Source organism: Nilaparvata lugens, chromosome 1, assembly GCF_014356525.2.
Source record: "Nilaparvata lugens isolate BPH chromosome 1, ASM1435652v1, whole genome shotgun sequence".
Lineage (NCBI taxonomy): Eukaryota > Metazoa > Arthropoda > Insecta > Hemiptera > Delphacidae > Nilaparvata > Nilaparvata lugens.
The window spans coordinates 82,986,967-84,140,399 of record NC_052504.1 but is presented as its reverse complement, the minus strand read 5'-3'; the positions used below and the strand labels follow the sequence as shown (position 1 = coordinate 84,140,399).

General features: G+C 34.0%; 39 protein-coding genes, 1 long non-coding RNA gene and 1 pseudogene across 74 annotated transcripts in view; 16 read left to right on the top strand and 25 right to left on the bottom strand.

Moving 5' to 3' along the window:
- Window positions 1–115,617, bottom strand: part of LOC111058930 (peripheral plasma membrane protein CASK) — a 545,689-nt gene extending 430,072 nt beyond the window's left edge. For 18 of the 21 annotated variants that reach the window (XM_039445680.1, XM_039418934.1, XM_039445693.1 and 15 more), the window contains exons 1-6: window positions 115,296–115,617; window positions 37,019–37,131; window positions 29,009–29,114; window positions 27,053–27,130; window positions 22,297–22,472; window positions 16,348–16,419 (exon numbers count right to left, since the gene is read on the bottom strand). In XM_039445680.1, the coding sequence (XP_039301614.1) occupies window positions 16,348–16,419; window positions 22,297–22,472; window positions 27,053–27,130; window positions 29,009–29,114; window positions 37,019–37,131; window positions 115,296–115,354 (604 nt within the window). In that variant the 5' untranslated portion in view covers window positions 115,355–115,617. Of the gene's footprint in view, window positions 1–14,661; window positions 14,728–16,347; window positions 16,420–22,296; window positions 22,473–27,052; window positions 27,131–29,008; window positions 29,115–37,018; window positions 37,132–115,295 lie in introns of all 21 variants that reach the window. The other 3 variants (XM_039418959.1, XM_039418967.1, XM_039445696.1) reach the window with 2 other exon arrangements.
- A 3,012-nt stretch (window positions 115,618–118,629) lies between these two features.
- LOC111048423 (ubiquitin conjugation factor E4 B) lies at window positions 118,630–165,772 on the bottom strand. 2 transcript variants are annotated; one of them, XM_039445659.1, is made up of 22 exons: window positions 165,517–165,772; window positions 163,808–163,985; window positions 160,147–160,346; window positions 157,851–158,018; window positions 156,483–156,767; window positions 153,833–154,063; window positions 151,391–151,555; window positions 148,644–148,838; window positions 145,785–145,973; window positions 144,400–144,520; window positions 142,365–142,507; window positions 141,731–141,826; window positions 139,549–139,790; window positions 136,763–136,998; window positions 134,119–134,245; window positions 132,046–132,130; window positions 130,951–131,063; window positions 128,591–128,736; window positions 127,294–127,421; window positions 124,609–124,783; window positions 123,847–123,993; window positions 118,630–120,898 (listed from the first exon to the last, which is right to left on the bottom strand). In XM_039445659.1, the coding sequence occupies exons 1-22, from the start codon at window positions 165,538–165,540 to the stop codon at window positions 120,831–120,833; spliced, it is 3,462 nt and encodes a 1,153-aa protein (XP_039301593.1). In that variant the 5' UTR covers window positions 165,541–165,772; the 3' UTR covers window positions 118,630–120,830. The 2 variants fall into 2 exon arrangements, with proteins under 2 accessions (XP_039301593.1, XP_039301602.1); XM_039445668.1 differs by having other exon boundaries at window positions 160,147–160,340.
- Window positions 165,773–190,105: 24,333 nt separating this feature from the next.
- On the top strand, window positions 190,106–266,938 carry LOC111048431 (growth/differentiation factor 10). Its single transcript, XM_039445634.1, has 6 exons — window positions 190,106–190,863; window positions 257,765–258,083; window positions 259,051–259,402; window positions 260,018–260,242; window positions 263,302–263,448; window positions 266,754–266,938. The coding sequence occupies exons 1-6, from the start codon at window positions 190,599–190,601 to the stop codon at window positions 266,811–266,813; spliced, it is 1,368 nt and encodes a 455-aa protein (XP_039301568.1). The 5' UTR covers window positions 190,106–190,598; the 3' UTR covers window positions 266,814–266,938.
- Window positions 266,939–278,575: 11,637 nt separating this feature from the next.
- On the top strand, window positions 278,576–285,495 carry LOC111048430 (transmembrane protein 177). 2 transcript variants are annotated; one of them, XM_039445651.1, is made up of 4 exons: window positions 278,576–279,022; window positions 282,357–282,579; window positions 284,473–285,096; window positions 285,188–285,495. In XM_039445651.1, the coding sequence occupies exons 1-3, from the start codon at window positions 278,874–278,876 to the stop codon at window positions 285,073–285,075; spliced, it is 975 nt and encodes a 324-aa protein (XP_039301585.1). In that variant the 5' UTR covers window positions 278,576–278,873; the 3' UTR covers window positions 285,076–285,096; window positions 285,188–285,495. The 2 variants fall into 2 exon arrangements, with proteins under 2 accessions (XP_039301585.1, XP_039301578.1); XM_039445644.1 differs by having other exon boundaries at window positions 284,473–285,495.
- Window positions 285,496–288,264: 2,769 nt separating this feature from the next.
- LOC111048425 (golgin subfamily A member 4) lies at window positions 288,265–320,496 on the bottom strand. Its single transcript, XM_039443506.1, has 18 exons — window positions 320,096–320,496; window positions 318,762–318,849; window positions 317,697–317,905; window positions 315,262–315,438; window positions 314,060–314,215; window positions 312,541–312,646; window positions 311,804–311,907; window positions 309,787–310,027; window positions 308,264–308,340; window positions 302,975–305,975; window positions 301,735–301,865; window positions 300,423–300,587; window positions 298,332–298,370; window positions 296,704–296,828; window positions 292,225–292,369; window positions 291,613–291,702; window positions 290,936–291,041; window positions 288,265–288,945 (listed from the first exon to the last, which is right to left on the bottom strand). The coding sequence occupies exons 1-17, from the start codon at window positions 320,171–320,173 to the stop codon at window positions 291,018–291,020; spliced, it is 4,956 nt and encodes a 1,651-aa protein (XP_039299440.1). The 5' UTR covers window positions 320,174–320,496; the 3' UTR covers window positions 288,265–288,945; window positions 290,936–291,017.
- A 2,508-nt stretch (window positions 320,497–323,004) lies between these two features.
- LOC120355090 lies at window positions 323,005–329,044 on the bottom strand (annotated as a pseudogene).
- Window positions 329,045–331,073: 2,029 nt separating this feature from the next.
- LOC111062052 (tudor and KH domain-containing protein homolog) lies at window positions 331,074–369,411 on the bottom strand. The gene is made up of 11 exons (XM_039443359.1): window positions 369,270–369,411; window positions 365,692–365,798; window positions 364,597–364,756; window positions 362,600–362,730; window positions 361,890–361,995; window positions 360,294–360,475; window positions 356,697–356,807; window positions 340,438–340,536; window positions 335,943–336,181; window positions 333,646–333,842; window positions 331,074–331,288 (listed from the first exon to the last, which is right to left on the bottom strand). The coding sequence occupies exons 2-11, from the start codon at window positions 365,773–365,775 to the stop codon at window positions 331,074–331,076; spliced, it is 1,524 nt and encodes a 507-aa protein (XP_039299293.1). The 5' UTR covers window positions 365,776–365,798; window positions 369,270–369,411.
- On the bottom strand, window positions 352,819–355,056 carry LOC120356663 (sodium channel protein Nach-like). Its single transcript, XM_039445625.1, has one exon. The coding sequence runs from the start codon at window positions 354,583–354,585 to the stop codon at window positions 353,092–353,094; it is 1,494 nt and encodes a 497-aa protein (XP_039301559.1). The 5' UTR covers window positions 354,586–355,056; the 3' UTR covers window positions 352,819–353,091.
- A 1,839-nt stretch (window positions 369,412–371,250) lies between the features above and the next one.
- On the top strand, window positions 371,251–382,759 carry LOC111048424 (33 kDa inner dynein arm light chain, axonemal). The gene is made up of 6 exons (XM_022334301.2): window positions 371,251–371,426; window positions 372,929–373,081; window positions 374,810–374,942; window positions 376,947–377,092; window positions 379,571–379,768; window positions 382,196–382,759. Exons 1-6 carry the CDS (start codon window positions 371,334–371,336, stop codon window positions 382,229–382,231), a joined length of 759 nt encoding a protein of 252 aa, XP_022189993.2. The 5' UTR covers window positions 371,251–371,333; the 3' UTR covers window positions 382,232–382,759.
- A 199-nt stretch (window positions 382,760–382,958) lies between these two features.
- Window positions 382,959–450,647, bottom strand: LOC111048433 (protein spaetzle 3). Its single transcript, XM_039445609.1, has 5 exons — window positions 450,082–450,647; window positions 400,099–400,223; window positions 393,268–393,564; window positions 390,714–390,839; window positions 382,959–387,790 (listed from the first exon to the last, which is right to left on the bottom strand). Exons 1-5 carry the CDS (start codon window positions 450,538–450,540, stop codon window positions 387,577–387,579), a joined length of 1,221 nt encoding a protein of 406 aa, XP_039301543.1. The 5' UTR covers window positions 450,541–450,647; the 3' UTR covers window positions 382,959–387,576.
- A 15,574-nt stretch (window positions 450,648–466,221) lies between these two features.
- On the bottom strand, window positions 466,222–514,157 carry LOC111060577 (probable G-protein coupled receptor CG31760). The gene is made up of 15 exons (XM_039445601.1): window positions 514,138–514,157; window positions 494,932–495,051; window positions 491,338–491,530; window positions 478,677–478,825; window positions 477,496–477,713; window positions 476,355–476,505; window positions 475,723–475,846; window positions 474,570–474,702; window positions 473,649–473,802; window positions 472,723–472,832; window positions 471,395–471,609; window positions 470,350–470,488; window positions 469,014–469,119; window positions 468,078–468,221; window positions 466,222–467,031 (listed from the first exon to the last, which is right to left on the bottom strand). The coding sequence occupies exons 2-15, from the start codon at window positions 495,031–495,033 to the stop codon at window positions 466,819–466,821; spliced, it is 2,151 nt and encodes a 716-aa protein (XP_039301535.1). The 5' UTR covers window positions 495,034–495,051; window positions 514,138–514,157; the 3' UTR covers window positions 466,222–466,818.
- LOC120356635 lies at window positions 506,139–510,820 on the bottom strand. The gene is made up of 2 exons (XM_039445594.1): window positions 507,676–510,820; window positions 506,139–507,533 (listed from the first exon to the last, which is right to left on the bottom strand). Exons 1-2 carry the CDS (start codon window positions 510,541–510,543, stop codon window positions 507,516–507,518), a joined length of 2,886 nt encoding a protein of 961 aa, XP_039301528.1. The 5' UTR covers window positions 510,544–510,820; the 3' UTR covers window positions 506,139–507,515.
- Window positions 514,158–557,900: 43,743 nt separating the features above from the next.
- LOC120355012 lies at window positions 557,901–558,824 on the bottom strand. Its single transcript, XM_039443269.1, has one exon. It carries the CDS (start codon window positions 558,822–558,824, stop codon window positions 557,901–557,903), a length of 924 nt encoding a protein of 307 aa, XP_039299203.1.
- A 27,433-nt stretch (window positions 558,825–586,257) lies between these two features.
- Window positions 586,258–607,234, top strand: LOC111058407 (116 kDa U5 small nuclear ribonucleoprotein component). The gene is made up of 17 exons (XM_039445585.1): window positions 586,258–586,431; window positions 587,382–587,496; window positions 588,457–588,702; window positions 590,210–590,510; window positions 591,038–591,162; window positions 591,906–592,030; window positions 593,626–593,817; window positions 595,174–595,400; window positions 596,434–596,561; window positions 598,259–598,452; window positions 599,263–599,429; window positions 599,726–599,905; window positions 601,172–601,349; window positions 601,839–602,010; window positions 602,917–603,028; window positions 604,092–604,390; window positions 606,579–607,234. Exons 2-17 carry the CDS (start codon window positions 587,383–587,385, stop codon window positions 606,780–606,782), a joined length of 2,964 nt encoding a protein of 987 aa, XP_039301519.1. The 5' UTR covers window positions 586,258–586,431; window position 587,382; the 3' UTR covers window positions 606,783–607,234.
- Window positions 607,235–613,101: 5,867 nt separating this feature from the next.
- On the top strand, window positions 613,102–618,318 carry LOC111058403 (60S ribosomal protein L11). Its single transcript, XM_039445578.1, has 5 exons — window positions 613,102–613,243; window positions 613,941–614,102; window positions 614,895–615,044; window positions 616,144–616,291; window positions 618,148–618,318. The coding sequence occupies exons 1-5, from the start codon at window positions 613,238–613,240 to the stop codon at window positions 618,273–618,275; spliced, it is 594 nt and encodes a 197-aa protein (XP_039301512.1). The 5' UTR covers window positions 613,102–613,237; the 3' UTR covers window positions 618,276–618,318.
- A 2,973-nt stretch (window positions 618,319–621,291) lies between these two features.
- LOC111058402 (translation initiation factor eIF-2B subunit delta) lies at window positions 621,292–644,035 on the bottom strand. 3 transcript variants are annotated; one of them, XM_039445552.1, is made up of 10 exons: window positions 643,901–644,035; window positions 639,211–640,523; window positions 637,848–637,964; window positions 636,040–636,143; window positions 635,168–635,273; window positions 634,457–634,636; window positions 630,811–630,938; window positions 628,923–629,100; window positions 622,393–622,576; window positions 621,292–621,494 (listed from the first exon to the last, which is right to left on the bottom strand). In XM_039445552.1, exons 2-10 carry the CDS (start codon window positions 640,396–640,398, stop codon window positions 621,340–621,342), a joined length of 2,340 nt encoding a protein of 779 aa, XP_039301486.1. In that variant the 5' UTR covers window positions 640,399–640,523; window positions 643,901–644,035; the 3' UTR covers window positions 621,292–621,339. The 3 variants fall into 3 exon arrangements, with proteins under 3 accessions (XP_039301486.1, XP_039301492.1, XP_039301497.1); XM_039445558.1 differs by having other exon boundaries at window positions 643,804–643,981; XM_039445563.1 differs by having other exon boundaries at window positions 643,809–643,981.
- Window positions 644,036–644,167: 132 nt separating this feature from the next.
- Window positions 644,168–652,722, top strand: LOC111058405 (60S ribosomal protein L19). Its single transcript, XM_022345934.2, has 6 exons — window positions 644,168–644,435; window positions 647,640–647,746; window positions 648,320–648,483; window positions 649,054–649,162; window positions 650,758–650,839; window positions 652,531–652,722. Exons 1-6 carry the CDS (start codon window positions 644,431–644,433, stop codon window positions 652,661–652,663), a joined length of 600 nt encoding a protein of 199 aa, XP_022201626.2. The 5' UTR covers window positions 644,168–644,430; the 3' UTR covers window positions 652,664–652,722.
- Window positions 652,723–653,328: 606 nt separating this feature from the next.
- Window positions 653,329–698,227, top strand: LOC111058404 (oocyte zinc finger protein XlCOF6-like). The gene is made up of 10 exons (XM_039443195.1): window positions 653,329–653,445; window positions 653,983–654,029; window positions 660,375–660,411; window positions 667,393–667,429; window positions 668,476–668,549; window positions 669,366–669,443; window positions 669,723–669,824; window positions 680,107–680,254; window positions 681,189–681,452; window positions 696,989–698,227. Exons 1-10 carry the CDS (start codon window positions 653,329–653,331, stop codon window positions 698,011–698,013), a joined length of 1,929 nt encoding a protein of 642 aa, XP_039299129.1. The 3' UTR covers window positions 698,014–698,227.
- A 310-nt stretch (window positions 698,228–698,537) lies between these two features.
- Window positions 698,538–701,171, top strand: LOC120356591 (sporozoite surface protein 2-like). Its single transcript, XM_039445545.1, has 2 exons — window positions 698,538–699,648; window positions 699,688–701,171. Exons 1-2 carry the CDS (start codon window positions 699,165–699,167, stop codon window positions 700,005–700,007), a joined length of 804 nt encoding a protein of 267 aa, XP_039301479.1. The 5' UTR covers window positions 698,538–699,164; the 3' UTR covers window positions 700,008–701,171.
- Window positions 701,172–706,414: 5,243 nt separating this feature from the next.
- On the bottom strand, window positions 706,415–709,207 carry LOC111060980. The gene is made up of 2 exons (XM_022348672.2): window positions 709,014–709,207; window positions 706,415–708,355 (listed from the first exon to the last, which is right to left on the bottom strand). Exon 2 carries the CDS (start codon window positions 708,345–708,347, stop codon window positions 706,839–706,841), a length of 1,509 nt encoding a protein of 502 aa, XP_022204364.2. The 5' UTR covers window positions 708,348–708,355; window positions 709,014–709,207; the 3' UTR covers window positions 706,415–706,838.
- A 17,042-nt stretch (window positions 709,208–726,249) lies between these two features.
- Window positions 726,250–765,190, top strand: LOC111051369 (U5 small nuclear ribonucleoprotein 40 kDa protein). The gene is made up of 7 exons (XM_022337877.2): window positions 726,250–726,455; window positions 730,533–730,662; window positions 731,425–731,598; window positions 734,041–734,249; window positions 736,318–736,521; window positions 759,349–759,514; window positions 762,813–765,190. The coding sequence occupies exons 1-7, from the start codon at window positions 726,390–726,392 to the stop codon at window positions 762,860–762,862; spliced, it is 999 nt and encodes a 332-aa protein (XP_022193569.1). The 5' UTR covers window positions 726,250–726,389; the 3' UTR covers window positions 762,863–765,190.
- Window positions 750,345–752,515, bottom strand: LOC111051368 (BTB/POZ domain-containing protein 6-B). Its single transcript, XM_022337876.2, has one exon. It carries the CDS (start codon window positions 751,780–751,782, stop codon window positions 750,382–750,384), a length of 1,401 nt encoding a protein of 466 aa, XP_022193568.2. The 5' UTR covers window positions 751,783–752,515; the 3' UTR covers window positions 750,345–750,381.
- Window positions 762,872–787,031, bottom strand: LOC111051367 (phospholipase ABHD3). The gene is made up of 9 exons (XM_022337875.2): window positions 786,749–787,031; window positions 779,844–779,967; window positions 776,551–776,720; window positions 774,659–774,881; window positions 773,580–773,692; window positions 771,771–771,950; window positions 771,253–771,301; window positions 770,198–770,363; window positions 762,872–766,618 (listed from the first exon to the last, which is right to left on the bottom strand). The coding sequence occupies exons 2-9, from the start codon at window positions 779,958–779,960 to the stop codon at window positions 766,398–766,400; spliced, it is 1,239 nt and encodes a 412-aa protein (XP_022193567.1). The 5' UTR covers window positions 779,961–779,967; window positions 786,749–787,031; the 3' UTR covers window positions 762,872–766,397.
- Window positions 787,032–789,747: 2,716 nt separating this feature from the next.
- On the bottom strand, window positions 789,748–824,015 carry LOC111051359 (wiskott-Aldrich syndrome protein family member 1). Of its 7 annotated transcripts, none has more exons than XM_039445465.1 (11): window positions 823,862–824,015; window positions 817,219–817,534; window positions 812,417–812,570; window positions 811,525–811,639; window positions 810,637–810,654; window positions 806,552–806,707; window positions 802,746–802,951; window positions 799,985–800,209; window positions 795,867–796,215; window positions 794,363–794,513; window positions 789,748–792,573 (listed from the first exon to the last, which is right to left on the bottom strand). In XM_039445465.1, exons 2-11 carry the CDS (start codon window positions 817,490–817,492, stop codon window positions 792,395–792,397), a joined length of 1,827 nt encoding a protein of 608 aa, XP_039301399.1. In that variant the 5' UTR covers window positions 817,493–817,534; window positions 823,862–824,015; the 3' UTR covers window positions 789,748–792,394. The 7 variants fall into 7 exon arrangements, with proteins under 7 accessions (XP_039301399.1, XP_039301405.1, XP_039301410.1 ...); XM_039445471.1 differs by having other exon boundaries at window positions 802,746–802,948; XM_039445476.1 differs by having other exon boundaries at window positions 802,746–802,945.
- Window positions 824,016–824,200: 185 nt separating this feature from the next.
- On the top strand, window positions 824,201–828,812 carry LOC111051366 (U6 snRNA-associated Sm-like protein LSm3). The gene is made up of 3 exons (XM_022337873.2): window positions 824,201–824,484; window positions 826,574–826,681; window positions 827,976–828,812. The coding sequence occupies exons 1-3, from the start codon at window positions 824,464–824,466 to the stop codon at window positions 828,153–828,155; spliced, it is 309 nt and encodes a 102-aa protein (XP_022193565.2). The 5' UTR covers window positions 824,201–824,463; the 3' UTR covers window positions 828,156–828,812.
- An 855-nt stretch (window positions 828,813–829,667) lies between these two features.
- LOC111051356 (xaa-Pro aminopeptidase ApepP-like) lies at window positions 829,668–844,936 on the bottom strand. The gene is made up of 14 exons (XM_039445463.1): window positions 844,664–844,936; window positions 843,528–843,766; window positions 840,052–840,231; window positions 839,475–839,586; window positions 839,008–839,121; window positions 838,161–838,410; window positions 837,043–837,163; window positions 836,053–836,199; window positions 834,957–835,170; window positions 832,971–833,204; window positions 831,969–832,010; window positions 831,449–831,528; window positions 830,678–830,773; window positions 829,668–829,944 (listed from the first exon to the last, which is right to left on the bottom strand). Exons 1-14 carry the CDS (start codon window positions 844,698–844,700, stop codon window positions 829,819–829,821), a joined length of 1,992 nt encoding a protein of 663 aa, XP_039301397.1. The 5' UTR covers window positions 844,701–844,936; the 3' UTR covers window positions 829,668–829,818.
- A 188-nt stretch (window positions 844,937–845,124) lies between these two features.
- On the bottom strand, window positions 845,125–858,104 carry LOC111051364 (hydroxyacyl-coenzyme A dehydrogenase, mitochondrial). Of its 2 annotated transcripts, none has more exons than XM_022337869.2 (9): window positions 857,975–858,104; window positions 854,810–854,933; window positions 851,823–851,939; window positions 850,601–850,759; window positions 850,274–850,411; window positions 848,983–849,145; window positions 847,057–847,173; window positions 846,162–846,299; window positions 845,125–845,348 (listed from the first exon to the last, which is right to left on the bottom strand). In XM_022337869.2, the coding sequence occupies exons 2-8, from the start codon at window positions 854,924–854,926 to the stop codon at window positions 846,178–846,180; spliced, it is 933 nt and encodes a 310-aa protein (XP_022193561.2). In that variant the 5' UTR covers window positions 854,927–854,933; window positions 857,975–858,104; the 3' UTR covers window positions 845,125–845,348; window positions 846,162–846,177. The 2 variants fall into 2 exon arrangements, with proteins under 2 accessions (XP_022193561.2, XP_039301375.1); XM_039445441.1 differs by having other exon boundaries at window positions 857,660–858,012.
- Window positions 858,034–878,392, top strand: LOC111051363 (vesicle transport protein SEC20). Its single transcript, XM_022337868.2, has 5 exons — window positions 858,034–858,367; window positions 859,084–859,265; window positions 875,911–876,021; window positions 876,763–876,884; window positions 877,640–878,392. The coding sequence occupies exons 1-5, from the start codon at window positions 858,278–858,280 to the stop codon at window positions 877,825–877,827; spliced, it is 693 nt and encodes a 230-aa protein (XP_022193560.1). The 5' UTR covers window positions 858,034–858,277; the 3' UTR covers window positions 877,828–878,392.
- On the top strand, window positions 867,137–872,931 carry LOC120356513. Its single transcript, XR_005574058.1, has 3 exons — window positions 867,137–867,852; window positions 868,321–868,427; window positions 871,897–872,931. It is a non-coding gene; the product is annotated as an uncharacterized LOC120356513 (long non-coding RNA).
- Window positions 878,393–878,815: 423 nt separating the features above from the next.
- LOC111051355 (gustatory and odorant receptor 63a-like) lies at window positions 878,816–886,843 on the top strand. The gene is made up of 5 exons (XM_039445428.1): window positions 878,816–879,306; window positions 880,583–881,524; window positions 882,637–882,714; window positions 884,787–884,876; window positions 886,255–886,843. The coding sequence occupies exons 2-5, from the start codon at window positions 880,601–880,603 to the stop codon at window positions 886,507–886,509; spliced, it is 1,347 nt and encodes a 448-aa protein (XP_039301362.1). The 5' UTR covers window positions 878,816–879,306; window positions 880,583–880,600; the 3' UTR covers window positions 886,510–886,843.
- A 3,735-nt stretch (window positions 886,844–890,578) lies between these two features.
- Window positions 890,579–923,207, bottom strand: LOC111051361 (solute carrier organic anion transporter family member 5A1). The gene is made up of 16 exons (XM_039443121.1): window positions 922,915–923,207; window positions 921,697–922,003; window positions 919,804–919,942; window positions 919,044–919,260; window positions 918,142–918,300; window positions 915,508–915,702; window positions 909,422–909,607; window positions 904,114–904,299; window positions 902,889–903,083; window positions 901,514–901,712; window positions 900,065–900,241; window positions 898,288–898,460; window positions 896,588–896,804; window positions 895,455–895,643; window positions 893,681–893,838; window positions 890,579–891,017 (listed from the first exon to the last, which is right to left on the bottom strand). The coding sequence occupies exons 2-16, from the start codon at window positions 921,939–921,941 to the stop codon at window positions 890,857–890,859; spliced, it is 2,796 nt and encodes a 931-aa protein (XP_039299055.1). The 5' UTR covers window positions 921,942–922,003; window positions 922,915–923,207; the 3' UTR covers window positions 890,579–890,856.
- Window positions 923,208–928,525: 5,318 nt separating this feature from the next.
- LOC111051354 (coiled-coil domain-containing protein 86) lies at window positions 928,526–934,201 on the bottom strand. The gene is made up of 3 exons (XM_022337856.2): window positions 933,931–934,201; window positions 930,891–931,095; window positions 928,526–928,789 (listed from the first exon to the last, which is right to left on the bottom strand). Exons 1-3 carry the CDS (start codon window positions 934,077–934,079, stop codon window positions 928,700–928,702), a joined length of 444 nt encoding a protein of 147 aa, XP_022193548.2. The 5' UTR covers window positions 934,080–934,201; the 3' UTR covers window positions 928,526–928,699.
- Window positions 934,202–934,421: 220 nt separating this feature from the next.
- On the top strand, window positions 934,422–1,041,561 carry LOC111051360 (oxysterol-binding protein-related protein 1). Its single transcript, XM_039445381.1, has 23 exons — window positions 934,422–934,778; window positions 935,914–936,074; window positions 937,671–937,871; window positions 955,897–956,041; window positions 957,321–957,466; window positions 960,593–960,808; window positions 961,911–962,024; window positions 963,753–963,869; window positions 965,177–965,260; window positions 966,098–966,254; window positions 968,092–968,157; window positions 970,481–970,670; window positions 1,028,545–1,028,755; window positions 1,030,588–1,030,697; window positions 1,031,955–1,032,113; window positions 1,032,901–1,033,013; window positions 1,033,577–1,033,661; window positions 1,034,739–1,034,843; window positions 1,035,381–1,035,501; window positions 1,035,931–1,036,059; window positions 1,036,924–1,037,006; window positions 1,037,753–1,037,887; window positions 1,039,004–1,041,561. The coding sequence occupies exons 1-23, from the start codon at window positions 934,649–934,651 to the stop codon at window positions 1,039,104–1,039,106; spliced, it is 3,081 nt and encodes a 1,026-aa protein (XP_039301315.1). The 5' UTR covers window positions 934,422–934,648; the 3' UTR covers window positions 1,039,107–1,041,561.
- On the bottom strand, window positions 1,039,732–1,055,408 carry LOC111054340 (armadillo repeat-containing protein 3). 4 transcript variants are annotated; one of them, XM_039445391.1, is made up of 12 exons: window positions 1,054,888–1,055,408; window positions 1,054,131–1,054,358; window positions 1,052,869–1,053,027; window positions 1,052,305–1,052,514; window positions 1,051,652–1,051,849; window positions 1,051,003–1,051,278; window positions 1,050,194–1,050,358; window positions 1,048,018–1,048,253; window positions 1,046,979–1,047,319; window positions 1,045,998–1,046,193; window positions 1,043,162–1,043,312; window positions 1,039,732–1,042,464 (listed from the first exon to the last, which is right to left on the bottom strand). In XM_039445391.1, the coding sequence occupies exons 1-12, from the start codon at window positions 1,055,041–1,055,043 to the stop codon at window positions 1,042,177–1,042,179; spliced, it is 2,604 nt and encodes an 867-aa protein (XP_039301325.1). In that variant the 5' UTR covers window positions 1,055,044–1,055,408; the 3' UTR covers window positions 1,039,732–1,042,176. The 4 variants fall into 4 exon arrangements, with proteins under 4 accessions (XP_039301325.1, XP_039301340.1, XP_039301345.1 ...); XM_039445406.1 differs by having other exon boundaries at window positions 1,054,884–1,055,113; XM_039445411.1 differs by lacking the exon at window positions 1,051,003–1,051,278.
- Window positions 1,055,409–1,058,452: 3,044 nt separating this feature from the next.
- On the bottom strand, window positions 1,058,453–1,070,500 carry LOC111054348 (vascular endothelial growth factor receptor 2). The gene is made up of 9 exons (XM_039443048.1): window positions 1,070,487–1,070,500; window positions 1,070,297–1,070,453; window positions 1,068,972–1,069,164; window positions 1,067,346–1,067,446; window positions 1,066,366–1,066,516; window positions 1,064,999–1,065,223; window positions 1,062,711–1,063,621; window positions 1,059,421–1,059,613; window positions 1,058,453–1,058,739 (listed from the first exon to the last, which is right to left on the bottom strand). Exons 1-9 carry the CDS (start codon window positions 1,070,498–1,070,500, stop codon window positions 1,058,627–1,058,629), a joined length of 2,058 nt encoding a protein of 685 aa, XP_039298982.1. The 3' UTR covers window positions 1,058,453–1,058,626.
- Window positions 1,070,343–1,077,798, bottom strand: LOC111054341 (vascular endothelial growth factor receptor kdr-like). The gene is made up of 10 exons (XM_022341355.2): window positions 1,077,702–1,077,798; window positions 1,077,102–1,077,282; window positions 1,076,143–1,076,291; window positions 1,075,102–1,075,415; window positions 1,073,910–1,074,100; window positions 1,072,985–1,073,193; window positions 1,072,392–1,072,545; window positions 1,071,408–1,071,566; window positions 1,070,523–1,070,686; window positions 1,070,343–1,070,453 (listed from the first exon to the last, which is right to left on the bottom strand). Exons 2-9 carry the CDS (start codon window positions 1,077,244–1,077,246, stop codon window positions 1,070,544–1,070,546), a joined length of 1,464 nt encoding a protein of 487 aa, XP_022197047.2. The 5' UTR covers window positions 1,077,247–1,077,282; window positions 1,077,702–1,077,798; the 3' UTR covers window positions 1,070,343–1,070,453; window positions 1,070,523–1,070,543.
- Window positions 1,077,799–1,079,751: 1,953 nt separating this feature from the next.
- On the bottom strand, window positions 1,079,752–1,091,152 carry LOC120354885. The gene is made up of 3 exons (XM_039442973.1): window positions 1,090,837–1,091,152; window positions 1,081,358–1,081,503; window positions 1,079,752–1,079,913 (listed from the first exon to the last, which is right to left on the bottom strand). Exons 1-3 carry the CDS (start codon window positions 1,090,889–1,090,891, stop codon window positions 1,079,752–1,079,754), a joined length of 363 nt encoding a protein of 120 aa, XP_039298907.1. The 5' UTR covers window positions 1,090,892–1,091,152.
- Window positions 1,091,153–1,093,776: 2,624 nt separating this feature from the next.
- Window positions 1,093,777–1,095,683, bottom strand: LOC120356430 (pickpocket protein 11-like). Its single transcript, XM_039445373.1, has 2 exons — window positions 1,095,184–1,095,683; window positions 1,093,777–1,094,153 (listed from the first exon to the last, which is right to left on the bottom strand). Exons 1-2 carry the CDS (start codon window positions 1,095,598–1,095,600, stop codon window positions 1,093,923–1,093,925), a joined length of 648 nt encoding a protein of 215 aa, XP_039301307.1. The 5' UTR covers window positions 1,095,601–1,095,683; the 3' UTR covers window positions 1,093,777–1,093,922.
- An 871-nt stretch (window positions 1,095,684–1,096,554) lies between these two features.
- LOC111054342 lies at window positions 1,096,555–1,111,430 on the top strand. Its single transcript, XM_039445365.1, has 11 exons — window positions 1,096,555–1,097,281; window positions 1,099,780–1,099,901; window positions 1,100,325–1,100,452; window positions 1,101,185–1,101,325; window positions 1,102,070–1,102,275; window positions 1,104,378–1,104,500; window positions 1,105,047–1,105,279; window positions 1,105,628–1,105,825; window positions 1,106,722–1,106,848; window positions 1,107,682–1,107,787; window positions 1,108,100–1,111,430. Exons 2-11 carry the CDS (start codon window positions 1,099,783–1,099,785, stop codon window positions 1,108,411–1,108,413), a joined length of 1,695 nt encoding a protein of 564 aa, XP_039301299.1. The 5' UTR covers window positions 1,096,555–1,097,281; window positions 1,099,780–1,099,782; the 3' UTR covers window positions 1,108,414–1,111,430.
- Window positions 1,111,431–1,114,495: 3,065 nt separating this feature from the next.
- Window positions 1,114,496–1,131,888, bottom strand: LOC111054349 (peroxisomal targeting signal 1 receptor). The gene is made up of 14 exons (XM_039442875.1): window positions 1,131,744–1,131,888; window positions 1,129,749–1,129,922; window positions 1,127,164–1,127,406; window positions 1,126,097–1,126,248; window positions 1,125,192–1,125,195; window positions 1,124,721–1,124,904; window positions 1,123,748–1,123,884; window positions 1,122,950–1,123,135; window positions 1,122,043–1,122,171; window positions 1,121,636–1,121,736; window positions 1,120,212–1,120,380; window positions 1,117,670–1,117,827; window positions 1,116,344–1,116,505; window positions 1,114,496–1,115,447 (listed from the first exon to the last, which is right to left on the bottom strand). Exons 2-14 carry the CDS (start codon window positions 1,129,905–1,129,907, stop codon window positions 1,115,396–1,115,398), a joined length of 1,836 nt encoding a protein of 611 aa, XP_039298809.1. The 5' UTR covers window positions 1,129,908–1,129,922; window positions 1,131,744–1,131,888; the 3' UTR covers window positions 1,114,496–1,115,395.
- A 3,804-nt stretch (window positions 1,131,889–1,135,692) lies between these two features.
- On the top strand, window positions 1,135,693–1,141,920 carry LOC111057120 (THAP domain-containing protein 1-like). The gene is made up of 4 exons (XM_039442796.1): window positions 1,135,693–1,136,162; window positions 1,137,509–1,137,655; window positions 1,138,137–1,138,461; window positions 1,141,900–1,141,920. The coding sequence occupies exons 1-4, from the start codon at window positions 1,136,050–1,136,052 to the stop codon at window positions 1,141,918–1,141,920; spliced, it is 606 nt and encodes a 201-aa protein (XP_039298730.1). The 5' UTR covers window positions 1,135,693–1,136,049.
- Window positions 1,141,921–1,153,433: the final 11,513 nt, after the last annotated feature.

The following is a 1,153,433-nucleotide window of genomic DNA, read 5'->3' as shown; positions in this document are numbered from 1 at the left end:
GACTCCTCTGGTTGCAATTCATTGGCAATCAGAGAAATTATTATTAAATACTAGTTTTAGTATATAGTATTATACAAGTATTAGTACTATTATATAGTATAATGTACTAGTATATAGTGGTACACTAGTACTGGTACATAGTTAATTTCAATTACCAGTAGAATGACTACTTAAGGTACAATTATGCAACTTTGTGCAAAACCGGTCATTGCAAAACGAGATAGAATTTGGCCAAACAAGATGTAGCTGAGTTCAGCCATTTATTAAGATGGTGTAAAATCTGACAAAGCATTTATTGGAACGGTTCCACTTGTTTTTCGTTCCGCTACTACGTAGACATCATGTCTGTCTGTCTGCGCGCTGTGTCTTTTGTGCATCTGCGCTGACCAGTGACGACAGTCGGTTCTTCGACACTGCTTCAGTCAAGCTGGTTTTCTATACTTTTATTCGTACTTTTTCGTCGGATTATTTGCCGTTGCAATTTTAATATTTATATTATTCGATTTTTTTGGAATTTAATCTTGTCTTTAGGCATCTTACTTTCTAGTTATTTGCTACTTTTTCACCATACGTTTGTAAACGTGTTGTTCGTGGCTGTCATTTCCGCCTTCCCTTTTTGTTGCTACCACCTTTTGTTTTTTGCTGTTTGTCTTTCAATGGAGGTCGTCGGTGTGTGCATATCGCGCCCGGTCTAAACCTTTCATCTGAATTCATCGGACCCACGAAACGTTTTTAAAGTGTGAATTATTCTTCAAATTAATTCGTTTGTTCTATTCTTCAAGTGTGATTCAATTATTCATCGAGTTCTTCACTCAGTTACTCTGTTAAACTTTGTCAAAAATTGCAACCTCGTGTGAGCATTCATCGCTACTTATTTGATCTACAGGACGTTTTTAAAGTGTGAATTATTCTTCAAATTAATTCGTTTGTTCTACTCTTCAAGTGTGATTCAATTATTCATCGATTGATTCGCATTTTTGCTCTGATAAACTTTGCTAAGTTCACGACCTCGTGTGAGCGTTCATCGCTAGTCATTGGATCTACAGAACGTTTATTAAAGTGTGAATTATTCTACAAATTAATTCATTTATTCTATTCTTCAATTGTGATTAAATTATTCATCGATTGCTTGCATATTGCCTTGATAAACTTTGTCAAAAATTACAACCTCGTGTAGGCTTCAATTGCCATTTCTCTACAATTGGCTTCACCTCGTGAAACTCAAACTTTCAAGTTCATCATCTCTACCGTTTGGAAATCAATCCAAAAATTCCACAACTTGAAGATCGGATTATTCGTTTGGGATTCTACATGCTCCAGCCTACATTTCCACTGGGGGATTCGCCTGCTTGGTAGATGTTTCCATGCTTGTCATCGCATGGCCAGATCACATCATCACTTGCTGATGTCCTGTTCCTGTGGGTATTGCGGAGTCATTGCCTGTCTGCCTGGCTGCATCTTCTCTTCAAAATTTTATTCAGGTTATGTAAATCGTTCTATTCAATTTTTATTTACGTATGTATCATAATTGTTTGATTAATGTCTATCTTGACATTCAATTCACTGAGGCCACCGACGCCTACTAATTTGTTTTATTAATGTCTATCTTGACATTCAATTCTCTGAGGCCACTGACGCCTACTATTTCATTGGATTTGACAGCTACCCTTGGCTTCACAAGTGATTTTCTGAGGCCACTGACGCCTACTTATTATTTGATTAATGTCTATCTTGACATTCAATTCACTGAGGCCACCGACGCCTACTTATTGTTTGGTTAATGTCTATCTTGACATGCAATTCACTAAGGCCACCGACGCCTATTAATTCATTGTATTTAACAGCTACCCTTGGCTTCACAAGTGATTTTCTGAGGCCACTGACGCCTATATAATTGTATTCAATAGTAGCAACTATTAATTTATTGGATTTGACAGCTACCCTTGGCTTTACAAGTGATTTTCTGAGGCCACTGACGCCTATATAATTGTATTCAATAGTAGCAACTATTAATTTATTGGATTTGACAGCTACCCTTGGCTTTACAAGTGATTTTCTGAGGCCACTGACGCCTACTTATCGTTCTATTGATGTCTTTCTTGACATGATTCACTAAGGCCACCGACGCCTACTATTTCATTGGATTTGACAGCTACCCTTGGCTTTACAAGTGATTCACTAAGGCCACCGACGCCTATTAACTTATTGTCATTTTTAATCATTAATATTGTACTTTACAGCAATAACCTTCATTATAGCACTCAATTTATATTCATTTCAGGTATCATTAATACTACCTTTTCAATTATTGTCAGGCTTCAATGGTCATTAATGTCATTGACCTAATTTCATTTAAATTTTGTATTTCTCTAAATTATTTCACATGTTGTAATTTTCCCAAGATATTTAACTTAATCTACTTACAATTGTTTTTGTATGTGGCCATCTGCCTATTATTATTTTATTGATCCCAAGAAATTTGACACAATTGTTTTTGTATGTGGCCATCTGCCTATTATTATTTTATTGATCCCAAGATATTTGACCCAATTGTTTTTGTATGTGGCCATCTGCCTATTATTATCTTATTATTATTATTAAATCTTATCTTGTTGATTCATTTAGTCTTTTATTGGCGTACTTACCACACTTCAAGCTATCAGTATTTTTATGCACAGAATTCAAAGATTTATTTGTAGGTATTTATACCAACTATCATTCACAGTCCACTGCCCTGCCCTTGGATTCTGTCATAAAAATTGGTTCATCCGGGCCAGATTTCTTGATTCAGTGTTCACTTAGGATAATTGTTAATTGGACCAATTGTAAAAATTGGTCCTCCGGCCCGTTCATTTTTTGATCTAGTGTTACCTAGGATAATTGTTAATTTTTATTACCCATTTCTTGGTCCATTGAACCTTAGGGTTCCAGTGACCGTGTGCCTAATAGTCTAGCTTGACGCCAATGATTAGGTCCCACTCTAGAGTATATTTTATTTCATTGTACCTTTGTATGTTTATATTGTTTAATATTAAGCATTCACACACTTGTTTCAAACTTTCAGTTCTGTCTGCAACTCAAAGCACGCTGCGACGTGTATGCACCAGCTATCAACTATCTTGTACCCTGAGAGACTGAACCGCACTGAACTGGTCACAGACGGCTATTGCGCATTGAGAAAACAACACACGGCAAACTACACCACCTTGCGAGCTCGCTACTTGACTCGCCGCACAGCAAGCTTGATACAACTTGCCTCAAACGCACAGGTGTGCCTCTCTGCATACTGGACCAGCGCCCAAAGTTGCTTATTGGCGCAGCAATCGCATTGCTACAGTGCAGCATCGTTTCATTCACTCAGGTTTTTCTGTTAGTTTTTAAGCATGTCTGATCATGAGGAAGATTCACTTCCTGAGCCTTCTGCTCTTTTCAATGCAAGAGACAATTTACACCAGGAAATAGATTGGTTCATAACCAGCTATAACGATTATGTTGTGGACACTGAAGCCACTTATTATCAATTATTGACTGTAAAAAACGAACTAGGTTCACTTAGAATTAAGTATAATAAGATTCATGAACAACTATGGAATGCAGAGTTGCAAGCACAGGACACTTCAACTCATTTTGAGATACTCAATAAGTTTATCTCCATTACCTCTAAGGCAAACGCTGCATTAACTGCTTTTGAAAGCAGACAACGCATCAATGAGGCCACTGCTGGTGCTTCCCAGCGGCCAACATCTCAAAACGCACCTTTGGCAAATTTTCAGTTGCCTCAGATTCCGCTTCCACGCTTCAATGGGGAGCTTTCAAAATGGCAAGCATTCTCAAGTGCTTTTACTAATATTATTGGTAATCAAGATAACATTAATGATTCATTGAAATTTTTCTATCTTCGTCAATCACTCAGTGGTGAAGCTCTTGCTAGAGTGGAACACATTGAAGCTGACGAAAATGGTTTTCAGCTTGCATGGAACCTCTTAAGGGAGAGGTATGACAACAAGAGATTAATTGCTGCCAGGCACGTCACGGCAATTGAATCTCCGCCTACCATAAAGCGTAACTGTCCACAATCATTACGGGCATTCATTGACTTTTGCAAGTCCCACATTACCGCGCTCGAAGCGCTTCAACTTGGAGTCCAAATCAAGGACTTATTGTACATGCACAAAATGTTGTTGCAGTTGGATACTGCTACTGTTCGAGAATGGGAAAAGAGTGTTGGTATACATGACATTCCCACCATTGATAAATTTTGGAATTTTTTGGAATCACAATGCAAAATCATGGAAGCTGTTGCTTCAAGCTCAGCTAACCATCATCAAGGAAATGTACAGCAAAGTACATCCAACTCGGCTGGTGCTCATAGCAAGCCGAAGTTCAATCAAGGTCAATCAAATGTTCAAGCTAGGATGCAGGTTACTACCTCTTCTATGTCACCTTGTAGTTTTTGTAATTCTGTTGGTCATTTTCCAAATCGTTGTAATGAATTATTGAAGTTGCAGGTTACTGATCGTTGGAATGCTGTCCGTGACAAAAGGTTATGTTATAATTGCCTCAAGCCTTTCGCACCCAATCATGTTTGTTCCAACAAATCGTGTACACTTTGTGGCAAGAGTCACCACACTGTTCTTCACAGGTCGTATCCTCAATCACGGGACACTCAGCCTACTTCTAAGGATAAGGTAACTTCAAATGTTATTCATTCTCAATCTTTTGCTCCCTCCAATGGTAAGAATGCTGTTTTGAATCCCGTCATGATTCAGAATGTGGAAGCAACTAAGCAAGCTGTTTCTCATGCAGAACAGCCTCAGAAGAACTCTCATGTCACAATGAGCTCCACTTCGTCTCTGTGTTTGCAACAGCAATCAACTGTCGCCTTGTTACCTACTGCCGAAGTTTTGGTTCAAACTTCTAGTGGGGAATTTATTAAAGCAACCGCGCTTTTAGACTCTTGCTCTGATTGTAATTTGATGTCAACTAGGTTGGCTAGATTGTCACTTGTTACCTTGTATTCTGACACTTTGATTCATAGTGTAGGTGAAAATAAGACCAAATCATCTATTTCTCATTCAGTTTGCTTGTCTTCATCTGATCGTTCGTGGTCGGTTGAAGAAAATTGTATTGTAGTTGATAGCATATCATCTAATGTTCCTAGTGTGAACATCGATCTTTCCAAAATTTCAATTCCCGTTGAACTCAAATTAGCGGATCCATTGTTTGATCAGTCTAAACCTGTAGATTTGTTACTTGGTGCTGGCATATTTGCATCTGTTCTTCAGCCTGGTAAATTGTATCTAGCTCAAAACGCTCCCATCCTTCAGAAAACCAGTCTAGGTTGGGTCATATTTGGTTCTTGTAAAACCATTCGTCCTATTGCAGCACCTCGTTCGTGCCTCCCTGCTTCGCCTGTGGCCACTCCCCGTAAGGTCATATCGAATTTTCTAACTTCAAATGATGTCTCTCATCAGCTAGAGAAATTTTGGAAGCTGGAAGAAATCTCTCCTCTACTTCCTCCCTCACCTGAGGTTTTGAAACTTGAGAAGCACTACACAACCACTACCACGCGTCTTGAAGACGGACGGTTTATGGTCACTCTTCCCAAAAAGGATAATTTCCACTCATTGGGTCATTCCCGATTTCAAGCATTGAACCGATTTCATTCATTAGAAAAACGGTTATCATCAAATGTTGAGTTAAAAACTCAATACACAGCTTTCATGGAAGAATATCAACAGTTGAATCACATGTCACCAGTGCCTCCAGCACCGGATAATGAAAAATGCTACTTCATTCCTCATCACCCGGTTTTTAAACCTGATTCGACCACTACAAAATTACGTGTAGTATTTGACGCTTCTGCTAAGTCTACCACTGGAACATCGCTTAATGAAGTATTGTATGTTGGTCATACAGTTCAGCCTGAACTGTTCGATATAGTTCTGCGCTTTCGCACATATCAAATAGCCTTCATTGCGGACATTACTAAAATGTACCGTCAAATCTTAGTCCATCCCTCTGACCGTAACCTTCAGAGAATATTTTGGAGATCTGATGCTACTCTACCCATTCAAGAATTCACCTTGAATACTGTAAGTTACGGCACTTCGCCGGCAGCTTTCTTAGCTACTCGTACGCTTCATCATTTGGCCGATCTTGATACGGCACCCAACTCTGCTGTAGCTAATGTCATTAAAAATCACTTTTACGTTGATGACCTTATTTCTGGTTCTTCTTCGGTTTCAGAAGCTAAACATTTAGTTCAACAATTGATCAGCACGTTGGCTCAGGGTGGTTTCGAGCTTAGGAAATGGTTGTCTAACTCGCCTGAAGTTCTCGCTACTATTCCTTCTGATCTGCTTGAAGCAAACACTTCCAAACCGTTGTCTAATTTCAATGATAGTGTGGTCAAGGCACTAGGCCTCATTTGGAACTCCACTTTAGACGTCTTGACTATTTCCTCTAATGTTGCTGAGGTATTGCATAAAACATCTTTCACTAAAAGAGAGCTTCTCTCTTGCATTTCAAGCATATTCGATCCATTAGGTTTGATTTCTCCTGTGGTCATTTTACCCAAAACACTTTTTCAAAAACTCTGGTTATTAAAGATTGATTGGGATCAAAAAATTCCGCAAGATCTGTTGGAAACTTGGTTGAAAATTCTGCATGAATTGCCGAACATTGTTAACATTTCACTTCCGCGTTGTGTGTTATCAAAGGACTCTGATGCCTCGCTTGAATTGCATGTCTTCGCCGATGCTAGTCTCACTGCTTACGGCGCCTGTATTTACGTCAGAAGCACCTCTCTCGGTAGCAGTCAAACTAGGTTGCTCACTTCCAAGTCCCGCATTGCCTCTTTGAACCCAGTTCTCTCTGTTCCCAGATTAGAACTACAGGCAGCTCTGCTACTTTCACGTCTTGTGAATAAGGTTTTAAAGGCTTCAAATCTTACTTTTTCTAATGTGTATTGTGGACTGACTCGAAAACAGTCTGTGACTGGTTAAGAGCCCCTCCTGATCGTTCTAATATTTTTGTAGCTGTACGCATCTCTGAAATTCAGAATTCAACGTTTAACTTTCATTGGAATCATGTTCGTACTAGTAACAATCCTGCTGATTTGATATCTCGAGGTTGTACACCCAATCAGCTGGCCGCTAGTCATCTGTGCTGGAATGGTCCTTCATGGCTATCTATGCCGAATAGTTCTTGGGATTCTTTCTCTAGCAATGTTGCTATTTCTCAATCAGTTCAGGTATTAGCTACTACTTCGTCTCGTAATGATGTTATTTCAGGTATAATCAATAGTTGCTCCACCTATCACAAAATCGTTCGTACAACAGCATATGTTCTACGGTTCATTCATAATTGTAAAAAACAAAATTCAGTCACTCCGCGCTTTGGTCAATTAGCGCTTTGGTCTCTGAAATTTCAGAAGCTGAAAATTATATCTTCAAATCTATTCAAGAAGAAGCTTTCTCTGCCGACCTTAAAGCATTGCGTCAAAATCAAGAGCTATTGCCTAATAGTTCTATTAAAGCCTTGTCACCATTCATTCATTCAGATTCTCTGCTCAGAGTTGGTGGACGTTTGCAAAATGCAAATGCTTCCTTTGATTATAAACATCAAATATTGTTGCCTAGCAATCACAAATTCACTCGTGCATTGATTGTTGCTCACCATTGTCGTCTAAGTCATGCTGGGGTGCAGGCCACCATGGCCAGTGTAAGACACCGATTTTGGTTTCCCTCCACCCGTTGCACCATCAAAAGTGTATTGCGGCATTGCATATTGTGTTTTCGCTTTTCGGCTCTTCGCTCTGAGCAAATCATGGGTAGTTTACCAGCGGCCCGCGTACAGGCTAATTTTCCCTTTTATAATTGTGGTTTGGATTACGCCGGTCCTATTTCCATCCGTGTAGGCGGCCCCAAATCTTGTACTTTTTCTAAAGCATACTTGTCGCTGTTTGTGTGTATGGTAACTCGTGCCGTTCATATTGAAACTGTCTCGGAACTTACTTCCAAGGCATTTATTGCCGCTCTGATTCGTTTTTCTGCTCGTCGTGGCATCCCGCATTCCATTTTTTCGGACAACGCCACAACTTTCGTTGGTGCCAACAATGAGCTACATGAGCTCCACGAATTTTTGTCCTCTGATCGTCTCAAATCAGATATTCATGACACTATGTCTGTACTCAACATCCAATGGCACTTCATTCCCCCTCGGGCTCCGCACTTCGGTGGACTCTGGGAGAATGCGGTAAAAAATTTCAAACACATATTCCGTGTAGTTACATTCAACAAGGTATTTAACTTTGAAGAAACCTGTACTCTTGCTGCTCAGGTCGAGGCCATCTTGAATTCGCGCCCTCTTGTTCCCTTGTCGGAAGATCCACATGATCTTGCCTACTTGTCTCCAGGTCATTTTTTGATTGGACGTCCACTTACGTCATTACCCTTCTTGCCGCCTAACACCAAACACATTGATCATCGTTCACGTTGGTATCAACTTGCTGTTTCCATCCAGGAGCTTTGGGATAGGTGGTCTCGTGAATATTTAACCACTCTTCAGAAAAAAGGCAAATGGTTAAGCAATTATGAAAATTTGAAGGTCGGTACAGTTGTCATCTTGAAGGATCCTGGTTCCGCGCAGTCCACTTGGAAGCTGGCGCGCATTACTGAAGTTCATCCCGGTAAGGACGACAAGGTTCGAGTTGTCACTGTTCTCACTCCCTCTGGCACTTTTAAGAGAGCTATTTCGAGTTTAGCACCTCTTCCCATTGATGAGGATTCTAGTTAATCCCCTTGCTCTTATGGTTCATGTTGTATTTTTAGGTTTCATTGTTTTTTCCCCTGGTTCTCACATGGGGCCCAGTTTTCAATTTCCAATTGCCTTGCCAGATTTTACATATTTCTTACTTTTTCTTATTGTGCCATACCCCCGTATGACACAAGGGGCCCAGTTTATGTAAAATCTGACAAAGCATTTATTGGAACGGTTCCACTTGTTTTTCGTTCCACTACTACGTAGACATCATGTCTGTCTGTCTGCGCGCTGTGTCTTTTGTGCGTCTGCGCTGACCAGTGACGTCACAGTCGGTTCTTCGACACTGCTTCAGTCAAGCTGGTTTTCTATACTTTTATTCGTACTTTTTCGTCGGATTATTTGCCGTTGCAATTTTAATATTTATATTATTCGATTTTTTGGAATTTGATCTTGTCTTTAGGCATCTTACTTTCTAGTTATTTGCTACTTTTTCACCATACGTTTGTAAACGTGTTGTTCGTGGCTGTCATTTCCGCCTTCCCTTTTTGTTGCTACCGCCTTTTGTTTTTTGCTGTTTGTCTTTCAATGGAGGTCGTCGGTGTGTGCATATCACGCCCGGTCTAAACCTTTCATCTGAATTCATCGGACCCACGAAACGTTTTTAAAGTGTGAATTATTCTTCAAATTAATTCGTTTGTTCTATTCTTCAAGTGTGATTCAATTATTCATCGAGTTCTTCACTCAGTTACTCTGTTAAACTTTGATAAACTTTGTCAAAAATTGCAACCTCGTGTGAGCATTCATCGCTACTTATTTGATCTACAGGACGTTTTTAAAGTGTGAATTATTCTTCAAATTAATTCGTTTGTTCTACTCTTCAAGTGTGATTCAATTATTCATCGATTGATTCGCATTTTTGCTCTGATAAACTTTGCTAAGTTCACGACCTCATGTGAGCGTTCATCGCTAGTCATTGGATCTACAGAACGTTTTTTAAAGTGTGAATTATTCTACAAATTAATTCATTTATTCTATTCTTCAATTGTGATTAAATTATTCATCGATTGCTTGCATATTGCCTTGATAAACTTTGTGAAAAATTACAACCTCGTGTAGGCTTCAATTGCCATTTCTCTACAATTGGCTTCACCTCGTGAAACTCAAACTTTCAAGTTCATCATCTCTACCGTTTGGAAATCAATCCAAAAATTCCACAACTTGAAGATCGGATTATTCGTTTGGGATTCTACATGCTCCAGCCTACATTTCCACTGGGGGATTCGCCTGCTTGGTAGATGTTTCCATGCTTGTCATCGCATGGCCAGATCACATCATCACTTGCTGATGTCCTGTTCCTGTGGGTATTGCGGAGTCATTGCCTGTCTGCCTGGCTGCATCTTCTCTTCAAAATTTTATTCAGGTTATGTAAATCGTTCTATTCAATTTTTATTTACGTATGTATCATAATTGTTTGATTAATGTCTATCTTGACATTCAATTCACTGAGGCCACCGACGCCTACTAATTTGTTTTATTAATGTCTATCTTGACATTCATTCTCTGAGGCCACTGACGCCTACTATTTCATTGGATTTGACAGCTACCCTTGGCTTCACAAGTGATTTTCTGAGGCCACTGACGCCTACTTATTATTTGATTAATGTCTATCTTGACATTCAATTCACTGAGGCCACCGACGCCTACTTATTGTTTAGTTAATGTCTATCTTGACATGCAATTCACTAAGGCCACCGACGCCTATTAATTCATTGTATTTAACAGCTACCCTTGGCTTCACAAGTGATTTTCTGAGGCCACTGACGCCTATATAATTGTATTCAATAGTAGCAACTATTAATTTATTGGATTTGACAGCTACCCTTGGCTTTACAAGTGATTTTCTGAGGCCACTGACGCCTATATAATTGTATTCAATAGTAGCAACTATTAATTTATTGGATTTGACAGCTACCCTTGGCTTTACAAGTGATTTTCTGAGGCCACTGACGCCTACTTATCGTTCTATTGATGTCTTTCTTGACATGATTCACTAAGGCCACCGACGCCTACTATTTCATTGGATTTGACAGCTACCCTTGGCTTTACAAGTCATTCACTAAGGCCACCGACGCCTATTAACTTATTGTCATTTTTTAATCATTAATATTGTACTTTACAGCAATAACCTTCATTATAGCACTCAATTTATATTCATTTCAGGTATCATTAATACTACCTTTTCAATTATTGTCAGGCTTCAATGGTCATTAATGTCATTGACCTAATTTCATTTAAATTTTGTATTTCTCTACATTATTTCACATGTTGTAATTTCCCAAGATATTTAACTTAATCTACTTACAATTGTTTTTGTATGTGGCCATCTGCCTATTATTATTTTATTGATCCCAAGAAATTTGACACAATTGTTTTTGTATGTGGCCATCTGCCTATTATTATTTTATTGATCCCAAGATATTTGACCCAATGTTTTTGTATGTGGCCATCTGCCTATTATTATCTTATTATTATTATTAAATCTTATCTTGTTGATTCATTTAGTCTTTTATTGGCGTACTTACCACACTTCAAGCTATCAGTATTTTTATGCACAGAATTCAAAGATTTATTTGTAGGTATTTATACCAACTATCATTCACAGTCCACTGCCCTGCCCTTGGATTCTGTCAATGGGCTAAAATTATTTGCACATCAGTTATATAATTTCCCCAACACTCAAGTTATTACTATCGTTTATTATATTGCTATTACTATTGTACGTTTATATTACTATTGGATATGGTACTAACATCCATTTTATCGATTAGAACTGTTCACAAAACACGTGTTTTTTGCGCATGTTTTGTGTTTTCCCCACGGCTTGCAAGAATCAGCTGTTTTACAAACAGTTTCCAGTTCAATAATGACTAGTTTTGCGTTCGAGTGTTGGAAAGAAAGTTATATTTGTCATTCAAACGTTTAATACGGATACGATTGAATCAGTCAGAACTTTTAATTGAATAATCAGTAAAAACTTGAACTAAAGGTGGCTCTGTAAAGCTGCGTTTACACCAAAGTTATTAACAAAATGTTAATAGCTTAATCCTTATAGATTCTATTAGATTGAACGGAACTAGACAAACACATATGTTCATCAGGTGTACGATAAGTTTTGTTCAATCTAATAGAATCTATAAGGTTTAAGTTATAAACATTTTGTTAAAAACTTTGGTGTAAACGCAGCTTAAGAGCTAGTTCAATCTGCAAGCTTTTTAATAGATGAGCTACAATTCAACTGTGCACTTCCACCTACCAAATGAAAACAACTTAATATTGTCAAATCCACTGCTTTTAAAAAAATTGACAATCGCCACTTCACCATCTACTGAAGTTTACTAGAGATTAAGGGCCAGACCATACTAAGCGTTTTTCCATGAGCTTTCAGGCGGCGTTTTCATAGTCGGCAGGGCAGGAAGCTCTCCGATTGGCAGGTTGGGTTGGCGCCTGAAAAACACTTAGTATGGTCTGGCCCTAATGGCGGAGTGGCGACCGGGACTATTGTCTCAATTTTTTCCCAATAAACCAGTGGTTTTGATATTATCAAGTTTCTTCATCTAATATATGGATATCTACAAAGACATCACCTAAACAAGAACATATATTCCACCTACTATACAATTATTCTATGTGTAATAGTAATACTTCCATTGAAAGTTTCTGTAACAATATAAGTTACACAATTGAATTATGAATAGATCTAGATATCAAATTGAACGATTTTCATTTCAAATCTTGAAGAATTTAAGATTGAATTCAAATTGTTAAATCACTAGTCAAATTTGATAAACCAAGACTTAAAGGAGTGAAGAAGTATCTCATGGAATTGTTTCATCAAACAGAACAGATAATTGAAACAACAATTGTTTCTTTACTCCGTACGGTACTGATAGGGTCCACTTTGAACTTAAGGCTGTGCAAAGGCTAAAAATAAGCTTTCTACTGGTGATATTTTTTCAAGTTTTTCGATTTGTATATCATCAAGCTATCAAAATGAAAAAGATTTCTTAGGAAAACATTTTTTCATATCATTACTTTTGGAGGAGCGCCTTAAGTTGTAATTTTTGGGACAGAACATTTCATATTCGGTAAGAGATAAATCCATCAGATTTTGAAGATAAATTCTTCATGGTATTGTTGATCTAGTAAAACAAAAATTTTCTGAAAATATAGATTTTTGAGAAAGTTATTCAATTTACTAAAAATGACCAAAAATAACTTTTAGTTGAGAATAAATCTATGATCAATGGAATAGTATTGCTCATCAATCTGTAAACTATATCATTTTGGTATATATCTTCATTTCACAAGAAAGTAATGTATTCAAATCGATGACATTGATGTAATACAATATTATTAACTATTCAATCTTGAACAGTAAATGGATTTAGAATAACAATCTAAAATGGATGATGAAGTATGATTCATAGATAACAGTTTGTTGAAATTTTTCTGGACAAAAAGGTTATAAGGAGTTTATAAATAGATAGATATTAATGAAAACACAAATATTAAGTCATGACTGAATGAATATCACTACATACACTGTGTCAGAAGTGGATATTCTTGAAAATGTAGCTGTTTATAATCGACCAGAACATTATCATAAGGCCAACATATATAATTATATCATGTAGTGATACGAAAATCATGGCCAAAATTATCAATATACATTATAAATTTAGTGAACAACGATCATACATATAATAGATTATGATAGACTAGATTCACTAACGAAATGCTAAAATTACCCAAGAAATTATCCAGTAAGGACACTCATATCCTTATCATATATGATTGGGAATCATAATCTTATTTTCAGCATTGAACTATTTTAAATACGGTATTCAAATGTTTCATGTTTTAATTTTTTACCCACGGTACCTATAGAACTTCAAAAAAGGGATTAATAAGCTATAGGAATATACTTTACATGTACATGTAGTTTAGGTAAACATTCAATGAATCTTATTATCTTAACCACGCTAAGCTTTAACCCAAAATATAAGATACATCAATTTCTACCATATTCATTGACTTTAAAGAACTTATTATTCAAGTTGATGTAAAAATAGATGAGAGCCGGTGATTTTATTATGTAATCATGGTTGGGCAGAAAACATAGCATATTCACTCTCGATACATTTTTCCATTATGGCTTTTTTATTCGGCAAAAGATTAAAAGTGGTGTTAAAATTTAATAATTTTTAGAATACTTTAATTAATAGTATTAGTAGTTCTTATATGAATTTTAATGAGATTTTTTAGGATAAGTATGAAGGACAGAGATACAAGAAACATGGACAAGTTTGAATGAGAACCGTACATTTACTTGCATGCAATCTAACATCTACAGGGCACATGCTATAATCAATGATAGATGAAACTTCGCATTTATTCTTTCATTTCTTCTCTCTTTTTGAATATGTGTGATTGTTATAGTATGGATAAGCTCCAACTTGACGTTCATTTATTTTGAACTAATTTCAACTTACTTTATATGATTTTTAGTTACATGATTCTAATTACAATATATCGTTAAAAAGAGCAGTTATGTATTTTTTATCTTCATTAAATTTTTAATGGAGCGTCATGTTTTCCATTTGAGCCATTATACAGAGGGTTAAAAAATATATGAGAGATTTTCTAGACTCAGTATGATTCAACAAAGAGTTCTGTAGTCAAGAAATATAAATGCTGAAGCTGCTGAATTTGTCTACAGGATTACAAATTTATAATTTTAATAATTGAGTTTGAAAAGCCTGATACAGCAATCAGAGTTAGAACAAATGCAAAACTTCAAATCCTATCATTTTCAAAGTAGTGTCGGAGTAATACCATTATTTTCAGCTGCTTCGATTTTCTCCAAATCTGGCAGATGATCATAAGAAACAGTGTTAGGTGCTAAAATGAGACAAGAGAATAAACAGAGAGGTCAATTATGTGTTAACACCAATGATAAAAGCACAAACACTCCACTAAAACAATCAACAGGAACTTTACTTTTACAGTTAGTTTGACGGTTAAGCAAACTCACCTGACGTCACAAACATTTAGTCACAACATAGGAGCCAATTCACACAGAAAATGAAAACATCAATATACATGAATGTACAACTAGGGTTAATTCCACAAATGATATTCGGGTATCATGCAATCCACTATCTTCATAGATGGATCTGAAAAAATCATAACAAAAATGGATAATTGATTTAACAAAAGATTAATGAACTCTTCGAATCATGATTTATGTTTTTATATGGAAAATAAGTTTATGACTTAACGAATTAGAGCCAATTGAATGTAAGAATTTTTCGAAAAATAAAATACTTTATAAGACTAGTCATACAAAATGATTTACAAAAAACTGCAAAGTTTCATTCATTTCATGTATTTACTAATCTAATTCAAGAAATCTTATACATTATTCAACATAACAAGAAACGAGAAGCAGGCTACCGAGCTATTCCAAATATTTCATGAGAAGATATTATAATATTTAGATTCTGATCTATTTTTTTTTCTGTGAGTTTCATATTGATGATGGAATAGGTATTAAATTGTTATATTATAAACTGATTGTTGATGTAACAGAAATAAATATAACTAGGCAAGTCACCGGTAAATAAATTATTAAAGATTAAATTAATTTAATTTAATTAAGAGATTAATAATTTAGAAATGAGATAAAGGAATAAAATTTAGTTGTAGGGGAAAGCAAAAAAGATTTAACATCGTTTGTTTAAAGAAAGAGATAACAAAGTGTAACATTTTCTTCCAAAAGAATGAGTAGACAAATTACAAAGTTTGGGATTTTCTTTACTAGAATTCACCGTGTACCAAAATATGAATGCAATAAGGAAATTGGAAAATCTCTTTGAAAAACCATGGAAATTGATATATGATGTAAAATTAATCACGGAACAACATGGTGGCGACATGAAAGTTACAATTTTTTCTTGTCAAAGTAATAGGAAAAACAAACTGATTATTATTTTATTATTAACAAACTAATTTATAATTATTCATTCTAAAGATTATTGGTAAAACGAAGCTCAAAAAAAGCAATGAATTCTTGGAAGTTAATTTTAGACTGATATATCCTAAGATATTGGAAGAAAAATTTTATTGAAAAAAATAAGGGTAATGTATACTGTAAACTGTCTTAAAATCATCTACAGTACTTTAGTACAATCAATTCGATAGAGGAACTGTTCAAACCAACTACTATAGTCTCAGAAGGTTCTAATGAAGCGGGAAAGAGACTGATAGCATCATTTTTCTCCTTGAATCGAATGATAAGCTACGTTAGGAGTTATATTGAAGCTAAAATATTATTAGTGGATTAGTGTATATTTGTTGTATGCGGACAGCGTGAAATTATATTAGTTTGCTAACATATAAATCGTGAAATTATATTAGTTTGCTAACATATAAATATAAGTTTCAATCATTATAGTGTTAGCTGATAGTAATGTTAAAAGTTATTGAATTTAAGAGCAAAATCATATCATTTTATCTTACCCTCTCTGTCTGATTTCAGATAGAGTTGGCCACTTGGGCTGAGATCAGGGCGGGATAATGAAACAAAACTCTCTGTTGAATGAAAATTAAAGAAAAAATATTATAGAATGATAAACCGACGATATTATCTGAATGTGAAACAAAGCAACAAAATAATAATAATAATAATTATAAAACTAGATAGATTCATTGTTGTTAATGAACCTTTCCAAATTGATAATTGAGATTGACTAAGTACCTATTCGTCAATAAATTTAACTACTTGAAATGAGTATGGATAGGTGATTATAGAATATTATTTCATTATTTCTTGGAATGAATATTTAGATTGAATATATTTATAAAATCTGGAAATAGTACATTCATTTCAAAATTATTTAAGTAGAACCATTCTCTGAAATGCAATTCGATTATTTACGAGCCACTCTATCATTGAATAAATTATGAACTAAAAAATGCATGAATTTTAAAAATAGACACCTGAGAAGAAACGAAAAAATATTTAGATTAATTTAGAAAATAAGTAATTTTTTTACAAATTAATGAAATTAATAAATAAAAGATTTAGTAAACAGAATTTGACTAATCTAGGATATGGTTGTTTATAGAATAAAAATAGAAAAAAGATGACGACGAGAAAAGATAGAGCAAAAATATTTTATGAGCAGTTTCAAAATTTCATGACTTCAACATTCATTTAAACGAATGAAAAAATACAGCACATATAAATATTACTCAAAGTTTAAAAGAATAATTTACCCATACAATAAAAACATAAATTACCACACTGATTGAAAATGAAAACTTTCGAATAAAAATCATGGGGCTGCAAAACAATTGCATGCAGTTCAACAGAAAAACTTAAACTACTTACACACAGATCTGATGAACAAAACAACAATTATTACTGATGATTTCTTAAGAACATTGGAAACATATCAGTAAAATTGAATAATGATTGAGGATATTACTATCATTTTCGACACTATTTCAAAATAGGCATAATTATTTTTTAATAGATTTGCAACGAGGTATCAATAGAGATACTAGTAGTTCTAATATTTGGTCCTGAATAGCTAGGGATTTTCAAAATAACTCTCGTTTCAGAATTGATTATTCAGCATGTTTCCTTTGTTATGTACAGTAGAATGTAGAGACAAAATAATACGATCAGAGAATAGGCAGATTAGAGCATTTTACCACAATATCTTAAAAGTTTAATAGAAGCTATGATGTTCTTGGCGTAGTAGAGAATCTACAGTTATACTTTTCACGCCATTTACACTTTTGAAAAATTGAGATTTTTTATGAGAAACTGATTTTTCAATGGGAAGCTAGACAGAAAGAGGATTTCCTGTTTGACATGACTATGAAACATAAAAACATACATTCCGTTCGATTATGTGACAAAAAATAATGGAATAGGTGATATATTTCAAGTGTGTGTGCCTGTGATTGCATGCGTGATGTCAAATGTATGTTTCCAATTGTGTCTTCATGAAAACTACAGAAATACAGAATGTTCAGAGAAGGCGATTGTTCTTAGGAAGAGAGATTTTAAGAAATACCGAACTTCCAGAATGAGTTTTGACACTTAACATGCAAATTCTTCTAAATGTTTGTGTAAAACAATGATAAGCATACAGGTTTAGAGTTTTAATTTGGAAAGAACCATTATAGATGATTATCAATTTTATATTGAATATTTCAGTTCGAAATTTAAGTAACTTAAAGTATATTTTGACTTCCGAAGAAAGTATTTATTAGATCTAATACTGTTATAACTTGGGATGTTTATGACTCAAGTCTAATACTGTAATGAAATGAATAAGTTAAATTATAAATTTCAATAAACATTGTAAAAAGTTGCAAACAATAATTTTAAAATTAAACTTTATCAATGGTATAGTGAATTATATGATATTTAAATTTTACTCACTCGATATACGATATTAATTTTACTATCAAATTTAAACCCATAAAAAGAAACGGTACCTATAATAAACAATGAAACAACCCTAACATTATCTATCATTGCTGTGATAGACATACTTAATTATTTCTTGATTCTTATTCCTATAGTTTCTTATAAGGAGAAAATGTACTCCAAGTAACACAATTCGGCTACTAGAATCAATAGTCCGTTTAAATCACAAGTACTAAGCAGTTTACACTGTTATCGTTGAATGACAAAACTAGCAATAATCAAACATCTTAGATAAATCCGTGTCGAAATTAAAGAGTTTACTCAACATGATCTTCAATATCTGAAGATAAAGAGAAAAATACATGAGAGATTCTCTTAAACTTCATTCAATTCATCAAAATTGACAGAGAATTTCTACCAACAGCCGATAGTGTGTCCTGATAAATTATGAACAGTATATTTTTGGAAGACAAGATTTGCATGATAATTTATTGTGCAATAGCGTAAAATGCGAGCAACGAGACCTAATTTGAAAATATTTACTGAATCAGTCACAAAGTGATTAGCCTAAAATATGAGAAACGAGGCTTAATTTAGAAATATTCACTGAATTAGTCACAAATTGAGAGTTAGTAATCCTAAGTTCTAAATAAGTATGGATTAAGCTCTAAGAAAGTTGGATATTCGAATATTTAATATCAATTTAAAGTCGATCAAGACCCGAGTCAAGCATTCAAAAAGTACAATAAATTACAAATTGAATGATATGTGAAATACCGTCAACACAGTAAGGTCAAAACAAGACTAGTCACGTTTAGTCACAATACTTCACATTGCTGTTTATGACGCAACTCACACTGATTAGTCATTGCAATTAGACATGACTCAATAAGCGAAGTATTGTGACTAAACGTGACTAATCTTGTCTTGACTAATCGGTGTGTGACCAGCCTTGGCTAGGCACACACCAGTTAGTCAAGACAAGACAAGACATAATCAGACACGTTTAATCACAATACTTCACATAGTTGCTTATGAAGACATGTCTATTGCAATGACTAATCAGTGTGAGTTGTTGCGACAAAAGCAACAATGTGAAGTATTGTGTCTGATCATATCTTGACTAACTAGTGTGTGCCTAGCTTCAGAGTTGACACAGTGAATTTACAGTATACACTACAATCTATAATACGTCAAATCTGCAAAACCGTAGAAACCAATCCGAAAAAACAAAACAATTTCAATGTAGATGAAGTGTAAACTAATGTGAAGTTACTACAGTAAATCTGGTTTCCCACAGGTTAGAATCAGTATCAGTGTCCGGTACAGTGAAAATATAATTCCCATGAGTTCTAATGGGACTATTCTTACTCAGTATGAATAGATACATTATAAATAATGGAAATGTTATTTTCTCTGTAGAAAACACGTTCATTAATAAGTGAGAATCCAGCTTCTATGTTCGCACAGTATTTTTAATATTCTACAATGTTAGGGTGTGATCAAATTGAATGCTAATTATGTACAAGTGCACGTCGAACCATGCATGAGCCGAGAAACAAAATTTGAAATAATGTGCCACTGAAACGCGTTGTGATTTGTATGTAGCTGCTCACACTGAACACACCAACAAGTGCAAGCGTACCTATAGTCTGTCTAAACAGGCGTGAGCTCTGAAGGATTAGGCTGACACACCACCACTCACACACACAAACGCAGTCCGCGTTTGTGTGTGTGAGTAAAGGGACGGTCTGCATACCTGCCCGCTAATGATTCTTCCATGAAACGCCTGGTGCTAAAAAAATACATTCTTCCAACTGTCAACTCAATTTTTACTCCAATTACTGAACTCTAAAAATTATTTTGTTTCATAGTCAATAGGTTACAATATAATAATGTTTCGTGTAAAATTATTATGTTGGTATTCAGTTCCATCATTTCAGTTAATTTGTAAAATTTGTAATAATTGTTCGATTTATGCGGGCAGATGTACACAATCCGCTTTCATAAAAATACTATTTATATTTTGGATGACAATAATTTTTCTTAGTTTTTCTCAACGAGTTCACAGAAATTATGTTACAATATAATAAACAAATTAGACTTTTTCAAAAGCTTAGAGTTGTCACAAATGTACCGTGTTTGGACTCATTTTGAAAGGAATGATAATATGTAGATTTCAGTAATTAGAGTACAAATCAAGAAAAGTTAACATTTAGAGGAATTTAATTTCTCAGGAAATTAAGGAATACTCGGTGATAGCACAGGCATTCTATTGATTTCAATTGAATTGTTCTTCGTTCATTCCTAGAAGAGCCAATAGCGTAGGTAGGCAGGGCGTGTGTGCCTGCGCGTGGTGGACCGAGGGTCAGCTCAATTCTTCAGGGCTCACGGCTGCTTGGACAGACTATAGCAGGGGTGGCCACTAACCTTAACTCAGGGAGCCACAAATTTATGAAGCTTGTTTCAAAGCGAGCAGAATTGTTTGGAGATTAATTTATGGTTGATAAATTAAAGACTCTTTTTAATTTTAAAAGAAGGAGCATTTATGTAACACTATAACATTAGTGTTCAAGTGCTTTTTCAAGTGTTCAATTTAGCTGTTGGTTGTTTTAAGTTTGGTTGATAATTGGTAATCGCAATTCGCACGAGTTCACGCAGATGTTCATCAGTTAGTTCAGAACGATGTTTAGTTTCGATGAACTTAAGTGTTGAGTACAGTGATTCACACACACATACGTAGTACCAAATATTGAGATTAGTCTCATAGCAGACACTTTTGTTAGAGGGTATTTTTCTTCTGGGACTTTCTTCCAAAAATCGATAGCTGAAATGCCAGGTTGTTATAGTTGGCTTAAACGACTTTCAATTTACTTTCATACTTCAAAAATTAATACAATTTACTTTTTCGCCCCACTTGGATGTAATGAGCTGGTTTTCGTGCGTCATATGGAGGCCGAAAATGATTGTTTTCCGACCAGGCCGGTAAAATTTTTACGGCCCTAGGGCTGTAAAATAACCTTGAAGTCAGCTGATTCTGATGCGATGTGGACGTGTTTACAAAATAAGTTATGAAACGGAATAAGTTTATGCTTCTAGAATTGAATAAAGTATTTTGCAATAAGATACTATCATTTTATTTGGATGAATGAAATACAGATAAGATATATTATAAACCATTCAAATTCGATTTTTAGAGTTGGATAGAACTTCTAACCTAAACTTCCACAGTCGACGACAAAAAGCATTGTTGAAGTTGACATTCAGATTGGCCAAATTTCAATCATAAATCAGCTGATCAAAAAACGTTTCCTTATTAATTGTGTTTAAGAATCAAAACATTTATAATAATATCATCTCATTGTCATTCGAAAGAATTTAAGAGTATAAACTCAACCAACCACATTAAAACATAATAATTGAACATAATCTTTTAGGTTATTTAGACAAATCAGAATAAAAAATAAAAATACTTGGAAAATTTCCTGATATTCAGACCTAAGATTTGCTAGAGCTATGACCTTCCAGTTTTGCTTTCGGAAGTGCCTAATAAACAATTATTCTCATATAATTTAATTATTCTCATTTATATTGTTTTATTTTTCTGTGTGGCGAAAAATAGCGTTCGCACCACGGGCAAAAATGTTTTTCCAGCTCTCAATATTTTCTAGCTCTCAATATTTTCTAGACGGCCTACGGCCTCGGACTTGAAAACCGATTTCGAGCCGGAAAAGTCTCATTTAAATATACTATTACAACTATAATTTTTAAAATAATTTTTACTCTGAACTTGGATTCGAGAGCTGCATGTTGCTCGCGAGCCACGTTGTGGCCACCCCTGGACTATAGTGTTCCTATTGCTCTTTTCTGTTTCTCATCGGCACGCTTGGTCATGCATAACCAAGCTTACACTTGCACATATGCACTTATACATATACTTCAATGTGATCACACAGTAAATCTTTACTTTAGGTACCGTTTTATAGTGTCAAATTTACAGTAAACACAGAAAATAAACTGACCTCCGTTAAGAACTTTTCCATTCTGCAGTTGAATGGCGACGCCGAATCCGCCGAGCTTGACCGGTGCGGAGTTCTCTTTACTGGCCAGCAGAACGCAGTGAGGTTTGATGTCTCTGTGAATGATGTCGTTTTCGTGGCAGTACCTGAGCGCCTCCAGGATTTGACGCATGTAATGACTATGCAACAAATAATGACTCATTAACACATTTCATAGAATTCAATTATTGCACACACAATATGCAGGAAGAAATACAGTTGAATTGATCGAACCCCACAATTTTTTGAAATTCAGGTTGAAATTTACGAGATTGAATTTATGGAAGCTTCAGACTTATACAACACCCACAAATATATCACTTCACGTGTTGAACTGATCGATTATAAATACAGTCCATTGATCGAAACAGACTCAAGTTTGTAATGCAGGTAGAAATTTACAAAATTGAATGCACGTAAGCTTCAGACTAGAGCCAAGCCACTATAGTGTTTTCCGGACGAGTCGGCAGGACAGGAAGCTCTCCGATTGGCTGATTATCAGCTGATCTCTGAACGCTAACTCAATCAGCCAATCGGAGAACTTCCTGCCCTGCCGACTTGTCTGAAAAACGCCTCATGTGGCTTGGACCTTATGCACCACCCAAAAATATACCACTTCTATTGATAATGTGAATTGACGAAACGAATTGTGAATGAATAAATTCATTTTATCTTAATTCAGAAACTCAGAAAAATATCTCAATAAAACAGATGAATGTGATTCACTGAATGAGACTTAATCTATTTCGGACTATGTGTTATCTAAATTTTGGGAGAGGAATAGCACAAAGTTACCATATTTTTCATTTGTACATTATACTTATTGTATAAATGAATGAATTCAATCGTTGACAATTAGCACCCATAGCAACTTTACAATGTTTGGACAAAAACGTTGAACTATATAATATCATAATAAATTTGATTGTTGTATTTCTGTAACTTCCCACACGTGAACATCCGAAAACAACATCTGATGATTATTCTAGGCTCTCTTACTAGGAAACATATTGAAAAAACTTGACATTTTCAAATAAATTTTGTTTTTAGGTGCTACTTTTCAAAGCAGAAACCGTTTGAAATGTTCTATGGATTATGTAGAATCCCAATTCTGGATTCCATACATCTACATTCATCTTTGAGAAAATGCTAGGTCAACAGTTATGAACTTGAATATTCACAATAATTATTTGGATTTATAGGACATTCCATTAGACTAGAGTGATGACTGTTATTCTGAACTAAGAAAGCATTTCTGTCGGGTATAGTAACAGAGCTCAATTATTCGTTGACGGCACTTCATCTGAGAGATACTCGTACTTCATATCTTTGCAGGCTCTATTCATTTTTCACCTCTAGGAGCAAACACTACACTTTCGCCTGCTAAAACATTAATCCTCCATCTCACGTATTTTCTAGCTCTCCTTCCATTACAATGTACACCTGCATACAACGTTAGTTTTGTTCATTTTTTATTCCATCTACATAACTTCCATTTAAAACTGTTTCTTCTAATTGGCTAACACTTTTAAGTGGAAGATCAAAGAGGGAGAGAGAGTTTTAAAATAAGAATGGTTGTTGTGATAGATCCCTTAATTATTATTGATAATGAGAATCCAACAGAAGACAAATATTGATCAACCATAATCACCTTTTTGTAACCTCAGTTTAAAAGTGTTTTAAAGACGATTCAGGAGAAAAAACGTGTGTCTTTTATATATAAAGGTGCGTACAGATATACGCGCCGCGAACATGAGCAATTCACTTTTAATCAGCTGATTATATCTGTATTTTTACAGAAACGGTAAGATACAGATATAAAAAGCTTGGCATCAGCTGATTAAAAGTGAATTGCTCATGTTTTCGGCGCGTAAATCTGTACGCACCTTTATATGTAGTGAATACTTAGTAATAATGGGAAAAATCATTCAACTGTATTGATGACAGATTTTGAAACTAATTAGCATAAAACTCTACTTTTGAAACATGAAGAGTTTTAAAAATATCGATTTCAGAGAAGAGGTTGTCTGTGTGGACAACCTCTCGACAATCACGTTAACGATTAGATAAATCAAGATAAATGCGCCTGAAACTCCCTTTGGAAGGATGACTACTTGTAGAGCCGACTCCTCTAAATATAATTCATGAGTCTAAATATCGCTTCCCAGTGGTTTGGAACCCACCTTGAGCTCTAGGTTCTCTCATCTCTCATCATCATCCATCTCATTACTGACGCACAAGCCTTGAGTTCATCACCCTCAGAAAAAATCAACATAGATGGAATCATTCATGATAAACTTGAAATGTTATCATAAATGGTATAAATGAATAATATGATTCGATAGAATATAATATTGTTAGTGGGTTAGAAAAGTACATGATGCAGCTAGAAAAGATGATTTGAAAATCACTAGGAGTAGACAATACAAGTAGAATAAGTAAATTAATTAGAAGTATAGCAGAGAATACATTTCATTTCACTAAGGGCAAAACCATGTATTAGTTGACGTTCGTTTTTATTTAATTTATCATGTCCACTGATATAAAATGAGATATTGGTGTAACTGAATGTTGAAGAGATAATTTTATTGAAACCGTTTCTGATCTTGATAAATTATAGAAACTTTATGAGCCAAATTATAAACATAAAGGTATTAATTAAATGGAATTATTGTGGGACGGAAATTAATTTCACGAAGCAAATCTATTTTGTGAAAATATTTAAGGACTGAAAATTTTGTGAAGTGAAGAACTAAAAGACTTAACCTATTTCGGACTATGTGTAACCTTATCTAAATTTGTGAGAGGAATAGCACAATTTTACCTTATTTTTTCTCTTCCTATCATTTTGATGATATACTTATAGTATCAATCAATCAATAAAGAATAAATTATAATATGTTTAAAATTAAAAATATAAGTTATGGAAATGATAATTATTATGAGAGCTATGGAATGAGAATAATATGTGTGTTGGTCTGTAGTCGTCACAACGATTTCTCTGGAAATTAATTTCAATATTTTGATTATCTATTTACAGTTCAGAGTAGTAACATTTTGAATTATATCAAGAGGGAAAGAGCTTTTTGTTTTTGATCTGCTGAATGTAAGGTAGTAATAAGTTCAGCATTAATAGAGCTTGTTATTGACAAATTGTAGTTTTAAATAAAACTATTTTTTATATTTAAAATCTCAAACCATTCATTCAATCGTATGGTCCCGACGCCAACATCAGCCTTGATTTTTTTTCTTATCAGGAAATAAAATAATAATCAGGTCTTAGACCCTCGTCTCCAAAACATGAAATATCAAATTCTTCTTTATATAAATAACAACCACAATATGAAAATAGTTTCTATTTAGATATTTTCTTCTGTTGAGTATCTTAGATATTATATCGAACTATCATCCTATTATATTGAGCGAGCAATTTCTGTATTTTTATATCTGGTTATTTATGTTCAACGGATCTCGAAAACGGCTCTAACGATTTTCACGAAATTTGGAACATAGTAGGTTTATGATATAAAAATTTGATTGCACTAGGTCTCATCCCTGGGAAAACTCGCTGAAGGACATGAAAAGGATAATTCATCCTTGGAAAAACAGATGATAATTTCGTCGTCTGTCGATAACAGAAGATGCGTGTGCCTGTGTGGGAGATCAGCTGTGTAATCAATTAGCTTACCGTATCTCGCGAGAAATCTAGAAATTTTAATTTACTCGATCAAAATGATCTTTTTGTTGACATGAGATGGTATAATTTTACAGTTCTAAGTGATTAGTGAGTGTTATTTTGTTATTCAATTTGGTATGTAAACAATCTAAATTAGAACTTTTATGTTTTCAAATATTTGTACTGAAAATTTGACCTGAATTCAAGTGTATGGAACATAACCTACTTTTTGGAATATTTATAGTGTATAAATCAAAATTCGGGGAAGAAACAGTTTTGGGATGTGCCTGTTAGTCCTTCCCCAATCATTTTAAAGAATTGAGTTCTGCTTATCAATAAATAAATAACGAGTGAAGCTCGGTGCCCCGATATTAATATATTGTTTTCTCAAAGTGATTTTCCACCATATTGCTCAAATTATTTTTCATCACCCACTTAATTTAATATTCTAACGGCTTATTTAAAATATGTTGCATTGCAACTCATTCTCGTATCATTGGTGATGATTGAAAAAAAATGCATGGGATGTGTATTACCATAAAATTTATTTAGGTATGATATCCTCTCTCTCAAATTTTTCGTGCAGTTGAGCAATGAAAATATTATAATCAAAAGGTTACAGTAAGCTGAGAGATGAAATCCACTAACAAAGAGTTAGGAACCATCTCTGTACTACTATTGCGATTAAGAAGTAAGGCTCAACTCACTCTTACGCGACTCAGGTCGAGAAAAGATTCGACTCTAGTCGAGAGCATGTGTTTTCAAATGGTGACATCGCGGAGACTAGAATCGACTAGTCTGAGTGTTACCATTTGGAAACACATGCTCTCGACTAAAGTCGAGTCTCTTCTCGACCTGAGTCGCATAGGACTCTAGTCGAGAGCATGTGTTTTCAAATGGTCACGTCGCGGAGACTAGAATCGACTGGTTTGAGTGTTACCATTGGGAAACACATGCTTACGACTAGAGTCGAGTCTTCTCGACCTGAGTAGCGTAAGTTTGAGTTGAGCCTAATTATACTACTTAATTAAATAGGAAATATACCTCGCAACAGCTTCACTGTAGGCGAATCCGTCAGTGGCTCTTCTAACAATTTCAAAGCAAATATCAGATCCATCCATGCTGAAAAAGATGAATGAATACAATTTTCAATTCAATATTATACACATTTATAACATATCAGATCATTTGATTCATAAAAATCCATGCTGAAAAAGATGAATGAATACAATTTTCAATTCAATATTATACACATTTACAACAATCAGATCATTGAATTCATGAAAATCCAATTCATTACTTGCTATTCATCTTTATATTATCTTCATCATGAGGGTCGCTCTACACTTAGTTACGCTACGCTGAAATACGTCTTGGGAATACGTAGCCGTCCTATCTTCCAATATTGAAAGCTGCGCTACGCTGATGTGAACGGGACAGATTCGCAGCTTGGATTTAACATTGGGAGATAAGACATATTTCACGGTAGCTTAGCTACATGAGAAGAGACCTCAAGTTATGAGATAATTTAATATCTAGTAAAGTGCCAGTAAATTGAGACAAATTTCAATAATTGACTGAAGTATAAGCTTGTAGAATAAATTTCATGCATTCTCACTCATCAACTGCAATAAAATCTAGATGTCACTCATCACTGCTTCGATTTATTCTATGATATATGAAATTTCTAATTTATATGATTACATTATTGTATCTCAAACCTGAAACATAATGTAGCACTTTTTCTTCAATATTATTATAGAGCCCATTCTGGGAACATGGAATATGGTAATTGTCCGATTCACAATTATTTACCAGGTAAAAAGTTCCGCGTCCCATAGGAAGAATTTTGACAGTTTCTGTACCAGAAACCAGTTCCAAGCTCCTGCCCACAGTCGAAGCCTGGTAAATAATTGTGATAGTTCAAACTTTCAGAGCTCTTATTGGTCTATTGAATATTGTAGTCTGCTTGCTTCTCTGCGCATGCGTTGATAGCTTGTTTGTTTACCATAGCATAGCCATAGAATACATAATCAACAAATGATGTTTGATAACCATTCGTTAAATGAATTTTTCTATAGAAAATTAAAGAGTAATGAAATGAAAGAGATGCACACTTTTCTTGACGGTAAGTTTGTAAAACAGCCTTTGTTCATTTACGCAGCTAGTAAACGACACATTTTGGTGTAAATTAAAACTTAACTGTAACTTCATAAGTGCGCGCCAAAAGCTTGAACCAACGATTTTGAAATGGTTGATATTTGGGAACATTTTGCACTGGTCACGTGATTGAACAATTTACCACTAGAACAATTTACCACTAGAACAATTTTTCGTGTTCCCAGACCGTGCCCATTGAGTAAATGATAGGCTACTGTTTAAGTACTTTTTAGATACTGTTTAAGTAGATACTGTTTTACTTGTATCAGTTGTACCTGATATTATACTGCCAATGGCCGTTTTCACGCTCACCGGTTTCTAGCCGACACTACACCCAGAACGTAAATGATTGGCTGAGAATCAACTGTTGGAGAAAATCAGCCAATCGGAGGACACTCTGGATATCATATGGGCGAGAAATTGGAGAGTGTAGAAATGGCTTACACATAGTAAAAGGATCTTTCCTTCTCTGTGTTATAGCCTAATGAACCTTACAGCACAGCTTGAGGTCAATGAGACTCGAGACCAGTTAACTCTATATACTACATATAGAATTAATACTATTAAGAAGTGTACTCCTAATACTATGTGCATATCGAAGTGTAGAATTCAGTGCTCAAGTCAGTGACTGAGCACTGAGACAGTCATAACTTTAATATCGAGATAACGCAATATTAATGAATAAGAAGCTATTTCCGTTACAAAAATCTAGTGTGAAAGATCGACATAGCTTCCAATCATCTCGTAATTTACTTTTAATCAATAATTGAGTAATTGCAAAGCATAAATAGAATATAATTTCCAACACAACCCTAGTCTTTTTAAATACTTAATACTTACTATTCGAATACCATATACAACATTCCTTCTGAGCTATAAGTTTCCAACAATTCGACTATATGGGGGTGCTTCAACATGTGGCATATTGTAGCTTCTCTTTTTAAATCTGAAACAGAGATTAAAGTAGTGATTATTGTGTAAACTGATGAAAAAAAAGCACAATATCAGTTATAAGAAGTCAAAATTAATTGCAGCAGTAGATTCTTTTTAATTGTAGATAAGATGAAAACAGAACAATGAAGATTAAAATATGAAGAATCTTATTGACTTTCCAAACGAAACACAAGAATATGAGTTTTAGTATATGTATTCTGTCTGTAGTTTTCTGCTCGTAAGCAGGTCCTTCTATATGGCAGCAGCCCTCCACTCTCTTCTATTCACTGCCAGTCGCTTCGTTGTATAGTAGCTCATCCCCTCCTTGATGTCGTCCAACATTTTGTATCTTCTTCTCCCTCTTCCTCTTCTTCCCTGAATGGTCCCCTCCATGGCATCCACCAACAAGCATTGCCGTCTCATCCAATGTCCCAGCCATCTCCTCTTTCTTCTCTTTATCACATCCAGCAGACACCTTCTTTCCCCAACCCTCCTCAACACCTCCTCGTTTGTAACTTTATCCCTCCAACTGATCCCCTCCATCCTTCTCCATATCCACATTTCCAATGCCTCAAGCCTCCTCTTATTCTCCTTTCTCAGCGTCCAAGTTTCTGCACCATACAGTGCCACACTCCAAACATAGCACTTTATTAGCCTTTTCCTTAGTGTCTTGTCCAGTTGGCTACAAAGAATTCTCTTTTTCTTATTGAATGCTGCTTTTGCCATAGCAATTCTTACTTTGATTTCTTTGTTGCATTTCATATCCTCTTCCATTATGCTTCCTAAATACTTGAAAGATGATACCTGTTCCAACTGTTCACCCTCCAGTACAGCATTCCCCAATCTTGCTTTCCCTGCACCAATTCTCATGCACTTTGTCTTCCTGACGTTTATCCTCATTCCATACCTCTCACAAGCCTCATTCACATCTCTCAATATTCCATTCATCATTGTCCAGCTATCAGCCAGGATCGCCATATCATCTGCAAATCTTATTCACTCTATGTGTCTTCCTCCAATGCTGACTCCTCTTTTGCCATCCAAACACTCCTGCAATATATCCTCTAGATAAACGTTGAAAAGGATTGGTGACATACAACATCCCTGTCTCACTCCTCTTCCTATTCTACTCTCTTCTCCAATTTTGCCCTCTATTCTCACTCTGCTGGTCTGGTTGACATACAGGTTCCTGATTAGTCTCCTCTCCTCCCATTCCACACCTCTTCTTTTCAGAGTATCCATAAGTCGGTCCCATCTGACTCTGTCAAATGTTTTTTCCAGATCCACAAATTTCACAAAAACCTCTCTCTGTTACTCTACAAATCTCTCTCCAATTATATGTATTACACCAACAAATTAAATTAAAATGCATTATTACAAATCAACTCATTGAAACGATCAATTCAGGGATTTGTTGTAAATAAGAATGTGGAAGAAAAAAACGATCAACATGAATTATATTATAGCTCTCCTATTATTAGCTGAGCGCAATTATGTGAATTGAGGATTGAATCTATTATTAGGCAAGGATTCACTAGCTTAAAAAAGTGTGAGAGTGAAGTTTCAAATCGATAGATTAAGGTGTACATTCTCCTTCTTATGATGGAAAAAATTGATATGAACAAGTGTGAATCGATGAATTTGAAATTTCACATCTTGGAGAAGCGTGAAACGCTCATTGGAGAAGAATTCGCTATCATTGGAGAGAATCACTCTTGGAGAAGAGGGAATCGATGACTTCACATCTTGGAGAAGCATCAAGGTTCGACCTTGATACCCTATGATCGAGGTATAACAAGGTTTAATTTTAGTTACACCTAAGCATCTATACAAAATCAAATTAATTACGGAAAATCAGGTATGTTGAGATTACGACAAGGAGATTTGAAATAGACAATTTGACAAGTTTTCTATGAAATCATTAGGTTTTGTCACAACATGATCTTATGCAACAAATTTGATAACAGGAAACTATGCTTTTAAAAATTTCAAATGAATAAATCAATTAATTAGATGCAATCAACCAGATGAATGATATCATAATATAGTTTTCTGATTGATTTTATTAATGGGAATAGACTTCTATAATAGAGGTACATGATTGATTTTTCAATCAGATAATCTTCACTTACTCCTTACACTGAAGCTCAAGATAAGTATGTTCAAAGAAGGCAGTATTTTATTAAGATGATTGAATGGCTACCGAAATTATATTAAATTACCTTACTAATAGATTCTGATCCTTTCAATCAATATAACTTGACACCAGGCAATAAAATCAAGCTTTTCTCACAGAACTGGAGATGCACTCACTAGATTCTAGTTATCTACGGGCCATAATATGCTAACACTACGTTTAACTCTAAACCACGTTTAGTTGTAGATATGGTTCTATTTATCATTATGTGTTTCATACGGGGTTTAAACGAACAGTTGACATTTCTCCGTTTGAACAGAGTATCTGCATACAGACACTATAAGGAGGTCCATGTTATAATGGCAGTGGAGAAAGATACGAGAACAACGTCTCCGATCCTCTGTCTTGTCAATGCCTTCTATAGTCAGTAGCTGATACAGATTTATTGATCATATTATATTAAGCGAGCAATTTCTGTATTTTTATATTTGGTTATTTATATTTATTTATGGTTATTTATGTCCAACGGATCTCGAAAACGGCTCTAACGATTTTCACGAAATTTGGAACATAGTCGGTTTATGATATAAAAATTCGAATGCACTAGGTCTCATCCCTGGGAAAACTTGCTGAACGACATTAAAAGGATAATTCATCCTTGTGAAAACAGCTGTGACTTAAGCCGTCTGTGGATAATGAAAAAGTGCGTCTGCGGAAAATCAAAATATCGCATCCCCGAAATTCATAAGCTGACGTATAGCCAGCTGTAAAATATAAACACGATCATTTTGAATTATAATTGTGTTCTGTTTATCAATAAATAAAAATAACGAGCGAAGCTCGGTGCCCCGATATTGTAATATTAATTGTTCATTCTCTTTAAAATAATCATTTATATTTTATTAAGCAAGAAATTATATTTTTTCAATAATTTCATGATTAAGATGACATATTTTGTTAATTAATTATCAACTCAACATTGTTAAAATACGATCTGGCAACAGAGCAAAGCGAGAAAGAAATAGCGCTATCCGCTTTGTTGAATGATAGACAAGAACAGCAATACCATTGCCAATCAAACACTGCCATTATTAAGCTGCGTACACATACTCGTGCTTCCAACCCGCACCGAGCACGCTCCTCCCTCGTACCGCCCACGTACCACCATCGCACAGCAATCGCTCCGCCTCCGCTCTCTACTCGCACCGATCATGAACGTTACGGAAGATGGTAGATCTTCTCGCGTTCCCCGGTCGAACCATTGTTGCTCGCCGGTCGATCATCAATCGCTCTGCTGGAGTGACGTTCGGTTGCGGAGCGGAACGAAAGTCTGTACGCACCTTAACGTGTACCGCATTATAGTAGAATCTACTTCCAAGTAGAATCTAGGAGAACAGGTCGATTCAACAATCTACAGGTATATTCACTTTAAACTGTCAGCAGTTCCCCATAAGTAACACCAGCGCTTCCCATTCTACAAATGCTGACAACTTGAAGTTGATTCTACTGTAGGAGTAAAGATGGACTCTATAAAGATAAACTGTGGGAGTGCATTTGAGGATATTAGCTGCATGTCATGGACATGTATCGCAGAACCTACTCGTGCTTCCAACCCGCACCGAGCACGCTCCTCCCTCGTACCGCCCACGTACCACCATCGCACAGCAATCGCTCCGCCTCCGCTCTCTACTCGCACCGATCATGAACGTTACGGAAGATGGTAGATCTTCTCGCGTTCCCCGGTCGAACCATTGTTGCTCGCCGGTCGATCATCAATCGCTCTGCTGGAGTGACGTTCGGTCTTGGAGCGGAACGAAAGTCTGTACGCACCTTAACGTGTACCGCATTATAGTAGAATCTACTTCCAAGTAGAATCTAGGAGAACAGGTCGATTCAACAATCTACAGGTATATTCACTTTAAACTGTCAGCAGTTCCCCATAAGTAACACCAGCGCTTCCCATTCTACAAATGCTGACAACTTGAAGTTGATTCTACTGTAGGAGTAAAGATGGACTCTATAAAGATGAACTGTGGGAGTGCATTTGAGGATATTAGCTGCATGTCATGGGCATGTATCGCAGAACCTATCTGCGCAGCAAACGGCTTGGATTGCGTGATAATGCTCGGCGATAGAACGGAGATAGCCAAGCTGGTAGAATGACCACTGCTTGCCTGCAGCATCCGCCCTAAAGCCCCGCCATGTGACTTCCCGACGTCATGTCTGTTTCCCAAAAAGCACTAAACATGAAGTATCTGAGCTCTTACACCAAGGTCTCTCCACATTACGCTATGCTACACTGAAATACAAAAACGTTTCTATTGACAATAACTGAAGAAATATGAATTGTAAATATCAAATAATTTTCATAAGTTTCTTTTGGTTATAGTGAGGTCCACATTATAATGGCAGTAACTAATTTTTAAACATTATCTTATGAGAAACACAAATTAAAATACCTGAAATGACATTTTAAAAGTTGATAACTAACCATCCTAGACTTCATCCATGCTTAAGTTAGCCTACCCGTATAGGTTAGTCCTACTCGTACCGGTATAAATAATATTGAAAAGTTATTTCAGAATTAATCCATTAAAATTACTTATTTTTTAATAGGTTTTCTATTTTTCTATTATTTTTATAGGAAATTGGAATAGAATACCTACCAAATAACTCAATTTCTGTTGTTTTGAAATTCAGATTGTTGTATCACAGCTTTTTAAATAAGCCGCCATTTCAGGTTTGTATAAAAATAAAAATCTGATCTCGGTCATGAAAGCAAATTTCTGAATCAAATTATGAAAAAATATATTTTCTTGATCAATTTGACATTAAATTGATTATTTTATCAAGGAAATGATAATTATTATTAGATTAAATTTAATGGGATGAATTGAGTAACAGCTGTGTAAAGTCAGTGGCAAAATGGAGAGACTTGGCAACGTTTTTCTCCTATCTTTCTTCACTGCCATTATAACGTGGACCTCACTATAGGACAGTAGTAGCTATCAATCGCATCCTTAAGGACTCTCCACATTACGCTATGATACGCTGAAATACGTATTCGAAAGACGTAGCCGTCCTATCTCCCATCATTTAAAGCTACGCTACGCTACGAGATGTGAACGCTGATGTAGCGTTCAATGTTGGGAGATATGGTGAGGTCCACGTTATAATGACAGTGTTTGATTAGCAATGGTATTGCTATCCTTGTCTATCATTCAACAAAACGGATAAGCGCTATCTTTTTCTCGCTTTCCTCTGTTTCCAAATCGTCTTTTAACAATATAGAATTATTAATTAACTAAAAAATATTTCATCTTAATTATGTAAATTGGTTATGGAATAATTGAAAATAGTTATTTGTGCAACTAGTGCGCAAAGTGACAGTTTGCTGCACCGAAAGAAACGTTTACGGAATGGCTTCTTGAGTGCAGCAGAGGAACTTTGCGCACGTATTTCACATTAAATTTTTCCTACAGTTACCATTGAATATGAGAAGTGGGTAATTATGGATAAAATGATGGCTGAAATCCATCAAATGTTTGTGTGTGTGATGCTGTTATTAATATCAACCTTAATTCATTTAAAAATTAATAATCCAATTGAAGTTGAAAATTCTCAGCCAAAGTTCTAATTTTTATTCATTCAAGAATCAGAAAAAATACAGATAAAACAAAAAATTCGCATTCAAAATACAAGCCAACAGCTGGTTGGGATGACTGATCATCCGACAAGTGCGCAACCTAGCGGAAAGAATCGTACCTAACTTCGTTTCATCCAGCTAGAAAAAGTATTCAGATATTTAGACTTATGGTTAACTAAAATTACCGAAAAATAATATAACTAAAATATATTTATAAAATAACATAGACAACAGAAAATATTTTATTGTAGTATATTCTAATGTTATTTTATTAATTTTATTGACATGCATTTCGAACGGTAATTATTTAACCTGAAACTTCGAATTTCATAATGTGTGTTTGCTACATTTCTCATTGCTTGGAGTTGAAATAATTATTACTGTCAATAGAAAAGAAACATTATTCATTATTAAATGATGAGAAGTTATTATTTAATTATGATTTAGATAAACATTATTATTGTTTTGGATTTCTAGATTGGGATTTTACATAAATATGTAGCCATATTTGATGATTCTTATCTAACCACAGACATTGTTACCAAATTAATTTTTATTTTCCTGCACTGGTGCTCCATATAACCTACTATTTTGATTTGTCATGCTGCAAATCTGGAGTACGCAAAGTAATACTTTGCGCACTAGAGCGGAAAAGTGATTCTTTGCAGCCTGCAATCAGTGCAGAAATGGTCACTTTTCAAGGTGATCTGTAGGAAAATATAATTTCTTGCTTCATAAAATACGATTGATTATTTAAAAAGAGAATGAACAGTTAATATTACATCAATAAACCTGTATCAGCTAGGTACCGTCTATAGAAGGCATTGATAAGACAGAGGATCGGCAACGTTGTTCTCCTATCTTTCTCCACTGCCATTATAACGTGGACCTCACTATAGCATAGCGTAATGTGAAGAGACCTTAAAGATGCGATTGACAGCTGCTGTCCCAACCAAAGAAACTTATGAAAATTATTTGATATAAATTTACAACTCATACTTCTTCAGTTATTTCCAATAGAAACGTTTTTATTGTGTACGATATCTTGTCTCTAGTTTTAATTTACGTTGTTGTAATGATCGTGTTGCAAGCATTATTCTAACCTGTTGAAAAGGGTCAAATTATATAACATTTTTATACCTCAATTCAATTCAACAGAAATCATGCACAATTATTAACAATAACTAAAAATATGCAGATAATGGAGGATTTTTACCAGATTACTTTTTTAATACTATCTGGAAGGTACTCAAATAGAATATTAGTAAAACAGCACACAGAATATAACTTTTCTTCTATTGGAGTGATGGCATTTTTCAGCAACGTCTAGCACCACGATTGGTATGTCATTTACAAGTGAAATGTGCAATCTACTGTCAAAATGTGATCATCTCATCAAATCATCCTTTCACTCTCCATTACCCACGCACAAGCAAAACGCTCATGTGGGCATCAACCATAATAAAAAAAATATGGGAATTGAAACAAAACTTCCAATTTTGGATTAAAAAGCACACGACTGTCAAATTAATGTAGGTTTGATTAATACTTCGTGTGAAGCGGCAACAAATTATTCATTTTCCTCTAGTGATTGTCAGGGACCCCTCAAAAAAAACTAAAATAAATGCTCATCTATTTTGCTATCCATGACGAACAGCGAGTTAATAATGAGTGTTGAGTGTTGATAATGGATTTTGACAATCCGATAGCGCTCCACGTGAGCACTAGTTTTTAATCAAAATATTGGACTGTAGCGTCGTCATAATAGTTCAAAAACGAATTAAAATAAATAAATTTTTGATCGAATGGATGCAAATGATAAAAAATGAATGGTGTTTCATACACTGTAAATATTAAACAATAACATACAAGGAGTTCAACAGAGGAATTATCAGTATATTCAAGGATTATTTTGATTCACACGGTGAGAGATTATCTTTCAATACAAACAGTACTAAGAATCCTGAATTCAATACCTGGCTATAGAAAGATAGATTGACAGATAGATAGACTAAGTTTATTTTAGCTTTAGGTAGAGAATTTATCAATTCTTGTATTGGAAGTAAAATGAGTGATTTACAAGAGAATGAGAATGGAGACTATCAATGAGAGAATGAAATCTTATGGAGCTTACCTGACGTGCTTAGGCCAGGACTTGAGGTAAATTTGCCTACATCGACAATTTTCACAGCAAACTGCTGTCCTGTCTGTCGGTGGATGCATCTTCTCACTAAACTGAACGGCCCTCTGAAATACAAATAAATATTTCTCAATTAACTAAATACACTTTCTCAAACAAATTTCACTTCAACACAACAACAACTTCAAACCATATTATTGGTTTTCAATACATTATTTATGAACTATCGCTGCTCAAGAAAGATTACTTTCAACAAGCATAGAACTCCCTTTGATTTGGTGCATTTTTTTAGAGTACCTGTGTATAGATAGAAATAAATGACTCTAAATAAGTGAACTAGTTCTTCTGTAGCAATACCATAATTTTAATATTAATATAATTTTAGCATGTGTAGTATGAGTACCAATACTCATATCAGGTGACAATCATTTCATCCCTTATTTCAACTTTTCGTTTTTGTGTTTATTATCTAAAATTATGAAACATTTCGAATAATATAATAACAACATATCCTATATCCTATACTATAAAACGAGCAACTTCTGTTTATATGTTAAGATGTTAAGCTTTTTATATGTTTGTAATGCACCGGATCTCGAAAACGGCTCTAACGATTCTCATTCGAAATTCAGAACATAGTAGGTTTATAATATGAATATTCGATTGCACTAGGTCTCATCTCTGGGAAAACTAGCTGAAGGACATTAAAAGGATAATTATTATTCATCCTTGGAAAAACAGCTGATAATAATAATTCCGTCGTCTGTTGGTGATGGAAGTGAGTGTGCGAGTTCAAGTGTGTGTGGGCCTGTGTCAAAATTATGACTCAGCTGTTGAACTTTTGTAATCATTCAATCAGGTACTTAGTGCCGGTTGCAAAAAATCCGGGTTATTTTCAATCCTGATTAATTCCAGTAGATCCATCCTTTTCAAATGGTCTTCTCTGATTTGGTTCACGTGAAGTTAATCAGGATTAAAATTTAACCGGCTTTTGTGCAACTGAGCCTTTGTGAGGGGAATTTTTGCATTCCTCTGGGAATTAATCTCAATTTACTGTGATTAGATAGAACATTTCTGTGTGAATTTTATTATAATTTCTTTTTTCGTAATAAATTGTTTATGCTTTTGTACTCCAGAGCGAAGCTCGGTCCCCGATATTTGCCATTTAAAAGCAAAAGCCAACCTCCCTAACCTCCATTTTCATCTTTGAAACATATTGAACAGAATCGTCCAGGTTATAATCGTACAGGACAAATTGAAATCTAGCCGATCTGTGATTCTTCCCTTATATCGATCCTTGTTACTTACTATATACACCATTCATAGATAATTTGTTTCCTGGAAAGTCAATGAACGACCTGTTTATTCATATGAATATTGTCAGTAAATTTTGATTTTACGATTATTCTAAAAAATTATCCACATTATTTATTCATTCATTTATTACTTCAGAAAATTGCCAATAGATTCATACTCACTACGCTAAGCTACCAAGTACAGTACCTTTTATTTATCTTGTACTCAATAGATTCAGTACTATAAAATTGAAATCAATATTCAATTTTCAGATAGCACGAGTTCAATTACTAGTTTGAATATTCCGCTCGAGTCAATAAACAATAAATAATAATGACGACGGGAAAGATTGCAGAGTTGTTGGTAGACTTTAAGCGTCAATGACATTGGATTCGGGAGGAAGCGAGCCTGATAAGGGTGGTTCCAGTTGCAGGGATGGAAAGTTCTGAATAAAACTGATTCGAGCCGAGCTCAACAGTTGGAGCAACTACCCTAGTGTGGTGGTGGGGGGAGGGGTGCGAGGGTTCAGTCAACAAAGACCGACTCGTTTTCACATGAGCATACACATACAGCGTCACGTTATTCAAGAATTCCAAAGCGTAACTGAACGAAATTGAAAACGTTTCTTGGCGTGATTCATTCCATAAAAAACCAGTCAACTGAATTGGCCTTTTTGAAAGTCCATTAGTTGATATGAACCTACTCCACAGTGCTTGTACTGAATATTACCAAACCGTTCACGACGAGATATGTAAATCAACATAATATCTTTCACAAGGATTTTTTTGAGGCAGCGGATTTTACAGGGTTGAATCAGATAGAACAATGGGGTGCGCTGTAACGGAAAAATGGACTATAGAGTCAGGATTCTCTGATTTTCACTAGAATGTATAAGATGATGTGAAATGCTCTGGAAAGTTTAACAAATATCTGTTTGTTCAATATGTTTACTCAAGATATTCTAGTAAGCGTGCTCTCGTGAATCCGAAGGCTCCTTATCAAAAAATAAATAGCAAAGTATAAACTCAAATTCGAGCTGAAAAAATCTTGAGTAATTTGAATAGTTTATTTCATATAAACAGCTTTTCTTATTTGATGAACAAAATAATAAAACAAAAATTTCAGATCCTCGCTGGGCATAAGTTTTCTTAAGGTGCGTACAGACTTTCGCTCTGCTCCGCAACCGAACGTCACTCCAGCAGGGCGATTGATGATCGACCGGGGAACAACAGTGGTTCGACCGGGAAACGCGAGAAGATCTAACATCTTCCATAACGTTCATGATGGGTGCGTGGGCGGTGCGACTGTGGTTCGATGGTGGTACGAGGGCGGTACGAGGGAGGAGCGTGCTCGGTGCTGGTTGGAAGCGCGAATATGTGTACGCAGCTTTAGATGTTACTAGCTGGTGATAACATAATATCTGAATCTTTATGGGTAACCAAATGTCGCAATTTCACGAACGTTGTTCAGAACGATGTACGAGTACTCTCTTGTGTGGTCACAATTTTCCCTGATTAACGTTCAACTTTTTCAGCATAAGAAGCACATTCCAAACGATTAATGAAATGATATCAAGTCGAATGAATCAAGTCTAGTGATAGTTGTAGAGGTGAAACAAGGAATTGCAAATAAAAACAGTGTCGCAATAGCAGACATTGCAATAAACACGTAATCAAAGTTATGTATGCGTATGCGTGCCGTTGACAACCTCGTATACTTTCTAATAACATCCCAATTCAGCAATCTATTTCTCCCCAAATCGAATCACAGTTTAGCGACGTGAAAATACGCGCCAAATGAATACAAATACCCTACTCAAATGAGATATCTTGGGTTTAACGTGGCGTTCAGACTGGTTAGGAAAGTTGGCGAAATCTAAATGGAAAGGCCTTAGCAACTGGTTGGGAAACTTGGGAGAGCCTAAATGGAAAAGCCAACTTGAGGAAACAATCGAGGCAGGAAACAGTATTGGCGATTAGGTTCACGGGAAGAGAGACGAAGCAGGCAACAAATTCCACACCAGGAGTCAGTCAGGCCGTCGGGTTGTAAGCGGGTTCACTCTTCCCTACTCCTACCAACGTGTTATTATTCATAAAGTATGTTTCCGTTCAAAGCGTGGGGAGCGCGAGATAATCCGACAGTTTTAAATCCCCCCCCCTTCCCACCTCCACTTCACCCCCAACCAAACCCATCGACCTCATATATATTTCATCGACCCTGAATCAGGCTTATCAGTCCTGCAAGGACGTATAAATACAAATACACATACATTTTCAAAACACACACACGCCTCCAGCCTCCCAATACACTGAGGACTCAGACAACACACACAAACACACAAACACACAAACACATACATAGCGCACACAAAAAGGTGCTAATTGAATTCTGTACTGGCGCTCATTAATATTTATGGCACACTGCTTTTTCACTTTTCTCTCAACCTTCTAATCCCAACCTCCGGCTAAAATTTCTCTCGTCATCTTCATTTTTTCTTGAGAAGGGACAACATCAATACCTAGAGCAGAACTTGAGATGCTCCATGGACTGTGAAGTCTATTAGGGCCCAGCCACAATATCCTTAGATCGCTATCTAAGATATAGATATAGAAAACTATATGATCTGCAAATCACTCTGTGTGTATCCCGGCCGGATCGTGAATTTGTTTGATTTTCAATTGATATTGTGCTGTAAAATTAAGAAGAACAGTCCAAAGGGAGAACCAAAGACTATCATATTCTATTATATAAATAATTTCATCATTCACTTCAATAATTTTCATTTAAATTATACGAAATTGCACCGAATTGGATGATCAACAACACTCACAAATATCATATAACTGAAGAGAGGTCCAGATGTAAATATGAATCCAAGTGTTTTCATTAGGAATTGCAATCGCACCTACGCAAGCATGATGAAGCTACAAGATTGTTATTTATGAAAAAAAAAACATCATAGTACCCTTTTTTTTGAAAATATTTTAAAATAAAATAACAGATTGAAAACACAAATTAAAACTATTCGTTTCGATGTTTCACATCATCTTGGGGTTGAAGATGATGTGAAACATTGAAACTAGTAGTTTCAAGTTGTGTTCCTAATATGTTATTTTATATTAAAAACTTTTCAAAAATGGGTACTATGATATAATTTTATAAATATAAAAATTAGTAGCCCTGAATACATACATACATTTAAGAAGATTGTTATTATATAGAGAAAGAAACAAGTTTGAATAGAATTTCGCAGCATCGCATTTGTGCCTTGTCTACTGTTTTACATTCAAATTTATTTGGCTGCTCTCGTATCCTTATCCCTTCAGCATCAACACTCAAGCCAAAATCGACATACGGTGATTTACTATGGAGAAGGTCAACAAACACTACTCTAGCCAAATTTGTTATTTGGTTATAACAAAATTGTTATTTTTTGATGGACATTGGATAATTCACTAGGCTCCAGCATAAGAGTCATGAGATACATTTTCCTACAGACAACAAGAAGTGAATACAAGTTTATCAACAGTGTGATTCAGAAATAAATTGAGATGATACAGTAATAAATCTATTTTGAGAAATAAAGAAAGTCGTTTGATATAATACCGTATTCACGGATGAATTGAATTACTGCACAAGGTAAAAATTTTCATAAATATTTCCGCTCGTGATACTGAGAACATTACTATAATTGAGCAAACTCCGAGCTTTACAAATAAACAACCAATAGTCAATTGTTTGAGGGGACGAATCAAGTTCAAAAGGCGGCGTCGGCGGCATTTTGTTCCGACTAATCAAAAGCTTTGAAGTTGAGATAAATTGAGGAAGCCAACTCTGCCCAACCGGCGTCTACATTAATTAACTACTGCAAGAAGGAAGCTGCCGGCACAAAGAAATTTCAATTAAAAACCAGGAAGAGAGTCATCCGTATGCAAATTGTTATTGTGAGGAGAGAGAGTGTGTGGACGGGGTGGGGGAAGTCGTTAAACGGTCTTGATTTTACGGCAGAAATGAAGGAAAAAGTGTAGGGGAAACTGATAGAGGAAAGAAACTGATAGAAGAGGAGGTGGTGTGAGGAGGAGGAGGAGGAGTGGAGGAGCAGCCACAAAGAGATGATAAGAGTGTGATAAGAGATGTGTCAGGCATGTCTTGTCGTCATCGCTAGTCTGATCCAAGTAATTATTCGCTAAGAGGATAAAGTCGAAGGAGGAGGCGACAGGCGACAAAACACAGCCTCCTGAATCGCGCGCGCGGGGCCCGACAACGCCCGAATCGTGCCGCGGCCCCCTAGATCAATAGCCGACACCGCCGATGCGATGCAATGCACTGAGCACCCCCTCTCCCACTACACCCTACCATCCCTCGTGTGGGCGGGCGTGTGTGAGTGCTACGATCAGATTCCACACTAGTAGTATTGGTAGAGTAGTGAAAGTGAAATTGTCGAGCCTCTCCACATATTCCAAATTAATTAACTGCGAAACAGTGTGTACTCGTACATGTATGAGATTCATTTATGATACATGAATTCCTGTTTACATGGTGTCACGTTATTATTTATATTTAAATAACGATTAGCCTCCTGCTTGGCATCAGTCGGTAAAGCATGAGATTTGATATAATTAGGTCGTGGTTTTCTAATAGTATTCAGTCTTAAAAAATCTTGCTAGGCCTAGATATGGGCTTCTCCTATAACTCTTGTAATTCAAAAAATAATAAATATATAGAAAAATGATACTTATACTATAGTGTTGAGGAATAAAAAAAATAAATTGCACACCATGAACGTTTCATACATATATTACACAAATAATGCAAAAAATAAATCGAGGCAAGAAATATATAAAGAGCGATAAAAAAAATATAATATAAAAATAGAACAATAATTGAAATCAGTAAAATATCACAGGCTAAACTTTATATTCTAGATTTATGGCACGAATCATTACCATGTGCCTTTATCTTAAAATCATATGCATTCTTTTGCATGTAGCTGCGATATGCACTTGCTAATACTTGTCGACTTGGACAATTCAATTAAAAATATGTGCTTTAAGATCAGCTTGATAAATTAGCCACTAATAAGCCAAATTTGTTATTTGGTTATAACAAAATTGTTATTTTTTGATGGACATTGGATAATTCACTAGGCTCCAGCATAAGAGTCATGAGATACATTTTTCTACAGATAACAAGAAGTGAATACAGGTTCATCAACAGTGTGATTCAGAAATAAATTGAGATGATACAGTAATAAATCTATTTTGAGAAATAAGGAAAGTTGTTTGAAATAATACCGTAATCACGGATGAATTGAATCACTGCACAAGGTAAAAATTTTCATAAATATTTCCGCTCGTGAAACTGAGAACATTACTATAATTGGGCAAACTCCGAGCTTTAAAAATAAACAACCAATAGTCAATTGTTTGAGGGGACGAATCAAGTTCAAAAGGCGGCGTCGGCGGCATTTTGTTCCGACTAATCAAAAGCTTTGAAGTTGAGATAAATTGAGGAAGCCAACTCTGCCCGACCAGCGTCTACATTAATTAACTACTGCAAAAAGGAAGCTGCCGGCACAAAGAAATTTCAATTAAAAAGCAGGAAGAGAGTCATCCGTATGCAAATTGTTATTGTGAGGAGAGAGAGTGTGTGGACGGGGTGGGGGAAGTCGTTAAACGGTCTTGATTTTACGGCAGAAATGAAGGAAAAAGTGTAGGGGAAACTGATAGAGGAAAGAAACTGATAGGGGAGGAGGTGGTGTAGTGGGGAGGAGTGGAGGAGCAGCCACAAAGAGATGATAAGAGTGTGATAAGAGATGTGTCAGGCATGTCTTGTCGTCATCGCTAGTCTGATCCAAGTAATTATTCGCTAAGAGGATAAAGTCGAAGGAGGAGGCGACAAGCGACAAAACACAGCCTCCTGAATCGCGCGCGCGGGGCCCGACAACGCCCGAATCGTGCCGCGGCCCCCTAGATCAATAGCCGACACCGCCGATGCGATGCAATGCACTGAGCACCCCCTCTCCCACTACACCCTACCATCCCTCGTGTGGGCGGGCGTGTGTGAGTGCTACGATCAGATTCCACACTAGTAGTATTGGTAGAGTAGTGAAAGTGAAATTGTCGAGCCTCTCCACATATTCCAAATTAATTAACTGCGAAACAGTGTGTACTCGTACATGTATGAGATTCATTTATGATACATGAATTCCTGTTTACATGGTTGCTCTTAATATTTATAATGTAATGTACGTGGATTGAATATTTTCCATCATTGAATGTAATTTACTTGAAAAACTCCTGATATTAAATAACTGTTAATATAATGAGTTGTAATATTGAATGGATGTGATACATTGAAATTCGGAATAGTCTATGGTACGATAAATTTATATAATGTAATTAAAAACTGTAACAAGAATGGGATTAGTATGATAGGCACCAATTAGTACGACAGGAATAAATAATTTTCTCTGTACTATATGGTTGCTGATATTTCCGTTAAATAAGTTCAATTTCTATGTTTGCGGCCATAGAATGATTACAAATTGAAAAAAATACAAACTCAAGGCAATGTTCAATACTTATACCATCATTTAATAAGATATTTTGAAAGGTTTCTGTCAAAATCATTTGGTTTTATGATTACTGTATTCTATATTGTATGGGTATTTGATCTTGGCAAGTTGTAGGCTCGTTAATGATTAGTACATACGTAACTTAGCTTTCCTTCAGTGCTCGCTTAGTAGGGTAGAACTTCAATAATGATACAGATATTCCCACATTTAATAAAAATGCAAGGTAAAATTACAACTATGTTCTCAATAATTCTTCTTTTTTATTATTATTATTATTAAAAGAAGATCCAAATTGAATGCTGTAATTCACCCCGAATTACAAATAGCATTTTAAAAATATTATTTAATTTGGATTTTCGTTTAATAATAATAATCAATTCATAAGCATTTGAATAATTGCAATATCTCAGTAATTTCCATCTTCTTTTTTTTGCTGTGGATGATGCCTACATGAGCTCTAGGCCCAAGACGTGGGTGATGAAAATGATGATGATGATGATGATGATGATGATGATGATGATGATGATGTGAAAGATGAGTGGATCTACAGATTTAGATGTGTTACGAACCATTTTTTGAAGCGCAATTTTGAAACTCGTAAATGGTATTGGCTCTAAAAGTGGTCACCCTTACAATGAGAGTAGCAGGCGAATGGCTCTCAACTTAACGTATCGATAGCTTATTGCTTCAACATTATTAACAATACACATAAAACAATTGATCAACCACACAATATCCATGTTTTCAGAATCATTAATGACAGTGAGATGATTTTTTAAGGTATGTGATTTTGCCGAGTAAGCGTTTAGAGTAGGCAGGGCAGGAAGATCTCCGATTGGCCGATTGGGTTGGAAGAAACTGAAAAAACGCCTAATATGGTCTCACCTTAACTGCAATCGAATAAATAATTTTGGTTCTAGTGGTAAAACAGTACAGAATGTGGAAGGGCACACAGGAGTTGTTCTGTGAAGGAATTGTTCTGTGTTATCAAAACGTTACAATTTCCAATACTGGATTCCTTTAGCCTCGGTTTTCGAAACAAACAGCGTCATTAAAATATAGACGACAACGGCGCTTTCTGCAGCTTCGGCAACTTTCTGGTATCCATGACAACCGGAAAGCTACTTTGCTGTATCGGGAATGGTGGATGGGATGACAGTTGGATGTAACTAATAAAGCGTGATAAGACCGAGAGAGATCTCCACTTCTCCATTGTAACATCGTAATAATGTTGTGATGACGGCGAGAGAGATGCTTGACGTAATCAAAAGATCGAGAAGAAGCTGAGTAGAAACGCTAAAAATTCTCTTTGACAACCAAACTTTCGCATCCAGCGCTTAATCTTACGTAAGTGTTCCATTTAGTCTTTAAATTTGTTTACTCTTATATTTTATCATGCTTACCACCTATTGGGGGAGATAATGACGAGTGAAAATACTGGTGAGTGGTGGGGTGTTAAATTTTCATGTTTTGAGAAGCAATTCTAAGTAAAAAACGGACAATCTGTTTTTCAAATCGCTATTAGGGCCAAGCCATACAAGCGTTTTTTAGACTTTTTCAGACGGTGTTTTTAAAGTCGACAAGGCAGGAAACTTACCCAAACGCCAACCAAATCAGCTGATAATCAGCCAATCAGAGAGCTTCCTGCCCTGCCGACTATAAAGCGCCGTCTGAAAACGCCTGAAAAAACGCTTCTCATGGATTGGCCCTTACCGTTGCCTAAAATAAGTCTTATCTATAACATACATCATTGAAAAAATACAATGTATATATGAATATCGATAGGTACTCTCATGAATATTCAAGATCAATTATTATATAATGATTACATTTTTATACACACATTCTTATACAAAGTATTGTGTTCTCTAAATCAATCAATCATTCCTTTTCTTGTGATGTTGATTTGAAAAATCCTGGAACGAATCATTTAGTTTCTATACACGCAAATAACGTAATTTATTACGATTTTTCTTAATATATTTGCATGAAACAGTGCTTCTAGAAATTAATGTATAGTGTCAACTAGGATGATATTGTGAGAGAATAGAAAAGATGACAGTGTAGCAGTAAAGAGAAGAGGGCCGTGTAAAGAAAGTTGCCTATATAACGCCGTGATTCTCAAGATCTTTCTTCTGAACGCTATTTCGAGACTAATCCATTATATTTATTGTACTGTTGTTTGTATAGTGATGAATATTTGAATTCTTCTGGGCTTACTTTAGATGTAGTTATGTTTATGTGTTTATATATGTATATCGTATATACTTTCAATTACATTAACTTATAACCTTCTGACTTGCATAAAGTTAGTATAGTTTTGACTTTGTTTATTGCCAATGTTGCTTAATGACAATAAAAATTTATTTATTTATAATCGAGCTGTGATTAGTTAAGTATAGTTTATTCGTCGCTACAGTCAATTGACTGGACATTAAAATTAAATATTATCAGATTCAATACTAATACTATCAACCTGAATTTCACAGCTAACTCATGTTCGTTTTTAGTTAGCTAGATACTCAAGTTGACGCAAAATGTTGACAGAGCTTTGATTTAGTTTGAAATTGGTTACGGAAATTGCAAACGAGAGAGTCCATGCAAACTATGTTTGAGCGTCAAATAGTACAGCTCTTCTGTGGGATACTGTGAAGCTATACCACTGCTTGCTTTGAATTTTAAACAGCAGAGTAAAAAGGATGCCCTAGATTTTTATCAATAAAGAGAGAAAAAGAGTGTTCAACGGAAATTAATTCGATAAATTCCAAGCTTTTACAAAGTACTGCAAGGGAATTTATTAAGTATTTCTAAAAGGCTATACAGCTACAAAGGAGCAATTTGAATAATTCTGTAACGTTCAATTATAAAAAACGTTCAGTTCGTTCAAAAAAGCATCTTTTATTCTATTCTAACCGAAACTAATTTAAATATGGAAACTTAACAACACTGTAATTGCTGAATATTAAAAGAATTTCAAGAAACTAAATATAATCACTGAGGTTGTTTATAAGCGATATTACAAATAGCATAACATGAGATATGAAATAGAGAAAAAGATTTACAAAAAGCCCTTTGCCAAAATAGATGCAACGGATTTCCAGAAACCTCTTTGCCATTACACCTGTGTACAGACTGATATTTTGTTTCAGTTCAAATAAGTTTCAGACGCAACTGGTTTGCAACTGTAGTTACGAAACAGTCACACCGTGTGAATTGGGTACAAAATGATAAAACTAAATTGAAAATGATATAAATATGAGAAACCAGTAGACTTTAATGAATTTCTCAAACAACGATCAGATAACAAACTCTTTAACAAAATTATAGTGGTTTTGCGGCACGGTTTCAGATACGTCTGCATGTAAATAGGACCAGAAAAGGCTTAGTTCTTATCTTGCAACAGAGATTTCCTATTTCAGAGATGTACTCACAATTTTCTTGAAGTCAATTTTCTTGAGTTGCTGATGAATTGAAACAACTACAATCTAATCATAACATACCAACTATTATAGAATCAGGAAACCAATCCTGCAACTCAACACTTCCTTTAAAAAAGTTGATGAAAGCACAGCAACAAAAAAGAAGAGAAAGAGTTTCACTAGAAATTGGAGGAGGAAGAAGAAAGAAACAAGCGAGGGCCACAAGTGAAACTACGACTTAATACAATTTTGAGGGTCGAGGGTTATTTATTTTTTTCAGCCGACCAAGTCCAATCTTCATTGGAGAACGTGTGTTCGGTTCGTTTATTGGTTGGCGGAAACGAGGAAGGAAGATTATCCAGCGACTGATCCCGACCGGGAAAAGAGAGAGAGAGAGAGAGGAAAGGCCAGCCTGAGGCAGCATTGAACAAAATAAGTCTCCAGAGTGCACTCAATCCCTACAACGGCTAACCCGCTCCTAACTGGAGGGCACATTAGTGCCCTCAAAACACCCCACTACAATGTATTCTACCATATATATTGAATAATACAAAAATCGCAAAGAGTGTACGCTTTACTAACGAGAAAATTTCCACTCAGGGGTATTCCAACACATAAGAATTGGCCTTTCTAAGGAGTTCCTTCAAAGGACTCAATCTCAAAATAGGCCTGATGCACTTTTGATAATAGAAGTGTGTATCAAGGCACCTTGGATACAAAATATACAGGGAGGGTGAAAAGTCCGAGAACGGCTTAATATCTCATACATAAAAAGGTAATTTGATGATGGGTATGATTGGGGATCTTACTCAAATTAAAAATACTACTTTACTATGACTTCAAAAATCTGGTCCGCCATATTGAATGCAACTTTATTTTTTAAATAGGAAGGTGGACATGCGATACATGATTTCCATACGAAATCAAGGTGGTCATTCAATACATGAATTCGATACGGAATTTTAAGAAAAAATGTTTGAGATATCGATGTGCGGTTTTCACCATTCATTTTCTCTTGAAATTCTGGAATTCATGTATCGTATGACAAACTTCCTATTTAAAAAAAATAAGTTGCATTGTATATGGCGGATCCAAGATGGCGGACCAGATTTTTGAAGTCATAGTAAAGTAGTATTTTCAATTTGAGTAGGATCCCCAATCACACCCTCTGTCAAATTACTTTTGTGTATGAGATATTAAGCCGTTCTCGGACTTTTCACCCACTCTGTATAAGTCAAGCTTAAGTAATAGATACAATTTATTGCCAACCCCACAAACTTATGAATTGTATTAGAGTAGACTACAAATAGAGTAAGTAATTCAAATTGGGAGGATGGGAGAGAATCTAGCATTATACTAATTAATTAAATATAAACATCAATTTAATTTTAGTAGAAGAATAATTGACACATAATTGATGCATGCGTAAAATGATTATATCATCATATTTGAGAAAATATTTTTTCATGTTTACTTTAGTATATTCCCAGTCCAATCAACTAGTCGTTGAATTGGATATGATGAAAGCTTGTATTGAAAACTGTTGAATAAACACAGATCAACATCACATCAACAGAAATTCGCAGTTTTTCCAGTACATTGAGGAAAGAATAGAATTGAATGTATTGAATAGTGAAATAAATGAAAAGGAGCAGTGGATATAGAGCTAACTTTTCTCAGTTTACAAAGAGTAAAATGAGCGTAAAACTAAACAGAATAACAGTCGGTAGTTTAGTTTACTGCTCAACTTGCACGACTGGCGCAATTTGAACTTTCTTACAGCATTATGCAGTGATTTTCTAGTAGGAAAAGGATATGGCGCTGAAACACATTGTAATACACGATTCGTTAAACGTGAGGTAACGTTGCTTCACTGATTCACTTTGTATAGAGCTTTTCCTAGGCGTTCTTTATCGACTGAAATTGAACAAAGAACCTCTGAACAGAGTTCTATGAGAATGAACATTTCACAACTTGCATTTCTATCATTGTAATTGGAATATAAGAACAAATATACTACTAATAAAACAATAATATGAAGTGATAATTAAGTGTTATATTTAAATATAGTTTGGTGTTATAATTTCTCTAAATTCAAAATGTTTAGCCTATATATATATTTGGACTAGAATTAAACTTGAACGTTTTACAGTAGAAACATAACCTATTTTTTGGACATTTTATTAATTAATCAAAATTTGGGAATGGGATGGATTTGGGCCAAGCCTGTTGTTCTTTCCTAATCATATTTATATGATTTGTGATTCTGTCCACGAATAAATAAATAATTGATCACATGACACGATAGATTCATTAGGATAGAGCTTGTAAATGATGCTTCAATAGAATATTGTAACAAAAGTATTCAAAATAACACTTGAAAGCTCAGTTTACTTCTTCCCAAGGTGAATAAATTAAAGAGCTATTTCCACTGGAGTGAGCGATGGGACATGAGCAACTTTTTCAACAATAGTATCTCGATCTCTAGATTGTGCCCGTGAGTATTAGATCATTTATGTCATACTTACCCAATTGCAGCTGTTTTCCATGCATTAAATCAAGCCGGTAAACAGCTGTTTGCAGAACAAGAAAACATGTGATTTTCATTACAGCATTCTATACTGTAAAGAGATAATATGTTCTCTTTACAGTCGAGTATGTTAGGACTCTACTGAGTCCTAATAGCATCTGAGTAATTAATATACTGACTCAAATAATTGAAGAACTCATTTAAGGAGTTTCAAGTTATAAGAACTCATCTGAAATCTTATAATTTAGGCCTTTATTATTTTATTTGAGCTCGAAGAGTCTGTCTGTTATGAACTAGGCGCTACGGGCTAGGTCATGTTAATAGATTGAAGTAGCTAGAGCAGCAGCAGGTAATGGTTTCTGTTTCTCAGCAATATTATTCTTTCTCAGATAAGTATGACAAAAAATATTGTACGTAATTTGTACGGTAACGTATTTACCGCATTCGTATGATAATTCTCAACTACGTTTCGGGCAGAAACAATCATACTTATGCAGTAAATTATCATTACCGGCCTTGTTACGTAACATTGTTACATTGCTATCTGTGTTGAATTTGAATCGGAATCTTTATCGTATTGATTTTTTTATATCGATATATTTCTTATATCTATATTATATTGATATTTCTTATATCGATACATTTCACTACAATAGCTTTGCATTGGATGATAGGTGTCAGTCTGGACTCTGGATCTGGTTGCTTATCATATCGTCTCCATAAATCGGGAACCGCGCCTATCTGCTACAATCTCAACTTTCTAAAAGCAGTTATTGAAATTAACTGCATGACAGCAGAGATCACAATAATTGTAATTATTACTATATTGTTACTATCATTACTATAGTGAGTTACAAGTTATAATTGCAGTGTTTGATTAGCAATGGTATTGCTATCCTTGTCTATCATACAACAATGCTTATAGCGCTATCTTTAGCTTTGCTCGGCTAAGCTTATATTTTGAATGAAAAAGACTAAGAAATTGTCAAAAACCACTGATTTATTGATACTTGGAAACTGATATTTTGAAGATTGATATTTCTAAGAATCAATAAATCTGTGGTTTTTGACAATTTCTTAGTCTTTTTCATTCAATATGAATAATTACCACAATATCAACTACACAAAAAGTTTTATATTTCTCGCTTTGCTCTGTTGCCAGATCGATCTTAATATGTAGAATTAATAAATAATTGAAAAATATTTCATCTTAATCACGAAAATTCATTATGAGATTATTGAAAAATATAATTTATTGCTTAATAAAATATAATTGATTATTTCAAACGAGAATAAACAGTTAATATTAAATCAATAAACCTGTATCAGCTACCGTCTATAGAAGGCATTGACAAAACAGTGAGGATCGGCAACGTTGTTCTGGTATCTTTCTCCACTGCCGTAGTCGAGTGGATCAGATGCTGGCTTTATGATTCAGAGGCCCGGGTTCAAATCCCAGCCCGGGCAAGATATTTATCTCGGGCCACTCCCGTGTTTCGGATGGACAAGTTAAGCTGTCGGTCCCGGCTGCCTAAAAAGCAGTCGTTAGGTCATGTCAGAGGTCCTGAAATTGATCAGTTGCGACCTGAAAACTCTGACACCAGACCTGAGCCAGCCAGGTCACTCGACATTATTATTATTACTATAGTATTATTTTATCTATGATGCATAAAAATAATAATAATAATCATGACACCAGTGATCGTACTTTCATATTATACAACCTCTGAAGAATGAGTGTTGAGACTTTGAGACGTTGACTATTCACGCGCAATCTAGCTAGCATTGAAATGGGGATTATAGAGGGTTGATTGGAAGCCAATGAGAAGACGCAGCCGGAGGAACCGAGCTTAGTCGCGGATAATCACGGGGTGTAGTCTGCCATTAATTAAGTGCATTCACCGCCAATAAGCAAATTATGTCCCATGGTGGCAGCAGCTGAGTGGAATTGTAACGCCCTATCACTTCCACACTGCTATCTAATTGTACAACAAACCACAAACAAACACCTTAGAAATTCCATATTTCTCAAGAAATCATAGGATTCTAACTGATTAGATTTCTTAAGAGATTTATGGCTGTGCAAAGGCTAAAAATAAACTTTTTACTCGTGATATTTTTCAAAGTTTTTCGATTTGTATATCATCAAGCTATCAAAATGAAAGAGTTTTCTAGGAAAAATTTTTTCCCGATCATTACTTTTTGAGATATGAGCGCCTGAAGTTTGAATTTTTGGGACAGAATATTTCAAATTCGGTAAGATATAAATCCATGAGATTCAGAGGATGGATTCTTCATGGTATTGTTGATCTAGTAAAACAAAAATTTTCTGAAAATATCAATTTTTGAAAAAAGTTATTCAATTTACCAAAAATAACACAACTAAATGTTATTTCTAGTAAATTGAATAACTATCTTAAAAATTGATATTTTCAGAAAATTTTTGTTTTACTAGATCAACAATACCATGAAGAATCTATCCTCTAAATCTCATGGATTTATCTCTTACCGAATTTGAAATGTTCTGTCCCAAAAAATTTAATCTTTAGGCGCTCATATCTCAAAAAGTAATGATCAGAAAAAAATTTTTCATTTTGATAGCTCGACAAATCGAAAAACTTTGAAAAATATCACGAGTAGAAAGTTTATTTTTAGCCTTTGCACAGCCTTCGGAATTCTAACTGATTAGATTTCTTAAGAAATTTTAGAATTCTAACTGTTCAGTACGAAACAAAATACAAAAAGTTTTCGTTGGTTTTGTAAGAAGCTTCGAGGTTCTTTCCCAACTGTCAACATTGATTGAATAAAAATATCCTTGTTCGATTACTTAAACGTAATTGTTATTATCCTCGTAGGATTAATAGGGAGATTGGGATGGATCATTGATGATAACAAAGTTTGATCACAAACGTTGCTCGAAAAAGTGATGCCTGAAGTATGGAGGATTTGTTAAGAGAAACTGAAACGAGTTTTTAGGTGCTGCAGAGATTTTTAGGACCGTTTGCACAGCCAAAGCTTGAACTCGATATAATCAGCTGGTGGTTTAAACTCAGAATGAAACAAATTATAACAAACTAGACTTGATATGGATTTAATCCAGTTTAAAATGAAATTTAGTTTAAACTGTCACTGTGCAAACGGCCTATAGAGGAAGTTTCTGAATAATTCATCATGTAACAAACAATATCGGAGCACGGAGCTTCGCTCGTTATTTTTATTTATTGATAAACAGAACACAATTCTCTAAAATTATCGTTTTTATATTTTACAGCTGGCTATACGTCAGCTTATGAATTTTGGAGATGCGATATTTTGATTTTCCACAGAATCACTCGCTCACTTTTTATCCACAGACGACGAAAGTCTCAGCTGTTTCAACCAAGGATGAATTATCCTTTTAATATCGTTCAGCGAGTTTTCCCAAGGATGAGACCTAGTGCAATCGAGTTTTTATGTTCCAAATTTTGTGAAAATCGTTAGAGCCGTTTTCGAGATCCGTTGAACATAAATAACCAGATATAAATAAATACATAGAAATACAGAAATTGCTCGCTTAATATAATTGGATTGGTTCGATTGAATGAGAACTAGAATCTAGTAACTAGCAGCTTGTCATTAGTTCTAGCAGCATTACATTATACAGCTTACTCGAATCCTAGCATTTGCTTGAAAATGACTTAAGGCCGGTTTCTGAGCTCGGGATTTAGCTAAGTTCTAGACTTTAAACAGCTGGAGTCAGAAAATTAATTGGCTTTCCGAAACGGGGCGTAGTCGTAGTTTTTATGATAGGTAATCTTTATTTTATCATTTCTATAATATGTCAACGTTTTTCCTTGACGTAATGAAACACTCCTAAATAATTCAAAATAGCTGAAACTTTACACTACTTTCACTTTATTTTATTTTGTGTTCAATTTTCTAGTTTTTCGAAGTTTAATTAAAACGTGGACTGCGACTACGCCTCGTTTCGGAAAGCCAGTTTTCTGACTCCAGCTGTTTAAAGTCTAGAACTTAGCTAAATCCCGAGCTCAGAAACCGGCCCTTAGAATTAGCACTTGCTAGTTTTTATTCAATCGGCCTATTACACATAATTGTTATCGGAATCGTTTAGGATAAATGACTGAATAATATAATATATATCCTATAGAGGGGTCCTATAGTGATATGCAAAATATGATTGAAGGAGTTAGAAACACAAAAATCTGGTGTGGTACACTCACACAACTTTCCTTGCTCAATGAACTGTAAGCCTCATTCTCAAACGAGAATAATTTAGGAGAATAACATCATGACAATTATTGGCGGCAACATATTATTTGCAACTACGATCAGACTACTGTATATGTGTATATATAATTATTGTCTTCAGAGTACTTTTTCCTTCGTGTAAATTGTGTAATTAGATAATTTTTTTTTAAAGTCGTCAAAACAGCTGTTCTACAGATGAAATATCTTGACTATGACTGTGTACTTTTTATAAACTGCTCTACCTACCTACCTACCTCATGCACGAGATGGGGTTACAAAGTCCATTTCTCAAGGATAGGGTGGACCCCCCATTAGTTTCCCAGGAAAAAGACTCATGCCAGTTGATAGATCTGATAAATAACTATACAGGGTATGAATTTGAAAAAAATCGTTAGAGCCGTTTTTGAGAAAATCGTGAAAAACATGGTTTTTAGTCATTATCCGCCATTTTTCTCAATAATATTACGGAGCTCCTGAAATTTTCCCAGAAATGAGACTCATGCCAGTTGATAGGGCTTATAGATAGCTATCTATGATATAAATTTGAAGAAAATCGTTAGAGCCGTTTTCGAGAAAACCGTGAAAAACATGGTTTTTTCGTCATTATCCGCCATTTTTCTCAAGAATATTACAGAGCTCCTGAAATTTTCCCAGAAATGAGACTCATGCCAGTTGATAGGGCTTATAAATAACTATCCATGGTATGAATTTGAAGAAAATCGTTAGAGCCGTTTTCGAGAAAAACATGGTTTTTTAGTAATTATCCGCCTAGTAATTTAGTAAAATCATGTTTTTGGACTCAGGGGGACTTGAAACGTATAGAAAACTTGAAATCAGGGTACCTTAATTTTTTTGGAAAGCAATACTTTCCTTACCTATGGCAATAGGGCAAGGAAAGTAAAAATGAAAATGAAGATTTACAGAACGCTCATAAGACCAGTTGTCACATATGGATGTGGAGCAAGGACGATCCTGCAAGAAGACTGCAAAGCGTTACTGGTGTTTGAGAGAAAGCTGGTTAGGAGGATCTACGGTCCAGTACATGAAAATGGTGCATGGCGAATAAGAAAGAATGCCGAAATAGAAGCCATCCTGCAAGGTAGAAATATTCTCCGGTTCGTCAAGGCAAGAAGAATAGGGTGGCTTGGACATGTTGAAAGAATGGTCGATGAACGAATGCAAAAAGGGATGCTATATAAGAAACTGGAAGCTGTAAGAAAAAGAGGGGGGCCGAGGGTTCGATGGATGCAGGATGTGGAGAGAGACTTGAGAGCGATGTGAGTGAGAGGTTGGAGGCGAAAGGCAGCAGACAGAGACGCTTGGAGGCAGATTGTGGAGGAGGCCAAAGCCCACATCGGGCTGTAGCGCCAGGATAAGTAAGTAAGTAGATTGAAGGAGTGGGAATTTCAATAACTTGATGCAGTAGATTAGTGCATGCAATCTCTCATTCAGATTAATATTCAAATCCGTAGCTAAAGATAAACATAAGGAAACCATTAAAATACATACTGGCAATGAGCAAACAATATTATCCACTAAAATGAAATAATAGATAAATCGGATATAAAACTTCATTATCATGAAGTGTAGGTTCACTGTGACGTCCATAACGCAATGGTTCACATTCGATACGAATTTTATATATACATCATTTCAATAACACTATTTTGAAGTATCTATAAAATTAGATGAAAATGATTCGAATTGAAAAGAGAACTTATTGAAGTGTAGATGAGCGTGAAATACAGTGGAGTTTTTCTTCAAGTTTCCTTTTCAAAGCACGAATTTTCCGAGAGAATTATTTCGCTCGCTGCGAGCCGATAAAGATTTTTCGACGATAGAAGAAAGTTGAGGAGAGCCCGAGGCTAGAAAATGAGAGGAAAATTGTTGAACGGAGCTCAACGAGTTGAACGAATGAAGAGATAGTGAGAATGAGGGGAGAACGAGAGAGAAGGAAAACGGAGCAGTTAATAAGGCGCATCTGAAGCCGAAGCACACAGACAGACGGTTGAATGGAAACATGCGACTGGCCTTTGTGTCTGTGTTCTGTCACATCTGGCGAGAATCACGATTCCTGAGGGATCTTGCAAGAACCACAACGACAGCCAAGACCGAGATGAAGTGTCATTATATTTTAATAATACCCGGGCACAGAGTATCCGGAAAGAAACTGTTGCGCTAAAGCTGTGGCAGACGTTCTGTCACCTGCAATCACTATTTTCAACTTGATATCTGCAACTAACAACACGAACAGAAACCTTGAATTACGTTTTTGAAATTGTCAAGACTACCTGAATGTTGAACTTATATTTTTATTTATTTATCTACGATACAAATGACACTGATGTTATAACATTGATAGATATAATAATAAGGCATTCCTTGTGCTATTTTTCATCCAAATTTAGGCGATGACACAGTCCAAGATAAGGTTAGTTTTTCACAATAAAGGTTAGTTTTATTTATTAATTTATTTTATTAGTTTTTCACGTACAATCCCTACACAATTTTAGTTCAAAATAAAATATTGAAACTATAAATTTTGAAATAAGATGACTTTCAAAGTGCTTAAAGTTTTTGTAAGTTGTAGGCTTCATCCTGTAGATGGCAGTGATGTTCGTTGAAGCTTACACAATGACTACTAGGTGCGTTAGTGACCTTGCTACACACAATAATTAGCAGTGACTTCAGTTACAATATGGCCGCCCCATTATCAATATGCACCGCGTTAGATCAGCGATCAGTCATTCGTTTCTTGAGCAGTGAAGGTGTCAAACCAATGGAAATTCATTGCAGGATGACAGTACAGTATGGTGATTCATGTTAGTCCACAAACAAACACTGCCATCAACCAGATACACGAAAAGGAATGGTGCCATAGCTCATCGCCAAAATCAAAAAAATTCCCAACTCAGCGATCCGCAGGAAAACTCTTGCTGACTCTCTTCTGAGATGTGAACGGAGTAATTTTGGAGCATAACATTGACAGGGGAATGAGAGTAAACCATTAATTCTTATTCAAATCTCTTAGAAAATCATCTTCGACCAGCAATCAGGAGTAACCGGCGAGGACTTCTCTCTCACTTCAGGTGTGTTGTTACACAGCATGACAAAGCTAGACCACATACAGCCCGTCTCTCGGTTCAAACTATCCAGAATATCAAATTTGAATGCCTCATTCATCCACCTTATTCTCCAGACCTCGCCCCTAGTGACTCTCATGTGTTCGGAAATCTTAAAGATGCAATGGGAAGCAAGCATTTCCAAAGTGATGAAGAAGTAAGAATCGCGGTGCACGAGTGACTACAGGCACATCCGAAAGAATTCTTCAAACATGATATCAATGCGCTTCCAAAGCGGTGGAACACTTGCATAACACTTCAAGGAGACTATCTCAAAAAATGATAAATATAATTTTCACTTAGTTATCAAAATAAATAATATATAACAGTTTTAAGGTTTTCATTTGATTCACTCAATTACCAGTTGAAACGATAGAATTGAGCTATTTTAGAAAATTAACACAAACTTGAAACAAGACAGTATGTTGGTACATTTGGGACAGAATTAAAAAAGTGAGACGTAGTAATAATACTTGAAACGATCACTCATTCATAGTAGCAAATCACCATCATTCAACTTTCAATGACTAATTTTACTTTCCTTGCCTATTACCATAGGTAAGAAAAGTAAGTTATTGCTTTCCGAAAAAAATTAAGGTACCCCAATTTCTAAATTTCTATACGTTTCAAGGTCCCCTGAGTTCAAAAAAGTGGTTTTTGGGTATTGGTCTGTATGTATGTGTGTGTGTATATGAGTGTATGTGCGTCTGTGTACACGATATCTCATCTCCCAATTAACGGAATGACTTGAAACTTGGAACTTAAGGTCCTTACACTATAAGGATCCGACATGAACAATTTCGATCAAATGCGATTCAAGATGGCGGCTAAAATGGCGAAAATGTTGTCAAAAACAGGGTTTTTCGCGATTTTCTCGAAACGGCTCCAACGATTTTGATTAAAACTATACCTAGAATAGTTATCGATAAGCTCTATCAACTGCCACAAGTCCCATATCTGTAAAAATTCAGGAGCTCCGCCCCATCTATGCAAAGTTTGATTTTAGATTCTCAATTATCAGGCTTCAGATACAATTTGAACAAAAAATTTCGAGTGGAAAAGATTGAGCATGAGAGTCTCTACAATTAATGTTCAGTAACATTTTCACCTAAAATTGAAAATAAGCTTATTAAATAATCGAGAAAATAAGATTATTAAATTGCAAACTGTTGGTAACTGTTGATTATATTAAATCATTCACTATGAAGTGATAGCAGACTTGGTGTGTCTGCAGCGTTATTGTCCTGTCACCAGTTGGCTTAGATCTTTAATAGTAGTCTTGAGTTGCGCGGGAACATTAGCGTCAGTTGATCAATTTTCATAACGGCAAGGAAAGTTGTGTGAGTGCGCCACACCAGATTTTTAAACAAAGCAGTGGTAAATGAAACACTGGCCAAATCGATACTGTTCCTTTACCCATCCAATTCCGTAAAATAGCCCAGATGAAGATTGTTCAACGATTTCTAACTCTTTAATGATTTCATATTGAAAACTAATTCTGTAACTGTACAATACTGTAATTTTGAATGTAAGTCTGAAAATACCAGAGAAATAAAAGAAGGTATTATTTTTGTAACAATTGATCTTCAATTTAACACTATTCATCTACTAGTTTTTATTCCCTCCACCAATAAGATTGAAAAATCTAATGTTATCTCTCGAGGCATACTGGTTGTGAATGGACTAAGGAGCCATAATTAAGTGGTGTTCAGATCTAATAGTCAGTTGAACACAACTTTGATTCCTAGCTGTATGTATATAAGTGCCTGGCTAAATCGATCTTATCGATATCAATAAGTAATAGAATCACCAATATGTTTGGTGCAGGGTCAACACTAAATGAACTAGCAAATAATGGCGCACAGACATATCGGTACTTATGTTCTCTGGACCAAACACTACACAAGATCTCAAAGAAATTGGAAATATACTGTGAACATGCAGACTATTGAAACTTATGACCTTCATATTATGTGTTATGTCTCTGCACACACTCTAAATAATAACATAGAGAAACGATAGCATAAGATAGCATAACGATAGCATAAACTTACGCTATTGGTTCTCTATGATAATAAGTACCAGAATCCACTTGGTTGCTAGGTAACCAAGTTTTCAACCAAAATCCAGGAATCCTATACTATTAAACGAGCATATTCTGTTTATATGTTTATCCGGATCTCGAAAACGGCTCTAACGATTCTCACGAAATTCAGAACATAGTAGGTTTATAATATAAAAATTCGATTGCACTAGGTCTCATCCCTGGGAAAACTCGCTCAAGGACATTAAAAGGATAATTATTATTCATAATAAAGCTGATATATTATTTCGTCGTCTGTTGATGGAATTGAGTGAGCGAGTTCATGTGTGTGGGACTGTGTCAAAATTATGACTCAGCTGTTGAACTTTGTGATCATTGAATCAGGTACTTAGGGCCGGTTGCAAAAAAGCCAGATTATTTTCAATCCTGATTAATCCCAGCAAATCCATCTTTTTTGAAATGGTCTTCTCTGATTTGGTTCCCGTGAAATTAATCAGGATTAAAATTCAACTTTTGTGCAACCTGGTCTTCGTGAGGAAAATTTTGCATTCCTTTGGGAATTAATTTCAATTTACTGTAAAAGTAAATTCGTATGGCTTTTGTTTTTGGGGAGTCCCTTGCGGGAAGGTCCCACCGCCTGAATATATAATTTAAGCCGTCAATGGGCCTTACGACTGTCTTACTTCAGCCGGGACCGACAGTTTAACGTGCCCATTCGATAACACGCAAGTGATCTGGTTAAGAAATTTTTGGTATTGAGAGGGGTTGAACCCGGGATCTCTATGCTGCTACGCAGGCACTCTATCCACTAGACCACGGATCACTCCTTCAATTTACTGTGATTAGATAGAACATTTCTGTATGAACTATGAATGTTATTATAATTTCTTCTTTTGTAATAAATGTTTTATGCTTTTGTACTCCAGAGCGAAGCTCGGTCCCCGATATTCATTAATGAATATAGACAGCTCCAATGTAACTTTTCAATTATCTTGACCTACAAAATGTCATTGAATAGTAACCATACTAGTAACAAAACAACGATAAATTAAATTGAAACAAAGTGGTGGTGGTGAAATGGTCGACGTTGAAACCTGATTTGTTGCGAGCTGCACATTCACTTGTACTTACTTGCCTTGCCAGTACAAACCACCCTTTGCGGTGGTTTCAAGGTCCTACAAATGCGTAGTCCGTTAGTTGGGGTTTGCGGGGAATCGATAAGGTGAACTAAACAAGGACAGAGGAGGGAAATGATGTAGGATGGAAGGATTGAGACCACGACAGCCGCAATCGGAAGCTACGAATAATTAAATTCGAAAGAGAAGAATTCGTCTTTGACTTTACAGGCAATTGCTTTCGAATAGTTGCTGCCCAGAATGTGTCTAATGTCTATCCTGGTCGTATTGTCTGCAGTCTGGAGAATTGGAGGATCAATTATTTGCGGAAAAGCGGAATTTCAAATCACCTGAGCTCAGGAGAGATATAAACTTGGAACAAGTCTCATCATCCCATTCCAACTTGCCTTGCAGCCTGATGACTAGTTGCGATAAGTACGGCCTCATTCTAACCCTCATGTAGTTTCACTTGAACCTTATTAACAAAGTTGCAGAATATCGCCACAAGAAATTAATATTCCCAACCAGTGCAGACTTGAATAATTGAACATGGGTTTATAAATTCGCCTTATTACTTAAAGTAACAATTTCGTAATAAGTTTTATGAAAGTTAAGTTCACTTGAGAGAATCTGTAGCATGCGAATGAAAATTATTCAATGAAAAATGAAGATACTTGGAAATTTCGTCTTTGATTAAAATTTATTCCTGCATAATATGATATATTGACGAATCGGATGCAATCGGACCCATTAGATGAAATGGGTAGGAAATTATCCTATTTCTTCTTCAAAAACTGTGAGTAATATAGTGAGTGAGAGACGATCGAAGAGCGAACATCCATCAGACGAAACCAAGAAACGTACATTTTAGACAAGACAGACGATTGTTAGCGCGTGTTTTTGTGTCGGAAGTTCGTTTCTTTATCACCCCGAAAGATATATTTTTAGAAGTAGAGTGGTAAATTGCGTTGGCCCGGTTACGCCAAGGGCGAAGCCAATATGCTTCTTGTACACACAGGTTTATGTACTATACTACTACACTAATCCTTCACATAAAATACCAAAGCTACTCTCCTGCTCTGTTACTGCTTTGGAAGCCTTCGAGAATTTTATATTTCGGTCGTGAGCAGAAAATCAAACAGCCCACACATTTTATACGCTGTCCGATACAAGAAGACCCTATGTCAGTTGGGAATGACAATTTTCATTATACCTCCATGGCAATGTTTGTGCGGTCTTTCCACTGCAAGTTTCAATATCAAAATGTTTTGATATCACTTTTAATCTGTCTCTTTGGCAGAGAAAATCTATTCCCCCAACCCCCCCCCCCACTAACCAACTGAGAGCCCTTCCGCTGCACGCCAAGTTTATCTGGCTTTATTACTTTCTCCTCGACTGTCACGTCTTGTCAACTCTCCTGATAAATTAACTGCTGCTACCAAAGGACTCGGCTCCACTAAACCGTCCATTCATTTTCAACTGGTGTCGATCGATACAGGTCTATTTCCAATTTGGAGTGGAAATGTTGAATTTGTTAAAAAACGTGTCAAGCTGTAAAAATTAATACTTGTCTGGACAAATTGTTGGAGGTAACAAATGATTTAGCTATATTAAAGGGAAACAAATAGAAAGTGAATACATAAGAAATGTTCATCCTTTAAAATTTAAAGAATATAAAATAGAATTGATTTTGATTGAACTTGAATACGTGGTGGGTTATTTGGTGAAAGGTCGTCTCAATTCGATCATTATAACTGCTTACAAACAGAAAGCAACTGGTGACATAAAATTAATAAGATATACCAGTATAAATACACAACAGATGTGATGAACTCATTCCGAGATTATGATCTCATAAATTTAACTGGATGAATTAGAATAAAAACATCAATGCTAATGAGCAAAAGAATTATTACCTACACTCATATCTGTGCTAAAATGCATTCTGCCGTTCTTTATTGGGAAAAACTATTTCCAAATTATGTGATAATATATTTATTTCATCCAACAATAGTACACTACTCATCTATACAGTTGAACAACGTCAAATTAGTACAATCATAATACCAGACCGTTAACTTTGATAAAAGATCTGACATGCCAGAATAGTTCAACAGACTAGAAAGTGGAATAGTAAAGTTGATTGGCTGCAGTTGTTCTGAAACAGACCTTGAATTTCAACTTTTAACACCAAGGTTTTGCACGACACCATTTACATTTAATATTTCCACTTCAATCTATACATCCCACCTTGTCTTTGGTGCAATCTATACTGCAGTGAGTTTAAAATTATGACAAACTTCAACAAGCCACCTAAAGAATCCCTACGTTCTTTCGTCGGTGATATTCTTCTGTTACTGGTTAGCTTTGAAGTGCTGTAAGAGAAGTTTGACGAAGTCTTCACTTCAAGCTTCGGCACACCTCAATTCTTTATATTGTTAATCACTAGATTAGAAGCCTCATTGTTGAACCATTTGTCATATACAGATATAAATTGGAAGTTGGAAGTTTACAGCATTTAATTGGGATTTTCGTTTAGTAATAATTATTCTTTAATAATAATTACTTATCATAGAGCAAAGTTTTTTCCTCTTCTGTAAAATATCAACACACTTACAATCAATAGCTTCATTTTTTAAATTTGCAGAGAAATTATGAAATGAAGCTGGAAGTTCTTGAGAAAGAAATACTACAGTCCAAATACAACGAACCCCGAAAAACCAAATTCTTCGATAAAATTTATTTCTTTTGAACATAATGTGTAACACTTTTACAGGAATTCTATGTAGTCACATTATTAGGGTAAGTATTATTAAGCGCATTATTATTGTAATGTAGCACCATTAAGAGTATAATAAGAATGTTTCTCACGGTCCCTTTAAATCCGTTATCTAAACGTGAAACCAAAAAGATTTCAGTTGATGGCAATACTTCTATATAGTTAATGCATTACTGCTGTATTTGCTAATAAATAAAATTTTTACTTGTTCCTTAGAAGTCTTCAAAAACTAAAATATTATACAGAAAATAAAATCTTTTAAAACAGAGTTCAAATAATGTAATGAAGATTAACCCGAGAAATTTGTTATTATTTGTCTAACTTAATACTTTGAGATTTTGAAACATTTTCCTCCTTGAAAACAAGAAGCATACTTATCCATCAGATTATTTGCAATTCAAAGACATTTCGGCATTGAGCTACGGAGAGACAAAACGCGAGAGAATCTCACAGAAGAGGGAAAAGTTCAACTGAATCTCAAACTTTTACTTGCCGAGAAATTGCTAGGATCTTCTACTTCTTCGAGCGAGTTCTCGCTCTCCAATAAAATTCGTGAGGAATTTCCAGCTAAGTATTCTCACATCTTGGACTACCTTCTGGATTTAACAACCTGCTATATGTGAGAATTTATTCAATTCTCTTCTAGAATGAGATATATCAGAAAAATTGTTCAATAATCTGGCATAAAAAACTCTGATCAAATTCATAGCTACCGATTACATTGCAAAACCAGTTCATGAGGAATCGGTTCTTTTACAAGAATGGTTATTACCTCGACACTATTTCAAGGTGAAAATTTGATCTGTTAGAGTGACTTTAGGAAAGGAGAATTTATCAATTTACATCACTGTGACCGATGAATTATAATAATATTGTTGATGTTCAAAAGACGACAGTGAGAAGTTAGAATTAACAGATGTTTTCTCAAAGGTGCCCACTTAACCAATTAATCCTATCCTATACTTTTAAACGAGCAACTTCTGTTTAGATGTTTGGATGTTTATATTTCACCGGATCTCGAAAACGATTCTCACTAAATTCAGAACATAGTAGGTTTATAATATAAAGATTCGATTGCACTACTTCTCATCCCTGAGAAAACTCGCTGAAGGACATTAAGGGCCGTTTGCACAGTGACAGTTTAAACTAAATTTCATTTTAAACTGGATTGAAACGGTATTAAGTATCGTATGTTATAATGTGTTTCATTTTGAGTTTAAGCAAATTCAGTTTAAGCTTTGACTCTGCAAACGGCCCTTAAAGGATAATTATTATTCATCCTTGGAAAAACAGATGATGATAATAATCATTTCGTCGTTTGTTGGTGATGGAAGTGAGTGAGCGAGTTCATGTGTGTGGGACTGTGTCAAAATTATCACTCAGCTGTTGAACTTTTGTAATCATTCAATCAGGTACTAAGTGCCGGTTGCAAAAAGGCCGGGTTATTTTCAATCCTGATTAACTCCAGTAGATCCATCTTTTTGAAATGGTCTTCTCTGATTTGGTTCACGTAAAGTTAATCAGGATTAAAATTTAACCGGCTTTTGTGCAACTGGGCCTTTGTGAGGGAAATTTTTGCATTCCTCTGGGAATTAACCTCAATTTACTGTGATTAGATAGAACATTTCTGTATGAATGTTATTATAATTTCTTCTTTCGTAATAAATCTTTTATGCTTTTGTACTCCAGAGCGTAGCTCGGTCCCCGATATTGAACATGATTGTACATATCGTACATGGAGAGTCCAATCTCACCAGAAATCAAATCTGCAAAACTGTGAAAACCAATCTGAAAAAATACAATTCAATTCTCCCTTTGATCACGATTGAAAACGTTGAGTAACAACGAAACAAAATGAGATTAGTACTAAAATACCATTCTACAGTATAGGATGTGATATGCCCCTTTTGAAACACAACATGGCCACGTTGAATTTCCATATCAATGAATCTCATTATCACGTTACATTCCCCTATATTCGATAATTAAATAACGTTATTCTACATATGTTTTGAAATCACGTTACATGTTTAAGTGGACTGTATCTTTATTATTCAAATGACGTTGAGTTCGATATCTTTTGAAATCACCTTACATTTCATCTTTAATATTCAAATGACGTTGATTAGAATTACTATTAAAATCACATCACATATCAAATTCACAACCAGAGGCGTGTGGATGCTTTACCTCGGGAAAAGCTCCATTTTATAAAGACCGCCCCATTTCCTCGGCAAAGCCCAACTACCGGCAGTAAACGTGACCAATTCATATGTGTGTGAAAATCTATTGACGAAACTGTCAGTCAGAATCGAGTGAAGCGACCAGCGACCTTCCATGATGCGGTCATGAGGACATTATTTATGACCAGGCGTCGGAAGTTTTGTTTAGTACTCCATTGAGATGGAAATGCTCCGCATCACTGCTTATAAATGTTATGGCTGGGAATTGGTCAAGCATTTTCTTGTCAACAATGATGGCACCTCCGAATGAGATCATCTCTCATTCTTTCATCTCCGACACCCCACCCAGACGCAAGACGTACATTATTTACCAGGGAAAACTGTTTACTGCCTTATTTGTGCACGAGGATCATATTCGAACACAGTATTGTTCAAATACACTATATTGGCTTCACTGCTGACAAGATCATGGATTCAAATTATCAATAATTCAATTTTGCACTGGGGTAGTTTTACATTCTTATAAAACATAGAAATAAAGAAACTGATATGAAAAAGAATTGAGGGAGTATTGTATCGGGGAGTATTGTAACAGTTTTGTTAAATCGAACTGTTGAATGTTGAAGTGTTAACTTGAAACAGTTTTAACAATTATTTCGTATTCTCTCTGAGATGAATATAATTATTATTTGATGTTTAATCCTCCTGAATTTAAAATCTCTAGGCTCTAGCATATATATTTTTGACGGAGAATTGAATTTGGAAGAAAAATAGTTTTGGGCATAGTCTATTGTACTATCCCTACCATAATCATATCTATATGATCAGTAATTGTATTCACAAATTAAATAGAAATGAAACATAATTTGTATTGATACACAACAGATTTCAGCCTAGGTGGTAAACAAAAACAATGTGGTAAATAAGATTTCAATCATTGTATCCACAATAGAGTTCAACCTACAAAGCAATGAGATCTCAATCGATAGTTACTTTCACTAGAGTAAACAAGTGAAATAAACAAGTTCACCATAGTAACTTACAAGTTTCACGCAATGTCGCGTTAGGTGGTAGATTTAGGCGGGAAAAGAATTCCGCCAGCAAAAAGAATGTAAATGTTTTGGTCGGGGGAAGGAGGAGGCAACCACACCGCAGAATATCACACACAAAAATATTCAAATTCGGACCAGGCGGCAGCTTGGAAAACAACTTGGAGCAACCGGCGGGCCGAAATAAATTTTACGTTCTTCTCGTAAAATAACGCGGCGAATGGAGCCAGAAATAGGGAGCCGTACAACAGTTTCCATTAAAAATAGACAAATCGATACAGCAAAGAGCCTTTACAAATACAGCGGCCAGATAAGGCGCAACACCTTAGCATCTAGTGGCCGTAATGGACTCTAATGTAGTAATTAAGGGTGAAACGTTTTTTCGTACGAGAGAGAAGTGCTTGTCTGATCGAGACGATGAATGGTGTTGGGTGCGAGGCGAGATGTAAGGGTAGCGTTCTCGCCATGCATTCGAATTATTATCCACCAGAGCTTGTTTAAATAAAATTTATCGATTCAATTTAGCCGAAAATGACTGGAGGCGCTCCGGTACAGAAAAATAGGAGCGCTGAATGAACGTGTTGGTTGCAGGGTTGTTAGCTTTCAATACACCTGCAGGCTACATGCAGCTTCAAGCATGAAAGCGCCCGACGTCTCAAATTCCCAAGTGTAATGTCGAGGAAGAACAAATTCCTGATTCTCCCGGCGTTTTCTTTGCATCCACATATTCTAACATTTTCCTGATTTAATTGCCAATTATAATCTATAATATATAATAAAGGAGAGAGCTGGATTATACACGTACGGGATAGGAAATTCACGAATGACGTATCACCACTACTACGGATGGATTAACTTGAAATTTTGCATCTTCTTCTTACAGCTCAATCGTTTGATTGGTTGACAGCCTTCCATCTAAATCTGTCCATTGCTACTCTCTTCCATTGTTCATAGCTCATAGCACCCAGATCCTACATCATTCGTCTTAAATACTGTCTCCCACGACCCCTTTGTCCATCAACTATACCTTCCAGAATACTTGACGTGAATGCGTCGTGTCTTATTATGTGTCCAATCCAAGAATGTCGTCTGGCCTTGAGAAAATTCAGAAGAGATCTTTTTTCTGCCGCCCTCTGGAATACCTCCTCATTCGTAACTCTGTCAGTCCATTTTATTTTGAGCATACGCCTCCAACACCACACTTCAAAAGCATTTAGAGTCTTTACCTCAGCCTTACCAATAGTTCACGTTTCAGACCCATAAAGAGCTATACTCCAAATGCAACTCTTTATTAGTCTCTTTCTTATTTCCAAGGTTAGACTATTTGAAGAAAGAAGCTTTGCATAGAAAGAAATTTTGCATATTGATTCCTAATTTACCGAGGGTGGTTATAGGCCTATTCGAATTTTTTCTAGATTCAGAAGGTCAAGTTTTCAGTTTTTCAGGTTTTCAATAAGACCCTCGCGGAGCACGAATTACCTGCATACGGATATTATATCCAGTAGGAAAATAAAACAAAATATCTGCATTTCAGTTAATCTGAGTTACCAATCCAGGACAAAATGGACTCTAGTAGCACAAATAATTGAAAAATCTTTTCATTCTTTTACTAACAAAAAAGTGAACATCAATGAATGCACGGGATTGAGGTGGTAAAGGAATGCAGAGGCCAGACAGAGGATGTTGAAGCATAGGTTAAAAAATCTGGTGTGGTACACTCACACAACTTTCCTCGTTCATATTTGAAACTACGATCAGACTTCTGTATATAGTGTATATATAATTGTTTTCAAAGTACTTTTTCTTGTGTGAATGTGAAATTCGATGATTTTTTTAAAGTCGTCAAAACAGCTGTTCTACAGATGAAATATCTAGACTATGTGTTCTTTTTATGAACTGCGCTACCTACCTACCTTATGCACGAGAAGGAGGTTACTAAGTCCATTTCCCAAGGATGGGGTGGACCCCCCATTGGTTTCCCAGAAAGGAGACTCATTCCAGTTGATAGAGCTGATAAATAACTATACAGGGTATGAATTTGAAAAAAAATCGGTCAAGTTATTTTTGAGAAATCGTGAAAAACATGGTTTTTTAGTAATTATCCGCCATTTTTCTCAAGAATATTACGGAGCTCCTGCAATTTTCCAAGGAAAAAACTCATGTCATTTAATAGGGCTTATGAATAGCTATCCATGGTTTAAATTTGAAGAGAATCGTTAAAGCCGTTTTCGAGAAAACCGTGAAAAACCTGTTTTTTTGGTCATTATCCGCCATTTTTCTCAAGAATATTACGGAGCTCATGGAATTTTCCCAGAAATGAGACTCATGCCAGTTGATAGTTGATAGGGCTTATAAATAGCTATCCATGGTATAAATTTGAAGAAAATCGTTGGAACCGTTTTCGAGAAAACCGTGAAAAACATGGTTTTTTAGTCATTTTCCGCCATTTTTCTCAAGAATATTACGGAGCTCCTGAAATTTTCCCAGAAATGAGACTTATGCCAGTTGATAGGGCTTATAAATAGCTATCCATGATATAAATTTGAAGAAAATCGTTAGAGCCATTTTCGAGAAAAACGTGAAAAACTTGGTTTTTTAGTAATTATCCGCCATTTTTCCCGCCATCTTGAATTGAATTTTATTGAATTTCTTATTGTTGGGTCCTCATGGTATATGGACCTTAAGTTTAAAATTTCAAGTCGATCGGTTAATTAGGAATGGAGTTATCGTGTTCACAGACATACACACACACACACACAGACCAATACCCAAAAATCATGTTTTTGGACTCAGGGGACCTTGAAACGTATAGAAAACTAGAAATTGGGGTACCTTAATTTTTTTTGGAAAGCAATACTTTCCTTACCTATGGTAGTAGGGCAAGGAAAGTAACAAAGGGAAGACTAATACAGAGTAGGCTAATGCTAATAAGACTTGAAAATTTGGTTCGTTAATCTAAATAACCATGACTTTCTAAAAATCACTATAAATAATATGGAAAGATTATCCCAATTAATCTACGTGATGAATCTATTACACGAGAGAAGAATATTTCCGGATAGATGGACGGATAGAGTGAATTTTTGATAGAGAAAATTAAGTTCATTCATTTTTGTGATATTTGATCATATTTATTAAAACAATTTGTATAGCAATAAAACAAAGGAACAAAGCACAAAACAAATGAACAAGAAGAGCTAGAAAGCATGGAGAAATTGAAAAAGTGGTCGGATTTTATTAAATGTTTGATCAAATTAGTGCTGGATGAATTCTAAACAGGAATTGAATAATCGATTTTGATGAAACCCGAGCTGAAAATTTAATTCTCTACACGGCAACAAAGCGATTAGCATTTAATAGCTTCCCTTAGAGCTTTCCGGGTCACTCAAATGAAATCCAAAATGTTTTTGGACACACATTTAGCTTTGGAAACCTGTCGGCCGTTAATGTATGACAAGCTGCAGGTAAATGAGTTCATCACATAATGGTGAAGTACAATGGCGAACAAATTAATCCGATTATAAAGGATTTTTGTCCGGTGTGGGAAATTTTGTTGAAGAGCAACAATTTCCTGAATTTTATAGATATAATGCATTCCTGAATATAAATTTCTCATTTCAGTGACTAGGTTGATGTACTAGTATTAAAAGATTTAAAAAATTGTTTGTGCTACTAGAAGCCTTGAATTGATGACTCAAATCAACTGAAATGAAAATATTTAGTTACATTCAATTTATTTTATTACTGAATACAAAAATAAATTATAAATTCATCTCAACTCATCTGGTTAGAATCGCAGTATAGTGCTTATTATCGCCTTTAGTTCCTCTCTTAATTGGAAAATAATTTCAAATAATTTTTTTCTGAAATTCCTAAAATTTTATAAAGGAATCGATCGAAAAAATTGAGGTTGAATGATAGCATTTGTAGCGTGATTGAAAGCCTAAATACATCAATAATTTTCTCTGCCATTGAGCTACTGACTATATTATCTCTGCCGTAACCTATGTTGTGATGCCATGTACCAACTTGAACGAGTATGTATTTAATTTTTATTAGATAAACTGCTGCAGGAGTTTCTCATTGTCGTATCAAACGATAAAAGTATTGGGTAAAAAAATTAGACGAGATATTCGTGATAATATGAAGTGATAAATTTACACTGTTGGTGGCTTCCAAGGAATTCATTTCGATTTGAATAGAAAGACTGTATTTTATAGTTTGCTACAAAAAGAGATTCATTTGCATGTAAACTAACTGCCCAACACCATAATATAGAATGGTGTAGCGGAGCATTTTGTGATGCTGAATCACAACCTAACGATCCTTATTATAGAATGGAGTTTCCCAGTGCAAAATGGTATAAATTTTATTTATTGAAAAGCAAAATACTGTATTATTACTTAATTATAAAAAAAAACAGTTGAACTCAACAAATCATTTCTTATCTATTCAAGTGCTTGAATGGTGACTTGTGTTAAATAAAATTATTTCAACGCCAATTCTTCAATTAATACTAATGAGCATCCACCCCTTCTCACAGCTTTGCCACCCAAGTATCTATTCAAGATTGACTCAATCAAGATATATGGAGAATGGAGACAAAGGTGAAATATTCATAATTTAGATTACATTTTTAATTTGGACAATTTGGGCGGCAAGCTAATGGACTCAGGGATTGCGAACGCATTCCAGCGTTGGCAGAGTGGAGAGAATCGTTGATAGCAGAAACGAGCAGTACGCATGCGTACAATACCTCCGAGGGTCAGCACTACCCTTACAACCCACACCCCCTCGCCACTATCCTAAGCCACCGCCTGCGCCAAAGAGCTCACTATGCCAGGGGGGCAGGTTGAAAGGGGGTCACGGAACACACTGACTCCCTTCTACTCATTTGATTATGACTTCAACACACCATAATCACCCTAAGCTTACAATATGTAGTAAACGAGTTACATCCTATGCCTCACTGAAGCAAAGGTAGGAAGGCTAGACAGTGTTAGAAGTTAGACGCCAGTCCTTCAGTTATAAATATGAGACTAATCAATCACAAAAATCAAAGGTCAAAGGTTGGAGTCGGGAATTTCATCACGCCTTTTACACCCACAGTAGACGTGGGCGTCCTTACAACTCGAAATACGTGTACATTTTGAATTGAATATCAGCAGGATTTCAGACTATAGTCACAAACTAGAAATGGCAGGACTTTTCATAGTTGTGATCAAGATTTTCCTAAAAATTTATGTAGATAACAAAGGAGTGAATGAGATGAAAGATGGACAAATTTTGGATTAATAGAATAATCAATACAAAAGATTATACACTCTCCGATTAGTTCGTCCGGGAGTTTCTCACGAAATGATCAAATAAGGCACGTTATAAACGAGGAGTATAGGAGTATATTGTAAATATAATTCGAATATATTATGATACTGTATCCACTGGAAATTCTTAAAGCAACGGGAGCTTGACGAACTGAGATTTCGATAAACTAAGACCCTCTCAAACACCTATTCCGTGATCAACTGAAACCCGTGATGACGTAAATGTCACCCGTTCATTCATTTGTGTCTACTCTACTATCACTCAAACACTCTTCCTTTCTTCTTCAACTTGACTACATGAACTTCAACTGACTTGACTTCAACCTGACACACACAACATGAAGTGAGAGTAAGTTCTGGATAATCAAATCTAAAAGAAAACGTCTATGATGGATCACCTATCTCAAAAGTTGGTTACCAGTTTATCTATATTTTATATTAATAATTCAAGTAAACAGAAAAATGGAATGTAATATGGAGAATGTTACACAATTTCGGGAGAAGAATTATAACAACGTGAATCGTATCACAACTTGAAAAAATTATTGAAATAGGGCAGACAACAGACAGACAAAAGATATCTATTTCAAAAACAAAAATGCAATTTACCAAGTAAAACTTCATATGTACTCGTTTTTAATATAAAATAACAACAAAGAATAAAAACAACCTCATGAATACACTAAGCCAAATAAATCTTTAGAAAATGGTCTGCACTTTTGAACTGGTTAAGTGAGCAAACTATTGATGAACTATTCATAAAGCACATAAAAAAGAAATTGAATATGGAAAATTTTACATCAAATCAGGAGCAAAAATACAACAACATAACTTGAACAAATAATTTAAAATATATATTATCCGATGGAAGTGAATAACAATATTGATAGGGAGTATTTTTCCACTAAGCTCGCATAGGGTATGTAGAAGACAGAGAATCAAATAAAAAATCTGTCTTGACTGGAAGTGGAGAGCACAAAACGAATTCTTTCTCCTCTCAACAATTATTTAGCATGCAAAAACGCCAGCTAATTTCAAAAGACATTTGACAGTAGATCGAGCACGACTAGTTTGCCGGTGGTGGAATTTCACAATTTCTTTTCATTTGAAAGCAAATTGTGCTCCACAACAGTGCATGACCGTTGTAGGGGGTGAAAGGGTGAATGGGTGGAGGTGGAGGGTAGCAAGTGGCCGGAGCCGAGATCACGGCTCGGATTTTGGCTGAGAGCCAGACAGCGAGCAACCGAGAACTGATGTTAGCTCCGCTACAAGATAGCCGACTAGGTTTTTCTGTAGCAGCAAAGAACCAACCCGAGTGTACACACGAGTCGGCAACTTAATTCGCCTCGGGTCTCTCAGATAATCGTTTAACGTTCAAGAAGCCTCCCTCTCCTTGCAGACTACATCCCTGGGCGAACGTGACCGCATCTAAACACACATCGCCTGCACATTTGCTGTTTGATTTCGCTAGCCTATCAACAGATACGCTGGGAATACTGCTTCTTGAACCAAATATTGAATGAAGCCTACCTAGATGGTTAGTCAAATTGACAGAAAATTGAATCACATATTTGATTGAGTAGTGTGCAAGCCGGCGGATTTCTTAAGGTGCGTAGGGACTCAAGTCCTGCAGACAAACATTAAATTTGTTCGTACGATATTTTGCCGTCCTTATGAATTCTATTAGATTAAACGAAACTTGGCAAACATCATCTGTTTAATCCAATAGAATTTATGAGGACGGCAAAATATCGTACTGTAACCGAACCAGAATGGGGGTACAATTAAGAGATCTCTGAATTCTAAAGGGCGAGTCATGGGACTTTATTAAACAACAAACTTTAACATTCTATTGAACTTGTAAAATTTTATTAAATGAATTAAACTAATTTAAATTTGGACAATAACCAAAAATAATCCATATCGGTTCATTGCACATTCTAAAAATTCAAGATGACTGCAAGATTTTGCTAACTGCTTATCTGGATTCTAACTGTTCACGAAGGTAGCGTGGACTTTACTCATTTCTCAATTACAAATTTATGATACTAGGGACTCGGTCATTCAAAGGTTTTTAGCATGAGCTAGAAAATATAATGGCACTAACAATCGATCAATTTAGAAATTTTTACTACACTGATTACTCCCGGATAACTTACTAATTTAAACAAACATTGACATAAATATTCACTTCAAATAATCAATAAACTACTTCAACTTGACTCACGGCGAAAAATAATACATATTAACAAACTTAAACAGCAAACAAATTCAACACACACGTTAATTTTGAGCCCTTGAGGCCGAGAGCTACCTCTGGATTTTAAATGTGAATTCGGCCGCGGCTTGATTGGAACTGAACTATTCCACGCAAATTATGTTCCCCTTCCACCAACGAGACAACGGTCCACGTGGAGACGAGCATAATTCCGTGGGAAAGGAAAATAATGCAAGTTTTAAATATTCCCAAATACTCGTGTATTTTCCATCGCTAACGGAAATACAGTTCCGTGAGAATACCTCAGCCCTGCATAAAATTGGAGTCTTCCCGAACGCAAGTTTGCAAAATCTTAATGTGAGAAAATTCTTTCTCACTCTTTCTCACGATAAAAATTTACACACAAAATTCAGCTACAAGATCACTAAAGTCTCATTGTTGAAGTCCTAATTCTACACTTTTCGAATGAACCCATACTAAATTTATCTCTATGAAAATAAAACCCACAATTAATTAATTTATTTCAATATTATCACCATCACAGTACGAACAAAGATCGATGTGTGTGTAGCTAGCCTTATCCGCCACGAAAACGCTCATTTCACTTCTTATCAGCTGATGCTAAGCATATTATTATCTATATCTTATTGTTTCTGTAAAAATACAGATATTTGTTCAGTAACAGATACAGATATAAAAAGCATAGCATCATCAGCTGATGAACAGTGAAATGTGCGTGTTCCTGCACTACCTCCGTAAACAAAGCCATAGTGCATGACAGGTGGTTGATGGTAACGCCAGCACAGGTAGGGCTCCTACACCAATAAAAACACTAGCTGATATAGATCAGCTGAAATCAACAAATTTTATTGGTGTAGGAGCCCTACCTGTGCTGACGTCACCAGAATGCACTATGGCTTTGTTTAGGGAGGTAGTGATTCCTGGCGCATGAGTCTGTACGCACCTTTATGTACAGTCACGGAATCATAACTTGATCCCTGGAACGAGTTACCTCTTCCACAGCATGAATACGCTACTAGAGATAGCAAAAACATTTGATCAACCAGATGAGTTTTTGCCAGCTATTTTGAGTCAAGAGCCTAGCACGCCGTGAATTTATAATTAGTAATACAGCAGTCAGACATGTGCAGTTGGCATATTTCAACTACAATAGCCCCGCACCGGAAAACTAGGATCTTCTCATTAGACCATATCTGTAGTAGTATGAACAGCAAAGGATTGATACTGTATGAGACAGGAATGAGAGATAAGAGGTATTTCATCAATGAAAGAGGTATTGATCAATTGAAGAGGTAATTGTATGAGACATGGATGGAATAGTATAATATGGAAGGTACGAGGAAGGTATGGAAGGTGTTTGATCAATGAGCGAGGTAATTCATGCTGTATGAGACATGGATTTGTAATAGTATAGGTAAGAGGTGTTTGATCAATGAAAGAGGTAATTGATGTATTGCAAGTGACGGCCCACATCTGTGATGACTAGACGTTTCCGTGGGTGGTTCCACTGCAACGCAGGTTAAATTCCTCTGTGATACTTGCCTACCGACTTTACAGTGCCGTTGGATATATTATTTCTCGCCCGACAATTCATGGCATACACTGATATGCGCTTAGCAGATGACCACTTGGAGGTATAGGATACGTATGTAGTTCGCAGACAAACAGACTGTATTGCAAGTAGATAATGTGACAGGTACATCATAATTGATATTTTGACGTAGGTGATAATTGACGGTTCACTAATTAATTCACTGCTCAAATTCGATCGCAAAATTGTGAAATGGAAGCGGGGAAACTGTCAACTTTTGAAAATGATTTAGATCGAAAGTGTAACCAACAGGAGGGTCTCAGATCCTCACGATCTCAGTTCACCATGTTTCTATTTGACCACTTCGTGAGAAACTGAAACAAGTGGGAAGTTGAGCCATCCAGTTTGTCGAATCTCACGGCATAACGACATGGCCGTAAATGTTATGTTTCAAATGTGAAAATGAAGGTTACGGGGTTGGGTTTTTGTTTTTAAATGGCAATATGCTGGTATTATTCGAAATAGAAATATCTGGACTTTTTGAAAGAAACAGGAGCTTGACAAACTGGGATTTCGACAAACTGAGACCCTTCCAAACAGCATACCCGTGATCAACTGAAACTCGTGATGAAGTGAATGTCACCTCAACCAACATTTGGACCACTTGAAGCAGATAATGCTGGCTGAATCGATCAGAGACAAAAGTAATAATAGAGATAAAGTAATAGAAAAATGAACTTTGTAGCATTGCAATGACATAGAGAAGATATCGTGGAGAAATAGAGATAAGGTAATAGAAAAATGAACATTGTAGCATAGAGAAGATATCGTGCAGAGAGAGCAAGCAAATAAGATACAACATGAATTAAAATGCTCTTCTGTGTAATCAACATAAGTTGTCTTCTCAAGTTTGTTTTTGGAATGGAAGGTCAACGTTGAAATTGGAATGGAACGGAACGCCAAATGGAAAGGTGGAGATCACTTCATTACCCAATTAATTAGCGAAAAGTGTCTTCTGTCGTATCACGCAGCCCCCCTGCCACTAACCCCTCTCAACCCTCCTGCCTGTCCAACACAGCTTATTTTCACACAGTTTTACTCCGTTTCCTGGCACTCTAGTTAACAATTACACATGTCTCACTTACTCACACTTCTCTCTCTCTCTCTCTTTCTTACACACACAAACTCGCCAAAACACAAAGCTCTTGTGTCTATGTTTTCACTCTCAACCCTTCAAGTGCACTGCTTAATTAGATCTTAGTGCTCCAGCCTATTTAGACCTAACAATTATACAGCTTGAATTTTAACTGAGCTTTATCCGAGGTTATATATAACTCTCGTGATTTTCTCAGTTACATAACACAAAATCTTCTCACTTCCACTATTGAAACTATAAGTGTGTGCTACGAGTTTCCCCACTCACTCTATTTTACATTTCTACTTTATACAGTAGAACCACGGAGTACTCTACAACGTTTCTCATTGATTCTATTTTCTGTGGTACAACAGTGTAATCATCATTCATGACTAAAAAACCGTTGATGGTAGGATGTTTATAAGATTTCCTCCGTTGTTTATCACAGAATTGGATGTAAATTTTGCCTATAACAATAACCTACATTTATGAACATATTACAAAACCTACAATGGAACATAACCTACTTTTTGGACTAGTGAAGGAATCGAAATTCGGGGAAGGGACAGTTTTGGGCTGTGCCTATTAGTCCTTCCCCAACCATTGAGTTGTGGTTTGGGTATCATTCAATAAATAAAAAGATAAATTAATCAATAAGCAACGAACTACTTAACAAGAGTGATACCATAGAGAAACAATAGCGTAAGTAGATATCCCATGGTATAGGGCGTTTATGTCGCAAATTTTCCTGTTATCACAAGCCAACAGTCCACGTAGTTTTTTCCCGTGAAGCTGTGTGACGCTGGTAGTCTCTCATATTGTGCCGTTCATACACTCTCACCCGACCAAAACAATAAAAATCGACAATAATCGACAGTAATCGGCTTGAGTTAACAGTAAAAGTTGCGACATAAACGCCCTATACCATGGGATGGTACTACTTACGCTATTGTTTCTCTATGGTGATACTGAGATACTTCATCAGCATATCTTACAATTTCTACCAGAATAATTCTGATTAAAAAATATACAAATTATACCTATAATGATATCTACACGAATCTGACACTTTTGGATGTTTAAAATAAGATTTTAGCTGGATTTCCAAATTCCACACTCCAGTAACTAAGAAAGTAACCGGTCCAGTGAGAATATTACTCCTACAAGTTCAAATTTGATTATTCATACTCGCTATGCCGTGCTGAGTGTGAAGAGTTCAATCAGAACTCATGGGAATGATGTTATTTTCACTATGCCGGTCACTTCCACTGTCACTGTGGGAACTGCTATCTGTTATCACTGCTATCACTGCTATATGTGGGAATATAGCTCAACTTCTCAAAAAGTCTATTGTAGCTGCCGCAGCTCCCGTCAAATCGGAGAAGAAGGAAGAAAAGAAGGAGGAGTCTGAGGCATCCGATGATGATATAGGCTTTGGATTGTTTGATTAAGATCATCCCCATCCAGATTTTTCAAAGAAATAATTTGTAGAATTTCACAATTGTCTATAATGTGAGAACTCTACTCTATAGTGAGGTCCACGTTATAATGGCAGTGATGAAAGATAGGAGAAAAACGTTGCCAAGTCTCTCCATTTTGCCACAGAGTGAACACAGCTGTTACTCAATTCATCCCATTAAATTTGATCTAATAATAATTATCATTTTTCCTTGATAAAATAATCAATTTAATGTCAAATTAATCAATAAAATATATTTTTTCATAACTTGATTCGAAAATTTGCTTTTATAACTGAGATCAGATTTTTATACAAACTTGAAATGGCGGCTAATTTAAAAAGCTGTGATACAACAATCTGAATTTCAAAACAACAGAAATTAAGTTGTTTGGCTAATTAAGTTATTTCTTTCAAAAATAATAGAAAAACTATTTAAAATAATTAATTTCAATGAAAATATTTCTGAAATAACCTTTCAATTCAATATTATTTATAACTGAGATCAGATTTTTATACAAACTTGAAATGGCGGCTAATTTAAAAAGCTGTGATACAACAATCTGAATTTCAGATTGTATTTATAACCGGTACGAGTAGGTCTAACCTATACGTGTAGGCTAACTGAAGCATGGATGAAGTCTAGGTTGGTTAGTTATCAACTTTTAAAATGTCATTTCAGGTATTTTAATTTGTGTTTCTCATACGGTAATGTCTAAAAATTATTTCATTGTTTCAAAAATACATTTTAAATCAATTATACGACTTGTGTACTCAAATATTTTAATAAAATGAAGAAAAAAATGGCGGTTGAGAATTGCTTGTTTACTTTTGTGCAGTCACTCTCAAAATTAAAAATAAAATATTCTGGAAAACGGACAACATTGCAAAGCGAGAGAGAGATAGCACTATCTGTTTTGTTGTATGATAGAAAAGGACAGCAACAGTATTGTCAATCGTACACTGCCATTATAACGTGGACCTCACTATAGTACTCTAGTGACATTCCTCATTAGTAACATCAATAATTATTCCCATTCAAACAATGCTGACAGTTTGAATTTAATCTCACTAGCGGACATTACTTGAAATGAACGGGAGAAAACTCTCCTTCGTAGATATAGGAATCCCATTTATTGTAAACTTCCAATGTGCCTGTTAGCGGATCACAAAAATAAAAGTTGGAAATGTTTGTGCAGTGGAGACTGGTTGTGTTTGTTGAATGTCATCGATCAAGCGCAGCGATGATTTATTATGGCCTGCTGACACCGCCAATCATTAATATTCTTCTTTATCCACGGCGTTCCACTCGAATTTGTAGGTTATACTTGCAACTTGGCGCGCAACCACTTTCAAAAGGTTTCCATGTTTAATAGACTCCTCCACTGTGCTGATTGTTCCAACATTTCTTTTCCAAAACAAGCCTTGCTCCATCAATCGCGAGGTTCAATTAGTGCAGGGATGGACCTGTCAAATACTGTACGTGACATTTTTGTCAATGAAATTTGAGACATTTTGTTCACAAAAAAGGCAAGTAGAATTGACTTACTGTGCCAAGAAGTTCAACTTAATCTTATTCAATCACACAGCTTATAATCTTTTAATTTAACGAACAAAGTCAATATCAGTGAACGTTATGATTCCACCGCGATCTTCTGCAAACTCCTTTGAATGATATAATAATAATAATCGTATGGCTTTTATTGGTGGGGAGTCCCTGACGGAAGTTCCACTTCGTCTGAGTATATCATTTCAGGCTGTTCGGTACACCTTTTTATTTTCATTTAAATTGGATAATCTTTTTCAATATAATTGTTAAGATCATTATAAGAGTGAGAAAAAGTGGCAACTGAAATTTTTAAGGGGTCTAATAAGCGAGTTATGGGTTGTTGAAGTGCTAACTTTCCAGATTCCGTTTTCTTTCCAGATCATAAACGGTTTCGACTATATTATTAGAACTTCTCTTAAAATTCAAAAAATGTATCTTTCCAAACTAAAACATTTTATTCCCCATATCGTTCATGAATAAAAAAAGTATCATTCTTTGTAAATTCGATAACTTGTTTATTTTGGCATTAATCGCGAAAAAACGCATATTAGAAAAAAGCCACTGATATACTGAATGTATTAAAAGAAACTCCAATGGAAAATTCGAAACCGTTTATGATCTGGAAAGAAAACGGAGTTTAGCACTTCAACAACCCATAACTCGCTTATTAGACCACTTAAAAATTTCAGTTGCCACTTTTTCTCACTCTTATAATGATCTTAACAATTATATTGAAAAAGATGTCCAATTTAAATAAAAATAAAAAGGTGTACCGAACAGCCTTGAGCCGTCAATGGCCTCTTACGAATGTCATACTTCAGCCGGGACCGAAAACTTAATGTGTCCATCCGATAACACGGAAGTTACCTGAATGATGTTTATCTTAATATTCGCCTCATTAATTCTTTTTCCATCATATCCATCTTTCTGTATCCATATTATTGTTGGCATAATGCTGTTGTTCGTAATGTACGAGGATTGAGTAACAAACTAGCAATTACTTCGAAACTCTTACTTTTCAAAGTCTACAATAAATCATCTTAATATGATCAGAACTGAATTCAATTCACTGCAAGGTCATACACCATCTCCAAATACAGCAAAAGTCGGGATTAAATTCTTCATTCTGAATTAACATATGACATACATGCACCTTTGATACTTTTATGAGCACATCGATTTTTCAGATACGACACAGGAATCGTACAGGTGTATGATACCTCGTATATGACACAGATGTACCTTTAATAACTTTACGAGCACCTCGTATTTTTCAAGCAGCAAAATTCAAGTCGATCATCCACTCCAAAAGTTAAAATGTTCTAATTTGGATGATGTTACAGTAACTTCTTGAAGCCGTGTCCACACTGACATGTTCAGTGTATGTTCGACATACATGTTCGGCAAACATGTTTGTTGAGGAGCTCAGGGACAAACATTTTAAAAAGTTTGGACAATCATTGTTTGGCAAACAAGAAATTACTGTTTTTCCAAACATTTTCAGAGTTTACAGCTGTAAAACATAAAACCTGTTCTTACCACTTACAATATTTTGTTTGGTGACGCGTCCACACTGGCCACGGGCAAACATCGTTTGTCAAACATAATAAAATTTGCCCAAACTTTTTCAACAAACATGTTTGTCAAACATTTGTTCAGTGTGGACACGGCTTAAGTGATCACACAAGTAATTATTAATCACTACATAGAACCATATCAAACAGATAGAAATTCAATAAGATTATCCCTAATAGATTATCGTAATATACATATATCAAACATGACAGTAATTTAACAAAGAGTAATTTGAAAAGTCTTTCACTAATAAATTGTCATAGTTTATAGAACAAAGTACATTATTATCAAGAAGCCTAATCAAGAGTAATTTGAAAACTCTCTCCTTAATAAGTTATCATAGCACATACTACATTACCATCAAATAACCAAGAGTAACATGCGACAATAGGACCACACACTCTAGAGAAACGTCAATTCGTTGGGCAACAAATAGCCAATTCTAATTGGGCCCCATTTGTGCAGGTGCTTGACAATAAGACCGGGTTAGCAGACGACAAAAGACACGTGAGGCGGCGGTGGCGGGAAAAAGGGAGACCAGGTGAGCCAGCAGCCACAGCCTTCTAAATAATTAATCGCACGTCGCAGCTATTCGGCAATAGCATCATTCACAGTCGCCATCGGCCATGGAGGAGGTGGAGGAGGAAGAGGAGGAGGAGTAGGGAGGACCAGAAGCGCAAAAGGGCTGCAAGTTGCAGGCATTAATAATTTGAATCTATTATCAGCAGACCCGCTGATGTAAAATTAAGCGAGTCTCTAGCTGGCTTCAGCTAGTGCTAAGTGCAAACTACTGGCTTACCATTATGCTAGCAACTAGCACATAGCTGAAATCGCCAGTGGCAGCTGATTCTCTAGATTTTCAAAGGGATTATAAATCAATTAACTCGTGTGAATAATTGAAGACAATCAAGTTCAATCCAAGAATGAATGCGAATTAGAGCAGTGTTTCCACAGACGTTTCTAATGATGGATAGTACGAGCAGTTTAGAATGATATGAAGGTTAAGTCTCAAATGATTATTACATTTTACTTACAAAATAATGCGATTGAATATAATATATTCTTCAAGACTTAGGCCCGGTGCACAACAGGCGGTTAAATTTTAACCGTGATTAATTCCACGAGAATCAATCAGAGAAGCCGTCTTCTCAAAAGCGCCTTATCTGATTGGAACTCGTGGAATTAATCACGGTTGAAATTTAACCGGCTGTTGTGCAACCGGTCCTAAGTCTTGAAGAATATATTAGTTTTTATCACATTATGTAATTAGTATAATGTAATAATCATATACAATTCGTAGATGATTTTGTAATAATAACTGGATTTATGTGTAATCACAGCATTATTATGGATGGTTCAGTTGAACTTTTTCCACCCATCAATAGGCTATACCACGTTCATCTTCTACTCACATGTGAACATCGTATCACAGAAATAAGTTATAATATAGGATTACATCCTCAGCAAGGAAAAGAGATTGCACATGGAAATTACTGAGATGTTGCAATTATTCAAATGCTTATGAATTAATAATTATTATTAAACTAAAATCCAATGTGATTGCTGTTGTCAATATTCACAGTAGTAGAAGTCTTCGGGGTGAATTACAGCATTTAATTTGGATTTTCGTTCAATGATAATTATTGAAAAGAGATTGAATTTTGCAGAATTTCTGTATTGACATAAGGGAATGAGGCAACTATGCCATTACTGTAATTTTCACTAACTAAATTGATTTTTTTATTTTGTTAATGTAGTTAGAATAAATTAAATCGTACTCACGGTGATGAGATTGCTATACTCACCTGTAAAAAGAGAACAAAGATTAAATACTTGAAGTATGAAGCACACAATAGTAGCAAATAGAAAACTGCTAACATCGGGAGTAGAAATGCCTTATTTCAATCAATCAATAATTTTATTCAATTCAACACAATATACATGAAATAAATCAAGGTACAACAACAAATCACAATCAAAAAATTAATTTCTAATAAGATACAAAAACAGGCTTCATAGTGGGGTGTGCTGAAAAGAAAGAAAGGAGGGAAAATACCTAGTCAACTATGGTTTTCCATGTAATAGGCAGGTAGAGGGTATAATAGTAAGGAATAAAGGGAGAAGAGGTGAAGGAAAGGGAAAGTATTGTAGAAGAAGGTATGAAAAATAGATAAAAAATGAACAAAAATTGTAAGCGAGTCCACCTCCATCAAATGTATCTAAAAGAAATGACCAGTTTATCAGAGATTGACAATGGTGTAATAACCGAAACCGGTCTTTCTAATTATCAATAAATCAGTGGTTTTTTGACAATTTTTTATTCTTTTTCATTCAATAAAAGAAATGACCTTGCAAACAGTAGTTAGAGCAGAAATCTTGAGATTCATACATCGATATGGGAGAAAAAGTTACTGTAAGTCCAGGTTTTTATTTCTAGTTTAGTTTTTCTAACAACAAATTGTCACACGATACTGTAACTGTTTGTAAGTTAATTCCTATCAGTTTAAGTATAGCAATTACTCAACTAAAGAAAATGAGCCATATATTTTGGTATTGACATAAACCACATACTTGAAATATAGTAGGCATGACCTCAGTATTGCTATAGTGACACTGGTAATGTTTCAACAACCAAGAAAAGTGTATAAATTGAAGGAGTGAAAAAAGCATGGTAGACATTTTTCTCATTTCATTTTAATTAGTGAGAACACCTTTAAGCAAACTCAAGTTGGTGGCAGTGGAGTGAGACGAGGAAAAGGGGGTTATTTGCAGCAGCATTATGTATGCAAGAGATGGAAGAAGGCAAGAAAAAAGGAATGAAAAAGTGACACTCTTATGACTGTCACCGCAGGAAGCAGTGACAGGATGGGACGGACAGCAACAGATGAAATGCACCGTATTCCCTTCTCCAGTGAGACTCACTTCCAACTGTCACCATTCCTCGTATGTAACACCACAAGGCTTCCCATTCTACCAATCCTGACAGTTTGAAGTGAATCCTCCTTGTAAAGTGTGCCACGAATAGCACAGAGACCAAGAAGAGAGGCATCGACTTCTAGTCAGCATTCCTTACAAATAACATAGACACCTCTCATTCAACCAATTCTGTCAATATAAATTGAATCTGACTGACTTTATTTGCAACAACTGCTGCTACCCTACTCTGCCCAACCTTCAGTGGCCGTACAAATGGCCGTATTTGCACTAACACGGAATATATTGTCAACCGATAGCCAACAATCTCAACCCACAACAGCTTTATTGCGTTGTTGATGCTCGGACACTGTGGAGGGTTGGTGCAAACAGTCGGTCCAGGCAATAATTTCCTGTCCTGCACAATCCGGGATGTTGATATTTATTTTTGCACCTCAATACGCTCTGAGATGACAGCTGACTTCCAAAAAAAGGGATTGAAGAAGTAAATTTTCATATTGTGTAGTATTAAGACTGATAATATACAAAGTCTGTCCAGAAAGTAATGACAATGAGTTTTCCAAAGCCATTCCAAAAAAAAGTTTGTTAAAATGAATGGAATAAGATATAGGCTATGAAATAAAAATCGAGAAGAAAGATCATGAAAGAAGTAGTAATGTTTGATCTCTGCTAGTAGTCTGCTAGCAACCCCAGAGTTAATACAGTGCGGAGTCGATCATGTTTCATATTATGTAATTATTAAAATCTTGTTACAGTATAATACAGTGTTGAACATGAATTCATAGCCAACAAAATTTTTTTGCATAAATCAATAAAATTAAATATTGATTATACATTAAAAATATTGATGATATTGATAAATTGATATTGATAATAGATTAATTGCAGTTGTCTTATCAGCAACACTATGCACAATAGCAGAGATGACAGAAATAATCTTATAGTTATCTTTACTCTATGACAATAGTCACAATATCAGACTTTACATGATCTGACTGGGAAGTAATGTAAATAATTCTATATTTTTTGACTCACAAAAAGTAATTTAAATTTATCTGTTCTAAAGCCATTATACATTGCAGACTGCTCGGCACTGTGAGACTAGCAGTTTGGGATCTTGTGAACAACACCGACATCGAACCAGTTGTCTCCGCCCTGTCGGAGAGTTTTTACATGCATTTCCGTGAGAGACGTTTTCGTGACGCTTCCGAATTCAAAATGCTGCGCTACCTCGTGAAAGAAGTGTGACGAGAACCGTGACTTTCTATGAAATGTTGTTGAAAATGTTGATGAATAAAAATGGGTTGAACTCGAACACCCTAGACTCATCTCCAGTGATATCATTAGATCCTCAACACACTGCGTTGCTGCATTTGAACTCTGAAGTGTCTCATGAACGTTTCTCACGGAACTGTCTTAAAAAACTCTCAGACAGGGCTGACAACTGGCGCGATTTGTTCACAAGATCCCTTACTACTAGTTTCTCAGTGCCGCAGCACTCTGCAATGTATAATGGCTTTGGAACAGATTAATTTGAATTACTTTTTGTGAGTCAGAATATGTAGAATAATTAACATTACTTTCCGGTCAGATCATGTAAAGTCTGATATTGTGACTATTGTCATAGTAAAGAAAACTATATGATTATTTCTGTCATCTCTGCTATTGTGAATAGTGTTGCTGATAAGACAACTGCATTTTTAATTTATAACCAAGATCTTGTTATATTGATTTATGCAAACACTTTTTGTTTAATAGACATTCATGTTCAACACTACTTTTGGACAATTTCTATCTAAATTTGGGAAAGGAATAGTTTTGGGCTTTAAGCCTGTTGTTCCTTTCCCAATCATTCATAGTTGAGAATTATATTGTATGTATCAATTTATAAATAAATAAACACTGTAACAGGATTTTAATACTGTAATTACATAATATGAAGCATGATCGACTCCGCACTGTATCAACTCTGGGATTGTATAATATGATGTTTATTTACATGAGTCTCAGCTATGTAAAACTCAAATGTATTATACTGCTGAGTAAAACACAAAATGCATTGCATTCTTTTAGAAGGATGAATTTCAATGTCAACTTATTAATGAAATGGTTGCGAGAGAAATACACTGAAACTCTAAGCCTAAGCCTCACGGATGATTTTCACACAGTTGTATCAGTGGATTTCTTTGTTGCTGTTAGAGATGCATGATGTCGAAGTTGAAGTACACTAAGCACTGTTATTCGTTAAGCTACATTCACACCAAAGTTATTAACAAAATGTTAATATTTTAATCCTTATAGATTCTATTAGATTGAACCATAGAGAAACGATAGCATAAGTAGATATCCCATGGTATAGGGCGTTTATGTCGCAACTTTTACTGTTATCCCAAACAGATAGTTCACTTAGTTCTTTCCTATGCAGCTATGTGTCGCTGGTGGTCTCTCAAATTGTGCCGTTCATACACTATCGCCCCAACAAAACAGTGAAAATTGAAAATAGTCGACAGTAATCGGCTTGATATAACAGTAAAAGTTGCGACATAAATTCCCTATACCATGGGATATCTACTTACGCTATTGTTTCTCTATGTTTCTCTATGATTGAACATATTACGCTATTGTAATATATTGAACATATTACGCTTACGCTATTGTTTCTCTATGATTGAACATACACATCTTCGTTATCATACACATGATGAACATATGTGTTTATCAGGTTCCGTTCAATCTAATAGAATCTATAAGGATTAAGTTTGGTTGGGAAAGCATGTATGGCATACATTTTGTTAATAACTTTGGTGTAAACGCAGATTAAGAAGTATGAGCTTCCAACATCAATTTGAAAGTCGATTTGGAAGAGTTCTAGTTAGAGAAAATATGAATGTGAAGGATGCATCTGCAGAGAACAAGAACAAAATAATTATTCAGAGTATATATTCTGACAGAGATTAGGAGGAAAAGAAGTATTTTGCCCGAAGTCTATGCTACTTGATGTTATAATTCTACAACTTAACTAAAAACTTTATTATTACATCAATGGGCACCTTTCCATTTAAAGCTGGTGTGCCTGCACTTTTCAAAAGATAATAGATAAGATAATTTTGAATAAAATTTAGAATTTAGAAATAGGCCGACACATCTAGAAAATACCTGAGTCTATACCTAATTCATGCAGGTGAACGGGCTAGAGTCAAGAAAACTTCAATTAATCTTGCCATGCCTGATTTAATAGGTTTATACTATAGAATAACACTACAATTTGAAATAATAGAAAAATACAAACAGCTTCAATAAACATTGGCAACTAAAATCGAACAACAGAAACAACAATTTCATGTTACTTTGGTGACATTCTTCATCTGATTCGGGGGCGCATTACTATCCCCCACGGTATATTGAAGAAGAATCTTCTTCTAACTACCGTGCTATCCCCGATTAGATAGCAATACGTCACAAAACCAAACAATATCAGTCATCAAATAACAAGTTAATTTCAACATAAAATTACTCAAGAAAGAAAAGCCCGTTGAACCCAAATTTCGTCGATAGTAACCCATATAACCCATTTCATAATAATTTTGGATCCCCACTTTTGATTGACATTCTCGAATGAACCTTGTTTCACTACACTGCACTTTCGTTGGTCTGTACGTTGCTTTATCGTCGGGGTTACAGTACCTTGTTTTTGGCGGTGAGCTTTTACCGGTTGAATTTGGCTTGACGGCGACGTCCTCTTACGTCCCTAGACCTGTCGTCTGAACGGGTGTCTTGAAGCGGTGTTACATAAAGTTGCGGAACCAAAGGGGTGGTAGTACAAGAAGTTGGTTTGGGGACACACATGAACCGCTGTAAATAATGTATTACAGCATTAATTTCTAACTCTTCCTACAATTCATCAAAAGCTAAAACAGGAGTTATCTATTGATTAAAATAATTAAATTCTCTCATTCTATTTGAATCCTCATTTTATATAGATTTTTATCTTTAAACTACTGATTCTTTTTATCAGAATTAATGGATCTTTCTTCACAAATAATTCAAATTGAAATGATGCTAACTTATATGATATTTTTCGTTTGGTTTGCGAAATCAAATATAATTTTTCATATAGTAGCTCGGCTAGTATTGTTGGAAACTTGTGCGCCAGCCAACAATTATTTTATTTATTATTTATGAACTATAGGACGCAATCCAAGTGTAAATAACGGGCATTCGCCCAAAACTGCTCAGAACCTTAATTAAAAATGAACATTCCAGAGTTTATGATTTGATTTACCTTTAATTAAATAAAATTAGTAGACACATAGAAAATAATTTAAATTGTATTAAAATTTGAACATTCATTAACCTTAATTTCCTGGAAAAGAAAAACTTTCTTCTTCGTCTATTAAGATTTCTATCATAAAAAATTTACTAAATAATTCGAAAGCCTTAATGACATAAGAAAACAGAGTCTGAAAAATATAAATTAAAAAATGTCATAAACTCAATATGAACATAATCTTAAAAATTTCATTCCAATTTAAAGGCTATCTTCCTGACTTTCAGCAATACTCTACGATAATATATCTCCAGAAACAATAACTCAAATGTAACGTAACTGAAAACTTTCTATACTTCTTTAGAAAAAAAATTTATAATTATCTTCCATCACTAATAAAATCAAAAGGATTATTCTCAATCAATATTATTAACTTGAAAAATAACAGGCTTAATTAATTCAATACTCTTATGGAAGTTTCAATCAATTAAATTTCCTAAATTATATTTTAACCTTATTTTACGTACCTTAGCGGTTATTTGAAGAAACAATTATTCGTACATGATGAAGAAACACAATTAAACCTTTCAGGACATGGCACTACTAGTAAATTTAAACATTAATAAAAAATAAAACTAGCTCCTACATTAACTACTGAAATAAACTTATAAACCTGCCCAAAAAGGGGGAAACATAGTGACTACATCTTTACTCTCGTAGTGCTCCTAGCAAAGTGTCCTCCGGAACGTAATCTGGTCTCTCGACTGGGGAATCCCCACTACTGTATTTAGAAACAGGTCTCCTATTGGGCGAATGGAATCAATTTGACCAATCGTCGCGTGGCTTCTAGAGCCTTTGGACCAAATAGTAACTGCAAAATCGGTAGTTTGTTATAATTTCAACGCTTGCTGTTTTCCACTTATCGCACTTTATGTCGCGACAAGAAGGCTAAGTTTTAGAGATAATTCCATAATCTACATTCCTCGACGACTCGGAGCCACAATTTTTAAATATCTATCATGGGAAACTCGAAGTCATGGCCGTTCATAATAGAGAGAGAAAATAATTTATTTCGCTAACTCACTTACAATAATGGCTCTAGTCTATTGCGTATTAAATTTACTATTATAACTTGGGAAAAGGCCTGAATTAAAGAGAGTGCCCGGCACACTGGGTTTTCCTTTCTGCGTAAATGCCGTCGTCGACCACAACAGGGAGTGAATCTCAGATTGGGTAGATTTCAATTTAGCTACATAACCTTAAAGATTATGTTCAAGTATGTTTTAACGGGGCAGGTTGAGCTTATTCTTTGAAATGGCAATATGTAGATATTATTAGAAATGTTTATTTCTTTAATAATAAAGACAAATAATGAAAAGTTATTTCTGATCAGCTGTTTTAGCACACTTGAAATTTGGACAATATGAATGTCAACAATGCTTGTCGTCATCGACTGCGGATATTTACGCATGAAAGAAAATGCACCTTTAGATATTACTTGTAAGTGAGCATGATGTTCATTGGAGATAGAATATTGAGTGATGTAAAAATGTAAACAAAAATCAGTTTCAACAACAGTGGATCCTCCCACTCAATATTAATAAATCCAGAATACAAATTCATTTACATTAAATTTACTCATTAGCGAGCCTGATGTTGAACGATATGGCACACAGATGAAAAGCTTAGTGTATATTCATGTATTTCGGACATATTTCAACGCATTAGTCAACAATGATTGATGATATATTTTCCCCGCTTTGTTAACAACCACTAGATCCCCGGTAGTTAATACAAGTATATAGCTCCCTCGGAAAATAAATTTCACAGTTTCATCATGAATCATTTCCAGAATGTATCATAATCATTCTAATTCTTGTAATCGACATTATATTTATATCGATTCTATCACTATTATAATGAAGTGTGTTTTAAATGGTTCATAAATTTTACTCTAAATATTCTCTAAAAACATTCTAGAAAGAATCTGTAGCTGCATCGCAGAATCTTTACATCGATCCTGATTCATAGACGACGTGAAAGTCTCTATCCAAGCCTTTTAGGGTAAGAAAAATACAGATAAGAAGAAAAATATATCGAAATTTGATTAGTAGTATGAATTGAATTTTGAGTCGATGAGACACAAATTAATATGATTCACCGATATAACGAGCAGTTTAATCTCGCATAGATGCAGTATTATATGAAAGTATGAAGTGATTCATTGATCTATTTAATAAGCAATTTATTAATTTCCTTACTTCGGTCTACTTGATTTTTACCTCCAACAAGACAGTAATGAAAGGAAATATTGAAATTTGAAATCAGTTACATGATTTCATGAATAGATTCTAAGAGTACTTTGATAAATTAATTATTACTTTGGAATTCATGTTGTACGCCAGCTAAAGCAATCACACGCAAACGATTTCAATCACCAATGTATTGCATTCTTTTTTTTACATGATGCCAAATTTCAAAAACTACTCTCCATCCAATCATCCAACAAAGTAAGCAGTTAGTCTGGGCACAAATGTACTCCCGTTTCGGGTAATAACCGTGGGAGATGTCTCAATTTCTTCGTTAGGACTAGTATATTGAGAATTGCAATGAAGATTATCGAGGTGTTTGTCTGTGATTTTGACTTCATAAACATTGCTTTTCTAATTGTACTAGTCCTAACGAAGAAATTGAGATATCTCCCACGATTATTACCCGAAAACGACCACGGAGTGCCTTTTACATTTGCGCCTGGACTAAATAAGATCACGGAAAAATTTCCCTTCATTAATTTAACCAGAAAAATCGAATGATACATTTCACTGGTTTTTAATCATCTTTTTGGAGATGGAACCCTGTCGTTATCAAATTTCACGCTGTAACAATCCAATTACATTGCAGCGACTATTAATTGAAAAACTTCAATGATAATCTATAATGACCGGCCGAGAAAAGTAATTGATTTTGAGTATCAAATTTAGCAGCGTTTCCATTAACGGACCACTTGATGATTGAGTGATGCCATTCTATGGATAGCCACAGTAAGTACATCACGCTCTTGACAATGTAATCACTTCCAATAAGGTCTCAATTTAATTAGAAAATAATCCAAGCGCGAATCGATTCTCTCCATTTATTGACTGTTCCTCCCTCTTCTCTTCAGCTGACATCTTTCATTTGAATGGACTTAAAGCCTAGGCATTATTGTTTTTAAGAATAAGAATAAGATTATGGTGGTCACCACTCATCAATTATGAGAAACTCAATTTTACTCATTCCATAAAGTTGATAAACTCACATATTCTAGATGAGTCCACATATTTCGGTGGATGAGTACGTGAAAATAATCCATTTTAAAAAACGAAAACTAAATTTTGAGCCTTTATTACCATAATAATGAAGTATGGAGGATGCTACTCGTATATTATGTGCGCATCCTCAAGTTATGGAAGACGTCTAACACATAATTCAGTTACATAGGTCACAAGGTCAGTTACACATAATAAGGTCAAACGTTACTTGTTGATCATATTCAGTACTAAACAATTCGTAACCTACGTAACATCAGTACATGTAACCCTCGTAACCTGAGTTCCCGGGCTGAAAAATCATTTTTGAATAGTAGCGCTCATTGATTTTCCATCTAGCTGTTTACCCTGTTGTCAATATTTGCAGTAGCCCGAAGTCTTCGGGGTGAATTACAGCATTTAATTTGGATTTTCGTTTGATAATAATAAATAACCTCAGTAGTCCATAGACCTTTCTATGCTTTTGTTTAATGAATTTGAATGTGTGCGAAGCTTTATTTACTTTTGTTTCAATGTGATATAGAAAGGCAAGGTGGATAGAGATGTTCATGTCATTAGTCCAGGACAACAATGGTGAATAGATAAGATCAATACAGTTGATAAGATTCAAGACATCTGATCCAAGTTGATGAAGTATAACAATAGAATATTATACTGCTGTTGAATAATAGACTACTTTCTAGTCTAGGATTTATGTTAGCTGCGTAACGTTCATATTAAAAAGTTATTTTTCTAGTGAAATCTGATTGTCAACTCCCACTTCCACGAAGAATGTTAACTATCTGGTAATAGTGATAGCTGGTAGAATATATTGAGTTACATATTCTGTTCATTATAGTGCAGCTATTAATTTATCATTGTGTCAAAATTATTCATTTTTTTATGGTTGAAATGAGTTGTTTACTGTGGGATACATCGATTGGAGCTGAAAGGGAACATGTCAGAATTCTCTTTATACGAGAAACAGATATAGTATTTTTGCTGTACTGGAGTGAAAGGGAACTAGTCATGATAGATATGTTTCCTTTCAACGCCGAACATTCGAAAATCAACTGTTTGTCAGTTGTGATTTTTATGCTATTGTTGGGTTACCTTTGATTCATGCGTTCTTTTAAGATTAGATTGCTTTCGGTTGAGGTGTTTATTGTAAAAGTTGAAGAGTGATAATTTATAATATCATCATGAGTAAAAGGAAGTTAACAAAAAACTCAATTTTAAGGGGTGAATCTTATATAAGTGCTCATACTGGATTAAAATTGTTGTCTTGAAAGAGTTTGCATCCTAATGACGAAAAATAATCTTGAAATTATCAATACTTTTATCTGTATTCAGTTTTTTCTCTCCCCTGAAAAATTCTGATTTTTGACATGTCCCCTTTCTCTTCAGACCGATTCAAGTGAATCAAATATACGATGAACGTAGAAATAGCTTGACCGTCTAGAAATGGCCACAATACCGTACATAAAAAAGGCTGTCTGGGAATACTGTACATAAAAGTAGTAGAAGTTAAAACGCTTAAAACAACTTGCTACATGCAAAAATATGTAATAGAAAGACTTGTCTGCCCGCCACAGATCATTTTGTTGAGAGGGATATGGATACAAATGACAGGGATGTGGAACGAACATTGCTTCCCGACAGCCAGAGACCTATTTTGATACGAGGGAGTGTTCCAGTCAGGGATCTGCGAAGTAGTGGGATGGGATATGCTATCCCGTGGGATAGGATAGGACCGTGACACGACTGAGGGATGGGATCTGTTCTACAGCTTCATGCGTCATCCTTATCTGCGACATATTGCCATCTCGTTCGCTTCACCTTTTGCCGCCCATCTCATCAAACATGCATTTTTATAAGGCTAAAACACAACTTAGGACTGACTGACGACCCACTACTCTCCGAAAGCACACTATAAAGAATAATGTAGTCGACGGTGTAAGATGTAAACAACAGTAACAAACTGAGAATAGTAAACAATTCTATATTTGGAGCGACGTTATGAAAGGGCTGGAAAAAGTCTACATCTACATCAGAGAGACTGAAGGGTTTCGGTTACTATACTAAAGTCTACATGTAGCTGAATCCAACGGCATTTCAATTTGAAAAAACTTTGTGTATCACATAATAAAGAAATGATCAAGAAGATAATAATTATAATTATTTATTTAGGATTTTCGTTAATAATAATTATATATTAATTAGCATTTGAATAAATGCATTCTCTATTCACTTCCATCTGTAAGATAATAATTGTTGTTTTGTATTAAGAGCACAGCAGAGATGGCACAACCTGGGGGAGGCCTATGCTCGGTGACGGGCTTAGTTTCCAAAAACAAAATAAGATTCAAGAAAAAGAAAACAAGACTATTGATTTTTTTAATTGATTTTAAAAGTATTTTGAAGTACTTCAGTACCATAACTTATGTATGTTTTGGACAAAATAAAGGCTTTATTTATTATTATTAAGAGCACCACCTATTTCACATTAAAAAGCTATAATTTCAAATTTCAAACAAAGTTTATTAGTGCAGTAGAGTATTAATTTTTAAAAGAAAACAATAGACTATTGATTTTTTTAAATTGATTTTAAAAGTATTTTGAAGTACTTCAGTACCATAACTTATGTATGTTTTGGACAAAATAAAGGCTTTATTTATTATTATTAAGAGCACCACCTATTTCACATTAAAAAGCTATAATTTCAAATTTCAAACAAAGTTTATTAGTGCAGTAGAGTATTAATTTTTGATCAGCCCGCTTTTCAAATAAAAAATATTGGAATGAACATTCTGAGACATGACCTCTTATACAAACTATTAAATGATCAGTAAACAATTATACAAATTTAAACAATGACGTACAATAATTTACTGGCAAACTACCATTACCAGTAAAATACAGAAAGAAAGATCCCGAAATGCTGGTGCCTAATGTAGTTTTCCACTTGAATCATGAACTATTATCTATTATTTAAAATATTAGAGATAGTAATCTAAATTAACTATCATTTGAAAGATTGGAGATAATAATAAGAATGAACTATTATTTGAAAGACCGTAGATAGTAATAGGAGATAGAAGCCTTTCACAAGTAACTCTACAGAAACTAAATACAAGTGAAGACTTTGGGAGGCACGCCTACTTTTCCAAATATTGTCTGCAAGAAGATCTTACTATGTACGAGTAATACTAACTAAGGGCCGGTTTCAGAGCTCGGGATTTAGCAAAGTCCTAGACTTCAAACAGCTGAAGTCAGAAAATTGGCTTTCCGAAACGGGGCGTAGTCGCAGCTTTTATAACAGTAGTCGTAGTTTTTATTTTCTCATTTGTATAATTGGAAAAGTTTTTCCTTGACGAAATTAGACATTTCTAAATAATTCAAAATAGCTGAAACTTTACACTATTTTCTCTTTATTTTATTTTGTGTTAAATTTTCTAGTTTTTCGAAATTTAATTCAAACGTGACTATGACAATGACTGCGACTACGCCCCGTTTTGGAAAAATAATTTTCTGACTCCAGCTGTTTAAAGTATAGGACTTAGCTAAATCCCGAGCTCGGAAACCGGCCCTAAATCTAATATTGTCACCATCATTTTCAATAAGGAAGCATTGCTGAAAGTATACTATTGAAAAAACTATAGTAATATAAGGCGGATTTACTGATAATCTCCATCGCTCTCCAAACGAAACCCTACCAATGCAGACGTTGACGTCATTGAGAGGTGAAGATTGAAATAAAATTGTTGAAAACAAAACAGGACCCGGATAATTGTAACAATATTATGATGAAATAGAAAAAAATGAAGAGGATACATTGCCACATGCTGCAAAGCATGGGAAGAGGATGAGCGAGTTGTTCTAAAATTAATACTCTACTCCACAAAAAAACTGACCTTGCCTACTGCACGGGAACCACATGTGCTTGATTAGAAAAACAGACAACAGGCTTGAAAAATAATCAAAGTGGAGGACAGTTAAGTGCTTTAATCTTTTGCAAATGCTATTTCAATTGAAGAAGTTTACGTTCCCTGGCGTATTGGATCAATATGAAGTTATTTTTATAATCATGATGATAACAGTGAATTAATTATTTAGGAATTAGGTAATAATCAATTGGGCATAATCAATACCCTAGGAATAATGATAACTGAGATTCTAAACATAAGTAATAGTTCTGGGATAAGAATTGAAAATTTGTCCTGTTAAAAATATTGAGAGAAATTTTGCTACTGTACATGAATCGAAATCAACTGAATAAATAATTCAGCTAGTTAAGGTGCATTTTCGTTTGTGCGTAAACTTCCGCAGTCGACGACGACAAGCATTGTTGACTGACATTCATATTGTCCAAATTTCAAGTGTGCTAAAACAGCTGATCAAATAACTTTTCATTATTAATTTTTCTTTATTATTCAAGAATCAAAACATTCCTAATAATATCAACATATTGCCATTTAAAAGTATAAAAAGTATGAACTCAACCTCCCCCATAAAAGCATAATTGAACATAATCTTTTAGGTTATTTAGACAAATTGAAATCTACCCAATCTGAGATCCTCACCCTGTCGTGGTCGACGGCGGCATTTACGCACAAACGAAAACCCAGCTTAAGAAAAAGGACTTTTTATATTGTTGTTAGTTTGTGTATTATCGGGCACTTCTTTTCCCGCAATGGAATTAGAACTTTTTCAGTTTTTGTACAGGAATTTAGGTTTTACATATGATTTGTTTGTTGCTTGGTCGATTCCAAGCAGTTCAATAAAGTTTACGCTTCACGGATTTCACTCTGGGAGCAACGTTAAACTCTTCCAATTGAAATGATCAACTACGAAGAAATTACTATCGATGAAACAACCACAACTCTTTTGGTTGAACTTTATATTTGTGTGGTGACCCCCTACGCTAAAACGTTGATTCCCAATGAACACACGCACACGAAAATCCAAGCACTTGATGTGTATGAATAATTTTATCCAGAGCTTTTCTAGATTTGAAGAATCGCATGATCATGAATATTTATGCAGTGGCGCACACAAACATCTAGTAAAACATTTTGCATGCTGAAACTTGGCAGTATTCGGATTCCTGTGAGAATACCCGGATTGAAATTCTGACAGATCTGATCAGTAATGCAAGCCTGTTCTGAATACGCCGCCGCCCCGAAACAGTCAGCCGTAAAAGGAAAATATCCAGCTTTACAGTCGTCTACCATCTGCTAACTTTCGACACGGCGACTGGAAACATCACCCTATGCACATTACTCTATTCATATTGTATGCTTAATGCTCTGCGTTTTATTGTCGAACCAACAGTTCAACACCATCCGATATGAATATTTCACATTAAGTATTAGTATAACATCAATAGATTTTTTTAGAGTATAAAATCAACCTTCAAAATTCAAAATTTTAAATCATCATTCCTGGACCGAAAATCAAGTAACGAAGCAGTGTGTGATTACATAACCTTATCTTTTGGACAACATTAACATTTTATCAAAATTTTTGGAGAGAAATAGTACAGGCTCAGCCTAGTTTTTCCTCCAATGTCATAATTGTATTATGATTATAGTATTTTATACAATAAATGAATAAATAAATAAAAATAAAATAAAACATTCGAATTTCCACTAAAATGTAAAATCGATTGTGTTACTATTTTTCCTGTAATGAATTTATATTTCTAATACACCTGTGTAATTTCTCCCAGCATAGGTACTCTTCAAGATTCTCGAAACACTGGCATTATTTCACCAATTTATCTCTACTTCTATCTTACTTATCACACAATCTGTTTAAAAATATGAAGCGTTTTTCATAAATCTCTCGTCTGGTTTTACCAGACTATACTGTAAAACCAGAAGAACTTTATGATGCGTGGCGTGCATTATAACCATGCTCTATTTCAATAAATTACTTTCAAACATGAATACGTATTTGTTTTTTCAACTATTTCGAGGGGGGATACATCCAGTTATCAAAACCCTACCCCCTCTTCCCCTCGAAACCACACCCCTGTTGAAAAAAATGTACAAGAGGCAATCTCAAATACTGTAAAATTCGAAACATGCGTCGATATTGGCTATCAAAAGACATTTAGAATCCCACTACATGACAAGAGATGAGTTGAGAGAATCGAGGAAGCGCATTCGGAAATGTCGGGAGTGTGAAGCGGTTCCATGTTCAATTACAATCCCATGTGTTGGAATTGACAGGACAAGGTCAGACGATGGACGAAAAATAGAAACAGAATTCAACACAAAATTGATTCTGTTAGTGCATCTCTCTCGTTCTTCATCTCCTTCTAGTATTGCGGGGAATCCGCAACTTGCGCCCAGCGGTCAGAATGTGTTTGGGCACTCACAGATTGAACGTAACAAAGTGAACGTCCGTGACGTCATCACGAGTGATGCCATTTCGCTTTCACTAGCAGCCGATATTACGTTCCCCGACTGAAGGAGTGAAATTCAAATTCACTACAGTATCCAAAGGAAGCTTTAAGCGAAACACTACTTATTGATATTGAAAGATTGGGCTAGAACCATGATTGTATGAACAATCATTCATTAAGATACAGTCATCTTGAATGAATAATCTCTGTCAAATTGGTTCTAGCAAACACATCGTCTCAATCATTCATTCTAATGTTTTGACTTTTCATTTCTGATTTTTGTTTTAATAAAGATATCTTTTGACAAGGACAATGTGGGTGATAGATAAAGATATATTTAAATACTAATAACTTTGAACCTCCGTCACTCAGCCTAGCAAACAAATCAACACTGTTCATTTTCTCACTCATGGTGGCAGCCTGAAAGATTCAATAGGTGCTAATTATCGAAAAGTTGATGGGGTGGTGTGGTTTTGACAAACCGGGGGATTCCCGGTCGTCAACCTTTTCAACATACTGTCAGAGCTGGAAATTCGATGTATTCATGATTTCAAAATTCATCATAAGTCGAGATAAATCAATGGAACAGTTTTGGAGTCGAATAGGAAGGAATGGTCGTTATGAAGCAGATGGTTGTCGGAAAGTTTATATACCGTTATCACTTCCAGAGAGAGTAAGAGACAGACAGTGATGACGTCACGACGTAAACAGTGTACGTGTGTATGGGAGCCATGTATCACTCCCATTTGACCGCTGGGCGCTAGTTGTGCATGTCCGTATTGCGAGCGAGAATTGTCTGACTACTGATAAAATGAGATAAAGATAGACTGGCTCAAGATAGAAAGAGAGAAAAGACCTCGGGTTAGTGAGATGGAGAAAGAGGGAATTTTTTTGAACAAACAAAATTTGAATGCGATACGGCTGAAGTGAGAGTGGTAGAAAGAGTACAATAAACTACACGGCATCTACTCCACGTGTCTAAAGTCTCCCACGCAAATCTGTTGCTCAAGACCAAGGATAGTAATAGCTGTATGCTATCCTCGGCTCAAGACCGAGTAGTTGCCATGTCCTGGAACCACAGCACAGAACCAAGAACAGACCACTAGCACAATGCTTATTGCACTGCATTCCACATGCATAGCACAATGATTGGCCCACATGCAAGAACCCAACCACATTCGCTTGACAAATTAGACATGAATTAAATAGCTAGTCCACTCTCTGCACGTGCCGAGTTGTTACTTGAATTAAATTTAAACTATTTATTTCAATTTCAGTAGGATTAGATTGAGAAATGATTAGACTATACAGTGCAAATTCGTGTAGTTTTGTAGTCGCTATGAATTGAAAATCAAAGAGCACCCACAAAAGTATTCCTTTATGTTTACGGGAGTGTTGGAAACAAACGCAGTATGAAATAAGAAAGCTAACACAAGTTAAAGCAGGAAGATTGGATGATCTAGAGACTAATAGAATAATTTTTCAGGCAATAGATCTTTAAAAATCAATTTAAAAACGGTTACATGAGATTAAATAAGAGAGAATACTATTACGAGACTAAAAACTGATCAATGTGGTATTTGAAGAGGGGAAGTTACATTGTAAAGTGGATATTATACAACGCTCACGTTGAAACATGATGTGAAAAATAGATGTTGAAAAGGGCACATTGAAGTGGTGTGACTATTTCAAGTCTTTCTAATTAATAAAATAATCATATAGGAGAAAACAATATGGAGCTATTGAAATTCAAAAAGTCAACAAAAAAGCAGAAAGCAATACTTAAATAGACAAGTTTAAGATTGATTAAAGTTTTATGTGGTGTGACTATTACAAGTGATTCTAATAAATAAAATAATCGTATTTCATAATTCACAAAGCAGTAAAGAAATATTAGAACCTAAAAAGGTTTACACTAAAACTGGAAGTAATAATGAATTACCCAAGTTACAGCTTGGTTACAGTTCTATATGGTGTGACTATTTCCAGTAGTTCCACCCAATATAACAATCGTCTGACAAAGCGGTAGATATTGAAAACTAAAAAACAACAATGAAATAGCCAAGTTAGAGCTTAGTTGCCAGAAGTCACCACATAAATCTGTCGCAGGGCTCAAGTGGTTTTCTGCTACAGTAGGCCTAGTTGTTCGCCGACAATACATTTCAAGTTGAGTGGCTCGGGTGTAACTTACTCACAGGTGAGGGATGCGCGGCAGGGGGAGGGAAGAGGGATGAAGGACGATAATATTATAACGCAACATCAATCATCTGTCGCAAGCGGGAAAAAGCTGGTTGGCTTCACCTCTACCACAGCTACAGTAAGCCACTGCATTTCCAACCATTTATACCTGGCAATAATAGCTTCTCTTCAAATCATGTGACTTTTGTTGCGACATGTATGTGTGACAATGATGTTGCTACCCTTACAAGGTTTGACTTGACAGAGATAGTGCCGGTTGCACAACAGCCAGTTAAAATTTAACCGTGATTAATTCCACGAGATTCTTTTCAAAAACGCCTTCTCTGATTGGTTCTAGTGAAATTAATAACGGTTAAAATTAAACCGGCTGTTGTGCAACCAGGCCATAGTCTACGTCCCAAATAGTATTTATTATCAAACACCGGAGGTATTGGGATTTATTATTAGATAAGCAGGAAAATATCATATAATGGTACACATATTGAGAAGCACAATATTTCTAAGTACAGTAACACGGTCCGTGAAATAAAGAGCGAAGTTAAAATCAGCACATAATAATCATAGCTACAAAGTGAGAACTAATCATCTCACGGAAATGTGAAAATCGTTTAGCTTAGACGTGAACCGTGAAGCCATCATCAAACTCCAGTCAACTCAAAGGGAATCTAATGATGCTTACACGTTACACATTGAGATGAAACGTTCGTAAAATACCCGTGGATTCATACTCTTTACTTAAAAATCATCATAATATTAGGGGATGTATTTTCATACACATAGTTCAGTTGAAAGCACGACTTATCTCTACTAGTACTCAGTACTAATAAGTACTAGAATTGTGTTAAGGAATACTACGGTAAGTATTTTACTAAGAACGTACAATAATTCTAAAAGCTAGTTGTTGCTAAGCAACCAAGTGGTACTAGTTGTGTAATTTCACTACTCGTTACAGGAGTATATCTCCTAGAATCCTATACTATTAAACGAGCAATTTCTGTTTTCATGTTTATATATCTGTATGTGACCGGATCTCTGAAACGGCTCTAACGATTCTCACGAAATTTGGAACAAAGTAGGTTTATGATATGAAAATTCGATTGCACTATGTCTTAACCCTGGGATAACTCGTTTAAGTGAATTAAAAAGATAAATACGTCCTTGAAAAAACAGCTGGATACGTCTGTCGATACCGTAATGGTAGTAAAGTGAGTGTGCGAGTGCGTGTGTGGGTTATTCCTCATCTGATCTCACAAGAGGAATAATCTAGCAAGAAAAACTTATTTTTGTTTAGACCTATTTCTCTTTTTTTAGAAAACATTATTACTTCAGAAAGTCCAAAATAGTAACTAGATGCTGTTAGTGTAGAATAGTAAATAGTATATTCACAAATATTGTAGCAAACATAGTATAACAACCTAAATCGAATTCATAGTATATCTATTTGTAATTGAAGATGTGTTTGTTCTTTGAAGAATAAATTGTTATTTTGATGAGTGATAGTAGCTTGACCTAGATTTTGATTTCGACTGTAGTTTAAATTTGAAAAGGGACAGTTTTGGGCATAAGCCTGTTGTGCCTCCTCATATAACTGTAAAAATAATATTGTACAACTGAAAAAATAAATATAAACTATAAATTCAATCTTTCGTTACAAATGTTCTATGCTTTTACACTCCAGAGCGAAGCTCGGTCCCCCTATATTCGTACTTATACTTAATTTGCTTAGTACAATTAGAGAATTCAGTAGATGGGTAAAACGTCGGGCTTTTAACTAAGTAATTTTAATAATACATCCCTAAGGGTCGCTTTCTTCAACAAAGTTGAATTAAAATTTTAGTTTAAACCATCAGCTGTCTCAATTGAAACACATTATAATAAATGAGATCATACATTTAATAAAGAAGTTTAATAGTAAACCAACTTTGGAGAAAGCGACCCCATATGTAATAATCATAAACTAAGTCAACACCTATGGTTAGATCTGTGTTAATATGTGTAACAGTATAAAAATAGAAAGACCTTGAACACCACAAAGCTATATAATATGCTCGCCATATACTGTGAATCCTTAAAGGACAACAAAGTGTAGACAAAGTAATGCTAACCGACATGAAGGTAATATAAGAGGTACGACATAATCAAGAGTTCACGCGGATATTGGCGCTTAGTACTGTATAGCTTTACTAGAAAGAGAAGTTACCCTGCCAGAAAGAGAAGGAAGCACATGTGGAGGAAACGCCAGTAATCAAGAGGAACAAAGGGCGTCTAAAGAGAATGTTATAATAGCATAGATTAGCTCATTGAGTAACTTGATAACGCATAAGCTATTTGATTAATTTGTTCATTCTAACAGGGAGGAAACACATTATTGATTCTTCACACAACATATATTAATTGCAAGCAAAATGTTGGTGTACCACTTTAATTGAAAAATAAAGTGGAAGATTCATCAAACATAATATGTGTCAAGTTTCCCATGATCTATATCCCTTTTTAAAAAGTCTCTAAAGTTCACCAATAGCTTTTTATTGTTATCGAAAAAGAAAATGGAAGATTCACCAAACATAAAATACCGTATATCAAGTTTCCCATAATCCATATCCCTTTTTGAAAAGTCTCCAAAGTAGCCTACACCGATAGCTTTTTACACAAAACAACATCAACCAAAGTAGAGTAAAAAATATCTTAATTGTTATTATAAAAGTATCTCTCATATCAGTATTTCTTGAATACTTAAAATGTTCCACAACAGCATCTACGTACATTCCGTAAATGATGAGTAATTTGCTGTAATTATGTTTAAAAGATGACCATCATTATTAAATTATAGAGGTTGTTAGTGAAATTGAACGGCAGTAGGAGATATACTATACAATATCGGGGACCGAGCTTCGCTCTGGAGTACAAAAGCATAAAAATTTTATTACGAAAGAAGAAATTATGATAACATTCATACAGAAATGTTCCATCTGAAAACAGTAAATTGAGATTAATTCCCAGAGGAATGCAAAAATTTCCCTCACAAAGGCCCAGTTGCACAAAAGCCGGTAAATTTTAATCCTCATTAACTTCACGTGAACCAAATCAGAGAAGACCATTTCAAAAAGATGGATCTACTGGAATTAATCAGGATTGAAAATAACCCGGCTTTATTGCAACCGGCAATAAGTACCTGATTGAATGATTACAAAAGTTCAACAGCTGAGTCATAATTTTGACACAGTCCCACACACATGAACTCGCTCACTCAATCCCATCAACAGACGACGAAATAATATATCAGCTGTATTATGAATAATAATTGTCCATTTAATGTCCTTGAGCGAGTTTTCCCAGATGAGACCTAGAGCAATCGAATCTTTATATTATAAAACCTACTATGTTCAGAAATTTCGAGAGAATCGTTAGAGCCGTTTTCGAAATCCGGTGAAATACAAACATATAAACATAATAAACAGAAGTTGCTCGTTTAATAGTATAGGATTGAGAAAGAATGTGAATGATTCACCAAACATTTATGTCAAATTTTCTATAATCATATCCCTCTTTGAAGCTTTTGGCAACTATGTTCATCGTCTCCAAAGTTCATCAATAACTTTTACACAGAACAACATCAAACAAAAATAGAGGAAAAAATATCGTAATTGGCATTATAAAACATATCTCATAATAAAACATCTCTCATAATAGAACTATCTCTTAAATCAGTCACTCTTGAAGACTTGAAATGTTCCCAGAAAGTATCTACATACATTTCGTAAATGATGAGTAATTTGCTGTAATTATGTTTAAAAGATAACCATCATTATTAAATTATAAAGGTTGTCAGTGAAATTGAACGGCAGTAGGAGATATACTATACAATATCGGGGACCGAGCTTCGCTCTGGAGTACAAAAGCATAAAAATTTTATTACGAAAGAAGAAATTATAATAACATTCATACAGAAATGTTCCATCTGAAAACAGTAAATTGAGATTAATTCCCAGAGGAATGCAAAAATTTCCCTCACAAAGGCCCAGTTGCACAAAAGCCGGTAAATTTTAATCCTCATTAACTTCACGTGAACCAAATCAGAGAAGACCATTTCAAAAAGATGGATCTACTGGAATTAATCAGGATTGAAAATAACCCGGCTTTATTGCAACCGGCAATAAGTACCTGATTGAATGATTACAAAAGTTCAACAGCTGAGTCATAATTTTGACACAGTCCCACACACATGAACTCGCTCACTCAATCCCATCAACAGACGACGAAATAATATATCAGCTGTATTATGAATAATAATTGTCCATTTAATGTCCTTGAGCGAGTTTTCCCAGATGAGACCTAGAGCAATCGAATCTTTATATTATAAAACCTACTATGTTCAGAAATTTCGAGAGAATCGTTAGAGCCGTTTTCGAAATCCGGTGAAATACAAACATATAAACATAATAAACAGAAGTTGCTCGTTTAATAGTATAGGATTGAGAAAGAATGTGAATGATTCACCAAACATATGTCAAATTTTCTATAATCATATCCCTCTTTGAAGCTTTTGGCAACTATGTTCATCGTCTCCAAAGTTCATCAATAACTTTTACACAGAACAACATCAAACAAAAATAGAGGAAAAAATATCGTAATTGGCATTATAAAACATATCTCATAATAAAACATCTCTCATAATAGAACTATCTCTTAAATCAGTCACTCTTGAAAACTTGAAATGTTCCCAGAAAGCATCTACATACATTTCGTAAATGATGAGTAATTTGCTGTAATCATGTTTAAAAGATAGACCTAACAATCATTATTGAATCATAAAGTTTGTCAGTGGAATTAAACGGCAGTAGGAGATATACTATAAATTATACATTCCAGTAACTTCTATTCCAGCACAAAATCGCACATGGTGATTACAAAGTTGGTGCCAGATTGGAGGCAACAGTGTAATCAGTAAAGATGTGTACGAGAGGGAGCGCAGAGGACAAATTTAAGACGAATTTTAAATACAGCTAACCATAATTAAGGGGAGTTTGCGATTGGTCGGTTCAGGGTTCACGCCCCAGCGGACCAATATTTCACGGGCCGAGTTAGAGAGTCCAGACAACCTCGCTCCGCTCCGCGCAGACCGCTATCAATTTCCAAGCAACCTAGGCGATAAGACGACACACACTTTAACCTTGTTAACAACTTCACTCACAAACTACAACTTCCATTACGCCCAATATTCTGCTGCACTATCTCACTCCAATCTGCACACTATTCAACAGTACCTGGCAGAAATCGAATAGATTCAACTATTCAACAGTACCTGCAGAAATTGAATAGATTCAATCAAGCTATTATTAATTTGTCATCTCCCACACATAGAGTGTGTTCTAAATTTCTTATAAACTTACAGTACCGGTTTTCAATGGAATATTTTGTAACTTTCCTAAATAGAAAAGACTATGGACATTATTGAATTCTTTCTTACTAACTATTAAAAGTTTTGTCTTGACATTCATTTCTAGTCCATATCTAGCACTTCCTTGTACAACTTTGTTTAAAAGTGCCTGCAGTCCTTCCGGTGTATCTGCAAAGATTATGGTATCATCTGCATATATGATATTATTGATACACAGGCCTTTAAGGGATATGCCTTCTTCTATGTCTTCAAGTGCTTCCCTGAAACATATACTCTATTCAGAGTATAAATTGAAAAGGATGGGTGAAAGAATACATCCTTGCCTCACTCCTCGTTGAATATTTATCTCCTCCGTATGCTCTCCCTGTATTTTGAGTACCGCGGACTGGTTCCAGTACAGGTTTATTATTATGTCAATTGTTCCTGCATCCATTCCAATGTTTCTGAGTATGTCCACCATCTTCTCGTGTATTACCCAATCGAATGCCTTTTTATAATCTATAAGGCATGCAAATACGCTGCAGTTAACATCTCTGCTTCGTTGAAATAGTACTTGCTAGTTAACCTATAGTGCTGGTTAACATAATATGATAGGTTCTAATGGAATATTATTTTTATCTACACACAACAAAATAATTCTTCAATCCATAAGTTTTTACATAACATGATGTATATAACTCTATAGTGTGATTATAGCCGATTATTTTTCAAGTAGTTATAATTTATATACAGGCAAACGTTTTTGATCACAGCACAATCTTACAGATACGGCCACCACGTCTTTCGGAGGAGACGATAAGCCGTCGATCCCGACTAGGACCTAAAAAGTAGTCGTCATATCTCATCATCCCTCTCACTCATTACCCACGCACAAGCCTAAGAACTTATGTGGGCATCACCCTCAGTATTATTATTATCTTATTAACTATATTACAATTTGTACTATTGAAGTATTTCACGAGTGATCATCATTTCTGCAGTCGAATTCTATCAAATTTTATCAATTTGAGACTTTTAAAATGGATATAAGGTAAATCATCCAATATGAAACTGCATCGTTACTAATATTGATGATGTTGAAAGAAATATTCTCTCTTTTATGTTATTCAAGTTACAAAAGATTTCATTGTTATGAATAACCAAATGTATCACGAGATGAACATAGAACTCAGAGATTATTCATTAAATAATTGACTATTTGGTCTAAATGCAGATTGATTGTCTTGTTTCAACTATTTGTTTTATTATTTAATATATTTCTATTTATTGTAGCAAGTTATGATATTGTATCCATGTTGACGAGGTTGAGTGGTAGAGAGGACTTAAAAGTCCTAACTCAGCCAAATAGAGATTTTTTCATTCTATTTCATATTGAATGATGAGATCTCACTCACAGAGGGCATTTTTGGTATAGAAGAGGAGAAAAGGGCTTCACTGATAATTAAGCACTGAAATAGCAAGGTGTTGAATTTGAAAAGAAAACACAATATCTTGAAGCCGATCAAGACAGTTCTTTAACAAATAATCATCGAGGAGTACAAATGAAATCCGATTACAGACGGTTTCCACCCAATAAGTAACACTTTTCCCAAGAGAACTTCAATTTCTCGCCCAAAACTTTTCACTGCCAAATGAGTTGCGGTAGGTTGGGCGGGGGGTGGGGTGAAGTGAAAGTTGGGGTGAGTTCGTGGTAAGGGAGGGGGAGGAAACTGGCTGACAGAGTGATTGGATGTAGGCCTAGAGCAGAGCAGAGCAGACGCCGGCGAGAGGCTTTAATTAAATGTATTATTCGCGCTTATCGAAGCGCAAAGGCTTTGGCTGCAACCCAACACTGGCGACGATTTTTACACCGAATCTGCTATTCAATTAACAATTTCGATCTCTGTACTTTTCATCCGTACTGAATCGGCAACAAACTAGAGCACAAAAACACCTCTAAATTGTAAAGCAGTCGAAAAAATCAGCAACAACGTTTTTATTTTTTTCCAATATTTGGACACGAATTCACGCAAAAATAAAACGTGTGAAATCCTTAATAACTGATAGGAAACTGAGTTAATCGTTTAGGGAGTGTGCACACAGAGAGCGGTCAGGTGTTCAGGGTTCCAGCGGTCCTAAGAAATATATATATAACCTAATCATAGTCTAAGTAAACAGTTAAAAATGGTAGTAAAAGGTTAGATCTGTGATAATTTATATATGGATATATATACCTATATCCTCCTGACCGCCGACTGCTATCTGTGTGCACACACCCTTACGTGTTTAGAAAGAATGTACCAAAATTTGAGTAATTAATGAGAAAAAGCTGTAAGTTACTAGAGTACGGTACCTATGAAAAAAGATAAGGTACGGTACCTAAAGTAGCGTTTATTCTCATGAAAAGTACGAGGCAACATATGAACGGAAGCAGTCCATGTATCAATGTAGGCCTAGATGAACTAAAAGCTCTGTTGAAGACGCGAATTTGTAAAATACTATTCAGGTAAACATGTAGGCTGAATAAATAGATTACAGGTAACAGTGACAATACTAATATCAACTGATCGAAGTCTAAGATCCAAAAATCTCGGAAATATAAACAAAAATAACAGCTACATTATATAAAGAAAACATTTATACAGAAGTTAATACAAATTACTGTAGTTTTTCAGAAAAAATGTGTAAATGATATATTAAGTTGATATTGCCTTTTTTATTTAGGGCTACTTATAATATAAATAGAAATACAAATCTCAGTACCCTTTTGAATCATTTTATCACAAAATAAAATAATTGTGATAAAATAATTGAAAGGGTACTGAGATTTTGTATTTCTATTTCTAAGTTGATATTATATGAAATTTATGATGAATTAATGTTTAATAGACTATAGAAAGTTTGAGGATTTCAATATTTCAACATTTTTATGCGTCATAGACTTAAGTATATTGAAACAATTTAGATTAAAGTGACATTCATAAATACATTATTATACAGGTATACCACAGATAAAGCATATGGTTCCTGTATGATTAATATGGTAAGGATGATAAATTAACTTCTTTGACGTTTATTTTGTGAATAAATCAATATTCTAAGAAAAGAACATTTTTTACATCTCAAAAAGCACAGTTTAATGAACTGAGTCTCCTCATTAAGCCTTACATTATTGAAAATAAGATTGCTTAGCGTGAAATGAAGATATTTTAAAAGAAATCTGTTATTTAAGATAATCTTTGTTTTGTTACACATTAAGGTAAGTTTTCGAGATTTTTGCAATCCACAGAAATATAGCTGTTTTAAAATTACCGATAACTCTGAATGCGTTTTGTGTAATTTAGTAAAACAGAGACTACAATAGTGCAACATTTTAAAGGAGGAAGAAAAATTAAAGTGAAACTATTATTCAATAGTCAAGGTTCTTGAAATGACGTCTGTTTTTGGTGTTGAACTTTTGATTAACACAGCTCTGTCAGAATTAGTAATCAACGCTGATTCATTGTCAAAGAAGAATGAATTGCTTATACTTATTAGCTCAAATGGAAAATAATTTAGTTGCTGTTGTCAATTTGATATGATGTATGATTCATTAGATAATATGATAGCCTCTACTGAAATTTATACTGCATTTATGATAAGATTCAGCTTTCAAATTGAATCTCTTTTTTCTTCCTCAGTCAATTTATTCTAATTTGAATAATATTGACAGGAATATGTTCCAAAGCTGTCAACAATAGTATATTTCGCACCTAGGGCCGAAAATGAGACTTTTCTGGCTCGAAATCGGTTTTCAAGTCCGAGGCCGTAGGCCGAGGACTAGAAAAGATTGAGAGCCGGAAAAACATTTTTGCCCATGGTGAGAACGTAATTTTTCGCCACACAGAAAAATAAACAATATATATATGAGAATAATAATTATTCTCATTGTCTATTATAAGCACTTCCGAAAGCAAAAGTGGAAGGTCATAGCTCTAGCAAATCTGAATATCAAGATATTGTCCAAGTATTTTTATTTTTATTCTGATTTGTCTAAATAACCTAAAAGATTATGTTCAATTATGTAAGAGGTTGAGTTTATACTTTTTATTCTTCCAAATGACAATAAGATGATATTATTATAAATGTTTTAATTATTGAATGATAAACACAAATAATGAAAAGTTTTTGATCAGCTGGTTTATCACACTTGAAAAAGTTTTTGATCAGCTGGTTTATCACACTTGAAAAAGTTTTTGATCAGCTGTTTTAGCACACTTGAAATTCGGCCAATCTGATGTGATCTGAATGTCAATGGAAGTTTAGGTTCGAAGTTCTATCCTTCTATGAAAATCGAATTATTTGAATAGTTTATAATATATATCTTATCTGTATTTTATTCATTTAAATAAAATGATAGTATATTATTACAGAATACTTTATTGAATTCTAGAAGCATAAAATGATTCCGTTTATCCACCATGTTCCGTGATAAACGCTTTACTAGGAGGATTGAGGTTAGATTCTATTATACTCTGAAAATTGAATTTGAATAGTTTATAATATCTCATTTGTATTTCATTCATCCAAATAAAATGATAGTATCTTATTGCAAAAACTTTATTCAATTCTAGAAGCATAAACTGATTCCGTTTCATAAACTATTTTGTAAACACGTTCACATCAAATCAGAATCAGCTGACTTCAAGGTTATTTTACAGCCCTAGGGCCGTAAAAATTTTACCGGCCTGGTCAGAAAACAATCACTTTCGGCCTCCATATGACGCACGTAAACCAGCTCATTACATCCAAGTGGGGCGAAAAATATTTTTCATTCTATTTCCAAATTGTTGAAATTATTTTAAAATTAATCTCTGCCGGTACTGTACAATATTAAGATACTGGAAGTAAATTAAGTACTTCACGTTTATCAAGTACGTACTTGAGATAACACGAATGTATTAATGAATAATAATTGACAGTGAAAATTATCTTTCAATATTTTTTTATTTATAATTCGATGACCTACATTTTGAACAAGTTTTGCTACATATTCTTTTAACGCCAGTAGCAATAAAATGTATAGCTACTATTTAAATATCAATATCTAATAAATTTATAGAGTACTGTGAATGAATATTAATAATACTGTAAATATAATGCTAAACGTCTTGAAATTATAAAGACATGAAATACCGGTAATCGTGCTTTATCATTCGAGAATGATGTAGGCTATTACTATAAATCAAAAAAAATCCTGGAAGAGGAACAAATCAATTTACTAGGAATATAGGAAGAGTTTAAAATAATCTGAAAACTGAATCTAAATTATAATCGCAGATAATACGACCGTTGAACTTGGAATTTTAAATAGAATGTACATCATACGGTAATAATTCATCAATTGTAAATCAACATATTATAAACTATTATTTAAGACAATGGTCGCCAAACTTATGAGCCTGTGAGCTAGAATAGAATTTATAAATCTTCTAGTGAGCTACCAAGAAATATTGGACTTGAGAAAGTACGGTACGCACACTTTTATTGTCTATAAAGATACATTTCTTGTGTTGAAATCTACTCATCTCATAGCAAAAAGTATAACAAAAGTTGAAATGTACATTTCAATGAGAGCAGTGGAACACTTTTTGGTCATCAAGTATTTTCTTTATGTTTGGAGTGTATGTTGTAGCCGCTATTCTGATGCAGTTGTCCAAATTTTCATCAGTCAGTCTGTTCCTATATCGATTTTTTATTAATTTCATACTTGAAAAAGATGCTTCACACGAGTAAGTAGAGCTGAAGATAGCTTTCAACCTCAATGGAACTTGAATAATATTTGGATATTTTTCTTTGGGGACTTGAGGCCAAGTATTTCCAACTGAATCCTGATCTCCACTAAAATTTTTACAACACAAGCTTCAAAATCTCCTGCATCGATCTCTACAAAAGGAGAGTTGATGAATTGTACCATATTCGAGATGCTTTTGAAATCTTGAAATCGTTGATTAAACTTTTGTCTCAAGTCTGAAAGAATTGAAACGTATTCTTGGTTATTGCTGCGGTACTGTGGAGGATTTTTCTCGTCATTGATTTTCTTCAGACTGGGAAAGTGTCTATATTCAAACTGGACGACATTCTCTTGCATCTAGCATTTCTGTGAGCTACCAAAAACTACCCCACGAGATACCGGTAGCTCGCGATCGACTGTTTGGCGACCACTGCTTTAAGATGAGCGGAAAAAGGGAAAGCCTGAATGTATTATCAATTCAAAAAATAAATCCAAATCTGAAATTTTGTACAATTTTATCTTAATCTCCTAAGCAAGCAATTTCCACATGTATATCCAATGGGTCTAAAAAAAGAAGATTTCAACAAAAATGTGGAAAATATGTGGGACTAAAATTCCTTTGCACTGGAAATCGTATCTGTGATAAAGATCCCGCTAAAGGTCTTCAATCCTGGAAAGCACAATGAGTTCAGAGCCCCAGCTTCTCTTCAGTTGGCCCCCCTGAAACCACATCTGTTTGATACCAATCATACTCTATTCATTCTCTTAATGATCGAGCAGTCATGTTTCTGTGATAAAAGGCTACGTTATCTTTATCTTCGGTTAATAAGTATAGAATTCCACATGTGCATTAATTACTCATTATAAAGACTTCTCATGTTTTTTATGTAATTTTCAACTAATCTTCTCTTTCCCTTATGCCTATACTCTGCTACTTTTTCTTCTCTTTCACACAACCTGACTTTCTTCCTGATTTCCTCAATAAATGTTAGACAACAGAACTAAGTTGCATGTTACCCCATTATTATGTTTTTAATTATTGTTAATAATTGAACACTCAGTCCCTGCGCTGAGGTTTTTCCTGGTTTTTTTTTGTTGTGGGGGGGGGGGTTCAGGTTTTTGCGCTCAGAAAGATTCCTGTATCTACCAGGTTTAAATAGGAGAAATCTACCCTTTGAGAAACAGCTGATAGAGGAGAAATATTTATCAGAGATTATAAAATAGACATCATAGCGTTGAGAAGTGCAAGACTGTTTGGAAGACGACAAGGTTACTCCAGCTTCTCAATACTGTAGTTGTACCATAGAATAGGTTGTACCAAGAATACAAAGTTTCTCAATTTAACATTGAGAAGATAGAAGGAATAGATATTTAGAGCACCAATTTAACACCGACCAGCTGGATTGGATTTGTTACTGCACATATTTTCATGAACATTACCTTGTATTCTAGGTACCTATTCTAAGTTACTGGTATTTCTGTAGTAAATAATTCTACAGTAAAGTTACTGTCGTAGATTTTTGTCTAAAAACTCTGAATTGCATTCTTCTGCCCTTCTAAATCAGCCATGTAGCTCTAGATACTTTCAAGCAGAGCTTTTACTTGTACATTCGTTTACTTATAATAGTCCTACTTCCCATAGCATCATGAATAAAAGTCATACAGCCACTTGATAAAGTATCTATCTATAAGAGGCCAAGTTAACGAAACCTAATGAAGACCTTACATTGTTTTTTGGTGGCTTCACTATAGGCTAGTTTTGGTTCTTATTCTACTCAAATTGAGAAAAACCATTCTCAATCTAAGTTACCTACATTAGGCCTAATTATTTTTTATTTTTTTGCGTGAATAATAGAATAATGTAAGGGTGATTTACAACAACAAAGTGGGTAGGGTATGAGACCAATAAGCGGCAGCTATTCTTTCTATCAGCAGTCATGTCATACGGTACCTTACATCGTAGGCTAAAGTGAGCCTGTAAAGTGAACCGCAGTGTGTTGAAATCTAGAAACTGATTCCTTAAACTTTTTAGGTATCTAGTACAACAATATTATTAAAATTTTGATATATGAATGCATTGATTAATCAGCATTGGTGATTAAATGCATTGGTAGGCCAGCTGCACCACCACAATACCAGGAGACGGGGCAACATTGACCTGCCCTACTCCAGACTATCGAAAGCACACGAATGCTACCCCTTACGGATGCTAAAATTTTTTAACAGACTGCCAATTTGTGTTCGTGAGCTGGAGTATGGGAAGTTTTGTAGGCTGGTTCGAGAAAAACTTATCAACTACCCTCTCTACTCATTGAGAGATGATGAGACCAGTGGATTTGTAGACCAGTTTGAGATTGTTTAATGAGTTACTATGGCAGTCCATCTACAGAGCCACATGAAACAACCTATCTGCGGCCATCTCTCGTTATTTGTGTTTTGATTGTTTTATATTTTGACGAAGTCTGTCTGGCGACTGCCGGTCAAGGACTGAATATACTGAATCTTAAACCACTCTATTCAGCTACAAACGGTGACACACACTGTAGTTTGAGTAACCTGATCAACAACCGGCATTAGCTGATAACGCCTACAGTGTTCAGCATTTACAAAATCACGACATATCTACATCATATCAGAATGCATAAGTTGTCATTTAGGATAGAATCAGCGTGAAATTGATAAAGATAAGCTTGTAAATGACGAAAGACAGTATATTTACTAGGTTAACTTATTAACCTGCTCGAAACTCAAGGGAGTGTAGTATAGGTTAGGAAAAATTAATTATTACGCTGTAAAGATTGAGTGAATTATGCTGAAAAATAATGTATGAATTGTGAGAAAATGTACTTACTTTCCAATTATTTCACATAGTTCATATACATCGTCGAAAAGAATTTCGTCTTCTGCCATAACTTATCAACAAGGTAGCAGCTCAGAGACAGAGTAAGAATGATCTGTTGGCTGTAAAACAAACTCTTCCTTGGATTGAATGAAGCACAAACACATTTCACAAATTTAACACGATTTTAAAGATGTTAACAGAGAAACCGCGCCACCAACACACAATACATCAACGATACTGATACAGATACAACACAACACTGATGTTTGACAGGAGCATCCACAATCAGAAGTCCCCGATATCAGGGCCTAGACCTACACCTGATGAATGGACGTAGAGTTGGGGGAGGGGTGTGTCTCTACCCGAATCGAGAAAATAGTACATGCGCTTGCCGTTACATCGTTGACAACAAACTGTCATCATATCAACAATCTATCGAATCTTTTCACGCAATTTCATATACAAAAATCTAATAAAACTTCTCCAATTCAGCTAACTTACCAACTATTTGATAGATTAGCATACATTTCTGACAAATTAATTGAAAATTGGTAAATTGAAGGAGATGAAATCAGTACTGCCAACCTTTATAAGTATTGTTCACAGATTCAGAAGGCTGTCAAGGGAAAGCGGGTATTCAAACTCACCAACATTTGAATATTATAGTCATTTTTATTTTATAAAATCAATTTTGTGGAATGAAACAATTTTTTTCTATTAAAAACAATAGCGATCTATCAGTAGTGAAAGATTTTTTTTCAACTGTAGAACATAAACTCAGAGCTTAAAATACCGTACCGTATTGATTTTAAAATTAGGGTCTATTGAAAGCTAACTTTCGTTTCAATAAATTAAACTTTGAGGCCTGGTTGCACAAAAGCTGGTTAAATTTTAACCGTGATTAATTTCACAAGAACCAATAATGAATGTTTTTGAAAAGACGGCTTCTCTGATTGGTTCTCGTGGAATTAATCACAATTAAAATTTGACCGACGTAGCATTAGAATTTTCAAAATGTAATTTGAATACTTCTATACAAAATTATTGTTTATTTTACTATTGATCTATTCCAAAATTGAAAAAGTGACAAACTTCCTAGCTTTTGATCAAACAGATATGCAAAAGAAAGATAAATAGAGGCCTACTAATACGTCAACCTTAATATTGACCGAGCGAAGTGAGGTCTAAGATTCAAGTCGACGGTTTGGCATTTCTCTTAATGTTTATATCTTGCGAATTTACGGCGGAACGCGGTAATAAATTTTCATGAAATTTGACAGGTATGTTCCTCTTTAAATCGCGCGTCGACGCGTACAAGGTTTTTGGAAATTTTGCATTTCAAGGATAATAGGAAAAAGGAGCCTCCTTCATAAGCCAATATTAGAGTAAAAATCAGGTGTGGCGCACTCACACAACTTTCCTTGCCGTTATGAAAATTGATTTACTGACGCTTGTGTTCCCGCGCATCTAAATTAGTCTACTATTGGAAGATCTAAGCCAGCTGGTGACAGGACAATAACGCTGCAGACACATGAAGTCTGCTATCTGTTCATAGTGAATGATTTAATAGAATCAACACTTGCCAACAGTTTGCAAATTGAATAATCTTATTTTCTCGAACTTCGAGCTTATTTCCAATTTTAGGTGAAAATGTTACTGGACATTAATTGTAGAGATTTTCTTGCCCAATCTTTTCCACTTGGAATTTTTTGTTGAATTTGTATCTGGAGCCTGATAATTGGGAATCTAAAATCAAACTTTGCATAGATGGGGCGGAATTCCTGAAATTTTTACAGATATGGGACTAGTGGTAGTTGATAGAGCTTATCAATTACTTTTTTAGGTATAAATTTGATCAAAATCGTTGGAGCCGTTTTCGAGAAAATCGCGAAAAACTCTGTTTTTGACAACATTTTCACCATTTTATCCGCCATCTTGAATTGCATCAGATCGAAATTGTTCGTGTCGGATCCTTATATTGTAAGGACCTTAAGTTCCAAATTTCAAGTCATTCCGTTAATTGGGAGATGAGATATCGTGTACACAGACGCACATACACTCATACACACACACACATACAGACCAATACCCAAAAACCACTTTTTTGGACTCAGGGGTCCTTGAAACGTATAGAAATTTGGAAATTAGGGTACCTTAATTTTTTTTGGCAAGGAAAGTAAAAATCAGACTATAGAATTATTCATCATAAATCAGCTGTTTAGTTGACTATAATACTACCCGTTCAAAAACATCGAACATCTTGAAAATGTATCTTTCCATCAACGTTTTCGACAGTTGCAGACAGACCTGATAACAGCGCTCACACTCACATTCCGGGACGACACGTCACGGTACGATAGGACAGAAAGCTCTATGTTTATTTGAGATTTTTTCTAGACATTTTAAATTGATAAATTATTCATTTTTTTGAGAAAACATAACAACACGTCAATGTAACTTACTGAGCGCGAGGTCTACTGTTCACAGAACTACTAGTTAAAGGTCAACTTATTTTATAAATGGAGAGTTTTATTCAAATTGATATCTCTCAGCCTTCACCGCACAATAGATAGCCTACTGTAATCAATTGAATCCATGAGTTCATGTCTCACTAATTTTCGCAATGTTAACGCAACCATATTACCTATAAATTAGGATATGCTAGCTCAAAACAAAGCCTATCACATAAATTCATCACCTCTACCTTGCAGTTGAAATAGTTTTGAGTCAAAATTTTAATATCTTGTAAATTGCCATTTTTTTAGCATTCAATGCATACGGTACCATCCAGCCGCTGTCTTTGACTTTGAAACTCCTGAGAGGCCAAGCTATGAATAATGAAGGACTGATTTTGACTATTATTTTAAAATCAATTATTTACGAGAAACTTTCTCGCGTTCACCATCCACTCATCTTTTGGAACGAGAACAATCCACGAATAGTTGCCATAAGGAGGTTTTTGTTCCAAATTTTATGTTAAATTTATTGAATTATAATTCAAATGATATGCAAAGGCACTTTACTTTAAAGCTGGTTTTCCACATAATAAATCTGTATCAAAGTCAGTGTCAAGTTTTGTGAAATCATTCTTCCCATGAGATTTTATGGGACTATTTCCACTTAGCATGATTAGACCCATTGGAACTAATGGGGAGATTACCTACTTCTTCTGAACCGGAGACTCGATACTTATCATGGAATCCAGCTTTCATCTATAAACCCCCAATGCATATCTTCTGGAAACATTGAAAGCTGATATAAAATATAATACAATGATAAGGAAAGTCATTATGATTTTTCAATTACAAATAGATATTCAAAGGAACAATAAAAAGTATTATGATTACAAACAATTCATAAATCATTTATTAAATTTTTGTAATTAATTCTCCGTACACGTTATTTTTCAATCGTAATAAATCAACTATGCACTAAAAAAATTATCTTCTGTTATGTACAAATTGAAAATTGAAGCACAATAATCAAACTTGAATTCTAGTCAATATACTTACTCCAAGTTTTTCCCACATAAGCTGAAGAAAGAACATTAATGCTTGCCAAGTGAACATTTTCGATGAAATTCAATATATTGATAAAATTGTGTGATTGATACAATTCAGTTCAGAAATCGAATCACAAATTCACATGGATGTTCTTGAAAATTAAATTTCGAAATCGATAACATCTATAACAGGTTGAGGAATACATAGTTACAGCCAACAATAATTAAACTCTTATCCTGCATTCTACACCCTATTTAAATCTATAGTAGATAGAATCTTCCGCGACTCCATACAAAATCCAAGGGGAATTTAACAAGTAACTTATATACGAAATGTGAATGATAAAAATAAAATACATTGAAAACAAGGAATTGAATAAAATAATCTTGATAAACTGAAACCATAAAATAAGGCAGTATATAGCAGAAATTAGATAATTTCAAAGGAATATTTCGAATAAAGTTTCTATTATTTTTCGAATACCACCACTTATGTTATATGTTTATTTTGGTTTTACACCATAAATGCTTAGAGCATTCGAGACAAATGCAAGAGCAAATCACAAACATCAAATTTTAATCACAAAAGGAGTGTGAGTTTTGGATTTATGAAGTTATACAGAATTATTCAGCAGACATTTGATTTATAAATATATGTGTGATGTTTAGCATACAATAAAATTTTATAATTGAATAGATTCAAATAGATTAATGCGTTATAAATTTAAAATTGAATTAATGTTTTGCAAGTTCCCTTGGTATTCAACGATAATGACCAAATTTGGGAGTACTTCAAGTTATCATAATACTAATGCTTGACAAGCTGAATCATTCAAGAATAAAATTTGCACATTAATTTGAATGAAATCCACACGAACTATTGATACAGAATGAATATTTTATGCAAGTTACAGAATCAGGATCATATTTCAATTTAGAAAAGGATTTGCCATTTAATATATAAATGGAATTGGTCAAGCTAACTCGTAGTTACAATTTATATGAAATCAATTATTAACCTGGATTCCCATATATTAGTATCAGTGAAAAAATAATTTTCATAAATTCTGATTGGAATTTTCCACTCAGCACGGACGAGCGAGAATGAATAGTCGTATAGTCCTATTAAAACTTACGAGAACTCAGCCTTACTGTGCCGGTCACTTCCAGTAACACTGATATGGGGGAATCCAGCTTTGGAAGGACGCCAAACAGTAGATCAATATCTATAAAAATTATATATTTCCTTGTAACAGATAAATACAAAAATAATACAACCTACTCCGATAATCGAAAATTAAATATAAACCTTTTGGGGAATCAACTGCTTCTGGAAAATTGTGGTCAGCGATCCTTACTTAAATGAATGAATTTTATTTTTCGAAACATCTCATCCTCTGAATCTACGGCTAGCGGTGAACATAACTATCAATTTATCCATCTATCAACATCAATTAACTACAGTAGAGAATATCTATTGAATGAGATGCAACGCTTTTGTTAGTAGCATTCCTCAAATTATTTCGATACAAAGAAGCAGTCAAGTAGAAAATTCATCATTGCTCAATCGAAATATATCTACAAACTTATAAAAAGTATTCTCACACAGAAATTAAGAGGAGTCTTGATGAAGTAGCTAATAAGAGTTCGCACAACGATAATTCACATATACTCTCAAATAAAAATCTAAATCGTATCTATTTCTAACAATTGCCATTGCCGCCTCGAGTGTTTGAAAGACTTTGTGTATTTTAATCTGCAACTCCATTGGAAAGAAACCAAATCTCCACATCAATATACATTTTCAACGAAACCAACAGTTAGATAAAAGAGAAACAGCAGCTGTGCTATTCAATCGAAACATTGAAAGCATCAACAAAAAATAATGCAGCAACGTTCACATCGCAGTTTAGTATTTGAATGAAACTTTTTTCAATTTCCAATGTATTGTCGCAGTGTTAAACGAGATCATATTCGTTTTAGAGTTCATCGTGGTTTTCTGTTGAATCATCAAATACACGTTTCACCTTCTTGATGTGATGTTACAAAGAATCGCTCTTTTTGCACTTTTCCTGCTTCCAAGCTTCGATGCGTTGCTTCAGTTCAGGAGCTGAAAAATCAAGAACACATTAAAACTCAGAAAAATTTAGAAATTTAGAAATTCAGAAATTTAGATAGCCTAAAACTGGTTAATAAAAATAATTCAATTCGTTCAACATGAAATACGTGAATTAAACATGAATTGATATAACTGAGTTTATTTATTTAATCATTTAGAGTATGATTAACTCAAAGTATGAGTTAGTTACTCATACTCAAAGTATGAGTTAGTTATGTCATAAAAAAATGAAGAACAGTACTTTTTTCAACACAGAGAAATGAACTGACACAAACATAAAGAGCTTAAAGCGGCCCATAGACTTGCAATATTTTGTACAATATATTACCTACTTATAACGAACCACACAACTGCAGTAAACACGTCATAGGCACAGCGGTGGCACTACCTCCGTAAACAATCCATAGTGCATGACAGGTGGTTGATGGTAACCTCAGCACAGGTAGGGCTCCTACACCAATAAAAAAGTAGCTGATATAGATCAGCTGAAATCAACAAATTGCTATTGGTGTAGGAGCCCTACCGGTGCTGACGTCACCAGAATGCACTATGGCTTTGTTTACGGAGGTAGTGGCGGTGGCCGCAACTGTTTACTCCGGTTTGCTGGCCTGTTGTTAAAGTTGATACTATACTGTACAATAATATTGCATGTATATTTCGTGCTTTAGACTTCTGCTAGTATTACCACTTATCAAACGGCCTTCAACTCAAGCTGATAATATTCTAAAATTATAAAAGTTGTCACAAATCCATGAAAAATCTTATAATCTTAAATTATATAAGTTGTCACAAAACTCTGAAAATTCTCATCAGCATATCACATAACATGACGAAGACTCCTATAAGTTCAAAGCAAGCATAGAATATGATTACAAAGCAGTCTAATTAATTATACTCGGCTGAACAAAATATAAATGATTCTTAAAGGCAGTTCACTCAAGCCATGTCCACACTGAACAAATGTTCGACAAAAATGTTTGTAGAAAAAGTTTGGACAAATTTTATTATGTTTGACAAACAATGTTTGCCCGTGGCCAGTGTGGACGCGTCACCAAACAAAATATTTGTAAGTGGGAAGAACAGGTTTTATATTTTATAGCTGTTTTACAGATGTCAACTCTGAAAATGTTTGGAAAAACAGTAATTTTTGTTTGACAAACAATGATTATCCAAACTTTTGAAATGTTTCTCCGTGAGCTCCTCAACAAACATGTCTGCGGAACATGTATGTCGAAAATTTGTTCAGTGTGGACACGGCTTCATTGATAATTCTAAGGGTCGGTTTCCGAGCTCGGGATTTAGCCAAGTCCTAGACTTTAAACAGCTGGAGTCAGAAAATTGGCTTTCCAAAACGGGGCGTAGTCGCAGTCATTGCGATAGTCACGTTTGAGTTAAATTTCGAAAAATTTTGAACACAAAATAAAATAAAGAGAAAATAGTGTAAAGTTTAAGCTATTTTGAATTATTTAGGAATGTCTAATTTTGTCAAGGAAAAACGTTTCCAATTATAGAAATAAGAAAATAAAAACTACGACTACTGTTATAAAAGCTGCGACTACGACTCGTTTTGGAAAGCCAATTCTCTGACTCCAGCTGTTTAAAGTCTAGGACTTGGCGAAATCCCGAGCTCGGAATCCGGCCCTAAAAATGCGTGAACCCTCCCATAAGAGTTAATGGTATTGGTTTTCTTCTAAGCAGAGAGTTCTTTGGAAAGCATAGCTTTAGTTTGACAAGAGTAGAGTATCGAAGAAGAACTTCATATTCAACTATCTTCTTCTGTTTTGATTTGTTTATAGAAGAATCATAAGCGGGCAGGTAGGCAGACTGTCTCTTTACTCACACACACAAATGGGGACTGCGCTTGTTTGTGTGAGTAGTAGGAGAGTCTAATTCTTCAGAGCTCACGCCTGTTTGGACAGACTATATATCAGTATTTCCGATGGTATCAATTCTAGTGCAGCCAGAAGTGCAGCCTTAGAAATATCATTTCTGCAGTTTGAATTCGACTGTCCATTTTTCGTGTGTGATTGTCCAAAATAATAAATAGTTTGTGACATTGGCCCATATGAATAAAACCAGAGCAAATGCTCATGAGCAAGAGCATGGAGTATAAGGTTTTGCTCATGAGCAAAAGGTAGAAGCAAAAGCATTTGCTCATTTTTATTTGAATAAGCTTTACCTTATGCTCCTGAACTCTGGAGCAAATGATCACGTATTTTAAAGATTATTCATCAGCTGATTCGCTTTTGTAACCTTACTTTGTTTTTATAGCTCACGGAAGCACTAAATATGCAAATAGGGGGCACCGCTTGTGTTTGCGTCGTCTGCTCTGTTTTCTATTTATGAATAGAGTTTAAGGTTAGTTGCGTTGTTGAGTTTAGAATTTTGAAATAATAGCGTGAAAAATGTCATCTCTATAATAATCTTCAGCATATTCTTATAATGTCAATAGCCTTCTTATAATCGTCCATAATCTCATCTTCTTAAATGCCTATTTCCTATTTTGTGATGGCTATCAGGTAGCTGCTATATTTTATATTTATTCTTTTGTATTAATAATGGTGATATATATATCATGATTGAATCTAAGAAGAGTTTTAAAGTTCTCAACTATTGGTTGTGATCGTATCTGGTATAGTATCCTCTTCCTCATACGAATTAGTTGAGCCATTTTACTATGAGCAAAAGGTGATAAACTGCTCTAGACTGGACTCACCTTTTTTAAAGCATTTGCTTCAAAAGTTGAGCAAATGCTCTAGTTTATTAATACAATTTTGAGCAAAAGCTTTTACTTTTGAGCAAATGCTCAAACTATTTTTTTGATGAGCATGAGCAAAAGGTTTTGCTCACGTTTATTCATAGAAAATGAAGCATATGCTCCATATTTTAGAAGTATAAGCAAATGCTCAACTTTATTCATATGGCCCATTGTGACTCACCTGGCTTGAGCATGTCTTCAGACAAAGGCTGACGGCTGAACGGATCAGTGGACGAATTGAGCAGATGACGGACAATGACTGAGCGGTCCATCACTTTGCCACTCGGCAGCTGGACTGGATCGTCCATCAGGGTGTCCATCAGTGGATCTAAACACAACATCAATCTCCAATTAGAACATATCTGGTTAAATAAATAAAATATAAATCCCAGTACCCTTTTAAATTATTTTATCACGACATGTTTCGGACATTAATGGTAAAGAAATTTATTTACAAGTGAAAATAAAAGTGAAATACGTTATTAAGTGTCAAAAAGTTAAAGTGAATAAAAGTTTTTGGTCGAATAACCTTTTATTCTCATCAAAACACAATTTTACAGATTGAAATAAAGTGGGCCATTCACTACCCGACTAGTGATCCAATAATCAATGTTGGATCCCGTGAATAGGGTTGTTGGCTGTTAGAAGTCTAGTCGGACTAGTTGGAACAACAGGCAGGTCCGACACCCTACTAGCCTTTGTTTTCCATTACTAGACTGAAGTTGGAGAGCTTAATTATTGAAGTTATCTTATTTTGGACTTTGTCACCTATAAATTTGGAAGAAAAATAGCACAAGGACTACCTTATTATTTTATCTTCTATAATGTTATTGCATTAGTGTCATTTGCATTGTAAAAATGAAATGAAAGTTAACAAATTATTGGGGATAAGTCGATTATTCTATTTGAAAATTTCTATTATCAAAAATATTGCTCAACTTACCTCTGAATTCATCAGGAGCATCGTTGTAGTCGACCTCACGCTTGATGTTCTGTATTGCTATCTCAGTAGCTTGTTGTATCAAATTCCTAAACTTCTCGATATCAGTGCTTGTCTTGATGAGAGCGCGTTCCATTCTCACAGCGGCATCATCGAATAGCTCTTTCCGGAACGATCTCTGCAATCACAAAATTATATCAATCTTTCAACAAGAGTCCGAATGAAAAAAGGACAGTACAACAAATTTAATAAGTGAAAGTGAAATTCTCTGTATAATTGATAATTGTATATAAACCAAACTTATATTCATATTAACCATTAAATATATTTCAAGAAAATACAAAAAGATTCAATACGCTGTGTTTCGAATTCAAATTTATTTCTAACAAAGCAGTACAATGACAAAAATGCACTGAAATCACAATTTATTCTAATAACAATGTTAGTACTGATAAGTAAAAAGGGGTTAAGTCACAAAATGTCGATTTTGACTTTCTACACGTTCTTATTCAGAAAAAATTGCTATTTCTTTGGTATAAAGGATTCAATTCTATGTAGTATTGTTTTAGAGTTATTCTCATGGTAAAATGGATACATCTCAGAAAGAAATCATTAATGTTTGGTATAAATGATACAAGTCAACTCATAACCTTTGAAAGGTAGAATTAAATCTAAAAGATATTGGTAAAAATGATACAAATCAACTTATAACTTTAAAGAAAAGGAATTGATATAGATGATACAAGTCAACTTATCCCCTTCAAGACGTGGCAATAGGATATTGATAAATGATACAAGTCAACTCAAATCAAGATCAAAAAGGGTTCAGTCATAAAATACTTTGATATAAAGGGTTTTGAGTCGTGCACATTTTTGTTTACACCAGTATGAAAAAATGTCAATATGTGAGAAACCATTATTGGACACAGTGAACATGTGAAGAAATATGTAGAGTAGCGATTAACGTTCTAATACTTTCAATAAAGATTCATACAGAATTTTTTTAACTTTGTTTTTGCTCTCCTGAGAAATCATGAAAACTGACTTAACACCTTTTTACTTATCAGTACTACTATAGTATTACTATTCATTACAGCTGGATATTAACAGTGACAGTGAAAATATAATTCCTATGAGTTGTGATGGTATTATTTCACACCCATTCGGCCGGGCTGAGTGGGGAACAGTCCAATTACAACTCGTGAGAATTATATTTTCACTGTTCACTGTCACTGTTATGTGCGAATCCAACTTGATACCATTAGAGCTTATAGAAATTGTAATTACATTGTTCAATGTCACTGTTGTCTGCGAATCCAGCTAAAAGTGGTGAACTAGATGAATAAATTATTTTATCATTGGGTACATTTATTATTCTTTCATTTATAATTCTAATTCATTTATACAGTACAGAATATAATCTTCTTCTTGAATAATATTCTTGTATTTATCAAAAAACGAATTATCGCCCAAAACTGCTCTCTTTCTCAAACTATACACAATAGATATTATTTCATGATATCACATCAAATTGAAAAATATTAAGATATCGGTGAATCACGTAAGAATCACTATTATTTCTCCATTGTAGTAATCCATCTTTGTATCAAGAAAATCGCATGAAGATCGTCAACGTTTTCAAAAGTGCATAAATTTTAAACCGATAACAAAATGCATAAACTATAATCAAAGAAAAGCAAGTAAGATCAATTCGTTCTAATCAATCAACCCGACACTGAATTAGTCTAGTTACACACACATCGATTTTTGGACGTACGATTTTTTTGACGTCCTTAAGGGTAACCGTCCACTGGAACCGTATTCAACCGATCCGTTCGGCCGTTGGTTGTCCATTGGAACAGTTTTCCTCAGTCTAGATGCCAATTATTGAATTAACTACTATCATAGCCACCAACATGTTTCAAAAACAATGATTATATTGAGATTTTGAAAATTTAATAAACAAATATCCACTAAATTAGTTATTCATTATTAAGCAATCTTTGTTCACAGATTCCTTTGAACATCACGACGATGATATATTTTGTCTCGCATATCCCACAATGGAACATGCTCTTGAATTAAACTCATCAACTTTTCATTGTCCATAGTTACAGCTTATAAAGCAGAACAACTTCAAAAAACAAAAACAAACAAGACTGTGAAACAATTTAGGTTAGGAACTCTTTGTTGTCTCAGCTCGACTAGGCCAAGTTAGTTCGGCCGGATAGAGCCGGAAAATCCCATTCAATTCGGATCGAAAAATTGATCGGCCGGAGACGGCCGTGCACAGCCTTATGAACTTGTTGCAATGGACGAGAATCTATTCGTTTTTAAGCTGGAGGATCGCTCGATCGCGTTCGGTAGTTTTCGGCCGATGCTAGTTCGGACGAAAACGGTTCTAGTGGACGGCCCACCTAAAAATTCTAATAGATTTAACACAAATTGGCAAAAACCGATGTGTTTTTCAAGTTCCGTTTATTCTGATAGATTTTATAAGGTAGGCAAAAAATCGATGTGTGTGTAACTGGCTTTATCCTTCGATAAAAAATTGTTAAATAGAAATAATATTTTTCAGAATAATAGAATCATTGAAAGAATAAGAAGTAACTGCATGAATAAATATAGCGATTGAGTGTATATTGAATTATTGTACATTATTTAACATAATAATGGAATACTAGTGACCTCATCAGCTGCAATGGCAGCAGCAAATTGTTCGCAGTCTAGATGCAGGTAGATGTCGACCACTTGTCCAAGCAAACGTCTCGGCTCCCAGCCATACTTCTCTGGCTGCTGCACTTTCAAATTTTTACCTGCAAGTCAAAATAATCAACGCTTCATAGTCAAATTATAATTGAATTGTCTCTTATTTCATTAGGGCTACTTTTGAATATAAATAATATAAATCTGAGTACCCTTTTTAAAATTATTTAGTCAAATGATCATGTTTAGCTAATTACTAAATACCAGTACCTAGCGTAATTATATGAGTTAAGACCCACACATCGATTTTTGTTCTTACAATATTTTGCTGTCCTAATGAATTCTATTAGATTAAACGGAACTTGACAAACATCATCTGTTTGGAATCATCTGTTTAATCTGATAGAATTTATAAGGACGGCAAAGTACCGTACGAACAAAAATCGATGTGTGTGAGCGGGGCTTTAGCTTACAACCAAATAAATATCAGTACTAAAGGTGCTTATTATAAGAATAAGATATAGCTTTTTAAAGCACATGACCTATAAATCAATTCGATTCCATGATTCATTCGATTTCCATGTTCTATGAAAGTTATGGCGGCAGATGAATTAGAAGTGTTGGATACTTAATTGCTTTTAAGATTCAGATCTAATAACTCTTAAAATCTGATGAGTTTATAGGCTACGTGCTCTAGCCACTCGGCTCCAGCTTAGACGTCGCTGAAGAATTGCACATCTAGTCGAATAATTAAAATGGCTAAAAACATTATCAAATAATAAATTTATTTATTGGATAGAGCAAAGAATACAATAGTCGGAAAAAATCAAGTTATGAATGCCTGACAACGATGATTGGCTTTAAAATGGAGATCTGAATCAGCTCAAAAATCGTTCACACCAAGATTTAAAAGCGTAAAATGGAAAATCGAATAAAAACGGGTCTGAATGCCAATCAAAGTTACAAAAATTTAATAAATTCAAACTTAAATCTGGAGATACCATTCATCTACCTAAGCTTTAATAAATTCAAACTTGAATCTGGAAGTATTTCATACCATTCATCTACCTAAGCTTTAATAAATTCAAACTTAAATCTGGAAGTATTTCATACCATTCATCTACCAAAGGCTTCCCCCCATGTTTTGAACAAATTTTCTATCTTCAAGTTTCAACACATTTGCAAACTATTATCGATAATGATTGGATACGGTGCCATTAAAACTCATATCTCTGATAATTAAATATCTGATAGTTGAATAGTATAGTCGAGTACATACATTTTGGGCCACAGAGCTGCTGCAAATTGAAGTTGAGCATAGCTGACAGTCTTCCAACCAACTCAGGTCTCAAAAATGGTTCCTTGATGTCAACAGTTAGGTAGTGAAACATATCAACTGTTTCTCGTGCAAGAGTTAGATACGATCTGTAACAAAACAAGAAACCAAATATGAAACTCAATTTTTCAGAAAAATAAATTGATTGTATGGGGGGAGGAAATGTGATATTTCTCCGTAATAATAGAATCATAAAATCCATAAGATTTTTTCAGAAAATGCTAGCAAAACTTGATAGACAATTTACTATTTTTTATTCAATGAATTTATAATTGAAAATGGACAGAGCAGGATGAGTGATTCACAACAAGTCACTACTCACACTAGCGCGTCTCAAATCGTACGACTTCAGTCGCGGATATTAGTATTTCGCTTTTCAACCTGACATAACGTGTATGTATATCTTAAGAAAATTTGAGTTATTTTATTTACTTAGTATTGATAGAATTTCAGGTGTATTCTCATTCTATTCTGTATAACAAATAGGTTCTACTCTTTGTTTATAAAAGTTATCCACTCATCTACATTTCTTTCCTGTTCTGAATATGTTAATATTGTTCATTTGTTTCCATTATAATGTAGTGCTAGTATGCAATGGATCTTGCAAGACCTGGCAATACATTGTCATTTGTGGTAAAGAATCAATAAAGAATCAATCAATCAATAAACATACTTATAATAAAAGGCTTATTTTGATCAAACCTTTTTCAATGGTATAAAATGGAAAATGTCACTACTTTTTACTTAAATACACATTGTGTAATTGAAGGTTTTATTGATCAAACTTATTTTTTACTCAAAAAAGGAAACTGTACTACTTTTCCAACAAATTGGCGAAAGTTTGTACGCAGCTCAAGATACTCAAGTCTCAAGTCTCTTGGTGACGTCCAAGCATGTCGAGTCGCCTTCAAACTCAAACTCGAGTATCCGAACGACTATACAGAATGGATTTGGAGTGCACGAACGGATAAAGATCCAAACAGGTACCATTGGAGGTGAGGATTATAATTTGTGTTAAGGAGAGGTTACTTGAAAGTTTAAGTTACCGTAGCTTGAAGGAAGGTATGGAGTCAGGGTTTGTTTTAAAATGGCAATATGCTACTATACAGAGTTTTTCAATCATTTAAAATTTGAATTTTTTCATTTTAGTTGACAAAACACTCACTTGGAGCACTGATGTATGGAATGGCTCCCCGATTTGAGTCGCGCTAGTGTGAGTAGTGCCTAAAATTCAATTATTATATTATAAACAGAGTTCCTTGTATACTGAACATCTTTGCAGGATTTTTACTGTTTGTTTGTTTTTAAAGCTTCCCAGAGACTCGATAGCTAGAAGCTATTATAGACTCTGATAGAAGCTATCAGAGTATATAGTGAGGTCTACGTTATAATGGCAGTGGAGAAAGATAGGGAACAACGTTGCTGTCTTGTCAATAATGCCTTCTATGGACGGTAGCTGATACAGGTTAATTGATGTAATATTAACTGTTCATTCTCATTTAAAATAATTAATTATATTTTATTAGGCGAGAGATGATATTTTTTAATAATATCATAATGAATTTTCATAATTAAGATTAAACATTTTGTTAATTAATTTTTAATTCTACATTTTTGAAAGACGATCTGGCAACGAGCAAATCGAGAAAGAGATAGCGATATCCGCTTTGTTGAATGGAAGACAAGGATAGCAATACCATTGCTCATCAAACACTGCCATTTTAACGTGGACCTCACTATAGGAATCGTCAAACTGTAATATTGTATCTATAGTGAAGTCCACGTTATAATGGCAATGTTTAATTAGCAATGGTATTGCTATCTTTGTCTTCCATTCAACAAAGCGGATAGCGCTATCTGTTTATCGCTTCGCTCTGTTGCCAGATCGTGTTTCAACAATGTAGAATTAATAATTAATTAAAAATATTTCCTCTTATGTAAATTCATTATTAAATTATTAAAAAATATAATTTATTGCTTAATAAAATGTAATTGATTATTTTAAACGAGAATGAACAGTTAATATTACATTGCTAAACCTGTATCAGCTAACGTCTATAGAAGGCATTGACAAGACAGAGGATCGGCAACGTTGTTCTCGTATCTTTCTCCACTGCCATTATAACGTGGACCTCACTATAATGTGAAGAGACCTTAAAGATGCGATTGATAGCTGCTTTCCAACCAAAGAAACTCATGAAAATTATTTGATATTTACAACTCATACTTCTTCAGTATGTTTTGAAATGCATTGTAGAATCAATGAAATAATATTTGAATTGTTATGATAATGATAGACTGACCTGCATTGCCGCTCGTCAGCATTCAACTGTCGGTTGCGCACTTGCTGCTGTTCTGTGGACAACGCCTTCCAAGCGGCCGTATCACTCATCAGCTCTTGCACTTCATGGATTCTCTGTAATACAATCCCATAGTCAACATCATAGTTATTATAGGTGTCTGTGGAAATTAAAAATCCAAGTACCTTCTTTTAAATCCTTTATTCCATTCACTCACTTGAAAATGGCATTAATGTGGTGTGGATGAAATATGTTGTCCGGTCGTTATATTTTTAATAAAATCTGTGATTTTGACAATTTTCTAGTATTTTTATTTAATATGAATAATTACCACAATATCAACTTCACAACTACACAGAAAGTGGAAATTTCAATCATTATAGGTGATTGTATTCCTCTTCAACAGATTTGCTTCCTAAAACTCTTCAAGAAACATGACATTAAAACCAATTGTTAGTTATCTGAGCTTGAATATTAAGTATTTTCTTATTTGAAAAGCGATCAAAATAATTTACGCACGAAGAAGAACGACCTTTCAACCAGGACTTCCTATATAGGAGGTTCAGTTTCAATATTGGTTCAAAATATCCAACAATTTTTACTCACAATATAGGCCTAATCATTCAAAAATATAAAATCTTCTTAGCTCCAGGAATAGGTCTAGTTTTCTCCACTGGGAAAAAATATATAGGAAGGCCTAGGAAAATATGGCTACCGGAACAGGTTATTTACTAAAATTATAAGATGAAACATATTATTAATCATATTAATCTAAGTTTATATTTATGCATCACCCAATTAGCTTCAAAGCTTGAAAAGCAATATCAAAATATTATACTTTCATTGGACAGATCGTAGCAAAAAGTAAGAAAACTTTAATCCATGGAATTCAGTTTTTTGACACTAATTAGGTTTATCCTATAAGTAACATGTTGATAGATTGGATGTTGTCATGTTGGATAGATTTTCTTCATAATAATTCATTGAACCAGAACTGTTTGAGTGCAATCAATAACTATCCATAATTAATTCCAAGTTGATAATGATTGATATCACTAATCTCAAATTCAATTTTATCTTCTTCTAAACAAATCTAACCTTGAGTGATTCCAGACTCTCATCCAACAGGAATGTGGTATCATTCATCAACATATTGATGAACTTCACAAACTGGTTTCCAGATCTGAAACATGAATGGATGATATAAATAACCAAATTGGAAACAACACTATTTAAAACTAAAGTGGAATGTGTAAAAATCACACACAAGTTCATTAGGAATTAAATTGATTTACCATTTAACATTCTCATGTTTTATACATGCTTCATGGTATACTTGACTTTAGTGAGAATGATTTCTCAAAATATCGTGAGATCTCAACTCCAACAGTTTTGAAATTAGAAAATAGTTTTTAGCAAGTGTCTCCCATTTTGCTTATTAGCCACCAGTCGATATAATTTTTGTAAAGAAGCAGCTGCATGAATAAGAATATGTTAATTCACCAATAAATACATTTCAATGTACATTAGGTGTCATCGAGAATAAAATACTAGCTATAAAACTTACTGAAAATTCGATTAACCAATTCATACATACACGATACACATAATCATTACTCAAAATAAGTGAGTCATATGTATGGGAATACTTCAATAAATTTGAGACTCTTGTAAATATAATACTGTAACTTTCAGCATAAGTTATTGGTCAAATACTCTACCTTTTGACCTACAACTGAATTTCAACCCCTCATAACGGGGTGACTTGGGGGTTGTAACTAGAATATTTTAAATGCAAACACCCATTGTGTGATACATCATTTTAAATGCCTTTTTAAAACAAGAAAGAAAGATGGCATCAATAAAAATGTTCTATGATAATTTATTCAAAATGGCGGCTGATTGAAGTTTTAGTTTTTAAAGAAATGAGGTGTTGTAACTCAAATATTTTGAATGTAAACACCGTGATACATAATTTTAAAGGCCTTTTGAAAACGAGAAAGATGACATCAATAAAAATGTTCTATGATACTTTTATCCAAAATGGCGGCTGATTGAACTTTATCAATTATTTCTTTAAAAACTAAAACTTCAACCAACCGCCATTTTGGATAAAAGTAACACAGAACATTTTATTGATGTCATCTTTCTTGTTCCAGAAAGGCCTTAAAAGTGATGTTCCGAACAATGGGTGTTAACCTTTTAAACATTTGAGTTACAACCCCCTCATTTCCTTAAAAACTAAAACTTCAATCAGCCGCCATTTTGGATAAAAGTATCATAGAACATTTTTATCGATGACATCTTTCTTGTTTTTAAAAGGCATTTGAAATGATGTACCACACAATGGGTATTTACGTTTAAAATATTCGAGTTACAACCCCTAAGTCACCCCCTTATGAAGGATTGAAATTAAGTTGTACGCCAAAAGGTAGAGTATTTGACCAATAACTTAACCTGAAAGTTAAAGTATTATATCTACAACAGTCTCAAATTTATTGAAGTGTTCCCATACATATGACTCACTCTGTATAATGGGTTCTCTGTTAGCAGCTTTTAACTTGTGTTTTGAAACGGGCTTGATTAATATTTCTCACACTAACAGCCAGCTTATTGAATGCCTTGATTGAAAATATTCTATAATGACCTTCAAGTATTTTTAGCCTGACAAAAGGAACATTCAGATGACATGCTTGTCTGGTGAAATGCCTGTGTATCTTAGACCTACATTCAAGATCATCCAATTCGTCCCTGACCCTGACCAGGAGTTGCATGACGTACAGGCTGAGCACAGTCATATAACCTCCATCGAGACGAATATTGGACGACAATGAGCGAGGTACTCAGCATTGGCCATAAGCCTTACTACTTTTTTCTGAAGAAGCAGCATCCTACTAGTATTGGCTGCTCCGCCCCATAGAATATGCCCATATTAAATCAAACTCTGGAAAAACTCGAAGTAGGACGTTCTCGAATATTGCTGAGGAACAAGAGTTCTCAGACGTCTCATAAGAAAAATTCTTATTGGATGGAGAAACATGAGATTAAGTTGTATAACAATACATGTTTCATAAAATTGACAAAACAAGGATAACAGTTACACAAATAATAGAAAAAACTTTAAATAAGAAATAATACAGTATGATAAAAACAAACTTGTAGTGATTTTACCTAGACTCATTGACGATTGCCTGTCTGTGTACAGCATGGTCCCACATTCCCTTGAGTATAATGCTGATGTTGTAGCGAATGGTGAACTTGTCGAAGAACTCCGAACTCGATCCAGTGGTTTCAACATCTGTGAAAAATATTAATTAGTTCAAATTAATAAAACAATATAAAATCTTATAGCACCCTTTATTTAAACAAAAAACCTTTAAAATAGTTTAACAACTAGTTTCGGTGATATCACACCATCTTCTAGTTATAAAATGAAATAAAATTCAATAAATGTTCACTCATTGATACAAAATAAACATTATGCTTAATTTCATATGATTAATTTATTTCTGGTTAAAGTTATTAAATTTAAATTTTATTTATTCACTTTTAATTTTATCAAAAATAGGATTATCTAAGTTAAATGGATTATATTATTAAATTATTCCTATCCAATTTTGCAGTTTTATAGATATAAAATTCTTCTTTTACATTCAATTTATTACTTTCATTACCAATACTTAATATTTTCATATTAGAATTTATATTGATATAATTATTATTATTTTCAATTAAATGCTCAGCAAACGCTCATTTTTGAGTAGTATTTTTTGATTCTAAAGCCTGAATATGTTCATTGAACCGTTTTTGAAAACATCTACGTGTTTGACCAATGTAAAATTTTTCCTAGTCAATGAGTCAATTTATTTTTCAATCGTCAATGAGTCTAGGTAAAATCACAATTACTACATTCCAGTTTATAAACGCCTGATTTTTTAAATTGTTCCTGTTGTATTTTTTTATTAGAAATCTTCTTTATTAAATCAAAAGCATTATTCGTTGTTTTGTATCCTAAATAAATCAATTATTATTTTAATTGATTTTCAATAATTTTTATTTTATTTTATAACCTGACAATGGTGTGATATCACCGAAACTAGTTGTTAAACTATTTTAAAGCTTTTTAAAAATAAAGGGTGATATAAGATTTTATATTGTTTTATTAATTTAATAAGTAGCCCATGATGTCAATTAAGTGTTTTTTTTAATTAGTTCAATTATTGAATGAATCAAGGATTCTTTATCATAATGAAGGGTTAGCTATCAAGATTAATTTTATTAATCATCAAGCTACAACAAGAGCAATAAGTAAGTCATAATTTTAAAAGTACACACAATTATTGGATAGAAAATTATACATGATAAAGCATATTTATATTACATTCAAGTTAGGTATTCAGATATTCCTCAAGTAAGTAAAAGGCATTATTTTTCAGATAACTGTATATAAATTTCTTAAATTTGTTTAGAGGCAGATTCCTGGTTGTTTGAGACAGTTTATTATACAATATATACTGCTGGTAAGTATGGCTTCTCATAGTTTTAGTAAGTCTTATTTGTGGTGCTACAATCATCATTATTATTAGATGAATTAGAGGCTTGAGTACGATGATGACTTGTTTTAGAATCGCGCAATGATAATATATATAGAAAAGTGAAAGCAGAAAAACTGTGTAGAATTCTACACAAATCTGTGTAGAATTTAAGTACAGTAGTTGATTTAGGGTGGCCACTAAAGACAGGACAGTTTTGTTTGAGAGTCGATCAATGAGTAAATCGTGTTATAGAGAAGTGAAAGCAAAAAAACTGTGTAGAATTCGATTAAAGAGTTGAAAGAGAACAGATGGTACACAAAACTGTGTAGAATTCGATTAAAGAGTTGAAAGAGAACAGATGGTACACAAAACTGTGTAGAATTCGAATAGATGAGCCTGGCCACTAACGACAGGACAAGTAGGTTGAACATGTGTGTACACACATGCTCGTCATTCGTGATGTTCTGTCATCAGCAAAAACTTGGAAAAAAACCAGCTGTTTGACAGAAGCTTCTAACATAAACTAAACAACCAATAGCAATAAATAAACCACTGGAGAATCAACATGATACAAAAATAATTTGAACACAAGTATAGAGCAGCTGAGGAAAAATAAACAGCAAAAAATCAAGATACAAAAACCCAACCTCAAAAAATTTTGTTTGTTTGTGATGACACATCTTAGTATGACAGTATGTGTATACACACATGTTCAACACAATTATTGTCCAGTCCTGGCCGCACTTTTAGAGAGCTGATAGCACACAAATATGTTTAGAGTTTGATTAGCGTGGTAACAAAGAAAAGAAAGGGAGGACTGTGTAGAATTCTAGATTAGATTTCAATATAAAATTAGATGATCATAATCTCTAAGGTTCTATTTAATTATTATGATTTAAAAGTCAAAGGAAAAGGGAGGTTGGGTTCTTGCATTTGAATGGCAATATGTTGAAATTTATTCATTTTTACATGTTACAATAATGATACTGAAGGTAGATAAAATACTAAGACAGTCCTTGTGTTATTTTTCTTCCAAAGAGAAATGGAGTTCTGCATTGAAATGGAATTATGTTGATATTTATTCATGTTACAAATGATAGTGACGAAATAACAATGGCAGATACAATACTAGCGCAATCTATGTATTATTTTTGTTCCAAATTTAGGTGATGACACAGATATAATATTATATTTATTCAAAATGTTTTGATAATTTTGCAGACAAAATTAACGAAAAATTGAAATACAGGACAAACTGAAACACAGGATGTGACACTGACCTGTGTAGAATTTCATGAGAAACGATGGCAAGTACTGCTGGCAAATGGGATGGTGCATGATTTTGTAGTAGAGCTGCTCGGTGCGCGCCTGGATGCCGGGATTGAGTACGTAGAGCACCTCGATGATTTTGGCCACCAGGTAGGGGTTCTTGATGCAGTGCGGCGAGCAGACCGCCACCAGCAGCCATGTGATCATGTTGTCGTCCATGTCATCAACCAGAACATCTGGACTGCATCTGCGATCAAAGAAGCCATTTCAATCACTGAATACAGCAAAAATAATTAACAATTACTTGAAGATAAAAGTGCACAGTGCAGAAATGCTTGATAAGTGGGCTCATGATTATGATTAGTAAACATGATTCAAATGAGATTGAATAAGATTAAAACATGACTATGATTAAAATACAGTGTAACTCGTTATTGCAGCCTAGCCAAAGCGTTAACACATATATAACCTCATCAATTTATAGGCCCCGCCAAACTATAAGTAATTTACATTGTGAAAACCTCGGATTTATCGTCAGTAAATTATAAAAACTCTTATAAAACGTGAAGAAAATTGGGCCGAGAACTGAGAAGGCAATGTTGCCAGACTGAGAAAGTTTTTAGATAAGGTTCAGTTATTCATATTATTTATGATAAAGTATGTATTTCCTAAATTACCTTTATTAAGTGTGTTTTCCATATAAAATTATTTTCCTCAATTTTCCCTCGATTTAAAATTAAGATTTTGAAACCTTTTCTATAGTGTCACAATGATATAGCCTGATGGAGTGTGTGGTCCCTTGAATGACGTTATAACCAATTTCTACTGTAATATTCTCTATCTATGATATCTTCCTGTTCCATGTTTGAACTAAGGTATTCAATTTTCCCAAGTATGATATGTAATTGATATTAACGGCAGGAAGAATGGAGAAATTCAACGATGCAGGTGTCTGATATGAGATAGTGCCTTCCCAACGACAAAAGTGATAATGAGGTTTCTATTTATTGTGTTGAAGTTGTTTTTCCTATGTTGATTACGTGAATTATTATGTAACCCGAAAACATTATTTCCAAAGAGTTGAGCTTTCTAAGACCATTGATTCCTAAGGTATTGTTCACACGTTTTTAGTCAGATAATGTGTGAACACTCCCATTCAAGATAATTGTATTCTATTTCTGCTCTGCCGAGCTAAAATTCATAAGAAAACAGGGCTCAAGTCCAACTGAGTTCCAGTACTTGACCTTATCAATCGTTGTGATTTGGTTTAGAATGGCCTTATCCCGATGCTAGTCGGTGTCGTGGGGGTCGAATAGCTTTCACACTCACCCAAAAGTGCCGGCTGGTTATTGGCCAACAGATATAGAGTAGCTGAAAGCATCGCTCTGTCATCGAGAGTTTTGAACATGATTTTGTCAGTTTCAGGCAAGGTGACACAATATAAAAACAATAAGAATTTAGAACGATAAGTAATAGAAAGATACGTAACGCAATAACAATAGGCCTATAGCAACTCAATTACACAGAGGAAAACAGAAGAGCAGATGACAAAACAGGTAACAGAACGCATTGGTTGAGAAAAGTGTGGATGGGTGGTTTGCTAGCGCTGGCCATACTGGCTTTCGCTCGACAAAAATCGGAGCGATGACCAACGAAGGCGAGCGCTGGCAAACCACCCATCCATACACTGGCGCTGGTCGTCATTGGGCCAACATGTGGATGCGGTATAAGCGTAATAAATGTTTGTTGGTTGTTACACTTAAAACTGGTAAGACTTGGGGACAGTTGCACATACGTCGGTTAACGTTTAATCACGATTGAATGCTATACTTTAATCGAGATTAGCACTAACCGATGCATTTTGATTGCACAAAACAGAAATTTCAAGCGATAACGCCGATTAAAGTAACCGGCGTAAAAAGTTTTTAATTCTGATTAATTGGCACCATTTTAACGGCGATTAGCTGAAACAAAGAAAGTTTGTTTGCACAAAAGTAAAAATCGGAAAATAACGCCGGTTAAACTAATCGACGTAAAAGATTTTTAACAGGCCATTCACGGGGAATTAAATCCAACTAACGCCGATTAGGTACCTACTGATAGCTGTCTTCCAATTGCTTTTTGGTAAAAAAACTACAGAATTCAAAGTATGAGCTAAATATATAAATTAATTTCATCCGCTAATAAAAAAGAGAAGTGTATTTAGCTGATATTAGCATTCAAAATTAGATTCTGATTTTTGAGGTTAGTTTTCGATCTGTTGTCGTCTGATAGCAGCATAGCACTTGACACTGCGACAGACAGAGCATTTTTATGGCGCATGCCTCTGTATTGAATGGTCAAATTCACCGCTTCAATGACAACCTCATTTTTACCTTAAAGCATACCTATCATTATCAGTTTTCTATTATGTAAATGTTCTCTCTTATTAGAATTGAAATCAAACTCATTTCTATGTATAATATATTGGACGATGATCTCGTTTGTTAATTATTTTCAGTTTAAAATTCACCGCTTCAATATCATAACCTCAATTATCTTGTGATATTTGTGATGAATAATAACATCTGTTGGTTAAATTAATTACAGTGTTGCCGGACTGTGAAACCGTTAAAATCTTGGTTAGTTAACGGGAAAACTTAATCGGGATTAAAAACTAACCGATCTTTGTGAAACAGAAATGAATCCGTAAAACTAACGCTGATTTGTTAATCGGCGTTAATTTCCATATTTAACAGACGTACGTGCAACTGGCCTTAAACTATTAAAAAATGGTTACAGAAAGAGGAGTACTGACTGGAGTGCAAAGAGCAGGAACTCGGCGATGTCCTCGACATACCACTCAGGCAGAGCGGCGAAGAGGGGCGGCTCACTGGGCAGGGGCAGTGCGATGGCCCGGGGCGTCGCGGCGCCGAGGGGCGTCCCCGTCAGCACGCCCAACAGGAACTCGGCCACCGTCGAGTAGAACTGCACCGAGCGACGCATCAGCGCGTCGTCCATCAGTCCTGCGTCCGCACACGCCTTGCTGCGTGTCAGTTTCTAAACAACAATATCATCTTATTGTGAAAAACAATTATTAACAACATCATCTTAAGGAAAAAACAATGATTACCGATCATAGTTAGATTCTCCATGGAATTTGCAACAGAGGCTTGACATGCCCTTCGACTAGAAATGAACGATCAACTATCTAATAAAACTTCATATATTTGACTAAATAAGGTGACTACATTTGACTATGTAATGGGGCACTATTGTATACAGGGTCTCCAACGAAAGGTGTACAACCAAAGAGCATAGATTCTACATGAATTTTGCAACAAAAAATGTCCAGTAAAATTTTCTTATATCGACTTTAGTTTTTTAGATATACAGATTTCTCGATATTTTTTAAAAACGTCAATAACTAGAAAACTATCAGTCGAAATCCAATTCTAATATGGTTGGAAATAGGAAGAAATTTCCAATAAGATTCATTTGATTTGCTTCTTTGTTTGACGTGTTTTATAACTTTATAAGATCGCTCAAAGTTGAAAAAGTATATTTGTCCAGTTCAAAGCCAACTTTCAAACAGATGAAGGTTCAAAGTTTAAAAACGTCTAACAAAAAACCAAGTATGTGAGTCTTATTGGAAATTTCTTCCTATTTCCAACCATATCCTTAGAATTGGATTTCGACTGATAGTTTTCTAGTTATTGACGTTTTTCAAAAATATCGAGAAATCTGTATATCTAAAAAACTAAGGTCGATATAAGAAAATTTTACTGGACATTTTTTGTTGCAAAATTCATGTAGAATCTATGCTCTTTGGTTGTACACCTTTCGTTGGAGACCCTGTATACAATAGTGCCCCATTACATAGTCAAATGTAGTCACCTTATTTAGTCAAATATATGAAGTTTTATCCTTAGAATTAGATTTTGACTGATAGATTTCCATTTATTGAAGTTTTTCAAATTATCGAAAAATCTATATGTATCGAAAACTAAGGTCGATTCAAGAAAATTTTACTGGACATCTTTTGTTGCAAATTTCTTGTAGAATATATAGTCTATGGCTGTTACAACTTTCGTGGGAAACCTGTATAATAGGACCCATTACACAGTCATATGTAGTCCCCATATGTAGTCAAATATGATGTGTGATATGTTTTGCCAAGCGTGTCGGTTTTTTTGTGTACTCAAGGTCTATAAATAGTCAAGGTCGGTGTAGTAACACCATAGAGAAACAATAGCGTAAGTAGATATCCCATGGTATAGGGAATTTATGTCGCAACTTTTACTGTTATCTCAAGCCGATTACTGTCGATTATTGTCAATTTTTACTGTTTTGTTGGGGTGAGAGTGTATGAACGGCACAATTTGAGAGACTACCAGCGTCACACAGCTGCATGGGAAAGAACTACGTGAACTATCGGCTTGGGATAACAGTAAAAGTTGCGACATAAACGCCCTATACCATGGGATATCTACTTATGCTATCGTTTCTCTATGGTTCAATACAGTACAGTCATTATGAATCGTCACAACTATACGATTGAACATTGTCATGACAAAAAAAATCTCTTCAATATTTAACATAATAAAAATATAAATATAGCCTATATGATGTCATACATAACTGTCAGATGAAAATTCATTTACACTATAAAAACTTCTTTCAACAAGGAACTTATGAAGTCATGCTCTTAAAATCTATATTACTATGCAACTTGTTTAGAAATTTTGTCCCTATGTAGCTCACTCATTTAGCATATTATGATACACCAGATGTAGCATATAATATTCTTCTTACGCTATCGTTTCTCTATGGTAACACACTGTGGAAACCTCACTTTAACATGTTTATTTGGATGTGTGTGACAAAATGAACGCTCTGTATAATGATCCAACATAATATGCAATCTTATTATAAAATCACGAATCTATTATTACACGGATGAATACAATGTTTATATGAAACAGTATGATAATACTCACCTTAATCTGTTGTTTCCATCTCTTTATTAGCTCTTTGTTTCTGCTAGCGAATGACAGTGTCTTCCATTGCGATTCTGTGCTTTGCATTTCATCAATCTGGAAAAATTATGCATTGAAAATATTGTATGCCACTAAGAGCAAGTAAAGTGTACAACACAACAAATAAGGATGACGAATGTCAGTGAATGAGAACGTCAACCGAAGGATGAACTGCTCTATATTCAGTAACATATCTACACTGTTCTAAATTGATAAAAATGATCTACTGTTATATTTTAAATCATATAAAGGAAAACATTTTCAAAGGAAGAAACATCCTCAGACAATGGGAAAATCAAATTTTTCTGCGAAATTACCCTCAATGTTCAAAATATTTCAAGAAAACATTTCAGAAGGATGTCTACACTGTTCTAAATTTATGAAAATAGTGTATTGTTATATTTCAACTCATATAAAGAGTCTACACTGTTATAAATTTATTAAAATAGTTTACTGTTATATTTCATATCTTATAAAGAGAAAAATTTTCAGAGAATGAGGAAGAAACATTTCCAGAGAATGGGAAAATTAATATTTTCTGTGAAATTTCCCTCAATGTTCAAAATATTTTTAAAAAACACTTGAGAAGATTTACCAGTTTTTGTAGATCACGCAAAGCACGCACGCGACGCTTGTACTTCTGGAATGCCGGAATGAGGGCGAGGTGGTGGCAGTGCAGCGTCAAAAACCAACACTGCGTCGGAAATTTCGGCTCCTTCCAGCCCTTCTGACTTTTACCTGAAACAGACAAATCAGTCACTTCAAATTGTCATTTACATTGGTCAAGTCTACTTGAATTCAAGTTTTCTCAACGTTTGAGTTGAATGGGGCAATTTTGAAAACTTGAAGTCAAGTTTACTTGCTATTAATCACACTACTCCGCTTATGCCCTACTCCACACTACTCCACTTAGTCACCCTTCTTCTTCTTTAGCTTCAGTCATTCGATTGGTAGACAGCTTTACATCGTTTTCTGTCCAGAGCTGTACTTTTCAGTTGGATGTAGCTCTGGACCCCTAGATCTTTGGTTACTTACTTCAAATATTGTAGCCACGAGCCCTTTGTTCAATTATCATACCTTCCAGTATTCTCAACGTGAACTTATGTAACGTGAACCCTACTCACATCATAATTACGGTAGGTGATGTAACTCACCTACCATCCATAACTATAGATGCAATTCATGACATATATTGGTAGAAATTGGTACAAAAGTAGTTTAAGCAAGTTTACTTGACTTCAAGTTTTCATAACCTCAATAATAAGTACAATAAGGATAATAACTACAATATTATCTAATTAATCTCAAAGTTTTCTTCTTTATACATAGTTTTCTTTTGCAACATACTTCTTCATTTAGTTGTTTTATACATTCTACATTGACTGATAACTCTTTTAATCTCATTTTTCCATTTTTAGGTTGAATCCAAAAGTCAAACATGTTCAACATCTACAAAACTTGAAGAAGGGTCTACATTGGCATAGTGAATTCAAGTTTCTGTTGTTGTAAACTTGACTTCAAATTTGCAAAATACATAAATTTTATACAAAACTCTAATAGTAGACTTGACCAATGCAAACGCTCCTTTATCCAGCACAATATCTCCATTATAGATACCGGCTTGCGCTCTTCAATATCTATCACTAACAAGGAGTCAGCTTCCATTCCGTTGGAAATATTTTAAAAAATTTGGCATTCTCAAAAATTTGGTTCACGATTAGCGGAATATGTTCATTTCAACTCTAAAGATAAACGGTTCAAATAGGTACGTGAATTTTACAGCAAAGATTTTTAGAACAGTGAAAAAGTTTTGATGTTTCTATCAGAGCCTCGATATTTTGACGTTCAAAGTTCAGGAAAGGTTGACTAAAACTTATTATTAATTGACCACCTCCTAAAATGATGTCTTGCACCAGCATGCACTCGACAAGACCTCTTTGAATTTAATGACGAAGCTGTTAAAACAGTGGATTTTTATTTTAGTTTAGGCATTTAATCACCTATCACCTGACACGCACGAACGAAATTATTAATTGTTACTATGCGAACGGATTCTATTGGCAGAGAGTTCTGCCTCGCCGTAAATACAATGGGCTTATAGATCATATTGGGATCAATGAGAAATACTTGACTTTTTACTTTTCAACATTGGACAACATATCACTACCAAAAGTGAAGAGGCATGTTACATGCTACAATTGAGCACCATGTTAACAAAATTTTATTACTTAAACTTGGAATGTGAGCCAAGTAACAGAAGTGATACCAATAACATTATTGTTTTTCAATCAATCATTTCCATGGAATCTTGTAAAGTATATGGACATTATTACAAATCTTATCTTACAAGAACGTTGGAGTAAGTGATAACGCGCCGGTCTAATAATCTAGAGAACCCGAGTTCGAATCTCGACCGGGGCGAAAAGTTTTTGAACACAGCACAATCACATAGATACGGCCACTCCGTCTTTCGGAGGAGACGATAAGCCGTCGGTACCAACTACCTAAGAAAGTAGTCGTCATCTCTCATCATCATCCCTCTCACTCATTACCCAAGCACAAGCCTAAGAGCTTATGTGGGCTTCACCCTCAGTATTATTAGTATCAACGTCCTCACAGGTGAAACTTACTGAGTTGATCTAACCAGTCGGCCGATTCCTGGGATGTGAATTTCAGCTTGGTATCATTCTTAATGTCGACCAGACTAGATGGATGGAACGGATACTGAGGGTCCACTTTGTTCAGTTTCACCTGCAACACAAATAGTCAACATTGAATTTCCAATTTATCACAGTTTAATCAATTATCAATAGCAAAAGTCAAGTACAGTTGACTGAATAGAGAAAAGATAGCATAGAAAGATATCCCATGGTATAGGAGGTAATTTATGTTCCAAATTTCACTGTCAACTCAAGCCGATTGTCCTAGTAGTTCTTTTTCGTGAAGCTATTTGACGCTGGTAGACCATCAAACTGTGCTGCTCTTAGACTCTCACCCGGCAAAAACAGTAATAATAGACATTAGTAGACTTGGAATGATAAAGACAATTTCAGGTCAAACTCAAATATACAATTGGGAAGAAGGTTACGTCAACTTTTCAGAACACTATAAACTATTTTTCTGATTAAACACATTTTTCTGATAAATGGAGTGATAGAATGGTTATGAATGATAGATGATTCAAAAAAATGGAACCAAAACAGTTTTTAAAATAAGAACAAAAAATTGAATTGAGCTGAGGTAACTTTTAAAAATCGATCAAGCTATTTTTATGAGAAATATTATTGCCGCATACAAAATGAGAATAATGCAAAAATCCGTTTTAATTATTATTCCTTAACCCCCTCAATTATTTAGATTTCGAATGAGTTCTACATGGACTCAAATATTATAATATAAATGCAATAAAATTACCTTAAAGGAAAGATACTGCAAGAATATCTTTAGATTACGGATTACATGGACTCGAATATTGTAATATAAACGCAGTAAAATTACAGATGAAAATTACTGAGATATTGAATTTCTTCAAATGCTAATGAATTAATAATTATTATTAAACGAAGATCCAAATTAAATGTTGTAAATCACCCCCGAAGACTTCTGCTACTGCAAATATTGACAACAGGGTGAACAGCTAGATGGATATTCGATGAGCGCTACTATTCAAAAATTGTTTGTCAGCCCGGGAATTGAAATACACCTAATCGAAAAAAACCTTAAACACAAACACAAACTGAAACACACACACAAACACTATTCACACAGTCACACACACAAACACTATTCACACAGTCACCTGGATCAGAACACCCATTCTCCTCCCTACTTCCATCTGTTTCCCCTTTTGTCAATATTTGCAGTAGCAGAAGTCTTCGGGGTGATTTACAGCATTTACTTTGGATTTTCGTTTAGTAATAATAAAATTACCTTTAATACAATCTAAGTACTGCAAAACTATCTTCAGATTTCAGAATTCTACATGGATATTATAATATAAACGCAATGAAATTACCTTCAAGGAAAGGTACTGCAAGACAGAAAGCAGATTGAGCATGAAGCCATCCCCGGCGAGCGCCCTCTCTTCCGCATGAATCTGCGCTCGTTTCTCGTTGTGGTGCAGCAGCGCTGCTATGTAGGACAGCATCGGCTCTCGAGAACTCGAATTCACCAGCACACCGTGGAATATCTTGTGCAGAGTCGACTGAAAAAGAATAGTAGACGTTTAAAATTGCGCTCTAAAAGTGAACGGGAAGAAACATCATACAACAATTGGCAGAGCATGTCTTTTCAACAAGAGTTAAACATTTACAAAAATAAAGCGAAATTTGGAGAAATTACTGAGTAGATCTAGGATGCCTCACGTCATTACACAGGTCACACTAGCACATCGTGGAATATTTCTTGTGCAGAGTCCACTGAAAAAGAATAGTGCATGTTCAAAATTGCGCACTAAAAATTCACGGGATGAAAGATCATGCTACAACAATTGACAGAGCATGCTTTTTCAACAAGAGTTGAACATTTACAAAAATAAAGCGAAATTTGGAGAAATTACTGAGTAGATCTAGGATGCCTCACGTCATTACACAGGTCACACTAGCACATCGTGGAATATTTCTTGTGCAGAGTCCACTGAAAAAGAATAGTGCATGTTCAAAATTGCGCACTAAAAATTCACGGGATGAAAGATCATGCTACAACAATTGACAGAGCATGCTTTTTCAACAAGAGTGAACATTTTACAAAAATGAAGCGTATTTTGAAGAGATTATATTGAGGAGATCTAGCAGGCCTGACGTCATCACACAGGTCAAAAAAAATAGAAAGTGGATACAGCTGCAGAATAGACTAATGCAGATATATACGATTTTGAATGCCTTTTTGAATCATCAATGATTTTTCTCATTTTTTCCAAGTCTATCAATCAATTAAGTCGTGTATTACTCACGATTGGCTACAACATAACTTCTGAAACTTTTCACGATGATGACAAATATATATTAATCAGGAGTGAATGAACTATCCTGAATAATTGCCTTATCGCCTTTTCTATCAGTGCACGCAAAGACTTAAGCGCCACGAACACGAGCATGTTGATTTTTGAGTAACAATGAGCAGTGAAAATATGATTATTATAAGTTCTAATGGTATTATTCATAGTCACTCGGCCGGGCTGAGTGGAAATAGTTCAATTAGAACTCGTGGGAATTATATTTTCACTGTTCACTGACATTGTTGTGTAAGAATTCAGCTCAAGTCTGTACGTAGTATGTATTGGAGGGTTGAGTGTAAGAGAGGGCTGGCTGCGCCCTAACTCCGCCCTCCTAGGTACAAATAAAGGCAGCTATTCTATTCTACCTCCACATTATCGGAGCTATTAAGAAGTGAATACAATCACTCATAGGGCCGGTTTTCGAGCTCGGGATTTAGCTAAGTTCTAGACTTTGAACAGCTGGAGTCAGAAAATTGGCTTTCCGAAAAGGGGCGTAGTCGCAGCTTTTATGATAATCTTCATTTTCTCATTTCTAGTATTGGAATCGTTTTTCCTTGACGAAATTGAACATTCCTAAATAATTCAAAATAGCTGAAACTTTACACTATTTTGTCTTTATTTTATTTTGTGTTCAATTTTCTAGTTTTTCGAAATTTAATTTAGATGTGGATTGCGACTACGCCGTAAACAAAGCCATAGTGCATTCGTGTGACGTCAGCACAGGTAGGACTCCTACACCAATAAAAACACTAGCTGATATAGATCAACTGAAATCAACTAATTGTTATTGGTGTACGAGCCCTACCTGTGCTGAAGTCACACGAATGCACTACGGCTTTGTTTACGGTGGTAGTGCTACGCCCCGTTTCGGCAAGCAAATTTTCTGACTCCAGCTGTTTAAAGTCTAGAACTTAGCTAAATCCCGAGCTCGGAAACCGGCCCTGAATGTCTCACTCAAGAAAATTTAGTATTCTACAAGATGCATTTCAAATGACAGTGTAGTGATAGTGAGGAGAAATTTAGTTATGCACATCTGTTTCTCTTGTAAAATACGGTTACAAATTTTGCTTGTCTCTTCTCTCTCTTAGCTAGTTAATATTGTAATCTACATAAGTACTCAATCAATCAATATTATTTCCTCTCCTCCTCTCCTAATCTATAATTTTTCCAAAGAATTCTTTCCAAAGAATGGACATTGATATGTCCAAAGCTCTGCCAATTTATGTAGATGCATTACAATATTATCTTGTATAGTTATTCCAAATTGCTTTTTTTCATATCATTGTACAGTTCAATAATTTTTTCCTTAGTTTATGTTATGTAAATTCATCTAAAACTTTGCTGTATTGTAAGCTATTGTATAAGTGTATAAGCCAGTATATTGTAATCTACATAAATAAAGTACTCTATCAATCTTCCCTTTTCAATACTCTTCACCCTTCGTTCCTTACTTGTATACTCTTTGCAAATGTATTACACGGGACACCATAGTTGGCTAGATATTTTTAGTAATTTCTTTAACTTCAGCACACCTCACCATGAAACCTGTTTTTTTTTGTATTTTCATCACAAATTTGTATTTTGATTGTTTTTTTTTTTTGTAAATTTATTGTTTGTTTGTGTTATTGATAGATTGAAAAAAATGTTTTGCATTGAACGTCAGAGCAGCCAACATCAGCATCAACCACACCTACTTTGAACCTTCTAAAAAGAGAATGGTACAGTGTTGAGGTGAGTGTGTTCGTGTCAGGTGATTTACATGCCAATATTGGAGTAGTATTCAACTGTTTCAACTGCTTTGTCATTAGATTTAAAAAGATCATGTCTTGTGCATTGTGGAGCAAGACGACATTTCAACAGACGACAGTGTGTTCATACCCGACAATGTTCGAGCTCCTGCTGCAGCGTGGTGTGCAGCGACTTGTCGGCAATTGTGTTGCCGCTGAAGAAGTGCTCGGCCACCTTGGGGTCATCCTCGGCGAACACAGAGACCGACAAGAACGGACCGAAGAACGACATTTGCGCTAGCTCTCTGCCGGCCGCTGTCGTCACTATGTCCGGCAGAAACTGCACCTAAAATCAAACACAACAATTCAAGCCACAAAATATCTAATTCTAAAATAATTACTATAGTGAGGTCCACGTTATAATGACAGTATTTGATCAATATTGGTGTTGTTATCCAAATCAAAAACTTGTATTTCCCAAAATGATTAAAAAAAATTACATTATACAAAATAAAATTGATATGATAGGAAACCCCCTACAAGACTATTCGTCTGTGTGTAGGGGGAATCCTTGTCTATTATTCGACAAAGCAGATAGTGTTAACCTTTACTAGCTACGCATTGTTGCCAGATTGTTATTAACAATGTAGAAAACAGTTGAATACTGAGAAAGTGTAGCTCAATCTGTTGATTAGTAACCAAGATTTATGATTTATGCTTGAATAACTTATAATCAAGATTATTTAATTTCACAAGTTGAGAGAATCATTCGATTATTGATATATTGAATTGTGAAATGTAATGTGAATGATATTATTGTTAGAATAAATATTTGTTTGATTAACAAAAATTATAAGTGAGGGGAAATGTTAATAATGCATCATTATGCCCATTGTTTTTATCGATTTGAATAATATTATGGCTCCAAATTTGTCATTTGTTTCCAATATTTTCAAGTTTCAACACGTAACTACAGTGAAGTGTATATAAATGAATTCCCTATTTTAAAATTCTAAATTCAAAATTTTTTGTAATTATTCTGGTACCAAAAATATTCGTTTGTAAGTGCTGACGAATCATAACCTCTTTTGGACTTATTTTCAATCAAAATTCGGGAATGAAATAGTAAGGGCTATAAGCCTGTTTTTCTATTCCCAATCATTCTACGATTATGTGTTTTTGTCTCTGTTGAATAGATAAATAAATAATAGAAGTCACTTAGAGTTAAGAATTGTCTTAGAATAAGCCTCATTATAGGAACCTTAAGCAAGTTGAGTGGGAAACGATTAATTCTACAATAAATTATGATATATAAATATCAATGTGGAGTCTCACATTCAAAATAATTTCACACTTCTAAAAATATGGCTGAAACAAGTAATCGAGCCACGAAAATCAATCTGAGGCTTAAATAACTAAAAGGATTTTATTAGTATTGATCTATTCTACTTTGGACTTACAAAACAATGACTGTGTCATTGTGCTAATCTAACTGAATAATGTACCATACATAATTTGTTATCAAGAGCACAACACAGTACTCTTGAAAAAAACAGTGTGAGTTGAATACTAATTAGTTCAAAGAGAATTCGATGATATTGTAATGTAAGCCTAATGTAAGTTATTTTATACAGACAATGCAACTGCATTAATTAAAATGCAGTCCTCTAACAAAAATACTAAAAGTGCAGTTCTCAAATAAAACTTTGTTTATCTAGTCGATGTTTGGCAACTCAAACTTGATAGAACACAAATGTTCAATTTTGAAACTTTATTGAATTTTAAAAAAATCTACTTTGAGAAGCACATGAAGCTTTAAAATTGTAAAATTTAAAGCTAGGTTAGTTTAGGTTTTACCAGTAAATTACAAGTACAGTCGAACCTCTCTATAACGAACCTCCACTTAACGAAATCTTCTACACAACGAATTTTTACCTGGTCCCATGACATTTTAGAGTTTTTGCTGCTTATTTACCTCTATTTAACGAATTTCGGACCTCTCAACAACAATGTTTTCTCTTGACTTCAACATACAAAGTGTAGTATGTATAGGATGCAGACGATCATTTTCAAGGAATTCTTTAGTTTCAGCAGAAAGGTCAATAGACTAAAAATAATGGCAATTCAGGTAGGAAGAAGGAAGAAGATGGAGTGGTAGACAGTCAATAGAGCAATAGAGGGTGAAACACATGTCGGAAATTGAATGCAAGCTACTGGAAATTGAATTCCAAGAGCTTTCAAGTTGAAATAAAATTAATATTTTATCCAATTCCCTTTAATATTCTTATTAGTTCATAAAGTGTTTCATCATCATTTTCCCATGTCATTTGGGGTGGGCTCCCCGTATCAATTTGCGCCATTCTTCTTTGTCTTTTGTCGATGGGTTCATTATTGTAGACCAGGCAGGTGAACGACTGGACTTTTTTCCCATTCTTGCTTTTGTCACACATTTCAATTCTTTGAACTGACTATGATTATGATGACTGTGACGAACCTGAGGAGAAGAATCCCTCAGATCAAGAATTTCTAGAGGCTTTCAAAATTATCAGGCAAGGATTAAAACTGGAAAATAGTGTACCAGACATGTCCGACTGTTTGAATAAATGTGAGTCGTTTATCAAACATGATGTCTTATTCAAAAGCAAAATTCAACCGATATTACTCACTTTTCAAATATAAAACAAAAAAATAGGAAATTTGAGCTATTATTATAGTGAAGATATTGACAAAATAACCGTATTTTGCGTTCCATCTAATAGTATAGTGTAAAAAGTTGATAAATATTGCTAAAGAATGGCAGTTTTTTTGACAGAACCTCTCAATAACGAATACCTCTCGGCAGCGAATTTTTTCTCGGGATAATCGACTTCGTTATATAGAGGTTCGACTGTAGTTTACCTGGACAGGAACGAGATTGCAAATAGGACGATCGTTATGGTTGAGCGGACTGCTGCGGAGATCGATGAGTTCTAAGAGAGCGTTGAGTGGCTTCCTGGGGCCATCTCCCACCACAGATACGCGGTGCATTTCACTATAAAGACCTTGTAGCAGCGGCCCAAACACCTGAAAACCAAGCAATTCTCATTTATCATTTTTGTTTGATATTTAAAGCATCCAGAGACCTCCTATTAAAGGGGTATAAGGACTTGTCTGTAAATTTTGAAGTTGAGTCATTTTACCTTTAACTGATAAAAGTATTGGAGGATGAGTGAATGCCGTTGAAATGCTCATTAAACTCACGTATCGAATAGAAACAACATTTAGGGCCGGTTTCTGAGCTCGGGATTTAGCTAAGTCCTAGACTTTAAACAGCTGGAGTCGGAAAATTGGTTTTCCAAAACGGGGCGTAGTGGCAGTCATTGTAATGGTCACGTTTGAATTGAAATTCAAAAAACTATAAAATTGAACACAAAATAAAATAAAGAGAAAATAGTGAAAGTTTCAGCTATTTTGAATTATTTAGGAATGTCTAATTTCGTCAAGGAAAAACGTTCCCAATTATAGAAATGAGAAAATAAAAACTACGACTACTGTTATAAAAGCTGCGACTACGCCCTGTTTTGGAAACCCAATTTTCTGACTCTAGCTGTTTAAAGTCTAGGACTTAGCTAAATCCCGAGCTCGGAAACCGGCCCTTTTTAGCTCTTTTTTATTTCACTTCTAATTTTTTTTAATTATAAAATTTTTATATATTCAGACAAGGCATTGTAAAGACTAATTGAAAAGAGTAGTTCGATGATGATGATGATCTCTAAGATGATGGCGTCTCCTTGTTTCGCATTGCCGATCCTCTTTTAATGTCGCTCTTAATTAAGGAGATACATTCGTAAATGAAAAGACTGGGAAGAGGAAGAATTCCCAGCTCCTTGAAGAATGGCCAGCAACTTGTTCTCACTGTTTCAACAACATTCATCATTCTATCTCATTTAATCATCAAGAATTACACATCTTGATGAAAAGTACCACAGGTTAGAGCCTAAAACGGTTCCAATTATAATTTATAAAACGACAGTTCAATTATTGTAGTTAGATTATAAGTTACTTTCCCATTTTTGAGTTACCGGTACCCTGAAACTAATGACAGTAGTCTGCTGCAGGAGCTATGTGTCCATTTTTGTGGGAAAATTAAAAATTCAGTATAATAGAATAGAATAATCCGTATGTTATATCATTAGTATATTCTTTTATGAACTTGAGAATTTGTAACTAGAAATGTAAATAATTCTCATCAGTTTTGGACTCGACCACCAATTACGATTATTAATTTAGTAGTAAAGCGTGAGGGGTATCATTATCCGATTTCTTGTACAACGATGTTGGACCGGTAGTGGGACCAAAATTTTGAAACGACATAAAAGTAGTTTTTTAATCGAATAAGATCCCAATGAGCCGTAATGACAAATAATTATCCTCGTGAAAGAAATATTAAGCTATTTCCATTATTCACTCACTAGTCGGATCTTTCACCATTCAGGCTCAGACTGGTTGTCCATGAGGTCAGTCAACCAGCCTGTGTACTCATGTACAACCGATCCTGATAGTTTTGATATTGACTGTATTTTAAACTAGGAGAATGATCTTGACCTGCAAAGTCCTTTATGTACTCAATCGGAAACTTGTAACTTTCAAATTCGAGTGCCGGTTGCACGAAGCATGTTGAATTTAAACCGTGATTCATTCCAAGAGAACCAATCAGAGAAGCCTTCTTTTTCAAAAAAATAGCCTTCTCTGAATTCAATCATGGTTAAAAATCAACAGTCTCTTGTGCTTTGCAAATTTGATAATGTTAGATGAACTGCGAAGATCTCTAGATTCCTCCTTTACAACCTACATGGGTTTCCCATAGTTGAGTAGGTTGATTTCCAATAAAAATAGAATTTTCTTTATATTTGCAGTAAATTTCTTACATGTATTTTAGATACAGAATGTCGCACAAAAGGTGTAACAGCCGAAGACCATGGATTCTGAATTAAATTCGCAACAAAAAATGTTCAGTAACATTTTCTTACATCGATCATAGTTTCCAAGATATAACGATTTTCGGATATCTTTCTTTCTTACCATATCATTGGGATTAGATTTTGACTGACAGTTGTCTAGTTTTTGACATTTTTTAAAAATATAGAGAAATCTATATATTTCGAAAACTAAGGTCGAAAAGAAGAAAATTTTACTGTACATTTTTGAGCAAATTTCATGTAGAAAATGGTCTCGGCAGTTATACATTTCGTGGGACACTCGGTATATTGTACATTTTATTTGTTTCTTGTTTGTATTTTTAAATAAATATAATTTATTTATTATTACTCGATCGGAAACCTACAAAATGCCAAGTGTTACCTTATTTACAGCATCGGGATTGGCCTGTGTGCGGAATATGAGCTCGGGCAGAAACCCGCGCGGCAGTGACTGAAGCATGAGCGGCTGCAGGAGGGGGGAGGAGAGGGGGCCAATACCCGCTGTCAAGTCCATGTCGGCCAGCAGCACATCTTGCAGCATCAGCGAAGTGAACTGCACACACTGGGCACGGATCTCAGCTAACAGGTCTCTCAGTGGCGGAACGCTGCTTCTCTGTTCACAAAGTCAATATAATATTATCAGCTGAAATGTATTGTTAGACAGTATGGAATAAATGGTGAAAACAATGGAACTGATATTTATGATCAAAACAAAAAATTTCACAGAGCTGAGTAGAGATCAAACTTGTAAATTCCTTGATTCACAACTGATTAAGTTGTTAACACGGTCAATTTTCACTTGAAATACCTACATGCAGTAATTTGACACTGTTTTACTTGATACATTCAAGTAAAATGAGACTCTTTTCGTTATTTCATGTACAAACGGTAGTGGTGATCAAATTACATCCATTCAATTTTCATATGATAATAATGGATATTGTCATGAGGCATACTTGCTAGTAGGCCTATGTCAAACATACGTATATTTAAAAGTGTTGCTTATTCTTCAAGTTCTATTGATTGCTCAACAAATAGTGACTCAACAAATTCATATCTTCATCAAGTTATCTTTATAGTGACATTTGGAAAAAACAGTAATATCGTGAGTAATATCGTAATTATCAGCAGTCACAGTGCCAAGTCAGAATATGTAAATAGCCTACACTAAAATGGATATGTAGATGTAGATTTCTATACTAAGTTCAGTGAAAGCGTGGAGAACCATAACATGTGACAAATCATAAAAAACTTAACAGGTCTCGTTAGTATGGGTATTCTTGTGATGACTCATATCTGCTTCTCGATCCGATTTGGTTTGCACAATACGTTCATTCAAATCACATTCTCTGGCCATAGCTTGAAAAATTGTAAATGAGACTTGAAATTTATAACTGGAAAGTATCTGACCACCATTCTTTAATATTTCTGTAATTTTTGTATTTTAAAGGAAATAATGAAAATGACAGTCTCCTTCAAATACCATCACTACAGAGTAATCTGTAAACGCGGAGATAATCAATCATGCAAGTGAATAAATCACGTCCGCATGATGGAGTACCCGAGAGAAAATAAAATAAAATGTAACAGAAAAAAGAGGAGAAATACAAGCAGGCTAGTAGTACTTGCACTAATCAAAAATATTACCTAAAATTATTGTAGAATTCATCACGAAGGATTAAAAGGGGGAAAAGGTATAGAGTGCTAAAATGTATTTATTATTGATGCAGCAGCCGGAGCCGGCTACATACCTTAGGATGATTCCTCTCTTCGAGGGCGACACGCGAGTAGCACTCGCAGAGAAAGGCGAGCGCCTTCTCGGGCAGACAGCGTTGGGCGGCTGCAGCCTGGGGCGCCACAGCCGTGGAGGTGCCGGCGACGGCGGTGGACGTGGACGGCTGCTGAGGCAACGCCAAATCGACGCCTGACGTCGACGCTTGGACGCCGCTCATCGCTTCCGGCGTCGAGCTGGTCTGCGGGTTTACGCCCGACGCTATCTGACACATCACCTCCATCAGGCATTGGCTGATCAGGTCCTGCACAAACAACAAAAAACGTTCCCATGACATTAGCTAGTTATATAACAATGATTTTTATATTATATTATAAAAGATTGTGATCTGTGATTATAATCTTATTATATAAGATTGTGAAATATATTCATGATGGAATCCATAGAATGATGGCATTGTGTACAAACATGGCAAAATTAAATATAAATTCATAAGAATTTGACGATTGAACAAGATAAATGAGCAATCTATTATTCACAAGTCTATATTTAGTTTAAAATTTGAATAAACGAAGATTTTTCCACTACGAAATTCGTCCTAGACAAGTCATAGGTATTCAACCATGTCAGGGTATTAAAAGATATTGTGAGTAATATCGTAATTATCAGCAGTCACAGTGCCAAGTCAGAATATGTAAATAGCGTACACTAAAATGGATATGTAGATGTAAGTTTCTATACTCATTTCAGTGAAAGCGTGGAGAACCATAACATGTGACAAACCATAAAAAACTTAACAGGTCTCGTTAGTATGCGTATTCATGTGATGACTCATATCTGCTTCCAATTACTCGATCCGATTTGGTTAACACAATACGTTCATTCAAATCACATCCTCTGGCCATAGCTTGAAAAATTGTAAATGAGACTTGAAATTTATAACTGGAAAGTATCTGACCACCATTCTTTAATATTTCAGTAATTTTTGTATTTTAAAGGAAATAATGAAAATGACAGTCTCCTTCAAATACCATCACTACAGAGTAATCTGTAAACGCGGAGATAATCAATCATGCAAGTGAATAAATCACGTCCGCATGATGGAGTACCCGAGAGAAAATAAAATAAAATGTAACAGAAAAAAGAGGGGAAATACAAGCAGGCTAGTGGTACTTGCACTAATCAAAAATATTACCTAAAATTATTGTAGAATTCATCACGAAGGATTAAAAGGGGGAAAAGGTATAAAGTGAATAAAATGTATTTATTATTGATACAGCAGCCGGTGCCGGCTACATACCTTAGGATGATTCCTCTCTTCGAGGGCGACACGCGAGTAGCACTCGCAGAGAAAGGCTAGCGCCTTCTCGGGCAGACAGCGTTGGGCGGCTGCAGCCTGGGGCGCCACAGCCGTGGAGGTGCCGGCGACGGCGGTGGACGTGGACGGCTGCTGAGGCAACGCCAAATCGACGCCTGACGCCGACGCTTGGACGCCGCTCATCGCTTCCGGCGTCGAGCTGGTCAGCGGGTCCACGCCCGACGCTATCTGACACATCACCTCCATCAGGCATTGGCTGATCAGGTCCTGCACAAACAACAACAAAAACGTTCCCATGACATTATCTAGTTATATAACAATGATTTTTAAATGATTGTTATATTATATTATACAATATTGTGATCTGTGATTATAATCGTATTATATGTATATATAAGATTGTGAAATATATTCATGATGGAATCCATAGAATGATGGCATTGTGTACAAACATGGCAAAATTAAATATAAATTCATAAGAATTTGACGATTGAACAAGGTAAATGAGCAATCTATTATTTACAAGTCTATATTTAGTTTAAAATTTGAATAAACGAAGATTTTTCCACTACGAAATTCGTCCTAGACAAGTCATAGGTATTAAAAGATGTCAGGGTACCCATGTCAGGGTATTAAAAGATATTGTGATTAATATCATACTTGTATAATAAATTGAAACTTGGAACACTATTTTGACTCTTAAAATAAGTAGAAAATTCGCTTATAAATGCATACCATTGTGATAGAATTTATTTAATACCTGACGCTTTATTGAACTAATAGGATGAGCAGATATGAAATGTAAGATATTGTTACTAGTCATTTTTCTTAAAGAATCATTTTCTGTGACTGCCTCTAATGCACAATCTCGTCAGTTTTCATTTAAAAACTAGATTGTTTTATCAGTAATATATAATATTATCAGATTACTGAAACATAGTGGTTGTCGATGTAAAAAATCTCTGATTCCATTAATTCTTGAATTCATTACTCAAAATTAATGTTATAATTAAAAAATAACAACAATTCTTTGTTAATTAAAGGATACCATGACTAAAATCACATACTTGTGTAATAACTTGAAACTTGGAACACTATTTTGTCTCTTGGTGAGATTACTGTAGTTAATATAGCTAGAGAAGTTGCTTGTGAATGAATTAAACTGTAATGATAAAAATTACTTGATACCTGACGCTTTAATGAACTAATAGGATGAATTTCAGTACACTTTGTGACTTTTACAGTAACATAACAGATAACTAGATAGCGTATTGGTAGTTGAAAAACCTGACATGAAAAGTATCGTTTTCATGGAGAGCAATCCTATTTTGGCATACGCAATAACCTTACCTGCATTTCGACAGGTGGCAATTCTTCCTGTGCACGTTGACTGATAGTGGCAGCTGTTTCTGGCAGAAATGTAGAGGATTCTGATTGCTGAGTCCACGAGACACATAAAACTCTCGAAACCACACTGTACATTTGCTCTTCTGAGATTTCTGTACTGGAGCTGAGAGTCTGAAACAAAAACCGAAATATAACTCAAATAATAATTGATTACATTAGCTGAATTCAATGATAATTGTTCAACTAAGATTATTCCGATTGATTTAAAAAAAGAGATTTATGACTCTATCATGTTTTTGATTACTGGATGTCAACAAGTTATAAATCTTCAAATCAACTTGAGTCTCCAATCAAATCCAAACCATTTTAGTGCATCGCATATGTAAACTGTAAATTAAAACAAAAAGAATAGAATAGAATATGTTTTCATTTCACAGAAAAACAAATGAAATAATAGATATAGAAATCAAGACTTTTTACGCTGTTTAAAAATGGGTTTCAATACATCTCAAGATCATTCGAGTTTAAAGTTTAAGAAACCGAAATCTACAAATATTTCATGATCTTTCACATACATTTCAGTATTCAACCTACATCTGAAAACCAATAAAAAGGGCATGGCCATGTTAATACTTGATCATACAATAATTGACTTAGTAGCCTACAGAAACAAGTAAGGGATAAAACGCTAAACTCAAGGTAAAACAACTAACTATATAAAGAAAATAAAATTACATCGATTTTTAGAACAAATTAGATTGTTTTATTTTTAGTCATTTGACTCTCTGACGCTCAATTCATTCTAGTAAGAGTCGTTATGAATGTAATAGTAATTGAATTCGAATTTGAAAATGATAAAAGCAAATTAGGATAATGATGTTAACTGTGATTTTTGCTGTCTTCTGTTAAGATATCCCATGGTATAGGGCGTTCATGTTTCAATATTTTAAATTGCACTGTTAACTCAAGCCGATAATAGTCCTAGTAGTGATTTTCCGTGAAGCTATGTGACGCTGGTAGAATAGAATAGAAAATAATAGAAGTTTTATTGTAACCGCTACTGAAGTCTTCTGAAGCATTAACTTCGTCAAAATATACAATAAATGCCACACATACATTATACAAAATTTAAAAAGCACTAAAATATATCAAATATCAAGATCCACTTAAGGAAATTCCCAGATAAAGAAAAAAGAGACATATAGAACATTTTCAAATATCATTTGATAATATCTCCCTATAATTTTGATAATAATTATAACGTTCTGGTTTTTCATTTCATATAGCGCGCTCTAGAACCGTAAGTCATTATAACTCTCCTCTAAATAGAGCTCAGAGAATCTTTAATCATTGTTCGGAGCACTTGGACGTCTTCTGGTTCTCCCCCTCCAAATTCCGTAAGATCTCATATAACTTGGTTGGGTAGCATGTGATCTGTCTTTTTGTGATTGGTGTACTAATTTCATAAAATTTCTATTATTATTAATTTGATTATTCATTCTTGGTTTACACAGACATCCTTTCTCTCTTCATTCTTTCTTTTTCTTTTTTTCTATTTTTATTATTACTTGATTCTATTTTGTTTAATAATTATTCTTATAATCAATTATTATTGTTTACGATTACTTCAATGATTATTTGTATTCTTTCATATTAATTGTATATTTCTTCTTTTTTTATCTTCTTGTATTCCAAATTGTATAATGTGTTGAAAATATTGTATTGTGTGAAGGAGGCAAAATGGGTTTATCCTGTTGTCTCCATTAATAAATTATTATTATTATAATGAACTTATTGTATAAATTAATAAAAAATAATGAATGAATATATTTATTTATTTACTCTTATGGCTTTTATCGGCAGAGAGATCCTTTCGGATGTTCTGCCTTGCCGTATTACCCAATGTCATTTCCTATCAACACTCAAGTTTATGTCTTGGGTTCTTCATTTTTCTCACTAAAAATTTGCACTTTCACTTCCTGATGAGTTCCTATTTTATAAATTTTAAAATCAAGAAAACTATTTTCAAACACAAAATCACATTTAAAAAGCAAAAACTATAAAAATGTTGATGATAATATTGAACTGAAAATTTCACAATGAATATATGATATCCTGGTAGTTTCTGATACTGTGCCGTTCTTACACTCTCACCCGGCCAAAACAGTGATAATAGACAGTAGTCGACAGTAATAGGATTGAGTTGGCCACAAATTTAAAACATAAACGACTAATACCATGAGATATCTTCTTATGCTATCGATACGCTATGATAGAACCCAGTGAGTGCAATAGTTACCCGATGTCTGTGTTGTGGCTCTTTGTGTGTTTCCTCGACCTCCATGTTCTCAATGCCCGAGTCGACGTCGACCTGTGACTGGGAGGTGGACTTCTCGGGCGGCGTCTCCTCCACCTCCATCTGTGACGAGGTGTCCGTGCTCTGCGAGTCGCTCTTCTGCGGAGGCGGAGTTCGTCGAACTGGACATTCTGCACCTGCAACTTCGTATGACATGCGCTTCAAAATTTTGTAGCAAATTCATAGAAATGTACAAGCTACATATTTCGACTCAAGAGTTCTGATAGGTTACCTATTTGGTAACAAGATTGTAACAAAAACATAATCAGAGCGAGTCTGTAAACATGATGGAAGAAATATATATTTATCATATCAAAGACCCATACATGGTAAAATTGTATTCATTCAATTATATACAAATATCGGGGCACGGAGCTTCGCTCGTTATTTATTTATAAACTATTGATAAACAGAACACAATTCTTTAAAACGATTGGGGAAGGACTAACAGGCACAGCCCAAAACTGTTTCTTCACCGAATTTCGATTTATACACTATAAATAATCCAGAAATTAGCCTAGGTTATGTTCCATACACTTGAATTCAGGTTCAATTTTGAGTCCAAAAATTTAAAAACAAAAAAGTACTAATTTAGATTATTTACAAACCAAATTGTATAACAAAATAACACTCACTAATCACTTGGAACTGCGAAATAATGGCCCATATGAATAAAGAGAGCAAATGCTCATGAGCAAGAGCATGGAGCATAAGGTTTTGCTCATGAGCAAGGGGTAGAAGCAAAAGCATTTGCTCATTTTTATATGAATAAGCTTTACCTTATACTCTTACCTTATGCTCCTGAACTCTGGAGCAAATTCTCACGTATTTTGAAGATTTTTCATCAGCTGATTCGCTTTTGTAGCCTTACTTTGTTTTTATAGCTCACGGAAGCGCTAAATATTCAAGTAGGGGGAACCGCTTGTGTTTGCGTCGTCTGCTTTGTTTTTTTTCTATTTATGAATAGTTTTAGGTTAGTTGAGTTTAGAATTTTGAAATAATAGCGTGAAAAAATGTCATCTCTTTAATAACCTTCAGCATATTCTTATAATATCAATAGCCTTCTTATAATCGTCTACACTCTCATCTTCTTAAATGCCTATTTCCTATTTTGTGATGGCTATCTTTATATCAGGTATCTTTTGTATTTATTCTTTTGTAGGAATAATGGTGATATATGATGGTTGAATCTAAAAAGAGTTTTATAGTTCTCAACTATTGGTTGTGATCGTATCTGGTATAGTTTCCTCTTCCTCATACGAATTAGTTGAGCCATTGTACTATGAGCAAAAGGTGATAAGCTGCTCTAGACTAGACTCACCTTTTTTGAAGCATTTGCTTCAAAAGTTGAGCAAATGCTCTAGTTTATTCATACAATTTTGAGTAAAAGCTTTTACTTTAGAGCAAATGCTCAAGCTATTTTTTTGATGAGTATGAGCAAAAGGTTTAGCTCACGTTTATTCATAGAAAATGAAGCAAATGCTCCATATTTTAGAAGTATAAGCAAATGCTCAACTTTATTCATATGGCCCAATGATTAACTTTCAATATTATGATATACCATCTCATGTCAAAAAATCAGATTATTTTGATCGTGTCAATTAAAATTTCTAGATTTCTCGCGAGATACGGTAAGCTAATTGATTACACAGCTGATCTCCCACACAGGCATACGCATCTTCTGTTATCGACAGACGACGAAATTATCATCTGTTTTTCCAAAGATGAATTATCCTTTTCATGTCTTTCAGCGAGTTTTCCCAGGGATGAGACCTAGTGCAATCGAATTTTTATATCATAAACCTACTATGTTCCAAATTACGTGAAAATCGTTAGAGCCGTTTTTGAGATCCGTTGAACATAAATAACCAGATATAAAAATAAATAAAAATAACCAGATATAAAAATATAAACAGATATACAGAAATTGCTCGCTTAATATAATAGGATACATGTAAATGATGGGGGAAGAAACAGGCACAGTCCAAACTGTTACTAATTTTGATACACGTACTAGCCTAGTCTCAAAGGTGGGTTATGTATTATCACTTCAGTCTACTTTTAGTCAAAAACTTATCATTTTTTCAAAGGACCCCAAAAAAGGAGAAACTGTAAAATTTGATCAGGCGACCAGATTAAATATTTTTTTAGTAACCTCAATTTTGTAGGCTCCTAATGTACTGACAATGTTAAAGGTAGAAGACAATATGAATCTACAAGAAATGAGATTTAAATGATCCGTTATTGAGCTTTGATGTGCAAAGTTAATACTGTAACTAATTTTGAAATGATTTAGAAGAGGAATGCTGTTCATTTAAAATGATGTAGCCTATAGACGGTTATTACAGTATATATTAATTATTCTATAATAAATACAAGTGCCATAGATGTTCAAATCAAGCTTAGAAGTGATGGTTATGCCTCATTTTTACAATGTCAGTGAACATTCAGGAGGATTACTGAAAGCATGTAATTTGAACCGTAATTCAACAGGTTACTGGCAAAATGGTTCGTTCAGTCGATTAGCACACTTAATACACAACTGGACAGGGTGGTCCCCTAACCCTCAAACGACCTGTCATTGTAAAGACATGAATTCGAAGTTACTGGAAGCAGGTAAAGGTGTATGGTTAGGTACTAGCAGAGTTTGTTTATATCATCTTCTTTCCGCTTCAACATCTGCGACATTAGGCCTACTGGCTGCATTACTTTAGTCGTACAGAGAAGAGTCAGGCTGTCTTTTAGACTCTAGTTTCCAATTTCTTGACCAATGATAAGGCTTTCCTGGATAGGCCGTGCCATGAACACATAAATACTAAATAATCATACGGTACATGACTAGTTATCAATAATACAAAATAACCTATATCATTTGATTTGATGGCAAGAGAGGACGGCGATAGGTTACTAAAATTGTAATTGACCGAGCGAAGTGAGGTCTAAGATTCAAGTCGACGGTTTTGCGTGTTTATATTTATGTTCCGCATTTACAGCGAAACGCAGCAATAGATTTTTATGAAATCTAACAGGTAAATCGCGCGTCAACATATAAATACAGTTTTTTGCATTTTAAGGATAATACAAAAGGAAAAGGAGTCTCCTTTGAACACCAATATTACCGTAAAAATCAGACTTTAGAATTATTCATCGTAAATCAGCTGTCTAGTGGACTATAATTTACTAACCGTTCAAAAAAATCGAACATCTTGAAAATGTATCTTTCCATCAACGTTGTAGACAGTTGCAGCCAGACCTGATAACAGAGCTCACACTCACATTCCGGGACGACACGTCACGGTACGATAGGGCAGAAAGCTCTAGGCCTATGTTTATTTAGGATTTTTTCTAGACATTTTAAATTGATGAATTATTTATTGATTTTTGAGAAAACATAGCAACAGGTCAATGTAACTTAAAGAGCGCGAGGTCTACTGTTCACAGAACTACTAGTTTAGAAACTCATTTAGACTGTAGTCTAAAGCTATTTGTGAAACTATAAGCTCTGGTAGCCCACCTCCCGTGACTAGATAACAAAGAACATCTAGTTCTAGGTTACTAGCTGAACCAACGTTTTACCGAATTGCTAATAAGTGCTTGAACTCACCTCTACTTGATGCATTGCTAATACTAGGCGTGAGACTACATGGTGACGAAGTGGGAGTTATCACAGATGAAGTGGATGCAGAGGGAGAGAGAGCGGTGGCACCAGACCCTGATGTGGAGGGCACTGGTCCCGGACTCGTCTCCAAAGCTGCCAAGTGAGCTAAACGCCGTCTACGAATCTGAAATCATCAAAGTACATCATGAAAATGTGTTTTAAATTATACCAACACAAACAGCAACATAAAGTTTCTATCAGTATGCCTTCCAAAGCAGGGAAACATCTGACGTGCTGAGTGGAATAGTTTTAACTTACACTTCATAAATATAAACATTTATTGGAAATTGGTGCCGTACAAATCCCACAAACCTTGTACATGTTATAGACAAAAACTGCTTAACTAACTTGTTTGTTGGTAGAAGGGCTTTAATCAAGTAAAAACATTGCGAGTTCAAAGGAGTCTGTTCAGCTTGAAGTTAGAGAGATTCAATAATCCCTATTGAAAAAAACATGGCAGAGCTGTGAATAAGTATAAATAGCTTTACTGATAAAACAATATAAAAATCTTGAAGCGCCCTTTATTAAAATTTTTTTTTAATATTTCAACAACTAGTTTCGGTGATCACCGAAAGTCAGGCAACCTGACTTTTCTCAGAATCGAAGAAAGCCTTATAAGTTTTACTGCATTTCAACTATATAATATATTAGGTACATTATTTTGAGCGATTATTACAATAATTCATCTGGCTCAGATAAAATTAGAAACTGATGCTCATCCTAGACAAAAACTCATCCAGAAGGTTTCTGGCACCTTGCGTATTATTTATTGAGAGAATAAAAAGTGTGAGTAACAGAGGCCTAATGTTAGGTTAGCATTTCAAGCATGCAAGTTTATGAATAGTTTAGCTCAAACCTGGTTTATAGATGCCATGCAAAAATTATTTTAGTAAGTAATGTCAGATTTGGTATTAATATTGTAGAAGAAACACATATTGAAAGCTTATAAAAAAGATTATAAATTATAAAGCCTATTCAATATAACCTAATATTGACTCCTAAGAAAATTAATGTAGCCTATAATCCGTAAAATACTGTTATTTTTACATGGATTATAGAAAAATATTAAGAACTTTTACATTTTCTATAGTTTAATTTAGAATGTTGATCTTGAAAGCATTTTTAAACAACAAATAAAATGGCCAACAAATTTTGAAAGTAGAAATAAAAAAAAACAATATAAGTTACCGTAATCTGCCTTCACAAAAATTTCAATGATCAGCTAATATATATTTTTTAATTTCCCATTTAACAGCATTGTAACCTGATTAAATATAAAACTTAAAAGGCATTGTAACAAAAATTATCAAGTTTGTCAGGACTAATTTTTTTCTTTGGACCAGATAAGCCTTTAAAAAAATATGCATCAAATCATTTATCAAATACCTTATAGGGGAGTTCTCAATTATTAAAACAATACTGATGGACAAAAATTTACACGATTTTTTTAGAATAAAGAAATTGAGCAATGTCATTCATAATAAACAATGCAATATTGTATAAAACATAATATCAATCATGATATGCTTATTCATTTTTTAAAAATAAGTCTGGGCAATAGTTTAAAAAATCAATTACAGAAATGTCATGTCATAATAAGAAAAGGTTAACCTTTCACAAAAACAAATAAAATAATACAAAGGCTATGTCACTACCTCTTCCTGAGTCAGTTCACTCATTGTTCAACTTTCGCTAAATCTTCTTCCTAATATTTAAAACTTTCCAAAATGAAAATAAACGATGTAGTTGATGCTCTATCCATACAGTGATTTATTGTAGAAGAAAATATACACAAATACTTTTATGAACACAGAAAATTCCAGTTTTACTCAGCAATAATCCTCTGAAAACAAAAATGTCAGTCACCCTACCAGACCAGAAATGTTTAGCAACTCAACATGGAATGACGTCACAAGCAGCTGTTTGCTGTATGTTTGGAAAACGTCGCCACTACCAAATTCAATAATGATGGAAAATCAATACACAGTATTCTCATTATAAAATAATGGACAAATTAAAGCAAACGTGAATTTATAGTTACGAAAATTATATTTTAGAGGAAGATATTTTAAGTCCAAAGTACTTTTTATATTAAAAATACGAAATCGATTAATCTAGAATCGATTGGCAAGTCTGGCTAGGAGATCGATACGAAATTTTAAAAACTATCTGAAGTATTTTGACACGTTTTACAAATTTAATATTTCATTTCAATTTTACAGTGCTTTTTTATCAATTTACTGTTTTGAAATTTTAAATATCTATTAAAATTGTTCATTCCAATACATTTTTAATTTTTCTTTTAGAATTTTAATTTTATCATAAGTAGTTCAATAAGAGAGACCTACAACAACTTTATAGCAATAATTATTGCAAAATGCAAATACATCATGTCTAACAAATAGCTCAAGATTACTTTAAAATCATTATCGCGGCTGAATCCTTTCCAATATGATTAAAGTAGGCCTTTATAATAAAGTATGGTAAAAGTATGTTATCATCATTAAATAATTTTTCATAAGGTACCGTTACCCTACGATACTAGTTTCATTATTAACGCAGGTCTAATCCATGCTTCTCAGATTTTGTATTTTGGGGCAGTACGGTACATTGGGTATTTTCTATGCGATGCGAACAATAATACAACACTACAAAATAATAATTACAAAAAATCTTCATTCCAGATTTAATAAATTATATTTTACTACATTCAATTCAATCAGCCACAACTTATCCTTATTATCTCATATTATTTCTAAGAATACAGTAGTAAAGCTCAATGAAAACATTCCAATTCTTCAAAAAAAACTTTATTAATTTATACACCAATGGACACAATGGGCTACTTCAAAAAATATAAAATAAATATTTATCTATTCAATTATACAAAATACGAAAATAATAAACTTATTGTACAAGAGAAAACTGAAAAAGAAAGAATATAACAAAACTAACAAGTTGATAATACAAATAATATTTGGATCAAGCAAAATGCTTACGGTATGATATTTGCTCGTCCTTGAGAAGTTTCAAGACCTTTAGAATTCAAAGATCAAGTCTTTCTGAAACGTTTATATATTGTTACTGAAAGCTCATGCAATTGCAAAACTGGTTCACTATTTTTAAACATTATTCTTATATCAGCCTGTACAACTCTCTACTCTCATATTATGCTGTATGATAGATAAATGAATATTTTCAAGAGAAAAAATACTTTTTTCCAGTTTGACCGAGAATCAATATTCATCTATAATGAGTCTTTACGAACTCCCTACCAATACTCTAGGGCTCTAGGGCATTGTTTCTGGGTAAAAAACACATCTAAATATGATGAAATAAAAACATCTAAATATCATATTAAAACTGTCCAGAAGTCTTCAGTTACTCACACAGCGGCCATTTTGCTTTTTTCACTTATTTATTTTTTTCTAAATAATGATTGAGCATACGAAATTGAAACTTTGCACGATCATTTATAACAACTAGACAAAGCTTGAAAAAATTATGATAATTTTTCAAATTCATAGAACAAAATGGCGGCCATTTAAGAATAAGAATAAGAATGTTTATTTCGCCAAAATTACATAATAGTTACAAAACATGAATGATTTGGCACAGCCAGCAAAGTTAAACTTGTGCGCTAGCTGTGAGTTCACAAAGCAAACAGTACGAAGTAGCCTATAGCAATACTGAAAAATGGAAAAAATATATACCTATATAATAAATATTATAGTAATGCTTCTTATAAATAATACAATGATAAGAATTGAATAATTTCGTGTTAAAACCAATTATACAGGTGATAACCAAAAACAAGTCATACAGCCTACATATTTAAATCTTCTAAATGCAAACTAATGAAGAAGAATACAATAAAAAATGAAATTTTCAGTTGTGAGCACATCCCAGTGCTTAATCAATTTTCATAAATAATACAAAAGATAGAAAGACATTCAAAACTCAAAAGAATCATGAATAGATTTATTAATTTAGTAATTTAATTTAGTAATTTTTGAATTAATTAGTTTTATTGGAATTTTGTTTGAAAATATATTGCAAAGATAGGTGAATTGGTGTCGACAAACTACTAGTTTTATTAAGTTGATATTGAAATTATTTAATGCTAATGAACGAGTTTGGTACGGTATATTTCTAATTTCTAGATTACTTCTATTCTTATTTAAGTGCAAAACAATCCTAGTTACATACATCTGTCTTAGTGTGGGAACACTTAATTCTTCAAAATGTTTCTTGCTTGGGTATCGTCTTGGTTTACCCAGTGCTGCCCTTATAAGATGCTTTTGTAGTGTGAAGACTTTATTAAAGTGACAATCATATGCACCACCCCAAGCTTCAATCGCATTGAAACAGCGAGTGGGCATACGCAATTAAATTGATCTTTTTACATCCAGGTCTTTCAATTGATTTACTTTGTAGAAACTATAAATAAGAAATTTAAGTTTAGAAGATAGGTAATTCATATGAGTATCCCATTTCAAATATCTATCCACCATCACTCCCAAATATTTTATAGAATTAACTTTTTCAATTTGTTGGCACAAACAGTTCAACCCATCATTCAAGCAGTGAGGATCAGAGTGCATTTTCAAATGCAATGAGTCCTCAGGTTGACCTGCTAGTGTCGGAGAAAAGGTGATATACTTTGTTTTTTTCAAGTTAACAGTTAGAATATGATTATCCATCCAATTCTTCATAATTTTTAAACCCTCATTAGCAGATTGGTATACTTGGCGCCAGGAATCACCCGAAAAAACTAAGGCTGTATCATCAGCAAATGAAATTTGGGTACAATGTGGTATTTTTAATTTTAGAGCATCGTTCAAGTAGATCAAAAATAATACCGGGGACAGAACTGTACCCTGCGGTAGACCAAAACTAGATGATTGATCTGTAACTGATGTACCATTCAAGTTTAATGTTTGTTTTCTGTCCTGAAGGTAGCTTTTCAGAAGTTCATTGAAATTTTGTTTCTTAAATAACTCAGAAATCGTTGGTTTTACAAAAACTTTACAAGAATAACTTTGTTTAGTAAATTTAATTGCCTATCGATTGGTACCAGATTTTTTAAGATTGGACGAATAGTAACTGATATATGGCAGCCTTAGTGATAGGTGACCACTGAAAGTTTGTTGCAGTGCAAACCAAGGCATGCTGATAGGCAATGATGCAACAATATCTATTTGCATTGAATGTTAATAGCAAGCGATTTTAGGTCATTTCAAACAATAAAATAACGTTACATAACCCTCTAAGGTGGGTGACCAACTACTAAAGCTGCCATATCTCAGTTAATATTGGTCCAATCTCAAAAAACTCTGGTACCAATCGATAGGCAATTAAATTTACTAAACAAAGTTATTCTTGTAAAGTTTTCGTGAAACCAACGGTTTTTTAGTTATTCAAAAAACAAAATTTTAAATGGCCGCCTTATTGTTTTATAAATTTGAAAAATCATTAAAAAATTTTTGTAGCTTTGTCTACTTTTGTTATGAATGATCGTGCAAATTTTCAATTTCGTATGTTCAACCATTATTTAGAAAAAATATAAGCGAAAAAAGCAAAATGGCCGCTGTGTGAGTAACTGAAGACTTTCGGACAATTTAAATATGATATTAAGTATGCTTTTTACCCAGGAACAATGCCCTGGAGTGTTGGTAGATGGCTCATAAAGACCCTGTATATGTTTAACTGACTCCACTCAGTTAAAAATCTATCTTACAAACAAATTATATATCAAGGCCAAATCATTATTGAAAAAATTAATAAATAGGACTTTTGTACTTTTATAATAAATGAATTGCATAGAAAATATCTCCCCTACTCCCTGCAATGGAATCTATCAATAATGTCGATATTTTTTATGATTTTTGTAGTACGGTAGCTAGTTAAAGACTAATAAAAAAATCTATTTCGACTTGAATTGTTAAGAATATTGCTTGTAAAGGTAGACCCCATCTGTTCAGTCTTCTAAATTGGTTTATTTAAGGTTATTTTTCACATAAAAGGATACTCTTGCTTTTGCATTTACATTTGAACAATTTAGCACTAAACTAATTCTTGCGGCTTTCTGCGTTGAAGTATTCTTATTCCATGCACGTTGAGCAGCTGGATAGCATCCACGTTCACATTTTGATAGAGTCTTTCCTCAATGCTTATGTTTTACTGTAAATCTTTGGATTTCATTGATGACTGTCACCACTCCCAGGTCGCGGTGGAGATCAGAATTCCTGATTTATCAAGGAACGTCTACACAACTCCTTAGTACCTACTTTACCTATTCCCTATTCTAGAAACGAATGCCAACATTTCAATGTGACTTGTTTCATCATGATAAATTATTTATTCTTTGATAATTACAAGTTTATTGAAGTATTAATTCATCAAGATTGCCCCTTTCATATGAGAGGGGTTGTGACTAAGGAGGTCAGCACCGCCAATAAATAATTCAAAAATATATTATATGAAGTTCCTCCTCAGGAGTGAAATGCATTCCTCAATACTCCAATAAAAGAAAGTGTTTTTTTCAAATATTTACAAGTAGCACAGTGTCTGAACTACAACAAAGTTAATATATTATTAACTTGCTGAAAAATACATAGAAGGCAACAGGGATTTAGGATTAAAAGCCATTATTTGTCAGCAAAGTCAGTGTTTCTCTTCCTAACCATTGGAAAGAAAGATTTTTAGAGAGTAACCAGTGAAATTAGTTTTTATTTATCAAACTTGCTTCTAAAGAAGCAAATATTTACTGATTGGAATACTTTTTGATTTAGCCAAACAAATCAATGTATGATAGAGTATTGAAATCTTGGAAGCTATTATTGTGAAATTTTCGATTTGGAAATTAAAAATAAATTCAGAAAGAATTTTGACTTTTAAAACTTTCATTACCTTAGGCTATGACAGGAAATTGTTTCCGAAAAACTTGAACTCAACCATTTAAATATCCATTAAAAAAATGTTGAAGATTGTGTCAATCTATACGCCGAAATGAAATATTCCATTCGATTGTCATGATAGAAGGAAGATCTGAAAACAAAAGCATGAAATCGATTCAAAATTCTCTCGAATATGACAAAAAATAAAAAATCCGCTGTAAAAACTCCAAAAATAACTTAAATTCTTTAAAGCTTGATTCTTTTTAAGAAAGGTCGATTTCTTGATTCTTTCATGTGATTTATCTGTGTTCAATAACAAGGAACTTTTTCAATTAGGGAAATCTTTATAATGAATTGAAATTTGAGTTGCTGCCTCTATTTTAATGACTTTTATGGAATAATGAATAGATGCGTATTGTGTTTGAATTATATCAAATAATGGTAATTGAATTGCTTTCTATCTAGGCTATTTTCTAAAAATAATAAAAATAGCATTAAGGTTCCCCTTTTCATATTTTATTAATGCATGTAGCACTTTGATTAAAAGTTGTAGCTTTAAATGAAATATTGAATACATTATTTCATTGTCTTTGTAGAACCTATTTGAATCTGCTGATTAACGTGAACTACGAAAGTATCTATTTAGTGGAATTGTGTTTGATACAAAAATAAACAGAAATAAGAGAGAATGAATAAATAGGTACCCTATCATAATAATCTATGCGTATTATGTACAAATAACTCACAATATGGAATTAAATTGCCTGATTTTATTTATCTTTCTGAGATTATGCATTTACTAACTGCAAATCTATGATACCACTTTTTGGTTTAAGTGTTATCATATTTCCGAAAAAATGCAATTTATTTATATTTTTAGTAAATTTCATATACCGGTATTGTATTTTTGAATATGATGGTACATTTTATTGATTAGATTGCTTGATTGAATATCAATGAAAATAACATTTATTATTATTATTATATTATTATTATTATTATTATTATATTATTATTATTATATTATTATTATTATTATTATTTGAAGCTATTGAAACACATCTACTAGTAAGTTACGGTACTGTTGAATCAATGACAATAAAATGGATATTTGAAAAGTTATTTTGACTGTACTATAAATGTGTTGTAAAAGCCAAAGACCTTAAAGATGCAGATTATCTCTTCAAGGTCTTTGGTAAAAACCCCAGTCAATGGAAATTGAAATCTCGCCATTGTCACCTGGTCATATGGGACATATATATGAATCATAATATCTCATATTGATCAGGATTTTAGAGTTTTTAATTTAGAAAAGTTTAATGAACAGTGTTTTTGTCTTTGAACTATTTTTGTCATCGACAGAAAGATTGTTTATTTCATTTGTTGTCAAAATTAATGTGGCTTCTCTTTTGTTTTTAATAACAAACGTGCCGCTTGTGCGACAGATAAAAATATGTACTGAAATGGCTTTCATGTTTGGCATTGACTGAGTTATATTTAATACCCAAAATTTTTCTTTTGGTCGGTGTGTGAGCTCGTTCGTTAGGACTGTGAGTAAAGTCCGGCTGTTCTGGTGAAGGGGATAGATTTTGCTCTTGTTTTATAATACAGTTTTCCTGTCGCAGTTCGGGCAGTTTAGAGAGAATTGTATTATTGAATAGGACGGGATCTGAACCCATTTCATTGGATCACTTATTTTGATTTTTAATTAATAATTAACGCCGCGAAATACCAGTGGATGCCAAAGTGGGAAGCTATTTCAAAAAGGTAGGTGACTACTGAGTCATTGTTCTTAACTTTTTCATAACCACAAACATTGAATCCTCATTAGCAGCAAAGCGAGTAGCCCCTGAAATATTCATCTGATTATTATTATTTCGTAATTTCTAATTATAATTCTAATTTTGTTATAAATAATTTATTGTTTTGTTTTAAATATCAAAAACCTGTACGATCTTTTCTTGTGTTTTTTTTTTCATTTTCCCACCTTTACATATTTGGTGAAGGCAAATATATTGCTTACATATTTGTTGGAGGCTTCTCCCGCCGTCCATATCTTGCTTACACCATACATTAAGTTCACCGCAGTTAACGTTTTAGGACGATGAGAGTACATTTTGATGAATTGTTTCAAACTTTCTCACACCTCAGTTGGGATTGAGTTCATGATTCTAAGCATAAAGGTGATTCAATTCATTTTCCAATCGAATTTCTTCACTTATCACTTTTCATTTCAAGAAACCCATTCAAAATTTAAAAAATAATTGAATGATGTTTGCCTGTTCAATGTGAATCATATTATACTTTAGAGAGCATTTAAAAAATAATTGAAAATGGAGATCCAAATTTGTAAAAATCATCACTACTTATCTGTCTTGAAAAATCAATTTCAATTGAATGTGCAATTTATGTTATTGAAATTTCATCATAATGACTGTGTGAAGTAGGATTTATATTTTTATAACAGAAGCCCCAGCACAGAGGAGACTGTGCAGAAGCCAATTGAAACATCGTTCAAAGCCGGCAAAGAATTATTTATATATTCACAATTTTACAATGGAAGCAACAATTAAAAAACCAAATATGCTCCCTCAACATAGCAATTAGACCAATACATTCCATATTCAAAACATATTGACTTTTGACACTCACTTTAATAGAATATTTGTTTTGCAAAAGCATATAATCAGGGGAGCCCTTGGAAGACCTAGATTGTATCCCAGCAGGAATTTGTTTATTGAGTTTGGATTACCAACAATAAGGCAAGTGTTTGTCATGAGCATGATTTCCATATCAATAAAAATAGAGAAAGCCTTACGTTTAATGCGAACCCACGCAATTCACGCCCAACAGTGAACAACTTTTATAATAGATCATTTTTTAGATTGATAGTCAATAAACATCAGCTTCAGTATTTCATGGAATTCTTTGCAGATAAAACCCCAATTCATTTTATTACCAGTCCTTTCTCAAAAAAAAAAAAAAAAAAACTGAAAAATAAAATTGATAAATGGGTGAGAGCAAATATCTATTTCAATATTACTTGATCGCTTTTTTTGTTGTCAATGTTCTATTCTTATATTATTTTTATTTTATTTCTGTTAATTTTGTTTAATAGCAATTCAACTTTTAAAACTTGTACTCTTTTGTTTTTGTACATGTACATAATATATTATATAATTACTTTTTAATACATACTATTATAATATTATATTATTATATTATTATTAGCGTATGACTTTGAATGGTGGGGAGACTCAAGGGTAGTTCCATCTCGCCGTATATAGTCCAAAGTTCCCTAATGGGAAACCGGACACTGAGGTTATAGTGAGCACAATACTTTAAATTTACACTTTTCACTTCGGAATAAAGTTCATTTTGATGTTAAAAAGTCCAAACATATACAAAACCGAAACAAAACATAAAACCACTAAGCCAAGTTTAGAAAATATTGAATTTAGACAATAAATTTAGAGCCAATATTAATACATAATATTATATAATTACTTTTTAATAAAATTGAACTCACTACTGTTTGGCGCTCAAGTGTTACTTTTGCCAGTAGAGCCAAAAATTTATTATTATTATTAATAGTTCCCTAATTTTTATGTATTTTAGTTAATTGCAGTAGCATATATTTATTTTTTGTAAAGATTTTTCGTATTTTGTTTTGGCAAATAAATTCATTCATTCAAAACAAAATTTACTAAACTTACGTTGGAAAATGTACTTGAAGAAAAGTTCATATAATATTGAAAAGTAAGTATAATTATTTGAATAAATAGTAATTGAATAGAAGAATGAAAATAATAATATGAATCTAGAATTCTACAAATAATAACTAATTAATAATGTATGGCAATGATGAGATTGATTTAGATTGTGTTACCGTTTCAATATATCTACATTTTTCATAAAATTAATCTATGGAATTAATGTTTACTTTTAATCTCGATTTCATCATCAGCAGCAATACGCTTCATTTAAGTCTATGATGTTGATAGTTGGCTGATGAGTATGATGCATTATTATTACATTAAATTTGCAAAAAAATGGAACGCTTAAATAATTTTTACATAAATCTTGACAATTTTTCAATATTTTATCATAACATTTTTATCATCATTTCATTATCACACCATCTCATACTTATTTCACTTACCATCAATACATATAGGTTGTCATTTTCGAATCGATTCTAGCATAAAAAATGAACACACATCGACAAGAATTCATCTAATAAATCGTGTTGTCAGTTTTTGTTGTCAGGTTGACAAACACCGGAAAGGCGCTGAAGTCTTGCAGATCTCTGATACGATGAGAAAGGAAAGAAAGGAGCGAAGATTGGAGGGTGGAAATATGGAAAATGCACGTGGAAAGGAAATAAGTAAAGAGCGAGATGTGTGATTTCTGCAGCTGACAAGTAGTCGATAGCTAGCCGCCAGACCATTTCGTTTTGGACTTGCTCGGCGGCCTTTGGTCCCTTCGCTCACAATGTGAGTGAGTCCATGGCAGGTCCTCTCATCTCCCTCTCCTCTCCTCTCGTCTCTTCTTCTTCTTTTTATTCTTCTACACCTTGACATCTCTACATATACATTTATTCACATAAAAACGCTCCTTCTTGATATTATGCGGTAAGCAACACCCCAACAGTCACCTACCTAATAATACACCTTATTGAGGTGAACACCTTCTACAGAAACCGACAATAACTCAAGAAAGGTGGGTGGTTGAGACCGTCTGAAAATGCTTGCAAATTGTAGGCAAACGGTTATGAATGCTTTGAGGTTTGTCAATGCTATTTTCAACATGTTATGGTCAGTTATTTATAGTTTTTTTATTCGTGAAATTGATGAATTTAGTAGTGATTTGGATCTATGAAGCATTTTAAACTTCTATACTTTACTCTCGTAGTGACTGTACTACAGACTCATTCAATCTGGTTATAGGAGTAGGAAATCCTAAACAGGATTTGAAATTTTCAAACTCGCTTCAAACTCACAGATTAATAAATAATATGAGAATTAAAGTTTCTCCTAGTACAAAAATTCACAAAGTATGAGTAATCTTCTGGTAACTATGAAAATATTGATTGAAGTGATCAAGAAATAAATAGAGCTGGAATTAAAATTAGAAGAGAATAAAAATGTTATTACACATGGATAATTTATGAAATAATAGCCATATAGTCTACTATATTTTGAAAATTAATTGTGTATCATTGAATCAATAAAATAATATACGGTATTTATATCAATTTCTAAAATGAACACAATGATAACTCATATAATACATTATTTTTACTTGAGCAAAATTATTTTTCTCCATGAGGCAGACTTCTTTTAAAAAAATTAATTGATAGCCTGCTTTTGTTTCTGGAAGCCTCAACTTTCTGGCACTGTTGAATGAATCATTGATGAATATGATTTAGATAACTAGATAGAAAGTCAATTATAAATTATTTATATTCATTCACGATTGACAGAAATTGGAAAACATTCAGAGCCCTTTCTTCACTTGAACTAAATCTATTGCTTCAATATTTTTATGTAATAGATCTATTGCATTTCTTGTAACTTATTTTGTCCAGTGTCCAGTCGAGATATGTATCACTTGTAGTATAATTAATGATTAGGAACTAAAAAACTCAAGAAAATGTATGCACAATAGTGTGAATATTAAAATGTGTTCAACCGCTCAAAAATCTCTCAATCCTCTTACTTTATTATTAGCTTGATAATTTCACTTTCATGTTATAGATTGCGGTCTGTTGGAGACAATAATGTTGTTTATGGAGGAGATTAAAACAGGCATTTTTGGCGTGTGTTTGGAATAATCCAGTTTTATTAGCCCAGCGCACCATTCATAAACGGTCGCCCCATTGTTTTTTCCTGGATTATTATGATTTTCCTCATTTTGAAGCAGCAGCTCCCTCGTGAAGAGGCTTGGTTATTAGTATTCCCCTTCTGATAATAATAAATTAAGGAGCCTTAAGCTTTGACTCACTCTGGCGTTGATTTTGGTCTCCTACCATATACGGTACCCTATATTGTTGGATTAGCCAATGCTGAACTCTTCTTAAGGATACGACACGAATATCTTGAGAAAACATATCTCAAGTTATTTTTGTTGATGTACGCCTCAACAAAAATGTTGAATATGTAAATGCTGTGAATATATAATGCTGTGAAATTGTAAAAAAGATGGACACTTAACAATATCAATAGGAAACATAGGTAATTTGATGACTGCAATATTCAGTACCAATAATAATACTTTCTCAAATTTCTATGATCATTCTAGTAAAGGTTAAGAATAATTGTTGAATTTGCAGTTACTATAGGTTTAGTTGTAGATTTATTCACCTGATTTACTGAAAGCGTATTAAAATATCAATTTTGTGTGTAGTGGGTCTATCCACTTAGAAGATTTCGAAATATAGACCCGGAAAGTCAATATTCTAAAGAATATTATTAACCTCTATAGATTAATAAAAACAATATAAAAACCTTGCAGTACTCTTTATCATTAAAAACTTTGAAATATTTAAACAACAGGGTCGAAACTGGTGGTTGAAATATTTTAAAGTCTTTAATAATATAGGGTATTACACGTTTTTATATTGTTTTTATTAATTTGTACAAAAGTAGCCCATATAAGTGAAGTGTTTTTACCTGTGTAGATAATTCTAAATTACAATTTTGAACGATTCCAAGACAAAAATATCTCATACCGCATTGTAATTGATTATGTGATAAAGGCTGGAATGAAGATAAAAATAGGAGTGAATAAATAAATGCTGAGTGACATGGCTGGTTCAGGTCTGGTGGTATCAAAGTTTTCAGATCATACATGATCAATTTGAGGGCCTCTGACATGACTTAACGACTGCTTTTAGGCAGCCGAGACGGAATACTTAGCGAGTCCATCCAAAAAAGGATGAAATGATATCTAAGTGTCCGTAAGTGGAAGACAATAAAGTATATATCGATAGGAGTAGTGGATCTTTGCAGCATTACCCTAAATTCATTGACTTTGAAGACTTTCATCTGGTTTTTGAATATTCATGATTCACACGTTTTATGGCTTCGATCCCTCCAACTGAATGTACATTCCGTTAATGTAGAAGACATGACTTTGGGAGTTTGTGACAATGATATAGATACTGTATAGGCTACAGTAAGCCAAGTCAAGTCAATTAATCGGAATCAAGTTTATGTTCCATTGTTCCACAAACACTCTTGGCTATCATTTAGAGCACTTTGTCTCGAAGTCTCGACGGAAGGCAGATATGAGAGAACGAATTGTTGCAAAAATGACACTATCATCTACTAAAGTACTCTTCCACGTGATTGATTGACTGGTGGAGGTTGAGGCGATAAACCAATAATTCATAAGGAGAACGGTATTAGATGTGATTTGCGAATCAACTTTAATTAGCACCACATAAGTTGATTCTGAGTGTTTAGTCTACATACAGATAGTTGTGGAATTTTAATTATCGTCTGGGGAAAACTATTGAACGAGAACACGTTGATATTGGTTTAGTATCTAAGTTTCACTTTACGGTGACCTGTTGGTGCTTGCAATAATAAATCAAGTTACTAGTGATTGGCGAGATGATCGATAAAAATGGCGCAGACAGAAGGTGGCATCGGCCAGAGGTCGCTAACTCATCTATCAAATAATAATTATTTATTATTCAACAGCTACGTTGTAAATAGTTGTTACTGATATCATGCTGATACACAGACAGCAAACACCGTTGTTGATAGAACTGAACGTTCGCCAAGAAAATAAGTAGTTCCTCATAACCAGAGATAAGGGAAGATCTCTGATAGTACTGAATTAGATCTCTAAGTACTAACTTCTCTCTTCTATAACTGAAGTCCATTTCCTCACAAAATCCATGGAAATGAAGAAAAAAATAATCCTGACTAATCCTGACAGGGCCTAAATACAAGAGGTGTTTTTTTCAGACGAGTCGACACGGCAAGAAAGGACAAGAGCCTCTTCAATTGGCTGATTCTCGATACGCCTACCCAATCAGCCAATGGGAGAGCTTCCTTACCCATCGTGTCGTGTCGACTCGTCTGAAAAAACGCCTCATATATATGTTTCGGCACTTAGTAGTTACCGGTGGTCAATAGTCTATTAGAGCTTCATTTAAAACCTTCAGGTACCTGATTCCTGCTAGTTATCAGAAGATAAAGATATAGCCTATGAGTTATAGATTCTTAATGTAGAAGACTTTAATGTAAAAGACATGACTTTGGGAGTTTGTGACAATGATATAGATTCTGTATAGGCTATAGTAAGCCAAGTCAAATCAATTAATCGGAATCAAGTTTATGTTCCATTGTTCCACAAACACTCTTGGCTATCATTTAGAGCACTTTGTCTCGAAGTCTCAACGGAAGGCAGATATGAGAGAACGAATTGTTGCAAAAATGACACTATCATCTACTAAAGTACTCTTCTACGTGATTGATTGACTGGTTGAGGCGATAAACCTATAATTCATAAGGAGAACGGTATTAGATAGATGTGATTTGCGAATCAACTTAATTAGCACCACATAAGTTGATTCTGAGTGTTTAGTCTACATACAGATAGTTGTGGAATTTTAATTATCGTCTGGGGAAAATTATTGAACGAGAACACGTTGATATTGGTTTAGTATCTAAGTTTCACTTTACGGTGACCTGTTGGTGCTTGCAATAATAAATCAAGTTACTAGTGATTGGCGAGATGATCGATAAAAATGGCGCAGACAGAAGGTGGCATCGGCCAGAGGTCGCTAACTCATCTATCAAATAATAATTATTTATTATTCAACAGCTACGTTGTAAATAGTTGTTACTGATATCATGCTGATACACAGACAGCAAACACCGTTGTTGATAGAACTGAACGTTCGCCAAGAAAATAAGTAGTTCCTTATAACCAGAGATAAGGGAAGATCTCTGGTAGTACTGACTTAGGTCTCTAAATAGGTACTGTCTTCTCTCTGCTATAATTGAAGTCCATTTCCTCACAAAATCCATGGAAATGAAGAAAAAAATAATCCTGACAGGGCCTAAATACCAGAGGCGTTTTTTTCAGACGAGTCGACACGGCAAGAAAGGATAGGAACCTCTTCAATTGGCTGATTCTCGATTCGCCTACCCAATCAAATCAGCCAATGGGAGAGCTTTCTTTACTACCGTGCCGTGCCGACTCCTCTGAAAAAACGCCTCTTGTGTTCCGGCCCTCAGTAGATACCGGTGGTCAATAGTCTATTAGAGCTTCATTAAAAACCTTCAGGTACCTGATTCCTGCTAGTTATCAGAAGATAAAGATATAGCCTATGAGTTATAGATAGTTAATATAAGACATCGTAAAATACCCCAGAATTTGCAAACTGCGAATTGGTATAAAAATGCTGCAAGCATTGATAAAACCAGAAGCAAACTAATAATTGTGATGCTTCTCGAATTCGCAAATCATTCACTTTATCACATAATTCATTTCCCTACACTTCTGCTTTGAAAATACGTTTTGACTGTTGAAACCATCTCAGTTTTTAGAATATGAAATAGTACGAGGAAAGACATAAATAATATCCCTCACCCGTAGCATCCCTTCACCACGCCTACTCATTTCCTCCTATGTTGACCAATTTCTTTCTTTGTTCTTCTCATTAATGGTTTCTCTTCTTATCTGCTCGCTCTTTATGGGTTGTATGGCACAGAGAACCTAGTCCTAACTCCGCCCTGAAGGGTTGAATAAGGGGTTGGACTGAATAAAGGCATTTTATCCATTTAAATTCTTCTCATTACCTTTCTTGATAATTAATTGTTTTTTAAATACTATAATCTTATGCTATTACAATGTGATTCTTATCTCTCCAAACATGTTTATATTTGGAAACATCTTTCTCAAAATACCTCTTCAAATATGTCTGAATAATGTGAGGATGAGCTCAGTCGATCTGCTAAAATAAATTATTACTGAATTTCGAGAAAGTGACTAGGAAATAGAATACTTTTTTAGGATCACACTGCAATTTTTTTCATGTTGCATCTGCTATTTCCAATGTAGAAAGCCTTGATTACTATAAGTACTCTGAATAAAACAAGTTGGGATTTGGAGGAAAAATCCGTGTTGCCAACACAGTCGATTCCAAGTTGTCAATTTAAATATACATACCGGGTGTCCCACGAAGAGGTATGTCCCACGAATATTTTTAAATTTTACACAGTTTACAAAGTAGGTTCTGAAAATATTCTGGGAAAATTTCAGTTCCCTTAACCTTCGAAGAAACAAAATGGCGGCATATTGAAAATTTTACCAATTCGCTTTCTACTTTCATGAGTTATTATCATATTTTTTTACTACGTTGAAGTAGTATTGCCTCATTTGATGGTACCAGAAATTGATCAAGCAATCTTCCAACAAGATGGTGCTCCACCTCATTTCGCAAATCATGTTAAGCAATTACTAACTGACAAACTTCAGTGCCGTTGGCCGTTGGTCGTGGAAGTGATTTTTTAGATAGGCCACCCCGATCACCAGATTTAACTGTTCGTGACTTCTTTTTATGGGGTTACTTGAAAGTAAAAGTTTATACCCAAAAATCCGATAATGATGTGGAACTAAAACTATCAATAGAAGAGGAACTTCTCCGGATACCGCGGTGTTTCTTTGTAAGAGTTTACGAATAATTTCTGAAGCGCTGTTATCAGTGTGTTGCTGTGGATGGGTTTCAATTCCTTGTTCTAGTTGTTTCATTCAAAAGTTATACTGCCCCAAAGTGCAACAATAAAAATATTTTATAAAACCAAAAACACCTTTTTAATGTTAAAGTATCGTTTTTCAATATGCCGCCATTTTGTTTCTACAAAGGTTGGGGAGTTGAAATTTTCACAGAATATTTTTAGAACCTACTTTGTAAACTGTGTGAAATTTAAAAAAGTTCGGTGCATGAATGGGCACGTAATATAAAATCATTCATGTAAACCTCTTCGTGGGACACCCGGTATATCCAGTAATATGAGCTTGCATAAAATGATTGGCATTTAGCATTTCAATTTGAATCTTATGGACTTGCATGAGAAGATTGAAATTTCGCACAATTTGGCAACGCGGATATTAAGTATCAACTTGTTTTATTCAGAGATAGAATGCACTCTCCAACTTCCAGTACGTGTGTTGGGGACAAACGTTGGAGTACGTCAGCGAACGTATCATCACATGAATCGTCGTCGCTCGTCGGCCTCAGGAGATAAACAGCCAGCGACAACGCCTACTGATTACCGCGTCCTATCCAATGCTACATAATTAATTAGTGCTCACAATCAGCCAGCTACGCTGCAACTATTCACCCATTGATTGATTTATGGGCTGACACATGACCTACTCAAATAATACACAAATTATTGTGATCTGGTACCTTCTATCTTGTAGGAGAAGAACGATAAAAACCATACAGTATTGGAAGACTGTTTGGAAAAGTGCATGAAAAAGTGGATTTTGTGAATTTGGATGAAACATTTTTGAAAATTTTGGTCTATATTGGCAATCTTATTGTTCTTAAAATAAATTAATCTGAAAATAAGTTTCTCCAAATAGTCAATTTTCGTAACACATAATTCATTAAAGATGATTTTTATATTGAGTTATTTTCCAATTATAATAATTGAATATTATTAATGACAATTATGAAGGATATCAACTGTTCATCTAAAATGATGTTTCAGGATGTTATTAGTCGATACCGTACTATAATAATTTAATACCAGGCAGAAATTTAATTTTCTCTGGGAGTGATTAAAATGTTAATTATGAATCAATTATTGAATTTATAGATGCAGTTTTCTAGAATTGAGGGCCGGTTTCCGAGCTCGGGATTTAGGTAAGCTCTAAACTAAACAGCTGGAGTCAGAAAATTGGCTTTCCGAAACGGGGCGTATCGCTGTCCACGTTTAAATTAAACTTCGAAAAACTAGAAAATTGAACACAAAATAAAATAAAGAGAAAATAGTGTAGAGTTTCAGCTATTTTGAATTATTCAGGTATCTTTCATTTCATCAAGGAAAAACGTTTCCAATCTAAAGGTGCGCGCCGAGAACATGAGCAATTCACTTTTAATCAGCTGACTATATCTGTATCTTTGCAGAAGCGGTAAGATACAGATATAAAAAGCTTGGCATCAGCTGATTAAAAGTGAATTGCTCATGTTCGCGGCGCGTATATCTGTACGCACCTATAGAAATCAAAAAATAAAGATGCTCATAAAAGCTGAGACAACGCCTCGTTTCGGAAAGCCAATTTTCTGACACCAGCTGTTTAAAGTATAGAACTTAGCTAAGTCCCGAGCTCGGAAACCGACCCTAAAAGTCTCATCACACACAATATTTTCATTTTATTTGTATCATCAACTAAAAATCATGCTCTTTGTGTATGTAAGGGTTATGTAAGGATGTGTAATAAGAAAGTTCTGAATGTAGGTACTTGAAAGGCAGAGTTTGTTCCGAAGATACACCTTTCAGTATTCAAATTCTTCTCGTAGTATAGCGCGAATTGTTGAGTTATTTTGATTTTCTTACGGTTCGTATCCACGCATACATCAGATAATTAGAACTTTGAAATATCTGATTCTATAGTACAGTCAATAAAGGGCTATAGAAGTAAATGTTTAGAAAACAATATTTTACGCAACATCTCTGTTTTGCGACAATTTGTGACCCTGTAGTTCCGTTTAGGGTAGTAGGGTGAAAACATTTCAAATAAGTCCCCACCTCTACCACAAACCACTTACTTTCAAACCACCCCCACCACCTTAGCACATGGGATAGGGGTAAATCTTTGATATGTTTACCTCCCTACTACCCTAAACAGAACTACAAGGTCAGAAATTGTCTTCCAAGCATTTCTGTCTAAACCCTCTTTTGAGTATTCATTGAGTCTATAATGGAAGTGGGAATTACAGAACATAATAAGAAACGCTTAAGTGGAAATTAGAGGTGTCTATGATTTGTCTGAAGTTTATGTTAATCTCAAGTTATCTCGCACAGCGTGTTAATCTCTCTCTCTCATCAATCTTTAACTCATGTGTCATCACCCAAAAATATGATCAGGAACGATTTTCGTGTGCAATGCGCCCAATCCTAGAATTTCATGAAGCTCAATTAGCAGATCAAAGTACATGGCGGATGTACTCATAGTTCGAAATACGGAAAAGCCAATCATGATTTTGTCGCGTGTTCCACATTCCTTTATTGAATCTAATTAAAAGAATATCACCAAGTACTCATGTATATAATTCATGCATGTGCTGCCTATCAGCCTTCAGACACATAAGTTGATATGTTAATAATTTATTGGATAGTTTTTTGTAGACCAGATATAAGACATCTCCTGCTAGACCTATCGTTATCACAATTTGTTACATTGTAATGAGACGGAATTCTATTTATAGCTATGATAAAATCAAAGTGAAATTTTTACTCCATGCAACCTATTATTGGAATTTGAGTCTGAGTAAATTGCAATTTTCGAACACTTTTTTCCAAAAGTAGTAGAATTATGAATATTGATTCGAAAAATATTTGAGGCAGAGGTGGCCTTATGTGGAATAGCCGCTGAGTTAGATTGGTTTGTCAATATTATTAGAACGGAAACTAATTCTCAATAATATTATCCTATTTCAAATAAATCAATAAGATTCAGTGTTATATATGCTTTATGATATTAGAAAAAATTCAATTGTGATAGAGTATTATGTTTCAATTAATTTGAACTCATGATCTAATATTGTTTATTATTTTGATTGGAAACGATCTCTTATCACTACCAATTAATAAAGAACTAACACGATAAACATATTGAACCTTTGGCAAGGAGTCAATACGGCACTTATATGTACTGCTCTGATTGATTCACTTACTCTGAGTATTTACTGCTCGAAAAATTCACTTGCATTCTTAATAAGATTAAGTTCATACTTCATAGTCAATAAAAATATAAAATTTGATCAGTGATGAAATTTATTCAGTTTCTGCCTCTTGAATCTAGGGATATTTTATATTTTGCTTTGTTGAAAGTAGGTACGATCTAGTATAAGTTGCTAAGTGAATAAGCATCAAGTAACGTTCATAACTGAACTAGGAAGTCATAGGCCTACTTCCGACTCTGCAACGTTCATAAGTATACAGAGCTTTTTCCAACTGTAGATAGAAATATCCTAGCTAGAATTAATCATATTGATAAACTTCATTTAATTTTGTGAGTTGATTACTGTTGATATTTGAATTCTGTGCTACTATTCTGTACTTTATTATGTATGGAATCGATAAAACGAAAATTTTCTATTGAACGTTTTAGAAAATTAAATCTTCAGGAATAGGTTGAAACGTACATCTCTTATGCTCAAATTCATGCTGATTTTAAAGAAAGGCTACTTATATTGAGTAGTTCTTCATATCATTGGCTCTGTACTTATTTCACATCTCAATATCAAACCGTCAATGGTCCTGATTTGTGAGCCTATATGGTGGAGCAGAATGAAAAGATATCTCTCAAAGTAGATTAACTACTTTTGCGAGTATCGGGCAGATGTAACAATTTTATTCCTCAACCAATTTACAGTATTGTAAATATGGGAGATGTGCGCGCCATTTTTCTTCTTTCAAATCGAAGTAATCTCATATTTTTCTACTACACCCAATATTGATATCTTATAATTTTGTACTTGAGAGTTTGATCAGCTTGTTAAAAGCCCCGAGAAGAATAGTATAATATTAGAAGTTGCTTCAAACGGAAAATAACTTCAGGGAATCATGATCAAGTTCATTTCTTCTATATATTTTTTAAAACAATATCCTTTTACTTCCTGTCATCTTCTCGCTCAAATAATTTCTTCAGAATACTAGCTCAACTCTTCTAAGTGTTTGTCAATAACATTGTGTCTCGTATCATTCACAGATTTTTGTGTAAGAAACTCAATTGATAGAAAAAATATTCCTGGTATCTAAGTATATAGCCAGATGAGTTTGAAGTCAGAATGAAAAACTATAGAATGTGGGAAAACTTGTAAAAATAACTTCAGGTAACCATAGTGAAGCTAATTCCTCCATGCACACTTCGTGTATGATTGCATCAGATTCTTGAAGAAAACTAACTGGTATATTAAAAAAATGAGCTCATATTATATCCAAGAAATTATATAAATATGAAAATTATTTTTCATCTTGATTTTTTCTAAACTTGTTGTTGAAATATCTGCAAGAATGTGAACCTCAGCAAATATTTTCTGTCAAATAAATCATCATCATCATCATCAATCTTATAACGAAACGTAGAAGAATTTTAATGTTATGTGGGTGTGTTGATAAAAAACTGATGATTAAAGAATGTCACGGGTCGAAAAATGAAACCAGAGAACATGTTCAAAAATCATGATCTATCTTCTTAATTTGGAGTTTAATTTGAACAGTTCAAGGCTTGCTGTCAAATTAGGAATTACATAATTGACCGATAGGACCTTGCTAATTAATTAGTTATTTTCACGTCTACTTATCCGAGCTGCATAATTTTGACTAAATTGAGAAGCTCCAATCAATACAAGGAGAGTCAACAAGTTGGAATCAATCACAAGCTCAAGGGTTCATTTCAGCTGCTCCCAGCCATCGACCTCCCGCAAAATGGTTTTGTTTCTCACAATTGATTGGAGAATAATTTCGAGCAGTCAGCATTTTACACTGGTTTATTCGGAGCAATCTCATTGTTACGTCGTGAAGTATTTGGGAAACGTTGAGATCTTCCCAATAATTTATCATTTTAGAGGAGAAATTTAAGATTGAAGATGGAAAACTTGCGACTAGATAGAGTGTATTATAGTTTGAAATAGGTTAAAGAACTTGTATGATAAAAATCCCCAAGAGTTTCCGAATAGGAAATGTATGCAAGTTGTGTAAGTAGAGAACTGTTCTCTCTAATCGATGAAAATTGATTTGAATACCTCAGAATCAAACATATTCATATTCATCAAGTCACAGATTTAGTTCTACTTTAGAAGTTTTATGGATTGAGACGAACAAGTGATATTGGAAGAGAGTGAGAGCACTAAACAAATTAAACCTTACAAAAGTCCTAAATACTAAAATGTGTGAATTTCCTTCAATAGAATAAACGTCATGGGTTCTCTGGGAAAATCACCTGTAGGAATTAAAATATTCCTCGAGAAGGTGCCTCATTGCCGATATTTGGTAATGAACGCATTTCAAGGAGACCAAAACCTGCTTATTTAAATCAATAGATCCAAGACTGTATGTGTGACTGGATAGAATTTTGAAAAATTAAGCCCGAAGAGAGACCAAGCTCAAGTTTCATAAGATCATGGCAATGATTCTTTCCATTACGAACTGCTTGTTAATGACCTCTTTCAAATACTTAAATTACGACATAGCAGTCTGATTCTGATATCAGACATGGCATTCCCTGTACTCTTGTACGGCTTTGAAGCATGGATCCCTGAAAAAATATTTTTAAGCAGGATGCAAGAGGCAGTAATGCGATTTTTAAGATCAGTGAAAGGATGTACAATAGAGGACTCTGCAAAATTGAAATGAGAAAAGAGTTGAATATATATTCTCTATATACTCCATATTCTATAGCGGAGTTGAAGAATAAAGTTGAGAGCTTAAGAGGACATACTGAGAGGATGGAGATTGGTACTATATTCTCAGAGCATGCTTACAAGTCATGAATTACAAACGAGAAGGAAATCGAAGTAGACCTAGAAGATGGAAACTAATGTGTTTGACGTCGAAACAGGAACTTTTGGACCTAATCCTGATAATGATGAATTACGGGGAACAGCTATAATTTTGAAAAAAAGTAATTTAGTTGGTTACTCACAAACCACCAAGAGAAAATACTAATCTAAGCTAAATGTTAAACTAGGCTAATTTTAAACTATCACAAATTACTGAGAGGTACTACGAGGCAATATGTCGAGAGATGTCTGAATTGAAGAAGTTTCAATGTAATGGCTGATCATCAATTATATTTAACATGCAATCTATTCATGAGTATAGGACAATACAACAAATAGCAGCTTATAGGCTTGGGAAGAGTCTTTGCAAATTTGATTTTTAGTAGGCCTAAGTAGGTATTCTCACTAATAAGAGATTCATAAATTTGGTACAGACTCTGATATAGAGACCAGATTGTATAATCAGCCTCCGTGAAATGAATAATGTGAGGCGAATATACTCTGACATTGATCTAAAAATTAGTAGAACGTTCTTTATTGAAGAATTACTCACTTTTCATAAAGTTTTTTGAACCGATGCTTCACTATCCAATTCATTCCATAAGTTTACTCTCGGCAGACAAAGATATAATCTATATCTATATATATAAAAGCGAAATGGCACTCACTCACTGACTGACTGACTGACTCACTCACTCACTCACTCACTCACTCACTCACTCACTCGCAAAACTAAAAATCTACCGGACCAAAAACGTTCAAATTTGGTAGGTATGTTCAGTTGGCCCTTTAGAGGCGCACTAAGAAATCTTTTGGCAATATTTTAACTCTAAGGGTTGTTTTTAAGGGTTTAAAGTTCGTCTTTTAGCATGTATATTCTTCTTCTCCCAATCTCTTAATTATAATTGAAATTTCCATATTTATCATATGTTACTATAGAACTATAATCTAGATAGAGTACCTCTTCGAAACAGTTGTTAACTAAATTAATAATTTTGTCAGGTTGGCATTAAGTTGAGTTGACTTTGTTTGGTTGGCACCAAGTTGAAGATTTAAATGCATTTATCGCGGAAAAATTGATTGGGCACTGCTACTTCAATCCTGGGAATATCATATTACTAGCCGTCAGGCTCGCTTCGTTCGCCATATCCGTTTAGTCTGGACCCCCTACTGGATTGTTCTAACATATGATAAAAATGTTCAAATGAAAAATGCAGGCGAGCGAAGCGAGGCTGCTTATCTCATTCTTGGACGATCCAGTCGGGGGTCCAGGGGGCGGAGCCCCCTGGCTAGACGGATATGGCGAGCGAAGCGAGCCTGACGGCTAGTATATATATAAAAGCGAAATGGCACTCACTCACTCACTGACTCACTCACTCACTCACTCACTCACTCACTCGCATAACTAAAAATCTACCGGACCAAAAACGTTCAAATTTGGTAGGAATGTTCAGTTGGCCCTTTAGAGGCGCACTAAGAATCTTTTGGCAATATATTATGTCGAGAGATGTCTGAATTGAAGAAGTTACCATGTAATGGCTGATCATCAATATTCAACATGCAATCTATTCATGAGTATAGGACAATACAGTAATAGCAGCTTATAGACGTAGGAAGAGTCTTTGCAAATTGGTTTTATAATAGGCCTAAGTAGGTGTTCTCCCTAATAAGAAATTCATAAATTTGGTACATACTCTGATATAGAGACCAGATTGTATAATCAGCCTCCGTGAAATAAATAATGTGAGAGGAATATACCTACTCTGACATTGATCTAAAAATTAGTAGAACGTTCTTTATTGAAGAGTTACTCACTTTTCATACTGTTTTTTGAACCGATGCTTCACTATCAAATTCATTCCATAAATTAATTCTCGGCAGACAAAAATATAATAAATCATATATTCTAATAATAATTGAAGTTTTATTTTCTTTAACCTTACATCTGATGATTTCGCAGCAAAGTTGTCATCCAGTTTATTTGAGAAAATTATTCAGAGTAGATTGAATCTTGAGAATTTGTTTATGTGGTTCATATTTCAGTATTTTAACTATTAGGACGGATGAAGCCGATATCAATTTCAGAAATTTCGTAAATCAACTGTCAAAATTTCATTCCATCAGCAATTCTATGCTCTAAACAATAATATTGTAAACAATTAAGAGCTTGATCACCAGTTAATTAGGGGTTACATTTATGAAGAATACGCTCATTCTTTTGAAAATTCGATTCACCCCTGAAGTAAATTTACACTTTCGAACTGTGATTTGGAAAAATATGATTCTCAACCTCAAGCTCTAAAATCTTCTAGCCTGTAATTTTTCAATCTCAGCGGCCCTTGTATCCTAAAAACTATGGATTATACCGTGTGAAAGATCCATTTTTGGATTTACCGAAAATAGTGTAGTTTACGTATAATGAGAGTTTATCCGGTTAATATTTCCAGCCTAGAGTTTTTCGGCTATTAAAATCTGTAATTGAGTAAAAGCGTGAAAATTGTTTTTGACACGGAAGAACACAGGGCGCATGCGTGCTGCAGACTCTGGCTCACATTTGTTCTGTCTTTATAGTGGTTGGGACTGAGCGGTAAAGCTCAGTTTTGTCCGCGTCACCCCCTCAGCAAGCAGCCAGCTATATCTGTGTTATCTTCGCAGGTAGAAATTCAGGAAACGAGTTTCCGTGTTACATTTGACACCAGTTTTACATTACCATCCATAGAAGAATACAAAAAAAACTGCCTAGGACTTCGAAAATCTTGTGAAAGTTTCAAACTATACCTCAATTCGTATCGTAGAGTTCGATTTCCAAGCATCACCAACTTTCTTTCATTAATTCTCAGTTTCATCGTCGTGGAATCTGTTTTACTCTATTCAAACATAATCTGTCAAATAATATTCCCATTATTCTTCGTGAATAAATTACAGTCTTGAGTAAAATCTTCTTGAATTGGAACAATGACTCCTCCAAAGTACCTTACAAGTGGACTGTTGAAAGTTCACGAGTAAGGAACCTCTTAGGAGGACAAACTTTTGAAGTCAACCCTTAATTTTTTTCAATCTCCTGTACTGAAATACAATAATGGAACTATCCGTGCTTATTATCACAATTTTGGCGCTAAGTGCAAACTTAGCGTCGGGAAAAAACACTGAAAGTAATGAGCTTGAAGCGGCGATACAGGATATTTTCAAAGAGTTTTTCGGACTTAGTCCACCAGAAGCGCATCACCTGACTCCGCCGCCGAGACACATGTTGAATCTCTTCCGCAAATACACGAGTGAGCACGCTGGCAAAGATAAGGACTTCGACAACCCCAACACCATAAGGAACATTTTCCCCACCACAGGTAAACACACTTCTCTCTATTAGTATAGCATGCATTTTAAAGATCTTGTTTCTTATTGACAACCCTAAAACCATTATTGTTTCTTCTGGTGGAAAAACACGTTCCAAATAGTATTCCTCTAGTATTGCATGTATTCTGAGATCTTCAATCATATTGATTTTTGTTCAATCTCTTCTACAAGATCAATAAAATCCGCATAAGGAAAATGTGATCATCAGGGAAATCATGAAGATTTTAATCAACCTTCTCAATTACTATTCAGTATTCACTTATATCGACAAGTTTTTTTATTTCAACAGAACTGTCAATATTGATTGAATGAAAAACATTGATAGGCATATGCTGACAGTTTGAAGTGATTCTTCATATAGATTTAATTAAAGACAAAAAGTAGCATGAAATGAGGAGTCGTATGAGGTTTGGAAGTAGCGTACTAAAGTCACGTGTGCAATGATTCAATGTTTCAAAGTAAAGACGTCTCTACATAGATATTAGCCGATTGAGATTAATAAGTCAATATTGACATCACAATCTGTATTATAACAGATTCATGAAGTTTCTGTCGTTATTACCTAATCATTTATTTCTAGTGGAAATGTGGCTATAATGTGACTGGCGGTTGTTCTATATTGGATTTTGTTGTGTGATCTTACCTGCAATCTTTTCTAAATCCTGAATTGATATTCTAGAACTGTCGTAAAGTCTGAGCTTCAGAATGTTTGAAAAACTGTCAAAATTTCAGTGCTGTAACGTGCCAGTCGAACATTTTCCGATCTCAAACTCATTCCTCAGCACCTTGATTATTGAGTCAATCTACTTCCAAACATTTCGTCATTCACATTTTTGAATTTTTGAAACTCGATAACTAATAGAGTAGTAGCTATAATATTTATTTAGCTTCTTCTATTTCTGGGCTTGAGAAGAAGAGGTTCTGTATAGAATGCCGAAGAAATTGTGCTGATATAATGTTCGGCAGTTAAGTGTAGGGTGTCTTAGTCCATATTCTCCTTCGATTTTCCAACCTTCATGGACTTCTCAGCATGCTCTAATCCGGCAGGTGATGGATAATCAAGGTGCTACATTATTCTCTCGAATGCTTCTGTTTCGGCTATATCAATGATTGATGACTGTATGAAAAATACAATATAATACGGAAATATGACATTAAAATTTAATGATTAAATCCTTCAAACAGTTACATGACCATTTTTTTAAAACTTTACTCAGTGTTGTATATTTTTTCATTTTTTGCAAAAGAATATAGCAGAAAAATAATGAACTAGAATTCCTTAACACTGAACTCGTATTACTGAAGTTTTGTTTTTTTCATAATGTTTTTTTTATTGCTGATGGTGTCCACATGAGCTTTTTTCTTGTGCGTGGGTGATGGAAGGTGTGATAGTGGTGATTTGATGAGATGATACAACGTCCATGTCTACCGGTGGTATTTGAACCCGCGACCACTTATCGCTAGCAGACTGAAGGGTGCAACACCTCAGATAGTCATCCCAGAAGTCGTCTCGGCAATCCTGCCTTGGCACTCGTCATTAACTCTAAGCTATACTGCCCTAAATCAGTTCATATCTCATGAAATGTAAAATGATGAAACGCAGATAAATCTTTCAAAAAATAATAGATTGTCGAGACTCATTCAATTCTTCTACGACACAATAAAATTTGACAATTTTTTCACAATCGCGATAGAATATGATAATGACTAATAACAATAATTCTATGGAGTGACACATTCATTTACACAAGAAAGTAAATTAATTTAATTTCAATTTTCACACAAGAAAGTGAATTTTGCTACGAGACATGAAAATTTTTCACCATACAATAATGAGATTAGATAATAATAGTAGGCCTAATGTTGCATGAGAATAATTTTCATGTGCCATTTTTTCTACAATAGAATAAAATTTGATTCTTCTACTAAAATACAATCCAAGAAAATAATGAGACAAGAATTTCTCAAAAGCAGAAAAAACGCTAATGAGACTAAAATAGACAACTGTCTCATAACTTTTTATGGACGTGAAAAAAGCACCGAATGTCATCTTTGCATTGAGAGATCACTCGGTCATCATAGGGACTCAGAGTCGAAGCTTGGCTGTTCTTTTTTCGATAGCATGTGTTACGCCAGACTGAAGCACGTGTACAGTGCATAGCTAGGCTGCTTATACATAAGCTACTATACATGTATAGGCTGCTTACATATATTTTTGACGGCGCCACCAAGCAATCGGCCACATAAACATATTATACCGGATTGGAGTCGCATAAATAATTTAGAAAAATCAGCTTCTTCCTATGAGGTTGTCTTCTACCACGCCCTGAAACGCATTAAAGCTCCATAACTCATATTATTTTCCAGATGATATATTATCTCATAATATTTGAATCAATCTGTATTGTGACATCTTCAATTTTATGTTGCAACAAACGATCCTGCTACTGATTGAAGCTCACTTTATTTTTTAACTTATACACTTGTATAAGTGACGGATAATACAATACGAGATTCATGATATAGATACGAGATTGAAGTGAGTCTATTATGCCCAGTTTATTAGTATTCATGATACCACAACCTTTTTGACTTTGACTTGAACATGAGGTGAGGGATGACTCAGTGAATGCCAGATGGAATGGTAAACCAATCCATGACCGACGCAGCTATTACATACTGAGGTAGCGTCGCTCCAATTTACTAGACTATATCGGCTTACAAATTTTTACCCATTGTCTATCAGGGGTGCCATATTATTTCATCTACATCGTATTGATATTAAAAACGTTCTATAATACACTTGATTTGTTCATCCATTGCTCACTTATACTTCTTTTAAACTCCTGCATTTTGAATTTTTACAGTAGGTCAATAATTAAAAGCAAGTGATCACAGTTTGAGGCACGGGTGTTTTCAAGGCTCATAAGCTATCGCGTAGTATTCTTTTATTGTAATAAATAAATCACCACTTTCATATGATTAACAAAATACTTCTTAAACTTAGTATTATTTTCAACCACATTATATTCATCACTCTTCACTTCGTTAGCCTACATCCTGAAGTATTTAGTAAATACAGTAGTCTAGTTCAATTAACTCCCTAGAATTGTATCTAGAGTCATATTCACTTTGTAACCTTTTGATTAAAATACACTGAAACTTATTTTCTTGGTGCAAATAGCACGTGATTAATTAATGAATGAAATCATCAATAAATAGAATCGACTACGGTGTTTGTGTTTGGAATGCATCGTAATAATTTTCCTTGATTGTCAATCAAATCTGGCAAAATCATTAATAAATTCAATGTGAGATGGAATGAAGAGATGATAACACAAGAATTAGTTACAGTAGTTGAATATTGAACTATGATCTGCCAGCTTCAAACTGAAAACTCTATGAACTGGTTAGTATCTTTACACGTCCCACGGCTCCACTTGATAGATTAGAATGATAAATAATTAATTACTGTACTACAACTTTTGATATGGAATTCCACGCATTGCTATTTTATGAGATAAGAATCCTCTTAAAACGGATCACATAGAATTAAATGGTGTGGGTTATTGTTCTTATACTAATAGAATAATCATAAAGTACACACATGATAATTATTAATCACTTTGGGTAATTATTATTATTATTTGAGACGCAGTAATTAATCCGAAACAAAATAGCTCATTCCAATATTTATCAGTTCAAAGTGGAACTGAATTCTTAAAAGCTATGATAAGTAATGCGTTTCAATTAAGAGGAATTGTTCCGACCGAATTCCATTGGAGAATATTTAATGCAACATTCGGTAAAAAAACAAACTTTAAATAATAAAAATAATTATAAATAGACAAGGTTGATGTAATACCCTTTGAAATACGCGGATTTTCCAGAATAATCCCGACTTGCTCTATGACAAGATTATAAAAATTTAAAGATTATTAAATAGTAAAATTTTCAGAGCAAAGGGTTTACCAGTTTTAAGTTTGGAAATGACCAAATATTATTTTCATGACTAACATTATATAAAAATAATATTTTTCTTGACACTAAACTCCTTTTGAAATACGCGGATTTTTCAGAATAATCACGACTTGCTCTCTGACATAGATAAAATTTATAGAATATGAAATAACAGAACTCTCCACAGCAGAGGGTTTACCAGTTTTAAGTTTGGAAATGACCAAATATTTTTTTTTGTGTAGTTGAGAAGTTGATATTGTGGTAATTATTCATATTGAATGAAAAAGACTAAGAAATTGTCAAAAAAACCACTGATTTTCAATCATTTTAATCAGTGGTTTTTTGACAATTTCTTAGTCTTTTTCATTCAATGACCAAATATTATTTTCATGACTAATATCACATCAAAATAATATTTTTCTTTCCAATAAATACTCGTTTACGTTTACCATTAAGTTTTAGAAGTGAAGCTAGATTGGCATTCAGCCACATGAAGACTGTTACTGATTAGATAAAAAGTCATTACTAAATTTGCCCTATTGAATTAAAATTTGAAATTCCAGTCAGTTTATTGTAAACACATTTTTTTGAAGAAGCAAAAAATTCCGTCAAGACTTTTCTAAAACTCAAAATTTCTATTTCAATGCCAGCTATTGTTCCCAGTGACACAGTCTCGCCGACTAACAATTTAACGAAAAAATGTCCCAAATAAGTGAAAAAATTATCATTTGAATGGTATTTCTTTGACGAGAGCAACCTATATCCAATTTGAAAGTTTCGAATGGGTATCGGAGTTTCGATTATGAGTTTTGGTTATGAAAGTTTCGATTATGAGTATCTGAGCTTTGAATGCGATGTTTTTCTCATAGAACATTATTCATTATGAGGGAGAAAAATGTATCTTTAACTTGGAGTGGAGGAGCACTCACGTATGGAGTCTATTAGGCCTCTTTCCCTCGTATTTCATATAAAAAGGAAATTGCGTGGTTTTTGATTTATTAAGTAAGTGGGAAGTGGCTGCCGACTTGATCATAAATATGAACACATTCAGCATTCGTGCACCAGGAAATGATATTTGCACCGTAACAATGTATTTTGAAGCACGATAACCTTCTGACCGGGAAAAGGCGAATTTGAAAAACTTTACACGCGCCTGTCCATTCAAAAGTACAACACAATTATTAGCTAGTATTTATCATCATGCGTGGGAGCTGTGTGGAGTACTCGAAAATTCGCATAGTAAACAATACTGTCCTTTCACATAAATAAGTGTATCGCTTGGACGAGTACGCTTATCAATAGCTATCAATAGCTATATAATATATAGTCGTTTCTATGAATTCACATTTCCACAGAGCTGTATAAAATACTAAAATATTCTTCCACAGGGAGATCGAAAACTCATAGCTCTCTTAGGTCTCATTAGTTCTCATAAGAGAAGCAGGATTTTATTGATTTAGCTTTTTTATTTATGCATATGCACCTATAGGTTAATACAAAAATTAAAAACATTCAAAGAGTCAATAACTTGTTTGGCCTATGTAGCCGGGAGACATTGCTGTGTCCGGCCTGCAAAAACTGAACTTCAAATTGAGAATTCAAAATCCACTCATAATGTAATGCAAAATAAAACTTCCATTAGAATACATTCGTAAGCTTGCCTTTGAAATTTGTTCATGAAAAATTCACTTCCAAAAAAAAACCGTTTTCTTCTTAAACCTTTAGAACTATTACATAAAACACATATACAAGATAAAATTTGTCCAAAAATGAGATAAATATTGAATTTTGTTATAAAACTGGGAATTTAAAAACTTTTAACTGCTAATGACAACAATAATGCTCTCCCAGCATGAAATCCACTGATTTAGAAAAAAGGAATCTATATAATATAAAAACCTCCAGCTTGATTAAGCTTTTAGCAATATTATAAACAACATACATAATATTTGTTTCAAGTAAAGAGGAATTTCAGAATTCTAAGGAATAGGAAAATGATTGATTTTTACGTTCAGCGTTACATCCAATCTCGGAGTGCAACGGTCACTCAGTACCTAACACTGTATGAAAGTAAACCCATCGAATAACGGTTTGAGGTTAGCTCAGCTATTATCAGTAACTTATAAACTTCGAAATCATATAACAAAGGTTTGGAAACCCCCTAAAATTTATTATCCATTTTGAATACTGATGTTTTGTACTTGAAAAGTTAATTACGATCTTGAGTTTAAATTTCACCATGAACGTTCATTTATGTTCCAGGGAGTTTCAGTGTTTAAAATTAAGGAAGTTATTGGGGGAGAAACCTTTATTTGGTTTATTTAAATTAAAATTATTTAAAAATTATTTTTTGTTTAAAAGTACAACAGAATTAATTTAAAGTAAGTACTTACTGAATTAAACTTGATACTTCAATACTTTGATTGAAACTTCAATACTTGAATTTTAAACAGTAGGTGAAAGAAAAATACTTTTTACAACAGTTTTATAATGGTCTTCAAAGCACTTGTGAGATGTTTAAGACACGCGTTACCTCTCAACTCCCATTTACCTATGAATAGATTGCTTGTATCTTTAGGTAAGTCAACGTACCTCTCAATTCCCATTTACTTATGAATAGATTGCTTGTATGCTTGTTGTATTGATTGTGGAATTCATATAGATCGAGATAACTCGTATAATGTGAGCTATGCCGGTTGAATACCAGAACTAGGTAGACCAACTAGGTAGAATAACAAGCATAGTTGGTATTCTCGCTGTTTGCACAAATAACTTTCGAGAGTGGATATAAAATTGCGAGCAAAACTGTTTGTGACGCTTTTTCACGAATAATGTCAACGACATGACTTGGCAAAATGATCTTGTGTATGATCAATCTCCAGTCAAACGCCGAAAGTTTCAGTCATTAGCTGGGGAAGCACGCGGATGTGATCAGCATTTCTATAATGGATGGTTTTATTTTGAACGTAGAGTGGCGCGTTATCGTTTTTTCAGTCGTCGAGCTTTAAAACACAGCGCAGGGCAGAGCAGGGCAGAGCACCGGCGATGATTGATGCTTCAACCCTTCCACCTCCCACCCCTCCCAACTCATCCTCCCCCTCCCCACCACCAGACAACCTTCTGATGCTCTAATTAAGCAGCTCGATACTGTTCATTTGCTATAACAAAAGTCCAACACTTTTAAACGATATGTGGTAGATACTGGACAGTGTTAGCTACTAAATTCATGATAGGGGAAAAATCTATTCATGTTGCATAAATTGTGAAGATAAATATCTCTCTTCATCATTGTATAGCAGCATCGTTACACCTGAGAGGGAATATGAGAAGGAAAATCCTGGAACTACAAGCAGGTAGTTTACAAGTAGTTCACAATTCCGAGTAGAGTACAATACCTGACTATAAATGAAGATAATATGGATGTGGGAATAGGCCTAAGCTACATTACATTATTTGGTAATGTGATGAATAGTGTATTTATAATTATTTCGAAAACGCTCATTAGTGAAGATAATTCTGCAGTAATGTATTTTATTACAATGTATTGGATGGAATACGGTATCGTCGAAAGCGGAGAGGCGGATTTGAGAATAATTCTGTTTGACTCAGATAGAATTTAAATAGAGGAGAGTAATCTTCCGGTGAATTTAATGAATGGTGATTTATCAGAGAATACGCTTGAATTTTCAACGAAACTACAGATAGAAGCTTCCTGCAACCACAAAAGAACTAAGCTGTTCTGCAGCACAGTGTCCATTGATCCACTAGCAAAATATTTTGTGTTTCATAGAAGGCAAAGTGTAGAGTTTTCATTGAAAATCTCGGCCTTTTGAAACAGACCGGGGAAAACGCTCATATTCTGGTTATTTAATCCAAAAGGATTACCAGTATCACAGTAGGCTCCAATATCGGAAAGAAAAACCACTAGGCTATGAAACAAATTTTTCTGAGATAACACATGATAGGAAAAAATTGTCTGTCACGATTGAACTTGAATTAAATCAAAGGAGAATCAATCATCTAGACAGAGATCAATGAACAATGATGATTCCCTGAATTTCCCACTCTGAGAACTCAAGAATTTGATCTGATAAGAAGTTTGAGAAATCTTTTGAAGCTCCAATGATGGGTCGAAATTGCATCACTTCATAATGATTGAGATGTTGAAAATACATGAAAGAACGTAATAGCCAGGCTCTCTATAAGGAAACAGTGTGAAGCTTCCGTAGAGTGTGAATTTAAAATATTTTATCCCTCTTGATCGTTCGAAACAAATTGAAAAACTAGTAAATACAATAAAATCAGTTCACAATGAGATGGAATTGGAATCGATACAAGAAAAATTTGAAAGCATAAAATTTTTCTCAAGCAACTTTCATGAATGGAATAGAAACAACAGATTAAAATTTTTACGTTATGTGTAAATTCATTGAGTAGTAGCCTATAGTATTGATGACCTTTCATAGAAATAACTGAAGCGCATAATTTAAATAGCTTTCGGCTCTTATCCAAAGAATGAATTTGTTATCTCGGTGTAATTGGAGAACAATAGGGATTCAATATTTGCACAAAATGAATGAATATGACTGCATGATAATGGTGAACAACAGATTATTGTAAATATCTTTTGAATGAAATACATTAAAGTTTATCCATCACAATTTCAAACAATTTTATCATAGCTTAATAAACAAAGTAGACAACATACAAGCATTGGAAGACTTTCCAATCACGATATGGACGGGAAAATTTACTATTCCCGTCATATTCACGAGTGGGAATGTGTACTATTATTCTTCAGGGGGAAATCACTCCCTTGAGCACTCCACTGTTATTGAGAATGTGTGGCTTGTGATTACTACTGCATTCCTCAATACAGGCTTCTATCATCATTGTCCATTTCAGAATATAGATACCACACTGAAAGTATATGAGGGAATGAAATTCCCTTATAAGGGGTGCAATCTCCAATATTGTAAAATTCCAATTTATCCATTGAAAAACATACTTAAAAAGTAACCATAATATTATAAAGAATATACTCCGTACGTGGATGATTTGTCCGTGTGCAGGGAGTAGTTGAACTAAATCAGACAGTTAAAATACACTGGTTTGGATTAAGGAAATTATGATTCTTAAACATTGCTTGGAATCGAAAGTAAAATTGAAAGAAAAATATTTATATTATCGCAGTATAAACATACAAAGTAGTAAAATAATAAGTGAAATATTGATTGTTTTATTATCGGGCCCGTTCTGTGTACATGGAATGTGGTAAATTGTCCGATTCAGTCAAAGTTCCTGCCCCACAGTCAAAGCGTGGTAAATTGTCCGGCCTGGTACAGTTCCAACTATCTGAGCTCTCATTGGTAGATGATTGTAGTCTGCCTCCTTCTCTGCGCTTGCGCTGATAGTTTGTTTACCAAAGCATAGCCATAGAATACATAACCAACAAAATGATGTTCGATAACCATTCGTTGAATGAATTTTTCTCTATAAAAAATTTGAGTCATGGAATGAAAGAAATGCACACTTTTCTTGACGGTGAGTTTGTAAAACAGCCTTTCTTCATTTACGCAGCTAGTAAACGACACATTTTGGTGTAAATCAACTTTATAAGTGCACGCCAAAAGCTTGAACCAACGATTTTGAAATGGCGTTCCATGGGAACATTTTGCACCAGTCACGTGATGGAACAATTTACGATTGAAACTGGAACAATTAACTGTACACAGAACGTACACAATATGTAAAGTCTTCCGTTTCATTTAATTCATAGACGTTCTGTGGTTGGAAGAGTGATGAAAGATATAATGAAAATAGAATAATGATATAAAGGACAAATATTCATGACTTGTAAATATAGAATATTTTACGGTATCTCCGATTTCAGAGTTTAACACGGTAATATTAGGAGATCATGGAATCAGAAAGATAAATAAGTCTTCTTCTCTCATGTAAGTTGATAAATGTTGTTTGTTCGATTCGGTTGTCGAGAACAAAAACTAGAGCAAAACTAAGCACCTAACACTGCACAATGATAGAATCGGACCAGATTATTCTCTGCATTTAGTTTTTGTCTACCTCCTACACGCCACCCCTTGCCTTTTCCACACCCCCTCCACAGCGGCATGACAACTTCAACCTTTCGCTTGGAGCGACCCTCTTTTTGCCGGGTGCTGAGATTGCGGCTGCGGTGCTGCGTCCCCGGCAACGAGTGCGCTGAAAGCTTTTTGAAGTCAGAGCATCCAGATAGAAAAGCTGCGTTGTTGTTTGGCGGCCCGATCTGCTGAATTATCAGCAGACCACCACGCACGAATCGAGAATTAGCTTTTATTCTACAGACTTCAGCTCTTTGTCAGGGGAGGTTAAAATCTCAAAGCCAGAAGATAAGACTCTCAAAAGAAGCCATTACTAGAATTGAATTGTACCTGAGAGATAATCGACTTCCTTACTGATTGTAAGCTCTATATAGTAAGATCATGGTGGAAATTTTGGGGTAACTCTGCAATAGGCAAAGAAAAGAAGATCTGATTATTTGAAAATTGGATTAGGTTTGTTACGAGTTCTCATTCAAAGCCCACTGTATTTGATAAGCGTATTTTATGTGGCATTTTAGCCTGGTCCAGAAGAATCGTTAGATTGTTGAAGAACAATAATATTATCGATACTAGTACAAAGCTGTAATTCACAATCAAGGGATGAGGCATTTTTTTAGACAAATCAGCACGGCAAGACAGGACAGGAAGCTCTCCGATTGTCTGCATGATTCTAGATAAGCCAAACCAATCAGCCAATCGGAGTTTGCTGTCCTTTGGTGCCGTGCCGACTTGTCTGAAAAAACGTATTAACAGAATGATAGACCTACAGTAAAAAGAGATGTAGTGAGGCCAAGAAAGACATGGGTACCGGAACAGGTTAATTAATACCTAATCCCAGAAGTGAAGAAGATGATGACAGAATGATGTTGTCATAATATGAAGACTGAAGTTCACGGAAGTGAAAGATGATTGTAATGGGCCTGATTTCTTTAAATTTATTCTCCGTAATGAAGTGAGAAATTTGCAATAGTGTTCGCATGTTTTGAAAATTTTAGCTGCGTTTCAAGCGCACTATCATTGTAGGCCAAATTGAGGGTACAATGCCCTGTTACTACATTTGTAAGATTGATCAGGGTCATAAGACTGCGGATTGAAGGGGGAAGATTATGTAAGGGGAATTGATAGGGCTGCTAATTGGGAAGAAAGGATTCATTTAATGTGAGTTGAATATGATGCTCAGTATATTTGAATACGCCATGTTAATCTAAGTACTGTTGTTTATGTGGATACACTACATAAGATTATTGATCGTAAGGATCAATATCAAAAACTGGATGGAAAAAGTGGAAAACGTGGAAATTGTTCCAGCCATTACCAGCTGTCACCATGAGCTATAAATCTTGACTCTCCAATCCTGTGAGAGAGCTGGCTAATCTAGTTGAATGAGTAACAAACGTTCTACTAGGACATTTCCGAACAAGTACTCCAATTCTCTCCCCATCAGTTCAACGGGAGAAGTCGAATTGCAATTCAAATTATACTTGGCAAGAATCCTAATGAATGCTTCTTCAAGACTTGTTGGACAAACTCGACATTCTCCAACTACCAACTATCAATGATAATACTATCCAGGGTTGAGAACGAAAATAAAATGAATGAGAATAATAAGGAAAGTGTTGCATAGAAGGGATAAGGTATTTTTACTGCTTGGATTGAATGTGATTTATTACACTGTAATTGATTTTTTCTACAACTGCGCGTAAAGAAAGAATTTACATACTCTATTCTCCTCGTAAAACAGCTTATTTCTGAGGAGAATCTACTTTTTCGCTCGCTAACCATCCGCGCATGCGCAGTAGATTTTCTTTACACTCGGTAATCATTCGCGCATGCGCAGAAGAGTTTCTTTACGCTCGCTGATCAGCTGATGGTAAGCAGCTCGCCAAAAGGTCAGATCTTAACCTAAAAAGTCAGTAATTTGATATTGGGAGACAATCTGGCATTGGTTATTTTGAATAATTACTGTTGAAAATGTTTTAGAACAAAATGAATCCTATCTGAGTGGGCATGATATTAAAATTTCATACAGTACCAGAAAATAAGTCAATAAAAATATTTTCAATTCTCTTTTCCGAATAGAATTGAAAATGTGAATCCAATATAAGAAATCAAATGTCCAAAAATGTGAATAGAGAGTGAACTGAAATTTATTCACGGTGTGAGATGATGAGTCAGTCACAATGCAGTACTAAATGGCATTGTATTCCAAAAAGAGTACAAAACAATAAATGGAGTATGAAAACTATTCTATTATAATGGTCAATGCGTTCTTAGTAGTGCTTGTGGCTGGTAGTGTATGCCATCATTATTCAGTTGAGATGACTGGAGCTGGAGAGTAGCTGGACAGGGCACGTTATCCAGCCAAGCTCTGGGATCAAACTCCTTGACAGTTCGATTAATCTTCTCGATTGTGAAAAGCGCACTAACAAAGGACAGTCCTAGTAATAAATTATCATTAGAGCTTCACACGGATACATTTGGAGCAACTCAAACAATAATAACCACAGACCATATATGAAAGGCTGGCTTTGTTAATAACATCCAATAAGCACAAAACGAATTGATTCGCTCAATTCTGCTTTTGTGGAGTGTATTGCGAGCAATGTTCTCAAGAAGGAAATCGAGAGTTCTGTTTGGAAATTCTACGTTAGACAATTATTTATGTTCCAATCAAATCATGTTTATCGATTCACGGATATCAATTAAATACAGTAATATCTCTCTTGAATCAATGAATAAAAATGTCATTCATGGATCCAGATATGTGTATCATCTTTCGACCAGTTTCCATTTCGATCCATCTCGCTGATGAAAAAAATGATCATCCGAAAATATTGCTGAAAATAGTGGGTTGAATTACTGATATAGTACAATTTTATAGATTTGTATATAATTCCAATTCAAAATTCCCAAAACTCGATATTTTTCGTATTCTTAGAAGAATAATCACAGAAGTTTCAGTTGGGATTTTTTCTAGTGCCTGAAGCCTGAAATGATGACTCTAATCTAATTATTTTTGAAGATGTTAATGATTATAATGTATCTCATTACTTGTATTAAAAAATGATATTATTATTTCAATTACGAAGACATTGGATTCTACTGTTGCCAGGAGTTTTTTGAAAAGTCTTCCTTGAATTCATCATTGATTTTGGAGAGAGTTGGAGTCAAACTTGTCTATGTTGACTGATATTCTCTATTCTAAACAATTCAAAGAAAAAATGCGTTGTGTATCAAATAAATTAGTATCAAAGAAAGAAACAAGTCATATGCAACGTCAAATACATACCACAGAGTGGTCATAAAAGCTTAAAATAAAACAAAAAACATAAAGTACATGGTTAAATTAATAGGATTCTACAGGTAGTACAAGAATTATTCAGGAATCCTGATTTTTTCTCAAAACGTTCATCATGAACGGAATATGGTGAGGGTCCACATTGTTTTCTTCAATTTCTCACAACACGACTTAACAATACCGATGAGCACAGGAGAATTCCATTAAATGGCTGAGAGAGTTGAGTGTAAGGATTTCTGTGTACTTTTACCCAAGCACTGTGGTTATTTGGCATCTGTGAGGTCGGATCTCCTAGATACTGAACCTAATTCTCCATGGCTGTCCTGACCTGTTCTGTGTAATCATGCACACTTAATACGCTCCATCCGGATCTTTAATTCTACGTTGAAATACCTAATTTGATGTAATCGAAGGAATAATGACACCCTATGGCAGCACGCAAGCCATATAGTACCAGATACCAGACAACCGTTTCCTTCTTCAACACCGATGAATGGGAATTTCTTCAAGATTGAAACAAGGTTCATAACAAACTAGATATGAGGTTCTAGGCAATATCTTTCCTTAATATAATTGATATCTAGTTTTGGGATTGGGACTAAACAAATTTTATCTAACACAACTTACTAAATATCTAGACTGTTTGATCTCAGAAAACACTCTTGAATGTCATAAATGTGAAATAATTGTTCTCTATGTAAAATCAATATTGATGCTAACTGCAAAGATTTACACTGCTAGGATTTCCACGAACTTCCACTCATTGAAGATAAGAATATTTTGAAACGAGAAACTTGGTGAAGAGAAATCAACTTGGAAAAGGTCTTCTATTAGGAGGCATGATTTCGAGTTTCAAAATACATAGTGATAGTTCACTTTTCGTTATGGGAGACTGAAGGGGTGAAGGATGGAAAAGGAGAAAAATTTTGATAAATGAAAAAATGATAATAAACAAAATATATAGGTCTGCATATAGACTATAAACGATGAAAAATCTGTTTCTCATAACCTATTTAGATTGAGGAGTTGATAATTCAATTAATGAATGTATGTAAATCAACAAATACAATTTTGAAACTTAATGGATATAAAAATAAGTAGGAATAATTTTATGTTGCAGAACTCTTCCTTATTATACCCTACATTAACCTACAAATCACATCACTTTACTCATTATTCATACAATAAATACATCATCGAACTTATTCCACTCATTGATCACTTCCACTACGCTGCAAAATTTAGTTCTAGGTTCAATTTATTTCAAATTTATGTTGAAAAACAAATAAAGAAGTATATAGAACTGTCATAATAATATTGAACATTGATCTTTAAAACACTTGAAAAAATGTACTAATATTTATTTATGACTTTGAGATAAAAATTAACATTAAAGGCATTGATGAAGGCCAAGACGTTTTTTCAGTTTTCTTTCACTAATTGCATCATACTATATAGTTTCACCGATTTTGTGAACTTCTTGTATTGATTAAAATGAGTTACATTGTGTGGTTTCAAATTGAAATAGCAAGTCTTCAATCTTGTTGAATATCGTACGGTAATGAATATTTCTCCGATCATGTGCGGTCGAAAATAATTGTGAAATTATCAACAAATTGAATCTCAAATCAAATTAGCTTCAGAGACTTACAGAGAATATAAATACCAAATCTATCTTTTCAACTAACAAATCAAGTAGCCCTGAAGAAATACGTTTTAATAAATACTTAAATACAGAACAAAAGTATCAATAATCCTAGTAGCAAAATTAATCAAGAATTATATAAGAGTTCCTCTGTAAGAGTTTTATTATTTCCCAGTAATATAGGCTTAATTAAACATCAAAACGGAAAATTGATCGACAAAAAAGTTGGGAAGCTATGAAAATAGTGAAAATCAGTAACGAGGCAAATTTTCCTTTGTGACAGGTTGTCGCAGGCTTTGATGCAGGTAGGACCTTTGCCCCTTTTCGGGAATCACGTTTCACGAAGGGTTTCACGAATACAATGAGTACACGGGAGGTGAACAAACAGGCAATACATCAATTCTATCGACCGCCTTGATAGCCTGTTCCGCTCGTTTGATTATCACACAGCCTGTCAGCACCTATCTTGTCAGCGATCTCCTCCTGCCATGCAAAATAATCACTTTTACAAAGTGTCACATCTAAAAAGCCCAAATCCTATCTATAGAAACAGATTTATTGACTGACTATTCAGAGATAGAATAGTTGGAAGATTGAATTTGCGAATTGGATAGGAGTTAGGTGCAATTTGGAAAATTACATGAATGATTTAGTAGCTGTGAAGTCAAATAAGTTTCGGAACGATGAAGATTGAATCTGATGGCTATCATGTGGTATAACATAATTATTAATTTATTTAAATCGCCAAAATTACTGACAGGCTTCAAATCGATACCCATCCATTCAAAAGAACTAATAGAATGATAGAAGCTCTCATTCCATTCCACTTCAAATCGCTCTAGAACGAGGGGCACGTCATAAATAAGTTATAAACAAGGTAATAAAGAAATCGCTCCAGATTTCCAGCTATGAGAATGGTATTGTTATTTATTATTTTCAAACTGGGTTCTGTACCTGGTAGAATTTTTGAGAACTATAAATAGAAATTAAAATCAAAATTGTAACTGGAAATCGAAATTTGAAGACACAACAGATGTCAATAATATCATAGAGAAACGATAGCATAAGTAGATATCCCATGGTATAGGGCGTTTATGTCGCAACTTTTACTGTTATCCCAAGCCGATAGTTCACATAGTTCTTTCCTATGCAGCTGTGAGACGCTTGTAGTCTCTCAAATTGTGCCGTTCATACACTCTCACCCCAACAAAACAGTAAAAATTGACAATAATCGACAGTAATCGGCTTAAGATAACAGTAAAAGTTGCGAAATAAATTCCCTATACCATGGGATATCTACTTACGCTATTGTTTCTCCATGATAATATTATTGAAACAAATAATTGATAGGGAGCCAATATTCAAAGATTAATAAAGTTTTGGAAACATAACCTATTTTTTTATTGTATTGGGAGATAATAAACTATTATAAAAAACACGTGATAAAAAGTAAACATACCATGATAATATTCTACTGTTTTTTCAAAAACAGATCAATTATAAATAAAATCTGGAGTCTTTAGAGAATTCAAGAAAATTAGCTGTCAAATAATTTATGAATATTTGAGAGATATTTACTTTTCCGTGAAAACTTTCATTAGTATTTTATTTATGGTTTTAATGGATGAAGAATGTGATGAGTTGTAAAGAATTAGAAATGAGAAGTTGAGTCAAATTGAGAGAGAAAAGACCGACTGGAGAAAAAGATAGGCCTAGATAGATTCAGGTAATGCAATGAACGAACAAGTAACAGGTACTACTTGAACTAGTATTCTAACTGATGACACTCAACACTCAGTTCAGCGTTGTGGCTTTATCATTGGACAAGACAAAAAATCAATTGCTGTGGGCAATGCACTTGTGATGCACTTTGCTGTTCGTAGCAATTCGATCTTTCCTCGGCGATCCGATTGTGGATCGTAATTGATAGGTTGCTCGCCGCAAAAAAGTCAACATCGATATAGTAAACCATCCACAGGTGTTCACTTCCATTTTTTCAATTATGCAATACAGTAATCCGAAAGATGCACATACAGTATTCCTATCGGATCTGAATATCAAATGATACATTTCTCGAGCGAATGAGAGCAATGTATTGGAAGCCAATGACCCTCTCTGAAGCCGTAGAGGGATTGGTCGCCTGAACTAGAATAAAACTTGTCTGCAATGATACAGTGAACTTTAGATGAAGTTTCATGTACTCCAATAACCACGGTTCTTATCTGTTCATCAATTGAATTCCAAAGACATGTGTACATTATATGATCTCACAGCATGTGTACAGGATATAACAGTAACTTCATTTCTCATGTTGGATGACACCCTCATCACTACTCCAGTTTTGCCTATGGGTAACTGGAGGAATGCTCATGGAACCTTCAGGTTCAGTTGGGTTCCAAAAACCCGAAAATGATTTTGAAGCTCACAAGCAGCCACCCTTCCAAAGGGATTACCGAGAGTACGGCGCTCATCTAATATTTGTGATTAAAATCGGCTCTGGCCGCCAATACACCAACTCCCCTGAATGATATCATCCACTTGAATACTTAGAATAATATAGGAAACTAAATTTCTTCATTAGCAGAAGTTAAATGATCAAGCAACATGAATCGTTTTTTAGACGAGACGACAGGGTAGGGAGCTGGCTTATTATCAGCTGATTCTCAAAAGCCAACCAAATCAGGTGATAATCGCCAATCAAATTGCCAATTGGAGAACTGTCATCGTCACAATCGTCTGAAAAACGCTACATGTGGCTTGACCCTAAACGATTTCCATTCGTTTTTTTTTTTAAGGAATCTGAAACTTCTTTTCTGGACACTTTAATCCTATTATTCATTTTTAATATTTGGAAATCTCCAGACGCCATATTCTTTGTCATCTAAAGTGAGTTCTCTTGAAACTCCAGTTAAAATTCACATTTTCCATGCATTGTCACCGAAGCACCTCAAATCTGCATACTCTTTCTTTGAAGATGAAACGCTAGCATGTTGGTGATAATGTGCAGAGCTCTTGGCCGCCGCAATTTTTCTCCATCAAATTGAGGATATGATAGAAGAAAGTGAGTGCACTCCAATGGAGCACCATTAGGAAGCTGCATTACAATTTCAAATTTCCGGCGATGAAGTGCCGCAAATTTCACATAACTCAGCGCGCAAGGGGATGATGGTGAAGAGGCGGCGGGTGGGTGGGTGTATTTGGGACTTGGTGCCTGCCTCACTTACAATAGGGCTGTCGCTTGATCGCCGTCATAAAGAATTTGAATTTGCTTCTAGTAGGACGGCTGTCAGCCGGCAAATAGGCGCGGCTTTGTTCGCAGCCATCTGCAGGCCACTTGCGCCGATTATTTAGAACCTTCTCAGCCATTCAAGTAGACCGTGCCTCCAACTTTCGACAGTATTTTCATGCTCATCTTCACATCCACCGCCACTTTCTTCGAATCGGAAGGAGGACTCTGAATATCAATAAAATGATAATGGCAAGAAGGGCGAAGTGATTCAGTGACCTGGATTTGATACATAATGAACTTAACTACGTTCCGTTCCTTCTTCGTTTCCACTTTCGTTTTTCTCTGTATAATCTCTATAGAGTTCTCTCCAAACTTTGACAGAGATCATCCTCAATAATACGATTTTTAGCATTTGAAAAAGTTGGCGCTCAAATTTGAAAAATCTTTTGTGTCACTTTTAATTGGGTAAAACCTTTATGATTGTATCAATCAATAGGTTCCAGGAGTGATTGCCTGCCGTAAAGAAGTCTGGATCAGGCATTAATGTCTAAACCGTGAAAGGAAAGGGGAGAGGTAGAAAATAATGACAAAGAAGAAGAAGAAGGAGGAAAAAGAAGATGAAGAAGTAGAAGAAAAACAAAAAAAGTGAACTACAATTTTTCGTAGTTATTGCTTGCTTGGGAATTTTAATTGGTGTGAAGAGCATGTCTTCAATCATCTTCGAAATTGCTTTAAGTATAAGCCCACAGAGTTTTATCCAACTAATCCATTTTTATTGTTTTATTATTTATAAGTTTCCAATTATTATAGTTTGGAGATGAGATATTATTTTAACTTTAACATAATTTTACATAGAAGGAATATAAATTTTGGAAGATTTACAAACAATACTATCAATCCATATCTATCAATCTATCCAGTCTCTCATATAAATATTTCCATAGACAAACATACGAGGCATAACAAAAAAACTGTGAACTGATAACACAAAGCATGTCGTTCCGCGGAGCACCTGCTATGCTCACGTACAGTGTGTAGGGCGTTATTCCTGATGCTTCATTTCACCATATTAGCGTATTATATTACATATTAGCGTCTATCCTGAGAGTGTATTTGCTTACCAATCATCATAATCCGTTCATGGCTCACAAGTCAACAAGTGGTTGCTTATCAGATACTGTTTACAAAAAAATATACTGTGTAATAATAATTTATATACTATTTTTTTTATTATTGAACGAAAATCCAAATTAAATGCAGCAATTCTCCCCGAAGACTTCTGCTACTGCAAATATTGACAACAGGGTAAACAGCTATAGTGAGGTCCACGTTATAATGACAGTGAATAAATATAGAAGAATAGCGATGCCGATTCTCTGCATTAATTAATCATATTTCTACACTGTCAAAAACATAATTGGCACCGTTGTGAACCTAGAAAAGGATGGTACCACCGGCTTTGTCAAAAGATAGACAAGGATAGCAAAACCAAAGTTGATCAAATACTGTCATTATAACGTGTACCTCACTATAGATGGAAAATCGATGAGCGCTACTATTCAAAAATTATTTGTCAGCCCGGGAATTGTCTTTCCACCTAGCTGTTTACCCTGTTGTCAATATTTACAATAGAAGAAGTCTTCGGGGTAAATTACAGCATTTAATTTGGATTTTCGTTTAATAATAAAATTGTTATTCATTAGCATTTCAATAATAGCAAAATCTCAGTAATTTCTATTTATATACTGTTCAAGTAATTGAGGTGTGCCAAAAAATATAGTCTTAGTCAATTAAAGGAAATCACTCGTACCTTTGTTATATTTTATACTAGTGATTTTCTATAATGAACATTCAAGTAGCGTTATCAAAATAGTTTATTAGAATCTTATTATTCATTCGTAATATTCCTGTGTTTATTAGTTTGCATAATCCGGATCCCCTTTGCTCAACTGTAATAATTTTCGTTGGTGTGAGGTTTTTCAAATCCTTTAGAGATGTTGGGGATGTCAACAGCAAAAGTTCTTGTTGAGCTCTATTAGGAGCAAATCAAATAACACGCCACGACATGGCCATTGCTTGGAACAAGTTTGTGTTATAATAATCTGAGCAATATGGATGTTATTATGAAGACAGACAGGAAGCAGGTGCTAATGCAAGTTGCAAACTTGTGTCAGTTGTAATAAGAAGAAGCGGCCACAGAAACACAGCACTGATTCAAGAAAGTTTTAATGACACACGAAAAACAAAAGTTGGCGCAGACTTGCTGAACTGTCAACTGCGGTTGACATGCTCTCGGGGGGAATGCGCGCCCAATAATTTCGCCCTTCCATTTATTAGTGTCATCAGATGTCAACTTACAGCTCATTGGTCCTCGAGTTTAGGGTTCTGTCTTCAAAATGGTGGCTGAGGTCTATTACAGCAATCAAATATAGACTAATATGCCCTATTAGAAACAAATAAGAACTTCTCCAAGATAGGGTTTCTCCAACCCATCAAAACTTCACATTGTGAAATAATGAAAAAACTGAGATTTTGTCAAAAAATATTACTTTTTTTGTAAAATAATAAATATGTTTCAACAACAATAGTCTCATCTTCAGTGTGAAAATTCAAAACTTTGAAATTTCTCATTGTTTTCAAAAAAGCTTGTATTCATCTTCAGATTTCCTCATTTTCAAACTAAATAAAGTGAAAACAATAGCAAATCTATGGCAGAATCTTGCACAGTAGTTATGAGTTCAGTTTCTCTACCAATAAATGTGGACTCAATAACCAAACATAGAGATTATCATACCCAACATACCTAACCCATCATACCTAACACAATTCGTGGACTCATTACCGCACACAGGCAGTATAAGAATAATTATTTATCTTATAAACATTTTCATTAATTAGGGGTTAATTAATTAATTTCCATTTTCATTAATTAATTCGTGAACTCATTACCACACAGGCAGTATAAGAATAATCATTTATCTTATAAACATTTTCATTGATTAGGGGTTTTGATTTAATTTATTAATTTATTGTGCAGTTCTCTCTTCTTGTAATGTGCCCACAAATATTTATAAGTTCTAAATGAACAAATTAAATGTGAAAAATATTTTCATAGGACTACAAAAACTATTAAAAATCTAAGCTACAAAAACTAAGCCACTTGTCATGCAGTGTTCCGATTCAACTCCGTTCCGATCACGGATGACAACGTCCTCAAATGGTCAATGCTTCACAGTCCGCCATCTGATTTGTCATAAAACCACCCCAACACCCCTTAGAAAAATCGGACATGAGTAGGATCGGGACGCTGTATGACTGGTGTGTTCCTAACTCTTGTACATTCTACATGTTGGCCTGTTTATCGAATTTAGTAAAAAAACACATCCAATATTAGCAAATAAACTTCTGTAATATAGGCCTACGAGGTCAAATACGTTATTGATTGGTAAAATTCGGTTGTTTTGATTTATTTCTTCTATTGCAACCTGTTGTATGTTTGATTTATCATATTAAATCATACACTTTTCAATTATTCTTATTATTTGGATATAGTATATTATATACTCTATTCATGCCATAAATACATTACTATCATCATGTATTTGGAATGTTAGGTTGGCAATAAAGTACTCGTTCTACTGTCAACTCAGAGAACTGGTTAACTGTGACCTCTACTGTAACTAAGACTCAACATGAGTGGCGTTATCCTCTACCTTCAAAACTTAAATATTAATTGATTAACTACAACACAACCTTTTCTCTCATGGACTGCAAATTCTCCTTAATTAAAATCGGATGCCACAGTAAATTCCGGAATGGAGTAGAATGCTTTGTTCGAGTCAACCGCTGAGCTCTTTTTGTCAGTAAGCCTATTTGGTCACTCGCAACCGACCATTCAGCAGAAAACATTTCATTGAATATGCTAATAATGTGTGTTAATTGATAATGGCCAGTTGCTTAATCAGTTCATTTTAATGTGTTGGCTTAATTCAAGCATGCCAAAGGTAACCAGGGTGTGTTCGAGGCTTGTGAATTTGGTTAATTTGTGAAATCATCCAAACGAATGGCTCCAATGCGTGATTGGGAAATGTATAGTCATTTTGCACAGTTAATACTTGAATAACTGCATTTGTTGTTCAATTTGAAATGCATGCAATTCAGATGGATTGAATTGATGTTAGATTTAAACGTAAATTAATTCACAGATTATTATGCTCCTCCAAAATATTCAATTTAACTGAATTTTATTCGATCAATTAACCAATTTGGGAAAAGTATGTTCGAAAACTATGGTGGGATCTGCTGGAGTAAAGGTTGTGTGTGCTGGGACTTGCTATAACCACAAAATGAAGTAGATAGCCTACTCATTGTACCTCTTCAAGGGAAAAAGATTTGCTACAACTTTACAACCACAAAATGAAGAAGTACTCATTGTAATACTTCTTAAGTAGTTGTTTATTACTTTGTGCTATGGCCATTGTATTACAATATGTAACAGTCAAGTAATGCTTCCAATATTGAGAATTTCCTTTATGATCTGAAATTAAATTGTGATCAAATGAAGGACGCTAGACTTGTATTATCTAATTCTTCATGACATTACATTTCTCTCAAAATGTTTGTTACCGTTACAGTTTGTAACAGATCTATTTATTAAGGTATTTCTGTATTGCACAGTCGAATATAAATTAAACTGATATGTCTACATTTCCCATCTTTTCTTGTCAGGAATCAGGAATCAAACTGATAATCAATTTTTAAGGTATCAAGGTATTCTTTTATTGCATATTCGAATATGGAACGGATATATTTTCCATCTTCTCCTCTTAAGAATGAGGAATCGAACTGATAATCAATCTCATCAATTTTTCAAGGTATCAAGGTATTCTTGTATTGCACATTCGAATATGAAACGGATATATTCTCCATCTTTTCCTGTTAAGAATAAGGAATCAAACAGATAATCAATCTCATAAATTTTTCAAGGTATCAAGGTATTCTTGTATTGCACATTCGAATATGAAACGGATATATTCTCCATCTCTTCCTGTTCAGAATCAGGAATCTAACTCACCAATTTGTAGAAAACGCTGATAAGTACCGTACAGCCAATAGGAGCTCAAGTTCACCCATCTGTGCTGAGCAGCACATATTGTACGATGTAAATCCTTTCACGGAATACAGAGTTCGAAGCACTTCATCCCTCATGTGGAAAATATGATCAGTGAAGTTTCACTTGAGGAAACTTGCTGATAATCCTTTTCGTCAGTGCTCCCAATGGACTTCTATTTCGTGACCTCTTTATGCAAGGATCAAAACTCCCTCCATCGAAGCTACGCATTTGCATTAACGAGCCAAACTTGAATAGTACTGTACTTTTCAGCTGTCAAATCAATACAGTAGCCTAGGAAAGCGCCTAAAGCTCCTTATGCTAGCGTTGAGGTTTAGTTTCTATTAGAACGCTGGGATGGGAATTCAGTCTACAATACCAGTGAGTATATCAGGTTCATTGCATCAGATAGCGAACATCGGGAACAGCGAAATTGATATTGAATAAATTTTCATTGATTTTGAACATGTTGATAGCAAATGTTGTTATATGCAGTTCGGAGGCACAGGACAGGATATTGAAACTGAAAATGGATTGATTAGAAATGTTAAGGAGTACAAGTACCTCGGCGTTGTTATTAGTGATGATGGAAGGGATAGAGTGGCTATCATGGGGAAGATAAGGAAGGGAAAAAATATGATAAGAGCACTACATCCAATCCTATGGAATAAAAACATAACAAAAAATACAAAAAAAATATATACCAGGCAATGATTGAGCCAGTCATGACGTATGGGTCAGAAGTGTGGTGTGTGGACAAATTAACTTCACAAAAACTTCTTTCAGCGGAAATGATGTACTGGAGGAGGAGTTTAGGATTGACGTTGGTGGATCGAATCAGGAATGATATAATAAGAGAGAGAATGAGCGCAAAAAACACGATAATGGATGTCATTGGAGAGAAACAATTGAAATGGTATGGACACCTGCGCAGAATGAATGAAGGAAGACTTCCTTTGAAAGTATGGAATTGGGTACCAGCGAACAGGAATAGGCGTGGAAGACCGCGAAAGAGATGGGTATCCAATGTCCACATTTAAATGGAGAGTAGAGGTCTCTTTGAAGGAGACTGGATAAATAAGGAAAGATGGCGATTGGGGTGCGAGAAGCGACATAACTGAAGTTGCAAAAACTCGCTATATATATATTATATGATAGCAAATCGATATCCTATTCTTCTTGGAAAATCATTTCTATACTTTTTATTTTCCTTGCCCTCATAGGTAAGGAAAGTATTGCTTTCCAAAAAAATTAAGGTACCCTAATTTAAAGTTTTCTATAAGTTTCAAGGTCCCCTGAGTCCAAAAACTTTATTTTTCGAATAGTCCAGTCAATAGGAGTTTATTGAGTGAAATGTTTGGAAACCAATTTCTTACCTCAATTTTATACCAGTTCTGTTTGGGATAGTTGAGGGGTCAACACATCACAAGTGCTAAATATTTCTTTCTGTACCTTTCTCTTGAGCATTCGCTGCAGCGACTGAAAGAACTGTTCTTCATCTTTTCAAGCTCAGTTATTACTTGTATTAGAATATGATAAAAATCATTTTGAGTCGCCATTACAGTGGATTACGATCAAGACAAAACTAAAGCTTCACTAACTAACAAGAATTGAACACAGAAAACTGGGCTTTTCATGACAATACTTATTTTACTTCAGTACTGTACTTTACAAACCCGTTTTGGAAAATTTCAAATAATTCAATTCCAGCTTCCATAACGTATTAATACCAGTTTGATATGCATCAGTGGAGTGGATAATGATTTGCCGAAGTGATCGGTTTGCTCCGACTTATGGCTCTAAAATAAAAAGAGTTGAAAAGTTATATTCAACTGCCATTTTCAGACATTAGAGAGACGAAAGTTGAACTCATTTCACTTCAACGAATGAAAAGTTTATAAGGTATGAATGATCGTCCTAGAGGAATGTCTTAGCAAGAAATTTGGTGCTGGATTCTCTGTTTATTCCAGCATGAATATCTAGAAATTGATAGAGACGCAGCATTACAGCTAATTCAATCCAACTATGACCATTGAGCTCTGTCTTTGAAGTTTTGATATTCATCTGGAGTAGCTTCGAATATTAGGCTACTATGATTCAAAGAAATTAATATAGTCAGCTACTCAAGTATTATACTCATTTTCTCATCTTAATTCAATCATTTCACAGTTCTCTTTTTATATCCTTTATTATATTTGTAATAATAATATTGTTTTTGTAGATGATTCTATTATCTAGTTGTAAACATTACCCAACTGTTGCTGTTCAACCTGCATAATTTACTCAACTCATTCCCCACACCCAGACTGTGACTTTGTGGGGAACATTCACAATATTTATAATTCATACCTGCAGATATATATTTTTCGTTTGTAAATAAATATTTGATTAGAAATTCTGAAGGTATTGATGATATCCTTTTTAGACGAACTGGAGTAGCATCTCTAGTTGCGTATCGAGCATCATTCTCAAGAAGAAGAGTTCTAGTAATGTCACAATCCTGAACTCATGGATGGATATAAATTTGATTCAAAGTGAAGCATTATAATCTGCTTTTTGGACATAGGTACTTCTATCAACATTTGAAATAGGAACAGTTTTGGGCTGGACTACAGTGACAATAAAAAAATAACCAGGGTATATAGTTTCAGTAGGCTAGACCTGTTTGTCTTTTTCTGATCATGTGTTTGATTTGTGATTATGGAATGTAAATAAGTAAATAAATAAATAAAGATATAAATCTAAGTTCCCTTTTCAAATTATTTCGTCACGACATGTTTCGGCTACTAATGCCATTTTCAAGTCTAAAAGTTTAAAGGGTACTCCGATTTATATTTTTATTTATATTCAAAAGTAGCCCTACAGAAAAAAGTAAATAAATAAATAGAGGCATTCTTGGTTATCACTCTTCATAATACACATAGTTTTCATAGGTGGTAAAGAGTGGTTGAATGCCATCAAACTTCAAGAGAAATGTGTGAAACTCGAAACTAGTGGAATGAGTAGAAAATGGATGAGGAGTGGAGTCTCCTAAGATTGGTGATAGCCGTGTTATGAGGGCTGAAAAGAGTAAATGGATTGGTTGCAGATAATAAGAAAGCCAGTATCCAGGATAAGGAGGAGAGGGAGTTAAAGGAGACCAAAGAAAGGGTGTGATACGGCGAGCGCGTATTTAACGGCAGTGCGTTTGAGTGGAAAGCCGTCGTCGTCAAACGACGTGTAACAAATGGTGGGAGCGAGAGAGAATGGACCAGCGGGAGGGTGGGGGAAGAGGTTGATGGGCTGATCGGACAGGAGAGATTAGGAGTCGGAGTGGTCGCCTTACCACCTAGGCACGCACCCGATGAAAGCAGCCTAGTCTAGAGAAAGGGTAAGAAATTGTCGTCGCCTGTAATGAGGGTGATTTGGACAACGAGCTCAGCAAGTGAAGAGGAAGAGCGTTCCGTGTCCGAAATCTTCTCCGCACTCGGCTCTTGACACTCACGCCGACGAAGCGAATTAAATTGATCGATCGCTGCTCGCTGCATCCAGACTGGCTTCGTCCTGGAAAAGCTGCGTTTGGCGTCGAATGGATGGCATCCATCCTCCAGACTAGCGACGCTTTTTACGATCATCTAGACTCTGTCACCTGCGATTATTTCGGGAAGCTCTTAAATTTATTGGATCTCCATCATTCCTAAAACAAAAAACAATCATTTTTGGTTTTGTAGTTGATAAGAAGAAATTAGCAGAATGATGTTGAGTATATTATAACAATTATTACAGCTCAAATAATTAATTATTAGCCTTAAATAAAAAATATTAGGATTACTGATTCATCGACATGCAGCATGATTTAATAGGGCTGAGATGGTGGTTTACAAACAATTTTATGATAATGAGTCCCAAAACAAAATTCATGATCTTTAGTATTTCAAGATATATCCGTTTTCCAACGCCATTGAGGTATCATAGCCTATCTTGTACCGAAACCACTATCTGTGATTGCTCCCAACTTGAACAAGTCGAAGAAATCAAATACTTGGGGCTAGTACTAGATAATAAAGTCACATGGAAAAAGCATCTAAACTATTTGAAACAGAAACTCATGAAATACATAAGAGTATTCTATCTCTTAAGATCAGTGTGTAACTCCATTCTATTAAAGTCTGTATACTATGCTTTGATAAGTTCTAAACTCGAATATGGTCTAGCGTTGTGTGGAGGAGCATACACAGTAACCCTGAGGCCGATAGTTGTTTTACAAAAAATCTTTCATTCGCATTATCTCCTTCAAGGCAAAGTTGGAACACACAGCACCTCTCTTTAGAAAATTAGCTATACTTTCATTGAAAAATTTATATGTCTACAAAGTGCTCAGGAACTTCTTTGATAGAAGCGTTAATGGCAATGAGTATTTTAATTTGAAAAACAATAATTTGAGAAATAAATACGAAGCTTGTATACCTAAACCAAATAAAAGTCACTTCATGAAATTTTTTTCTTATTTGGCTCCAAAGTTCTACAACCTGCTGCCCTTCGAGATAAGGCAGTGCAAGATACGATCAAGGTTTTTTGAAAGATGTCAAGAGATTTGTAATGGAATGTGAGAATATAGATACTTTATTCAGAATTCTCATGTAGACTTGTATATCATAATATTGTACAATATACTTCAAAGCTAAAATTGATAAATCATCGATACTGTTATGTAATATGTGTCACTTCATATGCGACTGTCGACCTAAGTAACTATACATTTTAGCGCTATAGTTTTGTTATCAAATTTATATCACCATCTCTAACAGGTTTAGTACCTCGAGATGCAAATACTCAATTGGCATTGCATTTATTTTGTAATAGTATTTTCTCATGTTGTAAAATTTGTATTGCTTTTATTACGTATTTCTAAGATGTTGTAATTTTATATTTCTGCCAATAAAACATTTTCATTTCATTTCATTTCATATATTCCTTATATGATTCATGATAGGAAGTAGAAGATAATGGTTCATAAAATAATTATTTCCTTAAGTATTACTACAAATATAACCCACAGGTTTATTCAGACTATGATATTACTACGTATTACTTATTATTGAAAAAGAATGATTATAAGATTATATTTTAATATGTGGATATTTCCTATTTTAGTTATAATAATGTGGAATATTTGTTCTATGTTCAGTTTTGAAGCATCTAGATTTGAAAATCTACTTTGTGAAAATACTTGAGGACTGAAAATATTGTGAATTGAAGAACTACAAGACTCAACCTATTTCGGACTAAGTGTTATCTAAATTTGGCAGAGGGATTTCCACTCCCTATGATTTTGTAGTTATTGTATAAATGAATAAATGAATAATTTGGCGTACTGATTCATGATAGAAAGAAGGAGAAGATTCTGATTGATAAAAAAGTGATCAAGTTACAAGGAATTTCAGAATAATTTACATGTCATCCTATTATGTGAGTCTCTTCTAATAATTGTAGCTGTTCTAGAAATTGAGCCCTTCTTGTCAGCAACATATATTCCTAACTTTTTGTAACTTGGCATTGTTTTACAATACAATTTTCACTGATATGAAGTAGGATGACGATTCTTAAATCTCCAGGTACTCAATTGGAGTACAAGTTTTAATTACTTGTCAATCCTCTTGAAAACTCTGTGTTTATTGCGCATGATTTGGATGCTGCAAAATAATTATTGTTGTATATGGTTACCATGCCATTACCACATCTATTCATCATATTCGATCATTGAAAAATGAAATCATATTTCAATTTATTTATTTCACACACACATACAAGTTTGATAAAACTGAATAATAAATATTATGGATGAATTTCATGTAATCGAATCAGTGCTACTATTCACAGATCAGTGCGCTTGCAATGCGATAGATAGGCTAAAATATAACAATATTGGATGCCATTGAATACAAACACAAAAATATCATCATGAAAGCGCAAATACACAAGAAAAACGTCAGAACTATAAAGTCGTGGTTTCCCACAGAATTGTTCTTTGTATCTGAATAGACAAAGTATTTCTTCTAAAAGATACTGTTGCACTGGAACTTTGTAAACGGCAACAGGAGACTATAATAAAATATGAGAGGCATTTGTTTGTGTAGTTTGAACTGCAATAATTTTCAGACTCGATGCATGTTTATATAGTGGAAAGGAAAGATAAGATGCGAGACTTTGTTGGTTTTCGAAACATAAGATGCAGAATAATATCTGTCGGTTTGTCTGAAGGAATGGTCTCTCAACAGTATTCTCATAATGCTGAAAGCATTATGAAGTTCTCATTATTTAGATCAAGTAAATATTCACATTTTGTTACGGTACATCATAAGTATGTATGTTGTAAAGTAAGTAGTATAAAGTTCTTTCCATCGCCTCTTTTCTGCAAGTTCAGGAGTAAGTTGCTTCGATACTTGATCTTGAATTCAATAGGAATTGGAACTGGATGAGATAGAAACTCATTTTGGAGCGAACCAAATTAAATAGAATTAAATTAATTTGAAATCCCACAAAACTAGAAAGAAAGGTGGAATAATAAGTTGGGAAAATCCCTACAGAGGACTTTTTTCCAACCTTGCTATTCATTTTAATCTGAGTTTTTTCCATAACTTTCTATTCGAATAATCCCTACTGTACTCATATTCATGAGAGTCATATGCTTTTGTAAACTATGAAGCGAATCGAAAAAAACATACTTTTTTGGACTCATTTGACCTTGAAACGTAAAGGAATTGGGTTACCTTCATTTTTTGGAAAGCAATACTTTCCTTACCTATAATAGGGTAATAGGGCAAGGAAAGTAAAAATTTATCATTAATAGTTCCATGAATTTTAATTGCTCTATAATTGAATAAAAATATTTCTAAAATGTCAACCATAGTAACAGTTCTACCTGTGGCCAATGAGGCCGCACTAATCCAGTTGTGCGCACACATTCAACTAGTCGCAGGAAAGATGGCGACGGGCCAATGGCGGCTGGCCCCTTGCCAGCCCAAGTGTGCCCAGCAACGTTGAAAATTATTATTTAGGAGCCGTCAAAATTAGTTTTCAACTGAGAAAGACGACTTTGTAGAGGCGTGAAATCGTATTGTTCTCGGCGTGGAAAAATTGCGGCAAAGAAGCGCGCTACCGACGTGGCATGATTAACGAGCGTCTCTTGAGTCGCGCGGGGACGGCGCGGTTCAGAAGCCGCGTCTAGGTTGGACTGGAGAGTGGCGACTGGCGAAAGCTACGCTCTGGCTCTCATCGAGCTGTGAGAAGAGGGTCTAATTTATAGCGCACAAATATGCCCGCCTCCGCACCACTGTTATCCGTTAATATGCTTTTCTTGTCCCCCGAAGCTGGTCGCGTCCGCTCTCAACTTTGAACTTCATAATACGCGCTTCCTGATTTAATACAGGATATGGAATTTTAGATTTGCCCGAAAACAGTCGTATACTGTGCCACAGCTCGCCATCAGTAAAGTGTTTTTGTATATGAGTTTTTCGATGAAACCGTACTGGACCTGAATTCAGTAATAGTAAAATAAGTATCAAATATCCTAAAAAATCTCGTTTATATTAATTTGTTTAACTCTAGACGAAGCAGATGTGGAACATAGTTGATGATGGTACTACAGAGAACAAAATAGAATCAGTTCAAATAATAATAAAATTTTCATTCAGTCATAGTATTCAAATATGTGAATTGATCTCTCATATCGACCTCATAAACATGAATGTTGAGTATATGAGCCCCAAAGTTAGTAGACAGTTTGTCTACTAACGTTGTATGAGCCCTATATTATCAGTTCAATAGTACAAGGAGTATCCTTAGTTTTTCTCTCCCAATCAGTGCTACTTTGTAAAAATTATAAATAAAAAATAGTTCGATGATGATCTACAATGAACAATATTAAGTTGAACGTGGTAGACGAAATTCTTGTGGATCCGAAAATTTCGGAAAATTCCGGACGTTTGCTCTGTTGTTCTGCAGAGTAAAATAGCTTGGTCTGAACAAAGCTTTACTATATCTTTGTTTTAAATCAATTCAAGTGATTGACAGAAAGCTGCGAAGTTTTAAAGTTGCGAAATTATGGAGGAGGAGTAGAAGGAAGAGGAGGAGAAGGAGAAGGAGGAGTGAGTGGAGGAGGAGAAGAAGAAGAAGAAAAAGAAGAAGAAGAAAAAGAAGAAGAAGAAAAAGAAAAAGATGGTGAGTGAGTTTCAAATAACATAATATTATAATCTTAATTGTAGAAACGTAATTGAAATCATATTCATTGTTGAAGGATAAGTTAAACAGCAATACCAAACGATAATGTTGACGTTATTTTACATCTTCAAAATATTATCTTATAAAATCAACAAAGTCTGTCCGGCTTAGTATTTGTTATAACAGCGAAACTTCTGCATCAAATCTCCCACGCCTCAAATTATTCAAAGTTGCGGAGCCGCGGCGGAGAGCTGAATATTTCCCGCTAAAATCTTCAGAGAAAGATCAAACTTTCTCTCACTGCTCGAGTAAAACACAGATAAATAATAATTTCACCATTCTCATCTCGTCTTCTGCGCTAGTTTCTTGGAGTTCATTAAAAGGAGTTGCAATCTCGGAATAAATTGGGAAAGATGCTGTGAACTTTTTCCCTGCAATAATGTAAGTTTGAGACAAAAAGATGAATACAAAACCTCGGCATGCATTCTTGAGATAGCGTTGAAGAACGCAATTATTGTTACAAACTATCTCGTTAATGCAGGTTATGACGGCATTTTTAATAATATGCAAAATGCTTCAGAATAGTTAAAAAGTAGTAGTCTTTGAATGTGATCAACGCAAATTTTCTATTAATAATTAGTAGAAAATTCATGAATTAGTGCAAATGTCTAATTAATTAACAAAGATGATCATGAATTTCTAGTAACATTTGTAATAATTTTATGATAATAATTATCATAAATAATATCACAAATGTTACTAGCAATAAATTCATGATCATCTTTGTTCATTAATTAGACACTTGCACTAATTCATGAATTTCTAAAGGTGTGTAAAGATTTACGCGCCGCGAACATGAGCAATTCACTTTTAATCAGCTGATGCCAAGCTTTTTATATCTGTATCTTACCGTTTCTGAAAAATACAGATATAATCAGCTGATTAAAAGTGAATCGCTCAAGTTCGCGGCGCGTATATCTGTACGCACCTTTAGAGAGCTTGAATACATCCTGATGCCTTCTTCATTATGTGTATATTTTTAGTAATAGTATTCAGCTAGGTGACAATAATATATTATGAGAACTATAATAGAGAAATGGGTTTCTTCGCAGGCAAGAGCGCCTCATAAACAGACCGTCTTATTCCTATTTATTGTTTCTCCTGTAAGAAACTTGAGGCCAATTCTGTTTACAGACCTTATCTTTATTACTACCTACAAAATGTAGAATCTCAGTGATTGGAAATCCATTTAAGCTATGAAAACGCTCATATCTCACATTCATTCCTCTCGTTACCCACGGTCAAGTCTATAGTGAGGTCCACGTTATAATGGCAGTGTACGATTGACAATACTGTTGCTGTCCTTTTCTATCATACAACAAAACAGATAGCGCTATCTTTCTCTAGCTTTGAAATGTTGTGGGTTTTCCAGAATATTCAATTTTTACTTTTGACAGTGACTGTACAAAAGTAAACAGACAATTCTCAGCCACCATTTTTTTTCTTCATTCTATCAGAATACTTCAGTACACCAGTCGTATAATTGATTAAAAATGTATTTTTGAAACAATGAAACAATTTTTAGACATTACAGACAGTACACCAGTCGTATAATTGATTTAAAATGTATTTTTTGAAACAATGAAACAATTGTTATACATTTATGAGAAAAAAAAATTAAATACCTGAAATGACATTTTAAAAGTTGATAACTAACCATCCTAGAACTCGTCCATGCTTCAGTTAGCCTACACGTATAGGTTAGACCTACTCGTACCGGTATAAATAATATTGAAAGGTTATTTCAGAATTATTTCCATTAAAATTACTTATTTTAAATAGGACTCAATTTTCTATTATTTTTAAAAGAAATTGGAATAGAATACCCACCTAATAACTTAATTTCTGTTGTTTTGAAATTCAGATTGGTGTATCACAGCTTTTTAAATTAGCCGCCATTCCAGGTTTGTATAGAAATAAAAATCTGATCTTATGGAAGAAAATTTTTGAATCAAATTATGAAAAAATATATTTTTTTGATCAATTTGACATTAAATTGATTTTTTTATCAAGGAAATGATTATTATTATTATTAGATCAAATTTAATGGGATGAATTGAGTAACAGCTGTGTACACTCAGTGGCAAAATAGAGAGACACTTGGCAACGTTTTTCTTCACTGCCATTATAACGTGAAACTCACTATAGGACTCAAGTGGGCATCAAGCTCAGCAAGGAAAAATAGATTATTTTAATCCTCATGAGCCATATTTTGGGGGTTTGAAAGATTACTATTTCATATTGTAACATATTTAAATCTGGGTAGATGAAAAGCCCTAACAGAAATAGTAATAGGTCTAAAAATAAAGTAATTGGCTAATATCGCCAAGCAGATAATAAACAAGATTAGATAGCATCAGCTTGTTCTGGCTAAATGGTACAAGAACTTAAAAAGGATTTGAAGGAAGTTTACTACTCATAAATAGATTATTTATAAAATATTTGAAGATTGAGGTTATATAGATGTATTCACGGATCGGTGACCTAGAGATCGATCAAACCGAAGAACGTAGAATCTGACCAAAACCCCTTGGCAGAGCTTTATTGCATTCGGATGGTGTGCAATGTGAAAAAACACCCGTCCACGTGGCTAATTATTAGGTAGCATGGAATTAATATTAATATATAGAATATTAACTAGCATGCAAAGAGCATAAATAAAAAACCAAATAAAAATAATTTAATGTATTCAGGAAATAAGAGTTACCAGGCGCATGAATACCGAATAAAATTTGCATGCACCAATAGTAAAACGGCAGTTAATAGGCGGCAACTGTAGGCCAATTCAAAAAATTTATATATATTTATATAAATGTACTAGATTTTGTGTAAAAATTTGTGTAATCTACGTTATCAATATGGCTCGAATGCAAAGAAATTATTAATCATATAATCTAAGCAATATTTTGGCATTTTTTGTAAGATCTATTTGAATTTAATGGCGGAGGATTGGGATATTTAAATTTTATGCTAATTTGAAAGTCGGAAAGAGGATCTGTAAAACTGAGAAGGAAGAACCAGCACTCGCCAGCCAGATGCCACCATAAGAGGACCCCAAATATTTTAGAGCGAAGTACCTTATTAATAATTTTGTAAAAATTTAAATTTAAAGTAAATTATTAAATTTCTTAAAAGACTTCGTGATGCTATTGTGAAGCAGAAGTCATTTTTCATTTTAATTAAATTTATAACCCCTTGGAGGAGACGATTCCGGCTACCATATTCCCGGACCGCATGGAGTTGGATCGACATCGGCGGCTTACAAGAAGATTTTCGACACGTGAGTGATTAAATTTGAATTTAGTGATGGGCGCCCTAGTGCTTCGAAATAATCTGATGATCAAAGCTAGCTCGCCGAAAGGGTTATTATAAATTGAGAAATTAATAAGAGTAATACTTGCGCAAGTAAAAATTAGTATTAAAGGTATTTATTGAAAGAAAAATATATAGATCAATATTTTAGAAATTTCTATTTAATCAAAGAAGTACGAAATCTAGGCTATCAAACGTATGCATACAATATTTAATTTTTGCAATACAATTTGCGATATTTATCATAGTTCTAATTCACTAGATGAATGGCTCTACCTATTCCGTCAGGTGCCGAATCTTGCACCCTGAGATAAAAATATATATTCGATACAAATAAATCTACTAATACTAGAGATTTTAATTATATATATATTGGGATTATTAGTGGCTAATTTATCAAGCTGATCTTAGAGCACATATTTTTGATTGAATTATCCAAGTCGACAAGTATTAGCAAGTACATGTCGCAGCTACATGCAAAAGAATGCATATGATTTCAAGATAAAGGCACATGGTAATGATTCGTGCCATAAATCTAGAATATAAAGTTTAGCCTGTGATATTTGCTGATATAAAATATTGTTCTATTTTTATATTATATTTTTTATCGCTCTATATATATATTTTTTGCCTCGATTGATCTTTGCATTATTTGTGTAATATATGTGTGAAATTTTCATGGTGTGCAATTTATTTTTTATTCCTCAACACTATAGTATAAGTATCATTTTTATATATATTTATTATTTATTGAATTACAAGAGTTATAGGAGAAGCCCATATCTAGGCTATCAAGATTTTTTAAGACTGAATACTATTAGAAAACCACGACCTAATTATATCAAATCTCATGCTTTACCGACTGATGCCAAGCAGGAGGCTAATCGTTATTTTTATATAAAGAATAACGTGACACAAAGACATGTCGTACCAACGTGGGACTGATGATGAGAGCCAAGCTCATCGAATAATTATTTGAAATTAAGTCAATAACCATATTGAAAATTATAGATAACTTATACGAGTTGTGAGGAAAACTGGCGAAGGGAAATTTGTATTACTTTTTGGGGAATCAATAGCTTTAAATAAAGAGAAATTATATGTTTTAAAGAAAATTTTTTATTATTGTTATTGTAAAAAAGAAAATATATTTTATAGAGAGAGCTATTATATTTTATAGGCCTAAACTGCTAGTCAGAAATCAATGAATAGTATTATTATATTATAAGAGCTTAAGTAATAAATAGGTTACCTGGCTTGTAATGTCCATAGGCCTATCCTCATTTGTGTCCTTATTAATGCCTTGTTGGCCAAAACTTTCACTTTTTTAACAAACACTTGACACTTAATCCATTTTTAAAATATGAGTCTCTTTTCGTCCACGCAAAGTAAGGTAGCAGACACACTGCAGACGGCGATAGTAGCGGAGATCGACGCTGAGGGGGGCGCGATGGAGTCCAACGCCCAGATCTCTTCAATCACCGCCAAGAATCCTGTGAACAGTAATAAACCGTTAAATGTCTCCCAAGAAGCAATAAGAAGGGTTATAGTAGAGGGGATGATCAAGTCATTTTCTAATAGTTTAGAAAAAACAATGACCATGGTAATGAAGGACTTGAAGGCGGAAATGAAGGAAATGCGGGAATCATTGGAGGATACATCGGTAAGAACGGGTAAGGAAACTGCGGACACAATACCAACATCTACCGCTGAAAATCAAGAATTAATTACAACCGATTTAACAGCAAAAATAGATACTGTCACTTGTGAGTTAAACGAAAGAATAGATAACCTACCAGCACAAAACACTTCACAAATTCATGAAATAGCTCACCCAAATTCTGTTACAAATCAAAACATAGTACAACTTGAAAGTCAAATACATCAATTTCCGCACGAGAATATAGAGCCTATTCCCATAGCAACGTTTGATTCACTACACAGTTTCAATGAATTAGGCCGTTTTGACAATACAGACCGCTATCTCCAACCTAAAGAATTTATAGATCAGATAAAACTAATTCAATCATTAACACCCACCTCTTGGAATTTTTGGCGTCTTCGTTTGACTAGTTTATTGATTGGCGAACCCCTGATGTTCTTTCGGAGTAGAGTCCATGAATTTACATCATTGGATGAGTTTGTAGCTGTCTTCCTGGAACAGTATTGGAGCAGAAGTAAACAGTTGGACGTGCTAGCGGACATTATATCATGCGATTTCAACCCTAATTTAGACGGTGCATGTACCACTTTCGTCACTGCCCTACAGTTTAAAAATTCTCAATTGAGCGAGCCCATTAATGAATCGGCATTAGCAAGTATTATTTTAAAGAAGCTACCGTATCAAGTTAGAATGGCACTCGCCACACAACCCATTACTGATTGTAAGCAGCTGATAAATCATTTATATGGCATACAGTCTGTGATGGCCATATCAAACCACCGTTCAGACCAGAGATACGCACCAAATCAACATAACTCAAAATTTAATCAGTATAACAGCCAAAATTATGAATCAGTACCATATGATTGCTCACGATCTACCCCTCAATTTAAACGCCGCAATAATCATAATCAAAATAACAGCTGGAATAATAGAAGTTTTCAGAATCGTCAAACAAACCATTATCCACAGCAAACCTATGAAAGAAAGTATTATTATGGCCGTGATCGATTTAACACAAATAATGATAACACTCAGAATAATTACGACAAAAATTACAAACCGCCACCTCAACAAGTAAGTACAAATTATACATTAGCACATGCAATAGGATTGAATCAACAAAAAAACCGGAACCCAGCACCCAACGACCCGCCACCAGATATACAGAAAACTACAGCTAATAAACCAGGACTATATGATACCCCCGATATAACACCTACAAGCTCCAATGAAACAAACAACGAAAATCAAGAAATTTCAACATCATACACCACCTTTAGAAATGATTTACCGAAAATAGTATTAGAAGAACCGAAGCCAATACCAGATAAACCACCACCAAAAACCAGCTGTAAGCATCAATCCCTACTGAGCATCCTGTTCCTCGCCGACAATCCATCACCGCAGGTAGAGCAGCCCGCACATCAAGAGACCGCCACCATACTAACCGCTTTGAAAGTCACACTCGCGCATCAAGAGACCGCCACCGCACCCGCGCATCATTCGACCCCACCAAGGCACCCCAATGAACCCAGGATAGAGTACCAAGAGGATGACACCAGGGAGGACGGACTACCGGACAAGAGGAGCGACCATCGCAAGGCCCGGAGACGGAGGCGCCCGAGGACACCCGACCGGTATCAGGACGGAGAGGACGGCATACGGGAGAAGAAGAACATGCATCGCAAGGCCCGGAGGCGGAAGAAGCGACGAAGGAGGAACCGCGCGCGCCGATGGAAGCCGCATGCACGCTTCAAGAGGCAAAGACGAACACCGGACCGACACCGAGGAGGACAGGAGCGGACCGACGGCATGCATCCGCGGCACATACGCTTTAAAGGCTACAATCAGCAATGTGACCGGCAAAATGGATCGAATGAACGGGATAAAAACGGAGCTACTACTATGACTGCTACTGATTCATGCCTGGATAAAAATAAAGTGGACTATTTATGGAGGTTGATAAAGGATAGAAAGCTAATAAGATTGGAAGAATTAAAAAATAATATTAAGAAAGTGGAAGTACCTGGCTATATGTTGAAAGATTACAATATTGAAAAGTTGATAAATGTTTTGATATGGTGTGTAATGTTTGTAATAATGACTGTGATATTAATAAAAGACTGTGTTGTGGATAGGACGAAAAATATTGTATTGTTGTTGTTAAATGGATCTATTATTGATGATTGGAAATTTAATATTATAAGAATGTTTATTGTTGCAAGCCTAATGAGTTATAATGAGCCGAAATCAAGAATATTAGATGAAAATAATGAAAGGGAGGATGAGTTAAGAGTACAGATTGATTGGAAAAAGAATGGATTAAAAGGAATTATCATAAATGAAGCTTGGAATTATTTAAAGGAATACACAAGATACCGGGGTTTTATATTCATGAAGATAAATTAATAATAGGACAGCCTCAACAATCAACAAATGGATAGCAGATAACCCAACCAGCCTACAGTGTAGCTACAAGCAGAAAGCCTAAAGATACGGGCAAACCACAACAATTCTACATGAAATATCATCGAATTTCAAATAAATATGATAAGAAATCAAGGAAAACATTATTATCAAACCGATTACTAACCTTCCTTAATAAATTTAATCTTGGCATAGGACCGCATGGCAACAATCCAGTATTTTAATTCCTTCCAGCCGTTAGAAGCCTGCAATAAGGAAAAGAACAATTTTTAAATATGTAATTAAATTATATACATCAGATAAAAAAGGACACAAGCGGGGATAATAAAATTAAAATTTGTTAATTACCTTTTTAAGAGAAAAAATTGAGCAGTTAGGTTAATAGTTATGAAACTCGACAGCAAATTCTGTAGAACCAGTGACCAGCTGACCAAAGCCACCCAAATCAAATGAATGTAATGTCTGTTGAACATATGTTTATAAAAAGAAGTACTGTACCCAAAGAGTTATTTATTATTGTTATTTATTATATTTATTAATGTCGATATATTTATTTATATGTTTTTATATTTATTACTTTTAATTATGCCACGTTTGTTACCTGAAAAGACTTAAAGTGAATACCAGTTACCAAAACCAAAGAGCCATTAGCAAAAGAAAGTATTGTACCTGATGTATAGAAAATTATTTATATTAAGACCTAAGAAATACTATAAGATATAAGCCCAGAAGTTTATGAATCGAAATTATTGTCTAAAAGGAATCATTTATGAGAATTATGAAATGTGTGTAGTTAAGTTGGCGGCCCTGCAAGCGGCGAATTTAAAAATTACTGTGTTGTAAATGTTGTCAGGAGGAGTGCGTTTAGAAGTTTATATTTATGATATTTTATGTGTGTGAGGAGGAGAATTTGTTATTGTTTTTGATAAAGGTATAAAGGAGATGCAGCAAATATGTCTGCGAAATGTGATAGAAGTAGGAGAGTATAATTTATAAATAAAGTATAGTGTATATCAATGTATTGAAGGGTGGGTTTTCATTAAAAACATTGTGATTCTCAAATATTTTGAATTCAAACCCAGGGGCGCGTGTAACATATTTAAATCTGGGTAGATGAAAAGCCCTAACAGAAATAGTAATAGGTCTAAAAATAAAGTAATTGGCTAATATCGCCAAGCAGATAATAAACAAGATTAGATAGCATCAGCTTGTTCTGGCTAAATGGTACAAGAACTTAAAAAGGATTTGAAGGAAGTTTACTACTCATAAATAGATTATTTATAAAATATTTGAAGATTGAGGTTATATAGATGTATTCACGGATCGGTGACCTAGAGATCGATCAAACCGAAGAACGTAGAATCTGACCAAAACCCCTTGGCAGAGCTTTATTGCATTCGGATGGTGTGCAATGTGAAAAAACACCCGTCCACGTGGCTAATTATTAGGTAGCATGGAATTAATATTAATATATAGAATATTAACTAGCATGCAAAGAGCATAAATAAAAAACCAAATAAAAATAATTTAATGTATTCAGGAAATAAGAGTTACCAGGCGCATGAATACCGAATAAAATTTGCATGCACCAATAGTAAAACGGCAGTTAATAGGCGGCAACTGTAGGCCAATTCAAAAATATTTATATATATTTATATAAATGTACTAGATTTTGTGTAAAAATTTGTGTAATCTATGTTATCAATATGGCTCGAATGCAAAGAAATTATTAATCATATAATCTAAGCAATATTTTGGCATTTTTTGTAAGATCTATTTGAATTTAATGGCGGAGGATTGGATATTTAAATTTTATGCTAATTTGAAAGTCGGAAAGAGGATCTGTAAAACTTGAGAAGGAAGAACCAGCACTCGCCAGCCAGATGCCACCATAAGAGGACCCCAAATATTTTAGAGCGAAGTACCTTATTAATAATTTTGTAAAAATTAAAGTTAAAGTAAATTATTAAATTTCTTAAAAGACTTCGTGATGCTATTGTGAAGCAGAAGTCATTTTTCATTTTAATTAAATTTATAACCCCTTGGAGGAGACGATTCCGGCTACCATATTCCCGGACCGCATGGAGTTGGATCGACATCGGCGGCTTACAAGAAGATTTTCGACACGTGAGTGATTAAATTTGAATTTAGTGATGGGCGCCCTAGTGCTTCGAAATAATCTGATGATCAAAGCTAGCTCGCCGAAAGGGTTATTATAAATTGAGAAATTAATAAGAGTAATACTTGCGCAAGTAAAAATTAGTATTAAAGGTATTTAATTGAAAGAAAAATATATAGATCAATATTTTAGAAATTTCTATTTAATCAAAGAAGTACGAAATCTAGGCTATCAAACGTATGCATACAATATTTAATTTTTTGCAATACAATTTGCGATAATTTATCATAGTTCTAATTCACTAGATGAATGGCTCTACCTATTCCGTCAGGTGCCGAATCTTGCACCCTGAGATAAAAATATATATTCGATACAAATAAATCTACTAAATACTAGAGATTTTAATTATATATATATTGGGATTATTAGTGGCTAATTTATCAAGCTGATCTTAGAGCACATATTTTTGATTGAATTATCCAAGTCGACAAGTATTAGCAAGTACATGTCGCAGCTACATGCAAAAGAATGCATATGATTTCAAGATAAAGGCACATGGTAATGATTCGTGCCATAAATCTAGAATATAAAGTTTAGCCTGTGATATTTTGCTGATATAAAATTATTGTTCTATTTTTTATATTATATTTTTTATCGCTCTATATATATATTTTTTGCCTCGATTGATCTTTGCATTATTTGTGTAATATATGTGTGAAATTTTCATGGTGTGCAATTTATTTTTTATTCCTCAACACTATAGTATAAGTATCATTTTTATATATATTTATTATTTATTGAATTACAAGAGTTATAGGAGAAGCCCATATCTAGGCTTATCAAGATTTTTTAAGACTGAATACTATTAGAAAACCACGACCTAATTATATCAAATCTCATGCTTTACCGACTGATGCCAAGCAGGAGGCTAATCGTTATTTTTATATAAAGAATAACGTGACAATATTCTACTCGTATTCAATTATTATTCGAAACCTGAAGAATGAATATTAATGAATTCTTTATAATAGAATGAAATTTTAAATAAACAAATTGTTTGATTTTCTCACACTCACAACTCACTATTCACTATTATTCTTTGAACATCCTTACAGGATCTCTCTGTCGATAAAGCAGTAATCATAATAATAATATTACCTTTCTTCACGTCACATAAATCCAGATACGAGATGTCACAGTTGATAAAAGAGAACTCAAACAATGAATTATTTAAATAATTTTTCCGAATAAACAATCTAGATAGTTTCTCGTTCCAGTTTCCCATTTCTTTTTCCACCTCATTACGATCAGATATCATTTGCCTCAGTCTGATGATGAAAGAGAACTATTGAATCTCTTGCGTTGACACCAAGCTTTTCGTCTCCCGTAAAGAATAATTTACGTGCCATACTTTAGCACAAGATGTTTATAAGAAGAGGCGTTGGCCGCCAGCCAGTCAGGTTATTGCTTGGTGGATGATGCAGCCTGTGGCGGATAAAGAAGGGTGCCGTTGGGGGAAATCCGCGAAAAGCCATGGGGTTCGCTCAGCTGCTCTGGCCGCTAGCCTCGTAATTTATAACCACGAATAAGGGAAGCGCACTGCTTTATTAAAAATAAATCAACCCTGAATAGATGCCGGCACAGAATCTGTTCTTTGTTGCCCTCATCCATCTATTAGAGCAGCCCATGAATTGAACAACGCATACAGCAAATATTTAATCTAGCATGAATTGAGAACTCTATAATTCAGTTTTTCCACTACCACTAGACATCAGTGGTTATTACGGCAATCCACCGATTGGAGAGTGCTATGGAGTTGGTTGCTTCCACTTCACGAGAAAGAATGATTCGACCGCTTTTTTCACGGGTTCACTACAATATTACATACATCTCTCTGGATGTGGTATCTATGATGTATGTTTCTCAACTAGGATAGAAGTGAGAGAATAATTCAAGTAAAGTATGTGAAAGTGTTCAAACTTTTCTCGTGTTGCCTATTTAAAAGTGCTGAGTACCAGTAGTTGTTTTAAAAAGTAACATATGAGTTTAGTTAGTGACACACATCGATTACTGGACGTACGATTTTTTGCTGTCCTTATGATTTCAATCAGATTATACGGAACTCGACATCATCTACTTCAATTCAATTCAAAAAGTTATTTATTTCATAAGTCGTACAAGCAATCACAGTGGTAGCCTACATCATAAAATAAGAATACACTAAACTTAACAATAAAAATAAGACAATGTCAGCACCACAGAAATGACAGCGATATACAAATATATATTAAGAAATATTTACTCTCGCAGAGGCAATACTGCCTCTAGGAATAAGGTAGGAAAGGTAGGAATAAGCATATATATATATGGACTAATCTATTTCGAAATGATTGTCTTGGAGATTTAGAATTCTTATGGTTTTGAGAGAAGGCTTTTGCGTGTAAAAGCATTAATTTCCTTCACTTTCTAAATAAACTAGTCAGCATATTATCCTCTATTATTTTTCACCAAGAGTCCTCTGTTTCCGTGTGCCTTAAACTCAGCTTTCTCAAACATTTGGATAACATTATGAAGCTTTTTACACATCGCAACTTACTCAAGCAAAATATAAAACACCGTAGAATATTACCGAGTTTGAATGTGAGCACAATGTGTCTAACTAACTTAGCTTATCAGAAAAGTACGGATGGAGTTTGAAGTCAAGATTAAGTATCTGCAGATCTCTTTCGATTCTTAATAGACGTTCTTTAACAAGAAAAGTCAGCTAGTGAGCAACCCATTAAAATGGATCAAAAAATGATACCAAACCCAGAAGGAATTCCAAGGAAGTGTCGTTGTGCTTGTCATGGAGCTTCAGAATGAGAATTTTTACCCTCTTTGTTACTTGTATTACGAGAGCAAAGAAGCTAAAAAAGATTGGATACGACATCAGTGGAAAAAGAAATCTGGAAAAAGGGGAAGGATAAAAGTTAGAGGTTCAACAGGAATGACAAAAAATATCAGAGTACAAACTTTCGTAATCATCTAATTGAATGATGTTATCATTGAGTAGAAAATAGAAAGCTTTCAACTTTCACAATCGAAGGAAAAGTACATTCTTCTTTACAAAAAAACTCGTTATAGAATATTTTAAAATCAGTGAGCTTTGATGCTAAGTTTAATTTGTTCTAACACTTATTATTTATTATTATTCAAACAAATGAAGCTTTTTCCAGAAAATTTCATTCAATAAGCAAGCAGTCTAGAAATCCTAGTTGTGATTGAAAAAACGTCTAGTGCTCTACTCTGTCAGTGAAATTTCATTAGAGTGTAGACTGAAGTTCTTGAATGATAAGTTTAAATCAAACAAATGAAGCTTTTTCCAGAAAATTCCATTCAATAAGAAAGCAGTCTAGAAATCCTAGTTGTGATTGAAAAAACGTCTAGTGCTCTATTCTGTCAGTGAAATTTCATTAGAGTGTAGACTGAAGTTCTTGAATGATGAGTTTACATCTGTTTTAGAGTAAAGCCATCACACTTCAAGATTTGATTTTCAATTATTCTTGTCTTTTCAGGAAAGAGTGAAAAGAAGGGTAAAAATGTCCTTCTCAAGGCCAAGCACTTACTTGAAATTAATTTACTCGTTGACTTTTTGTGCAGAGTTGGGTGCCCGAAAGTTTGATGATGAAAGTTGGGACATTCATTCCTTTTCCAACTCACCTTATCACTTGTAACTTAGTTATCAATTGGAGAATAGTGCTTTGTAGTCACTTTACGCCTCCCTGTATTGTGGGCCACAAATTAATGGGCGTTGATAAGTTCTCAGTGTGACCTACTTGGAGAACTCATAATGCTCCATAGCTTGTTTCAAACATGCGACCAATGCAAGAGATGAACTCAATTATGATCTTCAGCCCAACTGCTGCGATATTGGGAGAATTCCTGCTTAATTGAATTACGCCGAATACAGTTACACCGGTAACTTACTACTTTGCTCAAAGTTACTTCACTAGAAACTGCAACTGTTGCTCGTCTATAGTACTAAAATTATATCAATAGCTCATTATTGTGTCTGATCAATCTAAACTATACTATCATCCCAAGAGTAGATAGTTCAAGTAGTTCATAATCTCTGAAACTCCGAAATGTGATAAAGATAATGCGGCAGCATCGTGAACAAACATGTTATCATTTAGTTTTATCTGTCAACATATTCACAAACAAGACAATTCACGAATATCGATAAAAATAAGCATAAATACGGTATTAATACATAGTAAATACCTTTGGTCAAATATAACGGGAAGAATAAAGCATTTACAAGTCAATCTTCTTGATGAATATTATGGAAGGCTTTATATCGGAAAAGTGTATTACTATCAATTCCTTCTTTCTTCTCAGCAATAGTTCCCCTACTCCATAATAATGAGGCTTAGTTCAATTTATTCAAGAAGCGTTCTAAGGTTGGAAGGAAAGTCTTGAAAATATAAAAGTATCAATTTCACTCTCCAGGAAGAGAAAACTATATCCATTTCTTATACATAATGTTTTTATCATCATCATCTATTTCCTCTGTTCTCCAGTCACTCTCTCTCAATCAGCAAATTCTTTTTAGTCTCGATTCAGAATAAGACTATTTTGGAATACCATTGATTTATCATCATTCATAAGTCCTACTCCATTCAGCATCAGTATCTTTCGTAATAAATTCTTCATACAATTTCTCTGAAGAATGGAAAGGTTTACGAGGATTCTAATTTGAAAATTAGAATTTTGAAACTAGATCGGAATTGACAGAGGATTTAGAATAAGATTATTTTGAAATACCATTGATTCGTTATGATTCTAAAGTCCTACTCCATTCAGTATCAGTATATCTCCTAATATTATTCATACAGTTTCACTCAAGAATGGAAAAATGTCCAAGGATTCTAATTTGAAACTAGATAGAAATTGACAGGGATTTAGTCATTACCCCTAAAACTACGAGATCGAAATTCATAGAGAATTCAGTCACCACCCCTGAAACCAGTATTATACGCTCAATGAAACCAATAATAGTGATTTTCATCAGTGGCGGTGACCATCAAAGCCGCGAAGTGAAAAGTGTTTCCAGTTATAGCGCGGGTTTTGTTGAAAATTTCGCTCCACTGACTGACGCCGCTACTAAAACGCGGTTTAATGTTGATTTAATAATGCAATTTTGAGCAGACTGAGGGGATGGCAAGCAGGGATTTGCAGAGAAGTCGGGGTGATTATGAGCTCTTATAGAGAGACTGTTGTGCGGTGGGGTGGGGGTACATCCCCAGCACATTACCCAGTAAAGCTGTCCTCATCCGCCCCAAATTCCTGCTGTCATCGACAACAACGGTAACCACCAAGCATCGCTGATCCTGTGACGTCACACAATTCCCGCTGAAAGAGCAATATGCCCGTCAATTGGTATTTCCAGCCTCGAAAAGGATGTGATGCAACAGACAATCTCGACCAATGAGGCTGATAGCGAATAATGAGTGAATCGCTATTCAGAATTCACTAGGATAATTTATTGGGAGGTGTTCAACTGATGATTTCACAGTCAATACTTCTTATTTTCTCGTTATTAATTATTAGTATTCCAGTGTGGAGTGTGAAGACCAACAGTTCATTATTATCTCGATACCAAATGATAGAATATAATTGAGCCAATTGCTGAAAAGACCAGGATGCTCAAACACATAACTACATTGTAAAACAGTCAAGTGTCTCAGAGCTCTCTATATGGTGTATGTATCTCAGCAAGAAACCCCACGAATACCTTATCTTATCGATTTCATAAAATCAAATCAAAATCTTCATTGCAGAATACATTGAACAATACTATGGCAACGTCAAAATACATCAAATACAAGCAAAATGACCTAGTCATCGCTTTGTAATCCCTTGATGATGAATGATACTATAGTGAGATTCATTCAAAACGATCGGAAATGGTTGAATAGAGTGCATCGACTTTAATTACAGTATGAAGAACGCTGACATCTTCCCGGGAATATCATTGGTGACTGAATGAATTTGAAAATTACTGGTGAGCAATTTCGGTTAGGAATTTCACCAATTAAGGTACATCAAAATCAAATAAAATCGATTTTATTTTCCTTTTCACACAATATACATGTTATAATAAAAATCAATACTAACAATTATTAATTTCAACTTGTTTCCATTTTTTATATTAACTATTAATGTTTATTAAAATGTTTCCATTAACTAAGATGCCAAGTTAAAATTTTGTAGGAACCGAAATACTTTCAATAATGCAATACAGTCTACTTTATTGGGTCAATTCCATGAATGGAATGTGTATGTATACTTAATAATAACAAAGACTGATAAAATATGAAGACTCTAACTTGTAGAATGCATCCGATTGACCACAGTTCATTCAACTTCTATAATAAAAGTTTTCTTTGAAAAATAAAAGTTCTCTCTACTAGGACATAGTGATGAAGAATATATAGTTCTACCATAGAGAAACAATAGCATAAGTAGATATCCCATGGTATAGGGAATTTATGTCGCAACTTTTACTGTTATCTCAAGCTGATTACTGTCGATTATTGTAAATTTTACTGTTTTGTTGGGGTGATAGTGTATGAACGGCACAATTTGAGAGACTACCAGCGTCACACAGCTGCATAGGAAAGAACTAGTGAACTATCGGCTTGGGATAACAGTAAAAGTTGCGTCATAAACGCCCTATACCATGGGATATCTATCTACTTATGCTACCGTTTCTCTATGGTTCTACCCATGTAACCAACCAATTTCAATTTCAATTTTAAACTACTACATATATGGGAGTGATTTCAAATTTCAAATAGTCTTTCGTGTCTCTTATAGACTACAAATTTCTGTATTATGATTCAATTCATTCCATTCTGATTGGAGTAGGAAGAAAATGGAACTCCTGCTCCGACTTGTCAGTTATAATTTGATGGTTTACTTGAGTTATTGGAAAAATGTCAGATAATCAGAAAACACTGCATTTTAGAAATATTTACATTAATATTAGTTTTTAAATTGAAATACATTGTATTCCAATCACCCTGATGTGAGAAAACTATCGAGAACATCACTCGAATAAGAAAAAATACTAATCTGGTTGACTTTTTTCATTAGGGCTACTCTTAGAAATAAAAATTAAAAAATTGTAAACAATTTTAAAAAGTGTATTTGGATTTCAATTTTTATTTCTAATCTGGTTGAGTATATTCAGATGATAAACATACTGCAGCCTGTGTTGAAATCTAGAATGAAATGCAACTCGAGTGAGCACTCAATTGAAGCTCTAATGGACTCATGAAGGAAGCAGTTCAGTTCTAAGGAAGCAGTGCAATGGATAGTGGGGCGATAGAGTTATCAACATGAAACATAAATACTGTACAAGTACTTGAGCTGCTAGAAAACATCTCGACTAACTGGTGAGAGATGAACGGCGCGGAGCCATTTGTAAGAGGCGAAGCAGTCGTTAATTGTTAACTATTACACACTAGTCGGTTGCTATAAAATGTACCTTGCTAGCTTTTAAGCGCCACTATCGGAATAGGTTCTAGAGGAGAAACTTCAACGGAAGATCCAGGCAACAGTGAAGTGGATATCTGTTAATTCGAGAGAGTAGAAGTGAGATACATGTAGAGAAGGATATGCTGGTGAGAAGTGGAGAAATAAAGATAAAACTAGGAAAGTGGTGTGAGATAGAGTGAGTGAATGAATGTGAGAGATAAGATACCTCGACCCGACTCGGAAGAGAATGGAAAGTCCAGACGTAGCCCCAGTGCCCCAGCACTTGGAGGGTGGTCCACTTCACTTTTTTCTGTTACTCCTTTAGCCCTCCCTCCACCACTTCCCCTCCGACCCTGCATCCGGGCTCATTCTTCATTTACTGTGAAGTGCTCTACTCACGTTTTAATCCTAACCAGCATTTCAACTAATTACCTAAGAGAAAGACAAAGAGTATCTAAGAGTTAGCCCTATCTCACAGAATAATATGTTCCTAGTGAAAACAGAGGAGCTAGAATAGCTGTGGAAGACAACTAGTCAATTCAACAGAACCAATAATGCTTTTGGCTACGGTACTTATCCGGATTGAATATGCAAACAGAAAGGGAGGTTGAAATGAGATTCAATATACTCATCAATCTATGGCGTAATTAATCAGTTTTATATTGAAAAAGTCAGATCAAAAGTTATCTTCATGGATTTCAACTATTGTAGCTTTCCTCGAATTTTTTTGATGAAAAACGCTGAACGTGAATTATTATTACTTGGGTTTTCAACGGGTACACCGTACTCGCATCGAAATTGAATTAATTCAAGTCTCAATTTAATTCAAATGGATTGAAGTGTGGAAGAGTTTATGAGATGGAGTATGTGATGCAAGCCCTCAGGGAATAAAGATCAATGATCTTGTGGGAAATTTACATTACTGTATTATGTTTTGAAGAGAAAACATGACCTGCCAACAAAATAAATCAAAGAGAAATAAGATATATGTTGTGAAAATATGTTACAATTGGTTTCATTCACAAAATTGTTATTGATTCTTTTTAATAATAATAATAATAATAATAATAATAATAATAATAATAATAATAATAATAATAATAATAATAATATAATAATAATAATAATAATAATAATAATAATAATAATAATAATAATAATAATAATAATAATAATAATAATAATAATAATCCATTTCTGCTGAGTAAAATAGGTTCTCATTGTTTTTAAAGCTAGTGAGTTTCATGCCTTTTGTGAATCAAGTAAGATGAATTGAACGAACAGATGATGTGTTCATGTGTTTGCCAAGTTCCGTTTAATCTAATAGATTTCATAAAATGAGCTAAACAAATTCAACAAGAAGAAAGAAACGAGAACAAGTTAGAAAGAGGTGAAGAATGAGATAATTTAGAGAAAGATCAAAATCACCAACGGAAAGAAAAAATACAACAAACTATCATTTTAAGGTAGAAAGACAATCCTGGTAGAAGCAATACATGCTTTTTTCTGACAGTCTTCTGAATTTATAACTAGAAATACCTGGCAGAGTACTATCCTATATTATATTAAGCGAGCAATTTCTGTATTTATACATCTTGTTATTTATGTTTAACGGATCTCGAAAACGACTCTAACGATTTTCACGAAATTTGAAACATAGTAGGTTTATGATATAAAGATTGCACCAGGTCTCATCCTCGAGAAAACTCGCTCAACGACATTGAAAGGATAGATAATTCATCCTTGGCTGAAACAGCTGTGGATAGTAAAAAAGTGAGTATGTGAAAAATCAAAATATTGCATCCCCGAAATTCATAAGATGACGTATAGCCAGCTGTGAAATATAAACACGATTATTTTAGAGAATTGTGCTCTGTAATAAAAATAACGAGCGAAGCTCAGTGTCCCGATATTGTGGATAAAGGAAGGAAATGGTTCAAAGAGCCAAAGATTTCACGCTTTAAGATTGAATCTATTCTACCTAACTTGATGAATTGACATGCTTGAGTCATGTTTATGTCGATATTCCTGAAGAATTCTGTGAGAAAGATACCCAATCCAATTCTCACTGTATGTGCGAATGCGGGTATACGAGTATATTAGCTTGAATCCACTGCTAGAATAACTAGGTCATACTGTGTTCTGGGTGAGGATTGTACCCAGAGTACAATGAATGATCATGCTTGGAAAACTCTATTGAAGATTATTACCTAATATAATGTAGTCTAATGAACAGACCTTATCTCGTCTGGAACGTTAATAAGTAGTCGCTGCTTAGCTCAGTCTCTCAGAGCTGAAGCGCAGCTAATCTCCTGACTTTGTCGATGAACTTTCCCTGGTTAAACATTATTCGCTGTATTAAAACTTCAAATAAACCCAGATTGTAAGTGCGCATTAGCTATCTCATTCAGCACGCATATCCGTTCTTTATCCGACTTATTCCAATTAGACTGTAGTTGAATGCTTCGATTAAGTTCACATAAGTTTGCCAGGCGCTTGATATTGTTGCGGTTCCTCCAACAATGTTAGCAGCTAAGCACCAAGGCGGCTTCACTTCCTTTGTAATGAAAATCTTGAGAAGAAAACCTCATTTTGTTCTCCTCCTCTCATTTCACAGGAGGGAGAATATTATTTTCTTATCCTGTTGAGGTCATCCAAGAGTTTCCTGCTTTCAAGCTTATTAGAGATCGTATTTATTAAACTGTAAGAAAATTTATATGGATATATTACTTTGAAGTTTTTCAATAATGTGAGAGCCTTACCAAAGGTGATCAGATAGGTAATCTGTTCAACTCATTGCTTATATGAGATCATATTTATTAAACTGAAAGAAAATTTATATGGATATATTACTTAGAAGTTTTTCAATAATGTGATGAGAGCCTTACCAAAGGTGAACAGATTAGTAATCTGTTCAACTCATATACGCTATACTCATACCACAACTCGTATTGAATATACGCATTAAATTTAGAAAGAGATTGTTCTTCTATCTCATAAATAAAGAATGAGTAACTGTGATTCAACCAATTTTGTGATTCTTCGTATATTTCGATATTGACATTACGACAGGACAGCATCATCAAAACATTATCTTGATCCAGCTAGAGAAAACTCCAAATATAAACTCGTTCACAACTTGCCACAAGCATACCTTATTTTCATATCATGATATATGTTGTTACAAGTGATTGATTTGAATGGTCAATAGTTCGCAGCAGGAACAGGACTACTACTTTTCAAAGACAAAACTATGAATTGATTGTATCAAGTATTAATTATGGGGGTTACGCATTATGCCCGTATCCGCATCCAGACCTCTCACCTCAACTCAGATTATCTTACTCGTGAAAGATTATATGAGAGGGAGTTGCATGTGGACCGTGAATTTATTCGAGAGCCATTAACAGAAACATTTTAATTTTCTTACAAATCCTATACTATTGAACGAGCAATTTCTGTTTATATGTTTAGATGTTTGGATGTGTAGATGTTTATATGTTTGTATTGTACTGGATCTCGAAAACGGCTCTAACGATTCTTACGAAATTCAGAACATAGTAGGTTTATAATATAAAAATTTGATTGCACTAGATATCATCCCTGGGAAAACTCGCTGAAGGACATTAAAAAGATAAATTCTATTTATCCTTGGAAAAACAGCTAATAATAATTATTTCGTCGTATGTTGATGATGGAAGTGAGTGAGCGAGCTCATGTGTGTGGGACTGTGTCAAAATTATGACTCAGCTGTTGATCTTTTGTAATCATTCAATCAGGTACTCTTAGTGCCGGTTGCAAAAAAGCCGGGTTATTTTCAATCCTGATTAATTCCAGTAGATCCATCTTTTTGGAATGGTCTTCTCTGATTTGGTTCACGTGAAATTAATCAGGATTAAAATTTAACCGGCTTTTGTGCAACCGGGCCTTTGTGACGGGAATTTTTGCATTCCTCTGGAAATTAATCTCAATTTACTGTGATTAGATAGAAAATCTCTGTATAAACTATGAATGTTATTATAATTTCTTCTTTCGTAGTAAATTTTCTATGCTTTCGTACTCCAGAGCGAAGCTTGGTCCCCGATATTAGTATACTATTTGATAGATATAGTTCTCATATATATGGATGCTAATTAATAACAATAACAATCTGATTTTAAACATTAATACAAGAGATCCAAGAAAACGGTTTCAATGAGGGGAAATTCATTCTTCAATCAGTATTATTGGTTTGTAATTGTTTCAAGTATATCCGACATATTTTCCTTTTTTATTCCAATGAGTGATTCCAAAATAATAGATTTCAATAAGATTGATTTGGAGAATCTGCATAATATTATCAAAATCTCTCACAAGGAGGTGATGAAGCATCTCAGCTACTCTGTCCAATTTGTCCTGAAAATTTCTACAAGTGAAAACAATATGGAATTTCAAGAATACAGATTGTCTCCATAATAACTCCACTCTCTGTTCCTTGCACATTGTACGCTTGTCAACAAACATGAGCTTGAAACATGTGATAGAGATCTCGGAAGCTGAAATCAAAGTAGTGAGCTCCATCTTGTGCACTTGGAATGGGTGCTTACAGGGCTGAAAGCGACTTAAATGTGCGCGCTTTATTTGCTCACTGCGAAGAAAAGTAAACAGCACACTCGTCGAGATGTGGGCCACCCTCTCAATCCTCCACCCTCTCAATCCTCCACCCTCTCAATCCTCCACCCTCTCCAGCCTGCGTCTTCAAAGAAATTGTCACCCGCTTTGTATGGTTTCCAGCTCATCAACGCCCTCATTCTCAAATAGCAATCGACACAAAAACAAAAGCTCGGCTGCTCAACACAAAATTATACTGGCTGTCTCATTTTACATAGTTTGCAGCTTCTACTTTGTGCTTTCTTCTGCTCAGCACATAGGAACCTCTTAATTTAGGACCTCCTACTAGTTGAGAGCGAGCTTGCTCTCATCTTCTTCTCATAAATAAAGAATGAGTTACTGTGATTCAACAAATTTTGTTGAAATTCCTCTTACATTTTGATATTGACACTACGATTATATCGTATAATATACAGCATATAATAATATTGTTCACAGCATTCATCATTGATCTCCAAATCATCAACAAAAATTAACCGTTCAATATAATTATTGAATAGCAATCAATCACTTGATCTTCAAATCATTAACAAAAATTTACTGTTTATTGAACAGAAAAATCTGGTGTGGCGCACTCACACAACTTTCCTTGCGGAAAATTGATCAACTGACGCTAGTGTTCCCGCGCATCTAAATTAATTAGTCTACTATTAAAACTTGAAGATCTAAGCCAGCTGGTGACAGGACAATAACGCTGCAGACACATGAAGTCTGCTATCTGTTCATAGTGAATGATTTGAATGAATGAATGAGTGAGTGAATTTATTTGCCAAAAACAAAATACAAAAAAGCTTTACAAAAAATAAATATAAGTATATGCTACTGCACTTAAACCAAGATACATACATTTATTTAATTAGATATAATAACGAAATAAAATAGAATAAACACTTAATTTAATAAAATCAATACTTGCCAACAGTTTGCAAATTGAATAATCTTATTTTCTCGAACTTCGAGCTTATTTCCAATTTTAGGTGAAAATGTTACTAGACATTAATTGTAGAGATTTTCATGCCCAGTCTTTTCCACTTGGAATTTTTTGTTTAAATTGTATCTGAAGCCTGATAATTTGGAATCTAAAATCAAACTTTGCATGGATGGGGCGGAGCTCCTGAAATTTTTACAGATATGGGACTAGTGGCAGTTGATAGAGCTTATCAATGAATTTTATAGGTATAAATTTGATCAAAATCGTTGGAGCCGTTTTCGAGAAAATCGCGGAAAATCCTGTTTTTGACAACATTTTCGCCATTATAGCCGCCATCTTGAATTGAATTTGATCGAAATTGTTCGTGTCGGTTCCTTATAGGGGAAGGACCTTAAGTTTCAAATTTCAAGTCATTCCGTTGATTAAGAGATGAGATATCGTGTACACGGACTTACATACACTCATACACACACACACACACACACACACACACACACCACACACACACACACACACACACACACACACACACACACACACACACACACACAGACCAATACCCAAAGACCACTTTTTTGGATTCAGGGGACCTTGAAACGTAAAGAAATATAGAAATAAATTGAGGTACCTTATTTTTTTTCGGAAAGCAATACTTTCCTTACCTATGGTAATAGGGCAAGGAAAGTAAAAATTACAGTAGCATATTCCCCGCAGGCAACACAGTTTCTTCACACAGTTTGGGATAAGCTCTGTGTTATCGGTTCTCCCGTTAGAATGGTTTGTGCTTGAGGCCAGTCCTGCTGTAAGATAATTACGAGCTGCAAAATCACTTCCCGATAGGGTAGCTTAAAACTCACCTAAAACTGTAGGTCACCATCTCTCAACACCGTTCCTCCCATTACCGACGCACAAGCCCAGGGTTTATGTGGATATCAAGCACAGAAAAAGGTAAGTAATATTTAATGACCAAGTAACTGGACTGATTCGAAAATAGAATGGAGTCGATGAATGAACGGGGATGGATGGGGGTATCTCTCTTGTCCATTCACATGGAGCGTCAATTTGATTGAGTTTGAACTTTGACAGAATGCAATGGACTGCTTTTACTAGCCTCAATGATATTACCCTTCCAGAGTGCAAAGTTCTGTGTATACATTACAGAGTATGAAATGATTATAATTTCAGTTTTCCTCTTTTTATTCGTGCAATTCAAAGCTTGAAAAAATAAGTTAATCCCCGTAATTCAACTTCAGACTATTGAGTTCATAAATAATGTTATTCACTATATTTTTATACATTTTCAACGAGTAGCAACTAGAATTATAAGCAGTTCTGAAAAACAAAAAATCTGGTGTGGTGCACTCACACAACTTTCCTTACCGTTATGAAAATTGATCAACTGACGCTAGTGTACTCGCGCATCACAAGTCTACTACTCAAAGATATGAGACAGCTGGTGATAGGTCAATAACGCTGGAAACACACGAGGTCTGCCATCTCTTCGTAGTGAATGATTTAATAGAATCAACAGTTTGCAATTTAATAATCACATTTTCTGGGATTTCAAGCTTATTTTCAATTTTAGGTGGAAATGTTACTGGGCATTAATTGCAGAGATTTTCATGCTCAATCTTTTCCACATGAAATTTTTCGTTTAAATTGTATTTATGAAGGCTGATAATTGAGAATCCAAAATCAAACTTTGCATAGATGGGGTGAAGCTCCTGAAATTTTTACAGATATAGGACTTGTTGCAGTTGATAGAGCTTATCAATGACTATTTCAGGTATGAATTTGATCAAAATCGTTGGAGCCGTTTTCGAGAAAATCGCGAAAAACCCTGTTTTTGACAACATTTTGATCTAGGATTGCATTTGATCGAAATTGTTCGTGTCGGATCCTTATAGTGTGAGGACCTTATGCTCCAAATTTCAAGTTATTCTGTTAACTGGGAGATGAGATATCGTGTACACAGACGCACATACACTCATACACACACACACACATACAGACCAATACCCAAAAACCATTTTTTCGGACTCAGGGGACCTAGAAACGTATAGAAATTTAGAAATTGGGGTACCTTAATTTTTTTTGGAAAGCAATACTTTCCTTACCTATGGTAATAGGGCAAGGAAAGTAATATTACTGAATTCCTATAAAAAAGTTTAAAGTGTATGGATAACGTATCCAAATCGTGAATTTTCAGGAATATTTCGGAAAAAATTCTGAATTACATTTTGAATTAAGAAATCAACATAGAATAAATTGTAGTTGTGGTAGAAAATTTGTTCAAATCCATACCATGTAACATATTAAATCTGGGCAGATAAAAAGCCCTAACAGAAACAGTAATAGGTCTGAAAATAAAGTAACTGGCTAATATCGCCAAATAGATAATAACTAAGATTAGATAGCATCAGCTTGTTCTGGCTAAATGGTACAAAAACCTAAAAAGGATTTGAAGGAATTTTATTGCTCATAAATAGATTATTATATAAAATATTTGAAGATTGAGGTTATGTACATGTATTCACGGATCGGTGACCTAGAGATCGATCAAACCGAGAACGTAGAATCTGACCAAAACCCCTTGGCAGAGCTTTATTGCAATCAGATGGTGTGCAATGTGAAAAAACACCTGTCCACGTGGCTAATTATTAGGTAGCATGGAATTAATATTAATGTATAGAATATTAACTAGCATGTAAAGAGCATAAATAAAAAACCAAATAAAAATAATTTAATGTATTCAGGAAATAAGAGTTACCAGGCGCATGAATACCGAATAAAATTTGCATGCACCAATAGTAAAACGGCAGTTAATAGGCGGCAACTGTAGGCCAGTTCAAAAATATTTCTATATATTTATATAAATGTACTAGATTTTGTGTTAAAACTTTGTATAATCTATGTTATCGATATGGCTCAAATGCAAAGAAATTATTAATCATACAATCTAAGCAATATTTTGGCATTTTTTTGTAAGATCTATTTGAACCTAATGGCGGAGGACTAAGATATTTAAATTTTATGCTAATTTGAAAGTCGGAAAGAGGATCTGTAAAACTTGAGAAAGAAGAACCAGCACTCGCCAGCCAAATGCCACCATAAGAGGACCCCAAATATTTTAGAGCGTAGTACCTTACTAATGATTTTGTAAAAGTTAAAGTTAAAGTAAATTATTAAATTTCTTAAAAGACTTCGTGATGCTATTGTGAAGCAGAAGTCATTTTCATTTTAATTAAATTTATAACCCCTTGGAAGAGACGATTCCGGCTACCATATTCCTGGACCGCATGGAGTTGGATCGACATCGGCGGCTTACAAGAAGATTTTCGACACGTGAGTGATTAAATTTGAATTAGTGATGGGCGCCCTAGTGCTTCAAATTAATCTGATGATCAAAGCTAGCTCGCCGAAAGGGTTTTATTATAAATTAAGAAATTAATAAGAGTAATACTTGCGCAAGTAAAATTAGTATTAAAGGTATTTAATTGAAAGAAAAATATAGATCAATATTTTAGAAAATTCTATTAAATCAAAGAAGTACAAAATCTAGGCTAGTAAAACATATGCATATAATATCTAATTTTTTGCAATACAATTTGCGATAGTTTATCTTAGCTCTAATTCACTAGATGAATGGCTCTACCTATTCCGTCAGGTGCCGAATCTTGCACCCTGAGATAAAAATATATATTCGATACAAAGAAATCTACTAAGTACTAGAGATTTTAATATATATATATTTGGATTATTAGTGGCTAATTTATCAAGCTGATCTTAGAGCACACATTTTTAATTGAATTGTCCAAGTCGACAAGTATTAGCCAGCGCATATCGCACCTACATGCAACAGAATGCATATGATTTTAAGATAAGGCACATGGTAATGATTCGTGCTATAAATCTAGAATATAAAGTTTAGCCTGTGATATTTTACTGATTTCAATTATTGTTCTATTTTTATATTATATTTTTCTATCGCTCTTTATATATTTTTTGCCTCGATTGATCTTTGCATTATTTGTGTAATATATGTATGAACGTTCATGGTGTGCAATTTATTTTTTATTCCTCAACACTATAGTATAAGTATCATATTATATATATTTATTATTTATTGAATTACAAGAGTTATAGGGGAAGCTCATACCTAGGCCTATCAAGATTTTTTTTTAAGACTGAATACTATTAGAAAACCACGACCTAATTATATCAAATCTCATGCTTTACCGACTGATGCCAAGCAGGAGGCTAATCGTTATTTAAATATAAAGAATAACGTGACAGAAAGACATGCCGTACCAACGTGGGACTGATGATGAGAGCCAAGCTCATTGAATAATTATTTGAAATTAAGTCAATAACCATATTGAAAATTATAGATAACTTATACGAGTTGTGAGGAAAACTGGCGAAGGGAAATTTGTATTACTTTTTGGGGAATCAATAGCTTTAAATAAAGAGAAATCATATGTTTTAAAGAAAATTTTATATTATTAGTACTGTAAAAAATTACCTGTTTATAGAGAGAGATTATATTTTACAAGCCTAAACTGCTATTACTTTCTAGTCAAAAATATATTATGTGTTTAAGCCGGTTGGAAAATAAGTCTCAGCCTGTAAACTAGCCAAGAATAAATTAAAACAAAACATTGGGGGCGCTAGAGCATTATAAAAAACTTAAGTATAAATACCTTGTTGTAAGAGTATCCAAACACTTTACACATCACTGTTTCACTGTAAGTCCCGGTTTGTGTCTCTTTTTTAAGCATTTCGCTTATCATTCTTATCACTGTTTAATTAGCATTTATCATATTTGACATAATGAATCACACTCCCGCAAACTCTGAAGTTTCATATATGTACGGCGGTTGCACAGATCCCACTTTGTCGACTCCAAGCACATCAAACCCCACCACGGTAGATGCCAATACGCCACGAGAAAGGGAACCAGGAAGCGTCGGGTCGATAGTCTTCGATCCACCAGGTCTGCAACCTCTATCATCCACTCGAATCGACGCCGCTGACACACCATTGAATCAACGGATAGTAGAGATCAACTTTGAAGGGGGCGAGGAGCAGCCTGCAGAACCCGCATCGCCGGAGGCCGAGTCACACCTGAGCAAACAAAGTATATTTTCAATCACAGAGTTAGATCCGCTTCAAAAGGTAATAATGGAACAAACTAGCAGTACTTTCAATATTATGTTACAAAAAACAATGGATAGTATGATGCAGGAGATTAAAAAAGAGATTGCTACAGTAAAAGAGGAAAATAAACAAACAGTGGAACAGGGCATGAAAGAGACCGCAGGCGCTATAAAATCAGTAGAACAACGGTTGGATAATATTGAAACTAAAGTAGAGAATCATAGGGAAGAATTAAAAGCAATGATAACCCTACAAAAAGAAAGTCAGGATAAAGTTACGGCAGGATTATCGGAAAGGTTGGATACGGTTACATGTGAACTCAATGAAAGGATAGATAACCTAACCATACAAATCACTACACCCATTCAGGATATAACCAATAACATTAAGGCCGATTGCCACCAAGAAATCCACAAACAAATTACCGTTGCCAATCAAAACTTAACAACTACAGTTGACAAAAATATTAACAGTATTAAAGAAATACAAAGTAAACAGACTAATATGTCCACAAAAATGAACCAACTGCAAGGTAGCATCAATCAAAATACTGAAACCTGTAAAGCTTTAAATGGAACTCTACTAATTCAAAAATCCACTCTGACTCAATTAAATCAAGAAATAAACGCAAATAAAATTACACATAATAGTCAATGGCAGATAACGCAGGAAAAAATAATAGCATTGGAAAATCATATTCAACAACAACCTCAAGGGATTCAAACAGACAACCTCAACGTGCATAGTATATTACAAGGACTAGGAAAATTTGATAATACTGATCGCCATTTGCAACATCAACCATTCATTGATCAGATAAAATTGGTACAAACTCTTGCACCTACCTCTTGGAATTTTTGGCGTCTTCGTTTGACTAATTTATTGATTGGCGAACCCCTGATGTTCTTTCGGAGTAGAGCCCATGAATTTACATCATTGGATGAGTTTGTAGCTGTCTTCCTGGAACAGTATTGGAGCAGAAGTAAACAGTTGGACGTGCTAGCAGACATTATATCATGCGATTTCAACCCTAACTTAGACGGTGCATGTACCACTTTCGTCACTGCCCTACAGTTTAAAAATTCTCAATTGAGCGAGCCCATTAATGAATCGGCATTAGCAAGTATTATTTTAAAGAAGCTACCGTATCAAGTTAGAATGGCACTCGCCACACAACCCATTACTGATTGTAAGCAGCTGATAAATCATTTATATGGCATACAGTCTGCAATGGCAATATCAAACCACCGTTCAGACCAGAGATACGCACCAAATCAACATAACTCAAAATTTAATCAGTATAACAGCCAAAATTATGAACCGGTATCATACGATCGCTACCGATCTGCTCCTCAATTTGAACGCCGCTATGAGCACAGGCAAAATGGTAACCGGAATAATGAAAAATTTCAAAATCGCACAACCAACCACTATGCCCAGCAGAGCAATCGTAAGAATCACTATGATGGCCGTGATCGATTAAACTCACATAATAATCACACACAAAACAATTACAACAGAAATTATAAACCGCCACCTCAACAAGTAAGTACAAATTATACACTAGCACATGCAATAGGATTGAATCAACAAAAAACCCAGAACCCAGCACCCAACGACCCGCCACCAGATAGACAGAAAACTACAGCTAATAAACCAGGACTATATGATACCCCCGATATAACAAGCACAAGCTCAAATGAAACAAACCAAGAAAAGCAGGATATTTCAACGTCATACACCACATTCAGAAATGATTTACCGAAAATATTATTAGAAGAACAAAAGCCAATTCCAGATAAACCACCACCAAAACCAGCCGCAAACATCAACCCATATTAAATATCCTGTTCCCCAACGAAGAGCAACCCGCCACGAAGAGTCACTGCTAATATAAACAGCCACCAGGATCATGCTATAATTAAGGAGTTGATGAATATAGAACAAACTGAAAATGTAACAGATCCGCGCACCGAACCTACAACCGCTTATCAAGGGACACCACCGAAGCAAACCAAGGACCCCATGGAAGAACGAGAGGATGGCATCCGGGACAAAAGGAGCGACCACCACAAGGCCCGGAGACGGAAGCGCCCGAGGACACCGGACGGCCGACATCAGGACAGAGAGGACAGCATACAGGACCGTAGGAGCATGCATCGTAAGGCCCGGAGGCGGAAGAAGCGACGAAGGAGGAACCACGCGCGCGCATACCGGCCGCATGCACGCTTCAAGAGGCAGAGGGGGACACCGGACCGGCACCGAGGAAGACAGGAAGCCGACAACCTGCATCCGCGGCACATACGCTTTAAAGCAGATAACCAGCGATGTGACCGAAAAAAGGAATCAAATAATTGGAACAAAACCGGAGCTGCTTACGAAACTATTATGGATTCATGTTGGAATAAAAATGGAACCGATAAGACTACTATGGATTCGTGCATGGGCAACAAGGAAATGGATTACTCATGGAGTTTGATAAAGGATAAACGGTGGCTAATAAGATTGGAAGAATTAAAAAATAATATTAATAAAATGGAAGTACCTGGATATTATATGATGAGAGATAATACTATTAAAGAGATGATAAATGTTTTGTTATGGTGTGTAATGTTTGTAATAATGGCTGTGATATTAATAAAAGAGTGTGTTGTAGATATGACGGAAAATATTGTATTGTTATTATTAAATTGAATCTATGATTGATAATTGGAAATTTAATATTATTATAAAAATGTTTATTGTCTCGAGCATAATGAGTTATAATGAACCGAAATCAAGAATATTAAATGAATATAAGATGAAAGATAAATTAAAATTACATGATGATTGGAATAAGAATGGATTGAAAGGAACTACCATTAATAAATCAAGGAATTGTTTAAAAGAGTATACAAGATACAAGGGCTTTAAATTCATGAAGATAAATTAGTAATAGGACAGCCTCAACAATCAACAAATGGATAGCAGATAACCCAACCGGCCTACAGTATAGCTACAAGCAGAAAGTCAAAAGATACGGGAAGACCACAACAATTCTACATGAAATATCTTCGAATTTGAAATAAAATATGATAAGAAATCAAGGAAAACATTATTATCAAACCGATTACTAACCTTCCTTAATAAATTTAATCTTGGTATAGGACCGCGTGGCAACAATCCAATGTTTTAATTCCTTCCAACCGTTAGAAGCCTGCAATAAGAAAAAGAATAAATTTTAAATGTGTAATTAAATTATATACATCAGATAAAAAAGGACACAAGCGGGGATAGTATATTTAAAATTTGTAAATTACCTTTAAAGAGAAAAAAATTGAGCAGTTAGGTTAGTTATGAAATTCGACAGCAAATTCTGTAGAATCAGTGACCAGCTGGGCAAGGCCACCTGAATCAAATATGTAATGTCTGCAAACATATGATTATAAAAAAAAGTATGGTTACCCCGAAAATTGTTATTTATTATTGTTATTATCATATTTATTAATGTCGGTATATTTATTTATATGTTTTATATTTATTACTTTTAATTATGCCACGTTTGTTACCTGAAAAGACTTAAAGTGAATACAAGCTACCAAAAAACCAAAGAGCCATTAGCAAAAGAAAAATATTGTACCTGATGTATAAAAAATTATTTATATTAAGACCTAAGAAATACTATAAGATATAAGCCCAGAAGTTTTGTGAATCGAAATTATTGTCTAAAAGGAATCATTTATGAGAATTATGAAATGTGTGTAGTTAGGTTGGCGGCCCTGCAAGCGGCGAATTTAAAAATTACTATGTTTTAAGTGTTGTCAGGAGGAGTGCGTTTAGAAGTTTATATTTATGATATTTTATGTGTGTTGAGGAGGAGAATTTGTTATTGTATTTGATAAAGGTATAAAGGAGATGCAGCAAATATGTCTGCGAACTGTGATAGAAGTATGAGAGTATAATTTATAAATAAAGTATAGTGTATATCGATGTATTGAAGGGTGGGTTTTCATTAAAAACATTGTGATTCTCAAATATTTTGAATTCAAACCCAGGGGCGCGTGTAACATATTAAATCTGGGTAGATAAAAAGCCCTAACAGAAACAGTAATAGGTCTGAAAATAAAGTAACTGGCTAATATCGCCAATAGATAATAACTAAGATTAGATAGCATCAGCTTGTTCTGGCTAAATGGTACAAAAACCTAAAAAGGATTTGAAGGAATTTTATTGCTCATAAATAGATTATTATATAAAATATTTGAAGATTGAGGTTATGTACATGTATTCACGGATCGGTGACCTAGAGATCGATCAAACCGAGGAACGTAGAATCTGACCAAAAACCCTTGGCAGAGCTTTATTGCAATCAGATGGTGTGCAATGTGAAAAAACACCTGTCCACGTGGCTAATTATTAGGTAGCATGGAATTAATATTAATGTATAGAATATTAACTAGCATGTAAAGAGCATAAATAAAAAACCAAATAAAAATAATTTAATGTATTCAGGAAATAAGAGTTACCAGGCGCATGAATACCGAATAAAATTTGCATGCACCAATAGTAAAACGGCAGTTAATAGGCGGCAACTGTAGGCCAGTTCAAAAATATTTCTATATATTTATATAAATGTACTAGATTTTGTGTTAAAACTTTGTATAATCTATGTTATCGATATGGCTCGAATGCAAAGAAATTATTAATCATACAATCTAAGCAATATTTTGGCATTTTTTTGTAAGATCTATTTGAACCTAATGGCGGAGGACTAAGATATTTAAATTTTATGCTAATTTGAAAGTCGGAAAGAGGATCTGTAAAACTTGAGAAAGAAGAACCAGCACTCGCCAGCCAAATGCCACCATAAGAGGACCCCAAATATTTTAGAGCGTAGTACCTTACTAATGATTTTGTAAAAGTTAAAGTTAAAGTAAATTATTAAATTTCTTAAAAGACTTCGTGATGCTATTGTGAAGCAGAAGTCATTTTCATTTTAATTAAATTTATAACCCCTTGGAGGAGACGATTCCGGCTACCATATTCCTGGACCACATGGAGTTGGATCGACATCGGCGGCTTACAAGAAGATTTTCGACACGTGAGTGATTAAATTTGAATTAGTGATGGGCGCCCTAGTGCTTCGAATTAATCTGATGATCAAAGCTAGCTCGCCGAAAGGGTTTTATTATAAATTAAGAAATTAATAAGAGTAATACTTGCGCAAGTAAAATTAGTATTAAAGGTATTAATTGAAAGAAAAATATAGATCAATATTTTAGAAAATTCTATTAAATCAAAGAAGTACAAAATCTAGGCTAGTAAAACATATGCATATAATATTAATTTTTTGCAATACAATTTGCGATAGTTATCTTAGCTCTAATTCACTAGATGAATGGCTCTACCTATTCCGTCAGGTGCCGAATCTTGCACCCTGAGATAAAAATATATATTCGATACAAAGAAATCTACTAAGTACTAGAGATTTTAATATATATATATTTGGATTATTAGTGGCTAATTTATCAAGCTGATCTTAGAGCACACATTTTTAATTGAATTGTCCAAGTCGACAAGTATTAGCAAGCGCATATCGCACCTACATGCAAAGAATGCATATGATTTTAAGATAAAGGCACATGGTAATGATTCGTGCCATAAATCTAGAATATAAAGTTTAGCCTGTGATATTTTATTGATTTCAATTATTGTTCTATTTTTATATTATATTTTTCTATCGCTCTTTATATTTTTTTGCCTCGATTGATCTTTGCATTATTTGTGTAATATATGTATGAACGTTCATGGTGTGCAATTTATTTTTTATTCCTTAACACTATAGTATAAGTATCATATTTATATATATTTATTATTTATTGAATTACAAGAGTTATAGGGGAAGCTCATACCTAGGCCTATCAAGATTTTTTTTTAAGACTGAATACTATTAGAAAACCACGACCTAATTATATCAAATCTCATGCTTTACCGACTGATGCCAAGCAGGAGGCTAATCGTTATTTAAATATAAAGAATAACGTGACAACCATTATGTTTCAAGTAGTGAAACCCCTTAAATAATAGTTTATGATGTTATCGAATTGCTATGCGAGTTTATCTTAGCGTTCATTGATATCCAATGTGAATTCATAGCTTAGCATCTCAACTGAGCCATGAATCCGCTATCAAGCGCTTAAGGCCTGAAAACTTTGATAATTCCTTGTGAGGATATTGCCTATCCTTTGAATTTATGAGCCATTATCGAGTTGCTTTCTCATTCAATGATCGTTTGGTGAGTTTACCCGTAGTTTCAGAACTTGAATGTCAAACTTTCGCATAGTTCAATACCGTATAAATCACATAACAGTGTGTGTTTTGGCTTCTCTTTTGATCAATTCATGTAAGAAAGATTTGAGAAGTTTAATATAGTGATGAAGATTGAATTCCTTGTCTCAAGCAAATCTTATTTGGCACCAAATATACTACAGCAGAGAATATTCCTCTAATCCTCTATCTAATTCTTCCAATCTAAGTACAATCCTTATTGTGGATACTAATGAAAATTAAGTTCACGTTTTATAAGTTTGAATAGTTTTAAATAAAATCTATCTCGTTCTACCTACCCCATATATTCCTTAAAATAATCTCGTTTGAGAGAGTATTCAACCATATTCATCATGTTCTTAGTCTGTAAGTCCAGTTAATTCTCATTCTTTTCTAATATTAAATATATTTAAAATTCATAAACACTAATCTTGACAGGTCAGGCCAGCTTATCGCAGTGATACTGATCAAAATTTATAGTATACCGTATATTGTGTTTTATTATTACTCTCATCCATTTCAGTTATTCAATTTTAGTGGAGTGAATGTTTTTGATGTTTCATGTTAATATTGATACGAAGTGTATTATTTGAATCAAGTTTCATGATAGTTTTTTTTTAAATAAAATAACGTTTTGATATAACCGACAATAACGTTTTGAAATAATCTACAATAACGTTTATAAGGTAATGTTACTTTTTAAGGGTATGAAAAGTTAACTTTTTGTCAATTAAGAGTTGTTTGCATAGTAAAAGCTTCAACTGAATTCAATCAGCTGGTGGTTTAAACTAAAACAAACAATAAAAACGAGACTTGATATGGATTCAATCCAGTATAAAATCTTTTTTTTCATCTGGCACTCTACAACTGTCCTAAATGTTATAGCCTACTACTGTATTATGTTGCAAGGTACTGTTTCATGTTTAACGAGAATTTATGTTTGAGGTGAACTCAATATATAATAATAATGATATAATATAATGATGATAAAATCACTCCACTTGTATGGGCTACTATTTAAAAATACAATATAAAAACATAGAGTACCCTTTTATTTAAAAAATATCGAACAACAAATAAAAGGGTAAAAGTTTCAATATTGTGTTTTTGATAATAATAAATTATGATATAGGATGATGATATATTGATAATGATAGATAATGATATATAATGATGATATTTTATTTTTTATAGGTCCGGCCAGCCTATCCGACCTGGTACTGTTCAACGTGTCAAGCGTGCGCGAAAGCGAATCGCTGCAACTGGCCCAAATCCACCTGAACCGACGCCGCCTGCACCCCCGCCTCCACACCCACCCCAACCGCCACAGCCGTCTCCTGCCGCCTCCGCACCGCCTCCGCCTCTACCAGGTTACCGGCACTCGGCTCACCACCCTCGGCTCCGTCCCCCTGCCGCAGGTCGCTCGCCGCGGATGGCACTCCATCGACATCACCGATCAGCTCAACGAACTCCTCCTGCATCCGGGGCTCACACGATCGCTGCTAGGCGTCAGGTACACATAATAGTACATGAGTGTCGTATAACCAACAATTATTGTCATAAGATCACGCAGCTTGAATCAGTATATTTAATTACCATACAGGGCAACAATTATTGACACAATACGATCACGTAGCTTCAATCAGTACATCAATTACCATGCAGAAATAGCAAAATAATAAATGAAATCAATCTATAGGCCTAGGCCTCTATATACGAAGTCTTCTCCAAGAACGTTGCAATGTCCGAGACGGAAACCTCCTATCTCCCAATATTGGAAGCTACAAAATGTCCGCTGGTGTGAACGGGACAAATTCGTAATATGATCACGAAAAAAATCTTAAATCAGTACATTAAGTACCTAGCATGCAGAAAGAGCTGAAAATGAATTAAATCAATCTATAGGCATCCACGAAGTCTTCTCCAAGAAGGTCGCGATGTCGTATGAACTATTAATAAGGACGTGGTCTTCATTAACGATTTGTTTGTATTGAATGTAGGTATTTGAAATACCAACTCTTGCAAAGTTGTTTTGAATCCAATTCTATTGCCGGAATGGTGCTATACAATCTTGATTAAAGGACTTGTTTAGGACTAAAGCCCAGTATCTAACATTTATCAAATATACGTTTTACAGGAACATTTTATCTGTGAATTATATTATTTATTGATAATGATAACAAAGAGAAATATTTGGATCTCATGTTAGATACTGTAGCTGTGCCTTATGTAGCTTATCGGGACATGGTACATTTTTTTTAAATAGATTGAGATTTTCATCTATTGCTTCTTCCAAAACTTTGAAAACCTTTTGTTGGAAAGTCATGGCTACTCCAAAGCTTATATAGCTCTGTATAAATTAATGTAGCTTATATAGCTTGAAGCGTTTATGGTTACCCCAAAGCGGATGACTTGCTGTAATGGTTGGCATTGTGAATTCCTCTGTAACGTACCACAGTGCTGTGTTGACCGGGTTGCAGATTCGAGGCGTCGAACCGGAGATCGCTGACGCCTAAGCACTTCCTGCGGGACAACCCCGGATCGCCGGCGGCCTTCCTCATGCTCTACTCCGAGGACGACCCCGACGCCTGGGAGGAGGGCGAGGACGAGGAGGAGGACAACGAGACCTCGAAGCGAGCGAACCGCCCGCACACGCACGACCTCGCCATGAAGATCCAGAAGGTGAGCGGCGGGGGATCGCGAGGCAAGCAGTGGTCCGCCGAGATCAGCAACGATCTGTTTCCCGGATCAGCCACCTCCTCCAACATCATCCTCAACAAAGTCAATGCGTCCGCTATGACTGCCAAGCATGGCGTCCACCATTTGAATAGGGTGAGTTTGAATAGGTTTGCAGTGTTTCTCAGATTCAAATTTAAAGAATTCAAACTGAAAAAAATGATTAAACAGTAATAATAATCAAAGTCTTTATTTGCCATAAAGAGAAAAAGAGGAGTTTTTTCTTCCACATTCTTGTTTCTATCTAAAGAGCTATTTAATCGATTGCTTTGATATGAAGAGAATGTGAACATTACAATATTTAATAAGAATGGATTCTATTACTTGGATTCATCACTTTGAAAAGATGTGGATCATGTAGGCATAAGATGGAATGAGAACAACCTACCTCATGTGATATGAAAGCACCAGAATATAAATTGTAAGTAACTATATTTTTTTTGTAAAAATATTTCGAAAACTCTTATTCTCTTCAGCTTATCAGCCTTTGTTATAGTGAAATATAGTTGAAAGCGAGAAGTTAATCACAATATTCTCAATAAGAGATTTAATAATAAAATCATGGGATGAAGATATATTAGTCATACGTAAATTAACTACCAACATAAGAGATCGATCATTTCATTCATGCAAGGTTACACAATATTCTATTGCATGATAGATAAGATGAGGATAATTTCTACTACATTTTCCTATTTGTTGTGATGGCAGGTGGACGGTGACAGCAAAATAGTGGTGACAAAGCACATGGCTCGGCAGCTGCCCCCGAGCGAGAGGCAGCGGCGCTCACTGGAGGCGGGACTCAGTCCGATCGACGAGATGGAAGACGCCAACGACGCCGCTCGTTTAGCCGACGCAGACGGCGACGGCGACGCCAAAGCGCGACAGAGTCGCATGATCATCAGAGGTCGCGCCAAGCCTGAGCCCACACGAAGGGTGAGTCTCTGTTTCTTTTCAATGATTCCCTTTTCCTACTTTCAGAGGTATAGTGTGGTCCACGTTATAATGGCAGTGAATAAAGATAGAAGAATAGCGATGCCGATTCTCTGCATCAACTAATTATATTTCTACACTGTCAAGAACATAATTGTCATCGTTGTGGACCTAGAAAAGGATAGTTCCACCGTCTTTGTCGAATGATAGACAAGGATAGCAAAACCAAATTTGATCAAATACTGTCATTATAACGTGGACCTCACTATAGAGTATTGGATGTATACTTTCACCAATAGTATTCTTCATCCTCAATTCACAAAAAACTTTTCCTGATAAAACGTACTGGTATTCAATCATTATTGTTCATTGTTTAATTATTACTTAATACTTTTTTATTACTCATTTTTCATCTTGCTGAACTGTGTTTTTGTTATCTTATGATTGTTATTATAAATATTGTGAATTGGAATAAATAGAATTTGAATCTGAAAAATCTAGTGGATTATGAGACTCAATAATGACATGGATGAAGATCTTCAAGAATGTTGGTGTCGTTTTGTATAATTATTTTGTAATAAAGTTAAAAGTCAAATGTAACACCTTGAAATAGTGAGAAACTACTCATTTACTAAAGTACTGTACTGTATTTACTGGACTATACTGTACTCCAGTAGCTGAACATTAAAAACATTAGTAGACCTGAAGAATGCTCATTGTTATAGTGAGCTGTCAACTGTTAAAAAGTGATATGCCACAAATCAAACAAAATACTTAAAATACTTGGTTTGAGTCTATAGGGACTTTTTGTGTAGTTGAGAGGTTTATATTGGTAATTATTCATATCGAATGAAAAAGACTAAGAAATTGTCAAAAACCACAGATTTATTGATACTTAGAAAGACCGGTTTCGGTTATTACACTGATTGACAATGGTGTAATAACAAACCGGTCTTTCTAAGTATCAATAAATCTGTGGTTTTTGACATTTTCTTAGTCTTTTTCATTCAGTCTATAGAGAAATCAATTTCCCTCCCCCTCCCCAATTTCAGAAAAATATTGAGACCCATCCCATAAATTAGTGACCCCCACAAAAAAGGCCTCATCATGTTGAACCGACCTTTTTTGAATATCCCCAAACTTTCTTCGGCCCCCCACGAATTTTGATGACGCAGTCTGCGTTAAGAACTGTCCCACCAATAGGCATCCTTGGGAAAATGGGGCATACTTCGGGAAATTAGGCACCCTTGGGGAAATGCTGGATTTTCTCGGTATTCCGAAATGCTTTATACGTCATTTTTTAAAGGGGCCAAATCATCTCAAGTACATGGATATGAAGAGAATATTATCAGGAATGGGAAAACGTCATAATATGAGTAATGATCTTTCCGAAAAAGTTGAGTATCACAAGAGACAACTATAATTGAATTTGTGACAACAGCTAGTTTCCAATTCCTTTTATCGTGTAACAGCGTCTAGTATATTGATAACAAAGATTAATACGTACAATGAAAAGGTATGACAGTTCTCATAGCACCGGTATTTCAAAAGTTATATTGATCAGAATGTGATGGTAGTACCGGTATAGATGATTTATCATAAACGCTATCACTGTCGAACACTCAACTCATTCCTCCTCACTTTACCTGAGTCTATTATCCATCTTTGTTTGTTCCCATTACCGTTATCTCTTTCTCCCTCTCTCTAAAGACCCTCTCAATCTCTGGAAGGCCCATTAAAATTGGGAGAGTGCTAATGACATCACCGCCAGAACAATGCTCTTTCCAAAACCTAATGCATTTTACTGATTTTTCTCTTCTCCCTATCATTCCGAATCGTTTAGTTTGGGCCGGGAGCTGCAGGGAATTCGAATCGGGCTATTGGTTAGTGACAGTTAGAGAACTGTCATCGTCTCATGGCTCATGGCATATCCTAGTAGATAGCAACTACAAGTAAAATTGATTAATGATGAAATAAATATAATGGAGTTCGGTCTCAATTGAACATGCTCATATCATGATTGGTAAAGTGATAGAAAAAACTTCTTATCTTCTATGTAAATATTAGGAATATGAATATCATCTCTACTTTACTACTAACCTATATAATAACGTCAGTCAAATTCACGTATCATCATTATTCTCTGCTGTATGATGATTGCATGATTTTTTATTTTGTTTCTGTAATGTGATTAGAGATAATCCAAAATCTAATTGAATTCAAGGCTAGTAATATACGTTTTAGCTCATGGCGTCAATATGCAAAAAAGTAATAATAGAAACGTATAATAATTATCATTGTCTCAATGCTGTACAAAAATGCATAGCCTACTCATTCGACAAAACGCTGTAAGCAAATATTATTATCAAACCGAGACTCATGGATTGAAACTCATTCCAAAAATATCATATCATTTAAACATTTTCAGAATATTTTTCTCCAAATGCAAGATTTTGATATTACAGTAACACATTGTTGTGGTATTTTCTCAACTTGGAACCAACAAAATATATTAGAAACAGAACTTGATTCCAGTTATAGTTGTGTGAGAGATGTTTCTCTTGGCTTAATGAAATTATTAAAAAGAAACATTCAAACTTTTACTTACTTTACTCTATAGGGCTACTGAAATTATCAAACACATTAAATGTTATCAAAAATACTAAAGGGTATATGTTAACATTTGTTGTGTTTCTATCAAACTCATGTATAGTTAGCATTTTTAATCATTTGAATATTGTCATCCACTTTGAATAGTTGAGCACTTATGGATTGTGGTATCCTCATTCACAAGTTATTTTAAATAGATTCAATATCATCCATAATAGCAATGTTCAATGAGTAGGTCAAATCTTCAACTAGTGATTAAAATTCTCAAATTTCTTGAAATTCTTAGGATTCTTAAATTTCGAAATTCTTAGTGAGTAGGATATATATCTTCAATATGAAGTTGTTGAAGTTAATATGGAAAATTTTTCACTTGAATGGACATCCTTTAGAACCAGTGTGTATTATTTAAGGATAAAAAAGTGAAATCTTGATAATGTGTTGGGGGTTTTCAGCCGACCGTGGAGCCGATGGCTGAACAGTGCAGTGTGCAGGCGTTGACTGTTGACTTTGCCGACATCGGTTGGGATAAGTGGATCTACGCGCCGAAAACATTCGAAGCACGCTTCTGCGCAGGCTCCTGCATGTTCCCTAACGCATTGGTAAGTTACCGTACTTTTCATTAAATAAGTTACCAAGTTTCTTCATGAGTTACTAATGAAGGAACCATTCAATGTACATTCGAATTCCAGGCTTAAAGATAGACTCCTACATATCAGTAACAGTAAAAGTGACCGCATATTGAAATGGTATATTTCGCACCTAGAGCAGAAAATGAGATTTTTCCGGCTCGAAATCGGTTTTCAAGTCCAAGGCCGTAGGCTGAGGACTAGAAAAGATTGAGAGCCGGAAAAACATTCTTGCCTGTGGTGCGAACGATATTTTTTGCCACACTACAGGTATTGCTGACAAAATAAAGAATACTCGTTATCGTACCTATCTCTTGATTTTAGTGGTAGAAGATTTGCAGTCAGGATTTCAGATTCTTTTAAAATTTCACTTGGAATATCACGGGCGTCGTCATCTTCAAGCATTTTTGAAAATTCGGAATGCGCTAATCAACAATAAATAATTGAATAAAAATGGTTGCAAAGCGAATGCTGAATTAGATTTGAAATTCGAACTGAAATAATGGGAACTTCAGATGAAGAAAGTTGACACTCGCCCGATCTAGCGGATGACTTATTAACTACAGACTTCCATGTTAGCGGCTGGAAAGAGAACATTTTCCGGCCTAGGCCGGAAAGAAGCCCTTTTCTGACATCAGACGAGAGTCGTCTGCAAACAAGGTCTTTCAGATCTACTTAGGGACTGGAAAACAGCTGCTTTCTGTGCAGTGTGGCGAAAATATAATTTCCATGAGTTATGATTGGACTGTTCTCACTCAGCACGGCCAATCAAGTATGAATAGTAGCATTAGAAATAATAGCAATCAGTATAAGGTTGAATAACAAGTCAAACCACTGATCTCCCTTCCACACACCATCAAAACTAATCCACTATTTTCACAATTCCAAAAACTAAATCCATTGAGATAAATAGAACATTATTTGTACAAGAGGAAGATTTGTAAAATTAATGCAGTTCACGATTTCAACTGCAAGTAACGCTTGCTCTATTGTGTCTGAATGCAATCACAATAAAAAGTATTGTTGAGAGTCACGGCTACTCTAGTGGCTTTTCAACGTTTAGCATCTTAACAAAAGTTTCAGTCGACGTTTGTTGACAGTTTGTTCTGTTCGAAGCTCTCAGATTGGCTTTGAAAGGTTGGAACACAACATAAACACTCTGGTCTTTTCTTCATTTGTTTATTTGGGAACATCTCGCTTCACACCTTTCTCTCACAACGTTGACACCTTGTGTGATTAGATTAGAAGTATTTTTCCTCCCCTTCTATTATTTCATTTTATTGAGCACAAAGACAAATTTTGTTTTTCCTCTTCTTCATCAACTTCTTCTTCTTCTTCTCCTCCTCCTTCTCCACCTCCTCCTTCTTCGTCACCTTATTTTTATTGTTCTTTCCCTTCTTCTTATTATTCTCCTTCTTTTTCTTCTTCCCCTTCTCCTTCTCTTACTCCTCCTCCTTCTACTCCCTTCTTCTTCTCCTTCTTCTTCTTCTTCTCCTCCTCCGACTCCTCCTGCTCCTCCTCCTTCTTCTTCACCTTATTTTTATTGTTCTTTCCCTTCTTCTTCTCCATTCTTCTTCTTCTTCTTCTCCTTCTTCTCCTTCTTCTTTTTCTTCTTCTTCACCATCTTGTTCTTCATCCCAATAATCTCATTCTTCATCATAAAAAAGTAAAAAAGTAAATTCGTATGGCTTTTGTTGGTGGGGAGTCCCTTGCGGGAAGGTCCCACCGCCTGAATATATAATTTAAGCCGTCAGTGGGCCTTACGACTGTCATACTTCAGCCGGGACCGACAGTTTAACGTGCCCATCCGATAACACGGGAGTGATCTGGTTAAAAAACTTTTGGTATTGAGAGGGTTTGAACCCGGGATCTCTATGCTGCTACGCAAGCACTCTATCCACTAGACCACGGATCACTCCATTCTTCATCATAGTGAGGGTGAGATACGAGATGCAGTAGTGGGAATCATTACCGATACTGGTATCATTGATCTTAAAGCTACTCAAAGATCTCAAAGGAAATTGAAAGTTCCTTCGGGCATAATGGAATAATTGAAAATAAAACAGGATACTGAATTTCACAAAAACTTCACCAGTTGCTCTGTTAAATTTCAGCCAAATTGCTCTGTGGTCTTTTGCCTCTGAAAACAGAACCAAACTGGAACGTATTAAAAAAAAACTACTAGACAATCGATTCAAACCAGTGCTGATAGTTTTCACCACTCTTTGGCACGGCAATTGATGACTACTTCAAATTGTTGTACGAGAATGCTGTTGGTATACTATGCTACCGTACATTTCAAATCAGTCGTATTTGATTATACCAGTACCACACACTTTTAACTACCAAGCTAACGACGAAAAGCAAATCTGATTACTGAAAGCTGGAAAAGTTGTCAGACTGTTTGAAAACTCATTACTAGACTATTAATTTTCTAGTCTATTTATAGTTTACCAACCCCTGAAAAAATTCTCATTGATTCCCAGATAAGTGCAAAGTTTTAATGAGATGTGCTGTGAGCATTTGCTAGTGACACATGGGAACTATGTGGGAGAATTGATTCAATTAATTGTCGATAGTGTAGTTTCAACATTTAACATGTTTTCTTTAATACTCCACCAGTAAAGTGATGGGAATGAGTACAAAATAATTATAGAAGTTTATATGGCAAATGATTATTTGTGAACTTTATAAAAAAATTGATGCAAAATGAATTTTGAAGTGGAGCTATTAGCTTCACAATATTATATATTATGTAACACTCCTAGTACTCTTTCCTCTCATTACTCTTCATAAGTAGGTTGCTACTATTCATTACTCAGAAGTAAAAAATACTGAAATTTCTCTATAAATTCAAAATGTTTAGCTTATATATATTTTTGGACGAAAATTGAACTTGAACGTTTTACAGTAGAAACATAACCTATTTTTTGGACATTTTATTAATTTATCAAAATTTGGGAATGGAATAGATTTGGGCCAAGCCTGTTGTTCCTTTCTAATCATATTTATATGATTTGTGATTCTGTCCACGAATAAATAAATAAATACATTTGATTGCAAAACATCACTCAACTAGAAATATTCCAAATTAATTACAAGTAGGAATCTCAGTGAATCCGCAACACAAATAGGTGCTCATTCTCATTCCTTGTTCTAATATGAAAACAAAGTTAGTATAAACAACAAAGACATTTGAATTTTTTGTATCAAGCATTTTCATACAATGTACGTACTACAAACATTTTCTAACTTCTTGTTCTGATTGATTTTGCAAGCAACTGGACAGTGAGAATCATACAAATGAACTTGTGAGTAGTTTTAAAAATAAAATTTAAATTTACATAAATTGCATTAGTAAATGGTAAATATGGTTCCAACACAAGTTAACAATTCTATCGAAAAGACTCTCCAAAGGGAAAGCAAATGGATAGAGAAGTGAAACCTTAAGGGAATTTTAGTTGTAGAGCTCTTCATTTTGAGGACATTAACTTTATATATACATGGGAAATTAAAGTTTATGTAAGTTGAGAATAAATGCAAAGTTACTGAAAAATGAACCACGTGAATTGTCCAATGCCTTGTTCTGATTAATTCTATTCGTAGAATATTAATCGAGCTTGTTACAAAACATAACAAAATTATGGGCATCCAAGTGATCAATAGTTTTGACTTAAAATCATGGAAGGGGCAAATAAAAATTCCAACCGAAAATACGCCTTATTCTAAGCTATAATACTGAGAATATTTGACTCATCATTTGAATATTATATTAGTGAAAATATGAATAATAGCCTAGGAAGAAATCAAACATTATTATAAACTGAGATTTCTTCAACTTCAACATTCTAGGACCTATTAACTGTGGCTATTGAAGACAGCCAGTAGAACTTTGAAATCGGATAAACTGTTTTATTGTTTTTTGATTATGACATTCAACAATCATTTTATACAAATTCACATAGATGCAGTCAACACTCATTCTAATCTTCTCTAATACTGTTAGGCTCAACTCACACTTACGCGACCCAGGTCGAGAAGAGACTCGACTCAAGTCGAGAGCATGTGTTTTCAAATGGTGACAGTCGCGGAGCCTAGAGTCATAGAGAAACAATAGCTTGAGCTATTGCTTCTCTATGCTAGAATCGACTGGTCTGACTGTCACCATTTGAAAACACATGCTCTCGACTAGGGTCGAGTCTCTTCTCGACCTGAGTCGCGTAAGTGTGAGTTGAGTCTTACTGTTTTAATATATCATGCTAGGAATATTAATTTGTAATAATATTATGCGGAAATAGATTGATTGATTGGTTAATAATTTTCTATCATACCGGTACCATTAGAAATCAAAAGTCATAGTACATTACTATTCTTCTTTTGAAGTCTTGCGTTCTCAACACCCCCCCCCCCCCACTGGATAACATTAGTGAATTTTGTTATGTTGATATTATATTATTGAGGATCCATAGAGCTACCATTGCTCCGTTGAAAAAATATTCTACTTATTAATGATATTTTTAAATATTGAAGTAAAGAGCATTAAAGAGAAAGTCATATTTGATACTAATTCCTTTACAAAAATCACTTCACTTGTATGGTATACTTTATTAAAATTAATAAAAACAATATAAAACATGTAGTTCCCTTTTTATTAAAAATTTTAAAATATTTCAACGACTAGTTGAACTACTTTGGCCATTTCAAGTTAAAATGCAAAAATAAACAAGTTGATACTAGATAATATATGTTCATATGCTTATTTTCGTATGACTTATTTATTTTTTATTTATTATTTTTTTGTTAAAATTATTCAATTTTAATCATATTTACTTTTAATTTTATCAAAAATAGGATAATTCAAGTCAAATTGATTATATTTATTAAATTATTCCTATTTTTGCAATATAGATATAAAATTCTTCTTTTACATTCAATTTATTACTTCTGCTACCAAAGCCTAATATTATTTTTCATATTAGAATTCATATCGATATCAATAAAAAGGGTACTACATGTTTTATATTGTTGTTATTAATTTCTTTACAATACAAACTGATATCGTTTATGGAAGATTTGTAACTGAATAAAAGATGTACTGTATTAAAATTGTTGTTATAGATAAACAACATCATAAAAATAGGAAAATTCAAGTCAAATTTAATTATATATATTAAATTATTCCTATTTAATTTTGCAGTTCTATAAATAAAAAAATTTTCTTTCGCATTCAATTTATTACTTTTGCTACCAAAGCTTAATATTTTCATATTAGAATTTATTTATATCGATATCAATAAAAAGGGTACTACATGTTTTATATTGTTATTATTAATTTCTTCACATTACAAACTGATATATGTTATGTAAGATTTGTAACTGAATAAACAATGTATTGAAATTTTTGTTATAGATAAACATCATCATGGGTATTGAAGCATCGGATGACACAGAGTTGGAGTGAAGAGAGAGAGCCTCCTCCAGCTTCTGAAGTGAGCAAACTGCTGCGACAGGAGTTCAATTCATTTGCATTTCAAACAATTAATCACTTTGTGAACAATGAGACTGAAGATCTGATGTTGGACACTAATAATCGAACCAGAAACATGAACACTTCCTAAAGTGATATCAGTGTTAAAAGTTTATTGATGTGAGTTCTGATTTATTAGTTTATAGTTTTAAATATTCGTATTCCATTACTGTAGCTATATCTACCTACATGTTTGTCTTTCAAGCTATTCAGAATACATCCATAGCGATTAAATCTTAGGTCTTATTAAGTGTTAAATCATCCTATAATCAAATTTAGTTTATAATTATGAATGTATTAAATTAAATTGTATGAATGTGAATATATATGGCCTAGTCACACTCTATTAAAAATGATTGATGAGCGTATTTGAAAGCAATACCAAATACAACACTGGTGATTGAAGTAATAAATAAATAATAAATGTTCAAAATAAGTAGTTTTCCGCAATATACTATATATTGATCTTATTTTCAAGTGAAAGCACCAAATAAATAATCATATTAGGATATAAGGACAGTTTTATCAGTATATGTCATGACTAGAAGAAGCTGTATATCTATCCTCATATCTGATCATGGTACTGAGAGTCCTCAAATTATTTCCATGCATTTGAAATAATCTACCAGTCATTTACAATAATCAATTTATCTGGCTACTTACAATATTCTAATAAACATCATAAATCCATATTGAATTTTTAGATTTCATCAATAAAACAGTAATTATGAATTTAGCTGGCAACCTTTACAATATTCCAATGAGAATCATAAATCCATATGGGATTGTTAATTTTAACAGTGGAACAGTTATTGTTGATTGTTACGTTTAACTGTAGAAAACAGTCCCTTCAAGCTTCAAAAACTTTAGGGATTACAGAAGAGTGATAACAGCTCTCAACAATCACTTATACAAATAATTTATGCATTACAATTACGGTACCCATGCATTCGTATATAGTATTCTATAATGAAATGATTTAATTTTGAGCACCAGATCTTTTATAACTGTACATACAAAGTATATCTTAGTAAAAAGTTTATGACTCTTAAACACCGATTACATTGAAATGCAAGAGAAGTAATGATGGCTTATGTTTAAAATAAACATAGTTACAGAACTATATATCAATTGTAATTTATTTCGTTATTGTTGATGCTGGAAAATATTCATTGAGATAGAATATTCGATCTTGGAGCGAATATTCAATAATGTGAATCATATCAATTTCTTTTTATGTTGTATCTTGATCTTAATCAAAATATTAGAGTTAGTAATATTTGATTCCAGTATAAAGTAGAATTTTAATGCCACCTATTCATTTTTCCAAAGTATTACTGTAGGAATGTCCACAGACTAGATTTAAGGGAGTAACCAAGTACAAAAATATATGTTTCTAGATAATTAGAATTAATTTATAATTATTCAGTGTCAAACTTTAATCATAGTTGTGTTCTACGTACTAGTGATTAGAAAGACAATGTATAAGTGTTGTGAAAATTTGTTTTTTATATTACATAAATATACACCTTGCAAGGTATGACATGAGTGTTCAACTGATTCATCTAACATTAAAAGTTAAACTGAGCACGACAAAACTCAAAAGCGTCCATTTCTGAAGCAACCAGCCAAATATATCACCCATGTGCACTACAGTAATACATTATGGATACACTATCTATATAGTCCAGTCAATGAATAAAGATTATAGAGTGAAAAGTTTGAAAGACAATTTTGACCCCGCAGTTGTGTTCAGGGTAGTAAGGAGGTAAACATACCAAAAGTCCTCACCTCTACCCATTGTGCTAAGGGGTTGGGGTGGTTCAAAGGTACCAGTTTTTGGTTTCTCAAATATATCTCGAAAACTATGCATCTCACGGACATGACTATTCTGTACAAACTTGAAGCTCAAAAAATTCCTCAACTTTTATTTCTACACTTTTTCATATCTCTTATAGTTTTCGAGATATTCAATACTCAATGTGTGACATTAAAAAAACACGTTTGCCACCATTTTTGGCTCCTTTTGGTCTCATACTTTTTTAATGATTCATGATGGGAATCTATGCTGATCACAAGCAGCGTGGGAAACAAGTAAAAGGTACTACCCTACATAGAGAGTAAAACAGCTACTCTACGGTGCTCACATAGTGGGGAGGTATAGGTAAGAGGCCGAGAGGTACAGTACCTCGGCAATGCCTGGACACCAGATTATTGCCTTAACACCAGATTATTGCCTTGACACCAGATTATTGCCTTGACACCAGATTATTGCCTAGACCTCCTTACCATGCGGGCGCCCCATAACACAACATAGATTGACCTTTAAATATAACACTGGGTTGTAACATACCCCAGAAATTTCTATTTGAGAAATCATCCCTCTTTTGAAACAGAGTATTTGGGTATTACACACCTATGTAAATTCAATTTGCATTATTCTGATGTATCTGCCCCAATAGCACTGACTGTTAGTGTGCTACTGCTCAGTCAGCAAAGAAAACTTTCGGCTCTGGGGTGTGGTACACCCCAGTGTTAAGGTGCGTACAGATATACGCGCCTCCAACACGCTCCGCCCTCGCTCCGATCATGAACGTTACGGGAGATGTTAGCTCTTCTCGTGTTCCACTCTTGCTCCCCGGTCGATCATCAATCGATCTGCTCGAGTGACGTTCGATTGCGGAGCAGAGCGAAAGTCTGTACGAACCTTTATATTAACGTAGGCAATTTTCCAAGTTCAGGGTACTATTTAATAAGGGTTAAATTTGATTATGAACTTTTTATTATTTGATTTTTGTAGGATTTATGTCAGGTATCAATGTTTTAATGTTCTACCTGAAAAATTACTCATAATTCACAGGTTTATCCAAATTCAACCTCTTCTCAATTTATCGAAAAATAAAACAACAAAAACGTATAGCCTAAAATGAATATTAATGAATCTAGTGTTATATTAGTGAATAATTTTTATGAAGGTGTTTCATGAAATAGGCTACAGTCCTCAAATATCTGGACCGACCGCAACATGTATTCATGTTACATTGAAGTAGAATACAGTTCTCGAAAATCTGGACCAATTACTATAATTATATTCATTCACACTGAATTAAGCTACAGTCCTGGACTGATCAACCCCTTCCATACACACCATACAAGACGCTATACAGTAAATACGCTATATAACTATATACTTGGCAATAACATTATATTTGATCATCCAGCTGAGTTGTATACATTTATTTGAGTCAATCAGCCAGCATGCCATAATTTTATGGTAGTATTTAAGGTACCTAGGTAAATTCTAGGTACATTGGTAGTATTCCTACTGCTGTAGGAATACAGGAGTCAGGCATACGCAGTTGGCTTTCTTCTCCGCCAATCACCGCACTGAACAAAACTATACATTTTCTCATCAATCCTCTATTTCGATCTCTTACCTCCACCTCCACATTCTCAATACATGCGATCACACTTTTAAAAGAAACAGTGTGAAAACTGTTTTTGCTGCGTGAAAAAACTCTCGTGTGGCCACAGACTTTGGCGCTATATTTTTTAGTATTGATTTTTAGGGATCAAATAATGATTTTTATTGATTTGGGAGTTATGGTATACCCCCGAGGATAGGGGGTTCGGAGTCCTCCCTCGGAAAATTTTTAATAGCCTACTTCCATTGCAACAAACCTGCATACAGTACTCAGTAAGTTCCACACTGAAATTATTTTACATCTTTAAACCAGTGGTTACATTTCATCAACTTGTGTAAGTAATAGAAACAATTATTTTTTATATAAGTACCGTAAAGGTAATATTGTTTGTGAGCCTGATAGATAAACTTGCATGTTTGTTCTTCTTCAACATTTTCGTTTTAAAAAGACCTTATACCTTCTTATTCATCCATTACCCACAATGAAAGGAGGATCGATGGCGTCACGTCATGAATAAAAAGAAATAACAAAAACACTAAATTGATCAAAATGGCAGTGATCAAGTTCAGATCGAAAAAAAATCATACGAGGCCTTGCTCTTTAGCATAATGGCACTTTAGCCTGATATAATATTTGAGACAGGTCATCATTTACATATTCCTGGATATCGTAATAAGCCCTGCTTCTCAGGAAACCGGTCACAGCCCTCTCCAACACGCTGAGGTCCAACTGCTTCACCCCTGCAGGCAGCCTGTTGAAGTAGCGTAGCGCTGAACTCCCATAGCATACCCGCGATCTCTGGAGGCGCACCCTGGGGACGTCAAACAGCTCTCGATGCCTGGTGTTGTGGTGATGCACATCAGTCCGAGTCAACAAATTTTGTTGATTCTTCTTCACATACATGAGGCAGAGAAGGAGGAAGTGGCTGATTACAGTTAGAATACCCAGCCTAGCAAAAAAGGGCTTGCAATGAGCAAGATGTTCGCTTCCAGTAATGATCCTGGCGGCCCGTTTTTGCAGCTTCAGTATGTCCACAACCTTGGCTGAGTGACCCCACATGAGTAGACCGTAGGAGATATGGCAGTGGAAAAGTGCATGATACACCACGACCAGATATGCCTCCGTCACATGTCCCCTCAGTTTGTGCATAAGGAAACAGATTCGGAACAGTCTCTCGGTCACCTGCTGGATGTGGCTGGCCCAGCTGAGCTTTGAATCCAGCATAAAGCCCAGCAGCTTCACAGGTTCCTGATCATGAGGCAGATTACGCGACAAACTGCAGATGATGTTTTGTAACTTGCTCTCATTTAGCTGGAAACGAGGAAGCGAGGTTGAAGACCGCAGATGCTCCGCTGACCTCTCCAGCAGCTGGTGAAGGTCAATGCCAGATGACAGCAATGATGCATCATCAGCAAACAGGAGAGTTGCACCATTGTCAACCAGGTCGTTGATCATCACGATGAACAGGATTGGCCCCAGAATTAAACCCTGAGGTACTCCAAACCTGACAGGGAGTGGACATGAAACAGCTCCACCCAATGACACCACCTGCGTCCTCCCAGAAAGTTATGACTCCAAGATGTCAAGAGCAGAGTACATAACCCCATAATAGCGAAGCTTCTTGATTAGTATGTGATGGTCCACACAATCAAACGCTCGACTGCTCAAATCACACAATGTAAGTGCCAGGGACTCACCATCCTCAAACACTGATCCAATTTTCTCAGCCACTCGATTCACTGCAGCATCAACAGTCGACCTCCCCCTACGAAAACCAAACTGCATACTTGAAAAAAGGTTGTTTCTCTCAAAAAAACTCCTCAAGTTGGGCAAACGACAGAAATCTATTATATTGTAGTATAGGCGGCGACCGGCGAGATATAATATGAAACTTCATCTCCAAAAAGTTTGGTCAGTTTCTTCTCGGCAGCCGATACGGCAGCAGTAGGCTACCCTTACTTCCAACTCTCTATGCCACATAGCCTACATACACTGGCCATATGCAGAGTGATAGGGGAGTGTAAGAGAGACATTTTGATTGTGATCTTACCTCAGTTAAGTACTTAGTATTTAATTAATTAGGTTCATAAAAGGGATCAGTAAAGTGAAGCCCACTGGGACACATCAAGAAAATGTAAAATAAAAACAGCTGCCCTAGGGCAGAAATAAAAAAGCACTAAATATAAAATATGAGCATAAATATATGACCTTACCACAGTTAAATATAATTCGGTAGATCTAGATATTGAGATTGCTTGGAAGGAGCCACAGGCTGTGTGCCATAGGCGTCGGCAGCATGAAAACTCTGGGGGACAATATTCTACCAACCCCCAACAGGGAACAGGGGAGTATTTTATAATTTACTATTAATACATCGATAGTAATAAAATCACTTCACTTGTATGGGTTACTCTTTAAAATTTATAAGTAACATATAACAACCAATATAAAAACATGAAGTAGCCTACCCTTTTTAAAACATTCAAACAAATAGGAAATAGGTACTTCAATAATCGATAGTAATCTATGATCAGATCGTTAAACATCGATGTCAGAAATCGATAATTGAAACATGGACATTTTGACGTGAACTTAGACCAGTTATAGAATAGACACGCTGAGTAGCTAGCTACGGGCAAAAACGATATAATTTATGTTAATTTATGATGTGTTGTGTGATATCGGCTTCAAAGTTATAATGTGTTTTGAAAATAATAAGGTACGGTAGCCTACAAAACTAATTTACTGTCATGCTGCAATGAGTTCACTTACATCATAACCAAGGATAATAATCTCTCCATTATAACCCTCCATTATAACAGTAGTTACAACATACAATATTTATGTGTATAAATTTCAACTTACACATTAAAAGATATTCCACTTTTTTCCTAAAAATTTCAGTGCAACTTTATGCTGCGCAGGAGATTACCATTTTCATAAATAATAATCTGCTATGGAAAACAAGCTATGTTCAACACCAATGCATTGTTTAACAACAATGTCTATACGATGCGTGACGTCAAGGTGGGCGAATTTGGCAGTAGATGTTGGCTTCATCCTTCGACCATTAATATAATAGACACGGCTTCCCAATACCTCCACAATACATTGGGCAGAAGCAAACATAAGCAGCCGTATGACGTCACATGAAGGAGCAAAATGGCTGGATATTCTTGTACGGTATAGGCACGCTGGGTGCATACCAACTGACCCAATTCCCATTTGACCCAACCTACCACTTGACCCAATTTTTTTAAATCGAGAAAAGCCGCGAAACCACTTGACCCAATAGACATCTGACCCAATATACCATTTGCCCCAATATTATAAACATCACAAAACAATCTGACCCAATTGACATCTGACCCAACCTACCACTAGACCCAACTACTGTGCTGCGCTCTCGTGGCATAGTTTATGGTGTGCAAAACATCAATGCCTTCTTGATGAGTGGTACTCCTTCGACAACTTCAATAAATAACTCAACTGAGAAATGCAGTCTCATAAGTACCGATAACCGAGAATTGTAGGGTACTATATCATGGAGATTATTTGATTTTTTTACAAATTTCGTTGTGCAAATTGTTTATTTCTCAGTAAATAAATAGTACAACCAGAAACATAGCTTCTGAAATATTCATAAAACTATGTAGGTAGGCTACTCTAAATTGATGTATTCTAGAAACACTTATCTGAATTTACTGAGGGAAGAAACTTGTGAGGAAATTTTTTAAGGCAGATTCCATCAAAGTCATTCTCTACAATTATTTATGTTGTAGGTTTTAACCTAGGTTATAAGGAATGTCCATAAATATTCATTTCCAATTTCTATTTCTAATACAGTAACTCAATTCCATTGTCTTACAGAACTTATATCGTAGGCTGTAGGATACCTGTCAACAGCTTTTTTCTGACTTAATAAAAACTATGATAGCAACAATAGACTACAATACTTGGAGTAAGGTAAAATCTAGTTGTGAAAAGTTACCTATATCAAATTGAATAATCATCAATCATTTACTGATTGATAAGATGCTTTTATGGTGGTTTTACCAAATCTAATAACCTCATCCAAATTTAATAATACAGATCTAACCTCAAAATCACAAAATAACACAAATCTAACCTCAAAGATAGCAAGAACTGTCAAAACAGTTGTGCTTGGTTTCAAGGCCTTCTAGACTTTTACCTGAAGAGTAGACCGTAGGTAGAGAGTAACCAAGCCTGGAACATTGCAGACGTTTTGCCAGAGTGCAGCACAGTAGTTGGGTCAAGTGGTAGGTTGGGTCAGATGTCAATTGGGTCAGTTGGTTTTTTGATATTCATAGAGTTGGGACAAATAGTATATTGGGTCAGATGTCTATTGGGTCAAATGGTTTCGCGGTTTCTATCTATTTTAAAAATTGGGTCTAGTGGTAGGTTGGGTCAAATGGGAGTTGGGTCAGTTGGTTGAGCCCCAGGCACGCTATCATATTTTTGTATTTTAATCAATTACCAGATGGTGATTTCTTTAAAAAATGGTGAGAAGTTGCTGTGCATATAACTGCAAGGAGAGTGATAAAAAAGGAAGTGGGATTTCTTTTCACAGGTAAGTAATTATCTAAGTTACATTCTTTTCAAATTAGGCTCAAGTTATCATTCAATAAGTCAATTTTAATGAAGAATGCAAACGTGAATTTGCTTGTTGTCTGTGTATAAAAAGGTATTTCAATGCCTGCAGCCGATTTAGAGATTCTAAATTTTATCATTTGATTTTGCATTCAAAAATATTAATAAGATAGCAAAGATCACTGCGTCTATTAATGCACTTAATAATTCATGAAAGTTGTAGAATTAAGAGCTCCCTCTATCACTTATCATATAGATTTATATTATTAATGTTATGTGTAATTTCGGTAAGTAGTCTAGTTTTTTAAGCTATTCATCTACTCATCTAAATCTTCATGAAGAATGTACTTTTTGTAATATAAAAGGCCTATGTAGTTTTATTTTTGAAAAAAATATTCATAATAGTGGATAGCAAAGATCACTGCCTCTATTAATGCACTTAATAATTCATGAAAGTTGTATACCTAAACGAAGTTGTAGAATTAAGAGCTCCCTCTATCACTTATATAGATTTGTATTATCAATACTATGTGCCTAATTTCTATAAGTAGTCTAGTTTTTCTAAGCTCTTCATCTACTCATCTAAATCTTCATGAAAGATGTACTTTTTGCTGGCTTGATATTAATTCTGATTGTAATAAAATTATATGTAGTGTTCTAGTTTTGAAAATATTATCCATCATAGTAGATAGCCAGATCACTGCCTTTATTAATGCACTTAATAATAATTAACAAAAGTTCTATGGACAAAGTTGTAGAATTAAGCGTTCCTTCAGCTCAATGAAGCTGAATATATTATTAGTATTATTAATATTACCGTATGTACCTACTTAATTTTGATAAGTAATTTTTCATGCTCTACATCTACTTTTCTGTTAACATATCTGTAAACTACTACTCTATTAATCATAGAATGCAATAAATTATTGTTACTGCCGATATATTTTCTACAAAGAAATTATATCATGATTATTATATTATATTGATATAATATAATGTAGTAATAATATTTCAATATTGATATGTTCATTCAAATCATCCAATCTTTAATCCTTGTATTCCAGTTTTTACCATCATAATTTTATTGTGTTTCTATGTGTGATAAGAAAATCTGTTGTGTCTAGGTCGAGAATTCAAACTCAATGTCAATATTATTTTTTTGAACAGGCTCAAGATTATGTTATTGATTGTGTGCATAAAATACAATAATTCCTGAATTTTCAATAAGTCTATTCATACTTGTTCATAGATTCAAGAAGCAAGTTATTATCGGCTTGATAAAGCCCTGAAATAAATCTCAATACAACATAAACTGTTTAAATACTTTTACTAGGCAATAAAACATAGGCTCTACGTATGCAATTATAATAAATAATGAATAAATCAACTTCCATAATTAATTTTTCAAATAGAATAATAAATCAGTTCAAATTCTGATTCAGAAGCTATAAAAGTGCTCATTTAGCATAGGCTGATTATGGCGTGTAGTTCGAAGGCTCTCTCATGTGACGTCACACACCCAATTCATGTTTGCTTCAGCGACTACGCTCAAGCCGTGTCTATTATATTAATGGTCGAAGGCTTCATCGACTTTTAGTATGAATATACAATTGGGCGTGTCTATTCTATAACTGGTCTAAGGATGTGATGAAGGCGAGAACCGAGAAGCACTAAAATTTGAGGTTAAGTTTTCTTCCAAAAGTACTGCAATTCAAATGACTTATCTATAATGGTTTAAATAATAACTTAAATTGAAAATTTAAAATAAGACTGTCGCCTAATACAAATTGAATCAGATTTTTGTAATCATCGAATAAGTTTGTGTTAGTTTTACAATGTCTAGATTGTGGAATTACGCTCTTTCATATGGGCAACGGAATATTGTTAATTGTTTGGGATCTATTGGATGTGGCACTGCTTTGTTATCAGTTTTTTCTCATACAATATTTGTTGATAATTATAAAGGGTTATTTGAAATACACAGGTAATTCAAAATCATTTTACTTATATTACTTTTAAGGTTATGTTTTCACAATGAAGTATGGAGTTTACTGGGTATCCATTATATTAAATCATTGACAATAGATTTGATTAAAATCTTTGAATATTTTGCATGATTACACTTTACTGGAATGAATTTCATGTTAGTTCAAAGTAATTCATTTATGGACTACCAGGTGATGGCTCAAAGAAGTCAATAGGCCCAATTATTCCGGTGTAAACCCTATAACTAAGTTAAGCTGGTGTAAACACTACTGTATTAACTATTCTCAAATAAAAAAACAATACTACTGTTATGATATGCAGTATCAATATTTACTATAAAAACCAGGATACACAGTGAGCAATCTACGATCAAGACGAGCGATCTTATGGACCAACTTTTATATTAACGGCTACAGCCACGCGGTTAGAATTGTAGAGTATTTGCTTGAGCGGCGTTTACATTAGTCAGGTTTTCTTGACTTGAAGAGCAAAAACTTGAATCCACTAGGTATACCAATGTAGACTACAAGAACAGAAACTACTAGTAAGTATCAATTACTATATAAATGATCAATGTAGACCCTTCGAGTTTGTTTTATTTAACATTTAAAACGAGTAGAACAATGTTAAGCGTGTTTAATCTTCTAGTCGTGACCCTGGGTCCCAGGGAATGTTTGTTTTAGTTATAATATTGCTTCCATTCGCTTTACTGTCTATTGTGACCCATGCAAATTCATGTCAGTAGACACTTAAACTTGATATAGAGTGTTAGTGCTCTGTGACTTGTTGTTTTCGTGAAATGACGCTTTTGGGTCCCTGGGACCCAAGGGTCACGACTAACGTAACTTTTTTATTTTTTTCAAATGCACATTTTTATGCAATAATGATTGGACTCAAACAGTCAACATGTACATTTTGAACAGAGACTTCGAAGAATGTATAAATTGACTTCTAAATCTCTATTTCAATGACATTAGTGATGATAAAAAATAGTTTCATAGTTCAAGGTAAGAATACTGACCCTGAGTAGGATGATAGTGAAACCAATGAACTTCATGTTATCCCAGGGATACTAAACCTCGCCTGAAAGTGATCTTTATATATAACCTTATATATTTTTCATGTTTCTAGTAGTGTTTCATGTAGGTTTTAGGATTCATAATAGTATTTATCACTATAATTTCATAAGTTTTTCAAAAATTGTGCAACATGAACTTGAGGGTAGGGTAAAAACTACCCTAAGAGTGAACTATGACCTTCCAATTTTTTCCTTTCTAGTAGTGTTGCATGTAAGATCCATCATAGTATTCATCACTATATTTTTTTCACTTTATATAAAATAATAACCAAACGTTACTTTTCACTACCCTAAAAATGCAAGGTTTTATAAATTTATTTTTAAAATTTTAATAAAGATCGATTTCTGCTTTACATAAGTGCTCGTTGCGTTCATCAATAACCCTTGGACATATTAGAATCATAGAATAACATAATAATCTAGAAATATATTGAGATATTCAATATGAAAGAAGTGGGTCCCTGGGACCCAGGGTCACGACTAGAAGGTTAAATTTTGCATTATTTTTATTTATTAATTCATAAAATAAGTACATAATCAAAAATAAAACTTGAATTTACAATTCAATCTGAGAAAAAGAGATAAAACAGTTGTCAATCGTATAATGTCTAAAAAAAAACTAAACAAAAAAGTATGATGCAGAAAACTTTGAGACTTATTGAATTTTGACTTCATGATTTTATATTTTTGTGATTTTGAAAGCTTGAATTCACGTAAATACGAGTATAACTTCAAGTTTGCAAAAATAGTTCATTTACATCAAACTCTCTAGAAAACAAGAGTTCGAGAAAACTTGACTAATGTAAACGCTCCTTTAGGAATTTGACCTTTAGAAGGATAAATATATAGTAAGCTGCAGTTATTGTATTGAAGTCCATATGATGAAGTCGACATATTATAAATAGACTACACTATACAGTAATAAACTACAGCCGTTAATACAGCTAGAGATGTTGCTTGGGAATTTATGTAAAGGTGCCGTGCTATTCCTTGGCGACAACTACGATACTAGCGGCGCGTCTCTAGTGAAATGGCACGAGCCGCGTCGTTGCAGTCGCGAGGCTTGAAGCTTCTGTTTTTTCGTTGAAATTATTTTCAGTGGCCAACCATAATTTATATCTTCTTCTGCTTGTAAAAGCAATACAGCCAACACTTCTAAATCATCTGCCGCCTTAACGCTTATACATCATGAAAATCTAATGAATTTATAGGTACCCTATAATAATGTGCTCTAGCCGCTAGCAGACTATCAAGCGGCTCGAGCCGCCTCACTACAGAGACGCGCGGCTGTAGTAGATCGCTCTCTGTATGTCCAGGCCTTATTGCCATTCAGCAGCTAGTTCAGAATTGGGTTGATGTGATGAGAACATCTCTAGTAGTTTGGTGCGGTAGAGGGAGGAGGTAGAAGGACGCCGACTGCGCATGTCTGATAGATGTATTCCTAATATTATAAAGTTACGGGATGCTGGCTGGATGATCAAATTTTATTGCTATAATGAGGTCCACGTTATAATAGGTAGTGTTTGATTAGCAATGGTATTGCTATCTTTGTCTATTATTCAACTAAGCGGATAGCGCTATCTCTTCCTCGATTTGCTCTGTTGCCAGATCGTCTTTCAACAATGTAGAATTAATAATTAATTTAAAAAAATCATCTTTATTATAAAAATTCATTATTAAATCATTGAAAATTCTAATTTCTTGCTTGATAAAATATAAGTGATCATTTTGAACGAGAATAAACAGTTGATATTACACCAATAAACCTGTATCACCTACCGTCTTTAGAAGGTAATTGACAAGACAGAGGATCGGCAACGTTCTTCTCATATCTTTATCCACTGCCATTATAACGAAGACCTCACTATAGGCATAGTAGCGTCTTGATGTTATGGAAGGGGTAAATCGACCTAGAAATCTTCTTTCCAATCCGTGAAACAATTTTAATTATGTGTTTTTTTTGTAAAAATGTGAATAACCTATATTTTGAGCCAACCAGATCACACGATATTAGTATTATTGTATAAAAATGCCTACATTAATATTCTGAGAATAATTTGTTAATGGTAGAATAAAAAGGTAACGTCTTTTATTTTATGCAGACACGTACGTATCCTTCTTTGAAAAAAACAGCATAAAAAAGCATACTTTTCGACCAGATCTAGTTTCTAATCTAGATTGAAGATTCACAAAACATCAGTTCATTTTAGATAGTGTTTCTTTTCCTTTAATTGCAAATTATATTTCATTATAGGAAAGGATTTCCACTCAAGGTTAACGAGGAATTAAATAACATCCTGTCTGATGTATCGGATGATATGCATTTGGGCATTAGAGATCCGAAAGTTGAGTTGTTTTACACGATAGGACAAAACCTCAGTCTATTCGGCACCGCATGGTCGAATTGTACTTGTTATATTGGTTTGCCCATCAACTTTTCCTACAAAACCGTGAAAGATGTCGATGAAACTATCATGGTAAGAACTCATTCAGTCTGTTATCAATGTTACCGCATTGCATCAATAATTGAACAAATGAACTCAGGTTTTAATATTTTATAACTATTGGAATATCAATTCATAACAATCTACTATTTCCAACCTAGAAATTGAGCCTTCAATATCTTCTATTGTGAACACTGAATTATTTCACACAATTATTTAAATATTTTACAGTTAAAGTATTTTTATTATGAATATGAAATATATTTTTCAAAATCGAATGTCACAAGTTAGCCTTCAACCACTCAATTATCTATTATACAGGCAAATAATATCGGTGTCCCAAGTTACTCAACCTCTGCGGGTAACTTGGGACACCATTTTTTTTCAGAACAGGTTGGAATAATAATGAAATTGAATGTATATATTTGAAGTATTATTAGAAACCTAAGATTCGAGCACAGGAGAAATAAACTATTAAAATGATAATGGAACTGAATTTCAAGTCAAAGTTGAAAACTGTCCCAAGTTAGCCGGTTTGACGGTACATAATTGTTCTGATTACACAGAAGCTATGTTTTCTTTTTTGTTTGTACTTTTGTTCACTTTCTTAACTAAAGAATAACATTTATTTATTTTCGAATAGTTTCTGGGATAAAATTTATAGCTTAGGCTCAACTCAAACTACCTCGACTCGAATCGTACGTCTCCAGTCGAGGATACTCCAGTCCCTCGACCTTACGACTTTCTTGCTCATTGTCACTATTTCAGTTCCATGCTACTCCATTTATAACCACATATTATTAAAAATATGAAATCCAATTCGTCACTTCTGCGCATGTAACAAATTGTATAATAATTGTTATGAATATATTGCCTTGTCTAATTATTCTTATTATTGTCTTATCTAAAATGATAAAACATCACTTTCATAAAACATAACCTCTAAAAATGCACAGTACTATGCAACTCAAGTCGAGGCTCGACCAACATGTCGAGTCGACGCTCGACTCAGTCACACAGTCGTGAGGTTGCGGAGACTAGAATCGACTGGTCAGAGTGTCATCATTTGAAAACACATGCTGCGTTGAGAAGAGACTAGAGACGCAGTCTCTTCTCGACTTGAGTCGCGTAAGTGTGAGTTGAGCCTTAATCATCCAATGAATTAGCTTTGGAAAATGATTCATTATTTCATTTTAACCCTAAATATAGTGAGGGTTTCAGACAATCAATATGTAAATATATTGATTACGATACACAAGGATGTGTAGGGAAGAGTTAGAAGAAGAGGCTAAGTTCGAGAAAATTGTTAATTGCCATAGAAGAGAATCTTGTGGTATGAGTGATCTTATAGTGAACAAGTGAAGGAATAGAGATGTAGCTATCTGTTCCCTTGGAGATCTTACTAAATCATCAAACTTACAGAATTATGTTACAAGCTTGACATATTTTAAAAAGTCATTTGATATTATTAATAATATTTCTTGGATGAATAATTGATAAACCTGACGTGTTTCATTGTGAGTTGAGAATTGTATTCTTTTCAGTGTGGGATATATTAAGGGAAAATTATTTAATATTTTAAGAAATTTGGGGCAGTCTATGATGTTTAACAGACGAATTTTTTTTAAATCATGCACACATTTTATTGGCTTGTAAAGTCTATGAAATTAATTTTAATTTTTATTACTTAAGATGCCGAATGTATTTTTCTCCAATCTTTTTACAGGTTGGTAACAAAAAAGTTGATTGGGATACAAAAGAAGGAAACAAGCTGAAAGAGTCGCTTGTGTTGAGCAAACAAGCCATGAAGTACGCCAATTTTTTTTAAATCATGCACACATTTTATTGGCTTGTAAAGTCTATGAAATTAATTTTAATTTTTATTACTTAAGATGCCGAATGTATTTTTCTCCAATCTTTTTACAGGTTGGTAACAAAAAAGTTGATTGGGATACAAAAGAAGGAAATAAGCTGAAAGAGTCGCTTGTGTTGAGCAAGCAAGCCATGAAGTACGCCATCGCCCATGAACTGAAAATAGCTCACGGTCCCATCATCTACTTGAACGCATCCTATCCAATACTGATCATCATCTCTCTAATGGCGTTTAATAATTCAGTCATTGACAGAATAATCTATTCGAGGAATCCACGGTTTTACATGAAAGCCTTCTATACGTCACTCGCAGTTTTGGGCTTGGGCTTCTATTTTTTGTTGAAAGACTGTACAACCAAGTACTTCGAACTGAAATCGGATAAAGAACTCGCGGAAACAAGTGAAGAGTATCTACTAGGTGGCATAGAGTTTTTAGAAAAGCAACTGCTGATGAACACTGCACTGCGGGACTTGTTGCCTGATGGAAGGTCCGAGTACACAGCTGAAGGCGAGGAAATTCATTTGTTCCGCAGAAAACATTCGCCGATAATAGAACGACTTAGGATTTTCAAAAAGGAACTAGATGCTCAACGACTTAGAAACAAAGAAAGTAGCTCTTCGACTAATGTGGAAAATTCTATTCAATCAAACACATAATGTACTGTTCAGTTTGTTCAGGATAGTGGCTTCGGCCAAAGAAAGTAGTTCTTCGACTAATGTGGAAAATTCTATTTAATCTAACACGTAATGTACTGTTCATTTTGTTCAGGATAGTGGCTTCGGCTTGTTTTTAACAAGACTAGAGCGTAGAAGTTCCATGTTTCTTACAGAATGTCGCTAGTCTTATGTTTAACTCTTCTGAAGTGAGAACTGTTGTGGCTTTATCTCTCTCAATCGTAATAATTATGTACAATTTCATCATGAAACAGCCTACGGTTGAATGTGATAATATTATGTTATCCATGTTATGCTGCCAGTAAAAAATTGTAATTGAAAAACACGTTTCAATATAATATATTTGATAGGATATTGTTGTACGTGAATATTAATGTTATAAAATTTGACATGAACTATTGTCTCGTTAACTGTTATTTTAAAATTCACTTCCTGAATCAACCCAAATCTGAAAACTAGTCGTCTTTTCTTCACCGTGTCCACACATAAGCTTGCAACTTATGCGGGCATCATGCTAGAGTGTGAATATTTATGAAGACATTCTTAGAGATGAAATTTTTGAAATGAAACAGATTTAACAGTCAATAATTCAGTTTAATTATATTAATAATATAGAAAACATATTTCACGTAACTAACTGAACTCTTAAATGAAACAATAAGTGACATTTATGTGTCATAAATAAATAGACAGGTAAATATTACCTTTGTTAAAATTTACTAGCTAGAGCATTTACAAAATCGAATGAAATCAACATTAGGTTTAATTAAATATCCAACAAATATTAGGGTTCTTATTCACAAAAAATTAATTATGTTAAGATAACTAATCGAGTATTTTTACAATTTACATATTTTTACAGTGATTATAATTATATGATATTATACCATATCATTGAAATGCAATAACGAAATTTATGAAAGAGAACGTGAACCAATAATCTATATTCTGTAACATTAAAATTATTAAAAGTTATAGCTACAACAATTTTTTCCTCAGTTCTGTTTGCACAGTGCCAGTTTAAACGCAATTTCATTTTGAATTGGATTAAATCCATTATAAAGTCTCGTTTTTTATAATGTGGTTCATTTTATTTAAACTGAAGGTCCGTTTAATCTGAACTAAGAATGCAATAAATAACATAAAATGCCATAATATTTGATATGGTTGGTGCAGCGTTCAAGAATCTATTAAAAATCCAATTACTAATTTAACAATTTTGATATTATAAAAAGTGTTTTATATATCTGCCACAGTTCATGAATGAAATTTAGTGTCAGTTGATGATACAAACTTTAATTTTACGATAGGATACAACTTGAAACAAATAAATCAATCACCTATAGTGAGGTCCACGTTATAATGGCAGTGGATAAAGATAGAATAGTAACGATACCGATTCTCTGCATTAATTAATTATATTTCTACACTGTCAAAAACATAATTGGCATCGTTCTGGACCTAGAAAAGGATAGGACCACCGGCATTGTCGAATGATAGAAAGGAATAGCGAAACCAAAGTTGATCAAATACTGTCATTATAACGTGGACCTCACTATAGCTGTAATGGATTCCTAATTGATAAAGATACATGATTACTTGAAGCTTCTGGTCACTTATTCTCTAATCATGGTGATTTATGAAAGAGTGTTGAAAGGAGATACATCAGTATTGATCCCTGATGTTTTTCAATCTGTAGATCAGTGCCAATTATAGGCTAACAGATAGAACGCTTGCTAGTTAGAGACATCTAGCAACCTAAAGAAGACGTGTTCAACCAGTTGACTCCCGTGTTATCGGATGGTCAAGTTAAATTAATAGCACGTTAGATGGTCCCGGCTGAAGAATAACTGTTGTGAAACCGGCCCTTTGACGGCTTAAATTATACAAAGTGTTTCAGTAGTAGTGTCGAACATTTTAGGGTATTGTTCCTGGATGATAGGAGACTACAAATGTCGTATTTGAAGTGTCCAAAACTCAGCGGTTATCCTTATAGCTGCCATTTTGTTTTTTTCACTGAGGAATTTTTATCTCAAGAACGAATTGTATTGATCTGAAATTTGGAATGAATATTTATGCTATAAAGACTCAACTTCAAAAAATAAAATAAAAACTTTTTTTCAAAATGGCGGCCATTTCAAATTTATGATGGCGAATTTCACGAAAACCGTTCACTTTACTGAAAATTTACAAGAGACAAAAAAGTTAGCAAATTTTATCAAAATTTCAAGGATACCTTATTTATTAAGATTGGTCGAAGAATAACAGAGAAATTAGTTCTTTTCGTACTGCATGCATGATCACTTTTCACCATTTAAACATCAATATTAAATTTTCAATTCCAATTGTATTTAAGATGAAGCTTTGAAACTCGGTATGGCTCCATATGGCCATCCAGATGATTTTACAATGTGTTTCAAATGATCTTGTTTGCTCATGATCATGCATGCAGTACGAAAAGAATTAATTTCTGTCATTCTTCGACCAATCTTAATAAATAAAGTATCCTTGAAATATTGATAAAATTTGCCAAAACTCTTGCCTCTTGTAAATTTTCTGTTAAATGAACGGTTTTTTTGAAATTCGCCATAAACAATTTATAATGGCCGCCATTTTGAAAATTTAGATAGAAAATGTTTTATTTTATTTTTTGAAGTTGAATCTTTATAGCATACATATTCATGCCAAATTTCAGATCAATACAACAATTCGTTCTTGAGATAAAAATTCCTAAGTGAAAAAAAAACAAAATGGCAGCTATAATGATAACCGATGAGTTTTTAACACTTCAAATACGACATTTGTAGTCTCCTATCATCCAGGAACGATACCCTAGAATGTTCGACACTACTTCTGAAACACCCTGTATATTCCGGATAAATGGACCTGGATGAATGAATTGTAATTTAACAACAATTTAATCAACATGTAGCTGTAATTTATAAAATCAATTCAAAAGGGAGAAATGGAGAAAATCAATTCTAACGTGTATTATCTCAATTTCCGAGTTTCTAATAGCCATAGAAATTCTTGTAAGGAATTTATCGATTGGAACTCACTAGTTCTGTAATCAAGATGATCTCTTCTACCAAGAGCTGTGTTTCCACCTCTCAAATATTTGTCATCTAATTGAAATGATTCACATTCATTCAATCACAATAATTTATTTCCTTTTTTAGCTACGAAGTATTATAATCGTTGGTCATAAGAATATTTTACTACAGAACAACTTAAATTCTATTAATAAAAATCTTATAAAAACATAACAGAACTAATTTAAATTATGCTCACTAGCTGCTAACAAATAATTTTAGTTATAGAGACTAATAAATGATCTTAAATATTGAGTAAGCTAATTTTTACATGATAATATAACACCAAATTGAAAAATAATTACAAGGGGCCATGAAATTATTAGCAGAGCCTGTAGAAATCACGATGAACTCTTAATATTATTGAGTACCACAAATATTCGTGAACAAATCACTTCAATAACATAGTTGCCAATGGCAATGGAATTCTACTACTTGTAATAAATATTCTTGAATATGAGGCAATTTATATCCACTGTTAGGTGATTACCTATATATTGAACTATCCTAATATATTCAACACACATAACACAGCCTTTGAATCTAACTAAAAGTATTTAGTGAGCTGAAATTGACCGTTGTAACTCCACACAACAAATACGATAAAGCAGGACGGCTCCATTTTATTGACGAAATTGCCTTGAAAATGAGTTGAAGCAAAACTGTTTCCTCCTTCAGGACGAATGAGGAACATCGTAAGGCTGCACAATCGATCAAAGCCAACTTCAAACGAAAATATTTTATTGGTCCATTTTGCCACCTGTCGAGATTACAATTTAAAATTTAGTGGTCAGCATCTTCAAAAAATATATCTTTCAATTCCCAAATAGGATATAAGTTGAGTATACATAAAATTATAATCTATATATATTAACTCATATTATGAAAGCGAAATTGCAATGACTCACTCACTCAGCGAAATAGAACCATACTACTGGACCAAATAAGTTTAAATTTGGCAGGTATGTTTGTTTAGTTGGCCCTCTAGAGGCACAAAAAAACTGATTCTGAAGATACCTCAAGACCTCTGTTTTCCAGCTTTTTTCGAGAACAAATTAATGAACAGAAAACGTTCAAATTTGTCAAGTAGAGTTTACATTAGTGAGGTTAGCAAGTTCAAATTAAAAATGCAGGCGAGCGATCGAAATTACTAGTCTCATTTCTGAGCCAGGGGTCCAGGAGATGGATCTCCTTGCTAGAAAGATAAGATGAGCGGAGCGAGTCTGCCTGCTAGTTTATGAATAAAATTTATTTTCAATTCGAATAAAAAGGATGAGAAGTTTTATATTTGCAAGAGAGCATGAAATATAAATAAAGACCGTCGGTCTTTAAAGAAATATCAAGACCGTCGGCTGGAAATTCCGGATCAAAATAGCAAAAATGATTCAGTTTCATAAGAATAATATCATTTCTGGCCTTTTTGTAGGTCCTTCCACTGAGGGAGGGGTCGCCAAATTGTCTCTAGGTCGCCTAGCGCCTGGCCACCCTCTATTCAGCCTCTTGACGTACATTTGTGCCTGGAGTTTCATCCATCTCTGGTCTCTTGTGGCTTTTCTTACACCCCCCCAAACTTCGCTGTGTCAAAAGCCTCACCTCTCCCAAGCAGTTTTGCCTGAATGACCGCCCTTCTCTTAGCAGTGGTGAGGTTCGGTCTCTCCACCCACAAAGTGCTCGGTTGCTCTATTGAATCCTCAGGCTTTCCTGCAGATTCTTGCTTTTCTGGACTTCTGAGAAGCTCATCCTCCTCCAGTTGGGTTGGGATGGTATGATTGAGCTTATGTCCATGGCGTGATCAGTAGAAGCCTTCTCTATCTTGATAGCCTCTACATAAGAGTGCAACGGTTCCTGAAGCACTCATTCCATATTGAAGAACCTGCCCTGATGGGGCAGATCCCAATGGGTTTGAAGGCTAGGCAACTTCTAGAGTTGCCTTGGGATTTGGTTAGTTCATGTGGTTTCCACGAACAGCTAGGGAAGTGGGGTCAAACCAAACGCCCCGCATGGGTAAGGCTAAATACTATAGGAGGGCGCCTGGTATCTTGCAGGCACCGTTAGAGACTAAATATAAAAGCACCACCCATCAGCACGGTCCACATCACACCTTGGGTTGGCCTCAGAAGTAAGGATATGGCCAAGGAAGGCCGACAGATTAAAAAAGAAAGGCACAAAGCTAAGTCAATGTACTAAGTGCCATTCTAGAAATGAAAAGTTCCAAAGCATATTATTAGGAAGGAGAAGTGTTTTGGAAAGGAAGTCTCTTTTAATCGCCTCCTATGACAAGCAGGGATACTGTGGGTGTATTTTGGTTTTCAAAAAAGTCTTGAATACAATGTTTGACTCAAAGCTCCCCCAACCCACCACAGGGGGCATCTTGAAACAAAGTTTCAGCTCTTGCAGCTAAGAAAAGCACACGATGTCAGAGCTCCTCAAATATCTACATTTTATATTCAAACATTATAATAAGAATCGAAGTTGGTTCTTACCGCATACTTAGCATAAAGATGGCCGGTTTCCGAGATCGGGATTCAGGTAAGTTCTTGACTTTTAAACAGCTGGAGTCAAAAAAATTGGCTTTCCAAAACAGTGACGTGACTGACTATGACTACGACTACGCCCCGTTACGGAAAGTCAATTTTCTGACTCCAGCTGTTTAAAGTCTGGAACTTGACTAAATCCTGACCTCGGAAACCGGCCTTCAGTGTCGTTGAACTTGAAGTTTGTGAAATTTGAGACAATCTCTGAGTACTTACTGTATTATCATAGAAGAGTAAGAACTGGTCACAAAATTGGTGCCATCTGAAGTTTAAGCGGATAATCAACTAGTTTTTGACGTCAATGATGAACCACCTTCCTCAGCTACAAAAAATCCAAAATCAAAATCATGCCATAAAATGAAAAAAATTGGTCAACTACAAAAAATAACTCAACAAAACATGATGACATAATCAGAACACAATTAGATTTCCCTTTCATGAGGATCTTGAAGCTGTCAAAGTGAATTTGTTTGCAAATCAACAATGCACTGTTTTATGATAAGCACTCCACTTTCTCATGAACACTACTGCACAAAAATAATGACCTGGCCTGGGAATCGAACCCCGGAATTCTCAGTTTCCGGCCGATAGTGCTTCCTATCACTATTACACTAAAAGATAGTTTTGTACTATAGCATTTATTATTGAACTGAGCGAATCGGCCAGGTAGATCGTTGGAATGAACTAGATATTGCAATAGATTTGATTGTTTTGGTCGTATTGGAGATATTGAACTTATCCAAAGCAAATACGATTTATTATTTTGGCATTAGTTTAATGAAATATCCAATAATATAGATTGGCTCATTTTCAAAAATAAATAAAAAAAAGTCAGTGGCGGTAAACTTTTTCCCAGATCGTTATGAATGAACATGTTATATACAGTCACTCACCAGCGAAAGTTTTTGTTCTTCTTTCTGTAGTATCTTATTGGTTTGTTCCGGATCAAATTTTACGATAGCTGAGAGAACTTTTGCCATTATCTGAAATGAGATGAATCAAACAAACAAATTGGTTAGACGTTTTTGAAAAGTAATTTCATTCTCTAGTTGATTTTGTTCTAGTTGAAGAGGATTTTGAGATGCTTAACAAATAGAAAATAGCTTATCACGTATTGGATAAACATGCCTATTGGAAGAATTTTGAATTCAGGTACAGTATCAATAAAATTCCTATCAACTCCTGTTCCAAGAAAATAGTCTAAGTATAAACACGATCAAGATGTTAATACTGTATCATTGCGAATAATATTACTGTATACACAAGTTAACTTTCAACAATAATATTCACTATGCACATTAAATGAAGAACTAGAATATTATTGATCAATGCTCTATTAGTATTGATGATGATTTGCGGCGTCTTTCTGAATTTGATTAAGTTATGCTAAGATTTGTGTTGCTGAACTTCGTTAGAACAATTTTTAATTTTGAAAATATATTCTACAACTACAATAGAAGAAATAAATGGATCAAAAAACAACATAATACAAAGAGCGCACTCACCACAGGTTCTTTCCCCATCATGTACTCGAACAATATGTTCCGCAAATATTCCATTTCTGTACAGTCTTCTATGGTTATATCATTATGTTTATCAATTGAATGCTTCTTCATTGTTATGCACTTCTGGAGTTCAGATACCTCATGTCTGAAAAAAGAAAGAAGGATTTGATACATAACGACATTATTGTGCATTATAATGTTATCAAGAGTATTCCAGGACTTGCTTCACGTTCTATGACAATAACAAACGTTGAAAGAATCTTAAACTTATTAACTTCATTATCTGTTTTAAAACAGCATTTAGAATAATAAATTGAAATAGCGAATACCTCACAATATTTATTGAATAATATATCTAGCTTTTAACCTTACAGTTGTGTTGTGAGTGATGTTGTGGTACTTTTTCATAATGAAAACACAAATTTAAATTGTCAACCACTTTTTATTATTATAAAATATTATAATATACACAGAACCTGATCTTCGTTTTCTCTTGAGTAGACAGTAGTTGTAAAGAAACAGCTGAAGATGTCGCTGGTAAAGCCACGAAATCAGGTTCTGTGTATATTATAATATTTTATAATAATAAAAAGTGGTTGACAATTTAAATTTGTTTCCAACAATATATTTATTGATTGATTGAGTACGTTATTTATGTAGATTACATGTCGATATGTCGTTAATAGTGAACGACAATACACCAGTTCGGCCACTTACAGCTGGTCAAGCTGTGACAAGTTGGAGTCTCAACTCTGACACCAATCTCAATGACGATAACCTAGTAGTCACTAAAGACGATCATTTAATTGTGAGTATGCTTAGGAAGTTGGAAAATACATTCTCTAATAAATTTCCGAGAATGGAGAGAGAGAATGATGATTCACTCTTCGCTAATCTCTCATCGGAAGTAGCTGCATTGGAAGAGGAGCTCATCACATTTAATGAGGAGAATTCTAGGTTGAGAAGTATCCTTCTTAAAAAAGTGGAGATATCGAATGTGACTTCTTGTCCTAAAAGGGTTGAGGGAACAGAGTGTAATAGTGTTACTTCTGCTAGGAAGATAACAGCGGCCACGCTCAAGTCTGTTGATTTGGAAATTGAGGGAACTGCTCAACAGGCCAATCAGAATGCGATGGGTGTCAAGTCGAAAGAAACTTGGACTGAGGTTGCTGGGAAGCCAAGGAGAATGAGCCATGGAGTCCACACTACTGATACCAACAGAACTACCAGTAATATTACATCTGTAATCAAGAAAAAGTTAAATTCAGTTGAACAAAAGAAAAATAGAAGGACTGTTCAAGTCGGGTTAAGGAAGAATACAAACAATTACGTATAGAAACAAGGCGCTGTTTGCTAGCCGTTTCTCTCCTGACACTCCAACAAAATACGTAGAACACCGAATTAGAAGCACCATTTCAACTGGGTTCATTTCCTGCACAAAACTTCGTTCAAAATTTCCTGAATCATACAGTTCCTTCCATGTATTGGTGGCGGAAAACATATTCAAGGAAATATGCATATTTCTATCATTTGGTATACCTGAGGTCAATGAAGAAGTCGTTATTAGGGAGGTTGACTGTTTGAATGATTCATCTCCAGGACCAGATGGAATACCTGTCTTCATAATAAAAGGGATAAGCCGGGTCATTGCTCCAGAACTGACACCAATCATCAGGAACAGTAGTTATCTAATGGGAATATTCCCTAGTGTCTGGAAACATTCCATTGTTGAATATTATTATCTTCTTCTTCTTCTTTTTCTAAATATTATTATTGTTCCAATCCCCAAGAAAACTACATTCAACAATATAAAAGATTTCAGACCTATTTCCATTCTGAACCCATTTCCGAAGATAATTGAAAGAGTAGTTCACAGACAGATCTTCAGGAATGTAAAAAACACCATCACAGAATGTCAACATGGATTCATGCCGAACCAATTTGTCAAACTTTCTTTCTATAGTTCGACCTTGTGTAGAAAATCAGGAACAAATTGATGTAATCTACTTGAATTTTGAAAAAGCTTTTGATAAGATGCCTCACTCCATTCTACTCAAGAAACTCTCCAACATCGGCTTCAATCAACTGTTAGTCAACTGGAAAACATCATATCTCTCCAATAAAACATTCCAAGTCCGATTCAGAGGAGCTACTTCTTAGAGCTTTCTAGCAACATCTGGCGTTCCTCAGGGCTCTAATCTTGGACCATTACTATTCAGTATATTCATGAATGACATTGTAGAAGATCTTGATTCTCATGTGCTGATGTACGCTGATGATCTGAGGATCTTCAGGAAAATCAGCTCCAAAGAAGACTCCATGTCATTGCAAAGAAATCTTAATCAAGCTTTGAATTGGTCTATGAAAAATGGCATGCCTATCAACGTGAGCAAAACATTTGTAATGCGATTTTCAAGAAAAACGAATACCATGAGATTCCAGTATAACATTGCTGACAAGCAAATTCAACGTGTGGCCTGTGTGAAGGATCTTGGTGTCACATTTGATAGTAAGCTACTTTTCATCGCGCATATTGATGATATCGTAGCTAAAGCGAGAAGGCAGCTTGGTGTAATAAGGTGGATTGGCAGAAATTTTAAAAATCCTCAAACATTGAAAACACTCTACTGTACCATCGTTCTATGTCACTTGGAGTACGCTTCTATAGTTTGGAATAGAGACAGAATATGCACAACAAAGAAAATAGAATCTGTGCAAAGAAGGTTTGTACGTCTGGTGTTGAAAAGGCTCATGCCAGATTTGGAGCAGCTCCCTTATAAACAGTTTTGCATTGAGGTGAAAATTGAATCTTTGGAATGGCGAAGAATGAAGTTTGATGCAATTTTTTTGCATGACTGTCTTCATGGCCGTATGGAAGTTGGCGACCGAGGAGTTGGTGTCGTTGTACCGGCGCGAAACTTGAGACAGTACCACCAATTTCATGCCGTTCTTAGAAGCTGCACTGCTCCGTTAGAAAGATGCGTTGCAGTTGGTAATACACTGTCAAATCAGATGGATTTTTTTGAAGAGTCGAGAATTTTTAAGAAGAGAATAAGATCCCTGCAGGAACCTATCTAACAGTTATGAGTTCAAAAACAAACAACTGTTTTTTTACAGTTGCAATACATAAAGGTCACTTGTGCCGTTCTATTGCACGCTGATAGCCTAAGCATATACTCACTAGTCACTTGGCGCCATGTGGTGGAACTGTGAGGGGTGATGTCGAGGCCAATATTATTATTACAATAATACTGGCTTATACATTTATATACAATACAGCAAAGTTCTAAATGAATTTACATAATATAAACTGAAATAATAATGGAACTGTACATGATATGAGAGAAAAAATATCAATTTGGAATTACTATGGATAATATTGTTTTTGCATCTACTTAAATTGGGCAAGCTTTGAACATATCAATGTCCATTCTTTGGGAAGAATAATCGAAATATCCTACCCAGTAACTCTCTACCAAATGATCAGTAACTCCCTAAATCAAAGTAGCCTACAAATAAAACATGGAAAACTGTATCATACAATATAAATAATGTCATTCACATTTATGTTCCTGCTATTTTGTTTCTTCCAAAACTCTAGCCTTGGGCTAAAAATTTGAATACTAATTTAACTATCTACAAAACCATCTGTACCAGATTAACCTTTTGCAGAGTGTGCAGAGACGTTTCGTGAGGATGCTGGGCTGCAGGATGGGTTTTAACTATTTTGAAGTTCCTGTGGAGGAGATTGAGGGACATTTCCATCTCCTCCCTTTGGTTCTGAGGAGGAAACACAACGACCTGGTCCTTCTTTTAAAGACTGTCAATAGATATTTGGACTGCCCTGAACTTCTGGCGAATATTGACATCTGTGTTCCAAGAGGAACGCGCTCAAGGTTCATTGTCCGCAGACGCTCTCATACAACAGCCTATGCCTATAATAGTGAGCTTTCTAGAATACTTCGCTGTGGTTGTGAGGCTGCTGCAGCTGACGTTGATTTCTTTGGGGTGTCCCTAGACTCTTTCAGGAAAACTATGAAGAGAGCCCTGCATGTGTAATTTTGGTGTTCCCTTTCTTGTTTATGCCCCTTGTGGCAAACTTCCATGGGCCTTTTCACTTTGATATAATACCGTTGTTAACTATGATTTATTTTGTATTCCCATTTTTGTCTTTCAAAATATCCACATATTTTCTATTATTGTATATTATTTATCTATATATTTTTTGCTCGTATCTCTTTTTCTATGTTATTTTTCCGCATTTTTCTAATATTGCATATTATCTACATATTTTTTTGCTGTTACCTGTTTTGCAATGTTATTTTTATGTAAAATTGGTGTTGTACCGTTGGAAGTTGAATAAATAAATAAACTATAAATATTTATTTTTGTCATTGTGAAAAACATGCACATTACTAATACCACAAATAAAAGAACAAAGCCATCTTATTCCTTTGCTAATATTTTGAGCCTACTAACTTGTGTTGTAGTTTGACATCTTCCAGCTGTTTAGTAAGGGAAGTGACTTGCTTCCTCAGCATTTCACTGCTGCTCGCTCCACTTTCCATGGCTGCAACAGCCAATCGACTCGAGTGCTCCAACTCCTGAACACAACCAAACCCCATTACATTAATCATCACATTTATCTACTAGCCATCTATTTTCAAGTCATAAAAAATTATTGATAAAAATGAGAAAACCCTAATTTTGGTATTGTAAACTTCATATAGTTGTGTTATTTGTTATTTATTGAAGATGTGAACCCCACACATAGCCACATTAATCATCACACTTATCTTTTAGCCATAAATATTCTCAAGTCATAACAAATTATTGAGAAAAATAAGAAAACCCTAAGTTTGGCATTATAAACTTCATATCGTTGTGTTATTTGTTACTTATTGGAGTTGTATTTATGCTGACGGTGCTAAAAATATACTTTGTAAGCAAGCCAAATGAAAAAATGAATAATTGACAAAAATTAAATCAATGCAACCAACAAAAACGATTAAGCTGTTGCCACCGCTAAAGATTTAGAGATGAATGTGGAATACTATATAATACTTTGTAATACTATATAAACAATATTAGCAGAATAAATGAATAAAATAATAACGGAAGATTGATATCAGTAACGTATAAGAACTCATTCATGGAAAATTATTGGTAACATATAAGAATAGAATTCAAATTTATTTGCCAAAAAATTCATACATTTCAAAAATTTGATATATACAAGTCTAACAAAAACACAATATCTTAAACTAAAAAATAACATAAAATAGAACTTGACTAGTCATGAAAACTTAAGATAAAAGTAGAATTTTTTAGGCGCCACCAGCAAAAGAAAAAACATCTTGTCCGCTGGTGGAAAGCGGGCAAGAATATTATTAATATAGCCATCAAACATTACGATTGTATGCAATCCAATTTATTCTATAATCTACCAATCATGAATCTATACAATCTATTATTCAATAGGTAGTATAATTCAAACATTTTCATTTTTCAAGTTGACCACGTTAATTTTTCCATTATAGTTCCTGTAACGCAAATGAAAATTGTATGCTTTCTTTAAAGGAACAGAATGAGTGAATGGACGGCCTCGAAACTTCTAGAATTGTAACGATTATTCAACTGTCAGGCTGGAATAGTTTTGATTGAGTGATAAGTATCGATGTTTAAATAAGTTGCAGCATGTTAATGGTTTTTAAAAACAGGAGAAAGCTCGACGATGTCTTGATCATCGAACGGTGATGTTGGCTGCCCTATAAGTTAGAGCAATTCAGGTTGCAAAAGAAACAGAGCGCATGCGCACTACTCGATTTCAACTCAATTTCTCAAGTAAACACGACAAACCCGATGAACAAGGCGCTTCTTCATGTTTAAACAATCAAAACATGTTCTGATCAATTTATCACGGTCGAAAATTGAATAATAATTTATTAAGATTTTCGTCAAGAAGACTTTTTAGATATAACATATTCTTGGGACACTGTTGGAATTAACTCCGGAAAGAGTACTTTCCTTTTCGAATCAATAAAAATTAACACCAGCTAATTGAGAAAGAAAAATAACTTGTAAAATCAAAATATATTATAAATTACCTGAGACTGTGGCTGCTCTGTATTCATTGACCCAATTCGCTACAAAAATAGAATAAAAAGTAAATTTGAATTCAAATTAAAAATGGAAAGAGAATAAACTCAGTGGAGAAAATAAATGATAAAACTAACAATACATCAAACTAGATACAATAAAAAATAATCAACCTGGATATAAATAAGAATGATATAAATCTCAATGAGAAGGAATATAGTTGAAAATCAAGCATGGTGTGGATTAAATTATCACCACAAAATTAAACTGAATAATGATGAGAACAAAAAATTAATAACCATGTTTTACTGACAGATGGCTCAGATCTAGAAAAGTATTACAAACGTACGACTTTTAGGTGAGACTTTCTCATGTGTCATTCCTGAGTTTGATATATATGTGAAATGTACGACTTATCAACATTATGTAAAGTATGACTTATCAAAAGTATTTCAACCTTTCGTTATCTGTGTTTATTATATAATATTATCTACATACATTTTATCAACAATATCAACATATTGTTATTTAAAAGCCAAAACCTAACTGAACTAATTGAATAGAACCTTTTAAGTTATGTCATAGAAAAACAATAGTTCAAGTAAATATCCCATGGTATAGGGCGTTTATGTCGTAACTTTTACTGTTATCTCAAGCCGATTACTGTTGATTATTGTCGATTTGTACTATTTTGTTGGGGTGAGAGTATATGAACGGCACAATATGAGAGACTACCAGTGTCACACAGCTTCAAGGGAAAGGATTACATGGACTATCGGCTTGAGATAACAGTAAAAGTTGCGACATAAATTCCCTATACCCTGGGATATCTACTTATGCTATTGTTTCTCTATGGTTATATTCATATAAAAGACTGTTCATGATATGATCATATAATTGAAATCTAGCAGCTAGCAGGTCTGAGGCACTCCCGACTTTCTTCAATATATTGGTGTATAATGTCCTGTTTTCCAATTAACTATACAATCTTCTGGGAATATATTTTGGCTAATATGGTACTATAGTGCGGTCCACGTTATAATGGCAGTGGAGAAAGACAGGAGAACAACGTTGCCGATCCTCTGTCTTGTCAATGCCTTTAATGACAGTAGCTGATACCAGTTTATTGATGTAATATTGACTGTTTATTCTTGTTCAAAATAATCAATTCTATTTTATTAAGCTAGAAATTATGTCTTCAATGATTTCATAATGAATTTTCATAATTAAGATAAAATAATTTGTTAATTAATTATTAATTCTAAATTGTTAAAAAACGATCTGGCAACAGAGCAAAGCGAGAAAGAGATGGCGCTATCCGCTTTGTTGGATGATAGACGAGGATAGCAATACAGTTGCTAATCAAACACTGTTATTATAACGTGGACCTCACTATAATGTAAGTAATATTTATAATATTATAATAATTCATTTAATGCAGAATTCCATATATTTTGAACTCATTGCCTCTGGAATTGCGAAATTTACAAAGAAAAGGTTAATTTAAAACAAAATTGAAATTATTTTTATTACAATAATTGATGATTGAGATGGTTGAGATGATTGATGATTGGTTGGATTTCACAGTAAAAATGCAAGCTCACAATAGTTTAATCAGATTAGCGATCATTTAATAGGTAGGCCTATATAGGAAGGTTTTACATTATAAGTTGTTATTATTATTTATTAATTTTCTAATTTACTTTGTTAATAATAATCATTCAATATATTTTATATTTATATTTGTTTATGTAAGTTATTGCAACGTAGTAAATGGGGATTTTATATATTTTGTTTAATATCCCTCAAATAGCTAAAAGCCAGAGGGATTAAAATATATATGAATTTTGTATTTAATGAGATGTGTAATGAAATAAATAAATTGAAATCAAAGTTATTCATTTTAGCTGTGAAAATGAATTTGATTGCAATTATAAAAGAATATATCAATTTCGTGACTGATTGATAAAAACCCCCAAAAGAGAAGAAATCGAGAAAAAGTGAATAAAATTTTTCAATGATATTTTGAAATAGCACATAGATCAAGTAATACTAGATTCTTAATGAGCAGTTGTAATGAAATGACTAAAATAGCATACCTTGCGTTCATTCTGCCACTCTTTGCTCAACTCGTCCATCTCTTCTTTATATTTTTTCTCAGCCTCCAAAAGCCGTCTGTCTAAACAGGCTCTCCATTTTTTATCTTGCTCTCTCATCTGTCTCTCATGAATGTTTTTCATTTCCTCCACACTTTTTTCCAGTTCCTGAAACGGTGAGTTGTGTTAATCAACATCAGTTCACTTTTGAAATATACCTTATACTTTTTAGTAACTTCAATAAGACAGTTAAGTTTACATAGTTACTTTAAATTGAATTGAAAGATAGTGATTTATGATGATTATCCTTATAACCAAAATATTCTCTCACAAATTCTCAATGAATCGAAATATAATCACAATGCATTGCATAAAAACAGAACATCTGTACATCAGTCGATTTTATTGTTTTGTTTATAAAACTCTCGAGAAAAATACTTCCTGATAAATCATAGTCTCATGAAAATTACATTCAGTCTATATAAATTCCATTGCTACCCTATTCGTTGTAGGTACCAATGAATGAAAAATGTTGAGGAACTTCTCGAAGATGAGGTGAACAAAATAGTGATAACACAAATATATTTATGGGTTTGACAATATTTGTGTATTTGATGGATTTGACAATATTTGTGGAGTTGTTCCATCTTTGACCCCACTCTATCACTCTACAATCTCACATTTCTGACCAATTTTTTAGATGATAACGAGTCGGTTTGGAGTTGGTGTTATATTTTTTTATACAATACTGGAAACCCTAATATTTGTCTACCACTCCAGCATCTTTAAACACCGGAGCAGCAAGAGAAACGGTAAGGATTGCGGACATATGCGGCAGCAGCTGATTGCAGTATATTGGAGCAGAAATTTATATGAGCTCTTTGTTGAGCTGGTAAGAATACTGAGGTATTATTCTACAAGGGGTAAATATCTTTAATCCCCGAATATCATTGAGCATAAGCCGACTGTAACTAGCTGGGCACAAATTAGTCTTCACAAAGTTCAACTAACTTAACTGCATTCATTAATTTATTAATATGATTACAAATCATATATCAATGACTGGGAGAGAGCAACAAATATGATTACAAATCATATATCAATGACTAAGAGAGAGAGAGAGCAACAGGCTTAGACCAAAACTGCTCGTCTCCCAAATTTGAATTACCATCTTAAACTCTATTCATGTATCTCTTTTATAACGTTCCTGCTTATGATGTGACACATTATACAGTATATGTAGAAAGTAGAACAGCCAAAACATGCAATGTCTTGAGACAAGCTCTCAAACAGGGAATTACTTATTTTCTCTCACCTCTTTAGATCGTAAGTTATCAGCTAACTTCGCCTCATAAGACTCACAGCTAGATTCCAACTGAGAATTCAAATCTTTGATCTGTTGTTTCAACTCAACGAATAGGAAGTTATCTTCTGCTTCTTTTCTATCTAAAAATTAAGAGATTATGATAATTAATGAGATGCTTTAAAATAAAAACAAACAAAAATTCGAAATGTAAGAATAAGGTGACACTTATTTTTTTATGCAATGAATAAATATCAAGATTGAATAATTCAATCGGAAAGATGTGGTAGATAAAAATATAAAATTGTCTCAACCACTTACTTGTTAAAAGATTGAGAAACAAGTTTCAATCTTTTAACAGCTTCAACAATCTTTTACGGTTGTTACAGCGTTATCAATATCTACAAGTAGACTAGCTACTAAAAATAGTTTTTCAATACAGTATTTATTCAATAAATGAATGATTGTGACATTATCAACTAGTTTTATTTAATATGGATATCTATCACCTTCACAAAACAAAACAAGATAGAAGCGATTGAGTGAGAGATCAATGTGAGATATGATTCATTATAAATGAGTTCGTAAAAATTAAACCGATATAAATTAGTGTTTAACAAAAGACAAGAACCAAAAATTATAGAAATTCATTCAGCAAAAACGCTTCTCTTTTTTATAAATTGATTAGAGTGGTACTTAGTACCAATATTTATTTATTTATTATTCTAATTTTTTCAAGAAAGCACTGATTGGGAGAGAAAAACTAAGGATACTCCTTGTACTATTTCTCTCCAAAATTTATATAATATTATTTTTAAAGTCCGAAATGAGGTTATGATTCCACTTTTCTGAAATTTAGTCCTTTTTCACTCAAAAACAACAGAAACTTAGAATTTTGAAGGTTGAAAAACTTAGTACCAATAGTACGAAATACTCGATACTAAGTACGAAATAGTTTTTCTTTAGTCACTTATTGTAATGCAAATTAATAAGAAGCAAGAGATGATACAATGTTGGATGAAAAATAAATTTATTGAAAACATACAATGAAAATAACAGAAAAACAGCAAAAAAAATTGATAAATTGGATACTTAGCATTCCTTCTTTCTTGACACCGCAAAGCTAAGCTTGAGCGCTGGACAACTACTCTAATGTTTTGAATTTATGGAATAAACAGGTTCATGAAAAGATGATTTTCAAATTAAAATCAAATGAGAATAGAATATTTGTGTAGAGAACTCTTAAACTTACCAAACTTTTTCAATTCAGCAGCTCGAATCTCTTCATCTTTCTCAGCTATTTTCGTGTTGAATTCCAAAATCAATTGCTTCAAATTCTTATTTCGATCCTCCTCGATGGATTCCACTTTCAACTTCAGTTCTCCATTTTCAGCCCGGAGTTTTGAGAGTTCATTATTGTCATCACCTGTGATTTCTAGTTGTCGTTTTAGACTGTCATGTTCTTTCCTTAAAGAATCGAGTTCCCTGGATGAGTTGACCAATTCTTCGCATTTTTTGTTGTGTGTTGCCTGCAACTCAACGTACTCCTGCCTAGCTGACTCCAACTGTGATGTAGCATTAGATAGTTTGACAGTGTTACTCACCGAACCTGCATTTAGATTTTGTTTGAGAGCATCAATCTCTGCAACTAACTTCGAGTTATCGTCTCGCAACGATTCACATTCACCTTTCAATTCACTAGTCAATTGTCCGGAACTCGATTTCAGTTCCGAAATAGAGTTTTCTTGTGTTGACAATACACTGGATAACAAATTAACTTTGGAAAATGCATTTGAAAATGAATTAGAGAAACCTGCGAAAGGCTTATCTTCAAGGCAACTATTTGGTCCATCTATACTCTTTAAATACTTCCTAATCAATGTTTCTAATTCTGAATTTAAATTTACAATATTACTTTTTATAAGTGAAAATGTTTTACTATTTCGTTTGATAGTTGTTGACAGTCTTGAAACATCATTTTGTAAGTCTTTTAAGTTCAAAGGTAGCCCATCATCAGCATCTTGTTTCAAATCCAAAGGCAATGGCTCTTCCTTCTCCCAAAAAAAGGATTCTTGTTCAGACTCTACAGACTCTGATAAGATTCGCTCTCTAAATGTTTTCAAATCAGAAGTGATTCGATCGATTGCACATTCTTTGTCTTGCAGCAAATTCTTCTGCTGCTTCAATTTCTCTTCCATATCATTCTTGACTTTCTCAAACTCACTTTCTTTCATTGACAGTATCTGCTCTCTACTTTCCAATTCTCTGTCAAATTTCATTTTTATGTTGGTTAATTCATTTTCCAAGGAGCTCAGGCTATTTTTCAAAGATTGGCATTCATGAACATTTTGCTCATGTAATTTTTCTTGATTCAATAACGTGGTTATTTGCTCATTTTTGGCGAGCAATTCACGTTCGAGCTGATCTATCTTACCCTTATATTCTGATACGATCAGATTAGCTGAATCTTTTTTCTGTTCAAAATCAGAAATGACGCTTTGTAACTCATTGATTTCTTCTGATTTTCCTTCCAAAATACCTTGGAGGCTTTCTAGTTTGAGGCATTCATCAGTTTTGACTCCCAACTTATTTTTCAACTCTTGACAATTTTCTCTTAAAACAAGCACATCAGATTCCAAGCTACATATTTTTTCATTGAATGCACTTTTCTCCTCTTCATGGAGCTTTTTACTGTCAACAAATGTCTGTTTCAATGCCTCAACTCGCTTCGAATTCAACTCTTCTAGTTTAGTCACTTGGCTCTGTATCGAGGGAAACTTGCAAGCAACTAATTCAAGACTATTAAAAACAGTCTCAAACTCCGACTTTGTCTTAGAAACAAACTCATTGTAATTCACTTTCATAGCTTTAAGCATATTTCTATTCACAAGCAAATTTTTCAACAACTCCTCTTTGCCAAAATTGTTGGCCACATGGTTCTGAGTTAACTGGGATGAAAGATTTTTCGCAGTGTTTTTTGATTCATCAATTTCTGAAATGAGCTTTTCAATGAGTGCTTCTTTTTCATTCAATTTACTCTGTAAGCTTTCAATATCATGTATGAGAACTTTCCCTTCTTCTTGAATAATGGATATGACAGATTTGTGGTTGGTGAGAATTTCATTTCTATTCGATCCATTGTCGTCTCCTTTGGAAGGATTTAATAGCAGCTTGAATGTAGTTATCAATTTCCTCAAATCTTCCAGATCTGAATCTAAATTTGAATATTCTTCTAATTTCTGTTTTTGCTCAATTATATCTTTATTTAGACGTTTGATACTATTTTCATGTTCTTCCAATTTTGTGTGCAAGTTATCGTTTTCTGCGCACTTCTCTTCCAGCTTCACTTCCGTGGATTTCAAATCATTTTCCAAACACACAATTTTGTTTTCAGAATCTTTCAACTTTTTTTCAGTCCAGAACGCATCTTCTTGCAAACTTTCGATGAACACTTGACACTCGCTTTGAACAATAGCTTTCTCCCTTTCTGACCTTTCTTGAAGATTTGATATTTTATCATTCAATTCTTGAATTTCGTTTCGTAAAGTTAGTATCGACTTTTCCTGACTTTCAAAAATACTATCCTTTGATTTCAACTCCTCAATCTTAGACGATAACTGATTTTGTAATTCCTCTTTGAGTTTTTCATTCTCTGTTAATCCTCTTTCAATTTTTTTTACTTTTGTGTTCAATTTTGTTATCTCATCATCTCTCGAGAGGCACATCGATTTATATTTATCCAACTGAGAATCGTGTATAGAATTTAGCTTCAAGAGATATTTTTCGTGTTCACGTCCATCAGATTTAATTTTATTAACTAAAAATTTGATTTTGTCTGATAGTTCTCTTTTTTGTTCATCAGAATAAGCTTTCAATGATTCTACTTCGGCGTGTTTCTCTTCCAGAATAGATTTCTTATCGTCTTCTAATTTTTGTATCTCTTTTTCACACTGTGATATTCTATTAAGTAGTTCATCTCTTTCCGCCAGAGCTGTTTGGAGTTCTTTTTCAAGTTTTTGCAACTTATCAGATTCTCCTTGATCTTTCAATAGATGTTCAGTACTTGAATCACCTTCATTGTAACAGCGATCTTCCTCAAATTTCTTCACCTTTTCAATTAATTCATTATTTTCTATTTTTAACCTGTTTATTTCACTTTCTTTGGAACTCAATTTCTCGTTGTAGGCTGTTTCATTATCTACTAATTTCTGTTGCATCAATTTAACTGCCTCTGACTTTCCTCGGGAGAGCTCCTGAAATCCAAATCAAATTTCAGCATTTCAACCGAAAACAGCATCAACTATATAAGTGTAAGAGTAATTTGTGAAAAGAGAACAAAAGTGATAGGGCCTTGAGCATTCAGGCATCAATTATCAACATACGACTAGAACAAGGTCTATAGATAGAGGTCTGGACACGCGGCCATTTTGTTGCTTGTTGATAAGTTTGTTTACTTACTGTTAACCTGAGCTGATGAACAGCTAACATGTTATAAGTATAAAGAATTTAGTGTAGTATAATACACTATAGTATACATGGTGTAGTTTATTTTGATATATTATAATAATATCTCAAATAATATCTCATTTAAAGGTTAATGTTACATAAATGTTGTTTACGTTTTTTAGTAGGGTGAAAGGATTGATGTTTCACAAAATAATCCATTCTAGTGGTTTGGAGTTGACTTGAAAATGTGTTATTTTGAAAATCTGTGTCTATTTGTAGAATAATTATACTTAAAGTGACCTATTGCTAGTTTCTACAGAGTGTTTCAGAAGCATGTGTCGAACATTCTAAGGTATTGTTCCTGGATGATAGGAGACTACAAATGTCCTATTTGAAGTGTCCAAAACATGTTATAAGTATAAAGAATTTAGTGTAGTATAATACACTATAGTATACATGGTGTAGTTTATTTTGATATATTATGGAACAGACATATTGTCTAAATATAAAATCAAGTAAATTATAAACTGCAATTTATATACTTTTGTGTGATTTATTAGATTAAGATAATGATAATGATAATAGTGATTCTTTCAAGTGATAGTTTAGACAATACTGAGGTTGATATTATTGAAAGCTTATACCCAAAAGATAGAGGTTAGGTACTTTCGTAGTTATGTGGTTATAACTTTATATATTATAAATGTAGATTACTCTAAGAAGTATTTTAGTAATTTATTCAAGTGATAGTTTGGACAATACTTTAGTATTGCATGCTCTAGACCCAAACAATGAGAATTATGTGATTTTTCAGTTACCCATATGACATATTTTTGGGTATAAGTCTTTTACTATGCAATTTTATTATAAATTTACATATTATAAATGTAGATGACCCTAAGGAGTATTTCAGGTATTCTGAAATCTGTGTAGTGTTCATTGCAGAAAACTTATGAGTGATCGAAAATTAAAAAAAAAAAATTAAATGGATTTCAAATTTCAAATATTGGATCATATTACATAAAATGATTTTTTTGGTAAGTTTTATTTCCACATAAATAATTATTATTCTTTGGGATTTTCTGATAAAAATTATGCATGATACATTATCTTATGTGCTTTGAATGTATTCCTAAAATCATTCAAATAAACCTCTGCAAACATCCCAAATTCGGCTTGCCAGTTCAGACAAAATCGACCGCCAGTAGTAGGGTTAACATTGGTGTTATGACCTCTATCTATAGACCTTGTACTCGATGCAATCAAAGTTGTTTCAACGGTACAATATGGAATGAAAAAATAAAATTTCCAATAATGTATTAACTTTAATGATTTACTCAACTGTTGAGTATGACAATGATTATTCATGTCAAGCTGTTCAATGATTGATGCAATCATTATCTTCAATTTACAAGTATGTGTGATTATTACTAAAAAAACATCCGTTTATACAATAGGATTGTTTTAAGGAATGGCTCAACTATCTACAAAGTGGATTGCCATAAGATAAAAAATAATGTTATAGGCCTACAATATAAGTGTATGATATACATATTAATTCAAGAGCAACACGCTCAGCTCAAAATTGTTATTTTTCCAAATCTTGATAGATTTATTCTTAATAAAATTAATTATGTTTTCACTCTTAAAAATTTGAGACCAAAATCTTAAATGAATAAATTCGTTGTGTAATCACTTCTCACAATTTAAGAGCAAGAAAATAAACTTCAAATTTCTGAATTTAGTAGAATCAGAAACTCCTTCATCGAAAATCTCCGGGAACCTAAATGATCCCAGATACAAAGCAAAAAGTTCACTTAAAATACAGATGGTCTTTTCAGATGGACTTGAGTCTTCTGGTTATTTTAGTTCAATTTACAGAAACTAATTGAGCATTTTTCAAACATTAACTTGAAAATATACGTTATCAATCTATGCTGAAAAACTATTGAGCCAAAATTTCATCGTACTTTTCAAAAAGCGCAACTGAATTATCTGCTTTGATGTTGATAAATTGAGATTTAAATTACATTCTATGAAGACTGGTGGTAAGTATATGCTGGATAGATTTATTCTAATTGAGAAATATTCGTACCTGAAGATCTGTCTTCTCCTCATCGATGGCGCGATTGCTTCCATTCAAGGCACTAAGTTCGTTTTGCAGCTGATTTACTGCAATTGAACGAGAAACGAAAAACATTTCAAACTTCATCCTCGGTAAATTCAGAATCTTCATGTAAAATTGCAAGTTAATCAATCCACTAGCTCATAAGTGATAATGCGTCAAACATGTATTTCCTATATCGTACATGTATAAGCCAATACCTCCCTTTATAATATTTTAGATAGAAGTTAACAAACTTTCTCTATTCCGAGAATAACCTTCATACCTCTTTGTTTTCAAGCTACTTATTTTCAAATTTATAATGACATTTCAGATTTACACAGATTTCCAAGCACCGATAAAAGAATAAACGGTTAAATAGCAATGAGTACAAATTAGAAAGTGAAGTTCAAGCCTCTTATTCCCACACATGACACTGATAGTTTATAGAAGTCAAATTCTACTCTATTTCAATGAAATTTTCTTAGTCATACTGATATAATTTACTGGTATAACACTTTCCTAGTATTTTTTCCTACAGTTACGTTGAAAAGTGGCCATTGCTGCACTGATTACAGAACGCAAAGAATCACTTTTCGGCTCCAGTGCGGGAAAAATTTTTCTGCACTCCAGATTTGCAACATGGCAACGCAAAATACTTAGTAGGTTATATGGAGCAACAGTGCAGCAAAATCAAAATGAAGTTGGTAACAGTGACTGGGCTGCTATAGTGAGCAGAGGTGCAACGAAGCACAACGCGCTAATTATTAAGTACCTATATATTATAACCAAGGACAACATTTTTATTCAATTTGACAATAAATTAAGGTTTTTATCAATAATAAAATTACACAGAAAAACATTTGATGCATTTCAGGCAATTTTACCCATAATTACCCACTTTTCATATTCAATGGTAACTGTAGGAAAAACTTAATGTGAAATACGTGCGCAAAGTTCATCTGCTGCACTCAACGAACCATTCCGCCCTCGCCTACGGCTCGGGCGTAAACGTTTCTTTCGGTGCAGCAAACTGTCACTTTGCGCACTAGTTGCACAAATAACTATTATCACTTGACAAGATCCACGTATATGTTATATATTTTTTTATTAATAAAACTATTATATTGTAAAAAACATTTTGTTAACATCACTAGCAGGCAACCCGTGCTCCGCAAAGGTCTAATTACAAACTTGACCTACTTATATATTGAAAATTTAAAGCAGGCCTATAACCATTCTCGGTAAATCAAGAATCTATAAGCAAAATTTCAAATTAATCAGTTTAGTAGTTCGGACGTGATGATGCGTCATTCGTGTCTTTCCTATCTCGTATGTGTATAAGCCAATTCATTCCTTTAATACTTATAGATAGATAGATAGATTAAACAGCTTGTGAGCATGATGGCTTTTTAGAAAAACGCAAAACCTTTGCAATAGAAACTAGGTGATCGAGCAACGTGGAGTTTGCATGGCCTGAATTATTGAACGGGCGTATTGATCGATCAACATACCTCTACTATTCAGGTCGTCTCTCTCTTTTGTTAGGTCCTCCACACTAGTCTTGTAGCGCTTCAGCTGCTCGTCCCTCATTTCCAATTCCTTGTGCACTGTCAACTTGTTTTCGGCAAGAGAGAGCGTCGATTCCTCTTCCCTCTTTTTCATTGACGACACCGTACTTTGCAGTTGCTCGATTTGCTCCTTGGCATCGTTCAAATCTTTAGTTAATGACGACAGCTTCTGAGAATAGAGGTTCTGAAATGGACAACACATTCTAATGGTTTAAATGATCAGAGTATTTAGAAAACTAATGAAACTAAATAATTATTTAGGAAATTGGTAGATAATGGTGTGTATCCAAATTGGTGAATAGCTGACGGTGTAAATTCAAAAACGTCTCCTTGTTCTTCGGATCCTTGTTACTTGAATCCTAGTAAATTGTTAGATACATTGATAGATGATTGGTAGTAATTGGTAGCTAGAGGTGCAAATCTAAAAACGAATCTTCTTCTCCTCAGAAGAGTCCATAAAATAATAAAAAAACGAGTTATGTATTTCCAAAATCTAATATAATACTAATAATATACAATATTACATCTTTCGTTGGAAATGATATATTTTTCAAATACAAAGAAAACTGAGAATCGTTATCGGAGGATGATAAATTCAATTGATTTGCCATACTTTAAATTGGAAAAATATATATACACGAACAGTATTACAATTATAACTGTCAAGACTTTACAACAGTTTACAACATATATTACGTGGATCTGTATTATTAATATAATGTATTATTAAGAATGGACGTGCGAGATAGATAGCGTGATAGACTGCTCTCGGAACAGTCACCTGAATTGCATCGCACTGCGACTTTCAGTCCCTATCGAAACCTGCAACTAAAGTAAGGTCCTCGTTATAATGGCAGTAAAGAAATATATGAGAACAGTGTTGCCGATTCTCTGCCTTGCCACTGCCTTCTACAGAGGATAGCTGATACCCGTATATCTGATGTAATATTCACTGGTCATTCTTATTAAAAATAATCCATTCATAAAGAAAATATATTATCCAATGATTAAATAATGCTAGTTCAAGTGTAGAAGGATCAGATGGGCTGGACATGTTTTGAGGATAAAAGAGGACAGCAATCTCAATCAAGTGTTGGAAAGAAATGCAGAAGATCGACGACCGAGAGAAAGCCCACGATGGAAATGGTGGAGTCAAGTGAAGGCCGATATGGAGAGAATTGGAGCAACCGAGGAGGACACGGAGAATCGAGAGAGATGGAGGGCTTTGTTGGTTAAATATCTACTTAGATATGTATGGCCATGGCAGTAAGTAAGTAATGATTAAATAATAAATTTTCATAATTGAGATTGAATATTTTGTCAATTAATTAATTGACAAAACATTGTTGAAAAACGATCCGGCAACTTTACGGAGCTAGAAAAAGATAGCTCTATCTGCTTTGTGGAATGATAGACAAGGATAGTATAACACCAATGTTGATCAAATACTGCCATTATAACGTGGACCTCAATATAGAAAAACGACTGTACGTTGAGTCCTGTATGTTGAGTCGATGCCGAATACGGAATCCGTAAACGGCATCGATTTTCGGCGGATTCGAAATCGCCTCTCTAGGAATGATCGCGATCATGAATTTTCCAAAATTACTTTTTGTAAGCTGTCTTCATTTTTTTAACCAATTGTACACAGTACACTTATTGATTTTTTGAGTTGGCTAATGAGCTTTGATTAATGTATAAAAGTCTGAATTCAATTATATGTTACTAGGGAAAACTTCCGAGTTGAAAAATAATTTGAATGGAATAGTAAGGGCTATAAGCCTGTTTTTTCGTTTCCAATCATTTTATGATTTAGTTGTATTGTCATTGTTGTTGAAGAAATAAATAATTTGACATTATTTTATAATAATTCAAGTTATAATGATAATTGAAAGTATGTCGAACTGATTATTATCAATAACATGATAACAGACTCATTTACTAACAAAAGTTTATTTACCTTAGTAGATGCTAATTCATTCTGATGTTTGCCAATGATCTCGTTCTTTTCCAATATGGATGCTTTACTTTCCTCCAACATCAATTCCAAGTTCTTTACTCTTTCTGAAATTAAAAAAGTACTTTATGAATTAACTGACTGATAAATTGTTCCTCTATGATCTATTCACTTACTCAGTGAATAAGTCACAGAAGGACACCAAGAGAATAAATCACTATTCACTGTGTGGAATGAATATAAATGGGTTTGGGCATCCATCAGACGCAATTTCAAATGAAATTATTCATTCACTAAGGTTACATATTATGAAAGGTGGTTTACAGCTCTTTTTCACGAAGGATCTGTTTTAATTGAAGAATTTAAATCTAAATAGGTTATGTTTGAAGATTCACCCAAGTTTTCACTTTGAATTCTTTTTTTATTACGTAAAAGTATCAATGGCTAAAAATCATTAAACTTCCAATGATTCAAAATTGATATTTTGAAAAAATTGCAGATAAGTATTTGATCCAAAATTGATCTTTGAAAAAAAAATGTTGATAAGCATCTGTTTCAAAAATTTATCTTTAAACAAAATTGCAGTTGAGTGTTTGATTCAAAAATTCATCTTTGAAGAAAAATTGCAGATAAGTATTTGATTAAAAAATGTATCTTTCAAGGATAATTGCAGATTAGTATTTCAATGTGAACAATTTATGTATCAAATCTAATCTATACCACCCATAAAAATGGTGTACCTTCAAGAGCTTTACTGTCATCGCTGGGTGGGTTTGAAAAATCCATAAGATTTTTATCTTCCGTTGCAGGTTTCTCCAGCTCATCTCCTTTTTTTAATAGTTCAATCTGCAAGAAAAGTGAATGCATGTATGAAAACCTGGACATTATTTTTGTTTGTGATAATCGTATTTTGGAGGCGTATTCGATCAAGCTCTCCAAAATAAATACTTGAAAATATAAATATAATCCCACATAATACACTCCCAAATGCTATAATAATACATTATGAAACAAACAATCAAGTGACTGATTTAAACAACGGCTTCTCGTTTCAAGATTCATTTACTTTCAGGTGATTGTTTGGAAATATATTACAGAATACATCATCAAAAGTTACTAGATAATTGATTGATTGATTGATTGATTGAGTACTTTATTTATGTAGATTACAATATATACTGGCTTATACACTTATATACAATAGCTTACAATACAGCAAAATTATAGATGAATTTACATAATATAGACTAAGAAAATAACTATTGAACTGTGTATGATATGAAAAAGCAATTTGTAATATAATAACTATAGATAATAATCATATTGTTATGCATCTACATAAATTGGCGGAGCTTTGGACATATCAATGTCCATTCTTTGGGAAGAATATTAAAAATATCCTCCCCACTAACTCTCTACCAAATACTCTCTACCTCTCTACATAATTCAAAGAGTACTAGTAATTCTGTGTAATTAAATTATAGAACATTGAAAAAACATTAATAGAAGTGAGAAGTTTTTCACTGGAAGAATTGTCTTCTCAGCGGATTTTGTCCGTGAATGGAAGCAAGAAAGTCCTACAACATTATTTGAATTGGAACATTGGATATGGAGAATTTTATAACATAGCATACGGTACACTTAAGTAATGTAATATTGCAAAATGATCATCACAAAAAAATCTGTACACAAAAGCCCTGATTTCCAATAAAAAACACTTGAGAATAATACTATAATTGAAGCCCTGCTTTCCAATGAATTTCTACTCTTCTGGACAAAAATAGACTACCATTGGTTGTGATAAAGAATCAATTGGTTCTTATGGAAGTGTTCAAACACTTTCATTAAGTCAATGTGTGAACACTTCCTTAAAAAGGAAAGCTATTTTTTCTAACGATCAGAGAAGAATGCATTTTTACTGCGGGTGATGCCTACATGAGCTTTTTGCTTGTGCGTGGTAATAAGCTCTAAGAGATGATCAGACGTCCATGACTATTCGATGGGATTCGGCGGGATTCGAACCCGCGACCAGGTAGCACTAGCAGACTGAAGGGTGCAACGCCCTAGTCAAATCGGCTATCTGGCCGGCAAAGAATTCAAACATTTTCATTCTGTCAATGTGTGAAAACTCCCATAAGAAGTAATGCAATAATTTTTCTGCCCAGCAGAGCATATTGGAGATCCAAAGACTTTCCAAAGGTACCCTTGAGACGTCTTTGTGGATATCAGGGCTCAAGTAAATGACAATTTGTAACTAACCTTTGTGTTGAGAGTGCGTATCAAGTGATCCTTCTCTTCCAGATCACTTCGCAGAGCCTCTTCCAAATGAGCTTTGGCTTCTTGCTCGAGCGCACACTGCTCCCGCAGCTCACTGAATCTCCTTAACGCCTTATCTTGAGTATCTAATAGGATGTTCTGAAAAAGATAAATATTTTCATTATATCAACACTGGAGTGACATTTGTTCAATAATAATACTTCAGAGCTTGGAATATAGTGATCCGTGGTCTAGTGGATAGAGTGCTTGCGTAGCAGCATAGAGTTCAAACCCTCTCATTACCAAAAGTTTTTTAACCAGATCACTCCCGTGTTATCGGATGGGCACGTCGAACTGTCGGTCCCGGCTGAAGTTTGACAGTCGTAAGGCCCATTGACGGCTTAAATTATATATTCAGGCGATGGGACCTTCCCGCAAGTTACTCCCCACCAACAAAAGCCATACGAATTTACTTTACTTTAGAGCTTGGAACATTATTTTCAAAAGTTACCTTTCCTCCAAATGAGGTTCAGTTATCATTGCTTCGAAATATGTATGTCCATTTCCTAGATTGCTTATTAGACTATAGGTAGCTCATAACAAGAAGGCCCCTGCCAACAATGAAACATATGATCAAAGATGAGACAACATTTTCCTTGTTTTTCCGTCTAATGTTTATTAATTAACTGAGCATTCGAATCGAACTAGAAAATCACATGGTGCATCGACTTTGAAGGTGCATTAGCTAACGAACGATTTAATGAGAGTGTCCTAGAAACCAGGATTAGTGGCATTGGTGAATATCATTAATGTTAATCATCTAATTAAAATGTAACTGCTGTCTACAAAATATGAAAGAAAAAATATAAGTGTGGAATAGGATGGCTTCTATTTTACTCTGTAAAGTCAATTAATATTATTCAACATTTTTCTGGAATAGTTAAAAGAGTGATGTGGGCAAATAAAAGCAGAAATAGGTTCATACCATTAGACTACAATCGTTCTGTATGGAGATTCACAATAGTCCTAATTGATAGTGTAAAGTAAAATACTAGAAACTGTCACAAAATATACCAGAAATAATATACTAATGAGGATAAATATTGTTATTTAACGATACAATTGTTATTTATTAATTGTTTGACGTAATTCTTCAATTAATACTTTTGTCACTATTTCAATTACAAGAAAATATCCTACCTTGCATTGGTGTTTTCCTTTTCGAGCCGTCGATAATGCTCTGCCAAGTCTACGAATCTGCCCTTATACTTGTTATAGCGCATTCGCAGCTTACGATAGGCTTCATACAGATTTTCTTTGCTAACTCGGTCAAGTTGCACATTGAGTGAATCTTCCACTTCACTGGCTGACTCCAGATCTGACTGAAAATAAATAGCATTCCATTAGTTTAAGGAATATTTTTATAAATACAAATTTGATTTCTTCCGAAAGAATAAGGAAGGTTTATGTTAACTCTTATAAGAATTCAATTCAATTCAATTTATTTCCATAAAAAAAATACATCAATAAAACATTTACATCTCAATCCAATAACAAATATTTTCAGGAAATAAATATTCCCCACATAGACTATTGGTCCGTGTGTGGGGGAAGAATTCCTATCTATAATAACTGTAAAATAAAAAATTCTGCAGAATTCTACCTTATATTATTCTCACTTAACTATTACAATATTGGAAATATGTTATATAAAGAAAAATAAATATAAATTATTAATAATTTTTTTAATAAACAGAGCATGATGTCGTGGGTTTCTTTTATTAAAGACTTAGTATTATGTTGGAGTACCTATCTCCTAAAGTTTTTAAATTACTTATTATAATGTTCAGAGTGCTGCATCACAGTACCAGAGTTAACAGAGTTTGAATCAGAATCTACAAATAGGGCGAGTTTATGAGGGCTTCTGATGCCTCCCGACCAATACCAAGCAACCATGTGACTATCTTCTTTTTGTAGTTAGCAACACTGCATCCTCAGCCTCTTTTATTGTGATTGGAAGATTGCGATGAAGTAAGTGAGCAATACGAAATGGGTTGTTATCGACCGATGTAAAGGTAGCTCTAGGTGTATTAAACCCAAAATTCAGCATATGTCTAGTGGGGTAGTTATGGTTTAGCTGTGTAAAAATTTCTGTTCTGTACGATTTGATAAAAATAAGAAGAGTTTTATGTAGATTTGTCTTATGTCAAGAACAGGAAATTCGGTGTAAAGTTGTTCAGTAGGAAATCGGATATTTTTATTTAGAATTATTTTGATGAGTGATCTCTGTGTGACAGGTAGTGGATGCAGCGCGGCGGCCGATACTCCCCCCCCACGTCAGGACACCATACTGGAGCAACGACTGCACGTAGGCAAAGTAAACCGTCCTACACTGACCCACAGTCAGCACCCCTCCAAGCTGCGAAAAGGCGTAAATGAGTTTTCTAAGCCTGTTTTAACTCCCTGAATGTGTGGAACACACATTGATTTTGTTATCAATACAAATCTTATTTCTCTCGAAATAATTGACCAAACGTAGTGTGGTCTATGTTTTAACTCGGATTTTATTTTGTCAGTCTGAATGTATGTAACGCGATTACGGCCAAACGCGTTGATAGAATTCTATGTGATTTGGCAGGAATATGTGAATATTTTTTATATGTGAATATTTCTATTTTAGTTATAATAATGTGAAATATTTCTTCTATGTTTAGTTTTGAAGCAAATAAATTTGAAAATCTACTTTGTGAAAATACTTGAGGACTGAAAGTTTTGTGAATTGAAGAACTACAAGACTTAACCTATTTCGGACTATATGTAACCTTATCTAAATTTGGGAGAGGAATTGCACAAGGTTACCTTATTTTTCATCTCCCTATCATTTGATAATGTATACTTATTGTATAAGTAAATAAATATTCTTTTTTCAACAGCGTGTCGATGTATATACAAGGTTTTTGAAATGTTTCATTTAAGGATAATATGAAAAGAAAAGGAATTCCTCCATACTCCGATATCGCTTTATATATCATCTACTCTGAAGATAGGATTAATCAGACTATAGAATTATTCATAATCAATCAGCAGACAAGTGAATTACACAGATGTCTGGAGAAGATGTGTCTATTCTATAAGGTCTATAGTTTCAAATACCTTAAAGAGGTATGCGTCTTCAAGGCCTTTGTTTTCAATATTTTGTTTTGCAGTCATGGTATTATTATGCGTGCCCAACAGTATCAATATTCTCACATTTGAAAAAAAAACTATTTGATAGTCGATTAAAAATAATTAAATGAACTGAATAATGCTGAAGAAATTATCATATCTTGATTGTAAAAAATTAATTTTCATCAGATGGAAAGATTATTACGTAACTGGATGAATTAATTATATCACATGGAATACAAGTTCAAACGTAAACTGAGTTTGTTAACATTTCAAACAGGTGACATCAGATACTAGAGGATAAAAAAACTGCGTGAGGTCAATGTTCACAGAACGAATAGTAATCAAGATTCACGCTTATTCATCGTTTAATAACACACAAATCACATGAATGAATGGGAAAGGAATAACAGGCACAGCCTAAACCTGTTCCTTTCATAATTTTGATAGATATTGTGTTGCAAAAATAACTTACTTGCAGATGAAAACTGTTGGATGACGGTTCATAGCGTGGGAAGAACGACGAGGCATCACTGGTCACTGAGCTGACGGACGACTTGCGGGAGCGAGTGCTGGTGTCGTGCGAGAAGGACGCATCCAGAGGAGAGGCCACTGATGACGTTTGTCCATGCAGGTTCACCGTGGTGAACCCACCAGCTTTGGCCGGCGAATTCTTTGGCGTATCTTTCGCAGAAATTACAAAACTTATATTATTGGGTTGTAATCTATAATATAATATAATAAAATAAAGAATTGGCTTATACACGTTCGGGATCGGAAATTCACAAATGACGCATCATCACGTCTGAACTACTGGACTGATCAACTTGAGATTTAGCGTATTATATATTCTTGATTTACCGAGGATGGTTACAGGCCAATTTTCATTTCTTCAAGACTTCAGTTCGTCAAGTTTCCAGTTTGACAAATTTCTAATAAGACCCTTGCGGAGCACGGGTTACCTACTAGTGTTTAATAAAAAATTGAACATTTTAGTTTGATGTGTGTTGCAGAGATTACAAAACTTACTTTATTAGGTGGCAAAATTTTATACAATATTCATCATTTTAGTTTGGTGTATCTGTCTGAGAAATTACAAAACCTACATTATTAGATATGGTGGCAATGTTTAAAATAAAATTCATCATTCTACTTCAAATGAAGCTAGTTGTCCACTAGAGTACTACTGTACTTACATAAACATTAAAAATCAAAGTATCCTACCCTTTCTAACTTAATTATTTTATTTCTCACAACATTGTTCTACTTTAAAAGTCATTCGGATGTTAAGTACACTACCGTACTGTATACTGGATAGTATCAACAGACCATGACTGTTGAATGTTAGGTGACAATAAGTTAGATGTACACGAAGAAGTTTAAACTTCTTTGTAATGAAATATATTGTATTTTTTAAGACCATCTATTTTGGATGATATTGATACAGTTTTTTCAATATACACAGTAATTATCTTCATTAGAGAAGAATACAGAAATAGAAAATATTGAAATTCGATTAGTATTAAAATTCACTACCTACCTTGATTATCTTCGTCGTCATCATCAATGCAGAAGTGATCATTCGAAGAAGGTTCAAACACTGAGCTGCTGGAGGGCGAAACTACTGCCTGAAAAGTAGCAACAAAATGATTCACTTGTTGAATTCTAAGAGCCTCTTCCAGAAGATTGTGAATTAATGAGTTTTTAATCAATTTTCTACTGTGAGTTGGAAATATACTAAATTTATAGCAATAAAATACTAAAATCAGCATAGTTTATCTATGGATAGAGCTTTTTTTGTAGTAGTATTTTTCTGCAGCCACCAGCAAGACCTCACAGCACAATACCATAGGTGATACGTGTGAGAAACCATGAAAAGAGACAGTATTATGTTTACTTTACTTCTTTGGTCCTCCCAATAGTCTGGATGCCCGGAGAGTCATCGCGTATCTTCCCTTGGAGAAGGGTTGTCTCCTGGAACTCAATCCTGTGTTGGAAGGTGTGCTCCTACACATATTCTGCACGCGTGACAAGGTACTTCAGAGAGACAAGAGCTCTCAAATTGTGCATTAAGAATGTAACTGCTGACAGTTTATTACATAATTATGTCAACATTATGCTCTCATGTCAGGGTAGTATCCATCATGAAACAGATACGCTTCAAACTGTGATTTTTTTTAGACCCCAACTATACTCTGAACAAAATAACTTCTGACTTGGGAGGGACATGCGCAGCAGAGAAGGCATACAGAGGTAGGGATACAACGGCGGCGGAGTTTCCGTTCTGCACTGGCCAGCATTCTCTAATATCTCGTGAGCATTCAAGCCCTCATGTTAAACTTACGGAGTTTCCTGTCTGGAAGCCTCTACTTGAATGACAATTTTTAACTTTGAAACAAATGCTGGCAACCTCTTTATTAAAAGTGAACCAATTTTTTGGCATCTTCAATATTTTATATATTTCTATTATGGAGGATGATATAAGATTTGTTTAATACAGGCTATTCGTAAATATCAATGTAAACTACTGAATCTTACATCTCTAAACTATTGTTACAGTTCTAGGCTATAATTTGTTTTAGAAATTACCGAGTTGAAACAATAATGTAGTGGAACATTTTTGAACGCCCAAGCAGAACTGTAAGCTATATAATTTAAATACATGAGATTTGCCCAAGTTTCACATAAATAGAACAAATTTATAAGGTTGCAAAAATCTTCCTAACCTCAAATATTTGTTTTCATGTATGGTACCTAGCCTACTTTTAAACCAAGCGATTTAGCATGTATGGTAATGTAATAATTCATTGATCAATTACTTTTTAGAAGTATAGGTACTGAAGGCAAACTTGCAAGGAATATTCTAACACTTACACTTGCGAGTTGTTGTACTGATTTTAACGGAGATTGTTTCACCTCTTCAGCTATCTTATCTTTCAATTTCTTGAACATAATTGATATTTCTTTTACAGCACTACAAGTAGGCCTATTTACTCAACCAAATATAGAATCCTTTAATACTTTAAAAACGAAACGGTTTACCCTATTAATAGCCTAAAATTGAAAAACATATATTATTGGATTGGAAATTATTAACACGTCACAATATTGTTTTCAACTTAATACATTCAAACCCACTCCTTTCTTATCAGTCCCCCTTTTCTTCACTTCTCGGTCTTCTTTTTACACACTCTCTCTATCTATATTATTTGCATTCTGCATTTATTTGACATCTCAAAAAATCCAAATTCACAGCCACACCACAAAACCGTTCAACAGCTGACAAGTTTTTTCATCATGCTATTCCTGTGCCTTCTTTATCAAAATTGGCTTTTCAAAATATCTACACAATACTTAATTTTTTATACAGTCATCCAATAATTTTTTACAATTTTTTGTTCTTCTTGAACGGTTTTTCAATAAATTTTCATAAGAAACAAAAATTAATTTTTAGAAATTTCCCCCAGGCATAGCCATCTATAATTTTCTAATTACTATAGGTGGCCATGACCACGCCATGTAAAAAGGCGCTAGATTTAAAACTCTTGAATCACTGATGCAGTTCCATCAAGCTCGGTCAATAGGAGTGTTCATAATTATACAGAATGCTTCAGAAGTAGTGTCAAACATTTTAGGGTATTGTTCCTGGATGATAGGAGACTACAAAAAATAATGTATTAGTTTAAAATCAAGTCAGGACAGTAATGGCAAATTATCGATAAAAGTGGCAGAGATGAGAGATAGACAAAGGCAATAAATGATAGTATCACTCAAAATTACATTTAAAAAAAAAAAACTATAATTGAATTGGCAGGAGCATATCGTCGCTATTTGTAACCAAATAATATCTCATTTAAAGGTTAAGGTTACATAAATGTTGTTTACGTTTTTTAGTAGGGTGAAAGGATTGATGTTTCACAAATTAATCCATTCTAGTGGTTGGAGTTGACTTGAAAATGTGTTATTTGAAAATCTGTGTCTTTGTAGAATAATTATACTTACAGTGACCTATTGCTAGTTTCTACAGAGTGTTTCAGAAGCATGTGTCGAACATTCTAGGGTATTGTTCCTGGATGATAGGAGACTACAAAAATGTCCTATTTGAAGTGTCCAAAACTCAGCGGTTATCCTTATAGCTGCCTTGTTTTTTCACTTAAGACTTTTCATCTCAAGAACGAAATTTGAGCCTATTGATCTGAAATGTGACATGAATATTTATGCTATAAAGACTAACTTTAAAAAATAAAATAAAAAATCGATATTGATATTCAAATTGCGGCCATTTCAAATTTTAATTTCGAATTTACGAAAACCATTCACTTTAAAGAAAATTTTTTCTACAAGAGACAAAAAAGTTAGCAAATTTTATCAAGATTTCAAGGATACTTTATTTTCAAGATTGGTCAAAGCATAACAGAGAAATTAATTCTTTTCGTACTACATGCATGCACAAGACAAACAAGATCCTCCGAAAAACAATTGTAAAATCAGCTGTATGGCCATATGAAGCCATACCGAGTTTCAAAGCTTGATTTTAAATACAATTGGAATTGAAAATTCAATATTGATGTTCAAATGGTGGAAAGTGGTCATGCATGCAGTACGAAAATAATTAATTTCTCTTGTTATTCTCCGACCAATCTTAATAAATAAGGTATCCTTGAAATTTTGATAAAATTTGCTAACTTTTTGTGTCTTGTAAATTTTCTGTAGAGTGGACGTTTTCGTGACATTTGCCATCATAAATTTGGAATGCCCACCATTTTGAATATTAACATAGACATTTTTTTATTTTATTTTTCAAAGTTGATTTTTATAGCATACATATTAATTTCAAATTTCAGGTCAATACAACATTTCATTCTTGAGATAAAAAGTCCCAAGTGAAAAAAACCAAATAGCAGCTATAAGGATAAGCGCTGAGTTTTGGACGTTTGCAGTCTCCTATCATCCTGGAAGAATACCCTAAAATGTTCGAAACTACTTCTGAAAAACTCTATATAATTCATATGACATAATAATGACAATAGCAGGAAAGCTTCTATCTTCTATTATTCCAGTGCTGAGTGCACACATAGCGTTCCCAGTTTGACCATGTTCAAATGTCTTGACCAAGATTGGTGAATCTGGGCATAATAATGGATTCAAATCACTCTCGCTAAATCTGCACTCATTAACAAACCAGTACAGTTCTTGGCCAAATACTTATTGTAAGCTACATGAGTTATTTAGAGGATGGAAGTATTAACTATAGACCAACAAATAAATTATTATTCAATTCATCTGATACCAACTCAATTGTACACAATATGAATGCTGCCAAAAATAAAAATATCACAGATACAAAATAATATTTTGTAATAAATATGGTACCGCACATCTATGGTACTACGCATCTATACGTGAGGTCCACGTTATAATGACAGTATTTGATCAACTTTGGCTTTGCTATCCTTGTCTATCATTCGACAAAGCTGGTGGTACTATACTTTTCTAGGTCCACAACGATGCTAATTATGTTTTTGACAGTGTAGAATATAATTAACTAATGCAGAGAATCGGCATCGCTATTCTTCTATCTTTATCTACTGCCATTATAACGTGGACCTCACTATAGCTGTAAGAAGCACAACTTTTGTGTAGCTATAAATGTTACTTAGCAAACTGTGTGAACATGCAATGACTACTTACCTATAATGAATTAAATTACTTATGGAAAAATATAAATTACAATAATTATATTATGATGAGGTACAGTACTGTATAAAAAATAATCTCATCAATGGTTTCTTGAAAATTATATTTTTATTCGATTCCAAAGTCTAAGATCATACTTGAATTATCCATACAGGATTTATAGTTCATTTCGAAATCGATATCCCAAAATCCTGCGCATTCCAACTTTCCCCTGTTGTGTAATCCAGCATAGTCCCAACAAGTCACTAAGCCATCTGAATCGCAATCCTGAAAAAACCAAGAATGATTTAGAATTTGCAAATGCGATTGAAAGCCTTTTGAAAGAGATTTGTAAATAACATACTAATCCATAGAGCCTATGAATTAATACAGTAATACAGTGGACAAAGTGATAGTGTACATTTACAACATTATAAAAAGAACGTTCTAGGTATAAAAATGAAGTGTTACCTATTTCTTAATAATTCAAGTCTTTATTCACAGAAGTAATACGCAAAAAAAATATGATTAAAGTGAATATTTACTATATTATTAACGTAATATTAATTAAATTATCAAGTGTCACAAAATGACATCTATATCTTGTAAATTTCTAGTTGTGTTTTGTGTATCATTGAATAAATAAATAAATGAATAGAATAAAAATAATAAAGATTAATAAGGAGTATTAGCCTATTTATAATTATTTTGATGAATAATATTTTCAAACTTAACAATTATTTCATCTTTTCTATATTTTTGTCCATAGATAATTTACAAATGGTACTGTAAGTTGAATTTTCGGATCAAATCTGCTCCAATCAAATTCTTACAATCATTACCAGTGTTAAAGTAAAAAATGTATTCTTGCAAAAAATGGGGGTATGAGCTTTATTACATCTAAATGTTGTCTTACTTACATATGGATTTTTCTTCATATAATTGGCAACCACTTCTGCACCACAGCTAAGATCTGAGACGCATCTAATGTACGCTGTAAGCAAAATGCAACAATATTTTATCAACACATCCCCAGAACGGTTTCAACTGAATTACAAATACATATGAAATAATACAACGAAGGATTACAAGTGGGTTTTTGCAATTTTCCTGAGACTTGCCCGTATAGTGGCAAATTACATTTTAATAAGGTTGAAGATGGAAGATTCTTCAAAAATTTCCTTCTGCTATATTAGATCTTCGGTCAATATTCGCAGTATCAGAAGTCCTCAGTTCTATTTATCTAGCTTCCATTGGTTATTTGAAATGATTGTTATGCAGAAATACATTTTAATAGATTGGTTTGATAAAAAACCAAACAAATCTCGAGCTTTGCAAATAGTATTCAAGTTTCATAAATATGATGATTCACCACTTCAGTTATAGCATCGATTTCCACTTCAATATTGCATCGACTTGTAATGTTTCATAACAATTGTCATAGTTGTATGCTTATTGAGCAAGTTGATAAAATCAAATATTTAGGCCTTTTTATTGATAAAAATTGTAATTGGAATGAGCATATTAACTCTATTAATAAATATATGTTATCTGCTATAAGAACATTCTACTACTTAAAGAATATTTGCCATGTAAATGTATTAAGGTTGATCTATTTTTCCATTATTGAAAGTAAGCTACAATATGGGATCACTTGTTGGGGAGGTATTTATTTCACAAATATCAATACACTTTTAGTTGCACAAAAGAAAATTATCAGATACCTAGAACGGAACATGCAATGGTTTTTTTTAAACAATTTCATATTTTGCCATTAAGATATTTATATGTCTTTAGAGTTTTAAGAATATTTTTCATTAGGGGAGGAAATGTTCAAAGTAATGCTAGAGTTTACTCTAGTCGTTTGAGATTTCAAAATAAGGTCATTCTGTTGAAGGCTAATGTTGAAGCTTTTCGTAGGTTTTTTACTTTTGTGCTTTAAAGTTTTATAATTATCTACCTTCCATGTGTCCTCTAGTTTAAATTTAAGAATTTTTCTCAAGGAATTGAAATCTTGGTTGTTTTCACTAGAAGATGTTGAGTTTCTGTTTAGATAGTATGGTTACTTTTATATTGTATTTTTGATATTATCATATTGCAGTGAATGATACATTTATGAAGGGACAGTTTATCTCTTAGTACTCTTCAACATATTTTTTTCTCTGTATTATAAACATTTATCAAGTTTTATATATTTTAGCTAGGCTCTAAGCTACTCTTTCTTTATTTTCAGTGTGATGGTGCCTCAACACGTTTTTTCAAATGAGGTTACCTAACCACTTTATATTATTGTTTTGTAATGTTTTGTGTATTATTTATTATTGTAAATTGTAAAGTGTGTCAATAAATGAAATAAAAAACTTCCTCTAAAACATAGGCCAACATGATGCTAAGTTAGAAAACAGGACGCAAGTCAAGTGGATTATTCTCATTTTACAATTGCTGATAGCTTCTCATTTGAACATAATATCAATGTTCCTAAATTACAACTAACAATTCTCAATTGCATACGATAGCTTCTCAACTACAATAATTATTGAATGTTCTCATTTACATTTTTTGTTTCATCTACTTATTCACCACAAATGACAAAAAAACGTGAGTTAGTCTTTTTTTCATTTGATTTCTCTTGAATACAATTGATATCTTCTCAAATAAAATTGTTACTTTCTCAAATACTATATTGGAAACGGCGGTATAGACGTTTTTTGTCCAATTAATTCGGAAAACTTGAAAACTCGATCCTTGTGATATTCCTTGACAGTGTCAAGAAAATATGGTTTTCCCAGCCAACGACGAACAATTAAGTATCAAGTAAGTATCTAGAATGTAAAAAGACGCCTCATACCTCCTTCTGATTCGGGGCTATCGAAGGGCAGTGTGGTGAGTTGGAGTCCAGCCAATACTCGTAGCCAATGGAGAAAACGCCACACACATCTCCGTCGCACTTCACTTCTAGACCACATCGACTCGCTCCGTTGCAATACACGTCAGGCATTTGTTGGTGATCGGCTCGATAATTAGATCTCCACGTACTTTTGTAGAGAATACAAAAATACATAAAATTATTGTTTGCGAATGATAATGGTGCGGTATCGACTGGGGTTTACAACAGGTCAGCTATCATAACTGGCATTGTATTTGTTAGTTTATTGTAACCTTCGTTGTACACGTCAGTTATTGTAACCGAAGGTTAAAATGAAATGGATATTGATTTTATTTATTTATTCATTTATTGTACAATAGTATTGTAAAATATGAATAACATTATATTGTTGACATAATTGAAAAAGCCATAAACATCAATTGAGACAGTATTATGTCTTAATTGGTATTGGGATATTTTCAGTGGGTGAACAACATGGTACGGTATACAGTTACCACTAGGGATATGTCATAATAATAAAGTAAGGAGTCCAATAATTCAATACTCTCATATTAATAATTCTCTCATATTTTTGTTGAAAGGGTGATGATATGAACCATCAAACATCATTATTTAAATATTGAGAAAATTAAGTTTCAAAAATAAAAATGATGATTAATGTTTTAATAAAACAATTATGACAATTCACAAGAAAACATACCAGCAATTACCCTGTTCCGTTCAAATGAACCAACTTCTCTCAGCCGATTGTGAGTTCTTGTGAACACCTTGTCGGAAGGGAGACGGCGGTTTGGAAATGCAGCTGCATACATTCTTCTTGCTTCGGTCGCATTGCCAAGAGCTGCTCCATACATGAAGTGAATATCGGTGTACTCCAGCGAACTAAATTCCATTACAATAATTAAATTTGTGTAGAAGCAACGTAAGAAAATATTGAAACTGGAAATTTAAGATAGAAATAAGACCTAGGAAACGTGAGACTAAGAAATAGGAAGCACTACATCTGGTTCTTTACTTTTAATGAAACAACAATACTTTTACAAGACAAACATTATCATCTGAAAACCATTGTAAAATCATCTGTTTGCCCATATGGAGCCATACCGAGTTTCAAAGCTTCATCTTAAATACATCTGGAATTAAAAAATTAATATTGATCTTTAAATGGTGAAAAGTGGTCATGCATGCAGTACGAAAAAAATTAATTCTCTGTTATTCTTCGACCAATCTTAATAAATTAGGTATCATTGGAATCGTGAAAAAATTTGCTAACTTTTTTGTCTCTTGTAAATTTCTGTAAAATGGACGGTTTTCGAGATATTCGCCATCAAAAATTTAAAATGGCCGCCATTTTGAAAAATTTCAACGAAAAATTTTTTTTTATTTTTATAGTTGAGTCTTTATAGCATAATATTCATGCCAATTTCAGACCAATACAACATTTCGTTCTTGAGATAAAAATTTTAAGTGAAAAAAACAAAATGGCAGCTATAAGGATAACCGCTGAGTTTTGGACACTTCAAATATGACATTTGTAGTCTCCTAGCATCCAGGTACAATACCCTAAAATTCTCGACACTACTTCTGAAACGCCTGTATATTACAACCTTATATATAAATATATATTTAAATATATATATTATATATAAGGTTGTAACAGCCGTTAACCATAGATTCTACTCGACATTTCTGACAAAAAATGTTCAGTAAACTTTTTTCCTATCAACCTTAGTTTTCAAGAATATCGATTTTTCGATTTTTTCAAGTAGGCGTACTTCCAGTCATGAAATCGTCAATATCTCAAGAACCATGGTCTTAAGTGAATTTTTAGGACATCGTTGAAAAGAGGACAAAATTTCACATTTATTTGAGGTATAAAACATGCCAAAGTCGATTATTGAGTAGTATTTTTTAGCGGTCAAAGTTGAGAAAGAGTGATTTTTGAAGTTTTTTGAAAACTTCAGACACATTTTTCTCGATTTTTTTTTCCAGGGTACGAAATAATTTTTATAGCGCAAAAACTTCCTTTTTTGATTATCTTTCGAATGAGACCAAATACAGGTGTCTAGCTCAAATCCTCGAATCAAAATTTCAGTTTAAATTCGATTTTTCAATTAAAAACGAGACTTATCTTGTTTGAGTGTGAATAATTGTCTACAATTTGATAGCTTTGTGTCGAGTGATTGAGGGCGTAAAAATACTTTTTCTATAGGAAATTTGGCTGAGAAATTCAATGAAACTGGAAGAAGTTCGTATCTGCAATTGTTATTGAAATACAAGTTGAAAAAAGTTCAAAGTCGAGTTAAAATCTAAACTTTAACTTTTCAAACAGTTTTTTCTTGATTTTTTTCACGGTAATAATATTTTCCAATAATGAAAAAACTTTGCCATTTTATAAACTATCGATGAGTATAAATTTTCCAGGAAAATTTCAAAACTTGAGTGTTAAAAAATGAAAATTTTCAAGAAGAGCACCTCAGAAACAGCTTTCTTGGTGATTCCCAGGTAAAACATGTGTTAAGTCTGTGACAAAGTTCATCCTCTAATGAATATTTTCTATCCACTATAATGCATAAAATCAAATCCATTTATTTTCCATTAAAAATACCTGAATATAATAATTATCATGTCATGCAGTATTCTCTGTGGCCTAATGATAGGCCTACCTGTTTTGTGCTCTCAATAACTCTTATTATCTGTCCCAGCCTACATTGAATATTGAAAGGTTAAAAATAAATTAGATAATGTTTTAAAATTTTTATTCTAAAATTATCATGAATCATTAACATCAATTGGAAGTATTGTGGATATAGTCCATATGAATAATCATTGTCCATTGATTGAATAAAATTGATATACTGTATTCAACGAAATTCAAAATATCCTCCATTATTCTCTCTGCACCTTCTACTACGTTGCAAGATACTCCCACTTGCCCGTCTGACTTCGTTGGGCCTCGTTCTGACGTCATCGAATGCTAATTGGATTCTTTATATCAATTCCTCTCTACTATTCACAGATTCACAATGGACTTTGTTCTTTATTACTCCCCAAAAGAAATAATCCATAGGTGTAAGGTCGGGTGATCGCGGTGGCCAACTCACTGGTCCACCTCTGCCAATTCACCGCCCAGGGAAATTATTATTCAACCACCCCCGTACATTTCTTCCGAATTGGGACGGGCAGCCATCCAGTTGCAGCCACATATTCTGCCTCAAATCAAGAGGCACGTCTTCGAGCAGCTCGTGAAGCTCATTCATAAGAAAGTTATGGAAAATTTCTGAATTTAACCTTCTTGGAAAAAAATGAGGTCCAATGACATACTCGCCAATAAGACCAGCCCAAACATTCACTGAGAATTGTTTCTGGAAACGATGTGGTCGTGGTGTATGCGGATTTTCAACTGACCACGTATGCATATTATGAAAATTCACAGCACCACTTCTTGTGAATGAGCTTTCATCCGACCATAAAATTTCCGGAATACGTTCAGCAAGGATCCAGTCGCAAAATCTTATTCTCGCTTCAAAATCAGCATTACTCAAGTCCTGCCACGAAACGGCCTTAGATTTTTTTTCAGTACTCTATGTATTGTAGTCTTCGAAGCATCTAGTATTCCAGCCGCCCGCCGAATGCTGGAACGTGGATTTTCCTCAAAATATTGTACAACATGATCATTTGAAGCTTCAATCATTGGAGCAGATTTTTCGCGTCTATCAGCTACCCCAACACCCCTTCCATTCCTAGATCTTTGCATCAATCTTAGAAAGGTGATGTAAGAAGGATGTTGTCGATGAGGGAAGCGTCTTCTGTAAAGTCTCTCCGCCTCTTTTGAGTCGTATGCACATTCTGCATATACCAATAGCATGTCTGTATACTCAATTGTGGAGAATTTCATGTTGATAACGATAATAAACACGGACACTTGATAACTTATTGAACTAGAGTAAAAAGAAGACTTATCATACTAATAAACTAAAAAAAAAACTCAAACAAACTACACTCGAAAACAATTACTCTAACTAAAATATAAACTTGGAAACAGAAAACAACAAAACTGAAATATTGAATTGGAAAAATCAAACACTAATGAAAAAACTAGACTTAATAACTCAGGACAACAAAACGAACGAACTGGGAAAACTTGACTATTGACTGGAAAGACATCATTATCGACCGACTGGAAGCACGTTACTTTTCATACAATGACTGCGAGAATTGTCTCTATTGTTGGGTGAGCATTAGAAAAACTTTTTATTCTATCAGAGCAGCTGATTAATGAACAGATTGATTTTTCTTCTCACTCAATTGAATCTCAATGGTATGAATTTAAAGCAAAGAAAAGATGTCTTTAGGGTGCTCTTCTTGAAAATTTTCATTTTTTAACACTCAAGTTTTGAAATTTTCCTGGAAAATTTATACTCATACGATAGTTTATAAAATGGCAAAGTTTTTTCATTATTGGAAAAATATTATTACCGTGAAATAATCAAGAAAAAACTGTTTGAAAAGTTTAGATTTTAACTCGACTTTGAACTTTTTTCAACTTGTATTTCAATAACAATTGCAGATACGAACTTCTAACCAGTTTCATTGAATTTCTCAGCCAAATTTCCTATAGAAAAAGTATTTTTACGCCCTCAATCACTCGACACAAAGCTATCAAATTGTAGACAATTATTCACACTCAAACAAGATAAGTCTTTAGTATGATAAGTCTTCTTTTTATTCTAGTTCAATAAGTTATCAAGTGTCCGTGTTTATTATCGTTATCAACATGAAATTCTCCACAATTGAGTATACAGACATGATATTGGTATATGCAGAATGTGCATACGACTCAAAAGAGGCGGTGAGACTTTACAGAAGACGCTTCCCTCATCGACAACATCCTTCTTACATCACCTTTCTAAGTTGATGCAAAGATCTAGGAATGGAAGGGGGTTGGGGTAGCTGATAGACGCGAAAAACCTGCTCCAATGATTGAAGCTTCAAATGATCGTGTTGTACAATATTTTAAGGAAAATCCACGTTCCAGCATTCGGCGGGCGGCTGGAATACTAGTTGCGACTGGATCCTTGGTGAACGTATTCCGGAAATTTTATGGTCGGATGAAAGCTCATTCACAAGAAGTGGTGCTGTGAATTTTCATAATATGCATACGTGGTCAGTTGAAAATCCGCATACACCACGACCACATCGTTTCCAGAAACAATTCTCAGTGAATGTTTGGGCTGGTCTTATTGGCGAGTATGTCATTGGACCTCATTTTTTCCAAGAAGGTTAAATTCAGAAATTTTCCATAACTTTCTTATGAATGAGCTTCACGAGCTGCTCGAAGACGTGCCTCTTGATTTGAGGCAGAATATGTGGCTGCAACTGGATGGCTGCCCGTCCCATTTCGGAAGAAATGTACGGGGGTGGTTGGATAATAATTTCCCTAGGCGGTGGATTGGCAGAGGGTGGACCAGTGAGTTGGCCACCGCGATCACCCGACCTCACACCTATGGATAATTACTTTTGGGGAGTAATAAAGAACAAAGTCTATTGTGAACCTGTGAATAGTAGAGAGGAGTTGATACAAAGAATCCAATTATCATTCGATGACGTCAGAACGAGGCCCAACGAAGTCAGATGGGCAAGTGGGAGTATCTTGCAACGTAGTAGAAGGTGCAAAGAGAATAATGGAGAATATTTTGAATTTCGTTGAATACAGTATATCAAGTTTATTTAATCAATGGACAATGATTATTCATATGGACTATATCCACAATACTTCCAATTGATGTTAATGATTCATGATAATTTTATAATAAAAATTAAAAAAAATTAACTAATATATTTTTAACCTTCTAATATTCAATGTAGGCCTATGTTTAGAATGGGACAGATAATAAGAGTTATTGAGAGCACAAAACAGGTAGGCCTATCATTAGGCCACAGAGAATACTACATGACATGATAATTATTATATTCAGGTATTTTTAATGTAAAATAAATGGATTTAATTTTATTCATTAGAGGATGAACTTTGTCACAGACTTAACACATGTTTTACCTGGGAATCACCAAGAAAGCTGTTTCTGAGGTGCTCTTCTTGAAAATTTTCATTTTTTAACACTCTAGTTTTGAAATTTTCCTGGAAAATTTATACCCATTCGATAGTTTATAAAATGGCAAAGTTTTTTCATTATTGGAAAAATATTGTTATTGTGAAAAAATCAAGAAAAAACTGTTTGAAAAGTTTAGATTTTAACTGGACTTTGAACTTTTTTCAACTTGTATCTCAATAACAATTGCAGATACGAACTTATAACCAGTTTCATTGAATTTCTCAGCCAAATTTCCTCTAGAAAAAGTATTATTACGCCCTCAATCACTCGACACAAAGCTATCAAATTGTAGACAATTATTCACACTCAAACAAGATAAGTCTCGTTTTAAATTAAAAAATCGAACTTAAACTGAAATTCTGATTCGAGGATTTGAGCTAGACACCTGTATTTGGTCTCATTCGAAAGATAATCAAAAAAGGAAGTTTTTGCGCTATAAAAATTATTTCGTACCTTGGGAAGAAAATCGAGAAAAATGTGTCTGAAGTTTTCAAAAAAACTTCAAAAATCACTCTTTTTCAACTTTGACCGCTAAAAAATACTACTCAATAATCGACTTTGGCATGTTTTATACCTCAATGAAATTTTGTCCTCTTTTCAACGATGTCCTTAAAATTCACTTAAGACCAATGGTTCTTGAGATATTGACGATTTAATGACTGGAAGTACGCCTACTTGAAAAATATCGAAAAATCGATAATCTCGAAAACGAAGGTCGATAGGAGAAAATTTTACTGAACATTTTTTGTTGCAAATTGCATGTAGAATCTATGGTAGCCGGGGTTTACACCTTATCTGGGACACCCTGTATATATAAAGAGCGAGTCATATGTATGGGAAACCTTTAGTAAATTTGAGACTGTTGTAGATATATTACTGTAACTTTCAGGATAAGTTACTGTTCAAATATTCTACCTTTCGACGTACAACTGAATTTCAACCCCTCTTAAGGGGGTGACTTAGGGGTTGTAACTCGAATATTTTGAATGTAAGCACCTATTGTGTGGTACATCATTTAAAAGGCCTTTTTAGAACATGAAAGATGGCATCGATAAAAATGTTCTATGATACGTGTATCCAAAATGGCGGCTGATTGGAGATTTCGTTTTCAAGGAAATAAGGGGTTGTAACTCAAATATTTTCAATGTAAACACCCATTGTGTGATACATCTTCTTGAATGCATTTCCAAAACGAGAAAGATGACATCAATAAAAATGTTTTATAATAATTTTTTCTAAAATGACGGCTGATTGAACTTTATCAATTATTTCTTAAAAAACTAAAATTTCAATCAGCGGCCATTTTGGATAAAAGTATCATAGAACATTTCTATTGATGTCATCTTTCTTGTTTTGTAAAGGCCTTAAAAATGAAATATCATACAATGGGTATTAACTTTTAAAATATTTGAGTTACAACCCCTCATTTCCTTAAAAACTAAATCTTCAATCAGCCGCCATTTTGGATACAAAATACAAGTATCATAAAACATTTAAATTTATGTTATCTTTCTCGTATTAAAAAGTCCTTTAAAATTATGTACCACACAATGGGTCTTTAAATTTAAAATATTCGAGTTACAACCCCTAAGTCACCCCCTTATGAGGGGTTGAAATTCAGTTGTTCGTCAAAAGGTAGAGTATTTGACCTGTAACTTATCCTGAAAGTTAGAGTAATATATCTACAACAGTCTCCGATTTATTGAAGGGTTCCCATACATATGACTCACTCTGTATATTATAATATATATTATAAATGAGTGAGGTAGGTACCGCTTCAGGGTCGTACAAGTCGACGGCGGGCACAGGACTGCCCTCTCTGTCACCCCGCCTCTTGTCCGCTTTGTCGTAGCTGACGACGCGCGCCGTTAGAGGTCGCCACAGAGCCACATGGCACAGCTCTTCAAACAGGTCGGTCGCTTCCCTCGACCACTCACCACCTTCTCTGCAAAACCAACACAAATCGATTTAAAAACTATCGACTAGACAAAATCGGTAGTGAGATTTAAGTACCAAAGTCAGCATCTGTCATTCAGAGCTGTCATTCTACAAGTTAAAAGCCTACTATAATTATGTATATCTAGATGTGTTCTAACTTGTCTATTTGTTCAAATAAAGGTATATTTATTATTATTATTATTATCTGATTAACATTATTTGTCATTAGAGAAAGCAGATAGCTATATCTTTTTCCCACTCCTAACTGTAGCCAATTTGTTTACACTATGTTGAAATATAATTAATTAACTACAAACTATTTAATCCCAATTCAGAGTTTTTGCACTGAACATTGAACAAACACTTATAAGTGAAGGAAACATAACCTCCTTTATGGTCCAGTATATGAATCAAAATTTGAAGGAGGAACAGTTTTGGGCTGTGCCTGTTGGTACTCCCCCAATCATTCTAAATGACGTATTAAATAATTGTGTATTTTTGAATTAATATATTATAAAAATAGATTCATGATTTAAAAAATCATCTAATCAATCAATTTTAAATCCAAATCAACTTGAAATTGAAATTAAATGTTTTCATTCACAGAAATAAAAAATACAACATCTTAGAAATACATAATAAAAGCAATATAAATTTTACGACATGGGAAAATACTATTATAAAATAAAATGCCAACTGAGTATTTGCATCTCGAGGTACTAGACCTGTTTGAGATGGTGATTTAAAAATTGATTACAAAACTAGCGCTAAAAGTAGTTAGTGAGGCCGACAGTCGCATATGAAGTGTCACATATTACATAACACTATCGATGAGCTTCGAAGAATATTGAACAATATTATGATATACAAGTTAGGCTATTAGGCTACATGAGAATTCTAAAAAAGCTATCTATATTCTCACATTCCATTACAAATATCTTGACATCTCTCAAAAACCTTGATCGTATCTTACATTACCTTATCTTCAACGGCAGTAGATTGTAGAACTTTGGAGCTAAATAAGAAAAACATTCATGAAGTGACTTTTATTTGGTTTAGGTATACAAGCTTCGTATTTATTTCTCAACTTGGTACCATAGTTTTTCTAATCTTAGAATGTTACTGCTAACAAGTTTATGACTTGTAAACCCCAGTTAAGACTTCCAAGGGCCTTATAATCAACTGATAAAACACATTTTTATTCAACTATTTTCAGTGGCTGTTATGCCATCCTATCATTTTCGCTGACTGTAAAACGTCAATCTTACTATAGAATCAGTAAGCATATTTTAATTTAACTATTTACAGAGAGACTGCTTTGCTAAGTCTTTTTACTTTCCTTGCCCTATTACCATAGGTAAGGAAAGTATGGCTTTCCGAAAAAAATTAAGGTACCCCAATTTCTAAATTTCTATACGTTTCAAGGTCCCCTGAGTCCGAAAAAGTGGTTTTTGGGTATTGGTCTGTATGTGTGTGTGTATGAGTGTATGTGCGACTGTGTACACGATGTCTCATCTCCCAATGAACGGAATGACTTGAAATTTGGAACTTAAGGTCCTTACGATATAAGTATCCGACACGAAAAATTCCAGGAGATCCGCCCCCATCAATACAAAGTTTGATTTTAGATTCTCAATTATCAGGCTTCAGATACAATTTAAACAACAAATTTCGAGTGGGAAAGATTGAGCATGAGAATCTCTACAATTAATGTTCAGTAACATTAATTTTTCACCTAAAATTAAAAATAAGCTCGAAATTTGAGAAAATGTGATTATCCAATTGCAAACTGTTGATTCTATTTTATCATTCACTATGAAGAGATAGCAGACCTCGTGTGTCTCCAGCTAGCTCAAATCGTTGAATAGTAGACTTGAGATGCGCGGGAACACTAGCGTCAGGTGATGCGCCACATCAGATTTTTACGGAATTGTGGAATCTCATTTTCAAAATATGAACGTTAATCTCACTATAGGATCGAACAATATATTGAGCGTGTGTGACAAAGATTTCCTCCACACTCTTGCCAAGTGCGTAGAATAAGGACAAGCACGAGAGTGGATGGCTACTATGCCACCGCTTGACGAGAGTGTGGCGCTGACCTTACCTGGGCTTGACTCTGGCCAGAGAGCACTCGATCGCCTGGAAGTGGAGGGTGAGGAAATCAGTGCGCAGTTGGTAGAGGTTGGCGGCAGGCTGCTCACCCTCATCGCCATAGTCGACATAGTAGAGCGACACCTTGCTAGCACTCGGCTCGTAGTCGTCCTGCTTCACGCCACACACCTCGGCGCGGTACCACCGCTCGTCGAACGCAAACGGCGCCGCCACTATTTGCCCCACCTCCAACTGCATCACAGCACGTACAATGCATAAGTCAACACATAACTGTCATAATCTTCACCTCCAGTCGTAAAAGAATAATATAGTTGATTTAGCTATTTAGAATAATCATAATAATCATTGTTTTGGTCTGTCACAACTTTGTATAATTTTTGTGTTTTTGGTGAACCGTATTGGGATGAAGCATGTGGCACTTTTCTGGAAGTTAAGCTATAATAAATAAATACTATTGTAAGATTTCATATATTATCATGTTCTTCTGGATTGAAAAAGAGCTTTATCACTATTATTATTATTTGTATTATTATATTTCAAATTCAAATATTTTTATAGCCATAGACAAACACTTTACGATTTGAATCTGCCTTGTCAAAATACAAAATAGTGTATTAGAAAGTCGACAACAATATAAATTCAAAGGAAACCAAACTAATACAAATAAACAATTACATACATTCCAAGTCAACGTTACAACTAAAATATTTAGTCACATTATAAACCTCTATTTTATTAAAAAGGTTCTTATTGCCAGACAAACCACGAATATTTTGTGGTAAATGGTTGTAGAATTCAATTGAAAAGAACTTAAAACTCATATGGCTCGCCCTGTAAGTATATTATTTTAATAAACGAACACTCAAAGCCGGATGGTCTTAATTCGTCTTATTTCAAGTACCTATTTTGACAATTTCTTGAAATAACAATACTAATATAAAACAAATAATGGGAAATTAAGCCATTCAGTTTGTTAAGTTTCACGGCATCGAGTTTTCATGGCAGCTGATACACAGGGATTGTATCAGATCGCCAAATCAGCTCCACCGTTGCACACTAGATACCGAGGTACAGGCAGGCTCTCAGTTCATCATAATAAACATCATCAAACACAAATCACACACTTATCTGCTCAGTCACCGTTACTGCTCAATAATCACAGGAAACGGAACAGATCCAACGAAAACGTTACCTACGCATGTGCATTACGATGCTGTGCTAGATTGCTTTGTTGGATACCAACTTCCATTCAACCATTGACGGAGATTGAGAGGATGAATGAGTAAAGACTGAAAGTATTCTTAATGGATGCTTTTATAATCTGAATGACTATTTACACTTTTGCAATTTAGTCAAAGACTAACTTACTGGTTTTTAATTTTAACTGAAATTTCAAGAAACATAATTGGTGTTTTTCATTAGCAAGCACTTTGACTTGTCTGACGTCATTTTGTCCAACCAGACGTAATGCATATCTATCTATATGTAAATTGGGCCTTACAAGATATCTCGTCAACAGGTAGGCCTAAGCTCAAAGCACACAGAAGGCGCGCCGCGACTCCAAAGTTAAAAATCATCTGGTTGAATACAAGTAAGTTACAATGCGCAGTTACAAGTAAGGTACATCCAAGTAAGTTAGAATGCGCACACCGGAAGCGCGCTTTCATCCGTTAATGTTGATGTTATTAAAGGAAATTGGAATAGAATTATGAAATTATTAAAAAATATATTTTCTTGATCAATTTGGCATTAAATTGATTATTTTATCAAGGAAATGATAATTGTTATTAGATTAAATTTAATGGATGAATTGAGTAACAGCTGTGTACAGTCAGTGGCAAAATGGAGAGACTTGTCAACGTTTTTCACCCATCTTTCTTCACTGCTATAATAACGTGGACCTCACTATAGTATATGAGAAATAGAGATAATACGGCTAGATATTAAATCTGAATAGAAAAATATAAGATGATTACTCTAATGAATTTCTAGGTACATAAAAATCAGTATAGAATCTGGTTCCTGTTTCATTAAATAAAAGTCCTCATTATGCAGGAATACTCCACTCAGGCAATAGATATTGAGCACGTCTTGCTGTTTGAAAACTATATGAGTATAGACTGAAAGTATTCTTAATGAATGAGTGCTTTCATAGTATGAATGACTATTCTAAGTTTTAAAATTTAATAAGAAATTAATTTGAAGGATTTTGACTGAAATTTCAAAAAACATCGTTGGTGTTTTTCATTTGCAAGCACCATGACTTTTCTGACGTCATTTTGTGTTGTACATCTATAGTGAGATCGATTCACTTGTATGGGCTACTTTATTAAAATGAATAAGAACATTCTTGCATTTGAACTTGAAAATGGCCAAAGTAGGCCGAAACTAGTTGTTTGAAATGTTTTAAATAAAAGGGTAATTTATTCATGATTTTATCAATCTATGGTGAGCTTTACGTTACGGTACAGTCAGTGGAAATGATAGGACGGTAGGGTTACCAATTTTAGCAGCTTCTCTTTGTCACAGAAACAGAGTAACGGACAGCAACAGTCACAGTTATCACATAGTTAGTCAAAAGTATTCTTTGATTATCTATAGTGAGGTCCACGTTATAATGGTAGTGTATGTTTTGCAATAGTATTGCTATCCTTGTCTATCGTTCAACAAAGCAGATGGCGCTATCTCTTTCACGCATTGCGATGTTGCCACATCGTATATCAACAATGTAGAAATTCAACTAATTGACAAAATATTTCATCTCAATCATGAAAATTTATTATCACATCTTAAAGAATAATATATTTGACAAATAAAATATGATTAACTATTTTCAAAAATAATCAACAGTTAAATTCATTAGATATATCAGTATCAGCTGTTTTGGACGCAAGGCTGAGATCTGGCAACCCTTTTCTTCTATCTTCCTACACTGTCATTACAACGTGGACCTCACTATACCAGCTGATTGCGTGTCGGCAAGATTCAACATGCGCATCATAAAATGGATATTATGTTTAGCTCTAGAAAATGAACCACATGTTTATGTTTTGTTCTGAAGATGACGAATAAATCTAAAGTATTAAATGTAAAAGGGTTGGGGGTTAGGTTTTATTTAGGTTATATTTATTATGTTTCATTAGGATAGGTTGGGTTTTTGCTTTGAAATTGCAATATGCTAGAAGGGGCTAAGGTACAGGTAGAGTTATGTTTTTTGATGTTTCAAATGTGAAAGGATAGGTTAGGATTTTGCTTTGAATTCTAAATTATTAAATGTGAAAGGGTTAGGGGTTAGTGGTTAAGTTTTTTTAGGTTATATTTAATAATGTTCCATAAAGTTAGGCTAGGTTTTTGCTTTGAAATTGCAATATGCTAGAAAGGGCTAGGGTCCAGGTAGAATTATGCTTTTTGATATTTTAAAGGTGGAAAGATAGGTCAGGGGGTTAGGATTTTGCTTTGAAATTGCAATATGCTGGAAGGGATTAGAGGTTTTTACCAAAAGTTATGTTTATTGATGTTTTAAATGTAAAAGGGGTGGTAGGGGGGTTAGGTTTTTGCTTTGAAATGACAATATGCTGACTTAGTTATAGTGTTTTTCAACATCATTTAAATAACAACCGTTATATTTTATCAATTATATGTTTTAAAAGTACTCTTTCTTTTATTAAATAAATGATAATATATTGATTATTATATTGAATTCAATGATAAATCATCATTGGATAATAATATCATCAAATAGAATGACGATTGGCTCCAGTTACAGTGCTCAGTAACCATCATCACAAAGAACATTACATTCAAAGAACTGACTGAATGGAACGGGAAAAAACCGTTACTAACGCATGCGCGAAACGGTGCTGACTGAGAGTGGTTTGTAACCAAAGACATTAAAGAGATAAGTTCTTTGTTTTTAACAATTTCTGTTACCACCGCCTTCTATAGTAGATAGCTGTGATTCCGGTCTGAAGTTATTCCGGTATATCTGATAATATTATATAGTTGGTTCTTGTTGATAATGATCATATTTATCTCAATATATATTCTATTAGTCAATAAAATATATTTTCTAATTATTATTAAACAAAAATCCAAATTAAATGCTGTAATTCACCCCGAATACTTCTGTTACAGCAAATATTGACAACAGGGTAAAAAGCTAGATGGAAATTCGATGAGCGCTACTATTCAAAAATTATTTGTCAGCACGGGAATATATGATTTAATAATTAATGTTCATAATTGAGATACAATATTTTTGCAGTTCAATATTATTTCTTCATAGACAACAAACGATTCGAAAACAGTGCGGAGGTGGAAAAGGATAGAGTTATCTGCTTTGTCTAATGACAAGCAAGGATAGCAAATCAATTTTAATCAGATGCTGACTTTATAACCTGAGTTTCAATATATTTTGTAAATAGCTTATTTCTTCCTAGTTTAAAGAAACAGTGGCTGATACAAGGTTGTAGTAATTTTTATCTTACCTGCTTAATTGTATGAAGCTCTTTGTTCTCTGGTGTATTGTAATAATCAGTCATTTGGTCGACTAGATGATCCAGTTTCACAGATTTTGGCGACAGAACCTAAGAAAAATTAATTTATACAAATATTTACAAGACCCCAAGAGAATGTACAATTCAACGGAAAATAGTATGAAATGCGACAATGTAAAACAAGGAAAGAAAAATTATTTGTTGGAGAATTTCTTTTGGAAATTAGGAATATACCATTAGGTGTATATACCAAGTATGCTTAATCTGAATGTTTTCACGATAAAGGCACGAATACTCAAGCTGGATTCGCAGATACAGAAACTCACACATTTCCATTCCAATTGTAAGACATACACTCCATTGTAAGACATACACTCCATTGTAAGACATACACTCCATTGTAAGACTCAGCTCAAACAATTGTCAGCAAGATTGGTCTAGAATAGGTCAAGTGGTAAGAATCGTTACAAACTTCGGTCTGCTAGCACCGCGTAGTTCGTGGGTTCGAATACGCCGATTACATGGACGTTTAATCATCTCATCTATCCACCAACTCATTTTCCATTACCCACGCGCAGGCAAAAGCTTATGTGAGCATCATCCGTAATAAAATACCAAAATCAACGTGGGACCTTATTGATATAGATTTTTTAGCACTATTATTTTTACAGTACATTGAGTCATAACTTGTAGGCATCAAATTTTAAATAATATATATTGTATGATTAGTTCAACTTTTACTAAAAAATTAACTATAAGATTTAGAATCTTAAATAAGATCTTGATAAGATCGAATCAATCAATTCGATATTATAGATGGAAATTACAGAGATATTGCAATTATTCAAATGCTAATGAATTAATATTATTATTAAACGAAAATCCATATAATATGCTGTAATTCATCCCGAAGACTTCTGCTACTGCAAATATTGACAACAGGGTAAACAGCTGGATGGAAATCAAGGTGAATTACAGCATTTGATTTGGATTTTCGTTTATAATAATAATTCGATATTACTATTATTATTATAGATTTTTGTGAAAAATATGAATTTCACCATTATGGTAATTAAATATGTATTAATGATTCATTCGCATAGTACAGGGTCTTTCAGTGAAGCAGTAGGATTTCAATAAGTAAATTCATTGTTATAATCAAATGGTCATAGATGTGAAGAAAATGTGGTATACTTGAGAATTGCATGGTTTCCAATAGTTGACATTTAGCACATGTTGTGAACACATTTTTTCACTTATTGTACAGTGAATGACAACCTTTTTTTCTTTACATTGAATACAAAAAAATTCTTCAAGAATTAGTTACCTATTGAAATCTTACAGTTTTACTGAAAGATCCTATACCTTCCAATATTGAAATTCCTGAGAAATACCCCATAATTCCTGAAACGGCTCTAGCGATTCTCACGAAATTTGGAACAAAGTAGGTTTATGATATAAAAATTCGATTGCACTAGGTCTCATCCCTGGAAAAACTCGCTGAACGACATTAAAAGGATAATTCATCTTTGGAAAAACAGCTGAGACTTTCGTCGTTTTTTGATATGAAAATGAGTTTGTCTGTGGAAAATTAAAATATCTCATCCCCGAAATTCACAAGCTGACGCATAGCCATACTGTAAAATATAAATACGACCTTAACGATGAAGAAACCTTGAGGGTTTGAAAGGTGAAATTAATTATAATAAATCAAAAATAATAATCATATTCAAAATACAAACATATTTTCGTGATGTTTCCAAATTTATCAAATAGTCAAATTTCCTTTTAATTCTTCAACACTAAAACTTTTTTTAGCAGATACACACAACTGCTGGGTTGCCTTTGCATGTGTAGTATTTTGTTTATAATGTGATGAGACATACGGTAGTATTATAGTCAGGTCCACGTTATAATGGCAGTGATAAAGATGGGAGAAAACGTTGCCAATTCTCTCCATTTTGCCACTGACTGTACACAGCTGTTACTCAATTCATCCCATTAAATTTAATCCAATAATAATTATTATTTCCTCGATAAAATAATCAATGTCAAATTAATCAAGAAAATATATTTTTTCATAATTTGATTCAAAAATTTGCTTCCATAACTGAGATCAGATTTTTATTTTTATACAAACCTGAAATGGCGGCTAATTTAAAAAGCTGTGATACACCGATCTGAATTTCAAAACAACAGAAATTGAGTTATTTGATAGTAATTCTATTCCAATTTCTTTTTAAAATAATAGAAAAATAGAAATCCTTTTTAAAAATAAGTAATTTCAATGGATTAATTTTGAAATAACTTTTCAATGTTATTTATACCGGTACGAGTAGGTCTAACCTATACGGGTAGGCTAACTGAAGCATGGATGAAGTCTAGGATGGTTAGTTATCAACTTTTCAAATGTCATTTTGTCACCTGGTCATATGGGACATATATATGAATCATATATTTATCTCATATTGATCAGGATTTTAGAGTTTTAATTTAAAAAAGTTTAATGAACAATGTTTTTGTCTTTGAACAGTTTTTGTCATCGACAGAAAGATTGTTTATTTCATTTGTTATCAAAATTATTGTAGCTTCTCTTTTGTTTTTGATAACAAACGTGCTCGCTTGTGCGACTGATAAAAATATGTATTTGAAATGGCTTCATGTTTGGCATTGACTGAGTTATATATTAATACCCAAAATTTTACTTTTGTGGTGTGTGAGTTCGTTCGTTAGGACTGTGAGTAGGTCCGGCTGTTCTGGTGAAGGGGATAGATTTTGTTCTTGTTTTATAATACAGTTTTCCTGTCACAGTTCGGGCAGTTTAAAGAGAATTGTATTATTGAATAGGAAGGGATCTGAACCCACTTCATTAGATCAGTTTTTTTTTTATTTTTAATTAATAATTAACGTCGCGTTTCAACCAGTGGATGCCAAATTGGGAAGCCATTATCATAAAGGTAGGTGACTACTGAGTCATTGTTTTAAATTTTCCATAACCACAACAAATTTAATCTTCACTAGCAGCCAAGCGAGTAGCCCTTGAAAAATTCATCTGTTTATTATTATTTCGTTATTTTCTAATTATATTTCTAATTTTGTACAAATAATTTATTGTTTTGTTTTAATTATCAAAACCCAGTACGATCATTTCTTGTTTTTCATTTTCCCACCCTTACATACTCGGTGAAGGCACATAGTGCTTACATATTTGGTGGAGCCGTTCCACATATAGCTTACATATTTGGTGGAGGCTCAAGGGTTTTTAATCCAGCTTTTAAAATTTGGACTTTTCCGGTTACCTCATTGAAGATTCAATTTTTGTGGTTGCATTTTGCATTATTAAATATATGTTTTTTTTTCAGTGAAATTATGGGTGACATAGTTGAGTTTAAACCTTATGGGGGCTGTAGAAACAGCTTGTAGGATGAATTTCGAGGATTTATTGAATTGGAATATTGTGGTACAATAATTGATTACTAATAATGGATTTTAACGGATGGAGAATGATAATTATAATTGAACAGATTCTGAGATTCACGATATTGGAAGATTTAGGCTACGATTATTGATTGTGAGATTTTAAATTGTAAAAGCTATGGCAGTTCAAGATTTTGTACGATTGCAAGATTTATTATAAATTCTTATTAGAAAGAATTAGATATTTATGATGAATGAGAAATTAATGATTATTAAGATATGATTGAATAGGATAAATTTATTATTATTGGAGAGATATCGATATTTGAGATATGGAGAATTTATGATTATTGGAACCAGATTAATTGGAAATTTATTATTTAATATTGAATAGAATTGGATTGGAACAGATTAACAATGGAAAAACTTAGACCGTTACTATTACCGAGATTTTTTGATGGAAAAGATGAAAAATTTGACATTGATGATTTCTTCAACTATTTTGAAAAGGTTGCCTTAGCCAACGGTTGGGATGAAAAAGATAATTTATTATACTTGCGGTTTTGTTTGAAAGGAAGTGCTGAGAAATATTTTGACGTTATTGAGAACGATTTGACTCAACAGAACAAATTTGAATATATGCCAGTGAAAGAAAAATTGGTTAATTTCTATCGATCTCCTCTCAAATTGTGGAAACTAGAAAAGGAATTAGATACTTGTAGCATGGAATTTGACGAAGATGGCAGAGATTTTGTAGCACGAGTCTTATCCCTATGTAGAAAAGTAGATTCGAATATGCATGAATCTCGGATTATCAGGATAATTTTAAGAGGTTTGTCTTCAAATATATTTGAAAGAATTATAATGTTATCAAATACTAACATTGTAGAATTGTTTAAAAATGTTGAGAAATATGAATTATCATGTCAGTATTTGAATGAGTGGAAATTTGGACAGGTGCAAGTAATTGATGATATTATGGAACCAGAATTTGAAGAACTATAGGAAATTGGAAATGAGTTTGAAATTGAGAATTGTTTAGATAATGCTATTATTTCTGATGATTTTGATTCTTGTAATTATTATGTTTCAAATGAAGTGGATGTATATTGTCATGTTAGTAACTTCGAGATTGAAAATGGGTTGGATAAAGTTCTTATTTGTAATGATTGTGATTTGAATGAGGAAGATATAATTTACAAAGAGGATAAAGATATGGAAATGATTAAGGAAGAGTTATCAGATTTATCGGAAAGTGATTTGGATTTCTCTTTTACGATTGATAACAGGCCGTTTGAACATTTTGTGAACTCTGGTATGCGTAATGATTGTGAATCTAGAGGAATCAAGATGCATCAGAATGTTAGTCTCGTGAATAATAGGACTAATAGAAAAAGAAGACGTAAGAAATGTAAAGTTTGTGGTAAACATAATCATTTTACGCGGAATTGTTTTTACAACGTTAATTATGCTTATCGGGTTTATAAAAGGATGCATAGAATTTGTGAAAAAGAAGGCTATGATATTAGAGTGTGTTCTTTTGATGGCAGAAAGTTTTCGGAAAATGCTAGACGTAAGAAAGCATATTTTACTGATAGGACACAGGAGTTAGTACTAGGCATATTGATGAAAATGTTTTAGACGGCGGTCCATCAAATATTGATAATTCAAGGAATGAATTAGGAGGTTGTATAGTCACTGAATCAGGTTCTACTTTGGAAGGTGTTAGGCACAATGGGATATATGTTAGAATAAACTATTCTAATACTGATGATAAGAAATATTCAATCTCCCATAAACACGAGATTGATCTTGTAGATATTAAAATTAATTATAGCCAGAAATGTGGATCAGCAAATAATGGTGTTGAACGAAATATTACTGACTCATGCTACTTGGAGCTGAAAAGTATTACTGACGATAATAAACATTTTGTTAACAAGATGAATGAATCAATAATCATCGATAAACAAGAACCAGGCCATGGAAATAGTATATTGAACCGATTACAGAAAAAATGTGAATCAGCGATTTGTGTGAACAGTGAAGGTGAAAATACAGAGTCAGATTTGAATTATTGTAATTATCCGAAAGATATGAAGAATAATAAAATTGAAACTGATGGAATTGTTATTAATGAGAGTTTGGTAGAGAAATATGATGACATAATTTTGAATAGTTTGGAAAGCGTGTCCCAGTTAAGCGTTAATAGCGATGAAATATTTATTGAAACAATAATTGTGGAGAGGTTTGAAAAACGAACTCAGACTCAGCAGACTCAGCGAAAGTATTACATGAGACAATATTGCTAGTAGAACGAGGCCTTTTAGCTGATTTGCAGTTGTCATTCAATGAAGAACGCTGAACTGTTTGGGACTAATACATCATTCGATGTCAGATAAATTTAAAATAATCATTGTCCGATAAGAAGAATGATTAATATTATGTTATGTGGAAATATTATGAGCTAAAAAGAATAATGATTAGAGTAGAATAAGATAATTAGAATAGAATTTTTATTAGATTTTGATATTTTTACTAATAATGAACTTTTCAATTTTGGGATTTTATTATTTTTTTCACTGAGCTTGTAGGTAGTGATAATTTCAATTGTTTATGTCCAATAAAATTTTTCGATTAGGGAAGTAGTTTCCGAGTTAGGTATTTTTCAATAATTTTCAAAAATTTTCTTTTTGGGGTTTTGTGATTTTTTTCTTCATATAAAGTTTTGTTTTAGTATTTTGAAACATATTCTGGAAATTCAATGTAATTCACCGAACGAATCTGTTGTGAAGGAAGTTTTTCAAACGACGATTTTAATAGCGTTCGATATTGATTGACTCCTACTAAATTTTTGCTCTGCTGGCTGCCAAGAGGCGAAATTATCGAAAAATTCAGAAATCTCCAGTTCATGGAAAACAATTTTGTGATTTTTCGATTTTTTTTTTCGGGAATCTTATTTTTTAGGATGAGTACATTCAACTTTGTTCTGTGAAAAATTTTGTTTAGAGCAAAGGGTTTTGAGGTTTTTCATTTTATAGTTTTTGTTGGTGACCTTGTATTGTAGCAAATTTTTTTTTTTTGAATTTAAAGATGAATTTCAGGTCATTCGCTTGTATTTCTAAAATGTGATAGGATATGTGAATTAGATATTTTTGAGATATTTGAGGGTTCGTGAGTTATTTCAATAGGTAGTAAATTTTCGGCTACAGTCAGACACAGATTTTGAATTTCGCGCGTTTCTGCTGAATGGTTATCTACTGATTTTGAATTTCGCGCGTTTTTGCTAAATGATTATCTGCTATTTTTCTATGGTTTATGTTGGGATTTCATTTTGGTTTCATGATATTTGATGGATAGTTGTATTCTACATATATTGGATTTGGATTTCAGTTATAAGTGTTATAAGATTACAAGGTATGCGGCGTATCTTGATTGTTAGTCTAGAAATTTCAGACAAATTCGGAAAAAGTCGATTTTCGAATTAAATATTTGAATTTGTTGTCATAAGGTGTTGATAATTAAGGTTTAATGGTGATAGTCATTTTTTAAGTCATATTTTTTTGAAGTTATGCGCTATATTAAAGTCCCTAAGAGAATTTTTGTAAATATTATTCGTAATTATTTATCATTTCATCATTGTTTATCAGAATTGATTATAATATTTATGGATTTATCATCCAGTGGTTGAATAATAGGATTGTATTTTATTTATTTGATTTGTTTTCGATGGGGTCTTATGATTTAAGCCTAATTATAAGTCCTCATAAAAATTTTATTAAAATATTATTACTGATTATTGTTGCTGGAGGTGAAGTCCATATTTTTCAATGGTATTATAGACGAAACTTATTGTTCATGGGTTATAATAAACGGTTATAGGGGAATTTTTTTAGCTATGGATAGCAGAGTTTCAGTTTTATACGTTTATATCTTTGAATTGTATTTCGTTTTATAATTTTTTCTCAGTATAAAGTAATGATTACTATATTCTTGATTATATTTCATGATAATATTTGAGTTTCATTGTGTCATGGTTCTAATATTAATGGTTTTGAGTAGAAAAATTTTTCTTTTGGCACAATAGGTTGAGTTTAGGGCTTATTATTATGGTTGAGTTTTTATTTTCAGAAGTGATTTTTGGTAATCATTGTAGAACCATGTTTTACGATATAGAATCAGTTATTATAGAAGAGGGTTTATTATTCCATGGTTACATATTTATAATTTTAGGGTACAGTTACCTATGAAAATTGGTAATTGGCTGGGTTTTACATTTAATTTCACCAGTTGCATTATTGATTTTGTATTGATTTTACAGTTATGATTAACCATGTTATATTTCATAGTCATTATAATTATATCTCAGTTATTTCAAATTATGGTTATTCCAGGGAAATGAACAGGAAATATGGTTGATGGATAGTTTACCATTTTATGATAACCAAATGGTCATGTTTCATTCACATAATTACATATTCTGATTGCATGTTACATTTTTGTAATATAACATTCTCACTGATATAACTTTCTTTTTTTTCTCGATAAATCATGGTACGTTTTAATATTTGGTGCCACGAAAAAGTACAGTAATGTAATTCATTGTTTTGTTATTTTTTTTGCGTTTGTACTGATGTGACCTACGTTAAAGAAAGTGCAATTGTCACGTATTTTTGTTTAGTTGTCGATCTTGTTATTCATATCCAGGGCAAGGTCGTTCATTGAGTGACAAACGTTATTGATACTTTTAAACGTTCACTAATAGAAATTCATAATGAAGCTGTTATAAGACAATTATATTTTTGATGGATGAATATTTTATTCACTTTTATTTTGACTTGAATTTCTTTCTCAATAAAAATATAACTAGAGTATAAGTTTCTTATATTCTGATGATTTATTGTATGATTGTGATTTTGTTTTCATATGACTCATATATTGTTCTGATTTCAGAATTGTTCCAGTATATATATATAGGCCTATGCACTTCTAATAAATTGTATCATTTCTAGGTTTCTGATTAATAATATATGCTAACCAGCCAGTCCAGTTGTTAATTGTAATATTCACGTCGAGTTTGTTAATATTATTGTAAACGTTTCTCTTGATTTTTTTTTATTACGATTCATTTGCGGTTGCTTCAAAGTAGAGTCTTTTTTGTTTGTAAGAGGTTCTGTTACGCATAAACATGTCAATTATGGTACATTTTGCGTCATTTCTCATTCTCACGACTTTCACGGCGCAACTGGAGGCAGTCAGGGTCTTCGCGGGAGTTTTCTACAAGGAGCTACGTCACGCTGTAGCGTATGAATCATCGGTTCCACTAACATACGAGGTAGATTTCCCGGCAGCTCAGCTCGATATCTTGCAGGCGGAAAGGGTGTTCTGGCCTAACTGTCAACAAGAGGATTGCAGTTTAGCGGATGCGGTAGAAGTTTTGTATAATTCTACAAACGGAATTCTTCGCAACAGTCATGCTGCTTTCAACTCTTCAATTTGTTTGGGAACTCAAGCTTCACGAAAAACCAGAGCGATCGATGTTGTCGGCGATTTTCTTCATTTTTGCTGTGCAGTAGCGACGGATGGTGAACTTCATAAGCTGGAATTCAACGAAAAACATGTAGCTGATCACCTCAACGCATTCCAAGGGTTGGTTGCAGACGACCACAAAGATTTAATTCGGATTTCTTGCAACTTGAGGCAGTTGCTGGAAATTTTTCTCAGCAATTTCACGATGCGTATAGCAAATTAACAGACAGTATGAGATTATTCGTACAACAGAATGTATCGGAGGAAAAAACACTGTTCACAAACCAGTTATTAACTTACATTTTTCACCTCTACTCACATGTAAATATTTTATCACGGCAGGAATTCATAAATACTGCGAAGGAACGCTGTGATAAAAAGCTTTTACCCTTTTCGCTGGTACACCCCAATTTATTACGTTCAGATCTCTTCAGATTGGAGAAAGGATATAAGTCGAAAGGACACCAGTTAGCTATACCTCTATCGGATTTGCAGCGATATTTTGATCTTCCACTTACGACTTGCGTGGTGAAGGAGAACTCCATGGTGCTTAGCTTAAAAGTACCGTTGGTCAGCATCGGCGGACAGTTTCAATTGCACAAGTATGTGAGGACACCTATGTATTTCGACGGCTAGATTTGTCAGCTTCAGCAGCAGGATTTCGTTTTGGCGCGGAGACAGGAGGACGGTGAGATTCAGGTCATCTCGGGAGATCATCTCTCTTCTTGTCGGGCACAGGACGATTTCTTATGCTATCTTCCGCGGCTGGTGCATGGAGGACATATGTCATCAAGATGTATGCATCATTTGTTTGCGGCGACAGAGCTGAAGGACATCCAACAATATTGCAGTTTAAGCTGTCGTCCAGCTAAGCAGGAGTTGGAGATCGTCGAATTTTCGCCTTCGGAGTATATCGTCGCGAATATACAGGCCAACACTACAGTCACTTGTGAGGGAGGTTCGTTTCATCATCTTCAACCTATTCCGGGAGCGATGTATGTGGTTTTACCCTGTCATTGCGAGATTTCGGTCGGCGGGAGAATAATGGTGAGAAAGACTTTTCCGTGTGACGCAAATGTTGTTAAACAACCTCAGGTTCTCCATTACTTACCTTTACATTGGGTTAAGTTTAATTCGTTAAAAATTGATGTTTTGCAACCGCATTTCAATCCTAATTTTGTTAATTTTAGCGAAATTTTAAAAACTGATATAGATATAAAGGTTCCGGAATTTACAGTTCAAGACGTAATATCGTCAGATATATTTCACAAAGTAGATCTTCCAAATTCTGGGGGAGATGTTGTAAATTCCTCTAGTTTTGTTTTTTATATATTATTTGGCTAGTTAGGGTTTTTAACTTTATTCTGTGCATATTTAGGCATCAAGTTGTATGTGTGTAAATTATCTGCTGTAACGGTAGCACAACCTAAGATACATATAATCGATAGTTAAGAGTTATATAGTTGCTTTTTGATGGATTAACTGTTTTATTGTTTTTTTTTCTTGACTATATAGTTATAAGTCATAATGTACTTATAAAGTTTTTTTTTCTCTTCGATTTTTATTGCAGCTTTTGAAGTAGTTCAATGTTGATTCACAAATAAATATATTGTCAATTGAGATTTTCTTTTCATAATAAGTTGAATATTCATGTACGTTTTTTTTCAAGATGAGATTAAATTAAAGTGCAATGTATATTAATGTGTATAATATTGAAAGTTAGTTTCATATATAATCAATGTTATTGTGCAGCATAGTTTCGTTTTGAATTTGATTTGAATGTTTGTAATTTAGTTTGAGTAACCTACCTTTCTATGTAAATGTTTGATTTCAATGTATAGTAGCATTATCAAGTCAATCAGGCACACGTTTGTTTCCGGAGTATATTATTTTGTTTAATCATTATTTATTTTTTTTGTTCCCCTCTTGACTACAGACTCAGGGACGAGTCTTTCAGCGGGATGGGTGATGTGTCACCTGGTCATATGGGACATATATATGAATCATATATTTATCTCATATTGATCAGGATTTTAGAGTTTTAATTTAAAAAAGTTTAATGAACAATGTTTTTGTCTTTGAACAGTTTTTGTCATCGACAGAAAGATTGTTTATTCATTTGTTATCAAAATTATTGTAGCTTCTCTTTTGTTTTTGATAACAAACGTGCTCGCTTGTGCGACTGATAAAAATATGTATTTGAAATGGCTTCATGTTTGGCATTGACTGAGTTATATATTAATACCCAAAATTTTACTTTTGTGGTGTGTGTGTTCGTTCGTTAGGACTGTGAGTAGGTCCGGCTGTTCTGGTGAAGGGGATAGATTTTGTTCTTGTTTTATAATACAGTTTTCCTGTCACAGTTCGGGCAGTTTAAAGAGAATTGTATTATTAAATAGGAAGGGATCTGAACCCACTTCATTAGATCAGTTTTTTTTTATTTTTAATTAATAATTAACGTCGCGTTCAACCAGTGGATGCCAAATGGGAAGCCATTATCATAAAGGTAGGTGACTACTGAGTCATTATTTTAAATTTTCCATAACCACAACAAATTTAATCTTCACTAGCAGCCAAGCGAGTAGCCCTTGAAAAATTCATCTGTTTATTATTATTTCGTTATTTTTTAATTATATTTCTAATTTTGTACAAATAATTTATTGTTTTGTTTTAATTATCAAAACCAGTACGATCATTTCTTGTTTTTCATTTTCCCACCCTTACATACTCGGTGAAGGCACATAGTGCTTACATATTTGGTGGAGCCGTTCCACATATAGCTTACAATTTCAGGTATTTTAATTTGTGTTTCTCATACGGTGATGTTTAAAAATTATATCATCGTTTCAAAAATACATTTTAAATCAATTATACGACTTGTGTACTCAAGTATTATGATAGAATGAGAAAAATATATATTCTGGCAAATAGACAACATTGCAAAGCGAGAGAGAGATAGTGCTATCTGTTTTGTTGTATGATAGAAAAGGACAGCAACAGTATTGTCAATCGTACACTGTCATTATAATGTGGACCTCACTATAGCAATGACCATTCAGTATTTATAGTGTATGAATAACAGTCCTTTTTTGGATAATGGAAGTAGAAGTAATTCTCAAGTGAAAACTTCATCATAATTATAGTTGTGAATGTTGGGCTAAATTTTTACTCTAAAAAGTCCAAAATAGTAACTAGATGTTATTAGTGTAGAATAGCAAATAGTAAATTAACAAATATTGTAGCAAACATAGTATATCATTCTATAAACTATAAATATTTTATGATTTCCTCATTCATTATAAAATTTGTACGCTTTTGTACTCCAGAGCGAAGTTCGGTCCCCCGATATTGATTTAATTAATTTTCATAAATACGCTAGTCAAAGTCAATACTTCAAAAATTCGAGGATCAGATTTATTTACATTGTTCAACGGAATACGGGAATTTGAAAAGTATTTTAGATAGTAAATTACACAGAAGTTATGGTGCTAAATTCATTTATTAATTGGGATGGTGTTTGAATAGTGGTGGTGATAAATTATGCAATAATACAATCCAATATCAATAAACTATACGCATATGTATTCTTAGGAGTAAGATGGTTTTTTTTAATATGTATTATAATTATCAGAGACAATAACAATCAATAAGATAATATTCTAAAAAACTATATATTTTTCTAAATTCAGATGTGAATAATCAATCTGCTTCGCCAATGTTCTCAACATTCAAGAATTCTAAAAGCATCAAAATCGAGTAGTACAGAATTTCAACAATGCTAATCAGACTGAGGCCAAGGAACATGTCCAAGTAGGTCACAGAGGTCTCTATGAAACCTTCAAGGGTGTCGGATTCTCCACGTATTTGAGGGTAATATATGTCATCAATAAAAACAGCAATCAATCTGCTACTATCTCTGTCAGGAATTGCGTCATGAGAAACGAATTTGTAATCAGTGTGGTTGCACGAAGCGAAACAGTCACACGTCAGAGACCTTTGCACATTTACTTGGTCCAATATGTCATTGGCACACCTAAGATCTCCAAAACATATAGGAGTCGACTCATTATGAGGCATGTAGTACAGAACGCATCCACAGGCTTTCAAAACCGTATCGGTTAAACATTCCATTTTGCAGTTTTGATGAGTGTAATATTTGAAATATTTCAGTTTCCATTCTTGGGGCAAATAACACTTACGACTTGCAGCAGGTATGCTCAGTTTATCATCAATGAGTGTCTGGTCTGGTTCGATGAACACCTGCAGCTCATGATTGCGAAAGTCGTTGCTGTAATGCCACCTCATGAATGGGTTGGGCACGTCCCAGGGGCTGTGAATCGTGTACCATCTGTTCGATCGAGGATTAATCTCAATATTATCTCGTTTCAAGTTTGTGATGTTCCAATCATTCACAAAAAGTCCATTCATTGGTCTCCTTACAAATAATGGATAGGAAACATCATATTTGGAAAAATTAAAAATTGGAAATCCACTGAAATCCGCTATCTCTTCGTAATCATCTGGATTATTATGGAAGGAATGAAGGAATGTATCGTTCCTGTAAATTTGTGATAGAGGCAAAGAGCTACAGGTGGTGCATAATCCGTTATGAGTTAACATGTCATAACAAATGAGAGGTTCGTCAAACCGCATACCCAGCATGAAAGGGGTTTTATCATTGCTTATATATTCCTGGTCCGTGATCACCAGCTTGTCAAACATTCTGTAAAAACTTTCGTCATCGATTCCATTTTGAGTTCGATTTTCACGCCAATTATTGAGAATATCATCACAGTCCAAATTTGATTGAAAACCGTATCCTAGAACAATTGTCATTACACCACAAAGAATGGTTTTATCTTCTTTCGTCATATTCATACCGTTGGTAATACCATTTCGTGTATCAGTTGAAATGAGAAAGTCTTGACAATAGGTTATTGCTGGGACAGGCAGCGTTGAGATGGATAAAGGATTATTACGCGTCGTTATTATCATTGGAGTGTCTTGCCAGGTTTTCCATCTGTCTTTCAAGGTATTGATCGAAAACGCTGCAAATGCTCCTATCAAGATACACCATGCAAGTCTTTCAAACCAATGCTTCTGTTCATCACCAACGTATTTCATTCCATGCAACGAAGTATTTTTCAAGAAGAACTTCAGAGTCCTGTTCTTTCTAAAGCAGTTGGGAAACATTATAAATCTGAACGGATAGAAGCAACACTCAGTAATATGAACTGATCTAAGCACACAGTAATATGAACTGAAGTTTAAGTTTTATACAATATTTCAATGAAATCCTTGAAGAAAAATTTAATCTAGGTGCTACCTCGACTAGCAGCGAAAAACGACTGGAGTTGGATACCTTTGAAACAGGATACCCTTGAAAACTCATTATCATGAATATATTATTATGCTCTATTGAGAGTAGTTTATTCCCTTTTCGTGTTTGACATGAATTCTGAACATTTAATTTTAAAAATTTGACCTTAACTGGAACGTCAACTAGACTAATCAATATAACCACTTCATTAGCATTACCCTCTTTTTTTAATTACACCTATAACTCTGCAACTGCAAACATATATAAAGGTCCATAGAGAATATTTCTATGATGGAGATTTCTATGTAGGAGGGGGTTGTGCTTGGATTCGATTTTAGCCCAATCCCCCCACCCCAAAAAAATCTGACATCGAAAATCATCTCCAATTTTTTTTAAATCGTGAAATACTGCGGTAGTTTTTTTGGAAAAATTCTGAAATTTTTTATTATTTATTATTGTATTCGACAAAAATCGGGATCTGGTAGTATGGTTCGTTTAAGATTACTCATTAAAAATTAGGTGGAGATTCAGAGGTGAAAAATAATAAAATCATTATTTGCTATTGAGACATCGGAAAAATTATTTTTGCTATGCGATTTTACTCTATGAAAGAAATAAATGTTTATAGCCCAACTGCTAACTCGTATTACTTATATGATAAGTATTGTACAATTATATAATATATTTTTTATAATTTACCATATTTTATACGTTCAAAAAACTTCAGATGATTTATAATATTACATTGAACCCCCAGTAAAAGATCCTTAGATTTAAAAGACAATTGCCAAAATTGTATTGTATTAATATAACCTTCTCATATAAGTATAATAATTGTAGCCTACATGACTATATAAATAAATAATAACACTTATCAACTTCACTGATACCAAAATAGAGAGCTTAACAGATTTTGTCTATTTTTCATGCGTTTTGTATGTAATTGAGGATTATTTTTTTCAAGGATGCGTTTGTCTATTATAGACTTATTTTACATCTTTCTCTTCGAAATTTAATTTTCTACAAGTTCTGCAGAAAAACATCTTGTGTTTATTGTATATTTAACATACTAAATCTGCTTCACACCTTGAAGGAACTTGTTTTTCGGGACAAAGTTTCGCGTATATCGTCACATATCTTAATTGATGAAGTTCTGGTCTGATGTGAGCAAATACAGCACCCTACAATGACTTACTAAACGACTGTAAAATAAATACTACGAGACCAAAATGGCTGAAATTAATTCAAGTATAACCAAAGAAATATTCCAAACATTGTTTTAACAAGAGTTGTTATCTTCATGGTAAATCGCAAACTTTTCAATCTGCCCCATATTATTATTTCCTCCACGACATATTATGAGAATTTGAAATTTATTTAAAATCCGATAGATTAAAAATATGGATAAAATAAAACGATATATATTTAATATCTTTGTTAAATGTGTTCATCCAAAATTATGTACACTTATTATTAACAAAAGTATTTCTGTTCATATATTTTTATAATGTATTGATGAATGAATAAATAAATCGTCGAAATAAGAAATTGCAAAGTAATTTTTTTTTGAAAACCAAGCTGCATGGCTGGCATTGATAGTTGAAGCAGTTTTGAAAAGAGCAACTATATCGCTAAAGCTGTATTTCAACTTCATATTCCATTTCTAACTAAATTACAATTATTTTTCAAAATAAAACCTGAACCACAAATTTATATGGGTTCTAACCTTTTGTTTTCTTCATACCACAAGTACTCAAGTCTAGCATTATATTTACCATGACTTCCATCAGTTTTGCTGAAGTGCCTATTTTTAAAAACATTCAAGAATTAATATAACTTGCCTGTATAAATATTTACGGGGAAACCATTAAGATGAAACATTTCAACAGGAATAATTATTGGTAGGTTTAGAACTATGTTTTAAACTAAACTATTATTAGCTTTAGAGATAGAAATCAATGAGTATATGTGTATGATCACTGACCTGAACCCAGAATTTCTTTGGACTGGCAACTGCAGAAACAAATATTTGCATGGAACCATCACTGACCACGGATACAAGCTTCTCTGTTGAATGTTTCTCTGCTGCTCCAGCCTAGCGTCAACATATAATTCATTTGATAACATTATAAAATTCGTTAATTTGATAACAATATGATAACATTCAAAAATTCCAGAAACATTATTAAAAAATCGTTTCTGACAGTGGGACACTTTCCATACTCTTTTAACTACATCTTTCTTCCTTCTTCCTGAATAGCTTAGTTGGATAGAGTCATATTTAGAAGGCAGGCGACAGTATGTGAATATCAAACATTCTAATGAAAATAACCTGTTTGACGTTAAATCTAGTATTAGGAATATTAAGTACTCTGTACCGCAGGGATCTGTGTTAGGGCCATTCTTGTTCCTTTGCTATTTGGGAGGACTGCCGAAATATGCCTATGATGCCATAGAAAATACCAAATTTTGTATGTATGCTGATGATATAAGTTTGTGCACAGCAGACAACTCTAATTCACTTGAAACTAAATGTAAGGATTCTATATTGATTAAAAATAGTTATTTGTGCAACTAGTGCGCAAAGTGACAGTTTGCTGCACCGAAAGAAACGTTTACGCCCGAGCCGTAGGCGAGGGCGGAATGGTTTCTTGAGTGCAGCAGAGGAACTTTGCGCACGTATTTCACATTAAGTTTTTCCTACAGTTACCATTGAATATGAAAAGTGGGTAATTATGGGTAAAATTGCCTGAAATCCATCAAATAACTTAGTAGTGTTTGAATGGCGAGGCGGCTGTGTGGTGTGTGCTGTGGTGGCACTGTGCTGTTGCTGTCCTCGTTATAATATATAATAGTAATAATTAGCGCGTTGTGCTTGGTTGCACCTCTGCTCACTATAGCAGCCACAGCAGTCACTGTTACCAACTTCATTTTGATTTTGCTGCACTGTTGCTCCATATAACCTACTAAGTATTTTGCGTTGCCATGTTGCAAATCTGGAGTGCAGAAAAAATTTTCCCGCACTAGAGCGGAAAAGTGATTCTTTGCGTTCTGTAATCAGTGCAGCAATGGCCACTTTTCAACGTAACTGTAGGAAAAAACTATTACTAAACGATGATAAAACAAAATTTGTCCATTTCACTTGGAGAAATTCTAATATTAAGAAATTAGATGAACTAGATAATAAGAATGAAATTATATTTTTAAACAAAATACTAAAACTACAAAAAGAATCGGTAAGAATAATTTTGAATATTAATAATAATCAACAGTCATGTAGGTCACTTTTTAAGAAGCTAGGATTTATGACTGTGTATGGCCTTTACATCTATAAAACAATTTTACATGTAAAAAATAACGAGCACTCATTCAATAGGCAATCAAATGTTCACGATTACCATACAAGATATAGAAATTATTTCATTATAATGAAACATAGGAGAGAAAAATTTGAACAAAGTCCAGCATATATGGGAATGAAATTCATGAGGTACCTCCCGAGTAGCATCAGAAGAGAAACTGATAGGGCAAGATTCTATTATTTTTATGATGTACTTATTGTATGAATCAATAAAGAATGTATATTCACAACTAGTTTCAACTCATTAGAGCCATTTTAAGTATAAAATAGAGTTGATATACACTTGCAAATGAGTTGAAACTATTTGTGTTTTGATAAAATAAAAAAGCACACTTGATAACTTTGTGTTTCAATACTTTTACAAGCCCTATGGAGAAAAGTGAGCAGGACTTTACAGCTACATTTTCTTAGCTCCGTGATGTCAATAGATGATTGTATTTCATATAAACCAAAACCACCCAAAACAATAGGCTAGTCTCTTCATGTAAATAAGCGACAATAATAGCATAATGTTTGCACTTGGGTGCTTATAGAAGTTATGTCTGCGGTCAACTGAACTTGAAAATACCAGTTCACAATGCTTTCATTCACACTGAATCACGTACTATGATAATCAGTTTAGTATTGATTTTCTACTCTTTGTGAACTGTGAATCGGTCTTGATCCACTATCACAAGTACTTGTTTGTTTATATCGTCTCTCGGCTCACAACATAGAGCCGATAACGACTACAACAGACAGTGTGTAACAGACTATAATAGAGAAATCACATATCTCCGATTGAAACTCAAGTCCATAACTAGTATAAGGGTCAAGCTACGCGAGGCATTTTTCAGTCGGCAGGACATGACCGAAGGCTCACTCGATACGCCAACCCAGTTATTCGAAGAGCTTCCTGTCTTGTCATGCAGACTTAAAAAACACTTCGTGTGGCTTGGCCCTAAGGCTGTGTTTGGACAAAAAGAGCGAATGCTTGCTCTGAACAAAGATTATAGAAAATCTGGATATACAATGGGTAACAGCTGTGAAACCGTGAGAAATGTTAATCATATCTCATCATGCTTTTCACAAGTTTAATAGTTTCAATGTGTGCTTTATTCTCCAAGATTTATATTCTAGCTCTATTCTTGTTTTGTCTAACGCCAGCCCAAGAATTTATTATTATTAATAAGTTAATATCACGAGTAATAACATGTGAATCGTGTTTGTTGTAAGTTTGAATGGGGAATTATAAGTATATGACTGAATAATTCTACGTTTATTATCCTACTGTATTAAGCGAGCAATTTCTATATATATGGTTATCTGGTTATGTGGTTATATGGGTATATATTCATGTTCAACGGCTCTAACGATTCTCACGAAATTTGGAACAAAGTAGGTTTATAATATAAAGATTCGATTGCACTAGGTCTCAACCCTTGGATAACTCGCTGAAGGACATAGAAAGGATAAATAGGTCCTTGGAAAAACAGCTGGAAATTTTGTCGTCTGTCGATATCGTAATGGAAGAGAGTGAACGAGTGCATGCTGGATCATCTAGCTGATCTCACGAAAAGAAAAATTAAGCAAGAGAAACTTATTTTTGTTTATTTCTCTTTTTTAGAAAACATGTTTTCTTCAGAATGTCCAAAATAGTAACTAGATGCTGTTAGTGTAGAATAGTACATAGTATATTAACAAATATTGTAGTAAACATGGTAAATCGAATTCATAGTATATCTATTTGTAATTGATGATGTGTTTGTTTTTTGAAGTGTGGATTAATTGTTATTTTGATGAGTGATAGTAGCTTAACCTAGATTTTGATTTGGCATGTAGTATAAATTTGAAATGGGACAGTTTTGGGCATAAGCCTGTAGTGTCTCCTCATAACTGTACGACTGAGAAAATGAATAAATAAATATTAACTATAAATTCAATCTTTCGTTACAAATTTTCTATGCTTTTACACTCCAGAGCAAAGCTCGGTCCCCCGATATTTATTATTAAACGAAAATCCAAATAAAATGCTGTGATTCACCCCGAAGACGTCTGCTACTGCAAATATTGACAACAGGGTAAAGAGCTAGATGGAAATTCGATGAGCGCTACTATTCAAAAATCATTTGTCAGCCCGGTAATGGGGTCAGCTCAGTAATTTCCATCTACAATTCTACGTTTTCAAACGGCTCATCATTACTATCATCTACACATCGTTTCAATTCTCAAGGTACTCACCATGTCATCATTTGCAGGAATATTTGAAATAGCTTTGGCAGGTTTATTCCGAGGATAACGATTGGATGATCGTTCATCAAATGTCTTTCTCATTTCAATTTCTTCTTCAACTTTTTCCTCAATCAAAGATTTTGCCACAGCTATTTGTTCCGCTGTTCCTTTCAGAATAATTCTGTTTTCTTCTGCAATCAAAACAGTGATTAGAGAATCAAAAATTAATTTCATGTTTGATATGGAGTTTATTCTTTTTTCCACTGGATCAATCTCGTCTTTCGTATGGACTACAGTGAGGCCCATGTTATAATGACAATATAACTGTTATAATGACAGTGTTGCTATCCTTGTCTATCATTCAACAAAGAAGTTATCCTTTTCTAACTCCACAGAGTTGCCCGATCGTTTTCCAATGCAGAAATATAATGAATCGACAAAATATTCAATTTCAATTATCATTGAGATTTAATTATTATTAAATAGTAATAATAATAATTGAATCTAATAATAATAATTAGCCTATTATTACTAGATTCAATTATTATTGAGATTTATTAGTCTATTATTTAATCATTGAAAAATATTTTCTTGACTAATAAAATAGAATTGATTAATGATTATTTTAAACAAGATGAACAGTTAATATAACATTAAATACCCTCCATAGAAGACAGTGGCAAGGCAGAAAATCGGCAAGGCTGTTCACGTTTCTTCACTGTCATTATAAAGTGGACCTCACTATAGTGGGATGGAGCACCTATATAACTCACCTGAAATGACTTATCACCGTTCAGATGCCATTGTCTCATTGATGTAAACGTGAAAACGTCTCAGCATAATAAATCATTCCTCCTCTTCCTGCATGCACAATGTCCGTAAATAGACAAAGAATAGAACTTGATTGCGATAGACTAGAAATGACAAGTTCACTGCTACGTAAATCAAAATGTCAATGGTTAGTTGCATTTAGGGGAAAACCAAGGGCCACAAATGATAGTGGGGCTTCTACTTACATTGCCTCTAGAGCGCAGTTGAAGATTTTTAGTGGTCAGTAATATTGACATATGTTTTGGAGTTGAATTTTTTATTTGTATTGATTTATCTATTTATTTATTTCTCGAGCGCGCTATGTTTTCAGTACAATACTTTTCTTCGTACTTGAAAATGTTTAGACTGTATGGCACAATTATAATTTGGCAATGGTTTGTAACACAATTTATTGAACATCGAATATTGTTTTGGTGGTAAATTAAATATATCACTATAGTGAGGTCCACGTTATAATGACAGTATTTGATCAACTTTGGTTTTGCTATCCTTGTCTATTATTTGACAAAGCCGGTGGTACTATCCTTTTCTAGGTCCACAACGATGCCAATTATGTTTTTGACAGTGTTGAAATATAATTAATTAATGCAGAGAATTGGCATCGCTATTCTCCTATCTTTATCCACTGCCATTAAAACGTGGACCTCACTATAGTTGATTCATTCGAAAATCTATCGAACAACACTAAAAAATACATATGAAAGATTTATTATTTTTTTTACATCCAACATAATAAATTTATTCCTACACTGAAATTTGGATTACAAGACTTACCTGTGCCTGGAGCTCGATTACTGTCAGCTGAAACTTTGCAACACGAATCTCTGGTAATAGCTTTGATATTTTCGCCGCCTCTCCCTATAATTCTACCCATAGCATTCTGAAAAACAAAATACATTAATTATTTCCTTCTTGAAATTAGAATATTTTCTTGAAATTAACTTGAAATTTTGCATATAAATTCTCAATTTACCGAGGATGGTAAAAGGTCTACTTTAAATTCTTCAAGATTTCAGTAGGTCAAGTTTTCAGTTAGTCAAGTTTTTAATTGCACCCTTGCGGAGCACGGGTTATTTGCTAGTCACTAATAGATACTGATGTTCAAAAGTTCAAGTTTAATACATTCAAAACGACTGAATAGAATGTTTTCTTTCTATGATTCTCAGCTACTTGAAGTGGGGTTTCAGGAGTGAATATTAATTATTAATAATTGGACATTTCTTTTTTGTTTAATACTATCATTTAAAAAAATATATATATTTCCATACGTTGTTGTAGTATTATATGCATTAGAATTGTATTGGAGGGTTAAGTTGGAGAGAGGGCCGGCTGCGCCCTAACTTCGCCCTCCATGTTAAAATAAAGGCAGTCATCTATCTATCCTCTATTACTATGTTACTTATGCAAACAGTTGAAAGGGATGGATGTGAAGAATTTAAAAACAAAACTATGATCGACTTTTGCAGCTTTACTTATCAACTTACTTTTGGGACCCACATCTCGTAAGTTTCGATGAGTGGTTGACTCGTGATAAAGTCGTGAATGAGTAACTCGGCCAATATAACCGACTCTTTGCTTCCTCTAATTACGCACGTACGAAATTCGTCATCGGCAACTGAAAATATCAAAAGGTTAGAAATAAGAAAGAAACACGACCAAACAACTTGAGCAAATTGATTTATATGATTTGATTTTGTTGTCAATCTTGAAACCCGAGGAATGTTAAACTTGTGGCTTTATTTGCAACTCTTACTTCGTAGTGTTGCTGTGTGGAAAACCCAAACCCTGTACCTCAATCCTGAATGGTTCGTTTTTGAAATTGACTGGGATCTCCAAGCTTGTAAATTTATCGAGGAAATGACTATTGAAGTGATCAAGTTAAGGTGTCATTATTTATTGTTAAGTATGGTACGCAATACCAAAAATATTTTATTTTATGTTAGATGTAATTTGTGACTAAAAACACTGCTCAACGTCAAACTTGTCAATGCACTAAAATTACAAGATCGAATAAATAATAAAATATTGAAAAAGCCAAATTTCATACCGGAGAAATGTAAAATATATTAGATTACACAGCCTGTTTCAAAGTTTATACAATACACTTACGAGTCAAGCTTACATTCTTAAAACGCAAATGATCACATGAAAAGAAAAACTGTTTTCAAGTCAAAAAATCTGGTGTGGTACATTCACACAACTTTCCTTGCTCATTGAACTGTAAGCCTCATTCTCAAACGAGAATAATTTAGGGGAATAACATAACGACGATTGGCGGTAACATATTTGAAACTACGATCAGACTACTGTATATGTGTATATATAATTGTTTTCAGAGTTATTTTTCCTTTGTGTAAATTGGGAAACTCGATGATTTTTTCTTAAGTCGTCAAAACAGCTGTTCTACAGATGAAATATCTCGACTATGTGTTCTTTTTATAAACTGCTCTACCTACCTACCTCATACACGAGAATGAGGTTACAAAGTCCATTTCTCAAGGATGGGGTGGACCCCCATTAGTTTCCCAGGGAAAAGACTCATGCCAGTTGATAGAGCTGATAAATAACTATACAGGGTATGAATTTGAAAAAAATTGGTCAAGTTATTTTTGAGAAAATCGTGAAAAACATGGTTTTTTAGTAATTATCCGCCATTTTGCTCAAGAATATTAAGGAGCTCCTGCAATTTTCCCAGAAATAAGACTCATATCAGTTGATAGCACTTATAAATAGCTATCCATGGTATAAATTTGAAGAAAATCATCAGAGCCGTTTTCGAGAAAACCGTGAAAAACATGGTTTTTAGTAATCATCCGCCATTTTTCTCAAGTATATTACGGAGCTCCTGCAATTTTCCCAGAAATGAGACTTATGTCAGTTGATAGGGCTTATAAATAGCTATCCATGGTATAAATTTGAAGAAAATCGTTGTAGCCGTTTTCGAGATAACCGTGAAAAACATGGGTTTTCTCCATATCCGCCATCTTGAATTGAATTTTATTGAATTTCTTATTGTCGGATCATCATGGTATAAGCACCTTAAGTTAAACATTTCAATTCAATTGGTTAATTAGGAATGGAGTTGTCGTGTTCACAGACATACACACACACACACCCAAAAATCATGTTTTTGGACTCAGGGGACCTTGAAACGTATAGAAAACTTGAAATTAGGGTACCTTAATTTTTTTTGGAACAAAAGCAACACTTTCCTTACCTATGGTAATAGGGCAAGGAAAGTAAAAACGAACACAATGAAATCGACATAATTGCAGCATACCATGATAATATTATTATAGGCGTAATGTAATTGTTTGAAAATCAATAATCAAGAAAGGGAAGTAATAATCAGTAAAGTCCATAGTAATCAAGGAAATTAGATTATTTTGAAAATACTCAAGACCAAAATTGAAAAGGTACCTATCAATGTTGAATTGTTCAATAATTCAGAGAATGATGATAAATTGCTTGCAATGCCTACCGTCATCATTGAATCTGATCCTGGTGTTGGACTTGGACTCTATCTCCTTTATGTTTGAGCCAGCTCGGCCAATCACTACACCAATTGTGTCTTTTGGAATTTTCACCTCACGAGTTGTGCAACGGGTTGTTCTCACATATTCATCATATTCGTTTTCATCCTGAAATAGAAATCAGTATTTCATTAAATAAAATTAATCTTAAGAAGCTTATTGGAAATTTACAGACACTTCTATATTATGCGATGTGAGGTTCAGTTGACGAGCCAATTCTCTTGATTTTTGCATGCCTCGTCTTCACGATTCCTCGAGAAGCTTTGTTCAGTAACCTGAACCTCTGTGTTATTTTGGTGGCGTGACTACGATGCACCAGAATAGTAGATTCGTTGGATTGAAAAAGATTGTTTTGCATCTTAGGCTAGGCGCACACCTGTTAGTCAAGACAAGACATGATCAGACACGTTCAGTAACAATACTTCACATAGTTGCTTATGAAGACTTGTCTAATTGCAATGACTAATCAGTGTGAGTTGCGCCATACGCAACAATGTGAAGTATTGTGACTAAACGTGTCTGATCATGTCTTGTCTTGTCTTGACCTAGCCTAAGAGGTTATCGCTTATCAATAGATCATCCTTCCACTTCACATAGTTGCTTATGAAGACATGTTTAATTGCAATGACTAATCAGTGTGAGCTGTGCCATACGCAACAATGTGAAGTATTGTGACTAAACGTGTCTGATCATGTCTTGACTAACTGGTGTGCACCTAGCCTAGGAGGTTATCCTTTATCAATAGATCATCCTTCCACTTGAATAAATGTGACGCGTGAGGAGCTGAAGGTCCACAATGAGCATAGTAAAACTCGAGGAGTTTCAGAGTCAACAGTGAAGACATGACGTCCACAAGTATATTGATGATGAGTGTTTGTATTTTGAACGACGGTAACCATGACCATCTATAGTATAACATAGTAAATATAGTATAGAAGAACTATAGAATGACCATGGTTCAACCTTTTTTCTAATAATACTACTGAAACGGAGAGTTTCTTGAAATTGTTTTATTCAAATGAAAGTATGATTTTGTTACTCACCTGCTTGTATAGGTAATAAATGGCAGTTGCACTGAGAATCATCATTGGTACCGCTAATAGGAGACCCCATGATTTGAAACCCATTATCTACTCGTTTCGGCAAAGACCTGCAAGGAAAATTGAAACATGAGAAAGTCACAGTAATAACTGTATTGTAAGTTACGGTACCTATTTGATAAAATTGTAGATTCTAGATTAAAAATAACCATATTCTTGCTGTATCTTTCATTATCAGTTCAGCCTCCTGATCTTCAACTACGGACCTGGCGCCTCATCACCTGTGACGACATTGTAAGAGTTGTGTCCAGTTTCAACAGTTCTATTAGTAAGGACATTTAGGGCATGTCCCTGATCTTATCAAGGACATCTTGTATTCTATTGTAGAACCTCTTAATGCTTGTATCAATCTATGTCTGTCTCAATCTGTTATTCCAGCTCATCTTGGAGTTTCTAATACGGTTCCTGTTTTCAAGAAAGGCGACAAACATGACCCTGGTAATCACAGGTCTACATTTATATTGCCAGGAATTTCGAAAATATAACAAAACTGCTATTGCAGATCAGGTCCTTGATTACTTTGACCAGTGCGGCCTGTTTGCGACCAAGCAGTTTGGTTTCAGAAGAAACAGATCGACTGTTACAGGTGTGGTTGACTTCTTGGTATGCAGAATGCCAGTATTATTGCTTTGAGATAAGTAGACTTGCTCGGCTTACCCTGTGTAATCTCCGCAAGGCATTTGACAGGGCCGCCGGAGTTCCATCTGCCCTAAAAGCCGCCACTCACCAAAAAAATGGTCAGTTTTCACGGACGCCACCAAAGTGGAACAGTGAAAGACAAACTGGGTCTATTCCTATTTTACATCTATCATTTTTTTGGCAGCACTGAACCTGTATTCCTCTTAGTTTGTAGTAACATTAAAAAGGCTGAAAAGTAAATAGGCCTATTAAAAGTGTTTTATAGGAGTTATCATTAGTTTTAGTAATATTCCTAAATTGGGGAATTCCATCATATTCAGGGAATCAATAAATTTATGAAAACATAATGTTAATATCATTTTTTCTTAAATCTCTTTCTAGTATCTAACTGTATTGGAAACAAAACTAAGATATTTATACGCTCAGATCAGAGAAGGTGGTCGATTTGGGTTATCTATTTTATGGGTTAGTAATTCTAATATTATTAATGATCATCATCCTGGCTCTACTCGATAGAAAAATTCTATTGGCCGAACCGTTGACTGCTTGACCAGTTACTCGAAATTGATAGTTGAATATTATGATGAATAAAATGGAATACTATTTATTACTTATACAAACGTTAATATTATATTGAAATGAAATTATTATTCATATTAATTACTTTTGAAAGAGTATGGATACTTTAATAAATTGAGCTTTTATATACCAGCGAGTTTTAAATCAGTTTCCGCTAACGGTACCACAAACAATAACAAGAAAACATGTGGACTGTGGATTTCCTCGAGTAAAACAAGCTTGTCGTGTGCGTGAAGCGACCTAGTTTGTCGTCGTCCCAGTTTGACGAAATAGCCCAATTCGGCCCAATTTTTTTGGTTGTGATGGTTTTAAGGGCTGGCGATACTCTGCGACCCCACATTTGGCACGCTTGATCACCTGATTCTCTTCAAAAAGCTCAAGCTGTATGGTGTAAGTGAGTCCCCTGAGGGTAATCCAAACTAACCTGTGAGGCCATACGTGCTAGCCAATAGAATGTTCCACAGATTAGAGATTGAGATAACTGTGCCCAAGGTTCTATCTTGGAGCCTCTGTTTTCCCTACTTTCAGTGAATGATGTTGCAGGTGTGGATGGCAAAACGACTGCTGTTGCCGACACGACATTCTTCGACGAGGGCTGCAGTACTGAGGAGTTTGACAGAGAGAAGCTATGCTTGAGAACAGGGTGTTTGCAACAAACCTCTTCCTCCTCAACGAAAAGGAAACGCAGTCAATTATTGTGTTCAGCCTCAGAAATAGAGAGGAGTATGAGTCTGCTTAGGGTTGAATAGGTCTGGGAAAGGAAACTGTCGTGCATAAGCCAAATAGAAGCTGTCTGAGGTAGGCTGAGCGAAGTGATCTGAGAGGGTTGACATGTACGGTAGTGTTCCTACCTTAAAGTATGCTACTTCACTTTTTCCAGAGCAACCTGTTTAATGGTTTAGTTCTCTTGGTTGCATCACTGAAGAAAAAACCGCATTCATAGCCTATCATTCCTTGTTTGCCTCTCATCTCAAGTATGGCATGGTGGCCTGGGGGTCCGCTGCACAAACCAGTTTGGACAGAGTCCTGAGTATCCAGAAGAGAGCACTTAGAACAATACTGAGAAAGGATCCGATGGAGCATTGCAGGACACTCTTCACTCAGCATGGTATACTGACTGTCATCTCATTGTATGTCCTAGGAGTCCTCAGGAGCCCGCCTCTTCAACTTGTTACCAAAAGAATTAAAAGAAATTCAGGACCAAGGCGTCTTCGCACAAAAGCTCAAGAAATATATAGTTGAAAGACCATACTACACGACAAGAGAATACTTACTAACTTGAATACTTGAATTCTTCGTCCTTGACCGGGAGAACCGGATAGACTGTGTCAGGGAGTTCAGGGGGTCACCCGTCAGACTCTGGGATGGCGGCTGTTTGTGTTTGAGTATAGTTTGAGAGTTTACTGATGACCACACATACCAATACGTTAGAGTATAGAATACTCTACACACCCTATGACGACCCCAATAGAGGAGATTAAAACTTTTGACGATTCCCTGATCCTGGGACCATGAGGGAGACACCGAAAGTAAGTAAGTAAGTTGTAAGGGATGTTGCACGAGTGTTGCGAATAAAAAATTGAGCTTCACGAATCTACTGTCTACTGTGGGGCTAATTAACTGGCTCACTGCAGTCTTCTCTTTGTTAGAGAGAGAGAGAGTGAGTGAGTACTCACGGTATTCGTGTTCTTTAATGCTCTTTGCAGGTGCAAGCGAAGGTAGATGAGCTTGTCACCAGGCAGAGCTTTTATACACATATCACTAGAGGGAGCCATAGGTTGGATGTACTTTATCAGAGGCTAAGCAGGACACGAACTGGCCTTGCCCAGAATGCCCACCTTTCAACAAGAGAGCAAGTTACCAATATGTAGCCTAATTCAATTACCTACTTTATAACCTTCAATGACTATTGATAAATTACTGAATAAACTCAATTTTGGAATGTGTGCTTAGCAAATAACCTATTTTATATTTATTCAAGGATGAACACTATAATTTTCAAATAATTTATGATAAAATGTCTTTGGTAATCAGATAAGTATTAGGCCTGATACAATTCAACAATTTGATATAAATGCCTAAATTAACGACTATCAAGTTAAATAGTGTCAAAAAATTGATCGTTCTCACTCATTCATCACACAATAAACTTAGGAGTAAAATTAATAAAATAGGGTCAATGGAGACATTAAGAAACAAGAATAAAGAATTCTTGAAATATTTTTTTAGCAATGAGAGATTTATTAAAATTCTCTTAGTTTAAGTTTAAACAGATCTATTTACTCAATAGCTTAGATACCTACTTGCTAGGCATAAATGACAAGATTTGACTGGAAGTATTCACAATATCAGCCACACTTTAAAACCAAATATATTTTTGAAAAATCCTGTCATACTTAAAAATAGAAAATGACTTCAGTCAAAAAGACAGGGTCGTTCAAAATCAGAAGAGGTTAGGCCTATAAAATGAGACACACACGTGAGTTTCTAATGGTAGATATTCGACAAAAGGGTCAATAAGTGCTCGCGCATCTCTTTCAATAAAATGAAGATTAATATTCTATTCACAAAAACCGATATTTTAAAATTGAAAAAAAATAATTTCAACACTACTCACCTCGTCAATACAAATATAACTACAGTCAACATCAACAATAGTCTACAGTGGCAAGATTGAGGCTTGTTCACTCACTTACGTTGTCCTTGTTGTTGAGTGTAAAATAATGTGAATATGAGAAAGAAGAAACTAGCTGAAAGAAAAAGGTTGGTGGCAAAATGGCAAAAATCGATACATCATATTTGAAAACATTGATATATTGTCGTCGAAGTTTACTTTTCGATGACATCGTTTTCTTCCAAGTGGACTTTTTTAAATGGCAAAAATGACATTTGTGTGAGGTTTTTAATAGATAACGAAATAAGAAATTTGTAACAAGGATTCAATCTCAATTATCATACATTGTAATCAATAAAATAAAACATTTTAAATTTAATTATTGTTAATCGATGTTTTCAACTCTCCAATGTAAAGGGTAAATAGCGGCGATGTCTAAGCATCGATGTTTTTCCATCGACATTCAACCTCGATAATCAGATGTTCAAATATTCTTGATATTATTGCGTATCGATTATTTTGCTTCTACTTATATCCACTATATGTTATCGAGTATCGATATTCTGCTGATACTATCGATGTTCAGGAACCTGAAACTATCGATTCTATAAAAACCGATACACCGGTGAGCGGGGATGCAACAACCAGTAAAAGAACATGACAAAAAATGTCATGATTTACAATTATTTATAAAAAACTATTCTATAATAAAATTATGACATTAAAATACTTTTACTTTGAGCCTATATAATATAGGTAGTAAATTAGTATTAATGAAGAATTCAAGATTACATTATAAATATGATATGAAAACGCTGTAAAAATATAATACCGGTAAGGTAAAAGTTAGTTCATAAAGTTATAAGAAGATTGACTTGCCAATCAACTTATTATTTACCTATATAATCATCCAAATTTCTAAAAATGAGAATTGAATCAAATGGTGAGCTCCGTGTAGGCCTAGCAGAGGAAATGATTACCGTATATTATTAAAACCAAAATATCACAAAGAATTATTTCCAGCTTTTTTTAAATAAAAAAATCGATTAATATCGAGCCCGTTATTTGCTTGACATCTACATAATACCGCTGAAGGCACCTAGCTTTTATTTTTTTATTGTTTCTTAGGAGCCCAATAAGTTATGATTTTGACCTTATCCAACATCATTTTCAAATGTGTATGGATGTCTTTAAAAAAATGAAGAATCTGTTCCGTAATTAATTAACAATTTACTATGTAGGCTACTCCCATATAAATACCACTACTGTACCTCTTAAACATTTTTTTGATCCAATTAATTTTTTTAAAACATATTTATTCCTTTTTAAGAGTTTCAGTAAAATTCTATACAATTTGTGTAGAATAAAGCTGGGTTTACACCAAAGTTATAAACAAAATGTTAATAACATAATCCTTATAGATTCTGTAAGATTGAACGGAACTTGACAAACACATAAATGTTCATCATGTGTATGATAAGTTATATTCAATCTAATAGAATCTTTAAGGATTAAGTTATTAAAACATTTTGTTATTAACTTTGGTGTAAACACATCTTAAGAAAGTGCGATTGAAGTCAACTTGGGCTACTAAAAAGATTGAAGACTAAAAAGAAAATTCCTCACCTATCATGATTGTAGGGTACATACACGAAACTTGGGAAGTGAAATTTCCATGGAAACCAATATTTGTTTACTTGGCAGTGTGCAAGGCACAGCTTTTCTGTAAAGATATTTATCAGTAATAATTATTATGGAGAGAATTTTTGATTCGCCCAATACTTTGGTTCATTACAGCAATCCTGTATTGATAACAAAGCGAACAGAGAAACCAAGCACTTCCAAAGTAATGTAATTATTTATAAATTATTCATTTTTATTGTATTTTTATGAACAAGTAATTGGTATTTGTGTACTTGACTATTTTTTTTTAGTTTTCAATTGGATCAAGCTTGAGACATATATTGATGTTTAGTATCAACAAATTTTTCCTCATAATTCAACTACAGTAACTTATTTCAATCAATACATTTTTCTTCAATGCTGTTTTCCATCACGAACTGCTTATTATTAAATCACTTTTTGCTTTTAGAAAAAACGACTAGAAAGTGCTATATCAGACTATCTGACTGCTAGTCGTTTTTTCTAAAAGCAAAAAGTGATTTAATACATTTTTACTACAGAAATGTCACTATTCATGCACTATGATAAAAGAGTTGAAAGACTTACAGATTGTATTTTTGTAAAATTAAATCGTCAAAAGAAAACATGTTAATGGTAATTTTATGTTATCACTGTTGATAACTTATTCTAAAGCTTTTACTTTTACTGGTATCCGTCAATAAATCAATTTTAAGCCGCGTTCACTCCAAAGTTGTCAATTCAGTTCTAGAGCTAATGTAACTACATTTTTGTTTTCAGTGTAGGAAACACTGAGAAAGTTGCTAGCAAAATGCTTTCCTATAGCCAACAAGTCCACGCCGTATACCCTCTCTGAGCAAAAAACAACAACTTGTTTTCCATAAAAAAGTTACAACTTTTTTGCAGAAAACTAACAACATTTTGATAAACACTTTTGTTTGAACGCATTTCAGTGCATTATTACATTTATTACCAGTACACCCCTATATCAAACCTTTTTCCAGTCTACTTCCAAGTCGTAAAATGCTAGGAAATCAATAAAAATACAAAATTTATATAATAATTATTTAACGAAAATCCTAAATAAATGCTGTATATCACCCCGAAGACTTCTGCTACTGCAGAGATTGACAACAGGGTTAACAGCTAGATGGAAATTCGATGAGAACTACTATCCAAAAATTTTTTGCTAGCCCGGGAATCGAACACGGTACCTCCCAATTGCTAGCCAGGAATGCTTACCCTCACACCAAACTGACAATCTCTGGATAGCAGCGCCCATTTTATACGAAGCCATAGCGGCCAACCAGTTTACAGATGGAATTAAATAGAGAATGCATTTATTCAAATGCTAAATAATATATAATATATATAACATTAACATATATAAATTTTATATTATTTAGCATTTTTATAAATGCATTCTCTATTTAATTCCATCTGTACAAAATTTATACTTTTATAAAGGAAATTACAAGTTGTAAGAATACAGAAATAAAAATGTACCTACATAATTTAGTTTCTATGAAATTATAAATTATATAGACTAATACGATCCTATGTTTTCATAGAAATTCTATAATAATATTATTTTTTGAAGTAATTTGTATCTAGTATTTAGGCTATGCCTTATTAATTAACCATACCTTGAATAGTTTACCTTGCATCATATGATTCAACATTATACGCTAGCATGTCATTTTCCAGTTTTTAGCATTAACAAGTGCAGCTGAGTCTGCTCCTATTGCATCCAGGAAAATAACTCTAGCTTCAGAAAAAGCTAGAGAGACTGAAGAGATTCTAAACTATATTTTACCACCTATAGAATGGGAAGAGCAAGGACAACTCTGGCGGCAACAGGTAATTATAACAGAAAATCAATTAATAATATAATATAACAAGTTCTAAATCAATAAGAAAATGTTAGTGAATATTTTAATATTCCTGTGAAAACATCAGTTATTATGCTTCCTTTGTTAAGCAACATGAGATCTACTTAACTGCTTCATGGAAGTGAATCTTAATAATATTATTATGAAGTATATACAGAGTGAGTCATATGTATGGGAACCCTTTAATAAATTGGAGATTTTTGTAGATATAATACTGTAACTTTCAGGATAAGTTATTAGATAGTCAATACTCTTCTTTTTAAACGTACAGCTGAGTAGAGTATTTGACTAATTATAACTTATCTTGAAAGTTACAGTATTTTATCTACAACAGTCTCCAATTTATTTAGGGGTTCCCATACATTTATGACTCACTCTGCATAATTATATAGAATAGCATAGAATAAAACAATTTTATAATAAGTGATCTGTATAAGTTTTCTCTGATTAAAAATTTGACTGGGTCATTGTCAATATTGTAGAACCGTTCCATAATTGAATAAAAACACAAATATGTTGTAAAATTCTACACTGTTTTATTTGGTACACGTCCATGGTTTCGTGACCACACCGGTCACATTTTCAAGTTGACTGACTCAGTGACTCACTATCCTTCCATGCCCTGACTGACTCAGTCAACTTGAAAATGTGACCGGTGTGGTCACGAAACCATGGTCGTGTACCAAATAAAACAGTGTAGAATTTGACAACATATTTGTGTTTTTATTCAATTTTCTCTGATTTAAAAGTGGAGCTACTCATGTAGCTCAACAAAGGAAGTGCCATCTGTGATTTTTTATTCACTTTTTCTATGTATTTGAACACGACATGCAGTCGATTATTAAGTAAATATTAAAAACTTTTACTTACTGACTGGAGTACTTTCAATCGTCTGGTGATCATTTTCAACAGTCGACTGCAGACTGTTGAAAATGATCGCCAGACAATTGAAAGTACTCCAGTCAGTAAGTAAAAGTTTTTAATATTTACTTAATAATCGACTGCATGTCGTGTTCAAATACATAGAAAAAGTGTGTTTATACAAAGCAGCTCGGAATGGATCAAGAAATCATCACATTTTTAAAAATTATAGAATAAAATTAGTTTGTTTTTCTCGAATTTACTACAAAAAAGTTTCAATTCAGAATAAATATTCCAAAAGAAATTAGAGGTTTCCAAGGATCTAAGGTTTATACCATCCAGCTTTGGGTCGAACATCGCACATGGACATGGACAAAACAGAACAATCAGTTACAAAAAATGAAGAAATATAATCAGGTCGATTAAGAAAACAAAACTATTGTTACGGTATAGATTGTTTTATTGTATGTAATGGATTATTTTTATATATCCCTCAAATACCTTAGGCCTACAGCTAGAGGGATACTATCGCACTCTTTTAATATTCAAATGCATAATCTGGACAAAAATCAACTTTTGACTGCTGAGAGCTGCAGTTATTTTGGAAATAATTAAATATCTATCACCATGAATAAATGTGGCACCCTGGGCTTACTTTATTTTTAGGCCATGAATGAACGATTTTCTATATTACATTTTTTCTATATAAATAACATGTCTATATAGACTTGTGACTTGTATAATGTGAATCTCAATATATTTCTGACTGAGTGATAATTTATATGAATTTTGAGACCTGAAAAATTGATAATCTTTTATTTTATTGTTTTGAAAGGTGTCAAGCGACCCAGCCACACGATTGGATGTTCTGAAGCTGGCGGAGCAGCTGGAGATGAGACTGCAGCAGCGGCAAGCGAGAGAAACAGGCATATGTCCGGTTCGACGAGAACTCTTCACTCAGTGTTTTGGTACGTTCAAAAAAATTACAGTCTTCTGCCAGATTATGAACAAGGATAGAATAGAAAAGGCTAGTACCGTACCTTTCCTTTTAGTTAACTAGAGACCCCTTGATTTGAAGAGCTCGCTCAAGAACTGTGTTGTATTGTAATATTTGAAACCTGCAACTTTTAATTATACAGGTTGATGAAAATTATGAAAAAAGCTAAACATTTCTCTCACAAGAGTCATTTGACAGTAGGTTTCATTGGGGATCCTATTTGAATTGAAATATTACTCTTCCAATATTACTCTGTCTCTTTAACATCTAAAACTGTAGTAATTGCATGCAATGAATTCTTCAAAACTGACTGAATCATTTTTTCTCATGCACTTTCAATGTTACTCTCACATCCTGAAAAAGGACGATTAAGGAGTGTGTCAATTTTGTTGTACAACGAACTTGACCTGTGAGAAGGTTTGAAAAATACGTGTTCATAATTTGAAACTGATTAATCGATTCTTGCTAAAGTTATTGTAATGTAGAGCATATACATACAAACGTACAACGACTTTGGCCTTCAGTAAGTCAAAAGTGAGAACTCACTAACGCTCATTCAATAACCTCGTAATGCAATTGAAAACGTCAAATTTCAAAAGTGATCATGAGAAAATTCTCATAAGCTCTTGTTCAATTGAGGAGATTTCCCAATTATTTCATGAACAATATTTGTTAGCAGAGTGCGGTATACGTATTTGTGCGGTATTTTCACAGAATACGGCTAGAAAATTAGTCTTTTCTCTTTTTTAATGCAGCCTACCAAAGTACTGTCAATATTATATATTTACAATTTAATTATAGCTACCAACAGGTCCGAGATATATCTAAAAAAATTCATAATTCATAAGCTTCATGAAAGCTACATAAGTAAGTTACATAACCTTTAGGCTGTGTATTCAAAATTAAGGTTCAAAGCAGTTTTGGGCAAATACCTGTTGTGTTTTATCTGGACTGTATTTGCATGAGAAAAAATAAGCAAATAAATATATAGATAAATAAATAAATAATAGAACTTAGTTCATTTTTCATATCAACGGCTCTAGAATCAGAATCAGCTTCAACGGAGAAAATTGATGCCTGTTTTTAGGCCTATTTTAAAAAGTAAAATGCTGTGTTTCAAAACTCAAGTTAGACGAGTATGATATTGGAGACTGGAGAGGTACCGTATTGGATAACTGCATTCTCTGTTCTATTTTCTCGCTGAATAAACTAAAGGCCTAGTTGCACAGAAGCCGGTTATACTTTAATCGTGATCAAATCCACGAGAACCAATTAGAGAAGCCGTCTCATCAAAAAGGCCTTCTCTGATTGGTTCTCGTGAAATTATTCACTATTTAAATGTAACTGGCTTTTGTGCAACCGAGCCTAGGAGTGAATTATTGTGGTGAATATCTTTGGGAAAATTTAAACACATTTTCTTCAACAATTAACAATGTGAACACACAAATATATTAATAGTATTCACAGCTCTTCACTATTATTTTAATTTTCCATTTTTGATACGGTACATCAATATTCTTTGTTACTATTCATTCTGAAAAACTCTTTCAATATTCTTATACATTTACTTTAAACCCAACCACTACTGTAATTACTGCATGTAAAGTCTGTGCAATAGAATAAAATTAGAAATTATTATATTCATGCAACTCATACTTACGATATAAATATTCAACAACTATACAGATGTTTTTCCGTTTTATTGAAATATTTATGTTCCGCTTTCATCAATGGAAAATTAATATACTGGATCGTTTCTTTTGTAATATCAAGCTTGTCTTCTTCTGTTTCTATAAGGTATGAATTTTTAAGATATGAATCTCATTTGATTCTATGTTGAGAACAATATTGCACTTGAAAATAATCATCCTATCCTATATATTAATTGGATAAAAATAGCATACTCAACTATAGGCCTATAGACTAGAAGGATATGGTATATATTCGATTAATAATAATAATTTGTGATTAACAGATGAAATCATCCGTCAAGTGACAGTGAACTGCGCAGAAAGAGGTCTCCTCCTGCTGCGGGTCAGAGATGAAATACGCATGACAACTGATGCCTATCAGGCACTCTATGAAAGCAGTATAGCGTTTGGAATGCGCAAAGCCCTTCAGGTTGGTATTGCTGCGAGCAAGATTATTCTAATAATGTGCTTTATATTCATTGACTGATCATATGTATGATTTCACGTATAATATTATAGAATATCTTTTGAATTAAATTCAAATTATAACCCACTGGATCGCTTTTGAGTCCTCATATATCATAGAAATGACAAAGTCTATAAACTGTTCACTTAAGGCTGTGCAAAGGCTGAAAATAAACTTTCTACTGGTGATATTTTTCAAAGTTTCTCGATTTGTCATCGAGCTTTAAAATGAGAAAGTTTTCTTAGGAAAACCTTTTTTTCCGATCATTACTTTTTGAGATATGAGCGCCTTAAATTTGAATTTTTGGGACAGAACATTTCAAATTCGGTAAGAGATGAATCCATGAGATTTAGAGAATAATTTATTCTTCATGGTATTTTTGATTGAATAAAACAATTTTTTTAAGAAAATATCAATTTTTGAGAAAGTATTCGATTTACCAAAAAATTGAATAACTTCCTCAAAAATTGAATAAAGTACTCAAAAATTGAATAAAGTCCTCAAAAATTGATATTTTCAGAACATTTTTGTTTTATTCAATTAACAATACCGTGAAGAATTTATCCTCTGAATCTCATGGATTCATCTCTTACCGAATTTGAAATGTTCTGTCCCAAAAATTTAAACTTAAGGCGCTCATACCTCAAAAAGTAATGATCGGGAAAAAAATGTTTTCCCGAAAAAACTTTCTCATTTTGATAGCTTAATGTTATACAAATCGAAAAACTTTGAAAAATATCACCAGTAGAAAGTTTATTTTTACCCTTTCCACAGCCTTAACGGCCAATAAAGTACCTATTCTACCGTATTCTTTTCCATTCTCATTCATCAATCGAGTAACTTCAATCAACAATCTTTGGAAATTTATCTTTAAAATGTGAATCATGATTTTATGTTCCATGTGTGAATAAAATATAGAGTTGGGAAATTGAACAGAGGATTATGTTTCAATATGGAATATTCATATACAACAATTTAATAATACAGGTATGCATTGTACAGTAGGTCTACCTATACTTGAATATCTTCAGTTTATATAACTTTATCACTGACAACTGATGGCAGTGAAAATAGAGCAGTGGTAGCTCTGAGTGTAAAATTAACAAATATTCAAATACGTGGTGATGCTGATGCCCACATTGTGTCCATTATATTATTTATTTTGTATCATATAACACAATAAAGTGGGGTATGAATTATCATAGATGCAATGAAGGAATAGAAACCAAACTTATAGATACTTTTGAATGACTGCATTTGAAAGAAAAAATATTTTATGTGACTATCTGTATGATAACAGTATTTCATCATTGCGATTGTGATATGTGCTGAGAACCTTCCCAGGGTTGCTCTTTTTTAACTCATCCTCTGTCTGATCATCAGATGTTTAGGATTTAATTATAAATTGAATTAAATTGAAATGGTCGGTCAAAAATTTAATAAAGTCCTCAAAAATTGATATTTTCAGAACATTTTTGTTTTATTCAATCAAAAATACCATGAAGAATTTATCCTCTAAATCTCATGGATTTATCTTTTACCAAATTTGAAATGTTCTGTCCCAAAACTTCAGGCGCTCATATCTCAAAAAGTAATGATCGGGAAAAAAATGTTTTCCCGAAAAAACTTTCTCATTTTGATAGCTTAATGATATACAAATCGAAAAACTTTGAAAAATATCACCAGTAAAAAGTTTATTTTTACCCTTTGCACAGCCTTAACGGCCAATAAAGTACCTATTCTACCGTATTCTTTTCCATTCTCATTCATCAATCGAGTAACTTCAATCAACAATCTTTGGAAATTTATCTTTAAAATGTGAATCATGATTTTATGTTCCATGTGTGAATAAAATATAGAGTTGGGAAATTGAACAGAGGATTATGTTTCAATATGGAATATTCATATACAACAATTTAATAATACAGGTATGCATTGTACAGTAGGTCTACCTATACTTGAATATCTTCAGTTTATATAACTTTATCACTGACAACTGATGGCAGTGAAAATAGAGCAGTGGTAGCTCTGAGTGTAAAATTAACAAATATTCAAATACGTGGTGATGCTGATGCCCACATTGTGTCCATTATATTATTTATTTTGTATCATATAACACAATAAAGTGGGGTATGAATTATCATAGATGCAATGAAGGAATAGAAACCAAACTTATAGATACTTTTGAATGACTGCATTTGAAAGAAAAAATATTTTAGGTGACTATCTGTATGATAACAGTATTTCATCATTGCGATTGTGATATATGCTGAGAACCTTCCCAGGGTTGCTCTTTTTTAACTCATCCTCTGTCTGATCATCAGATGTTTAGGATTTAATTATAAATTGAATTAAATTGAAATGGTCGGTCACAGTTTTTTCAATGTTCTCGTAAGCTGGAATTTGTTATAATATGTTTTAATGAGTGAATATTGTTAACAGGCAGAACAAGGAAAGTCGGACATGCAAGAGTCGATTGAGAGACTCACAAGTCGGAACGCAGACCTTGAAAAGAACGTTTCAGAGCTGAGAGCCAAAGCTGAGCAGATTGAGAGAAGAGCCGCTGAGCTGCGAGTGGCCGAGGAGAAGAAGCACGCTGAGGAAATTATGTTTCTCAAGAAAACCAACCAGCAGCTCAAGGTGAGTAATTCTTACTTCGTCATAGGGTCAAAACATAGTGGACCGGCGAAGGTACTTGAGAGGGTTGAAAATAATGAATGCGTCAAAACATACCGATCCACTAGGTTTTGACCTTTGAAGCCTTCTTCACCGCTCCACTAAGTTTTGGTCCATACCGTAGCCACCTCTAATTCATAGCCACCTCTAATTCATAGCCACCTCAAAGGCCCTGGCCTACGATATTGCAACATCGCAGTGTAAGCCTAGAATCTAATACATGATTGGTGGAAAAGATCAGCTGGTATTTTTTTAAATCTCTTTTACCAATCATGTACTAGTAGTTCTGTGAACAGTAGACCTCACGCAGTATTCTCATCCACAAGTACCTGATTGAAACTATAGACCTTATGGAAATACAGCAATAGACTGGCTTCTCCACACATTTGTGTAATCACTTGTAAGCTGGTTTATGATGAATAATTCTATAGTGTGATTTTTACGCAAATATTGGCGTATGAAGGAGGCTCCTTATATTATCTTTGAAATGCAAAATTTAAACATTTAAACATTTAAACATATAAACATTTAAACATTTAAACATTTAACATTTAACATTTAAACATTTAAACATTTAACATTTAGACATTTAAACATTTAACATTTAAACATTTAACATTAAACATTTAAACATTTAAACATTTAAACATTTAAACATTTAAACATTTAAACATTTAAACATTTAACATTTAAACATTTAAACATTTAAACATTTAAACATTTAACATTTAAACATTTAAACATTTAAACATTTAAACATTTAAACATTTAAACATTTAAACATTTAAACATTTAACATTTAAACATTTAAACATTTAAACATTTAAACATTTAAACATTTAAACATTTAAACATTTAAACATTTAAACATTTAAACATTAAACATTTAAACATTTAAACATTTAAACATTTAAACATTTAACATTTAAACATTTAAACATTTAAACATTTAAACATTTAAACATTTAAACATTTAAACATTTAAACATTTAAACATTTAACATTAAACATTTAAACATTTAAACATTTAAACATTTAAACATTTAAACATTTAAACTTTTAAACATTTAAACATTTAAACATTTAAACATTTAAACATTTAAACATTTAAACATTTAAACATTTAAACATTTAAACATTTAAACATTTAAACATTTAAACATTTAAACATTTAAACATTTAAACATTTAAACATTTAAACATTAAACATTTAAACATTTAAACATTCAAACATTCAAACATTTAAACATTTAAACATTTAAACATTAAACATTTAAACATTTAAACATTTAAACATTTAAACTTTTAAACATTTAAACATTTAAACATTTAAACATTTAAACATTTAAACATTTAAACATTTAAACATTTAAACATTTAAACATTTAAACATTTAAACATTTAAACATTTAAACATTTAAACATTTAAACATTCAAACATTTAAACATTTAAACATTTAAACATTTAAACATTTAAACATTTAAACATTTAAACATTTAAACATTTAAACATTTAAACATTTAAACGTTTAAACATTTAAACATTTAAACATTTAAACATTTAAACATTTAAACATTTAAACATTTAAACATTTAAACGTTTAAACGTTTAAACGTTTAAACGTTTAAACGTTTAAACATTTAAACATTTAAACATTAAGAGAAATGCCAAACCGTCGACTTAAATCTTAGACCTCACTTCGCTCGGTCAATTAGATTTTAGGCCTACACTGCGACGTTGCAATATCATAGGCCAGGGCCTTGTATTAGAGGTGGCTATGCGAATACACATATAGTAGAAGGAAATGTAATTCCAATACTTGATTATATTAATCTTCCATCTCTATAAATTCATTTTCTAATACTTAATGTTGAGAAGTAGTACCTAGCACAAAGAATAATCCAGCATGTTTGAAAAAACTTTAGAAATTTGCATAAAAACTTACATATTCAAGAAATCCAATCTGATCTCCCGTTTAGAAAATTTACGAATAAAAGTTTCTCATACGGTAGCTCTTTTATTGATATTGAATGATTCGTAGAACATTTTTCTAAGCTTTCTGTACTATGATTTTTTTTTAAACATTTCCAATCAAATACACATGAAAATTATACATGATTATAGGTGAAATGTGTGTTTGAAAATTGCTTTTATAATAAATTGAATTAAATTAAAATTGTTTTGAAATATTTTTTCAGATTTTTGTGATGATCTTATTCTACATGATATTTGAAACAATAAGTGCCGATTTGTAAGAAAATGTTTTGTAAGGAAAGATTATGCAAATTCAATTAGATTTGAATTCAACTTAGAGTATTCAAACCTTTTGATTTGAAGTTATTCAACAGTGTTGCCCAATTTTTAATGTAATCTTTAACTTCTACTTCCAGGCACAACTTGAAGGCATTATCGCACCAAAAAAATAAGGAAATTACGAAATTCCTACATAAAATCAGCGCTATAATATTGTTATGAACTTTCAAAATTTGAATTTCAAAGAAACTGCCAAGTACCGTATTTGTATGCAGCTAATAAGTATATTCGGCAGTGATCCAATCAATAACAAGGTTTTCCATTTTGTATATGAAATGCTTGAATATTTATTTACATTCTCTGCACTTTCTATTTTTGATTCCATCATGTATCATGAGAATTATTATTAACTTTGATTAAGGCTTTCGTAGTCTACCAATAATCCAATAATACAAAAAATTCGAGTAGAATAAAAAAAAATTCGGTACCGTAACGGTAACTATACTAGATGTTTTTACTTCCAATATATAGAGAGATAATTATGTTTATGCACAGTTTTCAATGTATAGGGAGATATAATTATGTTTATGCACTTATATTGAAATATTGAATACCTCAACTGATCTACGTATCATACTGTACCACAAAAACCTTGAGATGTGTATTGTTAAGAATAACAGAAATATACCAGGTGAAACGCATATCTCTTAATCATTGATTGGTCTTGATTAGCTTTAGAGGGTACTGTGAAGTTTTGCAATCGATAATGAATGAAAGTATTCATTTTATAATTTTCAAGAACTCAGTGAGAGCTTTGTGTGAATCAAATCTATTTCAAAATCACAACGTGCAAAACAGAATTTCAGTAAGGATAAGTGAAAAATAAATATTTAGATAATATATCGTTCTTATTCATTTTTATTCAAATAATAAAAATACAAAAACTGTAAGTACATACATGAGATCTGTTCTCAAGTCCAGATTGGCACTAGGCTACTAATATAAAATGTAGAAAGTATTTTCACAAATCAAAAGATTATAATAATCAATATTCAGATCCTTCGATATTATAACTAACTACAACTACAGTATTCACCGTATTGCCTTATTGATTATTCATTATTCAACAATACTGTTTCAAGGTAGCCTATGTGGTATTTGCATGTATGCATCTATGTAGTAGTGATCATTCTATTGGAACGTTTTATTCATAATATTAACTGTATAGATCAAATCAAGTGCGGTGGCAGATATTAAGTTTTGGGCTGGAAATACTGGATGATAGCCTTTTAAAATTTATTGATTTTCACAAAGTTATTAAACAAAAATGAATATTCATAGAGATAACAATTTCTTGTAATGAAAGATATAATAAGAATTGCATTAGGTAAAGCCATCTAAGAACAGAAGGATATCTGTGATTGGATTATATTCTTTATAGATTTACAAATTGAATCTATAGAAGGCTACCGATCTTGCTATTCTAGAGAGATTGAATATTTTGATTGCCAGTTATAAGTAATATCTTTTATAATTTCAAAACTTCTTATCAGGAAAATCTAGTACGAGATAATAGTTGCTTTACACTGTTAAATAAATCTAAAGCATTCTATCTGCAACAATAAAAATTATCACAAAATCAATAATTATAAATCATGAAAGCAAGATCAACCAAATGATAAAAATTGTATAAGATAATGTATGTTGCAAAATAAATGATTTATCATGAAAATAGGTACAGTATGTGTAATGGATGAATTCAGTTTTATACTGGACGAGTATATTTGTGTAGTTGGATTGTATTAGATTCGTAGCTGTTCAAATTTCCTTATTATGGCTGTAAATGAGCTAAGAATCAGTAGCTTGTAGGAATGTCAAACTAATTTTAGCATTGTTACCGAAATCAGTATAACTATTACACTAATATCGATTATAAATAGAATGTAATTATAATTTGTTGATAACAAAAGTGTTTCCAAGTTTCAAGAAAGTCTGCAACTTGAATGAGCAAATTTTTAATTTTACTTGAGTATGGAAAAATACAAGCAGTCAGTGCATAATACCTATATTTGTAGTGGGCTTTTTATTTGATTTTTATTGTGTTTTTTTTTATAATAACTCTTGATTATTCAAAGATAAAGACGCTGGATACACTTCGACAGCAGTAAGAAAATTAGTTTGTTTAAGTTGATTTTATGTGATATATTATAGTTTCATACTCGGCTTACTTGCTGTATATTCTATAGTCCACCAAAATGAATAAATCTTGAATATTGTCCCTTGATAAGGGCTAAGGGCTTTCTACATTAAAGTATGAGTGAAACTTCAATTTGATTCAAGATAAATACGTACCGGTACCATCAGCATATAAAATAATTTTATAATCTATAGTAAAGTCCAAGTTATAATGGCAGTGTAGAAAGATAAGAGAACAACGTTGCCGATCCTCAATGTTTTGTCAATGCCTCCATGAGGGTAGCTGATACAGGTTTATTAATGTAATATTAATTGTTCATTCTCGTTTAAAATAATCAATTATATCTTATTAAGCAAGAAATTATATTTTCCAATAATTTAATAATGAATTTTCTTAATTAAGATGAAATATTTTCCTAATTATTAATTCTACATTTTTAAAAGATGATCCGGCAACAGAGCAAAGCGAGAGAGAGATAGCGCTATCCGCTTTGTTGAATGATAGACAAAGATAGCAATACCATTGTTACACTGCCATTATAACGTGGACCTCTCTATAGGTAGGTAGCCTACAATAATTAAAAATTGTTCAAGTACAGTACCTAATTCAAAATTAATGCTAAAAATAGATATTATGATTTTAAAAATAATTTTTCAATGATTCACTTTAATCTTTTGATCAATAATACCAAATTCAGCCATGATATTATGATTACTACTAGTCTCAAAATCTTGAAATATTTTAAAAAACGACAAACCATTATTTGTCTTATCACGAATAAATTTGGAAAATCTTTGTGAAGGGACCTAACAGGTATCACACGTATACTTACAGATTCTCATATAAAAACATACCTCTCTTATAAACACTGTCATTTCATATTTACATTTGAAATATCACACAAGGTGTATTCTCAATATTAACAGTTCCAATGGTATTTACTATTGCTTACAATAATTTAAATGGTAATGAAACTAGTCTAACCGGACGGACTGGAAATAATACATAAATCTATCTAGGAAATATTTTTGTTAGGACAAAATTAATTTAATGTTCTGATTTTTATAAAAAAGATGTTTAAATTTTTTTCAAAGTTTTAAATCCTTGCTCAAAAATAATTTACTATCGATTTTTATTTTCTTATTTCTTGAAATAACTATTCGTTGTAATCTAATCTTATAAAATACATCTATTTACAAGCTATCAACATTACTTCATAGAGAGCGAACATTTATTAAATCTATGATTTTTTTCTATACAGTAATTGAAATGGCTTGCTGTGAATATATATATACAGACAAATTGCTTGATATTACATAATAATCTAGTGGGAATATAATTGAGAGTTTGAAAAAAATCTATAAAATACTTTGATAGGATTAAAGTGTTGAAGAAGTATTTGTAATGGATCGAAACTTGTAGCTTACATAATGATTCATCTAGTGAAAGTTGGAAATTGAAAACAATGTCTTTAGAAAATTTTCTGGTGGAATAAAACTTTCGTAATTATTTCCAATAGATACTACATAATATTTTACATCATAATAGAATAATTAATACAAATAAATTAGTTTTATTTTTCAGTTTCCTGCTTTTGGTACCTACCTAACTAATTCTTCACGTTGTGAGCCAAAATATAATCTTCGTGCATTCAATGGTATTTCTTGACTTGAAAATAGGTAAAAAAACAGCACTATGCTTATGACCACACGTGACACACGCACATCTGGTCTAGTTCAGCTTGAGGTATGTTTTTTCTTTAATGCGATTGCAGCCGACGACCAAGGAAGAATACCATTGATTCTTATGGGTGTGTTCACAGATTTTTTTCGGACGATACACGTGAACACTCTCATGATAACCAAAGGGTTTCTTTTCGGTTGTTGGTCGCGGTCACGTGAACAAAAACATAACTTCAGACACAATGACTGGAGTCCTTGGGCAGTGATTTGGGCCTAAACTCAGTCACTGGTAATACACTTTAGTTTTAACAGTCTATATAATAGTGAAGTCCACTTTATAATGGCAGTGGAGAAATATAGGAGAACAGCGCGATTTTGATTCGCGTGGTGCTGCCACTGCCATCTATAGAGGATGATAGTTGATATATGAAACCGGTATATAATAAAAATTCAGTTGCTACCCCCCCTCTTTGAATTGAAAACCGAAGAAATGTCATTCTAATGTAGTCACTTCAAAGTAGTTATTTAAATATACTGCTGGCCTTTTTTGTGCCCCCAGATCCAATTTTCAGCCTTCCCCCCCAGAATTTAGAGGACGCAGTCTGCGTCCAAGTCCATCCCCTGTATTAACTGATCATTCTTGTTTAAAATGATGAATTATATTTTATTAGTCATGAAAAAATATTTAATGATTATCAAATTATAAGTTTCCATGATTGAGATTAAATATTCTGTTAAATTGTGTATTATTGTTAATCTGGCAACGTTGCAGACCTAGAAAGGGATAGCGCTATCTGCTTTGTCGAATGATAGACAAGGATAGCAATACCAATGTTTATCAGATACTGTCATTATAACGTGGACCTCAATATAGTCTATAGTTACTGTTCCAGAATATATATTCACTTTGGATTATACATACACGTAACACGGTGTCCCACAAAGAGGCTTACGTGTTTAATTTCATATTACGTGCCCATTCATGCACCAAAAATATCTAAAAATAATCTAAAGACTCTAAAAATATAAAAATATTCTTGAAAAATTTCAGTTTCCCAACCTTCGTAGAAACAAAATGGCGGCAGTAGTTTTTCCAGGAAGCAAATTGGTAAAATTTTCAATAAGCCGTCATTTTGTTCCTACGAAAATTAGGGAGCTGAAATTTTCCCAGAATATTTTTAGAACCTACTTTGTAAACTGAATTTGAAAACGTTTACTGCATTAATGGGCACGTAACATTAAATTAAACGTGTGAACATCTTTGTGGGACACCGTGTAGATACTTTAGGTAGTCCATTATCTGTGACTGAGTGCAGTATTGTGATATCCACTTCAGACTATCTGCATTCTCTTTAGCATCAATACATCGACGTGGCTGAGTTAGTAACATAACATCAGTCCGAAGTAAGCCATACAAATGAATGAATACCTAGGCCTATACATTCTAATTACATACCAAACTTCGCCACTAGACACTAATAAGTCATATCAAAGAATGAATAGACCTATTCATTTCGACTACAGACCAAACTTCGTCACCTTATCAAATTAAAAAGTGATTCTAAAATGCGGACAGATTGAAGTGGATTTCACTCCCTCGCTGCTAAACTGCTGACTGGACTCGCTTGGCGTTGGCAGGCTAGTTGTTGGGCCTGAAATTGTTGTTGTTACTGTTGGCGTTGGCATTGGTGTTTGCGTTGGGTGAGCAGCGGCACACACAGCAGGAGGGGAACAGGAACCAGTCCATGAAGATGCCCTTGCAGTCGTTGTCCGGGTCGTAGGCGAGCAGCCGATGCCACTTGTACTTCTGTTCGCAGCCGCAGTCGGTTGAACAGCGATTCGTTTGCGTTTTCCTGCAAAACAACGCCAGCAATTGCGTCAATAACTAGTGGAGTACACTTGGAAATATCAAAAACAACCATAGACCATGTAGAAAAGAGTTGACAGAAGTACCCAGTCTATGCAGTTTAATCAAACTTCATACTATCTACAATATGTTTCATTCAAGTATTTTTTTAAGATTAAGCTTACGTCCTAGAATCGTGTCTATGAAAGACATGATTGGACTCAATGTACTTTTACAAAAAAACATGAACACTGTTCAGTGTTCATGGTCCACGTCTCCTATTGTGTGAAAGTAGCCTAAGAGCTCCAGTTATGGAGTTTTAAGACAAGTCAGGAATAAATTTTGATAGGGCCACTACTTGAAAGAGCGGTTTCACCAAGCTCAGTTAAGACATTTGAACATGATCGTGTAGAAAAGAGTCTACAGAATAAGTAGCCATTGTAGCATAATAATAAATAAAGTTCATGTTATCTACAAAACTGTTAATTCACGTATTCAGGGCTACCGGTACTTGAAATACTAATGCCCGGTCTCACCAAGCTCGTTCAAGACATTTGAACATGATCAGACCAGGTACGATTTATTCAAGTGCACATTAGAAATACTGATAGTAACTATCGGATAAAAATAATATGTTCCAGTGCGATCGTTGTAAACGATCTAATTTGACCATGTCCAAATGTATTGATCCACTACCTCCGCAAACAAAGCCGTTGTGCATTCGTGTGACGTCAGCACAGGTAGGGCTCCTACACCAATAAAAAATCTGTTGTGGCGCACTCACACAACTTTCCTTGCCGTTATGATAATTGATCACCTGACGCTAGTGTGCACGCGCATCTCAAGTCTACTTATAAACAAAGATCTGAGCCAACTGGTGACAGGACAATAATGCTGGAGACATACGAGGTCTGCTATCTCTTCATAGTGAATCATTTAATAGAATCAACAGTTGCCAACAGTTTGCAATTGAAATAATAACATTTTCTGAATTTTTGTGCTTATTTTCAATTTTAGGTGAAAATGTTACTATGCATTAATTGTAGAGATTTTCATGCTTAATCTTTTTCACTCAAAATTTTTTGTTTGAATTTTATCTTAAGCCTCATAATTGGGAATCTAAAATCGAACTTTGCATCCTGAAATTTTAACAGATATGAGACTTGTGGCAGTTGATAGAGCTTATCAATTACTATTTTTGGTATAAATTTAATCGAAATCGTTGGAGCCGTTTTTGAGAAAATCGCAAAAAACCCTGTTTTTGACAACATTTTGCCATTTCAGCCGCCATCTTGAATTGCATTTGTTCGAAATTGTTCGTGTCGGATCCTTATATTGTAAGGACCTTAAGTTCCAAATTTCAAGTCATTCCGTTAATTGGGAGATGAGATATCGTGTACACAGACGCACATACACATACACTCATATACACACACACATACAGACCAATACCCAAAAACCACTTTTTTGGATTCAGGGGACCTTGAAACGTATAGAAATTTAGAAATTGGGGTACCTTATTTTTTTCGGAAAGCAATACTTCGTAAATTCGTGAAAATTCGTTGATTTCAGCTGATCTATATCAGCTAGTGTTTTTATTGGTGTAGGAGGCCTACCTGTGCTGACGTCACACGAATGCACTATGGCTTTGTTTACGGAGGTAGTGATTGATCGAGGTTGGTGAAACTGAACATGATTTTGAGACTTGTTGATTGCGAGGATAGACAGAAACTAGTTCAAAATTAATATCAAGAGAATGGTACTAGTAATCATAAGTAATTTATGTACAATATTTTTTGTAGGTATTAATCCAACGTCTGCTCATTTGCTAACAAATACCAAGGAATGTAAGAAGTTGGTTTCATTTTAGTTTTAAAATGTTTGATTTTGTAGATTGTATTTTGACAAAATGGAAAAACGTAGCCTACTTTATTCTTTATTGATTCATACAATAAGCACATCATCTAAATGATAGGTAAAGAAAAAATAAGGTAACCTTGTACTATTCCTCTCCCAAATTTAGATAAAGTTACACATTTTCCGAAATAAGGTAAGCCTTGTAGTTAATGAAATTCAATCGTTGATTTTCATTTTCAAATTGAATTGTTTATAACTTGATTCAAGTTGAATTTTTTATACTTTTTTGGTTCAAATCGAAATGTTGATATGTTAATTCAAATTGAATTGTTCTATGTTCATACTTCAGTTCAAATTGAATTGTTCATACTTTTATCTGTATTAAATGATTCATAAGCTTATACTGTTCTTTGGATTCAATTGTTCATTGAACTATCAAAAGTGTATTTTTTTCATACCGTTTTAGCTCTTTCATTCCTAGTAATTCGATTATTTTTCTATGACTTAAGCTTGAAGAGTTCTTGGTCAATTTAGACTAATTATCAACTGTAAATTATATGAGAATCCTCTCCGATTTATGATCTCCTATCAAATGATTGAATACACAAAACAGCTTACCGTATATCTAAAACATAACTTTCTTTCGTGCTTTGGGATTATTTTATTCAATAATTCTAGTTTTTATCATAGAAAAACTTCATGGAAAGTTTCAAAACTTTGCCAATAATCATCTTTATTACTTGTCGCAGGGATATGCTATACCATTTTAGTGATTTCTCATATTGTAGAATGTAGAGAATAGAGTAGAGGTTGCCTATTGCAGAGGTAGTTACTATCATTGTAGAGGTAGAATCATATCAAACTCAGGATCTTTCCGGTTCAAAAAGTGTTAGATGTGGGATTCAATCAGAAATGATCTAACTGTACATGTATGAAATCTACTTTTATACATTTCATTCTGTTAAGCAAGATACTATTTGATTTCACTAATTAAAAACATAAATCAACAATAACCATTTATAAATGTTGATAAAAGTTTGAAAAAAATAAATTTATGAAAGTGATATACTCACGAACAGACTTCTTGGTGAATAGCTTGTTCGAAGTGCTGCGTGTTGACTATTGCTCTGATTTTGCCAGCACTGTTAGCGGCCCAATATGGAGTCACTATCTCCACCTTTGACTCACATGCATCAACCCTGGCAACAATAAACACCACAATATCAGTTCATCTCATTACGCTTAAAATTTAAGAACATGAAGCTGTACAATTCTCTTTATGTATCAATATCGGGGCACCGAGCTTCGTTTTTTATTTATTGATAAAGAGAACACAATTCTCTAAAATGATCGTGTTTATAATATTCCACAGCTGGCTATACGTCAGCTTATGAATTTCGGGGATGCGATACTTTGATTTTCCAGAGAATGGCTCACTTTTTACTATCCACAGACGACGAAAGTCTCAGCTGTTTCAACCAAGGATGAATTATCTTTTTAATGTCGTTAAGCGAGTTTTCCCAAGGATGAGACCTAGTGCAATCGAATTTTTATATCATAAACCTACTATGTTCCAAATTTCGTGAAAATCGTTAGAGCAGTTTTCGAGATCCGTTGAATATAAATAACCAGATATAAAAATATAAAAATAACCAAATAACCATATATAATAATATAAACAGATATACAGAAATTGCTTGCTTAATATAATAGGATGAAATCCATTACAATCTTCCACATTCAATTTCGAGAACAATTAGAAAAAGAATAACTATATATAGTCCTATTATATAGCGAGCAATATCTGTATATATTTTTATATTTGATTATTTATAAAACAAAATAAAATCTTATAGCACCCTTCATTTTTAAAAAAAACTTTAAAATAGTTTAACAACTAGTTTCGGTGATATTACACCATCGTCAAGTTATAAAACGTTTTTATAACGTCAGGTTATCGTCAGGTTAATTAGCTCTGTAGGTCAATTGGTATACTTCTATTCAATTTGAATTTCAAATAGCTTTCAAATAAAATGAGGAGCACCTTCAAAAATAATGACAAACTACTGATCTACATCATGACTCACAAAAAATAAATTTGATTAATAATTTCAGTTCTTGGAAGAGTTATTTATCAGTATAAATTATGTCAGCATCACGTGTTTTTGATGTGCATGTTGCATAACCAGCCCCTACGGCATAACTAATAGTGCATGATACTGAACGTCCTTCTATCATGAGACGAAAAGTCGCCTCCCAAATTACGTTTTATCGTTAGTTAACATATCCATTCGATTTCGGATTAATTGTATTAATTTTCACTTGATATAAATTTAATGAAATAGTAGTCATCAATTTGATTGTGAGCAAATAAATTTACACTGTCACAATTTTCCGGTTGACAGCTTTGCTTGTTGCTTTGAGATAGATTGATGCGTCCAATGTGACTTGAAAGCGTTCAAATCAGCGAATCTATAGGCTTTATTTATACAGTAAAAATAGTAACTGTCCGTCGAGTTGAATGTGATTTACAGTAAGAACTGTTTTCAATTCTGGTGAATTGAATACAGATGGAACCCCAGTCACTCAAGCAATTTATTATGCTTAATACTGTATTTCATCTGAATCTAGTATAAATTGAAATTACTCTTGATTTTTGGACCCTGAAATTTGTCGCCCTGTGGAAATACACTAGCTTCACTGTATGTTTTAAAACAATTTAATACATGGTGCTTAGACCTTAGACTGACGTACATAACGGAGTAAGGAACATCATTAACAATAACATTATCAAAGACAAAATAACTTTGTCTCTACTTAGTTTGTGCATTTCGTGAATTCGGCCCTACGTATCTTTAACCAAGTTAGAATCACAAGATTTCAAATCGCCATGGATCGAGCAATCTTCTACTTCGATAGAAAAGGTCCGGTTGCACAAAAGCCGGTTAAATTTTAACTGTGATTAATTTCACGAGAACCAATCAGAAAAGCCGTCTTATCAGAAAGGCCTTCACTGATTGACTCTCTTGAAATTAATCACGGTTAAAATTCAATCTACTTTTATGCAACCGGGCTATAGAGTTATAAATATAAACAAGAGGTGGATTCCAAAACTTGCTAAGTCATTCTATTATCCAAGTGAAAATTAGGTATGAAGAGTAATAATCAAGGATAAACTTCACCTATCAATTGATTGAAGTTTCATGATATATTCTTGAAAATAAAATGTAGGCTATTACTAGTTCTGATGAGACCAATTGCATACTGAATATAGACTAGTCTGTATGTAGCCTAGATATAGTCAATCAGGTGGATGTGTTACCACTTGACACTGTAGAGCGACACAAAAATGTGCAAAAAATGCACATTTTTATCGGCGCATGCGCTTTGTATTCAATTGTAGTACCATGAAAAGCCAATGACAGCGAAATACAATTTATTCATATTCCTACTTTGTTAATTCATGTTCTGAGGTGTAGTAGTCTCGCTCAGATTCGCGCTGTATTTATGAGACCATGAGACAGCTCATGAAAGAGTGGATGAGGTACGATGCGCCGTTAAAAATGTGCGTAAATGTGCATTTTTTGCACATTCTTGTGTCGCTCTACAGTGTCAAGTATGTGTTACCTGCCGGTATCAGAGGACTGGTTGTTGCGGAAAGACTGCCGCGTATGCCTCAGCTTGGCGAAGTAAGACTCGCCCTCCTCGGCGAGAGGCGACAATCCGGGGGCGGCGCCGCCTCCTTCGCTCTTGCCGCCCCCGCCGCCCCCTTGGTCTGCTGCCGCCCCCCTGGCCTTGCGCTGCCCTCGCTGGCCCTCGAACAGCTCCCGCGACGGCGGCCCGTACTCGGTCGTCATCTGGAACTCGCCGTACATTCGCTTCATCAGCGCCTTGTTCTCGTCTATGAACAACTCTATTCGCTCTCTGCAACAAAACAGACACGTATTTTACCGAGAATACTCACTACATTTATGCTTTTTTACAATCAAGTGACGATTGTTACAAAATTCAAATTTCAATGACATGTTAATTTTGATGGCCGTACACAACATTTCCTAAAAACTAACTAAATAACAAAGTACATACATATTATTAGGGATTTGAGGAATAATTATTGATTTATTTTGTATGTTGGATTCAATAAGTTATTGATTGATTTTCTTTCAAAAATTTGCCTTAAGCTGCGTTTACACCAAAGTTACTAACAAAATGTTAATAACTTTATCCTTATAGATCCTATTAGATTGAACGGAACTTGACAAACATATATGTTCATCCTGTCATGTTCAATCTAATAGAATCCATAAAGATTGAGTTATAATATTTTGTTAATAACTTTGGTGTAAACGCAGCTTAACAGGTTGATTTTTTCAAATTTAGAATATCCAATCATTTATTGATGTTATTTTGCACATACAAGACACAAATAAAAGATATAAATATTTACGAATGAATACAAGCAAAAAATAACAGAACAACAATAAAAAATTAGGGATCTGAGTAATAATTGATTAATGCCCACATGGTACTCAATCCTACATGGATCGGGAAAGCATACATGTTGCTTCCACTTAATCCTCTCCCTAGACCTATGGCTCGAATATCGTCCAGTAGCCTACCAATTTAATTAAAAACAAAAGACGAGTGTTTTCTAAAATCGTTGATTAACGGTGCTAGACTTGACGTACTTCAAAAATCAATCTATCATCTCAGAATTTTGCAACTATGGCACTGTGACTGATTTATTTAGGAATATTTTTTCAATTTCTACAAATACGAATTAATACGATCGTATTTGATTTGACTAAATTTATTGAATTTGTTCATACTCTTGAATAATTCAATCTCAGTAAGGTAAGTAAGTGCCGGTTAAATTTTAATCGTGATTAATTCCACGAGAAACAATCAGAGAAGCCGTCTTATCAAAAAGGCATTCTGTGATTAGTTCTCGTGAAATTGATAACGGTTGAAATTCAACCGGCTTTTGTGAAACTGGGCCTCAGACTTTTAGTAAAATCAACTCTAATGAATAAACAATTTCATACTGCTATAGTGAGATCATAATATTAGATAAACTACAGATAATTCCCATTTCCAGTGCTGAATGAGTCTATTGAAGTAACTACTTTATTCCTTAATCTTTGAATAAACCACAGTTAATTCCCATTTCCAGTGATAAATGAGTCTATTGAAGTAACCACTTTATCCCTTATTCTTCAGATAAACTACAGTTAATTCCTATTTCCAGTGGTAAATGAGTCTATTGAAGTAACTACTTCATTACTTATTCTTCAGATAAACTACAGTTAATTCCCATTTCCAGTGGTAAATGACTCTATTGAAGTAACTAGGTACTTTATTTCTTATTCTTCAAAAAGTAGAACTCGTCAAAATATTGTATGAAAGATATGATAAAAACTTGATTTACAATCATAGATTCATTTAATAATAATATGTCCAACACCAGTAGCTTCTGTCAGAGCTCACAATGTATGTAGTAGGTAGGTTGAGAGAGAAGAATTTACTATCAACGGAAATGAACGAAATACTATGTGACTATATGACAGTGCTATATGAGCACTGAGAAATCGTGAAAGTGAGAATTCCAGACGTAGGTACAGTAGTGCTAGAAGTTATATTGTTTGCTCGAGGCTCTAAATACTTTCCTTGATCAGCCAACAATTCGCAAAACTGATGTAGATTAGTTTCGTAGATAAACCGATGGTGATCGTAAAAATATCGTGTTGAAAACGACACTATATTTAAGTTAATTTCATTCTTGCCGACTTATAAATAGGTATCACAGATATCTGAACAGATACCAACAATAAAAATAGTACTATCTCTTCATCTTATGAAATTGTCTAATAGGCATAGCTGAGAAGATGCTATTGAAACAAAAGTTTCTATTTTTGAACAAAAATTACTGTACAAACGCCTCAAGGTATTATTGGGAAGAGAAGAAAGAACTAAATGAAGTTATCCTACGAGACCACATTTCTTTCAAGCTGGATTCCATACTGAAGCAACTAGCAAATTATTCTGTTTTACTAAGGAATTTCAGTTTAGTAGCGGAGCACAAGAGTAAACCAAGATCAATGTACTGGTGGTGACCTACTTCTATGTAATACCTTTTAATACTTCTAATAGTATTTCTAATACTTTTCGGTACCTACTTGGAATGAGAGAAGTGCAACTTTTTAATAATTGATGAGTCGATGTGTTGTTTTTCAAGTTATCTCAGGAAATTCTTATCAGGTGTGAATATTAATCTACCATCTTATTGTAACATTCTTTGAGAAGTAGGAACTCCACAAGGAAGGTGAATTTCGAATATATATATATATATATATATATATATATATATATATATATATATATATATAATAGGATTTTACAGTTATTTACCGTCTTCCTTCTTTTAGTCGAGACCTCCATCTTTGCCTATCCTCCCATTCACCATCCCTTAAATTCCTGGCCTCACATAGCGTCATCCACCTCATTTCTTCATGATCTTTTAGGCCTCTTTTCCTTCGCCCAATTGGACTCCAATCAGTCACCATCCCTATCCATTTGCTAGCACTCGCCCTTCTAGCATGGCCATACCACATCAACTTTTCATCCTCAATCAATTTTATAATATCCCATTCAACTTTCATTCTCCTTCTTATCTCCTCGTTTCTCACTCTGTCCATTCTGGTAAGCTCGCAGCATTCCTCCAGTAATCCATCTCAACAGCTCTTATCTTATCTCTTGCTCTCTTGTTTGTCACCCAAACCTCTGCCCCATACGTCATTATACTTCTGACGATTGCATTGAATATTCCATGTTTATTTTTCCTATGAATATCCTTACTCCATATGATTGGGTGCAACTGTCGAATACAACTCCTGGTTTGGGCCAACCTAATCTTTATCTTCTCGTCTGTATCGCCATTCTTCATTATGGTAAATCCCAGGTATTTGAATTTATCTCTCCCTTTTATCACGGTGTTACAGTCAATGGACAAATCCGGTGTGCCATCGCTATTTGTTTGTAAATACTCCGTCTTGTCCACATTGATTTCCATCCCGGCTTTATCATACTCTTCTTTCAACTTTCTCATCGTGTGACTTAAATCTTCTTCATCCTGCGCAATAACCACCTGATCGTCTGCGAAACAGAGGGTGAAAAGGTGTTCTCTTCTGATAGGTACACCCATACCTTGGCACTTTCTTTTCTAAGTCCTTAAGGTATCTTCCAGGTATATTTTGAAGAGAGTTGGGGACGAGCTGCATCCCTGCAATAAGCCTTTTGATGTTTGGAAAGGAGCAGTCTTACCTATCTTAATTCCGATTTGATCTCCATTATAAAGTTTCATTGTGGCATTTATGAGGTTTCTTGGTATATGTAGGTTTTCCATAGCTTTCCATAGTCTATTCCTGGGTACTGTATCATATGCTTTTCTCAGGTCTACAAACGCTAGATTTACTGATCGGTTTTTAGCACTCTTTTTTTGTATTATCTGTTGAAGGGTATAAATGTGGTGTACGCATGATTTTCCTGCTGAAAACCCTGCCTGTTCATCTCCAATCTTCCCTTCTATCTCCTTCTCAAGCTTATTCTTCAAAACTTTTCCATATATGCTGGCTATTGTTGGCAAAACTGCTACACCAATTTCGATTTACTAGGAATTTCGATGTTTAAATAGGAAAATTCGACGAATTTCGATTAACTATGAAAATTTAGAATAATGAAATGGATTTTCAAGAATTGGCTTATCATTTACATTTCTAATATTTTTCCATCATATTCTCATAGAGTAGTGAATGAGGAAATAGTATTTCCAGAGATCCTCTTCTTTATAAAATCAAATGCAATATGCAACAAATTGAGTTTCCTTTCTTCATCAATAGTCAGATCTTTTCGTAATCTGCAATTTTTTAAAAGTGTAGAGCAATAATTGAATAATAATTTTCTCATCTACAATCCGTACTATAATATTACAGAATATTTACGATATTTCAATAGTTGTTAAGGCCATGGAAAAATAATTGACAAGGGAATATTTTATTTGGGAGAATAGACGATTCAATCATACAGTTAACAGCAAAGATTCGACTGAGTCATTGTCAATATTGTAGAACCGTTCCATAATCGAATAAAACCACACATAATATGTTGTCAAATTCTACACAGTTTTATTCGGTACACGACCATGGTTTCGTGACCACATCGGTCACATTTTCAAGTTGACTGTGAAAATGTGACCGGTGTGGTCACGAAGCCATGGTCGTGTACCGAATAGAACTGTGTAGAATTTGACAACATATGTGTGTTTTTATTCAATAACAGCAAAGAATTGCCAACTCCCAACTTGTGTTATGACTTACTTTGAATTATAACAAAGATTTTGAATCTATCACCCAATGTACCTTATGAACATACATTGTATATTGAGTATCAAATGGACTTCTAGATATTCAGCTAATTTGGTTTTGTTTATTTAAAGATTTTGCTATTAGTAGTCTAGGTATCTATGTTTGATGGTAAAAATGAGACTGGAGCTGTTTCTAGAGTCCGAGGATGAAATTAGGCTAATCCATCTAAATCCACTGTTTACTCTACTTTTTATTATGAGTTTCCAAATTAAGACAGCTTATACTCTATTGATGACTAAAACTAATTCATTGAGCATGGATTATGATGGAGTAAGCAACCTAAGATCATTAGTGGCCGGTTTGATTAGTCACTGTTTAGCTAAGAGATTGGACTACCGGTGAACAGTCTGTATTTGAACAATAATGTATGACATACGATATTTTACAATAGTGCATTATTGAGTGATTAGTTGCTCCCGGCAAGGCTCACCATGTAATCAACCAAAGTGAAAGCGACTGTCTCTACAATCAAAATAAATCTTGACTCATTCAATATTATTACAATGAGAGCACCAACCTTAATTCAAACATCAATGGAAGTCAATGATTATAAAAATAGACATCAAGTTACTGTTCCTAAATACAACTGAAAACAACTACCTTGAGAGTACCTTTATTCAAACAATGTTGATAATATCAATATATTATAGTATTATGGATTATAGTTAAATCGTGAGTATCACCACAGGAAATCAATAGTTTGATCAAAAATTAATACTGTACCTACAATCGAACTGTTATTTAAGTCATCGAAGAAAATCATGGAGAATACTTGGCAGTATGAAATGTTGAATGAATAATTCTCTATGAGCCCTGACCCTGAGTGTACATGTATGCGTCTATAAGGATACATTATAACCAATGTGAAGAATGTGATAAATTTGCAAACATCTTTCATAAACTCCTTTAAAAAGAGAGAGGTTCGAATTCCACTATGCGCATGCTTGCCCCCATATCTTATCCAATACCTACTATTACCTACGATGTAGTAGTAGGTATTGTCTTATCCCATCTCATCTTATCACAAGTGGAAAGAGTAGTAAGCTACAAGGTACCTAGAATAGTCATGTATTCTAGCAGTACTACTACAAAAAGCTGTGTTTACAAATGAATAAAAACTAATAAGCATCACCTAGTGGAAGTGAATAAAAGCTAGTGAAAATTTTTTCGGAAAAATTGTAGCTAGAAGTTGAGTATTTTTCACAAATTTTCAGTCATGAGAAGAAGTGAATACAATAATTACTTTTAAGAAGGATTTTTCCTGTAGTTGACTTCATTCTATACTAATGAGTAATTACGACAATAGAAATAAATCCCACTACCAAATAGATTTCCTACAGTTACCTTGAAAAGTGACCATTCCTGCACTGATTGCAGGCCGCAAAGAATCACTTTTCCGCTCTAGTGCGCAAAGTATTACTTTGCGTACTCTTAATACTTTGCGTATTATCTTGCAGCCATCCCAATCAGTGACAACATTGTCAACATTGTTGGCATATATTTTGAATGCAAATTTGTTCTATCTATATTTTTTCTGATTTTCAAATAAATAAAAATGGGAACTCATTAAAATATACATTTTGAATATTATTAATTATTCATTAAGTTATTTCAAATAATATTTTCCTCATTCATAAATTGATTGGTTGAAAAATTATTTAGAAATTAAGATTTACTCAAAATTATTCAAATTTTTAAATAAATTGGAATAATTAAATTTTTAATTTGAATAAATTATCGATAATTTTTTTTCAATTGGATTATCAAGTTTAAAATTAATTAAAGTTGTTATTAATAACAAAATTATACAGACAAACATTTGATGGATTTCAGCCATCATTTTACCCATAATCAACCACTTCTCATATCCAATAGTAACTGTAGGAAAAATTTAATATGAAATACGTGCGCAAAGTTCCTCTGCTGCACTCATGAAACCATTCTGCCCTCGCCTACGGCTCGTGCGTAAACGTTTCTTTCGGTGCAGCAAACTGTCACTTTGCGCACTAGTTGCACAAATAACTATTATTGAACTCACATGGGGTAACTGTTGCCAGCTGTCGGACAAAATAGCTGGTGAAAGCGTTTTATGCAGGGTACACCCCTTATTACGTCCCCACGAATCTCAAGACCCAAGGCTAGGGACAGCGCGGTCCACCAAATCTGAAAAAGAAAATAATTCAAATTAGGCTATGAATTAGTGAACAATAAATTGATAATTATCCTTCACAAAACACAAAAATCTGGTGTGGCTCACTCACACAACTTTCTACTATTCAAAGATCTGAGCCAGCTGGTGACAGTACAATAACGCTGGATACACACGAGATCTGTTATCTGTTCATAGTGAAAGATTTAATAGAATCAAGTTGCCAACTTGAGAAGGCTAGGGCCAATACCTACTATTACTTAAGTAATAGTAGGTACTGCTAGGGCAAACTAGAAGTTGTATAAGACAACTGCATCCCATAATCTGGAGTAAGAGTATCCACAGAAAGACCAAACAGATGATATTCCATACAATAGTCAGAAGCATAATAACATATATGGTGCAGAAGTATGGGTGACGAACAAGCGAAGTAGGGGTAAGATTCTGGCTGTGGAAATGGAGTATTGGAGAAGGTGTTGCGGGGTCACCAGGTTGGATAGAGTACGGAATGAAGAGATTAGGAACAGAATGAAAGTTCAATCGGATATAATGAAGTTCATTGAGGACAAGAGACTGGTATGGTATGGGCACGCGAGAAGGGCTAGTGCAAGTAAGTGGATCGGAATTGTGACGGATTGGAGCCCATTGGGTAGACGGAAGCGAGGGAGGCCAAGGCGATCTTGGCGGGACGAGGTGGACGACGCCATGGAGGCTAGAAATCTCACAGATGGGGAGTGGAATGACCGACAAACATGGAAAATCCGACTAAAAGAAGGAAGGCGGTGATTCACCGTAAAATCCTAATATAAGTTGCCAACAGTTTGCAATTGAATAATCAAATTTTCTCAAATTTCAAGCTTATTTTCAATTTTAGGTGAAAATGTTACTTGACATTAATTGAAGTGATTTTCATGCTCAATCTTTTCCACTCAAAATTTTTCGTTTAAATTGTATCTGAAGCCTGATAATTGAGAATCTAAAATCAAACTTTGCTTAGATAGGACGGAGCTGCTGAAATTTTTACAGATATGGGACTTGTAGCAGTTTATATAGCTTATCAATGAATATTTTAGGTATGAATTTGATCAAAATCGTTGGAGCCATTTTCGAATAAATCGCGAAAAAACCCTGTTTTTGACAATATTTTCGCCATTTCAGCCGCCATTTGAATTGCATTTGATCGAAATATTTCGTGTCGGATCCTCATTGTGTAAGGATCTTAAGTTACAAATGTCAAGTCATTCCGTTAATTGGGAGATGAGATATCGTGTACACAGACGCACATACACTCATACACACACACACACATACAGACCAATACCCAAAAACCACTATTTTGGACTCAGGGGACCTTGAAATGTATAGAAATTTAGAAATTGGGGTACCTTAATTTTTTTCGGAAAGCAATACTTTCCTTACCTATGGTAATAGGGCAAGGAAAGTAACAAAGACAAGAGTATTATTACATGGGAATCACCTCATCACTTGTTCGAGTGGATTGATTTGATCAGGGCACATGTTTTTACTGTGTTTGAATACTATAGTTTTATAATAATTTTCTAAGCATTCCATAATCTACGCAGTGAGTTACACAATGAGCCTCACAAGTGGGATTTTCATCAATTCTTTTAATGATCATCTTTTAAACACCATTTCCAGGAAACTAGCTCTGTTTCGTCAACTAACGCTTGTTTGGTGAGAAAATGTTCGAATTGATAACTTCGCGTATTTGCACAATAATTACGCTAATGATACCGTGAACTGTTTCCAGCTTCTAATCAAGGTTGTAGAAGATGTTAGTAAAGCAACGATTATTCGATAAATTTCTTTCTTTGAACAACTAGTAATTTTTGATCAATCAAAAATTAAGTGAAGAGGAGGCTTCCGAAATACAGAAGGTAGAATAATTAATTGATCATTCAATTCAATGTTAGAAAAAGAATATTTCTATTTCTTCAACGCTCGAAATAATAAAATTTAATGAGGATAGAAGAATGAGCCAATCGTAAAGACTTATATGCCATTTTGATTTAGAAGCTGAATATTCTCGTTTGTATACAAACGATCATGGAGGAAATTTTTAATTATTACCGCTCACTAGGCGAAATAATTACAAAATTATTGTTATTTCGAAGTGTGTTTTCTGACCTTGAAGTTTACGTTCCGTTTCCGTTCATCCATTTGCATGAGTTTTGTAACATTAGTTTGCTATATTTCCAGAAACAAAACACGAAGATTAAATGGAGCTATGGAGTTTAATGTGATCGAACTTCAAAAGAGTATTTATAATTTTGGGTCGATGTCTATTAACTTCAAAAACTCTACAAACAAATCTCTAATTTTTTATATTTATAACTCATTGGAAATAAATATCGAGGCACCGAGCTTCACTCGTTATTTATATTTATTGATAAACATAACACAATTCTTTAAAAATGATTGGGGAAGGACTAACAGGCACAGCCCAAAACTGTTTCTCTCCCGAATTTTGATTTATACACTGTAAATAGTCCTAAAAGTGATTTATGTTCCATACACTTGAATTCAGGTCCAATTTCCAGTCCAAACATTTGAAAACAGAAAAGCTCTAATATAGATTGTTTACAAACCAAATTTATTAACAAAATAACACTCACTAATCACTTAAAACTGTGAAATAATGATTAACTTTGAAAATTATGATATACTCTAATTTAGAATGATATATCATGTCATGTCAACAAATCAGATTATTTTTATCAAGTTGATTAAAATTTCTAGATAATATTTCTCGTGAGATAAGCTGATTGATTACACAGCTGAACATAATTTTGTCTCTCTCCCACACAGGCACACGCATCTTCTGTTATCGATAGACTACGAAATTATAATATGTTTTTTCAAGTATGAATAATTATTATCCTTTTCATGTCCTTCAGCGAGTTTTCCCAGGGATGAGACCTAGTGCAATCGAATTTTTATATCATAAACCTACTATGTTCCAAATTTCGTGAAAATCGTTAGAGCCGTTTTCGAGATCCGTTGGATATAAATATATAACCAACCATATAAATAACCAACCATATATATAAATATATACAGAAATTGCTAGTTTAATATAATAGGATAATATGCGATTATTAAATTTCTGTGGGGCAAAACTTTATTTCCAATAATCAAATTAACCAGAGAATACTGTCATTTTTATAGGTACGTTAATAAATTCTTTAGTAGATTTGAACACGGAAGCGTGAAAAAGAATTAATCTATTTCAATATGAGAATTTCTGTATTCTTTTCGGCTTCAATGAAGCACAGCTGATGGCCCCGGCTTTTTGGCACTGCTAATGGAAGAGGGAGATATTTTCATGATGATATCCATCGTTAGATCTCAGAGGTGAGTTTCAAATCAATTTGAGTGGTTTCAAACTCACTCGAATTGAAAGTTGAAAACTTGTAGAAAAAATAGTCGTCATAAGATTCAATTGTTAGGAATCTTCTTGTTTCTATGAAACTTACAAGAATTTCCTTGGAGGAAACATTTTTATTAGAAATTGTACAAGGAGGAAGTAAGAAGGATGAAAGATATTTGATAATGACAGCTTCGAAATAAAGGCATGACGCAACTAATGGATCGGATTTGTACATTCATAACACATAACTGCACACCACTGACAAGGTCAGAGCTTGGTGAAAGCAAAAGACAAATTTGATTTTCGATAAAAGATTTCCTGATTATTTGAATTGGCTCCAAAAACAAAGATTGAAGCATTCATTCAAGTTTATTTCTAATTGCAATTTAGTTTTTTAAATCACAGATCATTCTTCTCCTAGAAGGTAAAGATTCAGTCATCACATTCAAATTGTATCCATTGCCACAGACAAACCCTTTACTATTTGTATCAGCCACGTCAAAATGCAATAAAATAATTCAGTCATCATCAATAATCAACAATCACAAACGATATTACAATACAATACCAATATCAAAAATAACTATTATCACATACAATTCAAGTCAAAATGACAATTATTGAAATATCCATTCACATCATAGAAGTACTCTTTTATTAAGAAATTCTTCATTTTTCTCAAGAAACCATCAGGAGTGGTATAGATCAGAATCATTGAAAGTTTCAATTCAAATAACAATGAATCATGTCGATACATAGTTGGAAGAAGAATAAAACTGCACAAAGGTTTGAAAGGTGAATTCTTATAAACGTCACTCTGTTGACTGGAAACACACTCGAATTGAAAGTTGAAAACTTGTAGAAAAAATAGTTCTCATAAGATACAATTGTTAGGAATGCTCAACTTTACTACACATAATTATTTTATCAATTGTTATTAAATAATAGTAATAGAGTTCCAGTACTTGTCAGTTGTAAGAATTCCAAAACCAATTTAACAGTTCAATTGAGAGATTCGATTTCCACCACAGTATTAATTCTCTCTTGATTTTCCTCCTGAAATCAGCTCATAGCTTCTATAGAAAAAGTTTTTGGCGAGATAACCAGCTACTTCTCAGGAGGATAAAATCGAAAATACAATAATTTAACAGTACTTGAAGCTTCATCAAGCTTCAGGCATCAATCATTTCAAATTAACCCTAATTAAAAATTGAAGAAAAAGAACATAGTAAGCCTTCGCACATAGTTGAACTGCAAATTACACAGTCAAGATGCATAGCAAAAACAAACACTTGCACTTGAAACTAACATTATAAAGCACTTGAAATAACTCATCATTAATTTGCCTCATTATTTAATAATAATATCAGCTCTCCAGTGCACTTATTTGAGTAATTTTTTCATACAATCTTGTAGATTTTGAGAATTTGATAACAATATTATTTGAATTAATAGTTTCATACAATTTTGATACCAGCTAACGTGAAAAATGTTAATTTTGAGAATATAATGATGTTTCAAAAATCTATTCTTCGTTATATGCGATTGTTAAAGAAAAAACAATTAGCACAGCATTACCCACCAATGTGTTAATCCTATGTGTCATGTTGCACCGGGTAAGGCTTCTTGAATACTGAGTAGCGAGTAGTGAGTACTAAACTGAGTGAATGGACGGACATTGGTCGCTCATCTTCACCGCTGCAAGCCTCGCCACTTCCCGGCTTCCACACAATAAAACTACCACACTGTTTCACACAGTGCTGGAGTGGGGGGGGGGACTAGCCAAATCATAGACAACAACTATATTAGTGCAGTCACTGTACTCGTTCTCTATTGAAGTCTATGCATTCACTAATATATCAACTTCGTGCCCCTTCTCTGTTCAATTTTTCTGTAGTTAGAAAGAATCGAATCTTCAAATTAAATAATATGTACATAACTGGGTCTTTATGATGGTCTATGTGATATTTTTGAATTGAACACTCATTTGATATTTTTAATAATTTGCATCTGAACTTAACCCTACTTTGAACGTTTTATTGGACAAAATTGGAAAAAAGACACTGTACTCGTTCTCTATTGAAGTCTATGCATTCACTAATATATCAACTCCGTGCCCCTTCTCTGTTCAATTTTTCTGTAGTTACAAAGAATAGAATCTTCAAATTATTTACAAAACTGGGTCTTTTTGATTAGTTTGATTACAGAAAATAACTAGTACCTCTGTGATATTTTTGAATTGAACACTCATATGATATTTCTAATAATTGGCATCTGAACTTAACCCTACTTTGAACGTTTTATTGGACAAAATTTAATTTGGGAACAGAAGAAGTTTTGGGCCAGCGCCTGTTTTTACTTTCCTTGCCCTATCACCATAGGTATGGAAGGTATTGCTTTCCAAAATGGACTGTTGGTTTGGGGTGCAGCAAATTACAACTCAATAGATTCAATTTTTAAAGCTCAGAAACGTATTCTTAAGGTTATGACAAACAGAAACAACCGTTTCCCAACTAGTGAATTGTTCACCGAAAGTAGAGTTCTCAGCGTCAGGCAGTTATATGTATTAGTTTTAGTAATTTATATTAAGAAGAATACAAATTTTACCGATTCAATTTTCCATAGCCACAAAACCAGAATTAGAAATCTCAATTTTCTTCTCGTTCCTAGAATGAACACAGCTTTTGGTCAGAGATCTGTACAATATTTAGGTCCTAGAATTTACAATAAAATCCCGCAGATCGCAAAGGACGAAATAAATATAAATAGATTTGAAAGAGCAGTACGGAATTGGTTATATGATACTGACATTTACCAGACCGAGGAGCTCATTGTAAATAGGATATAGAATGAACTACTGTCTTCTTTTCATTCTACCTTTAATAACTAACAAACATTTATAACTTAATTTACTAATTACATTTTTTATACATGTTTTAGAAAACAATATTATGATCACCTTGACACATATTATTATAGTGGGGTATTATAATATAGAACTAAGTTTAGTATTAGCAATTTTGTATGTATAACAACTATGTATATGTTTTGTCAATAAACTCCTCAGGTTGCAATTCATTGACAATCAGAGAAATTATTATTATTAAAAAAATTAAGGTAGCCTAATTTCAAGTTTTCTATACGTTTCAAGGTCCCCCGAGTCCAAAAACATGATTTTTCATTCCGATATTGTAATTGTTTATCCAATGAATAAATAAATTAATGAACTCGACTAGTTTCTATTAGTTAATAGTTAATTTGAGTCATTCTCAAGAGATCCCTTCTCAAATTAATTATTATTTTCAAAATATTAGAAAACCATTATTCATATTCAAATAATAATGAAAAGTGTAAAAATAAGAAGGGCCTGTCCTTTCATGTGGAGAAAAAAGAATAGTTTTCTTCTTGAAGAACTTGAAGTTTCTACTCTTATTTGGAGTTCTTAGAGCTCTCTCTCTTAAACTAGTAGTTCTGTGAACAGTAGACCTCGCGCTCAATAAGTTACATTGACCTGTTGCTATGTTTTCTCAAGAACTAATAAATAATTTATCAATTTAAGATGTCTATAAAAAATCCTAAACAAACATAGTGTTTTCTGTCCTATCGTACCGTGACGTGTCGTCCCGGAATGTGAGTGTGAGCGCTGTTATCAGGTTTGGCTGCAACTGTCTACAACGTTGATGGAAAGATACATTTTCAAGATATTCGATGTTTTTGAAAAAAAAGTATTATAGTCCACTAGACAGCTGATTTATGATGAATAACTCTATAGTCCAATTTTTCCTCTAATATTGGCGTATGAAGGAGGCTCCTTTTTCCTTCTATATTATCCTTGAAATGCGAAATTTCCAAAACCCTTGTATATACGTCGACGCACAATTTAAAAAGGAACATACCTGTCAAATTTCATGAAAATCTATTACCGCGTTTCGCCGTAAATGCGTAACATCAACTTATAAACATTTAAACATTAAGAGAAATGCCAAACCGTCGACTTGAATCTTAGACCTCACTTCGCTCGGTCAACCAGATGTCGGAGAAACGTGGTCAGACCTTTGTGCAAAACCCTTAACATGTTGAAAATGACTTCTCTTTCTTCTCTTTTCTATTTACCTAGCTCAGAATCGGTTCTTCTTCAGGATCACAAGATAATCTGCCATGAGGTTTATACTTCCTTCAATCAATCCTTTAAAATAATCTTACCAATTTATTTCCAGTTCACCACTACTCATTTTCACCACGTTCCCTGTCACCATATCTCATTTTGGCAGTTTCCGGCGTTCTGACAGCTGAGACAATAAAACTTCATACACACAAACCCTCTCTAACAGCCATTCTGCTGTATCCTTTGGAACGGCAATGAATTGAGGATTTGCTATTCAATTTTTGATAAATCAACTCACTTAGTTGCTGATGGATTCAACTTGAAAACTTTCGTATTAGACCGTTCTGTCTATCTTCCACTTCAAGGGCCTCTCCTTTCATATCCTTACCTGTCTATCCATGGGTTGTTCTTGTATCCTAAATAATTCCACTCCGCCTTGTTCTTGAATTGTAACATCAAACGCCATGAGCTGAGCATCTGAGGTATGATGCTATTCAAAAAATTCTTTCAATAAAACATATTCACTTTCAATAAAATACGTTGTTTCAATAACTCCTCTTATTAGAAATCTCATATTTGAAAGGTCTGGTAAAAATGACAATCTTCGACAATCAATCATATCAAGACAGGGACAGGACGTCACGTTCACGTCAGGAAATACATCCTGCAAGTCTGTCCTTTTCTTAGAATGATATGAGTTTTGAATTTTTTAAAACAATAATTTGTTTGAAGTGAAGTGATAGGAAATGGTTGTCTTAAAAATGAAGGTTCGGTCTCATGTTCATCTTATCGTTTTGTTTGCTGCTTATCTATTTTGCTAACTGATTATAACTTACCATTTCTTGTTTGGATAATTGTTTTGAAATTACTCGATTGAACTCTAATTCAGATAGTTTTCAATATCAATTATTTACCAATAATGACTATTTTCAAATTGCTTCCACACGGAGTGGAGACATCCCATTCAAAATCCAAAAAAGGGAAGACATTCAAAAAAGAATAAGAATCTTTATTGACCAATAAGTACATGATATTATGCAATGGGCTTTGTCACTTTGTAAGGGCGAAACACGCGACCCAGTCAAAAATATTACAAATTAAGATTACTAATCAATTACCAGTCCAGTTATTGATGTCAGTAAAAAAGGGAAGACATTCCCTTTAAAATTACAGAATGCAAAATACACATTTTGAGAGAATTTTCACTCTTGTCGAGTTAAATGTTTTATTACTTTTCTTTATCACCATCAAAAATCACTCTGTCGACAGAAAAATCCCATTGTGATTCATGAATAAGAAATGCAAGATTTTGTTTACTTTTGAATATACCTGAAAATGTATCCTATACTATTAAACGAACAATTTCTGTTTAGATGTTTATATGTTTGTATTTCATCGGATCTCGAAAACGGCTCTAACGATTCTCACGAAATTCAGAACATAGTAGGCTTATAATATAAAAAATCGATTGCACTAGGTCTCATCCCTGGGAAAATTCGCTGAAGGACATTAAGAGGATAGTAATTATTATTAACCATCCTTGGAAAAACAGCTGATAATAATTATTTCGTCGTCTTTTGATGATGGAAGTGAGTGAGCGAGTTCATGTGTGTGGGACAGTGTCAAAATTATGACTCAGCTGTTGAACTTTTGTAATCATTCAATCATGTACTGAGTGCCGGTTGCAAAAAAGCCGGGTTATTTTCAATCCTGATTAATTCCAGTAGATCCATCTTTTTGAAATGGTCTTCTCTGATTTGGTTCACGTGAAATTAATTAGGATTAAAATTCAACCGGCTTTTGTGCAACCGGGCCTTGTGAGGGAAATTTTTACATTCCTCTGGGAATTAATCTCAATTTACTGTGATAAGATAGAACATTTCTGTATGCACTATGAATGTTATTATAATTTCTTCTCTCGTGTAATACATTTTTTATGCTTCTGTACTCCAGAGCGAAGCTCGGTCCACGATATTTTTTTATAAATTAAATAATTGAATTATTATTCAATTGAAAAATTCAAATTCTAACCTCATGTTTAGATGATAATATTGCCATCAATTTTATTCATAATTGATGACCATTTTTGGACTCAATAGGATTTTATTCTTTTGGTGACGAATTATAAAATTATTTGCTATGAACACAACATTCAAGTCTTGGAAATGGGACTGATGTCCATTACTGAGTTTTATCATGAAAATCTGTCTGGAGAAGAATGAAATATATCCCGTAGGAGAAATTGAGTGGAGATCAATCCGTATTATATAAAACTATAAAATGCTATTACCATCTTATATTAATGAAAAATGATCCATAGGAGATCAAGAAATGTGGACCAGTAAAGTAATCGAAACGAAAGTAGTAGTGAACTCTGTCATTTTATCCCCCATAATTATGATGAATAAACGTAATAGCCAGCGACCACATATAATATAAGTTTTAACATTTGCATTATATTATTGCATTATATGCATTATTTGCATTATATATATTATATTTGCATAAATATTGCATTTAACATTTTACATATTAATATTTTTGTATTATGTGGTCGCTGGTAATAACTCTCTTGAGACACTGTCATTTTTCCCCCATAATGATGATGAATAAATGAATAAATCATAAATAAACTCTGTTGATACTATTTTATATCTGATGAATAAATTTTATAGTGTCTATTGAATTATTATTGGTCGATTATTTATTTATTTACAAAAAAAATACATACAGGTATGGGAACAACAGGCATTATAGCCCAAAATTGTACCGATAATTGATATGAGTTATTAAAAAAAGAAACAAAGCTAGTTCTCTATTGCAGTTCTGTTACGAAAATTTATCAAGTCTATTCGAGAAAAGTTAACTTCTAACAACGAAATGTCTTTTACACGAAAAGAGGGAAAGACGAACGAAAAGGAAAAGGCAAGATGAGGCTAGTCAATCTCTAGCAAGCTACCTGACTGCAGTACTTTGGTGTAGTGCTATTTGCGTTCTGAATTCGTACGGCGTAACTCATGCTACTCAAAGTAGAATAGATGCTAACAAGCTTCAAATACAAGTAACAGCTTCTCATTCTTTTGCCAACTATTCTGTCTCATAGCAATGAATTTCGTTGCAGTTTCCAGATGGTACATGGCACCATTCAAAATTGAAGGATTCATAGCAAATGTTTTGAAAACTATACAGGTGGTCCAGGCAATGAATGCTCAAAAAAGGGTATAGAGGGAAATGTTGGGAAGACAATTTTTGACCCCGCAGTTCTGTTTAGGGTGGTAAGAAGGTAAACATATCAAAAGTCCCCATCCCTACCCCCTGAGCTAAAGGGGTGGGGGTGGTTTACAGGTACTATTTTTTGGATTCTCGCATATACCTCAAAAACTATCTATCCTCAGAACTTGACTGTCATATAACAAATTGAAGCTCACATAATTTCCTACAATATTCATTTTATAACTTTTTTTATATCTCCTCCTCTTATTATCATAATCAACATGGATTTTTCTCATCGATATTCAAAAAGTTATAAGAGCAAAAATATTAAAAAAATGGTGGCAAACTTGTTTTTTTCTTCAAAAATGTCACACCTTCAAGAGCTGATATCTCGAAAACTAGAGGAGATATAAAAAAAGTTATTCAATGAATATTATAGGAAATTATGTGAGCTTCAATTTGATATATGACAGTCAAGTTCTTAGGATAGATAGTTTTTGAGGTTTATGCAAGAAACCAAAAATAGTACCTTCAAACCACCACGACCCCTTTAGCACAGGGGGTAGGGATGGGGACTTTTGATATGTTTACCTTCTTACCACCCTAAACAGAACTGCGGGGTCAAAAATTGTCTTCCAAAATTTTTCCTCTATAACCTTTCCTTGACTGGACTAAGGAGATTATGAAAAGAAAATAAAACTTTGATATTGTTCGTAAGTCAAGACATGAATTTAACGTAGGCTCAATTCAAAACTCATCTTAAAACAATAAAATTGAGAATGATCATTCTTCTAAATCTAGAAGAATGGTCAGTCTTCTAAATCTAGAAGAATGATTTATGGGGAGACTTTGAGAGGTAATTAAGAGGGTTGGGGTGGGGGATTTCCATTCCTAGGAAGAGTTGATCGTCTTTTACTTACAGATTCTGAAAGTACTGATGGAGGAAGGAACTGTAGTTCAAAAGACCGATTGCTTCAGGCAATACAGTGTTGCTCTTAATTTTGTTTCGTTAAGAATAAAATTCTTTCAATATAATCTATCAAGATCTCTTTTTCTTATTATCTTCGCCATCAAGCCTATAGACGTCTTCAAATCTATATGAAATTCATTTTATTCATTTTCAACATTATGAATGTCATCGATCGAAAACGCATCTTTGTGAAATCTGTAGCTTTTCCCTGTGTGTTGAGAGCTAGTTCTATAATGTGATAGCTTCATTCATTAGCTATGTAACTAACAGCTCATGGAACATTTTATTCCATCTCTGCCACTAAAAACTCAACATTGGATGGTAGACTACACTTAAGAGCTGATATTTCCTCCAGAATGCGAGAATCCAAAAACAATAAGAATAAAATGTATGAGAGAAGTATCCTATCAAAAAGCTAGTAGACAATAATAAATAATCTAGATTGTGAACTTTTTGCTCGAAAGCTTGTCAGATCTAACCTTTTATTCCTGTAAGCACTTGTTCAAGGTTGAAGACTGAATGAGCAGGCTTATCGTGTGGATAAAGAATTGTTCTCAAATCACAAGGATATGTGACCTTAAACTTATGTCCAATATTCAAATGTTATGAACCAAGTTGTCACATAGAAAAATGTGACTTGGCTATTGGATTGCCAGGGCGGTGTCAGATCCTTCACTTGCTCAAGTCTTGCTATAATAAATACTGTGTAATTTATTCAATACAATGCTACTTGTACTACAATTTGTTTTTCATCTAGGTGAAAAGCGAGGTCATATTACTTCAGTAATACAATATAGGCTTATCTATTGTGAAGTGACATTTCAATAGAATAAGTAATACAGTAGTAGGCCTATAATGTATATCCAAGTAAGATGTAACTCAGTACAATAAAAAGCCATCATAGAAATAAGTGGATGTAATGTGAAACAATTACTGCATATTGATCTTTGATACTCATTTCCTGTACTTAATTATTTTTATATTTTAGTAACAAAGCTTGATTTGAAATTTCAGCTGAGGAATTCCAACAATATTTCCCAGCTTACTCCAGCAAATGTATAACAAATCATCATAAATGAATAATGAAATGAATCCACTTGCTTAACCACGGTTAGGCACCTTTTTGCTAGCCTTCCCAATCCTCTTGAGAGATCCAAAACGTGTTATACTATCAGTGAAACACATTTGGTGTATTTGACTCACAAACATTACACCATTTGAGCCTCCGTATTGTAAGGATATTTTGCACTATGTAAAACGTGCTTGCTTCTGAGTGAGGATTCTTGATTTGGAAATTGATGATCACAGTTCAAAGCTGTGAAACTTCAAATCACTTGATGTGATGAAGTTAGTCACATAACATAATGATGTAAGTATGATGGTAAAGTGCCCGATTATATCTAAAAATAAAAATAATGTACTAGTGGAACAAAGCTCACTTGTATGTGCTGTCATACTATTACGGAAGATAAAATGTCCTACAGCAAGCTACAAAATTGAAGTTTAAAAATTGCATAACACCTATGTTTTGGCATTGAATTTTTATTCTTGGTGCCGGTGCACGAAATTTCGCGGAACTGGTTGGCTTTAGATTGAATCTGGTATTTCTCAAAGAGTTGACAGTCGAAGCACGTCCTTTCTTAACCTTTCTCTTATTGGATCACCTGTTTGGAATATCAAATGTATAACATAGGATTGATCATAATAACATTTGGAATGTGATACATTAACATACATGACAAATGTCTGATGGACAATCAAATCATAATATTATTTGATGAGATAACTGTTATTAAGTGAGGTTGACCTTCAGTATACTCACGCGGATCTCATAACGATGACTCTCTTCACTCTGTGGCAATGAACTTATTCACGATTCGATCGACTTATTATCGTTATTGCATCCTCTTACAATTAAAACTTATATTAACTGTTGATTTTCCAAGATTGAGCAAAATAGTAAAGCATTTCTTGAAGAGTCAAGTTTAACTACTTTGGCTTATTATAAAACTGATCCATGAATTGAGAGTTATTTGGAGTGAACTTATTTACGATTCGATCGACTTATTATCGTTATTGCATCCTCTTACAATTAAAACTAATATTAACTGTTGATTTTCCAAGATTGAGTAAAATAGTAAAGCATTTCTTGAAGAGTCAAGTTCAACTAATTTGGCTTATTATAAAACTGATCCCTCATTGAGAGTTATTTGGAGTGAACTTATTCACGATTCGATCGACTTATTATCGTTATTGCATCCTCTTAGAATCAAAACTTATATTAACTGTTGATTTTCCAAGATTGCGCAAAATAGTGAGTACAATAATATTGGCGAATGTTAAAACATTCCAACAGCTTGAGAGTGATCGTGTTCTAAGTTTTTACACGAATTTAATGATAGAGAAGAAGCTTAGTGCTCATTGAAATGGTTTTACATTGAAAAGCCCACTGTGAGACCAATGCAGGTAGAAAATAGAAAACCATGGAGAACACGATATGTAATAATATGAATTGAAAGATTTAGTAAGTTGATGTGAGATAAGAGATTCAACAAGTTAACATGAAGCTCAAGTTAAATTCTAATTACCACAAACTTCTATGTTAGTATTAGTTTCCATGTTTTTACTTTCCTTGCCTATTACCATAGGTAAGGAAAGTATTGCTTTCCAAAAAAAAATTAAGGTACCCTAATTTCAAGTTTTCTATACGTTTCAAGGTCCCCTGAGTCCAAAAACATGATTTTTGGGTGTTGGTCTGTGTGTGTGTGTGTGTGTGTGTGTGTGTGTGTGTGTGTGTGTGTGTGTGTGTGTGTGTGTGTGTGTGTGTGTGTGTGTGTGTGTGTGTGTGTGTGTATGTGTGTGTGTGTGTGTGTGTATGTGTGTATGTCTGTGAACACGATAACTCCATTCCTAATCAACCGATTGACTTGAAATTTTAAACTTAAGGTCCTTATACCATGAGGATCTGACAACAAGAAATTCAATAAAATTCAATTCAAGATGGCGGACAAAATGGCGGATAATGACTGAAAAACCATGTTTTTCACGGTTTTCTCGAAAACGGCTCTAACGTTTTTCTTTAAATTCATACCATAGATAGCTATTCATAAGCCCTATCAACTGACATAAGTCTCATTTCTGGGAAAATTGCAGGAGCTCCGTAATATTATTGTGAAAAATGGCGGATAATCACTAAAAAACCATGTTATTCACGGTTTTCTCGAAAACGGCTTTAACGATTTTCTTCAAATTCATACCATGGATAGCTATTTATAAGCCCTATCAATTGACATGAGTCTCATTTCTGGGAAAATTGCAGGAGCTCCTTAATATTCTTGAGAAAAATGGCGGATAATTACTAAAAAACTATGTTTTTCACGATTTTCTCAAAAATAACTTGACCGATTTTTTTTTTAAATTCATACCCTGTATAGTTATTCATCAGCTCTATCAACTGGCATGAGTCTCCTTTCTGGGAAACTAATGGGGGGTCCACCCCATCCTTGAGAAATGGACTTAGTAACCTCCTTCTCGTGCATGAGGTAGGTAGGTAGCGCAGTTCATAAAAAGAACACATAGTCGAGATATTTCATCTGTAGAACAGCTGTTTTGACGACTTTAAAAAAATGACGACTAGAAAAATCATCGAATTCCACAATTTACACAAAGGAAAAAGTACTCTGGAAACAATTATATATACACATATACAAAAGTCTGATCGGAGCAAGGAAAGTTGTGTGAGTGTACCACACCAGATTTTTTATTTTGTTTTTCAGTTCAATAGGCTACTTGAAATTGTCTTTTGACTATTTATAGGAAATATTAAGAGAGGATCATTCACTCCAAATACCTCTCAATTGAGGGATCAATTATTTTATAATCCAAATTAGTTTAACTAAATTCTTATAGAAATGTCTAAAATAATAATGGAACACCGTCTAGAAATATCACGGATTTTTTAAAAAAAAAAGCATACATGTTTCAACACCTATGACTGTGATCTACAGTGTCTGAAGCCTAAAACAATTGTATAAAATATTTTTGTTATGCATTGGGTAGCCTACCCAATCTGAATTGGAAATCTTTGTTGGACGAACAGTTAAGAGTAATAGAAAGAGTTTGGTGCACAGAATATCAATCATGATTCTCTCGGATCGATCTTCAATGAAAATGATGGGCAATGAATCACTTGTAAATATAGAACCACATCATGTTCAAGCAGCCATGGTGAGGTAGTGTGACGTCAAGGCATGTCGTGATAAGTTATGACGTAGTCATTCTCTCCGTTAACAATAGATTACCTCCTCTACAATTCTCACTTGAGGGATATTAAGATAAAGTGAAAATACTGTAGAGAACTAACTTTGTACAATTCAAAATATTCATTTGGAAAGTTTGTGAAACCTAGGTCCTTGAAACCACTGAGGTCCTTAAAACAGAATTCAGATATTTTCTCCAGAAAGTATTAAAGTTCAAACTTCACAAAAAACTCTGAATAATTTCAGACTTTCGATGCACTGTTATCACAGTATCTAAAAATTTCCATGTTTCTTGGAAAAATGTTTATCTAGTGAGCACGAAGGAGGTATTTTTTCAAGCAGCATTTAGCAAAAACTTTGCTGGAACAAAAACTTATTAGGACACCTTAACATGCAAACATTATTTAAAGATCATTACCGGCTCTCCATGATAATGGAAACAGCTCATGGAGAAAAATGTGTCGATAAGAAGCTCAACAAAGCTTTTCACACACGCAAAATAATAAAGGTACGTGGATATCCCAATAAACCGTTGTATCGTGGAATGAAAATGTCCATATTTTACAGAGTTATCAAACACGTAGCTCTAAAGAGATTTCAGAATGATTACATTTCCATCTCTTTCTACTTTTGGACTGGTTGGTCCATATTTTACAGAGTTATCAAACACGTAGCTCTAAAGAGATTTCAGAATGATAACATTTCCATCTTTTTCTACTTTTGGACTGGTTGTGACAATAGAGAATTTTAGAAATTCTGGAATGTTGTTCATTTTGAACTTCATATGAATCTCCATATCGCTTTCATTCAATTTTGAGCCAGATATCATAATCATATTATACAGGAGTAATGGTTGCAATTCAATTCTATGGAAGCAATAATGGAAGCAATTCTTCTTCTGTGAAATATGCGTACTATGAATACAATGAAATGTTCTAATTAATACTATTGATCTAACTCGTATTTTTACTTTCTAGTTTTCAAAGCCAGCTTGGTGGCAATGCTTGGTGGAACTCCTTATCATTCAATGCGACCAGCTTTAAAAAGTTAGCTAACAAACTATCAACGAATAGGCTACTTGATCTTTTGTGTTCGCATTGATTCAGCCATTCACCAAACTTTTGTCCTTCCAGCAGCTCATAAAAATGATTTATCAGCCTAGCAACCACGCCCTACCCACCTGAACCCCATGGAAGAGATCTGATTTTTTCATTCAGACGTTAAATCTCTGACAACTTCTCATTATGATTTCCAGAGTACAATACACTTATTATTGGAACAATACTATCTTGATAGAATTTGGAGAAGTGTTCTCCAAATAATTTATTTGACAAGAATGGATTACTCTATATATATTATATTGAAGTAGGCTATTGAATCGCTAGAAGAAGTTAGCCAATAATACAAAGTGTGACTGGGCTTCTGGTTATCGTACTTCTCACAATTCCTTCTTGAGAATTAATTTTGGCTTGAATTGACAGATCTCACAGATATGATAAAGCTTATCAAAGTAGTTTCAAAATCACTAGTATTATAGTATGGATTTTCCGCTCCATAGGATGATTACCTCTCTGATACTCTTGAATCTTGAAATCTCAGATCTCTTGAAATGGACAGACTTCTCAATGATCCGCCAATAATATTAATCTCATTATTAAACGAGCATTCATTCTGTGATCACTGGTTCACTATTGATTCACTGTACTTGATCTTAACTGGATAACGGATCTACCGGTAGTCTAGATTATTAATGAAATATATGGCCTTGATAGACTTGATTATTGTTTATTAGTAACCTTTGTTGTGAGAGATCTGAAATATATGATCTGTTAATGACTAAAACTTGAACCACTTTATAAATCTGTGAGGCCTTATATACAAAACCTGTTATTGCACTTCATTTATGATTTCGAGACAAATGGAATTAGCAAAATTGGGAATGGAGTAGACAAATGTATTATGCTCATGTTTCCTGATTATATCGCACTATAGATGCACTAGCAATCTAGAAGCACTATTTAGATGTCTGGAATAAAAAAATAGAATAGAATAAATTTTATTTCACTCGCTCAACATGCAATACAATATGAATAAAAATATTTGGAAATAAATTTTAACGTTTTCAATGAGAAGTTTGTCAAATACCAATCAGCGTCGCAAAGGATTCATTTCAGATGGAATTAAATAGAGAATGCATTTATTCAAATGCTAATAAGTATATAATTATTATTCAACGAAAATCCCGGGCTGGCAAATAATTTTTGGATAGTAGTTCTCATCGAATTTCCATCTAGCTGTTAACCCTGTTGTCAATGTCTGCAGTAGCAGAAGTCTTCGGGGTGATTTACAGCGTTTATTTGGGATTTTCGTTGAATAATAATTAAGGATTCATTTGGTTATCAATTCAATATCTAATAATAGGGTATTACAAACTTTAAATAATATTCAAGTTAAAATCAGAAAAAACCCCTCTAATCCATACTTATGAGTATATCCTAACAATAGGGTATTACAAACTTTAAATAATATTCAAGTTAAAATCAGAACAAAACCCCTCTAATCCATACTTATGAGTCTATATATTTAGACATTTTAGAGAGCTTATGACTTTGTGAAAGATAATTAGAAACATATTTCTCACAAATCTGTTTGAAGAATTTATTGAGTTTGTCGTTTTATTTGAAATAATTTTCAAAAACCAAAATATATTTTGTTTGGAATTGCTGAGAAGTCATATAATGAAATCACACATATTTAGAGCGTGAATCATTAGCGTAGTTGTCATTGACGCAACGCAATTTCTAGCTGATGCCTAAATTCTTTCTCCCGTATGAAAAGAATGACGTCTATTCACTAGTAAGATTCATTTTAAACGTTCAGCATTTGTTTAATGGGAAGTATTGATGTTATTTATAAGGATTTCTGACAGTTTGAGGTGAATCTCACAATAGCTGTGAAGTTTGGCCTTCGGATTGCCCAGGTGCTCTTTTGCAAATACTTTTTTGATTGACAGAATGGAGCATATCGTGATCACAGTGTGAGCCATACTCCGAAAAGACGCTCACGACATTCAAGTGCAATCATAACTGGATCACAAAATATAACAGGGACTATTTCCATTCCCAGTCTTTTGTCTGTTTGATTTGGACTAACTTGGCTTTTTATCTATACATTTGAGACTCATTGGGCTTACCGTAGTAGTTTTATAGGAGAATTTGCCGATATTCACTCAGTTGAATTGATTGATTTTTTTATCATAAAAAAATCGATCTTATTTATCACTACATACTTACAAGATTATGTATTATTTTTAGTATATATTATATTTTTGATATAAGTACTGATTGTGAATTGAGGCGGTCTACGTAAAAAGGGCGTATAAGCTCATATGCCCTTTTTACGCAGAATTCTCTATTCAATCCGCCATTTTATTGTGAATCCAATGACCCCGGATTTTTTCAAATATCTTGAAAATTGACGATGGTACACCTGTTTTAAGATGGCTATGACAGCTAATTTTCGAGTTGAGTTATCTGTTTTTTGTTGTTTTATTTTAATAAATTAGGCCTATTTGGTCATGGAACACATCAAAATAATATTATGTCATCTCATTTTTAAAAATTATTATAGTGTGTACTCTTATGTTTAATATGTAGGCCTATTTGGTCATGGAACACATCAAAATAATATTATGTCATCTCATTTGTTTTATATATTATAGTGTGTACTATTATGTTTAATATGTAGGCCTATTTGGTCATGGAAAACATCAAAATAATATGTCATTTCATTTGTTTCATATTATTATTATATTCTAAATAATTATTTTTCCTATACATGATAATGGTTTATCACTTATTTTGATTATTTTGTAATGTAAAATATATTTTGGGATAGATGGAAGTCAAGTTTGAGGAGAGACTCTTGATTTTTTTATGATAGGTAGCTAAAAAGAATTTTTAGTTCTGGTATTCAGTATAAATTTGTTGATCATCATATATTTCAAATAATAATTTGTAGAAAAACAGGTAAATTACTCTGATCATAAGCATGTTTACTTTAATTTTTTAAAACCTTTCTAGATCAAAAATGCGTTCTGGCTAAGAAGGGCGTATAAACTACGATATCTTTTTTACTTAATACAGAAGACTGATTTGTCTAATTTACTTTTAAACTCATTGAATAACTTATGGAATAGTTATAATATATATTTTCATTAATATTACAGGTATAATAATTACAATAGCAAAAGGACACAAGAATAAAATCTTCTTTTGGCGTTTTCTCAGAACAAGGGTTTTGCTTATAAGCCCTTTTTACGTAGACCGCCTCAATTGTTATGGCAAATAAAATCAATTCCAATTTCAAGATCTTGAGGTTGTATAAAACAAAGCTATACTATTTTTGCTATATGTAGAGTTTGATCTGAAAAACATGAGACTTGGAAAAACTAATAAAGAGTCAGGTATGTAGATGTCAGTTATATAAGCGCTTCAAGTTATATAAGCGTGAATTGATTCTTAATTAATTCCATCCTTAATAATCCATCAATAAGTACATCATCAAAAATGATAGGGAAAGAAAAAATAATGCAACCTATTCCTCCAAATTTAGATAAGGTTACACCACAGAATTAATATATATAGAAGATTTCTCTGGTTACACATAGTACGATATAGGTTAAGTCTTGTAGTTGTTCACTTCACAAAAATTTCATTTCTTGATTATTTTTAAAAAGTAGAATTTTAAATTTAGATGCTTGAATCGATTTTTAAATCGAGAGACATCCATTAGATTATGAAATTATTAGTTGCTGTTTTAATTTATTATCATGATTTCTACTACTACAGGATAAATTCACCCCTCCCTCACGCCATTGTCACCAAAAGTCAGTAATATCCGTATTTTAACTTCATGATAATGGATTGATTCAGATCGACGAAGGATTTAGTCTAGTTACACACACACATAAAATTTGGACTTACGATAAAAGTTCGTTCGAATCTAAAAATATTCTAATTCAAATAAATACAAATTTTTTGGGAATTGTAAATAGCTGATGCTGTACATAATTTATTCTTCTGAATTGAAAAATGAGTTCATTTTCTCTCTACTTTTTGCTTCAGCCAACGCCCTCATCCGGTTTTGGGTCCAAAAAAGCATTCCAATGGTCATTGTAGAGTTTGGTAATAATTGGACAGTGAAATATATATTCGCCTGACTTACAACAATGGAATTGACCTCGACCTTCGGTGAAGGTTGCAATCCATTGCGAAATGAAGTGTGTTTATGTCATATCAGATCTAGATCCGTCACGTGACTTTCATATTGAACAAACTGATTAGGAAGTCAGGGGTTTCTCCGGGGTAACACGCGAATCTAGCAGTCCTCTTGGCCAATGGAGGAAGTTAGAGGAGGCTGTCCAATGGAATCAGTTACTACAATGCTACATTGCAACACGTTCATTCCTAAAATTATAAATTCTAATTTTTGGAAAAAAAGTATAATTTAATCATAGAAACTCTCAACATAAATGTATACATTGCTGGGTTCTAATTACCATTCCACTTGGTTCTAATTCTTGGATTTAATGCTTTGCTCGATTTAACTGCACAAATCACAATAGTTCTATGCTTTCAGCTTCCATTGCTCCAATTTATCATTAATAGTTTCATGTTCAAAATAAGAGAGCTCTATTGTTGCATGACATAGAGAGAAAGTTAAACGCATGGAGAGTACGCGGATAATATTTTCTAGCACCTAACTTTCGTTTGGCCAACTAAAATGGCAGCTACTCATACGCCGCCACAATCGACACACTGCACAAATCACAATAGTTCTATGCTTTCAGCTTCCATTGCTCCAATTTATTGGATCTTCCAGGAATTTATGGGAATTCATGAGCTTATAATATTCTGAATTTCTCTAGAATTGAATTATTTGGAATGGAGAAATGGAAACGCCAATCATGCTCTTGTATATCTGGTTTTTATAGTCAATTTTCATTACTTGCTGACAGAGACATTTCTCACAGAGATACTTGCTAGTGCTCATTATTATATACTCGAGTAATATTTTATTGCTCCACATCATGTTTATATAGATGAAATCCTCACTAAATTTACAAGGAACGAGGCTGTTTTATCCCTTGAATCCACCAAAGCGATACCCCATACTTATCTGTGATACACTCTTCTTAATCCAACACCTACTTGAAATTTGCTTGATTATGACACACGTATAAAATGTTTCGAGTTGATTGTTGATGGTTATCAATCACATAATATTAATCTCGATGGGATAATACCTTCCGCCCTCATCATAGAGTTCATTGATAGCCAACTGGAATAGTTTCTATGCTAATTCTCAACTTAGAATTAGTATAAATCGATTAAAGAAAATTCGAGATGAGTTAGTAAACAGGACAGGTACAGAGTGAGGTCAATGGAGAATACAAGACTAACCTTGGCTCTACCTCTGAGTGAGTTCCTACCAGTTGGCCCAACCCGCAAGCAGATAGCAGACCCCACCTTGTTTGCTCCATTCAGATGCTCAAAAGTGTATCGCCGCGCGTACTTCCAATCGAAATAAGAAAAAATCCCAATCATTCTTTTCGATTTGTTTGCCACTGGTCTCAAGCAATATGGAGTCTTGACCAGGCAACCTTCGAGCATCGACTTGTGACATCGAGAAACGCAATAGCGATTGATATTACAATTTTGTAACATATGCAAATCAGCTCAATCTATTTCGTTAGCTTCCTGTATTTAATGACCAGGATCGATTCTGAATGGAGATCGAAAAGTAGAGCAAAAAATTAGAATGATCACTTTGTTTATTTGAATATTGATATTAATATCTTCGAGTAATATTTCTAATAAGGAAAGTGGAGGAATTAATTAATGTTCTATCGTGATGGAGGATCTAATATTATTTGTTACCTCGGATGGATCAATTTATTAAATTTGAATGTTAATAATTAATATTTTATAAATATTATAATATATTAAATATTATTAATTTTCCGATTGATCTTTCTTTAAGGTTTTAAAAACTTATTGCTTTACTAGCATGTAACCCGTGCTTCGCAAGGGTCTTTCTTAAAATTTGACGTAATGCAATCTAAAAGAATTCAAAATAGGCCTATGTACAGTGAGTCAGTCATTCTATCAGGGCTCGAATAATTTTGAAATGTTAATTAAATAAAAATGGAAGAATATAATTTCTTTATGTAAATAACAACACCTTCACTGAAAGACATATTAACTGCATGCGTTTTCATATTGCCGATACAGCATTGATGAAACTGTAGACGTTTATTTAGCATTTGTCTCAAAAATTGTTCTAGCTGAAAAATTAATAATCCATGCCACGTGTAGGCCTAAACATTGCATCAGGAAAACGAAGTTTCAAAACTATGTTTTTCAGGTAGAAAGCAATATAGAAATAGATCTTCCTTTTTAATTTCGACCATATGATTTGGTGATTTTTTAATGAAATCGATTAATGGAATTTAAACATTAATTCTGAAAAATCTAGAAGGAAAATTAAAATTTAGGCTTCCAGGTGCACGAGATTGATATTTTTAGAATCTGTGTGCAAAATTTGGAGATCTAAATCATTCCCGTTTTTCCGGTATGCAATCCACAAGTTGACATGTTTTGATGCGAACTAACGAACACACGAACAAACACAACCCTACTCTCTCTTATTATATAGATACGGATTTCTAAAACTACAGTAATCATACAGTAAAATCTCCTCATAAAATTTCTTCCAGTATTTGTTTTTTTAGTAGAAAACCTTCTCAGCCAAAGTGGAACTAGTTACTTGCGTGTCTCATAAGATCAAAAATGCTGATGATTTTCAAGTCATTCAACACAAAATAGACCAGGAAAACTGAGTAAACTGTTACGATGACTTGGTTTGAAAATCACTTTAAAAGGCTGTTTGAATTTGAAAAGAATGCATCATTTGAATTTTCTCAGTTTAATTGTCAGGCTTTACGTAATTGTTATTGCATTCAAAGTTGATTTTATCTAAGACTGAGTACCGATAGAATAAACCATTGAAAACTGGATTTTCTTATAAATGCAGGAGAAATTGAAGAGCAGTACTTAGCCTACATTCCTTCTTTATAGAACAACTTGTTTTTGTTCACATGAACATATGTGTACAATAAATAAAAAAGCCATGATATTTGGGTAAATCAGAAATCTATGTAGCCTTTAATCCGAGAATAAATTAAAACTCGATCAATATTGGAAAATATCAACTAAATGCACTCACTATAAATCATAATTTATAAATATTAAAATATATCTTCTTTTCAAAGATCGAGTACGTCTGACATTAGCAAGCATAATATTGGATGTCGACGTTTATAATTTCAAAACACAGTTTGTTAGAATAACAGTTACATTTTCCCATAATGAAAGTGAATGTAATAAATTATGCAAGATGGAATGACTCCAATTAGGATGAATAATTTGTAAAATGTGAGATTGTTTTCCATATTCTGATCTGTATCCACACCCCTGATCAATGTATCATTTATCCATTAGTGAACATGATCATGAACTTGGTTCCTGACAAGTCATGAAAGAAATGTAATTGTATAATTAATGCCACCGAATTCAATTTGCGTGATAAACTTTGCTATCTCAACTTGCGACGTAATATGCTAATTCAGGTATCTTATTCATGTAAAAAGTGAAAGGTTAGGGACATTGTTGAACAGAGCAGGACATTTAAATAGAGCAATAAACATCCTTATCTTAGCATATTCATAGTAACTAAGGCCTATTCAAGTGCAAACGAAAGCTTCTTGGCTCAAACATAGCTCTCTCTCCCGTATTAAGTTACTTCAAAAGCTCAAAAACTTATTTACTAGTTCATCAAATCAAATTAAGAGCAACTGTAGATAAATGTAAGCTACAATCGTTGATCGAAATTATCTATCACCATCATCATCATCATCATCTATCTAATCACGTTTCAGTCCAACATTCAAATAATAGAGCGTTAATGATAGAGTGTTTTTTATAAGTGGAGAAATAATTTGTGTGGACATTTCAACGACTTTGACTAAAGCTAATTAACGATAAATGCAGAGTTGCCCACAGGAGAGAAGTTTGGGCTGCAGACTGTGTCCTTCAAATTCTTGGGAAATGCCTCAAAATCAAATCTTTGGGGGTTTCAAAATAAGGTCAGGGGTTTATAGAATGACTACTAATTTTTCAGGTTCCCGATTCAAAGGGGTGATTTCAGGGGGAAGGGGTGTGTCAATAGGCTTGAAAGGAGTGGGCACTTCTGACAAAAATGTCTCTGGGTATGAGTGCTTTCTCGGTAGAACATGTTATCAATATGCTGTGTCGATGTTAATTATACTTATATCATGAATAAATAAAAACAATATAAAAATCTTGTTGAACCTTTTATTTTTAAAAACTTTGAAATAGTTAAACGACTAGTTTAGACCCTAACTTAGGTCATTTTCAAGTTGAATGTCGAAAATAAATAAACAAAATATATTGTTTCTATTAATTTGTTCAAAAGTAGCCCATGTAAGTGAGGTGTTTTTATATTATGAATTCTGTGGTTCAGGGGCTACAAAAAATAGAATGTTGAGGACAGTTTAGAGACTTTTCTCTCGCTTACAATGATCAAAAAGCTTCAATTAATTGTGCTCTTGATAATAGTTCTTGAGAGTGAATATTTTATAGATACAACGTACGGTATTAAAATGTGTCTGTTATATTGTTAAGACTGGAGAGTGGAGTTGTGAAAATTCCCAAACAGCTCAGCTATGGTACGAGTTTTCAGACAAAAGTTTTCTCTCAATCTATATAGGCTATATAAAAGCGAAATGGCACTCACTCACTGACTGACTCACTCACTCGCATAACTCGCATAATCTACTGGACCAGAAACGTTCAAATTTGGTAGGTATGTTCAGTTGGCCCTTTAAAAGCGCACTAAAAACACTCACTGACTGACTCACTCACTCGCAGAACTGAAAATCTACTGGACCAAAAACGTTCAAATTTGGAAGGTAAGTTCAGTTGGCCCTTTAGAGGCGCACTAAGAACGGATTTGGAAAAATTTCCGAATATAAGCCCAAAATACGCGTTTTTCAAGCGTTTTTTAGCGTTTTCTCAGCTTTATCAAAAACAATTGAACAGAAAATGTTCAAATTTAGTACAGAAGCTCAGCTAGGGTGTAATAATGTTGTGTTAGAAGTAATTTGCAATAACGTCAAAGATACGCCCAAAATTAGTGTTTTTCCAGCGTTTTTTGCTTTTTCTCAGATTTATCGAGAACAAATGAACAGAAATTGTTCAAATTTAGTACAGAAGCTAAGCTAGGGTGTAATAATGTTGTGTTAGAAGGAATTTGAAACAACGCCAAAGATACGCCCAAAATTAGCGGTTCATCACGTTTTCTCAGTTCTTTCATCAAGTAATAGACAGAAAATGTTTAAATTTGGTACAGATGTTTAGCTAGGGTCTAAAAATTTTGTTATGAGGTGACTTTAATATTTCATCAAAGATACGCCCAAAATCAGCGTTTTTCTCAGCTTTTCTGTGTTTTCTCAGTACTTTGACTCTCTGATGGAATGAAGCATGCTCAAATGTAAAACGCAGGCGAGCGAAGCGAGCCCGCTGATCTCATTTTTGGACGATCCAGTCGGGCACGGATAGACGGACGGTGGCCTGACGGATATGGCGAGCGAAGCGAGCCTGACAGCTATTGCTATATATTATTGTGTTAAATTTGTCTGTAATATTGTTAAGACTGAAGAGTGGAGTTGTGAAGATTTCCAAACAGCTCAGCTACGGTACGAGCTATCAGGCGAGAGAGTTTTCTCTCTATGATATTAGAACACATATTATGATTAAATTTGTGTTCCGGAAAACGGGTGAATTGCAGAGTGGAGTGGGGTGTGCCAACTGCCAACCTCCAGCCTTGGCCGCTCCCTACTCCGCCACCTTGAACTCTCCAGACGAGTCACCCACTACCATTAGGCCTCCCATCCATTTATTGCCAAACTGGACCACTTACTCATCTACTTATGTTAAACCTAATTGTGGTTACTTGATGGATGAACCAATGTTTCTAAATGGTTGTTAATAAGCTACATATCCATCTCACTCCCTGTCAATTCATTGATTTTCTAAACTTTTCTCTTCATGTCTTCTAAACTTCATTTCCCAGTAAAGGTGAGCGCACACAGATCGTCATCGGACGGACGGACGGCACGCATCGGATGGATCGGACGATTAGATTTGATGCATTGTTTTCAATTGGAGTGCGCATACCTATACGATGCGGATAAGTATGCGCACTCCAATTGAAAACAATGCATCAAATCTAATCGTCCGATCCGTCCGATGTGTGTCGTCCGTCCGATGACGATCTGTCATCACATCGATTTCGGACGTAAGATTTTTTGCCGTCCTTATACATACTACCAGATTGAATGGAACTTGACAAACACGTGATCACATCATTGACCGAGCGAAGTGAGGTTTAAGATTCAAGTCGACGGTTTGGCATTTCTCTTAATGTTTGAACGTTTATATGTTGCGCATTTACGGCGAAACGCGGTAATAGATTTTCATGAAATTTGACAGGTATGTTCCTTTTTTAATTGCGCGTCGACGTATATACAAGGTTTATGGAAATTTTGCATTTCAAGGATAATATAAAAGGAAAAAGGAGCCTCCTTCATACGCCAATATTAGAGTAAAAATCAGACTATAGAATTATTCATCATAAATCAGCTGACAAGTGATTACACAGATGTGTGGAGAAGCCAGTCTATTGCTGTATTTCCATAATTGTATTTCCATATTGTCTATTGCTGTATTTCCTTATTTCTACAAGGTCTACAGTTTCAATCAGGTACTTGTGTATGAGAATACTGCATGAGGTCTACTGTTCACAGAACTACTAGTATAAATGAATAATAAATAAATGCTTTATTCAACCAGTAAAAATAAATTACATTACAATTACATCCAAAAACACAAACGCATTTCATAATCTTTAAACATTGAATAACAAATAAACAGAACCCTATGTGTAGATAAAATAAATACAAATGATACAATATTAGAGAAAATAAAATAAAATAGGATATAATAATGAATGATAATAATAATGAAAGGTAAGTGCTTCTTAAGAAACATATGTTTGTCAAGTTAAGCTGGCCACTAACGGTTGAACGTGCATGCACTTACACTGTCATCAGCGAGAGACTTCTAACATGGAATAACAAATAACAATAGATAAAACACTCAATAATTACAATTTCGATAGAAAAATAATTTCATCTCAAATAGAGCAGCGAAGAAGAAATAAACAACATGAATTGGAAATACAAAAAACGAACCTCAAAAATTCTGCTCTAAGCATTTCACTGTGATCACAGCTTTATGACAAAACAATGTAAGTTGACTGTGTATGTGCATGCTTGTTCAGGGGCCAGCCTTATGTTCAATCTGATAGAATTTATGAGAACGGCAAAATATCGTAGGTCCAGGAATCGATGTGTGTGTAACAAGACTTATATGGTCAAATGGAATCAATAAGCCCTCAACGCATTGTTCGTCACATGTCAACCCTTGTCTGTTATTAATTTTCGATTTCCGAATTCTCTGTTGAGATAAATCAATCAATCAATACTGGATTAGTAGCTATAATATGATTAATGTTCTACAGTATCAATGTAAGAATTTCATTGATCAATTTTGAATCTCGATCATAAGTGCAAATAGAAAATGAGAAGAATTATTATTATTTGAAGCACATAACATGTAAACAACAAGATTATCAGAAAATACAAAATCACGGATTTGACTGTACGTAAAACTAGAGAATGATCAATTGATTGGAATAGATAGATTACTTCTTCTCTACTTTCTATACTATCTTCTACTCAACAATAAAATACATAAAATTCATTTTGTATATTCGAGATTCGAGAAGAGGAATCTGAACAGGAAAAAATCATCTGAATGAGCCGATGAGTAAAGATTCTTTAGTAGGCTTGTTCGTCTTATCCAGTTTTATCTCAAGGAAACTTGTAACTGAATGATTGAGTAGTTAGAAATTGATCTCTTGAAATCATCATAGCACATAATATTACAAGTATTACAAACTGTAGAATAGTAGATGAGAGATATTTCAAGATGTCTAGATAAATCTACATGATTACCATGCAAGCCTTGAAAGTAAATAAACTATTAACAGAAGAATTTATTGCTGTAAGAAATGTAATAAAATGTGTGGAAGTTGGCTTGGATAATCTGATTGGAACTTACCACTGCATTACTATCTCAAACGATCAGGAAATTCACGTTTCAGCAATCAAATTCCAATATCTATTTATTCATTCACAATGGAGGAAATATTAGCACTTTGAAAGAAAACTTGGGTAAAATTACCCATGCATTCAGGATTCGAGTTTCCAGTCAAGGTGACTGAAGGGTTTCCGAAGCATTCAAGCGAGTTTTAGATTTTCAAGTGAAATGACGATATTCAAATCATTTTGAACCTATTTATGATCCTTGAATTCATAATTGAGAGATTTGTAATCCAAATTATCACGAATGATTTTGTGAAAAGGTTTGTATCAAGGGAAGTTAATAATTTTATATCATAAAGTGTATTCACAACAAATCGTCATGTCCATAATACTCAATAAATAACCGACTGCTAGAGTTTTCTTCCACTCTAACTCTAGCCTGGATTAAGTTGAAAAGCTTGCAATGATAATTGTACGTAGCGTGACAACATAACGAAGGTTACAAGTTAATTATTATGAATGAAAAAGTTATTTTATTGCGTTTGAAGAATCTATTCTAGCCACATTCTACTTCGAACAGTCAGAACCAGTAAGTGTTGTGCTTCCTATAGAAACTATTTTAACAAGACCACTTCTTCATGCGTTTCAAAAGAAAATGAGTAAAACTCCTCAGTATATCGATTGCTGATTGGTATTGAGATTTTTCCATTACTGCCTTCCTTCATTATCCTCCTTGTGATACCTAATTCATCATACTACTATGACGTGAGATTGACGGATTCGAATGTAAATCACATCTAGTTTGATTGAAAAGTAGAGTAATTGAAGTTAAATTCTGAGGTAATATTGAATAACTAAAACATTTTCTCTTGCTTTCCTTACCTGTAGACCTATACTGAATTTGAATATTATGCATAAGCAATAATATCAAGAAGCTCTTGGGCTTTGAATAAGCTATCAAAACTATCTGATTCCCAGTTCTTAAAATTCTGAGTAACACACTTCAATTGCTTAGAGAAATTCATATCAGTCTGCATACTGCTCTTGGAGTAGTACTCAGAATTGTGAGCTTAGAATAAACTATGGTCGATTTTTGTTGAGGAATAGGCTGTTGAAATGTTCAATATAATGATCCATTCCAGGATTTGTCTACTTTGAAAAACTCGGATTTTAGTTTAGGATGATTATTGCCCTCTACCAGGGTAGGTTCCAGACATTCCAATATTCAACAACAGAGTTCAAAGTGTAAGTCAAATCCTTTATTGTGGAAGAGGGGATTGTCAATCACAATTTCCTCCAAATCCAACAATGTGGTTTTTATCAGTTTTTAACGTCATATAATTGAAACCAGAGGTTTGTTTTGCAAATGAAGAGCTCCTCAATAAAGGAACTTTCGACTGTAAGATGATCACACACCGTAATAGACATGGGAAGCTTTTAAGTACTATTCGATTGTGTGTGTTTTGAGTGTAACAATTCAAGGTTATTTCTTTATAGCTTACCTTTATTGATTCATACAATAAATACAGTACATCATTGAAATGATAGGGAGAGAAAAAATAAGACAAGCTTGTGCTATTAATGGTTCAGAGATTATTATTCTTTCCTTATTCAAATTCCATTCATTTATTATCGTCGTCTGTGTCAGTGAGTGGTTTGTATAACACTAATTTAGTAACAATCACTAGAATACGAATCTTTTGAGAACGGGCTAACAGGCTATATTCAATCAGATAGGGGGGTTTGAAATGAATGTAAGTAACAATAAGGTTACACCTCCTATACGGGACTTGTATATTTTTATATTCAGTTTCGTGGTACATTTTTATGTTGGGCAATTTCGTGGCTTTCCTCGTCAACTTTTTTTTCATCAATTTGACGCTGAGACACTTATTTCATATTTATTTATTTCTCAATTATCTATCGATAGAATAGGTAATACTCGTTACTCATTGATTCAAGAGCTCTATCTAAAAAAGTGGAGTTGATATTGTGCACAGCACGTGTCACAGAGCTCGACGCAAAACGTAAGAACCGGTCTATTACTCATGTGGCAGTCGCGCGCGGGGCTCGCGGAGTCGGAAAGGAAGGTAGGCCGATCACCAGGTGTCTCGAGTCTTGAGCTCGACTGGCAGCCAACATCCAACTGAAAGCGTGACGGTGAAATGTATCAACGGATGATAAAACTGTTCAAGGCCACTCTATGTGTATTTTTCAAATACTCTCGCCTGACCTTTATCTTTCTGCAAAGCTTCTATTGTACAATCAAGAACTGTATCCAACTCCAGTCCTGCTATCTCGAGCAGTCTTCTAATGGAAATGCATCCGTTCGTATTTTCGGAATCAAAATTCAACCAGTTATGCCAGATATCAAAATCCCAATCACATGAATTGAACTCCTTCGAAACTGCTCATTTGAAACGAAGAAACTGCTGAGTTTCAATGTTGTAGACCGTTTCCATTTCTACAAGATCCCGTAATTAAAAAAAAAGTAAGATCACTTTTTGTAATGTTATGTAAAGTGAAAATGAAAGACATTTATCTATCTATCTATCTAATTCGATCTCTAGTCATGTTGCTGGGATGTAGTAATGGAGCGTGGCTTTAAGAGACATTACCATTTTGTTTTCTGAATAAATGAACAAAATCAAACTGGATGACTGGATTTACAATTTTGCTCTATCACTGGATCAATATTCTGGGTTTTATTAAGTCAATAAATCGCTGGATGTTCTTCAGGAGAGATAAAACTGTATTAAAAATTCATCATCTATATTCTTCACGCAGTTCTATTCCAAAGATCATGTGCTTTGTTTGAGATCTATACATCGATATTGGAGCTTTGTGATATAAGTTTTCATGCACATTGAAGTGTAATAATATTCATATTGTAGTGTAGGGTGTAGAATTATATTGTGGTGTATTTCAGTGTTACATATTCATCATGTTGTGTTCATATTGTAGTGTAATAATTTCTTGAGCGATTTGTCACTGATTCTTGAAGGCCTTAATATTGAAGGCTTCACTTGAACGTTGATTGGAATGGATCTCTTATTGGAACAATGGTTACTTTCAGTCAATAAAATTCTACTTGACCAATATCATGCCTTGAAAATGCTCATATATTCAGAACAACCATCAGAGTAACAATTCTGTTTCACATTTCCGCATTTGGAATTAAGTTACAATACATATGTCTCCTATGAATATCCTGTTGATTCTCAGGTTATTTTTTCTAGTATAGCTATGATTCCTGTGATACGACTGTGAAAATCAATTTTTCATTGAAAAGCGTCGCTTCGAAACAGATCAGGATAGTCGCGAATTGTGAATAGTCTATTGTTCTGCACTGTAGATTGTTGCCGTTGAAACACCACACATCAAGTCAATGTCGATTCAATCTTCACCTTCAACAAAACTAATGGTTTGCTCCGTTACCGTTCTGCAGCCTCCACCTTGCTCAGCAAGTCTATAAAAATTACCCTCTCTACCTCCCATCATCATCCCTCTTCCTCCAGCCCACCCACTCCTCATAACCCAACATATAACAAACAATCATAATCTGTCCTTTTTCATCGCACTCTGGACCCCCGTTATCGCGGTCTCTCTCTTCACCACACCTCCTACTCTCATTTAACGGCATTCTGCAGTTATAATGTTACTTGCGCACGTCTGTTTTTTTGCGAAGTGAGAATTAATAGCGAACTATATAAGATGGAAGGTCACGTGACACACGAGTAACCTTTGCAAATTATATTTTTGCCAGGCACACACACTAGGTGGCAGCCTCTTCAACTTTTTTGCTGGAAAGAGAGTACACTATTTAATTTTATCTGCATGTCTGGATAGTTTGTTTCATATTAGTTGAACAAGTTTAGATAAATGGAAATCGAATGTGCACAATTTCTCTCTGATTCCGGGTTCAAATTCTTGCAGAGTTTTTCATTCACTAAAAATGATAAACTCACAAATGGTGAATTGGAAAGATTTTAATTTGGCAAAGCCTACAGAGAATATAATCTTTCTTATATAATGAATGAGATTACAATTTTGAAACTGGGATCTATAGCCCAGCCCAATTGAGATAAGCCAATATATCAGCCCAGTTTCTGAAATTCGAAATTGAACTTCTGCATAGAATTTGTAACTTGCTGACTCACAGATACTTGGTCCATCTAAAATTTCAGAACGCTATAATTTATGACCTACTTGGGAACAAAATTCTTCAGTTCCCTGCTGATAAGTTTCCTTGAAAACGTGAAATAATCGATGACAACTATTGTATCCAATGATGGAGAAAAAGTAATTTAGCAAACATCTCAAAATTATTTTGCTCTTTGATTGACTTGATCATTGTGATTTTGTTAATTACAAACCTCTTCAATCCCATAGCTAGAATATGCACGTTCTCTTCGGAGAACAGAACAAAGAACAAAAGGCCATGATCTAAAAATGTCCGCTTGAATTATAGTAGTAGGCAGAGATTGGAAGGTGCAAGTGCATAAGTGAGTAGTACTGTATCGCACACGGCCTTGCTATCTTTGAAGCCAACTAAAATTGAACAGGAACATTCAAGCACCTGCTAAAAATAAATACCACAAATAAAATATGACGCATTGATTAAAATAAATTGTTCACCTATCAATAACAACTATCATAGCAATTCATTTGAGTCCATCGACAATATTAAGCCAGACTTAAGGGTGGAATATTTAGAAACACGACAAGTACTCAGGTTTGGAGAAACAGGAGTTCTCTTTGTTTTCAATTGGATCACTTTGAATTCACTTTTCTGACACCGTACTCCAAATATTGAACTCTTAGTTAACAGAAGTTTGTACTGAACCAAGCATGAATATCATCGGTGATAGTGCACTGCATTCCATATTCCATATTATTGAAAATGTACCATTTACAAGTTTAGCAGAGTTTACAGCATTTACCTTTGGATTTTCGTTTGGTAATAAACTATTCATCGATTAGTATTTGAATTAATGCAATTTTTCATCAATTTCCAAGTTTAGCAGAGTTCAAGATAAGAATTACGTTTACGGTCTCAGTCTCAAACCTGCAGCTACATTGCACATTTCTATTTTTCAGTATGTCTATAATGTTACTCGTATATTAATTATTCGAATACTTGTTGCAAAATGGCAGACTCAGATTCTGATGAATGGAATGAATGAATTTTGACATCTTTATTTTCATTTTATTGCATCTAATCCCTTCTACAAGATAAACATATCGATATTTTGTTTTTCATCGAACCAAACTCCTATCAGTCTACGACAGGTGACGTAATGAGTAGACATAGACATGGTGTGGAGTGCATTGAAATTGATAAAAGAATGCTAAACACTCCTGATTATGTAAATTGGTGATGCGGAGTGCGGAGGTTCACGCATATCACAAGGGCACAGCAGCAGTAGTGTGCATTATGCCATCACGATCTGTATGTTAGGGCGTCTATGAATGTGGGTCAGCTCCGATCTCGTGAGATTTTAACAGATTAAATCACCGCTGATGAACACACACACATGAGTTCTCTCGTTAATACACACTCTCACAATTACAGACAATAATCCGATCTTCTTCCAGGCAAGGTTACGGTTAATAACACCGCTTTACCAACGCGTCGTTTGACAGTATCGGCTTCTTCCTCGACAGAATCATGTTACTTGCGAGGCAGGTCATGGATTGAAAGTATTCAGTAAGAGAGAAATGTGTGAATTTGGAATGAGAATAGCGATTTTGATTTTGAAGATGGAAATTATATAGAAATATTATATTAAGTCTTCTAGATGATGATGATTCAAAGGTTGAATTTTTCACTTTAGCTCAAGAACAGGCTCAAGAACCCGTTCTCTGAGAAGAGCTCAAGAAAGAAATAAAAATCAAATACAAAGTAAGCACAAGTACAAAGTACAAAGTTGATGAAGAAATACAAAATAACAAAGTGAATTCACATTATTCTGTACTCCGTGCTCAAGCATTTCATGAAGTTAGATAGAATGGAAGGAAATCTGTTAACGAGATTGGGAGGTTGGTACGAGAATACGGTACATTTTAAAGCAGAATTTTTAATGTTATTATGATCTATATTGATAAAGTATTATGTCAATTGTATTATAAGTGATTATAGCAGTTTTTTACAGATTGTACAATATTGTGATATCTCAATTTTCTCTGTAGGAATAGAAATAAGGATCAATAATATTGAATGAATGAATCTTATTTGCTCAAAAACTACAAAAACGCTTTACAAAATTGATTCGAGAAAATAATATTGAAAAAAACTTTTTAGACCAAACACTATTTTTGTGAGTTGCTGTAACATAGATTGACTCTGAACTCATGTAAGATCATGTGAGATCTCATCAAAATGTTAGAATATTGATACATTTCCAATAGTATAACCATAGAGTGAAGAGAGCATTATACAATTTCAACTCTGAACTCTATCGTATAATCAATGAATTGGAAATTAGTTATAAGTTCTAAGTTATATTGAAGAATAAGCAGGAATTGAATACTTGAATAAATTGTATTGTTGCTAGAAATTCGAAGGTAATGTGATCATTTGCAGTGCTTCGATAGCTGTTTGACATTTGCTTTCAGGCAATCAATCAACAAAAAATTCTTGTCCCTCCATCATGCCCTTATAAGGATTGAAGATCTGACCAGTATCCATTCGTGAACCAACTTTTTAAGTATGCGAGTTCTATAGAATGAGTGTTAATGAGCTACCTGTATATCTTCAGGTGTTCACTTATCTACTTCTGCACATTTTCATGTTCGAATGTAATATTTCCAAATACTGGATTTGAAATCTCCAGCCGGTATCGATGGGTCTTGATAAAACAGAATATACTCAGTGTTAAAAAATGCTTGAGAACTGATTAAGAGGAAGTTTCAGTGATCAACAAAGATGAAAGTGTAGCCAACAAGAATTTTAAACAACAAGGAATTAATTGATTTTCCTTGTTATCTGTTTCTTCAATGGGAAATTTTTCATCAATATATTTCTTAACTAACACCATGCAGAGTTGCTTCTCAACCCTGAAAAAGTTCCTCATTGAAGAGTAATCATGAAATATACTCTCGATTAATAAGTATAGAGCATAGCAGCTCAAATGCATTATAGAGTATTGCACGGATCATTTATGTCTTCCTTCTCAGATTGATATTGTTTGAACATAAATTATGTGTGCTTTTGGTCTCATTATAGATGGGAAACTCCCCCATGACTTTGAGAGAGAAGAATAGAATAAGTGGTTTGTTCTTATTCTCTCTGGTTCTGGTCTCTATCAACATATTTAACGGTGTTTCGTAGCTGTAGCTGAAAGGTTGATTGTTGGCTTTTATAACCCGAAAAATTCCGGGCTCGTTCCCCCGTATATAACAGATATTTTTTTCAGATCACTCTCGAGTTTTTAAAGTTAACTTCAAATTACGTCAGAGACCCTGTAATCTGTCATCAATCAAGAACTGTAGATACGTCATAGACATGTAATCAATATAGAACTCTGACACCAGACCTGATTCAGGCAGGATATAGATGATTCTTTAATTATATCATTTTAATTTCTTTTATTATTTAATTGATAGTTCTCTATACAAACCAAACGCATACAATTTTGAGGTAACTTGGTATTTTACATAGACTAGACATTTTTCCCCAATGAGACTGCTCTCGTCTGTCTGATCGAGAATATCTCTGGTACAGTTTAGATTGCGATGAGTTTATAAATTTTTAATTTCATGAATCTATTACATTTTTTGAGCAAATTACATATTCAATTCCAAGAATCAGATTCTTACCATGATAAAATCATTTTATTTAATAATTTAATTGAGTTCTCAATGGTTATATATCGAAAACTAGCCAACTACTCACTTCACAGTAATGCAATCGATTCAATTTGAAGCCAGTCCTTGACCGTCAATGCCTTTTTTATCAGCAAATTTCGTGAATGGGATTCCACAAACTGCTGCCGCGGTATTGAATAGTAGATGTGGAGATAATTTGCGGTCGCAGGTCTCCGTAATCGGGCCATTAGTAGGACGATGATTTGTTTGCTTAGCAGCATGTGTGTGTGTGTGAGTGCGCGGGTCGCGATTATTGCGCGCGCGCACGCGGCCATCTCAAATTATTGTTTGAGTAGTCGAAAGTGAAAGTGGTGACCCAGTCCTGGCTGGAGGAGGAGGAGGAGGAGTAAGAGGACGAGTCAATATTATTCAGCAACGGTAGACAGTCGATGGGCGATGATTGGAAGAAGACGATGAAAAAGAAGAAGAAGAAGAAAGAAGTGGAAAAAGAAGAACGCAGGGAAGGTCATCATCATCATCAGTCGTACAGAACTTCATCGGCGATCCCCGCACGCTAATGATTGTTGGGTCCGGCTTCCGAGATAACTAACGTTCGACAACTACTGATGCTGGAAGTACCGTACTACTACAGTAGACTACCTCTATGTCAGCTTTAGTAACACCCCGAGGCTGTAAACATAATGTAAATAGTAGGCTACATCACTCCACTGAACTAATGCAGTTTTGCAATCTGCTTCATGGAATATTGCTCACTCTATGAGAGATTAGAAATTACTATAGAGTGAGTTTGTTTAGGGCATGAGAAAAGATCATTTTTGAACTTCATTTCACGCTTGAAATCATCTTCATCTTCGTCCGCATCCACGAAAATAAGGAATCTTTTATTGAATTATACTTGAATATATATTGTCATGAAGTATTCAGATTTTGTCCTGATTTTCAAACTACCATATTAGTCAAATTACACCGATAATTTTCTGTATTCAAGATTTGGTACTTGGAAGGTTGGACTGCATATTGATCATTATTATTTGGCAAATACGTAGAAGAACGGTAATCTACTGATATTAGTGATTGATAAAATTGAAAATGATAAATTTCAAATAGGCTAGAATGCTAAAATACGTGATGAATCAAAAATACAGAATGAAATGAGGGAGATGAAAAACAGAGAAAATCAACTTGTCGAACAATCCAAATAGCTATTTGAATAGCTGTAGAATTGATATAAATTATTGATAGAATAAATCGGCAATGAGAAAGATAATGAGAGATGTCATAGTCCATGATCAGAAGTCAGCTCCAGATTTTTTATACGAATGAAATAAATTTAAAAAATCTATAAATAGAAAATAATATTCAGACAATAAAATAAATGATTCCATATATCTTAGTCAATGATCAGAAGTCAGTAGATGAACTCGTCTCATAAAATGATTCATCATTCCCTGAGCACTTCACTTGACACCATGACGATTTTGCATAGCGCAAAATAAACTGTACATCATTCAACTTCTGAATCTCCATCCTTTTTTTGCAAGCTTGTCCTTGAATTTGCACTTTCTAGATGGACGGAGGGCTGCTCTTGATACGGCGCACGCTAAGCGTCAATAATTGCTGCCTGCTTCTATTGTTAACCTTAATTGTATGGCTTCAATCATTTGAGATAGATCTAGATTAGAGGCGCCGATAAACTGGCCAAAAAAGGACTGCTCGTCAAGACTCAGCAGTCAAATCAAGGTGCCATGTCGAATAATGATAACAAGCCATTTCGTCCAGTCATCGTTGACTGGCATCGCTGTATCATAACCATACAGTTTACAATAACAAGAGTTAACAGTTTACCACCTTCACTTTATGGAGAATGTTTGAGCAATTTTATGAAATGGTTCCAGCTTCTGGAATTCCCATTGTTTATGGGAACCTTGAACTTATGCATGAAGTGCTTGATTGGTTTATGGTTCACATAGACTGAATAATTCAAGAACTGAGCTAACAGTGATAATGATGTGGCCGTTCACTTGGCCTCATGAGGACTGTCAACCATTTTAAAGAATTCTTGGTTTTGACATTGGGAGCATTGACACTGTGGAACTACCTTGGATGATGCAGTGGTCTAGCATATTCTTTCAAAATTCATTGAATGTAAGTTGCGAATTATTCAATTTTCTGATGAATGTTAAGCAGCGGTGGCTTCAATACTTTCTCTTAATAATTTCGAGTCCTGATAGTTATTTTTAAATTCTTATGAAAATAGTTCAATCATCCAGTTCATAAAATGATATATTATGTTGAAAATATGAACAGCCCTCTTGCACAGAGGTCCAAAAGCCTGTTAATATTTTATTTTTTGAAACACCAATCATTTCCCAATGATTGATAACATTAAAAAGCAGCAACAAATGAAATTATTATTGACAAAAATTGAGTGAAATCTGAGTAGCTTATAATACTTGAAAATAGCTCAGAATGATCAATGACTATATAATACAACAAACAGAAAAAATATATCATATTATTTGGAAAAAAAGTAATTAGAATTTCCTCAATACTTATCACAGGAGCAAGAGGAAGTTTAGTCTTCATAATATTTTCACGATAACTCATGTAAAATTATGTGAATCTTTTCACAGCCATAGAGGAACGTTATTGAGATCTTGAGCTTCATTGTGGTGTATGAAGTATGACCTGTACTTTGTCCTCAGTATGGTCGTTAGAAAAGCGGTCTACTTTCTAATAATCCTTCAACCTTTGAGAGGATGATGAATTTTTGTACTCACTTATGATTACATAAGTCTAGACTGAAGAGATGAAAGATGTTCACCACATGTAATGAAAATAATAAGTCTAGAAATGTGGCTTTGATTAACAAGATTGATAGCCTGAGAACGGAATGGCAGACTCTGAAGTTGTTGTAACTGTTGATTGTAGTATATTTCTGAAATGGAGACCTATTACCCAACTTTGAAGCCAGTAGCTTTAATAAGGAGTTTTGCGTTACACAAATTAACTTTCTTGGATGTTTTAGTAGCCACAGTACATGATAGGCCTATCTTGGAAAGAGTCGTAGTTACATCTTGACTCAAAATAATGTAGATATAAACAGAGAGATGATCATAATGCCCTTCACCCATTGCAGCCAGACGAAGCTGACCTAGTATACAACAGACATCTTCTAATTGAGGTGAACAGCTTCGTAAAAAAAACACTAGAAAAATTACGTATTGCAGAAAAAGCCAATAAACTTGTTCTCCACATATTTCTTTCCTCTCTGAACCAGCATTTCATCTCACTTATTGTTCTTGACTAGTTTTATTTTAGATTTGAATAACTTGAAGAAGGATCTCATGATCTGACAAATTTTGAAATCGTCATGGGATAGAATACAATAGACATTGAGGTCTATTTTAATTTGAGAAACGATATTTTAACATTATTATGCATTTGGTTTACATTTTTACACGATTAATATGGTAAGTAGATCCACTTCACCCGAGTAGTGGTAGTAGGATATCCAATAAGCGCAGTATTTTATGATTCATGGAAGATTATGAGTGATAGGAATGATAATTAATATCGTAAAATAGGAAACTGATGTGTGAAAAACGTTGTGATTGTAGTAAAATGGTTTTATACGATATCTTTTTTTCATACATCATCAATCTTAGATTTCAATCAAGGTATTTTTGTACTTGTGTAAGAGTATATATAGGGGAAATTTACTTTACAGTTTCCGGGTAACGTATTTATTAAATGCAAGAATATGGTTGAGTAAATTTGTCTTTAGAAGCTATTTTTTTCAATTATGTTTTACTTGTTAATTGAGGAGAACTCAGAATATTATTGAAGAACAAACAATAATTACTCCGTTAACGAAAACGGAATTTCCGTAACGAAAACTTTAAAATAAATTGATAAGAAACACATGTAAGATAATCTTAAAATGCCAAACTATTAAGCTGAATGCATTCTTCGGCTACCTTGTACCAATTTATCACAGCGACATTCCAGGAATGCATGATTAGTTTGAACCAGCAATCTTGTAAGACCGGTAGCAAAGGAAATATCTATTAGGTTACAGTCAATTACACCTGGCCTTCTAGAAAAATATTGGCGATTTTTTCAACAGAAGTTTTATACAGTATTCATCTTCTAAACCATCGTTTGTTGATTAAACACTTATACGGAATACATTTTTTATTTTTTTCACGTAATCTTCTTTATTAAATTTTGCTCAAGCTTGAACACTCGCCCAATCAAATTAATTAATTAAGAAAACTAGAGAACACATCTTCAATTATTAATCAATTCCGCCAAAAATTCGTACGATAAGAAACGAGTGATAACCTGAATTGCTGCAGTAACTTGAGAATCCAAGTTTGCGGAATGATGAAAGTGAAAATAATGAGAGAAATAGATGCATAGAGTGAGAGAAGAGATAAGATGATTATGATCAGTGGGAAGAACCAGGTGTTGAGAGTGAGAAGCCAAACTCACCAGAGAAGTATTTTAAGTAGAATCAATATTGATACTGCAAATGCATTGAGTTATGAAATTGTTGTCGCTGAAGAGTTAGCTAAGGATGCTTGTCATACAACTTGTGTAAGTGCTGTCATAACCACACGTTCATACAAGTAGAAGCTATTAATAAAATTTTTCAGATAATTCTCCATAATTCTTGTAAATCGTATATTCTCTTCACTATCACTTATTTCACTTATGAAAATAATTTGAAAAGCAGATCATTTTAAAGCTTTAAGAAAGAAATTTAAATTCGCAAGTGGAAGTCAATTTGATGAAATCCGATATGGATGTTTCAAATTCAATAATAGAAGGTGTATGAGATGAGACTTCTATACGAGTAATTCCAATAAGAACTTGACTAGAATTTGTTGCCTTCAAGGTACATTATAACATTTCCAAAGAAGTATAAGATTTATAAGGTATAAAATTTCCATTTTATTACGGTATGAAATATTACTGATTTTGTTTCCTCTTTCTTCGTGGATACTAATTTTGATGACCTCAAATTTTTCTCTGTCTCATCCAACTATTTTATAAGGTAGCCTACATTTTCAATTTCCTCCATGTCTTTTCTTCAGTTTTTCCGTTTTATTTTGTAAGTCTGCTCCCGTTTTACATTCATGTTCACTGTTACTATTACAATACAATGGAATAGAGAAATGGCAGGAGACATTCACCTTGGAAGTGACTAACTGAATCAATTCAGTCTCAAAAGAATAGTCGGGGTATCCTCAGATCGATGGAAAGTGTATTCAGTTTTTGAATGTGAGATAAATTTCTAGTCAAGAAACATTCCCGAAACATCACGACGATGTTCGCTGTAATTTATAAATTAGTATCATCTGCCAGCTGTCACAGTGCTCCAGGGTCGAATCTAGGTCCAAACACCTCAACTAGTTGTTAAAAAATGTAAATTTAATATTTCCTGATTTTCTATCAGTGTACAGAAAACAGTTCGCATGTAATCCATCAAACCGTTCCATCATAAACTTCATTCAATGACAAACATATCAAGGCCGCAATGAGACAGATCAAGGCGTAAACAATATCGAACATCGAACTTGACCGTTACTCAGGTCAGTCGACAAAGTTTCGAAATGTTAACTCAAAGTAAGTTATCATCTCTTCCTAGATGTGTTCGCTGTTTCTCTCTGATAAGCATCGGCTAATTCGCTCTGCTACACAAACTGATTCTTTGTTCAACTGGAACGATTCTGGCTTCCTTGACATTTTCTAGAGCTAAAGTAATACGTAGTCTCTGCTAGATATCGCATAATTCAAGCCTCTACGGATTTTCTCCCAGTACAGTATGAATTCTAACTGCCGGTGAGGGAGAATTAATGACTGTGACCATTCAAATTGACTTGATTTATGATTTTCAAGAGCAAGCCGAGGTTTAATACGCAAATGAATTCATGTACGCACAACCAGAAAATATCCTGCACCATGGTAATTGCTGAGACCTTAGCCCTTAGACTTTCCCAGCTTGGTCTTCAATATTCACAATTATTATTCTGAAGTGGAATTTTGTTTTTGATGTCATAATTCAAGAGAGGATCGGATTCGGAATGAAAATATAAGAAGAGAATGTGATGTTCAATCAGTGTTGAGTTTGATAAAAACATATAGAAATAAGTGGTCAGATCATGTCCTTAGAATGCCTGAAGACCCATTGAATGCCCTACTCCACAAGCCAATAGGCAGAAGAAGTATTGGTAGACCGAGGAAGAGATGGACGCCGGAACAGGCTTGAAAAGCCTAATTCATGACGATGATGATGTCATAATTCATTTTTTCACCAGTCTCAATTTTTTGAAGATAATATTATCTAATGTCAATAGCTAGTTATTTATAAAAAATATACATATCTATTGAACTTTAATCAAAATCATAACAAACGACGAAACGAGAAAATAAAAAATAGCTCTCTTGTAGTGCAGTGTATTAACCTGAATTTCAAGAGAAGATAGTAACATACAATAATTGAATAATTCATACAAAATTCGAGATGAGTTTATCTGAGATTATAAAATAGATATACGGAAAAATAGAAGGCAAAACATATTCAGCCAATGAATGAAATTGGGTTTATATAGCTACCCACCTTTTGTTGTGTTAATGAAAAACGCTCAACTTCGAGAAAAGTGCATCAACTACGCAATCAATAAAATTAATAAATTATTCAATTCACATATTTAGCCAAGCTAAAAGAAGCATGGAAGAAATATTACTACTCATGATAGGTGTTGAGCTATTGCAGACATCACTTTGCTGGTTCAATAGAATGTCTTTGCTTTGGCATATTCAGTATTTTCCCACCAAGATATTCTCACTGATAGCTCGAATACGTTATCACATTATTATGCAAAAGACATGTTGATTTTAAGTCTTTCTTCCAATAATCGTGACCGTCATTCTACTGCCATTTTCTGGGAGCTTTCTGATGAATAAGATACACTCGATGCTGTAAAGAATAATGATTCTGTAATTAATGATTCTATCACTGAGCCAAAGTTTAACTGGTGTTATTGAAGTTTATAATATGATTGTAACTTCTGAAATTTCTTCACTTACTGATTGGGTCAATATGATAGCACCAAAGTATCACATAAAGCATAGAAGCAAGCAAGGTTTGTTAGGCTTTTCACAACACACAATTGAATGACTCCTTCAAAAAAATGATAATGTTTTGAAATACAATTTCTACTCATTTTAGCATTAAGTTTACATGAGGCTGAAGTCTTGCAGTCCTGTCATATACAAAACTTGTAGTCTTGGTGTTATTAGGATTGCTCTTTCTATGGACACTGTATTATGTGTGAAAACACTTATTTTATGAATACATAGGATAATGATCATTGGAAACAATTTTTTTAAAGTGAATGGAGGAAGTGTATGTCTTTTGAAGAGGTTGGGAGAAGAGGGGTTACAGCCCTCAATGTTCAAATACTTGACTCTTTCTATTGATAGTATTGGTAAAAGTTTCGAAGAATGAGAGCTATCTAAATATCAAGGGCACGTGAATACGATTAGTTTCATTGATTTTCATATTACTTTCACTTATTTTCATATCACTTCCATCAATTTTTAAATTTAATGCTTAAACATGTAGATAAACATGTTAAACATGTAGATAGACGGAGACTGGAAGATATTATTTTTTCAAATCAAAAAATAAAACGAATGGTAGCAAGAAAGTTACGAATTTATATTATAACTCACGTCTATATTATTATAGACTCACGTCTATTATAATATCATGAAAGTATATATAATAACCGAGCACCGGGGCACCGAGCTTCGCTCGTTATTTTTATTTATTGATAAACAAAACACAATTCTCTAAAAATTCTCTAAATCTTACTTTTGTACCATCCACAGCTGTTTCAGCCAAGGATGAATTATCCTTTTAATGTCGTTCAGCGAGTTTTCCCAAGGATAAGACCTAGTGCAATCGAATTTTTATATCATAAACCCTACTATGTTCCAAATTTTGTGAAAATCGTTAGAGCCGTTTTCGAGATCCGTTGATCCGTTTTCGATATCCAGATAATTATAAATATAAATAACCATATATAAAAATACAGAAATTGATCGCTCAATATGATAGGATTGACGTAGCTATTCCAATGATAACTATCAATCCTTAGAGGAATACATAATCAAATCATGCAAGATATTCAAAAACAATCATGGAATCAACCTCCATGGCGTGGAGTCGAACTAAACATTGGACACACCCCAAGCGAAACAAATCCACCCAGTAGCCAGTATATACGGCCAAATAGTAATCATAACTAGTCGGCAACCAGGCAGCCAGGCAACCAGGCAACCAGGCAGCCAGGGTAGTCCTTGACCCTGTACCGAAACGCAGACTGGCCCTTCGGAAGTTTGGCCAATCAGCTTCCTCAATTCTAAATCAACATCAAATTCCAATTTATCTGTCTTGTTCGTAATTACAGTCTTGCTCCATTAATAAATAGACCGTTTGATACACTTTCGTTTCCTACCTGTGCCAAACCACACCTGGTAATTTATTGGTTGTCGGCTATAATCTGAACTATACAATGAAGTCTGACAATAATATTGATCATCTTGTACTGAAGCTGTAGGAGCCTTGTCTCTGAATAAACTTGATTAAATTTTTGTTAGGTACTACTCTGTTGTCCACTAGTATAGAATGATATTAAGTTATGAATATCTATGATATTAACTACTTATTATCTAAATGAATAGATATTAACACAAATGAGACAGCAGGTCAAAGCAGTACCGTTTCTTATTGGGCTAAATAATTGCCAATAAATTGTTAAATTGCCGATAATTGCTAAATAATTGGGCAATAGATTGAATATAAAGACTGGTCATAACTTACATCAAAGACATCAGATCATAGAAAACATCAGGAGATTAAGTTTATCTATGATTTCTTGCACTGAAATAGGAAGTATAGAATCTGATTCTAATCGATACGCATTTTTTATATTTCTAAAAAAATCTGAAGTTTATAAACTCTACTCTTTTTGCGTTCACTTTGTGGAGCTCAAGAACAGAGATCAATCTTGTTCTTGTCAGAAGGAAATTGATAACTCCTATATTGAATCGTGACGATTAAATGAATGAGTAGGTTACTGAACATTGAAGATTATTTTTGATAGAGAGTTCAAATTCATCCCAACTTGAAATCGTTTTTATTCTACAGACTCTATTGAAACTGAAATCAATATGTCTGACCGAAATCGTCACCCTATTGTTGAAATTGTACTTTAAATAAATGTTTTGGATGTATTTGAGTCAAAATACATTGTTTAATAGTTCTTAATAATAAATTATTGAATTTATCTCGAATATTCTATATCGAAATTTGAATTTTTATTTATATATTAGCGTATCATGAATACGCTAGAGTACGTATACGCATGAATACGTATAGAGGCTTCAGACCGGAAACCAACTACAAAAAGTCCTGGAACAGTAGTAGAATAAATTGAAGCATAATCTGATCTGATGACTAACACTCCCAAATCGCTGTCAATTATTGGAAACGTGAAATCAAAATTCAGTCAGAGGCTGAATAACATATTTGAATCATCTTACGATTATGACAGATCACATGTGAATCATGACTGAGTCAACTGCGTCAATTTTCCCACTTGAAAATATAACTACTTCCGTTTCTCACCTAATCGGCTTTTCAGTTCCCTTGATATTTGACAAAACGCACGTTCAGTATTGTGGTTCAGAGCAACGAAACTCTCAGAATGTCGACAAGCTTCCTTGACAACAGCCTCTGGTCAACCTTGACATCGGCATGCTGGCAGGCTTAACTTCACATCAACTCTGTTAACCGTCACCCTAGTCTAGCCTTAGGTACTGCAATCCGAGAAAATACCTGCCAATTTATCTCTCACAGAATCCATATGGATTCGAAATTACATAATATTTGTCTAGCGAAAACCTGAAGTGAGTCCTGAGTGCACCTAATGTTAGTAATCAACCCGTGAAAGCAGCAATTGTATTTTGTACCTCGCCATGACATGATTGTGAGAAATGTAATGGGTATCTCATTACACTCAACAGGTATATTTGCACCTTATTACACCTGTCAGTTTATGAGGTCATTATTATAAATAATTGAGATAATACACTCAACAAATCAGTCATTCCATGCTTGCTTCTGGCTGTCAGACACCTGCTCCACAGCTACTCAAGTAATAGCTGTCAATATTGCAGAACAACTACTGTTAACCGCTCAACACAGTCATGATTAATCCACATCCAACAGGAGTTTGTTTCTCTGAATAGTTATTCAATTACATGAATCTATTCTCATTTAAAAAGTGGGTACACATAATTGATGATTTACTGATGGAAATTGAACAAAAATATTTCTAGCTTCGAGCTTATTATTGAATCTATTTTCAATTAAAAAAGTGGATAAACATTAATGATAATCTTACTGATGAAAATCGAACAAAAATATTTCCAGCTTCGAGCTTCTTATTGAATCTATTTTCTATTAAATTGTGGATACACAAAAATGATAATCTTACTGGTGAAAATTGAACAAAAATATTTCTAGCTTCGAGCTTCTATGGTATGTGAACCAATGGGAAGATAAATTAAACTATCAATGTTAATTGGAATTAGAATCAATTCATGATTTTATAATAAATCATGTGAGTGGATTAGTTTCAACTAATGTACCTAGAATACATTCTAGATTGTATTCTAGGTTCATTGGGAATAACTATTCGTTTTCCTCTGTTGGGGTTTACTGAGTTTTATCTATTGAGAAATTACATGGAATTATAAGAAAATGGAATGATTGAATAGCCTTATAGTATTTGAAAAAATCATCATATATGATGAGTCTTATTTGTCTTATTGAGAAACTACATGGAATTATCAAAAACTGAGTATCTTCAATATTATGGATAAATCATCGATATGTTGTAGGGAAAAAATCAATGAGAATAGATTGAATTAATTGTGATCTCTCTCACAAGTTACTCATCACAACCAACTTGTTCATTCAACTCAATTTAGATGAGTCTGTATGTAATGGGTGAGTAAACAATCTAACTAAAAATGGCACAACATTTTTAGGAGTACACAACCGCTGACAGAGTCCAATATACTAATCATGTTTTCCTACCTCCCAAACTTTCACCTGAACAATTACGGATGCTAAACAAGTAAATATCAGACTGTTTTTACATTGAGGTCCAGACAGACTATAAAAGTTGTTTATGATAATCTTTATCTGTCATTATTGACTGTTCTTACTCTCAGTAATTAATCAAATGTAGTTAATCTATAGATCTTTAATTTGAAAAACAAGCCATTCTAGATTATCAATATCAGATGGATCAATGTAACACTGACATATAATAGATACTAGATATGAAAATAGATAATAGATAAATGAGATGCCACCTTATAAAGCTCACGTTCAGGACACTCTTCATCTTCTATGAAGCTGACTAAGGGTACCATTGCTATAATAGTAGATTAGTGGATATAATGATCAAGCATCCTTTAAGCGGTAAGTCGAAAGCAATATGTGAACTTATCCCTCACACAAATCATGATGAACTTTGAAGGATTACAATAATAATCTTGGAATTTGAATAAGTTTAACGTTGTCGTGAGAATAAGCTGATAACAGGGGTTAATATTTTTCATTAATAGACATTCCTTCAAGTGTCTCTACGCATGACTCTTCAAACCAAAATTGATTGTTTGTCAAGTTTACCAAGACTTCATTTCAGACACTTCAGACTGTTTCATTTCTATCCGAATAGTTCTAGATCAATTAATGATTTATATTTTCAACAAAAGTTTACAATGGAGAATACAATAACAGACAATGGATGAAATTCAGTAAATCGTGTACTTACTTTGTGTAAAATCTGGATTTAGTTATAAAGTACACACAATAGATAAATTTTATCTTCACACTTCTTGATTTTCCATAAACCACAACGGTCACGAGTTATGATTTATTGATTCAAAACTTCAAAATATAATTTTAACCAAGCATTCAATTATTGTTCTATGATTCATGGTTTATTTTTTTAGCAGTTTCTTTGACTTACAAGATCAGTCTTCAAATCTCGGAATTAAGAATGTATGTATAGTTTTTGTATTTTCAAGTGCATAAGCGTGTATTAACAATTCGAAATGGGAGTATAGCCTCTCTAATTATTCAAGTTAGGAAGAAGAGAAGTTTTGGATCATGTTTCTTTTTTCGTCTTATTAATTACATTTATAAGTGATATATTATATGAATTTATTCAAATTAGCAAAAATAAAAGTTTTGGATCATGTTTCTTGTTTCCTCATATATTGTTGATAACATTGATAACTGAATATTTTATTTCTTTACCGTATTCAATTATTTAGTACTACACTATTTTCAGAAAAGTACCGCAAGCTTAAGCCTAAAACGGTTCCTGGTAATCCCGTCCTGTCCCCAAACCTATGGATTGGGGTACAGTTAAGATTTAATTCACGAAAACGTCGACAGCCCCAAAAGAAAGTCTATTAATTTGCACTAACCTTGGAACTGGCGAGGAAATGGACTGTATATCTCGAGTGTAGAAGTTACTGGTGATATCCTGTCTTCATGTGTAGGCCTATATGATATTGTTCAATTTATTAATTATTTTATTATATAAATAAATTTTCTATACAACAGCGCAAATGAAGCTAGGTTATGTGTCACACATTTTCGAATTACATGAATGAAATGAATGAACTTACCGGTATCTGGACGAGTGATCCGTTGTTGACGGTGGGATAGGAGTAAAGAGGCACGACGGGGACACTGCCGTTCTTGACGAGGATGGGGCCCTGGATGGGGGTGACGGTCGGCTGGGGCGGTCGACGGCGAGGGTCGGCCACATCGTCATAGTAATCCTCGTCACCGAAGTCGTCGTCATAGTCGATGACGGCGTGCACCGACGTCTTCGAGCCTGAACCGGCGTTGACGCGCGTGTAGCGGGGTGTCGTGGGGGCGGGAGGTGCGTGTCTGGGGGCTGGAGGCGCGTGTCTAGGGGCGGGAGGTGCGGTGACCGGGGGCGGAGGAGGCTGGAAGGCACGGGCCAGCGGTGGCGGAGGTGGCGCCGGAGGCAGGTGATGGTAGCCTGCGGGGCCGGGGCCGTAGTAGAAGCCGCCTCCGGTGAAAGGGGCGGCTGTGAAGTTGTGGTGATGTAACGCCATGCAGATTTGATCACTGTTCTACGCTCACAATATACTCACTAATCAAGGTCCTCGCGGGACGGAGGGCGCCTTCGCGCCTTGGCCGTTGTCGAGAGACTGACTGGCGCGCACACTTCCACACATCCACCACTACACAACCCCCCACCAACACTCCCCCCTCCCACGACACCAACCGCCGATATCCGTCTATGACTGTCGCCGCGCTTCCGGGCCCAGGGAAACCCCCACACACAATCAAAGAAAGAAAACTCATTATCATCGGAAAATAAAGTCGATAAGCTCACTGCAGTGTTTATTTATCTGCCGCCGCGACAATATAATCCTCGAAATACAACAATACAGAGTGTATTAATCGTTGTTCTCGGTAATGCAAAGTGGGTTTAGATTAGTAGTTCCTTGATCCATAGTGTTTTCCAGGACTTTTCATATCAGGACAGAATATATGGAGAGAAGATTGTCAGATAAAACAATATTCATAACGTCATATGTTATTCCCTAAACTCCTAAAATGACCAAGCTATTGTGGGATGAAGAAATTGTGTTTTAGCCTTCTGTGAATCGAAAATAAGAGATTGATCGATAATAACAATCGTGATCACATCACCCCTTGGGGAAAAATTGCGTTTGGAAAAATGGATTTTCAAGAATTGAACTCGTGCAATAACTGTTAATCTTATGATTGGAATTTAAACCCATAAACTTATAAACCAAAATGCAAAGAATTCTTTGAAAAAACAACTTAAAACCGGCTTTTAAGTAAATTGAAATCAGAGTTTATGAAAGGCTGATTGCAGAGTTACAAGGAAAAAATTTAGATTTTCCGAAGAAAGATTTTTGGACCTTGTCACGTTATTCTTTATATTTAAATAACGATTAGCCTCCTGCTTGGCATCAGTCGGTAGAGCATGAAAAATTTGATATAATTATATAATTAGGTCGTGGTTTTTTAATAGGATTCAGTCTCATAAAAATCTTTCTAGGCCTAGGTATGGGCTTCCCCTATAACTCTTGTAATTCATTAAAAATAAATATATATAAATATGATACTTATACTATAGTGTTGAGGAATAAAAATAAATTGCACACCATAAACATTTTGATACATATATTAAACAATAATGCAAAAAATAGATCGAGGCAAAAAATATATAAAGAGCGATAAAAAATATAATATAAAAATAGAACAATAATTGAAATCAGTAAAATATCACAGGCTAAACTTTATATTCTAGATTTATGGCACGAATCATTACCATGTGCCTTTATCTTAAAATCATATGCATCCTTTTGCATGTAGCGGCGATATGCGCTTGCTAATACTTGTCGACTTGGACAATTTAATTAAAAAATAGGTTCTTTAAGATCAACTTGATAAATTAGCCACTAATAATCCAAATATATATATATATTAAATTCTCTAGTACTTAGTAGATTTCTTTGTATTGAATATATATTTTATCTCAGGGTGCAAGATTCGGCACCTGACGGAATAGGTAGAGCCATTCATCTAGTGAATTAGAGCTATAACAAACTATCGCAAATTATATTGCAAAAATTAAAGACCATATGAATGTGTTTTAATAGCCTAGATTTTATACTTCTTTGATCCAAATGGAATTTTCTGAAATGTATTGATCTATCTTTTTTCTTCAATAAAATACCTTTAATACTAATTTTACTTGCGCAAGTATTTCTCTTATTAAATTCTTAATTTATAATAAAAACCCTTTCGACGAGCTAGCTTTGATTATTAGATAGATTCGAAGCACTAGGGCGCCCATCACTAATTCAATATTTATCACTCACATGTCGAAAATCTTCTTATAAGCCGCCGATGTCGATCCAACTCCTGGTGGTCCTGGAATATGGTAGCCGGAATCGTCTCTTCCAAGGGGTTATAAATTTATTTGAAATTGAAAATGACTTCTGCTTTACAAGAGCATCACAAAGTCTTTTAAGAAATTTAATAATTTGATCTAACTTTAACTTTTACAATTTATTAGCAAGGTACTACGCTCTAAAATATTTGGGGTCCTCTCATGGTGGCATTTGGCTGGCGAGTGCTGGTTCTCCTTTCTCAATTTTACAAATCTTACTTCCGACTTTCAAATTAACATAAAATTTGAATATCTTAGTCCTCCGCCATTTAGGTTCAAATAGATCGTACAAAAAATATCAAATTATTACTTAGGTTGTGCGTTTAATAATTTCTTTGCCTTCGAGCCATATCGATAACATAGACTATACAATATTTTAACATAAATCCAGAACATTTATATAAATATATAGAAATATTTTTGAATTGGCCTACAGTTGCCGCCTATTAACTGCCGTTGTGCTATTGGTGCATGCAAATTTGATTCAGTATTCATGCGCCTGGTACCTCCTATTTCCTGAATACACTTAATTATTTTTATTAGGTTTTTTACTTATGCTCTCTACATGCTAGCTAATATTCTATACACTAATATTTGTTTCATGCTACCTAATAGTTAGCCACGTGATCATGTGTTCTTTCACATTGCCTACTGTTTTGTTGCAATAGAGCTCTGCCAAGGGGTTTTGGTCAGATTCTACGTTGCTCGATTTGATCGATCTCTAGGTCGCCGATCCCTGAATGCATATACCTAACCTCAATCTTCAAAATATTTTATATAATAATATATTTATTAGCAACAAATTCCTTCAAATCCTTTTTAGGTTTTTGTACCGTTTAGCCAGAACAAGCTGATGCTATCTAATCTTAATTATTATCTATTTGGCGATATTAGCCAGTTACTTTATTTCAGACCTATTACTATTTCGGTTAGGGATTTTTATCTACCCAAATTCCGATATTTTACAACCTCACAAGAACAAAACATCGCTTTCAAATGAATATAGAGCACTATTAAGCACATAAATTTGTATTGTTCGTAGTCTTCGTACTGATATTGTCTTTTCCAATATTGGAATCAATTTTATTTATTTTATTTATCACTCATCATTACATAACATCATGTCCGGGAATATTCCCGTTTGATACGTAAATTGTCAGATATAATAATATATAGGTACATTATATAGGTACATAAGAATATACAATAACATATATGATGGAATCATAAAATAAAATCAATAACATTTCAAGTCACAGTTATAGAACTATTCATAATAATAGAATATATTCCACCTCAAAATCTATCAACAATAAACTCTGCCACTGAGTAGTAGACTCTCTCAGTTAACATTGACTTGATAGTTTTTTTGAACAGCGACAATGAATCAATTTTACGGATGGCCTCGGGTAACTTATTATACAATTTTATTCCTGAATAAGAAGGATTTCTTTCGTAAGAGGCATGTCTGTGAATAGGGTATAATATCAAGCTCTGATTACGCGTAGAATAGTTATGTCTGTCTGTGCAAAAATTAAATTTATGAAATTAACAAATGAAATATGTAGATGGCAGGCAGAGTGAGGATCTTCGATTCACGAAAAATAGATTTGCATGTATATCTAGCTCTTAAACCAAAAACCAACCTAATGATCTTTTTTTGAATTAAAAATATTTTATAGCTGTCAGTCGAGTTTCCCCAAAAAATATTTCCATAGCATAGGTGGGAATAGACATAGGCATAGTATACGGTGATGAGTGTATTTCTATCAACTGAATGAGATAGCTTGAGAATAACATAATATGCACGGTTCAACTTCGTCGTGAGATTTTTTATATGTTCTTTCCAATTTAGTCCCTCATCTATTGTCACTCCTAGGAATTTTAAAGATTTAGCTGTTTTTAGTCCATTATCATAAAGAGGGAGAAAACTTCTCAAGTTGGTTCTTCTGTAACTAAATTCCATCTGATAAGTTTTACTGTAGTTGAGAGAGAGGCCATTTGCTTTGAGCCAATCAGTTATGTTTTCCAGGTCTTTTTTATGTTACCAGCAAGAGTTTTGTGATTTTTGTCTGATATTAATGCGGTCGTGTCATCAGCAAACATTATAAGTCTTGATTGGGAAACTGACTCAGGGAAATCGTTTACATAGATGATGAATAATAGAGGCCCAAGTATTGATCCTTGAGGCACTCCATTCGTTATTTTTGAAAAGGAAGAAGACCTAAGTGATTCTTTATCTTTCACACATTGTTGTCTATTATTCAAGTAAGAGCTAAACCAATTGAAGGCTGTCCCAACTACACCATAACAGCGAAGCTTTTCCAACAAAATAGTATGATTCACACATTCGAATGCCTTTGATAAATCGCAGAAGATGCCGGCAACAAACTGCGATCCATCAACAGCCAATGAGAGACTTGATATGAATTCATAAATGGCCCCAGTTGTATTCCTGCCCTTACGAAAACCGTACTGTGAAGTAAGTTGTTCATGTCACAAAATTTAATTAATCTGGAAACAGCTGCCATTTCATAAATTTTAGAAAATGCTGATAATGAATGAAAAAGACTAAGAAATTGTCAAAAAAACCACTGATTTATTGATAATTAGAAAGACCGGTTTCGTTTATTACACCATTGTCAATCTCTGATAAACAGAGAGACAGAGTTTTATCAGAGATTGACAATGGTGTAATAACCGAAAACGGTCTTTCTAATTATCAATAAATCAGTGGTTTTTTGACAATTTCTTAGTCTTTTTCATTCAATATGAATAATTACCACAATATCAACTTCTCAACTACACAAAAAGTGAAAATGCTGATAAAATAGCAATTGGTCTGTAATTACTGAATTCGCTTTCATCGCCCGTTTTACGAGCCGTGTAGAGGATAAATAGAACTTCCACATACCACCAGGCTTGCTTCTGGGGGTTATTTGGTTTGTGCTCTACAAGCATGTGTGCATTACTTATCAGCCTACCCTCGTAAATATTGGTATCACGGTTGAATATTTTAGAAAGTCCAGAAACACTCCACTTCTAAATGAAGAATTAATCAGAGACACCATTGGCTTTGCTAATGATAACACACAAATTCTGAGCAGGAATGGAGGAAATTCATCCCAGCCAGGTGTTTTAGATAAATTTATTTATTTAACTAATTCAATTATCTCTTTTTCCGTAACTGGTTCTAAAGATATGAGCAAGTTATTTGATTTTGGATATTTTCTACAATAGTTTAGTGCTTTGTGTATGTCCGGAATAAGATTTAGTGTGCTACAAACGTTGATAAAATGTTTATTGAAAGAATTCAAAATATAATCTATATTTTTATTGGGAAATACCTTTGTTAGCTCTCTATCATCTTGTTTGATATTTGTTTCCTCCCGAACAATCTTCCAGGCCATTTTAGTTTTGTTAGATGCATTCTTTATTCTGTTGCTATTATATTTTATTTTTGCAGCTCTGATACATCTGTTAAGGACTCTCTTATAATTTTTGAAGTATTGCAAAAATTCAAAATTGTTATTATTTTTAGTCTGGTTGTGCAATTCTCTGGCCCTCTAGCTACTTTCACATCCATAATGCTTATTATTGTGTCGCACATAAGGTTTATTGCCTATCTTAGTTTATTCTCATTGTTATTTGATTTTATGCCCAAGTTTGATAATTCTTATCAAATTGTTATGTCCTATATTAGAATGATATAAATAAATTATGGACCTATCAATAGACTACAGCATACATACTTTGAGTAGCCTACTCAATCAATTAAAGAATTTTCAACAATTAGAAACAAACCCATGACATGAATTGAACTTAGGCTTATCAGAATTGCAAAATCGAATACATCACGGCGGCCAACACGTTATTTCTTTGTAAGTTATTGTGAGTCATTCTGTACGATTTTACAGATGGAAAACGGCTTTTCCACTTATACATCCTGAAGGAAGCACTAGAACCATTCATCCAAATTTTCCAATTACATCGACAATCCTCAAATATTTCCTTCTATTTTATTATTATTATTTCTGTTAGATAAAATAGAGAATATTATTTCTCGATGAATAATGATTCATCATTTTTCCCTGAATCGCAATTAATGATTGATGCAATCAATGTGGCAATAATTTTCGATCCAGCTCGTATTAATCACATTTCTATTCAGAATAAAATTCCTATCAAATCCCTAAAAAAAACTATAGTTTAATCATGAACTGTTGACTCCGGTTTTTGTTGAATGATGCCCACTTGAGCCTGGTTTCTTCGTGAATTGTAACAGAAATATAGAATTTTATTCTAGGTGAGATATCTCCATGATCAAACAACCTAGCGCTCGGTGGGATTCGAACCCACGAATATTCCGACAGCGGCCCTCATCCCCGCGCTATCGTAATCTGCAAAATCAACAATAATTAATTTTTACAATTGATGAAAACTATATACTCAAAACATCCAAATTTTTCCCAGTTATATAATAATTCTATCAGATACTTGTGTTACAAGGAATAAGTCAGTGAATCATGGATACTTGGAACACTTATAGAGGCTTGGTGCAGTTCACGTCGACATTGTTAACTCTATCAATAGTAGGTTCTATTTTCCTGAAGTATTACAAGTAAATAAATTTTTCGTGGGAAGAATTGCAAGGTCATGTGGTAAGATCACACACAGACACACTCAATTCATATATGCATTTCATTTTTCTAAATATTTCACAATTCATAGTACACAAATCATAATATAGATAATCAGAAAAGGACGAACAGGCTTCGCCAAAACTGTTCCCTTTCCGAATCTTGATAGAAGTACGATCTGTACTGTACTCCATCTCCGTCCATGACTCTGTTAACATAAATAGAACGACCATGATTATTTGTATCTTGAATATTAAAAACACCTAGCTTAAAACTTATCTTTCTCAAAAGCGGAAAGACAGTTATCCAGTAAAGGCTCGAAGCTATCAATCTACTTCAGAGATCTGATAATAGATGAAACATTTTGTTGCTGATTCGTGAAGACTACGATCTAGTTTTCCTCACTATGTATAGTACCTATTTCTTCAATGTTAAGAATCTGCTGCACAGGCTACCAAGTTTGAGGATACCATTGTATAAATTATACGAGAGCAATTCAAAAAATCTGTTCATATTTTGTATACAGCAAATGTCTTTGTTCATTCTGATCCTGATACGCATATGTATTATGAGAACATTGGGGCTAAGCCACACATTTTTAAGCGTTCTCGGACGAGTCGGCTGGGCAGAAAGCTCTACGATTGGCTGATTACCAGCTGAATCTCGAACAGGCTCTCTCTTGAAGAAAACTCAAAAGTAGAACAGGCAGGTAAATGTTGATATACACTATCATTTTTGCTTATCAGATGATCAAGGATTCAAACGAGTGAAACCTACTCTACCATTTCTAAAAACAATCTGATGTGTAGATAATATCCTGTGATTAATTCAGGTTTAGAATTGTGGTAATTGCAAACTAATAGTATTGAATATTTATAGTTTTTGCCTTCCGTGTAATTTAATGCTCGGCACAAGTTGATCACCAAATAAATAATAATGTTTCCAATTCAACGTGTTTGAATAACAATGAACAGAAATATTGTCGATCGAGAATAATGATACTAATTTTAAAGGAGTGGGTGGACCAAATCTATAAATATAGCCGCAGTCTATTTGCAATGTTAAAGTGGCTGTAAACGTGTTCAATATTGGGCGCATGCGTGCGAAAGTGAAATGAGAGCGATGGTGTGTATCACGCTACCTGTTCGAGTGGCAATAATGAATAATTATTATTGTATGCATATTATCCAGTTGAGTATAGGATTGGTGTTCCGCCAAAGTGGAGCTGATCGATGGTTGAGATAGCGCGGGGAATTCCCGGCGACAAAGACACGCCCAAAACAAAGTGCCCTCACTGTCCGATGTGATCTTCAGGCCAATTAAAATATTCATCAGAAATTGTAATGTTACTTACATAGTTCCTTCTTCTCATGTACGAGTTGATTCATAGAGGATCTATGATACATTGGCTTCCACAATTGAGGGACAAGCCACATGAAGCGTTTTCTCAGACATTTTTGCATTGGTGGCGGACGATTCGGCAGGGCAGGAAGCTCTCCGATTCGCTAATTATTAGCTGATAATTTGTGCTCTTTGCCCTGCCGCCAGTGCTAAAACGCTCCATGTGGTTTAGCCCTTATGGAGTTTTTCAGACGAGTCGACAGGGCAAAAAGCTCTCCGAAAAGACACTTCATCTGGCCCTATGGACCAAGTTACAAGAAGATTTTTTATAGTCGAAATGACAGGACAGGAAACTCTTCAATTGGCCAATATTGGGTTGGCGTATCAAGTAAGCTTTTATTAGTAGGCTTTTACCCAGCTGGTAGTAGATTGTGCCGTATCAGAATCAAGGGAAAATTCAGAAATATAACATTAATATTTGCGTATGCTCCAACTGAAGAGGCTGACGATGATGACAAAAATAGCTTCCATGAGAAATTAGAAAAAGAGATCAAATTAGTACCAAAGATTTGTTGATTGTGCTTGGAGACTTGAATGCCCATGCCCCGTTTCACCAACCTTGGTCAAGGCATTTGAACATGGTTAAAGTCTATCAGCTGGTCAAATCAGAAATAATTCGTTCCACCAACACCAGTAGCGTTTGACCACGGTCAAACCAATGGTTAATTTTGACTGCCGCCGAACGGGCGATCAAATTATTTGAACACGGTCAAAAGACTGGTTCGATCAATTTCCTTGCTTGTTTGTGGGTTATATTTTTGACGCAATGAAAAATTTCAAAGTTTTTGGTGCTATTGATTTAGTTGTAGTAAGTTATTTTTATTAGGTTCGTTGTCGGAATCTTTTAATTAGTAAATTATTATAGTATAGGAAATAAAGGAGGATTTTGAAAAAGATTTGCTTTACTCTTTTATTACACAGTAGGCCTATGCTATTCAATCCTTACATCAACCAATGTATCTCATTAGAATTGGAATGTTCTTTTGTTTATAAAAAAAATTGTCAAAATTTATGGTGATTTGTAAATTCATATTTGAAATATTATTATAAATTATTATAGATGTGTGACTATACAAAATGTCTGTGCCATGGGCGTATATAAGAAGGGGGCCTTGGGGATCCGCCCCGAAATAATGAATATGAAGAAAAATCAGTACAGTAATTACAGAAAAAATACAGTAATCTGAATTTTTGACGGCCTGTCGGTAAAGTAAAAAGGGCATTCAGCGCAAATTACCCTCTGAATATAAGCAGCAGAACTGATATTGAGTATCATGGGGTGCTACCATATTTACTATATTACAGCATTTAATTTGGATTTTCGTTTAATAATAACTATTAATTCATTAGCATTTGAATAATTGCAATATCTCAGTAATTTTCATCAATCAAAATCAGATGTAGCCAATAGCAAGCCAGCAAATATGTTGGCCAACTTCAGAAAAGTACTGCTACAAGAGTTAACCATGTTCAGATATGACCGACGGAGCTTTGATCAATCCCGAGGTTGGTGGAACAGTTGTATGTTTGAACGAGTGATCAAATTTTGACTATGGTCTAATTGACCATGGCTAGGCTATATTTGATCAAGGTTGATGAAACGGGGCACCAGATTGGTAAAGAGGATTTCCTGAGAGGAGTTGCAGGGAAGTGGATACGTTACATCATGTAACAAATGATAATGGAATGAGATTATGTGAATTCACAATGGCAAACGATATGATTAATAAGCAGCACATATTTTACAAGGAAAAATTAATATTCATATGGGTACCTGGACGGCTCCATCAGCAGAATTAGTCACTCAGATTGATCACGTGTTAATATCCAAGAGGCATGTTACATCCATTATAAATGTCAGATCTCAAAGAGGACCAAACTGTGACTATAATCATTTTCTTGTGTCTGCCAAAATGAGAGAGAGAATATCTCTTGTAGAATATGGGAGAGGAACAAGAGGATGCGTGTTTCATATAGAAAAACTCAGAAATGAAGATTACGCAGCAAGATATAGAAATGAGATCGAAAGATTGATACCAGATGGTCTGAATGAATTAGAGGAATGCGCTTGTCTTTTTGGTGTATATAAATGAATGAATAAATTGTATTGAATCGAAAAAAGCCCTGACAAATAAGAATGAAAGAGCAGCCAGAGATCTGCCAGGATAATCCTGTTTGAATATTGTATTAGGGTAGTTTCAGAATATTGCTTGAGAATGGATATCACAAATCAATATGAAAATTAAATTACAGAAAATATTTCCCAATCGGATTAGAATATTGTTTTGTATAATTCTTTGATATAATATTCATCATACATAATTTCTCTTTTGATTGGTTTCTCTCATGCGTTATTTGAAAACTTTGCGCAGGCTAAGATCACACTTTTCCTCATTTTTAACTTTTAACTTTGAGATAAGAAACCCATTTTCTATCTTCAAGCAAACACATTTTCTAACTACACACTAGTAAATGCTACAAATAGAAATAATAATTCTTGTTATAGAAATTGCTTTATGTGAAGGAGGCAGCTCACACTATGCAGAATGACTTTTTGAAGGTTGTCTCTATCAATACAGAATTGAATTGTCAATTATTGATCATAATTATTATCCATCACAATAAGTGAATTAAAAGTAAATTGTAGTTTACCAGTTGTTGTCTTGAGACTTGAGATTGGTTAGGTACCTCTTTCCTAGAGATTGGTCACATCCTATCTACTATTAAGATCATGTAACTAAAATAGTTTGAGTGCAAAACAAATTAATGAAATTAGAGAATCCAGCTCAGGTATTTTTAAAACTGAAAATAATATTCAATGAGATCAACAATGGTTTTGATGGTTGAAACAAGAAGAGAAACAAAATGTATTCAATACTTTCAAATGGTACAGAATTGAAAAAAATGATAATGGAATGTCGTTTTGAAAAGGTCATGAGCTTCTAGATGGAATAGAATTATCTAGATGCATGAATGGCGCTGGCGAACACACGCATAGCAGTTGAACCACATAAGAGTACGACCTGCTCTGAATATTCATTATGTCTTGCTGAGTCTCTCTTTAGTGGCCTCTCTGTTTACGAGACTGGTCATTTCCGTGACGCCTTCCAAGGTCCCCTCCCCCGCTGTACCCAACCCCCTGTCCCTGCCCAACCCCCCACAATATTGTGGGCTATTGTGATACAACCACGAAACAATACTGCTCACAATTTATTACATACGACCAGAATCGAAATAGCCGGTTGCATTTGTTATAGAACGTTTTCTCCAGAAATAAATTGGAAATGGTAAAGTATGATCAGCTAATTAATGCTAGATTTATGACTGATAGCTTGCTAACAAGGAACTAAATTCCTGATCTCAATAACGTCATACTAACCAATCTCATTATAGGTTTTTGTAACATTAGAACACTTTCCATAGCGAGACTAACAAATATGCTGTTTCAATAGTAACTGGTTCAAATGATAATTCCATTATCTGTACGAGGTATTACAATAACTGAAAGGAACTGATGGTGAAGACTGGGGAGAAAAGCATTTAAAAATATTATTATCATCCTTCCAGGACCAAATAGGAGAAAGTTTTACTTTTGGGTTCACCAACTAAAACAAAACTATTTCCAAATTTTGTCAAACCCATCATCTATATGAATTTTTCATTTTATAATATTTCAAAATAATGTATCAATCTTGGTAAGATAAAGAGTTTAAGAGGGAGAGAGACAGTTTTGGGTTATGCCTACTGTTCTCTCCCAATCATATTTTATGTGTGATTGTCAATAAAATAGAATGAATGAATAAATGAATAATATGCTGAACTCTGAGAGGAAATTTTAATATTAAAAGCTATTTGAGAGTTTATGGTCACAAGAGTTTAAAAGAGTTTGCAATCTTTAAAGTAATAATTGGCGAGCTCTTCATCTTACCGAGATTGAAATATATGTATATTGGGTTATTACTCGTTTTTTGAGCCTTTTCAAATTCCTTTCTGAATACATATTCTTGGTACCTAGTTGAAAACTCTGCGCATTGTGAATGGAAGCTAATATTGTCGAATTATAATGGTTGAATTTTCCTCAATTCAAACTAGTATGTTAAGATTTTTACAGAAATGAATTGTTTATTTCAAATAATTTGACTTTGAAAATTATCAAACATATTTTATTGTGTACGAGTATTTACAAATGAATACAACATTGTTTTACAATAGAATAGTCATATAAATGCCATGTGTTTACAGATCACAAATTCCATCAACACTAAGCCCAAATTTATAAGGTGTATCACATAACTAATACATTTAAAAAATAATTTTTAAGTCTGCTACATAGGATGTCATCAAATTATTTCATTCTTCAACTATTTAATAAAATCGTTCCAATGGATTTCATCCTTTCATTTCGACTGCGGAATGAGCAGAATGGTTTTCCTATTTGCAACTTGCAACAAACTACAAAAATAGAATATGCTTAAAGCGATAGTAAAAATGATTTTCAGATCTAAATGTTCTAAATATCTATAAAGTGAATAGAATATGAATGACTACACTGGAATGTAGTTTCAAATGAATAACGGTAACAAACATTAGTATACGATTTATGAACAGTTTTGCCAGTAAAATATGGCCTAACAAACCAAATTCAACAAATGCATAACAACACATATTTATATAGTTGATTATAGACAGGTACAGCATTACAAAATTTCATATTCAATCAGTATTTTTTTAAACTACGATACCTAATCAATCATCTTCAACAATATATTCAGGTTTTAACAAAAATAATATGATTACAACACGATGTAAACATACTATACATAAAATAGTTTGGTTTGTCTAGAAACATATTAAAAATAGCTAACGTAGTAGTGAAGAAAGTGAGAAATTGAATCGGTCCTTGAAGAAAACTTTGACTGGGTAGACTATTTCTATGCACAAGCAATAACCAGATACTTTGTTCATTATGAATTTTAATTTATCGAACTAGGTTACAGTTGGAAGAGAAGTTCCAGAGCAAAAATTAATTTTGTTCAACAGAAATTTATTATTATGGAGAGTCATTGTTCATTGTTGAGTATACTGTCTCAATGGTACAGGAAATTGCAATTTTAATAAACAACTCCTTCCTAGCAAATCTGTTTATTCAAAATTGCATTTCTTATATCTTTATTAGGTAAGCATTTCATTACTTACAGATTTGTGGTGGAAAGATTGGCTATCCCAAAATTATCAGTCTCAATGAAGGGCTCTAAAATTAAAATTATAATTATTTTTCAAGGTACTGTGACTCGTATAATATACGTAATGCTTAAACCAGACTAGAATAAATAATTAAGCATTTGAATACGATGGCTCTTTCACAAACTCCATTCGGAAGCAACACTTGCATATACTATTCACCCCAAGAGTGGTAAGCAACTAAAACTCGATGAAGGTAACTGAGTAATAAAAGTAACTTCATATCTTTTAAAAAATAAAAAACATAGAAATGAGGTAACTTCATATTTATTTTAAATACCGTTCAGTGATTTATATTCACATGGAATGATAATTATGCTTTTTTTATCAAGGATCATCACATTTTAAATATCCTTATACATTGAAATGTTGGAGCGTTCTCTATTCCAAAAATCACCTAGTGATGCAATGGAGAAGAAAGACGGCGACCCTTAAATGTGTAGGTACTACAGATAAAGCTAGCAAATCTGTCATGTGGAATGTATGCAAATGCAACATGTTCTATTCAAAAAAATTCACTAACGTATTAACTTATATGTAAGGTATATTTCAACTGTATTGTAAACTTTTCAGATGGAAACTTAGACATGGATGTTTATAATTAAAAGCCTCCATTTCAGTCAAAACTTGAGTAGCCTATTTCCACAGTGATACTTTGACTTTCCTCAAGCAAAGTTTGCTTTCCCCATGGTATTTGTGAGTCGAACAAATCAACTGAACGATTCTTTGAAGCCGATGTATAATATTTCAGAAATATCACTACAGAAAATTCATATTGTGATTTAAGTGAATTTGTATATAGTTCCATTATCAGATATTCGCACACACTTTTCATCTAATTAAGGCTCTTAATGATCATGATTCACTTTGCACGGAGTATCTGCTATTATTATAAATCTGTTTTGATTAATGCCACTCTCTTGATTTCATTGCTTTTTATTAATTTAAATACTTGCATGATTCGAAATTGAAAATAGCAATCCAATACAATTCCTATTCCATCTTTATTTGAATGTTTAAAGGGCCTTAATCGAACTGGAAGATTTTATGAGGATTCATTCTTATATGATTGATTGTTTTTATTCCAAAACTTTCTTGAAATAATAATCTCAAAAATAATAATTTCATCCATGAAAGAAATGCTCTACCGTTTTTCTGCACGATCATATAAGATCTATTAGAAACGATAAACTATTGAAACTCATTTTTTCCTGGAAAAAACTATGTCCCGGATCATGAAATGTTTAACCACCTATCACAATAAAATATCAATATCATGGAATGATAGAAAATAATTTTATACAATAATTGGTAGTTTCATGTTATTTAAATTCATTTTCAATTGACCACTTTTACAAAAGATAAAATGTTACATTAGAATTTTAGCATTTACAACGATGAAAAGAATATAGTAGCATGACTTTTTCATAAATTTTAACAACAAAATATAATATGTATGAAAGGAACCAGAGTTGATTTATTGATAGTGAAAAATGCTGCAAATAATCCGTTTTGCACATAATTAATAAAACTTCGCGCTTCCATAGATTCAACAAACAATATAATTTACATATTTATAACAGGAAACAATATTTTCAAAAAATATAATCTAGCTACAGTTCAACAAAAATAACTTCTAATAAAATTTTTAAACATCATTACAACAATGTAACACTTACATTTACTGAACAGTCATGTTGGTAAATTTATAATATTACCACTCATTAATAGAAATATCAAATTCCATTCATGGAGTATCTATAAATCTCTCCTTTATAATTGAAATTGAAGACTTATACTTTATATGAAGATGTTTTAGAAAATTTTCTTCCATCGCTTTCTAGGGTTTTTGGATGAATTTTGAGTGAGCACTTGAATTTGACATGTAATTTTTGACAGTATTTCTCATTGACAATATTGACTCATATTAATTAATGTGGCAAAATTTATGACAATTACTACCATCATATTATAAGAATAATATTATCATGTTCATCTATCAAATGGATTAAAGTTTTCATATTCATTTATCAACTCCATTCAAACTCTTTTATATATTTCTTTTAATCAAACATTTTTTCAATGAATAAAGTTATATGCGTTTACTACAGTGTTATCAAGGCAATTGGAAAATTGTATAAAAACTCATAAATAAGATAATTGTCTGTTATTTTTCAATAGTTTCAATTCAAAATTATACTAAGTCTACTACTCCATTTTATATACTGTACCATACTTCCAATTATACTATCAAGTCAAGTCAGATAGGTATATAATATATAGGTATATATATTATACCTATATAATATAATACCTATATAATCCTCTAGTAGAGAATTCAGCTAGTTTTACATGAAATTCAAAGACTGCGGTATTGAATTTTTTTCTACACATCGTCCTAGTATTCATTTTTCATATTAGGCCTATCTGTGATAGGTATTAGGTGTGTAATATTGTAAATCCACGATTTTCTAAAATTCAAAAACGGAATTCTTCATAATCGAATTCCATATCAATTCATCAGCTGACTCTGTGCTCATTAGTCAATATATGTATCTTACTGTCTCTGTACAAATACAGATAGCTGATGGAGAGTGAAATCCGCGTGTTCGTGGCGCATAAGTCTGTATGCACCTAAATCGATCGATTTTAAATCAACCGCTACCATCATCACATTTCTCCCAAGCTTAGAGCAGCTTGAAAGTAGAGGTGGTGTCATAGAATAATCTAGAGTTGACCTAGATTGGTGAGGGCTAAGCCACACAAGTCGTCTTTTCAGACGGCACGACAGACAGGAAGCTCTCCGATTGGCTGATTGGATTGGAGCACGAAGGAAGGAACATACTCCTTCTTCTCCTGTGTTCCTTCTTCTGAGGTTAGAGTATCGAATGAGCTTCCTGACCAGCCAATTGGAGAGCTTCCTGTCTCTCTTGCTGACTGGAAAAACGACTCGTGTGGCTTGGTCCTTATTCTATGGTAGTGTATACTGCCTTTATGAAATCAGCCGAGGTCAGAATATGAGTATCATATTAAGCTCAGAATGTGATAGAGAACTGAATGTGAAGAGCGATTAAGAAGCGAAACCATCATAACCAGACCTCCCTCGTGCGGACCACTAGTCAGACGCGTTCGTCGGTGTCGTCACTGATGGAGGCGGCGCCCTTGCCGATGATGAGACTGCCCGACGGCCGGCAGACTGGACTCTGCAACACGATCGACGTGTTGGCCGAGCTGAAGTAGCTACCCTGCTTTGGCTTAAGGTGCCTGTTGTTCACTTCCATCTGGACGATCTTCATGAACTCTATCTGTCCGGCTAGCTTCTGTATCTCCTCCTGCAATTTTTTAAAGGTTTGTTTAAATAATTTGTATTGATACCTTTTTTTGTATTGGACAGATAGTTTTCGGTTCAAGCATGTTCAGCTAATTTCATAATTGTATACAATACGAATAAAATTCATGCAGTTCATATTAATTTGATAATTGTATACAAAATATACTTTACGAAAAAATATTTTTAAGATAATATTGTTTTATATTGTAAATATATTTAGACAATGTTTACAAGATATTTCATTATCAATATTTTTACAATATTGAACAATATTAAATTAATATTTAAAAAATATGTTTTTGCTACTTGGGATGTGAATAAAATCTATGCAGTTCAAATTTGTGTAATAAATATAATTCCTGAGTGAAGAAATTAAGGCGTCAAAATTGCAGTTCATTTTTATTAATGTCCTAGATTGCAAATCTTAGTTCTGCACCTCCATACCACTACTTGGCTCTCATCAAGTGGTACCACTATAAACAAATTCAGCAAAGAATCGAGTTGTGATAGATTTTGGCTTAACTCTTACCTAAATATTTTGTGGATTATCAAAATATATGTTGTGTTTTTTAGTTTTAATTGTGTGCTTCAAATACCATACCTGAAAACGAGGGATTTTATAGTAAAATTTCATATTAAATAATCAGCTATTTATAACAATGTTCAATATAGAAGAAATTGAGGTTGAAAATCAAATGCATTGAATTATTCATTGAGAAAATCAAATAATAACGGTCGGCCTACATGTTTTCAAAATAAAATTCACTAAAAATATGAAGACCTAATAAGACAATAAATATCGTTAGTGTTATGGAGCTGAAAACTGAAATAACATCTTGGTTTTTTAAAATATTTTTTTTTCAATTTTAGTTCAGTTTTCTGTCACATTTGACTGGTATGGAGAATCATAAAATCTCTCATTTGTATCATATTCGCAAATTATCATGAGATTATATTATAACTTGAGCCTATACTGTAGGCTGATTGGCTGATTGGCGATAGGAATGATAAAAGCCTGCAGGATAGGTAATCAGTGTGTCAACTCACCTTGAGTTCTTCATTTTCCTGGTAAAGATCAGGAGCTTCGTCAGGCACAAGTCCGATGCCGTTGAGAGAGAACGAAGCTGTCACTCCTCGCGCTCTCGCTCTGTTGTCCCACTGATCCCCTTGGCCACGCAATACACGCAACACCTACAAATAAAGTGATAGGGTTTTGAAATATATTTTAATAATTATGTTAGTTGAATAAAAATAAACATAATGAATATTGGTTATCGAATAATATTAACAGCAGACAGTAATTAATAAGCTGATTAGAGAGAAAATACCACTTTGTAAAAATACTAGATAGTAATAGATGGATAGAATAGTAGATGGATGTAAAGGCAACAGAAGATACTTATGAAATCAGCAATCCTTCATCTATCTATCTTCATCTCTATAATCTGGTCCAAAAATATTTGGTTCTATAGAGACTACTTTGACTGATTGCTTAGATAAGTTTCATGAGACTCCTCATTGCGTGATTACGATCCAATTTTTTAAAAAATTATTGATCGTTCTGAAATATTACATTTTTGTTGGTTCTATTTCTCTTCAAGATTGCATATTTTTCAGGATAGAGTTGTTCTATTGTTGGTGGAGTAGGTCTACGTTGAACTAGACAGAAATGTTACTCTAAAAATATATATTTTCTAAAAAAAAATATTATGAGAATGTTTCAAGAGATACTAAGAGAGTAGGCTACTTTCAAAATAATAAGTGCAGATAGTTTTCATCAAATTTCGTAGTTGTTATAAATTAAATAATAATAAATCATTTTTAATAGATGACAAGCATATGAATTTTCCTTCATAGTCTTATCACTGTTTTGAATTGAACACACTATTTTTTTATCTTTTCCTATCGCATTCCTATAAATTAACCAGAAATCCAATTCATTCCCTCTGAATGAAATTCAAAGATTTATCAGTTTAAACTCACCTTGGGTCCAAAAACTAAAGCAACAGTGACTGAAGTACTTAGTTGTGTTCTAATGAATCCTAGGAGATATTTGATGTCAGGTCCTGCATGCGGGAACAGGAACAAGCTGTGAAAAAAATGATGACAACATTATTTTTATAAAATAATAATAGTAAGTTGAATTATATAGCCTACTTATTTCCTTTATTTTTTCATTTATGAATATCTTGATTCTTCCACACAATCACTATTTTTTTCACTTGATAAAAGCTTTGTATATATTTTTTGTATAAACAGTAAGTTTTCAGAATTCCTTGATCCATAATTTTCTTCTTGAATCCAAAATTTATTATACTGATTGATGATAATAGTAATATCATTACAATACTTCATTATTCAAATCCACAAACATTATTCAAACCAACATGATGCTCTAGTTTGATGCACACATGCTGAAATTATGTTAAAAATATTTCCAAATCAATTATTTTACACTCATTTATTGCTAAATGTTGGGTAATGAGTGTAGTAGGGAATCTACAAAACTTTAATTAACCACAGTTGAAAAAGGATGTTCCATTCCAGTTCTATATTGGCTCTTTTAGAGAATGCGAAATTTTTAAAAAAGTTTGCATTAGCAATTGACATGCTGTGCTTCTTGTGAAAATCTGAACTTGGATGAAAGATCATACTATAAAGTGAATAAAATGTGAGTGTAGTGCCCTCTAGAATTCGATTTACACATCTATGAAATAAAGTGTAGAATGCAAGGAATAGTGCCCCATTCAGTTTGATAGTTGTGCAATTTTCCCATATCACTTCAAATTATTTGAATGTTTTGTTATAGGATATGGTGCATTTGACATAACGTTACAAACTTTAATTTATTTCATCATTCATTGAATTCAGTGAATCGTTATAATAAGTATTGTACTTAGTTTAGAAATTTGAAAGATTGACTTTGTTGAGTTTTGTGAAGAATCATTTTCTTTTTTTATTTACTACCTACTATATTCAGAACGGCAACTAAAGAGTTGGAGCAACTTAATGCCTGTGACTAACTGGACTGAAATTATTCAGTTTTACCAATGATAACCAATTAAAACTTCTCCACTAATCAATTTTTCACTCACTAATAAAATACTCGGATACATTTATTTTATAGTTTTGATACTACGGTAATCACTTATTACTTTCAAACGTAACATAAGCACTAAGAGCACTATAAAATGGTACCCAACTTGCGATCTTATACCTGATATAAGATATTAGTAAATCAAAGTTCGAGTTAAAATTAAAATAAATATTATTATTATTATCATAGTTATAATATTATAAAAACTGTGCACAGACTTACTGAAAAGCAACCATGGCTATATTGACAACAGCAATATTGTAAATGGCGAAAGTGATCAGCCTTGCTTCATTGTAAAGAGATTCGGCATTGCGTACATTGTAGCAAACCCTGATACCCCATGCTAAAAATAGCACTTCACCTGAAATAAGAGACATCATCTGAAACTTTTCCTATCGTAGGTCGAAAATGTTACAAACAATAGCCATGATTTGATGACTAAATGAAGATTTCTTCAATAAAACCTTTTATGTTTAGGTTTTAATTGAATGCAATGACTTTTTGGAAGATGTGAACTGATGTATGGAGAATAATTAATATGAATCTAATACATGAGTCAAAATCATGAGCCTGAAATTCCATGAGAATGTTGTATAAATTTTAGTTTAAAAACAATTGTGATGTTTATAAGATGTCTAGAAAATTCAAGTGGGAAATTTCATGTCTTCAAACATTTTTTTCTTTCTCATTTGATTATTATCTGATTCATTCAGCAGCCCATAGTATTAATCGAAAATGATTAGAATATAATTCATCTTGTTAGGGAATTTATATTGATTCCATTATTTTTCAGTTTTTCAACAACATCAAGATTTATTATTTCTTATTTATCATTCCTCAATTCAGGAACAGCTTGATAGTACATTGTTTTAAAAGCACATCATATTCTGATGATTTTTCAAATCATATTAATAATTATAATAATTTATTTTAAATCTTCTTAATTGTTATTCCTACCGTATTCAATTCATAAGAATTCTCATAAAAGCATTTATTTTTAATTTGAAGTTTCTTTAACAAAAATGGAACATTCCAAGAATACATTTCAAGGTTTCTTCTTCAAGTTGTTTTTCATTTTTTCAAGATTTTGTAAGTTTATAGTAATTTGCCCAGTTGTGAAATTGATGTGTTTGGATCATTCCATCAAATTATTCCAATCAATATGCTGGTTGGTGAGAATTCAAAAAACTCTAATCGTGATGAAAAATAGTCTAGAATGCATGCATTCGAATAATTCATGCAGAATTTTTCTATTGACTGAACTGACCAATGGCAAGACTGTGATCCCACCAATTGAAAAGACACTGTTTGAACAGCAAACCTCCGCCATCTTTGATCTGCTGAGCGTAGGGGGGTGCACTGATAGTCCATGTGCTCAAATAGATGAGCATCACCAACAGAATTGGAAACATCCATTGCAACAGTTGCTTGTCGGTCAGCTTCACTTTATGAGCCGATTTCACCCTGTAGGTCAGTGATACCCTGAAATAACACAGAAAAATTAAGCAATTGAGATAGTCTGATTCTGATACAATATTTGCATTGTAATTGTTCACCTCCAATTTGAGGAATAAATTGTTGAATTGAATTGTCTAAGAATAGCAAGTTATTAGTTGATCTGCTCCTTCATCATCAGTGTAGACTGATTAAGGCTGTGCAAAGTCTCAAAATAAACTTTCTACTGGTGATATTTTTGGAAGTTTTTTGATTTGTATATCATAAAGCTATCTTAATAAAACAAATTCTCAGGAAAACATTTTTCGATCATTACTTTTTGAGATATGAGCGCCTAAAGTTTAAACTTTCAGGACAGAACATTTTAAATTTGGTAAGAGATAAATCCATGAGATTCAGAGTATTGATTCTTCGTGGTATTGTTGATCTAGTAAAACAAACATTTTCTGAAAATATCAATTTTTGATGAAGTTATCCAATTCATTATATATCCAAAATATTCTGTATTTATTGCTTGTCAATTATTTTTATGATTCATAGTCTATACATTGTATTGTTTTCAATTTGACAAATAAGTTTTAATTTGAATTTCCTAAAAATGACCAAAAATAACTTTTTGTTGAGTTATTTTTGGTCATTTTCGGTAAATTGAATAACTTAATTAAAAATTGATATTTTCAGAAAATTTTTGTTTTAATAGATCAACAATACCATGAAGAATCCTCTAAACCTCATGGATTTATCTCTTACTGAATTTAAAATGTTCTGTCCCAAAAATTTAAACTTCAGGCTCTCATATCTTAAAAAGTAATGAACGGAAAAAATGTTTTCCTATGAAAACTTTTTTATTTTGATAGATTGTTGATATACAAATTGAAAAACTTTGGAAAATATTACCAATAAAAAGTTTATTTTCAGCCTTTGCACAGCCTTAATTCTGAGTGAACCATTCAATAAATTCATTTTTCATCATCATGTGCATGATTTCAATTACTTTTGACTACTGCAACAAAGTAGTGATTACTTTATAAGGTTGAGTGAATTTTCAATTAGAATTAGACTAAAACATAAATTGAATTTATCTGAAATTTCGGAAGATTCACTGAGTAATATCCAATAAGAATGATTTTAAATACTTACCTCCATGTTTTCATAAGGAGAGCTGTGTATGTTATACAAAAACCTAAATGACGGCACCATTTTGTCACTATGCATGAATACAAATCAAGAACTGGGAATATTGCTGCCATCTGAAACAGAAGAGCATTCCACATTAGTTATCAAATAAAGTGGTTCAAAACTCTATCGTATAGGAATCATGGATATCCATTATATTGGATATCCAAAATGGATATCCATCATATTATATATTATGTATTATATCCATTATCCATTGAATTGTATTATCCATTATATCCAGTATTATCCATTAGTAAAGTAAGTCTATAATTTGTAATTTCAGTAGGCCCACCGTATAAGTCATAATAAAATTGTTGAATTACATGGGCAAGGAAATAATAACACTGCACAAACTTATTTCGATTGGTTGAGAAAAGTTTATTTCTTTCTCAATAAATTCACTATTCTACAATCAATTGAATTTTATTATCCATTTTTACATAATATAATGGATATCCATTATATTATAATATTATGTATTATATCCATTATCCATTGAATTGTATTATCCATTGAATTTGCGTGGGTAAAATGTATTGTTCTCAGTTTATTATCCGATATTTAGTAACATTTTATCTGCTTGGATAGGAGTTCTTCAATTTTTGAGTTTACTTAAATGTGATTACTTTTATCCTTCTATTCAGATTGAATTACATGGATTGAAAAATAATTATGATTGATTTGGAATACAATAAATTATTGAATAAGATTGAAAAAATGGTATTCCGATATTTTTTGTCTCAGTTCATGTAGCTCAATCATTAACGTTGTAGGTAGCTCAATACATGTGAATTTATTGATTGGAGAGTTGATTGCCAATAGATAAATCAAAATTGAGTTATCAACTCTTTTTCATCAAATAAAATAATCACTAGAATCGAACTCACCTCTAAATACATAATAGCACAGCCAAGTAGTGTGATTGCAAGAAATATTGGACTTGCCACTTTGAATACTTTTATCCTGCGATGCTGGTACATGTACACTATCAAGCATATAGTGAATAGAACACAGGAAACTGATATGGAGAGCAGGGTTATCCTGGAACAAAGTTTTATCTCATTATTTTCACAGTAGCAAACAGTCATTTATATTGGGTTTATGGAAGACATCCATTAATTGCTTAACGCTGTAGAGGGAAGGAACATTTTCGTAATAAAAATTCGGAAGGATAATTTTAATGGGGTGGGTAAGATGTACTTCACTTAGTTCATCCGATATTTAGTAACACGTTATCTGCTTGAATAGAAGTTCTTAAATTGAATATTTCCCCAAATTTTTAAGAAATCCTGGAAACATAATGTAATATTAAAAGCCAATAGAGCTTCAAGATATAAACCCAAAACATCAGATGACTAGTCGTAAATATTGAATAATTCAAAAGATTCTAATCTTTTTTGAAGATATACTAGCATATGATTTGTTGGCTACATCTCTGGTTTCTTTACGTGTTTACAAAGATTTTTTGAGACTTGCTTCAACTAATGCTTTGTGGAGCTGTCGATTCTCAAACGAATAGATTGTTCACAATCATTTCTTTCATTGAGTACATTTATACTGTATCGCTCAATCTATCCTCAAAATGTTTGCTGTCATATTTTAATGAGTCTCTCATAACATATTATTGGAAGATATTGAAATATTATAGAGAGAAAAATAACTTGATCATACCAATTACAAAGTATGATAGTATAAGTCTCTTCTGAACCTAAACTTTTTCCAAACATTCACAGTAATAAAAAGTTACCAATTAATAAAAAAATAATAGTCCTCTGAAACATCAATAATTATTTGATGATTAAGCTTACCTGAAAGGCCAATTGTATGAAGCTAAACAAGGGGAAGGACCAGTACAGCTGATGCAGCCTGGCGCACATCGTCTACATTTCAGAACATCCTCGTACACCGTGCTTAAATTCCTCAATTTTTCTTGCCAGGCAGCTGGAGAGAAAATCAAAGAATGAGAAAGATTTCTTCAAATTTGAATTTGACTTTACTGATTGAAATAACATACCTTATTCCTTGGTAGAATGACAATAAGCTACTTATTATGCATTTCATATACTTCAACCAAAGACCTTAAAGAGATAGCATCTTTAAGGTCTTTGACTTCAACTGATTGAAATACTCATTTGAATGATTACATGATTCCTAACTTTAGTGAGAAATGATATCAGCAGCTTCTCTCATGATTGATATATTATTATTATTAAAAAATATTTACAAGTAAGGAAGGGGTAGACATAGACTGTGAACAATAATTATCAAATATTGTATTCTTTTTAGTTATGATTGAAATTTACAATACCGTATGCAATACTGGTCTTCACTAGATTCCTGAAGAAAATCTAAAGGAACAACTTACACAATTTGAGAGAATATATTGCATTTAACAACTATTTTTAGGAATATCCTTCACAATTGATTTTTTATTTCAAACAATGGTGATGCCTTTTGCATTCAATTCCATTCAAATATTTTTATTCAAAAAATGTACAGATACATTGGATAACATATATCATATATAATAAAATAACAAAACACACAAAAACAGTCAATAAGAAAATCAACACAATCAAATCTGATAAAATCTACAAATAAATATAAGGACAATCCTATTAGATATATTTTCAGCTTAGCTCTAAAAATCGTCAACTCCTCTATGGACTTTAAATTTCGGGGCAGCATGTTAAAATATTCATCTCCCATGAAAGTTGTCTTCAGTTTGAAAAATTCTAAATTATGTCTCTGTACGATTCTTTATGTATTAAGTAGCAATTGCGAGGCTAATAAACATTAAATAAGTCAATAAATATTTTTCAAACTGTAAAGTTGAATTTAGTATTTGATTATTCCAAATTGAGTACCTAAGCACTTTGAAAATGAATTGTCCCTTCTATTTGATAAATAGAGGAAGGAATGTTCATTATTTTCTGTTGAAATACGTTAGATTTTATTTACCTTCTACAAGAGATCCATTGAAATCATGATGTGTTGAAGAATAATATCCCTGTTTACATCGACAAATGTAGCCACCCCTTATCCACCCGGACAAAACAGGTCCACTGGGTGGTCGATATATACACTGAAAAAGGAAAAGAACAATAGAGTAGTAGAGTAGAACACATAAACGTTGAAAAATCAATATCAATAAAGAGTTTTTAGTAATAGTAGATACTGCTATCATACAAACAACTTAAGAAATAATAATATATAAAAAATTAAATAGATGATAGTATTTGACAGATATTATGTCAATTTGTCATTGAATATCTAAAGATAGTCATTTTGATTCATCTCAGGTTATCTGTGAGAAGCATAAATTTATTGCATTTATAGACTATGCAATTTAACTGTATCATGATTTTAACGGATAATAACTTTTTTTTATTTTGAAATCTTCAATTTGAAATGTATTACAGCTTAACATTCACAAATAGTTGAACTTCTGAGTGACTCCAAAGTATTCTAATAATTTTCAATTAGTTTTATTTGTTTATACATTCGTGATTGATATTGGTGATAATAAATCACCACTTTACTATAATAAGTGATATTCGGAAATAAAAAATGGCCAATATATCTATGTTTACCTGTGTGGAGGAGTGACACTTATGAGTACGGTGGAAGACGCGAATCTGATTGGATGATAAGTGATCGTTAATGCTCGAATCAGTCTCTTTTTCACACTGGTTGATTTCAAGGGAAGAAACATCAACGTCCATACTCAGGAAGCCTTTTGTTCTGTGAAAGTGGGAGAGACAAATCACATTAGAATGACATAGCTCATGTAGACTGAACAATTTGCCTTATTTTTTCTATTCTGAATTGACCAACAAACAAAACAACAAATCATCTTTAAAATTGTCCAAAAAATCGAAAAAACCAATGATACTGTACATGAATATTATATTCGAATTTATAGTCTATGTATAACATAATATTAAGACTGTCAGACAGATAATTTAACATCTTGTAAGGCGGGACTCCACGTTAAGATTATTTACTATCTATTAACTGAGAAGAAGAGAATTTATTTCTGATTCCTTAATATCTTTGAATAATATCTTGACTAATAATCTATCGTATATATCTGCACCAAAACGACCGTATCTTAGTCTAAAATATTACAAATAAGATGAGAGTTTCAATTATGTGTGAAAAGTTTATGGTAATCTTTTTTGACATCTCCAAGTGAGACCAAAGAGGATAGTATGATACTCTCGGTTGTATTTTTCCTATGGTACGAGTTAGCTGAACTGTGCTGAAACTAAACTATCTTATCTCCACATCTCTTATTTACAGACGAATCAAATCTTAATTTCAAATTTATTGAAAGTAGGAAGTTTTTCACAGTTTGACATCACATGATGACATTGAAAAATATATTTTAGAACATAAAGGCACATAAGCCATGCATCATTCAACTTTTACGCTAATCTAGGTTCACATGAAGATATGACTATTGATTATGATAAAATATTACAAACTACAGCTTAACATTCACAAATAGTTAAACTTCTAAGTGACTCCAAAGTATTCTAATAATTTATAACGTGTTATCATAGAGAAAATATAGCATAGTGCTACATATTTTTTCTATGGTGTTATAAGACTGGTTTGACAAAAGCTGATCAACCTCCGTCTAAACCAAGATGGAGCATATGGGCCTCAATATTCGTATAATGTCAACGTCATAGAAATTTATCCAAATTATATTTGAAGTATACTCACTCGTGTTTGGCAGAAGGAAGTATGACAACACTGTAAGACACGATCCAGCGTCTGAGTTGACAGGAGTAGTAGGGGAAGGTCCACCAGCCCTTGTAGGCGGCGTCTGGAGGTGCAACGATAAACTTGGGCGAGTGGAGGCCGGGTGACGAGTGCAAGTCCTCGAACCAAGGCGTCGTTGGGTCAGGACGTTCGCCCACTCGGAGTCCGTCGTCCGTTACCTGAATCACACAACAAGCAGAAGGTATAAATTTGGGTTTAATAATGTCTTCAACATTCAAATATCGTGATGTTCTCAGTGAGTAGTGGAACAATCTGAATAGAAAAATAGTTTTCGATAAACTCTACACTGAGTGTAGAGTTCATGAAGTTCTGTGAGAATTCTATCTCAGAACGGTATAGGACTAAAACGCTGAATTACCACAACAGTAGCAGAGTCAGAGACATGGTTTTTTACTGATTATAATTATATTAAATAATTTCAAATTTTTCTGAGAAACTTTCTCGCTTTCACCTCTCACTTATCTTTTGAAACGAAAAAAGTTTCTAGCTTGTCGAAATGTTCATGTTTTCTGCTCGAAATGTCTCGATATTGACGAACATAATCATTAATATTATTGAGGAATAATTATAAGTCGGATAGAAATGATCCAGACATCAATGAAAAGGAGACATTCTCCCCGTTATTTTTATATGAAATTCTCACGCATTACGACGCCACATGATTCTTAGAGAAGTAATATTCAAAAGAGAATCAAATTTTCGCTTCCAATTTCATCTGAAAAGTTTAACTTCCTCTTGATCCTACAACCCTGAAAGTTTTTAGCACTACTTGGATATCAGGGATGATATTCTACATTCAATTCTGATGTTAAATTGGAAATTTGTAATTTTACAGGACTTGGCAACCCTTTAATTTATACGGATGAATGGCCAAGTCTCAACTTATTTTATACAGACTGTAGTGGCACTCTTGTTATGCATTAAAGGTTTTCAGTTTGATAGATGTGAGACAGGACTCCCCTGAGTGGACGGTCACCTTGTACGATTGGTTTTTCATTTTATCAACAATTTTCAACAATGAAAAGTGTTTTTTTTTGTTATTTGACAATAATTATTTATTAATTAATTTTTTTTATCTGATTATTTATTCTATTTGATAGTATTTGAAGTGTATTGCTGACCCTGTGAGGCTCGAGCAAGCCAGGCGTATCGCGACGCCACACGATGCGACTGAGCACTTGGCCTGAGCTGGAGTTGAGGGACAGCACGCGTGACGTCAGCAGCCGCTGCTCCGACAGAAGCAGGCCCTTTCCGATCGCATCCACCAGGCCTAAAACAATAAATATCCAAACAATCTTTAAACTCAAATATCTGTCAGTATTTTAGCTCCAGTTTCTTGGATTGGTTGTCCTTTCTCGCATATAATACAAATTTAAATTACTGAAGAGAAAAATTGCATGGAAGAGGAAATTCATTGATTGAAAAAGATAAGGAAAAACCTTTCGCTCATCGTTTTTGAAAAATACAATAATGTCGATCACAGAAGCATTCTTCATTGTTGATTCAATTGTTGTGTATTGATAAACATTTCCATCATTGAAACACCATCAGACGCAGGCGTTTTAATTGGGTGTTTCAAGAAATATCTATTATGGGCTTGTGGTTCGATCAATTAATTACAAGAATATACTACAATGCTGATCTGTATACTGTCTACTTTGTATACGATAAAAGTTTACAGTAACTGTAAGTTCAAAGTTTCTGTAAGTAGAAGTTTCATAACTGTTATGAAAAACATGTCATTTTATGTTGATTGAATATACTGTTAATTTGATACTGTTGATATTGTTACTGTTCAATTTGATACTGTTACTTGATTTTAATAATTGGGAAATTAATGACAATTAAAAACAATAATTGACAATTATTGTGATTTGATACTATTCATTTAGTACAGTAGTTGGAAAAAATTATGAGATTATGCCTACAATCTATAACAATCAAATCTTTCCTCATCAAATTATTTTCTTCAAGAGATTCGATCTTTCAAGGCTACCTGTTTTGTATATTAAAAAGATAATCACTCACGTTTGAACGAGGAAGATGCTCGACTTATTTCATTTCATTATTCAATGTTTCTGCAAACAATATTGCATTTATGAACACTGTTCCATTCATCGGAGAGTGCATCCAATGCAATTGTGGCTCTTGGATGTATGCTCACAAAACTATGTTATTAAAATTTTCAAAAATCTTCATTTTTTTAATGACGTCTCATAGAACAAATGTACTTCAAAATTCTAATATACCGACTTATACATCATAATACTGATTCAGATACAGATACAGAACTCATATTCTCGTGTATATTACTGAAGGTATCATATTCCTGATTCTTGAGATGTCTTAAGGTGCGTACAGATTTACGCGCTGTAAACATGAGCAATTCACTTTTAATCAGCTGATTATATCTGTATTTTTACAGAAACGGTAAGTACAGATATAAAAAGCTTAGCATCAGCTGATTAAAAGTGAATTGCTCATGTACGCGGCGCGTAAATCTATACGCGCCTTTAGAGAACGCGATTTCCACTGTCACATGCGAGAAACAGTCATTCAAACAATACCGACAGAACCGACGATAATTTCACCCCTCAATTTAGGTTACCTGTACTTTTACAACGAGAACCTCGAAGGTTCTGTCGATTCCACTTGAAATGTAATAACAGAAAGCCGCGATATTAAAGAAGGAAACTGGTGAAGACGACGGTGATGATGATGATGATATTGAAAACAGTTGAATTGCAGCAATGTCGGGTAGGACACGGGGCACGGGGCACGGCCGTGTATATTTGCTGTAGTCAATATTGGCCGAGAATCACGCCGTTGCCATGACAACGAGTTGCCGAGATGTAAGTCGGTGGTCCTCGAAAGCTACCATCGCTAAGCAAACACACGCTACCTAATACTCGGAAACGTGTGCTCTATGACACTATCCCTTCTTTACGACATTTCCAAGGACTCTCCAGTGCTCCTTGCGCTGATCTTTACATCATCATGTATCACTCATCTCAAGATCTGTAGACCTACTACATCGATAAATATGGAATGGAATAGTAAGGGCTATAGACTTTCCGTTTCCAATCATTTTATGATTAAGTTGTTTTACTTTCCTTGCCCTATTACCATAGGTAAGGAAAGTATTGCTTTCCGAAAAAAATTAAGGTAACCCAATTTCCAAATTTCTATACGTTTCAAGGTCCCCTGAGTCCAAAAAAGTGGTTTTTGGGTATTGGTCTGTATGTGTGTGTGTGTGTGTGTGTGTGTGGTGTGTGTGTGTGTGTGGTGTGTGTGTGTGTTGTGTGTGTGTGTGTGTGTGGTGTGTGTGTGTGTGTGTGTGTGTGTGTGTTGTGTGTGTGTGTGTGTGGTGTGTGTGTGTGGTGTGTGTGTGTGTGGTGTGTGTGTGTGTGTGTGTGTGTGTGTGTGTGTGTTGTGTGTGTGTGTGTGTGTGTGTGTGTGTGTGTGTGTGTGTGTGTGTGTGTGTGTGTGTGTGTGTGTGTGTGTGTTTGTGTGTGTGTGTGTGTGTGTGTGTGTGTATGAGTGTATGTGCGTCTGTGTACACGATATCTCATCTCCCAATTAGCGGAATGAGTTGAAATTTGGAACTTAAGATCCTTACAATATAAGGATCCGACACGAACAATTTCGATCTTGATGCAATTTAAGATGGCGGATAAAATAGTGAAAATGTTGTCAAAAACAGGGTTTTTTCGCGATTTTCTCAAAAACGGCTCCAACGATTTTGATCAAATTTATACCTAAAATAGTCATTGATAAGCTCTATCAACTGCCCTAAATCCCATATCTGTAAACATTTCAGGAACTCCGCCCCATCTATGCAAAGTTTGATTTTAGATTGCCGATTATCAGGCTTTAGATACAATTTATAGACAGACAGGTCGCTTTGGTCATTTTCCGCGATCGACGTTTTCTTGCGCCGGCATTTTAGATTCCAAATTATCAGGCTTTAGATACAATTTAAACAAAAACTCTTGAGTGGAAAAGATTGAGCATGAAACTCTCTTCAATTAATGTTCAGTAACATTTTCACCTAAAATTGAAAATAAGCTCGAAATTCGAGAAAATGTTATTATTTCAATTACAAACTGCTGGCAACTGTTGATTCTATTAAATTATTCACTATGAAGAGATAGCAAACTTCGTGTGTCTCCAGCCTTATTGTCCTGTCACCAGCTGGCTTGGATCTTTGAATAGTAGGCTTGAGATGCGCGGGAACACTAGCGTCAGGTGATACATTTTTATAACGGCAAGGAAAGTTGTGTGAGTGCGCCACACCAGATTTTTTTCATTGTTGTTAATAAAAAAATAAATAAAATCGTGTATATGCGCCACACCAGATTTTTTTCATTGTTGTTAATAAAAAAATAAATAAAATCGTGTATGTTGGAACTGAGATCAGTGAAATTAATAAATAACAGTCACAGGGACTCACAGCAGTCAGACAAACAATCTTTTAGTCAAAATGATACGAAACAAAAATCATAGTGGGGAAAATATGTAATATTTGAGTAAAACCTCTATTCGCAAGAAATTCAGCCCTGCACTCAGGACTAAAGGCGAATTTTGCATGAATATTCTCGAATTACCGAGGATAATTAATAATAATTTTAATGATTCAAAGAAGTTTATTCAAATTGCGAAAAGGCTCACGTAAGATAAAAGCCCAATCAATACGTTTCTCTATTGTGAATTATCACAGCTGTTGATACTTTTAATATCAACATGAAACAAGAGCTAATTCAATCTATTTGTTCTTTTAACAGACCCTTGCCGAGCACGGGTAAACAGCTGCTCGGTTAAAATAAGATATTCTCTTGAATTTTCAATTGTACATTCCAATAGTCCCAATTGTTATCCCTTGATTCTAGTGAGAGAAATATGATTATTTCTTCTCAATATCGTCACTTGAGAAATCCTATTATATTAAGCGAGCAATTTCTGTATAATTATAGTTACATGGTTATGTGGTTATATGGTTATATGGGTATATAATTTATGTTCAACGGATCTCGAAAACGGCTCTAACGATGTTCACGAAACTTGGAACATAGTAGGTTTATGACATAACAATTCGATTGCACTAGGTCTCATCCTTGGGAAAACTCGCTGAACGCGTTAAAAGGATATATTCATCCTTGGCTGAAACAGCTGTGGATGGTAAAAAAGTGAGTGAGCGAGTGAGGATGTGAAAAATCAAAATATCGCATCCCCGAAATTCATAAGATGACGTAGAGCCAGCTGTGAAATATAAACACGATCATTTTAGAGAATTGTGTTCTGTTTACTGTTGGAGAATTCCGTTGTACAGACATACTAAATCACAAAGAAGCTGGCACTTCACATCTATCAAATTATATAACTCCACACCTGACCATTTTTTTGAAAGCACTCACATGCACACAATTTAAAAAAATATTGAAAGCAGTAAAGCAGTGTTAATTGATGAATGTTTGTACAACGTACATGACTATTTTAGAATAGATTGGAATCGTTTTATGTGATTCATGTGTTATTTTATTGTTCTGATACTAACTGATCTTAGTGTTTTTGTGTTTGTTTTGACTTACTTTAGAGTTAAAAAGTTGACGTAGTCCATGTATTCATGTGAATATTTTATGACCAATAATTCTATTCTATTCTATTCTTTTAAAATAAATAGAAATAACGAGCGAAGCTCGGTGCCCCGATATTGAAAAATTATTCTAATTAAAACGATGAACTTGAAAATATATAAATGCCCTTAAAAGCCTACTCTTAAAACTTGATACTTTCTGCGATCTCTCAAGCACATTATTTTGAAACAGGGCATCCCCTTTAATCTTGGAGCATCCACATTGTGTTCTCAGCTCGCTATCATTACCACCACAACCCGATCTTCCTGGTTCTTTGTCTATATTTCCGTCCTGCACCCTCGAGATCTCCTCTCTCCTTTTTTTTGCTTCTTTTGAAAGGCAAGTTGACAGACAATGGCATGACAGACAGGCAGACACTCGTCATGGAACTGAGACCATTTCCATTGTAATGCTGACATGGCGCTTTTCCACAGGGACATGTAGAAAGGATCGCGCGATCACCCGCGGCAAACAAATGAAACACGCCTTTCCTCAACCCAACTCTAGCTCAGTCTCATAACATTCCTGACTTTTTCTATGCCTCCTACTTTATTCAGCTGTTTTTACTACTCCTCTACTACAACGACTCTTACAACAACCCAAATATAAATCGTGAACTTGTGCCTTTGATACCAGTGTGTGTCACTCTTTTTGAGATGTTCAGAGATGTGTGCTTCCAATCTTCGATCACAGTTTCAACTTTACCTATGCATTGAAGCTTGACTGGCTCTTGCACTATTCTATGGATGTGGACCAATCGCATTCCATTAATGCAAAAATCCCTTTCCAAACTCTGACAACGGATTGTATATGCTTTCTATAATTATATAACCTCAACACAAAGTATGCACATGTCAGCACAATCTTGATGATTATTAGTTGTTTGACATTTTCTTCCAACATAAAAATATCTTGAATCGACAAAGGTCTAAGAACAAACATTGTTCATACTTCCTTCTCTTGAAAATTAGCTCAACACTTCAAATTGTATTTAATAATAGTCTTCTTCTTCTTCTTACAAACAAGGATTAGGCTTTAACCTGTTCCGACTCACATCTAGCCAATTATTCAAATAAACATAAAAAATCCTGTTATTGCCACCGCTTGCGTGGTCTGCCAACATCTCTTTTAATAATAGTGAAAAATACAATTTAACCTTGTTGATGATCATTATCGATTGGACCATTCTATTTTCATACGAAGATGATCAATAAACTAAATTCTCGAGCAGTTGGTCACAACAAGACACCCTTCCTGCCTACCCGAAAGCTGATCGCACTTTATTCTTATGGAAACTATTATGCTGTATGAGTAGGATAATTCGAATTAAGCCTTTACTGCTCTTTTCAAACTATTAATATTGTTTACTTGAGATAATACAATTCTTTATATCATTTCCATATTTTCTTCCACTTGAGAGCATGGAATCATTTTTGGTCTAGCCCCTGGAATTGGATAAATGTAATATTGACCTTTTCTATCATTCTGAGATCTTTTCATCACGTAAGAAATCCATAGACTCACGCATGATTCAGTAATCAGTAATCAGTATTTTTACTTTCTTTGCCCTATTACCATAGGTAAGGAAAGTATTGCTTTCCAAAAAAAAAATTAAGGTACCCCGATTTCAAGTTTTCTATACGTTTCAAGGTCCCACGAGTCCGAAAAACATGATTTTTGGGTTTTGGTCTGTGTGTGTGTGTGTGTGTGTGTGTGTGTGTGTGTGTGTGTGTGTGTGTGTGTGTGTGTGTGTGTGTGTGTGTGTGTGTGTATGTGTGTATGTCTGTGAACACGATAGCTCCATTCCTAATCAACCGATTGACTTGAAATTTTAAACTTAAGGTCCTTATACCATGAGGATCTGACAATAAGAAATTCAATAAGATTGAATTCAAAATGGCGGATAATTACTAAAAAACCATGTTTTTTACGGTTTTCTCGAAAACGGCTCTAACGATTTTCTTCAAATTTATACCATGGATAGCTATTTATAAGGCCTATCAACTGACATGAGTCTCATTTCTGGGAAAATTGCAGGTGCTCCGTAATATTCTTGAGACAAATGGCGGATGATTACTAAAAAACCATGTTTTTCACAATTTTCTCAAAAATGACTTGACCGATTTTTTTCAAATTCATACCCTGTATAGTTATTTATCAGCTCTACTAACTGGCATGAGTCTCCTTCCTAGGAAAATAATGGGGGGTCCACCCCATCCTTGAGAAATGGACTTTGTAACCTCCATGAGGTAGGTAGGTAGAGCAGTTCATAAAAAGAACACATAGTCGAGATATTTCATCTGTAGAACAGCTGTTTTGACAACTTTAAAAAAAATCTTCGAATTTCACAATTTACACAAAGGAAAAAGTATTCTCAAAAATATAATTTTGTCCATTAACAAAGCACAACATGTATATCTAATTTCAACCAATTTCCACTGGAAGCATCTCACTTTTCCAGTACTATTTATTTATTTAATCATTGAGAATTACACAACTTACAGAAAAGTTAGTAATTTTCTATAATAATATAAATAACTAGCCGTTAGGCTCGCTTCGCTTGCCATATCCGTCTAACCAGGGGGCTCCGCCCCCTGGACCCCCGTGAAAAATTGGATCAGCGGGCTCGCTTCGCTCGCCATATCAGGCGATATAATATTCCCAGTAATAGCTCTGATTGAAGTAGGAGTGCCCAATCAATTTTTCCGCCATAAATGCATTTCAATCTTCAACTTGGTGCCAACCTAACAAAGTTAACTCAACTTAATGCCAACCTGACAAAATTTTTAATTTAGTTACTAGAACAACTGTTTCGAAGAGATACTCTCTCTAGATTATAGTTCTATATTAACATATGGTATGGACATTTTTCAATTATAATTAAGAGATTGAAATAAGAAGAATATACATGCTAAAAGACGAACTTTAAACCTTTAAAAACCACCCTTAGAGTTAAAATATTGCCAAAAGATTTCTTAGTGCGCCTCTAAAGGGCCAACTGAACATACCTACCAAATTTGAACGTTTTTGGTCCGGTAGATTTTTAGTTTTGCGAGTGTGTGAGTGAGTCAGTCAGTCAGTGAGTGAGTGCCATTTCGCTTTTATATAATATATAGATGAGAAGAAATATAATAATTGGAAAAATTACACAACTTACAGTACTAGTTCATCTCCCAACTCTATATGTTCATGTCCACTATCTCAACTCTTTCATGTCCACTATCACAGCATGTCTATCAAAGTTCAAACACTTTCAGTAGAAGCATTTCACTTTTTTAGTACTACAGATATTCATCTCACAACTCTATTTATTCAATCAATGAAACAGTTCAATCTCTTGCTATTCGTGTTTAGAATACAGAAATAGAAGTTGAATGATGCGATAGTGTGTCGATGAATGGTGGGAACAGCGATAAGTTCGTGATGAAGAGCCTTGTTCGTTATCTGGATTGCTTGTTCGAGGAGTGTCAAGTCGAGGTAGGAGGTGTAGGTAGCTGGTAGGAGGTGGAAGGAGGTAAGAGAAAGAGGCAACAATGTGCTGCTGCTTCGTTGACAGCGATGATCAAAAGTTTTCAGCGGTAGAACGGAATATTTCGGCGTTGAAATATTGTAGGCAAACGACGCCACTACATTGCCAGGTTAATGTAGAGGTAAGTTTCACCTTCAGCTACAAGCTTGCCTCTAGTATCTCATTTCTCATTTCCCTGATCATCTATTGTAGTCTACATGTTGGCAGTGGAAACTTTCCTCTGGCGTATCGATCACCTTGAATGATTCAATTCCACCGACATCACAATTATTAATGAATATTGAGAGCCGTAGTTTCGGGGATCAGGCGACAGTTGAGATTTTCTACATCAGAATTTATTTTCACTGCTTTCCTGTTAATTTGGTTGAAAGTACACAAAAAGAAAATAAATCTGTGATCTACAGTAATATGTGGAAAATTAATTATATGAAGAATAAATAAGTTTGAATAGTAGAGTTTTTCTATTGTACGGTATGTACAGTAGCTTGGAGTGATGATAACATGTCAATGATATTGACATGTCAATGATTTTCGACTTGAGAAAGTTGATTTGATACCTATCTTCTTCTTCTTCTTCTTCTTCTTCTTCTTCTTCTTCTTCTTCTTCTTCTTCTTCTTCTTCTTCTTCTTCTTCTTCTTCTTCTTCTTCTTCTTCTTCTTCTTCTTCTTCTCTTCTTCTTCTTCTTCTTCCTTCTTCTTCTTCTTCTTCTTCTTCTTCTTCTTCTTCTCCTCTTCTTCTTCTTCTTCTTCTTCTTCTTCTTCTTCTTCGTCTTCTTCTTCTTCTTCTTCTTCTTCTTCTTCTTCTTCTTCTTCTCTTCTTCTTCTTCTTCTTCCTTCTTCTTCTTCTTCTTCTTCTTCTTCTTCTTCTTCTTCTTCTTCTTCTTCTTCTTCTTCTTCTTCTTCTTCTTCTTCTTCTTCTTCTTCTTTCAACGCTCTACAGCCTTGGGTTGGCCATGGCTTCCTGTATGATTCTTAGGACATGTCCCAGTCAAGAAATTCGCCTTGATTTGACAAAAAGGACAATGTCATATTTTTAGAGAATGTTGTCTATTTCAATGTTGTTGCGAATTCTCCACTCATTTGATACCTATCTTCTTCTTCACGTGCCTGCTCCGTTTCGGATGTTGGCGATAATAATGGCTATCCTGATTTTGTCGACGGCGCTACAGAACAGCTCTGCAGATGACTGGTGAAACCATAGCCTCAGATTTGCCAGCCATGAAATTCTCCTTCTGCCAGGTCCACTTTTTCCGTTGATTTTTCCTTGAAGGATCTCTTGCAGAAGTCTGTATCTTGAGCTATTCCTCATAATGTGGCCGAGGTATTGGAGTTTTCTACTTTTAATGGTATTCAGGAGCTCCGGTTCCTTATTCATTCTCCTGAGAACCTCTTGATTAGTAAACATTTCAGCATTCTTCTGTACAGCAAGAGTTCAAAAGCTTCAATCTTTACCATTGTTTCTTTTGTGAGGGTCCATGTTTCTACCCCATACAACAGAACGGAGAACACATAGCAATGCAATAGTCTCAATTTAGTTAATAGAGTAAGGTCGTGACTCTTGTACACCTTACTCAATTTACCTATATTACTCATTTGATACCTATATCACAGTTTAATTATTTGAAGCTCTGAGTTACAGGGAAAGGCTCGTAAACCGGCAAAGGCTCACTTTGGTGTGGCAAGTTATACATATGTCTACAATAATAGCGTTTTTCCAACTTTACAAACCATATAACGTCCCATGAAAAAGACCTTGAGCAAAAATCTATGAAGTGATTACTGCTTACGTTTCGTAAGTATCCAAAATAAGGACAATGCATTCAAAAATTGACAAAAATCAAATGAAGAGATCACACAGATATTTCACAAAATGAATTGGTGTGATTCATATTCAACACATGATTACCGTAGACAATAGAATTAATTACCCATGTATTGATCACAGAACATTTTTAAAACCTTCATCAGGTATATCAATCAATCAATCATTTATTTTCAAAAAACATATATGAAAATGTACATGAAAACGTCAAAACTAAAACTAACTTAAAGCTAAAGAGAAAAGTGACAGTTTATCTATAGTGAACTCGCTTATGCTGTAGAATGGTAAATCTATCAAATATACTCTCAACAATTCCATGAATTTTGATCTATTACGTTCATGCCTTATGCAACCTGGGAGACAACCAATATGTAAACAATATAAGTTTTGTATTGAGAGATGCTAATAGTAATTGAAAGCTGGATATGAATGCAAGTGTACTTGATAACAGAAAAAAAAATCTGGTGTGGCGCACTCACACAACTTTCCTTGCCGTTATGAAAATTTATCACCTGACGCTAGTGTTCCCGCGCATCTCAATTCAAAGATTTGAGCCAGCTGGTGACAGGGCAATAACGCTGGAGACTCACATGAGGTCTGCTATCTCTTCATAGTGAATGATTTAATAGAATGAACAATAATTTGCAATTGAATAATCACATTTTCTCGAATTTAAAGCTTATTGTCAATTTTAGGTGAAAATGTTACTGAATATTAATTGTAGAGATTTTCATGCTCAATCTACTCCACTTGATTTTCTTTGTTTCAATTGTATCTGAAGCCTGATAATTGGGAATCTATCTGCATTGATGGGGCGGAGATCCTGAAATTTTTACAGATATGGGACTTGTGGCAGTTGATAGAGCTTATCGAAGACTTTTTTAGGTATGAATTTAATCAAAATCGTTGGAGCCGTTTCCGAGAAAATCACGAAAAACCCTGTTTTTGACAACATTTTCGCCATTTTAGCCGCCATCTTAAATTGCATTTGATCGAAATTGTTCGTGTCGGATCCTTATAGTGAAAGGACCTTAAGTTCCAAATTTCAAGTCATTCCGTTTATTGGGAGATGTGATATCGTGTACACAGACGCACATACACTCATTCACACACACACACACAACACACACACACACACACACACCACACACACACACACACACACACACCACACACACACACACACACCACACAACACACACACACACACACACACACACACACACACAAAATACCCAAAAACCAACAGACCAATACCCGAAAACCAGTTTTTTGGACTCATGGGACCTAGAAACGTATAGAAATTTAGAAATTGGAGTACCTTAATTTTTTTCTGAAAGCAATACTTTCCTTACCTATGGTAATAGGACAAGGAAAGTAAAAACCACTTTTTTGGACTCAGGGGACCTAGAAACGTATAGAAATTTAAAAATTGGGGTACCTTAATTTTTTTCGGAAAGCAATACTTTCCTCACCTATGGTAATAGGACAAGGAAAGTAACAAATATATCTTTCTCATCTGTGCTTATGAATTGATAAAGCAGCCTGCACATAGGGACAATAGTAGCGACAACAAAGCGTCCACTAGCTGTTGCGGAACATGTAATTCGAAATGCACATTTCAGTTCCGGAAATCTACAAATCCGCGTTCCCGTACCAGCTAGTAGACGCTACTAATGTCCCTGAGTACAAGCTGCTTCACTATCTATAATGGAACGGCCAAGGGTTTCCGGTAGCGAATATTCCCACTCTACCGTGACAGTGAACAGTGAAAATATAACTCCACGATCTCCAATTGGACTTTTCCCATTCCCCGGCAACGCAAGTATGGATTATCTCATTTAAATCATGAGAATTATATTTCCACTGTTAACTGTAAGGAGCAAATAAGGAGAAAGATTATATTGGATAACATTATTTTAGAACATATATCAAACTTCAATTATCTGGACTGTGATATCTCGTACAGGAAAGGGAGAGATACTATCAACAAATACACCGCTCCAAAACATATATGTGGTGCCATACACATATAAATGTAAAGAGCAATGTACCAATGAGTACCAGGCTGAAATTTCACAAAACTATAGCTGCACCAACCCTTCTATATGAGTGTGAAACTTGGGTGCTAACAGGGTAGACTACAGGCTTCGGAAATGAGATTTCTTCATAGAATCTAAAGCCCCGCACACACACATCGATTTTTCTTCGTACGGTATTTTGCCGTCCTTGTAAATTCTATTAGATTAAACAGATTATTTCAAAGAGATGTTTGTCAAGTTCCGTTTAATCTGGTAGAATTCATAAGGACGGCAAAATATCGTACGAAAAAAATCGATGTGTGTGTGCGGGGCTTATGGGTGCAGCAGAGAAGATCGTTTGAGATATACTAAGATAAGAAAACAACTCAACGTTTTCTCTGTAAACGAAAAGATATCTCAGAGTAGATTGAAATGGTACCAGCATATAGATTAAACAGATTATTTCAAAGAGATGTTTGTCAAGTTCCGTTTAAGACAGGTTAGTGAAGTTGGTGCTCAACTACAACCAAGAAGACAAGAGAGACCGAGGCCGTCCAAGAAAAATATGGGCAGATATGAGGTTCGAAACAGGAAAAGATGCCTAAACCCTTAAAGTTTAAAGAAGAAGAAGAATGTTCACTGTCACTGTCTTTGGGAATCCAGTTCGAGTGTAGAAATCTTAAGTTAGCGATCAAGGTTTCAGGTAGGACTATTTTCATGAATACTGTTGTAGATTTTGGTGAATACTATTGGTAGATTTAGTAGTATGCGATTTACCGTTGTGGTGTGCGACGCCAACGTCCTGCAGCAGAGTGGCTACGAGGTCTGCCTTCTGGCGCACAGACTCGAAGCGGCGCGGGTCGAGGGGCGCGGCTGTCAGCGGCTGGAAGCCCGCCTCCGTCACGCAGAGTGCGCCCATGTTGCCCGTCGCCACGTCCTGGATCTGCTGCAGGGCTTGCTCAACCTTGTCCTACCGAAAAACAACAGAAAAAGCTCCTTAGGAAGATCGTAGAAATACCCTTCACAAAACGTTCAGTTAGCAAAATGTTATTCTAATTACAATAGTTTGTTTGATTTTTTTTAGTATATCTCTATTTGGACAGTAGGATCAGGACTTCCTATAATACCGGACCTGCGCCTACAAAAAAATCGGCAGCCATAGTTGGTGACGGGCATTAATATTTTTAACGCGAACTAGATGAACTGAGATTTCGACAAACTGATACCCTCCCAAGCATCTGATTAGCGATTTTTTCTTGTTGAATATTCCTATAAGTCCACCAACTACGGCAGCCTTTTTTTCTTTTAGGCTCAGGTCCGGTAGTATATAGGAGGTCCTGGTAGGATACAGAAATAATAAGCATAACATCAGCTGATCAAATGTGAAATGCGCGTGTTCTTGGCGCGTAAATCTGTGAGCAACTTTACAAATCACAGTCATCGAAGGATGAAAGTTTTATGGTGTAGTAGCCGCAGTACCTCCATCGCAGATCAACGCAGATTGCCTTACCGTAGATAAGACAACGCAATAATTATTGAGAACTGGTGTCAAGTGAAAATATCTCTCATACATTCTCCAAAGAATCAACTGTGATAGATACGGAAGCAGTATTAAAATTTTTAAGATAAGTTATTCTGGTTATAATCCAGGCAACGAATGCTCAAAAAAACTATACAGGAAAACGTTTGGAAAACACATCTATGAGCTCATGATTAGCACGGATTTTTTCAATCAATCGTTAAAAAGTTATAAGGCCAAAAAGATGAAAAAATCGAAGCCGGAAGGGGTTTTCTTAAAAATGTGACACTTTCGAGAGCTTATACCTAGAAAACTGAAAGAGATATGGAAAATGTTACAGATGGAACTTGTAGGCCGATTTGTAAGCTTTAATTTTGTATTCGACGAAAATTTCCGAAAGACGCATTTTGTTGGAGATATGTGCAAAAAACCAAAATATGGTACCTTCAAACCACCCCCACTCCTTTAGCACGGGGGTAGAAGTGAGGCCTTTTGATAAGTTTACCCGCTTTCTATCCTTAAAAGAGCTGCGGGGTCAAAAATTGTGTTCCAAACTTTTCCCTTTATAATCTTCCGTTGACTGGACTATTAGTATAGTATGTTTGAAGCAGTTTGATTCCAAAGATATCCAATGTATCTCGCTGTTGCAGTGATAGATGTGAGGGAGAATTTCAGATTGTACACAAAAAGTCGTGAAAGGCCATTAGTTTCAACAGTGATTGACAATTTCGAATCATTTGAAATATTATGTTATTGATAATTCCATGGAAGTAAATAAATTCCAATCTAGTGATTGGAGTAGTTGATATGGAATTGAATTTGACATTTCATATAAAGTACTGTAATAGCAAATGAATTAATATTTCTCTTAATGTTTTTCCATGTAGCGTTAGTGGAAAATCAATTAGAAATAATAGCATTTCCCACAAATAATAACATTTTTTTTAGAAGAATGCTATTTTTTGTAACACTAATTGGATATTTAAGAGGTCCTGAACCCTTTATACTAGTTGAACACTACTCATAATAAAATGAATGAAGTTAAGAGAGCCCTTAGTTTAATTAAGTAAACGTGTACTAGTTAGTTTTTCAAGTAGCTCACTGTGAAGAGCTAAACACTGAATAAATGTATAATTCATGTTATGAGATACAATAATCGAGGAATAAGTTATACTTTTCCTCATCATTTCTTGCAAAATATTAATTGATTAATCAATTAAAAATATAAGCTCAAGCATCAAAGTAACGGCAAAAAGAGGCCTGAGAAACGTCCGAGGTAGGCTACCCGTAATCAAGTTTCTAGTCCAAGCTGCATAATTAATCAAGCAGCGTGAAAGCCATTAATCATCTGTAACACTTTTTCCTACCTTACGCAACTTGCCAGTCTTTGTATTACAAGCAGATACATTCATTTAGGATTTTGAAGATGCGAGTGTAGCTGAAATAAAAGCAGAGCCCAATATTTTGCAGTTACAAAATTATTGTGTAGCTGGCGCAACGTAACAAAGTTTTTTGAACTTAGTTTAGAAGTTTCTCTTCCAAATAACCACAACCATTAAAAGAGAATTAATGTAATCGTGCAGTAAACAAAAGCTCCGAGAAAGTACAATAATAATTTTGAAGCCTGCCAACCAGGAACTTCGATAAGTTCTCGGCAGAGAGCGAATACGGTAACGTCTTGTATTGTTCAACTTTTCTTCTGTGCATCAAACTTTTCCTGGTACAGAGAGATTTCCACTCCGGTATCAGTAGCCTATAACAATAAAAATATTCTCTCACTTCCTAATACCTTCACGAAAAATTGAGGACTGATGGAGCTCAGTAATAAACTTGATTGATTTGAGAGATAACTTTCGAGGAAGGAAGTATTTGTTCTCAGCCACCACTTGCTGTCTTAGTGAACCAGTGTGTATGTATTGAATCTTATCTTCTTACAAATGATTCAACATTATTATCTAGTTTTCATCACTGTGTTATAAATTGAAAATACTATGGATTAGCATTTTATATCATATTTAGTATAGTATATCCTGTAATAGAATATATTATACAAAAGCACATAGTTCAATCCACGAAAACCGCCAGTTGTTCCAATGAATAGTATAATGTATTTGCTATGATGTTCACTTATGTAATTGACTTGGGCTTTTATTGGCTTATTTGATGAAATATCCATACATTAAATGCCAGTTAGAATGAGAATAGAAGCCATTGATACAAATTGATTAGGTAAAGGATCGATATTCAATATATTATGCGAGGCGGACTGAGAATCGAAACTATTATTTATACATATTGAATTCATAAAATGCAACGTGTACAATAAAATTGATTAAATCCGCAAAATTCCAGTATTTCCCAATGTGATCAGTGAAAGTGAATGTTCATCACTATCTTTGGAATTTGGAAAGCATGTTTAGAAGGCTCAAGAAGGTTTGAATTGTGCTAATATATGATAAGAATTTCTTCCACTCTTTCATTCTCCACATAAAGGAGCTTATTTTTTACAATAGCGGAAGCTATTCATTTGGTATATACATTTAATACAACTGAGTATACTTGACATATATAATGTAGTCGATTATACTTCATGAGGAATTATATTTCAGTGTACTTGAAACATATTATTGTAATCGATTATCTTGAGTAGGAAAATACTTTCTTATCTCTCTTAAGTAGTTGAGAATCCTAGAAACTGAACTACGAGTATTGTGTTTTACTGTATTTGGAGCAATTAATTTTATCTACATGTGCGCTTTGTAAAAATCGTCAAACTAAACTACTGTGCAAGGACTAATAGGTATCGTATATAATTTGAAAAATGTGAATGGTTATATGGAATTGGAACTGACATTAATGTAGACATTGGTGATGTAGGCAGTGGGGTGACCGGGGAGCTGCGGGGCCACAAGGGGGAGGCAGAGCAGCACCATCAGACCGGACCACCGGCCCATTTCCTGACCACATCGGATCTGAAAAAATCACAAACCACATCCTATTAGAAATAGTATTTATTCTGTTTGGAGAGTACAAAGTTAGGAGTTGAAGAGTACATTCGAAAGTACAAACTTAATTTATTATTATTGTACTCCACGTAAATCGTAGAACAATCGGAGACGTAGAAATGATTAACTATTTATTTATTACAGAAAAATTTAATAGCCTTGTTTCAGAATCTCAATATATTTTTAAAATCGTTAAATGGTCTCGCACTAGATCAGGGAAAACGTTATTGAAGGCATTGAAGGATTTCACATGTTCGTTTTTGAATTAGTTATAGTAAACTCTGTGATGCTGTTATTTTCATGTCATTTCATTTCTTATATTCTTATAAGATGTGTTGAATATTTATGGGCGTGGTAAGAGTGTGAACTTTATGGTTGAAGTGATCAAGATGAAGTTGAACTATGTAGGAGAATTTTTTGTTGATATTGTGGTGGACTGGTGCTATATTACAATCGAAAAAGTATTGAATGGATACTAAAAATCAATGACAATTGAAAATTTAATTAGGATGGGAACTGAAATTTATATCAGAATCCAAAATCAAAATTGAAATAAGAACTAGATGAGTTTTCCTTTATGTGAGCCACATCATCATTGTATATTAGTTTGAGAATTTATAGAGTTATCGTAACTTCATTGAAATTTTCGGCTTCAAATCCACTGTCAAAATCGAAAAATTTCAATTTTTTCTTGGATCTCACCAAGAAACTAAAACTCGAAGTCCATCGGAAGTGAGTTGCACCAATATAGTACGGTAATCTATATTCCTCGAGTCATTGGGCGAAAGAAGCTAGGCTCGTATCACCAATACAAGCAATCGCTAATTGGATAATCAAATGACATCAAATTTGATATGCCATTAAATGCAATCAATAATAATAAAATACCAATCAATTAAAAGCTTGAATGTCATTGTAATATTAAATAATTCTATGGAAGTAGTCTTCGTAGACATATTTTAGAAGATGTTCACAACAAATAGAGTGAGGAAGTACATTTCTAATTAAAATTGGTGGAGAGAAGTCTAAACACCTGAAATAGATGTAAAGTTCAATGCAATCTAGCCCATATAAACAGATAATCCAAGATATTCTATTATCTTCCAAATTTGAGAAAAGAATTGTCCTCATGATAGAAAAGACTCCAACAGTCCTTTATCCCTCAACTATTGGACTTCTTTTCTTGACTCATGTAATATTGGAGAACATTGTGTGTAACAGGTCCTTTTCACTACTAAAGGCACTAACCTAATCGTTGACAGGAGGATTTCGGTTTGTAGCCGGGGTCTATGGGGACAAGCTTATTTCGAATGATTAATGTATATTTCCCAGGCATTCAACAAACGGAACAAGTCACGGAAGCTATAGAAATGGCTTCGTCATATTTCCAAGGAACAAGAATTCAAAGATGGCGCCTGCTCTGTGTTGTGGTTACACCGGAAAGCCGCAATTCAAATATGTTCACTATTCAGCTCAGCTCGATGCGGATGAATTTTCCATGTCAGCCGAGTCGAGATTTCGTTTAATGAATACAGCTCTATTATTCACATCAAGTTTGACTCACAAAATTAGCTCCATAAATAACTTTACCATTCCCATACTCCATAAAATAAGAGATGACGTTTTGAACGCTTGAAATTCAAGAACTTTCTTCAACCATGCAAAATTGACTTTTTTGAAAACATCTTCAGAGTGAACAAGGTGAAAAATTGTAGCGGAAGATGTGACAGGTATGCCGTACAACCACTGAACCACGATAGTATGCTTTGTATTGTGCAAATGTTTTAACAATTTCAATACTTTCTTTGTTCCCCACAATGACAACTTCTCTTTCAACACATCAAATTGAAACATCATCATCTTAAAGCTCCGTTCACACCAAAGTTATTAACAAAAATGTTAATTTTTTCGTCCTTATAGATTCTATTAGATTAAACGGAGCTTGACAAACACTTATGCACATCATGTGTATGATAAGCTATGTTCAATCTTATAGAATCTATAAGGACGGTAAAATAATAATTTTGTTAATAACTTTGGTGTAAACGCAGCTTAAGAATGGAATCATTCTTTTCACTGGAACTCGACGTGAAAACTATTATGGAAGTAATTGATGGTATCATTTACAAGGATTTCACATAAGATGCTGCTTCAAACACAAGTTGTATCACATAGCACGATAAATACAATATCATACAGTTTCAATTTCGAATTTCATGTATAAAATTTATAATATTGAATACAAATTGAAATAGAATTTTAAATGTCAATGTATTAATTTTTAATTGAATTCCATCACAACGGTCGTATCGAATACACTAAATCATCCAGACTTCAATTTCCGTTGTTTCTCAACATTAGGAAGAATTCTCTCTTTCAGAGCAAATGGGATATTTCTTCGTAAATTTCAACTTAAAGTGTTTTAGTGTGAGTGGAACACACCGTTCCATAAATATACTAATCTACTGCTAATTATGCTAAAATGTTCCAAATTATTTTAGGAATCTGCAATCGTCTGTCAGAATAGGGTAGAATTACTTTCTTCAACTCTACGATACTATCACTGTGAACTGACATGAAGAGATATTCTTGATGAAATTATCGAATGATAAAACGATATACATAAAGTAATAAGCGCTTTACTCCCCCTCAATTTTCAATACAGGTACCTACTGAAATATTCAAATAATATCAGGGATTTGACCATAATTTAATTAAATCTTCATGATGAATGTTGAGAAGGAGGCTTATTTTCTACTTGATAATGATTTCAATATAATATACTGCTACATCCAATTATAGAAAGTAGCTTATGAAAGTGGAGATTTTATAAATTAATGGCAGAGGTTGAGAGCGAACACTGAGCTGATAACTGAGCATTCAACAAGTGAGTTTTGGAGATAGAATGATAAATTAATTAACAATTTAGATTATGATGATGATGGTGACGATGATAATGCTGCTGATAATGAATACCTAATACTCAGTGAAGCGTACATGGATTCAATCGCTCGTTCCCCCAGCTGTGCAAATTTTTATACTTCAGCACTCACCCTAAATGGAAAGTTTGCTCCAGTCAACAGTGCGAGGGAAAGTTTGATTGGTTTCTGTTCTATCAAAATTGAATAATAAAGAGGAGCAACGAACATCCATTACTGCGAATCAGTCATTGCTAATACAAAGTTATTGAATTTCAACCCCTTTGAAACTCATCTACTTGGAAAATGTGTGCGGAAAAGGAGGCGATATTTGCAAAATGTCCTTGAAAATCTAAAACCTCTTTTACTGGAAATTTTCTATCAACCTGTTAATCTACTGAGGTGTATCGACACAAATTGTTTGCTATGAGTATGTTTGTATGTTATGATTATTAATCATTTTCACGATAGTCTACGAAGTTATTGTAGTTGGAAAAAAGGGAGTAGGTCGTCTGGAACACTTTTTATTGTCTTTTTTCTTTAGGGATACTTCTTATATAGATAAAATATAAAGCTCAGTACCCTTTTAAATTATGATAACTGTGATGATTGTGTACTGAGATTTATATTTTATTTATTCGTCTGGAACTTGTATGGAATGGATTTTAGTAAATATGTTCCTTAAGTTCCAAACTCCAAAAGAGTTGCAAATCGATAGAAATCAAATGAGTGAAATGATTCTACATTGATTTGGTCTAATGAAAGTTGAAAATATTCTTGAAATTCAATGTTGATTACTTATTATCATGCGTTTCGGTCTTAAGAATCAATACTGAGCTACTCAAGTCCATTGCATTGATTAGAGTTGCATTGGGGATCCATCGTGTCTCCTATGTGCAATCAAAACGGAGTACTAGACCACGACGGCAACTTGTTTGATCAGAGTACTGTTGGATCAACCTGTTTGATCAAATAATGGAGAACTGATCAAGGATCAACGTTGATCTTGGCTAATGTAACCGAGTGACTCCACCCGGGCGACGCCCTAGGAAAAGCGAAGAGAAAATTGTGAGAGATAATGATAGAGTGAGTGAGTTTTCAAGGCTGATGTGAATCCCTATTCCAAAACATTTGTAACCATTAATTTCGGTTTTTGTAGAAGAGTGACCTTGTGAGTGACTCCCTCATGCTATAAGCTAACGTCATCAACGAGCCACTTGTTTGATGTGTTGATTAAGGTGGTGGAGCTGATGTCGGTTATATTCGAGTGAGTTCGTTGTAGAGATGAGTTATTGCCGCGCACTGGCCGTCATAAGCACACCAGGAAGGTGGTCGCTTCCACTGATGGACAAACAGCATTGAATGATGTCCACAGTTAACATGAGCAATGGCTCCGTTAGGGGTGGTGGGCAGGAGAGAGGGAGGGGGAAGGCATTTGCGCAAGGTCATACATCAATTCTAGTCCCTTTCGATCCTAAACCCCCTCCCCCACCCAAACAACTTCCAACACTTGTACATTAATTTCCCAGCACAAACAGCTCAGGCCTATACACAGAGAAGTACTGTAGTTGGTGGTTTATGAATGTTTGTGTTGAACAAACTGCAACAGAGAGGCAGGGAATAATATGCTGTCTATCTAAAATACATTATCATCCCCATGTTACATTGTTATGATGTGGTAATTGAAGCTACCCAAACAATTGTTTGAAAATAATCGTGTCTGTGTCAGAAAACCTTGTTCGAAATTTAGTAGTTGGGATCTCGACTCCTATGAATAATTATTTGCAAGCTTGTAATCAGAAATCAACGCTCATCACATTCTGTCCAAACTTATAAAAATAATCAATCTCTTCTTTCATATCAATACCAATTCTTCAAGCACGGAGTAGTAAACAGCGTTCCATGTTGTTTATCTTTTCCATGATTCGAGTCACCTAGTTTCGCCCAGTAAGTACCAACAGCGAACTTATTAATTGCGAACTTATCCCTGACCTTGCCGGTTGATATTCCATAAACTTCAATATTTAATGTACCTATGTTGTTATATTAGAGATTGAGATTGGTTTATTTTCTTCATCTTTTAGTCCATTGATCTGATTAACTTCTCATAGTAACAAGCCTCACTCAAGTACAATTCAACTAATTTCTCTTTCTCTTGATTCACCTCATTAACATAATATTGATTTTTTATTCTTTATTGAATCATACATCATTAAAATGATGGGGAGAGAAATAAGGTAACCTTGTGCTATTCCTCTCCCAAATTTAGATAAGGATACACATAGTCCAAAATAGGTTAAGTCTTGATGTTGTTCACTTCACTAAATTTTCAGTCTTTAATAATATTTCACAAAGTAGATTTTCGAATTATATGCTTCAAAACACAACATAGAAGAAATATTTCACATTATTATCACTAAAATAGGAAATATTCACATATTAAATAAATAATTTTGAAGGACCAAAAAAAAGTGATTCTAAAAGCATAGCTGTTGTTGATATTAATTTGAAATACCTCGAAAGCTATTCTTTATTGATTCATACGATAAGTACATCATTAAAAAATATATAGTCTATGATGCTGAGTTTCACCATTCAAAATCGAATCAAAGTTGAACTCGCTTTGAGTGGTCATCAAATTACTTCAGAGTGTATAATAAATAATAGTGTATAATAGAATATATGAATTATTATCCATAAATTTCAGTTTCTCAAGTAGAAAATATGAATGATAAACAAACTCGACTGGAGGAATCCACTTGTTGAAGAACTGATTGTAGTGATGTACCATAATATAGTTGAGCTCAGACATGAACTTACTGTAATATTGCATGGTTGTTTTTCATGATAATAAAAATTTTAATTGGTGAGGAAGATATCAAGTACGAGACATGCAACAGGGAGTCATTACCTATAGTTTCCTACTTCAACAAACTTGTAGCTGGAGCGAGAGTTTCAATATTGTACTATATTCTATGAGCCACTCAACTCATACAGTAGTTCTACTCAGATAATGAGTTATCGTGAGTGAATCTACGGTGGATTTGACCTAAAACGTCACCCAATCATAGAAAAAAGAAGAATTATTCTGCGTTTTCTTTCCAGAGTGATCCAATCTAGGAGAGCTATCACCTCTTATGTGTGAGTACTGAGGGTAAGCATGCTCTAGTTATAATCGTGAAAGGAAACAAGTCTCAAGTCCTCCATAAAATTAGTTTGGAGTAATCAAGTTTTGTTTTATTGGACATTTCAATTCAATTCCAACGACTCTATTTCTATGAAATTTTTATTCTACACATTTCAACTCAGTGATTCTTCATGAATAAGGGCAAGCCACCAAAGGCTTTTTTTCAGTCGACAGGACAGGAATCTCACACGATACGCCAACCAAATCAGCCGATCGGAGAATCCCTGTCAAGTCATGCTGACTGAAAAACGCCTTGTGTGGCTTCGCACTAAGAGTTTTTGAAAATAGAATCGAAAATTGAGGATTTTCAACATTATACAAAATGGTGGACTTGAAAACGCTGCAGTTCACAGAGAACAATATTATTAATTATAATGATTTTCAATGGAAGTGCATTATTTGCTCTTCTATTTATAAAAATAATATCGGGGCACCGAGCTTCGCTCATTATTTATTTATTAATAAACAGAACACAATTCTTTAAAATGATTGGGGAAGGACAAACAGGCACAGCCCAAAACTGTTTTTCCCCGAATTTTGATTTATACACTATAAATATTCCAAAAAGTAGGTTATGTTCCATACACTTGAATTCAGGTCAAATGTTCAGTCCAAACATTTGAAAACAGAAAAGTTCTAATTTAGATTGTCTACGAACCAAATTGAATAACAAAATAACACTCACAAATCACTTAAAAGTGTAAAATAATGTTTAAATTTGAAAATTACTCTTATTTAGAATGATATACCATGTCATGTCAACAAATCAGATTATTTTGATCAAATCGATTAGAATTTCTAGATAGATATTCTAGATCGATAGATTGATTGCAAATATATGAACAGCTGAAAATAATTCTGTCTCTCTTCCACACAGGCACTCACATCTTCTGTTATCGACAGACGACGAAATTATCATCTGTTTTCCCAATGATGAATAATTATTATCCTTTTCATGTCCTTCAGCGAGTTTTCCCAGGGATGAGACCTAGTGCAATCGAATTTTTGTATCATACAGCTACTATGTTCCAAATTTCGTAAAAATCGTTAGAGCCGTTTTCGAGATCCGTTGGACACACATAACCAGATAACCATATAACCAGATAACCAGATATCCAGATAACCAGATATCCAGATAAACAGATATCTAGATAACCAGATAACCTCATAGCCATATACAGAAATTGCTCGCTTAATATAATAGGATATCATCTCTAACATTCAGAATAGTGATATTGAAATGAATGAATTCAAGAAGTATATTACTTCTTATCCAGTCTGTTAGGAAGTATTGGGAACTTAAAGTTAAAGCTCCCTATTCGAATCAGAAGTATAAGTTCCCTGCAACAGTCTCAATCTGCTAAACTTGTCATCATGGGAAAATCGAATGTGGAAGTAAACTCGTGCTGTTGAAAAGATTTTGTCTATCTTACGATTCGTTCAGATCGACTGAGAAGTATGGAGTCTCTACTATCAGGGGAATGACAAAGGAGAAGTTTACTCTTCACGTGGTATCAAGGGACGCGTGAGTGTGTAGAGATAAGAAGAGAAAAATATTATGTTTTCCTGCCCTGCTTCAACTGTAATCTCGGGAGTACATAGTCACAGACTTCTTGTGAGTTCACTCTTCAGCCGATACTTGTATTTTCAACGATGAGCTTCAGTCGAGCTGTTGGGCTCTTGACACCACTACAATCGATTAATCTACATCAATGGAAATCAATTGAATGGAACAACAATATGAACAGTATCCCACACTCCCTATTGACATCGCTCTATTGTTGAATGTGAATTTGATTGTGAAAACGAATCAGGCTGAAATCTTGAAAGTTATTTGGTAGTATTAACGAATCATATCCACAAATATTATCGATCATATCCACAAATAAATAAATAAATATCGAAGAGTGATTAAGGGCCGAATTCACAAAAACGAAAACTTGGTTTGAGCGCCAGTTGATTCTAAATAGACAAAAAACATATCACAAACCCAATTCGAAATCATCTGACTTGGAACCAACTGCCGCTCAAACCTAGTTTTCGTTTTTGGTGAATTCGGGCCTTAATCCTATACTATTAAACGAGCAACTTCTGTTTATATGTTCATATGTTTGGATGTATGGATGTTTAGATGTTTATATGTTTGTATTACACCGGATCTCGAGAACGGCTCTAACGATTTTCACGAAATTCAGAACATAGGAGGTTTATAATATAAAGATTCGATTGAACTGGGTCTCATCCCTGGGAAAACTCACTGAAAAACATTGAAAGGAAAATTATTATTCATTCTTGGGAAAACAACTGATAATAATGATTTCGATTCCTGTTGGTGTGTGGGACTTTGTCAAAATTATGACTCAGCTGTTAAACTTTTGTAATCATTCAATCAGGTACTTGGTGCCGATTGCAAAAAAGCCGGGTTATTTTCAATTCTGATTAATTCCAGTAGATCCATCTTTTTGAAATGGTCTTCTCTGATTTGGTTCACGTGAAGTTAATCGGGATTAAAATTTAACCGGCTTTTGTGCAACTGGGCCTTTGTTATGGAAATTTTCTCATTCCTCTGGGAATTAATCTCAATCTACTGTAAAATAATAATAATATCGAGTGACCTGGCTGGCTCAGGTCTGGTGTCAGAGTTTTCAGGTCGCAACTGATCAATTTCAGGGCCTCTGACATGACCTAACGACTGCTTTTTAGGCAGCCGGGACCGACGGATTTAACGTGTCCATCCGAAACACGGGAGCGGCCCGAGATAAATATTTTGCCCGGGCCGGGATTTGAACCCGGGCCTCTGAATCATGAAGCCAGCATCTGATCCACTCGACTACGGCCACTCCTCAATCTACTGTGATTTGATTATTTGATAGAACATCTCTTTATGAATGTTATCATAATTATTTCTTCTTTCGTGATTTTTATGCTTTTGTAATCCAGAGCGAAGCTCGGTCCCCGATATTGATTATAATCATAGGCTCAATAGATCTAGATTAGAATAGAAAATGCTCTATTTTGCAAGACTGAGGATTTTTATGATGAAGGAGCGTTTAACCATGAATTCCACATAGGCCCATAATATTTGGAGAAAAAAGAACATCATAGTTTTCTGTAGTTACATAATTACTCATTACTAGTAACAAGCTGTTAACTTGAAAACTACGAATTTGTATGATGAAGGAGCGTTTAACCATGAATACCAAATATAATATCTGGAGAAGGAAAGTATATCCTAGTTTTCTGTATTCATATAATAACCCATTACTGGTAATTAACAAGTTAACAAGCTGTTAACTTGAAAACTACAAATTTGATTATTTCATTCAAATACTACTCCTTAGAAATTAAGCTTCGAAACAAGAGCTTGATCGCTATCTTGGGCCTCATTTTTGTGGGTGATGCCCACATAATCTTATCGTTTGTGCGAGGGTGATAGTATGTGATGATCAAACGTCCATTCCCACGGCCACGACTAACCCACAACCAGGCAGCGCTAGCAGACTGAAGTTGCGACACTGTAGTACCCTTAGAAATGATCAAAATATGAATCAACAATGGATAGTAGTTTTAATTTGAGATATGAGTATAGAGCTCATTGAAGACTTCGGTGAAACTTCTCGAAGTATAAGTTTATTGATATACAAAACAAAGCCTCACAAACATTCCAAACACTTTATATCCCAGTGTCATAAATGTAATGACGAATCTTAAATCTGGTGTCAATCAACTACGTTGAAGATTGATATTTAAAGATTAATTACGCTTGTTTGGTTCAGTCCGATCTTTTTCAACAATTTAATTCTCTTGCTTTAGGGGAATCATTGCCAGGTCTTGTTGATCAAATATGAAGAACATTATTTAGCCCAGTCAATAAAGGTTTTGTGTCGGAACTAATTAGTGAAAAGCTGAAACTTTACCCAATGTTATATTGGTATAAGAGAAGTTTGTACACAAAAGTCCCCAAAGTTCCCCCTCTTGCTTACCCCCCCACCCCCTTTGAAGTTGGAAAAAACAGGTAGTTACTACAAACGCGATATCTCAGGTACCAATCATCGGATAGAGTTGATTTTTTTTCAAATGGTTGGTAATATAATAGTCTAAAATAATGATTCTATTCACTTTCACGATAAACCCAACAGTTATCCTGATAAAAATAAATATATCTAAAAAAATTGCATTTTTACAACTAAATTTTTTATTATTTCTCAATTAACTTTCTTGTATGCCATTTTATCGAGAAAAGCCTCCAACAAAGGTTATAGATCTATTCTGTCTCAATCCAACGATGTATAATTTAGCATACCAACGATAAGAAATATTGCGTTAGGAGGGGGAATAGCAACGCGCTACGCTTTGACGCGACCCTTCATTATCATCATTATTATTGCATGTTATATGATTAACACATTCACTCGGACGGAAAATCTTTCTTCAGTTGTTTTATATGTATTTTTGGGCGCTTAGCTCAAATTTGATACTACCAAGCTCATTAAACCATGAAGAAGGGGGGTAGAGGGGGTCCCTCAACCCCCAAAATTAGATCTCAGTGTTTGGCAGTAGAAGCATTTCAAAAGCATATAAAGAGAGCCAGTTTTGGTTCGGGGGATTATTCCTAACCCTCATTTAGGGTTGTTCCATCATCCACCACCTATGGACCCGCCGTGTCCCGGACTGGCTCAAACCGGCAGGTGTCAAACACCATCACGGACCGCCCACCCACCACTTAAATTAATATTCACACTATATACAATAGTCATTCTCTCAAAATCACTCTCCCTCTTTTTCCTTCTCCTCCCCTCCTCCTCTTCTTTCTCTTCTCCTCCCCTCCTCCTCTTCTTCCTCTTCTCTTCTTCCTCCTCCTCCTCATTTCCTTTTCTTCTTCTTCTTCTTCTTCTTCTTCTCTTCTTCTTCTTCTCTTCTTCTTCTTCTTCTTCTTCTCTTCTTCTTCTTCTCTTCCTTCTTTTACTGTTCTTGACAATCCAATTCAATCTCGTGATCAATAATTTCATCAATATTAGGACTATTTTCGCAAGAAAGACCATCACAGTGCTCACACATGGCAGAGCAATCAAGTCCCACTTTCCGACACCCACAATATTTAAGACATGATGTCTTACAGCTACAAGACACAAGGTGCAGAAGGTCATCAGGTGCAAAGGGTTTGGTGCTTTGTACCGGTTTTAAACTTTTCTTGTGATCACCATTTTTCTTCACCATTTCCATCTTCCAGCCCCAATCTGTAGCATCCATTCTATTTCCAAGCCATGTCTGCACTTGCAAATACACTCTAAATATATGTTGATGTGCAGCTTCAGACGTTGGAGGAAGCTTAGCAAGATCAAAATTAGATCTGAGTTTTGATTTTCTTGCTAGTTTTGTAAACATGAAGTAACGTGCTTCATTGAGGCTTGTGTGCTTTTTCTGGCCATACAAATTCAGAATAAAATCTTCACCATTTCTTTTCAGTTCTTCTTTAGATGAATTTTCACAAATGAACACTGATGCTTGTCTTTGAGCTTCTTCTGATTTTTGAACAATTTCTAAAGATTTTATTTTTCCAAGGCCGAAAAAAGAAGAAGTTGTATCACAGCCTGTTATTGCATAAGCAAACAGTAAAAGCTTCCTTGTATTTTTCACCTTATCTATTATCTTTGAAATGCTGTAGAACACTTTTCCATGCAATCTTCCTGTTATCTGTTTGCAGAAGTAGATTTCTTGATTCTCAGGGGCAAGAGCTATCAACAGTATCAACAAATCAGTGTCTGTACCATACAACATAACAGTTTTGTGTCTCTTCAGCTCCTCTATTCCAGTCGTCACAATGGAAATATCAGCATCGTCTTTTGCAACAATTGTATTGATATTTGAACTTATAAGCTCTTCAGAAACTGAAAATATAAGCTTCTTCTTGTTTCTTCTGTTGCCTAAAAATTCTTCCTTTGATGTTAAGCATTTTGTGTTCCTATCAAAATCTATGTCATTTGAGGATTTTTTTGCTGCTCTTCTATTCTGCTCTTCTTGTTTAGTTGTACAGTCTTCTGGATAGCCATCAAATACAACCGTTACATTTTCTCCAAAGTTTTCTACAACATATTTTCGATAAATGTGTATGATATTTCCATAAGTGGAGTCTTGTGGCCAGGGAACATAATGAAGGAGAAATCCTCCATCAATAATCACACATAAATTTGTTTGATCAATTTCTTCTTCCTCTATTACAGCATCTTGAAACACTTTCAGGATAGATGATTTAGTTCCTTTTCTTAGTGAAACATTGTCGAAGAGAGATGGTGGATGTGAAGACAGTTCATATTCAAGATACAATTTCAATTTTTGAGAGCTATCACACACACAGAGTATTCTATTGAAGAGCTGTTGAGAGTTGACTGGTATTTCTTTGGATCTGACTTTAACTAATTTGTGTGCTAGTTGGGTCTTAACCATGTCCTTTCTTTTTAATGTCAGTTTCCCAAATGATTTTCCTACCATTGTCTTCATAGCAGCACAACCTATGTCATAGGCTTGGTCACAGTTGACTGACTCATCACTGATGAAACCAGATGATAATGAAACTAGCTCTCCAGATTCCTTATTTAATGGATTGTGTTGTCTGAACCATGTGGTGAACTTATCAATATCAGCTTGGTCTCTGAGTTTTCTTGACTTTCTCAGCTCAACATGTTGTTCACTGTAGGTAATAGAAATGTCTAAGAACTCCTCTAATGCTTCATTAATCTTTATGAAGTATGGTGTCCCAAGAATCCATTTATTCACAGTACTTTCATTCATTCCCCTTCCATGAGTGAGTCCTCCTACAGATTTCATTGGCCTCATCAGACATTGCTCTATGCACATGTCTGTCCATGTTCCTGACCAGTATCTTGTTGTTCTTTTCACAGTAAAATATCCCTTGTTGATGAAAAGATCTAATTCTTTTTCAGAGAGTTTTTCAGTTATTTTGGTCATTTCTTGGGCATAAATATGTGCAGACTTTGCATAAGGCAAGTGGCCTGATGCATGGAAATATGGAAGCATATCTGTTGTGCATTTTAAATGCATAATCCAATCTCCTGTCCTCTCAGCATACACAAAATTAAGAGCTAAATCTATAGTGTGAAAAAGCTGCAGCCACAACTTAGCTGTCCTGCTTGTCTTTTCAATGGTTTTCATACATTCATCCAATTGATTGAGTTTTTCTAATAGCAAGGGGTTCTCTAATGCATGTTTTGTTGACATTTCTCCTGAAATAATTTTTCTACATACTTCATCAACTTCATCAAAACAGTGTTGGATATCAGGAAACTGCTCTCTAGCAATGTTCATTAGAGCTGCTACTGTTAGTGTAAATGCTCGAAGACATCTGTCATAAGCATGCCCATTCATCATATGACTTACTGTAGCTTTTCCATACACTGTGCCCCAGAGATCTTCTAGACCACTTCCTTCCATAATCTTCCCAATAGCTCCCATATAAGACATCAGTAAATGAAATCCTCCCAAACGGACAACAGTTTTCGATATTTTACTGTCTTTATCAGAGGCACCTACTATATCCATAGCTTTTAAGAAAAGAGGCTGATCAAATGTAACAATACAGGTTTGATTTTGTTTCTTACTTTGGTCAGCTGCAAAAAGCAATGCTGTGTAGATGGTTGACATATTGCTGGGATCCAAATTAATAAATGGTACTGCCATAATGTATGTTGTTTGACATTCTGCTGAGTTTGTCATTAGGTTGGTCATAAATCCACTCCACCCAGGCTGTGAGTGTACATGAGAAAGCCATACGAAGTTGAGGGGATGCAAATATTCTGAAGGTAAACATGACACACTTCCAACTTCTTTCAGTTTATCCAAGTCTTCAATGATCATGTTAGACAGACCAGCATTTCTTTTCTTCATTGGATACACATACTCACGAATACTTTCAATGTTTTGAAATGATCCACTTGAAATCCTCTTCACAGTAGTTTGAGTTTGGACACAAGAACCTGGTGTGATGCACTGAATGCCTCCCATGGAATGAAAAGTTCCTAGTCCATCTAAGGTTCGAATATTTACGTCGGCATTGTCAAAAACGTGTTGAAGAAATCCATCAGGTTCAATAATTGGGGAGCCAGCACTGATTAGTGACGTTATGTAAGTCGAAGCTTCGTTGTATGATGCACACACTCCCATTGAAGACAACATGTTTATTAAATGTTTAGAACCATACAGTCGATGTAAAGTCAAAGCTAGGCTTGTCTGTATAGGTGAAAGGAATGATCTTGGTCTCACAGCAGATATTATAGCATGACTTATAACAATACATTTCTTATTGACTTTTTGTGATTCAATTGAATTCCTCTTCTTTGTAACCTGTGACATGAACATTTCAAGAGTCTCGGGGATGAGATTTTTTCCACCTGATTTAATTGTTTCCAAATCTGGATACGAATTGAAGTCATAGGTTTTCCTTTGTATGTCTTCTCTTATTATTGAGGCAGCAGCTGAAACAATCCTCTTCTTCTCTTCTTCTAGATCAAGAACCCTGTTTCTATACCAATTGTCCACAATTTTATGCACATTGTCAGTAAGGCAGAAAACATTCTTTTTACCAGAAACATTTGTTAATGTTAGTCTCTCTTTGAAATGCTCTTGGAGAAGCTTTCCTAAGTGTTTGTCAGAATAAGCAGCATCATCATCAGCTAAAGATTTAAAAATATCCTGAACTTCTTTTATAGTATATTGGCACTCATCATTGTTTTCTATATAGTTACATACTTTGGTAAATGTAGAAGCTAATTTGGTTTGAGGTCTACCTTTTTGTGTTTCAATCGGTTTAGATTTAGTAAATTCTGTGTAGCAATGTTTGTGATAGCGCGCTTCTGCTGCTACTAAGTCTATTGCACTTAGAAGTCGGGCTTTTACATTTTCACCCCATATGTCACTCCTAACGTTGCACTTTTGTAAAAAACTTTCTTTGAACTCGATCGTCGTTACTTCGTGAAATGGTTTTCTATATTGAGTTGGAATTTTAGAGCTGTAATTTGCTGATTTTCCACAAATAAAACAACACAACTTAAAATCAAAATTGTCCTGATGGGTTCTACGAGTAACTCCAGTGGTTGATGTACTGGGTTCATTTTGTTCATCTAGTGTCTTTATAGCTGCTTGAATACTCGAAGGTCTTGTGTATTGTTGCCTACATAACTTGTGTAATTTAATAGTACTCTTTCCTCGTAGTTTTTCATGTAAACTGTCTCTTCTTTTTTTGCTGGCTTCAGAAATAGCATTGATTCCATTCTTTACAACTACAATATTGTCATCTAGTTTGTTACCACAAATTAAACAATTTAAGTCCGATTCATCCATCACTAATTGTTTCAAACTTGTTTGGAGTAACAGGAGCACATCACGCCGAACTGATATTTCTACAAAACTATATTTTTGTGTGTAATCACTCAGAAGGGATCACAAATAAATAAATTCATAATCGAACTGTGTGAAAAAATTGTCACCATCAATGCACTAACTACGAAAAATCTACCACGTGTTTCACTATGAAAAATTACGAAAAATCTACCACGTGTTTCACTATGAAAAATTACGAAAAATCTACCATGTGCTTCACTACGAAAAATTACGAAAAATCTACCACGTGCTTCACTACGAAAAATTACGAAAAATCTACCACGTGCTTCACTACGAAAAATTACGAAAAATCTACCACGTGCTTCACAACGAAAAATTACGAAAAATCTACCACGTGCTTCACTACGAAAAGTCTACCACGCACGTCCGAACTTGGCAAACTTCCCTCTGAAACTGACATGAGGGATGAGAATGCCACTCATACGAGAATGCAAAGAACGAGTTTCTTTTCTTTATTTAGCAACAAAAACAATATTGAGAGGAGCAACGTTAGCGCCGCACCCCTACTGCCCGGCCCAGCCATAATAATAGATGTCATCTATTTCTATGGGCCCAGCTCACCACTGTATTGTCAAAATGTAGCATACAAAATACTTAGTCTTTTGTATATAATATAGTTATATGTTATATAGTTATGCTATGAGCCTCACTCTGCATTTGTATCTTCAAAAATATCCATATTATGCATTCTATACAACATCTAGTCACAATGGTTCTCTTAAAATCTAACAATATAATTTTATGAACTTAAAGCCACAAAAACAAGCTACTTTTCTATTGAACATAAAAACTATTCTATCAATCTGAACTATGAGTATTGAAGAATAAAATATAACTGAGAATCTCTCGTTTTTCAAATAGACGCATGGCTTGTGCGAGCTTGATGTGAGGGGACCGCGTAGCTCGTAGCGTAAAAGTGTAGCGCGTTGCTATTTCCCCCTCCCAGAGCGACATTTCCGATTTTTTGTAAGCAAGATTTATATCGTTGGATTGAGAAAGAATAGATCTTAAACTTTCATTCAAAGTTTTTTTCGATAAAATTGCTTACAAATAAGTAAATTGGGAAACAAAAATGAGTCTAGTTGAAAAAAGTTCATTTTTTTAGATGTTTTTGTTTATATCAGGATAACTATCATTTTTATCGTGAAAAAGCATAGACCCATTATTGTAGACCATTATATTAGCAACCTTTCTAAAAAAAATTCAACTCTATTCGATGATTGGTTACTGAGATATCGAGCTTCTAGTAAACATCGACATTTTAACTTAAAAAGGGGGTGGGGGGGGGAAGCAAGAGGGGTAGGGTCGGGGACTTTTGTAGGGGAACTTCTCTTATACTAATGTAACATTGGGCAAAGTTTCAGCTTTTCACTAATTAGTTCCGACAAATGCCTATTTTTTGCCTTCATTGACTGGGCTATATTATGATGATCAACGATATAATCACAGAACCTAAGCTCTTGAATCTTTCAGGAATAAAAAAATGAATTAGAATCAAAATATAACCAATTCCAAGTTTTGCTTCCAACGTTTTCTCCAAAAATTCAAGATTCTTGATACAATAGAATTTCTAGATTGATTTGAATTAATTAATTAGGATTAAATTAATTGATAAGGATTGCAATATATGAAGGTGGATAGATGATAGATGAAAACCGTTGGTTCTACTCTACAAAGGATAACAAAAAGCTCCTCCACCAAATTATTTTAAAAAATAATTGTGTATCATTGAATCAATAAAGAATAAATAATAGTTGCATGGATGGAGGAAGATAGATGAAAAGATGGATGAATAAGATGAATGAATAGGAATAACAATAGATGAAGGATAAAGGATAGCAATTATTAGATCAAATCCCAATTTTCCATTAAGAGGGAATTTCTCTCCAGCTGATATTATTTAACAGGAAGCACACAGGGATAAAACATGAGTCAACAAGTTACGCGAAAGAGAGTAAAATATCTGGGAACTGAGCTGGAATATTCTAATCCAGCTTTCACAGAGGTGATTGATGTGGAAAAATGTACGTAGCGAAGGTAGAGATGATGAGAGATGGATTAAAACAAAAGGTATTTGGAACAGTCGAGAAAGTTTCACATTTTCAGTGCTTGAGTATTCGAGTTTACGTACTGTAATACACACCATATAATGGATTGAAACTCGACATGTTGATGGGGTAGCTTTGAGTTCCTTTGTAATAAGCACTTCAAACATACGTTCATGCATTTTCAACAAGCGTTTTTTCATATTGGCTGTGTCAGATATAGTGTGAGTACTGTATATCAAAATAGTATCAGAGGATCAATTTCGTGTTATTTTCACTCGTTAAGAAGAATAGTGTATCTTCTACAATATAATGTGTCTGTTTTTTTGTGTAAATTGTTCTTTTAATAAGTGATATCAGAGACAAATATTCTACGTATAAACTTGAATTTTAAAAAACACTCATGGAGTGAAAATGCACGATCGTTTCGACCTGTTGTTGGTCATCATCGTTCGACCTGTTGATAACAGGTCGAAACGATCGTCACTACCAATGTAAGTGCATTTTTACTCCATAATTGTTTTTTTTTTTTAATTCAAGTTTAATTTTAATAGTGAATAAGTGTGGATATGCAACAGAGTAATCTAGGTATCTTTACTAGATGATAGTAACTTGAAATGGATTTTGATATTTGGACTGTAGTATGAATTTGAAGAAAGACAAATTTTGTACATAGGCGTTCTCATATCAGTTTAATTATTTTACATGACTAAATAAAATAATAACTAACTGTACATGACTAAATCAAATAATAATAGCTGAATAAATAATAATATGACTAATAATATCAATGGAGTTTGAGATAATTTACTATCAAAACCGAAGAATAGTAGAAATGCGTATGAATAAGAATTTAAAAACATTGCGAAAATTAGAATGAATGCTTCATACTTTCAATGAGATATTACACAATCACACAAAGTTGAAATACTCAATGGGTAGAAGAAAATGATCATTGTCTTGTCAAAAATTATCGCTCTGTATCCTCTCTTTCTCTCTCATTCACTCTCTATCTTTATTTCTCTCCTTTCCATTATTTTACAAACTCCCTCTCTTATCTGAATCAAGTAACATTTCTTACAGTCTTCTCTGTTATCACATTCTCTTGTTCATTAACGTGGGTCACATGAATATTATTGGGATAATTAATTATAGAGAAGGGAATGAGCAATATTGTTTTCGCGCTCCAATTCAAGTTCTAATGAATAAGCCAAATAAATGAAGTATTTCCTACTTCCTATGCAATCAATATGCCTCTCATATCACGAATATGACTTCTATGTGGAAGTAGAATTGAGTGAGAGGAGACGAGGTATTGAACAAACGAGGTGATATTGTCCTGTTGGCGACTAAAAATCAGAGTTTCAATTCCCATAGGTCGTTCAACAACGGTGCTTGGAACATTGGCTATTCATTGAATTGCAGTCAGATGGTGAAACATTGTGTTGATTAGTGTGCTCATGAGAAATCGCAATAAAATTACTGGTACCGTATCTAGTGACTCCAAACAAGCCCCTCTATTTGATTTTTGATTCTCCTCCTCATCTTGCAACAATGTATGAGGTTTCATTCCAATATCACACTCCATCCTATTGCAAGAGACCTTTTTAGGGTGGTCTGAATCCTGGAATCATATAAATCCTTTCCATCCTAGAATCGTATTGTAGTGAAGTATTCAACTAAGATCATTAATTCCATGAGTATTTGATCACATAGGTAATCAAAAGTTCATTGTCAATTCCAAATTTATTTATTCATTATTGACACTTGATTATTGTAAGGGAAAATCATGAGAGGGGTTCGGGAAGCTGTAGGGGTTTGCCCCGTGGACGCACTGATAAGCTATCGCTTAGATAAGTTGAGATCCATGTGCCTGCTATTCTACAGTTGTGAGGATGACCACTTGAAGATCCTCTAAATATCATTATTTTTATGGGTTTCAAAATCGCTTCGCGGTGTTTCAGGATCCACTTAAAGCTGTAGGTCAACTCACCTAATGTCATCTAATCATAATCACTTTTTGTGTAGTTGAGAAGTTGATATTGTTTTAACCTTTTTCATTCAATAATCATAATCATTTATTGCATTATCCTCACACAACCCTTTCATATGGGCATCACCCTCAGCAAAATAAAATCAAATTGTGATGAATAAATCATTACTCTATGGATGAGGATAGAACACATCCAATTCACAATAGAAAGCTTGAATGCATTCGTATTCAACAATAAGAAACAAAGTGACAAACAAGAAACAAAGCCAGATGGATGTGCCATTTTAATTGATCTTTCAAAATACACTCGAATTTAAACCATAGAAATGAGTGTGACTTCCTAGACTATAAAAATAGATCCATGCAATCCAAACAGAAATAATCAAAATAATAAAAACAATATAAAAACTTGTAGTACCCTTTTTTATTCTTCTTGTATATGCCGGCTCCGCGAAGGAGATTGGCGATCATCAATGCAATCTGGATTCTATTGACTGCAGCTCGGAACAGAGATGTTGAGTCAATGTTGAACCACTCTCTCAGGTTCTTGAACCAGGATGTTTCCCTTCTTCCAGGCCGGCGTCTTCAATCTTGCCCTCCATGATCAACTGCAGGAATCTGTACTCATTGCGCATCACATATCCAAAATACTGAAGCTTCTGACTCTTAATACAGTAAAAAACCTCCTCTGTAGTCCAAAGTTTTTTGGGCGAGTAAACCTCTCAAATTACTTGGAAGAATATTAAAAAATAATGGAGATAAATATATGAAGCTACGCTGACCAGCAGTAGTCAATAATCTAGGAACAGTAACCAGACCTGACTCCTCCCGTCTTGTAATAGCACAATCCGTTCTATTAATGAAATGAAAAAGTGATAGCTTCTTATAATATAATATGATGTGTTTCAGGTATATCTGTCTAATCGGTAGAACTGAAAATTCCAAAAAAGCCAATCTTGTTGAATACATTCTATTCTTTTTCAGAATAATTTTTAATATTAAATTTTGTATTGTTTTACTGGTTTTAGAACATTTGTATATGCACCACCCCAACCCACAATACCATATTGGAGCAATGACTGTGCCAGTGCATAATACACTATCTTCATGACTTTCATAGGCAAAACAGAACGTAATTTCACAAATAAATAAATAAGTTTTCTAGATCGTGTAGTAAGCTGCGACAAATGTACATCCCACTTTAAATGCTGATCAACCATTACTCCAAGATATCTGATACTGCTAACCTTCTCTATTTCATTACAATTAACTGAACACCCTAAATCTACATGACTAAGACAATTTGGAAAATGCAAAACAAGTGACATATTAACTGGCTGATTCTGTATATTCAAGGAAAAAGAGATGTATTTTGTTTTGGACAAATTCAGAGTCAGTTTTCTTCTATCAAGCCATTTTTTTACTTCTCCCAGTCCCCTAGCAGCTGAGTCATATGTGCTAGCCCAGTTTTCTTCATGAAAAATTAAAACTGCATCGTCTGCAAATGACAATATTTTCCCATTGATTAAATTAAGGTTACAAAAGTCAATAATATAGATCAGGAAGAGGCAAGGTCCAATCACTGTTCCCTGCGGGATTCCCATTTTAACAGATTTATATTCACTAACAGTGTTATTGACTCTAACACATTGTTGCCTATTCTTTAAATAACTGCAAAACCATCCCAGTGCCACATCCTCAAGACCAAGGCTACGGAGACAATCAAGTAGACGATCATGGCAAACTGTATCAAAGGCTTTTGCAAGATCAAGAAAAATAGCTATTTGTCTCCTACCTACATCCAAGTTTAAGATTGTTTCTTGAACAAAAGCAGCAATTGCTTCCTGTGTTCCCACCCTCTCTAAAACCAAATTGATTTTTTGACAGAATATTATTCACTTCCAAAAATTTATGTAGCTGTCTCTTTACACATTTTTCAATTATTTAGCCAAATTCGAAAGTAAACTTATAGGTCTATAGTTGGTAATTTTCCTTTTGTCTTGTGATTTGAATATTGGTTTTACTATAGTTGTTTTAAAGAATCTGGAAAAATACCTTGTTCAAAACTTACATTAATAATGTGTTTGAGTGGAGAGGCAACAATACTTTTAACAGATTTTAAAACAGATACAGTAATGCCATCATGACCAGGCCCAGATGCACCTCTAAGACTCTCGATCGCCTCCACAACCTCAGTCTCTGATACATATTGAAAAGTAAAATAATCTTGCGGATTGTGGGGATTGTCTGGTTGCAAATCGTCACCAGGCTCACTAGGAATATTTTGTACCATTTTCTCTCCTATAGAGATGAAAAAATCGTTAAAAGCATTAGCACATATATTGGGATTATCCCTAGCACTATAGACATTACCATCAATTTCAATTTCTTCCAAACATCCTTCCTTATTTTACAACCAGCTACCTCCCTAACTACATTCCAAGTCCGTTTTACATCATTTCCAGCCTCCTCAATTTTTCTGCTATAATACAATCGTTTAGCTTCTCTAATAAGGTCTGTCAATCTATTTCGATAACTTCTAAAATAATTTCTCAGATTTAAATTGAATGGTTCCTTTTTACATTTGTTAAATAGAGCTTGCTTTCTTCTAATAGAAAATACTAAACCTTGAGTAATCCATGGCTTGATTTTTTTAAACCTCGAACTAGATTTGGCTACATTTATAGTGGATTTTTCAATATAGCTTTGTAGAGTTGCTACAAAGTTATCTGTTGAAACATTAACATCCCTACTAGAAAATACAGACTGCCAGCCCTCAGACTGGATAAGAGACAAAAGCCTATCATAATCGAGCCTGGTGGCAACAAGTGGCAACTGAGCAGCATTGTTAGTCAAGTCTATTTCACAACGAACCCTAAGAGAAGTAACATAGTGATCAGTAATACAAGTCTTCAATACCATGGGTTCAATGTGCTTATTAGTGTGAACATTACCGAAATAATGATCTAAACACGAAGGTGTTCCCTGAAATGGAACCCTTGTAAAACAATTCACATAAGATATAAGCCCATTTTCGTTCAATAAATTCAAATAAGATTCAGTGTGGATGTTATTTCTATTATTCAAGATATCAATATTTATATCTCCTACAAATATAATATTTTTTCCTAAATTTAAATTCGAAAGCAGCTCAGCTAAAGAGTTAACAAAGTCCTGGCAATTATCATTAGGTGATCTGTAAGCACAAACAATAACCCACTCCTCCTCAAAAATTTTCAGCTCTATCACGAGACAACTAGCCCCAACTATTGTGCATTCCCAATGTGCATTGTGATATAAATCCTTCCCATCCTAGAATCGTATTGTAGTGAAGTATTCAACAAAGATCATGAATTCCATGGGTATTTGATCACAAAGGAGATCAAATGTTCATTGTCAAATCCAAATTTATTCATTCATTATTGACATTTGATTATTGTAAGGGCAAATCATGAGAGGGGTTCCGGAAGCTGTAGGGGTTTGCCCATGGTCGCACTGATAAGCTATCGCTTAGATAAGTTGAGACCCATGTGCCTGCTATACTACAGTTATGAGGATGACCACATGAAGATCCTCTAAATATCATTATTTTTATGGGTTTCAAAATCGCTTCGCGGTGTTTCAGAATCCACTTGAAGCTGTAGGTCAATTCATCTCTAATCATTATCATATATTGCATTATCCTCACACAACCCTTTCATGTGGGCATCACCCTCAGCAAAATCAATTCAAATTGTGATGAATAAATCATTCACTCTTCATTCCTCTATGGATGAGGATAGAACACATCCAATTCCCAATAAAAAGCTTGAATGCATTCGTATCCAACAATAAGAAACAAAGTGACAAACAAGAAACAAAAAAGAAACAAAGCCACATGGATGTGCCATTCTAATTGATCTTTCAAAATACACTCGAATTTAAACCATAGAAATGAGTGTGACTTCCTAGACTATAAAAATAGATCCATGCAATCCAAACAGAAATAATCAAAATAATAAAAACAATATAAAAACTTGTAGTACCCTTTTTTATTCTTCTTGTATATGCCGGCTCCGCGACGGAGATTGGCGATCATCAATGCAATCTGGATTCTATTGACTGCAGCTCGGAACAGAGATGTTGAGTCAATGTTGAACCACTCTCTCAGGTTCAGGATGTTTTCCTTCTTCCAGGCCGGCGTCTTCAATCTTGCCCTCCATGATCAACTGCAGGAATCTGTACTCATTGCGCATCACATATCCAAAATACTGAAGCTTCTGACTCTTAATACAGTAAAAAACCTACACTGTAGTCCCAATTCGTTCTAATACCTCAGAATTTCTCACCCTTTCTGTCCATGAAATACGAAGAATGCGCCGATACAACCACAGTTCAAACGCCTGCAGCTTTGCCTCCAATGCCTTCGTTAATGTCCATCCCTCATACCCATACAACAACACCTTTTTTATTAAGATATTTCAAAGTAATTAATAAAAAAGGGTACTACAAGTTTTTATATTGTTTCCATTAATTTGAAAAAAGTAGCCTATATAAGTGAAGTGATTTTAGAAAGAATAAAATTTTACTTCATGATTTTAACAATTCGATTATGATAAAGTAATTTGATATTAGTTTCCTGATTCAGTAGAGGGATAGTTTCACACAGAAGCATCTCAATGAACTTATAATCTCGAAGACAGTCTACTAATGTAATGTCAACGATTCCAGAGCTCGAGCTGTTTGTGGTTTCAATCGTAGAGTAGAGGAAAGACAAGAGAGGCTGCAATCGAAGCCATTTAATATAATTATTCCCGATAGAGGTCTGATACTATTTCGGTAGACAGAGACAGAGACAGAGAGAGAGAGAGCGAAAGAGGTGGTGAGAGAGAGAGAGAGAGTCAGAATGAGGACTGCCGCGTGCACTTCTATGGCGATATTCACTACAGATTGTCAGCGTTAGATGAATGGGAAGCAGTGTTGTCACTTATTAGGAATGCTGACAGTTTATAGTGGTTTTTGGGAAGGAAGGGGCACAAAGAGAGCAGCAGTGCTGCTGATACGGGTGTGAAAGTTGAGTGATCGACTTGGGCTCAGTGCCGACTGCCGACTGCCGACTGCCTTCTGCCGAGTGAGTTCAAGCTCTCCAGAGGAATTGAATAATTAGCTGGCAGAGCGGCAGGGGAAGGGAGGAAGCAAGGGAAGGAAGCAAGCAAGAAAGGGATGGCAACGCAAAGTGAAATGCTTGAACGTTTCGGAAGGGCGAAACTCTCGACTGACAGATCCAGACTCAGCCACTCATGTTCAACGCCTCTAAACACTCAACGTTTCCGAATTTATTTTTTTCTCTGGCACAGTTTTTGTGGAAATTAGAGACCGGAAAACTCTGCAATTTTTCGCTCATCGTTTTAATATCTGCGGAGTTTTTATTCAATAATTAGCAAGTTTCAAATGCAATCAGCTTACTTTAAACATAAAGATCTCGATGATGTGAATCTTTAGTCGGTGAAAATATTACTAATTCAATCAAAAGTTGGATTTTCATTCTGCACTCCCCAATTCTTGTTACAAATTATTTACTTGCTACATACCACAGGATTAGCGCACTTATGGCTAATAAAAATGGAAAAATAATAAGTAGAGGATGGTTAATTAGATTATAAAGCGAATTCAGAGAAATATTTGATATTTTCCATAATAAGGCTTCTAATCAAAGAAAGAGGTCTTCACGATCTATGTAATGTATTTTGAGTTGAATCTTTCTCTAAGTACGAATAGGATTAATGACACTCAATAATTGATATCTAAAGATCCAAACTTAACCGTTTCATGTGGAAACATTACTGTAATACGTCAACTTTCGCATATTTCTTCGCTCAATATCATTGTAAAACTCTTCAGTCCGTAGGTTATTATGATTCATCATGCTATTTTACTCTTACTGGTATTTATTTTAAACGCTAAAACGTAAGTTGAGTTTTGTTTTGTTGAATACATGAATAAATGAATCTGAATCTAACACCTTGGAATTGGATACTATTCAATCTGTTTTATTAAATACAAGATTACGTCACAAAGAATAGTTCATATTAGCTAATGTTTGCCAATATATAGATCCATAGTAAGTGGAGATCCATTTCATTAGTTATTTGAAAAATTTATCAAGCACGTACTCATAACACGAAGCGAATGGAGAGATTTCTTTTTATTGGAGGTGAACTGAGGGATCTGCTCGTCCAATTCCCCTTCAAGTTATCGATTCTCTGCTGATAACAATGGGGGGACTCAACACAAAGGTCGTTCGTTACTTGTTGAACAACGTTCAGCTACTCTCACGGCTGCAATATAAGATTCTCGTGGATGTTATTTATCCCTGACAGACTACTCTTCAGTTATTTACCTGAAGCGCTCTGCACACGCTCAAATTGAAATGAGAATCTCTCAGAAATAGGGAGATTTCACTCGAGAGAGTTGCAACGTGACACATCTTCGGCTCTTCACTGAGATCTTTAGAGATTCTGAGATTTTCTCATTTCTAGGAAGCTGGGAATGGTCCCATTCAGTCAAGACATTAGTTTATAAGTAGATAGTTGAAAGTTTCTAATGTTCAATGCATGAGATTTTCTCATTTCTAAAAGCTTGATTTCTAGGAAGCTGGGAAGGCACCCATCCAGTCAAGACATTACGTTATTTATAGATAGTTGAAAGTTTCCAATGTTTAATGCAGAGGTCCTGACATCGCATCGCTGTGAGAAAGAGAATTTCTGATAATGTCTCAAATGTACGTTCTATCAGTAATCAACCAAACATTCTACTGGGTGATTCTGTTTTTCTGTTTGTCTTGGAGGATTGATTACATGTGAATGTTGACTATTGCCATTAAAATGAAAAAGGATTCACTTGTCAATATTGTAGTTACTGTGAAAACGTTCAACAAAGCGTAATTATAATATCTACATTCAAGCTTAATCCCTGGTATGGGGTTGAGTGAAGCTTCATTCAAAGCTTAATCCCTGGTATGGAGTTGAGTGACCTTGTAGTGATTATAAGTGAAAATATCATTCAAAAATAAGAAAACGTTGATTGTTTCGGTACATGTTTTATTATATTAGAGCATTTCTTTTCTTGTCCTAGTGTTTCCTTACAACAATGAATCAATTTCGCTCGTTTTTAATGGTCGTTTTCACACTCTCCGATTCCTCACCGACACCTAGAATGTCATCCGATTGGCTGAGAATCAGAAGTTGGTGAGAATTAGTCAATCTAAGTGACATTCATCTAAGTGAAATCATATGGAGTGAAAATGACCATTACATTAATCGAAAGCATCAAAAATATAACACTCTTCTTCTTCTTCTTCTTCTTCTTCTTCTTCTTCTTCTTCTCTTCTCTTCTTCTTCTTCTTCTTCTTCTTCTTCTTCTTCTTCTTCTTCTTCTTCTTCTTCTTTTCTTCTTCTCTTCTTCTTCTTCTTCTTCTTCTTCTTCTTCTTCTTCTTCTTCTTCTTCTTCTTTTCTTCTTCTTCTTGAATTCTTCTTGAAGGAATCCTATTCTACTCTAATATAATACTCAACAGAAAAATGATTGAATATTGCAAATGACTGTTATAGAGATTGGTATTTCGTCAGTTGAAAAGCTAGTATTTGTGCAAAATGTCATACAACAGTAGAGAAGGACTAATACAGCATACATCAGTACAGGAGGAATGATACGCTCTTCTCATGAGATTGCATATTAGTGCTGGAGTTCATTAATTGAAACACAAACTAAACAAATTGGATGGATGATGAGAACAGAAAAACGCTAATGAAGTTTTTGTAAGCTGTAACGAAGTAGTTCTTTGAAGAGCAGTTTTAATGAGTCGTGCTCTGCCGCTCTGCCCCTCTGCCCCACTGCCCCCCTGTCCAGACCAACGGAGAATGCTTCACTTTACGTTTTCAACTGTAGAAGCCTTTTATCTTCTTCAATCGATAAGGAAATAGATGGGAACGTATCCGAACATTTGTCTCAGAAATCATTAGGATATTCCCTCTAAATTTGTTCTCTGATATTGTCTTGTTTGTATAAAATGTCATTGGAAAAATTGATCAAGAAGAGTATAAGTACTAAAGTCTTGGTTCAAATTTTGTCATGGCACACAGTTTCAGCCATCTACATTGAAAATATTAATAGGTACTGAAATTCATGTGATAGTGATCATTCTTTCTTGTAATGATTTTATAATGGGATTGTAGAATCAATGTGGTGAAATTATGTAGTATAACTTGCCAGCTCAATTTAATTGAAATATAACTTTTTCCTCCACCTACTATCAAAAGTCTCATTTTACACCCTGGAATCGAATACTAAAGTACTACTTTTCCTCCCATGGGACTAAAAATAATTCCCAGCAGGGAAAAGTGATCACTTTTACTCCCAAGGGAGTAAAAATAAACCCATAAGATTAACATGGGAAGAAGTCCGACAACGCCGCGATTGAAGAATGAGGAATGTGGCAACACTGTCGTGGTCGGTAGAGGAAAAGTAAAAGAGCTCTATTTCGATCTTGGAATATTTTAGCTCTAGGAAATAAGTAGCTCTATTTCGATTGTTAGGTTATGTTCAACCGTTGGTGGATATGAAAAAGTACACACCTCTAACGTCATCGGCATCTCTACGAGAGCGATCATCTAAAGGTACGTTTCGTTTATGCGAACTTTTCCGCAGTCGACGACGGCAAGCATTGTTGACATTCATATTGTCCAAATTTCAAGTGTGCTAAAACAGCTGATTAAATAACTTTTTCATTATTTGTCTTTATTAATAAAGAAATAAACATTTTCAATAATATCAAAATATTGCCATTTAAAAGTATAAAAAAGTATAAGCTCAACCTGCTCCATTAAAACATAATTTAACATAATATTTTAAGTTATGTAGACAGATTGAAATCTACCCAATCTGAGATTCTCTCCCTGTCATGGTCGACGACGGCATTTACGCATAAACGAAAACCCACTTTAACAGAGACGACTTAGCGTGTCTGCACAGAAAACAAGATTGCAGGTTATGTTTTTTCTTGGTTACCTACTAAGATCTTCGAAATCCGCTACCGGTATTGTAGAAGTTATTTCGTTTTTATAAAATGGAAAGTGAGAGTGATGAGGAGTTTGTTCTAACTCCGCCGAACATTCGACACGAAGCTGAAAATGTAACTGAAAATTTGCTTCCGGAAAAATCAAAGGAACTATACATCAAGCGATATGATTATTCGTTGAATGGTGCAAGAAGAATTGTGGTGGAACAGTAAGAATTTCAGAAAACGTAATCCTTGTTTACCTCTCACAACAAGCACAGGTATGTAGCCCAAGTTATTTATGGACCATTTATTCAATGTTGAAAGCAACAATTATTGTGAACACAACATAGACATCAGTAATTTACGAAAGTGGGTGCTTTTCTGATAATGTCTCAAATGTACGTTCTATCAGTAATCAACCAAACATTCTACTGGGTGATTCTGTTTGTCTTGGAGGAATGATTACATGTGAATGTTGACTATTGCCATTAAAATGAAAAAGGATTCACTTGTCAATATTGTAGTTACTGTGAAAACGTTCAACAAAGCGTAATTATAATATCTACATTCAAGCTTAATCCCTGGTATGGGGTTCAGTGAAATTTCATTCAAAGCTTAATCCCTGTTATGGAGTTGATTGACCTTACAGTGATTATAAGTGGCAATATCATTCCAAAATAATATAACGTTGATTGTTCCGGTACATGTTTTATTATATTAGAGCATTTTTTTTCTTGTCCAAGTGTTCCCTTACAACAATGAATCAATTTTGCCCGTTTTTCAATGGTCGTTTTCACACTCTCCGATTTCTCACCGACACCCAGAATGTCCTCCGATTGGCTGAGAATCAGATGTTGGTGAGAATTAGTCAATCTGAGTGACATTCATCTAAGTGAAATCATATGGAGTGAAAATGACCATTACATTAATCGAAAGCATCAAAAATATAACACTCTTCTTCTTCTTCTTCTTCTTCTTCTTCTTCTTCTTTCTTCTTCTTCTTCTTCTTCTTCTTCTTCTTCTTCTTCTTCTTCTTCTTCTTCTTCTTCTTCTTATTCTTCTTCTTCTCTTCTTCTTCTTCTTCTTCTTCTTCTTCTTCTTATTCTTATTCTTCTTCTTCTTCTTCTTCTTCTTCTTCTTCTTCTTCTTCTTCTTCTTCTTCTTATTCTTCTTCTTCTCTTCTTCTTCTTCTTCTTCTTCTTCTTCTTCTTCTTCTTCATCTTTACTTCAAGGATTAGGTCTATTGATTATTAACCAGTTCCGGTACCTATCATGTTCTCGGCCTTCCTAAATCTCTTTTTCCAGTTAGTACATAATATTATTGAACTTCAAAAGGAAGGCATCCTATTCTACTCTAATATAATACTCAACAGAAAAATTATTGAATATTGCAAATGACTGTTATAGAGATTGGTGTTTCGTCAGTTGAAAAGCTAGTATTTGTGCAAAATGTCATACAACAGTAGAGAAGGACTAATACAGCATACATCAGTACAGGAGGAATGATACGCTCTTCTCATGAGATTGCATATTAGTGCTGGAGTTCATTAATTGAAACACAAACTAAACAAATTGGATGGATGATGAGAACTGAAAAACGCTAATGAAGTTTTTGTAAGCTGTAACGAAGTAGTTCTTTGAAGAGCAGTTTTAATGAGTCGTGCTCTGTCCCTCTGCCCCCCTGTCCAGACCAACGGAGAATGCTTCACTTTACGTTTTCAACTGTAGAAGCCTTTTATCTTCTTCAATCGATGAGCAAATAAATGGGAACGTATCTGAACATTCGTCTCAGGAATCATTAGGATATTCCCTCTAAATTTGTTCTCTGATATTGTCTTGTTTGTATAAAATGTCATTGGGGAAAATTGATCGAAAAGAGTATAAGTACTACAGTCTTATTTCAATTTTTGTCATGGCACACAGTTTCAGCCATCTACATTGAAAATATTAATAGGTACTAAAATTCATGTGATAGTCATCATTCTTTCTTGTAATGATTTTATAATGGGATTGTAGAATCAATGTGGTGAAATTATGTAGTATAATTTACCAGCTCAATTTAATTGAAATATAACTTTTTCGCTTCATTGCTGGTCTTAGGTTCCCTTGCTCTCCCACTTGTAAATTTATAATCTACTCTGCTATTGATCACGTATTTTTTTGAATAAACTATAAACAGCAGTTACAGCAGTTTACTTATATAGGTTGTATAGAACATAGAGTTGATAGTTCATAACACAGATAAAGATACATGTTACTCTATTTTCATGCAAGAACTCTCCCCCATTCACAGACGTATAGTCTTCTTGGGGGAATTCCACGCTATCTATGTACAAGCATTAATGTAATAATGTATCATTTTTTATTTCAATTGATGTATTCTATTTATAATTGAATTTATGAATTTTACATTTTTTTGTAATGCAATGTGGAAAATAAATTGATTTGATTTGAATGACAGTTTTCCTCCTATAGTTTTAAGAGAAAGTCTTTTATGATAGGCCTAAATCCCAAATTGAACTCTTATTGAGATGTATCGAAGAAATGTGTAAGAAAAGTCTTCTTCAAGGTCTCATCCTAGCTCATAGAAAGAAACATTACTTGGGGACACTCAAAAACAGATTGTAATAAAGTTTCAATGTGATTATATGAAATAATATTATATATTGTGTGAGTACTATCCTACATTCATAATATTATAGTACATTTAGTACTAATGATGACACATGGAATACTTTTGGAGAAAACCATTTTCAATAACTTCAAACCCATTAATGGAATTTTCCTGTTAAATACAGCTCAAGTAGCTGTAAGAAACTGGAATTTCTCATCGAATTATAATCACTTATATTTTGTGTCTGGCTTAAATCTCTAGTGAGCAGTTTGTACCGAGAACACTGCATCCTGATTTATTTTACTGTTCCCAGGACATTCCAAAGCCTACCCAACCCTAGCCTGCAATTACTGCGTGGAACGCAGCTCAAATTGAGAATTATGTTGGACATAAAACTCAGTAATCCCAGCAAGAATATTTCATTTGTACCTCCAGCACGTCAGCAAACCGAATATCACCGTGGAAATGTTTTCCGCAGTTATTTCATGGTCTTACCTGCCACGACAAACACAAAATAAATCTCTGAGATGATCCACTAGTATTATCCAGGGAAGTCAGTAGGTTGCTACCTACCCTATATACCACAAAAGGTGAGGAAATTCACATTTCCACACCAGAAAACTTCCACGCTCATGCAGGCATTAAATCCCACAAAGACTTCGAAAGTCGTAGAAATCGATAAATCAATTCTTTCTTGAAATTCATAATTTTTATTCTTTCTTCAACTTTGCTTTCTTCTTTGACCCGTTGTGTGAATAATCAAATCGAATAATCATAGGAGATAACATTGTTTATCTTCCATGAATTTGGAGGACTTTGATCTCCAAAAAACAGAACATACATATATATATATATATATATATATAATATATATATATATATATATATATATATATATATATCATTAGCCAAATCTATCACATGTTATTTATTCTTATACAAATACAATCCAGGTAATAACAACAGGCATTTGCCCGAAACTGCTTTAAACCTTAATTTGGAATACACAGTCTAAAGGTTATCATTATCTAATCTATTTATGATGATGTGATGCATGAAATACTTTGCAATCAATCAGAAAATGACATTATGTAATAATTACTGTGTGTTTCAACTATTTTCACTCAGCTGCACTGCCTTCTAAAAATTAATAACTAATTAAAGATCAAACTCCACAAATATTAAAGTTAAAATTAGTCATAAAGCAGATATCCAAATCCACTAAGATTCTCTATTATACTACCGTATCTAATAGTATATTATATAATAGTATCTCTATACTATTATATAAGTTAGCTGCTAAAATTTGGAGGATTTGGAGTTCTGAAAGAACAGAACATACATATAACAATATCATTAGCCTAATCTATTTATGGTGATGTGACTTTAAACGTTTTAGTGACTAAATGCTATCAAAATATTTGAAAGAGTTTGATAAAAAGGGGAGGCAAGTTTTTGGTTGATAAGTTTCATTTTGATGAATAGAATCTAGAAGTTTCAACTCACATAGCATCCCTTTGACTCTCCCCTCTCCGCTCACTCCATCCGACCAGCACCATGTAAAGAAACTATTCAATTCTAAAGTTCGATAAGACTCAGGGCACCGATTGATAACATTGGAAATTATTTGACAGACAACAACAAGAAACTACTCGATAAGAATATAAACTAGGAGCAGTGGTGCATTTACAAGCGGCAGTATGCTGTTCGGAATCGGCAAACTTGGACAGACAAATTAGCTTGTTAGGAGTTAGTTGACTCGACTAGGGCGAGCAAGACGAACAAATCACTAGGCACTAGGTTCAAGGGCGAGGCTCATTCTACCACGGTTCATTGGTATTCAGTGATGGAACACTTCGCAAAACAAGATAGATAAAGTTAACTGAACAGCGGATGAAAGCATTTCGCTTTTTATCAAACTTTTGCAATATTTTGTGTGGCTCTTGGCATATAAGCCACTCAGAAGTTAAACATCCCAACCGCAAGTATTTTATAAGTTTAGAATAATAGGCCATGCTCTAGAATAATGATGAACGAAATCTTGATGAACAACCGCTTTTGAACAAAAATTAATTATCATAACCCAAAGCCTTTTCTAAAAAGTTTTTTTAACGATTCTATTATTAGAGAAAATCAATGGATAGAGCAGAATGAACTAGCATAGGACAAGGTGTGGAATACCACCTTCAGTCATGAAGGTAACAAATCAAATGAATCTACTCTTTTAACTTCCTTGTACAATTTCAAGTACAAAAAGTTAGTGCTAATGGGGCATATACATCAGAATAATGCAAATTGGATTTACATAGGTGTGGAATATCCCAATACTTTGTTCTAAAGGAGGGAGAACTCAAATGAAATGTTTTTCCAAGGAGATCAGTGAAAAGACAATATCAATCTCTCAAAATCACTTATATGAGCTACTTTATTCAAATTAATCAAAACAATATAAAACTCGTAGTTTTATAGTTTTTAAGTTCTAAAAATGTTTTAATAAAAAGTTCATTTGATTGAATCACTTTGAATGTTTTATTTCAATCACTTTTGAAGCTACATGTATCAGCTAGTATTAAATTTTCCTAAGTTTGTGTTCACATTCCACCTTATGTTGACTATGATAAGTAAGCTGTTTGCTAATCGTTGCCTGTCGTACACTACATTTTTTGTAGAATCACCATTTCTCCGAGTTGTGACTTTCTAATTTGACTTCTTTTGCATGACAATGAAGATGATAATCTCTGTCAATAATTATATAATATTGACCTGTCCATCATACACAAGAGTGTAGTGAAACTTTTCTTTACTTTCTAGAATTACATCACAAAAACAAGTATAGTAATTCGAGTTTTAATTTTGAAGTTTTGTCATAATGAATATTGTAATTATTCACGTTTTGCACGGTAACGATAATATAGAATATCCATGAGCTGAGTTAATTTCATCGAACGTTTCGTTCGCCAGACATTGGATTAGAAGTTGGTGAACTCTGAAATGATTTGCATTTGTAAATGCAATTCGAAATTGATCAAAGACCAGTGCGTAATTATTCCATATTTGCTTGCAATTACAAATGTATCCAGTAGGTAGTAGGTAGCCAATTTAGCAGCAGATCAGTGTGCATGATCCGTGGTCAGTGAGGGGAACAGAATAGGATAACTAACCGAATGAGAGGGATCTCTCAATAATTGTGGACGCTGAATAATTGTGCATTATGTAGATTTGCCAAACTAATAGCCGCTGTGTGCCGCGATCGAAGTGTGGTGTGCGAGTGAGAGAGATTGAGAGAGAGCGCGCACACGAGGCCGCGTCTAGGCCCCGTTGCCTAGCAACCGACCGGGGCCCCCCCTGACAGCCCCCTTTACCAACCCCCCCACGAGGGGGGCACCGCGACCTACCCAATCAGATGCGACTCGAAGCTAGGCGCTGCTACCGCTGTCTCAAAAACGATATCACCTCTCCACCACCCCCCTCGCGAACCCTGTGTCCCCTATGTGCACAGAATCTTAACTAACCACACAATCTCGACCGAATCTCCCACTAAAAGCATACTTCTGAGAGGTGCGATATCCGCCAGCAATAATAATAGGGCAAGCCTCTACACCGTAACCTGCCAAATCCAACAAATAATGCAATAGCCGAGTCAAAGCATGTGATGCTCTCCACTGTGAACATTATCCGACTTATTCAGGATAATCTTCAATCAATAAATTCACCTATGGTACGATTACAACCTTAGTTTTAATCCTTATTGGCCTTTTTAACAAATATATACCGTAATAACACAGGTAGCTTAGGGAAACGAATGTGAGCTTTGAGTTTTGTGATTGTAGAGATAAATGTTTTAGCGTTGCTTTTTGCAGTATTACAATAAAAAGACTAGCTTAGTAGCATTGTTATGAAATCAAATACTGCATATATTGTCAAACATGTACTAAACCAATGTACCCAGAATGAATACATAGAATGTATTCTAGGTCCCTTGGACTAGTCTATAGATATAGACTACAAGATATAACCGTAGATATAGTATTTTCTCCCAAGCAGTATGAATACTAATTACCTTCACAACTACTCAGAAAGTAATACTTCAAAAAATACATGGATTTAATTCAGACACTCAGATTCAGATGAATACATTAATTCAATTGAGATACTCAGATTCAGATGAAATGTGAGCCTTTTCTTTATGTATTTATTGATGGAATTTCTCTAATTGAGATGTCTTTCTCGGAAAATTGTTTTGATTTCCGACGTTCTGCTCTTTCTATGACTATGTGTTTCTTATGAATGATTAATAAATTAATAACTTCAGAAAATAATCTTTCAATAGTAACAATCAAACCAGGATCCATTCCAAACATGTTTCAACTTAGTCTATAGAGAGTGTTGATAGCACATACACAATTATTTTATAGAAAGTGCGACTCTCAGAATGCAAACTGAATGGCAATTTTGGGACCACAAGTTTTCTGTGGTGAGACTAACCACAACCGCAATTCACAAATGCAACCCAAAATCCTAGTCCCTGATGCATTGAATAATTCACGTTTGCTCATGGAAATCGAATCATTTAATGTTGGCCAATTCACAAGTAATATCAAAATGCGATTGAGAATCGTACAAATATTCAATCAATTTATAGTCGTTAACTAAGAGAGAAAAAAACACGTTCAATCGGTACGGCTAACATTATTATAAGTGTCAATATTTTGAAAAATAGTAACAAGATTAGGTTGTATTGGTCGCTTCGTTGCATTGGGACGCTTTATGTTTCAGTTACAAATCGAACATCTAGCATTGGTGCCAGTGAGTTCTCGTGATTTAAGAGACATATCAGATCTTATTAGACTGATATGGATACAGTCATAAAAGAATCTCTATCACTATTGCGACACTAGAAGAGGGATTTCAATAGAGAAATGCTTAAAAAGAGAGCAGCAATAGAGAAATGCTTGAAAGAGCTCATTTTGATATCAAAGTTTTAAAGTGAAACATCAGATGCTTGAAAAGAGGGGTAGATATAACATCTTACCGCCAATAAAAACCACATAGCCTCAAAGCCACAGTGGCTCGGTTCTCTTATGAAATAAGGGTTTTTGCAAAAAGTGCGACAAAATGCCTCTTTTCTGTCGACAAATCGTTGACAATTCACGCAAGCGTTTTCAATTTCGAGACAATTCCCCTCCAGCATTGTTGGATTAATTTGATGGTGGAAGCTGTTATCGAGCTGAGAATATTGAAAACGGTGCTATGTTTCCACGTTCCAGCGGTGCGCGCTTCATCCACGTTTCAAATCTTCACAATAGCTTTTTCTCTTCGTCTGGTTATTTTTGGTTCCCACGAATAAAGCGAGTATTAAAATGCAGCTTGGCGAAATTGATTCCAGGTTTGGATTCCAACCATTATTATTTTGATAGAACACTCCGCAGTATAACGATGTCAGTCAGGAAAATTGAGATAAGATTTCTTCCCGGAAAAGTTGAACAATCATTTTTGTATTCTCGGTAACCTATTGACTTATTCCAATGTTAAACTGTGTCGGTGAGCTTATATTCTCATCGATTTTGAAAAAATCAAGTGAAATATACTGGGAGATGTTGAGCTCCACAAAACAAATCATTATCTATACAATGAAGCCATCTGGTGAGCTTCTCATTACTTACTACAAAGAAGAATGAAATGTAATATAGAAAACAATCTCCAATTGCCGAGCCATTTAAATCAAGTCAGAATTGGATATTTTATCTCATTTACTGGGAGTTTTCTTTGAGTATTCAATCCCTACTCTCTTTTAGAAACAAAGCAATATTTCTTTTCTAAATATCTTTTCATTGTAGATCTCATTCTATGAGTATAGATTGGCGAAAAGGGGAATCAAATGCACAAAGAATTCAGAAGACCAACGTGAGAAGGGGAATATTAAAACCCGTCTTCAGGGTTGATCAAGGAGAACAGGATATATTTTGAGTAAATTTAAATTCATGGAAAACAATTCGTTCATATTCGAATGAAAATTCGTTGATATCAAATTCCAACATCAAATAATCCTTTCAACTGAAAATGAAAATCCAAAGCGATCAATTTTAGCTCAAACTGGACACGTTTTGTTTGTCTTTTTTCAAGTTATCCGTATTGGATCACAGTGCTGTGTGCTGTATATGGAAAAAGCAGGCAATCCGATTTGTTTAACAGACATTGTGATTTTGATAACACACAATGGAATGCTACATTGAAAGGGTGTCCAGGTTCAAAGCTAAGCCGGATCAACATCAGGATGCGATCGGAATCGGTAGTGGCATCACGAGTTCATGGAAATCAAAGCACGACTATTGCTGAGATACATGTGGAAAATCGGATATTCATTCAATTTCAATTCAATGGCACAGGAATTCCCAGTATCCAAAATCCACTCGTAAACTCAATAAGAGCAAGTTATTCAGTAACTCCTCCAACTACCATTCATGAGTTTGAAGAGAATCTCTTCCCAGTGGTTCGAAAGATCGAAACCCACCTAAAGCTGTGGGTCCAGTCATCTCTCATCATCATCATCCGTCTCTGAGCCATCATTATTCGGAAAATGCATTGTTGAATAAACTCGAAAAAAGTTCAGATTATTTGTTAAGATTACTCAAATTTATTCTTATTATTCAAAATTTTCATCCAAAATGGATTATCATTGTAATAATTCACGTCAAACGGATAGTCAGTGAAATTTAGTAAGTTGTGATGACTATCGTTTATTCAAAATTAGAACTACAGTAATTCAAATTTATTCACAACCTTAAAATTCGACCTCCAGAATGAATGAATGATAATGCATTGATGGCCTTTATTCAAAATTACAACTAAAGTAATTCAAATTTACTCTTATTATTCAAAATTCTCATCCAAAATGGATTATCATTGTAATTCACGTCAAACGGATAGTCAGTGAAATTTAGTAAGTTGTGATGACTATCATTTATTCAAAACTACAACTACAGTAATTCAAATTTATTCACAACCTTAACATTCGACTTCCAGAATGAATGAATGATAATGCATTGATGGCCTTTATTCAAAATTACAACTACAGTAATTCAAATTATTTATTCTTATTATTCAAAATTTTTATCCAAAATGGATTATCATTGTAATTTACGTCAAACGGATGGTCAATAAAATTTAGTAAGTTGTGATGACTATCATTTATTCAAAACTACAACTACAGTAATTCAAATTTATTCACAACCTTAAAATTCGACTTTCAGAATGAATGAATGATAATGCATTGATGGCCTTTATTCAAAATCACAACTACAGTAATTCTTATTATTAAATTTATTATTCAAAATTACAACTACAGTATTTCAAATTTATTCACAAGCTTGAAATTCGACTTCCAGAATGAATGAATGATAATGCATTGATGGCCTTTATTCAAAATTACAACTACAGTAATTCAAATTAATTCTTTTTATTCAAAATTATTGAAAATTATTCACAATTACAACTACAGTATTTCAAATTTATTCACAACCTTAAAATTCGACTCCCAGAATGAATGAATGATAATGCATTGATGGCATTTATTCAAAATTACAACTACAGTAGTTCAAATTTAATCACAACCTTAAAATTCGACTTCCAGAATGAATGAATGATAATGCATTGATGGCCTATCGGACAGACATTGATACCATTTGCTATTGCTATCATCTATTCCATATTACAAAATTATATGCATTGTTGGTTTCAGTATCGACTAGCACATTATTAATAATAAAATAGGGTAGCATGTATAGCGAAAGCGGGAAAGATTTTTATTATAAAATCGGCTTTTAAGTCGTTACCCTCTCACTCCACACACTCATCCCGCTCCGGTGTATGCAAATCTCATCAACGTATTTCCCACTTGCATTGATACAGTCATTTATTGGTCCGGCTTATAATTGGGCTTAAAAAAGCTTGACTCAATGAGAATGACTCTATTCAACAGTTGTATTCACATTGCTAAATTTGAATTCAGATTGCTGGTAAGACCTGGCTCAAGTTGATTGCCTCACAAGGAAATCTAGGAGCTAATTAACCCGATTCTCATTAAAAAGAATCATGCAAAACATTGTTTACACAGTGGGTACTCAGTAGGTGGAAGAAGGCCGTTAATGGCTAAGAACAGCAGTTTTTGTATTTTTATGAGAGGCAATATTAAGGCTGTATGCTCTTTACTGCGCGATAAAACGGAATAGCCAAAGGCGCCGGATAGTGGTGATGATAACAGCAGTTTAAGCAAGCCTACGTTCAATTTGACTTTGAAGCGGAAATATCATCCACCCACTTAGACCACGACAGCCACCGCTCAAGGGAGGCAAGGAGCGCCTAATGATTTCTTGCAACCCGCATAGTTAGTTGTTGTGTTACAACAGCTTCCATTTCAACACCCTTTCTCCACTGCATGCACTTAATTGTACCATGTTTGTTATTGTGAAACAATAACTCTTGAATTCTCTCAAAGATTTCTCACACTCATTGGACATATTATGTCCTATAAGTAGATTTCAATTTGATTCAATTCAAATCTATCTATTCACGTAATATACATTGTACATTGAGTAGGGTCACACTTATACGGAGAAACATACTGGAGAAAATCATGATAGAAATTATGTTGGTTTGTTAACAATGTCGTTCAAATACCCTTCAAAAATATTCATATCATTGAAAATAATCTCATAGCTCTCATAAAAGAATAACCTCGATCTCCATGGAAATACTTATTTTGTGAATCGCTCTTATTATTTGGACACGTCCAAATATATCTCGGAGCTCTGCCAGTAGATGGCAGCAGATGTCTGGTAATATTTTTAACTCCGCCTACTCTCTCTTCTGATTGGTCATTTTACACTGAATGTGATTCTAATCTCTGCTAATGGGTGGCAGCACTCACTGGATGACAAATTTACAAGAATTCTTAACTCCGCCTACTCTCTCTTGATTGGCCAACAGTTTGTAATCTAGCTCGAAATTCTGCCAGTAGACGACAGCACATGTGGAACAATATTTTCAAAACTGCGCCTACTTTCTCCTGATTGGTTGAGTGTCTGTAATCGATGTAATTCTGAACTTCGCCGAAAGTTAGAAAAAATTTCGGGATTATTAGTTCAAATGGAAGAGATGTCGATTATTTTTTAATTAATCTTTATATTCCCAAAGTAAGAAATGTAATTGATTGGTTGATGGGTTGTTCATCAACCAATCAATTAAATTCCTCACTTTTTTTTAATTAATAATGCAGATATTTGTGATTAAAGCTGAATAATTATTATTAAGGGTCCTATTCTATCTACTGATTGGTATGATCTGTACCGAATAGCGGTTTGAATAATAGATATAATCCATTATGTTTCGATATAGTTTATATCCAAATCAATATCAGTTTAATAAGTACCAGTTCCGGTAACAAGTAACAGTTTCGGAATAACAGTATCTAGTATCTTAGATTCATATCAGTTCATCTATCCTGATCTAATAGATCGATATTCTATGGATGGTTACTTCAATTATTGAATTAATGATGAATTATTAATTAATAGTTAATCCGACAAATATAATACTGATCTATTCTATATGAATGGATCATAGAGCTGAATAGCGAAATGTAGCTAACTATAATCAGAGACAAACAAATAGGACTTACAAACATGAGGACTTACGCTTATCCTTTCTCTATGCTATAATCTAGCTTTCCCCACCACCATAGCATGAGCTGGAGATACAGGGATTATAATCAATCGAGTAATTTGAAACTTTATTGCGAATATTGTTACAAAAATGTACAAAACAAAATACTGTAACATATTTTTTGGAAAGAAACCGGAAATTCGCCTACTACATCATGACAAAATACTGTGCTGGATCCAGTGAGTATAGAATAATTTAGTTCTATATTCGCTGGCTGGAATAGGTTAAACACATAAGTGCTTCTAGTAAGTAGAATGGAGACTATTACTGAATTGAGTTTTTTACCTTGAGAAGCTCGGTGAACAAATTAACCTCTTCTTTCAGAGTTATTTTTCTTCCTTGAAAATTAATTGAAAAGATAAAATATCAGAGATATAAATATCGGTGGACAAACGAACCTCTTCTCTTGGACTTCTTATTCTCTGTAGAAAATTATATGAAAAGATATTAGGTGAGAAAAATCAATACTTTAATGAGAACAATAATTCAATCCAATCAAAAGCGTGAATTATGTTGTCGTCATCATGTAAAAGGAAGTGACGCGAATGGATGAAGCCCGATGTATTCGAAAGTGGCGTTTCAATTCAATGCGCTCTTTGTTGTGTTCATCAACGCGAAATGTCGCTGCCTCTTATTCTGATCCGCATTCGGCTCTCAGCGTCTTTCTAAAAGCAAACAGGAAAACAGCCGTCGACGACAGCTCATAAAATATTGAGTCTCTCGACAATACCGCGAAATTTTGATCCTTATGAGAAAGCGCTGGCAGAAGCTCGCATATGCAATAAATTACTAGCACACCCGGCGAATTGTTTCGGATACATGTGTGCTCTATAGTGGAGCTTACACCTCACAACGTACAGCCTATGGGCCTCCTCTGATAACATCTCATGTCGTTCATTGTTTGTTACAGCTCTTGCGTGAAACTGTTTCAGAATTCTACAGAAAAGCTCAATGCTCACGCTGTCTACAATCAACGCGCTTGTTTTATAACCAAGTTTACAACTCTGTTCAATTTTATAGTCAGAAAATCCTTTTGTAACGAATTTTATGATGGTAAAAATTTTAAAAACTCAAGCTCAAACCAACATGAAAATTACGCTCGTTTGAATCAGTGAACAATATTGTATTGATGAATCAATTTGACAAGTTTATTGATACAATGCGATAAAAATCTTCATTCTCGATTGAGTTAAGCTGATCAAGCTTAAGGTTCTTCCATGATTTGACATATATTTTTTTTACTAGCAGGTAACCCGTGCTCCGCAAGGGTCTAAAAACTTGTCAAACTGAAAACTTGCCCTACTGAAATATTGAAGAGTTTAAAATAGGCCTATAACCATCCTCGTTAAACTAAGAATCAATTTGCAATATTTCAAATTAATCAGTCCAGTAGTTCAGACGTGATGATGCGTCATTCGTGAATTTCTTATCCCGTACATGTATGTGCCTAAGCCAATTCTCTCAGGCCTTCCACAGGGAACGGTTCTGTCACCAATTCTATTTCTCCTCTATATTAATGACCTATTGAGACTTGATATAGCTGGTTGTCATTCGATCTCTTTTGCTGATGACACGGCATTGGTCTTTACTGGTTCAAGCTGGGATGAAGCTAAGCGCTTGGCAGAGTCTGGTCTCACACGTGTTAAATCATGGCTTGACCAACACATTCTTACACTGAATGCCAATAAGAGTGTATATATGGTATTCTCACCAGCAGTGAGCTCTCTCCCCAGAGATATTCTGAATACTGGTATCAGAATACACTCTCCAATCTGTCTTGAACGGGAAAGATTGCGGACTGGTGATGGAGATTGTGATTGTCACTCATTAAAAAACGTGAAAGAAACTAAATATCTAGGAGTCTTTGTAGACTCTCATCTTAAATGGAATGCACATATAAATAACATGTGTAAGAAAATAAAACACATAATTCACAAATTCTATAGATTGAATGAGCTCAATGACCCAACTATAATAAAGATGGCTTATTCAGCATATGCCCAGTCCATATTGCAATATGGTATTAGGGTATGGGGTGGAGCATTGGACATCCATTTTAATAAAATCTCCGTAATTCAAAGATATATTTTAAAAGCTGCACTTGGAAGACCAAGACGATATCCCAGCCATAGCCTTTTTGCAGAGTTCCCAGTTTTAACAGTGAGACAACTTTACGTGAAAAACTTAATTCTAGCCGCTCATAAGTATAAAAATCTCTTTGAAACTAACATTCCGTCGTATAATTTCCGTTCATCATCTCATTACCGCATTCCTAGAACAAATTTAACAGTATGCCGCAGGCAGTTCATATACATGAGTAATAGATTGATGAATATTTTACCAGACCAATTAATCTCAGATAGATTTAATAAATCAGCCATTAAAAATATAGAGAGATGGATCAGAAGTAACAATGTTTTTCACCTCATGTACAGTTAGTATCTACTTTATTAAAAAAAAAACTTCTTTCTTTGATATTATTTTCACTAAGTTATATGTTTTTCAGATATTATATTACTACAATTATTATTATTTAACTTATTTATTTATTATTACTACCATTCAAATAAAATGTTTAATCATCTTTTATTTTTATGTTAAATTAAATGAAATCTTTTGGTACTCGTTGCTAGCACACAAACTTAGGTTTTGCTGGCAACGCCAATTAAATTTTAAGTTAAAAATTTTATTTTTATTCTGTATAAGTATGAAGTATTTGTTTTATTCAATATTGTTATCTTTATAATTGGCAAATAAATGATTTTTGATTTGATTCTCCTTTATTATACATTTAGATGAAGGGGAAGTATCACATACTTCCTTAAGGGTTGCGATATTAGCCATTGGGCATTTATCCCAACATTGACAACTTGATTAGTTGAATAGTTTTATTCAATGTGTACGATAACACCTTCTTTATTATACAATTACAATCTTATCATATAATTACAATTCTATTATACAGTTAGTAGTACTCCAATTGGATGATATTTGTTCATTGGAGTCTAAAGCCTACCAAGTGGCATTATTACGAGAAAGGAGTCGAAATCGTTTCAAATCGCACAAATTACATGAGCGCATTATTCCCTTAAAGGGTGAGTGCTTGAGTCAGCTCCACTTGCAGATAGTGATCAGCTACAAAATCACTTCATAGTGACTCGGAACCCACTAAAAACTGTGGGACAATTCCTCTCCGATCATCCCGTTACAAATTTACAATCCTAGGGCTCATATGGGCATAAAACTCAACAAAATAATATTATAAACGTTATCAGAATAAGATTTTCGAATAAGAGCGTAATCATCTGAAACTATAGTGAGACCTTATTTTGATATATTGCAGTTCTTTGAGTAGTGATTTTCACTCTCATCAACTACAACGTCGTTTCTGAAAAATTACTGCAGGTAACATCTATCCAAGGCTCAAAACTTTGGTGAGAAACACTCAGGATATTATTTTAAGAGTCTACTCAGTAAATGACTGTCATCCAATCAATTACGATAGCAGCATCCAAATTGAAAGCTTAAGAATCGATATGTCATTTGATGTAATCAATGTCTGTTCAATTTATCGAAGCCACTCCATCTCTAAAATGTCATATTGGTAGAGTAACGCAAATGATAAGTAGTGCTTTGGTGTAGCGTGAGTGAGTGTGCGTGCGTGTGGGTTGGTCCCTTCTGCCCCCTCTACCACACCCCCTCCCGTTTCTGTCATTCACACTTGTGCAATTTCACGCTGTGTCAATTCACGACCTCCGACTGATGATATCAAATGCTCCACTGAAATCTACTATCAGCGCTCAGCGAGAGCCAGACTACCGAATTTAATGCGAATAGAATGTCGCAGATAAGGTATTAATCCACAGGTGAACATGAGCTTCTCGTTACATGTTCATTCCATTATTCAATAATAATGCAAAATATGTCACACATGAATACTTTGTGATAATGTATAATTCTATTGCCTTATAGCTTTTATCAGAGATCACAGAAATAAGTATTTATTCACTTTATGTTACTCCATTTTTCCAACACAATCCCAAGTTGAGTTCATTATGGTTCACTCTCTTGTTGAACTAGCGTAGGGAGTTCTAACCGATCTCTAGGACCTCGAGTCGTTGTCCGTGCTAATCCCTACTAGAACTATTTTATATTGAATGTGTCTCACATGAATCAAAACTCAATGAAAGGTAACAAGACGGACTAACTCAGAACCAAATGAAAATCAATAATTTTATTCAAATCAACACAATACAATATACATAAAAGAAAGCATCTGAAGCATCAAGGTATTTTCTTCACAAAGTTGCATTGTTTTTCAATTTCAGCTGAGCAGACATTCCTAATCATTACAAAATACGCATTTAATTATTCTTAGAGATGAGGTACTTTGGGATCTTCAATGAACGGCAGGACCTGGAGTAGCAAAGGGCACCATGCTTTTAAATGGAAACGAATATTCAAAGCTTGAATTATATTATCAGGGATGAACTTGCTTCATAATGGAACTGGAAAGAGAAACTGTGGGATATTGTGAATCTGGCAAACAAACTTGGGTTAATTCATTGAGAAGCATTTCGTTAATTCTACTCAAAAGCCTCAAACAACATTTAAAGTTTGCATCGCAATCAGAGGGCAACGGCTCGCGCATACAAATAAGCTGCGATATTTCTCAAAGCAATCTGAAATTCCAATTACAGTGAGATCACTCACTGCTGCATTTTTCAGCTCTGTTTCCAAACGTAAAACTCACAAACCCTCTCCACATTCCTTCACAATTTCATCTTTGCATAGCAATCCTTCTCTCTATAATATTATCGTGATATGAATCATAATTCTTATGGAATGTATTTTTCAATTTCCACCTTTTTTCTGAGAAAATTTGTACAGAATCTCAAAAAAACCTGGAATAGCTTGGATGCAAATTTTTCCTAGAAATTCTATTAACAATCAGCGCTCCCATAGAGAAATAATAAAACTGACATTCCTGATCCTGATGAACAATAACAACGAGGAAATAAACTCTCAGACAAAATTGGCTTGAAGTTTTTCATTTGCATTCCTTGTCAAATGCCTTCTCTTCCCACCACTCTCATGAATAATCCATGAGATGTCATGACAGTCTTCCATGGCATTTAGAAAATTCTCAGAAGTTACATAATATTATCTTTGTATATTTTCTTTGAAATATCGTAATTGTGAGTGACAAGTTGTTTTGTGATCCGAACAAAACGATTCTAGCCGCTCTTCATTCCATTTTCTACTAAAATTTAAACTGAATGAATAGGATTTACAGTATATGTTTTTCCTGTTCCTCAAACACTTTTGCTATGATAATAAGCATGATAGCTGATGCATAACTCATCATAACCGGATATATTTCCTACAGTCTTTTCTACTTACACCTGTAACAATAAGTAACTGAGAAGAGTACAAACTCCTTAAAAGTGATAAAGTCTAAGTGAAGATCTCATAACCCGAGAGCGTATTAAACTCATGCAAGCGCATTGTCTCATCCCAACTCATAAGTGGGTTTTACAAGCTTAGTGCGTTTCTTTGACATCACACTCACTTCCAAGAAGCGCGACTAATCTTAAACTGTGAACTGAGTTATGAACAATTCAGCAGGATGTATATAATCAAGGTGAAATAAAATTCACACTTACCTGCGTATTATGCATCATCCTACACAAAAATCAGCATGAAGTCTGAGTTTTTACAGAGTAAACTGGGAAATATAGGTAGGGTTCTGGGAAATCTAGTATTCTCGATGGAAATGTGGTCCCTATAGAGACATGATTCGAGTAATCGAGCTTTCAAACTGTCTTTAACAATGTGTGAAACAATTTCCTCCAGCGACCTTCCCTTGTGTCGGGGCAATTGATCGATTCCCGTTCAATTGTTTAGTAAGGTTTGCGAGGACGACACAGACATCGTTCGACGTGCGATGTCAGAATGAGGCAAGAGTTGGAGAGTTGAGCCGATCGCGTGATCGCAAAAGCCTTTCCAGGGATTATTTTTATCGAAAAACAGTCGGTTAGGTGGTGAGAATGCGAGCGACCGGTCGTGATGCGATTGGCACGCTTCAGTGAAGCCTCATCTTCAAAGCGATGCCTACTTCTGATCAACACTATCTTGTCAACAGCACACCACATACATTCTCCTACCTCGTCCAGCTAATATGAGACACACCGATTCTTTGCTCTGTCATCACTTTGACCGACGACCCATTAAAACTTCCAACCCAGCAGACACTGACTGCCCAGTTATTATTACATGAAAGCTTGTGAATAACGTTGGAGAACATGGACTGGATTGCAGTCTTCAATAACTGTTAACAACCCAGATACCACTAACAAAGTAGACTGTGCTACTCTTGTTACGATTATATTCCAACCGCAGAAACAAAGCAGGAGGGATTCCATAGATAGAAATTTAATGGGTTTCATAAATCATACTTGAGACATATGTTTGATGTGGAGAAAATAATGGAAATGATTCCCATGGATGTATTCCGGGAGATTTAGAATGGATAATTATTGAAAAATAAATAATTATTGGTACAGATTTTCCAATATGCTCATGATATTCAAATTCTATTGGACACACCAATATTCAATCGTTAAATTTCATTTTCATGCCCCACTTGCAGATTGAGGATGGCGCTAACCAAGCAGAATTGATCCTGAACGAGTCGAATCAAATAATGTGTGGTATGTGTGTATTCTAACACCAGCCTAGTCGAGCCAGGCTTGTTCAATTCTTTCTGTGCAGTTCACTATGATCGAGTAAGATATGGATGTATCTTGCCCCTTCAGGTCAAGTAGGCTTAGCATACTGTGTCAGATTGTCTCATTCAGTGAGTTAATGAATCAGATAGTGATGTATGAAGTATTGACACAGATTACAAACAGCTTACTGCTAGACAAGTTCATCTTTGTAGAGCAGAAGAACTAGCGCAATAACTGCGAATAAATACAAAAACAGGTAGTTTCCAGGGTTAATAAACAACATGATAAAAGTGAGTTAGTCTACGTCGATGATTAAAACTATTTTTCTGCAGAAGTTCCATATTATTCGAAACAAATCTCCATTCTCAGAATCATTTCAATTTTGTTTCTGTCAACGTTGCTAGTTATGCTGCATTTTAATAGGAATACACTCTGTTTATTTGTAAAGTCGAAACAATGTCGTTTCACTACTTAAGGTTTCAATTATTCTGCTCTGCTGATGAAATATTATCTCCATTTCCAGTTTTTAATTATCCTCAACTGTTGTGAAGAAAAGACAGTGGCAGCATCATTCTAGTAGCGCTTTTCTCATTACAAGGAATTTGAGAAATGTGAACGAACGGCCTGCAGTTTTTTTCCTTCAGGAAAGAGAAAAGAAGAGAAGAGAGTCGACCGTCCGACCGACCAGCCTTGTGGAACGCCTTTTATCCTGTCGCGTAGTGGAAGTGGCACGAAATTGAGTTTTATAGGGGGAAGCCGAAAGAGACAGTTTTTTCTCCCAGCAGTGCCAGCTCTTCCCTCTTGGAATACAATTCCTCTGCTATCGAATTTTTTTTTTGAACTTGAAAAGGGTTGATTGGTTATTTTTTATCCCACCTAGACCTACATTGAGTTTTCAGCTTGACACGTTGAGTAAGGAAAGATTTATCTCTCACCCTCATAGAGTTTTCTAATGGGTATTCTGTAGCCACCTGTGAGTAATGTATGTTTTGATGGAATGGTAGAATGTGCAGTGAGAAGTTGTCTGTGGTTAGATATGAGATGTAGATTATTATGACATTTGAATATGAACTATTCATAGTATAGAATATGAATATAAACATAAACATAACTATGAAATAATAGTTAAGTGGTGAAGGATAATGAGACAATGCAGAAAGATGCAGAATGTGAACTGCGTTCACTTACGCAGAATAATTAACAAAAGAGTTAACAGAGAAACTAGATTTTCAATCTCTAATGAGAATAGTAGTTGAACTCTCAAAAGTCGTAAATTATAGAGACCATTATGACAAATGGAATGTTGGTTTTTGGTAAGAATGAGGTGTTATTGGCTATTGAAATAAGAAGAATAATCAATGGAAAAATACTTGTTTCCCAGTATTAACTACCAAACATTCTTATACTTCTCGCATATGGATTATTAGAAAATCTTATATTTACGATAAGATCGTGGAATGTATAATTTACATGAACAAACATTTTTAATTGGGCTGCTTTTTTCAAGCATCGATTAATAAATTGAAAGTTAGATCTAGGAGCGAGTGCCTAAAGAATTTATCAACATTGTGATGTTGATGATTTGTATTGTCAATGAATATAATCTAGATTCTTCTCAAACAAATAATCTGATAGAAATCAGGTTATAAATACAGTTTAATACACTGTTCATGGACCCAGCAGTAGCCTAACCCCATTTCAAGGCCCAAATCAACTGAAATGAACATGAAATCAATGAAAGCATATTGAGCAAATTTTGAACAGGATTTGTTCCGAACTCGAGTTAATACTGAAACAATAATTTATCCCACAAAAATTCCAATCAGTGCGTATTAAAAGCGGATTTACAGGGTTGATTTGCATCCAGTGGAAAGGCGTAACAGAACGCACGATCGGTCGCGACCGCGATTTGAATCGTCGCCAAAACAATAACGACCTTATTTCTTTCTCTCTGTTGTTTGGGGATGTGTTCTGCTTCTCTCTCTCTCTCTCTCTCTCTTTCTCTCCTTTATTCCTTCCACTCTGTTGCCTGGGGAGGTGATCTCATTGTCTCTCTCCCTTATTTCTTTCACTCTTTTGTTTGGGGATGTACTCTGCTTGTCTCTCTCACTTATTTCTTTCACTCTGTTGTTTGGGAAGGTGCTCTGCTTGTCACTCTCTCTCACTCTCTATCTTTTATTTCTATCACTCTGTTGCTTGGGGAGGTGATTTGCTTGTCTCTCTCGCTTGTTTCTTTCTATCTGTTGTTTGAGAAGGTGCTACGCTTGTCTCTGTCGAGGAACGTGCCTGGACTGCGCAATTGCATTGGCTGATTAATGGGCCAAGACAAGCTAGTCTGCCACACCATTAGCCGGCTGGTCGGCTCGAGGCTTGGGCTCGAGGCAGAGAGTGAGACAATCGAAGCGATGCGTCACGGTCCAGTGGTTGTCTCGCATTGTCAACACGGACACGAGGCAAGGCGCTAGCTAGGCTACCTGCTCTACACCGGTGTCGACAACCACTTTCCTTGAATGTACTCTTTTTAGCCTGACGCTCGGGTTGGACAGTGATATCGCTCCACGTATCAATCACAAATCAAATCAATCTTGATCACGAGGTTTGTTCGCCACTGTTGAGTTGAATCAGTTGATCCCATACCAGTATAATTGAAGTTATAACTAACCTGGACATCCAAGTTTGACTTGATTATTTCCTTGTATAAGTACACTTTCCTTCGACAGATGGAAATTACTGAGATATTGCAATTATTCAAATGCTATTATTTGGATTTTCTTTTGATAATAATAATAATTAATACTTTTCTTCAACCTATATTCTTGTTTGTATGCTATAACCTAGATAGTTTCATTTTATTTCTATTTTTTTTATCAAGCTGACAAAGGTCAAAGACGTGAATATTTTTGTGAATTTATGTATGTGTATGTGTCTGTGTTTGCCATACACTAATAATAATATTAATTGAAGTTTTATTTGGATTATTTGTTGAATTCTACTCTGAATGTAATTTGTAAATTGAATTAATCTTCATAGAGCTCAGATATATCACTATTAGTTTTCATAGAAATTTGTAATAATGTTCAGTTCTATAATGATTCTAGGCATTGATCGAATATAATAGTGCAAAGAACAGACCATGAAAGTCATGATTATTCAATTACTCATCAAATTCATGAAGGAATGAATGATATTTCATTGAAGCTAGGCAAAATGAGCCTTAAAAATCCTAAGAAAATCATAGAAAAATACAATCAAGAGGAATGGCATGATTTCGCATAAATACTCTGTGAACGATTATTCCACAGACTTATTATTATGTAAACACGTTTTAAGAGACCTGTTGTTGTTGTTATAGAAATTATGATGCGTTTCTCATTCACAAGCTGACAAAGTACTGAACTTCAATCCAATATCTGTATAACTAGATTCTATAAGCTCGCTTATCAAGCACTTTGCCATTGATACGAACAACACAAACCACATTATCATTGATTTTTTATTGATACGAAAAGTACAACATCATAAATGATAGGGGAAGAAAAAATAATTTGGTTATCACAAATCACATTCACCCTACAGATTTTAATTTGATCACTCTTTTCTACATTTCCATTGAGATTGGACTCGTCAATAGTGTTCTACTCTATGGAAAATCTTTAGTAGAAGGCTTCGACATTGTAGTAGAACCATAACTTTAACAAAAATCACATTCTCCCATCAGCTTTGAGTGAACCACTCTTTTCGAATTCCCATTCAATTTTTGTCATCTTTTTCTTATTCGATGTGTGGTAGCCTCTCAAAATTCACCTCTCACAAACTCCTACTTCGTTCCTGGAGCTTGAGACAAGCTAGTCAATAATGCATAATCGACCGAGCGCTAGAGCAAAAAGTTGTGTAACTCAATTTGCGACTAGGAAAACTGATAAGAGCAAGCGATAATTTTGGAATTTCGTCGATGGCGCGGCGTCTGCGAGGCGTCACGACGCGGGAAATTGATGAGAGAGATGCTTGCTTCCTGTGTGGCTTCCTCTTGCCGCCTTCGCCTCCGCCTCCAATTATCGGATGAGAGAAATCAACTGAGCGGAACGGCGCAGACAGATTTGACTAATTTCCAGACAATTGGACAGTGCATTCCGTTCAGCCTTTCTTCCTTTCACTTGCCAACTAATAAACTTCACTCCGCGCCTCGCTAATAGACACTACCGAATTGAAATTTCCTTTTAAATGGTGGGTAATTGAGTTGTTGGATCTGATAATAATTGAGCTTGTAGCTTCTGATCAATATAATGCATGATCTCATGCTGCATGTTAATGCAGTTTCTGAAACCACACTTCACCCTATATGGATTTTAAATACATGTATAGGCTACACTGATGCGGGCAGTATTTAAAAACTGTCATAATACACTAGTATAAAACTAGTACAAATTAGTATTATTTATGGATTCTTAAAAACATATTATCAAGCTAAATACGCTGTTTTTGCCAAGTAGCCAGTTACTGGAATCGTTCTGATTGAAGCATGCTTGTCTAAGACCAATCTTGAGAATCCTTCGCTGAAACAGCCCGAAAAGATTAGTTGGTCTACTGCAGTAAACTAAAGTGTAATCAAACCAAACTCTGTTCTGATCATGCCCAAACTAAAATCCATCTACCTTTTTACTTTCCTTGCCCTATTACCATAGGTAAGGAAAGTATAGCTTTCCGAAAAAATTAAGGTACCCCAATTTCTAAATTTCTATACGTTTCAAGGTCCCCTGAGCCCAAAAAAGTGATTTTGGGTATTGGTCTGTATGTGTGTGTATGTGTGTGTGTATGTGTGTATGTGCGTCTGTGTACACGATATCTCATCTCCCAATTAACGGAATGACTTTAAATTTGGAACGTGAGGTCCTTACAATATAAGGATTCGACACGAACAATTTCGATCAAATGCGATTCAAGATGGCGGATAAAATGGCGAAAATGTTGTCAAAAACAGGGTTTTTCTCGATTTTCTCGAAAACGTCTCCAACGAATTTGGTTAAAGTTATACCTAGAATAGTCATCGATAAGCTCTGTCAACTGCCACAAGTCGCATATTTGTAAAAATTTCAGGAGCTCCGCCCCATCTATGCAAAGTTTGATTTTAGATTCTCAATTATCAGGCTTCAGATACAATTTAAACAGAAAATTTCGATTGGAAAAGATTGAGCATGAGAATCTCTACAATTAATGTTCGGTAACATTTTCACCTAAAATCGAAACAAAAATAAGCTCGAAATTCGAGAAAAGGTGATTATTCAATTGCAAACTGTTGGCAACTGTTGACTCCATTAAATGATTCACTATGAAGAGATAGCAGACCTCGTGTGTCTTCAGCGTTATTGCACTGTCATCAGCTGGCTCAAATCTTTGAATAGTAGACTTGAGATGCGCGGGAGTACTAGCGTCAGGTGATCAATTTTCATAACGGCAAGGAAAGTTGTGTGAGTGCGCCACACCAGATTTTTCTAATACGGTATCAAAAGAAATTCCACTTGCATCAAATGGATAATAATTCAATACTTCATTATTACTGTCAGAAAATAGTATTGATAGGATAAATGAAGAGTGAGATTTCAACAAATATATTATGAAGAGCTTAAAGTTACTACAGAACGATCTTAATAACTGGGAACTTGACTTTCAATATTGTAATCTATGTTAATAATAGATTATCCACAGTAATTCATGATGCATTCCACAGACGATGCATTTCTTTCATAATACTAATTAATAAAGTCTGAACACAGTCATTTACTTGAGATTGCGTTAAAATGCATCGAAATAACTAATAAATAATTCCAAATATTAGCATCTTTGATCACAATCTTATTGAAACTCATAAACATTATCTTTGAACTTGACAATAATTACTAAGCATCAAATCAATATTGAAATTGGTACAGAATGTTCATATTGTCATTTAAAATATCATAAGCCTAAAATCTTACCTGATCACGTTATATGATATCACTTTATCATGATTACTGTCACAACACTATAACGTCTCCGTTTACACCCTCCCTAAACTTTCAAAGCACCATGAATAATATCAGATTCTGACACTAATTACTTCATGACACAACTACATTCTTTTAGTGCGAATTTCAAAACACTCATGGAGTGTTCAATTTTTCTGACCTTTTTTTTCGTGTGTAAAGCTTCAGAACCTCAAGGCATGATATCACTTCTCCAGAAAAATGTTTTCGGAAGCACAAAATAAAGTTGCGCTGCATTTGGACAATGACCCTTTAGGTGATGAAAAACCCCCAGAGCGGCAATGTGTTCACCATCTTCTTTTATTTCACACCATCACAACAGTGTTCTGTATGTGCACGTGTCTTTCATCCTTACATTCTCTCATTTCTTCCTCTGTCTTTCATTCTATATTCGCCGGTTTCTCTCAGACATCAAAGCTGCTGCAATAAAAGTAAGAGGTAGTAATTCGGAATGTTCATGGAATAGGGATCATTCAACCATTTATGGATATCATTGTTTGCGCCTAGCATCCCCAATGCGGGCCTTAAATTACCCTAAATGTCTTCACTTATAATATAATCTATATGCCACAACTGATAACCCCAGGCAACTTGTACGAACATTCCACGTCAACGTCTGTTTCCTTCCCACTTCGAACAATCAAATTCAATTGAACTTATATAGCTGTCAAGTCTGACAACTCGACATCAGAATTAATCGTGCCCCCTCATACTTCTGAATAACCACCAACCATAGTTTTAAATTCAATATTTTAATAGGCTAAATAAATTCAAAGGCAGATAAGCTGAGAGCCAGAGTTTTCGGTTGATTGCAAGTTAATAAAACTTGAATTTTAATTATAAAAACACAATATTACAAAAAGAAGACAAACTTTGTGAACAAGACGGCTGAAGATGTGACTAGTTAAAGCCATCAAATCTAGTACTGTAGTAGTAGAAATAATAATAATAATAATAATTGCCTTTATTGATCAAATAAACAACAATTTGTTACAAAAATATTTCTCTATAAGTATTACATTATTGGCATTCGCCCCATGGATAAGATCCGTCCGGGGGGTAGTACTGTAGTAGATTGTATATAATAATAAAAAGTTATTGTCAATTTCTAATATTGAATTTCATTATGGAAAAATACCACATCACGCATAACACAACTGTAATTTTAAATTCTATTCATTAATCCATCAAGTTTACCTACTGTGTTAAATCTGTTTGATAGGCTCTAAAAATCAGGTGGGTTTTCTGTGAATATCCTATTAAGTCCAATACTTATATCCCATTAAGTATCCTATGCATTCAGAGGATCAATAATTATGTTCAATACTCATAATACAATCCAGGAACGAAGTGAAAATTACTCATATCTTCTGCATGTTTACTGTATGTTTTATTGCGAACGATGTCCACATGAGCTTTTTGCTTGTGCTTGGGTGATTCGATTGAAAGTGCGTGGGTGATATGATGAGATGCAGCATGGTCAAACATCCATGCCTACCGAAGGGATTTATTAACTTGAATCGTTTTATCAGTGCTCCAAAAAATGTTTCATGTGGTTTCACAAATTCTGTAATAACCACTTCCAATCATTGAAATTGACTTTGTGGCTCTCGAAATTGATATGTTTTAATCAAATGTTGCAAATTTATTATCGTAAATCAATGGTGTGATCGTCAGTTATAAACATTTTCGACTAAATCCACATCAACTGCGTTCATATTCGTTTGAAATTGGACTCGAAATTCACCGGTGAACATACTTAAATAATTTGATACAGAATTCCATTTAGAGTTAATGGAAACACAATTTCAATCCATGTAAATCGCTCTACTTAGCAGGTCTCAATTTCTGTTTCACACTCACGACACTGTTTCAAATTTGTGTCGAAAGGTCAGAATCTGTCTATTACAAAGGCAGTGCAAATTCATATTATTGTGAATGGCAGGTCAAAAGCGAAAGTCGTGAGAGGGGATGTTGAGGGTGAGGAGGGGAGGGAAGCTGCAGCAGCTGGATAGAGGATAGAGGCGGCGAATTATTGGTTTTCAGAGCTTCCTTTGTCAGCCGAGCCTTGTCCAATTCCCGATAACTCTTGCCGAAATTGAACATTGGAAATCCATAGGCAGGCATTGACTGCACTGAGAGCTGCCAGTTTGTTCGTTGGCCACGTGATAGGGCAACTTGTTGCCTGCCTGTGTGTCGTGTGACTGGTGGCTGACGCCAGAATACCCTTTGCATACAAAGACCAGCACAACTAGAACTGCTCAACAGATTGTACCAGAACGTAATCCTATGACGTGATCCTTGAAAGCATACAGATTTCGACAAAATGCGATTTTTATTATTAGAAACAAAGCTTAACAGGTTGTACCAAAACGTAATTTCCGGCAATGTGATCCATGATTTAATATTTTGAAAAATCAAGTTGCCTAAATACTACTTTTTACTAAAAACCTTGATAGGGTTACTTGAATGTTTAATTATTATTGAAAACCACTACCATAGATAAAGGATAAGCATATATTTCTTGTCTCTGCCACTACCCCTCTACCAGTAAACCAGTACCCTTCTTATTGTTTATATGAAATACGACTATTTTTGGCTATAATGCTATTGTCAAAAGACACTTTATCAATGGATTCTGAAGGACACTTGATAATGGCGAAACTAGTTGTATATTTCATAAAATATAATTATGACTATACTTAGGGTTCAAAAGTACCAAGGCTATTGAAAAATTTTTTAATGATGAATAAAATTATTAATGGTTTTCTAGTCGATCTCTGCTGTCTAAGCAGTAACTTACGAGAGTGTCATTAAGTTTTTTACTCAAGAAAATATGTTGAATATAGATAACATACAATCAAATGTACAATATAATTAATTTTACTGGGATAATGAATTAATTTTAATGATTCACATTAATGCAGACTGTAACGTTGTGTTACACAAGATGCAAAGTTTGAATAGACTGACCAGTATTCTAGGTTTCCTGCGACCTTGCGGACATGGGAAGTTCAAGTGATGTATTCTGCTGAAGGCTCATGCTACCTTGAATAAGGGTTGAGGGGTCTGTGTATTACCAACTCAAATTACTTCGCATTTTGTTTCTCGCAGTGGAATTTGCATTATCCCCTAGTTAATTAATGCATTCGAAATTTCCATATTCAAAGCTGTCCGGAAGTTTTCTCTCTGAAATTCTTTGGAAAATGTTATTTGTAAGGGAATAAGGCACGATGCTTTTTCATTTCATGGCAGCCAAGGTATTCAATTTGAATCATAAACAATCTGTTTTTTCACAAAGTTGTTGACAATAGACAAGAGACTGTGATGTTTAAAAATCTGTATTTTGCATCTTAACAATGATAATATGAATCGCTACAAATCTAGATATTATTTTAAAAGGATAACTACAACAAAATCACCTCCACAACTACTCAGAAAATGCTTGATTTATACAATCTATAAATACTATTCTCAATCGATCAACCTGATTTCGTGAATCTGTAAATAAATAGTTTCGACTCCCATTGTTGAGAACTGGTTTCAAATATATTTTTCCAAGCAAAAACAATAATAATGTCTATAGCTGTCAATTAGCCATAACTAGAGGTTATGGGAAAAACATACTCGATCACTCAAACTGCATTTAAAAACATAACAACTAATTAGTATAATTCAGTGTCATTTTTAAAGCAAAGATAGTTAAAAATGTTTAAAGATTTTTTGTTCCATCAGCCACTCTCTGAAGATCATAGGGAAAACATGTTCAACCAATCAAACTTAAATTGAAAACATAAGCGACTGATTTGTAGCATTCAATTAATGATAACTCCCTTATCTCTTCAATTTTAATTTTCGAATCACATACACTTGAAAGATGAAACTAGAATGAATTCAATGGGTATAGGGCAATCAGTGAGATTGGCCAAACTTGGTCGTTAGTTTTGAATGAAGTATTTTTTGTAGTTTGAATATGGCGGAAAAGTAGACATGAGAATACTAGGCTCAATAGTTTTTATTTTATTCATTCTTATGGCTTTTATCGGCAGATAGATCCTTTCGGATGTTCTGCCTTGCCGTATTACCCAATGTCATTTCCTATCAACACTCAAGTTGATAGGTTATGAATTCGGTTCTTCATATTTTCTCACTAGTAATTGCACTTTAACTTCCTGAGTTTTTATTTAATAGAGTTTAAAATCAAGAAAACTATTTTCAAACACAAATTCACATTTAATATATAGTGATGGATAGTAATGGATAGGAAAAAAATTAAATGAGTGAGTTGTTGACAAAATGAACAACTCAAAAAACTTACAATTTCAGCGAATCCAGGTTGTGACAAATTACATCCCAATTCAATAACAATTTTGATAGCCAGTACAACAGACCTACTATACGTCTATTTGCAATATGGAATGATTGGGAGTTGAAGGGGGTCAATTAGGCGAACCAACGTCACTATTGAATCGGAATGTTTGATGTTTGAAAGCCCCAGTTACTGTTACAAAAGCATGGACTTGATGACACTTGACTGGCAGAGCGGTCACCAGCGGCCGGCCACTGGCCAGTTGTAATCAACACAAGTTTGCTCCGATGAAATTGAACGTTCATTTGCTCGTTGTTTCCTCTTCATTGCAGGCTCAATGCTCAATTTGCACGCCTCGCCACCCTTCAATTATGCATTTGATTACAAGACCGAAATCGTCCATATCAAGAACAAAGATTTCAAAGGGAAGCTTCCACGAGCCTTTCACTGCTCTCATTGAATTTATAACTACATCGGATAGTATCGTTAGGAAATACAGTGTGTTGAGAACTCTGCATTTTGTCACACATGTATTCCATGGAATTTATACATCGGGAATGCTTGATTGTTGTACTATTGCTCTTGGTTGAATTTAGAATAATTTATTCTCGGTTACACAAAAGCCTGTTAGATTTGAATTGTGATTAAATGTCACAATAACCAATCAGAGAAGCCTTTTTTGCTGCAGATATGCCGTGACATTTTAATTATGATTGAATTTTGACAGTCTTTTGTGCAACTCAATTCAATTTTTTTCAATTAGAAAAATAATTTATTCAAAAATTATTCAAAAAAAATAATTATACAATCAAATGCATTCCAAAAATCAAATACAATATTGTTTCCTAATTTCTAATATGTGTTCCCTATAGGCTACCCTGTGTGGGGACACTTGAATATATATAATAAAATATTTATATACAAATTTAAATATTATATCATGAAGAACATAATAATTGAATATGGTATTATATTGAAATAAATCAATATGTCAAAATTTATAATCATTCTTGCACACATTCATACGCACACACATTCACATATGCGCACACATTCATACGCACACACATTCACACATGCGCACAAACACACACACACACAACACACACACACACACACACACACACACCACACACACACACACACACACACACCACACACACACACACACACACACACACACACACAACACACACACACACACAACACACCACACACACCACACACACACAACACACACACACACACACACACACAACACACACACCACACACACACCACACACACACACACACACACACACACACACACACACACACACACACACACACACACACACACACCACACACACACACACACAACACACACACACACACACCACACACACACACACACCACACACCACACACACACACACCACACACACACACACACCACAACACACACACACACACACACACCAACACACACACACACCACACACACACCACACACACACACACACACACACACACACCACACACACACACACACACACACCACACACACACACACCACCACACACACACACCACACACACACCACACACACACACACACACACACACACACCACACAACACACACACACACACTTACACAAAACTTAAAACTATGTACGGAGTGGTTGATGTTTTTTTTTCATATTTAGTTCAATTTTATTCATAGTTAACGTTTCGTTTTTTTTCAAAGTGCTGATGTAATTATACCATAAATGAATGCGTTTTGAAGAAAGATACAGTGATTGAAATTTGATACTGTCTTACTGTTTACGCATACCGGACGGGATTTGTGAGTTCAATGATCTTTGATTGTTGCAGTGTTCATGTCGTGTAATGTGTAAATTATACTAAATTTAGACCTATATTAATTTAGTAAAAAATCATTCGGGTTGTCTAGTTGTAAAATGAATTTCTTGATTTCTTTTCTAAATAACTGACGTGACGTTATTTTCCTTGTTGTTACTGGAAGTGAATTGAATATTTTTATAGCTATGTATTTGAAGTGTCGTCTGGAATGTTCTAATCTTGGTTTTGGGAGGTTAATGTCCTGTGAATTCCTGAGGTTTATTCTTTCTCTCATCTGTTGAATATCGAAATTATTTTCAGCTAAATCCAGCAATGCTTTGAATAGAAAAGAATGTCTCACTGATAATATTGACAGTTCTCTGAAGAGCATCATTGAACTATATTGTTTAGGTTTATTACAAATTATTTTTAATATATGTTTCTGACCAGTAATCACAGGTTTAATATGAACATTGTATGCACTCCCATAGCATATTATTCCATAATTTATTCTAGAACCAATAATTGCATGGTATAATTGTAACAATACTTCTTTTGGACATAACTGTCTGAGGTAATAGAACTTCCTTATGTATACAAATAACTCATTTTTTATCTTCTGTACATGATCTGACCAAGTGAGCCTACTATCCAATATGAGGTCCAGATATTTAACTGTACGTGCTTGTTTTATAGTTTCACAGTTACACAATATATTATTCACCTGTTGCGCACAATCTAATTTATGGAAGTAAATACTAGTTAACTCCTGATCCGTGTTTTGAAGATTAAATTGTATTATATTAGATTTGTCTGTGTTGATAGTTAATTTATTTTCGCAAAACCACCACCTAAGGTGCTTAAGATCCATTTCTAATTTATTTTTAAGTTCTTGATTTGTTTTGGCCGAATAAAATATAACTGTATCGTCTGCAAAAGATGTAATCTTTCCCTGTAAGTCACCATCCGTCAAATCGTTAATAAAGACCAGGAATAAAGTACTTGATAACACTGATCCTTGAGGAATACCTATGGTAATGTCCCCGGGTTCACTCAACGTATCGTTAATTCTGACCCTTTGACTCCTATTAGATAGGTAGCATCTTAACCAATCATTGGCAATTCCTCTTACTCCTGATAAATCAAGTTTTTTTAGAAGCATGTTTTTATCAATTGCATCATATGCTTTAGATATATCAAGAAACAGAGCTGCACACTTATTATTAACACTAAAACTGTCATTTATTTTTGAAATGAGATTTTTAATTGCCGCTTCTGTACTTCTTCCTTCACGGAAACCATATTGGTTATCACTAAAAAAGTTATTATTTTTATAAAAGTTTTCAAGTCTAATCTTGAATATTTTTTCTAAAATCTTGGAAAAAACCGGTAAAAGTGAAATTGGGCGGAACTGATCTATGTTTTTACAATTTGGCTTTTTAGGAATAGGTATAACTACGCTGTGTTTGAACATGCTTGGGAATTTTCCTTTGGCAATACTTAGGTTAATTAGATCAGTTAATTTGTTCAAATAATTCATGTAAGTTTTTTTAATCATGCTTGTGCTTATCCCATCTACACCTGGCGAAGATTTATTTTTCAATTTTCTTATTGTACTTGCTACTTCCTCCGGATTTGTAGGGTGGAGAAAAATTGAATTTGTTGGAGAATTGTATGGAAACCTTATTTTTGATATTCTAGCAGACTCTTCCCTGGTTTGCAATGTGGTTTGTTCTAATTCATCATTCATTTTATTCACAACATTTAGAAAATAAGAATTAAACGAATTAGAAATTTTATTACTATCATGTATGCTATTTCCCTGCTCATCAACAATCAGTTTTAGTGGTTCTTTATTTTTTTTCAATCCTATTAACGCGTCAATTGTTTTCCACGTCTTTCTAATGTTTCCCTGGCTCTCTCTAAACAGTTTTGAATAATAATATTGTTTTCTTTCTCTCAGTTCATTACGTAAGTTATTTTTGAATGTATTGTATATTTGTTTTAAGTCGTCATTATTAGGTTGTTTGATAACATTCTTGTATAACTCATTTCTTAAGTTTATTTGCTTGATCAGATAACTATTTATCCATGGCGACCTATATTTCTGTGTCAAGTTATTTTCTAAAAGAAGATTTTCTTGTGAATCTTTGATAGCGCTTTTTAAAATGTCAATGAAATTTTCCCATCCCTCATCAACTGATACTGCTGGTATTTCTCTATCCCAATCAATCGATGATAAAATATTATTCAACTTCCGGTAATTGATTAGGCATATTTTTTTATAATTTGTATCTGCTTCTTCGTTGGATCTCTTCAATCCTTCAACCTCAAGTATGATTGTACTGTGATCAGTTATATCTAAATGTAGTATTTCTGGAATTAGATTAATTTTATTCAGTTTTGTTCTATTTTTGCCGGATTTTAAGTAAAGATGATCTATTAAAGAGTTGGAAAATCGGGACCTATGAGTGTAATCAGTATTGAGTGATTCAAATCCAAAACTATTCATTAAATATTTGTAATCGTCAATAATTCTGGTGTTCTGAAAAAGATCTATATTTATATCTCCCGTGAAAAAGAAAGGGACCTCATTGTTTTCGTTAATATTAAATATTTCTTCTAAGTACAAGGTTAATTCGTTAAGAAATATTTTGGGTGAGTTTGATTGCAACCTGTAAGCAGCCAACAACTGAAATTCAAAATTATTATATGAACAAGATATATGTACACAGTCCGCTGAAATAAAAACTATTGTCTTTGTTTTGAACGTTATCTCACTGCTTATATAAACCAAAGTTCCTCCTGCTCTGTAGTTATGATTGAAATTACCATGTACGGAATAGCCCTCTATATGATATAAGTCTATTTCATTCTCTAGTATCCATATTTCTGTCAAGACTATTATTAGCGGGTTGTTTTCTAATTTCCTCATTTGCACTAAGAATAAATCGAAATTACTTCGCAGACTGCGTATATTTTGATGAATAATTAGTGTTTCTCTGCTACTTATCTCTGATGACATTTTTATTTACGGTACTGACACTGTTATTTTCTTGGTTACCTGGCTGCTTAGATGCACTTATCACGCTCAACTTTTTCACTTGTTCACTGTTCTTGAGTTCAATAACTGGTGTTCCGTCTTCTTTCCTAGCTAGAATCTTCCCTTCCTTGATCCATAGGTATTTGATGTCGCCTCTTTTGAAGATCTCTCTCGCCATGGTGAAAATCCTTCTTCGCGTAGGTGCTAGACTTTCATTCACATAGACTGGATGGTCCGTTGTTTCTCCCATCTGCTTTGTAGAAAACTGCCTCGTAACTTTCCTTTTATTCAATATTACTTGTTTGTCTGTTCTACGAACGAACTTGACAACGATTGGTGGAGGTAGGTTTTCATTTCGTTGTTTAAGTCTGTGACAAATGTCGATTGCATCTGCTTTTATTTTGTGTCCTAATGCTTCGCTCATTCTACAAATGATTTCTGTTACATCTTCATCCTGTTTTTTGGGTATACCATTTATTTCCAGCATGTTCGATCTTGAGTATTGTTCCATATCCTCGACGCGTTCCTTCAGTTCTGCATTTTCTTTCCTGAGGCTAGCTACTTCTGTTGAAAGCTTATCGATGTTGATGAGGCATGTGCTAATTTGCTTGTTTTGTTCATCAAACTTCTTATTTATGTCGTTAATCGCCTGATGACATGATTCAATTGATTTCCCAAGCTCCAACTCCATTTTCTTAATATTCTCCTTCATCGACGTCTGATTTCCTGCAATTACCTCAAGAACTCCTGCGAGTTCTTGGAGAGTCACGTCCTTGTTTCCTGTTGTCGATTCACTCACCATACTTTTGCGACGTGTAGAGGAACAGCTGCTACATCTCCAAATTTGTTTGTTTCTCTTTATGTAGTCCGCATCGTCCTTGGTCATTTTCACACATCCTATATGAAAATTCGCTTCACAGTCGACACATGAAATCAGCTCACCTGAATTCCGAACGGATTTAGAGCAAATAAAACAAGACATTTTTAAATCTTCAAATAAAATATTCACTACAGCACGGTTCACTAGCACGAAATATTTTGTTACGGAACGTTTAAACTTTGCACAGCTGACTCAGCAACCACTCCGATACGACCGCTCTCGTCGAGCTCTCAATCATTACTGGGCCTTAGAGTTGTACTGTCTCTATACTTGGGGGAGAATCTAAGAGAGGTATAGATTAATGCATAATATTAGAGTAGTTCATCTCTTATATCTCAAAAATCATTTGATATGGCTCAAGTAAATAATATGACTAGATATAACTGGATCACTCAGTGAGTGTAAATGTACTCGTCTATGTTCAGGAGTATATAGAATTAAACCAAGCGCTTCCACGATAATGAAATTTTATAAGGCAATGTCAGCTCCACTACTACTCTATGGTAGTGAATCGTGGGTAACATCAAAGCCACTTGAGAGTAAAGTGCAGGCAGCTGAGATGAGATTTCTCATCTTGAGATCAGCTTGAACTGAGAGGCATTTGAGAGGGCTGTGACAGAAGAGATCACATCACGAATGAGGATATTCGGAAAGAGCTGAATATCTTCTGCCAGAATGAGAGAGTTGCATCTTATCGTCAGCAATGGAAAGAGCATGTGGAACGAATGTCAGCTGATAGGCTTCCTCTCAGAATTTTCAAGTATAAACCGGTAGGCAAAAGAGACATAGGCAGACCACGGAAAAGATGGCAATGATCATTATCTATTATAAAATAAAAACAGTAGATTGTAGTGATGCTTATGATGATAGTGATGATATTAGATTAGATTAGATTGATGTATTAATTTATAGATTTTTTTATTCTAATTACAAGCTGAATGTGAGTCGGAACAGGCAATAGCCTAATCCCTGTTTGAAAGAAGAAGAAGACCAAGCGCTTCCATGAAAATTCATCGATAAAATCCAGTATTCACTCACCTTTTTCAGATTGTTTTTTGGTATCGTCCTTAATCTGTAAAAATGAAAGACGATTAGTTCCATTATCAGATGTCATAGTCATAGTCAGATGTTCTCAAATAAAATATTATTAACGTCTTTGGATGATTTACAACTACAAGTACACTGTGGGTTAACTCATTTCCTAGATAAACTTCTCTGCGGTTGTATCTCAAACTTAAATAACTGAAAGTGAGTAACATCCTTAGAGCGAGTTCCAGTCTTGAATAATAAGCAAATAATATTAAATCATGTTTCAATTACTTCAACTATAAGAACCTCTATTATCACCCTATTGTTATTATGGATACATGGAAAACAGATAACCCAATAAATTGATACTGAGAGATTTTCTGTTTTAAAACTCGTTCCTTATCCTCTTCATTGCCTCTCGATTAAAAATTAGTATAGGAACCTTTTTGTTCCAGTTTCGAAAAAAGATTTTCCAAGAATAAACGTCTGAGAATTATTAAATATCACAGTAATGATTTGGGAGTACACGAATTATATGAATGGGTAAATGATGTTAATATTTCCAAAGGATTTGAAAATTATGCTTCTTATGTCTAAAAACTGAAATTCAACGTTGGTAAAGAGAGACCCATTTTCAAACAGATATTGGATTTATATGGCAATGAATTAAATGCACTTCGTTCAGCTTGTGTACAAAAGCTGTAGGAATAAATCGCGATGTATAAATCTTAAATACTATGTAGGGGTACATGTATGGGAAAACGGACTGAAAAACAGAGAGGAGAGCGTTTTCCAACGGAATTAAGCTGCTGAGTAAGAGGGGTCATTTGAAATCAATCGTGGAGGCGATTTTCACGTAGAAAGAGCGAGCGAAATAGAAAGGAACCGAGAGATATAGCAACATGAAGGTGATCAATCTCTTGAGTTCTTTTCGATCTGTATCCCAACAAATAAAAATCCAGTCCTAGAAAGCGGGCTTATTTAGTGAACACTAAGATTTACACTTTTTCTTACAGTTTTATTCAGAGTTATTTGAAACTTCCTTGCATCGATAAAGAATATGTTATTTACTATTCTCCTTCATCATTCCACATTATAGCCAACAACAGTAATATACTCATAATATATCATAATTATATTATGCTAATATATTGCAACCTTACTAGATCATGTATACATGATCTATGATATGATCATAGGTGGGTGATATAATCACCTATATTTAATCATTCGATATACCATGAGTATATTATGAGTAAATATGAATACGAAGCCATTTACTTACTTTTACCATTCATAACTTTCTTGTATTAATCAATCTGTTTATAAATAATCATGAATCGATAATTCAGTCTCTTTTATCATACTCGATAAGTAACTCAAAGAACCCCTATTGTGGGCTCTATTGTGGAAGCGTTCTCCTATCATTGTAGTGCATACTACGTCTAGCGAGCCGTCTTAAATAAACCTAGAGCTATGATGAGAATCAATTATTCCTGTTAATTAATATTCAGATCATGCTCCAACTAGAATTTGTACAAACATATTTTTTTCCATTACCATTCAAAAATTTCATATTTCTCAATAAAGATAGTTGTGACAATTTCATGACATCTTATGTCAATATGATGGTTATCTATCAACAGAATCACCTTCAATAATGCACAAAAGGAATCACAGATTCACTAGCAAATTTTCTATTCTTGTGAATCTAGCATGATCAGTGAAATATATCAATATTACCTTCATCAGTAAAATAATTCAAAAAAGCTACTTTTTTGAATAGTAGTTATCATCGAATTTCCATATAGCTGTTCACCCTGTTGTCAATATTTGCAGTAGCAGATGTCTTCGGTGTGATTTATAGCATTTAATTTGGATTTTCGTTAAGTAATATTAATTATAGTTCAAAAAAGTTCCCCTCTTGAACAGACTTCACTTTTGCTAGCTAGTGTCAAACTACTCATTCGAATAGTTCCTTGTAAATACTATATACACTACTTCAAACCAAATTATAATCAGTATTACCTTCAACTATAGAACGATTCAAAAAGTATACTCTTAAACAGAGTTCATTTACTAGCTAGTGTTAAACTACTCGTTTGAAATAAAATTACTCATAAATACTACATACACCACTTATTCACTACTTATTTACTCATTTGAATTTGTCAAATCACAGGATAGTATACTCCTAGAATAGTGCGACAGGCTAAAGCCTAAAACGGTTCCAATTATTCTGATATTTGTACAACAGTTCAAATATTCATAAATAACAAGCCTCTTTCCCAAACTTATAATCGATATCAATCAATCACGAAATCCCTTGGAAGCTTTGAATAGATGATTACTTGTGAAACACATGATTAACGGCCTTTGCAAATTGCAAGCGCTGGCTCTTCAGCCCAACTAAAGTACAGTTTAATGCCTGAGAGGCCACAAATCGATAATTAGGCCGGAGTTTATCCAGTGACGCGGCAGTAATTTGGCAAGTGGCAAGTGGTATTCGTTGATGAGCAGGCAACTGGTGACAGACAATTTATCACCGCGTGTCTTGACCGCCCCTTTCCTGTCGCACAATCTCTGTCAAACGGAGCCCAACTCATATGTTTAGCATCCCTTTCACAGCGCAGCGCACTGCCGCATTGAATAAACATTAGTCACCTGGTGAGCAACTGACTCGAATCAAGTGGTTCTTGTGAGAAAGAGGCAAAATCAATTACTATGTTTATCCACGAGCATGTGGACGAAAGTGGGAACAGTATTTCCTCAGTGTTAAAGGTTGTTGAGTGGAGTGAATCTTGTATGATCCATTCTTTGTTTTAATATTCAAGGTTCGCAAAGAGGATCTAATGGTATGCAAGTTTGGAGAAGAAGTGTAGAGAAGAAGTGTAGAGAACAGGTGTAGAAAACAAAGTGTAGAGAACGGCAAAACTTGAGAGGAATATTTCCTCAGTGTTAAATGCTATTGAGAGGGGTGAAAATTTGTATGTTCAATTCTCAGTTCTTATGTTCAAGGTTTCAATGAGGCTCTAATGGTATACTAGTTTACAATACAAAAGGTCTGAAGGTAGATAGAGAATGTACAAGGTAAGAGTATGCATGTCTTATGTATGACATATGCATCATCTACGTTTAACGCTAATCTGTTACGTTTACATGAGACAGTGATTGAATTTATCATAATAATGTGTTTCACTCCGGGTTTAAACGAACAGCTGATCTCTCTCCGTTTGAACCGAAATGGTGAATATGAGCCCCAGTTGAGGAATGTAATAATATTGAGAAGAGAAAAAAAACGTTTTCTCTAAAAATTTGTATTTGTCTTTATTCAGTCTATATCTTCCTCCCAATTAGATTATGTTTTCAAACTCAGCTCTCCAATTGCATTTAAATAATGATAAGTAGAATAGTTATTGGAAAAGATAAAAAGGTTGAAATTCCATAACGACTTTTTCGTTACAAAATACAAGACTGGTTTTCTGTTGGGCATTTTATCCTACAATCTTCTCTTTTCCTTCTGTAGTTCTAATCATCCTTTTCTTACGTCATCATTTCAAATCGTGCAACACATCGAGTGCCAAGCTAAGTGATATTCTTAATATTGAAACTGATATTTTTAAGTTGATGAGTCTTAAATCCCCTGAAACTGAATGAGGGTGATCATACTGTTCGGTGAAGAATAATACGTTTTGTTGTTACAGGAACTATCTTCAAATTCTCTAATTTCTCTATTGAATATCTATTTTTGTAAAAGTGATGTGTACTGTTGGAAATTGAATAAATAAATGAATTTATTCCACACAATTTATTTTCCGTATATGTGGAGAAAATATTCACAAATTTGTTTTTGGAATATTTTCTATCTATAAATGTATTTTTATTGTGAATAAAATAAAATTGGCATTGAAATTTCAGACAAAAGCCTAATCCAGAGTAGAGACTGGAAGGGGCTATGTGACAAGTTTCACTGATTGTAACGCATCGATTATGCAAAAACGCAACGAGCGCAAATCCTTTGAAAATCGTTTCGAAAACTGAACTTCGCTCGAAACACGAAAAACGGAAATCGCTCGAGCACGAGAGAAAGTAAAAAATCGAGGACATAATTTAAGTTAACAGCTGGCGTAAATTGATGAGTGGGCCTCTCGACTGTTGACAGAGTGAAGCCACTTGTAGCTTCTGCAGCAGAGTTCAAGTGATTGAATCGAATGGGAAGTCAGTCAGAAGCACAGACGACTAGAGACAGTCCCAGTAACCACTTTGTTTTGAAAATGGCAAGTGACGCTTGACCCATCATACCACTTGACCAATAAAATGCACTTGCAATCAATAAGAGGCTTCACCATTGAGCTAAATAACAACTGGAGGTAGCACTGGTTAGTAATAATCACAGTAAATTAAAGTATATTCTTAAATAGATAGCTGTAGCTATAGTATAATTCTGTATAGTAGCTCTAGCACTGATATACCCCAGACTACAGGTAATAATCTTTAACGTGATCTATAGATGTTCATGGATCAAGAAAGATATCTATCTATATCAAACATAGTTATAGTTACAAACATGTTTATACTTACTATACCCCAGTTATGTATCTTTAGTATGATATAAATATAGTATAAATCAATGAATAAGGCGGTAAATGATACTTAATAAATCAGTAGATATAGACTAGTAAATATTGAATGAAGATAGAGGAGATGGAGTAATTAATATACAGATAGCGAATGAAATAAATATAGTAACTGTACCCACAGAAAACGAGAACCCCTTTTACTTTGTGCTGTACCCGAGACAAGGGTTTCCTTTCATTTTTGTTGTGCCTATAAGTTGATGATGATGATTCCCAAACAATCATTAGGTGCAGTTTAATTTTTTTTGGGTTGGCGAAAATGTAAGGAAAGACATATTACGGTTTGTAATTAACCTTAGACCAGTTATAGAATAGACATTGCTGCCAGAATTAGTGTTATTCAGTTGAGCTCAGTAGTGCTGCAGAATTAGTGTTATTCAGTTGAGCTCAGTAGTGCTGCAGAATTAGTGTTATTCAGTTGAGCTCAGTAGTGCTGCAGAATTAGTGTTATTCAGTTGACCTCAGTAGTCTGAGCTGAGTCTCTTTTTTTGAGTGGAAATTAGTTGATGATGATTTCCAAACAATCATTAGTTTATTTTGTTGGACTAGCTAAAATGTACGGAAGGACATAATTACGGTTTGTATTAACAAACGATTGAAAATAATAGAGGGGAGACTGCTGCCACAATCAGTGCTATCTCCAGTTGTTAGTTATTTAGCTGCTAGTGGGTCGTCGAGCTCAGCTACCCGTTGCCATGGCAACTGAAAACGCGTCAACACGTCCAATCTACCTACGGCTTCGCAGTCTATGCAAATAATACACTTCAAACATCGTTGAAACCTACGCTGCACTTCCTCGACTGAATTACATTCGTAGATTGAGTTTGTGACCGATCGCGAACGATTCTCTACTGAAATTCATGACATGACAGAGCGAGATGATGAAGACAACAAACATCATCAAATTTTGAATTGGAAGTTTCTAGGAATAGCCAATTAAAATTAGTGTTTCTCGAGTCTACTGGATTATCATCATCGGAGATAACATACTATTATTTTCTTCAAAGATATCACTCGTAATATCGTTGCAACGTAAAATCGTAATCATCAGCCCCAACAACATTATACATTACCATAAATCAAAGTAATGTGAAATAGGTTTTTGTTCTCAAATACATTCTTCATCACTGAAAGATAAATTGGATTATTCAAGAATGATGATCATTTTCCCAATCAACGATACTCTTTTTGAAAAAACTTCATGTTTGACCAAGGTGTCAGTTTCAGACAATCGCGTGATTGAGGATTGAAAATATAGAAGGTCGTATTTTATATGAGAAGGTCGAACTACCGTTCAATAATCAGAGAAAACCGGGACTGAAAGTTGCTATCATATTCATTAATGACCACTTGTAATCATTAGACTCACATACACAATTGCACATACTCACTCTCACATTAAACTCTCTTCTTGATATTTTGATGGTATGAGCATCATGACTAATGACAATTTTGTCATCAATAATATCATTCTAAAGTCATGATCACTCATAGACTTTGAATTGAATACTATACAAATATTAATTCTAAAGAATGAAGCACGACTACAAGGATTAAGTAGAATGATTTCTACAGAATATACAATACAGGATTATAGTGTATAAATAATCTTCTAGTGTGTGAAGAAATACCTATTTAAGTTGAAAAGAATATTTGATGAGTTAATTTAATGATTATCAATCATCACAATAGATAAATTATGGGGTATACAAATATTAATTCTAAAGAATGAAGCACGACTACAAGGATTGAGTAGAATGATTTCTACAGAATAAACAATACAGGAATATAGTGTATAAATAATCTTGTAGTGTGTGAAGGAATACTTATTCAAGTTAGAAAGAATATTGGATAAGTTAATTTAATAATTATCAATCATCAAAATAGATAAATTATGGTGTACAGCAGTCTTGTTAAACGATCAAACAGTTGAACCAATATTATATTTGCATAAAACGTTTAGAAGAATGCATTATTGAATCTGAAATCTGGACATTTCATGTCTATCCTGATCAATAAAGTGAAGTGTGTGTTTTCTTCTACCAGTATCTTTCGATTATAGGACTCTCCTCAAGTCTTGACTAGATCTATAGGCTATAACAGCTCTATAGGCTGAAAAGACTCACCTGGAGCTTGATTTGAACTTAATTTCTGGACTCTTTCCAAACTTCAAAACATCAGATCGGACTTGAACCAACTTTATTCTGAAATTGTTTAATGGAATCAATTATAATATAATGAAGGCTTCATAGAGATCACTTTAAAAAACCGGTGGGAAAATGAATGTATGATAGTTTCAAGTCCGTTGATATGAGAGAGTGAAAAGAGAGAGATAGATACGATTCTCAATGAGGCTTTCTACACCACATGAACGACAGTGGTCAAGACACCAGACTGTTTCTAGTACTGTACTATCAATATTCATTTGAGAGCGATCGTCACATCGTCCAGCGTCACTCTCGTTTTTCTCTCTTCCTCTGCTAAGTCGAGTGAGTGAGATGTGTCTCAATTTAGCCGAATTAAACAGTAATTCCGTAGGGTTGAATAGTTCAATTTAATTTGAATCTTCTATCATTGTGTTCAATTTTTCAAGTTTGGAACTCGTAGTTCAAAATTTTTCTGACAAATTCTCAAATTTTTCTAGTTTTCTACAAAAACTCTTCTCATCCAATAGAAATGCGTTGCTCATCGATTCAAGTTCCACTTCCTTTCTCTTCTCCTTCACGGCTTATAAAACAAATCAGTGCAAAACGATTGTGCCATTGAATTTTCCTACCCCAGGTTGATGAACTAATGTCAATAATTAGACTAATGTTAATCATTGATGCAATGTCAATCAATAATTGAACTAATGTCAATAATTTGAACCACGATGTTACCATATAAACAATTTACTGAAGTATTTTCAGCAAGCTAAGAACTATGGATTTCGAAAATATTCTTCGCAAACGTACACGATGATGCAACGCTTTTATCATCGTTTTCACAAACCTTTTATCATTTGAAATTTATAACTCAGGTTTGACTGAGAACTTGAGAATGTGTGATAAGGCGTGTAGCATTCAGTACTTCGTTTTGGCCAGAAATTGATGGAGCTCTTGAATTGTTAATGTTTTTTCCACCTGGAGTCTCACTTGGACGCGAAGTCAGAGTCCGGTTCATAAATTCAGCATTGAGACCCTGGAGGGTGGGGGATGGCAAGGTAGAATAATGCTTCCACCGTTCCTAAAATATTAGGTCATTCTCAAGAAGTAGGAATGAAGGGTTATGGAATTTTATTGTGTTCCATAACGATAAATGTTGAAATTGATGACAGACGAAAAGAGTCTGCAGGTTTTCTTTCTGTGATCACCCTGGGGGTTCCGGTTAAGTGATTCTAAGGCATGTGGAGCGATCCTGTCAGCTACTCTAATCTCTATAACTTCCGAATCTGTGTACACGTGGAAATAAAATCTATTACAATCCGGAAGTACTTATTATAACTTCCGGTTCGCTTTACACGTTTAAGATAGGGAATAGAACGCATTCCAACTCTGCTAATTATTAAAATTGGAGAAAACTGTACTACTATTATGGTATGATTATTTTTACATAATCACTCAAAAACCTTTGCTTTGTATTAGAAATATATCTTATTGGGCTCAATTCAAGCAATAATTGATGTTTAATATTGTTGTTACAGTGAAAGAATATTATTCCAAGAGTAGGTGCATTACAGTACAATACATATACATTACATTACAGATCATTACAGTAAAGTACATTACAAGAATTGTACTTTACATTTTATATTTTCTTCCATTTAGCCTCCACAGTTGCTCAAGATAAGATAACTGTGAGGGAAAAAACTTCGAAGTATGTTTCCGTAACTCAGTCATTTTGAATTCTCACCAGAGAGCAAACTGCTCGGTGCACTTATTTGTAGCACCTGTCATGGCCTTTGCAAAGCGAACGAGCCAGCACATTTTTCATCAGCAAGTTTTCCAATCTAACAAACTTCGACGTGGAACGAACCTTCGCCCCCAATTTAACCCACAGTTCAAGATGCTCGTAACTCCTTGCGTCTCCATAAAATTCTCTCAGACCAAATAACGTAATTATTCGTTAACTCAATACGAGTGGTTGCTCTTATAGACATCATGATACTATCGCCTCATATCTAACAACTTAGTGACTTAGCATTTCAACCAGTACAATCGAATTTAACGATAAGCCCCTAATTAATCATAATGTCAAACCTGTGGAATCATTAATAATCAATCTATAACCATCATAATTATTGAGCACATTAAAAGAACGTCCTGTTTCCTGTGAAAACAAGAAAACATACATTGAAGTTGAGTGGTAGAGAGGACATAAAAGTCCTAACTCCGCCTAATAAATAATTTTTCAATTTTCATTTTCACGTTACAATGACCATCATAATCTACGTTGAGAATGAGTGGATGACTGACTGAAGTGAGTGAGCTTCAAAATCTACTTTCCCTTATCAATTATAATATCTTGGAGAAGTAATGGAATAAAAAATATTTTCAATTCATATTGATACAATTCATATTCATATTGAACAAAGTGAATTAGCGACGGTTGGAGAGATGCCCTATGGGTTATGTGAATATCTGAATATGTTTAGTTCGCTTAGTGAGCGATAGCATGTTATTCGCTAACCGTATCATCATCATGATCATCATCAGAATTGCCAGATAGCTTGAAGGGTGAAACAAGTCTATCTGACAATATACCACACAAATATACAGGGTGATTCATAATTATGGTAAAATATTTTAATACGTGATATTAGAGGTAAAAATAAGAAAAAAAGTTCATATAAACATATATCCATAAACGCTTCATTAGCGAGCTATACAGAGTGAAAGATTTCGCCCGGAATTCAGTTCCTCTGGTGAAATACACCGATGCTGAATTGTTTGGGCACTAGTTTTGAAAAACTTATGCTGGATTCATATGGAAAAATATCTGAAAAATTGAATAAAACTAGTCTGGAAGCTGTAGTGTGAGTAGTTTTTGAGAAAAAAGTTGAAATATGCAAAAAATTTAAGTAGAAAAACACAGACTTCTACGTTTGATGACCAATAACTTTCTTTAATGACCAGTAAACAAATAATTTTTCGCAATTAAATTGTAGAGAATTTAATTCTGGAAAGAATTATGTAAGCTGTGTAAACTAAATTCAAATAAAAGTTGAATAAAATGTATTCTTATGTAGTACATTACACCATGAAAATTTGCTGTTTTATGAGGAGAGAACTAATAACTCATAGGTTGTAGCTGATTGCAAATAAAACATGGATTTTAATAACAGCTGTTCCAAAACAGCTGATTTATTATGTTTTAAATTAGAAAATATTCTAATGAAATTATCAGCTGAAAATTATTTTCAGAAATATTTTAGCTCACTGTTGAACAAAAAAAAAAAACAAACTGCAAGTTAGGCCTACTGTAACCGCGCTGTGTTTTTTGTTTAATCTATTAACCAGTTATTTGTAACCATTCCACTTTGCTTTTGTGTTGAGTGTTAACTTTTTGAAAAATAGCAGGTAATCTTAGACATTATTCATACTCCGAATTAGCTGACATGCATTTAATGTATGGAGTGGGACACTACTGTAATAGTACTGAAGCAAGACGTTTGTATCAAGAGAACTTTCCTAACCGAATATGTCCAAGTTCAAGGTTTTTTGCCACTATTCATCAACGTCTGTCTGAAACAGATTCTTTGATATCCAAAGAGCACATTTATGCAGGCAGACCCTGATCTACTATGACTGTTGAGTTAGAAGAACAAGTTCTTAATGAAATTTATGAACATCCAGAGAAGAGCACAAGAGAATTGTCAGTGCAGTTTAATGTCAATCAAATGAGTGATCCGTGGTCTAGTGGATAGAGTGCTTGCGTAGCAGCATAGAGATCCCGGGTTCGAGCCCTCTCATTACCAGAAGTTTTTTAACCAGATCACTCCCGTGTTATCGGATGGGCACGTTAAACTGTCAGTCCCGGCTGAAGTATGACAGTCGTGAGGCCCATTGACGGCTTAAATTATATATTCAGGCGGTGGGACCTTCCCGAAAGGGACTCCCCACCAACAAAAGCCATACGAATTTACTTTACTTTTAATGTCAATCAATCTATTTTTTGGAGGATACTAGAATAGCAAAAATTACATCCATACCACCTCCAGAAAGTTCATACTCTATTGCCACGAGACTGTATTCCCCGTGCTGGTATTTGCCGATGGTTTTTAGTAAAACTTGTTTACCCAAACTTTTTAACAACCGTTTTATTTACCGACGAGGCACACTTTACAAGAACAGCTATCGTTAACGTCCACAACCAACATATTTAGGCAGCTGAGAATCCTCATGCCATCAATCCTAATCTTCCACAACATCAGTTTTCAGTAAACATTTGGGCAGGAATCATAGAAGATCATCTACTTCTGTTTGAGCTTCCTCCCAGGCTTAATGGCATATTCTACTAGTCTTTTGGTATAAGTTTAATGTCATTTAGATATGCTACTTTCATATAAAAAAAAAACTTTTCATAAAAAACCGAATATTTTATTTGCAATCAGCTACAACCTATGAGTTATTAGTTCTCTCCTCATAAAACAGCAAATTTTTATGGTGTAATGTACTACATAAGAATACATTTTATTCAACTTTTATTTGAATTTAGTTTACACAGCTTACATGATTCTTTTCAGAATTAAATTCTCTACAATTTTTATTGCGAAAAATTATTTGTTTACTGGTCATTAAAGAAAGTTATTGGGCATCAAACGTAGAAGTCTGTGTTTTTCTACTTAAATTTTTTGCATATTTCAACTTTTTTCTCAAAAACTACTCACACTACAGCTTCCAGACTAGTTTTATTCAATTTTTCAGATATTTTTCCATATGAATCCAGCATAAGTTTTTCAAAAACTAGTGCCCAAACAATTCAGCATCGGTGTATTTCACCAGAGGAACTGAATTCCGGGCGAAATCTTTCACCCTGTATAGCTCGCTAATGAAGCGTTTATGGATATATGTTTATATGAACTTTTTTTCTTATTTTTACCTCTAATATCACGTATTAAAATATTTTACCATAATTATGAATCACCTTGTATATTTTGTAATAAATAGCTATGAATTTTATTGGAATAGAAGATTAGCCAATAGCAAGTGAGAGAGCTGGGTTCAGCTGAAGGTTTGGAGGGGTTTGAATGAGTGAATTTACCCGAGATTTGGTTTCCTGAGATTGAGGTTTAGTAGAAGAGATTGGCAACCCAAAGATCACGTGGGGTTTCAAAAAAAAATTGGAATTTGATACACAGTGAAGAGAGCTCTCTGGTCCCTATTGTTCCATCTTCTGTTGATCCTGGAGAAGATCTAACCCCTAACTAGATCGTGAATGTAGTGAACGGAGCAAGCTCATCAGTTAGTTCAGGGTATAAAACTATGGACCAAGTAGGGTTGCGGGAAAGAGAAAAGGAAAACCTTCGAACGAGAAAATCCTTCATGTGTCTGTGGAACTTTCTGTGTTTTAGTGGATATTATTCACTGTGATAGACATTAATATTGAACAATTTTAAATCGCCACTTATTTATTTTGAAAAAACTTTGAGTTTCGGTTGCTTCACCGTTTCTATAACAATAATTTATGGTCAGATACTCAAATACCTTCACAGAAAAAGTTTGTTATCTTGTTTATGTTGAGTCAGTAATGATTAAGTTTTATTAAAGAAACGTTCATTTCATTTAATTTAGCGTTGTCAGTTCCTTACACAAGTGAAAGGAACTTCTATAAAAAAGCTCCTCAGGCCCTTTATTCAATAAGTCTATGTAATTCCAACAATAAAATTAAGATATCAACGTTCCAATATTTCTGGTAGGGTGGAGTCGGCTTGAATCAATATAACTAATATTTTATGAATAACAATCTTCTTTTACAAACATAACAATACCAAAACTTATGAAACTTGTGCACTGGGGCATCTATCTGTAGGGGGCTTAGATTTATATGCTGTTCCAATATGAATTATTTCAAGTTTTTGATTAATTCAAGGTTTTATTAATTCTAGTACCTATAATCATTTTTTGTTAAGGATGGCAGAACATATTTACACATAATTCAAGTATAATCTAATGTAATTCTATAATATGTCCTCCCCAACGAAGAAAATAGTGATAACGTTCAAATCTTACATTCCATTTATCATTTCCATAAGAATTGGATTTTGAAACATCAAATCAAGATACAGCTCACGTAATACATACATCATTTGTACATACATGAAAACAGATTAATTCAAGGTTTTTTATTAATTCAAGTACTTATAATCATTTTTTGTAGAGGACGGCAGAAAATATTTACACATAATCTGATGTAATTCTATAATATGTCCTCCCCAACAAGGAAAATAGTGATAATGTTCAAATCTTGCATCCCATTTACCATTTTCATGAGAATTGGGTTTTGAAACATCAAATCAAGATACAGCACATGTAATACATACCCCATTTGTGCATACATGAGAACATACAACAAACATCTAGAATGCTGAGAGAGATGAAGCATTCCATTAGAAATGTGTCAAATAGTATTATTGTGGTTTTGTAAAGTATAAATGTCTGTATAGAATGTTTGTTATTTGTTATTAGTAGTGAGATGTTTTGTGAAATTTGCATCACAACTGGACGAGAGCCAAAGCGATCGGGGGAGAAGCGCTGTTTGAATTCTGATCGCTTTCTGTAGTATATCGCCGCAGCCCCAGGCTAGCGTATTCCTACTCCTTCTCCTACTACAGTACTAGCAGCTCAAAGACGACTTGCAGGCAGAGCGAGAGAAAACGCCCTTTATTGCGTGGCGATCGGAAAATCGCATCGGAAAATATATTGCCCATGAAAAATGAACGAGCAGCTCAGGCTTTTCAGCCCTGCTAACAGCCTTTTAAAGATTCTTGAAACATGAATAGGTTTTCCATGAAAGTTTTCCTCGAAAAGGAGTAACACCCGAAGTGTACATGAAAGTGTTATTAGGATCGCAAGATGCCAAAAAGAAGAATACTATTCTAAAGAAAGCATATTTCCCAAAAAGAAATCTCGAGGAGCATTTTATAATTTTTTCTCCGAACCTCTAATAGAAACAATTCAATTTGTTTCAAACAAGGATAAAATATTCATGAACACCTTTTCATTGTAGTTAATTCTCTTTCCCTGAGAATACAGGGAAAGAAATTCTTGTGAAATCCTTTTTTTCAGTTTTGGAGCTGAAGTTGTTCATGTTTGATAAAAACCACAACAATCTATTGAATATGCACTCAATAAAAATATACAAAGTAGCAGATGGGGTACTTTCAGAATTTGAACAAGTGACACGCATGGATAAGTTATTGGAAGTCGTTAAGTGGCTTCACTCATATTTGAAATGTTGGAAAGCAGTCAAACAATGAAGGCATTAAAATTCACTGTGTTGTCAACTGACAGGGAGAAGTTGATGGATCGACTCCAACCAGCGATATAATTACAATATAGATTGAACAGCTCGAATTTATCGATCAATCTCCGTTTACATGAATCTTTCTGCTTGCTGAGTTTGATATTCAGCACTCCCAGCATAATGTAATACAGTTGTGCATACATCCAGTCTATTTGCCTCAATTTATCAACTCTACGCGTGGATAAAATGGTTAAAACTGATTTTGAGAAGCAAACCTTGATTATTATCTAAATTATTCAAATCAAATACACAACAATTTCAGATTAGTGATTTCCAAAAAATATGAATTCCAATTTCATTAATGTTATAGCATTGTTAAAATATGGGGAAATCATGGAATGATCTCTTAAGCTGGGTTCACACCAAAGTTATTAACAATATTTGTTATTAACACATTTTGTTATTAACTTTGGTGTAAACGCATCTTTAGTCTCTTCCTCTTGATGAACTTTTATAACTATTCTTTGCATCATATTATTGTGAATCATGTCTCTTTTGTTTATCATCGTATATATTGCCGACAGTGCGGTCTTTGTTATTTGTATGAAGCTGTGTGAAGCAAAAATTTCATCTTCTAACAAATTCCACAACATTGGATTACTTATCTATACTAACACTATTGCAGTTGGTGTATTTCAAATAAAGATTTATCATGGATGATGTCATTATTCACAAGAGCTGAATCGTGGTCAAAAGTGGAGAACTTCCAATCAGAAATCAAACCCTGGGTCAAATTTATCTCAATTCATTTCAATGGAAATACTTACATCATAGAGTAGGAAATACAGACATTCAACGTTAATCATAGATTTCCATTCAAAAGTACGACACAAAATACTGACTGTTCAATACAGAGCATTGAAAGATGAGTACTGTATGAACCTACATGAAGGCTGTGAGTCTTGTTTAATTTATAATGGGCAATAGATAACAGTTGACTCTTTTGAACTTTCGATACGGTACTAATTGTTTTTCCAAACACAGTACAGTCATCTTGGGAGAAAGATTGTATTCGACAGTATCGTGAACTTATCAACTGTGATGTTTTACAATGTTTTGACAATCAGTAGGTTACTCAACTCTACTGAACTATAATCTTATTTAGTGGGATATAACTCAATATGGACATGCATATAATTATATTAAAAGTAGGAGATAACAATCATGATTATTATTATCTTTTAGTCATAGATTATTATAAACTTCATTTTCTATACATTGTATAGACGAATATTACGTAAGAATAATTATTTAGCAAGTAGTATTTTTATCTTGGCAGAAACTAACGGTATAAATTTGTAAATTTATTTCTCTGTAGATAGTGATTTATTTCAATCGTATTGTGTTTTCGTCAGAATAAAAAAATCATTTGATTGATTGATATATTCAATGTCTGTGCCTTGCCAATCATCGTTCTCCATAGTTGAGATGACTGTGGAGTAAAACTGGATTTGAATGTCATTGTAATCATTAAAATAACAAATTACGCTACCACTTTTTCACAACGATGCTCTTGTATTAAAAGAATGTACCCTTGAGGAAAATACTATTAAGATTAGATTAGAATGAATTACAATGAGATTATGATTATAATTTAGTTTGTATTCATCTTTAAGGCCGGAAGTTGATGTTTTTTCGAGCTACTCTTCAGTTTTGGACTTATTTAGTTCCCCAAACTGTTCCCCATACCTCCAGGCTTTATTGTTCTGTATGATAATATACTCGTAATATTTTGTAAATTCATTATGCTATGCAAACTTATGGAATATTGAAGAAGAAGTTTCAAAATAAAATCAATGTATGTTGATTGAAATGATATCTAGGGGTGTTTATCAAATGCTCAAGTTTAAAAATCATTGTTGAAAAACGTTTTTCATTTATTCAATCATTGATTTTACTCAATAATGTACCTACCGTACAATAATTGTACTATATACAATTATGAAATAATAATAAAAAGTGCGTGAAGTTTTCAGTTCAAAATTTTCCAGTTTTATTCGAAATTTAGATTTTTTGGGTAATTGTTTCTAATTCTGTGAGATTTAGTTATTCATAATATCTATTTTTGATTGAAGATTTGTTAGTTTTTTGAAGTATAAGTTGCATCTTTAATAAGTGATGGTAACTTAATTCCTACCCAACTACCTAACTTAATTTCTTCCTACAATTTAATTTGGACTTTAGTAAAAAATTGGGAAGGGACAGTTTTGAGCATGAGTCTGTTGTGCCTTCTAACATAAGTGTAATAATTGTAGATGACTGAATAAATAAATTAAGTTAAATAAAAAATTAACATATTAAATAAATTAATTTGGTAAGTCAGTTATAATTAATTGGGTGAAGATGATTAAGGTTAATTGGTTACAATGATTAGGTAAATTGATATAATTGATTAGGTGAATATTTTTTTAAATTTACTATTGCTATCTAGTCATGAGACTAATGAGCAAATTTTATCGAACCTAACCTACTAAATAAAAATAAAATACATTGAAACTATCACTAGAATTTCTTTCTGCTAATGATAATATTATGTACTTAAATAACTGTACGATTAGGTGAACATGTACAATAATTATAATTATACTTATATGATAGTGCTTTGAGTGTTAAAGAGTGATACCTTTAGGAGAAGGGCCTTTGATCCCGGTGCTGTCGTCGAGTGGTGGGGACGCAACAAGCGAGGGAGCGAGCCGATCAACAGGTTCACCAGGAGAGGCACAGACCAGAGCAGAGGCACAGAGCAGCAGGGCGACTGCTAAGCTGAGGTGCTGTGAGGTGCACTAGATGCGATGTAAGTGAGTGAGGCGCACGGACCCCGGGCCAGTCAGGCACAAGCGCACACGCAGAACAAACGCACCCTCACTCACTCACTCACTCACACAGACATCATTCACTGTGTCCATCCGTCGCAGCCCTTTCATCTTTCTAACTCACTCACTCACTCTCACCGACTGGATTCCATGATGTTGTAGTGTCCATCCGTCGCAACCGTTTCATCTTTCTATTCCTCCTAGGCCAACACTATCACCTTCTCCTTTCCCGATGTTGTCTTGTCCATCCGTTGCAACCGTTTCATCTTTCTAACTCACTCACTCACTCACACAGACATCATCCACTGTGTCCATCCGTCGCAACCCTTTCATCTTTCTATTCCTCCTAGGCCAACACTATCATCTTCTCCTTTTCCGATGTTGTCTTGTCGATCCGTTGCAACCGTTTCATCTTTCCAACTCACTCACTCACTCACACCGACTGGATTCCATGATGTTGTAGTGTCCATCCTTCTCAACCCTTTCATCTTTAAATTCCTCCTTGTCAACACTTTCTGAACCCTTCTACACAACTACCACCTTCTACGTTTCTCATTCCTTTATCTCATCTACCTTCACTCCTCTATCATTTATTTATCATTTTTCTTCTCCATCATCTCCTCGTTGAGCTACTCGTCCTTCTACCCCTTTTCCTGCTCCTCCTCCTTTTCCTGCTACATCTCTCACTCCTTCCATTTCCTTCTCCTTCTCCCAATCCTTTTTCCTCTTTCTCCTCCTTCTCCTTCCTCTTCTTTATCTCCTTCTCCTCCTGCTCCTCCTCATCCTCATCTTCCTCATTCTTCTTCTCATTTTCTGCTCAATCTCCTCTAACTCATTCTATTCATCTAGGTCCCTCTTCTCCTCCTCCACGTCCATAACCTTCTCCTTCTTCCCATTTTTCTCCTACTTATCCATCACCTGCTCCATCTCCTCTTACTCCTTCTCATCATCCACCTCCTTCTCCTCCTTTCCCTTCTACTCCTTCACCTCCTTCCTTACTCCGCCTTCTTCTACTCCGTATCTTCTCCTACTCCTTCCCCTCCAGCTCCTCTTCAACCTCTTCTCCTACTGCTCCTTTACGTCATCTACTCTTCCTCCTCCTTCCAATCCATTTCCTTCTCCTACTCCATCTCCTTTTACTCCTTCTCTTCCTTCTGCTCCTCATCCTCATCCTTCTTTCTCCCATCTTTCTTCTTATGCTCGTTCTTCTCTTCCACGTTATTTCACTTCTCCTCTTCCTCCTAATCACACACAATTTTCATCTTCACCTTCTACTTTTCCACCATTTGATCTTGATCTTTTTCCATCTCTTGGTTTTTCTCACATTCTTCTGCACTCCTTCTTTTTCTTCTCCATCTACAATCCCTTTTTCTTCACCTCGTCTTCTAACTTCTTCACCTTCTCTTATTCTTTCTTCTTCTTCTTCTTCTTCTTCTTCTTCGTCTTCTTCTTCTTCTTCTTCTTCTTCTTCTTCTTCTTCTTCTTCTTCTTCTCCTTCTCCTTCTTCTTCATCTTCTTCTTCCCCTTCTGCTTCACCTTAACCTTGCCTGCTGGCTCCGGCTTTACTCAACACATTCCATTTGTTATAAGCTACATCCGATCCCCACTACTCTCGGTCACTTCCAATCCCTTTCATTAATCAACTACACGCTAAATTCTTTGTCAGAATCTAATCTTTTTTCTTCCAGCAATTCTTCTCTTGGCGACTTCCCCAGATGAGATACGCCTTACAAGAATAAGGAAATCGGTGATGGAGATTACAAAAAAGTGGAAAATAGATTGGTTTCTTGAGAAATTCATCTCTGTACGCTACTCATTGAATCTGTACCTTTCAATTTTCGTCTATTTTATTGTACAATAGGATAATTGAAGACATTATTTCTCAACAATATCGAGAGTTTTTCAAGAACTATTCGTTCTGGAATCAACAATTGTAATAAGAACATAATTTATCGGATTCTTTATTATTTTAACAAACAAATAAAAATGCTAAAGCAGAGGACTTTCGGGAAAAAGACAATGAAAGTGAAAAGTGAAATCATAACTTCTCATTTTCTCATGGAAAATTATTGTACCCACACACTAACCGTTGCTATTGGATAACGGAATGAAAAATAAATAATGTCCTCAATACATTATAGTTCATGTAGCTCCTGCAGGAAGCAATAATGTCACAGAACAATAGAACAGTAGGAGAGTAATAAAATAGTATCTGCAGCCAAAGTAGCTGACCAATAAATTATATTTGTATAGTATATCAGCACTTTCATAATACTATTCTCCTTGATATTGCAACCAAACACTACAATAACGGGCTTGGAAAATGCTGCATTTCATTATATTTCCAATGTACCAAATGGGATATTTGATCCGAGGACTGTATCGAAAGGAAATGTCATATAAATTTTATCCTTTGTCCCTTCTACCACTCACGATTTCTTCGGAATCAAAAGACTCTACTGGCTTTTTTACTTTCCTTGCCCTATTACCATAGGTAAGGAAAGTATTGCTTTCCGAAAAAAACGAAGGTACCCCGATTTCCAAATTGCTATACGTTTCAAGGTCCCCTGAGTCCAAAAAAGTGGTTTTTGGGTATTGGTCTGTATGTGTGTGTGTGTACACGATATCTCATCTCCCAATTAACGGATTGACTTGAAATTTGGAACTTAAGGTCCTTACACTAAAAAGATCCGACACGAACAATTTCGATCAAATGCAATTCAAGATGGCGGATAAAATGGCGAAAATGTTGTCAAAAACAGGGTTTTACGCGATTTTCTCGAAAATCCAACGATTTAGATCAAATTTATACCTAAAATTGTCATTGATGAGATCTAGCCACAAGGCCCATATCTGTAAAAATTTCAGGAGCTCCGACCCATCAATGCAAAGTGAGATTTTAGATTCCCAATTATCAGGCTTCAGATGAAATTTGAACAAGAAAATTAAAGTGGAAAAGATTGAGCATAGAAATCTCTACAATTAATGTCCAGTAGCATTTTCATCTAAAATTGAAAATAAGCTCAAAATTCGAGAAAATGTGATTATTCAATTATTGCAAACTGTTGATTTTAAATCATTCACTATGAAGAGATAGCAGATCTCGTGTGTCTACAGCGTTATTGTCCTGTCACCAGCTGGCTCAGATTTTTGAATAGTAAACTTGAGATGTGCGGGAACACTAGCGTCAGGTGATCAATTTTCATAACGGCAAGGAAAGTTGTGTGAGTGCACCACACCAGATTTTTATACTTATAGTGTAATTTTCCATCATTCCTGTCTACTTGTTTATACTTTCATACTTTTCCAGTATTTACTATTTATTCATACATTCCTGAACTGAATTTTTCATGGTTGTATGCTCATTGGACAATGAGTTTCTTCTTACTTCCTACAGACAGTTATGAGTTTTGAAATAACTTTGCTGTGATTAAATTTAGAACTCACCTTAAGATTCATCTCTAATCATAATTTCGTCTGTAACTCACGCACAAGATTATGAAGGCGTTATCCTCAAAGATTAGAAGATTGGCGCTCCGATGTAGAAGCTCCTTTATCCATGGCTTAAAACGGGTTCATCATCGATCAAAAAATATTATTTGAAAATAATGACTAGAATAATATTCAAAATTAACTTTTATAAAACTTTAAAGTGAAAAAGCACTCACATTATTTGATGTGGCGACGTCCGTTTCGTGCTGGTATCGCACATTTTCAAGCCAAACAGGAACTGAAGTGTTTAAGGTTATGATGGTGAAATTTGGTGGGGGTGGAGGGGAGTTTTGGTGGTTAATGGAGGAGTATTGTCAAACTCACCCCACCAAATTTCACCATCATAACCTTAAACACTTCAGTTCCTGTTTGGCTTGATAATGTGCGATACCAGCACGAAACGGACGTCGCCACATCAAATAATGTGAGTGCTTTTTCACTTTAAAGTTTTATAAAAGTTAATAGTGATAATAATAGTGGAAACAAGATGGATAACCAACAACAAATATTCAAAATGTATCATTTAATGATGAGTTCTCATTTTTATTTATTTAAAAATCAGAAAAAATATAGATAGAACAAATTCGCATTCAAAATACACGCCAACAATGCCAACAGCTGATTGGGATGGCTGCAAGATAATATGCAAAGTATTAAGAGTACGCAAAGCAATAATGTCACAGAACAATAGAACAGTAGGAGAGTAATAAAATAGTATCTGCAGCCAAAGTAGCTGACCAATAAATTATATTTGTATATTTGTATATCAGCACTTTCATAATACTATTCTCCTTGATATTGCAACCAAACACTACAATAACGGGCTTGGAAAATGCTGCATTTCATTATATTTCCAATGTACCAAATGGGATATTTGATCCGAGGAGTGTATCGAAAGGAAATGTCATATAAATTTATCCTTTGTCCCTTCTACCACTCACGATTTCTTCGGAATCAAAAGACTCTACTGGCTTTTTTACTTTCCTTGCCCTATTACCATAGGTAAGAAAAGTATTGCTTTCCGAAAAAAACTAAGGTACCCCGATTTCCAAATTTCTATACGTTTCAAGGTCCCCTGAGTCCAAAAAAGTGGTTTTTGGGTATTGGGTATTTTGTGTGTGTGTGTGTGTGTGTGTGTGTGTGTGTGTGTGTGTGTGTGTGTGTGTGTGTGTGTGTGTGTATGAGTGTATGTGCATCTGTGCATATCTCATCTCCCAATTAACGGATTGACCGGAAATTCGAAACTTAAGGTCCTTACACTATAAGGATCCGACACGAACAATTTCGATCAAATGCAATTCAAGATGGCGGATTAAATGGCGAAAATGTTGTCAAAAACAGGGTTTTACGTGATTTTATCGAAAACGGCTCCAACGATTTCGATCAAATATATACCTAAAATTGTCATTGATGAGATCTATCGACTGCCATAGTCCAATATCTGTAAAAATTTCAGGAGCTCCGCCCCATCTATGCAAAGTTTGATTTTAGATTCCCAATTATTAGGCTTCAGATAAAATTTGAACAAGAAAATTCAAGTGGAAAAGATTGACCATGAAAATCTCTACAATTAATGTTCAGTAGCATTTTCATCTAAAATTCAAAATTCGAGAAAATGTGATTATTCAATTATGCAATTATTGCAAACTGTTGGCAACTGTTGATTCTATCAAATCATTCACTATGAAGAGATAGCAAACCTCATTTGTCTCCAGCGTTATAGTCCTGTCACCAGCTGGCTTAGATCTTTGAATAGTAGACTTGAGATGCGCGGGAACACTAGCGTCAGGTGATAAATTTTCATAACGGCAAGGAAATTTGTGTGAGTGCGCCACACCAGATTTTTATACTTATTGTCAATTTTCTATCATTCCTGTCTACTTGTTTATACTTTCATACTTTTCCAGTATTTACTATTTATTCATACATTCCTGAACTGAATTTTTCATGGTTGTATGCTCATTGGACAATGAGTTTCTTCTTACTTCTTACAGACAGTTATGAGTTTTGAAATAACTTTGCTGTGATTAAATTTAGAACTGACCTTAAGGTTCATCTCTAAGTATTATCATTCCGTCTATAACTCACGCACAAGATTATGAAGGTGTTATCCTCAAAGATTAAAAGATTGGCGGTCCGATATAGAAGCTCCTTTATCCATGGCTTAAATCGGGTTCATCATCGATCAAAAAATATTATTTAACTGCCATTTCTTCAAATCTAGAAGCAAGATTTGAATATTTTTTTTAATATTGAAATATTTCACAGATTCAAGAGAAATAGTAAAATTCAAGATCCTTCAAGGCTTGAAGACAACATACTAGTTTGAGTTTGATGGTATTTCACAGCAGTACATTACTATAATGAGGTCCACGTTATAATGGCAGTGTACGATTGACAATACTGTTGCTGTCCTTTTCTATCATACAACAAAACAGATAGTGCTATCTCTCTCCAGCTTTGCAATGTTGTCAGTTTGCCAGAATATTTTATTTTTACTTTTGACAGTGACTGTACAAAAGTAACTCAGCCGCCATTTTTCTTCATTCTATCAAAATACTTTTGTACACAAGTCGTATAATTGATTTAAAATGTATTTTTGAAACAATGAAATAATTTTTAGACATTACCGAATAAAAAACACAAATTAAAATACCTGAAATGACATTTTAAAAGTTGATAACTAACCATCCAGACTTCATCCATGCTTCAGTTAACCTACACATTTAGGTTAGACCGACTCATAAAGTTATAAATAATATTGAAAGGTTACTTCAGAATTATTCCCATTGAAATTACTCATTTTGAAAAAGATTTCTATTTTTCTATCATTTTTAAAAGAAATTGGAATAGAATACCTACCAAATAACTTAATTTCTTTTGTTTTGAAGTCCAGATTGGTGTACAGCTTTTTAAATTAGCCGCCATTTCGGGATTGTATAAAAATAAAAATCTGATGTTAGTTGTAGAGGTTCTCATGCTGAGTCTTTTCCACTCAAATTTTTTTGTTCAAATTGTATCTGAAGCCTGATAATTGAGAATCTAAAATCAAACTTTGCATAGATGGAGCGGAGCTCCTGAAATTTTTACTGATATGGGACTTGTGGCAGTTGATAAAGCTTATCAATGACTTTTCTAGGTATGAATTTGATCAAAATCGTTGGAGCCGTTTTCGAGAAAATCGTGAAAAACCCTGTTTTTGACAACATTTTCGCCATTTTAGCCGCCATCTAGAATTGCATTTGATCGAAAATGTTCGTGTCGGATCCTTATAGTGTAAGGACCTTAAGTTCCAAACTTCAAGTCATTCCGTTAATTGGGAGATGAGATATCGTGTACACAGACGCACATACACTCATACACACACACATACAGACCAATGCCCAAAACCCACTTTTTTGGACTCAGGGGACCTTGAAACGTATAGAAATTTAGAAATAGGGGTACCTTAATTTTTTTCGGAAAGCAATACTCTCCTTACCTATGGTAATAGGGCAAGGAAAGTAAAAAGGCAACCGTGTGTAAAAGTCTTTGTTTTTTCCTGTTTCCCTAGCAAAAAATTGAAACCTGCAGAAAACGAACCGAATGAGTGTGGAACTAGCCTAATAAAAGCAGCTCCACACATAATGAATAACTCCAATATAGTACTAATTGTTTCGTAGGCTAGTTATTCACCAAGGGCCGGTTGCAGAAAAGGCGGTTAAAACCGTGATTAATGCCACGAGAACCAATCAGAGAAGCCGTCTTTTCAAGAACGCCTTCTCTGATTGGTTATCGTAAAACGAATCACGATTCAGATTTAACCGGCTTTTGTGCAACCGGGCCTAATAACAAAGTCGTAAGGCATTCGTGTGATGTCAGCACAGGTAGGGCTCCTACACCAAAAACACTAGCTGATATAGATCAGCTGTAATCAACTATTTTTTTTAGTGTAGGAGCCCTACCTGTGCTGACGTCATACGAATGTCTTACGGCTTTGTTTACGGAGGTAGTGGCCTAATCCAGAAAGATGTATCACATTTCCAGTATGTTGAAAAATAGCAATCAATACGATAATTATTAGGAATGTATTTTTTTACATTTTTTTCGGTTTGCATACAAAATATCTAAAAATATGTTTTTAAAACGTAATGAAGCTACTGATATTAAATAATCAGTCAAGCAATAATCAGCTAAGCAAAATCGGTTAATTTTGTGACTTCTTTTATTTTGCCTACCAGCTTTTCATTTTTAGGAAGAGCTCAGCTTTCCTTGATCGCTCAATTTTGTTGGCTCCTACTGTTGACACCACCATTCGTGGATCCAGCTTTCCCAAGTGGTGTTTAAAAAAAATATTGAGGATACAAATAAGTATCATGACTTTGGCATTTAAATGAATAAATCTAAAAATATGTTTAATATTCAAATCTAACTGAAAAAATAACGCTCTCCAATGCTGTTTTTGATTAAAAACTTCAACAATTGCCTGGTTGGGGGTGTCGAACAGGGGGGGGTCCCCCATCGCCAATCGACATCACCTCCAAGTCAGGGTCCTGAATCCACGCCTGCTTGCCACTTGATCCTTATTATTAAATTATAATAAACCATAGTTAATTCATTACGGTATTATTGAAGTAAAAATAAAAACATATTCATTTTTCTTTATTGAATGAGTTCCTCTGATTATCGATCACGTTGGTGTGAGAGAAGTTTTCCAGGAGAATCCATGATAAAGACTATTACCCAGTTTCACATACCTACGAATTTAATTTAACTGTGATTAACCGCTGATTAATGACGTCTTCTGCTGCTCTCAATGGCCGATATGAATAAAACCAGAGCAAATGCTCATGAGCAAGAGCATGGAGCATAAGGTTTTGCTCATGAGCAAAAGGTAGAAGCAAAAGCATTAGCTCATTTTTATATGAATAAGCTTTACCTTACACTCTTTCCTTATGCTCCTGAACTCTGGAGCAAATACTCACGTATTTTAAAGATTTTTCATCAGCTGATTCACTTTTGTAGCCTTAATTTGTTTTTATAGCTCACGGAAGCGCTAAATATGCAAGTGGGGGGCACCACTAATGTTTGCGTCGTCTGCTCTGTTTTCTTATATGAATAGAGTTTTAGGTTAGTTGAGTTTAGAATTTTGAAATAATAGCGTGAAAAAATGTCATCTCTATAATAATCTTCAGCATATTTTTATAATATCAATAGCCTTCTTCTAATCGTCTACAATCTCATCTTCTTAAATGCCTATTTCCTATTTTGTGATGGCTATCTTTATATCAGGTATCTTTTGTATTTATTCTTTTGTAGGGATAATGGTGATATATATCATGGTTGAATCTAAAAAGAGTTTTATAATAGTTTCAACTATTGGTTGCTATCGTATCTGGTATAGTTTCCTCTTCCTCATACGAATTAGTTGAGCCATTTTACTATGAGCAAAAGGAGATAAGCTGCTCAAGACTAGACTCACCTTATTTGAAGCATTTGCTTCAAAAGTTGAGCAAATGCTCTAGTTTATTCATACAATTTTGAGCAAAAGCTTTTACTTTTGAGCAAATGCTCAAACTATTTTTATGATGAGCATGAGCAAAAGGTTTTGCTCACGTTTATTCATAGAAAATGAAGCAAATGCTCCTTATTTTAGAAGTATAAGCAAATGCTCAACTTTATTCATATGGCCCATTGTCTCTCAAGGCATTAGTTTTGTCAGATTACTTTAACAATAGGTAAAATCGACTCGAACGGTCGAATCTCATAAAACCTCAAACACTACTTTTTAGCCGAGAGTCGACCAGTCGCGAACAGTCGACTAAACTTATCCTCAATAGCCGATAGTCGGCTAGATGATGATCAGTATTTGACTAATCGATGGTCAGAGGTCAACACATCGATAATGTCATCAGTAGGCCAATCGACTTTTGAAATCGATTTCGGCTTGTTCTCTACTTCGATGTTCGATATTTTTATTTCGTCGATTCGTCGTATTTTCGTTTCGTTTTGTCTTTTGTGAGTGTTTGGATTGGGGCATGTGTGCGTCGTTTTTGAACGTTTAGCAACGATTTGAGGATTTTTTTCATTTAGAATTAAATTTGTGCTTTAAATTCAGATTACATGGTCATATAGAACGTCTTATAACTTTGTTTGAAAGTAAGTGGAAATTATAATTACCGTACTGTACCTTAGTTATTATGTTTTAGGTTAGGCTACTTTTCTTCCGCTTTTGTAAAATTTTCTAGATGTTTGATAATTTATAAATTGTTTACTAAACTACATTCATCTAGACATTATAAGTTATTACAAACAATAGCCGCTGGCAGAATACTATCACTATTACTATTAGGATTTTTCGGTTTTGTTTGAGCCTTTCTCATAACCTATGTTTTGTTTCATAAACTTATAAACTCAATATTTTCTTCTGTCTATTATTAAATTTTCAATTTATTTGAAGCTAATATTGTTTTCATTATCCATGTTTGTTTTATTCCACCTTTTTGAAGGTAATTAATCTACTATATAAAGTAAATCACATCAACATTTTTTAACAACAAATTACTATAATTTTGTTGCTAGAGCACAGTATTTTCGAAAAGAGTGACATTGTCTGGATTCCCACATAATATTAGTGACAGTAAGTGATCGGAACACTAAAAATATCATTTTCAGGGTTTTTGATTGCACTATTCCCACTCAACAAGGCCGAGAGAGTAGCCTATGAACTATAGTCCCATTGGTATTTATATGAATAATATTCTCACTGTTGCACTACCGGTCATTGAACAATTGAACATGTCTGCTTGTCTGGTATAGTGATAATATTAATCCAATAAGTAGGCTAACTCATAACTCTCCCAAACGTTGCCTGTAAGGTTTAACTTCGCCTACTTAAAACAAAAAATTGTTCATGGAAGTTGAAAGTAGTATTTTAATGAAGAGCTATTTTTCTTATTTATTGACATGTGTTTAAATTAACGATATTGTCATCTAAAATTATGTCTTGAAAGAATTGAGCTATATTTATTTGTTTTTGTATATAAAGACCCCGAATACAATAGTGCTAATGTAGGATTATTAATAATAAATTCATTTTTCATTTGCAGGATGGATGCTGATTTGTATGATGAGTTTGGTAACTACATAGGTCCGGAATTGGAATCTGACGAGGAAGAAGAAGAGGATGTTCCAGACCGCGATCATGATATGCAAGATTATGATGTGAGTTGAATTATTCTAAACTTATATCTAAGAGAACTTCAAATAGTAAAAACAATCTTTTTAAAATACACATAATTTATGAATTGCCAATTCATAAATAGAAATGAATTGAGATTGAAAAATGTATTCATTCCAACAGCGTTCAATACAAACAATTGAACAATTTGCTATAAGAAATGAACATTTATCAATTTTAAGATAATTACTTGAGGCTCAACACTTAATAAAAGGAAAGTTCAAAGAATGTGGCATCATCAATCATTGTTGAATAAATAACTGTTTTTTCAAGAACATGTAGCCTACGTTGCCTTAGTTTGTATCGTCTAGCTTCGGGAACCATCATATTGTTGAACTTGATAGAAATTGAATTAAAGCTTAATGCTAGTCTGGATTTTTTTCTATTGGTCAATACTATAGCCATCTAGTCTAAAGACTAATGAGCTATTTTTTCTATCCTAAAATACTACTTGAAAAATTGAACAGTAAATTTCTCATTAGAAACTCTTACTGCTATTGTATAATTAATTCTGAATTAAGATTTTTTCTAATATACTACCAGCAACTATCCAAAATATGAAACCGATCATTCAAACAGTCAAAAAATATTAATATTATTAGTCACCGTTATTATATAGACATTCACTGATGTATGATAATGAAAATTCTATATTAACATTTGTAACATCCATTTGTATAGGACTATTACTAACTACATTTTAAAATTGTTTTGTTCATGTTTTAGAAAAGAATATTATGATCATCCCAACACATATTATTATAGTTGGGTATCATAATTAGGATCAAGTTTTTATTAGCAACCACTTTTGAATGTTGTGTATTATAATTTTCATGTACAGTATTTGTAAATTAACTCCTCCGGTTGCAATTCATTGGAAATCAAGGAAACTATTATTATACACTTATTCGATGAAATGACTTATTGAATGACTGTGTTGCCAGGATGAGGGTGGAGACGACGCCATGGTGATGGGCGGAGTGGGGGGCATGGACGATGGCGGGGAGGGTGGTGGAGGGGGAATGGCGACGACAGCAGTGGTGCTGCATGAGGACAAGCGCTACTACCCGGCCGCCCTGGAGGTGTTCGGCCCCGATGTGGAGACCATAGTGCAGGAAGAGGATGCCCAGCCGCTCACTGTGCCACTGGTCGCCCCTGTCAAGAAGACGCGGTTCCAGATCAACGAACAGGTACACAGAACACAACTCAATTAGATATCTTCATATTTGTTCGATTTTAAAATATATCTTTATTTCTTATTATTTTGTTTTTTCCTTCACTTTGCATCTAAGGCTTATTGTGAAAAAGTTTTATTTTAATTGGCTTAAGCTTAGAAACAATTGTCATTTTATCAAATTAAAAAAATGAATCGTAATAACTAGTATTGTTCACTAGGCTATCAGCATCTATTGGCAGGAACATGAGAATTGCAAGTTAATATTCAATTAAATAAGAATAAGAATATTGTTTTATGTATACAATTTTGAAAAACATGATAAGTTTACGTATATTTAGCGTATGGCGCTACGACACAAATCTTTATGTTATCAATTCATAATTTAAGGTTAACGATCTCTTAAATTTAAAATATTGTGCTCGCTATAACCTTAGTGTCCGGTTTCCCATTAGGGAACTTTGGACTATATACGGCGAGGTGGAACTACCCTTGGGTCTCCTCACCACCATTGAAAGCTATACGCTAATAATAATGATCTCTTTGGTATTAGAAATTGTTTGAGTGGAGAAATCGTTGGTCATAACCTTACTTTTGTCAAGTTATTGAGGAAATGAAGTTCCAAATAGTTTGTACAAAATTGTATTTTGTTTTAGAGAGTGAATCATTCATTTAAAAAATTATGATTCATTACTTAAATTTGGAGTTTTGATTAAATTGAAAGTGGAACAACTTGTGCATAAACCTGGATCGCCTTTCATAAGTTCTAATAATAATAATAGTAATATATCAATATCTATATTTCGGTTTTTGTGCCATCTAGGCCTATACGTTATATTTATTAGTAATTGACAATATACATTACAATTATGTGATGCTCAAGCCCAGAATCTTCAGTTAAAATAATTTAGAAATCTATAGATTGTTTAAATCTCTTATTTGAATCTGTCAAAATTCTAAGGGCCGGTTTCCGAACTTGGGATCTAGGTAAGTTCTAGACTTAAAACAGCTGGAGTTAGAAAATTGGCTTTCCAAAACGGGGCGTAGTCGCAGTAAATAGTTGCAGCAAAATAAATCTTTATTTTCTCATTTCTATAATTGAAAACGTTTTTCCTTGACGAAATGAAACATTCCTAAATAACTCAAAATATCTGAAACTTTACACTATTTTCTCTTTATTTTTAATTTGTGTTCAATTTTCTCGTTTTTCGAAATTTAATTTAAACGTGACTATGACTACGACTACGCCCCGTTTCGGAAAGCCAATTTTCTGACTCCAGCTGTTTAAAGCCTAGAACTTGACTAAATCCCGAGCTCGGAAACCGGCCCTAAAGGTTATATTCATAGACCTAATTCTTCACTGATGTTTCCCTTCCATCAAAAACTATAAAACTATGGTTTGCATATTTTCAGCTTCAAAAGGTATATTGGTATCTCAATATCAAACTTCGAATCTGAAAAATGTACGTTTAAGAGACGTTTATTCATTTATTGACGGTTATTGAATGTGTGGTTGCGAGCAGGCGCTGCCGAAAACGACTTACAACGTGGAGTACCTGGCGGACATGATGGACACGCCGGACCTAGTACGGAACGTAGCCCTGGTGGGCCACCTCCACCACGGCAAGACGACGCTGGCCGACTGCCTGGTCCGCCACACGCACCCCGGACTCATCGACGCCGCCGAGGAGCGCAACCTCCGCTACACCGACTCCCTCTTCACCGAACAGGAGCGCGGTGTCAGCATCAAGGCCACCCCGCTCACCCTCCTGCTCAACGATGTCAAGGGCAAATCGCATCTCATCAACATTTTCGACACGCCTGGTACGGTTTACTTTACTCATTCGTCATATGAAACTGCATTAAGGAAGCAACGCTCCTGCAGTATATGACACGTCAAAGTTAACCTATCAAGATACATCTAGATAATCCCTCTCATAATGCTAATTACTCGGGAACGCGTAATTGCAAATGTCTGGTACATGGCTTTTCCAATTCCTTGTTCAGCGACAGCTAGTGACGCTAGTTTAGTTTAGTTTAGTTTTGTTTAATCCTCAAACTAATATGTGTTGCAATTTTCATTGATTTGCTTCTTTTTCTTGTCTATTAAGAATCCATCATTTTCTATAACTTTAATATTTATGATTTATGCCGCTTCCACACTCTTGCCAAGTGCGTACAAAAGACGACGAGCGCGAGAGTGGATGGCTACTATGCCACCGCTCACATAGATGTATACGGACTCTGCCCGAATAGATGTATACAGCTAGCCGCTTGGCAAGTGACTTGGTGAGAGTGTGGCGCTAGCATTCTATTATCCTGTGATTTATATTATCGATTGTGGTTTGCAGGGCATGTGAATTTCTCGGATGAGGTGACAGCAGCAATGCGCATGTGCGATGGTGTCGTCATATTCGTGGATGCCGCTGAGGGTGTCATGCTCAACACCGAACGTCTCATCAAACACGCTGTTCAGGTAGTAATTCCATCTTATTTGCAAAATCAATCATTTTTGAAAATGAAATATTAATGATTCAAATATGAATGATTATTCATCATAATAAACAAAACAAAGCATTAATTTTACACAGGAGGATCAAATATTCACAAAACATTCTCGATTAAAATTAACTGCCTTCTGTCTTTGTAAAAGTGTCTACAATGCATTGTTGAAAGATACAATAATAAAGATTCGACTGAGTCATTGTCAATATTGTAGAACCGTTCCATAATTGAATAAAAACACAAATATGTTGTCAAATTCTACACAGTTTTATTCGGTACACGATCATGGTTTCGTGACCACACCGGTCACATTTTCAAGTTGACTTGACAACTTGTCAGTTTAATTTATTGATATTTATTATTCTATTATTACTATTCAGATACAATAATAATTGTTCGCCCGCTACTGGCAAGATACTCATAAAGTTAGATCCTTCTTTACACTTAGTTAAAATTTAGTTAGTCATCAATTCTTCTCTTGCCTTACTCATTGAGCAAAGGGAGTTTTCCAAATCCGCAAGTTTCCTAAACAACATATCGGCGGCGTTTTCTATAATAGTATGCCTGATTTTTCCAAAATTTTATTTATAAATGCTCATTCCCATGTTTCAACTGATCCTGTCTATCAAATGCAAAAATATTCGATCATTTATTATTTTAAAAGATTTGATGTAAATACAATAAAGATATGAATATCATTTTTTCTCTTTGTAGGAAAAACTAGCGATCACAGTATGTGTGAATAAGATTGATAGGCTGATGCTGGAACTGAAGCTGCCTCCACAAGATGCTTACTACAAAATTCGACACATCATCGATGAAATCAACGGTCTTTTGAGGTGAGTTGATAATTTAACGCAGAACATTTTTCCTTTAACTTTTAACATTGATTATAACGATGTCAGCTTATTAGTTTTTATAAATGTAAATATGTGTTAAGTTAGTTCGCCTCCAAATGGTGTACATTGGTCAACACTGAATGGACTAACATATACAATGGCGGTCAAACAAACTTGTTGTATCTCTGACCAAACACTGCACAATATCGCAGAGAAATTGGAAATATACAGTGCATAGGCTTATGTAGATATTTTAGACTTATGAGATTTATATGTGTTGTGTAACTGCTGTACGCTAAATAATATAGTCATGACTTGTTATTCCCAAAAATGATATCCAGGTTTCCCATTTTCTATTGCTATCTATTGATCCATTGTCATTGTTGAGTATTTTACTTTATGATTGAAATGTTGCAAGATTTGAGAGGCATGGATTATGCAGAAGACTTGACTTAATTCATGTAACTCCAATTGGAGCATAGGGCATCCACGAATAGCCGCCATCCCTCTCTATCATCTGCCATCCTTCTCACCTCTCGCCATGTCTTTCCTACCTTGCCAAGCTCTTTCTCCACTGTTCGCCTCCATGAAATCCTTGGCCTTCCTTTTTTCTTCTCCCCTGAGGATTCCACTGCAAAGCATACTTTCTATTGCTCGCTCTCTTCTCCTCAAAGTATGACCTATCCACCTCCATTTCCTCTTCCTGATCTCAATGTCTAAGGGCATCTGTCCTGTATTGTGCCAGAGCTCTTCATTTGAAAACATATCTGGCCACCTTACGCACTCAATCTTTCGCATACACCGATTGATGAAGACTTGGAGTCTTTTACGGATTTCAGATGTTACCTTCCATGTCTCGCAACCGTAGAGGAGGACAGACTTCACATTTGAATTGAAAATTCGTAGCTTCGTCTGTTTCAAGACGAAGAGAGCAATCAGAATAATGAGTAAAGGTGATAGAATTGTAAATCCAATGTAAGCAACTGTCTATTGAGCTGGCATTCTTACGATGGTGAATCTCTACATAAAAAGTAGCCTTGTTCACACTCATAAACGCTCCAATGGATGCTCAAACGTTCATGGAATCAATACTCGACATAGAAATGACATCGAAATTCGTTTTGTTTGTCTGGAATGGCTGAGGTTGATAATCAGTCATCTGATTATGGTTAGACGTTTATTTAATATATTGCCCCTCAGATTTAGGAACATGGGCCTCAGAGGATTCAAAAACACTTTACATACGTGGCTCTGCTTAAGCCCTTTTTTATGATGTTGAAGAGTTTCTTCAGCTGCTCGAATCCAGCATAGACCTGCTGTGGTCTACAACCGCTGAAACTATAAAGGCTCTCTAACTTCTCTAACTTATTGACTTTGTCGCTATTATATGTGTAGGTAATCTTTTGACGTGATCTTATACGGGCATTCTGTCATTCACTAACTTATTGAATTCTCTATTATCTGTGTAGGTGTTTCAATCTTTTGCTCATGCATCAGGAAAGATATCATCTATTGTTTCATTCTATATGTGATCCTCCTAACCATTAATGTACCCAATAATTTTGTCGATTTTAGAAAGTGTTTTTGTTTCACAGCTTATACTCGGATGAAGAAACGACGAAGTTTGTGTCGCCCATCTTGGGCAACGTGTGTTTCGCCTCGCCTCAGTATGCGGTCTGCTTCACGCTGCGTTCATTCGCCAACCTCTATGCCAACACCTATCCTGACGTGCAAATCAACGAATTCGCCCGCCGACTCTGGGGTGACATCTACTTTAACAGCAAAACGTCAGTATTTGGCATACATTTGAATTAAATCATTTTTGAAACGATTGTTTTATATGATGAGAAATGCTTGACCATCTGATTTGTTGATAAAATCTTAACTTTTTACTTTATGTCTTATTCTTGATTATTTGTCTTACATATTTTTAGTTTTTGTGCGTTTCTTGTTATTTATATTGTCATAAACTTTTTACTTTCCTTGCCCTATTACCATAGGTAAGGAAAGTATTTCTTTCCCGAAAAAGTAAGGTACCCCAATTTCTATACGTTTCAATGTCCCCTGAGTCCAAAAACATCTTTTTTTAGATTCAATTTGAAACTTGTGAAGTCTTTTAGAATGAATAATGTGGATTATTTATTGGTCACATGATATTTGTTCCTGGAGCTTGGTTTTTTATTGCTATTGTAATAATTATGTGATTCATCATTCCTATTCAACCCGAATAACTTTCATTTTTTACGAAAAAACAATAAATTAATTCTATCATTATAAGTTCAATAAAAAAAATAACCATTAATAATCATGTAATACTGGACCCAACAGCCAATGGAAAATTTTATAGAACAAAAAGATGCTAATGGATTTAAATTAAAAAGACACGGTTTTTAGAACACTTTTAATTTCTAAATTGTACACAACATAATGAACCATTTAACCATAGAGAAAGTATAGCATAAGAATACATCCCACGGTATTGTGTGTTTATTTTTTAAATTTCAAGTAGATTTTTTGTTGCTGAAGCCGATTATTGTCGACTTGTGTTTAGGGTTGGTATTTAGCGTTATGGTTTATATGCTTATTATTATGCTAATATCGAGTGATATATTTGACACCTTGTGAGACCGGACTCCCCGACTATTATTGCCTTGGCCGGGTGAGAGTGTATGAACTGACACTAAGTGTATGAGGTGACAGTATGAGATACGACTGGTGTCACATAACTTCACAAAAAAGAACTATGTGGACTATCAGCTTGTGCAAACAGTGAAATTTGGAACATAAACACCCCATATCATGGGATATCTTCATATGCTATCTTTTCTCTATGATTAAACCCATAAATTAAATGGTTCATTAGATTTAATAGGTGTCTTGAAAACCGGGCCAAACCTATTGTATTGAATTAGGTTATAATATCCTTTATATTATCCTCAATATCTTCAATATTATAATATATGTTATAATATTGTATATAATATTAGGTTATAATATGTATTGAATTATAATGTAATATCACTTTGTAATGTGTGTAGAATGTTGTAAAATATAATTGGTTGTAGAGGTTAAATAATAGTGTGCGTTTGCAGGAATTTTGTGAATAATATAATTATTGATTGTTGAGTTGTGTGCGTTTGCAGGAGACGCTTCAGCAAGAAGCCAGCTCACGGCAGCGCGCAACGCAGCTTCGTGGAGTTTGTGCTAGAGCCGCTGTACAAGCTGTTCGCCCAGGTGGTGGGTGACGTCGACTCCACCCTCCCCGCCGTCCTCGACGAGCTGGGTGTGCGTCTCTCCAAGGACGAGGCCAAGATCAACATACGTCCGCTGCTGCGACTCGTCTGCGGACGCTTTCTCGACGACTTCAGCGGTAGGTTCAGTTGCAACTAAAGGTGCGTACAGACTTTCGCTCTGCTCCGCAATCGAACGTCACTCGAGCAGATCGATTGATGATCGACCGGGGAGCAAGAGTGGAACGCGAGAAGAGCTAACATCTCTCATAGCGTTCATGATCGGAGCGAGGGCGGAGCGTGTTGAAGGCGCGTATATCTGTACACACCTTTTCAGTTTCAAACCTATTGTAGAGTTTGTTGTTTGAAGTTTCAAACCTATAGTGCAGTTTGTTGTTTTAAGTTTCAAACTTATTGTTGAGTTGTTGTTTGAATTTTAAAACCCCCTGTTGAGAATTTGCATTTAAAAAGTATGGTTTTGTTAGTTCAGGGTTGAAACTCGTAATCTATTGTAAACTTAACTGCCAATTGATGTACGTTAGCCATGTCACTTACTGGAGTGAGAGCTATCAACAATTATTTCTCTTTACTGAGAGTTATGAATAGTTTTTCTTTATTAAAGAGCAAATAATTAAAATTGAAGTCCGTATCAATAAGAAACTACTTGGAACATTATTAAATACTGAGTTAAAATAAATACTGTGTTAGCTTTAAAACTTTCAAGGTATTGATGATTATAAATTGACAAATCTATTTACTTTAAATCTTAAAAATTGATTATTTAAATGGTTATAGGTAAAAAATGAGTTTCACTTTGTAACTTAGCTTTTCCAGAAATCATTGCAAATGAATCCTTTAGAATTCCTAATTTTATTAACCGTATTGAATATGTTAGTGTAATCTATTCCATGATATAGTTCTAAAATATTTTGTAAAATTTCACTAAATACTGAATATTAATATATTATTGTATCGGAGCCTGGTTTATATTGTAATTCATATTTATTTATCAAATACATTACAATATTTGTTTATCAAAAACATTACAATATTGGAAAGAAAAAAGAGGCGCCAGCCAAGAACTTCTTCTCTTCCTCAATCCAGTCCATTAAATTATCAAAATTAGTGTTGAATTTATTTGACAATTCAATTTATTGAACATGTATTTTGCAGGATTTGTTGACATGTGCGTTCACCACATTCCCTCGCCTGTCAACAATGCCAGAACTAAGGTTGAACACATTTATACCGGACCAACTGATACTCAGCTAGCTGAAGACATGATCAATTGCGACCCAGATGTAAGTCTCTCTTATTTCCCGCTGTATATTCATTCATATTTCATGTTAATTTTCAGCTCAAGCTCAGCTTGGTTTGTGTAATAAGAAAGTGCTTCCATTGTAGAATAAGAAACTTTCTATGTTACCAATGGTAATTATTCAGTGGTATTGTTTAGGATATCCATAATCTAATGGTGTTGGACTGGAATAATTGAAATATGCTTTTTCAACTCTAAAATGAATATTGGGGTTAACATATCCTGCTAAATCAATGTTCTTCTTCAGCAAGAGATAATTTGGATTGGATTCTTTGACAGACTAGATTGAAATCAACTAGATTCAACGAAAAATCATAAGGCCAATGTTTAGAACACTCTAGAGTAGTTTGGAAAAAAACTGATGAAATGTCCCCAGTCTTACCCCCTGTTCTAATTTCACTTCTTTTGGGCTATTGTATCAATCTCCGATACTATGCATTTACTTACCTGACCATAATTTACAGAATAAATTACCTAAACGTTTCATCCAATCAAGTCTATGATAAACCTATCGTTTCCCACATTAATCATTATTTAGCTTTGCATAGCTACATATCATAATTACCATATAGTTTTATGTCGATTATCCCGTCTAGTATATTCTCCTATCTAGTGAATTATGTTTATTTATTTATCCAGTTATGTATAATGACACTTGAATAAAGTAAAATACATGCTTGTGCCCAAATGTGCGGCTTTTCCAATTTATGGCGAACACACACAGCAGCAGACAGAGAATAATCAAACGTATGCATGCAGACGTGAGCAGACATATGGACGTGGGACGCCCGTGTGCGTTGCATTATTAGACACCTGGGAAGGGTATCTGTCTGCTGCTGTGTGCGTCGGCTTTAGAAAAAACGTTTGAAATCTTGGTTTCACATTCATTTAGGCTTACCAATTCACAAACCACTCTAGAAACTAAACGGAACAAAAAAGTAGTTCTCAATCGTAAAACACAGTTTTCCGGACTGTGTCACATTTATTTACTAATTCACTAGAAACTAATCTGAACAAATAAATATTTCTTATTCGTTTTAAAATAAATATGCTCTCATATGCACCAGTCGATTTGTAAAAATCCTTATGGCAATAAAGAATCCTCATAATGAGTGAAATACATTGTAGATTTCTCAAGCATATTTTCAATTTTTGTATGTTTTGTTTTGTGTCTTAATGAATATTGACACTGTTCCTATGATAACATGTAATATCTGTACATGATTGTGAATAAAGATGATTTCAATTCAAGCAAAAAAGCAATTATTCGTTGTGCTTCTCATCAGGAGTTGAATGCATTCCCCATTTCTCAAGCAAAAAAGCATCAATCGCTGAGCTTCTTATCAGGAGTGAAATGCATTGTAGATTTCTCAAGCAAAAAACAATTAATTAATCGCTGAGCTTCTCATCAGGAGTGAAATGCATTTCGCATTTCTCCAAGATATCTTGAATATTACCGACTTATAAACTAATGTAGTGACATTGTTGAATGATTTTGCAGGGTCGGCTGATGGTGCACAGCACCAAGATGTACCATCTCTCGAGCAAAAAAAAAGCAAATTAATCAATCTTTGAGCTTCTCATCAAGAGTGAAATGCATTTCGCATTTCTCAAAGTTATCTTGAATATTCACGACTATCTTATAAACTAATGTAGTGACATTGTTTAATGATTTTGCAGGGTCGGCTGATGGTGCACAGCACCAAGATGTACCCGACGGACGACTGCACGTTCTTCCAGGTGTGCGGCCGCGTGATGAGTGGCACACTGCACGCCTCGCAGGAGGTGCGTGTGCTCGGAGAAAACTACACGCTAGCTGACGAGGAGGACTCACGCATACTCACTGTCGGCCGGCTCTGGATCTACGAGGCACGGTATGTGCAACGACTAAACTAGAAATACCTTGTTTGAAAAATGGGATTGAAAATTAGTACCAGGATCTGATATACTTTAAAGCTGACCACTATTTGTAAGACATGCATGATACACTTGTCGTCATATATATTGTTGTGTCATCACAGCAATACAGATGGGATTTGATGAGAAATTGCCTTTGTTCGAATGCTAATGGATAAATAACTATTATTAAACAATTTCTCATCAATTTCCATCAGTAGTATGGTTGGCTGTGACCTAGTATAAAATGAACGCAGCTAGAGATTGTCAGTTTGGTGATCCCATGTTATAGGGCATTTATGTTCCAAATTAACTCAAGCCGATCTGGCCACGTAGCAGAGCTAGAAAAGGATAGCGCTATCTGCTTTGTTTAATGATTGATAAGTATAGCAATACCAATGTTAATCAAGTACTGCCATTATAACGTAACTTACTATAAATAGTATAAAATGAGCGCTTCTATCATAGATTGTCAGTTTGGTGTAAGGGAGAGCGTGCCTGAGAAGCAATTGGAAGGTACTGGGTTTGATTCCTGGGATGGCAAATCATTTTTGGATAATAGCTCTCATCGAATTTCCGTCTAGCTGTTGAACCTGTTGTTAATATTTGCAGTAGCAGAAGTCTTTGGGGTGGTTTACAGGATTTAACTTTCAATTTTTGTTTAATAATAATATTATTATTGTGTTTTTTATTATTGTTCAGTTCTATGTAAAAAGGAAGCTTTTGTTTTAGAAATGATTGAATTTAACATGTTTAAGTTTGCTCATTTATTAATGTTGTATTTGCAGATACAAAATAGAGGTAAACCGAGTGCCGGCTGGCAATTGGGTGCTGATCGAAGGAATCGACCAACCCATTGTCAAAACCTCAACCATCACGGATCTCATCACAAACGAAGACATCTACATATTCAGGCCGCTCAAGTTCAATACGCAATCTGTCATCAAAATTGCTGGTAAGTTTCAAATTCCTTGAAACTATTTTATCTTGAAATATGATTGATTGTGATGAAAATTGATTTATCATTGAAGAGATCATGTGCAATAATTATACGAGTCGTGAACAGTTTTCATTACTCAAGTACATATCAAAACAATGATTGGAAGAGAAACAACAGCATTAATTCAAAACTCTCCCAAATTTAGATAATTAATGAGCGAGTTTGATTGAGATTTTGATATTATTGATCATTTTAGTTACAAAACTGTATTGATATTTGTTTGAAAACATGATTGTCATGTATTGTTTCAGTGGAGCCAGTGAACCCGAGCGAACTGCCGAAGATGTTGGACGGTCTGCGAAAGGTGAACAAGTCCTATCCACTGCTGGGGACACGTGTCGAGGAGTCGGGCGAACACGTGGTTCTCGGCACCGGAGAGCTCTACCTCGACTGTGTCATGCATGACCTGCGCAAGATGTACTCCGAAATTGGTACTAAATACATAGTTTTATTTATTTTTAATACTAATTTAGACAGGAAACACGATACAGATAGGTGAAAACACTTGGAAACTTGGAAAGTGTGCCAACCTTTGACTCACTACACGGTCGACAAAGATTTCCAAAAATTTCTAAAAATACTGTAGGTTTCTAAGTGTTTTTCACCTATCTGAATCGTGTTTCCTGTCTAAATTAGTATTATAAACCTGTAAAGTGTTTTCTGTTATGTTTTATTTATTTATTCATACAAAAATGTGTTGAAGCAACAGATCGGAGATCCATTTTGCTTCCATGACACCTATGAAATAAACAATCAATAATAACTTTATAATTGAATTAAAAATGTTTTATCCATGTTCTCATATCATAAAAGTAGATTGATCAATATATAGATAACATCAAGGTGTCATTTTATATTTCATTATTGCATGACTTGTACCGAGTGGATTGATTTACAAGTTATTATGTTGGAGTGAAGAGATATTAGATGAGTATTCCAGCGATTTTAGTTGAGTTTTCCATGTCTGCCCCAAAATTGATGGACTTGATAATCTTCACAGTCCTTATTGTACACAGTACTCCATCCATGACCAGCACTCGCTGGATAGATTGAATGCGATAGTCAGTTTACTTTGCACTCCTCATCCACCTCGATGCTATAGAGTATGAATAGAGTTCTAGAAGACAACTAAAAAATTGCGTCAAAGTGTAAAAACTTGATAACAAAAAAACTGTATTGCCTCTTCATCCAGGGAGTAAAGTGCCGGACTCACAAGCCTCTCACGAAGTGCCCTCTCAAAGATTTTATCTTCCTACTCTCGGAAATACACCGGCATCCTGTTGAAAATCTCGAGTGCATGGTCAGGGAAACGTTTATGCGATCGAATCAGTATGGCATGTGGCAAATCTATATCATAACTCCTCCTTGTGTTGTAGTTGTGTACATGTCCTCTTTGTCGAAAGGTACTTTGGCCTCTTCTCAACAGTTACAGCGAAGAAACAGGTACTGACATAATCTTCAGTCTCCTAAAGATTGACGCACAGTGTTCAAGACGATGAGACCAGTTGATGACCCGGAGAAAACCTTCTTTTGTAGGAGCTGGATTCTCCTGCAGCCGCCTGCATGAGTCCAATGTTATTGTTATTCAATAAATGATATATGTACAACACCTTCAAAGCTCCTATGCCAATAAAAATTTGGCCAACTACAAAATTAATGCTATCAACTATTTCAATTTAAACAATTGTTTGTTTCAGACATCAAAGTAGCGGACCCTGTGGTTTCATTTTGTGAAACAGTGGTTGAAACTTCATCATTGAAATGTTTCGCAGAAACACCAAACAAGAGGAATAAAATCACAATGATTGCTGAGCCATTAGAAAAAGGTCTTGCAGAGGATATTGAAAACCAAGTTGTACATATTTCTTGGAACAAGTAAGTTGGTCAACTTTCTGTTATTTATGTAACAAACAACACTGATTTTGTCAATCCTTGTGCTATTTTTCTTCCAAATTTAGGTGATGGCATAGTTCAAAAAGTAGGTTGGGCTTCCTTCACTTATCCAATTTCCAAAAAACACAGTATTTATCATGCTCAGATGATAATAATATATGCCAATTTTTCCTCAATATTGGAATAAATCGTCCATAACAATAGAAATAAAAACATGCAATTGTTTTTTATAAACTGACTTTAATTTTCAGGTTGGCTCAGTCATTTTCGAGGCTGAGAGGATTTGAAAGTCCTAACTCCGCTTAGTAAAGAATTTTTTCATTTCATTTTAGGCTATGAATTCACTTATACAAATAGAGCTATTATGAGTATGCTATTAGTTTCTTTAGTAACTTTGAACTTGAGTAATTATCAAATAGACAAGCATTTTTCATTAGAAAAAATATGCTCATGACAAACTTTTTCCAACAGGAAACGATTGGGAGAGTTTTTCCAAACGAAATATGACTGGGATTTGTTGGCTGCTCGTTCGATTTGGGCTTTCGGACCAGACACAGCCGGACCCAACATCTTGGTTGACGACACCCTGCCTTCTGAAGTCGACAAATCATTGCTTGGATCCGTCAAAGATTCAATTGTTCAGGTACAGTAATGATGTCGAACATAGTTGTGAAAATCTTTTCCATGGTTTTCATTAAACCTGCATAATTGTTGATCAAATTAGTGACGTATGTATTCCGTCATACTAATTCCGCATTACGTATCCCATTACCAATCATAATGAAGCAAAGATATATGGACTTCCATATAATTATATGAGAAAAAACTTGATGCCTTTAAATGCCTGTAAATCAACTTGATGCCTTTCACTGATGAACCTTTGTTCGAATACTGAACGTATTTTATGTCTGTATTTAATTCATAATTTGTATTTAGCCTATTGTTATTTGTTTGAAGAAAATTGGTATAATATTTTAAAGGAGGATGGACATAACATCAAATATTTGACCACATAGTATACATATTTGATCGCAAAGCTAGCCACAGATATGTGCGATCGTATATAAGGAGCTGACACATGATTAATCTTTATTTACCTCAATTGGGACTTTTGGTTGAAATTCAGGAAAAAACCGTTTTGGGCAAATAGTATGTTGTTCTCTTCTATTTTAAATTGTAATGAGTTGTAGATGAAAGTTCTCGTTTGTTATTAATCTAAATTTTGTTGCGGGAGTCACTTCTCTCACTCCCTGATGTTTTAAAGAAAATAAAGTTAAGGGAACTCGGTTAGATTACAAACGAATAATAAATGTATAATAATCCTTTCTTTTTGAATTTATTCTGAGTCTACTATTTTTTGTCAATTAAAATGTACACAATACTTTATCAAATTTATAGAATTGTTTGAACCCATTTCATGCTTTCTAATCTAACCTGTCATTATTTTGAATGATACCTTCAGAAACATTACATAAAGCATATTGCATAAGAAGCATTGCATAAGCATATTGAGATGCTTCACCTAATTTCATGGTTTTTCGTTTTACAGGGATTCCAGTGGGGAACTAGAGAAGGACCGTTATGTGAAGAGCCAATCCGAAATGTCAAGTTCAAGATTCTAGATGCCGTGATTGCTCAAGAGCCTCTACATAGGGGTGGAGGTGAGTTCTTTTAGGCTTATGTTTAGAACTGTAGAAGGCTACTGGTTTGTAATATCGGTTTTTATGTCATCTGGTCCTGGTGTTCATTGTTACTTATCGCCAGGCTCCAGCAATCCATAAGTTTTATCTTATGTTCTGGTTTGTAATTTATTTTTTAATAGTAAAATTTTATTATGTACTCGTGTAGGCCCCGAGATATAACAACACAGAATACATACAGAATGGAAAGTCGGCTAGTATCTTGACGACAAAATCCGTCATCTTGAAAGAAAGTCTAGCATTGTAATAGTAGCGGTAATTTTAATTTCTAAAAAAACTGTTAAAAATCGCCATTCCTAATTACTCACAACGTCAAGGACAGCAGAGAATGTTGACAGAGTTCGTGAAATGTTCATGAGGAGCCCTAAGAAATCACTGCATCAAGGATCTCGTGAAAGTGGTCTTTCAAGTTACTCTGTTGCAACGATTCTTAAGAAAGATCTCAGTTTTAAACCATGGAAGCCACGAGATCCTTGATGCAGTGATTTCTTAGGGCTCCTCATGAGCATTTAACGAACTCTGTCAACATTCTCTGCTGTCCTTGACGTTGATGTTCTTCCTGATCGTCTTGCATCTACGACACTCCCTGTTGTTAGTAATTTTGAATGACGATTTTTAACAGCTTTTGCATCTAGTATTGCATGGACCCCTCGTTAAGCCCTCCACCACCTTTGTACTCGCACCACAGATCCTCAGACCTCATAACGAGCTGCTATTTTGGCTCATTCTTCGGGACATTCTTTGGCACAGTCAAGAGAGGGGGCATTTCCAAACTGAAACAAATGAGAATTGGTGTTAAACACAACCTCAAGGAGTGCTCTATCTAACGAATGTAGTTCTAACAAAATAAATAAATAAATTCTAACAAAATAAATAAAGAAATTATAGCTGTATAAAAATAGGGAGTGACTTATCAGACATCTTGTTTATTGAGTAAAAAATTCAATTCAATAATCACATGTATTGTGATTATTTGGTGCTTTGGTATTTTATATTTTATTTTGTGACTATTATGTTTGTTTAGGTCAAATGATCCCGACGGCGCGCCGCGTGGCGTACTCAGCGTTCCTGATGGCGACGCCGCGGCTGATGGAGCCCTACCTGTTTGTGGAGACGCAGGCGCCGGCCGACTGCGTGTCAGCTGTCTACACGGTGCTGGCCAAGCGGCGCGGTCACGTGACCCAGGACACACCCGTGCCCGGCTCGCCGCTCTACACCATCAAGGCCTTCATCCCCGCCGTCGACTCGTTCGGCTTCGAAACTGATCTGCGCACGCACACCCAGGGCCAGGCCTTCTGTCTGTCCGTCTTCCATCACTGGCAGGTAGACTGCATTCAAATTGGGTTTCTATTTGTTAAGGTTGTCTTTGTTATGTCACATCCACATATTGAGTGGATGGATGGTTTGTCAACGCTGGCTACCGCTGGCCTTGATTGGGCACTGGTCACATTGCAGGCTGGCCAGCGACTGGGTCAACATGATTTGATTTGATTTGAAATTCTAACCTTATCTTGGACTTTGTCACCTATAAATTTGGTAGAAAAATAGCACAAGGACTAGCTGGCTACCGCTGGCCTTGATTGGGCACTGGTCACATTGCAGGCTGGCCAGCGACTGGTTCAACATGATTTGATTTGATTTGATTTGAAATTCTAACCTTATCTTGGACCTTGTCACCTATAAATTTGGAAGAAAAATAGCACAAGGATATCTTATCATTTTATCTACCAATGTTATTACAAGTGTCATTTTTATTGTAAATAAAAAAATAACATTTAGTTTACCATATTTCATAGAAATTTGAATTTTTCAACCTTACATTTGACTTCAAAGTGCAATAGATGAATGTTCTCTTTTGAATCATCAAATAATACACATTACAGGGGAATTTGGCAAACATTGAATTTAATATACTTTGTACTAGATGGGTAGAAAATGTAGTACAACAAGTGCATTATTATGTACTTGCAGTATGACTACTAGTATATACATTAGTAGGGCACTCGCGCTTTGACGCTCCGCTCGTAGATGCTACAAAAAACAAACCAGCTTGTTCCAAAGTTTAACGCCACGCCACGCTCCGCTCGTAGAGGCTACAAAAAAACAAACCAGCTTGCTCCAAAGTTTGGAGCCACGCCACGCCACGCTCCGCTCCGCTTTGCGAGTAGACGCTTGCAGTGTGTTTTAGCTCATTACTTAACATGATATTGTTTACGACACTCCTTGACGCCAAGCCACGCTCCGCTTTCAGTGTGTTTGTACTCTTAGCAGCCGCATTTTACCAGGTTGTAACCCTGGCTGATATTTGAAACAATTGAACAATCTCGTGGTGCGGCTGTCATAGTTATTAATTACACTACAAATCAATTGGAAGCATCTTTTTTTGCTGAGGTTGATGCCCACATGAGTTCTTAGCTAGAGCGTGGGTAATGAGACAGCTTTTTGTGGGTTCTGAACTTACTCTTGTTTCCAGTATTCTGTTAGGGCCGTATTTTGTAATGATTCTCAGACCGAAACTTAGCTTAGTACCCCCTCGCAACAACAAAATATGAACTAAATATTATTGTGAAAATATTTATTACGATTCAGAAACGTACAAGTGATTGCTATTATCGGTTGCTAGGTAACAAAGTCGTGCTAAATTTTAGCATGAGCTTCGTTCATCTTCAGCCCTAAACTTTCAATACGGTCTATAATATTGATACAATCATTAGTCTTTTTACAAATGAAAAAGGTATTATCGTTATCTTGTGATATCTCATTATACCCCAACTGTAATTGAATTACAATTTACATATTATATTGAATAATATACTGACATGATTTATTCATCTTGCTTCCTGAGATTCAACATCTAAACTCCACTTTTTCTTCAAGGCTTAGGCTCAAATCACACTCAGGTCGAGAAGAGGCTCGACTCTAGTCGAAAGCATGTGTTTCCAAATGATGACACTCAGACCAGTCGATTCTAGTCTCCGCGACTGTCACCATTTGAAAACTCAATCATGCTCTCGACTAGAGTGGAGTCTCTTCTCGATCTGAGTCGCGTGTGAGTTGAGCCTTAGCTTCTCAAAGTTCTAATCGAATTGCGAGATTGATTTATTTGCCATATTTTCTCTTCTTGGAAGATCAGATTGCGAATTGTAATGTATTGCATAATTTTTCTTATATCTTGAATGCCCATAGTCAACTGTATATAACAAAATACAACTTGATTATGTTAAAGAGATAAATTTTATGAAATTTATACTAGAATGGGTAAATTTTCACTATGACCTTCCTTCATGTATTCTCTCCAATTGTAACAAAAAAATATCACTGATGATGATGATGATGCCTTAAATGCATTGAAACTATAGTTAAATGAATTACTTAAACATGAATTACTTACAATGAATTACTTAAACATGAATTACTTACAATGAATTACTTACTGTAAACATCTCTCTCATTTCACCTTGATAACTTTTATTATTCAAATTTGGCTAACATTATTCTGTTACTTTTTTAGATTGTGCCGGGTGATCCCCTGGATAAGAGTATAGTGATCAGACCCCTGGAGCCGCAGCCCGCCACCCACTTGGCGCGTGAATTCATGATCAAGACGCGGCGCCGCAAAGGCCTCAGCGAAGATGTCTCCATCAACAAGTTCTTCGACGATCCTATGTTGTTGGAGTTGGCCAGACAAGATGTCATGCTTAACTATCCGCTCTAATTTCGCTGCTTTTTGTCTGCCAATTGATAATAAATATATTACCCACGAACACTTGTGGTCAATCAGTTGAAGGTGGTCGAATGTTTCACTGAATAATCTCACTCGAAAATGTTTTAATTTTCTGACAAGTGTGAACTAATCAACAGATTATTTTGGTTGAGTTCCATTTTGGTTGTGCAGTATTACAACTTGTTTGCTGGCTGATTGTAAGGGATAAAAAGTATGTATCAAAGTGTATGAGAATAAAATATGTGTTTTTGAGATCTATAATCTTTGCATTTCCGTTTCAATGATTTGTACGATAATAACATCATTATTGAACAGTCGTTGAACGAAGATTGTAGATAATTGTAAATAATTCACTGCATGTATTACATGATTAAAACAACTTTTTGTATCTGTTATAGATTTATCTCTATTTTCTCTTCAATAAAGCAATATTAATAAATCAATACTGGTTTATATTTATTAAACGTATGCCATATTCATCTGCCTGATTCTGTATCATTCAATTTGAAAGCCTGTGTTATTATTTTATTAGATATAATATTCAAATCACTTTTTTATTAGTTTTTATCTAATGAAATGATAAAAATAATTTAAATTTCATTGTGTTGACAACCGAAGATTATACACTTCACTTGATAAGATTGCTGTAATAGCCTAATATTGTTTACTGTGTGTTGGAGATGTAGTCTAAGTTATGTAATAAATTTACATTTCTGAATGTTTTTTACTTTCCTTGCCCTACTACCATAGGTAAGGAAAGTATTGCTTTCCAAAAAAAATTAAGGTACCCCAATTTCAAATTTTCTATACGTTTCAAGGTCCCCTGAGTCCAAAAACATGATTTTTGGGTGTTGGTCTGTGTGTGTGTATGTGTGTGTGTGTGTATGTCTGTGAACACGATAACTCCATTCCTAATTAACCGATCGACTTGAAATTTTAAACTTAAGGTCCCTATACCATGAGGACCCGACAATAAGAAATTCAATAAAATTCAATTCAAGATGGCGGAAAAAATGGCGGATAATTACTAAAAAACCATGTTTTTCACGTTTTTCTCGAAAATGGCTCTAACGATTTTCTTCAAATTTATATCATGGATAGCTATTTATAAGCCCTATCAACTGGCATAAGTCTCATTCCTGGGAAAATTTCAGGAGCTCCGTAATATTCTTGAGAAAAATGGCGGATAATGACTAAAAATCCATGTTTTTCACCGTTTTCTCGAAAACGGCTCCAACGATTTTCTTCAAATTTATACCATGGATAGCTATTTATAAGCCCTATCATCTGGCATAAGTCTCATTTCTGGGAAAATTTCAGGAGCTCCGTAATATTCTTGAGAAAAATGGCGGATAATGACTAAAAATCCATGTTTTTCACCGTTTTCTCGAAAACGGCTCCAACGATTTTCTTCAAATTTATACCATGGATAGCTATTTATAAGCCCTATCATCTGGCATAAGTCTCATTTCTGGGAAAATTTCAGGAGCTCCGTAATATTCTTGAGAAAAATGGCGGATAATGACTAAAAATCCATGTTTTTCACCGTTTTCTCGAAAACGGCTCTAACGATTTTCTTCAAATTCATACCATGGATAGATATTTATAAGCACTATCAACTGGCATAAGTCTCATTTCTGGGAAAATTTCAGGAGCTCCGTAATATTCTTGAGAAAAATGGCGGATAATGACTAAAAATCCATGTTTTTCACCGTTTTCTCGAAAACGGCTCTAACGATTTTCTTCAAATTCATACCATGGATAGATATTTATAAGCACTATCAACTGGCATGAGTCTCATTTCTGGGAAAATTCCATGAGCTCCGTAATATTCTTGAGAAAAACGGCGGATAATGACCAAAAAACCAGGGTTTTCACGGTTTTCTCGAAAATGGCTTTAACGATTTTCTTCAAATTTAAACCATGGATAGCTATTCATAAGCCCTATCAAATGACATGAGTTCTTTCCTTGGAAAATTGCAGGAGCTCCGTAATATTCTTGAGAAAAATGGCGGATAATTACTGAAAAACCATGTTTTTCACGATTTCTCAAAAATAACTTGACCGATTTTTTTCAAATTCATACCCTGTATAGTTATTTATCAGCTCTATCAACTGGCATGAGTTTCCTTTCTGGGAAACCAATGGGGGGTCCACCCCATCCTTGGGAAATGGACTTAGTAACCTCCTTCTCGTGCATGAGGTAGGTAGGTAGCGCAGTTCATAAAAAGAACACATAGTCGAGATATTTCATCTGTAGAACAGCTGTTTTGACGACTTTAAAAAAATGACGACTAAAAAAATCATCGAATTTCACATTCACACAAAGAAAAAGTACTTTGAAAACAATTATATATACACCATATACAGAAGTCTGATCGTAGTTTCAAATATGAGCAAGGAAAGTTGTGTGAGTGTACCACACCAGATTTTTTCAATTTATTCAATACTTCTATTTTTCCTAGTAATTTTTAATCTAAATCAATGTATTAAAAATCTGGTGTGGCGCACTCACACAACTTACCATGCCGTTATGAAAATTGATCACCTGACTCTAGTGTTCACGCACATCTCAAGAGTCTACTATTCAAAGATCTGCCAGCTGGTGACAGAACAATAACGCTGGAGACACACGAAGTCTGCTAACTCTTCATAGTGAATGATTTAATAGAATCAACAGTTTGCAATTGAATAATCTTATTTTCTCTAACTTAATAGTGAATGATTTAATAGAATCAACAGTTTGCAATTGAATAATCTTATTTTCTCTAACTTCGAGCTTATTTTCAATTTTAGGTGAAAATGTTACTGAACATTAATTGTAGAGATTTTTATGCTTAATCTTTTCCACTTGAAATTTTTGTTTAAATTGTATCTGAAGCCTGATAATTGGGAATCTAAAATCTCACTTTGCATTGATGGGGCGGAGCTCCTGAAATTTTTACAGATATGGGACTTGTGGCAGTTGATAGAGCTTATCAATGACTATTTTAGGTATAAATTTGATCAAAATCGTTGGAGCCGTATTTGAGAAAATCGCGAAAAATCCTGTTTTTGACAACATTTTTGCTATTTTAGCCGCCATCTTGGATGGCATTTAATCGAAATTGTTCGTGTCGGATCCTTATATTGTAAGGACCTTAAGTTCCAAATTTTAAGTCATTTCGTTAATTGGGAGATGAGATGTACACGGACACATACAGACCAATACCCAAAAACCACTTTTTTGGACTCAGGGGACCTTGAAACTTATAGAAATTTAGAAATTAGGTTACCTTAATTTTTTTCGGAAAGCAATAGGCCTACTTTCCTTACCTAAGGTAATAAAAATTATTCAGATCTGTGAGAGATCATATCGTTGAGACAGGCAGAGAGATATAGGCTGAGAGCTCTGTAAGAACTAATTTCAAGTGAAGAGTATTTATTCGCAACCATACTTTCACACGAATTTTGAACATGCTAAGCATTGTCCACCCAACATATTTCCTCTCGTTAAAATCTGCGGTAATTTTTAAATTTAATTCAGTAGTATTAGCTTTGAAAATGTTAGAATAACGATTCAGTACACTACGTTTTGTTGATTATGTATTTAACTATCTCGTTTGACATATTACTAAAAACTATGTTAGATCATTACATGCATTCAAAAAAAGGTTTTACATTTTTGTACGCGAACAAAAACTCAATTTTATAAAACAAAGATAATTTTTGAAGAAATACTTTTAAATCATTCTGAATCAGGATTTCAAATGGTTGAACTACTTCTTAGTACTGTAGAAATAATTTATTAATAATAAATAAAAAAATCACTTACTTCCTGTGTCTTCGTCACGGTCCATGGATCGGGGAATCGTCATCAATTTCAGAAGGTGAACTCAATATCCTCTGGTGTTGTAATGTTTCCCCTATGAATTCCACTATGATGTATTATGGTCTCTTCAAGAAATACTGTTTCAGCAACTTGAGGAAGCGCGGAGGAGTGTATCGAGTTTTTGGCAGGATGTTGCAGCATAATTTGGAGTGTACTTGATGAATTTCTGGAGCCTATGTCGCGGAAGGCCTTTATTTAGTCGACTTCTGGTGTTGCAATCAAGTCGATCACTAGAAGATCGCAGGGCTTTGTCCAGTAGCAAGAATTACTGTGGTTTGATGCCACAGTGAATGTATTATTTTGGACTAGTAGGTAACCCATGCTCCGCAAGAATTTGATTAAAAACTTGACCTACTGAACAATTTAAAATAGGCCTATAAACATCCTCGGTAAATTAAGAATCTTCATGCCAAATTTCAAGTTAATCAGTCTAGTCTATAGTGAGGTTCACGTTATAATGACAGTAATTGATCAACTTTGGTTTTGCTATCCTTGTCTATCATTCGAAAAAGCCGGTGGTACTATCCTTTTCTAGGTCCACAACGGTGCCAATTATGTTTTTGACAGTGTAGAAATATGATTAATTAATGCAGAAAATCGGCATCGCTATTCTTCTATCTTTATCCACTGTCATTATAACGTGGACCTCACTATAGTAGGTACTGTAGGTCAGACTTAATGATGCGTCATTCGTGAATTTCCTAGCTTGTATGGCTGTATGTATAAACTAATTCTTTCCTTTATTATTATTATATATATATATATTAGATGTTATCTGAATACGTTACATTGAAAACAACAGCTCGCCATTAATTGAACATATTTAAAAGAAACTTCATAGCCATTAAAAAGCTGATAGATATACATCAAGGTCTGAAACTATAATATAAAATAGGTGATGTTGGTTACTTACCGCTTATCGGAGGTTGCGGCTTGAGGAGTTATAAAAGTAAACAATATTACATGAGAAAAATAGGTAGCTCTAATGATCAGTGTATTGGGCATTCTGAATTTCTTTTGATTCATTTAGTTAGAAATGAATGATAGAAAATCTCTACGATCCAAACACGTGCAGAGTGGCTTGTAAGTTATTGAAACTTATACAAATTGATGTGTTGCTGATCATCTATATATATATATATATATATATATATATATATATATATATATATATATATATATATATATAAAAGCGAAATGGCATTCACTGACTGACTCACTCACTCGCAGAACTAAAAATCTACCGGACCAAAAACGTTCAAATTTGGTAGGTATGCTCAGTTGGCCCTTTACAGGCGCACTAAGAACGGATTTAAAAAAAATTCCAAAGATACGCCCAAAATCTGCGTTTCCCAGCGTTTTCTCAGCTTTATCGAGAACAAATGAACAGAAAATTTTCAAATTTAGTACAGAAGTTAAGCTAGGGTGTAATAATGTTGTGTTGAAGGAATTTGAAATAACGCCAAAGATACGCCCAAAATCTGCGTTTTTTTTTTTGCGCTTTCTCAGCTTTATCGAGAGCAAATGAACAGAAAATGTTCAAATTTACTACAGAAGCTCAGCTATAGGGTGTAATAATTATGTTTTGTTAGAAGGAATTTGAAATAACGCCAAACATACACTCAAAATTAGCTTTTTTTGCGTTTTCTCAGTTATTTCATCAAGTAATAAACAGAAAATTTTCAAATTTGGTACAGAGGTTTAGCTAGGGTCTAAAAATTTTGTGATGAGGTGACTTTAATATTTAATCAAAGATAGATACGCCCAAAATCAGCGTTTTTCCAACGTTTTTCTCAGCTTTTCTGCGTTTTCAACTTTCTGATGGAATGAAGCATGCTCAAATGAAAAATTCAGGCGAGCGAAGTGAGCCCGCTGATCTCATTTTTGGACGATTCAGCGGGGGGGTCCAGGGGGCGGAGCCCCCTGGCTAGACGGATACGGCGAGCGAAGCGAGCCTGACGGCTAGTTGTTAATAATTGAAACGATAATATTTTAGCTGTTATTTTTGATTCATCGATAAGATAGGTTGATTAACTTTAAATGAAAAGTTGAATGAGAGATGCGTATGTTCAAAATGTTTGAATGTAAGATAAGGAGTCCACGCACTCAAAAGGTATAAGGCTGTCACTGTCCAATTTGATGAGATATAATAAATAGACTAGTTGACAGGCAAAGATGAACAAATTAGGTAGATTAAACATTCAGCATTCCCAAATAATATCGACATTTTCCATTAAAGTAAATCCCATTAGGCTGTAACCGGAGTTTCTGCCACGAACACGATAACAATAAAAAATAACCTGAACTTCAAAATAGGCGCCACAAGTTAGCCAACACAGCTTGAGTTGAATCTACTTAATAAAAATCATTGAGATTCATCTTTAAATGAGAAAAAAACAAGTAACCAATAATTATTCCAATAAAAATGTTTTCAAAAGTGAATTTTATTCTTATTTATGATAATTTGCCATTTTGACATTCTCACTACAGAAACACAAACTTGAGAGACCGACAAACTTGTAGTTGAGTGTTTCCTTTTCCCAGTTTACGTCTTCGTTCGGTGTAATAGTCAAACATGGTTGTAAGTACTTTTATAATTTTATCGATTTGCATCTAAAATTATAAAGATATTTTCTTATTATTTCTTCTAAATTTTTAGTTTATCCATTTTAATTGACTCTTTTAGAACAAGAGAATTCATTTACCTAGTTTATGTCATGAGTTCATCAAATCAACCCACTGAACATAACCTAACTTTCACCATTCTTGAAAATCCATACTCAGTTTTTAATTTATTATAATTTGCTCCACGCAAATAATAATTACATGAATTAAACAATGATTGGCCTAAAATATTTTCATATCGACATTTCTGACATTATCAAATATTTTTTTACAAGCAACATTTAGTTTCATTTTAGGTTTGCACTGATAGGTTAAATTTTTTAGATTATTTCACAAATTACACTCTTATATCAGACTACCTGTCTTAAATACCTGAACTCTTTATATATTCCATTTGTAAACTGTATTATAATTTATACATTTATTTACTTGAAACTGAAGTTTATTATTTACCATCAAAGCGTCATCTGCAGTAGTTATAGGTACTCCGCCTGTAGCTACTCACAATTGTAGTTTAGATTTTTTGAGAGAGCCAACTTGAAGAAGAATTATTTTTTAGCTCACTTAGCTAATTATTAGCCTGTTGGACTTTAATTAATTGTTTTTTTTTCAATGCAGTGTTTCAAAAATATAAATATTTTTATCATTTATAGGAAAAGAAGAAAGCTGATCCCGCAAAGAAGGGAAAGAAGACAGCTCCTAAGAAGGAGCCCAAGGATAAAACTAAGAATGTTATGCGGGATGTGAGAATTCGTAAACTGTGTCTGAACATCTGTGTTGGTGAATCTGGTGATAGGCTTACCAGGGCCGCCAAGGTAACTTGAATTAAATTTTATCTTGAGGGAGTGATCACATTAAATACTTATATGTGCAAGTGCCAAAAAACAAAATTTGAAAAGTGTGATTGAAACACGTTTTGACTTGTTTGTAGCTGCTCACATTCAGTGTGAGTGTTCCTATTGTTCTTTTCAGATTAAGTTTCTCATCTGCAACCTAGGTCATGTATAACAAAGTTGAACTTGCCCATATACGCATCCTATGTGATCACACACTAAGATTTATTCTTATTGTTTCCTACATTACATAAAAATTAATCTCTAGAAATATTATTTACTTCAATTATCCAAGTATAGTTTATGATGATTATTGGGAATTATTTGGCTTGCATGATAGAAAACTAATTTGATTTATTAGGATATATTTTTTTTTAATTTGTTTTGAACAACATAAAAAATAAAGTAATTTATTCTATCAACTTGTTTGAACTAGATTTCAATAAATTCATTATTATTAGGGTGCTTGGCATGAAATCTGTAATCAACCTGTAGCAATCAATATGTTGGTCTTTAAAATATTATTAATTTGATTGTTTCTTATGCAACTCAAGTCAATAATGTCGAACGCATTTTACTTTTGTAGGATGTAGAAATAACCACGGTATCTATCTTCTTCTATATACCGTGGAAATAACCTCCTTTTAATCAGCTGATGAAAAGTAAATTGTGCCTGTTCTTGGCGCTCAAATCTGTACGCAGCTTAATAGATTGAATCATTCTTTTAATTATTAAGAGGCATTGTATTTATAAAGTTGATGACTTTTTGTTTAGGTGCTGGAACAGCTTACTGGTCAGCAGCCTGTGTTCTCGAAAGCTCGCTACACTGTGCGTTCTTTCGGTATCAGGCGTAACGAAAAGATCGCTGTCCACTGCACTGTCAGGGGCGCCAAGGCTGAGGAAATCCTTGAACGAGGCCTCAAGGTCAGAAACATTTTCACCTACTCGAATAATTACTTAATATTAATCTATTTCAATGTTTACAGTTTTTTACTTGAGACAAGTTCGGCTCATGCCGAAAACTGACAATCTTCTAATTTCCACGACAGTCCAAATGAAGGTTACGTTATGTGTCGCTTTTTTATGAAATCGACAATATCTGCTTGTTATAACGAGTCTCCTACTAGAGAACTAAGTACTCAATTGATATTGATAAATTTATCTTATTTGAACAATGGAGACCGATAATTAAATCCTGAGATTAATATTTATTCGCTACCAAAGTTACCAATTTTACTTTCCTTGCCCTATTACCATAGGTAAGGAAAGTATTGCTTTCCGAAAAAAATTAAGGTACCCCAATTTCTAAATTTCTATACGTTTCAAGGTCCCGTGAGTCCAAAAAAGTTTTTTTTTTTGGGTATTGGTCTGTATGTGTGTGTGTGTCTGTGTACACGATATCTCATCTCCCAATTAACGGAATGACTTGAAATTTGGAACTTAAGGTCCTTACAATATAAGGATACGACACGAACAATTTCTATCTAATGCAATTCAAGATGGCGGCTAAAATGGCAAAAATGTTGTCAAAAATAGGGTTTTCCGCGATTTTCTCGAAAACGGCTCCAACGATTTTTATCAAATTTATACCTAAAATAATCATTGGTAAGCTCTATCAACTGCCACGAGTCACATATCTGTAGAAATTCCAGGAGCTCCACCACATCTATGCAAAATTTGATGTTACTCTCTTATTAATTTAATGAGTGCTACAGTAAATTTGACTCTGCAACCAATGGTTCTTATTTTTAGGGCTGTTGTACAACATTGTCAATACAATTATATTTTCTGATTGTGAATAGTATGCTGAATATGTTTTGTTTCGTATAGAACATATTCTAATATAAGCTATTCAATATGTCTAAAAGGACAGCTATGAATGTTTACAGATAGTTTAAGGATACCTGATTAATAGGCCCGGTATTCTATTGACGCTTTAAACAACATTTTGTTTAGATTAATATTATTTTAGTCTTTTTGGATTGTTGATGCGATTCTTCATTATATTTGTTTAATCTTGCAGGTCAGAGAATATGAGTTGAGAAGAGACAACTTCTCGTGCACCGGTAACTTTGGATTCGGTATCCAAGAACACATTGACTTGGGAATCAAGTACGATCCCAGCATCGGTATCTACGGTCTTGACTTCTACGTTGTTCTCGGTCGTCCCGGTGAGTGCAGTACTTTTATTTAATAATTATTTCAGAATTCAAGTGCTGTTTGTAGAAAGAATGTGGCTTTTGCAACCAATAGTTCCTTTTTTAATGCTGGTTTTTGTACATTATTACCAGTACATCAATTATTTCATTACAAAGTTCAGTTTAAAGGTGCGTACAGATATACGCGCCGCTAACATGAGCAATTCATTTTTAATCAGCTGATATATCTGTATTTTTACAGAAACGGTAAGATACAGATATAAAAAGCTTGGCATCAGTTGATTAAAAGTGAATTGCTCATGTTCGCGGCGCGTAAATCTGTACGCACCTTTAGATATTAAATAAGCATACGGGAGTATGTATATACGTTTTCTTTAGTAAATTGATATTGTAAATAATTTAATGAACTGTAATCTTATGATTGTGCTATAATAACAATCAATTTGAGCTATTTTCATTTCATTTATAAAATTATAACAATTAGACCTACATTAATCTACTTTCGTTCTATTTATAATTTGGATAAGTCTCAATGATTTGATGAATTTTAGAAAACCACTTGTATGTTATAAAGGTAATTTTGATATGAACATTCAAATATTGATGCCTCATGAATTATCTATTCATGTGCACGTTGAAGAATATCATATTTGCACTCTGGCATGGAGTTGAATCTTGCTTAATGAGATTTTAACTCTCAAATTATAATGTAGTGCTAGATTAACTTTGGCTTTGCAACCAATAGTTCACTTGTTGAGGATTGTTGTACAATATTGCCAGTACAAAACTAATACCAACTATTTGTTAAATCATTATTCTGCAGATTATTCCTTTATAGGAAACTTAAAATCTGTACAGAATTGATAATTATTATTGTTACCTAATAAGTTTTCAAAACATTGAATAGTTTTTTTGCGGATGATGCCCACATGACCTTTTTTGTAATGGGAAGAGCGAGGGTGATTTGATGAGATGATCAAACATCCATGCCTATTCTATGGGATTCGGCGGGGTTCGAACCCGCGACCAGGTAGCACTAGCAGACTGAAGGGTGCAACGCCTTGGTCGTCTCGGCTATCCTGGCCTACAAAGATTCCTAATATTCGTTTGAAAAACTATAATAAATTAAAGCCTTACTTAATTTTTCTATTGACAAATGAAGTAAGACATTTATTTATAAATAATATGACAGAAATAATTCTATTTAGCACCCAGGCATGGAGTTGAATCTTTTAATAAATAGGATATCATCTCTTCAATTCTGAATGGTGTGCAAAATCAAGTCTGGCTTTGCAACCAATAGTTTATTCGTGAAAGACTGTTGTACAATATTGCCAGTACATTTACCACTAAAACATGTTAACCATATTATAACAGATAACGGTTAATTCTGTTGGTGTTGATTAGTTCTAATACGATCAAAACACAATCTGCGTAAACTTGTGAGTGGAAGAATTATATTAGTTGTAGAAGGTGGTAAAAATGTGAATATACTCATTGATTAAAAAATTTAATTATTATATTAATGCTCTGAGCTCTGATATATTTTTGCATCCAGGCATGGAGATGAGTCTCTCACTGAATGGGATTTCACCTCTTAATATTTTTAATGGAGTGCTAAATGAACTCTAGCTTTGCAACCGATGGTTCATTTTTTAGAACTGTTGTACAATATTGCTAGTACAAGTATTAGTTATAACAGTTATTAGTTTGAAATTCAATATTATTAATGTTTATCAAAACGTTTTCAATGTGTGATTTCAATGCCTACTTTCCCTTCATTTTGTTATATGAAATGTTATGTTTGGATATGAAATAATCATTACTTGACTGGCGTTTCTATAATGATGTGTTGCTTTGCGTTGCAGGTTTCAATGTTGCCCACAGGCGCAGGAAGACAGGGCAGGTTGGATTCCAGCACAGGTTAACCAAGGAAGACGCTATGAAATGGTTTCAACAGAAGTACGACGGAATAATTCTTCCTGGAAAGAAGTAACTGTCTTTTTGTTGTAATTAAAAGCCTGTTTCTATAAATCTAATTCATCATTTCATTCCTTAGAATTCCTCAGTGACAAATTATTATTCAATTTAACTAAATTGAAACAAGAAGAAGGGCCTTGAATAATTGACGATGCAATATAAGGTGGAAATTATTTTGTGGTATTATGATGTATATTGAAGAATTTTTTATTGTCTGATTAATTGCTATAATTATGATTGTGCTGTCAAATGAGTAATGTAAAAATGGTCAGTATGCTAATATTGAAGTATGATATTTGCAATTTTTTCTCGTTTCAAGTTGCAACTGCTTCACACGCCTGACAGGCGATGTCACTCGTGAAACATACCCTACTACTTCCGTTTTCTATTTTTCCAACTGCTTGGAAATCATTTTAATTGAAATAAAAAATAACAGGGTGGCCACTTACCGGGAGAACCTTGAATTCCTCATGATTTCACCAACCGGGAAAAATACCGTAAAAAGTATGTCTAATAAAAGTATACATAATAAATATTCAAATGTGTTGATAACTTTGACACTGTAGTCTATTTTTGTGAATTTTGTTTTTTAACTACTCACTAAGTTTTGAAAATGGACCCTGTCCGAAAGCACTCCACACACATGAGTAGTTTAAAGAACGTACTAATTCCTTACAAAAATAGACTGTAGTGTCAAAAATTATCAATAGACAGTCGAACCTCTGTATAACGAAGTCGATTATCCCGAGAAAAAATTCGCTGCAGAGAGGTTCTTCAAGAAAACTGCCACGATCCTATGGATCTTATAATATCGTATCACGGCGGTAAATAAATGAATATGGTACATAGAACATATCGCGAACGTAGGTAGGGTACCTATTAGACTAATATTAATATGGAAATCTGAAAATTCATGCAGTTTAGAATAGAAAAACATGTTTTTTGAATATTTATAAAATGTAATAAGTAAACTCACCAATTTATTTTCAGAAAGCTTGATTTGTACTATTAGTAGAGTTTAATCAAAGTACATACTCTGTAGCAATATTTTTTAACTCTACACTACTATTAGATGGAACGCAAAATATGGTTATTTTGTCAATAACTTTACTATAATAACTCAACTTTCCTATTTTTTAATGTTTTATATCTGAAAAAAGTGAGTAATTTTCGGCCTTATTTTGCATTTGCAGACATGTCTGGTACACTATTTTTCAGTTTTAATCCTTGCCTGATAATTTTGAAAGCCTTTAGAACTTTTTGATGTGAAGGATTCTTCTCCTCAGGTTCGTCACAGCTATCATCATCATAGTCAGTTTAAAGGATTGAAATGTGTGACAAAAGCAAGAATGGGGAAGTCCAGTCGTTCACCTGCCTGGTCTACAATAATGACAAGTTCTTGGAATTCAATTTCCAGTAACTTGCATTCAATTTCCGACATGTGTTTCACCCTCTATTGACTGTCTACCACCCTATCTTCTTCCTACCTGAATTGCCATTATTTTTAGTCTATTGACCTTTCTGCTGAAACTAAACAATTCCTTGAAAATAACCGTCTGCTTCCTATACACACTACACTTTGTATGTTGAAGTCAAGAGAAAACTTTGTTGTTGAGAGGTCCGAAATACGTTAAATAGCCGCCAAAACTCAAAAATGTCATGGGACCAGATGAAAATTCGTTGTGTAGAGGATTTCGTTAAGTGGAGGTTCGACTGTATTTAGAAATTTAAATTCGCAATTCGTCATGGAAGATCAAACTGAAGATTTCCATAATAAATTATTTACGAATGCATCTTGTTCCACAAATACAGCGGATACTCTTACCTGGAAAATCTGAAATTTTACTCTGGAAAACCGGGAATTACTCATGAATTTTCTATTTTAAAATGAGTAGCCACCCTGAATAAAAATTGATTTACTCTATAAGAGGTGAATCAAAAATATACTTTCATTTTTATGGATTATAATTAAAACTTTGTTTTAATAAGTCCTCAAGTACAGCGTTATAGTTCGATCGGGTCGCCGTCTAGGTGTCACCCCGACTACTTGTACCCTTGTAAAAATATACCACTACCGTCAAGTTGTCTCCCCGACTACTGGACCAAAGGTGCCAACTAGTCATGGTGGTGCAAGTAGACGGGGATCGCTCACGTCAACATGACACATTGCACGCTGGCGTCAAGGTGTCACCTAAAGAGCACCAGTTAGCACAACTTACACCCCCGCGGCGTAGGGAGGAGGGATCACGCAATTTTTTATTACTGTTTATGATACACATTTTGTTCAGTTATATTTTCCCGTCAGACGCATCGTTTACGAGTAAATTGAGCCTAATGCTAGGACAGTTCAGATATAGTAGTTTGGCTTCATTTTCCAACTTTCAAATGAGGAGCCAGCCGGAATTGTTTATTTCTTGTGGAGTGGAATCGAGGTGATAGCTTGTCGTGACCGTAGACGACTACCTACCTGTACCCTCGTGAAAATATACCATTGACGACAAGTTGTTACCCCGACTACTTGTCTCCTTTCTAAGGAGGTGCCAACTAGTCATGACCGTACTCGACAACTTGACACCTCGCACCCTCGTGTCAGGGTGTCCCCCCGACTAGTTGTCACCTCCTTAGAAAGGAGACAACTAGACGGGTATGGCTCACGTCTACTTGTCCCCTAAAAACCGGTTTTAAAAGGGGACAAGTAGTCGGGGTGGCACCTAGTCGCGTTCCCGTTCGATCATACAGGTTAGAACTGAACTCAAGTTTTTGCTCCTTGGGAAAGACGAACAATAATGAATTGGAAACTGCTTATTGTATCCATTATAAATAGTTTGCTGTCAAATATGCTGTATTCAGACAAACGTCGCTCTAGTAAGAAATCCGGCTTAGTAGTCATAGCCGTTGAACGAGAAAGTCAGGATTATGGGTTAATCATGGACCTTCTTGTGATGTGCCAATCATAGGATAATACAATGATAGATAATTTTTTAAAAATGATTGATGAGGGAATCGAAATAAATGATTAATAACAAACAACATAGTTATATACGCATTTTAATATTTAAAAATAATTCACTAATAAGATCTCAAACAACAGACTCAGATGGCTTGATGCGTAGAATGACAGGGACACTGGTGCAGGGCAGAATGCCCACCTCTGTGACGACGGCTGTCACCAGATCGGGAGGGGTCAGGTCGTACGCTAGGCTCAGTCGTTTCTCCTTTTGTTCTCTCTCAACACTGTCAAAAACATAATTGGCATCGTTGTGGACCTAGAAAAGGATAGTAACACCGGCTTTGTCGAATAATAGACAAGGATAGCAAAATCTAAGTTGATCAGATACTGTCATAACGTGGACCTCTCTATAGTGCTTGTTTTCTTCAATAAGGTGCGTACAGATATACGCGCCGCGAACATAAGCAATTCACTTTTAATCAGCTGACTATCTGTATTTTACAGAAACGGTAAGATACAGATATAAAAAGCTTAGCATCAGCTGATTTAAAAGTGAATTGCTCATGTTCGCGGCACGTAAATCTGTGCGCACCTATAGGATCAACCAATAAATCATAATTATGAAGAATCACATCTACGGTCAAGCCACACGAGGCGTTTTTTTAATCGACAGGACAGGAAGCTCATTCGATACGCCAACCTAATCAGCCAATCTGAGAGCTACCTGTCCTGTCTTGCTGACTGAAAAAACGCCTCGTGTGCCTTGGCCCTTATTTTCATGCTTGAAGCTGTTCTACTAGCTTTGTAGACTAGACTAGAAAGTAACAGTAAATATAAATACCGTAGCAAAATAGCATTTTGCACTATTGTGTGTTCTGGGAGCCAAGAGACGATAAACATGAGTGTGTGAGAATGAATCGTGGAACAACAAGACCGATTCACAGTAGCCACATAAATCGTTGTTGGACAAATGGATACTGACGTGCATAATCACAGAACATGATTCGGTGTGAATGAGAACATAGCACTGCTATTTACGAGTCTAGCAATAAACAGCTGATATGAGTGATCACTTTTATACACACAAGCGCAAACTTCATGTTATAGTTGTCTGCTTTCGATGAACAGACTAGATAATTCATCAAACCTTGAAAATGTGTTATTTTGTAATGTGAGCTGTTACCTCCAAGTTCGTTGTAGACGAAAGCGTCGGTCTGCACGCGTTCGGAGAACTTGTGCGTCTCACAGCAGACAAGGACGGCGACATTGTAGGAGCGTGCCAACAATGCCAGCTGCGATGTGCCCGCACGCGACACCACACATCCGTTCGCCAACAACGCATGCGCTCCAACTACTACTTTACTCGCCTGCAAATTTGAAAAAAAAAATGAAAAAAGGCTGTCACACTATGCAACATAATTGTAGCTATTTGAGCCCTACCTACAGATGTGGTCTCATTAGCTGATCCCTAGTTATTAGGTGCGAAAGTTGAAATGAGCCAACTCCACATGCCTGACTGCTGTATTCCAAATAATAATAAAATCACGGAGTGCTAGGCTGGTAACTCGAATAACTAGCAATAACTCAGCTGGTCGACTAAATCATATTCCTATGCATAGGATAGAGGTAAATAAGTCTAGGGATCAACTAGTGAGACCGTGACTGTAGCTGAATTTAGCTGGTGCTACTGTAGCTGACACATTGGCTACTTGACAGCTGCTACTTTGCTCGATTATAATATGTTTTATGAATGTTTAATACAAAATATTAATGCAATTGTGACCGATTGAAAAATGAATTTTCTTTTTTCATCAATCTTAACTATCAATCTCCCACTTAATGATTCAGGTCACGGTATATAGATGAAAATGTACCGTGATTCAGATGAAAGCAATGTTAAGAATCTTATAGAATATTGAGCTCAATGGTATTGAAATGTATTTAAAATTTTCTAAATAAGCGTTCACGGTAGCAGTCGGCTTGATCTTTTTATCTCTTAGAACGCTTAGCAAACTTATTTAAGCACAGAAATTCACATTCTATGATATTTCATTTAAAAGAAAATTATATTTTTAAAGCCAAATTGGTTTATAGTTATTCAATTTTTGAAATAATTTAATAGTGAAGCTAAATCAGCAACTTCAAGTAAAAATATTTTTGGAAGGAATATTTAAATTTTGAGAAAGTAATTGCCAGCTACATTAAATAGTTCATACAAAGGAATTTTCTCAAGAAGATACTATGAAAACTGTAGAAGTAATTTTAAAAAGAGTATGATTTTTTCAAAAATTTATTGTAAATAATTCAAGGTATATTTTCACAACAAATGATTTATTTTAATTTAATGTATAATTTCATAACTAAAAATATAGAATTATGTAAAGCATAGATTTAAGAAGTAGGGTAAAGATCTTAGCATTCGCTAGAAACTAAATTTGCCTTCAAAAATAGGCTACAATTATTCAGTTGAATAGATAATTGAATATTTTTATGATTGGATGAAATACAGCCATCATTCTTTCATTCATATAATATTAGACATACTTGTTGATCATGTTGATCTTGTCATCTTGTTCAAGTATTTTAATACAAATGCAAATACAAATAAATTTTATTTCCATTAATATACAAATAAACAATCTAATCAATAAAATGTACATAATATTCAAAAATACAATATATGAAATTTACTACAAATATAAATAAATTGAATTTTTTCGGAAATTAATTTACTCAACTATGGGAAACCCATGTTCTAGAGCAGGTGTAGTAGTAATACAATTAAATTTAGAGTGGGGGTGCAAATACATTGGGTAAGTGAGCTCACATATTGTTCGAAATTATGTTTTCTATATTATGTCTTCCAGTTGTTGTGATCCAGTTTTTAAAGGCGCATTTAAATTTTCTTGAGTTTTCTATTATCTTGATGTGCACAGGAAGTAAATTGTGGAGTTTTGGTGCTAGGTGGTTGAAGTGTCGTTGGTATGTTGCCTTCCCAGCCACGTTCGTGATAAGTAGGCTTCTATTTCTAGTGTTATGACAGTGGTTTCTATTAAGAAAGCTTTCTGGGTTCTTGTGCAGTCTGCAAATAATTTCTAGGGAGTAGAGTTGTCTTGCGTCCATCACACCAAACTCATTGTAGAGCTGGTCTGATGGATAACGAGGTGGCTTCTGCTTAATTATTTTAATTATTAGTTTTTGCACTTTTATAATGGGGCCGAGGTGAACGTAGTTTGTTCCTCCCCATCCTACAATTCCATAGGCAAGCAAAGACTGAACTAAGGAATAGTAGACCATCTTCATGCACTTCTCATCTATAATTGTTCTCAGCATTTTGAACTTGAATATTATTTTTGTTAACTTCTTGCAGAGGCAATTTATATGATGATCCCAGCGTAGAAAAGAATCTAGTATAATGCCGAGGTATTTTATTGATGGTTTTCTGCGGATAGCGAATGAGTGAAATATTCCACAATAATTGGTGTTACTTCATGGCTCAACTTGACTTAATGAAGTATACTCGAATATTAATAAACATATTGGAACTGTTGAGGAAAGAATAGTTTCTTAAGCCTTTGCAATATCCATGTTTTATAAAGTTTGTTTTATTAATTCCATTAGCCCTCAATTATTTTTCAAGCCAACTCCAAATTATATTATTAATGCTTAGTTATTTACAACTTTGTCAATACAACTGCACAGGTAACCATAATTTTCCAAGAGATTGCAAAATGCACATTGAACATGATCGACCCCTCACTGTCTTAAATCAGGAGTTGTATTTCAGAATATTTTTCCATGTTAGTCAATATATAAAAATTTAAATGTATTGAATTGGAAAAATAAATTTCAATTTTTAAATGAAACTATAGAGAAAATTATCAGGAATAATGTATGGTGGACATGAAGTACAACTTGTTAGGGGGGAGGGGCTTGAGAGCTTGGGGATTTGAGGACTTGAACTGGGGAATTCAGTCACACAAGGTTTCTGGTTAACTTTTGATATTAATTAGTACCAATGCCATTATGAAAGCTTTTAAACTAATACCGTTTCAGAAAGTTCAAATTTGGATATTTGATTAGTTCATGCATGCAATTAGCTAATGAAATATTACTATCAAGTCAATAACTGTAGTAAGTGTAACAAAAGTAGAGAATTCAAATTTGATTAATTGATAGTTCATGCAACCAGCAAAATTGCCGGACAGGTTAGCCGAGACGACTAAAGCTGTGACGATTCGCACACAAAAGTGACAGTGAAAATATAATTCCCATGATTTCTAATGGTATTATTCATACTCACTCGGCTGGGCTGAGTGGAAATAGTTCAATTATAACTAGTGAGAATTATATTTTCACTGTCACTGTTGTGTGCGAATCCAGCTTGAGGCGTTGCGTTCGAATCCCGCCGGTAGGCATGGACGTTTAATCATCTCATCAAATCACTGAGTGCCGGTTGCACAAAAGCCGCTTAAATTTCGACCGTGATTAATTTCACGAGAACCAATCAGAGAATCAGTCATTTCTAAAAGGTCTTCTCTGATTGGTATTCGTGAAATTAATCACGGTTAAAATTTAAGCGGCTTTTGTGCTACCGGCACTCAGTGATTTGATGAGATGATTAAATGTCCATGCCTACCGGCGGGATTCGAACGCAACGCCTCAAGCTGGATTCGCACACAACAGTGACAGTGAAAATATAATTCTCACTAGTTATAATTGAACTATTTCCACTCAGCCAAGCCGAGTGAGTATGAATAATACCATTAGAAATCATGGGAATCAGTCATTTCTAAAAGGTCTTCTCTGATTGGTTTTCGTGAAATTAATCACGGTTAAAATTTAAGCGGCTTTTGTGCTACCGGCACTTAGTGATTTGATGAGATTATCAAACGGCCATGCCTACCGGCGGGATTCGAACGCAACGCCTTACGAATTTCACGAGAACCAATAAGAGAAGCAGTCTTTTCTAAAAGGTCTTCTCTGATTGGATCTCGTGAAATTAATCACGGTTAAAATTTAAGCGGCTTTTGTGCTACCGGCACTTAGTGATTTGATGAGATGATCAAACGGCCATGCCTACCGGCGGGATTCGAACACAACGCCTTACGAATTTCACGAGAACCAATAAGAGAAGCAGTATTTTCTAAAAGGTCTTCTCTGATTGGTTCTCGTGAAATTAATCACGGTTAAAACTTAACCGGCTTTTGTGCAACCGGGCCTAAAGCTGAAAGCTCATAAAAATAATGAAAAACAAGAGAAATATCCTCTTAATAAAAATAATCATTATTTTTATCAAGTTGTTGTGCTAGTTGAAAATAACTTTTCAAGGTCGTCAGTTGATTCTATGGTCACAGCTTGCAATCACCATGGAAATCCCATGAGGATGAATTGTTGTTACTTCATCATGCAAATTCTCTGAGGGGCAAACAGTCGCTTACGTAATGAGCTTCCAGAAGTATAAAATTCAGTGAAGGCTCAACTCACACTTACGCGACTCAGGTCGAGAAGATACTCGACTCGAGAGCATGTGTTTCCAAATGGTGACACTCAGACCAGTCGATTCTAGTCTCCGCGACGTCACCATTCGAAAGCACATGCTCTCAACTAGAGTCGAGTCTCTTCTCGGCCTGAGTCGCGTAAGTTTGAGTTGAGCCTTAGTGTCACGATTGTTCATTCGTCAGTAGTTCAGCAAGGGCTTGCCACATTATAATAGAAGAACGTTTCAAAACTACATTCATCGTGCTATTACTAGTCATGGTTGTGTGTGTTTCTCGAAATTTACATAGGAGACGAGAAAGAAAGATTGATAGAAGGTCAACACCCATTGAAAGAGGTTTTTGGAAATTCGTCAATTGATAGGTTCAAATACATCGGTGTTCTTGGCAGACACTGGATCGAGCGTTTATTCTGGCGCATAGTTTTTAAAAGTTTCATCATCTCGTTATTTGAATTTTTCATATAAGAATGTCTCTTTGGCGAGAAATCCCGATGACAATAGGAGTGGCGAATACTAAGCTTTCTACCTAAACTACCAGCTTGAGCTGAAACAATTTATGGTTCAAATGATAGTAGAAGCTGGCAGTGTAGATATGGTATTGGGGAAACTAGTGACTTCATTGTGGTTTCTGAACGTTGAGACATTTTCATTTGGAACGAGACGATGAATCTTATTAAAACTATCCACCAGAATAAACATTCAATCTGGTGTCTTTCAGGATGGCATATGTATTAAATCATCAAGAATTATGCATTTTCACAAAAAATTACGATTGGCCTTTGATCTCCTTCTGTCTCTTCTTCTATGTAGAATATTAGAAAAATTCATGTTCATGGCAGTTAGAAACAGAGTCTGAATAGAATTTTAATCGTGAGAGAGTTCACGACTTTTTAAAATCGTGACGATGACTTACTAGAAGCTTGACTGGTGAATCGCTGTGACTGTCAAGACTGTGACATGAGCTTTCAAATTACAAAAATGAGCCTCAAATTGTTATAGCAGACGATGGCAATGTAAATATTTGCAGGGGAGTATTCGCTTCTTCAATTGTCATGGGATTTCTCGCCATTCAGACATTTTTATTTGGAAAAAATCAAATGATGAAATTCATTAAACCTATACACCAGAATAAAAGCTCAATCCAATGTCTGCTGGGATCGACAATGTATTTAAATCCATGTATCGATGTTTTTTCCAAAAAATCTTCCAATTGTTGACCTTTCTTTTCCTCCTCTCTCTCCTCCTTCCTCGTACTCGTTCTCTAAATGTGAGTATTTAGAAGCAGACACTTCCATGACTGTTAGGAACATGATAATCTTAGTTTTGCTTCGTTCTACTAATATAATGTACCAAGTCTTCGCCGAACTACTGACGAATCAAAAAACTTATTTTTGAATTTAATTCTTCAGATTGCTCATTACTGTAGCGTGTTTTATCATTTTCATTTATCTGTTTTGTTATCGGTTCATTGATTTCTATCAATCAAGTGACTTGAAATCCTCCATACCACTCAAGGTGGCAAAGATGAGATTCATGTTATTAAAAATCGATACCTTTGTAATATAAAGCCATAATGGCATTGATTCATTCATTCAATACCATTTAAAACTCTTATCAACAAAAGAACATTGAAATTTGAATTTAGCCATCTATGCGAGTACTGAAAATAGATTTTGAAAGTTCATTGGCTATTTACATAGCCACCTCTAATACCTCTGTATTAGAGGTGGCTATGCTATTTACAATGCCCTACAATGTTCTATTGTATGGAAGATTGAATGGATAATGATGGTAATTCTATGAAACTAATAATTGATATTGAGTAATAAAAATAGAATGTTCATCTACTAAGTACTCAGTATTAATCTAGAATTAAATGGTTTTCATAGAATGACAGACGCGTGATATCGTGTGGAAAGGACCGGCTAATCATCTCAAAGCTAGAGAGACCCCCGACTTGGTGGTAAATACTATTTTTCCTATGTAGATGCAAAATACATTGTCCCCAGTAAAAAAAGACACAAAATGTATCGTTTAATAAATGTTAGTTTAAAGTTTGAATCTTCTAAATGTTGCGGTCACCGTTGGAACAGGCCTGACAACTGAGTTGAAGTGAAGAATTGTGCGACATTCCTCTCTCATGACAAAGCTGGTGGCTGAAATGAGGCAGAACTGGTGGCCAAAACTGAGTTGAAATGAAGAATGCGACCCACCTCTCTCATGACAAAACTGGCGGCTGAAATGGGCACATAGCTGCATGTGAGGCCTTCTTTCACCAGCCGCTTCAGCATTTCGCGGCCCTCGAACCAGGGCGCGCCGTCCGCTACAATCACCGAGAACTTAGTGCCGCTTTTGTGACTTTCTGTCAAGATTCTGCGTACAAGTGACGAGCTACAAACAAATTGCACGTTAAAGGCTGAGTTTAAAAGACAGATACACAAATATGTTGATGTATCCAATGATACAAAGTTCATTGTATCAAATGATCCATTGAATGGATTCAAATAAATGATCCTTCGAAAATATTTATTTAATGCAAGCATATTCAATTCAATTCAATTTATTTCACCAAAACACAAAAACAGTAAAAAGATGTGACAATCAGAAAAAAACAACAATTATTATTCTAAATATCTATATCATCTATCTGTAAAATACGGCTGGAGGTGAAGAACTACTGGCATAAGTGAAACACTTGTTCGCCAGTAGGAGTAGAGATTTAACTGTTTCTAAATCTTAAGCTAATAATTTAAAATGGAATCTTTTTATTCAAACAATGGTAAGTATATTTAAAATAAATGCTATTAATTGTGAATTAGTCCCGACAATAATGAATAGTTTTAAAATGAATGAATAGTTCTATGAGTCAAATTGATTCTTGAAAATGAGCTTCTATGTTTATTGAAATATTTAAATATGCTAAGCACATAGAGTTGACGGATTGACATGACTCTCAATTCACTGAATGCAATTTTTGAAGGGAACAATCTGGGTTTATTTAATATGGTTTTTATGATCATTTTCTGTATAATGAATAGTGGTAACAAAATATTCAATATTCACAATTTCAGAATATATGTAAAACTACAATACGCACAGTGGTAAGGTATGGAAGTGAAGTGTGAATATTATCATCCAAGGCTGCAGCAAATCTAGACCGCTGGGAAAGGAAAATGATGCGTAGAATATATGGACCTGTGTGTAATGAGGGTGTCTGGCGAATAAGAAACAACAATGAATCAGCTGCACTCTATAAAGAGCCGCCCCTGTCTGTATATGTCAGACTGAGCCGCTTAAGATGTGGAGCGGATGCCAAACACTCGGTCTCCCAGAAAAATATATATGGGACAACCGGGAGGCAGAAGACCGGTGGGAAAGCCAATACTGAGATGGGTGGATGGCATCTCAGAGGATGCAGCAGAACTTCTTCGCATCAGGAATTGGAGAAGGAAGGCAAGAGATCCTGATGGATGGAGGCGCAGTATTGAGGAGGCCTGGGCTGTAGTGTCATCGAAGAAGAAGAAAAAGATTATTCACAATTGAACGGAAAAACTAGATCAATGCTATTCAAAAAATTTTTGTTCAACGATTGTGCATTATCTAGCAATTGAATAATTTTAATATCCTTTCGGAAATGAATAGCTTTTCATTTCACATGATTACCAGGTTTCTTATAAAACTGTGAATAAATTATTTCAATTTTTTTAAAGATTAAGTTTACAACCTCTACTATTGGATTAGTCACGGTATTGAAATAAGATTACTTGAGTAAGGAAATGTTGTCTTCAGAGCTGCATCAATGGAAGATTTAATAGTCAGGGATATTAATATTTGACTTTTTAGTCAGGTGACTCCGGTGATATCGGATGGGCAAGTTAAATTGTCGGTCTCGGCTGAAGTATGGGCTGATTGAGGGCTCAAATGATACATTCAGGCGAGGTGGGACTCCCCACCAACAAAAAGCCATACGAATTTATTTTACTATTACAAGATCTAGTCAAACAATAAAAAGTAGACACATAACAGAATAAATACAACAAGAAAATAACAATACAATCATTATAATCGGATGAGTAGTAAATCAATGAATGTGCGTCTTACCAGCCATAAGTCAATATTACATCGCCGTCTGTTATTTTCTTCTGCACAGTGTTGCTTATTGCTTCGCCGGCTACGTCAATCTGCTCTCTCACGTACGTATCGATTACATCGTACAATTTTTGTTTTGCCTGAAAATTATAATTGCAGTACAAAGTTTTTTAATGTTTCATGAATTCATTGCATAAGATATATTTATATACTCCCCAGATTATTAACACTATTTTCAACAGATAATCAACACAATCACCAACAAAATGCAACTAGTAAATATGGAGATGATTTTACTCGACTGAGAACTGAGTCATTTCCTATATATTAAACAGGTTTTTGTATGTTGTTAGAAGAATTTTTTTAAATCACATTCACTATCACTATTTGTCAGAATGGAATTATTTTGTTGATAATTAGCCTAATTAATTTACTTATTCAATATTGTAGGTTGTACGTCTACATGAATCAAACGTGCCAAACAGTGAGGGTCAGTATATGATCAAACTCTTCAGTAATCTTTGTTTGAACAAGGAGAGATTAGAAGAAGATTAATAAGTATCTTGAATTATAATCGATATCAGTTTCAAAAATGCAATTATTTAGTACTCATTTCAATTAGACGGGGTTTTCAAATCAGCATAGCTTTTTAAATATTTTTACTATGGTTTTGATGATGATTTTTACTATATTCTAGTAATAACCAGATTTCTTTACCTCATTCAATTTTCAGTCATCAGACTAATTTCAAAATTTGATAATTCATTAATTTATCTCTAACTAGCAGGTAACCCGTGCTTCGCAAGGGTCTTTCTTAAAACTTGACGAAATTAAATCTAGAATAATTCAAAATAGGCATATGTACAGTGAGTCAGTCATTCTATCAGGGCTCGAATAATTTTGAAATTTAAATTAAATGAAAATGGAAGAATATAATTTCTTTATGTAAATAACAACACCTTCATTGAAAGACATATTAACTGCATGCGTTTTCATATTGCCGATACAGCATTGATGAAACTGTAGACGTTTATTTAGCATTTGTCTCAAAAATTGTTCTAGCTGAAAAATTAATAATCCATGCCACGTGTAGACCTAAACATTGCATCAGGAAAACGAAGTTTCAAAACTATGTTTTTCAGGTAGAAAGCAATAGAGAAACAGATTTTTTTAAATTTCGACCATATGATTTGGTGATTTTTTAATGAAATCGAATGTACCATTAATGAAATTTAAACATTAATTCTGAAAAATCTAGAAGGAAAATTAAAATTTGGGCTTCCAGGTGCACGAGATTGATATTTTAAGAATCTATGTGCAAAATTTGGAGATCTGAATCATTCCCGTTTTTCCGGTATGCAATCCACAAGTTGACATGTTTTGATGCGAACAAACGAACACACGAACAAAGACAACCCTACTCTCTCTTATTATATAGATAACTAAGTAGACATACTATTTTACACGTATTTTACTTATTATGTTATATTGTATTATGAAGTTGGGGTCTAATTCCTAAGAGAAGACTCCAACAGCGCGGCTACAGACACGCTGTATTAACGGCTGTAGTCTATTATATTATACTGTATATTATTGTACAAAGGACCTACAGTAATGCAGCTTTGCTCCAATTTTTCAAAATACTTGTATAACAAATATGCAGGTAGAAAAGAAGCCTGAAGCGTTTGAAACTGCAAAATATAATATGGGTCGATGGTATGCTATACCAGCAGGTCATTCATTTTACTTGAAATACAGTATCGAAATCATGTTTCATATGACAACCTTCCCACTCAAAAAAAAAATTAAGTTGGATTCAAGATGGCGGACCAAAATTTTGAAGCGCCAGAAAATTAGTTTTTTATACAAATAGGATCCCCAATAAATCATAATGTCAAGTTATCCTTGTAACAGAAATATTAAGCTGTTTCCATACTTTCCACCAACCCTTTATATCTTCATTATACAATATTATTGAATCATCACTTATAGGTCCTTTAAAAAGAATATCTAAAATATCGACTACGAGAAAATTGATACCTTTTAAAATTAAAATTAGAATGTGGTAAACTTGTATCATTTGCTGATGATACAGCTATAATTTTCGCGCGGAAAACTGGGATGATGCGTTCAGGGTTGCTGAAAGGGATATGTGTAAAATTAAAAAATGGCTGGAATTGAACACTCTGAGTTTGAATGTTCAAAAAACTAAATATGTCTCATTCTCAGCAAATGCAGCAGGAAAGCCTAGTATTTATTTAAAAATTAAACTTCACTCTGAGTGCACAGACAAGAATCTCTGCGTTTGTCCAAGTATTGAAAATGTAAGTAACCTAAAATATCTAGGGATAATTATTGACGAATACCTGAAATGGCATTTTCATTTAGCTTATTTATGTAAAAAACTCAAATATATTTCTTTCAAATTCTATAAAATTAACAAAATACTCAAACTTCAGGATTTAAAAACAGTATATTTTGCTTTGGTGCAATCCATATTAGAATATGGGATAACAATCTGGGGTGGGGCTTTCGATAGTCATTTAAATAACTTATTCATCACTCAAAAGTGTATTATTAAAACAATATTGAATAAACATCGATTGCATCCAAATAATCTGCTATTTGAAGAATTTAATGTGATGACTGTAAGGCAATTGTACTTGAAAAATTTAGCAAAATATATTATTAAGTATAAAAACAAATTTTTATTAAATGATATAGTTCAATATGATTTTAGACCAAATACAACCTATAAATATAAAATTTATAAAACAAAACTAACAGTAGTTAGAAGACAGCTCATTTATATAAGTACAAGATTCATAAATGAATTGCCTTTTGATCTGGAAGCAAAAATTAATTACAAAATACTAAAAAATTGGATAAGAGAAAACTATTTCTTTTCAATTGAAAGCATTATCTAATTTTTTAAAAACATATTTTAAAGCGTGGATTATTTTTTTCTCTACTATTGTATAAAACTAGGAAACAACCAATGTAACAGATTTATTCAAGCACAATTAGCTGATTGCAACTCTCACCAGCGGGCAAGGCTTGATTCCTTTTGCTGGTGATGCCGGATTACCATTGAGAAGTATCTAATTATGATTTTGGTATTATTTATGCTTAATTTTTATTTTATTATTTTATACTTTTGATTATAAAATTATGTATTCTCTTTTATTATGTTTTGAATGCCTATGTATTTATTGTATGGCAAATAAATTATTTGATTTGATTTGATAATACTTGGCATTTATAACTTGAACAATTCGTCATAGTGTACGATGGTATTAAAACGGAGTGAGTAGAACTTGTAATGATTTTTTGTGGGGAAGTTGGGAAATTATTCTTATCAACCTGTTTATTGCAAATCAACTCATTCATCAAAACCATCATTCTCATCTACAATCTTAACCATTCTAAACTTGGAAAACTTATAATAATAGTAATAGACGAATGGTATTAAATCTCTTATTAATATATTTGTTGCAAATTTAACTCACTCACCCCAACATTATTATTTTAATTGAAACTAACCTTAATCGTGCTAAACATGGTATAGTTATGTGAGAATAATAGACGAATGACTTTAAAACTAAGTGAATAGAATATGCTAAACTTCAAAATACGTTGCGAGTTGCAAGATAGTGACCTGCAAATCGGAGAGTGTGTTGGGTATCTGAGTGAGATGGCGCTTAATGTGCCTGACGGCGTTGACCATGGAGACGGAGGCGGGGCGACACTGGTCCAGGTAGGCCAGCGACCGAGCCACCACACTCTCCACTCCTCGAGCAAACTCTTGTTTCGACGGCGTGCAATAATCGCTCAACATCTGCAACACAACAAGCAGCAAAGTTTCGTAGAAGCAAGATCCAAGTTTATTACAGTAGCAAGACTGATGCCAGGTTTCACAAAGCTCAGTCATGATGGTCAAATCAGGCCACTACCTCCGTAAACAAAGCCGTAGTGCATTCGTGTGACGTCAGCACAGGTTGGGCTCCTACACCAATAAAAGCACTAGCTTATATAGATCAGCTGAAATCAATATTTTTTTGTTGTGGACACCTACCTGTGTTGACGTCACACGAATGCACTACGGCTTTGTTTACGGAGGTAGTGATCAGGCACGGTTCACTAGAACATATGATTTTTATGGCGATAGTCACTATTGATGATTCCAGTGCACACTTGTAAAGCGAACCCGATTTGACCATTTTTCAAATGTCTTGATCGAGCTTAGTGGAACCGGGCCTTTATTCTTAAGTGAATAAAACAGGATTTTTAATATTATAAATATTATACTAATAGGTAACTATAATAAAACAATTATTGTAAAATGAACAATTTTAGAAAATGAACTTACTTTTTTTAATGCATACAGCAGAGCAACGCATCGAGCATTTGATCCACAAACTATTCTACTTTCATACTGAATTCCCAGCTTGATGATTGCTGGATGTAGATTTTCACTAGAACAAAAATTAAAGTCAATTAGGTCAATTGAATAAAAGCTAGAAATGGCTAGTTCTAAGTAATTTTCAATGAAATACTAGGATTCGAATCAGCTGTACTAGTAGTTCTGTGAACAGTAGACCTCACGCAATATTATCATCCACAAGTACCTGATTGAAACTATAGACCTTATGGAAATGCAGCAATAGACTGGCTTCTTCACACATCTGTGTCAGCTGATTTATGATGAATAATCCTTTAGTCTGATTTTACTTTCCTTGCCGATTACCATAGGTAAGGAAAGTATTGCTTTCCGAAAAAAATTAAGGTACCCCAATTTATAAATTTCTATACGTTTCAAGGTCCCCTGAGTCCGAAAAAGTGGTTTTTGGGTATTGGTCTGTATGTGTGTGTGTGTGTGTGTGTGTGTATGAGTGTATGTGCGTCTGTGTACACGATATCTCATCTCCCAGTTAACGGAATGACTTGAAATTTGGAACGTAAGGTCCTTACAATATAAGGATCCGACACGAACAATTTCGATCTGATGCAATTCAAGATAGCGGCTAAATGGCAAAAATGTCGTCAAAAACAGGGTTTTTCGCGATTTTCTCGAGAACGGCTCCAACGATTTTGAATAAACAATTTTGAAAAACATAGTAAAAACATGTAAAATTCAAGTCAAAGTTTAGCTGATTTTAAATCCCCCATTAACTGAAATGAGTAATAAATAACCTAATTGAATTTTTGAAACTGATATCGATTCTAATTTAAGATACTTACTAATCTTCTTTTAATCTTTCCTTGTTCAAACGAAGATGACTGAAGAGTTTGATCATATACTGACCCTCACTGTTTGGCACGTTTGATTCATGCAGTCGTACAACCTACAATATTGAATAAGTAAATTAATTAGGCTAATTATGGACAAAATAATTCCATTCTGACAAATAGTGATAGTGAATGTGATTTAAAAAAATTCTTCTTACAACATAATACAAAAACCAATCATCACATAAGATTAAAGATAGGTAATAGGAATAACAATAGCTTTAGTGGCCTGAAATTTAAAAATGCTATGGTTCATTTGTCAGTGAGGGACAAATTCACTTGCAATATTTAATTAATAACAACATTGACTGTAATGCTTGATCCACTAGTATCTTCATTTCCAAAACAAAAATTTATCAGGCCTACAGCAATAAATTTTCATTGTTATTTTATAATAAACGCAAATTGTTGAGGCGGGTGATGGTGGCACAATCTCTGAGTGAATTGTTAAATTGCATATTTTATTCTAAATATTGGAGATGTGTCAATCATAAGACAATTTTTAAATCAGTTTTTATTTATGTTTTAGAGAAAAACAAACAAATACTCCTCACTTGTACAATCACAACGGTTTAGTAAAGGCTTGAATTGTTGCTTGAGATGTTGATGTCCATTCCAAATTATTCAGTTCGAATGAAATATATGACATAATTTGAAAAATCTTGAAAAAATGTTTAATGAGAAATCAGGTTATGATGACATTATAATGTAAACAAACTCAAAGCAGACAAACTGTTTGAACATTTTTACTGCTTGAAATTTACCAATTTCACTCATAGATGGAGCCACCATCACCCGCCTCTCACAAGGTCTATAAATACAGGTCATGACACAATAATTATTCCATGATGCATTGCAATTATTTTATGGGGTTCTAGTTTACCCAAAGACCTTAAAGAGATATCTTTGCATCTTTAAGGTCTTTGAGTTCACCAATTTTTAAATTATCAGCTGTTATTATCATAGATTGAACAACATGATGTGTTATATTGTTCAAGGAATATTGCTTGGCTTTGAATTATAAAATAAATTCTTTCCACAGAACAGAATAATATTTAGATTCCAACTAGGAACTGAATTTTTAGATTTAATTGATTGGGAACTTTAAACTGTTTTTAAAAGATAAGCCTTTTGTCACTATGCCTTATGAATCATAAAAAGTTACAAGAATAGGAACAATCTTTAATAATAAAAAATGAATTATTGAACCATTTATTATTGCAATTTCATTATTAAAAAACCAAAAAACCTGAATTTACAGATAATCTGAACCAGAATATTGTTTTTAAAAAGCATAATGCATGATTTTGTTATGAGCAGATTGGAATATTTCAAATGTACCGCCACAAAGACCCCACATAATGGCCGCTCCATAAGGAACACGAGTGTCATGACCTGTATTTATGGACCTTGGCCTCTCCAATTCGCGTTTACTATAGTAAACGAGATAATATGTATTTATTTTGAAATATAGACTAATTACAGAAAAATTATCAATTAATTTCGTTTTAAACAACACACAGTCAGTGAGGTAATTTTGCTAAAACTACCACAGAGTAGTTGTGTGTTAGGTCTAGGTCCAAGTCACCACGTGGATAGATTTTCTGCGATTATTTACACTGAACTAGACTGCTATGTTGTTTAAAGTGATCAAATTGATTTATTAACTAGCAGTTCATGAAGAACTGAATTGTTTGTAATAAAGTGAAATTTAAGATTACAAAAATTTATTGAAATATTTCAATTTCACTCTTACTCACCTTCTCTTTAACAGTTTCTACTGCTGCCTTGACTTGTTTTTCTATCTTCTCCTCGGTTTTCTTGGCTTGGTCAGGATCAGCTGCCTTGGATGCTGCCTTTGCTGCTCTCTGTGCTTCCTAAATAGTTTACAAAATCGCATTATTACTAAAATATTTAATCTCAATTATGAAAATTAATTATTTATCATTGAAAAATATATTTTCTTGACAAATAAAATATAATCGATTATTTTAAACAAGAATGAACAGTTAATATTACATCAGAGATATACCGGTATCAACTATCTTCTATAGAAGGCAGTGGTAAGGCAGAGAGTCGGCAACGCTGTTTCTCCTATCTTTCTCCACTGCCATTATAGCGTGGACTTCACTATTATAAAGGAATATTCTGTCAGAAAGATCAATACTGAACGAAATGCTTAATGTTCTTGTTCAATTTTGTTTGTTCTAAATATTTGTTAAATTTTACTTTTCAATGTTGTTTGTGACTTGTACTTCATACTTGAAACTTTTATTTACTTTACTTTTTGAAACTCCATTTCAAACCATGGCATCTGATGAATAAATTAGATGGAAGCTAAATAGCCTTTTTAAATTACAAGAAATATTGAAAAATCTAAGAAAAAAGTTGAATGGAATCAGGAGAAATTGTATTATTCAATGACAAATTAAATTCAATATTCAACAAAATTGATACTGAGTACCACAACTAATTTGGATTTTATTTAGTCAATGAAAATAGATAATTGAAAATTTAAAATCTGTAATGCTAAAGATAACATGTTGTTGATCAGGATAATTTTAGAATGTAGGATCCTCTCAATCGAGAAGGGACAGTAGAATATAACTCACAAAAATGTCAAATCTGCTTCTACTACAGTACTACTAATAGGGTATGATCACATTGGATGCGAGTAAGTGCATGAGCAGAAAAAAAATCTGGAAAGAGACATTGAAAAACGTTATGACTTGTCTGTAGCTGCTCACACTGAACGCAACCAGCAAGTGCATGCGTTCAGTGTGAGTGTTCCTATTGCTCTTCCCAGACTTTGATTCTCATCTGCGCACTTGGTCATGCATGATCACGCGTGCACTTGCACATATACGATACGTATCCAATGTTATCATACCCTAACTAAAGTCCGTTCATCGGAAGAAGAGATAACAACAAAACGTTTGCACTAATGTAATTATACCAGATATTAATTGCTGATATTAGTCATTGCCTTTATACTTGTAATAAAATATCTACGTTATGTTGTTGTCTCTCCTTTCGACGAACAGACTATAGTTTTGCATATTTACGTCAATTGTCACAAATGCACAACAAATTATTCACAACGAAATCGAATAATTTGCTTACCTGCTTAGCTCTCCTCTCAGCTTTCAGCTCGGCTTTACTCTTCTCTGTGGGTGGTTCAGACTTTTTCACCTCTTCGATTTTCAAAGGTACATCTTTCTTCGTTTCTGGTACTTGGTGGTTTATGAGCTGCGCAAGGTTTCGTTTCATATGCATGGCCGTTCCATCCACGACATCCGACACTCGACTCGGCACTGTGCTTGTCTCTTGAATTACCTTAGTTGCATCTTCAGTGGCAGCTACCTCATTTTGAGAAGTTGGTATCTTTGTGTCCTTCTCGGCACATTGAGCAGGTTTATTGGCACTATCAACGGGAACATCAGCTGATTTCGGCTTTGACTTGGCAGCCTTGGCGGCAGCTTTTGCTGCTTTTTTGGCCTCTCGTTCGGCCATCACCTCTTCCCTCGACTTTGTATTCATGTTTGCTGGCTTTTGATTCAGTTGGCTAACTTTTGGTTCAGCTGAAACTGGAGGTTTTTGATTGACTGGTGAGTCACTAACTCTAGATTGGTCTTGCCTCGTATCAGTCTCTACTTGAATTCTATCAACAATATGAGAAAAAGCAGGACTATCAAATAGCTTCTCTACAATTGCTAATCTCTCAGCAATTGCTGATGAGCCCTCCAACGACAAATTCTTGTCGATACTAGGATCAGAATTGATGGGAACGTTTCTCACCTCAGTGAGAGAACTAGGCCTATCTGGACCGCAATTCCCTTTTGATTTCTTCTCCTGCTTACCACCATCCAATCGTATCGATTCAGAAACCGTATTGATTTGTTTCTTGGAGTTTTCCGATCTAGACTTGTCACTCTGGATCGTATTTGGATTAGCACCAGCAGGTCTAATAGATTTTGATTTGTCACCACCACGAGAAATATCAATCACTTTTTTAGGAGAGTTCTTTTTCTCTGGAACAGATTTTTCAATATTCTCACTTTTTGATAGATTCTGTTTTATTCCGTTGGATGATGGATTTACAACGGGAGTGGAAGCTGAGTTCGGCTCTGTCAAAGCTTTGTCGGGAGCATCAGGCGACTTCAAGGGCTTTTTCTTCTTTTTTCTGAGACGTCGCTTCTTTGATTTACTCAATGGATTTGAATTTGTAGGGTCTGAGCTCGATGGACCGACACAGATGTTGGATGATTGCTGTGCCTTAGCACTACCATTCGTATTGATCTCTGTACTCATTAATTACGTTCCTTTCAATTCAACGTCCAAGATCCCCAAAGGAATCGTTTATTGTAATTGATCTGGATGATGAATTTAACGTTCTCGAGTGCTCTCCATTTTTACTCTGGTTTGATGATGTAATTCTGAAAAATACAGTCAATATGTTAAATACGAGTAAAATATTGAATCAATTATACAACATAGAGAAATTATGTTACATGAGATGGTTGATCATGCAAAGAGAGCCTAATAACCAAGTAGGCTAATCACAAATGACCATATTAGACTTCTTAATTCTACAAACTTGTCAAGGAAAGGTTAGGGAGAGGTTGCCAGACAGGCTAGCCAAGAAAACTGAGGCGTTGCACCCTTCAATCTGCTAGCACTACCTGGTAGTGGGTGTGAATCCCGTCAGTAAGGTTGGACGTTTGAAATTATCATTAACTCACCCACGCACTTACCATTACCCATGCACAAGCTAAGATCTCATGTGGGCATCTTTCATAATAAAAAAGTTGTAAAAACTAACCGATAGGGTATTATTCAAATATAACGATGTTAAAAGGACTAAGAATTTAACAGTAATGAAGAGTTAAATTGAAAGTGCGAAAGCAGAGTATCCTTTCATCATGTGAATGTATGAAAAAACCTCTAGTTAGGTAAATTAAATCGTGGTTTATCAATTTGATAAACAGGTTCCGTCTTTTATTGTTAATGTCTCTACCTGCTACCTGTTAATGGAGGAAATATATTATTTATTGGGACAATATTAAGTATTATTTGATCTGAATTAACTCAACCAGGATCCCTCATTAAAAACATTAGTCCTTAACCAATATGGAGAGTGATTCTTTAGTTCTTTTACGCTATTATAAGTGTATGGTATCGTAATTTAATCCTAATGAAGGTAAATGATGTTTTGTCGTACAAAGATGTTAGTCCTACTCAATCGGTACACACACACAGGAGTGATTATTGATTATCTTCGAGTTAGGTAACATTCTGTGTGGATTCCGGTCGTCTTTTGAACAGAATGTCTTTTACCATGGAACATAAATAAGGTGGAATGAGCCAAAGCATGTGTAGCCTTAATGAGTGGACATTTTAAGCATATTCTCCAATGACCTTCATCAACTGAGGAATGAGTAGTAGAATTACAATTCTTCTTTTTTATAAAACCACTATAAATTTTTATTACAACTGAATTTCCGTTACTTATAAATTACATTAAAAATTGGGTAACAGGACCAAAAAATCTTCCTGTAGAGGCTGCACCAATGAGTCATTCCTGAATCAATGATTTTATTAATTTGAGTCAACATAGAATAGCTTATAAGTGTCTGACTTGATGCTATAAGAATAATAGAAAAACATGACTAATAAAAAATCTAAGCCCAAAAGCTACCATGATTAACTTTTAGCAACAAGCCTGTTTACACGTACATTACATTAAGGGCCGTTTGCACAGTCAAAGCTTAAACTGAATTTAATCAGCTGGTGGCTTGAACTCAAAATGAAACACATTATAACAAACGAGACTTGATACGGATTTAATCCAGTTTAAAATGAAATTCAGTTTAACTGTCACTGTGCAAATAGCCCTTAATGTTTAATGTTTACATTAAATGGTTCTTTTCTCTTTCAAAGAGCAAAGAGGATCGAACCTTCATCGACCCCCTTCTCAATGCATCAATATATTCCCGCTTCTATACATCACTATTCATCATTAGAAATTCATTAGCTAGTAACTATAATTTATTTCATTGACAATCACAAATCATAATTATAATATATAATATGATTGGGAGAAGACAACAGGCATAGCCCAAAACTGACTTCTCCCAATTTTTTACAAATAAAAGTTTCAAAAAAGAATGAGGTTAAGATTTCACTTTTCACTTCAAAAAGTCCAATTTCCACTTCAAAAATAATGACTAAACTGAAAATTTAAAATTTTGATTTTTAAAAACTAATTAAAAACAAAAATACTTTACTCAAATCTCTATAAATTGGAAATTTTTGAGTAATTTAGCAAATTTTTGAGCCACTCCATGAAATAATAAATAAGTTAATTAGTTAGTAATTATAATAAATATGTTAAGTATTGGTTATCATTTCCATTATGTTCTTAGGGTTATGAAGGTGCCAATGACGAAAATGGAGCTCCTTTTTCTAGTTAGGAAACCAGAGATTTTACGGTGGGCTGGTTTGCGACAAACCATTTTATGCTTTAACCAGGACTGCTTCAACCAAGACAAACTCTATTCTTTTTCAGCCTTAGGAAAGGTGGGGGGGGGAGGATTGGACTGTGCTCCAGTGAGGCTTTTGGAGGACAGGAAACTGTCATGGAGTGAGCATATTGATGGTCTTCGTTGCAGGTTGAGCAGTGTGGTCTACCTGTTCAGGAACTTGAAGTGCCGTATTCCATGTCATGACCTAAAAATATGCTACTTATCTCTTTTTCATAGTGATATTTTGTATGGCCTCACTTGGTGGGGTGAAGTTGTGGATGTAGTACCGATCCTGCGGATTCCGAAAATGACATTAAGGGCTTTGTGTGTTGCCAATAGACTAGCGTACTTTGATCCTCTTTTCATTCAAGAGAGGATCATATCGATTTTCTCACTATACATAATGCATACACTCTGCGGGAAACATACAGTGCTTGCAACCATGCAGAGCTTACACACATATGAGACCTGGGGAAGATTGAGATTGGACGTGCCATATCAGACGCTGAGCAGAACGCAGATTGGCTGTGTCCATCTTTCAGCCAAGCTATGCAATATAATACTAGCTCCCTACATCAACTAGTTTATGAGACAGTTCTGTGGCGGGTTGAAACGTCCATTTTACTCACTATCTGACTTCTTTACGTTGAAGAGCAGCGTGTTTAGTATCTACTTTTGAAATTTTATTGTTTGAACCAATTTGCTTACTTTTGTTTTTATTTCCTGGCGTGTTCTTTTGCGGTCCACTTTGTGTATCAAGATTATGGACTAACAAATTACAAGATTTATGTAAGAATGTAATTGAAATATTGCATCATTTTATAGAATCAACAAAAGAGCAGATTGACAAAGAGATGACGAAATTTAAAAGTGGTGCAACGGAGCCTATACATTACAAAACAATATTAAAGAAAGCCAATAATTACAGGTAATTTTGAATTGGGACGTCAACTCTTTAAATAATCTGCAAGATTGCAGAATAGTAACTAAGTTAGGAAATTAAGATAACAGATTGCATGATATCACTGATGATAGGCAAAAACCATAGACCTACTATCTAATAAGCTAATTTCAACTATGGTGTAGTTCATTATTTGATCAAAAGTGAGTAGTGAGATAATATAATGAAAGTAAATTTAGAATTAGATCAATCTTAAAAATTGATTCCGTAAAATAAATAATGTGACATAACCTTACTATACTTTTGAAAAATGATCATTCAACAGTAAACTTGATGAGGAGTTTGTATACATTTCATGAATTAATTAAAAACTTTGATTTTAACTTACGATTAAACAATATGACTGGTTAGGAAAGATAAATCTGCAATTTGATAAACTTTATAACCTCTACAATACAGAATATCACTCACAGTATCCAAATTTCCAAAACGTATGATATTTTTCATGAAGCAGCTGTTCTACAAGTCTACCAAAATTACAGCCGTGAGTTTACCACTATGAATATTTTAATATTTTTTTGTATTTAAGTGAAAAAGCAATATTTAGGAGGAAATTGCGAATCTTTTAAAAAATTATTTCAAAACAAATCGAACTATTTTTTCATTATTCAATGAATAAGGAAAATAATAATATACAACATAGACGACCACATTCCTAGGTGAAACAAAAAGTTTTTTTTCCAAAAATCAAGGAATCACTCAATTTTTATTGTAAAATATAATTTTTAAATACGAATTCCTTTTCAAATATCTCATTCTATATTTAAAATTATTTCATAAAAAAGTAATAACAACATGAGCATTCTTTCCGCCATATTGCTTCCTTTCTCCAGGACTGTGGTCGTGAGTGAATAAACCATGAGGTAAGACACGTTGCGATATTCATTTAAATAGAATTAAATCTTATTTATACGCTTTATTTCTGCTAAAAATACTTTAAAACAGATCTGATTAAACATAAATTTGTTTGGACATAATTCCAAATCTTTAATTCAATGACTTCTATGTATAGTAACTTTCAAGATTTGGATAACCTGAATCTTAGATCTTTAGACACTAGGCTATTGGTTTACAATACATTTTTTTTCTAATTCGTGTTATAAAACCCAAATAAAATTATTTATAAAGTTTTATTCATTAAAATATTTGTAATAGTGATTAGTAATATTGGTTTTATGATTAACTACTTCCAATTCGGCGTTCATGTCTGAACATTTCATGTCATACCTAAAATATATAATATTGTTATGATTTACTGTAAATCAATATTCCCAGAGGAATCTTTAAAGTTGTAGAACGTTCCTGGTTCTTTTATTTATTAAAAAGTTGTTTACATACAATGGTAAATAACTTTTCTGAGACTAGCATTTACACTTATAAAGTAAAAAAAGCTTTACGAGCTTTACTTCTGTACCTATTGATATACTAAATTATTAAACACTTTGTCATCTATAAAGATTATTTCAAAACATGCTTCTGAATCTAATAAATTTAGGTTAGCTAGCTGACTATTGAGCGGCTCAAGCCGTCTTACTATGAACGCGCGGATAGAATCAAAGAGTCTTTGCTAAGCTAACTAATCCCTATCCAATATCTTTTTGACCAGCTTGAGGTGCATTATTACGATATTCATTGTCCGGTTCAACGTTGGACTGTAAAGCTGCGTTTACACCTAAGTTATTAACAAAATGTTGATAATTTAATTTAATTCTATTAGATTGAACATAACAAATTATACACTTATAGATACTATTAGATTGAACATACTTATCATAAACATGATGAACATATGCGTTAGTAAAATTCTGTTCAAACTATTAAAATATAATTATAAGGTCAAGTTATTAGTATTTTGTCAATAACTCTGTGTAAACACAGCTTAAGGGGGTCGTTGATATTGAGATCTTAATAAAAGTTGCTGAATAATTCTGTTTTTAATGTTTGAATAATTTTCAAAACATAATTAAATAAGTGTTTCTTTTGACATAACTCTTGCGTCAGGGTCAACCCCTGAAGCCGTCTTTACACCAATATAGATTCTATTAGATTGAACGAAACTTAACAAACACATATGATCATCATGTGTATGCTAAGCTTTGTTCAATCTAATAGAATCTATAAGGATTAAGTTATTAACATTTTGTTAATAGCTTTGGTGTATACGCAGCTTAAAACAAAAATTATTCAGGTACACTAAAGACACAGTCTCTGGTCATGAAGGTATGATATATGGGTGGGTCTATTGTTGCCGGAAAAGTCAGATTAACTGAAGACCCATCTTGTCTTAGGAGCTACGCAATGTAAGCTGCCTAGTGATTTGTAAGTGAAGCAGATACAATAACCTGAGTGTTTAAATTCTGACTATGACAACGATGCAATAAGTTTCTTCTACTGTTTTAAAATTTAAACCCATTAGGAATAAACAGGGTGTCCACGGGGCGGGAAAACCGGGAATTGTACATGAATTTCATTTTAACGGGAATTGTACAAGAATTTTGTCGAGATACAAACATTTTTTAAAAGGATTTAAAAGGTAAAATTATTCATAATTGATCAAAAATAATTTTCATATTTAAAATAAAAACATATTTTTGCGATGTTACCAAATTCATCAAACAATGTAATTTTTCTTTTAATCCTTCAACCCTAAAACTTTCTTTTAATGTTTGGACTGGAAATTGGACCCGAATTCAAGTGTATAGAACATAACCTACTTTTTGGACTATTTATATTGTATAAATCAAAATCCGGGGAAGAAACAGTTTTGGGCTGCGCCTGTTAGTCCTTCCCCAATCATTTTGAAGAATTGTGTTCTGTTCATCAATAAATAAATATAAACTATGCCTTTTTACTCCGGAGCGAAGCTCGGTGCCCCGATATTTGGTCTTCATGTTGTGTGTACATGTGTCCAGTGTAAGAGTCGAGTTATCGAGCATAATATATAATCTAAAAATGATCAGCTGACGAGATCAAGAATTCCTCTTCCATTTGATAGAATCAACAGTTGCCTCTCTCTTTAAGTTTAATAATCATATTTTCTCGAATTTCGAGCTTATTTTAAATTTTAGGTGAAAATGTTACTGGACATTAATTGTAGAAATCTTCATGCTCAATCTCTTCCTCTTGAAATCTTTCGTTTAAATTGTATCTGAAGCCTGATAGTTGGAAATCTAAAATCAAACTTTGCATAGATGAGGCGGAACTCCTGAAATTTCTACAGATATGGGACTTGTGGCAGTTAATAGAGCTTATCAATTTTAGGTATAAATTTGATCAAAATCGTTGGAGCCGTTTCTGAGAACATCGCGAAAACCCCTGTTTTTACATCATTTTAGCCGCCATCTTGAATTGCATTTGATTGAAATTGTTCGTGTCGGATCCTTATAGTGTAAGGACCTCAAGTTTCAAATTTCAAGTCATTCCGTTAATTGAGAGATGAGATATCGTGTACACAGACATACATACACTCATACACACACACATAAAGTACAATACCCAAAAACCACTTTTTTGGACTCAGGGGACCTTGAAATGTAGAAATTGGGGTACCTTATTTTTTTTGGAGAGCAGTACTTTCCTTACCTATGGTAATGCAAGAAAAGTAAAATAGAAAATTAACCGAAAATACGAGGTGCTTTGGTCATTCTGTATGTAGCGAAGTATTTTTCTTTCAAATGGCTTTTTTTATTATTTGAAATGCAGTGTACAGTTATCATCGTATAATGGTGCTAAATTTTTATGAAAAACATACTGCTCCACTTTTCAAATTGTTATTTAAGAATATTACATTTCTCCAAATGTACCCGTTTCTGAGTGACCCACCCCTCCTCCTCCTCCATATAATCCTTTATTTTTAAGTATTACTAATGTGTTTTAACTGGCGGGGAAAACCGGGAAAAAGGTGAAATGTACGGGAATTTTCTGAGCCTGATTCAGTGGACACCCTGATAAAGCTTTCATTAAAACAGGGGATTTATGCCTTTTGTAAACTTTACATATGTTATTGTTGAAATGGTGTGCATTCTCCTAAGTAAAATTAATAAGTTATGTTATCTTGTATTTTTCAGTTCGTTGAAGTTACAGAAGAGGCTAGCAGCCTCAGTGATGCGCTGCGGGAAAAAGAAAGTGTGGTTGGATCCCAATGAAATAAATGAAATCGCAAACACAAATTCACGTAAGTATTTTTAATTAAATTATTTCAAGCTCTCAGATTTTTCAGTGCTTTAATACCTTCTGCTTCATCCATTACCAACACTTGTAAGTTCGATGGCGTCTACAGTTCGTAGAGGTGGAATAACAGTTATATTACAAATAGAAACAGTTATGACTTTTTTAAATACAACTTATTAGGAATCGATGATTAGGGTTTGTATAGTGACTCAAGTATTCTCATCAATTGATTTTTAACTATCATCAAAAATGATAGGGAAAGAAAAAAGTAGCCTAAGATAACCTTGTGCTATTCCTCTCCCAAATTTAGATAAGGTTACACATAGTCCGAAATAGGTTGTATTGTAGGCCTAGTTGTTCACTTCACCAAATGTTCTGTTCTTAATTAGTCATAAAATATGTTTTCAAATGTAGATGCTTCAAAACCAGACATAGAAGAAAAATTTCACATTACTAACATACTGTTGATTTGTTTTTTTATTTGTATAGTTTTCTGGAGCTGTAGGCTACTCTGTGGATGCATATAAATTGAATTCCACTCGGTATTGGTCTGGCTAATTTTTTGCTCTGTTTTCAGGTCAAAGCATCAGGAAGCTGATCAAAGACGGTCTTATCATCAAGAAACCGGTTGCAGTACATTCACGTGCTCGCGTTCGTAAAAACACTGAAGCCAGGAGGAAAGGCAGACATTGTGGCTTTGGTAAGAGGAAAGGTACAGCCAACGCCCGTATGCCACAAAAGGTGAGAGATGCTTTTTGTACTAGAGTTTTTTATATTACTTTTCCAATGGTACATTATTTGTAGAACAAATTTTCTGTTTGTTTCTTCTATATTTCGTGTCCCACGAAATGTGTAACAGCCGAAAACTATAGATTCTACACATGAAATTTGCAACAAAAAATGTCCAGTAAAATGTTTTATGTCGATCTTAGTATTCGAGATATGTTGACATAAAGATACATGAACCATTTGATCTAGGTAGATCATTTTTGTGTGATATTGATTTCTCTATGTTTTTGAAAAATAACTAGAAAACTATCAGTCAAAATCCAATTCTAAGGATATGGTTGGAAAGAGGAAGAAATTTCCAATTAGTATCATATAATTTGTTCATCTGTTTGACTTTTTATGAGCGTTCAAACTGTTTGAAATTTGGCTAATAAATTTACTCTGAGCTGATAGAAAGAATTGATAATCCTGTGAACAGTACGCACAACTCACAAAATTTGGTATCTTAATATCACAAAATAGAATGGATTAAATACTAATCTTTCCTTGTTATTCAGTGTATCATTTGCTTTGCAATTGCAGGTTCTATGGGTGAATCGTATGCGTGTCTTGAGAAGACTGTTGAAAAAATACAGACAAGATAAGAAAATCGACAGGCATCTGTACCATCACCTTTACATGAAGGCTAAGGGTAAGTTTTAGTGTTCTAATCCACATCTCACCTATTAGGGTGGCCACTATTGACAGGATAAATGTGTTGAACATGTTTGCACACTCTTGCTTGTCACGAATGTAGTGTCATCAGCGAGTGGCTTCGAACAAAAAACAGCTATTTGAAAGCAGCTTATAATATGAATTATAAATAGAAAAAATAATTTAACATCAAATGTAGAGCTGCGAAGAACAAATGAACTACATAAACCTTACCTCAAAAACTTTTGTTCGAAGCCTTTCGCTGTGATGCACATAATCGCACATGTCATTATGTATGACATAATGTGTACACACACATGATGTCATTATGTATGACATAATGTGTACACACACATGTTCATTTCTTGTCACTGATATAAAACACAGAGTTTATAGTGTAATAATTTTAAATTGTATAATCAGAATAATAAGACGAATAAGACTACTTCTATCAGCTATAATTGAGCGATACAACTGTAGCAACACAGTTTCTTTTGTGTAAGTAAAATTAAGTGGCTGATATCAGTATTGTTGTAAAACAAACCTTTGAATCAAAGCAAAAACATCAATTTTCATTCATCAGAATGTATTATTATGTGAATAATTTTATTTTTGTGCCACCGTTAATTACATATTTAGTTCTTACTCAGTCTAGAGATTGGAAGATAATAGATAGGACTTTGATTGCTTTTGATACGTCAAACAATCCAACTTGAAAAGTGAAAACTCCATTGTGTACGTTCTGTGTACAGTAAATAATTGTTCCAGTTTCAATCGTAAATTGTTCCATCACGTGACTAGTGCAAAATGTTTCAATGGAACGCCATTTCAAAATTGTTGGTTCAAGCTTTTGGCGCGCAATTATGAAGTTGATTTACGTTCTGTGTACAGTAAATTATTGTTCCAGTTTCAATCGTAAATTGTTCCATCACGTGACTAGTGCAAAATGTTTCAATGGAACGCCATTTCAAAATTGTTGGTTCAAGCTTTTGGCGCGCAATTATGAAGTTGATTTACACCAAAATGTGTCGTTTACTAGCTGTGTGAATGAAGAAAGGCTGTTTTACAAACTTAACGTCTAGAAAAGTGTGCATTTCTTTCATTCCATTACTGAAGGCATACTCTCGAATTTTCTATAGAGAAAAATTCATTTAACGAATGGTTATCAAACATGATTTTGTAAAATGGTATGGTAAACAAGCTACCAGCGCATGCGCAGAGAAGCAACCAGACTACAAAATTCAATCGACCAATGAGAGCTCGGATAGTTTGAACTGTTAACAATTTACCACGCCTCGACTGTGGGGTAGGAACTGGTTTCTGGTACAGAATCTGTCAAAATTCTTCCCATGGGACGCAGAACTTTTCACCTGGTAAATTGTGAATCTGACAATTTACCACATTCTATGTACACAGAACGGGTCCATTATGTTCTTTATTCAGTGGTCCAAACTTAACTAATATGCCAAAATTGTTTATTACATTCATGAATTATCAATTTTACATTAGGCTGAATCTTGTTTGTCCGTATACCAATTGTTTATAATCTATATCTTGATTTTCCAACAATTCAAATATAATACTCTGATTCAGGTAACGTATTCAAGAACAAGCGTGTATTGATGGAGTTCATTCATAAGAAGAAGGCCGAGAAAGCAAGAATGAAGATGTTGAAGTAAGTATCCTTTCCATTAATAATATTTGCATTACATATATTTTTAAACTGTGACAATTAAGTTGATTGATCACATCAATAGCAATGAGCCTGTGAGTAAGATCTTCGAACTATCAGGAAGAGATTTTAAAGCATAATAATTTGCCGCTTTTTCAAACTTTCTAGTCCCAATCAAAGCAAATTCACTTGATTTATCCAAAATAATAGCACTTGATGAAATAAATATTTTACCATCTAATCTATCTTGAAATATCATCTTATATGTTGATATTATTCAAGAAGATCTATGTAGAATGTATTGTAACCGGGGATATCTTTGTCTCATGACTTAGTTAATCTGATAAAATATGAATGAATACATGTGGTTCGATAGACATTCTTGCAGTCTATCCCACCGCTGCACACCAATGTAAACGGAGGGGGTGTTTCTTCTCTTCTATAATATTTACTAAAATTTTATTGCTATCAAATCTCCATTTGAATCCTTGATTGGTTATGAGCTTTTTGTGGATTCGTTCATTCAAATGCACAGATTATCATAATTTGTCACTTATTCTAGCAACTATCAACTACGAGCACGAACGTCAATGAAAAATACTTTGAAAATTTAACATCAGTTTTATTGAATTAAAAAAAAAGAAACAATAGAAATCATGTCACATGTCAAATTTTTAAACAAATTTATCCAGTAATTGATTTAGGACAGAAGGCATATTCAATTTTTAATTTCTACACTTGAGAACTTGCTGCAACTAAATTCGGGCCTCGGTCTTTCTATGTAACTAAATTTTGAGCTATATAAGAGAACAACAAAAGTTTGGCACTCACCATTTTAACAATATTTAACTTAGACTCTTCAGAAATAATCACATACGATTTAAGAAAACTCACTTCACATGAACTCACATGTACAAATAATTTCCTGATTCTACTCCTACTAACTCTAAAATTTGATTTTATTCAACTAGATGAAAATTACTGATAACTGAAACTTATCAATTTGACCCTCTGAATGGGAAATGGACCCATTCAGAGGACCGAGGCTCGCACACCGTTACATGCTTTCCCGGTTACGTCTCAATTCCAACTGTGGCCTTTTCACTGAAAATTATTCCCCCTCCACGAGCGTTGAGCATAACTTCCAGTGGAAAAGCCAAAGCTGCAAAAAGGTCAATGCTCGCACAATTTCCAAATACACTAGCTTTTTCGGCATGAAATTGAAACTGTACTTGAAAAATGCACGAAAATTGCTTTTATTTGACATCTAAGCAACAAGATAGCAAATTCAATAAAAACATGGTCAATTCTCACACTAAAAACTCAAGGTTCAACATATGATACAAAAAACCAACTACAATAATACCTACTCAATATCCACACTATTACAGTATGTAGCTCTACAATTATTTTGAAGACATTTCTTTATTGAATTTATTGAAATAATTATCAATTGATAATTAATTAAAATTTCTATTTTATCAATTCGTTATTTTAATTCCAGACGCCGCCGTTTCTTTATCTTTGCCGAAAATGTCTCCATGATATTGTCACTATTGTATACTTGGATATGTTAACTAATTGTTTCTATATTCTATTGTTGACTTCTGTCCTTGAGTGTTGTGAAGTCCTACGAATGAATATTTAACTAAGTGATGAGCACTTTCTAATGAAATGGTGATTTTGAATTTTAGCGACCAGGCTGAAGCTCGCAGACAAAAGGTCAAGGAGGCCAAGAAGCGAAGGGAAGAGCGTATCTTGCAAAAGAAGAAGGAACTTCTGCAGTCCTACAAACAGGAAGACGAAGCCGCGGCTGCAAAGAAATGAACTGTTCCCATCTAATTTTATTACGCTTGTTTTTGTGAAATAAAAATTTCTAAAAACCAGGTGACTACATTTATGCATCACATCACTCATCCCTCCCGAACGCACACAGCAAAAGAAAGACGGAGGAAAAAGACGTCTCTAACGCGTTGCAACATTCGAACTCCTGGGGAGGGATATTTCCTCGTCTGTTGCTGTGTGCGTTTGCCTTTAGATAAGCTGTTCAGTAATAAGTAGTAGCATAGAGAAACAATAGCATAAGTAGATATCCCATGCTATAGGGCGTTTATGTCGCAACTTTTACTGTTATCTCAAGCCGATTACTGTAGATTATTGCCGATTTTTACTGTTTTTTTTTTTTTTGGTGAGATTGTATAAACTGCACAATATGAGAGACTACCAGCGTCACACAGCTTTACGGGAAAACTACGTAGACTATCGGCTTGATATAACAGTAAAAGTTGCGACATAAACGACCTATGCCATGGGATATCTAATGTTATTGTTTCTCTATGGCAGTAGATTATCCAATATCAACAGAATAACGTGGAAAGAACAGTAGAACCTCTATAATTCGTAGATGACGTGAACATGCGGTGACTACGAATTATAGAGAGTGAAGAATTACCGAGACTATGGTGAGGAGGAGAAGGAGCTAATCGTGTATGATGAGGAAGCTCTCTGATAGGCTGATTCTTGAACACCATCCAAATCAGTCAATCGGTGAGCTTCCTACGCTGCCCACTCGCCTGAAAATCCCTTTGAGAGGTTTGGATCTTATCAAAGTAGGACACCAATGGTGGCCAGAATCTGAGTCCGGCTATTGCAATGAGCGCAATAAGGATTAATGCTAATAAATTTTAATTCGCCCGGCCACTGGTTGCATAGTGTAATATTAGTGTTTGAAGTATATTATCATCATTATGTTACCAATTCCTATAAAAGTGAATAATAATAGATTGTGTTCAATAGGAGAAAATTGCTCCAAAATAATTCTAGCCGAATATTGTTGTATTTTTCGTCTTCAAAGAAGTTTCTGAAAGAAATGAAAATTGTCGTTTAATTTCTTTGATAGGCTACTTGATTGACATTTTAGTATCGAAAAATTAGATTGATATCGATAAATGAGCGTATCAATTGCAAACAAGTTCTTCCAATATTTATTTGCAGTCGATATGTAAAATTAATCGATCTATCGATAAATGTATACTCCGTCGTCCGAGTGGTTGTCTCCCTATAGAAGTCATCTTCGATACTCGATTTAAATTAGTTGACTGACGGGTGTGGAACGCTAGGAACTTCAATGCCATCTCTGTTTACAGTCGATCGGCTCTCCCATTGAACAGTTGATGTTCAGGTTAAAGGACAGGTAGGCCTAAAATATTCTATTCTGAAAAATTCAAGTAGAATCATCCTTATTTTATAATAATCAAATTTAAAAAACAAATATATTCTTCTATATAGCTATATGTTATGTTTTTGCCTCAAAATTAAAATAATGGATAAAGAGGTGAGTTTTTAAAATATGTTTCATTTTGGCTAACGTAATTTTATCTTTAGCATAACCTTAAAAACAGTAGGATTGAATAGGCCTATTTAATATTCTTAAAATTTACTGTTTCTCAACTTATAAAAATAATTGAAATAAGTTTCTATCAAAATTTATGTTATTTTTATCTTGTCTATTTAAGGGGTATAGCGCCAAACTGGGTCATTTTTTCGACCGCATTTGTCGCCTCATGACACGACAAATGCGGTCACCTCAGGAATGTGACCCACTCTGTCGCTGACCGCATTTGTCGGGAGGTGCAGAAATAAAAATCGACCGCATTTGTCGCCTCTTGACACGACAAATGCGGTCACCTCAGGAATGTGACCCACTCTGTCGCTGACCGCATTTGTCGGGAGTTGCAAAAATGAAAATCGACCGCATTTGTCGCCTCTTGACAAGACAGATGCGGTCACCTCAGGAATGTGACCCACTCTGTCGCTGACCGCATTTGTCGGGAGGTGAGAAAATGAAAATCGACCGCATTTGTCGCCTCATGACACGACAAATGCGGTCACCTCAGAATGTGACAATATATATCGAGATTCTGTTATCGATACATTGTACTTTATCGATATCGTATAGCCTTTGATAATGCAGAAAATTGGTTGTACAAACTGATTAACTGACCTGTGCCTCGTAATTTGAATTTTAATCTTTAATTTGTGTTTATGATGTTGAATTCTATTTTACAATTTGATTTGAATTACAAGAATCAACAAAATGAACTTGAGATTCAGTGTTAATAATGTGGTTTAAAGTAACAGGCTATTATCAACAATAACCTAACTTTATGGAGATTGTTGAGTTTTAGAATTCTAGTATTGATGTCCAAGTTCTACTCATTGTTTCAGTATATTAATTTAAAATGCCGTTTTCATAGATGACCTAGATAGGCTAGCTAAACTAAGATAGATTGAGTTGATCGAGTTTGAGTGAACAGAATTAAAACTTGAATCGGTTCCTAATGTAATTCTTCAGGGAATTAGTTATTTTTTGTTTACAATAAACCAGCAGTTCATTGGTTATTTTAATAACTCATTCGTCGTTTGTGTGTTTAGAGCTGTAGCCTACTCTGATAGGTACAGTACTGTAATAGGAGAGGAAAAGCGATTGAGAAATTTCTCAAAAAATGATAAGATTTATAATTACTTTTACATTTAGTTGCACTGTGCAATAGTAAAAGAGTATAGATGAAAAATAGTAGGTACCGTACTTTAGTTTAAACAAAAAACGAGATTTGATTCCAGCTTTAGATTTACTAATATTAAGCTGCTGGGCGGTTCACACCAAAGTTAAATAGGCCTACTGTACGAAGTTTTAAAAATTTAATCCCTATTTTATTAGATTGAACGGAACTTGACTAACACATATGTTCATCATGTGTATGATAAGTTATTGTGTTCAATCTATGAGGATTAAGTTATTAACATTTTGTTAATAACTTTGATGTAAACGCAGCTTTAATGTAGGATACTATGCAAACGGCCCTTAAAAACGCTCACCTACCAACCTACCTTCAATCTTTAATGCACTGCCAAGCTTACTAAACAATTGCACGCACAACTGTAGTTAACAGTCTCGTCAAATTGTACATAGGATTGGACTGTTAAAAATGATAAAAATCTGGTGTGGCGCACTCACACAACTTTCCTTGCCGTTATGAAAATTGATCAACTGACGGTGGTGTTCACGCGCATCTCAAAGTCTCCTATTCAAAGATGTAAGCCAGCTGGTGACAGGACAATAGCGCTGCAGACACACGAAGTCTGGTATCTCTTCATAGTGAATGGTTTAATAGAATCAACAGTTGCCAACAGTTTGCAATTGTATAATCAATGACTATTTTAGGTATAAATTTGATCAGAATCGTTAGAGCCGTTTTCGAGAAAATCTCGAAACCCCCAGTTTTTGACAACATTTTCTCTATTTTAGCCGCCAACTTGAATTTCATTCAATCGAAATTGCTCGTGTCGGATCCTTATAGTGTAAGGACCTTAAGTTCCAAATTTCAAGTCATTCCGTTGATTGGGAGATGAGATATCGTGTACACAGACGCACATACACACACACACACACACACACACACACACACACACACACACACACACCACACACACACACACACACACACACACACAGACCAATACCCAAAAACATCTTTTTTGGACTCAGGGGACCTTAAACGTATAGAACTTTGGAAATTGCAAATGCCATTTTTTGGGTAACAGCCGTTAAAGATGTCTCAATTTCTTCATTAGGTCTAGCATAATAATGATCGTGATGATGATAAGTCGAAATCACAGGCAAACACCTCGGAAACAAGATGGCTCGGAGACAAGGGTTTTGCTATATCGCGTGTATTTCAATAACCGTTCAAGATATTCAACCGTTTTTTAGGCGAAAATATTTTTAAACTCTACCTCTAAAATTTTGTTTTGTTAAATTTTCCCCTAAAACAAGTATTTTTTAGTTATAACCTTCAAAAGCAAAAAAAAACTGTTTTTATAAATGTTTTCCAATTTCATTCCATTATAACTTTTTTTTGTACAAGAGATACAGGGAAATTTCAAATATATGAAATTTAGAGCGTTTTTTCAACTTTGGAACGATATATCTTCATGCGCTTTACGTCAAGAAATAATTTCTCCAGCGCCCTCCAAAGAAAACCATGCATGATTTCTGGTGCGGTTTTACATAGACATGAGGTAACAAACTAGAACTATAAAATCAATTTTTTATGATTACTCCAAGATAGAGACTTGCAAATGGTCTCAATCTCTTCGTTACAACAAGCCGAATAAGAATATTGATGATGGAAACAACGAAAATATTCGATATCATTGAGAAATTCAAGATGGCGGTCATTATTGACAGAAATTTTTATATCGCATGCTATTTAGTTATTGTGAGTGATGTCGGAATGGTTTTACCACCAAAGTGTTCAGAATTAACCAAACTACTATGATGTTCGTGAGAACCGACTCATTTCGACCACTCTTTTCATGATTTATTCAACTTCAAAAACTTGAAACATACATTTTTCGGGGACAAAATTCCACTTTCCACCCTGTACATGTATTCACAGTAGACATACACTAGTGTTATTGGTACAGTGTTCTAGTATATTGCCAAAGCTTCAAAATGACATCTGCTTGGAGGCTGTAAGTCCATATTTCACGGCTGGAGCGTCATCGGAAAAAGAGAGAAAAGTACTGTTTGCAGCGGAAAACTCGCTTTTTCCACCAAATGCCAATCCCAACAATTAGAAAACCGTGTAACTCATGACTACTTGAAGGTACAGACTTGGGAATGGTATCAATCTCTTTGTAATGATGTGTAGAAAGAGATTATCCATGATTGCAATCTCAAAAATGTTTGTCATCATGAAAAAACAAGATGGCGGCAAAAATATGTCGATTTTCAAGAAATTTTTTTCATTTCATTTTTCATCCCACTGACCACCTATGAAAGGTGTATAAGGATTTGTCAATTATAATCTAAGTCGTCAATCTTTGCGTTCCATAATGCAAAAAGAATTCCTCACTGGAATAAGGACAAACCTGCTTCAACTCCTCCCTCACCTTAATTCTGAACTTTTCACCTGTAAGAGCCTTTATGCGTGTTGGCAATGAATTATAAAGCCGAATTCCTGCACTCTTTACCCCCCTCTCATACATACCAGTTCGATGAATGTCGTCTCTGAGGTTTTGTCTATATCTGGTATTGTATGAGTGGAACAACTCTCCTGTATTGAACCTATCTTTATTCCTACCAATAAAACAAGTAATTCGTCTGTAATTCTAATAATGCCGAGGATGTTGGATCAATTCAGCCATCTGGAAGCTCCAAAATACTCATACTACAATATCCGAAAGATTTATTTAATTCAAACAAATTTTACTATGGTGAATATAACTTCAAACTCTTGAAATCAGATTTTTTGGGGACACAATTTTAGAAGCGCTGGCCTTCACTGGCCCATTTTGGATTACCAGGCTGGGCCTTCGACTAGGCATTAGGGTCTCTTCACACTTACCTATGCTATGCTGAAATACGTAGTATCTACTAATGTTAAATCCAAGCTAAGGATCTGTCCAAGCTATGATGAAATACGTCCCATCTATCAATGTTAAATCCAAGCTATACTTCTGTCCCATTCACATTCGTAACTTGGATTGAGCATTGGTAGATAGGGCATAATTTCAGCGTAGGATAGCTAATGCTGCATCCACATGTTGTCCCAATGAAGGCCAATGACGTCCTGCGCCAGTGTGGATAGGTGGTTTGTCAACGCTGGCTACCGCTGGCCTTGATTGGGCACTGGTCACGTTGCCAGTGTCTGGGCCAACATTTGGACTCGACAATATGCCTAGTTGCTAGTTACTAGGCATATTTCCTAGTTCTCATCCTCATGTTGGCCCAGCATGCTAATGCCTAGTTCACATCTAGGCCAGAGCTGGCAAACCACATATCCACACACTGGCGCTGGTTGTCATTGACCTTCATTAGGCCAATATGAGGATGCGACACCAGGGTATTTTTGAAACCCATTGAAACATGTTATAACTTGCATGTTTCAGCTCATTCTGAACGCATTTAGCAAGTGCTAGCTTTATTTGTGAGTGCTCCTATTGCTCTTTCCAGAATTTATTTCTCATTTGCGCACTTGTTCATGCATAACCAAGCTTGAACTTGCACATATATGTATTCTATGTGATCACACCCTGAGACTGTTTGAAGTTTCTCAATCAATTTTGTGTATATATTACTTTGATATTATGAGTTAAGGTAGATTGGTAGACTAACATTGGAGCTAACTTCAGTCATCTGACTGGTGAGAGCTATGTATAAAGATTCAATCAAATAATTGTTTTTCTTTGTTTAATCTGATCATCTCCCTACTTGTCAAACAATAGGAGAATGGAACGACTCTACTGGAAAGGCTCCATTTTAGGTCCACCCATTAACAGCCTGCACAAAGGGACAATAGTAGCTGTTGCGGGAATTTTGCCATCTAAATATTTGATTTCCAATGTGTTCAATAAGCACGATTCACACAGATACATTATTGTCATCCACTAGCTACCTACTATGTGAAAGTGTGATTGGAAATGACATGAACATTACTTTGTGCTCATGAAATTCCAATTCCACATTCCTGCTAGTAGTTACCAGCTGCTACTAATGTCTCTGTGTGCAGTGTGCTTTAGACATATGCTTGACTGACCATTATGGAATTCTCAAAATGTTATTCAGTATTCAGTAAATAAAGATCAAATCAAATGTTTCTTTATTTTGACATCAATAGGCTAAAATAATTTGAAACAAATTTTTCAATCATGAACACTAAATAACTATTACAGCATCGCATAGTTTTGAAAGCTTGAAGCTAATAATAATAATAGTTGTATGGAATGGAAAAGTTATTAAATTCAATTCAGCTCTTCAAGTTACTGTATGATCTAGGATTGGAAGAGAAGAAACAATTTATTGTGTTATACATACAATGACAAAACAATCATAATTTGGGAATATATTACTGAGTTTAAAATATAAGCATTTGTCTGCATCAAAAAGTGTTGGAGATGAGTCGACCTTTATAAAGTTGATTGATCATTAACCAGACACGTATTTTTTTTCAAACCCATAAATGATCTATTTTGTTGAATTTTCTTGTTATTGTTACAATTTCGCCAGCATACATTTCAGACTAAGGCGGGATGCACACCGGAGAAACGCGTTTCGTGAAAAAAGTTTCAGGAAACGTGAAACGAAAGTTGCTCGCAATCGACTGATAAGATTAAGCAGGGAACGTTTCTTTTGTATGCATGCGCGAGTGAAACGGATTGCATGAGACAAGTTTCATGAAAGAGGGCTTCACGAAATGCGTTTCTCCGGTGTGCATTCCGCCTAACTGTAATACTGGAAAATGTTAAAAGTGCTCTACCTGCAAGTCAGCTGATCAATAGTTTGAGTATTCAACTAATACTGTTATGTTGTTAAAAACTAATGAAGCTCCATAGGATTGACTCTGCCTATTGATTGCTTCTAAGCAGCTGAAAATGTTCATTGTTATTATATTGATAGATTTAGAGAAATTTAATTAATAAAGCTATACCATAGATAAATAATTGAAAAATGATCTCTCTGTATTGCTTTCAGAGTCAAACTGCTTTCCAGAGTATGGAGTACCATGTTTGTAAGTATATATACATTTTTCTTCCCTTGATTTCCAAGCATCTCAACAGTTGATTTGAGTTCAAACTTTCATCTTATACAGTATGAAATCCCAATTCTTTTACTCAAAAAACTTGTGCTTAACCAATAACAGATACTGTAAACTCATGAGCTTATAAACTACACTGAACCTATGAGCATGCAATACTGTATTAATTTTTATTGCATAAAAAAATTATTATGTTGAATGGAAAATTTATATTGTTATTATTTTTTAAATGAATTGATGAATTGTTACATTTAATTTTCACATAAAATTTCAATAAATCAAAAAATGTTCATTTCTTTCACTATTGCCGCGGTTGATTTTATTGATGCACATTTTGGAAAACAGTCCGTTAAGGCACTCAGTATGATTTTCAGTTAAGTGTGACTCCAATGTGATGACGTTAAGTGTTGGGCTGATCTGGATGCACGAAGTGTTGGGCTGATACTTGTAGTCGACTGCTGCATACCAAACTCGATACAGGTGACATCTCAGTTAGCATTTCTTCATGTTTGTAGTAGACGCTGCATTCCAAACGATACCGGTGACATCTCAGTTAGCATTGCTTCATGTTTGTAGTAGACGGCTGCATTCAAATTCAATACAGAGTCACATAATTTTGTATCATATTTGTAATTATACAATGTACATTTCAGGCTTGAAATGACAATGTAATTCGTTTTTTGGAAAAGAGATAGACGCTGCATACAGGATTAATTTAGGTGAGGATTAATTTAGGTAAGGTTTGGTTTTGATATTTTCAGCTTTCAAGGTTTAGAGTTCTGCATACAGGAATAATTTAGGAGAGGATTTTTTGAATAATTCTTTCATGATATTGTGACTGTTCTTCTGAATTCAAAGTTGAACATGGATGGCAATTACCTCCAGGTAATGCAGTAGTGTTGAAGTTTGAGATACAGAGTCAGCAATAAGCATTGGCATTGCTATTGGCGTATGCTTTGGTGTCGGCTTTGGCATCGGCGTTAATATTGGCATTGGCGCAGGCATTGGCATTGGCATTGGCGCAGGCATTGACATCAGCACAGGCATCGGCGTTGATTTTGGTGTGGCATCAGCATTGGCGCAGGCATTGGCGTAGCTATTGGCATTGATTTTTGTTGTTGCATTGGCGCAGATTTTGGCTCAGCATTGGCGCAGGCATTGGCGTAGCTATTGGCATGATTTTTTGTTGGCATTGCGCAGATTTTGCATTGCTGTAGCTATTGGCGCAGGCATTGGCGTAGCTATTGGCATTTTGTTGGCGTAGTTATTAGTGTTAATATTGTGTAGGTATTAGTGTTGGCATCAGCATTGGCACAGATTTTGGCATCAGCATTGGCGCAGATATTGGCTTCGGCGCAGGCATCGGCGTCGTAGATATTGGCGTTGGCATCAGCACAGGCACGGCGTAGATTTTGGTGTAGTATTGGTGTAGGCCGCAGCGTTGATTTTGCGTAGATATGTCACACTAGTTCGAAAATCACCCAAATGTTCTTAACACTCTTCATGGCGTTCACTTGTTACTGATTTCGAGATTCACATGATAACTATTTCAATGTTAATGTCTGTGCTGTACCTGTATCTTAAAATGCTTATAAACTAAGAAGAAAAACTTGATTAGGCTATCCATACAATCTAATACACATAAAAATTATTTTAAATATATATAAAATTGAAATTTGTTAACATCTTATTATACAGTCAGCAATACATAATTGTGAAATATGGACATATCAATGATAAATTTAAAAAATTCATTATTCACTGTTCAAATATCAACATTTTAATCCATTCTTCAAAATAGAAATATAATTTCATAACACCCTGTATCATTATCAAAATTGTAAAAAACAAACATCATAACAACACAACAAAAATTTAATTTCAATACATATTTCAATAATTTCAGACATTTGGTCTTCTATTCAATCATTTCATAATATATTTGCATTTCATTATTATTTAATATAACATTTCATTTATAGCATGTTCATTTCACATTTATGATTTATCATTCAGGGTTTCAAAATTATTTAGTTTTAATTTTGTTCAAAAATGTGTAAAAAAGCAAATTATTTAATATTATTAATCATCGTTTGTTGGATACTATAGTTTATTTGACTCTTCAATGTTCTAAACACAAACTACATTTCATGACAAAACTTTACTATCAATCATTAACACAAGAAAATAAAACCATTCAAAACATCAATAATATTTTGCTTCAAAGGCAAACAATATTCATAATTAATCATCATTTTGCATCTATGGCAATCAACATTATAATCTATTTTTGCATCTATGGCAATCAACATAAGTAATCAAACAAAAATTATTATCTCATTACTGCCTCTCTAAGTCATAACCTCTGTTATTCCTTCTTTAGGCAATAATGGGTTTCCATCTCAAAAAACAATCACATACCAGCAAAATTCTAATCAACAAACCCCACTAAAAATTCTACATACACTCCAGCATCCATTTCAAACGATAATCAATCATATCAAAATTTATAGAACAAACAGTTTTAAAATTTAAAAAAAAATATCAATTACAAAACACTTTAGAAAAATTTTAGCCTTTAACTCATTTCAATTGATAATATAACACAACGTTTTAAATTAAACCAATTATTTTTTAAAATAATTTAAAATTTAAAGACTGTATAATAAGTATAAACATTTCAAGATTATGATACAAAGATGATCAAGATGAAATACTGGGTAAATAAGTTCCCTAAAAAATACAAACAAGAGGAAAAGAAAATTGGGTAAATAAATTCCCTAAAACAATACAAAGAAGAGAAAGATTAATTAGAGCCTATCCTACATGTCAGTACTGAACTTTCATGAGGAAGTAATTTAATAAAATATACTACTATGGAATTTTGTAAATTCAAGTATGACTCTAATTTGTTATAATTGTGAGCTATCACTCCCACAAAAACAACTGGTGAAGGAAAAAATGTTGACTATTGTGACTGGGTGGATAGTTCCTAGATGTCTGTAAGGCAATGTGATAGCAGACTCTAGTATCGGACCACAAAAACAAAAGTATGCAAAAGGTTTTACAAACATTTGTTGTTGCAGTCAAGGTTTTTATATCGCAAACAAGTAGGTCAGATAATCGAGTCCAGCCGTATGTGGTTCACGCCCACACCTCTAAAAAAAATCACACCTACTTGTCTACCAAAATCCAAAGTATTGGACCGCAAAGAAAAAATAAAATGCAAAATGGGTTAAAAGCCCAGAAGTAAACTATAACCTAATTACATATGGCTTATGGCACGATATGCAATGAAAGATGAGAACATGGGACAAATTGCTCTGAAAAACCTAACTACCTAATATGATACCTAAAAAAAAATAGACATGATTAAAATATGTAATACATGATGAAAAAAATACCGCAAGCAAACAATTATTTACACAACAATGGATAGATTTTAGAAAAGTTAAGTTTTATCAACAATTTAAAGATTAGGAAAATAAGCTACTATTTCAACTTCTAATATTATTTCAGAAAAATACAAATTTACATGACTATGGACAAGATTGGTTAAGATATGCATCATAGAAGAAATTTACTGAAATACCACAAAGACAGGAAAGAATCGAAAATTGAAAAGATTAAGGGCCAAGAAAATAGGCTATAGGAAAGAAAAAAGATACAATTATGGACTCTTACCATACGTAGTATTTACGGTCATTGCTATTCTGAATCCGGCATGACACAGGATTCCTAATCATTGGGTTGGGGGAATACCCTTTCATCATGTGATTCATTGTCATGATTTATTCAACTTCAAAAACTTGAAACATACATTTTTCGGGGACAAATTTCACTTTCCACCCTGTACATGTATTCACAGTAGACATACACTAGTGTTATTGGTACAGTGTTCTAGTATATTGCCAAAGCTTCAAATGACATCTGCTTGGAGGCTGTAAGTCCATATTTCACGGCTGGAGCGTCATCGGAAAAGAGAGAAAAGTACTGTTTGCAGCGGAAAACTCGCTTTTTCCACCAAATGCCAATCCCAACAATTAGAAAACCGTGTAACTCATGACTACTTGAAGGTACAGACTTGGGAATGGTATCAATCTCTTTGTAATGATGTGTAGAAAGAGATTATCCATGATTGCAATCTCAAAAATGTTTGTCATCATGAAAAAACAAGATGGCGGCAAAAATATGTCGATTTTCAAGATTTTTTCATTTCATTTTTCATCCCACTGACCACCTATGAAAGGTGTATAAGGATTTGTCAATTATAATCTAAGTCATCAATCTTTGCGTTCCATAATGCAAAAAGAATTCCTCACTGGAATAAGGACAAACATGCTTCAACTCCTCCCTCACCTTAATTCTGAACTTTTCACCTGTAAGAGCCTTTATGCGTGTTGGCAATGAATTATAAAGCCGAATTCCTGCACTCTTTACCCCCCTCTCATACATACCAGTTCGATGAATGTCGTCTCTGAGGTTTTGTCTATATCTGGTATTGTATGAGTGGAACAACTCTCCTGTATTGAACCTATCTTTATTCCTACCAATAAAACAAGTAATTCGTCTGTAATTCTAATAATGCCGAGGATATTGGATCAATTCAGCCATCTGGAAGCTCCAAAATACTCATACTACAATATCCGAAAGATTTATCCAATTCTAACAAATTTTACTATGGTGAATATAACTTCAAACTCTTGAAATCAGATTTTTTGGGGACAAAATTTTAGAAGCGCTGGCCTTCACTGGCCCATTTTGGATTACCAGGCTGGGCCTTCGACTAGGCATTAGGGTCTCTTCACACTTAGCTATGTTATGCTGAATACGTAGTATCTACTAATGTTAAATCCAAGCTAAGGATCTGTCCAAGCTATGATGAAATACGTCCCATCTATCAATGTTAAATCCAAGCTATACTTCTGTCCCATTCACATTCGTAACTTGGATTGAGCATTGGTAGATAGGGCATAATTTCAGCGTAGGATAGCTAATGCTGCATCCACATGTTGTCCCAATGAAGGCCAATGACGTCCTGCGCCAGTGTGGATAGGTGGTTTGTCAACGCTGGCTACCGCTGGCCTTGATTGGGCACTGGTCACGTTGCCAGTGTCTGGGCCAACATTTGGACTAGACAATATGACTAGTTGCTAGTTACTAGGCATATTTCCTAGTCCTCATGTTGGCCCGGCATGCTAATGCCTAGTTCACATCTAGGCCAGAGCTGGCAAACCACATATCCACACACTGGCGCTGGTTGTCATTGACCTTCATTAGGCCAATATGAGGATGCGACACCAGGGTATTTTTGAAACCCATTGAAACATGTTATAACTTGCATGTTTCAGCTCATTCTGAACGCATTTAGCAAGTGCTAGCTTTATTTGTGAGTGCTCCTATTGCTCTTTCCAGAATTTATTTCTCATTTGCGCACTTGTTCATGCATAACCAAGCTTGAACTTGCACATATATGTATTCTATGTGATCACACCCTGAGACTGTTTGAAGTTTCTCAATCAATTTTGTGTATATATTACTTTGATATTATGAGTTAAGGTAGATTGGTAGACTAACATTGGAGCTAACTTCAGTCATCTGACTGGTGAGAGCTATGTATAAAGATTCAATCAAATAATTGTTTTTCTTTGTTTAATCTGATCATCTCCCTACTTGTCAAACAATAGGAGAATGGAACGACTCTACTGGAAAGGCTCCATTTTAGGTCCACCCATTAACAGCCTGCACAAAGGGACAATAGTAGCTGTTGCGGGAATTTTGCCATCTAAATATTTGATTTCCAATGTGTTCAATAAGCACGATTCACACAGATACATTAGTGGCATCCACTAGCTACCTACTATGTGAAAGTGTGATTGGAAATGACATGAACATTTTTGTGCTCATGAAATATCCAATTCTACATTCCTGCTAGTAGTTACCAGCTGCTACTAATGTCTCTGTGTGCAGTGTGCTCTAGACATATGCTTGACTGGCCACAATGGAATTCTCAAAATGTTATTCAGTATTCAGTAAATAAAGATCAAATCAATCAAATCAAATGTTTCTTTATTTTGACATCAATAGGCTAAAATAATTTGAAACAAATTTTTCAATCATGAACAGTACCTAATTAACTATTACAGCATCGCATAGTTTTGAAAGCTTGAAGCTATGCTAATAATAATAATAGTTGTATGGAATGGAAAAGTTATTAAATTCAATTCAGCTCTTCAAGTTACTGTATGATCTAGGATTGAAAGAGAAGAGACAATTTATTGCGTTATACATACAATTATGACAAAACAATCGTAATTTGGGAATATATTACTGAGTTTAAAATATAAGCATTAGTCTGCATCAAAAAGTGTTGGAGATGAGTCGACCTTTATAAAGTTGATTGGCCATAAATCAGACACGTATTTTCCTTCAAACCCATTAATTATCTATTTTGTGGAATTTTCTTGTTATTGTTACAATTTCGCCAGCATACATCTCAGACTAAGGCGGGATGCACACCGGAGAAACGCGTTTCGTGAAAAAAGTTTCAGGAAACGTGAAACGAAAGTTGCTCGCAATCGACTGATAAGATTAAGCAGGGAACGTTTCTTTTGTATGCATGCGCGAGTGAAACGGATTGCATGAAACAAGTTTCATGAAAGAGGGCTTCACGAAATGCGTTTCTCCGGAGTGCATCCCGCCTAACTGTAATATTGGAAAATGTTAAAAGTGCTCTACCTGCAAGTCAGCTGATCAATAGTTTGAGTATTCAACTAATACTGTTATGTTGTTAAAAACTAATGAAGCTCCATAGGATTGACTCTGCCTATTTGATTGCTTCTAAGCAGCTGAAAATGTTCATTGTTATTATATTGATAGATTTAGAGAAATTCAATTAATAAAGCTATACCATAGATAAATAATTGAAAAATGATCTCTCTGTATTGCTTTCAGAGTCAAACTGCTTTCCAGAGTATGGAGTACCATGTTTGTAAGTATATAATATACATTTTTTCCCTTGATTTCCAAGCATCTCAACAGTTGATTTGAGTTCAAACTTTCATCTGATACAGTATGAAATCCCAATTCTTTTACTCAAAAAACTTGTGCTTAACCAATAACAGATACTGTAAACTCATGAGCTTATAAACTACACTGAACCTATGAGCATGCAATACTGTATTAATGTTTATTAATGAAACAAAATTTAGCTTTTGATCGAATAAAGTGTTATTTATATTATATTACTGGTTGAAGTTGATCGCTAGATACAGTTCTGAATAAGGCCGGTTGCAGACGAACCACTATCGCATTTGGGTTTCACACTACATTTGAGAAAACGCGCATTAGTGCAACAGTTTTCAGATGTTTGTATCATACTCGGGTGTTTTTATCAGATTTTTCTATTATACAGCTGTTTCAAAGTCACAGCGACTGCGATTGTGGCATAGAAGCTAGGGGAAGCGTAGTGCTCAAACCAGTGGTACGAAAATCGCAAGGAAAATAATCGCATACTACAAAACGCAACGCCATGTGGAAGTATCAGTGCCACTGCCTTGCCTGCCAATGTATTCCATATGCGCTGCGTTTGTAGTACCACAGATGCAAAATAATCGCTCCCACATCCGACATGCGATAGTGGTTCGTCTGCAACCGTCCTTAGGCAGTTCTGAATAAGCCAAGCAGTGTTCGGGATTAGACTGTTTTTGAATGGAATGACCTCATTTCTAGGTTTTTGTGAACACAAGAAGGTGATTTCTTATGTCGAAAAGCTGTGTTCTTCAGTTAAAAGCACGTTTAGTATCTTGAATGATTTCACTTAATGAATGCTTTGTATAAAAAATAATATATCGAAAATGAAATATTTTAGCAATATCTTTTTCAAGACTGTGTTTGATCGAAACTAGAATTTCTTGCAACTATTTAACTTGAAAATATTTCAGGTAATATATATCAAATACCCAACTTGGAAAATTCAATAAATATATATTTTATCTTTTCTTATTATTTTCCTTCAAACATTCATATTTATTTCAGGTGGGAAAATTGCAAAAGTAATTGTTAACAGACTGGAAGATGTATCAACATCTAGACCACAAATCGAAGTTCAGGTAAAAAATATTTTCAGAAATACATTCAAATTTGAATATTCATTGTTTCAGGTAAGAGGTAATAGATATATTCTCAAACCTGTGTTGGCATTTTATGTGAAACATTCGCCTCTCTAGTCAAGGAAACTACAATTTATTTTCATTAATGTCGAATAAATTATCATTTTTAGAGGATACTAATGCATGTAAATATTTCCAAAGTGGGATAAATTGTAAGATTTTTAAATCCTTGAAATGCTTGTAAGTACATCTATATAGAATTAAACAAAAATAAACGTTGATTACTGATGTTATAATTTGTCATTGCATTGCAGTCCATTTGCTCATTGGTTGATGTGGGATTGACTTTGTTAGATGTCATCACTTGATAGCGATTGAATTTGATAGATGTCCTGATAGTATACCAGAAGGATTATATTTGTAATGTTCGATGACAAAAATAAAGATTGATTGATTGAATATATATGCAAATTTACAGTGCTGCCTGTCTGGTATAGGCAAAGGCAACAACCTACGCCCTGTCCACTCATCTGCAGTCCAGTACTCTGTACTCTCTTATGCAATTTGTAAAATGGGGGTCTGTTGCTTGAGAGCTCCGTTATGTAGCAGCTAAAATCACAATTTTTCGATCTATGGGGATTCCAAGCTTTGATAATTCTTACTATCAGAGTGTTATTATTTATTGATAAAGGATTAATATTATCAAGTACGGAACATTACTACAGTATCTGAAATAGATACCTTAAAACAGGAAATGTGTTTTATCAAGATTCTACTGTGAAGGATTCAAGTTGATTTTTTGTCTCTTTGTTCCAGGTTCAAGTTGAGAAACAGGAAAATGCTTTTGATGACAGTTGGATTGGAGCTACATGCAGTGATTCAGCTACTCAGCAGGCATGTATTGTTGTACAATCCTCTTCGAGATTTACTGACTACAGCTTTATAATAAAATTGAATTTATTGTTTTCCTTTTTACTTCATTCTATGGGAACAATAGAAAATGGTCCATATTTTAAGAGAAGCATTCTTGAATCTATTCATTGCTATCCTGACAAACAGAAATAAACAAACATCAACTACTACAACCCATATTTTAATACTGAGCACTATTACTTGCTGAGTTCGATATTCGTCTAGTCTTCAAGTGACACAAGCCTTTTATTATGTTCACAGATCAAGATCGAGAAGCAGGAGGATGAATTTGGAGAATGTGAATTTGAAACTAGCAACGTCAATGATGAGTCATCCACAAACAATGGTTCAACTTCCAATCAGGCATGTATTCAATCTTGACTAGACTGAATAAGTGATTCAGTTGAGTTTCTTGTCATTAAATTTCTAATTGAAAATTATTGCATAATGAAAACCTTTCTTCTAGATTTGGCTGGAGAACAGTATGGAAATTCAGATTTGGAAAATTTCTATCAAATAAATCTAATATATTATAATCTATATGCATAAAGGCGAAATGGCACTGATTCATTCACTCACTCATTATTATTATTGTGATTCCGTCGTATTAAACCGTATTTGATGAGCACAGCTCAAACGGTGTACGACATGTCAAATATAGGGGGTTTCCTTCCATTGAGGGAAAGTTTTTCATTTTAAAAAATCGTCTGAATTATTTTCTGATCTCTAGGATTTCAATGAGAATTTGAGAATATCTCAAAGCATTCTCTTGATGAATACGGGCAACATTCAGTCAGTTTATCTTTGAGAGATGCATGAAATTTACCAAGACTGTCAACACCCCTCAGCTCGTCCGTCAAACAGTTGAAAATTCTGAGCCAAGCCCATGAAATATGGTTACCCCCCTCCAAGAGCGAAAGTCTATGAGTGGGGTACTGCAGGGTAAACATTTTACGTCTTGTGGGGTATCTGTGTGAAATGTTACCCTCCATGAATTTCTGCTTATTACTGAAAACAAAAGATGCAATATAAAAAAATAAAGGGCTGGAATTGTTAATAATTTGAGTTTTTTGAACATTGGCCTACATGAAACCCTAGATTCGGTTCCCTCAATAACCCTGATTGTTTTCTTTTGCTTTCGAAAGATATTCTGAAGGTTTGTTTGGCTGCTACCCCAGAATAAGATCTGATGTGAAACATAAAACAGCCATGATAAACAGTTAGTGCTGTTTTTCTATTTGCCACTCTGACACACCCAATGCTTTTACGTGACTATCCCACTTAACATTTCCCTGCAGGTCAACACCAAGAAATCTAATCATCTCAGAAGCGCAACATTCCTCTCCTATTGCTGAGTAAAGAATATGTGCAAAACTTCCCGAGCCCCCAGTAGAAAATTTGAGATAATTGGTTTTCTTCAAATTAATTTTAAAAGATTATGAGCCTGCACTGATTTCCGCTCAACTTCATCATCATCTTTACCCTTCACAATTACAGTGGTATCATCTGCATAGAGAATGAGGTCAGAGCCAATACTGTGAGGCAGGTCATTAATAAATAATATATTGAAAAGTACAGGACCCAAGATCGATCCCTAAGGAACCCCACAAAGATTTATTTTCCATTCAGATGTTTCTACCCCGCCACCTCCGTTTGTCAGTCTGACTGCCTGAAATCTTCCAGAGAGATATGAAATTGAAAAACCTGGCTGCTTTTCCCGTAAATCCATAAAATTCTAACTTCAGTTCGGTAAATTCATGGTCGATCATGTCGAAGGCTCGGGAGAGGTCACAGAAGAGGGCAATGGCACTCTGAGACCCATCCAGAGCCCTCAACACGCTCTTTACCACATCAAAAATTGCAACTTTGAAATTCAAATACCCTTCACTCACTCAGTGCACAGGAGTACCTCTTGCCTGCCCAGGTGTATTGCAGAGTGCACAGAGACCAATATCTGTACAGTTATAGCTCTTTGGCAAACCTTAATGTGAATGGCTGGCCTTAGCTTGCAATTTCTTAATTATTGAGAAACAGTACAATTACTATAATTAAACTGGAATTATAGTGATGTCCATAATTCAAGTCAGCAGTCAAATTTAGTAGCTGCTTCTGCTTTATGACTTTCAGTACCAATTTATGTGTCTTTCACATGAAGTGTAACAATCTTAACAATCTCTCTCCAATGGCGCTACAGCCCAAATCGGGTTTTGGCCTCAATTGAACTTTGCCTCCAGCCATCTCTATCCATTGCTGCACCTTTCCATCTCCTCACACGTAGCATTCCCTAGCGTCCTTTGCCACTCTATCCTCCCATCGCTCTCTTGGTCTTCCAACAGGTCTCCTTCCTCCAGGCTGTCCCACGAATACTTTCCTTGGCACATGTATAACTAGCATCCGTTGCAAATGTCGTGCCCATCGGAGCCGCATAAATCTTATGTGGGCCGATAGTGGGGGTTCTCTATAGAGTGTTGCTAACTCTGCATTAGTACGGATACGCAACTGTCCTGCCTCACACACAGGTCTATATATTCTTCACAGCATCTTTCTCTCAAATACATTCAACAGTTCTGTTGTTCTGGCTGTAATTGTCCATGTCTCACTTCCGGAGCACACCACTGTCCTTATAATGCTTTTATATAGTTTTATCTTGCATCCACGGTGTACATTCCTAGCTTTAAATATGCCTATAAGAGAGAAAAATGTGCAGTTGATACGTTTTTGAACTGCTTTGAGTTCCTCATTAGTACCCGTTATGCAACTCCCTAGCAAAGTGAAAGTGTCATCCACTCCATAGCGCTTCCCTCCACATTGTAATATTACATTTTTTCTCACATTGGAATCGAATCTTCAATTCGAGATCTATGAAACTTTATAGTAAATATCAGAGTCATCGATATACGGACAAACTTTTCGACTGAGAATTTTTTATCGTAAATGATTGTTGCATTGTTCCATGGTGTCACCGAGGCTGGGTTAACAGAATTAATAGATAAATGGTTTATTTAAATAGAGATGATATATAAAAATTTAAAATAACAGTTTCAAAATGAAGTTTTATTGAGAACAAATATAAAAATGTGAATTCTAAACTTGTAATTTATAATTTTTTGGTGACGTGTCTGTAACGTTGAGGTGTCTAGAAGCTTTTGCTCTCTTCCTGACTTGTAGCTTTTCCGGTGGCTTCTTTCTTCTCTAGAAAAATGGCTGGCTGTGTGTGTTGTAAATTTTTGCTCTGAATCATTTTCCATTTAAGTGAATTTATTAATGTTTTAAATTGAGTTTTAAACAGTTTATAGTGTTCTATTTTGTCTGTATATTACTATTTGTGTATTCAAGCCAATAGCCACTGTTTTTCAACTACAATTTGGATAAGTACTTTAGCTCGTAGTAACTCTAGATGCTTAGGCTTATAAGATATAGTTCTTTGTGTATTTGTATAATATTTTGCCAAAATTCATCTGAAGATTATAAGTTCATTTGCTCTGAAAATTGGATTTCTCATTCATAGGCAATAGATCCATTCATAATTTATCAAGAATCTATTACGTTGGAGCCGATAAATTTCCTTAGGTTAATAGGTGGAATGCTATCCAGCCGATTTAGGAAAAATTGGTAGCACGGCAAATGGTTCCCCTGGTGGGACCGAATTACAAAATAAATATGTCCCAAATGGTACACCATGAAATCCCTGGTTATGAAAAATTATTAGTAGGATAGATATCTTGATAAATTATGAATGGTATACTGCTGAGTGGGAAATCGGTTCAAGAGAGATCAAGTCCTAATGAATATATTATCTGTGCAGACTAGCAAAATGGCATACAATATGAAAAATATTAAAAATGATGATGAGTTAATAGCTGCCTTAACACAACTGTTTGATAAGCAAAATGCTAAGTTAGACCAAATGTTTAAAAATCAAAATGCTAAGATTGATAATTTGAAACAAAATCAAAGTGCTAGGTTTGATGAGATGAAGCAAGAATTTGCTAGCATTAGACTAGAGCAGGCTAGTATAAACCTTCTATTGAAAGATGCACATGAAACATTGAAAGATAATCATGAAGATGAAAGCAAATTGAACCAGGATGTTAGTAGTATTGAGATACAAGATCAATTAGTTCAAGTTTCAGATAATGTAGGCCTAGTTACTGTTGTTGAAAAAGTCAACCCTAATGAGATAGTAGAATTGAGTAAAGAAGTAGGTAGGGAGTTGTCTTCACTGGAAGTCAACTATCATGAAAGTAATATTGCTACATTGAAGGTTAGGAAAACTATAAACAAAGTGAATGATTACATGAGACAGGTTTCTGTGGAGGTTAGGGACAATGTAAACAAAATGAATGTTGCTTTGAGTCAAGTTGATGAGTTCAACTTTCAACTGAGAATTGAAAAGGTGTATGCAATGCATTCTCAAGTGAACATGACTAACTTTTGTAAGCAAAATGGCTTTGTTGAAACAAATGAACCCATGAATAAAATTATGTTCTTGAAGAAAACAAAACACAAAGTCACCATTGATGTGTTAGTATTCAAAGGTTGTTTCAAGTTGCTTATTTACAAGATGATGACAGTGAATCACATGATGAAAGGGTATTCCCCAGCACACAATGATTAGGAATCCTGTCTTATGCCGGGATTCAGAATAGCATAATCGCTACGCAGTGTATGGTAAGAGTCCATAATTGTGTCTTTTTTCTTTCCTGTAGCCTATTTTTCTTGGCCCTTAATCTTTTCAAATTTCGATTCTTTCCTGTCTTTGTGTAATGTTCAGTAAAAATTTTTGTATGATGCATATCTTAACCAATCTTGTCCATAGTCATTTAAATTTGTATTTTTTCTGAAATAATTTTGGAAGTTAAAATAGTAGCTTATTTTCCTAATCTTTAAATTGTTGATAAAACTTAACTTTTCTAAAATCTATCCATTGTAGTGTAAATAATTGTTTGCTTGTGGTATATTTTTTTCATCATGTATTACATATTTTAATCATGTCTAATTTTTTTTCAGGTATCATATTAGGTAATTAGGTTTTTCAGAGCAAATTATGTCCCATTTTCTCATTTTCAGTATATTTTTATTAAATTTACTTCCTTATGAAAGTTCAGTACTGACATGTAGGATAGGCTCTAATTAATCTTTCTCTTCTTTGTATTGTTTTAGGAAATTTATTTACCCAATTTTCTTTTTCTCTTGTTTGTATTTTTTAGGGAACTTATTTACCCATTATCCATCTTGATCATCTTTGTATTGTAATCTTGAAATGTTTGTACTTATTATACAGTCTTTAAATTTTAAATTATTTTAAAATATAAATGGTTCAATTTAGAACATGCTGAAATCTATTCTTATGTATAAATCATAGGCAATAGATCCATTCATAATTTATCAAGAATCTATTACGTTGGAGCCGATAAATTTCCTTAGGTTAATAGGTGGAATGCTATCCAGCCGATTTAGGAAAAATTGGTAGCACGGCAACATTCATTAAGTTGTCCGAGTCTATTCCGATTCTGTCTACTATGGAGCAGTACTTTTGTTTTTTCAGTGTTTATCTCCAGCCCAACATCTGATGCACCCTCCTCAAACTCCATTGCTACATGTTTCACAGCCATCATAGATCTACCAAGTATGCCAATATCATCTGCATAGCCTAATATTTGGACTGACTTTATCATCAGTGTTCCACACCTATCCACTGAAGTCCTCCTTATTGCATGCTCTAGTGCCAAGTTAAAGAGCATTGGTGCAATTCCATCTCCTTGCTTTATGCCATGCATCGCTTAGAAATATTCTGTCAGCTCTCCATCCGCTCTGAATTGGCAAACCGTATGCTCCATTGTGGCTCTGACTAGCCTCACCAGCTTTTATGGTATGTTGAAGTCTTAACATGATAACAGCCTGCCTCTTGTGATGCTGGGAATATATTGAAAAGCCTGATTCAATATTGTTTTCCCAGCATTTTTCTGCAATCTGTCGGAGGGTGAATAATTTAAGTAGTTGATCTACCTGACCTAAATCCTGCCTGGTATTCTCCTATTATGTTTTCCACGTACATCCCTGATCTTGCTTTTAATGCTGTAGTGAATATTTTATATGTTGTGTTCAACAGATGATATTGCTCTATAGTTTCGGCAGTCTAGTTTGTCTCCCTTTTTGGAGGGCGCTGGAGAACTCATTTTTTGACATACAGCGCATAAAGATACAGGGTGATTCTTAATTATGGTAAAATAATTTAATACGTGATAGTAGAGGTAAAAATAAGAAAAAAAGTTCTTATAAACATATACCGTATCCATAAACGCTTCATTAACGAGCTATACAAGGTGAAAGATTTCGCCCGGAATTCAGTTCCTCTGGTGAAATGGATTCATATGGAAAAATATCTGAAAAATTGAATAAAACTAGTCTGGAAGCTGTAGTGTGAGTAGTTTTTGAGAAAAAAGTTGAAATATGCAAAAAATCTAAGTAGAAAAACACAGACTTCTACGTTTGATGCCCAATAACTTTCTTTAATGACCAGTAAATAAATAATTTTTCGCAATAAAAATTGTAGATAATTTAATTCTGACAAGAATTATGTAAGCTATGTAAACTAAATTTAAATAAAAGTTGAATAAAATGTATTCTTATGTAGTACATTGCACCACAAAAATTTGCTGTTTTATGAGGAGAGAATTTATAACTAACTAATAGGTTGTAGCTGATTGCAAATAAAATATTCGGGTTTTTATGAAAAGTTTTATTCTTATATGAAAGTAACATATCTAAATGACATTAAACTTATACCAAAAGACTAAAGATGATGTTCAAAGTGACCTCCGTTGTTCTGAATGCATATATTCAGACGTCTTCTCATCGATTGTCGGACCCGTTCAAATATTCCAGGAGTCTGCTTTATCATTTCTATCTCGTTCGAAATCCTTAATCGGAGTTCTTCAATGGTATCAATCGGAGTATTGTATACTAAGGTTTTCAAGTGTCCCCAAAGATAAAATTTCAAAGGATTTAAGTCTGGTGACCTAGCTGGCCATGGTACTGGCCCACCTCGGCCTATCCATTGATTTGGAAAGCTGTGATTCAGGTGTTCACGAACAGCAACACTGAAGTGTGCTGGAGCTCCATCATGAAAAGAGTGGTCGAAATGAGTCGGTTCTCTCGAACATCATAGTATGGTTAATTCAGAACACTTTGGTGATAAAACCATTCCGAAATCACTCACAATAACTAAATAGCATGCGATATAAAAATTTCTGTCAATAATGACCGCCATCTTGAATTTTTCAATGATATCGAATATTTTCGTTGTTTCCATCATCAATATTCTCATTCGGCTTGTTGTAACGAAGAGATTGAGACCATTTGCAAGTCTGTATCTTGGAATAGTCATGAAAAAACGATTTCATAGTTCTAGCTTGTTACCTCACGCGTATGGAAAAACGCACCAGAAACCGTGCAGGGCTTTCTTTGGAGGGCGCTGGAGAACTTATTTCTTGACGTACAGCGCATGAAGATATATCGTTCCAAAGTTGAAAAAATGCTCTAAATTTCATAGATTAAAAATTTCTCTGTATCTCCTGCACGAAAAAAGTTATAACAAAATTAAATTTGAAAGAAATTAGAAAAAACGTTTTTTGGGCTTTTGGAGATTATAACTAAAAAAATATGCGTTTTAGAGGAAAATTTTATTGAACAAAAATTGTAGAGGAAGAAGTTTAAAATATTTTCGTCTAGAAAAACGGTAGCATATCTTAAACAGTTATTGAAATACAAGCGATTTAGCAAAGCTCTGGAAATTTTGGCGGCCATCTTGTTTCCGAGTTGTTTGCCTGTGATTTCGACTTATCATCATCATAATCCTCATTATGCTAGACCCAACGAAGAAATTGAGACATCTTCCACGGCTGTTACCCAAAAATGACCACGGAATTACATTTGCGCCCGGACTAATAGTTGTAATTATTAGTAATTTAGGTGATATAAATGGTCTTTGGCTATAATGTGGCGAAAGTATGACATTCAATGAAAATTATTCAAGTTTTGTACACTTTTTGTTTTTTCTTCTGTTTTGTTTTGATGAAAGGAAAAGTTTATTATTTATTTACTATGTATTTTCTATTCATTATTTCAAGAAGATTGCATATTATTTTCATTTCTTGGATAACATTATCATAATTATTATTATCAAATTGTTAAATTTATTTTAGTTTTGTTGATCGAAGGGGCAGTTAGGATATTATTCAGTTAGGATGAAGTATTGTAATAATGATTCAGTAGATACCGACTCCTGACAGACAACCTTCCGGTTATGTCAAATTAGTCTTTTATATAGTTCAGTTGGTTTATTAAGAAGTATTTTTTTGGAAAAATTTTTGTTTTTGAAATATAGACGCTTATTGTTATTATTATTTTCTATAGTGAGGTCGACGTTATAATGACAGTATTTGATCAACTTTGGTTTTGCTATCATTGTCTATCATTCGACAAAGCCCGTGGTACTATCCTTTTCTAGGTCCATAACGATGACAATCATGTTTTTGACAGTTTGGAAATATAATTAATTAATGCAGAGAATTGGCATCGCTATTCTTCTATCTTTATCCACTGCCATTATAACGTGGACCTCACTATAGTGTCTGACACACCAATTCCAGTACATCTTAATTCCTACAAAGCCAAAATTACCATTTATGTCTCTCCATTATTTGAAAGACTTCCTTCAAGGCACCTCCCCTATACAATGTTCTGACATTCCAAGTTCAAATAAAAAATTCAAGTCATATCTTTTCCTGTATGTTTTTTATTTTATTCCGGTTACCAATCCGAGGCTCATTTAATTGTTTCTGAACAAATGAGTTTTTATGGTGATGGGGGTCAGCCCATCGCCCAACCCCCAACTTGGAGGACCAGGTAGTTTTTTCGGGTTCCCTTCCCTATAGTGAGGTCCATGTTATAATGGCAGTGTACGATTGACAATACTGTTGTTGTCCTTTTCTATCATACAACAAAACAGATAGCGCTATCTCTCTCTAGCATTGCAATGTTGTCAGTTTGCCAGAATATTTTATTTTCACTTTTGACAGTGACTGTACAAAAGTAAACGGTGTAAGTGCACGTCCAGTGCCAACATACCTATTATCAAATTTTTGGTTGGGATCGATTTAGTATGTTATTTTGAGCACAAAATCACAAAAATTAAACGGCGCTCACTATTGTTTTTAAAATAAACTAAGTTCAAAGTAGCAGAACTTTACATGCATTTAACCTATGCTATAAGTAGCAACCATAAGTAGCTAAGGTTAGGAAAAGCTTTGGGTTAGGAAAACTCAGATTAGCAATATCATAAATTTGATGATTTCAATAATCAAAATGGCTGCTACTCATAGGTTAAATGCATGTAAAATTGTGCTACTTTGAACTTAGTTTATTTAAAAAACAATAGTGAGCGCCGTTTAATTTTTGTGATTTTGTGCTCAAAATAACATACTAAATAGATCCCAACCAAAAAATTTGATGACAGGTATGTTGGCACTGGACGTGCACTTTAGCCAAAGTGAACAATTCATTATCAGTCGCCATTTTTTTTCTTCATTCTATCGAAATACTTGAATACACAAGTCATATAATTGATTTAAAATGTGTTTTTGAAACAATGAAATAATTTTTAGACATTACCGTATGAGAAACACAAATTAAAATACCTGAAATGACATTTTAAAAGTTGATAACTAACCATCCTAGACTTTATCCATGCTTCAGTTAGCCTACACGTATAGGTTAGACCTACTCGTACCGATATTAATAATATTGAAAGGTTATTTCAGAATTATTTCAATTGAAATTACATATTTCAAATAGGATTTCTATTTTTCTATTATTTAAAAAAAAATTGAATAGAATACCTACCAAATAGCTTAATTTCTGTTGTTTTGAAATTCAGATTGTTGTATCACAGCTTTTTAAATAAGCCACCATTCCAGGTTTGAATAAAAATAAAAATCTTATCTCAGTTATGAAAGCTAATTTTCGAATCAAATTATAGAAAAAAATGTTCCTTGATAAATTTGACATTAAACTGATTATTTTATCAAATAAATTATAATTATTATTGGATCAAATTTGGTGGGATGAATTGAGTAACAGCTGTGTACACTCAGTGGCAAAATGGAGAGATTTGGCAACGTTTTTCTCCTATCTTTCACTGCCATTATAACGTGGACCTCACTATAGCTATATCAAACTACAAGGCAGCAGCATAAGGAAAAAATAAAATGAAAAAGAAGAATTTTTCCAAGGTAGGGAGGACAGGATAGGGAAAGAGAGCAGTGCGCGACCGACAGGATGACAGTTTGACACCTTACCGAAGCAAGCCTTTCCCTGTATCTCTGTAGCCGCACACTGCAAAAGAATGGCTCAAAGCTAAGTCAATGGAAAGGTGCCATTCTAGAAATAGAAGATCCAAGCATTTCAAAGAAGAAGAAGGTCATAGGAAGAAGGGCTTGGAAAGGGGAGTTCCCTTTTAGTCGCCTCTTACGAACAAGCAGGGATTACTGTGGGTACAATTTTACTACCCCCACTGCACTGGGGGACAATAATGTAACAATAATCGATTGTCTTCTCATTGTTTGTGATGTCAATATTGCAGATGGCGAGAGTTAAGCAGGAGAATGATAGCAGCCAAGAACCAGCGCCAGAGTGCAGCACTGCATGCTCTCCAACTGATGATGATTTCAGCCAACAACATTATCTAATCCCTGGCTATAATCTAATATTCATCAAAGAGGAAGAATATGGTGAGATTCGTGTTATTATTTCATTCATTTTTATTAATCAATTATAATAACACATGATTGTAAATGGAAAAAATAGGAAATGAAGGAATAATTTATTATGAAGGGTAATGGCTATCAGATGTGGTTGCCATAGCAACAGTTATAGGTGGTATATTATTTAGTATTGTATATATTAGTATTGTGGTATATTATTTACCACTATATACATAGTGGTATTGACAACATCAATGACTTATTTTTTCAATAAATTTCACTTGACTTGATTACTTGTGTTCACTACAGATTATCATCCTATTTCCAGCACAACTGATATGCAATAATGTGCTGTGTTTGCCAATTGTAGCCATGTTGCTCTTCTGAGTAGTCGATGAATAGTGGATACCCCACTCATCAAACTAGAGCTCACAATTTCATGTCAGTTTATACTTTTAATTCTGACGCACATTTCTTACAGTTTGTGTCAAAACACAGGTGGAATTTCCTATTTATTTAACAGTATTTTCATGTTTTGAAACAAAAAAGATAGGCAGCCATATACATAACCAATCATTCTCAGACAATTCAACCTATATGTATGTCAATTGAGAGAAAACCATGGTCTGGATCAGCAATCATGGATCATTATTCAATAAAAAAATAGCTAATGGCATAATTTATTTGTTATTATTATTATTTCTCTGATTGTTCATAATCCAACCCAATATTCAACTCTATAATTTGTTTTATGTTTATACTATTTCTACAATCGGCTGCAAAACTCTTGGTTTGTATAAACTATTGTATCAGTTGGTAAATAATGATTATGATAATTAATGAGGTATGATTGAGGTGAGGCAAGGAAAATTGTGTGAGTGTTTTACACTATATTTTATCATTACTTTATTGTCTTTATTCTGCATCAATCATTCGCAAGTTGCATTATTGGTGATTGCAGTTGAGAAAGAGGCAGAAGGATGTTTGGTGGAGAGTGAACCGGAGATGTGGCCTTCAAACTGCAGCACATCTGAAACTGCCAATGCAACAGAAGTGGGTGGACTGAATGCACATTCAATCTCTCTAGTGGAAGAGTGCACTGAGCCATCTGTGGCTGGCAAAAAGATCAAGCTCTACAGCTGTGCTGACTGCAGCTATAAAACTCCATCGATCACTCATTGGAAGAGACACATGACGAAACACACTGGGGAAAAGCCTTTCAGTTGTGAGTATTGCGACTATAAATGTGCTCAATCTGTTACTTTGAAGGAACATATCAGAACACATACAGGAGAAACACCTTTCAGCTGCGAGTATTGTGACTATAAATGTTCTCATTCTGGTACTTTGAAGAAACATATCAGAACACATACAGGAGAAAGACCTTTCAGCTGCAGGTATTGCGACTATAAATTTGCTCAATCAAGTAATTTGAAATCACATATCAGAACACATACAGGAGAAACACCTTTCAGCTGCGAGTATTGTGACTATAAATGTTCTCATTCTGGTACTTTGAAGAAACATATCAGAACACATACAGGAGAAAGACCTTTCAGCTGCAAGTATTGCGACTATAAATTTGCTCAATCAAGTAATTTGAAATCACACATCAGAACACATACAGGAGAAACACCTTTCAGCTGCGAGTATTGCGACTATAAATGTGCAGGATCAAGTAATTTGAAAAGACATATAAGAACACATCATAAAGTAGAAACAACTACTAGCTGAAAATTTGTGACTACGTGTGCTCATTCAAATTCTTTTACTGTGTTTCTAGTAAGTTGGTCACTAATAACAGGACAAGTGTGTTGAACATGTTGTACACACAAATATCGTCCATACATTGTTGTGTCATCACAGCTAAAGGCGACAAACAACATTTTTTGAGGTTTTGAGTAAGTATCGGCTCACACTTCCCCACTCCTCTATTTAAATTGCCAGGGTCGCCCTGCGCTGGCGTCTGTGGAGGGGTGGAGTAGCGGATGCTGCTCACAGTGTGGTGTGTTCCGGCGGGTGGTTGGGGACGGCTGGGCTCCTCGCGGTGTTGAGTATCCTCCACATACACCACGGTTGTCATCTCACAAAACTGAAATTCTCTCCTTTCTAAGGGTACAAACACACTGAAAGCGGAGCGGAGCGTCGTGAACAATATCATGTTAAGTAATGAGCTAAAATACACTGCAAGCGTCTACTCGCAGAGCGGAGCGTCAAACTTTGGAACAAGCTGGTTTGTTTTTTGGAGCGTCTACAAGCGGAGTATCAAAGTGAGAGTGCCCTACTAATGTACATACTAGTAGTCTACTCTTGTACATAATAATGCACTTGTTCTACTACATTTTCTACTACCATCAAGTACACTAGTATATTAAATTTAATGTTTGCCCAAATTCCCCTGTAATGTGTATTTGATTATTCAAAAGAGAACATTCATCTATTGCACTTTGTAATCAAAAGTAAGGCTATTCTAATCCATTTCATTCAAATTTCTATGAAATATAGTGTTATTTAATTACAATGAAAATGACACTTATGTAATAGCATTGGTAGATAAAATAATAAAGTAGTCCTTGTGCTAATTTTCTTCCAAATTTATTAGTGACTAAGTCCAAGATAAGGTTAGACTTTCACGTGTACAATTTTTATAAAATTGTAGTCCAAAATAAACATGAAAACTATAAATTTTGAATTTAGATGGCTTGAATTAATAAATTTACTACAAATATTCCACTCAATTATCATTTGTAACAAATAATATTGAGTTATTTTGAAAAAATTTGGAACCATTAAGGAAACATAAACTTTTAAACTTTGTAATTAATTTTTAATTAAAAGTCTTTCTTTAGCAGTTATTGGATTCCTCCAATAATTGGAATTAAAATTATAATTATTAGTGAATGTTTTTTCCAAATCAGGCTTCACTCCAAAATATAATCAAAGGTTGAAGTTGACATTCGCATGTTGTAGGCTACTCATGCTTTCTTAAAACATTAAACAGATGGTGATATTCACCAAATAGTCTACGATTCAAGTTAATTCCATTAACCCACTCTGTCCTAGCAGGCTTAGCTAAAATCCAGTAATTGTTCCCGCAAAGCAATGTCCGTGTAAACTTGACAACGCCATTTTCTAGACGCTTGACGCTCAGACGCTTCCTGTGTGTATCATGAACGCTCTGACCACGCCACGTCACGCTCCGCTTTTAGTGTGGTTGCACTCTAAGAGGTGATTGGCCAAAAATTATGTTTAAAACATTCCCTCAAAATGCCTTTGTCAATTTGTCTATTGTTGCGAAAATGGAGATTTCACACTCAACACTAAAGCTGCTGCAAAAGGTGTGGGGAAATTTGTAAAAGTGTGAAATTATACATCAAATTGAAGAGAATTTGATTCTCTATAATCTCTTAATCAACATGGATTTTTCCCATCGATTTTTAAAAAGTTATAAGAGAAAAAATAGAAAAAAATTGTTGAATCACGACATGTTTCGGCTATATAATGCTATTATCAACTGATTGAAAAATATATAAAACTAGCTTACCCGGCGAACTTCGTACCGCCAAAAAGTCAATGTATCTCATGTCACACTTGACTATTCGATGAATCATGAAATTTATCTGACAATCAATATTTTCATTTACATTTCAATACAAACTTTCTATGTGCTTAGTCATGCAGCATTTACTATTCCGAAAACATATTCTTCTCAATCAATTAGTAGTAATTTCTATCAGTAAAGTGTTGAATTGAAAAAATAGATAGGTTAAATCAGTGTTTCAAAGATGAATTTAATGTTTTCATAGTTGTTGATTGTCATAGATGGACAAACTACCAGTGCACAATTTATCACAGGGTGACGAGTTTATTACAGCTGGTAACTTTAGATGCTAAATCATATTATCACAATATGATCTTGAATCATGATCATCTTTCCGTTCTTCGGTAGCCGCTCGGGCGAAAATTTCGAAAACATGAGTCTGTAAAATGGATTAATAATTGATAATTATATTAGCACCCCTATTAAAATTTCTGGTCAGAAACCATCCCCAATGATCACACAAAATATCCCCAAAGTTTCATGCCGTTCTGTCAAGTAGTTTTTACGTCTACAGGGAACAAACAAACTAACACACAGACATTCATTTTTACATAATATATAGATGACACTAAATAAATATATAATGCAAGCTTCTTATTAATTTTTGATCATATGTTTGTCCATGATTTTATAAACCAGGACTGTAAGTTTTAGATTTAAATTTGCATAATTCTATCAAAAATAGGGTTATTGATGTTTAATTGAATTAAATTTATTATTTTATCTCTGTTTAATTTTGCCGCTGCATAAATATGGGATTCCTCTTTAACATTCAGTTTTCCACTTTTATTACCATCATTTGGTATTTTCATATTGAAATTTATTTATATCTGTAAAATTATGGCCTGAATTTATCAAGTGTTCAGCAAACGCCGACTTTTGTATATTATTTTTAGATTTTAGTGCCTGAATGTGCTCTCAAAAACCTTATATAGAAATTTCTACCCGCTTGTCCTACATAAAATTTGCCGCAATCATTACAATCATTAATCACTTCATAGATTCTTGAACTTGTCTTGCTACACTCTCAAATTTGATTTCATTTTTATCAGTTCGAATGCATTATTTGTTGTCCTGTAACATAGAATGAATTTGTTTTTTGTAAAGGCCTTTCTCATAGCTTTATTAAAAATTGTGTTATATGGAACACATATTCTTTATTTTGTGCATTTTATTGTTTATTTTTAATTCTATTCTGTATTACTTTTTCTTTTGTTTGTAAATCATTCTATCAATAGTTTTGGTATTATATCCATTTTTGTTATTGTCATATATTTCATTATTTTCTTCTCTTTTCTATAATTATTATCTTTTGACATAGGAATATTTATTAGCCTGTATTTCAATGAATTGAAATAAATCAAATTGAAGAGAATTGAATCCTCTACAACCCAACGTTAAGTACTTCTTTTTTCGACGTATTGTTGTTTAGTAATAAACCCTTGAGTGTAAAAAGTTAGTAGAAAACCTGTCTTTTCAAAGATTTCACAGTTTTAAAAGCGAATATCTCAAAAACTGAAGGAATTATCACAAAGCACTACAAAAAAAAACTCGTAGGAAATTTATCTAGCTTCATTTTTGTTCAGTTCATGTCACTAAAATGGATTGCTCTCAAGGGGTCCGTATCACAGAGACAAGTTCTCACAGAGACAAGTAGTGTTTTTGAACGATATTAGTGTCACAGAGACAAGTTTCATAGGAACAAGTCGTTTTATAAATGGCAGTCTCACAGGAACAAGTTCCCACAGAGACAAGTTGAGTCTCACAGAGACAAGGTGAGTCTCACAGAGACAAGGTGAGTCTCACAGAGACAAGGTCTGTTTCACTGGAACAAGTAGTGTCAGTGGAACAAGAAGAGGGGTAGAGTCCCATTCGAACAAGTGTAGTGTCACAGAGACAAGGTCTGTCTCACAGGAACAAGGTTGGTGTGGTGTGTTGCCTACACATGAAGATGAAGGCATTCAATTTGCTCTAATAAATTGGATGTCATCTGTTTTTTAATATATATACATATATATTATGGTGACATGAATAGAATAGAATGACTGCCTTTATTCTTCTTAGAAAGCGAAGTTAGGGCGCAGTCGAACCTCTCTTACACTCAACTCTCTATCAAGTATTATAACAATACGAAAAAAATAAATACAAATAATATGATTAAAAACAAACAATAGTTAAGTTATCTACTTATTTAAAATAATAACAAATTTTAAATTATTGAAAAGAAAGAGAAAAAAATGACATTGAAAATAATACATAACAATGCTGAATGATAGTATTTTCTGATACTTCATCACTTTAGTAAAAAATAAGAACAGAATACAATACAGTAGGCCTACATAGCAACTGAAGTGTTTGCTATACATTTCATTTCCTACTTATTATCACTATGTAAATCTCGAAGTGGATAAGTAAATTACATTATGATTTATTTAAATAGTAAAATAGAATCTTCCTTCAATCAACAAACAACGTCACAAACAACGCTCCTTCAATCCACGTGACATACATATATAAATATATAATTTACATATGTTAATAATGTGGTGACATCATTTGAAGCCAGCTTTAAACGTTTCTCCTGTGGAGAAAAAATGATGAATTTAGTAGACTGTTTAGTGGATCCTAGACATTCAGATTCAAATCTATACATAACAATTGATTCCCCTTTTCATCCAGGATATTTGTGGTTTCTTAAAATTTCGATTTATTGACCGAGCGAAATGAGTTCTAAGATTCAAGTCGACGGCTTTGCATTTCTCTTTATGTTTATATGTTCCGCAATTACGGCGAAACGCAGCAATAGATTACCATGAAATTTGACAGGTATATTTCTTTTTAAATTGTGCCTCGACGTATATACAAGGTTTTTTGAAAATTTTGCATTTTAAGGTTAATACAATAGGTAAAGTCTCCTTCGAACGCCAATATTACAGTAAAAATCAGAATAGAATCATCCATAATAATTCAGCTGTTGAGTGGATTTTTAATTGCATGCAATAACGCATGCAATTAATATATCAATGTAACTTAGTAAAAAATCAGCTGTCGTGTTGACTATTCATTGCATGCAATGACGCATGCAATTAATAACGGAAAGAAAACATAGTATTTTCTCTCGACCTTTATCTGCTTTCAACTCGGTCTGACCTGTTGCCAGTAAGTTGAAGGAGATTAGATTTTGATGTTAGCATATTTTTGATACACTAACCCCAACAGCCATTAGCCGTTTTCACACCGACATCTTGCCGACACAACATACAAACAGGATTTACTCTTATGGACAGTATGAGACGAGGCTGTGTTTTATAACTGCGCGAGGTCTACTGTTCATAGAACTACTAGTCCAGGATTAAAATGTTGTTTTACCAAAATCATCAAATATTTAATAATTCGATACAATGATACATGTACAAATGTGAAGCTGACTTGCACCGAGGTAGAATCAATTTAATCTTAAATAATTTGAAATATATTTCAAGTTGTTAGGCTTCATTAATTAATTGAACACCTATTTTATCACTATGTGTTATCAGAACCTATTAGAATTATGTAGATTGCCTTCAATGAATAAATTGAGTTCCATGTAAATGTATTATTTCTACCAAACTCCAAAATAACTATTTCAATGTGACTTTTAATTGTTCAGTCAATATAAAATAATTTTGATTCTGCAGTAACTTATACATAAGTGATATCAATGTAAGAAAGAACAGATTATATACTTCTAGATGAATGTAACAATATTGGAAAGATGTTATCCAACGGTATTTGAATACCCCCTGACTGTTACTGTATGGGAGTACCACCAGTGATTTATAAGTTTTCAATTCGTCAAAAGAGTGGTTATAGATAAAATAGTGTACTCAACGGTTATAATGTTCTCCTATCTATATTTTTTCTTCTTATTATTGTTCATCTTCTTCCTCTTCTTCCTTATTCTTCTGTCTCCTTTTTCTATTATCTTCTTCTTCTTCTCGCTTGTTCTTCTTCTCCTCCTGTCATCTTCTTCTTCTTCTTCTTCTTTTCTTCTTCTTCTTCTTCTTCTTCTTCTTCTTTTTCTTCTTCCTCTAGCTTTGTCCGGCAAGGACTGATTTGTTTTTGTATTATGGAGTCCCTTTTGTATAAGGTACCAAGAACAATAACAGAGATATTTCCAGGGCTCTAGAGAATAATAATACTAATCCCCTCTGTCCTTTTGCTAAGTTGAAACGTGTAGCAACGTGAGTTGAAATGTATAAGTTGACCTAAATTTTTGAAGGCTGATCTTCGAATTGATAAAATTATAGAAACATGATCACAAGCAAATCCCTATATAAGAATATAATGGAGATGGAGACTATTCCTTTTAACAGAATCATGTTTCCTCATCATTATCACCATCCTCAAATTATACGAGTCGATCCATCCGGCGTATTCACGCATGATGTGTGCAGAAAATCTCACTCACACTGACTGTACAACTGTGAGATTAACTATTCTAAGTCAAGGACTCTAAGACTCTCTATTGTGAGGCCGGGTGATATAATTATTCTCGAGTGACGTTTTCATGTGAAAATTTAGATTTTTCTCCCCTCACAGGTTTTTACCTTGAGCATTATTGTTCTAAAAAAATTGTGTATCATCTTGTTTTTATATGTATGTAAATAATGTGTGTGTATGTTGAACAATAAGAAATTTGAATAATCAAGATTGATATCCAGTTCTTCAAACTGAAAATAGATGCAGACGTGGATAACAAACAAATTAAACATAATTTTTACTCCTCATATATGCAGTTTCACAATTCTGTAGACAAAGTTAGAATAAATCAATAGAACAGTTAATTTCAATAGTGCCATGTACTATGAAAAAAAAATCAAAATGGTACTGGCTCAGTAGATCAAGTAGAATAGAATAGTAATTTAAAAAGAACTCAGATATCCAAAGTTTCATTGACCGAGCGAAGCGAGGTCTAAGATTTAAGTCGACGGTTTTGCATTTCTCTTTATGTCCAAATATTTTTATGTTCCGCATTTACGGCGAAACACGGCATTAGATTTCAATGAAATTTAACAGGTATGTTACTCTTTAAATTGCGCGTCAACGTTCATATATATACAAGGTTTTTTGAAATTTTGCATTTCAAGGATAAAACAAAAGGAAAAAGAGTCTCTTTCAAACGCCAGTATTACCGTAAAAATCAGACTATAGAACTATTCATCATAAATCAGCTGTCGAGTGGACTATTAATTGCATGAAATGACGCATGCAATTAATATCCCAATGTTATTTGGTAAAAATCAGCTGTCGTGTGAACTATTGCAAGCGATGAGGCATTCAATATTGATAACTTAAAGTAGTTAGCTTGTTATTTTCTCTCGACTTTTCTCTGCTTACAACTCGGTAAGTAGGTATTTCAACTCGGTATGATAGAAGTTTTTTACAACAAATTATTATCATTCTAATTATAATAATTATACTTAATATCAATAATTATTGACGATACATTTCAAACAGCCATTAGTGGCTTAGACATCGATATTTCGCCGATACGTCACGTCATAACAGCACATAATTCACCCTGATGGAGGCTGTGGTTTTTAACTGCGCGAGGTCTACTGTTCACAGAACTACTAGTTATTTTTCCAACTGAATAGTTCAACAAATTCTATTGAGAGACATCAAAGGAAAATGCAAGGTGCTGCATTGTGATAAAGTTACGTTCGGCAGACGCCAGTGTGTTTTTTCGATGAAAATGGAAAAATATGCAACAGAAGCTCTGGCATCCAATTATATAATATTTTACCTGATTTCATGAAGAGTATGAATGAACGCAACTTCAGATCTCATCGAAAGTTTTAAAGATAGATTTCTCTAAAAGTGCTTTTTACTCAAAGGAATAGTATATTCAACATTACTTCACATGAATGGTATAATGTTTTCTTTCCCTGTGTGTTGTGTATTTGTTACTGTGGGCTGTGTATTTTTTGTTCGACCATTTAGATTTTTTGACAAGTTCCAGATCCCCCTGATTTAGGTGAGCAGTGAATGCTATTCAATCTATCTATCTAGTTACATCTATGCATGTAACTGGTTCATGGATTTGAAACATGAAACACCATTATGTAATGCACTTACCAAATGTAGTCCCAAAATAAGCACTACCAAATGCACTTCCAACTGGACAGTTGGGTTAAGCAAGCTTCAAGCTAGTTGAAGGCTAGCTGACATTCCCCTACACTTATGGAGGCTTATAACATTAATCCATTGTACCTTGTTGTTCAATATTGTTTTTTCTCTATAATTAAACAAAATAAAATAATTTTTCTCTCCACAGATGCAAATCTTAAACCACAACCACATCTGCAAAGAAAATTAGTTGTAAATAGGCTACAATAGGACATGGTTGACGGGATCAATTCTACTTATTATAATATTCACTCTATAGTATTCACTGATTTTCCAGATTTGAATGGAATAAAAAGCTTTTCAAAAAGACAGAATATAGGTTCAAAGTTTCGATCAGTGATTTACTTGTCAAGTGATCAAATTGACTATATTGATTGTTTTTCATAGAGGGATAAACTGAGAAATAATAAATACAAGTTTTATAAAAATTGTTCTGTATTAAAAATTTGCCTGAAAACAAAATTATCAAAATAATCTATCACTTTTAAACAAAGTAGGCTACATATATATATATATATATATATATATATATATATATATATATAGATAGATAGACATATAGACATAGCATGTTACATTATTATTGTATCAACGGTAAAATAATACTATTAATTGACAAAATTAAATATCATTTGCATATTTTATGTAGTATTGAAAAGCAGTAGTAATCTACTTAATTGCTTCTTAAATTTCATATTTCTTTGATAAATGATTCTTCTTAACTAAGTAGGAAATATACAGCCATCTATTATAGAGATATTTAGTTGTCAAGAATCAATTAGTACTCAAAGAAAAATCATGTGTGTAGGCCTACTGGCCTAATTATAATAGACAAATGCAACCTTGAAAAAATAATCCATGAAAAATAGACAAAATCTGTTAAGCTCTCTATTTTTCATGCGTTTTGTATGTAATTAAGGATTATTTTTTCAAGGCTGCATCTGTATATTATAGACTTATCCTACATCTTTCTCTTTGAAATTAGATGTTCTACAATTTCTGTGAGAAAATATTTTGTGTTGATTGTACATTTAACATAGTAAATCTGCTTCAAAGTTTGAAGTAACTTGTTTTTCTAGATCAAGTTTCGCGTATTTCGTCACATATCTTAAAAAATACTGTAGCTAACGGTCTGGAAACGGTTTCATTCAATCTCTCAGTTCATTTTACATAAAGTACGCTGAATTCAACGTTTTAATTGACAGCCAACAAATACCCGTAGGGCAGGAGAACTGAAATTCAGACGAAATCTTTCACTCTGTATAATTTGATAACTAAGAATTTCGGACCTATGTTAATTAGAACTTTTTTTCTTCTTTTGATGTGATCACTCCCTGGATTCTGGGCACCTTTTTCCAGAACAACCTGTATAACGTTCACTTGTATACAAAGTATCAATGTTATGTTATTGTATCCTTGAGAAGTGACTTTTGTCAATGCAATTATTTTGTTTGTGACATTTTTGATTCTTGAAATAATTCGACGGATGATCAACTGGTACTATTTTTATAATCTAATTATAAAATATTGTTGGCATCGTCGCCAGGCTTGGGTCCTCTTGCATTCAATGCTTTCTCGCTCTTCTGTTTATTTAATTTTGTTTTGCTCTTTTATCTAATCATCTATTTAATTTCCACCCAGTCACTCTGCGCTGTTATGTTAACTATATCTACCCATTTAAATTAGAACTTTATAAACTGTGATTAATTGGACTCGATTCATTTTAACAATTACAAATTATTTCTCAAAAGCTTACATCACATCGAAAGAATTACATCAAATCAAGCACTAGATTTTTATTAATATGATTCCTTGTGATATTCATCGAATAATAGATATGAGGGGAATAGAAACTTTAAGGGAACGTATTTCACTGGGACAATAAGAATTACTTAACTTCTGATGGAGATTATTATAAATGTTAATAATAGTCTAAGTGTATATTACATGCGGTTAGATTTTATATAATACTCCATATACGTACTTGAACTTGAAAATAATGATGATGTGGGTACTTACTTGGCACACTCTTCATCAAAGATGTGTCGTGGCTCTGTTGTTTCCCTGGAACAACGTTGCAATATGCACTCCCTCAACACGGTAACACCAACAAACGTTGGGTTGGGAAGATGATTATGATTAATAGTGATAAGAAAACTATCAAAAGTTCTATTTGCCATACGAAGTGGCATTGAGGCGCGACTTGCACACTCGCGTACATTACATTTTAAATAGATACGCGTTTGGTCGCTGGAGGTCACCCGATAGAAAAATCCATCGTCAATATGATATAATGTAGTATTGCGGAGCGTTACGATTTCCTTGACCAATTCCATGTCGACTGAATGTGTTTTGTCAACTATTGAACTCGCAACGCAAACGCACAGGTAGCATCCTCGTAGAGGGGAGGCAAACAATACTGAACAAAAATCTATTTTTTCCAGGAAGGGTACAATATAGAAAACACATGTTAAATATTTCCTGCCGCCAAAGTGCAGTACTTTATACCTGGCAATAGAATTTTTAGAAATAGAAGCATTTGGTTAACTTTGGTTTTACGCTTCAGTGAACATAGTCTATGAGCAGGGTAGTTCTACCTGGACACCACCGATGACAAATTGACCGGGCTTTCCAGAAGTACCTAACGGGAAACATTTGCTTTGTTTCATGGAAGCAAGGCATTGTAATACTGAATGAGTATTTATAGTTCTATAAAGCAAGGCCTTTTGGTTCTAATACCCGAGACGTCAGTCTGCAGATTGTTGTTATGGAATGCAGAAAACTTCTTTCACCAACCTTAGACAATAAATGCTGTTTCAAAAGATTGAAAAGATAGCATGCCGCTTCCAAAATCTATGGATATGGTTTATGTACTATATATATATATATATATATATATATATATATATATATTATATATATATATATCTGTGAGTGTAGCGTAAGGGACACACTATTATTCACCCACCATATAGCATATAATATATCGAACTCTGTCACTCCCACTCAACCACATCACTCTCTTACACATACCCTTTCCTTCGGGCTCACTATCTCGCACTCTCTCTCTCTCTCTCTCTCTCATGATAATGAAATAAAACGCAGATTTCTGTCTTTGACACTAATATCATGCTTTAGTTAGATCAATTATGTTTCAATTGCCATCTAAATCTAGGTGAACTATTTGTAACACATAAACTAATAATTAAAACCACCCTAAATAAACCTTGATTAGTCTCAACCGATATGGTTTACAGTAACTTTAAGGACATGACAATAAGACAATAATTGTGGGTTGGAAACGTAATTTTGAATATTTATTATAATAAAATATAATCCCATTTTTCTGGTGCTCCAAACTCGTTATTTAATAATAAACCTACAGTTTAAGAGCCATCACTGATAAATATGTCACTTAGTATAAATACAGAAGAACAAAAATCATAAACCTTATTCCGGGACACTTTCTCATTAATTCTTAATTCTCGTATAGCCTATGTGTATGATAAACGAAATTTGAATTTGAAATCACAACATTTTTTGAAAAACATACAGTTTTGAATTACGTGCTTATTCTACGAAAATTGAAACCCCTTTCTTAGCTGGCGTCTAGGAATAAGAAATATATTGACCGATAAATACAAACAATTTGGATGTTGATTAGGCGAATAGGCCTTGTCTAAAGGATTCAGCTTATAGTCTGTTATACAATAAATGAGCAATTCAATTCATAACATCTTAGTAGTCATCTTATGAATAGTGTAATCATTCATCAAATCAGTCTTATCAAGTCATAATTATCATCACCCAGTACAATTGAATAAATTAAGTCATACATTGAAAAAAGACATAAACTATTTATAAACTCACAGCACTGAATATCACATTTTCAACAATTTGAAAATTAATTTACGGAACAATAAGCATTTTCATTCAGAATTACATTTAGTGCGTTTTTTAATTTATTCAGAGGCAAGTTTCTTCTAATATAAGATAAAGGCAGATTATTGAACATGGAGTACACTAGATAGGAATAAATTTCAAGCTCTTACTCAATCTGACATTAGGAGTTACAATACTCTAGTAGTCCAGATAACAGTAGACCTCACTGAACATCCTTTGCAATGTGGTAACAAGAATATTCAGCCATCTACTAGAAATGCTATCTACTAGGAATAAAGTCATTTTAATAATATCAGGGCTTTTTTAAAATGTTTGCCAATGGCCCCACTAAGAAATCTGATCAGGCTGGTTGGAGACTTCCAATCAACCATACATTACATTACATTACCAGGGCTACCAGACATTGTTTTGCAGTAGTCGTACTATATCATAATGGAAAAAGTAGAACTTTGATATGAAAGTAATGAACTCACTCCGCTACAAATAAAATCTATTGGTGTGCTAATCTAAATGTTGCACTACTTCAATCCTGTAAAAATGAATACCGGTATAATACTTATTCTGAATTGATGGAATCCCAAGTCCCATTGCGCTTATGATAATTTTAAATGTTACTTTATTAACTCAGTAAGTTCAGAAAGTTATTGCTCAGTTGAATCAGAGCTACGATTAAAAAGATGATTTGGGAATTATCAAGTGGCATTTTTTGTTTTTCACTGGGATTTTCATTTTGTAACATGTAGAGACGCTTGTAGAACAACAATCTGTTAAATTTTTTATGGGAAAGATTTCATGAGAAAATGATGTTTTTCATTGACATTATCATCCGTAACTCGGAACGCCATGATAAATCTTGGCATCTAAAGCTGCGTTTACACCAAAGTTATTAACGAAATGTTAATAACTTAATCCTCACAGATTATTATAGATTGAACGGCACATGAAAAACACATATGTTCATCATGTGATAAGTTATGTTCAATCTAATAGAATCTATAGAATCTATTGGTGTTGACGCAGCTTTACTCTGTGACTGTCTGGAGTTAATATTATATCAATTTGAATTTACAATTCGAGACCGCAGCTCGGAAAAAGAAGAGATGATTAGCTCATAATATCGGGGACCGAGCTTCGCTCAGGAGTACAAAAGGATAAGTAATTTGCCATTCACAGGAGAATTTTAAAGAATATTTCAATTTGAATAATATTAAAAATATAAAATATATATTAATAATCTGATTCAGTGCAATCCAATATAAATGCTTAATCATAATTCAAATTTCATCCAGAATTTGAAATAAATCAAATTGAAGAGAATTGAATCCTCTACAACCCAACGTTAAGTACTTCTTTTTTCGACGTATTGTTGTTTAGTAATAAACCCTTGAGTGTAAAAAGTTAGTAGAAGAACTGTCTTTTTAAAGATTTCACAGTTTTAAAAGCGAATATCTCAAAAACTGAAGGAGATATCACAAAGCACTACAAAAAAACTCGTAGGAAATTTATCTAGCTTCATTTTTGTTCAGTTCATGTCACTAAAATGGATTGCTCTCAAGATACATGCGTGTAAGCCAGAAATGAAAAACTCAACTTTTAAACCACCCTCATCCCTTAAGCACAAGGGGTAGGGATGAGGACTTTTGATATGTTTACCTACTTACTATCCTTATAAGAGCTGCGGGATCAAAAATTGTGTTCCAAACTTTTCCTTCTATAATCTTTCGTTGACTGGACTATTAGAGGATTTTTATTATTCATTATTTTAGATTTTTCAAAATATTGTTCATGTATATGTTAGCAATAAGACATCAATAACCCTATTTTTGATAGAATTATGGAAATTTTAATCTAAAATTTGCAGTCCTAGTTTATAAAATCATATGAATGGACAAACACATCAAAAATAAGTAGCTTCAGTATAAATATTTATTTAGAATCATTTTATTTATTTTCCAATCACTTGATAATGGCATTATATAGCCGAAACATGTCGTGATTAAACAATTTTAAAAAGCTACTTGGATTTATAATTTTTATTTATATTTAAGAGTAGCCCTAAAGAAAAAATACAACAGTTTTAGGTACAATTTGCATTTATACACATTCCTTCAATAATTTGCGAGGAGGTATTGTGGTATATTAAGTTATATACCACTAGTATAGCCCAGCTATCGAAAATTTCCGATTATGTAAGTTTCTAAGTGTTCTTAATCTATCTATGTCGTGTGTTTCCTGTTTCAATTTATACCTACTATATACATAATGGTATTGACAACATCAACGTATTATTCTTTCAATAAATTGACCTTCACTCGATTACTTTTGTTCACTACAGATTATCATCTTATTTCCAATTTTCCAGCACAACTGATATGCAATAATGTGCTGTGTTTGCCAATTGTAGTCATGTTGCTCTTCTGAGTAGACGTTAAATAGTGGATACTCAACTCTTCAAACTAGAGCTGACAATAAAATTTCATGTCAGTTTATTGTTTTAGTTTTGATGTTCATTACCTACAGTTTGTGACAAAACACTGGTGAAGTTTCCTATATATTTTAGGGTATTCTAATGTTTTGAATCCATAAGGACATGAGTGGCCATCTGCATCAATTCAATCTATTTGTATGCCAGTTGAGAGAATACCATGGTCTGAACCAAAAATTATAGATGATTTTTCTCACATATCAATAAAAAAAATGCTCATTGAATAATGTGTTTATTACTACATTAGACCGAGGAAGTGGTGGACACTGGAACAGGCTTTACAAGCCTAGTCCATGATGGATGATGATGATGATGATGATGATTACTACATTATTATCATTCCTCTGATAATCCTCTGATTGTCCACGATCCAATAAAATATTTAACTTTAATACATTATGTACTATAATCTACATCCGGTTGTAAGACTCTTGGTTTGTATAAACTATTGTATCAATAGGTGAATAATTATAATAATAAATGAGGTATGATTAGGTAAGGCAAGGAAAATTGTTTGAGTGCTACACACTAGATTTTATCATTGCTTTATTGTATCCATTCTGCTTTAATCATTTACAAGTTGCATTATTGGTGTTTGCAGTTGAACAAGAGGCAGAAGGAAGTTCAATGGAGGATGAACCAGAGATGTGGTCCTCAAACTGCAGCACATCTGAAACTGCCAATACAAAAGAAGTGGGTGGACTGAATCAGCATTCAATCTCTCCAGTGGAAACGTACATTGAGCCAACTGTGGCTGGCAAAAAGACCAAGCTCTATAGCTGTGCTGACTGCAGCTATAAAACCACATGGATCAGAAATATTAAGAGACACAACATGAGAAAACACACTGGGGAAAAGCCTTTCAGTTGTGAGCTATGTGACTTTAAATGTTCTGATTCGTATGCTTTGAAGCAACATATCAGAACACATACAGGAGAAACACCTTTCAGCTGCGAGTATTGTGACTATAGATGTGCTCGTACAAGTGATTTGAAGAAACATATAAGAACACATACAGGAGAAACACCTTTCAGCTGCGAGTATTGTGATTATAAATGTGCTCTATCTTGTAATTTGAAGAGACATATCAGAAAACATACAGGAGAAACACCTCTCAGCTGCGAGTATTGTGACTATAAATGTGGTCAATCTGGTACTTTGAAGAAACATATCAGAACACATACAGGAGAAACACCTTTCAGCTGCGAGTATTGTGACTATAAATGTGCTCAATCTGGTACTTTGAAAGCACATATCAGAACACATACTGGAGAAACACCTTTCAGCTGCGAGTATTGTGACTATAAATGTGCTCTATCTTTTACTTTGAAGAGACATATCAGAACACATACAAGAGAAACACCTTTCAGCTGCGAGTTTTGTGAATATAAATGTTCTCTATCTTCCACTTTGAAGAGACATATCAGAACACATACAAGAGAAACACCTTTCAGTTGCGAGTTTTGTGACTATAAATGTGCTCTATCTTCTACTTTGAAGATACATATCAGAACACATACAAGAGAAACACCTTACAGCTGCGAGTTTTGTGAATATAAATGTGCTCAATCTTCTACTTTGAAGAGACATATAAGAACACATATAGGAGAAACAACTTCCAGCTGAAAGTTTGTGACTACATGTAATACTCATTCAAATTATTATTATTATTATTCTTTTTTTTACTATGTAGGGTGTAAAAAATAAACGAGATGATATTAGATAATATCATAGAGAAACAATAGCATAAGTAGATATCCCATGGTATAGGGAATTTATGTCGCAACTTTTACTGTTATCTCAAGCTGATAGTCCACATAGTTCTTTCCTATGAAGCTTTAGCGTTTATGACGCTGGTAGTCTCTCATATTGTGCCATTCATACACTCTCACCCCAACAAAACAGGTAAAATTGACAATAATCGACAGTAATCGGCTTGAGATAACAGTAAAAGTTGCGACATAAACACCCTATACCATGTGAGTAGTATAAAAAGGAGGACTCTGGGACACAAGTGTCCCAGAGTCCTCCTTAACCTCAAGGTCACCCATGACGTCATAACCTAACCTAACCCAAGTTTTTGACCTAACCTAACCTCAAGGTCATCCAAAAAAAAAAAAAAAAAAATTAAAAAAAAACGATAAATAAAAAATCAAAATTAAATAAAAATAAATTAGAATTAATTTCACGACCTTTGGGAGTGGTGGGAGACTGTTTGGGTATATATATGGGAGCTCCTAGCCATAAGAGCTATCATTGTGTTGCTGACCTAGTTGGAGACAAGTTGCTGTTTTTAGTGTGTGCTACAGTGCAGTTAAAGTAAGTACAATCTATATTGTTTATTATTATTTTAAAAGACCCATTTTGATGAAAATACTTTATGTGGGGATGTCTCCTCACACATCATGATGATGATTCAGTTTGAGAGAATTTTAAAAGACCCATTTTGATGAATTCTATATTGTTTATTATTATTTCAAAAGATCCATATTGATAAATACTTTGTGTGTGGGTGACTTTAAGATGTCTCCTCACACACACACATCATGATGATCATTCAGTTTGAGATAGAGAATTTTAAAAGACCCATTTTGATGAATACTTTGTGTGGGGACTTTAAGATGTCTCCTCACACATCATGATGATCATTCAGTTTGCATACTATTCATTTTTTCTTAAAACTATTCTTGTTGAATGGGCATTGTAAAATCCAACCCTCCCATACTAGAGATAACCACCCATACAATATTAGAGAACCACCCATACTAACGGCATGTATGTCGTTTTCAGCCATGATCCGATCCAATGGTATTGACATGAACAGCAGGCTTGAAGCAGCCTACCTTGCTGACCAGATATCTAGAGGACGTCTAGTGATAATGTGGGTACCTCATGATGAGGGAGACCAAAGGGCTTACAATGAACTGATGTCAAGGGGTAGAATGGAAGTACAATTCATTCCAAACAATCCTCATTTACCACCAATTACATTTGGACCCAACCCTAGACAAGCTCCCCACAACAATAACCTCCATTCCTACAGGTCTGCTCCTTACAACCTACAAAATCGAAGCCTTACTTCTACCCAAACTCGTAATCCAACATTCTGCGTCAATGGCCCACAATCTATCAATCCCCTACCCTGCGAACCTATCAATCACCCACAACAACCATTCAATCCTACTATTAGCCGCCCAACTCTGAATCCTACTCTGAACAATGGCAACATTCCCCAACCAAACAATATCAACCGTCAAACAAATAGCATTCCCCTACCAAACAATATCAACCGTCAAACAAATAGCATTCCCCTACCAAACAATATCAACCGTCAAACAAATAGCATTCCTCTACCAAACAGTATTCAACATTCCAACAATTCTACCCAGCAGCCTAACCGTTCTACATCAAATCCTCCTCATTCTCTTCTTACTCCTCCTCCTCATCCTCCATCTCCTTCTCCTCCTCCTCCTCCATGCTTCCAAACCAGTGCTAATTCAAGAAACCCAAGTACCCAGCCACGCCCTCAACCACATCAATTCCAACCCTGGAACCATGGAGACTTTCGATTAATGTGGGTGCCAGATGACCCAACCTTCCCACCCCAAACCTTCCTTTAAGCATACCCCTCAGTACAGCTACACCCATCACATCAGAATAAATAAGGTTAGACATTGAAAAATTAAGTTTCGCCTCTGTGCTTGCGATACACATCTTACATCCATCATTAGTGGTGGTGTTGGAGGAACCATATTTAAGGATGATGATGAGGATGATGGAGTAAGGACGCTGATGCAGGACATTCGGCTTCTTGGTCTAGAGGATGGTTCGTCTATCATTGATGGGGAGGGTGGTGTACTGGGTCGGGATGGCTCGAAAATTGATGGTGACCTTGAGGTTGGTGTATCTTGTGGAGATAATGGACGGGGTGGTTGGAAACTGTACTGTGGAGGGAACTGGCGGTAGAGAGGGGATGAGGGGGTGACTGATCGATGGGTAACTGGGGTCAATTCGCTGTATGGTGGAGGTGGGCTATCAGGGCGAGGTGGAGGAGGAGAAGGGTAGGAAGTCGATGCATTGCGCTCCATATTGCCTGAAAACGACATACATGCCGTTAGTATGGGTGGTTCTCTAATATTGTATGGGTGGTTATCTCTAGTATGGGAGGGTTGGATTTTACAATGCCCATTCAACAAGAATAGTTTTAAGAAAAAATGAATAGTATGCAAACTGAATGATCATCATGATGTGTGAGGAGACATCTTAAAGTCCCCACACAAAGTATTCATCAAAATGGGTCTTTTAAAATTCTCTATCTCAAACTGAATGATCATCATGATGTGTGTGTGTGAGGAGACATCTTAAAGTCACCCACACACAAAGTATTTATCAATATGGATCTTTTGAAATAATAATAAACAATATAGAATTCATCAAAATGGGTCTTTTAAAATTCTCTCAAACTGAATCATCATCATGATGTGTGAGGAGACATCCCCACATAAAGTATTTTCATCAAAATGGGTCTTTTAAAATAATAATAAACAATATAGATTGTACTTACTTTAACTGCACTGTAGCACACACTAAAAACAGCAACTTGTCTCCAACTAGGTCAGCAACACAATGATAGCTCTTATGGCTAGGAGCTCCCATATATATACCCAAACAGTCTCCCACCACTCCCAAAGGTCGTGAAATTAATTCTAATTTATTTTTATTTAATTTTGATTTTTTATTATTTATTGTTTTTTTTTAATTTTTTTTTTAATTTTTTTTTTCAATTTTTTATTTTTTTTAATTTTTTTTTTTTTTTTTTTTTTTTGATGACCTTGAGGTTAGGTTAGGTCAAAAACTTGGGTTGGGTTAGGTTATGACGTCATGGGTGACCTTGAGGTTAAGGAGGACTCTGGGACACTTGTGTCCCAGAGTCCTCCTTTTTATACTACTCATGTGATATCTACTTACGCTATTGTTTCTCTATGATAATATGAACATATTATGCTTATTTTCATATGATTAATTAATTTATTATTTTTGGTTGAAGCTATTAAATTTTAATCATTATTTACTTTTAATTTTATCAAAAATAGGATTATTTATGTCAAATTGAATCATATTTATTAAATTTTAGTTTTATAGATTAGTCCAGTCAAATGGTCGTTTTTCAGGAAACAGCCCCGAAAGGATTTTTCTCGACGGTTCTATATGTATTTTGGGGCGCTGAATTCGAATCTGAAATTTGCTGACACGCCAGAGGGCAGCTTCACTCCCAAAACCCCCAAAATTTCGGACTTTTTTCAATTTTCCCATTTTATCTCGTGAACCTTCAGTTTCTCAAGAAAAATCATTCTCGACAAAATTTAAGAGAATAAGATTTCCAATGAATTGAGTGGTCGTGCAGGATTGTACCAATTTTGGTTCCGGAGCTACGAATTTTCTAAAAAAGAGTATTTTTTAAGGGGTTTTCAAAATTATGCAAACCTTCCACTTCTACCCTATACAACATGCATATTTTTCTAGTATAGATAAAAAACCACACATCACGTGAAAGAACAATTCATTATGAACAGGATTCCTTAGGAATTTTCGAATTTAGTAGTGTGGGGAGGGGGGATATACCCAAAAATAGAAAATCATGTCCTACAGCCAAAATACAAATTTTTCATTATAATACCTATTTAAGGCCTTCCTAACAAAAAAGTAAATATTTCGGCTGAAATCATCTCACGTGGGTTATTTTCTATGAGATTCGCCCGTTAGAAACATTTAATTTCAGTATTTCCTAGTGGGGGGTACGTCATAAGGATACGTCAAGGATCAAAACTTTAAACACTCATAACTTTTGACAGAATGATCAGATCTCCTCGTACTACAGCTCATTCTTCTTAGCTCGTCAAGGCGGTTCAAAATCATGTATCATAATTGAAATTTGATGAATGAATAAAAAAATCCACTTTTAGTGTATTTTAGCCCCTATTTAAATAAACAGAAAAATGGCCAATTTCTATATTCAAAACTATGTATCTCGGTAACCCGGAATGATAAAAAATGGTACTTGGTCTTGATTTAAAGAACAGAATCTCCTCTTTCATGTGAGATTTGATGAATTTTGTAAAAATATAATCGTGAGGTAAGATACGTTCGATTCAAAAAAATCAAGGAATTTGCGATATTTTCCTCATTTTCACAGTCTCGACAGTTTTTCGATAATAAACAGTCATGCAAGATATGGGTTTAAGGCAACATAGCTTATAGAACATGTAATTCTCTTTCATTTGAGACCAATCGCAAGTGGTAGGTTTGCATAATTTTGAAAACCCCTTAAAAAATACTCTTTTTTTGAAAATTCGTAGCTCCGGAACCAAAAATGGTACAATCCTGCACGACCACTCAATTCATTGGAAATCTTATTCTCTTAAATTTTGTCGAGAATGATTTTTCTTGAGAAACTCAAGGTTCACGAGATAAAATTGGAAAATTGAAAAAAGTCCGAAATTTTGGGAGTGAAGCCGCCCTCTGGCGTGTCAGCAAATTTCAGATTCGAATTCAGCGCCCCAAAATACATATAGAACCGTCGAAAAAAATTCTTTCGGGGCTGTTTCCTGAAAAACGACCATTTGACTGGACTAATCTATAAAATTATTCTTTTACATTCAATCTATTACTTTCATTACCGAAGCTTAATATTTTCATATTAGAATTTATATCGATATAACTATGATTAGTTTCAATTAAATGTTCAGCGAACGCCGATCTTTGAGCAGTATCTCTCACGGTATAATTATAGAAAAAGACGGTAGGTGTCACGCGCATGTTTGTGCTAAATTTCCGGTGACGCTGACGTAATTGTATATCCAAAATCCAATCATTTGTTTTTGACAAATAAATTTCATAAGATGTTAAAAACCCTTGGTTGGTGGTGATGACGCAATCTAGCTGGCTGGCCACTGCCTACACATTTCGTGACCCCTACAGCTACAGTTTTCATCTAAATACAGTAGTATTTTTTTATTTTAAAGCCTGAATAATATGTTCATTGAACCTTTTTTGAAAACATCTTTTTCACAAAATTTTTCACAATTACTACATTCCAGTTTACTAGTAGTTCTGTGAACAGTAGACCTCGCGCAGTTATAAACCGCAGCCTCCTCTTATACTGTCCATCAGAGTAAATCCTTTCTGTATGTCGTGTCGGCGAGATATCGGTGTGAAAACGGCTAATGGCTGTTGGGGTTGGTGTATCAAAAATGCTAACATCAAAAGCTAATCTCCTTCAAGCCATACTGGCAACAGGACAGCCCGAGTTAAAGCAAAGAAAGTTCGAGAAACAATACTATGTTATTTTAGTTATTAATTGCATTCGTTATTGCACGCAATCAATAGTATTCATTTATTTATTCACAATGGTGACAACGGGTTTCCCCAAATATGTCTCCTTAACAATAAAAATTGTACAGATACAAATGAAAAATAATGATAAAAATAATACGAACTTATGCAATTATAAATAATACAAACAACAAAACTACCACCTAATTCAAAAATGAAAAATACAAAGATTTCAAATACTTATGAAAAAAGTAAAAATAAAACAAATTGAGAATTCAAAATTCCAAAACTTATAAAAATTAAAGAATGTAATAACAAATAATGAACAAAAATTTTATCAATAGAATAAATAACATTTATAACTGAACGAAGTCCTAAACCATATGCACATCCACACTGATACACCAACTATTTGATCAGATCATGCTTACACAAGATTTAATTATCATAATATAACGCTTTCCGGAATTTAGCGCGAGAAAACCAAAAGACATCTAGGCGCCCAGACAAGCTGTTATAAGTTCTTTGCATCCTATTAAGGTAGGCGCACACAGATCGTCATCGGACGGACGTCACGCATCGGACGGATCGGAAGATTAGATTTGATGCATTGTTTTCAATTGAAGTGCGCATACCTATCCGCATCGTAGATCGGAAATGCCGTCAGGAATTCCGAGAGGAGCATTGAAGCCGACGGCTCCGATCGGATTTAATGACTCACCGGCATTTATTTATTCCCTTTTATATTCTGTTAGAGTGTAGAAATAAATATTTAATAGGGTTTTAACTTTTTTTGTAAATATGTAATAAAGTTTTAATTGTTATTAAATATGTCCTAAATCAGTATCAAAACTATGTCCTTAACATAATAATGAATCAAAACACAGTAGAGTGGAATATCAGCTATTAATATACTGTACTACATAAATGTACTATAATTGGTTGGTATATTTAGTGTATTATAATATTAGAATAAATAGAATTTCATAATCACACCAAAAAAAAGAGCATACGATATTATGCACAATGTGACATTGTCACTTAAGAGAGGGACTATAGTTAGAAATTTTGCCTTATGTCGATGCTAATTGAAAACATGAAATGGTTAACTTAAAAATTTAAAAATACGTACCTTAAGCAGATTGCTAATCTCTGTTCAGGCTCAATCGCACGGCGATAAGTGGTGTTCAGTTTAACTCTGTTGTCTGAGGACATTCAAAAGCTCAAAAAACATTACTTGCGACATGCGGAAGTATCTAAAAAATTTAACTTCATCTTCAATTAAATCAGGAAACAGATGATTAAATTCTCCGTATTCTATCCTTTTCTGATTAATTGTATGGATCCACATTTTTCGTTTTCTCTTCCTTCGTCGCTGTATCTCTTCTTCATTTTCGGCTAACAAACAAGTAACAATTATCACTTCTTCTTCGCTACTGCTATCCATCACTTATTTATACTGTAATATTTGTTCATTATATTCCTAATTCACACTCGACTCTACATACGTCGCAATGAACTAAAATGCCAATGCTCCGATGACGACTTGTGTGCGCATCACCTCAAAAAAGTACGTTCCGTCCGATGACGATCTGTGTGCGCCTACCTTTAGTGCATAAAAATTGCATTCAATGAAGCATGCAATTTATAGTCTACACAGCTGCTGATTTTTACCAAGTTACATTGCGATATTGAATTGCATGCGTCATGGCATGCGATTTATAATCCACTCGACAGCTGATTTATGATGAATAATTCTATAGTCTCATTTTTACTTTCCTTGCCCTATTACCATAGGTAAGGAAAGTATTGCTTTCCAAAAAAAATTAAGGTAGGGGAGGGTGGGCCACAAAGAGACAAAAATTACATTTTCATTTTTTTATTTTTTTCTATTGGCTGTATCTTGCTCAGAAAAACTTTAAACAATAGTTTGGATTACTACAAATAGTTTCCTTGTATTTCAAATAGATACATTCAATTGCAAATAATGTTTATTGATATTTAAAAAAAAGGTTGCAAGTGTCCCATTGTGGCCCAGGCATGGGCCACCTTGAGACACCCCATGGGCCACTATAAGACAACATTAAAAAAAGGCCTTAAAGGATTTTTCTGGATAATCATTCACTCAATTATCATCATATACTTGATGAACGTAAATCATAAAATAATTGTATAGATTTAAATTGCACTGGTTGAAGTTATAGTCACCTTAAACACCCAATTATCATCATAATATTTGATTAATGTGAATTATACAATAATTGTATAAATTTACACTGCACTGGTTAAAGGTATAGTCACATTTGGCTAAATGTTTTATCAGCTAAAAAGATAGTTGCTACAACTATTATTCTTTTATTGATAAAAAACTCAACTGCTGATAGCTACTAACATATAGGCCTACTTAATAGTTATTTGGTAGGCCTAGTGGCTATCAGCTATTAAGTTTTTTCTATCAAAAACCCAGCTGATAGTGGCAACTATCTTGTTACCAGGTTATAAATTTATCCAAATGTGACTAGACCTTGAAATATACCAAAAAACCTTCTTACTGACATCATTCAATTGATATTTATATTTTTAAAACTCAAATCAAACTTGAAGTAGGAACTGAGTCTTTTAGTGGCTCCCATTGTTTTTGGTTTAGGCAGAATCATTTTAATGTCTGATATCTTTATGATTGAAATGTCTGGTATGATAGGAAAACAAAAATAATCAGGACATTTTGCACTCCTCCTTAGGTAACTGACTGTAAGTTCTCCTTTGGTGTCCTTTTGGCTGGTTACTTTTGCTATATAAAATATAACTCTACCACTGTCTTTTGGGGTGAATTTGATGAGAACAAAGTCATCTTCTTGAGGATCTTGATCTAGTTGGTCGAATTCAGATGAATCTATTTCTTTAATATTTTCTTCTTCAGAATCTGATGAGCTGCTGCTTGAAGTAGAAATGTTGAGTTCATTATCACTCTCACTGGAAACATAGTCAATGTCTGGTTGTTTTTTTTTCCTGGGGAACAAAACTTTCACAGGTCGTTTATTCAATAGTTTTTTTCCACGTCTAGCTTCAATCTTAGCTTTTTCAGGAGTGTCTGTGATAATGCTGCTCGATAGCTTGACTCAAGGTTTCCTTCCATTTTTTCTTGCTGGAGCCTTTGGAAATCCCTTAAAATCATTAGGACTAATGAATTGCTGTTTGGAATTGAAAGGCCTACTAGCAGGAGATGAAACATCAGGTTGATCACATTTGTGGGAGGGGGGTTGTGGGATTTGTATAGAAAATTCATCATGTGGAGAAGTCAAGTTGGTGGAAGATGATGGCTCAGCTTCATTTTCATCTTGTTCTTGGACAGCACTAGGTAAATCATTGTCATATGCCCGGTCTGTTACATAGCTCACTAAGAAGTCATCATCTGTGAATAGGTTGTTGTTGAATGGGAATATTCCACTCCTACGAAAGCCAGCCTTTATGTTGGCTGGTGTCATTGCTCTCTCATGAGCGATGCCTACACATTGAGCAACTTGATAAATTGTTAGCGGAGTGCCTGGATGATGCAGAAGCCAAGAGTCTACAGCAGTATTGTAATATGCTTTAAATGGCTGATAAACACTGATGTCTAGAGGTTGCAGTTTGTTACTGCAGTGTGGGGGCAGTGTAACAATAATGACTCCATTCTGCTTTGCTAGGTCGATTGTTTCAATAGTCAGGTGACTCTCATGGTTGTCACAAATGAGAATCGTCGGATTTTCCATAGTAGAGCCACTGTGTTTAATGAAGTGTTTCATTACAGAAATAAAGGCTTCACCTGTCATCCATCCATTACTGGTTACAAGACCTAGAGTACCTGCAGGAGCACCATTAATCATATGTTCCTTGTAATTTTTTCTTGGGAACACCATTGCAGGTGGCAAACTGTTTCCTGATGCACTCACAATACAGCAGGTGGTAACTAATGTACCACGTTCTCCACTTGTGCATTTACTCACTTGCTTGCTGCCCTTAGATGCTAGAACTTTTTTAGGTTTTTGAACAGTTGTTGTTGCAGTCTCATCTAGGTTGTAGATTCTAGTACCATCACAGAATGATTCTGAACGATTATATGCAGACTTCAAATTTTCGAAAAAAATTCCAACATTGTGTTTGTTGAATGATGTAGCTCGCGACAAACTGCATGCCTCTGGTTGATGAATCCGCACCTGTGGGTTGCGCTTTAGGAATCCCTGCATCCAATCAACACCTGCTCTCATATTCCTCTGCCAGCTCTCTGGAACTTCTTTGTTGTTCATTTTTGCCATTTCAAAAGCTAACTCTCTGAAATCTTTAGTAGATTTTCCATAGCACATTTTCGAGCAAGTGATTAGATATTCAGCTAAAGAGCTTTCTTCTTCTCTATTGAAGATGAGCCGGCTCTTGTATTTTGGTGCCATGGAAATTTCTTCATTGGGAGTAGCTCTTTGCTTACTCACATACCTCTGTAAGGTTTGAAACTTCAAACCATACTTCTGTGCAGCTTTTCGAATTGATAATTTCACCCCATCTTCTCCACGTAGCACTGCAATCACAGCATTCTTCATAGACTCAGCAGAAAATTGCCCCTTTTCCGATTTCCGTTTCCGCCCTCTCGACATTTTGTACTCTGAAACAATACAAACAATAATATCATTATCAGTGGATTTATGAGAGATGTTGTTAAAGTATGGTGGCCTATATGATGAAATCAAACTATTTTTGAAATGATTTATCCTGCTAGGTACTTTATTTTTCAGCACTAAAGCATTTTTATGGCCTTACTGGGTAACACAACTAGGCCAATAATAGGATATTATATTCTACAGAATAAAAGAGTGCTCAAGAATAAAGAGGTTAATTACTGGACAGTTTAAACATTGTGTAGATTTGAGTTTTATTAGGCCTACATTAAGGTCTTGATTAAAATATTATTTTCAGATTCAGCCATGAAAACATATTAGTATGAGCTTCTAGCAAAGTTTTACTTCATTAATCAGCTGAAAACTATCCTCAAAATAATCATTCTAGAGTTAATTCCTCTAGATAATTTGTTGTTGAATGATGAATTATTATTTGGGCCACAATGAGACACCAAAATATGGCTGACAAGTTGTCTCATTGTGGCCCTGTACAATTTGTCTCATTGTGGCCCAAGGCACATTCTCGACTTTTTCTAACCATAAAATTTTTTTGGAGGTTAGAAACATTATTCATACAGCGTCATTACATAGCTTTATAACAAGGCTTCATAGCTATTTGATAATAACTGAAGAATTTCAACTTACCTGGGAGTAATATTCTGATGAGAAACGTTGAAAAAGTAACTTTGACACCTCAAAAACTAACTTTTGTTGATAATTCTCAAGCAAGCTTCGACTGCAAACTGAAAAGTGGATCAGAAGACTAGAATGAGCTTTTAAAAACTGCCACCAGAGTTCAGGAGCTGTCGAGCAGCTCTTACTATGAAAAAGGGTGAAGTCTCACAGTGGCCCGTGTCTCAAGGTGGCCCACTCTCCCCTACCCTAATTTCAAGTTTTCTATACGTTTCAAGGTCCCCTGAGACCAAGAACATTATTCAACTTTAATGAAAAATCTAAGCTCATATGGATACACAGTCAGTATTTTGCTTTGAAAGAAGCTGATAAATCAAATAATAATATAAAATGCTTTAAAATTAAATTTGAAGAAAATGGTTGGAGATCAAGACAAGAACAATTCTACAAATTAATGGGATGATGCTGAAGGTAAAATATTGATACATTTGTAGATAATACTTTTGATTTGAATAATGTCTAGTTTTTGTTATTTTATAGAAGATTTATAATACTCTTTTTACTGTTCCACTCAGTGGTGTATATTCAAACTCATTATCATAGAGGATTAAACAGTAGGCACTGGTTTTTCTGAGAAATTATTTGTTGTTTCCAATGTCAACTTTATGTCTATTGCACCAGATTTCAATAGTTCATTTTGCTTACTACAGTCTATAACAACCAATGGTGCATATTCATCGAATGTTTTATACTCAATTGATGTACTGCTGTATAAGGATAGTATTCATTTTGGAATTCAGAGAACATGTGATACAATAAATGTTTATTACCAACAATATTTTCATAGGGGAATGATTGAGCATTTAATAGAGATTAACATTGTTCAGATTACAGAAATCGAAATGTGACCTGTTAGCAGTTATAACATTTTTCTATTCTTTTGAATCCAAGAATAATGAATCTAGGTTTCAATATGTTTGAAGTTGTCTTAACTGTCCATTGAAGATTAGTAGTTTCAGGTAATTGTGGAAATTCATGCAATTCCCATGATCTGAATGGAATGGTAATTGGTATATCACTATGTGTTAAACTCAGCAGATCAAGACGAACAGTGTCAGAAGCATGTATGTAGGGTACTTTCCATTGTAGTTTTGTAATATCAATTTTCACCGATTTTGCTGTTCTGATTCAATACAATTTAAGTCTGATGATGATCTTAATAGAACAATTTCCTGACGAACATTTAATAGAACTTTTCTATAGTCTTCCATTACACCTAACCACATATCCAAAGGAATGCAAAAGCAGAATTATCTAAACTTTTCCATCCAGTCAACTTCCATCCTGCATTCTCCATAATTTTTTCATTGAGTTTTGATTGACGTAGATAGTTTTTCATGGTTGTTGTCAATCCAACATTACGTGTGCGATCAACTTCAACCCCTCCCAATTCATATCTGATTTCATCAATAGGTATGCAACTCCATTATTGATAAGTGAAAAGTCCTTGGTTTCAACATCATTCTTATCTTTCACTTTGATTTCGCCTTCAATTATGAGAAAACTTCTACTTGGAAGTGTATAAATATCTTCTGTTTTAAACTAATTCGAATTTCATCATTGTAATTAAATGTCTGTTGAATATATGGTGTGTGAGTGATATACTCATATTTGGTAATACTCTCATCAAGATGTACACTCTGATCAACAAGTAATATATCTGACTTGACTTGTTTCTTATACATTTTTATTATATATATTTTTCCTTCTCAATACAACCTGAGGTGAGTTTTCAAGTAGTTCAGGTTAAAGGCAGAGGGTGAAGCCCCCAACCCCCCCACCCTGTGGGGGGGGGGGGTTTAGTGCTGAGGTTTAAGAAAGGTCTCAACATAAAAATGCTTGTTGCTCAGTTTCAGAGTTAGGATCCCTTGACAAATAATGGATTTACTGAAAAAAATTATTCTTAGTTATTTAAGAAATTAGATCTACTTTTCTGTTCAATCTTGACAAATGGAAAAAGTTATTCTTGTTTCTTAGTTATTGGATCTAGTTTTCCCATATTTTTTGTTCAATCTTGACAAATGGGGTGTCAATGGATTTGTTATTAGATTTACTGGAAAAAGTTACTCTTGTAGATTTTTTGTAAAATAACGGTTTCTTAGTTATTCAAGAAATAAAAAAAAGCTTGATCTAGTTTTTTTTCTCCAAAAAAGTGGGAAATCTTCATTTGAGGTTTATTGTGAGATTAGGGGTATGGCTAGGTTAGGTTAGATGAGATTACATTGGATTGGGCAAGGTTAGAACCAAGAATCAGATTTGGGGCAGATTTGGGGGCAGCTTTGAGCCAGGTTTGGGGCAGCTTTTCTCCAGAAGTCTCACTTTACCCCTACTAAAACTAACTTTTGTTGATAATTCTCAAGCAAGCTTCGACTGCAAACTGAAAAGTGGATCAGAAGACTAGAATGAGCTTTTAAAAACTGCCACCAGAGTTCAGGAGCTGTCGAGCAGCTCTTACTATGAAAAAGGGTGAAGTCTCACAGTGACCCGTGTCTCAAGGTGGCCCACTCTCCCCTACCCTAATTTCAAGTTTTCTATACGTTTCAAGGTCCCCTGAGTCCAAAAACATGATTTTTGGGTATTGGTCTATGTGTATGTCTGTGAACACCATAACTCCATTCCTAATTAACCGATTGACTTGAAATTTAAAACTTAAGGTCCTTATAACATGAGGATCCGACCATAAGAAATTCAATAAAATTCAATTCAAGATGGAAAAAATGGCGGATTGTTACTAAAAAACAATGTTTTTCACGGTTTTCTCGAAAACGGCTCTAACGATTTTCTTCAAATTTATATCATGGATAGCTATTTATAAGCCCTATCAACTGACATAAGTCTCATTTCTGGGAAAATTGCAGGAGCTCCGTAAAATTCTTGAGGGAAATGGCAGATAATTACTAAAAAACCATGTTTTTCACGGTTTTCTCGAAAATGGCTCTAACGATTTTCTTCAAATTTATACCATGAATAAGCCCTATCAACTGACATGAGTTTCATTCCTGGGAAAATTGCAGGAGTTCCGTAATATTCTTAAGAAAAATGGCGGATAATTACTAAAAAACCATGATTTTTTCACGATTTTCTCAAAAATTACATGACCGATTTTTTTTTTAATTCATACCCTCTGTAGTGTTATTTATCAGCTCTATCAACTGGCATGAGTCTCCTTCCTGAGAAACTAATGGGGGGTCCACCCCATCCTAGAGAAATGGACTTTGTAACCTCCTTCTCGTGCATGAGGTAGGTAGGTATACAGTAACTATATGCCCATAACTGGGTATTAACTATATTAACTGGGTAATATAGTTGTTACTGTAGGTAGGTAGAGCAGTTTATAAAAAGAACACATAGTCGAGATATTTCATCTGTAGAACAGCTGTTTTGACGACTTTAGAAAAAATAATCGAATTTCACAATTTACACAAAGGAAAATGAACTCTAGAAACAATTATTATATAAATACACATATATACAGTAGTCTGATCGTAGTTTCAAATATGTTACCGCCAATCGTCATTAAGTTATTCCCCTAAATTATTCTCGTTTGATAATGAGGCTTACAGTTCAATGAGCAAGGTAAGGTTCAATTTCGCCGTAAATGCGCAACATTTAAACAGTAAGAGAAATGCCAAACCGTCGACTTGAATCTTAGACCTCACTTTGCTCGGTCAATAAACGCCTGATTTTTAAATTGTTTTTGTTGTATTTTTTCATTAGAAATTTTTCTTATTGGTTCAAAAGCATTATGTTGTTTTGTATCCTTAATAAAATTCATTTTTTGTGGAAGTCTTCCTAATTGCTTTTTTGAGAATAGTGTTGTATGGAACACATATTTTTGTTATGATGGAACACAATATATTCTTTATTCTCTGAATTTTTATCATTATGTGAATTAACTTGTTTATATTTTTGCTTCTATATCATCTTATCAATAATTTTGGTATCATATCCATTTGTTATTGCAAAATGTTTTACAATTTTCACTTCTTTTTCATAATTTGCTTTTGACATAAGATTATTTATCAATCTTTAAATCATTGATCTGAATGCTACTGTTTTTTGTTCCCATGGATGGTTAGAGTCTTTTGGAATTAGAGAATTTGTGTGAGTTTCCTAAAAATATTAAAATGATGTTTCTCATTTCTTTTACTTATTTCCAAGTCTAAAAAATGTATCTTCTCCTTTTGAACTTCCATAGTAAATTTAATAGGAAGTGAGATTGAGTTTATGTATACTATTAGTTGTATGAAACTCTATTTGCTATACAAATTTTTGTTTGCTACTATTTCAAACAATCGGCTTGAATATCATATTAAATACAATTTTACAACTAAATATATTTCTGAATCTTCATGTGTTTCATTATTCATGCTTCATTATTATTGTATAAGCATAAAAAACTTCACTTGAATGGGCTACTTTTATAAATTAATAAAACAATAAAGGGTACTTCAAGTTTCAATATTGTTTCATTAATGTATAAGCATATTATGTCATCGACATATCTCTACCAATAAATGATATTTTCCTACAGTTACCTTGAAAAGTTACCATTCCTGCACTGATTATAGAACGCAAAGTTTCACTTTTCCGCACTAGTGTGCAAAGTATTACTTTGCGTACTCTTAATACTTTGCTTATTATCTTGCAGCCATCCCAATCAGCTGTTGACATTTTTGGCGTGTATTTTGAATGCGAATTTGTTCTATCTATTTTTTTTCTGATTTTCAAATGAATAAAAATGAGAACTCATTAAATTATACATTTTGAATATTATTAACATAGAGAAACAATAGCGTAAGTAGATATCCCATGGTATAGGGAATTTATGTCGCAACTTTTACTGTTATCTCAAGCTGATTACTGTCGATTATTGTCAATTTTTACTGTTTTGTTGGGGTGATAGTGTATGAACGGCACAATTTGAGAGACTACCAGCGTCACACAGCTGCATAGGAAAGAACTATGTGAACTATCAGCTTGGGATAACAGTAAAAGTTGCGACATAAACGCCCTATACCATGGGATATCTACTTATGCTATCGTTTCTCTATGTTATTAATTATTCATTATTTCAAATAATATTTTTTTCATTCATAAATTGATTGGTTGGAAAATTATTTAGAAATTAAGATTTACTCAAAATTATTCAAATTTTTAAATTAATTGGATTAATTTAATTTTCAATTAGAATAAATTATCGATTATTAATTTTCAATTGGATTATAAAGTTTAAAATAAATTAAAGTTGTTATTAACAGCAAAATTATACAGAAAATCATTTGATGGATTTCAGTCATAATTTTACCCATAATCAACCACTTTCCATATTCATTGAATATGATATATATATATATATATATATATATATATATATATATATATATATATATATACCAAATAAGTTTTAAAGTGTTTTTTTTCAATCTATTTATGTCTTGTGTCTCCTGTTTTAATTTATATTACAAACTTTAAAGTGTCTTATATATATATATATATACTAGTAGGTAACCCGTGCTTTGCAAGGGTCTATTTTAAAACTGCAAAATGAAAACTTGATGTAATAAAAAATTTGAAATTTGAAAATAGGCCTATAACCATCCTCGGTTAATGAAGAATCTTTATGCAAAATTTCAAATCAAACAGTCCAGTACCTAGTTCAGACGTGATGATGTGTCAAACATAATTTTCCTACATCACATTCATGTATGAGCCAGCTCTTTCCATTATTTTAGTAAAGATGATGGATAGATGGATGATTTATTAGTATCTTTGAATGAGAATAACTTTTGAATGGTTTGAGAAATCAGTGCGGTTTTGATGCGTCAGAAAATCAGTTATTTTTATTTGAATAGGATCCCCAATCATACCTATCATATCTGAAACCTGGCTCAAACCAACAGTCCCCAGTCGGCTCGTTGCTCTTGATGACTTCGTTATCATCCGCAATGACCATTTGCACAAGAATGGCAGACGGGGTTGCTGCATACATAAAGTGTACTCTGCGGCCTTCTCATAAGTTCTCATCAGATAACTCCCGTCCATCGAGGCCTGAATACATGTTTTTTGAAATAAAATGCAATGGAGTAAAAATGTTGATTTCGGTATGCTACAGGCCCCCTCACATTGGCTTTATGTCCGAATTTGAGGAGGTTCTGTTGGAGCTGATGGTGCCTTATGAACATGTGGCTATCATGGGTGACTTTAATACTGACCTTCTTGGACCTGATACTCATGACAAAGTACAACTGACCACTATGTTTTTTGCGAATGGTATGACCTTGCTGCCTCTCCAAGCCACGCATCATACTTCCACCTCAGACACATTGTTAGATCTCGTAGCGGTTGCTGATAGGAGATCAGCTGTGAGCCATGGACAAATTCCTTTCCCAGGTCTTTCAGCACATGACTTAATTTACCTAGTTTATAACATTAAGAGACCCAAACCTAAACCGAAAGTTATCACCTACTGGGATTATAACAATATTAACGTTTCTAATCTGTTTAATGATACACTTAATCTTGACTGGCATACCTACCATTTTCAATACTAATGATGTTAACCTTATGATAGATTTACTCAATAGCAATTTACTCTTCCTTTTCAGTAAACATGTTCCTCTCAAAAACCGCAGAGTTACCAGAGATCCTGCTCCTTGGTTCACGGACGAGATCCGGCGGCTGATGCAGGATCGAGATTATTGGTGTAAAAGGGCAAGGCAGTCCAAGACTCCTCATGATTATAATCAATATAAGCATTTAAGAAACTCTTGCAAACAAATTATCAGAAATGCTAAAGCTGGTTTCTACCGCAACTTGATTTCATTTAAGAGGTCATCATCCTCATCATTATGGCGTGCTTTGAGGGGGATTGGTGCTGGTAAGGAGAGGCAGGTGCCAACTGTAGCCCACTCGCTTGATGACCTCAATGACTTTTCCACTGATATACCTGTGAGTTTGGATCAAGCCCATGTCCACTTCAATTCCCTTCCTGACATTCATCCAAATGAGAATTTCTACTTCTCTGCAGTTTCTCAGCAAGAGGTATTTCTAGCAATCAGTGGAATAAAAAGTAATGCTATTGGTGCAGATGGCATCCCAATCAAGTTCCTGAAAATCCTCTTACCTTTGATCCTTCCTTTCCTCACCCATTTGATCAACACTTCCCTCATGACATCTGTTTTTCCTGATGAGTGGAAGCTCTCAATTGTGATTCCCTTGAACAAGGTCCCTAACCCCATCTCTCCTTCTGATTACAGGCCCATTAGTTTATTGTCTGTCTTGTCTTGTCTCTTGAGATCATTGTTCACTCTCAGATGAGCAGATATATTCATGGATCTGGTTTGATTAGTGATTTTCAATCAGGTTTCCGAAGCGGTCACAGCACCACATCTGCCCTTCTGAGAGTGACTGATGATATCCACAGGGCTATGGATAAAAGGCAGCTAACCGTTTTAGTTCTAATAGATTTTAGCAAGGCTTTTGATAGCATTTTCCACCCTACTCTATTGTATAAGCTAAGGAGCTTAGGCTTTTCCAACTCCTCTGTGGCATGGGTAAGGTCTTATTTGCAGGGTCGATGTCAGTGTGTGAGGGTCGGGGATGCGTGCTCGGGCTGGCGTGAGGTAAATAGAGGCGTTCCTCAAGGTTCGGTCTTGGGTCCTCTGCTGTTCAGCATCTACATAAATGACGTGACTACTACTTTACTTACTTCTAAATACCACCTTTATGCAGACGACCTACAAATCTACAAACACTTCAACAAAACTGATTTCAGCATTGTGGTTGAGGAGGTCAATGCTGACTTGGCCAGGGTTATTGAATGGTCTACAAGTAATGGACTCAAAGTTAATGAGACAAAGTCAAAGGTAATTATGGTTGGCTACTCAAGGCTCTTGAACACCCTTGACTTTTCAAATGGACCACACATTACAATCAATAACATTCAATTGCAGTACAGTTCAGATGTTAAAAATTTAGGACTTACCATGACCAAGACTTTGGACTGGACAAATCATGTGACCTTGACTTGCAATAGAGTCATTGCGGGCATTATGACTTTGAAGAAGATTGCTGACTGTATCCCTTTCTCCACGAGGATTATGTTAGTCAAGACTTTGATTTTTCCAATTTTTAACTACTGTGACATTGTGACTCTTGATATGACCGTTCAACTTTTACAGAGGATGCAGCGTGCCTACAATTACTGTGTAGGCTTCATCTTCAACCTCAGACGTGATGACCATGTGACTGATTACTTTGACAGACTTGATCTCATGAGGCTGCATGATTGTAGGGCACTCCATGCTGTTATTTTTCTGCATAAGACATTGAAAACTGGAACACCTAAGTATATTGCAGAGGATTTTCAATACTTGAGTGATATCGGTCGGGGTGGTACACGGCATAATGGTTCCCATCTGCTGGCTGTCTCAACTCACAGGACAGTCATGTTCAACAGTCCTTTCTTGTTACAGCTTGTGGATTGTGGAACTCATTGCCGGCTGAATTGGAGCACATTGAGGGTCATCATCGGTTCGGCGCGGCTGTCTTCCGGTGGATCAGGGGTGGTGGGGGTGGCTGGGCTTAGCGAGGGGTGCATCATACCACTGTGTTGGTATGGACTCATGCATTATACCACTGCGGTGGCTGGTCAGGCGCATGTGTTGTTGTTGTTGTGTGTGTGTGTGTGGTGTGTGTGTGTGTGTGTGGTGTGTGTGTGTGTGTGTGTGTGTGTGTGTGTGAGCTTTCTTTTCATGCTTTCATATTTTTCATAGTTTGGTACATTCATTTATTCAGTCTCAAAATTAATTTCTTTAGAGTAATTTTGAGAGAATCAAGTTCAACTTTAAAAGTAAACTCTAAAGACAGATTTGAAAAATACTCTATTTCTCTCTCAAAATTAATTGATTTCATGCTACTTTTTGGGTTGTTGAGAAGTTGATATTGTGGTAATTATTCATATTGAATGAAAAAGACTAAGAAATTGTCAAAAAACCACTGATTTATTGATAATTAGAAAGACCGGTTTCGGTTATTACACCTAAAAATTAGTTTTTAGTTTATCAGAGATTGACAATGGTGTAATAACCGAAACCGGTCTTTCTAATTATCAATAAATCAGTGGTTTTTTGACAATTTCTTAGTCTTTTTCATTCAAGATTTCATGGTAGAAGTATTTATTAATTTCCTTATTTTCTCATTTTGCTTCTAAGGTTTGTAGCCATATTGCTCTTTTTTGCTTCTTCGATCCTATCCGTCCATCCTATCCATATCCGTCGATCCTATCCATATATTCCGTCATTAATGTTGTATTTATTTCCCATCAGATCTTTGTTATTTTACATTTTAAGAATGCTCTACTTTTAAGTTTAGGCCTATTCAACTATTCCACTTATTATCATTATAATTATTTATTTTTTTTTACTTTTTTTACTAAAATATAGTTTTGTTTTATTTTATTTTACTGAGTATTGCTTGTTAAATTACAATTTAGTATTGTATTGGAGGGTTAAGTGTAAGAGAGGGCCGACTGCGCCCTAACTTCGCCCTCCCAGGTATAAAATAAAGGCAGTCATTCTATTCTATTCTATCATCTAGTGTCCCTTTTAAAAGAAATGTTCAGCTGCTTCTATACAACAACTGGAAGCATGACAATTTGAAAACTTGACGTAATGAAATCTTGAAGAACTGAAAATAGGCATAAATAACCATCCTTGGTTAATTAAGAATCTATATGCAAAATTTCAAATTAATCAGTTCAGTATATTTCAGACGTGATGATGCGTCAAACATAGTTCCTTATTCCTTACGTGTATAAGCCAGTTCTTTCCTTTTTACTTTCCTTGCCCTATTACCATAGGTAAGGAAAGTATTGCTTTACGAAAAAAATTAAGGTACCCCAATTTCTAAATTCCTATACGTTTCAAGGTCCCCTGAGTCCAAAAAATTGGTCTGTGTGTGTGTGTGTGTGTGTGTGTGTGTGTGTGTGTATGAGTGTATGTGCGTCTGTGTACACGATATCTCATCTCCCAATTAACGGAATGACTTGAAATTTGGAACTTAAGGTCCTTTCACTATAAGAATCCGACACGAACAATTTCGATCAAATGCAATTCAAGATGGCGGCTAAAATGGCGAAAATGTTGTCAAAAACAGGGTTTTTCGTGATTTTCTCGGAAACGGCTCCAACGATTTTGATCAAATTCATACCGTACCTAAAATAGTCATCGATAAGCTCTATCAACTGCCACAAGTCCCATAACTGTAAAAATTTCAGGAGCTCCGCCCCAGCAATGCAGATAGATTCTCAATTATCAGGCTTCAGATACAATTGAAACAAAAAAAATCAAGTGGAGTAGATTGAGCATGAGAATCTCTACAATTAATGTTCAGTAACATTTTCACCTAAAATTGAAAATAAGCTTTAAATTCGAGAAAATGTGATTATTCAATTGCAAATTATTGTTGATTCTATTAAATCATTCACTATGAAGAGATAGCAGACCTCATGTGTGTCTCCAGCGTTATTGCCCTGTCACCAGCTGGCTCAAATCTTTGAATAGTAGACTTGTGATGCGCGGGAACACTAGCGTCAGGTGATCAATTTTCATAACAGCAAGGAAAGTTGTGTGAGTGCGCCACACCAGATTTTTATAGTATAGAAAACTGAAGAATACATAATACTTGAAAACCTCACAGAATCATATTGATTTTTCCAATACATCAACAAATTTTAGTTCGATTAGGATCCTCCTCAATTTGAATCAGGCAGCCTTTTGTTTTCCCAATTCCAAACAAAATACCTAAAATACTCGTTTCACTGCGAATTCGTGTATGGTACTGTAGTACATTATAACTGAAGAATATAAATTATTACTTATTTTATTGTGATCTATTCATGTTTTTCTTATGAAATTCAATCATAGGCCTACAGCATAAAGAGACTATGTCCATTTCATTTGTGCTGGTGGCAAAATTTTACATTAAAAATAATTATTTGATAAAATCCAAGTTCAATTGTAATGAAAACAAATTCCTTCAAAAAATAATTGATAATAATACGTTACAAGGGAAAAAATTAAGAACAAAAAAATTTGGAAGCATCGGGATTCGAACTGTGGAACCATTGCTCCGTAAGCTAGCGTTTTACCGTTGAACTACACAGCCGTTAGAAAATGATAGTCTTGTAACAGCATTATAACCTCCTCATAAAAAACACACTTAGGGCTCAACAATGTAGCCTATGAAACTTCATGTACGATAGCATAGATGAATTATTTGAACATTAATTCTGAGAAATCTAGAAGGAAAATTGAAATTTGGGCTTCCAGGTGCACGAGATTGATATTTTTAGAATCTATGTGCAAAATTTGGAGATCTAAATCATTCCCGTTTTTCCGGTATGCAATCCACAAGTTAACATGTTTTGATGCGAACACACGAACAAACACAACCCTACTCTCTCTTATTATATAGCATATATATATAACAGAAGACACTGTAAAGTTTGTAATATAAATTAAAACAGGAGACACTATATAAATAGATTGAAAACACTTGAAAACTTACATTAGAAATGGGGGAAATTTTCGGAAACTGAGTTTCCTTCCTAAACCGAGCAGACTGCAGTTTGAAATCAAATATATATATATATATATATATATTTGATTTCAAACTACAAAATTTATAAGCAAAAGGAAGGTTTAGCTATGGGGTCACCATTATCAGGATACCTTCCTAACTTCCTAAAATTTTGTCATTGAAAGTAAAATAATTTTGATCTAAACATGTTTTTGTTAATTCTATTAAATCTTCTATTTCATTACTCTTCACATAATTTTCAATTAACTTTTGCTTTAAAATGTTAATAGTTTCATTAGTTGGGATAGTAGTATTAGTATATATGTTAACTATATCAAACGATAGAAAAATTGTGTGATTTGGAATAGTTATTTCCTTGCATTTTGAGCTAGTTGGTAAGAATTTGTTATATTATAATTCTCGTTTATTATTATTTTTTGAGAAAGTACTTTATTCAAATATTTACAAGCTTTATAAGTTGGAGCATTTCAATAATTTACCCGCCGCAAAGCAGAACCATGCTAATCCACGAAAAGCAACCCACGCCATTTTGTAAACCATTATGCTATAGAATTATTTATAATCGATCAGCTTACAAGTGGATTATTCATTGCATGTACTGTATTACACAAATGTATAGAGAAGCCTAGCAATGGTTTACAAAACATCCCACAGCGTGGGTTGCTTTTCGTGGATTAGCGTGGTTCTAATTTGAACTCAGGTTCAACAAATTCTAGAACATACCTACGTATACAGGCTCACATTTCTTCAACTTTTTAATTTAATTTGATTTATTAAGAAAACACAAAACAAGACAGAACTATTTACCAGATAGCCTAAAAGACTTTGAGTGATTCACAGACAACATTCCACAGACAGCTGAAAAATACCCGATGCATATGTACTTATAGGCCAATACAAAAATTGAAAACATTCAAAGAGTATTGGAACACCGTACTATGCAGTGACCGAATTTATTGAGGAGCATACGTACCACCACCTTAGAATATAGTGCAAGATACTCTATACACCTTCTTGATGACTCTGACAGAGGAGACCAAATTCATTGACAATTCCCCGATCCCAGGACCGTGAGGAAGACATTGGAAGTAAGTAGCCTAAGTAAATAGGTATACCGGTACCGGTACCTACTTTGTGAATTTTAGGTTGAACTCTAATAATTGGTGAGGCAGGATCAATCATTTCCATTTTAAATTTGTCTATTTTAGAAATTGTTCCACATTTTGATATTATTTATATTTTTGCTGTATTCTTTAGTTGGATCTTTTCCTAAAGTTTGAAATTTTATTTTCTCTCATAAAGTGTTCTACTTTATCATTATAATCTATTTATTTAATGATAACTGTAGTGTTTCCTTTATCTGCTTTTTTATCATAGCTTTTTCATTAATTAGTTTAATTGAAAATGAATTAATAATTTCATACCTTCTTTTGATTTTTCCAAAATTTCCTTTTTCTTTGGATTGTTATCTTTATCAAGTTCTTGCACAAAATTGTTCCTCAAAGCACCTTGGATTAAAATATTTAAGTTTTTAATAAAGGGTACTACAAGTTGTTAAATTGTTTTTAATAATTTTAATAAAGTAGCCCATATAATTAAAGTAATTTTAATAATATTAAGTAATAAACATCAGGATTGCAAAAAATTATAACATAAATAATTTATACAGATCAAAATGATTGGCTAATGTGGAGGCAAATTGAATAGGCAGCAATGATGTTATATACAGATAAGCCTGACAATAGACTATTAGATGAATCTCATAAACCAAATATGATGTTGGTTACATTAATAGTGTTGGTCTTTTCCTCAACATAAGATCACCCAAATTTATAATTTATATACAGTTTATAATTTAAAATCCAGAAGGCAGTGATGTCAACAGCAGAATGAGAAAGGTCTTGGTATCTATTCTGTGGTTTTGGCACAGTATACAACTAAACTTATACATACAGTATGGACCTCTTTTCTATATATAAAAATCTTAGTACCCTCTATGAAGTAAATAAATAAATAAATAATAGAGTATTTATTCACTTCATATCAATTGAAAATGGCATCAATGTCCGAAACATGGTGTGATTAAATAATTCATAAAGGGTACTGAGATTTTTATTTTTCTTTCTATTTTTATACAGTATGGAAACTCGGCTAGTACCCTGGCACAAAAATCCGCCAACTTGTTATAGTGAGGTCCATGTTATAATGGCAGTGTAGGAAGATAGGAGAAAAGGGTAGCCAGATCTCAGCCTTGCCACCCAAACAGCTGATACTGGTATATCTGATGAATTTAACTGTTCATTATTGTTGGAACTAGTCAATCATATTTTATTTGTCAAGAAATAGTATATTTCGCACATAGAGCAGAAAATGAGATTTTTCCGGCTCGAAATCGGTTTTCAAGTCCAAGGCCATAGGCTGAGGACTAGAAAAGATTGAGAGCCGGAAAAACATTTTTGCCCATGGAGCAAACGATATTTTTCACCACACTACAGGTAAACAATAAATAATTGAATAAAAATGGTTGCGAAGTGAATGCTGAATTAGTTTGATTCGAAATTCGAACTGAAATAATGGCGACTTCAGATGAAGAAAGTTGACACTCGCCCGATCTAGCGGATGACTTATTAGTTATTAACTACAGACTTCCATGTTTGCGGCTGGAAAGGGTATTCTTTCCAGCCTAGGCCGGAAAGAAACCTGTTTCTTACGTCAGATGAGAGTCGTCTGCAAACAAGGTCCTTCAGATCTATGTAAGGACTGGAAAACAGCTGCTTTCTGTGCAGTGTGGCGAAAATATATTTTTTTAAAGATGTAATAATAAATTTTCATGATTGAGATAAAATATTTTGTTAATTAGTTGAATTTCTACATTGTTGATAAACAATATGGCAACATCGCAATGCGTGAAAGAGATAGCGCCATCTGCTTTGTTGAACGATAGACAAGGATAGCAACACCATTGCATAACATAAATAATTTATACAGTTCAAAATGATTGGCTAATGTGGAGGCAAATTGAATAGGCAGCATTGATGTTATATACAGATAATCCTGACAATATTAGATGAATCTCATAAACCAAATATGATGTTGGTTACATTAATAGTGTTGGTCTTTTCCTCAACATAAAATCACCCAAATTTATAATTTTTATATACAGTTTATAATTTACAATCCAGAAGGCAGTGATGACAACAGCAGAATGAGAAAGGTCTTGGTATCATTCTATTCTGTGGTTTTGGCACAGTATACAACTATACTGTAAAATCTGACATAGCATTTATTGGAACGGTTCCACTTTGTTACTCGTTCCGTTACTACGTAGACGTCATGTCGTCATTTTGTCCGGCTGCACTGCCCGGTGACGTCACAGTCAAGGTTCCACGTCACTGCCACAATCAAGTTTGTTTTCTATTATTTGTCGTGTCATTTGTCGTTTAAATCTTAAGATTTGTATTATTCAATTTTTTGGAATTTATTTTGTCTTTTAGGCATCTTACTTCCTAGATATTTGCTATTTTTTCATCAAACGTTTTACTTACGTTTCGAACATATCCGGCATGTCCTTTTTCAGCCGAGCATTAGCTTGTTTCCTTGTCATTGATCATCGTCTAGTCGGAGAGTGCACTTTTGCTCCCGGTCTAAACTTTTCATCCATATTCATCTGATCTACGGAACGTTTTTAAAAAGTGAATTATTCTTTCAAATTAATTCGTTTACTCTATTCTTCAATTGTGATTCAATTATTCATCAATTTCTTCACATATTTACACTGATAAACTTTGTCAAGATCACAACCTCGTGTTGGCGTCTATCACCATTTTTCTAACAATTGGCTTCACCTCTTGAAATTCAAACTTTCATCATCTCTACCGTTTGGAAATCAATCTAAAAATTCCACAACTTGAAATTCGGATTATTTGTTTGGAATTCTACATGTTCCTGCTCACATTTCCACTGGGGATTTGCCTACTGTTGGACGCTTCCATTCTTGTCATTGCATGGCCAGATCACATCGTTGCATACTGATGTCCTGTTCTTTTGGGTACCGTGGATTCCTTGCCTGTCTGCCTGGCTGCATCTCTTCTTCAAAATTTTATTCAGGTTACGTAAATCGTTCTAATCAACTTTCATTTACGCATGTATTACATAATTGTTCATAAAATACTACAGCATGTCGATACTGGACCACGTTGTTCTCTATTTCTAATTCAAACAGTTTTATGTGCATTCATATAATTTTTGTAGCTATCATTCAACTTTTTTGGCAATTAAAAACATTTAATTGTCCTTACCTTTGGCAATCAAGCCTATCTTCATGAATTCAATATGCTACAGTGCATGTCTCATTGAGAGCACTGTCCTACATAACGTCAAGGTTATAATATGTACTTCATTCAATTTTGTTGACAGCTACCCTTGGCTTTACAAATGATATTTTAAGGCCACTGACGCCTATTAATTGTTCTATTGATGTCCATCTTGACATTCAAATCACAGAAGGCCCATGTCGCCTGTATTTAACTTGGACAATCTTTCATTATATTTGACAGCTACCCTTGGCTTTACAAGTGATATTTTAAGGCCACTGACGCCTATTAATTGTTCTATTGATGTCTATCTTGACATTCAATTCACTGAAGACCCATGTCGCCTGTATTTAACTTGTACAATCTTTCATTGTATTTGACAGCTACCCTTGGCTTTACAAGTGCTATTTTTAGGGGCGTTCCGATACCGCCATTCTTTCGATACTTGGTATCGAATCGGTATCGAAAGGAGGATATCGATATTAGTAAAGTATCGAAAGAAAAGTATCGATACCACGAGTATCGAAAGAAAAGTATCGATACCGTTACCACTTACCACAAGCATCGAGTGAGCATTAAGTATCGGAATTACCAACTAAAATACTTATCCACTAACTGCAATCTATCAAGTATAGTCTCAATAGTCTGTCGAAACAAAGAAGACCCTCTGGCAAGATGGGAAAATGACTCCAGTTTGGTCAATAAGGGTATCAATACGTTTCTTTCGATACTCTACTAATATCGATACCCTCCTTCGATACCAAGTATGGAAAGAATGGTGGTATCGGAACTGGAACGTCCCTAAAGATGGGTAAATGACTCAAGCTCGGTCAATATTGGTTCAAAAATTATCAATTTGATTTCAAATTGTAGGAATATTTGTTCAAGAATTATAAATGTGGTCTTAATAGTAGATCAAATTGATAATTTTTGAACCAACATTGACTGAGCTTGAGTCAGTTATGTACTGTTTGTTATTAGTGATGTCATAATGTCTGGTAACTGCTACACTGGGCTATAATTCAGTACTATAATTTTCATCTATATTAATCCTTATAATCTTCTAAAATTTATATAAAAAATTATTTATGATTATGTCATTAATTGAAGTGAACTACTTTTTTACCGATTTCGCCATTCGATACCGTTTTGATACTCCAACTTGCGTATCGATACCAGTAAAAGTATCGAATCATTCGATACCGATACCGATACCACCGGTATCGAAAGCAAAGTATCGATACCAGTAAGTATCGAAAGTATCGGAACGTCCCTAGCTATTTTGGATAATTGTGTTTTGTTTGTGTTTTGAATTTCAAGTCACTGTAGTATTTGATTAAATATTTTGTTTAAACTTTCTCCTCACACTTGAAAAGTTTTTCTATTTATAAGAAACTCTAATTTTTTTACAATGAAACGTAAAGGGAATGAATTAGCATTAATAGATAACCGGAGTGTCAAGAGGATCAATGATGGGGTATGTTATAGGTTATGTTGTATCTCTAACATTAATAGGTCTAACAAGATAAATTAATCAATAATATAGGTTTTGCAATAGGTAGGTACTAATAAAAAATAATTACTAATGGTCATTAATATATGTTTCTTGTGTGTCAAGTTATTCATCGTGGTATGTGGTATGTTGGTAACAAATATCAAAGTATAATTAGCCTACCGGTATATTAAAATATGTCAAAGCAAAACGCAAATTTGAGAGAATCAAATATTCTGATCCTTAATTTAGAGTGACTGATGAATTCATCAAGCACTTTAATTAAAGGAGTGATTTTTCCAAAATTTCCTTTTTCTTTGGATTGTTATCTTTATCAAGTTCTTGCACAAAATTGTTCCTCAAAGCACCTTGGATTAAAATATTTAAGTTTTTAATAAAGGGTACTACAAGTTGTTGAATTGTTTTTAATAATTTTAATAAAGTAGCCCATATAATTAAAGTAATTTTAATAATATTATTAAGTAATAAACATCAGGATTGCAAAAAATTATAACATAAATAATTTATACAGATCAAAATGATTGGCTAATGTGGAGGCAAATTGAATAGGCAGCAATGATGTTATATACAGATAATCCTGACAATAGACTATTAGATGAATCTCATAAACCAAATATGATGTTGGTTACATTAATAGTGTTGGTCTTTTCCTCAACATAAGATCACCCAAATTTATAATTTATATACAGTTTATAATTTAAAATCCAGAAGGCAGTGATGTCAACAGCAGAATGAGAAAGGTCTTGGTATCTATTCTGTGGTTTTGGCACAGTATACAACTAAACTTATACATACAGTATGGACCTCTTTTCTATATATAAAAATCTTAGTACCCTCTATGAAGTAAATAAATAAATAAATAATAAATAGAGTATTTATTCACTTCATATCAATTGAAAATGGCATCAATGTCCGAAACATGGTGTGATTAAATAATTCATAAAGGGTACTGAGATTTTTATTTTTCTTTCTATTTTTATACAGTATGGAAACTCGGCTAGTACCCTGGCACAAAAATCCGCCAACTTGTTATAGTGAGGTCCATGTTATAATGGCAGTGTAGGAAGATAGGAGAAAAGGGTAGCCAGATCTCAGCCTTGCCACCCAAACAGCTGATACTGGTATATCTGATGAATTTAACTGTTCATTATTGTTGGAAATAGTCAATCATATTTTATTTGTCAAGAAATAGTATATTTCGCACCTAGAGCAGAAAATGAGATTTTTCCGGCTCGAAATCGGTTTTCAAGTCCAAGGCCATAGGCTGAGGACTAGAAAAGATTGAGAGCCGGAAAAACATTTTTGCCCATGGTGCAAACGATATTTTTCACCACACTACAGGTAAACAATAAATAATTGAATAAAAATGGTTGCGAAGTGAATGCTGAATTAGTTTGATTCGAAATTCGAACTGAAATAATGGCGACTTCAGATGAAGAAAGTTGACACTCGCCCGATCTAGCGGATGACTTATTAACTACAGACTTCCATGTTTGCGGCTGGAAAGGGTATTCTTTCCAGCCTAGGCCGGAAAGAAACCTGTTTCTTACGTCAGATGAGAGTCGTCTGCAAACAAGGTCCTTCAGATCTATGTAAGGACTGGAAAACAGCTGCTTTCTGTGCAGTGTGGCGAAAATATATTTTTTTAAAGATGTAATAATAAATTTTCATGATTGAGATAAAATATTTTGTTAATTAGTTGAATTTCTACATTGTTGATAAACAATATGGCAACATCGCAATGCGTGAAAGAGATAGCGCCATCTGCTTTGTTGAACGATAGACAAGGATAGCAACACCATTGCAAAACACAACTGCCATTATAACGTGGACCTCACTATAGGAAGTTCCGCATTGTAATAGATGGGAGGTTCAGATCACTTTATTGATCTCTTTCACTGCCGCGAGCCAATCAGAAGACCGGTTTGGAACTTCCTAAAGTCACGTGACATGTCTATATTAGTGAGGTCCACGTTATAATGACAGTATTTGATCAACTTTGGTTTTGCAATAGGTAGGTACTAATAAAAAATAATTACTAATGGTCATTAATATATGTTTCTTGTGTGTCAAGTTATTCATCGTGGTATGTGGTATGTTGGTAACAAATATCAAAGTATAATTAGCCTACCGGTATATTAAAATATGTCAAAGCAAAACGCAAATTTGAGAGAATCGAATATTCTGATCCTTAATTTAGAGTGACTGATGAATTCATCAAGCACTTTAATTAAAGGAGTGATTTTTACAACATAGATTCAAGCTTTCTATTTATGTAGAGAAAGTGTTTGGTTTAGGTCTTAGAATGTAGGTGTCAGCTTGAGCAAACAAAACCTTTTATAAGTAGTTGGTAGTATTAACTGTAATAGTTTTTATGACACCTCAAGTTAAGTAGCTTGTTTATATTTGATTAATTCAAAGTAAATAAACAGCTTTGTACTCTTCCACGCCATAGAGATAATCCGTGGTACCACCCGAATCAAAGCTTTAAATCTTAATTTTTCATTTTTGTTTTAAAAATTTACTATATAACTCAGTGTTTCTATCCATTCAGTAATTCAGTATATCTAGTCCATGACCGGCAGTCGCCAGACAGACTTCGTCAAAATATAAAACAAACAATACACAAACAACTAGAGATGGCTGCAGATAGGTTGTTTCGTGTGGCTCTGTAGATGGACTGCCATACTAAATCATGAAACAATCTCAAACTGGTATACAAGTCCACTGGTCTCATCATCTCTCAATGAGTAGAGAGGGTAGTTGATGAGTTTTTCACGTACCAGCCTACAAAACTTCTCATACTCTAGCTAACGAACACAAATTGGCAGTCTGTTAAAAATTTTTAGCATCCGTAAGGGGTAGCATTCGTGTGTTTTCGCTATCCATGACCGACGGTCGCTGGACAGATTTTTTTTAAAATAAAATATTCAAATCTGAGACTTGCAACATCAGCCTGCTTTGCTTTGTCTGTTTGTGGCTTTGAATCCCGCCCAGTAGGCTACATAGTACATGAATATATTATAGGCTATTAATCTCATCTTATTATCCACACACAAACTTAAGTGGGAATGATGCACAAAAAACATCCAAAAAAACATTCATACGTCCTGTTTTACCAAACTTTGTCAAGACATTTGAACATGGTTAAATCAGGAAGACTATGGTTTAGAACAAGTGCACTGTAACATATGTTTTCTATGGTAATTGCTTATTAATTTTGATAATGCCATTGCACACTTGTAAAGCCGACCCGGTTTGGCCTAGTTTAAATGTATTGACCAAGCTTGGTAGAACCCGACTACGTTTACATGAGGATATGGTAGCACATTATGATGCGCTACATTTCGGTCTTAAGCCAATAAATCATCGCTTAACTGGGGTGGCGTGCGTATGGGACTAAATCCACCAACTTTCAACACAGCGCAGCCACAAAATTGGCCATGATTCTCGACCTCTTTTAGAGGGAATTCTGTCAATTTTACGTAGGAGCCTTTGCAACTTCTATCTCACAAACATACTGTGGTTTTCCTTGCCTATTTTATGGTTGGCATGTAACAATCTACGAACATGCTTCACAAATACTTAATTTTGCAAGTTAACTAATCTTTCTTGGAAATAATAGAGACCTCAGTTTAATATCAGTTTAGTACTCGGCTCGTCCTTATTTTAAGATATTTAACAAGTAAGCATTCAATTTCTGTTATTTTACTTCAATGATTTCAACATTAGCATTTGCAGAGTAGCATTATTAAGTGTAGCACTTACAGCTATTAGCATTATACTAAGACTATCACTGTTATGACAGTAACAGTGAGAGTAATACCTTCTTTTCTATAATCTATTGACCACAAATCGGTCCTTTTTTAATTGCATAATTCAACCTTGTGTATAAGTATATAATATATACTCATAAATCAACTTTTCTATAATGTATTGACTATAAATCGGTCCTTATTTAATTGCATAATTCAGCCAAGAACATGAGTGTATTAGTTTTAATCGGTAAATTGAATTTTATTTCATTTTTCATTTTTGAAGGTATATGACAGAACATCGAGCTTAATCGCTCCCATAATGGCCCTGGAAGGTCACCAGGGAGACATATTTGCTGTAAAATTTCATCCCGAAGGACAATATCTAGCTTCCACTGGATTCGATAGACAAATATGTAAGTAGAAACATAACTATGTAGGTAATTCATCCCAAGTAACCTAATTTTCTACAACAAACCTTTTTAGTATTGAATAATTTACTTTAAAGTATCTTAGTTCATTCTGATATTATAAAATACTATTCCGTAATAACAAATTTTAAAGTAAATTGATCATTGAATATCACTTTTAAGGCAACTAAATTATTCAAAAAGAGACGTGTGGGTTGTGAAGTGATAGTAATTATTCCACAGTATTCATAGTATGAAGAAGTTGTACAGTTGACAACACAGGGAATAATAATAATTTGAATTTATAGCCGAACCTTCAGAAACATTCCAACACGAAGATAATATGCATGAATTCCATAAACATTTTGTGAATAATTCAGCCACGAGAATATGTTCCGAATTGGAGAGGCGTGAGGGGGAATAGAGTAGTGCACAAGCGCTCTTATTGCAATTACTTCATATTTCCTTCCTTCATGATGACCAGAGATCTGGATTGACTGTGTCAGTAGTGGACCAGATTTGGTCCTTGTCGTAGGGTTTGACGGAAGGGTTTAAATTAAATTCGTTTTACACTAACCGTTGAAATTAGTTTTGCACTAACCGACAGGGTAGCCAACCACACATTCTCATCACTAGACAAACATTTTCTTTAAACTAAACTATCTAATAATATTCGAATTTTCTCTATTATAGAAAATTATAGGCTCTTGGACGACGATGCAATAAGCCACAGTACTGATGTGAATAACACCGGTGTATGTGTTTCAGTGATCTGGAATGCTTTTGGAGAATGTGAGAATATCTCGATGATGACGGGTCACACTGGCGCCATTTTGGAGATGCACTTCTCAACTGATGGCGGCACCATCTTCACATGCAGCACAGACACCACCCTGGCGCTGTGGGACCTCGCCACTGGCAACCGCATCAAGAAGCTTAAAGGTTAGTGTCGGCAACCCAGTATCAGGAAAGTAAGCAAGTATTGACATAGAGAAAAGATAGCATAAGAAGATGCCATGGTATAGGTCGTTTATGTTTCAAATTTCAAACCGATTTTTTGTTAACACTCAAGCTTGTTACTGTCGACCACAGTAATGCAGCCCTACAAACATCAACTGACTGTGTCCTCATGTCAGATGAGGACCATCTGCATCGTGAGACTGAAATACTAAAAGTCAAGTGCCATAACAGCATGATATCCCAGTAGTACCTGTTAGCCTGCCACCAACAGGATCATCCTTGCCACCATTTTACCCTAAAGGAACCGCCCCAAGACATATAAGAAGATCAGTAAATGATCTGATCTGCGAAATTGGGTGGCTGGAAGCAAGACCATCTATCGACAGCACAAGGTACAAGGAGGGGATCAAGTCCATACACAAAAAGACTGTCGACGAGAGCATTAGCAGACTGAGGCTTAATTCTGTGTTTGGGGGTATCCACCCCAAATAAATGCTGACGAGAAAAGCCTGCCCAGAAGAAACCGCACCATCCTTGCTCAACTGAGATCGAGCTACTCTGTGATTTTGAACAGTTACATGTCCAGAATCACTGATGGTGTGAGTGATACATGTCCCGACTGTGGCGGCGGACCCCACAACACAGAGCATCTTTTCAGCTGCCCCTCGAAGCCGACACTACTGACAGCCGCCAGCCTCTGGACAGACCCCTGTGGGGTGGCCCGCTTCCTAGGCCTAGAAACGGAGGAGGAGTGAAACAACAGGGTTCCCGAAGTTGCTACAACACCAACAACTGTCGAACTATGTATTATTCATGTTTTGGCAAAGTGAGAGTGTAAGAATGGTACAGTATGAGAGACTACCCTCGTCAAATAGCGAAAAACAACTACTAGGAGTATAGGACTATCGGCTTGAATTAACAGTGAAATTTGAAGTATAAACGCCCTACGCCAAGGGATCTTTCATGATATATTTCCTATATGGTATTGAGAATTTATCGGTGACAATTATCATTGTCCTCTGATTGTTTAGTTCTCACCAACAGCTGATTTTTAGCCAATTTTGAGCTTCGCCGATAAATGTCGTGATATGTGAAAACGACCAATAGCATGAATAACTGAGACAACAATCATTATTTTTTCAAATGAAAACATAGATCATACTATTACAATTTTAATTTAATATGATTCATATATTTCTCTATTTTTCAACTCCAGTTATGTAGTGCAAATTTCTGTGTTATTCAGTTGAGCTAAAAGCTATTTTAATATTATAAGTTTAGAAGAAAGCAAGATTATTCATTCAACATCATCTCGAATGAATTACACTTATCACATAGTGACCAAATCCTCCTTCACTTTTATCATGTAAACGTTTCAATCGCTCTTTCCTTAAAAATTGTAAAATGTAACTTTAATGACCTCGCCATGTGACGAGGTCAACTTTGGCATTATAAAGACGATATACTGGCGGTTCGACTGTGCTATATTGATGATAATAAATTGTGTATGGTATTTTTAGGGCTACTAAATATTTGTTAAAATGAAACACTAATAATATTTTTAATGAAATTGTATGTTTCGATTTATGTCATTAACAAGACTTTCAAGATTAAAATCAAACATAATCTATTAAAATCTTTAGATACTATATTCTGTTTACTTTTTAATCATTCATAAAATTCTGTCGCTAAATGAGTTCAAGTGGGCTATGACATTGTTTTGGAGCTCCTCCTTAGTTTGTTAGCTCTGCCCCCAAAGTCATGTCTTGAGTTTGGGGGAGGTATAAGTTACTAGGGACCAAGTCAAGTTTGCATGGTGGGTGAGTGGGTGACCGAAATTATTTCATTTGATTTGCTGGAGAAGCCATTTAGTTGCATCAGCACTATGAGGCCGAGTTGTCATGGATCACATCGATTCCGGAAGTCATCTCAACTGACGTCTTTAATTTTCCGACACCATCCCGCAGAAAGTCACCGCTCATAACGTTTCCTGCGTAAATTTGAATCATTCTTTATTAGATCTACGCTGAACTATTAACGAGTAAGGCTATGCAACTAGCACTTAGCGATAGGCTCAAGTGAGGCGGCTATGTCTCTGGGTCTATGACTCGACAATTGACGATCTCGCCGCACTGATCTCAGGACATTTTGTGGTAATGATAAGCTGTTTAACTCTGTGAAAATCGCCCCCTGTCGCTTTTCTGTGTATAATGATAATTAAGATTTGAGATTGAGATCGGATCTTAAGATTAAAAGATTGGAGGTTGAACAATAAATGACCCTCTTATTATCATTACTATAACATGGTCGTATCGAATGTATATATTCTTTTCAATGCCAATGTAAAAATATAAGGTACTTTGAAACATGTATTGTCATTGAAAAAATGAAATAAGGGGATTTATAATTTTGTGATGGTTGCAGGACATACGAACTTTGTGAACTCGTGCCACCCGGCGCGGAGGGGCCCGCAACTGCTGGCGAGTGGCTCGGATGACGGCACGGCTAGAGTGTGGGACACGCGCAAGAAGGGCCACGCCACCACACTCAACAACACCTACCAGGTCACCGCGGTCACCTTCAACGACACCGCCGAGCAGCTGATCTCAGCCGGCATCGACAATGACGTCAAGGTCAGTCAAAGCTCAAGGTCATTGCTCAAAACAACCTCCGAATTGGAGGGATATACGGCGCAAAGAAATGGAGGGAAATTAGCCAATTACAATGATGAATGGAGTCATAGAAAGAAGCGCAGTTGCCAAGTTGTCGATCAGACTCAGTCGACGCAGTACTTTCAGAGTGAAAACTACGTATGAGCGTGTTGAACACGCTTTAGCACGGCAACATCGCTGCCGTTGTATCTCTACTTTTCTCAGCACCGCATATCCCTTCAAGTCGGAAGTAGTTTTAAATCGATTATCGGCCGATCTGTCCTTCGATTGGTTGAGAAACAGCTGTTGGTGGAAATTAGCCAATTAATGGACAATTATTCTGAGTGTCAGTTGACAATCAATAAGTGTGAAAACGGTCATTCATGTCAGCAAACCATTTATTGACCGAACGCAGTGAGGTCTATGTTTTAACTCGGATTTTCTTCGTCTATATGTATGTAACGCATTTACGGCCAAACGCGTTTATAGAATTCTATGAGATTTAGCAGTAATATTCATTCCTTTTTCAACTGCACGTCCATGTATATACAAGGTTTTTTGAAATTTTGCTTTTAAGGATAATATGAAAGGAAAAGGAATTTCCTACATACTCCGATATCACTTTATATACATTATCATCTACTCTAAAGATAGGATTAATCAGACTAGGTATAGAATTTTCCATCATAAATCAGCTGTCGAGTGGATTATTAATTGCATGCAATGACGCATGCAATTAATATCTCAATGTAACTTAGTAAGAAATCTGCTGTCATGTGGACTATTAATTACATGTGCGTCATTGCATGCAATTTTTATGCACTATCGCATGCAATGACGCATGCAATTAACAAAGACCTTATAAAGAGCCCACACTGCCTATGCCTTCCCAATGATAGCTCTTACTTGAAATTGAAGGCCGCCATTGGGGTATTTTAGCACGAGATATTATATCTATATATTTGTAATACTATAGATTACAAAGGCATTGGTATGTAATAATCTTACAGGTTGCCCCCTCAATGGCCGATTTCAATTCCAAGTTCGACACTGGCGCTGCATGTGAGTCTATGCATCTTTAAGGTCTTTGGCAATTAATAACGAAAATAACATAGACCTCTCAACAGAGTCTAACATAGACCAAATAATAACATATTTCTCTCGACTTTTCTCTGCTTTCAACCTTTGCTTTCTGCTTTCTGCTGACCTGTTGCCAGTATGTCTTGAAGGAGATTAGCTTTTGATGTTAGCATTTTTGATACACCAACCTCAACAGCTATTAGCCGCTTTCACACCAATATCTCGCCGACACGACATACAGACAGGATTTACTCTGATAGACAGTGGAGGCTGTGGTTTATAACTGCGCGAGGTCTACTGTTCACAGAACTTCTAGTATTGTTGACTTGGGTTTATTGTACAATTAATCTCTTAGGCTGACCACTAACGACAGGACATGCATGATGAACATATGTGTACACAAATGTTCATCAAGCACATACACATGTTCATTTCACCATGCATGTTTTGTCATCAGGGAGAGGCTTCGAACAAAAAACATCAGAATTAAGAGCTACCTCTTTAATCTGTAAAAGGTTTACTATTAGGGAACGTTCAGCTATTCATTCATTTTATCAATAAAGCTATAGGTATTCTAATATAGCTATCATAGGATACTTTATTGGAAGTAATTATCCAATGTTTAAATTCTATTTGGTTACTTGATGAATAATATAAAATATTATAGATATACATATTTTATTTTTCTTCATTTATTTCTACAAATGATACTAAATGTGAATAACATTGGAAGATTAATAAAAAGGCAATCCTCTTACTCATTTTATCCCAAATTCAGGTAATATAACACAATCCCAAATAAAGTTTATTGACGCACAATTTGAACACACTATCCAGTCCAAAAATCATTATACAATTTTATTTTGAATTTGAATGCATTAATTACAGAAATATATAAATATTTTAAATAATTATAACTTGGAACGAGAAATTGTTTTGTATTGACATTTGTTTTATTTTTCCGTTTCAGGTGTGGGATCTAAGAAAAAACGCAGTGATTCAGAAAATGAGGGGTCATACAGACACAGTGACCGGCCTGAGTTTGTCTCCGGACGGCTCCTACCTGTTATCCAATGCAATGGACAATTCGCTGCGCATCTGGGATGTCAGGCCGTATGCTCCTCAAGAGCGGTGTGTCAAAATTCTCTCCGGTCACCAGCACAATTTTGAAAAGGTCAGTCGATGAAATTCGCAAAGTACGATTGAAAAGTAGAGTACACATTATTATACTAACAATTTTGCAGATTACACTATCGTTGATCGGTGGTTGATGTTTGAAAAGTATTTAAAAATTAAATATAATTAATCCAATATTAATTCATTCATGAAATCGCAAATCATATAAAAGTAAACAATTAACAATTTAATTAAAATCGTATTTGTGTCGCCAAAAACAGTCCATGGTTCCAAAACTGCTATTATCGTATTAGATTGACGTTTCAGTTGAAGTATCTCAGCACTCGACCAAATTTAATGGCCATGTAAAATTTTATGCCAAATAAATGAAAAATTCAATTCAATTTATTTCACAAAAAAAATAGTTGTGACAGTTGGACAAAAACAAAAATATCAACTATCTTATTCTTATACGGCTGGTGGTGAAGACTACTGGCGTGAGTGAAACTCTTGATTGCCGTAGGAGTAGAAACTTCAACTGTTTCCAATTCCTAAGATAATCATTAAAATTATAATTTTATCATATAACCAATAGAAAGTATATTTAACATAAATGCTATCAATAGTTGGTAGAATTAAATTATAAAATTATTTATTTATTCGTTGGATAAGCAATATTACAATATCGGAATGAATTGAAAAAATAGGCGCTAGCCCAAAACTTCTTTTGACTCTAAATTGTGTCCAATAAAATGTTCAAACTAGGGTTAAGTTCACATCACAACAATTTTCACTTCAAACATGAATAACTGGCATACACTATATAATATTCTAATTGTGGATTTTATGACTTGAGTTGAGAAATTATTGAATAAAGGTAGTTGCTACCTACCTACTACTAGTTGTAAACTACTCATGGAAATTGGAGGAAATTTAGGATTCAAAAGGAGATTTAAGATTTATATTCAAAACCGAAACTATCACTATACTGCTAATTTTGAATTGATTAATACCGAAACCCGATCATTGATATCTCAAACCGTTTCAATGATCTCAACATCTAAATATACTAATAAATGATACAAAAATGAAATAAATGAGTATCTACATTGACTAATCAAGTGTCAGTAAACACTAATTAGCTTCAACTCACAAATTTAACACTGAACAAAAGAAATTGTCATAGAAAATTTGTCAACGACATAGCAACTGCTATCACAAGTAGTATTATTAATTACGCGTATGTTGCAGACAGACATAATAGGCAGGCAGACAGACGTTAACGGAAGCGATTTAATATAGAACTTATAAATTAAATATATTGTCATACATGACATCAAACCATCTAATTCTATTTTGAATATCATTTGCGAGTTGGAAGTTGCAGTCGTGGAATCAATTATTGGTAAAGCGATTATAATTTCCAATGCGAGATAGAACGTGCGTTTTAACCCGTTTCTTGAAGGCAATATTATGATATACAAACATAAGAGTGAGTTGGCTTTTGATTTGCAAATCAAGGTCTGTATTGGATTACATAAATAGTTTTTGAATGTTCTATTTGAGACCCATTAATCTATTATCCGTCTGGCAGTTACAGGTGCTTGTTTTAAAGCATTACTTACCTGAAAATATCGTTGTCTTGAGAATTCAATTGTATACCCAAGATAACCCCTTCCCGCCCCCCGATAAGTGACGTACCCACCATCCAAACCCAACAAACAGATGAAGAAACAGATCACCCACAAAGGCGCGAAACGCCAGCACCCGCACATACACACGCACACACACACTACCACCCATACGTACGCACACGCACACATACACACTTCAAAAAGAGAGAATCAGGAGATTTATAAAAAGAGCCAGTATAATGATTAAAATTTGTAATAGTAGACCGGTGATAAAATGTGTAAGTCTTATGATTTTATCAGTTTTGAAGCTCATTTGAATCCATTCCTAGAATCTAAACTCAGAAGTGATTAATCTTTCACAACTCTTGCCTCTATCGATACCCCGAATCCACCTTTTAATTGCTATTTTGAATGCTGATATTTTATAGTTAATGAAGTCTGTTACAGCTATAGGTAAGTTTTTTTAACAGAACATGGGCTATGTAGTATGAATTAGTAGTGAAGATGGTTTTATTTACCCTTGGCATTTGGATATTATTATGTATTACTCTACTTGTTGTATAATTATGAGTAATAGTATTAAATATGTCAGAATGGTTTTTGAATAAGTATGTTGACAAAGTTCTAATGTATAATTGCCTAACATGAAGCACCTCCATCTCTGCGAAAACCGCCTCAGTCGAGTAGTCCCAACGCCTCCCAAGTGCAGCTTTTAGAATCAGTTTTTGTGTAATATAATAAATAGAGGATTCAAAATAGTTCTGAATCCTCCTCCATAAGCTAGGATCCCTCCTTTGATAATTGATTGAACAAATACGTAATAAATAGTTAGGATTTCGTTCTTGTTCAAATAGATTTTTCTATTAAGTTTTTCAATATGAAGAACTTAATAGAAAATGTGTCACGTTATTCTTTATATTAAAATAACGATTAGCCTCCTGCTTGGCATCAGTCGGTAAAGCATGAGATTTAATATAATTAGGTCGTGGTTTTTCTAATAGTATTCAGTCTTAAAAAATCTTGATAGGCCTAGATATGGGCTTCTCCAATAACTCTTGTAATTCAATAAATAATAAATATATATATAAATGATACTTATACTATAGTGTTGAGGAATAAAAAATAAATTGCACACCATGAAAGTTTCACACATATATTACACAAATAATGCAAAGATCAATCGAGGCAAAAAATATATATAGAGCGATAAAAATATAATATAAAAAATAGAACAATAATTTTATATCAGCAAAATATCACAGGCTAAACTTTATATTCTAGATTTATGGCACGAATCATTACCATGTGCCTTTATCTTAAAATCATATGCATTCTTTGCATGTAGCGGCGATATGCACTTGCTAATACTTGTCGACTTGGATAATTCAATCAAAAATATGTGCTCTAAGATCAGCTTGATAAATTAGCCACTAATAATCCAAATATATATATATATTAAAATCTCTAGTATTTAGTAGATTTATTTGTATCGAATATATATTTTATCTCAGGGTGCAAGATTCGGCACCTGACGGAATAGGTAGAGCCATTCATCTAGTGAATTAGAACTATGATAAATTATCGCAAATTGTATTGCAAAAAATTAAATATTATATGCATATGTTTTAATAGCCTAGATTTCGTACTTCTTTGATTAAATAGAATTTCTAAAATATTGATCTATATTTTTCTTTCAATAAATACCTTTAATACTAATTTTACTTGCGCAAGTATTACTCTTATTAATTTCTCAATTTATAATAAAACCCTTTCGGCGAGCTAGCTTTGATCATCAGATTAATTCGAAGCACTAGGGCGCCCATCACTAATTCAAATTTAATCACTCACGTGTCGAAAATCTTCTTGTAAGCCGCCGATGTCGATCCAACTCCATGTGGTCGGGAATATGGTAGCCGGAATCGTCTCCTCCAGGGGTTATAAATTTAATTAAAAATGAAAAATGACTTCTGCTTCACAATAGCATCACGAAGTCTTTTAAGAAATTTAATAATTTACTTTAACTTTAACTTTTACAAAATCATTAGTAAGGTACTTCGCTCTAAAATATTTGGGGTCCTCTTATGGTGGCATTTGGCTGGCGAGTGCTGGTTCTTCCTTCTCAAGTTTTACAGATCCTCTTTCCGACTTTCAAATTAGCATAAAATTTAAATATCTTAGTCCTCCGCCATTAGGTTCAAATAGATCTTACAAAAAATACCAAAATATTGCTTAGATTATATGATTAATAATTTCTTTGCATTCGAGCCATATCGATAACATAGATTACACAAATTTTAACACAAAATCTAGTACATTTATATAAATATATAGAAATATTTTTGAATGGCCTACAGTTGCCGCCTATTAACTGCCGTTTTACTATTGGTGCATGCAAATTTTATTCGGTATTCATGCGCCTGGTAACTCTTATTTCCTGAATACATTAAATTATTTTTATTTGGTTTTTTATTTATGCTCTTTGCATGCTAGTTAATATTCTATACATTAATATTAATTCCATGCTACCTAATAATTAGCCACGTGGACAGTATTTTTTCACATTGCACACCATCCGATTGCAATAAAGCTCTGCCAAGGGGTTTTGGTCAGATTCTACGTTCTTCGGTTTGATCGATCTCTAGGTCACCGATCCGTGAATACATCTACATAACCTCAATCTTCAAATATTTTATATAATAATCTATTTATGAGCAATAAACTTCCTTCAAATCCTTTTTAGGTTCTTGTACCATTTAGCCAGAACAAGCTGATGCTATCTAATCTTGGTTATTATCTGCTTGGCGATATTAGCAATTACTTTATTTTTAGACCTATTACTATTTCTGTTAGGGCTTTTTATCTACCCAGATTTAATATGTTACACGCGCCCCTGGGTTTGAATTCAAAATATTTGAGAATCACAATGTTTTTAATGAAAACCCACCCTTCAATACATCGATATACACTATACTTTATTTATAAATTATACTCTCATACTTCTATCACAGTTCGCAGACATATTTGCTGCATCTCCTTTATACCTTTATCAAATACAATAACAAATTCTCCTCCTCAACACACATAAAATATCATAAATATAAACTTCTAAACGTACTCCTCCTGACAACACTTAACATATAGTAATTTTTAAATTCGCCGCTTGCAGGGCCGCCAACCTAACTACACACATTTCATAATTCTCACAAATGATTCCTTTTAGACAATAATTTCGATTCACAAAACTTCTGGGCTTATATCTTATAGTATTTCTTAGGTCTTAATATAAATAATTTTCTATACATCAGGTACAATACTTTTCTTTTGCTAATGGCTCTTTGGTTTTGGTAGCTGGTATTCACTTTAAGTCTTTTTCAGGTAACAAAGTGGCATAATTAAAAGTAATAAATATAAAACATATAAATAAATATATCGACATTAATAAATATAATAAATAACAATAATAAATAACTTTTTGGGTACAGTATTCTTTTTATAAACATATGTTCAACAGACGTCACATATTTGATTAGGTGGCTTTGCTCAGCTGGTCGCTGTTCTACATTTCATAGTGCTACATGTTACATCAGAATTTGCTATCGACTTTCATAACTAACTAACTGCTCAATTTTTTCTCTTAAAAAGGTAATTAACAAATTTTAATTTTATTATCCCCGCTTGTGTCCTTTTTTATCTGATGTATATAATTTAATTACATATTTAAAAATTGTTCTTTTCCTTATTGCAGGCTTCTAACGGCTGGAAGGAATTAAACATTGGATTGTTGCCACGAGGTCCTATACCAATATTAAATTTATTAAGGAAGGTTAGTAATCGGTTTGATAATAATGTTTTCCTTGATTTCTTATCATATTATTTTAAATTCGATGATATTTCATGTAGAATTGTAGTGGTCTTCCCATATCTTTTGACTTTCTGCTTGTAGCTATTGTAGGCTGGCTAGGTTATCTGCTGTTGATTTGTGAGGCTGTCCTATTGATAATTTTTTCATCATAAATTTAAAGCCCTGGTATCTTGTATACTTTTTTAAACAATTCCTTGATTTATTAATGGTAGTTCCTTTCAATCCATTCTTATTCCAATCATCATGTAATTTTAATTTATCTTTCATCTTATATTCATTTAATATTCTTGATCTCGGCTCATTATAATTCAATAGGCTTAAAACAATAAACATTTTTATAATATTAAATTTCCAATTATCAATCATAGATTCATTTAATAATAACAATATAATATTTTCCATCATCTCTACAACACACTCTTTTATTAATATCACAGCCATTATTACAAACATTAAACACCACATCAGAACATTTATTTTCTCTTTAATAGCATAATCTCTCATCATATAGCCAGGTACTTCCACTTTCTTTATATTACTTTTTATTGCTTCCATTCTTCTCAAACACCGTTTATCCTTAATTACCCTCAATAAGTAGTCCACTTTATAATTATCCTCCACGCATGAATCCATAGTAGTTTCGTAAGCAGCTCCGTTTTTATCATATTCCTTTGGCCTATTCTTCCGGTCACATAGCTGGTCGGCTCTCTTAAAACGTATGTGCCGCGGATGCATGCCGTCGGTCCGCTCCTGTCCTCCTCGGTGTCGGTCCGGTGTTCTTCTTTGCCCCTTGAAGCGTGCATGCGGCCGGTATGCGCGCGCGCGGTTCCTCCGTTTCTTTCGCTTCTTTCTCCGGGCCTTGCGGTGCTGGTACCTTCGGTCATGTAGTCCGTCCTCCTCGTCCTGATGCCGGTCGGGTGTCCTCGGGCGCCTCCGCCTCCGGGCCTTACGATGGTCGCTCCTCTTATCCGGTAGTCCGTCCTCTTGGTCCTCTATCTTGTGGTCCTTGGTCCGCTTCGGTGGGGTACAATGATATGGGTGCATAGATTCTGTGCGCGGGTGCTTGGTGGCGGTCTCCTCCTGGTAACTGTTTATTTTTGGCAGTAATGGAATTTCGTCATTATTGTAATGGATTGGTTCTTGTTGTAGGGTGGTGGTCGGTAGTGATTCTTCGGCGACGAGTTGCTCTTCAGTGGGAAACAAGAAACTTAATAGAGGCTGATGCTTGCGGCTGGTTTTTGGTGGTGGTTTATCTGGTATTGGCTCTTGTTCTTCTAATAATATTTCCGGTAAATCATTTCTAAAGGTGGTGTATGATGTTGAAATATCTGGATTTTCTTTGTTTGTTTCATTGGAGCTTGTGCTTGTTATATCGGGGGTATCATATAGTCCTGGTTTATTAGCTGTAGTTTTCTGTATATCTGGTGGCGGGTCGTTGGGTGTTGGGTTCCGGGTTTTTTGTTGATTCATTCCTATTGCATGTGCTAGTGTATAATTTGTACTTACTTGTTGAGGTGGCGGTTTATAATTTCTGTTGTAATTGTTTTGTGTGTGATTATTATGTGAGTTTAATCGATCACGGCCATCATAGTGATTCTTACGATTGCTCTGCTGGGCATAGTGGTTGGTTGTGCGATTTTGAAATTTTTCATTATTCCAGTTACCATTTTGCCTGTGCTCATAGCGGCGTTCAAATTGAGGAGCGGATCGGTAGCGATCATATGATACCGGTTCATAATTTTGGCTGTTATGCGGATTAAATTTTGAATTATGTTGATTTGGTGCGTATCTCTGGTCTGAGCGGTGGTTTGATATTGCCATTGCAGACTGTATGCCATATAAATGATTTATCAGCTGCTTACAATCAGTAATGGGTTGTGTGGTGAGTGCCATTCTAACTTGATACGGTAGCTTCTTTAAAATAATACTTGCTAATGCCGATTCGTTAATGGGCTCGCTCAATTGAGAATTTTTAAACTGTAGGGCAGTGACGAAAGTGGTACATGCACCGTCTAAGTTAGGGTTGAACTCGCATGATATGATGTCCGCTAGCACGTCCAACTGTTTACTTCTGTTCCAATACTGTTCCAGGAAGACAGCGACAAACTCATCCAATGATGTAAATTCATGGGCTCTACTCCGAAAGAACATCAGGGGTTCGCCAATCAATAAATTAGTCAAACGAAGACGCCAAAAATTCCAAGAGGTAGGTGCAAGAGTTTGTACTAATTTTATCTGATCAATGAATGGTTGAGGTTGCAAATGGCGATCAGTATTGTCAAATTTTCCTAGTCCTTGTAATATACTATGTACGTTGAGGTTGTCTGTTTGAATCCCTTGAGGTTGTTGTTGAATATGATTTTCCAATGCTATTATTTTTTCCTGTGTTATCTGCCATTGACTATTATGTGTAATTTTATTTGTGTTTATTTCTTGATTTAATTGAGTCAGAGTGGATTTTTGAATTAGTAGAGTTCCATTTAAAGCTTTACAGTTTCAGTATTTTGATTGATGCTACCTTGCAGTTGGTTCATTTTTGTGGACGTATTAATCTGTTTACTTTGTATTTCTTTAATACTGTTAATATTTTTGTCAACTGTAGTTGTTAAGTTTTGATTGGCAACGGTAATTTGTTTGTGGATTTCTTGGTGGCAATCGGCCTTAATGTTATTGGTTATATCCTGAATGGGTGTAGTGATTTGTATGGTTAGGTTATCTATCCTTTCATTGAGTTCACATGTAACCGTATCCAACCTTTCCGATAATCCTGCCGTAACTTTATCCTGACTTTCTTTTTGTAGGGTTATCATTGCTTTTAATTCTTCCCTATGATTCTCTACTTTAGTTTCAATATTATCCAACCGTTGTTCTACTGATTTTATAGCGCCTGCGGTCTCTTTCATGCCCTGTTCCACTGTTTGTTTATTTTCCTCTTTTACTGTAGCAATCTCTTTTTTAATCTCCTGCATCATATTATCCATTGTTTTTTGTAACATAATGTTGAAAGTACTACTAGTTTGTTCCATTATTACCTTTTGAAGCGGATCTAATTCTGTGATTGAAAATATACTTTGTTTGCCCAGGTGTGACTCGGCCTCCGGCGATGCGGGTTCTGCAGGCTGCTCCTCGCCCCCTTCAAAGTTGATCTCTACTATCCGTTGATTCAATGGTGTGTCAGCGGCGTCGATTCGAGTGGATGATAGAGGTTGCAGACCTGGTGGATCGAAGACTATCGACCCGACGCTTCCTGGTTCCCTTTCTCGTGGCGTATTGGCATCTACCGTGGTGGGGTTTGATGTGCTTGGAGTCGACAAAGTGGGATCTGTGCAACCGCCGTACATATATGAAACTTCAGAGTTTGCGGGAGTGTGATTCATTATGTCAAATATGATAAATGCTAATTAAACAGTGATAAAAATGATAAGCGAAAATGCTTAAAAAAGAGACACAAACCGGGACTTACAGTGAACAGTGATGTGTAAAGTGTTTGGATACTCTTACAACAAGGTATTTATACTTAAGTTTTTTATAATGCTCTAGCGCCCCCAATGTTTTGTTGATTTATTCTTGGCTAGTTTACAGGCTGCGACTTATTTTCCAACCGGCTTAAACACCTAATATATTTTTGACTAGAAAGTAATAGCAGTTTAGGCTTGTAAAATATAATCTCTCTCTATAGACATGTATTTTTTGACAGTACTAATATTATAAAATTTTCTTTAAAACATATAATTTCTCTCTATTTAAAGCTATTGTTTCCCCAAAAAGTAATACAAATTTCCCTTCGCCAGTTTTCCTCACAACTCGTATAAGTTATCTATAATTTTCAATATGGTTATTGACTTAATTTCAAGTAATTATTCAATGAGCTTGGCTCTCATCATCAGTCCCACGTTGGTACGACATGTCTTTATGCCGTATCCGTGGCCCCACGTTGGGCGCCATGTCTTTGTGTCACGTTATTCTTTATATTAAAATAACGATTAGCCTCCTGCTTGGCATCAGTCGGTAAAGCATGAGATTTAATATAATTAGGTCGTGGTTTTTCTAATAGTATTCAGTCTTAAAAAATCTTGATAGGCCTAGATATGGGCTTCTCCAATAACTCTTGTAATTCAATAAATAATAAATATATATATAAATGATACTTATACTATAGTGTTGAGGAATAAAAAAATAAATTGCACACCATGAAAGTTTCACACATATATTACACAAATAATGCAAAGATCAATCGAGGCAAAAAATATATATAGAGCGATAAAAAATATAATATAAAAAAATAGAACAATAATTTTATATCAGCAAAATATCACAGGCTAAACTTTATATTCTAGATTTATGGCACGAATCATTACCATGTGCCTTTATCTTAAAATCATATGCATTCCTTTGCATGTAGCGGCGACATGCACTTGCTAATACTTGTCGACTTGGATAATTCAATCAAAAATATGTGCTCTAAGATCAGCTTGATAAATTAGCCACTAATAATCCAAATATATATATATATTAAAATCTCTAGTATTTAGTAGATTTATTTGTATCAAATATATATTTTTATCTCAGGGTGCAAGATTCGGCACCTGACGGAATAGGTAGAGCCATTCATCTAGTGAATTAGAACTATGATAAATTATCGCAAATTGTATTGCAAAAAATTAAATATTATATGCATATGTTTTAATAGCCTAGATTTCGTACTTCTTTGATTAAATAGAAATTTCTAAAAATATTGATCTATATATTTTTCTTTCAATTAAATACCTTTAATACTAATTTTTACTTGCGCAAGTATTACTCTTATTAATTTCTCAATTTATAATAAAACCCTTTCGGCGAGCTAGCTTTGATCATCAGATTAATTCGAAGCACTAGGGCGCCCATCACTAATTCAAATTTAATCACTCACGTGTCGAAAATCTTCTTGTAAGCCGCCGATGTCGATCCAACTCCATGTGGTCCGGGAATATGGTAGCCGGAATCGTCTCCTCCAAGGGGTTATAAATTTAATTAAAAATGAAAATGACTTCTGCTTCACAATAGCATCACGAAGTCTTTTAAGAAATTTAATAATTTACTTTAACTTTAACTTTTACAAAATCATTAGTAAGGTACTTCGCTCTAAAATATTTGGGGTCCTCTTATGGTGGCATTTGGCTGGCGAGTGCTGGTTCTTCCTTCTCAAGTTTTACAGATCCTCTTTCCGACTTTCAAATTAGCATAAAATTTAAATATCTTAGTCCTCCGCCATTTAGGTTCAAATAGATCTTACAAAAAATACCAAAATATTGCTTAGATTATATGATTAATAATTTCTTTGCATTCGAGCCATATCGATAACATAGATTACACAAATTTTAACACAAAATCTAGTACATTTATATAAATATATAGAAATATTTTTGAACTGGCCTACAGTTGCCGCCTATTAACTGCCGTTTTACTATTGGTGCATGCAAATTTTATTCGGTATTCATGCGCCTGGTAACTCTTATTTCCTGAATACATTAAATTATTTTTATTTGGTTTTTTATTTATGCTCTTTGCATGCTAGTTAATATTCTATACATTAATATTAATTCCATGCTACCTAATAATTAGCCACGTGGACAGGTGTTTTTTCACATTGCACACCATCCGATTGCAATAAAGCTCTGCCAAGGGGTTTTGGTCAGATTCTACGTTCTTCGGTTTGATCGATCTCTAGGTCACCGATCCGTGAATACATCTACATAACCTCAATCTTCAAATATTTTATATAATAATCTATTTATGAGCAATAAACTTCCTTCAAATCCTTTTTAGGTTCTTGTACCATTTAGCCAGAACAAGCTGATGCTATCTAATCTTGGTTATTATCTGCTTGGCGATATTAGCCAATTACTTTATTTTTAGACCTATTACTATTTCTGTTAGGGCTTTTTATCTACCCAGATTTAATATGTTACAAATGTTACAGGATGAGTTTAACTCTTGTGCATTAGTAACAGCCCTCCAATAATAATTGCTTATGAATTCATGTAAAGATTTTTTGTCAATGTATTCTTCGTTTTCTTACTGAATTGATTATTGGTTGTGAAATTTCTATTGCAATACTGTAATGGCCAGTCACCTCCGTCATTACAACCGCTGTTTTCAGACAGTTATAGGTGTCGTGTCTGATAAAAACATGGTCTATAGATGATTCACTGTTCCCTTGCACCCTAGTATATTTATCAATACCGCTCATAAATCCATTTTCAAACATCATGTCTAGATATCTTTCAGTTTTATTATCTGTGTGCAGTATGTTGGCGTTAATGTCACCCATAAGAACACAAGTTTTATTCCTATTGATATTCATATAATAGTTGCGCAGTGCATTAGTATTAGTAAAGTCATCCAGATCACTGTCGTGTGTACGATCAACTGTAACAAGGTTTATATTTTTTCCATGATACGTTAATTCTATACTCAAACCATACACGTCGGCCAGCTCCATCTGTCTCACTCATACTCACTCCCCCCTCACATACACCAACACTCCGTCATTATTGTTTCTCCATCTGCTCGTTTAAAGGCCCTATAACCCTCCAATTGAATTCCCGCAATATCGTCCACCAACCCAGCTTTATTACATCCCATATCACGTTACTTCCCTGCAAATAAGTGATGTAATTATCGAAAGTTCACCTCAAAAGCCTCAACACTCTTACATTCAATACGTCTGTAATCATCCAGATGAGTGTCCCTAAATGACATCAAATCTACTATATATAAATAAAGTTTTTAGATATAAAAAGCACTGGAAAGAAAGTTGTAATTGAAAAATAAAGAAAAAACTTTGCCCGAAAAACGTGGCCGCCCGTACCCCCCAACCTGACCATGAAGCCCCATCCAAATTCAAGTCCCATCCATGTTGAAATGTACATAATTATGTAACCCGGATGAACAAAAATAAAAAATACACTTTCCGTAAAGTTGCCACAGAGAGCGCCTAGAGCCCCTTCCTAGACCCTCTCTCGCATTGATAGAAAATAAAAATATAATACAGAAAACGTCCGATAAATAGATGTTTACAAACTGATGAAAGTTCAATAATGGGTGATAGTGACAGACTAAGGGCGCCGAGCAGAAGACTCAGTTATTACAGTTATCAATTCAACTTGTTATCTACACATTACTCAGATAAGTCGCAGCAGATCAGATGGGAACAGCATGACTCCGATAGATAGTATGAATGTAACAATGAGTAAGACAGCTTAAAACAAGCTTATAGAGGAATAAGATATGATAAATCATATTCCTACTGTATTCACAGTGATTATGCTTATTATTATATTTTTAAAAACAATTTTTCAGTATAATGAGACACATTATAATAAACATGCTCTAGAACAATAACAACAGGATCCCCTCTCCCCATCTGGTCGCTTACGACATTGGACAATTTTACAGATTCCCATGAAGAGCAATCCAAACGGAATAGATATCAGAATCCATTTTTAGAAATAAGTAATCCATAAATAGTGAATCAATCCATTATTTTCTACCTTGGAAAATTTCATCGATATTATTATGCCAGGACAAAAATACTCTAGCAAGATGATATGTTTATCAATCGAACTTTCAAACAAATATAACTGTTGACGAAAATATATATATATATACTTGTAAAATATAGTGGTAACTATATACTATGTACTATACTTGTATACTTGTAATTAGTGAGTGGTTCTTCAATTATATATATATATATTATATATATATATATATATAATATATATATATATATATAATTATATATATATATATATAGCACATAACAGAAGACACTTTAAAGTTTGTAATATAAATTAAAACAGGAGACACGATATAAAGAGATTGAAAACACTTTAAAACTTACATTAGAAATGGGGGAAATTTTCGGAGCACAGGCTCGGTTGAGAAAGGAGACCCAGTCTCCGAAAATTTCCCCCATTTCTAATGTAAGTTTTTTTCAAGTGTTTTCAATCTATATATATATACCAAGGTCGCATTACATACTTAAACTGTTAATATGATCGACTCTGCCAGTATTTGAGTGCAATTATATCTTTATTGATTACCAAATATGTCATATTATAATTAATTTGATTACTTTTTAACCACTTTTGATGGTGAGTCTGTATTTTTCATATCTTGTCTGTACGTATCATTCGGCCTACAAATATTTCTCATCTATTCGAATAAAGAATTTGTTGAAAACTATCGTATAATGGCCAAGTAAAAGATGCCATAAAACCACGAAGGAGATAATATATAAACCATATTTAAAAAATAAAAAATCTGCTTCTTGAAAATCATTATTATACTAATTATAGATTTGCCATGGGTCTTATTCAAAAGTAAATGGGTTTTGCATGAAGTCTTTATGAATTTATTCAATCAACCAAAACTATTACAGCTTGGAGAGTGTCAAATCAAAATGAATTTCATCCACACCTGATGTAGGAGGTTTACCTGTAGTAATATAAGGAAATATGATTTCATTACTATCAATGATTGAAACATTCTTGAAAAATGTATTATTGAATTTCTGTCCCTCGCCCCAAACAATTTTTACTTTTTCCACTGAACATAACTTGATGTTGTATTTGCTTATATATTTGCATATGAGGGTTAACCATACCATTTGTTGATTATCTAGCTCCAGACATTTTAATATACTCAAATAGATTTCAAAATCCATCTCCTGATATCTGAAGACGTGACTCATTTCTCTCTTATTGAAAATGAAGTGAAATTTCTCAACGTTGGTTACATTTTTCAATATTTTGTGAACTATTCTATCAGTTTTGTCATTTTCTTCTTCTACCTCTTTGTTTATGACGATTACACCTTCTTCTTCTCCTTCTACCTCTTTGTCTTCGACGTTTTCTCCTTCTTCTTCTTCTTCCTCTCCCTCTTTGTTTTCGACGTTTTCTCCTTCTTCTTCTTCTTCCTCTCCCTCTTTGTTTTCGACGTTTTCTCCTTCTTCTTCCTCTGTAAAAACTCGAACCTTAGTTTCAGAAATCAATTTGTGGAGCATTTCATCTTCAAATCCCAATAGATTGTGGGCGATTAAAAGTTTCTTCTCTGCAGTCAACAAATCAGACTTGTATGGGCCTTCCAGATATTGATCTTTACTCATTGTCAAAAAGCGTATCTGCTTTGTGATACTATTGAAATGTTCTCCCAGTTGATGCTTATCAATGTTACTACGACGAGCCTCTGCGAGAGCCCATTTTTCTGTGTATTCAAACACCTCTAATTCAGATTTCAATTTCAATGAGTCCATCTTCAATATTGATTCTAGGGTTTGGATATCAGCTGAAAGGAACTTTTCACTTTCCATTATTTCCTTGGTTTTGTTTTGAAACAACGCACAACAAATAGGTTCAATGTCTGGAATGTTGTTAAGCCGTGAAAACTCATACACTTCTATCGCTTCCGAAACGGAGATATTGTCTTTTATGTATTGAACACACGCTGTCATCAGGTCGGGAATAACATACTTCCAAGAAGCCAAATACAATGAACATGCATGAAGACTTGAGGTGAAATGCACACTTTCGGTGTAGAAAAATTGTTTCATACCATTGAATTCATCAGCTTCGACGTCCTCTATTTGAAAAGTGACGGTATTTTTGGGGTCATCGTAGAGCATGGCTCGAAAAACAGGACTAGAAATGCCGAACAACAGTTTATGTCCTTTGATTCGACGCTTGTGTTTTCCAACTATAAACTCACAATCACTCAAATCGTCGTTGTTAAGGCAAACTTCAAACTTACTTGTCAATGATGCGGGAGTCGAACTCATGATTGTTCAGTTTAGTTTGTTTTGACACTTATTAACACTTATTAGCAACTGTTAATGAAACAGAGAGCAGAATTGTGTCACTACGCGGTTATCGTTCTATCAAATTCCGGTGATAACGACTGAACTTTGTGCCTATTAGAGTAAATCTACAGAATATCACTGTGCATGAAATGTCCAGTTATGCCTTTATTAAGCAGTCATCCAGCTATAACTTACAATCAGACAGTTATTGCTTCCATTGTTAAGTGCACGTGTAGGCCTACTCTTGTTTAAATGTGTCGTCGTTCGGTCATGACCCGTTCAAAATGAACGGAACAGTAAGGTGACCGAGTGATCCGGATCACATTTATTCAAAAAACCCGTTCATCAACTGGGGTAAACCTTTTTGTTTTCTGTTTTCACCCATCATCTGGGGGTGAACCTTTTTTCTTTTTTGTGTATAGGAAAGCTGACAGTCAATTGAACGGGTCTTTTTGAACGGGTCGAGGCAGTGAAAGAGAACGATTGACCCGAATCAGTAAAGTGATCCGAACTTCCCATCTCTTTTGTGTTAGTGGATCTGTAGTGGGGGGAGTAGTGACGGAAGTAGTGAGATAGAGAGAGAGTGAATGAGTGAGAGAGACAACAGGTTGAATATGCTTTATGCTCTTGTGCTGAGCTCAAGTGCTAAGCAGCTAATAGCAGCTGACATCTCTAATATTGTTTACTAAATGATAAAGTTAACAAAGCATACTAAGAGAAGGTACGGTAAATGAATAAATATGCTTGTTTTTATTGTATGCATATTATATACAGAGTGTTTCAGAAGTAGTGTCGAACATTTTAGGGTATTGTTCCTGGATGATAGGAGTCTACAAATGTCGTATTTGAGTGTCCAAAACTCAGCGGTTATCCTTATAGCTGCCATTTTGTTTTCTTCACTTAGAAATTTTTATCTCAAGAACGAAATGATGTATTGATCTGAAATTTGGCATGAATATTTATGCTATAAAGACTCAACTTCAAAAAATAAAATAGAAACTTTTCGATGTAAATTTTCAAAATGGCGGCCATTTTAAATTTTTGATTGCAAATTTCACGAAAACCGTTTACTTTACAGAAAATTTACAAAAGACAAAAAGTTTCCAAATTTTATCAAGATTTTAAGGATACCTCCTCATTTATTAAGATTGGTCGGAGAATAACAGAGAAATTAATTATTTTCGTATTGCATGCATGACCACTTTTCACAATTTGAACATTAATATTACATTTTTAATTCCAATTGTATTTGAGATGAAGCTTTGTAACTCGGTATGGCTCCATATAGCAATCCAGATGATTTTACAATGTTTTTCAGAAGATCATGCATGCTGTACGAAAATAATTAATTTCTCTGTTATTCTCTGATCAATCTTAATAAACGAGGTAGCCTATCCTTGAAATCTTGATAAAATTTTCTAACTTTTTTGTCTCTTGTAAATTTTTTGTACAGTGAACGGTTTCCGTTAAATTTGCAATAAACATTAAAAATGGCCGCCATTTTGAATATTTACATCGAAAATTTCTCATTTTCATTTCTTACAGTTGAGTCTTTATAGCATAAATATTCATGCCAAATTTCAGATCAAGACAACATTTCGTTCTTGAGATAAAAATTCCTAAGTGAAAAAACAAAATGGCAGCTATAAGGATAACCGCTGAGTTTTGGACATTTAAAATACGACATTTGTAGACTCCCATCATCCAGGAACAATACCCTAAAATGTTCGACACTACTTCTGAAACACTGTATAAATGGAAGTCAATAGAGAAAGCTGATGCGAGATAGAATGCATTGCATTGTTGTTATCATTATGAAGCACTAACAAATTGTTGTTATCGTTATCTCAGGGGTATAGGTACCCAAATTAAAAATACCAATCCAAATTGACACTCCCACAAGAGCACAATAAAAGTCGTCCGTCAGTTGTCAAACATTTCCGACCTGTTACCTCCTTTTCTTGGAAACCCCCCTCACTATGATTTCAATACAAAGTCTGCATACCCCCCCCCCCGGGGGGGCACCACAGCGTGATCAGGATCATGATTAGCGAAAATATAAAAATACAGTATATTTATCATTTTACAAATAATACTGTATAATATACAAAGTGTCCCACGAAAGATGTAACAGCCGGAGACCATAGATTCTATGTGAAATTTGCAACAAAAAAGTCTATAGTCCGTGCAAACCTTAGTTTATTATGGCCAATGTTATTTTAATAGAAAGGAGCACACGGTTGCCGATTCTATCAAAAAGTCCTCTCTTTTTCGCTCTTTCTCCTACACATTCATTTCACAGGCTCTCTGGATTCTGTGAAATCTTGCAGCGCTGTACTCAATGAGACTAATACTGCCAACTAAGGTTTACACTTCTTAATAAAGTAAAACTCTCTTATATCGACCTAATTTTTCGAGATATATCGATTTTTTTTATATTTCTGTCAAACGTCAGTAACTAGAAAACTATCAGTCAAAATCTAATTCTAAGGGTATGTTTGGAAAGAAGAAGATTCATATAATTTGTTACTTTGACGGTTTTGAACGTTTTATCAGCGTTCAAACTGTTCGAAGTTTGGCTTTGAACTTGATGAATGTACTTTTTTCAACTTTGAGCGCTCATAAAATTTGAAAACATCAAAGTAACAAATTATATGAGTCTCATTGGAAATTTATTCCTCTTTCCAACCATATCCTTAGAATTATATTGTGACTTGTAGTTTTCCAGTTATTGACGTTTTTCAAAAATATCGAAAAATAAGGTCGATCAAGAAAACTTTACTGAACATTTTTTGTCGTAAATTCTATATAGAACCAGCAGGGCACCCGTGCTTCGCTAAGGGAATTGATAGATGAGATTATTTTTGTGAAATATTTGTAATCTAAATGTTCTACAAAAATTGTTATAATATTTTTTGAGATTAGGTCACAACTTGGCATGAAAATTATCAAGTCAAATCATTTGAATAATCAATTGATGTGTTGGAAGTGCTCTGTAGAATAGTAGACTAATTGCAGCGAATTTTGTAGAATATTGGGCGGGGCTCAAGAGTCGACCTTGACTTTATTCATTGGTAATTAATATTTTCGCCACACTTGGATGTAATGAGCTGGTTTACGTGCGTCATATGGAGGCCGAAAGTGATTGTTTTCCGACCAGGCCGGTAAAACTTTACAGCCCTAGGGCTGTAAAATGACATTGAATAACAGCTGATCGTGTCCGATCTCACAAAAATCATAGAGAGATAATCTCATAATGACTGTAATAATCTATATAATTATGTATCGTGAATCGCGGTATTATGTCTATAATAATATATTTTATAAATTACTGTTTCATAATTTAATATTTATTATTGTGTTTTTGATATCAAACAATAGAATACGATGATATATCTCCATAGCCTCAACAATATAATGTTGGCTACATTGTCCATTGTCAGAAAGGTACGTATCGCAAGTCTTTAAAAGTGAAGAATCGAATTTGAAATCAAAGTACAATAATTGTATCAATATTTAAAAGTGAGGTAGAGTAATAATTGTTTCTTTTTTATTATCGAATTCCACTTCTTAATGCAATACAATCAACAATAATAATAGGAAAATACAGCAGAGATCTAAAGTTTAAGGTAAGCCTACTGGTGAAACTCAGCCTTGACTAAAAAATTCCTAGTAATTTTTCCGTAATTCATTATTAAAACTTTTAGATAATTTTTCTTCAATATCAAACCATATAGAGAAAACATTAGGCCCACTCAAGATTGAATCTTCGAATGTTTTCTCTATGATTTAACTATTTTCAGAGCAATATTTTGTTGTGAAAATGCCGGCAAACCGGCTTCAAGTTTGCCGCTATAGGCTACACTATATTATAGTAGCCTACATACGTTACCTGACTTACAGGCCAATTCGATCAAAAGATGCAATGGCCGAGAGTGTAAAGGCGTGTACTCAAAAGCTCAAAGCTCAGTGAATTACAAACATGATCTAGGTTCGAACCTCGGTCAGTGAAATTTTTTTTTGTCGATGAATTCGACTTTTATTAGCTATTTTTTATATTAGTTACCGTAATTTAAATTTCAATCAATTTTTAGATATATTTTGAGACAAAACTGTGAAATATGCAATTATATTAATTTTTTAATCACATTATTTCAAAATAGTAATGAAAATTCTATTCATCCATCTATCCATGAGATATTGCACCAGGCGCAAAGCGCGAGCTATAAAAATTGTATCCACGGATTTCTTGCTTATTCTGGAATTTTTGGCATAGCCCATCACTTACTTTCCGTTTCACTTATTCAAAAGTGTGAAAGCAGCCAATCCACTGATTCTTTCTTCCATGGAAGTCCATTCATATACATAAGAGTCCATTCATAATAGTTTGACTAACATTTATTGTGGCTGATTTCTCATGTCCTAAACTTTAGCCTACTATCATAAATATTAAAGTGGGATCATTTCAATGTGAAATTGCATAAATCTGAATTGAGTTTATCCAATCACTTTGATTATTGACTACCATTCTATGACTTCTTTCTTTGATCTTCGCTTGAAACCAAAAGCTTAGTGATGAAAATTTGGATGTAAATTAATACGGTATGTAACTCTATTTAATAATAGAAGGCTTCTCTGATTGGCTTGGCTCTCGTGGTATTTAGTCCGGACTATAAATTAACAGACAGTGCAACTGGCTCTCTCAAGGCCATGGCTGCGTACAAACATAGAGCAACAGAGGAACCAATGCAACAGAAGCTGAAGAAATTAGTCGCATTTCTATCACCTCACAATGAACATTACATTCAACTACCATATGTTTGGAGAGATCAATTTTAAATTTGTTTTTCTATCATCCGGTCACTTTCTGAACCTATTCTTCCAGATGTTCCATGAATACCGCAATGTTTTAAAATAAGGTCGCCAAATTTGGTAACTCAACTACAGCTATTATAATCAATCTTTTGCATTTGCTCACACTCTCTTACGTTTTCAACAGACTATGGAAAACTTTTTTCTGATCAGCTGCTACTTGAGGGACCAATAATCCTTTCTCAAGGAACTTCAGCGAATTTTCCCAGAGTTGAGACCTGTTCCAAAATTATGTTTTTTATCGCGAACTCACTATATTCCTGATTTAATCAAAATCGTTAGAGCCGTTTTCGAGATCCGTCCGACATACATACATATCCACAAACACACATTCAAACAGGAATAAATTGCTTTCTTGGTATAATTGACTTCAATGCTTATGATTTCATTTAATGAGAGCTTATTTCACAATAGGTAATAAATATCGGGGGACCGAGCTTTGCTCTGGAGTGTAAATGCATAGAAAATTTCTAACGAAAGATTGAATTTATAGTTTATATTTATTCATTTTTTCAGTCGTACAATTATTTTTACAGTTATATGAGGAGGCACAACAGACTTATGCCCAAAACTGTCCCTTTTCAAATTTGTATTATAGTCCAAATCAAAATCTAGCTTAAGCTACTATCACTCATCAAAATAACAATTTATCCACACTTCAAAATCAAACACATCATAAATTACAAATAGATATACTATGAATTCGATTTAGAATGATTACTATGTTTGCTACAATATTTGTTAATATAGCCTACTATTTACAATTCTACACTAACAGCATCTATTTACTATTTTGGACTTTCTGAAGTAAACATGTTTTCTAAAAAATAGAGAAATAAACAAAAATAAGTTTTTCTTGCTGGATTATTTTTTTCATGAGATCAACTGAGGAATAACCCACACATGCACTCGCTCACTCACTTCCATTACGGTATCGACAGACGACAAAATTTCCAGCTGTTTTTCCAAGGACGTATTCATCCTTTTAATGTCCTTCAGCGAGTTATCCCAGGGTTGAGACCTAGTGCAATCGAATTTTCATATCATAAACCTACTTTGTTCCAAATTTCGTGAGAATCGTTAAAGCCGTTTTCGAGATCCGGTCACATACAGATATATAAACATCTAAACAGAAATTGCTCGTTTAATAGTATAGGATAACAGCTGGCATAAAAAGCAAAAATGTCAAACAATTGAAATTGAAACAGTAGCGATCATCAACATAAGGTTATTATCTTCATCTGATCAAAATTAACCAAATTATAGTAAGATCCACATCAATGTGTCAGCATTGATGCTATTAATGAGGAATACTGCAGTTTCAAGTGAATATCAACGAACTGCTATGCATATTTTTCAATATGTTTATCGAAAGCTACCTTCTATTTTCTTTGGTAAAACAGTCAATGTTTGGGAATAATAAATTGATTCATGGGAAAAGCGCCTTACTTCTATGGAATATATTTTTACAATAGGAAAAACAACAACAGCTATTTGGCCGCTTTAATAAATAACCCCTTTCTTTCGCCCAAGTTAAATTTTGGCCGAATTTCCTCATTCTTTGCAAACATATTCCACAACGGACACTTCTGAAGTTTTAATAATACCCTCTATATATCATATTGAATTATTTAAAAAAATCATCGAAATTGTTTAAGCAGTTTTTGCGATCTGTCGGATATACAAACAAAATTAGTATTGATAAAATAGGATCAATTGATAAAAGCAACTCCCGTCATAAAAGTTTGTTTTATGAAAAATTAAAATTATCTATACTCCCAGGCTCTTCATTAGCTTTGATTAAAGCTCAATTATTTGTTCTCGATAAATACATTTTAATTAGTTCTTCAACTTGGTGCCAACCTAATGAAGTCAACTCAACTTAATGCCAACCTGTGACAAAATTATTAATTTAGTTGCCAGTTAACAACTGTCTCGAAGAGGTACTCTCTCTAGATTATAGTTCTATAGTCCCCTGTGAGAAAATCCCTATAACTTTTGTCACACTAACAATGTTATACATAAATCTCAGAAACAACCTAAAAGGCTCATCAAAGTTCATAGCAAACCAATGGCCATAATTCTTCTAAACGTCATCCAGCATTTTTTCTTTTTCCCCATCAACACTAACATAAGCAATCTAAAACAATTTGAAAATTTTCCTGTTGCAAATTTTGTTTTGTAGGTTATTAGATAAGGATTCTAGCATACCTTCTTTGAGCGAATTTACCAACTCATTGAGTGCTTCCATCATATCTTGCTCGTGTTTTCATGCTAAACTTTTTTTGTGTAAGATACTTTTAGCATATTTATTTTTTAATGATTAAATCTCACTTCCGACACCAATGTTGTAAATGTGTTTTTGTAATTAACACTTTATTCATTGAAAGTTTACATTTACGAACAAGATAAAAATAAAATAGAACATCATCCTTTAACGTATCTCATAAAAATCCAACTAGTTATTTACTTGTAAACGTTCGTGGCTAAAACAGTCACCTTGGCAGCCGTGTTCTCATGATTAGTATCCATGTAGGGCTTGCCTACATCAATAGGATAATTAGAAAAATATATCGATATAATTATGTGGAATATCGATACTTGTTAAAATATATCGATATAATGTCGAATATTGATATTTAGGCCCCGATATATGACTATCGATGTTTGCAGAACCTGCTGCGCTGCTGTTGGTCGTGGGACGGGTCGCGGGTGTCAGCCGGCTCGGCCGACAGGTTCGTCTACATCTGGGACACGACGTCGCGACGCATCGTCTACAAGCTACCCGGTCACAACGGCAGTGTTAACGACGTCCATTTCCACCCCAGTCAACCTATCAGTCAGTACCACTTTACAAAAACATAGCATAAGCAATCAAAGTATTATCTTGAAGCTATCCTATAGGGTCTATGGTCTATACAAAAACATAGCATAGGCTATCTAAGCATTATCTTGAAGCTATCTATTCTCTAGGGTCTATGGTACATGAAAATATATAACATAGCATAATTTTAGCTATTGTTTACACACAATTCTCAACATTAGATAGCGCCAACTGTATTTCGACCCCATTTCTTATTTGACTCAATAAAATTAATTTGAAGCGAATAAATAAAACCTGCACACATAGAAACGCGTTTCTTTGTTTTGATGCAAAAGCATAAAAATAGATAGACTGGATATTATACATAAAGTTTGTTTGGTTTGTTATAGATAGCTCACCACGAGCTGAGTTCTGGCTGACTATTTGAATCAATTTATTTATTCACACATTATCGTACAAATTTAGTTGCATATAATCGTGTATCGTCAAAGTACATATTAAAACATGTATTTTATGAGAAATAATTCATACTACGCTTACACAGATCGAAAAGTTTTATTGTAAAACGAGGGCTGCCATTAGAACTGAACCAAAACGATGTGTTAGACTCATTTCATTGCAATAATATTGTAGTATGCATAGAAATAAAAATCCAAGTACCCTTTTTACTTTCCTTGCCCTATTACCATAGGTAAGGAAAATATTGCTTTCCGAAAAAAGTTAAGGTACCCCAATTTCCAAATTTCTATACGTTTCAAGGTCCCCTGAGTCCAAAAAAGTGGTTTTTGGGTATTGGTCTGTATGTGTGTGTGTGTGTGTGTGTGTGTGTGTGTGTGTGTGTGTGTGTGTGTGTGTGTGTGTGTGTGTGTGTATGAGTGTATGTGCGTCTGTGTACACGATATCTCATCTCCCAATTAATGGAATGACTTGAAATTTGGAACGTAAGGCCCTTACAATATAAGGATCCGACACGAACAATTTCGATCAAATGCGATTCAAGATGGCGGCTAAAATGGCGAAAATGTTGTCAAAAGCAAGGTTTTTCGCGATTTTCTCGAAAACGTCTCGAACGATTTTGATTAAAGTTATACCTGAAATAGTCATGGATAAGCTCTATCAACTGCCACAAGTCTCATATCTGTAAAAATTTCAGGAGCTCCACCCCATATATGCAAAGTTTGATTTTAGATTCTCAATTATCAGGCTTCAGATACAATTTGAACAAAAAAATTTGAGTGGAAAAGACTCAGCATGAGAACCTCTACAACTAATGTTCAGTAAGATTTTCACCTAAAATTAAAAATAAGCTCGAAATTCGAGAAAATTTGATTATCTGTTGGCAACTGTTGGCAACTGATGATTCTATTAAATGATTCACTATGAAGAGATAGCACACCTCGTGTGTCTTCAGCGTTATTGCCCTGTCACCAGCTGGCTCAAATCTTTGAATAGTAGACTTGAGATGCGCGGGAACACTAGCGTAAGGTGATCAATTTTCATAACGGCAAGGAAAGTTGTGTGAGTGCGCCACACCAGATTTTTTAAATAGGTAGCATGCATTGTCTTTTTTCTTTAGGGCTACTTTTTATTATAGATAAAAATATATTCACTCGTTCTATGGCAAGTCAAGTTCTGTTTCTTTGTAACGTATGAATATGATTTTCTTCATTTCAAAATTAATAATGTTATAATACTTTTCAAATGCGACATGTTTTCAATTATGTCGTGACGAAATAATTTTAAAAAGGGTACTCATATTTATATTTTTATTTATAAGTATTATGCATGTTTGAGAATTCTATCAGTCCATGAAAACTGTGATTATCTTTGCAAAGATCTATTATTTCTTCGGCTGGCCACTAACGACAACATGCAAGATGCACGTGCGTGTACTCACATTTTTATCATGCATGTTTTGTTATCAGCGAGAGGCATCGTACAAAAAACAGCTGTCCCACAGCAATTTCTAAATAAAATAAACAACCAATTACAATAAAGTAACCAATGGAAAATTACAAATTATAATGATACAGAAATAATATTGAACCTTGGAGTAGTGAAAAAATAAACTACAAAAACCGAAACTTTAAAAATGTTGTTCCATGCCTTTCGCTGTGATGACACAATGTATGACGACATGTGTGTACACACATGTCCATCATGCATGTTAGTGGCCAGCCTTAATATTATAAAGAGATTTCAGTTCAGTTTAAATGCCTTCGTTCATTATTCTATCTAGCGTAGTGTAATTGAGGAGTTTGATGGAAGAAGGGCCCATGTGCTAAAACCATGTTTTGAGAAAAACGCTGTCAAAGATTTCAAAGTGATTTATAGGAAACTATTATCTTGTGTATCAGTTAGTAATCTAGTTAAATGAAACTTCAAAGTTTAATTTGTCTGGTAATTGTGCTACAATAACTGAGAATCACTTTCTACATTGTTTAATATTGGATAAAAAACATTACAGATGCCCTTCTTCCATCAAAGTGATTTTTCTAGGAAATGTTCCAAATGAGTAGATAAACTGAGATTTTTCATTCTTATTTATTGATATGGAATAAACTTATCAAATATTTTAATAGAGAAAAGTATTTTTAAATAAAAAAGCAAACATTTTAACCTAATTAGCCTACTATTCATTATCAGAACTAGTATCACTTTCTTCACCATCTGAGGCATTATGAACCTCTGATGTGAAAGTTTCATGAAAAAAAGATATTTTATCTTCAGGTAGAAAAGGAAATAAACTTTCCAAATTAGCAACTTTTGGTTTAGAGTGTTCCTGGCTGAGCTTTTACAAACAAAATAGCACTATCAAAATGGGTTTTCAGGGACTAAAATGAAGTGGGTCCACCAATGTCAGAATAACTTTTGTACCGTAACCAAGAACAGTCCCAAACGTTGAGTAACCAATTTGCACGTATTTTTGACTCAATTTCATCATGTATTTTTCGGGAACACTCCGATTTAAAACAATTATTATTATTCATTGCAAACGTGCATGCCCAAATACCACGTGTAGAGTAGAGAGCCTATGTAACCTAGAAACCCCGCTCAAACGCTTGACACTGCCTTCTTAAAATCGTCGTCGCATCGTTTAGAAAAAACATAGAGGTATGAAATTTTGTAGACATATAGAAAAGATGGCGGTGAATTCAAATAACACTTTGACGGAAAAGGGCCTAAAGTTCTTAGTGCCCTTTTTCCATCAAACTCCTCAATTTTAACTGCTCTCAAAACCTCTTTTCAGTATCTTGTTTGATGTATGTATATTTTGTGGAAAATTTATAACCATCTTTCTTTCTTTTCGCAGTTATGTCTGGGTCCAGTGATAAGGTGATATATCTTGGCGAGCTTGAATGAAGACTCCTATTTTATTTCGAATTCATTTATTGAGATTATAATAAAATAGTACGTATAATTAATAAAACGTTTTTTAATATGAATAAGAATAACAGAGATTCCAATTATTTCTACATACTCGAATTTCTAAAATAGGGGAAAGTCCCATTACAAACTCCAATAATTCTATCCAAGAAACTATTATTACCATTAACAATGTCATTCTTGTTCAGAATAATAGATTGCTGGATGAAGGTACAAGGCACATATCAATCACAAACCTTGCAACGGAATTCATTCATTACAAATAAATAAGGATTGAATAGATTGGAATTTTGTATTATAATACCACTAAAGTGATATTGTAATATATTTTGTCTTTTGGAGGGTAACATACCCATCGATATTTATTTATATAATCTATCAACAACACTGATGAGATCAAACTAAGAAAAATAATGTCTCATACCAACAACATATTACATTCATTTAAAAATTGAGCAAAATCAAACACCTAAAATTGAAAATTCAAAAATATTATAAGATTGTTAAGTGAAACTCATCTTTCTCTAAGTCATAGGAATTATTTTAAGGGGAACATTATTATAGCTGAGTAAATGACAAGAGTCAAATCTCTATTATTTCCCATTAGGGCTATAAACTTTATAATACAACAATTAGTGACTTGTTCAACTACAATGAAAAAGTTAACAAATAATATATATTTTCTGTATAACAGAAGTTTCATATCATGGAGATTTTCACATAAAATTATTATATCCAATTATCACTTTATTGTTTTACAACAACTCAAACTGATTTATGTTTGACATAAACGTTTGAAGAATTAACTAGTAACTACGTAGTTCAGAAGCATCAATACAAAAAATCTGAAGAATGTAAAATTCTTGAATAAAAAATACATACATTAAATAAAAATAGTAAAAGTCATATTATATTTTTATTTCTGGTCTGCATTAGTTCGGATATCGTACCATAGAATATGGTAGGTAGAACATACAGAAACTGTATGCTTTCTCTATTATTGTACTGATCAGATAAAATTCTTATTTTATTTATTAGGTTATCACAAACAATAAAGAAGTTTACAATGATCGGAAAAGAAAAAAACAGGCTATTGCCCAAAACCTTTTCAATTTCCTAATTTAGTTTCAAATTGTCCAAATATTATGCATAGGTTATGTATAAATAAAAATAGCACTATTAGCTGAAGTTGTAGCATCGGCAAAGTAATGGCAGATACGGAAGTTCCAAAAGTCAGTGACCATGAGAACGATATACGATAAACGTTTTATTCAAAGAACCAGTTCCATCATGATTGTAGTGGGGAGTGCCTCAAAACGGCGAGTTTCAATTTGTCTAGTGTATGAACATAACCTAAAAGGAGTGTCTCAGAACTGCGAGTTTCAATATTAATATTTGTCCAGTGCATGAACATAACCTAAAAGGTTTGGTTCAATTAGGTTTTAAAGGTAAAAGGCAAGGCTAGGTTTAGGCTTTTGAATGACATTTGAAATGTGTTGATATTTAAAAACACAAATAACAAAAAGTTGAAATATTTTGAGATATCGCAATTACGAATGACACCCATGCAATCTCCCACCATCACTAGTTACAGTGGTAAACGCCTTTGACCTAGCAACTAGTTAGAGCGTAGTAAGCTACAAATTATGACTTATCTCAAGGAAGTGTCGATTTTGAAAACATTGTATTTGATATTGGTATCCTGTATGTGTACTAGAATTATTACAGATGTTGTTACTTTCAACTGACCGAAACCTAAATAAATCTTTCTTTGACCCCACTGGTGGAGGGGACCCCCTCCTTTACCGACACTTGTTTTTTTGAAATCCTGAAGTTTACATCCTTATTATCCAATTGACTAATGCGATTAGTCAATCGGATTAATCTACGCATTGATTGCGATGTTAAAGGTGAAAGGCTTCGATGATGTTGGCAAATTTGTTGTGGGTGAAAATAACCATTTATCTCAACACAGAGGAACAGGCCAAGAGGCGGGAGCAGAGGGAGGCCACATCAAACAGGAGTAATAAGAGAGGCATTAGAGAGACAGCTGGAAAGAGGTGAAGTGCAAGCTCAGAAACGGAACAGGCCAAGAGGCGGGAGCAGAGGAAGGCCATATCAAACAGGATAATAAGAGAGGCATGAGAGAGACAGCTGATTAACATAAAATAGACAGCTGATCGAAAGAGGTGAAGTGCAAGCTCAGAAACGGAACAGGCCAAGAGGCGGGAGCAGAGGGAGGCCACATCAAACAGGATAATAAGAGAGACAACTGATGAACATATGAGAGACGGCTGATGAACATATGAGAGACAGTTGATGAACATATGAGAGACAGCTGATGAACATAAGAGAGACTGCTGATGGAAAGAGGTGAAGTGCAAGCTCAGAAACACAAGAGCACAAAACTTCCAGTGCTTTTTCATAAATTGGAAGCATTGAGCTACATTTGCACATATCAGTGGGCCCGGTACAGTAAAAATATTATTCCCAAGAGTTCTAATGTGACTATTCCCACTCGGCGGCGACGGATGACTGTGAATAGTCTCATTGAAACTCATGGGAATGATATTTTCACTTAACCGGACTCTTACACTGATACTGATAAATGGGAATCCAGCTTAAATCGTTATGATTGCTCAGACACATAAGGAACATTCCAACTTTCAATACATTATTGGAAATTTATTAGTTTGTGTATCATGAATCAGTAATTAGTTACAGAGCCTTTACTCTTGTCAGGAGTACTTTAATGTATACTAATGAGATTCCACTAAGAAAATTAGAGTATAAAAATCTTGTCTTGATATGCCCAACACATTACTTATTACATTTAACTTATGTTACAAAGATCAATTTATTGAATGGCTATCACTATTTTCCTACATCTATAACTAATTTGTTTCAACTGAACAATAGAATGAGTAAACCTAATTAGAAGTAGGCTATGTTACTGTACTTCTTACTGGTCATTGAAAATATCATAATTTGTGATGGCGGTAGTAGTAATCGTAGATTGGAATAAAATCTTTTTTTAATGAAACTTTTTCTCTAGAAAGTTGATAAAAGTACTACTACATTACCATCAGTGACTAGTGACTATAATTAGACTATTATGAAAAACTGACATGTAAATTATTGCATTGATAATTATTGCTGTTGTATGTGATTAGTATACCTAGTAAACTATTCCAAATAGTTCATTAAAATTATTAATAATAAAGCAAATACAATATTATAAGTTACCTATAAGAGTATCGGACCGTAAAGTTATTGATGACTTGAAATTGTTTCAACTAATTAATCTAGATCACATTGCTTATCCCATTCAAGTTGGATATCTTCTTCAACTTTATATAATATATATATATATAATATTTTAGTGATATTCGTTGAATCGACTGGTCGGAATTGAATGTTGGCTATGAGCTGATGGTTTTGAACCGAATTTCCATACTCACAACCAGAATGCATTTGAAAATTTCTGCCGATCTAGCAGAAAATTTATGATTTAAGCATGATGATCGCCATTTGGTTTGTCAATAACTGTAGCACCAAAGTTTTTATAAGCACCAGAAGGTAGAATGGCCTTGAAGAATTGCTCGCACACTCTGAACATGTACTGGTCCTTGTTGAACGGCCACACTCCCTCCATGAATCCGATGTGACCTCCGTGCGAAGTGACTAGAATCGCCAGATTTTCCACTTTTTGAGCGTTTTCAATTGGAATGGCTGTGAACAAATTGAAAATAACTGTATTTGAAGACCATCAATATTAACGAAAAAATATAGAAGAAACAATTATTGGAACCAAATTAGATAACTAGCATCTACAGAGTGCGGCATCAAAACTTCCTTTTTTGAAATGCTCACTATTCAGTTATTTGATGACATAGCGGAGTGCTAGCAGTCACAATCGAGAGTGATTTTAAAGTTTTGTTCTTGCACAGGTCAGTCGCCATTATGCATTGGAACAGCGTGTAGCTTCCGCTCGCCGTTGAGGCCTACTTTTGGAGTGGCTTTTAAATTATTGCAGCACAGCGCGCCTTTCGGAATCTTTAGCCCCATTGGCCCGTGTTCCAGATCGGAAATCAATTGTTTTGTGGGTTACTACGTTTGGAAAAAAACGAAGATCGAAAGCTCCGCGGCCCATTAGATCACGTGAAAACATCGAGACAGCGAAAAATTCAATTTTGCTATCTCCAAGGCGTTCAGTATGCAAACATGCGTCAGCCCTTGGACTTTCTGATTGTTCTGTGTGAGGAGGATTCTTCACGAAGATTTTCATTTCCATCCAGAAAAGATGGATATAATTTACAAAATGGCTGTTTCGAAGGAATAAGTTACTTCACAGAATGCTTTATCTCAATTAGAGGCGATTTGCAATGGCCAGCTCGATCCCCTGATTCGCCCCCGTTTAATTTTTTTACTGTGGTTTTTTTGGAATCTCCTGTCTGTATGGACCTTCTCACAAAGACTCACCAAGATTTAAAGAACAACATAGAGGTGGAAATTGCCAGAATTAGGCCGGCAATGCTTGAAAGGGTGATATCAAACACTATAAACAGGTACTCTAAGTGTATTCAGAGTGGGGAACGTCACCTCCATTATATACTCTTCAGAACTACATGAAAAAAAACTAAATCCATACTTACATTTTGAAAATAGAATTGAACTATCCTGACTCTCACAATGCGTTTTATAAAGTTTTGAAAAAAGGAAGTTTTGATGCCGCATTCTGTACAAAATAATGGTTAACGCAAGGGAAAATAATTGCAAGAATATAGTTCTTGAAAGATTCAAAATGTTTCTTTGGAAACCTTGAGTAACTTCCGTCAATCGGAGATTAAAAATCCTATTTCAATGGCATAAAAATCCTAGTTCATAGAACGTTCATGAAAACCCAATATTACAGTAATTCAACAATTGAATGATGGCAAGATAATCATCGATAACAACTCGAGTGTATTCGAACGAAAGGTGCTTGGAAAAATGTATGGAAAGATAGATAGATAGATAGGCTGCCTTTATTTTAACCTGATGGGCGAAGTTAGGGCGCAGCCCTCTCTTCCACTTGACCCTCCTATACAATTCCAATGCATCACAACATAAGAAAATAATCTCTTAAATAGAATAATAAGTAACATGATAAAAAAAGTATAAATCAATATTAATTGAAAAAAAATAATTTCATTTAGGAGAATATATTTTAGACTGAAAAAAAATAAATAAAAAAAGGAGAAGAGTGGAGAAGGATACCCAACGCTGAACATGAAAAATTAATAAGGTGCCGGTAGTATAGTACGCTTTAAAAAGGCACAAACACTGAGATGGTTGGAATATATTCACAGGATGAATGAGAACAGAATGCCAAAAATTGTGCTTGAAGAGAAGGTTTACTCGAGAAGGAAAAGGGGCAGACCGATTGATTGAAGAAAGAGATTTGGAGGAATGTTGTGGAGGAAGCTAAAGCTCACCTTGGGCTGCAAAGTTGAAAAAAATGTATAAACAGAATGTCTTACGAAAGGTGTAAAAGCCGAAAACCCTAGATCCTACATGAAAATTGCAACAAAAAATGTCCAGTGAAAATTTCTTATATCGACCTTAGTTTTCGAGATATATAGATTGTTCGATATTTTTAAAAAACCTAAATAACTAGAAAACTTTCTGTGAAAAACTAATTCCAAGTTTATGGTTGAAAAGAGGAAGAAATTTGAAGGAGATTCAAATAATTTGTACCTAATTTGTGAATGTTAAAAAGATTCATCCAAGTTTTTGAACATTTTATGAGCGCTCAAAGTTGAAAACGTACATTCGTCGAGTTCAAAGCCAAATTGCAAACAGTTTGTACGCTCATTAAACGTCAAACAAAGCAACAAATCATTTGAATATTATTGAAATTTCTTTATTTTCCAACCATATCATTAAAATTAGAATTTTACTGATAGTTTTCTAGTTTTTCAAAAATATCGAACAATCAATATATCTCGAAAACTAAGGCCGATTGAAAATTTTACTGAACATTTTTGTTGCAAATCTCATAAAGAATCTATTGTCTTCGGCTGTTACTCCTCTCATGGGACAATCTGTATATATTTTAACCTTGCAGCCCAGGGTGGGCTTTGGCTTCATCCACAACATTTCTCCAAGTCTCTGTCTCCAATCAATCTTCTCCATTCTCTATAATAATAATAATAAATCAATTTATTTGTTCATGAAAAACATACAAATAGAGTTGAGCTTATATGAGATATCCTTGTGCATGTTAAAATTTCACAACATCATACAATAACTACATTTTTGAATATACTTATAGAATAAACATATATATGTATGCAAATAACCATATCTGTATGGTTAATACAGCTGGAACAAAACAATCACGAATTGAATAAGGAGCAGTGGTAGTAGTCTATTTAGTGGTGGACACCAATTGTTAACCTCATTATATTACATTATATCACATAGAAGAAAAATAACACAGATTGAATTACATATCACATATCGTTTTTCTTATCTCTAAAGACTTCACAATGTAAAGAAAAACTCTATTTATCTTCTCCTCTGAAAGATTTGACAACAGTACCATCAACCTGTTCTCATTATTAACTATATTTTGGTAAAATTTACCTAAAAATTGAATTCTACAGCATCTGTACATAGGACAGCGTAACATAAAATGCTCCAGAGTTTCCAACTCTCTGTAATTACATACAGGACAATTCTTGGAAGAGTCTATCCATGTTCCTCTATCTCTGAACAAATACATACCCCTATCCGATGCAAGGCGCAGCTGAGTTAAGATTCTTGTTCTAGCAAAAAGTGATTTTATGGTCTATAATCAATCATCTCTGATCTCATCCTCCCATCGTATTCTCTTTCTGTCCCTTTTCCTTCTCGAGTGGAGCTTCTCTTCAAACACTATTTTTGGCATTCTGTTCTTATTGATCCTGTAAACATGTGCGAACAAGTTTTTGTGCCTTTTAAAGCGTACTATACTACGGCACCTTATTAATTTTTCATGTTCAGCATTGGGTCTCCTCCACTCTTCTCCTTCTTTAAGGTACCATACATTTTTCCAAGCACCTTTCGTTCGAATACACTCGAACCATCTACTCGTTCGAACCATCTCAGTTTTTGTGCCTTTATAAAGCGTACTATACTACGGCCTCTTATTAATGTGTCAAGTTTAAGCATCGCAAATATACACCTAATTTATAAAGTACAACAGGAGAAAAAAAATGTTGTATGCATAAGGGACTGGAGTACTTGTTGCTCAGGGAGGAAAATGTGACTTAAAGCAAGACTGACCGTTGAACGGCTGAAATGGATCATCCCCGGCGCTGATGCAGAGCGTGGGCACATGGATGTTGTGCAGCTTGTTGTGCAACGTCGCGTGGTTGTAGTAGTCGTCAACATCCTTGTAGCCGAACTGCTTCGACGTGAACCGCGAGTCGAACTCACGAATCGTACGAGCCTAAAAACATATCAGCATGCATGTCGTCACAACAACTTTGATATTGATTAATTGACCGAGCGAAGTGAGGTCTAAGATTCAAGTCGACGGTTTGGCATTTCTCTTAATGTTTAAATGTTTATATGTTGCGCATTTACGGCGAAACGCGGTAATAGATTTTCATGAAATTTGACAGGTATGTTCCTTTTTAAATTGCGCGTCGACGTATATACAAGGTTTTTTGAAATTTTGCATTCCAAGGATAATATAAAAGGAAAAAGGAGCCTCCTTCATACGCCAATATTAGAGTAAAAATCAGACTTTAGAATTATTCATCATAAATCAGCTGTCGAGTGGATTATAAATTGCATATCATGACACATGCAATTCAATATCTCAATGTAACTTGGTAAAAAATGAGCAGCTGTGTAGACTATTAATTGCATGCGTCAGTGAATGAGTCACCTATGCATTCCAAAACTCTCTCCCCATCACTCCACTGAGTTGCAGTATCAACCGAGCAATGGCTCAGTCTTTAGGTGCCATTTAGTCGCGACAGTGCATATGATAGGGAAAGAGACAGCCAACGAACCAATAACACAGAATTGTTGGCTTTGCTTAGTGTACCTTATTGGGCTACAAAAAGGTAATCATGCAAATGTTCAATGGCGTAAAATAATCCAATGAGATTAAATATTAATTATACAATTAATTAATATGTTTTGACAGTAAACAGAGTACATAACACATAAAAAATAGGATGTTGTAAAAATTACAACACGCGACTGCTCGTGCGATTGAGTAGGGCGCAACTTCCGGAAGGTTAAATCAGATCCATTCCAGCAAATCTCCAATTCGAAACCAAATTGATGGCGGTAACATGATATTGAAAAATATAAAAGACAATTACCTTCATCACTTCATCCAATGGGCCTGTTGTCCTCAGCATTTCTCTCAAGCTGCAAAGAAAAAAAATCTTCTAGTAAAGTATAATAGCAAAAATATTATTATTATTAGTTTAAGCTCTAGATGATTTTATTTCTTATGCATTGTTTTTTGGCAATAAAGTTTATTATTATTATTATTTTATAGATAAACTTGAAGATTAAAGTGAATGAAATTGAATTAAGATGGTTTTGTTAAATTTTATCAATATTATATCCACTCATACTTCTACTGTAATTTAAGAAAGATTGAATCATTTTAAGATGCTTAAAATAATTAAAATTAGTTACAATTTCAATAGCAGGAAAAATAAAAACAAAGTTTAAGCATCCATGTAGTAGAGCAATCAATGTTTGATAATTGTATTATCAACAACTTGAGTAGCAATTTATCATCATAATAGAATTGAAAATATTCGATAAGAAAAGCAAAATTTGAAGATAAAATTCAAGTTTGTATGTTGAGTAATGGTTGATTACTGACTCATGCACAACGCTGGTGAGACAGGAGGCGAGGTGGTTGTTGAGCATGAGATTGATGCCGGGTCGCTCTATGCTCTCTGTGCCCTTGAACACGTCCCACGGCACAGAAATCAACATGGCTGCCGCCAGCTGAGCACAGCCCTCCTTGCCGCGAGACGCCATGTAGTTGCCCAGAATCAGTCTGAAATTAAGCAAGCAAACTATAGTCAATTATAAATATAATACAACAAATGCTAACAAGACTAAAGTCTGAGATATATTACTTTTAACATGAAGAGGAGAAACTCATTTCTCCCTCCACAGATTGTAGCGTGGACACAGACAGACATCCTGCGCACAATTGGATGCGCCGTGTCATTTTGCTTCATGCTCTTGTGATGAAAACAATATTATACCTGCTGACCAGTATATGACTTGGAACATTGCCAGCAATAGGTGGAAGGGGAGTGTTGGTGCGTCGCGTTGCAAAGCTCTCTCACACAAACACAAAAGAAGGAGAATGCTGCTAGGTAGTGGGAGTGATTAGTGGAGGATAGAGCATCGGACCTCTCCGTCTTCGAGAAAGAGCCGTGTTAAAAGTAATTTCTCTCCCACTTTAGTGAGGCTATAATCCATATCAAAGCAGCTAAAAGTGTATTTCATATTTCAATATTATTCTGGAGTACCAGCTAAGCAAATATATAACTCTAGGGTTCGTAATTATAAATTATTTAAAAAAAAAGGGTTTCAGTCAAGCAAGCTATATGGTAAAATTGAAAATGTTATTGAATTACTAGCAGGTAACCCGTGCTCCGCAACGATCTAATTAACAACTTGACAAACTGAAAACTTGACCTACTGAAATCGTGAAGAATTTAAAATAGGCCTATAACAATCGTCGGTAAATTGAGAATTTAATGCAAAATTTCAAGTTAATCAGTCCAGTAGTTCAGACGTGATGATGCGTCATTCGTGAATTTCCTATCCGGTACGTGTATAAGCCAATTCTTTTCTTTATTATATTATAGATTATTGAATGAAAAAGACTAAGAAATTGTCAAAAAACCACTGATTTATTGATAATTAGAAAGGCCGGTTTCGGTTATTACACCATTGTCAATCTCTGATAAACTAAAACTAAATACAAGAATTTATACTATTAGGCGAGTACTGCTATTGGTCGAGGGCATGAACGCCTGCCATTGGCCTAGCCAGACAGTCTCCTCCCACTCAACGGTGTGACAAAATGGCGGCTTAAGCAACAGAATCGCCATGATAATAAAATTTACTTTCAGTACAAAATAAGAACCAAGAAAACAAGTGTGAAAGATAATAAAACAGATATGTAAATGGAAAAACTATTGACTAATGTATGCTTACAATTTTATGATAAAACTAAATTCGTAGTGTTGTATTGGTTGAAATGAATCTGGTCATTTAAACTATACTGGGAATTTTCCTTAATTACTCTTGTTATTTCTAAAGCCTCTAGAATATTCAAAGATCTGCCTTTGTTATTAACATGCAGAAACTCAACATTCTCCTTAACTGTGAACTTGTGATTATTTGTTATCAAATGTTCTGCAAAGTTAGATTCCCCATTTTGTTTATTCCAATCTCTGATGTGTTCTCTAATTCTACTTTTGAAACTTCTACCAGTCTGACCCACATAACAAGCATTACAATCATCACATTTAAGTTTGTACACCCCCGAAATTTGATATGATTTACATAAAGATAACAAAACCTTTTAATAAGAATAGGCCGTTGCAATAGCAGCCATTTTCAAATATGTATTCTAAGTGCCACAAAATACAATAAAAAGGCTCACCCTCCCATTGAGACTCCAACTCCGCCGATCGGGGCACCTGGATACTTGGCTCGTATGTGTTGAATCACATCATGCAGGTCGTCAGTGTTCGACGCACAGTATGTTCTCGGCGTCTGTCACAAATGAAACAATTACTGTTTAGAAGGAAAATTTTGAATTCTACAGATAGTGGAGGGTGTATTAACGGTATTAATACAAAGATTTCAAAGACTTGCCAGACGACAGTGCAATTCAAATTTCAACTCTTTTCATAAAGTAGTATTGCAAAAATAAATCTTAAAGTGTTTGTTGAAATTTCAATTCATATTATTTCTCTCAATTGCATAATATGACAAGAATACCCCACTTGAGTGGGAAAAGACTGAAAAGAAGAAGAAGAAGAAGAAGAAGAAGAAGAAGAAGAAGAAGAAGAAGAAGAAGAAGAAGAAGAATTAGAAGAAGAAGATGATGATGATGATGATGATGATGATGATGATGATGACAAGAATACGTGGCAAGGCAGAGAATCGGCTACGCTGTTCTAATATCTTTTTCAACTCCCATAATTTGAACCTCACTATTCATTCATTTACTATTTTTACAAGAGATGACTGACCGGGAGAGAAAAACTAAGGACACTCCTTGTACTATTTCTCTCCCAAATTTAGATTACATTTTGAAAGTTCGAAATAGGGTTATGATTTCACTCTTCTGTAATTTAGAGATGATTATAGTGATGATTCGATACTCGAGCGTTCAAACTGTTTGAAATTTGGCTTTGAACTTGAAGAATGTACTTTTTTCAACTTGAGCGCTCAAAAAAGTTCAAAAACTTGAATGAATCTTATTGGAAATATTTTTCTTCTCCCCAACCATATCCTCAGAATATAGCTTGACTAGTTCCCAGATTTTGACTGATAGTTTTCTAGTTATTGACGTTTTTCAAAAATATCGAAGAATTGATATGCCGGTATCTCCAAAATTAAGGTCGATATAAGAAAATTTTACTGGACATTTTTGTTGCAAATTATTCATGTAGAATGTATGGTCTTCGGCTGTTGCACATTTCGTGGGACACTCTGTATAAGTGGCAGTTCTACCTTGAGTTCGACGCCGCCAATGCCGCGATTGTTGAATACGACGGCGCGTATGTTGGCTCGGAAGGCGGCGAGCGCGAGGCCTTTGACATACTCGGCGTGGCTGGTGCCGGTCAGGCCTGGCAGCACTATCAGCACGGCCGTCTGTCCCCCGCTCTCCCCCGCCCCCGCAGGCTCCAGCCAGTCCAGCGCCACCTGACCGCCGTCCTGAAGCTGTAGCACCTCTCTGCAATCCAATCAAAACCAACTTCAAATCAAATCTATCTACAAAAAAGAAAAACAACAGTAAGCTTAAAGTCGAACTATCCCAGTAGACATGCATAAGATGTGCAGGATGACAATATGTACTTTGTGCAGGAGACACCGGTAGCTTTAACTATACGGCCGCAATCAGCTGTCAAAGTCCAAGTCCTCCATGAAAAACCCTATAGAATGGGCCTGCATTTTCACCACATTAATACACAGTGTCCCACGAAAGATATAACAGCCGAAGACCTTAGATTCTACATGAAATTTGCAACAAAAATGTCCAGTAAAATTTTCTTATATCGACCTTAGTTTTCGAGATATATAGATTTTTTCAAAATGATTTTTAATGATTTTAATGATTTTTAAAATACATCAATGACTAGAACTATAAGTTTAGGATGGCTATAAGTTTATAATTCTAAGGATGGTTGGAAAGAGGAAGAAAATTATAAAAAGATAAATGGAAATATCGACTTTTCGGATTTCTGCCATCCCACGAAACCGAGGTGGCCATTCAAACTCTATCATATTCCATGAACAATGGACATTAATAAAGCTTCTAAATAAAAAATCTTGTCAATATCTCATACACAGCTTGTTTAATTCATTTTTCTAAGATAGGAAGCGCTTAATGAAAGGCCCTATAGTCGTCACAAATTGAATGTATTAGTTAATCATACGGATACGGAGTATAAACACTCAAATGCATCATCATATTATTATAAGCTGTTATTGTTCCTAAATAGCTCTCACGAAATAATGAGAGAATAAAATGAAATTGATATGGATTGGCCTACATAATGAGAGTAAAAGTATCCGAAATAACTTCAAAAATGAATACAGAAACTAAAACTGAAATAAAAATCATTATCCATTCATAAAAACGAAATAATAATAATAATGATGATACAGAAGTCAGTACAACTATAATGTAAATATAAAGTGTTTATTTATCAGGTTAGAGTGGTAATCTATGAGAAGTCAATCTCATGAATTGAAATGAATTTTATCCTGTAATGATATATCTGTCACAGAACACGGTGGAAGAGTTTATCATATCTTGTCTGTGGTGAAGAAATATAGTCATTCGAATTGGCGATAAAAACAATCATAGAAAATAATTCTCACAAATGATTTATGCATTGAATTGTTGATTATTGAATTTTTATGAAGGCAGTTATTATCAATTATCTAGTCATAAATCTGCTTTATCAACATTTATTTTCATGCCATAGTGTTAAAAACTGTTATGTTAGGCTAAGAAACTCACAATTTCTCCTCTACAATTAAAATAAAAACACAACAGCATGTATTCAAACCTGGCTTGATACCAGTTACCTGAACTGAATAAGCAATATTACTTGTCTACTGGATGATAGAATTTTCACTTCAGCAGAAAGTTTTGGAAAATTTGATGCTACTTTTCATAGTTTACAAATTTTCTGCAAGCTACGTGTTTCTCAGATCACTCCATAACATTAATTTCCCATTTTGTGCTATTGAATTAAAGTTAGTGTTACATTAAAACAAGTCAAGCAAAGTAACTGATACTGCTTCAAAAACATATCAATTGTGATTGTGAAGTTGATGAATAGTTTTCCAGATTATAATCGAAAATTTAAATTTGACCTATTGGTGATTTTTACCTCTTGTATTTGATTTTAGGCAGAACCAGCGATCGTAGCATCCCGGCCAATAGGGTTTGAGCTCTCGACTCAAAACACCAAATGGTTGGCCAGAATTTTTCTGACACCAAAGGCACATTGTTGATTAGGAACTTTTTAAAATCGCCATCAGCGGTGACTAAAAGAGGTTTCTGCAAAACAATAAACAGAGTTTTCAAATTATAAGTGCGATGAGCAATAAATTAACCTAAACAAGGTCGGCCTCTATACACACTCTATGAAGTTTTCTACAAGTCAAGTAATTCCTAAATTTTCAATTCACACAAAAAGTGTCAAATAATCCTCATCAACCTTTCATGAGGCCTACTCTACTCAACTCAAACCTACTCTAGAACATGGTACGCCATAGTGGAGTAGGTCAATTTCCACACAGAAAAAACTAAACATGTAGAGGACACATTATAAGAATTTTTTGTAACTAACTATTGTATGTAATTGTAATTTATCTAATATTTTCTGTAATTGATGTTGTAGTTTTAGCTTTTTTGGGAAATAAACATTTATTTATGATATAGATAGAACAACGTTAACAAATAAGGAGTAAGATTTTAAAATAGATCTTCTCTAGCAAGATGGAGTTTTGAAAAATATAAAATTTAATGAAAAATTCAAGATTGTAGATCTTTTAGGTTATTTTATTCGTTATGGAGAATACTACATCTAATCCAACACAACTGAATTTCTAAAGATGTGATAAAAACATTCAAATAATACCGGTCTCTTGAAATTGAGTTTTCAAATCAAGTGAAAATTAAGAAAATTTCTCAGATGTGAGAATATTATTGATGATAATCAGTAAGATTTTACTGGATAAAATACCTATGACTATAGAAGGTTGGGATGTTTCAAAACAAAACTTTTATTTTGTTTAGAAATCCACTGTTTTCATTCATAAATAAGTAAACTACTTTACATTAAGATCGGTAATTACATATTTTTCTTTTTGTTGTCAGTCCTGCCAATTGAAAAATTAATTTAATTAATTTTCATTACATAACATCATTGTCCGGGAATATTCCCATTTCATAGGTAAATTGTCAAATTTGTCTTGAAATATATACGAATATAGAATAACATATAATAATATCATCAAAACCTATCTTGATCCACCTTTAGAAAACTATCATTACGGTAGCCTACATATTGATTGATGGGCAGTGTTAATTCCATTTTCATTTAATAGAACGGTGTCCATTTCTATCAAATATTGAAATAAGATAATTGAAGAAGATTGAAACCCACTTCCTTCCGCCTCTTAAACATTAGATCACAAATCTTCAAGAGAACTATAGTTAAACTTTTATTCTCTCTATTGATGAAACCTTATGATTAAAAATAATAATTCGAAAAAGTTGACAAAACTTAATCAGTTACACAATCGCATTCCCAAACTCCAGTTACAATAGCAATAAATTTCACGAAACCGGTTCAACACAGATAAAGTTGAAGACAGTATAGGCCTATGTGAACGACCTACATTTAGCCGAATCAACTTTTTTCTTGCACTGGTCATTGTACAACTCTTATCTTCGTTAAGTAACCATCATCGTGTGAAATTTAGATTTATGAATTAATACAAAGTATGTTAGGTCAATTGGAAATAGAGAAATTGAACGAATATTTTTACAGCCATGAAAATTTTTTAAGATCTAACACTTTACGTAATTTAAGGCTGTGCAATAGGCTAAAAAACTATTTACTGGGTTTTCAAAGTTTTCTGATTTGTAGACTATCAAGTTATCGAAGTAAAAAAGTATTCTCCGGACATTGTTTCCTCAAATTATTACTTTTCGAGATATGAGCGCCGAAAGTTTAAATTTTTGGAACAGATCAGATCATTTCAAATTTGGTAAGAGGAAATTAATGAAATTTCAAGTATAAATTCGTCGTGGTGCAGTTGATTGAATAAAAAATATCAATTTTTGAGAAAGTTATTCCTTTTTCAAATATGACCAAAAATCACTCAACCTTGAACAACTTTCTCAAAAATTGTTATCTTGAGAATAAAATGCATTCAATCAACAAAACCATGAAGAATTTATCCTCAAAATTCAATTAATTCACCTCTTACCGAATTTGAAATAATCTGTCCCAAAATTTAAACTTTAGGCGCTCATATATCAAAATGTAATAATCTGAAACATTTTCCTGAGAAAATGTTTTTATTATTATATTTTGATAGTATACAAGTCGAAAAATCTGGTGTGGTGCACTCACACAACTTTCTTTGCCCTTATGATAATTGATCAACTGACGCTAGTGTTCCCGCGCATCTCAAGTCTACTTTTCGAAGATCTGAGCCAGCTGGTGACAGGACAATAGCGCTGCAGACACACGAAGTCTGCTATCTCTTCATAGTGAATGATTTAGAGAATCAACAGTTGCCAACAGTTTGCAATTGAATAATCTTCTTTTCTCTAATTTCGAGCTTATTTTCAATTTTAGGTGAAAATGCTACTGAACATTAATTGTAGACTTTTATGCTCAATCTTTTCCACTTGAAATTTTTTGTTTAAATTGTATCTGAAGCCTGATAATTGGGAATCTAAAATCAAACTTTGCATAAATCCGCCTCATTTATGCAGATATGAGACTTGTGGCAGTTGATAGAGCTTATCAATGACTTTCCTAGGTATGAATTTGATCAAAATCGTTGGAGCCGTTTTCGAGAAAATACCCAATTTTTGACAACATTTCCGCCATTTCAGCCGCCATCTTGAATTGCATTTGATCGAAATTGTTCGTATCGGATCCTTATAGTGTAAGGACCTTAAGTTTCAAATTTCAAGTCATTCCGTTAATTGGGAGATGAGATATCGTGTACACCGACACACACACACACACACACACACACACACACCAATATCCAAAAACCACTTTTTTGGTCTCAGGGGACCTTGAAACGTATAGAAATTTAGAAATTGGGGTACCTTAATTTTTTCGGAAAGCAATACTTTCCTTACCTATGGTAATAGGGCAAGGAAAGTAAAAATATCACCAGTAAAAGGGTTTTTTCGTCTGTTGCACAACCTTAAGCTACAAGATTCAAACACAAGAATACTGTATATTGTTTTCTCCCATGGAAGAATATTATCAATAATCCTACAAAACAAAATTATTATACGATCCACGATACCGATAATCAGAGTCTACTGACCGTTAAAGACGTGGGATGTAAAAATAGACAAGGAGGAATACATTAAGAATAGAGGCTCATAAAAAATGAATGCAAAAATCAATGCGCAAACACTTACCTTCACTACCTCACAGAGGTAATAGGTGATTATTCCCAAGATGAATATGGACCATAAATACCAGCGCGGTGTAGACGTTACAAGGTACACTGGAGATAACAGTGAATCCATACTCATCGACAAACTGTAAGAGAAAATTATAACAATTTAACATTCATAGTAATCATCTTTCTCCCAACAGAAGACAATAACCCTCCAAAAATTTTCTTGATTACGCTGATTCTGAGATGATATAAGAAATATAAAAATAAATTAGCGAAACAGCAAATGATATGCATGTAGGATTAACATTTAATTATAGACTGCTGCTTCCAATTATGTCAATACTGTTCTTTTGAGTATCCAAATTACACTCAGATTGAAACAATTTCTTTCAATAAATGTACCTTATATAACGTTTTAAAGAATGAAAAAATTGTTATGTACTGTACTTGAGACTCATTGTTTACCTGAAGATAGAACTATATTATGAAGAAATATTCTACAACCCTACTACACTTGGACCTACTGAAATTTAATTTCTAGCTTTAACTGGAGCTTGTAAAATTTTAAACATCCTCGAAGAGTAATAATTATCATACTAGAGTTACTACAAGCCACTTCTCTAGTTCTCAAGTCACTAACTTTCTCAAGTACAATAATCGTTGATAGTTAGAAGACTCTCCAACTAAGGCGAGTCAAACTACTACTCTATTTATTATTTATGAAAATTGATTGTTCGACGGCCTGAGCGTAATAAGCTCTGGTGCATATAGACCTTCCGAAAAAATAATACAACTACTCAGATATTCACCAATAATTAGTTTATCATGCTTTGAGTGATTCCCACATTTTCATAATTCAACACTTCAATTTTTGTAATAAGGGATGAATTCTGATTTATAAATGTTTTTTTGTTTTATATAAACTTGAATCTTGAATGAAGAGTTACCCATATTATTTTAAAACAAATATTGATGAGCATTACATGAGTAAACTTTATGCTGTGGAATATTTTATATTCATTGAGATTTGACATAACATAAAACAAATGAGACATAAAACAAAATAAAAGATAAAACACAAAACCACATGAGCCGGCGAAAGTTGTTAACACGGTAAATCATTTGCGTTCAAAGGAGAGATTTTTTATTGACCGTGAATACTGTATGCATTGTAACACGAGAATATGGCACTTTTATTGAGCTATTTAGATGGCTACCCACTATTTCCTCACAAATAACCACAAGTTTCAAACATATGAACAAATCGGTGATTACTGGAGCAGTTCGTTTTTATCTTCTCGCAAGTCTTGTGCATTAATCGACATTGGAAATTGGAAATACGTGTTTGATGTCAAGTTAGTTTCAGATCAAAAAGTAAATTGATTAGTATTGATCACAAGCAATGTTTTACTATGAACAAACTGTTCTTTCAGCCCATTTTGCTTTCAGACGATCTTTTATCCATCTTTAAAAAAAAATTTCACAACATTTGGACTATTGATGAATTTAATATAATGATTATTCATATACAATAATTGGAATTGGAAAAACCTATTTCAAATTTATACAGAACAATCTTGTTTTTAGTTCATAAAAATGCATATTAGTAGAACAGAAATTTTCATTTGAATAGTGTTCCCACGAATAAAAAAAACATGTCAATATCAATATCGTCAATATCTATTATTTATATATTCATTTTTATAGATACCACACTTATTGGGAATGAATGTGAGCGCTCTGATTGTACAAACAACTTTAGATGAAAGAATTAAAATAAACTTTGCAACTTAGTCTGGCACTGGATGTGCATTGAATCAATGAATAGAATAGTAACGATGAAAAATATTTCCTGTGTGCACTGCAATAGATAAGTTACATACAATGAGTTTTGGAAGCATATCTTTCACGATTTCATTTGCATCTTGGCAAAGGAATACAGTTACGAAACTAGTCAATATATATTTGTGATTTTTCATTTTTATAAAACAACTCATTACCTAAACTTCATAAGGGACGGATAACAATACAAACATATTACAGAATTATTACTATAGTTTATAAGATGAATTATAACTTCATCTAAATCTTATTGATAAGCCTGTTTAAAGAAAATACTAATATAAACGGACAGTTGACAGATTTACACATACTAGACAACGATAACATGCTGTATCTATAGTGCTATATCTATAGGAGTATTAGTAGTGATAGATTATTGCGTGTCTAATAGCCAACTTTTCCTGTATAACGGGAATGCTAAATTTCTATGAAACAGGAGAAAGTGTTCTGGAACCCTCTCTCTCTACAAAAATAAATAGAAAACTTCTACCGAAAATAATGAAATAGTCTTTTTAATATGCTCTAAACTTAACTCAGTTGAAATTAATTTATCACAAATCTATTGAGAGTTTTTGGGAAAATATGTATACCTTGATAATACGTTACACCATAAAATAACCAATCTAGGCCTATATATTTATATGGCTACATTAGCCAAAGTATGTGGTTCTGGTTACACATAGAATATACAGTATGTTAGCTTAATTAGAATAAGTAGGGAAAATGGTGAAATAATTAGGGGTTGATGAAGAAACGGGTCATTCACTGAACTAAAGTTTTGTGAGAGGGGAAATATTACTACAGAAATTGAAGGCCCAGGATTATGATCCCCTTTGCTATAGTGAGGTCCACGTTATAATGGCACTGGAGAAAGATAGAACAACGTTGCCAACGTTGTCTTGACAATGCCTTCTATAGACGGTAGCTGATACAGGCTTATTGATTTAATATTAACTGTTCATTCTCGTTTAAAATAATCAATTATATTTTATTAAGCAAGAAATTATTCTTTCAATAATTTTATAATAAATTTTCATAATTAAGATGAAATATTTTGTTAATCGATTATTAATTCTACGATCTGGCAACAGAGCAAAGCGAGAAAGAGATACCGCTATCCGCTTTGTTGAATGATAGACAAGGATAGCAATACCATTGCTAATCAAATACTGCCATTAAAACGTGGACCTCACTATAGTTTATCTACGTTAAAAAGATTGAATACATCTTAATTTCTTTGAAAAATTATTACAGTATTGAATGAATACTGCCCGATCAAAAACGGCAATAGTGTATCTAAATGATATACAACACAATTTTTATCAGTAAAATATTAGATTCATTCTTCTTGCTACATAAAAGAGATTAATTTACACTCATATTGTAGTTATACGTCTAAATCTTACTCTGTTTCAATCAATCTTACATAACTATCCTGGTATTTAGTTACACAAAAAGCAAGCGAGCGTTTCTATCAATGGAAAAAATAAACAAAAAGTTAGATAAGAATATAGAATGATCTATGGAAGAAACAGAAACCTTCATTGAATGACAAATGAGTTATCAACGATTAGCTACTTGATTTATACTATGTTGGAATTCATGCCATTCAATTGAGAGTAGAATAGAGTGGCTGAATCAGATCATGAGGTCTGCAAGTGCCCGGACAAAGGTTATCAGCAGAACCACAATAAAATAGTGTGTGTCTAATAAAGGAAAAAATCTGATTATCTACATACTGCATGTGCTGTACTTGCGAAGCGAAATTTCAAAAAAAACTCTGAAATCACATAGAATTCTCATGATAGATATTTTAATCATCTAAAATCCCTATCAAGATATGTCCATAAAGTATGATAATTTTTATAGGAATTATAATTCAGTGATGAGTAATTTTAGACAAATATTTATTAGTTGATTGGGATAATAATTTATTCATGAGATTATAAACAAATACTATTTAATTTACAACCGTAAGATAGCACTACAACTGAGAAAGGCTTTCAGAAAACACGTCAACTTTCAAGTCATTGTAAATTGGCTTGGAAATAGAGAATTTGATTCATATAATTTGAAGTTTGTATACATCAATTTTACAATGTTGTAGATCACTCTAATATTTTTTTTAAGTCATGAGAGTTGGAAAGCTAGCCTAGTATAATGATGATGAACTCTCAATTATTGTTATCAGTAGTTACAATCGCAAATGCTCATCTGACCCAAGCGAATTTAATTAATGAACTCAACAACATGCCTATTGAACGAAATAATCAACTACACTTGATTGAGAATACAATGAAAGCACAAGATAGAATGTAGCTTCTACCAGCTGAGAGGGGTACAACTAGTGGGGTGAGAGAGTTGGCTTTATTATGTACAAATTTTCTAAAGTAACACCTAGTGTGTTCTCTAATCACCTTTCACCTAGTGCAACAAGAAGAGACCAAAAAGACAAATTATTAGTTTTAAAACGAAAATAAATATGACTTGAAAATTCTAAAATAGAAATATAAATACATTTTTAAATAATATAAAACTAGTGAAATCTATCTATGTTGTTCTATTGTATGAAACCACATCCCAGTTGTAGGTGAATTTGCAATGGAGATACAGTCATTTAATGTATTCAAAACATTTTTTTTAATTCAGATGATCACTTTCAACTCATGCTTATTTAAAATGTCTAAAACACCGACAACGGTTATAAGATAATTTTTCTACAATCAATTTAAACGCTTGAACTGAATATGAATCTGAGCTTTAAGATCGGACTTGCAAACAAATTTGGCTGAGATACGTTATACAGACTACGATTTTCATATTGCAAAAATTATATGTTCATACAAAAATGCTAATAAAAAAATGTAATAGCAGAGTGTCGGACTTCATTTAACATCCAGACTGAGGGTTAAAATCAATAAATCCTATCTATCAATGTATAAATAAATATAACATGGTGGATCGACGAAGGTAGAGTGTAGCGAATAAGTATTTAAATAATGAATGTATAATGTATACAAATGTATCCGCTTCCTTTTACCTTCTTACCCTAACTTCGCTACTGCACTATATTTTGTCACATTTGAATACACGCATTACTTTTTATTAACACTCTTAGATACTTTCTCTGTTACCCTCTACTTTTGCCTCTCCACTATGTTTTGAAAATTAGTCACAGCCCTGTTTGATATAGATGTACCACAAATCTTTTTTGGCAAAGCTTGGACAAGGGGATTCTCAGTATCTTCAAATGAAATGCAATAAAATAATCCTGCAGTGTAGCAAGGGGTAAACTCAAATATAGGTTATTGTGATAGAGTGGCATTTCCAAAAGCTTGGTCTTTCACGAGGTGTTGTAGAGCCTTGAATACTGATGTCATTTAAATTCACAGGGCAGATTACTTTGATATTTTATTGACTTTCTAGGGAAGCTTTTTAGGTCTCTGTCAGCCTGCTTCTGGGTACCTTCAGGCATTTCAGGTGCCATTTCTGGCTGTGTATATATATATTTTTGCAACGACTTCTGATTTTTCACAATAAATATTTGCTGTAGACTGAGTACTCCAAGACTTCTTGGGAAAAAGACCAGTAGTTCCTAAAGCTACAAAATGTGAATATTATCAATTTTTAGAAGAAGCAGTACTTTATGGACTGCTGGTGCATAACCTCACAGTAGTAAAACATAAATCAAGTTATGAGGCTCTGGAAAGTCACATAAGGCTTTCCAAGTGGTAATCAACAATTAAGCATCATACAGTCGATTAAGTGTAAATTTACTAAGGAGACACATGAAGATTCCATCTTAGGGCCAGTCCACAAGAGGCGGTTTTTTAGACAAGTCGGCAGGGCAGGAAGCCCTCCGATTCTCTCAGATCGAGAATCGATCAGCCAGCTTCCCGAATCAGCTGATTCCGCAAACACAATCAGCCACTCTGAGTGCTTCCTGCCTTGCCGACTTGTCTGAAAAACGCCTCGTGTTTTGCTTGGCCCTTCACCATCTAGAAATCTAGCAACTTTATTGACTCTATTCCTACTGTTAGACGTACAGAAACATTTATCATGCGATGGTTGTTAATGATGAGGCATAAATCACATCCTCTTCTAATAAATTCTATAAAATAGCAATGACGCTAAGGAGTAATGCTAACGGGTCTGCCCGAGTTGAAAGCCGTGAAATTTATCAAGTGCATTGAGTTATTAATTGCATACAATGCAATCAATCCAGCTAAAAGCTGATTGATTTTATTAGTTCTTTTACTAGACTGCTGCACTTCAGAGATTTGTTAATTCGTCGAGAATTGCATTTATAAATTAGAGGGGGTTGTGCATAGAACCGCCTCGAGGAGTTCAGTAAATTGAGAAAAAGTTGAAAAACATTTGAAATTCCTTAGATTATATTTTGTAAAATGGTTATAGAGCAAAAAAAAGTTTCCATTATCCATTGCAATATCTGAGTATGTGCAATGTTAGCACAACTAGCAAGCTATTTTTAAGGGTATATGATTACATTGGATGCGTCGATGAGCAAGTGCACGTCAGATTATGCATGAGCCAAAAAACATTAGTGAAATGCCTGCATGATAAATTATGATTGATTATTATACTAGTCTGTACTGTACATTAAATAAACAAATACGTTGGTAACGTAACTTACTTTATAGATATTAAGTATCAATACAAAGAATTGCTTTTCAAAACGGTCCGTATTAAACAATATCAAACAAAGACAAAGATTTCGCGTGTCTAATCTCAAGGTGCCGGGCTACACAACGGATTAATGAAGGTTACAATAATTTCATTTTTATTGAACAACTCGCTTGAGAAGCAAACAAATATTACCGTACCTAGTAAACTATATGGTGGTATTATGCAGATTATGAAATAATAACTTCTATAAACAACGATACTATAAATCTAATCTACTAATTTACAAGTTTAACCTATCTTATTACATTCTATCGCACAGCTTCAAATTGGATTATTTTTTAGTTAATAAACGTAAAATGCTATTAAAACATATATAATGAACCACAATCTTTATCTTGATTAATTTTATAGGTACTAAATTAATGTACTCACCTCTATTCCTGTTTCAATAATGAATGATAGATAAATTGGCTAGTATGCTTCTGAGGTTCACCTAATGTAGGTGGATGCGGACTAAACAGAATGTTTTGCTCTATTATTCAATCCAGGAAACGCCATTCAACAAAATTGATCAAAGCGAATTAGCAACTTACAACACACTACACATACCGCACAAAGTGGAAAGTTGACAAGTAGGATAGAACCGAAGTTGTATGTTGTACTCTTCTCTTTTTCAGCACAGAGTTCATCCTGTTCAGCAGATCACATGTGAAGTCGTCTGCATTATTTCAGTACCAACATTACTATGAAAAATTTCCTAGAATTCTGTCTAGAATAGAGTTATAGATTCAAAAACCTATTAATAAAATGAAATAATAGAATCTAAAAAGATGATTCTATTGTTACATTTTTATTAAGAGTTCAATATTTTATCCAATAAATACAAACGTTAATATTAAGTCTTATCTATATATATAATTCAGCAGGCAGTGAAATTGGCGTGAAGTTCCAACGCGGAAAATTCAAATTTATTTATTGTGAGATTTTTTTAGCAAGACTTTTTATTACAGTTTTTTAGATTAATTTTACATTTTTATTTTTAGTTGAAAGAAAGAACTAAGTAGACGCAACTAGTATGCATGTGCAATGTATTAGAAAATGTATCTACTTATTTTTGCTACTTTTTTACAAAAATAGGTACTATACTAAACTTGGTAGGCCTAATGAATAAAATGTCAATTTATAAATTAATAAAACAATATTGAAACTTGAAAGTACCCTTTATAATTTTTTGTCAATTTATATTATAAGATTAATCATTTTTCCATTGAATTATTGTTGTAAATGAGGTTTAATGCCTTTGACGTCTCACTATTGTGTACCAGGATAGACTCCTCCCAAAGTAGTAGACAACTGTCTACTAACGTTGGACTCCTCCCACTTTCACTAGTTTATTATAATTATTATCATGTAAAAATAGAAAATGAATTTGATTTAAATAAAAATTCAAATTATGAGTTAAATTACATTACTGTAGCCTACCGTCTAAATCCAACTGTTGCTCAATAAAAGAGCATGACCAACATAAGAACCAAGTATATCTGAAGTCGAGATACCCTACTTGAGATCTTATGAGTAATATACATAAGTACCTATCTCAAGTTGGTAAAGACATTAGGATTATTTCTTCTACTTTCGCTGTGTTCCTAAATTTGAGATAAAATTACAGTAAATTTTCTATTATCAATGCTGGCATCCAAGGCAGATGACATTGAAAACAGAAAACACTTTTTCCGAAAACAGGTTTAAAGTTTCTCCGGAAACACCACTGTTGGTGGTAGTAACACTTAAATAGCCACCTAACCACTACCTACGTAAACAAAGCCATAGTGCATTCTGGTGACGTCAGCAAAGGTAGGGCTCCTACAACAATTTAGTTATTTTAGTCTAGTTATTTTTATGTCCATAAGGTGGGCATAAAAACCCCAAGGGACACGTCATGAGAAAACAAACAGAAACAAGTAGGCCAGTTAGTAGACCTACTAGTCCAAAAGAAAAACAAAATAAAAGCAAGCAAGAGGAAAGAAATTAATCAAAAATAGGCGCTTACCAAGCTGCTGTCCAACATGAAAAACTCACGGACAGTGAAAAAACGCTAGCTAATCTAAATCAGCTGAAATAAAAAAAAATTTATTGGTGTAGGAGCCCTACCTTTGCTGACGTCACCAGAATGCACTATGGCTTTGTTTACGAAGGAAGTGATCTATTAGGACATTAACAAAAAATGATGACTGATGTACATAATTTTACATTTCTTAAACGAGCTATAACTTTTATAAGGAACATTTTTCCAATAAGTAGAAGCCCAATCAGACAAAATATAAAATTATGGGATGAAAATTTCCTAATATTTTGGCTTTGTATGGGAACAAATTCCTTAACAATGGATTTACAATGAAATGTTGTAGGACATTAATTATTGTAGGTCCATAGAATGAAAGTCAGATCGATATCTTGATTTGGAGCTGAGATATACGTGTTTTACGAAACCGTTCAAGTTTAGAACTATGGTTCCTGGGGGTAGCGAGCGGTGGAAAGATGAGGACTCTGCGGTTCCAGGTTATGCAGAATACTAACACTCTGCAAAATTCAGCTTTTCCTAATTTGTGCGCAAAACCCTGTTTTTGTCTTCATTTCCTCGGCTAGTACAAGAAAAAATTAGTAAACAGAAGTATTTGACAGATAAATTTATTTTTAAAATTTACATTGTACTGTACATATATATATTCTATAAATAGAAAGGTCGATGATACATTAATTCAGTTATAAATAAGACATACAATATATTAATTAGATAGATACATTCCATTTGTATGAATTCAATAATCAACAACAAAAGGGGTCATAAACAGTCAACGCAGAGAAAACTAAGATGAAATAGTTATAATAGATAATGTTTACTGAATCCCAATAGATTAAAATAAAAAATTATTAATTTGAAAAATGAGTTTTGATTCTCTACTAAATACTGCAACAGAATTTAATATAAGATGTTTTGAGCTTTTTACATCTCAATATAATAATTTATATAATTGATGAGTAAACCAAATATTACTCATTATTTCAGTTATTGTCAAAGAGATGTGATGTATGTTGGAATATATAGAAAATATTCAGTAATGAATAATAATTGACACAATAAATCTTGAGAATGCGAGTTGAAATTACGCAAGAAAGAAGGGAGATATATGAAACAAACAAAAAAATCAGTTGCTAAACAATATAGACGATTTTGAAAAATATTAGATTTCAGTAGGAAACAATTATTTAATTTTAAAATAAACATGTTGCGAATTTGAGGACTTGTCAAGATGACAGATTCTGAAATTGGAAAAAATGCCACAAAGATAGGTGCCCTCATAACTATTGCTGAAATTGATTTAAAAACTTCACTGGTAATCTTGATTAGTACTAGAAGTAAATGACCCCCATTGAATCGTACAGTTTATTCGATAAGACTTTTCATTTACAACAATTAAAAATGGAAGGTATTCTTTCTCTTTTCACTTATTTTGTGAAGTGAAGATTGAAATTTGTATAGAACTTATAAGAGAATAATCTTAATAAATTAACAACACGATAAAAGGGTAAAGGTATGCTTTGGTTTTTTCAAATATTACAAACTTTAAGCATGAAATACAATAAAACTTATTTCATAAAATAGTGTATTAGCTTTCAATACAAATCTACAATATAATTATTGAGATTATCGAATGTTAGATGTCGTAAGGATATCCATGTCTTCAAGCTAAACTTTAAAATTAGTATTGGATAGATAAATATTTAGAATAAAGAGAATCAACAATAACTATTATTGATCTTTTCAAAAGCTAGCTAACAACCCAAACCCCTCTCTTCATCAATTCATTTTATTATGAATTTGTTAACACCTAGACCTTGTAGTATCTAATGCAAACAAATAACGCAAAAGCATTCTACTCTTTAAACGTTTAACCAAATCGAAGAAGTCATGATATATTCAGGTAATGTGAAGTCTAATAAATCAAATTAGATTTTGGACAACCTTTTCTTTTGAAGAAAAGAACCAAGCTTCAAAGCCTCAATACTAATAATGCAGTTGAGCCGAATCCATGGAATCTACCTTAACTTTACATTCCCTATACGTTAATTATTTTTATTTACAGTATTTTAAAAATACAACGGGCAATATTCTAAGAAAAAGAATCCTGAACAGAAAATAATCATCAATGAGCAAAAAGACTCATTTGAAGCTATGTTGAAAAACGATTTTCACAAAAATTAGAGAATTTTTAAACATTTTATTGACTGCTATTTATTAATGTTTAGTAAGACGAAACACTTATAAGAAATTTCTAAATGCAGCACCTTTAACCAATAGAAAAGATTGATGGTTTGAGATACCAAAAGAAAAAAAAATACATAGTTTTTTCAATTACATAATAAATAGTTGATTTGATCTAGTAGACATTTTTCAATGATTCTTGCGTTCAAGTACTCTTTTTCTGTCATCCACTCCAGATCTTTACAATATAATACAACTATTTATATCAATATTGTTAAATACAGTATAAGAACGTATAAAATAATTACATTCTATGTGTTCCTTTTATGAGGTACATTTATTGATACTCATTAGTTAATTAGTAGACAGACATTTTTGAACTGCAATATTAAATTGTATTTTTTACCAGACTGGTAGAAAATTTCGCAAATATATTTTCACAATGAAATGGGCCATTCATTAGATTTTTGTAAAAATAACATTCCTCCAAGAAATCAACTACGGTAAGAAAAAATCTATTTCAGTATGCAATCCACCTGTATAACTACTATATTCATAAAATGAGATTCGTTTAAAATATTCAATTACAACTTTTTAATTCAATATTGAACTTGTTTTCCTCTGAAGATGCAGTACTACCCAAACAAAACGTTATCCATACAAGCATGAAATCCATCATTACAATACAAAAATTTTCTATAATTGATTGGAATATTCAAAAATCAAGTCAATAATTAATGAAAACTATAAAGTATAGATCAACCATGAGAATGGCTATGGATCTGAATATTCATCACTAAAATATTCTATACAGTTCACATTCATAAAATTTACAATAATTTTCAAATTCCATACAACACCTTTTCAAAAATACTATTAAAATATATAAAATGTATAACGTAGTTTATTAATTGAACGATATTCTAATGCCTATACATGCTGGGAAATATACGAATAATAAGCGTCTCATTGGAATAAATATATTTCTTAAAATAGATTTATAATTTTTTCAGCCAACACAGTACGCTAAACATTAAAATACTTAATACCTTTTAAGCAAAATTCCACTTTGGCAAGATAGATTTCAAACTTATAATAATGCCATTTTGATCATTTACTGCGCCAAATTATATTAGAACGACATATTAAGCTGCGTACAGACATTTGCGCCACGAACACGCGCATTTCGCTTTTCATCAGCTGATTATATCAGTATTTGTACAGAAACGGTAAGATACAGATTAATAAGCTTAGCATCAGCTGATGGAAAGCGAAATGCTCGTGTTCGTGGCGTAAAAGTGTACGCAGCTTCAAACAAACAATCTGAATTAATGAGACTTGAAATTGGAATAAAACCAGCTTACTGACCCCGTTCTTCAACTTACGGTACTACATCAATTACCATATTACTAGCATAAGAGATTCGTTCAAGACAAATTACAATTTTCAGTAACGGCTTTTTAAATATTGCTGACTATTACTTATCATCAGCAACTCACGAGTCATGCATTTGGTAGGATTATACAACTATCTCGAATATGACGGTTTAGAATGGATTAGGGAGTTAGCAAGATAGAATAATCCATCAACAGTAATTTATACATATACACACACACATACATACAATGTTAAATAAAGAAAGTCATTAGGTATGGAATGGTAATGTGGTTGGTCTATGGATAGTAGTCGATGATAGATTTGAGTAGTTTGGCGAATACTAGAGTGATGCAGACGACGAGTAGGGTGGTGACACTCCAGAGGAGGTAACAGGAGGGGGAGGAGGAGGATGAGGAGGAGGTGGGGAGGAGGTTGACTCATGCACTGGTCTCCTGTTCGCACCACCCTTCGCTGTCGTACTCGCTCTCCGAGGCTGAGTCCGAGTCTGAGAACTCCACAGCCACTCGCCGAGCCAAGATGGACGCCACGTCGTGGAACGCGTTCTGTCGCTCGCCTTCCTTCTGCTCGTTCTTCTCCACTTTACGCAGTTTTATGCCTGAAATCGATCATCACCGATTAGAACACACCTTTTCAATTAAATCTGTCAATAATCCGATGCACAAAAAGTAGTCCAGGCATGTAGGTGACATTTATTATTATTGATTTATTCCATCATTTAGAATTATACAACTTACAGGCTAGTAGGGCTTGTAAGTAACTTACGCCCAAAACGATTCCAATTCTAATTTATACAATTCTAATAGCTTATACAACAGTAAAAGCTAAAGGTTATGCGTCACTTAAAAATTCTTCAATTAAACACTCAATTTACAAACCATACACACAAAAATCATTTTCATTTAGAAAATACTTCATGAAATATACGACAAGTTTTGACTTTGGGGATCGATTAGTAGTTGGGAGGTGGACATACTGTTCCCTATCGTGTGGGGGTGTACGTATGGTAGAGGGGGAGGGTACAATTATTTGTTTTTTTCAATAACTGTTGAACCTAGAAAGAAATGCTTCATATATACATATTGCAGCTTACGGAATTCGTTACAACTTTAGTTCTTCTTAATTTTGTCGTTCACGTAATGTCTATGAAAATTTGGCTTGCAAAAAGTGTGCATCTCGTCAACGGACAGATGTGGTGAGTGTCAAAATAGCCAGGGAAATGCCTGAATTTTCATGAGTAGAATAGTAATTCCTGCATTCTATCAACAGGGCAGACAATATAGATAGAAAGGCCATTGGAGTTCTAGTTTTCAAGTCATCCTTCAATATGTAAATTGCATGTACTGTATCTCTTATAATTATTTTTTAGTAACTTGCTTAATACGATTGTAGATTGTAGTGGAGACTGTTTTGGGCTTAATGCCTGTAGTCAATGTTCTTTAAATAAATAAATAATTTACACTATTCATACTATTTATCATCTTTTAAAGACTTTATCATCATACGACTTTTAGTTGTATTGTGAAAGTTCGATTCTAGTATAATTTTTAAAGAGTTTTCTGTAGTTCTGTCTCTATTTCCCATGGCAAAGTTGTAAACTTAATGTAAATTTTTGGCTCTAAATTTAATAATTTTCAAATTTAGTGTTTTGTTCCGGTTTTGTATATGTTTGAACTTTTCAACATGAAAAACTTCATTCCGAAGTGAAAAGTGTAAATTCAAAAAGTATTGTGCTCACTATAACCTTAGTGTCCGGTTTCCCATTAGGGAACTTTAGACTCTATACGGCGAGGTGGAACTACCCTTGGGTCTCCCCACCATTGAAAGCCATACGCTGATAATAATAATAATCATCAATCAAAACTTTAAAGCGCTCTCCTGAAAAAATTATCATTTTAGCAGTTAGGGTACCACATCTGTGAACTATGTTTATGTTTTTGAAGGGACGGATTCAAAGATCCAAAGATTCAAAGAACCTTACACGTCAACCGAAGCTTATTGTGTGTCCCAAGTATGTTAGTTAGGCAAACCAATTCCTGTGTCCTTTACAAGGTTCAGGAGTTTTTCCCTCTACTAACATCCCAATCCTCACCTAGTTGCTTACAGCCAAACTGAGTCATTCGCAATCCAGTATGATATGCTTGGCAGTCTCTTCAGACTGATTGCAAAGCCTACATATCTGACTTTCATTTCTGAGTCCAATCGTGTGGAGATCTGTGAACTAACTAAGCCATCGAAATACTGATCTCATTTCTTCTCTTTGCGCAAGTTTAAAACGATTGGATATTCAGGTTTATTATGGAATGTTTCTGTTTACAATACCGATTTGAGAGTTGATCTTACTGAGAAGCTTGGATATTAAGGATTATTTGTCAATATTTGCTTACCATCACGTATTGCTTTGAGCAGGTCGCTACGCGGGTCGTACTGAGCAACTGGTGGATTGGCCGACTTGTTCCTTGCGCCCGCCGGAGCCACTACGTTATTCACTACTGTGTTTTCCAGCTGTTTCGTTTTAGGCGGCGACGTCGATATTATCTGAAAGTTATAGATAGCTCAAGTTAATCTAAAGTTGAAGTTGAGTTAATTTGAAAGTTATAGCTAGTTGAAGTAAAACTAACGTTTAATTTAATTATAGTTAATCTCAAATTTAGTTTCTTCAAGTTATAATTGGTATAGCCCTACCTCAACCAATCAATTTTCTCCTGCCTCCACGATATGAATTGTAATTCATTGTGAATAGAATTTGGTTTCTTGTCATTTAATAATTACGAGTCAAAACGATCAACTATTACTAGTGACTCGCTAAATATGGATAATCAATTTCTATCCAAATTTGGGAAAGGAACAGTTTTGGGCTTTAAGCCTGTTGTTCCTTTCCCATCATTCATAGTTGAGAATTATATTGTATTTATCAATGTATAAATAAATAATCACTTTAGAACAGAATATATGTAAAGAGAATGAAAGAAGAAAACAGATTCACTAGAATAACATATTTCTTCTACATGATAAATATCCAATTTATACATAAAATAACGCTAAGATTATACTACGCATAGATCTCTCAGATTGTAATCAGGAAGCCGTGAATTATTTTTCATTAGCCTACTCAAAACAATAGAATAACAACACAGTAATGTAATTGCGAAATCGCTTCCCGATTGTCAAAATCACCTAAATTTAAATTGGGATATGTTATAAATGAGTTTACCAAGTTAAATGTTGGTAAGGTGATGCAATGAGTAAAAATTTTATGAAATAAAAGGTATTGTATAAAAACTACACCATAAAGTTGTATTGTGTAAGTTCTGGGAACACGGTAAATTGTTCCATATGCTAAATTGTAACTAGCGGTAGAAGGTTCCATGTCCCATGGGAACCATTTTGACAGTAAATGTTCGTTTAATGATTTCCTCTTCATAGAATATATTTAAGAGTGATGACGTGGAAGAAGTGCACACTTCTCTAGAAGGTTAGTTTGTACAGCAGCCATTGTTTGTTTACGGAGCTAGTAAACGACCGCTTTGGTGGAAATCGACTTCAAGTGCGCACCAAAAGCTTGAAACAAAGATTTTGATTAAGTAGCGTTCCATGGGAACAAGAAGCATTGCACCAGTCACCTGACATGGAACAATCACTGGAACTGGAACAATTTACTTACAGTGTTCTCAGAAAGTAACCATTGAAAACATCACAATATTTAGTGTTTATGTTTCACCAAAATATAGTTGTGGGCCAAGTGGAAGAGGGGGCTGTTATTGCCTCAACTTCGCCCACAACACTTGCCATATTTAAATGTGAAAATAAAGGCATTATCTATCTATGTACATGTATGTATTTATATACGAATACATAATTTTTACTAAAATAACGAGAGACTAGTTGTACCTGTTTGACAGGTGACTTGACATCGCCATTGAGGAATGGCGGCGGAGGCGGTGAAGTGGGCCCGTTGGACATAGCCGTGGTGGGCGGTGGCGGCGGTGGAGGAGGCGGCGGCGGAGGTGGGGGTGGTGGAGGCGGCTCAGGCACCGGGGGCGGGGGCGGCAGCAGCGGAGGTGGTGGCTCGGGGCTGCGAGGCGGACTTGCGGCGGCCACCATTGGCGGAGAAGGTGGCAGCACTGGGGGCGGTGGTGTCTCTACCGGGGGCGGTGGTGGAGGCGGCAGCTGCTCTCGGCCGGCACTCATGCTGCGGCCCCGAGTTGGCGTGTTGTTGGCTGACGACGCTGTCGGCGTACTAGAAAAGCATGGCACACTTAGTAACTACTCGACAAAAACTTAATTACAAGAATTAGGTCGATTGAATAGAAGCTAGCAATTGCTAGTTCTAAGTAATTTTTAAGCAAATGCTAGGATTCGAGAGGTATAATCGTATTTGTTTAGCTAGAAAGCTAATGACTAGTTGCTAGTCACTAGATGCTAATCTTTATTCAATCGACCCATTGTTAAAAAAACTGGGCACCAATATATTTTTCAACATTCTTTTTGAGGAGGCCTATGGAAAATGTTTCTGGGAGAAAACTTCCGAGAGAATTCTATATTTTTCAGTACATATTATGTGGACATGGATTAAAAACAACCTGAATTTGAACTACAATTATAGAAAGAACAGTTATGGGTTAAGCATGTTGTTTTCATTACCATGATTTGTAAATTAGTATTTGAATGAGAGATTAATGAATTGGATTATTATGAAACTTGAGGAATTACAGTTGACAGTTTTGAATGTGTGTTTTAATAGTAAGAGATGGTTGAGAGTTTTTATTTTGTCATGACTATCATTTTGCAAATCAAATCCCTTTTTGAATAGTCTAGTGATTTTAATGCAATTTGAACTAATCTGAATGTGATGTTAGTTCCAAGGGATCCTATATTTTATGAATAATATGTCTGATGAACCAAAGGATTAGAGAGTTTATGGTAAAATGTTACTTAGTTATGATAAAATTGTAAGATTGCTTAATTAATCTTCCAAGTTTGAGGGACATGCTTTTTGGGGCACATTCTGTACACAAACCAAAGAAAGTGTTCTAAATGAAAATCACAGAGTTCAATCACAACCTAATTTTCTAAATTCACATAAATGCATAAAGTTTAGTAAACTATAAAGTGTATTACGAACATCGAAGTTTATTACGAGCATCAAATTGTGTTTGAACCAAAGAAGAGACTCTTTTTCAGGTTATCTTACTAGAGATTGATAATTTGATTTCCCATAGTTTTTAGACTGTTGTTTCAAATATGCAGAAACTTATGACCCGAGTGCAAAGAAATAACCATGCTATGACAGTTTTACATAAGCTATTCCATAAGTTGAAATTTTCTTTATTGAAAACTTTTCAAATTTCTCCGATGATTTTGAGCATGACTATGATAAATTATACAAATTTTGAGAATGAAGCTAAGCGTTTAAAAGCTAAAGGATGTGGAATATAGCATAAAATCTGGGTTTACGTTTGGTATGTATTTTATTTCTATGGCATGTATATTAACAGGGATAACATTTTCAAGCAGGTCAAAAATAGCAAACGATTTAGCAATTCATTTTACAGTTTTTTTTAGCAGCTGGTATGTCCAATTGTGAAGCAGTACATAATATTGGTCGATGTGAAAATGGGGTTTATTCTATTTTAACGAAATAAAGTGGAAATCGCATTCATTCATACATAATAAATCTCTGAAATAAGAGCTATTATTTTTTCTATAAGTCACAAGGAAAGTTTTCTGGTTGCAGAATTATCTATACACTACAATTCCATGGAAATTGATCGAGAATTATATTGATGGGGAGAAGATATCATGGAATTGCAATAGTGATTTGAAATGTACAAGTAGGCTACTAAAATACGTTGCAAAAATATCTTGATGAGGAATTCAAGTCATAAAATTGAATTGAATCAACTATTATTACAATGAACTAAAACCATAGTTTCAAATGAAATATTGCTCATAATGTTATTACTGTGGAACTCTACACAACATGAAAAAACTAGGATAACTAATACCTTTTTGCCTGCTAAAGGAGAAAGCCTATTCTAAAATAAGATGGTTAAAAATTATATCATTACACCCAAATAAATATTAAATTCACTGGAAGCGTTTATAAATATTTATGAAACATCCATACAATAAGTGCAGGAGTTAAAACGTGCAATTTATACATTCAGGATCATTAAACTTGTGATAACGAATAATATAATCAAGTGGATGAAAATAAAAACATCAAGCTAGCAATATCAAACAGACGGAGCACAACACGATCAAGTAGTGATTAAATACAGTTAGCATACCGTGAGTACATAGGTTAAGTTATTTATTCTAACTCTAGCCTTACCAGAATGAATTGAGCTGATAAGTTCGTATTTTCAACGGTGATATGGAGATTGGTGAATTGTGGCATTAGTTATTGCCGCCATAGCTGGAATTATAAGGCTATTTTTTTGGAGAGGATTTGCAGTTCTTTGTAGGGGATTTATTGAGAAGAAGAGATAGAGAAGCGATAGAAGTTTCATTGGCTTTATACACACTACACAATTCATCCAATATTGAGAAAACAACTTCTAAATTCACAAGAATAAAGATGAGTAGAAATTCCACCTGATGGAAATTACAATAGAATTCCTAGCTCAATTTCTATAATTCAAATCAATGAATTCAAATAAAATTACTCAATTCTAACAGTAAAAGTTCTTTTAATTCATATAAGAGATATTTTAAACTCATTTGAAATCAAACTGAAAAAAAATCTTTCATCAATCTAAGAAAACTTCACCCTCAAGGAACTTAAAAATTGATAAGTCTCTTTAAATGGAGAAACAGAGATAAGTAAACTTTGGACTATCAATGAAACTACTATCCCTTCCTCAAATTCGAAAGAATGAGGTCTGGAATGGACAGACAAGAAGAATTAAATCAATTGTTCATCAGACGAGGCTATTGAGAAGAGGATTACTAAGAGAGACCGCCAAGACATCAATCGTACACCAAATACTCAAACTAGTTCTGGAACAGTTTATAAACCTATCGAAACGTTCGAAGTCTATCGTGATAGGTGTACGAGTGATGTAGCGTTTTGACGCAACAAAGGCTTGGCGTGGACATCACAGACTTTGAAATGAGCCCATTTTTCATTTATTTGTAATTTGAGCTCAACTAAAAACTATAGTTTGTAATTCATGTTTGATCACATGTCATTCAGGTCACAACAACCACAAATGGTACTGAATTCATCGCTCAAAATAATATTACCTAACAAGTGATTTTTGACGAACGCTCAATAGAATATTAGCGAATTCTTGATATTACCTATAACTGAAAAATTATTGTGAAACTTGAAAAAGTTTACTCAGAGCCCGTAATCAGCCGTGAAGTTCCGAATAAAAAAGGCAAGTAGCTTGCTGATTGGGAGTACGGTATTATAGTTACATGTATTCAGTTATACATTTCCAACCCTAAAAACTTCGAATTATTGCTATGAAATTGAGTTCTCTGGCAACCTATGAATGATGGATGATAATAAAACAGAAATTTACAAAGTTTTATCTTCTCCATCAATTCAAGTAACACAAGCGACTCAAGCACAAATGTAATATTTTTTAGATCATTGTGCTTATTATTGTAATCATTTAAATCATTGGTATGAGAAGGATGAAATCCTAAGCGAAATGCCTATTTGTATCACTACTTTACAAAATACATTTGTAAAGCAATTAAATAACTTTTATTAAGTTTGAAGAGGTTCTCCTTCTATTCATACGTGAAGAGAAATTCTGAAACTAATTGAAGAATAAGTTTGGCTAGTATCCAGCTACTTTCACACCAATTAAGTTCTGAAGAAGTTCAACACTCGGTTTCGACGAAAGGCAAACTAAATGAGAAATGGTAAATGTAAGACCTTTTTTAGATGTAGATAAATTACACCGAACGTAGAATCCAATGGGCTCCAAGTGAAAGTCGGTGATGCCCGTCTCTCGGCTGGTAGGGAGGGAGTGGCTCGGGTAACATACCTGGTGGCCGATGTGCCGTTGCTAGGGGGCGCGGGGGGCGGGTGCGCCGGGCGCTGCGAGGTGGTGCGCCCAGAGATGCGCCCGCCATTCGGACTGGTGTAGGTGACACTGCCGCTGCCATAGATGCCGTACAACGACTGGTCGTCACCGTGGTGGTGATTGTGCTGCTGATGGTGGTGGCTAGTAAATACACTGTCGTCGTAATGCGACATCGGGTAGTTTTGTCTAGAAAAGAGCGTCATTGTTCTTCGTCTAAAAGCAGAGCCACCGCAACAACAAGGCCACCACCCCCATTCAAACAAACATCAACAACTCAAAACCTCACAACATACTACTTACGCTCTTCCAGTCTTACCAACACAGCATTTGCTGATGCAAATATTGCATCATGTATCTTCCAATCTTACCAACACAACATTCGCTGTGCCAGTATTGTAAATGCATCATGTACGTGTAATTATATTTTTGTAACATTGAGATAAACAAAATAATACTGTGAATACTGTCCAAACAAATTAAACTTGACAAAAAGAAACTTTTGAGTTCTGTGTCTACGGTTAAAAGCGAGGTACGCACTACAATAAAAATGTCTACATGTGATGATGTAAATTATAAATGTTAATTAAAAATAATGTACTAAAAAGCCAGATTTGGCACAGTAAATTCTTGAACCAATCAATGACTGAACCGAACCACGTACGCTACTGAATCCTAGAAAGAGCACAACATCAATATTGATTGAAATGTTTGTTCTAATGAGTAGGTCTATTATCATGTTCAAATAATAGATAAAAAATGAATTGACAGAAGAAGAAAGTAAGTCGATTTCAAATTCTAATCAATCTCTTTGAAGTTCAACCCCAATTTTATTAAAAGAGTGAAGTGTTGATTGAAATTTTATGAGAATCAGGATTATTAAAAGTTTTAATTACAGTCTTCAGTTTTAATTACTAGATGCAATAAAAGTAAATTCATATTTAGACTTTATTATGACGAATTCATTATTTACCAAGTATTATGATCCTGTTGAATCTTGATCAATGAAGGTAGCATGTAGTTGAAGACTATCATGGGTTTAAGCAATTATCATTACTTTTATATTGAATAGAAAACAATACATTGAATTGCTTATTGTTGAATGAACAAATAATATTGTGCAAACGAGTTCCCACCAATTAATAGAGGTTGCGACTAAAGAGACCTCCCATTATCATTATGCCCCAGGTTATATCATTAAATTAATAAAATATCAATCCCATTCAAATTAAAATATACCATCTACACAAGAAGATAGCAGATAGTTTCAAACTTTTCTTCGACACAATCACAAAGCATATCGAGATTACATAGATCAATGGGCATACAGACATACTTTACAGAAGCAACATCTATACATGCATAGCTGGACGACAATGATCACAAAAGCTCAACAATATAAACAAGAATATTTTATAGATACATCAATATGCACACATTTACGCATAATACGTCGTAACATAATTTGAGAAAAAAGTTCAAATAGACTACAAGCCAACATTAATGAGAACTTTACACGTGGAGATTTGAAATCATGCTACAGTAGAAACTCAACTTCCAAACATCATAATATTCAAACATTTATTAGCTTTGGAATGAGAAAATAAATTAATCAATAACTATTTATCAAGCTTCATCCCTGGAGTGATAATTATATCCCTCAAAACTTCATGGAAAATGTGGTGATCTTCCTCAATTCTATTCTAAATTTTTTGATATCATGAGTTTTTTGAAAAAATCAAGTACCTGATCAATAGAAAAATTTTCCATTACATATTATTCAATTATAAAAACAATTTCTAGAAAAACTGGTAAGGTTATCGCTTAACGGAAAATTGAAGTTTATTAATTTCAAACCGAGAATCTAATCGTCTAAACATCAACTTTTGTAGAAGAGTCCAAGATATCCAAAATCTCGGTAGTCCAATTAATTCAATAAAATTTACTCTAGAAACAGAGATGTTGTGAGATTGAAAGATATGTTGTCAGTTCCTCATATTATGTTTCAATTGAACAACAAAATTTGTTTATATAAACTATGCTGAACCTGACATCTCTTTCAGTTCATCTTGATTCAATTCAATTAACTAGATTAATCCAATCAATTCCAATAACATATTGCAATGAGTTGGTCTATTGATTAATAAAGTTGATCAGTTCAAACAAACACTTAGGCTCGGTTGCACAAAAGCCTGTTAAATTCGAACCGTGATTGATGCCACGAGAAACAATCAGAGAGTATTCATTCCAAAGAAGCTGTCTCTGATTTGTTCTCGTGACCAATCATGATTAAAATTCAACAGCACTTGTGCAACTGGGCCTTAAAATGACAATACTACTTGTTTGGGAATTTTTGAAATATCACACTACTTGCAAAGAATAATCCGTCTCATATTTTACCTTCAGCCTTGGTAAAATAATCCCGATATTTTCAGCGGAGATAACAAGTTCGAATAAAATACGTTAACCCTAAGTTGGTTAAGTAAAACTTGGTATCTTTTGTGGAGATGATTAGTTCAAACAAACACTATGATAAAATACGTTAACCCTAAGTTCATTAGGTAAAATAGAACTTGATATCTTTTGTGGAGATTATTAGTTCAAACAAACACTGTGATAGAATACGTCAACCTTACTCGTTTCTGAACTACGTGAGTGATACGATGGTTCAAATAAACAAAGAGGAACGGTGAGAACAGTGAAGTGAATAATGTACAAGACTGACCGGTAGACCGTTTCGGGACTATGCACGTTGCGCGGACTGTAGATGCCGCCTGCGTCAACCTGCTCTGTCGGATAGGAGCGTCGCAGCTCGATGCTGTTGGGTCGCGACGGCCGGCCGTCTATCATCACCACGCCCATCGACGGGTCGTCCGCCAAAATGCTGCTACTGTACACTGGTGGTTGTTGTTGATGTTGCTGCTGCTGCTGCTAACACAAAACAACATTTCCAAATTCAAATCAGTTTTAAATCGGTATTCGTCATTCATTTTTCAACATGAAATAGTACCTTTCCCAACAACAATTAAAAATAATCTTAACCATAACCTTGTAAAACTAAGTTTCTACTGTATATAAATAAGATTTTTAAATTTTAAAGTGCTTATTATGAATAAAAATATTCAAACTCAAAATAATCATAACAAAATAATTCATATATTGTATTCTAATCTCTCATGAAAAATTGATTTTAAAAATCTTGAGAAACATTTCAACTGTACAAAACAAGCGATTGAGTTTTGTTTTCTCGAAAACAAAGTAAAATTGGATGAAAATAACTGTACCAGGGTCTCTTTTCTGTTAAGGGCTACATGAAAATAGCATGAATGTCCGAAACTTGTGATAAAATAATTCACTGTACAAAACAAGCAATTTAGTTTTGTTCTGTTTTCTCGGAAACTAAGTAAAATTGGATGAAAATAGCTATACAAGGGTCTCTTTTCTGTTTAGGGCTACATGAAAATGGCATGAATTTCCAAAACATGTGATAAAATAATTCAAAAAGGGTAATGAGATTTGTATTTCTATATCTATACCAGGGTGTAAATATCGTGGATATCATTCAAAACAAATTATGAATAGAAAAGTTGACAGTGATGGAGTCTTGAGAAATGGAAGAGGATGCAAGAAAAGATTTGTTTTGGGCTCTTCTAGAAAAGTCCTGTTTGTGGGTTATATGTTCCTTTGGTTCTGAGGTCCAGATATTTCATAATAAAAATACATTTTAAAAATGTTTTCTTGATTCGTCATCAAAATATAGTTGAATGTACACTCTAACAATTTATTTAATAGTAAGTTCCTCTTCAATAAGGAAAGCACACTTTTCCGTATAAATAGAAACGGGGAAGTGATATTTATAATAATAATAAAGAGAAGTGAAATATTGATAAATAATTTGGATGTTTGAGGTAATTTTTATGAGCAGAGTATTTAAAAAAAAAATCATTGGAAAACTCTTACCACACCACAATTTCCCATTATCATTTCCAATCATTTCATGGCAAGAAGTATGATAAGGAGAGCCATTTTTTGCTTCTCCTAACAACAATATTTCTGAATGATATAATAATTTTATTACATTAAATTCTATTACACGTATTTCAATGTTAACTTCACACTTGACTCTTCTTCCTTGACACTTGAATAAGAAACACTTGTTTTGATAACAGACTATTGGTGCTACAAGAGAAAAGAGTGAATTTAATGCATCTACTGAACCTCAGTAACTTGTCGCCCCACATAATTTAAAAATACTGTGTTGTGGTTAGTGAAATCACATTGGACGCTTTTCAATAATCATTTATTCATTTTATAATCTGAGCGAAAGCTAGAAAAAGCTATGAACTGTTACATTTCCAGACCAATATTGAATAACGATCTGCTGGTTGTATCGTTCTGCCATTCATAGATTATTGACTATTCACTTCTTAATGAAGTGAACACAAGTCCTGCAGAGCACATGACCTGATTTCAGTGTAATTGAATCAAGTTATTTTTGACCTGATATCGGTCAACGGAAAACTTGATAATGACTTCGAATTCATTTCATTACAGAAAAGTACAAGTTACCGTGAAAAAACAACAATGTTAATTCTACAGCTATACTCTGTCCAAATTGGCATGAGCTCTGAAGGATTAGGCCGACCCTTCTACTACTCACACATACAAGCGCAGTCTCCTTTTGTGTGTGTGAGTAAAGGGACGGTTTGCCTACGTGCATACTACGTAGTATACATAGTATATCAATGGCGCAGGTAGGCCGGGCGTGTGTGCCTGCGCGTGGGGGAGCGAAGCGCTTTAAGGTCGGCTTAATCTTTAAGCGCTCATGGCAGTTTGAACAGAGTATAGTCTGTCAAGACAATAGATCAGGATTTGAATATTAGAAATGAAGAGTTTCGAATGTAAAACAACAAACAGAGCCATTTTATCAGCTCACATGTGAGTTTTGGATTGGCTAGTATTAGTGATTAATAGAATCACACACAATATCTGGATCGTGAGGACTGAGAGGGAATAGTACATAAGCACAACTCAAACAAATGTCATAGAAATACCAAGTTATTGGTTATTGTAATTGAATTCAACTTTTAAACAGGAATAAATTTAGCAAACAGTTCAATATAAAATTAACCTCTCCTCACTTCTCGGCCTGGGTCACTCTCGTGATGTGCCAACTACAGCAATATCTAACAATATTTCCTACAACCAGTCTGTACTTCAGTAGGATCTGGCAAATATTGATCCATTCAATGTACACTATGTATTAATTTACTATTCACATATTGTATCACTCAGCTCACTGATAGCGAACAAGTAGTGCTCTATATTCCAGTAGTACTCTTAGAAGGAAAATGTATAATAGGTATTCAACAGTTGTATGTTGTTTTGACAACAGACGTGATTTTTATTCCTATTTAATTCGCAAGACACGATTGATTATTTGTATTGAATAAACCCGGATTTCAGAAACACCAGTTTGCAATACAATCTTTATTTCAAAAAAATATTCAATAATTTAGTATGATTGAGAAACCCCAGCTGGATTCCAGAAACACTTGGGGGAAGTTACACGTTTTCAAGACAATCTTTGTTCGGAAAATGTATAAATAATATTCAAAAATTAATTTTATGTGGCTTTGACATTTTAAACATGATTCTTATTCCTAATCACGAGATACGATTATATTATATTGAGAAAACCAGGATTCCAGAGTCATCAAGGGGAAGTTGCACGTTTTTGACACGATCTTGGTTTCAGAAAATATATAAACTCAATAGATTGTGTGTTGCTGCAACAATAAACATGATTCTTTTCCTATTCGCGAGATACAATCTTATTGTATTAAGCTAGCAATTTCTGTATGTCTGTTTATATTTTTATATCTTGTTATCTGGTTATTTATGTTCAACGGATCTCGAAAACGGCTCTAACGATTTTCACGAAATTTCGAACATAGTAGGTTTATGATATAAAAATTCGATTGCACTAGGTCTCATCCTTGGGGAAAACTCGCTGAACGACATTAAAAGAATAATTCATCCTTGGCTGAAACAGCTGAGACTTTCGTCGTCTGTGGATAGTAAAAAATGAGCGAGTGATTCAGTGGAAAATCAAAATATCGCATCCCCGAAATTCACCAGCTGTAAAATCTAAACACGATCATTTTAGAGAATTGTGTTCTGTTTATCAATAAATAAAAATAACGAGCGAAGCTCGGCGCCCCGATATTTACTTGTACTGAGACCAATCGGATTCCCAAAACAAAAAGGGAAAGTTAGACGTTCAAAAACAAACAATAGCTAAAGACCATATTCACTTTCTTGTTCAGGGCTGTAAAAAATAAATATGAAAGTACGTTCTCTTTTTCTTAACATATTCTTCTATTATTCCTTATCATGTATCGGATTTAAAACCATCTTCAAATGAAACATGTCGTGAATGAATAACAATATTCAAGAAGGGTGTTTTGATTTTTAATTCTTATGTAAATAAAGACAGTGTTTGTTTGGTGGATGGGCGGGCGGGCCTACCTGAGGAGTCCTGTAGGCGACGGTCGCCTGCGGCATGATGTACTCGCCATGGCCGACCGCCAGCTGCCGCTGCCTCTCCCTCGTGTTGTGGGGCTGGCGCACGCGCTTCTTGTGGCGGCCCCCTCCCCCGTCCGCGCCCCTCGGCCTGTGGTGCGGCTGCAACACGCAAAATGCACACTCCAAATCACAACCAATCCATTTCTATCTTTGTTTCATGGTAGTTGACAAATAATATTTTGTAAGCATAAATCAATCTCTTTCTTTCCCATTTATTTCAATAGGTCAAATTGAAAGTTTTATTACATAGAAACATATAATTACTAGTACCTAAAACTAGTCTTATTTTAATGAAAATAAAAAAGGGAACTAGTAATTTTATGCAATAAAATTCTTTCTTTTTGAAAATAGACAAATGCATTTATTGATTCACTGATCACTGACTATTGGCTTTTGTATGTCTACTTTAAAAGTAGACACCAATCAATAATAAAGACCAAGACACATGAAGCCTTTTTCAGGCGTTCTTGCACTGGCGGCGGACGAGTCGGCAAAGCAGGAAGCTCTCCGACCAGTGACTGAACGCCAGTGCAAGAACGCCTGAAAAAGGCTTCATGTGTCTTGGTCTTTATTATTGATTGGTGTCTACGATTGGCTGATTATCAGCTGATTGGGTTGGCGTTCGGGAAACAGCTGATAATCAGCCAATCGGAGAGCTTCCTGCCCAGCCGAATCTTCCGCTACAGAGCAAAAACGTTTCTAATGGCTTAGCCCTTACAATATAACAACTCTTCAATTTCTGCCCAAACATTTTACCGGAAGATAACTTCAAATTGAATTAAGCAATTTTCAGATTATATTTCTTATTTTTCCATAATTACTGACTCATTTCGGATGTTTTTTCAAGAATACCAAAGCTGGGTTTACACTGGAGTTAATAACAAAAGTCATAAAGTTTTCTTTAATAACAAGGAATTTTCTGTTAAAAACACGAGTTATTAACTTTTGTTAAGAGAAATGTTTGACGATTCAGTCAAGTTAATAACTCGTGTTATTAACTCCGGTGTAAACACAGCTGAACAGTGTATAATAGACAATGCTATCATTACATTTTCAGATTGAATTTCATGGATTTAGCAGATCTGACTCTCCAACATTATTTTAATAGTCTGCAAAATCAGTCAATTACTAATAATTAATACCAAAAGTTGTTGATATAATTGAAATAAATAATCATTGTTACTGTCCGAGTATTACAATTTTCATTATTATTTACCTATTGCTGATATGTTAATGTTGATGTTGTGATTGTGTAAATGAAATATAGCTTATTTTTATATTAAGAATGTACAAACTGTAATAAAATTAAATTTCATTAAATTAATAAATTTCCAACTACTATTGTTGGTAGAAAGTGCTAACTAGAATCAATAATAATGATAGTAGAAACTTGAGTGAAAACAAGGATTAAAATCAACTTGCAATTCAATTTTAAACTTAATGAAAACATATTTATGGACGTAAACAATTGAAAAATGATATAGAATGGAGTTTAATAGTTTACCACTTCAAAACCATTTATATATTCAATTATTAGAGCACTAAACTAATATGCATGAGTGATCCAAACTATAAGCTCCGAATTAGTAGTGGCCAAAACTACTGCAATATTAGGTTATATTATTTATACACTATATTATTGCTAACTAAATTCATCGAATAAAGTACAATAATAATATTTTTATTGAATCACTATGTTGAGTATATCATGTAAAATTCAAAATAAATTAGTGAGAGTTGACAAGAGATGAAAATTTATTAATTACTAATTCATAAAAACTATGGGAAATTGAATCACTATAAAGAGTACATCTACAATATTATTCTCGCGATTTTCTTTTGTAAGTTAATGTATCACTAAAGATGGAATTTCTGGAACATAGTTTGATTACTCACTTGAACATTGGACATTGAACGCATAAAAAAGACTCGATTCACAATAACTGTTAATGAAATGGAGTAAATATTATGAGAGCAGTTGAGAAGTTAAGCAGTGCTAGCACCGATCATCACTAAGTTGTGGTCCGAAGCGGCGAAAAGAAAGGCAGCTAATTGGCCGAGCAGATCAATATCAGAAAGATGTGGAGCAGAACAGGTCAGAGCTAACCACCGACATACAAATAATAAATGGGATACTATTATCAAGTTCATTCATAAATGATTCATTGCAAGTTGGACGTTAAGCTTAGATCAATACTCAAAAATTGCTCTACATTTTACTTACCAACACAACTGAAATTGCGAAGCACTTGCTATCTAATAATAGTATTCCAGCATATCAATTAGTATAACTGATAATTATTTCATCATTCATAGATTTTAATGATAATCCTGTTTATTTTTTCTAAATAAAACAAATAAATGGGCTTTGTATGAATTCACCTGATTGGAAGAAAATATACATTTTTTAAATATATAGGATTATCTATTTGTTTATATATTAAAAAATTGTTGTTAAAAATCATCAACCTTATCAAGAATTAGTAGAGTACAGACTATACTTGAGTTATTACAAACCACAAAACCATTTATCAAAATAATGACAAAAATAATTCAGAAAGCAAAGTAAATATAGCCTATATTATAATTCTGGTGAAATGCGGTTCCGGAAGATAAGAATGTTCAATGTTATATATTATGTTCACATTTGTACATAAAAACAAATTAAAGGTTAGTGGAACACGAAAGGATAATTATTCACAACAAAATCCTATTATAAAAGAACAACATTATTAATGGCTTGAAATTTGAATATACTCTTTGACTTATAATATCCTCTTTTATCTCGTCGTTGGTCGGCGGGTGAGCGTCACACTTACCTTTGCAACATTTTTTGTTCTAATTATTTAAAACTCAACACTATTGCCCTCAGAATCTAGCTGTTGGTGATTCCAAATAGTATAGATTCGGTCATTTTTGTTACAAGTTCAAGTTTACGTTTACAATTATTTTGCAAAACTCATTCCAGTTTTTTTGTGATTTTTCTGGTGCTACTTGTTTCTAAGATATGCTTGATTGTTATTCTATTATTATTTCTGCTTACATTCTGTGAAAAACAAGTCACAGAGACAAATCATACCTTTAATATCTATGAAAAAAACTAGCCTTCCTTAGTTTTGAATAATTTTTATCAGCGGATATTAGTAAACGATAATGGATTCGACTAAACCTAATAGAAATGGTGAACACGTGGAAAACATGACAAATATTACCGCGGAGATGACAATTATTGTCTTCTGTACACATCCATTGCAATACTATTGCATTGACTTCTCTAAAAAATCAGAAGCAAACCATTTTTTCTTTCGTAGGATGTCCACCAAAGTTTATAACTTGTGCGAGTCTGATAAAGAAAGAGGTAATACATTAAGGTCAGGAGAAATATGAACTATTTAGGATTAAATTTAGAACTAATTGGATCTAATTTTGCTGAGATTTTGGGATTTACATTATTTTCGATCATAATTTTGTTTAATATACTCCTGAAAAACATCAACTTGGCTGGATTCTACAAACAAATGTATTTTATATACAAGATTAGTCAATTTTAGCACATTTAGAGTTTCCAAAGATCAAAAACAAATTAGGAAAAATATCTAAGTCTTCAGAGAATTAGATACAGTGAATATTTGAATATTCCTGTAGTCTTTCATTCTAAACTTAATGCAATATACATAATGACACATGTTGTTAGTTGTTAAGATGGAAGATTTTTCTAATTCACTACTCAAAGTATTTCTCAATACTTGTAGATTGGATGCAAATAATGTTAATTAATACTACAACATTTCAACGAATATACAGATGAATAGAATTCGTATCATAATGTTAAGTTCTCAAGCCCATTTCTAAATTACACCCACTGTTCTATACAAGTTTTATGAGGTTATTGAAAGTTAATCAACTTGAAGCAAGTTTAAGCATCTACTACGTCATTTGAAAATGAGTGTACAGTTTTCATGATTTACCAAGTTAGTGTTATTTCAACTTCAAGCTGAGCAAATATAGTGATAAATATTTTCACTTGCCTCACTAAACTGGTAGAGCTAAAAACAAAACGAAGAAATTGCATCAAATTATTGGAACGGTTACACTACGTTTAACTTACATTCAATAGAATATACGTAAATTTGAATTTCAACTACTTTTCTGATTTTTGAATGTCCCAAATTTGATTGATACAACCATCCAATACAACTAACATTAACAAAAAACAAGAGGCAAAAACAAGAGATGTAAGTTTCTCTAGAAGTATAGAAATACAGTATTGATTTGAAATATTTAATCAAGAATTATAAAGCACAGGTAAATGCAGGATCTTTATTTGTCCATCTGCATAGTAAACTATTTTATCGAAAACTTTTTCTAGTCATAATAATTCTAGACTTATCGAAGTCATTATAAAAACGTTTAAAAATACCACCACAAATAAATCATTCAGTAGCATGACTGTCTAGAATTCAACTTACTAATACAAACACTAACTCTCAATTAAATAGTTTGAATGATTGGAAGTTTGAAAATACTTGGAATGAGATTAATAAAAAAAAAAATCAATAGACTGGTTGATTTACATGAATTAATAAACATACTTAGAAGATCTATTCAAAACAGGACTATCATGAAAAGTTCTTCAGAAAAGAAGAAATAAAGACATGTTCTCCACCATTCCTAAATTGATACAGAAAACTAAAATAAGATAATTCAAGTGAATATATCAAACTTTACTGAATATTTCATTAAAGAATTCAAATCTTCAAAAAATAAAAACGATATTAGTGAATAGATCAAACTTTACTTTCATTAAGAAATTCAATTTGAACAATGATTGAGTAAAAAACAATGAGAGAAGTGGAACAAATATAAAAACAACTAGTAGCCAATAGTGAAGAAAGTATTATGAGAAGGAAACTCACCTTCTTGCCCTTATCATTCATCATTCTTTCCGTGTCTTTGAGCATTTCCTGTCGCCACAAGTCGAAGAAGTAATCAGGGTCCGTGTAGAACTTAAGACCATCTTTTCCATCCTCTCTGTAATAAACAAAATATGATGAATTTGACATTTTTCTTTTCGTGAGAATAAATTTTCAAGAACTAATACAAATTTTGCTGATTAACAATATATTTTTGACTTAAACTACTTTAAATTGGATTTCACGATGAGTAGTACCCTTCACAAAAAAATGCAACATAATTAGATTTTTGTCATCAATAATGGGAAAGTTTTTGTCACTTCCATGATTAAACCAACTAGAAATGCTTTTTCTTTTACAAATGGAATTAAATTAGAGATTGCATTTGTTCAAATGCTAATCAAGTATAATTAATTTACAGCATTTAATTAGGATTTTCGTTAAATAATAATTGTGCTTTTTCTTCTGATCGATGAATTGTCCAGCAGCTGAATAGCCACTGTGTGGTGCAGTCTATTTTCATGATTTTGTTTATTTTCATGATCTCTTCTGCGACTTTGAGATCTCTATGTACATCCGAATATGTGGCTCTCTGTGGTGCGTTCACTGCATTCCGAACAACTTTACTCTGAAAACCGAATGTCTTGGTGAGAAGGATGTTGCTCTTGCTGGTGCAGCCCCAAAGTTGCGCTACATAAAACCATACTGGTCATTATTTGTTGGTTGGATACCAAACATGAGCATGCATGTTGATTAATAGAGCACGAAGTTCAGTTTGGATACTAATGTCAAAATATTATTACTCCTCAACTATTTTCAAGATTGTACTCCATAAACTAATCAAACATGATCACAATACTTTAAATTAAACCATTTGGCATGAGTTGTATCCTACCTGTAAGGGTTCAATTTGTCCAATGGAGGTGGTTTATCACAGAGGTTGTAGGTTTCTAGCATAGCAGTCGGCATTGTATCTCGGGACACCACTTTTTGATCGAACACCACAGAGCTCTTAAACGCTTTCCTCATATGGATGTCTTGCAGTGAAACTGAAACATACAATACAACAACGATTGATAAAAATAAACTTTTTCTCCTTCCGCCGACAATTTTCATGAGGGAGGAAAATTCAAGACAAAGTCCCGTCATGCACACAACATTTTCTTCTACCTACTCACCAATAGCTTCAACAATATATAGGGTTGGGCAGGGAGGTATGGATGATTTGAAATAACAGTTACACACTCATTTTTCAACGAAACTCAAAATTTATTTTTTCTAGTGTACACCTTGGAATTTGCTATTATAAAAATTGAAGAGGAAAAAATTAAAACATTGATTATGTACGAGAAATAACATCTGTTAAATGCTGTCCGATTTTGTCCATACACTCCTGTAGACGTTGTGAGAAGTTGTCCATACTCCTCTGAAGCATTGCACGTGGTACCGCTCGAATTTATCGTGTTATTGTTTTACTCGGGGCTTCAAGGGTTCGTGGTTCGTTTATGTATACACGTGCTTTTAGGTAGCCCCATGAAACTTATTATTGGCCCTTACTCTTTTCGAGAAAACGGTCGAACCGTCACTGTCAATACGGATCGTTACCTAACGATGCTGCGTGTATTTATTCTGCCAAATTGAGAAGTCGACGTATCAACGTTTCAGCAAGAAGAGGCGACATGCCATACATGAAGAGCAGCTATAGAATTACTAAGGCAGACCTTCCCTGGGCGCTTCATTTCATTGCGTGGATATTTATTTATTTATTCATTTATTCGTGGACAGAATCACAAATCTTATAAATATGATTAGAAGGGAACAACAGGCTTGGCCCAAATCTATTCCTAATCTATGTGGAGAGGCCTCCTCGGTAACCGGACCTGTCACCTTGTGACTGTTTTTTTATGGGGCTACCTAAAAGCACGTGTATACATAAACAAACCACGAACCCTTGAAGCCCCGAGTAAAACAATAACACGATAAATTCGAGCGGTACCACGTGCAATGCTTCAGAGGAGTATGGGCAAGTTCTCACAACGTCTACAGGAGTGTATAGACAGAAACGGACAGCATTTAACAGATGTTATTTTTCGTACATAATCAATGATTTAATTTTTCCTCTTTAATTTTTATAATGGCAACATCCAAGGTACACACTAAAAAATAAATTTTGAGTTTCGTTAAAAATGAGTGCGTAACTGTTATTTCAAATCATCCATATCTCCTTGCCCAACCCTGTATATTCAATTCGATTTATTCACAGCCAACAATACAAATTGGACAATGAGGCAAAGTCTGGAAAGTTGATAGTCTGTTGGCATTACAATCAATTATAAAAAATTAAGTCTTTTTTTTAAGGCTGTGGCAAAGACTAAAAATGAACTTTCTACTGGTGATATTTTTCAAAGTTTTTCGATCTGTATATCATCAAGCTATCAAAAAGGAAAAGTTTTCTAAGGAACACATTTTTTCAGATCATTACTTTTTGAGATATGAGCGCCTAAAGTTTAAATTTCCGGGACAGAACATTTCAAGTTCGATAAGAGATAAATCCATGAGATTCAGAAGATAGTATTGTTTCTTCATGGTATTGTTGATCTAATAAAACAAAAATTTTCTGAAAATATCAATTTTTGAGAAAGTTATTCAATTTACTAAAAATGACCAAAAATAACTTTCAGTTGAGTTATTTTTGGTAAATTGAATAACTTTTTGAAATTTTGATATTTTCAGAGAATTTTCGTTTTATTAGATCAACAATACCATGAATAATCTATATTCTAAATATCATGGATTTATCTCTTACCGAACTTGAAATGTTCTGTCCCAAAAATTTAAACTTAGGCGCTCATATCTCAAAAAGTAATGATCGAAAAAAAATGTTTTCCTTATAAAACTGTTTCATTTTGATAGCTTGATGATATACAAATCAAAAAACTTTGAAAAATATCACAAGTAGAAAGTTCATTTTTAGCCTTTGCACAGCCTTAATATAATCTTTTGCTACATGAAGAGCACCTAAGTTGCTAAGTAACTAGATACAGTTTATAATCTAGATGAGTCTAGACTATCTAGTCTAGATGAGTATTTTCTTTCATATAATCGTCTACTACAAGAAGAGCAACTAACTAGATAAAGGTTATTGAGAACCCTTATTTTAATACTTCATTGACAAGCGCTCGTGGAGCAGAGTTGGACGTTTCCAGTTTCAGACCCAGTCTGCTCAATTTATGGTCTGATAAGAAAGCACTACATCCATTAGACCAAGGATCCCTACAATTTTTCAATTAAATTGAAATATTTGTTAAGCTGATAAGTGAAGCACACATGCTTGTAGAGCACAAACCAAATAAATCCCAGAAGCAAGCCTGGGAAGCCTGGTGGCTTGTGGAAGATCTATTTGCCTCTACACGGCTACGTACTTTGAAGGCGTTGCGTTCATCCAGTTTGGTTAGGTTAGTGAAAGAATGGCGTCGTGTTCTGGTGTTATGTAAACGCGAATTAAACAACGCGCTGCTATCGAATTCTCAACTGCTAAGAAAGTAAAGCCTAGTGGAATTCATCACCGTTTAAATGCTGTTCAATTATTGATTCTTCTCAATTATTATCTAAGAAGTCGTCTCCTTCCTCACAGATTCAGCGCCTCAAAAATTGTTCACAGCATTCCAATCGACGCTGTTTATTCTCGTCTGTCACACCCATCTTGGTACTTTCTCAGCAGTTGAAAGTTCAATTACAGTGCGTTGTTTTAATTCGCGTCAACATAATACCAGGACACGACGCCATTCTTCCACTAACCAAAACCAAACTGGATGAGCGCAACGCCTTCAAACTACGCAGCCGTAGAGGATAAAAAGAACTTCCACATGCCACCACGCTATCTTCTGAGGGTTATTAAGTTTGTGATCTTCAAGCATCTGTGCATTACTTGTCAGCTTAACAAATATTTCGAATGAATTGAAATATGAAAAATTGTGATTCTTGATCCTTGTGTGTATTACTTATCACCCTACCTCTTAGTTGATAACAATACTACATTGACAATAGTAATAACACAATATAGGGTGTACCACGGTCAACGGATGGTTTTGAATCGCACCGTAGGGTAAACCAGCCCATGTTGGGGCAATCCCACGTTGGGACACTTCAAGTTGTGGGAAATTAGTGAGTGTTAGGTTGGCAACAGCTGCTATGTTTTTATCAGCTGTTTATAGCCTTGATTACGGACATAATAATTTCAGATGTAGCACCAGTCGTTATTGAGAAAAAATTAAAAACATGTTTTGGTAACCTAAAAGTTTTTTTTTGAGAAGAGGAATTTCAATTTTTACTTCAAACATTTACAATTTAAGGTATGTCTTAGCGCTAATATGCATTCTGTATTATTTTATGGATATTTTGACATATAGAACATTATTGTACTTTTATTTTTAATCCAGTTATTCTGTCTAAAACAAAGCCATGACCATTTGCCCACCTTGGGACAGCCCACATTGGGACACTGAAATCATGTTAGTATATATGCTCATATTATACCGATGAGCATTGCTTCTGAATCTTATTTTACTCAATGTAGGCTACATATCAATGAAATAAGTTATAAATGAATAATTATGATTTATGATTATAGCCTGTAATGTAGCTTCAGAGGTAGCCATTTCAAACACACTTTGTGCAAATGACTTTTGGTCATAGTTTTTAGTAAAAATAAATCAAAATATGTATTTATACTATTAATAATTATAATAAAATGTTATAAATTAATAAAAAGAATGAATTGCTTATTTTTAATTCAATATCCCAACCTGGGCAATGGAAGTCCCATCTTGGGCCGGTCTTAAGCCCAGGTTGGGACACTCCCCAAAAATTTGTTTTTGCAATAAAAAAATCAATTGATGATCAATGCAGTTGCCATCCTCAAGGATGAAAGTGTAAGCAAATACAATAAATATAAAATTAAAAAAATTAGATTTTTTCTATTTTTGTCAAAGTTATAGCTGTTTGAATTTTGGTGACCCAACGTGGGCTGGTTTACCCTACTTGGCAGCTGGTGAAGGAGGGAATTCGCCGTCAAGGTCGATCGCCCCCACCAGCTACCATTTAGTTGCTATTATGCCACTGTGGTCGAAAGATCATCTCATGTTTGCATACGACTCATTTATAAAAAGTGGTGAATCAGTTTTTGAAACTCAACCTAAACTCAACTTCCTAAGCCCAATAACAGTTCTGTTTATCAACAATCCCATTCAAATGAAAATGAGCTTCTACACCACTCATTAACACCGTAAATTCTTCATTCTCTACGAAAATGTGTAACATTTCAAACGTACGACGTTGTTGATAGTCCACTGGCTTCAACTTTTGGGTATTCACCATTTTTTAAGTCGTGCCATATTATGCAAACACGTGATGATCTTTCGACCACAGCGGCATAATAATGACTAAAATGTCAGGTGGTGGAGAGTCGAGTCATCTTGACGGCACGTTTCCCCCTCCACCAGCCGCCACGTACAGTACTGCGCGATTAAAAAGCGTCCGTCAACCGTGGTCCATCCTGTATAAGGATTTAACATTCCCTTGAAAATGACATTACTGTTGAAACATGTTGTGAGTAAAAAAGGGTACTTAGATTTTCATTTCTTGATAAGAATAAAACAATATAACATACTACACTACACGACTCCATTAGACACGTACCTTCCTCAACATTGCTGTCAAGCTGCGTGACCTTGACGGCGAGCCGGTCGATGCGCGCCTGGAGGGAGTTGGCGCGTGCGGCCAACACGTGCGCGTCACGCGCCAGTTCGCCGAACAGATCCTCGGCGTGGCGACTGAGGCTGCTGAGCTGGCGCACCGCGTTGGCCAGCGTGCCGTTGGTGGCCGCCTCCAGCTCCGACGGCAGCGGAAAGTCATCCGGGATGGTGCCTCGTGCCACGTGCACCGGCTCCACCACACGCTTCGGCAAAGGCATCCTCAACTCACCACCTCACCACACCACACCTTACCACAACACCTGCAACACAACAATTCACAACCATTTTAATAATTCATTTTTAACATATTTTTTATTACTGATATTACTGTTCATTTTTCTCTTGTGCTGTACGTTTTTACTCAGAAATATAAAACTTATTATTATTGTTATTTCCATTTTTCATCACATTGCTATGTGAGTTTTCATCAAAAAAGGTTTATGAAAAGACTTAGATAAATTATTCTACTGCTGTTTAGGAATGCCCTAACCATTGATACAGTGTTGAGCATCACTGCCTTTTGCATCAAGTAGATCGTGTTTCTTAAGGCACCCAGTTGACTCAAGTTTGAAGTCACTTTTTCCCCCATCAATCCAACTGCAGATATTATGACTGGGACGATTTCCACTTTCTCTTGATGCCAGATATCCTTTATCTCAGCTGCCAGGGGGAAATACTTGGAAATCTTATCACAATAGAAGTGTTCCATGTTATGGCAGCATGGAATGCAAACATCTATTAATTAAGACTGTTTCCCTGGTCAGCTTATTCATCAGGATTAAATCTGGCCTGTTATTATTATGATTACTTATTTACACCACAATTTTTAATAAGTATATTATGATTGTTGTTATATTATTCGCAATGTATTCAATTGTATATTTGTATTGTTAAATTGTATCTTGTGTGTGTGAATGAATAAATTAAGTTTTGACACTAACATGACGACTTGCAGATCACATTAATTGTGAAAAACATACAATATTTACTCACTGACTGGAGCATGCTTTCAAATCGTATCTGTTGTAGAAGATTGTATTCACAATAATTTCAGGGAATTGAATTTTCAATTTGACGACGTACAACTGTGTGCTTATGTAATAATAGTATGCCGTGTCGAGTGAATAAATTATTTATCCATTAATTGTCAACAGTGGCCTAGGCTGTCACTTCTGTAGTTTCTGTTCGGCTAAAGGGGTTTGCTGTATAATGTGGTCGAATTATTTGATTTAAAGTTTAAATCGCAAGATTAAACCTGCAAGTCAAAACTTGATGAAACATAAAGCAGTTCTTGATGGGTAATGAAACTCAAGACTTTAATAAATTGAATTTATTAAACTGCAATTTAAAAAGTGTACAAAGCAAGAATACAATAGAAAATGTGATCGTATGGGAGGAGGTATTGTAGTATTTCTCCAAAATAGGCCTAAACTTATATTGTCAATACCACCATATAGAGTCTCTAAAATGTTCCCCAAATGTCTCCCCCCCTTTATTTTCGTTAAGGGATTATATTGTAATCATATAAGAAGCAAAATAAGAATATTTATATAATCTATCTTCAATTTTTTGTATTGATATAATAGGCTGGAAAATAATTAACCAGATTGACAACGTGCAGTGCGAATCACCTCATGCTTTACAAAATCACCCTTGTAAAACAATGCAACTGCAACCAACACTTCTATTTTTAAATTCATAAAATGTTACGCCATAGCCAAAATTGAAAATTTCTAAAAGAGCTGTGTGCATTTGTTTTCAAATCGAATCCTTCAACACAGCCTCGATAGTTGAATGTGGTATGTAACTTTCTAGAGTTATGACTGAGCATACCAATATTTATGACTTTATCAAATGAGCTCACCAACAAATTTAGCAACGCAGTGATAAGACTGTTATAGGCTAAACGTTTCGACAATTACTCAATTGATATGACAAAGCGCAAATTAATCATCTACACCAAATTAATTTGTAATGATATCTATGAATGAATGTGATATGTAAACTTGATCTGAACAAGATAAAGATACTGGGAACAATTTTAATTGCAACATTTTTAATATATTTAATGACACGCATGTGTCATTCAATAATATAAATTAAGCTATCACAGAATTTCTTATACTGTACTGTAATAAAAAATGACACTAAAGCTGAATTCTTACATATCACATAACAGTGAAAATATAATTTCCATGAGTTCATGTGAAGAGCCATATGAAGAGTCTCATTAGAACGTATGGGAATAATATTCTCACTTTCACTGATGAGTGGAAATCCAGCGTTAGACTTATTTCAAAATTTGTGAATATATTTTTTGTTAATTTTACAAATTATATGCGAATTATTTTAGTACTTCGATAAACAAATTACCAATCATCATATTTTCTCAATGAACGTATCTTTGAAAAATTATTTCAATGATTCAGAATAATAATTTAAAGATAAATGAGCATGATTATATTAAGCTTATATGATTATCCTATGATATTTAGCGAACAATTTCGGTATATTTATATTTGGTTATTTATATTTATTTATTGTTATTTATGTCCAACGGATCTCAAAAACGGCTCTAACGATTTTTACAAAATTTGGAACATAGTAGGTTTATGATATAAAAATTCGATTGCACTTGGTCTCATCCTTGGGAAAACTCGCTGAACGACATTAAAAGGATAATTCGTCCTTGGCTGAAACAGCTGAGACTTTCGTCGTCTGTGGATAGTGTGAAAAATCAAAATATAGCATCCGCGAAATTCATAAGATGACATATAGCCATCTGTGAAATATAAACACGATTATTTTAGAGAATTGTGTTTGTTTATCAATAAATAAAAATGACGAGCGAAGCTCGGTGCCCCGATATTATAATATAATAGTTCAAATAATATTGCCATGCTAATGAGAAATTTGAATTATTATCCATCACGAATTCACATAATATTGTTGTATAATTACTATTGTTGTTTGATAATTGTATAATATTTATGTTATTATAACATAAAAATGAAGCACTATGTAGACACATTCTGAAAATGGAGTGACAGACAAGTTATAGTATAAATGCAATGGTCATATCCTTTTTAAGAGAGAATGAAAGCCTGAATGTGCTCAGCTCCCCATCGTCGCTTGTTGCACGAATTAAAATCAATCATTGAGATGTCAACAGTGCATCAACAGCACAGCTTATACGAGATCACACTACTACAGCTAGCTTGGAATACACTTATAATAATGATCAACATTAAGCATCGATAATCAAAGATTCGCAAAAAATACAAATAGACCATGTTAGAGTAGAGTAAAATGTTGAAATTATTAATGAATCAGAACTAAAAACCCCTGATCGAAAACATGTATCTTATATCAAATTATAATACTGATCAATCAAGATTATATCTAAGAAACATTTTGTTAATCAACTTATGTGAAGTGAATCATCGTTTACTTATCAAGGATTACTTATCACTTGACTACTACTTTTGACTCTGCAACTGCTAATTTTTAGTGAAAAAATTACTTCAATAGTTAACAATATCCTTGTTAAATCACTATGCAAACAACAGATACATCAACACTATCAAACTTGATCAATCCAAGTCCTTGGCAACAACAAGTAAAAATATTGATAAAAAAGTAATAACTAGTTTGGAGTTACTGTACGATAGTGTATCGTGACACATGAGAAAATAGATCAATTGGAATTTCAAGCAATATTCCAGTACTGAGACTCAACTACTATTAGTGACGTATCAGGCATCACAACAAACATTAACTACAAGAAGTCATGTTTTATGACTATCAATTCCATTTCAGTTTCCGATACTGATAATTTATGAATTGATAACAGTCATAAGTTATAGTAATTACTGAGAGGAGCATAAATAACTTGATTTGAAATAGAGCGAGCATGTTAAGGAGAACAGTAATATTTGATTTTATAGTTTGTTTTGTTCATGAGTTAATTGATAAGGCATTAATTTCGTATTTTAATTGATAAGGCATTAATTTCGTATTTTAAGTTCTTTTATGAGGGTTAGGAATCAAATACTACAGTTTTAGATTCACTTCAAACTGGTCAGTAATGGCTGAATGAAAAACATAATTTTTCTTTATACCCCGGCCCTGGCGAGAATTTTTTTCGAGCCACTCCCGTGTTTCTGATGACACGTTAAATCGTCGGTCCCGGCTGCCTAAAGATCAGTCGTCAGGTCTTGTCAAAGGCCCTGGAATTGATCAGTTGCGACCTGAAATCTCTGACACAATATCTGAGCCAGCCAGGTTGTCACTCGATATTATTTTTAATTTGTTGACAAAGCGAAATGTTAACTCACTCTGGACTGAATTATTTGTACAAACCAAGATTATCTATTATGTATCTCAATTCAAGATCGCTCATTTGTTGCTGTATATTTTTAGGATACTAAATAATATCGCGTTGGTAAGAGAGCTCATATAAATCTTTAATTGGAATTTCATCTAAATACAAAGACCCAGTATGATAAATTACGCACATGAGTCTTTTAGAATGTCTTGCCAGCTCAATAATTTATTTCACATACGAAAACATGAAACATTACTTATGACTTTGAGTGATGAACTTTATGGATGAAAAAATATCGTAAAATAATTTGATGAGCAAAAACTAAGTAGTTTAAAATGCCATATTAGCTTATTTGAAGTAGGGAATTATTTGCCTCTAAAGGTCTTTTGGCATCAACCTCAAGGATCGTCTGTGATGCTATTAAGCGTGCCAATCACCATCCCAATTTTTGTCCAGCTTGAGGTCCAATATCCAATATTGGATTCGACTTCGGACCGTGAATGAGGTTGTTGTGGGCGGATCGAAGGTTGGGTTTGCCGGACAAGTTGGGTAAACAGTTCATCCGACTTATCCAACCTCGCCTAGCTGCCTAGTAAGTGTCGATTTGGAACGTGAGTGAGGATATTGGACTAAATCGTGGACAACCGATCAAAGCATGTGGTGAAAGATACAACTCTACCGGTCCAACTTAGTTGGACAAGAAATCAGAAAGTGAATGGCACGCATTAATCTTGCCCAATGTCATTCACTGTAAGAGAGAACATCTGTACAGTGTTATGCATTTAAATTTTCTTTACAATCAAAACACATGCAAATGTAAATAGGCTTGAAACCAGGCACAGTATCCACTCATATGACTCTAGAGGGTGACTACTAAAGCTGGATGTTTACTACTGAAGGCCAAACACGTGTAGGTCGGGCTTAGCCCAGCAGACTCAACAGAAATTTACCAGTAGCAGCACCCTGCCAAAAATCTACTACCTGCTGTTCAATTTTGGCGGGTTTTGAAATGTTTTTTGTTGAAAGGGTCTATGAGCTTACTGCGTGTGTTTTTCATGTTGGGGAGCAGCTCCTTAATATCATATTTTTCATTTTAATTTTTACAGTTGGTAATTGTTTTTATGCTGAAAAGTACTTCTAATTTATTATGACGTGTTCTTTACGTTTATAACCTCATATTAAGAACAGAAACTGAAATAAAATATACCGGATTACATTACTAAGTAATAAAAATAGTAGATTCAATAAATCTAATAGGACTATTCTACTTGAAATAATGGCTACGTAAAAAACAAAATTTAATACCCGATTGGAATATTAAGATATAAAAAGTAGGCTACTTCTAAAAGGGCTGGTTGATAATTTATTGCAAAATTGGGGTCTATTAGTTTCTTACTGAGAAACTTCATTGATAGAAATATTTTTTCCATTGACGTGACATTAATCATTATTGAACCAAGTTATTGGCCCTGTTAGATAAAAATTTTTAAATCAATCAATCTGGAACACTTATCGGAACTCGTGCATCAATTTGATAATTATCTATTCATTTATAAATAAGAAATGTTTTAGGAAAAAGCATTGAATAAAAAGGAGTTTCTGTACTAAACCGGATCTAAAGAGACCTATGGTTATGGATCTATATAGTACCTAGGCAATAGGATACACAGATTAATACAAGTACTGTAATATACTTTTATTCCTTCCTAAGTGAAAATAAAGATACATAACTTATAACTTGAAGATATTAAAACCTAATTTAATACCAATCTTGCATTTAATTAAACAAACAGTGTTGAGGAAAAGTCATAAGGTCAAAATAATGGCCTATATTATTCAACTGATAAGTGTAAGAATTAAAACAGTATTGATTGATTATTTTGACATTATCTTAATCGATTTGCGTGATCAAATTAATGAATAAAATACAATTCCTCAATCTAACATAAACAAATCATACAACTTCCTAGTCACTTCATGAATCATAAAGGGTTATCTTGGCCAAACCCATATCACAGTTTTACAATTGAGTAAGAACATTCAAGGCAAGCCTATTATATAGTGTAAGATATTACAGCATGATTTATTTGAATCCAATATATAAAATAATAAGTATTAATCTAATTTAATTATTAGAGATAATAATTATCTTTGAGGAAACTACGTTCCATGGAATATTCAGACAGCATAACAGATTTCAAGTGGATCGGTAAGATTGAAAAGTAAAATAATAGAATTGTTACGATATTCTAAAACTCACCATTATTATTATAGGTAAACAACACTTGTAATTATACTTTTGTAGAAATAATTCATTATCGTATCACAAAAACATTTATAATGTAACCGATACTGATAAATAGACAAAATTCACTAACATAAAATGGCGGACATACCTACACGAAAAGCAAATGCCATTAGAATATTTATGTTTTGTATGGGTGTTGAAATCTTATTACATTTTATCTCATTTAGACAAATCATCGAAAATAAAAAATATTTGTGACAGATGAAACTTCTATTAAATATTTCTGTTGTGAAAGGTATCAAGAATCTGATAACAAAATATTTTTGAAAATATTATTGCTTCTGTTGGTTTGACGCGCCAGACACAAGCGATCAAGGAGCATCTCCAGCTGCTGTTTTTGCAGAAAGCAGAAAGCCACATTCAAAGTTTATTTTTCATGTTTATGTTTATAAAAAACTTAAACTTACAAAAGCATCATAATTTATCCTAACAAAAAATTTTATCAGTTCAGAGATCTCTGAAAGATTTGTTCAGTATATAATATTGAATTCAAATTCTCATAACTTGAAGAAAACAATAATTATTTTTCATAACAAATTAATATAACCTAAAACATGGCAGAGGAAGGTGATTTGGTAAGCATTATTTTATTTTTAAATAAATTCTAAATTACTGCATATATTTTTCAATCTAACTCTTTGAGTTTATTCAAGTGTTTAATTCAATCACATACAAATAATTGTGTTATCATACCTTACTTTTGATCCAATCATATTATTGCCGGCTTGCTGATTCTCTCAAATAGATTGGATCAAATTTTATAAATCGTTTAAAAATGTTAAAAAACAAATCCTGTCACTTTTCCTGACTGTCACAGTCATGTATTATTAAAACTCTTGAATACGGTGACAATTTTGAGCTTTAATAAACATCAAGAATAACAATGATGCACTTACTTTGAAGTGTATCTTAGTTATAACTATGATGTATTTACTTTTAATTCATGTGTATCTAAGTTATTACTTTCAATAATTTGTTATTATATAATGTCTCAAGTAAAATCCTAAAATATTAATTCCTTAATTCCTCCTTCTACATCCATGACCAGGGAACTGGATAGATGGCGTCGAATGGTAAGATGACAGGTCAAACTATATTGTCCTTGTGAGCATTAAAATACTCATTAACTGAGTAGAATGGGTTCCTCTTCAGCCAGATCTCAACTCGGTTTTTAAAAGCAATACCCTGCAGTTTCTTCACACCAACAGGCAGGTCATTGTATAGGCGCAGTGCAAATATTGGGAAGGAGTCTTTTCTCTTGTTGGTTCTGCAGCGCGGTATGTCAATGTCAAGTCTCCTCCTTGTAGCGTGCACATGACGATCAGCCCTCAGCACATGACTGCCCTCGGTGTCTTTAACATGCAGCAGACTCAACAGTATGTACTGGTTGAAGACCGTAAGGATGCCCAGGTCAATGAAGATAGGCCTACAGTGCTCACGATGCCCTGCTGAGGTGATCACTCGAAGTGCTTTCTTCTGGAGCATCAGCACACTCCTGCAGCCCGCTGCATGCCCCCACAGCAGGAGTCCATACAGCAGGTGGGAATGGAAAAGGGCAAAGTATACCATCACCATATCTTTCCTGCTGAGAAGGGCTCTGAGTCTACGCAGCAAGTAGATTACTCGTGCCAGCCTGGTGCAAACTCCATCAATATGGCCTGCCCACGTCAATTTTGAGTCAAAATCCTAAAATATTAATTCCTTAATTCCTCCTTCTACATCCATGACCTGGGAACTGGATAGATGGCGTCGAATGGTAAGATGACAGGTCAAACTATATTGTCCTTGTGAGCATTAAAATACTCATTGACTGAGTAGAATGGGTTCCTCTTCAGCCAGATCTCAACTCGGTTTTTAAAAGCAATACCCTGCAGGTTCTTCACACCAACAGGCAGGTCATTGTATAGGCGCAGTTTTTACATTACACTTGTTACATTACAATTTTCTAATAGAAATATGACTGACAAAGAAACATTCCGGTTTCGTAGCTCCAGATTTGGCTAAGTTCTAGGCCCGGTTGCACAACAGCCGGTTAAATTTTAACCGAGATTAATTTTACGAGAACCAATCAGAGAAGGCGTTTTTGAAAAGACGGCTTTTCTGATTGGTTCTTGTGGAATTAATCACGGTTAAAATTTTACCTACTGTTGTGCAATCAGCACCTAGCCTAGACTTTAAACAGCTGAAGTCAGAAAATTGGCTTTTCTAAACGGGGCGTAGTCGAAGTCATTGTCACGTTTGAATAATTGAAAAAAAATAGAAAATTGAACACAAAATATAATAAAGAAAAAATAGTTTTTAGTTTCAGCTATTTTTAATTATTTAGGAATGTTTAATTTTGTCAAGGAAAAACGTTTTCAATTATAGAAATGAGAAAATAAAGATTGTTATAAAAACTGCGACTACGCCCCGTTTTGGAAAGCCAATTTTCTGACTTCAGCTGTTTAAAGTCTAGAACTTTGGCTAAATTCCAATCTCAAAAACCGGCCCTTAATGTTTGACAGTTACTGTTTCTGAATATTTGAAAAATCAATGATTTATTAATGTTTATTCACAACAATTAGCCTATTTTATGTTTAACTGATTTTAACTGTTTTAAAAATTTTTTATCTGTAATTTTCAATTTATTACTTTGTGATTCGTAATATTTGTCTCATTTCACAGATTCCAGCAATAACTGTCAAGGAACCTTTAGATTTGATCAGGCTGAGTCTTGATGAAAGGATCTATGTCAAGATGAGAAACGAAAGGGAACTAAGAGGAAGGCTTCATGTAAGATAAGCATTCACTATATCGTGAAAATAGTGGAGTGTCAGTCTACATATTGTATGGTCCAGTATACATGAAATAGCTCGTTCTGTGTGGCTTTGTAGCTCGACTAGGAACTAGCACTCAATCCATCAAATATAGTTCCGTCTTAAAATTGTTCGACAAGCTCCTATATCTTGTCTTTTCAGGGAAAAATTGTACTGTTTACCCACGTAAAAGCAACAAAACCTCCTATACTCCGACTCACGATCATATTGTGACAGTCTGTTAAAAAACGTTCAAAAGATGACAGTTTCTGCATGGGTAACATTCATATGCTTTGTCAGTCTTGAGGAGAGAAAGTAAATTATGCTTCGCCTCCCTGGTGATGTAATGGTGCAGCTGACGCCTCTCCTGGAAGACATGCGCCTCACTTCGTAAGAGCAGCCTTGAACTTTATAATTATGTACTGACTGTTAATAGTAGGCTGTCAGTATTCTGAAATGTATGAAAATGTGTCGACGGTATAAAGGTTTTAAAATGAAGTGATTATACAGAAACCCTTTTTTGTAGAAGGAGGATCTTTTCATCACAGCACATAACACCAAAGTAGCCTACTATGGAATAGTTTATGTGAGTTCTATATCGTTCCACAGTTAATGTGAATGTGACACAGAAAGATATTTATTAGGTAGCTGGTGGGTACATGTCTCGTCAATACATGATTATGAGTATTTATCATTCATGTGACAATTATTCATAATTTAATTGATAGAGTAGAATCCACCATAAAACCCAAGCGCTTGCCCTCTGCATGCCATGAGATGGCAGACAACACCTCAAGATGCACATTTGCACATACTGTCCAGGGCATCAAGATGTCCAGGAATTTCTGAATGATGACCAGTCTCAAATTCTATCTGGCTAAAGTGCCATTCATTTGAAGAGTAATGTCCCCAAGGATAATTATTTTTCGATTTGAATTTGATTACTGCCATCTTGATCAATATTACATGTTTTTAATTTTGTTTCGTATTTTACCAGGATTTCCTATGTACCAGGTAGTATATAGGAGGTCTAATTTTACTCATGGCATGACGTCATCGATCCTACAAGTAATGGTAATGGATGAAGAAGAAGGTGTAAGGTACATAAACAGGTTTTGTATTTTCCCTCATTCAAGCATTCCCTTCATTTCATATTTTTAAGCTGTGTTTTTCATGTTATAATATTATGTTGACTTTCTCTTGTAATTTGTAAAATTTTACAACAATAAATGAATTTGAATTGATTGAAATATTCCCAATTTCTATTTCAGGCCTACGATCAGCATTTGAACATGGTACTGGGTGACGCCGAAGAAACAGTTACTACGGTTGAAATAGATGAAGAAACCTATGAAGAAGTTTACAAATCAACTAAGAGAAATATTCCGATGTTGTTTGTGCGCGGAGACGGTGTGATCTTAGTTTCTCCCCCTGTTCGTGCAGCATCATAGATAGTAATGCTTTTCGAAATTAGCTATGATTAAAAAAAACTTGATTTGATTGAGGATGATTTATTTATGGTTAGTTGCTCCATCTAAATAATAATCTGGAACGAGATTACGGTAGCAACTCCAACGTTGTCTTTCTCAAACCATTAGTAAAATATTCTTGTAAGCAGTGACTTATGAGCGTAAAGTAAAATACAGTTTCCAGATGAAAATGTCACAGCTTCCATTTCAATGTATGAGATAATGCTCTGTACCATAGCCACCTCTAATACCAGGCCCCGGCCGATATTGCAACGTCGCAGTGTAGGCCTAGAATCTGATACATGATTGGTGAAAAGATCAGCTGGTATTTATAAAAATCTTTTTCACCAATCATGTATTAGATTTTAGGCCTACAATGCGACGTTGCAATATCGTAGGCCGGGGCCTTGTTTTAGAGGTGGCTATGTCTGTACTGTTTGTAGCCTAGTTATTGTGAACCACGATTCATTATTTGTTCGTTATTTTGTTATAAATTCAGTTTTCTTTTCTATTAGGTAGTTATTATTTTGTAATAAATAAGTATTTATATTTGATATTCTTCTACTTGGAATTCTTATTTATTAGCTTCTACTCTACTTCCTCTTCTAATTCAAGTAAAATATAATCTTTTCTGAAAGATTTTTGTTATTCATAAATTTTTTTCCACTGACCTATAAATTTAACATGATTGATATCATATATACCTTCAAAAAAATAATTATTGCAGCAAATTAAAAAACTATACTAATTTATGGGGCGTTTGAAACCCATTGCGGGAGCAATTTGGTTTTCAAGATGTTAGTCATTATGACTAAATTTTGATTTTATATTGAATTCAGTGCTCTTCAAATCACCAGTATTCTGTCTTCTAATTCTATAAATAATATAGTAAGTTAGATTGAAACTTTACCACTCCTTAGCTAACAATAATATTATGATCAAATTTTTATCAAGATTCTGTATCTTGATGGAAGAATAAATTATTCTCTACTTGGTGGTAATATTGGTGGAGTGTTCTTGATATTTTGCCATCAGAATTGCACGACAGGTAGAGGTCAATGGTGGCCGAGTGTGCCATAGGCCGTATAAGTTGGTCAAGCTCTAATGGCAATTTTTAGCTGCAACATCATCATTCTTTTCACTATTGAATACTTAAATAGAGTATAGCAGTCTGATTTCATAAATAAATGTTATTAGCTTCTACTTACGTTTGTGGAACGCTTTCGGACACTATGCCCTTTCTCAACACTCTGTGTACGAAAGCGCTCCACAAACGTAAGTAGAAGCTAATAGCTTTTATTTATAAAATCAGACTGTTATGTCGTATTAAGTATTCAAAAGCTATTATTAACAAGCAGTTCGTCATGGAAAGAAACATTGAAGAGTATCATTATTTTGATTATCAGAAGCACATTGCCTCCAACAAAATCAATCAAGGCATTCAAAGATCGATTTTAGTGACTGGGTAAAAGATTAAACTTTTTAATAACTGAACATTCTCATAGACACCCTGAATGAGTGTGAATTTGGATCCATATTTTTATTGTTTTAATTTTATATAATTAGAATAAGATATGGATAAGAAAACTGCTGATAATAGATAAATATGTTTTAGTGTGATGTGAAACTATGTTATACTAATATTTCAGTCGCTGCATACAGGATCAGTTTTCTGCACAAGCCATTTGTAGAGTTTGTGACGACCTTGTCTGATCATCTCTTCCCCAACTTCGTCACGAATCCTTTTATTGTAGGCATTCAGCCACCTTATCTGAAAAATCAATATTCATAGTCATTAGATCTCTGTTGTGAGATCATCTAAGAATAAAACAAAGGACACCTTCAGTATTTCTTACCCCTAATCAAATAATTTATTCAAAATCCCTGATTAGAAGTAATACTTCCAATAAAACTTCCCACCGAAGATATTTTTAAAAAATAAATAACAAACAAATGAATGAAATACGTAACAAAAATCAAAAGATTTTTTTATATTTTGATATTTTCTTATTAATATTCTAAGTTGATGATGACTAGTTATTTATTCCAAAACACTGTGCATGTTCTCTATTACACTATTCTTCAAATGAACGGACATACAATATTAATAGAAATAAATAATCTAAAACTTTTATTCACATCATGTTTTCATTAATGCCATTTTCAAGGGAGTGAGATTCTCACTTGAGTCTCACTGAATATGTTTTAAATAAGTTTTTAATAAGGGTACTTGGAATTTTTATTTCTTGATGAATAAGAGTAGCCCCACACCAAAAAGTTAGTATTAATAGAAATACAGTGAAGTTGTAATAATTATCAACTGATTTCTGTTCCAGGTCCTTCAGTAAATGCACTTTATTTTAGTGAAACTTTATATTTTTACTTCATGCATTTTTCATTTCACGCATTTCTAGTCTATTGATAATTAGTGTCACTGATAACAAGGTACTTCAACTTGAATGAAAACAATCACAAGGTAAATAGCAAATTGTGAAAAAAATCACCTGACGTTTCTCCATTTGCTTGAAATCTATCAATTTCGTCTCATAAGGCACGAGTGTTATTGGTTTGAATGTGAGGAAGTTTTTCCTTTGGTTCGGCTACAACAAAATATCAAAAATTATAACTCACAAAAGATTTACATTAAATTATTCAGAAAAATTACGTTGTCTCTAAATTGAAAATAATAAAATGTAAAATAATACAATAATATTCATGTGTAATGAATAAGTGATATCGACACACTGTTCTAATGTTTTATATTATTAATTGACTGCACGTCGTTGTATAAAACATTAAAAAAGTGTGTTAATACATCGCAGTACGAAATGGATAAAGAAACTACCATTTTAAGTGATATCAATTATTGCTTGTGCAATTTCTTATTAAAGTTGCTATTATTTTCTTGAAATATTAAATGGTTAAAACTGAAAATCAGACCTATTAGCGAGAGTGAAAAGTATTGTGGATTTCATTAAGTCAATTCCAAAGATATCTGAAATATTTTGTAAATCATCTTCTAATATAATCAGTATCCTGTATAGTAATTTTCTGTTGGAGGAGTTATTGGTATTGAACAGTTAATATGGCTAGAGAATAGAAGCCCACACCTTTAATCTAAATTACTTCCACTGATATATCAACCATTTATTCTCATTTCAAATTTCAAGGAGTGTTCCTTATGAGTCATTTTCAGATTTTCACATCGATTTATAAGGATTAAATGTTTGAAATACCAAAATATGAAATGAATGAAGATAGAGCTATAAGCTTACCAAATGATTTTCGACTTCTACCACTTGAACTACATTCTCCAAACGCATTCCGAATTCATCAGCTTGATAGTATCCTGGCTCTGAAACAAAAATAATTTGTTGATATGTTGAATAATTTTTTACTGCAATAGAGTCTTAACTTTGTGAAAGTTGTGTTTCTAAAACAGATAGGAGGCTTCATTTTCCATAAAATTCTGTATTTTGTTAACTCAATTAGAAGTTGCATTATCTTATTCTACAGCTATTTTTTTATTTATTTTCTCTCCTGTGGGAATCATAATAAGACCTCTAAAGATAAAAATTAATATTTAATCAACAGAAACAAATTCTGAATATGCCTTATTACTATGATATACGAGTAAATGTTGTAAGGAAAGATTATATCGCTTCTGCATTGATGCTTGTGCCTCTAAATATGAACGAAATGGTTTCATAATTTTATTGAACACAATTTTTCACCTTGGTGTTAATACCGAAACAATCATAATAGAGCTGAAAACCAAAAATGAATAAAACTTACCATGTGTGCCGAAGAAATTCACATCATAAGTGTAGTTGAAACCTGAAAATTAAAAATTAATTTATAATAAATTAATATCCAAATGTCAAATCAAACAATTTTAACTTGACTTGAAAATTACAATTCAACTTGATAATGTCATTAGTAGCCGAATCATGTTGTGACGTAATAATTTAAAAAGGGTACTCAGATTTATATTTTCATTTATATTCAAAAATAGCCATAAAGAAAAAAGACAAACAATTTTTATATGTTGAGAAAAATACCGTTTCTATAAAATGACTGCCAATTATTTGCTTTCCACATTCAATCCTTCTAAGAATTTTATTAAAGATTTATATGAAAGCTAATTGAATTGCTAGACCTTTCAATTGAATTTGATCTTAGTAAAATTACATATCATGCTTGTAAATGTGATACTGTAATCACCTTACAGAATAAAATATCCAACAGCTAGGTTTTTAAAAGCTTAAAGATAGATTGTTCGCGATGATCGAATATTTGTGTGAAAACAAATTAATTTAAAGAAATTATACATTTGATTAAAAATATTCATTCTACAAATATATATTTTATTTTATCATCAAAATAATATATGCCATAAAAGGAATACTTTCAGACGTTTCATACATTTTCAAAATTAAATAAATGTTCAACGGATAGATTCTCTTTGAGGTGTAGTGTAGTTAAGTTAAAATTTGATTAGTTTACGTTGGGTATGTTAAGCTGCGTTGAAAGGACTTGACAGGAATGGTGTAGAGAGGATGACAGTCCAAGACTGCTGACAGGGATGAGTGTTGGAGAGTGGTGGAGAATGCCAAAGCCCACCTTGGGTTGTAGAGCAGACAAGAGAGAGAGAGAGAGAAAGATTTGTTAAGCTGCCTACAGACTTGAGCTGATAATATCGGTATTTGTACAGAAACAGTAAGGTTGAAGTATGTAAGTATGAAAAGTGAAATGCGCGTGTTCGTAACGCTCAAGTCTGTACGCATCTTCAGATACCTTCATGTACAGCCAAATGGAAGCCGACACCATGTCCGCTGCCGTGGCCGTAATCTAGGCCGAGCTCGTAGAGCGGCCGCCTGATGATGATGTCCATCTGCTGGTAGGTGGAGCCTCGCGGGAAGTGGATGGAAGCCATATCGATGCAGCCCTTCAGCAGCGCCGTGTAGACCACTTTCTGGAACTCGGTCGGCTTCCCAAAGTGAATTGTTCTTGTCGTGTCGATTGTGCCGTCTGTATTCCCAAAAATGAAACACAATTATTATAGGTCAAGATTGAAAAGGGATGCAAAACAGGGCTGTTCGAATTCTTGAATGTGTGGATCCTTCTTCCTCTTGTAAGCCCTTATTTAGAAGACTCCAACAACTTACGGTTCCAGCCAATTACTTCTTCAATGTTGTTTTCCATCACGAACTGCTTATTATATCATTCTTCCCTAACTTTGAAAATAATGCGTTTAGATTAATATGTTAATGTGGTATTTTTACATGTCTCACATTTTTAATATTTATACTTCTGCGGTGAATGATACACAAAGTCAATGATTGTGTTGGATATATATAGTTTTAGATTGGTTCTAGACAATTAATGAAAAGTGATTTTGAAACAATTTATTGAAATAAGATAAAACCTCATATGAAGTTCAGAGATACCCTATTGACCGAGCTGAAACCTTTATTATTTAAACTTTACTCCAAATTTTGAATAGTTTTGTAACACAAATTATATAAATCATACATTTATACATAAAAAATGTATTTTTACATTATACATAATTATGTATTTTCTACATAAAAAATTAGAGGTTGTTTGCTCCATATGTATTGTCCTGACCACGCTGACCTACATGTGGCAATTTTGTAAAATTATTATTTGCTGCGTGAAGCCACATAGAGCGGAGCTAAAGTGGCATGCAGCATGTCAAGTTCAGAGCTGGAGGCTTGTAAATGCATTTTTTTAATAATGCATCTAATCTCACATTGTAGCACTCCTCAATGGTAATGGACATATCTCAACCAGTATCTTTGTCGATTTTGTTAAAAACATTCTATAGCTCCCACACAGCCTGATTTCCTCTGGAATGAAATTGAAACACTCAAGTCCAGCATAACACACGGCCCTTTCTCTAGAAGTGTCAGCTCGTAAATCGGATACAGGAACAAAGCTGAATCCTCTTCTTGAGTTTTATAAGAGTGACTGATGCTGTTTGTGTTGAAAAACCAACCCTCTATACCTATGAAGAAATACAACTTCAAGGAAGTAAATGGATCACTTTTTTCTATTAAAAAGAACGACTAGCAGTCAGATTTTTTGATCCCGTTGTCACAGTGAGTGATTAATTCATTTATTGTAAAGAATCTGACTGCTAGTCATTCTTTTTTATAGCAATAAGTGATTATACATCGAAATGGTCGAGAATTGGCTCCTATGTGAGATTAGATGCTTTGTGAGTACAATCACATTATTTCATGGATCTCGGCTTAAATACTTATACTCAGGCGAGGTAGAACTTCCGTGAGTGACTCCCCACCAATAAAAGTCATATAAATATTATTATTATCATTTTATAAGACCCTCCTATAACCTCATTCATGTATTTTATAGGCTATTCAAATGAATGATCTACTGAGAAATTCAATTGGTATTATGAGTTCGTCATGGAAAGCATAGTCTGTTTGACAAAGATAGTGTATATCAAACATCAAAGTGCAATAATTCGACCAACTTAACCACATGAGCCTGCTTCGATCCAATTAAATTTTGTCTCTTTCGAAGAGACAAAAGAAAGTGATCCCACATGAATTAGTAGCTAGTATTAGGCCTACTAAATGAAAATATATAAGATACTACGTTTTATACTACTTCAACATGTAGCCCTAAATAAAAATATATCACTTTTTATCCTACTTCAATAAGTAGGCCTATTCAATTCCATGAATGAAAGAATTGATTATTGATCTTCATTGAAATATCTAAATACTCTACCTAGATACTGTCCGCCTGAGTCAATCATGAGTACATTAGAGTCATCGATTTTGCGTGTGGTAGAAGGAGTGGGGATGTAATGGGGAAGAGCTGCGTTGCTCCCGAATGCAATGATCGACGCAAAACTTGGTCCTCGATTCAAATCCTGTTGCAATCGCAGTCTCTCAAGAACTTTGGCCACTTTCAGCTCATCCCATTTCTCACCAATTGGCATCTGTTGAAAAAAATGTAAAAACAAATAGTACATTAAAAATCCAGTGGCCAACTGCACATTAATTTCGACAATACAGTAGTAAGCTAAAAACTTTCTATTCAAAATAAGTTCACAGCAGACAACATAAAATGAAACATATTTTTTACAAAATGCTATCAAGGAGAATAATTGTTTATTTGAAATGCATAGTTAGCAGAAGAAGTTGCAACCAGCCAACCACTAGTGATAAGTTTAGATAGATGGAATGATTGACAAAGAGTAGTGAAATTTCTCTTCAATATTACTTTGGGATGATAATTTTGATTTTGATAAGTTTGATGATAATTTGAACATGATGCTGCATTTTTATAAAAGACAGATCTGGAGCACAGAAGAAGTAACACTGTTTTTACTCCTTGTCTGGAGTTGACGCTTGAGTACAATATTTGTAGAATGTTTTATTTAAACCTGACAATCAACAGCATTTTCCATGCAGGTGCCGTAGGAAACAGTTTCATATTGGACTTGATACTTTCCTCTTTTGTGTATCTTCTCTTTGGTTTGAATATTTCTTGAAAAAATATCATCATACAGCTCTGATACGGTTTAGCATGAATGATGGAAATTGAATGAAAAAGACTAAGAAATTGTCAAAAAACCACTGATTTATTGATAATTAGAAAGACCGGTCTGATAAACAGAGATTATCAGAGATTGACAATGGTGTAATAACCGAAACCGGTCTTTCTAATTATCAATAAATCAGTGGTTTTTTGACAATTTCTTAGTCTTTTTCATTCAATATGAATAATTACCACAATATCAACTTCTCAACTACACAAAAAATGATGGAAATTTATAGCTGGCTATTACAAGAGATGAGATTGATGATCATATTCTTACCCCTTCTTCCATCAACGCCCACAGGTAGCAAATGGCAATGGCATCTCTTATGTGTGCATTTTGCATTCCTTGGGCTTCAACGTCGTTTTTGATCGCTCGCAAATTGATAATCGGGGAAGGTGCATAGTACAATTTCTCCTCAGGAACCTTAGGAAAAATTTATTTGTGATAGAAATATTATAAAAACATGTAAATTCTACAGGCATGCACTGGGGAGGAATTTAGGGTGAAAATTGCTGGACATGTGTGCTTACTCTGATGACAAATTCTATGCTCATCATGAGATGCACCATAACAATAGAATATATCCTCAACGTTTCAGAATACTGACAAATCCATAATTCCATATACCCCTTCTATAGGTAGTCGACAGTCGGCGGATGCTTCAAAATTGAAATAAATGAAAAAAAGACTTGAAATAGTTGATTGAATTTCATTACTAGATATCAATCAATCAATCATTTATTCATTTCTTTCCAAAACATACATAAAAATGTACATGAAAAAGTCAAAAACTAAAAACTAACTTAAAGCTAAAGAGAAATAGTGACTGTTTAAAATTCAATTTTTTACAGTAAACTCGTTTATACTGTAGCATGCTAAATCTATCAAATATGCTATCAACAATTCCTTGAATTTTGATCTATCAGGTTCATGTCTTATGCAACCTGGGAGACAACCAATAAATTTTATTCCCATGTACGTTGGACTTTGTTTATATTTTTCCTTATTGTGTTTCTTTATTGTAAAATTATTTTTATTTCTTGTGTTGTAATTTTGTAATTACGTATATCTACTTGCCGTGGGAATCTAGATAGAGTATAGACAAAGCGACGGCAAATTTGAAAAAAACTTACGGTGCTATGGGTGAAATAGAGTAGATATAGTTATTGATTGTTGGAACATTAGGCTATTACCTGAAAATATACTGTTCACTTTTCATAAGTTGAAAAATTATCATCAACATGTCGTTGAATTTACGTATCTTACCAGTAAATAAATGAGGTAGCTGACTCCTTTAGAAGATCCCATTCTAGATGGTAGCCAAACCCTGTAGGATAATTTAGTTTTCAATGCCAAATCGTACCAGACTCGCTCGTATGGAACAACTCTGAAAAATGTAATAACCATCCGTTAGTCCTACTGTGTATGTATGACATGTTGGTATGTACCATAACAGGATAACACACATTATAATATAAATATGCGACCATATCTTCATGTAAACTTAAAAATTACCATTAAACGGTCTTTCGGAGGAGACGATAACCGTCGGTCCCGACTACCTAAAAAGTAGTCGTCATCTCTCATCATCATCCCTCTCACTCATTACCCACGCACAAGCCTAAGAGCTTATGTGGGCATTACACTCAGTATTATCATAGAGAAACAATAGCATAAGTAGATATCCCATGGTATAGGGCGTTTGTGGGCATTACACTCAGTATTATCATAGAGAAACAATAGCATAAGTAGATATCCCATGGTATAGGGCGTTTATGTCGCAACTTTTACTGTTATCTCAAGCCGATAGTTTATGTAATTCTTTCCCGTGAAGCTGTGTGACACTGGTAGTCTCTCATATTGTGCCGTTCATACACTCTCACCCCAACAAAAAAGTTAAATTCGACAATAATCAACAGTAATCGGCTTGAGATAACAGTAAAAGTTGCGACATAAATGCCCTATACCATGGGATATCTACTTACGCTATTGTTTCTCTATGGTATTATTATTTTATTTTATTACGTGAATGGTGCATATGGACCGTACAAGAATTCAAATTTAAAACCATAATACAATTTGATATTTTTCAAGTTCTTTAATTTTTTTAAATTTCACTACCAATGTTCAGACAAAAATTTACTGCATATGTTAGTTAACACATCGCTTGCTCCAGCTCAACTTCAAATTCAATCTCACAATTATTATGTATCAAATTATATCCAATGTTCAGGAAATACAGACTGATTAAATACTTTCAATGCATTTTAGAAAAATTGTGTGATTAAACACAAATGCCATATCATGGAGCACAACCTACTGAAAACTTAATTTGAGATGCTCTTCTTCATTTTTTTATTTGAATAACGTTTTTCAGAACTCACAAAACATTATCATCAGCGGAGTAAAGATGACTGCGCAGTTCCGGAGTAATCCTTTCAAAAGGCAGATACAAAGTGGCTGATGAGTTGTTTATGATCAAGTAGGATCTGAAAACTGGAGTGTAAGGAATATCATCTCCTCTCAGATTCAAAGCCCATGCTATCTCGTCCAAAGCTGTCACAATCAGTGTGTCTATGTACAGACTCGACATTATTCCACGTATTCTTGCTAGTTTTGACTGCCATGATTCACCTGTAATTCAACAACGGAACAAATTATAGTTGAGGGTCAATAATGAAAGTTTATTCATGGAGAAGTGACCTGATTAATCCATTACTTTCGAATAAATAGAATATGGAATTATTGTAATTTACTTATAAATTATATTACTTATAATAAATCGTTATTATATTAGGCCTATTTTATTTAAAAAATTATTATTTGATTTTATTAATTTATTTACTTTTTACATTAGGAAATTGTAGTACAATTTGAATATTAAATGTTACATGAAATATCATTATGAATTGCACTATTTTGTAATCAATACACAATAAACAAAAAAATAGCGAGCAATGTATATTTATATGAAGCGAAATAATTATAATTATTGAGGTTGAGTGGTAGAGAGGACTTAAAAGTCCTAACTCCGCCTAATAAAGAATTTTTTCATTTTCATTTTCAATTATTAAAGGTGATAGTTTCTTGATCCATTCCGAACTGCGATCTATCAACACACTTTTTCCTATGTATTTCACACGACATGCAGTCAAATATTTGACTGCAAATTGTTATTATAAATAATAAAAATTATTATTTGATTATTCTCAAGAAGCCTTATTACCGCACCTGCAAATCGAATATCGTGGATGATTAAAGACGAGTTGGAACGAGCAGGTCTATCTTCCCAAAATATATCGACCAGGTTGTCAGTTAATCCAAGCATGTTGATCTGGTAATGAGCTGCAACAAAGAGGCAACACGTTTAAAAATGGATTATCAAGAAAAAGTGTTATTAAGATCAATATATACTACAATGTTTAATCCATGAGTACAATAATACTAAATTATAAGAGTAGGCCCTATGTTTAAAATTGAATATTAAGACAAATAAAATGATAGTCTATAGGAGACTAGATTAGCATAATGAAGACGATGAAATTGACGAAATTGAAAAAGGATGTTGTAGCATAGATTATGCATACTTTCAATTCAAATGGAAATTACTTATGAATTCAATTTCTTATTGATGATACTACTAGAAGGGTTTTAAGACTGAAGCTGTACTATCAAAAAGTTTTCTTTTATTAACTTACCTAGATAAGAACTCAAACGCTTCCATTCGCCGGCAGAAAGTATCCGAGGATCTGCTGATACATTATCCAAAGGCTTCAGTTCAGCAGCAAGCCATTGCTCGATGGTTGGAGTCTATCAACAGAATTGAGAACAAAAATGAAAAGTCATCTCGAAATTAGGTTTACTTGATAAAAATTTATGCAAAAGTCAATTACTCAAATTAGTAAAAGAAGAAAAATATGGAGAAACCAGAAAAGCAAAATTCATATGTCCATATATGAACCTCACGCCTCAGACTTGTGCGCTTGTGAGCCTGTGAATGACGATAGAAGCATGTGTTTGTTTTTCAGCTAGTTCCTGCTGAAAATAATAATAATAAATAATAAACGCCCTATACCATGGGATATCTACTTACGATATTGTTTATCTATGGTATTACTTTTATGGTAATGATGTATTTTAGCATAATATGGAATAATTCATTATCAGTTACTAATCAGTCCTATGTCAACTTTGTTGTAACTATTTTGGGAGAATAAACGTTTTTAAATTTGATTTAATTTATCATCTATTAATTGATAGTAAAGGAAGACTCACGCCGTCATTGCCATCCTTCATGAGCAGCCAGTTGCAGTCGATCTGACTGTCAGCTTGGATGTGATAGCGGCTGTCGGTCCAGAGTGCAGCCTTCTGCAGCGTCACCACAGCCTCTGCGTTGCTGCCCGTAAACCCAGTCAGGAAAGCCAGGCGTCGGTCAGCTGTTGCCAAGTATTCACTCTGAAAATTATTTAGAAAACCATGTAGAATCAGGAATATGAATACTATAGTGAGGTCCACGTTATAATAGCAGTGGAGAAAGATAGGAGAACAACGTTGCCGATCCTCAGTCTTGTCAATGCCTTCTATAGACGGTAGCTGATACAGGTTCATTGATGTAATATTTGACGGTCCATTCTCGTTTAAAATAATCAATTATTGACCGAGCGAAGTGAGGTCTAAGATTCAATTCAAAGGTTTTGCGTTTCTCTTCATGTTTAAAGTTTAATATCGGGGGACCGAGCTTTGCTCTGGAGTGTAAAAGCATAGAAAATTTGTAACGAAAGATTGAATTTATAGTTTATATTTATTTATTCATTTTCTCAGTCGTAAAATTATTTTGACAGTTATATGAGGAGGCACAACAGGCTTATGCCCAAAACTGTCCCTTTTCAAATTTATACTATAAATTTTAAGCTACTATCACTCATCAAAATAACAATTTATTCACACTTCAAAAAACAAACACATCATCAATTACAAATAGATATACTATAAATTCGATTTAGAATGATATACTATGTTTGCTACAATATTTGTTAATATACTATGTCACTAACAGCATCTAGTTACTATTTTGGACAAGTAAACACGTTTTCTAAAAAAAAGAGAAATAAACGAAAATAAGTTTCTCTTGCTGAATTTTTCTTCTCGTGAGATTAGCTGGATGATCCCACACACATGCACTCGTTCACTCTCTTCCATTACGGTATCAACAGACGACAAAATTTCCAACTGTTTTTCCAAGGACGTATTCATCCTTTTAATGTCCTTCGGCGAGTTATCCAAGGGTTGAGACCTAGTGCAATCGAATCTTCATATCATAAACCTACTTTGTTCCAAATTTTGTGAAAATCGTTAGAGCCATTTTCGAGATCCGTTGAATATCCATATACCCATATACCCATATAACCATAATATAACCACATAACCATATAAATATGTATATACATATATACAGAAATTGCTCGCTTAATATAATAGGATATGTTGTGCATTTACGGCGAAATGCAGCAATAGATTTTCATGAAATTTGACAGGTATGTTCCTTTTTAAATTGCGCGTCGACGTATATACAAGGTTTTTGGAAATTTTGAATTTCAAGGGTAATATAAAAGGAAAAGGAGCCTCCCTCATACGCCAAAATTAGAGTAAAAATCAGACTATAGAATTATTCATCATAAATCAGCTGTCGAGTGGATTATAAATTGCATGCCATGACGCATGCAATTCAATCTCAATGTAACTTGGTTAAAAATCAGCTGTGTGGACTATTAATTGCATGCCTCATTGAATGCAATTTTTATGCACTATTAAACTATTGATTGCATGCAATAACGCAAGCAATTAATAACTAAAATAACATAGTATTGTCTCTCGACCTTTCTCTGCTTTGAGATAATTTTTATAATTGAGATTAAATTAATATCTTGTTAATTAATTATTAATTCTACATTGTTAAAAGACGATCTGGCAACTGAGCGAAGAGAGAGAGAGAGATAATGCTATCAGCTTTGTTGAATGATAGAGGAGGATAGCAATACCGTTGCTAATCGAACACTGCCAATATAACGTGGACCTCACTTTAGATACATAGCCTGCCTGCGGCCTGTTAGACAAAGTTGTACCAGTCCTTTAATTTAACTGAATGCAGGATTTAACTACTATAGTAGGTAAAAGTTATGTACTAATTCAAGAGCAGGCATGCTTTTACTACAAAAGTAGTGGAATGGTGACATGATCTCTATAGTGAGGTCCACGTTATAATGGCACTGGAGAAAGATAGGAGAAAACGTTGCCGATTCTCTGCCTCACCACTGCCTTAGAATTATAGAGAATAGATGTTTATTTCATCAAGACAATTTAAAAATACAATATTACACAATAATTGCCTTTTATAGAAGGTAGCTGATACCAGTGGTAGCCTATATCTGATGTAATATCAACAGTTCATTCTTGCTTAAAATAATATTTTATTAACCAAGAAAATATATTATTATTCAATGATGATTCAACAATATGATTTTATTGAGACAAACTATTTTTGACAAAATCTACACTATGAGCAACAGAGATATTGTGGAATTTTTCCATATTAATAAGGTGAAATAAGAGCGATATTATCGTCAGTTCCACATAATTTTTCTGAGCCAAACTACAGTTTCAATGCACTGAAGACATCATATATATATAAGCTAATGCTTTATGGGCCAGCATGAAGAAGCGTCAGAAGTGACTTGTCATAATTGAAAAATACAAAACAGAAATTACATCAAAGATGTACATTGAAGGACAGTATGCTATAATATGCAGTATTACTGCATATTTTGGAATGGCCTCTATGGGTCTGCCTCAAATGTCAATTCTCTGTAATACTCCTTCGATCCATTTAAGCCCCATATCACTTGCCGCATGCACCTCCTGCAATCCTCCCTCACATGGGAACAGATGGCAGTTTGAAACCAAGTGCTCCATTGTCTGTATCTCGCCACATTCACAGTATGGGTCAGGTGTAAAGCCCCATAAGGCAAGAGACTGGGCGCATCTTCCAGTAGATGTCCGGAACCTGTTCAAACAGCACCACTGCCGGCGGCCAAGCAGTGTCCCTGGCACCTCTCCATTTGGATCCTCAATTAGGTGTTTATTCTTTACTGATGAGGAGGACCGCCTTGCCTTACAAATTGTTCCAATATCCTGACCATTCTGATCTTCTAATCTCAGATACCTCCTAGATTGTAGCCGTCTTGCTGGTGTATTATTTAGCTCCTTAGCTATTGGCAACTTAAGACATCATCATTAATGATGATGAAAATAAAAATACCACTGATGATGATGATGATGTCTTCAAGTGCATTGAAACTTTAGTGTGGCTCAGAAAAATTATGTGAAACTGACAATTCACATTCATTTCACCATGAAATATTTTGTCAATTATATTTCTACATTGTTGAAAAACCATCTGACAACGACGCGGAGTTGGAAAAGGATAGCATTATCTCCTTTTTCGAATGATAGACAAGAATATCAACACCAATGTTAATCAAATACTGCCATTATAACGTATTAATATATACTGATATTATAACGTGACCCTCCCTATAGAACATAGCCTGTCTGGGACCTGTTTTATAAAGTTGTACAAGTGCTATAATTTATACCATTCAATCTGATTATAGATTACAGCAATTCTAGTTAGAGGAACATTACTAGAATACGTGGATTACGAGAGTTATATATTTATTCTGGTGCTACTTTACCTGATGATCATCTGAATTGGAGATAATGTATGCGCTAACATTGCGCTGCGCCATAATACTCCGCAGTTTGTCCAAATTGGCAGATGACGGCCCATTTATCAGATCTTGAAAACTGCAGCATGATTCTCTGTCACTCAGAGATATTCTGTTGAACTTTTCACTTTTTCCAATATTCAAATTTCTCGGATCAATAATTGGCGACACTGATACCGTAGCCAATACTGGCGAATAGTAGAAATCTGTGGAAATGAAAGAAATGTATTCACGGTACAAGATATGATTATCATTAGGGAGACAAGAATTTCTATTAGCCTATAAGTTTATTTTTTGTCAATTGGTTTGATGGTTCGACTGAAATAATTTCAGGAAAGCCATAAATTTGCATACCGTATCGTTTTTTATTTGTTTTACATGCATGCCTACTAGCTACTACCACAGAATTCAGCAATTATAGAAGTTTTCTCTGCTACTAGCTTTGATTATGGATACTTAACGTATCCATAATCAAAGCTACTACCTACACTGTTCTTAAATATTTATTTGGAAAGAATGTGTATCCTATTTTTTTGTAATTCCCTTACATTTGAATAAGTTGCATTATAATGTTATTGAATTTGATGTTTTTGTTCAAAGCTAGGTTTTGCACTCGCCTCAGATTGTTTAAAATTCATAATATAATTTTGTGAAATATGTAATCTTCAAGATGGATTTTTTTTTGTTTTAATTTCATAGAAAGCTTGCAAGTTCAAGAAGAATTGATGTTTTTCTATTTAGAACTTTTATTTTTTTAAATATTCAGCTCACACATCAAGCATTGAAAAGAATAAGAGATACTAAGTAAAAGTGTAACTAAATATAAGAGATACTAGAAAAAGAATAAGAGTATTAAGTTCACATTTTTTTAGGGTGCTTAGTGAGAAACAAGTATTTTCTGATTAAATGAAAATGCTTCTTAATTTTATTTTTCAAATTCTTCAGGATAGCAATATTCAGTTGGTACAATCGGGAATTAATTTTCCAGATGGGAATTAATGAGAAATTGCATTTATTCAAATGCTAATGAATTAATACCGTAATTATTATTTAACGAAAATCCAAATTGAATGCTGTCAATATTTGCAGTAGCAAAAACTTACCCAAAACAATAAGGAGTAGAAACAGCAGCCAGCTCATCTTTCTGCCGAATGAGTTAGGAAATTCTTTTCACCTCCACTATCTTAATTGCCTCTAGATTCTACTAAGAATCAGCAATTAGTTATCAAGAATTCCAATTACCACACATAATGTAAAACTAACAAAGTTTGAAAGAATTAGTCCTGAAAGCTTCTTTACTGAATTTTTTTTATTTATGAAACTTGAAATTTATTCAACACAGCAAACTGCGTGAGAAAGCAGTCTTATTGTTGATAGTAACAACCAGTACCTACATGAAAAAACTATGAAGTCCAGTTTCATTTGTAGATCTGTCCAATACGGTACATTCAATCAGAAGGTTAAAGCCATATGATATTATAACATTGGAAATTTGATTATAAATAAATAGCAGGTAACCCGTGCTTTGCAGAATCCAGAAGACCGAATAATAAATAAGTCGATGACAGAGATTCTATCGTATATTAAAAAAATATATAATTGAAGATCAACAAACGACATTCAGTTTACAATGTTTTTAAAAAATAGCTATTTTTCATCTAAAATACACTTAACAGCTTTTGAAATTGATTGCATTGATTTTTGGAGACTAATGATAAAATATTGTTTTTACTTCCATTCCAGCAAGAACTGAATTCTTCAACAGGCAGATTGTATCCACATTTAGATCTGCAATCAAAACACGCATTGAATTACTATTTTGTTTATATTATTCTTATGTATTTATTCTGTCTGAATGACAAATCTTTCCTTGAAAATCCATATAAATATGCAACAAATAAATAATTGTTGCTTAGAGTTAAGAGGTTTCTATCTGTTTCTATATGTATTGTCCAAAAGGGTCAAGTTGTGCTGTAAGGAATATGGTCTGTGCATTCAAATGAATTGTATTAATGTATTTGAAAAATCTAATTGACTTACAGTTTACTTACTTTATTATTTTTAATGTAATTTTGGGTGTACAGTTGTTGTAAAACTTGATTCTATCTTTTGGTGCACTGTATTTAATATTTGACTTTGCCCATTGTTCTTAGAATTTAACGGCAATAAAATCATATTTATCTATGCCAAACTCAACATGACATATTTTTATAATAAAGTATTTGTTACCTCCATCAATTCATTCAACATTTATAATTGAATTTGTTTTTGCTATTAAAAAGAGCGACTAGCAGTCACATTTTTTCCAACAAATGAATTAATCACTCACTGTGAAAACGAGATCTTTCGGCATGTCCGCCATCTTCCTGGTTGTCAACCAAAATCTGACTGCTAGTCGTTCTTTTTAATAGCAAAAAGTGACGCAATAATAAGCAGTTCCTGATGGAAAACAGCATAGAAGAATTAATAATTGAGTATTGGTTAAATAATCTTGCCACTCATATGCCGATTGCTGAGATACATAAAGTATAACATTGAAAATAGTGTTGTAAAGGAGTCTAAAACTTAGTGGCGTTTATTACGTATGATAAATTAATTTACCTGATAAGTCTTAACCTCATTTGGTGTATTTGTAGTAGCCTTCACCCGATTTGACTCCAAGTTTACCAGCTTTCACAAGCTCCTTCATTGACTTCATAGGCTCGAAAAGAGGGTTGTCTGGGAACTTCTTATGCCAACCTAAAAATCATCAATTCAACAACTGAGAAGAAGTATGTACTCAAATATCAACATAAAAATGTCCTATCAACCAATATTATGCTTTTCAAAGTATAATAATTGTTCATCAAAAAAACAAATTAAATTTATTTCTACCTGTAGACTCCACAAAGTGGTTCAACTCCTTAAGAAAAGTAAACTAGTGTGGTAAGCATCTAAACTAAACCAAGGTGTTCAGTGTTTGCAAACAATCACTGATATTACAATGATTAAGGAGAAATAAAAACGATGTTGTCAGTTTCACATAATTTATTTGAGCCAAACTTGAGTTTCAATGCACTAAATCATCTGCCTTAAACTTAAGTTTGGCTCAAATAAATTATGTGGAACTGACAATATCGTTTTATTTCACCTTAATATGGAGAAATTACACAATATCTCTGTTCATAGTGTAAATTTTATTCCAATGATATTAAGAAGGGTTAGTATTTCTTGGTTTCATTTATTAATTGAATTGATTTATTAATGAACAGTAATTACATTTTATCACTGTGATAAGCTCATCTTGGCAATTTACAGCCGAATTATTATTACTGAGTAAATATCAGAATTGACAATGCTTATTGATCTAAAAGTATCATTAAACTTGATTTTCTCCACAATATCCCAAATTTTCAAATAATGGTTCAACCATGAAAATATAAGAAAGCGAAACAAATTAGAATCAAAATTATTCAAACACATACATGATGTTTATTGTGAGATGAGATGAACCTACCTTCAACAATGGACAGAGTGGTGTCATGACCAACATAGTCAGCAAGCTCAAGAGGCCCCATTGGGTATCCAGCACCTAGTTTCATTGCAATATCTATGTCCTTAGCAGAAGCATCACCTACAAAATAGAAGAAAACGAAAACTTAATTGGAGTAATATGTAAGAGTGTCTTCAGAGTAAGTAAGAAATATTGAGAACGAAATGAGACGATAAGATTAGATGATACGAGTACAATGAGAATCTCCGATATCTGTCTTGAAATGAATTCCAAGAATGGGCATAATAATGGTGTACAATGATTGAAGAAAAACTTTTTAGCTGTTTGCTATTATTGGCAAACTCACAATTAGCAATAAAATAGGAAACATAATATTATTCTAGGTGATATTACAAGAATTCCCTTTTAATTGCATTGGAAAGATGCACGTTTTCTACATTTTGCTTCTACAAAATTTGCATGTCTTAAATTAGTTTCCTATTTGAAATGAGATAGAGAGATTCATTGATTATATGCCGCTTTTATTGAGGGAGGAGTTAGGACTCCAGGTCCTCTCTGCCTAACAACCCCAAAAAGTTCAAAGTGCACTATTTATAGAAGAATCTTTTAACTATATTTAATTATATTTCTAAATTAAAAAAAAACAATCTGGCAAATTTGCGGAGCTAGAAAAGGATAGTGCTATCTGTTTTGACGAATGACAGACTAGGATAGCAACATCAAAGTAATCTAATACTGCCATTACATCCTATACTATTAAACGAGCAACTTCTGTTTATGTTTATATGTTTAGATGTTTGGATGTTTATTCAAATCATTCATTCAAATCAAATTTATTTCCATCCAAAAACAGTTAACAAACATAAATATAAATTACATTTTATGGAAAGATTAGCATCCGCAAAGAAAGAATATGTTTGTATTTCACCGGATCTCTAAAACGGCTCTAACGATTCTCACGAAATTCAGAACATAGTAGGTTTATAATATAAATATTCGATTGCACTAGGTCTCATTCCTGGGAAAACTCGCTGAAGGACATTAAAAGGATAATTATTATTCATCCTTGGAAAAACAGCTGATAATAATTATTATGTCGTCTGTTGGTGATGGAAGTGAGTGAGCGAGTTCATGTGCGTGGGACTGTGTCAAAATTATGACTCAGCTGTTGAACTTTTTTAATCATTCTATCAGGTACTGAATTTTTGCCGGTTGCAAAAAAGCCGGGTTATTTTCAATCCTGATTAATTCCAATAGATCCATCTTTTTGAAATGGTCTTCTCTGATTTGGTTTACGAGAAGTTAATCAGGATTAAAATTTAACCGGCTTTTGTGCAACTGGGCCTTTGTGAGGAAAATTTTTGCATTCCTCTGGGAATTAATCTCAATTTACTGTGATTAGATAGAACATTTCTGTATGAATGTTATTTTATAATTTCTTCTTTTATAATAAATTTATTATGCTTTTGTACTCCAGAGCGAAGCTCGGTCCCCAATATTACTGACTAGAATTCAACTCTGCAAAATAATTGAACATGTGTGCTCAACAGAATATTTCTTAAATCTATTACAATATATTCTCTTTGGAAATTCCAAGTACATTATTTTATGAATCTGTACATCTGTACATGACATGATTCCATTGTAATGATTCAAAGCACACATAGAAAATAGTGATAGCAGTAAATACATTTTTACAGGATATAAATGGAAATTCATAAGACTTGAAAAATAATCATATTAAATTTACTATGTAAAATGCAAAGAGAATTCAATTCAATTCGTTTATTTCCACTTGGCATTACAATACATGTAAATGATTATATTTGATCTTTAACAAAATAAGAATGACATTTTTACAAAAACAGTACAAAGAACATATTCTGAGGTAATGAATAATGTGAGTATTATACAGTGCAGATTACTAACCTCGCTCCATCATTCTGACGGCTTCGCAGAGGAGGGGCACGAGCAGCCTGTTGACAACGAATCCGGGCGTGTCCTTGCAGGTGATGGGAGTCTTGCCAATAGCCTTGGTCCACTCCATCACCTGGTTGTAGGTGGCGTCAGACGTGTCTGCTATACGGATCACCTGTCAACAAGTTCATCGATCAGTTAATTCTATTGATTTCATTTCATATAGTGACGTTTGTACAAAAGCCGGTTAAAATTCAATCTTGATAACAAGAACTAATCAGAGAAGACTTCTTTTAGAAAAGCCTCTGATTGGTTCTCGTAAAATTAATCACGATTAAAATTTAACCTGTTTCAGTGCAACCAGAACTTAATCTTATATCTTCCATTGATCGCCTATGGCAGAGGTATGTGAAGTTGTCGTAATGTGTGATGTCGAAACAACACGATTATCATCATTACCTTTCATTTTCACTACGATGAGTTCTATAATTAGAGTTCGATCTACTTTTTGATTATGATCCACACACAGAAGCCAAAAGTTTGTACGTGGAATATGTGGATTTGTCGTAATGTGTGGTGTCGTAACAACACGATTATATCCTTTTACCATACACCTTCCATTTTTATCATGATTTCCGATCAAAATATATAGATAGCCTAATTGAAATATGATCTACTTTGTGCTTATGAGTATCCATAGAGAAGTCAAAGGTTTGTAAGGGGGAGATTAGATGGTGATGGTGAATCTGATGGGGTGGGTGCGGGGTATTTTCGAACCATCAGGAAATGTTTTTAAAGCTTTTAACTATATGAATATGCAAGTAGATAATACTGAATCATTTTAACTACAAATCAAATATTATGAAATTATTATGAAGCTCTTATAGGAATGTGTAATGAGTAAGAACACAGCATAATACAATTTTAATCAGAATTGGGCTATAACTTTGGAGCTCTCATTGAAAAATCTCTAACCTAACATTATCTTGAGCTTCATAGAGAAATTATAGAACTCAGAGTTCGTTAGAAATAAATACGTGGAATTAAATGCTACAAACCTCTTTTAACAAGACAAATAATTATCAGCTCTATGGAGAATCTTTAATAATTATGTTATATTTAAATTAACAACTGTATACCACTGTGCATACTATTATTATGAAACTAACAGCACTGCAAACTTTCATAAAAATCTTCAATAATCACAATTTCCTTCTTTAAAGTGATAAACGACTAATTGAATTTAAATGATAGGACAACTTATGAGTCTTATTACTAATGACGACCCAAACCCAACTCTCACCTCAACTAATCTCATCACTGGAACTGGATTGAAGAAGTGGAGACCAGCAAATCTGTCCTTCCTCTTGGTAACTGATGCTATTTCAGTGATTGACAGCGAAGAAGTGTTCGAAGCAAAGATGGTCGATTCAGGAGCCACCTAAAGCAAAATAAAAACATAATTTAATTTATTCAATTAATTACAAGATTTCACATTACTGGAATAAAAATGTTCTCAAGATTGTATTTATATTTTGTGAGAAACTATCATGATATAACATTGAGCAAATAATATTTATGATGAACTAACTTGAATGGAAATGAAAATTAGAACAAAAATGAATATTACCGGGTCGATTTCGGAGAAAAGTTTGTGCTTTACTTCCATCTTCTCCACGATTGCTTCAACGACAAGATCTGTATTTTTGACAACATCCTTCAAGTCTGAAGACACACTGATTCTACTCACAGAGTCTGTGATAAACTTCTTGGCTTCAGCTTCTTGATCCTGCAACGCACAACAATTTTATATCAGTGAAAGGGAAAAAATGTTACAAGACTGCAACTATGAATAATAAAGATTAGATGACATGATAAAATAGTTGGAAATTAAATCACAGTAGAATGCCCTGATAAGTACATAGATGAATATCAGATGATAGCAGCACCCCATTTTTACGAATTGCTGACTACTTCATTGACTTCCTTAGATGCTAATTAGTCATTTTTGTTCAGTTCCACTCAATCTTTTGGCAAGAGCACTTCGCTCCAAAATTTCTTATTTTTGTAATAGTTGTAGTTTGAAAATAAAAGTTTCTTTTTAAAAACGTAATCGTGTTTACAACGTAGTCGCGTATTTTGGTTAAGGCCAGAGCCCGATTTGGGCTGTAGCGCCATTGGAGAGAGAGAGAAAGAGAGAGAGAGAGAGAGAGAGAGAGAGTGAGAGAGAGAGAGTCGTGTTTACAAATCACAAACTCATGATAAGAGTTTGGATTATACGGTAAAGGAAATTACGCTAGATGCCAGATAAAATGGGAATAGAACTCATGACTGGTGCAGCGAGAGTAGTATATTTATCTAGTATGATTTCATCGAACATTAAGATAATCTACTGCACATTATAGAAAAATTCTGAACAATAATTCAACTTCAAGTCGGGCCTAGGCCACAACTCAAGTTCTGTCGTAAATTTGTTTAACTCTTTAAATAAGGATGATAACTTCAACCTAGATTTCGTCTTTCAATGATTTGATATTTAAACGTATAGGGGAATCAGATGATGATGATGACAATAATAATCAATAAATTGATAATAAGATGTTAACCAGTTTTCCAAGATTCAAAAAGAAACTATAAGATTGATGGAGAAATAACTTATTAGTATAGCGATTTTACAAAAACGAAAATCGTTTACTGTTCTAGTAAATACGGTAGGTATCATGATGGGAGAAAATTGTTCAACTCATAGTTAACATTTCAAAAATATCAAATGAGGACTTACATCGTGAAGATATTGAGAATTTTATAAATACTGGAATTAAATTGAGCTTATTTCAAAAAAGATGAATTACCTTGTACATTTTCTTAGCTACTCGCTGCAAGCTCTTTTCAATGCTTCCCTTCGACTTCTGCAAGACTTGCTCGTTCAAGTCCACGAGGGTTACATTATGTCCACTCTGAGCAGCTACCTGAAATCGAAATTAAATTTAAAACAAAATGTCCGGTTTATTTATAACTAACTAAGTATTTACGTAAGTATAAGTACCTAGTACTTACTACCTAAGTGACATTTGAAACTACCTAAGTGAATAATAAGAAAAATCTTTTCGGGCTTTTCCTTTTTCACTGGTTTTGTTTAGTATAAGTATTCACCGAGTACATTAAATGGGTAATTAACCGAGCGAAGTGAGGTCTAAGATTCAAGTCGACGGTTTTGCATTTCTCTTTATGTTTAAATGTTTATATGTTGCGCATATGTTTTATGTTTGCGCAATAGATTTTCATAGAATTTGACAGGTATGTATGTTCCTTTTTAAATTGCGCGTCGACGTATATACAAGGTTTTTGGAGATTTTGAATTTTAAGGATAATATAAAAGGAAAAGGAGCCTCCTTCATACGCCAATATTAGAGTAAAAATCAGACTGTAGAATTATTAATCATAAATCAGCTGTCGAGTGGACTATAAATTGCATGACATGACGCATGCAATTCAATATCTAATGTAACTTAGTGAAAAATCAGCTGAGGACTATTAATTGTATGCCTCATTGAATGCAATTTTTATGCACTATTAATGGACTATTGATTGCATGCAATAACGCATGCAATTAATAACTGAAATAACGTAGTATTATCTCTCGACCTTTCTCTGCTTTGAACTCGGGCTGTCCTGTTGCCAGTATGTCTTGAAGGAGATTAGCTTTTGATGTTAGCATTTTTGATACACCAACCCCAACAGCCATTAGCCGTTTTCACACCGATATCTCTCCGACACGACATACAGACAGGATTTACTCTGATGGACAATAGTATAAGAGGAGGCTGTGGTTTATAACTTCGCGAGGTCTACTGTTCACAGAACTACTAGTCTCACTTTGATACGAATTCCTTTAATCGAAATTTTAACATTCATATTCTCCTACGATCTTACAACAAACATAATCCAATATTTCACAACATTGAAAGTAAACATTGCAACTCAATTCGTAATACCAGTTGAGAACTGGTTTTGGTATTCTGCATTATTAATTATGTAATTCAACACAGGAAAGGTCGTTAAACTTGGAAGAGAATTGTTTAAATACGCTAAATTTACAGCAATGCAAACAATTTAATGAGGTGAAAGTGTTCGTTTGAATATCATAGTGATAGTAGCTCATTAGTGTCGTAGAATCACAATAATACTAAAATGGTATAATTTCAATATCCAATAGAAACAAATTATGTTTCCTGGAATTTGAATTAGTAATAACTTTCAATTTAAATCTGAATATTTATGGACATTAGAATTCAATTTGAAAATGTCAAGATAGATGAACGGAGTACATACAAAAAATAGATGATTTGAATACTTTATTTCATGAAGAATGTATACAAATAAAGCATTGTACTCTTGTAAGAAACTTGTATAAGTTGATGTAGACTAGATTAACACGGAATAGGCTTAAATCTTGTTCCATGAAAGTCTTCAACATAAAAAAAATAATGAAGATATCAAGAAAGAATAAAAGTCTTATTAGCAGCAACGTTACGAAATTCAAATAGTGGTAGATTAATATGCTCAACTTATATTACAATAATTCATAAGTATTTCCAAATTGATACAAATTTTAAAAGATTCTACATCATACTTTCGATACTTCTTGAAAATTATATTTGAAACTTTCAATACTTCATAGAAAAATTATGTAGATCGATTAATTATAAATTTTCATTGATTATTAAATTATGATTAATTATAAGCGATCCTTGATAAGTGACTTTGAGCTGTTGAACCTTTTCAACAAGTTAGATTACGATTCCAAGCCTTGCCAAACAGCATTCTGTAACTTGGAAATTGCGATAAATTGAGGGTAAAAGCTAATAGGAAGAAGATTTTCAAGAAAAAATACTAACAAGTATAAAATACAACACAGTTCATGAGTTTTATGAAAGTACATACATATTTCGTAGAATGTTGGATTTATGGAATATGACTTGATCTGTTATAATCAGAAATTAAGATCTGCTTGATTTGACTTCAAATATGCATTGGGCAACAGCTTGCTATAGAAATAAAGAACTTGGCATGAAACCAAAAAAAGTAATAAAAATAATCATCTTGACCTCGTCAAGAATGTGAGCCAATGACTTCCCTTGAACTTCAATTATACTTCCTACAACAGAAATACTAGAATTAAAGAGCTGTAAAGACTGGCAATTGAGATTGATCATAGATAAAAGAAGCTGATAACAGCATTGCGTCTGCTACTTCAATTCAATCAAATGAGAAAACTTTACTATTTGCAATAGCCATTATGTAAAAGTACATATAAATTTAAAAAAAACGTTGTATTAAACACTTGAGCAGCAAATAACAAAGGAGAAATGCTCATACACATACCGTACTATTTTCTAAGCATGCTTAGATGCGACTATCATTACTTAATACAGTAACATTATAAATGTTAGTTGGGAAGAAATTGAAAAATGTACAATCTATCGATAACAAGATATTATTTAAAATTACAAAAAAAACCGAATTAATAATTAAGCTTGTGATAGAAGCTTAGCAAAGAACTAAAAATGTACTGAACAGTTTTCAATTTCTGGTAATCATCAACAAATAAGTTGCAGTACTGCAATACTGTTCTGTACTTTTATTCGAATACATTTATAATGTCGATACTTGACATTCTCACTGGAGAGAATAATATTAATCTGAAAAATATATTTACAACTTGAGTGACGTGGCAGCCCTTCATGTGGTAAAATAATTTGATAAAATCAAATAATTGTATAAGATAGATGAATTGATTAATCATCTAGATCTAGAGACTGTAGAATTAATAGCTTACCTGAGCGATTCCAGATCCCATCAATCCTCCTCCGACAACGGTCACATGCTTGATGCTATTCAAATAGGTGGATGTAGCAAATCCTCGTAAAACCAACTTGCTAGAGAAAGCCATCATTCAATACCTACAAACAATAGGAAGTGATTCGAAATTAATTGGTTTCGGGGGAGTGAAATGCCGGCTTTTAATCTACAGGTCAAATTCCATGATAAAAGAATTTAACTTGTTGTGCAAGCCGGGAGCAACGGAGAAAAGATAAGAATTATGAAATATTGATGATTGCATTTTCAACAATTATTGACATGTTTCATTATCAATGGATCTTCTCGGATAAGCATGAATAACGTTTAAAAATTAGTTTGCCTAATTCTAACTGATTTGAGAAGGAAATAGTTTTAGAAACCAGACAATATTTGCAAAAAAAATAAGATGCAAATATAATTTTCATGATTTCACAAAATAATAAGAATTTACTTCCTCTTCTATAATTTACTTAAAATTAAGAAATCGAAGAATTCTTTCAACTTTTTTTTTTCAATTTCTACACATTTTTTGAACTTTCAAGTCATTTTCTATATTACTGTAATGTTCCATGTAAGTCAACTAATGCCTACTTTTCTAAACCTGGTTGATATTAAGGTTTTAAACAGAATAAAGTTTATGAATTCTCAAAAAAATTTTTTCAAAAAGAAAATATCCATAACTGTATACTCAATGAGGAAACAAGTCATATAGTTATATAGAGGTTATCCTCTAGAGTCATATGAGGAAACAAGTCATATAGAGGTTATAAGTTCTTCAATTGAGTAAAATGTTATTTGAAATGTGTGGAAGACGCATACCAGTATATAATTCAAATATTGAAAACTGAAATGATAGCTTGCTAAAGATGTTAGCCTAGTTGGATTTTCAAGTGAAACTCCACCATTGTGACCTGTAAGTTAGACTTCTGAATCTGTTTTCAAATAAGTATTTTTTTATGCTAGCAAACCTCGTAAGGATATTTTCTACAGACTGTAGCTATAGAATAGATTTATATAGCATTGGATACAAAGATATGTAGCCTATAATCAGAGACATATAATGCAATGTTATTAAAAGATATCTTTTCTCTATGGTATAATAAAGCACGGCCACACTTATCATGTAGTGTTTTGATCCTACTCATGTCAGATATTTCTTTGGGGTGTAAGGGTTGTGATGGGACTAATAGCATGACGGACATGTGTGGCATGTACCATTCCAAACCGTTGTAATCACTGATCATATTATGTGATCGGATCGGAGCGCTGCATGACAAGTGTGTACCCGGCTCAATATATACTATACAATTTAGTGTGAAACATCATACTAGAAACTATATCAAAACTCTCTGAAAGAGGAATAATGATCACTCTATTAATAATCAGTGACCGGCCAGGTTGGTCGAGTGGACTAAGACAATATTCCCTGCCCCAACTGAGGACGGGAATGATTTTGCGTCGGTGAAACTTCTTGAGTTCTTCCTGGACAAGAAGCTGTTTTGGGCTGATCACATTGAGGCTGTCTACCGCAGGGTGGTTTTCCTGCTCAAGAAATTGAAATCCTATGCTCCTGCATCATATCTCAAGGTCTGCTATATCTGTTTTTTCCAGAGCATAATTTTGTACAGCCTCACGCTTTGAGGTAGAGCAACAGATGTGTCGCTAATGTTGCTCATTCAGAAGAGGGCCCTGATGATCCTTTGTGGTGCTGAGAGACTTGCCCACTGTCGTCCCTTCTTTGTAAGAGAGAAGATTTTTACAGTCTTCTTCCTCTATATATATTTCAAACCTTTTGCAGATACTGAAGACTTTTGCAGAACATCCACCCATATGAGACCAGAGGGACACAAAGAATGGGTGAACCCTAGCAAAGACTGAGCAGACCGGTCAAACTTTGTCTATCTTTCTATCAGGATCTTCAACAAGCTGCCGGTAGTGGCTAGGAATCTGCCTGCCGGCAAATTTTGGTGGGTCTTGAGAGGCTTATTATTGGATGAGCTTTGTACTCACTACGTGAGTTTTTTATGTTCGACAGCAGCTTCATAAGCGCAGATATTTGGCGACTTTTTGTTCTGTGTTATGCTTGCATTTGATTCTTTTTGACTTTAGTATTGTCAGCAGGACTACTGGTTTTTGTATTTTCCTGACGTATCCCTGGGGGTCTAATGCCCACCTTATGGACTTAGTATAAATAACAAATAAACTATAAGGACGTCTGACGCGTTTTACTTAGCACGTCTTAAAAAAATGCACGGACTCTTATGAAAAGCGTCTATTACCGGTACCCCATAAGAGACAATGCATCATCTAACAATATCTTGCATTCGACTAACAAAATAATAAAAATTCAGCTTGACTATGACGCCCAAGTAGGGACCCAAGGCAATACTCCTTTCAGCCTGCTTACACTCTGCCTAGTCAAAGATTTGTATTCCGCCGGTAGGACATGGTAGGATCAAATTTTGATCGTCTCAACACACTCAATCTATTACCATATTTTAATCTAAAAGTTTGTCAGTAGACCCTTCATTCTCAATAAAAAAACTAACTTTGTAAGAATGGTTTGCAATGTACCAGTGTTGTAGAAAATCATACATACAATTATATTTAAACTAAATTAGGGCTAAATAATTTATTTTTTATTGTGTGATTTATCCAGGAATGTCTGATCATTAATTCAAAAATAATGTACATTTCATTGGTTTAAATAAAGTTGTAAATAGAACTTTAAGATTGTTTGATAATAAATACGTTACAAAAATACAGTGCCTACTTATTGATAAACTCAATAGTTTGGTATTATTTATCAATTTATTTATTAACTTACCTTCAAGAAAATTATTGTCCTGTGGTTGAGATTGGATTATTCAATGAAAAATAAATAACAGAGCAGCAATTTAAATATTTCAAGATATTAGTGGAAGTTGAAAATTTTATAGCCGCTATTCAGAATTTTAGACAGTTAACCTCTAAACGGTTTAATGACTCCTGATTCTGACACAGCAAAACAGAACAAGGAGCCTGCAATTAAAAAAAACTAGTTTGATTATGTGATTAGTATAGGAGATAAAATGAAAAGGATAGAAATGAAAGAACATAAATAGATATTAAAGCTTTTTGCAATAAGAAAGAGTAAACTTACCTTAACACTTTAGTGAATTGACAGAACAGAGAAAAAGAGAAGCACAGAAGAGAGAAGACAGAAGCGAGAAGCCAGCGTCAGCAGTCAGCTGATCAGCCAGTAGCAGACGTGTTCACAGCTGACTTCATGGTCATTGACTGAAGACTGAATTAATTTCAGGTTATATTTATGTTTTCTACCTACAAACAGTATCCTTTTTTTATTGTGATATTTTGTTATCTTTCTTATATTTATGCTACAAGATTACAAAATTCAATAAAAATTCAGCTATGATATTTAATAAGTAAGGTGATCAACGCTTTTATGAAAATGTCAGAACAAAATAACTACCTTATTTCTCAACATCGCCAACTCATAGTCAACAGTAATCTGTCAATAAAAGCAATTGTTCAGGTAATATTCAAAACTTTCTTTCTATTAAATATTAAGAAAAATATTAACTATTGGTTTAGAGTTGAAAATTTGGGTTTCTTCATTCTATGATATCATTTAACTCAAGCTCACTGTTTTACACAAGTGCCTACCCCTTACAAAACATACCCACCTCTTAAGACGGCTACATTTTCCAAATAGGTAGTGTGAAGACACCTTAAGGACAATTTAGATCTAGATACTAAACATTGCCCTGTGTAAAGACACCTTTAGGAGGATAGAGATGTAGATACCCAACACCGCCCTGACTGCTGCCCGCCTATAGCTCTCTGTGGGTCCAGGTCCCAAAGGATATAAGAAATTAAATATTACCCGATCATTAGTCTGTTACAAAGCCAGGGATATACAAGTTGAAAGATATAACTTGACTTTTAAATGAATTTTGTTTTACAATTTTATGGAATTTAGTTTACTCTGTACTCACTAACCATAGTTTTTTAACTGTTACTTTGGAATGTTTCTTCATAATTGCAGGCTGCTGCAAGGAACCTCCACATTCTTGGGGTGTTTTTAATAAATCTCTTTTATGTATTTCTTGAAACATCACAGTCTTTTGATTCATTTTTAGCATTAGCTGGACATTAGAAGATATAAATTTTGTAAGGGCAGAAAATGATCTAGTTTAAAAAAAAATAGTCTAGTTTTCAAAACATTAATTTGTTGGACATCTATTCTAGGACATTTATGAATGCAGTGGTCCACTGGAAGTGCTGTACGAATTGAATAATGAAGGCAGAGCCAAGTTTGCAGTTTTGAAGAAGCAGGTGGATGAGATGGAGGTGCTCGCTCAGGAGAGCACTAGTGACGACCGAGCCGAAATGCTCGATGAAGTCAAAAACCACAGAGAACAGTATTCTAGGTAATTGTCAATAGTAGTATAAAATAGGGAGCTTCTGGGACATTATTCCAGGAGTAAGTATGTTCCAGAAGCTTCCATCAACCAGGAGTAAGTATGCTTCAACTCAACCTAACCTAATCTAACCTAACCTAACCCAAATTGACCTATAAGGGGTTTCTAGGACATCTTAAGAAGAGCCTCCGAGAGTTGGCTTGTAACATCTGAAGTAACTATGTTTCTAAAGGTTTATAAGACATCTTAAGAAGAGTCTCCCTGAGTTGGGGGTATTGCATTTGTTGGAGCCAGCTCTAGTTTTCATTTTTCGTTTTTGAATTGGACGCGCGCTCCTCGTTCAGTTCGTATTTCTTTCACTTGAGTGCGTCGCGCTCACTGCCGGTAGGCTTTTTCTTTCAGTTCAGTCTCGCTTCGTAATAGCTTGCCTCGAGTCGGGAATTGATAATTATTATTCGTCGATCATTCCCAGAAGAAAATTGTTCTTCAAATTATTATTTTTTCGTTAATGTTAAATCGTACACCATAAACCTACGTTTGGAAGAGTGTTTGCCAAACTCCCTTTAGTTGAAAGTTTTAAACTATTATTTTTCGATTGGAAAGTTCACCGATCTATAGTCTTTAAAGACATTGTAAATATCTCGTCAGAAATATATGTGCAACGTTATATGATGGAAGCCGAATTTACCAACAGTAGATGACAATTAAGCTTGCCTTTTCACCATCCTTGATTCATCTCCTACCTCGGGGACACCTGAATACCTTACCTGGGAGTTGTAAGCTCAATAATATAAATATTACATTAGGTACTCTGCAGATTTTCGGTGAGTTGTTCTTTTATATATTCATTGCATGTACTTGTTTCTGTAGAGATATCACTTGTTTCTTTTCTATTCAATACAGTCCACTTTACATCAAAATTATTGATTACCAATTTAAAATCAATATAAATTTCTTAAAGTTGAACCTTAGAGTTTACATTGGTCATCCAGGCCAGATTTTATTGGCTATTTTTTATTCAAATATTTGGCAAGCACTTATCCAATTTTATTGTAAATCGTTTGTGCATGCTAGGGTTCAAACCTGTTTGTACATTATGAATTGAGCCGATCAAGTTGGTTCACTCTTATCTCTATTGTCCGATCGGAACCGTTACTCTGCAATGCTGATAACGTTATCGCTTAGCTTGCTTCGTCTATTGAGCTTTCTCTGTTCAATTTGTACTAACATTATCATTTTGCTTGCTTGAATCATCAATGAAAATCGTTCATTGTTGCATTCGTAATTTTATTCGAAAATTAGTAAATGAAAATCATTAAGACCTTTCCAATATCCAATCATGAGTGAAAAGAAGTTAAAGCTCAAACGAGCTAAACTTGAGCAATATTTCTATCGTATTCAACGTACTTTCGAATTGTCGAAAAAGGCTTTAAAAGAAGAAGCTAGTGCTAAACAATTTCTAATTCTCTATAGTTCCACTCTTAAAACTGTTCATGATTATGAAGCTGTTGAAATGGAAATACAGGAGCTTGAAATGGAAAAAGACCCGGAATTTGTACCCAAATTTAGTAGTTCACATATGGAAATGTTCGAACATATGGAAGCAATTGCTAGTGAATTGAAAAAACGCAGTCAGGTTGTACCTAGTGTTTCTACCCCGGTTCAACCTGTATCTTCCAATAAGGATTCGTCTAATATTTTACCGAAAATTGAAATTCCTGTGTTCGACGGAGATCAATCAAAATGGGCGGTATTCTACGAAATGTTTAAATGCATGATTCATGACAACAAATCGATTCCAAATCAACAAAAGGTCCAATATCTGGTGTCCAAACTATATGGAGAAGCGGCTAATATTTCACGTCATCTACCACCTATTGCTAATAGTTATGAAATTATTTGGGATGCATTAATTAAGCGGTTCAATGACCCCCGCTCACTCTCAAATGTGTACTTGAAACAAATTTTCGAATTCAATTGTCTAAAATCTGAGTCTCGTGCAGGTTTAGTTTCTATAGTCGATCAGTTCTGTGGTTCAATTACTGCTTTAAAACGCCTACGAGGTGAAGATGTATCTGATGCAATATTTCTGTTCCAAGCGTTGAAAATTTTAGATCCTGTTTCTCGAAAGGCATTTGAAGCTTCAGTTCATACTAAGGATGATCCCACATATACTGATTTTGTTTCATTCATCGAAAGGCAGATTAAATCGTTACCGCATGACGAATCGTCTAAACAATGCAAGCCAGTAGTGAAACCAATACCAAAATCCAAAGTGTTGGTTGTTCAATCGAATTCGCAAGTGACCAAATCACCGGTAAAAATATCAGAATGTCTGAAATGTTCGATGACAAATCATAAATTGATCAATTGTCGTCTTTTTCGTCAGTTATCACCTTGGGACCGTTTTCGTTTTGTTAAGGAGAAGGGTTGCTGTTTGAAATGTTTCTCGCCAGCCCATCGTAGTAAAGATTGTACTTCTTCCAACTGCGAGGATGTAGTCAGAAGCATAATTCGCTTTTACATTCGGAAATGCTTCAAATTCGTCATCAAATTCGGATGCGAAAAAGGTAGAAAATAATACTATTACCTGTTGTTCTATCGATTCGAAGTCGGCACCGTATAGTGTTCTACTATCAACTGCTCAAGTCGAGGTACCTGATAAGAGAGGTAGATTGCACAAAATAAGAGTTTTAGTTGATTCAGCTAGTCAAAGTCATTTCATTACTCGTAAACTTTGTCGTAAATTGCAACTATCGATTTCTCCTTTCCAATTAATTGTGAATGGTTTTGGCGGAAATTCGCAATCAGTTTTTGGTCGTACTTTTGTCACGCTTCAATCTCGACTCGATTCTAGTGTTAAATTTTCCATTGAACCATTAGTTGTCGAAAAAATCATGGAACAGCTTCCCACTAGTAAAATTGATAATTCTAAATTATCAATTTGTTTGGTCTTCGACTTGCTGATGAAAGTTATCACATTCCCAGCGAAATTGACGCTATTATAGGAGCTGAATTAGTGCCCCATATTTTCCGAAATGGTCGTGTGGAAATTGAATCGAATTATTTGATGGCCTTGGAAAGTGTTTTCGGTTATATTTTGATGGGTAGAGCCCCTATTTTAACTCAATCTTCAGAAAATTCAACGTGTTTGATGACTTGTCTAACATCACCGTTGGATAAGTTAGTTCGAAAATTTTGGGAAGTGGAAAGCGTTCCAGATGTAGGAAAACAACTCACTGCTGATGAGTTAGAATGCGAGAAGGATTTTGCATCGTCCGTTCGTCGTGAAAATTCGGGTAGATTCGTTGTCTCATTATCGTTTTCAAAATCCCCTGATTGTCTTGGTGATTCTTATGCTATGTCAGAACGTCGACTCATCAGTTTGGAGAAACGACTGGCACGTGATCCAAACATGCGTTTAGTGTATCACGATGTCCTCTTGGAGTATCTCAAACAAGGACACATGGAATTGATAAAAAATCAGAGTGATAAAAGTGGTTATTTTATACCTCATCATGCTGTAATCAAAACTCAGAGTCAATCAACGCCTTTGCGTATTGTCTTTGACGCAGGCGCGAAAACTACTACTGGAGTATCATTGAATGATATACTTCATATCGGCCCCAAGTTGCAAACGGATAATTTCGTTCTGTTAGTCAATTTTCGGTTATTTTCTATCGCTGTAACTGCTGATATAAAGCAGATGTATAGACAGATTCTTGTCGATGAATCGTGTCGCAAATTTCAGCGTTTGTTATGGAGATTTTCGTCCAATGATCCCATACAAATTTTTGAATTAAAAACTGTCGTATTTGGTCTGAGTGAGTCACCGTTTCTAGCTCTCAGAACTGTCCATCAACTTGTTCAAGAAGAAGGTGAAAATTTCCCTGATAAAATAAAAAAAAAATAAAATTAAATTTTCTCCCTGGAGACTCTTTAAAGAGTATAGGAAATCGTCAAGGACTATTTGTCAAAAAAATAAAGGAATACATATAAACATATATTATATACATCACATTCCACAATGTACATTGCAATTTAATCCTCCCAAAAGCCTCATTCTCCATCCATAAATTCTTGAATACTGTAGTAAACCCCTTTTGCTAAATATTTTCTCAATAGCTTTTTGAAAATATCCTTATTCTCATTTTCTCTCAAAGCTGACGGCAGTTTACTCATAAATTTCATACCCATATAAGAAGGCTTATTTCATACTGAGCTGTCTGTGGTATTGTGCAGAAATTTACTCTTATTTCTAGTGTCATAATTATGTATGTCACAGTTTCTTATAAATTTTTTATCTCTTATATACATGATCACTTCGAAAATGTACAGTGCAGGCACAGTGAGTAGTCCTAGATCTTTAAAATACTCTCTGCAGGACTCTAATGGCTTAAGACCTTTAATCGCTCTCACAGCTCTCTTTTGCATTCTAAAGATTCTATCTAAATTTTTGAGACTGGAGCTGATTTGGAGACTGATGCTAAAGCTCGTATTCCGAGTGACATGTTTATGGATGATTTGGTGACAAGTGTGTCTTCTTTAGGTGAAGCAAATCGTCTTTGTAGTCAGGCTAAAGAATTGTTCGAGAGAGGCGGATTCGAACTTACTAAATGGAGTTCCAATTCACCTGAATTGATGAATGATTTCTCGGAGGATGAAAAATCGGCCTTGTCTAAAGATTTCGAGATGGGAAATTTTTTGGCTGTCCTAGGTTTGAAATGGCAACCTGGTAGTGATTCGTTTTGTTTTTCAGTGAATCCTAATCAGTCTGTTCCTACCAAACGTCACATTTTATCGGTAGTAGCACGCATTTTCGATCCTTTGGGACTCTTGTCACCCCTAACTTTGTTTCTTAAATGTTTAATTAAACAATTATGGAATGCTGGTCTTGATTGGGACGATTCAGTACCTCCCTCTATTGCGCTTCAATGGGAGACATGTCAGAAGGAGTTCCCTTTATTGTCCAATCTCTTCATACCACGTCATTTAGGAGTGATGAATGATTCGAAAATTACTGTCATTGGTTTCTGTGATGCATCGACTTTAGGTTATGGTGGTGTGATCTACATAAAATCTCAAATGGATATGCAACCTGCAACTATCACATTGTTGTGCGCTAAATCAAAAGTCGCGCCATCTAAGACTTTATCCATACCTAGGCTTGAATTATGCGCGGCGCTCTTGCTCGCTGAATTAATACAGGTTGTTGTCTCTGTTTTGAGCCTTCGTTGTCACGTGACTCGCGTTGTTGCATTATCGGATTCAACTGTGGTCTTACATTGGATCAGGGGCTGTCCATCTAGATGGCAATCTTTCGTCGCTAATCGAGTTACGAAAATTCAAGACTGTCCTATCAACGACTGGTTACACGTGGCAGGAAATTCAAACCCAGCTGATCCCATTTCGAGAGGTTTATCCCCTTCTGAAATAATTAATCATGATTTGTGGTGGTCTGGCCCCTCTTGGCTAATGTTAGAAGAGAGTGATTGGCCCGTCAAGGTCGATCTGGAACCTATAGAGTGTCTACCTGAGGTCAAGGTTCACTCAATTGTCACTGTAGTACAGTCGGAAAATTCATCTATTAATTCGATTCATCTTTTAATTGCTCGTTGTTCCAACTACCAACGTCTATTGCGTATCATGGTGTAATATTGAAAGTACTTCGTCTATTGCCTAAACCTCATGAATTAGATTTCGATTTGGCGGAAAAACATTTGTGTAAAGTTGTACAAAAAATTCATTTTTCGAAAGAATTACTGGAATTGAAAGCTGGGAAAGAATGTACTTCTCATCTTCAACAACTGTCACCCTTTCTTGATCATGATATTATTCGTGTGGGTGGACGTTTACAAAATTCTGAGTTGAATTATGACAGCTGTCATCCGATTATATTACCGAAAAATGATCCATTGGTCACGCTTTTGATTGATTATTTTCATGAAAAGCACTGTCACGCTGGACCTCATTTATTGGCGTCTATTTTGAGACAAAAATATTGGATTTTATCAGCCCGTGTCCTTATAAGGAGTCATGTACGAAAATGTAACAAGTGTTTTCACTATCGTCCCACTCTTACACCGCCGAAAATGGGCAATCTGCCAGCCTGTAGAACTCTGTCGTCTAAACCATTCGTCCAATGTGGAGTTGATTATGGTGGACCCATTCGAATCACCATGGCCAGGCGTCGGAATCCTTTCATATTTAAATCGTACATTTGTCTTTTTATCTGTATGGCAACTAAAGCCGTTCACATTGAATTAGTTTCGGACTTATCGACCCAAATGTTCTTATCAGCTTTTCGCCGTTTCCTTGCTCGACGAGGTCCTTGTAAGGTCATGTATTCCGATAATGGTACCAACTTCGTCGGCGCCTATGATGAGCTAATAAAATTGTCACGGATGCTGAACTCCAAGGAATATCAAAACCTGCTCCAGAATGAACTTGCTGATCATAGCATTGAGTGGAATTTCATCCCGCCAGGGTCACCTCACTTCGGCGGTCTTTGGGAGGCGAATATAAAATCAGTAAAGTCACACCTGTTTCGAGTTATTGGTAACCAGTTGTTGACTTACGAAGAATTGAACACTGTCTTAGTTCAAATTGAGGCTGTACTTAACTCACGCCCGTTATGTCAAATGAGCGCGGATCCGAGTGAACCCCTCGCCCTCACACCGGCTCATTTTCTCACTTTGACACCTCTTAAGTACCTTCCTATGTTAAATGTGGAAGATCGTCCAATGAATCGATTGGATCGGTTTGAATTAGTCAATCAAATGGTTCAGTCTTTCTGGAGTCGTTGGCGCAAAGAATACTTACATGAATTACAAACCCGTGTGAAATGGTGTAAGGATTCCACCCCTCTCACGGTTGGTACAATCGTCCTAGTGGATCAACCAAATGTCGCACCGTTGAAATGGCCTCTGGGGGTGATTGAGGAAGTATTTCCCGGTGCTGACGGTGTCGTTCGAGTGGCTATGGTGCGGTGCGCCAATGGTCGCTTCAAAAGGCCGGCTACAAAGTTGTATCCGTTGCCTACTCAATAATTTTCCTTTTGCATTTTTTGTTTTATTCTCGTTTTGTTCTATTTTTATTTCTTCGTCGTTTATTCATTGTTTTTTTTTCGTTTCTTTGTTCTCTAGCCTTGTCTGAAAATAGCTTTTCAGCCGGGGGGGATGTTGGAGCCAGCTCTAGTTTTCATTTTTCGTTTTTGAATTGGACGCGCGCTCCTCGTTCAGTTCGTATTTCTTTCACTTGAGTGCGTCGCGCTCACTGCCGGTAGGCTTTTTCTTTCAGTTCAGTCTCGCTTCGTAATAGCTTGCCTCGAGTCGGGAATTGATAATTATTATTCGTCGATCATTCCCAGAAGAAAATTGTTCTTCAAATTATTATTTTTTCGTTAATGTTAATCGTACACCATAAACCTACGTTGGAAGAGTGTTTGCCAAACTCCCTTTAGTTGAAAGTTTTAAACTATTATTTTTCGATTGGAAAGTTCACCGATCTATAGTCTTTAAAGACATTGTAAATATCTCGTCAGAAATATATGTGCAACGTTATATGATGGAAGCCGAATTACCAACAGTAGATGACAATTAAGCTTGCCTTTTCACCATCCTTGATTCATCTCCTACCTCGGGGACACCTGAATACCTTACCTGGGAGTTGTAAGCTCAATAATATAAATATTACATTAGGTACTCTGCAGATTTTCGGTGAGTTGTTCTTTTATATATTCATTGCATGTACTTGTTTCTGTAGAGATATCACTTGTTTCTTTTCTATTCAATACAGTCCACTTTACATCAAAATTATTGATTACCAATTTAAAATCAATATAAATTTCTTAAAGTTGAACCTTAGAGTTTACAGCATTTTTAAAACTTTCTTGTACCTATCATATGTATGTCTCTTCATCCTAATCTAAATTTATCCTATAAGAGGTTTCTTAGACATCTTAATAAGTGCCTCCTGGAGTTGGGTATTACATTCATATCATCAAAAAGTTTTAAGTAGACTTGCTCCATCTCAAAATGGGTGTGACAGAGTAATTGGCTTGAATCCTAATTTAGCCTTATTGACTTTTAATTAACAGACTTGTATCATCCACTAGAGGAATGTGACATGTTTTGTCCACAAAAGGAATGTCTCTCAAAATGGGTTTACCTGAGAAATTGGCTTGAATCCTAATTTAGCCTTATTGACTTTTGATTAACAGACTTGTATCATCCACTAGAGGAATGTGACATATTTGTCCACAAAAGGAATGTCTCAGTAATTGGCATGAATCCAATTAACCTTTTCAACAGCAATAAGCTTCATTTTGCTTCTCCTCTTGTTCATTGACTCTTTTAAAGGAGACATTTTTTCCAATGCTTCGTAATCATTTCAATTAGAGAGCTGATTAAGGTTAGATGAATCTTATTACTATTTATTTTACCAGCACCAAATTATAGCTGTATATATCTTCAGTTACAGTATATAAGTTGACCAAAAAAAATCCTTTAAATTTTCATCACATCAAGTTGGTTCAATCTGTTGACAATATCAATAAAGCAATTTCAACTGTGACTCTTCCTCTTCAATTTTCAGGGTAAGTTGGCTTATTCATTCTCATTGATTCATTTTCTCATGACACATTCATTACTTTCTTATGTTTTTTAGGATATGTCATTAGAATAATAATACAGGTCTTAGGACACTGTAATTGAGTAGAATAATAATTCAGGTTCTAGAAGACGCAAATTTTTTTAATGCATTTTTTAATAATTCATTGGATATGGTTTTCATAATATGATTATTTTATTGTGGGAAGGAAGAATGATAAAGAAATTGAACAATCAGTTTTTTTTTATTTTATTTAATTATCTTCATGAATATACAAGTATACAAGTACATTTATTTATACATCTTCATTATAGAATAGAATGTACAAGCTGGTTTCAAATATTTATTTGATTATCTTCATCATAGAATAGAATATACAAGCTCTCTTTGAAATTACCTGTTATATAATCATTGAGTAATATTCCATATCTGACAATGTTGCTATTCCTTTCAGATAACAAACCCCATCAGTTCCATCACCAGTTTGAGTATGAGAACTATGAGGATGAGCATTATATATATTTATCAACTTCACATCCATTGCTGATTCTGATTCTAAAGGTATTGCATAAGCATATTAGGAAAAACAATTTATCACTGTTGAGATATATTTGAATCCCTGATTTTCTTTAGCATATGGTATCATTTCAACTAAATCAGCCTGAAACAAATCATTCAATCCCCTTAGCTCAACATAATATTGAGTTGGAAAATTTCTCCTAGCCTATTTATGAAGTTCATTTGCAATCTGATATTTAATATCCATTTTATTCTTATAAAATCATCAATGTTTACTTGATGAGGAGAAATTGATAACTGACCATGATTTTGGATTACAATCTTATTATAATTAAATAGGTAAAATTAAGAACAACTTGATTAATCTTGTTAAAGTTTTTTTATTTTCATTGAAACAACATATTTGAAAAAAATACATGAAGGAGATGTTTTACTATGTACATACCATAGATCATCTTCCTCATCCCAATCACAAAAAACTGCTCCACAACTAATACATTGAGTGTCATCTTTATATCCAGTATGAAAAAGTCCAGCTCCTAACATTTTATCAATATCTAGTTGAGATTCAGGATAAATAGCATAATATTGACAGGCTACATCATAGCATTCATAGTTTTCTTTCACTTTTTCAGCTATTCCACAATGAGGATTATTAATTTTATGCATAAAATTAGCATGCTTCAAACTTAAATTTGTATTCGATCTCCACCCACATTCTTCACAATCAATACTAGTAGTTCTGTGAACAGTAGACCTCGTGCTCAGTGTGTTACATTGACCTCTTGTTATGTTTTCTCAAAAATTAATAAATAATTTATCAATTAAAAATGTCTGGAAAAAATCCTAAATAAACATAGAGCTTTCTGTCCTATATCCGTACCATGACCTGTTGTCCCGGAATATGAGTGTGAGCGCTGTTATCAGGTCTGGCTGCAACTGTCTACAACATTGATGGAAAGATACAATTTTCAAGATGTTCGATGTTTTTGAATGGGTAGTATTATAGTCAATTGTCTACTAATGTTAATGGAAAGATACATTTTCAAGATGTTCGATGTTTTTGAATGGGTAGTATTATAGTCCACTAGACAGCTGATTTATGATGAATGATTGTATAGTCTGATTTCTACAGTAATATTGGTGTATGACTCCTTTTTCCTTTTATATTATCCTTGAAATGCACAATTTTCAAAAACCTTGTATTTTTGTCAATGCACAATTTAAAAAGGAACATACCTGTCAAATTTCATGAAAATCTATTACCACGTTTTGCCGTAGATGAGCAACATAAAAACATATAAACATTTAAACATTAAGAGAAATGCCAAACTGTCGACTTGAATCTTAGACCACACTTTGCTCAGTCAATTATAGGATAAGGATGAAAAATTAATCCTGTATCAATTGGTTTATATTTTTCCATTGTCTATTCATATTTGAAAAAAATACAAGTGGGAGATTCTTGTCTATGAATGAGCCATGGATCATCTTATTCATTCCAATCACAAAAATCTGGTGTGGTACACTCACACAACTTTCCTTGCTCATTGAACTGTAAGCCTCATTCTCAAACGAGAATAATTTAGGGGAATAACATCATGACAATTATTGGCGGCAACATATTATTTGCAACTACGATCAGACTACTGTATATGTGTATATATAATTATTGTTTTTAGAGTACTTTTTCCTTCGTGTAAATTGTGGAATTGGATGATTTTTTTTTAAAGTCGTCAAAACAGCTGCTCTACAGATGAAATATCTTGACTATGATTGTGTACTTTCCATGAACTGCTCTACCTACCTACCTACCTCATGCACGGGATGGAGGTTACAAAGTCTATTTCTCAAGGATAGGGTGGACCCCCCATTAGTTTCCCAGGAGAAAGACTCATGCCAGTTGATAGATCTGATAACTAACTATACAGGGTATGAATTTGAAAAAAATCGTTAGAGCCGTTTTCGAGAAAACCGTGAAAAACATGGTTTTTTCGTCATTATCCGACATTTTTCTCAAGAATATTACAGAGCTCCTGAAATTTTCCCAAGAATGAGACTCATGCCAGTTGATAGGGCTTATAAATAGCTATCCATGGTATGAATTTTTAGAAAATCGTTAGAGCCGTTTTCGAGAAAAACGTGAAAAACATGGTTTTTTAGTAATTATCCGCCATTTTTTCCGCCATCTTGAATTGAATTTTATTGAATTTCTTATTGTCGGATCCTCATGGTATAAGGACCTTAAGTTTAAAATTTCAAGTCAATCGGTTGATTAGGAATGGAGTTATCGTGTTCACAGACATACACACACACACACATACACACATACACACACACAGACCAACACCCAAAAATCATGTTTTTGGACTCAGGGGGACTTGAAACGTATAGAAAACTTGAAATCAGGGTACCTTAATTTTTTTTGGAAAGCAATACTTTCCTTACCTATGGTAATAGGGCAAGGAAAGTAAAAAACTGCTCCACAACTAACACATTGAGTATCATCTTCATATCCAGTGTAGAAAAGTCTGGTTGCTATCATTTTCCGAACATCTGATAATGATTTTGGAAAATTAACAAAAGATGATATCATCACACTTTCAGTTACTTGAACACATTGATAAGCAGCATCATAGCACTCATAGTTTTCTTTCACATTATTAGCTATTCCATAATTTGGACTATTGATTTTATGCATGAAATTGACATGTTTCAAAGTCAATTTCATACTTGATTTTCAATCACATTCTTTACAAACAATACTATTAACAAAAGGATGAAAAACAAATACTGCCTCATTAACTTCATCTTTACTTTTATACAAAATTCTATCAAAGAAAACTGGTAAATGTGAACTATCCATTTTGGAATATATTCTTCTACTGAAGAATTTTTTTTTCATACTACATTTTATAATAGAAAATCTGATAGATCAATATTACCTCAAGAATCTTGCACAAGTTACACAATTTTTCTGTTCTATTTATATAACTATTGATAGGTGATAATTCATTATAATTATCTCTACATTCATTGATATGATATGTTTTAAAAAGCTCACATAGATTGTAATCAACTTTGGACTTCAACACTCTATAGTACAATGTACAAATAGTGTTATTAAATGTAGATGTATTCATATTTCTTGGATAATATAATGAAGATAAGATGCTATGTTCAATCCATACTACAACCACTTCACTTTTTTTCTCATCAGCAACTATTTGAAGACTGTAGCAATTTGAATATGATTTATCATCATTATCAATATCTTTACATGAAGAATATAAGAAGAATAGTGATAGAATCAAATAAAAATAAGTAATCCAACAGATTTCATTGTTAGCATTATGTTTTAATAGAATCTTACATTCAAATGAAAAAATATATGGAATAGAATCTCTTTATATAAAAAAAAAATGTTTAATCATTATAATCGAATCTAATCATCTGGAAAAGTAATTTTATTTTTCACTTAATAATCTTTTAATTTAATTTTATTTTCCAGATGAAGAAAATTCTTTTCATCGAGCTCGGAAATAGAATTTTTGAAAATGATACATCCAAAATAAAAATATATTTAAACAATATGGATAGATGTATCATATCAACCACCTCCCCCAAGCTTGAATTTAATATATTTGAGGAGTAGGAGGATAATGGAAATGAGAGAGTAGTGGTTATAATTCAAAAAGAGGGGTTGAGATATAGGATAAAATTTACATTGAATGAGGAGAAAACAAAAATCATGAGATATAAAATGGAGAGTAGTAGTAGTAGTTTTAATTTGAAATAAAATGTTCTGTTTGTTAAGATTTAGAGCTAGACTAGATTTGTAGTTAAATTATAGAGATTTTGTTTTTAAATTGTATTATCACTTATTTACACCTCTTCTTATAGAACCCATACATTTTTTATTTTATTTTTTATAGAAAATACATGATGGATTAAAAGCAAAATGTTGATTAATTTTTGTTGAAGGCAACATAGGATGTGGAAAATCTTCACTATTGGATAGACTTTCAGAAGAAGGAATCAATATTTATAAAGAATCCATCAACATTTGGAAAAACTTCCATGGTCACAATATTCTTAAACATTTTTATGAAAACCCAAGAAAGTGGGGATTCATTTTCCAATTAATTGTACAATTAAGTAGAATCAGTTCTCATATTGAATCACCCTTTAAGAAACTTATTGAAATATCAATATACTCAGCAAGAAATGTTTTTGTTGAACACTTATACCATTCATCTCTAAAAACAGGTCTTGAATACTTATTGATAGATGAATGGTTCAAATGGTTAACAACAAATATTGATCTTAAAGCTGATTTGATTTTGTATATAAGAACAAGTCCAGTGGTTGCATTGGGACATATCAAATTGAGAGGAAGAGAAGAAGAAAATGGAATCACACTGTCCTATTTACAATCCATCCACCAACTATATGAAGAGTGGTTGATACATAGAAATAAATCCTCCCCTATTCCAATACTTATAATTGATGGAAATCAACCACAAGAGTCTGTTATCAACAAATTCAAAAGGAAAGTAGCAGATTTTCCCCATAAAAAATGTTTCAACTTTAAGATATGAAAATATAATATAAAAATGTTTTAGCTGTAAGAAATGAAAAAATTTTGATTCTTTTAAGCATTTTTTTTATTCTAAACCTATACATGAAGAAATTTTGATGAAAACAAAAAAACTGATAAGAAATTTGATAGATAGAATTAGAGTTCTATTTTCTTATTTGAAAAAAGGTAAAATATATCCATTATGGTATAATGGTATTATTCTAAACCAACCTACATACCTAAAGATTTGAACCTAGATCTTTTGGAATATGAAACAGACCCACTAACCACTACATCATAATGGATATCTATATAATAGATGTTTTTATGACATCAAATCATCTTGAGATGAAACTTTATTCAACAATTACCTACTTTTTCCAGTTAGAGCTGTTCTTGAGAGTATTACATCAGAGGCACAGAGGTTATAAAGTATATCACTAAATAAAATTCTTTATTCTCAATATCAGCATGGTGGAGTACAACTACACAAAAACCTATTGGTAGCTAGTATTATTAAAAAAGCAAAAAATGTCTTAATGGAAGAACATAGTAAATCAAAACCAATACAACATGTTAATAAATAATTTTTCATAGTCAACCATACATTATCATTATCCTCTATCACACCTCTTGAGTTATGACAACTAGTTATCTATATATCAACAAGAAAGCTTAATATAATGGGAATGCAATACCCCCAATTCCCAGAGACTCTTCTTAAGATGTCTTAGAAACCTCTTATAGGTCAATTTTGGTTAGGTTAGGTTGGGTTGAGTTGAAACACACTTAATTCTGGATGATGGATACTTTGGAGCATACTTACTCCTGGTTGATGGAAGCTTCTGGAGCATACTTACTCCTGGTTGATGGGAGCTTCTGGAACATACTTACTCCTGGAATAATGTCCTAGAAGCCCCTTTTTAATACTACTGTCAATTTCTTATATTTATTTTTCTATTCACTCCCATAACATTACAAGATGTGATATAGTTCAAGTGAACTGTAAAAATGAAAAATCATTTACAATTATACAAAACATCAGGAACTACTGGCCCCATTCACAATTATACAAGACTTTAAAAACTACTGAAATTATTTATAATTGAACGAATCATTAGGACTACTTTTTTGATTTACTCCCCTTTACATTACAAGATCTATAAGGTATGTTGTGAAAATAGGACCATTGACAATAAATAATTATACAATATCATCAGGAACTATAGTTTGTGTAAAATAAGTTGAGACTTGGCCCTCCATCCGAAAAAATTACAGGGTTGTCAAATCGTGTAAAATTTCAACTTTCTCAAATTTCCAATTCAACGTCAGAATTGAATGTAGAATATCATCCCCGAAATCCTAATAGCGCTAAAAAAATTTCAGGGTTGAAGGATTAAAAGGAAATTTAACTTTTATGATAAAATTGGAAAATCGTGAATAATTTTTTTTCTTTTGAATATCACTTCTCTCAGAATCATGGGGCGTCATAATGCGTAATAATTTCATATAAATTAATGGTGATATGTCTCCTTTCTATTCGAGTCTGGATCATTTTTATCCAACCCATAGTTATTTTTTAATTAATGACTATGTTCATCAATGTCGAGATATTTCAAGCAGAAAACATGAAATTTTCGACATGCTAGAAACCTTTTCGTTTCAAAAGATGAGTAGGTAGTGAAAGCGAGAAAGTTTCTCGGAAATAATTGAATCTATTTTTCCAATTGTCAAACGTAGCCCACTTGGAAGAACGTATTTGGCCTCTCAGGAGTTTTAAAGTCAAGGATAGTGGCTGAATGGTGTGCCACCATATGCTATCAATATATTGCTAGCTGGGATCAACAAATTCAAAATACAGAACGATTGAAAAATTCAGCAACACTGCAAGCTAGATGATGATAAATAGTAAAAATGAAAACCTCGCCTGGCATAATCCAAGCAGTGTTCCATTACAACCTTCCTAGAGGCAATCAGCTGCTTGCGTTTGAAATAATTCAGTCAAATAATCTTGTAAATTGCCAGCCTTCAGCATACAATTTGGTACACAATGCATACCATGCAGCCGCTCTTCTAACATTAAAATTCCTTGGATACCAAAATACGATCTTCCGACTAATTTTGACAATTGAAAAAATAATTTCAATTATTTCTGAGAAACTTTCTCGCTTTCACCACCCACTTATCTTTCGAAACAAAAGAGTTTCCAGCATGTCGAAAATTTCATGTTTTCTGCTCGAAATATCTCAACATTGACGAACATAATCATTAATAAATTAAAAAATAACTACAGAGGTGATTCAGAGACCAATAGAAAGGAGATATTCTCCCCGTTAATTTGATATAAAATTGTTACCTATTACGACGCCCCATGATTCTGAGAGAAGTGATATTATTAAAAGAAAAACAAATCTTCGCGATGTTTCCAATTTTATCATAAAAGTTTAATTTCCTTTTAATATTTCAACCCTGAAACTATTTTAGCACTACTAGGATATCGGGGATGGTATTCTACATCCAATTCTGACGTTGAATTGGAAATTTGAGAAGGTTGCAATTTTACACGATTTGGCAACCCTGTAATTTCTTGGGATGGAGGGCCAAGTCTCAACTTATTTTACACAGACTATACTTCCCTAAAGGATCTTCAGCTGGGGATAGTAGAATGTTTCAACACTGTTTTCAGTGATGATGTAGAATGGCTCTTCACATAATTTATGTATGATTCCTCCTGATAAATATTTTTTTACAAACTTTGATTTTAAACGCTTGTGGTATCACTGGCTATTGTTTGTTTTAATCAAATGAATAGTATTATATAATAAGCATACATAGAATGCTTCCTGTATTATGATATTTTGAAACATACCTTAAAATATTGTTCAAAATGTTTGTGTTTATGACTTGTTTTTCACTAAGAATAATTTTGAATTCTGTTTGTAGTACTCTAGCCGCGTTCCGTAAGGCAAATGTATCATGTATGTTGAGGATTGAAAAATCTAATAAAGAAGAACTGTTGAAAGCAACCAATGAAGACGGCAGTGTGCGGCAAAGGTAACCTGCTTTTTGTTTCACATAATATTCAATTGAAATTCAATTATCTACTACTGAAAATAAGACCAAAATACATATAATTTTCTTTCCTGAGGATGATGCTCACTTAAGCTCTGGGCTTGTGCCTGGGTAATGGGAAGTATTCGGATGAGAGATGAATCCTAAGGCGAACGCATGCAGAAGCAGACAAACAAAACTCAGCTGTTCGAATCTTGCAACGCACACGTCTGTTTGCATGTGATGGTCTGCCTGCAGACGTTTGTTTTTTTCTCCGTCTATCTGCTGCTGTATGCACCGAAAAAATTGTATGCTCTTAATAATCAACATTATGAGTAGTGGATTTTCACTTTTCACCCATCCGAGGAGTGGTAACATCTATTAATGCAAAATGCAATAATTTATTGCATTATGATCAACATTTCAAACCAAAGATGACTAAAAGTGATAATTTATTATACATTTTCAAGTTTATCTCTAGTGTAAATAATAAGGCAGGATCTACTTGGAGCGGTAGTGCTAGTCTGAACAAGACCACTCTAAAAAACAAACATGCTAGAAAACAACAGTTTCTAGTCAAGTTATAATTTCTATGTCTGCTGTAGTGTACGAGGAGATATTTTGGTGATGTGCTTTTCCTGACCAGACCGTTCGGAGAAACAATAATAATGTGTATGAATGAAACAATTGGATACCGAATTTTTAAGAAAGAGCTTCATGATTCATATTATTGTTGAATTTCAGGCAGAAAAAAGACAAATCGGGAATAGTGAAGATGTCCTCGAATGTAACTGAACAGTTGCGATCTATCAGCAGGCATTTAGCAGAAACAACTCAAAGAAGCTGCGACACATTGGAAACGTTAGGTGATCACTAAAAATTCATTAAAAATCGATTGAAATATAGTCTCTACTAGTTGAAAATTCTTGCAGTTAATCTTGATACATCATGCCAACATTTCAAGGGTCCTCCCATGCAATTCTCTATGCGTTTTGTTAAAATGAATTATTTCGTTATTTGACATCCACAAGTGCAAATACACCTTTAATTTTTATAGATTAGACCAAGTAGACAAAATAAATTCGACTTACAGTTTTAGTTTCTCTGCACGTTTAAATTATATTGAAAGAGGCTTATTTGGAACTTTTTTTCATCAAAATGAGAATATTTTTGAGCTGAAACTGTTGTTCTTCATCTAATAATTCACATAATTTGTGTATCATATTAAGGTGTGTACAGTCTTAAGCATTATTAACACGCGCATTTCACTTTTCACCAGGTGATGCTAAGCTTATTATATACTAGCAGGTAACCCATGCTCTGCAAGGGTCTATTTTAAAACTTGAAAAACTGAAAACTTGACGTAATGAAATCTTGAAGAATTGATAATAGCCCTATAACCATCCCTGGTTAACTAAGAATCTTTATGCAAAATTTCAAGTTAATCAGTCCAGTAGTTCAGACGTGTTGATACGTCAAACATAATTTTCCTATCCGATACGTGTATTCCTTTATTATAGTATAGATTATGTATTTGTACAGACCTTGTCTCTATGCACATGTGTTGTATCTAATATTTATAGATAAATAAAAGTTATAAACTGGTGTATTTCATTTTCAGCGAACTCATCTTCGAACGTAACAGCTGCTCAGGAGGAACTGCAGTCCACAGGAAGTGTCATTCAGCACTCTCACAAACTGCTAGACAAATATGGTCGAAGGGAGTTTTCTGATAAAATTATCTTGATATTCGCGTTCTTGTTCTTCTTAGGCTGTGTGGGATACATTATTCTCAAAAGGACATTTTAAAAACATTCCATTACGGTACTGTGTTTTTATTGTTTAAAAATGTATTACCTTATCTATATTACGCAGAAAAAATGTGTAAATGTGTAAATGTGTAATTTATAATATATAAATGAGTTGAAATATATTACTTCATGCCGTTATTTTCTATTCAAGTAATCGACGAAACGCAAAATAAATTTTACAACTTTGATTTGATATAGTAGCTATGTTGTAAGTTCACTCATTAATTATTAAAAAAACTAAAAATTAGTCTCATGTCTAAAGACTTCATTTTGAAATATCGACAAAACTAGATTGTATAATTTTTTCATTGCAGATGATGCCTACAAAAACATACGTGCGTGATGTAATGTAATAATAGCAAAAAGATAGTATGTAGCAAAATGAAATATAGCAAAATGATAGTATGTTAATTTTTAAATGCTTTTCAACACAAGGGATTGTTGTATTTAAAAATTAAAAGGAAATTCTAACTAGCTCAAATGTGTGTGAAAGATAATCTATTCGGATTTATAGTTTATTATCTTTCCATGATGTTGAATAAAGTTTATTTAATATTTAGGAAGTATATTTTGTTTACATTTTTCAATTGATCGGCCTGTCTGATTCCTCAATGATGGTGCTGTTAATGGGGAGGAGTTGATTAATTGTTAGTTTGGCTCAAAAAACTAAATGATAGAATAAATTGAGTTTAATATTCGACACTATATGATTCAATCAACTTCTACAAATGACTATTTCTTCACCATGAGAATCTTTAATAATAATAGAATTAAAATGTGACAAACTTTCTCAAAAATTACTTACACACGGTTTTTATGTTTTATAAAATACTTTCAGTCAATTATGTATACAATTATCTTTCAACATCAAAACCGTGTGTTAATACATTGCAGTACATTGTACTAATACAATGTTAATACATGTATTGTTATGTATTGTTAATATATGTAATGTTAATACATGTTAATACAATGTATTGGTAATACATTTGGTAATACATTGCAGTTCGTACTGGATCATGAAACCATCATCTCTAAAAATGATTTATTGTTAACAATCAATGATCAAACTAATTAAGATGATTGTCCATTTAAACACAATCATGCAAATGAGGAGGTAACATGTAACCTCGATGAAACATGTATTACATCAACGAGTCAAATATTACACATTAATTCCTCTTCTGTTTAATGAAGAGAAAACGTGACAGTGACAACTGGGAATTGATATCGATTCGACCAGCCTCTGGACATGCGACCATTCGTGGTCAAATGTTTTGTTCAAGACCAGCCATTCATCATGCAACCCTTATGTGTCAAAATTTTGTCCATGACATTTTTAATATCAACCACACCCAAAACATAATATTACTCGAAATTTAGTTCATTACTCAGTGTCAGCATCTCATACATCTCATTACTCAGTTGTGATCACTCATAATTTGACAGCACTGGCGATTTCCTAATACGTCCACTGGTATGTACCGTACTAATACTTGATTTTAATAGACAACTGATAATTTGTACTGGATTAAACACAAATTTGAATTAAAATAGCCAAATGACACAATATCGAGAACGTAGTTCTAAAGTTAATTAAGAATCTTGAATATTGGAACCTATAGTAATTTGGGCCTGTTTATTTCCTACAGTACATCAATTCAATTCGTTTATTTCCACTTGGCATATCAATGCATGTTCATATATTTGATTTTTAACGAAATAAGAATTACATTTTAAATAAAACAGTACAAAAGACCATAATTGATTGAGTGGAATTTCCCCAGTAAGTCTATGCGTCTGAGTTTGGGGGACAGTTCCAGCAAGCAGCATTATTCAGTAATAAGTAATTCCTGCATGTATTTGATTTTAGTAAAGTTTCACTTGCGTTCAAGTAGATTTCATCTAATGTACAGAATAACTAAAGCAAGGTGGAAATTGTTCTCGTAAATGAATAATATGATTACAGTTATAATAAATTACTGTTAAATCTTTTAGAATAATTTAAAATTAACAAGGGTGAAGTAAAATATTAGGAAATTTGAATTATTTCCATAAAATACAGTAACTTATCACGTTTGAAACAATTATTAAATTATATTTTTCAATATTGAATAAAATAGAATAGAATGGCTGTTTTTTACCTATTTTTGCCTTTATATTGTAGCTCTAGGCAGAGAAAACTTATACAGTTTAAAAACTTAAGATTGATGTATTCTATGCTCTAGATTCACCTGAAAGTACAATTTGTGGATACTTCTGACGCAACATTTTTCATTTTATGACATAACTTTTGACCTTTCTCATTCAATACAGAAATAGATAAAAATGCAATAACCTCTCCACTTCTAAATTATGAACGTAGATAAATAAAAGTTCATTTCTATCCAGATCGTAATATTTGTCATTTATGAGATATTTTTATCTTTAGATAAAAAATGCAATAAACTCTCCACTTCTAAATCATGAAAGTAGATAAATAAAAGTTCATTTTTATCCAGATTGTAAAATATCTCATTTATGCAATCCTTTCATAAATGAGTCATCTTTGAGATGCAATTAGACTATGAGTTTCTTATTTTCTTCTATAAACGTGCCTTACCCTCAAAAGAGAAATACTTCCCTGGTCGTATTTTCTTGAATACCTTTTAATGCTAATCTTTTATTAAATATGTGTAAATATATATTATAAATATATTTTATTATGCTCCAAGAAATATAAATTCAGTCAGAGGACAATTTCAAATTTGCAGGTCTATTGAATCGCTATAATGAGCGACGAGTCGTTGGAAGTGAAACACAGCCGTAACTTCGAGAGGTCGACAAAACTGATAGTCGGCTTCCTGCGGGTGTACGGGTGTCTGCCCGACTACCGACGAACTGCCAGCCGCTTGCAGAAGGTCATCGTCGTCTATTCCTGCTTATGGCTACTGGGCAATGTCTACACATTCTACACTTACTTCGGCTCCGAACCAATCCAAGACTACTACACACAACTCAACGAGACCGGCTTCCGCATGGAGAGACACGAGGAGACACTCATGTCAGCCACGTGTGTCATTAATTTCTTATTCGGGTTAGTCATCCATGTACTGTACTTCTTGTACTCGAAGCGTATTTTGAACCATCTGGGAAAATGGGTTGAACTGGAGAAGTTCTACTTTGAGAAAGTGAAGAAGGATTTGGTGGATCCGGTAAGTTCAAGTACGTTGAGATGGCTCCTTCTACTGACCGCCTACAATTGCGTCCTGTTCTACATCCAGTTCACACCGCGCTTCAACTTCCAAATCAGACCGGAACTGTCGTTTGCGTTCTTCTGCATCCTACGTTACACCGACGTTCTCTTCCTGACCATAATGCAGGCGGCCTCGTCGGCTGCCAAGACTATTTCCCACCGCTACCTGGACAACTTGGAGAAAGGCGAGCATGGAGACTTGCTGTGGTTGGAGGCAGTCTGGCTGAAGTTGGCCGAATTGATCCGTGACTCGGGCACCGCAATGGCTCCCATCCTTTTCCTGCACATGATGCGCTACGCAGTGCTCGGTCTCTTCTTCAGCTACATGATTTGCGTCCGCTTCATGGTTCTGCTCGATAAAACTGATTTTCTCATCCTTGTCGCATGGACTGCTGAATTCGCCACCATCTACTTTTTCATTTGGAAAATTACGACTTGTGCATATGATGCTCAATATAAGGTGAGCAGCTCACTTACTAACAACTCTCATACTTTATTTGTATTTATTTATTTAATCATTCAGAATTACACAACTTATAGAAAAGTAGCACAGGCTTACGCCCAAAACGGTTCTAATTCTAATTTATACAACAGTCTTATAGGTTTGTGCATGCGTCTAATGCAGTACAATATATTTAACAAGTCTAATATATAAACATTACTACAAATATTGTAATACAGTACGTCCAATAGAGTGATTGAGCTGACGACTGCGTGTTAGGAGAGCCGTCCTTAAATATAATGGGAATAAGGCAAGGAGAAGAAGAATGTATATGCAATACTATACATTCCTTGATGAGGAAAGACTAAAAAACAGTCATGTGTCATGGAATATTGAGCAGGGGTTAGCATGAATTCCAACTGTTTACCATATATTTTTTAATTTGTAGATTTCTCAGGGATGTGAAGCATCCCCCTGAGATAGACTAATTGAAAATTACAAACGTAGTTTAGAGTAGACGTTTCTATTGTTATTCTGATATTTATATTAAAGTTCTCCTTTTCCTTGAAGAAGAAAACTTCTCTTCTCTTCTACAACACTTATTTTATATGCATTGAATTTATTTAACCAATGTGATAGCACGTTCTGTAGCTTAATCAAATAGCTCATTTTGTATTCAATTAATCTGCCGTAGGCTATACTATAGTATATTACTATTATAATATTAGGCTATCTTATTGTGGCAAATCTCCTATTTTATTTGTCAGCTTCAAACCCTATGATGTCTGCCTCATTCATGATATTTAGGTTAATCATTCATAACTCTACCTTCATTGTATTATATCATTCATCCCATCATCATCATCATCATCACCACCTAGGCTTAAAATACTTCTAGAAAGTCGCCTTTTTAAAAGAAAAAAAAATAATATGTCATTATTGTATCTAATAATTCTGTAAACATGATGCTTGAATCGAAACTCTCAAACGTTTTGAAAATAATATGAATACTTGAATCATCAAAGATATTTCTAATAAGAACTCAATTACATTCTGACTTCAATATAATTATTGTAAGTGATGAGACCCTGTTTATAAATATCTAAACAATTACATCTTTTTTGATACAGGTATCGCAGTTAGCTGAAACTCTGAGACATTTTTTGAATGAAAAAGAATGTAATCTGAATCAAGAAATCACAGAGCAGGTAAGTTATCGAGCAAATATGTATCTCATTAAGTTGGCGACTATTTTGATATTACTTCTAAAATTGCTGATTATGGATCAATCTATTATAGTTTCCTAATAAATAACCTAGAGCATAGAAATACTAAAAACATTCACCGCAAGTTGGAAATAATGGGCGTAGCAACACTGGCATTCTATTTTTAATAAAATTTGTCAAAGAGTTTGATTCATTTCCTTTATTGTAATTTAGAACGAAAATTAAAATTCAATAGGATTCTCTCAATGAGAATGAGGTAAATAAATAAGTAAATTGGTTCGGTTGCACAAATGCCTGTTGAATTTAAACTGTGATTAAATGACAAGAGCACCAATTGGAGAAGCCTTTTTTTTAATAGAGCCTTTTAATGTAGGTTGCATATAGTGCCCCTTCTAACCTGTAATGCGGGTTGCATATACTGCCCCCTTTAAACTTGCCAATTCTAACCTGTAATGCGGGCTGCATATTCTGCCCATTCAAACTTGTGATGTGGTTGCATATACTGCCCCTTCTCACCTGTAATGCGGGTTGCATATTCTGCCCATTCAAACTTGTGATGTGGTTGCATTTACTGCCCCTTCTAACCTGTAATGCGGGTTGCATATTCTGCCCATTCAAACCTGTGATGTGGTTGCATATACTGCCCCTTCCAACCTGTAATGCGGGTTGCATATAATGCACCTTTCAACCTGTAATGTGGGTTGCATATCCTACCCCTTCTCATGTTTGATTATATAGTGAGGTTCACGTTATAATTGCAGTGGAGAAATATAGGAAAAACGTTGCAGAACCTTCTGACTTGTCAATGCCTTCTATAGACGGGAACTGATACAGGTTTATTGTTGTTATATTAACAGTTTATCCTCGTTTAAAAAAATAAATTACATTTTATCAAACTAGAGATTATATTAATCAGTAATTTTGACGTGACAACGTCTTATAAATTGGTTTGCCGGGAGACACTTCAAGAAACTGCGTTACGTTCCCACGTTATGCGCTCACAATGAAAGCGAGTGAGAGCGTTCGTTTCGGTTCACGGTCGTCTGGAAAGAGCACGAATAGGAGCAGTGGCGAGCAATGCTGCGGCAGCAGCCGAAGGCATTCACCTGGAGAGAGAGTGAAACGGAGCAGTCAACCTGCGCAGGCGCTGCAAGCAATCTCCTGCGACTGCGCCACTACTTCAAAATGTCAAGTCAATGGTTGTCTCTCTCGCTCTTAGGCGGGCGCGGGCTAACCATGCCCGAGTGGAAGGGACGCGTGCCTCTCACTCACTCTCATTGTGAGTTATTATTTCATCCTTCTTCCTACCATACGAATGAATATTCACATTAAAACTATTTTACCACTCAAAGTCGTTGTCACGTAAAACTTTCGCCCATATACCGACTCTACAGGCAACCATGCATTTTTTTTTATGACGAATTTTAATGATTAAGATGAAATATTTTGTAAACTATTAATTCTACATTGCTAAAAGACGATCTTGCAATAATACAGTATAGCTAAGTCAAATGGTTATTATACATAATTGTGAGTGAGAATATTCTTTCAAATTCTCATAATATTACACTACATGAAGTATACTATGAGTGGGAATTTCTCAAGAACTGTGATGGCTCAAAACGTCAATTTCAGCTGAGAGCAGCTTCTCATAGACCTGTACTCTCGTGCCGGTTTCGACGTTTTGAGCACTTCTAGTTCACGATTTATAATTTATTTTTGATTTGCCCTATAGTACATAGATCATATTATGTGTGGGAATTTCCCTAAAACGGTGGGTGCTCAAAACGAAATAAGAGTTGCTCAAATCAGCTCAAAACGATGGCATATACTGCCCCTTTCAATCTGTAATGTGGGTTGCATATACTGCCCCTTCCAACCTGTAATGCGGGTTGCATATAGTTCCCCTTCTAACCTGTAATGCGGGTTGCATATACTGTCCCTTCTAACCTGTATTGGTTCTCGTGACATCTTCATGATTAAAATTAAACAGGATTTTTTGCAACCGGGTCACTGTCATGTTTAAATAATATTCATTTCTTTCATTTCAATAGGTTATCTCATTTCAAGACACTATTGTAGCATTACCTGCTAAAATAGAACTGCTGGACTACATGGTGGTGGATAAGAAACTGTTTGTATCGGTGAGTGGCTTACAGATTTTTTTCTAAACATACCTTCACTATATTTCATGTTAAACAATAATGTCGTTCTTACTGGGAAAAGGTTTTTTGTAAATCTGAAGCTATCCATCAAGTAACCCTTTATGAAGATGAGGTTCATGTTGAATTGAAGTGTTGTGCTTGAATTAAGCTGCGTTTACACCAAAGTTATTAACAAAACGTTCATTTTTCCATTTTTATAGATTCTATTAGATTAAACACATTATTGACAAACACATAAGCACATCATGTGTAACATAAGTTATGTTTAATCTAATAGCATAAGGATGGAAAGGAATAATAGATATATCATCTAATAATATAAGAATGGGAAAATAAACATTTTGTTAATAACTTTGGTGTAAACGCAGCTTAAGAAGGCTTAATCTTGATACAGTTCACACATTATCAACACTTCTTATATTAATTTTTCAAGAAGCATCGCTTTCATCATCCACAAGAACATCAATGGCCAATAACTTTATTTTTGTTACATCAGCAGTTTTAGACGTAACTAAATAATATGAATTCAATACTGTTTCCAAGATGTTAATCATTCAGCTCAAATTACAAATTATACAGGTCATAAAAATATATTTTCGCCACACTGCACAGAAAGCAGTGTTTCTGCTTTCCAGTCCCTACTGTTTTCCCAGTCCCTACGTAGATCTGAAAGACATTGTTTGCAGACGACTCTCGTCTGACGTCAGAACAGGTTTCTTTCCAGCTAAGGCCGGAAAGAGTACCCTTTTCCGGCCGCTAAATTTCAAGTGTGCAAAAACAGCTGATCAAAAAACTTTTCATCATTTGAGTTTATCATTCAATAATTATTAAAACATTCTTAATAATATCATCTTATTGTCATTTGAAAGAATAAAAAAGTATAAACTCAACCTCTTACATAATTGAACATAATCTTTTAGGTTATTTAGGCAAATCAGAATAAAAAATAAAAATACTTGGACAATTTCCTGATATTCAGATTACCTCAGATTTGCTAGAGCAATGACCTTCCACTTTTGCTTTCAGAAGTGCTTAATAAACAATTATTCTCATATATATATATATATATATATATATATATATTATATATATATATATATATATATATATATATTGTTTATTTTTCTGTGTGGCGAAAAATAGCGTTCGCACCACGGGCAAAAATGTTTTTCCGTCTCTCAATCTTTTCTCAAACCGATTTCGAGCCGGAAAAGTCTCATTTTCGGCCCTAGGTGCGAAATATACTATTTCAGTTATCGATTATTGTTGGATTTGTTTATAGATTCACTTGAAGTCAAGAACAAAAATTCAATACTTCATTCTAACTGCAGTTTTCAACTCTTTGTTCTATTTTCAGATCAATAAACTGTACCTCACCTATCTGATAATATTGGTACAATTCAAAATCGCCGAGTATAACATAAAAGAGAGACTAATAAACCAGAGGCAGCCTACAAGTGCAGTTCAGCCTCCAACAATGGACAACAACTATGTTCAGTCTCCAGACAACAACTATCAACCAGAATTAGTAACAATGACACCTTTCTTGACAACCCTAACAAGCGCACTTAATTTCACGCCACCTGCGTTGAAGGAAGTAACACAACCATGAGTGATATTATTAATAACTTATCCAGCTATACATAACAAATTTCGCGACTACAATCAAATACTATTCAAGAGTAGGAAAACGAGTGTAATCTCGTTAAATGATACCACTTAATTTTGCTAACACTTTATTACTGAAAGAAGTGTAAATAGCACCTGTTGTTATCCGGAGTTGTAACAATTAACTCATGGAGAAATTTAAATACTTTTCGAGGTATTTGGACAGTTTAAGAGAATTATAGTTGAGTTACTAAGAATAATTTCTTATATTCTTGAATGCAATTAAGTCTTTTATTCTTGTATTGAAAAATTATACACAATTTTAGAGAAATGTCTGCTTAATCAATCTTGAGCTTCCTAATTTTCTATGTTCTAATTTTCTATGAAAAACTTGGTTCAGTATTTATTAAAAAAAAAGTGTTCGAGTTATACTTTTTGTGTAGTTGAGAAGTTGATATTGTGGTAATTATTCATATTGAATGAAAAAGACTAAGAAATTGTCAAAAAACCACAGATTCATTGATACTTAGAAAGACCGGTTTCGGTTATTACACCATTGTCAATCTCTGATAAACTCTTTCTAAGTATCAATAAATCAGTGGTTTTTTGACAATTTCTTAGTCTTTTTCATTCAATGTTCTAGTTATAGGAGAGCTATGTCAGGTGTAAAGTTATTTGTAATAATGGTGAAGTTTTACTGATATTAAAGAGTTTTAGATCTTAGCTCGGTTTTAGAGATCAGATCTCCTATTATTTATGAATGTGTAGAGCAGGAAGTGCGGCACTTCAAAGGTCATATTAATTGGCACAATTCTATATTTACTAATAAGCTCTTAGAACTAATATTTGTCACACTGAAAACCCACCCTTCCTGATTTTTTAAATAAAAAAAATAACTCTTCAATGTTTGATTCCATTACGAACTGCTTGTTAAATAATCACTTTTGAACAATTAATTACAACATCAAGATGCTATGTCGTAATTAATTATTCAAAAAATATAAGTTATGGGACACACCACTGTAAATCACAACGTACAAGACGACTCGCGTTCAAGACTTCAATATACTTGAAAGACAACTCACAAAAATGTATTATTTAGTCTACTTGAATCTTGAAAAGGACAGAGGAAGTGCGAGTGAAGGGAGGAATGGAATCAGCTACAAACTTATTAATTAACAAATATAAATCAATATATTCTCTCCATTACTTGCTAGTAATTAAACTTATGTTTAAGCCAGCAATAATATAATCATCACATCAATAAACTAAAAATATTCTATCTTTTTAAAATAGTTAAGATCATTTCAATTTGTTCATTCAGTTGAATTTCAACTGATGAACGATAAATATAATAATTTCACAATTTATTACAAGCATTCTATCACCATAAAGTAAGTAACTAACTTTTAAAATACTATGGATTAACGACTAAATAACTTGAATTTATTACAATATTTGTCTAATTAATTCTCATTGAATAAAATTTCTACATAATCTATTAAAGGCTTGGTCTTTGTAATTTTAAACGTGTTTAAAGAACAATAGAAAAATATAAGTATCAGAGGTGTAAGAAAGCATTGCACATTTTGCATCTCATAAGAGCGTATGAAAAGCTTGTGAAAAGTGTCGGAAATTCTTATAAATGGTTTAAAAAGTGATTTTTACTTTTTTGAAAGCAACTATTGGAAGCTACTAACAATATTAATCTCAACAAACATTAATTCGTGGACTGAACAGTTTTCAATTTTCTATAATTAAAATTGTTGTAGCCGAATTGATATATTGCAAGCTTGTGATTAAAAAAGAGTTGAAAAATATATAAAAATATAAGTTGAAAGCCAAAAATTGTTTTAAAAAATATAAGATAAACTAAAAAGTACATAGACCATACTACACTACATTATTGGTGATCAACATTAAATATTAATGTTAACAACGTTCGATAAAATTTTTGTGAAATAGTAGAATCACAGTTGGAAATTCAAATTTATAATTAAAAATCATTAAACCTCCACCAATAGATCATCGTTTAACGAATGAAACAAAAGAGATCGAATGATAATACTTTTTCCACTCACGTTTCTCACTTGATGATTAAATACGATAATTGAGACTAACTCTCAGACGAGCAGCATCATTTTGGAATAACAACTGAGTTGATTCTTGATTGTAAAGCACATCAATCCTGTTATCGACTTATAGTGTGCTACCATCAAGTAGAGGAAAAATATAGATAATTTTATTCATAATTGTTAAGTTAGAGTGGATAATGATCAAATTAAGTAATAAGCTTATTTGAACTCAACTATCGAAATGAAAAAATATAAAAGTAAAAATGTAATTAAACAAAATATAATTGAAAAATTAATAGTAAAGGTTTATTGAAACAAAAATATCTTATATATCACAATGGAAGAAAGAAAATACCAGTCTCTCTCAAAGAGATAGCAATATTTCTAATACTGTAATATTATAATAATATTCTAAACAAAATATATTTTTTCAATTATATTAAACACAAGTCCCTCAGCACTGAGTGATTGTAATAGCAATTTATAACAAGAGCACAGTTGCTATAATATTAATAAAATAACCATCTCTAAATAAATAAAAATATCTGAGAATCGGGAAATCTAAAATCACAAAATAATGTCACATTATTCACCGCAAACGGCTCGATCGAATGTCTTACAACTTTGCACTAATCTATAAGTTAGTGCTCTTACAATTTTTCTAAATTTATGTAATTCTGCCTTGGTAATTCAGCTTTCATTATAAGCTTATTTGCATCACGTTAGAAAAATATCAAGTGATTTTCTCATACAACAAAAATATCCAAGTCATTCCAAATATATTTGTTTGATAAATTATTGAATTAATGTGATATTACATCTATCTGAAGCATCTAAGAATAGTATAGAATAGAATAGTAGAATTCGGCATTTATTATACAGTAGTAGTAAAATTAGACTAAATACCCTGAACAAGATTTCTTGAACTCAGTTGAAAAAATATCATGATGATATTGGAAGTTACCTTTTATTTTATCCTGTGATATATTAACTTCACACAATCTTCACTTTGGAATGAAACCAAAACGTTTCCAAGAATTATTATAATATAATTCAAACTTCAATGAGCACTAAGTGGCATTGAATTCAGATTTCCTGCATTAGTGTATAGATTGGTAAAAAATGATAAATAATAAAATAGTATTGTGATGTAGATTTGTGATGTAATAGAATAAAAATGTCTTTTTATAAATTAAAAATATCATACTAGATAAAATTGGTATCTTAGTACCAGTTCATACCTAAAACCTTCCGTGATTCAATAAGTTCAACTGTAAAATACTAACTTTTAATAATTGAACTAGAACTACGATACAAGTACTACGTACCTACTCAAATAAAATATGTGAATAAACGTACAAAGTAACAACTATAATATACTCTATTATTAACTACTCATTACTTTCTATAATTGAGCCTAAAGTTTTCGTTCATGAATCATGATCAGGAAGCCGTTTTCGAAATAGCTACAATTTGCTCGAGTGCTTGTTAAGAGGTTAACCTAATGTTGAGACTATCGAAGGATACTGTTTTAGGTTAAACATAGCTCGTGAATAAATGAATAGAGCTATGTTGAAGCTGTGCAAAGGCTAAAAATAAACTTTTTACCCGTGATATTTTTCAAAGTTTTTTGATTCGTATATAATCAAGCTATCAAAATGAGAAAGTTTTCTCAGGAAAACAATTTTTTCTGATCATTACTTTTTGAGATATGAGCGCCTAAAGTTTAAATTTTTGGGACAGAACATTTCAAATTCAGTAAGAGATAAATCCATGAGATTCAGAGGATAGATTCTTCATGGTATTGTTGATCTAGTAAAACAAAAATTTTCTGAAAATATCAATTTTTAAGATAGTTATTTAATTTACTAAAAATAACCAAAAATAAATTTTAGTTTAGTTATTTTAACTTTTAGTTTAGTTATTTTTGGTTATTCTTGGTAAATTGAATAACTTTTCCAAAAATTGATATTTTCAGAAAATGTTTATTTTACTAGATCACCAATAAAATGAATGATTAATGTGAGTAGATCAATTACAATAATGTATCAATAAATACATCATTTAGAAATGCACTTTGAAATTAAAAATGTATAATGAAAGGCAACTATAGTATGTGCAATTATTCGATGATTTTTCGTATGATATGAATTCGATCGGCCATTAGTATAGTTTGCAAGTTTTCAATGCTGGTTGCTTGGTCAACTGATCATACCTATTTAGCAAGGTGTGTGCATTGCACTGGTGCGGGGTGCGTTGTTCAGTGTGGAGGCCTCTCATGTAGAAGATGGACTCCTGGCAACCTCAGCCACGTCGCAGAGCGGCTCCGACTGGTCGGCACATTCCCTCTCATCGCTGTCATCACGATCAACGCGATCGCTGCTCTGCGTACTGCTCACACTCGATGCCGACAAGGTTGGCGCCTTCTCTTCGAACACTGCACAACAAATATTTACATCAATCATCCGTCAATTCCATCATTCTAACTATTATTCATTTATTCATATGCAAATACAATCCAGGTAAAAACAACAGGCATTTGCCCAAAACTGCTTCAAGCTTTAATTTGGAATACACAGTCTAAAGGTTATGTTACTTACGTAACTTAAATGATAACTTAATTAGCACACAATTCTAAGTCCAAAAAAATGTTTCTACTACAATCTTGAATTTATCAGATTGTTCCATTTCCAAATACGAATCCAAACAAAAATCTTCCTTCACAGTTGCAAAAAATCTGGTGTGGTGCACTCACACAACTTTCCTTGCCGTTATGAAAATTTATCAACTGACGCTAGTGTTCCCGCGCATCTCAAGTCTACTTTTCTAAGATCTGAGTCAGCTGGTGACAGGACAATAACGCTGGAGACATACGAGGTCTGCTATCTCTTCATAGTGAATGATTTAATAGAATCAACAGTTGCCAACAGTTTGCAATTGACTAATCTTATTTTCTCGAATTTCGAGCTTATTTTCAATTTTAGGTGAAAATGTTACTGAAAATTAATTGTAGAGATTTTTATGCTCAATCTTTTCCACTCGATTTTTTTTTGTTTAAATTGTATCTGAAGCCTGATAATTGGGAATCTAAAACCAAACTTTGCATAGATGGTGCAGTGCTCCTGAAATTTTTACAGATATGAGACTTGTGGCAATTGATAGAGCTTATCAATGACTTTTCTAGGTATGAATTTGATCAAAATCGTTAGAGCCGTTTTAGAGAAAATCGCAAAAAAACCCTGTTTTTGACAACATTTTCGCCATTTTAGTCGCCATCTTGAATTGCATTTGATCGAAAATGTTCGTGTCGGATCCTTATAGTGTAAGGACCTTAAGTTCCAAATTTCAAGCCATTCCGTTAATTGGGAGATGAGATATCGTGTACACACACACACACACATACAGACCAATACCCAAAAACCACTTTTTGGACTCAGGGGACCTTGAAACGTATAGAAATTTGGGTACCTTAATTTTTTTCGGAAAGCAATACTTTCCTTACCTATGGTAATAGGGCAAGGAAAGTAATGAAACGTATAGAAAACATGAAATTAGGGTACCTTAAATTTTTTTTGGAAAGCAATAATTTCCTTACCTATGGTAATAGGGCAAGGAAAGTAAAAATATTAAAATTTCACTCAAATCCACAATTATACTCATGTGAGTATAATATTATCATTATATTCTTTATGGGTCTAAAATGGAAGATGGGAGAGGATTGCAGAAGCAGAAGTCCTTGGTTCTATTTATTTAGCTTTGATTGGATATTTTAAATAATTATTATACAGTAATAATTATGGGTCTAGTACATATTTGTACATTTCAATTCTGTTTCGATTCCATATCATTCGCTATTATGTGTCCAGCCCATTATGCGTAACTACCAGTATGCCAAATAAATAGTACGTAACAGCAATCAATAAACGGATAAGCCGTTTACAAGAATTAACATTCAATATTAGATTAGATATATCGAGAAGGCTTGGGTCACAACTATCTAGTATAAAAGGCTGCAGAAAAGGAAACGAGGCAAGTATGCTGTCCTATGAAATCTAGAAATCTACTGACTTTAAGACGTAATCTTACTGTACGTCTAGTTATACACAAATTTACAGATGGAATTAAATAGAGAATGCATTTATTCAAATGCTAATTAATATATAATTATTATTCAACGAAAATCCCAAATAAATGCTGTACATCACCCCGAAGACCTCTGCTATTGCAGACATTGACAACAGGGTTAACAGCTAGATGGAAATTCGATGAGAACTACTATCCAAAAATTACTTGCCAGTCCGGGAATCGAACCCGGTACCTCCCAATTGCTAGTCAGGAATGCTTACCCTTACACCAAACTGACAATCTCTGGATAGCAGCTCTCATTTTATACGAAGCCATAGCGGCCAACCAGTTTACAGATGGAATTAAATAGAGAATGCATTTATTCAAATGCTAATTAATATATAATTATTATTCAACGAAAATCCCAAATAAATGCTGTACATCACCCCGAAGACCTCTGCTATTGCAGACATTGACAACAGGGTTAACAGCTAGATGGAAATTCGATGAGAACTACTATCCAAAAATTACTTGCCAGTCCGGGAATCGAACCCGGTACCTCCCAATTGCTAGTCAGGAATGCTTACCCTTACACCAAACTGACAATCTCTGGATAGCAGCTCTCATTTTATACGAAGCCATAGCGGCCAACCAGTTTACAGATGGAATTAAATAGAGAATGCATTAGCGGCCAATAGCGGCCGCTATTGGCCATAGAGAAGCCATAGCGGCCAACCAGTTTACAGATGGAATTAAATAGAGAATGCATATACACAAATGCTAAAAAAAATAAAAATAACTGAATAAATGACGACATGTGTATAATGCATGTCCTAAAAAATGAAGAAAATAAAAATAGAAAATCGGAGATACAAAAACCTAACCTTAAAACATTTTGCTCGAAACCTTTCGTTGTGAAGACGCTACAATGTTCATCATGCATGCCCTACCGTTAGTGACCAGCCTAAGACTAGAGAGATAGAGTTAGAGTTGATGATTTCGACTAGAAAGTATGTAAAGGGAAAAGGTGCTGACGTTTGTCGAGACTGATGATTGAGTTGGATGGAGGCAGGAGGTCGTTGACCGTAACTATGGCGGCCTCTTCAAGATGGCGTCGCCGGCTGACTAGCCACCAGTCGACTGCAAACAGAGCCATGGCCAGCAGCTTGATGCCCGCGCACAGACCCACGTATCTGTCAACCCCAAACATATTTCATTCCTACATAAACATATGAATATTGTACACGTACATGCATAGAATTTGAAATGGAAGAGAAAAACAGGCAAACTTCAAGTATTTCCCTCGTGAATCTGAATTTAGATTGATGACAAAGTTTGATATAGAAGTATAGAAATGTAATAGAGAAATATATAATATGATGAAGGAAAAAATGGCTCATTCATGCACGGGATATTAGGATATAGGAAATTCACGAATGATTCATCATCAGGTCTGAACTACAGAACTGATTAACTTTAAATTTTGCACATTGATTCCTTATATACCGAGGATGGTTATAGGCCTATTTTAAATTCTTCAAGATTTCAGTAGGTCAAGTTTTCAGTTTTTCAAGTTTTTAATTATTAGACCCTTGCAGAGCACGGGTTACCTGCTAGTAGTAAATAAAATAAAAGTAGCTCTTTATTTATTTATACAATTATCTGATGCCAATCAGTCTGATATACACAGTGGTACAAAAACTAAATGTAAAACTAAATAATAGATAATAAGATGGATTACAATGTACACAATATAAAAAATAGACAAGAAAAATAATTTAAAAGATCAAACGAGGCCTCCTTATTTTTCGACTCATTGATTTCCACTATGCAAAAATCAATTTCCACATAACGTTCCTCGAACATTATAATTTCTAGTCATCATAATTTACACAATCATATATTTTATTACATAAAATAATCTTTAGTAATAAATAATTTTGTCAAAATCTTGAGTCTCTTCAATTATTAACACATTGAGTAGAATAATGATACTTGCTGAACCTGAAACTGTTCATATTAAAATTAATACAACACAGTCCAAAAATTTATGTTATGTATGAGTTACAGTTTGAATTGAACGATTTACACTACAAAACAAGATAAGGAACAATTTTTTTTACTGCGGATGATGCTCACAAGAGCTTTGTGCATGTGTGTGAGTAATGGAGTGGGAGGGTGATTTGATGAGATGATCAAACGTCCATGCCTACCGGCGGGATTCCAACCCACGACCAGGTAGCGCTAGCAGACTGAATGGTGCAATGACTTAGTCTTCTCGGCTATCCTGGCCGGCAATATTATTATTAATACTTAATATGAACGTCGGTTAAGACGGAAATAAACAACAAACAATTTAAAAATATGTAAAGAAATAAATTAACTTTAAAAAAAAATTTCTAATTAATTGTGATTGCTTTAATTTAATTTAAAAATTATTTTTGTAAGTTTTGAATTGTAAATTGAGTGTGTAATTGATGAATGTTAAGTGACACATAACCTAGCTACATTTGGACTGTTGTATAAATTAGAATTGGAACCGTTTTGGCGTATAAGCCTGTGGTACTTTTCTGTAAGTTGTGTAATTCTGAACGATTAAATAAATAAACTTGGAATTTGAAAACGAGAAATCACACACACTGAATGAATATGATTTGCGGAATATTGATTTGTGGAGAGAAAATTCTAAATAGGCTATTCTCCTTATGTTCAGATATATTTTACTATTATTTAGTACACTTCACAACTAGTACAGTATGTACATCTTGATTAAAATGGATGAAATAATTGAAATAGGGTTATAGCTGACCTGTATCGGAACTGTTCAATATCGTAGAGTAGGCACCTTCCTCCCTTCTCTCCACACGTGGATTTCCACAGTAGGCACGTTGAGTCGATGAGGTTGCCGAACAGGATCGGCGCCGGAATGTATCCAAACAAGCGAAATATCACAAACTGCATTCCTAAAGCGAATGACCTTTCCTCTTCTTCCACTGACCTACAAGCACATTCAGAAAAAGCTTTCAATTATTTAGAATTTTCAATTTTGTGTGAATGATCGATTTTGTAATATAATCATAGTTTAAAATGTATTATAAACTTATACTGTATAACTTATAATAAAACTTTTATTGTAAAATTAAATGCGAATGAGTGTGATCCCATCTCGAGGTACTAGACCTGTATGTGATGGTAATACGATAATAATGAAACTTGGGCTCAACTCAAATCGTACGACTCCAGTCGAGGATACACCAGTCTCTTGACTTTACGACTTTCTTGCTCAGTGTCACAACTTCAGTTCCATGCTACTCTATTTCTAACCTCACTTTAACCTCCTTTACTATTATTAAAAATATGAGATCCGATTCGTCACTACTACGAATGCAAAAAAATTATAATAATTATTATGAGTGTATTGTCTTATATAGTTTTTATTATTGTCTTATCTAAAATTATAAAACATCACTTTCATAGAGCATAACCTCAGTTTCATTTAAAATACATGGTACTACGCAACTCAAGTCGCTTCTCGACCAACATTTCGAGTCACCGCTCGACCCAGTCTCACAGTCGAGAAGCTACAGAGACTAGAATCGACTGGTCTGAGTATCACCATTTGAAAACACATGCTGCATCACAGACGGACTGGAGTTACAGTCTCTTCTCGACGAGTCGCTTAAGTGTGAGTTTAGCCTTACAGAAAATTATTATTGAGGCCGACAATTTACTTATTAAATAATTAATATTGATGATCGGCTAGAAGATTCAACAATTTTCAACAAAACAATATTAACATATTGACATTCAAAGGCAAAAACCTAACCTTCTCAACCTTTCCTTAGTTTGTGTTATGTTCATCTGATTTTACAGTTTAAGCAAGACAATTTTCCGGCAGATCTGAGGAACTGTATAGGCGGCAAAGAAAGAGAACTTAATTACCTGAGCACAATCATGAGCAGCGGCATCTGCGTGATGGCAACGACAAACGTCATGAAGAAGAGGAGGATGAGGAAGGGGTAGATGGTGTGGCAGGAGGAGTTGCAGGGCCCCGCCGTGGCCACGGGCACCACAGTCACCTCGGCAAAGTCCGCCTCCGCCTCCTCCCGCGAGCCCAGCAGCGCACTTCCGCGCGGCAAGCTCATGTTACCGTGGATACCTGCCCAACACAACACCATCACTTGCAAACCGACACAAGACACACCATAAAGCTGAGCAATTTGAAAAGTCATACACAAATGAGTGACTTATCTGTTCACATGACTGTATATTATATGTTTAGAAAGTTTTCTATCATCATGTTTGTATTTTCTTGTCATAGTCATTCAATTTCAGCTGTTTTACATCCATGAAATCAAGCCGGTAAACAGCTGATAGTAGAATAAATAAACATATGATTCTCATTACAGCATACTATACTGTAATAAAATCATATGTTTTTTTACAGTAGAGTATGTTTCCTAGTTCCCAATTAGGAACGGCAAAACTGGTACAAAAAACCGCCTTTTAGCGCTCTAGGTGGAAATTTTGTCAACTACAATCAAGAAATTCTTGATTCGAAACTTGTAAACTAGGTTATGTTTATAGAATGCATGTAGTAATGTCAGCACAATCAGGTAATGTTTTTGTTTTGAATTATTATTTTCTAGATTATTATGACAAAAAATAGTGTAAGTTACTTGGACGTGAATGTCTTTTGCAGTGCTCGAATGAAATTCTCGCCTGCAAAAGGCCTCTTCCCGTCCTTGTGACTTAAGATATGTTTGTAAACATTATAAAATTGCAGAGAAATGATAATGATTTGTAATGTTTACATTATAACATGGTCGTAGATAGAGTATTTATTAAATTTTCTCTTAGTGCTTATGCAATCAAAGTCTGTATTAGAGAGAGTTCATATCGTATTTATTTATTCATGTATTGTATAAAACACTACATCATAATATAATTATGACCATGGAGGAAAAATTAAGCTGAGTCTGTACCATTTCCCTCCCAAATATTGATAAAATGTAAATGTTGTTCAATGTTGTATAATATTAGGTTATGAAAATATCACACATAACTAATTCCCCATTTAATTTTCGGTTCAGGAATTTGAATATTTCGAATTTTGAAGGTTGACGTGAGAAATAGAATGAAATAATGTACCAAAGAAACCAATAAATTGAAAACTTGAGAAATATTGCACTTAATTCTCATATCACTAATAGATGAAATTCCTTTAGATTATCAAGTTATGAACTCATCATGATAATTATCATTATTCTGAATTATTAATTTCAATGAGCATGAGTTTAAAAGATTTGATCACCATCCAAAGGTTACACGTAATTAAAAAGAATGAAATTTTGATTTAAAAAAATCATGGAAAAAAGGATAGTAGATTTTTTTTTAATTACGTGTAACTTTTCAATGGTGAGTCGCTTCTTGGTAAAATTTGTTGGAGCTTGGAGAGGAGGAATTTCTCTATAGGCAATATTCAAAACCTTTTAGGGCCAGGCCATATTAAGCGTTTCTCAGGCGTTTTTAGAGTCGGCAGGCCAGGAAGCTCTCCGATTGGGTTGCCACCTGAAAAAACTCTTAATATGATCTGGCCCTTATCCAGAATATTTTCAAAATGGGATGGATTGATTACTGACAGGCACAATTGGTGTAGTTGGAGCGGGAGGAAAGCGCCGTGCAGCCGGCGTGGCAGGGACTGAAATATGTGAGGCCATTGTTGCCGCAGACCGGCTCCACGTCGGTCATGTGACACTCGCAGCCGAAGTTGCACGCCGCCGTCAGGTTCACCTGGAACGGCTCTCCTCGCGAACTGAAATAACACAACATCTCATTATCAAACCAATTCAATGAAAAGTAATCATATTTTTCATTATCTTGAAACTATATCATGAAGCAGATGGAATTAAATAGAGAATGCATTTATTAAGGATTTTCGTTAAATAATAATTATATATCATGAAGCCTGGAAGAAATGTGTTGATGAAGGAGTATGATTCCTCTGAACTCAGCTTACTTTAGTAAGGATCAATTCCAATTGAACGCAATTATTATTATGAAAATAATTCCATACGATTCATTTCAAGTGCGAGAAAATGAATTTTCCTAGTACATGGATATCCATAGTTGGAAAAACACTTTAATCTTCCACCCTTTTTTTGCACCACTTTCTTTTTATTTTGTTTTAGTGTATTGTTGTTGTTGTTTGCATGTATTCTTTTTGTTAATCTCTGTATTGAACTTGTAAGTGTGTGTAAAAATAAATTGAATTGAAATTGAATGATTTCGTAATTTCCCTTGAGGCGCTAAGTCTGTTGTTTAAGTCTCAAGCAATGGAATGTTTCTAAGAGATTTAAACTATGGTACAGCAATACACCGAAATGATCAGAATTTCTCGTTAAATTTAATCTCCCTTTGTTTAGAGTAATGCGAAATTGTATTGTTTAATTACGAAATATTTTTAAATTTATCATAGCACTGGTCTTTGAACCTTGAAAGAAAGCAACATCAAATTCAAGCGAAATCTAATCGATGTACCAAGTTGTGCACCAAATGTTACTTCCTTTGTTTATGGAAATATAATCATTGATAATTACTCATTCCACAATTACAAAATCAAATTAATGATTGGAAAAGAATCAACTGGATAAAGATAAACCTAATATTGTTTCTCTCCCAAATATTGATAATAATTATAAAAATTCCAATCTTGAGATAATGAAAACTTGAGCTGGGTTGAACCAAAAAAGATCAATCTTTTTTTGATATGAGCATAATGCTAAGTAGGTATGATTCCTCTTATCAATCATCCAATTCAAGGTGGTTGATCCGGAAGCAACGCTGCACTCAGCATCAGTCTAATAACAATATTACTAACTAGCAGGTAACCCGTGCTCCGCTAGGGTCTAATTAAAAACTTGACAAACTGAAAACTTGATCTACAGAAATTTCAAGAAATTCAATATAGGCATATAACCATCCTAGGTAAATTAAGAATATTTATGAAAAATTTAAAGTAAATCAGTCCAGTAGTTCAGTTTTTTTTTTTTTTTTTTTTTTTTTTTTTTTTTTTTTTTTTTTTTTTTTTTTTTTTTTTTTTTTTTTTTTTTTTTTTTTTTTTTTTTTTTTTTTTTTTTTTTTTTTTTTTTTTTTTTTTTTTTTTTTTTTTTTTTTTAATTACGTGTAACTTTTCAATGGTGAGTCGCTTCTTGGTAAAATTTGTTGGAGCTTGGAGAGGAGGAATTTCTCTACAGGCAATATTCAAAACCTTTTAGGGCCAGGCCATATTAAGCGTTTCTTCAGGCGTTTTTAGAGTCGGCAGGCCAGGAAGCTCTCCGATTGGGTTGCCACCTGAAAAAACTCTTAATATGATCTGGCCTTTATCGTGAATATTTTCGAATGGGATGGATTGATTACTGACAGGCACAATTGGTGTAGTTGGAGCGGGAGGAAAGCGCCGTGCAGCCGGCGTGGCAGGGACTGAAATATGTGAGGCCATTGTTGCCGCAGACCGGCTCCACGTCGGTCATATGACACTCGCAGCCGAAGTTGCACGCCGCCGTCAGGTTTACCTGGAACGGCTCTCCTCGCGAACTGAAATAACACAACATATCATTCTCGAACCAATTCAATGAAAAGTAATCATATTTTTCATTATCTTGAAACTATATCATGAAGCCTGGAAGAAATGTGTTGACGAAGGAATATGGTTCCTCTGAACTCAGCTTACTTTAGTAAGGATGAATTCCAATTGAACGCAATTATTATTATGAAAATAATTCCATACGATTCATTTCAAGTGCGAGAAAATGAATTTACCTAGTACATGGATATCCATAGTTGGAAAACCCCTTCAATCTTTCACCCTTTTTTTGCACCACTATCTTTCTATTTTGTTTTAGTGTATTGTTGTTGTTGTTTGCATGTATTCTTTTTGTTAATCTCTGTATTGAACTTGTAAGTGTGTGTAAAAATAAATTGAATTGAAATTGAATGATTTCGTAATTTCCCTTGAGGCGCTAAGTCTGTTGTTTAAGTCTCAAGCAATGGAATGTTTCTAAGAGATTTAAACTATGGTACAGCAATACACCGAAATGATCAGAATTTCTCGTTAAATTTAATCTCCCTTTGTTTAGAGTAATGCGAAATTGTATTGTTTAATTACGAAATATTTTTAAATTTATCATAGCACTGGTCTTTGAACCTTGAAAGAAAGCAACATCAAATTCAAGCGAAATCTAATCGATGTACCAAGTTGTGCACCAAATGTTACTTCCTTTGTTTATGGAAATATAACCATTGATAATTACTCATTCCACAATTACAAAATCAAATTAATGATTGGAAAAGAATCAACTGGATAAAGATGAACCTAAAATTGTTTCTCTCCCAAATATTGATAATAATTATAAAAATTCCAATCTTGAGATAATGAAAACTTGAGCTGGGTTAAACCAAAAAAGATCAATCTTTTTGACATGAGCATAATGCTAAGTAGGTATGATTCCTCTTATCAATCATCCAATTCAAGGTGGTTGATCCGGAAGCAACGCTGCACTCAGCATCAGTCTAATAACAATATTACTAACTAGCAGGTAACCCGTGCTCCGCTAGGGTCTAATTAAAAACTTGACAAACTGAAAACTTGATCTACAGAAATTTCAAGAAATTCAATATAGGCATATAACCATCCTAGGTAAATTAAGAATATTTATGAAAAATTTAAAGTAAATCAGTCCAGTAGTTCAGACATAATAATGCGCAATTTGTGATTTTCCTATCCCGTATAGCCGTATAGTCGAGTATAAGCCGGTTCTTTCAGTTCTTATATTATATAGATTAGAATTATTTGATAGCGATGAATACCTATTAAAATAGGGAATGGTAGTGCCAGCCATCTTGACATTGTCGCAACCAAGGAAGAAGAGGAGACCGTAGCAGGAGAGGCAGATGGTGTTCGAAATCAGCACAAACTGAACGGCGCCCTTCGGCCTCAACTCCAGCCGCTTCAACAAACACCCTCCCATGAAGATACCAATGCAAGCTCCGGGAATTGCTATTGATCCTAAACATCAATAAAGAAAACTATATAGAAACAAGTACAAATAATATTTCCTCTACTTTTAAAGTGTAATTATGTCAGAGTCAAAATAGATGCATGAAATGTTCTCTCATTTACACTGGAAAGTGACCAAACACTTCTAGTTTTTCAATCACTATGAATATTTCAAGATCAAAAACAGTCTAATGCTAAACATAAAACAATAGCTAAAGGTAATTGCTGAATAGATACGATAAGTTAAATAAAATTAATGAAATATTAAATCGAGGCAAGTGGTGAGACTGGAAAATAACTGAGTTTTGAATTATAGGTGATAAGGTGAACTGAATAAAATTTATAAAGTTATATTGAAAATGAGACAGGAGAATAACACAGTCTGTTGTTAATTGAGGAAATTATCATGAATGGAAAAACGTAAAGAACGAAAAATTATCGACAATTGTTCTGAAAAAGTTGTTCCACACAAAACCACAGGTTGTCTCATGGCGTCAGTTGTAAGCTGAGCAGAGGCAATCATTCTTGATTTGATATTACTATTTCAGTCAAATTTGTCGACATATTGTGTATTATACTTTATTATCTATTATCTATGAATAGATAAATATTATTCTATAAATCACTTTGAATATTATAAGTTAAACAACAACAGTCTTGCTGAATTGATAAGGTAAACTAAATAAAATTGATGAAATATTAAATCGGGACAAGAGGTGGGACTGGAATATAACGGAGTTTCTAATAATCTGAGACAGGAAACAAGAACATCAAACCTTCAAGTTAATGCGATAATGCTGAGTTATACGGCATTGTTCATTCATTTTACAATACATTCAAATTCAAATCCTAATCAAATTTATTTCACACTCATAAAAACATATACAGAGTCCAGCATGACAAACACAATAATTCAACTGAAATTTTATAAAATATTGTAAGTGAAAAACCAATACAGCATGCCTAATACTTCACTTTTCAAACTTATGATTTCCAGAGTGAATTGTTTACCAAAGATTCATAATGGTGTAACAACAGAAACCGGTCACTCTACTTTTGAAAATGTTTAGTCTTTTTATTTAATATGAATAATTACAACAATATCAAGTTCACAACTACACAGAATGCCTATTTCATTGATTCTATTATTAATTCAATTATTTCATCAATGTTATTTTTACTAACCTGTAAATACGCTGGCCTGGCTTTTTCCTAGACTGAATTGCGTTTCCAAATATTTTGGCAGGAAGACAACGAATCCTGATACGATTACCAGCTCCATACAGGCTCCAAGACAAGTAACTACATACACTGGGTTGCACACAAGCCTCCACATCGAACGAGGAATATCTGCAATCAAAATTGAATCGTCAATGAGTTCTAGATGTATAATAATCACATTGTATTAATTACCCACAGTAGTTAATTCCCAACAAAATACATATATAGTAAAATTGCCAGTATTGTGTATTTGATGTTGTGATTGTGGAATAAATAATTAATAAATAAATAAAAGTAACCAATATCAGCAGTCTGAGTGTAACAATATTTCAGTTAAAATCCGTACGTGAAGGCTGGATATGATGAATTAAGTTAGACTACAGTTCTACGAACTGTTCTACAGTTCAGCTTTTAGAAAACGAATCGACAATTGTGAGGATTTTAATATTATTATACGTGAAAGTGTCAATCTGAAGTTTTTCGAAAGGTTTAGTAGGTGTGGGAGTTACTTTGAATTTAGTTTTAATTGGGTTTCTTTCATACTTGGTTTTCAAACAGATTTCACATTTATTTACAAATTCTGTTACGTCTTTGTGCATTGCGGGCCAATAGTAGTTTTTACGTATTTGTTTATAATTCTCGTTAATTCCTCTGTGGAAGTTTTTGTCTTCATGACATCGAGCTATTATCATTGTTTGTTCATCTACATCAGTTATGTCGGCGTTTATTCTTTTGTAGATTCGGAATTTTATGTTGGGAACTATTTTGACAATTTCATTAGTCATTGAACTTAGAATTTCTGTTTTTAGAGCTTCAAACAATGGACTTTTATTTGAAAATACTATACCGTACACAGTATCAGGTTTCAAATACTCTCGTATTTCTTCTACGTTGTTTCCAATGTCACGTGCGTCTCTGTATTTGAAAATTATTCTGTTTTTATTAAAGATCTTTTTGAATTGGGGTTTTCCTTTACCTCGTGAAATAACTATTTGGTTTGCTTCAGTGTTTATGATACTATTTTCGTCCATTATACCTATTCTATCATCTGAACTTTCTTGAGAATGTTGTGTCATTAGTGAGTCATTGTCATTATCATTATTAGTATTATTTACAAGGTTTTCGTTGCCAGTTTCCACATCATTTTCATTAATATTATCAATATTTGCATTAACTATCGAATTGTTACCTATTTGTTCATCAAGATCATTCAATACACTTTCACTCACCGACGGAGGAGCTTCATTGTTATGGAATCTTAGCAGATCATTGATATCAATGTCATCGTACTCATCATTGTTATTGACATTGTCGTTGGCATTGTTCGCATTATTTTCCGCGGGAAAGCCTGGGAATAATTCTGAATCGTCAAAACCTGTAAATTCATCACTACTTTCCATCATATTTACATTGAAAGGCCGTGAGAGACAATCAGCAACACAATTTGAGCGACCTTTTATGAATTCTACGGTGTAATCATACTCTTCCATTAACAATTTCCATCTCATTAATTTAGCATTTGGTTCTTTTAGAGAATGAAGCCATTGGAGTGGCTTGTGATCTGTTCTTAGGGTGAATTTTCTTCCATACAAATATGGCCTGAAATGTTTCACTGCCCAAGTTATTGCCAACATTTCTTTTTCAATAGTAGAAAGATTTTGTTCAGCGGGATTGAGTGTTCTAGAAGCGAATGAAATTGGGAGATCTTTATTGTCAGTCATTTGACTAAGGACCGCCCCTAAGCTTACATTGGATGCGTCTGTTGTCAAAATATATGGATCATTCAATTTAGGTAACTGCAATATTGGTGCGTTAGTAATTGCTTCTTTCAGAAAATTGACAGCTTCAATGAATTTAGGATCTTTTGGGTTTATAGTGGATGTTTTTCTCAATGCGTTAGTTAAAGGTTGAGCTATTTTAGCGAATCCTTTTATCATTTTTCTGTAGTATCCTGCCAAACCTAAAAATTGTTTTATTTGTTTAGTAGTTTGTGGAACGGGAAAATCTTTTATTGCTTTTACTTTTTCAGGGTTAGGCTGAATGCCTTTTTCCGAAACTATGTGACCTAGAAATAGAAGTTCTTTCTTAAAGAATTCGGTCTTGTCCAATTGTATTTTTAGTTGATGAGTTTTCAATCGTTTGAATACAACGTTCAGGTGTTTCATGTGCTCTTGTAAGCTATCACTAAAAATAATAATATCATCAAGATATACAAGAACATTTGGTAAATCACAAAATATCAAGTTCATTGTCCTTTGAAATTGAGGTGGACCATTTTTCAACCCAAATGGCATTCTGAGAAACTCATAATGACCATTTTCAGTACTAAAAGCTGTTTTTGGTATTGATTCGGGTTCCATTTCAATTTGATGGAATCCTGAAACAAGGTCAATAGCCGAAAAGTACGTTGCTCGACCGATTTTTGAGAACAAGTCTTCAATATTCGGGAGAGGAAATCTATCATCTTTAGTTTTGTTGTTCAATTTCCGATAATCTACTACAAGACGAACTTTGCGTTTTCCTGAAGCATCAGGTTTCTTCGGCACAACCCATAAGGGAGAGTTGTACGGAGAATTAGACGGTCTTATTATCTTTTGTTCGAGTAACTTGTTTATTTCATTACTAATATCCTGCCTAAATGAGATAGGATAGCGGTAGTTTTTTGAATAAACAGGTTCTTCGTCTGTAGTCACTATTTTATGCTTGAGCAAGTTAGTAGCAGTTAATATATCACCTTCGAATTTTATTATTTCGGGATATTTCATAAGAGTACTAATAATGCATTCTTTCTCTTCTGAGTTCATATGCTCAGTTCTCAATAAAGAAGTGATTTCGTCAATGGAGAGGGGATTATCGATCATCTCACCCATGTACAATTCACATTCTTCTACAGAAACTGTTTCGATACTCAACGTTTTGTCACAATCAGAAAAATATTCAATCTCAATAAAACCATTCCTATCAATATCAGTTACAATATTATACAACTGCAATTCCTTAATACTAACAACACATAGCTTATCTGATGGAGTGCAAACATTAGTTTTAATTTTCAATTCATTCCAACCTTTGTTGATTTCAATATGATTCATTCCTAACAGTGGTATCGTGCAATCTTTCGTTATGAGACAATTGGTCTCCAAATCAATTTTTGCTTTCAACCCTTGCAATGTTTGCTTTCCAATAAGAACATCATAATTATCGCTAAAATCATACACATAAAATTTTTCATCTTTATCAACACCAAGCATATTCTTAACATTAATATTTACACAACCTTTTCCATTAGATTCACCAGCGGGTGTATGAATTTTATTTGGTACATGACTTAATTTTTGTGCGTATCTCCCTCCTTAAGTTTTTTTCGTCCCGAAAAATAAATTTGGGACACTCAAAAATTACAAAAATTAAAATGAAGTTACAAATTAAAGTTTACTAACTTAGATCTAATTTCTAGGTGGTACAATATAGCTTATGGTAGGGGTTGATGATATTGGTACTTGTGTATCAATTCGGTAATTTAGTACACTGGTTGGCTTCTTAAATTTGTAATAAACGATTATCAAAATTACAAGAAGTATAAATGTACTTAAAACAAAAATTACAATGTGGCGTGTCTTAAGGACGAAAGAATCTTCAAAATTTATAAAATCAAAATCTCTAGGTTCAATATCATCAAGTTCACTAACATCTTTCAAATCGATAAGTTTAGTATGAATTTTATTTGGTACATGACTTAATTTTTGTGCATATGTGGTAACTGAAGTAAACGGTAATTTTACATCTGTCATTTTATCATTGATATCCAGATTGATAAGGAAAGATGAAGGAGTATTTATAGTGCCATTATTGATATTAATTTGATCAAACTTATATCCTAAAATACAATTACAATTTTCGAAATAATTCATAAATGGTCTATCATTAATTATTTCTATTCTTACACAACTATCCAAATCCTTATTATTTACTACAGACAAAATACAGTTATCATGTATAATTTCTCCTGAAGTACAGAAAGAAATAGAAGAGAATTTTTGACAATTGGTCAGTTTCCAAAGCTTTTTGTTTTGAGACACAGATATCGATTTTTCTTTTAATTTCATGGTGTGAACATTTGATTCCATTTCAACAGGATAAGACAGAAGGTCATATTTTTCAAATAAATCGTTTAATTTCGGTAAATGGATAATGTAAGTTATAACAGATTTCGATAAAATACAAGTGCTATTACTAATTTCCCATAAAATACTGGAATCTCTACTAGCTAATGAATAATTCTTATAATTAATTAACCTACGAAAATCATCAAAGCTCAAAATTGATGGATGAAGTTTCCCTTCTTTGCAATACATCAACGAGTTAACAACATCATTTATTTCATCATCCAACAATTGTATAGTCAAAGTAATTAAGTCAACAGCTTGCATATTTTCGACAATATTGGCAGTTTCGTTAGTAATATTTTCTAATGCTTTATTATTTGAATTAATATGCTCAACATCGAAATTAAATTTCTTAATTAACTCATGGTTCATTTCAAAATTATGTTCTTCATTTTTAACAAGATGTAATTCATTATTTTCTATTTTATCAATAACTTTGTCGAGGTGTTCTTTGTCGTCAGCAGTCATAAGTCCTGTCAACCATGATATGGCGTTTCCTAATCCGTTCATTAGTCCACGTTTTACCTTTTTATTTTTATTTTCAGAAATCATTTCTAATTTAAAATATTGGTTGAGTGAAATTTTCTTCAAAGATTCAATAATGTCAGAGGATATGTAAGCGACTTGCAGATTATTAATATGAGTCTGTAATTTCAAAGATTGTATTTTAAGGTCAGTCACGTTAGTAAAATGGATAACTTTGTATGTGTCGTTAATGAGCATAGATTGTCCTATTTTAATCGGAATTATTCCTGCTGTCTTTGTCAAGTCTGTCAGTCTGTACGTCAACGTTGCTGGGATCAGGAACAACAGAAGGATGGTCATTGCCTTCATCTGCAACAATTAGATTATCTTTTACTTTTTTACGAGGCCTTTTCATTCTGTTAGGGTGGATTTTGATTAAATTTCTTTTCAGTTTAAACCTATCACCTTCCTTAGTAGCTGTGCTATACCTTGGAACATTTTTGTGAAATTTCGGGTTTTTGATGAATATCCTATCTGGTATTTCAGGTGGTTCCTCTCTATTTTTGTTACATTTTTCTGTTCGTTTTTCTTTTTCCTCGATTATTTTCTTGTAAACGGCATCATTCAACGCTTGTATTTCTTTGAAGTATTGATTAGCAAGTTCTTCAGTGATTACTGCGGGATTATCCTGATCTTGATTATTTGGTAAATAATTCTGAATTCCGAAAGTTAGTTCATTTGGGCTTAAGTTGAATTGATCTTTTATCGAATTGTTATAGGTTCGCAAAGCTAATCGAAGTTTTTGTTCAACACTATATTTTGGGAATTTAATTTCGAGTCCTTGTAGAATTTCAATAATTGTGGAGTGTGTTCTTTCTATTAGTCCTTGAGATTGGGGATGATAAGGTGTGGTGAAGTAAGTTTCAATACCATTTATTTCAGTGAATTGTTTGTATAGTGCATTGTTGAATTCTAATCCGTTATCGGATTGAATGCATTTTGGAATTGGGAAAACTGAAAGATAGTTGTTTAGATTTTTTATTATTTCGATACTGTTAGCTGATTTCAATGTGTAGGCGGAAAGTCTTTTAGAAAACGAATCGACAATTGTGAGGATTTTAATATTATTATACGTGAAAGTGTCAATCTGAAGTTTTTCGAAAGGTTTAGTAGGTGTGGGAGTTACTTTGAATTTAGTTTTAATTGGGTTTCTTTCATACTTGGTTTTCAAACAGATTTCACATTTATTTACAAATTCTGTTACGTCTTTGTGCATTGCGGGCCAATAGTAGTTTTTACGTATTTGTTTATAATTCTCGTTAATTCCTCTGTGGAAGTTTTTGTCTTCATGACATCGAGCTATTATCATTGTTTGTTCATCTACATCAGTTATGTCGGCGTTTATTCTTTTGTAGATTCGGAATTTTATGTTGGGAACTATTTTGACAATTTCATTAGTCATTGAACTTAGAATTTCTGTTTTTAGAGCTTCAAACAATGGACTTTTATTTGAAAATACTATACCGTACACAGTATCAGGTTTCAAATACTCTCGTATTTCTTCTACGTTGTTTCCAATGTCACGTGCGTCTCTGTATTTGAAAATTATTCTGTTTTTATTAAAGATCTTTTTGAATTGGGGTTTTCCTTTACCTCGTGAAATAACTATTTGGTTTGCTTCAGTGTTTATGATACTATTTTCGTCCATTATACCTATTCTATCATCTGAACTTTCTTGAGAATGTTGTGTCATTAGTGAGTCATTGTCATTATCATTATTAGTATTATTTACAAGGTTTTCGTTGCCAGTTTCCACATCATTTTCATTAATATTATCAATATTTGCATTAACTATCGAATTGTTACCTATTTGTTCATCAAGATCATTCAATATACTTTCACTCACCGACGGAGGAGCTTCATTGTTATGGAATCTTAGCAGATCATTGATATCAATGTCATCGTACTCATCATTGTTATTGACATTGTCGTTGGCATTGTTCGCATTATTTTCCGCGGGAAAGCCTGGGAATAATTCTGAATCGTCAAAACCTGTAAATTCATCACTACTTTCCATCATATTTACATTGAAAGGCCGTGAGAGACAATCAGCAACACAATTTGAGCGACCTTTTATGAATTCTACGGTGTAATCATACTCTTCCATTAACAATTTCCATCTCATTAATTTAGCATTTGGTTCTTTTAGAGAATGAAGCCATTGGAGTGGCTTGTGATCTGTTCTTAGGGTGAATTTTCTTCCATACAAATATGGCCTGAAATGTTTCACTGCCCAAGTTATTGCCAACATTTCTTTTTCAATAGTAGAAAGATTTTGTTCAGCGGGATTGAGTGTTCTAGAAGCGAATGAAATTGGGAGATCTTTATTGTCAGTCATTTGACTAAGGACCGCCCCTAAGCTTACATTGGATGCGTCTGTTGTCAAAATATATGGATCATTCAATTTAGGTAACTGCAATATTGGTGCGTTAGTAATTGCTTCTTTCAGAAAATTGACAGCTTCAATGAATTTAGGATCTTTTGGGTTTATAGTGGATGTTTTTCTCAATGCGTTAGTTAAAGGTTGAGCTATTTTAGCGAATCCTTTTATCATTTTTCTGTAGTATCCTGCCAAACCTAAAAATTGTTTTATTTGTTTAGTAGTTTGTGGAACGGGAAAATCTTTTATTGCTTTTACTTTTTCAGGGTTAGGCTGAATGCCTTTTTCCGAAACTATGTGACCTAGAAATAGAAGTTCTTTCTTAAAGAATTCGGTCTTGTCCAATTGTATTTTTAGTTGATGAGTTTTCAATCGTTTGAATACAACGTTCAGGTGTTTCATGTGCTCTTGTAAGCTATCACTAAAAATAATAATATCATCAAGATATACAAGAACATTTGGTAAATCACAAAATATCAAGTTCATTGTCCTTTGAAATTGAGGTGGACCATTTTTCAACCCAAATGGCATTCTGAGAAACTCATAATGACCATTTTCAGTACTAAAAGCTGTTTTTGGTATTGATTCGGGTTCCATTTCAATTTGATGGAATCCTGAAACAAGGTCAATAGCCGAAAAGTACGTTGCTCGACCGATTTTTGAGAACAAGTCTTCAATATTCGGGAGAGGAAATCTATCATCTTTAGTTTTGTTGTTCAATTTCCGATAATCTACTACAAGACGAACTTTGCGTTTTCCTGAAGCATCAGGTTTCTTCGGCACAACCCATAAGGGAGAGTTGTACGGAGAATTAGACGGTCTTATTATCTTTTGTTCGAGTAACTTGTTTATTTCATTACTAATATCCTGCCTAAATGAGATAGGATAGCGGTAGTTTTTTGAATAAACAGGTTCTTCGTCTGTAGTCACTATTTTATGCTTGAGCAAGTTAGTAGCAGTTAATATATCACCTTCGAATTTTATTATTTCGGGATATTTCATAAGAGTACTAATAATGCATTCTTTCTCTTCTGAGTTCATATGCTCAGTTCTCAATAAAGAAGTGATTTCGTCAATGGAGAGGGGATTATCGATCATCTCACCCATGTACAATTCACATTCTTCTACAGAAACTGTTTCGATACTCAACGTTTTGTCACAATCAGAAAAATATTCAATCTCAATAAAACCATTCCTATCAATATCAGTTACAATATTATACAACTGCAATTCCTTAATACTAACAACACATAGCTTATCTGATGGAGTGCAAACATTAGTTTTAATTTTCAATTCATTCCAACCTTTGTTGATTTCAATATGATTCATTCCTAACAGTGGTATCGTGCAATCTTTCGTTATGAGACAATTGGTCTCCAAATCAATTTTTGCTTTCAACCCTTGCAATGTTTGCTTTCCAATAAGAACATCATAATTATCGCTAAAATCATACACATAAAATTTTTCATCTTTATCAACACCAAGCATATTCTTAACATTAATATTTACACAACCTTTTCCATTAGATTCACCAGCGGGTGTACGAATTTTATAATCACAATCAATTATTTTTGTCTGAGGAGAAACCATTTGAGGTTTAATGAAATTATATTTACTACCTGTATCGATCAAAATTCGTGAATCATTGTAATGAATATGAGGCAAATCAAGAGAGATCGTATTCAAATCTAATACTACGTTTTTGGATTGTTGTTCGAGCCTACTTCTAAAAAATGATTCATTTTCTCGCAAAGGTCACTTACAGCATTTTCCATAGAACTCATTCTAGCATTCATGCTTTCAAATTCGGAAAACTCATTTTCAGAAGATTCAATATTGTGAACTGGAAACTTTTGAAAGTTGGAAACTGTTCTCATGCTCACATCGTTTGATTTTTGATTCAAATTTTGGTTGTTATTATTGAAGTTTGCATTTGGATTACGATTGAAGTTGTGATTTTGGAAACTTTGTCCATTACGAAATCTACTTTGAAAGGATTGTCCTCTGTTGAAATTATTTTGAGGCTGAGAGAAATTTCTCTGATTGAAATGATTTTGAGGTTGAGAAAAATTTCTCTGATTGAAATTGAAATTACGATTTTGAGATTGAGAAAAGTTTCTTTGATTTGAATTGTTTTGGTTTTGAAACTGATGGAAATTTTTCGGATGCGAATTTTGATTGGAATTTGACGAGTTTTGTTTTCCTTCAGATTTACTGAAAGTTTGATTCATTTGTGTTACATCAGTAGTAAATCCTAAATGTTTCAAATAAGCACTACTCTTATTGATAATAGCCTGTCTTGCATCACTGAGGTCTTTGATTCCTAGCGTTTGTAGGTGAGCTCCAAGCTGGTGGTTGATTCCTTCGACTAAAATCATTACAATTTGTTTATCCAACTGAGATGAGATAGTTTCAAGAATTGGACCAGTTAGTCCATCGAGTTTGTGTCTTGAGATAATCACGGTTCTTTTTTGTTGCAGTCTATTTATGAATTGAATAGGGTGTTCTTTTTGGTGTGATTTCATAGCAAGCAGTTCCATAGTTAATTGTTCTACTGTCCTATTATCGGCAAAGTTGTTTTTCAAAACATCAATCAAATTTGAGAGGTCATCTACTGTACTGTTGAGGATTACATCTTTAGCAGGTCCATGTAATTTGTTTTTACAATAGTGAAGGAGAATCCAATGATTGTCTGCTGCTTCCGCGATACGATTATTACAATAGTCATTTTTCAATTTTTCGACAACTTCGAGAAAGCTAAGTAGTTCTATTGGGTTTCCTGTATATTCAGGTATTATGTGTAGGTGATGTTTCGCAATTGGTCTTGAAATAAGGGGGTTATCCATTGTGCTTTCACTGTTATCTTCACTGTCACTGATTGTAGATGTAGAAGACGTGTTACCTTGAACTGTGGAGTTGGATACAGCTGCAGCCAGAGCCAGGTACGATCTTAACCTTGGCCGGTAATCGATAAGAAGTTTATGGTCTGGTCTGCTATCCTTCTTGCCTTTCTTCCCCAGGATGGTGGTTGTTGGTTGTTGGTGTTGATGAGTCACTCTTCCACTTGACGGTCTCGATGATGGTTCATATCAGTTGCGACCCCGACTTTCGAATTTTCCGCGATCACTTGTGATTGATAATTGATCAATATATATATATATATATATATATATATATATATATATATATATATATATATATATATATATATATATATATATATATATATATATATATATATATATATATATATATATATATATATATATATATATATATATATATATATATATATATATATATATATATATATATATATATATATATATATATATATATATATATATATATATATATATATATATATATATATATATATATATATATATATATATATATATATATATATATATATATATATATATATATATATATATATATATATATATATATATATATATATATATATATATATATATATATATATATATATATATATATATATATATATATATATATATATATATATATATATATATATATATATATATATATATATATATATATATATATATATATATATATATATATATATATATATATATATATATATATATATATATATATATATATATATATATATATATATATATATATATATATATATATATATATATATATATATATATATATATATATATATATATATATATATATCATATATATATTAAGCGAATTTGATCAATGTTTTTGCTGTGGCGCTATTATTGTTGGTTGTATAAAACCGTGTTGGTAGTGTATTGTGATGACTGGCATATATGCAATTGTGATATTCTCTTGAGGATAGTAAAATCTATTCTATTCTAGAATGGTCAATGAACAACCTGCCACTGTTATGATTTGGGTCAGTAGATTTTCAGCTCTGTGATTAGAAAGAATGAATGTGTGACGTGAGGAGTGAGTGAGGAGAGAATGAATAACTAAATGTATCGAAATACAGCAATAGACTGGCTTCTCCACACATCTGTGTAATCACTTGTCAGCTGATTTATGATGAATAATTCTATAGTCTGATTTTTACTCTAATATTGGCGTATGAAGGAGGCTCCTTTTTCCTTTTATATTATCCTTGAAATGCAAAATTTCCAAAAACCTTGTATATACGTCGACGCGCAATTTAAAAAGGAACATACCTGTCAAATTTCATGAAAATCTATTACCGCGTTTCGCCGTAAATGCGCAACATATAAACATATAAACATTTAAACATTAAGAGAAATGCCAAACCGTCGACTTGAATCTTAGACCTCACTTCGCTCGGTCAATAAACAACCCTTAACAATAAATAAACCACATGAAAATCACAAATTTTAATGATTGGAAAATAATTTAACCTCAAACAGAGAAGGAAAGAAAAAATGAACAACAAAAAATTGGATATACAAAAACCTAACCTCTAAAAATTTAACTCGAAACCTTTCCCTGTGATGACACAACAATGTAAGACGACATGTGTATCATGCATCTCCTACCGTTAGTGGCCAACCTTATGCTATCCTTTCTCTATGGTATAACGCTCTTAATAATTGTCATTAATCACTTATGTTGTACTAGCTTACCCGGCGAACTTCGTACCGCCAAAAAGTCAATGTATCTCATGTCACACTTGACTTTATTTGGTGAATCATGAAATTTATCTAACAATCAATATTTTCATTTACATCTCAATACGGACTTCCTATGTGCTTATAGTCATGCAGCATTTATTATTCTCAATCAACATAATTATTCTTCTCAATCAATTGGTAGTAATATCTATCAGTAAAGTGTTGAATTGAAAATAAAAATAGGTTAAATCAGTGTTTCAAAGATGAATTTAATGTTTTTATAGATGTTGATTGTCAATAGATGACCCAGGAAATATGCGATGTACGACGAATTACACAGAATTCATATTCTTTCCATCTTCCATTTTAGGATGAATATAAGCTAAGCTAAATTCGAAAAAAATTAATTTAGTCTGTCATTCTTCAGTAATAATATGCAATATGAACAACTCTCTTTCATGAGATGAATATTTTTTCCCAACATTTTCCAGTTTCTCAATGAAAGGGGAGTAATCATTATTTGTATAGGTCTTCTAAGGAAAGATTATCTACAGCTGGTACCAATCAACTACACTAACTTCAACTCCAAACTTCCGTTTTAAAACCAGTACACAATTTATCACAGGGTGACGTGTTTATTATACAGCTGGTAACTTTAGATGCTAAATTATAGGTAGCCGCTCGGCCAAAAATTTCCAAAACATAGGTCTGTAAAATGGATTAATAAATAATGATTATTAGCCCCCTATTAGAATTTCTGGTCAGAAACCATCCCCAATATTCACACAACATATTCCCAAAGTTTCATGCCGTTCTGTCAAGTAGTTTTCGAGTCTATAGGGAACAAACAAACATTAATTTTTTTATATATATAGATGTGATATTGTGTCTAAGTGTGTGCGCACCTATGTAAAGCGAGGAGTTTTCGGCCTTGACGTGGTCGTCGATGTAGGTAGTGCCGAGGGTGAAGAGTGGAGAGCCTCCGCAGCCAAGCAGCAGCTGAGCGATGACGAACAGCAGCACGGGGCCAGTTGTCGACGGCGTGCCCTCTATGCAGTTCTCGCGTAAGTTATTGGGGGCCAGCGGAGGCGACGAGAGCCCTAAGACACATTCAATCAATCAATTCAACAAAAAAAAAATACAGAAAAACAATACAATCAAAGTACAAATTTCTAATATCATTTATTGGATAGAGTAAATAATACAGTAGTCGGAAAAGAAAAAACAGGCTATTGCCCAAAACATCTTCAATTTCCTACTTATGTCTTAAATTATCCAAATACTATGTAGATTATGTCCATTTCAATTTATACGCTAAATCATCAATCTGAATATACAAATCAGAATAAAACAATGAAGGAAAGAATTGGCTTATTCACGTAGGATATAGGAAATTCACGTCCGAGCTACAGGACTGATTACCTTGAAATTTCGCATATTGATTCTCAATTCACCGAGGATGGTTATAGGCCTATTTTTAATTCTTCAAGATTTCAGTAGTTTAAGCTTCCAGCTTGCCAAGCTTTTAATTTCACCCTTGCGGAGCACGGGTTACCTGCTAGTTTCTAATAGAAATAAAAAAAATTGGCTTCATGGTGGGGTGTGCTGAAATGAAAGAGAGGTGGAAAAATACCTAGCCAACTATGATTTTCCATGTAATAGGCTGGTAGATAAAAGTATATAAAGTAAGAAATGAAGGGTGAAGAGGAGCGAAAAAGGGGAGAAAGGGAGAGGAAGATAAGTAAAAAAAAGAGAGAGAAAATGAGCAAATTTTGTAAGCGAGTCCACTTCTAACAAATATGTCTAAAGAAATGGCATTGCATTCAATAATCTGAGCCTCAAAATGAAACATGTTTTGCTATGCAATAAGATGAATTATGAATATACCTAAAGAAATGGCATTGCATTCAATAATCTGAGTGTCAAAATGAAACATGTTTTACAATGCAATAAGATGAATGATGTAGAGTAAACCGGTCCCAAGACGGTCAATATTATTGTACAATATAAGTAGCTACTTATGACATCAGACCAGGCCACACAACTATTATATTTTATTTATTGCATCCACTGACCTCCTGCAATAGGGATATTTGGATTTGTCATGTCCTTAAACAATCATTAAATGATTCATCATCAACCATCTCGAGGTTCATAGCGTTCTCTGAACTCCTGAACAGAGTATGTACAATATGCACAGAAACTACTCTTTTTTCAATTGAAAACCAGCATTATTAAGTTACCGGTTATTTCCTTTAAACGAGCTTGTAGAAAATTACACAAACGAATACCTGAACTCCTTACCCCGCAAAAAAAACACAGTTGCCACGATAGCACGGAATAAGAAACGTCATGTACATTTGAGTTTCGGACATTTCCAATTCCGCGCTCCCGCGGCAGCTAGTGGGAGCTACTATTATCCATGTGTAAGTAACAAATTGTAGCGGTGTGGAAGAGAATAGAATATTGCGCACGCGTTCTGTCCCACTCTATTTTGCACTATAGTGAGGTCCACGATATAATGGCAGTGAAGAAAAATAGCAGAACAAAGTTGCCGATCTTCTGTCAATGCCTTCTATAGACGGTAGCTGATACAGGTTTATTGATGTAATATCATTCTCGTTTAAAATAATCAATTATATTTTAAGCAAGAAATTATATTTTTCAATTATTTCATAATGAATTTTCATAATTAAGATGAGATATTTTGTTAATTGTTAATTCTACTTTGTTAAGAGAAGATCTGGCAACAGAGCAAAGCGAGAAAGAGATAGCGATATCCGCTTTGTTGGATGATAGACAAGGACAGAAGTACCATTGCTAATTAAACACAGCCAGTATAACGTGGACGCTGACTATAGCTGGCAGGACAGCCCGAAAACACGTTCTCTCCATTAGCCACTAGGCTTCTGCTACCACAATAAAGCCTGGTTTTCATTAGTAGAGTTAGTGGTAGAGTTCCCTGGGCAAGTGCTGACTATCTTGTGAACTCTCCCAATGAAAACTTTCATGGTAGAGTACTAGTTTTTAGTAGTGGGATAGGACCGTGGGATAGTACTCTACCACTTGCCTTCACTCACCACCGCTTCTCACTCTACTCTACCACTACTACGCTAATGAAAACAGTCTCGAGCTAGTAGAGTTAGAGTAGAGTCGATTTAAGGTAGGTTCTGTTCACTAGACAACACACTTTCCCTACTATTCTCAATAGTGTAGTGAAAACAGTTACTTGACCAAGTAAGTAGAGTTAGCTTGGTAGAGTTAGTATGCCAGTTACTCTAGTACGGTAGTGAAAACCAGGCTTTAAGCATGGTTAATTAATGCATTAATTCCTGGTTTATCAATAATTAATGTCATTGAAAAAAAATATAATGATCATAAAAGCGGAAACCATAGAACTGTGGCTACTAGTCTTTCAGGATCATTTAATGAAGTTTTCATCAACCTTAATTCAAAATGTACGCTAATCCATCACTCAGACCTAGGTCATCGATTTATTTCAACTAGTTTAGAGAAATTGATGAAAAGCTATACTGTACCTGAAGATAATCTTCCGAGGCCCATATCTTGTTCACGCACTGAAACAATTCTGCAAATATTTTCCGATGTTGCATTGGCATTACGTGAACTGAGATGCGGCTCAGCAGTAAAATGAGGTAGCATAAATATTAAAGAACCTATTCCCATTATCACAGCACCTGAAACAAATTATACCCCTTCACGTTAATATAAGTAGATTTGAATGAGATGCAGTTATCAAAGATAGGGAAGTTGAATTCACATAACTAATACCAAAGATATTTGAAGAAATACAAACATCAATAATGAAATGAGATCAAATGGTATTTCAGTGGAAAGAAGAAAATATTCTACAATCAGTGTAATGTACGGTAACACAATTGTAACACAATCATATTTGCAATTAGTGTTCACAATGGAAGGAGGAGCCATTGTTGGAAAAGTGAAAAGATTCACTATGATTCCATCAACTAGTCCATCTAATAAATTATCTTCGAATGAAATTTACCTTGCAAATATGTTTTTCAAATGTACTTTATGTAAGAATAAATAAGGAATAATAATAAAGAATTTTTACAAGTTTGAAATCTAGCAATTTATAAGCTTGTGATTTAACATTTATCATGAGCTGAATAATTTCATTGAAGCCTATCGTGTTGGTTATAAGTTACGTACAAATTTTTGATTTTGAGTTAGGAGATGTGAATCAAGTAGAATAAACAAATTACAGTATTAGAATAGTTTTAGTGCATAACCAAGTCTTTTGTTTTGATAGCTGTAGTGAAAGTTTAAACTCGTATACCGTTCCAGGCAGTTAGCTTTCAATATGACCGTTGCTTGATTTACATAATGCATATTCATAAAATAATCAAAATATAACGGAAATTGCAATTGATAAAATTTATCAGCGAAATAGACTTACCTATTCCAATCCACACTGGAATGTGTCTCCTACTTCCTAGATAACTGACAAAAATAACAGTTATAACATTTCCTATTTCATACGACGAAGCGATTAGACCAGATAAACTCGACGGTATTTCGAATCGCTTCTCTATTGTAGTAATTACTGAATTGATGTAACCCGAGCTCAGAGCCTGCTGTAGTGTGACAAGCAATGATAACATCAATACAAACACCTGCAAATGACAGAAACAAAATTCACATAAAATGTAATATATTGACATTCAGTTCATCAGTATCATTGGCATGTACTGGAATATGTCTTACCAAGTATTTATTTTAAGATAAAGTGGCAGAGAAAACTCAAGTTCAGACTCCGCTTTATAGATTGAAATAATTATACTAGATTTGTCATTAGCGTTTCAAGACAGATTAAATGCCTATAATATTTATGGACATTTTCGAACGATTGGGTAGAGTTCTCATAAATAGGAGTTTTATGAAACCACAAACAGCTACAAGCAATATATTTACCGCTAGAAGCTTTATAAAGAACTATTATCTGAGTAATACCAAAGACAAATAATCTAGGTATCTTTACTCTATTGTAATACTCAATATCTTTTGACTGTCCAACCTAATGAAATTTGTGTTACATATCGTAGAAAATATCAAGCAGCCTATTTCATCACTGTCTTGAATGGTTTGATTTTAAAAAATCTCTCAGTTGTACTTGTACTTGATTTCCTGTACTAGAAATTTATGGTAACAACACTTGCCTTAATGCTTGCAAAACTTTGTATAAGAAACGGACGACATGCAAATATGCCACAATCTCTTATATCCTGTGGTATAATTCCAGCCACTTCTGGAAAGGATGGATGACTTTTCTCTTTAGCTTCATTTTTTGCTCGTTCACTGAAAAAGAAACAAACATTTCATTTGAACAAGTTTACTATACTCATACGTGAAGATTTAGATAAGAACAACATTTGGTTGTTGTTAAGGTTTTAAAGACAAAATTTTGTGTAATATTGTAGATAATAATAATAATACTGAGGGTGATGCCCACATAAGCTCATAGGCTTGTGCGAGGGTAATGAATGAGAGGAATAATGATGACAGATGACAACTACTTTTTAGGTAGTTGGGACCGACGGATTATCGTCTCCTCAGAAAGACGGGAGACAATATACAAAATACATTTTGAATGGACAAAATAATCCCAATAATCTACTGATATTAAAAAAACCAGATTCCAAGTAATTTATTTGGAATTGAGGAAAAGAATAACAAATATGTAAGTTGTTGAGCCAGAAATAGCTGTTCAAAAATGTTGAAGAATAGACAAACTACGGAATAGACAAGCTACTTCAAGCTCTATTCTAACAATTCAAAGTCACTTGTAAACAGCGATAACATTTTCTGTAACTTTGTCGTTTTATCATTGATCTCATTGTTGTACAAGTGAACTTTAAAATACCGTAAATTGTTTTTGTCCGATAAATTTATGTTGTATTACTTACTCAAAAACAGAGGATGAAATGTACGAGTATATAACTCATATTCGATACAGTATTTATTGAAAACATCTGATAGTATAAGCAAAATTATAATAAAACGAAATTTGTGAATTCTATTAATTTTTGTTTACTTATTTAGGCAGAATACACTTGTTACACCATCTTTTAAAAATTCCTGTCACTACTGAAAAATGTACATATTTCTTTATATTTGCTTTCTAAAGTGTCAAACAATAAAATTGTATGCCCACATATTTTTTAATTCAAGCAGAACCAAACAGAGTTGAATTTTATTTAGAGACCTCGTAAATATTTGTGACCCCTGGCCTACCCTTACATGCGACTGATCACTACATTTTTGAGGTGGAGCCTCCCAAGGAACTCGGCAGTTTATTTCTCGTCCCGAAAACCGATGTTTTTGTACTATTCAATAGTCTAAAAGTGGGGAAATATATATATATTTCCGAGATTTTCTTATCTTGTAACAATTTATTTTTGTGGTAATGAATTGATTGGAATGATTCTGGATAGTGTTCACGGTTGGGGTTCACAGGGAGTTGATCCACTTCTACCTGCTCTCACGGAGCGTTAAAGGAATAGTGAGGTACAGTGAATGGCAGTATTTGATTAAAATTGTTGTTGCTATCCTTGTCCATCATTAAACTAAGCAACAGCACTAAATTTTACTAGCTCCGCAATGTTGCGATATCGTTTTTAAACAATGAAGGTATATAATTAATCAACATTTTATTTTATTTTGTGTTAATCATGAAAATGTATTACTAAATAATTGAAAAATAATTATATTTATTGACAAATGAAATATAATTTATTATGTTTGACAAAAATGAACTGTTGATATTTCTTCAGATATACCGGTATCAGCTATCTTCTATAGAAGGGAAGGACATGGCTGAGAATCGGCCACACCGTTTACCAATCTTTCTTCACTGCCATTATAACATGGACCTCACAGTAGATTGATGGATAATTCAAGCGCGTTTTCCACATACAGAAATAGAAGACAGTGGCAAGGCAGATAATCGGCAACTCTGCTCTCTACTACCATTATAAGGTGGACCTCACTATATAGGGATCAAAACTATTCACGCACTCCACAGCCCTATCGACGAAAGAGAAAGCGCTCACCTGTCGACTATGCCCGAGGACGGATTCCGGCTGTGACACTTGATGACGGTGTCGTAGGCGGTGGTCGAAGCGGGGGTGGAGGCGGCGGGGGCGGCATCACTCGGTCCGGCCTCGTTGTCGGTGTCTGTGGCCTCCGCCTCCGAGTAGAGGCCGGTCATCGTGTACATCGACTCCTGCCTCCGGTGGCCGTGACCCACCGCCCCTCCTCCGCCGCCATTATCACCCACTCCGTTCCCAGCAGCCATGTCTGCTACTCTTTCAAAACAACAAAACCACACTGCTGCCTCTCACCGCCTGCTCCATTTATCTGAAGCATAAACCAACCAACAAAATAGTTTTAAAATGTGTTTCATTCACTATGTATTTGAATAGCAATATTGATAAACGAATTATTCCATTTGTTGAAATTAAATAGCAGGAATGATGTTGACAAGTTAACCATCTGCATCTTGCATGCAATAATTCTTGAGAACCCCTACTTGTAGCCTACACATAAGCTACTGTATCTATTGAAAATTTGTAATTAGTTATCTCTAGTAATATTTATATCTAGCTAGTACCTTACCAATATTCATCTGACATACTTCCTGTAATAGCGGATACCTCTTACTATTTCCAATTAACCTTAATACTTTTACTTTGTTGAATAGAAGATAAAGGATATTACATTGAATATCAACAGTTTGAACTGTTTCAACAATGGTAGAAGTTTGAATTTTAATCTCTGCTTAGAAGATAGGCCTACTGTAAGTTAGTGAGTAAATGTAGGCATACTCAAAACTGTAAAAATATTAAACTTTACAATCAGATCAGTCTTTAAAGATTTGATAAAAGAGGGATTAAATTTTTAGAAGTTGACTTATATAAGTAAATTTATTCCATTGCAAAAATTAGCGCAGAAAAACGTAAAATAGACAGCAGCTTGACTTAAACTTTAAACTACTCTTCAAACTTTAAGATTATTTATAAAATATGAACCTTCTTACCTTTGGCAAGGTTATAAATGTTCAAGTGTGGAATATCACTAAAAAATATTCAATTTAAACCAATGATAACTATCTATTCAAGTGGAAAAATAGAATGCAAAATGTAACCTTACTGCGAAGTGCTTGAATGTAATCGATAGTTTGTTTTACCTGTATTCTTATAAATAAAATTATATGATACACTTGATAAATTTATTAACATGATATTTAATCTTCTAGACAAGTTACTTACCAGATTAATTTATTATCTTTGGGACGAGTCAAATTCGATGTTCCGTTTTAGAAGGTGACATGAATTAGTACCGTAAACACAATAAAACGAGTTGTCAATTCCGTGCAATGCTCAGATGAATATACAATTGATTTATCACTAGGAAATTTTTGCAAATAATTTTAATACAGTGTTTTAAACATTTTGGAGTAATTTTCTTAGATTATTGCACTTAATTTGGTAAACAAACACTATAAAAATCGAAAATAAGCAGTTAGTTTACAGCTGTTTATTTCTTCGTCTGCCTTCAGCAGGAGCAGAATGAACAATGCGTTATCAGTGTTACCATTCAAAAGTTGCACTCAAAAATACCTTTCTTTGATATTACCAGTAAAGTCAAAAAGAGCTTTTACCGTTGTAATTTTCAAATTTCCATGAATTATGAAGTGGCATTATAACCAGAAATTGTCATCAAACTCACACTTCATCCTGTTGAATTTCATAATATTGAATATCTGTTGAATTAAAACTTCATAAATGAGACCGAGCCAGTTGTGCGAACAGGCTTTGGAAATTTATGAGAGCACAACCTGTATTATGTGACTAGTGGAGCGTTTTTCAAAAAAATATTGCTCGTAATTTTTCATTCTTTTATAGAAATATTATACTACAATGTTTGACTCTGTCATTAAATTCAACAAAAATCTTAGTTGACTAACAATAATGCAAGGAATAACGTATTATAAATATTTTGTCAAGCATTTGCTATCATTAAAAAATAACTTACCATCTATAATATCGATTACTGTCTGAGGGAATAAATCTACCGTACGATATGTATATAAATAAAAAATATAAAAATCGAGCCTCAAATTTTGACATTTAATAACCTTTTTATGTGTGCACCGAATTTGATTATTATTTCAGTTGTGTTCCAAATGTTAGGACCAGGTTTATGGACTACCGTATAAAATTTAGAATCCGACTTCAGGACTATAATAAAATCATAAATTATTATTAAATAAACATCAAAATTACGGAATTAGAGGTAAAGAGCTTAGCTGGATCAAGTCATATCTAGAAGGACGGCAACAGTATGTAAATATAAATTATACAAGCAATAAAAATCAGTACAATATTGGATCAAACTTGAAATGTAATAACTATTCTGTACCACAAGGATCGGTGTTAGGTCCATTTTTGTTTCTGTGCTACTTAGGGGGGTTGCCTAAATATATTTGCGATTTAGTTGAAAATAGTAAATTATGCTTATACGCTGACGATATAAGTCTGTGCATTGCTGATAAGGACTGGAACACAACAGAAATTAAATGTAACAATTCTATATCATTAACTAAAAAGTACCCAAATCATAGACAACTACTACATAGGCCTAATGATAATAAAACAAAGTTCCTCCATTTTACTTGTAGAAATTCAGAGTTGAAACAACTTAATTTCGTAAATAATAAGGAAGAAATTGAATTTTTAGGTCTATATCTTGAAAACACACTCAGTTGGTCCTTTCACATTCAAAAAATATGTAAAAAATTAAGCTCAGGGATTTTCGCGCTGAGACGACTAGCAAAAATTTCCAACTTAGAAACGTTAAAAGCAGTGTACTTTGCAATGATCCACTCCCACATTTCATATGGAATTGAAATATATGGAGGAACAAGCATCTCAAACTTAAATAAAATACTCCTATTACAAAAAGAAGCAATAAGAATAATTCTAAATCTTGATAGAGAGCAATCATGCAAGCCATTCTTCAGTAAGTTAAAGTTCATGACGGTGTACAGCCTGTACATTTATAGGATAATATTATATATAAAAACTAACGAATCTAGATTCCCACGACAAGTAGATATACATAATTACAACACAAGAAATAAAAATAATTTTACAATAAGGAAAAATATAAACAAAGTCCAACGTACATGGGAATAAAATTTATTGGTGGTCTCCCAGGTTGCATAAGACATGAACCTGATAGATCAAAATTCAAGAAATTGCTGAGATCATATTTGATAGATTTAGCATGCTACAGTATGAACGAGTTTACTGTAAAAAAATGAATTTTTTACATTCACTATTTCTCTTTAGCTTTAAGTTAGTTTTTAGTTTTTGACTTTTTCATGTACATTTTCATGTATGTTTTGGAAAGAAATAAATGATTGATTGATTGACTCTTTCCTACGGACCTTCAAAGTTTGCAAGTAATCCTTATGGGAGATTTGTGAGCTGGCCACACACAGAAATAAAAATAAAAATGTTATAATCATTGCGTCATCCAACAGCCGTCGGTAGATAGTAGACAAGAGTGTGTGCTGCTCCATAACCGCCCATGTATTTCATTCTAAAAACAAAATGGCTGTTCTGTGTGTAACCATCCAGAAGTGCGGCCTCAGGTTGAAGACTTACATGCTCTAAAGACATTGCTTTGTTTTGAATAATTTGTGCTGTCTTCGGTGTTCCGAATTAATTGATTTTTAGTAAATTATTTATTTTGGAGTTGGAAAATAATCTATATGAATAAAATGCCGCATCGCGCCTCCTCAGGTGTGCATCCAGCTAATGTTTGGCATGAGATGCATTAACAATTTGGCGGTACGAAGTTCGCCGGGCCAGCTAGTTTATAATATATATCAATATATGAGGCAAACATTTTCAATTAAAACCAACCGGTACCGGGTATCCAAGTGCTAGACTCATTTAGATAAAAATTCGCAACTCCATACTTTGATAGTAGCCCTACATTATAAAAAGAAATGAATAATCGAACTGTAAGGTCTATTCAAATGAAACTTTCTTCCCAATAGACAACTAAAATTAAATATTGTGACTTCACACTCTTGACCACCAAGTAGCCTACTTCATTGACAAATGCCTCTCTCGTGTCTTGTGCCTAACGCACAGTATTATCTATTCTGTGCCTAAGGGTGTGATAACATTGAATGCGCATATGTGCAAGTGAAAGCTTGGTTATGTGTGCAAATGAGAAACAAAATATGGAAAGAGCAATAGGAACACTTACACTAAAAGCTTGCACTTGCTAGTTGCGTCCAGTTTCAGCAGCAGCGTGCAAGTCACAACGGGTTTCAATGGCACTTAATAAATTCAGTTTTTCGGTTCATAATTCGACGTGCACTTGCACATATGCGTATTCAATGTTATCACACCCTAATTATGCGAAGAAATACTTACACGTTAGGGCCAAACTATACGGGCGTCTCAGACGCGCAGAATTTTCTCAGCTCAAACAGGTTGCATGGTCTTTTTCTTCTGAAGAAGATTACCTCCTATGGAATAGCGTAATAGACGCGCGAAATAAATTTAGCGCGTCTATAACGCCCATATTGTTGAGTGCAGCCGCGTTCCAAGAATGGGCCCAATCATCACCTTATTCCTAGGCCACACTCTTGCCAATTGTCTGGCTCAATAACCAACACGAGCAGCTCGCGTTGGCTTGCCGTCAACACTGCAATGTGAACAAAAGATCAAGGGAGCCATTCCCCTTCTCGACTCGAAAGAAATCGGAGCAACGGCAAGTGACGGCGAGCGGTGGCATAGAAGCCATCCACACTCTCACGCTTGTCGTCATTTGTACGCACTCGGGGACGCTGTGGCATTACAGGGAGTGACTTATGACTCAAATAAGGGTAGGTACTCTGATCGAGTAGCAAAGTACTCTTTGAAGATGTCTTGAAACGCTTCCGGACTCAGCTTAACATGTTATTACTGCGCTGCTGTGAAAATGAAATTAGTTACGTTTGTATTCTTTTTAAAGAACTTTTAAAAAGCTGTAAATTCTGTAATTGACGTCTTCTCTCATCACCATCAATGATGACTCGAGATACAGAAAAAAAGAAATACGTCACTATTACCTTGCACTAGGCAAAGCTACAGACAAGACATTATTTTTCTGTCAAAGAAGAAGAGTTTTTGTGCCACATTAATGTGTGGCATGTAGCAATTAAGAAACGAAAGGATAATTTATAATGCTTGTTTCCGATTTGGATTAATCAGTTCTGCTACATCACATAATACTCTGAGATATGGTAGAGAGATGTTTGATGTGTCCTCACAAAGGTAAAAAAGGTAATTTTTCGATACCTAACCGGATAAAATGTACAGCAATGGATTTAAGAAGTTATTGGATGAATAAGAAGATGAACAACTAGAATAAGTAATTAATAAAACTAATATGCAATAAGAAGGTCATAATAAAAAATTAGTTTTTTAACATAGAATCTAATATTATTAAGTTTCTGATGATAGCAACAAAGAAAACTATACATTGTTTCATAAAATGGTTTTATTAAAAATATAATTAGTGAGTCAAGATCATTGATAGTCTATTTACAATAGCTTGCACTTGCTAGTTGCGTCCAGTTTCAGCAGCAGCGTGCAAGTCACAACGGGTTTCAATGGCACTTAATAAATTCAGTTTTTCGGTTCATAATTCGACATGCACTTGCACATATGCGTATTCAATGTTATCACACCCTAATTATGCGAAGAAATACTTACACGTTAGGGCCAAACTATACGGGCGTCTCAGACGCGCTGAATTTCCTCAGCTCAAACAGGATGCATGGTCTTTTTCTTCTGAAGAAGATTACCTCTTATGGAATAGCTATACAAGCGTAATAGACGCGCGAAATAAATTTAGCGCGTATATAACGCCCATATAGTTGAGTGCAGCCGCGTTCCAAGAATGGGCCCAATCATCACCTTATTCCTAGGCCACACTCTTGCCAATTGTCTGGCTCAATAACCAACACGAGCAGCTCGCGTTGGCTTGCCGTCAACACTGCAATGTGAACAAAAGATCAAGGGAGCCATTCCCCTTCTCGACTCGAAAGAAATCGGAGCAACGGCAAGTGACGGCGAGCGGTGGCATAGAAGCCATCCACACTCTCACGCTTGTCGTCATTTGTACGCACTCGGGGACGCTGTGGCATTACAGGGAGTGACTTATGACTCAAATAAGGGTAGGTACTCTGATCGAGTAGCAAAGTACTCTTTGAAGATGTCTTGAAACGCTTCCGGACTCAGCTTAACATGTTATTACTGCGCTGCTGTGAAAATGAAATTAGTTACGTTTGTATTCTTTTTTAAAGAACTTTTAAAAAGCTGTAAATTCTGTAATTGACGTCTTCTCTCATCACCATCAATGATGACTCGAGATACAGAAAAAAGAAATACGTCACTATTACCTTGCACTAGGCAAAGCTACAGACAAGACATTATTTTTCTGTCAAAGAAGAAGAGTTTTTGTGCCACATTAATGTGTGGCATGTAGCAATTAAGAAACGAAAGGATAATTTATAATGCTTGTTTCCGATTTGGATTAATCAGTTCTGCTACATCACATAATACTCTGAGATATGGTAGAGAGATGTTTGATGTGTCCTCACAAAGGTAAAAAAGGTAATTTTTCGATACCTAACCGGATAAAATGTACAGCAATGGATTTAAGAAGTTATTGGATGAATAAGAAGATGAACAACTAGAATAAGTAATTAATAAAACTAATATGCAATAAGAAGGTCATAATAAAAAATTAGTTTTTTAACATAGAATCTAATATTAAGTTTCTGATGATAGCAACAAAGAAAACTATACATTGTTTCATAAAATGGTTTTATTAAAAATATAATTAGTGAGTCAAGATCATTGATAGTCTATTTACAATAGATTGAACTTACATACAGTAGTTATTACAAATACTCAACCAGCTTGTTCATAATATCATAGTTCTGTTGATAGCACTTCATAGAATTCCTCACATTCACGATTATTATTTTCCACCAATTTGTAGTGTATCTCGTTTTTCTATACTTCTCAGTTGCTTCTTCTTCATTTTCTTAATTTTCTGTGGATTCTTGATCTGGAAAAGAATAAATTTACTGTATTTTGGTGTATAATGATCAAACGAAAAGTTTCATTTATCTAGTCACAAATCGTAATATACTACAATCATAATCAAGAGAGGGCACAAGATGAGCCGAAAACTGTCTCTCTCCCGAATTTTGATCAATAAACTTTTCCAAAATAATAAGGTTTTTTCGCACATTTATAATATAAACTAGCCGTCAGGCTCGCTTCGCTCGCCATACCCGTCTAGCCAGGGGGCTACGCCCCCCCTGACTTGATCGTCTGACTCGGACTTGATCGTTCGAAAATGAGATCAGCTGGCTCGCTTCGTTCGCCTGCATTTTTCATTTGAGCATTCCATCAGAAAGTCAAAGTACTGAGAAAACGCAGAAAAGCTGAGAAAAACGCTGATTTTGGGCGTATCTTTGATGAAATATTAAAGTCACCTCATCACGAAATTTTTAGACCCTAGCTGAACCTCTGTACCAAATTTGAAAATTTTCTGTCTATTACTTGATGAAATAACTGAGAAAACGCAAAAAAACGCTAATTTTGGGTGGATCTTTGGCATTATTTCAAATTCCTTCTAACACAACATTATTACACCCTAGCTTAGCTTCTGTACTAAATTTTAACATTTTCTGTTCATTTGTTCTCGATGAAGCTGAGAAAACGCTAAAAAAACGCTGGAAAAACGCAGATTTTGGGCGTATCTTTGGAATTTTTTCCAAATCCGTTCTTAGTGCGCCTCTAAAGGGCCAACTGAACATACCTACCAAATTTGAACGTTTTAGGTCCGTTAGATTTTTAGTTCTGCGAGTGAGTGAGTGAGAGAGTCAGTCAGTCAGTGAGTGCCACTTCGCTTTTATATATATAGATGAGTCCAATTTTTTACTCCAAAATAACAAACAAAAGATTTAGAATTTCGATGGTTGAAAAACAAACATTTTCCACTCAAAGCACCAATTGGATTCCTACCAATGGATAATTGATTGACCAATTGGATCACCAACATGTTACCTATTGTGATTGGGAGAGTAGCCCCAAGATTGATCTAACAGTAGTCGGCTATTATTTTGCGTTGAAATAAAAATCGTGCCTCTGGAACAATCTAGGCATTACCTTCCTGTTGATAATCTTCAGCTTTTGGAATTTAACAATTATCAACTCCTATGCTTGAAATTATTATCATTCAGAGAGAAAAAAATATCTGACTTGCCATTGGCTTTTGACTAAATAAACACTGTCTCGAGATATTATCATAAGGACTTGTGAGTTGTGAAGTTAATGACGGTAATACACAATACATTGTTGTTGACTACTCTCGATTGACTACTCTTGATTCTGAATCGATTTAAATCTAGTGTTTTCATATTGGAGTGAGGAATATTAGAATGTTTTATAATAGAGCTTGCGGATGTTAAACGCCGCGTAGTGTCTTGCTTCATACGACTTGGGTTGTAATGGTTAGAATGTGATTGCTGCATACTACACAATCCTCGGCACAATGAGGATTAAAACAATACAAACCTGAATACGCGACTGCGGCCAAAGACTTCTAGTGCGCATCCAGCACTAGTGAAAAACTGTCAATCGCTAATCCCCTACAACTACTTTATAATAGAAGTCCATTCGTAATTTTTTTACGCATTATCTAAACTAAATTACAATTGATTTCATTCAATCGAATATTCAAAGCATACATTATATATTTTTATTTATACGGTTTAAACAGTATAATATAGTCCGTGCAAACATTAGTTTCATGGCCATGTTATTTCTTACAATAGAAGCGCAGTGTTGCCATATTTCTTTTTGGCTATTACTCTCACAAGATTAGCTTCTATGGAATACAGCAACACTGAACTCCGAAAGTTGAATGCTGCAATCAAAGGTTTGTACAGATAATAGTTGAATATTCAATAAAACTACAGATTTTTATTTATACAACCGTTTATTTCTGAATGTAGATATCATTCAGAATTTGATATCATTCTAAATTTGGATTATTCAAATTTTCATCTTTTGAATATGAATTGAATATCAAATACTATTGAAATTTATCAATATGATTGATTGAACTAATCTAAACAATAAACCGGTTAATTACTTACCACTTGCACAATTTCTGCTTTCCTTTGATTTTCTTCCATTTTCTTAATGTTTTCTCTTCTTTTAATTTTTAATTCTTCTTTTTTCTTCTTTGCCTCTTCTAGAATTTCACGACTCATCAACTTTGTATGCCGCAAATCTTTACGCAGTTTCATTTTTTTCTCCAAAGATGATTGAAGCCCTCTTGTTTTTATAATTGAAGCAGCTCTGAAAGTTTCCCAATATATTATTTATTTGATAAACACAATTATTCAAGATGTCTAATAACCTCATGCATCAATGTTACTGCAAAAAAAAATTATTTATTCATTATCAAATAGCTGTGGATCGATTTACAAATAATATCTGTGAAAACTCTAGTACACTTTATTCTCAATCATTTTTAATCTCCACCTATGATAGGTTACCAATTCAAGGATTCAGTAATTATGTATATTGCAAATAATGGAATAAACAGGACAATCTATATGATAAATGATTATATCATAGAAATAAATTCAATATCTATTCATTCATCCATAAATAGAAAAATACATTTCAATTGAAGAGAATCATTGAGAAGTATTGGAGAATAAAATCTGATTATGTAAAATTTTATTAACATATCACAAGGTAGTTAATTTTACTCAGCTCGTCTAGGTGATTCTAATTATTTAGTCATGAAAAATGAGAGGGTTCTAACATTGCTAACCATTCTCAAAAAATTCTCAGCAACAAAGTCAGAAAAAAATAACCATCAAAATTGTTTTTTGAAAATTGTACTGAACAATTCAACACTTTGAAATTGTGTTAAAAGTACTTTGATGAAAATTGGCTTCATTATCGAAGATGATCAACGAATCTGTAGCGGAAGCTATAGGACCTACTAAAAGTTCATCTTGCGCTATTTTATAATTACATCAATGATAAAAATAAATAATATCAAGTTTGGTAAGAGATTTCAGAAATAACCTCCACCTGAACAGTTTCAGGAACTCTGGCATGACTTAATGATAGTATTTAGGAATTCATGCTTTGGAGGTGCCTCACTTGACTCCCGAAGTGAGTTAAGTGACCTTACTATAATTTCTTCTTCACATTTGCGTAGAGCCTTGAGTACTGTACATCCTGATCTAGCAATCATCTGAACCACTTGTCTATGGCCACTCCATTGCATAGTAATCTTATATCAGATGGGAGGTTGAGAGAGGATTCTCGAGCTCCAGAAATCATCATCATTAGAGTACCTTGCCTAGAAAAATATATCTTCAACCACTGACTTTGAGACGTCAAGGGAAATCTCCCTCTCCAGATTGCAGGAAGAAGGCGATTCCATTACCAAAGCAGCAGGGGGGCGCTTTGATACCAACCTACTTTACTAATGACTTTCCACATCACATTTTAGTAATCTTTTTACTCCTACTTAATATGAAAAGATTTAAGAAACATTAGATGAAAAACTCATAACTGTACCACTCAATAGATTTAATGACACCGAGATGAACATGGTCTATAAGTTGTTTTGAAGCCACATGAACACTTTTGCATCATGGAAAAGTTATTGTATAATGTATAATTCTAAAATCTTTTAAGATTTATGAGATTCGATGGACATATTTTACAGTCAGAAACTGCTCGCCCTATTTCGAAGTCAAATATATGATTATAAATCTGAACGAATCTTTGATGGGGTGATAGTTGTAATAGGTCATACCCACAATAAAAAATTGTCTAACAGAGAGTCAATTGATGGAAGTTGATCAAATATCTATAACCATAAAGAATGCACTCAAACTATATGTAGAAAGTATTGGGCTAGTTATGAAATTATGATTTATTGAAGGTATAATTACAAGTATGTTACTCGATACTCTTCAAATACAGGGTTGGGCAGGCGTTGTGAGAAGTTATCCGTACTCCTCTGAAGCATTGCACGTGGTACCACTCGAATTTCTTGTGTTATTGTTTCACTCAGGGCTTCGTGATTTATTTACACGTGCTTTTAGGTAGCCCCATAAACCTAATTATTGGCCTTTATTTTTTCGAGAAAACGGTCGAACCGCGCTGTCAATACGGATCGCTACCTAACAATGCAGCGTGAATTTTTTTTTGCCACAATTGAGAAGACAACGTATCAACGTCAATACTTTATGGTTTCAACAAGAAGGAATTTCTAAGGCAGACCTTACCTGGATGCCTCATTTCGTTGCGTGGAGATGTGGAGTGGCCTTGTGTAGATAAAAGGTCAGGTGATGATATATCTGTTGTTTAGGTAGATGACCGGTAAGGTAACAAGCAACGCCGAATTTTGCCGCCGCATACAATTTATTGCATTGCAATCCGATCCGTTGTTGAGATAAAATTGCTAAAATAACTTTGAACAGAATTTCTCACCACAAATCCTCCTTCCATAATGTGCCTAGTTCTCACAGCAAGACTAGTCTCATCAGACCGACTTGGTTTTAGATGTTTTAAACAAACAAGTAAAGAATCGAACAAGATCAAAAATTGCATTTTAATATGTCACAATGAAAACCACTCTTCTACATTAATTTTTTACGCTATTGTAAAGCAGTTTTGATAAAACACTTAGGCCTATTGAAATGGGCTGTTTTTAAATTAATAAAACAAAATAAAACTTGTAGCACCCTATATTTATTAAAAAACTTGAAATAGTTGAACAACTAGTTTCGGTTTACACCATTTTCAGGTTCTAAAATAAATAAATAAAATTCAATAACTGTTTACTAATTGATATAAAACTGACATATGTTTAAATTCATATGACTAATTATTTATGGTAAAAGTTATTGAATTTAAATTTATATTTTAAAATTTTTTTAGCAGTTTTATACTTATTGATAGAATCATAGGACCCTTTATGACTATTCAATAGTACCCTAAATTGAATGAGATAGGCTAAAACAAACAAAACATTTTATTCAATAAAGTATAACAAATATTTAAAAAATAGGCTGCTCTTGAGTACGTGTGCATTAAAGATAATTCATGTTGTTGATAAGTTGGCCTATCCTGAGTAACATTCAACTTTTAAAACTCTACCTTGTTTTTTGAGATTTCCAAAACTTTCCAGACTTTGGTTTTCCTTTAGGAATGTTGTTGGTAGAAACTTCTTCATCCGATTCGGAAAAAGATTCATCACTTATTACATTGCTATCACAATTAGTGGAAGATATTTCTGTGCCCACCATATTCAATTTAAAAAATTATATCAAATTATTTTTAGAAACACTTTTAAAGTTAACCTTAAATATCAACACGTTGTTTTCCATCAACGATCAACACATCAATAGAGCAGGATTACCACTACACTACAAAATTACCTACAACTTCATGAAAAATAAAAGCACTCTACTTTTGGTATGAAACAAAAAATTATCATATTGTCTAATTGTTGAAAAAATAATGATTCTACTGTGTTTATCCAATTTTCAAACATATATAAGTTTCAAAGAAAATAACAAACTTTTTGAATTTGATAAGCAACGCTATTTCAATATATATCACAATGGCTGTGAACGTATGTGCTGCTGAAAATTTTGACAGGAGGTGCGGTGTCGTCTGTTTGTTATTATTGACAGAATTCTCATTGCAGATAAAATTAAAGTTAACCAGTCACATGATATTTACTTAATAGATTGTAATAAATTTACGCATTCAATCCATTAAACCATTTTGTAATTTGACATAATGTAATGTGCATATAGCCTCGCTTACAGTCGTCTAGTTATATTTGCAACGTGATTTGTAAATTTCAAATATGACAGAAATAAGTTTGGAAGCACAAGAGTTACTGTTACATAGTTCTAGAAATGGTGATATTGTTACATTAGAGAGTCTTTTACGTAGTCAATCTGAAGGAAGAATCAAACTTGATGTCAACTGCAAAGGTGAGTTGAATTCGTAAGCTACCGTACCTACTTTAAAGAGTCTCTTTTAAGACCGAATTTGTTAGTTCGAATGGTCTTTCAAAAAAATATGTCAGGTTGAATGTACTCGTTTACTCATTAAAAGTAAAATTGATTGTAGACAAATAAGGTACATAGGGAGAAGTGGGAGGCTTGATACATTTTTTGTGTTTTATGCAATAAATTGTTATTCTAAATTAAAAAACTCAACTGTTCATCAATTGTATTCTCTCTAGTGAACCTCAAGAGTATCATTTGTGCATTTTCTATCTGTTTTAAGAACTGTTAGTTAGGTTAGTTGATAATTAATGATTATTTAAGATTAAGGATGGTTAGAAAAAGTCAAAGTCACTAATTGTATAGGCTACCTCAGTTTCTATTTTCTTTCTCAATAACATCACAAATGGAATTTGGAATAACTATTCTCAATTTTTTTTGTGTTTCTTACCTTATCATAATTTAGGATATTTATAAGTGTGACTCTTCATGACTGCAATAGTGGTAAAGTTTCGCATTCATCTTCGAATAAAAAACTGAAAGGATTAATATTAATCAATTGAAAAATTAGCGGGAGACTTATTGAGACATTGTCTCCAAAATGATGGAGTGTATTCTCTCCAAGAGAATACTATTCCAAAGGAAGGCTGTGTATCAAGCCTCACCAAACCAATAGTCTCAAGCCTCCCTTGAGTACATGCTTTCGCATTAGTTAAATTTTTATCCTGAAACTAAAAGGAAAATAAATCATTAACAGCATTCTACATGCCTTTGTGTTTGTAAATCGTTGATGGTAACTGTCGAATAGAAAAAATTATCAGTCTATAAAGATCAGGACCTTATAATTACATTATTTGAAGATGCTGCTTTCTAAACATCAGTTGCCATCAGAAACCAGAATTAAATCCATCATAATCAATAAATAAACTTGATATATGTGTAGGCTGGTAGCAATGAGCCGGGAACCCCCATTAGAATTGAAAATCCAGAGATACAGCACTGTCTCAAGCCTCCCACTTTTCTCCTTAATTATGTCAGATAGGACATAAAATATTTTTTAATGCAAAATTCTCTCATTTGCTAACAAATCCAACAATTTCAACAGCTTTTTGTTATGCAGGTAAAACAAAAAGTAATATGGGGTGGACGCCTCTCCATCTTGCTTCCTATTTTGGACATAAAAATGTTGTTCAAAGACTGCTGGATGCCGGAGCTGACATAGATGCAGTAAATGATGCTGGTGATACGCCACTACATAAAGCAGCTTTTATTGGAAGAGAGGTAATCGAGCTATAGTTTGATTTATTACATGTTTTTAGTGTCCTCAAATAAATAGATTTTGTCCAAGCACAGTTTTCACAAAAAAATTTCAAAGTTCAATATTAGTGATACTAGTACTCTGGGGAATTCTTGAATAATCACCAACAAAAGTCAAGTGCATCGCATTTCTCATGTTATACAGTGATTGGATAAAAACACCCATTACACAATGTTTTGTTTGCCTGCCTTTTCGTTTCCATTCATTTTATGATTATGTTGTTTTGTCATTGTTGTTTGATAAATAAATAAATGTTCTCTACAATTAATGTTCAGTAACATTTTCACCTAAAATTGAAAATAAGCTCGAAATTCGAGATAATGTGATTATTAAATTGCAAACTGTTGGCAACTGTTGATTCTATTAAATCATTCACTATGAAGAGATAGCAGACCTCGTGTGTCTCCAGCATTATTGTCCTGTCACCAGCTGGCTCAGATCTTTGAATAGTAGACTTGAGATGCCCGTGAAAACTAGCTTCAGGTCATCAATTTTCATAACGGCAAGGAAAGTTGTGTGAGTGCGCAACACCAGATTTCTATTTAAAACTTTGAAAAATTTCTCTTTAATTAGCCTTGTCCAACATCCATGAAATGACAATACAATACTGTATGTGGAAAACGCGCTTGAATTATTGATCAATCCTGAGGAAACAGAGTTGAGATACATTACTGATTTTCAACCACCTCTAACGTTACTATTGTATAAAAATCATCTAAAATATCAAATGAAAGCTGTATAGGCCTACCAGTAGTTGCTTAACTGCCAATTTCTTATAAACATTCAACCTATAACGTTGTTATTTGAAGTGAACTTTGATTACAGTGTGGAAGGAATAACTAGGTTTTAATGTTGAATACTGTGTGGCATGAATAAACAGGTTTCAAATGGATTTATTTATTTGCCAAAACAGTACAAAAATGCTTGACAAAAAAATAAGCTACTGCATCAAACTAATGTACATACATAAAAAAATCAGGAACTGTTAATTTATTTCATTAATATTTACAAAATTATATCCTTATCCATATATTAAAAATATACAAATCCATATATTAAAATATTTACAAAATTATATCCTTATCAATAATATTAGAGATAATCCTATCATATTAAGTGAGCAATTTCTGTATATCTGGTTATTTATGTTCAACGGATCTCGAAAACGGCTCTAACGATTTTCACGAAATTTGGATCATAGTAGGTTTATGATATAAAAATTCGATTGTACTAGGTCCCATCGTTGGGAAAACTCACTGAACGACTTTAAAAGGATAATTTATTCTTGGCTGAAGCAGCTGAGACTTTCGTCGTCTGTCGATAGTAAAAAGTGAGCGAGTGAATCTGTGGAAAATCAAAATATCACATCCCATAAGCTGACGTATAGCCAGCTGTAAAATATAAACACGATCATTTTAGAGAATATTGTGTTCTGTTTATCAATAAATAAAAATGAGGAGCGAAGCTCGGTGCCCCGATATTAATTATTAAATGAAGATTTACTTATTCTACTTACAGTAACTATAATTATCATTCTAATGTTGAATTCTGTGTGACAGGACCTAGTGCTGTTGCTGTTGGAGAAGAATGCGGACGTGAACGTTCGCAACGGCGAAGGGCGCACTGCGCGGGAGGTGTGCCGAGACGGGGTGGACGCAGGCAAACTGCTGTGGGCGGCCGAACGCACTGACATGAGGAGGCGGGAGGAGAAGCTGTTGGCCGCGGCGCGCGATGGACACCTTGACGTTCTCAGGAATCTGGTGAGTTTTAGGGCCAGGGAGCTCTCCGATTGGATGATTGGCTTGGTGTATCAAGTGAGCTTCCTGTCTAGCCATGACCACTGCCTACCATTCTCTAGTCAATCAATCAATCATTTTATTCAGTAAAATGCGTTACAAAATTGGTCCCGCTAAACCTAAAAGATTATACAGCAGGTGCCTACAAATAATAAAATACATAAATAGAATTATATGCTAACTTTAACAATAAACTAAGGAAAATTTTTTTCATGAAACTGGGAGTTTAGGAATTTAAAAAGGGGTATGAGGTAATTGAATGGTCTAAGGATGATTAATAGGGTATGGGGTTAATGGAAATTGGGAAACTCAAAAACTTCAAATCATAAAACTAAATTATAATTAAAATAAAATATACTTGATACTCTATAGTAAGTAAGAATCAAAAGATATTCGTCTTATTTGAATTAAGGATAATAATAGACAAAAAATACCATAAGTTATCGGGAGTTTAAACATTAATTATCCATCCATATAATATATGAAAATTATATGATATATTAATATATATTATGAAAAATTAGTCACTCTAAGGCGGCGGTATTTCACAAATACTAAAATTTATTTTACCAGTGACAGAATCCAAGGTCAGGGCAGTGGACTGTGAATGATAGTTGTTATAAATACCTACAAATAAATCTTTGAATTCTGTGCATAAAAATACTGATAGCTTGAAGTGTGGTAAGTACGCCAATAAAAGACTAAATGAATCAACAACATAAGATTTAATAATAATAAGATAATAATAGGCAGATGGCCACATACAAAAAACAATTGTAAGTAGATTGAGTCAAATATCTTGGGATCAATAAAATAATAATAGGCAGATGGCCACATACAAAAACAATTGTAAGTAGATTGAGTCAAATATCTTGGGATAATTACAACATGATAACACGTTAGAGAAATACAAAATTTAAATGAGATTAGGTCAATGACATTAATGACCTTTGAAGTCTGACAATAAACGAAAAGGTAATATTAATGATACCTGAAATGAATATAAATTGAGTGCTATAATGAAAGTTATTGCAGTAAGGTTCAATCTTAATGATTTACAAAAGGAATAATAATAAATGACAATGATTTACAAAAGGAATAATAAATGACAATATGCTGTAAATAGTGCTCAACAAGTAGAATACATAAAAATATATGCGGCATAGGCCTTCAGTAAATTAAATGTCAAGTAGATATCAATTGAGCAATTAATAGGCGTCAGTGGCCTCAGTGAATTTGAATGTCAAGATAGACATTCAATAGTACAAAAGGAATAATAACAATGACAATGAGCTGTAAATAGTGCTCAACAAGTAGAATACATAAAAATATATGCGGCATAGGCCTTCAGTAAATTAAATGTCAAGTAGATATCAATTGAGCAATTAATAGGCGTCAGTGGCCTCAGTGAATTTGAATGTCAAGATAGACATTCAATAGTACAAAAGGAATAATAACAAATGACAATGAGCTGTAAATAGTGCTCAACAAGTAGAATACATAAAAATATATGCGGCATAGGCCTTCAGTAAATTAAATGTCAAGTAGATATCAATTGAGCAATTAATAGGCGTCAGTGGCCTCAGTGAATTTGAATGTCAAGATAGACATTCAATAGTACAAAAAGAATAATAACAAATGACAATGAGCTGTAAATAGTGCTCAACAAGTAGAATACATAAAATATGCGGCATAGGCCTTCAGTGATTTGAATGTCAAGATAGACATCAACAAAAATTAATAGGCGTCACTGGCCTTAAAATATCACTTGTAAAGCCAAGGGTAGCTGTCAAATCCAATGAAATAGTTGCTACTATTGAATACAATTATATAGGCGTCAGTGGCCTCAGAAAATCACTTGTAAAGCCAAGGGTAGCTGTTAAATACAATGAATTAATAGGCGTCGTGGCCTTAGTGAATAGAATGATTTCCAAACGGTAGAGATGATGAACTTGAAAGTTTGAGTTACACGAGGTGAAGCCAATTGTAGAAGAATGGCAATTGAAGCCCACATGAGGTTGCAATTTTTGACAAAGTTTATCAGAGTAATATGCGAAGCAACCGATGAATAATTGAATCACAATTGAAGAATAGAATAAATGAATTAATTTGTAGAATAATTCACACTTTAAAAACGTTCTGTAGATCAAATAAATAGTGATGAACGCCCACACGAGGTTGTGAACTTAGCAAAGTTTATCAGAGCAAATATGCGAAGCAATCGATGAATAATTGGATCACAATTGAAGAATAGAATAAATGAATTAATTTGAAAGAATTATTCACTTTTAAAAACATTCCGTAGATCCGATGAATAGCGAAAAACGCCACACGAGGTTGTGAACTTAGCAAAGTTTATCAGAGCAAATATGCGAAGCAATCGATGAATAATTGGATCACAATTGAAGAATAGAATAAATGAATTAATTTGAAAGAATTATTCACTTTTAAAAACATTCCGTAGATCCGATGAATAGCGAAAAACGCCCACACGAGGTTGCAATTTTGATAAAGTTTATCAGAGTAATATGCGAAGCAATCGATGAATAATTGAATCACAATTGAAGAATAGAACAAACGAAATTATTCGAAGAATAATTCACCTTTAAAAACGTTTCGTAGGTCCGATGAAAATGGATAAAAGGTTTAGACCAAAAGCGTAAATGCGCTCTTGACTAAGAACCATTGCAAAAGACAAAAAGACGCTACAATGCTCGTAGAAAGAAGGAAGATGCCGGATGTGTTTGAAACGTAAGCAACACATTTACAAAAATATGGTGAAAAAGTAACAAATATCTAGAAAGTAAGATGCCTAAAGACAAAATAAATTCCAAAAAATCGAATAGTACAAATATTAAAATTGCAACGGCAAACAATCCGACGAAAAAATACGAATAATAGTATAGAAAACCAACTTGACTAGAGCAGTGGCAAAGAACCGTGACTGTGATGTCACTGGTCAGCGGGACGGACAAAATGACGACATGATGTCTACGTAGTAGCGGAACGAGTAACAAGTGGAACCGTTCCAATAAATGCTTTGTCAGATTTTACATAAACTGGGCCCCTTGTGTCATATGGGGGTATGGCACAATAAGAAAAAGTAAGAAATATGTAAAATCTGGCAAGGCAATTGGAAATTGAAAACTGGGCCCCATGTGAGAACCAGGGGAAAAACAATGAAACCTAAAAATACAACATGAACCAAAAGAGCAAGGGGATTAACTAGAATCCTCATCAATGGGAAGAGGTGCTAAACTCGAAATAGCTCTCTTAAAAGTGCCAGAGGGAGTGAGAACAGTGACAACTCGAACCTTGTCATCCTTACCGGGATGAACTTCAGTAATGCGCGCCAGCTTCCAAGTGGACTGCGCGAAACCAGGATCCTTCAAGATGACAACCGTACCGACCTTCAAATTTTCACAATTGTTTAGCCATTTGCCTTTTTTCTGAAGAGTGGTGAAGGAATGGGTCTTTTTTCTGAAGAGTGGTGGAGAAAAAGTACAAGATTTGGGGCCGCCTACACGAATGGAAATAGGACCGGCATAATCCAAACCACAATTATAAAAGGGAAAATTAGCCTGAACGCGGGCCGCTGGTAAACTACCGTACCCATGATTTGCTCAGAACGAAGAGCCAAAAAGCGAAAACACAATATGCAATGCCGCAATACACTTTTGATGGTGCGACAGGTGGAAGGAAACCAAAATCGTTGTCTTACACTGGCCATGGTGGCCTGCACACCAGCATGACTTAGACAACGATGGTGAGCAACAATCAATGCACGAGTGAATTTGTGATTGCTAGGCAACAATATTTGATGTTTGTAATCAAAGGAAGCATTTGCATTCTGCAAACGTCCACCAACTCTGAGCAGAGAATCTGAGTGAATGAATGGTGACAAGGCTTTAATAGAACTATTAGGCAATAGCTCCTGATTTTGACGCAATGCTTTAATTTCAGCAGAGAAGGCTTCTTCTTGAATGGATTTGAAGATACAATTTTCAGCTTCTGAAATTTCAGAGATAGCTAATTGACCAAAGCGCGGAGCGACTGAATTTTGTTTTCTACAATTATGAATGAACCGTAGAACATATGCTGTTGTACGAACGATTTTGTGATAGGTGGAGCAACTATTGATTATACCTGAAATAACATCATTACGAGACGAAGTAGTAGCTAATACCTGAACTGATTGAGAAATAGCAACATTGCTAGAGAAAGAATCCCAAGAACTATTCAGCATAGATAGCCATGAAGGACCATTCCACCACAGATGACTAGCGGCCAGCTGATTGGGTGTACAACCTCGAGATATCAAATCAGCAGGATTGTTACTAGTACAAACATGATTCCAATGAAAGTTAAACGTTGAATTCTGAATTTCAGAAATGCGTACAGCTACAAAAATATTAGAACGATCAGGAGGGGCTCTTAACCAGTCACAGACTGTTTTCGAGTCAGTCCACAAATACACATTAGAAAAAGTAAGATTTGAAGCCTTTAAAACCTTATTCACAAGACGTGAAAGTAGCAGAGCTGCCTGTAGTTCTAATCTGGGAACAGAGAGAACTGGGTTCAAAGAGGCAATGCGGGACTTGGAAGTGAGCAACCTAGTTTGACTGCTACCAAGAGAGGTGCTTCTGACGTAAATACAGGCGCCGTAAGCAGTGAGACTAGCATCGGCGAAGCCATGCAATTCAAGCGAGGCATCAGAGTCCTTTGATAACACACAACGCGGAAGTGATATGTTAACAATGTTCGGCAATTCATGCAGAATTTTCAACCAAGTTTCCAACAGATCTTGCGGAATTTTTTGATCCCAATCAATCTTTAATAACCAGAGTTTTTGAAAAAGTGTTTTGGGTAAAATGACCACAGGAGAAATCAAACCTAATGGATCGAATATGCTTGAAACGCAAGAGAGAAGCTCTCTTTTAGTGAAAGATGTTTTATGTAATACATCAGCAACATTAGAGGAAATAGTCAAGACGTCTAGAGTGGAATTCCAAATGAGGCCTAGTGCCTTGACCACACTATCATTGAAATTAGACAACGGTTTGGAAGTGTTTGCTTCAAGCAGATCAGAAGGAATAGTAGCGAGAACTTCAGGCGAGTTAGACAACCATTTCCTAAGCTCGAAACCACCCTGAGCCAATGTGCTGATCAATTGTTGAACTAAATGTTTAGCTTCTGTAACCGAAGAAGAACCAGAAATAAGGTCATCAACGTAAAAGTGATTTTTAATGACATTAGCTACAGCAGAGTTAGGTGCCGTATCAAGATCGGCCAAATGATGAAGCGTACGAGTAGCTAAGAAAGCTGCCGGCGAAGTGCCGTAACTTACAGTATTCAAGGTGAATTCTTGAATGGGTAGAGTAGCATCAGATCTCCAAAATATTCTCTGAAGGTTACGGTCAGAGGGATGAACTAAGATTTGACGGTACATTTTAGTAATGTCCGCAATGAAGGCTATTTGATATGTGCGAAAGCGCAGAACTATATCGAACAGTTCAGGCTGAACTGTATGACCAACATACAATACTTCATTAAGCGATGTTCCAGTGGTAGACTTAGCAGAAGCGTCAAATACTACACGTAATTTTGTAGTGGTCGAATCAGGTTTAAAAACCGGGTGATGAGGGATGAAGTAGCATTTTTCATTATCCGGTGCTGGAGGCACTGGTGACATGTGATTCAACTGTTGATATTCTTCCATGAAAGCTGTGTATTGAGTTTTTAACTCAACATTTGATGATAACCGTTTTTCTAATGAATGAAATCGGTTCAATGCTTGAAATCGGGAATGACCCAATGAGTGGAAATTATCCTTTTTGGGAAGAGTGACCATAAACCGTCCGTCTTCAAGATGCGTGGTAGTGGTTGTGTAGTGCTTCTCAAGTTTCAAAACCTCAGGTGAGGGAGGAAGTAGAGGAGAGATTTCTTCCAGCTTCCAAAATTTCTCTAACTGATGAGAGACATCATTTGAAGTTAGAAAATTCGACATGACGTTACGGGGAGTGGCCACAGGCGAAGCAGGGAGGCATGAACGAGGTGCTGCAATAGGACGAATGGTTTTACAAGAACCAAATATGACCCAACCTAGACTGGTTTTCTGAAGGATGGGAGCGTTTTGAGCTAGATATAATTTACCAGGCTGAAGAACAGATGCAAATATGCCAGCACCAAGTAACAGATCTACAGGCTTAGGCTGATCAAACAATGGATCCGCTAATTTGAGTTCAACAGGAATTGAAATTTTGGAAAGATCAATGTTCACACTAGGAACATTAGATGATATGCTATCAACTACAATACAATTTTCTTCAACCGACCACGAACGATCAGATGAAGACAAGCAAACCGAATGAGAAATAGATGATTTGGTCCTATTCTCACCTACACTATGAATCAAAGTGTCAGAATACAAAGCAGCAAGTGACAATTTTTCAGCCAACCTAGTTCACATCAAATTACAATCAGAGCAAGAATCTAAAAGAGCGGTTGCTTTAATAAATTCCCCACTAGAAGTTTGAACCAAAACTTCGGCAGTAGGTAACAAGGCGACAGTTGATTGCTGTTGCAAACACAGTGACGAAGTGGAGCTCATTGTGACATGAGAGTTCTTCTGAGGCTGTTCTGCATGAGAAACAGCTTGCTTAGTTGTTTCCACATTCTGAACCATGACAGAATTCAAAACAGCATTCTTACCCTTGGAGGGAGCAAAAGATTGAGAATGAATAACATTTGAAGTTACCTTATCCTTAGAAGTAGGCTGAGTGTCTCGTGATTGAGGATATGACCTATGAAGAACAGTGTGGTGACTCTTGCCACAAAGTGTACACGATTTGTCCGAACAAACATGATTGGGTGCGAAAGGCTTGAGGCAATTATAACATAACCTTTTGTCATGGACAGCATTCCAACGATCAGTAACCTGCAACTTCAATAATTCATTACAACGATTTGGAAAATGACCAACAGAATTACAAAAACTACAAGGTGACATAGAAGAGGTAGTAACCTGCATCCTAGCTTGAACATTCGATTGATTTTGATTGAACTTCGCCTTGCTATGAGCACCAACCGAGTTGGATGTACTTTGCTGTACATTTCCTTGATGATGGTTAGCTGAGCTTGAAGCAACAGCTTCCATGATTTTGCATTGTGATTCCAAAAAATTCCAAAATTTATCAATGGTGGGAATGTCGTGTATACCAACACTCTTTTCCCATTCTTGAACAGTAGCAGTATCCAACTGCAACAACATTTTGTGCATGTACAATAAGTCCTTGATTTGGACTCCAAGTTGAAGCGCTTCGAGCGCGGTAATGTGGGACTTGCAAAAGTCAATGAATGCCCGTAATGATTGCGGACAGTTACGCTTTATGGTAGGCGGAGATTCAATTGCTGTGACGTGCCTGGCAGCAATTAATCTCTTATTGTCATACCTCTCCCTCAAGAGGTTCCAAGCAAGCTGAAAACCATTTTCGTCAGCTTCAATGTGTTCCACTCTAGCAAGAGCTTCACCACTGAGTGATTGACGAAGATAGAAAAATTTCAACGAGTCATTAATATTATCTTGATTACCAATAATATTGGTAAAAGCACTTGAGAATGCTTGCCATTTTGAAAGCTCCCCATTGAAGCGTGGAAGCGGAATCTGAGGCAACTGAAAATTTGCCAAATGTGAGTTTTGAGATGTTGGCTGCTGGGAAGCACCAGCAGTGGCCTCATTGTTGCGTTGTCTGCTTTCAAAAGCAGTTAATGCAGCGTTTGCCTTAGAGGTAATGGAGATAAACTTATTAAGTATCTCAAAATGAGTTGAAGTGTCTTGTGCTTGCAACTCTGAATTCCATAGCTGTTCATGAATTTTATCATACTTAATTCTAAGTGAACCTAGTTCGTTTTTGACAGTCAATAATTGATAATAAGTGGCTTCAGTGTCCACAACATAATCGCTATAGCTGGTTATGAACCAATCTATTTCGTGGTGTAAATTGTCTCTTGTATTGAAAAGAGCAGAAGGCTCAGGAAGTGAATCTTCCTCATGATCGGACATGCTTAAAAACTAACAGAAAAACCTGAGTGAACAAAACGATGCTGCACTGTAGCAATGCGATTGCTGCGCCAATAAGCAACCTTGGGCGCTGGTCCAGTACGCAGAGAGGCATGCCTGTGCGTTTGAGGCAAGTTGTATCAAGCTTGCTGTGCGGCGAGTCAAGTAGCGAGCTCGCAAGGTGGTGTAGTTTGCTGTGTGTTGTTTTCTCAATGTGCAATAGCCGTCTGTGACCAGTTCAGTGCGGTTCAGTCTCTCAGGGTACAAGATAGTTGATAGCTGGTGCATACACGTCGCAGCGTGCTTTGAGTTGCAGCCAGTACTGAAAATTTGAAACAAGTGTGTGAATGCTTAATATTAAACAATATAAACATACAAAGGTACAATGGAATAAAATATACTCTAGAGTGGGACCTAATCATTGGCGTCAAGCTAGACTATTAGGCACACAGTCACTGAAACCCTAAGGTTCAATGGACCAAGAAATGGGTAATAAAAATTAACAATTATCCTAGGTAACACTAGATCAAAAATGAATGGGCTGGAGGACCAATTTTTATCCAATTGGTCCAACCAACAATTATCCCAGATAAACACTGGATCAAGAAATCCGGCCCGGAGGACCAATTTTTATGACAGAATCCAAGGTCAGGGCAGTGGACTGTGAATGATAGTTGTTATAAATACCTACAAATAAATCTTTGAATTCTGTGCATAAAAATACTGATAGCTTGAAGTGTGGTAAGTACACCAATAAAAGACTAAATGAATCAACAACATAAGATTTAATAATAATAAGATAATAATAGGCAGATGGCCACATACAAAAAACAATTGTAAGTAGATTGAGTCAAATATCTTGGGATCAATAAAATAATAATAGGCAGATGGCCACATACAAAAACAATTGTAAGTAGATTGAGTCAAATATCTTGGGATAATTACAACATGATAACACGTTAGAGAAATACAAAATTTAAATGAGATTAGGTCAATGACATTAATGACCTTTGAAGTCTGACAATAAACGAAAAGGTAATATTAATGATACCTGAAATGAATATAAATTGAGTGCTATAATGAAAGTTATTGCAGTAAGGTTCAATCTTAATGATTTACAAAAGGAATAATAATAAATGACAATGAGCTGTAAATAGTGCTCAACAAGTAGAATACATAAAAATATATGCGGCATAGGCCTTCAGTAAATTAAATGTCAAGTAGATATCAATTGAGCAATTAATAGGCGTCAGTGGCCTCAGTGAATTTGAATGTCAAGATAGACATTCAATAGTACAAAAGAATAATAACAAATGACAATGAGCTGTAAATAGTGCTCAACAAGTAGAATACATAAAAATATATGCGGCATAGGCCTTCAGTAAATTAAATGTCAAGTAGATATCAATTGAGCAATTAATAGGCGTCAGTGGCCTCAGTGAATTTGAATGTCAAGATAGACATTCAATAGTACAAAAGGAATAATAACAAATGACAATGAGCTGTAAATAGTGCTCAACAAGTAGAATACATAAAAATATATGCGGCATAGGCCTTCAGTAAATTAAATATCAAGTAGATATCAATTGAGCAATTAATAGGCGTCAGTGGCCTCAGTGAATTTGAATGTCAAGATAGACATTCAATAGTACAAAAGGAATAATAACAAATGACAATGAGCTGTAAATAGTGCTCAACAAGTAGAATACATAAAAATATATGCGGCATAGGCCTTCAGTAAATTAAATGTCAAGTAGATATCAATTGAGCAATTAATAGGCGTCAGTGGCCTCAGTGAATTTGAATGTCAAGATAGACATTCAATAGTACAAAAGAATAATAACAAATGACAATGAGCTGTAAATAGTGCTCAACAAGTAGAATACATAAAAATATATGCGGCATAGGCCTTCAGTAAATTAAATATCAAGTAGATATCAATTGAGCAATTAATAGGCGTCAGTGGCCTCAGTGAATTTGAATGTCAAGATAGACATTCAATAGTACAAAAGGAATAATAACAAATGACAATGAGCTGTAAATAGTGCTCAACAAGTAGAATACATAAAAAATATGCGGCATAGGCCTTCAGTAAATTAAATGTCAAGTAGATATCAATTGAGCAATTAATAGGCGTCAGTGGCCTCAGTGATTTGAATGTCAAGATAGACATTCAATAGTACAAAAGGAATAATAACAAATGACAATGAGCTGTAAATAGTGCTCAACAAGTAGAATACATAAAAATATATGCGGCATAGGCCTTCAGTAAATTAAATGTCAAGTAGATATCAATTGAGCAATTAATAGGCGTCAGTGGCCTCAGTGAATTTGAATGTCAAGATAGACATTCAATAGTACAAAAGGAATAATAACAAATGACAATGAGCTGTAAATAGTGCTCAACAAGTAGAATACATAAAAAATATGCGGCATAGGCCTTCAGTAAATTAAATATCAAGTAGATATCAATTGAGCAATTAATAGGCGTCAGTGGCCTCAGTGAATTTGAATGTCAAGATAGACATTCAATAGTACAAAAGGAATAATAACAAATGACAATGAGCTGTAAATAGTGCTCAACAAGTAGAATACATAAAAATATATGCGGCATAGGCCTTCAGTAAATTAAATGTCAAGTAGATATCAATTGAGCAATTAATAGGCGTCAGTGGCCTCAGTGAATTTGAATGTCAAGATAGACATTCAATAGTACAAAAGGAATAATAACAAATGACAATGAGCTGTAAATAGTGCTCAACAAGTAGAATACATAAAAATATATGCGGCATAGGCTTCAGTAAATTAAATATCAAGTAGATATCAATTGAGCAATTAATAGGCGTCAGTGGCCTCAGTGAATTGAATGTCAAGATAGACATTCAATAGTACAAAAGGAATAATAACAAATGACAATGAGCTGTAAATAGTGCTCAACAAGTAGAATACATAAAAATATATGCGGCATAGGCCTTCAGTAAATTAAATGTCAAGTAGATATCAATTGAGCAATTAATAGGCGTCAGTGGCCTCAGTGAATTTGAATGTCAAGATAGACATTCAATAGTACAAAAGGAATAATAACAAATGACAATGAGCTGTAAATAGTGCTCAACAAGTAGAATACATAAAATATGCGGCATAGGCCTTCAGTGATTTGAATGTCAAGCCAAGGGTATTTGTGGGTGATTTGTAAAGCCAAGGGTAGCTGTCAAATCCAATGAAATAGTTGCTACTATTGAATACAATTATATAGGCGTCAGTGGCCTCAGAAAATCACTTGTAAAGCCAAGGGTAGCTGTTAAATACAATGAATTAATAGGCGTCGGTGGCCTTAGTGAATCACTAGTAAAGCCAAGGGTAGCTGTCAAATCCAATGAATTAATAGGCGTCAGTGGCCTCAGTGAATCGCTTGTAAAGCCAAGGGTTGCTGTCAAATCCAATGAATTAATAGGCGTCGGTGGCCTTAGTGATTTGAATGTCAAGATAGACATTAATAAAACAATTATGATACATACGTAAATGAAAATTGAATAGAACGATTTACGTAACCTGAATAAAATTTTGAAGAGGAGATGCAGCCAGGCAGACAGGCAATGAGTCCGCAATACCCAAAGGAACAGGACATCAGCAAGCGACGATGTGATCTGGCCATGCGATGACAAGAATGGAAGCGTCCACCACAGCAGGCCAATCCCCCAGTGGAAATGTAGACAGGAGCATGTAGAATCCCAAATGAATAATCCGACTTTCAAGTTGTGGAATTTTTAGAATGATTTCCAAATGGTAGAGATGATGAACTTGAAAGTTTGAGTTACACGAGGTGAAGCCAATTGTAGAAGAATGGCAATTGAAGCCCACACGAGGTTGCAATTTTTGACAAAGTTTATCAGAGTAATATGCGAAGCAACCGATGAATAATTGAATCACAATTGAAGAATAGAATAAATGAATTAATTTGTAGAATAATTCACACTTTAAAAACATTCTGTAGATCAAATAAATAGCGATGAACGCCCACACGAGGTTGTGAACTTAGCAAAGTTTATCAGAGCAAATATGCGAAGCAATCGATGAATAATTGGATCACAATTGAAGAATAGAATAAATGAATTAATTTGAAAGAATAATTCACTTTTAAAAACGTTCCGTAGATCCGATGAATAGCGAAAAACGCCCACACGAGGTTGCAATTTTGATAAAGTTTATCAGAGTAATATGCGAAGCAATCGATGAATAATTGAATCACAATTGAAGAATAGAACAAACGAATTAATTCGAAGAATAATTCACCTTTAAAAACGTTTCGTAGGTCCGATGAAAATGGATAAAAGGTTTAGACCAAAAGCGTAAATGCGCTCTTGACTAAGAACCATTGCAAAAGACAAAAAGACGCTACAATGCTCGTAGAAAGAAGGAAGATGCCGGATGTGTTTGAAACATAAGCAACACGTTTACAAACATATGGTGAAAAAGTAACAAATATCTAGAAAGTAAGATGCCTAAAGACAAAATAAATTCCAAAAAATCGAATAGTACAAATATTAAAATTGCAACGGCAAACAATCCGACGAAAAAATATGAATAATAGTATAGAAAACCAACTTGACTAGAGCAGTGGCAAAGAACCGCGACTGTGACGTCACTGGTCAGCGGGACGGACAAAATGACGACATGATGTCTACGTAGTAGCGGAACGAGTAACAAGTGGAACCGTTCCAATAAATGCTTTGTCAGATTTTACAACCAGCAACCTAATATTTATGTAATAAATTATAAAAAAAGCATAAAAACAAAGTGTAACAAGATGAATATTAGTCCAGTTAACGAAGGATTATAGAGGAGAATTTAGGAAGACCACTTTTTGACCCAGCAGTTCTATTTAGGTTAGTAAGGAGGTAATCATACCAAAAGACCTCATCCTCACCCCTCTGCAAAGGGGGTTGGGGTGGTTTAAATGTTCTTATATATTCTTTCATTGATTTAATGATACACAATATTATTTTTTAAATAATTTTGATGGGGGATCAACAGGCACGGCCCAGAACTGTTCCTTCCCCCGAATTTTGATTCATCAAAATAGTCCAGAAAATAGGTTATGTATTATTTTGATTTCTCGCATATAACTCGAAAACTATGCGTCTTGCAGTCATGACTATTCTATAAAAAATTTAAGCTTACATTATGTCCCACAATATTCAACAAACAACTTTCTCTATATATTTTTATAGTTTTTGAGGTATCCGTTCTTGAAGGTGTGACAGTTTTGTAAAAAACACGTTTGCCTCAATTTTTTGATATTTTTGCTCTTATACCTTCTTAAAAATCGATGAAAAAATCAATGCTGAACATGAGCTTATAAAGCATTGAATTATCTCAAATTTTATGAATAATTTCACACTTTTACACATTAAAATGCTATAAGGACTAAAATAGCAAAAAAAAAATGGAGGCGAACGAGTTTTTTCCAAGAGTGTCACACCTTCAAGAGCGGATATCTCAAAAACTATAGAATGTATAGAACAAGTTGTTCTATGAATATTGTAGGAAATAATGCAAGCTTCAATTTTGTATAATAATAATACCGAGGATGATGCTCACTTTGGCTCTTAGGCTTGTGCGTTGAGTGAGAGGGATACTGATGAGAGATGGCAACTACTTTTTAGGTAGTTGGGACCAACGGCTTATCGTCTGCTTCGAAAGACGAGGCGACCTTATCTATGTGATTGTGCTGTAGTCAAAAACTTTTGCCCCGGGCGAGATTCGAACTCGGGTTCTCTTGATTATTTGACCGGCGCGTTATCACTTACTCCAACGAGCCATCCAGATCAGCAGTCTCTTCTCTGGTCTGTATAGAACAGTATGAATAGAACAATCTCTATAGAACAGTCATGTATGTAAGATGCATAGTTTTCAAGCTGTATGTGAGGAACTAAAAAATGGTACCTTTGAACCACCCCCACACCCTTAGCACAGGGGGTAGGGGTTGGGAATTTTGGTATGATTACCTTCTAAACAGAACTGCGGGGTCAGAAATCGTCTTCCAAACTTTTCCCTCTATAACCCTTCCTTGACTGGACTACAAGCCACACGTGCATGTCAGAACAGAAAGATCTTCGTTTGGATGATTGGCTTGGCGTATCGAGTGAGCTTCCTGTCCAACCAATTGGAGAGCCTCCTTTTCTGTCGTGCCGACTGAAAACAAACGTCTTGTGGCTTGGGCTTTATGACTGATTTTTGAAATTTTATTTACTGCGTGTAGCATTTCTAAATGCTAGAAATAAGCTAACAGGTGAATTATCAGGAGTTATCAGTTCATTTAGGCTGTGATAAAAGAATGGTTTCATCAACATATTTCATAATTATTTTTGAAATTCATGTAAGTCAGAGCTCCAGGATCGAATTACGAATCCATTTGGAATCCTATGGGTGTTGAGTTATCGCCGTAATTTAATGATGACAATTTAAATTGATTTAATTTAATTAGTTTAATTTATGATACATTGCATGGAGAACCATAATCAAATGAGACTCCCCAAGGGTAGAATTTTTGCATGCCTATAAATGCAAGAAATGAGAAATAAGCTTTCAAATAAATTACGTTCCGCGTACATTTTCAGATGATCAGATAACTTGTTTCTAGTTGCATCTATTCATTAGTTGAGTGAACAGTTTTCTTACCCAATGGAAGCTGAATATGTTAGTGGTTCAACAATGAAGGTCGGTTCTGTTCGCAAAAATAGAGGACGAAGGAAGAAGATCAAACCGCTTGTGAAGGAAATGCTGAAAAATGCATCACTCCATGGACTGAAATACATAATCGACCCGAATAATAATTGGGTTGTGCGTTTCTTCTGGGGTCTAGTTTTATGCGGCTGTATCATTTCATTATCAATTTATTGTGAAGTGCTATTGGATTTTTGGAAAGAAACACCAATTACAATAGAAATATTTGAAAAACATATATCCATTCTACCAGCGCCCGCCGTAACATTTTGTAGTCCAATATCGGTTGCATGGGAAAAGATTGAACTTGATTATTTAAATACTCCCGATAAAGTGGATTCTCTGTACAAAGTAGCTGATATTCTAGGCTTGACTGCAGAAATTTTCAATCAGAAATACAACATTAGTTTTACACAAAATGGTACAAATGGTGAAAAATTTAAAATATCTGATTCAACCTTCATTGACCTTTTATTTGACTTGGTGCATGAGAAGAATGTTTTCAGAGGCAATTTTAATTTCGATACACTCTGTTACTATACCTTCACTTTCGAAGGACTCTGCACAACTTGCAACATGTTTCCACCCTCCAAAATTTACAAAAACAATACAATGCATTACATTTTTCATCCAGATAAAAATAATTATCAATTGAACAATGATGAAATCTATGGGGTTCCTTCGTTGATGGTGTTGATGAAAGATTATGATAGGCCTAATAGAAATTACCCACTCATGATAGAATATCCACCTATAGGCCTCGAAATTATTAATATTGTTGGCGATGTAACAGAAAACTTCAAGTTTGCAATTCATAATTCTTGGGATGTTCCAAGCCCCTACATGCGATGGTATCACTCCAAGAATTTTCAACATTTACGGATAGCTGTAGATCCCGAACAAAAAATTCTCTACGATAAGTTAGATTCGATAATGCATACGATATCGCCCAATAATTATCGTCATCAATGCTACACCACGACCGAAAAAGGGTTGGATTTCTTCCAATATTACACACGATATAATTGTTTACTGGAATGTGCCACGAAAAAAGCTTTGCAACTGTGTGGCTGTGTTCTGTACTACATGCCGCATACTGAAACGACACACATTTGCCCGACTACAAACAAATCCTGTGCTATGAATGTTGTCAAAATAATATACCACGACTTCAGTAATTATTGCGATTGTTTGCCATCATGCAACGATACCCAATATAAAGTTATATCCATGGAATTGCTATACAAAGAATATGTCAACCAAAGTTATTCATACAATGCTAGTTTTTTTGAAATTGATTTCAGGAACAATATTTTCTATCAAGAAATTCGTACCTACACTTTCAACACAGATGATATAATCCTTTATTATGTAATAGCTTTTCGCATTTTTTTATGTATAAATCTGTTTAATATTGTTGAAATATTGTACTATGTAATGAAATGTTTGCACTATATTCTGTCCACTATCATTGAAATATTGTTTCATACAATGCAATATTTATACTATATTGTGTGGTATATTATAGATTGTTTTGAAAGATTGATATGGTGGTGTGAGCTGAATGAATGAGGTTTTGTTACAACTTATAAGAAAATACAGTGTTCACTTTTTTATTTAGAGCTTTTTGTATGCACGTAAAAATTGAAATTCAAAGCATTTTTCTAATGTGAATTCATTTATAATTTTTTAGAAAGTACAGAATACCTATTAGGTAGATTGAATAAAAGCTAGCAATTGTCAATTTTGAGTCAGCAAGTTTGAGTCATCTGTATACTCTTATCTGTATAGCTAGAGCTATGACAAGCTCCAGTCACTAGATTCTAGTTTTTATTCAATCGACCCAATTGATTAAACATTCAATTCTAACAAGCTAAAGCTCTTTGTTGTATACATTTATTCACTTATCCATGCCGGTACAATTAAGGATCATAATAGTTTTAGGTACAGTAATATATATCCATTTTACTTAATTGCAACTTTTATCTTAGTGGATATTGAATTTAAGAGTTTGATCAGATTCACCTAGAAAATGTATAATCAATGTGAATTGACCAAACTGTAATATTTTATCTATGAACTATGCATTTTAAGATTTAAATTTATACTTTTTAAAACGTATGACCGATCTTATATTTCTATAAAACATTATACCTCACGTTGTAAAAGAATATTTATGTTTGGAAATAAAAATAAATAAAACCAACGTTCTTGTTCTCTATTTTGTACCTTGAAAATGACGGCGACAGGAGCGGGTGAAATGCAGTCGTTGAATGATAGTTGAATTGTCGCTGTCCTCATAATGTCGTAGTGGCTCTGAACAGCTCATTGCTTTCTCAACTGATGTTTCGAAAATAAACTATTTTCAATGCTGGAAAAATTACGAGAATGATAATATTTCTGAATATGATTTTTCACATAATTTCAGTCTTTTTATCCAATTGAAATAATACTTCTCATGGAAAAAAATAAAACCTGCACCTCTAGGAACACAACCAGATGTTTTGGAGCAAATTGCATAAAAATTTTCCTAAATTTTAAGTTGAATTAGTTTTGCAAAATTATTTTAATTCATAAATAATACTTATCACAATTAATAATAATAATGTCAATGATTTGCATCCAAAAGAGTTTATTACTCATTACGCTTGAGAATTTCTATCAATATGTCAAAGGAGGAGACTTTGTAAAAGAAACTCATTAATCAAGATACAACACTAATATTATGGTTGTTATCGCTTTAATTATGGAATTTCATGAATTTAGCGTAATTTCAATAAGTGATTTCAATTTTTACAAAGTCCATCAGTAAATAGTGACACTTCTTCCCGAATAAATATCGAATTCTAGAATCAATCAGGTCTGTATTCATTAAGCTCAGAATTTCACTGTTTGATATGATGAAAATGCCAGAGATTAGAATTATAAATATAACTGAATCACCTCATGGAAGTGATTTACTGTGTGGTTTGCTGAATTAAATCAATTTTACGTAGTGAATCAGTTAGGGGCGATGAATTTTCATTAAAAGTTGTATTTTTGTATACCAGGTTTTTTCTCATTGAATTATATGCATAGACTGCTTATATTGCACAGTCTGATCGATAACTCGACGGAATACATATTTCGCTAAATTTATCAAAAGATAAGCAGATGTAATGGGGTTCTGCTCCTATTTCTAATAAATTCCTTTCTCAATTGCAGCTAAAAGATGAACGCGCTCCCAGCATAAATTGCGTTGATAATCAAGGAAACTCTTGCCTTCATTGTGCTGCCTACCGAGGTCACAAGGAAGCAGCTATCTTACTCCTACAAAATGGTATCGACACTACAATTAAAAACTTCAGAGGTGAGTTATAACAATATACTGTTCTGTAACGTAATTGATACATAAATTATGTGTCCAACGATATAACGCTTAATCCACGTACAGTTTATCCCCACAATTAAGTTTTCCTCTGTACTATGTTTTCCTCAAACGCAGTAGCAGTACTATGAGGTCAGAGGTCGGATTCTATTATACTCTGAAAATTGAATTTGAATAGTTTGTAATATATTATTTGTATTCCATTCATCCAAATAAAATGATAGTATCTTATTGCAAAATACTTTATTCAATTCTAGAAGCATAAACTGATTCCGTTTCATAAACTATTTTGTAAACACGTTCACATCAAATCAGAATCAGCTGGCGACTTCAAGGTTATTTTACAGCCCTAGGGCCGTAAAAAATTTACCGGCCTGGTCAGAAAACAATTACTTACGGCCTCCATATGACGCACGAAAACTTTGTTAACTTGTACTTCATTAATAATTACACTATGTACTGTTTTACTCAATTTACTTCCTCAATATTTCACTTTTTCATCAATTATCCTCATAGAGCTTCTTCAACAAAAGTTCTTCAAAAGTATAACCAATAAATTCTTTAAATTTTGTTGTATTGAAACCCGGCCTATCTTAAAAGATTGCAAAATGAACTTTTCCAACGTCCATGTCGGTATTTTATCACCAAGTATTCGAGCTCTACCTCTGTAATGTTCCACATATCTATTACATCACACACCTATTACTGTGAGATTGATTAATACTATTCCCATGGAAAAAACATGGTTTTCACATGCTCTTTATCAAAATACATATAATTTTTACTTATTGTAGAAAATTATATATCATTTCAATATAGGCCTATTTTAATTAAAAACGACTAGTTTTGACATTTATTACTGCAAATTTTCTTTAATTAAAAATTGAAGTAGCCCTATGAAAGTAGTTAATTAGATCATTTTTATTAGGATATCCCAATGCTTTTTGGATACATGCTACAAAATAATATTCAGTCTAATTATGTTTGGTTGATACGCCATTTTAATGTCTTTTTTCTTTATGGCTACTTCTAATATAAATAAAAATATTAATCCGAGTACCCTTATAAATTATTTTGACACTACATGTTTCGGCTACTAATGTCATTTTCAAGTCTTCTCGGCATTAGTAGCCGAAAAATGTAGTGACAAAATAATTTATAATGGTACTCGGATTAATATTTTTATTTATATTCTGTCTAAATATGTGGAGGAAATTTTGCCGCTTTGTGATGTGAAAATCTTGTGAATCGTGTGACACAGGGCAAACCGCACAACAATTGGCTCGAGATTCGCAAATGGAGCAGGTGTTGGCCGTGCAGCCTGTGCGACATCTGCAGAAGACCGCCACCAGATTCGAAGGCCAACTCCTCAAGAGGTCGCGGTTCCTAGGATGGAAACCAGTTTGGGTATGAATGTGGTTCCACATACAGTTCTCACTTTAAGCCCCAAGAAACCGAGCTACTCCAAATCAACTGATATTTATTATTCAACCGATTATAATTACTCAACTGAGCTGTTTATTCTGTGAAAATCAACAGTTCAATGAGCTCGACACATCTTCGATAAAATATCAAAAGTACAACCAATATTCAGTACTTGGATATATATGGATAGTTTCACAAGTGAATATAACTTCCAGATATGTGAGGATCTTTTATATGGATAGTTTTAAAAGTCAACAAAACTTACATATATGTAAGGATCTGTCTCACCTCACGGTATTCCACATCGCAAGTATGGATAGTTATTTAATATTTCATTCATTTATTGATCCAATGAACATAATTATTGATTGAAAGCATTGGGTGAGGACCAAATGCACAGCCCAATACTGTTCCTCCCCTGAATTTTTATTAATATACTAGTCCAGAAAATAGGAGTTTACATATCAACAAATTCCCTTATATACAAAATAATAAATAAAACATAATACAATGATAAAAAGGAGCGAAAGAATTATCAACCCGAGAAGAATTTCAATCACAAGATTGAAGTGTCCATTGTATAATGGTGTTGTCCCCTCGTATACAATCCAATTCATAAAATCACTGTTGAACCATTTAGTTTGTCAACATATCTTTTCTATCTGGAGGTGATTGATTCAATGTTATTGGAGGTTTACTTGAGAATTTAATATCTACTAGCCGTCAGGCTCGCTTCGCTCGCCATATCCGTCTCGCCAGGTGGCTCCGCCCCCTGGACCCCCGACTGAATCGTCCAAAAATGAGATCATTTTTCATTTGAGCATGCTTCATTCCATCAGAAAGTCAAAGTACATTAAAGTCACCTCATCACAAAATGTTTAGACCCTAGCTGAACTTCTGTACCAAATTTGAACATTTTCTGTCTTATTACTTGATGAAAGAAATGAGAAAACTCAAAAAAACCTGCTAATTTTGGGCGTATCTTTGGCGTTATTTCAAATTTCTTCTAACCCAACATTATTACACCCCAGCTGAGCTTCTTTAGTAAATTTGAACATTTTCTGTTCATTTGTTCTTGATAAAGCTGAGAAAGCGCAAAAAACGCTGGAAAACGCATATTTTGGGCGTATCTTTGGCGTTATTTCAAATTGCTTCTAACAAACATTATTACACCCTAGCTCAGCTTCTGTACTAAATTTGAACAATTTCTGTTCATTTGTTCTCGATAAATTTGAGAAAAAGCAAAAAAAAAAAAAAAAAAAAAAAACGCTGGAAATACGCTAATTTTGGGCGTATCTTTGACGTTATTGCAAATTCCCTGTAACACAACATTATTACACCCTAGCTCAGCTTCTGTACTAAATTTGAACATTTTCTGTTCATTTGTTCTCGATAAAGCTGGAAAAACGCAGATTTTGGGCGTATCTTTGGACATTTTTCCAAATCCGTTCTTAGTGCGCCTCTAAAGGGCCAACTGAACATACCTACCAAATTTGAACGTTTTTGGTCCGATAGATTTTTAGTTCTGCGAGTGAGTGAGTGAGTCAGTGAGAGAGTGCCACTTCGCTTTTATAATAGATTATACGCTATCATATGGCTTGTGATTATACAGAGTGTTTCAGAAGTAGTGTCCAACATTTCAGGGTATTGTTCCTGGATGATAGGAGACTACAAATAATGACGTATTTTAAGTGTCCAAAACTCAGCGGTTATCCTTATAGCTGCCATTTTGTTTTTTTCACTTAGTAATTTTTATTTCAAGAACGAAATGATGTATTGATCTTAAATTTGGCATGAATATCTTTGCTATAAAGACTTAACTTTAAAAAATAAAATAAAAAAAAATCGATGTAAATTTTCAAAATGGCGGCCATTTTGAATTTTTAAAATCTTGTAGGAAATCTACAAGAGACTAAAAAGTTAGAAATTTTATCAAGATTTCAAGGATACCTCATTGAGATTGGTCGGAGAATAACAGAGAAATTAATTATTTTCGTATTGCATGCATGACCACTATTCACAATTTAAACATCAATATTACATTTCCAATTCCAATTGTATTCAAGATGAAGCTTTGAAACTGGGTATGGCTCCATAAGGCCATCCAGCTGATTTTACAATGTTTTTCAGATGATCTTGTTTGTTCATGATCATGCATGCTGTACGAATATAATTCATTTCTCTGTTATTCTCTGACCAATCTCAATAAATGAGGTATCCTTGAAATCTTTATAAAATTTGCTAACTTTTTTGTATCTTGTAAATTTTCTGTAAAGTGAACGGTTTTCGTGAAATTTGCAATAGAAAATTTAAAATAACCGCTATTTTGAAATTTACATCGAAATTTTTTATTTTAATTTTCAAAGTTGAGTACGGTATTTATAGCATAGATATTCATGCCAAATTTCAGATCAATACATCACTTCGTTCTTGAGATAAAAATTCCTAAGTGAAACAACAAAATGGCAGCTTTAAGGATAACCGCTGAGTTTTGGACACTTAAAATACGACATTTGTAGTCTCCTGTCATCCAGGAACAATACCATAAAATGTTCGACACTACTTCTGAAACACTCTGTAGAATATGATACATGAATGTATATAAGCCTAATGTCTGCTTTTTTTTAATTGACATAGACTGCTATTGTTACAATCAATCACACTGGAAAATCCAGAAAGATACTGTTGTATTACCAATACTGTTCTACTGTTCACTGTTTAATAAACCCCGACACATATATAGATATGTATTGATAGTAGTAGGGTGCAAGGTAGGCCTACGTTAAAATGTATTCTTGGTACATTGGTAGGTTTTATAATATTTATTAATTGAAAATGATCTATTTTTGGAATGTTCTAGAATGATCTTTTTACTTCCTTTATATCATTATATATGTTAAAAATGAATTAGATTTTCATGAATAACCTTTTATTAGATTTGATTTTAATTCCAATCAATTAAATCTTCGCAGACGGTTTTAGAACGATCGTTATTTCTGTTGAATATGAATTACTACTATCTGTGCTACTATGTATTGTAAATTATATTTTTGACGAATAACATTTGATTTGATTCGATTTAGATTTAAATCAATTTTATATTTACAGACGGTTTTAGAACGAGGAGTGCTGACCTATTTCAACAGTAGAGCGGACGCAACGTCCGGCGTGAAGAGAAAGGATTTCAAGTACTTGGACGGTGCACGAAGCGTCCCCGCCGAAGTGGCTCCTTCTGCCTTTAACATACTCTTCAACGATGGCACTGTGCACAGGCTGAGTGTTCCTATCGAGGCTGAAGATATTACCGGAGAAGTCAACAGACAGGTCATTATAAAAAAATTTAATCCCCCGTAATGACTGTTTCTTATCCCCTATTTTGCTGATTTAATAGATAAATTCATAAACGAACGATGGATGAATGTATCGATAAATTCATAAACGAACGATGGATGAATGTATCGATAAATGAATGAAAACATTAATTAATAATTAATGCATTTTCACTCCATAAGTGTTTTTAAAATTCAAGTTTAATTTTAATAGTGAAAAAGTATGGATATGCGATAGAGTAAATAATCTAAACTATTCTTCATAGTAATCCCAAATAACAGCTCCATATTTGTTATTTTTATAATATCCTATGATGCTCAAGTGAGTCTGAGTGATTGGTGAGATGAGGGATGATGGAAAGAATGTCAGTTGGAATAGAATAAGAATTCATGACCAGAGTAGTGACAGCGCTGAACTTACGCTCTAAAGCAGAGAGTAATAAGTGAGATTTTTTAATTGTATATAATGTGTAAATTTTGAAAAAATAAAGGTTGAAGTAAGATGTGCATTTTCTTCAAAAGTGGAATACTTTTATTAAAACCTTTTATCAATACATGTAATACATCACTATTACTCCATCTTTCAACGTTCAGCCTTAGGCCGGTTGCAGACGAACAACTATCGCATGTGGGATGTGGGAGCTACTATTTTCCTTCTGTGGTACCACAAACGCAGCGCATATGGAATGCATTGGCAGGCATGACAATGGCACGGATACTTCCACATGGCGTTGCGCGCTGTGGTAGCGGTTATTTTCCTGCGATTGTGGTACCACTGGTTTGAGCACTACGCTTCCCCTAGCTCCTGTACCACAATCGCACTAATGAGCGTTTTCTTAAATGTGGTGTGAAAGACTCTCTGTGTTAGCCGTATTGTTCTGTGGTATGTCGGTCCCACATCCCACATGCGTTAGTGTTTCGTCTGCAACCGGCCTTAATTTGAACAGAAATGTATATTATACGCAGAGATAAGGGGATTAACTCATCTCTTTATAAGTTAATGTTAATGTTTGAGAGTTTGGAGCATTTGTCTTGAAAATATCTAGGATTTACTTTGTAGAAAGGATCGATTGTGATCTAATTAATAATGTTTTCAGAAATGGATTGCTGCCTTGAACGAGCATTCTGCCTTCAGTTCGTATTACGTTAATCAAGGAAAGTATGACGACAGTGATGATGAAGAAGAACTCAAACCTCTTGGCTCAATGCAGGTGATTTGTCTTAAAATTATGTTCCTCTCATTGAGTTCGGAATTGGCTCATTTTATCTTTGATAATTGCTTGAAAAACTTGACTTGAATAGCTGATGCTGAGACATCACTATGATTGTTCGAGCAATATTATTGAAATTTGTCATAAACATACTTATCCAATTGATGAATTCACAAATTTTGCTCGAATTATGTTGGTCTATGAGTTCTTACTGGAAAATAACTGTTTAAATCCAATTGAAATAGAATGGAAAATTGAGAATCGAAGATAAGAATTCACTATAATTATAATATGGAGTGACCTGGCTGGATCAGGTCTGGTGCCAGAGTTCTCAGGTCGCAACTAGTCAATTTCAGGGCCTCTGACATCACCTAACGACTGCTTTTGGGCAGGCGGGACTGACGGTTTAACGTGTCCATCCGAAACACGGGAGTGGCCACTACCTCCGTAAATAAAGCCATAGTAGAAGACAGGTGGTTGATGGTAACGCCAGCACAAGTAGGGCTCCTACACCAATAAAAACACTAGCTGATATAGATCAGCTGAAATCAACAATTTTTTTATTGGTGCCCTACCTGTGCTGACGTCACCAGAACGCACTATGACTTTGGGCCCGTTCTGTGTACATGGAATGTGGTAAATTGTCCGATTCACAATTTACCAAGTAAAAAGTTCCACGTTCCATGGGAGGAATTTTGACAGATTCTGTTCCAGAATCCTGTTCCAGCTCCAACTTTCTGCCCCACAGTCGAAGTGTGGTAAATTGTCCGACCTGGTACAGTTCCAACAGGTTTCAACTATCTGAGCTCTCATTGGTCGATCATTGTAGTCTGCTTGCTTCTCTGCGCATGCGCTGATATCCAACAATATGATGTTTGATAACCATTCATTAAATGAATTTTTCTCGATAGAAAATTTGAGAGTAATGGAATAAAAGAAATTTACACTTTTCTAGACGGTAGGTTTGTAAAACTGCCTTTCTTCATTCACGCAGCTAGTAAACGACACATTTTAGTGTAAATCAACTTTATATGTGCGCTCCAAAAGCTTGAACCAACGATTTTGAAATGGCGTTCCATGGGAACATTTTGCACTAGTCACGTGATGGAACAATTCACGATTGGAACTGGAACAATTTACTGTACACAGAACGTACACTGTTTACGGAGGTAGTGGAGTGGCCTGAGAAAAATATCTTGCCTGGGCTGGGATTCGAACGCGGGTCTCTGGATTATGAAGCCAGCATCTAATCGACTCGTCTATGGCCACTCAAAGAATTCACTAAATCACAGGATATACCAAGAGTGTAATGCATGATTGCGGGCCAAATTAGTTTCATCATTGAACATGTAATTGATAAATGGAGATATCAACCACCCGGTGTTTAACTGTTGTCAATTGGATGGTTATTATGCATAATGCCACTCCGCAATGCAAAGTACTTGTCTTAACGAACTAAATTTTAGGAAAGTGAAACCATAACCCTATTTCGGACATTTAAAATGTTATCTAAATTTAGGAGAGAAATAGTACAAGGAGTATCCTTAGTTTTTCTCTCCCAATCAGTGCTACTTTGTAAAAATTATAAATAAATTATAAATATTTTAACATTACTGGTACGGTAGGTCTATTCCAGGAAAGTTTGATCAATCTATGTGAATGGAATGAATCTATTATGGTTTCATAAACATCAATATTAGTATTGAATAATTATGTTATAAATTACAGGATTCCCTACAAACTGCATCAGCAAGATATCAATTGCTAGAAACAAAACTGAACGAGATAACTACGTCATCAGATCTACAGTTCGTAAACTCAGACCTTCCACTTCATGTGATCAAGGTGAGAAAAAGTTTCCGTTCTGAGAATTCTGTTTACTTTCAGAAAATAGAATTACATCAAGAGACTTCTCATTGGTTGAGAATCTTGCATAAAATACTTTATTGAAATTATTTATAAACAATATTGATTCAATTGGCTACCTACTAATAAATTGTAAGTAAATTCTGTTGAGAAGAAATAAAGATAAAAATACTAACATGTAGGCTATGATAATGTGAATGGATAATCTAAGAAAGAATAGTTATAGTTATTTGTATATCTAGAGTGAAAAGTACTGTTTTTTCTCCCCGAGTGAAAAGTTTGAAGCCGGAGGCAAAGCCGAGGGCAACAATTTTCCTGAGGGAGAAAAAACATTTTTCACTCGTGATATACACAACATTTTTCCTCCACCTACATTTTTATAAAAACTGCAAATAAAATAAGTTTTAAAAACGTACGTGACCAAACAATGTGTTACAACATAATCTAAAGGTGCGTACAGACTTTCGCTCTGCTCCGCAACCGAACGTCACTCCAGCAGAGCGATTGATGGTCGACCGGCGAGCAACAGTGGTTCGACCGGGGAACGCGAGAAGATCTAACATCTTCAGTAACGTTCATGATGGGTCCGTGGGCGGAGCGACTGTGGTTCGATGGTGGTACGAGGGCGGTACGAGGGAGGAGCGTGCTCGGTCCGGGTTGGAAGCGCGAATATGTGTACGCAGCTTAAAAAGCTAACAGAAACATCTGGCTTGTAATCACAGTTCTCCGCCGACTGCGCTATCTGTTAGCAAAAGTTGTAACAACAATGGCCGCCACAACTACAGCTATGATGAAGTTCCCGTTTCAAATTTGATTAGTTAATGAGGAATATTCGTTGGCTGGTATTTTGAATAACATGGAATAAAAAAATGTATACATTTTTTTAGTATAGTGATATGAAGTTTTTAATAATTTTAGCATACAAACATAAATTTCATATATTGATCAAATGGTTGAGTTATTGAATTTAGTTGGTTTAATGACTACTCTATATGCTTCCTCATCTGAGCTTAGACCTTCTAACCTATTTCAAATGTACGTTTTTAAAATAGAGATGCTTCCCATGTTATTTAAATGGATTACTGTTACGCTCTAGGGAGTTTTCCTGTTTTTTTCCTCTCGAGAGCGAAAAAGTTACACTTTAGTATAATGTTCCAGGGAGTAATGTTAGCACTTTAGACAGAAGGTGGAGGAAAATAATGTTTATAAGATTTGCTGTTCAATATATATTGCTCTTTAGCAAATGGTCTCTCAACATGAGCATTCACTGATTTGGTTATTTTCAGAAATTTGATGAGCTACAGGACACTGCCAACAATATGCTGTCCGCCCTCAGCCATTGCTATACACTTATTCAGCAACAGGAAGATGTAAGTAAGTTGTAAACCATCTATTTCTTCCTCCATTACATATTTATTAAATAGATCTTGTGCTTCTGAAAGTGACCAATAAAATTATTTTGTTTATATGATGGGAATCTCTACTGAAACTTGGGTTCAAAAAATTCTGTGGCACTGGACATTTATTGATAAGAGAACATTTAAAATTATTTGTCCTGTGAACGCAAGAATAGCATTTTTGAAAAAGTCTACTGATAAACCTGTGAAATTACTGTTTATAAAATTTTGGAGCAGAGCAGTTTTCGTCTAGCTCTGATGCTCTATCTCAGTCATTGCTAAATGATTTGTAATTGAATTTATAAATGAGATGAATAAATAGATTCCCATGAAATTTATGACATCAATTCTTTCCAGCTTCATCAAATCTTTCTAAATACGACAATAAAACTTGAAAACTTGTAATCTGACTCTCCATTTCCAAATCAAATGTGAAGTTTCAATACAATAATGCGAGGTTCAAAATGCAACAGAAGTACATTATTATGAATAAACATGAATAATGGATAAATATAAACACCATAGATACCACATAGACCGCGTTGAAACATTATATTTTACTGTATTCGATTACAGTAATATACAATATTGACTTCGACATAATAGTCCCTATGTTATTATTGGTTTATGTTTTATACCTTGCATGATATTTATTAGATGATTTTTTGGAAATGCCATTGAAAACATAATTATTTTATGATTAAGTAAAACTCATATTCTCAACATCTGCTCAAGTCACTTTTATTTTTTAGGAATTTGATGTTTGCATTAGCTAAAATTCTAAATTGATGATGATTTGTCTGCTTCCAGGTAAGAATACTCCAGCTGAAACAGGAACAAGAGAAATGTCGCGTTCTTGAAGAGGCGCTCAGTGTTCTCGCCAAAGAGCACCATGACCTTGAACAGTCAATGGCATCCCATCTATCCAATTCACCGCAAATGTCAAGGCACAACAGCTCTGTCAGCTGTGAGTATTTGTTAACAAACAACCAGTTGATGACAACTGGTGATTGTTTATCAATATTATATAATAAATTAACTGATACACAATTGTTGTGTGTGATTGTCAATCTGGTTAATTGACCGAGCGAAGTGAGGTCTAAGATTCAAGTCGACGGTTTGGCATTTCTCTTAATGTTTAAATGTTTATATGTTTATATGTTGCGCATTTACGGCGAAACGCGGTGATAGATTTTCTTGAAATTCGACAGGTATGTTCCTTTTCAAATTGCGCGTCGACGTATATACAAGGTTTTTGGAAATTTTGCATTTCAAGGATAATATAAAAGGAAAAAGGAGCCTCCTTCATACGCCAATATAAGAGTAAAAATCAGACTATAGAATTATTCATCATAAATCAGCTGTCTAGTGGACTATAATACTACCCGTTCAAAAACATCGAACATCTTGAATTTTTCCATTAATTTTGTAGACAGTTGCAGCCAGACCTGATAACAGCGCTCACACTCACATTCCGGGACGACACGTCACGGTACGATAGAACAAAAAGCTCTGTTTATTTAGGATTTTTCTAGACATTTTAAATTGATAAATTATTTATTAATTTTTGAGAAAACATAACAACAGGTCAATGTAACTTACTGAGCGCGAGGTCTACTGTTCACAGAAACACTAGTTTATAGTAATTTTTTTGAAAAGTAAAAAATTAAAATATTTTATGCTCATACCATTGTCTTATAGAGTGGTATCCTTGTGGATCAACCTAGTTCCAGCTTACCAATTCTTGGTTCTACATTCCTTGCCCTATTACCATAGGTAAGGAAAGTATTGATTTCCGAAAAAAATAAGGTACCCAAATTTCTAAATTTCTATACGTTTCAATGTCCCCTGAGTCCAAAAAAGTGGTTTTTGGGTATTGGTCAGTATGTGTATGTGTGTGTGTATGAGTGTATGTGCGTCTCTGTACACGATATCTCATCTCCCAATTAACTAAATGACTTGAAATTTGGACCTTAAGGTTACAAATATAATTACACTACAGTATAAGGATCCGACACGAACAATAACGATCAAATGTATATTCAAGATAGGGGCTAAAATGGCAAAAATGTTGTCAAAAACAGGGGTTTTCAAGATTTTCTCGAAAATGGCTCCAACGAACGGCTCCGCCCCATCTATGCAAAGATTGATTTTAGATTCCCAATTATCTGGCTTCAGATACAATTTAAACAAAAAATTTCAAGTGGAAAAGATTGAGCATGAAAATCTCTACAATTAATGTTCAGTAACATTTTCACCTAAAATTGAAAATAAGTTCGAAATTTGAGAAAATGTGATTATTCAATTGCAAAATGTTGGCAACCGTTGGTTCTATTAAATCATTCACTATGAAGAGATAGCACACCTGGTGTGTCTCCAGCGTTATTTTGCTGTCACCAGCTGGCTCAGATCTTAGAATAGTGTAGACTTGAGATGTGCGTGAACACTAGCGACAGGTGATCAATTTTCATAACGGCAAGGAAAGTTGTGTGAGTGCGCCACACCAGATTTTTTGGTTTAAAAATTCTAAAATTGAGGATTTAGCTATTCGAGTTTCATCAAGTATTGTGTTTTCATGTTATCAATGTTGATATTTTTGTTTATTGTTGATTTTGCTGTTATTTTTATTTTATCATGGTGCTATTGTTGAATGTGCACACGCAACTCTATTTATACATAGGGCATGGCCCTGATCACAATCAAACGTATTTATCATTACTCAGCTTTATTGTGATTTATCATACTTATTGCTATTCCATTATTTGTGTTAATTGTTGTAAATAAAACAATGTATCTTTTTCCAGTGTACTTGCAGAGCCCTCGCTTCTATGATATGACTGATGAAGAGTTCTATGATGCATTTGAAGCAGGTGAGTCCTTTGAGCTTATCAGCAAAGTAACACAGCATACATAGTGTGCACAAAGTAATGTATCTCTCACTAAACACAGTAAAACTGTGAAATTGTTCATAACCGTAGATTCATAACATAAATGACCAGAATCTATGCTCTTCAAAATTCTTTCATTTCTCTTACCTAAATTAAGATGATAATCGAGCTCAGATGACAGTAGCTATTATTCTTCCAATTTTTAATAATAATAATTTTCTGGAACATCCCGATCCGTTGTATTTGTATAAGATTTATGGCGTTCTGCTCTTTTGAATCAACCTGTAGTTATCAGTTTTATATAGAAAAAAACCGGATATTTTCCGTTTTTTTCAACTATATTCAATGGATGAAACTCAATTCAGTTTATTTCCAAAAAACATAATACACGAATAAGAAATACAATATACAACATATTTTGGAATCCCCCTACTAGACTATCCATCTGTGTGTTGGGGGGGAGTTCCACTTTATACATAATAAGCTTAATCTGCTCATAGAAGTAAATAATAGAGAATACACTTATATTATGGATGTATTATTAATATTCTGATTATAAAATAGATAATATATTGTGCTGATGTATATTTAAAAATGAGTATGTAGGAATATGTATGTAGGAATAAGTATACTTAATACCTTGATTGATTAAAAGAATAAATAAAGAAGAAAAACAATATTTTTTGAAGACCGCAGTGGCAGGGATTCCAGAAATTCTCAGAAGAGAGAATGAAAAAAAAGCATAAACCAGAAAGGCAAAACAGTCAAATCGGTTATATCAATGATAAAATAAATACCAATCAATTGTCTGGAAACCTTGAAGTCGTGTTGGTTACCAAGCATAACGAGATTGGAGTAGTTCTTCTGAAGCTTCCCAACCAATCTGGTACAGCCACCTGTCCACCCTCTTCCTAAACACTACCAAACTAAATGCCTCTGCTTCCCTAATCACCCCTGGCACATTTCTGTACAAGATATGGGCCAGGTATGAAGGATTTGTCAATTCAGAGCCGTGAGTCAGCTGAGGTATCTCAAAGCTGTAATTGGATCTGTGGCGAGTTGAGTAGCTATGGTTAACTGTTTCTCCCAGAAGTTCAGTTTTGTATTTTTTGATGTGGATCAACAAGGATTCAATAAAAAGTTGTCTAACATTCAGTACGGGAAATTCGATAAACAATTGTATTGTTGGGTATCTAAAGTCTCTCTTTAAAATTGTTTTTATAATTGATCTTTGGGTGACTGCGAGAGGCTCAATGACTGAGGAGGAAGCCCCTCCCCAAGCTAAAATTCCATATAGTATTATAGATTGGACATAGGCAAAGTAAACTACTTTGCACTGATCCACACTCAGAACATTACTAAGCTCTGAAAATGCGTGAAGCAGCTTTCTGAGCCTATTCTTAGCACACTGGACATGTTGTACCCAACTCATCTTGGAATCCAAGACAACGCCCAGGTATCTGTAATGATCAACGCGCTCAATCATACTACAATTACATCCAGCAGACCTGGGATTATTACAAGAATGCATCGTTAGTATTAGAGAGCCTGGATCAGCTTGATTTCTTGTAACTATTGGCATAAACTTCGTTTTTTCCACATTTACTGTAAGGCTATTGTGATCAAACCAGTTCTTTATTTTTGACAAATCAATTGAAGCACTCATGTAGGCCTCCTCCCAAGTGCTCCCAGTAGACACTAGTGCTGTGTCATCAGCAAACAGATACAACTCTACAGTATATAACAGCACTGTGATCATAACTTATAAATAATTCATTCAAATTCAAATATATCACAAAGAATAAATAAAATGTATCTACAGAGATGTTGACACAGCATCTGCTTGTACAAAAATAAATTAAACGTAAACATCGGCCTAAAAGTTAGAGTTGAAAACGGTATACATTCAACGAACTTATTGATTCATCCAATCATTCAGAATCACACAACTTTCAGAAAAGTACGATAAATATCTAAAGTACACAGTTCTAACACAGTTCCTTGTAATCAATCAAAATTTCACTTGTTGTTAATGTTTTTCATGACTGGTCTACTTTCAGGATAAATGTGATATTTCTAGAATATTTCTTATGATGATACCAATGAATAACTTCTGGAAATGAATATTTTCTATATTTTCCCAGTGGGTTTGAAAGTTTTAAAACTGTTTTAGAAATTAACTTTAAAAAACTATATTATATAGATGTAGCTATACTAATTTCAGAGAAGTTAATAGATATCCAAGCTCAATTTAGCATGTTTATTATAAAATCAATATATTAATGATCAATATATGTGATTGCAGGAAGCATATCGGGAACGGAGAACCTGGTGACGGCAGCCTGTACACCGGACTCAGACTCTGACACCCTGGTGGGAGTGCCGGTGCTCTCCCCCGCCTCCTCCTGCGCAACCCTCGTTTCCATGCACTCCTTCCGATCAGCCCTCGAGTGCAACTACCACAGCTCCCATCAGGGCCACGCACACACCTCCAGGTAGGCAAACTAATAATCACCTTTTCTAGAACCACTTTCCCTAAAGTGGGTTTCACGCTATAATGGCAGTGAAAAACAGCGTTGACGATTCTCTGCCTTCCCACTGAGGATTAACTAATATAGAGAATACCTTTTCTCATTTGAAACATGAAATATTTTGTTAATTATATTATTAATTAATTAATTATATTATTACTAATAAAAGGATACCTTTTCTCATTTATATGAAATATTTTGTTAATTATATTATTTAAATTGATAAAAACCATCTGGCAAACTTGTGGAGCTGGAAAAGGTTAGCGCTATCTGCTTTGTCGAATGATAGACAAGGAAAATGTTAATCAAATACTGCCATTATAACGTGGACGGACCTCTCTATAGAAACACAGTTTCTTTATAGTGAGATTCGCTTATTAATTCAGTGGGAATAGTAGGACTTCAGCGTTGCCACCGTCTTCTACATTAGATAGAATATTGGTCTATTGCATGAGAAAATACCAATAATATTAGTAGTTATCTGGTTATTAGTATAGGAAATTACTAAAATATTAGCTTGTATTTTCTTATGCAACAGGGCCTTAATGTCATATTTATTGTTGATTCTTGTCAATAATGATCAACTCCATCTCAGATATATTTTTTTAGTCAAAAAATATATTTTATTATGATTCAATAATAAATCTTCATAATTTAGATGAAAAATGCTGGTAATTTCTATGATGTACATACTTTATGAATAAAGAATAAAGTTCACTACGTTACTTCGTAGCTATTCGTTTATTCCCATTCATTTTTAGTTTGTTCCAATCTATTTGATATTTTGATTTACATTTTGTTGTTTTTAAAATGAATCCAACATTTACATGTCCTATATAGTGAATTGGATCTTCACTTCCCACATATCAAATTGTAATCCATAACGTCTTAAAATCCTCATTTGAATTGAAATTGAATAAATTACTATTATATCTGGGAGTGGACAATGCAGAAAACATTATAACAATAAATCACAATATCCACCTTGATCGATGAACCTGTGTGTGACAATCTGCCTTCTTATGATCTGTATGCACCACTTCACCAATAATCTTATTTTTGAGCCGTCGATCCGTCCAATGATTCACTAAATACTAGTAGTAATACTCTCGATAAGTCTCTGAATGCATCAAAATTGTTTCCTTCCTCTCTCATTAAAATCTGAGTACGCAACTCTTGTTTATACACAGGCATTTGCCCATGCAGATAATAAACTACTAGGGCCGGTTTCCGAACTCGGGATTCAGCCAAGTCCTAGACTTTAAACAGCTGGAGTCAGAAAATTGGTTTACCAAAACGGGGCTTAGTCGCAGTCATTGTCATAGTCACGTTTGGATTAAAATTCAAAAACTAGAAAATTGAACTCAAAATAAAATAAAGAGAAAATAGTGTGAAGTTTGAGTTATTTTGAATTATTCAGGAATGTCTAATTTCGTTAAGGAGAAACGTTTCCAATTATACAAATGAGAAAATAACAACTACGACTACTGTTATAAAAGCTGCGACTACGCCCCGTTTTGGAAAGCCAATTTTCTGACTCCAGCTGTTTAAAGTCTAGGACTTAGCTGAATCCCGAGCTCGGAAACCGGCCCTTAGTGTATTCATTATCTTCAGTATATTGTGTTTTGGTTGTTTTTCTTTGTTACTGTGTTTCAGTTCCTACATAAGGTTTTTATCTTGTAATTTCCATTTTCTTTTCGTAAATAAATAACTTTTTGTCCGTCTATTTTCTCATGCAATTCAATATTTAATAATATCATTTTCCCTTTTATTCATAGATTCTAAAATTAATACATTTATTTAATAATATGATGTATTACATTTGTAAATGTAATACATTCATGTCATCAAGTATTTTTCAACTCTGTATTTTCTACTGGAACTTTGATGTAGAATGTGGTGCGATTTGTTGTTGAGTGCGATGAATAGAGTGCAGATAATGAAGGTCTGTCTGCATTGAAATTCCTTTCATCTCCGAGCTGGGGACACGTCTCATGCATACTAATCAACACCGGGCATTGGGGCATTAGTTATACTGTTGAAAATTCAAATTCACGGCAGTCTCTCTACACAGCAAATTGAGATTAATTTAATTCCCAGAGGAATGCAAAAATTTCCCTCACAAAGTCCCGGTTGCACAAAAAAGTTAAATTTTATTCCTGATTAATTTCACGTAAACCAAATCAGAGAAGACCATTTCAAAAAGATGGATCTACTGGAATTAATCAGTATTGAAAATAACCCGGCTTTTTTGCAACCGGCACTAAGTACCTGATTGAATGATTACAAAAGTTCAACAGCTGAGTCATAATTTTGACACAGTCCCACACATGAACTCGCTCAATCACTTCCATCATCAACAGACGACGAAATAATTATTATCAGCTGTTTTCCCAAGGATGAATAATAATTATCCTTTTAATGTCCTTCAGCGAGTTTCCCGAGGGATGAGACCTAGTGCAATCGAATTTTTATATTATAAACCTACTATGTTCTGAATTTCGTGAGAATCGTTAGAGCCGTTTTCGAGATCCGGTGAAATACAAACATATAAACATCCAAACATATAAACAGAAATTGCTCGTTTAATAGTATAGGATAATAAAAAATAATAATAATATCTCAAGTTGTTTTTTTTTTCACAAAAAATAAGTACCTAACTTGATTATTATACAGAGGACGCTCAAGAAAGACATACAGTTGAGGGGGTTTCTCATGTCATCAGAATTGATTACAGTAAATATTTAAATGATAATGCAATGCCTTTTGAGACTTGAATTTTCTAAGCATCATTAACGATAATACCTACAGTACATCCAATTAAAGACTAATAACAAATTTATTCCTCCATCATGCTCCCTTGTATTATTATCAACTCACATTTCAGAGCGAGAGCTCAAAAAGCTGTTGAAGACTGAACGAAAAATGGTGATTAATATTCGTATAATCGTTTTAATCCTACAGACGTTTCTAATCCTATCCGTTTGTAACATTAATCTTTCTGTCCTTGCAATGATGGCCCTGAGAGATCCGTGAGATCATATTCCAGCGTCGTTATTTGTTCTGTCTCCAACACAATTCTGCAGTTTCCTCTCCTGTCTCAACAATGGATGTGTCATATCACTTGCTTTGTGTTATCTTACTGATGGATTGCTCTTGAATCCGATTTGTCTATTCCAAAAGCATTTAGTTTGACCTATTTCTGTATATGTTAGAGCATTTTTAACGTTTGATGTACTTCAAACCAATTTACTCATTACTTTAGTTCTTGTTCATAATTTTATTACCTTGATAATGAAAAAAAACTTTTCATTGAGCATCTCAGTATTGAAGAATTATAGATATAATAATGGTTTTCTAAATAAAGATACCTACAGTAAAAAACAAATGAATGCTTTGTTGGCTATGCTTATTTATGACAAAGTGCCGTCAGAATGTTATTTTTGATGAAGTCACGTATCATATCGGTTGAAAATATCATCTCAATAAATAAAATAGAATCTTCGAATCTCCAAGCTCTATAAAACCGATATCTCGAGAATATTGTCAGTGCTCTTTCTGTGTGAAATGTGGGAAAGTTATGAATATATATTGAAGTAATGGGAATTAAATTTAAATCTTTGTTCATGAAATCGTTTATGGTCCTTGCTTAATTCACATGGCTATGATCACTATAAATGCTATTGTGTTATATGATTTCAACATACTGTTAAAATGAAAAAAAAAAACGGGAGGTGAACGAAAGTGAAAATGTCTGGTGATAAAACTTCAAGCCAATTTAACACATAAACTTTTATGTATATTGGAATTTACATTGGGTGTTACGGCAGACTAAAAAACAAATTTGTTAAGCCGTCGGTCCCGGCTGCCTAAAAAGCAGTCGTTAGGTCATGTCAGAGGCCCTGAAATTGATCAGCTGCGACCTGAAAACTCTGACACCAGACCTGAGCCAGCCAGGTCACTCGATATTATTATTATTTACGGCAGACTAAACTAAGGAAGAACATCCGAAAGCATCCTTCTGTCAATAAAAGTTTCAAGAATGAATAAATAACACTCTGTTAGGAACATTTTAAATTACAATCTAAATGAATAACACTTTAGAAACATTTCAAATTACAATCTAGGTATTCCAATCATATTAGTAGAAAATTCAGTTAAAAAATCATTACTTCTCAGTTTCTGAAAGCACTGATGTGAATTCAATTGAGAATCCGTGAACAATCCTCATTTTTAATTGCTTCTAGTTTATGCAATAGAACTCCCTGTAGATTTTCCAAAGCGAAATCGAATTGGAGATGAAGTCAGGCTACTCTTCATGAGAAACGTTCAGGAAAAAAGAAAAAGAGGTGCTTGTATCTCTGGCTTTTTATTCATTGTGCAAAGGCATTGCGGGGGAAGGACTATTTTCATTAGCACCGTCTGAATTATTGACATTTCTGTGTTATGCACCGTTCTCTTGCCTCTCGCCCCAAGCCACGTTGTCATGCTATCAAACAAATTGAATTCCACAAAATACTGTGGAGTGGCGAGCTAAATAACGCTTTTGCATAAGCTATAAAGCTGTGCAAAAATGCTTTTCTACCTCAGTTACCAAAATTGAATATTTACCTTGTGGAAAATAACTACAGTCACTGTAACTTTGATTCAGTAATAGAAACGTGTTTTGCAAGTGAGGTAATCTAAGAGCTTTATGAATGGTTCTCATTGAAAACGTTTCAATTCAATCCATTTTCCACGAGAATTACTCTTGTTCACTTGTAACTAGGTTGTCGTTCTGTACTTTTGTGAATATTTTGTATGAATTTCGAGTTAATGACTGTGATTTCTTCACTCACTTCATACAATAAACATAATTTTTCGACTATAGTATGCGGTAATAAACAGTTTTTTAATTGGTGTTATTAATGGAGAATTGATTTGTGAGAAAGAAGAGTTCGATGTAAACTCAATAGAAACTTTATTAAATTTTTTCAACCCTTGAATAACAATCTTGTTCTCATTCATAATGTCATGTTTCATTCTATGTTATGGGTTTTGCTTGACCGTTTGTTTCTCTCTAAGCTGTCTCTCTATGTGGGCCTACCTTCTGTTTGGATCCATCTAGATCTATCTTTTCTGAATCTCTTATAATCTATTTATCTCAAGGTTTCTCTCACATGTTGAGAACATATGGAATTGAAAAATAGAAGAAACTCTCGAGTTTATTACAATGATATCGCTATCATTACGTTTTCGCAGTGTTTTCAATTCATATTATGGAATAACTCAATATGGTGCTTCTACACTAGTACATACCAATTTTCGGAAATCCACTCAAGTCTTATCAGTTTTAAAATTTGGATGTGGTATAAATAAGTTTTCTTGCTGATCTATTCTAATAAAATAGGATTGAGTAGATTTCAATTAAAAACGTTTCTCTCGTATAGTTTTAATGCTTCCTAATGTTTTGTTGATAGTGAGCGCTGTGTTGTAGGAAGTAGAGTATGGAAGTGTGATTAAACCCGTACTGAATGGATGTGCATTGTAAGCCTGGGATAAACGCTAATGGCAGGTTTGCACTTTGCCAGTAAACCTCTGTATCCCGTTCAATTCCATTTCAATAGTAGTTGACTAAACTTTATAGGTTCCGTACTTTATTTCCACATGTCCCCCAACCTTAGTGAATAAGTACGTGATTCAATTATTATTGACGCAAAGCTCGAGGGATGTTTTGATTTTGATATTGTATCCGGCACTTGCATTTACAATTATAATATCCAATATAGGATTTCTGTGATGTAATTGAGCGTACAAGTACTTCACCCATCAAGCTTTATGGTTAGCACGTTAGCGGTATATTGATAAGCATAATCTATGCTTAGAATCAATCAGAGAAGGCTCTTTTCCAATAAAACCTTCTCTGATTGGTTAAAGTTTGACAGGCACAAAAGCCAACCGGTCCTAAATCTATAAAATTCATGATTACGGTTTATGTTTCCTATTCCACCAATTTATTTATTGTAGAAAATTGTCATCTTATCAGTTTCATGAAATCTATGGAATTCATAATTATTTCCAATCACACCAATTTATTTTTTATACATGGGAACCCCTCAATAAGTTGGAGACTGTTGTAGATATAATACTGTAACTTTCAGGATAAAAGTTACCAATTATTTCTGAAACTGAAACTTCAATCAGCCGCCATTTTGGATAAAATTATCAAAACATTTTTATTGATATCATCTTTCTTGTTTTAGAAAGGCCTTGAAAATGATGTGACACACAATGGGTGTTAACATTAAAAATATTTCTGTTACAAGCCCTGATTTCCTTAAAAGCTAAAACTTCAATCAGTCGTCATTTTGGATACAAGTATCGTAGAACATTTCAATTAATGTTATCTTTCTTGTTTCAAAAAGGCTTTTAGAATGATGTATCACACAATGGGTATTTACATTTAAAATATTCGAGCTACAACCCCCTAAGTCACCACCCCCTCATGAGGGGTTGAAATTCAGTTGTACGTAGTACGTCAAAAGGTAAAGTATTCGACCAATAAAACTTATCCTGGAAGTTACAGTATTGCAGTATTACTTGTATATCTACAACAGTCTCCAATTTATTGAAGGGTTCCCATACATATGACTCACTCTGTATGAATAAACCTTTTCTGATTGGTTCTAGAGACATTTAATCGCGATTAAAGTTTAACAGGCTTTTGTGCAACCGGGTTTTTTCCAATCCCACCAATTTATAATGATACATTATTTTAGCTTGTGAATCAGTATTGCATTGTAGGGGTAAGTTCAATGTAGGGCCGGTTGCGCCCTAAGTTCGCCCTCCAAGAAAAGGCAACAATTCAATTCAATTAATTACCGAAACTTTACCTCTCATCAACACAATGAATTACATCTAAAAAAATAATAAAGACAGCAATTCAAATCAGTTAATTAATCACCGAAAATTCACCCGTTATCACACAATGAATTACATCTAAAAAATAATAAAGACTGTAAATCACCCCGAAGACTTCTGCTACTGCAGACATTGACAACAGGGTTAACAGCTAGATGGAAATTCGATGAGAACTACTATCCAAAAATTAGTTGCCAGCCCGGGAATCGAACCCGGTACCTCCCAATTGCCAGTCAGGAATGCTTACCCTTACACCAAACTAACAATCTCTGGACAGCAGCGCTCATTTTATACGAAGCCATAGCGGCCAACCAGTTTACAGTTGGAATTAAATAGAGAATGCATTTATTCAAATGCTAATTAATATATAATTATATTATTATGTAAAATAATAAAGACAGCAATTCAAATCAATTAATCAATCACCGAAAATTCACCCCTTATCAACACAATGAATTACATCTTATCATTCAAATGAACATACGAGTCATTTATTTCGTACCCATCCCAACGTTAGGTTACCGCGAGGAAGTTTTCAGATAATCACTAGCTCGCTGTGATATTTAGTCGCGAGTTGCATCCGAGGCTGAGTAGATGATAATAACAGCGCCAATGCCAATGTTGTGAAGGGGTGAAGGGTGGAACGTTTTGTATGGAAGAATTGTATGAAACAGGCAGAGGCTCTCTTCGCGATGATGCCTCTGCTGCTGATTCTACTGCTCCTGCTGCTGATTCTACTGCTCCTGCTGCTGATTCTACTGCTCCTGCTGCTGATTCTACTGCTGCTGCTGCCTCTGTTCTGTGGGATGCTCGTAGAGTATTGATTTGCGGAGCCAGCGGCAACTACTGCGTTCAAGAGCCTATATTTACACACTGCATACCTTGCAGGCTGTCCTGTCTCTCTACTTAATTCCGATACCTCACACGTACACTTTGTCTATCTAGTGTCGTGCATCATCTCAAGCCTCAACACAGCTATTTCTCTTGCGTCGCCGCCGCCTTATTAGAAAGCACTTTCCATGGAAACTCAGCCCTCTTTGCTCTTTCTGATCTCTCTGCTCAACTTCTATCACAGCGTTCGTTTAGCTTCAACATTGTTAGTAATATGATGTGGAAGCTACAGTCAAGAAAAACGTATTGATCCCACATAGTTTTCAGTATTCCTCTGTAGTGAGATCCACGTTATAATAACGGCAGTGCCATATAATGACAGTGGAGAAAGATAGGAGAACAGCGTTACCGACTCTCTGCCTTGCCACTGCCTTCTATAAAAAATAGCCGATTCCGGTGTAATGCAATATTAACTGTTCTTTCTAGTTAAAAATGATCTACATTTCATTAGTCAAGAAAATTTATTTTTCAATGATTTAATAATAAATTTTCATAATTGAGATAAAACATTTTGTTAACTAGTAGTTCTGTGAACAGTAGACCTCACGCAGTTTTCTTATCCACAAGTATCTGATGTCACCTGCTCTAGTTGATTCAGTTGAATCATAATTTACTCTTCAAAACTGTTATTTGTTTTCTCCAAGATCAAAACCTCACTTATGTTAACAAACTCAGTTCACGTTTGAATTTGTATCCCATATGATAATTTATCCAGTTCCGTGATAATCTTTCCATCTGATAAAAATATTTCTCAGCTATTTTAAAATTAATTTTTTTCAATCAAGAATATTATAATTTCTTCAGCATTATTTAGTTCATTTAATCATTTTTATTTTATCTTCAATCACCTATTTAATTTGTTTTTCAAATGTGAGAATATTTTCAAATGTGATACTGATGGGCATGCATAATAAAATATTGAAACCTTACCTTATAGAAATAGACATGGCCAGACATCTGTATAATGCATGCAATGAATAATCCACTTTTCAGCTGATTGATTATGCGAATAATTCTATAGTCTGATTGATCCTATCTTCTAAGTAGATGATATTATAGTGATATCAGAGCATGGAGGAATTCCTTTTCTTTTCATATTATTCTTAAAATGCAAAATAGCAAAAAACCTTGTGCATACATCGACGCGCAGTTGAAAATGTAATATTCCTGCCAAATCTCATAGAATTCTATCAACGCGTTTGGCCGTAATCGCGTAACATACCGACAGACAAAAGAAAATCCGAGTTAAAAAATAGACCTCACTTCGTTCGGTCAATTAATATACCTACATTGTTAAAAACGATCTGGCAACGTCGCGGAGCTGGATAAGGATAGCGCTATCTGCTTTGTCGAATGATGGGCATGGATAGCAACACCAATATTAATCAAATACTGCCATTATAACGTGGACCTCACTAAAGATGTTCATAGGAAAAAATAACAAACGATTTGGCTGAGGGTGATGCTTGAATGAGCTGTAGCCTAAGCTTGTGTGTGGTTGATGAGAGATGAACTATATTCAGTTTTTTAAACTTAGTCGACAGTCAACATTAATTCATTCTAATCTGTATAAATTCTAAAAAATTGTATCTCTGACAGGTACAGTTAAATCTAAGAGAAACTTGAATAGACTTATATTCAACTTAAAAAACTTTTATCCAACAATGAAAAACTTGAATAGAATAACTTGAACTAAAAATCTTGAACTGAATAGATTTTCAAAATGATATCATTGACAGGTACAGTTGAATCTATGGAACAATGGAACCTGTTCTATGGAACAGGTGTCCAACAACGAAAAACAAATTGAAGAAATCTTGAGTGCAAGATTTTTGTTTGGAAGAGATTGTAATAATAGTACGTAGTCATTCCTTTGCGTGTCTGTGCAAATATATTTCAAATATAACATCTTTTTTATAAACAACGTTTTTCTCAGCTTCTCTGAGTTTTCTCAGTACTTTGACTTTCTGATGAATGAAGCATGCTCAAATGAAAAATGCAGGCGAGCGAAGCGTGCCCGCTTATCTCATTTTTGGACGATCCAGTCGGAGGTCCAGTGGGCGGAGCCCCCTGGCTAGACGGATGTGGCGAGCGAATCGAGCCTGACGGCTAGTTATTCATATTTTAAATGAGAGTTAATTTAATCTTTCAAAAAACTGGTCAGCATTAAAAAGGCTTACTGAAACATGTTTGTTTGGATTGTGTGTGAACAATTGTTCTGTGCCCCGAATTTTATATTAACTTATTCTTGGACATGAATAGATTCATTCTCAAGACATATTCGCACATATCAGTCACAGTGTGAGTATCCGGTACAGTGGTATATTGAAAATATTCTTTCTATGAGTTCAGTTTCTATGAAACTTTTCATACTTGTTCGGCCGGGCTTGGTGGAAATAGCTCCATTATAAATCATAGGGAGAATATTTTCACTGAATTGGATAATTATATGGGAATCCGCCTTAGCTTTGGAATGTTTCTATCATTCAATGATTTTTTAAGTAGGTAATAGTAAAATTTAATTATTATTCAATTTAATTTGCTTGAATAATAATCATCATCATGTTAGAATGGAAAAAATTACAATTCGACTTCTAATATTTTTGTCAAAGTCAATATTCAAGCTATTGATAATTATTTGATGAAATATTGAATACCAAGCTTTCTTCGATTCCTATACTTCCAATAACAATACTATTAGTTTAATTCAATTTAAAAATGATTTTTTTTTGAATAGTAGTTCTAATAATAGAATAGAATAGAATAGAATGACTGCCTTTATTTTTGACCTAGAAGGGTGAAGTTGGGCGCAGTCGGCCCTCTCTTACACTTGACCCTCCAATACAATACTAAATTATAATTTTACTCACTAAAAGAAAATGAAATAAAACAATATTTTAAATGAAGAAATAGTAAAATAATAATAATAAGTGGAATTGTTGAATAAACTTAAAAGTAGAGCATTCTTAATATGTAAAATAACAAAGATCTGTTAGAAAATAAATACAAAGTTTATGATGGAATGATAAGATCGAAGAAGCAAAAAAAAAGAACAATACGGCTACAAATCTTATAAGCAAGATAAGGAAATTAATTCTTCTAGCATGAAATTGATTTTGAGAGAGAAAAATAGTATTTTTTACTATCTCTTTTTAGAGTTTTCTTTTAAAGTTGAACTCAAATTTCTTAAAATTTCACTAGATTAATTAATTTTGAGACTGAATATGGGAGTATAAATGGAAGTATCAAAAACTATGAAAAGTTATAGAGAAACTTCAACCTCTGTGGGTACTTTTTTGAAAAAGTAGGATACTTTTCAGAGCCACACAAGCATAGTGTATCATTGAATCTTCTTTCTAGTAATGTAATGAAAAAGGAGCCATAGAAGTAAGTGAAATTGAATAGAGCTGCTCATTGACTAGGTAGCCTACTGCTATGGAAGCTCCAGTCGGAGAAAAGCTCTCCCAGTTCTTTTGTTCAGTCAACAAAGGTGAGCTCTCTTTTTAAGAGCACAAGTGCTGGACTCTTAATTACCACTTAACTAGAGCAAAGTAAAACTATCCTGGCCATTGTCCTGTTCTATAGAATTCCCCGCCATCTAGACAATTTGGACTGGTATGCTTTTGAAATATGCCACACACCGTTCTCGGCCTTGCGAATTCTATTTAATTTGTTTATTGAAGTGTCATCTTCTCTGTGATAAAGATTCCTATGAAACAAAAATTCATATGAGATTACGCTTCAGATTGAGAAGAGAAGTTACTTCTCTGTAATAAAGATTCCTTTGAAACAAAAAACCATATGAAGTTAGGCTTGGTGCAGTAATGCTGTGGCTGTGTATGAGGGAAAATTACTGAAAGCCACTTGAGTAATTCCACCTTCATCTCACCTAATCCGGAAACATACTAGCCAATCATTGCAAATTCCCAGTACTAATTTATTTCGTCCCTATCCAATTTTATGCTGTTATGACCAGTGTCCCATTTGATATTTGTCAAGTAGGTATTTGATATTGCTCTAGGATGTCTCGTGTTTGTTATTGTTGTACTTTTTGAATTACTTTTACTCTTTACATTGTTTTTGGGAGCTATGAACCTTCGAATACCTAAAATGTCCATGAATTTACGCGTAGCCATCAATGGAAGTTTTTAATAATAATTTCTGTAACAGGTCATTGTATGAATTTCATGTTAATTCTTGATGAGAATTGAGTTATGATTGATAGGTAATATTGTGTACACTAATTATCAATATTTATTATTTGCAACTGAGCTATTTGAATAGCACACAACATTGAAATTCAATAGATTTCAATTTTCTGATGTCATTACTATAAGATTTTAATCTCATTATGATTTATGTCTCTATTTCTCATCAATGTTCATCACAAAGCAAAAATTCAGCATAATTGAATATCCACTGCTCCATTCATGGTTTGGATTGTTACTTCGATCTTGTTGTCCTATTATCTTCAACTCTGAATACCCAAGCACGCATTCCATACTTATATGGGCATCAACATAAAAAATGATTGTTCTATGATGAAACATTAGGATACATCTATTCTTTCATATTAAATTTACAGGTTCATATCATTTCACAAATGGATTACCATTTTTATAAAGTGGCCGCAGTCGAGTGGTTTAGAAGCTGGATCTGTAAATAAGAGGCTCAAATCTTGTCGAGGTCAGACATATTTTTCGATAGTCACTCTCGAGTATCGGCAAGTTGAGCCGTTGATCCCAGTTGCCTGAAAGCACTCGTTAAATCATGTCAGACGCTTGAAATTGATCAGGTGCAACCTGAAAACTCTTAACCAGACCTGATCCAGCCAGGTCACTTGGCATTAAGTTTTTTATTCTGCAAATCGAGGAAATTGCAATTGCCTTTTATGGACTTATATCGTGTTTTCCAGTTCATAACTTATTGAGATTGGACTGGAATTGAAATAGATTGATAGTTATCAGCCTGAAGGATATTAGCGGTCTGCTGGGATGTATAATCCATCTCCTTGCATTAATGGGAGCATCAGGCTGCTCAAAGAGTCACTCACTGCTTTCGCCATTGAGCTGCAATAATTATATTAGGACGCTCAGATCGCTGGAGTGAAATGCATTCCTAGAACAGAGCAGAACCGTCTTCATGACAAAGACACAAATTGCAATAAAGACTTTCAACGTGGTTGAGTGTGCCTCTCACTAATGGACGCCTAGTACAAAGCACGTACAAAAGTCTATGATATGTATAGGTTCTTTATAGGTTTATAAACCTATTGTAGGTTTATTTTAAATAATTTAGAATGTTAATTATTAATATTCATAAAGCGAATCTTCAAGTGCCTAGTATGGTGTACTATAGTGAGATTCACGTTACAAAGTTAGCACCTGATTAACATTGGTTTGCTATCCTTGTCTGTCATTGGACAAAGCAAATAGCTCTATCCTTCTCTAGCTCGGCTTTGTTGTCAGATTTTTTTTATGCTGTGAAGAAATATAGGTAATGAACTACCACAATATTTCATCTCAATTATGAAAGTTTACAATAAAATCATGAAAAGATATATTTTCTTGGTGAATAATATATATTAAATACTAATTTGCTCATTATTAACAAGAATTAACACTATTATTCTGTTATATTAAGCGAGAAATTTCTGTATATACATATATATAACCATATAAATATAAATATGGTTATATATTTATGTCCAATGGATCTCGAAAACTGCTCGAGAAACGATTTTCACAAAAATTGGAACATAGTAGGTTTATGATATGAAAATTCGATTGCACTAGTTCTCATCCCTAGGAAAACTCGCTGAAGGACATGAAAAGGATAATAATTATTCATCCTTGGAAAAACAGCTGAGACTTTCGTCGTCTGTGGATAATGGAAGTGAGTGAGCGAGTGCGTCTGTGGAAAATCAAAATATCTTATCCCAGAAATTCATAAGCTGATATATAGCAAGCTGTAAAATATAAACACGACCTAAAAGATGAAGAAAACTTTAAAAGCTTTAAAACTCTAAGGGTTTGAAAGGTAGAATCATTATAATTAATCAAAAAGAATAATCATATTCAAAATAAGAACATATTTTCGCAATGTTTCCATCAAAAAAGTTAAATTTCCTTTCAATCCTTCAACCCTAAAACTTTTTTTAGCAGATGCACTGAGCTGCTGGGGGGCTCTTAGCCTTTCTTTGCACGTTTAGTATTTTGTTTATAAAGTGATGAGACATAGTATTAGCAATGACCATTCAGTATTTATAGTGTACGAATAACAGTCATTTTTTTGCTTAGTAGAATTAGAAGTAATTCTCTAGTGAAAACTTCATTTTGTATAGTTGTGAATGTTGAGCTACATGTTGTAAAGTATCAAATTTGGGTAGATAAAAAGCCCTAACAGAAACAGTAATAGGTCTGAAAATAAAGTAACTGGCTAATATCGCCAAATAGATAATAACTAAGATTAGATAGCATCAGCTGTTCTGGCTAAATGGTACAAAAACCTAAAAAGGATTTGAAGGAATTTTATTGCTCATAAATAGATTATTATATAAAATATTTGAAGATTGAGGTTAGGTACATGTATTCACGGATCGGTGACCTAGAGATCGATCAAATCGAGAAACGTAGAATCTGACCAAAACCCCTTGGCAGAGCTCTATTGCAATCAAATAGTGTGCAATGTGAAAAAACACCTAACCACGTGGCTAATTATTAGGTAGCATGAAATTAATATTAATGTATAGAATATTAGCTAGCATGTAAAGAGCATAACAAATAAACCAGATAAAAATAATTTTATGTATTCAGGAAATAAGAGGTACCAGGCGCATGAATACCGAATAAAATTTGCATGCACCAATAGTAAAATGGCAGTTAATAGGCGGCAATTGTAGGCCAATTCAAAAATATTTATATATTTCTATAAATGTTCGGAATCTATGTTGAATTGTTGTATAGTCTATGTTATCGATATGGCTCGAAAGCAAAGAAATTATTAATCATACAATCTAAGCAATATTTTGGTATTTTTTGTAAGATCTATTTGAACCTAAATGGCGGAGGACTAAGATATTTAAATTTTATGCTAATTTGAAAGTCGGAAATAGGATCTGTAAAACTTGAGAAAGGAGAACCAGCACTCGCCAACAAATGCCACCAGGAGAGGACCCCAAATATTTTAGAGCGTAGTACCTTGATGATGATTTTGTAAAAGTTAAAGTTAAAGTAATTATTAAATTTCTTAAAAGACTTCGTGATGCTATTGTGAAGCAGAAGTCATTTTCATTTTTAAATAAATTTATAACCCCTTGGAAGAGACGATTCCGGCTACCATATTCCCGGACCACATGGAGTTGGATCGACATCGGCGGATACAAGAAGATTTTCGACACGTGAGTGATTAATATTGAATTAGTGATGGGCGCCCTAGTGCTTCGAATTAATCTAATGATCAAAGCTAGCTCGCCGAAAGGGTTTTTATTATAAATTAAGAAATTAATAAGAGTAATACTTGCGCAAGTAAAATTAGTATTAAAGGTATTTATTTGAAAGAAAAATATAGATCAATATTTCAGAAATTTCTATTAAATCAAAGAAGTACAAAATCTAGGCTATCAAAACATATGCATATGATATTTAATTTTTTGCAATATAATTTGCGATAGTTTGTTATAGCTCTAATTCACTAGATGAATGGCTCTACCTATTCCGTCAGGTGCCGAATCTTGCACCCTGAGATAAAAATATATATTCGATATAAAGAGATCTACTAAGTACTGGAGATTTTAATATATATATATATTTGGATTATTAGTGGCTAATTTATCAAGCTGATCTTAAAGCACATATTTTAATTGAATTGTCCAAGTCGACAAGTATTAGCAAGCGCATATCGCAGCTACATGCAAAAGAATGCATATGATTTTAAGATAAAGGCACATGGTAATGATTCGTGCCATAAATCTAGAATATAAAGTTTAGCCTGTGATATTTTATTGATTTCAATTATTGTTCTATTTTATATTATATTTTTTATCGCTCTTTATATATTTCTTGCCTCGATTTATTTTTGCATTATTTGTGTAATATATGTATGAAACGTTTATGGTGTGCAATTTATTTATTATTCCTCATCACTATTGTATGAGTATCATAATTATATATATTTATTTTTTATTGAATTACAAGAGTTATAGGAGAAGCCCATACCTAGGCCTATCAAGATTTTTTAAGACTGAATACTATTAGAAAACCACGACCTAATTATATAATTATATCAAATCTCATGCTTTACCGACTGATGCCAAGCAGGAGGCTAATCGTTATTTAAATATAAAGAATAACGTGACATAAAACATGCCGTACCAACGTGGGACTGATGATGAGAGCCAAGCTCATTGAATAATTATTTGAAATTAAGTCAATAACCATATTGAAAATTATAGATAACTTATACGAGTTTTGAGGAAAACTGGCGAAGTGAAATTTGTATTACTTTTTGGGGAATCAATAGCTTTAAATAAGAGAAATTATATGTTTTAAAGAAAATTTTATATTATTAGTACTGTAAAAAATACATGTTTATAGGGAGAGATTATATTTTATAAGCCTAAACTGCTATTACTTTCTAGTCAAAAATATATTATGTGTTTAAGCCGGTTGGAAAATAAGTCACAGCCTGTAAACTAGCCAAGAATAAATTAAAACAAAACATTGGGGGCGCTAGAGCATTATAAAAAACTTAAGTATAAATACCTTGTTGTATGAGTATCCAAACACTTTACACATCACTGTTCCACTGTAAGTCCCGGTTTGTGTCTCTTTTTTAAGCATTTTCGCTTATCATTTATCACTTTTAATTAGCATTTATCATATTTGACATAATGAATCACACTCCCGCAAACTCTGAAGTTTCATATATGTACGGCGGTTGCACAGATCCCACTTTGTCGACTCCAAGCACATCAAACCCCACCACGGTAGATGCCAATACGCCACGAGAAAGGGAACCAGGAAGCGTCGGGTCGATAGTCTTCGATCCATCAGGTCTGCAACCTCTATCATCCACTCGAATCGACGCCGCTGACACACCATTGAATCAACGGATAGCAGAGATCAACTTTGAAGGGGGCGAGGAGCAGCCTGCAGAACCCGCATCGCCGGAGGCCGAGTCACACCTGAGCAAACAAAGTATATTTTCAATCACAGAGTTAGATCCGCTTCAAAAGGTAATAATGGAACAAACTAGCAGTACTTTCAATATTATGTTACAAAAAACAATGGATAATATGATGCAGGAGATTAAAAAAGAGATTGCTACAGTAAAAGAGGAAAATAAACAAACAGTGGAACAGGGCATGAAAGAGACCGCAGGCGCTATAAAATCAGTAGAACAACGGTTGGATAATATTGAAACTAAAGTAGAGAATCATAGGGAAGAATTAAAAGCAATGATAACCCTACAAAAAGAAAGTCAGGATAAAGTTACGGCAGGATTATCGGAAAGGTTGGATACGGTTACATGTGAGCTCAACGAAAGGATAGATAACCTAACCACACAAATCACTACACCCGTTCAGGATATAACAAATAACATTAAGGCCGATTGCCACCAAGAAATCCACAAACAAATTACCGTTGCCAATCAAACATTAACAACTACAGTTGACAAAAATATTAACAGTATTAAAGAAATACAAAATAAACAGATCAATACGTCCACAAAAATGAACCAACTGCAAGGTAGCATCAATCAAAATACTGAAACCTGTAAAGCTTTAAACGGAACTCTACTAATTCAAAAATCCACTCTGACTCAATTAAATCAAGAAGTAAACGCAAATAAAATTACACATAATAGTCAATGGCAGATAACACAAGAAAAAATAACAGCATTAGAAAATCATATTCAACAACGACCTCAAGGGATTCAAACAGACAACCTCAACGTACATAGTATATTACAAGGACTAGGAAAATTTGATAATACTGATCGCCATTTGCAACCTCAACCATTCATTGATCAGATAAAATTAGTACAAACTCTTGCACCTACCTCTTGGAATTTTTGGCGTCTTCGTTTGACTAATTTATTGATTGGCGAACCCCTGATGTTCTTTCGGAGTAGAGCCCATGAATTTACATCATTGGATGAGTTTGTAGCTGTCTTCCTGGAACAGTATTGGAGCAGAAGTAAACAGTTGGACGTGCTAGCGGACATCATATCATGCGATTTCAACCCTAACTTAGACGGTGCATGTACCACTTTCGTCACTGCCCTACAGTTTAAAAATTCTCAATTGAGCGAGCCCATTAACGAATCGGCATTAGCAAGTATTATTTTAAAGAAGCTACCGTATCAAGTTAGAATGGCACTCGCCACACAACCCATTACTGATTGCAAGCAGCTGATAAATCATTTATATGGCATACAGTCTGTGATGGCAATATCAAACCACCGTTCAGACCAGAGATACGCACCAAATCAACATAACTCAAAATTTAATCAGTATAACAGCCAAAATTATGAACCGGTATCATATGATCGCTACCGATCTGCTCCTCAATTTGAACGCCGCTATGAGCACAGGCAAAATGGTAACTGGAATAATGAAAAATTTCAAAATCGCACAACCAACCACTATGCCCAGCAGAGCAATCGTAAGAATCACTATGATGGCCGTGATCGATTAAACTCACCTAATAATCACACACAAAACAATTACAACCGAAATTATAAACCGCCACCTCAACAAGTAAGTACAAATTATACATTAGCACATGCAATAGGATTGAATCAACAAAAAACCCGGAACCCAACACCCAACGACCCGCCACCAGATATACAGGAAACTACAGCTAATAAACCATGACTATATGATACCCCCGATACAGCAAGCACACGCTCAAGTGAAACAAACCAAGAAAAGCAGGATATTTCAACATCATACACCACATTCAGAAATGATTTACCGGAGACTTTGTTGGAAGAAACGGAAAAAGAAAGCAGGACACCGGATATCCAAATGCAAGCGTATATCGATATCGAAATATATGGAATGAAGGTTCAAGCATTAGTAGATAGTGGTTCACAATGTAGCCTCATACAAACAGACTTATTTCAACGTCTGAAAGAAAAAACAAAATTAGCTACTCTACCGTTAACCAACGTATATGTATCAGGTATCAGTCCAGGACGGCGAATACACATAACTACTCAATGTTTACTGGAAATAAATCTTCAACGACAACGATTCGCATATACATTTCTTGTATTACCTGTTTCCGGTCCGCACATAATAATAGGTACAGATTTTCTACAACACTTCCAGGCCTGTTTAAATTTCCAAACCTCGAAATTTCATGCATTCACCGAAACCGAAGCATACGAAGTTATAGTACCCCTTGATCTGAAGAAACGCACTGAAGGAATCGCTGAGGTACATTTCGCTCACTACATGGAAGGCGTGCCGAGGGAGTGGGGTATCCACGGAATGGAAAATGCTATGGAGTGTATGGGGGTACTAAGCCTAACAACTAAGGACCGAGCACCGTCAAGAGCCGACTCTAGTACCGAAGAATTGTTAGAGATACTGATAAACAGAATTCATCAACGTACCGATTGGCACCCTGACACTAGACAGGAAATAATTCAAGTATTCCGCAAAAATGCAGACGTTTTTTCCGAACAACCTGGCCTAGCTACTCACTTCAAATGTTCACTCAACGTTAAACCACACGACACGTATTACCGCAAATCATACCCCATACCTTTCACCTATCGATCCGCCGCCATAGCAGAAATATCTCGCATGGAACAACTAGGAATTATAGAAGAATCCACAGCACCCTATAGTTTGCCGATTGTGTGTGTAGCCAAAAAGGATGGAACAGTGAGACTCTGTCTGGATGCTCGCGCCTTGAACCGCATATTGGATGATGACCGAGAAGGACCAGACCAAATTGAACAAGTTATGCAAACTTTCCATGGCAAGACCATATATTCAACGGTAGATTTGAGCGCAGGATATTGGCAAGTCCAAGTAGCACCGGAATCGCGCGATTATTTATCCTTCCTGTTTAATGGACACAATTATAGGTTCACTCGTTTAGCGTTTGGATTAAGAAATGCTATGGCTATATTCATACGATGTTTGAGACAGGCGCTAGGAGACGATATCAGAGACTACTGTACATTATACATGGACGATGGATTAATAGCCTCACAGAATATACGTGAACATTGCCAGCATTTAGATATAGTATTTGATAGATTGATAAATTGCGGATTGAAACTCAAACTATCTAAGTGCGAATTTTTTGCGAGAGAGGTGAAATATCTAGGACACATAATCACACCTACTGGCATATCACAGGACCCGGACAAATTATTAGCCATCAGACAATTTCCATCACCAACCAACCGTAAGCAATTACAAAAGTTTATTGGATTTTTACAATTCTACCGCCGTTTTAATAAACAAATGTCATACTACACTGCTCAACTCAGTCATATACTGTCTAGTACCAAGCCTTGGATTTGGACTAACAAAGAAGAGATCATATTCCAGCAACTAAAAGAAGCTTTCCTAAATTCCGTCGTGTTGAAACACCCTAACCTAAAGAAACCTTTTTTCTTGAATGTCGATGCATCAGATTACGCGATAGGCGCAGAGATTTTCCAAGAAGATGAGCAAGGAGAGAAAGGAGTGTTGGCATTTTTCAGTAAGACACTCAATCCAGCCCAGCGTCGTTATTCTGTGACTGAAAAAGAGTTGTTGAGTATTGTGGAAGTATGTATTAAGTACCGGACATTGTTACTCGGCAATAAGATATTTATCAATACCGACCACAAAGCCTTAACATTTTTCAAAACAGCCAAATTGAATCACAACCGCTTATCTAGATGGTTTCTTGCGCTTCAAGAATACGATATCGAATTGACCCATCTGCCAGGAAAGAAAAATCAGACCGCCGACTTTCTATCCAGGGAAATAGACGCTACATATTGTCAAGATACCAACCTGAGATGTTTCGCCGTAAAGAGTGGAGAAAGCATACCATATCCTCCCAACATCCAACCACGAATTCATACTGCCATGTTAACACCTGAAAGAATCCGTATCACCCAATATGAAGACCCAAGACTGTCCCGGATCCGCGAACTGATGGAAGAAGGAGCTGCCGAACCGCCCGACTACCTGCGACAGTATACCCGCTACAAAGGATTTATGTTCCACCGACCGGCGAAAAATACTTACGACTGGCGCCTAATCATCCCCGCTAATATGGAAACAGATTTGATAAAAGAAGCTCACGAACGTATTGGACATTTTGGAACTACGAAGACCCTCCACCTACTAAAAGAAAGCTGTTATTTTAAAAGCATGCATAAAAAAGTGGCCAAAATAGTGAAAACTTGCGATATATGCCAGAAAGCCAAATACCCACGATACCATATCAGGGGTGAAATGAATCCCATTCTCCCCAGCGCACCATTGGAATTGATATCAGCGGATATATATGGTCCATTGCCCATGGCGCAATACGGAAAAAAATACATATTCGTGCTTACGTGTGTTTTTTCAAAATATACCATGCTATTTCCCATAGGTAAATTGACTGGAGAAGTTTTGGCCCGATGCATAACGGAAAGATGGACAAGTGAAGTAGGAAAGCCCAAACGAGTACTATCAGACAATGCAACCTATTTTTGTAGCAAGCAGTGGAAAGAAATACTTCACCTGGCTAATATTAAATGGTCGAGGACATCTCTTTACAGCCCCAGCGCTAATCCGGTAGAGCGACGTATGGCAGAGATCTCCCGTTTTATGCGGACATACTGTAATGAAAAACACCAACAATGGGTTAGGTATATACCATTTTTAGAAGAATGTTATAATAATAGCCTAAATGAAAGCACCGGTCGTACGCCTTACGAAATCATATTCGGTAAAAGGAACAATACATTTATCGAAAAATTAATTGATTTTCCAAGCTCAGAAGTGAATAAGTTAACAAACCCTAATATCCATCATCTCGTAAGGTTAAGACTAGAGCAGAAGGCAAACAGCAGAAAGAGATTCCACGACCGAGCATATAAAATATTTTCATATAACGTTGGAGATGAAGTTTTAGTAAAGAGCCACAGGTTATCAAATGCTTTGGAGAAAGTAACTCGCAAATTCTTTTTAATTTATTCAGGGCCATTCACTATAGTAGCCATATCGCAGCATAACACAGTTCAGCTACAAGAGAGTGAGAACACGCACATTGTTTGGTGGGAAAATGTAGCCAATATTAAGCCATACCACAGGATTTGAAATAAATATGATAAGAAATCAAGGAAAACATTATTATCAAACCGATTACTAACCTTCCTTAATAAATTTAATCTTGGCATAGGACCGCATGGCAACAATCCAGTGTTTTAATTCCTTCCAGCCGTTAGAAGCCTGCAATAAGAAAAAGAATAATTTTTAAATGTGTAATTAAATTAGCTACATTCACTAAAAAAGGACACAAGCGGGGATAGTATATTTAAAATTTGTAAATTACCTTTAAAGAGAAAAAATGCAGCAGTTAGGTTAATTTATGAAAGTCGACAGCAAATTCTGTAGAGCCAGTGACCAGCTGGGCAAGGCCACCTGAATCAAATATGTAATACCACAGAATTACTACAGAAGGCTAGCGGAATAGGACATACTGTTCATGCGTAATCGAGGTAGTTCCTTTGCCAGATTGTAGACTGCGCGCAGAACCCTACTCCGGTCTCGCTCACCCCCCTTCCGCACTCCGTCCTCACAACAACTCTATCACCCACTCCACTGACAGGTAGTCGCCCCTCACTCCTTCACACTATCACACACACACACACACACACACCACACAGATGCACACACACAGTCAACTCGGCACCAGACACCTGTCAACATGTGAAGCAATTATAGCAATTATAGGACTATTGTGATAATAATATTATTCAACCGCCTTCTGTTTTCTTTGCATTTCATCCCAACATTCTCACAGCTGAATCATGACTGTATCATTTATATTACTCTGTGTTCTGTAAGAATGAGAATTCTATGTAAAGAAGAAGTAAAGGAATAAGAAAAAGAGAAGTAGAAGAAGAAGAAAATATGAAGTTTTCAGTTCATCATCTAAATATTTATTATTTTCTATCACTATTGTATAGTATATCTTCATCTTTCTTATCCTCTTCTCCTCCTTCATGATCCACTAATTCTTATTTCTCTCATATGCTACTCCTTCTTCTTCTTTTTCTCTTTCTCCTCGTAGAAGAAGAAGAAGAAGAAGAAGAAGAAGAAGATTTCTTCCTTCTTCTTCCACTATCTAATCTTCTTCATGTTCTACCACTTCTTATTTCTATCTTGCTACTCCTTCCCATTCTTCTCTTTCTTCAATGAGAAGAAGAAAAAATAAGAAGAAGAAGGAGAAGAAGAGGAAGAATAGAATGATGGAGAAGAGGAGAAGAAAAAGAAGAAGATGAGTAGATGATAAGAATAAAATGACGATTTTGAGTAGAAGAAGAAGAATAAATAATAGAACATGATGACAAAAAGATAATAGTAAGAAGCAGAAGAAGGAGAAAAAGAAGAAGAGCTACAACATGATGATGAAGAAAAATAAGTAGGAGATGAAGAGAATAAGATAACATGAGAAAAGAAGAAGAAGAAGCTGATGTATTACTATTATTACATTCATTTAAACTACATAAGTCACCCTATCCATAATATTTGGTGAAGCTGAATTTTTGCAGGATGTTAGTATACATAATTAATAGCCTGGAATCACAATATACTCATTTCTCTCTCACTTGCTCTATAAGGTCAACTTTTGTAAAGATATCCAATACTCCAGAATCATTACCCGAAAAATGTTGCGTTTTCGGAACTAATTATCAAAACTACCCTTTTTCACTATCTCGTAACTGGACTATTATTAACTAATGAGCTGTTTAACATGCATTTGAACATGAAGATTCTGAATTTATCACTTTTATACCCTGGCCACCATGGGTGCCGACTTATCAAAATCTTTGGGTGGGCTCATTGGTTAGGGGTCTGGGGAGGGGTTTTTTCCATATAATTGATCAGAATTTTTTATGGACTCAGCCCCCCCAAAATATTTTTTGGGTGGGCTCCACAGCCTACCTACCTACCTACCTACCCAGACCTTATGGAGTCGGCATCAGTGCTGGTCACTTTTTTGAAAACTGAGTATCGTACCATTATAATATAATGGGGAACTTCGTTTCTCTGATACCTTTTTGGCTATTGCATTTTGTGTTTCATACAGAAAGGACTTGTCACGGTTGATTATAAGAATCGTTCAATGGTGGGTGTTGAAAACACTGATGTCTCTCTTGAATGCTTGCTACCATCGGACTCCCCAATACTTAATGCCCCCAAACAGAAAACTCTAACGGTGTAACATCCGGGTTGTGGGCATATTGTTCCATTCAATTAACCTTGGTAAACTCACACAGAAAACACACACAATTCATTAGATGTCAATTAAAGGAAGAAACTTTGTAATCAGAAATCAGACCCATGTTTCCATTTCGCCAATCAACATTCAATATCATTATTTTATAACAATAATAAACATCATCAACATAATGCAATGCTAATTTTAAGATCTGTTTACCAAGATTAATAATAAATTTGGAGACACATTAGAGCTCGTTTCACTTTCATTGCACTTAATAAAATTATTATTTATTTTATTGTTATAACATATTAATATTTATTATCACGTAATATCATGAAACTTGAGTAGTTTTTTTTTAGTTTATGAATTTCCTACTGGACTGACTGCTAAAAAAAGTATCAGAAAAGAAGAGAAATGAACATCATAACTTGATATTTGACCGAGCGAAGTGAGGTCTAAGATTCATGTCGACGGTTAGGCATTTCTCTTAATGTTTACATGTTAGAATGTTTACATGTTTAAATGTTCAAATGTTTATAAGTTGCGCATTTACGGCGAAACGCGGTAATAGATTTTCATGAAATTTGACAGGTATGTTCCTTTTTAATTGCGCGTCGACGTATATACAAGGTTTTTGGAAATTTTGCATTTCAAGGATAATATGAAAGGTAAAAGGAGCCTCCTTCATAAGTCGATATTACAGTAAAAGTCAGATTAAAGAATTATTCATCATAAATCAGCAGCTGCTGACAAGTGATTACACAGAAGTGTGGAGAAGCCAGTCTATTGCTGTATTTCCATAAGGTCTATTAGTTTCAATCAGGTGGATGAGAATACTGCGTGAGGTCTACTGTTCACAAAACTGCTAGTAGTTCTGTGAACAGTAGACCTCGCGCAGTTATACACCAACTATTCATTTGATCAGATCATGCTTACACAAGATTTAATTATCATATAACGCTCTCGGGAATTTATCGCGAGAAAACCAGAAGACATCTAGGCGCCCAGACGAGCTGTTATAAGTTCTTTGCATCCTATTTATTAGGATAAATGATCAAAACTGTTTTAAATAAGGAATGCCGATATCCAAAAGCACAACTTTTTACAGAATTTACAGTTTTAAATGTAAGGCAATTGTACATTAAATCTTTATTGATCTACATAAAAACTAATAAACTTAAAATTTTATCAGATATTTTACATAAGTACCTATCCTACACGGTATAGAGCTAACTTCGGTTTTGCGACGCCGCAGGTGGTTCATGGAGTGGAGCTGAGGACACCTTTTTATTTGGCTCAAATGGTGTATCGTAATTTGCCCGCTGAGATAAGAACTGATATGGATGAATGCAGTGTGGCTGCATTCAAGAGTAAGGTGGAGGGGTGGCTATACTGCCTGGGCTGGGAGTCGTCAGAAAGCCTGCTTCAGTCTGTTTATTGGCACTAAGATCATCTCTATTAATTTGATAGCTTTTCTTATACATACATAGATTTTTTTTCATTTTTGAGAGCTTATAAATTTTCATAACTTACCTTTCTTCTCTTTATATTTACCACATACTTTATTTAATCGTTTATAGATTTACACATCTTCATTACTATATTCTTTTCAATAGTCACTGTGGAATCGGCTGGTTTCTGTTCCTCGGTAACTTTTTATATGAGAAGCTACCATTATTTTTACTTTCCTTGCCCTACTACCATAGGTAAGGAAAGTATTGCTTTCCAAAAAAAATTAAGGTACCCCAATTTCAAGTTTTCTATACGTTTCAAGGTCCCCTGAGTCCAAAAACATGATTTTTGGGTATGGTCTGTGTGTGTGTATGTGTGTATGTGTGTATGTGTGTGTGTGTGTATGTCTGTGAACACGATAACTCCATTCCTAATTAACCGATCGACTTGAAATTTTAAACTTAAGGTCCCTATACCATGAGGACCCGACAATAAGAAATTCAATAAAATTCAATTCAAGATGGCGGAAAAAATGGCGGATAATTACTAAAAAACCATGTTTTTCACGCTTTTCTCGAAAATGGCTCTAACGATTTTCTTCAAATTTATATCATGGATAGCTATTTATAAGCCCTATCAAGTAGCATAAGTCTCATTTCTGGGAAAATTTCAGGAGCTCCGTAATATTCTTGAGAAAAATGGCGGAAAATGACTAAAAAACCAAGTTTTTCACGGTTTTTTCGAAAACGGCTCCAACGATTTTCTTCAAATTTATACCATGGATAGCTATTCTTAAGCCCTATCAACTGGCATAAGTTTCATTTCTGGGAAAATTTCAGGAGCTCCGTAATATTCTTGAGAAAAATGGCGGATAATGACTAAAAATCCATGTTTTTCACCGTTTTCTCGAAAACTGCTCTAACGATTTACTTCAAATTCATACCATGGATAGATATTCATAAGCACTATCAACTGGCATGAGTCTCATTTCTGGGAAAATTCCATGAGCTCCGTAATATTCTTGAGAAAAATGGCGGATAATGACCAAAAACCAGGTTTTTCACGGTTTTCTCGAAAATGGCTCTAACGATTTTCTTCAAATTCAAGCCATGGGTAGCTATTCATAAGTCCTATCAAATGACATGAGTTTTTCCCTTGGAAAATTGCAGGAGCTCCGTAATATTCTTGAGAAAAATGGCGGATAATTACTAAAAAACCATGATTTTCACGATTTTTTCAAAATAACTTGACCGATTTTTTTCAAATTCATACTCTGTATAGTTATTTATCAGCTCTATTAACTGGCATGAGTCTCCTTTCTGGGAAACTAATGGGGGGTCCACCCCATCCTTGAGAAATGGACTTTGTAACCTCCTTCTCGTGCATGAGGTAGGTAGGTAGAGCGGTTCATAAAAGGAACACATAGTCGAGATATTTCATCTGTAGAACAGCTGTTTTGACGACTTTAAAAAAATGACGACTAAAAAATCATTGAATTTCACAATTTACACAAAGGAAAAAGTACTCTGAAAACAATTATATATACACATATACAAAAGTCTGATCGTAGTTTCGAATATGAGCAAGGAAAGTTGTGTGAGTGTACCACACCAGATTTTTACAATAAGTATATACAAAATATATTCCACTCATGCAATCTCAAGAATTTATTCATATTCCAATTCTCGAATCTGTATAATATATATGTTACTCTTTTCAATCTTTTTCTGTTTATGAAATTTCGTCAATGTACAATGTAATAGGTAATTTTAATTTCATAATTATAATACAAACTATCTTATACTTACCTTCTTCTTGTTAAAGTCGGACATTCTATTACCTATATAATATTATGAATAGACTATTGGCTACCCACTGTAACAGGAACCCACCCCCTACACTCAGACGAATAGTCTTGTAGGGGTATTCCAGTAAAACATGCTCTGTATTACAATGTAATCTGTTTTTTGTATGGAGTAAAGAATATTTGAATTTGATAACACTCACATCATAAAAGCGTTATAAACTGAATAAATTGCAATTTTAAAAAATATCTTAAAATATGTCCAACTATTCTCTCCGATTATAGGAAAATAATGTGGAGTTTGGAAGAAATTGGAATTTACCACACATTATCCTGTTTTAAGTGTATGAGAGTTAAATTTCTAGAATAGAAATGCCCTCCGAGTTGGTTGAAGAGGTTGTCATCCTTTCGTAGTCTTTCAAACAGGCATTCAACCAATCCACTTGTCTTAGAGAATTATCATTTTTTCAGAAGGAATATATATGTAGGGTACTTATAGTATGAATTCATAATCATACATATACTTTTCAATTAATGATTCATTTTTATTAAATACATTATTATTGGATCATGAAGAGTTGGTTTTCCTTTTACAAATAAAAAATAAAGAATGAGAGTTTAACAATAAGAGAACAAGTATCATTTGAGAATTCCTCTCACAAATTATAAATGAGAAATATGTGTTTCACAATACGAGAGCAAGTATTCAATACAATTCTCAATAATTACTGAAAATTCCCCACGCGGTATGCATGCTTTAATATAATTATATTCACCCTTATATTTTGTTGTAGTTTCTAATTAGAGAGATTCAACCAGAAAACTATTTCCTGATCAAGTATATGGAAGCCATAATTTTTCTGAAAAAATCGATTCTCCTCCTAATAATAGTTAACAATAGTTAACACTCACACTTCCTCCTACTCCATCACCTCCTTCTTCCCCTTCTTCTTCTTCTTCTTCCCCTTCTTCTTCTTCTTCTTCTTCCTCTTCTTCTACTTCCTCTTCTTCTTATTCTTCTTCTTCTTCTCCTTCTCCTCCTCTTCCTTCAGCTCCTCCTCCTCCATTTTTATCTTCATTTTATTCATCTCCATCTTATTCTTCTTCTGCTATTTCTTCGTGTCTTCTTATTCTTCTAGGAGGAGGAAGAAGAGGAGGAGAAAAAAAAGAAACAAAGAAATAGCAGAAGAAGAATAAGGAGAAGAAGAAGAAAATGAAGATGAGAATGGAGGAGGAAGAGGAAGAGAACGTGAAGAATATGAAGAGCTGAGAATAATAATAAAATCTTCTTATTTTTCTCATTATTCTTATCATCCTCCTTTTCTTCTCCTTATCATATTAAAGAACTTATCATATCAACAGATTATAGAAAAATAGAAATTATATATATTCATAATTCAGCTCTAGTGTTGTCAGAGCAGAAAGCTACATGTCACAAAGGAATGAAATTGTTTGTCTTTTATAATAGGCCACTAATTGGCCTTTGGTTGTGCTTTCAATAATTATTATTGTTGAGGCTTCCTCAGAAATGAGTTGAAAGCCTGGCAGGCTGCCAGATGCAGCTATAAAAAACCGGATCAAAAGACTGACACTCTCCTTCCATATTCCCATGCCAGCCCACTTTTCTCCTTCCACTCATTTCAAGCCGTTACAAGCGACTGTTGACATGCTTATGCGATCTGGTGGGACAATGCAGAACTAACTTATGCTAACTTATGCGTGATATTATAAATGCACTACGTTGTTATTCTCATTATAGGAGTTTTCTCTGGTAATACCTGCAAACATATGATTATGAAAAAAGTATGGTTACCCCAAAATTGTTATTTATTATTGTTATTTATTATATTTATTAATGTCGGTATATTTATTTATATGTTTTATATTTATTACTTTTAATTATGCCACGTTTGTTACCTGAAAAAAAAAAAAACCTAAAGTGAATACAAGCTACCAAAAAACCAAAGAGCCATTAGCAAAAGAAAAGTATTGTACCTGATGTATAGAAAATTATTTATATTAAGACCTAAGAAATACTATAAGATATAAGCCCAGAAGTTTGTAAATTGAAATTATTGTCTGAAAGGAATCGATTGTGAGAATCATGAAATGTGTGTAGTTAGGTTGGCGGCCCTGCAAGCGGCGATTTTAAAAATTACTATGTTTAAGTGTTGTCAGGAGGAGTGCGTTTAGAAGTTTATATTTATGATATTTTATGTGTGTTGAGGAGAAGAATTTGTTATTGTATTTGATAAAGGTATAAAGGAGATGCAGCAAATATGTCTGCGAACTGTGATAGAAGTATGAGAGTATAATTTATAATTAAAGTATAGTGTATATCGATGCATTGAAGGGTGGGTTTTCATTAAAAACATTATGATTCTCAAATATTTTGAATTCAAACCCAGGGGCGCGTGTAAAGTATCAAATTTGGGTAGATAAAAAGCCCTAACAGAAACAGTAATAGGTCTGAAAATAAAGTAACTGGCTAATATCGCCAAATAGATAATAACTAAGATTAGATAGCATCAGCCTGTTCTGGCTAAATGGTACAAAAACCTAAAAAGGATTTGAAGGAATTTTATTGCTCATAAATAGATTATTATATAAAATATTTGAAGATTGAGGTTAGGTACATGTATTCACGGATCGGTGACCTAGAGATCGATCAAATCGAGAAACGTAGAATCTGACCAAAACCCCTTGGCAGAACTCTATTGCAATCAAATAGTGTGCAATATGAAAAAACACCTAACCACGTGGCTAATTATTAGGTAGCATGAAATTAATATTAATGTATAGAATATTAGCTAGCATGTAAAGAGCATAACAAATAAACCAGATAAAAATAATTTAATGTATTCAGGAAATAAGAGGTACCAGGCGCATGAATACCGAATAAAATTTGCATGCACCAATAGTAAAATGGCAGTTAATAGGCGGCAATTGTAGGCCAATTCAAAAATATTTATATATATTTCTATAAATGTTCGGAATCTATGTTGAATTGTTGTATAGTCTATGTTATCGATATGGCTCGAAAGCAAAGAAATTATTAATCATACAATCTAAGCAATATTTTGGTATTTTTTGTAAGATCTATTTGAGCCTAAATGGCGGAGGACTAAGATATTTAAATTTTATGCTAATTTGAAAGTCGGAAATAGGATCTGTAAAACTTGAGAAAGGAGAACCAGCACTCGCCAACAAAATGCCACCAGGAGAGGACCCCAAATATTTTAGAGCGTAGTACCTTGATGATGATTTTGTAAAAGTTAAAGTTAAAGTAAATTATTAAATTTCTTAAAAGACTTCGTGATGCTATTGTGAAGCAGAAGTCATTTTCATTTTTAAATAAATTTATAACCCCTTGGAAGAGACGATTCCGGCTACCATATTCCCGGACCACATGGAGTTGGATCGACATCGGCGGATTACAAGAAGATTTTCGACACGTGAGTGATTAATATTGAATTAGTGATGGGCGCCCTAGTGCTTCGAATTAATCTAATGATCAAAGCTAGCTCGCCGAAAGGGTTTTTATTATAAATTAAGAAATTAATAAGAGTAATACTTGCGCAAGTAAAATTAGTATTAAAGGTATTTATTTGAAAGAAAAATATAGATCAATATTTCAGAAATTTCTATTAAATCAAAGAAGTACAAAATCTAGGCTATCAAAACATATGCATATGATATTTAATTTTTTGCAATATAATTTGCGATAGTTTGTTATAGCTCTAATTCACTAGATGAATGGCTCTACCTATTCCGTCAGGTGCCGAATCTTGCACCCTGAGATAAAAAATATATATTCGATATAAAGAGATCTACTAAGTACTGGAGATTTTAATATATATATATATTTGGATTATTAGTGGCTAATTTATCAAGCTGATCTTAAAGCACATATTTTTAATTGAATTGTCCAAGTCGACAAGTATTAGCAAGCGCATATCGCAGCTACATGCAAAAGAATGCATATGATTTTAAGATAAAGGCACATGGTAATGATTCGTGCCATAAATCTAGAATATAAAGTTTAGCCTGTGATATTTTATTGATTTCAATTATTGTTCTAATTTTACATTATATTTTTTATCGCTCTTTATATATTTCTTGCCTCGATTTATTTTTTGCATTATTTGTGTAATATATGTATGAAACGTTTATGGTGTGCAATTTATTTATTATTCCTCATCACTATTGTATGAGTATCATATTTATATATATTTATTTTTTATTGAATTACAAGAGTTATAGGAGAAGCCCATACCTAGGCCTATCAAGATTTTTTAAGACTGAATACTATTAGAAAACCACGACCTAATTATATAATTATATCAAATCTCATGCTCTACCGACTGATGCCAAGCAGGAGGCTAATCGTTATTTAAATATAAAGAATAACGTGACAATGTTTACTCTAAAAAGTCCAAAATAGTATCTTGATGCTATTAGTGTAGAATGGTGTATAGTATATTAACAAATATTGTAGCAAACATAGTATATCATTTTAAATATAAACTATAAATATATTATAATTCCCTCTTTTGTTATAAATTTTCTATGCTTTTGTACTCCAGAGAGAAGCTCGGTTCCCCGATATTATCAGTATAAACCGGGATGACTCGAATTACAGCTATCTACTATCGAAGGCTTGACTTGAATCACAGCTAAGTCGTAATATAGAAGGTGGTGGAAAAAGAGGATTGGCAACCATGCTTTCCTATCATTTCCACTGACTTTTAACGTAAATCTTGCTATACATGGGTTTATAACATTCATGAAGGCTATCTTAGACAGCCTAGTCTGTTGTACTAGATGCATAGATTATAATGGGATGACACTTTCTAAGATGATTAACATTTTTATAACTCACCATGAACCCTTTCAACTCTTCTCTCTACGTTAAAAGTTTCTCGTTTAAGTTAAAGTTAACTTCGGTAATAGTTAACTTTAACTGGAGTTTAAGTTAACTCCAGTAAATTTTAACTTCGTTAAAGTTACTCCGGCGTAACTCCGATGATTATGTTAGCCAATACAAATTTTTGTTGTTTTTCTTATGTATAATAGAAATATTCTTCATACTGTTTCATGAAAGTTGAAGCGTAGTTCAAAAAATAAAGTTCAAAAAGCGCAGTTCAAAGTTCAAAAAAGTTGCTTGAGGTGAAAAATGAATTACTGAATAGGGATGATGATGAATTATTCTTAATCCGTAAAGTATCAAATAAACTGGTATTCTAATATTGTGGGAGCTTATACGAAAAGATTCCTTGCAAATTGTTGGGAAAACTTTATATAGGGAGACTGAAATTGGCTGTGCGAGTTTATTCATAGAGTTTGAAAGTTTTTCCATAAAACAGTTTCACTTATTTCAAAGTTCGCTCGGACTGTGCGAATAAACATGTTCTATCATGAGAAAGTACAAAGTCAAAGAAATCGTCGTCGATTAGTAATTGAGTTAGAAAACTTTCCAACCCTCAAATCTCATTTGTTGGGTACTGGCGTTAGAAACTTCTACTATTGATGAAATTAGTTATTTGAGTTTACTTTCCATTCCCCATAATTCAATATAACTTGGGGTGTTGGTTTAACTGGTTTCAGTTGAGTGGTCCCAAAACTGACACAAAATTCGGAGCAGTAATCTATCTCTTACTTTTTCACCTAATAAACATTGGGTTAAAAATTTACTCAGCAATAATTATACCCCAATCAAACCCGAATAGTTTTTGTTTTAGTGTGCAGTAATATGAATTTTTATCACTTTTATTTATATACTTGTCTACTAAGTTACCAATTCTAGTTTTTGTTTTAGTGTGCAGTAATATGAATTTTTATCACTTTTATTGATATACTTGTCTACTAAGTTACCAATTCTATCGATCATACAACCTCAATAACTTATACGGAAGTCAGTCTCTTCTTCACTCCATAACACTAGTGGGAGGTGTTCTGAGAATTCATTGACGTGAATGTGCATCAGTCTTGCTTGCATTTGATTGGCTTCTTGTGCTCTCAAATCTAATAACTCTTGAACCTGAATGATCAGCTAAGTTGGCTACTTTTCGAGGGCGCTTTCTTAGATCTAGAAGAGAGTAGACTCATATTCGATCTTGAAGCATAATCTAAAGTAATTATAATCTATAATATAATAAAGTAAAGAATTGGCTTATACACTTACGGGATAGGAAATTCACGAATGATGCATCATCACGTCTGAACCACTCAACTGATCAACTTGAAATTTTGCATATAGATTCTCAATTTGCCGAGGATGGTTATAGGCCTGTTTTAATTCTTCAAGATTTCAGTAGGTCTAGTTTTCAGTTTGTCAATTGTTTAATTAGACCCTTGCAGAACAGCGGCTACCTGCTAGATAATTCATAATCATAACATCATAATGGAGTGTGGCTGTTCAGAGAATGCCTGGTAGAAGAGTTGAAGCCGCTCGGCTAGAAACTGAGTGTTACCGAGTTCGATTCCCAGGTATCCGCACAGTTTTTTTTGTCAGTTTCACTCAACAAATATTATTCTGGTATTTTGTTCTTCACTCAATATTTGCAGTAGCAGAAGTCTTTATTTCTATTAAGATTCCATTGGATATTCGAAAAAATTATTATCATAATATCATACACGGTCTACTGAAATGTTTAAAAAATCTCCCATTTAAATAACTAAACGTAATCTAGATCCTACCTAGATTACATCTAGCTGTTGATCCTGTTGTTAATATTTGCAGTAGCAGAAGTCTTCAGGGTGATTTACAGAATTTAATTAGGTTTTTTTAATAATAATTATCCATTAATAATTAGCATTTGAACGAATGCAATTTTCATCTACAAGCCATTTGTTCCAATCCCAATCATTATTTGGGACTAATCACCAACCAAAACCCATACGAAAATTCATTCCATGATTTTTGCTTGTAATAAACAAAAGATTATCGATGATAATAAGAGGTTGTAAGAGGCAGGTTTGCAGGAGTTTATCCTCTCATAAATTATGCGAGGATCTCAAATATCGTACTTCTTGTTCTGCAGAATGACTTAGCATTGTTGGCAACTTGGCAAATAGAAAAGATGAGGCGAGTAGTGGAGCGGAATGCGATACCAACTTAATGAAGAGTGATGGAAAACATTAATCTTCATTGCTCTATCTAGACAGCGCACCAGCCGGCTTCAGCGCACGCTATATCATCGCAACGGGAAATAAGTGTTTTCCAAAGAAGATTTGAATAGGAAACCTTGTGATAAGCGCTCTTCCTCTTCCCCAATTTTCACCCATCCCCCGCCATATTGTACTCTTCCACTGGGTATCACCATTTCTCTCCTATTCCATTCCACTCATTAATTCTGCTATTGAACCTTTTTATTGCATCACCAGAGCTCTCTTCTATTCAATGTCACCCAAAATGGCTGTATTTTTCCATTTTCTCGCTTTCTATATTTTCGTTTTTCGTTTTTACCTTTTCAATGTTTTTCTTTCTCTTCTACTCCTAACCAACCCATCGACCCAACTGATGATCCATCTTCTTTGTTCCTCCTTCGCTTACCAATTAATCACCATGTTCCATACTTTTCCTCTCATTCCATTCTCATTCGTTTTCAACTTCTTCCTCTTGCTCATCTACCCTCCTTTTTTCATCCTTCAAAATATCATTATTCTCTGTCGCACACTCTTCTTCTTCTTACTCACCTTCCATGAAACACTTTCATTTTCTATTCCGTTCCTCATGTATTCAATCTTCTCAATTCTACATATAAAAAGGCTTCCAAGACTCCAATTGAAATGCGATTGTCAAATGGCGTTCTTGAATAATGTAGTAATACTGGGTGACCCATAAGTCAGTTGGCGCTTACAATTTTAAGGTCAGGTGTTGCTACAAACCAAACCACAGCTGTTTAGGTTTGTTTACCACAGTTTATTTGATAGTTGTTTGTGATAGTGTGTTCATTGATATTCGATAAAAAATGAATATAAAGTTAACAACAGAACAGTGTGTCAACTGACTGACGTACGGGCCACTCTGTACAATATAACTTGAATAAGGTAACATGAATTTCCCTTCTCTCAATCATGTGTTGTATTAGTTAAAAACGCATCTTTAAAATAACTTCGATTCAACAAAATAATAATAATTATTGTCATTATTGATGTTCTCCGTTTATCATCTAATAACACATGAGATAACAAAATGAACCTGCTATTCTCATATTTGTATAGTAAAGAGTGCAATTCAAAAACTTTTCAACTGTAATAGTGGTATTGCACATTTCAATAGAAGCTGTCCAATGAATCGTAGTTGTGTATCCAATTTGAAAAATCCTCAATTCCTTCTAGCTTTATAAAGCAACTTGAACACTCATCGTAGTTATGGAAGTTGAAAAGCTACAGTGTTTCCCTGGCGCCTTCAGAGTTTTCACCTCCCCATTCCCTCGATTTCTTCTTTTTGCTTCGGCGTCTTCCTCCCTCTTGCATCCTAGCCACTAACTTGTGAACCTGATCCTGAAGAACAAAGCGAAACTTGATCTCCTCCTCTCTTCATCATCTGTTCCAGACAGAACGCTCCCATTCCATGTTTTCTCTTGAGACTTCTCAGATCTTTGTGGCTGTACTTTTATCAAACACATTCCTGCGGTCGTTTTGCTTTTAGTTGTTCACTAGAAAAAATGTGTGAAGATTTATTAGATATTTCATGTTCATATAATTTTCATCCTGTTGGGCTTGATATCGAGCAACGTTTTTAGTATCGTCTTAATTGTAAAATTTGAATAAGATTTATATCTTCAACTATGTAGTAGTTGTATTGGAGAATTTTAATGATGATTTAATGAACTCCAATATACACTTTTTTCAACATAAATAGTATCCAATATTGGAGAGTGGCTATAGTGCCTTTACGAGAGTTCAATGAACCAGAAAATGAATAAATCTAGGAAAGAACCATAAATAAATAAAACATTCTAAGTATGGTATCTCTTCAATAAAATTCAGTTTGGAGCTAGTGCATGCATAAATTGAACCATAGCCACCTCTAATACAAGGCCCCGGCCTACGATATTGCAACGTCGCAGTGTAGGCCTAGAATCTAATACATGATTGGTGAAAAGATTTTAAAAAATACCAGCTGATCTTTTTCACCAATCATGTATTAGATTCTAGGCCTACACTGCGACGTTGCAATATCGTAGGCCGGGGCCTTGTATTAGAGGTGGCTATGATTGAACTCGAACTTTCAACATTAAAAACATAACCTATTTTTTAAACATGTTATTCATTATCATAATTTGTGAATAGAATAGTTTTGGGCCAAGCCTGTTGTTCTTTCCTAATCATATTCATATGATCTGTAATTGTATCCACAAATAAATGAATCAGTACGATTTATTTACGATCTACGATCGAATTATTGTGTGTGTGTCAATACATTTTGATTCTTGAACTGCCCATTTTATCGTCTTCTAGTATCATAATAATGTTATTCTCCGTCTATGTAGGCCTAACCATGTACAAAACAAATTTCGATTCTTCTTTCAACTGAGTAATTCTTGGTAAACAACTATTATCTATTCAAATCTATGAGAATAGAGTGTTCTTGTGCGAAAAATGTGTTCAATTTATAGCTGTTCTGCGATAGGAAACCGTATGAGGCTTTACTCTCCAATACACGTAAACCATTATCAATAAACTAGCAGTTACCCGTGCTTCGCTACGGGGAACATGACAGAAGAGGATTTTTTTATTGGACTGATATTGGTATTGGCTTCTGATGAATAAAAACTGTATGTTGTGAAAAAATTGACATATTATCTTTACTATAAGTCAAACAGGCTTTTCATTTGATAATTGAGTGAATGAGACAGCAATCGGACATCTGAGTCGGGGGAAAAATATACAATGAATAATAATAATACATTTTATTCCCATTAATATACAAATAAGCAATCTAATCAATAAAATTTACACAATATTCAAATACAATTTATGAAATTTTTTTACAAATATAAATAAATTTCATTTTTCAGAAATTAACCTACTCAACTATGGAAAACCCATGTTCTAGAGCAGGTGTAATAGTAATACATTAAGTTTAGAGTGGGGTTGCAAATAACCCCTGAGAAAGTGAGCTTACAAATATTGTTCGAAATTTATGTTTCCTATATTATGCCTTCCAGTTGTTTGATCCAGTTTTTAATGGCGCATTTAAATTTTCTTGAGTTTTCTATTATCTTGATGTGCACAGGAAGTAAATTGTGGTATTTTGGTGCTAGGTGGTTGAAGTAGTGTTGTTGGTATGTTGCCTTCCTAGCCACGTTCGTGATGAGAAGGCTTCTATTCCTTGTGTTATGACAGTGGTTTCTGTTTTGAAAGCTTTCTGGGTTTTTGTGTAGTCTGCAAATAATTCCTAGGGAGTAGAGTTGTCTTGCGTCCATCACACCAAACTCATTGTAGAGCTGGTCTGACGGATAACGAAGAAAGTGGCTTCTGCTTGATGATTTTGATTATTAGTTTTTGCACTTTTATAAGGGGGTCGAGGTGAACATAGTTTGTTCCTCCCCATCCTACAATTTTATATATAGGTACGCAAAAACTGAGCTAATAATGTGTTTGTCCATCAGTTCGCTGTGCAGCTCGCCATACAATATTTGGCTATCCATCACAAGTGGAAAACATGCGAACATGAATACAGAAGTATGGGCCATTTTTTATTTGATTAAATTCATGTTTTGAACAATTCATTGTTACGAATGACAAATTGATAGGAGCTTATAAATATTTTCTAATTCAAATGAAATAACTTCTGGAAAAATAATGAGTGGATAAATACCAATATTAAATTATTGTTGACCAAGAACTCAGTACATCGACAATTCATTCAACTAATTCGGTACTGATAAAATTATAATCATTTTTCTATTGATAATCAATTTCATCAACTAATCATAAACTGACTGAAAAAAGTACTTCAATTTCCATGAATTCAATTAATATAATTATATAAATCTAAAGTGTAGGTCATATTTTATCTAAATTCACAAAGAGTTCGATTCTTGTTGGCAAGAAATCATTGTTATTTCACTAAAAGATAGGATAAAATGAATAGTTTCCCTTCCAGGGGGAGCTTTGACAACCCACAAGACTCATTTTTCATTTAAATAAATATCGAAATAGAGCATAGGACCTTATTTTTTTGTTCAGCTTGCCAAAATACCCCTCATTTCAATATTAAAATTTTCGACTGACTGTACAGTGAGTCAATCATTCCATCAAGGCTTGAATAATTTTGAAATTGTAATTAAATAAAAATGGCAGAAAATAATTATCATGTAAATATCAACACCTTTAATTAAAGACATATTAACTGCATGCGTTTTCATATTGCCGATACAGCATTGATAAAACTGCAGACGTTTATTTAGCAGTCTCAAAAAACTGTTCTAGCTGAAAAATTGATAATCCAAGCCACGTGTAGGCCTATACATTGCATTAGGAAAACGAAGTTCAAAACTATGGTTTTCCTAAACATTTGTTTTTGAGATAATTTCTTTGATGCAGCTGTTTCACATTCACCATTATATTATTATACAGAGTTTATGAAAATAAAAATATTTATTGATTACCAAAACAATACTATTATTATATTAATCATAATAATTAATTATCAAAACAATACTTTTATTATATCAATAATATTATTAAACATATTTATCAATTATCAGAACAATATTATTGAGGTTAAGTGGAATCAGGTAGAATGCAATAGTAGAACAGATCGATGATGTTCTTTTTTGAATTTCTATCATATTATTTTGTTATTTTCAATGATTACAACATAATTATGTTAGAATATCATGTCAATAAATAAATTATCCCATTTCCATATGGCGTTCACCTTACCATGTTCATAACCTTACTTAATAGGATCCTTTTTCATCCTTTGTAATCCTTAGAGGCAAAATATCTAAAAATCCGTTCTTAGTGAGCGTCTAGCATGTTTGAAGAATATTTGTGCAAAGTTTCAAGTCTGTAGGACAATTAGTTTGAGCTGTAGTGTGATTTTACATAAAAATTTTCGAAAAATGCCCTCTCCTGGACCCCCCTGTGCTCCTGATCGAAATTTTTCTACATAGATCTAATTTTTTTTTATAGCTGAACAAAAAAGTTCCTCATGACTTTGCTGTGCAATGAGCGGTTAAAAAGTACAAAATTTTGGGGGGGCCCCAGCTCCCTCAGGGGGGCAAATTTCTGAAAATCCTTTCTTAGTGGATGTTTTCAGGCTACCATAAACATTTGTGCAAAATTTCAAGTTTTTAGGCTCAGTAGTTTGGGCTGTGGTGTGATTTCAGTCTGTCGGGGCTTAGCCTTTTATTATTATTATTATTATTATTAGCCGTCAAGCTCCCAGATGGAAGACGCTGAGCAAAATTTGGTTCATTTTTTGTTTTTCTTGTTCTTTTTATCAATCCACCAGTTTTTCATTTTCAGTGAGAACTCCGCTTTCCTTGCTTCACTCCATTTTGTTCCCACTCTTGGCACAGTCATCTCTGGTTTAACTTCCCATTTTTCAACCTTTTCTCTGAAACTGTTCCTGTTGTATATTTCATCATTGTTAATGTTAGCAAGTATTAAGTCCTTCTTGACGTTTTTCATCCATGCACCTCCATTACTAAGGGTTGCTACATATGTTACTATTCTTTTTGTAAGTCTGTGATCTGGAAGCCTCATTATGTGACCATAAAATTTAAGGCGCCTTTTCCTGATGTCTGCTTCTATTTAGAGTATTCTTCAACTTTGGCTGTTTTCTGTAGTCTATAACCATCTTCGGTCTTTCTTGGTCCAAGTATTTTTCTAATTATCTTCCTTTCTTCTTTTTTCAAATTTTCAGTATCTGTTTTTCTGCTAAGTGTTAGGGTCTCGCTGGCATACAACATTGTTGGCTTGATTACTGCGTTATAATGTTTGATTTTGGTATTGATAGACATACATCTCTTATTATAAATATATTGCACTAGCCCTAGGCCTTTACGAGCTTTCTGTATCCTTTCATTTTGTGCATGTTTTTCTGATATAATTTCCCCAAGATATTTAAAGTATGGTACCTTCTTAATTGTTCCATATTTTGTTTGTAATTTAGTAACTTCTATATTTGATGTTGTGAAAACAGTTTTTTCAAATGATATTTGTAAGCCTACTTGTTCAGCACATTCTTTTAAAATTTCTATTTGTTTTATTGCACTTTCCAATGAATCTGACATTATAGCAAGGTCGTCTGCAAAAGCTAAGTATGGAATTTGAAGATTATTTTTCTTGGTTCCCAGCGAGATTGGCTTCCAGTGGTTCACCTCCTTCAGTTTCTTTTCCCATTCTTCCATTACTCTATCAAGAACTATGTTGAAGAGCAGTGGTGATAATCCATCACCTTGCCTAACACCAGTCTTTATCTCAAAAGGCTTCGAAAGTTCTCCCATAAATTTTATTTTTGATGTTGTGTTTGTCAATGTTTGTTCTATGATTTTTCGAGTTTTCTGATCCAGGCCTTTCTCTTCAAGAATTTTAAATAGTGTTGGTCTGTGGATTGAATCGTAGGCTTTCTTAAAATCAACAAATATGTATATTGTGGCTTTACTTCGTAATTTTCTTATCTGTGATATTAATTTCAAGTTCAATATTTGTTCTGGACATGAACGATTTGGTCTAAATCCAGCTTGGAAATCTGAAATTTTGGGTTCTAGTTGTTTCTGGGTTCTTTCAAGAAGACAAGCTGATAATATTTTATAGGCGACAGCAAGAAGAGAAATACCCCTATAGTTATTCACATCGGTCTTATCTCTTTTTTATGCAATGGGTGTATTAGAGCACATTTCCAATCTTCAGGGATTTCCTCTGTGATCCATACATTCTGGATAATTGAAACTAGCTCTTTTCTCGAATTATACCCTAGGTTTTTTAAAAATTCTGCTACAATCCCATCTTCTCCAGACGCCTTGTTATTTTTTAGTTTACCTATGTGTTTGATGATTTCTTCTTCTGTTGGTGGTAATGATTCATCCTGTTGTAGAGGTATGTGGTTGAAAATCGGGAGAATTTCTACAGGTTCTGGACAGTTTAGAAGATTTTCAAAATAATTAGCTAGTACTTCACAATTTTCTTCATTGCTAAGTGCAAGACTTCCATCTGGCTTCTTGAAGCAAACGTTTTGAGGAATGTAACCTTTAATTTGATTTGAAAACGTTTTGTAGAATCTGTGCGTGTTATAATTTTTAAAATCGGATTCAATTGATTCTATTTTGCTGAGTTACATATTTTCTTTTCTTATATTAGCCTTTTATAAGTATAGAGATTGAAGCTTTATTTTCAATCTATCGTGGGCTAGCTTCAAATGTTATACTGCGCTTACCCATAAATCTATCTATATTTTATTTTCAGATATTACTTGTTAATAGGTCGATATTCATTTCAATAAATTGGTCGGAACAGTGACATGGAAATGACTGTAGCTTGAGGGTAGGCTAATAAAATTCTTGATGGTGATCGTTGTATTCAGTCATCCACGGTGGAAAAGATTCGATACGAGCGTACATCACTCTTCTAACTTCATTTTACCCAATGTACCTAGAATACATTGTTTTCTTTAGAATACATTGTGTTCTAGGTTCCTTGATTTTACCTCTCGAATGCTTCCTCAAACCGTTTCCAGTCTCCAATTACCATACATCTTGTACTCTCTCATCATTATTCTGCTTCCTACTCGTTCTCTAATAAAGTCTCTTGTTGCACGGAGTTTTCCCCAGACATACGTTCCTTGTGATTAGACCATTCTATTGTATTCTTCATGCTGCCTCTAGTTCCTTTGATGTCATCCATAAACACTAATATCTCAATTTTAAGATAATATTACGCTCTTTCCCTGTAACCTGTTTTGAACTCTCTGTGTGTAGCATCTTGGATCGCCTCCATTTTTCCTATTTTACATTTTGGTATTAACTTAAATTATCTCCCTTATCTCTCTAAATTCGCTCAGCTTTTGATATTTCACCAAATTTCATCCAATATCAGTTTCTAACAACATTCCAATCCTCGTAATCAAAACAAACACTGTTTTGATTGAAAATAATAACTATTGAATTACTGCCATGACTTGTGTTGTAAATTAATTTTTAGAACGGGAAAAGTTTCTCATTAGAATGCTTCAAATTGAATGATATGTTGTCAATAACAGTAATTGAAACTCACCTTTGAAAACTTTTTCTTTTTCTATTTTATTGTTACCATTTCCTGAACTAGAGAAATCCCTAACTAGTAGTTGAAATTGAATTGACTAACTTCAACTAAAGCAGAAAAAACTCTATTAAAATTTCGCATACCGTACTCAAAACAGATCAATTTAGAGCGGTCCCAATGGCAGAGCAGTATTGATTCTACAACTTCCTGAAAAAATAGTCTTCACATTGAGAAACGTGGTTGAAACAACACCGGGTCTCATTAATATTCATTCAACGTTGAAAATAGTCACCTCCCTGATATTTTCTATGCAATTTGAACTAGAGTATGGAAATATATTAAAGAAATAAATCACAAAAAGAATATTTATAGATATTTATTTAATGATTGAATTGGTCACCTCCCCAACGTGTATTTCTCAATATCATCTACAACTGAATTCGTATCCACCATCAATGAAAGTTGTATAAAAAAGATGAATAAATTCGACTGATTCATTGTCAATGCTGTAGAACCGTTCTATAATGAAATAAAACACAGAAATCATGGTCCTGTACCAAATAAAACTGTAGAATTTGACAATATATTTATGTGTGTTTCATTTCAGATGAATAAATATTAATTCAATGTTTCAAAATTTCAACAGCAACTAGATTCATCATTCATCATTGATGAAAGCCATACAAAATGGTTGTTATAAATATTTAAACAACGTTCGAAATCGTCTCCTCTCCAATATTTCCATATAATAATTTGTACTGCAACTAGGTGGTTCTTTTTTCGAATGCGATGCAGCCATGCATTTTGTATATACAGCATGGAGCGATGAATGAACGAACGGCTGTCGTCGCGTGACAGGGGTTGGAGTTGGAGGTCGCCTCTGGTTGTGGTAGGCTTGAGCGACGCGTGCGCACGCGTGCTGGCGGTCAGTGCACGCCCTGGGTCGATCAGCAGGACCACGGATCAGCGGTGCTGACTACGGCGCATGCGCAGCATGGCAAAACGCCGTATCGGCAAAACTGGAACAGTCCCATCGTTCGAACTAGTGGAACAGTACTGGTGTGGCGGTGTTCGCGAGACTCACTTCCTCGACTCCTTCAGCCGTACCCTGCTCATTCATTTGCTCAGCACGCGTGCAATTTTTAACGACCGTCAATCGTGTACTGACGCTCCACACGTGTGTCGTGTGCCCTCTCCGTCGCTCCGTCCCGTTTGCATTACACCAGCCTTCCTGATTCACACCTGCTGAGCGAAATCTGTGCACCTAACGATCTCAATCCACTTCCAAGGTCACTTTCGGATATTTGTTTCAACTGGTGCGCCATGGAGATGTTTTTTGGTAATTATTTTGTTTTCGATTAGATTGTAGTAGATTTTGTTGGTTAAAGCTTTGAAAAGTATAGAACATTGCCAGGAAATAAAAACAGTAGTCCAGCATATCTGGAAATATGTTTAATTATTGAAAATTACTAGTACTCTTGTCATAGTTTTATAAAGAACAGAACTAGTTTCAAGCATTAAAAAAATATTCTTTATTCTTTTTTACAATGAAGCACAGGTTGGGAGAGAAAACATATATACATAAATACATATGTAATGTATTTCTTCATTTTCATGAAAGATTTTATATATTCTATAGATCTTGTAAGGTTGTTGATGTGTTTTTGAATTCCGTGAAGCACTGTAACGAAATATCATACCAATGAGTTTCTGGAGAATACCGAGGTATTTTATTATGAACAACGCATGTAAGAAATTAACGAACTCTGGTAAAACCAATTTGACTGAGTTTGTAATTTATCAATTTCGAGAGAAATGAATTCATTTCTGTTGAAGTCTCCAATTTATGAAAAAATGAATTACTTCTTCTCTGATGGGTCCTGTTGGTTAACCATTGATGTCAACCAAACTAATTTTGGAAGTCTCTTCATTAAATAAATAAATAATGAATATATAAGATGTAGGTGATGGAAAATTGGAAACAATTTTAAATTCCAGATTTCACTGTTATTAATGGAATTGTATCTTGTCAATTATCAAGATACAATCGAATTGAAATCAAATAATAAGAATGAAGGAGGAGGATACTCTCCTCCTTAGAATGGAGGATACTCTCAATACAGTATGATATGGACGTCTCTAATATTGTATTCTATCATATCATGAGCATTTCAATGTTCATATATGATATAGTATGACAAAGATTATTGTTCTTTATCAACGACTCCATGCTCATCAGATACATTTCTCAATAAATTTTTTTCTGGCACTCAACTCATAATACATCACTCACGCTCAACTTTGAAATACTACTTATACTCATGATATGATACTTATAGAATACAGTATAAGTATACTGTATTTAAGTATATAGGTGTATATACTGTATTTAAGTGTATGAGAACACAGTACAGTATTTATGAGATTCTGACAAAATTGAGCGAATCAAGAGGTATTCAAAATAATGTATCTCTTGCCTCATGTGGAAGAAAGATTCAAAGAAAAAAAAATTAAACGAACATCTAATGACTCATGTCCTTGCCCTTAGTTACAAATATTGGTTCCTATCGATTTATATTCAACGAATATTGATTAAATGTGATTCAGTGTGGTTCACAATAACGTGTGGCTCAGTTAAGTACGCTCAGTGCTGTTTTTTTCTTATTATCAAAATTTAATTGAATTATTCGTGTACTGCATTACTAAAGTAACGGTTCCTGCACATATAGTTATGTAAGTCTTCCACCATTCAACTCTTTATATCCTGCTGATACATCGATATAAATATAGTATAGAGATCATAGATCAGTATATTGCCGAATACAAGCTTCAAAAGTTAGATTTTGTTTGAAAAGTGATGAAAGATCTAATAAAAAGAATTACAAATGACTGGAAGAACACTTGTATTCTGACTTGCAGAATACAAGCTTCAAGAGTTAGAATTTGTTTGAATAGTGATGATAGATCTAATAAAAAGAAACACAAATGACTGTGTTGGTTTATGTAATTTCAAAACTGGTATTATTCGAGTTCACCAACTACATAATAGATTCTGCTACGTGATGTGCGGCCAGTTGAATCCGATCGGCTCAATCCACTCTCAGCTTCAAGTTGAATGAGCAGTGATAGTTTTGATCGAGCTGAGAGCTATTTTGTATTCAGAAGTGAGTCGATTCAAACTTTGCTTCTGCAGCGCTTCACATACAAGCTCACTCAATCTAACTTTATCCACAAAGCTACTATATTCAAGTGGAATAATAATTTATTTTCATAGAGCATTACTCAAACATTCTCATCTGAATATTAGCTACTACTTTGATATGACGACAATACTTGAAACTTTGTTTCCAGTATAATACTATTGACTCAAAATAGTTTTTCTATTTTTATTTGAATCTAATTCTCAAATATCCATCTTGACATTCAATCATCTCAATGAAATAACACCTATTCCCCATTCTCCAGTAATGATCTAATTCCATTCTCTCATCAAATCCCATTTTTCATTTGAGATTGATAATTTTTTCATTTATTATGCTCTAGTATAATTCATTATTTTTATGGGTATTTCAAGGTTTCAAAATAAAAATGATTGAATGCATTTCTTAAGCTTTCAAAAGTTTCCTTATTGGTTTTTTCGTGAGAATATAATTCGAGCTAGAATACATTTTCTGGGGAATTTACTCAGATTTGAATAATTTTTTCTGTAAATCTCATAAATTTTACTCTTGAAATACGAAATTCATTCACCTTTTCCTAAAGCTACTCTGTTTTTTATTCTGTTTTCGACAACGTCAATGTCTACTTACTTTGTTATTCGCCTGTTGCAAAAAAAATGTAATTCAAACCTTTGAAAGTTTCCTTACCGTTTTTTTTTCGTGAAAATATAGTTCAAGCATACATTTTCCGGGGAATTTACATAGATCTAGAAAATTTTGTTTCGTGAATCCGATAAATCTTACTGTCAAAATACGAAATTCAAATATTGATTCACCTTTTTCCAGAGCTTCTTGTTTTAAATTCTGTTTTTGACAGCATCAATGTCTACATTTTTGTGCTACATGAATTTTGAAAATCCCCAGGGAAATGCATCAGCTTCTCTCTCTTCGAACTCGTTTTCTTGTTTCCCTCTTTTCTCAACAGCACTTTATAGCTCTTTTTCGCTACAATATTAATAGGAAAGCTTCGTGCATCCTCGAGCTTCTGTATAATTTCTGACTATTTTCCCACCATCCTACCTTGTCATCAAGTCGTCAAGCATTTCGTATGATTCTCTTTTCATCACATTTTGCTCTCGGATCCATCAGCATCCTGTCAATATTACAATATTCATATTCCCCAGAAGCACTTGGTTTCGCAATAACTAAATTGACAGATTTTCTTCTGAAATGATAATGATTATAATAATACTAATTCTGTAATAGTTGATTTTAGATGGATCAAGACATGAATGTCTCTCAATAGCCTTCTCTTAAAATACTTCTAACCCACTCAATTTAATTTCCTTTACAATGTTCAACAAGTTTCAAAGCATTCAACTAGTTTTACAGCCTCAATTGAAGCATTTTATTCCTCCGATTAAGACTTTGTTCACGTTTCAACTCTACTATCGTAAAGCTGTATCGAAGCCTCCAGTTTCCAAACCCGTTATATCCTTCAATTTTCAGAATTAGTTCAGTTCTCTATTACCTGAATAATCCTTGTAAATCTATCAATTTTGAACAAGAAAATTGAAAGTTCATTCTTTCAATGAAATTCATCGCAAAACACTTTCCACAGCTTTAAAAAAAATTGTGCTAAAGGCTCACAACAACTGTTCTTCTCTATAGGGATACAACTGTTATGAGTTTGGATTCTAAAGTTTCAAATTCATAGATTTCACCATCCATAGATTATCATCCATGAACAGAATTGTATAATTTTTACTGCTGTTATTAGATTAGAAAATGTATTTCTTTTTTCTAGAACTCGTGGCTGGAGCTCAAGGCTTCTTTTTCCAGTCACGCAAAAAACTATTGTATTTTAATGATTATTTTTATTTGTAAAAATATTTCTTGTATTTGACAGTAAATTCATTATTCATTAAATCTATAATATAATAAAGGAAATAATTGGATAAACACGTACGGGATAGAAAAGTCACGAATGATGCATCATCACGTCTGAAATACTGGACTGATTTACTTGAAATTTTGCATATCGTTTCTTCATTCACCGTGGATGGTTATAGGTATATTTTAAATTCTTCAATATTCCATTAGGTCAAGTTTTTAATCGTACCCTTGCGGAGCACGGGTTACCTGCTAGTACTTAATAAACAAATCTATTCCATCACATTAAACTTTTCCATCCCTCACCCTTTTCATTCTTTCACTTAAAGCCATATATTGAAGCTGAGCTTGTGGCTTAACAATGAATGGATTGAGTAGATGAATTGGCGAACCTGGGCCTATATCAACAAACATTCCGTTGTATGAAAGGGAGCACGTTTTTGGCCGAGGAATTTAACGATCTCATAAAGCGCGGCTGAAAAGCCCAAGGTCCTTCTTAGCCAATGGCACGTCGATATTGCCTGCCACCCCGCTTTGGCTTTGAATCGTCGTTTTTCAAGTCAGTTTGTTGTGAAGGGAGCTGGAAGTCGTCAGTCGGAAGCCATGGCAAACAATCATGTCAAGCGCAGGTCAGTCAGAGCTCCACACTTGAAACTCACATTATAAGAAAACATTGATTTTTCACGTATTTCCCACAGAATGTTTGGTGCCTCTCCGATTACCTGCAATTATTTATTGATATATCACAGGATTCTCTGTAATATTTGTAATCAGTTGTATCCGTTCCTAGAACATTTGTTTATCTTCTTTAATTATATATTTTTATTTTCGCAATATTAGATTGTAGCAATATTTGAATATATAAGAGTGGAAATACGAATTCGAATTTCCTGTTATAATCATGCAATTGTTTCCATTCTTCTGAAAAATAATCCAATTACTGGAAGTTATACATATTTTTTTTTAATTATTCAGTTAATAACATGATGAACGATCCAAATTGATTTGTGTACAGTCTACGATTACTGTCTACTGGATCTGGATAATTTTATAAGTTAGCATCGGTCACATTATAGATGTAAGTCTACGTAATCAATGACCTCAGGTTACCTGAAGATGTTTCATCTTTACCCAAGAATAGAATAAAATAGATAACTTCAATGTTTTCAATCGCTTCAATTCAAGAGAGAGAGAGATAATTTTTCGAAACCCAAGTTTACCTATCTCATATCCAATAATTCGATGTATTCTAAATATTCATTAGTAACATTTCTGACACAGTTGAAATTTGGCAGTTCTATTGGCAAGTCTCTTCGCTTCTCACTCCTTAATCGGATTGTTTGTCAATGGCTTCCAAAATCTATTTTCTCACACATGAATGGTATACATGCTTCTTCTGCTAGTAGTAGTGTTATTCAATCACTGTAACTATTCTATTCCCAATTTTGTTACCTTAGTATCGACAGCCGAAAATTTGGACCTAAAACCTAGAGTAAAATGAAATAGACTTCGATGTTCAGGTAATCTTGAATCTATTTCCAATTAAAGTGAGACATCTGAATGTAGTAATAGACAAAAATGTCAGTCTCAATCAATGAGAATCACTCATTGCAGTAAACGAATGAAGATTCATCGATTAATGGATCTTGATGATGGATAAATAAATCGTAGATCTTGATACGGAATGATAAAATTGAATCTCAATCAAGTTCTCAAGCCTTTGTTATCCAGGTCGCTTGAAATACAGTAGAGGAAGTAATTGGACATATATATTGACATTATATGTTTCTATGGTTACTGATCAAAACAGAACATACTGCTTCAAGGAAGCACACTCATACCCTTATCATTCCTCAAGTGACTTGTCACATTGACCTTGGTTCGTTTCCATTTTCCTGGAATCTCAGAACTATACATTACTCGCCGAAAGTTTCAACTGCCGAATAAAATTCAATAAAATTTCTGCAAGAATGTGTTATATTTCTGAATTTTGTCGATCATCTATTTGACTAGAAAAATTTAATATTCTGATTTTCGTACGTTTTCCAAAAGAGGGTGAATACATTAGCCCACATTGTACAATACATTGAAATTTCTAACGGAATGACATAAAATTAATAGCTTCTATAAGAAATAGTAGGTATCAATCAATAAAATAAGTTCTTAAATCCTACCCATGTCACATATGTAATTAAGGATTATTTTTCAAGGTTGCGTTTGTCTATTATAGACTTATTCTACATCTTTCTCTTCGAAATAAAATTTTCTACAAGTTCTATTAGAAAATATTTGTGTTTATTGTACATTTAACATAGTAAATCTGTTTCAAACCTTAAAGGAACTTGTTTTTCGGGACCAAGTTTCGCGTATTTCGTCTCATATCTTAAAATTACTGTAGCTAACGGTCTGGAAACGGTTTAATTCAATTTCTCAGTTCATTTTACATAAAATACGCTGAATTTAACATCTTAATTAACAGCCAACAAATGCCCATAGGGCAGGGGAACTGGAATTCATACGAAATATTTCACTCTGTATAACTAGGTAACTAAGCATTTTTGGACCTATGTTAGTTAATTGGAACTTATTTCTTCTTTTGATGTGAGGAATCACCCTCATGGGCACCTTTTCTTAGAATACCCTGTATATTACAATACACTACACTAAACTTTACCATACTACAATACTACTATGATTGTATATTACAATCATACAATAAACAATATAATATGATTGTTCATTATAATTTATGGTATTACCATGAGCGTAACAGCTTCAGTCTCTACTCGTCACTCAACAGGCCTGTTAAGCAGGTTGCCTATCCAGTTCCTTCAAAGTGCTGTTAAGCGGGTTGCCTACCCTCATCCTGAATAAGCATAGCAGTGTCTTTCTACTTCCTTCACTTTTGAACTGTTGGGCTGTACCAACTCTTCCCTCACTTTGAGTAGCGTACTGGGTTACTAGTGCCTGATATTAAGTACTTGATATCCTCAGGTTGTAAGGTGGACTTTACAAACAAATTTCATGTTTGAACACCAACATTTAAATTCGGAAAAATCCCCTGCTGAAGGTGCTATAGAGCAGGGCTATCTAAACTACGGCCCGCCGTGTTTACAAAAAAAAGGAAAGAATTCACAAACATTCAGAATATTTGAAAAATTTGATTCAACCCTTTATTACTAGGATTCCTTCCCCAAGCTCTATTACTAGGCGGGGTGGAATTTCACCCATATTTTTCTTAATTTTTTTATTTCACTTCTTGGAAGTTATAATCCTATTTATGAATAATGAATCTCATAATCTATTATTTGAAGAATATTTCAACGTATCTTGCCAATTTTTTGACAATGTTTTAATATACTTTTTCATAGTTGAAAATATGTCTGTTTTTCTGAAAAATTTGATGATTTCTGGTAGATCAACAAGAAATAATACATGTTCAATCATTTTCTACAAATTATAACTTTATTCTCCATATATTTCCAAGAAAATTAATGATTTCTATGATTGTATAATAGTCAATTGTCTTGAAAAAAAAAATCATGACAAATTCATTCAATATTTGAGAAACTCATACTATTACTAGGCTGGGTGAAAAATCACCCAGAGAGTCACAATACAGTAGAACTAGCACAGGAACATAAACACTTGTCACGCTGTCTTCAAGTACACTATTAGTTAGGAGGTTACAAAGAACTATATATCTGTAGGCATCGTTACCAACCTAGGGCATCGAAATTTCTCAAGCCCTGGGTGATTTTCCACCCAGACTAGTAATTGAGGGTTAATATAGTGAGTTTATTTTGTCCAGCAACTACGTGTTGTAATACTAGAGACAATATTACTGAGTACTCTCCTAGCTGTGGAGGGAGTCGGGCGTAGATAAATACGTTAAGTTGAACTAGGCTAGTTAACAGAAAAATAAGAATACTTTAAGATTATGTTTTAGCTGACACCAAAACAAATAGTTATAATTACTGTATTATGCTTGATAGAGTATTATCATAAAAAAATGAAGAGATGTATTCCGTTGTGTTTTCGTCCTAAAATGCTCATACCTTACCTAATTAAAACATGTACCAGTAATAGATACTGTTTAGGTATTTTATTATTGAGAAATGAAACACCTGTACCAGTATTATAATGTTGAGAAGTTTTCCAATATTACAGAATTTTGTATATTCTATGACAAAAGTATTATCTCATTCATGTAATTCTTACTATTTCTTTATCAAAAGTTAAAGGCACTTCATAGGAGTTGGGTTCAGCTTAATCTCATTTCCCCTGCAAATATGTTTGGTGTTGCCAATCACATTATTCCGTTTGAAATGGAGCAGAATGAGGTTATTTGAGAAAAGCGCTTTCATTTCATTAGCTGTATATCGTTAGCAGCTCTGTTGATTCCATAATATACAGCGGTCTATAATTTGCTACCATTACTGCATGACCTGAATCTATTCGAATGTTGAACTCTGAAAAGAACCCTTCCTCTGCTCTCATTTCTGCAAGTTGAGGCTTTGAAAGAGGCTATTTATCACCGTCTGTGAAGCCACCTCTATTATTCTCATGAATTCATCGTCATCTTAATACTGGCACACATTGCTTCAAATTCACAAATTGTTAACGCCTTTGGGTATCTAAGTCTCTAAGATTTCGAACAAACTTTTATTCCAACTTCACTGTAACCTTATTTTTTTCACTACGTTTATAGAATTCTCTTCAATTTGGATTGAATTCAATTTGATCATAAATATTTTTCCAATTTTGTACTCTTCGAAATGTGTTCCAACCCTTTCCTGTTCAGGATATTTCTATCGCTTGAAATTGTTTTCTATCAATAATTATGATTTCTTAGTTTGTTGATTACTTACATTGTTCTCAATTCCGAAACGAAAATGTTTGTTAGTCCATGGCTATAAAAGTTGTAAGTTTCATTGTATCTAATCTGCAACTTATCAATCTGTCTCCTAGTTACCAAACATACTGTTACTCTTTATTTTGTAATATTTAGTACATTTTTGTAATATTTTCTATTATATTCTGTAAATCCGAGGAGTTCAACTCCGGGTCGTCCAAAAAATCAACTTGACTTACTCCATAGATTGAGTTACTATTTCAGTTCGTTTTCAAGATGTGTTACAGAATGAGATTATTGGTATTTTATTGATAGGATTCAGAAGAAAGTTATCTCTACGCTTCACCTTTTCTTCGTACTTCTTCGTTCATCGATTTACCAGGCCAAATAGTTAGATTTAACTATAGCAAGCATAACCAAGACATAATAACATAACATTAATAATCATGTTAATATCAAACTATTCCATATTTCTCGTCTACTATTGTGATAGAAATCTTCGACTCTACCTGATATACAGGGTGATTCAAAAAGAATACGACAATTTTGAAAATATGTATTTAATCAAGGAAACATAATAGAAACTTGGGTTGTAAATCAAAATGAAGAGTATTAAATTAAGTTCTCCCCACTAGAAAACAAGTTCACAAATGTTCAATGTGACCCTCTACAGACACTCGAGTGATATCAATACGATACTCGAACTCGTTCCACACCCTCATTATCATATCGGGCGTAACAGTTTGTATAGCTGTTGTTATCTCTTCTTTGAGCTCCTCAATGTTAGCTGGTAGAGGCGGTCGATACACCTTATATTTAACGTATCCCCATAGAAAAAACTCTCAGGGGGTGAGGTCAGGGCTTCTTGGAGGCCAGTGATGAAGTACTCTGTCTCGAGCTGCTTAGCAGCCGATCCATTGCCTCGGATAGTTTTCATTCAAATAGGCACGGACAGATGAGTTCCAATGGGACTAAATAAGGAACTAAAAATACTTCAGAGCTTCCTGAAATCGATGACAGATAGTGCTTTACTTTCCGTTTATTCTTTGCAGAGTTATCAATTTTCAAAGTTGTGGTATTCTTTTTGAATCACGGTGTAGTTTGTTACTACTTAAATCTAAGCAAAGCAATTCATTGTTACTACTTCGACTCTACCTAATATATTCTGATTACTAATCATTTTATCTACCACTATCTTGACCTATTCTTTACTAAAATATGAGTAAAAGATTAAACCATTTGTCATAGATTATTATTTTCTAAAATAATACTCGAGTAAATTCGCATACTGATCTTTCCCATTTGTAACATTCGGGAACACTGTTTTGATTTTGATTACCAAATATCGCGTGTACTATTCACCTGCCAGTCATTGACAGATTCAGGAATCGCGCCCTGGCCTACTATGAATGGGTGTCACGACGTGAATAGCTCCACGTGATAGATGACAATGCAACTATTCGCGCATGTAATCAATTGAGCTGTTCATGTTTCAACTCAATCGGAAGCTGAAAATCCATATCACTATTCCACCAACGATGAATTCCGCTATTCAATCAATTCTAGAACAAGCTTTCATGGTGAACACCCATTTTAGAAATTCTCCATGGAAACTATTTGGAAAAATATGTTTGAAACCAATATTTCAATCACAAATGCTTGTGAATGTTCCACGTGCAATGCTTTTTTCCTTCAGAGTCATTTTATTTGATCGTTTTTTTCTGCTTTTTCCTTCAGAGTCATTCTATTTGAACGTTTTTTCTTCAGTTTCAATAATTCCAACTCTGGTATCAATATTATAATCATTACAACCATTTTTAGCTCAATGATTTCATATAAATATAAAAATTATTTCCTCCTAAATTAATCAATTTACGTCGAATCTCTATTGAATTCCATCAAAAATCAGTCAAAGGTTTTTCGTTGAATTATGAAGGTATTATCCTTAATTATCAAAATTAAGGTGTTTGTTCCCGTATTTGTTTCCGTGTTTGGCGTGTGTCACGTATTCTTATTCGTTGAATTATGAAGGTGTTATCCTTAATTATCAAAATTAAGGTGTTTGTTTCCCAGTTCTCAATACGTGTTTCACCTTCATTTCTAAATTCGAATTCTGATTCGAATGTTTCGGATCATCTCGAGGATGAAGAAAAAATAATTGAGAAATAGGCACCTTCAAACAATATTTAGTCATTTTTTGTTCACCTCAAAAAGAGAAAAAGAGAAAGAAAAAATATTTTTAATTGAAAATAGGCACCTTCAAACAATGTTTAGTCATTTTTTATTCACCTTTCCAAATGAAAAACCTGAGTTCAACAAAATGAACAACTAAAATTTGTCCTTGAGCAATGAGGTCCTTACTTCTCGAATATAACTGTTGAAAAGATGGTTACCAACCAACGACGCTGGAGTGTCTGTGGGTCAGTTTGTCTTTTCGTCGATTCTGAATGATTATTGCCTCGCATATCTATTATAATTGGCCTACATTCTAGTACACAACATTAGTATTATTCCATCGTTTAGAGGCGATAGGAGGACAAAGCATTCGATTAATGTGTAGGTTGTGGTATGGCACTTGGCCAACAGCAAGCATTTCAATGGCAAATTAACTGATAGAATCTCCTTATAATAGCAATGTTCCTAGTCTGTTAGTACGGTATAACTATCATAACGATCATTGTTCATGGACTGATTTATTTTGACTCTTCTAACTATTGTACATTGGATAAACTTCTTCACTGAATTTCTAATCACCAAATATAATATATATTCCCTTCTTCACTTTGAAGACATGAAGTATAGGCTCCGTTGCTATAGTGAGGTCCACGTTATAATGGCAGTATTTGATTAACATTGGTGTTGCAATCCTTTTCTGTTATTCGACAAAGCTGATAGCGCTATCTTTTTCTAGCTCCACAACGTTACCAAATCCGTTCTTAACAATGTAGAAAGATAGTTAATTAAGGCAGATAATAGACAACGCTGTTCTCCTATCTTCATCCACTGCTATTATAACGTGTACCTCACTATAGGAACTTAGAGATTCAATTTTTTTTCATTTCAATTTATTCACAACACACAAAAATACAATGAGAAAAGGCAATATACAACAAAACAATAACAGTAACAATGATAACACATTAAAAGACAATATTGCTAAATGATGTGTGCTGGAAGAAAGAGGGGGAAAATACCTTGCCAACTATGGTTTCCCATGTAATAGGCAGATAAGGTATAACTGAAAGGGAAGGGTGTGTGATAGGGAAGTGAAAAAAGGTAGTTAGATAGGCAGGACTGAGAGAAGGGAAGATAGGATGTGAAATAACAATAGAGAAAACGGTTACAATAATTTAAAGATTAAAAAAATAATTGCTTTTTATCCATTTAATGATTTCCTGCTTCATTTTCTTTGTAATTTTAGCATTGTTGAGATGATGATCCGGAATTTTATTGATTATTATAGTACTTAGATTAAAAGTTGCCGTCTAATTGTTTCAATATAAGTATTATATCTCTAATTGTTCTTATTGCAATCCTTAATAACTAGATTGTTCTTATTGTAATAGATGTACTCAACATCTACGAATCTAGTGCTGAAACATCATTCAGGTCATGGGTACTCTCAATTTATGTCCGGTTCAGTAAATCCTGATCCAGTGCTCCCTGTACTGTGCTTCAAGGGATTATGTGGCATTGGCAGGGATAATGTATGTGGACCATCTCAATCCCTATGTTCCTGCATCGTCATTACCCAGGGCATGCCGTATAGAACAGTGTACCGAATTTTGCTCCATTATCTGTGCCTTCAGCCAATGTAAGCTCATAACACAGTGCTGCGTTTCAAATCCTTGAAGATGATGTGCTTGGTCTTGTTTCTCGTAGTTTATTGGATGGATATATAATGTAGTATATAATATGTGCGATATCCGATAACCTAATTTTCCATCTGTGTCGTAGTAAAGATGATGTGGTATGGTATGGTGTCCATATTGAATAAAACTACTAGAAATTGTAACAACCACTTACAAAATAAAATATTTGATATCAAATTTGAATAAAAATGGTTTAATAAATGAGTGGTTATGAGATTTATATTAGTTTTACTCTGTATCCTAATATTTAATTTCGATATTGGATTTCATTTTTGAGAACAAACCAGAATGCTATAACGTTCCATGAAATTCATAAAACTTGATAATATTATTTCATGCTGAATATGCCTTTCTGAGAAAAAATAATTAAATTGGAAAACTCTCAATTCTTTGCTTGTGCAGAACTTGATGAGCTAAAATAATATTCTGTCAATACCTCAATACATATTGTCATTTGTAATAATAATAATACTCTTCAACAATAATTTTTGTTTCTTCATTCAAGAATCTCGGATTGGGTAGACCAGATATCCTCTATTATGGATAGCTCAGAGGAATGATGGAAAAATGCTCCATGCTCAAGGACCAATCGTAGAAGCATGTGTTTCCATTTCCATTTATTATTTATTGGATAACAATTGAGTTGAATTCAATTCAAATTTATTTCCTCCAAAATTTAACAGTTACAAAGTTTGTTAAAGTATTCACCTTAAGCTGCGTTTACACCAAAATGTTAATAACTTAATCCTTATAGCCTTATAGATTCTATTAGATTGAACGGAACTTGACAAACACATATGTTCATCATGTGTATGATAAGTTATGTTCAATCTAATAGAACCTATAAGGATTAAGTTATTAACATTTTGTTTATAACTTTGGTGTAAACGCAGCTTAAATCTAGTTTAAACAACTTTCATCAACACTAACAAAAATACCTAAGGCACAACTGGTGGAAACGAAACTGCTGCCATTAGTGAAAATCACTTGTTCGCTAGTCGAACTCAATTGAAAAAACACAGTTTTATTTTTGTCACATCCACATTTATTAGACTCTCACACAGGACTACAGTTTCGTTTTGAAACCAACAAAAAATGGAACTGTGTTTTTTCAATAAATTATGGAAATACTCCACAATATCAATTCTCATTCAACGAATTTTATCAAGAGTGATTTGAATATTGAATGCAAGCTCACGATCAGACCATAGTCTTGTGAGCATCAAGTCCTTTTGTACTATTGATAAATTCATTATAGTGTATATTATGTGACTGTATGTGTAAAAGGAACAAATAAATTTGAATTTGAATTGAATGTATTGTTGCAGACAATGCCTGCCGGCGCCAATGTTCAGCCGCAACGACTTCAGCCTGTGGTCGGTTCTGAAGAACAGCATCGGTAAGGAGTTGGACAAGATCGTGATGCCGGTCGTCTTCAACGAACCACTCAGCTTCCTGCAGCGCCTCGTCGAACACCTCGAGTATGCGCAGTTGGTGCGCGCTGCTTCCCAGCACACCGATCCTGTTCTACGGATGCAGGTATGCATAACACTTCACTTCAAGTGAACTATTTTGATCATTTCTTCACATACCATACTGAAACAAATGATAACCATTCAGTTCCTCAAGTTTTTGTTGCAGACTGATACAGTCAGCTACACCGTAGTATGCACAACACTTCACTTCATCAATTATCTATTTTGATCATATCTTCACATACCGTACTGAAACAAATGATAACCATTCAGTTCCTCAAGTTTTCGTTACAAACTGATACAGTCAGCTATACTGTTGCACACTAGTTAGGGATTAGTGATAATGGGTAAGGGAGAAGTTAGTTAAGGCTGTGCAAAAGCTAAAACAACTTTCGATTTGTATATCATCAAGCTATCAAAATGAAGACGTTTTTTCAGGAAAACATTTTTTTCCGATTATTAATTTTTGAGATATGAGCGCCTAAAGTTAAAATTTTTGGGACAGAACATTTCAAATTCGGTAAGGAGTAAATCCATGAGATTTAGAGGATAAATTCCTCATGATATTGTTGGTTGAAAAAGACAATTTGTTTTGAAAATATCATTTTTTGAGAAAGTTATTCAATTTACTAAAAATGACCAAAAACTTTCAGTTGTTTCAGAATTTTTTTGTTTTATTTAATCAAAGATGCCATGAAGAATTCATCATCTGAATCTCATGGATTTATCTCTTACCGAATTTGAAATGTTCTGTCCCAAAAATTTTAACTTTAGGCGCTCATATCTCAAAAAGAAATGATCGAAAAAAATGTTTTCCTGGGATTTTTTTTTTCATTTTGATAGTTTGATGATACACAAATCAAAAAACTTTGAAAATATTACCAGTAGAAAGTTTATTTTTAGCTTTTGCACAGCCTTAAAATGGTTCACCAGTAAACGTGTACAGTGAGAATATTATTTCGATTAATTCTAAAGGGACTATTCATACTTGCTCGGCCGGGTGTGGAAATAGCCCAATTAGAACTCTTGGGAACTATATTTTCACTGTGTCGTTCACTGACGCTGATACTGAAATGTGGGAATCCAGCTTGAAGGTTAGGGTAGGGGTCGAGTTTTGCATTTGAATGGCAATATGCTGGTATCATTTAAAATGTTTTGATAATTTTAGAATTAAAAATATGATGTGGATACATTGTATGCAATGGATTTTCTGAAAGCAACAGGAACGTGAAAAACTTAAAAACTTGTCGTACCCTGAATTTGCCTACTTGGGGCTCTGGATCAGCTGAGATCTTGATGATGTGAATGTCACCCTTACAATATACAATTGACATCGATATAACTCAATACCGAAAGAATTTTCCTTAAATAAAAAGTTTAAGCTACCTGTTTCACCAATAATTATACTATTATTCTCTTTGACATGAATATCTCTAAAATAAACAATGATAAATACCAAAAAGAGAAATAAAAACAATTGGTTTAAAACTGGAGAGTGAGGAGACTGTATCATATAAAAGTAATTTAAATATTCAAATGAAGTGTCAATTTAAATCTGAGTGTTTGGACGCGCAATAAGAATAATGGATGGATAATTACAGCCAAAACTGTAACTGAGTAAAGAGAAAAATTATTCAAATGAATAATTCATGAGATTGTCTCATGAATATTTGTCTCACGATATTTAATATCGTTGGGAAAATACAAAAAAGACAAAAATATAAGACAATAATGTCGTTTGCATCAGATATGATAACTGGTGTATTAAATACCATGATTACCAAACAATGATAAAAACAAACTATCATTGCCTGTCTTCACCTGAATTTTATTTATTGTCTATGAATAAATAAATGAAAATTGGCAAAACTCCATATTCTTCTATACTTTTTACAGTATGTAGCTGCATTTGCTGTAAGTGCTCTCGCTTCCAGTTTGGAAAGATTAGGGAAGCCATTCAACCCTTTATTGGGAGAAACCTATGAGTTGGAACGGGACGAATTCAGGTAAGGACGTTCTTCAAGTTTAATACATCATTTTTGCTCTATTGAAAATTAAAGCCTACTATCCCAATAAAATAATTAAACAAATAAATGAATGGGTAAAAATATTCATCTTGAATATTATGGTACTGAAAATTAGTGTTTACGATTGAAAATGTTTGAGTTTTAAGATTGTCATTAGAAATCAAATTTAGTGTATTATTTATGTTGGTGGAATTCTTCGTGTGGATACCTCCCGGATTCATAATCTTCACTTTTCCTATACAATCTCACTATGACTTTACTGTATAAGCTATGAATGTTCTGGTAATTCACCGTGTACCCAGTAGTTAAATCATAATGAAGTGATATTCTACTATTACATCACAAGTTCTGTGAGCAGTGTGGGAGATGGAAAGAATAATCTAATGAAAAGTGTATCGTGAAAGTTTACACAAGCGCAAATATTCCACTTGGCAGCCCACCTTCATATTTTCAAATGTCTCCACTGCGACAAACTAGAGCTGTTCCTGATATGGGTCGACCTCAATCATGAATTCCCAGGTGATTAGAGTTGAGGGAATTGGCAAAGTACCGCTAATTATTTATCAAAAACGATTCGACTGAGAAAGTAGCTCCAATTTGACGGTGGCAACATTTTAGAAATTCCAATCCTCTTATTTTTATACTGCCTCTTTTGTTGGATTCTATAAAGGCCTCTATATCATATGTGCCAGTAAGAAGCTATAGGTTTAGCCTATAGAAGCTATAGCCTCAATAGATTTGGGGGAAATGAAAGAGTAGAATACATATATTTAGAAAATACATGCTCTGAATAATTCCATGCTAAATCTAGAGAATGCCATTGACCATCCTCATTGTTGGATGGTTTGAAAATATCAGTAAGTCATGCTTAATTTTTATTCACTATTGAAAATTGTTCTTATTCATCGTTTAATAAGAATTGACAGCAAAATAACCAGGTTCTGTTATTACAAATATATAATAATAAAAAGATTTTGACGATTTCTATTTGTGTTTCTCATTATGGAAAAATACTCAATCACAGATAACACTGTCATCTTTCTGGAGATTTTGACTGCTGTTTTGAAACTGTATATTTACGATGTCAATCAGTATATTACTCAGTGAATCTTTCCGAAGGGTCTTCACATCAATGTAAAGCACTCTTCTGTTCTTTACTCATTTATTCTTCCTTGTGATTGGGTTTTGAAAATTTTTATCTTGGATTAATATTTTGATATGTTTGTTTGTGAACAGGGTAGTATGTGAACAAGTAAGCCATCACCCTCCAATATCTGCCTTCCATGCTGATAGTGAGCAATTCATCTTCCATGGATCAGTTCATCCTAAACTGAAATTTTGGGGCAAAAGTGTAGAGATTCAACCGAAAGGAGTTATAACTCTTGAACTCCCAAAGTAAGTATCATAAACCGTATTTTATTTTGTTCATTTACTCTTGAAAAAATGGCTTGAAAGTTCGAGACTTGTTGTGTGAAAATAAAAATAAATGTTGAGAGAGTACTGTGAAATTGGAGACTACTGTTATAAATTAGCCCCAAACAAGAAAGTGAACATTAAGTACCACAAATACTTCAATTACCATTGTGAAACTGATTGAGCTGACAAAAAGTTAGCAATATCTCTGAATTATTTTTCTTTTGGAGTAGAATTGGGGAAAGTATTCAGATACACTGTTCTGTGAAGAGATTATTTGTTTTGAACTCAATACTGTAAAACCAATTCTCTTGAAAGCGTTCATTTCTCACAATGAGAATCTTCATTCATTTGAGATCGAGAAGAATTCCTGCCATTGTTCGAAGAATGAACATATTTTATTTCAAGATGACAGTAGCCTTATTTGAAAGCTGATTTAGTAAAACTATTCATTAGATTATAAAAACACTTCACTTGAATGGGCTACTTTTATAAATTAATAAAACAATATTGAAACTTGAAGTACCCTTTATTATTCAACTTGAACATGAACTTGGAAATGACCTATGGTCGAAACTAGTCGTTGTAATATTTTAAATAATAAAGGGTACTTCAAGTTTCAATATTGTTTTATCATTAGATTATATTATATTTTTGCTCAATTGTGTGTGAACCATCAAAGAACATCTCCTTCGATTTGCTACAATCTCAAATGTTGTTATTGTTATATTCTGTACTCAATAAATAATTTCTTGAAATATTTTTCTAGATGGGGAGAAGCGTACACGTGGAGCGGTGTCAACTGTTGTGTTCATAATATTATTGTCGGAAAATTATGGATAGAGCAGTATGGAACAATGGAAATTGTGAATCACAGTACAGGTAACTGAGAAGTTTACTCTCAAAATATCCCAAATACTTGATATACCATGACATACTAATGGATAATATACAAATGCAATTTGAAAGCGTATGTTTATGCTAATATGTATTTGCCAAGCTAAAGTATATCATGTCAAGTTGAAGTATATTATCAAGTTCCTTTGAAGTTGAAATACTGTAGGCAGTATATCATCAGAGTACCGGTATCCATTCATTACTTCTGACTTGTACATTTTGGGAGTACATTCTTGAAAATCAAATTTCTTTTCAGTGAATTTAAATGAGTAATGGAATGTATTGTATCAGCTGCCCAATTTATAAATCCACTTTTCTATTAAACTGAGACTTGAAAGAAAGAAGACTGAGTAGGAAAACGATGTATTCAACGCCCCATATCTGCTCTTGTACGGTTAGCATTATCATTTAACTTGTCTAATAATTATTATCTATCTCTCACTACTCATAATATTTGGAATGAATGGAAGTGATTTAAATAGAAGTTTATACTTCTCACACATCGATTTTTCAAATGTAGCCTGACCTTATTCGATGTTATTCCACAGGTCATAAAGCAATTCTGACTTTCAAACCTGCAGGATGGTTCTCAAAAGATTTACATCGAGTAGAAGGTTTCATAATGGACAAACAGTAAGTATGATTTGATATTTTTTATAAGTGATTAGAGATGAATTATTTATAAAATATTATTCATAATTTTATGTATTTATCGACGGAAATCCTTAATTTATTCCGTTATTTCTGAACAACTATATAAAATTCAGAATATATTTTTAAAATTTCATGGTGATTACTTTCCAATTGGTTTGATTGAATGGCCGTCTTCACACCTACCGATTGTCGACATATATCATCACAACACCAAGAATTTCCTCTGATTGATCGATTCTCATCAACAGCTGGTTCTCAGCCAATCGGAGGACGTTCTGGGTGTCATGACAATAAATGTCGGCCGACAATCGGTAAGTGTGAAAACTACCTATGCGATAAGGTTCTGCAGTATAATAATGTATTGGATCATAATACGATAAATTTATCAGCGATACAGCGTTTCTCTAGTGTGGACTAGAGTGTGTGCGAACTACCACTGTTTGCCTATTGTAGAATGTTTACAATCGTGATTGAATATGATGTATAGATCAGTAAATATCCGTGTTTTTTATGTGAAACAATTCAAGGAGAAGAAGAATTCATGAAAGGTATCTACAAAACTCTCGCTTGCTAATGAAAATGATAATCTTACTCCAAATCTATTCATAGATTTAATAAATGAAGTTCAATATATTGTTTCTCCTGTTTGTAGGCTATGTTTCCGGAAATTTCTCGGTCGTAAGTCAACTATAAAGGTGCGTACAGATTTACGCGCCGCGAACATGAGCAATAAATTCATTTCTAATCAGCTGATGCCAAGCTTCTCATATCTGTATCTTACCGCTTCTGTTAAAATACAGATATAGTCAGCTGATTGAAAGTGAATTGCTCATGTTCGCGGCGCTTATATCTGTACGCATCTTAATAATTATTATTGTTGAATCAGGAGCTTTCCAGAGTATGATGCATGATTCAAGTTTTTCAAATTAAATTACCAATAATGATCCCATCATCCATAAAAGCCTTGTAAGAAATTTACAGTTATAACAATTCAGAAGTATGATCAAAATGGCGGAAATTAGACCTAGTGATCTAATATTAAAATTTTCTTTTCAGCAAAAAAAAGCTCAACTTTCTTTACGGTAAATGGACTGACTTTATTCGATGTACAGATATTAACTCATACGATGAATATGTGAAAGAAAATGCTGACAAGTTTAGGTGAGTTTTCAATAGTATTTATCAAATTTGAGGTTTGTTTTAAAAAAATCACTCATGGGCTATCACTACTATCGCTATTTATAATGACTTTTACTATAGGATGGCAAAAACTCATGAATATACTTTTTCTTCTACTATCGTAGTATTTCTTGTAGAGCACGCCAAGTCTCATAATTAAATAAATAAATGTTTTTTTTCCAAAAAAACTAAAACTACTACATCAATTACAGAAAATATTATATAAATTACAATTACATACAATAGTTAGTTACAAAAAAATTATTGTAGGTTTTATGTTTTATGACTGGTTTACAGGCTTGTTAAGATTTCTAAATACACGTATTTATGATATCACAGATTCCATTGTCATACTAGATGTGTAGTGCACTCATTGGGACATGCGTTCCAAAAATTTGTTATAACAATAACATAATCTCAATTACTTCAATTTCATCCTTATCAAGATACTATTTTCAATGTTATGTTAGAAATAAATTATTGTGAGTCACTTATTAAAATTGTAATTATATTTTTCAGGTCAGACGGAAAATCTCATCCACCAAACATGTCAGAAAGTCCTGTCCATACACCCAAAAAGGTTTTAGCCAAGTTGAACAGTTTGAAAATGGGTGCTTTCAAATCTATGTCGATTTCAGAAGTAAGTATCTTTTTGATGTAATCCGACAATCCAAACCAATAATGGATTCTTTACAAAACTTCACAGGATGGATTCCACTAGGCCAACTGACAAGCTACAAGCGGCTTGTGAAAAAGCTTACTGTAATTGAGGCTGTTTATCACTATTTCCGTAAACAGTGGTAGTGTTTACGGAGGTAGTGTGACAATCCAGTTATCTTGGAAAGTACTGTTTCATTTCTAAATTATTCTACTAAATGATAATTTGTAATGTATTGAATTGGAAGTGTCATGCTCAAAGAATAAAAGAATTGTATTGAATTGGAAGTGTCATGCTCAAAGAATAAAAGAATAGATGTTTGATTAAAATTGTAATTCTCTCCGTATTGTTCATTAGAAATTTATTTATGAAATTGTTGTCAATCTTGTATAATAAATAATATTTTTGCAGCCTGATGAGACAGGAGAAGACGGTGCTGAAGGAGGAGACATACCGAAAAGTGATTCAGTCTATTCCATTGACATTCCACATTCAGTTACACTCTGGGAAGCTGAACCAAGACCTCCAAATACGTCTGATGTGAGTTCACTCTTTACATGATTATTTATCAATTTGTTGGCTGAATCCTTGAAAGATTTCAAAATAGGAGATAACTGTAAATACTAATACTCCAGAAAACTCACAACTGTTACTTCTAACTACTCTCACGTGATTATAAATAGGAAATCTATAGACTACAGAAGACTCTGGCAGAAAGAAATGTTTACTATACTTATTTTACTGAATACTTGGAACTCCTTCAAATTGGAAGTTTACTGCAAATTCAAATATCACAGATAATTATGAACTACTCCCACTTGATTATTTGGAGTTTGGAAATGTCTAGACATTGGAAGACTCAATGGATATTTATACTGAGGACGGCTATTGATAAATCATCTGATAGTAGGAAACATTCCATTCAGTATATGTTGCCCCAGACATATAATGAGGATTCTCTCTAAATTTATTTCAAAGATTTGTGTAACATTGTCTTTTTTTCTTTAGGGCTACTTTTAAATATAAATGAAAATAAAAATTTAAGTATACTTTTAAAATTGTTTAGTCATATAGTTATCATTAAATTGATAATGTCATCATATAGCCGAAACATGTTGTGACTAAGTAATTTGAAAATGGTACTTAGATTTCTGTTTGTGTAATAAAGTACTATAGATTGAAAGAGTAGAGTGAAACTTGCAATTCAAATATGGAAGTGCGGTGTAAAATTATTATCTGCTTTTGTAGTTTCTCTATTAACATCATTAATGGAGTTTGAAACAATGAACACAAGATCTGCAAATGTTAACTTGCCCCTGAAAACTATGAATATGACTTGAATAGAGTTTTTTTTGAAATTCCAGGGATATAATGTAGTTTACTAACTAAATTTATTCATTTCAGTTCTACCATTTCACGCTGTTTGCTATGTCGCTGAATGAATTGGAAGATGGAATGGAAAAAAGGTTATGCCCAACAGATTGCAGGTAACTCTCTCATTTCTGAACGTTTATCGATTGGATCACTTGATGTTATAGTTTCGTAATACATCATTATGCTTGATGCCTTTGACGTAGCCTCTGATGACAGCCACAGGGAACTGAAACAATAATGATGACAAGACAGGAGGACATGCTGATAAAATGTGGTTCAGTAGTATAATTATTTCGACGAGCATTGCATTATAAATAGATAACTTGAAAAGATTATTTATACTTTATAAGTAGGTACTTGATTATAATTCAAAATTATTAAATTCAAGAAGAGTAAAATATTGAGAGAACTAAGTGACTAGTATACCCAAAAACCTCTTCAAAGATTTCTATTACAGTTTAGAGATTGATAGCATAAATGTTTAAAATGCTCATGAAGGGAAATGGCAATAATCCAAAATAGTTTTGTTAAGTTTATTACATAAATAAGTTAAGTTTGTTAAGTTTAAACAAGTAATTAACAAGTTTTCTTCTGTTTTCAATAAACACGTTTTCGTTTATCATATTGTATCACCCAGTAAGTATCTGACTAGAAATCACTTGGCTACTTATTTTACATAATTCCATGAATTCATAAGAATATTTTCTCAAACTTGAATTTTAAAAAACACTTTTGAAGTGAAAATACACTTACTTTTGTAGTGACGATCGTTTCGACCTGTTGTTGGTCATTATCAGACTGTGGGAATTTACTCAGATGACATGTATGGATATACAACAGAATATTTTCTTGATAACAGGTTGAGGCCAGATATAAGAAAACTAGAATCTGGAGATTTAGACGGAGCTGCAGCTGAGAAACTGAGGCTAGAAGAAAAACAAAGAGATACTCGGAAACTAAGAAAAAACAAAAAGATCGAGGAATGGACACCTGTGTGAGTATTTTGTCATGCTTTCTCAACCTGTTTATGATCGTATATTTGTGGGTAATTCACACATCACAGAATTATTTTGAATAGTTTTCACAGTTATTGTAAATGTCCACATTATGTGAGAAATTTCTGTTCAAAAAGATCGTTATCCATAAAATTAATGTGACTCTATGGCTACTGTTTGGATTATTAATATAATTCAATTGAATGTACTGTTTAAGCTAATTCAAATAAATAATTATTATTAAACATCTGTAGACTAATTAAAAGAATGGTGGAAAATTTGTGAAGAGCTATTGTCTGAAGGGGGCTTCAAATGGGAGATTTCGTTCTCAATCCCTCACAGCCTTCAGGCCCCCACACTCTGTGGAGCCTCTTTGAGAGAATTCGTATTGGATTCATATGAAGCTTTGATTTTACTCACCTTGGCAATGACGTGACGATGCGGAAGAAGAGAGATCTGAGTAAAAGTAGAATATGATTAAGGACTGAAAACTACAAAATAACCTATTTCGGACTATGTGTAACCTTATATCTAAATTTGGGAGAGGAATAGCAAAAGGTTACCTTATTTTTCCTCTCCCTATCATTTTCATGTACTTATTGTATGAATCAATAAAAGAATAAAAAGAAAAGAATACACCCGAAAATTGAATGATAACATTCAAACTAAAAACATAAAATATTGCATAATTTTTCAGAACAAAATAATATAATCAGAAATGTTGAAATGATACATGGGATAAATGTTGCCTATTACATGGGAAACCATAGTTGGCTAGGTATTTTTCCTCTATTTCTTTTCAGCACACCCCGCCATGAAGCCTGTTTTTGTATTTTATTAGACATTTATTTTTGATTGAGATTTTTTGTGTTTTGATTTCTTTTATGTATATTGTATTGTGTTGATTTGAATAAAAATGATTGATTTGATATTAGTTTCATGTTATCCCCTTAAATTGAGACATAATTGAACTAATTGGGTGCAGTCATTGAATGCTTAAAGTAGTTCAACTCTATTGACTTTCTCAATTATAATGTGCGAGCGTTTCTCGATAACCATGATAATGTTGTTTGGTAGATTTACCCATGATTAAAAACTAATTTTTGTTTGAATAGGTGGTTCTGCCAAGGAGCAAACCCGTACACTGGACAGCAAGATTGGCTGTATAGAGGTGGCTATTGGGACAGGAATTTCGGACCAGACCCTCGCATTTTCTAATGAAGGCACTCTACAGTTTTCTCCATCAAGCTTCTGCCCACTGTGTTTCTCACTTACCATTATTTCATAATCGCAGAATATCTTTCTAGTTGATTTCGAGAGAGAGTTCTATATTTTAATATAAAGTCATCATTATGTTTTGACCATTTTTATTGTCGTCTGTGATCGATTTGCAGTTCTATTACAGTATCTCATGTTTGTGACTTTAACAAGGTAAAAGTAATGCTGTTATATACCTCCTGTATATATAGAAAATGTAGATTTCTAATGTAAACAATCGATGTGCAGTTGTAAATTATTCGCCAAATAGTAGCCTTGTTCATTGTTAGAGAGTACAGTTGACAAAATAGTTGATTGTGACAATACATCATTATAATAGGTTGTTAAGGAAAACGTGTTGAGAGTACTCATTAGGTTAAATGTGTTGTAAATTAACAAAGTTGAATTTTATTTATTGAACAAATTATAGATGACTCAATCAATCAAATATGGCTTGAGCCAAGTGCATAACAGCAGCATTCTTGAAATAGAAGCTTAGAATCTCTAGGATTTGTAGATTGTAGAAATGTAATTAACATTTCCGTCTAAAATGTTACCTTGAAGGATTATCTATTTAATTCTTTTCGTCTCATTCCATCTTCATATTATTTGACATGATAATTCTCATTCCATTTGTTTATTTTAAAATGACTTTACTTCGTCGTAAATAGTCGTGTTACCATTTTTATATTGTTACCAGATTTATTTGAAATTTTGATATTTTTTTCAAATGTTATCTATTCACTCCCATTTTTCTTTATTGAGAAAATGGTTTTAATATAAAAAGACCAGCTTTGGGTGAATCACACCTAGTTTTTATTGTTTTTGTTTTAAATATAGTTTTAAATTGGTCTACCCATAGAAAACGTGTATAGTTTTTGTTACCTATATTTATAATGAATATCCATTTTAATAAATAAGTGGGGAAACTAACATTTTTGGTTAGGTTTTATAATGATTGCTTTTCAATTATTGAGTGGAGAACATTAATTTTTGTTGAATATTGATTTCTTTGGCAATGACATTTCCTATCGGAAAACAAATTTACAAAAAAATTATGATTGTATTGATCGAATATGATGAATGTTTTGAACAACCAGATTCCTCCAGTAATAGCATGACATTTCATTTTTTAAACTAATGAAAAGAGGAAAATTTAATTGGATGTTTAATGAAGCAGTCAAACTCATAAAAAGATAATTTATCAAATTGAAATAAAAAATACACGAAGTACAAATAAAATTATATAAATTTGAAACAATCAGTTCATTTATAAAGAATTTACGCGCCTCTTATTAAAAATCTTACTGTCACTAATTTTATACTGCTTTTGTAAAATAAACAAAGAAGTCTTTTTCAAATATTCTTGTGCAATATATTTATTTTGGTGATCGTTAATGATCACTGATCACTGAATATTATCAATTTGGAGAACGCTATAACTCATACCAGTACCTATATTGACATTAAGAACTTTTTTTACCATATCAGTCATCCTGAAAACTTTTCAATCAAATGTAATAATGGAACTGAAATGCTAATTTACTAGTCAATCTTCTCAAATTAGTGCTCAATGTATCCATACTATATTATGATATAGTATTATAATTTACTAGTCAAAATAATATTTATAGAATACTGTGTATAGAATATACAATTTATTTGCTTCAATGCCAGATCTAATGCAATCAATGATGAAAATCACTCAATTACAAACAATCGCACTAATTTCTATTCATTTATTTATTGGATAGAGCAAACAATATAATAGTCGGAAAATGTGCATTCTAACTTGATCATAGTTGCGGATTCATTTTCTATAATAATTGGTTTAATATTTCTCCTTCATGTATAATTGTGATTCATGAAATTTTGAAATTCTGTGTTCATCAATGGAATGTTTCTGATGGCGAAATTGCTACTTTAAAGATGCCATTCAATCATTGGTATCTTTCAACTAAATCATAATAATATATATAGTGTAAATTTTTATATCTCTCAACAAATTCAGCACTATAACTGCTATAGTTTAGGCTATGAATCAAGTGAGCTTCTTTTGAGAGAAGAAAAAATTGTTTACTCAAAGTGGCACCATTTAATAATGCTCACAAAAATAAACACCTTCACTGTCTTTAGTTATTGAAAAGATTTTTAATTTCTTGCTCACTTATGGGAATTCAAAACTTGCTTTACTGTTCTTATTTCTCTTCGGTTTTGACTTTCAGTAACTATTTCAAAGAAAAAATGCAATTTTGTTCTCAGTTTTTGAAAATTAATTTCGGAAAATGAATTATGACTGTTCTTAACCTCTTAAAATATTTTGTAAACTGAGATTCTTCATGAACTGGCTTTAAATACAGTAATAATTATTATATTTTACCCATGTATATGGAAATAAATAGTTATAATTTGTTTACTTTTGTATTCATTTAATGCTGAAATACGCCTCCAAATCCTCTCCTCTCTCGTTAAACATGAGTAAACATTACAAAAATATCAATTAATTTTCACTCATAATCAGTTGTGAACAACGTTGATCAACTCTTATTTGGCAACGTTGCACTCATCTAGTCCAATTTTCATCGGTCTTTTTTCGTGCGGTTGACTATAGTTTATATTTTAACATGCATTGGGCCACTACCACCTATATACAAATTTATAAATTTAGCTGGTAGTGATTGGGCCCCAGGTAGTACCACCATCGATACTTAAAAACCAAGCCTCATTCTTAACATGGTGATTGACACTCTACTTGTTCATGCTTCCTCTATGGTGATATTATTAATGTACCAATAAAAACAAAAATTGAATAATAAATACAACTTGATTGTGGTAAATTTTATTACAATTATAAAACATGAAATATCACATTCGCAATTTTCTGTAAAATTCGGTTGAATAAAAATGTTGAATGAAACTTTTTAATACGAGTAGCGTGTTCAAATTTAAAACAACTGCTCCCTCTCAATCTGAAAATTGTAGATTACATGGTAGATGTGCTCACTGATTTGTGCCGTGATAGATGGCTAGATCATGGTGGATGTGCCGTGATGAGTTTAGGGCAAGCCATGTACTCATGAGCGTGAGGCGTGTTGAGCCGCATGAGTTCGCCAGGCGAGTGCATGAGGTCGACGACATGAGTGGGCGCTTTGTCGAAGCTGGTGAGTGCCACCTCAACCCAGCCGTGACCGTGGTTGCCCCGCTGCAGAGCACAGGGGAACCCCATCTGGTCGGCCAATGTCTTGAACAGCAGAGCGCGCTCAAAGCTCAGTCCCAAGCGCAGTACACCCAGAGGGAGCATTCTACTTTTCACTTCCGTCTGTTGACAAAACGTTATCATTAATTATTTCTATTTTCATAAAAGTTTATTTGTTATCTTGTATTATGTTTGTTTGTGAAATAAATTAAATGATTTATTGATTGATTGATAGTGAGGTCCACGTTATAACGGCAGTCGAGAAAGATAGGAGAACAGCATTGCCGATTCTACTGCCTTCTACAGAGGATAGCTGATACCGGTAGGCTATATCTTCTGATTTAATATTAGCTGTTAATTCTTGTTGAAAATAAACGATTTTATCGTATCCACCAAGAAAATATATTTTTCATCTTCAAGTATCTAATATACTCATGATATAATATTAGCTGTTCATTCTTGTTTAAAATAATAAATTATTATGTATTTTGTTCCCCAAGAAAATATATTCTTCAAGTATTCAATAATAGGTACATTTTCATAATAAATTGAGATCAAATATTTTGTTAATTATATTTCTACTTTGTTAAAAAACGATCTGGAAACGTTGCGGAGCTAGAAACGGATAGCTATATCTGCTTTGTAAAATGATGACAAGGATAATTATACCAATGTTATTCAAATACTGCCATTTTAATGTGATGGAGAAATCCCACAATATAGGATGTACAGTAATATTATTTAGTTTTGTAAGGAGATCATTATAAAAAATAATGATTATATTCTATATCTATTTGAAGTACGTGTAGCTTTAACTAACCTTGAGATCAGAAATGTGCAAGTCGAAGTAATGTTTAGTGCAAGGAACATTATTATCAGCTCCGCTTAGCTGATTGCAAACAAAATGTGCAAGTATTTTCAGTTGATTCTGTATATCAAACACATTTCTCCCAATGCCAGTAGTCGGTTCCCTGAAATATGAGAAAGACTGTCACAATCTAACGTTTAGTTTTCATATAACTTTCCAAAGAAGAAGAAAGTATTTTTCAATTCCAGATTAAGTTATAATAACTCATTCCAAAGACATCTTATTATGTACAGTAACTGAAAAACGTTATGTAGCCTAGAAGATTTTTATTTGCAAGTTCATCGTAATAAAGAAACAGGCCAGAAATACAAACAAAAAGCAGCACAACTAGAATTGTTAGTTCACAAGAATCCCATAGTGATATTCACTATAAACCATCAGCATTCCTTCTATACGAGGGTTATGACATCAATAATGCATCCCTTTCGACAATGTTGAAGTGAATGCAACTATAATATAGCACTTTCACAAAAGAGAGATGGATTAGAGTAGGCCTATTTGATAATTCCTTTTTTTAATTCAACATGCTACTCTGATGAACTTATTTGATTTTCCACTTCAATTTGGAAAAATTCCCAGGGATTGCTGATTTTATACAGTGTCCATGAAACTATGAGAATGGATGAGGTGGAATCAACCTTTTTATAGAAATCATTGTTTATAATTATTATTTCCATCTGAAAAATTATTGTCAATTGCATAGATGATTGTCAGCATGGTATAGATATTGATCTGAAATTTGGCATGAATATTTATGCTATAAAGACTCAACTATAAAAAATAAAAAAAAATTTTTTCGTTGAAATTTTCAAAATGGCGGCCATTTTAAATTTTTGATGGCGAATATCTCGAAAACCGTCCATTTTACAGAAAATTTACAAGAGACAAAAACGTTAGCAAATTTTTTCACGATTCCAATGATACCTAATTTATTAAGATTGGTCGAAGAATAACAGAGAAATTAATTTTTTCGTACTGCATGCATGACCACTTTTCACCATTTAAAGATCAATATTAATTTTTTTTATAATTTCATGAAAACCGTTCTTATTACAGAAATATACAAGAATAACTTTCCTCCAAATTTTATTTTACATTGAAAAATATTAATTTCACTCAAATCGGTTCACTGATACTAATGCAGCAATTGCTCAAAATGCCGTCCTTCAACTTGATTACACAGTCTGCACCTTTCAATCATGGACCGTCGAACTGCTATAAAAGCATTTTCATCATCTTGGATGGCACCTGCTGCAGCAACCACTCTTGCCACAAGGTCTTCTTCGTTTTCTACTGGCGTGCTGTAAACAAGGTCTTTCATATGGCCCCAGAAAAAAAATCTAAAGGGTTGAGGTCAGGTGAACGTGCGGGCCACGGTACTGGTCCACCCCGCCCAATCCACCGCTGACGATAGGTCATGTTCAGAAAGTCCGTAACAACATTTCCGAAATGAGCAGGGGCACCATCATGTTGAAACCAAATATTATATCTGTTTGCAAGAGGCACATCTTCCAAAAGTTCTGGTAGTATGTCTCTTAAAAAAGTAATGTACGTGGGAGAATTCAGACGATTAGGAAGAATGTATGGTCCAATCACGCGATTACCTAAGATACCCGTCCAAACATTCAGCGAAAATCTATGCTGATAACCACGCACTTTGACCTCATGAGGATTGTCTAAGGCCCAGACGTGACTGTTGCGAGAGTTGAAGATTCCTTCTCTTGTAAAGCTGGACTCATCGGTAAATAACACATTTTCTAGAAAATTTGGTTGGATAATGTCTTGCTGAAGAAACCAACGGGCACAGTTTACTCTTGGCTCATAGTCGCGTTCAACCAATGAGTGAACTTTTTGAAAGCGGAAGGGGTGAAGTCTTTCCTTGTTTAGTACACGCCACACAGAAGAAGCACTTGAATTGATTTGCTTTGCAACTCTTTGCTTCGGTCGCATTGCCAAGAGCTGCTCCATACATGAAGTGAATATCGGTGTACTCCAGCGAACTAAATTCCATTACAATAATTAAATATTTGTGTAGAAGCAACGTAAGAAAATATTGAAACTGGAAATTTAAGATAGAAATAAGACCTAGGAAACGTGAGACTAAGAAATAGGAAGCACTACATCTGGTTCTTTACTTTTAATGAAACAACAATACTTTTACAAGCCAAACATTATCATCTGAAAACCATTGTAAAATCATCTGTTTGCCCATATGGAGCCATACCGAGTTTCAAAGCTTCATCTTAAATACATCTGGAATTAAAAAATTAATATTGATCTTTAAATGGTGAAAAGTGGTCATGCATGCAGTACGAAAAAAATTAATTTCTCTGTTATTCTTCGACCAATCTTAATAAATTAGGTATCATTGGAATCGTGAAAAAATTTGCTTACTTTTTTGTCTCTTGTAAATTTTCTGTAAAATGGACGGTTTTCGAGATATTCGCCATCAAAAATTTAAAATGGCCGCCATTTTGAAAAATTTCAACGAAAAAATTTTTTTCTATTTTTCATAGTTGAGTCATTGTAGCATAAATATTCATGCCAAATTTCAGATCAATACAACATTTCGTTCTTGAGATAAAAATTTTTAAGTGAAAAAAACAAAATGGCAGCTATAAGGATAACCGCTGAGTTTTGGACACTTCAAATATGACATTTGTAGTCTCCTAGCATCCAGGTACAATACCCTAAAATTCTCGACACTACTTCTGAAACACACTGTATAAGGACGGCAAAAAATCCTACCTCCTAAAATCGATGTGTGTGTGTGTGACTATAGACATACTCAATATTTGCAGTCTTTTCTTCTTCTTTCAAAATTTCATTGAGTTCATTGACATATTCTCTCATAAAAGGGTCTCCACATAGAGCGAACTTTGATGTTTCGTTCGATGAGTTTTTTCTACGACTGATTTTCTCTTCTTCTGAGACCCTTTTACTTGAACTTCTTTTCGAGCTGAACGATCCTATAGCTCCAGATCCTAAAAACATAGAAGTAATAAATATTCTGAGTTCCCAATTTCAAGAAACAAAGAAATTGTAATGTTGATAGTAATTGTCTCCACTTGGAATCACTCATTGGTTTAATGGTTTTTGCTATTAATGTATTATATTCCTCGAAATAATATTTATTATATTTTCCAGATATATGTATTGTTAGCATATTTACTGAATTTCGTATTCACTAAATCTATTAATTGGCATAATTACTAAATTTCCCTGATTGCCAGTATCGGAGGGAAAAATAGTAAAAAGACTTTGTGAATCTCTCAAAATATTGGTGAAATAGTGAGTAGGCTAAAATAGCATGGGGTTATTATTTATACTGACAACATTAATAACATTAGGTTTTCACAGTAGGCTTATCAGTATGTTTTCGGAGAATTCCAATGTTGCACTCTAACCACTTCAATCATTTCTGGTGTGATTATACTCTCTTGGTAACCATTCCTCATAATTCAATGAGAGTTGTGTGTAAGAGAGGGCCGAGTGCACCCCAACTTTGCCCTCCTAGGCTTGAATGAAAGAAATTCAATTCACTTTTCATAGCGAACATCTGATGCACTAACTATCCAACCATGAATGATAAGATGTTATTATTATTATTGAGTAACCTATCGTAATCAATATAAAGTAATATATATATATATATATATATATATATATATATATATATATATATGGAGTCGAATTTTTCTTAGAATAGGCTTCAATAGGCCACCAGGCATAGTGATAAATATAACAAGAGATAGAAAATAGAACTCACCAAACGATTGGTTGGAGCTTCTACTCTGAACAGAATTCTTTGGGCTTGAAGTGTAGCCTTCTTTGGGATTGAGATTCACCACATAAATTACATTAGTATCTGTCACCAATTCAGTACTAGAGCTCAGCTGATGAAGGTTTTCATAGAAAGGAAAGACATCGTTGAAAGACATATTGTCTTTACTTTCGTTCAAACGCCATGCATAGAATCTATCCTTTATTACATCGGTGAACTCCAGACGGTCATACAGAGTGAATTTGGCTGATAGATGGTTTTCAAACAGTCGATGCATAACTGATTGCCACACTGGTATCAGTTCACATTTCTTTTTACCAATAAGCCTGCAAAATTAACAATCGTAATAGGCCTATGCAGGTTATAAGGTAATTTAAATGAATGTCCCAATTTCAAACAATTATAACTATTTTTAAAAAAACTGCACACAAACCAATTTCACATCAAATTACTCACAGAAGCATAAAAAGCTTATGATGTGCATTATAAGTGCTCTATGTGTCCTCCTTTTGAGGCTCGGACGACTATGCAAGTTATAGAGTTGTTCAAAATGAACGTTCCAATTTCAAACAATTATATTTATTTGTAAAAACTGACACACAAAAACCGATTTTACATCAAATTACTCACAGAAGAATCAAGCTTATGATTGTGTATTATAAGTGTTCCTTTGAGGCGCTCCTTTTGAGGCTTGGACGACATCTACTAAAAAGTAGGGTCCATAAACTATGGTTTGTGGAAAAACTCAAAAAACGTTCTCTTTAGGCGAATCTCTTTGATAGCGATGAGGCAACGTTTCATGTAGTCTGATCGGTAAAGTAAATAGATATAATGTTCGTATATGGGGAATCAAAAACCCTCATTCAACAGTGGAGCATGAATGAGATTAGCTTTAATTTAATTTGTTTTTTAAAACCTATCAAGTGGATAGAATGTACAGAATTTTAAAGAAATATATAATAAATAATACTGTATTGGTATACCCCGTTAATAAGATAGAATAAAGATGCAGTAGGCTACATACCACTCCAATAGACCAACTCTTATGAAAGCATTTGCAGCTGATTGATGGGCTGAGCTGGCAATGAGTATGAACTGGCCCACTGCTAACGAAACTTTATTCTTATCAAGATTCTTCTCCAATTGCTCCCATAATTTCTGAATGTATCCATCGCATAGAACTTGACACATTCTGTCATCATAGACTAATTGACTCAAACACGCCAGAATGGTTATACTCAATTGGTCATCTTCAGATTCCTTGATGAATAAAACAACGGTTCATACGGTACCTGATAATCAGTTCACTTTAGTCTAGAACAAAATATTTGTAAAGCCTACATATTCCTATTCACAACTATAGTTACCGTATGAGTTCAAATATTGAAAATGAAATTCATTTATGGCACATGAAAAGAAAACAATGAGATATAGGCCTACACCAGAAATTATAAAATTTTCGACATAATTCCGAGCATAATAAATGCTAGTAAATAACACGAAATCAAAATATATATTGAACAATACATACACAATCTATATTCTATATAATTATATAAAAGCGAAATGGCACTCACTCACTGACTGACTGACTGACTCACTCACTCACTCACTCACTCACTCGCAGAACTAAAAATCTACCCGACCAAAAACGTTCAAATTTGGTAGGTATGTTCAGTTGGCCCTAAAGAGGCGCACTAAGAAATCTTTTGGCGATATTTTAACTCTAAGGGTGGTTTTTAAGGGTTTAAAGTTCTTTTATCATGTATATTCTTCTTATTCCAATATCTTAAAATTATAATTGAAATGTCCATACCATATTATGTTAATATAGAACTATAATCTAGAGAGAGTACCTCTTCGAAACAGTTGTTCTGGTAACTAAATAAAAAATTTTGTCAGGTTGGCATTAAATTGAGTTGACTTTGTTAGGTTGGCACCAAGTTGAAGATTGAAATGCATTTATCCAGGACCTCCTAAATACCAATTTATCCAGTTAGCCAGAATTAGCGTTTTCTCAGCTTTTCTGCGTTTCCTCACCTTTTTCAATAATTGATGGAAATATATTTTTAAAAATCAGTACACAGGTTTAGCTGAGGTTGAAGAATTTTGTTCGCCAAAGATACGCCGATATAGTAACAGGTGTTTTTCGAGATCAAATTGACATAATAAGTTCAAATTCGGTACAGAGGTTCCGCTGAGGTCTACATGCAGGCGAGCGAAGCGAGCCCGCTGATCTCATTTTTGGACAATCCAGTCGGGGGTCCAGAATTCGGTACAGAGGTTCCGCTGAGGTCTACATGCAGGCGAGCGAAGCGAGCCCGCTGATCTCATTTTTGGACGATCCAGTCGGGGGTCCAGGGGGCGGAGCCCCTGGCTAGACGGATATGGCGAGCGAAGCGAGCCTGACGGCTAGTGATACCATATATGTTACAGAGATAGTTAAGAGGAAAAAAATTGTTCTAAAAAAGCAATTCTCATAAAAAGTTTTCATTTTTTATTGAATAAACTCCCTCATTTATTCATTCGTAAACTCTTATCACAACAGAAATGATTGGAGAAAAAAGAAAACCCTTGACTCTTATGTTTTTCATTACAATAGAGATTGAATAATATTTTGATTTACCCGTAAAGTACGGTATACCAATATTTTCCCAGAATAATCTTTTCATTTTTATTTTGACAGAAGAGCGTCATAACTGTGATTGCAAAAATAATTTTGGGGAGCACTGGAACCCTTGACTTTTATGTTCTTCATTTCCAGAGAGATTAAATAATATTTCAATTGACCATTAAATTATACTAATATTTTGCCAGAATAATCTTATCATTTTTACTTTGACAGAAGATAGAGCCTTATTGTAAATAGAATAAAAAGGTCACTATTGAATATGAAAAAAGTTCTAGTGAAGACAGCTAGCGATGAAAGCTACCGATTCAATGAGCTTATTTTTTAATAACTTTTGAGAGAGGGTTAATTTCAATCATCTTTCAAGTAGTGATAAGTGAGAATTTGGAAACAGGAATCAAATTTCGAATAGAAATTACTCATATTTGAAGTAAATATTTGAATATGTGTGTTAAGCAGTATATGTCATTGGCTAATAGGTCTATGAATTGAATTTTGCTGAAAGTTATGAATACTCCTCTACTTCCAGTCAAATTGAAAAATTGTTTCGATAGAAATAAATTGAACTCACCAACAAATGCCTTGTCAGATGATCGATGTATTCTTTTGGGTCGAGCCTGTCTCTGTAGAATGAGTTCTGAACAAGAATTGTCAAGCATGTTATTATTTCTCTCATTAGTTCCACAGAAACTTCCATATTCGTGCCAGATGAAGCCAAAATATTCAGTATGAATCTCTGGAAATTAATTAAAACAATACATATAATGAAAACAATCTAAAAATTCAGACTCATCTACTGTTTAAACCTCAGTATATAATAGCTAAGTTTCAAAAGTCACAAGGTTTTTTTCAGACAAGTCAGCACGAGAGGGCAGAAAGCTCTCTGATTGGGTTGGCGTATCGAGCCAAACGGACAGCTTCCTTTCCCGTCGTGCCGTGCCGACTCGCTTCAAAAAACGCCTCGTGTGTTTCGGTCCTTAGTGTCCCAAATTAATGATTTCTGTTATTCTGATTACATGGAAAATATATTTAATTCTTCAAAGAATGAATATATGTCAAGCTACATTTCAAACCAAGGTTTAATAAGAGCTCAAAGTGAAAATATTTGTTGAAACACCACAAATACTTTTGGTTCACACAAAAGTGAGCATATCAGACTCACTTGATGTTAAATAATAGAAAAATATCAACAAGTTTTATCGATCTGATTGAAGGTCACTTGTGTTGTAGAACCTTTAACAATAGGCCTACCCTAAATTGTTTTGATTTTTTTCATAAAATGTGTTTGAATTGATTTGATTCTATCACTTGTATATTGAATATTGAGATATTCATTAACATTTCCTATTCTGTACCATATTCAGTAACAAGTGGACTCACAAACTTATCCATTTCAACAGTATCCTTTTCATCGATTGTATGAAACTTCAGAAAACTGAGCAGAGCTGACATAACTGCCTCTTTAGTTCTTCCTGCGATGTTCTGTTCCATCAATCCAGTGAGTGAATCGATTGATATGTGCTCGAAGACGTTTTCAATTTGATCGAGATCTTTGAGCAATTGAGAGATAGCCTTACATGCCACAATAATCAACCTCTCATTAGAAGAGTGTAGGAAAGATTTTATTGTTTCCATTAAATTGTAATCCATAAGAATCTGGGAAAATAAGAGCACTATTGTATTAGCAATTACTTTTTCTTGGATTTTGGACGCCAGAGAATGAGAAAACTGATAAAAACATCGAATTTCCTTGATATTTCCTTCCGAAGAGCGCGTTTCAATTTCAACTATGAGGTTTCTACAAATAGCAAAAGTTATAGCTTTTCATTCAAAAGATTTAATTACCGTAATGATCCTAGAAATATTATGTGTGAATTGATAGTTATTACTGCAATAGCTTGGAGCTCAAAGATTAAGACAGTTAAATGGAAGCGTAAAAAATACAAAATGATAAATTTTGTATTTTAATTTAGTCTACTAATCAATACACTGATTAGATATTTAAAAAATGTATCAGAAGATTATTTACTTGATTATTTCTTTTCGAATGTGCCAATCTAATGATTGTATTCCATAATTTCTCCAATTTATCGACATTCAGTATTTTCCTGGAGAGAAGAAGCAATTTCCTCAAGGTATTAGCTTCCATTATTTCAATTTTTTCATTATCTGTTACACTCCCGAAAATTTCCATAATTCTTGGGTGGATATCTTCATACTCGGGTTTCTACAATAAAAAGTTAAAAATTTAACATCCACATATACCAGAACCAGAATGCTTTAATAGAAAATTTATTGGGCACATAAAATGTATGAATCGAAATCTTTTCATTTGTATCTCAGTGTTAATGAATTTCAAGAAAATCATCATTATGGTGAAAAAAGTTTTTTACTTGCTTATCCACACATAAACTCAATGAGTAACCTTAGGCACCAGTATCAGGATCTGATATATATTATACCACAGTGTATCCGTGTGGATATTCCACTGTGATATTATATAAATTTAAAAGTAAGTTTATGGTATGTAAGACAGAATAATCAAATTATGGAGCTAGTCATAGACAATATTAAATGATAGCATGATATGAATACGTTGTAAACAAGACAATATGAAGAGAATATAATGTTTTGCATTTTTCCTACGATTATAGACTCGCAGATTAGATTATGATCGCATACCTCTAGATAATTCATAAGCTTGTTGAAACCACCCAAATGTTTGAATTTCAATTGAGTTTCTATTCCATCGTGCCGCTTCATCATACTAGTCAAAACATCCAAAGTGAGTTGTTGAATGACAGGATATTCGCTATCAATCAACTTCACTAAAGTTTCCAATTTGATGCCCTCACATTTGATGGTTTCATCTTCTAGATAATTCAAAATTGTCTGAAACAGATTTATCATTAGATTGAATACCGCGGAGAGTGAAGAGCATGAGGAGTAGAGGCTGTTTAGACTGAATAAATGTAAATTGAGTTGTCATATTTCGTGATTTTCAATACTATAATATATGTGAAGCCTATTTTTTATATTTTAATTATGAATGCACGCTAATAATTAATCTTGTCTGTTCATGGGATAACGATAAATGTTTTGTTTTCTTAAGAAAACAAATGATCAACAAATAATGATCTAGAAAAATATCTTGGAAATTCACGACTTGTTAGAGGATTTGAAAAATCAATATTATTTATATTATATCAAAATAATATTTTGATCAAGTGAATTTCAAATACATACCTTCAAAGTATGCTTCTTGATGTCTGGATCATCAATATCAAGACATGCAGAAATTTTTTCCAAGGGTATTTGTCCTGCAATAAAAGATTTTCCTATGCTATCCTCAGTAATCAAAGAAAATATTTTCAATACATTCTCCAGAATTATAGGATCATCCCTCTGTTGGAAAAATTTAATTCGAGCATAAAAATCAACTTCCCGCTATTATTGATAACAATATTTTATGAAAGTGTTCTAAATTTAAAAAACTAAAAGTCTCATTAGAGAATTTTTATTATGTAATCTAATCTGTACTGGTGGTATTTGAATTATTGAAAAATGGTCATGCATTAAGAGGACACTTTCAACAATATCAGAAAAGAGAATGGCATTGTAATATTCATCTGCATAAAAAAGCTTGTTATTTGGTTAAGGATATATCTTTATTGGCCATTTCCGATTTTATTATTAGAAAACATAAAATAAAATAGGACTAAATATGTCATGTCATAAACATTTATTTACTCTATTTCTTTCAAAAGCGAGGACAAACTACAAATGGTATTACCGTACCGTTTATAATATGGTTGACAGTATGTGTGAATATATTATAATATTCTCCGAACATTTTTTTTCCTACAGTTACCTTGGAAAGTGGCCATTGCTGCACTAATTACAGAACGCAAAGTATCACTTTTCCGCTCTAGTGCGGGAAAAATTTTTTCTGCACTCCAGATTTACAACATGGCAACGCAAAATAGTTGGTGGGTTATATGGAGCACCAGTGCAGCAAAATCAAAATGAAGTTGGTAACAGTGACTGTGGTATAGTGAGGTGCACGTGTGTCATAATATCAAGGACACCGAGTTCGAAGACAGTCACCACATTCAGCACACAGCCGCCCCGCCATTCAAACACTACTACATTATTCTATTTTATTGATTCATAATAAAATTACACAGAAAAACATTTGATGCATTTCAGGCAATTTTACCCATAATTACTCACTTTTCATATTCAATGGTAACTGTAGGAAAAATTTAATGTGAAATAGGCCTACGTGCGCAAAGTTCCTCTGCTGCACTAAACAAACCACTCCGCCCTCGCCTACGGCTCGGGCGTAAACGTTTCTTTCGGTGCAGCAAACTGTCACTTTGCGCACTAGTTGCACAAATAACTATTTCTCATACGGTTTTAATAGAAAAATACAGAATCATATCAAAGTTCAACATAAGTCTACTTATAAATTTCAAATGATTAATATGTAACTGATACTTATTTACATTGAAAAATGCCTCCAAAAACGTTTCCGTCCAACTTGCATCTTGAAGAGTAAATCTCACAGAAGAATGGTCAATTAAATTGCTTAGGATTGCATAACTGAGTTTTCTAATGCAAAGGTCTTTATTTTTGAGTAGCGGGAGCAAGCTTGCCAAAATATCTTTTTTGATCATCAACTCAACAGTTACGCTGTTGGCTTTACTCAAATATTTCCGTAGATGATACAGTGCCTGAAAAATTGAACATGATACAGTAGGTATATTTAAGCTGCGTTCACACCAAAGTTATTAACAAAATGTTAATAACCTAATCCTTATATAGATTCTATAAGATTGAACGAAACTTGACAAACATGTGTATGTTCAATTCAATATAATCTATAAGGATAAAGTTATCAACATTTTATTAATATTTTATTGATAACTTTAGTATAAACGCAGCTTGAGTGATTCTTTAACTCATCTAAGAAATGTGATATCTGTCTGAGACCAGAAAATGTTTTATTCTAATTGTATTGAAATTATAGAATCAGTCAAACTATCCAGGGTTGTATAACATTAATGTTTGTATGCAATAATAATAATATAGATGAGTCTTCAAAAGTCAATAAACCTTTGTAAGTAATGGAATGCAAATATTATAAGTCATGTAATATAATGAGAGGCAGTTACAAATTCTTTTTGAAAGTGTAGAGCAAATAAAATGCAGCCTAGCCCAGATGAAGTTATCAAAATAAGAAAAATAAGGAATTTTACCAACTTGAACCTGCACTTTATAATCTTCACACTTGAGCAAAATTAAAAGATTATGTGAATTTTCTATCTCAATTTTTACTGGTTCAAAGTGAGTTTCTTGCAGTGGATCACTTGGCGTTGTTTTCAATTTTTTCTTTTTTTGAGATGATGACTTTGTCATTTTGGCAGGAAATTTCTATTGGAACAAATTCAGCTCTTCTCTTTACGAGAAAACAAAATACATCCAGATTAATCGGTACTAGGCTGAGTTTGAGAGCTAACAGGTGCTTATTTGATAGCGGAGATGCAATCTAGTTTTTTATATTGTGAAACTAACAGCTGTTTTCAAATACCCAACTTGTATGGACAAGTTGTAGAGGTCATCATTAGTTCCTCATCAAATTTAATCTGTAAGGCCCAGTTGCATAAAAGCCTTATAGATTTCAATCATGATTAAATTCTACGAAAACCAATCAGAGATGGGTATTCTGAAAAGATAGCTTCTCTGATTGGTTATCTTGGCATTTAATCGGAATTAAAAGTAAACAGTCTTTTGTGCAACCAGGTGTAAAGATTCAATAAGAAAAGCAATTCTATCTACTCACGTTGGTACATACCTACCATCATTTCGAAGTGGACTTGTCTTACACTCTCTCCTGGAGTCCATAAGCGTAATATTGAAAAAACTATTCTTTGTGACGCTCACACTTAGGATTGAACAGAAGAAACTCACAGTAGGTATACAGGGTCTGTATAATAAGTAACCGGACTGACCTCAGGAAATTTTTTATTGGCAGAATATGTAAAATTTTTCATTAGATATCTTCAAAGTAGTCACTATTGGAGTCGATAACACGCTGATACCGGATTTTCAAATCCCTGAACGCTGCCTGGAAGTCGGCAACCTCTATGCTGTCTAGAGCCCTCGTCGTAGCACGTTGAACGTTTTCCAGAGTCCCGAACCGCGTCCCCTTATTAAGTTGTCTCTTGATCTTGGGGAACAAAAAGAAGTCCGGTGGTGCCATATCCGGGCTGTAAGGAGGATGTAGCAACGTTACCCTCGACTATTTGGCCAACTGCTCGGTGACGAGGCAGGTGTGCGACGGAGCATTGTCGTGATGGAGGCCGTTAACGGCCAGTACTATAGAGAGGTGCTCCGTCGACTAACCGCCCGGGTTCATCGAGTCCGTCCGGGGATTGCCGATTCCTGGATCCTCCATCACGACAATGCTCCGTCGCACACCTGCCAGTCGAGGGTAACGTTGCCACATCCTCCTTACAGCCCGGATATGGCACCACCAGACTTCTTTTTGTTCCCCAAGATCAAGAGACAACTTAAGGGGACGCGGTTCGGGACTCTGGAAAACGTTCAACGTGCTACGACGAGGGCTCTAGACAGCATAGAGGTTGCCGACTTCCAGGGAGGGTTCAGGGATTTGAAAATCCGGTATCAGCGTGTTATCGACTCCAATAGGAACTACTTTGAAGATATCTGATGAAAAATTGAACATATTTTGCCAATAAAAAATTTCCTGAAGTCAGTCCGGTTACTTATTATACATACCCTGTACAAAGACGATCAGCCTAGTGCCAGCATATATGGCCATCAAATATAAAAGCAGATTGTCTGAACATTGAAATCTGCTTGTACTGTATTTGTATTATTATTATTTTATTTTTTTGTTAACGACTTTGGTTGAGTGGTAGAGTTAAAATTACCGAACTGACCAAACATCGCTCGCATTATCGTAAAATAAAAAGTCATTCTATTCTATTAAAAATGACAGATCAGTGTTTATATGTACGTTTCTCACTACCACAAACACCGGACCCCCTCTTACCTTATCGCTCTTACCTCCATTCGTTATTTATCTTTCAAATAGGTGTCATCTAAATAGACAAACTTAATAGACATAACGTAATTTCTCCGCTCATGAACAGAATGCGTGGCCTCTTAAGGGGCGTGTCTATTCCACTCATATTGTGTTCACCAAAAGAAACTGCATCCTGTTATGGAGACAAAAAATTCATCGCGTCTATTCCGTTAGTATAGTGAGAGCATCAAGCAGGTCCCATTCTATCATGGGTGACACTACCCAGGACGAACAATTTTTAAAGTAAATAGAAAAAAATTCCTCAGGCGTATTGTATTCAATATGAATATTCTGAGATGTGCAACTACAGAGACCTCAAAAGGATGGCGAAAGATGACAGAGAGGCATGGAGAGTTGCTGTCAATCAGCACAACGGCTGTTAACCAAAGAGAGCGATTGATTCAAAATTTCAAGTAGAACAAAATTTCACAACAAATTTATCACATATTACCATGGAACACTACACATTGGGCCTTCACTAGTAATTATTTTCAATTCCAATAATATTCGACCACAAGTTGAGTTGGGTGGCCCATGTGCAACACCTCAGCAAGAGGTTGCGTAAAATGAATTATGCCTTTGCACAGCTGGGAAGGGTCCTGAGTGCTGGACACTGTCGTTCTGTCTTCTATGCATATGTGCAGACATTGCTTGAGTATGGCATCTTGGCGTGGGGCGGTGTCCTTGGGTGTCCTGCGTTCTGTTGCGGTCTCACGGAGAGCACTCATTAAAACACTATTGGCCAAAAATCATAGATATCCAACACATTTACTTTTCCAAGAATTCCCTGTTTTAAATATAAAACAATTATTTATAAAAAATTTACTTGTTTTTATAAAAAAGTAACTTTGTCTTCAATGAAATTCAACATTATTATCCCACTAGAAACAGATTGCATATAAATATTCAATTTTCCCGTTTAAGATATTCAATTCAACTTGGAAACTGTTTTCATTTAGCCCATTGGCTTTACCGTAATGTACCGGCCGAGATTTCAACTACTGAGGGGGTTAGCGTTGCCGTCTACAAGCGGAGAGTGAGCAGGTGGCTGCATCGGTTCAGATGCTGCGGAGGCTCTTCTACATTCTCCATATAGATGTATAGTCATTATAAACAAATAACTTGGTAATTAACTTGACTCCGTTTCTTTTATTTCATAAAAGATTTAACATGGCTTTATTACTCAGTAGACCGGGCTCTGCTCTTCAGCGCTACATTCCAAAAAAATTATCCTCTGCTGGGCAGAAAAATGACATTAATTCTTATGGGAGTCTACTCTAGTTTTCAGACCATCAATGTGTGTACAGTCCCTTAAGTGCCAATGCAATATGAATATTCTGGAATGTGCCAACTACAGACCTTAAAAGGATGGCGGATGACAGAGAGGCATGTAGAGTTGCTGCCAACCAGCCCAACAGCTGTTCTCACCAACAGAAAATCCCCAGCAGGAAGATATTTCTGCAGATTATACTTGGAAAATCATTGAATCTGTTGTTAATAATCATAATTCATCATACTGTGAAAGACATTTCAATGTACCTAGAATAAAACCTGAATACCTTGAGTACAACCTAGAATACACTGAGTTTGACTTTTTCCAGCAATCAATGAGTATTAACCGATTATTTTATAATACACATTTCAAGCTACACCGTATTGAATGAGTATACTTCAATTTAATATTAATCAGTTCGAGGAAAAATAATTATAGTCTTCTGATAATAAAAAGTTTTATTTTTGTATAGAACAAAGATCTATATTTTCTGATGAATTTGTGTTGATCTTGTTGAACTGAAGGTGGACTGCAATCCACTTAGATCCTACAGCTTGGGTCCTTCGATTTGACTGATGCAAATTTTACTGTACATAATATAAATTAATTCACTTGGCCTAAACAAGCAGAATTTCCTCAGTGCGAACATTTCTTTCCAGATCCACATTACCGTATGTCTGGTTTGAGAATCCACATTGGTCAGATTTTGGGTCAACTCCATTTTGAGGTGCTGGAAAGATAATATAGATGTTTCATTATTATAAAATATTATTTGTCACAGTGTCAATGTACACATGGTGTTGTAGAATGAATGGCTTTGAAGCAGAAAAGCAGGCTATAACATTTTTAGTTGTTGACCAAAGTGAAGCTTATACAGTAGCCTATATCATGCTGATTTAAAGAATTTGACAAATTTACGACAGAACTTTAGTTTGTTACCTAAGCACGACTTGAAACTGGTGTGCCTTTGTGACTCCCCATTGTACCGTATCTATGCAAATAAAATTTTTTGCAAATAAAAGTTATTCTCTCTACATGCTCAAAAAATATAATATTATTTTCAAAACGATTTTCATGAAGAGTGATAACTGTATGATATATTATATATCATAGTATACTTACTTGAGTAGCATACGTTCTACTACTACGCTAGTGCGTGAATATTAGAGAGTGAGAAAGTGATTTGATAAGATGAACAAACGTCCATGCCTACCGGCGAGATTCGAACTCACGACCAGCAGGTGGAGCTAGCGAACAACACTACTTCAGTCTCAACGATTGACAAAAGTGACTCAGTGACAGAAATTGTCTATTTTCAATTGGAACTTTAGAAGTATTTCTATTCTCTATGAGTGAAGTGTTCTCTATATAACTATTATAAATATACATGAATACTTTTAGACCTACTGACCTGGTTTCAACTCTAACAATTCAACCTCTTTCACTGTTTTCTTATCTTTGGTCTGTTTTTTATCTTTGGAACTTTCAATATCTTTCTTGATTAGATTTTGATATTCCATATTGAGAGGTTGTATGAGACAAGCACCTTCATCTTCATCTTCTTCGTTAGATTTTGCCATTTGTTCACTTAGGTCAAGGAAATACTGAAAACATTTTTTGATTACGGTAATGATTTAACGCAGTTCTCTTATTTGGAAATGATGGTCACAACATAGACAGAATAATATATTTTAAAGCCTACAATCATGATAACTAGCATATTGAAAATTGAATTGAATTGAATTGAATTTATTGCCAAAAATCACATACAAATATTTGTGCAATACAATCACTAAAGTATGCAATATACAATCACCTAAAAATATACATTTATTGTAACTTGCACAACAATAATTATCAACGTAATCAATGTAATATTCGGCACTGCCAATATAAGAGTCCTTGTGTGTTGGCAGTGAGTTGCGGTTAAATTATTCTGCTTCAATTCAGGTCAAGTAAGAAGCGATATAAAAATTAAAATAAAAAGAGCTAAAGAAAGTATTACAGCAATATACAAAAGTCTCAAAGGCTCAGAAAAAAAAATTAAAAACTTAAGAATAGTACATACTATATGACAAAGTAGAATCCAATTAACCACTGTGACGTCTTGAGGCCATCATGAAGTGAATATTTCACACAGGGAATACATAAAAATATACGATGATGAGGGAACATTTACAATACCTGGTTCGAGAACGTGAAAATGAAAAAAACATTGCTCAATGTTTTTAGTAACAATGCTTGTTGGATACAATATTATACTTTATACAACTAGTTTGAAGAATATGTTATGCTCAATCCAATAATCTATGCTTTTGCTTAAATTACGTGTCATTTGTTTATCTATAAAATCGTTTGGAATTTTATTTATAATGTAGCTGCAATAATAGGTAAATTGATGCCTGCATATGGTTAGCTTAATGAGTTCTGTGTTGAATCTATTGTTAGGACGTGTATTATGGGGTGTTATGTGTGCAGGAAAATTAGATTTATTCTTATTGATATGGAGTATTATATTTTTCATATAATTCTGTCTTATTGTAGGGACCTTAAATTCAAGAAAAATGTCCCTACTAGGATAGAGTCGAGGTCTTCCTAATGCTGCTCTTATAATATGTTTTTGTAAGATAAATAATTTCTTCAGATGTGTATCATAAGCAGCTCCCCATACTTCATTAATATATTGAAATAATGAGTGAGCGTATGCAAAGTAAATTTTCCGTATAATGTCTATGTTTTTTATTTTGTAAAAAATGTAAATGAGGTATTTCAACTTTGAGCACAAATAATCTATGTGTTTGTTCCATTTTAAATGTTGATCCAATAATATACCAAGATATTTAATCGTGTGAACCCTTTCTAATGTTTTTTGTGCTTCTGTATTATCTGTAGAGTTTTCATTGTTATTATTTGTTGTCCCTATTTTAAGATTTAAATCTGTTGCTGGTTGTCCAGTTATATTGGGTGAAAAGGTGATATACTTAGTTTTGTCAGCGTTTAAAGTCAGGATATGATCTTGAAGCCATTTTCTAATAATTATTAGGTTTCTATTGGCTATATTGAAAGTTTCTACCCAGCTTTTGCCGCTGAAGATCAATACAGTGTCATCTGCAAAAGACAGAGTGGTGCAATCTTGGAGGTTTAGTTTGAGTAGGTCATTCACATATAACAAAAAAAGAACTGGTGAAAGCACAGAACCTTGAGGCAAGCCGAAACCTGACGTATATTTAATATCAGTTTGACCCTGAAGATGTAGGTATTGTTTCCTTTCAGTCAAATATGAAGAAAATAAATCATTTGCTGCACCTCTAATTCCAGCCCTATCTAATTTGTTTAATAATATATTGTGAGGTATCGTATCAAAAGCTTTTGATAGATCCATGAACACTGCAAGAGTTTTTCTATTGCTATTAAAATTGTCAAAAATTATTTTGTTCAAGTGGATGACTGCATCTTTAGTAGACTTATTTTTTTGAAAACCAAATTGCTTTTCATTTATTATATTTTCTTTCTCTAAAAAACTCATAATTCTGTTTTTTATTATTTTTTCTAATATTTTGGAAAGGTTACTTATCAAGCTTATCGGTCTATAATTTTCTGGTTTTTTTAAATCTCCGGTTTTAGGTATTGGAATGATTCTGGCTTCTCTGAACTTTCTTGGGAAATATCCTTCATTTAAACATTTGTTGAATATATGTTCTAAGGGTCCAGTTATGTGGTGAGAAATTTTTTTTATGAAAGGTCCTGTGAAGTTAACTGGTCCTGGTGTAGATTTGTTTTTCAACTGATTTATAATTGACATTATTTCGTTTGAGTTTGTGGGGTTGAGAAAGATACTGTGCTGACATGAATTTGATAGCGATCGAGGAACTGGGATATCACTTACATTTCCTGATATTTTTCTGGCAAATGATACACCCACGTTAGCAAAGTAATCGTTGAGTATATCTGCATCTAGGCTTATTTCTTTTGTGTTTTTCTTTATTTCCAGCAGCTCGTTAATGTATAAATATATAGTATCTTATAATATATTCATTTAGGACTATTTTATAATAAGGCACGAAACATTTGAACTTGAAAAAATAATAAAAATCTGAAAAAAATTCAAATAGGTTACCGTACTTCAATCTATTATGAAGTATCAGAAAGAAGATGACAAGAATGCTCTGGTTAATCCATGGTATTATTTTCCATATCATATTCTCTCGTTTGTATCCTCAATATTTCATCAAATACCGTACATAAGTTCAATTAGTGAATTATTTAATCAGAATAAATCAATGTAATCATTATAAATTCTGTTCTTGCGAGATGAAGACTACAACAGGCTCTAACAAAATGCATTTAGAAACAAATACCGGTAGTCTACAGCTCCCTGGTCCACATAATATGTTTTCAATTGAATGAGATCCTACTCTCACAGGTTACCAGTCAATCACATCGAAAAATTGAAGTCAGATACTAATTAAAGACTATTTTGAATGACCATTACTCCATACTCATTGGGAATGAAGATAGCACTTGTATCAAGAATAATTATCATAAATATGAGGATGGTAAGAAGATTTCAATAAGTTTTTTCTTGTAGGTAGGCCTACACTCTGTACTTCTATTTTTCGAGAGAGTTCAATCTGTTTCACGTAAAAAAAATAGAAAAGCAATATTCTAGATGAAATATGGTGTATGGTGTAGTCAACTCACCTTCTGAACATCTCTGTCAATCATGTAACCCAATCTTGCAGTAAGGTCGCTAAATGGAGGTCGCCTCTTAGGATCCTCGCTCCAACACTCTAGCATGATCCTGTACACTATATCGGGAGCGAAAACAGGTCGTTCCATCCTATAGCCACTCTCCAACTTCTTGTAGAGCTCCTGAACACCTTCAAGACCAGGATACGGTGTTCTGGCAAGAGAGAAAAACTCCCACAGGACAACTCCAAACGACCAAATGTCTGAGTACACAGAAAATTCCCTATCTCGCATAGCTTCAATTGAAAGCCATTTCACGGGTAGAAGTTGCTTGCCTTTTTTACAATAGTTATCTTCGTAATGCATGTTCTTTGACATTCCAAAGTCGCAAATCTTGATGATGTTATTTTCAGCCAGAAGTATATTCCTTGCTGCTAGATCACCATGCAGCACCTTGCGACTGGCCAAATACTCCATTCCACATGCAGTTTGGAAACTCCAACATAGCAGATCTTCGGTGCAAAATTCATGCTCTCCCTTGCTTTGTGGCTTCAAAGCGGGCAGCAAATCTTTGCTGACAATGTAGTCATCTTCTTCATCCAGTGGATCAATGGCGAGGTTTTTGTAATTATGGACCAGTCTAGAGCTGGGAGCTTGTTGATTCGAGTAGAGGTCTGTCATGATAGTGCAATTCGAATAGAAAGTTACCGAGCTATCTGAATGTGTCGCTCCAGTGTAGCTCGATGTAGACTGAGTCGGAAACAGCCTTCTTCTTTCGCTTTCAGTGATTCTTGTGCCAATGAGATTTGAGTCAAACAATCCAGTTTTTGGATTGATTTGATTTATGAAGTTGTTCCTATTTCTTCTAAGATAGTCATGCATATTCCCATATCTACAGTACTCTACAATAACCAAAAGTTCCCCTGTAAAAAAAAAAAAAACAGGAGTATTCTAGATCATCTTCATTCATCAGACATATTAATCCAATAGCTTACAACACTCATCAGCATACTACTTAGTATCATACAGAATATTATTCAGATCATCTTCATTCTTTCAGGCATATTAATCGAATAGCTTACAAGTAGGCAAAATGAGTTTTTACCTGTTATCTCCATGAATAAATAAATAAATACTCAGCACATCATACTTACAGTATCATACAAAATATGATTCAACGTTAATTTATTATAAAAGAGAGCAGTTTATAGAGTTGAAAAATATAAACTATTAACTAAAGCAAAACACACTAAGAGCATTTGAACTGGAGATTATATGGAATACAATTATAAATATGAAATTTAGAAGTCATAAGGTATCCAGAAATGAGCATATTAGAAATCATTATATCCAATGTCATGATCAAGTCCAGGTTTTCCTGGATAGATCGTGTCAAGTATAATTAAAAGCATGATACATAAACTTTAGGCAGCGTCACAGTCCAGCAAAGTTTCAATAAAAAAATCGTCCAACTGATTGAAGCTCCTTCCAATGAGCCAATATAAGTTTCTATATAATATCCATCATACTTGAAGTATGAATTAGGATTGACACTCCTGTTCTCTGGTGAATTTATAATCTGAAAGTTAACTCCAAGCCATACCGTATTTTTGAAAAACAAGAGCAGACTGGATATTTTCAAAAACTGGAATTAGTATTCTACTAATATATTTTTATATCACAAGCTGAACAAGTGAAGTTATATTCTATGATATTGTAGAGTGTTGTCGACTATCAAAACACAACAAGAAAATTTGAACTGAAGATTATATGGAATACAATAATAATTATGAAATTTAGAAGTAAATAAGGAGTCCAGAAATGAGTATATTAGAAATCAGTATATCCAATGTCTGGATATATCGTGTCAAGTAATTGAAAACTTGAAACATAAACTTTAGGCAGCGTCACAGTCCAGCAAAGCTTTTATAAAAAAAATCCTCCAACTGATAGAAGCTTCTACCAATGAGTCAATATACGTTTTTATGTAATAGCCATTATACTTGAAGTTTGAATTGGGAGTGACTCTCCTGTACTCTGGTGAAATTTGGTGATTACATGTTGAGAACAAGTGAATCAAAACAGAATAATACATATTGATGATTAGGCTATCACGATGAATTTAGAATCTAAAACTTATCTCTCCTCCAAGCCATACTGTATTCTAGAAAAACAAGAATAGACTGGATATTTTCATAAACTTAAATTATTCTACGAAAAGCTGTAGTGTTTTGTAGACCTAGGTATAGTACTATACCAACAATGCTGTTCAATGATGTTGAAATAAGTAGGCTACTCACTATTATTCAGATTCCTTGTGCAAGCTCCAAGCAGATTGACAACATTCAAATGTTTGCCAAGATGTATCATCACTTTGAGTTCTGTTGTCAAAGCTTTGATGTGTGACACATCGACATTCTGCTTCAGCATTTTCACTGCAACTGCTGTTACCTCGTTGTCTTTCAAGATGCCATTCGCTTCACCTTTCAGGACAACACCAAAAGCTCCTGAGCCAAGCTGTTTCCCTGAAAATTCATGTTTTTCATCTTTTTTAGTCAACTATTATCACACCAATATTGGATGCTTGTGGAAACAGTTGATCTATATAATCACTAAAATAATAAACCTTATTCCGATCCACTTTCTCATAGACTCTAAAGTTATTAGAAAAACTAAACTAGAAATAAAAATCAGGAACTACAGTAATTTTTTCTTTCATATCGACGTACAAGTCTCGAGATTTCTGCTCTAAAACTACTCTCTGCAAGGCCTTTTCTTTTAAGTAAATTTTTTGAAAATGGACTCGCGTACAATTTCTGCTCATATTTTATCTCTTTTTCCCGGACATCTTCTTAATTTCTTCCCTTTTCCACTCCTCTTCACCCTTCATTCCTTACTTTTCTGCCTATTACATGCTGGGAAACCATAGTTGGCTAGATATTTTTCCTCCCTTTTTCTTTTCAGCACAACCCACCATGAAGCCTGTTTTTGTATTTCATTAGAAACTTATTTTTGATTGTGATTTTTTGTATTTTCATTTCCCTTTATGTGTTTTATGTTGAATTGAAAAAAATATTGATTGATTGAATTATTGGTTGAGGACTAGCGGGATTATCTTTATTGATAATTATTCTGATCATTGAAAATTGATTTGAGCATAAGAAAATTGAGAAAGGGTTGATAATCAAAAGTATAATTAAATCATTTATTAGTTTCGATGTCGCTTCAGAAACCACCTTCATCTCTCATCACCATCCTTCCCATCAACGACGCACAAGCCTGAAGCTCATGTGGGCATCACCCTCAGCAAAAAAATTAGTGAATGTGTCAGTTAACTGTAGGATAGTAGAATTTCTGTGAAGGATATTTACTGTCATTGAGAATATCATATTAGTATGATTTGTCCACTGCACAACTAAATATGAGTGCTTCAGCTTAAAATTCTTGAAGTATCGTAACTCTTTTCAAAGCCCAGTGGCTGAGATATAATGTATACGATGCCTGAGAATTGTCAGGAGTTTTGAGAGTAGAGGGTCTCAAATACCCACTAGCTAAGGTATATGATATACCTATATGATGCTGAAGAGTTGTCAGGTGTTACAAGAGTTGTAAGGAGTTACAAGAGTTGTCAACTGAGAAGTGAAATATCACCATTATCTGAACTCACCTAATCTCAAATTTTCTCGTGGAAATTCATACTGCTTCTTGTAAGGCAAGAGATCTGCCTGTTCAACAATGCCCAGTTCTGGGTTGAGATCGCCCTCCGCGCCATCATCAAATGTTTCCAAAACAGTTTTCGTCAATTCTCTCAGCAATGCCTATTTGGAAACAAAACAAGGGGTGATTAATTTTATTTTAGAAAAATAATGAGTTTAACGTTGCTTGAAATAAAATAGAATATATCAAGAACCCTTTTATTTTATCACAAGACGACTAGTTCCAACTTTTCAAGAGCTATTTTCAAGTGTAAATAAAATTTAGTTTATTAGTGGAAATAAATGAAATTAATTTTATAAGCCCTATATATAATAAAACTGAGTACCTATTTAGCATTTCTTATACGATTAATGAATACATCAATATTATCAATTGATTTTATAAGAATGTAGAAAATATAATATATTGAAGTAATGAGAGAAGAGAAATTGCATAAAACATAATATCTGCAATAATCATTCATCATTAAAATCTAGAATTCAAATTTGAGAGTTTTCATAGGCATTCAGCATTTTTTGATAAATGCAATGTAGATTCAATTTTTAGAGGAAATTCAATATTGTTGAACATATATATTATTTTCCAATATTATAACATGCAAGAAAATTATGTGAGACGAAAATACAAATTATTTTATCTTATTGATTTCAATTCCAAGTGCCACTTCCTTCTGTAGAATATTACGGATTACATTCTAAATTTGGATATCTTGTACTTTTTATCCACTCTTCAAACTGATTCCTTCTGTCCTTTCATAATAAAATAATATAAGATATAGCTATGTTGAAACATCCTCAAACGCAGTTTATAAGAATATTCTCGGTCAAAAATTAAGAATTATTCAAGAATATATTACCGTAGTAGGTTATAACATAAAATCCTAAGTTTTAATTAATCGTATAAATTATGAAAAATAATGAAGATATTTACTCTCTCATGCTTGACTCTCTGGTAGAGGATTATTATTATGACACTCAGGAAGAATATGATGAATATCGTAAAAACAATCACCCATGGCCAGAGTCTGTTCACTGTTGGCAAAAAATCTTAATTATTACAGTATTAAACTTGATCAATTCATTATAAGATAATTTTGTACAATCTGTTTTCAGCCAGACATTCAAATTGTGCTAGAGTTCATGAATAAGTGTTGATCTTTACAAGAATTTCCACAGCTCGCCGTTTGGTTACTACCAAACCTGGCTCCGTGAAATGACGCTTTTCCCATCGAGAACAAATACCTGTAAACAAAATGGTTCACCAGATAAAAGGTGTCTAATGCAAATAGCGAGGTATCTGATCACAATGATCATTTTTGATCAACAATTCTATTTATCATATTGATTACCAATCACTGCAATTATTGCAGGAGAGAATTTCAAAGAGTGAACTGAATCTGGTTACTCCTTTCATAAAAAAATAAGCCAGACATTCAAATTGTGCTAAAGTTCATGAATAAGTGGAATTTGTCGAGTTCGAAGGCAAAAATGTTCTCTTTGTCTTTCTTTTTCAATAACTGAATAAATTAATTAACGATTATTGATTTTTGTAATTATCTTGTGAGGGGTACATTGAGGCACCTAGAGGTACCTTTGTCTCCCTATTGGCAATGAATAGACACAATCTCACACTTATCTGGGGAACCTCCATCGTCCCAACCATTTATCAAAAGTTACTCCAACAGACCAATTCAATAGCTCAAAATAGATTTTGGTCTGAGATGTATATGAATTCAGCTTACGGTATCTCAATTTGTTCAAATGACATCTGAGGTGTATTTCAGTTTCAACATACACTTGTGTATCATCTGCTTTGATACAGTATATATCAGTTTGTACGTTTACTTGTGTATCATCTGCATTGATACAGTACCTATATATCAGTTTGTATGTACACTTGTGTATCATCTGCTTTGATACAGTATTATATCAGTTTGTACGTACACTTGTGCTTCATCTGCTATGATACAGTGTATATCAGTTTGTATGTACACTTGTGTATCATCTGCTTTGATACAGTATATAACAGTAGTTTTTACGTACATCAGTGTACCATCCACCTTAATGAGTACGTACCGTACGCTACCTGAATAGACTTTTCCAGAATTAATTCATTTTCAGTGCCTGAATATATAGGTAGCTTGAAATTCAGTGCATGAATATATAACTAGAAATTCAGTGCCTGAATTAAATTAATAATTAACAGTGTCTGAAAATGTTCTCTACCAAAATATTATTCTATTTTGGAGAATTTTGAGGATCCGAAATACACAGCTAACTAAATAAAACCAAGATGATAGCGTGAAGATGCAATTATACTATACTATGTATCAATCATAATATAAGTAGATTATTATTATTATGAGTGTAATATTATGTTCATAATTCACAAAAACAGTCTATATAAACCAAATTTATATGATAAGAATATCAATATCAATTTGAAATCACATTGGAACTTCTAGACATAGATGAACTACATAGGTTTATTAACTCAATGACATAATTTACAGTACACTTGTAATGGAAACAAAATAATACTTATATTTTTGTATACCTTTAGGTGAAGCTACAATGATAATGCTGTGAGCCCATACAGATCCCAACCGGTTAATTGCCTTGCAACTGTAGTTACCATTCTCCGCTTCTGTTGCATGCACGAATTTCAACGTCTTGTTCCCTTCAGTCAAGCTTATTCTTCCATGGTCAATAGTTCCCGTTTCAAGGAGTTCAGTAATTTCTTTATCGTTCTGAAAAAAATGATCAGATATACATATTTGTATTATCTTGGTGTAGTTTGTATCTATTACAGAGTCTGCCCTCAAAGTAATGTCAATGAATTTTTTCCAACGCAATAATTGTTTCCAAGATCCCCCCATGAAACATGAAAATGTTATTTTTATAACAATCAGTCGTTGTGTATTCATGAACAATTCAAAGAGAAACTTTCATTTTATTCTCAAAATCAAGAAAACACTAAAATTTAGTGATCTCTTTTTCTATTTCTTCAATAAATTCCTTTATGAATTGAGATGCATATAGCCTAAGTTCATGCATGTTTAAGAAAAAAATGAAATAGAATGAATAATAGTTTAGTGCTGTGCTGCATAACGTAAAGTTCAATAATGATAGATTATATGCTCTCATGAACGAGCATAAATGAATCTGGAGCTTGAACTTTGGTGGGCCTAACAGAATAAGTTTTTCCAGTCAAAATTTGCATAAGCTTGATTGTCAACTGTCAAGATCTTGCGATAATACAAACCTTTTACTTGAAACTTGACTGATCAAGGTACGTGCTACTCTGTGAAAAATATATTGATGTATTTCAGAATAATTTATCCTATTTGGATGGCTCTCTATAGAATGTAATAATTGATAGGCTGTATTCGGTGGTTTTGAAACACAATCAATTTAAAGGTGATAATATAAATAATAGTTTAATTGAATTAGGTGGGGAGGGGCGCGATATTTCAAAATTTATGAAAGTTAGTGGAAAGTGCCGCAGTAATCAAAAGTACATAGGCCTACTGGACGCTATTATATAGTAACTTGTTATCTCCATATTCCCTTTCTATAAGTCGCATGATTATATGTTGTGGTCCAGGTAAAGATTAAGCCTATACAAAATTAATTTTTGTGCTGAGTATTTTTATTAGTAGGTCTTTTATCTGTCTTCTTCTGTGATATTTATATTAGGTATTATTAGTATTTCTGTAGAAGCTCATAGATGCATTATCACTCATAAAAAGTTGTTGATAATATTTGCTAGAATTAATTATGAGTTGTGCTAGAACAAATTTTGTTGTGCATGCCTACTAATAACTATAACTTTTTAGAATGCATTAAAGTAATTTATCATAAGACTATAATGTTACTCACATAATACCAGATAATACTTGGCTGAGGCAAACCTTCAGCACTGCACTCGAGCTCAAATGAATCTTCATATTCAACACTTCTAGTTCCATTGTCCAAGGATGTTTCATTCAGAAATACTGGCAATGAACAAGCTAAAAAAAGAAACAAAATATTCAATCTATACTTTAAGATGAAAAATAGGTCGATCTACTCTATAACATTCATAGTTTTATAAGAATATACTCACGTTTGACTTTGATGAAGATACTCAGCCTTTGGTTTTACTTTTTTCACTCAACGATTCTGCTTCGCAAGTGTATGATCCAGTCATATTTGTGCTCACATTTCTCATCACCATTGTTGAAATATACGATAGTTCTGTTTCCGTATTTGTTATAAATATATTGCTATCTGGAAACGAAAATTTTGATTTCATAACAATAAATTTTAATGTGTAAAACAATTTTCCACCACATAAAAAGTATCAAACTATTTCTCACCATCTAACCATAGGCCTTGTTCACTTTTTACTTCAACTTACTTCAATTTTACAAATAGTTTTAAAAAGTCATTAATTTCTCTGTAAATACTATCTATAAATTTATCGAATTAGTTCTCAATATTTGAGCCAATACTAGCCATTTTGGAGAAAAACTTTGCCGATCCTCTGTCTTGTTAATGCCTTGTATAGACGGTAGCTGACACAGGTTTATTGATGTAATTGATGTTTATTGATGATAAACGGTTCATTCTCCTTTAAAATAATCAAATATATTTTATTAAGCAAGAAATAATATTTTTCAATTATTTCATAATTAAGATAAAATATTTTGTTTATTAATTATTAATTCTACATTGTTAAAAGACGATCTGGTAACAGAACAAAATGAGAAAGAGATGGCTCTATCCACTTTGTTGAATGATAGACAAGGATAGCAATACCATATTGCTAATCATTCATTGCCATTATAACGTGGACCTCACTATAGATGGATTTTCGATGAAAATATTTTTATATTAGGGTATTATATTACATTATTTACTTATTAATATGATTACTAAACATTATAACTATGACTGGGAGAGAAAGGCTTTCATAATGTCAATAATGAATTATTGGAGTAGGTATCACCATTCAATAATGTAAGATCATGTTGTTGACTTTGAAATTTGTAGCTCCACTTCAGGGCTGGACCAAACAAGAATTTCGAAGCACCGCAATAAATAGTTCCATTGTCACCACCAATAAGATCATACGGTCGTCCCCATGTTTCAAATCCGTTTTTGACATCTGAAAGCAATTGATTGATTTTCACAAGAAATAGAAGTTTTGTTAGAATCAATGTAGGTATATAATAGCCTACTGTATTGGCCTCATGAGATGATCCCTACTTTTTTGGTAAGGGATCGTGTGGTTGAAGGATGCCAATTATCATAACGACAACATTATTACAATGCATAGTGACCCCCATTTGCTATGTAAGAAGAAAAAAGGATAAGGTAACATCTTCTTCTGAGACCAAAACTGTAAGAGTATTATGTTACATTACAGAAACTCGTGGACGAAACATGTGATAATATTGCATTTTTTGGACCATTCTATAATAACTTTCACTTACTTTAAGCTGATATAGTCTGTCATTATTACAAATTATTGTAATGATTGAGATTCAATTTTACAAATAGCCTAATTAAGTGGTGGATTTCTTTTTGTGAAAATAAAACCCATAACTTAATAGGTATATCGGCAATCACTGTTATACAAGTTTATGTTAATCTGACTGTTTCTTCGATGAATAATGAATACGCTGAGGGAGGATATAATAATTATCCATTACAAAGGAAGAAATAAATTTGTTCTACAAAATAATTCAAAAGCCTTTATGTCTAAAAAAATGTTTTAAAGCCTTTAAAAAATATGAAAAATATATTTCAATAATGATGCTCACTTTCTTGTTTATAGGGCATGCACACTTATACATGATATTTAATAAGATGACTTATGCAACTTATACAGGATTCACACTTTAAGTTAGAAACATGCAGTTTAAAAAAAAATGTTAAAATGGTACTTTGATTCTCAATTTTCATCTTCAGTGATGATATTCCAACATACCTGTCACAAAAAATTCCGTGCTTGTCTCTTGGCATCCAAGAATATTGCAGGAATTACAATATAAGATACCACTTCTCAATGATTCCCCCTTAAGTATTGAGTCAGTTATGATATCAAATGAGTTATTATTTTCCACAGTTCTGTAGTAAAAACTCTGAAACAACATTCATCTTCTAAATAAAAGTAGGAAAAATTATTTTGAATATTTCTGGACAGGTAATTTCAGTAAGTTGAAAATAATGAGACAAAAACTGTTTTAATTCTGATAGAGAATCTAATAACAGAAAAGTAGAAAAACTTGTGCCGTCTGATACATCTAACCAAGAGACAGGAATATTAGTAAGCCTTATAAACCTCTGTATCATGTCATGCTAGTAAAATCACAGTATACGGGGTATATTCATTCAATGAATGAATGAATGAACGGGGTGTGTGATATATTTTAGAGCTGCCGTATTTTATTTTATTCTAGCTTTGCTCTTCATTTTCTGCAGATATTCAATCTAGAAATCTTATTCTTAAAATGATTAAGTTTGCTATCAGCCTATGTTCCCAAATCATAACTGAATAATTCTTGCAGTAGGCATACTCACGGGTATTTTATGCCGCTTATCACCAATCACACTGGAGAAATCAGAAAGCTCTTGAAAATACCAGGATACTGTTGGTTTGGGGTATCCTATGCTCAAACAGCTTATCTCATGATGAGACGCATAATCAGTTAACAGGTATGATCCGCCAGAGTATTCCCGCAATCCGTTGTCATTTAAGAGATTTAGAGGCTTGAGAATATGCGGCTTAGCTGAAAAATTAACCACATATTAAATTGTGCAACCTGATCTGCATTCGGATTCATCACCATATTAATATCTCAGCTTAGATATAAAACAAAAGAGCATAGTTTGAGATTGACAAGTCATATCGAGGCGATTGAGAGATTCTATAGAACTGAACTGGCTATGAGATACATCAGAAATATTGATATCTGCTTTTGATTAATGAATAAAATCAGCAATATTATCCACGGGTGGTGGTTCAAGCTTAAAAAAATAGTTCTGGAGGGAAAATATGAATCAGTGAATAAATTTTGAGAAACCAATTATTTCGCAATACATTGATTTCTATCATAGGACTATGCCATTAATAAAAATAATATAAAGCTTGTAGTAGCTACCCTTAGTTTTATTAGTCGTTGAATTGTTTTAAAGTTTTAAAATGTTTTGAATAAAAAGGGTAGCTACTATAAAAGTTTTATATTGTTTTTATTAATTTGAATAAATAATTAGCCTATCAATTAATTTATATAATAAGTGACTATGCCATTATATGCTGAATAAATAAAATGAGAACTCAAATAAGAACTTGAGAGGGTACAACAAATTGATCAAAATTGTGAACGAGATCACAATTTCCCAATCACATATATCTTGATCTAGAAAACCTGGAATTTTCTCAATGCATATTTTTAAAAAGATCCAACTGTTGAGAGAAAAATGATCAAACTTAACAAAGGCTTACCTTCGACATAAAACTTTATATCGATAGAAGATGATATTACTCTATTGCTGGCAACTAATCTATAGATTCCACTGTCGTTAAGCTCTGGAGAACTGATGATCAGAGTTTCATAGTTTTCATGAAAACTCTCATTCTTGTATTTTCTAACATAAAATATTTCAATTTTCTCCTCTTTCCAATTGATAAAATACCTGAAAAATACAAATCCAAAAATATTATTTCCGCATATATTATGTATTTTGCAATAATATCAATACAGGATTGATGCAGTAGCTATGGTTTATAAGTCACTGCGATTTTTTAATACGGTACCATCTTATTGTTCAATAATCTTTGATTATGTAATAAGTCATCTTTTATAAAATATTTGAGAATCTAATAGTGTAAATACAGTTAAATAATCGTTTATAAAAGTTGATAATTGTTCATAGATTTTTTGTAAAATATTTCAAAGTGTAACTGGCTCTTAAGGTTACTGAATTTTGGATAGAAATAGTGTTCTATGATATAATTATGAGAAATTCTCTTACACGATAGACACATGCATTTATTTACATACCTACTAGACTTTCACCCCACTATTCATTATGAAGTAAAATATTGAAAATTGAACTATTTTATATAGATACAGTATAAATGTTTGCATGATATTATATTATGTTTATTTCAATTTTATTACACAATATAACTTATTACATATTAGTAAATGGATTACCAATGTTCCAATATAGGCTACTTTGTCAAGTTCCTTATTTCTCTCTTGAGGTATAACTTAGTTTGATTGTTTCTAATTTTGAGAATCCTCTTTGTATTTTATTTGAAAGCTACAGTAAATTATTTATTATTTAAAAAATTATATATAATTAGCCTAATATCTGGTTTTGAGACGAAAAAGAGTATAATCTTTTCGCGAGAATAATCGATAAAGAATGTTTATTTTTTCATTCTTATTCCAGTAGACCTACGTTTAGGAAAACAATTCATGGATTAATTCAGAATTATATAGCTTTCAAATTGGACTATGATTCCTTGTAGAACTGGATTGTATCGTACTTTGTACAATGAAGTGTAAATTGTACAGTACATATTGTGTCTTTTCCTGTTTGCTGAATCTGGAAGTAGGCCTACTCCCAAAAGGTTTTAATGACTAACTTACAGTATTGACAGAGAGTGATTCAGTTGTAGAACTCACCAATTCACTTTATCAACTCTAGGATTTGCATTTATCCTAACAGTGATTCTCTGTTCGGTTGTAGAAGGAGGTGCCGTTTTCACTGGAGCATCTTTACATGTTAGATTCAGGAAGGTAGTAGCCTTGGGATGAACATTCATGTGATACTTGACGCTATTGATATTATTTTTGTATTTCTCTATATAAGCGCATGTGTAGTCTCCTGTGTGATCCAGTCCAACATTTCTCAAAACAAGTCTATTGTGGAAATGCCTGATGGTGACTCCAGTTCCATTCTCGGATATGATCTTCGAATCATTTGTTGGTTCGTAATCCTGTTAACAGAGGTTCCCGATAAAAATCAATATGATATTTTTTGTATTTCTTCAATAAGAATATGGGTGAGACATACACACAAAAAAATCATTTCTGAAAGACCGAGCTATCTGTGAATGGTTCCCGTGACATTTAATTTAAAAGGATATTTTAATTTTAACAAAATATTGTGCAACCGGGCCAATCTGTTTAAATAGAGGGGTAACGTGATTATCAATAAAGTGCATAAATTATATTGCTTACCGAAATTATTTGTAGAGTTGACTGGTCATTAAATGATTTGTTACAGATATAACAATACGCAGCAAACAAACCTAGGTTTTGCTGGCTTTATCAGATATAGAAAACAAGTTATTTTTAATTTTAGAGTTTATGTGTTTTTGGAATCTTATTATGTATTTCTTGCTTGTCTTTTATTTTTATTATTCATATAGTCAACATTGTATTGTTTTCAATTCGACAAAATAAATTTGAATTTTTATTTTTTTTTATTCATAATTCAAAAAAAATATTGATCTATGTCTCTGTTTGCCATACAATATCCGATGGTAATAAGACTCTCCAGAGCTCAATAGCGTACTAAATTACAATCCATACTTAGGAATCATAATTAGAAATCGGAAACTATATAAGTATGTACCAAAATAATCCTTGTACAGAGTGGAGTGATTTTTAACACTGAAAATGAGTTGATCTGTGTAAGTTACCATCGAAATATATACTGACCTTATTTACTTTCTCAGGTACAGTCCACTTTGTCCAAACATCAATATCACTCTCTTCCAATAGTGTACAGTCCAACTCCACGTAATCACCGATCACTACAAACGTTTTGTTAGCAACAATGTGCGGCTTGTTCAAAGTGTCAAAAGCTCCTGCAAAGTACAATAATATTGAATCAAAGTCGGGATATCCAAATTAATCAAATTCAAGTTTTAAATTTACTAGTTGATAATATATATTCATAATCATACAATCCATTTATTCAACAGATGAAATTATCTATTATTTTATTATACTATTATCAGCTTCATGATAAATAATTTGATGAAATGAATGTTTAATTGGGATATAAGCTAATTATCATAGCCTATTCCTTCTATTTACTAGTACATATTATCATATTACATATTATCTAGTACATATTATCTATTTACTAGTGTATATTATCAAACATTTACGAGATTGATTGATTTGCTTCCAATTTTTAAAACCTAGGAGGGCGAAGTTCTGGCGCAGCCAGCCCTCTCTTACACCCTCCATACAATTCTAAGTTACAAATAAAACAAAACATTATAAAACAATAGATGATAAGTTAAAAAGAACGAAATAATTTCAATAATGAGAATAAGATGACTTGGGTGACAGCTAAATTTTCCCTGCGGAAGCGGAATACATTCCATTATTAGTTTGCCTTATCCACAAAATAGATTCATTTTCCAATCACAAGTTAGAAGTAATAAATTGTAGCATTAAAAATATTTTTTTATTTCTTCGACAATTAATTATATATATATATATATATATATATATATATATATATATATATATATATAATATATATATATATATCTTAATGCTGGATATCATTTAAAGCACTAAACTAGGTAGGTGTGTCTCATAGCTACTGATTGACCTGAACTTTTTCATCTTAAAACTGTGGGTAATGATAATTGATCACTCACTAAGAAAACCGACGAAGATCTCTACCTCTTCTAATTTATTTCCTTTACGCTCTCCTATGCACTTGTATCTGCCTTTCACTTCGTCTGTTACAAAAGGTAGGATGAACCCTTTCTCATCATGATATTCCAAAGGAGCTCCTACCATCGTTGTATCATCTATACCTTCTTCTCCGACCTTGAACTGTGAAAATTTAATATTTTTAGGTTATTGGACATGTTCATATTTTACACGTAAAAAACTTCAGTCGAAAAATAGAACAGTAGAAAAATGATTCTACTGCAGTGGAATTGAACAGTAATGTAATAGAACATGTTTGTCTTTTTCCTAAAGACTGGCAGAAAAGATTATTTTTTTGAGTTTTGATTTATTCTATTTCACTAAGGAATAACTTTCAATGGAAAGTTTGATTAACTTGATTTATATTATTTAATAGGCTTTTATCAATGAATATGAAAAATGAAACTCGAAGCTGTTGATAGAATTGAGGTAAGGTATTGAAATAAGGAGAAGTTAGATTCTATTACTGATCTGAAATAGTTATATAATGGCCGATCGAATAAAAAACACAAATTTAATCGAGAGAAATGCACCAGACTTACTTTTTTCCATTTCCCCCTAATTTTTTTCCTGAGATTGACTGAAACATCACGTGCAGTGGGCTTACATGGCAGCGTGAAATTACTGAACTGAAGTGCATAGGGAACGTGTAGAAAACAAACGTGTAGGGACACATACTACCGCACCGCGTCAGCACCGTCACCGTTTTTCTTGCCCGGGTCGTGCCCGCGCCGTCACCGACTAGTTCAGTTTACTTTTTGACGGAGACGGTGCAGGCTCGTTTAACAAAGAGAGTGAAGAGGTACGGAATTCTCCAGTTTTTTACGATCAAAGTGATGAGAAATATGGTTGAACGGAAAATAAGTTAAACCAAAAGTAAAAGTATAACCAAATAATAAGTCAGACCAAAGGTATGATAGACATAATATGATAAATAGTAAAATAAACAACAAAAAGTATAAAATAAGGAACCCGTGACTGTGTCTTAAATTTTTAATTTAAAACTAATTACGTTTAGATACATAAGGCAGAAGATAACTATTTTATTGCTGATATATATTTCCTATACATGACTGATTGTGGTATTGTTATGCACCGAAATATATACCAGCACTATGATTCTCATCGTCTAAAGTTTAAAATTGAAAAATATAAATTTAAATCGGATGTAACAAGCTTTAATAGTGCTATATTATTAACAATAGCTTAACACATTCAGAAATCATACCACAGTAGCACTACAGAACTGAGACACTGCTGCCGCTCGGCTGTCGCACGGATATGTGTGTTCTCCTACCATCATCACCGTGTCGCGGACGTAACTCGGCCGTACCTCGGCACGGGCTCGGTGCGGCTATATGTGTCCCGAGCTTTATTCAGATAACTGCATAGTTTTACGAGTATAATTTATGTAGGCTAAAGTGATCGCTTGGCTATGGAAGTGATTGAATAAGAAGAGTGCCTCATCCAGCAAATGGAAATCAGAAATATCTAAACGAATAGCCGCCGGCAAAAAGGTTGTATTCCACAAAATGTAAATTTTCCAGGAACAGCAAAAACGTTACAACCTTTATGCACAATCAAGTGTGGAGGTTAAATTTCAAAACCTAAATCAGCTGTTGATAATCAGGTTAACCAATATAAGATATTGTAGAAGTAAAACCGACTACTTTTACAACCTTTTTGCATGGAAACATGACTTTGCCAAAAGTTGTGGGTTACAACCTTTTTGCCGGCAACTATTCTTAACAATGAAATTTGTCAAAAAGCCGCTTTCTTCCGAAATTGTGGATCCAAATAAATTATAATAATAAAATATGGACTGAATACCGTAATAAATGATAAAAATGTTAGATTATCAACTATATTAGGATTTTCATGTCACTCAGACCGTAAACTGGTTGTTTTCAGCTCTTGAATCGTAGAGAACTTGGATTTGATTTCCCTCATATATGATTGAAACAGACAATCACAGTATATTAATGTATTTCGTGTTCTTATTCATCATAAATTGCTTTATCTATCAGGAAACAGTTGTCCTTTACGGATGGTCGCATTTTTACAAGATTGAAATAGAAGAAAATTTAATATAAAATGTAACAAATCATCAAAGATAATAATGTTTCCACGCTTAGAAAGAAAACCAGTCAAAACCCAAAATAGGAAAAATATTTCAGTGCAAAGAGTTCATGGGAAATCAATGGACAATATAATTAGCCTAAACTAACGATGAAGAACTGTTACAAAACTAGTTTGGTACCGTAGGCTATACACGAGACTAAATCATTATTTGTTTTATTAGAGCTACTCTTGAATATAAATAAAAAAAGGAATCTAGGTACACTTTTTAAAATTGTTTCCTCACAACTTGTTTCAGCTATAAACCATTATCAAGTGATTGGAAAAAGGGTACTCAGATTTCTATTTTTATTTTAATCATTATTGTTTCAAACTTCTATTAATAATTGATTCATTTTTGTTCTTTGTCAAAAAAGGAACTATTTTTCTTTGCAAAAAATTCATCCAGGAAACTATTGAGGTCCATGACAGAATGCTTCTCATGGCTGATTTTGATTAATGTTGAACGAATTTTCACTCACCTCTGACGAAAACGTAAATTTCAACATTTTCAAAACTCGTTCCATTCGAATTCGAACACTTATATGCACCGGTGTCAAGGTAGCTTGCATTTTGTACAGTTAGTATTGATACTTCTGAATTGTTCGCACGTTGATGTATGATAACATTGGGTATCTGAATAAAAAAGGATATTATTATTTATTAATCATCAATGACATAAACACATTATTAAAAAATGATTGAGAATGAAAGAACAGACTTATTTAGATCTTACTATTTCATTTGGTGTATTTGCTTGTGCTGGTTTTGATGTCCACATTGTACTCAAGAGTAATATGTGAGGTGGAGGAGGAGGAGGAGGACGACGACGAGAAGAAGGGGGAGTGGCTGAGAGGGGGAGGAGGAGAAGAAGAAGGAGATTGATTGATTTTGATTGATTGATTTATTTATCGCATGCCAGGTCTTGAAAGACCTATTGCATTTATAACATTACAACATTGCGAAATTACAAAATGATAATAAATTATTAATATATAGAAAAATTATTCTCAATGTACAAAAGAAGAAAAAATAAGTAAACTAAGTTGAATGATTGAGAAAAATATATAACAAAAAACTATAACCTCATTACAATTGAAAAATAAGATACATATGATGAAGAAGGAAGAACATTGTTGAAACAGATGAATGAAGAATAATAACAAAAAAGTGAAAGAAAGTTATGATGAAGGAAAAAAGATGATGAAGAAGAGTACTGAAGGGGACAGGGAGAAGAGATGAAGAAGAAAAGGAAAACATATATACATAGATATATTAAGAGAAACTACAAATAAAGCACAATTACTTTCAAGTGGTGTTGAAAGATTTGATACGGTGGTGAAACTGCACTTCAGCGGACCTCAAAAAGTCTACTGAATTCACATCCGTCCTTGAATAATTGTGTAGATAAGTGATACTGAATTTGTTAATTAGTCAATAGATGACTAAACAGTCTTCTCTTGAACATGGAGAGAGATGCTGAGAAAACAATTTGCTCAGGCAACTCATTCCATAACCTAGAGGCCGTCACAATAAAAGAGTTGTTGAAAATGGCAGTGCGGTGCAGCGGAATCTGTAATGTAAATCGATGAGACCGTTTACGGCGACCCGGATTAGCTTCATCCAATAACCTGAAGGAGTCTGCCAAATAGGATGGACCCTCTTTCATAATTATAATTTTGAAGGTCAAGCAGAGTAGGAAGAATTTCCTTATCTCCTTCAACTTGAGCCATCCAAGATCATTGAATAGTGGTGTGATATGTGCATCCCTTCTCGCATCAAAGATGTAACGAACTGCATAGTTGTAGGACCGCTGCAGGCGCAGATCCAATTCGCCGGTGAGATCATTATAGACAATGCAGCAGTATAATATGGTACCACCAATGTGTTCACCAGAGTCACTCTCACGAAGAAGAAGAAGAAGAAGAAGAAGAAGAAGAAGAAGAAGAAGAAGAAGAAGAAGAAGAAGAAGAAGAAGAAGAAGAAGAAGAAGGAGAAGAAGAAGAAGGAGAAGAAGTATATGACAATGATGTTGATGGCAAGTTAAAACATTCTTGAAGACTATAGATTTAAACTTTACCTCTGTTGAACCTGTTGATGAATCCAGAAATTGCATTCTGGGGTAATTCCATTGTTTTGTTGGTGGTCCGATGCATGTCAACTCGAAACTCTGACCAGAGTTAAACTCCAGGTACTTTTTTGTCTCACTTAATTGGAGTTTTCCATCTTGAAAAAGAAAATAGCTTCATCAGTATTCATAGATATAATGTATAAAGTATAATGTATAATGTATAATGTATAATGTATAATGTATAATGTATAATGTATAATGTATAATGTATAATGTATAATGTATAATGTATAATGTATGATGTATAATGTATAATATATAATGTATAATGTATAATGTATAATGTATAATATATATCAGTATTCATATCATATTTGAATAATACAAAAAAATGATCCAGTTTGAAAACCTTTCCAACATAGTAGGCCTAGTATCATAGAGAAACAATAGCGTAAGTAGATATCCCATGGTATAGGGCGTTTATGTCCCAACTTTCACTGTTATCTCAAGCCGATAGCTCACGTAGTTCTTTCCCGATGCTGGTAGTCTCTCTTATTGTGCCGTTCAAACACTCTCACTCGGCCAAAACAGTAAAAATGTACAATAATCAACAGTAATCGACTAACAGTAAAAGTTGCGACATAAACGCCCTTTACCTTGGGATATCTACTTATGCTATCGTTTCTCCATGGTAGTATTCAGCAAAAGTGAAAACTCGGAAAATTCTTAGTTCTCAACTTATCAACATGATAGTATTTCCTCTTTATTATTTGTTAAAATTGATAATGACAATTTATTGACCAATTATTATACTCGACATAGTCAACACATAAATTACATACTGATATACCTAATTATATCATAGGCTAACTTTAAATATTATCATAGGAAAACTTTACAATATTCCTATTCTTTTCGGTTTTCAATCTAAAAAAATTCTAAATTTTGGTTTGTATATTTCTGGACCCAGAATTTGATTCAAGGTGAAGCAAAATAACCTACGTTTTAGACATTGGCTTACTACTATCAAAATTCGGAAAGGGATTAGTTTTGGGCTAGGCCTGTTGATTCTTTTCTAATCATGTATTTGATTTGTGCATTGGTTAATGTCAATAAATAAATAAACTTATACTATGTTATATAAAATATACCGGGAGTTTCAAAAAGAATGACCCAATTTTTAACAGTTTTCAAAGAGGATTAGAACACTTATAATACATCATCATAAACTTGATACTTGAGTAATTTGATGTAAAATTGGTTTGAGTGCACCATTTATTGAAATTAATATAACTATTTAAAATTGGGTCAATCTTTTTGAAACACCCGGTATGTACTTGAGTCAAGGAAAATTATCATTTCAAACCGTAGACCGAGTTCTACTTCAAATGAGCGATTTCCGAACCCATTTCTTGGTTCTAAGGATTGTGTGAGCAGACTATATGGTCAAATAAATATATTGAGGATCACTACCTGGCTTTATGTTAAGTATGATTCATCAATAAATTGTCATTAGAGAATTAACAATTAATATGAAAGAGAGATTCTATACCACGTTGATAAGATGGAATAATTGAGAATTATTTGAAATCATTTCTATAGAATATCTATGTGATCAACTTTTTTATGAATTAAAAAGAATTGGATTGTACTCTCCGAAATAAGCTTCTTCTATAGAATATAAAATACACATTATTATAATTCAATCATACTACATTTATTCATACTACATACTATATTTGTAATAAATCCATCTTAATCATGGGTAAGTTATCAATTTTCATTTTTCAGGTACCGCATAGACTTTAGAATGTGTCTACTTGGCAGTAGACCTTAGAATGTGACGAAATTATTTTAGTCAATGAGTGGTTGATTTTGAATTATAGATTCATTGATTAATATCTTCGTGGTTTTGCTAAACCAATGTGGCATACTGTGACGCACGTGTGGTTATCAATAGATGGTCAAGAGAATAATACAGTGCCTGAGTACTTCCTTCCCGGAAGAGCCTACTGGTTTTGTGAGAGAATTAGAGATGTTTATATTAAAAAGTGTATTTCTCTGAAACAATCGTTGAAAGTTACTAATATTTGTTATCGAATTTGTGATCCTGATATTATTATTATTTTGAACAAGTTATCACATCCATCAAATGAGATAGTGACATAATTATTAGAGAGTCATGTATAATGAAGACATAGGAATACTGGTGGCCTAGACATGAATGGCCGAAACATCTCAGTAATTGACCCAGTAACAATGCTCATAACTCCATTAAAATTTCATTTCTATCATTCCTTTGGAAGTTTTAATTGTGAAATACGGGCGCTATAAATTTTGAACGCGCGATTAGCATCTGCTTTGACAATAAATCTGTTTGAATTGGGATTCAAGTATTTAACTTCAAATTTGAGATAATTTGAATAATTGAATAGGCTTTACTTTCATCAATGAACAATAATTATTATTCTCTATAATTATCACGTTATAAAACATATTAAAAAGTTGTCAGTGCAGGATAATATCTATGAATAAATGCAGGATATAAAAGCGATGAATTTTAAGGCTGAAATAAAATGGCCTACGTCTGATGACATTTCACAATTTAAAAATATACTTTGTAAATATAAACGCTGAAAATAGTTATTCAATTTTACTATAAATGATTGTACTATATAGTACCATAGGTACTTCAAAGTGTTTATTAGTTGTGACAGTGCAAAGAAATAGGCAACTTTAATCATTATTAAGGGCCATATGCACCATCTGCGTTTAACGCTAAACCACCTTTACTTGTAGATATGGTTGCCTTTATCACAATGTGTTTCATAAGGGGTTTAAAGGAACAGCTGACATTTCTCCGTTCAGACCGAGTATCTGCATACGGGCCTAAGAAAACTAAATTCTCAAGAATTGTTGGGTAAACTGCCGTAAACAACAACTTCACATATAATATCACTTGCCCGCAAACGAATGTGAGGGCCTTGATTACATTGTAACATCACAATATTATGATGATCATATTCTGAAATCATAATAATTAGAGTCATCATAATTTTCAACAAAGTACAATAATTAACAAGTCAATAGCATATTGATCTTATCATTGCATTGTCAAGTTGGATAGTTACCATTAAGAAAAGTGAAAGCTGAAAAAAAACTTCTGTTGTGGGTTTTACATTGCTTATCTCACTTATGGAATGTAAATATTTGCATGTTGGTTGCCAAGAATGTCTGCTGTTCTATGTTGTCTGTAGGCTAAATCCACCTGGAACTGGCAATTTGAACTGCTATTTAAAAGATTCTGAGTGTACCGTATTCATGTATCTCGTCTCAACACTATTATATTCATTTGGAGAGCTGTTCTTATCTCTCAATGTATAGCCATAGACTAAGTAAACAGATCTGTAGTATAGCCTACTCTAATATTAATTAAAAAGCTGACAGTTGATTCCATTTCTTCCGCGGTTCGGGACCGTGTATTAAAAATAAACCGCGTATACAGTATAAAATACGAGTATTAAACTTATATGTTTATTAACTGTCCGTCGAAGATTATTTTGGTCTTGATTTATTGACGAAACTGTTGAGAATATACAGATCTAAAATACCTGTATAAAGTATAAATTTATTTTAAATAGGCCGCGTATTTTATACTCGACTGTTTAATACCTGTATTTTAGATCTGTATATTCTCAACAGTTTTGTCAATAAAATCATGACCAAAATAATCTTCGACGGACAGTTAATAAACATATAAGTTTAATACTCAAATTCACGTTGGAGAAGTACCTAATAATATGGAATCCTATTCTGGTTATCCTCCTACACAATTCACACAACATCACAACTATAGAAAAATAGCATCTGGCACATCCATACAATCAAATCCTCATATTCTTCATCAAGTTATTAAGCTTAAGATTCTAACAAAATCCCATACATTCTCCACCAACTATCTTGTAGCTTCCCAAATTATTCAAAATTCATTTCAAGAGTCACTCATTGCAAGTTTGCGATGCGCACACCGACGCAGGAAAAGTATACAATAGGTAGATAGAAAGAAACAGGAAGTGTGTTAAACACGTTCCCGGCTCCCGTACTCTTCTCACGGTTTCAGAGAAAGGATGAAAAATTAATTGTCATGAAATATAAATTATAGAATGACTTTGTCATAGAACATAGAATAAAAATAAAAATCTGGTGTAGCGCACTCACACAACTTTCCTTGCCGTTATGAGAATTGATCACCTGACGCTAGTGTTCCCGCGCATCCAAGTCTACTATTCAAAGATTTGAGCCAGCTGGTGACAGGGTAATAACGCTGGAGACACACGAGATCTGCTATCTCTCTTCATAGTAAATCTTTTAATAGAATCAACAGTTGCCAAAAGTTTGCAATTGGATAATCACATTTTCTCGAATTTCGAGCTTATTTTTAATTTTAGGTGAAATTGTCACTGAACATTAATTGTAGAGATTCTTATGCTCAATCTTTTCTACTCAAAATGTTTTGTTCAAATTGTATCTGAAGCCTGATAATTGAGAATCTAAAATCAAACTTTGCATAGATGGGGCGGAGCTCCTGAAATTTTTAGAGATATGGGACTTGTGGCAGTTGATAGTCATCGATGACTAGTTTGGGTATGACTTTAATCAAAATCGTTGGAGCCGTTTTAGAGAAAATCGCGAAAAACCCTGTTTTTGACAACATTTTCGCTATTTTAGCTGCCATCTTGAATCGCATTTGATTGAAATTGTTCGTGTCGGATCCTTATAGGCTATTGTAAGGACCTTACGTTCCAAATTTCAAGTCATTCCGTTAATTGGGAGATGAGATATCGTGAACACAGACGCACATACACTCATACACACACACACACACACACACAACACACACACACACACACACACACACACCACCACACACACACACACCACACACACCACACACACACACACACCACACACACACACACACACTCACACACACACACATACACACACACAACACACACACAACCACACACACACACACACACACACACACACACACCACACACCACACACACACACACAACACACACACTCACACACACACACACATACACACACACACACACACACACACACACACACACACACACACACCACACACACACACACACACACACACATACACAACACACACACACACACACACACACACACACCACACACACACACACACACACACACACACACACACACACACACACACACACACACACCACACACACACACACACACACACACACACACCACACACACCAATACCCAAAAACCACGTTTTTGGACTCAGGGGACCTTGAAACGTATAGAAATTTAGAAATTGGGGTACCTTAATTTTTTTCGGAATGCAATACTTTCCTTAATAGGGCAAGGAAAGTAAAAATAATAGATCAATAGCTTCACAATTATCTAGCCTTAAATTAGAAGGTTCAATGAAATTAGTCGAACTTTTCAAGTCCACGTCATCAAGAGCGCTTACTTCAGTACTCTTGGAAACAAGCAAAACTCTCAGCAATGCTGTCACACCACTATAATAAATGTCTATCTATGAGGAATGGTAGCGGGAGTCAAGTTGTTCAAGTTGCTACACCTTAATCATTACTCAGGCATTCTGTCATGCAGCCTTGCCAATTGCAGACAGCTCTCATTCATTATCATATTTATTTAACATTGTCATGATTCCGAATGAGTTATATATATATATATATATATATATATATAGATTGGATCATGTTCTCTACCGGGTTCATACACTGTGAATATTCATCTCCCATTATTATACTCTGTATTTGAGCACGACACTCCCAATAACTATTACGTGCAGTTAATTGATAGGGAACACCTACTATGTGCTTTATTTTATAGGTACATGACCAACAGATGCGTGATTTCATGGCTTCGACCGTTTATGGATTATTTTTTTCCGGTTTGAGTTGACAGCAGAGGAGCAATGACGTGAATATGATTTGAATCTCAATTTATTGTTTATTATTGTTCTCTCTAATCGGCAAAGATATGGGTCATCGAGCCATACTATTTCTCATCCATGAAGTTGTAGATCATCGTATGTCCTTATTGACAAATACCTGAGGTAATTAGGTAATATAGATAAAAATAGAAATCTGGGTCCCCTTTTCAAAATGATTTAGTCACAACATGTATCGGCTATATGATAATGGCATGTATCAAGGCATGATAATGGCATCATATAACCGGAATATGTTGTGACTAAGTAATTTTAAAAAGGGAGATTTCTATTCTTATTTATATACCGCGTATACAGTATAAAATACAAGTACTATTAAACTTATATGTTTATTAACTGTCCGAAGAAGATTTTTTTGGTCTCTATTTATTGACTAAACTGTTGAGAATATACAGATCTAAAATACCTGTATACAGTATAAATTTATTTCAAATAGGCCGCGTATTTTATACTCGACTGTTTAATACCTGTACTTTAGCTCTGTATATTCTCAACAGTTTAGTCAATAAAATCATGACCAAAATAATCTTTGACGGACAGTTAATAAACATATAAGTTTAATACTCGAATTCACGTTGGAGAAGTACCTAATAATATGGTATCCTATTCTGGTTATCCTCCTACAAAATTCACACATCACAACTATAGAAAAATAGCATCCGGCACATCCATACAATCAAATCCTCATATTCTTCATCAAGTTATTAAGCTTAAGATTCTAACAAAATCCCATACATTCTCCACCAACTATCTTGTAGCTTCCCAAATTATTCAAAATTCATATCAAGAGTCACTCATTGCAAGTTTGCGATGCGCACACCGACGCAGGAAAAGTATACAATAGGTAGATAGAAAGAAACAGGAAGTGTGTTAAACACGTTCCCGGCTCCCGTACTCTTCTCACGGTTTCAGAGAAAGGATGAAAAATTAATTGTCATGAAATATAAATTATAGAATGACTTTGTCATAGAACATAGAATAAAAATAAAAATCTGGTGTAGCGCACTCACACAACTTTCCTTGCCGTTATGAGAATTGATCACCTGACGCTAGTGTTCCCGCGCATCCAAGTCTACTATTCACACACACACACACACACACACACACACACACACACACACACACACACACACACCACACACACACACACACACACACACACACACACACACACAACACACACACACACACACACACACACACACACAACACACACACATACACACACACACACACACCACACACACACACACACACACACACACCACACACACCACACACACACACCAACACACACACACACACACACACACACACACACCAATACCCAAAAACCACGTTTTTGGACTCAGGGGACCTTGAAACGTATAGAAATTTAGAAATTGGGGTACCTTAATTTTTTTCGGAATGCAATACTTTCCTTAATAGGGCAAGGAAAGTAAAAATAATAGATCAATAGCTTCACAATTATCTAGCCTTAAATTAGAAGGTTCAATGAAATTAATCGAACTTTTCAAGTCCACGTCATCAAGAGCGCTTACTTCAGTACTCTTGGAAACAAGCAAAACTCTCAGCAATGCTGTCACACCACTATAATAAATGTCTTTCGATGAGGAATGGTAGCGCGAGTCAACTTGTTCAAGTTGCTACACCTTAATCATTACTCAGGCATTCTGTCATGGCAGCCTTGCCAATTGCAGACAGCTCTCATTCATTATCATATTTATTTAACATTGTCATGATTCCGAATGAGTTTGAGGTATAAATATATAGATTGGATCATGCTCTCTACCGGGTTTATACACTGTGAATATTCATCTCCCATTATTATACTCTGTATTTGAGCACGACACTCCCAATAACTATTACGTGCAGTTAATTGATAGGGAACACCTACTATGTGCTTTATTTTATAGGTACATGACCAACAGATGCGTGATTTCATGGCTTCGACCGTTTATGGATTATTTTTTTCCGGTTTGAGTTGACAGCAGAGGAGCAATGACGTGAATATGATTTGAATCTCAATTTATTGTTTATTATTGTTCTCTCTAATCGGCAAAGATATGGGTCATCGAGCCATACTATTTCTCATCCATGAAGTTGTAGATCATCGTATGTCCTTATTGACAAATACCTGAGGTAATTAGGTAATATAGATAAAAATAGAAATCTGGGTCCCCTTTTCAAAATGATTTAGTCACAACATGTATCGGCTATATGATAATGGCATGTATCAAGGCATGATAATGGCATCATATAACCGGAATATGTTGTGACTAAGTAATTTTAAAAAGGGAGATTTCTATTCTTATTTATATACAAGAGTTGCCATAAAGAAAAAAGACAATTACCCAATAATATATAGGCCTTACATATACACAGCTTCAATAATGGAATACAAATAGCCCCTACAAATCCCTGTGGGAAAACCTGTAATAAATAGACCTATAGATCTGGGGATGGAAAATTGGAAACATCACAATGTCTGTATGTGTCACAATAATTTTATTTTGAAAAATAATAAACCATTCAAAATAAGAAATAAATAATATGAACTATGTATCATCTTCAAGACAACATACCAGCCTACGTAAAGGGAAATAAGTCATTGAGTTTGAAAAGAATTCAATGTGAACTATGGTTAGTAGACCTGAAAAAATCAATTTGAGAGCATGTGATATTATCAAGTTCCATTAGGACCATCTATTATATCTTCTGGTATCTTCGTTCTTGTATACTGATATAACATTCTCTGGTAGAGGCCTTCAAAGATTATCAACTAACACTGTAAACAAGGCGTTGTTTTCGGGAAAATCTTACTTTGAGAAAAAATTAATAGACAAAAGTACTATACAAGTTCCTCTTGAATTATATTGTAATTGTTGTACCCTTAAAGGTATTTCTATTACTTAAGCGTTCTTGATAATATTTGGACAACTTAAAACATCTAAAAATCTAAATACTGAGTGGTGGGACATCTAATAGGTACTTAACAGTATTAAGAAATCTGTTGGACTTCTTGGGTACCGGTAATCTTCAGCTCTGATCTAGATAGTGTAGTCCAAACGATAATAATCCTTCTAATAACAGGTTTATATTGAGAAGAATGATCAATTAACTTAAGAAAATTACCAACTTGGAATAGTCTACAGTCTACATCTTGCATAATATTCAACTTTCAGAATGATGTTGATTATTTCACTTTAAAAAATGTGAAGCTGCCGTTTACTTAATTTCCAATGAGATAAAAATGATATTATTTTATTATCAACTTACAATGTACAGAGAAAGATTTCTCAAATTAGTTCATGAATTTAATTAATTTGGAAACAAACATATTCTATGACAAATCAATCAAATTGAGCAGGTGGATATTTTTAATTGGTAAATATCATCTCATGTAAGAAAAGTTTTAATTTGACTGCAGGGAGTACTGACATCCACCTACCTGTACAGAAGAGGCAGAAGAAAAATATCTGGCAAGCTAGTAACAACCTTAACATAGTAGATGTGAACTACATGGAAAACAGGAGATAAAATTTGCACTGCTTACTTATCCACGCGCTAAGTAAACTGAAATATCTTGGTGGCTAGCGGTTAGCGGCTTATCGCGTTCTACTCAGTGGAATACTGGCCGAACATCATAGACTTAGCTCGAGCGCATTAAGACGCATCTGTTTTATGCCTTCTCCTATCTCACTACTGACTACTTTGAAATTTTAAAATAAGAATTCGCCAACTGGAACAAGAACCAATATGATAAAAGGACAAAAATACACCAGCAGCCAGCAGTACATTAATTTTTTCTTTGTTCGCTGAAATTTTATTTCAAGCTCACAGTAAAGTTAACGAAGTTTCTTCTCACATTCATCAATGTTATCGAAGAGGAATTCGTTTTTCTAATAATTTGAATATGTGAATGAAAGATTATCTTTTTCTTTTAGTAATGAGAAGCGTAATGCGGATGCTCTTCATTAATTACGAATGAAAAATAATTAATTATCTTCATCATCTTCACAATATTATTGATTATTACGAAAGACAAATAATCTTCATGAGTATCTTCGTCACCTACACAATACTAAAGGTGGCGAAAAATTTTTATCTTGTGAATTTCATAAATGAGAGAGTATCTCCCAGTTTTGAAGGTGTGAATAGAGACTAGAGAAGGCGTAAAAATTCAACGTCTTCTCTATAAACGATAAGATACCTCAGAGTAGATTAGAATGGAGGAAGACAGGCTACTAAAGTTGGTGCTCAAGTACCGGTGCAACCCAGAACGCAAGAGAGATCGAGGGCCTCCAAGGAAATATTTAGTCTCTCCACTAATGGGAGGCACACAAATATTTATTCTAAATAATAATGATTCAACTTTCAACAATCCTGTCTTTTAAAAAATATTGAGATTTTCATATGAGTTCAGTAATGCACGGTTTTCTGTGAAATGCTGTAGCCTTGCTATGACTGATTCTTTGAAGTCCTGAGTGTAATAGGTCCAGGAGATTTCTCGACGTGAACAGTCTTGAGAAGCAGGCTACCGTTACTGAAACAAGAGGAAAAGCATAAAACTTTATTGTGGAAAATTAATTTAATCTTAGTTTATAGTTGCGTTAGATAAATAACTCTAGAGCATTCTATATAGAGAGCGAAATATTTTTGAGGGTGACTCGCACATTTATTGAGAGTTGAGAGTCTTATGAAATATCGTTCTCAACAAGTTCCAACGAAGTCTATTGGTTCTTTGCGCTTGAAAAATACCAGATGTATCAACATCAATAACAAATCTTTCATTATTTTTCCAAGCAGCGCATTTATAATAACTTTTGCTAAGATATAGTTGAGAAACACGAATTGGGTTATCATCAATGGCATTGTTTACATTTAGAGTCTAACAAATAATATTATTGTGAAATAGACACTTTCAAATTATTTTCAGAGAAGTGGATACTTTTCTCATAGTAGTCACTTGAGCGACAAAAAAAATTGGATAGAGAATGAATACGGTAATGGTTTATGGAGACTGATTTTTATCCATGAAGCTTCAAATGATCTAGTAGTAATAATACTTACCTATTCAGTAGCAGCAATATATGCTTCTACTGAAGTATAATTTTAGTCAAAATTTGTTAAAGAGATATTATTATAGTTATCGATTTGTATTATTTACCTGTAGAGTATTATCACTGATAGAATATTGTTTCCATGTACTTCAATGGAGTATCTTATCTTTTAAACTCAATTGTGGTTTTCAATTTTCGAAATAATGAATAAAGTAAGCATGGAGTTTCCCGGTAAGACAAAAATAGTTCAATAATATTATACACTAAGAAGTGATTATTTTCCATTGATATAATTTTTCCCTACTCTTCGTAACTATTTTTTAACAAATTTGGCGGGGTTCACGTTGACTTTCTTGACAAGCTATGAGAAGCCAAACTAGAGCTCGTCAAAATCTTTTTTGATACCTTATATTGAAGAAAGGTTGTGTCAGATACGGTGCTCTATTACATCATCAAAATTGGATTTGAAAAGTGACGAATCACGAATTATGTGAAGTCATTCACATAGAATGTGATAAGGTTCATAAGAATGGATTTGATGAAGATTCCTTACAAGTTTAAAATAATTACTTATTAGAAATTTATGTAGCTTTTCAAGAAATGTATTCTCATTTATTTCTATTTATTTATTTATACATAAGGTACATTACATCAATTACAGAAGCGGCAAGATAATAACAGGAACGTATTTCATATTGAAAATATGAATTTCTTCATTTTTCAAACATCGAGTTCAAGTTACTTGGATGTCACCTTATTGAATTTTCAATTAAATATTCCCGTTTCTATGTGGAAATCAATCTCCGGGACTGACATGAAAAATTACGATATATGAGGCTAAAGAAGGATACAAGTGTAAATTGGATTATATTTTTCTATTATAGTACTCAACGCTATTAAAATGGACTTGTTTAAATAATTTATATATGAGTTGAACAAGCAATTCGACTCAATAAATAAATTTACGAGTAATATATAATATATAACATATTTTCATTAAAATATGTAATTTAGATATTAGATAGATAAATTTGATATTCATATATTATTACATTCTATTATTATATTCTTTCATTCTTTCAATTAATCTGTAAAAAACTTGAAGGATTTCATTAAATTTGATTTCACACTCAAAATCATGAAAATTATTTAAGCTTTATATTTTTATTCAAAGCTATTTTCAATTTGCTTTGATTTTCTATGACTCACCTAAGAGCTGGACTCTGTCAAATCTAGCCTTTAGTATCAACCGCTCAGTTGGAGGTGACATCAATGTCACTTTTACTCCAGCAAAGGTACGACCATTATTTCTACCTCCACTAGTCCAAACAACCCGAACGTCGTCCTCCTCACAAGAAGGTGGACAATCACACTCGTTCCCTTCACTTTTCAAAGTTTCGGTTTCAAATCTGCGAGGGAAATGAGTGCTGTACTCTACAGTGCTCAACGGACCGAAGAGAGGGTTCTCTATTTGTCAGGAAGAATCCGCACACCTAGCTCGACAAAGGCTCTCGCTGTAAATAGGAAGTCCGGAAGTAAATCTCTCTCCTGGTAGAATGCAACCTCTTTTCTCGAAAGGTAAATCGTATAAAGATTCATCAACTATGATGCTGTTGATCTTTACAAGAATTTCCGCAGCTCGCCGTTTAGTCACAACCAAACCTGGCTCCGTGAAGTTGACGCTTTTCCCATCGTGAACAAATACCTGTAAACAAAATGGTTCACCAGATAAAAGGTGTCTAATGCAAATGGCGAGGTATCTGATCACAATGATCACTTGATCAACAATTCTATTTATGATCAACATTCAGAATAAAAACTCGTCGTTTTTTGTGGAATGGATGCCTAACAATTTGAAGACAGCTGTGTGCAACATATCACCTCGGGGACTGAAGATGTCTGGCACTTTTATTGGCAACTCTACAGCCATTCAAGAGCTCTTCTAGAGGATCTCTGATCAGTTTTCAGCCATGTACAAACGAAAGGCTTTTCTTCATTGGTACACAGTCGAATGTTATCATATTGATCACCAATCACTGCAATGATTGCACGAGAGAATTTCAAAGAGTGAACTGAATCTGATTACTCCTTTCATAAAAAAATAAGTTTGTGCTGTTTAACACATGAATTCTAGCGCTTGGGACCTAGAGTTGGATTATCGAGATTTAGCTGGGGTAGCTGAAATAACTGAGGAGAGAAATAATGCATTTAATTTAGAAGGAACATCAGAACAAAATATATAGAACAAGTAAAGTTTTTTCGACATTCCTCATTAGAACAGCAGCACAAACTGTTGGAGATGTTGTTATTAATTTGGAGATTTTATCGTGAAAGTAATAAAGTTGTTCATGATATTATTCAATTTGGAAATCTCTTGAATCTACATCAAAACTGTGAATTCTCATCTTCAAACAAAATAGATATATCAAGGAATCTCAGTGGAATATAATTATAAAAATTTTGTCCCTCAATCAGAAGTCTTTCGTCCATTGGATCAATATTCTATCTACAGAAATTATATTTCATCTCTACCCAGCAAAAACTTTTTTCTCAGCCTTATCATATCAACTTTGGTCAGTTTTAGTGGAATTAAATCGAAGCAACTTACTGGTAAATAGAAATTGAAAATATAAATTCAAATTGAAAAAATAGAAGAGTCAGTAATTCATAAATTGCGACCAAAACTACTGAATAACAATAGCCTTATGATAATATTAATCACGAATGATACTCACTTGAACCGGGTATTTTGTCTCAGTTTCCAAAACACCCGACTTCGCAAAATGACTGACGACATATTTCGAGAGCTTTCTGGCACCTGTGAAGTCTGAGTTGAAAGTGTAACAGAGATCTTTCGAAGTCGAAACCACGGGTTCAAAACTGGAGCAACAATCTATGAACTGATTATTCCATGAGCACTTTCTGAAAACTTCCTCACAGCTTGTCAAGTTCCTGGATCCTTGGTAATCTTTAGGACATATGGACACCGCCGGAAATTTCGAAGTCCAGTGCAAATAGTCCACATCCAAATGTGATTGTATTGTGTTCAGTCTAATTCTGTCTACAAATATCAAAACAAGAACTGATAATCCGAGAACAACTTCGAATTGTTTGAAGCGTTTTTGCCAGAGAAACCAAACATCCGATGGCATGCTGTTTGTTGTTAGCTCACCTGTCTACAGTCACGAATGCGTGCGAATGATTTGTCAGCTCTTGCGAATGATGTTCCGTGTCCAATCCGGAATTTGTATTTCCGTGACTAGAGCAGAAGAGATAATGACTGGAAAATGTTGATAGTATCTCTAGAAATTGGAAATCGATGTGGTTCAAATCACAGAACTCTCAACTCATTGTTGTATCTAGATTGGTAGCTCATTATGAAACGATAATTCATTTTGTAATTATTGTTATGCATGCTCTTGATGTTATTGTTTTTAACATTGTCAATGATAAAAATATCAGTGGAAATGTAATATTAATTGAAAAATTATACGGTTACAAGATCGGATTGTGTCGTAAAGACAATAAATTCATCATTTCATTGATCATCATATGATATTATAAGATATCAGAAGAATTTTGTTCATGAAATGGAAACCTACCTCTTTAGTGGATATTATTTTGTGAAGACTTTCTAGAAACGTGTGTCCCTCTTTCAATCTATATGAAAAAGTTGATTCAGAAACAGGATACTGAATCCAGGAAAGTAGGTTTGAAGAAGAGTCCATGAAATTCTATTTACAAAACTCTATTACATTGAAAATAAATTGAATCAGATATAAACTAGGCGAATTTGAAAACGCAACTAACTTTTCAATGAAAACCTGAAAAAACTCATCGTGTTTTTCAATTATTACATTTGATTTTTTTTTGTTTTAAATTATTTTGTTTAAAATTATGTTTTAAATCATGATCACATTCACATTGAAATTCCTAGAATTGATTTGTGGAAGGATTACTATTCCACTCAGGATGTTATTTTGCTGTGGGTGTTGATAATAATCAGTCACATCCCATTGTGTTTCCTACATACTAGCCTAATTGATAAGCTGTCCCATTTAAAAGTTGAACGGTGTACTTTTAAATAACATTATTATTATCTGACTTGTTGCTTTACAAGAGTAGTGCAGTTCAGTACTAGACATAGTAATAGTGCCAGTTGACGATACCGGTATAGAATGAACGTAGTTTTAATTCTGTCACCGTGTTCTCTATCGATTGTTAGCTTCAAACTTCGGCACTATTATTGACTCAACAAGTATAGATGATTCTCAAAACACCTGTCTTTGAATACATCTGCTCTGTTGGCTTTTCTCTATGCCCTGCTAGCATTTGTGTTTCAATGAATTGAACCTGTCTGTCTGTGAATCGTTCGATAAAAGTTTTGAAGTTCACCTTATTGTTTATCTATTTACTTGGTAGAATAAAAGTAATAATATATCTGATTTGATTGATTGTGAGTATTTTTAGCTTGATGTGTAGTGATCGGAGAAAACTCAGGTTGAGATCAATTCAAGTTATTGTGTAGTTGATATGATATTGATATAGTTGATTGTGATAGATATATATGGTGTAGAGATTCTGGATGTGCTGGTGAAGATTTTGAAAAATGTCTTATTAGAAATAGATGATATCGGTACTTGAATAAGTATAGTGGTTATAAAAATGGATTAATATTGTCCGTTTAAATTGTTGACATTTCATCAGTGATCATTCAACGATGATTATAAATTAGAGTGAAATACGGATGAATAATATCATCAACATTTGGGAGCTCTTTATTGTTGGATAATAATGTTTCAATAATTTTGGTTTGTCCTGCAGTTCCATACGGTAAGAAGTTATGAGTTTGATCGCTAAGCTTATTGATATTCATTCAATTCCTCATAGCTGTTCAGCTATAAAGGTTCCATTTTGAAAACTATTGTTCTGTACTTGGAGTTTCACAATTTCAGACGTGATAATAGAACTATTTAAATTCAACAGACACTCTTAAGGTCGAACGTAGGAGAAAAAATATTTATTCTATGATTTACATCACTCGTCATGCTAGCGCATTTTTTTTAGTTACAGTAGCTCCTTTGATGGTATCACTACTAAGCCAGCTTGGCACTTGATGAAATTTTTTTTTCAGTAAATACATCTAGTACATTAAAGTTCTTTATTTATACTTTGCGATTCTTATCAATTGAGAAAGTGATCTTGTCAAAATATCCTATCTTATTCAGTACACAATAATGAATGGAATATGAGTGTAAATTCAATAGTCAGAGGGTTGATAAAATATAAGATAGAAATCTTACTTTTTATACATGGAAGTTGAACATTAAAACTTTCAACCACATAAATAATGTGAGTGAATAAATAATGTTCGACAAGTGAAACATTTTGAAATTGTATGTAATATTACAATCGTGAGTGTCATGTCTATCAGGAATGAACAACTTCTCAGAAACATGCTAACGAACAAGCAGCCTTGAAGTAATTGGGTTAATGTTGAACAAGTGATAAGGAAAGAAAATGCATATTTTCATCATGGATAGTCTTTTACTGTACTAGAGTTGACTAATCAGATAATTGATATTACAATGAAATCGTTGAAAAATTATAAAAGATTAGTGAAGATAAATAATAATAATAATAATTTTATTAATGGAGACAACAGGATAAACCCAGCTTTGTTTTTTAAACAAAAGCTTTGTCTCCTTCACACAATACAATATTTTCAACAAATTATACAATTTGAAATACAAGAAGATAAAAAAATGAAGAAATATACAATTAATATGAAAGAATATAAATAATCATTGAAGTAATCATAAACAGTAATAATTGATTATAAGAATAATTATTAAACAAAATAGAATCAAATAATAATAAAAAGAGAAAAAAAGAAGAAGGAAGAATGAAGAGAGAAAGGAAGATATTGAATTAATCATAACAAATTGTCAAAGGATAGATTATTCCTTTTCAAATTGAATAGATTTAATCAATTCAAATCTAAAGACTCAATCAGTCTAAATATAGGGGACCAGAAAGTGGTATAGTGGTACTTGTATCAAAAAGTGGTGAAATACCTCTCATCACTCAAAAGCTTATTGTCTAAGTGGACATCACCTTCAGAGAAAATCGTTGTCCAAACAAAAGGACAATACCGTGAAGTAGGAATTGGGATAGGCTGTAGGAGTAGGATAGTTCACGTGCCTAGAAAATACACCCTTGTAAGCCGGGATGCCTAAACGACCCCTTCAATATTGAGAATACGCTCAGTTATCATTATTTCCGATTGGTTTACGTATACAGTATATATTAACAATTTAAATATCTCGTAATGACAAGATTACTCGTAATTATTGGCAGTTTGATAACGTTTTCTATAAGTTTGTTTTTAATAAATTTTATTCATAAATTTTCCAGATAATGTTTTGTTGGAGTTGCATCAAAGAATCCTGTTTCACTTGTTTCAAAAGGGAAAGAAAAGATAGCTTTCCTGAACTACCTCTGAACAATATTGAGAATACGCTCAGTTATCATTATTTCCGATTGGTTTACGTATCTATATAATATAAAAGCGAAATGGCACTCACTCACTCACTCACTCACTCACTCGCATAACTAAAAATCTACCGGACCAAAAACGTTCAAATTTGGTAGGTATGTTCAGTTGGCCCTTTAGAGGCGCACTAAGAAATTTTTTGGCAATATTTCAACTCTAAGGGTTGTTTTTAAGGGTTTAAAGTTCGTCTTTTAGCATGTATATTCTTCTTCTCCCAATCTCTTAATTATAATTGAAATTTCCATATCATATGTTACTATAAAACTATAATCTAGATAGAGTACCTCTTCGAAACAGTTGTTAACTGGCAACTAAATTAATAATTTTGTCAGGTTGGCATTAAGTTGAGTTGACTTTGTTAGGTTGGCACCAAGTTGAAGATTTAAATGCATTTATCGCGGAAAAATTGATTGGGCACTGCTACTTCAATCCTGGGAATATTATATTACTAGCCGTCAGGCTCGCTTCGCTCGCCATATCCGTTTAGTCAGACGTTTAGTCTGGACCCCCGACTGGATTGTCCTAACATGATAAAAATTCAGGCGAGCGAAGCGAGTCTATAATCTGCTAATCTCATTCTTGGACGATCCAGTCGGGGGTCCAGGGGGTGGAGCCCCCTGGCTAGACGGATATGGCGAGCGAAGCGAGCCTGACGGCTAGTACAGTATATAATAACAATTTAAATATCTCGTAATGACAAGATTACTCGTAATTATTGGCAGTTTGATAACGTATTCTATTAGTTTTTAATAAATTTTATTCATAAATTTTCCAGATAATGTTTTGTTGGAGTTGCATCAAAGAATCCTGTTTCACTTGTTTCAAACGGGAAAGGAAAGATAGCTTTCCTGAACTACCTCTGAACAATACTGTTTACAATGTGAGAAGAATATCAAGGTGAGCTGTTTTTCCTTTCAAAAACACATTTTTCAACGTATTCCATGAAAACTAAAACTTATTGTCATGATACGACATGTTAGAAGTCAAATTGAATCATTTCGCAAAAGATAAGAGGTTCACACTACACAAACACACGCAATATTTGTGGTAGTCTTCCTAAGAACTATTCTAAATTCTAGATCAACGGTTGTTTGAATTTTTTTCATAAATATTTTGGTAGATACACTATCACCTTGTGAAACTCTATCTCAATCGTCTATAGTGAATATAATCTATTTATGGAGCCAACAGGGTACCTCTTATGTGTATACCTCTTGTGAATAATAATAGTGTGATTTGTGTATTTGTGAATAATATCTGATGTATTATTCCATTTTTCTACAAAGCATTCAAGGATATTTTATCGGTTTTTGTCAACAGTTTCGGACGAACACTATCCAATGAAGATTTCGAGAAAAATGGAGAGCTACGCACTGAAAACTGTGACAATAGTTTTCTATCTCCAAGTATGATACCATGCGATAAAGTTACAATAACCATCCAACCAGGTTGTAAATCAGTTTTTCATTACAAGCACTTTCATAGTTTCTTGTTCCTGATAGCATAATAACATAATAAATTTATCATATAATTCAACATAACCTAGAGTGTTATACTCTGACAATAACTCAATATCAATTTACAGGAGATACCGTTATTGAAGAGAGTAATATATGCTCATTATATTTTAGGACCAACTAAAACTTTCCCAGTTCATCTCGAATTATGATAAAAATTGAGTCTTATATCTGTTACAAAGTTAGCAGAGATGATTCAACTCACAGACTAAGAGAACGATAAAGCTTTTTCCTGCATTTAGCGTCTCAAATTATTTATAGCCTTGGTGATGAAAAAGAATATATTTATTAGATATTGCTAGATTTATCTGACATATTTTCAATTGTTTCATAAAGTCCTTGTCATGTTGATGGATATGAAAATATTTCAATCGTAAATTGCGTCTTTCTCAGTACCTTCATTTTCACATTAATCATATCATCACTTTATGATTATTTTGCATAATGATGCTTTTGGTGGGGATAGTTCTAAGTGATAGCCTACTCCTGTTACTATCATTTTATTCTACTTTCATTATCTATACAAGTTAAGGAAAACTATATTACTTCTTATTCAACTGGTAATAGTGTATTGTGTTCAAATCAATAATTATTGCAAGATTGAATTCATGATTCACGTTGAAAATACTAATGTTTGTAATCTAAGTGTTGCATTCACCGCAGATTTGAAGGAAGATGAATGGGAAGGCGTGAAAAGCAAAAAACGTTGGAAAAAGGCACTATCGAAAGGTCACAAGAAAAACAAACAAGACTCCAGTACATCTTCAAAGAAATCTGGCTCCAACAAAGATAAGCATTTATCAGGTGAACATCAATGCAGATATTTTTGTAAAAAAAAAATAATAATTCGCTTATAAGTTTTGGAACATAAAGTTATGAGCTTCAGAAATTGTAATATATATCCGAATAATAATTATAAAATAAAATGTATTTTATCGTATATTATAATCTTAAAGACAAAGACGCTCTACAAGGGGTAGGCTACTCACTCACATTCTATAATAAGAATTCCAACATCTCGAGAGGTCGATTGAAAGTGGTTGAAATCGATCTAATTGGAATTGCTGCAATTCACAACGAAAGAATAAGTTTACATAATATATGATGGTGTTGTAGTATTTAGAGATTGAGATTACGAGAATTGTTCGCTACCAACATGTTACGAGCGATAAGTTGACGCAAGTTACTACGATTCATTCTCATTTCGAGAGAATTTTCCATTCCGTGTGGAAAGATATTGATATTTGAAAAATATAAGTAGCTTGAGAAATGGATCTTGTAAGACTATTAGAACAGTAATTAATTTCACATTTAGGTAAATGTTGTGAAGGTGGTATTGTGATAGTTATCCTTAGGCTACTTTATAAAAATCTAGATAATGTCCAAACACAGATTTAGAAATAAAATTTGTGGTTGATATTGAAGTATCGATTTAGAAATAAAATCTGTGGTTGGTCAATATCTAGTCTTTTCATTTAGTGACAATATTTAAAATTTCTTTTGCAGTTTCTTGAGTAAGTTTTTCCAAAATTGCGTTTTTATATTTAGTTGTTACTGAAGAAGAGGCTGAAAAATCGTCAGGTGATTTGAAAAAGTCGTCTTCGTTTGGGGAGAAAACTAAGAACAGGGGCAACTGGAACAAATCGTTGTTGGCGGAAAAAAAGAAGGACATTGTTGGCGGGACTTGCAGCACTGACCGGCTTATGCTGCCTGACAACGGACAATCAAACCTATTCTATTCTAACCCAGATATTGTGAGTTACTTAAATTATTTCTAAATATTACACTAGCCACTTAAAAGCGTTCGAACAAGTTAGACCACACACCTATATATAGTGAGGTCCACGTTATAATGGCAGTGAAGAAATATAGGAGAAAAACGTTGCCAAGTCTCTCCATTTTGCCACTGACTGTACACAGCTGTTACACACTTCATCCCATTAAATCTGATCTAATAATAATTATCATTTCCTTGATAAAATAATTAATTCAATGTCAAATTAATCAAGGAAATATATTTTTTTATAATTTGATTCAAAAATTTGCTTTCATAATTGAGATCAGATTTTTATTTTTATACAAACTTGAAATGACAGCTAATTAAAAAAGCTGTGACACAACAATCTGAATTTCAAAACAACAGAAGTTAAGTTATTTGGTAAATATTCTACTCCAATTTCTTTTAAAAATAATAGAAAAATAGAAATCCTATTCAAAAATAAGTAATTTCAATGGATTAATTCTTAAATAACTTTTCAATATTATTATACCGGTACGAGTAGGTCTAACCTATACGGTTAGGCTAACTGAAGCATGGATGAAGTCTAGGATGGTTAGTTATCAACTTTTAAAATGTCATTTCAGGTATTTAAATTTGTGTTTCTCATACGGTAATGTTTAAAAATTATTTCATTGTTTCAAAAATACATTTTAAATCAATTATACGACTTGTGTTCTCAAGTATTTTGATAGAATGAAGAAAAAAATGGCGGCTGAGAATTGTTTGGTCAGTTGTCAAAAGTGAATATAAAAATATTAATATTAATGTTCTGGCAAATAGATAACATTGCAAAGCGAGAGAGAGATAGTGCTATCTGTTTTGTTGTATGATAGAAAAGGACAGCAACAGTATTGTCAGCAATCGTACACTGCCATTATAATGTGGACCTCATTATAGAATTTCCTACGATTACGTATTCTCACCAACAGCTGATTCTCAACCAATCGTAGGACATTCTGGAAGTCGTGATATTTTTGAACGTTCGTCAGTGGCCACCAGCTTTATATATTATGAGCTTCCACAATAGAAGCTTACTTAAAACTATAGGTCATACACACCGCCTTAGCGAAGCAGGGGTGCCCACAGGGGGTGGGTTGAACTCAGCGTCCTTGAAATTCTTTGGGATGGGGAGCTCAAAACCACAAAATCAGGCTCAAAATCAAATCTGGTGGGAAGCGGTGGCAAAAAAGGTCAGTAGTGTTTAATTTTATAGTATAGTGGGTGGGGGTGGATAGAAGAGCTGAATTTTTTTAAAAATAAAATGGGTGTAATGTTAATCAATCCGTCCATTTCATACCGGATTAGTGTAAATTTAACATTATAAAAGATAGGACGGCTACGTCTTTCAAGCTACGGCGGTGTGTAGTGAGTGCCCTTAACAACATTATTTGTTGTAATCTGCACATCCTGAACGCGTTTCAAGGCTCTGGACTTCTTCAGTGTACCTTGATACTGACGGTTTTCTTGGTTATCTTGAATATCTTGAATCATAACCCTATTTTGGAATTTTAAAGTGTTATCTAAATTTGGAAAAGAAATAGTACAAGGAGTATCCTTAGTTTTTCTTTCCCAATCAGTGCTTCTTTGTAAAAATTATAAATAAATAAATGAATAAATATCATAGATTAAAGTAGATTATTGATTATAATAATTCAGATTATGATAGAAAATGGAAAATTGAATGCCTGGTCTCATCTACTGTTTCAACCTTTCTGAAAAGATGAATCGTTGAATCAATTAACTAACGTATTCAGTATAAGTTAGATGAGTAAGTTATGCTATGTATGTTTTCCAATCGGTAGTGACGAGAATAGGAACTCAGGCCTGAATCGTAATCTTGAGTATTACTTTCATAGATGATAGAATTCATTGTTCTAGGATGCAAATTTTATCAATCTATTTACTCTATTTCGTCACTCTATTTTTTCTTATACTAAGAACATCTTGCGCACATGTTCTCAGAACTATAGTCAACTCTAATAGTTTCTCTTGTCTACTATCTTTACTACTGATTACTTAAAAATACTATGTATTAAGTTTTAGGTCTATCTAACTTTGAAATGATTTTGATTTCAGTCAGTGAGCAAGAGCTCACTCGCAACACTAGCTTTGAATGGTGAGAATACGGCAAATAGTGAAGAGTTCCTCAGTCCCAGCCTTTCCGACGAAACTATTTGGATGAAGTCTCAAAGTTGTTTGGTAAGTCTCTTCTAATATTACTGTTTTTTCACTTCTAACTTTATTTGTATTTTTAGTCTCACAATTTATAAACTGTATCCATTTCATATATAAGGTGATTTTTGAGCTTGTACTATACAGCGAAAGTAATACTAAAGCTCATGTAAACAAGCTAAGTCGTTGCTTCGAGTTGCGAAGAATAAATGTTTTCACCCTAAACTTGATAGGAGATGTCTGGAATTGATTTTAGTAGAATGACAAGCAACATAGGTACAGTACTTGAAAGAGTCACATCGTCGCATCGTTTTCTGCTGCTTTGAAAATATTTTTATGATATGATTATAATAATATATTATATCAGATGATAATTTATTCATCCATGATAATTATTATTATATAGAAAATGAATCAAATTTCATAATAAAAAGTTCACACGCATTCAAGGATTTTTTTTTAGAAAACATCTAGTACAGGGTTAAAACCCTGCCGTTATTTTGAAATATTCATTAAAGTTGAATTTTATCATTAGGCCTATAATAATTCGATTTTTTCAATTTGTTATTATAGGACATAAAGAATCTCGACTCAAATGAGGCGGACAGTTCTAAGGAGGGTCGCGAGCTGGCTAAAGCCCATGGTTTGGATTTGAATCTCTACCAGAATATTCCACTATCCAAATCAATTGAAGCAGTTAATAAGGCCCGACAAACCCTACAGGCATCGGGCAGAGAAGACATTTTCCAAGAACTTCCTCTGGGAACAATATTTTTCGATGTAGTCTTCGATGAACAAAAGAAAAAGTAAGTTTGAAAAATCAAAAGTAAGGCTCGTATTAAATTGGGTGACCAGCCTCGGCCATGGTCCGCCAGAGAGCAACAATTGGTTGCCGTGTGTTAAGTACGCTCAGACACCAGTGAGACATCAGGATTGGTGGCCGGGCTGGTGACCCTAGTGTATAGATGGGCGCATAATGAGAGCTAATGCCCCGCGACTCGCTCGGATACATTACCCATTGGTGTCATAGATTGGTGGCCTTCTGTAATACGAGCCTAAAATTTGACCATTGAAATCACCATCTTGATCTAAGTAATGGATGAATCAATAATCCCGCCTTTGAATATGATAATTTTCAAATTTTCGATGTCTAGGTTGAGCGTTACAATTGAAAAAGTTCCAAAGTTGGCTGGGAAAGGTGAAGCCCAGCTGAAGTACCAATTCATGGTGAAGTTAACAGTCCTACCAAGTGAGAAAGAGGTCCACTCAACAAAGCATCATCACACTATTGACAGACCAATCAACGAAACATTTGTTTTCGATGTCAAAAAACTCAGTGACAAAGTTCTCAGGTAAGCAGCAAATAGTTCTGAGCATATAAAATATTATTATTTTCGAAGAAATTGTAAGGATATGTGGGCACTAGGCATGGACAGTAGTGTCAGAATGTATCGAAAGGAGAATTATTTTCTGCTAGACGATTATCAATCATTTATACATGTTTAATGAGATGAGTAGATGACTTGAACAAAAAAGCATGCGCTTGGTGGGATTTGAACCTATGACAAAAGATTATCATCCGAATAAAATATCGGAGTCCCCATACAAAAGAATACTGAACTCGTATGATGTCCTTGATTGATCTACTATTCATTCTGGTGATTCATTATTAAATTGAAGTGAAAATGCAATTATTTGATTTACTGTCGACTACTGTCTATTATTGCTGTTTTGACAGAAAGAGTGTGTTAGAACGGCACAATATGAACAGCGTCGCTTCACGGAAAAGTACTACTAGGACTATATCGGCCTGAATTGACAGTGAAATTTAGAACATCAACGCCCTATACCATGATATGCTTTCTTTTCTCTATGGTCCTACTAAATAATAATAGGTAGGCCTACTTGTATACAAAACTTTTATTACCATAAAATAAGAAAAGAGAAAGTACATAAAGCTGCGTTTACACCAAAGTTATTAACAAAATGTTAATAACTTAATCCTTATAGATTGAACATAACTTATCATGCACATGATGAACAAATGTGTTTGTCAAGTTCCGTTCAATCTAATAGAATCTATAAGGATCAAATTATTAACATTTTGTAATAACTTTGGTCTAAACGCAGCTTTATGTACTTTCTCTTTTCTTAGTTGTTTTAGTAACTCAGTAAAAATGATTAGTCTACTCTACTATTTGTGCAATATTGTTTTTTATTCTTAAAGATTTCTATCATTTATTGACAGGTTTTCTGTGTTTGACATGGATAGAAGGGGCAAATACGACGCAGTGGGCCACGCTTTATTCTACCTAGAAGATATTTTGCAGCCATTTTCTAGGCTCCATCAAATGAAATTGTACAAGCAATCAGTCGTAAGTATGCAGATGAATTGGTATTGCCAAGAAATTAAGAATGCAATTAGCATTACTTTTTGTACACGAGTACAGATTTATTTTTTCATAATTTTGAAAATTGTAAATGCAATGAAAAATAAAATGATTGTGACATGGAGTGAGGACGAATGGATATTCTATGATTGTAGTCTAAAAATTGCTTATTTGACAAGTACCCAATATATTGGCTATCAATTCTCTCATGATTGCTAAATGTCTAGGCACTTCCAATGAATACGATCAATTTAAAAAGTCATTCCAACTACACGAGTATCTTGGATAAGCTTGTTTCAATACAAGCATTGGAATTATGTTTAAATAATCTCTATACTCCGTGCAAATTTACTTCATACTTGGAGGAATTTGCGGCGCAGAGAAATGGAGGGAGATCAGCCAATTGCGGTGATGGATTGAGTCATAGGTGGAAACGCAGTTGTCAATTTGTCGATTAGAGTCAGTTGAGTCTGTGATTGCAGAGAGGAAACTTCCTAAGTTTGACATGAGCGCTTGAATATTCACTGTAAATTAGAGAACGCTGGCCGGTACACAAGGGTAACATAGCCGCCGTTGTATCCCTGCCGCTGTATGCCTTCTCTCCTGCGCATGTCCATCCCAAGTCGGAGGTAATTCTGAACAGAGTATAGTAGGCTATGAAAATAGCCTATATGAATGAATAATGAATTAAATAAAATAATCATTAAATTACAATAGATTTTATATCCAATGGAATATCAACAATTCATTCGTGTGATTAAATAAACAATGTCATATTTTGGCTATATTTTTAAGATAAGTGTGTATTTTTGTTTCAGCCTGACGTTTATCCCGGTACCATGCAGCTCACAATGTCATTCAATAGAGAAAAGAATAATGTTACTTTAACAATAAAACAGATAGAAAACCTTGATCTTAAAAAGGGTGAGACTTTAAATAATAATAGAACATTTTTGTTTTTCATTTCTAATGATCGCATTAATGAGAAGGTAGTTTTTTCTTTGAATTTCGATATTCTTATTTAATGCATCAAATGAATATTATTATTTATTTGTGGTTTTAATCTGACATTTTATAAATAAAAATAAGTAGCCCTGAATACATTCTACATTTTAATGAATCAAGTTTATTGTTCAAATCACAAATCTATTGTCTATGATGATAACTGTATTCAACTATCCAAAACCCATTAATGCATGGGAAATAATGTGATAACTATTTGGTTTGGTTTTACAGGTAAGTGCAAACTGTTCCTGAAATTCTTCATATTTGGAGAGAAGAAGAAAGAAAAAATGTCAGCGGTAGTCATTTACGACACAAAAGCAGTTTTCAACTTTTCTACGACAGTGAAAATTGATCCGACAGGAATGAAGCAGAACTACATTGTGATTTGTTTGAAATCAAAAGACGCTATGAAGCAGAACAAGAGTATTGGAAGATTAATTATAGGACCCTACTTTTATGCCGAAGATGGCAAAACATTGACCCCTTGGGGAAGGGTAGTGCTGTATAATGAAACTATTTCCAACTCTTTCAGAATGTATTTATGAAAGAGTAATTGATTTGCTTTATTTCATAAATAATCATATCAGTATAATGAAGGTATTTCAATCTCTTTTAGAATTTAGGCTATTTATGAAAAGTAACTGATTTTTGTATTTCATAGTTATATTAATAAACTAGTTTATAAGTAGTTGAGTCCTCATTATTGCTAATTAAAGCCTGATGTTCCATAAATTTATAAATCTTGTAAAACTGGAAACGCTGACAATAGGATGTCGATACAGTAACCAAGTTAAAGACAATGTTAGGTGAGAATTTAATAAAGTAGTGTTTATGCCGAGTACCAGCAGTTCATATAGAAAGGTTATCTTAATAGATAGCTTCTTGAGCTAAGCCTGTTCCATAAACCATATTTCCATGCTGCATTTTGACACTACTTATGCAACCATGCTTCAAGGGGAAACCGTTCAAGCGACATCCTCAATAGAATATGTTTACACCACTTTATTCAGCTCCTGATTATTGTTGAGAGCTGTATAACGGGACTCCCAGACTTTCATGAAACAGAAACTATCTTGATAGCCTCTCACATTCTGTTGACTGTTTCAATCCAACCAGATAATAAACAACAATAAAGCCAACTATTAATACTATTAGAACTATTATTAATACTGGGAATTGAGAACAACAGAGAGAAGATGTAATTCATTACGGTAGCAGCAAATTGAAAAATACTTGATTGTCGATTACAAGAACGATTATGTCGCATAATAAAATCTAAATCCAGTCTATAGAAAAAACAAGGAACCAAAATACGTTAAATTTTGACTGTTTGATGAATAGAAGCTATTGTGTTACAGTTTTGGGCTATGCCTGTTGTCTTCTCCCAATCATATTATATTTTAATTATGATTTGTGATTGTCAATGTAATAAATAATAATAAATTCATTATACAACTATTTTATTTAAATCACAATATTATGAAAGGATCAGGTTAATAACAGTATATGACATTTCACTTTTGAATAATTTATGACGACGCTGCAGTTATTTTTAGACTACAGTGTCGTCAAAAATAATTCAAAAGTGAAATATTAACTAGCAGTTTGTCATGGGAAGTGGAATAGATGAATTATAGTAAATAACAATTAATAAACAGAACAATTTTCAGATTCGCAATACATAAGTTTAATGTAAATAATTGGACAAGATACAAGATAAATTTCCATTCCTTTCAAAAGGCAACCAGGTAAATATTGAAATTTAGATATTGCTTTACACATTCATCAGAAATAAAGAAGTTACAATGAAAGGTAAAATTACCATAAACCCAAAATAAGTGTTGATCATAATAAACATATAAATTGATCAACTCAAAAATTATTGTTAAATCGATATCAATATGAACTTAGATAAATATTGTAAAAACAAAATAAATTTTATAACAGTATATGACATTTCACGTTTTAATTATTTTCGTAGAAAAATAACTGCAGTGTCGTCAAAAATAATTCAAGAGTGAAATAGGCCTATTAACTAGCAGTTCGTAATTGAAAGTTAAATAGATGAGTAGTATAAGACAATAATTAAGAAACAAAACAAGTTTCGGATTCGCAATACATAAGTTTAATGATAATAATTGGACAAGATACAAGATAAATTTCCATCACTATTACAAGGTAATCAGGAAAATATAAATATTCAAAAGATAAATTTTCATCACTTTTACAAGGCAACTGGGAGAATATTATTATTTGAATATTGCTTTACAAATCCATTAACAATAGAGAAATTACAATGAATGATCCCAAAATGAGTTTCGATCATAAACATATAAATTGATCATCTCAATAATTATTGTTAAATCGATATTAATTTGAAACTTACAAAAATATTTGTAAAAACAAAATAAATGTTATCAAAAAATTAAAATAAAACAAAATTAATGCTGTAAGTAATAAGCATATTATTTTGATATATAATATTTTTATATTATGATTAATGAAATATAGTTATAGTTATTCAATAGGAAACAACTAATATTAATATAGGATACAACCAATATATTCATCATACCAGATTTTAATGGAACATTTCACTTGTTCCGACAACAAATAGCCATATAACATAGCATGCCAGTTAGAGAATAGCTAGCTATCAAGTGTATCAACTTTTTGGTTAGGGCTAATCTTATTTATCAGGAAATAGAAAATATAAGTACCGTACCCTCATTAAACTATAATAATTATTACATTTTATTTTGTGAATAAAAGGTTTTGATAAAGGGTACTTAGATTTTCTTTTTTCTTATCAAGTGTTAATTTGCATGAGCATATCGACTTCTACTACAAAAAAAAGTAAATTCGTATGGCTTTTGTTGGTGGGGAGTCCCTTGCGGGAAGGCCCCACCGCCTGAATATATCATTTAAGCCGTCAATAGGCCTTACGACAGTCATACTTCAGCCGGGACCGACAGTTTAACGTGCCCATCCGATAACACGGATAAATCGACTTCTACTATAAGATAACCACACAGACACAGAACATAAATGACCATGGATTCTGGCATATGAATGGGGCTCAACTCCTAACCTAAATAAACAAAATCACGGAGATTTCACAACATTCTTGATTTGTTAAATTACTTCATCTCTTCAAAAAATCTCATGATTAAATTACGAAGTAGAGTAGCATTTTCCTTAATAAAATCAAAGCTAATAATTGCGAAAAAGGTCGAATCGAGCATTGTGATTATTGAAACATCAAAAGCTGTGTTCTTTAGTAATTTTTTGCTGAAATGTTAAATTCAATGAAAGGAAATGCACATTTAGATGACATATTTATTGATTTTTATTAAAATATGATATGGCGAAAATATTGTGTTTATTAGTGAGATGACTAAAAAGTCTCTGTAATGAGTAAAGATTGAGGTCAACTAACATTCCCAGTAAAAAATGTAGATTAGTGAAATGAACTAGGTAACACTAAAAATTATCTATAAACAAATCTATACTAAGATTCTGAATGGTTCTCCTACATTTATCCTTCAATCCGTTTGTCCACGATCAAATTTCTATATAAAACGTCTTGTCCAATCTTGGATTTTGATATGTTTGTCAAATATTATTGGACAATATCAAACAAGCAATAAATTTGTATGAATTATCGGATATTTTATCACTATATATTTTTGGACTACTGGCCATCTCTTTTCGATTCATTTCCAAATAGAAAACACTTTACAATCAAAATAATATAATCAATGAAAATTGTTTCCCCAAATGGATCTGCAGGCTAAGAAAGAGACCTTTCTTAATATTCGAAGATCAAGCAATCTTCGAATAATATAGGGAAGTATTAAAAAATGTTGTCTTCTACAATACGATCCGTCAATTACATTATATTCTTTGATAGAATTAAAACAAGTATAATTCAGTTCAAAGTGCATCAAATTTTTCCACGGAGTTGGACAGGATCTGTAGCTTCATTTCTATTTATAATATTTCTATATATAATTGGATGGGAAATTACATATTATGCAAACTGCTTTATAAATTCTCTCAGTTATGCGTGAGGAAGCTGTCAATTACTTTGTCACTAGTTCCTAAGAAAAGTACAATCGATTTGTAATCATCCCAAATAACATTCTATAATATATTAGCATACAAAAATTGAAAAAAGTTAATGAAGATATTAATCATTTAAAGATTTTATGAATCTTCATACCACAATAATCTTTTTTTTTCATTTTAATCATTAATTATGATCATCTTAATATCTTTCATACCACAAATTGAATAGTGACTATCATTTTAATGAGACAAATGTTATATTTGTTATTATTTTGAGCGATTGATAGAACGTGATATAAAAAAATATTATAATTTACAATAAATGGAAATTTTAATAACATGTTCTCAAAGTACCAATAATGCCTACTAATAATAGTGGTACTGTAATAAAGAAAATATTATTAAACCTGTTCATGGGAATAGTCTGTAACCGAAATACATTTTTAAGCTTGCTTTATCAAGAGAATAAAGAAGCTAAATCAGCTTGAAGATTCTCAAGTGTTCTCCAATTTCCTAATTTGTGTCACAAAATCTAAAATAGTATCAAATGGTCACATTGTATCAATTATATTGATCTTCCAAGTATCATGATATTGAAAAATACCCTCTTGGGTCAGTAGTTCTCCTAAGTCTACTTCCACGTCACATTTTCATATTAAAGTATTATCTTATTCCTAACTAATGTCCTAATGTAAGCCATAATAATATGTCTATAGTTTTTCAAACAATAAATTTTGTCCCTCCAGATCACCCTGGATTGAAAGTATACGGAAAGAATGGATTGAAAATGGTTGTCCATGTAATATGGTGTCAATAAAATATATATGGTGAATTATGTATCTAATCGCTCATAAATCATATAAGCGCCATGTAACTTGTTCACCAGTTGGAAGGGTGACTGTTTGAGCCCATATCTGCTAACAGTATGCGCTTCTCCCCAGTGGTTTGGAACTCAACTAAAACTGTAGTTCTACAGTTTACTTGTTAAATTCAGCAAAATAAAATGAAATTTTATTGTTAGAAATGTGAAATGTATCCCTATAATAACAACTACTCTTTTCAATTTATCATACCTTTTATAATACTATTTAACTTATATTTTTTTATTTATTTGCATATAAGTTTTTATCATTTATTTATCATATCTTTCGAAATAAATTTATATAGTTATTTCATTTGCCGTATGGCCGGCCAGGTTAGCCGAGTCGACTAAGGCGTTGCACCCTTTAGTCTGCTAACGCTAGACGTGGGTTCGAGTCCCGCCGGTATGCGAGGACGTTTGATCAACTAATCAAATCACCCTCGCACTTTCCACTACCCACACACAAGCATAATGCTCATGTGGGCATCATCCACAATAAAACAATGAATTGAGAATACCTCTTATTACACGAGTGAATACTTCAATATATTTTCCGCACAATGGAATTATTTGAAAGTATCATCTGAGAAAGCCAACAGTCATTAATTAGTTGATAACCAATTTAGGGTTAATGTGACGAGAATTTGTTTTATTGTTTTCAGTTTTCTCAAATATTCTTCATTGACTATCAATAAATAATTGAAAAATTTGAAGATTTTACTACAATGAACTTTCCTACAAACTCAAACTAAAAAATCTGGTGTGGCGCACTCTCACAACTTTCCTTGCTGTTATGAGAATTGATCACCTGACGCTAGTGTTCCCGCGCATCTCAAGTCTACTATTCAAATATTTGAGCCAGCTGGTGACAGAGCAATAACGCTGAAGACACACGAGGTGTGCTATCTCTTCATAGTGAATCATTTGATAGAATCAACAGTTGCCAACAGTTTGCAATTGGATGATCACATTTTCTCGAATTTTTAGCTTATTTTTAATTTTAGGTGAAAATGTTACAAAACATTAGTTGTAGAGATTCTCATGCTCAATCTTTTCCACTCGAAATTTTTTGTTTAAATTGTAACTGAAGCCTGATAATTGAGTATCTAAAATCAAACTTTGCATAGATGGGGCGGAGCTCCTGAAATTTTTACACATATGGGACTTGTGGCAGTTGATAGAGCTTATGGATGACTATTTCAGGTATAACTTTAATCAAAATCGTTGGAGCCATTTTTGAGAAAATCGCGAAAAACCCTGTTTTTGACAACATTTTCGCCATTTTAGCCGCCATCTTGAATCGCATTTGATCGAAATTGTTCGTGTCGGATCCTATATTGTAAGGGCCTTACGTTCCAAATTTCAAGTCATTCCGTTAATTGGGAGATGAGATATCGTGTACACAGACGCACATAAACTCATAAACACACACATACAGACCAATACCCAAAAACCACTTTTTTGGACTCAGGGGACCTTGAAATGTATAGAAATTTAGAAATTGGGGTACCTTAATTTTTTTCGGAAAGCAATACTTTCCTTACCTATGGTAATAGGGCAAGGAAAGTAAAAAGATAGGATTCCGCATTATAAATGACAAAAAATTATTGAATTCATATCAGGCAATCAGTAAGTTAACCATTAATTTGAAATTATCAATACTATCAGTAAGCCTTACTATCAATACCATTGCATTAGAAACATACCTAACCAGCCAGGTCACACGATATTATTATTTTTATTAGAAACATACTGAATACACAATTCCATGCCATAACTTTCATAGCGGTCGCTGCCAAATGAAGTAAATATATTTTTAATTTTTGAAAGTCCTTAGGTAAAAAGGTAGTTAGCTGTGTTAGAATGAATTGTAATTTATATCGAGCATTGAGAAATGTCTCTGAAACTATATATTTGAAAAATAATAAAGTGAGGTCAGAGAGATAAATTGAAACGGAGTCACAAACCATCAATTATTTCTGCGGAAATATTGAAAACATTTCCAGAATAGGAATCAGCACTACATTCAAACTACTCGAAGTATTTGTTTCTTTTTTATCTTTCTTTATGCAAAGCTTGATTGAATGGTTCATCCACTCAATACAGAAAACAATGTTCATGAAACCAAATTTATTTCAATAGTCAAATAATTACCTCCTCTCCAATCCAAATAGAACAAAAACATGGAACAAAATTACGATCTTCATCGAAATTTGGTAGAAAAATGTGTCTCTGCCCTCAAAAACGTGAAAATTAAGGATATTTCAGAGGAAAATCAGTAATTTGTGACATCAGTGAACAGCTATCAGTTATATGCGACGCAAATTAAAGTTTCATTCGAGTTATTAAGGAATCATAAGTTTTAAGGAATCATCCTTTACATTATTTGATAACCTTATTATTGATTACGATTGGCATTTTTACAGCAAAGATATCAATCAAATTACCCACTCAGGCTATGATCTGAATATCGTTTGCTTTTGAAGTGATTGGGCTAATGATTCATATTATATAAAAAATAATGCCCCAAAAACACTCACATCCAAATATGCACCATAATAAACAAAGTTCCTCCACCCACTTCACACTTTAAACTATCCTTCATTGTCGGTAATTTCGAATTCATCGTTCAATTTCTTCAGATCCCTGGAAAAACAACATAATTATAATGAATGAAAATGATATTTCAAACATGAAATTATTCTGAAAGATTCGTCTTTTGGAATACAGATAGGTTTAACAATACTTCAATAATGACTACAGCAATAGCCACCTCTAATACAAGGCCCCGGCCTACGATATTGCAACGTCGCAACGTAGGCCTAGAATCTAATACATGATTGGTAAAAAAGATCAGCTGGTATTTTTTCAAATCTTTTTCACCAATCATGTATTAGATTTTAGGCCTACACTGCGACGTTGCAACAATATCGTAGGCCGGGGCCTTATATTAGAGGTGGCTATGCTACAGTGGTACATATATTGAAATGTGTATTATATTAATATAATGGCTTCTTGATTGAACGAAATATTGTGCAATATAATATAAAACACTGCTAATAGAAATAAGTAACTGGTTAAAGAGGTTTCAATAAGTTTATTATTATTGAAAACAAAGGAATTAGCCATTTTTATTTATACTGAATCAACACAAAACCAAGCAGGAGCAACTCAAGTTAAGTTGTATTCAAATATAATTTGGGATTTTCTGACTAAATAGCAACGATTATACTTTAAAAAATCCGACATGCGATTTTAGAAACTGCTCAAAATAGGCTATAAATTTAGTTGGTCAAGGTACTACTTCACCAAAGCTGAATAGAATGTAACTTCAAGGGGTTAATGTATAATCAATGTATTCAATCAAGATTTAAAGCTTTATGTTTGCTATTAACCTATTATAGCTTTATATTTAAACTACAATATATTTGCTTTTCCAAAATAATCATTATTCTAAAATAATTGAAATCAGTAGATGAGAATAGCATATTGATCATAATTGTCTCAACATACTACACTGAAGATTGAAGTGTGTGATTTACCTTTGATTGACGGCTGGAATCAAGTCTGATCTTTGCAGTAATGAAACCGTGAGCCTGAGGGTGGACCAAATCGAGTCACTCATTGAAACAGACTTCTCGCCATGGATCCCTCTCCCAGCCACTTGCTGATTCAAAGCTGTCAACAGATGTTCAGCTGCTTCCCTGAACAACATAAATTATATTATGTGAATGTAAATTTGACTAAATTATTTCATTTTTAATAAAATATATTTTAATTTATTCTCAGTTTCATTTGAAGAAAACTTCAAATCACAAACTTTTGTTTCTCATAACGAAAACAATATCAATATTTGAATGATAGCTGATTACACACTATACAAAATCATGGAATTCCTTCTGAATATGAATCGAAGATGTGTTAGTCCAAACACTTCTACCCGTCAAACCATACCATAGAAATATTTATTGAAATTTAGCTGCGTAATAACAGTCGTTAGGTCATGTCAGAAGCCCTGAAATTTATCAGGTAGTCTACGACCTGAGAACTCTGACACCAGACCTGAGCCAATACCATTACTTAAGTAATAGTAGATATTGGCCATGCTCACTCGATATCATTATTGGAACGATAAAAAGACAGTATAAAAACATCACACAATAGAGAGATTGAAATATGTTTCTTATTATATATTATGTGATATTAAGTCAATCATATAATTCAGTGAATAATCTAATTATTAAATTTTCTTCTTACTTTCAATACATCTTTAAACTCTTTTATAGTCTGCGCAAACCTTGGATGGCAGCATTGCTCTCATGGAGTACAGTGCTGCCAGATTACACAGAAGCTAGAGAGCCTGTTGGCTAATTGTGAAAAAGAAATAGCGAGAAAGACAGCGTAGGTGGTTTCGATAGAATCAGCAAATTTATGGCAACAGTGTGCTCCTTTTCTCGTAAGAAATAACATTAGCCATAGAGCCCCGTGCTGCAAAATCAGGTTAGCATGAACTATAGAAGGATACTGAATTCATTATTCATTTTATTAATTTATTTGTATTTACTCATAGTTTTTACAAAGAAGCACTGTTTGGGAGTAAAAAACTAAGGATACTCCTTGTACTATTTCTCTCCCAAATTTAGATAACATTTTAAAAGTCCGAAATAGAAACTGGAGATTTCAATTTTCAAAGTTTTCCTTCGATCACCATTCAGCATTCCAATCAGCATGATTTTCCAGAATGCCAATATCAATATTTAAAGTTCAAATCAAATGAATATTTTACTTAATAATAATTTAACTAAGTAGACATATCGAGTAAATTTAAATTATCACAATCGCTGACAAAACAGAAAACGGTTCTATACCTGTAAGCTCTGAGATGAACACATGTTATGCCGAGATTGTATCTGGCACGAATGAAGCCCGGGGACAACTGAAGGGCGTGGTGATAGGCGTCCACGGCTTCTTCGGATTTCTGATCGTTGGCAAGAGTGGCACCCAATCGGTTCCATAGTTTACAGTCCTGCACAATAAACAATTTCAAACGTTTTCAACAAATACAGAATATCAAACAGGGTTTAGTGTTAATGTATGAAATTGATAATCATTATTCCATTTACAATTTATGTTCTCATTTTAATCACAGCTACAAAATTCAATGAGAAGCGTTTCAATATACTGGGATAGAAATAAATGAGCCTGTATTAAACGTTATTACGCAACATATCAAGTTAATAGTATATTTCGCACCTAGGGCCGAAAATGAGACTTTTCCGGCTCGAAATCGGTTTTCAAGTTCGAGGCCGTAGGCCGAGGACTAGAAAAGATTGAGAGCCGGAAAAAAATTTTTGCCCGTGGTGCGAACGCTATTTTTCGCCACACAGAAAAATATAACAATATATATCATATATATTATATAGCTCTAGCAAATCTGAGGTAATCTGAATATCAAGAAATTGTCCAAGTATTTTTATTTTTCATTCTGATTTGTCTAAATAACCTAAAAGATTATGTTCAATTATGTTCTAATGTGGGAGGTTGAGTTTATACTTTTTTATTCTTTCAAAAGACAACAATAAGATGATATTATCATAAATGTTTTGATTCTTGAATAATAAACACAAATAAGGAAGATTTTTGATCAGCTGTTTTAGCACACTTGAAATTTTACCAATCTGAATGACAATGCTTGTTGTCGTCGACTGCGGAAGTTTAGGTTAGAAGTTCTATCCTACTCTGAAAATCGAATTTGAATAGTTTATATATGTATTCCATTCATCCAAATAAAATGATAGTATCTTATTGTAGAATACTTTATTCAATTCTAGGAGCTATCTTATCTGTATTTTATTCATCCAAATGAAATGATAGTATATTATTACAGAATACTTTATTGAATTCTAAAAGCATAAAATGATTCCGTTTATCCACCATGTTCCATGATAAATGCTGTACAAGGAGGTTTGAGGTTAGATTCTATTATACTCTGAAAATTGAATTTGAATAGTTTATAATATCTCATTATTTGTATTTCATTCATCCAAATAAAATGATAGTATCTTATTGCAAAAACTTTATTCAATTCTAGAAGCATAAACTGATTCCGTTTCATAAACTATTTTGTAAACACGTTCACATCAAATCAGAATCAGCTGACTTCAAGGTTATTTTACAGCCCTAGGGCCGTAAAAATTTTACCGGCCTGGTCAGAAAACAATCACTTTCGGCCTCCATATGACACACGTAAACTAGCTCATTACATCCAAGTGGGGCGAAAAAATTTGTTCGCCCCACTTGGATGTAATGAGCTGGTTTTCGTGCGTCATATGGAGGCCGAAAATGATTGTTTTCTGACCAGGCCAGTAAAAGTTTTACGGCCCTAGGGCTGTAAAATAACCTTGAAGTCAGCTGATTCTGATTTGATGTGAACGTGTTTACAAAATGGTTTATGAAACGGAATCAGTTTATGCTTCTACAATTGAATAAGTATTCTGCAATAAGATACTATCATTTTATTTGGATGAATAAAATACAGATAAGATATATATTATAAACTATTCAAATTCGATTTTCAGAGTAGGATACAACTTCTAACCTAAAATTCCGAGGTCAATGACAACAAGCATTGTTGACGTTGACATTCAGATTGGCCAAATTTCAAGTGTGCTAAAACAGCTGATCAAAAAACTTCATTATTTGTGTTTATTATTCAAGAATCAAAACATTTATAATAATATCATCTTATTGTCATTTGGAAGAATAAAAAGTATAAACTCAACCTCTTACATAATTGAACATAATCTTTTAGGTTATTTAGACAAAACAGAATAAAAAATAAAAATACTTGAACAATTTCCTAATATTCAGATTACCTCAGATTTGCTAGAGCTATGACCTTCCTGTTTTGCTTTCGAAAGTGCTTAATAAACAATTATTCTCATATTTATATTGTTTATTTTTCTGTGTGGCGAAAAATAACGTTCTCACCATGGGCAAAAATGTTTTTCCGGCTCTCAATCTTTTTCGGGGCGAAAAAAATATTTTAACACTGAACAATTAGTGAACACAAGTCTGTAAACTTGTAAACACAAGTTCACAAGCCTGAAGACCTAAACACAAGTTGCAGGCAGGTCTTGTGAACACAAGTCTGCAAGTCGTCATTTCAGTGTTAAAATTTGATGAAACAAAAAGCAGTTCGTAATGGATAAAGAAATTCAAGACTTATAAAAGACAAGACAAATAAAATAATAGAAGTTATTACTACAATAAAAGTGAATAAACTAGTATTTTGAAGCTCAGACATTCATACAAAACAACAGGATGCCATGTGATTGAGCTCTTGGTTAATAAATGAAGAAATAGATAAAAAATCGTAGATATACTATTTGAGATTGAGATGATACTAACATCAGGTCGAGCCTGTAGAGCGGCACGGAAGCAGTCGGCCGCCTTGCCGAGTTCGGAGGAGAGGTTGAAGAGGATGCCGAGGCCACACTGCACGTCTGCATCGATCCCCTGCGACGGATTTCGACGCGCAGCCGCCAGGTATTTCGCTTGCACTTCGTCGTGAAATGATCTGCAAACAATATTCATTACTTTCATGACTCCACGTCAAGCAGATGAATAAATAAATAAATAAGCTCTTAGGCTTGTGCGTGAGGGGGATGATTATGAAAGATGACGACTATGTTTTAGGTAGTCGGGACCGAGGGCTTATCGTCTCCTCCGAAAGACGGGAATAGTTCCATGTGAATGAGTGTCAAGAGTTGATATTTTCAAATAAAAGAGAGCGTGTTGAAGAGTTGATAATTTGATATGGAATACAAAATCATGTGACATGAGTGTGGTGGAAAATGTAGAGTAGTACTCCATGTTTTAGTAAATATCTTGATACTTGAGTATCAAAAGTTGATATTTACACGTGTAAGAGTAGGCCTACAAGAGTGCAAGTTGAAGAATTGATATTTTGTTATGGAATAAAAAATCTTGAGTGTGGTACTGGAAAATACAGATTATTACTACAGTTTTCAATAATTATTATCTTCATTGACCGAGCGAGGTGAGGTCTAAGATTCAAGTCGACGGTTTGGCATTTCTCTTAATGTTTGAATGTTCAAATGTTTAAATGTTGCGCATTTACGGCGAAACGCGGTAATAGATTTTCATGAAATTTGACAGGTATGTTCCTTTTTTAATTGCGCGTCGACGTATATACAAGGTTTTTGGAAATTTTGCATTTTAAGGATAATATAAAAGGAAAAAGGAGCCTCCTTCATACGCCAATATCAGAGTAAAAATCAGACTATGGAATTATTCATCATAAATCAGCTGACAAGTGATTACACAGATGTGTGGAGAAGCCAGTCCATTGCTGTATTTCCATAAGTTCTATAGTTTCAATCAGGTACTTGTGGATGAGAATACTGCGTGAGGTCTACTGTTCACAGAACTACTAGTCTACAAGAGTCATCTGTTAGAACTAAAATTTAAATTAGTGTAATGATAGTAGAATCTTACTACCCTAGAACTTCAACTACAAATAGAGTTTGAAAGTGTTTATATCATTTAAACGACTTCAAGCACAAAATTTCGTTCATGTTATTTATAGACATATTTATGGGCATAAATATAAATTAAAGTACTTTCTATTTCTATTGAATGTACATGGACAATCTGATGCGTGACAATGATCTCAGTGTCATTCTATTGAATGTCCATGGACATTCTTGAAATATAATATTTTGTTATAGAAATTAAAATACAGTACTACATTTCATTGAATAAACTTGAATAATAATATGTTTCAATTTTATTGCTTTGAAAGTACTTACGATAGCATTTTAGAAGAAACATTCTGCAATCTGAATTGACTAATTGTTTCTGGACTTTCTGGAACCAAGTCTGTATACTTGGGATTAGCATGCAGCCACTCCTAGAAATGGATAAATAGTTAGTTCACTTGGCGAAACAGTTTTTACAAAAAGATATTACAGCTAGCATAAAAAATGGTAGATCTAGATGGTCAGCATTTTTTCAATAAATCTCCAAGGCCCCATTAATAATAATTCATGAAATGATTAACGTTAATATGAAATCATTTTTAGATCTCAGATTGTGAAATCGCTTGGATTAAAATAAGAATTATCAACTGAATCTCAACTTGAATGGGTTCGACCAGAAGGCGATAGGAGAGGAAAAAATCAAACTGGAAGAAATATTGAATGAAAGTAGTACTTACTTTTAGAGCGTGACATGCTTGATTTTGAAAATTTTCATTCGTATAACTAGCCGCCAACGTCATAAGTGCCGTCAAGTTCTTTGGATCGAGAGACAATGATTTTTTCAGGGCAATTATTGCCTGACAGTCCTGAAAGAAAATCATAAATATTACCTATAGTATTGACATTTCGAAGTGGAAATATAACACACAAGGATTATTAAACAGAAACAATTTATGAATATGAATTAGCTGTTTATTTCGGGTGGAATTTGATTATATTTAGAGTCAATTCAAGGACCTTCATCTATATGCCAGCTAAATTCACCAAAGTTTATACTTTACTTATTGATAAAAATATATAAATAAGAAGGAAGGAAGTAAGTTTAGAGCTAAGTTTGCTCTGAAAACGAGAAGCTTGAAGAACAAAAAGTACAACACAAAGTAATCAGTGGATGATTTTTATACTGGAACTGAAGCCCACATGAGCTTTAGGCTTGTGTGTGGGTAATGAGGCGGATGATAATGAGAGATGAGTATGAATGGACCTATAGATTTAGATGGGTTCCGAACTAAGATAGAGCATTTTCATTCGAGTACGGGAGCACCGCGTGGCTGATAATAATAAGTGGCAGACAAAAGCCGGTTAAGTTTTAATCGTGATTAATTCCACGAGAATCAATCAGAGAAGCCGTCTAATCAAATAGGCCTTCTCTGATTGGTTCTCGTGAAATTAGTCACGGTTAAAATTTAACCGGCTTTTGTGCAACTGGGCCTAAAAGTTAAAAGACGAATGAATAAATTTTGCTGTGGTTAAGTTTACTAGTATTATTCATAATATAAGTGAAGAAACCGTTGTATTGGACCAGCCGAAGAAGGCAATTTTTCATGCTATTCAAAAGAAAAGTTTGATTATTTTGAGTAATACCTGTTCAATCTCAGCTTGTGTAACGCCGAGGAGTTCCCAGGCTTTGGAGTTTTGGTCATCATGTTGTACGGCTGCTTCAAAGCACAACACAGCTGAGGGCAGATCACCAAGGGCTCGCTTCTTCAACCCTTCTTCTAATGCATTCTCTGCATCTTTCATGGGGTTATCCTCAGCAAATTTATAATCCTATAAAATAGCAAATCACAATAAGTGACTGTTACTTTCAACGCCCAGTACAATATGAAATTAGAGTAAGGTAATTTTTTTTAACAAACACATAAATTATGTGATTTGTAGATTAGAAACTTGAGCAGAAAAAAATACTTAGATAAGTAGCCAATTACTCAAAAATGTTGGTCTTTCACCAACACGGAATCATTTCATAGCTAAGCAATTTCCGCTAGATAATTACAATTCAGCTAGGTACATGTAATGTATTGGTATACAACAAACCATGAAATTCCAATTTCATAAGAGAATTTAAGCAAAAAACCATTTGAAATTCATCTAACTGTGAAATCATTCTAGTAGACTTGTGTTTTCGGCTTGCTTTTGCAATGAGCTTTATCTCATTGTAAAATATTAATTTGAATATTGCTTATTCTCAACAAGGAAGATAATGTGATTTGAATCAGAGGATCTGTGAGGATACATAAATTAATATATGAACGTGAGTTTTGTACGGAAATTGGGACAATATATATGCAGTCTAACTTTGATATTACCGTACTAATTTATTGGAAATTGACTGCTTTACTGAATTCACAGTTCATTCACATGTTCTAAATTCATAATTACCACATAATTCGAAGCGTAATCCTCGAATTCGCTTGACCATAGATTTTCCGTTTCGTTAGTATTGGATATTTCTTCCCATTGATGTGATAGTTTACTCCATAATTTGCTGGTGAAGTCGTCCAATTCTTCTGGGTTATCTGAAACAAATTGATTCATTTTATTAATTAAACAAAACAAACAATACAATGATCGGAAAATAAAAAACGAGCTATTGCTCAAAACTTCTTCAAATTCCTAACTTAGTTTCAAATCGTCCAAATATCATGTAGGTTATGTCCATTTCAATTTCCACACCAAAACATCAACCTGAAACTATGAATCAGAATAAAACAAACCATTTCAAATTTAGATAGATTGATAATAAAACATTCGTAAAAACATGAAACAATCTTTAAATTCACAAAATATACAATAAAAACACTTAAATTAGGAGCTCGAATACATACTTTTCAGCTGCGTTTACACCAAAGTTATTTACAAAATGTTAATAACTCAATCCTTATAGATTCTATTAGATAGAACATAACTTATCATACACATGATGATCATAAGTGTTTGTCAAGTTCCGTTCAATCTAATAGTCTATAAGGATTAAGTTATTAACATTTTGTAAATAACTTTGGTGTAAACGCGGCTTTAATGCTCAGGATTGAGAGTTGTCAGATGCAAATTTGAATTTATTTCAAGCACGTCTGATTCTCTTTATACATAATTAGCCCAATTAAATAAATAATTGTTTCCATTACAATGTTCAATTTCCAAATGTGATTCGTATTTATAATTTCACATAAATAACTCGATTATTGAATATCAAGACATACGATAATATATTTAATCGATTAAAGTTTATGAATGTAATGAAATATTTTAAAGATTATCAAGTATTTATCTTTATAAAGCATCTGATTAAATGCATTTACTGCATGTATTACTAAATTACAATTTATAAAATTATAATAGTTTTCATAGTTACCTGATAAGGCTTGTGCACCAGTTTCTGATTCACGGAATTCAGATACCCAATCTTCTGGTTTCTGAGCTGCAACAAATTCGCTCGACCATTCTCCTAATTTACTATTATCACTACTTTTGTCAACAACTTCTCCGGATTCAATGGTAATTTCACCTTCCCCTATTTGACGCATGAACTTCATAAACTGCCAACACAAAAATCATTCGAATATTAATCACAAAAATGAGATACTTAAAAATTAGGTAGCCTATGTAAACAAACCTAGAGGAAAGAGTTGAATAATATGAAATTCATAAATATGGACAAAACACATAGTTTATATGAGCCTCCCAAGTCAGGTTTCTGTCAATAAATATACCTAGAAATTTTATATTTTTCGTGTCCTGATCATTCTTATCACAACCATCTCTGAGAGTGAAAAGCATGGATTGAGTTTTGCTTTTATTTAGTGTGAAACCATTGGCTTCGAACCACTCTGCTGCATATTTCAGAGTATTATCAGTTGAAGTTTTAAGATCATGTAAGCTGGAACAATTATTAAAATTGGTTGTGTCGTCAGCATATAGGATAGAATGACCTTTAAAACCAGAAGGTAGATCATTAATCATTAGCAAAAACAACAATGGTCCCAGAATCGAGCCCTGTGGAACTCCAAATTTTAACAGGGCCAATTTTGATCTTCTATTACCCACACATACAACTTGCTTACGTCCTACAAGATAGGCTTCAAATAGACTGAGATCTACTCCACATACTCCATAGAAACTCAATTTATTAAGCAGTAGAGAATGGTTACATAACATATCTTAAAGATATTAACATATCTTGTTAATAGTGATTGATAATGAAACCATCCATTCTACGAGCATAAATGAAGTATAGATTGCCACTCAAATACACCACGTCCTGTAAATCGATGTGGAAAACTGATACTGAACATCATAATTCCAATAATGGATAGGATTTGCTATCCTGCTACACATTTGTACATTTTCTGTTTTGTAGATAACTATTAAATATTATGAATATTTAGTTGAAATTCGTAATAAATACTCTAAATGTACAAACATTGGAAGAAGTCTCATTTCCCAAAATATTAGCCTATTAAAATATTCAAGATGATTTCATTCAAATGGAAATTTCATTGAAACCACGTTTCTTGAAAAATGGCCAATACAGAAAATGAATATGTTGATAAGAACTAGATGGGAGAAACAGATATGACGAGATAAATGTTAATGAATTGCTAGTTGCTTTTACTGAGTGGCATCATGCAATAGAGTGATATGCAAAGAAATTGACTGCAAATAACAGTGGCTAATTCTTGAAGCTCTGTAGTACAGTTTCAAGTAATGTTGTAGTTAATAATTACTCACTTATTCACGTCAACTTGTTCTGAAGTCTCCAAATATTCCTGAGCCCAATTTGGTCCGAAGCCAAGCTCATACTTCTCAAGATTGGGTGGTGCGGATTCATCTTCGTCATCGGTCTTCCAAATGGCATACTGATCACCTTTTTCCTCCGGCATCTGAAATAAATACGATTATTATTGATAGATAGATAATATTATTGTTACGATTGGAATTCTGAATTAGAAAGGAAATGCACAATACGGTGATGGAGCTGACAGCGATTATAAGTATTAAAGTACTTCGCTCTTCTTCAAGTACCTAGTTCTATAGTGAGGTCCACGTTATAATGGCAGTGGATAAAGATAGAAGAATAGCGATGTCTGTTCTCTGCCATAATTAATTATATTTCTACAATGTCAAAACCAGATTTTGCATCGTTGCAGAGCTATTAAAGGATAGTACTACCTGCTTTGTCGAATGATAGACAAGGATAGCAACATCAAAGTTAATCAAATACTGTCATTGTAACGTGGACCTCACTATAGTTCTATAGTGAGGTCCACGTTATAATGACAGTATTTGATTATCATTCGACAAAGCAGATAGCGCTATCTCTGCTCTGCAACGTTACCAGATCGAACAATGTAGAATTATAATTACCTAATTAACAAAATATATGATCCCAATAATGAAAATGTATTAATGATGGAGAAGCATTTTTTCTTAACGAATAAAATAGGATTGATATTTTATTACAAGAATGTACAGTTATCAGATATACTTGTAGGAGTATGATATCATATTGAAATGTCTTTAAATTTATTCTTAAGAAAGTAAGTAAGCTCACTATAAAAATGTTAGAAATAGTGATATCTTATTGAAAGGTCTTGACGTTACTTCTTACTAGAAAAACTAAGATCTACTACAGCCCGGGAAACACTTGTTCGTACAGAAAATGGAGATTCAATGATTTATTAAATTTAATAGTTTATTTAGTAGTCAGAATACTGAAGGACGCTTGTTGTCCCATTTTATAAACCGTATGGAAAACATTATCTTCAATAACACCCACCATGTATTATGGTTCTCACCATGAAATGTCGGCCAGACTCGATATACTGCTCGGCCCAGCTCCTGACATTCTCCTCGTTGGCGTCAGCGTCCGCCCAGCAGCTGGAGTCCCCCTCAATGGCGAGCTGCGAGACAGGCGCTGACTGCACCGGGGGGGCCTGCGCACTGCGCACCTCCATGTCCCTCATCTCCGCCAACAGAGAGTCCATCCTGAACGACTGAGGTGTCGAACCAACAGTTTCTTCCAGAAACTGTTGTACCAGCTGAACAATAAACAATACTTTAAATCAGTACAAGTAATACAATTACATTTTGAACAATCACTTTTCAATAATCAAAATCAGCTGCTATCAGGTTAGCAAGAAGTTGGACTTCTTGAAGCAGAGTTTATACATTCGAAAGTAGATAGTTCAAAATTTCCAACTTAGAAGCGTTAAAAGCGGTGTACTTTGCAAAGATTCATTCCCACATTTCATATGGAATTGAAATATATGGAGGAACAAGCATCTCAAACTTGAATAAAATACTCCTATTACAAAAAGAAGCAATAAGAATAAATCTGAATCTTGATAGAGAGCAATCATGCAAGCCATTTTTCAGTAAGTTAAAGTTCATGACGGTGTACAGCCTGTACATTTATAGAACAATATTATATATATATATATATATATATATATATATATATAATATATATATATATATAAACTAACGAATCTAAATTCCCACGGCAAGTAGATGTACATAATTACAATAAAAGACAAAAAATAAAAATAATTTTACAATAAAGAAACACAATAAGGAAAAGTATAAACAAAGTCCAACGTACATGGGAATAAAATTTATTGGTTGTCTCCCAGGTTACATAAGACATGAACGAGATAGATCAAAATTCAAGGAATTGTTGAGAACATTTTTGATAGATTTAGCATGCTACAGTATTTACAGAGTTTACTGTAAAAAATGAATTTTAAACTGTCACTTTTTCTCTTTAGCTTTAAGTTGGTTTTTTTTTACTTTTTCATGTACATTTTCATGTATGTTTTGAAAGGAATAAATGAATGAGAAATTCTATCCATATTATTGTTTTTACCTTTCGAACAATCATTTTTCAAAAATCACAATTAACTGTTGCTAGGTTGATTAACAAGGAAGCTGGACTTCCTCTTGATACTGTCAGGCAAAGTTTATACAGTTGATAACTCTATCTATCTTATTTTATCTTTTAATAATCTTTTTTTTACCTTTTGAGCAATCACTTTTCAATAATCACAATTAACTGTTACTAGGTTGATCAACAAGGAAGCTGGACAAAGTTTATACAGTAGATAATTCTAACCATGTTCTTTTATTGTTGAGGATGATGCCTACATGCTCTAAGCAATTTACCTGAACTGAAAGATATGAAGGTAAAAATCCAACCGGGTACGTTACTTAGGTAGGCTACTCTTAGCCGTGTATGTAGTTGATTAATAAAATAATAATATATGACTTTATTCATGAAGATAACAAAATATTTATGCTTAGGCTCTATAATAACTCTATAAAGCGATAATGAGTTTTTATATAATCAATTAATAAACAACTTTTCGGATTTATCCAGACACTTTCTTCAAGAGCATACGCAACGATAAATTATCATAGAACAGATAAAATTTGAATATGATATGATATGATATATTTGACCCTACTGTACTTTTTTATTTTACAGCAATAATTCGAATTTTGATCCAAAAATAATCAAATAAAAGGGATTTTGTGGAGCGGAAATTTAAATTATGTAGTAGTGACTGAAGTGGAGAACAAAAGAAATTCAAAACATTACCAAACAAATTGTGCCTGTCAACGCCTACAAGCTTATTTTAAGAAAAATATATTCATATTTCATTAAGGGGAGTCGGAAGGGCCTATACCACCAATGTAAAATTGGCCAACTTCAATGTACCTTTTTGAGATTTCCACTAGAGATAGACTCACAATTTTTTTTAAATGGAAGAATGCATATTTATCTTCAATCTGATGGGAGGAATTTACTCTAAAACCATTTTTTCTATGAATACATTTTTTAGAAAAACTGCATGCGATTCCTGAAAAAACTATATTTTCCACATAAATGTTCCTTTTTGAGACTTCTGTTGAAGATAGAGCTTTGAAATTTTGCAGACATGTACAATAGGCATTAGGCTACTCTAAAAAGTGATGGGGGCGATTCATCATATTTTCAATATTGACAGAGATATTGATGATAAATACATTGAAGGAAAAAAATACATTTTTCTAAAAAAAATGCATTTAGAGAAAAAATGATTTTAGAGTAAATTCCTTCCATCAGATTGAAGATAAAGATGCATTCTTTCACTAAAAAAATTGTCAGTCTATCTCCAGTGGAAATCTTAAAAAGGTACATTGAAGTTGGCCAATTTAACATTGGTGGTATAGGCCCTTCCGACTCCTCTGTGTTAAGAATAGAAGTATTTGAATGACTTTTTTAGATAAATTGCATTACATCATGACAAATAACACACTTTAATTCGAATTCGATCTCTAGAAGAAGGCGAGCTAAGACTCTTGGGTATCCAAGAATAAAAATGAACAGGAAACTACTCACTTGATCCGGATCTTGACTGCTGAGAATCGGCTCATTCGCCTGAAACGGATGCCTGTAATTTTCATCTTTCAGTCCTCGGTCTTGAACGAAATGATTTGTCAATCGAACCAGGGAGTTGGAAGCTCCACACTCACCCTCCAGCAAATCTCGCAGAGCCATTTCCAGCTAATTTATCTAGATGACAAAACATATTATTTTAAGTTGTTCCAGATTTCGAGTAGTAAAACGGACTCACCCTTGTGCAGAGGCGTGGGGTGACCAAGACTGAATTTAAGAATTGACTTTAAGCTAGAATTGAACTGTTCATTAATCAAAGTGTTAGATTGCAGTCAAATTACATTTTTTTTTTTTTTTTTGATGTGGTGGTTAGATCTTTGTCTCAGTTCCTTCAAACTGGTAGGACTAAACAGTTTTTATAATGATTTGTTGGATACTGGTAATACAGCTGTGTCAAACTTGGCAGGGTGTCCTCAACTCCCCAGGCGGGTAAATACCCGCCTAATAAGTAAGTAATAAATATGCAAATACTTATCTAAATTAAGTGGTAATACACACATAAAACATTGATGTACTGCAAAGATAGTGAATGATTCTTTCATTATTCTCATCTCATTTGTGGAATTGTGGAAGTAACATTTGATTAATTTTGTGCCAAAATCTTAATTAGGCCTAGTTGCACATATAAATAAAAACAATTTCATCATTTTTTCTTGGTTCCTTTTGTGAATAGAATTTGAAAAAAGCATACCATTTATAATAGTGTTAAAAGCTCAATGAACATGTAAATGATGCAATTGAACTGAAATAATAGGAGTTTTTAAAATGGAAAAGATGCTTATTTTCTAAAGAAGTGTTGACTTTTTCTCTATACTTTCTTAACAGTGAAGAACATAAGAAAAATATTGATGATTTACAAAATACATTTTTGAGGATATGGGTGCAAATGTGATGTTTCAAACATCCCATGCGAGTAGTTATTTTCCAAAAGGCTACTCAAGGGTTAACTGATATCATCAAACTGATTGAGTTTCTGGTTTGAATAAAAATTATTAGAATTTAAATAAGCCATTCATCTTCATGACGTACTGTATATCTTTTTTGCTGTAATTATAATGAAAATAGTTTTCAAATGAAGCTGCATTTAACTTTCTTTAGTATTAATAATGTTATCTTCCTCCAAAAATAAGTTGAAAATTTATTGATTTGAATTTAAATAAAATATTGTAGGCTACTTGATTACAAATTAAAGGATAGAATAATTTTATGAATCATTATAAAAATTGAAATTTATCTCATACAATTTAAACTTGTAAATAAAATAGTTTCATCGATATCATTTTAGCTGGCACAAAATAAGTTGATGATTAAATAGTCTAATAAACCAAGTAAGATAATCTAATAATTAAGTAACTTAATAACATCATGTAAGAGCAACATAAGATAGCTCTAATATTATCAATACAAATTAAAATAAATTATAAATGTTTATTTAGCCTAAATAAGATGTTTCTATCACTTAAAAACGTTCAACTACAGTAATATAATAAATTGTTGAAAAAACTTAGATTGCATAATATAAAATTTTGTTTTATCACTTATAAAATGCAGGATTAGTTAAGGTAAAGAACGACTTGAAAAAATGAATAATGTAATGTGTATCACAAATAATCCAAAATAAATAATAGTTTAATTGATAAGAGAATAAAATGACTGCATATAGGTACACTATAAAGACAAGCAAAAATTGATAGGCAACGTATAATAAGGTCAATCAACTAAAAAAACAAAATGAAAGATGACATAATAATCCTGACAGTACAAAGTCGAGCTCAAATAGTATGAAATACAATGAATTAAAAACAGTTTGAATAAACTTAATAGCCTAAATCATTAGTAAGGTTAGTTTTACAATGCGTGGTCTGTTAGGAATTTGTTAGTTCTTCTTGAGAAAACCAATTTAATAAAACATTTAAGAAATGAATGAATGACTCTCACCTTTTCGTATATGATAACAATAAAACTACTTGAATTGCAAATTACAAAAATACTATTAATTAATTCAAGAGATTTTACAATATTACAATGCAAAAGTTTTACTTGAACTTGAGCAGTGAGCAGAGCAGAGCACTTTCCCACTTCCACTTGGGTGTATACCATCTGACCGACCTGCAAATTGACCGTCCTACAAACTGACCGTCCTGCAAAGTGACAGTTCTGTAAACTGACCGTCCTTATGACGTCATAAGAACAGTCGGACTGTCATCAGCGGGTGGGTATAAGTTGTTCAACTGGTGAGCTGGTCGACAGTCAAAAATGTAGACAAAAATAAACTTGAGTGGACTTGAACGATAGGATCGTTCCACGTTTCCACTCTGTATAAACTTTACACTTCACGGTTTAAAGGTTATGTTTATGTTAACGTTAACACTGCTTACTGCTTAAGCCTTGTACACACGTCCGTACAGATTCGCGCGAACAATCGTATGTACATATGCCTCAACATTCACTGTACGTCCTTGTGGACGCGATCCACGTATGCCTCGGCATTCAAAAAGCTATCTGATTTGCAGACGACATGAAGACATGGTAGATGTAGATTTTCCACATGACAACAATGGCGTCATTCCATCATTGAAGATAGAAGTTATCACAAATTGCAGCAGTATCATTTTATTTCAATGACTTGTATAATAAAATCAAAAATAAAAACTTGACAAACGATGTTGGTGGGTTGAACGATTGTAGGTTGAAGTAAGGAAATAAATTGCTACATGACATAAGATTGACAGTTCAAAACTTTATTAGGTTGTCAAAACATTATCTTGTTAATATACTGAATCTAATTCAACTAGTTATCTAAACAAGAATGATATCATCATGAGGGAATCAATAACTCCACAAGAACGATTGGCTCTAACTTTGAGATTCTTGACATTGGGCAATTCATTTGTTGGTTTCCAATATCTATTCTGAATCTCAAAAAAAGAAAATTTCTACAATAATTCCAGAAGTTTTGATGACCTAATCAAAGCACTTAACACTGTCTCACAAAATTGACAGTCTTCTTTAAGGAAATTAGCCATAAATTGAATCAAATACTAAATTGCTGCCCATTTTAAACTAACTCTGCTCATACACATGACAAAACAAGATTCTACTAGTTCAAAGTTTGAATAAATCTCTCTATAGATAGCCTAGCTATCTAAAACGTATAATATCATATTGAAGATTACAATTTTAATTAACAACTCTGATTGATAACATGAAACAAACAAAAGATGATTTGATAATCACAGTAAAATAATATTTGAGCTATACTTTCTTGTAGGAACCCTTTAGAGAAGCTTTTTTCACTTAAATTATGCAGTTCTAAATTTGTTAATCATGATACAAATTATATATTCCATGCATGTTTCTATTTAAATATCTGACAATCCACATATCCTACAAAATTACAAAAATCCTACAATTTACAATTAGCTATTGTATCACAATTTCATTTGTCATTCATTAACCTAATTCATTGGAATTAGGTTATGACGCCTTCAATGTTTACGTTTTGCCTCACCCGTATGGCAAAATCGCGTCCACACGTACATTCAATGCTCGCCCGAGGCGCCTTTGAGCACGCCAAAATACCGACAGGGTTCCGGTTCGCCCACATGCCTCAGCGAACAGTGACCACACGTGCGAATGCAAGCCCATACACGTATGCTCACCCGAGGCAAACGTACGTGTGTACACCGTTTAAGTGCTTACATGCTTACACTTTACAGTGCGTTATACATTTTATAATTATTTATTATTATTAGAACTCACTTCAAGTTACAAATCAAAGGTAACTGATTTAAAACTTAAAATACCTATATGAATATAATTTAAAACAATACGTTACGTAGAGCTAGCTAATAGAAAAGTTTGAATCATTTTTACATTTATTTGTATTAAGGTCTAAAATAAATTATGTAGAAGACTATTTCAATCAACAGTTTTTATTTAGATAGGCCGTATGTATTGTAGCTACAATAATAAAGTAAATTCTTTGTTAGTAGTACGGCAGCTTGAAATAATTTATTGTGAATAAAAAATGTAGGCCTATTATGGAAACTAATCACTAACCTAATCACCGGTTTTACTTTCTCAATATATTATTATTCTAGTACATTTTTATCAGTAACAATTGCATTGCTTATCTTGTTATAAACTTTACAAAATTTCAATTAGATGTACCTTGTGTAATTTACGAAATACGATAAAGCCTTGTACACACGTCCGTACAGATTCGCGCGAACAACCGTATGCACATCTGCCTCAGCATTCACTGTACGTCCTTGTGGACGCGATCCACATATGCCTCGGCATTCAAAAAGCTATCTGATTTGCAGACGACACGAAGACATGGTAGATGCAGTGAACTCTAAACTAACTTTACTTTAGAGTTCACTGGGTAGATGTAGATTTTCCACAACATGACAACAATGGCGCCATTCCATAATTGAAGATAGTTATCACAAATTGCAGCAGTATCATTTTATTTCAATGACTTATATAATAAAATCAAAAATAAAACTTGACAAACGATGTTGGTGGGTTGAACGATTGTAGGTTGAAGTAAGGAAATAAATTGCTGTAATTGAAATAAAATGACATAATATTGACAACTCAAACTTTATTAGGTTGTCAAAACATTATCTTGTTAATATACTGAATCTAATTCAACTAGTTATCTAAACAAAAAATGATATCATCATGGGGGAAGCAATAACTCCACAAGAACGATTAACTCTAACTTTGAGATTCTTGGCATTAGGCGATTCATTTGTTGGTTTCCAATATCTATTCTGAATCTCAAAAAAAGAAAATTTCTACAATAATTCCAGAAGTTTTGATGACCTAATCAAAGCACTCAACACTGTCTCACAAAATTGACAGTCTTCTTTAAGGAAATTAGCCATAAATTGAATCAAATACTAAATTGCTGCCCATTTTAAACTAACTCTGCTCATACACATGACAAAACAAGATTCTCCAAAAGATTAGCTCCAAGATTTACCTTTAAGGGAATACTAGTTCAAAGTTTGAATAGATCTCTCTATAGATAGCCTAGCTATCTAAAATTTATAATATCATATTGAAGATTACAATTTTAATTAACAACTCTGATTGATAACATGAAACAAACACAATATGATTTGATAGCCACAGTAAAATAATATTTGAGCTATACTTTCTTGTAGGAACCCTGTAGAGGAGCTTTTTCCACTTAAATTATGCAGTTCTAAATTTGTTAATCATGATACAAATTATATACTCCATGCATGTTTCTATTTAAATATTTGACAATCCACATATCCTACAAAAATCCTACAATTTACAATTAGTTATTGGATCACAATTTGATTTGTCATTCATTAACCTAATTCATTGGAATTAGGTTATGACGCCTTCAATGTTTACGTTTTGCCTCACCCGTATGGCAAAATCGCGTCCACACGTACATTCAATGCTCGCCCGAGGCGCCTTTGAGCACGCCAAAATACCGACAGGGTTCCGGTTCGCCCACATGCCTCAGCGAACAGTGTCCACACGTGCGAATGCAAGCCCATACACGTATGCTCACCCGAGGCAAACGTACGTGTGTACACCGTTTAATGCACGTCAAAACGCTGATTAATAGGCTATGTCACCGGTATTTGGAAACATTGCATTATTTAAAAAAAAATGGAAAAATAGGTAGGCTAAAGAATGAAATCGGGTGATAGCAATTCTATTTTTACTAAAATAATTATTACAGACTGATGATTTTTTCTAAATCAATGTTATTTTTCTCATATTCGATTGATATATTTTATATTAATAATAACTTCTAATTAATGTCAGTTGCACAGAAGCCGGCTAAATTTCAACCGTGATTAATTTCACAAGAACCAATCAGAGAAGGCGATGTAAGTGATGACGTAAGCCGTTGCTACGACGCCATTTTGGGCTCTAAACAAACCGTTGCTATGCAGAGAGTTCATGCTATTCTTATGGGTCTAAAACATCACCTTACATTTACAACTATATCAATAAAATAATTGATTTCTAAGAGTTGAGAGTATTTTTTTCAAGTTTTAGACATCCAAAACAATAAACTTCAGTACTTCTTCAATTCTGTCAGTACAATTAGGCCTTTTATTTTTTTTTCAATATAACTTTTACAGCATATGCCAGAAGTTTCACAGTCTGCCATCTTATGTTATGATTTTAAAGTAAGGTTAGAAAGTAGTCTGATTTCGATTTTAGATAAAAGTTATTAAAAATGGGCATGTGCTTTGTGCCTGACTGTAAACATTACAGTGAAAAGGATGTTTGCCATTTCTTCAAATTTCCCAAAGATCCAGAAAAAATGAAGAGCTGGTTGGCCGCTATAAGGTAGGCTATACAGTAACTTTTGTATCAAAATTTTTAGGCTATGTTATTGTTTTTTTTTTCTTAAGAAAATAAAACTATTAGATTTATGAAGGATATATTTTACAAATAAATAGATCTCCCTAAATATGGTTTTGTATTTTTGAAACTACAACTATGCAAGTCAGAAAGCACATAGATAAGGTTTTACTACGTTGGCGTATGCAGATTTGTTTGGCTTCGTCTTTAGGTTGCAGCTATTCATTCAGATAAAAAATATTTAATTATTTGCTTGAAAAATGATACCATGGTACCCATAGTGGCCTATCCAGCATTTATCTTCAATTTGATGCGATTTTATGCAATTTTTACTTGAAAACAAATATTCCATTCAAGATTTTTTTGTATTCATTAGGTCAATATTACTTTTATTTTTAATTGTATAGGTGTAGGCTATTTGTTATTTTTGATTTAATAACAAATAGAATGGAATCTAGTAGAATTTCATTATTCATTCAATTGTTAAAAACTTATAATTTTGTAGTAGGTCTACTCATTATTAAATAACAAGCTATAATTCTTTAGTTTTGGCTCCAATAAAGCATTATTTCAACCAAACCTATTTCAACCATGAATGAATGAGTGTTTGAATTCACATTTGTGAGGGGGGATACAACTTTTTTTCAAACATTAGGGGGATGTGTTCCCTTGTCCAAGATAGAAACTTAGCTCGTTCATCATAATTGGAATTTTTTGGGGAATACTCTAGAAAAAGCTGTTGGAGCTTTGTTCAAAGATATGAACTATAAGTAGTCACACTTTTCATTTACATGCATGAAACTAAATAATCAACTAGAGCAATATGATCTATTTTGAATTTCTTTGTGTTAATAGATTGTGAACTACAGTAACTGAGTGCTATCTGTAGTTTCCTGCTATTTAAGTCTATATCAGCCTGCTATCTAGTCTCTATGCACTAAACCACATAACTATCTGTCTACTAAAAATAGCTCATAATTATTATCATTGCTGTGTGTGCTATACTCTCATCCCTAATTGTTTTTTTGATTAAAATAGTACAATAAGAAGAAAATATGGCATTGGAAGCAAATGGCTAATCTGGCCACAAAAAAACTCAGGCTTCATTTCAGGGGGACGGGAGGGGTACATCCTCATGTCCCCATCCCCCCTGTATACGCCACTGATGGTACCCTTTTTTTAACTTTTTAATATAAAAACAACTTGTTTCAGATGTTCAATCCATTTTCAGGTTTTTGGAGAAATAATAGTATTTGTTGAAAATAATAAATCAAGTAGCCCTAAAGATATATGTTATTGTGTTTTATGTGATATTATGTTATTTGTTTTAGGAGAGCAGATCGAGAGCCATCATTATATTCTGTGGTTTGCAGCTGCCATTTCAAAGATGGAAAGAAGGAGAATGGTCCATCAATTTTTGCAAGAAATGAGAAGAAAGTAATGGATTTTCCAGAAACTGGAACAAGTCGTAAGAAGCGGTAAGTGTGCCTACTGTAGCCTACATTTGATTGATACTGGCGCCAACAATTTTGGCTTTTGGTGAATGACTGTTATCAATGATCAGCTGTTGTTGAGACCAGCGAGTGAGTGCCAAGAAATCTTCGACCTGTAATCAGAGAGATGACTGATGACGACTGTTCTTTAGGCATTCGGGACCAACCGCTTCTCAAGTCTCTTACTAAAGATGTAAATATCTGTTAGCAATGAAAAATGTGTATCTCCAATTGTGATTAAACCCAGGAAACCTATACAGTAAGACTCAGACTATCTGATAAACTGTTTTAAGAGCATTATGTGAATAGTCATATAGGTCACCATCATGTTTTTTTTATTTCAATTCATTTTTTTATGCCAAAACACTTTACAAGATTATACAGGTGCAAGATAATAGCTTTAATAAATTGCCTATTTTCTTACTAATTTATTATTTAATAATTATTGAATGTTGTTTCATTGAAGGTTACGGACAGAGGCAGAGGTCGATGCATTGGATGCTGCACCACCACCACCCTCACCACCGCTGCAAGCTGAAGAAAATTCTCCATCAACCAGTAGGCCAAACAATGAAGTCATTCTAGAAGCTGAAATTTATTTTTTGAAGAGGGAAGTTGAGGAGTTGAAGAAAAACAAAACGGTCAATCAAAGATTCAATTTTGAAATGATCAAAAACAGTGATGATTTAATCATACTTCACACTGGGCTGCCCAACAAAGAAGTATTTGAATATGTCTTGGAAATTTGCACAGATCAAGATTTCAAATATTGCTCTGGTTGGGCAGTGACAGTAATTGATCATTGTAATCAACTATTAATGACATTGATGAAACTGAAGCAGAATGTACCTCAAAATGAACTGGCTTTCCGCTTTCAAGTAAGCAGGGCTTCTGTATCAAATATTATTTCAACATGGATTAATGTCTTACATCAGACAATTTATGTGGGGTTGTTGAAAAATAAAATCCCCTCACTGATGAAAAACAAGGCATGTCTGCCAAACTGTTTTAGCAATTTTACATCCTGTCGCATAATAATAGACTGCACAGAAGTGTATTGTGCAGTTCCAGCTGAAATGTCCAAAAAACAGAGCATGTACAGCAACTACAAGCATAGGTATACCCTTAAGGGCCTTGTGGGAGTTGCTCCTAATGGAGTTGTGACTTATATGGGGGGTCCACCTCCGATAAAAAAATAACCCAGGACTGTGGGGTATTGTCAAACTTAGTGCCTGGCGATGTTATACTGGCTGACAAGGGGTTTTTAATAAGTGACATTGTTCCAGAGGGTGTACTCGTGAATATCCCACCCTTTTTGGAAACGCCACAGTTCACCTCTGAACAGGCGCTTCGGACTAGAAGCATTGCTAGGGCAAGAATTCATGTAGAGCGAGCTATTGGGCGCATAAAGGGGTACAGTATTTTGGAGTATATTCCCCATACTTTGATGCCTTTCAGCACCAAGGTCTGGCAAGTATGTGGGGCTCTTACTAACTTTCAGTACCCGCTGATTAAAGAAGTGGAGGTTTTTTATAAGTGTGGGGAAAATGTTGAGTAGCTTGTAAGTAGATAGGTAATACATTTTGTAGGTTTTGAATTTATAAAAGTATTGGTTGACACAACCAAAGCTGATTTTTGGTTGCGCCTGAAAAACAATGACTGACTGTCAGCCACTGCTGACAACTTTGACACTTTGATGCTTACAATATGATTGGAGGTCACAGCATCTTCACCCCTTTTTATACTGTTGGGTTCATCCCTAAAATATGTTGATATTTCAACTAATTCAAAAACCATTACGGACTCCAGTAAACTGAACACCTAACTTATTATTGAGTAACTATACCAAAACACCTAACCTATATACTATTTGAGCTTTTTTTAAAACTATAAATTAATATTAGGCTACCTAAAAACCGTATACGGTACCTACTTCTAACTTACTACTACCTACTTCTAGTCACACTAAACAATAAAGAACCAAATATAAGTTTGAAAATAACTACAATCTGATTAAGTTTTTAAAAACAATCCAAACTCTTCAAGATAGCCTACCATCAGTAGCATAAAGGCATGTGGTACGGTAGGCCTACTATGCATCCACGCACTAGTTTCGAGACTTCCGGCTTTGGCTGTCAACTTTAATTCGAATGACAGAACTGAAGGAATGCTGAAATTTATTGTTTTGGATGTCTAGAACTTGGAAAAAATATTCCCAACACTTAGAAATTAATTATTTTATTGATATAGTTGTAAATGTAAGGTGATGTTTTAGACCCATAAGAAATGGACTACCATTTTCCTTAGCAACGGTTTGTTTAGAGTCCAAACTATCTCCTTGACAACGGGTGACGTCACACTTACATCGCCCATACGGTTTGTCTGATTGGCTCTCCTGGAATTAATCACAATTAAAATTTAACTGGCTCTTGACACTTAGTCATGATTTAACAATGAAACAGACAATCCTTTTTCATACATTGTTGTGATTGAATGGAATTCAGTTTACTCAGTGGAAAAGTTATTATTTAAAGGTATTTTATATTGTATTGACTCAAAATTATTACAAAATTGTGTTTGTAAAAGCTCTTGATTTAATAAAAGCATTATTATTGTTATTAAATGGCTATTTTTTATCACGGCTAAGTATTCGCTAAAATCTGGTTGAATTGATTATAAATGTGTAGGTATTACCTATAGGCTACCAGACTTGAGATAATCTATAGGTACCTTTTCAAACTTGATTCAAGAAAGTATCAATTGTAGCCTAATAATTGAGAATAGACATTCGTATTTTAGAAGTTATCACAACATGTAATATTAAGAATAGTGAATTGTATTTGAGAAAGTATGAATTCAATTTGAGATACGGTAATGAGATATGTTAGTCAGAAATTTCTGTTGAAAATCCAGTTGATCTTATTAAAATTAAATCTGAATTAAAATTCATGCAAAGAATGCAAGTATGGAATGTGACGTTGGACAAGTGGAATATTTTCTAATCTTCAATTAACAACTTCCCATGTAACTTACATCTTACTATTTCTCAATTACAATTTACAATTCTTAATTACAATTGAAAGCTTCCCAAATAAAATTCAAAATTTGTAGAAATATTCATTTTCAAAAGGGTAAAAATATTATATTCAAAGTTAAATATAGGTACAGTATTTCTACCAATAAGAGTCAATCATACGTATTGGAAACTATGGGCCGAATCTGCAATAACTGGTTCTGAATAAACTGCTCGACTTGCCAGATTAGACATCCTATGTTTAATGAAAGTATCAGATAATTCCATAATTCATATCATAAATATTGTTAGTAATATTTAAGGCAGCTTTGCTACTATTTGGTGGTATTCGTTGGAAGGCTTTTCAGTGCCTAGCTAAAGATGCGTCTACACCAAAGTTATTAACAAAATTTTTATTTTTCCTTCCTTATAAATTCTATTAGATTGAACATACTGTAACTTATCATACAAATTATGTGCTTATGTGTTTGTCAAGATCCGTTTAATGTAATAGAATCTATAAGGACGGAAAAATAAACATTTTGTTAATAACTTTGGTATAAACGCAACTTTAGAAGAACCGACCGAGGTGATTATTGATAAACAAGTCATACGATGATCAAACTAGAAAGATTTCTAGGCCTTTGAAGCACTTGACGAGCCAATCCTGTTAATTTATTTATTATTTTACAAAGGCGACTTTCTAGAAGTATTTTAAGCCTAGGTGATGATGATGGGATGAATGATAATACAATGAAGGTAGAGTTATGAATGAATAAGAATGATAGGTTATGCTATCTTCTTGAATTGATTTGAGTCCTTTTTTCAATCCAGAAATAAAACTAAAAATTTTGAATTTGATTTGATTAAAAACCGAATATAATAGAATGATGACATTCAATAAACTCTCAGAACTTGAAAATATTGAGTTATTAAGAAAAAATTTGAACCAAAAATAAAACGCAAACTAATTACGGCATTTTTTCAAATCAGGCAACTTAAAAAACTTTTGTATTTCAAAAGAATAAGAGTTATTTTAAATAAATATCCTTATTTACAATATTGACTATTCAATGGGTAAAATTCAAAGTTCCTACTTTAGGGAGTATCTCTTATCTTTGAGTGCCTATTCCTACCAGACAAACAGAAACAAAAGTAGGACATTGTGATGTTCATGAACATGGGACGTTGTCACAGCATTGCGTTTACATTGCAGGCTGATAAACAGGCAGTCTAGTCATAAATAAACATGACCTAATAAATTATATTTTATTTGGTTCAAAGGTAAGAGAAAATATGTGGGAGGCTATGTTTTGGCTTTTAAATGGCAATATGTTACTACTGGCAAGCAGCTGGAGGAAATCATTGAAAATGCACGTCCACAATATAAAATCGATGTGTCTAAAAGCTACTTCAAGTTTTGGTTGTACAATAAAAATTCTAACTAATTTTTATCGAACGTCCAAAGTCTAACTACACACACATCAATTTTTGAATGAACAATTTTTTGCCGTCCTTATAAACTCTACCAGGAGCTTTACAAACTCATGATCACATCATAATATATGTTTGTCAAATTTTGTTCAATTTAATCAAATTTATTAGGATTGCATAAAATCGTAAGTTCAAAAATTGATGTGTGTGTTACTAGACTTGAGACTTATTCACACAACATATTCCCAAACTTTCATAATAATTATTTGTCTAGTAGTTTCTCAATCACATATAAACACTTATTTCTCTTTTTCTTTAGGGCTTTTTGTAATATAAATAGAAATACAAATCTCAGTACCCTTTTAAATTATTTTATCACTACATGATTTGGACATTAAATGCCATTTTCAAGTCTGAAGCATTCCGATTCATTTTCAAACTTGAAAATGGCATTAATGTCCGAATTAAGTTGTGATAAAATAATTTAAAAGGGTTCTGAGATTTGTATTTCTATCTATATTTAAACTTTCATTTATATTTTTTATTTTTATATTTTATCCAAGTTGTATTATATTGTGTTGTAATTAAAAAATAAAGTGATAGATTTTATCAATTTAATAGTAAGCACTATTATTCACATTAGTCCAATTATATTTTCTTATGACTCTCAATATTATATTTCTTGAATATTCCAATGCTGTCTGCTTTACATTATAATTTTTATAATTTTAGTCGAGTCAGATCTGTAATGCAGCATCTGGACAATGCTTCAACAATGATCAAGTCTGAACTTTCCTTGTTGGACTAGACCCAACAACAGTGATTTTTCATGTGAGGAAAAAACACTACATCGAAAATTTGAAACAAATTAGTCACACAAGGTGTTTTTTTAATGATAGAAATAAAAAGTCTTGATATTCTACATAATTTTCAAGTTGCAATTTATTTATTTATATATTAATACATTAATATAAGAAAACAGCTGAAATATTAACAACTAGTACCAATTTTAACTCTGCTGTTTGGGAGGTAATTAATAGAAATAGGAGAGCAGCTCAAAAAGATACAGTTACTAATGTCCCTAGGATAATCGATGAACATGGAAATTATATGGATGATAGTATAGACATTTGTAACTTTTTCAATAAGTATTATCAACAGGTTGCATATAATCTCCAAAAGTCACTGAACACTAATACTTGTAATACAACTACATTAAATGCTGAGCCAATTGAAAAGGTATTTAAATTTCATCCATTATCAAGAGATGAGTTGTCAAGAATAATAAAAAATTTGAATAACAAAAAAACAGTAGGTTTGGATGGGGTCTCAAGCAAAATTTTAAAAGAATGTGAAAATGAATTACTGGACCCTTTATTGCATCTCCTTAATACTTCACTAGAGCAGGGTATTTTCCCTGATGATCTGAAACAAGGAAAAATTTTGCCAATTTTCAAGAGCGGTGATTCTGAAAGAGTTGAAAATTATAGACCCATTAGTATTCTAAATGTAATAAGTAAAATTTTTGAAAGAGTAGTTTTAAATAGGCTATTGATGCACCTGGAAGAAATTAATTTCATATGTGATGAACAGCATGGGTTCCAGAAAGGGAAATCTACTAAGACTGCAATAGTATCCCTTGTTGAAAGACTAATAGATATAATAGATTCAGGTGAGAAGGCAGCCGCAATATTTCTTGATTTATCCAAAGCTTTTGATTGTGTGAACCATAAAATATTATTGGAAATACTAAAAACTGTAGGTGTGAATGGTATAGAACTAAAATGGTTTGAATCATATCTCATAGGTAGAAACCAGTGTGTTGAGCTTACCAAGGTGGATGGGAATGAAATAGTAAAAATTAAATCTCAAAAACTGGAGGTCCAGGCTGGAGTACCTCAAGGCTCAATTCTGGGTCCCTTACTGTTTCTGTTGTATGTGAACCAATTACCAACAGAGTTAAAAGATCACAGAGCTCTGTTGTTTGCTGATGACACATCGCTTATCTTTAACAATTATTTATTAGATAGTCTAGAAATAAATGCTTTTACTGGAGTACAGTCAATTGTCCAATTCTTGAAGCAAAGGCAATTAACAATAAATAGTAAGAAATGTCAATTCCTACAATTCAAAAGTAAATATAATTCAGTAGAGGATAGAGAAATAAATGTGTTTGTAGAGGAAAATGAATTAGACCAAGAAGAGAAAGTAGCATTCTTGGGAATTTTATTGGACAGGAAATTAACATGGCATCCTTACATTGAGAGGATATGTAATAAGATATCATCTGGGGTATTTGTCCTGCGGCAGCTTGCTAGGCTGAATGATAAAAAACTACTGTTAACTGCTTACCATGGACTTATACTATCTCATATTAGGTATGCTATTTTAGTATGGGGTAATTCATCTCAACAAAATATGGACAGGGTGTTTAAGATTCAAAAGAAGGCACTCAGATATAAAGAGAAAGTGAATAGGTTAGACTCTTGTAGGCCTTTATTTAAAAAGCTTGGTCTATTAACTGTGCCATCTTTGTATGTATATGAAGTTGTAATGCATGTGAAAACGATTGGTGTGATCCAGAATTCAGATGTTCATGAGTATAATACGCGAAACAGAGCAGATTATCATATAATGGGTCACAATAGTAGGTTATTTGAACAAAAACCAGATTATATTGGTAGGAAATTTTATAACAAGCTACCTCAAATCTTGAAAAGTAATGATGATTTGAAGATTTTCAAAAAACAAATTAAAAAATATTTAGTTGATAGAGCTTTTTATAGTGTGCAAGAATTCCTTTCAAACTTAAACTAGGTTGAACTACTTAGTGTTAGAATTATTATGTAATAACATGACTTGTCTTATACTCCATGACTGGAGTCTTTAGGACGTAATCTTAAAAAAAAAATATATATATATATATAGGCTATAATATTTACAGATCTATCCTAATAATATTTCCTATCCACCTAATATTTACAACCTCTTCTGGAGATACGGACAACCTGAAAAGATGAAAATTAATTTTTTTTTAAATCAGTTATTTGAATGAAAACAGTAATATTACCTAGTTTATGAGTCAGGAGTTCCTAACATCTTATCATCACATGTTTAAACTGATTGAACCACATCTGTAGATTATCAATAAATATTTAGGACATTTATATAATCATAGTAACATCAAACTAAAATGCATATAAAAAATGCATTCAAACATGGCTTACTTTAGATAATCTATAGTAGGCTGTGATACAAATCAATAAAAATGCATTTAGAAAATGCATATAGAATCCATAAAAAATATTTAATCGAGCATTAGCGAGTTTTTACTTTCAACTCAAGGCCAAAGTCGTTGTCCGTCGTGTGTATGTTCAACAATAACTTTTGAAAGATTTGATCAATCAACTTCAAATTTCGAACACATATTCTTCGACTATTTTTACAGCTCAAGCTCGTTGGCCAACAAAATTTACCGACTCCTTCGTCCTTTTTCAGGATATAACAAATAACATTGAAATTGCTCAAGAAAAACATTTGTTGTGATTTATCATTAAGCCAGTTGAAGAATTCATTGCATGCAATTACTACAGTTTTTCCATTCATTCATTCATAACATCAGCTGAGGCTATTTGGGAGCTGTCACACAGACAGTCCTTCATGGGCTGACACATGATTTCAGCTGGCTAATTTGCAACTTTTACATCAACAAACTGATACGGGTTGAGATATCAATGTGCGATTTTCTCTTGGAACTCTGTATTGAAATCATGTATCACATGACCATCTTCTCATTAAAAAAAATGAATTTCGATTCATATGAGGAACAAAGATGTTAAAGCGAAAGAGTAATTTTTCATTTCAAATAGGATCCCCAATGAAACCTCCTTTCAAATAATTCTTGTAAAAGAAATATTTAGCTGTTTTCATAATTTTAATCAACTCTGTATAATAAAAATTTGCGGGTTTCAAAAATTACAATACAACAGTTCATGAGTGAGTTCTCCAACCCAGGGTGTCACTAGTGCAGAGTTGGTAAAAATTATGGATACAGCTAAATATTTATTTCACAAGAATAATATTACATTAGGATTCATTGGTTATCCCATTTGAAATGAAAAATTACTCTGTCGCTTTAATATAAATGATAATTTCCACATACTAAAATCAAGGTACAAGTAATATGTAACTTTTTGGCTGTCGACCATTGATTGTAATGGTTATCTTGCCAATCTGACACTTACCTTCTCACATCACTTCATCCTCTCCAGCAATATCAAGAAGGAACCACTCATTCTGAGGCAGTGGCCTATTGACAATGTTTTCGACAAACATTGAGCGCCACTGCGCTCAGAAAGTGTGTAATTCTTATTTCTCCGTTGATTAAACGACGAATCGCCTTTTTGATATCGCAAGTAATCTTGTTTTCCCTTGGTTGGTTGACTGCAATGTCTCTATGAACTCGAATGATACTATCATAAGAGGTTTTCTCTATTGTTTGGAAACTTCCTAAAAAGCAATTAATTCAAAGCATATATTATAAGAAAATTTTTAACAATTGCAAATGTCAAAGGACTTGAAATAACTGCTGTGCTCTCATCAGTTGAACCACTTTTTATTGATCTTGCAGCTGTGTATTTGATCAAGCATAAAAAATACAATTGATAATATTTTGTATGCAGGAATTTTAGTAATTTTAAGCCTATGAGTTTAAAGGTAAATCTTTGACAAAAATAAATTATTACTTCATCATCCACTATTATTCTGATCTCCTTTGCTTAATTTAAATTTTGAATGGTTCTGTGTTTGAGTTTCCTCGCTGTTGCAACCTAATTTTCTTAAAATTAGGTAATAATAATCACATCTCCTCATACAGCTTGTTCATATCAGCTTGTCAAGGCGGTTAAAAATCATTTATCATGTCACTAAAATTTGTTGAAAAAATAGAAAATTTCTCCTTTAGTGTATTTTAGTCCATATTTTTCAATGCATAGAAAAATGACTAATTTCTATATTCAAAACTGTGTGTCTCGGTAACTCAAAATGATACTTGGTCTTGATTTGAAGAAAAGAATCTACTCTTTTATGTAGGGGAATGATTTTTGTAAAAATATAATCGTGAAGTAAGATACGCTTGTTTCAAAAAATCAAGAAATTTGCAATATTTTTCTCATTTTCACAGTTTCGAGTTTTTCGATAATAAACAGTAATGCAAGATCAATTTAAGGCAACTATGCTTATAGAGCATGAAATTTTCTCTCATTTGAGACCAATCGCAAGTTTCTATCATGTATTTTACTCGTTTTAGAGACTCTTTAAACAGTAAAATCGCAAGAAAAATTAGAAAATAAAAATCATCATTCAATTGGCTGTAACTTTTGAACGGAGTAACGGCTGTAACAGAAGTATAATTCATGGGAGTGAAAAGAGGAGAAAATTCATTACAACCTCGACTACTTTTTACTTTCCTTGTTACTTTCCTTGCCCTATTACCATAGGTAAGGAAAGTATTGTTTTCCGAAAAAAATTAAGGTACCCCAATTTCTATACGTTTTAAGGTCCCCTGAGTCCGAAAAAGTGGTTTTTTGGTATTGGTCTGTATGTGTGTGTGTGTGTGTATGTATGAGTGTATGTGCGTCTGTGTACACGATATCTCATCTCCCAATCAACGGAATGACTTGAAATTTGTAACTTAAGGTCCTTACACTATAAGGATCCGACACGAACAATTTCGATCAAATGCGATTCAAGATGGCGGCTAAAATGGCGAAAATGTTGTCAAAAACAGGGTTTTTTGCGATTTTCTTTAAAATGGCTCCAACGATTTTGATCAAATTCATACCTAAAATAGTCATTGATAAGCTATATCGTCAACTGCCACAAGTCCCATATCTGTAAAAATTTCAGGAGCTCCGCCCCATCTATGCAAAGTTCGATTTTAGATTTCCAATTATCAGGTCTCAGATATAATTTAAACGAAAAATTTCGAGTGGAAAAAATTGAGCATGGAAATCTCTTCAATTAATGACCAGTAACATTTTCACCTTAAATTGAAAATAAGCTTGAAATTTGAGAAAATGTAATTAATCAATTGCAAACTTTTGGCAACTGTTGATTCTATTAAATATGATGAGATAGCAGATCTCGTGTGTATCCAGCGTTATTGAACTGTCACCAGCTGGCTCAGATCTTTGACTTGAGATGCGCGTTTGCACTAGCGTCAGGTGATCAATTTTCATAACGGCAAGGAAAGTTGTGTGAGTGCACCACACCAGATTTTTTTATTTTTTATCTGAAGTTTTCCACAAGATACGCAACGTTGCTTATGCGAGACTGTGAAAATGGAGGAAATATCACAAATTTCTCGCACATTCAAAGATGCGTATCTTGTGGAACACTTAAGATAAAAAATCCAAAAATTAGTCCTGTGCGATCACTCAATTCATTGGAAATTTTATCATCTTTAATATCGTATAGAGAATGCTTTTTATCGTAAAATTAAAGGTTCTCGAGATTAAATGGAGAACTTGAAAAAAGTCCAAAATGTTGGTGGTTAAGTCGCCCTCTGGTGTGTTAGCAAATTTCAGATTAGAATTCAATGCACCAAAATACATTTATAGAACCGTCGAAAAAACTTATTTCGGGGCTGTTTCCTGAAAAACGACCATTTGGCTGGACTATGAGTTGTTATTGGTATTAATAGATAGAATTTACAAAATGTACTTGTTCAGATGATATCTTTATTCCAAAAACCAATCCATTTTTAGATACATTTTGTTCAACTTGTTTACTCGTTAACCAACTTGTGTTATTTATTACTCCTGTAATGTTAAAGTAAATACAACCTACAACACAACATCAGTGATAACCTGGTACAATAATTTATGATAATTCAGAATACCTAGACTTGCCGACATTATATTGTATGAATAGAATATTATTCCAAATTTGTATGAATGTTTCCCAAAATTGCTATTCAATATTCTTTTGGAATAAAGAATTATTATCAATGATAATTATTATTATCCAACTTTTTATAAGTAACCTTAACATTTAAAAGGAAAGCCCCCCTTACTTATCTTTTAATATCCTATTAAAATATTTGTCATGTAGTTTTTCCTGATATAATGTAGTACTTTGATAAACATTTGTACTGGTATATAATAATATTAAAAACTTTGATAATTGTTCCCTACTTTTCAGTCCTCCCTAACAAGAACAAGTGCACTGCTATCTCATCAAAATAATATCAAATATCAAAAAGATACTTCATTTCTATTTTAAAAGAGATAAGAAACGATGGTATATATTTTTTACAATATTATTATGAAAACTGCATTAAAAAATGCAGAAAAATGCATTACAAAATTGGTTTCACTAAACCTAAAAGATTTTACAGCAGGTGCCTACAAATTTAATAATAAAATACATAAATAGAATGATATGCTAACTTTAACAATAAACTAAGGAAAAAAATCATGAAAAATAGGCTCTGTCAGTAAAAGGTAAAATATCACAAGATAGACCATACAAACGATAAAATTTACTCATACATATTGAGTTATTCCAGGTACTCATTAACAGAATAAAAAGCTTTAGACTTGAGCCATTCATCAACAGCAATACAAAACGTTTTCAATGGTAACTGCTTAACATTATCTGGTAGTAAATTAGACATGCAAATTTGTAGGTACTTATGACTCTTCAGAGTTTTAGTCAATCTAACTGTAGATCTAGTTATATCATCCTTATGTCTAATGTAATGTGAATGTACAGATATATATATAAGCCCTTTCTCTTCTGTTTTGTACCTTTCTATCTCCATTATGGCATTTGTTTTTGACATAAAAATTTTGCATTTGAGTAAAACATCACGTTTAATAAACGACTCACATCTCTATTCAAACAGTCGAAAATGTCTGGTAGTCTACACTATTTTTAGTTGTAATCCTCGCCTGATAATTTTGAAAACTTATAGAACTCATCATCATCATCAGCTCTAAGAATTGAAATGTGTGACAAAAGCAGAAGGATGGGAAAGTCCTGTCTACCTGCCGTTCTACGAATGACAGGTTTTTGAAATTCTATTTCCAGTAACTTGCATTCAATTTCCGACATGTGTTTCAAACTCTATTCACTGTTTACCATCCTATCTTCTCCCTACCTGAACTTGTCATTATTTTTAGTTTATTGACCTTTCTGCTAAAACTAAACAATTCTGACTGTTGGCTTCTTATACACACTACATCTTGTATGTTGAAGTGAAGAGAGATAACTTTGTAGTTGAGAGGTCCAAAATTCGTTATAGAAAAAAATAAGCAGCCAAAATTCTGAAATGTCATGGGACAAGGTAAAAATATTTGTTGCTTAGAAGAATTTATTAAGTGGTGGCTTGTTATAGAGAGGCTGGACTGTATAGCAATTTGAATATAGTGTGCTTGTATATTCTGTGTAGCAATAGGCCTATATAGATGTAGTAAATAATATATAATAAAAATATATAGGAACATAATTGACCGAGCAAAGTGAGGTCTAAGATTTAAGTCGACGGTTTTGCATTTCTCTTTATGTTTATAATTATGTTCCTTCGCATTTACGGCGAAACGCGGTAATAGATTTTCATGAAATTTGACAGGTATGTTCCTTTTTAAATTGCGGGTCGACGTATATACAAGGCTTTTGGAAATTTTGCATTTCAAGGATAATATAAAAGGAAAAGGCGCTTCCTTCATATGCCAATATTAGAGTAAAAATCAGACTAGAATATTATTCATCATAGATCAGCTGTCGAGAGGATTATAAATTGCATGCAATGACGCAATCAATTTAATATATCAATGTAACTTGAAGAGAAACAGCTGTTGTTCGATTAATATCATCGATTAAATCATCGTTGAATAAATGAATAAACGCAGGATCTCATAGGCCAGCTCAGCTAACAGAAAATTATGAGCTGCATAATCACGTCTCCGTGGTTGGGAACCCACCTGAAATTTCGATCCTAGCATAAGTAAAACTGCAGGTCTATTAATTGACTGAGCGAAGTGAGGTCTAAGATTTAAGTCGACGGTTTTGCATTTCTCTTTATGTTTAAATGTTTATATGTTGCGCATTTACGGCGAAACGCGGTAATAGATTTTCATGCAATTTGACAGATGTTCCTTTTCAAATTGCGCGTCGACGTAGTCTATATACAAGGTTTTTGGAAATTTCAAGGATAATATAAAAGGAAAAGGCGCCTCCCTCGTACGCCAATATATTAGAGTAAAAATCAGACTATAGAATTATTCATCATAAATCAGCTGTCGAGTGGATTATAATAAATTGCATGCCATGACGCATATCTCAATGTAACTTGGGAAAGAAATCAGCAACTGTGTAGACTATTGATTGCGTGACTCATTGAATGCAATTTTTATGCACTATTAAATGAACTATTGATTGCGTGCAATAACGCATGCAATTAATAACTAAAATACCATAGTATTGGCTCTCAAATTTTCTCTGCTTTGAACTCGGGCTGTCCTGTTGCCAGTATGTCTTGAAGGAGATTAGCTTTTGATGTTAGCATTTTTGATACACCAACCCGAACAGCCATTAGCCGTTTTCACACCGATATCTTGCCGACACGACACGACAGGATAGAATTTACTCTGATGGACAGTATATGAGGAGGCTGCGGTTTATAAAACTGCGCGAGGTTACTGTTCACAGAACTACTAGTATTATACTTCGGTCTAACCAAGTCTACACATATAATAACATAACATAATAAGTTCTTGTTGATCGTTGCTCATGCTTGAGAATATTAGCAATTTTTGTAAATTCGATTGATCGATCCAGCGCATGTGCATTACTTCAAAGTATTAGCAATTTTAAGCTTAGGTTTCTCTGAACCACGCAGCGTTATTGCGGGTTCCGTCAACCGTGATACGCGAAAATCACGCGTGCGTGATAAAAAAAGCGGGTGTTTTCTCTGACAGCAACCTCGCAGCGCGCGATTATATTTTCAGTCATAGGCAACATAGATGTCCAACACGTCCCTGTAGCTAATGATCTATTAATGAATTTTGTAAATGAAAACCCATTGAACTTTTTATTGACTGGGGATAAGAAGGGTTTTCTAGAATTGTGATTACCAGGCATCTGTTGGATAAAGATACCAAGTTTAGGGAATATTTTAGGCTTTCAATATATTTGTTTTATGAGGTACTGTTCTGTGAATAGTAGACCTCGCGCAGTTATAAACCACAGCCTCCTCTAATACTGTCCATCAGAGTAAATTCTGTCCTGTGCTGTTGTGTCAGTGGCGTATCCAGGGGGGATATGAGGATGTATCCCCCCCCAGCGAAATGAGACCTACATTTATTTCGTGGCCAATTCAGCAACTACTTAGTTAGCTTTCTTTATATTGTATGAGTCGAACAAATATCTAGGAGATGAGAGAATAGCACAATGATAATTATGAAACTATAAGCTAGACAGTGAATGGTCTAGTGTATATGGACTGAGATAGCATGAAAATAAAAAGATAGCACTTTAAGGTGAGTCAATTTTGTTATTTTTCACCATCTATTATTTTGAAGAAATTCAATGTAGCTTATATTTTTTCAGAGTTGATCATAGTTTATTGAGTTTCAAGCATGTGGTTGAGAAGACAAGTATGGCCACCCATAGTAGTTCATATCCTTAAACAATGCACCAGCAGCTTCTTCTACCCTTAAAATTTCCCGGTTATGATAAACGGGGGTAGCCTAATTTCCACCGTTAACAGGGGAGATACATCCCTGAATATTTGGAAAAATGGTTTTATTCCTCTCCCCTAGAAAAAATTCAAGTTCAAGAACTGAAGTAAAAATTATGAAAAATTGAACAAAACAGTTAATGAAAAGTATCTAATTATGATTTTGGTATTATTTATGCTTACTTTTTATTTTATTATTTTATACTTTTGTTTATAAAATTATGTATTTTCTTTTATTCGTTTTGAATATGTATTTGTTGTATGGCAGATAAATGATTTGATTTGAATCAAGTTGAAACCTTTACTATGGTGTTGAAGTTTTGTATGAAAATTAGAGCCGAAATTATTGTTTGCTATCTAATAATTAGTAGGCATATTCAGGTAACTAAAGCATTATTATTTTTTGGAACAATTGAATTACTAGTAAAATTCTTGAGTGCGCGACGCAGAGGGAATTACAGAGAATTGCGCGCGTGAAGTCAGAGAAAACACTTCCCTAGCAATAGCTGCAGCAAACTTTTGCATGATTACGTCATCGCGCATCCCGCAGTAACGCTGCGTGGTTCAGAGAA

Excerpts from the sequence above, each read along its gene's own strand:
- LOC111048423 (XM_039445659.1), bottom strand. The coding sequence starts at position 165,540 with ATGAGTGAACTGACTCAGGAAGAG. Across the intron at positions 132,131-134,118 it reads GCAATCGTCAATGAGTCTAG|ATCTGGAAACCAGTTTGTGA; the intron begins GTAAAATCACTA and ends TTCATGTTTCAG. Across the intron at positions 123,994-124,608 it reads TGCTCCTGATGAATTCAGAG|ATCCACTGATGGACACCCTG; the intron begins GTAAGTTGAGCA and ends TGTTGTGTTTAG.
- LOC111048431 (XM_039445634.1), top strand. The coding sequence starts at position 190,599 with ATGGAACTATCCGTGCTTATTATCACAATTTTGGCGCTAAGTGCAAAC. Across the intron at positions 258,084-259,050 it reads CGATCGCTGCTAGGCGTCAG|ATTCGAGGCGTCGAACCGGA; the intron begins GTACACATAATA and ends ACCGGGTTGCAG. Across the intron at positions 263,449-266,753 it reads GCATGTTCCCTAACGCATTG|CAACTGGACAGTGAGAATCA; the intron begins GTAAGTTACCGT and ends TGATTTTGCAAG.
- LOC111048430 (XM_039445651.1), top strand. The coding sequence starts at position 278,874 with ATGTCTAGATTGTGGAATTACGCTCTTTCATATGGGCAACGGAATATT. Across the intron at positions 279,023-282,356 it reads GGGTTATTTGAAATACACAG|GAAAGGATTTCCACTCAAGG; the intron begins GTAATTCAAAAT and ends ATTTCATTATAG. Across the intron at positions 282,580-284,472 it reads ATGTCGATGAAACTATCATG|GTTGGTAACAAAAAAGTTGA; the intron begins GTAAGAACTCAT and ends ATCTTTTTACAG.
- LOC111048425 (XM_039443506.1), bottom strand. The coding sequence starts at position 320,173 with ATGTTCAAGAAATTGAAAGATAAGATAGCTGAAGAGGTGAAACAATCT. Across the intron at positions 308,341-309,786 it reads AGACGACCTGAATAGTAGAG|TAAATCAGCTGCAAAACGAA; the intron begins GTATGTTGATCG and ends GTTCAATTGCAG. Across the intron at positions 300,588-301,734 it reads ATAACTTACGATCTAAAGAG|GAACTGGAAAAAAGTGTGGA; the intron begins GTGAGAGAAAAT and ends TCACCGTTTCAG.
- LOC120356663 (XM_039445625.1), bottom strand. The coding sequence starts at position 354,585 with ATGTTTCCCAACTGCTTTAGAAAGAACAGGACTCTGAAGTTCTTCTTG.
- LOC111062052 (XM_039443359.1), bottom strand. The coding sequence starts at position 365,775 with ATGGGTTTCAAATCATGGGGTCTCCTATTAGCGGTACCAATGATGATT. Across the intron at positions 336,182-340,437 it reads AGCTTCATACAATTAAGCAG|TTGGAGGTGGGGCAAATAGT; the intron begins GTAAGATAAAAA and ends GCTGTGATGCAG. Across the intron at positions 333,843-335,942 it reads CTGGCCAGAGTCAAGCCCAG|AGAAGGTGGTGAGTGGTCGA; the intron begins GTAAGGTCAGCG and ends TTGGTTTTGCAG.
- LOC111048424 (XM_022334301.2), top strand. The coding sequence starts at position 371,334 with ATGGAGAGAATTTTTGATTCGCCCAATACTTTGGTTCATTACAGCAAT. Across the intron at positions 373,082-374,809 it reads GACAACTCTGGCGGCAACAG|GTGTCAAGCGACCCAGCCAC; the intron begins GTAATTATAACA and ends TTGTTTTGAAAG. Across the intron at positions 377,093-379,570 it reads GAATGCGCAAAGCCCTTCAG|GCAGAACAAGGAAAGTCGGA; the intron begins GTTGGTATTGCT and ends TATTGTTAACAG.
- LOC111048433 (XM_039445609.1), bottom strand. The coding sequence starts at position 450,540 with ATGGCGTTACATCACCACAACTTCACAGCCGCCCCTTTCACCGGAGGC. Across the intron at positions 393,565-400,098 it reads GCTGGCAACAGTTACCCCAT|AGAGCGAATAGAGTTGTTCA; the intron begins GTGAGTTCAATA and ends GTTTTGTTGCAG. Across the intron at positions 387,791-390,713 it reads ATTCACCAAGAAGTCTGTTC|GAAAACGCAAACGAATCGCT; the intron begins GTGAGTATATCA and ends GTTGTTTTGCAG.
- LOC111060577 (XM_039445601.1), bottom strand. The coding sequence starts at position 495,033 with ATGGGCCGGTGGTCCGGTCTGATGGTGCTGCTCTGCCTCCCCCTTGTG. Across the intron at positions 491,531-494,931 it reads TCACCAATGTCTACATTAAT|GACAAGGTTGAGCAAGCCCT; the intron begins GTCAGTTCCAAT and ends GTTTTTCGGTAG. Across the intron at positions 473,803-474,569 it reads TCATACAATTGGCCTTTCAG|GATAACCCTGCTCTCCATAT; the intron begins GTAAGCTTAATC and ends ACTTTGTTCCAG.
- LOC120356635 (XM_039445594.1), bottom strand. The coding sequence starts at position 510,543 with ATGGATGAATCGGACTTAAATTGTTTAATTTGTGGTAACAAACTAGAT.
- LOC120355012 (XM_039443269.1), bottom strand. The coding sequence starts at position 558,824 with ATGACCAAGGACGATGCGGACTACATAAAGAGAAACAAACAAATTTGG.
- LOC111058407 (XM_039445585.1), top strand. The coding sequence starts at position 587,383 with ATGGATGCTGATTTGTATGATGAGTTTGGTAACTACATAGGTCCGGAA. Across the intron at positions 601,350-601,838 it reads GTACATATTTCTTGGAACAA|GAAACGATTGGGAGAGTTTT; the intron begins GTAAGTTGGTCA and ends TTTTTCCAACAG. Across the intron at positions 604,391-606,578 it reads CCGTCTTCCATCACTGGCAG|ATTGTGCCGGGTGATCCCCT; the intron begins GTAGACTGCATT and ends TTACTTTTTTAG.
- LOC111058403 (XM_039445578.1), top strand. Across the intron at positions 615,045-616,143 it reads TCCTTGAACGAGGCCTCAAG|GTCAGAGAATATGAGTTGAG; the intron begins GTCAGAAACATT and ends TTAATCTTGCAG. Across the intron at positions 616,292-618,147 it reads CGTTGTTCTCGGTCGTCCCG|GTTTCAATGTTGCCCACAGG; the intron begins GTGAGTGCAGTA and ends TTTGCGTTGCAG.
- LOC111058402 (XM_039445552.1), bottom strand. The coding sequence starts at position 640,398 with ATGAGTACAGAGATCAATACGAATGGTAGTGCTAAGGCACAGCAATCA. Across the intron at positions 634,637-635,167 it reads TGCTGTATGCATTAAAAAAA|ATGTTGAGCGATTATTGCAC; the intron begins GTAAGTTCATTT and ends GTTGTGTTGCAG. Across the intron at positions 630,939-634,456 it reads ACACACTCTCCGATTTGCAG|GCAAAACAAAAATTGTACGA; the intron begins GTCACTATCTTG and ends TATAATTTTCAG.
- LOC111058405 (XM_022345934.2), top strand. Across the intron at positions 647,747-648,319 it reads AATCGCAAACACAAATTCAC|GTCAAAGCATCAGGAAGCTG; the intron begins GTAAGTATTTTT and ends CTCTGTTTTCAG. Across the intron at positions 649,163-650,757 it reads CCTTTACATGAAGGCTAAGG|GTAACGTATTCAAGAACAAG; the intron begins GTAAGTTTTAGT and ends ACTCTGATTCAG.
- LOC111058404 (XM_039443195.1), top strand. The coding sequence starts at position 653,329 with ATGAGGAAGCTCTCTGATAGGCTGATTCTTGAACACCATCCAAATCAG. Across the intron at positions 660,412-667,392 it reads GAGTATGGAGTACCATGTTT|AGTCAAACTGCTTTCCAGAG; the intron begins GTAAGTATATAT and ends TATTGCTTTCAG. Across the intron at positions 669,825-680,106 it reads ATGGTTCAACTTCCAATCAG|ATGGCGAGAGTTAAGCAGGA; the intron begins GCATGTATTCAA and ends TCAATATTGCAG.
- LOC120356591 (XM_039445545.1), top strand. The coding sequence starts at position 699,165 with ATGTCGTTTTCAGCCATGATCCGATCCAATGGTATTGACATGAACAGC. Across the intron at positions 699,649-699,687 it reads CAATATCAACCGTCAAACAA|ATAGCATTCCCCTACCAAAC; the intron begins ATAGCATTCCCC and ends ACCGTCAAACAA.
- LOC111060980 (XM_022348672.2), bottom strand. The coding sequence starts at position 708,347 with ATGTCGAGAGGGCGGAAACGGAAATCGGAAAAGGGGCAATTTTCTGCT.
- LOC111051369 (XM_022337877.2), top strand. The coding sequence starts at position 726,390 with ATGAAACGTAAAGGGAATGAATTAGCATTAATAGATAACCGGAGTGTC. Across the intron at positions 731,599-734,040 it reads CCGCATCAAGAAGCTTAAAG|GACATACGAACTTTGTGAAC; the intron begins GTTAGTGTCGGC and ends TGATGGTTGCAG. Across the intron at positions 734,250-736,317 it reads GCATCGACAATGACGTCAAG|GTGTGGGATCTAAGAAAAAA; the intron begins GTCAGTCAAAGC and ends TTTCCGTTTCAG.
- LOC111051368 (XM_022337876.2), bottom strand. The coding sequence starts at position 751,782 with ATGAGTTCGACTCCCGCATCATTGACAAGTAAGTTTGAAGTTTGCCTT.
- LOC111051367 (XM_022337875.2), bottom strand. The coding sequence starts at position 779,960 with ATGAGTATGGATTCACTGTTATCTCCAGTGTACCTTGTAACGTCTACA. Across the intron at positions 774,882-776,550 it reads CCTAAAATCAAATACAAGAG|AGAGGTGCTACAGCTTCAGG; the intron begins GTAAAAATCACC and ends ATTGGATTGCAG. Across the intron at positions 771,951-773,579 it reads GTTGGAGTCTCAATGGGAGG|ACTGATTCTGGGCAACTACA; the intron begins GTGAGCCTTTTT and ends GCTTAATTTCAG.
- LOC111051359 (XM_039445465.1), bottom strand. The coding sequence starts at position 817,492 with ATGCCTTTGCCGAAGCGTGTGGTGGAGCCGGTGCACGTGGCACGAGGC. Across the intron at positions 802,952-806,551 it reads TCGCCTACAGGACTCCTCAG|CAGCAGCAGCAGCAACATCA; the intron begins GTAGGCCCGCCC and ends GTTTTGTGTTAG. Across the intron at positions 796,216-799,984 it reads AACGGCACATCGGCCACCAG|TACGCCGACAGCGTCGTCAG; the intron begins GTATGTTACCCG and ends ATGCTTTTCTAG.
- LOC111051366 (XM_022337873.2), top strand. The coding sequence starts at position 824,464 with ATGGCAGAGGAAGGTGATTTG. Across the intron at positions 824,485-826,573 it reads TGGCAGAGGAAGGTGATTTG|ATTCCAGCAATAACTGTCAA; the intron begins GTAAGCATTATT and ends CTCATTTCACAG. Across the intron at positions 826,682-827,975 it reads AACTAAGAGGAAGGCTTCAT|GCCTACGATCAGCATTTGAA; the intron begins GTAAGATAAGCA and ends TTTCTATTTCAG.
- LOC111051356 (XM_039445463.1), bottom strand. The coding sequence starts at position 844,700 with ATGAGCTGGCTGCTGTTTCTACTCCTTATTGTTTTGG. Across the intron at positions 839,587-840,051 it reads TGAAGGATGGCAATGACGGC|ACTCCAACCATCGAGCAATG; the intron begins GTGAGTCTTCCT and ends TTCTGTTGATAG. Across the intron at positions 835,171-836,052 it reads GGGCGTTGATGGAAGAAGGG|ATGCCAATTGGTGAGAAATG; the intron begins GTAAGAATATGA and ends TTTTTTCAACAG.
- LOC111051364 (XM_022337869.2), bottom strand. The coding sequence starts at position 854,926 with ATGATGGCTTTCTCTAGCAAGTTGGTTTTACGAGGATTTGCTACATCC. Across the intron at positions 851,940-854,809 it reads TGGGATCTGGAATCGCTCAG|GTAGCTGCTCAGAGTGGACA; the intron begins GTAAGCTATTAA and ends TTTCGATTTCAG. Across the intron at positions 850,412-850,600 it reads TTTTCTCCGAAATCGACCCG|GTGGCTCCTGAATCGACCAT; the intron begins GTAATATTCATT and ends ATTTTGCTTTAG.
- LOC111051363 (XM_022337868.2), top strand. The coding sequence starts at position 858,278 with ATGAAAATGTCAGAACAAAATAACTACCTTATTTCTCAACATCGCCAA. Across the intron at positions 858,368-859,083 it reads CAATAAAAGCAATTGTTCAG|GACATTTATGAATGCAGTGG; the intron begins GTAATATTCAAA and ends CATCTATTCTAG. Across the intron at positions 876,022-876,762 it reads GACGGCAGTGTGCGGCAAAG|GCAGAAAAAAGACAAATCGG; the intron begins GTAACCTGCTTT and ends GTTGAATTTCAG.
- LOC111051355 (XM_039445428.1), top strand. The coding sequence starts at position 880,601 with ATGAGCGACGAGTCGTTGGAAGTGAAACACAGCCGTAACTTCGAGAGG. Across the intron at positions 882,715-884,786 it reads ATCAAGAAATCACAGAGCAG|GTTATCTCATTTCAAGACAC; the intron begins GTAAGTTATCGA and ends TCATTTCAATAG. Across the intron at positions 884,877-886,254 it reads ATAAGAAACTGTTTGTATCG|ATCAATAAACTGTACCTCAC; the intron begins GTGAGTGGCTTA and ends TTCTATTTTCAG.
- LOC111051361 (XM_039443121.1), bottom strand. The coding sequence starts at position 921,941 with ATGGCTGCTGGGAACGGAGTGGGTGATAATGGCGGCGGAGGAGGGGCG. Across the intron at positions 909,608-915,507 it reads AAACTCCTCGCTTTACATAG|GTTTTGACGATTCAGAATTA; the intron begins GTGCGCACACAC and ends ATGAATTTACAG. Across the intron at positions 903,084-904,113 it reads TGATCTTGATGAACAAATAG|AACTCATTGACGATTCAATT; the intron begins GTAACAATTCGA and ends TTATACATCTAG.
- LOC111051354 (XM_022337856.2), bottom strand. The coding sequence starts at position 934,079 with ATGGTGGGCACAGAAATATCTTCCACTAATTGTGATAGCAATGTAATA. Across the intron at positions 931,096-933,930 it reads TGGAAATCTCAAAAAACAAG|AGCTGCTTCAATTATAAAAA; the intron begins GTAGAGTTTTAA and ends GGAAACTTTCAG. Across the intron at positions 928,790-930,890 it reads AAGCAGAAATTGTGCAAGTG|ATCAAGAATCCACAGAAAAT; the intron begins GTAAGTAATTAA and ends ATTCTTTTCCAG.
- LOC111051360 (XM_039445381.1), top strand. The coding sequence starts at position 934,649 with ATGACAGAAATAAGTTTGGAAGCACAAGAGTTACTGTTACATAGTTCT. Across the intron at positions 936,075-937,670 it reads CAGCTTTTATTGGAAGAGAG|GACCTAGTGCTGTTGCTGTT; the intron begins GTAATCGAGCTA and ends TCTGTGTGACAG. Across the intron at positions 1,035,502-1,035,930 it reads AATCTATGTCGATTTCAGAA|CCTGATGAGACAGGAGAAGA; the intron begins GTAAGTATCTTT and ends ATATTTTTGCAG.
- LOC111054340 (XM_039445391.1), bottom strand. The coding sequence starts at position 1,055,043 with ATGACAAAGTCATCATCTCAAAAAAAGAAAAAATTGAAAACAACGCCA. Across the intron at positions 1,054,359-1,054,887 it reads ATTATAAAGTGCAGGTTCAA|GCACTGTATCATCTACGGAA; the intron begins GTTGGTAAAATT and ends TCAATTTTTCAG. Across the intron at positions 1,050,359-1,051,002 it reads CTGTTGAAATGGATAAGTTT|AGATTCATACTGAATATTTT; the intron begins GTGAGTCCACTT and ends ATTAATTTCCAG.
- LOC111054348 (XM_039443048.1), bottom strand. Across the intron at positions 1,069,165-1,070,296 it reads CAAGTATTATCTGGTATTAT|AACGATAAAGAAATTACTGA; the intron begins GTGAGTAACATT and ends CATTTTTTTCAG. Across the intron at positions 1,066,517-1,067,345 it reads AGAGAGTCAAGCATGAGAGA|GCATTGCTGAGAGAATTGAC; the intron begins GTAAATATCTTC and ends GTTTCCAAATAG.
- LOC111054341 (XM_022341355.2), bottom strand. The coding sequence starts at position 1,077,246 with ATGGTAGGAGCTCCTTTGGAATATCATGATGAGAAAGGGTTCATCCTA. Across the intron at positions 1,074,101-1,075,101 it reads AGAGTTGATAAAGTGAATTG|GTATTTTATCAATTGGAAAG; the intron begins GTGAGTTCTACA and ends TGTATTTTTCAG. Across the intron at positions 1,071,567-1,072,391 it reads CACGGAATTTTTTGTGACAG|ATGTCAAAAACGGATTTGAA; the intron begins GTATGTTGGAAT and ends AATTGCTTTCAG.
- LOC120354885 (XM_039442973.1), bottom strand. The coding sequence starts at position 1,090,891 with ATGTTAAGGTTGTTACTAGCTTGCCAGATATTTTTCTTCTGCCTCTTC. Across the intron at positions 1,081,504-1,090,836 it reads CTTCTGCCTCTTCTGTACAG|ATGGAAAACTCCAATTAAGT; the intron begins GTAGGTGGATGT and ends TTCTTTTTCAAG. Across the intron at positions 1,079,914-1,081,357 it reads CATCAACAGGTTCAACAGAG|ATACCCAATGTTATCATACA; the intron begins GTAAAGTTTAAA and ends TTTTTTATTCAG.
- LOC120356430 (XM_039445373.1), bottom strand. The coding sequence starts at position 1,095,600 with ATGCCATCGGATGTTTGGTTTCTCTGGCAAAAACGCTTCAAACAATTC. Across the intron at positions 1,094,154-1,095,183 it reads AGACAAAATACCCGGTTCAA|GTATTTGTTCACGATGGGAA; the intron begins GTGAGTATCATT and ends TTTTGTTTACAG.
- LOC111054342 (XM_039445365.1), top strand. The coding sequence starts at position 1,099,783 with ATGTTTTGTTGGAGTTGCATCAAAGAATCCTGTTTCACTTGTTTCAAA. Across the intron at positions 1,105,280-1,105,627 it reads TTCGATGAACAAAAGAAAAA|GTTGAGCGTTACAATTGAAA; the intron begins GTAAGTTTGAAA and ends TTCGATGTCTAG. Across the intron at positions 1,106,849-1,107,681 it reads AATTGTACAAGCAATCAGTC|CCTGACGTTTATCCCGGTAC; the intron begins GTAAGTATGCAG and ends TTTTTGTTTCAG.
- LOC111054349 (XM_039442875.1), bottom strand. The coding sequence starts at position 1,129,907 with ATGGCTCTGCGAGATTTGCTGGAGGGTGAGTGTGGAGCTTCCAACTCC. Across the intron at positions 1,123,885-1,124,720 it reads TGGTGCACAAGCCTTATCAG|ATAACCCAGAAGAATTGGAC; the intron begins GTAACTATGAAA and ends AATTTGTTTCAG. Across the intron at positions 1,117,828-1,120,211 it reads CTCTACAGGCTCGACCTGAT|GACTGTAAACTATGGAACCG; the intron begins GTTAGTATCATC and ends TTTATTGTGCAG.
- LOC111057120 (XM_039442796.1), top strand. The coding sequence starts at position 1,136,050 with ATGGGCATGTGCTTTGTGCCTGACTGTAAACATTACAGTGAAAAGGAT. Across the intron at positions 1,137,656-1,138,136 it reads GGAACAAGTCGTAAGAAGCG|GTTACGGACAGAGGCAGAGG; the intron begins GTAAGTGTGCCT and ends GTTTCATTGAAG. Across the intron at positions 1,138,462-1,141,899 it reads GCTCTGGTTGGGCAGTGACA|GCTGATAAACAGGCAGTCTA; the intron begins GTAATTGATCAT and ends TTTACATTGCAG.